Source organism: Staurois parvus, unplaced genomic scaffold (assembly GCF_062004578.1).
Source record: "Staurois parvus isolate SC_StPar_1 unplaced genomic scaffold, SC_StPar_1.0 ptg000636l, whole genome shotgun sequence".
NCBI lineage: Eukaryota > Metazoa > Chordata > Amphibia > Anura > Ranidae > Staurois > Staurois parvus.
The window spans coordinates 10801134-11942376 of NW_028318432.1; the positions used below are offsets into that span (position 1 = coordinate 10801134).

The window sequence follows — 1141243 nt, forward strand, 5'->3', positions numbered from 1 at the left end:
TTTTGGCCTAAAAGCAAAACGATATGTGTGTCGGTAACTAACACTGCACATCACCCTGAACACACCATCCCCACTGTGAAACATGGTGGTGGCAGCATTACGTTGTGGGGATGCTTTTCTTCAGCAGGGACAGGGAAGCTGGTCAGAGTTGATGGGAAGATGGATGAAGCCAAATACAGGGCAATCTTAGAAGAAAACTGTTATAGTCTGCAAAGACTTGAGACTGGGGCGGAGGTTCACCTTCCAGCAGGACAACAACCCTAAACATACAGCCAGAGCTACAATGGAATGGTTTAGATCAAAGCATATTCAGGTGTTAGAATGGCCCAGTCAAAGTTCAGAACTGTTCCAATTTAGAATCTGTCGCAAGACTTGAAAATTGCTGTTCACAGACGCTCTCCATCCAATCTGGCTGAGCTTCAGCTATTTTGCAAAGAAGAATGGGCAGGAATGTCCCTCTCTAGATGTGCAAAGCTGGTGGAGACATCCCCAAAAAGCAGCAGGAATTGCAGAGAAAGGTGGTTCTACAAAGTACTGACTCCGGGGGGCTGAATACAAATGCACTCCACACTTTTCACAGATTTATTTGTAAAAAATTCTGAAAACCATTTATCATTTCCCTTCCACTTCACAATTATGTGCCACTTTGTGTTGGTTAGCACATAAAATCCCAATGAATACATTTATGTTTTTGATTGGAACATGACAAAATGTGGAAAATTTCAAGGGGCGTGAATACGTTTTCAAGGCACTGTAACTATGTGTATACCGCAGACAAAAGTATATGGCATCCAATGTATTCTGATACAAGATTTTAACTTTGTTTTAATGATGTAATAAAGAGTTGTATATTTTTATGTTATTGTTTTGTATATTCCTGTTAAGGCACACTTAAAGTCCCATAATATTTTGGTTTCTTCACTCCCAAATAATTTGGGTGTTGGAGAAAAGAGTTAAAAGGAACTGGAAAAGGAAAATATTCCTCCCTCAAACTAAAACTTTTAACCCTTGCTATTGAGGTAAGGATTAGCACCAGTGACGTTTTTCTGAGTAAATCAGACTGCATAAGCTTTTATTTACTAAAACTGGAGAGTGCAAATTCAGGCTCACTTCTGCACAGAAACCAATCAGCTTCCAGGTTTTATTGCCAAAGCTTAAGGGAACCAGCTGAGGTTAGAATCTGATTGGTTTCTATGCAGAAGTGAGCCTGATTTTGCACTCTCCAGCAGGGGCGAACTGACAACTCATGGGGCCCCTGGGCAATAGGGGATCATGGGGCCCCTGTGTCCTTGCCTAAACTCAAAAAAGCCTATGAAAAAGGTACCAGGGGTATCTCATGGGGCGCCCTACTGACCCCAGGCCCTCGGGCAGTGCCCGAGTTTCCAAATGGTCAGTCCGCTCCTGCTCTCCAGTTTTAGTAGATAAACCCCTCAGTGTCTCCAATAGTTTATTAGTTTTATTTGCTTAATAAAATTCATGTAACTAGCTTGTGGTTAGCTGGGTGGCACATGGAGGAAGGACCCCATCACTCACACATGCCTAGAGTGGTATGATCTCTATACTGAGTAATGTCAGGATATTGACTTTATTTGCACAGATAGGATCCGATCGTCAGCAAAATTTCAGAGCCAGTCTGGTGAGCACAGCTTAGCTCTGTTACACTTACATACTTTATACCATAACATGTTCCTTTATATCATAAAATACACTCTGTTAAGAAATGTACATTTAGTAGAATCAGTCTAATGATGTCGATTTGACTCTGTTTGCCATGTGCTAGAACTTATGTTATAGTAAATCAGCACTTTTTTGTGGTCAGGGCTGCTTGGTTTGTGTAATGACCTCATAAACCTGCTCTTTTCAGGAATGGTAATAAAACATAGACTTTAGCAAAATAAAAATGTGTGGGACTCCAGCGGGCCTGTTCTGAGGGAATTCTGGTTTTCAGAGTAAGCATTTTTGTGTATCATTTATTACAGCCCTGCGTTTTGGTGTTTTACTTGGATTAGTTTTTATGTGATATGGAAATTGTCTTTATTCACAGCTATATCAAGAGTTGCATGTCATAATTAATTTTAGGAGGTTTTATGAATGGTGTTTATATTATATGAAACTTGGAACATTAGGGGGTCCAGGCACCTAGAGCAAAGTTCATTTATGTTACTAATTCTACTTCTCTTAAAGGGGATTTCCAGTTCAGATGTAAATGCCACAATCTGTTACGTACAAACCCACAGATTACGTAAATTGAAGTTCCCCTCTTCAGCAGTCCTTTTTGGACAATTGGGGCACCTCTACAAAGTTGTGATCCTGAGGATAGAAGTGTATGGTCATTAAAAAGGTTGTCAAAAGCCTGCCTACCGTGGGCTGTGTTCAGTTGTCGTTCAGCTGCAGAGTGTGAAGCATTAGAAAAAGACATGTTCCTACCAGGGGCGGACCATTTGGAAACTCAGGCACTGCCCAAGGGCCCGGGGTCAGTAGGGGGCCCCATGAGATGCCCCTGGTACCTTTTTCATAGCCTTTTTTGAGTTTGGGACAGGACATAGGGGCCCCATGATCCCCAATTGCCCGGGGGCCCCATGAGTTGTCAGTCCGCCCCTGGTTCCTACTCATACTCCTACTTTATACTCTGCCCAACAAAGCACATGTACTGTACACACTGCAGGGCAGTGACTAAAAGGGTCCTATGAGCACAATAAACAGAATTACTACCTTCATATCAGCATCCCCCCAATTACGTTAGAGTCCACCCATTACATCAGAGTCAGCCCCATCACATCAGAGTCAGCCCCATCACATCATTGTCAGTCCCCATGACTTTAGAGTCAGCCTTCTTGACAACAGAGTCTTCAGTTCCTCTTCACAAATAGAATCCCACCTTCAAATCCTCACTGTGGCTGCAGCATCATGGCAGGGGGTGGGAGGTGTGGCAGGTCTGGATGGAAGCAGGGCTTACATCCTCTTTTGGATCCCCACCCTGAATCAACCCTATTTTCATGGTATGGGTGTGCAGGCCATGGCTACAAATGACACCACGCACCCTAGTCCGCCCCCCTGAACCATGGAAAGGTATGATGAGGTCTGGCAGATAGGGGAAGGACACTGTACAACCAAGAAGACTTGGAAGCGCAAAGACTTGAAAGTTGCCCATGCCCCCTCCACCTCCTGATACCGTCACTGGTCCTGGAGGGGCACAACTGAAATCGGGGGTGGCATCCCACTTTGCTTGGAGAGGAGATCTTTCTTAGATGCCTCAGTCTGCAGTGCTCTGTTTCAGATCAGTATTTGGAATGTTGCTATGTGAAGTTTGCCTGATGCTTACTACATTTATAGTCGGCAGCGCCACCTACTTTTAAAATTTGGTATTGCTGTGTGACCATACATACAGTATATATACAGATGCATCTCAATAAATTAGAATATCATCAAAAAGTTAATTTATTTCAAGAATTCAATTCAAAAAGTGAAACTTGTATATTATAGAGTGATATATTTCAAGAATTTCTTTCTTTTAATTTTGATGATTATGGCTTAGAGCTAGTGAAAACCCAAAATTCAGTATCTCAGAAAATTAGACTATTACATAAGATCAATTAACCACTTGAGCCCCAGAGGATTTACCCCCCTTAATGACCAGGCCTTTTTTTGCTGTTTGGCGCTGCACTAATTCAAATGATAATTGCGCGGTCATGCAATGCTATACCCAAACAAAATTTACGTCCTTTTTTTCACACAAATAGAGCTTTCTTTTGGTGGTATTTGATCACCTGTGCGCTTTTTATTTTTTGCGCTATAAACAAAAAAACCACGAAAATTTTGAAAAAAAACAATATTTTCTACTTTCAGCTATAAAAAATATATCGTAAACTCAAAGTTAGTCATAAATTTAAGCCAAAATGTATTCTGCTCCATGTTTTTGGTAAAAAAAAATCCCAATAAGTGTATATTGATTGCTTTGTGTGAAAGTTATAGCGTCTACAAACTATCGTATAGATGCTGTAATTTATGCCTTTTTTTTCTATACAGCGCTGCACTAATTCAAATGATAATTGCACGATCATGCAATGCTATACCCAAACGAAATTTACGTCCTTTTTTTCACACAAATAGAGCTTTCTTTTGGTGGTATTTGATCACCTGTGCGCTTTTTATTTTTTGCGCTATAAACAAAAAAACCACAAAAATTTTGAAAAAAAACAATATTTTCTACTTTCAGCTATAAAAAATATATCGTAAACTCAAAGTTAGTCATAAATTTAAGCCAAAATGTATTCTGCTCCATGTTTTTGGTAAAAAAAATCCCGTGCATTAGCGGGCAAACTGGCGCTATCTAGGAGGGGCGCTAACACTATCGGAAGTCACCAGTGACACTAATACAGTGATCAGTAAAAATCTGTTCACTGTAATCAATGACACTGGTGACAGGGCAGTGAAGGGGTTAACTGGGGGGGGGCGATCAAGGGGTTAAATGGGATTTCTGGTGCACTAGCGGGCAAACTGGCGCTATCTGGGAGGGGCGCTAACACTATCGGAAGTCGCCAGCGACACTGATACAGTGATCAGTAAAAATTGGTTCACTGATCAGTGACACTGGTGACAGGGCAGTGAAGGGGTTAACTGGAGGGGGGGGGTGATCAAGGGGTTAAACGGGATTACTGGTGTACTGGCGGGCAAACTGGCCCTATCTGGGAGGGGCGCTAACACTATCGGAAGTCGCCAGCGACACTGATACAGTGATCAGTAAAAATTGGTTCACTGATCAGTGACACTGGTGACAGGGCAGTGAAGGGGTTAACTGGGGGGGGGGGCGATCAAGGGGTTAAACGGGATTACTGATGTACTGGCGGGCAAGCTGGCTCTATCTGGGAGGGGCGCTAACTCTATCGGAAGTCGCCAGCGACACTGATACAGTGATCAGTAAAAATTGGTTCACTGATCAGTGACACTGGTGACAGGGCAGTGCAGGGGTTAACTGGGGGGGGGGGCGATCAAGGGGTTAAACGGGATTACTGGTGTACTGGCGGGCAAACTGGCGCTATCTGGGAGGGGCGCTAACTCTATCGGAAGTCGCCAGCGACACTGATACAGTGATCAGTAAAAATTGGTTCACTGATCAGTGACACTGGGTGACAGGGCAGTGAAGAGGTTAACTGGAGGGGGGGGGGGCGATCAAGGGGTTAAACGGGATTACTGGTGTACTGGCGGGCAATCTGGCGCTATCTGGGAGGGGCGCTAACTCTATCGAAAGTCGCCAGCGACACTGATCAGTAAAAATCGCTTCACTGATCAGTAACACTGGTGACAGGGCAGTGAAGGGTTAACTGGAGGGGGGGGGGCGATCAGGGGGTTAAATGTGTCCTAGAGTGTTCTAACTGTAGTGTAGTGCTTGTGTACTCACTTTTTGGATGTCTTCTTCTCTGTCTGGAACGGAATGTGTCCAGGCAGAGAAGAATGACATCATATCCTGCCCTGTGTATGTCAACACAGGACAGGATAGGACAGGGACCGATCATGTGATTTCAGCCAGAAATCACTGGCTGAAATCTAATGATTGATCCCTCCTGGATCAAATAGTGTCACCCGCGGGTCGGCGGGAGCGCGCGCGCGCGCCCCCTGCCGGCGAAAGTGTCGGGAGCGCGGAACCCGTTTTTAAACGTGGTTTTGCGCTCCACTGCCGCCCTGCACACGTATATACACAGTGGCAGGGCGGCAAGCGGTTAAAAAAAGGATTTTGAATACAGAAATATTGGCTTACTGAAAAGCATGTCCATGTACAGTATAGTATGCACTCAATACTTGGTAAGGGCTCCTTTTGCATGAATTACTGCATCAATGCGGCATGCCATGGAGGCGATCAGCGTGTGGCACTGCTGAGTTATTATGGAAGCCCAGGTTGCTTTGATAGCGGCCTTTCAGCTCTCTGCATTGTTGGGTTTGGTATGTCTCATCTTTTTCTTGACAATACCCCACATACTGTACCTTATGCAACTTGTATTCTGTGCCTCTCTACTCTTCCCCCAGACTCTAAGGACCTTGATCTTACTTTTATCCGAAAAGAGCACGTTGGACCACTGAGCAGCACTCCAGTCCCTTTTCTCCTTAGCCCAGGTAAGGCGCTTCTGACGTTGTCTCTGGTTCAGGAGTGGCTTGACACAAGGAATGCGACAGTTGTAGCCCATGTCCTGGATACGCCCGTGTGTCGTGGTTCTTGAAACACTGTCACCAGTCTGTCGTAGTTCACTCCTTGTGATTCTCCCTCAAATTCTTGAATGGCCTCTGCTTCACAATCCTCTCAAGGCTGCAGTTATCCTCGTTGCTTGTACACCTTTTCTACCACACTGTTTCCTTCCACTCATCTTTCCAATAACCTCCCCAGCAGTCTGATTATGTCAGTATTTCTGTGCTCAAAGTGGTACATTGTTTTCAATGGAAATATGTTGTTTTTTTATTGTAGGCCTGTAATTCTTAGGAATAACTCACTGAAATCTGTCTGAACAAGAGTCTAGTAAACATCCCGGATATAATAAAATTTAAAACACAAAATCATAAATTATAATATAATAAATAATCATAAAAAATAAAAATATAATAATAATAATACATTTAATTCAATAATGTAATCAAACCAAAAACATTGAAATTTGAAATAGAGCGCCAAGTTAGCACATCACTGAGCAAAGTCGCAAAATCGTTTTTAGTGTCTGATGATGAATTTCCCCACGAATCATTATCACTCAATTCTGCAAGTGGTTATAATTTACTATCGCTGTTCTCTAGCTGGTCTAAAACCGCTTTTGACCTAAAGGGACGCTTTTTGGACGCCATGGACGTTTCTCAGTTTCCAGGCAGAAAGAACGGTAAAAATGCAGGCAGGGCGCCGGACAAAGCACTCGGGACAAAATGTATGTGAAAATACAGTAATGTAATGCTATCAGATTTTAGTGTATTGAGTGAGTGTCAAATTTTTACATTTTTGAAATTCCCGCCAGTTCCGTCCCCTGTACGTCGTGTACATCCCGACGCTCGCAGGGAATGGAACCCAGAAGACAGATGCCAGCATCGGCCGGAGGACATGGTCGGGGACGCTGCAGGGGGGACATCATGGGACCGCAGGACAAGGTATGTGCTGGAGGGATCACAGAGCAACACTGCAGGGTAATCCCGAGTATAGCTCGGGGTTACCGCTTCTGGTACTGAAAGTTAACCCCAAGCTACACTCGGGAATACCGCCAGGGGGGTTAATATAACATGTGCCCATCAGAGTGCCCCTTAATACAAATGTTCCCCTTAGAGTGCCCCTTAATATAACATGTGCCCATCAGAGTGCCCCTTAATACAAATGTGCTCATCAGAGTGCCCCTTACTTTAAGTTAAGGTGCACTCTAACGGGCACATTTAATGTTAAGGTGCACTCTGATGGGCACAACATAGAATGTGCCTATCAGAGTGCCCCTTAACATAAAATGTGCCCATCAGAGTGTCCCTTAACATAAAGTGTATCCATCAGAGTGCCCCTTAATATAAATGTGCCCATCAGAATGCCCCTTAACATAAAATGAACTCATCAGCATGCCCCTTATTTTATGTTACGGGGGCACTCTGATGGGCCCATTTTATGTTAAGAGGGCACAAATGGGCACATATTGTGAAAAGGGGCACTCTGATGGACACATGTGATGTAAAGGGGCACTCTGATGGGGAATATGATGTAAAGGGGCAATCTGATGGGGAATATGACGTAAAGGGGCAATCTGATGGGGAAATATGATAGAAAGGGGTACTTTGAGTGTAAGGGGGCAGTCTGACGGGAATACCTGATGTAAGGTGGCAATGTGATGGGGATACCTGATGTAAAGGGGCACTCTGATGGGGACAACTGATGTAAAGGAGCACTCTGAAGGGCACACCTGATGTGATGGGAATACATGATGTAAAGTTGCACTCTGATGACGATACCTAATGTAAGGGGCACACTGATGGGAACACCATATTCGGAGCTCGGCCGGAAGAAAATTTTAGTGACCGGACATCCTTGAATTTTAATTCAATATCCCTGCTATATTTAAATATATTTATATGGAAATATTTAGGTAAATTGTAACTCTCCAGCTGTTGAAATCTCCCAGCATGGCAAGGCATACTAGATGCCTGGAGAGCCTTGGCTGTCAGTCTCTTAATTTATAGATCAGCTTTTTTCGTATAATTAGATGTTGGAAGTTGGTATCATTGTAACACTGAAATAAGTTACACTATTCTGTTGGAATGAAGTGGACATTCCAGCTTCAGTATGTCTGTACTGCCAGATGTCATGTCTGATTGGCAGTCAGTGTGTTGCTCAGGTCTAAAAATACTGCAGAGCACACAATGACAGGTTTATAAGATCCAGGGCGGTAACATACTGTGAAATACACATCAGTTTTGACATAAGCGGACATAGTACACATATTCTGTTTTATGGATTTTACTAGTGATGCATACTGGGCAATGTACACATTGCTGTCTGAACATACTGAAAGCATCTTGAGTACAGTCAGCATTAAAAAACGGATTTATAACTGAAACCTTTTAAAATACAACAGATGGTAGCCGTGCTGTAGGGAGCCATCTTGTCAACTGAACCCTGGCTAACAAAGATGCAATAGAACCAGAAACGAACTCTCTTGCGCTCTGAGATCCAGATAGGTGGTGGATGGATGGAACAAGAATTTGAAAAATTTGACCACCAATGCATATAGGGTTGTGCAGCTCCAAACAAGGCTGATGAAGCCCAACCAGTACTGCAAAGCGAAACAAAACAAAAAGCGCACCAACCTTGCGCATTACCTCAGTAAACCAAAATTTTATTGAATACAGAATGATACTCACAAACAGCGAAGTAAATCAAGCATGTAAGTCCTCAAAGGAACTTGAAAATTATGAAGCCTGGGCGAGTCCCATCATAGGGGTAGACACTCAGAGTACAGCTGATGCGTTTCGAAGGGCGTCCCTTCTTCATCCTTTGAGGACTTACATGCTTGATTTACTTTGCTGTTTGTTAGTATCATTCTGTATTCAATAAAATTTTGGTTTACTGAGGTAATGTGCAAGGTTGGTGCGCTTTTTTTTTTGTTTCGCTTAACAAACATGCAATGTTCAAAGTGTAACAAATTTTAAATACTTAGCTAAGACTGACATATAAAAACACAAACCCAGCAATTTATTTAGTTCTGGATAGAAAGAGGAAAAAGATAGAAATTCCATCTGTCGGTCAGTTTTTATGGCTGGTGGTTGGTGATGAAAGTATCAGACATGTACGTCAAGTCCAGAAGTTTATTAAAAGTTAAAGTCAATAAAAAAACAACAACTCGTTTAGGGGTTCAGAGCATGCTCCTTTATCATGGCTACAAGGAAATAATATTAGTAAATACACCTATCTGATTTCTGGGTATTGTAAGTAAATGGTGGTGTAGCACAGTGTTTCTCAACCTTTTTTCGATCAAGGAACCCTTTAAAATTATGGACAGTCCCGAGGCACCCCATTCTAAAATGTGAAAAACTGTTCTAATAGTTTTCTATAACGCAACAACATCCAAACATGTAGAACACCCAACATTAGAGGGGATTAATTCTTCCAAAGCAAATACACTTTTGCACACTGGTACTGACTAGTATTCTAGTGTTTCTCTTCTCCCTCAGTTTTTCTCCATCACTGAGCTAATGTAACCCCAGCACTGATGGAGAGGGGTGGGGGAGGGTCAAACTAGGATGCTGTGCATGCAGCTGACGTCCTCCTCACTGGTTGTCAGGACGCTGGCTGCTAGAAGGTCATTATGGTGCACAATGAAAACCTGTGGCTTTGTGTAACTAAAAGGCAGGGTTGTTCCACCCGCTGGCTGTATACAAGTTTTGGGCAATTTTTAGACATTTTGCTAAGGCACCCCTGAAGAAACCTCAAGGCACCCCAGCGTGCCAGGGCACCCTGGTTGAGAAAGACTGGTGTAGAGGATGCACATTTTCCAATATAACAACAAGTATTACCATCTATGTATAATATATAATCCCCCTTAGTAATGGGATGTGTATTTACTGTATATTCCCTACATGTATGATGTCATATCTGTATATTTAATAACACAGGTTGCTTTTTTATATTTAATACTTTGTAAGATATATATTGTTCTCCCACCACCTGTGTTGCTGATTTCCGCTGCAGTGAAGAGAAACCGCCGGCTATGAAACTGTAGGATTCTCCACTTTCAATAGTGTTGGATTCCTGTTCCCATGGAGTGCTCAGTGGTTTCTCCTGCTGAGGTCACTACTATGTCCTGTACTGAAGTATCCAGTGGTTTCCCTTCAATGCAGTAGAGACTGGCGCTGCAGGTGGCAGGAGAGGTGAGTATTTAAAGTGGTTGTAAACCCTTACATATGACTGGCCTCAGGTGATACACAGGGATGAAAGAAATTTTCCTACATAAGTTGCATCTGTTTATCAAAAGCCCTCTCTCCTCCAAAGCATTTCAAAGTGCACAGTTTGCACAGCATTTCTGCACTTCAGAATGCAGGGGGTGGAGATCTGATGTCACACACTGCACAACATAGAGAAGGGAGTTTATTGTGATTTGAGCCCTGAGTGGAAGGAATAGACCCCCCCCCCATACAAGGTCTCATAAGGAAACATGCAGAGCTGAGGCTGTCAATCACCTGCTGTGTGCTGGCTGGGGGGGCAGGGCCACCACCTGGAATTGTCTGGTGTTGGCATAGACTGTCAGAAGTGACTCATGCAGATAGCAGAGGAATGAGAGAGGAGACAGAAATCACACTAAGTGCTTTGGATTTAGGCAAGCATGCCCTATGGAAGAATATGCTGTGTTCATTTTTCACTTCGGAGGCTTACAACCACTTTAATAATTTACTTCCTGATAAATATTATTTTATACAGTTATTTTGGTATTAAAGTCACTTTAATGGAAGACTACGCAAAGGTGTTTTGGTGGAGGAGAGCTGGGACATACATGTGCAAGTGTTGCTTATCTTTGTTCCTTTGTTTTTACCATCCAATAATTTGCATTTCAAATTTCTACCTTCAGGTAAGCGTTTCATAAGATTTTTCTTCACGTTGATGTTAACATTTTCTGACAAAGGCATTACAATGAAAAACGACCAGGGAAAGTGTTCATCATGGAAACACCCAGGTGAGTGGATACATAGGGGAAAGCATCAGAAGTCACACATGCATATCTCTTAATTCCCCTCTGCCCAATATGCTTGAGCAGAGTTGTCCTTAAAGTATTAACAGAATGTGAATTGAGGTTGAACAAAGAGTAGAAACAGTTCTTCCTTTAGCCATATCTTGCCTTTTCATTAGCCAAAGCTAGTCGGCGTATATTGGCAATGCAACCAGCAGATGCCTCTTGGAGAGCATCATCAGTGGAGCCAACCATATCAATCAACAGCTGAAAAAGAAAAAAAGTGGCTTTTAGTAAATTGCAACAAACAAAATAAGAAATCTCACCTTAATCTGCAACAGAAAGATGTGATTTTAAAAAACAAGTCCACTATTAAAATACTGTATTCCCTCTAGTAAATCATGCAAATAAAAAAGGAGGAAGGAGGAATGTGTTCATCATCTATGGCCAGATTAAGGTTCCTATTAGACAAGTGCAGAATGGAAACATTTGTTTAGATTAGTTTCTGATAGATTCATTATGTTGCTAATTTAATTTTGTTGATTCATTTTGGAATTTTAGTTACGTTTTGTTTAGTCATTTTCTGACGAATTTTACATTTTAGAACGATTTGAATTCTGTGTGAAGGATAGCTGATTGTTAAGGAGTGGGCTGGCAAGCCAGCTGCCACATCCTTAACAACCGATCACTCATCAGATGTCAGGGGGATTTCAGCTGAACGTAAACAAAATAAAAAAATAAAAAATTTAGAAAACAATCATTGTGGGGTCCCTTAACCTCCTTGGCGGTATGATTCTTTCCGATTTTTTGTGCTGAAAGCGGTACCATTTTTTTGCATGGAAATATGTAGTTTTTTATTGTAGGCTGTAATTTTTAGGAATAACTCACTGAAATCTGTCTGAACAAGAGTCTATTAAACATCCCGGGTATGATAAAATTTGAAACACGAAATCATGAATTATAATTTAATAAATAATCATAAAAAATAATAATATAATAATAATAAATTTAATTCAATAATATAATCAAACCAAAAACACTGAAATTTGAAATACAAAGGCAAATTCGCACATCGCTGAGCAAAGTCGCAAAATTGTTTTCAGTGTGATGACGACTTTCCCCACGAATCATTATCACTCAATTCTGCAAGTGGTTCTGATTTACTATCGCTGTTCTAAAACTGCTTTTGACATAAAGGGATGCTTTTTGGACGCCACGGACTTTTCTAAGTTTCCAGGCAGAAAGAACATTCAAAATGCAGGCAGGGCGCAGGACAAAGCACTCGGGACAAAATGTATGTGAAATGCATTGAAATAGCAATGACTGCAAAAATGACATTTTTTAAAAAATTCAAATTTCCCGTTGTCACAGGGACCGGAACACAGAAGCTGGATGCCGGCATTGGCCGGGGACGCTGGAGGGGACACATCGCGGGAGCGAAGGACAAGGTAAGTGCTGCAGGGACCCCCAGAGCAGCGCCGCATGGTAAGCCCGAGTGTAGCTTGGGGTTACCGCTTTTGGTATAGAAATTTTACCCCGAGCTACACTCGGGAACACCGCTAAGAAGGTTAAAGAGCCTTTGGGTTTGGTATGAATTTTAAGGGGAACCCCATGCCAAAATCTTTTAAAAAATGGTATGGTCCTCCTCCCAGAATCTATACCAGACCCTTTTCCAAGCATGCAGCCCGGCAGGTCAAGAAAAAGAAAAAAGGTTTCAAACAAGTAGCGCAAACACCTAGTGCATTATCCACGTTTTATTCAAAATGCATAAAAGCCAAAAACATACTCACAAACATGGCATAATAAACATGTGTATAACGCTTTGTATGACAATGCAGATGGCCACAACAATGGGCAGGGTGTCCGAATGTCAGTGCGGTTGGGTTGCTGAAATGTTTCGGGGATGAATCCCTTTCCTCAGAGCAGGTCAGGAAAGGGAGGGGATGAGCGAGTTTCCCCCTCTCCTGAACCATACTAAGCCACATGCCCTCAACATGGAAAATTTGGAATTAATTAGAAAATAAATCAACAAATCTAAATGAATTTCAACAAAATACATCCGAATCTCTGAATAACCAAAAATTCATCCAAATTTAGATTCGGAACAAAACAAATGGCACGTCTAGTCCCTAGTTCACATGTACTAAGGCCAATTTAGACAGGAACCGATTGACCTACCAGCTTGCACCCCAAACCACAAACCAGACCACCCCAAGGAAACTCACACAAGCACAGGAAGAACATGCAAACTCCATGCAGGTAGTATCCTGGCTTCAATTCAAACCAACCACACTAGCAGTACAGGGCAGGAATGCTAATCACCAGACCACTGTACTGCCCAATAAATTACACTATAGAATTCTGCTTAGCCAAACAGGCTGGTCAGTACCAAATTTTAGTTTTGCCTGGATGATCTCCTTTAAATAGGTTCAAACACAGAAGCCTGTTTTGGGTATTTGGCTAAAGCTTGTATTGTTTCAGTTTTTTTCTCCAGTTTGTTTTGACGTGGGGAATACTATAGCTGTTTCTTTATGAATAGAAGCCAGTATAAAGTGTGGCTTAATGTTCTGCTTTACCTCACCGGCTATGTTATCATGTAAATATGCAGCATGCATGCTTTTCCACCACAAAATTACTGAGCATAGAGATTGTAAAATCTCAACTAAAATGTAACTCAAAGCCAGCATGGTCTAATGAGATTAAGTCTATGGGGCAGAATTACTATTTAAATACTGTCTCGGTAGATGAAATTCATCTTATTGCATTTAGCAATTTAAACAACTATGCTTTTCTTGCCCCAATGTGCATTAGGAATGCAATAAAAATAATTAGAATGAAAAAGTAACCTTTGCAGATATATTCCAACTTATAAATAAATGGAGACATTCAGACTGTACGTGACAAGACTTGAAGTTCAGCAATAACTAATAAATAACCTTCTTAAAACCTAAGTCCAGGCAAAAACAGTATATCAAAAACACCACTTAGTTCATGAAAGTATTTCTTTAAAAAAAGAAAAAAAAAGTCACAAACATAATTTTCAGTTCAGCCAGTGTAATTAACTGAGATGTGTCTTAATACTGAGGCACCAAATGCCTGCTAATAGTTGGCTGTAGTAGTGTCTGCTATGTAAATAGTTAAAGGATAAGTTCACTTTTTGACAAAAATAATGAATGCACATATTTATTTTTGCATTTATTATTTTTTTACTGCAGGAGTCTGGAAAGCATTGTACCCATGATCAGTGGTGCAATGTTAGGCATCTGCAGACAAGCCCTGCAGCTTTCAGCCCATACCTGCATATAGGCTGTCAAACTGAAAGCTGTAGGGCCTGTGAATGAACTATGAAAATGCTCCTCAGCGCCCTCGCAGTTCATTCAGAACTACAAGCTGTCAGCTGCTGTCACTGACAGCAGTTCATTAATTCACAGACCGCCCACACGGGCGCACTGTTTTTAAATTGTGACAGCGGGGGTGGAAGAAGATCCCCTGCCCACGTCACACTGAGGAAGGGATCGGAGAATTGGCGGCAAGAGCTGGAGCATAACCCTAAACTTGATGGAACATGTACGTGCTTCAAAAGGTAAATGTATCCTTAAAGGGTAGAGGGGATAGCATAGTGGTAGTGCTGCCATAAAGGCAAATTTTAGGGTGTTGTCATCTTCATTATATAGTCATATACTGCATAGCTTTATAAATCTTTTTAGTGTGTTCAGCTGTTTGACAGGAGCTATCCATAAAAGGATCCATATACTAATTTTACATTTATGTTTTGCATTTTTTTTCACTATATATACATGACAAAGGATTTCCAGAGTGCTATGTATTAGCTAAACAAGGCACACTTAGGCTCCATGTACATGGGACACTTCTGAACAATGGAAACTGACTGCTGGAAAACGTAGGTTAAAAAACATCTGTTTAGCCGCGTTTATGCGCGTTTGTGTTTAGAAGCGTTTTTTTGAAGATAACCTCAGGAGACCTTCCCAAATGCCCAGAATGCACTGAAAAACAGTACAAAATTTACTATTTCAGACATTGTGAGAGAAATAGAGAGAGCAGAAGCAGAGAGAGCAGTACGTGTTGAGATTAGCTGTCTTTTTTGTTTGTGGTTTTTGGATGTGTTCCAGCTCATTTCTGTGCAGAAATAATTGCAGCGGTGTCTAACATATTTTCTTTCATGCGAAACCTCAAAGTATGGTGTACCAGGTCCTTTTGAGTACCGGGAAAACACTTTGCATGCATTTATCATGATGAAAAAAGGCTCTGGACAGCATCTGGAAATGGAAGAGTTAAAAAAATTGTCCAAACGCTTATAAACGCAATTAGCCGAGTTTACAAGCGTTTGGCATTTGGAACGCTGATAAAATCTACTCCTGAACGCAAGTTTGGTGCAATTAAAAAAAACGACTAAACTCCACTGCCTGTAAACGACGATGTGTACATGGACACATAGGAATACATTAGGGAGAGTTCAGGGGCTGCTGAAAAAAATGCAGAAAAGCTCCTAAACGTGAGTTTATCAGGTGCAGTGTACATGGAGCCTTAGAATCTTCAAAGAAGAGACCAAAGCTCCACCACTGGATCATAATCAGGATAAAAAATATCAATATGCTATATTTCTCATTTTCCAGCTAAAAAAATTTTTTGATAATTTTTTAGTCCTAACCATTTTACATAAATTAATAAAGAAATAATACAGAAATGTACAATAAGACTACATATTTTCTTTAAGCCATCAGAACTAAAGTCTAAGTTCTCAAAAAAGGGAACACTTAGGGATCCCCAGCTTATGGGAATACCAATCAATATCAAAAGCCAGTAGCAAATGTAACCCACTGGCACCTAGCTATAACTTCTCAATTAGTTTCGAATGGGCTTTAAAGCGTATCTATGATCAAAATTTGAAGTCTTATATTCATTTCCACATTGTGTTTCAGTTATTTCTAGCCTACCTACATGAATCTGAAGGATCACCTACATGAATCTGAAGGATCACCCCCATACTTAAAAAGCCCTCCCTGGACCCCAATGACCCGAACAACCTCAGACCCATCTCCCTGCTCCCATTTACATCTAAACTCCTCGAGCGCCTAGTCTACACCCGCCTATGCTCTCACCTCAATGACAACAACCTCTTCGATCCCCCAGTCTGGCTTCCGTCCCCTACACTCCACCGAAATTGCCTTACTCAAACTCTCCAATGACCTGCTAACCTCCAAAGCTAATGGCCACTATTCAGTGCTCCTACTCCTTGACCTCTCTGCGGCCTTCGATACAGTCGACCACCCCTTCCTCCTCAAAAAACTACACTCCCTCGGCCTCAGAGATTCTGCTCTCTCCTGGCTCTCATCCTACCTGTCACAACGCTCTTTCAGCGTTACCTATAATGCTACCACCTCCCCCTCTCTGTTGGGGTCCCCCAAGGCTCTGTCCTCGGGCCCCTTCTCTTCCCCATCTACACATCCTCCCTTGGCCAACTCATACACTCTCACGGCTTCAACTACCACCTCTATGCCGACGACACACAAATCTACCCCCAACCCCCCACCTCACCCCCTCAGTCTCTGCCCGAATCACACACCTACTTAGTGACATAGACTGGATGTCGCTCCACTTCCTTAAACTGAACCTCTCCAAAACCGAGTTTCTTGTCTTCCCCCCAGCCCGGACCCCACCCCCCATTGGCTTCTCCATCACATCCAACAATGCTACCATCAAACCCGCACCGCAGGCCAGAGTACTTGGTGTCATTCTGGACTCCAACCTATCCTTCCAGCCCCAAGTACAATCTTTAACAAACTCGTGCAGACTCCACCTCCGCAACATCGCCAAAATACGCACATTCCTAACCCCAGAAACCACTTAACAGCTCATCCACTCCCTCATCATATCACGACTCGACTACTGCAACTCCCTCCTCACTGGCCTGCCTCGCCGCTGGCTATCCCCGCTTCAGTCGATCCTGAATACGGCTGCCAGACTCATTCACCTTTCCAACTGATCCATCTCCGCCACCCCCCTCTGCCAATCCCTCCACTGGCTTCCAATTGCGCAACGGATCAAATTCAAAATCCTAACACTGACGTACAAAGCTGTCCACCATACTGCCCCGAACTACATCACTGACCTAATATCCAAGTACCGCCCAGCACGCACACTCCGCTCCTCACAAGACCTCCTTCTCTCTAGTTCCCTGGTCTCCTCCTCCCATGCCCGCCTCCAGGACTTCTCCAGGGTGTCACCCATCCTCTGGAACTCCCTGCCCCAACCCATCAGATTATCACCTACTCTCCTCTCCTTTAGGCGCACCCTGAAAACCCATCTCTTCAGGGAAGCCTACCCCGCCCCCTGCTAACTTGCTGACCTCCTCCACTCTTCCTACCACTCCATCCCCCACAGCTATCTCCTCCTGTACCACTATCCCCTCCCTCCTAGATTGTAAGCTCGAAAGAGCAGGGCCCTCGATCCCCTCATGTTTTGCATTGTATTGGTATTGTTCTGTCACCCTTTGTAATGTACAGCGCTGAGCGAACCATTGGCGCTTTATAAATACTGTATAATAATAATAATAATCCTAAAGTTTGTAAACTTACTTTATGAAGATTCCCGCACATTTATTTCCTTGAATTCTGTAACACGTATTGATTATGCCCTGTGAGTAGGCACTGCTGTGTCACACATTTCACGGAGTCTGCCTTCTGAACTACAGAGATGCTTAGAGGAGGAGTTTCAGGTTTCAGTACATGAATCACTGCTTTCAGGCAGCAAGGTATCATGGAACATGTAGTCCTTAGAAATTAACTGTAAACAGCAGCGGAGAAGCTGCAAAACAAGCAGGGAAATTGGGAAGTTGTGGAAAGATATGCCAGAAGACAGGCAGCAATCACAACATGAAAGGAGATTTGTAAAAAATAACAATTGTCTGTATTGTTATTACAAAGTTGATGTTCTAAAACAAAGGTGTATGCTGTGACTATAGAACTCCTTTAGGTTAGGTTCACACTTTTGCACCTCTGCGAGCCACATTTGCACAGGAACGGCACCCCATTCATTTGAATAGACTGCTGTGCCTGTGTTTCATGCAGGAAAAAGGTTCCTTTATTTTTTTTTTAAAACACAGTGGCAGGGAAATTGCATGGTGCTCACAGAACAACGTAAAGCCAGAAACAGACATTAGTAAATGGTTGAATGAGTGTACAATTTGACCATCTAACAATGCTTTTGGCCTAGTTTCTCCCCAAGACAGCAATGTTCTAATTGCATAAGGGCAATGGAAGAAGGAGAGGGGTCAGGACACTTTCACCCCCTTCCAGTCCAGGCCAATTTTCAGCTTTCAGAGCTATCACACTTTGAATGACAATTCAGCGGTCATGCAACACTGTACCCATATGAATTTTTTAGCATTGTTTTGAGACAGATAAAGCTTTATTTTGGTGGTATTTATTCACCACTGGGATTTTTATTTTTTTTTGCTATATAAATGAAAAAGTCCAAATATTTTGAAAAAAAAGTGTTTTTCTTATAACATTTTGCAAATAAATAATTCTCCTACATTTTTATTTTTTTATATTATTATTTATGTGGGGTTTTTTTAACATACTGTCACCCTAGCAGTACCATGTACTACTTGTGGGGGGTGATGAAGATTTTTTCTTTTTTTACACTGATTGCTTTTACACCCATAAAGGCTGTAAAAGCAATCATTTCTCCTTCTCTCTGGCTGCATTCTTGCAGCCATTGAGAAATACTGTGCAAGCTGTGATTGTTCACAGCTTGTTACATGGGACAAGGCTGTTGTGAATAGCCTTGTACCATGTGACCTCTGTGATCATTCAAAGATTTCACACTTAGTAAACAATGATGTCAGGAAGTGACAACTTGTTTACTACAATTCATGTGATCACTGATTGGCCAATCAGTGATCACATGAATCGGGACCTCACGCAGAGGTCCTGTACAGCGATCTGTGTTCCCAGGGAGCGTGCACAGGCAATGGAAGCGGGGGGGACGTTTAGAACCGTCCACCTGCTCCGGCAGCGCTCCTGTCCGACTGTTTATGTACTGTACATGGGCCGGACGGAAAGTGGTTAAGCTGCTGAAATACTTTACTCCTCTAAGAATGTTGATTCAAGGCAGCTGTGCGCTTTCCCATAGACTCTGGATTGTTGCCCAATTCCCCCAAAAATGCCGGACTTGAAGATTTTTTTCGCTTATTTATTTTAGGTACTTATGTAGCACCATCAATTTACGCAGCGCTTTACATAAATGTTGTACATTTACATCAGTATTTTCATCTTATGTGTATGCAACAGATCAAATTCAAAATCCTAACACTGACGTACAAAGCTGTCCACCATACTGTCCCGAACTACATCACTGACCTAATATCAAAGTATCGCCCACCACGCACACTCCGCTCCTCACAAGACCTCCTTCTCTCTAGTTCCCTGGTCTCCTCCTCCCATGCCCGCCTCCAGGACATCTCCAGGATGTCACCCATCCTCTGGAACTCCCTGCCCCAACCCATCAGATTATCACCTACTCTCCTCTCCTTTAGGCGCACCTTGAAAACCCATCTCTTCAGGGAAGCCTACCCCACCCCCTCCTAACCTGCCGACCTCCTCCACTCTTCCTACCACTCCATCCCCCACAGCTATCTCCTCCTGTACCACCATCCCCTCCCTCCTAGATTGTAAGCTCGAAAGAGCAGGGCCCTCAATCCCCTCATGTTTTGCATTGTATTGGTATTGTTCTGTCACATGTTCTGTCCCCCTCTGTAATGTACAGCGCTGAGCGAACTATTGGCGCTTTATAAATACTGTATAATAATAATAATAATGGGCACAAACTGTTAGACATCTATTAGATTTGATTCCAGATTGTGTTCAGCACAGTAGACACCCATAAACAAAGGCAGCAGATTGAAGTGCAATTCAATGTGTACTTTACAGAGAGAACATAATGGAATTCACCGAAACTGTCCAAAAAAGGTACTACTTGGATGGAGTTTGACAATGACAGGTCTGTTGAATTGCGCTGTAAACATTCTTTTATGTTAACTGCTCCAATGAAAGCCTTCCTCTCTGATAAAACACAGCAGATCTTCTACTCATACTGACAATGTGGCTGATAACCACAAGGAAATCTGTTATCACTCATCCCAGCTGCATAGTTTCCATATGGATAAAACACAGTGCAGATCTCTGAACTGCTGAACACAGGCACAAATTGAAGGCAGACGCTGCTTCTGTCTCATGTCCCAGGACTTGGGAGATATAAGTGAATTTTCAGGTGTATTCTCAGCGGTGGAGGTGTTAGGCATAATATCAATTAATCTTTTCATTCCATGCTACATTAGGGACACATAAGGACACGGTTAAGAAAAGCAAGCTGTTGCTGCTCCATTGTTGCGCACTGGTTATATGAATAACGGATTATTGATTGCTATGGGTTACAGCTACCTGCAGTATTTTTGCCACAATAACAGGAATTTTTATATCAAATATTTGTAAGCTGCCAATACCAACTTCATGTAGAGCTCTATATTTTAGATCTAGTTCCCTGGTCATCACCCCTTACCCAATGGCCTGATTTCTTAGCAAGTTACATGAGCAAGTGTGCAGGTCAGGAGTTCCAGTATTCCTAACTGCTTACTTGTTTGTGCTTGTGATTGCCTGAGCCGGACAGTGAGGATGACAACAAGGCAAATACAGGGATGTAAAAGAAGTTGACAATGTTAGCTCCTCTATCTAATGGCAAGTTCTTTTTCTGGAGGAATTGGTCCAGCTAGTCAATCAATTCCCCCTGATGAAGCCACGTGACCGGAGGCGTAACGCATAGGGGAGGGGCTCTGACGTCACCGCGTTCGATCGGCTTTGCTGTGATACGGCGAGTACTGAGAGAGGGTGTGATACACACTGATGGCTATTTTTACTGATGGGCTTGTTTTTATCTGTTACAATGTGAGTGTGGCAAACTTAGTTTTGCAAGAAAGTGTTTTAAAAGGATAAAGCACTATTCTTTGTTTCCCTTTATTACCATACATGTGCAGATTGCTGGAGTAATCTTTAGGAGGTTCATTCCCCAGGAGGGGTGGAAGAGGCATATTATATCCATTTATCCGTATGTCCATAGAAGAGGATTAATTGTCCAGGTGGTTAATCAGGAACACTGAAGTGTGGAGAGATCCAAAGAAGGTGGTGGTCATCCAAGGGATCCTTCATCCTCATGTGGGATAAACTGCGTTTATTAGCCTGGTAGGCTGTGAATATAGGTGAGCACATAATAGAGCAGCAGTGTTGCTTTAAGGAACTTGGAAACCTGAAATTAATCCATTTGATTGAAACTGATTTATGGGAAAGAGGACTTATGTTTATTACACTGGGATGATTTTTGATGCATGGGTGATTTTCTATGAGGATTTTTTGTGTATTATATTGGGATGTTTTTGCTGCTTGGGTGGATTTTTAGTGGAACACAATTGAGATGGTTATTGTATGTTTCTGAAAATTGATATACAGTCATGGCCGAAATTGTTGGCACCCTTGATATTTTTCCTGAAAATCAAGTATTTCACACAAAAAAGGTATTGCATTAACACATGTTTTGCTATACACATGTTTATTCCCTTTGTATGTATTGGAACAAATATAAAACAGAGGCAGAAAAGCAAATATGACATAATGTCACACAAAACCCCAAAAATGGGCTGGACAAAAGTATTGGCACCCTTAACTTAATATTTGGTTGCACACCCTTTGGAAAACATAACTGAAATCAGTCGCTTCCTATAACCATCAATAAGCTTCTGACACCTCTCACCCGGAATTTTGGACCACTCTTCCTTTGCAAACAGCTCCAGGTCTCTCTTATTGGAAGGACACCTTTTCCCAACAGCAATTTTAAGATCTCTCCACAGGTGTTCAATGGGATTTAGATCTGGGCTCATTGCTGGCCACTTCAGAACTCTCCAGCGCTTCTTTGCCATCCATTTCTGAGTGCTTTTTGACGTATGTTTGGGGTCATTGTCCTGCTGGAAGACCCAGGATCTTGGACGCAAACCCAGCTTTCTGACACTGGGCCCTACAGTGCGACCCAAAATCCTTTGGTAATCCTCAGATTTCATGATGCCTTGCACACAGTCAAGGCACCCAGTGCCAGAGGCAGCAAAACAACCCCAAAACATCATTGAACCTCCACCATATTTTACCGTAGGTACTGTGTTTTGTTCTTTGTAGGCCTCATTCCGTTTTCGGTAAACAGTAGAATGATGTGCTTTACCGAAAAGCTCTATCTTGGTCTCATCTGTCCACAAGACGTTTTCCCAGAAGGCTTTTGGCTTACTCAAGTACATTTTGGCAAACTGTAGTCTTGCTTTTTTATGTCTCTGTGTCAGCAGTGGGGTCCTCCTGGGTCTCCTGCCATAGCGTTTCATTTCATTTAAATGTCGACGGATAGTTCGCGCTGACACTGATGCTCCCTGAGCCTGCAGGACAGCTTGAATGTCTTTGGAACATGTTTGGGGCTGCTTATCCACCATCCGGACTATTCTGCGTTGCAATCTTTCATCAATTTTCCTCATCCGTCCACGACCAGGGAGATTAGCTACAGTGCCATGGGTTGCAAACTTCTTGATAATGTTGCGCACTGTGGACAAAGGCAAATCTAGTTCTCTGGAGATGGACTTGTAACCTTGAGATTGTTGATATTTTGCCACAATTTTGGTTCTCAGGTCCTCAGACAGTTCTCGTCTCCTCTTTCTGTTGTCCATGCTTAGTGTGGCACAGACAGACACACAATGCAAAGGTTAAGTGAACGTCTCTCCTTTTTATCTGCTTTCAGGTGTGATTTCTATATTGCCCACACCTGTTACTTGCCCCAGGTGAGTTTACAGGAGCATCACATGCTTGTAACATTCTTATTTATCCGCAGTTGTGAAAGGGTGCCAATACTTTTGTCCAGCCCATTTTTGGAGGTTTGTGTGACATTATGTCGAATTTGCTTTCTTTCCTCCCTTTTTTTGTTTTGTCCCAATACACACAAAGGGAATAAACATGTGTATAGCAAAACATGTGTTAATGCAATACGTTTCGTGAGAAATACATGATTTCCTGGAGAAATATCAAGGGTGCCAACAATTTCGGCCATGACTGTATATGCACATGCTGTTTTTGTTTTTAGGGAGCGCAGCACAATAATTTATTTATTTACTATTGGTCCAGCTAGTCAGTTCTTAAACGTATAAATGGGTCATTTGAAGAAAATTATTCTATTCACTATTATTTTAATAATAATTTATTTTATGTTAATTTAATTATGAATATTTTAGTATGGACAACACTGGAGTCTAGAAGAGACCTCTGGTTGAGTTACAGTGGTTCTAAAGGCTCAAGGATTTTTTACCTTCATACATTTTATGCATGAAGGTAAAAAACCTTTTGTTTGCAGCCTCAACCCCAGCCCCACCAATACTCACCTACGCCCTCTTTTGATCCAGCGATGTGCACAGGAGTCTTGTCTATCCCAGGACTCCCTCTTCTCATTGGCTGAGACAGAAGCAGGAGTCATTGGCTCCCACTGCTGTCAATCACAGCCAGTGAGCCAATGAGAAAAGAGAGGGGGCTGGGCCAAGCTGCTTGCTGTCAGGGGCACCCGACAGGAGGGAGAAGCCAGGAGCGCCTGCAGGGGACTCGAGAAGAGGAGAATCCGGGCTGCTCTGTGCAAAACCACTGTACACAGCAGATAAGTATAGGCATGTTTGTTATTTTCTCTTAAAAAAAAAAATAAACTTTTAATATTACTTTAATGTAATGATATCAATGTGTATGAAAATGTACTGGCAATGGCTCTCCAAAGCCATAAATTAATTTGATCAGATGGCACACTCATTATGTACTGTGAAGGGTTACCTGATGGGTACGTTCTAGAAAAACAAGACATGGAAGATTCTAGGGAGTTAAATCACCTGAAAATATTTTATAACTCTTAGAACAGCCTTTCTCAACCAGGGTTCCACAGAACCCTAGGGTTCTTTCAAAGGTTACTAGAGGTTCCTTGAGCAAAGAGCAATGTCTGCCACTCCAATAAGTAATCACTGACAATAATGATCTTATTAGCTTTCTGTAAGAGGGAAATGACCATAAGTGTAAGGAGCAGGGGCGGACTGACCAATTGGAAACTCAGGCACTGCCCGAGGGCCCGGGGTCAGTAGGGGGCCCCATGAGATGCCCCTGGTACCTTTTTCATAGGCTTTTTTGAGTTTGGGCAAGGACACAGGGGCCCCATGATCCCCTATTGCCCGGAGGCCCCATGAGTTGTCAGTCCGCCCCTGGTAAGGAGCATACCTCCCAGTGACCCTCACACTAATGTAACGTGAGCTGTAGATAAAGTGATTATTAGTAGGGGTTTGCTGAGATTGTAAAGTTTTTTCCAAGGGTTCTTCCATGTTAAAAAGATTGAGAAAGGCAGTCTTAGAGACTTGATTGCTGATTTCCTGGTTATTACACGTGATGTGGCCATTATTAGGTGTTCTAATTTCTCTGCTGGATTTTTAATTTCCTTTAGGGTCGGTTCACACCAGAACACAAGGATCTGCAGCTGGTTCCAATACATTGATAACAGTACCCCAAATGCAGTGCATTTGTCTGAACCAGATCACATGGTACTGCAGTACCGTGTAATTTGGTGTGGTGTGTTTTTTGAAAAGTTGTGCATGCACTACTTTTTCTGAATTCCGGTGCAATTTGCAGCCTATTCAGGTGACACTACACCAGTGGTTTGGGGATGGTAAAAACATGTCTCAACTATGGGGTTTTACTGCCCCCCAAACTGCAAATGTAAACAAGCCCTTAATGTCCTAACCCCCTATAAGGTTTCTTTCACACTAATGCATTGAGTTCTACCTGCAGCATGGGTGCAGCTCATTGCACCTGTGGCTTTCCTGCAGGTTAGCTGCGCTTTGCCATAGACTTCTATTATATCTTGTGGGTGAGATGCACTATCTGAAAGTGTTACAACCAATACCAAATTAAAAAAGAAAAAAGCGCCACTTACAAAAAACACCAAAATGTCAGCAGCATATCCCACCCAAAATAAATTTTGGCAACAATAATCCTAATTAAAAGGTATGCGCTAATAACAAACTTATACAAAGGTGTATATCATCATCCAAAAAACATTAGTGTTTTAAATAAATAATTATAGTGTCCAAACATAAATTAGTGTCCAAAAAATATATATATAGATCTTCAGTGACTTGAACCAATTGTGAAAAATCCACCACCAAAGGAGATTAAATGAACTCACCAGAGCTAATGGCTGGTCAGATTATAAACCAGCAACAGCGCTTGTGCTCTGGGAGCAATGAACCCGATGTCCAAATAGATATGGTGATGTTTCAGATACTTCCAGATAATAATAATCACAGACAAACAACTTTGCAGCCCAAGCTCTTATGAACTTCTCCACTCTTTCTCATACCTCCATGAGAGCATACAGTACACTCAGGGACAAAAAAGAGAACATAATGGTGCATAACGTTTTTTTCATTTATCTCTTTAATAAAAAAGGTATAAGGAAACTCCCAAACAAGGTGTCCAACAGACACCAGCTTCAATCGCAAAAAAGGGTTGAGATACAGTTAACGCTCACCGCAGATCTCTCCCATACAGCACAGAACAGCAAGGCTCTCTAACGTCCACATCGAGTAGGCTACGCCCAACCGGTTTCGTCACACCGACGTCATCACGCCCCTTGGTACCTTTTTCATAGGCTTTTTTGAGTTTGGGCAAGGACACAAGGGCCCCATGATCCCCTCTTGCCCGGGGGCCCCATGAGTTGTCAGTCCACCCCTGTTTATGGGGCAGTCTTAGTTGCTTAATATAGAGACATCCTGTCCTTCCTGCTCAGTAGTGCAGTACAGTGACTGAACAGCACAGCCAGGGTTGTGCCATCGCTTTCTCTGTCACAGTGATGGAATACAGTGGTGTCAGCTCCTGGTGTTCAACCTGCTGATTGGACAATGAGAGGAACAGGAACACACTAGTAAGTCATCAGTTCTGTCCACCCAGCTGTCTCCCCCCACCAGTGCATGTACCGTCCATCCCTCTCCTGGTCTGAGTGCTGCTTTGCAGGGAATGTCAGAAAGCTGATATAAACACAGATTCAGGTAATTGTGCTACTTTTATGTAAATGTTTTGTTAACTCAGTAATACTTAATTGTGTTTTTTTAAAGAAGAACTCCAAGATAGGCAAAAAAATCACCCATTAGTACGCCCCCTACACAAATCTCTAAACAATTATCACAATTTTTAAAATCCTTACCATTTAAGAGACAAGTCTAATTGAATTTCCATGACCTCATCTCTGTAATTCAAAAGATAACAACATCTGCTCTGCCAAGGAGGAAGTGCAACAGCAGGGATATATCATATCTCTTCTCCCTCTCTGCAGTAAAAGAAAACTACAGTTCCCATCAACCACAGGGAATTGTAGTGAATGGAGAATAGGAGGCATAGCAGCCACCTGTCTTACACACAGGAAACCAAAGAGAATTAATGGTTTGATTTAAAATTGAATGAACTATTTCAGAGCAACTACTAACTGAAGCAGAAGATGGATGACATATTCAGTGAAAGCATGAAAGCAGCAACTTGGACATGTAAAGACTTTTTTGCCAGGTGTTCTGCTTTAAATATATAGCTGCCTGGAGATCAGCTTTAAAGTGAACATGTGTTTTGCCCATGCATGGCAAAGGACAGTTTTCCTTGAATGCTGGCAACACTAGCAGCACATACTTACCTTCCATTTGTTCCTCTGCTGCTCTGTTTGTCCACCAGTAATAAAATAGTGAAAGCCCTGTGTAAGCTCCACTACCCCAAGCCCGTGACAACCACCAGTGCTGTCACATTGGAAGAAGGGGATTATAAAGGGAGTTATTTTTTTATTTCCTGACCACTGAACAGAGGGGAAATAAGTGGAAAGTGTATGTGTTGCTAGGAGGAATCCTATTAAAGTGAACCTGTTGCTACTTGCAGGGGCAAAGCACAGGTTCACTTTATGCCAGGGGTGTCAAACTGATGGCCCTCCAGCTGTTGCAGAACTACAAGTCCCATCATGCCTCTGCCTTTGGGAGACATGCTTGTAAATGTTAGCCTTGCAATGCCTCATGGGACTTGTAGTTCCACAACATTTGGAGGGCTCCAACTTTGACACCCGTGCTTTAAGCCATTCAGCAGAGAAGATCTGTGATCCTGTGTTTTTGTTTAAAGAAAAACTAAACATTAGCTGGCATCTGGCCCCGCAGTTAGGTCATCCAGGCTATGTCAATTTAAACAATTGAAATGAGATCAGAGTTTCGACATGGATCTGTGCTATACATGAACACGCCTTAAGTAGCGCTTTATCTTTTGTTTTATTGCTGTCAAATTAAATATACATTTGTTATAGAGCAGAGCCCCAGCGATGTACTGTACATAAAGCTGAACAATTGCAAGACGTTGCTGAGAGTATTTCTGTGGTTTATCGGGAGAGCCAAGTCGGAAGGAAAAGACATTCTCGGAATTTTCTTGCAGCAGGATAAATACAGAAGAGAAATGCAGATGAAAGATGAAGTTGCTTGCTGCGGACACTGCCAGATTCCTCTCCTCTGGCGCAGCGTGGAGCTTGGCAGACGCAGGGCGGTAGCAATCTTTTCCATTAAATTGAGCTGCACATATTTAGGGATTTTTGTTTTTTCATTTGTTTTAAAGAAACACCGCCACTTCCTTTTACACTTGGTGAACTGTATTTTTGAAAACACTGATATGCTCACAAAAGTCAAAATGAAAGTACTCTCCATTTTGGATGAATGTTGAGATATCTCCTTACAACATGGCTAACAATTCTCATTGAGAAGAGGGATGGAAGATTCTAGAACAATACGCAGTAGGACTATGCTAATGGTGATAGGCAAATTTCTCCTCTTCCCTCATGCTTGTGGAGCTATTTCCCCACCTATGGCTAAATTAAAATCTATCTTCAACTTAATATGTTTTTAAAGTATTAATTGACATGCCAAACATGCTGTCCCCCAAAGACTCAGTACTCTTCAAGGCTGAAAGATGCCCACTGTCCTACCAACCACTCTCTGTGAGCCTATGGCATTAAGAACGAATCCCTGGAGGTACATCATCAAGCAGCCCTGAGCTCACTATAGAATGCAATCATTACATGGCATCAGTGTGTGCAGAATGCAGGACACATTCACCATCAGATGAAGAAAAGAAGGAAGAGGACCCAGCAGGAGGTCACATGATTGGACCAAAGATCCATGGAAAAAAGGTGGGTGTAGAAAAAAATTAAGTTGACTGGGGTTTGTGGGAACCTGGAGCTGGGCTTTAAAGTAAACTGATCATACACTGGGGCAATTAAGATCTATAATATGATGAGAATATGCATCATCAAATGTTACCAGCAAAAACAACTATATTTCAAACCAATTAGATCTAGAGCGATATACAAATGAACTTATATGCAAATTATGCCTTTTTCCTGATTTTGAGGCATATTACACCCACTCCCACTTCCCAAGCTTCCATATTGGTCAGTAAGACTGCCCATCACATAAAAGAAACAGTAGGGAAGCTTCAGAGGTCAGAGAAAGCAGGACTCAGCTTGATTTCTAAAAAGTCAAAATTAGAATGTGATAGTGACAGCTTATATTTCTAGACTGATCATTTTGAGTAGCTTTCACTGAAAGTAACTGTTTCTGTATTTTTTTGAAAACATCTGCTCAGTATACATGGTCCAGGTTTATGAGGGGTTAGAAAAATGTGTGTATCCTGGGTGAAAGCTGTGTGAATCTTATGTGAAAACATAAATAGACAAATTCAGCCAAATTAAGGTTGCGTAATGCACAGTGCACAGAGGTCAGGAAAGTGTTGACACACAAAGTGCAGAGGTGTGGAGTGTGTATTGCACAGGGTGTAGGATGTAGGGGTGAGGAGAGTAGTGCACATAGTACAGGGGTCAGGAGTGTGTAACACAGAGTGCAGCGGTATATAACTCACAAAGTGCATGGGTCAGGAGTGTGTAACACAGAGTGCAGCGGTATATAACTCACAAAGTGCATGGGTCAGGAGTGTGTAACACAGAGTGCAGCGGTATATAACTCACAAAGTGCATGGGTCAGGAGTGTGTAACTCACAGAGTGCAGAGTTCAGGAAAGCATAATGCACAGAGTGCAGGAGTTAGGGGTTTGTAATGCACAAAGTACAGGGATCAGGACTGTCTAACCCACAAAGTGCAAAGGTCAGGGGAGCTTAATGCACAGGTCAGTAGAAAGAGTACAGAAAAAAATTACCTCCCACTCCAAGCTCTTTCTGCTCTCTCTGTGATTGCAAGCCCCCAGTCTCCACACCAAGTCCTTCTAGTATTCTGGTCCATCACAGTGATATACTGTAAGTTTTATTACTAGAACTGGTCAGAATGCTAAAGCAACTCTGTGCAGAGACTGGCGCTACACAGAAAGCGTGGAAAGAGCTAGAGGAACCATTATGTTACCAGTACAAGTCTACCAGTCTACTAGTTTGTGTGCTGTCTAGTTGGGCGGGAGTTTAGCAGTAGGCAAGTGACATTACACCACACAGCTCTGCCTATCCTTCAATGTACTCAGCAGTGTATTCATCTGTTGTGCTGCTGCTTAGTGTAACTGTCATCCAGCAAACTCTGGACCTGGATGCTCTGGGGGAAGGGGTTGGACCCCCCCAACCCCATCCTTTTCTAAATGTCTGCTCTAAAGACTCTGTAAGTACAGGAAAATACCTGTTGATCTGTCAGAAGGTACTCCGCACCTAAGTCCTGTTTGCATCGCAGACCATTTATGTGGAATTAGTACACAGGACAGCTCTGAATTTCCATGATCAACATGTAAATTTTTTTTTTTGCAGCTCAGACAGACCAAAAGGGCAAAAACAACAAATTCATTGTTAGGGTTTACATGCACTTTATTACAGGTACTTATATAGTGCCGTCAATTTACACAGCACTTTACATATATATTTACATCAGTCCGTAACCCTCAAGGGGTGTACAATCTAAGGTCCCTAACTCACATTCATACATTCACATACTAGGGACAATTTAGACAGGAGCCAATTAACCTACCAGCATGTCTTTGGAGTGTGGGAGGAAACCAGAGTACCTGGAGGAAGCCCACGCAGGCACAGGGAGAACATGCAAATTCCAGGCAGGTGGTGCTGTGGCAGGGATTTGAACCAACGACCCTAGTGCTGCCAGGCAGAAGTGCTAACCATTTAGCCACTGTACTACTTTAACTATGCATTTAAAATGAGTTTTAAATGTGTGCCTTTAATGCAAAAATGTTCTCTTAGTTTTAAAAGGGAAGTATAGAGCATTTTAAGTAAGCACACATTTGGAGTTATTATTGCAGCCTTTACCTAATTTTTTTATGTGACTTTACATGCAATCACTCTAACATTGCCTCCCAACACAGCAGCTGTCATGATGAGATATCAGATATACAAGAAGTAAATTGCTTTTCAAATAGCCACTGACTCATTGAGGTTGATTGCAAGTTGGCTGTTCCCTTTGCAAAGGAATTTTCACATTGCAAGGGAATTTTCTCCTGGATTCATGAATGAGGTGAAGCTCTGCTAACTTCCATCATCCAATCATGTGCAATAAAAAATACAGTTTTCTTTTTTCTTTTTCTTGCACATTACTGGGTATTCTTTGCAAAGTGAATGTTCACCACATTTAGCAAGCTAATGGAAATGTAAAAATCTTCTTGCAAAATGAATAGCCTATTTGCCTTTAGTATATCAACCCAATTGACTTGCCTTGCAAGAAAGGTAAAACACAATCATCAGTAGTACTAGAAATAAAAAAATGGAGCTTGCCTATGTAATAAGCAAATATGGCTGCCACCATGTACATATTTACAAATTATACATACAGCCAGGGTTTGTAATACATTCAAATACTGTAATTTGTAAGTATTATTCACAGTCATCTGATCCCTTTCTCATGCATATCTAAAAAAAATAAAAAAGGCAATACACGTCATTTAAGAAGTAGAATAACTGCCCTCAATAGAAAGTGCTTAGCCTTCTTATTTAGGATGGCTTGTTTGCCTGTGGAATGGTTTCAAGCAGCAGTCATTGTTGAGTAGTTCTCTTTCACCGCCTTAACAGTAAAAGCTCCTGTTTATAATATCAGAAGGATGCCAGACAGCTGCCAAGAGAAGCCCTCTTGCCAACCAGTCAGTAGGGTATCCAACCGATGCGAAAATAGATGTCTTGCTGCATACACAGAGTGAAGCAAAGATAAGCTAGTCTCCCCTCACTGACGGTTTTCCCCAGATGGGATTAGGCAGACTATAATACAGCACTTGTTGTGTATTCCAAATGCCAAGTAATTTGATAGTTTTACTCTAGTGTTTAAAAAATTAACTGCAGTCACAAGTCTAATTTACTAAGATTGCAAACCTTGACCTGGACAGAAAGAAGTGCATGAAAACACATTTTCCCACTTGGCAGCTTTATATAACAAGCAGGTTTCTGTTGTACACTGCTCAAAGAAAAATTAAAGGAACACTTTTTAATCAGAATATAGCATCAAGTCAATTAAACTCCTGGGATATTGATCTGGTCAGTTAAGTAGCAGAGGGGGTTGTTAATCAGTTTCAGCTGCTTTGGTGTTAATGACATTAACAACAGGTGCATTAAGATGGGCAACAATGAGACGACCCCTAAAACAGGAATGGTTTTACAGGTGGAGGCCACTGACATTTGTTTCCCTACTCATCTTTTCTGACTGTTTTCCACTAGTTTTGCATTTTGCTAGGGTCAGTGTCACTACTGGTAGCATGAGGCAATACATGGACCCTACAGAGATTGCACAGGCAGTCCAACTCCTCCAGGATGGCACGTGCCATTGCAGAAGGTTTGCTGTGTCTCCAGGCACAGTCTCAAGAGCATGGAGGAGATTCCAGGAGACAGACAGTTACTCTAGGAGAGCTGGACAGGGTCGTAGAAGGTCCTTAACCCATCAGCGGGACCAGTATCTTCTCTTTTGTGCAAGGAGGAACAGGATAAGCACTGGCAGAGCCCTACAAAATGACCTCCAGCAGGCCACTGGTGTGAATGTCTCTGACCAAACAATCAGAAACAGACTTCATGAGGGTGGCCTGAGGGCCTGATGTCCTTTAGTTGGCCCTGTGCTCACTGCCCCGCACCATAGAGCTGAATTGGCATTTACCAGTGAGCACCAGAATTGGCAGGTCCCTGTGCATTTCACAGATAAGAGCATGTTCACCTTGAGCACATGTGACAGATGTGAAAGGGTCTGGTGAAGTCGTGGAGAATGTTATGCTGCCTGTAACATCATTCAGCATGACCCTTTTGGTGGTGGGTCAGTAATGGTCTGGGGAGGCATATCCATGGAGGGTCGCACAGACCTCTACAGGCTAGACAATGGCACCCTGACTGCTATTAGTTATCGGGATGAAATCCTTGGACCCATTGTCAGACCCTACACTGGTGCAGTGGGTCCTGGGTTCCTCCTGGTGCACGACAATGCCCGGCCTCATGTGGTGAGAGTATGCAGGCAGTTCCTGGAGGATGAAGGAATTGATACCATTGAATGGCCCCCACGCTCACCTGACCTAAATCCAATAGAACACCTCTGGGATATCATGTTTCAGTCCATCCAACGCCGTCAGGTTGCACCTCAGACTGTCCAGGAGCTCAGTGATGCCCTGGTTCAGATCTGGGAGGAAATACCCCAGGACACCATCTGTTGTCTCATTAGGAGCGTGCCCCGATATTGTCAGGCATGTATACAAGCACGTGGGGGCCATACAAACTACTGAGTACCATTTTGAGTTGCTGCAATGAAATTTCAGCAAAATGGACTAGGTTGCTGCATTATTTTTTCACTTTGATTTTTGCTGTGTTTTTGAGTTCACTCCTCTGTAGGTTTATCATTTTAATTTCAAACGATGGGGTATTCTTACATTCCTAACACAATACCCAGTCCATATCAGTATAGATATCCAGCGTGATATTTTTACGCATTGAGATCTAATGTGTTTTCAAAGTGTTCCTTTAATTTTTTGAGCAGTGTATATGGACACTGATCAATCCAGCTCAAACTTTAATAACACCATGGCTGGTTTTGTATCCCTGATCACAACCAATCAGTTATTTGTGTGCTGTTTTCTTACTGCTACTGTAGAGGTACAGCGTTTACATGAGGGGTAATTGTGTTTTCTATGGTGACCCTGTGTATAAATACTCAGAGCAGATGGTATAGCTTGCTACATACTATAAAAGGAAAACTATTTGATTTTTCATAAACGACAATGTTTATATTAAAGCCCAACTGAAGTCAAACACCCTTTTCCCTTTATAGTGATGCAGTGTCATATGTGATGATTTTTTTAAACTGATTTTTACTTTATATTGGCTGCAAATGACTGTAGATGCTCTCTCTGATCTTACACTCCAGTGCTCTATGCCATGCACAGGACCTTACACTCCAGTGCATTGATCCTGCACTCCAGTGCTCTTATTACATGCATTCTAAAGTACATTTGCAGTGCTGATGAAGAGATGCATGACCAAGCCTGTTAGATCATACAGCGAACTGGATAGCGAAGACAAACTGGTGCCTACTGGACTGTGGAGTAATATTAAAGCAGAAATAAATTTTCATTGGGCAAAACCCACTGACAGGTAAAGTTTTTATAACAGAAGAGACCCTAGTAGCCTCCTCTGTCATAAATGCATCTCCCTGCCTGTCAGCAATATTGTACGCTGATGTGCACAAGTGGCTGGACATAGCGAACCTGGAAGAAAGACTGGGAGAAGATGGAAGAGCCCAGGACCAGCTGAAGCACTGACAGCTAAGCGCTGGAGGACTTAATTTGACAGGTAAGCTTGCCAATGTGCTAATGTGCTGTGCATACTAGTATATTATGGAATAAATTACCTGGGAGCCCATTTTAAAAAATATATATAGCAGCGTTTAATTTCACTTACAGACAGACTGCACACCAGCTTCAGGTAGTACTGTTTAGTACATATAGCTCAGACATACTGACGTTCCTCTTCCTCTAAAAATGCAGGGCTGAATGTCAAAGCGACCTATTGGGTGGGCATGCCAAGCTGACTTTTGGGAAGTCCATATTTGGAAAAGATCTTTGGGATGGTGGAAGGCAGTATTCGGGCATAGTGGGAGTGGACAGGCAACCCTAATATTGAGATGATACATCAGAGCATGCCTGTTGTATAAGCTGGAAGCTGACAGGTATACATTGAAAGGGTTAATAGTTCACTAACTTTTGCTCTGTGCCTACTAACTGGTTTATTTTATGTATGCTTGCAACAGAGTAGTAACTTCTGCAATTTCTCAGAAAACAAATGTGTGCATAGATAACAGCATTTCAATCCCAAGGGAACATCTTGTACAGGGGCGGACTGACCATTTGGAAACTCGGGGACTGCCTGAGGGCCCGGGTCAGTAGGGGGCCCCATGAGATGCCCCTGGTACCGTTTTCATAGGCTTTTTTGAGTTTGGGCAAGGACACAGGGGCCCCATGATCCCCTATTGCCCAGGGGCCCCATGAATTGTCAGTCCACCCCTGATCTTGTACATAAAATAAACCAGTTAACAGGCACAGAGCAAATGTTAGTTAACTATTAACCCTTTCACTAACATACATTAAAGGTAAAAATGTACAGTATGTATTGTACTTGTCACGCATTGTTTAGGGTGCTGCTCCTTGAACCTCCAATCTTCATAAAGGTTCTAGGTTAGTTAACTTACAAAGAATAGAGAAGACTAGCATGATAGCCAAGAAACTAGCAATCTCTGGTGATAATAATAATACAGGTATTTCTCTTATATGCTTAGTTTATTGATCAGAGCAACATGTCTTTGGCTAGGTTTTTTTTAAAATCAGTATTACAGCAATGTTATCAGTTAGCATTGTTTCCAGCCCACTCTATGGAATGGAGAATAGAGGAGGGGGATATTCTTAAGTACTGTCCGAGGGTGACAATTCTGCTATTCCCTAGACACGGCACAGTGAATGAGTGTTGTCACTCTGGAACACAAAGTGTAAAACTGGCAGGATCACAAAGTGAAGTATGCCTTCCATATGTGATGGTAGGCTTTGCAGAAAGTAGACTTCCTAGCTTTTACCATTGAGGGAATCACTGATCCCTGGTGGCCTCCTCCCTCAAGACCTGGGCTTCAAAAGCCATACTAAAAAACGCCAGCAACTGTGAAGCAGGAAGGTAAATTGGGACATAATATCCTGATGATCTGGGAGAGCCCAAGCAGCATCTGCTTGCAGACCAATTGGGTGAAATACCACATCCACCGTGGCCGATGTTATGCAAATCTCAGGAGGACCCTATAACTGGATACTGTGGAGTAGACAAGGAAGCAGTTTCAGGGAACAAAAGGCATAGATCAGGCTGTACTGATCTCACGAGCCAGCAGCGCATCCATTGCATCCACCAGAGGATCTCTGTACATGATGATAAACCTGTTCAGTATGTTAATGTGTAAAAGAAAATTTGTGCACAAAGCAAAAAAAATGAGCAGCAGACAAAAAAGTGATTAAACTGCTTCAAAATATATGAATATTAATGTGTTACAATAAAACACAGTATCATAACAATACTTTGCCACTAATAACATCATCAGGGAACGCATTTGGCAGAGACTTATGATCTCAAGGCAGATACTGTGTCTGTGAAGCAGAGAAGTGTAGTGGCCGGCTGGCGGCATATGCCTTCGAAGTGATTCAGGAAAGTGTGCCCAGTGGCTCCATTTCTATTTCAGTGTTCATGTTTACATGGAGAATGTAAGTGTATTTCTGCCTGTTTTTTTTTTTTTTTTTAAACTTAGCAGAGAGCACTATATTTTTTTACTTTGACTTCTTTGAGCCTGATTGAGGAGTGTGTTCAAGCTCGTTCATTTTACCTGCTGACTCAAGCCTGGGGACTGCACATTTTGAAGCCATCCTAGGGATCTATCAATACAGAAGGTGCTGGATTTGGAATCTGTTTACCTGGATATTGATGTAAAGATACATGCAATGTAACATTTGCGATGGAGGTCAGTTAAATAAGGTGAGAGAACACCTAGGAGGTGCATAGAGAGCACTAGAGCACTTTTTGGACATAATTTGCACAAGGGAAACTGACTTTCGTTGCATTTTAAGCACTTGAACTTTCATTTGTTTGTTTGGCTTCACACTTTTTGCTACTGCGATATACTTTATCACACCTTTTCAGCACTAAAATGTTATAGTTACTGAATGTAGACATATGATTGATTTTGGTGTGTGATTTTGTTCTGTCCAGTATGTTGTTGACCTGGAGGTCAGGAGGTCCTCATCTGACATCCCCCATCTGTGACACAGGTCCAAAAATACCTCTGGGTGTAGGGCCCATTGCCCTGAATTTAGGCAGAGCCAGCTGAGGAAGTCTGACTGCCAATAGTCCACACCAGAAATGTAAATGGCATACAAGGCTGAAAGGTGAAAATGGTTATAAAGGTTCAAGGCATTTTACCTTGGTGCATCCTATGCATGAAGGTCAATAACCTTCTGTGTGTAGCAGCACCCCCTAGTACTTGCCTGAGCCCTTCATAATCCAGTGATGTGCATGAGAGCCTCGGCTCCAGGGACTCTACCTCCTCCTTGGTCATTGGCTCCTGCTGCTGTCAATCACAGCCAGTGGGCCAATGAGGAAAGAAAGGGGGTGGGGCCAAGCCAGCACTCTGTGTGTGAATGGACATGCAGAGCAGTGGCTCAGGAGCAAGCTGCTTACTATGGGGGCAATAGGCAGGAGGGAGGGGCCGGGAGCATCAGTAGGGAACCCAAAAAGTGGAAAATTGGGGCTGCTCTGTGCAAAACCACTGCAAAGAACAAGTAAGTATGACATGTTTGTTATTTTTAAACACATTGCCATTAATATCATTTGACGTTCTACCCAAAATAGAATCCTTTCCATCTCTCTTTTTGCTGCAAGACCTCCGGTTCCCCGTGATGATTGATAGACACCTTATTGACTGGCCTCCCAGTCAGGATGTCCAGAGTTGTAGGGACAAACAAAATGCACAGAGCTCCAGAATGTTGACCAGAAGACAGAATTTTTTTGGCAACAAAGTTCCCAAGGTGTCTAGGACTCATTAGGGTATCATCTGCTGCGATGATTTTCAAAGAGACCTTGAGGAAGGATTTCCCAAATTCCAGAACGATATTTCTGTGCCACTAGCCCTCAATGTCAGACAAACCAGTGTGTCTAAAGACTGAAATAATTTGTTAAGCAATAACAAAATATTGAGTTGTAGGGGTCTGGAGTGAAACAAACTGGACTGCGATCAGTTCCAGGACTCTCGTGCAGAAGCAATTATGTGACTCCTGAACTGAAGAGTCCAAGTCTGCGAGAGGAGAGTTAGAAGTTTCTCTTTGGGGAAGAGAAACTCTGGCTTGAGCTTTATCTAGCTTTATCTAAAAAAATACCCAGAAATGCCAAGCAGTGGTTCGGCTCTTATTCTGACTTCTGAAGATTCAAGAAGTGACCAAACCTTAAACTGTCTGCACTGCATTTTCAGCCAGAACATGACTTATCCCTCAACAGAAGGTCCTCTAGATATCCCACAATGGGGATGTCCTAGGAGTGTAATAAGGTAAGCATTGGACCAGCACCTTGGTGAACACTCAAGGTGCAGAGGAAAGACCAAATGGCAGGGGATCCACAGCAAATGAAAGAAAGCACAGATGCACTGATAAAATAGGGACCTGCAAATATGCATTCTTGATGTCCAGAGATGCGAGAGAGTCTCCCAGATGGAGAAAGGTTACAACAGACCTGGTGAGAAAGGTTACAACAGATTCCATGCAGAATTTTTGGGCCTGAAGGAAGACATTTAGGGCCTTGAGATCCAAGAGGGTGTGGATGTCCCCTTTTTGTATGGGGACTGTGACCAGCAGAGGTAGTGAGTCCGTCAGCTGTAACTGATTTCAAATATGCCTGTGGCAAACATAGATCTATACTCAGACGAAAAATTTAAATTACAACAAAAACAAAACAAAATAAACAAAAGCATGTATAAATATAAAAAATGGGGCAGACTTGATGGACCACTTGGTCTTTTTTCTTCCATCACTCTTCTATGTTTCTATGATTGGATGCTAGAACACATGGTGGTCCTAGTAACCAATCACTCTCCGGTTAACATGAAATGTTTGGTAACTTTAGCAACTCCCCCCCTTATTCCAGGCTTGCTGCCTAAGGTAGGACTGTAAAGGGGGGGTGTGATTGGGAAGGAGGAATGTAATGTAAGGGAGGCAGGCTGTGAAGGGAAGGGGAGTGTGATGTAATGGGGAAGGCCTGTGGTGTGAAAGAAGACTGTGATATGAGGGGGTGGAGGAAGGAGACTGTGATGTAAAAGTACAATGTAACTCTAATATTAAAGGGGGTAGACATTGTAAATTGGGGACTGTGATGTAAGGGGAAAAATGTGATGTGAAGGGGGAACTGAGAACACTGCTGTAAAAGGGAAGGGGACTGTGATGTGTAGGGGGGGTCTGAGGACATTGCTGCAAATGAACAAATGTGATGTTAAGGGGGAGTTGTAAAGGGGGGCCTGTCATGTGAAGGGGGACTGAGGACCCCAATGTAAAAGGGGGTGCAATTATGTAAGAGGGGGGACTGATGTCATGGCTGTAAAGGGATGTGAAGGAAGAACAGAGGACACTGATGTAAAAGGAGGCTGTGATGTGAGGAATCACGAGATTCGCTCCTCTGCTGGAAGAAAATTTTACGAACCAGATCCCTGTGAATGTTAATTCAACACCGCTGGTGCAAGGAAATATTTACTGAAAAGAAGTTAAAAAAGCAAAAACATTTTCTCAGAAGAGAAAAGATGTCCATTTTCCCAAAACACTGCATAATAACTGAGGCATGCTGGGAGTGAGATTGGGGGGGGTGGGGTGTTATGCCAGGCTGGTCAATGTTTTTTTGTTTGTTAGTGTCCAAATCCTGGTGGCAGTGCTTCCAATTGTCTGCAAATCCTGTGTCCCACAAGGACAAGAAAGAAATAACATTTTTGTTCTTGGGTTTAGATAGGCTTTAATCTAAGTGATTGCCACTAGCAACACATTATTTCATAATTTATAAAAAAAAATTTGTGTAAGCTCCTACATGTGCCATTTCCTTTAGACTTTCAGAAAATGTTCACACCTGACACCCAGCTAAACACAGTTTAAATTACTCTTAAGAGTTTTCATAGTACAGTAGCCCCTTCCTAAGATAAACAAAGTCTGAGAAGAGAGAGGGAGTTTTACGTGGCCTCTTGTCTCTGTGAACTTTTCTCCTGTGTGATATGATTGATGTAGTTGCCGAGTCTGGTACAGAAAACTTGGACTGAGGTGTTTTTTCGGCAGATGATGGATTAACTAGTTAGCTTGTTTTTGGCGGTATAAAGAGCAGCTAATTAATATCAAGTGACAGACGTCAGCCTAATTTATACTCTTTTTGCCACTGTGCAGCAAGGACGTCACCAGTTCTAGAAATAATAAAAATAAATTGGGGCTATTTAGTAATTGGCTGTAATTAGTGTGTAGTTTGGAAGACAAGACAAAAATTCTTTGTGATTCTCAGTTTTGTGGCTAGTCTTCCCACTGCCGCTTCTTCACCATGTGTAGAATGGTGTACATTGAGTTAGGGTAGCATTCAATAAATGGGCCTTTTATGTTGTGAAATCAAGCCGTTCTTTTTTCCAATTACATTCTTATTCCAATAACAACAAATATTAACATCAAAAAGAGTGAGTAAATAATATATGCAAGATCAGAAAATAAGGGAGCACTGAATTATAGTTACAAAGGAGTCTTTGAGAGGGAAAATGAATGGGACTAGTACAGTAAAGTGGAGGCACTTATTCAATAAAGCAAAGTGCAACCAATAAGAATTCTTTTATTGATCTGGCTGCAACAGACTGGAAGCTGATTTGCTGCTATAGGTCACTGCATACCATTAATAACTTTTACTTTCATCCTAATAATCCTGAAAGACCCTTCATTAAATATACAGACACTCCTCACTTAACCTACCGATTCAATAATCATTCAGAATTATGACCAGCTCTACCAATTGGTATCGTATGCTGTATGAGAAATTTGGTCGTGGAAACAGCAGTATACAGTACACTACTGTATAAACATTTATAAATATATTCAAATGTTATAAATTGTGCAAAATTGACATTAAAACAATATCTAAAGATGGTTGATACAAACCCTCTACCAGTTCAGTATGCTGGAAATATTGGTAAGGGCAAAACTTTTTGTTTTAATTTTAGAGTAAGGGACGTTATAACCCGTCAGTCTTATTTTCGGCATCTGTGTCCCATTGGGAAGAGGAAATGTGTCCAAAGTAAGGAAAGCCCTGGTTGTCAGCAGGTTCGGCAGAACTAGTGTCTCTATTGGAGGATTTCACTTTTATTAATGTGCTGGGGACAATCTAAAATGTGGGCTTTTCTTTGATTTTCATATTCAGTGATGATGGTAAACATGACCAATAGAGAGGGTGAATCTCCCTAATGGGGGCACAGACAGCAATACAAATGCACAAAATATTCTAGGATGGTGGGAGGAACCAAGGTGCTTAGTAGGAGCCATGCTCAGTGTCAGACAGCAGCAGTCCCTGGAGACCATGAATGCAGTGATGTTTTGCTTGCCGCCTACCAAAGGTTCAACTTCTCCTACTACAGGGTCAGCTGGCGTGATTTTAATTCAGAGAAGTGTTAGGGTCACTTTAAAAAATTGTAAGCATTTGTGAATAAGGGCAAGTTTGTGTCAAGTTAGATACTGTATGTAGTCTTTGCACTCTAATGACTGTATGTTGTCAATGCAACATACAAATGATTATTGTAAGTGCCATCCATGGCAAAAATCATACTTCTAACCAGGGGCGGACTGACAACTCATGGGGCCCCCGGGCAATAGGGGATCATGGGGCCCCTGTGTCCTTGCCCAAACTCAAAAAGAGCAAGATTAGCTTGCAATATTTCATGCACTCAGTCAGCCAACTTGATATGAGCTTTTAGAATCCAGCCTAATTACACCAATGGCAGCTATTCTGGATCATACTGCTCTGTGTGAACATTCGTTTAATCACTTACTTTTACTGCTCCATTCTCATGCATTGTTATACAGTTGTTGGCATCCTCAGAAAGCTGATATAAGGCTTGAGCCGTGGCACGATGAACAGAAGGATCGCTGGATTTCAAGTATCGTACAAGTGGGGCTACGGCATTGGCTTCTCCAAAAGCCACCCGGTTATTCCCCCATGCACAGCAGCGTGAAATGGCTTCAGCCAAATGGCGTCTTAGCTTATCATCTGTCTGTAAAAGGCAAAAGAGTCTATTTTTGAAACCTTGCATAGCTTGAAAACCTTTGAGACACTTTTACAATTTTTCCTTTTAAACTTATATTTTGCTTAAGAGGTCCCTTGGTGTTTGAGATAATGCTTAAAAAACATGGAGCAGTTTACAGACTGTGGTAAGGAAGGTATTTATGTTATTGGCGTTCCATAACCAGGAAAGAAAATGTTTGTCGGGAATGGGGTGCCATCAAACTCCGAGGAGTGAAATGTTATCTCAGGTTTTATGGCGGTTTGCAGCTTTCTGTCCGTCCATGCAGGGATGGAGAGGCTGACTTGTTAAACAATCTTTAGCAGCCAGGTGTCATGGGAGTGATAGGAGCTAGAGACGCAGTTTGAAGCTTGTGGCCGCACTATTACAAGCAGATTCTTTTTCAATTATAGACTCAAATATTAACTTATGATATTACATAACCACCTAGACCTAGAACTTGATACAGTGCAGTAAAATGTTATGCCTTCATTCTATATTAAAGTGGACTGGTCACATGAATTAAATGCATGTACTCTTAATATTGCTGTACAGACAATCAATATTGCTGGAAAAAATGTGTATGAAAGTACTTATAACATTTTCCGAATAATTTTTCCCATTCCCAGGGGGAGTCAGGTGTCAAATGAACTGCTCATGATTAGCCTTTTCCTCAACACTACTCTATTCTACATCTACTGATGCTGGATTGTTTAGTATAGGGGGTGTTTTTTTATACAGGGCAATAAGACTTGGATGTTCTTAGGGTGCACTGAAAATGAAAAGTATTTATAGGTACAGTTTGGTGCCTATTGCTCAGCAATAAGGATACTAATGAGACACATTCACTTTAAGCGAAACTTTAGTCATACAATTTAAAGAGAAATATGGACTTTAAAAAAACCAAACATTTATACTTGCTTAGGTGGATGCAGCAGCAGTCCGATGCTGCATCTGGCCCCCATCGGCTCTGCAGTGAGAACTGAGTGATCAAACACTGCTGATCGCTCAGTTCTCCCCTTCTAATCTAAGCAGAGAGCCAGTGACTGTCAGTCACTAGCTCTCTGCTCTGCACCCCCAGCATCACTGGAGCACCAGGCTGTGAAGGGGATGGGAGAGGCTGGCTCAGGCTCTCAGTGGATCGCTGAGAGGCTCAGTCAGGTGCCGTTCCAGGTATCTGGGTGGATACCAACCATATGGTAGGGATCTTTGCAGAGCCTGGACCAGCTGAGTGACGTCAGCTGACAGCGGACTTTAGCCCGCTGTTGGTTGATAACAGGTCACGGGAGTGCAGAACAATGTGCACTCCTGTGACCTACAGGGGAAGTATAGCCAACAAAGCTTTGGCTACACTTGTTCTTTAAGTCCTGCTGGATCACTTCATGCTGACCCCTTTTGCAGGTATAGCTATGCAAGTCAATGAAAATAAGTGCCTATACTGTTTAACCACCTCCCGCCTCCCATATAAGGAAATGACGGGCGCAGGGAGGTTCTCTCATTCTGGGAGGAAGTCACATGACGTCCTCCCATTCTAACCCTGGGACACAGCAGATCACCGATCAGTGGAAAGAGCCAATGACTTCGGCTCGGTCATGTGATCAGTTCGAGAGGAGAGGAGAGTCGGTAATCGGCATCGCTCAGGGGGGACATGTACACTGATCATCAGGGCACTGATGATCAGTGTGCTCTGATGATCTGTGTAGCCCCAGCAGTGCCAGCTGTCAGTGCTCATCCATGCCACCTGCCAGTGCCCATCAGTGCCACATATCAGTGCCTACCAGTGCACATCAATGCCACATATCAGTGCCCACCTGAGCTGCCTTTCAGTGCCAACTATCAGTGCCAGTCAGTGCCACCTATCAGTGCCAGTCAGTGCCGACTATGAGTGCTGCCAATCAGTGCCACCTATCAGTGCCAGTCAGTGCGGCCTATCAGTGCCCATCAGTGCCACCTATCAGTGCCTGTCAGTGCCACCTAACAGTTCCAGTCAGTGCCACCTAACAGTGCCAGTCAGTGCCGCCTATCAGTGCCATATATGAGTACTGCCTTTCAGTGCCCATCAGTGATGTCTTTGAATGCCCACCAGTGATGCCTGTCAAAGCCCATCAATGCCACCTACCAGTGCCTCCTCATCAGTGCCCATCAGTGCCGCCTATCAGTGCCCATCAGTGCTGCCTATCAGTGCCCATCACTGCAGCCTCATTAAGGAGAAAAATTACTCATTTACAAAATGTTATAACAGAAACTAAGAAAAAAACTTTTTTGTTTTAATTTTCAGTTGTTTTTGGTTTGTTTATCAAAAAATAAAAAACCCAGAGGTGATTAAATACCACGAAAAGAAAGCTATATCTGTCTCAAAAAATGATAAAAATGTCATATGGGTACAGTGTTGCATGACCGCGCAATTGCCATTCAAAGTGCGACAGCGCTGAAAGCTGAAAATTGTCCTGGGCAGGAAGGGGGTAAAAGTTCCCGGTAGGCAAGTGGTTAAAATCCGGTAATACACTGTCTCACCCTGCTCTGCACATGCTCAGTTGCTCTCTATTTTTTGGTACTGTACCAAATATGTACAGGGTAATCTGCTGACAACCTAAATATTTACTGTTGATCAGGGGCTTCAGCACAATAGTAGCCTCCAGGAAGAAGAAACAGTAACAATGCTGAAGGCAATTTACAGCACACACTTATTTTGGTAGCATAATTATTAATGTGGAATGTGTGTTCCTTGCTAAAGAACATTATTTTTTAAAAGTTGTTATGTGTAAAATTCTTCTTTAAATACAAATAGGGTTTTCTTTTTGCTTTACCTGTATATTCATTCCATCCTACTATGGTAAATATACTAATATGCATTAGTTGCATACACACTGTAACTAAACCACAGTGAAATTTAAGAAAATATATAGACAACTTGAAAACATGAGCAAAAATGCTTGAACAGAACGTTATATAAAGCCACATACTTGAATAGGGGTGCATTGCTTAAATTTGACAAGGTGTGGGGTGAGTGGGTATCTTCCCCCCTTACTGTCTCAAACTGATTTTATTCTAAATGTTTCTATTTAAGATCTCTGACTGACTGATTTTCCAAGTGTAAGAGCTTTGTATAATCCTTGTCGATCCCTTTACTTGGTTACTGTATGCTGTTTTGTATAGGGAATAGGTTGTGGGTTGTTTCTACAACATTTTCTGTGATTGTATTGTGGTGCGGCTTTCATGTATCCTTGTCCACCTTTTCTGTTGGTCCCTAATGTGACCTCTACAGGCACTGTTTTCTTCTTGTTTTTTTCTTTGTTAGTTTTCTATGTTGCTTGTCATCACTGGTGATTTCCCGGTGTTTTTTTCTGTATTGTGTTGTATAGTGTTCTTTATTGTAAAATATTAATAAAGGGAATTAAAAAAAATGTTTTGAACATGGCACAGTTTTCAATGCTAGCGGTGGGCACAGACACAGCGTGGCTTCTGTCTAATGTCAAATCAGAGCAAATTATTCTGAGTGTCTTGTTTAGGAGATTGGCTGATCTGCATATTAGACACCCTCCAGGCCTTCATCCCAAACTGAACAGGTGCTAAGATGGAACAATATAGTATAAGCCACCTAACATTGCAAACAGATTTAGAAAGCTGCCACTAATGCAGATTCAATCTGACAAACCTCAGGGCACACCCACGAGCAAGTGTTCTAATAATATGCCAGGTTGGCTTGTGCCTGATGATGATGGCAAGTCTTTACGTATTTTCATGCACTGGCACATCTGTATGTAAAATAGGATCATTTGAATATGAAACAGCATCCAAGTACAAAATGGGACAGTAACAGTACCAATTACAGTTATGCATATTTTTAATAATAACCTTAAGTGTGCACTCACTAAAGATGCTGCGGAAATTGAAAGCGCTATATAAGCATCTGTAATAAATAAATACTAAATAAAACACCCCGTAGTACTGCTTTAAGGAAAGTCCATAGCCTTACATGAAACACATTTAGTTTCCTGCAGAGACTTACCGTATTTGCCAGTGCAGACAACAAGGGGACTACGCCATGATCAGTTATAACGGCCAAATTTTCTTCATCTTTGGCTATATTGGTGATAGCTGCACAGACACTTGCTAGAACATTCTTATTTTCCGATTTCAACAAATTTACAATCAGTTCTAGACCGCCAACAAATGATCGGACCATTTCTCCAGCATCCTGGACAGGAAAAAACATAGTCATTTTATGCTTCCAGACTTGAGACTAGTCATAAAATAGCAAACCTGAACATGGCTTGGAGCAACTTTATAAGGATGTGGTTTATTTGGTTTATTTTATATTAGGTTTACACCCACTTAGCATCTTAATTCCAGAGAAATACAGTAAGTTCCCTTTGAAGAGTTCCAAGTAGTTTATTAGAGGTTTAATACTTAGTATAGTTCAGGTGGGCATAGGATTGTACAAGTTCATTTTCAATTCCCCAAAATTGTGTGGTGTGTGGGATCTGTTACATGGAAAATCTTCACTAAAGAAGGTGGTGGTGGCCGGAAAAATAGAGCACCTGGTGAAGCTATGCCCTAAAGAGGAAAGCAGAGGACACAGGACTAGCCACCAGTATTACATAGCAGCTGATCTTCTGCTTTATTGACTCACCATGCCTCGCTCCACACTGTGGGGTTGATTTACTAAAGGCAAACAGAATGTGCACTCTGCAAGTGCAGTTGCTCCAGTGCTTAGTAAATGAGGGGAAGCTCTGCTGACTTCCATCATCCAATCACCTGCAAGCAAAATTGCTGTTTTTTTTTCCTTGCACTGGACTGGGTGTTCTTTGTAAAGATAAGCTTTATCTCATTTACTAAGCTCCTAAACAAATGCACTTGCAGAGTGTAGTAAATCTACCCCTGTGTCTCTATGTGGACATGGCCATCTTGCTAGAGAAGCTGGGCTTTGCTTCTTCATGGCAGCCCTCCTGATGCAATGAATGGGAGGTCCTTGCACTGCAGATTCTTATGTCCAGCTTCCTCCTCAGCAAGGAGAACAGTGAGCTGAAGAGTATTGGAATCACCGAATCTCACTCAAAATTGTATGTGACTGGCAGGCACAGGCAGCAGTGCCTTGGATAAACTCACACCACAGATATATAGCTAAGAGGCTCAAGGCACAGGAAGTACAAACTTTTTCAGAAGAAATTCCAGGCAAGAGGTACACGTTTTAAGGCTTAACCACAATCAACATTTCTAGATGTTTTCTATAACATATAAAATCTTTACTTTTTAGGTTCAGGTCCACTGTAACAGCATAAATGCAATCTCTGCTTATACCAAGTAGATGCCAGTGGAGTGATTTTTACCGGACATTGAAGTAACCAACAATGGAGGATAAAGTGGTCCTGTCTCACTGCTTTTCTCCCTTCCTCTATATCAACAGTATTAGAACATTAATAAATGCTGCTGGGCATACATGTAATGAATAATGATTAGAGACTTAATCATTTGAAACAACAGTTGTTTTAAAACAAAAATATCAATTTGATCAAATTCAAGTGGATTTTTCATCAAGACCAATTCTTTGGTTTCTATAATTTCATTCATTGATTAAACTGCAATCTATTTCTAAAATATAAAATAGCAGCAGCATGGCGTTGTACCGTGTTAGCCATTGGCAAAAGTAGATGTCTGGCTCTAGGGTGATACCATTTATTGGTTAACTAAATAGATTGGGCAGGATTTACTAAACCCAGTGCACAGAATCTGGTGCCTCTGTGCATAGCAACCAACGAGCGTTTAACTTCAGACTGTTTAAATAGGCTTTGACAATAATACCTGGAAGCTGAGTGGTTCCTATGCACAGCTGCACAAGATTCTGTGTGCACCAGTTTTAGTAAATCCTCCCCATTGTGGTATAAGCTTTCCAAGCACGTTGGCCGCTTTGCATGAAGAAGAGGTCAGAATGCTTGAAAAGCTTACAACAAAGTCTTTTTAGTTAAACAATATATTGTATCACCATAAATCCAAACTTCTACTAAAGCATATAATTATTTTACCTCCAGTACTGGAATATGTAGAACTTGTTGAATTTTGGCCCAGTTTCAGCCTTATTCTGTAACTATTAATTTATTATTGTATTTTTTTGCTTGTCAAACAGAAAGAGTGAATAAAAACATGCACACACAGTCTTTAAAGAAAAAAAAAACAATAAATAAACAATATGATTAACCTAGTAAGTCATCTGATGAAAATAAAAGCAAAGCAGAAAAGGTGCACAGTTGATAGTCATGAAAACAGCCATTGTCCAAAAACAAAATTTACAGCAAAGTTGTTAAAGAATAAAATTAAACAGAACTCAGAAACACAAAGGGTTCTTTCAGACCTACAGTAAGCTTACCACCCTCTGAAATGTGATCCTCAGTACAGGGTGGTATAGGAAGAAATGGCACCTGTGTTTTTTAAAAATGTTTTTATTGAATTGCTGAATGGCAATTTTACGTTGCAGGACTGTGTTGCAACTGCAAGCCAAGTGCTTGGCTCATGGTTGCAGTGCGGCCCCATTGATCTCAATGGGCAAGTTTGACTGGCTCAGCCTCCTATAGGGTGGATTTAATAATACTGGAGTAGAGAGATTCTGGAGTAGCTACGCCAATCTGCTTCTAACTTCACATTGTTCAGTTAAGCAGCATTAAGCACAAAAACAAATATTTCATATATTACAGCTTGCCAGTCCTTAAGTGATGGCTGCAATAGGTTGCATTCTTTGTTTAGGCTTTTTTTCTCTTTATTTTCACCTGGTGATCTGGACAGTTACACCCTTCCTGTTAAGATGTCTCTATGGAGCAACAGAGGCAACTACAAACAGAGCACTGATAGGGTAATGTTAGACTAGCAGATTTAAGATTCACACTGTTCCATTTCTGTGTGCTGCATTTGTATAGACATAGCAGCCCATTCATTTGAAACGGCTACTGTACTTGTGGGAAAATGAAAGGAAGTGGTCCCTGAACCTTTTAAAACTTTGCACCCGCTTTGAAACTGCTTGCTGCTTTTACATCATGTGGTTTCATGCATCCCAAACATGCTGTGTTCTCCGATGTATGGGGATGCCATTAAGAATTAATGGCACCCCGAGTGTCTGCAAAAAAGGAGCATGTTTTGGCTGAGGGTGCTCGCGGGTGCAGAAATACGTGATTTACATGCTGTAACAAATACAGAAATGTGAACCTAGACTTAGATGAACTTTATCAACAAATTAAGGCTAAACTCCAGATAACACTTTTTAAGCTGTTACAGTACAAAGATAAAGATTTTACATTAATGAATAAAAGCTGACAAGTAAGCTATAAGTACCCCTGTCAGTGTTAAATAGTTTATCCCAACCCTCTAACTGTCATTTTTACTGTACAGCTTGGTCTGTTAAAGGAAGTTGAAAAATAACATACTTACTGACACGATTACCAAGTGAAAATACATTTAAAAATGAAAACATACTCATCCAGAACATCTAAAGATTGGTAAGCTGCAATAAAATTCATTTTTGTTTTGGGGTTTAAGTGCCGGTTCACATATATGAGGATTGGATGCGGTTTGAACTGCATCCAATCCACATGACATGTGAAATAACATTGTTTCCTATGGTGCCCGGTGCACTGGCAGTGCGGATTCAGTGCAGACTAAAAAAGAGTCCTGTCTGATTCCTGAGCAGTGCGGTCTGGTTCAGGTGCGGACTACAGGCTATCGATTTCTATGGGAACTGTTTCTAAACCATACATTTCATCAGTTGTGACAGGATAAAATCCTGACCAGAACCTGATATAAATCTGTCCTGAACCTGATGTTAACTTGAGCTGAACCGCTGAACAACTACTGTACCTGAGCTTCAATCCTCACCGCACATGTATGAATCAGCACTAAGACCACTGTAAGCTAGAAGCTGTTTGCCATACACAGTTGTTCCAGATTTTGGCTGCTCCAGTCTTAGTAAATTCCCCCGAAAAATTTAACGATGAGTAAGGATTATGTTTTTTTCACAAGGATTCTACTGATTGTAAACCACAGGTATTGCCATTTTAGATTAATATCATTTATCTGTTTTCCATATTATGTTTTCTAGAAGCATACTAGACATTAAAAGCAAAGCATGCAAGCCTTTGTGCAATACCAAATTACAGGTTCTCACCTCATCCTCATCTTCATCCTTTGTACGCAGGGGAAAAGGAAATCAAAATTAAGCAGGTTGTTTTGTGTTCTCTAGTGCTGCTAGTGAACCATTGTTGTTCTTTAGTACATTATGCATAAAAGATATTTTTCTAAAGTAGCATTGTAGCTTTCTTCATGATGGGTTGTTTCTGGCTGATGACATCTGTTTGATGTGCTTTACATATACCATTTAGGGATCCCCCCCCCTTTTATTTTTTTTCACAAACATGTACTGTACATCATCATTGCTATGTTCAATCATTGTTTTAACTAGGAACTTCGGCCCACTAGGAAGCCAATTTGGGGACCTTACTCTGTTTCGATGCACTTAAGAATCATAGCTTGCTTATAAATCTGTCACCAGCCCATTGTTCTTTCCTCCTGTCCCCAAGCTCGAGTGTTGGACAGTTAGTACTGTACAATGTAGTGTTGACTCCCAGTATTGGATATTCCTCTCTTACTGGTTTTACAAAAAACAACAGAGGCAAATTCAGGTATTTTTCACTCACCAGCCACTTCATTAAGTACGCCTATTCAATTGCTTGGTAACACAAATTGCTAATCAGACAATCACATGGCAGTAACTCAATGCATTTAGGCATGTAGTTGTGGTGAAGATGACTTGCTGAAGATCAAACCGAGAAACATGGTTTGGTTGTTGGTGCCGGACAGGCTGGTCTAAGTATTTAAAAAATTGCTGATCTACTGGGATTTTCACGCACAACCATCTCTAGGGTTTACAGAGAATGGTCCACAAAAGAGAAAATATCCAGTGAGCGGCAGTTGTGTGAATGAAAAAGCCTTGTTGATGTCAGAGGTTAGAGGAGAATGGGCAGACTGATTGCTGCGACATTCAGATGGTAGGGTCAGAATTTGGCATAAACAACATGAAAGCATGGATCCATTTGTCACTGGAACATTAGTCACCATTGGAAGATTTTCCAATGGTGACTAATGTTCCAGTGACAAATGTCTAAGAGAGATATTCCCCTCACTTTTTGAAAATTTCCTCTCGCTGCATTTGTTATAGAGGCCTATCAATCAGACCATATAAAGGGAAAACTGTGGGGGAAAATGAGATTTGGTTCCAAAAGAGAGACAGTCCATCCAAATGACAGCCATATGAGAGTTATGTGCAGGGCAGCCCATAGATAATGCCTCCCACAGCGTTATTGTGTTCTTCCCAATTGGGGCCTGGGGAGCTGCCAGAACAAAAGGATTACTGCTAGAGGCTATAGCTGCTGGAAGTAAATGCATGTAAAAAAATCCAAGCTGGTTGTACCCAAGTCAATTGATGGATTGACTTGGGTACAATCAGCCTGCCCATACATGGATCAAATTTTGGTCAGTCGCTGCTGAACTGGCTGAATTTAGATCCATGTACAGTATGGCCAGCTTTACTCCTTCCATTAGTCCAAGGATAACCTGTAGGCAAACTCATCTCCTTCATCAAAGGATGATTTATGTACAATAAATGGTGAAAACGGACAGACCACCAGTCTCAGTCTACCATAACTACCATCCAAGATTCAACGATACTGCAATATTATGCAAAGTGTTTGAATGCACATCAAGTGAAATGGGGTATGAACACATCAAAAGCATTTTATATATCCAGCCTTACCATAGTTATAAGATGAATAACTGGCGGTAATATCAAAGCATATTAAGAGCTGCCTTTAAAGAAATGCCTTGTTTTCAGTTCCAACAGACATAACAAAGGACATTACAGTATTTCTGCCGAGGGAACTCATTTATTACTGTAAACTAGCATGTTACATTTCTAAATGGCAATAATCTAACGCAGGTCCTCCAATGTCTTAAACAGATTAGACTGTTTACATTTTCCAAATAAGATTTTGTTTGTAATGGCTAATTCTGCCGCAGACTTACAGCACAAATCTACTTAGGAACTTGTCCTAATTGGGTTATTATCAGAGTATTTTTTCCACAAAACTTGCAGGCAGGATCCATAAACACTGTTTGATTTAAAATGTTATCACCACCATCTTCAATTACATTTTTTGGGTCTGGATCTAAGTAACTTTTCAGAGTGAATCATGTTCTCCTGGGTGTTATGTTCCAGAATGTTGATGTTTGTGAGTTAAAGCTCCCGATTGCTGCTTTCAGTTTTAACAATTGGCACCAGTAAGAATCGCAATATTGTGTAATTGATAATGTGCCCTGTGGGGTTTTTTTTATTTACAATTCTACATTATGCTGGGGCTTGTACTGGATTCAGTTATTTATGTCTAGTTTTATGTTTTGTTTTCTTTTGTCCCAAAATTTGGTGCTTGCTGACACACATGGCACAGCCTTGTTGTCAATGTGTCTGCTTTATGGTCATGGAAACTGACTTTCCAAATCATTATAGGGTTCTAACTCCCTGTAGAGGTTGTACAAAATATACTAGCTGGATGTATGAACTTTACACCTTGTAGGAGTTCCAACCTCTAGCTAAAATGGGGAAAATGTGTAAAGATGAGTTCTCAACTTAACAGAAGATCAGAATACTGGTGCCTATAGTTACCCTATATTTATACTACAGCAGTGTGCAGCATTTTACACGACACATTAAAGCTGAGCTCCAGGCAAACAGCCAAACAATTGAATAAATACAAGGGAACAACTTTACCTTCCAAAGGATTTGTAATTCTGTCAATCTAGTCTTGAGATTTACATTGCTCAGCCACACAGCACAGTTCTGTCAACCTGTAGTCTCTCCCCTTGAGCAGGGAAACTTTACTAGCATTACTAATTACTAAGTGATATATTGGCATGGATGTCACTCCACTTCCTCAAACTCAATCTTTCCAAAACTGAGCTCTTGGTATTCCCCCCAGCCCGTGCCCCCTCCCCTGACTTCTCCATTAAGACCAATAATACAACCATCAGTCCCTCCCCTCATGCCAGGGTACTAGGTGTAATCTTGGACTCCCATCTGTCCTTTCAGCCCCAAATCCAATCGCTGCCCAAATCTTGTAGACTTCACCTCCGCACCATCTCCAAGATATGGCAGTTTTTAACCTCGGAAACTACTAAGCAACTTATTCACTCCCATGTTATCTCTCACCTTGACTATTGTAACTCCCTCCTCATTGGCCTACCTCATCGCAGGCTATCCCCTCTTCAGTCTATCATGAATGCTGCTGCCACACTCATCCACCTTACTAACTGTTCTGTATCTGCCACCCCTCTCTGCCAATCCCTCCACTGGCTTTCCATTGCCCAACGGATAAAATTCAAAACATTAACAATAACATATAAAGCCATTTATAACTCTGCCCCAAATTACATCACCAATCTTGTCTCCAAATATCACCCAAACCGTCCTCTCCGATCCTCACATGACCTCCTGCTCTCTAGCTTCCTTGTCTCCTCCTCCCATGCTTGTCTCCAGGACTTCTGCAGAGCTTCCCCCATCCTCTGGAACTCTCTACCCCAATTTATCAGACTATCGCCTGCTCTGCTCACTTTTAGGCGATCCCTGAAAACCTATCTCTTCAGGGAAGCCTATCCTGCCCTCAGCTAATAATGGAATCTCCTACTCCTCCTACCAGTCCATCCCCCACAGTTATTACCTTTTGCACCACTAGCCCCTCCCTCTTAGATTGTAAGCTCCAAGGAGCAGGGTCCTCCTAACCCTCTTGTATTGAACTGTATTGTTGCTGTATTGTCTCCCGTTATATTGTAAAGCGCTGAGCAAACTGTTGGCACTATATAAATCCTGTATGATAATAATAAAAATAGTCATAGTTGCCCTGCACCAGCACTGTCTAGAACTGGTAGATATAGTCTGTCTCAGGCCAAGAATGCCCATTGTCTTTGATGGGCATTTCAAGAAATGTGATAGCTGACATTTGCAAGAAAACCTTGGAGGCACTCCCTTAGGTGTGGGGCATGGGGCTTAGGGTGCAGGAGAGATTGCAGTGATATGTAGTGACATCAATAGGAGTGAAAGTTTTTTTCTGGCCAAAGTACGTAATTTCAAAACTGTTTTTTTGATTGCGGCTGGAGAGAGGCCATATGGTGTGAATGAAAAAATGTTATGATCTTGGAGTTTAACTTTAAAGAATATTGGTCTTTTAGTACTGTGTTCTTTAACCTCCCTAGCGGTATGATTACGTCCATATTTCTGTGCTGAAAGCGGTACATTTTTTTGCATGGAACTATGTATTTTTTTTATTGTTGGCCTGTAATTTTTAGGAACAACTCACTGAAATCTGTCCGAACAAGAGTCTAGTAAACATTCCGGGTAGGATAAAACTTGAAACACAAAATCATAAATTATAATTTATTAAATAATCATAAAAATAATAATATAATAATAATAAATTGAATTCAATAATATAATCAAACCAAAAACACTGAAATTTGAAATATAGCGCCAAGTTCGCACATCGCTGAGCAAAGTTGTTTTCAGTGTCCGATGATGAATTTCCCCACAAATCATTATCACTTAATTCTGAAAGTGGTTCTGATTTACTATTGCTGTTCTCTAGCCGGTCTAAAACCACATTTGACCTAAAGGGACATTTTTTGGACGCCATGGACTTTTCTAAGTTTCCAGGCAGAAAGAACAGTCAAAATGCAGGAAGGGCACAGGACAAAGCAGTAGGGACAAAATGTATGTGAAATGGTTTGATACAGTAATGTTTTACTATGTCAAATTCATTTATTAGAAAATGACAGTTTCTAAAAAATTTTAAATTTGCCAACGGTTCCGGCCCCCGTACGTCCCGACGCTCGCAGGGACCGCAACACGGAAGCCGCATGCTGGCATCGGCCAGAGGAGATAACCGGGGACGCGGCAGGGGACGCATCGCGAGAGCAAAGGACAAGGTAAGCGCTGCAGGGAATCCCTGAGCAACGCCGCATGGTAAGCCCGAGTGTAGCTCGGGGATACCGCTTTTGGTACTGAAACTTTACCCTACACTCGGGAATACCGCTAGGGAGGTTAAAGGATAAGTTTACCTTTGGGAACATGTTACATGTTCCACCCGTTGCTCCAATCCACCCCCCCCGCCCCGCCCCCACAGCAGTATGGAGAGAAGTTCGCCGTGCTAGCTGTCAGTTTTTAAAAACAGCGCGACCACATCATTCATTCACAGAGGTCTACAAGTACCAACATCGTTTGCACATGTCAGCTTGTAGTTCTTAATGGACTTCCACAAACTGTTGAGCGCCGTGGTAGTTCATTGGTTCTTCCTGTCAGTATATCTGTCAGGCTTAAGAGCACAGCGTGGTTAGTTTTCTAGCTGTACTGGGAACTCAACCTGCTCTCCTCCAATGATCAGACTTGTGCTGATATGAAACCCCCCCCACACACACACAGCTATTCACTGGGAAGCCCAATGTACTGCTGTTTATTCTCCCTCAGCTCTCTGAGCTCCTTATGCAGCTGAGAACAGAGGGTGTGTAATCACTTCTAAAACAATGAGAAAAGAAGGAATTTTTTATGTTTTTTTATATCTATACACAAATGTTTTGACTTTCATTCCTATTTTACACAGAATCGGTTTGTTTTACAAGGTGAGGGTTCACATAAACTTTAAAACATTTTCCAGACAGTAGAGCTGTAGTGTTTGTGCAAGCGGGCATAATAGAAGAGTTTAAGTGATTTTTGAAACCGTTAAAGTTGTAACTTCATTATCTATTCAAAAATGGTATTAATTACAGTTTAGAACCTATGTTTGTGTCTTTAATTTAAGGATCATGCACATTTTCCCATACCAAGACAGCCCTGCTCAAAACCTGTCAAAAAAGGTTTTTTTTTACAAAAACAAATTTAGATGAATATAATCACTGCTGACATACAGAATTGCATCTTTGGAGCCAAAATGGTTTCAAACCCCAAACCAGGCTGAACAAACTAGACAGTAAAAATGTCTTTCCTGCAAATCTAAAAATGCATGAACACATAACCATGATTATCCTTGATCAAACTACCAAAGGTGGTTCTCTTTTGCAAGGATCAGTCTGGTTTAGGTTTGCGGAATAGTCTACTGAACACATTTGTGTCCTCCTATTGAAATGAACATAATCTTTCTCTCTCTAAAGCTACCCATAGACGTAAGACTAATAAGATTTTATTTTACATAGCATGTCTCTTTGACAGATGTTGCTCAAACTCCTACTCAACTTCTGTTGAATGGGGATAGCACAGAAAACACAGAAAAATGGCTGGTCTCTACTGAACGGGCTGAACTCTGTTTAGAGTATAGCCATCTGAAGATTTGATCAAATTGACAATTCCAAGTTAAAACTTTGTTCATCTTAGAAAGATTGCTTTGTAAAAAAAAATTAGGTAAGTTTTGTCTTTTCTTTGAGCCAATTTTATAAAGTATAATAGATAGTCTTTGTGCTGTCTGGGTGATGACAGTTGGATCAAGGAATTATGGTTTGTCTATGGACATACTGCAACTCCTGAAGACTCCCTTCTGGCTGACCAATGTCAATGGAAAAAAACATTCATTTGAAAAGCATTTGGAAAATCAATTGCTATGGATGGCACCAGGGAAGTCTACTCACTGCATAATCATGCCTGTTTGACCACAATTTCATGTCTAGAGTCTACTGGGTAGATGACACATTGTTTGATTATTGGAGGGTTTCCAAATAGGCAACCACCATCTGATGTCTTAGGTCAGCCACAGATGTATGCATCTCTAACAGGTCAGTGACATTATAAACATCTTATACAGTATTATTTAGCAAAGCTGATAACTGGAACTATTGCATATCCAGTATGGGTATTTGAAAGATGATTCAGCCATGTCCACTTCAAATGCAAGCAGATATCTAGCATAAAATGTAATGTGCCACAGTAATTATCATTCCTCTTCCAACTCATAAGCAACAATTTTGGCAAATCAGGTCAAAGATACTAAGGGGTAGGGTGGTAAATTGGCATTGCAACGCTGGCTCCAAACAGTGGGTGGCTATGGAGATTAAGGACGCTCCAATCCCTCTCCTGACATCACCATGGCTCACCTCCCAGCTCCCTGAGGAATTGCATATCCACCCCCTGATTGGTACCTCACTCTGCATCGCTAGGTTGGTCTTTCCTACTACAGACCTATCCCCATAACCTTCACCCATGAAATCCATCTTAGGGAACCCCATCTTTACCCCTGCTTTCACAAACAGGAACCTCCAGAGAGTAGGCCAACAAGGGAGACTTCGCCTTATGGACTTGTTGCCGCAAGGCAGGTTTCCCTCTCAAAAAGATATCACTAAGCTCTCAGATCCACATTTAGGTTCCTGGAGCACTAGTCAACTAAGAAATCATCTACAGGCTTTTCAGAAATCCCACTACACCCCTCGTAAATTCACGCCTTATGAATCAATTTAAAGAAAAGGGAACCATCTAAACACACTCTATCACACCTATATGGCTACCTGGCAACACCTTCTGATGAACTGAACTCAGCATTTGGATATCCAGTTTGCCCCACAACAAGCCAAAAAAACTTTATTCTAGCCCAAAAATCATCCATAGCGATCCAGTATCAGGAAATCAGGTACAAAATATATTCAAGATGGTACAGGGTTCCCTATGTGCATCACAACATGGATAGCACAGTCCCAACCATGTGTTGGTGTTGCAATAGAGAGGTGGGTATGATGTCCCACACTTTCTGGTATTGTCCCAATTTAAGGCTTTTTTGGGGAGAGTTGATAACAACCATTAAACACCTGGCCTCAGTCGACCTTAAAGGGAACCTGACATTGTCTTTACTTGTTGTGTATGAGAAGGTTTGTCACAAATAAGGAATTACCCCTTCTTCCCTGGGCCAATAAGGTAATCTGCTACTGGACATTTGAGGGTATGAAAACTTTATTCACATGACTGTTTCAATATGCACAAGTCTTCAGCAATGTATTTGCTTCAGTTTTGTTTTACACCAATGGCAGACAAAGTTTCCAAAGGATATAAAAAATGCAGCACTAAGTATTGAGGAAGTGACAAGTGCAAAGAAAAGGCGCAAATAAATGTGCTAAATAGTGTAACACAAGTGTAGTCAGTGAGTGATGAATAAAAAGGTGAATGGATGAGATATGAGTGAAACAAATCACATCAAGTGATAAATATCAAATAGTTAAAATAAAGACCAAAGAACACAACTGCAGTACATATATTGGAGGCATTAATGCAGTAAATAAGATTTCTTGGAATATATGCAGTCCAGAGTGGTGGTTTATCAAAAATCTGTGCTGGTGACTTCCGTGATAAAGGAATGAAGTATGCTTGGACTCACCAGAAGCGCAATTGTAATGCGCATGTAATATAAATATCCGGGAAACACTGGTGGTCATCGGGGTTCTGGCAGGGACAGGGGGCTCCACTGGTACACACACAGCACACAGGAAAGCACTCTAGACCTCACAGCTCGGACCCTCACGGCATACAGGGACAGCTCCTTCTATGCATCTCCACCAAGCAATCGACAGCCCAAAACGGTAATACTCCACCTTAATTAGCTCATAGATAAGCCACCAAACAAAGGTTTTGGATAATGTAGTATTTTATTGTAAATTAGTAAAGAGAATTTCAGGGTAAAGTTTGTAAGCTTACATGGGTTTTCAGGGTAAGTAAATGTAGCAATGTGAAGTAAAAGATGGCCGCCGGCCTAACGTGCGGCCTCGGCGGCATGACGTCAGCGTGGCACGGCTCCTCCTTGACGGGTTTCGTGTGAAAGCACGACCCATTTGAGAACGTGCTTTCGTATGAAACACATCAAGGAGGAGCCTTGCCGCGCTGATGTCAAACCGCCAAAGCCACATGTTAGGCCAGTGGCCATCTTTTACTTCACATTGCTGCATTTACTTACCCTGAAAACCCATGTAAGTTTACCAACTTTACCCTGAAATAATCTTTACTAACTTACAATAAAATACTACATTATCCAAAACCTTTGTTTGGTGGTTTATCTATGAGCTAATTAAGGTGGAGTATTACTGTTTTGGGCTATCGATTGCTTGGTGGAGATGCATAGAAGGAGCTGTCCCTGTATGCCGTGAGGGTCCGAGGGTCCGAGCTGTGAGGTCTGTAGTGCCTTCCTGTGTGTGTACCAGTGGAGCCCCCTGTTCCTGCAAGAACCCCGATGACCACCAGTGTTTCCCGGATATTTATATTACATGCGCATTACAATTGCGCTTCCGGTGAGTCCAAGCATACTTCATTCCTTTATCACGGAAGTCACCAGCATGGATTTTTGATAAACAACCACTCTGGACTGCATATATTCCAAGAAATCTTATTTACTGCATTAATACCTCCAATTTGTCATAATATGTACTGCAGTTGGTCTTTATTTTAACTATTTGATATTTATCACTTGATGGGATTTGGTTCACTCATACCTCATCTATTCACCTATTTATTCGTCACTCACTGACTACACTTGTGTTACACTATTTAGCGCATTTCTTTGCGCCTTTTCTTATGCACTTGTCACTTTCTCAATATTTAGCGCTGCATTTTTTTATATTATTTGTTCATACGAGGAAACAGGGGTTCATCCTTTATGCCAGCAGCTGATTTTATTTGAGCGCTCGCTTCTCTAATGATTTTAGTCTAGAGTTTCCAAAGGGCTTCTGTATGCAACCAAGATTTTGTTGTCCATTGCCATTTATGCCAGGTACAATTTCAATCTGTATCAACTAACAGCTAGATAGATGTTAACAGTGATTATTGTCTAGGTCTATGTGACAGTGGTTGGGGTTTCAGCACCAATTTGACCCCCATCTAGTATAAATAGGGTGCTAAGTCCCAGTAGGCCTTTGTGCAGCTGCACAGTATGCACAAATAGTATGTTGACCTGTGATCCACACTTCGTCTGCCAACCAGTATAACCAAAAGGCAATGGTGTATAGTGGCAGGCAGATGCTGCCAGCTGCAAGTTCTCAGGAAAACATTGAATAGGCAGGTTACAAAACCTGTCACTACTGTTCTTCTAGTGACATGTAGAACCATCAATGTATCACTCTTTCTCACCTTTGCATTAAATACAAACTTGCCAGGCTGTGAGAGCCAACCTTGCATGTGTATTCAGTGCTCTGCAGTGCTAGAATGATTTACTGCCAATGGAGACTGAGATTATCACTGTGTATCAAACAGCCATCTAATGCCTATGGACTGGCTTAATCATGTTATAATAAACTAAAACTGAACTACTCTCCACCTCTGCTCCCAACTATGAGTGTCAATCTGGGGACAAGATGGTATTCAGGCCCTCTAGATTTCCTAGAGCTGTGCCCACTGTGATGATCCTATCCTTACCCATGAGGTTGTAAAATTTTGAAAGAAAGATAATGATCACCGTGATTTTATTCACAGATGTTGGTTGCATGTTTACATCTATTACCTAACTGCAAATGTCTCAAAACCAAACACTGCACCTATGCTACTGTGTCTAACTGAGCAAAATTTTTAATATATTACTACCATTATCGATACTAATTACCAAAACTAATATACTTACATTTCCCCATGCTACCCTCTACATAACAATATTCATACTTAGTAAAAACCCAGGAATGTATCTACTGGAAAAGCTACAGAGGCATGCCATCTCTGGGTTATGGTGATCTGTAGAGCTTTTTAGTTTTCATGTTCATAAATTTCCAAAAGGTTGTATGTGTATCATTCTTTTCTTCCCTTTGTAAACTGCTCATCCTCATCATATTTTCATCCCAGACAAACAACTGATCTGCATGGCATGATTTTAATAATCCAAAAGAACATGCAAGAGATTAGTGTTTTATTGGAGATCATCATAAATTCCTCTACGAATGCTTACAAGGTGTTCATAGTCCTAGTGTTACTATTGGTCTGGCTTCTCAGATTTCTCTAGGCTTATTAGCTCACCCACATCAAGGTACATTTCTCTTTTATTGAACTCTGTGGCGTTACATGGCTATTCCATACTTATTAATTTTGCTGGCACATTATTTTCAGTTCCTTAAGTTACACACAATAAGCTTCTAATATACATCACAAGCTATGTGTCTGCAATTCTTTATTCTACACCCTGTTACAAATACATATAGCCAGTTTATTTCACAGCAGATGATTCCTAAAATAATTGGACAAAGCTTCACAAAATGCTCATATAAACTTAATGTTGCCTGCTCATGGTATGCAGCCTGCATCTGGATATAAAGATTGTTCACTGAGCAGCTGTTATTACAGTAAATCTGTCATGGCAGTTCTGACATACATGTATACAGTAAAAACCATGGAAAAAATGATCTATCCAGAGATATAAATGGGCAAATACACAAGCAAATTTTACTTACCATAGATAAGTTAAAGTCCCAACTCCTTGAGATGCACGTGCCTTCAGATGTGTCATCTTTTTGAAATGGCAATACAGAATAATAATTCACAGAACACCACCCTTGTCACAATGTGGTGCCATTCTCTGGATCACTGAGGACTGCCTACTGCCACTACTGGAATAAGAGAACCCCAGAAGGTCATGCGAGGGCAGAATTAAAAAAAAAATAACAGAGTTGGGGGCTTCCAAGGGAGGGAGTGCTCCAATATGTGTGTATGTGTGTGTGGAGGGGGTCCTGCCCAACATGAAGTTGAGCATCCAGTTTTGGGTATGCTACCTCTCGATCCTCACTATTGGTTACTAAGGTTTCCCTTTACAGCAAAGGATGAATGTGAAGGTTTAGGAGGTGATAAGGGGTGTGATCATGCTTGTATTTTCAGAAAAAAAGGGAGATTGCATTTGCATTCAGCTTGTAGGCAGGTGCAGTCTACAATCTCCACTGCAGGTAGTAGCAATGCAAATGGAGAAGGAAGTCGGGAGAAACTGGGATTCTCTATGGTTTCCTTGGTTTGGTAGGTGCGGTGTGGTGAGGTGGCAGAAAGCTCATAGAGTCCAGGGCTGCCGAAAACAATGAACTGCAGAACTTGTCAAACAGTACAAACAGGCCAGGCGGGGAAGATAACCAGACCAGGGCACTTACAACAGTTTAGAGTAGTGTCAACGGTCTGTGGATCCAATCTGCACACAGTGTCTGTTACAAAGAGCAGAGTGCTGCCTGGTAGGACTCAAAGGGGAGCTTCCCGAAGAGGTGGATGTAGTCCTTACTCTTTTTTACTTCTCTAGAAGCTCTCCCTACTGCTAGTGCTGTCTCTGACAGACGGGTATTTTGTCCCTACACAAGCCACTTGCAAAAAGCACGCTAAAACATGGGAGCAGGGACTTAAATAGACTCTGCATGACCCAAGGTGTCCACCAGGGTCACCTGGATTCAGTGCTTCTAAACGGGTCACTGCTCGAGGGGACCAAGGAAACCATAAAGAAAACCAGTTTTTCCAGACTTCCTTCTGCAGCTGCATTTCTACTACGGTCAAGTGCCACCTGCAGTGGAGGTTGTAGACTATAGAGATGTGCATGACGGAAAAAACTGTTTTGCTTCACATTTGTTTGTTAAATTTAAAAATTTCATTTCTTCATATTCTCTATGTTAGAATGATTATTTTTTGGAATTTGTTTTGTATATTCAGATTTATTTTGTATATTTGTTAATTTATATTTGAATCTCAGAAGACAATATTATTCTATATACTCAATTCTATTTTATTATTTTATATTCTATTCTATTATTTTCTAGTCTATTGTATTTTATTCTATTCTTTTAGATTCTATTCCATAAAGCAGCCTAAGTAGGAAACTTATTTCACTTTTTATACCTTTCTGTATTTATTGCAATATGTTTCCATTTTGAATTTCAATTTGGATAATTTGCTTTGTTATAATTTATTTCAGATTCCTTGAAATTTGTTACTATTGTGGTTAGGAAATTCAGATACATAAGAGTCTCTGAATAATAAAAAATTTTATCCGAATTTCGATACATAAGGGAATGCAATGCACATGTCTAGTAGACTGTACCTACCTACAAGCTACCTATAGTATATCTACTAATCATTTTGAAATGTGGTTTTCACAAAAAATAGCCTTTGCCTATACATTTTCTACCATATGTTGCTTCCATTGCTCAGGTCTTTGACAAATTAAATTAACAGCAATCTAATCCATTTTTACTTACAGCATAATATTTCATGGTAATAATAGCCTTCAGCTTTTATTTTCAGTGCAAGGAGTTTTGGTACCACAAATTTAAAAATTAAATTTTTAAGCACAAATATGTTTTTGCCTTTAATATGCTAACAAATCCAAAAAATGTAGTCTTTGCACGTGAAAAAATTATTGTTTAACTCAAATGCTACTCCTAAATCTAACCTGTAAATACAAACCTCACACTCAGTTTAACGCATAATCCTCTCTCTGCACGAAAACTAAATATCAGTTTTTATTGCTTAAATATTAAAACAAAATAGAATAGAATGAAAGATCTGACAAGTTTCCAAATGTAACTATGTACAAGTTTTTTTTTTTTGGTGCTGGGAGATCTGATAATATACAAGTTAGTGGCTCTTTGACTCATAACAACCTGAAAGATTATGGGCATTTGTAAGCAGGCATTATGGTTTAAAAACAAAATCACATTTATAAAGAATGGTGTTAAGCTTTACAGATGTGTATTTTGTTCAGCTTGATTCAGAACTCCATCCGATCAAAGATAAAAAGAGATCCTAAGAGGGGAAAAGCCTGTTCAGATTAACTGTCAAGTACCAGGACACTGCAAGCTCCACAGCTTGCATTTTATGAAGACCTTGCAGGTGCAATGTGAAGTAAACATTGAGATGTTTAGTGGATAGCATTATTGGTTGTCTTCCATAAACAGGTCCCTCAGTGGCCATGCTGTCTACTTTATTTTTTGGATGACTGACAGCACTGTTGAGTACAGGTAAGCCTGGGTTCTGCAAAGTTTACCATTACTAGCATCCCTGTTACATATAAAGCAACTGCCAAAATAACAAGTAATTTTTTGCTGTCAGTGCTGAAAACAGTCACTGGCAGTGCTAACTCCAGGAGTCACATGTTTGTATTTCAAATGCATATTTAATTGTATGCCTGGAGCTCAGATTCTCCCCAAGACACACATCTGGGATCTGATAGAAGGAGAATGCAGAATAAAAATGTCTATATAAAGCAGCCTTTCTAAACCTTTTAATTACAGATGTACCCTTGAAATAACTTTCATGTCGCAGGGAACCCCTGCTAAATTATTACATCTCCAGCTCACAGCACATTTTCATGCTCAGTAAGTTGCAAATATAATATTACATAAAATAATAAAGAATATCTAGCATATTTGACACCCCAAGCAGATAGGGTTTTTTCTGCTCTTCTGCTCTATAAGACATATTTTTCAGTAACTACATTGGTGGTCAGTGGAAAAGTTCCATCTTATATTGGAAGATCGTGCAGTGGTCGCATACACTGGGGACCAATGGGAGAAGAACCCCTTATATTATTATTATTATTATACAGGATTTATATAGTGCCAACAGTTTGCTCAGCGCTTTACAATATAACGGGAGACAATACAGCAACAATACAGTTCAATACAAGAGGGTTAGGAGGGCCCTGCTCCTTGGAGCTTACAATCTAGGTGGGAGGGGCTAGTGGTACAAAATGTAGTAACTGTGGGGAATGGACTGGTAGGAGGAGTAAAAGATTCCATTATTAGCTGACGGCAGGATAGGCTTCCCTGAAGAGATAGGTTTTCAGAGATTGCCTAAAAGTAAGCAGAGTAGGCGATAGTCTGATAAATTAGGGTAGAGAGTTCCAGAGGATGGGGGAAGCTCTGGAGAAGTCCTGGAGATGAGCATCGGAGGAGGAGACAAGGGAGCTAGAGAGCAGGAGATTGTGCGAGCAGTGGAGAGTACGGTTTGGGTGATATTTGGAGACAAGATTGGTGATGTAATTTAAGGCAGAGTTATAAATGGCTTTATATGTTATTGTTAATGTTTTGAATTTTATCTGTTGGGCAATGGGAAGCCAGTGGAGGGATTGGCAGAGAGGGATGGCAGATATGGAATGGTTAGCAAGGTGGATGAGTCTGGCAGCAGCATTTATGATAGACTGAAGAGGGGATAGCCTTCGATGAGGTAGGCCAATGAGGAGGGAGTTACAATAGTCAAAGTGAGAGATAACAAGGGAGTGGATAAGTTGCTTAGTAGTTTCTGAGATTAAGAACGGGCGTATCTTGGAGATGTTGCGGAGGTGAAGTCTACAAGATTTGGACAACGATTGTATAAATTAATGGTCAGTGGGAGAAGGACACACTTACATTGTGTAACCCAGTGGGAAAATTGCCCTTCTTACACACAGCTAAAAATGTAATTGATATCAGTGGTTATGGGAGTTAGAAACTCTTCATTGCTAAAGGAGCCCCTAGCAACCTCTGAAGAAACCACAGGGTTCCATGGAATCCTGAATGAGAAACCCTGGTATAAAGGCAATAGTTTCAGTTTTAAAGTTCATAGAAGCCTTGAAAGTCTTTATGTGTAAAGAGTTCATACCAAGAATAGAACAGTCTGAATATAACTTTTTATTGAGTTTATATGCACCATCAGCCTTCACGCATAGAAGAATGATAGCCAATCGAATTGATTTCACTTGTAAGGTACAAAAAGTACTTTGTTTCTGATCCCTAGTAAAAAAAAAAAAGAAAGCACCACATGGAAATGGTTTATAGAAACATATTTTGATATGTATTATGTACAATATCAAATCTTTAATATTTTATATGGTCATGTATTACTTTATATGATTTGTCCAATGTTCTTTTATGTTTCTTGCATGGCTCGGTTCCTGTGATGTTTGGGCATCTGGAACAGGTTGAAAATTGACCGTATGTGGCATATGGGTAATCAGTGAGACTTTATTCTGCATTTAAAAGTAAATTAAATTTAGAGAGATCTATTTTCCAGAAAGCAAACCCCTCTAGCTCTCTTGAGAAAGTAGAGTTCATCAACTTAAAAAAAATAGTAGCAAACAGAATTCAGCCAGGAAAAAATAATCCTAAAGCTAAATCAGGTTCTCGTTTGTTTCCAAAGCTGAGTATTTTTCTTATTTCGTAGATTACAACTGAATAAACAGAGCAACAGGCAGCCCTGATAAACGTTTTTCAGACATCTAAAGGCAGAGTTTTTTTGGATCTTGTAGAAAGCTTGTAATGTCAGAAGCAATTTGTCAATAGGGATTGCTTGTGCCCAAAAATGTGATGGCATGACTGTGGAAATAAACTGCGATTATCAACAAAAAATCATCTTGGGGCTACTGCTTAAAGACTGAAACAATAGAATGTCTAGGAATTCTGTCATCTATAAAATAAAACATTTTTTGCCTTCTGAAAATAAATAATTCTTCTGACAGGAACCTCAGAAAGTAATCTAAAATGGTCTCCACCTTTTCTTTTCAGGTGTCCAGTTATGTGACCATTCTTCATAAGTCAAACATTGGCCCATGCTAAGCGCAAGATAAACAGTAGCAGTAACAAAGTACACATTTTTTGAAGTAAATTTAGCTATTAAAGTGTATTACAAAGAAACAAGATAGCGGCAGAGACAGCAACACTAGAGTATGTTTTTAAAAGAGATGGAAGGGGTTACAAATCTGTTAGGTTTTTATATTTCTCTGTGTCCTGGTCACACAAGCACATTTCTGACTATTGAATGCTAAAAAAAGAGAAATATATGTTTATATAATAAAATACACCAATCATCACCCACCATAACCCATCAAGGCATGGACTCCACTAGACCTCTGAAGGAATGCTGTGATATCTGGCACTAAGCCATCAGTAGAAGATTCTTTAAAGCTTGTTAGATGTGAGGTGGGGTCTCCATAGATAGATCTTGTTTTTCTAGCAAATCCCACAGATGCTGGATTGAGATCTGGAGAATTTGGAGGCCAAGTCAACACATCAAGTGTATTTTTCTGTTCCTCAAACCATTCTTGAATTTATCTGGTCAGGCCACCTTCTTCCACTGCTCTGTGGTCCAGTTCTGATGCTCATGTGCCCACTGTAGGTGCTATTGCCTGTGGATATGGATCAGCATGGGTACTCTTACGGGGCAATGGCTACACAGCCCCATAAGCAACAAACTGCAATGCACTTTGTGTGCTGACACATTTCTTTCGGAACCAGCATTAACTTTTTCCGCAATCTGAGCTACTGTATCTCTTCTATTAGATAAGACTACAAGGGCCAGCCTTCACACCCTAAGTGCATCAAAGAGCCTTGGCTGCCATGACCCTGTAGCCAGTTTTACAGTTTTCCTTCATTGGATTGTTTTTGGTAGGTCCTGAAAACTGCAGACAGGGAACATCCCACATGAGCTGCAGTTTTGGAGTTGCTCTGAACCAGTCATCTAACCATTACAATTTGACCTTTGTCAAAGTCACTCAAATCCTTGCGCTTACTCATTTTTTCTGCTTTCAACACATCAACATGTTCTCTTGCTGCCTAATATATCCTACCCAATCTCCTATGCCATCGTAACAAGATAATTAATGTTATTCACTTATCAGTCAGTGATCATAATGTTATGGCTGATCAGAGTATATTTAACCACTTCCTGCCTGGCCATGAAGACAAATGGCCGGGCAAGAGACTTCTTGTCCTGAGAGGACACACCTGTATATCCTTCCAGAAGCACACCTCACATGCGCCTCCTGGGGAGCACAGAGACACGATCTATGACCACTGTGTCCAGTAGACACAGCGAATCACTGATCAATGTACTGGGGTGCTGTGAAGGGCCCTGGTACCATATGATCACAGGTAACAGAAACTAAGAAAAACATTTTTTTTTTCATTTTCTCTGTATTTTTCATTTTTATACCAACAAATAAAAACCTAATGGCGATTATATACCACCAAAAGAAAGCTCTAACTGCCTCAAAATAAAATGATAAAATTTCATTTGGGTACAGTGTTGCATGACAGTGAGGGGTTTATTTACTAAAGCTGGAGAGTCCAAAATCAGACTTCCTTCTGCATAGAAACCAATCAGCTTCCAGGTTTCATTGCCAAAGCTTCATTGAACAAGCTGAGGTTAGAAGCTGATTGGTTTCTATGCAGAAGGGAGTCTGATTTTGGACTCTCCAGCTTTAGTAAATAAACCCCTAACTGTCATTCAATGTGTGTCAGTGCTGAAAACTGAAAATTGACCTGGGCAGAAAAGGAGTGAGTGTCTGGTATTGAATTGGTTAAAGCCTAAATCCACATTCCCCCCATCACCCACTGCCTTCCTCTGTGCCTTTTGAAGAGCGCTAAATCTTTGCTGGTGGCTGGTCTTCAATCATGCAGAGAACAGCACTGACATGAGGACATCAGTGCACCTTTCTGCATCATTGTATGTGATTGCAGTTCACCATTGTGAAACCCTCTCAGAGGGTGTGTCCATGATGTCCTGAACTCACAGGATGTACTTAGACTTCTGGATTGAAAGATGCTGGTTTCATTTAAATCAGAAGACTGAGGAACATCTAGTGGTGGAAAGAAAAAGAATAGTTGAAGTTGAATCAGAGTGGCGTTGTTTAGAACGCACGCTGGGGAACAAATAGCTTCATTTGCTCAGAGTTGAGATTTCAATATATTATAATTACCAAACAGTTCTAATTTTGTTTAGTGCTATATACAAACTGCAGGTATATGGCAGACTGTGTCTGTGCTAATGTTCCTATTCTATAATATATTTGGTAAGGGCATAACTGTAGACAGTTTCCAATAGCAACCAAGAATGTCTGGACATTTCCTTCTGGACATGTTTTAAAAATCTTTGCAGAAATAAAGGATTAAAATAACTAAAGATTACTATTTAAACGTATTTTTACTTCTTTGCCTTACAATATATACATTTTTTCATAAGGGAAATTATAAAATGAATACTTTGCTAATTTTGGCATCAACAGTTACATAAAATAACACAATAAATAGCAGCGACATCTTTAAAGTCACTCATTCATTTGGCCTGATAAATGAGTGCAGATCTGATCTTCTTTGCAAATGAGAAAATGTTTTTCTTCTTTACAGCAATTTGTGGAAGAAAGTACCGTTGGAATTTGAGCACAATGAACAGTACTGGTGTATAAAAGTTATTATGTCTAGATATGTGTCTACCAGCTGTTTCATGTTAAATCTGTTTTCTAAATGCTTAGAACATTTGAACCATTAAATTAGGCTGTTTTGGTAGAAGGCTGGATTTTTTTTTTCAATTTTATAAATTTCAAACAAGGAAAAAATTAGAAGATGATGTACACTTTTTTTGTAGGCTCATGTAAGGTTAAAATGTTATATAAAACATAACACTATACAGGTTTATTTCATAAGATAAAAAGCAAAGTGAGAAATTAAGAATCATATACTGTAGAATTCAGTTAGAATTCTTCACTTAATGATCTGACTACTGTAAACTGAAATTGGATTGTTTCTGTTGTTTACTGCACTCTGAATATCACCACTACTCTTTGCACTGTCTAATTAAAACCTGCCAGATATAAACCTGGCAGCTAACCTTGCTTCTCTACTTCACTTTGCTGACTTGTAATAAGTACAGTATATAGATCAAGAATTCTGACGTTTCTGCCTGCATACGTATTCCAGCTCGGTTGTTCACTAGATCAGTATTTCTCAAAAAATTCTGCAGAAGCTTGAGGCACCCCATTCTAAAATGTAAAAATCTAAACTAATATTTTTAACATAACACAGCAATATCCACACACATAGGACACCCAACATTAGAGGTGATTTATTCTTCCAAAGCAAATACACCTTTGCACACTGGTACTGACTAGTATTCCAGTGTTTCTCTTCTCTTCTCCCTCATTTTCCCTCACTCAGTTAATGAGACCCCAGTACTGATAGAAGGGGTGGGGTGGAAACAAGGATGCTGTGCAGGTGCTCAACGTCCTCTTTATCAACCAATTACATCATTGGTTGCTAGGATCAGCTAAAAGCAGCTGGGAGGTTGTAATTATGCAAACCTGTGGGTTTGTGTAACTAAAAAGAAACATGATCCATGGCTTATGTACAATTTTTAGGCAATTTTTAAGCATTTTGCCAAGGCACCACTGAAAAAACCTGAAGGCACCCCAGGGTGTCTAGGCACCCTGGTTGAAAAAGGCTGCAGTAGATCATAAGACAAGGAAAGGCATGACAATCTGGCACTTGTACACTTTTAAAAAAATGGCAGCTGCCACATGTATACTTTTCAAAGTTCCATTTAAAACAAGCACGCAAGCAGACAGTTGAAATGCGTATTTCTCAAAGCTGAAATTTATTCTGCTTGCATTTTCCCTTCCCTGGTTCCTCCACTCTTATCAACTTGCAGATGAAGTTTTATTTTTTTACAGATAGCAGATTATATTTTTAAATAAAACCTTTCTGTTTTCATTACATGCCTTATTTGAGACCCTGTGACATCAACACTGGGTTATTGTGCTTTCCTATGCATTGCAGGCAGATCATGGCTGGTGGGAGGGGCCAACATGGTGCTACACATAGCTATCTGAAAACATGACAGTACCCAGTCTCAGTACTCTTCTCAAGAGCCCTGATGTAAGCAGTGGCTCTTGAAAGGAGTTATGCAAAAATCAAAATGCCCTGATGGGCAGATGTCAGTCTGAAAGTTGTGGGTTTACTAAGCAGACTGCCTTAGATAACTCCCACAGTAATGCTGAGCTTTGATGTTGGATATCCTCCAGCATGGGAATGAGGCAGTATCTATCTAACTTGCTACAGCTTTTATTTCACATTTATACTTCAGGAGCGCACCCCTTACTGCCTGGTGCCATGACCAAACCTCCTTCTGCAACTCAGAGGAACTTCAAGCATGCAAAGACATACAGCATCCACTCATAGGTCTTTGTCCTTATTAAAAGCTCTTTTACTATACTGAGAAAGCATTTCTACCACTGCAGACATGGGACATGTCAGAGACATGGTCCAAAATGTTGCTGTGTGAAATGGAAACTTGACTGGTTTGTACTGCCATGCTTTTGTTAAAAAATGAAAAAGCTTTTTAATAACAAAGACCTGTGTGCATATGCACTACATTTGTGCTTCTATGAGAAGCTCACAGTGTGCATTGAAATCAGAGGAAGATCATTTGAAACACAAATACATGAGGATTTTTTGGATGTAAACATTGTTTGAACCCCAAAAATAGACCTATACAAATGTTTCTGTTTTTTTCCTTTCTTTAAATATACAAATAAACGTTATGGTTTTTATCTAAGATCCATGTAGTCCCTCAAAAAAGTTCATGGCTACTTTATGCATATTTTCTACTCTTGAGATTTACTGACCCCCACCAGACAGACAGCACAGCCATGTCCCTGACCTTGCTTTTCTCTATCACACTTAAAACAATACAACTTGGTCAGAGAACTTCCTAAACCTGTGATGGATTGTATGTTATCATAATGAGCAAGTATGCTGTGATTTAGTTCTGCTTAAATTTAGAATACTGTTCAGGGTTGGGGCTAGAGGGCTCAGGTTTATGTTTCAGGGATGGGGTGTTAAGTCTTAAGGGTTAAATGTTTTGGTATTAATTCATGGTTAAGTGCTGCAGACAAGTTAATAAAGAAGGTTTCAGAGGATGGTTAAGTGTTCAGAAGGGAGAAGGTTAAGTATTAGGGGGTCCTTTAGTGTACAAGTGTATGGGATACTTCTTAAGGTAGCAGAAATGTTCTAACTCTATCTTGGTATTGGCGAGCATCTTGCTGGAAACTACCATTGCAGTGTCCTTGGCAATAAAAGAGCAAATCAACTTCTTACAATGAACTACTTTTTTTAAATGTGCATAGCATTTCCAGGAACTTTCATATTTTTTATTTCAGATACCAAGTCAAATTCAGTTATGTTTACTGCTTCTATTTAAAAAATACTTTTCATAACCTCCTTCTCACTCTCCCTCTTTCCTCTGTCACTCCATATGTAGTTATCTTGCTAGCTGTGTTGTTGCTGCTAACTGATTACTTATGTTTTGCTACCTAATCCAGTTCCTGAACTAGACTCCGAAAAACCCCACAAGAGACTTGATTTATTTTGACATTATTTATTACACAGAATAAACAGAATACTCATTACTGCCATAATTAGCCAAAGTATTTACTGCCCATCTCTTTCTTTTGCTACTGTAAAGATGTTTTAAAAACATTGCTATTTCAGTACTAGTACTTTGCAGCCAATCACTACTGTCAGTCTATGTTGCTAATAACTATTAACCATTAGCCGCCCGGCCTATAGCCGTTTGGCAGCCGCAAAAATGCATTAGATTTCCGGGTGCCGCCATTTGGCATCCTCCCGCAAATGCGCAGTTTGCGCGGTTGCAGAGCCACGCAGCGGCGCGATCTATCACCGGCCGTGTACCTCGGACACGGCCGATGACAGATCTGAGTACCGGCCCCTGTTACCGGTACCATGTGACCTGCTGTGACCAATCACAGCAGGTCACATGACAGTTGTATACAATGGATGGCTTCATTCATGCCATCCATTGTATACTAGTGTCTAGCTGTGAATGGTCACAGCAGGTCACATGCACATGTCATGTGATTAGCTGTGGCCAAATCACAGCTAAGCACAAAAAAAAAAAAAACCTGAATGAATCGATGTCATTCAGGTAAATGCTTGCTTATAGCAAAGTAATTCTTTGCTATAAGCAAATTGTGTAAAAAAAAAAAATACTAATCACTTCCCCAAAGTAGTACAATGTTACTATGGTAACATTGTACTACTTTGGTCATAGTAAAATATGAAAAAAAAATCTTAAAAAAAAAAAAAATGTAATAAAAAATTAAAAATAATAAAAAAATATATATATATATTTTTTTTCATACTGTCACCAGTCAGTGTCCCTGTTCACCGCCATGCCAGTTATATGATGACGCTGCACTGCACTGGTGACAGTATGTAAAAAAAAAATAGTGAAAATAATTTTTTTAATTTTTTCATTTTCCGAAAAATTATGACTAAAAAAATACAACTTCAAAAAACTCGCCATTCCTCTTATGAAGTACGTCAGACTGTCTACTTTACAAAAAGGGGTCATTTGGGGGATATCTGTACTGTTCTGACATTCTTGGACCTCAAGAACTTAGATTGGCTGTCAGTACTTCAGGATTGATCAATTTTCAGATCTATACCATAGTTTGTGAACTCTATAACTTTCCTACAAACTAAAAAATACATCCTAATTTGGGTTATTTTCACCAAAGACATGTAGCAGAATACATCTTGGCCTAAAAACAAAGAAAAACGTGTTTTTTTTTCAAAATTGTTGGTCTTTTTTTGTTAATTTAGCAAAAAATAAAAACCCCGGCGGTGATTAAATACCACCAAAAGAAAGCTCTAGTTGTGTGAAGAAAATGATAAAATTTTAGTTTGGGTACAATGTTGTATGACCGCGCAATTGTCATTCAAAGTGTGAGAGCGCTGAAAAATGGCCTGGGCAGGGAGGTGTAAAATTGACCGGTATTGAAATGGTTAAGATAGATTTTGATATTTTCATATAAAACTATTAACAATAAATATACATTTAGATAAGAAAAAAATAGATATTTAAAAAGAGTTGCATTAATTTGTGTCTTTTGTATCAGACTGTATCTGACTGGAGTTTACCTTTAAGGATTAGGTTTATGGGTAAATTTAGGGGTTATGTAAATGTTAAAGTGGTTCTAAAGACTGAAGGTTTTTTTTTTACCTAAACGGCATTCTATGCATTAAAGTAAAAAACCTTCTGAGTGCAGCTCCCCCCCAGCCACCCCTGAACACTTACCTGAGCCCAATCACGATCCAGCGCTCTCTCCCTCCTCATAGGCTCAGATAGAGCAGCAGGAGCCATCAGCTCCCACTGCTGTCAATCACAGCCAAGGATGAGGGAGCGGGGGAGGGGCCATGTGTCAATGGACACACAGAGCACAGATCAGGATCAAGCTATGGGGGCACCCAGCAGGGGGGTGGGGGGAGCCAAGAGCACCAGTGGGGGACCCCAGAAGGGGAGGATTGGGGCTGCTCTGTGCAAAACAATTTGCACAGAGCAACTAAATATGACTTGTTTGTTATTTTAAAAAAAATGTTTAGGTTTACAATCACTTTAAGGGTTGGTAAGGGCTTGTTACAGCAGCTTGCCCAGCACAAGAACAAGGCATTTTACATTATGTCCTATGGCTTCAAGTCACACCAAGGCAGTAAGCTCTTATCCGCTGAAAAGGAGAAGAGCATGTTTCATTTTTGCACAGAACTTTTTGAGATGATGCAACACATTGCAACATCCTCTAGGCCAGTGGTCGGCAAGCTGCGGCTCGCGAGCCACATGCGGCTCTTTACACGCTTTAATGCGGCTCTTGTGTGCCGGGCGCCCGCTCCCCTCCCTCCTCTCGGGCGGCAGGGACTCTGCAGCGTGATCCAAAAAAAAACAGCCAGGGCAGCGTGCTCAATTGCAATGATTGGCCAGTCTCGCTGCCACTCACATCCTGATAGCCAGTGATTGGCTGTCAGGATGTGTGTAGGCGTGGAAAGCATGACGAACGTGAGAGGAGCTAGGCTCCTCTCACAGTCCGCCCTGAAGACCGGAACGGCGCGGTAACACGGCGAGAGGAACGTGCGGAGCAAAGGTAAGTGAATTGACACAGGGGGGACTTGGCTTACTACTTGCTACTTACTTACTACTACTATATGGGGGATGAATTACTATAGGGGATGAATTACTATATGGGGGATGAATTACTATGGGGGATGAATTACTATATGGGGGATGAATTACTATGGGGGATGAATTACTATAGGGGGGATGAATTACTATATGGTGGATGAATTACTATGGGGGATGAATTACTATATGGGGGATGAATTACTATATGGGGGATGAATTACTATGGGGGATGAATTACTATATGGGGGATGAATTACTATATGGGGGATGAATTACTATAGGGGGGATGAATTACTATGGGGGGGATGAATTACTATATGGGGGATGAATTACTATGGGGGATGAATTACTATATGGGGGATGAATTACTATAGGGGGGATGAATTACTATATGGGGGATGAATTACTATGGGGGATGAATTACTATAGGAGGGATGAATTACTATAGGGGGGATGAATTACTATGGGGGATGAATTACTATATGGGGGATGAATTACTATGGGGGATGAATTACTATATGGGGGATTAATTACTATATGGGGGATGAATTACTATGGGGGATGAATTACTATATGGTGGATGAATTACTATGGGGGATGAATTACTATGGGGGATGAATTACTATATGGGGGATGAATTACTATGGGGGATGAATTACTATGGGGGATGAATTACTATATGGGGGATGAATTACTATGGGGGATGAATTACTATGGGGGATGAATTACTATGGGGGATGAATTACTATATGGGGGATGAATTACTATGGGGGATGAATTACTATATGGGGGATTAATTACTATATGGGGGATGAATTACTATGGGGAATGAATTACTATATGGGGGATTAATTACTATAAAAACTTATTGAAACTAAAAACAGTGTACCATCCTATGTATTTTCAGTTTTAAAAATGTGGCTCTCAAAATAAATTTCAATCGTGGTTTTGGCGAGATTTGGCTCAGTTGAAAAAAAAGGTTGCCCACCACTGCTCTAGGACATAGGATTACAAAGAGTTGGGAAAAAAAGAAAAAAGCAATCACAGCAGTGCATTTAACAAAGCTTCATAGTGCATGGCAGCGAGCATTCCAAATGCACACCAGCAGGCTTATAATGTGCACATTAACACACCCTGTGTGGTGGGACTGACCCCTAAGAGACTTTTTTTTCAAGTTAGATAAGTAAATAACCTCAAAATCAAATGTATTGCTTCTGCATTTATCTATAAAATCTGTAAACGTAATTTAATAGTAAACGCTTGATTTTCTAAAGAAATAATACTGTTACAAGCAGTGTTCATATTCACTTCAAAACTCCAATCAAATGTATGGGAATCAGAAAAAGAAAAATAGGAATGTTGGAATGCTTCTCGACCGCTTCCATGGGTCAGTCTCTAGATCTTTGTCATCGTCCATACAACCTCAGAAGTTGACGTTTGGCAAAGGAAAGTAGCACTGAATGCAGCTACCAATCTGGCACATGTATTTAATCTATTAGTGTAGATAAATATTTTATACATGTGGTCTATTAGTTTAAATTAATTCGTAAAAATGACCAGTTTTCCATCATTATTGTAGATTTTATATGTCTTTAGGCAGATGAAAAGTCTAATAATAAACACAATATGTTGGTTACAGAAAAAGAAAGAATAATTAAAATGCCGAACAATGTTGTGTATGGCATATATTGGTAATATAATGGCTTAATTTTTAAAAATAGGACTGCCATGCTTTTTTATTTTAATTACAGCAATCTGTAAAATATGGTCTTTCTCAATCATTGTAATTAAATGTAAAGTAAACTGTGGGCATGTCATATAACACAGCACAATTCAATTTGAGTTATTTACTGATGTTTTAGGGGGTAATATCTATTAAATAAATTTCCACCCAAACAGGATCTCTATATATCTAGAAGTAGTAAGTGACATTCAGCCTCACTTGATCTGTGATGTTAAAGATGTTTCAGTTTATCCAAGCCACTTCTTCAGTTCCAACAAGTGTCCGGACAATATCCCAGCATTTATATCCACACCATGGAGTGTGTAGATGTTGATTGTCCAATAACAGGATGGGAGGTGTGAAAGCTGTGGAACTACCCAGTTATAGTTACATAATCCCATCCATGGTATCAGAAACACTTCATATGTGTAAGTTCCTTGATTTACATGGATGGAGGTATGAATTGTTAGCAAATGACCAGGGTAGCGATGTTGAAATGGAATTATATGTGGAAGATAGATGGTGTTAAAGATTCCCACCCCGTTCAGGGAGGGTTGTTACATTTTGACGTAGATGGCCTCTTTCACATCTCTTATGAACCAGTTATCCTCTTTGTTCCCTTATTCAGGATAGGTATCATAGAGGTAAGACATAGAGGTAACTTCGTGACACTCACTGGAACTGGAAAAGTGACTTGCATAAGCTATGTAATACCTTCAACATTAATGAACAAGTCCAGCTGAATGTTACCAACTCCTACTAGATATATACCATGACCTGGATAAATGAAAACAATCACAGACACAATGGGGTTGAATTACTAAAGGCACATAGACTGTTCACTTTGCAAGAGCATTTGTGCTTGCAAGGGAATTAGCCCCAGAGCTTAATGAATGTGGTAAAGTTTCACTATGCAAAGAATACCCAATTACATGCAAGTAAAATAAACAGCATTTTTGCTTGCACATTATTAGATGAAGAAAGTCAGCAGAGATTCATCTCATTCACTAAGCTTTGGGGCAAATTCCCTTGCAAAATGAACAGCCTATTGGCCCTATAGATATATTAGAGTGATTCTGTTTATAAAAATCATATTTACATAACCATCTTATTTAATCCAGTTCCATGAGGTTCCCTTGTCAATCTCCTCCCTTAATGTTGTTTTTTGACTTTTTTTGCACTGGTGGCCAGAGTCAAATAAGACAAATACTAAAATGTTACAGTAAATGTGAAAGCATCACAGCAGGATATTGTCAGAGGAAGCTCATTGAGTGTAAAGGATATGTTCACCTTTTGGGAACATGTTACACCATACACCCATATTTAGGGTGTAACATTTAGCATGCTTTAGCATATGTTCTCCGCACCCCCCGCAGTGGTTCCTCTGCCTGCACATGTTGTCACATTTTAAAAACAGTGCAACCGTGAATGAGAGAACTATAAGTCCCGTCTGCCACTGAGGCAGATGGCTTTTAGTTCCCAATGAACTGCAAGGACATTGATGAGCGCCCTCGTAAGTCATTCAAAAGCGCTGCAGCTTTCAAACTGACAGTCCATGAAGAGGTACAAGCTGAAATCTGTAGGGCTTGTTTGCAGGAGCCTGACATTGAACTCACAATCCACTTATCACAGGTGCAATGCTTTGCAGGCTACTGTGAGAAAAATAATAAATGCATTTATTTATTTTTTTCCAAAAGGTGACCTTAGCCTTTAATCTTCACCTTAAAACTTCAGAGTTAAGCATAAGCATAGTATGAATGACTGCAATAGATACCTAATATGTTGCCAGATTATAAACAGAAAGGTGTATTTTTTCATACCATCTTCTTTATGCGACTGTACCTGTAGTAGGATTGTGCACTGTTTGCATCACCAGCACCCATCAAGCTAACAGGAGAGGCAAGAATTTAGTCCAGAAGAAGACAGTATGATGCGTGGATACCTGTTCAGCTGGTGGTTTGTAGTAAAAATGGCCAACCTTATACAGACTCCATAGCCCATCATGCATCATAATGTTTGACCATTCTGTTTCAGTGTTAGGAGAGTCAGAGTAAACATGGCATTGACTCCAAACCAGCCAGACAGTTTTAAACTAACTCTTAGTTTTTATAGAGTGCTAGGGATGAGTGAAAATGAGTTTTGCTTTGCTGAAAGTCTGGCAAAAATCAGGACATTCTGGAAAAATGTCACAATTTTTATGAAATATGTTGTAGACAATGGTGGTTTTAAAGGGTGCAATGTGCTTTAAATGGCTACTGGGGGTTAGGAAAGCTCCTTTCAACTATCCTGGAATTTCTCTTGTGTAAAAATACAGCTCCCTTGTCAGCTGGAACATGATGTTGGATATTGTTAGCAAAGAAAAATTAAACCCTAAACGTTCTTACAAATGAAAACATTTTAATTCTTACTTTTAAACAGTGTTTACTATTTTACTTACCTGGCTGCTGAAAATATTTTCTTTCTAGATTCAGACAGCTGTTCCCACACCCGCAAGCAAAGTGCGCTGCCCTTTACAGATGCACAGAGCTGCCATTCGTTCTTAATAGCACCCCCACACATCCAAAACCGCAGCGGGTTTCTTGGCCACTGTGGTTAAAAATGGTGCAGGAACCTTTGTCCTGCATGAAACGCAGGCACGGCAGCCAATTCAAATGAATGGACTGTCGTGCCTGAGCAATAGTGTAAACTTAGCCTAAGTGCACTTAGAAAGAAATGCAGCAAGAGCTGTAAGTAACATAGCGTTATAAACACAGCCAGTTAATCAGCATTAAAGATGAGCTGGGTTTTGTTCAGACTTAGTCCAAACCCAGTTCAGCAGAACCTTCAGGAAGCTGTCACATGATCGCACCTCCATTGGCCCAATTAGCTGCAGCTGCGGTATTCCCTGCCCCACAGCTGCACATAAACAAAGGGGCGCAGGTGCCCATGACATCATTGACCTAATATGAGTACATGCCATATTAGGTCAAAAAACATTGACCAGACTACTCCACTTATTGCTATAGAGAACATTTAGGCTGAACTCAAGGAATAACTAAAAGACACAAATGAATACAGAGTTGTAATCATTCATACATACTTAAAACAAACGGGTTGATAAATTACTGGGAGGGGCTGGGAATGACCCAGCTGTCTTGGTCCATGTTGGAAACAAAGACAGATTACATAGAAGGTGGAGGCTCCTTAAGAATCAATTTAAAGAACTAGACTGGAAGTTGAAGGGAAGGACCTCCAAGGTGATATTCTCTGAATTATTACCTGTGCCATGTGCAACTCAGGAAAGGGGGAGATTAGAGAACTAAATGCATGGCTAAAGACCTGGTGTAAGAGGGAAGGATTTGGGTTTCTAGAGCACTGGGCTGACTTTTCATTGGGGTGAAACCTATATGCCAGAGATGGTTTGCACCTAAATGAAAGGGGGTCTGCTGTGCTGGGGGAGAGGTTTATGAGAAGGCTGGAGGAGTATTTAAACAAGGATCGAGGGAGGAGGGAGAATTAAATTATAATGGGGTAGACAGATCAGACAGGGGTCAGTCCTTATTCGTGGGTGGAATGGGGAAAGATGGGGGGAGGGCTATGGCAGATGATAAGAAGGTTCCCATGTTACAAACAACCAGTGGAATTGGTGCCATTTGTATGAAAATGAAAAATATGCAAAATACGTGTGCACAAGGTGTCAATGAATGAAAGTGTTTGTTCATCAATGCCAGAAGTTTGCCAAGTAAAATAGGTGAGTTGGAAGCTTTGGTGCATGAAGAGAACTATGATTTAATTGGTATTGCTGAATCATGGCTTCATTATTCACATGACTGGGCCATTAATATTCCTGGCTATGTTTTCTTTCAGAGAGACAGGGTAAAAAGGAAAGGTGGTCGTGTCTGTCTCTATGTGAGAAGTGATCTCAGAGCAAGTGTGAAAGAGGACTTAGTTGATGGAGAGTGTGATGAGGCTGAAGCATTATGGGTGGAACTAGGGGTGCATACTACAAAGGTAATCATTGGAGTTTTTTTTTTGTTGTTGCACAAGTATGGGGTATATATTTTTTATTGTATAAAGGATATGACACTATTGTGAGTTTTTGTTTTTTTGAGGTATATGATCACTACAGACTTCTGGAATTGGGAACATTTTTTTGGAAGAAGTAAAAGATTGTTTCACGGATGTGGTTCAGAATATTGGGGACATTTGAAATTTTAATTTTTATATTGGACACTTTTGTATGTAGGTTGGATTGTTGGAAAAAGAAAAGTTTTCTGTGATATATTGTGATTAACTTTCAAGGGTTGGAAGTAATTTACTTTTCTACATAATTAGGAGGGGTTTGAGTGAGTGTGGTGCTGTTTAATAAATATAATCATTGGAGTTTGTTATAGGCCTCCCAGTGTTAATGAGGAGGTGGACAGTGATAATGCAAATTCTGGGACAGTGATAATAATCGGGGATTTCAACTACCCGGAAATTGACTGGAGTAATGGTACTGCAGGAACAGTTGAAAGGGCAACCTACTGCAGGACAATTTTATTGTACAGTTCATAGAGGCCCCAACTAGGAATGATGCTCTGCTGGACCTGGTAATCTCAAACCACGAAGAGCTTATTACAAATGTCCATATAAAAGAACATCTGGGTAGCAGTGACCATAACATGATTTCATTTATTGTTAGCTGTAAGCATCAAGCACATACCAGGAAAAATAAAAACACTCAACTGTAAGAGAGCTAATTTTCCATGGCTGAGAACTGCTCTCCAAGACTTCAAAAAGACTGTATGTGAACACACTGCAAAATATATTACCATGGGCAACAAGTTTAAAAGGCTAAAAATCAAACCTATGTGGCTTACGGCCAAAGTTAAAAAAACTTTAGATAATAAGAAAAGAGCTTTTACTAAATATAAAAATGAAGGAACGCTATCATCGTTTAAAGATTACAAAGAATATAACAGAGTATGCAAAAAGGAAATAAAAGCCACAAAAATTTAAAACAAACGACAGATTGCAAGAGATAGCAGGACACCCCCCCCAAAATTCTTCAAATATATTAATAGTAAAAAGGTTCGGTCCGAGCATGTAGACCCTTTACAAAATAATCTAGAGTGGGTTACTGGGGACAAAGAGAAGGCAAATGTATTAAATACCTTCTTCAGATTTGTGTATACAAAGGAGCATGGGGGAGCTCTTGCCCATAATGGGCATGGTATTAACACAGCCTCAGGTGATCCACATTGGCTCACAATTGATAGGATCCAGAAATATTTAGACGGAATAAAGGTGAATAAAGCACCTGGACTGGATGGCATACACCCACGGGTCCTTAAAGAATAGAGCTCTGTCATTTCAAAGCCATTGTTTCCCATCTTTAGGGACTCTTTAATGACTGGCATAGTACCAGTGGATTGGAATAAGGCCAAAGTGGTGCCTATATTTAAAAAGGGGTCAAAATCTTTACCAAGTAATTATAGACCTGTTAGTTTAACTTCTATAGTTGGGAAGATACTGGAGAGTTTAATAAAAAACCACATAGATGAGTTCTTGCTGGGAAAAAAATATTTTAAGCAACAGGCAGCATAGATATGAAAGAGAGAAGTTGTCAAACAAATCTGATTTCTTTTTATGAGGAGGTGAGCAAAACCTTGGACAGAGGGGTGGCGGTGGGCTTGGTATACTTGGATTTTGCAAAAGTGTTTGACACAGTTTCCCACACACAGCTAATGTGTAAGGTAAAGCCTACAGGTTTGGAAAAATCTGTATGTAAATGGATAGAAAACTGGCTAAAAGATTGTATTCAGAGAGTAGTGGTTAATGATTCATACTCTGAATGGTCTAGGGTTGTCAGTGGTGTACCCCAAGGTTCAGTGTTGGGACCCTTACTTTTTAATATATTTATAAACGATATAGGGTCTGAGATTAAAAATCCCATTTCAGTCTTTGAAGATGACACCAAGCTGTGCAGTAGAAGAACGTCCGTACAAGATGTCTCCAAATTACAAGTCGACCTCAATGCACTGTTTATTTGGGCAACTATGTGGCAAATGAGGTTTAATGTTGATAAATGTAAGGTTCTGCACTTGGGAGCTAAGAATATGCATGTATCATATATACTAGGGGGGGGGGTACAACTGGGGGAATCAATGGTGGAGCAGGATGTGGGGGTTCTGGTAGATGACAAGCTAAATAATGGCATGCAATGCCAAGCTGCGGTTTCTAAAGCGAGCAAAATCCTCTCTTGTATTAAAGGAGGCATAGACTCCAAAGACAGAGATATCACTCTACCCCTGTACAAATCATTAGTAAGACCTCATCTGGAATATGCAGTTCAGTTTTGGGCACCAATTCACAAAAAGAAAATTGAGGAACTGGAGAAAGTACAGAGAAGAGCAACCAAACTGATAAGAGGCATGGAGGAGCTCAGCTATGAGGAAAGATTAGAGGAACTGAATGTATTCACTCTTGAGAAGAGGAGATTAAGGGGGGATATGATCAACATGTATAAATACATCAGTGGTACATATAGTGAACTCGGTGTAGTTATTCACCTGGAGGCATCAGAGACACCGCTCTCTCCTGGTTCTCCTCTTACCTATCCCGACGCTCCTTCAGCGTTTCCTACAATGGTGCCACCTCCCCTTCCCTCCCCCTCTCTGTTGGGGTCCCCCAGGGCTCTGTCCTTGGACCCCTTCTCTTCTCCATCTACACCTCCTCCCTTGGCAAACTCATACACTCCCACGGCTTCAACTACCATCTCTATGCTGATGACACTCAAATTTACCTCTCCACCCCTCACCTCACCTCCACTTTCTCCGCCCGCATCACTCACCTCCTAAACGACATCTCTGACTGGATGTCGCTCCATTTCCTCAAACTCAACCTCTCCAAAACCGAGCTTCTCGTCTTCCCTCCTGCCCGCGCCCCCCCCCCCCCATCCTATCCATCACTACTAACATCACCACCATCAATCCTGCCCCGCAAGCCAAAGTCCTTGGGGTCATTCTGGACTCTAACCTCTCCTTCCAACCTCATGTCAAATCACTGACAAACACATGCAGGCTCCACCTCCGCAATATCGCCAAAATACGCACCTTCCTTACCCCAGACACCGCTAAACTACTCGTACACTCCCTGATTATCTCACGCCTTGACTACTGCAACTCCCTCCTCACCGGCCTACCCCAGTGCAAACTCTCCCCGCTTCAGACCATCCTGAACTCAGCTGCCAGACTCATCCACCTCACCAGCCGCTCCACCTCTGCCACCCCCCTCTGCCTCTCCCTCCACTGGCTCCCTATCGCCCAACGCATCAAATTCAAACTACTCACTCTGACCTACAAAGCCATTCACAACACTGCCCCTAACTACCTCACCGACCTGATTCCCAAGTACCACCCTACCCGTACCCTTCGCTCTTCACAGGACCTCCTTCTATCTTGCTCCCTGGTCTCCTCCTCACACGCACGTCTGCAAGACTTCTCCAGGTCCTCCCCCATCCTCTGGAACTCACTACCCCAATCCATCAGACTGTCACCTTCCCTTCTCACCTTCAGGCGCTCCCTGAAAACCCACCTCTTCAGGGAAGCCTACCCCACCCTCACCTAACTGCTGCTCTCCTTCATTCCTCCTACCACTCCATCCCCCACAGCCACTTCCTCCTGTACCACTACCCCCTCCCTCCCAGATTGTAAGCTCGAAAGAGTAGGGCCCTCTTACCCCTCGTGTGCTGTTCGTAGCTGCTGTAATGTTTCATGTATTGTCCCCCCCTCTATTGTACAGCGCTGAGCAAACCCTTTGGCGCTATATAAACTCAATGTAATGTAATGTAATGTAATGGAGGTCATCACAGAGGACAAGGGGGCACTCTTTACATCTGGAGGAAAAGAAATTTAATCTCCAAATATGGAAAGGGTTCTTCACAGTAAGAGCTGTGAACATGTGGAAAAGGAGCCAATTAACTCATCAGTGGTGCTTCTTGTTTACTCTCATGTTGCAGAATGGGGGTAGGGTGGAAACCTGTAATTGAAAGTGAAACTGCATTTGTGGGGGGAGGGGGGTTTAAAGGTCTGGGAGGATTGTACTCTACCCCTATGTCCACTGCCAGGACTCAATTTGGTATCAACAAACCTTTTGACATCTCTAATGGTACCCATCAGGGCTGCCCCTTCCCCCTTATTATTTGCCTTTTCTATTGAACCACTTGTTGCCAGAATATGACTTAATTCTAATATCCATGGTATTACTATCAAAGACACTCAGTATAAAATTTCCCTTTTTGCAGATGACGTTCTATTACCCTTAACCCTCCCTCACATTTCCCTGTCCAATCTACATCATGAATTGCATTTATTTGGCCTCTTTTCAGGTTATAAGCCCTACCTTATGGCGGATTGTCAACTCCACCAACTTAAATGCAACTTTCCCTTTAAATGGCAAGGAGATTCAATCAAATATCTGGGGATTTATATCATGTCTTCTTATTGTACTTTATATGAACATAATGTTTCTCCTTTGTTTGCTAGAATCCGCCAGAATCTTTTGAAATTTCTATGCCATTTCTTGGGTAGGGAGGATGATATCTTTTAAAATAACTATTCTGCTAATATTGCTATATCTTTTTTCTACTCCACAGCATCGAGCAATGTATCAGCTCATTTATGAGACGCACTATGAGAGGCCTAGGATAGGTCCCAATATCCTCCAAGCTCATTCTTCCCAAAGGGGTCTCTCGGTCCCCAATTAACTTGAGTATTATTATGCAGCTAACCTACATCAACTAATTGGTTGGCACGAGATATCACCCTGGGCTTGTTGAACTCAAACTGAATTTGCCCTTTTTCCCTCTGCTCACCTATGTAATCTATTGTGGTCTCCTTGGTCACCTTCTACACTTGTATCTACACTATGCAGTTCTCAAATAATGTATGGTCCTATTGTGCTAAGAAACAGCATTTTTGAACCACCCTTCAATTTGCACCCCAGTAATAGGTAACCCGGCTTTTTCAACTAGTATGGTTTCTACCCATTGCCTTCGCTGAACATCTCAGGGTGTGTATTTTTTGATAGATGTACTCAATCCTGTCTTTTAATCTCTTTTGGACTTTGATTATCTTAAAGAAAAATTCTCTCTGAGGAATGAATGGACCTTCCTATATCTACAGCTCCAACATTACCTACTGTCACTCATCACAGCTTTGAAATTCCCATGACCCACCTTCCAAATTTATGTTTGCTGGGTTCTATACAAAAAGGTTGGATTTTTCAGATTTTTAGACATCCTATATCATCGCCAGACTCTACTACTCATTCTCTTCGGCATCCGTACATGAACCTTTGGGAAAAGGAGTTCTTCTCTCACCTATCACCAGAGGACTGGCCAAATACATGGGGAAATGCCACTCTCACTTTGATCTGTAGTATTGGAGAACATTTACAAAATCATGATGAAATAGTATATGACCACTGATACGCATCATTGTGTCTATACTGACACATTCTCTTAAAGTTGGAGATGCTGTGGTCAAGATGGGTTGCTGAGCCACACTTTTGATTTTGCCCATGGCTCAAAATTGAGCTGCTTCTAATAAAGATGTCTGGCCTTCAGATTCCTCAAAATCTGTATATTTCTGTGCTGGGAAAATTACTGTGAGGTGCTAGGTCACCCACACAAAGGCTATTAAATCATATTCTTACTGCAAATAGATGTGAAATCTCACATTATTAATTTATTGGAGCAGGGTATTAATGTTTGCAATAAATGTGGTAGTGTAAGAAGAGGTAAAACAATGCTTTCTTCCTGCCCTATATTTACATAGAAGAAAAATGGCACTAGTTCAGGACTACATCAGAGCCTCTTCCATCCTCTGGAATTCCATACTGCAATATGTCTGGATATCTCCTACTCTGTCCACCTTTAGGCGATCTCTGAAAACTAATCTCTTCAGGCAGCCTATCCCACCTCTGACTAAAACTGGCTTTTACTTCCTTGGACAACTCATCACAACATAGTTACTATCTTTTGTACCACTTGCCCTTCCCTTTAGACTGCAAGCTCTCCAGAGCAGGACCCTCCTAACCTTTGTCTTAAATTGTATTGAAACTGTACTGTCTATCTTTATTTTGTAAACCACTGAAAAAATAATGATATGATAGTGGAATAACTGACCTGTTTTGATCTTATAAACTATAATTGTTGTTAGAGAAACTGAATAGATACTGAATACCTTCTTCAGAGTTCCTCTTAACTGTACACTGAAATAATTTAGTTGTCTGCTTACAGCAAATATAAGCAATAGGCTAAAGGAAAAGCAAGTCAAAAGCATTTGTAAGAGTGTGTTAGTAGCTTGTACAGTAAATTTGTATTAAATAGTAGTATGGGTTAAATAGTGCATGAATATAGTGTTGCACACATGCTGCCTTGTCACCTTCTACCCAATATAAATTGAATTGTTTTTGGTTAGGGTCTTATTTGCTTTCGGAAAATTCAGTACTAGTGAAGTGCACATACAGGTTCTATCTGTAACATAATTTTTGTGCATTATTTTTTTTATAGATAATATGTAATGATATTTATTCCTCTTTTTCACAGTTATTCACTTTACTATGTCCCAGTGACCCTTCCTACTTATACTTTACCAATTATCACAGGTACACTGTATACACAGAAGTTCCTATATGTATAGAACAAATTGACTGCCAGTTATCTTAACCTGATTGTGACCATCATGAACAATGCACTGACAGCAGTTCCAATCCCCGGTATATGCAGGGAGCTCTGATTAGTGATTATTTTATATGCTGCATTCGGCCAATATAATACCAGAATGAGGGAAAAAGATAAACATTGTTCATATAAAAGCATAGAAGGAATTGATATTATAACAGTGTGAATAGATTTAAAAATATGAAATGTAAATAAAATAAATGAGCAAGTCAACAACACTTTTTAATTACTTCATAGATAGTTAAAAGTGTAATAAATAACCAAGTAATCAAAGTAATCAAAGTAACCAAGTAATCAAACCTACCATGTAAGTAAATAGACGATATGTGATTGGTTGCTATGGACTAATGTATTTTGCACTACTGAACAAGCTATAGCTATCTTATTAGTTGGAAAGAGGATATTGAATTTTATTTTACTCTGTTGGGTTCTCTATAGCACATAAAATATTAATGACTGTGTAATTCATATCAGATATAAGCAAAATGCAGCCTGGCAAAATGCATCTTACCATAGATTAAGAACTGTAGTGTTATATAAATCATACTTATTTTCCACTAGTAAGCAAGCAATCTGAGAAGCAGGAAAGTGAACCAGGCCGTCTGGATTATAACGTGTTCTCACCTTTGCGTTCTCGATACACGGACAGATGGCCCATGCCGCGCTTGCCTGAACATCTGGATGAGGGTTTTTCAGCAGCGACCACAGCAAACGCACTCCATCTAAGCGGTCAATTACCCTGCCGCACAGTCAGGCATTGAAGAAATAAACATTAATTAGCACAGTAGAAACATAGACCACAACCATAAAGAATCACGCACATCCCACACTCCAAGAAATATTACAGAATTGGTATGTATATGCTCATTTAAAATTAAGCGTTCATTCGAAAAGTCCAATGTTAGTAGCTAAAACTTATTCCATGACAAATATTTGTAATTTAAAGTTGTCTAGATTATAATCATCCAGGAGTGGGGCTCCTTTTTGGGGCATCTTATCAATGTTTGTACCATTTGCATTATTTATGCTTATTTTTATTACTCTGTACAACACCATGGGATATGATGGTGCCATAAAAATCACTAACATTAAGATTATCTAGACTGTAAGCTTGCATGGGAAGGGCTCTCTCTTATTTTGTATTTAGTTATCAACATTAGTACTGTTTGTATTTTTCATGCTTAGTTGTATTACATTGTACAGCACCATGGGATATGAGAATCACTAAAGCCAACACTACTAGTGCTATCACAATTTCCTTACATATAATTGAACATTTTCTTGTTGTGGCTATAGGGCCATTAGTTTAGTACTATCATCTCATCTATAACACATGAGCTTGTTTATTAGGACAAAAAAACAACAATATGCTAAGTACAGCATACAATCTGAAATGATCTATTTCTCTAAACCATTAATGTTATGCCAGTCCTCAAGTACCCCCAGCTTCAGCTGATCATGTCTTTTGAATTTCCCTAAAGACAAGGTTTAATATTGCATTGTTTTAGATAAATATGTAACAGAGATTAGTCTGATGTAGCAAATTTTATCAATATGTGCTAATGTTTTTGAAATCTTGTATCTATGCATAGTCTGTAATGTGCTATACTGCTCCATCTTACAATACTGATCTAGGAATTAACTGACAAATAATGCTTTCCTTGTGATACAATCTCTTTAAGCCACCCTGTCGCTACTGAAGTAATTTTCAAGGAAACCATATCTGTAAAAGAAGATAGTACATATTCCCCCAGCTGCTGCCCTGAACTCTGCACTGAAGCTGAGCAATCGTATGCTGAAGTCCACTGGGTAAACAACACTTCCAGCAGTGTCACTCTCCTGGGTCCTCTACAGTTCTCACTGGTTTAAGTGTAATAGTTCCTCCTGCACTAGATGAACTCATCCTACACACAGCTGCTAGCACCCAAACCCTTTACCTCAAAAGATTAAATAGCATAAATAATGTACATATGGTGCAGCACTAAAAATAAATACACATAATGAAATGATACAATATTAATAAAAAACTATAAATTTCCAAAAAGTGACCCGAAATAAAGTGCAAAAATATATCAAGTGCAACTTTGTGAATATATAAGAAATTGGGTCACAAATTCAGACCCTATATGCCGTGCAAAAACAATAAAACAACCCAATCCCAAATTGGGATGATACACACCAAATTGTGCCAGCAAGGTGAATCCCATAAAAAGTGATAATCTTAAAGTGACAAGTGCCAAATCACAATATGCAAAGTGTATACACAGTACACACAGTGAAAAATACAGAGCCAATAGATATGTGTAGTTAACCAAACAACTATTAAATATGCAGTGAAAAAACAATTATAGTGAAAAACTGATCATAATAAAGCAGGAAATGTCCTTTTGAGTCCAATAATTGTGCTGTAGGAATCCTCCACACTAAAAAGACAGTGCTCCACTCTCAACAGGGAACTGGTGCCATGTGGTGTACACTCCAAAGAAATCCCAAAATGGCTGAAATGTCTGCTCACCTTCAATAAGTGACCCTACGGGTCATCACGCTTTTGGATCACACCAGGATCCTAGGGTATAGATCTCCTTACTGGCCGACCTCCATATATACAGGGTTCCAATTGTACTAAGTATATAATCCCCTTCCTGGATAGATAGGCAGGTGACCTTACTATCTCCAGCCTACTCACAGAAACTCTGCCCAGCTCTCAGTTAGAACATGCCCATAAAAGAAGAAAAAAATACTTCCATAGTGCAATATTGTCTAATGAAAGTAATCAGACCAAAAACGCCAGTAGATACACTCACATTTGTGCAGTATTAATAAGGCATTCCACCTCATACTAAGGGTGTATCCACATGTATCCTAGGTGTACCAAGATGGCTGCTGGTGTAATGACATCACCAAGTAGCGTATCGACGCGTTGCATCACGTGTCCCACGTGACTTTATCAGGATATATTCATCTTGGTTATACTGATGAAGTCACGTGGGAATATATGGAAAGGCTTCAGTTGTCCACAGCCTTCATGCTTACCCTTGGAGTAAACAAAGGTTTTCCTTTTCTATCTGATAGCGGTGAGCACTGTTACCTGAAAGACAATGACCTGAGGCTATAGGATTGCTATTCATTAAAAACTACGCTGGCATTAGGTTATATGAATAAAATGCTTATTGGAATTCTTAAAAATATAAAGGCAGTGGGCTCCATTCACAAAGTGGTATCCAAAGCTTTAAGAAATGTGGTAAAATATCGCTTAGTGTTTTTCAAAAGGTTTTTTGGCATTCACAAAAAATGCTTCTACCATACTGCATGTGATATTTTTCCAAAAGATGCTGTATTTATCTCATGAAACCATGCAGTATTTTATCTCATGCAATATCCAGTGCAGAATTAGAAACCCTGTCAGTTTGTATTGCTAATAAAGAGGTATCATGGTTTAAACCATAGAAATATGCCAACTAACTAAGTCTGGCCATACACTACACAATTTTCTTACAGTTTTCTGTCCAATTTCTGCCCAATTTCCTTTATATTTACCTTCAACTATGTAGTGTAAGGGCTTGCCTAATTGGATACAATTGAAAGTGTTGTTCATGTTTAACTTCATATTATATGGTTTTTGGTCAATCTAAAGCAAAAGTCTCAAGAAAATTCTATAATGTATGACCAGCCTTAGTCACTGCGGTCCCTACAGTATATGTATTAATACAAAAAAAATGGTGACTAGAATTCCAGCCAAAGGGAAGCTGCTTTCACAGGATACACGTGGTGTATCAACAACAACTAAGTTACATTAGGTAAATATAAAATATATTTCTAAATATCAAATATTGAATGAAAATAGTATAACATATCAACAATTAAAAAAAGACACCATAGTAGAAGAAGGGTATTTATATATATGTGTGTGATTTTTTGTACAATTTGTATTCAATATTGACATTTAGAAAGATATTTTACATTTCCGTAAAGTATAACTAAAGGAAAAAGTAGGTTTTTTTTTAGTTTTGGATAGGGTGGACAGAACACCTATTAGGCTTTTATTGCTTCTTGTGCCCACATTAGGGAGAGTTAAACTCTCTATTTGTCCTGTTTACCAACTTTACTGTTCAGATTAATTTATTAACACATGGACTGTTTATGGACTTTTCACATATGATTTGTTTGTTTATGAGGTATATGGTTATTGAACACTGCTTTTCTTGATTTGATTACCATTATCATTGAAAGCGAAATTAAAAGAAAATCCCAAATTTTGGGCTGTCTCCAGAAAATTAATAGAAATCATCCAATGGGGACACTAGTTCTGGTGACCTGGGGGATTCCCTTAATTTGCAGGGATTTACTCTCACTTCCTGTCTTGGCATTGGGACAGGAAGTGAAGGTAAAAATGCTAAAACGAAAGACAAAAATTATAGTCTAATATAAAGAAAAAGAGAAATGTTATGGTTGGTCAGCACTAAACACTAAGGAAATATCCAGTGACAAAAATTTCTAAGGACAGAACTTTACAAGCATAAGCAGTCCCTGAAACACTTTGCAGCGACACCTTTACATTTGTATTGGTAAATACTATTATTAGCTGTCTTACATAGTGGTAAGTTATATTTTGGGCATACTAGTCCTATTCAAATCTAAATCAACTCATCCTTTCCAGAGAGATTTTAATGAAATGTAAACATACGCTAGCATAAGGGCTCAGTCACAGTGTAACAAGCAAGCAACTTTCCAACACAAATATTTATTGGAGGACATTATTACTAGAAAAGGATGTGTGTGTTTTCTAAATAACATTTTTGAATGCAGTTTTCTTGCGGACTGTCAGTGATGTCCACGGCGCATTACGGGGAAGGAAAAGCATCTGTGATACTGATACAGCGTTAAAAATATGTAGCACAGTGCATCCTTTGTTGGGAACATATAATGTTTAACTTGTTTTCCATGTGCCGCCTGCTAACACGACGGCTTTAAATACTGCTTTATAATTACTTAAACACACTCTAATCAAACTATCTTCAGGAGGAGCTGAAGAATGAATTATCATCAGAGTGATCACGGCACCATCTGTCTTGTGTTTATACATCAATCAGAAAGAGGATCATAACTTTACTTCAGGCTCTGCAGAGATCTTTACACTGAGCAAGACTGAGCAATGGGCCAGACTAAACCTAATATCCCCTTACAAGTCTATCTTTGTGTGGGGACACTGTAAAGTTAAATCTTATGAAGATATGAAGTCAGCTTAAAAGACTTCAGTGCAAAATGAACAAGAGGATTTTATATGCTACTGAGAACATATAGACTTAACCTTTGCAAATTTTTTATGGACTTTTGTAAGGGTTTTTTTGTTAGGATCAACTGCGGGTTTAGGGGTCTGAGGATGCAGGTTTTAAATTGATTTATTTTTGTCTTTTAATTACACTTAATGAACATGTGTCTTTTTTTCAACCTGATTAACTATGCAACTATGTAAATATTAAAAGGCTATTAAGTGTTGATTACAGATTAGTATGTGTTTAAAAAAATGAACAAAAATCATACACAGATAAGTAATACCCTAAAGTCAACAGAATACATTTAAAAGTAAGGTTGTACAGTGGCAGGAGACACAATATATGGCCACAAGTTTGTGGACACCTAACCATCACTTCTATATGAGCTCATTGGACAAGCCATTCTAAAACCATGGACATCAATATGGAGTGGGTCTCCACTTTGCAGCTAAAGCAGCCTCCAGTCTTTTGCAAAGGCTTTTCACAAGATTTTGGAGTGTATCTGTAGAAATTTGTGCCCATTCAGTCAAAAAGCATTTGTGAGTTCCTGTCAGCTAAGTGAAATATTGCTCAGGCCTGTAAAATAAACCTGCAGTTTCATTCCAGGGTCTAAAAGAACATATGACAGCCCTCATGATTAATGAACTGATGTCTAGTGTCCTGTAGGACTCCCATTCCACGTTTCTCAAAATTTGGGAACCTTTTGATTGAGTATGCTTTCCCCTCATTACAACCGGCTAGTGCTGGCCACTTATGACTGCTGGTTCGGCAAGTCCATGAGCCCCCCCTCTCCTCCCCTTTTCCCCCCTCTCTCTCTATGTCCACTTTTCTTCCTGTCTTTTCTTCTTCTTATCCTTGGTGTCCCTTCAAGCCCCAATCTCCCTTTCCAATTTTATCTTTTGTTTTGTATTAGGTTGTACCACGGATGGAAAACCTGCCATTTGGCTTATATGGAACTACATTTTGGGTTTCTCCATTTGGGCTACCTGTTTACTTGATATATTCCTCTGCTTTGATTCCCATTGGCACCTTACTGTGGTTTGTATTACTGGATGCTCTTTCCTTAGCCTGGGTGTGGGCGATTTTGGTGCTCATTTGGTTTTGTTGGAAAAACCTAATAAAAAATATTGAACCAGAAAAAAGCATTTCTGAGGTCAGATACTAATGTTAGAAGAGAAGCCCTTGCTTGCAATCTACCTTCCAATGTATCTTAAAGGTGTTCAGTAGGGTTGAGACTCTGTAAAGACCATTCTAGTTCCTCCACACTAGAATTGACAAGCCATGTCTTTATACTACTGGCTTTTGGTAAAGGGGTCCAGTCATGCTGAGCCTTCCCAAAACTGTTGTCAGAGAACTTATTAATTTCAAGAGGTGTCTACACACATTTGACCATATACTGTGGGTTTGATAGTCAAGTGACCACAAACTTTTGGCCATGGGCAGCACAGTGACTAAACGGTTAGCACTTCCTCCTGGTAGTACTAGGGTTGCTGGTCTGAATAGTAACCATGGCACCACCTGCCTGGAGTTTGCAAGTTCTCCCTGTGCTTGCGTGGGTTTCCTCCCATACTCCAAAGACATGCTGGCAGGTTAATTGGCTCCTGTCTAAATTGACCCCAATATCTGTATGTGAGTTAAGGACCTTAGACTGTATGCCCCTTGAGGGTAGGGACTGATTTGATATGAATGTACAATATATGTATGTAAAGCGCTGTGTAAATTGATAGCGTTATATAAAAGCCTATAATTTCCACCACATTCACTAAGCTATGGGAAAATTATCATGCAAACTGAACAGCCTATTTACCTTTAATGAATATCCTCGGTATGTAGTTTTTAAGTTTACAAATCTGTATGCTCATCAAGTTTAAAGTCAAACTCAAGTTGGAACTAGTTGTTTAACCACCTGCTTCCCAAACCTATGCTGACACTTCTCTCTTACATGTAAAAATCATAATTGTTTTGCTCGAAAATTACTTACAACCCCAAAATGTTATAAATGGTTTTTTTTAAGCAGAGGCCGTAGAGAATAAAATGGTGAGTGTTGCATTTTTTTTAGTCACATGGTATTTGCACAGTGTTTTTTTTTAAATCAAATTGTTTGGAAAAAAACCACTTACCCATTTTTGGTAAAATATAAAAGATGACGTTATGGCAAGTAAATAGGTACCTAACATGTCACGCTTTAAAATTCTGTACACCTGTAGAACGGCACCAAACTACGGTACCTAAAAATCCACATTAGTGATTCTTTAAATGCCTTTACAGGTTACCAGTTTAGAGTTACATAGGAGGTCTGAGGCTATAATTATTGCTCTCACTCTGACTTACACCATGATACCTCACTTGTGTGGTGCGATTGCTGTTCGTATGGGTACTCCTTGTGCGCAAGCACGGGAGGATGGGTCACTTAAAATTTTTATTATTATATATTTTATTTTTTTTATTTTTACACTCTCATTATTTTTTTTTTTTAATTACTTTTATTGCTGTCACAAGGAATGTACACATCCCTTGTGACAACAATCATCAGGGAAAGGTCATCTTTACTGAGACATCTGGGGTCTATCAGACCCCAAGAGGTTTATTTACTAAAGCTGGAGAGTCCAAAATCAGACTCCCTTCTGCATAGAAACCAATCAGCTTCTAACCTCAGCTTGTTCAATGAAGGTTTGGCAATGAAACCTGGAAGCTGATTGGGTTCTATGCAGAAGGAAGTCTGATTTTGGACTCTCCAGCTTTAGTAAATAAACCCCCAAATGTCTCCTCTGCCCTTAACAGCATCCGATCAGACCAGAATTGGTCTGATCCAATGCTTGTACAAGCTAGTAATGGCTTGTAAACAAAAGACGAAGTACTGGTCACTTCCGGTTCCTAATACCACAGAGGTGACCAGGTACTATCTGGTCTCTGAAAACCTCTATGGTAAGCCGACACAACTGCCGGCTTCAGTGCCAAGCTCCCTGATCGCACAGGAGAGCCTGTAGAGGCACCAAAGGGTGATGGAAGTGGGTGGAATGACCCAGCGCCTAATTAGCCACTAGAATGGCTTTTACATACAAGGGAATCACTGGCCTTTAGCTGCAGGCATCATCCGATAGAACCACTACCAGAGGACGTACGGGTACAACCTATGGGAAGGAAGTGATTAAAATTAAGGTAGTAGAGTGGTAGAGATGTCTCTGAGAACACAGCTGACACCTTCCATAAAGTTTTGCCTAAACTGGCATCTTACATTGAGTGAGAAGATCAACAGCAAAGTTAAAGCCCAACTTAGAACTTATGCAAACTTTTTATTGCTGTCTGCGTCCCCATTGGGCAGATTTCCTCCTACTGGCAGTCCTGGTTACAGGGTGAATAACATGAAGTGATGAGAAATATATCCAATTGAAACAAAGACAGCAATACTTGATTTCATTATATTGAAGAAGAGTTAGAATGTATATTTTTCAGTTTAAAGCTAAACTCAAGCCAGATATAAAATACACAAATTGCATTTATTAATATGTAATGTATTCATGAATACATCATTAAATTAATAATTAGTGTAAGTACCTGAATTAGACTTGGCATCTGCCTTTTGCAATCCCCTTCAAAGCAATGTTCAGACTAGGGGAGGGAGAAGCACCACAAGGCACCAATTAGCTGCACTGTAGCGCTCATGTGCTAACAAGGAACATGCTGCAAAAAAGGAGAGAGCCGAGACACAGAGAGATGAGCTCATCAGTGTGTTGCTTCTCCTTTCACTGTCCATTCACAGGTAAGAGGAAGGACAAGATCTGGAAGTGTAACTTAACTGCAGAAGGGAAAAATCAGGTCTGTTGCCTTGTCAAACACTGTGCGGCAGATATTTTTAAATCTCAGGACTGGATGGACAGAAATACAAATCCTCTAGCAGCTAAAACAGCTCCCAGATATATAGTTTATCTGTATATTTAGACATTTGCTTAAAAGTTAAAACTTAAACCAAGTCTTGATACTCACGCCATATTATCTGGCTCTGATGCACACGCTCCTACAGCTTTGGTAACATTCACCAGCAATGCTTGATTAGTGCTGGTAAGTAAGTTGACCAGTGGATTGATGCCTCCACATTTACGGATAATGGCCCGGTTCGCTGGCTCCTGGGCACATTCTCCCAATGCACCAACAACATTAATAAGGACTTCTTCTGGCTGATCGGTCAGCAGGGTGACCAGGGTTTCAATGACTTTGAATTCTTGAAACCTTTGAAATAAATTCACAAAACAAATGTCAATGTTATATTTTTCTAGCATTAGTTTTTGAACAGTAACGTTTTGAAAAGCAGGCATTAAAAGTAAAATAGTTTTGTGTATAACAACCAGTTTAGCTATCAGGTTAGATCATTTAAAAAAAACATTTATTACTGGATGTTGTGGGTGACTGCACTTCGCAAACTGCTCTTTTATTCTCTAAAACTTCAGGATAAAAATCACCAATGTCAATCAAATTAGTACAGTAGGCAGAATAAATGTAGCATATATTTTCACAGCAACTAAAAGCAACTTCATCGAATGAAGGTAAGGGAATGGGGAGAGGACTGAATACTGGATCATCCTGCATTTTGTGTAATGGCTCTCAAGTTTTCTATAATCCCCAAATCAGTTTAGTTTCCTTCTACATAGCCAAAAATGTATGAAATATTTGTTTTCATTTTTCTTCTAAACATCAAATTCAACTAGATAAACGTGTCTTTATTGCTGAGTTTTATCTTTTTCTGGAGTTCCCTTTAAAATAAGTTGTTTATCCAGAGTAAACCTGTAGAGCTTCTATCGTAGCAAGGACAAGTGCTTTCTGGTGATTCAGGTTTCTCTATGTTCTTCAGACATAAAACATTAGAATATTGGCTCTTCAGGGAATGGACTCCTGTGTATATAGCCTTCCAACACCCAGAATAAAGAGTCATAAAAATAAGCACAGTATGATACTGTAAATCTTCAGGGCGTAAACTGATTTGTCTAAGTACGGATTACCTTTTTATCTGTAATATACCACGCCATCCATCAGCAGCGGCAGGCCAATTAGATGACATCTCTGCTAAGCTTTACAGCAGATGAAGTAGCAGACCATATATTTTCCTCAGCTAATGTGTAGGCTAGCAATAAGTTATGTGAAGATTTGACGACTGGAGATATTCGATTGTCCTGGCTCTTTCGCCAACAGCTGCTTATCACCGAGACTGATCTTTAAATGATTCCCTCTGAGATGGTTTGATGTATATAAGTGCTCCTGAAAGGTGCTTATTGTGTCAATCTGATCCTTGCCGTCTAGGCACTTGTTCCTCAAGCCAAAGACCTCATTTCGGCTCACTGCTACTTTCATTACTCACTGATCTTGTCCTCTTCTTCTGAACGAAATCCCTCACCCTGTCCCTGACCTTCTTTCAACTCTACCAGCTGGCCAGCAATGGCCCAAAACGGCTTTTAAATTGAACATTATCACTGTCTGGGATTTAGATAATGCAAAACACACATCGACTATGTTAGAAAAAAGACAAAATCAAAATGTTACTCATACTTTGTCACATTATCCCGGCTGATGGAACACTTCCAGATGGCACCAGTCACTGCCGCTAATAGCTCCTTATTGTCAAACTTGTTAAGTAGCATGGCTAACGGCTGCAGCCCTCCATATTGTCTCACCAGATCCCGGGTCTCCTCATCCTCCGCACACTGTACATCACAAACAAAGAGAAATTTGAGAAAGATTCCCCATCTCATACACAACATTCATTTTCCAGAAAACATGATCAGTTTTCGTGTTTGCGAATCAACTGCCTAAGTAATAAGATTCGCAGGCTTCAGTAATATGAATTGCCTTATGGAGTGGGAATTGGTGATTATGGCTTGCCTGTGGCTTCTGTAATACTGCCAATGCATCTCTGTTCATGTTATCCATTTCATAATACTTGGACATTTAATATGACATCAATTACAAAAAAATAGCTGCTGCCACTTGAATTATAAGAAACAAAGTGGATGACTTACACAAAGAAGAATGCTGGCAGGAATCATAATCATAAAAACTTATGTCATAAACAATACCCAGGCCGTAAGGAGGGTAAAGACTAAGGGAGCAAAGCAATAAAATAAACAGAGAGACCCAGACAAACACCGGGTACACTGAAACGCCTAGGAAAAAAAATAAGAGTGAAATTTTTGTCGTCACTTAAACCACAACATATGTAAGTTGCAAAATCAAATAAAACATAATGTGCGGACATCATTATGGGGTTCATTGGAGGAGACAAAATGAAAGAGTGGAATGCCAAATGAGGTGAAGAAAAAAAGTTTCATTTCAATAAACATTTTGGCTTGGACCTGAAATACTGGTATAACTAAAACCCCATTATATTTCACTGTGCTGCCTTTATCCTGCTTGTACATTTAGACAATCTCAAGTGTATTGAATTGGTGCTCAACTCTCTCGTTGGGGCACTAATATTAGCCCTGAGTAGGCTGATCTATGAAGTTAGATAATTACAGATGTTTTCCTTCCATCAAATAAAAACTGAATAAAGCAATATATTCCACTGCAGTTTTAATTCTTCTTTTTGAGACTTTAAAATATAAATTCAAGTGACTCTGTCAGGGGATCAATAACATTACTTAGATACCACACTGAAAAGAAAGCAACTTGATATGTACTTTTTTTGTTGGCTTGTTTGTTAAAACGTCACCCTAGAGCAGAGTTCCCACTACTGAACCGACTGCACTCTTCCGAGTGTGTGGAATAGCATGCCTCTGCTTGTTGCTGTGGTTCCTCCCATCAAACCCTACATCACTATTGTGTCCTGCTGTGACTAGGGGGTCAACAAAAATAACCACGGGGACAAAGGAGGAATAGATGTTCGAAAGGGATGACCTGGCAATGTTGTTTTCTCTCCTGCCCACCTTTTAATATTACTTCTTATACTATAGCAGGGATATTCCCACTCTGCATAACAGGGGGTAACTGAAAATCCAGAAGAGAAAGTGGTGCACTCTTGTCATGGCCAAGACAGATGTGTAGATCCTAGAATTTAAGTGCAGAGAATCAGCCACCAGAGAAACTGTTTGTGGTTGCAGGACCACTAACATATCAGTTATGGGTGGATTTTACTTTATTTTAGATCACAGGATAAGCCTTTGATATACAAGTAAGAACTAAACAAAACATATTACGGTATATCAACATTGTTAAAATGTATTTATGAATAAACCCTGGAACCACTGTTTTTAAAATTCATTCACAGAGGAACCATTGTCAATATCACTGAAACAGAGTGTGGCCTGGTTGATAGTTAGCATAAAGAATAAAAATAAAATCAACCTACGCAGTCAACCACTAACATACTGTAGTGCAATAAATACAATTAAACCAGGTTGCAGCTATAACGCCGTTACCGTAGACTCACAACACTCCCTTATATACACTATGTGCACAATTATTAGGCAAGTTGAATTTTTGTACATTAATTTCATTTTTGAACAGCTACAGTAAACCTCAAACCTGAATATTTAAGAAAGTAAAAGTGAGTTTTTGGCTTTCTTAGGAGAATATCTATGTGTGCACAATTATTGGGCAGCTATTAGTGCAGAATTATTATACAACTAAATGAAAAAGGAACATTTTGCTATCTCACTTGTTTATTTTCATATGTTAAATTGAGAATAATAAACAAAAAACTTTACAAATAAACATTTATGACATTTCAAAATAAAAAATCAGTGACCGATATAGCCACCCTTCTTTTCAATAACAATCATAAGCCTTCCATTCAGGGAGTCTGTCCATTTCTTGATCTGTTGATTATCAGCTTTTTGTGCATTAGCAACCACAGCCTCCCAGACACTGTTCAGAGAGGTGTACTGTTTTCCTTCACAGTAAATCTCCCATTTAAGAAGGACACACCAGTTCTCAGAAGGGTTTAGGTCAGGTGAGGAAGGGGGTCATTTCATTATTCTTTCATCTTTAAGGCCTTTACTGGCTATCCATGCAGTGTACTTCGATTCATGCAATGGAGCATTGTCCTGCATACATATCATGGTCTTCTTGAAAGATGCAGATTTTTCCTGTACCACTGCTTGAAGAAAGTGTCTTCTAAAAACTGGTAGTAGGTTTGGGAGTTGATTATGAGTCCATATTCAACTCAAAAAGGTCCAACTAGCTCATCTTTAATAATAATAACAGCCCATACCAGTACCCCACCTCCACCTTGCTGGCATCTGAGTTGAAGTGGAGCTCTGTGCCTGTTACTGATCCAGCCACAGGCCCATCCATCTGGTCCATCAAGAGTTACGCTCATCTCATCAGTTCATAAAACCTTTGAAAAATGTATCTTCAGATATTTCTTGGTCCAGTCTTGACTTTTCAACTTGTGTGTCTTGTTCAGTGGTGGTCGGGTTTCAGCCTTCCTTACCTTGGCCATGTCTCTGAGCACAGAACACTTTGTACTTCTGGGCACACCAGGTAGGTTGCAGTTCTGGAATATGACAGCACTGGAGGATAATGGGTTCCTGGTAGCTTGTGTTTGATTCTTCGGCTGTTAATTTGCATCATTTTTTTCCAACACGTTTCTTGTGACCCTGTTGACTATTTGCAACAAAACGTTTGATGGTTCTGTGATCACGCCCCAAAATCTTAGCAATTTCAAGAGTGCTGCATCACTCTAAAAAACTTTTTACAATTTTTGACTTTTCAGAGTCAGTTAAAAAAAATTTTGCCTGAGGAAAAGAAGCTGCCTAATAATTAAGTACATCTTGATATAGGGTGTTGATCTACTTAGGCCACACCCTACCTCATTACACAAATACACATCAACAGATATCATTAAATCCAATAAGCATTCAAGTTTATATAGCTTGGAGTTAAACCATATGCATAAAAATGATAATTTGCTCAAAATACTCACCTAATATTTGTGCACACAGAGTAGTCATCAGCATTCCATCAATAGTATAGCACAACCATCAATGCAATTGTGTATACTTGGATTTTTATTTATGGCATATATCGCCATTGATGGTTGTGCTACACTATTGATGCAATGCTGATGGTTAATAGCTGAGTCCTGCCAATTACACTGGCAGAGTCTACCCAAGGTCCCTGACAAGTTAAGTAGTACATCTGTCAATAATTAAAAAACAAATTGTTTCACTTAAACAGAATAATTTTAATACATTCTAAGCATCATCACAGTACAGTAGTGTTTCTTTCTCCATCATACATTGCATTTAGGCAGAAACAGATAGCATTTTCAAACAAATACCAAAAAGAACAGCAAGCGCTTATAGGTAGGAGCCGCTGGCACTTAAGGTAACAAGCCTAATAAGTTAAATGCAATAAAGATTTGTGCAGAGCTTGTAAAGTACATCAAAAAAGTTCTTTCATGTGCATAGAAATTCATATAACATAAAAATATGTATAAATATACAAAAAGTGTATAAATAATCTGCCACATAAAATATTAAATAAAGTGATAAACACACCATTGAGGTGAATGAAAAGTGCCTGTGCAGCTGTATATAACAGTTCAAATAGTACCCAAACGAGAAAAACATCCAAATAAAAAGTCTCCACTAATGGAGCTTCAAAGTACAGCAAACCAAACGTTAAATGTCCTCGGTGCCAGTCCTCAGGCAGTATGCACTGACCAGAAATCATTTGACATAGAGCCTAGCAAGGCACTCCAGCCACAAAGGCCCTCCATAGATCGCTTTTCAAAGTAAAAAGGATCGCTGTCTGAAGTTTATCCTGTTAAAGAATTGTTCACCTGTTCACCACACGGAGCCTGATACAGTATATAGTGTAGCATTTATTGCCAAAAGGGTCAAAACAATTAAAATCAGACCATAAAACCACGTGAAATAGAAAATACAAATGGGGCAGACTTACTAAGATGGCCGCTGATCTGGGGCATGGACATGGCAGCGTGACATCAGCACGTAAGGCCCCATCCAATGCATTTCGTGCACATGCACATCTTCAGGGGATACGCCTACTGCTGACGTCGTGCTCTTTCTCCTGAAATGGCCTGTGGATGCTGAGTGAATTAGCGCACAACATTTTGTTGTAGGCTAAAAAACATCAACATTTTGTTGCTAGCCAGAAAAAGTGCCATTTTACTGTGGGCCAAACAGAGGGCACGAAAATAGACCTAGTGACAATTCTAGTGCCATCATTCACTAATGTAAAGTTCAGAAAGTTAACCTCATTCCGAGTAAACTTTCTGGACTTAACATTTGTGAATGATGGCACTAGAATTGTCACTAAGATTTTTTTAAGTCCACTGACAAAAATAGTTACATTCAAGCTGACAGTTGCCACCATCCTCTTTGGCTCAAGAGTATACCGAAGGGCCAATTTGTGAGGATAAGGCAAAATTTTAACAACTTAAATGATTATTATGCTCAGTCTGGGGTTTTGAGGGACAGATTTTTGGAAAAAGGATAAAACAGTGTTTTTGGATAATGCTATAAAACAGGTAGTGAATATGGCTAGGGAAACCCAGTTAGCTGGATAGGATGCAATCTGAAATGGTTTGCCCTTTCATGACTAATTTTTCTATACAGAACACACAGGTCAGGAATATTATCAACAAACACTGGGGGATCTTGAGAAGATAGACTTGATTCGTCCTCATTGGAGGGGATGTATCAAGCGTAGGATGGTATCCATGCTGGAAACCAGGTAGATATACAAGATGCGTACTTTTTTCCCTTTAGGTTTGAATATTGACATTGACATTAACTGCTTTATAGATAATAGTTAGGGTCTACAGTATTATCCATTATTTTATCCAGTATTTTTCCATTTAGCTTCTTGTATTCTCTATTTAGATTTTCGTATGCTCCATTTAGCTTCTTGTATGCTCTTTTATTTTTATTTATTTCATTGTTCATATATTTTTTGAATGGATAATATAAGGATATATTTTTATATGTACTCCTACTGCACTCTCAGTATTACAATTTTATTAAAATTCTACTGTACTCTCTATATTAGGAGAATGTCTCTTATTCCTATTCTTTTTTTATTTTTATTTTCTGTTTTATTAGTTATATATATATTGCTTTGTTGATATAAGGTGTCTTAAATAGCCTGCTTTTTTTATTAACCATTTTTTATTGGTTTATTTAATATATATTAATTTTTTTGTTGCAATTTTCTTTTTTTTTTGCTTAATAGCTATGAATAAGCCTATGTGTGAGTTTTCAGGGCTATTGTGTGCATTATAGTACACACATGTGCTCTTTGGATGGGCTATTATGTGGGGTTTTATTGAAAAGGGTGAGCACTTTGTTCTGCCATGTAGCTTAATGGCAGATTGCATTTGGTTTTCAATTTTCTGGTGCTTCTCATTTGGCCCACAACAAAATGGTGCTCTCTGCTTGGCCCACAGTAAAATGGAAGTTTTTCTGGGTACAACAAAATGTTGATGCTTTTTAGCCTACAACAGAATGGCTCATGCTAGTTCATGCTGCATTCACAAGCTATTTAAGGAGGACGAGCAAACATCAGCAGTAGGCATATCACCTGAAGACGTGCGTGTGCATGGGGAGGGGCCTTACATGCTGACATCACGCTGCCATGTCTAGGTCCTGGATCAGCGGACATCTTAGTAAGTTCAGCCACATTTGTCTTTTGTATTACATGTGGGTTTATGATCTGATTTTAATTGTTTTGACCCATTCAGCAATAAGTACTACACTATATACAGTATTGTATCCCGTGCTCCATGTGGTGAACAATTCTCTAACAGGGTAAACTTCAAGCAGCAATCCCATTTACTCTAAAAAGCGATCTGTGGAGGTCCTTTTTTTCTCATTCGGACATTTATTTGAAGTGCTATATACAGCTGCACAGGCACTTTTCGTTCACTTTAGTGGTGTGTTTATCACTTAATTTATTAATTTTATGTTGAAGATTATTATATATTTTATATATATATATATATATATATATACACAAACACACACACACACATATTTATTTGTTATATGAATTTCTATGCACATGAAATAACTTTTTGATGCACTTTATTAGCGCTGCACAAATCTTTATTACAGATAGCATTTTAACCACAAAATTATAAACAGCAGAAAATATTGTAATAAAGAAGATGTACCTTAAAGATAGCACTAGCACAATGCATCTGTAGCTCTTGGTTTTCACTGTTCAAGTTTTTTACTAAATCTTCAATCATTTTTTCCGTCTTTATCGCAAGCCTGTAACTTGGCTGAAAAATAGGTAGGGAATGTGAAATACATAAATTGATTAACAAATAAAAAATACTCCTTCTTGGCTCATATATGCTCATATATGCAATTTTGTACTTTTGGGTATGACAGGAACACTATGGTGTTACTTTATAAAGGAGAGTGTAATCTCCTCGTCAAGCACAGGACATGCTATCATATTGTTCACTTAAAGGATATGTAAACCCTAAAAATTAAAGAAGTACAGCCAAAGCTCTTTTTACTGTACTTCTCCTGCAGTTCTTTTTGCACTCCTGTGACCCATTTTCAGCTGACAGCGGGGGACAGATGCGGATGCTGCATCCACATAGGTAAGTATAATTTTGGGGAAAAAAACTCCCAAACTTCCCCTTTAACTTCTCTTATTTCATCCCCTTTGGTCCATTAATATACCACTGAAAGTGTTTTTGTTATATCAGTATGATACTTATTGATATTAAGGAGTGATATTCTCTGAGCTGGAGCTATACATGGGAATGGAGGAGGCCAAAAGCAGGCATCGTACCTGCAGAATGGTTTGCAATGCTGCTTGTTTTGGACAAGGGATTGGAGTCAATAGAGACTATATTATATTATCATATGACAAACATGCAAAAGTAGATGTTACCTTTAAAAAACATCAGTAATTCACATAAAAATGATCAGTTCAAAATTGCAAAGCCTATTGCTTCCTTGAAGTCGCACTTGACTTCACTCCCTCCCAACTTCAAAGACTATGGGTTGGACCTGTATTATGATATGAAGCCTCTATGATCAATACATAGGAGCTAGAGGTTTGAGGGAGTGGAACCAAGCTCAGCCTGTACAAGAAAATAAAGATCTGCATATAACTTCAGCTGCCAAGACAGGAATCCCTCTAGACAGTGCTTAAACAGGCCTGAAGATTTTTTCCTCACTCCGATTGGATAACATTGAGTTAATTATCAAAAATCAGCGCTGTCACAGGAAAGGAATCTGTGGGTGTGTGAGTCACGTGCTCATCCATACTTGGAAGTACCAGGTATTTTCAGAGCGACAGGAAGCAGGGAAAATATCAATATATGCTGCTAGGGAAAGGGCATTGATATGACCTGTTGCTTTGTCTTACGTAGAAAAATACAAGTTTGCTTTAAAGTGAATCTGCAGAGAAAGCGCATGCACGGGCAGCCAGAGCAGATGCAGTTCTAGCCGCTCCGCACATTCCTGGCACCTTAGGGGGATAATCAGCCATTCCTGACTCTGTTGTTCCCTGCTACCTATCAGGCCTGCTGGAGGAGGGGGTGGGGGACCTCCGATGCCCACCCCACCGGTTGGGAGATCTGCGGGCAGCTCCCGCGCTGCCACAATGAAGAGGGTGGCAAGAAGGCGGCCGGCCCCGGCTCCCAGAGCTCTTCAGTTGCTGAGGAGAAATAGCACACAACACAGCGGGCCCAGCTCCCCTCTAGTCCTGGGACGCATAGTGACAGCTCCCTTGGTTCCATGGATCACGTGAGTGCTCACTCCACTCCCTCTGGGTCTCTCTTCAGCCCCACCAGGTCTCCTCCTCAGGCTGCTGTCCTGTCACCAGGCCATGATTCCCAGGCTTCCTCCCTGTTAGACAGAGAAATGGCTGACATACAGGTGAAACTCGAAAAATTTGAATATCGTACAAAAGTTCATTTATTTCAGCAATGCAACTTAAAAGGTGAAACTAATATATGAGATAGACTCATTACCTGCAAAGCAAGATAGTTCAAGCCGTGATTTGTTATAATTGTGATGATTATGGCTTACAGCTCATGAGAACCCCAAATCCACTATCTCAGAAAATTAGAATATTACATGCAATCAATAAAACAAGGATTGTACATAGAACAATATCGGACCTCTGAAAAGTATAAGCATGCATATGTACTCAGTACTTGGTTTGGGCCCCTTTTGCAGCAATTACTGCCTCAATGCGGCGTGGCATGGAAGCTATCAGCCTGTGGCACTGCTGAGGTGTTATGGAAGATCAGGATGCTTCAATAGCGGCCTTCAGCTCTTCTGCATTGTTCGGTCTCATGTCTCTCATCTTTCTCTTGGCAATGCCCCATAGATTCTTTATGGGGTTCAGGTCAGGTGAGTTTGCTGGCCAATCAAGCACAGTAATCCCACGGTCATTGAACCAGGTTTTGGTACTTTTCGCAGTGTGGGCAGGTGCCATGTCCTGCTGGAAAATGAAGTCAGCATCCCCATAAAGCTTGTCTGCGGAAGGAAGCATGAAGTGCTCCAAAATCTCCTGGTAGATGGCTGCGTTGACCCTGGACTTAATGAAGGACAGTGGACCAACACCAGCAGATGACATGGCTTCCCAAATCAACACAGACTGTGGAAACTTCACACTGGACTTCAAGCATCTTGCAGTGTGTGCCTCTCTATTCTTCCTCCATACTCTGGGTCCTTGGTTTCCAAATGAGATGCAAAAGTTGCTCTCATCAGTAAAGAGGGCTTTGGACCACTGAGCATCTGACGTTGTTTGTTGATCAAGAGCGGCACAGAGATTGTGGATTTGGGGTTTTCATGAGCTGTAAGCCATAATCATCACACTTATGACAAATCACGGCTTGAACTATCTTGGTTTGCATGTAATGAGTCTATCTCATATACTGTATTAGTTTCACCTTTTAAGTTGCATTACTGAAATAAATGAACTTTTGCACGATATTCTAATTTTTCGAGTTTCACCTGTATTCACCAGCCAAATCAGCAGGCAGGATTCAGCTCCTGCAGATCCAGCGGACTCTCCTGCTTATCCATCTGTGCCCCCACACTACTCAGGGGACTACGTCCTTATTGTTCGTTTTGCTGATTTACTTCAAAGGGAATTGGAAAAAGCTACCACTAAATTAGCCTCTGACTTATAACAGGATTTCAGGAAGATCAGAAACCGCCTGGAGAACATTGAAACTAAAGTTGATGATACAGTTCACAGAGTGTCTCAGAATTCCAACAAGATTGCCAACCTACAAGATCGCCTAGATGAAGCTTATGCGAAAATAGACGACCTTGAGAACCGTGCCCATTGGTACAACTTCCAGATTACAGACCTGCCAGAAACGGTCAAAGATATTGCTTCAGTTGTTCACTCTCTTATACTATCAGCAGTGCCAGATACCGACAACATCCACACAGAGATAGACCGTATCCACAGAGCTCTAGTCCCCTTAAAACCGGATGGGCCCCCTTGGGATGTAATCATTAAACCCCATTTTTTCAGAATCAAAGAGGTTCTCTAAAAACTCTGCTGGTTACCGGCTGATCGTATATTGGGTGGGGACCCCTCCATGGTCCTGTTGTTGGATATTAGCCCCGCATTTGTTCTTAAATTGTTGTATAGGTTTTGTTCTCTAGTCAGATAAATCTTTAAATGTTTATGGGTTAGATTATTTACATGTCAGATACTCTAGTTTTGGGTATTAGGAGCCTTTATCATATATGTTTTTTACAGACCCCATAGTGCCGGGACGAGTCTATGCACTCTCCCTAATCGAAAGTCTCTCCACATTGCTTTGCTTTGGCGGAGACTCTTTCATGTCTGGGATATTTGGTACTTTACTGTTTTATGCTGCATATTGTTGTTATGTCACTTGGTTTGATGCTAGCCATTTTCTGGGCTCAGTGTCTTTTGTCTCTTCTTTTTTCTTTCCTTTTTTCCCCTCTTTTTTTTGCACTGTTTCTAATTGAGGGACATCTCAGGATTTTCTCCTCGGTACTGGATACTCGGTATCCACACAGATGGGTGTGTGGGTCTCACCATCACTGTGTTGATTTTTTTCAATGTCCACCTTAAGACCTAATAGTAATGTTGTTCACTTTCTCTCTCATAATGTGCAAGGATTAGGTTCCCCCTCTAAGCGTCTTAGGGTTTTTTTCTCGTAATAAATCCCTAGGAGCGGATATTGTTGTGCTACAGGAAACCAATTTTGCTTCCTCTTTTATGCCTAGGTATATTTATAAGGATTTCCCTGTATGCTTTTTTGCTAACGCATTGAAAAAAAAGGGGTAGCGCTTTGTCTAGCACGACAGTTATCCTTTACTGAATCTGATATGGGACAAAGAAGGGTGATATTTATTAGTCAAAGGCCATTTAGGGGGGAATTCAGTGACTTTTCTAATTTATTATGCCCCTAATGTGAATCAGGTAGCCTTTTTTTGATCCCTGTTTCAATGTTTATCTCCGGAGTTGGAAGACGATATAATTTTATCAGGAGACTCGAATTTAGCCTTAGACCAAACACTTGATAAATTACATACAACCAAACTTAAATCCCCTCCGAAACAAAGTCACGAATTTGCACAACTTTTGTTTCGCTATAGACTGATAGATGCATGGGGGGAGGCCAATCCTACTGTTAGAGACTATTCTCATTTTTCTAGAACTCACAATCGTTATTCGCATATCGATCACATCTTTCTCCCTACGGAGCTGCTACCCAAATTAAATTCGGCTAAAACTGTGTCAACGCCCTGGTCGGACCACGACCTGATGCTGTTAAAGCTCTCTAATTTAACTACCAACCTGGCTAAGCCACATTGGTGATTGAATGCATCCCTTCTTAGCAATGAGTCAATCCACCTCAAAGTAATAGAACACTTGAACTCTTATTTTACCATTAATAAACTGGAAGATATGACCCCTGCTATTAACTGGGAGGCTTATAAAGCCTCTATCAGAGGTTTTTTCATCCAACTATCCTCTAGACTTAAACGATCTTGCGCAGAGCTGACTTCTGCCAAAACCAATGAATATGAGGCTTTACTAGCCCATCCAAAGATTTATTGCTTAAGGTGGAGCAAGCTCATTTAGAACTCAATCTTTGTCTTACCATAAAGGCAGAAAAACAATTACGATGGATGAACCATAAATTCTTCACATGGCGAGACAAACCAGGTTCACTCTTGGCGCATAAACTCTCCCCTAATCTCACAGGATCCTCAGAAGATCCTTCAGGAATTCAATAACTTCTATGCTACCTTATACAGTCAACCAAGGCCCGTTGAGCCTTCTCTGCTTCAGGACATTTTGGGACCCCTACTGCTTCCGTCCTTTACTGAAGCCCACAGGGAGCTTATGGAACAACCTATCACTAGTGAGGAGCTTGGTAAAGTTATTAGAATGCTAAAGTCACATAAATCCCCGGGCCCTGACAGTTTATCAAATATGTATTATAAAACATTTTCTGAACAACTTCTCCCTCATATGGCTCTTTACTTCAACTATTTGAGGGAGGACAGTGTGATTCCTTTAGATGAAAACAAAGCATATATTAGCGTTATCCCTAAGCCTAATAAAGATGCTACCGATATCCTTAATTATCGACCTATTTCGCTAATTAATTGCGACCTTAAAATACTGACAAAACTTTTGGCCCTGTGTCTTAATTCCTTTTTGGCACAATATATTCACAAAGACCAATCGGATTTTATATCTGGTCGCCAAATACTGGATCAGATTCATAGGTCCATAATTTTGATTTCCGCTGTCCACTCTAATTGGGATGCTTCTATTTCTCGGGAGTTGTTGCTTCTTTCTCTGGACCTCCGCCTTTGATAGCTTAACTTGGGAATATTTGTTTACTATTTTGCGAGCTTATGAATTTGGTCCTGCATTTCTTACACTACTACAATCATTATACAACACTCCCTCTGCTCAAGTGTCCATTAGAGGTTGTAGATCACCCATGTTCCCCATTCGATGCTGCACTAGACAAGGTTGTCCACTCTCCCCACTACTTTTTGCAATGGCAATAGAACCCTTAGCCTGGAATCCACGGGGTTCACTTCGATCATCAGGAACATAAATGCGCTTTCTTTCTGAGGATGTCCTTATGTATGTTACCTCCCCTTTGACCACCACACCTAACCTATTATCTCTGTTGAGCCATTTCTCTGAACTTTCTGGGCTCTCTTTGAATTCTCAGAAAATGATAACCCTTAACGTTTCGTTACCCTCTGCCATGCAACGACAACTCAGGACTATGTATGACTTTCAATGAGCCTGCAGTTCTTTGCCTTATTTAGGGATTCATTTGACAGCTTCAATTGAGTCCCTTTACCAAGCAAACTATCCCCCTCTTTTAAAACGCCTTAAGAAGGATCTTCGTCGTTGAGCTGCTAACTCTATATTTTGGTTTGGCAGGATCAACTCTATTAAAATTACGTTTTTGCCTTGGTTACTATATTGTTTTAGAACCATACCAATTCCAATTCTGAGATGTGAGTTGCAACACCTACAGGTCGAGGTGCTTCGTTTTGTTTGGAACAACAGAAGGCCTCGGATGAACCAAAAGACATTATATGTTTTAAAATCACATGGTGGGATTGGCCTCCCTAACCTCCAAGCATATTTCCAAGCCGTCCAAATAGCGCAGTGGGCCTATACTACAGCTGAAGAATCTACTGCCCTCTTGGTTGCTATTGAAGCTCTCTCCTGCCACCCCGTAGCGGTTCGCTCCTTACTCTGCCTCGCTAATTGATCTCGCCCTCCTATATTATGTCCCACTTTATCTTTTTTGTTGACAATCTGGAATAGGGTATGCCATCGCAAATCCTTGGCTTCCTCACACACACCTTTAGCCCCTATCTTTTGTAACCCTGAATTTGTACCTGGCATGGTTCTGGCCCCATTCCATTGGTGGATCAACAAAGGGTTACTGCGGATAGGAGATTACCTCCGTGGTGCCCTCTCCAACATTTAAAGAAAATTTGCAGATGCCTCCCACTGAAATCTTTAGATTTACTCTCTAGCTATGATCTACCCGATTGGCAAGACATAGCCTTAGCATTATCTAAAGTTTCCATCAATACCACCTTAATTGAGGCAAATTATAAAACATTATTGTGATGGCATCTGGTTCCGACTCGGATTGCGAAGGTGCATCCATCTGCTGTACCTATGTGCTTTCAGCGTTACAGCCAGATGGGTTCTATGTTCCACGTCTGGCGGCGATGCCCGATAGCAAATAGATTTTAGATCCGCATGTTTAACCTTATTTACACAATGATGGGGGTGAATGTTCACAGGACCCTGGAGACGGCCCTCTTTCATAAATTTCCAAGTACAGTGCCAAAAAAGTCCCTTAAATTGCTTACCTATATGCTGTTAGCAGCAAGAATTACTATTGCTAAACTCTGGAAGAGATCAATTATTCTGCTTGAATATGTTAAGAATAAATTGAATTGGATCATGATTATCGACAGACTCACCTGCATTCTACACAGCAATACGGACAAATTTGATAGAACATGGGACCCATGAATTCAATACATTTCCATACCTTGATATTTCCCGACTTGACACTCTTCTTTCCTCGTTCCTATTTACTTAATTCTCTTACTTTTTACTGTCCCCTTTTTATTTCCCCGCTCTCTGGGGCTAGTTGAACCTACTCTTTACTCGTTCTACAGCATCTGTCATGTTTTCCTTTATGCCCATTCTGTGTGATATATGGGGCTATGACCACTGACTCTCCTATATCTGGTGAACTTAATGCTGGGAATTTTCTGCTTAAATTATCCAATTGTTTTCGCACAGATTCTTAAGTTTCTTAGGATATGTCTGCTGTTTGTTAACCCAGGTGTTTTTTGTGCTATTCGACATCCATTTGTCTTTTGCACTGTTTGTAACTTGAAAAATCTCAATAAAAACTATTGAAGATAAAGTGAATCTGCAGAGAAAAAAATAGGTAGCTATTTATTTTTTAAGAGAGGCACCACACCAGGTCTCTTAAGCTAGAGTTCCCCAGAATCCCTGCATAGCAGGCTCTATTGTGCAAACAGCAACCAGCTATGGCTATCCCCTCCCCGAATCATGTAACACAGCTGATTGACAAGTGTTTTAAGCAGGACACTCCTGCCAAACAGTATGCTGGTGGTATATGTATTGTTTTTCCACTTTTTCTATGAAAGAGCAAAACATATTTAGATTTCTGCCTTTTTTGTTTTATATGTAACTACTACCTTATGAAAATGTCTTACTGGAATATTATTGTTTCTACAAATCTGCTTTTTGCTTTATTTTCATGTGGTTTTGTAGTCAAGCCTAAACACTTTATGAAAGCTCTATAAAAACCACACTAATATATGCTGTACAAATAGATATCTTAACACATTAAACAGAGTTCAATAAGTTAATGACAAAAAAACTGTGGCCACATCATCTGACCTGCTATCACTTTACAAAGCTTAATAAAATAGTAGAGAATGAAATTGCCCATTCTTCAGAGAATCATCCAAAGTTTACATCATCATGCTGTTTTAATTATTTAAGTACCAAACAAAAGGTTAATCAGAAGACCATTCAGCTTGGATGGTAACCTTATAACCATCTATTCCGTAATAAACACTAATGGAGGATTTAACAGAAGAAGTTTCAATTAGTTTTCGCACAGATGTTTTAGCCCGGTGTATCAGGGGACTCCAATCTTCCGATACACCATATTTAGAACTTATGTGGAAAACAGAGTAAAAGGTTACTTCATAGAAAAATATACCATTCTCATTTTATGCTCTTCTGGGGAAGAAAAGTCAAAAACATAAAAATATAAAACCGCAGTTATACAACTAGACTCTTGCCAAGATAAAAACGACCAATAGGTCAGATTTACATTTGATATTATGCTATAATAATATTATGAATATAGGCTTTAGGACCATTTTAAAATTTATGTTCCTATCTGACCTTTTATATCAAATGTAATTTTCCTCTGTTTGCTAAACTGCTAAAAATGACTTGTTAAACCCTATACTTGATCGGTTTTGCCTGAAAATGGTTTAAATTATAACTTTTATTTTTTTGCCTGTGACTTTATTTTCAACTGCATATCTTTGCATGCAACACACAGGTATATTTCAAGGGACAACTTGAGTCTTTGTAATGTTTCTCTTTAGACATACTATACGATAAAGATCCTTTTACTTTAATCTTATTATTGTATGAGTTTTTTTAAACCCTGGTTCTGTGTACAGTTTTTATTTTATATAAAAATGTAGATGACCTTATTTACTCCTTTCATATACAGTATGATTCCTGGTTAGAAGTGCTGCACATGTCTTTTGCCTTGCTGATCTCCTTGTTTAAGTACACGTTTTTCAGGGTCTGTCTGGATGGGAAATAATAAACTGCTTGCAGTCTTTAATGTCACCAAATCATCACAAAGCCCACAGACCTCAGGAATTTTACAAGGAAGCCACAGGTAATTTTTTTTACTCCAAAAATCTTGTGATTTCCTAAAGCTCCTACTCTACTGATTTGTGTGTAGTACGATCTTCAATGCGAAATGCAATGATCAGTATACACTTAAATTTAATTTCTGACTACATGAATAATTGACCACTAAACTGTGCCCTTTAATATTTTGTCTTGTTAAATAATCACTTATTTGTGGGTATTTTCTATTGATGGTATCACTTAATAGGTTGTGTTTTTTCCAATCTGACTGAAATTACAATCAACATTTAAATTATGTTAAGTGTTCATTTTATTACATTTTTGCATGCTGTTAAAAAAAAGTCAAATGAAAAAATTAATTTGTAAAATGCAAAATTTATAATTTTTCTCAAACAAATATACAAAGCCATCAAAAGCTACCAAAATTCTAACCTGTCCACCGGCTTCCTTTTTTCTTGATCTCATAAAAAGTCCACACAGCCTGATTTTTCATATATCTAATTGTAAAAATGCAATCATTATAAGCCTAAAAATACCCTCATAATCTATGTGGGGAAATTCCTAAAATCCCTAATAGGAATGTAGGTGTGTAGAAACAGGTATAGATACTTACCTCTGAAGCACACTCCTGCAAAGTGCCCACCACAGGTATCAACATGTTAGAATGAGGAGATTTAAGCAATCTTGCTAGTAGCGGGATTCCTCCAGCTTTACGAATTGCTTCTTTATTCCTAGTACTTTTAGAACAGCTCCAAAGAGCCAAAGCTCCACAACGTGCCACCTCAATGTCCTTCTCCTGCTCTGGAGTCAAGTTAGAGGATCTCATGGGAACACAGTCCAATAGTCCCACCTTGAAAACATTATGGAATAAATTAAGACCAAAAAAAATAATATAAAGTCATGTTTGGGCTTATGCAAAAATCTAAATATATCCTCTTTTTTCTAGGGAAGTCTAGCTTTTAGTAACTAAGTTAAACAACAATCTAAGCAACTGACCTTTCAACTTGGGCCAGGGGTGAAACATCACCTGAAGTCTGATATTTTCTGCCCAGTGATCTACATACATGTTTCCTAACTTCTTGGTGTACAGTGGTTTAGGGTGAGGGAGTTGACAGACCAGCAGCTCAGGTGTCCTCTCATCCCTAACCTGAATGGGTTCCCATGCTCAGCTCTGTCCTCTTGCTGCACCATATCCAGTGAAACTACCTCAGTTGGGTATTCTTGATGGACAAAAGCAAGATGAGTGGAACTTAATTCTTGTTGGTAGCGCTTATATCAAAATAGAAAACAACATCCTAAGTCAGACTGGCTAACAAGCAGCTGAAATCTGTTCATTTCAATGCTGAAACATTGCAGGCAGTAAGTAACACCAATGAACAAACTGCTAATGTTATCCAAGAACTACTGCCGCCAAAGCAAAAAAGTCTATTCATTTTACCTTGATTTGTTGTCTTTTAAAACTAGCTTATCTAATGACAGAGTGGGCTTTCAGAAGACTACTGAAAGGGATTGTAACAATTTGCCAGTCAATATACAACCAGCCTCTAAGAATTCTTGCAATGGAGGTCAACCAAGCTATATAGTTCTGCAGTGGAGTCAGGCAGAAGTGTGAATATGTATATACGAGGTGTGACAACTCAATTCCTGGAATGCCCAGGACATAGCACTATGGTGGTGAGTCACACAGCCATTCATACTCGACTGTGTTCTGACATGTTCTAACCTGCACTTGCCTAAGTCGCAGATTAGTTGACTCAGTCTTTATGAAGTAGTAGAAGAAACAACACATATGTGCATTATACTGTTGGTGAAAAATGAGTGACAGGAATCTGGAGCAGAGGACTAACATAAAATTTTGTGTGAAAATTGGCAAAAGTGCGAGTGACACTAGCCCTGTTACAACATGTTTATGGTGAACATTCCATGAAGAAAACAAGTGTTTTTGAATGGCACAAGTGGTTTAAGGAGTGGTGGGAAGATGTCCACGATGACATAAGAACATGGTACAATGGTCAACCAACATTGTTACTTGGACATTCTGAAAAGGTTACAGGAATCTGTTCAGAGGAAAAGATCAGAACTCTGGCCTGACAAGTGGATTCTCCACCATTACAATGTTCCTGCACATAATGCGTTAAGTGTTTGCGAGTTCCGGGCCCAGAAATCCATTCCAAAACCTGACCAACCACCTTATTCCCCTGACTTAGCACTCCGTGACTTTTGGCTGTTTCACAGATTTGATGACATTCTGGACCAATGGTGTATTTTGTTTTTGTGCTGCCCTAGGCAACACAAAAATTGGGCTCCTCCCAAGTAAAAAAAAAAAGAGAGGGAGAGAGAAAAAGCAGCCGGCCATCCCCAGAGCCACAGACAGAGAGATGTGTGTAGCAAACGTGCACACAGAGATGGATGCGAACCTCCATTTTGGCAAAGGCCTCCATCTTCTATCATTTTCTACTCCCAAATCAGCTCCTCCACATCCCCCCTCCCTCTCTGTTGAGTGATATGTGGTCTGGATAAGGCAGAGGTCACAGGCAAATCAAGGCTCAGCGGGAGAGATCCAGAGCTAAAAAATTCCAACTGAGCTGGTGCCTAGATGTCTGTTAACTTCTCAATCTGGGATATCGTAAAGCCATAAACCAAGTCCTCCACTGAGCTCAAAGACATTCCAGATAAACAGTAAACAAGACACCACATTCAACATCCATTTTCCCCTATGATTACATATCTTGAATTATGAAAGACTTACATAAAAACCAGGCATATATTCAGACCGGTCACTTTAATACAAGTTGTCTGATATCTACAGGAGAGCAGAAAATTATATCTCCTCAACCATCCCCCCAGGTATGTTATATTTCATATCTAGATGTTCAGCAGATGCGCCTGCGTATTAATCTACGAGTGGATAGGATGTTACATGTACCTAGGAAACGTTATTGACTATAGTATAATTTGTGAGGGATTTGGTCATAGCCTGAGCTCCCTGCCTACAACACCCCTCCCCAAATGAGGCGATTGGTTCTCTGCTTTAAGGAGACACCCTGCTGAGTTCCTCGAAAAAGGCTGTTATGCTTGGAGCTAAGTTAAGCTGAGTTGAGTTGAAGTTGAAGATTCTCCCTTAAACCAAGGCTGATGGCAAGTACTTTATCCCTCTAAACTTCTTTCTGTTATCTCTTGCTGTGCTATTGCTCTCTGGATATATATATATATATATATATATATATATATATATATATATATATTGGCTACATCTTTTTCTGTAAATATTACACAGCGCTACTGTGTATTTAAACCTCTATATATCTCTGCTGCGGTGACAGTGGTATACAGACAATTATTCAACATCATAGTGTTATTGCTGATATTGCCGAGTTTCCTCTTTCTCTGTAGAAAAAAGGAGGTGGTGGCAGTGTGAAGGGTTAATTGCGTAATGAATCTGACCCAGTAACAATCGCTCCCAGGCTGCAAGTACAGAGATTGTGGTCCATTAGCTGGAAAATCTTTGTGCAGGGTGCAGCTGAGCGTGGTATTGTTATGCACGTGACAGCGCGGTTTTAGATTGGCTTGTCCTTTGGTCACGAGTTTGGTGAGAAGGGCTGGGGTCTGATGCCGCAATCGTCACAATGTGGTCTTTCAGCACTCACCTGCACCTCTCCGGAATGAAAACAGCCAGCCATCCCCAGTGCCACCCTTGTGCAGGAACGAGAGTTGGTCTCTACCTACACTCTCTAGAAGCCCGCAGCCTCTCTCAGATCCCATGGCGGAGCTCAGGCAGTGCCTCACCTGCTCCCCATCTTCTGTCACCTGCCACACCTTCTTCTGGGGGAGGGGGGGGGGCGCCACCCTGAAAAATGCCACACAAGGCACATACCTTGCTTGCCTTGCGGTAAATACACCCCTGTTCTGGATATCCAGTGCACTGCAATAAAAACATTGCACAGCGTTCCAGAAAACAAATTCCATGAATGTTTATGGCAGTGGCACAGTCATCTAGAAAAGTGTGTCACTTCACAAGGGGACTACTTTGAAGGTGACAACATCTGCTGGTGTATAGGTAAGCAAACACTTTTTTACAGTCCATTCCGGGAATTAAATGGTCACACCTCATATGTATTTTTTTTCCAGAATGATTATGAGTGTACAATATTAGTATGCAGAGATGTGTAGATGCAAGGGGCTAGAATACTTGGCCTGTAGAATAGCATCCTCAGAGTTCAATGTTCCTAAATCAAACAAAAATCCTAAGTGAATAAGCTCTATTCCCAGCATGGATTGCAATAATAAAAGTTCAACAAAGACTGCAGTGTACCAAAACACTGTCGCCACTGGAAAAAATAAAAGTTAAAGCGTGCTGTGGAAGAAGAATACTTACCTGTTCATCAGGTGGTGAATTAAATCTTCACTGACTTGCAAAGTTCCAAGTGAGGCTGCTATCCAACAGTGTATGGAACAGCGTGATCCCCATCAGACACTGTGATTTCTACCACCAACCTCAACTTCACTACAGGATAAAGATGTAGGGATCGATGGGAGGAACTACAACACTTGGCAGGGGGCACACTATCTGACACATCTAAAAGTGTTGCAAAGCAGTGGCATTTGGCACTGTGCCAGAGAGAGGAGATTTAACACTCCACCTGCCAGGCAGGTACATTTTTTCTTCTGCTGGGTGCTTTACTTCCATTTTCTCCCAGTGATGACAGGGTGACTTTAATTTTGTTTTACATGAAAATGTGAACTAAACTAAACCATAGTCACTGCATATTTTACATTAACATAAATCTTTTTCTGCTAGTGGTACAGAGAACAGACGGAGGGCTGTTTTTGTTTATTTAAATTACAATTGTCTTCTCATCAGGCATCTATTAATTTTTATTAAGTGTCTTTGAAACGAATGGTATTTTCCAGACGCTGAACATACCCACAAAAGTTGCATTCCAGTCTCCCCCCCCAATATTCATTTTAAAGATCTCAGATGGAATTTTTTATTCCTCCAAAGCATTTCAAATGGAGCAAAGTTATGGAACTGGAAAATTACTTATTGAAAAGCTAGATGTACAAGCCAAAAGTGGGAGGGGCTACCGCTAATGCAGTATACTGCCCCGCTGTCAATGATTAATTAATTCTGCTCATAAACTTTACAAGTTATAAATCTGTCTGCCATAAATCGCAGTATAATGAAAATCCCAGAAATTTTAAAAATTGGCAAAACACAATTATAGCGCTGGACATGTATTGTCAATTTTATGAGTGCTTACAAAGGGGCGTTGTTGTAGTATCGGGTGTTAAAACATCAGCATTTTATCTTCAGTGAAAGTCACACAGCTCTTTTGAGGTTTATTGTTTTTCTTTTGAGAAATGCTTGTGATAAAATAAAACCACATTTTCACAGTTTGAGGGTTATTTGGAAGGAAAATTTTGGTTTCTCTAACAAAGCAACACTGTTCTCCTAGCTTCAACGCCAAAGCTATACAAATTAAAGCAATAGTGCCCAACTCAGGTTGAAGTGATCTCATTTAGTTCTACTGATTTTACTGTACATGTCAGGCCTTAAGGAGCCCTTAAAAGTGTATGTAAAGCCAGAAATTGTTTTTAGTTTTCAATAAAACAGGTAAGGCTTAAAACGTTATCAGTTAATTTCTGCTGTCAGTGTGTTGCTGGAGGGATTTCCCTTCATTGTCTGTTTCAGAGATGTAAAAGGAAGTGAGAGGAAATCTCTATGAAGTAAGGGGAATTCCCCACTTACAGAGTTGTCATGTGTCCCCACTGAAAGGTTTACCTGCATCTCTGACAACTCAGACATTTTGGATTTTCCATTACTTTCTGACTCTAAACAAATAAGATGGCTTAATCTACCTAGAAGGGAGATAGGCAGCAGTAAACATCTGACAGGGGTTCCAATCCTTCCCTACATTCCAAAACTAAAACTGTTTTGACTATAGATACACTTTATAGGGATTTTACACCTTGTCCAAAAAATGACTTTTATGTACACCATTCCAAACTACAGCATGAAAGGGTCCTTCCTCTGTACCCCTTCTTTTAACTGACAGCTTAGACCAGGGGTGTCCAAAATTTTCAGTACGAGAGCCACACTGTATATTTTACAAATATTCATAGACTGAAAAAAAATCAGTTTTATAAATGAATGAATACAATTTAAATAAATGAATAAATTTTACTTGGAGCTTTCAGTAATCAGCATGATATTTTTTGCAACAGCGGAGTTATTCAGTAAAACAAAGCAAAGAAATGTTTAAATTAGCTTAAATCCATTAGATTCCCCCCTTACATCAGTGTCCCCACCAGAGTTCCTCCACATATTACGGTCCCCATCAGAGTTTCCCCTAATGTCAGAGTCCCATCACATCAGCATGTTATTGGCTGTTAGGATGCCAGAGGTCCTAGCAACCAACAACAAAGCAATGACAGTGCAGGTGTAGGAATCTGTGCTGGAGACCAGAGGAGGAGTAAGTTGTGGATATTGGGGTGGAAACTTAGGCTGACCTGAAGACCTGAGTGAAACTTGTGTGAGAGGCCACTGACCCTAACTGTGGGCCGGATAAAATATTGAGGGGCTGTATTTGACCTGCATGTTGTAGTTTGGAGAACTCTGGTTTAGACTTCTAGATGCTTTCATATATCACTACCAAATTTATTTATTTATTTCAGGTACTTATATAGTGCCGTCAATTTACGCAGCACTTTTACATATATATTGTACATTCAAATTAGTCCCTAACCCTCAAGGGGTGTACAATCTAAGGTCCTTAACTCACATTCATACACATACTAGGGTCAATTTAGACAGGATCCAATTCACCTACCAGCATGTCTTTGGAGTGTGGGAGGAAACCGGAGTACCCGGAGGAAACCCATGCAGGCACAGGGAGAACATGCAAACTCCAGGCAGGTGGTGCCGTGGTTGGGATTCAAACCAATGACCCTAGTACTGCCAGGTGGAAGTGCTAACCATTTAGCCACTGTACTGCCCCATATGGTCAATAAATATAGACAAATCAAAACAGTCAACAATGTACTTACCAGTCTCTTGATGCCCCCATACTGCCTCACTGTCCGCCGAGCTCGTCTGAACTTTGCAACATTTGCAATAGTTTCTGCAGCTAAGCATTTCAGATCCTTTTCCTGGCAATCAAGTATGTTCACCATTATCTGCAGTGCTCCAAGGTCAGCAATAGTGGATCTTATTTGTGAATTCTGACTAATTTCCTTTAAAATCTTCAATGAACCAATCTAGATGAATGAAAACAAAAATGGCCGAGGAGACAAATCAGTAATATAAAATACATAATAAAACATTTTATGCAACTTCAGGAACTTTAAATATTAACCTGCTAATCTCTAACCCTATTGTCACACCTAAAATTTAAATCAGTATTAAACCTAAAAGCAAACATTTACAATATTGCAGCTTACCAATTCTTAGATGTGATGGCTGCATTAGCATGTTTTTTAGACTTTCTTTCTTCTAATTTTACCTGATAATCTGCCCAGTAAATCTGTTGTTTTTCAAAAGAACAAGCTCTCTGGCAAATGTATCAGTTACAGAGATGAGACAAATCATTTATAGTGTTGTAAAAACCCACAACAGTAAAAACAAGTATGTATATGCAGTAAACCATGTTTGATATACTCACTGTGGAACCTGAGGGGTTAATCCCACAATTTTTGTATGTGAAGGGGATGTCATTGAGGTTGGTGATTGTGAATAGGGGTATGAATTTCTCTCCCTCTAAACCTCCAGATCACTTACACTATCTCCTAGAAATACCCCTTTCAAAGGTAAACCAACTCACTGCTCATATCATGCCTGACAGCAAAACCTATGAAATAGACCTTCCTTCCCTCAAAAAAAAGATCTACTCAATCGTACTAGGGTGGTACAGTTGATGGGGTTCTGGTCAGCCAAACTGCACAACACAGTAGAACTCTATGACATTATATGGGAACAGTGGAACCTCGGCATACAAGACCTTAATGTGCAACACTAAGTAGACCTGCTACCCAGAACACTCACCACACCTTCCAGTCCCTACCTACCCCAAAACATTTGATAAATAGCTGTTCTGATACGAAAATTTCTATCTTTGCTTTCTTTGGGTACACACTCAGGGTTCAGAGCCACAGAAAGACTTTTTCTCCTGCGGTACTACCTACTTTTAGACACACAATTACCTGCTCCATCTGGCTTTGATTCCTAAATGGCTAAAATCCTCTACCAAGAGCAAGATGATTTTACCCCATATCCCTACCCCCTCTCTATTTCTTTTTCTTTTTTTTCCTTATGACATATGGAAAATGTCTCCACCATTGTTTTCCACATATACTAAGCCCCCTGTTATATTTGTTTTCTCCTTTCTATTTGTGTAAATTACAGAAAACATCTTAAATAAACAGTTATACAGTATATAAAAAAAGCTTCCAAAAAAGTCATACCTGTAAAAAAAAAAAAAAGTGTACATACTTACCTTTCCTGCTGCTTATGATGCTGGATGCCACCCCTGCCCTTGACTCTGACTTGGCAGGCTGCATGCTGAGCTGTGCATTGGTCCCACCCAGAAGTACACTACGTGGATATTTGTGAAAATCTGTGCAGCTTTCCAGCTATCACTGATTTGAATTGGCTGACTGTTAGCGGATGCATGAACCACACAAGCATAATATATCTATATGCAGCGCTAAAACTAAAGTGATCAAAGTGCAAAAAAAATTAATTATGGATAAGCATAAATAAAGTGACAAAATAGTAGTGAATAATATAGGCAATGTCACAATGAATAGTGAATGTTGAAATAAGAATTAAAAATTCCTTGTAGCATATAAACACATATAGTCCAGTGATTTGGTGAATGGATGACAAAAAATGCCTAAAAAGTTCAATTTCATGAAATGCACTTACCAGATGCATTCACTATTCATTGTGACATTGCCTATATTATTCACTATTATTTTGTCACTTTATTTATGCTTACCCATTCACCATTTCACTTGTCACTCTGTTGACATTTGTTATTCACTTAACTTCCGCCTAATTCATTTTTTTGCGGGTTTTTGCACTTTGATCACTTTAGTTTTAGTGCTGTATATAGATTTTTTATGTTTCATTTGAGGATTGAGAGGTTTATCCTTTATGCTAGCAGCTGTTTTTAGGTATTTTTCTGTGCGCTCACTCTTATTACACACACAAGCATACTGATAAACCCAGTCCCTAGCATTAATTAACCTTTAATCACTAAATGTATTGAATGCCATAACAAACACCATCAAAAAGCACAAATAAATCTCATTTGTTTTAGGATCTCAGTGTTGGATAAAATAAATTCATTTAGTGAAAAAACTTTAGTTTGTTAGGAAAACGTTAAGTTTTGTTCAATTTTATGTTAGTTATAAAATGTGTGTGTGTGTATATATATATATATATACATATATATATATATCTTTTTTCATCAAAGAAATAACTCAAGACCTTCTGAATATGAAATATTTCATTTTTACTTAACAAAAAGTAGGAAATATTATATCTGCTGCACATTTAGTAAGATTTCCATACCTTACACTTTATCTCTTCTGTATCCAACAGGTTAATAAGAAGTTCTAGTCCTCCAACATCTCTTATAGCCAATTGACAGGTTTCTTGACCAAGATTAAAATCTCTCATTGAACACAGAGCAATAACAGTGGCTGTCTGGTTTCCCCCCTAAACGAATATATAAACAATATTGTTACAATAAGTCATCAGAAAATAGTAATGCAAGTAATAAAATAATAACAAATTCAAAATCAAAACAAAAATAGCAATAAAATTGCCATAGTCACTGTTATACAAATAGCAAAAAAAAAAGTTAAAGTGACATACACACACTGTTTAATTTACATTGTCCCTTCTATTTCTGTATATGGATGATGGCACTAATTATTTTAACTGAAAAAAATCTATGTACCTTTTCCCTAATTGATATACAGCTGTCACATGACTAAGCTCTTTCTCAGCCTGTCTGCAGGGAAACATAAGCAGGAGAAACTTGTAGTCCTCTGCTGCTGGTCACATGTTCAAAAAAAAAAAAAAAACAGCCTTTGGGATACAGAGTAAAAATAAATAAATAGTATCAATAAACTATTTTAAATTTCCATACAAAAATATATTTGAAATCAAATACGTATTATTTTGTGGAAACAACATGGTGTGGGCGGATATCTGCCATAGGCTGTGTCACGCCCATCCAGCCTGTGTCTTAGGATAAGAGGGAGGTGATCTACATGTATTATCCTCTTCCCACCACCACCCGTGGTGTTTGGCTGGTCAATGGGTACGGAGGAGAAAGGAGGGAGTAAGCTGTCATTTACCACTGTGTAAACGCCGACATGTGTGACTCTATAGTCACATGGGCTGCTCCGATATGATAGGGAGGAAATGCTCAGCATAGAAACTCACTGAAAATTGAGCATGTGCAGAATTGCCTCTACAGCTGCAAAATCCCTAGCTAAATTGGGGACATGAACAGAAGGTGGATAGAGAACAGCAGGATCAATCTGTTTTTTTTTTTTGCAGAATACAGAAAACGAATATCAGAGTGACTGAGTGAGTATAAACAGCATGTAATACAGCATTTATTGATAATCTTTTATGATGTAGATTTAGTGACACCTTAAGTGGACATTTCAGTAACTTCATAAGTGTGCGTAAATAAATAATTAAATAATTCTTGGCATGTCACAATATACATTATCAATATATATTTTTCTGTTTACATTTTTTATTGATTTATAAAAAAAAATTTTCATGAACAGTGGCTGAAATTTGTGGTTCAGACACTACATTAAAAATACAAAAGTGCACTACTGTCATAAACAGCAAAATGTTATAGGGATCTCACAGGTTGAATCGGGTGTCTAGGAGTAGGCCCTGAGACAGAGCACCCAGTTCACTGCCCAAACGCTTGAAGGGCCTAAAAATCAGATGCTACCATACCCATTACTATAACAGTGTCATCCAATAGTTATCAATATACAAACCAGTATATTTTTTTTGTCAAAGATGCTCTTCTTTTTATCATTAAAGTGTTACTAAACCCACATCAGTAAATTCAGTCTGTATATGCAGTAAAGCATGCTTGTTATACTCATTGTGGAACCGTAGGGGTTAATCATCTGCATTGTGTAAAAAAAGTTGTTTGATCCTGACTTCTCTGATCCTTCCAGTGTCTCCCTCTTATCACCCGATAAGATATATGGTGTGGAGAAACTCTGCACATGCTCAGTTTGGTGTGTATTGCTAGAGAGTTTTTTTTGGGGGAGAGTGCATGTGATCAGCACAGGGCCAATCAGCACTGTCCTGACAGAGGTCAGGGGTTCTGTATCCTCCTAAAGAAAAATGAAAACTCCTCCTACAAGTTTTAACCAGTGCTCTGCTAAACACTGATAGAAGTCATAAGACTACTCTAACTGCTGATGAGAGAAGCTATTTAGCAGTTTATATTTACTAAAATAGTTGCATTTTCATGTTCTGTGTACTTTGGGTGACCACATATAGTAAATGCAAGGTCCTGGTTTTAGTAATACTTTAAAAAGCAATCATCGAGCTCCAACCCAGTAATGTTGCCTAGGCTGGGATTATGTCATCTGTCTGCTGCAGGCAGCAGGAAGAATTTCCTCACTCTCATCTCCCTAGTGACCAGGCTGCAACAATTAAAGTTTGCAGCAAGATACAAAGTGAGAGGCTGCAGCAGACGCTGATCTGTGTAAGACATTTGTGAACACAGCTAAGAACTGCACAGACATCAGGATTGACATGACTGTGACTACAACATCTCTGAGCCAGCATCTTCACCAGTTCAAGAGGTGCATGCTTACCCCAGATGATACCTGAACAAAGATGGCACAGTGTATCTGGAGAGAAAATCACTCAAGGCATAGCTAGGAGGCTGGCTGTGATCGCTATCAAAGAGGTAATAAATACCTAGAAGTGCTATACTGACACATGAAGCATGCATACACTGAACATAAAAACACTGTAAAATAATGTGTACCTGTCCCTATAATGGCATTATGATTCACTTTACCTAGTGCTTGGTAAGCATGTGGATTTGCTGTTTGGGGCAGGTACACCACTGACTATACTAGTTGGTCAGTGAAGGTCGGGAATATGGATATTCATTTTTAGTTGTTGCATATCTGTGCATATCACTGATTGTTCAAGCAACATATAAGCTCAGTTATGTCACATAGCAAATCAGTGACATCATCATTATTATGTCTGGAGCAGGGACGGACTGACCATCTCATTTATTCTCATTTAGTCTTTATTTCTTTGTACAAATGGTTTAACGTGGACCTTGCAGTAAAATGCAAGGTCCGCTCAAATTGCCCAGCCCCCTACCCCTTTACACATCAACTATTGTTAGTAGGTTTAAGTTAAAGTGATACTAAACCCAGGACCAGGGGCGGACTGACCATTTGGAAACTCGGGCACTGCCCGAGGGCCCAGGGTCAGTAGGGGGCCCCATGAGATGCCCCTGGTACCTTTTTATAGGTTTTTTTGGGTGTGGGCAAGAACACGGGGGCCCCACGATCCCCTATTGCCCGGGGGCCCCATGAGTTGTCAGTCCGCCCCTGGTCTGGAGAAGAAAATTGTAGATAAATCCCACCAATTCAAGAGGTACAAGAAGATGGCAAGTAATTTACAGTCCACCCATCCATTATTTTTTTTTTATAAAGTGGTAATGGTCCTTCCAGCTTTATTATTGTTTGTGTCAGGACAGGAAGTGATGGAAAATCTTGGCAATGGGGAAATACATAAAAAGAAAAGCACACCTGTAGTAGAGTGGAGAAAGAATTTCTATTACTGTCCAGTGACAATGGCTCCCCCATTACTTGCTCTGATGTCACAGGGACAGGAAGTGAAGGAAAATATCCCAAGTAAGGTCACAGGCAGAAATCAAAAGCTAAAAGGAATTGAAACTCTTCCCCAATCTATCAATAACTGGAATTAAAAAAAAAAGTTTGGTTCAAACCCAGTAGGCCACTTAAAACTCAAACATCAGTTTTGGGTGGTGCTGCATTCTATCTCATTTGCAGCAGACTATGTAGAAGACATCTTTTTTATTGTTAACATCAGTTATCAAGCAGTTTTTGTCATTTTTGATACGCCTGTCTTCCGTCTAAAGCTGAAAAATTAATCTATGCCGGACGAGGGTGCGTGTCCCTACGCACCATCTGGCCAATTGATTGCCTCTATTGTACAGTGCTGAGCAAACCCTTTGGCGCTATATAAACTCGATGTAATGTTAATAACCTTTATTCAGATATTATTATTATTATACAGGATTTATATAGCGCCAACAGTTTGCTCAGCGCTTTACAAAATAGTGGGAGACAATACAGCAACAATACAGTTCAATACAAGAGGGATAGGAGGGCCCTGCTCCTTGGAGCTTACAATCTAGCAGATAAATATATAATGTATGCTAAACTGTAATGAATTATACAAAAAAATCACCAGTCAAAAATTATATTGTGAAATAATTCCCAAATAAATGCTGCTGCTCCTTAGTGTCAACACTAATAAAATAACAAAAAACATCAAAACAGCGCAAATAAATAAATCCTCAAAAGAATATATAGTAAATAATACACAAAAATCATACAAAAAAAATATATATTAATTAAATAGTCCCACTCCAAAAAAAAAATACAATATGGTGAGTAGAATGAAATTGAAAGTCCTTATTCCAAGACCCTTGACCAGTGTTCACACCCGTTTGTGCTAAGATCACATACGGCACTCACCAGATATTGGTGAAAAAAACACCTTAAATATGGGCTCAGGAATCCTAGACCCCATCAACTCAGCCTCCAATCACAGGTTTAAGTGGAAATCCCCCAATGCAGGTAAAGATATATGCCTCAGAACTCCAAACCATAGTTAAAATCAGCCTCCAACCTCCAGGACCACAAGAGGTCAACACATTTTGCCCCTCCTCCAGGGCGTTTTCACAGACCTGTGAAAGGTCTGTGAAAACACCCTGGAAGGGCGAAATGCATTGACGCATTTCCAGCTTCGCCATCCAACTTACCACGTCACTTCTGGTGAGTGGAGCGCACGATTGTGCTCGGCGCTCTCAGGGGCCAACTTACTAGAGGGTGGATTCTTACATGCTGTCATCTATTGCTGACTGGGAGATCTTTACCCTGGAGATGTGGCATTTTGGCTCCAGATAAACAATAAATGCTGATTATATTCTTTTAAGATGTGAGTGGTTTGGTTTTTGCATTTATCCTGAGTCTTGCAGTATTACAGTATATACATTTTTTTCTCTGTACCAATCATTTTCCTATGGCGAGTGATCTCTGGTGGTCCTGGAGGTGGAGGCTGATTTTAACTACGGTTTTGAGTTCTGAGGCATATATCTTTACCTGCATTAGAGGATTTCCACTTAAACCTGGTGATTGGAGGGGGTTGATGGGGTCTAGGATTCCTGAGCCCATATTTAAGGCGTTTTTCTCACCAATATCTGGTGAGTGCCGTATGTGATCTTAGCACAAACGGGTGTGAACACTGGTCAAGGGTCTTGCAATAAGGACTTTCAATTTCATTCTACTCACCATATTCTATTTTTTTTTTGGAGTGGGACTATTTACCGTATTTTCCGGCGTATAAGACAACTGGGCGTATAAGACGACCCCCTACTTTTCCTGTTAAAATATAGGGTTTGAGCTATACTCGCCGTATAAGACTACCCCTCTTCCAACGCACACCAAATAAAAATGAAAAAACATCAGATTTGATTTCAATATGGTATGCTATTTCAGTATGGTATTCCAATGATGGGACACTATTCCTCCCACTGACACCAATGATGGGGCACGATTCCTCCCACTGATACCAATGATGAGGCACTACTCCTCCCACTGACACCAATGATGTGGCACTATTTCATCCACTGACACCAATGATGGGGCACTATTCCTCCCACTGACTAATGATGGGGCACTATTCCTCCCACTGACACCAATGATGGTGTCCCATCATTAGTGTCAGTGGGAGGAATATTGCCCCATCATTAGTCAGTGGGAGGAATAGTGTCCCATCATTGGTGTCAGTGGGAAGAATCGTGCCCCATCATTGGTGTCAGTGGGAGGAATAGTGCCCCATTAGTGTCAGTGGGAGGAATAGTGCTCCATCATTGGTATCAGTGGGAGGAATAGCACCCCATCATTGGTGTCAGTGGGAGGAATAGTGTCCCATCATTGGTGTCAGTGGGAGGAATAGTGCCCCATCATTGGTGTCAGTGGGAGGAATAGCACCCCATCATTGGTATCAGTGGAAGGAATAGTGCCCCAGCATTGGTATCAGTGGGAGGAATAGTGCCCCATCATTGGTAGCAGTGGAAGGAATAGTGCCCCAGCATTGGTATCAGTGGGGAGAATAGTGCCCCATCGTTTGTGTCAGTGGGGAGGAGGAATAGTGCCCCATCGTTGGTGTCAGTGGGGAGGAGGAATAGTGCCCCATCGTTGGTGTCAGTGGGGAGGAGGAATAGTGCCCCATCGTTGGTGTCAGTGGGGGAGGAACAGTGCCTCATCGTTGGTGTCAGTGTGGAGGAGGAATAGTGCCCCATCGTTAGTGTCAGTGGAGGAGGAATAGTGCCCCATCGTTAGTGTCAGTGGGGGAGGAATAGTGCCCCATTGTTAGTGCCAGTGGGGGAGGAATAGTGCCCCATCGTTAGTGTCAGTGGAGGAGGAATAGTGCCCCATCGTTAGTGTCAGTAGGGGAGAGCAGCGGCTGCTCCTTCTTTCAGATTTTCGCGGGGTCGCTCGGCTCCGCCTCCTGGCCGGTGATTGGTCGCCTGTGTGCCTTTCCAGTGCTGGCGCCCAATCACCGGTGAGGAGGCGGAGCCGAGCGGCCGCGCGACCATCGAGCGGCCGAACTGAAAGAAGGAGCAGCTGCGCTTCCTGGACCGGATCGTCGTGGGACTGGAGCCAGGTAAGGTACAGCAGCCCCTCTGCCCACCCCTGTACTTAGTGTCTGTTGAAGGAGGAGGGGGGGGCGGCGCCTCGAAAAAGTGCCGCCCTGACACCGGCTCGCCGTATACCGGCGTATAAGACGACCCCCGACTTTTCAGAAGTTTTTCTTGTGTTGAAAAGTCGTCTTATACGCCGGAAAATACAGTAATTAATATATTTTCTTTTTAATTTTTTTTTTTTTGTATTATTTACTATATATTCTTTTGAGTATTTATTTGTGTTGTTTTGATGTTTTAAGCTGTAATGAATGCCTATTGGATTGGAATGTACTGCGCACAACAGTATGACTGGATACCATTACAATTATTTACCTTACATCCAAATGGTTTATAACACCAGACCAAATCAAATACCATACCGTTTTAGATGAAGTGATGGCATAAAGAAGACACTGTAGTTTGATCATAAACCTATCAGATGGAATATATAATCTCTATTAAGGAGATAAAGTTACCCCATGGACAAAACTAATTAGATAGTATTGCTACATATATGTAATATGGGTAGGGTACACTCATCCACAGGCCTTAATGTCAGCCACTAATGGACAAGCCCCAAACGTCACCATATCCAGTTAAAAATACCTCACTATCTTGCGGAATGCAAATGATGCACTATAAAGCGCAGTACAGACCACTCCAAAAAGGGGGGGGGGGAGTAAATACCATGTGCATTCAAAAAGTGCTCCCAAAGAAAAGAAAAAAATAAACTCTACATGTTTCGCTCCAAAAAACAGGCGTATAAAGAATTAAAATAGGTCACACAGTGGCTGGAAGTTGTGCTCAGCTTCACATGGTGGAAAAATGGCACCTATCATTTCTTAGACTTCTATATATAGAGATGTTGGCCATCAAAATGGCCCCGCACATGCTCAGTACCTCAACAGACGCCATCTTGTGGACAAAAAAACAACACCACAGCAACACATCAATCCACAACAATACACACTGCTGGTGCTCTCAAACAATGTTAATGCCCCACTAATTAAGGACCAAAATTACGGTTCATACCATTATATAGCATTTATTGGACAAAATCAAACAAAAAGCACAGAATCCCTAATCACACACAGAAGGAAGGAAGGTAAAGCCCTCATTTAAAGCATAAGGTGCCCTTGAGCCTAAACAGAAAATCCATTTTGCTTCACGTTTCAAAAGACATTTATCCTTTTCTAGGATCCAGATTGTATTTGTTAATAATCCAAAAGTTTAGTAGGTCAGCCTTACCTTCATGTTTTTGCATCATATGTCTTGCTACTGGTCTATCCTTATTTTGAGCAATATCGTTCACATGTTCAAGAACTCGTCTCCTAAAATGGCAAATTATTTTTCCTACATATATTAGGGGGCATGGGCATTTTAAAGCATAAATCACCCCCTCTGTACTGCAATTGTAAAAATCTTTTATTTTAATGATCTCCCATTTTTTAGGGTTAACAAACTCCTTGGTGTTGCTCAAGAAAAGTACACGCCTTACAGTGACCACACCTGAAACTACCTTTTGGTTTCTCAGGTAGCCAAGTGTGTTTCATTGATGTTTTAGAGGTTTTTTTTTAGGTGACTATGTACTACCATGTCTCTCAAATTCCTACCTCGTCTGTAGATTATCTTAGGGTCTTTGCTGAAAAAGCTGAAAAATTACCAGACTAAATGGAAAAAGACAAACCTGCTAATAACACTATGCAGTATTTCTCCTGCCTAAACTCCAGCTGGCCTCAAGGCAGCAACAGAAAATAGTCCACTGTGTCACACAGGACTCTGACCCTAGCCAATCAGAAGTATGTTACATTCTATTCCTCTAATTTTCTTTTTGACCCAGAAATGTATAACCTGGGGAGCTGAACTGCTACAGTCATCTATGGTAATGAAAAGCAATTACTATTGGAACTAAGAAAAGGACAAATACCATATTTCCAACAGATTTCCATAAATATCATAGTGAAAAGTGGAGTGAATGACAGGTCAGTTCTTCTTAAAGAAATTCAACAGCACTAAGTATAAGAGTTTGATTTACTGAAGGTTCACAGACCAGCAAATGTTTACTGTAAATATGCAGGGTTTATACACACCTTTCCATTGCAGTGCACTTTATTGCACTAGGGTAGGACACAGTATTGCCCAGTGTGGTTCCTCAAATTGTCCACCAGGTGCCACCATAGTTAGGGTTAGGGACCCTCATAATGAGGATAGGCTATGTAGTTGCCCAGTTAGCCACTACAGGCTCCCAGAGAAGGAAGTGGGGTGCAACCATAGATGGTGAGGTAGTGCCAGCCCTGTCCCTGTCAGTGTGGGACATCTTGGGAAAGATAGCTCTATATATAAAGTCCACCTGGGGTTAGTCATCATAAGAGTTGCAAGGACCAGGTCATGAAAAAGATGTAACCATTGAGGCTCTAGCTGCTGGGAACTTTACATTAAGGAGGAAGCAGGGAGGAAAGGTGAAGGACTGTTGGGAATACTCACATCCCTGTGGATAGGAAGCAGGTCTCTGGAAAACCCCCTAAAATAGTATGATCTCCTCAACATGGTACTTTTCTTGTTACTGGTCTGTTTATCAATTTTTAACTGAGAAGGAATGTGTTGTCACCTTTGGGATGACTGAAACAAATAGGTAAACCAACTGGTTCAGAAAACAGTTAAAAAGCTACCATTGTTTGGACTTATCTTTCTCCTAACCTCAAGATGGGGATGGCCTCTGGAAATTAACTGGTGCTGGGTGAGGCTGCTATCAGGGTCCATTACCCCTCCTAAGGGATGCTCAGTTATTAGTCTCTCCCAAGAAGTGCCCAGGGGAGGATCCCATGTCCATAGTACTTGGTAAGTCTAAGGGGACCAATCTAAGCTCGGTAGAAATGCATTAAAGTGAGTGGGTGCACCTCAATGCACTAAGGCAACACAAGTATAAAGCACACATGTTTCAGTGCACCACAATGCATAGTAACACATTATCTTAGCTGTAATGGGTATTAGGAGCATACCCCGGTATTTAGAGATGCCTGGGTAACTCAGTCACCATGAAATGTGTCAAGGCAGATGCTGATTGTCTCAGAACATGATATTAGGTGCAAGAGTTTTCAAAACCAACCTTTCTGTTTCTTTTATTCAGTCACCATGGTGCCATAGTCTGGGACGCGCTCAATCGTTCAAGACATTTGGCTGAAGGTGTGAATCATTGTTAACATGTGAAGTTGACAGATAGAAATAAAAGCCCTCCAGGTGGCTATAGAGACTAGGGTATTTTACTGAAACTCAGAGCTGAAGAAGCTAGTTGGATGAATGGCAAAACAAGTTCAACATTAAAGAAAAAGTCCAGTTGAAGGTAACTAACTACTGCTATTTATTCATGGGCAAAGTACAGGTTAACTTTAGGGTTAAAACTCGAGGGCAGCACAGTGGTTTAGCATTCCTGCCTTGGAGTACTGTAGTCTTCAGTTTGATTCCCAACCATGACTACCTGCATGGAGTTTGCAGGTTTTCCCTTTGCTTGCATGGGTATCCTCCAGACACTCCAATTTCCTCCCACAAGCCAAAGAAGTGCTGGTAGATTCATTGCATAAACTTTCCCTAGTATGTGTATATATGCATGTGATGTAGGGACCCTGAGAGCACGTTGAGGGCAGGGATTAATGTGAATATAGTATGTAAAGTAAATAAATAAGAAAAAATCTTGGCCTGTCGCGTTTTTGCATTTATTTTTGGAAATCTGACAACTGTGACATTATTTTACTTTAGTATTCAAAATGTGTAAAAATGTACTGTAACTCATAGTATGACATTTTACTTGCAAAGTTAATGTTCCTAGCACACGGGTACCCTGGAAAATTTTTCATTTGAATCACACCCACACAGTATCAGAGCAACTAATAAGGCCTTAAGTAATGGCAATTACATGCTTGAGTGTTATTATATTAAAAATTTTACAGTGTTACAGAGACTGTCTAATATGCATTCAGTTTGTGTTATTGGACCTTAGAGAGCAACCTGCTTGCTAAAGCTTGGAAGCTGGCCTCCTGCTTGATCTTTAGCAGGGTCATGTGGCCAAAAGGGATTTATGAAGTAACAGAAAAAGGAAGACAGCTGTTTCAAAGAGAAGTGTACTAGGGATGGCATTTAGGGTTGAAATATGCCCGTCTCCAACTAACAAACAGTTTAAGTCATGAAAACATTTGTGGGGAAATCTAAACTACGCAACCTTACCTAAACAGAACATGCTGTGACCACAGCGTGTCATGAGCTCAGCCGACTAATTCGATTACATGTGTACAGGAGGTCTCACTTGTGTTATTTTGGAAATCTAGGAAGAGGCATAAGTCACCGAGGTAAACTAAAACCTGAAATTTATGAAAAAAACTAAGTGGAAATAACTGACAAAGATTAAGAATTCAGAAGGAAATTAGGCCAAATGAAATGACAACTGAGTTGGTGTGGCAGTAGAGTCGCATCAAATTAGACATAATTACATTTAGCCTAATTATGTTATAGAATGTTATTTTGGGTAATGCTGTTCAGTTCCTCTGCAGTATGCTGAGACTGATACTATTCTGTTTTGGTAAAAATAACATCATCATAAAGGCAGGAGGTAATTATAGGTTAAAGGGAGCCTCCTATGACAGAAAAGGACCAAGCACACAGCCAGAGAAGCACGTCGTCACCTCAAATGCAAATGATTGTTCAGGTCAGTGACCAACCATGTTGTAAAGAAGGAAAAGGACGGCAGCCAAAATAGTTGAACTTTCACAAACAATTCAAAAATGGCAGTCAAGATGTTTCTTCTCACCAATATTCATTCTAGGCGACTCAAGTGTGATTTGAGGAATGTACATTAACTAGGGCATCTGTGTAGAACCCTGGGTAAGTTCACAGTAGTACCTACCAAGTCAGAGGAAGCCACTCATATGTAGGGGCACAAGAGATTGCAGTAATACCTACTGATATGAGGACCCGTGGAATGAAAGATTCACAAGACAGGATGCCCATTGAAATATCAAAGTTATACCCACTGATATAAGTGGCAGCCAAGAGGTCATTATAACAATCAGCACTAAACCTTTGCCATCTGTCGGTTATCAGTAATGCAGCTCATGTCTCTGCTGTGCACACCTGCTCCCATTAGTGGACTTTAAAGAGAGGCCAGTATTTTAAGCCTGTGCTTGATCAATAGGTCTGTTTCTGGCTGTTCATGCCTTGGATTATTCCTGTGTATTGTTTGGAGTATATTGTATTCAGCTAGTGTGTTCTTATCCTGATCATCAGCCCGTTCCCTCCACTTTTGTCAATCACTTCTCTGTTTACTTGTCTGAAACCTTGATGCTGTTTGTTCACACCTGAGCTAAAACTGTAGTAAGGTTCTCTAAGATCATTAAGATGACCAATGATATGAAGGTACATCCAAAGACCATAAATAGCCTTACCAACACAGGTGACCAACTATTACATCATAATATTGCTCACCAAGGTGGGAGAGGGGTCCAGAGGAAAGCTCAATGAGAGTAGGATTCAAAACAATATAGTAATATGCTTTAGGAAAGAGGAAGAGGGGCAACCATGACTTTGTAGAAACAGCCTCAAATACAACTATTCTGTGGAAGGTTTTCAAAAAGAAAGTCTATTGCTTACAGCAACCAATCAGCGATCAACTACCATTATCCTTTACATGGTTTAAAAATGTTTGGAGATCAATTGGTTGGTGTGTGCAACAAAGACACTTAAACTTTAGATTTCTTTTTACATATAATGCATTTCTTCTAATACATAAACTCAGACATTTTCACTTCAGCAATGTGAAAAGGACAAATGACTGTTGTGTATGTTATTGTGCAGTAGATATAAGAAAGGTCTCTCTGAGAATCTTAGGAAAAGATGAATGAGCAGCTAGGAAAAGAATCTGGAGATACACCCACAGACAGATCCCTGAGAAATGATTAGAATAGGAAAGCTAACCGTTTTTTTGTCTGGACATCAAATGAGTGGAACATTAAGAACACTGAAGCAATTTTAGGTCTCAGAAGCTGGAAAGTTAAGGGAGTGGTTGCTCTGAGACCCGCTGGATGATGACTAACCATGTGATAGCTATTTTAATTACAGGTATTCCTCATGATCTACTCTACACAAAACTCAGTTTACTGATAGAGTAATAATAATATATTGGACCATTGTTAATTCTAGGAAGCCCATTTGGGTCTACTTTATTGTTAATCTTATTTCCATAAGTTTCATTGTTACTGATTCTGTTTTTTCTTCTTTTTTTTCAAACATGAGCAATCTCATAGAATGTAAAAAGGAAAATGGTTATGGTAGTCTTTGTAACCAGAATAGGTTCACAGATTTTTTAAGGAAGTAAACCTATCAGTCTATAAATGTTACCAATACAGATCAAAGAGTTCCTACAGGGGTGAAATATCCTCCCCTAACCACTGTCCTGATATGTATCCCCTTAAGCCTAGTATACAAAATCAAAAACTCAGGCAAAAAATACCGCTTACGAATCGATCGTACAATAATCTGATCTTTATTACACAGCTTTCGAGAGCTCATCATGACAGTTTATGCAAAATTATCCAAAGGGACAAACACTAAATTTTTCTCATATGATACCAGAATGAACAATATTTTCATCGTGTGTAAGAGGCTTTACCCTCTTTGTGTAAACTTTGTATCTGAGGCTTCCACAAGGGTGAACGTTTATCTCTTTTTAGTCAACAAACCTTCTATATTAAAGGGCCACTTTAAAAATAAATGTAAACCATGAATGACACATATTTACAGTTTGAAAACTAAAGTTTACTTTAAATTAATTTCTGGAAAATAGGTTCAGTAACATTACTTATCTATAATGTTGTTTACATCTTAGTGTAGAAATATTCCCTGAGGTGACGAAAGGTCCTCATCACATTGTTGAACTTCTGCCACTGTAGGAGTTAACTTCCTCAACTCTAACAAGACCCAAAGGCCGCCAGCACCTTTCTGTCCTCTCCTCCAGTCAGAAAAAGTCCTTGTATCGTTTGTACAGAATGCGGCACATTCTGTAAATGGGGGAGAGGATCCTGTCATTCATCTGCCTCTCCATTCACAGAACATGTTGCTTTTTTTAAACACAATACAAGCTGGAAATTCACTGATGTGAATGGGACCTGTCACCACTGCAGGAAACATATCTACATTAAGGAGCAATCAGAAGGACGTGAGATACATGGTGAACAATGTTATTGAAACTATACCAAAACATTTTTTATCTAAACTTTAGCTGTAATGACAGGATTACCAAGTATTGTTTTACAGAAAGCTGTAGATTTAAAAATACTATACTATACTATATATATGTCTTTTGGCATGTCATTAAAGTTTATGTTATAGTGATTACATATTTTAAAAAGTCTATGTCACATTTGCCATTCAGTCAGGAAATGACTAATGCTTCTGGGTATGGAGCAGCATGTGACCTTGTCCCACCTATGCAGTGCTAAGGCCTGAGTGGACAATGACCAAGCCTGAAAATAGTCAATTGAGGAAGGGGATGACATCATCAATCCTAAACTCCTTCAGACATGGTGCTTACACAGGGTTAGGACTGCTGCACAACAGAGAAGCAGAGACGGTAAGTATAAGTGGGCTGGATAATTGGACAAATGGCAGAATGACAGAGTCTCTTTAATCCCCTGTAACCCACCCCTTTTTAGCATGTACTTCATGCTGAGCGACATCCTTTCACTCTCTCACTGCATCATCAATCACTTTCTAACTTTAAACATGCTTCTAATTGGCTGTAAGAAACCCTACTCTATCCATAAAAGTCTGGACTTACACTTTAATCCCGTAACCCCTGTGCACTGGGCCGGAAAATCTCCAAGCTCCATCCTTCACAGTGGCAGACAATATGTAGGCCCAGATGCTGCCACTATCTCCTCATTAGAGCATTAGATGGAAAACATGGGCAGATATCCATGGCCTATTCAAATTATAATGTTTTCCAATCCTCTCTTAGCTCCACAGTAGAAACATACAGTGATTAAGTTATTACAGTGAGACCAACACTGTACAAAGTGCTGACATACTGCAGACTGAACACACGTTTCAAATTTCCTATGTGCAAAATGACAGGAGAAAATAAAGAAACTTAGAGAAGCATTATGGGAAAATATCATTTTGCTAGTACATTTGCATATGAACACCACAAAAGATCTAAACCAGGTGGCCGTCATCTATTTATATTATGTGCTGTCCAATAAGCTGTTCCCAGTAAAGGGAAACTGTTCTAAGCTGCGGTTAAATGTTTCATTCTTTTATTAAACACTGCTTGTCATACAGTATCAAAGCTTTGAAGTTACTGTGAAAAGCACTACCTTTATGCATGGCATGCTGCTCTAACAGCAACAGATCATCCTATGAATTGAATACCTCTGAGATGAAGAAGACTCAGAACTGTTGCAAGTACCATTGTGAACATTCTCACAGCCGAGGCAAGGCCAAAAGGAAGGGTCACAAAGGAATGAAATCGCTGATGACTTGGAAAGATGGAACTGTGTGAATACACATCCTTTATGTCAATAGATGCCTCCAGAAGTCTCCACAATGAAGGAAAGCAATGACTGAGTGAATAGATTCCATCTAAACCTTTTGAGAGCATACAAAGGCATTGAGGGCCTTTAAGTCCAAGAAATGTCCATTGCTTCCACTTGTATATCCTTGAAACCTTTTGGTTGGGGGAACAATAACCCTCTGGGTCAACAATCAATGAATGGCTGACAGACGGTTGCTCTGACCTTGACACCAGAAGATGTGAAGCAAAGAACTGAGGTAGGGTATCTATTTTGTAACCTTTAGATACTACCCAAACATGAGTTACCTGAGACATAACCCAACTAGGATCCAGCTCCCAATTTCTTGTCAGTAGGATCCCTAAAGGAAGGAGAGTCTTCTATGGGGATTGTGCAACCTTTTTTCAAATGAGACAGAAGCTTTATTAAGGAGAGTAGACCATTTCTTTCTTTCAAAGTGATAGAGTGCCAGGAACAGCAAGGAATTGTTTGCCTTGGTTTTTTCAGATAATATAGATAAAATTAACGAACAGAGGATGAAGAGGAAACACCTTGGTGGACTGTTTGGGTCTAAGAAAACTGAGCCCAAATACCATGGTAGGTAGCTGGAACACCAGAATTAGTGTGGGGCATTCTACTTTCATTAGAAAAGATACATTTTACTTTTACTTTGGGAAAACAACTGCAGACAGAAATTTGGCTGGCAGAGTGTCTACTTCTAGGAAAGAGCTGGATTCATTGCGCAACAATGAATCCTCTGGAAGGTACAGGACAAAATCAGGGACATTAGGCATCACCACTCTCCACAAATGAAGAGTTTACTCCACCAGCGAAGAATCTACCCAACATTTTCAAGAATACTTATGGACCAGAGCTTAGAGTGTACCAGTGGGTAATAAAAGGCTATGGCTTTGTGACCACTTGCAGGAAGAGCCCTAGGATCTAGGACCAAAGGCTTTATTTGCTAGAAAAGTTTGGTGTCCTAGAATGTAGAGACAGGAACAAGAAAACTGTTGTAGTTTTGATCCTGATAACTCCTTAAATAATCCCTAGATATATTGTCCTGACCTAAAAGCCTGAAAGAATCTTGCACTCAATGGAGCACAGATGAGTAGTTGCTGACAATTATAGGACATATACACCAGTCCACTTAATGAACTGTGAAAGCCTGTGCTCATTGGATAACTGGAGAGAATTTCTGTATTTTCAATATTCAGTCAGAATCTACCAGTAACTGTTGATAATATAAAAATCTTCCAATTCAAGTAAAAATTATTGAAGAAAAGAAGAAACAGCCACTCTCCAGAGGACACTAAGCAAAACTGAGCAGAATTTGTGTGGGAGGGGTTATAGTCCCTGGGAGGAGTTTTGTTTAAGTGTTCAGAGTCCACTTTTCCTGTAGGTGGCAGTATAAGATTATCTTGTTTACTAGGAAGCTGCCTCCCTCAATAAATGATAGAGAAACACATTTTAATAGAGTAGGGAAGAGTTTGAAGTTCTGACACTGTTTATAATGCTTACTTTGCCTTCCTATCCTGGTGACTACTGTTTCCCTCATTTCTTGTATGGGTTTCAAAGGACGAGAAGTGAGAGGAAATCTTTTCAAGGGGATCTCAGAGAGAAAAAAAAAACAGCCAGTAATTGTAACTCTTCCCCACTACATCTAAACCTTTTTACAGTCTCCTACCTGAAGTCCCCTAGGGACCTAAATGTTTAAAAAACACCTTATACATACCCTTTTTCTTGCAATCTTCATGTCATTATGGTGACCTGAAGGGTTCTTTCTGTTCACCCTTGTCAGAGGTGAGTGGTCATTATTCCTGGACTAAGCAGCACTGACATAATCACCGCTAGACCAGGAGTGCTGTGAGCCCAGGTTGCGTTATGATGCCACTTCAGGAGTTGGGTCCATGACAGCCTAGGCTCTGAAACATAGTGCTGGCTGTCATTCAACCCTGAATACTAGTGACATTTAGTGACAGTTAAGAAATGTACTGTCTCAGAAATTGCTTTTCTATTTTTACAGATGCAGGGTTATTTAAAAAGAAAATATGTGGCAGGTGTCAAAGTGATCATGGGGACTTGGTCCATATGCTGTGGGAATGTCCAAAACTTCATATATAATGGAATGATGTTATCACCCCTCTGAACACTGGTTTCCAAACTAACATTCAAGCAAACCCCAAACAATGTGTGTTGGGAATCTTGGATGACCTTACGATGTTAAGAAAGTTTTAAATTGGCCATCTCCAGAGATTTGTTTCAAGTCTGCAAAATCATTTTGCAACATTAGAAGTCAACTGACTCTCCAACTTATACTTGTGGCTTGAATATCTCATTTTTGAAACACAGAGGATGCCCTGCTACATTTGAGAAACTATGAAGTAATTGGTTAGACACCCCATGTTTTTGTTCAATAGATTAAGTTATGAGTAGACTCTTATCAGGTCATATAGATATCTCTCTTTGTGAAAGCTCCTCAGAATATATAGTGCTAATACTACACTTCGTACTCTGTAACAATAATGTTCTATGCTGATACTTTGAATTCTTCATATTTCATGTACTCAGTGCTTTACATTATTGTGCTGCCACTATAGAAATGTTCAATAAACAATTTTGTGATTTAAAAATTAAAAGACATCCCAGAAGTTCCACTTTAAGTTACACAAATATCAATTATTAAATGGCTCCTTTACAAAATGTAATTTACATATTTAAGTTCTGCTGTTTACTTAAGAAATTTCTAAGTGCTTATAAATGAAATTCATTTATTCATATCATGTTTTATATTCTAAATGGTACATCCATTTTTTCTCTTTGTTGCGAACTGCTTACACAGACTAATGTTCCATTTTTAAGCAAACCACAATAAAATGGTTTCATGTGTTCCAAAACATGAAGTCTGCAGTGAGGTCTCTGCTGCTAGTGGTTAGAACTGACATTTCAGGACATACCACTTGTACAACTGCTGGGGAACATACATTACTCAACGTGGAAAGGCTTTGTTGTCTATTAAATTCACATAATGCTGACATGCTGTTGTTGTTAAACACTGGGAAATATGATCTTAGGAAAGCGTGATCCTGGCACCTGATCATGGAATCGATCAGTTTTAAATTCAGTAGAAGTTATATTTTGGTAAAGGGTATGGCAGCACGCCATAACATCAGAATTCCCAAAAATACCACAACTGAAATTATTTTCTGCTGCTGAACAAGTAGACAAAATAAGGGACACACTAAAACATTAGTTTTTAGCCAACAATTTGGAGAACAAAATTAATTATTTTGAAAATAAAACGTTGAATGCCCTCCCTCTAGTGAGCATGGATTCTGTCGCTAAAATAAAAATGCACAAAAATGGGATTCTTGCAAAGAAGACACTTAATACTCAACTCTGCCACTGCCTGCTTGTCTGCTGTACTGAAAATAAACTGAAATTGAAAATTTTGAGAATCCAACTCTTCTGGGAGCGTATGATTCCAGGTCAACCGCTGTGTGTTATGGTTCCTCTCACTGGCCTCTATATCACTAAAGAGTACATCTGACACTTTGGGGAGTATGGGATTTCTGGGCTCCTGCTCTGTGCTATGGTCCCTCCTGCCGACCAATACATCACTACAGGATACAGAATTCAACATTTATAGGAGTGTGGGATTGCTGGGTCCATACTCTGTGTGTTGGGGTTTTGCTCACCAAAGTACATGAGGTAAGGATAGGCAGAACCATAGTTCACAGCAGGGAATCAGGAAATCGTACATTCACAGAAGAGACACATTTCAAAGATTCCTTGGGTGGATACCTTTCACTACAGCAGACATCAGTGGTGCAAGGAGTGGGAGAGGAGAAAGTACACTTCTTCTTTGCAGGGAGCCCTTTTTTAAATGTATTTATTTTAGAGACAGAGTCATTTCCAAAGGGAATCTGTCCCTCAGGAAATAAGCACTTTGATTCACAAAAGTTCACAAATTATATAAATTATATTTTTTTGTCCACCTCTGTCAAAGTGCAGAATAAAGTAAAGTTGTGAGTTTGAGAATATTTTATAATTGTAAATTTTTATTAAAGACCAAAACCCATTTTTTCAGAACAAGGTTACAATAACACTTTTGGTGTGAACATTGCAGTGAAAGAAAACCACAAGCAATGTAAAAGGAACAAAATAAATAGGAACATATTTAGACAGGATGGCAAACTGTACATTACAAAACCACAAGACAACATAAACCTGCACATTGTTGGGTTACAGTAATTGTCAGAGGTTTGGTAAGTAAAGAGGTATCTGAGTTATATAAGGGAGGGGGGGAGGAAGAGGGGGAGAAGAAGGATTTCTACCAAAGGGAGAGTGATCCCATGGTTCCCAAATAGATCGAAAATGACCCGAATAGTCACCCACTAGGGCTGTAAGATAGATATTCCATTTCTCTGATTTCAGAGATTGCTCTTAAAAGATGAGTTAGTGTGGGAGCATTCGACTGATTTCCAGAGTCGTGGGATCATCCGTCTAGTAGCTGTCAGAATATGTATTCCCAGCCTTTTAGATTGCTTAGAGATACCCCTAAAGGGTAGCCCCAAAAGATAATGTAGTGGGTCTAGGGGAAGGTTAACACTGAGTACTTGCTCCAAGAGCATTTTAACCGTAATTAATCCAATAACCCGCAATCTGTGGACAGAACCAAAACATGTGTGTCAAGGTGCCTTCTCCTCCCATGCACCTCCAGCACCTGTCAGACAGATTCGGGTTGATCGCATGAAGCACTACAGGGGTCTTGTACCAATGCATCAATATTTTATAGTTCGAGAATATTTTAATGTAGTCAAGAGGCTAAACTGTATGCTACATAAGGTCCCTAACTGCAATGACTGTAAAGTGTCCTTAGAGCCCTGAACCACCCTGACTTACAATGTATAGAGAGAGGAGGTACACAGCTTTCTCAATCCCACAATGCAGCATTCAGTGCATGCGCAGCTTATCTTCAAATCTGGGAGTTGTCACACTGGGGTAGATTTACTAAAACTTGTACACTCAGAATTTGGTGCAGATGTGCAAGGTAGCCAATCAGCTTCTAACTTAAGCTTGTTCAATTAGGCTTTGGTAATAAATCCTGGAAGCTGATTGGTTTCTATGCACACCTGCACCAGATTTTGCACTTTCCAATTTTAGTAAATAAACCCCACTGTGTGGTCTGTCTAAGCCTATATAAATACTGACTTTCTGAAAGTTAATATTTGGAACTTCCGAGGTTCCATGGTGATAAGAAGGACTTTACGGAAACAATGTAGGTATAAGTATGCACAACATGAAGAATCCTTTTTCATGTTTACTTTAAACAAAGCTACAGGTTACACATCTGCAATATTACATTTACACTGGATACAGCCATGGCAAATACCCTTCAGCAACATTCAGAAGCAGAGCAGTGTTTGGAAGCAGGAAAATGAAAGGAATGCATTGTGAGTAATTGATGGAATGCAGACTAACCATTGACACATCATTTCTCTTAGAGAACTACTGAATTTTATGGAAGCACTGCAACACCAAATATAACCAGCAGCTGGCAGTGCTTCTTAACTCTGGAACTGCATCTCAGTTAGACCTGAAAAACCCTAAAAGCACTACTTGGCTGACTAAGTGATGAATATAAAATTTATATTAAAGTAGAACTAAAGGCAAACCTTTTTTTCATTATCGATTGTTGCATCTGGTAATGCACTAGTGTGAACCAGGTCTTAGGGCCTGGAGATCCAAGATGGGGCAGATACCCCCTGTTTGGTTTGGGGACTGTAAAAATGTTGGAGTAGAACTCCTAAACATTTCCACCATAGGTACTGGAGGTGATAACCCTTGATCCAGAAGATCTGCAAGGGCTGCATAGAAATCTGCTAATCTGTGCAGAGACATAGGCAGATAGAAAGACATAAAGTGGGGAGGAAGCAGAGAGTGAAGCACATGATTGTAGTCCCTGGAAATCATCTCCCATCTTTGGAAAGTGGGAGAGCCCCTTTAAGCTGAAAAGGATTGGTCAGCAGTTTTGGGAGATTTGGAAGTCCAGGGTTTGAGGGTAAACTGGGAACCTAGCTTGGGTCTGGCTTTGAAGGTTGAAGATTGGGAGCAACAGAAGGATCTCTTACCCTTAGTATGGGGGTGAGTATTTCCTGTCTGAGGCCTAGGCTTCTTCTGTGGATGCAAATTAGTACTTTTAGCCCCACCGACATCTATAACTGATTGGTCAAGGCAGCTCCAAAGAGACGCTGTCACTTGAAGGACATACACAGTAAACGCTTTCTGCATGTCCGTTATGTTAGCCAGCATTTGAACCAAAGAGCCCTCCACAAGTTCAGTGACAGGAGACTCACACAAGAAATAAGAAGGATGATACCTACTAACCAGTCAATGCAATAGCTTAGGACTGCTGGAATGAGCTCAAAACGCTCTGCACACACTGTGGAGCAGTTTTGGGAGGAAACAGGATCTCTTCTTATGGCCTTAATCCATTCTCCTAAAGTCTGACAAACTAGCATCACAGCCAAGGTAGGTTGTAATGCAGAGCCAGGCAAAGAAAACAAGGTTTTTTAATGGGATCCTTAAAACCTGCACATTATGTACAAGGAGTGTTAGTGCTTTATTAAGAAGGGAAATTGTTGGGTCCACAGCAGGAACGACCTACTTCTTAATAAAAGACTGCTCAAACAAATATAGGGTTGCCTAATGTTTGGGAGGGTTGAACAGCTTATCAAGTGTCTCCCAGTACGTCATGAGACTAGCAGATGCACCAGAAAGGTATTATAATCTTACAGCCTTTAAGGGATCTTAGACAGGTAGCAGCACTGATAGAAGCTGCAGAATTCTCTTTCAATTTCAAGTAGTCTACACATAAAAAAAAAGAGTCTACATGTTTTCTCTAAGCCTGGGAGTAATGGCAGCTGACCAAGACTTCTTAGGAGCTAGATAATATGTTAAGGATTTCTGAAACTCTGCATCAGATAGAGTCTCTGTGGCAAAATGCAGAGACTGCTAAAGCTGCAAGCAGATCAGGTAATGATTCTGCAGGGTAAGGAATGGAAGTTCACTTATGTCCTCTGGGGTCAGAATCAGCAATCAGGGATGCCATGTGTCCATTACTGCAGTGAAATCTTTCTGGGGAGGAGGCCACACTTGACAGAGCTAAGGAAGACTCAAGCAGAGAACAACATTCCAGGCTGACAGTGACAGGCCCTCGAGTGGGTGCAGTGCAAGCAGCACTGGCGCTGCTAGTGGACTGTGAATGGGATGTATTACACTGGGACAGCTACCCTTGTGTCTGAGATCCAACATGTTGCACAGCAAGCCAGAGGCAACATAGTTCACAGTACAAGATTAAAAAAGAAGTGCAGGAGATAAATAGAATATATATGAGGCTGCAACATCAGTCTGATGCTGCAGCTGTCCCCCGCTAGCTCTAAGAACTAAACAACTACATGATCACTGATCACTCTTGAGCTTCACTGAGCAGAGAGGTAACTGTTCATCACCGGCTCACTGCTCTGCCCCTCAGGCACTCACTTAAGTGCTGGGCTATGGAGGGGACGGGAGCATCTGGCTGAATGAGCCAGCTGCCGGTCAGGCATCTGGGTGGATCCTGACATTAGTGTCATGATCCCTACAGAGCCTGGACTGGTTCTGTGAGGTCAGCCAACAGCAAAATTTAGCCTGCTGTCAGCTGAATCTGGGTCACAGGAGCGCAGAAATAAGTGAACCCCCGTGACTCAGAAGAGAAGCATGGCAAAAGAGCTTTGACCATACTTCTATTTTAAGCTTTGGGTATTCACAGACAAGGTTTGGATGGATGGAGGTGACTACGTCACTGTAGAAGAACAGCAAAGAAAATCTCCATGGAAGATGTTAACTAACATTGGTGGCAGAAGCAAAAGCAATGATTTGTTTGTCAATGTTTAAATCCTCTTGAAGGTGGCAGTATAACCCAATTGACCCTGAATCCTGTGTCTCTTAATGATCAAGAAAGAAAACGAGGTATCTTTGTCACATCCCTTGCATGTAAATGAAATGGTAACAGTGAGTTTCAGGCTTACGGAAACAGCCAACAATGTCTCTACTCCAGAGTAGTTCTTAACGTTTAACTTCATATATCATGAACACTTTTTTTCCAGCTCTGCACAAGCCAAATCCTTTTGTTAGCTTGGGCAAGTGTGCTTTAGTTATTCTTCAGCAAATAATTAAAAGCATGTGTGAGCTGATATAACAGTTCATCAATACAGATTGCCTGATTGCCTGTGGTATGGCACTATCTCTTTCCAGCTACACATGACACTTGTTAGGTATATTGGCTTCCATTTTCACAAGTATGGCCAAATGCTTAAGTTATGTTTTCACTTTGAAAATTTTGGAAGCTGGGTTATTTAAAGCAACTTATCACAACATGACAAATGCAGACAGTCTGATTTTCAATTAATTTGTCATTCTTAAAGGTAACACAAAAAATTATTAAGAGTCTGACTCTGAGGTTAGGCTTGATGTCAGTATGTAGAAAACAGAAGACACTCCTCTTTACAAATAGTTACATCATCTACAATTCTCCAGCTTCTTGGGAACAACAACATCCAGCATTACCTGCCAAAACCTAGATAGAAAATCATACCAAAAATTGCTATTTCTCAATATCTAAATATTTGATGACTGCCAGTAACTGTAAATGTGTTTTGAGAGATGATGTATGCCCGAAACTAGTAGTTTGGTTTTCTTTCTGGTGGAGGGAAATGGATGCTACTATATTATACTTACTTATGCAGCTCCAATTTTTAGATCCATCACAATCCCCTCCCATATTTTGTCCACTGTTCTGGCCTGTCTAATAATTGGAGAAACCAACACCAAATATTTACAGCTAGAAACAGTGAAAGGTCTTCACTATGGGAACATTTTGGCAAGAAAGGGTAGGTACTTCCTGAAATCAGCCCCTTTATAAATATTAAAAGTAGCTGTAAACCCTAATTGAATGATATTAGTATGATAGAACACAGTGTCATTATTATTTTTCAATAAGACGCTATTTTCTTCTTTTTTGTTTATATCCTGCAGTCTCTTTGCAGCCACTTCCAGTCTACATACACTACCTCCAGCAGCAAGTAAACAACACTGTTCATGGATGGCTTTTTGGTGATGACAATGTAGGAAAAGCAACTTTTTCATCAGGGTTGCATGTGAGAGGGTGAATAGTAACAATGCAGAAGCACAACTGGGTTCCAGTTGAAATCCCATAACAGGAGGTGCTTCCATAGTACACAGCTTGTTATGGGGGCACACTCTGGAGAGGACAACACCAGCAGGGGACCCCAAATGAGGCAGTAAGGGGCCACTTTGTGTAATATCCTTACATAGAGCAGGTAAGTATAATCCTCTTTTTTCATTATAGGTAAAAAAAATGCCAGCCTTTAATATCACTTTAGGTACAAGGTATAGAAATAGTTATGGATTAAAGGCTCATCCTAAAATGCAACAACATATAGAACACACATAGATACAATATTATCATACAATACCCTGTCTGCGTCCAGTGGACATAAGGGAATAGAGTCTCAGCAAAAATCGACATTTTGGGGTAACGAAAATATGACATATGTTCTGTTAGGTGGAAAAAAATGAGCTCACATTTAAATGACTCAGCTTTTGGTAGATTTAGTAGTATTTCTCTCCTCTTTTGAGGATGTCAGATCCTAAAACTAGCCCAGCATTGATGAATATTAAACCACAAGCAGGCAAAACTTCTCCAAGAAGTAGCCCAATGAATTAAAGTGTACCTCTGGCCAAAACCTTTTTTGTTTTGGATAGAGCTGAGAAGGATTAGTCCCCTGGTCACATTTTTATTGATGTCTGTGTCCCCAGTAGGGTGATACACCTCTCCATTCGCACTGGTAAACCTTGTCACTGAGAAAGAAAGAGGAAATCCAACATTTTAGAGTTATCTCCAGACCAAGAAGTATCAGAAAATCTTCCTGTTCCGGGGACAGCTGTCTAATAGGGAAATTCCTCTAACTTTCTGTTGCATCGCTGGGACAGGAAGTGTAGGGAAATTTCACAAATGGTACACAGGCATCTAAAAGTAAACTGGTTTAACTCTTTCCTACTCTATCCAAAACCAAAGAAAAACATTTTGGCTACACATTCTTTAGGTCTCATGTCAACAAACATTGTTTTCCTGTGTTTGATGTGAAGTTGGAATGCATGTCAAATACAGGTTAGCAGTACAGATAAAAGTTCAGAAGCTGTGTTTGACCCATTTTTGCTATGGACTCAGAATGTCCTATGGAAATGCAGTTCAACTGTGAAGGTCAAACGCAGGCTTTCCTTGTCAATTGCTGTGTTTGCCATTTGAAGGCAGGCATTTGTGTTTAAATAGCAAATGCAGTGTTTGACAACATCAGCATGAGCCCATAAAAAGATCCACAATATTCTATAAAAATCTATTCTATACACTATATCTAACAGGTCTAAAAGTGTATAAATAAATTACAGGACACCAGCTAAACCAAGATCCCTTCCCTCTCTGTATAATTGTTTCCCTACTCTCCTATCTATATCTTCCTCTCTCCAGGAAGAGAATTTGAAGGAAACAAAAGCAGAGCTGTCTTGGCGCAGAGTAGTACTACACCCTTGTAGGTAACGCCAACTACGCAATTTTGTATGATTTCTATGCAGCCTTCTCTGGCACAAAAGTCATCTGGAGATACTGCAGACCAAATTTAATACTGCGGCGCACAGCAGATATTTTGTATCTGGGAATATTATCATTGATGTGCAAATGTATGCCTTAATTTCCTAAAGTTCCATCTCATATTAACAGATGCAGACCATTTGTTTCTTTATATTTGAGCAGTTTAAAGTAGCCTCTTAGACTCTGACCAAAAACAATATTACTAGAGTGTACCTGACAGTTTCTTCCATAGTGAACATAATTACAAATGGCAAACAGTTTTGTACAATAATTAGTTCCAGAGACCATATAACCTGCCTCAACTATGTCCACCAGACTAAGGAAATTTATTTTATTAATATCAATGTTTGTCTTGTCTCATTTAGCAAAGTCTAAAGTTTTGTCTCCAAACTTCAGCTCAATGAAAAAGTAAATCTCTTGCACTGTTCTGTGAAATATGTTCCTACTGTTTACAATAAGAAGATGAATTATGGAATAAAGAACACTTTAGTGTAAATGATTAGTCACACAATGTTATTGCTAAGCATGGCTAAAAGGCACAATTCTGTACTTTCAAAGGGTGGCAGGCAAAGCCAAGAATTGTGTTTCCATAAAATCAAAAGCCACAGGTTACCATTTCTCGATCATATTATTCTTTAAACTATCGTATTATTTTAGGAACTTATTGGACTTGAGTAGATGACAAAACTTTTAGCAGCCTCTTTGTACTCTGAAGAACAATTGCAGCAATGTTACCTTGCTCTTAAATATTTCCCCTTGGTCTTGGCCAAAGCCACTCTCCTGGGGCAGTCATGAACCAATTGCAGTTTAGTATTCACACAATGCCACCATATTTGTTACGCTAAAATCCGGGCTAGACAAATAGGGGGAGATTTACTAAAACTGATGCACTCAGAATCTGGTGCAGCTGTGCATGGTAGTCAATCAGCTTTTAACTTCAGCTTGTTCAATTAACCTTTGACAATAAAACCTGGAAGCTGATTGGTTTCTATGCAGAGCTGCACCAGATTTTGCACCATGCAGTTTTATTAAGTAAACCCAATATTGTCAAAATGCAAGAGCCATGTGCATTCTCACTTTATTCTTGGTATGCCCTCCAGAACTGTGCAAAAACCAGCATGAAAGTACGCCTGCACTTTGCCTATTAATTTAGAAACATTAGAGGAAAATTTAGAGTTTCCTCTAATACAGACTGGTCACTGCTGCCCTCTCTCCTTATGCAAACAGCCTGGTTTGTATCTGCCCTCTTTAGTTTTCTACAAGCAGTTTGTAGTGGGAGGACTGGCTGGGCTCCACCCATAGCTCTTCTCTCTGTTTAGGCAATGTGCAGCACAGAAATTATTTCACCACTAATTTTAAAAAGTAATATCTGGGTTTGCAAAGGCATTTGTAGCACACAAAGTGGATTTATATCTTTTGTGGTAATTGAGGAATATATTTAAATAATATGTAAACCCAACATTTCATATTCTTGATATGTGCCTGCTGTACAATGTACTTTACTTGTATGAAAAATATCATGCTTTCTTTGTATTGTTGTTCCTGCCAGTGTCTCTGCTTTCTTATTAAAAAAGGACCACACTAGGTATGCGAGCACAGCATGGTCAGGTCTCTATCTGTGCTGAGAACTTTGCCTGCTCTCCTCCAGTGATTAGGCTTGTCCTGACATGCTTCCCCCTCGCAAAGCCATTCACTAGAATGACCAGTGTGCTGCAGTTTCTCTTCTTCCAGCTCTTCCAGGTTCCTTATGCAACTGAGAACAGAGGGTATTTGATCACTTACAAAAAGTGAAAAAAAGTATTTATGATATGTTACAAGGAGAGGGATCTCATATACTTTAACCATTTCCTGTCCGGCCCATGTATGTAAACAGCCGGACGGGAGTAGTGCAGGGGCGGGTTGCCATTCATAAACAGCACCCGCCATTTTAGCTTGTGCGCGCTCCCTGGGAGCTCGCGGCACCACGATCCAGTGCCTGCTGTGTCTTCCAGACACGGTGGAACACCAATCGCTGTACAGGACCTCTGTGTGAGGTCCCGATCATGTGATCACTGATTGGCCAATCAGTGATCACATGAATAGTAGTAAGCAAGAGGTCACTTCTGACATCATTGCTTACAACGTGTGAAATCTGAGAATGATCACAGAGATCACATGGCACAAAGCTATTCACAACAGCTTTAACAAGCTATGACCAATCACAGCTCTCACAGTATTTCTCAATGGCTGCAAGAAATTATTGCTTTTACAGCCTTTATGGGTGTAAAAGCAATCAGTGTAAAAAAAAAAAAAAGAAAATCTTCATCACCCCCTACAAGTAGTACAGTGTCACTAATGTGACACTATACTGCTAGGGTGATGGTATATTTAAAAAAAAACCCATAAATAATAATATAAAAAAATAAAATAAAAATGTAAAAACAATTTTTGAAAAATTATAATTTTTGGTTATAAACTAATTTGGGTTATTTTTCACTAAAAAGATAACTGGATACATTTTGGTCAAGATTTACAAAGAAAGATTATTTATTTTAAATAATTTTATTATTAAAAGTTTATAAGAAAAATACTTATTTAAAAAATGTTTGGATTTTTTCATTTATATAGCAAAAAAAATAAAAATCCTAGTGGTGAATAAATACCACCAAAATAAAGTTTTATCTGTCTCAAAAAAATGCTACAAAATTAATATGGGTACAGTGTTGCATGACCACGCAATTGTCATTCAAAGTGTGATAGCGCTGAAAGCTGAAAATTGGCCTGGACAGGAAGGGGGTAAATGTGTCTGGACTTGAAGTGGTTGCCTGAAAGTTTTTTTTGTTTTTTTTTAACCCTTCATTTTGTAAGGTAAAACAAAGCCTAACGCCTGAACACAGCTTTGAAAACTTAACCTGTGTTAGTAAAGCTGTACATATAATTGGAACCACTTAGTGCAGCCTTCTCTACCTTTTCAACCCAGAGGAACCCTTGACATAACGTTCCAGTCTCAGGGAACCCCTGCTAAAAATGACTATCTACAATTCATGACACATTAGTGTGATAGTCAGAGGTAATGGATATCTTCTGATAACTTTTTTTATCAAAGGAAAACTGGCATAATGTAGTATAAAAAATGTTCTTTTCATAAATGCAGCTGTATGTTTTTTACTTGTACCATGACCTACCACCAGAGAACAACCCAAAATAAGTTCTCCTGCTCCTGACAACTGAATACCACATATGTGTATCCTATTTGTTGTTTGAACCTGTAGTAGGGCCCAGAAACAATAGTGAACATTTAGGGGTTTTTTTATCCTGCCTAAAACACACTGACACTTAGGCTGGCCATACATTATACAATTATCTTCCAATTTTCTGCCCAACTTCCTTTAGATTTACCTTCAACTGTGTAGTGCAAGGGCCTGCCTAATTGGATACAACTGAAAGTGTTGTTTAGGTTTGTCCTCCTATTATATGGTTTTTGGTAAATCTAAACCAAAAATCTCCAGATAATTGTATAATGTATGGCCAGCCTTAATTAAAAAAATTTTTTTTTTTTATAAACCTACCTAAACAACATGGACCCTGACTTTGACCCTAACTCTAACCCAGATTTGTTTTTTGTTACCTACACTATTCTTTGTTAACATTTTTCTCTTCTAGCATAGAAAAAAGATAACAGGCATCATTTTCTCCATTCAAGATTGGAAAACACACAGAGGGGTTTGCTCCACAGTGACTGATAACTGTGATAGCCAGTCAGAGGCTATCACAACAATCAGGTGACTGGGTACTAGACTTCCCAGCTCCTGATCTTTAGTACGAGACCCAGGGCTCTCGGTGAAAGCCTGGTCTCTGAGCTGGAAGTGCGCTGTGTAGCACGCTCCCGGCGCAAACACATGTACACATATATGCGGCCCCACAGATAAAGACCCACTTATGTGAGGCCACATCCATGCATACGGCTGTCAGGAAAAGGTTCGGAAAATGTAAGTAGAAAAAATGCTGTGTACTGCCTGACTGCAGTGCACATAAGAAATGTTATACATATGCAGTAAATGATTAAACAATACAATTTAAAAGATTACTGATCTACTTTAAAGTGGTCCTGTCATCCAACCATTATGTTGGCTGGCCAGTATATTATACACTTTATAATGTACTAAATGTAATTAATTATGTACTGAATTGGGAAACCCTTTCCCTGTCTGCATTGTAAGGACTGTCATTGGTCATTTCAGTCATATCCCAGCTCATCAGCTAGTTCAGGGACTAACAAAAGAGCTATGGGGTGCAGGAATACCAAGGTGGGGGGTAGCCATGTATTTTAAAGGTATTATAAGCCTTCCCACCTGTATCTTGTGTTTTTTAGCTGCATAATATATGCATTGATCATATACTTTCATGGCATCATTTTTTGCCCTGTACACACAGCCTAAAGCAGAGTAAGGCCGGCCATACATGGGTTGAAATTCAACCAATTTTTAGTCCGAAAATCTGACCTAAGAATGATGTTAATGGGTCAATGGCACCGGCCGATTTTCATGGTTCCTCCCCTTTTTGGCGATCGGGCATGTTGGAAAATTTGTGAAAAACTACAGATTTTCGACTCAATGATGGTCAAATCGTACGATCGTTTTTTTCCAAAAAGAATATGCGCATGAGTCATGACCTGGAAGGAACAGAAGTTTTGCCTGTTATATGAGGTGAACTTTATGACTTGGTCGGCTGATTTTCGAAATTATTGATGGCACTGTAGCAAGCGTACACACAGGGATGGACGCGGTTCAACCATTTTGGCTCCAATCTCCATCTTGGCAAAGGATCCTCCATCTTGTACAAACATATCCCCCTCATTCTCATTCTTCCTCTCTGTTCAGCCACAGTGACATATGGCCTGTGTGTTGGCAGTGTCACAGGAGGCCAGAGCACAGCAGGGAGCCACGAGCTATAAAACCCCCAAGGGAGCTGGGGCCTCGCTGTCCAAAGAACCTGTGCAATCTAGCACATCGTAAAAAGATAACCCAAGCCTTCCCCTGAGTTCAAACACATTCCAGAGGAGTAGAGACTAGATAACACTTTTAAAATCCATTTTTCCCCCTATGTCTCATATCTTGGAATATGAGAGACTTACAGTGGGGATCGAAAGTTTGGGCACCCCAGATAAAAATTTGTATTAATGTGCATAAAGAAGCCAAGGAAAGATGGAAAAATCTCCAAAATGCATCAAATTACAGATTAGACATTCTTATACTATGTCAACAAAAGTTAGATTTTATTTCCATCATTTACACTTTCAAAATAACAGAAAACAAAAAAATGGCATCTGCAAATGTTTGGGCACCCAGCAGAGTTAATATCTTGTACTGCCCCTTTGGCAAGTATCACAGCTTGTAAACGCTTTTTGTAGCCAGCCAAGAGTCTTTCAATTCTTGTTTGAGGTATCTTTGCCCATTCTTCCTTACAAAAGTCTTCCAGTTCTTTGAGATTCCTGGGCTGTCTGTCACGCACTGCTCTTTTAAGGTCTATCCATAGATTTTCAATTATGCTGAGGTCAGGAGATTGTGAAGGCCATGGCAAAACCTTCAGTTTACGCCTCTTGATGTAATCCCCCGTGGATTTTGAGGTGTGTTTAGGATCATTATCCATTTGTAGAAGCCATTCTCTCTTTAACTTCAGCTTTTTCACAGATGGCATCAAGTTACCATCCAAAATTTGCTGAAATTTTATTGAATCCATTTTTCCTTCTACTCGTGAGATGTTCCCTGTGCCCTTGCTGCAACACAACCCCAAAGCATGATTGATCCAACCCCATGCTTAACAGTTGGACAGAGGTTCTTTTCATTAAATTCTGTGCTCCTTCTTCTCCAAACGTACCTTTGCTCATTCCGGCCAAAAAGTTAAATTTTAACCTCATCGGTCCACAGAACTTGTTTCCAAAATGCATCAGGCTTGTCTATATGTTCATTTGCAAAGTTCAAACGATGATTTTTGTGGTGAGGACGTAGAAGAGGTTTTCTTCTGATGACTCTTCCATGAAGACCATATTTGTACAAGTATCTCTTTATAGTGGAATAGTGTACCACAACTCCAGTGTCTGCCAGATCTTTCTGGAGGGATCGTGCAGTCAAACGTGGGTTTTGAATTGTTTTTCTCACAATCCTGCGAGCTGTTCTGTCTGATATTTTTCTTGGTCTTCCAGATCTTGCTTTAACTTCCACTGTTCCTGATGACTGCCATTTCTTAATTACATTCCGAACAGGGGATATTGACATCTGAAAACGCTTTGCTATCTTCTTATAGCCTTCTCCAGCTTTGTGAGGGTCAACTATTTTCAGTTTCAGTTTTCTAGACAACTGCTTAGAAGAACCCATGGTGCTGATTGTTGGGGCAAGGTCAGATGAGTCTGGGCATTTAAAACCTTTGAGATTGACATCACCTGGTCTTCCCAAACGATGATTTAGAACAATCCATGACACTGGCAGGTCTCAGCTTTGCAAAGGGGGCAGTGCATGCTATAAATTCTGCAGGGTGCCCAAACTTTTGCAGACGCCATTTTTTTGTTTTCTGTTATTTTGAAAGTGTAAATGATGGAAATAAAATCGAACTTTTGTTGACATATTATAAGAATGTCTAATCTGTAATTTGATGCCTTTTGGAGATTTTTCCATCTTTCCTTGGCTTCTTTATGCACATTAATACAAATTTTTATCTGGGGTGCCCAAACTTTCAATCCCCACTGTACATAAAAACCAGGCCTATCTTCAGATTGCCCACAAGAAGACAAACAGTTTGATAGGTAACACTCCCTAACTGGAATACCTAGGACAGCAGAACATTACATCTCTTGAACTCTTCAAATATGTGTCATATTTCATATGTACAGTGGGGATCGAAAGTTTGGGCACCCCAGCTAAAAATTTGTAATAATGTGCATAAAGAAGCCAAGGATTGATGGAAAAATCTCCAAAAGGCATCAAATTACAGATTAGACATTCTTATAATATGTCAACAAAAGTTAGATTTTATTTCCATCATTTACACTTTCGAAATAACAGAAAACAAAAAAATGGCGTCTGCAAAAGTTTGGGCACCCTGCAGAATTTATAGCATGCACTGCCCCCTTTGCAAAGCTGAGACCTGCCAGTGTCATGGATTGTTCTCAATCATCATCTGGGAAGACTAGGTGATGTCAATCTCAAAGGTTTTAAATGCCCAGACTCATCTGACCTTGCCCCAACAATCAGCACCATGGGTTCTTCTAAGCAGTTGTCTAGAAAACTGAAACTGAAAATAGTTGACCCTCACAAAGCTGGAGAAGGCTATAAGAAGATAGCAAAGCGTTTTCAGATGTCAATATCCTCTGTTCGGAATGTAATTAAGAAATGGCAGTCATCAGGAACAGTGGAAGTTAAAGCAAGATCTGGAAGACCAAGAAAAATATCAGACAGAACAGCTCGCAGGATTGTGAGAAAAACAATTCAAAACCTACGTTTGACTGCACGATCCCTCCAGAAAGATCTGGCAGACACTGGAGTTGTGGTACACTATTCCACTATAAAGAGATACTTGTACAAATATGGTCTTCATGGAAGAGTCATCAAAAGAAAACCTCTTCTACGTCCTCACCACAAAAATCATCGTTTGAACTTTGCAAATGAACATATAGACAAGCCTGATGCATTCTGGAAACAGGTTCTGTGGACCGATGAGGTTAAAATTTAACTTTTTGGCTGGAATGAGCAAAGGTACGTTTGGAGAAGAAGGGGCACAGAATTTAATGAAAAGAACCTTTGTCCAACTGTTAAGCATGGGGTTGGATCAATCATGCTTTGGGGTTGTGTTGCAGCCAGTGGCACAGGGAACATCTCACGAGTAGAAGGAAAAATGGATTCAATAAAATTTCAGCAAATTTTGGATGGTAACTTGATGCCATCTGTGAAAAAGCTGAAGTTAAAGAGAGGATGGCTTCTACAAATGGATAATGATCCTAAACACACCTCAAAATCCACGGGGGATTACATCAAGAGGCATAAACTGAAGGTTTTGCCATGGCCTTCACAATCTCCTGACCTCAACATAATTGAAAATCTATGGATAGACCTTAAAAGAGCAGTGCGTGACAGACAGCCCAAAAATCTCAAAGAACTGGAAGACTTTTGTAAGGAAGAATGGGCAAAGATACCTCAAACAAGAATTGAAAGACTCTTGGCTGGCTACAAAAAGCGTTTACAAGCTGTGATACTTGCCAAAGGGGCAGTACAAGATATTAACTCTGCGGGGTGCCCAAACTTTTGCAGACGCCATTTTTTTGTTTTCTGTTAGTCTGAAAGTGTAAATGATGGAAATAAAATCTAACTTTTGTTGACATATTATAAGAATGTCTAATCTGTAATTTGATGCCTTTTGGAGAATTTTCCATCTTTCCTTGGCTTCTTTATGCACATTTTTTAGCTGGGGTGCCCAAACTTTTGATCCCCACTGTAACTGTTCCTCAGACGTGTCTGCATATTAATCTACCCGCGGGTGGAATGTTACTTGTGCATAGGAAAAGTTATGAGCAAATATGAACTATGAGAGATTTTGGCTCTAGTTTAGGTATCCGCCCAGACGATCCCTCCCTAAACGAGGCATTTGTCCTTGACTTCAGAGACACCCCCTGCTGGGGGACTACAAAATAGGCTTTCAGGCCTAAGAGAAAAAAGTTGAAGAATTCTCCCTTTTAACATCAGAACCACTGTGGTAGATCGTGCCCTTTCGCTCTGAAACTTGATCTGCTTAACCCAAGGCTGATTGGCAAGTACTTTAACCCTTTAACCTCCTTTCTGTTACCTCTTTGCTGTGCTGTTGTTCTCTTTATATTTATATATATATTGGTTACATCTTTTTTCTGTAAATATTTTTATTGCACCCTTTTGAACTTTTAGTAATAAATCTTTCTTTCTGAAAGCGTTGAACTGTTTCTAAAGCTCCTTAATGCAATTTACGAATTCCTGCCTCTAAAAGAGCGCTACTGTGTTTGTGTAACCCTCTGTATAACCTGTCTGTAGTGACAGTGCTATACAGACGATTATCTCAACCATTATAGTGTTATTGCTGGTATCGCCGAGTTTCCTCTTTCTCTGTACAAAAAGGTGGTGGCAGTGTGAAGGGTTAATTGCGTAATTAACCTTACCCATTACCAATCATATTCAGGCTGCCAGTACATCGATTGGAGGTCCAGTGAGCTGGAAAATCTTGTGCAGGGTGCAGCTGGGCGTGGCATTGTTACGCACCTGACATCACGGTTTCAGATTGGCTAGTCCTTCGGGCACGATTTTTTGTGAGAATGTCAGGGGTCTGACGCCGCGATCGTCACAGGCACCATCAGATTACCGTGCGAACAACGTTTTTGATTTTTCGGACGAAAAATTGTTTGGAATTCAAACCATGTATGGCCTGCATAAAACTTCACATTCTTGTGGCAGAAGTTTCTGCTTGTGTTCAAACATGAGGCATGCAGCCTGGCACTTTGACCTTTGTGTGAAGTCTAGGAACTGACACTTTCTGTGATAAAACTATATATCCCACAATCCCAGGGTCTCTCAGTCCAGCACTGGTGCAGGTGCAGTAATTAGATCTGACACAGACACAAGCAGGCATAGCATTCAAGGAGAGATCACCATGCTGGAATATATGTGTTTTCATCACATGAGAACTACCACATTTGTGATGCAACACAGCGGAAATGGCAAGGCATGAATTGGACGCTGTGTGATCTAGAACAAGAACTTGCCTGTCCCTTTAGAGAATAGGGACAAGCTATGTGAATGAATACATGAACATAGGGTAATCAATTATATGTAACACTGCAAACTGCAGCAGCGATGTGTGAGCACATCCTTACAATGTAAGGCAAATAAACAACACAGAGAATGTGACTATACTTAATACCTAGTTAAAACTAATAAAAACATTTGAAAGTGTACAATGCCTTTAAGGGGTAAGTGGAAGGTGAGTATAGGCTCAGTGTAAAGATCAGTGCTAAGTACTAAGCCCAAGTAGCTGATCAGATTTCACCTTAAGATGATGACCAGTGAAATATTATACTTATTTCTGTGATACATATCAAAGATCTTTAAATTTTTTGTTCTTGTTAAACATGGCCCATTATGTCTTTCTCTATCATTCTGCTTTCCTGACTCTGGGCTGTATTTTGTGTGGTATTTTAATGAGCGCTGCTAGCAATGTCAAAACAAACTGTGAGCAGAAGAAAATGAAAATTAGGATACATTCTTTTCCAACTTTCCAGTTCTTCCAAGTCATAAAAATGTAATACATCAATTTATATTAATGTTTTCACAGAAATCCAAACTCAAATAAAACCTCCTACAATTCTGAATACATGTAAAAGTTATCACTTGCTCTTTTACACTTATTGGTAGAAAAATCCTATGGAGTCTAAAAAATATTTTTCACTACCAATTCCCTAAATTAATTTTAAATTAAATCCAAATTTCAATATTAAATATGTTCATCATTGACACTGACATCCTGTTGAATCAGCCGGTTCCGCGGCCCTATAGCAGAAATACTGCTACAGGGCGGCACGGATGCGCAAAATCATTCCGGGTAGGGGGTGCATGCATGCCGTGTGTGAGCCCTACACACGATCAAATACCACCGAAAGAAAGCTCTATTTTTGGGGAAAAAAAGGCATAAATTTAATTTGGGTGCAACGTTCCATGACCGAGCAATTGTCAGTTAAAGTAACGCAGCGCCGTAACGCAAATAATGGCCTGGTCTGGAAGGAGGTTAAATCCTCTGGAGGGCAAGTGGCTAAAAGAAGAACAGTACAGTTGGTTCTTTGTATTTAAAGCATGTAACTCCAAAGACATGATGGTAGGTTAATTGGCTCCTGTCTAAATTGACCCTAGTATGTGTATGAATGGGAGTTAGGGACCTTAGACTGTAAGATCCTTGAGGGCAGGACTAGTGTGAGAGTACAATATATATGTACAGCACCAGGGGCGGACTGACAACTCATGGGGCCCTCGGGCAATAGGGGATCATGGGGCCCCTGTGTCCTTGCCCAAACTCAAAAAAGCCTATGAAAAAGGTACCAGGGGCATCTCATGGGGCTCCCTACTGACCCTGGGCCCTCGGCAGTGCCCGAGTTTCCAAATGGTCAGTCCGCCCCTGTACAGCACTCAGTAAATTGATGGCGTGTTATAAGTACCTGTAATAAACAGGAGTGCACTGATACCAATTTTTCTACAGCGAGTACCGATACTTTTTTTTTTGTACTTGCCGATATCAATTACCGATAACTGCTGGCAACTGTTTGTGTACACTTCAACTGTCAGCAGGGGAACCCCGCTGACAGCTGAATGAGTGATCAGTTGTTAAGGACATGGCTCCTTAACTATTTTGGCTCTCACACCTGTCACCCCTTATGGACCAGAGCAATTATTACATACATTACATACTGCTATGGACGTGTTTATTAGGCGATAACTTTGTCATTACTTAAGATAATGTAATACATATTGTATATTGTTTTTTAATGGACAAACAAGGCTTTCCTTTTGTGAATATTGTCTTGCAACAATGATATTTTTTGCATAATCCTTAGACAACTAAATGTAACAAAACTAAAAAAGAAGCATTTTATTGAGCAGTTAGTTTAAAAATAAACAGTGTTACTGCGCATAAAAAGTGCGCATTTTATTCCGTAATTTGTCCAGTTTAAAATGACACTAAAATTATGATTCTGATACAAAGCATTGAAAAGTTATTTACAAACGAAATTATTATTTATAATTATTTTTTATAATTTTGCGCGTTTTTCAATGTGAAACATGTCAATATATGTTAACAGTGTAATAATATTAACGAACAAAACAAACAAACAAAAAAGTTTTAATTATTATTAGTTTAAAAAATAGAAATGAACAAAACAAATCAGCAGGGAAATAATAATTAAACGGAGATGGAGAAAACGGAGGTATTTATAGCTGATCATAGTAAATTAAGGGTTAATAAGGGTTAAATAGAGGAGCATTTAATTTAAAAAAACAACACAAAAAAAACCCCTTTTTTTTATTTGACAGGTTGCTTTTAGCTGACTGCAGATTTAAGTTCATTCCTTTGATCTGTAGATGAATAAACAGAAAGATACAAAATGAAACAATGTTTCTTTTTATCTTTCTGTTTTAGCAGCTGAGTAGTGTTGCTGATAAACATTGTCAAGTTGCTTTTTTTTTACAGCTCCAATTGCCAGGACTTTTTTACAGTTCAGCTATCAGCAGGGAAACTGCCTACACCCCCAGTACCCCCATCCCCCTCCCATGGAGGTCAGTTGTTCTTAATTTTACAATTACAATTACAGACTTCCTCAGATATGCCCAATATGTCCACATATCCCCTTCACCAGACTGTTAAAATCATCATCATCCAGTGTCCTATTAGGTACCAGTATGACTTAAAACTACATCAATGGCTAAGTTTTACTTTACATACAAAAAGCTAAGTGCAGAACTGTGAGATTTTTGCTGTTTTTGTGTAACCACAATGTCAAACCATGCAATATAGGTATAGTTACTGACAATGGGGGAGATATACTAAAACTGGAGCACACCGAATCTGGTGCAGCTGTGCATAGCAACTAATCAGCTACTAACTTCACCATGTTCAATTAGGCTGAGTGGTTGCTCTGCACAGGTGCAATAAATTCTGCGTGCTCCAGTTTTAGTAAATCTCCCCCAAAGCTACTTAAGTGTCATTTGACAGGTTATTTCATCAAAGGGGTTGATTTACTAAAGGCAAATAGGCTGCTCACTTTGCAAGGGAAGTTGTATTTTCAAAGGAAAGTTATCGCTGAGCTTATTGAATGTATTACATTTTCACTTTGCAAAGAATATCCTATCACTTGCAAGGAAAATGAAAAACAAACAGCATTTTTGCTTGTACATAATTTGAAGATGGACCTCAGAAGAGCTTCAATTCATTCACTAACCTCTGGCGCAACTTCCCTTGCAAAGTGAACAGCCTAATTGTCTTTAGTAAATTAACCCCAAAGTACTGAAGCTAAAGAAACAACATGGCAAGAAGATTTTAATGGCGAATTTAAAGAAGAGGTGAACAATAGCATCCACTGTCCCCACTCAGACACACATTCTTTACTGACCTATGTATTAAAATTCTGACAGAAACACATTTTCCTGTGTCCTGTGCACCTTTTTCTGGTATCTCAAGGAGTCTAATTAGCCCTCCTGGTCATAATCTTCGACTACTGAATATTAAGTCTCTGTCTTGCAAACATAGGATAAAGGCAGGATTTGCGTAGTTTAGCAAAAGGCAGTTGAGCAGGGCTGACAACACTCAGTCCACAAAAATGTTGTGTGTTTTCAGGTTACAACAGGACATAGTAGTTGAGTACCTTTCTGGCAAATCATCAGGTATTTTTCTCTACTTGCAGGGTCTTCATATTGATAAAACATAGAAAAACATACATGCATTGCAGAAATGCAATATTCAATACATCATATTTTATTATAGCATACTTCTTTATGTTGTCCTGACATAAACTTTACCATAAGAGTTACCTTTAAATATTTCACCAGTTTCTGGATTTGCCAATACTCTGATGGCAGATCAGTGCTACCCTCCTGACGCCGTTCTGGCTGCTCCTCGTCTTCTTCACTCTCTGTAGAACTTTCGCTAAAGTCCTCAGACTTGGCCCCTGGCGTTTTACTGCAGATGAAAGGCACAAGCCTATATTTAGAACCACATCTACTATACATTTTTTAGAAGGAATAGTTACATAGCAGAGCAGATAAATTCTGGTATAAATCCTGTTAGAGACCTTCTCAAACATTTCACATTGCTGGTTTGACAGGGAATTAATGTAAAGTGTTGTAATGTTAAACCAATATACTTGACTAGACATGAGGTTTTAGGGGGGGAAGGCAAGTTATTAGTCTGGTGTCAAGATAACAAGTATATTTCTCACTGGGACAGACGCCCTCTGCCTTTCCTTAAAACAGATATACCTGTCAAGCACTTATCTTTTACAAAGTTTTCATAAATCTTTTAGTTAACCTTCACTCCAAGTCATATACTATACCTGTCATTAGAAAATAATAAATAAACTGGCATTATGATAGGATAGTAAGAATATATGGTGCCTATATAGTATATACAGAATATATAAAAAGATAGATAGATAGATAGATAGATAGATAGATAGATAGATAGATAGATAGATAGATAGATATGGATCTTCATCTCTCGCCTTGACTACTCATTGGCTTACTTAGTTCCCCTTCAGTCCATCATGAATGCTGCTGCCAGACTCATCGACCTTACCAAGCATTTAGTGTCTGCTTCCCCTCTCTGTCAATCCCTCCATTGGCTTCCATTCACCCAACAAATTAAATTCAAAATACTAACAATAACTTACAAAGCCATCCACAACTCAGTCCCCAGCTACATCACTAATCTAGTTTCAAAATACCAACAAAATCATTCTCTTCATTTCTCCAAAAACCTCCTGCTCTCCAGCTTCCTTGTCACCCCCTACCATGCTCGCCTCCAGGATTTTCCTGAGCCTCTCTCATCCTCTGGAACTCTCTACCCAAATCTGTCCAATTATCTCCTACTCTGTCCACTTTTAGGAGATCTCTGAAAACCCTTCTCTTCAGAGAATCCTATCCTGTTCCCATCTAACAACTTTTATTTTCTCCTTCAGCTCATGCCAACAGTTATTACCTTTTGCGTCGCTTGACCCTCCCTTTTAGATTATAAGCTCTAAGGAGCAGGGCCTTCTGATTTCTCCTGTATTGAATTATATTGTAACTTTGCTGTCTGCCCTCATGTTGTAAAGTGCTGCACAAATAATAATAATAAGAAGAAAGATATAAAAGCACTAGCCGTGCAATAAAATAAACAGTATACCCACAAGTATATCCAGTCCCCTGCCTCCCATCAATTCTAGTGCTGCAATCTCCGTAAGCCTCTTTGGCATTCAACATTTCCAGGAGTATCATATGCCTGTGTTTCCTATTGAGGCCAAATGTTCCTTTCTCTGACCCTTACGTCACTACAGGACTCAGAAGCCAGGCAGAGGTAAGTAGAAGGAACTATGGCATGCAGAGACTGCAGTGCAAGACTGCAAACATACTACAGGAGATAGCAAGAGACTAAGAACATACTACAAGAGATGGTTAGAGACAACAGACACAGGACATGTCAGAAACTGCAGAAATACTATAGGAGACGGACAGAATGTACAGGTATGTGTGTGTAACTTGCGAGCCACTAAAATATTCCTCTGGATTGCTAACATTTTCACATACTCAAACTGTGTAAAAAAGACCATATAACTAAAAATGTTTGTTAGAGATTGGGAGCGCAACATTTTTTAGTTATATAGAATGTACAGGTATGCTACTAGAGAAGTTAAGGACTAAAGATGCTAAAGCAGCAGTTGGAGACTGTGGTCATGCTGCATGAGAAATGCTAGAGATCAATGCCATTACAAACTCTACAGGGAGCACAAACAGAGCTCCATATAGTCTTGTTAAAAATGACACATTTACTATTTACCATAATATAATCCATGAAACACTGTAAATACTGTAACAGTAAGACTAAAGGAAATTACACAGCAAAAGTAAGAACTTGTGAATACTTATGCTGCTAGTATTAGTAAATAGATAGGAAAGTATTTAATATTTACTTGTTTTAAATGGCTTTTTTAATTTTTTTCAGTTACTTCCTAGGATCCATGGTTAGGCAAATTATGTCATACTTCCCAGATGTCTTCAGGAGTGGAGGAGGGGTTTTCTCAGCTAAGCACACCCCCTGCCTGTATGCCTGAGCAAAGGGCAGATGGATTCCAGGAAGTAAATGCTACATGAATCATCTGCCTTACTCAAGATGGCCATGGCCAGAAATGCTAGGGGTTGTTCTTCAAAGTGATTTTTCAGCAAAATATAGCATTGAGACATGGATTGGTGGGGGAGTTTGCTTTGCATATTAAAAATTAAATAAACATAATTTTTGGTTTGTGGTGCTCAGATGCAGTGTAGTTCTGCTTTAAGAAACAGACGCCCATCTAATAAACATTTTCTAAATCTGGCCTGAATATTGGTTTTGGCAGTCCCAGTATCAAGGTATGGGGCTTCTGCATCCAGTCTAATGGTAATAGTAAATAAAAGCATTAAATAACAATTGTTGCTACTACTATTAGAAATTCCTTTAAAGTAGTTATAATACTGAAAACCACAATTGAGTCTGAGCCAATATGGATAAATAAAAAAAATCTATAAATATATATAAATAGATCCTACTATGCCAGCAGCTGTATTAGAAAATACCTACTGGTATTTTAACTTATAAAATCAAAGAATGAAACTGTATAGTCTTTGATTATATAAGTTATAATACCGAGACAACAATTGATTTGCCATTTTAAAAACACTTTATTAATCACAACAAATCATTCATAAAAAGCCAGTGCGCCTTCGCATTCCTTGAACATTTATTTTCCAGGAATTGAATTACAGAATGTGATTGAAATCTCGGTACGTCTCAAAGTGAAATTAGATAGAAAAATAATTACGTGAATACCTAGATGTGGGAGATGTACCATCATGAATGTCACATCTGTTCTGAATTACCTTTTAACAAGAGTGAATCTTTGTTACCAATAATATGAATATTCTTTTTTTTTCTTTCTAAATCTTCCCCAACTTAAAAATTCCAAATTTAAATGAGAGGGAGGAGGAGTACGCCTGAAGAAATTAAACAAATCACAGGCAGCCGCTCATTATCTGTTCAATTTATAACCATCTGTTTTTGCTCCACATCAATCAAAGTTAATCTTTGGGCAATGATCATGCCATTTTTTTAGTCTAGCCTTGAGTGCTAGACATATTACAGTTCATAAGGACAACTCAACTCAATGGCTGCATCCAACGCCTATGAAATAATGGACCAGATGGTAGCATCTCATTTATTCTCATTTAGTCTTTATTTCTTTGTACAAATGGTTTAACGTGGAGTAAAATGCAAGGTCCGCTCAAATTGCCCAGCCCCCTACCCCTTTACACATCAACTATTGTTAGTAGGTTTAAGTTAAAGTGATACTAAACCCAGGACCAGGAGCGGACTGACCATTTGGAAACTCGGGCACTGCCCGAGGGCCCAGGGTCAGTAAGGGGCCCCATGAGATGCCCCGGGTACCTTTTTCATAGGCTTTTTTGAGTTTGGGCAAGGACACAGGGAACCCATGATCCCCTATTGCCCGGGCACCCCATGAGTTGTCAGTCCACCCCTGCCCAGGACCCTGCATTCACTATATCTGGTCGCCCGCAGTACACACAGCATGGAAGTGCAATTATTTTAGTAAACATAAACTGCTAAATACCTTTTCTCATCAGCAGTTAGAGAAGTCTTGTGACTGCAACACAACACTGGTTAAAGCTTGTAGGAGGAGTTTTCTTTCTGTTCTAGAAGGATGTGAAAGTCCTGAACCTCTGTCTGGACAGTGCTGATTGGACCTGTGCTGATCAAATGCGCTCTCCCAAGAAAAAAAAACCTCTCTAGCAATACACACCAAACTGATTATGTGCATGTGACTAGGGATTCAGTCTGTATCAGGTGGTCATTTTAACAAGAGGAGGGGCAGAGAAGAAAGGATCAAACAGCCTTTTTACACAATGCGGAGGATTAACCCCTTAAGTTCCACAGTAAGTATATGCTTTACTGCATATACAGACTGATTTTACTGTTGTGGGTTTAGTAACACTTTAAATGTATCTACTTTAACTTTCTCTTGCACATTAATGATCGTGATAGCACCATCCTTTCGGGAAGATCCCTAAGAAATGCAGAGCAGGCGAAATCTTGCAAGAAGATATTCCAGTCCAGTGCAAGAGCATCTTCTTGTGAGATTTCATCTGCTCTGCATTGCCCAGGATTTGAAGGGAAGCAGTGTAATGTCATCTTTGCATAGACTTCACAGGCAGAAGATGGGGGGACATTTTACAACTAATAAAGGGAAAGTTGACCAGGCAGTGTAAGCGGGCCTTGCATTTTACTGACTTTTATCTACATACTGACTCAGTCTTTTATATGTAAATATTAAGGTGCTTATAAACAAATGTATGATGGCTATTATTTGCACCCTCTCACCAATCTAACTTTCCAGCCTTTTATTTATATTTTTTTTACAAGTCATTTTGAAATACTTGTTGATCCTGCCAGCATGTTCCTCTTCCAATTAGTAGGTGACAACACTATCCACAGGGTCTGATTACTGTGGCAGTGTTGTCAGTCAGCTGTGCATGCTTCTGCATGCCGACACAATGCACTCCTGTAGTCCACTGTAGTCAGCCTGTAACATCAAAGATAACCAAAGACCCACCCAAGGTCTTTGACTGACAGCAGCTCCTGCGGAAAGTACCAATGTCAACACTTAAAGTGATAGTAAACACACACTGTTTAATTTACATTGTCCCTTCCCTTTCTGTACGTGGATAATGGCACTGTAATTACTTTAATAAAAAAAAATCTAAGTACTATTTTCCTAATCAATATACAGCTGTCACATGACCCAGATCTTTCCCAGCCTGTCTACAGGGAAATAGTGGCAGGAGGAGCTTCTAGTCCTCTGCTGCTGGTCACAAGTTCAAAATAAAAAAAAAACAGCCTTTGAGATACAGAGTAAAAATAAATAATAGCAATAAACTGTTTTAAATTGTCATACAAATATACATTTGAAATAAAATCTTTACTATTTCTTGGCAATAACATGGTGTGCACGGATTTCTGCCAATCACAGGCTATGTCACTCCCCTCCAGCCTGAGTAATAATAGAATTCCTAATAGTAGTAGCAATAGAGTAACAGGGAGGTGAAGCCTCCATCAATCTACATGTAATATCCCACCCCCACCCCCATTGTGTTTAGCTGGTTTGTGGGCATGGAGGAGGAAAGAGGAAATGAGCTGTCATTTACCACTGTTTATATGTCCATGTGTGTGACTCCATAGTCACATGGGCAGCTCAGATATGATAGGGAGGAATGCTCAGCACAGAAACTCACTGAAAACTGAGCATGTGCAGTAGCTGCCAAAACTGTTCTGCAAAATCCCCATCTGCATTGGGAACATGGACAGGAGGCAGAGATAGAAACCAGCAATATTACCCAGTTTTTTTTTTGCAGGATGCATAAAACTAATCCCATAGTGAATGAGTGAGTATGAACAGCAAGTAAAACAGCATATATTGATAGTTTTTTATGATGTGGGTTTATTGACACTTTAAGGGTGTAGAAAAGCAGCATGTGGAGGTAAGTCTAAATTTGGTATTTAACTATGCTAGATGATGGAAAAACAAAATTATGCAGACATCAAATATATATTTTTAGATCATGGTTATGTGTGATGAATGTGGGAGCACCAGACCAAGTCCTAAAGCCTTGCTATGAGGGCACTTAAGAAAAGGAGGAGCGGAGAGCACTGGCAGGAGAGGAGGAGGTTTGGGGTCGCTCTTTGCAATACCATTTGCTAAACCAATACCAAAAGTCACAGGGGCTTTTAGAGGGGACTGCAGGATAGCCTCTTGCCTACTGACCATGGCCCTGGCATCTGAGGGGGCTTTATTCTTTGGGAGGTGTGTGCCTGGGGGGGACATTTGGAGTAGTTTACTTCATATTCAAGTCCATGTCTCTCCAAAACACACAGACTCTGAGAACTGGAGGACCAGGATACAGATTTGGGGTCTTTGTGCCCAAGCCAGCCTTGACTGCTTCAACACCCCCCCTTCCTAGACTCAGAGACTCTAAGAAGATATTGATATAGTCAGCTCAAAGAAACCCGAGGCTGAGGGCTCTTGCTCTAACCTGTTTATTAAGGTGTTATGTGTTTACTGTCTTTCTACTATTGTGTGCCTTTTAGGTGTGCATTCCCATTGTTAACTGAGTTAACTGAGTCACCTATTGTTTCTGTCTGTTAGTCCTCCTGGAGATGTGATTAGTATTATGTCCACTTTACCTTGTTACCAAACCATTGTGGGATGTTTATCATAATGTATAATATTCGTTTTTATTGTTCATGTGGGGATTGCCCCTATTCCTGAAGTGTTTAAAAATTGGTATTTCTGTTCAATAAAGTTGTTCCAGTTTGGCATCTAAGTTAGTGTAGTCTAGTCTTGGGTGCAATGCCTGGGTATAACACCTTGGCCCTGTGTCCTAGTGGCGAGGAAGCAGGTCTCTGACCAGTCACGGTGATAGGCGGTCTGTCACAATAACAAAATACAAATAAGGGTCTACAGTATAGGGGGCAGCTGAGGCGGCACAGAAAACTAAAGAGCCTGTGAACAATGGCAAGAACAGATAATGCAACGGTAGTAACAATTCAAAGGATAATAACCAGGTACGAGAGGTAAGTATACAGTGAATGAAAAAGGCACCTCCTGAATGATACCACTTTGCCAGCAAGCACAGAATGCACAGTTGGTAATAACAGGCCAACCCTGAGCCCCACTGTGGTTCATGGCAGTGAGAGGAAAAAAATGTATATTATTTTAATAAAAAAATAATTATACCTTTACATGGATTTAATGTCCCATCAGCCAATTACAAATAAGTAGGGAAAACAATGTCCTGGTGACCACTGAAAGTGGTGAAATTCAAACAGTTATCACAGGAACAAGGGAAATCTTCAAATGGGAACACCTGCACTGGTAACAACTGTCTGTTGTAATGCCACTGTCCTTGATGAACTTGATGAAATTGTAACTAAATAATCTTGTTCCCACCTTTTTAATCCTGATTGCCGCCTTAATGAGGACGTCAGTAGGTTCGATCTTTTCTTACTCTCAGAGGTTGTAGGCTTAACTGCTTTGTGATCCTTTTTGTCTATAGACCTTTCTTCCTTAATGTCCTTAGTTTTGATTCTGGAAAATAAAATAAAGCACTGGAAGTCAAACACCAACAAAAACAATATTTAAGATGAAATTTAATTTCTCTGCAATTTTTTTTCCCAGTACATCTCCAAGATATCAACATTTTATTTTCAATTGGTGCTTGCTGAATTATATGTTTCATTGTGTGGATTAATGCCATGATTTTATTCATATAAATTGGTCTGCTATTTCATTGTAACACAATTCTATAAGGAAACAACATCTAAGGTTTCTGGACAACAAGGTTCTATACATTAGAGCAGACCGCAAACAGGAGAGTACAAATTCATCATAATAATAGTGCATCACAACTTTCTAGGCTACTCGCCCTTTATTAATGATAAACCAATATCCTTTGAAAAAAATATATGTGTCCCCCAAACTTAAAGTCCATAAATATTCAATCAGTGAACATAAATACATTCTCTTAATATCTTCTCCTTTGTCAATGTTCAGTGCTCCTCCACCACACCAGGTGAAAAACCTGCTCACCTCAAAATGGATGATAAGAGCTCATCTAGATGTTTCCAAACTTTTCAGTCACAAATATGGATCTTCCTCTTAACTCCTCTCGCCCTACATATACTCAGACATCAATCAGATGTCTCATGTAACAGAACGACCAACACATAGTGCTCTCCATATAACACTTTATTAAATCCCCCACTAAAATTGCACTTACACATATAAAACATAAATTGCATAAAAATGTGTCCACATCCAGCTCACCAGCAAGATGGTGACAATTCCGGCTCATCCTTCCTAGATGCGTTGCACCGCCTCTCAAGGCTTCCTCAGTAGGTGGGGAGACATTCTCTCTAAACCTTTTTATAGCCCCATTTTCCTTCATCAAATGGACTATAGAGACACCGGAAGTACGTCATCCTCTTTGGGTGGAAGTGCCCAAACAAGCCTCTTCTCCGCCCGCCTTTTTAATGCGATTTATGTTTTATATGTGCAAGTGCAATTTTAGTGGTGGATTCAATAAAGTGTTATATGGAGAGCACTATGTGTTGGTCTTTCTGTTACATGAGACCACCTCTGCTTGATGTCTGAGTATATGGAGGGTGAGAGGAGTTAAGAGGAAGATCCGTATTTGTGATTGAGGAGATTGGAAACATCTAGATGAGCGCTTATCATCATTTTGAGGTGAGCAGGTTTTTCACCTGGTGTGATGGAGCAGCACCGAACATTGACAAAGGAGAAGATATTCACAGAATTTATTTATGTTCACTGATTGAATATTTATGGACTTTAAGTTTAGTGAACACTTGTATATATTTTTCCAAAAGGATATTGGTTTATCATTGATAGAAGGGTGGGTAGCCTAGAGAGTTGTGCTGGACTATTATTATAATGAATATATTCACATAGTGAAGTGAGATTCACTGTGTTGGTGTTCAACAAGCAACAGGAGGTTGATTTATTTTATTTATCTGAGTATTTACTTTTAGGTAGGGTGTGTGATAGATTGCACCGATTGATCACAGTTGGTCATTAGGAGAGTATAAGTTGCCCACAAGAAAAAAGGAATGATTTACTTTACTATGGACTTTGACATGGTCTATATACAACACATTTCACAAAGCATAAACTAAAAGAGAAAGTTCTATTGAAGAAAAAACATTTGTATAAATAAAGGGTATACTGGTGAAACCTTTTTTGTGGCTGGAGATTTAAAAAACACATTTTCTACAACAGGAGTATAGGTTGCCAGGTTTCATAGGGAACTTTCTTCTCATACATTAAGGTTTCTATATAAAGGTGTTGGCCTCAAGATGCCCAAAGTCTACCACTGGGCACTGTAACTTCAAGCCTTTGTGTTTTTTTACCTCTGCTTACAGGACACTGGTACCAAGCCGGTACTTGATGCTGGTTAAAATATAAAAAAAATAATATTGAGCACAGACCTGCATTATTTTATGTTATATCTACCTGGAGTTCAGCTTTAGCTCATCTACAAGATAATACATTTTTACTATATTCACCAAGACTGAGCTACACAGAGGATTGAGTACCAATGTTCTTCAGATGTACAGAATTATATGGCAATGAAATCTCTAACTGTGGGTTTACAGTGTATTTTATTACTTTTTAAGGAATTTGTTTCATTTTAATTTTTCACCCTTATTAGATTAGTGAATTGTAACTTCCACGTAAATCAAGACTGAATTTAATAATGTTTTCTGTCTGTTCTCTTTACTCGTATGTACAAAGGCACACAATCTTCAATTCTTCGGAGGTTTCCAGTGAATTTTTTCCATTTACAAAATTACCGCAACTAACTAAAATAATTTGGCCTCTGTGTATATTTCTAGTTAATTTCAAATGTCCATAAACTATGTGAATTGCAGTGTATGAGAATTGAAAAGACAACATACTCTTGGTGACCATTAAGAGGCAGGTTCTTCCATTTCAGAGACGGCTCTAATTTGGTCTTGTTAGTCTTGCTTTTTACAAAGGAATTCCTTGTCTTCTCCTGTGCTTTCTTCTCTGGATACTCATTAGACCAATGGTTTTGGCTCGGTTCCTCTGCTTCAACTACATCCACATGCTCAGTCTTTTCAGCCACCAATGGAGCTTCAAACAATGTAAAGTCCTATGAACAGACAATGGGACTCTGTCAATCAATCTTGATGAAAGACAATAGACTCATAAGATCTAAAGCAAATTATGTTTGCACACCAAAAAAGAAAAACAAGCAGTTGCCATTTGCTAGTGAAGGTTTACTTTTAATGCTTGTCAAAATTTGCATCATTGGAGAACACAATGGGGGAGATTTACTAAAACTGGAGCACACAGAATCTGGTGCAGCTGTGCATGGTAGCCAATCAGCTTCTAACTTCAGCTTGTTCAATTAAGCTTTGACAATAAAACATGGAAGCTGACTAGTTTCTATGCAGAGCTGGACCAGATTTTACAACATGCAGTTTTAATAAATAATGTCTTCAGTTCTATTAACAATCTACAACTTTCAGTCTACTACTCATTATTGATGGGCAGATATCTCTGCAAGAATGACAGAAGGAGAGCAGTTTTCCTGTCCCTGAGCTTGTCACTGGGACCCACCATTATCCTTTCTTTATTCCTTCTCATTACATCACAGAAAAGAACAATCAGCTATCAATCATGAGGAAATTTGCCAACAGGTTGAAGAAAACCTTTTTGTGTGATAACTATTATATGATGACCAGAAATGCTTATTACAACATATCCAGATGATCTCATGATCCTCAAATCAGCACGGGATTTAGCTGGGCACACACTATAAGAAAATTGGAAGACAAAATTCTGCATGAGGAACGATCACTTGCCAACGACCACTTTCAACATCCCATTCAGACTTTCCAAATGAAAATTTCCAAAGGGACAAATTTCTACATTTTTATTGTACATGAACAGAATTAATGATTTTTCTTTGATGTGTTCTGTTTTCGTACAAGAAAAATTGGATATGAAAGACTGTATGTGATCAGAAACAATAAACAACATTAATCAACACTACAAGATTTCTACATCAAACAGAAAAAAAGCCATTGTCGTTCGAGCATTTTCGTATAAGTAGTAAAATCCTTGGGTTCGACTTGCTGTGAAACAACGAGGAAAAACAGAGAATCGTTCGCCTGATTTTCTTATAGTGTGTACTCAGTCCAACTGATCTCTAGGCTTAAAGTGTACCTAAACTACAACAAACATTTAAATGCAGCTTATCAGTGTTTAGATGTGAAGGCTGCATAAACCTTTCCTTTCTATCCTTTATTTTTTGGTTCAATCATTTTTTATTGAAGGTTTACGGAAATACAATTACAGAAGAAGATGCACATAATGCATCAGTAAGGGCTGTACAACCCTGACACCAGCATCAAACATCAATATAAACATGAAATCCATGTACAAATGAGTCATATAGCAAGGATAACATGCCAGACCAGAAGAGCAGGGTTCAGAATCTGACCGAGGGAGGATGTAAGAAGACTACCTGACAAAAAAGGAGTATGAACCGACCCAATAATGCTCTGGTGTAACTAAAAATGAAAGGAAACAAAACGGACAAAAACAAAAGAGAAAAAAAGGGGGGGGGGCGTGGAACGCCAGAAAAGGAGAGAAAGAAGAAAAGAGAGGAAAAAATGGAAAGGGGGAATAGAGGAAAAAGGAGCCTCAGATTGCCACAACCAGCCTAAAACCACAACCCCATACCGAATTAGGGGGGAAGGTCACAGATGCAGCACCCTATGGTCAGGCTGAGAATAGTCTATTCATGGAGACCACATTTTCAAGAATTTGTTATACTTATCTTCCAGCATGAACGTCAAAATCTCGTTCACCATGATGCCGTTCAAGCGTGTTTTAACTTCCTGGAAGTTGAGTACAGTACAGGAGATTTCCAGGAGTAGAAAATAGTTTGTTTAAGTGCAATGAAAAGAAAAGCAATAAGCTTGGCCTGCTTTTTGCATAACTCCTGAATGGGTTTATTTAACTACTTCCCGTCCGGCCCATGTACATAAATGGCCGGACGGGAGAAGTGCTGAAGCGGGTCGCCGTTTATAAACGGCCCCCGCATTCACTGCCTGTGCGTGCTCCTTGGGAGGACACAGCAGAACACCGATTGCTGTATGGGATCTCTATGTGAGGTCCCGATCCATTTGATCCCTGATTGGCCAATCACAGATCACATGAATAGTAGTAAACAAGATGTCACTTCCTGACATCATTGCTTACTACATGTGAAATCTGTGAATGATCACAGAGGTTACGTGGTACAAGGCTATTCACAACACAAGGCTGTTCACAACAGCTCACAGTATTTCTCAATGGCTGTAAGAATGCAGCCAGACAGAAGGAGAAATGATTGCTTTTACAGCCATTATGGGTGTAAAAGCAATCAGTGTAAAAAAAGAAAAAAAATCTTCATCACCCCCCACAAGTAGTACAGTGTCACTATGGTGACACTGTACTGCTAGGGTGATGGTATGTTAAAAAAAACCCATAAATAATAATATTAAAAAAAAAATAAAAATGTAAAAAAAATTTTTGAAAAATTATATTTTTTGGTTATAAACTAGTTTGGTTTTTTTTTTCTTTTTTCTTACTAAAAAGATAGCTGAATACATGTTGGCCAAGATTTATGAAGAAAGATTATTTATTTGCAAAATTTTATAAGAAAAACACTTTTTTTTTTAAATGTTTGGACTTTTTCATTTATATAGCAAAAAAATAAAAAATAAAAATACCACCAAAATAAAGTTATAATAATATTTTTTGTTCTTTACACTTCAAACTGTACCTTTGTTGGTCAGGTGACCACATATCGCATGCGATACTGAAAATGTCGATTTACCCATTCATACCAAGCCCTTCAGGTCTGGTATGGATTTTGAGGGGAACCCCCACACCAAAAAAATAGCGTGGGACCCCCCCCAAAAATCCATACCAGACCCTTATGCAAGCATGCAGCCCAGGCCCAGCAGGTCAGAAAATGGGGGGAATGAGCGAGCACACCCCCGAACCATACCATGCCACATGCTCTCAACATGGGGGGGGTGATTTAGAGCAGGGCCTCTTCCCCGCAACCCTGGCGGGTGGTTGTGGGGGTCTGTGGGTGGGGGACTTATAAGTCCCCCGGTGTAGATTGATCGTCAATCACAATGTCCGCCGCCACCACCAACTTGAAAAAAAAAGACTCCACTCCTGACGAAGGCTCCCGCCATCTGACAGCCCCACCGCCTGATAGTTCTTAAATATCTAAGGGGCGGGGCCAACCAATTATGTCACTATTTCGATAAGCCTCCCGCTCGCAGACCCCCGCAACCACTGGCAAGGGTTGTGGGAAAGAGGCACTCGTCCCCGTCAACATGAGGACAAGGTGCTTCGGGGGGGGGGGAAACCCAAGGATTTGGGGGGGGCAAAGCAAGGATTTCTCAGCACTGAGAACACCATTGATCCTGACAAAATCTCCACCTTCATTTGTAGAAACTCAGACCCAAACTTGCAAGGAACCTCCACAATGCTTCACTGTTGCCCGCAGACACTCATTATTGTACTGCTCTCCAGCACTTCGGCCAACAAACTGCCTCCTGTTATAGCCAAATATTTTAAATTTTGAGTCATCAATCCAGAGCACCTACTGCCATTTTTCTGCATCCCAGTTCCTATGATTTTGTGCATAAGACATGGAAACAAGGCTAAGCGACTCAACTTTGCACAAAAACATAGGTGGGATGGATAAACAGCAGGACACTGATCTTCCCGGGGGAATAGCTGTGCATGGGGGCGATTGAAGGACAGGCAGGCTTTGCTCCCAGCACAGCCAGAACATTGACCATGCTGAGATGGATGTGCTCTCATACCTAGCATGGTCAGTTTGAAATAGGGAAGCAGGAAGACTAACAGGATCATCAAGTATTTCAGAAAAAAGATAGCAACACAAAGAGAACAGGATACTTTATAACACAAGTACATGGTACAACAAACATATATATGATATTTTAGGGTGACATTCTCTTTAAGGGGTGAAGAAAACACTTTGCCATTCAAAGTTTTAATTTTCTGTAATATGAATGTGGAGTGTCTAACTTTTGTTCTGCATAGAGACAAGACCAGAAGCAAAATGTTCTAAATCTTCCTCGCCCCTTTGAAAAGTTAGAAAATATTTGTTGGTTGGCATTCCACCATAAGTGGAGATATCTATGGAGACAAAATCTGATAGCAAGATAACAGCTATAATAATTGTTCTTCAGCACATATCAGCTGTGTCAAGTTGAGAAATGTTGGTGTGTTTTCTTCTGCACAAACCCCTTGGAGTACTGTATGTTTTGTCATTGATATATTATGTCAAAGGTTTGTTTTGGCGCTGGAAATTTCATTCTGCAAGAGCAAACTCAGCACTAAGATTATGGCTATAGTAATGTTATAGCCAGGGATTAAAGGATGTGTTTATGGGGCTAGAATGAGGGTTATAGTGATCACTAAAAATTAGGAATTTAGTTACCTTTGGAGCTTCCATTGTTTAGGGTGAGGATGAGATTAAGGTTACGGTAAATTAATTTGTCTTAGTTTTTTGGGTATGATTTTTGCTGCAAAGAAACTTTATATGTAACATATATGCCAAAAACAATGGCAAAGAACGTATTCAAGTACATGTTATTATTGCCAAAACTTTAGTTGCCAAAAACCTTTGCACCAATACTCCCATGCCAAAAACAACCAATACCGAGAAGCCGAAAAGTCGACATACCATCTTAAATATTGCTCTAGTGAGACCAGAGCCAGGTTAAGTATAACTAACACTACTCCAAGCATATTGCTTTAATGGAAATATGAATACAGTACTTAACTATATGACATTCATTTTATGTATAGACTCTCACTTCTGAACTAATGGTACCATGACTTAGTTTATTTATCCAACCAGTTACATTGAACAACTGTTTCAAAGCGTATATATTAGTGAATGTTGTAGATGACTAATAGCTATGCCCTATAAACATTAGTTCAGCTTTTCTCAGTCACTCTACTCCAAGAGAAATACACAGAACAGGCACACACACAAAAACAGAAACCTTCAGGAGCCAATTAGATTTCAGTTTATTTTAGCAAAATCAGTGAAAATTATTTCTGCTGGGTGGCTATAGGTTACTTCACTCTGTACGTCTTTTCTTTGCAATGCTTTATTAGATTCACCCATATGGATTCCTCTAATTGGCTATCACTGCAGATGCAACCTGAAAGAAATCTGTCATTTAATAAAGTGCTATGCCTCTGTCACAACCGCTGTATTTTTCAATGGGTAATGCATCTTTGACCTATAGGAAAACGCATACTGCAAGGGGGAAATGGAAGCGCTCAAAGTCGAGATTTGCATATTGAACCGTCTGGCTCGGGGTTCCTGGAGAGCACTGCATAAAGCATGTAGGAAAGTACAGGCACCAGAGGTTGCCTTCTATTAAACTCTTATTACAACTTTGGAACTTTATATGACAGGTATACTTGAAGTATAGACAAAATAAAAGTGCAGCGCTACAAACAATATCCTTATAGCAATTAAATCGAAGTGACTGGCATCACCCCTACTGTAGACGTGTATTGACACGAAACGCGTCTAGGAGGAGCCTTCACACGCCTTGACATCACACCGCCGGATCAGGAGGTCCGGCGGCCAACCCTTGAATTTCACTGGTCAGTGTTTTTTGGATGTTTTTTCACAGCCGCTTTATCTGGCTACAGGCTGCAGGCATGTGTTTTATACATTGGATTTAATAAATTTTTTTAAATTACTACACTATGAGCATTTTTACTTCTCATACCTGGCACTGAGCCCCCATACCTCAGCCCCAGCATTTTAGGCTTCGTGTGGATCCAAGGAGCAGTGTGATCCGACCAGACCAACATCTCCTTACCACTGAGGGACTACCAGGGTACTACCAAGCAGCGCCTACATGAGACCTCGGCCACATGTGACCTGCATATGCGCATTGAGATTGCGCTTCTGGTAAGTGGGCAATCTACCTACTCCTCGATATTGATTGGATTACACCAGCGTTTTTGGAAGTTTTTCCATAATTGAACTGATTACCACATCTGACGCTATTGCATTGGACAATTATTATTATTATTTTTTTTGCTATTGGGCAATTTCTTTGTTTACCAGTCACTTCTATTTAATTGCTATAAGGATATTGTTTGTAGCGCTGCACTTTTATTTTGTCAATTCCAGTTGGAAAGGCTCTGTAGTTCTTTTTTAGTGCATTTGCCGCTTACGGGAGTGCGCTCACTAACCTGCCTACATACTTGAAGTATAAGGCTTGCATGAAGAGGATAATAGCAATAATAGCAGACTGTAATCTCAGGCACCTAAACTGCAACACAACATCATTCCAAACTGTCAAACTGTATCAAGAGAAAAACTCAATATAAAGGATACTTTACCTGCTTACTGATATTTTCTGCAAACTGTGGTGATTTATCCTTCAACAGGGATATGAGATCTTTATAAATTTCACTTTGTCTGTCATAGTTAATTTCATCTTTATCCTTTATTTTACCCTGCAAAATGAGTAATATGAGGAGGTGAGAGAACAGTTCATAAAGCCACATTTTGCACTCCCAAAAAGAGATTCACGCTTACCCTGTTTATAAAAGCACCTGCAGTGCTGCATGTCACACAGAAAGGATCGGTATCATGTGGTGTTATCATTAAATAGCAGATTTCCCCATGAACCTGCCGCCATGGTGGAGTATGGCACCCATTAGAGAACTCATAATCTAGAAAGAATATACAATGCTGTTAAAGTACCAGCAAAAACACTGATCTCAAGTCTCTGTGCAAGCTTACACTTCATCACAATACTATAAACTTCTGTTTCTAGGACACATGTACTTGCTAACCAAGCTGCTCAGGAAAAGTGACATGGGTTGAGAAAAGCTACAATATTGGCTAAGGTGCATTTAAAGTGGAACTAACTGTAAAAAAAATAGAAATTTTAAACAGGCAGGCTTTTTATTGCCGAAGAGACATGCAATGTCTCCTCTGCAATAATATACACTTGCCTACATTTTTGCAGTTCCCTGCGGAATGTACACTGAGCTACGCATGTGCAGGAGTCACGTCATACCACACAGGCCAATAAAAATGGCTGAAGACCAGCACTCGGAAGAATCCACGGAGAAGATGCCAGCGATAGAGCTTGTGGGTGTTGGACCATTGGATCTAAGGTACGTATTTGTGCCTTTAGTTCTGCTTTCGCATTTACCTTTTAATCACATGGTTTAAATCTTCTTAACTGCTTCCCGTCTGCCCAAAGCCTATAAACGGCAAACAGGAAGCAGTGCCAATGCGGGCTAATGTACCTCTATGTCAGCCCGCATCGGCAGCTCCTGCGTGGCTCACAGGTCGTGCATCTGGGAGCCCGGTGATCCGTTTGTCACATGGACACAGTGGATCACATTACCACTGTGTCTGGGTGATCACGCGGTGTTTTACCATGTGACTGCTGTGTCCAATCACAGCAATCACATAGTAAACAATAGAAACCAAACAAAGATTGTCTCTCTCTGCTCTCACACAGATCGGCTGTGAGAGCAGACAGAACCATTACTGCAGCCTGTCAAGTTGCATGTACCCTCACAGACTGCAGTGCCAGCCTGCCCCAGTGTCACTGATCACTGTCCTAGTGTTAGAACAATAAACAATGCAGCCAGCCACTGTTACCTGTCCTAGTGCTCACAATAACACTGCCATATACTATACCAGTGTCCTATTCACCGCCATGCCCCATACCAGCTCCGTGATCACTGCCATACGCCATACCAGTGTTCTGATCACTGCCATACCCCATACCTATGCTCTGATCACCGCCATACCCCATACCAGCTTTCGAATCACCCCATATGCCATACCAGCATCCTGATCACCTCCATACCCCATACCAGTGTTCTGATCACCCCATACCAGCATCCTGATCACCGCCATACCCCATACCAGTGTTCTGATCACCCCATACCCCATACCAGTGTCCTGAACACTGCCATACCCCATACCAGCATCCTGATCACTACCATACCTCATACCAGTGTTCTGACCACTGCCATACCCAATACCAGAATCCTGTTCACTGCCATACGTCATACCAGCGTCCGGCATGTAAGGGTCTCAACTGATCAATTTTCAAATATATATTTCATAGTTTGTAGATTCTATAATTTTCACACAGACTAAATAATATACATTTTTTTTTTATTTTACCCAAAAAAGGAGCAGAATACATTTTGATCAAATTTATGAAGAATGAATATGAAAATCGTATAACAAAAACCAAGAAAAAAAATATTTTTTCAAACTTTTTGGCATTTTTCCATTTATATAGCAAAAAAATAAAATACCCAGTGGTGAATAAATACCAACAAAAGAAAATTCAAAAAAATTATAAAAATTTCATGGGTACAGTGTTACATGACTAGTTTTTTGCATGACTTTTGAGTAATTGTCACTCAAATTGTGACGGTGCTGAAAGCTCAAAAATGGCCTGGACTGGAAGTGGGTGAAAGTGTCTGGCCTTGAAGTGATTAATAAACTGTTACGGCAACTGCGCAAGCATCCATAGAAATCTTACAGCTTGTTCGAAGTTATTTTTAGGCTGTGGGTTGGCTTTCCACTGAAGAAGAAGAATGGCTTGCATACAGTTATCACTCTGCAGAATTCATAAAACTCAGGGACAAAGGCTGTGGGGTAACAGGCAGGCCACACAGTGAACATCTTAAGGGAACATGATGGAAGTTATGTATGTTCTACAATTGTCTGGGAAAGGAAGAAGATGCATAATCATAAGCACACTAAGAGTATACTTTAAAATCATATGGCTTGTGTTGCAATAATATGTTGAATAATTATTTTAGACTACATAATGTAACACACACAGCGTGGCTCAGCCCCACCAGACGCTCCCTCGTCACAAGATTTGACTGACTGCAGCAGGAGCCAGTGAGAGTGAGGAGAGAAACAGAGGCACTGCAGACAGGCACAGAGCTGGACTGAGTAAGAACACAGGTAAGTATAGGAGGGGACGAGAGGGAGATATTGTTACCTAAACATTTTTAACCTCTATGCTGGGAATGCATTAAGGTGAAAAACGTTTAGGCTTTAGAACCACTTTAAAGTCTCATGTGATAAAAGGTACACCAATAGTCATTTTTTTTTTAGCAAAACATGAGTTATTCAAATTGATACATCTTGGAAATGTAGTTATAATGCAGATCTCTAAATAACTCTAGTTAAAAAAAATAAATTTATATGCTAAACTATTTTATAATGCTAATTAAAATACAATTAAAATACATATTACAAACCTGATGTGTACTCTATTGATTTCAACACAGATCGTTCCTCATTTTTGCAGAAACGTTGAATTAAATCAATCTCATTCTTCACCGAGGCAGGAGTAACTTTTACTTCTCTGAAAGAGAAAACAACAAAGTCGGTCAGATAACAAAAATATATTGGTGCTGCATTAACTGCACTGTCTAAATCCATATTGTGCACTGAAAAGCCTTTTTTACAGTCCCAGAAATAGATCACAAATCAGTAGCATGATACTAAAGAATGGCAGAGAATGAGATGCACCTTTTTTCACTCATTATCACAAACGATGGCAATGATATGGTGTTTTATAGACCTTAATTACATGATTTGAAAAAAGTCCAGAGGCAGGACCAAGAGGTTGCTCTATTTGGTAAGGATATATACATTTACTTTGTTTCAGGTTTGGAGTGTTGTGTTGCTGATTTTATGTTCATATACAAAATTACACTTAAAAGACCACTTGTGAAAATATGGTATTCTGATAACTGTGTAGGGTTATGTCAGGACCTGTGTCTCTACTGCTGGTGGCACTGCTGTTCCCAGGGTGGAAGGGCACAGTTCTGGTGGCCACCAGCAGAAGTCTCCCAGCAGCTGGGCTGTCCAAATAATTAGGCTGCACCTGACGTAGGCTGCTGGGAGGTATATAATCCCGCCCTTGACTGAGGTTCAGGGCTTCGATGTTCTTCCTGCAAGCCGTACCCCTGCCTGAACCTGGTCCTTGTACCTGACCATGAGAACTGCTGCTGTGACCTGCTCCCTGTTTCTTGCTTTCTGCTCATGCTCCCAGTACCTGGCTCCCTACTTCCCTTGTCCCTGTCCTGCCCATGTGTGTTCCCCCCATTTTGTATATAGTTTGTTATCATTTGATGTTTTTGCACTGTCACGTTTATTTATCACTTGCAATGTTTATGATTTATTGATGTTGGTGTTGGAAGTCATTTGTCCTAATAAACTTATTTTAACCTTACTCAGTCTGATTCCTGATTCCTTAAGGTACAACCCACTAATCTGAACACCCTTGCTGGATGCCAGCATCTGAGACAGATTAATACCTGTACATAGAGTATTCAGTATCTGAGCCCCATGGCTATCTGTGCCATGGTCGGACCATGACCCACTGGTAGTTTACTGCTGTTCCCTGCAACTGAAACCATGTGAACCATCTTGCTCCCTAAATGATTCCCTGCAGTCCATCCTCAAAATCCTTGATAAAATCAAATCGCTCTCTTCGGAATACTTTTTGCGCAACAAAGTATCTTCCCCAGTGACTCTTTGGCAAGCATATAAAATTGTACTCAGAGGGCACATGATACAAATGTCTTCTCTCTGCAAGTGGGAGAGGAATAAATGGAAAGCAGAATTAAAATTAGAATGCGATCTAAAAACAGCATAAACGTAGTCTAACTCCGATCACCTGTACACTCATCAACAAAGCCAAAACAGAACTGAACTTATGTTTAACTGATGAAGCTGAGACAAAACTGTGGTGGAGAAAACATAAATTTTATGTAAAAGGTTTTGAACCTGGTATGATGCTTGTTAAACACTTGAGAAGGTTACTATCTCACTTCACACGGCCCACAGTAAACTAACTAGTAATCCAGTTGATATACTTTCTAAGTTCTAGTGTCAGGACCTGGCTCACCTGCTGGTGGCACTGTGCTTCCCTGCGTGAAAAGCTGTAGTTCTGGTGCCCACCAGTGGGTGTCTCAGGGAATGGGATCCATTCTTTCTCCATGCTTCCTGCTGATGGAGTCCATTCCTCCTCCATGCTGCCTGCCGATGGGGTCCATTCCTCCTCCATAATGCCTGCCGATGGTGTCCATTCCTCCACGGTGCTACCTGCTGATGGAGTCCAGTCCTCCTCCATGCTGCCTGTTGATGGGTTCAATTCCTCCTCCATGCTGCCTGCAGATGGGGTCCATTCTTCCTCCATGCTGCCTGCCGATGGGTTCCATTCCTCCTCTAAGCTGCCTGCCGATGGGGTTCATTCTGCCTCTATGCCTGCCAATGGGGCCAAGCCTGCTGTTGGTGACCCACTGTCCTCTGCCAAGCCTGCCGCTGGTGCCCCGCTGTTCACTTCCAAGTCTGCCGCTGGTTCCCGGGTGGCTGCCCCCCAGCTGAACTACACTGATTCTCTACCTGCCGCTATGCCGGACTATGCTGATTCCTGGGCCGCTGCCCGCATAGACTGTATTGATTCCTGGGCTGACATCCAATCAGACTATACTTATTCACTGCCTGCTGCTCAGCTGGACTCTGTTGGCTGGATTAAGGTACCACTTGCTCCTGTTGCACCAAAGCTGGGAGGTCCAGATACCCACTTGGAATGTGAGAGCTCCACCCCCTATTACAAACCCAGTAGTAGAGGTCTTCTAGGGAAAGGCAGAGTTCCATTTGAACCTTGTGCTGACTTAGGCGATATCTCTGCAATCCCAGGTGCATTTAGGGACCCGGGCTGGGTAATCTATTCCCTGCGTAGACCTGAGAGGCAGTTAAAATGCATGGCAGTCTCTAGCTACCTGAATGGGAAAGGTCCAGCAGTGATGGGACACACTGGCGTCAGGGTACCTGCTTGGACCAAGGACTGTGGTGTTGAGCCTTCGGGTTGCCTTTTGAATCCCAGCATTGAGATGTAAGCTGCACTAAGGGATTGTAAGCTTTCGGTGTTGCGCCTCCTCAGGGATCTGACCAGCAAGGAACCCAGACAGTTTTTGGACCCTGGCAGTGGGGTATTAAGTCAACCTCCAGACCCTGGAGGCAGGGTTCTCAGTCAGCCTCCAGACCCCAGCAATAGGGCATGGTGGAGCGTCCAGAGGCTGCACCTTAAGGTGGGGGAACTGTCAGGTGAAAAGCTGCAGTGCTGGTATCCACCATGCGTGCGGGAGTCTCGGGCCATGGCACAGTAATCTGAAGGAATGGCATGAGTATGCCGTTCCTTCAAAGCACATGCGCCGGCTGTTATAAATAGTGAATATCTCCTAAACTGTTCATGTATACGAGATATTCTTTTTACCTACAAGTAAGCTTTATTATAAGCTTACCTGTAGGTAAAAGATGCAAAAGTGGGTTTACTCCACTTTAACTCACAGCACAGGAGGTATTTGATGTCATTAACTTAAGACCAACAAGCGGGCTGGTCTTGATGGCTATAATTCTCTTTTTTTACACAAAGCTGTCTGATATTTTAACCCTGCAACTTCTATCCTCTTTCAATTTTCTCCCCTATGGCAATGTCTTCCTTCTGGAAGTGCTTACAGCTTCTATCATGATGCTACCCAAACCAAATTTGGATCCACATACTCTGTCTATTTACCAGCCTATTTTACTCCTCAACACAGATGTCAAGCTCTTGATGAAAATATTGGCTCATCAACACATTCTCGGGGAAGTTTATACACAAGATTACGTGGGCTTCATACCCACACTGGGAACAATATACACCCAGTGCTTCAATTAATATATTTGGCCAAATCCAGATCTCTGGAAACAATGCTCTTATCCCTTGACGTGCACAAAGCATTTAATTCTCTGTCATGGCTTCATCTTTTCTTAGCATGCTGTAAATGGGATTGGGGGAAGATTTTCTTGCGTGGATATATGGTCTATATGCCAAATCACCTTAGTAAAATATGCTGGCTGTTCATCTGAATCCTTTGCTATCCTCTGGGGCACACAACAGGTTGTCCCCTGTCCACAATCCTTTTCATATTGGCCTTGGAGCCACTGGCCATAGCCTTTTCAGTGAACCTGTCTATCCGCGGTGTTGAATTTGAAGCCATGTACCATAAAATAATGTCATTTACAGATCACATCCTCCTGAATTTCTCCTCTCCGCACATATCCTTGCCAAATCATTTAGCACCTTGACAGACTTTTGAAAGAATTTCGTAATTGACTGTCAATGAGGAAAAATCTAAAGCCTTGAATATCACTTTGAACTCTCGTACCTGATTCCAGATAAAGGAAAACTACCACTATTCTTGGCCTTCTACATTACCTTTCTCAGTGATCCACATCTCATCCTTTTTTTAACAAATCTTGTCCACCTGGTGCTCGAACCAGCTGTCCAGCAGGATTTGTGCAAATAAGATGTCGTATCTCCACAAAATGCTTTATTTTTTCAGAGTTTTGCCCATTCCTGTCCCAGCACATATCTATAGAATAGAGCAACGAAAACTGCTAAAATTCATCTGGGGTGTGCCAGAGGCTGTGTTTTGCAGCCAGTCCATTATAGTGCAGGAAAATGCTGGCTGGGGTTAGCATCCCCAACACATCTAAGTACCACCAAGCAGCTCAAATAGCACCCCTGCGGTATCTCATACCACGTCTGAATTACCAGTCTGGATCTACCTTAACATTATGCACTGCTTTCCCGTCCCAATTTATAATTTAATTTGGCTTCCCCCTAAACCTGCACCATCCCGTCAATGATCCTACCTTACAGCACTCTCTGAAACAATGGGCCAGTTGATCTCCTCTCATATCCCTATCTTGGGTATTCTCTATAATCCTATGCATTCCCCAGTATTTAAAATCTAGGCTGGTTCTCTGCTGTTCCTCTGCTCTATCTGGCTACATTGGTGTGGGAATCCTGGATTATGTGGCTGGTTTTCATCATCAGGCTGTCATGGGCTTAATAAATGTGCCTTTTACAAGCTGTTGAAATGTGAGTGGCCTGGATTTTTGTCTTTTGGTATAATATTGATGTGGCAATATTACACTATATAAGTTTTCTCTTTGATGATATGGTGGAGCAAACTAGGAAGCCACGGTGAGGACCTGAAAGAAGATCTTACCTTGGAGGGGCAGGCTATCATTGAGCTGATGAAAAAAGGGTTTAGGATTCCCCAAAATCCTTAAAGGCTTTTCATTTACTAAAATCTGGTGAGTGTATTTGATGTTGGTGTGCACGGGTGATAGGTGGAAGGCTATAAATATTTTTGGAATTTTCAGTTTTTATCACAAGGGACTTTATGTTTTTTTTCTGAAGATTTTTTGATATAAATATGCACTAATCAATATGGGACATTTATATTTTGTGATTTATTAATATTTGTATTTAGGTCTATTTTGCGCTGTTTATTTATATATTCCCCAGTATTTGACAACCCTTTAGCCTTCACCTGGTGGTTGACCAAAGGTGTGAAATTCGTGCATGAACTCTTAACTTCAGATGGAGTTAAATCGCTCTCCTTTCTTCAGGAACATTGGGAACTCCAGCGCTCCAAAATCTTTTCACTTGCCTCAGATCTCTCGCTTTGTGCACTTCTCAAAAAAAACACAACCAGTCCAGCTTTCCTGACTCCTTTAGAGAGTAGGTGTAAGAATAAGTCACACTTCGCAGATCAAATATCTCTTTTATATGCAGCCCTGGTTTCACCTAGCAATGATATGATCAGCAGCAGCTGAGTGTTCAATCAACATCCTAGGCCAGGAGAACACCCATAAAGTACTGTTTTACTGATATATGATTCCAATGAGGCTAGCAAAAATGATGCCTTCTGTTTCTCCTCTGTGCTTCCGGGGTTACAGTGCCCCTGGAATGTTATTTCATATCTGGTGGCAATGCCCCAAAGTCCAACGATTATGGGGACACACATACAATTTGATACGCACCCTCCTTAACAAAACCCTCGCATGTAAAGCATGGTAAGCTCTACTCCAGTGGTTGATTCAAGGCCTTACCAGGTCTGAACAAAAGTTGGTATCCTTTATATTCTTAGCCATGTGCAAGGTAATTGAGAAAGCTCGGAGACAGTCATTCTTGAACTTTGTGGAAGTGAAGCAATGGATCATGGGCACCGTGGTTCATGAAAAACTTTCCTCTATATGCACTTGAAATTTCTGAAATATGGTACCCATGGTTGAATTTTAATAGTGGCTTTAACTTTGACCATTCCTTGCTTTCTCTCCGATATTACAAAAAGTGTGTTTAGATGCCATGATTGGCTGGAGGAAAACCCCCCTTTTGTACTCCTTTTATACCCTTTGTACCTCCTTGTTTGAATCCTCCCCTACAATCACTCCCTATCTTTTTCTTCCTCACTGCTATTGAGCCTTATGCCTAGTTGCTCCACAAAATCGGAACTCCATACGCCACTAGTTCCCTGTCGATAACTCAGGACTGGTGGCGTGATCCTGGAGAAGATTACCACGGCACCCTGTCTACAGTATGCTCAGTACAGCCCTGAAATTATTACAATATGTTGTCTCTTTCTACACAGTGCTAGGGAACTCAAACATTCTATGCAACAATATACATACCATATAGCATACTAGGAATTCCACACATTTCTAAAATCTCACATAATATCACAAAAACACACATTTATATGTAGTGAAAATCCATATCAAATAGTAAAAGTAAAATTGTTAGTATGTGATGAAGTGGGTATAAGTCTAAACTGCAGAAGACAGGAGGTCTTTCCTGGCAGTGGAAAGTGATATCCCGTCCTTGGCTCGCAGTTGAGTTCCTTTGACTGGCGCTCTAGCCAAACCAATGTGGGAATGGTGTGGAGCTTACGATCTTTAGACACTGATAACTACCAGGATTCAAAGATGTTCAAATGTTCTGTTACGAAACCACTAACCACAAGATGTCCCAATAAGTGAAACTGCTGCCTTAGGCCTTGTGTGGCACGCACTTAGCAGATACAGTTGGTGGGTGTTGATTTAACAACTGGAAATAGAGTCTTTTTTTAGCAACTGGCAATTGACTGGACGTCAACTAAAATATTTTATATCTTAACCAGAAATATAAAACACATGTACACAGTTTGCATCCCGCAGAAGAGTTGGAAAACAACTTTTTGTTCCACTTCAATTAAGTCTGCCTGCTTCTATGTTTTTAAATCAATAAATGTAATGATTTTCATATCTTTCACCTTCCCGTCATTATATTTTCCTAACACATAAAAAGCAGATGTTGCTGCTCATTAAAAGGGGAAAGGGTTGAACTGATAGACTGGAAAGATCGTAGTTTGTAAATGTACTTACTGTGAAATGTGTTTTAAAGAGCTGTTAAGCAGCTGCATATCAAGTTGCTGGAGCAGCAGGAAAATCTTCATCTTAATTTCAGCCTCTTCATCTTCGTGCTGACGCATTTTATCCAACAATCGCAGCATAGACAGGTCCTCACCTTCCACTGTAGCGAATCCAGCACCAAGGATTTTTGCTATAGGGTCTCTATTGGCTACAAATACAAAGAGGGATGTTAAAGAGAAACTATATTGCTTTTGGATCCATTTATTTTTCATATATTTTCTTAAATGCAAAACTAAGCTTTGCCTATGTACAGTAGGAGCACAGGGGAATAAAGGTATGTGCTGCTGGGGAGCGTGGGGGGGGGGGGCATTTAAAGTGAACCTGGTGAATTGCCCTCTATGGGCAAATAAATAGTTTGTGCTACATTATGGAAACAAAAGTTTTAGATGTTTTTATTTTCTCTCTCTTTCTCTTTCTCTCTCTCTCTTTAGAAATAAAGTGCTAATGAAGTCGTAATGAAGTCCATACAGCAGACACTGATATCTCAGAGAAAAAAATACAGAGTGAAAGGATGGGAACGTTATTTACTTATGCTAGTACATTTTAATCTTGAGTTACTGAGCTCTGTCAACACATTTTTGCAACAGGTAGAAAGAAACAACTGTGAAAAGTAGAATGCAACATGCAGTATTCATATTTACTTGACTAAAAATATAAAATATGTAAAAACCACTAGACATTCCCCTTGATTGAATATATCTCTCCTAAGATGTTTTTACTATTATGGTTTAGCTACTTGCTATGACAAGTATGTTTTGTCCCATTGTAAGGGCTATCAAGCACAATTCTAAGTGCGTTCTTAGCAGGCTTTAGACTAGAGCAGTAACAAGCAGTAGTGTCAGTATATTAAAAATATAACTGGGATAAAAAAAAGAGAAGGACTGGAAAGAGGATATCAGACTAGCCCCCTTTGTCCTTGGGCCTTATACGTTTTCTGAGGGCTACCGTAGTGGAAGTATGTCACTGTGCATGTACAGTATTTATACTAATTGACAAAACTGTTTCAATCAAAACTGCAGGAATTATACAGCCACTGCCTACTTTAGAAATACCCTTCTAGTCATCTCCTGCTTTGATGCAGCTTTTACCATCAGCAGACAATGAAGGTAACACGTAATAATATGGTTTCCCTATGTTACTATAATGACAAAACTGAGGGCACTGGAGGTACAATGTGATAATTCAGAATCCCCTTGTCAATATAATCACATTCCTTTGAGCATCAGAGGTACAAAGTTATAATACAGAGTTCTAATGTCACTACATTGACAATCCTGAGAGCACTGCTACATCAACATGGACATCCTTAGGCTTTGTAGGGTAAAAGCCCCACTACTGCTCACATATAAAGTATTGTTCAGCTTGGTTGGAGGAACACACATACGGACACTTTCAGTTTATGACTAGCAGATAATTAAATTTTAATTATGGGATTGTTATTTTACACTCTTATGCACACCCAGGAGCAGGGAGACAGCTTGTAGGTCCAGGTAATTGACAGGGATGCAACTGTCAGACTTCAGGTGAACTCTGACCCATGACATGCGAGTTAAAGTTTCAGGCTGCAAGTATGTAAAGCTAAATAAAGGGGTAAATATAGACTTTTCTTAGATAAGCTGCACAATTACAATAATTAAAACTGAATACTGAAATGTTGTCATAAGTCCAGTTAGTTCAAATGATACCAGAATCACAGTCACATTGCTGACCTTCAAGGCAGGCTTGTGCTTCTTTTAGCTTTTTTTCTCGAGCAAGCTGCAAAAAACGTGACAGCTGTTTGAAGTTGCGAATTTTCACAGTAGTTGAAGACAAGTGTAGCAGGGGGATCCCATTGTTGTCTTTATCCTCAGACTTCACTTCCGTGTCACTAGAATGACAAAATAAGAGTATTGTTGAGTTCAGTGCCATGTTACGTGTAATAGATCTTACAATCCGTGTTGAGCAGATAACATCTATCATCTAGATTTGTAGTAACACATGTGAGAATCCAAAACACTTATTTCCTGGCCTCACATTATCCTGGCATTCCAATCATACCCTCTTCCCTACCTTCATTGACAAGGTGGATGGTTTTTAGTCTGGATATTATTGCAGAACACAGTCTGAATGGCATGGCATAAAAAAGGAATATAAACAACATTCAACCTGGATTTCAATCATGTAAATGCATTTAGAATAAATAAAAAGCGCATTTGCAAATGTGCTGCTACGGTTTTGGCAGTGCAGTTAAAAGGGGTTTCTGAACAGTGGTGTGTATAGTATGCACTGTTACAGTGTATGCTCATTTAATTTGTTTAAATAAAAACTATAATATAGCAGTACAACCACCACTAAGAAAATCTTCAATCTAACATAAACATTTAGTCTGGTACAATCAGACAAAGACCCTTTTTTCTTGTGTTGGGACTTTGGCAATGCAAGCTTTTGGAGTACAACCTCTTTGCTATCAGACTCTCTGGGGAGCGGAGGGAGGACACTTCAGCAGAATAGCAGTTATTGTCATGGTTTCAGTGTCACTGCTCAGTCCTCTGACACCCCTGTCATTATTTTTTTTTTTTAATATTCAATAGAAAAAGCTACTTCTGGCGACATGACACATGGGGGTTGATTTACTAAAGTCAAATACACTGTGCACTGCAAGTGCAGTTGCTTTAGATCTGAGGAGAAGCTCTGCTGATTTATATCATCCAATCATGTACAAGCAAAAATGCTGCTTTTTATTTTCCTTTCACATGATTGGGTATTCTTTGCAAAGTGTGCAGCCTTACCTCATTTACTAAGCTCTGGAGCGGTGCACAGTATATTTGCCTTTAGTAAATTGACCCAGTGGGTCCTCTTCACCTTTTGTCTTCTCCTGACATGAACAACATTCTCTGCAGCATTTTGTTATGAGCCCAGGGTGGCTTGATAGCGCACTCTGAGATGGTCAGCAATGGATCGCAGAGCAGTGAGTTTGCAAGGGGCAGCACTGGAAAGAATATTAGCATTGTTGCTAGAGCTGTTTTTTTCTCTTTTATTAACACTTGGGCAATTTAATATAAACTTTAGTTGAAGCTGGAGTGGGGCTGTAAGTATGAGGCTAGGTTAGGTGTTAGGCCTTGGTCATATGGGCATACAGTGGGTATAGAAAAGAATCACCCCTCTTTAACCACTTGCCAACTGCAGATAGCCGAATGACGGCTTCACCGCGGCCGGCCAGTTCTGGAAGGGCGTCATATGATGCCCCCAACGATCTCTGTGATTGCTGTGTCCTACGGACACAGCTGATCACGTGATGTGGTTAAAGGCCAATCACAGCGGCCTTTTACCACGTGATCAGCTCTGTCCAATGACACAGCAGATCACCGGTAAATGCAGTTGCCGGTTACCGACTGCACTTACAAAGTACTGCCATTTACCAGCAATTGTCAGAGAACGGATCGGCACCGATCATCAGTGCCCAGCAGTGCCACCCACCAATGCTGCCCCTCTGTGCCCAGCAGTGCCGCCCACAAGTGCCCAGCAGTGCCACCCACCTGTGCCCATCAGTGCGACCCACCTCTGCCCATCAGTGCCCATCAGTGCCACCTACCAGTGCCCAGCAGTGCCACCCAACAGTGCCACCCATCAGTGCCCAGCAGTGCCGCCAGTCAGTGCCCATCATTGTTGCATATCAGTGCCGCCTATCAGTGCCCATCAGTGCCCGTCAGTACTGCCTATCAGTGCCCATCAGTGCTGCCTATCAGTGCAGCCTCATCAACGCACATCAGTGAAGGAGAAAAATTACCTGTTTGCAAAATTTTATAATAGAAACAAAGAAAAACTTTTTTTTCAAAATGTTTGCATTTTTTTGTGTATAGCACAAAAAATAAAACACCCAGCGACGTGTACTTATCACCAAAAAAAACCTCTATTTGTGTGAAAAAATGCTAAAAGTTTCATATGGCTGCAGTTTTGCATGACTACACAATTGTCACTCAAAGTGCGACAGAGCTCAAAGCTGAAAATTGGCTTGGGCAGGAAGGGGGTATAGGGTAGGCAAGTGGTTACATTAATCATATTTTGTTGCTATGCAGCCTGAAATGAAGACAGAGACAGTTTTATCCAGCTGTATTTACTTTTTTTGGAACTTTTAACACACAAGTGAAAGACATCACTGTGTCTGTGCATCTGTGTCTGTGTAGCCGCTACTCTCAATTGGCATGAATGGAACTGCCTGACTGGGGATGCTTGGAACACCTGTGAATCCCCATGAGGACAAACATGGTGCTCGCACACTATAGTACACCCTTGTGAACAAAGCCTTAAGCCTCAGGGCTCAGTGTTTTAGAGGTTAAAGGAATATTCCAGCTTGGACCAATGTAATTATGAATATACCATACCTGTGGGATCCCTATAGAAGCCGAAAATCACTGTGGAAACACAGAAATTCCAGTGATCTCAACTAGCTTCACATGCAACAAGAACAAGAGGTTTGTCGTTGGGCACAGGCGCCATTCAGAGAATGCTTTGTATTTTCTCAATGAATTAAAAGCATTCTCTTATTTAACGAGGTGAAGAGCATGATATCACCACTCCACCTCTCAGCCACAGCCTAAATCAGAACCTCACCCAAAGGGGAAGTTCAGCTTTTCTTCCTCCTTCTTCCTCCTTCTCCCTCCTCTGCCATATTTGGAATATATATTTTTGGGATGTAGTGTGTACCCAGTTTTGAGAGGCTCCCATTTCCACTCTAACTACCTAGGAGATTGGAGTGATAGTGCAACCCAAAGCCCTGCCCGCAACTTTCTGGGATACGTCAGAGGTCCTAGGAGGCTGTGGCTTGGGGAGCCAGCTGTGAAGCCACAAGGAGTTACACCCGGCTTCCCACAGTATGCCAGCTTTGGGGGCCCAAAGATCAGTGAAGAACCGGCACAGGTGAGGATTGAGCTGAACTCCTAAACAGGTGAACATCTGTTTATTGTTTATTTTGTAGCTGCTGACTTTTAATTTGTTTGAGACTTAGTTGAAACTCCTCTTTCATTGCTACCTCAGAAGGAACTCTAGGGTTCCACATACCCACGGTTGAGAATAGCTGGTCTACATTATATATTTCATTATTGATTTTGCCCATGGTTCTACTTTAATTGCTCCCACTGTTTATACCCTCCTTCCCTTTACTTCTCTGCCACCCATTTGCCAGCCACAGGGAACAGAAGTCTGGTAGGAACTTTCATTGGTTTAAGGACTCTCTCCCTGTCCCCACATGAAAAAGCTTAGTCCTGGTGATTGGCTGCTTAGGCACCCAGCCATGGGAGGAAGGAGAGAGAGACACACGCTCTCTCATACCCGGGTGGGCAGGCAATTAAGTGAACCTGTTACTTTGTTCTACATGAACAAAGCACAGGAATTCTTTAAGCTGATCACTTTCCCATAAATATGTAGAAAACATTTTAAAAGACTGCAGTTTCACTTAAAGCTGAACCAAATGTCATAGACATTCTAACTCTGAAAAAATGCCAGTAATTTAGGCTCGTTACAGTGCTTTTCAAGTATTACTAGTTTTTTTTTCTAGGTCTAGCCTCACCTAATATCATAACCAGATCCAAATGTGGATAGCTCCAAGTTGGTTTTCCATTGCAAAGGCTCTCTGAAGACAAACTCCGCCTCTTCTGGATGCCTGGAGCTGAAAGGCTCCACATACTTTATGATGTCGTTTAGCAGAGCTTCATTCAGAGGTGTGATCTCCAGCTTGCCAGTTCCAGAACCAGCGCTAGTCCACTGAGCCGCTCTTGTCAGTGCCACGCCCATTGGAACTGTTGCTTTACAGGGATGTCACCTTTTAAAAGAAACACAAAGACACAGCCAAGTTATATAAAAAGATAAACCAAAGTAATTGTCCATCACTTTTCAACCACTGGAAAATCGCTATAAAATTATGACATTGTTATAATACTTGGAGCTTAGACACCTCAAGCTAGAATTCAGCTGGTACCTTTTTTCTCTTAAAGAACTCACATTCTGTATTTGTACTTCATCTCTTCATATTTATTAAAGCGGAACTATGATGAAATAAGACCCTCTGTTACTATGCTCACTCTGCTCCTTAAAGTAAAACGAAAGGCAAAACTATTTTTTTTTTAGATTTGGATGCATTGCTGAGGGTTTAGAACCTCTGAGGTTTTTTACTGCTGTCTGTGTTCCCATTAGGTAGAGTCACTCTCTCCAGTCATCCTGATCACCAGTGGCCACCAGAAATGAAAGTGAGCAAAAAACCAAAAATTTGAGTTGCCTCCAGAACAGGGATAAAGTTGAAATCTTCCAATGAGGACACTTGTTCCTGTGACAACTGTCTAAGAAGGAAAATCTCCCTAATTACTTATTTATCAATATTTTTTTTAAATGAAGGCTTTTCAATATATGTACAGAAAAAGAGGAAATCGCATCAGAGTGCATCAAATACCAGCAAAAGCCATTGTCTCATATAGCTGCATAATTTGACACGGTGCAAACAGAACATAGAAAATGTCCGTACATTAAGACAGCAGTAAACAATAACTGATCAATTCAGACAACTAGGTTGCTATTGGTGGTGCCAAGGGGTACAGAGCTGACCCTTTCGGATGCTTGGACAAGTTTATCTCGTTATGTTGGTCGTGTCTGTGAAATGTTCAACAGATTGGGTGGCGGCAGGAGAACGGTTTGGGGGTTAAAAGTGGGTAACTAACACTTTAGGTAAAGTGGTGGTGGGAGGGACAAGGGGAATCTGTCAGTGGTTTTAACCCTTTCCTACTCTATCTAAAATGAAAATGCCATTAGATATACTTGTGACGATCGCGGCTTCAGTCCCCAGCCCTTCTCACCGAACTTGTGACCGAAGGACTAGCCAATCTAAAACTGCGCTGTCACGTGCGTAACAATGCCACGCCCAGCTGCACCCTGCACAAAGATTTTCCAGCTAATGGACCACAACCTGTGTGCTGGCAGCCTGGGAGCGATTGTTACTGGGTTAGGTTAATTACGCAATTAACCCTTCACACTGCCACCACCTCCTTTTTGTACAGAGAAAGAGGAAACTCGGCAATATCAGCAATAACACTATAATGTTTGAATAATTGTCTCTATACCACTGTCACCACAGGCAGCAATATACCGAAGTTTTTAAATACACACACAGTAGTGCTTTTCAGAGGCTGGTCCTGGTTTAAGCAGTCAGGTTTCATGAGCCAAAAGGATGCCTTATCTCCCACCGTTATTTCCAATGGGAGAATCTTCAACTTTTTTTTAACTCAGCTTAGCTCAGCTTTTTCTAGGAACTCCACAGTGTGTCTCCCTGAAGCAGAGACCCAATCGCCTCATTTGGGGAGGGGGTTGTGTAGGCAGGGAGCTCAGGCTATGACCAAAACTCTCATAGTTGATGTCATGGTTCATAACTTATTCTCGGTGCATTTAGCAGCCTTGCCACTAGTAGATTAATATGCAGTCACATCTGCTGAATGGTTAGATATGAAATATGACATATCTGCTTGAATGGTTCAGGAGATATAATTTTCTGCTCTCCTGTATATGCCAGCTAGGGGGTGTAATATACCAGGTGACTTGTCTTAAAGTGAGCCGTCCGAATATGTGCTCCCTGTTTATGTAATTATGTCCTATTTGAAGATATAAAATTATATGGAAAAGTGAGTTTTTAAATGTAAGTCTGTTTTGAAGACTACCTGGAATGCCTTTGAGCTCAGTAAAGGACTTGGTTTATGGCTTTACAATACTCTAGATTGAGAAGTTAACAGACCTATAGGCCCCAGCTCGATTGGACGTTTATAGCCCTGGAGCTCTCCCACTGGGACCTGTTGCATTTTTAACACAAACCACATTCCTGAGGGAGGGGGGAAATTGGAGGAGGAAGCCTGATTTGGGATAGAGAGATGATACAAAATGGAAGATTCTTAACAAGATGGATGACCGCGTCCATCTCGGTGTGCACGATTGCTACAATACTTTACACTGAATCTGTGCTATGCCCATGCAAAACAAAGCAACACATTCACTTTTATGCAGACTTAAACAGGCCGATATATTCGAGGGTCCTTCAAGAGGTTTCCACACTTTTTTAAACTCTATTATATATATAAAAGTGTGGAAACTTTTTGAAGACCCCTTGTGCTTATACCATGGCTGAATAAGGCAGTGAAGCAGCAAAAGGAAAATACTGTGTAAGCTATTAGTTGCCAGAGCCGTAGCTTACACAGAGCTATACACTCCTAGTGTGGCAGTGCCATTTTAGCTCAGCTATTCAGCTCCCATCACTAACTGAAGAGGTTGACAACTAAAGATAAATACATATGCTGCTGGGGGTGAGTCTTAAAGAAAACCTGTAGCAAACTAGCTCATCAGAGTTGGAGCGGAGTTATCCTGTTCCCTTTTTTCTCTTTTTATTCGAGATATTTCTCATTCCTCAGCCTCATTCCCTACCCCCCTGCAGTCCTGAGAGGCAAACGTTATCTCCTGACAGACAGTGTGGGTCAACCAGGTTAAGACATCCTGAGTCCAGGTGCCAGGCAGTCTGCTGAAGGGTAATCTTCGTCACCCAAAACTGTGTAGGCCCACACATCATAAAACTGACCAGCAATTAATTGAACATTCCTCAGGTCAACTGTGTGTTTCATGCCATGGATTATGAAGCTGTTAGTTTTAACTGAGAGTCCACTGACATTCTGCCCAACATATTGTATTGGGCAGATGCACAGCCACCCCCCTTGCCAGGGGGGGGGGGAATTTTAAAAAGGGACAGGCTGCAAGTATAAGAGTTTAAGTTTTACACAAATCTCCCAGCTAACATCGAAGGAGGAGATAAAGAATCGTCCTGCTCTGCAACTTGGATCTGCAAACCCAGGCTAAGGGCAAGTAACTTAACCCTGTAATCTTCTTCCTAATTATCTCTTTGCTGTGTCTTTATATACATATATATATCATTTTGTGACATCTCTGTAAATATTTTATTGCACCTGTTTGACTCTTTTAGTAATAAATATTTCTTTCTGAAAGTGTTAAACTGTTTTTAAGTGCTTACCTGCAATTCACGAATTCCTGCCCTTGACCATATTGGACAGGTGACTTTTCAATCATTATAGTGTATTTCTGACAGAGTACGTCTTCTTTGTACATTTCAAGACGGTGGTGGCAGTAGAAGGGTTAGTTGCGTAATTAACCCACCCCAGTAACAAGCGCATTCAGGCTGCAGGCACCGATTGTAGCCCATTAGCTGGACAATCGCTGTGCAGGGTGCAGCTGGGTGGGGCCTTGTTACGCGCGTCACACCGCGGTTTTAGATCAGCCGGTCCTTCGGTCACGAGTTTGGTTAGAAGGTCTGGGGTCTGACGCCGCGGGCGTGACGTATTACTGTTAGTCGCGGTCGTGCGATTGTCGCATGTTGGTGGCGGCGACCGTGGATCCGTGACAAAACCTGTTGTTTTTCCCTAAATGGGCAAGTCACAGATTTAATTTAGAGACTATTAAACTAACACTAATGCATACCTTACCTATCTGAACTTCTAGTCTGGGATTCCTTGGTAGGAGACCACATAGCAAAATATTTATTAATTTGGTCACATGATATCTGCTGAAAGAGCGTTTACATCCTCCAGTTCTGCAAAGATTACCAAATGACTAGACCAGTCTTTCTCAACCAGGGTGCCCAAGCACCCTGGGGTGCCTTGAGGTTTCTTCAGGGGTGCCTTGGCAAAATGTCTAAAAATTGCCCAAAACTTGTATACAAGCCAGCGTGTGGAACAAGCCTGCCTTTTAGTTACACAAAGCCATAGGTTTTCATTGTGCACCATTACAACCTTCTAGCCGCCGGCGTCCTGACAACCAATGACATCATTAGTTGATAAGGAGGATGTCAACTGCCTGCACAGCGCACTAGTTTGACCCTTTCCATCAGTGCTGGGATCACATTAGCTCAGTGATGGAGAAAAACTGAGGAAGAAGAGAAACACTGTGAGAAACTAGTGTGCAAAAGCGTATTTGCTTTGGAAGAATAAATCACCTCTAATGTTGGGTGTCCTACATGTGTGGATGTTGCTGTGTTAGATAAAAATAGTAGAATAGTTTTTCACATTTTAGAATAGGGTGTCTCATGATTATCCATAATTTTAAAAAGTGCCTTGAAGGTTGAGAAAAACTGGACTAGACATTTGGTCTTATGACCAGTCTCTGCAGAATCTTGTTCCATAAGTTCCTGCAAAGAGGGTAAATATTTCAACACTTCTGGACAAGTAGCAGATCATTTTATTTGACTGTTGTTTCACTTTGATTGTACACTTATTTATTACAGGTACTTAGATAGCGCTACACAGTACTTTACATATATACAGCATATTATAAATTCACAGCAGTCCCCAAATTCAAGAAGCGTACAATCTAAGGTCTCTTACACACATTCAAACATACACATACTAGGGCCAATTTAGACATCAGACAATTAACCTACCAACATGTCTTTGGAGTGTGGGAGGAAACTCACCCAGGCACAGGGAGGATATGCAAACTCTGTGCAGGTAGTACAGTACTGTGGTTGGGATTGGAACCAACGACCCTAGTGCTGCTAGGCAGAAGTGCTAACCACTTGGCCACTGTGCTGTCCACTTCAGTCAAGACTGGAAAATTAAGCATATATATGTATAAAGGGAGCACAGTCTACCTGCCCATGGTTTTCATCAAGCATAGGGTATAGCATGTGGAAAAATTATGTGACAGGAAGCTGCAGCCCCATCCCAAAGGAAAGTCTGAAAATCTTGCCAAATTATAACTGCAATTCAGTAAAACTTGGATTAATGTAAATTACAGCTAAAGTGTATCATCAGCATCAACCTCCAATACTCTGATGGTATCATCAATCTCCTTTATTCCGATGGTAGTATCAATCTCCTATACTCTGATGATAGCATCAATCTCCTATATTCCGATGGTAGCATCAATCTGCTATACTCCGGTGATAGCATCAATCTCCTATATTCCGATGCTAGCATCAATCTCCAATACTCTGAGGGTAGCATCAATCTCCTATATTCCGATGGTAGCATCAATCTGCTATACTCTGGTGATAGCATCAATCTTCCATACTCCGATGGTATACACCCCTAAACTTCAATGGTAGCATTATTGACCTATACTCCATACTACAATGGAAGCAATATTCCCCTTTACTGTGATTGTAGCATCAGTCCTCTATACTCTTATGGTAGCATTACTGTCCTGTACTCCATTAGTAGGATCACTCTTCCATATGCCGAAGCATTACAATCCTATTTACAATTGTGGCATCAATACCCTATATTCCATAGGCAGCTTTACTTCCCTATAGGCTGATAGTAACATTATTCCCTTATACTCAGATAGAAGCAGCATTCCCTTATACATTGATAGCGGCAGCATTGTACCTCTATACATTATGAAGAGAACTGGAAAAAAAGGCGCTGTGGAAAATGCTCTCAGACAAGCACCTTAGTGAAGGTGCATCTTTATTGGTTGAGACGAAGTAGCAAATATAATAAAATTGACCAGCCTGAAGTGGACAGTGTGACTCCAATGGACGGCCCGTCCGCTCTGAGGGGAGCTGAGATCAGAGAATGCTCCTGTTGGCTTCAAATCACGTGGTGTCAGCGTACCAGCGTCCTGGGTGGTGTCCCCATGGCAAGCGAAGGCAGTGTCCGGCGTTGGCTTCAGCTGGGAGCATATGTAGGGTTACCAAGACGACATGTTTCGCGCAGTTGCGCTTTGTCAAGTCAAGCCGACAGGAGCATTCTCTGATCTCAGCTCCCCTCAGAGCGGACGGGCCTTCCATTGGAGTCACACTGTCCACTTCAGGCTGCTCAATTTTATTATATTTGCTACTTTGTCTCACCCAATAAAGATGCACCTTCACTAAGGTGCTTGTCTGAGAGCATTTTCCACAGCGCCTTTTTTTCCAGTTCTCTTTATCATGCATATGATTAACAAGGCAGCAGTGGTGAGCTCATGATTAACTGTTCACATGTTTCCACCTGGAGTGGCCTCTCTGCGCTCATTTGTATGACTTTTCCTACCTCTATACATTAACAATGGTATTACTACCCTGCAGTGAAGAACTGGAAATCTTTGGCCTGGGAGGCAAACACAACCAGCTATAGTGAACAGGCCTGGGCATCTCCTGGCCTGACCCGCCCATTCACATTGCATTGTTTGAATGACAGACCAGGAGACCCCTAGTCTGCCCCTCCCAACATGACAATGTTTACATCAGGGCACACCTGCTGACATATCCTGCCCACATCCATCCCAATCAAAACAATTCCCACTGCGTGATGGAAATAGTAGTTTCCCAAAGCAACACAGCACAGAGAGATGAGTTGATGTATCCACCCTAATTGGCACCTCCTCCAGGTACCCGGCCAGACCTACATTTTATTATTGTGAGGGTGATGTGTTAGATTTTCTACTAAACAGAGAAATTTGAATGCAAATACTTAGAAGCTTTCTAATGTACATACATGGCAGCACTTTGGAGTTCAGCTTTAAAGTGTGTGTAAAGGCATTTTTTAATTGTGAGTTTTGGATAGCACAGAGAAGGGATAGACCCCTCTGTTGAGTTTGTATTGTATCTGGGTTCCCTTGATTTGCCTTGGTGGTCACAGTCACAGAGATATAACACCAGGGGAAATCCACAATTTCAGAGCTGTCACTAGACTGGATGTGAAATATTCCACTGAGGACACCTGTGCCTCTGACAACTCTCTAAAATGAGAATTTCATTCACTTTGGAGATATTTACTCTCATTTCCTTTTGTGTCTCCACTACAAGCAGTGAAGAGAAATCTCCCAAGTGGGATACAATCAGATAAAAAAAATAACTTGATAGCAGATTTTAACCCATCCCTGTTCTACACAAACAGAAAAAACTGTTTTGCCTTTACATAAACTTTAAAGTATATTTTAAGCCAATTTTTTTTGTTTTTAATTTTAGTTAAAGGCTTCCTTTCTTATTTCTCTTTTCTTCCTTTCTTCTTTCTAGGCTTCAGAACTCTCGCTTTGGTTTATGCATGATGTAGGGTTACAGCAAGACTATTTAGCTTGTTGTGCCGCTCCTATCTACCTTCTATTGCCAAACCTGCCAGCATCTTCTTGGGTGTCAAAACCAGGTACCCACTCCCCCTGCACCCCACCACAAGAAGTGCCAAACAGAGAAAAAGAGGGGGGAGGAGAGAATAAAGCAGAACTTCCCCTTTAGGTGAAGTTCTGCTTTAGTATGGCCATAGACTATATAATCTGATTGCACAATCTATTTTCAATTTACCAAAACTTTGTATTATGTAGGCCTTTGTCATTGGTGATAAAACTAAAGAAGACTGTACAGATTGTACAGTGTATAGCCAGCCTTATGGCCTGTTCACGTATGCGGCAGCCCTTCTCATCCCTCTGTGCTGGACCACTTTTCCAAGGACATTTGAGAGGTGGTGATGTTTCTTTCTCACTGCCTGATTTAACTTTGTAAATACCTCGCCACCACCATTCCGCAATTGCATGGAATGTGTATAGCCCTTCAGGTGGGTGGTTCAGGGTGGTAAAACTACTGCTCAACTGCCTGGTTTTACTGCCTTCTGGTGAATGAATCCTTAGGCTAGCTTCACATCTAGCTGGTTGTGATTGATGCATTTTCCGGCACGTTTTGTGCTTTTGAACACACTTTTTGATGCATTTTGCGTTTTTTTTGCCAATTGGAAAGCATTGAGTATGACTTTGATGCAACTTTACACTCTCTGGCACTCAAAGTCACATCAAAGTAGTGCAGGAACCTTTTCAAAGTCACATAGATTTGCAATCAATGGGCTCCAACTTGTCAAACAACTTTATGTGAACAAAGTCGCATGTTAGGGTTAAGAGCTAGGATTAGGGTTGAGGGCTAGGATAAGGGTTAGGGTTAATGTTAAATGTTAGGGTTAAGAGCTAGAGTTAGGGTTAAGAGCTAAGGTAAGGGTTAAATGTTAAGGTCGAGGGTTAGGGTTATTGTTAAATGTTAGGGCTAGGGTAAGAGTTACATGTTAGGGTTGAGAGTTGGGGTTAAAGGCTAGGGTATAGGTTAGGGTTAATGTTAAATGTTAGGGTTAAGGGTTAGGGTTAAATGATAGGGTTAAGAGTTAGGGTTAAGGGATAGGATAAGGGTTAGGTTTAGTGTTAAATGTTGGGGTGGAGTTAAGGTTAAGAGCTACGGTAAGGGTTAGTGTTAAATGTTAGGGTTAAGGGCTAGGGTTAAGGTTAGTGTTACATGCTAAGGTTAAGAGTTAGGGTTATGGGTTAGGGTTAAGGGATAGGGTAAGAGTTAGTGTTAAATGTTAGGGTTGAGGGCTAGGGTAAGGACTAGTGTTAAATGTTAGGGTTAAGGGTTAGGGTTAGTGGTAAATGTTATGGTTATGGTTATGGTTAAGGGTTAGGGTTATTGTTAAATGTTAGGGTTAAGGGTCAGTGTTAAATGTTAGGGTTAAAGGTTAGGGCCTAAGTTAAGGGTTAGTGTTAAATGTTAGGGTTAAGGGCTAGAATAAGGGCTAGGGTTAGTGTTAAATATTAAGGGTTAGGGTAAGGGTTAGTGTTAAATGTTATGGTTAAGGGCTAGATTAAAGGTTAGTGTTACATGTCAGGGTTCAAAGTTATGGTTTAGAGCTAGGGTACAGGTTAGGGTTAATGGTAAATGTTAGGGATAAGGGTTGGGGTTAAATGTTAGGGTCAAGGGTTAGAGTTATTGTTAAATGTTAGGGCTAGGGTAAGAGTTACATGTTAGGGTTAAGAGTTGCAGGGTAAAGACTAGGGTATAGGTTGGGAATAATTTTAAATGTTAGGGTTAAGGGTTAGTGTTAAATTATAGGGTGAAGGGCTAGGGTTAAGGGATAGGATAAGGGTTAGGCTTAGTGTTAAATGTTGGGGTGGAGTTAGGGTTAAGAGCTACGGTAAGGGTTAGTGTTACATGCTAAGGATAAGAGTTAGGGTTGAGGGCTAGGATAAGGACTAATGTTAAATGTTAGTGTTAAGGGTCAGGGTTAGTGGTAAATGTTATGGTTAAGGGTTATGGTTATTGTTTAATGTTAGGGTTAAGGGTTGATGTTAAAAGTTAGGGCCTATGCTAAGAGTTAGGGTTAGTGTTAAATGTTAGGGTTAAGGGCTAGAATAAGGGCTAGGGTTAGTGTTAAATGTTAATGGTTAGGGTAAGGGTTAGTGTTAAATGTTAGGGCTAAGGGCTATAATAAGGGTTCGTGTTACATGTCAGGGTTAAGAGTTATGATTTAGGGCTAGGAAACAGGTTAGGGTTAATGGAAAATGTTAGGGATAAGGGTTGGGGTTAAATATTTGGGTTAAGAGTTAGGGTTAAGGGCTACGATAATTTTTAAACTTAGTGTTACATGTTAGGGTTAAGAGTTAAGGTTAAGGGCTAGAGTAAGGGTTAGTGTTAAATGTTAGGGTTAAGGGTTAAGGTAGGGATTAGTGTTAAATGTTAGGGTTAAAGTGTTACTAAACCCACAACAGTAAAATTTGTTTTTTTTTCCTTGGGAGAGTGCATGTGATCAGCACAGGGCCAATCCGCACTATCCAGAGCAAAATGAAAATTCCTTCTACAAGCTTTAACATGTGCTCGGCTGAACATAGATAGAAGTCACAAGACTGCTCTAACTGCTGATGAGAAAGGGTATTTAGCAGTATATTTACTAAAATAATTGCATTTGCATGTAGTGTGTACTGTGGGAGATCAGACATAGTGAATGCAGGGTCCAGGGTTTATTAACACTTTAAGGGTTAGGGGCAAGGGTCAGGGCTAGTGTTAAATGTTAGGGTTAGGAGTTAGGGTTTAGGGCTAGGGTAACGGTTAATGTTAAATGTTAGAGTTCAGTTAGGGTTAGTGTTAAATGTTAGGGTTAAGGGATAGGGTAAGGGTTAGTGTTACATGTTAGGGTTAAGAGTTAGGAACAAGGCTTAGGTTGAGGGCCAGGGTTAGTGTTAAATGTTAGGGTTAAGGGCTAGGGTAAGGGTTAAATGTTAGGGTTCAGGGTTGAGGGCTAGGGTTAGGGTTAGTGTTAAATGTTAGGGTAAGGGTTAGTGTAACATGTTAGGATTAAGGGCTAGGGTAAGGGAAGGTGTTAGGGTTAAGGGCTAGGGAAATGGTTAGTGTTACATTAGGGTTAGGGTTAAGGGTTAGTGTTAAATGTTAGGGTTAAAGGCTAGGGTATGGATTAATGTTAAATGTTAGGGTTAGTGTTATATGTTTGGGTTAAGGGCTAGGATAAGTGTTAATGTTAAATGTTAGGGTTCAGGGTTAGTGTTAACTGTTAGGGTTAAGGGTTAGAGTTAAGGACAAGGGTTAGGGGCTAGGATAAGGGTTAGTGTTCAATGTTAGGGTTAAGAGTTAGGGTTAATGGCTAGGGTAAGGGTTAGTGTTACATGTCAGGGTTAAGACTTAGGGTTAAAGGCTAGGGTAAGGGTTAAAGTTAACTGTTAGGGTTAGTGGTAAATGTTAGGGTTAAGTGTTAGGTGCCAGGGAAAGGGTTAATGTTAAATGTTAGGGTTAAGGGTTAGGGTAAGTGTTACATGTTAAGGTTAAGGCCTAGGGTAAGGGTTAGTGTAAAATGTTAGGGGTAAGGGTTAGGGTAATGGTTAGTGTTACATGTTAGGTTTAACAGCTAGTGTAAGGGTTAGTGTTAGAATTAAGGGCTAGTGTTAGGGTTAGGTTTACATGTTAGGGTAAAGGGTTAGAGTTAAATGTTAGGGTTAAGAGTTAAGGTTAAGGGCTAGGGTAAGGGCTAGTGTTAAATGTTAAGGGCTAGGGTAAGCGTTAGTGCTAAATGTTCGGGTTAAGGGTTAGATTTAAAGGTTAGGGTTAACGTTAAGGACTAGGACAAGGGTTAGGGTTAAATGTTAGGATTAAGAGTTAGGGTTAAGGGCAAGGGTTAGTTTTAAATGTTAGAGTTAAGGGCTGGGGTAAGGGTTAGTGTTACATGTTAGGGTTAAGAGCTAGGGTTAGGGTAAGGGTTAGTGTTACATGTTAGGGTTAATAGTTAGGGGCTAGGGTAAGGGATAGTGTTAAATGTTAGGGTTAAGAGTTAGGGTAAGGTTTCATTTTAAATGTTAGGGTTAAGGGCCAGGGTAAGGGTTAGTGTTAAATGTTATGGTTAAGGGCTAGGTTAGGATAAGGGTTGGTGTTCAATGTTAAGGGTTAGGGTAAGGGATAGTGTTAAATGTTAGGGTTAAGGGCTAAGATAAGGGTTAGTGCTAAAAGATAGGGTTAAGGGTAAGGGATAAGGGCTAGGGTAAGGGTTAATGTTAAATGTTAGCTTTAAGGGTTAGGGTTAAGGGTTGGGGCTAAGGTAAATGTTAGGGTTAAGGGTTGGGGCTAAGGTAAATGTTAGGGTTAAGGGTTACATTACATTACATTACATTACATTGAGTTTATATAGCGCCAAAGGGTTTGCTCAGCGCTGTACAATAGAGGGGGGGACAATACATGAAACATTACAGCAGCTACGAACAGCACACGAGGGGTAAGAGGGCCCTACTCTTTCGAGCTTACAATCTGGGAGGGAGGGGGTAGTGGTACAGGAGGAAGTGGCTGTGGGGGATGGAGTGGTAGGAGGAATGAAGGAGAGCAGCAGTTAGGTGAGGGTGGGGTAGGCTTCCCTGAAGAGGTGGGTTTTCAGGGAGCGCCTGAAGGTGAGGAGGGAAGGTGACAGTCTGATGGATTGGGGTAGTGAGTTCCAGAGGATGGGGGAGGACCTGGAGAAGTCTTGCAGACGTGCGTGTGAGGAGGAGACCAGGGAGCAAGATAGAAGGAGGTCCTGTGAAGAGCGAAGGGTACGGGTAGGGTGGTACTTGGGAATCAGGTCGGTGAGGTAGTTAGGGGCAGTGTTGTGAATGGCTTTGTAGGTCAGAGTGAGTAGTTTGAATTTGATGCGTTGGGCGATAGGGAGCCAGTGGAGGGAGAGGCAGAGGGGGGTGGCAGAGGTGGAGCGGCTGGTGAGGTGGATGAGTCTGGCAGCTGAGTTCAGGATGGTCTGAAGCGGGGAGAGTTTGCACTGGGGTAGGCCGGTGAGGAGGGAGTTGCAGTAGTCAAGGCGTGAGATAATCAGGGAGTGCACAAGTAGTTTAGCGGTGTCTGGGGTAAGGAAGGTGCGTATTTTGGCGATATTGCGGAGGTGGAGCCTGCATGTGTTTGTCAGTGATTTGACATGAGGTTGGAAGGAGAGGTTAGAGTCCAGAATGACCCCAAGGACTTTGGCTTGCGGGGCGGGATTGATGGTGGTGATGTTAGTAGTGATGGATAGGATGGGGGGGGGGCGCGGGCAGGAGGGAAGACGAGAAGCTCGGTTTTGGAGAGGTTGAGTTTGAGGAAATGGAGCGACATCCAGTCAGAGATGTCGTTTAGGAGGTGAGTGATGCGGGCGGAGAAACTGGAGGTGAGGTGAGGGGTGGAGAGGTAAATTTGAGTGTCATCAGCATAGAGATGGTAGTTGAAGCCGTGGGAGTGTATGAGTTTGCCAAGGGAGGAGGTGTAGATGGAGAAGAGAAGGGGTCCAAGGACAGAGCCCTGGGGGACCCCAACAGAGAGGGGGAGGGAAGGGGAGGTGGCACCATTGTAGGAAACGCTGAAGGAGCGTCGGGATAGGTAAGAGGAGAACCAGGAGAGAGCGGTGTCTCTGACGCCAAGGGAGAATAGTTTATTAAGGAGGAGGGGGTGGTCAACTGTGTCGAAGGCCGCGGAGAGGTCCAGGAGGAGGAGGACAGAGTAGTCTTTGGCTTTGGCGGTAAGTAGGTCGTTGGTGATTTTGAGGAGGGCGGTTTCGGTGGAGTGTAGGGGACGGAAGCCGGACTGTAGTGGATCAAGGAGGTTGTTGTCAGTTAGGTGGGCGCTTAGGCGGTTGTAGACTAAGCGCTCCAGGAGTTTGGAAGTGAGTGGCAGCAGGGAGATGGGTCTGAGGTTGTTTGGGTCAGAGGGGTCCAGGGAGGGCTTTTTGAGTATGGGGGTGATGTGCGCATGCTTTAGGGGGGAGGGGAATACGCCGGTAGAGAGGGAGAGATTGAAGATGTGGGTGGGGCTAAGGTAAATGTTAGGGTTAAGGGTTGGGGCTATGGTAAAGGTTAGGGTTAGGGGTAAATGTTAGGATTAAGGGTTAGAGTTAAGGGCTAGGGTCAGTGTTAAATGTTAGGATTACAACACAAACCCTAACATTTAATGTGAACCTAACATTTACCACTAACGCTAGCCCTCAACCCTAACTTGGACAAAGTCACATGAAAAGTTGCAGCTGATTGGTGATAATGGAACTCCTTCAAACTATGCAACTTAAAGTCACAGGATCTTTAACCTCCCTAGCGGTCTGATTATGTCCATATTTATGTGCTCAAAGCAGTACATTTTTTTGCATGGAAACATGTAGTTTTTTTATTGTAGGCCTGTCATTTTTAGGAATAACTCACTGAAATCTGTCTGAACAAGAGTCTAGTAAAATCCCGGGTATGTTACAATTTGAAACACGAAATCATAAATTATAATTTAATAAATATTCATAAAAAATAATAATACATTTAATTCAATAATATAATCAAACCAAAAACACTGAAATTTGAAATATAGCGCCAAGTTCGCACATCGCTGAGTTCAGTCGCAAAATCGTTTTCAGTGTCTGATGACGAATTTCCCCACAAATCATTATCACTCAATTCTGCAAGTGGTTCTGATTTACTATCGCTGTTCTCTAGCTGGTCTAAAACCGCTTTTGACCTAAAGGGACGCTTTTTGGACACCATGGACATTTCTCAGTTTCCAGGCAGAAAGAACAGTAAAAATGCAGGCAGGGCACAGGACAAAGCACTAGGGACAAAATGTATGTGAAATGGTTTGATACAGTAATGTAATACTATCAGATTTTAGTGATTTTAGTGAATGTCACTTTTTGTCATTTTCAAATTTCCCGCCGTTCTGTCCCCGTACGTCGCGACGCTCGCAGAGGACGGAACCCAGATGACAGATGCAGGCATCCGCCGGATTACATTGCCGGGGACACTGCAGGAGGGACATCGCAGGAGCGCAGGACAAAGTAAGCGATTGAGGGATCGCGGAGCAGTGCCGCATGGTAAGTCCGAGTGTAGCTCGGGGTTACCACTTGTGGTACTGAAACTTTACCCCGAGCTACACTCGGGAATACCGCCAGGGGGGTTAAAAATGTTTCTGCACTACTTTGATGTGACTTTGATGGGAGTTGAGTGCCAGAGAGTGTAAAGTTGCTTCAAAGTCACACTCAATACTATATATTGGCCAAAAAAAGAAAGCTCAAAAAGCATAAAAACCGCAACACTTGTATTTTTATTGCAGTTCCATTGAAGTTTATTGCACCAAAAACACAATCTGCCATGGGAAAATAAAAGTCCCTGGCCCTTTCCAAAAAACACAGTGGCTGAAAACACATTGATGTGAACGTGTCCCATAGGAAATCATGCGAAATGGACTGTAGTGCATTTCTCCAATATGCACTAAAAAAGCATGGGTGTGAACCTGGCTACAAAAATGCTCTCCGGATGCACTCCAGATACGTTTTTTGCTTACAGATCACACCACTCGCAATTCTGATGCAGTTTTGATGCAGTTTGTCATGTTCCAGTATGGTTTTGTGCCGAAAAAAATGCAGCATGTTCTACTTTTTTTCTGCACCGGAAACTGACTGGAACTGACTGCACTAGTGTGAACCAGCGCCATTGGAATACATGGAAAACACTGCACATGCATTTTTGCTTCAGAAAAAAAGCGCACTGAACTGCATCTAGAGTGAAATAGCCCTTAGGGCCAGTTCGCAAATAATGCGTTTCAGTTGCTTTTTTTCTGCATCTAAAACACACAGAAAGTAGGTTATATGGTTGTCAATGTCTGCGTTTCTATAGTGTGAACCGGCCCTTAACCACTTGACAACCGGGCTATAGCAGAATGACGGCTACAACGCGGTTGTCTAGTTCTGGGAGGGTGTCATATGACGTCCTCCCAGAACACGCCCTCCTGCGTGCCCCCAGCAGCATGCACCTGGAGATCTCTGTGTTCGCTGTGTCCTACAGACACAGTCGATCACGTGATGTGGTAAAAGGCCAATCACAGCAGCCTTTTACCATGTGATCAACTGTGTCCAATGACACAGCAGATCACCAGTAAATGCAGTTGCCAGTTGGCCTCATGCTGTCACAGCGTGAGGAAAGTACTGCCAATAACCAGCAATTGTCAGAAAACAGATCGGCACTGATGATTAGAACTCTGATGATCAGTGCCCAGCAGTGCCACCAACCTGTGCGCAGCAGTGCCACCCACAAGTGCCAAGCAGTGTCACTCACCTGTGCCCATCAGTGCCACCCATCTGTGCTCATCAGTGCCTAGCAGTGCCACCCTCCTGTGCCCAGCAGTGCCACCCACCAGTGCCACCCAGTAGTGCCACCAGTCAGTGCCCATCAGTGCTGCCCATCAATGCCGCCTATCAGTGCCCATCAGTGCTGCCTATCAGTGCCCATCAGTACCTCCTATCAGTGCCCATCATTGCTGCATATTAGTGCAGCAGCATCAGTGCCAGCTCATCAGTGCCGCCTATCAGTGCCCATCAGTGCTGCCTATCAGTGCCCATCAGTGCCGCCTATCAGTGCCCATCAGTTCGGTCTATCCGTGCCACCTCATCAGTGCCGCCTATCAGTGCCGTCTATTAGTGCCCATCAGTGCCGCCTAACAGTGCCACCTATTAGTGCCCATCAGTGCTGCCTATCAGTGCCCATCAGTGCTGCCTATCAGTGCCCATCAGTGCTGCATATCAGTGCAGCAGCATCAGTGCCAGCTCATCAGTGCCGCCTATCAGTGCTCATCATTGCTGCATATCAGTGCAGCAGCATCAGTGCTGCCTATCAGTGCACACCAGTGCTGCCTATCAGTGCCCATCATTGCTGCATATCAGTGCAGCAGCATCAGTGCCAGCTCATCAGTGCCGCCTATCAGTGCCCATCAGTTCTGTCTATCTGTGCCACCTCATCAGTGCCGCCTATTAGTGCCCATCAGTACCGCCTATCAGTGCAGCCTCATCAATGCACATCAGTGAAGGAGAAAAATTACCTGTTTGCAAAATTTTATAACAGAAACAAAAACTTTTTTTGTTCAAATTTTTGGCTTTTTTTTTTATAGCACAAACAATAAAACACCCAGCGGCAAGTAAATACCACCAAAGGAAAGCTCTATGTGTGAAAAAAATGATAAAAATTTCATATGGATACAGTGTTGCATGACTGTGCAATTGTCATTCAAAGTGCGTCAGCACCAAGAGCTGAGCAGGAAGGGGGTATAAGTGCCAGGTAGGCAAGTGACAGTAAACAGGGGCAGGAAGAAAAACCTGACAGAGGCTCGAACCTCTCAGTCATACTCCACGTTGTTTTGGAAAAGGTCTCTAGAGATGATGAACACTACAACCCCGAATATGTGCCGCCAGGGCTGGTTGTTGGGCCCTGCTGGGACTTGTAGTTCCTCCTATGCTGCACAGCCCCATACACACAGCTGTAGAGGGATGAAATGATGACACCGCACACAGACAGCGCAGATATGATTTCTATATCAGTATCCTAGGACTTACCACACGCAACGGGCTGAGCACACACAGGCACCGCGCCGGGATCACACGTTCTATTCCACAACACCGGGCAACCGCCGCTTGTTACAGATCACCATGGAGACGGGGGCAGCGCCTGCGCACTGTGGAATCAGGATGCCTGGCAACCGTAGTAAACATTGGGGGGGGCGGAGCTTTAGGCACAGCAGCATGCGATAGGATGCCGGCGGGACTGCGGGAGGACACGTGCGCGGCGGGGGGTTCATTCTGATTATTAGTGTGTACTGATCCCGAATCCAACACTGGGGATGGCCGTATGAGGTGTCCACACCCGCCCTGTGTCGTATAGAATTGAGCTGGAATGATCGCTGTGCTGAATAAGAAGTACAATAATATCCCTGATGGCACGTCCAGCATCTTCAACCAGGGGCGGACTGACAACTCATGGGGCCCCCGGGCAATAGGGGATCATGGGGCCCCTGTGTCCTTGCCCAAACTCAAAACCTATGAAAAAGGTACCAGGGGCATCTCATGGGGCCCCTTACGGGCCCTCGGGCAGTGCCCGAGTTTCCAAATGGTCAGTTCGCCCCTGTCTTCAACCACTTGCCCCGCTGGACCAATATTGACACTTCTTACATAAATGTAAACAATTCCATTTTTTTTGCTAGAAAATGACTGAGAACCCCCAAAGCATTATATATATTTTGAAGGCGGAATAAAATGGTGGTTGTTGCAATTTTTGGTGTTGCATCTATTTGCGCAGCCATTTCCAAACTGCACATTTTCAGGAAAAAGTTACATTTTAGTGGCCAAGTCAAGTAGTAAGAGTATGCAGTAGTGGCCATTGGTTTTAGCAGTTAGTAGATCATTTGTGAGTTTTAGTAGGGCAGTTTCAGTGGAGTAGAGTGAGTGAAAGCCAGACTGTAGAGGGTCAAGAAGGTTGTTTTCAGTGAGGTAGGAGCTCAGGCAATTGTAGACTAAGCGTTCTAGGAGTTTAGAGGTAAATGGGAGCAGGGAGATCCCTGCTGGGGTCCACTGAGGGCTCTTTAAGTATGGGAGTGATCTGTGCATGCTTTAGAGAGGAGGGGAAGGTGCCAGTAGAGATGGAGATATTGAAGATGTGAGTGAGGGAGCATAGGATAGAAGAAGAGGGTGACCGTAGTAGTTGTGAGGGGACAGGATCCAGGGGGCAGGTGGTGAGATGGGCTTCTGAGAAAACTTTAGTGACCTCTTTGGTAGTAGCAAGGTCAAAAGAGGAAAGTGTTGAGGGAGGTTTAGTATAAGGTATGCTAAGTGGGATGGATGTCTGTGCAGTAGAGATGGCCTCACGAATTGCATCAATCTTGTATTTGAAATAATTGGCAATCTCGTAAGCAGTGAGTGAGTTGCTGGGTGGAGGTGGAGAAAGTAGATAGTTAATAGTAGAGAAGAGATGACGAGGACTGGATGACAAGGTGTTAATAAGAGTGACAAAGTAGGCTTGTTTGACAGCATGGAGGGAGGAATTGTATTTTAAGACAGCAGATTTATATAGGGTGAATGCTTGGTGAGATTTAGTTTTACACCACAATTGCTCCAGTGCAAGATTTCTGCTGTTGTCAGTCTGCCAAGGTTGTAATGGTCAGGGCCTGATATTTTGTGTAGTTAGAGGAGCAAGTGAGTCTAGTGTGGAAGAAAGTGAACTGTTGTAGAAAGAAATGGCCAGGTCAGGACAGGACGGGGAGAGATTCTGTCATAGAAGTTGTCAGTTGCAGAGTAGAAAAGAGAAGGGTAAAAGATGTAAAGGTTTCTGGGGGTGATTGTTTGCTGCTTGGGGGGATAGGTGTTTGAAGACAAGGACACTGCGAAGGTGATGAGACTGATCAGAGAGAGGAAAGTGGGTGTTGGTGAGGTTGTAGGGAGTGCAAAGATGATAAAAAAGGTCTAGGGTATTCCCATCAGAGTGAGTGGAGGACTGTGTCCATTGTGTTAGGGCAAAAGATGAGGTTAGGTTGAAGAGTTGGGATGTAGCCGGGTTGTTCACATTAATGGGGATGTTAAAATCTCCGAGAATGATAGTGGGTATTTCACAGGAGAGCAAGTAGGGTAGCCAGGCAGAGAAGTCATCAAGAAAGCATGACACTGGTCCAGGAGGCCGATAGATCACTGCAATCCTCAGAGAAATAGGAGAAAACAGCCAAATGCAGTGGGTCTCAATAGAAGAGAAGGATAGAGGGGGAGGGGGAGGGAGGACTTGAAAGGTGCTCAGTAGGGATAGAAGCAAACCAACTCCACCTCCTTTCCAACCACTGGGTCTGGGTGAGTGGGTCCAGAGGAGGCCTCCATAGGAAAGTGCTGCGGGAGAAGCAGAATCTGCTGCTTGAAGCCAGGTTTCTGTAATTGCTAATAGGTTAAGGGAGCGGGAGACAAAAAGGTCATGGATGGAGGTGAGCTTATTACAGACAGAGTAGGCATTCCAGAGTGCACATAAAACAGTAAGGGTGGTTTTTAGGAGCATGGGGATTGAGATTAAATTGAGTGGATTGTGGCTATTGCTGGAGGAAGGAGGGTGCCTGATGTGGGGGTGAGGTACTGGAGACAGGGTTCAGGGAGATATCCCCAGAGGTTAGGAGTAGAAGGAGGGTGAGTAAAGTAAGGTGGGAGTGGGATGTAAATGATTGCACGTCTTCATGTCCTGGTGTTTGGGTCAGCGGGTGAGTAAAATATTAGCAGGAGGTGATGAGAGCAGTAGTAGGGAGATGGTAGAAGTGAGGGCGATAGGTTTAAACTTTGGGGTAGAGCAGTGGGGTAAGAAATTAGATTTTTGGGAACACAGGATACTATTACGAAAAGGAGTAGAGGGGGCATATTAAAAGGTACATGGAGTGGGAATCAGATTTGTAGATGTTTCCCAGGGTGTTTGCTTGCAGTCCATCCAGAGTGCAGTAGAGTTCTTTGTTGTATCTTCCTGCTGCTGTGTTCAACTGCTGCATTGCACTCCAGCAGAAAATGCCCCATCTGTGACTGTACCCTGTCTGTGATCTCCCCCATAAGCTGGTTTAAATTTATAGGGAGATGATCAAATGAAGAATCCTTTCCCACCCTAATTAGGGACTGATAAGGAACACATAAATGGGGTGGGGGTGTTAGTCAAAACCAGACCAGCTACAGACACAGGCCAAAGTCATAAAAGATGATTGATTCTTACATGACAGAGGCAAAAAAGAGGTGAGAATCAATCACCACAAGCAGACAAAAGGTATAGACTAAGTATCGTGAGTTTGCAGAGTGTCAGTGCATACCAGTGAGACAATTTAGGATGGAGTTGAAACAACACACAGCACTTGTCCTAAGTTTTGTAGAGAGTCAGTGCATAGAATTATTGCACTCGCTCTGACGATGGCGGTGATACCTCACATGCGTGATGTGATCGCTGTTTACATTTGTGCAAGGCCTACATATGCGTTCACTTTTTTGCTTTAATATGTAGTGACAGGGGTGCTTTAAATCTTTCTTTTTTAATTTTATTATGTATTTTATTTAAAACATTTTTTAAATTGGCCATTTGCATTTTTTTTTTAATCAACTTTATTGCTATCACAATTCTTGTAATGAGCCATGACAGGTGCTCCTTATGGAGAGAAGTGGTCTATTAGACCCCAGATCTTTCCTCTGCCCTCAAAAGCATCAGATCAAATCAAAATCAGTGTGATCAGATGCTTTACAATTCGGTAACAGCTGGTAAACATCAAGCCAAAAGCGACAATTTCTTTATAGCTACTGGTTTCTTACAGAGGGGAAGTGGGTACAGATGTACTGTACCTTCCTCCCCTCTCAGTGCACCATGGATCCAAGCAGCCGTGGTCCTGGGTAGTGATGGCCTGAACAACCCTGTGTTCGGTTCACGGTCAAACATTAGATCCTAATGAATGTTCGACCACAAACTTTGAACTCAATGCAAGTCTATGGGACTTAAACTTGTAAATTCAAAAGTTCCCATTTTGAAGACTTATATGAAAGGTAATGGCCATAAAAGAGGTATGGGAACTCAGGTACTGCCCTGAAGGGACATGAATCAGTGACAAAAAAAAATTCAAAAAGTACCATTTTTAAAGGGGCAGTCATTTTTCATTGCTTAAGGTAAAAAAAAAAAGAAAAGTTCCTTTAAAAATCATGCCTGGGGGGTTCCCTTAAACTACCTGCACATCTGTACAATGTATAGAACCTGCTGCAGCAGAACTAACATTTTTTTTTTTATTATATTTTTAAACAAAAAAACAAAAAATACAGTGTGGGGATCCCCCAATCCTCACCAGACCCTTTAGGTCTGGTATGACGGTTAGCAGGGACCCCGCTGTAAAAAAAAACTTTTGTAAAAAGTGTGTGGCGTTCCTCCTAAAAGCCATACCAGGCCTTTGATGCCTGCTAGGACTTTTAAGGGGAACCCCACCTCCAAAAATAGGGGGGAAAAGTGTGTGAGGTTCCTCCTAAAAGCCATACAAGGCCCTCTCGGCCTGGTAGCACTTTTAAGGGGAACCCCATCCCCTAAAAATGGAGGGAAAAAAGTGTGGGGTCCCCCCTAAATTTCTACTAGACCCTTTATCTGAGCACAGGCCTGGCAGGCCAGGAAAGGAGAGGGATGAACAATCGGCCCCCCTACCTGTGGCTTACCAGACCACATGCCCTCGGCATTGGGATGATGTCCCCATGCAATGGGGACATGGGACAAGGGCCTCTTCCCCACAACCCTGGCCTGGTGGTTGTGGGGGTCTGAGGGCAGGGGAGCTCATTAGCATCAAGGTACCTCTTTAATTAGGGGTGCACCCTGATGCTGCCGCCCCTTGTAAATGAGTAAGGGGTATTTGTACCTCTACCCCCATTTGACAAGTCCTTTATTTAAAAAAATCGCAATCTGACATTTGCCAGTCAGATGTAAACAATTGAGTGGAGCTAGAGGTGACATCACCGCTAGCTCCGCCAAATTGTGCTGTGATTGGCCAAAGCATTGCACCTGACCTTTGATCAGGTGCATTGCTTTGGCCAATTACAATACACTGTGAGAGCACAGTGCATTGTGGGGTGCGGCTGACAAACAGCCTACCAAATGCCCTTACCGTTCGCGTGTTCCAGATCACTCAGGAGTGCCCAGTAAAGGCGGCGAGCACACAGTGTTTTCTGTGTGTCCCCTTTTAGAGAACACAGCTGTAAAATAGATCCCCTGCAGCCAGAAACAATAGACCCGGCAACATAAGACCCCAGCAGTAAGAATAGATCTAACAGCAACCAGCATCAATAGACCCTCCAGCAGCCATCAACAATAGACTCCTCCCTCAACAGTAGATCCCCCCAGCAACAACTGACCCCCAGGAACAATAGATCTCATCCTCAACAGTAGATCCCCCCAACAACAATTGATCCCACCAAAAACAAGATACCCTTCCTCAACAGTATACCAGTATACAAAAATTGACCCCAACAGAAACAATAGATCTTACAGCAGCCAACATCACTAGATCCTCCACCTGCCACCAACAATAGACTCCTTCCTCAATAGAAGATCCCTCCAAGCAACAATTGACCCTACAAGTAACAACAGTTATCCCAGCAGCCAGCATCAATAGACCTCCAGCAGCCATCAACAATAGACCCTTCCCTCAATAAGAGATCCCTCCCAGCAACTATTAACCCCCCCCCAGCAACACAGGACCCTACCAGCAACAGAAGATCCCCCCCCAGTGACAATAGATGACCTAGCAGCCAGCATCAATAGACCTTCCAGCACACCCCAGCACCCCTTGCCATTATATACACTCCGTGGTGGAGGAGCTGGAACTGAGCTCCCCCACATTCCTGCTGAAAAAAATGCTCTGATTTTTGGAGTCAATTCTTTTTATATGTATATGCTTTTAACTATTTTATATATTTTTGTTGTTATGTATAAACAATTGTTATGAATTAACAGTTAATAAGGCTTCACCCATTACATAGAATTCACATTACTAAGAGTTTTCAAAAGAGAGAACACAGCAGAAGTTGTTTGCATTCAGACTGTGTTTCTCTGATTGAAACTCCATAAAGCCTTCTAAAAAAAGCAGCAGGCTGAGGGTGAAGGGGGCCACCTAAACTCACATTTGCACTCACTAGAGATAAGCTTGTAAGAGGGGCCAGATGTTTGGTACCCAAAGTGGAGTAAATGCACACAGAGGCCAAGGACTCGTAGAACACAATCAGAGTCCCAATACTGTAGAAGACATGTTAGCAGGTTTCCGATACCCAGCAACATCAGAAGAAAGGAGGTCCAAGGTAGAAACTACACTCTCCATCCACCATCAAAACATTTCCCTATGGAAAACACACTCTCCCTCACCAGCAGGCTCCTGTCCCTGCCCTAGCTACTTTGCAAATGTGCACCAACTGCAGTGGGACAGTGCTATTTATTAGCCCTGCCCTCACTAAAGATGGACGCTGAGGTCATCCAGCACAGCAGCGTTCAATCAAATGGCTGCTCCCCTGATTATGCCTACAGAGACCTCAGTGGAACAAGAGTCCCTCTTTTCCTCCATCCTCTTTGATTAGCAGCTGCCATAACAGCGCCACCTGTACAGGGAGGCTGAACTACACCTGCCTACAAGCTTTAGGTTTGCCACAGTGTAAATCTGGGCAAGTTTGTGAAAGGACTGCAGTGCGTTTGCTGGGAATATCAGACAAAGAACCCCAGTCAGAATTCAGGAATAAACTGACCGTAATGATTCCTTTCATGTCTGCCTGAAAGTGTGCTCAGAAAAACATCAACATCTCACTTTGCAGATGGTGGCGGTGACTTTAGTGGAATTGCAGCTAGGCAGGTTTATAATAGTCCATTCCAGCATGTTTATTTTCCCAGGAGTGTGAGACTATTTCCCCTTGTACATGACCTTTTTCTTTAAGTCAATATTACTGAAATTAAAGAATGTTGTATCTGGAAAGCTAAACAGCAATACACTTCCACAATTTACAGTAGTAAAAGCAGGTATAATGTAAGACCGAATTTTACTGTTGAGGAAAGAGTGGTGATTTAGTCTCTGTGTTTGCTAAGTCCTGACCTTCTGCAGACTATGAGCTGTCCCGTGTGCCAAAACCTGACAGATTATACGCAGCACATTGGTGGTTTGGACGGTTGCCCACTATAGGTTGAGCAAAGCAATATTAAACGGTTTAAATTAAAGTGCACCTGTCATCCACGTGCTGTAGAGGTAGAAGGACCCGATTTACACTTCTGGCCCTCTAGCCCAATTGGCTTTTTCTACCTCCCTCCTACCCAAGCTGACTACCTAGCCTTAAGCTGGGTATACACCAGTAGAATTTCAGTTGACATCTTTCATTAAAAGAATACTTGTTCGCTTTTCTTATCATTACTGGTATCAAATTGATATTTGTTTGTTATCCCAGAAAGAAGAACATTTTTTTTGCAAATTTTTTTTTCAAATGTATGAATTTCTAACAGTGTATATGCAAAAAAAACAGCAAAGCATGATCCAATTTGCTCCTGCAAGGGAAAAAATTCCTTCCTGATCCCCCGAGAGGCAATCGGATATTCCCTGGATCAACTTGACCTATAAATGTTAGTATCCAGTTATATTCTGTGTATCTAGGAAAGAATCCAGGACTTTTTTAAAACAATCCACTGAGCTGGCCAGAACCAACTCTTGAGGGAGTCTATTCCACATTTTCACAGCTCTCACTGTGAAGAAACCTTTCCGTGTTTGGAGATTAAATTTATTTTCCTCCAGACGTAAAGAGTGCCCCCTTGTCCTCTGTGATGACCTCAGGGTGAATAACTCTACACCGAGTTCACTATATGAACCACTGATGTATTATACATGTTGATCATATCCCCCCTTAATCTCCTCTTCTCAAGAGATAATAAATTCAGTTCCTCTAATCTTTCCTCATAGCTGAGCTCCTCCATGCCTCGTATCAGTTTGGTTGCCCTTCTCTGTACTTTCTCCAGTTCCCTAATGTTCTTTTTGTGAATTGGTGCCCAAAACTGAACTGCATATTCCAGATGAGGTGATACTAATGATTTGTACCGGGGTAATATGATCTCTCTCTCTGGAGTCTATACCTCTTTTAATACAAGAGAGGATTTTGCTCGCTTTAGAAACCGCAGCTTGGCATTGCATGCCATTATTAAGCTTATGATCTACCAGAACTCCCAGATCCTTCTCCACCATTGATTCCCCCAATGGTACCCCCCTTATTATGTATGATGCATGCATATTCTTAGCCCCCTTAGCTACAGTTCATTCACTCCAAACCTAACCACTTCCCAAACTGGCTATAGTCAAAAGACATCCTCAGTTGGAAGTGGAATACCAGGGTTATGGCTGCAGCAATATGCCATAACCCCAGGTATTGTTTTTTCAGCTGGTGATTCTCTAACCAATAAAAGTGGTCCAAGCAGCAAATTCTCCGCTGGATCACTTTTAGAAGCAACGGTAGTTCTTGAGCTTGCCTGGATGATCAGTAGCACTGAGAACCAATCCGGTGGTTGCAGCTGCTTGCCACAGAGATGAGTAGAGGAAAGATGGCTTCAGCTTATCTATATGACCTAGGAGGATCGGAGTGACGTCATGACGTCACGTCCAGTTCCAGCCTAATGTAAACAAGGTAATTTTTTTTTTAAATGCTAGATCAATAGTTTTTTTATTTTTAATCTAATATTTTACATTGTAAAGGTGAGATGTGGGGTTTTATTGAGTCCAGATCTCTCCATAAGGAGGACATTTTTAAAGTGTCACCTATGGAGATGTTTAAGCACTGTAGTTTGGTGCCATTCCACGAGTGTGCACAATTTTAAAGCATGACATTTTGGGTATCTATTTACTCAGCAAACCATCGTCTTTCATTTTTTACAGAAAAAATTGGGTTATATATTGTGTTTTGTTTTGGGTTATATATTGTGCTTTATGTGACATAAAAAAATACAATGACTGCTATTTTATTCTCAAGAGCCTCTGCTAAATATATAAATATATATATAATGTTTGGGGGTTCTAAATATTTTCTAGCGAAAAAAAACCCACTGGTTTTAACATAGAAGTGGCCTGGTAATGAAGTGGTTAAGTGCTAAAAGCAAACTAAACCCTCAGCTACTTTAGGCTACTTTCAAACAACATTCAAATGTACTGAGAATGTTTGCACAAGCTTTCATTCGAAATTCGACTAGTGTATATCCAGCTTTAGAGACCATTTACATCACCATGTGGTGCGCAATTCCTGTTGTATAAGCTTTCATTACACCTCAACACGCCCATATTTTTTTAAGCATAGTGCACTGCAACTTGCAGAGCATTGTCATACGCTATAGGGCAAGTGTGCTACATTGCTCTGTATATGTGTTTTTGGGTGCATCTTCTATATTCATCTGGTGATCTGGCCAGTAAGTCTGTTGTTTTTCAAAGAACACACTCTCTTGCAGAAATATCAGTTACAGGGATGAGACAAACCATTTACCACTCACGGGTGTTTACAATGACCAGCTTTAATTTATTTATGGAAAGCCTTTATCCCAAAAGGAAAAAATGTTTGCTGAAACTGCCTATAGAGTGTGATCTGGAGTTTGGCTTCAGTTTGTTAGTGTATTTAAATCTGCTAGTGCATCTAATACTTTTTTGGCCCAAGACTGACAATGCTGCTGTCTGCTGTGCCGTTGTGCTCCTTCATCCAGAGTGGAGGCACTCTAATACAGGAGCTGTGTTACTGGCCAGATCAGACCAGGTGAAAAGAGAGAGCACAAAAGCCTAAAAGAGAAAACTAATGCAGCCACCATATATAAAGATTGGTAAGTTGCAATATATTACATTTTTGACTTTGTGTTTACTACTGCTTTAAATAGTTTCTTACTGTGTTTTTCTGAATCCTTGTAACAACCTGTGAGCTCCTAAACTTCTCCTTTTCCTTCACATTTCTGCTTGTTTGGTCAAGCAGTGCACATTAATTTCAGTCATGTGAATTGCTCTAAACACATTACAGGTCCCATAGTCCATTGTCTATCTCTGGAGCAGGCAAGAGAGGGTGGCTACCTTTGTACATACAGTGGGACTATGAAGAATGAGCATAGTGATGCACAATGCCGCAAAAGTCTGTGTTTGACCTGTTTTCCCTTGCCTCAGTAAGACTGAAGAAACTGCCTCAGAACTGCCATCCACATGGTATGATTTAGGCTAGGTTCACACTTCTGCGGTGTGGCATATCACATGTAATTCACACAGGAACCGCACCACGTTCCTGTGTAAATCACATGTGAATTCTGTGTGGTGTGATTTGAGACATACATTTTGTATGGCTCAAATCACACCACATCCGCACCAAAAAGGTGCAGGACCCTTTTTTTTATCCGCACTAGACACAGATCGCATGGGTATTCACACCCATGCAAGTCAATTTTGCACATCGCACTGTGGTTTGTAAACCGATTTCAGGGTGTTGTTAACTTAACATACCCGCAGCAGTTCGCATGAACGGGGTGCAATTATGATGTGGTGCAGAATTCGCACAGTATCCGGTGCAAATTGCATATCGAATCAGTGTGAATCCAGGCTCAAAAGTGATACTAAAGTCTTTTTTTTTTTCTTTTAAAAATAACAAACGTCATAGTTACCTGCTGTGTGCAGTGGTTTTACACAGAGCAGCCCGATCCTCCTTTTTTCAGGTCCCTTGCTGGTGCTCCTGGCCCCTCCCTTCTGTCGGTTGCCCCCACAGCAAGCAGCTTATTATGGGGGCACCCAAGCAGGCGCGTTCCTGATCCTCGGCTCTGCGTATCCATTCACACACAGAGCTGTGGCTCGGCCTCGTCCCCTCCCTCTCCTGAGTGGTTCGCTGTCTGTGACTGACAGATGACGGCTTCCGCTGCTGCCTCAGCCAATCAGGAGCGAGAGTTCCTGAAGAACCGAGGCTCTCCTGGACATCGCTGAATTGAGAGGGGGCTCAGATAAGTGTTAGGGGGGGCTGCTACACACAGGTTTTTTACCTTCATCCATTCATCACTGGTTCTTAACATTTTTTAAGTTATAGACCTTTTTAAGAATCTGATGAAAGGTATAGACCACCTTCCCAGACATATTCACATAAACACAACTCTGCATGCAATTAATATATAGACTTTATTTTGACTAATTCTGTATGACATACAAATAAATAATAAATAATTTTAACAAAAATGCACTCCTTTTCGTGTAACAAATTTGCAATAAATACTTTATGCCAGATGGAAGAAGCTCAGCTCAGAGCATGACCCTGGCTATGGGTGCAGAACTGAAAAAGGGGGGAGAGAAAGATCACTTTGCTGAAATCATGAATAGCAATAAAGACCAGACGGGGGACCCACACCCAACTTAATACCATCCAGAAATTATATTGGTTTTATTTCAATTTCTTCTGCAATTGCATTTTTTCTGTTTTTTATGGTCAGCATAACCCATCACTCTTGATTGAGATGCTATAATTTGTTTATATGTAATGTTTTGCAAGATTATCTGTAAATTCCAAATATATTAAATTCTGTAAACAATGTAACACTTTGTTTTTATTTGGCCTTCTTTGAGCCTAGAAATTCTTCTTGTAATCTGGTTTTCCTTTGTATAGCACTTTCTTTTTTCTTCTTTGCAAAGATTTTCCACCATAGTTACTTTTTTTTTATTCTTACTATATGTTGCAAAATATGTTATATTTATGTGTTTTACTGTTAGCTTTGTTTTAATCCCCCTGCAATTGCATTGAGATGCCATATTATTCATACATGGGGTTTTGCAAGGTAAAATCTGTAATTTCCAGTTATAACAAATTCTGTAAACAATGTAACAGTTTGTTTTTATTTGGTCTTCTTTCAGACTAGATAATGTTCTTGTAATCTGATTTTCCTTTGTAAAACATTTTTTTGCACAGATTTTCCATAATTAATTTTTCTTATGGTTCTTACTATATGCTACTATACAGTATATGTTGTGTTTAATGTTTAAACTTTTTACTGATGGTTTTATTCTAATTGCCCTGAAATTGCATTTTTTTCTGTCTTTTATGTTCGGCATGGCACATCACCATTGTGTTTTGCAAGATCATCTGTAAATTCCAGTTATATTGAATTCTGTAAACAATGTAACATTTTGTTTTTATTTTGTCTTCTTGTAAACTTGATATTGTTCTTGTAATCTGACTTTCCTTTGTATAGAAATTTTCTTTTCTTTTTTTTTTTTGCAAACTTTCCACAATTGCTACTTTTTTATTCTTCTTACTATATTCTGCAATATGTGTGTTGTGTTTATATGCTTTACTTCTTTTTAATTTTAATTCCTTCTGCAATTGCATCTTTTCTGTCTTTCATGTTTAGCATGACACATCACTCTTGACTGGGATGACATTTTTTATACAGAGTGTTTTGAAAGCTCATCTGTTAATTCCAGTTATATTAAATCCCGTAAACAATGTAACACACAAAGTAACACTTTTTTTTAATTTGGTCTTCTTTCAGACTAGATATTGGTCTTGTAATCTTATTTTCCTTTGTATAGCATTTTTGGACAGATTTTCCACAATAGCTCCTTCTTCCTTTTTATTTACACTATATGCTGCATATATGTTGTGTTTATGCTTTTTACTGCTGGTTTCATTTTAATTCCCCTGCAATTGCATTTTTGTTGTCTTTCATGCTCAGCATGATACATCACCCTTGACTGTTCGGATGCCAAAGTTTCATCAGTTGCAGAACTCTAATGAAGGCTATCATGCTAGCACAGGAAAACAAGAGAAAAAAAGAAAATAGCATAATTGAAACTGATCAAAACTTGCATCTGTGGTTTACCAACTATATTCAGAACAGTCTTTATTAAATTTCTACTTGTAATCAGAAGCTGGTGGTCACAGTACGACTCTTGGCGTTGCTCCGTCATAGTTTATATGTAGTCCTAAACTACAAAGGAGAAACATGAAGGACACTGTAACATTCAGCCTATAATCTGACGCTAAAGTGACTGAGCCAGTTCTCAGCAAAGTCCTAAAGCCATATTCCTGGAGTAGAAGAGCCATTCACATCTCTCACCATGACACATGTCTCATACATCCCCTCCATAGAAGTGCAGCAGCCTCCAGCAGAATCTTTGAGATTCTTCACTTCCAGTTGTGTCAGATGCCTGTGTCCCCTGTTGGGCTCTGTGGTTCTATCCACTGAACCCCTACATCACTACAGGACACAGGGTAATTTTAAAGTACACAAAAAAGTGCACTGGGTGTACTCTGAAGAGAAAGGACCCTGGCCCTGATCCCCTGGGGCACAAGGCTCCTGACAGAAACTGGGGTACTTGTGCTAGCTGAAACCAGGCAGACCCCTTTCTTCTTGAGGTCTGCTGAAGCAAGCCCTATCCAAGTATTAGGTGGGGCTCCCCCAAAGAGAAAGCATATGGGAGGTGGAAAACCTGGCCACATGTTTCCCCCCAAAACTTTCAGGGCAAATCCACCATACCAGTCTTGACTGAGCAAGTGCCTGTGCATGTGTAAAAAAAAAACCAACATACAAACATAGAGAAGGAAGGGGAAGTAGAGAAAATGCTTCAGTGTCACTACGCAATACAATGGCAGGCCCTTTGGCCAGGTATAGAAATTCCTCCAGTCCCAGCTGAAAGGCCCAGCCTAGAAGGCAGGTGTGAAAAAGAATGAGCCATTGTGCAGTAACCATTGTGTCATAAAAAGTGAGCTCCCCCAGCATAAGAATTTCTAGCACCCCTGGACTGCCACTCCAGGGGTACATACACCATGGGCTTCCACAGCCCAGCCCCTGGCCAGAGCAGCACCATCCCTTCCAAGAAGGCATTAGGACACCAGACCAGAATCAACCTGAGAGGAAAAAGACCCTTCCACTGTTCCCACCTTATTATATCTGGCTAATACTAGACAGCATAGCAGGTACTCTGTCCTCACTCCCCAAAACTGATAAGAACAAATCTTAGCCAAAAGGCCAAGTAACAATGTTTGAAGTACATCTGAACACTCAAATAAATTATTTTTAGTTTTCTTTATTAGCATAGATTCAAAAACCTATCTTTTTTTTTTCTGTCTGTGTCCCATTGGGGAGACTCCCTTCACTTACTGTTATGTAAAAACTACAGGAAATGTGAGTTGGTACCAGAGTGGGATGCCACTGGAAGATTTTCCCTCTTTCCCTGTTCTAGTGACAACTGAAAAATTGTAGATTTCCTATCTCAATAGAATTAGTGATACATTTTAAGCTGTAAGACTTATTGAAGAGGCAACGAACAAATTGTAGGAGCAGGGAAATGAAGATGCTTGTCTGCAGAGAGAATATTGCTGCAGTTGGAAAGAAAATAAAGTTGACATTTATGGCAGCTATAAAATTCTAACCGGTTGTGGAATAAAATACAAGGTGGTTTCAATTTGTTTTAAGAGGCAAATTTCAGGGATGTCATTGTTATACTTGGTGAGACATCGACCAGGAACAAGTGTGTGCAAATTAGATATTATGACAGATGCCCATGCTTGCTCATATATTGGTGGATATAGATCAGAGTACCAGCCTAAACTTCAAAAGCAGGTTAACAATGACAGTTTCCATATATCTAACCAAAAAGGTTCATGCTACCAAAATAAACTCACATTAATAGATTCAACAAGCAGTTTCAAAGGCTGCTGCTAGTGAGAGCTTGTGATGAGGCAGGTGACCACTGTATAGTGCGTTTTAAGGCATTGGCAAGTGAAAAGCAATTAAAAATTATAACATTCAGGACTATAAGAAGAAAAGAAGTTGTGAGACTCCAATTGGTCCTTAAACATAAAACAACAGAGAGTCATAACTATGCGTTTGATGGCTTTTAATCCAGCATAATGGATTTTTGTGCCTTGTCTGAGGATGTCATCAAATCTTTTAAAGCAGTGGTTCTCAACCACCAGGATGTGGCACACTACCAGGCCATGTTCTCCCTTCTCCTGGGCCTTCTGCAAGCTGCAGGTACCTTAAGCTCCCAGAGTGTCTCCCAGCTCCCATATTGCCCCCCTACGTCCCATAGTGGGCCACAGTGCCCCCAGGTCCACTTAGAGCCCTCAGCCTCCACAGTGCTCCCAAACCTCCCTCAGAGTCCCCCAACTTGCTGCAGAACCTCCAACCCTCCACAGTGCACCAACCTCAAACAGTGTCCCACAGTGTCCCCAGCTTCCTCCACAAAGCTCATCCCCTACAGGGCCGCCAAGTCTGCAGCAGAATCCCTTAACCCACTAACCCCCCCACACACACACACACACACACACATACATACACACAGTGACACCCAGCCCCATCCAGAAACTTCCAGCATTTCAATACATGTTTTGCATTTCCATACTTTCATTGTGAGAGAATAAACATTATTTTTTTTTCAGTTAAGGCACGAAAGCTGTGGAAAGACTTTACCAGGCCCTGGTCTCAAAAGGGTTGAGAACCACCACTCTAAAATAATGTATCCTATATAGAATCAGATCTCTAATGGACTGATGAGGTTTTGGATCTGTCCTGCACCCCCACTGTATGCACAATGTCAGAATTACCTTGATATATCCATTCCTGGATAACGAATCCCACTGTGACATCATTGTATTTTTTAGGGCGTTCAAGAACACCAGAATGTTTTATGTCGAGTCTGCCTTTTCTGTCCTTTATAGGCTGAAACAGCTCCACGAAAACAAATTTTTTTGTACATATTTAAACAAAAGACCAAACACATCATTTAAATTTCCATCAGCTTAGCATAAAAAATGTTCTATTTTCCAAGCTGACTTCTGCTAGTCCTCATTGGTGTTTGATTCATTGTCCTTTTTGGTGTGTGTTATTTATTTGACCCACACTATTTCAGAAGCTTGCCGCAAGTGTAGCAAGTCTGAGAAGTTCGGACCTCAGCCAGACAATTTACAAGACCCAGACCCCTTTCTGAGTAATAATTGCCATAGATGCACATTTAGAGGGTTGTTGTGCAAATCTTTGGCCTAACGTTTTGGCTGGTTCGGGTTTCTTGATATTTTTTTCTACAATCGACAGCTGTAAAATACATTAGGATTTCTTGTGTTTGAGGTGGATTCTCCTTTTAATTGAGTTAAAAATATCACCTATCACCCGGGGCTGTTTTGAAGGAAAACAAAAAAGTTTGGCATTTTTCAGTCTGTGCATATGTTTTGTTTAAGATGTGCTAGATTATAAAACTTTTACAGAACATTAAAGGGACCAGTCAATTCAAATAAAAAAAAAAGTCCTGCCTAAGAGCAGGCACCCCAAGGTAACTGTTGTAACCTTTATTAACCAGAAAGTAGCAATCTGGGGCTCCAGCGGTCCTGCACACCCCCTACACAGAATTCCTAAGCAGTGTTGTTGATTGGAGTACTGTGCATGGGGCATGTCAGACCACTGGATATCCAAACCGCATCGGTCCTGCTCTCCAGCATGCAAATTGCAATTGTTTTCTTTTTGCACCCTGACTGCATAATAGTTATTCACAAATGGATGTGTATCACCCTCCTAGGAAAGCTCGGTGGAGCTAGTCGATTATATTTTGTAGTTAGAAGGCTGAGAAGGAGCCTGGGAGAAATAGTCAGAGGGTCAAATTTGGGTCGGGCTGAGAGGTACTGCAGATTAGCTCACTGATACTTCCTCCTGATCTAGAGACTTGGAGAAGTCTCTAGAAATCAGTAGGATGGAGCAGGGGCGGACTGACAACTCATGGGGCCCCCAGGCAATAGGGGATCATGGGGCCCCTGTGTCCTTGCCCACACTCAAAAAAGCCTATAAAAAAGGTACCAGGGGCATTTCATGGGGCCCCCTACTGACCCCGGGCCCTCGGGCAGTGCCTGAGTGCTTGAATGGTCAGTCCGCCCCTGGGTGGGAGTGATGACGAGCTAGTCTGCACTCTTAAGAGATTTTGACCAATACTCGAGCAGGAGGCTTGGCCTGGGGTCAGGACAGCCCTTAAGAGTGACTGAGCTTGCTCAGCAGCAGGAAAGTTTTGGTGGCAAGTGGACTGAGAAGAATTTAGTATGAAGCCTGGGAGGAGGTCCAGGAGAGGGCCCTACCTACAGGCAGAGTAGCTGGAAGGGAGGATCTCTCAGCCTCAACTGTCCCCTGACAGAGGACAGCCTGGGAAGCAGGGAAGGAGCCAGCCCAGCATAAAGCCTGAAGGCAGCCACCATCCATATGCTTGCAGGAGAGAACTGAGTGAGTAATCCCACACCCCCTGGGCCAGCTAAGGGGAGGTGGAAATTCTGATGGAAAGCCTGACTAGCCCCTATCTGAGACTGCCGATCTTCAAGTGGCAAATTCTGGGTCCCCTTTGTCCAGGGATTCCCTCAGGCAGCTGGGTGAAAAGGAGATTTCATCTGGGGTCTGAGGTGGAAACCTCAGGAGATGCTGGATAGCTCTTCAAGGAAGAGAAACCCTTCTGAGCATAGTTCCAGGAAGTTGTCCTCAGTTCAACAGTTCCTTGGGCATCCCATGTATCCCTCAATCCCATCAAAGTTTATTATATATTTCGGGGCTAAAACCCCCAGGGACACATTTTCAAATTTTTTTCTCTAATAAGAGCTTTTCGAGTCTTTCTGCACTTTTTTCTAATACATACTTTTGACTCTTGCCATGGTGAATACGTTCACAACTGGGTGTTAATCACCTGTCTATCAAGTTATCCTTTCTCTGCTTCACCGCCGTGCTCTCTGTTTATCTAAAAAGAAGTCATCGATTGAATTTGCAACTAGGTAATAGAAACATTTTTGTCTAAAATTCTGTTCCAGAACCGAAAATCTGAACTTACAAGCATCTTTCAGCAATGAATAAAATATCAACATCTTGAGCCAAATACACACTTTATGTGCCTTGATACATCCGTCAAGACTCAATATTCACAACAGAGCACAGGCAACAGACTCTTCCAGGCCTTTCAGTGTCTTAACCTCCCAGTTATAACTCAAAGTAGACAAAACAAAGCATACTAAGGTGGAAAATATTGTGGAATATGTAATTAAATATGTAGGAACATTTGGCAACACAACCCTCCTATTCTTTGGAAAGACAATAGTGGAAAGATTGACCTCTTTGCAATGATGCAAGCAATAAACAGAAATTGCATCCCCGTTAATAAAACATTGGAAGATAAGAACCTCAGGTCTAGAAAAGACAATTTTATAATTATCTGGCTCATAACGTTCGCTCGGCTCTGTTCTGTGACAGTAGTTTAATGCACAAAGAATGTGGGTCATTGCCTAGGCTGCTCGGAACGTGCTGACAGAAATTATTCATTTAATGAAGTTAGTAAACATTACGCAGGACACAGAAGTCCTTGTAGTCAGGAACAATAAACATTAAGTTAATATGAACACTAATGACTTTCGCATTACAGCTGGCATACTAAAACCCCTAATGAAAAACAAGGGAGCTTCACAAAAACTAAGGCTGATTTATCTATCCATCTGCATAAAACTTTTTTTTTATAGTTTCCTGCATACCAGCTGAAATGTCAAGGCAGGCTGGAAGTGGAAATGCTTGAATTGTCTGCTGAAATAGAAAAGATGTGTTAAATGGGGGTAACTGACTGACACTGTGGGGGTTATTTACTAAAGCTAGTGTGTGGAAAATCTGGTGTAGCTCTGCATAGAAACCAATCAGCTTCCAGGTGTTATTGCCAAAGTTTAATTGAACAAACTGAAATTAGAAGCTGATTGGCTACCATGCACAGCTGCACCAGATTCTGATCGCACCAGTCTCACCCCTTATCATATCTGCAGCCGTTTTCAAAAACCAAATTCGGGGCTTAATAAAGGTTTCCATGTGACTCATTCAGTTGGTTACAGAATAAATGGCATCAAACTGTCAACATGCAAAAAGCCTTTATAAGCCTGGATTTGCGTTGCGTATATACAGTATATGCTGTATCACGGTTATCTGAAGCATTTACTGTTTTAGAACAGGGGTCTCCAAACTGCAGCCCATGGGCCGGATGTGGCCCTTTCCTTACCTTTATCCGGCCCTTGGGGCACTATTCATTCCACTGATAGGAGGCACTAGCCTCCCACTGACACCAAAGATGGGGCACCATTCCTCCCACTGATACCAATGATGGGGCACCATTCCTCCCACTGTCACCAATGATGGAGCACCATTCCTCCCACTGACACCACCATTCCTCTCACTGACACCAATGATGGGGCACCATTTCTCCCACTGATAAAAATGATGGGGCACCATTCCTCCCACTGACATCAGTGATGGGGTACCATTCCTCCCACTGACTTCAATGATGGGGCACCATTCCTCCCACTGACATCAATGATGGGGCACCATTCCTCCCACTGACACCAATGATAGGGGATTATTACTCCAATTCACACCAGTGATGGGTACTATTCCTCTCACTGACACCAGTGATGTAATATTTTTTACTCCTATTGACCACCAAGCCTACGGCATTGTTTATTCCCACTAGTGCCAAGGAATTTTCTACTCCTGCTGGCCATAGTCCGGCCCCGCTAATATTTGAAGGGCAGTTAACTGACCCTTTGTTTCAGTAGTTTGGAGAACCCTGTTTTAGAATGTACCTATTTTCCCTCTTTCTGTTTTGCTTCGGTTATTTGCAAACCTACTTTCACACTAGCCCATTCTCTGAAAAGCAATCCCTGGTGAAATACTTTTTGTAGTTAGGCAGCTGCTCTTAGGCATTAAGGAGGCAATCCTGACAGACTTTTTTTTTTTTTTTTTGGGGCACAGCCCAATTGAATTACTGTAAATGGATGAGTTTTACAGATGTGCTGCCTGTCAACTCAACCTGCTCAGCAAAAAGCATCATGGCTGTGGCATGTGAAGAGCCCTCTCTGGCTGTATTGTAGACTATAGATGGGCTGTCAGGGGAGGTAAAATTACAGCTCAACCACCTGTTTTTACCGCACTGTGTAGAGGCTGATCTGCTGACAGCCTATAGCTTTACTACTGCTCAGGGCTTCAGCAAAATGGCAGCCTCCAGCAAGAAGAAACAGGAGCAGTACTGGAGGTAATTTATAGCACACACTAATTTTGGTAGCATAATTAATATTGTGGAATGTATGTTCCTTGCTCAAGAACATTATGTTTTATCAAGTCGTTATGGGTAAAGTTGTGCTTTAAGTACTCAGCATAGGGCGAACATACAAATTCAATGCAGATAGACATTTACTTCTAGCTGACCTTTTTCTTCCCATTGCCTGTACACCAATAAGGCAAAAAAGTTTTACCTAAGCGCTCAAGTAGACATTAGTTCAGAGACAATCAGGTACACCAAGGATCTACAGTATTCTTGTAGCCCTCAATTAAACTCTGTCTCTTTGCTGGAAGAGCTGTCTCTTTGCTGGACGGGCTGTCTCTTTGCTGGATGATCTGTCTCTTTGCTGGACGGGCTGTCTCTTTGCTGGATGGGCTGTCTCTTTGGTGGATGAGCTGTCTCTTTGCTGGACAGGCTGTTTCTTTGCTGGATGGGCTGTTTCTTTGCTGGATGGGCTGTCTCTTTGTTGTTTGAGCTGTCTCTTTGCTGAATGGACTGTCTTTTTGCTGGATGAGCTGTCTCTTTGCTGGGCAGGATGTCTCTGCTGGATGAGTTGTATCTTTGCTGGACGAGCTGTCTGTTTGCTATACAGGCTGTCTCTTTGCTGCTTGGGATGCCTCTTTGCTGGTTGGAATGTCTCTTTGCTGGACGGGATGTCTCTTTGCTAGACGGGGATGTCTCTTTTCAAAACAGGGATGTCTCTTTGCAGGACGGAGGTGTCTCTTCGCTGGACAGGCTGTCTCTTTTCTGGGCAGGATGTCTCTTTGCTGGATGATCTGTCTCTTTGCTGGATGGGCTGTCTCTTTGCTGGATGAGTTATATCTTTGCAAAATGGGCTGTCTGTTTTCTGGACAGGCTGTCTCTTTGCTGGATGGGATGTCTCTTTGCTGATTGGGGCTGTTTCTTTGCTCAGTTGGGTCCAGCAAAGAGACAGCCCAGTCCAAGAAGGGACATCCCCATCTAGTAAAGAGACATCCTGTTTCTTTGTGGATTTGTATGTCTGTGGATTGGGATGTCTCTTTGCTAAATGGGGATGTCTCTTTGCTGGACAGTATGCCTCTGCTGGATGAGTTGTATCTTTGCTGGATGGGCTGTCTGTTTGCTGGACAGGCTGTCTCTTTGCTGGATGGGATGTCTCTTTGCTGGTTGGGATGTCTCTTTGCTGGACAGGAACGTCTCTTTTCTGGATTGGGCTGTCTATTTGCTGGATGGGGATGTCTCTTTGCTGGTCTGGGCTGTTTCTTTGCTCAGTTGGGTCCAGCAAAGAGATAGCCCAGTCCAAGAAGGGACATCCCCATCCAGCAAAGAGACATCCTGTCTCTTTGTGCATTGGGATGTCTCTTTGTGGATTGGGATGTCTCTTTGCTAAATGGGGATGTCTCTTTGCTGCACTTGGCTGTCTCTTTACTATGCCCCTTTACAGTGCAGTCCTCTTTATATCACCATGCTCCTTTACGTTACAGTAAAGAGGAGCGTGAATATGAATATTCTGTCACCAACTGCCCCAGCGAACGCCCTTGCACCCCCCCCCCCCCCCAGAAAAATTGGTTGCTCAGTCTAAAATGCCCGGGCACTCACAGGGCAGAAAAACAACAATCGTTCATCTTCAGCCTAGATCCAGTCCAGCAGACCCCTATAAACTGTGGCCACGGTAGACTACAGAATGCTCAGGCTTTTTCAAACAGCAGTAGTGGACTGACACAGACAGTATGACCCAACACAGTTCCAGGCTGTGTCCCTTTTACTTTTAGATTACTGTGGAGTGACAATCCAGGTGACACGTTTTCGAAGAATAATCTCTTCATCATGTAAATGTATTGAAAAGGACTACATATGCAAGTTAAAAAGGAGCAGAAGTAGCTGCAACCATTTGAAGGGTTTGCAGCAAAAAGAAGGCAGCTAAAATATTTTAATTGTTCGGTTTTATGTATCCTATCTTGTTCAAAAACTTCTGTTCTTTCGATTGGTGCAAAAAAGAGGCAGGTCTGAGCGTTAGTTCCCATGTTTCTCGACCTGCCTGTCTAGAATGTTGGACAGAAGAATTAGGCAGCTCCAAAATGTAAACATTTGTCCTACTTTGCATAAAATATATTTTTGTATGTCAATAGTGCTGAATGCTGTTGATACATAGACAGGAATTGAACTGAAGTGGTAACAAAAATCTAAACAGTTTTTTTTTTCAGTTTGCCAAAAGTTGGTTCCCTATTGTTAAAGGTCCTCCAATTGTCAAAGCACTTAGCTAAGTGATGGCAGCCACATAACCCCCTACAAGTTCATATATTTATTCATATGTCACAAACAGGACCATTATCTTCCTACTTCATTTTTAGCCCAAACACAAAAAACATTTGGATATACAGTAGGACCCGTATCTATGACCAAAGGATCTGTATAGATTTGTTAGCACTTTTGCACACTCAGTTGCTGAGTTCTGGATAAAACAGAGGATCTAGACCTGAAGATACATTAGTACTGAACACTTTTCATGCTTCAAGGTTACGCAATATCAGGATAACATGGGAAGCACAGTGGCTAAGTGGATAGTCCACCTAGCAACACTAGGGTTGTTGGTTTCAGTCTCAACCATGGCATTGAGTTTTGATGTTCTCCTTGTACTTGCGTTGGTTTCTTCCCATACTCCAAATACATACTAGGGGAGAGTTACTAAAACTGGAGCACTCAAAATCTGGGACAGCTCTGCATAGAAACCAATTGGTTTCCAGGTTTTATTGTCAAAATTTAATTGAACAAGTTGAAGTTATGCAGACCACACATGGTTCGAATTCCGAATGATTTTTCGTCCGAAAATCGGAAACATAGTTCGCTCGGTAATCCGATGGTGCCATCATTGATTTCGAAAATCGGCCGACCAAGTCATAAAGTTCACCCCCTATAACATGCAAAACTTCTATTCCTTCCAGGTCACTGCTCATGCACATATTCTTTTCAGAAAAATGAACGTACGATTTGACCATCATTGAGTCGAAAATCGGTCGTTATTCACGAATTTTCCAACATGCCCGATCACCGAAAAGGGGAGGAACCATGAAAATCGGCCGTTGCCATTGACCCACTAACAGAGCAAAAATCGGCTGATTTTTCTTCGGTCTGATTTTTGGATGAAAAATCGGTCGATTTTCGACTAATGTATGGCCGGCCTTAGAAGCTGATTGTCTACCATGAACAGCTGCACCAGATTTTGCACTCTCCAGTTTTAGTAAATCAACCCCTCTGTGTGCACCAGTTTAAGTAAATCTCTCTCACTGGTAGGCTAATTGGCTCCTGTCTAAAACTGGCCCTAGTATGCGTATGAATGTGAGTTAGGGACCTTAGAATGTAAGCTCCTGGAAAGCAGGGACTGATGTGAATGTACAATATAGACGTAAATTGCCCTTGCTATTTAAGCGCCTGTAATAAACAAATATACCAAGATACCCAGCTTAGCTATCATTTTTATCTGTGCCTGCTCTGAATTTACAAGTGTGCCATACAAGAGTGTTTGTGGTCTCTTTTTCTGCAATTTTTTAAAACTAAAATTATACATTTTTTGTACGTGATTGTATTTGCTGTGCATTTGAAAAATTGTGTTCTTTGCTACAGTTGAAAGAAGGAGTTTAGTCTTTTCCAGGATTTAAAATAAGGCAATATTAAGATTAATGGGACACTTTTCTTGGCACATTTTATTATAGGAACCTTATATATTCTTGTTAAAGTCATAAAATATACTACATAAGTAAAAGATTTACTTTTGTAAACTATTTACATTGCACTTTATACAATTCTACTATTTTTTTTTTTATAGTTTACATTGTTTTGGTTTTTTTTGCTAATGTGTTTGTATGTATGAATAGTGCAGAGTAATCAATAGCAATTTATATGAGTTGTGTTTAACACATTTATTTAGCAATAAAAATGTTATTTTAAAAACATTTTGATTTATTTATATCTTATAGTAAAACTATTTATTAAAGGAATACTAAATAGGACTGCCATAGTCATTATGACTTTTTTTTTTCAATACTAAGTATTTTACATTGACTATTGTATACACAGCAGGGGTGCCAATTTTTTAAAAGGTTTATTCTGGATGTGAGCCCACAAATAGAGAAATAAGGTGTTTTATACCCAAAATAAAGTTGTAGACCGCTCATTATGTCTATTAAACTGTTGTCACTATGGTAGAATCAAGCAATGTCACCGTTTAACTGTTGTTATATACATACTTTCCATGTTGTATTGGTAAAAGAAACCACAGTTTAGCTAACTGCAAAATATAATGAATGCTTTCAAGAGAGGCTGTGGCTTGCCAAATTTGCTTGGTGCAGCTAATCTAGAAAAAAGGGGATCTGAAGTGTTCCTTAAAGAGGGCCTGTCATATACAGTATGTGTCCTGAACAACAGTTTCTGAGCTTAAATTTGCTTTCATTTGACTCTTCGCACCAATTCTAGATGAAGACAGTAGCTACTTGTGCAGCTTCATGCAATGCTGGTAAAGCCAAAATGATGCCGCTCCAGGTGAGTGACCGACTCTCACATGTTGTGCACTGGAACCCAGAGTGCTGCACTGCTTGTCTGGAAGATTCAGCAACATGCACAAATCTGGAATATTGAGGCACTCCTTGGTATAGCAATAAAGTAAAAATACATTTCAAAAAAGAGAAAAGTTTTAAAAATTAAAGTTATAATAAAGTATATTAAAACTTTTTTTTTACAAAATTGCCCGTAACCCCTGTTGCCTACACACCTGCACAAACGCAAGCCCAAGGTGTGCACGTGTCTTTAAACCGCAGTCGCACCACACGTGTGACATATTGATGCGAACATCCGAATAAAAATAATAATCCTAGCACAAGAGCTCCTAGTTAACTCTAAATTGATAAGCTGCAAAGGCTTTTAAAGTGTCACCTATGGTGATTTTTGGGCACTGTACTTTTTGGCAATATTGCGGGCGCACAAAATTTTAGGTCATGGGATGTTTGGTATCTATTTACTCGATGCAACCTCATCTTTTATATTTTAACCAAAAATGGGTATTCTATTGTGTGTTTTTGCTCTAAAATTCATTTTACTATATTTTTTCCTGAATATTTGTCTTCAGGGAAGCTTATCCTGCCCTCAGCTAATAATGGAATCTTCCACTCTTCGAACCAGTCCATCCCCCACAGTTACTACCTTTTGTACCACTAGCCCCTCCCTCCTAGATTGTAAGCTTCAAGGAGCAGGGCCCTCCTATCCCTCTTGTATTGAACTGCATTGTTCCTGTATTGTCTCCCTTTATATTGTAAAACGCTGAGCAAACTGTTGGCGCTATATAAATCCTGTATTATAATAATAATAATAATCATGTGACATACAAATGTGCAAATATTACCTTTATATTCTACAGGGCCTCTTCTTTCAGAAAATATATAATTTTCTGGGGGTTTAAATAATTTTATTGCCAAAAATTTTGACGTTTACATGAATGCGAAACATTAAAAAAATAATTCTCTGGAGCCAATCTGGTTAACGCTGCTGTGCACAGGCAGCATTAAGGGCCCTGTTACACTCACCTCTCATGTAACCTAAGACTTCTGGAGCTCCAACAGCCAGCCAATGGGGAGTGATGCTGCATCTGCACATGTCACCACTCCCCTCCACTGCACAAGGATCTCAATCTGGGAAGGTCTGCTGTGTAGTCGACAGATGGACAGACGGATGGGCAACCCACATGGAAGAGAAATATATTTCCAATATATTTAGAAACAAATTATATATGTGACATATTTACAATATATTGGCCTTCGCTAATATATTTTAACATGTATTCTAAAAATGTAAATTTAAATATATTTTCTAAAGGCATATATTTAAAAATATATATTTTTTAAATATATTCTTCAGATTTTTTTTAACATATAAAAAAGTCATTTTAACATATATTTTTACATATAATTGTAAATTCATTCTAAAAATGATTAAATGTATTTTCAAAAATGTATTTTTGAAATATTTTTAATATACTTTTTAATATATAAAAATTGCATTTCAACATACAGTATATATATTGAAATATATTTTTGAAATATAATGAATATGGGCAAAATTGTAGTATTTCAAATATGTGTCAATATATTTGGGAAGAATATTTTTAAAATATATTTAAAATATATTTTTCTTCCACCAAGGAATGAGTGTGTATCATGTCCAAAAGGCCTCACAAAGCCTAGAGCCGCCCGTGTATGAGTGTTTCAGCCAGAGAAGGGAGCGCCAAGGGGTTAATAAACCCCCATGTGATAGCACTGACCAGGTGACAGGTACTCCTTATGGAGACATTAGGGGTCTAATAGACCCCAATGTCTCCCCTGCCCTTCACACCATCTAACCAAACACAGGTCAGCATGATTAGATGTGTCCCCTGGCTTTACTGGCCAGGAAAGTGTGCATCTGAAACCAGAAGTGACATCTCATCCGGTTTCACTGTTTGCATGTGAGATCAAGGCATGAAATTGCCTTGGTCTCACTGCGCTCTCCGTCCCCTGACTGGCGGATGTGTCCTCGGGCTCCGGTAAGAGCGGGAGATCCTGTGAGGAGTGACGGGTGTCGGTGGAAGGGGGGGAGGCACCGAGCTGCTGGCTCTGTGAAAGTGATTGGCAGCTATAGAGCTGCTTCATCACTTTCACTTGCAAGCCGGCTGCATTAGGCAAATTAGGCGGTCACAGGGCCCCCATGAGTGCGAGGCCTTAGGAAACCACCTAATTTGCCTAATTAGAAAGCCTCCTCTGATCTCATATTTACCTGACAAACAACAATGTTATTTTACAGACTTTCCTACAAACATACTATACATCTATCCTAACAGAATGTATAGTGTGTGTGATCAGAGCATAGAAAATTTACACAAATCATAGGGATTACATTAGAGATTCAACACGCATTCAACAATGACCACCAATGAACAAACCACCATTCCTAAATTTGACTTTCAAACAAAAAAAAAGGGGGAGGTTGATTTAAAGGTATATAGGCTGTTCAATTCGCAAGGAAGATTGCATTTTGCAAGGGGGTTTGCCCATGGAGTTTAGTGAGTGTGGTGAAATGTTACTTTGCCAAGAATATCCAATCACGTGCAAAGAAAATAAAAAAGCGTTTTTTTCTTGCACGTAATTGAATGAGGGAAGTCAGCAGAGCTTCATCTCATTCACTAAACTCTGGAGCAAATTCCCTTATAAAGTGCAACTTCCCTTGCAAAGTGAACAGCCTACTTGCTGTAGTATATCAACTCCATAGTGACTACTTGAACCTTATACTCCACCTATCTATATATTTTAATTTCTTATGTGCTGTTCAATCTCTGATTACTAAACCTAAGCTAGCTTGCACTTAGTAGGTGTACTATGACCAAAATAATTGTCAGACACCTGGAGCCCACATATAAATGCTAGATTTGGTACCCAACAAAAACACTATATGGGGCTACTACAGAGGCTGACACCCAGCACCAGATCAGTGTAGAATGGAGGATGCATCCCTTAGAAAACATCTTTATTATACCATGCCAATACTTTACATTGAAGCATGTTAGTTTGTGAAATTTTGAACACACTGAAGTTTCATCTGTAATTTTAGCCTTTGCAAGTTATATACTGTAGGTATCCCCTTTTGTGATTGCACATCTGTCACCTTGGAAGGTCCATTGCCTTGTTTTATGAGCTTCTTCACTGAGCAGGGGCATACAGGATATTTTTCACAGATATCTTTCTGGTGACACTCTGGGAAATAGGACTGTAAAGAAAACCATCTTCTATTTCTTCTGACTTCATTATTTGCCCATTAACTGTGGTGATTTTTTTCTCTTTTACTCTGGTCAATAAATAAATAAATTTCTGTCATTTGTCATGTGACTCGTAGCTGCTGAATCAACACACCATGCCTGCAAATATGAGGTAACTTTGGATTAACAAACATAATTATTATCTGTATATAAATCAGTTTCTTCCTTCACACTTTTGGCCTTTTGTAATTTAGTTTGTTTTTGGATTCCAGCTTTTCAGATTCTGCAATCTGCTTTTAAATGGCCTTGTTTCCACAAAACATTCACTTGTTTCTTGTTTGTTGCATGTTACTGTTTTTATTCTTATTTTTGGTCTTTAAAGCAGATTCTGCGATAGACGCACCATCACTATTAATGCTTTCTGTTTAACATTTATAGTTTATATTTATCCTTAAGCTTTACTTCAACATATTCCAATGTCAGTTTATCATCTGGCCGTGCATCAAGTGCTGTGACAAGCATTTCATAACTTTCTGGTAAACCACTAAGTAATAGTGCTGCAACATTAAAGTCTTTTATTTCTTCTACTATACCTCTCAGGTGTTCAACTATTTCCAGGGTGTGCCTGATGTAATCCTGCATATCCTGGCCTTTCATCAGCTTGGTTTGGTGTAGCTTTCTAATCAAATACAGTTTATTGCTGAGATTAGCTCTTTTGTGCACCGTTTGTAATCCTTCCCACATTATTTTAGCAGTTTCACACTTACATGTATGTATGATTTGATCATCGTCTATGCTAAGAGAGATTGTGCTCTGAGCGTTCTGGTCTTTCTCTATCCACTCATCTGAAGGGTGTTCTGGCCTGACTTAATTTATACTTTTTCACGTACCTTCTCTTATTAGCAGCATTTTCATCTTGAATTTCCAAGGCAGGTAGTTCTGGTTTGTCAGATTTGCAAACCTTTATTGCAGCTGTGTTGCTGGCCATTTTCTTTTATTCTGTTGCAGTCTTCTTTCTGTTATTATATCTTGCACTCGTTTGCTGTAGCTGGCTCTGACTGGGTGTCTGGGCACATAACCTGTTAGAGATTCTGCATATAGCCTTACTGAACAGACAGTGCACAGTCCATATGTGTTTATCTGCTGATTCTCTGCTAACAGGAAACAGGAACGTTATAGAGAATAGACATATAGTTTAACCATAGATGCAGCTACTGAACTTTAAACACTGCCATCTACTGGTTGAAGAATATATCTATACTGAACACTGAAGTAGTTGTTGCAAAATACATGTACACTGTATTCCAACAGTATGGACTCTCCAATAACTCACTGGATATATGGCCAGATATCTTCTCATCTGTACTCACAGGGGGATACCTACTCACCTAATAAAATTCCATCAACAGTGTAGCAGAAGTACATGATAATGTGCCTACAATGCATTTGACAAAGTAAATGATACATAAAGCTGCATGTAGGGGGGCAAATCTTGGTCTGATTTCAAACACACATGACCCAATTGCACAGGCAATGTACTGAAATGCATAGAAAATGCAAAGATGTTGGAAGATGCATGTGTTTAATTGGGTTTACATGCTTTCTAAAAACACATCAATGTGTATGCGGCCTGAAAATTAGCATTTTTGGGGAATTAGCTAAGGACTGTCTCTGGTAGAATCACTTCTCTAGAAACAGCATCTGTGTAATGTGAACAGTATGTCTTTTTTCTGTTAGTGGATATTAATAGCAACCAAAAGAAATTAAAGCCTTTAAATCCTTTGAAATGATTCCTTGAAAACTTCGAGAACTCTTCAGCTTGCTCAACACACAATGAGTCTCCAGGAAACAGGTGGTCATGTCAACTAGAGCCAAACCAGCTCCATTTTGTTGCTGCACAATCAATTTGCTTGCCATGTACTATAAACCTTCTCTGTATAATTACAACAAAGAATATGATCTTTTACTCTGGAAATACATTTATTATGCAAAGTGCCATACATTGTTAACAGCTAACGTTCAGTGGAGAAAAAAATGCATGAAAATTAATCCTGATTGTGTTTTGGACATGTCAACATCATTTAAGAATTTGTCCCATAGCAGACAGCAGTCCTGGGCAATATCTGAGAGGATGAATTGCAGACCTCTTGTTTTATGTTAATTTTACTAATTGTATCCTGATTTATTTCCAGTAAACTCTGCCTAACAGGTTTCCTGAGATGACATTCTGGTGCTCCTTTCCTTTGATTTTAATTCATTAATTTTGTTTTAAGATGGTTCTAAAGTGACATCATTCTTTTGTTTTTGGGATGAACTCTGGGTAAATGAAAGTGCTGGTAAACCGCAACTTAAAATAAAAAAAAAAAGTCCCCTGCAAGGTAAAATCATAATGTGCTAGTATGCATCATATACTAACACATTATGAAGGATTTGCCTTAAAATGAAGCCCTTCACGGGTGCCCTGTCACTGCTGCAGAGGCTTCCATCTTCGCCCCGGTCTTCCTACCGGGTTCGCGAGCTTCGGCCATCTGACTGGCCAAGCCGCAATGATGTTACTCTCGCGCATGCAGGCAGGTGCCCTGGGCCACAGCACGGTGCTCTGTAGGAACGGCTGAGGTATGCCGTTTCTACAGAGCGCACACACCGGCTCTCAAAAAGAGAGAATATCTCCTAAACGGTGCACGTTTAGGAGATATTAATTTTACCACAAGGGACAAGGGGGCACTCTTTACGTCTGGAGGAAAAGAAACTTAATATCCAAATACGGAAAGGTTTCTTCACAGTAAGAGCTGTGAAAATGTGGAATAGACTCCCTCAAGAATTGGTTCTGGCCAGCTCAGTGGATTGCTTTAAAAAAGGCCTGGATTATTTCTTAGATACACAGAATATAACTGGATACTAACATTTATAGGTAAAGTTGATCCAGGGAATATCCACTTGCCTCTTGGGGGATTAGGAAGGAATTTTTTCCCTTGCAGGAGCAAATTGGATCATGCTTTGCTGTTTTTTTTGCCTTCCTCTGGATCAACTGTGAGTGTAGGATTATAACTTTTTTTATGGTTGAGCTGGATGGACTTTTGCCTTTTTTCAGCCAAACTAACTATGTAACTATGTAACCTACAGGTAAGCTTTATTATAAGCTTACCTGTAGGTAAAAGTATTAAAAAAGAGTGTACTCCCACTTTAAAGCTGAACTCTAGGCAGACATAAAAACACAAATCAACACAGTTCTGTATTATTAAATGTATATTTTTAAAGCAAGCAGTGTAAGTACTGGAATTTGACTTGGGATCAGGGCAAACCAAAATTTTCGCTTATAGGAAAACTCCAATAAAATGCAATACATTGCATCTTACCTATGTTTAGATGTGGTGGCTACATTAAGTCAGCCATAGATGGAATGAATCTCGGCCAGTCAAGCAGGGACCAGCCAAGATTCTATAGGCATGCTGGATGTACTGAAGTGGATCCATTGTTTGACTTCAGTGCAGTAAGTCTGATTTTTTTCATGCAATCACTGCTATAGCTGCCAGTAGTTATTATTGTGTTTTCCAGTGGGGAAAGCTCCTGGGTGACAAAACACAACAGCGCTGCAGGAGGGATTCCCAATCAACATTGATTGTGTTGAAGGGGGAATTAAGAAATGTTCTTTGCATAGAAACTTGCATAACTACTTGCCAACCAGCCTGTGTAGGTATACTGAGGGCCAAGGGGGGCTCTTCTGTGCCTGATCATGTACATGTACTGTACATGATCTGACATTTCCGGGTAGGGGACATGCGCGAGCCCCTCTCCCCATCTGTGCTCTCATTCATTACAGTACAAGCGGATCAGCAGGTCCCAACCAATGGTTTATGACAGAATGAGATAACAGAGCTCTGTGTTGACAAACAACACAGAGCTCTGTACAGACAGCAGCGATGTGCCACTTTTTCTCCCTGCAAAGCAGGTGATAGAAACAGGCATATCGCTTAGTAAAAGCAGCACCTACTACATACCGTATATATTGTTAGGCACACAGTTAACCTTTGATTGCTCCTGGATGTTAATCCCTTCCTAGCCAGTGTCATTAGTACAGTAACAGTATATAGCATTAGCACAGATCACTGTATTAGTGTCACTGGAGATGTCAGTGTCATTTAGTCAGTTCCCTCCCAGCATCAGTTAGTGTCAGATTGCCCTCCACACTATCACAGTCACACTATAAGTCACTGATCACCACCATTACTAGTATAAATAAATAAATATTCCACTATATATCCCATAGTTTGTAGATGCTATAACCTTCATGCAAATCAATTAATATACACTTACTGGGATTTTTTTTCCATAGACATGTAGCAGAATACATTTTGGCCTAAATTTATAAAGAAAACACATTTTTTTATTGGATATATTGTATAGCAAAAAGTAAAAAATATTATTTCTATCTTTTTTTGTTTATATATTAAAAACATAAATAACCCAGTGGTGATCAAATACTACCAAAAGAAAGCTCTATTTGTGTGAAAAAAAATTCTATAAATTTTATTTGGGTACAGTGTTGCATGACCGCACAATTACCAGTTAAAGTAGTGCAGTGCTGAATAGCAAAAATGGCCTGGTCATGAAGGGAATAAAACCTTCCAGAGCTGATGTGGTTATACCAACCCATGTTCCTGCCTATGGATGAGTTACTATGGATTCAGAGGAACATATTACCACTACATCAGAAACCAGATCACTACCAGACAAACAAGCAAAGAGGCTAGGGAGGTTACAGGGAATTACTGAGGTGAAAGCCATACCTGTACCACCTCAAGCGACATGGGAGGAAAATATTTGACAATTTCCACTACAAACTAATGTGAGAACCTCATCTCAGGAGGGACCATATAAGTAGGGAGAAATCCCAGCACCCCCTTCCCCATTTCCCAAAGGTTACACAGATCTAGCCAACAACTATACGTTAAAAAGTAAACTATACATATGCAATATTACATCATTATAGAGAAGCATATAAAACTGTCATTTGTTCTAACCACAAGCGCTCTGTAAGTAAATACATTTATTAATGTTACATAATCTTCTTTCCTATAGGCAAAACTTGGATGTAAACTCAACTTTTCCTAGTGCAGTTTAGATGGAGTAGACATCGGGTAGTGTCACACCGGTTTAAGATAGCACTGTATTTTCCACTCCATTTGGCTACGTTATGGGCTATTTTTATTTCTAAAGTGAATTTTAAGCTAGAATTATGTGGATATATTAAGTTTAATCCTGCAAAGCATAATATTATTTTCTGGTAAATGAGATTACATTTTCCTCCTTTTCCCTGGGACAAGCAATAACCCAAATACTTTCTAATTATTTATTCATGGAATTTTCCATAGATACTACCACAATTCACCCTCATCCTAAAATTGTAACAGTTTTCTGCTAATTTCTAATATGTTCCATCATTAAAGTGTAACTATGGTCAAAATAAAAAATGACATGCACATACAGATATAAATGCAAACTTTGAGGGCACTGCCATACAAAAACAGTGATTGAACTATACATATCGCATATTGCAGCATGCAGTGGTATGAGAGCAATGATTCTACGGACATTATTACCAATTAACTCTAAATTAATTACTTGAAAGTGCTTTTAAAGTATCAAGGTCTGTCCCCATTTCATAGACACAGATTTTAAGGCTTGGCATGCTGGGTATCTATTTAAAAAAAATATTTATAAAGATTGAATTAATTTAGAAATATGTATGTAAATAAGAGCTTCCATATTTAGGATAGAATATGCCAATTTAGCTTCCTGCTGTGCAGTGCTGCACAATGGTGCAGTGCTGGTTCTTCAAGTCCACCACTATAGTCTTTTTGTCATATGACCAACACAGGACGAAGCCTGCAGAGGCATTTGTCTCAAGACAGTAATTATTTAAACTCTTCTGTTACTCTGTAATTTCTAAAAAGCAATATTGTTAACATGTTCAATAGCTTTGAAATGAATTCCAAGTATGTATATTTTATGCATAGTTACCTTTGGTCTAGCTACCCTGCTGGAGGGAAGTACCTACAGGGGTTGCAAGGGTCACAATTGCAGGCCGCCTCCATGCTCCAGGGGTCTATACGGCTCCCCTGTACACCTGGATAAGAGGGCAGCATATAGAGGAACAGATGCACTCCATTTTCCACCTGAAGACACTGAAAGCCTACTTCTCCTCCTTTCCCTCCCACATGCTTTCAGGGGCTGGAGGAGGAAAATGGAGGGGATCATTTCCTCTACATACCGCCCCTGTCACCTCTCCTATCTAGGTCCTGCTCCCCCCCCCCCAAGTTTTGCCAGGTTTCCCCTCCCTTCTCCCACCAGCTGCTGAGGGGGATGTGTCAGTATGAAGAACGGGAAAGGGGCAGTAAATATGTAATTTATCAGTCCCTTCCTTTTCTAAATGGACAGAGTCAGTGATCGGTTTACTATGCTTCAGTATGTGAATGAATGAGAAACTCTGTACAGAGCTATTCCTGTCCATTCATTCTGTGCTGCTTATTCTGCAAAGAAGGAGACTAAGGTGTCCTCACTCTCCTTTCTCTGTCTTAAAGGTGAGACATCAGAGGTTTGTTTAGACCCCTGATATCTCACCAAAGCCCCAACCAATAATTTTAAAAAATAATAACAAATAATATTGTAAAAAAAACTACAATGGTAAAAATTAATAAAAAATAAAATAACAAAAATAAAAAGCTTCTGACACCAGTGGCAGAACTACAAGGGTCTCAAAGGTCAAACTTGTGACAGGGCCTGGCATTCTTCCACCATGCCCCAAGATGGCAGAAGGAGGCCTGCTGCAGAACAAGTGAAAGGGTCTCACTGCGGGACAATAATAAAGGGTTCCATGACAGGAGTTAAGGGCCCTGGGATCAGTGGGAAGAGCCCAGCAGGAGGTCAGTGGAGCCTTTAGTGGTTTCTTGTGAACACAGAAGGCCACCTGCTCAACATGGGCACTATTCAAAGAATGCTTTGCATTTTCTCAAAGAATGAAAAGAGTTCTGTGATTGGCTGAGAGGCGGGACAATGACATAGCCATCTCCACCTCCTCCAATTAGTGAGCCTTTTGCATCCATTGCAAAAATTCAAAGCATTCACTGATTGGTGACTGTGCCGAGCGAGTGACCTTCCGTGTTTAGTAAGCAGCAGGGCAGCCACTCATAACCGGATCCAAAAGCTAGTGGAAGTCACTATAGTAGCTTTGGCTACCTCAGTGTTTTCCAGCTTCTAGGGGGATTGGCCAGGTATGGTATATACATAGTTACATTGGTCCAAGCTGGACCAATGTAACTATGTAAAAATATCCATACCTGTAATTCAGCTTTAAAGTGTCACTAAACCCACATCATAAAAAATACCAATAAACGCTGTATTAAATGCTGTTCATACTCATATGGGATTCATTTTCTGTACTCTGCAAAAAACCTGGTTGATCCTGCTGTTCTCTATCTCCCCCTTCTGTCCATTCCCAATGCATTTAAAGATTTTACAGAGCAGTGTTGTCAACAAGTGCACATGCTCAGTTTCAGTGAGCTTCTATGCTGAGCATTTCATCCCTATCATATCTGGGCAGCCCACGTGACTATAGAGTCACACATGCAGGTGTATACACAGTGGTAAATGGCAGTCCACTGCCTCCCTGCTCCTCCTTGACCACTAACCAGCTAAACACAATGGACGTGGGATATTACATATTGATTGATGATGGCTTCACCTCCCTATTATTCTAAGACACAGGCCGTGACAGTCAAAAATCCACCCATAATATGTTAATGCTAAAAAATAATATAGATTTGAATTAAAATATATATGTGTATGATGATTTTAAAAAGATTATTGATATTAATGATTTATTTTTACTCTGTACCCCAAAGGCTGTTTTTTTTATTTTGAACATGTGACAAGTAGCAGAGGACTAGAAGCTCCTCATGCTTCTGTCTCCCTACAGACCGACTGGGAAAGAGCTAAGTGATGTGACAGCTGTATATTTTTTTAATTAAAATAATTACAGTGCCATCATCCACATACAGAAAGAAAAGGGATAATGTAAATTAAACAGTGTTTGATTAGTATCACTTTAAATCAACATTTGAATGTGGCTCTACTTTAGTTGTCAATGTCATTAAAGGTGAGTTTGTTGGGAAGCACAATTTCAAGTGAAAATGTCAAAAAAGAGTGTACTCCAGTGATTCTCACTTTAACCACTTGAGCACCTGAGGATTTACCCCCCTTAATGACCAGGCCTCTTTTTGCTACTCGGCGCTGTACTATTTCAACTGATAATTGCGCGGTCATGCAATGCTGCACCCAAACGGAATTTACATCCTTTTTTTCACACAAATAGAGCTTTCTTTCGGTGTAATTTGATCACCTGTGCGCTTTTTATTTTTCACGCTATAAACAAAGAAAGCCAAACATTTTGAAGAAAAACAATATTTTTTACTTTCAGCTATAAAAAATATATAGTAAACTCAAAGTTGGTTATAAATGTAGGCCAAAATGTATTCTGCTACATGTTTTTGGTAAAAAACATTCCAATAAGTGTATATTGATTGCTTTGTGTGGAAGTTATAGCGTCTACAAACTATGGTATAAATACTGCAATTTACGCCACTTTTCTGCTATACAGCGCTGCGCTAGTTTAACGGACAATTGCGCGGTCATGCAATACGGTACATAAATGAAATTTACATCCTTTTTTTCCCCACAAATTGAGCTTTCTTTCGGTGGTATTTGATCGCCTAAGCGGTTTTTATTTTTTGCGCTATAAAAAAAAAGACTGACAATTTTGAGCAAAAAAAACAATATTTTGGACTTTTTATAAAACATGTCCAGTAAAAAAAATGCAAAAATCAAATTTAGTCATAAATTTCTGCCAAAATGCATTCTGCGACATGTCTTTGCTAAAAAAAAACCCAATACGTGTAAATTAATTGGTTTACATGAAAGTTATAGCGTTTACAAATGGCGGGAAAGATACTGGGATTTTTAATTTTTATTTATACTAATAATGGCGCCGATCAGCGACTTTTGGCGACAATCAGCGACATATGGCAGAGACCAGCGACTTATGGCAGGACTGCGGGACAGCGGCAGACATTTTGACACTGGGGGGGGGAACTGACTTGGGGTCACTGACATCCCCAGTGACACCAATACAGTGATCAGTGAAAACAAACCACTGAAACTGTACTAATGTCACTGGGGAGGAAGGGGTTAACATTTTTAGCATTTGCAGTGTAAGGGGAGTGTTTTACTAGGGGGTGGGGGGGTGTACTGGATGGGGGGAGGGAGGGGGGAGCTGATCGAGGGAGAGAAACTCTGCAGCTTCTCACAAGCTGTCAGAGAACTGACACAGAACAGGGCTGTGTGTAAACAATGCAGCCCTGCTCTGTGTCAGCGAACACTGGCAATCGTGGGAAAACGGCCGGTAAAAACCGGCCGTGACCCGTTGGCTGACACCCGCTGCTGACACCCGCGGGACAGGTAGGGCGGGCGCGCGCCTCGCACGTGCCCCCTACCTGTTTTGAAGGCAGCCATTTTAAAACGTGCTTTTGCCTACGAGTGCCGCCCTGCCACCGTTTAAATGCGGTGGCTGGGCGGCAAGTGGTTAACAACAGGTGTTATGTAACGGTGTCAGCGAAACCATCACACAAGCAACTATGTGCAACCTGGTGCTTACTGAATGAATGCAGGGTAAATCAAAGGATTAGTTAATTTTACCAGCAAAAAAGTGCCTATGCAAATAAGGGGCATCTGTAAATAGAAAAAAACTGTGCAGCTCTGACTAAAGCTGAATAATACCCTTGCTATAGGTGTAGGCCATTTATGTACCTCATGAAGCCTGACATGGAAACTTCCAGGACGTTGCTAGGACATTTGCTAAGTGAAGCTGTTCACCTTCACCATCACAGGAGTGAGCTCTCAAACGTTGAACTGAGAACTACTGCATCAGGGTAGAGAAAACACATATGAGGTGGTTTGAAACCGAGAAAGCCCTTGCTCTTGTCATGGCAAAGGTGAACAGTAATAGCTAGGCCTCACTTACCAACATCCTAGCATGTCCTGGGTATTTTCAGGTCAGGCTTCATGAGTTATATAAATGGCCTACACTTATAGCAAGGGCATCAACTTTAGTCAAAGCTGCACAGTTTGATTTATCTACAAACATCCCTTCTCTGCATAGGCAGTATTTTGGTAAAGGTGAACTAACCATTTAACAATGCTCATAGAATTGTAAAAGAGTATGCGTTCAGTATGGAACAGAAAAAAACAGCCAATAAAACCAATGCAGTGACTGAGATTAATAACCACTCTTGACCAGAAAGTGTCAGTATTGTATAACATGGTGGTTGGCAACTGTCGGTTACAACACCAGTCAATCTCGGGCAGGTGACAGGTAGATTGCGACCTTCTGTGCCACCCACAGGACCTGGACAGGAGCAGGGGCAGCATTTACTGGAACCGATCCCCTCTATTGTCCCCCTGAAATCTGGCTTCTCTTCCTCTTCTCCATTCAGCTGCTGCAGGGGAAAAATACTGGAGATCGGTTCAAGTAAATGCCAACCCTGCCACCCTTCCTGTCTAATACAACATTCCTTCTTCTGCATGGATTCCCATGTGTTCCCCTGTGGTTCAATTCCCCCCATCCCCAGCTGCCAGCTTCCCCTCCTCGTCTCTCTACTACAGCTGGCTGCTGCAGGGGATTGTTTCAGGATGGTGAGTAGGGAAGGGGCTGGTAAATATGTAATTTACTGGCGTCCCTTCCTTTTCTGAATTAACACAATTAGTGATTGGTGCCAATCACTTCATGTGTTCATTCATAACTGAAGCATCATAAACTGCATTTATGATGCTTCAGTTTGCGAATGAACAGGGAGACTGTGCAGAGCTCTTCCTGTTCATTCATTTTGTGCAGCTATCCTCCATAACTTTCTCTTTCTGAAAAGTGAGACATCAGTCTGTTTTTACCCCTAATATTTCCCCAAAGCCCCCCCCAACAGAGCTGTTAAAAAATGTGTAAAAAAAAATTGTAAACAATAATATAATAATTTTTTAAAAATCTATTGACATCATCCACTTTCTTTTTGACACCAACCCTTGCCCATCGTCCTCTCCCCTACTGACAATGTCTGCTGGTCTATTGACTGACAATGTCCACTGCCCTACTGACACATCCACTGCTCTACTGACACTCTTCACACACATAAGGGGACTCTTGCCCATATTCCAGAGCTACTTTCTTCCGTAGCACGCGCTACAACCATGAAAGTCTCGACAATTCCTGGTGGGACACATGAATCAGGGATCTTTCTTATAAGCTCCTTCTGAGCTAGACTTTGTGCAGTGACATGCGCCTTAAAGTCTTCAGCAATGAAATTCCACATAGCACTTTCATATCCATGCCTCTCTGTGTTTGTGAGCCTATGCTGGCTCCATGACAAGTCAAGTGGCTGAAAGCCCAAACCCGCTCTTCTGTTGTCTCCAATCAGCTCACCTGCTGAAACAGTGATTCACGACTCCTCCAGTGCGGGAACGAATGTACGGGTTAACTTGGGTGATGGGCCTCTCCAAGGCATCTCTCAGATGGACTTCAGCTATAAACCCTGCTTTGGCACCAGAACTAGTGGCCTCATCTCTCTGAGTGTGGTTGCAGGCGAGACCTTTAGGCACAGGTCCCAGCCCTGATCCCTGTTTGGCTCCTGCTTGATGCACATCATTTAGGCCACTAGGTGTTATGTTCAGCTTCCCCATTCCATCTTCATGGGTCATGAGCCGTGAACAACTTACACTGGTTGGCCATGGTGGGTGTGTTCCATCAGGTGCCACCATCTTGGTATTTTTCCCACGTGGCTTCTTCTCCGCTACACCCTCTTTCCAGATTGGCTGACCTCGGGTGCCTGCTCCGCTCACTCTTCCTGATAGGTTGACTTATGAGCGATCATGACTTTTGTTGAGCACACTCTCCGAGCACGCTCTCTCCCCTGCTGTAAGTCAACTTCCCCCTCATTTTTCCCGTCAGTATTAACAGGTCGTGTTTTAACACCTTTTCCGCCATTATCAGACCATGCTGTAATGCAGATAGCAACACACACATCGGCTGCTCCTCCCAACAGGTTTTATTGGCACTCACACTCCAGCACCCTAAGTTAACTCTTTCACCACCACTTGTCGCTTCCGTATTATCAGTCCATGCTGTAAAACTTTTTCTGTCATTAACAAGCCATGCTGTAATGCAGATAGCAACATTCACACCAGTGCAGGGGCGGACTGACCATGCGAGCACTCGGGCACTGCCTGAGGGCCCGGGGTCAGTAGGGGGCCCCATGAGATGCCCCAGGTACCTTTCATTGGCTTTTTTCATAGGCTTTTTTGGTATGGGCGAGGATACAGGGGCCCCATGAACCCCTATTGCCCGGGGGCCCCATGAGTTGTCAGTCCGCCCCTGCACCAGTGATAACCGTGTCTATTCTCAGGCAACAATAACTCTGTCCCTGCCACTAGTTTCTTCAGTATTAGTAAGCTGTGCTGTAATACTTTTTCTGACATTAGCAGTCCATGCTGTAAGGCAGATTGTATCATGCACTGCAGCGGTAACCCTGCCTCTTCCCAGGCAGACCTTTCAAGCGCGCCGCTTCCAGTGTGTTGCGCTAATACTTTCTATGCACAGGCTACTGTAGAGCAGACATTTTCCATGGCTTAACACTATCCCACTCCAATTGCCATCCTGTAATCCATAATGCAACACATTGACAGTCTCTAGACTCTCTACACTTTTCCTGGCTGTTGCCGGTAGCAGCCACTGCAGTATTTTCAATATCACAGACAAGCCCCCACATGTAGCAATACCCCCATAGGAGCTGCTCTAATACTGTCCAAGCCTTTCCTAATTCGCTCCACAGCCAGCCGCAAGGTAGTTTCACAGCCAAGTAAACACACACTTTTGCTCATTGTCTCCAGTAATCAGTCTAGAGGTTATTGTTTTTGCTCTTTTATTATTGGAGAACTTGGCAAGAGATGGGGAGTTTAGTAGGATACTCCAGGAATAAAACTAATTACAGTTGAGAACAAAACTTCTTTAACCTCCCTAGCGGTCTGATTATGTCAGTATTTCTGTGCTCAAAGCGGTACTTTTTTTGCATGGAAATATGTTGTTTTTTTATTGTTGGCCTGTAAATCTTAGGAATAACTCACTTATATCTGTCCGAGCAAGAGTCTAGTAAACATCCCCGGTATGATAAAATTTGAAACACGAAATCATAAATTATAATATAATAAATACTCATAAAAAATAATAATATAATAATAAATTTAATTCAATAATGTAATCAAACCAAAAACACTTAAATTTGAAATAGAGCGCCAAGTTCGCACATCACTGATCTTAGTCGCAAAATTGTTTTCAGTGTCTGATGACGAATTTCCCCACAAATTATTATCACTCAATTCTGCAAGTGGTTCTAATTTACTATCGCTGTTCTCTAGCCGGTCTAAAATCGCTTTTGACCTAAAGGGACGCTTTTTGGACGCCATGGACTTTTCTCAGTTTTCAGGCAGAAAGAACAGTAAAAATGTAGGCAGGGCACAGGACATAACCCTCGGGACAAAATGTATGTGAAATGGTTTGAAACAGTAATGTTATACTATGTGATTTTAGTGTATTTAGTGAATGTCACTTTTAAAATGTTTGAATTTCCCGCCGGTTCCGTCCCCCATAAATCCCGATGCTCGCAGGGAACGGAACCTGGAAGACGGATGTCGGCATCGGCGGGAGGACATAGCTGGGGATGCTGCAGGGGGGACATCGCGGGAGAGAAGGACAAGGTAAGTGCATGAGGGAATCCCTGAGCAACGCTGCTGGGTAATCTCGAGTGTAGCTTGGGTTATCGCTTTTGGTACTGAAAGTTACCCCGAGCTACACTCGAGAATACCGTCAGGAAGGTTAAGTAGCAGCCTTGAGAAAAGTCCCAGTATTAGAGAGAGGTTAAACAGACAGGACGCCTCAGGACACCAACTGGCATCCCCTGGTTTCAGACCCATCCTGACTATAGCGCACCAGAGGGGTAGCAAAACACACAAGTCCCAAAGATCCTACAGTGTCTGTACTCACAAGGCCCAAGATAGAATGGAAGCCTCCTTCCAATCTTCCAAGCAATGGAAGATTGCTTACAAGACAGAACTTTGGCAGACAGCTCCTCTCAGTCAGCTTACTGAAGAAAAAGGGTCACTTTCACCTTAGGCCCTCTGGTTGCCTACCTGAGGCTGCATGGCAGTAGGTGCCTGGGGAGGCAGCGTACCTTCCCCTAGGCTGGTACAATCTTCTCCAAGAAAGACCTAGGGTTCAGTATGCCCAAAGAATAAATATTTTCTCCCAGCATCCTTCAGGGCAGCACTCCCTGTGATTGGCTGGAGAGAAGGTATCTTTGTGCATACTGAGCCCTAGGTCTTTCCTGTAGAGGATTGTACCAGCCTGGAGGGAAGGCACATTTCCTCCCCAGGCAACCTGTTGCCATGTAAGAGAAAGAGTGACCCTGGTTCTTCAGTAAGCTGACTAAGGGGAGCTGTCTGTCAAAGATCTGTCTGGAATCACTGGAGGCCATCGCTTGGAGAATTGGAAGGAGGCTACCATTCTGTCCTTGTGCTGTGTGAGTACAGACACTGTGGGATCTAGGGGACCTGTGTGCTTTGCTACCCCTTTGGTGCTCTATAGTCAGCCTTTGCACACTGCTGAGGAAGATGAGTAAAGGGGAACTTCGTTACACAGAAAATTACAAATAAATCATAATACTGGCTGAGTAGAGTTACAGTTTTGTTTGGCAAGTACAAACTATTTTCAAAATGTATATGTATTTTAAGCTGTTTACTTGAATTTTGACTTCTAAAAGGCTACATTTTAAGGCACATATGTGCCATCCACTTTGATAAACCAAGATACAAAGTGGGAGATTTACTAAAACTGGTGCACACAGAATCTGGTGCAGCTGTGCATAGTAACCAATCAGCTTCTAACTTCTGCTTTGACATAAAAAAAAACTAGAATCCAATTGGTTTCTATGCACAGCTGCACCAGAATCTGTGTGAGCCAATTTGAGTAAATCCCCCCCCAAAGTTTTTTCTTTTTGCATAAAGCTGATGTGCCATACATGTCAGGATACTTGTTGTTGACACATATCTCACCTGCCATACATGTCAGGATGCTTGGTATTCTTGAAGGCAAGCTTGATTGTTTTTATCCTGTTTTTCCTCTGACAGCAGAATAAGAAAAGCTTTGAAGTTTAGTACATTAGGCAACACAGAATATCCAGCAGACCAGAAAACTGACCCTTTCACTCTGTTTAAACAATTGGATGTGTCCTATGTTTTTAAGTGAAGTTATTTTAATTGGAACCTTTACTTATGATATTTCCTGAAAGGTTTAATTTGATCTGCTTGTGCTTTTGAGCCAGAGGCTCCTATGGGAGTTCTTGAAATAAATTTTGCAGGAAGTAGCAAGCGTGTATGGGATATAGTTACACCCTACGCACTGTCCTATCCCGCTGAATACTCGACTTGCTGCACCTTGAATTTACACTGCAAGTGTCTTCGTTTTTAAGTGCATTACAGTATTTCTGTGGAATTCCTAATTCAGTGGATCAGAATCACATCTTTAAATGTTATTAGGAAAATCATTGATATGACCTCTGCGCAGAATTTAAAGAGCAATCCAAGTAATATTAGTAATGCAGTTCAGAGCCGACACAGGCAGTTTAGAGGGACAAGCAGTGGGGCTGAACTGGTTGTGCAGATGCAGCGTGAATTAACTAGAAGACTACAGGTCCACCATACTCTGGGACCATGTCCCAGCCCTGAGAAGAGGAGGGCTGTACACTGAAGATAACTGGTACAGTGTTGGATGGTAAATATTGACCACGTTTTTCAATGCCATCATTTAACCTTCAAATTGTTAAATATTTCCAAAGAGCAATTAGAGATAAGTTGGCAAAATAAGCATACAAACATTTTCTACAAAGAAAAAACAAGTTAGGATATAATTGTACTGCCAAACTGCAATGCAGAAGGCAAATAAGGCCTCATTCACATTGTTGCGCCTAAATGTGAGCTTAGGAGCTTTTGGCGTTTTTTTGCCAAAACCCCTGAGCTCAACTCAATAAAAGCCTATGTGTCCATGCACACATAGTCTGTTATCAGAGTTTAACAGCAGCAGAGTTTAGTGCGATTCTTCTGCTTTCAGGAAAGGAACGATTTGGCCAAAAAACTCTAAATATGGCAAAAACTTGTGTTTACCGCTTGGGTGCTCATTCAGTTCAATGGCAAGTACTGCGGCCAATGAAATAAATAAATGTCCAAGTGCTAAACGTGGCTAAACACAGTACTGCCTTTTTTCCGCATTTATCATTTTTCTGCTGCCAGGAGAAAATCTGTCCAGTGTACATGGAGCCTAATGAGCAATACAATTTTGGCACCTGTTAGGCTCCATGTACACGGGACACTTCTGAACAATGGAAACTGACTGCTGGAAAACGTAGGTTAAAAAAACATCTGTTTAGCCACGTTTGTATACCAGGTTTATGAGCGTTTGCGTTTAGAAGCGTTTTTTAAAGATAACCTCAGGAGACCTTCCAAAATGCCCAGAATGCACTGAAAAACAGTAAAAAATTAACTATTTCAGACATTTTAAGAAAAAGAGAGAGCAGAAGCAGAGAGCAGTATTTGCTCTTTTTTTTTTTTTTTTATTTTGTGGTGTTTGGATGTGTTCCAGCTCATTTCTGTGCAGAAATGATTGCAGCAGTGTCTAACATATTTTTTTTCATGCGAAACCTCAAAGTATGGTGTACCAGGTCTATTTGAGTACCGGGAAAACACTTTGCATGCATTTTTTATAATTAAAAAAGGCTCTGGACAGCATCTGGAAATGGAAGAGTTAAAAACATTTTCCAAACGCAAAGGCTTATAAATGCGGTTACCCGCGTTTACAAGTGTTTGACGTTTGAAACGCTGATGATAAAATCTACTCCTGAACGCAAGTTTGGTGCGTTCAGAAAAAACGTCTGTAAACTCAACTGCCTGTAAACGACTGTAAACTACTATGTGTACATGGACACATAGGAAAACATTAGGGAGAGTTCAGGGGCTGCTGAACAAAATGCAGAAAAGCTCAAAAACGTGAGTTTATCAAATGCAGTGTACATGGAGCCTTATTGTCTCTCCAGAGTACACATAGCATCCTGTCATGATGTCAAACATAGAGTTTATTAGGATTAGTTTATTCTTCATTTTCAACTTCTTTTTATTCTCTATTGCTTTATTGTCTCTTTATTTCTTTGTAACAACTTTTTTTCTGTAAATATTTTACTTGCAACCTTTTGACCTTTTCATTATTAAACCTTATTTTGAAAAGTGTTGAAACTGTCCCTAAGGCTTCTAATGCAAACTAATAGAATCCCCATCTCTTGAAGAATGCTACTGTATTGATAAATCTCTGAATATATTTGTTTGTGGTGACAGTGTGTGTACAGACATTTATTTTTCATATTTGTTCTTGCTGATTGTGAGTTTTCTCCTTCTTAGTGAAAAGGTGGTGGTAGCTTAAAGAGTTAATTGCTTAATTAAGTAGCCCAGTGACGATCGCTCTCAGGCTACTTGCACCTAGATTGTGGTACTGTAAGCTGGAAAATCTTTATGCAGGGTGCAGCTGAGAGTGGCATTGTTATGTACAGTAAGTGACAGCCCAGTGTGAGATTGGCCAGTCCTTTGTCACAAGCTGGTGAGAAGGGCAGGGGTCGGGCACCGCATTCGTCACACATCCCAGTTGCAATTCCGGAACACTAACAGGAGTAAATCTTTACATCCATCCTGCAAAGGGTAAGGTGCTTGGTGGCCTGATACCACAGTCCCATGTCCAGTACCAGCATAAGGCTGGGTGTTCGATCCATTCTCCATGTGGATCTGATACCTTACCCGCAGAACCATACCCCTTTTTTCCACTTCCTGTACACTGTCAACAGAGCCTTCCTAGTGAATCCACCAATCACAGAGTGATTCACTAGTTCACTTACACCTTCCTCTTTAGTTGCAGTCAATCTTGAAGACTTAACCAAAATGTAGCACCCTCTTGATACGGGTTGAAAAGCCACGTTCTGCACCAGGCCTACTGTACAATGTCTCCAGGGGGAGGTCTGAAACTCCAATTTAGTTTGGGCCATGTCAGATAACACATATTTTTCTAACTTATGAGGGTCCCCTAATATTCCTTGGTTACAGGCCTGGTCTATCAGGGTTTGTGTTGAACACCTGGACCCAAGAGTCACCAGAGTCATGGGTTAGAGAGTGCATAGTCCCACTGAGGAACCCATCTCACCACTGCCAAATCAACCACCCTGCCCACACATGCACCACCCATTTCTGACCAAAACTGGTTATATTGTCTATACTACCCAGGTACTGGCTGTACTGTTAAATTCTCAGAAAGAATGGACAACCAGTCCAGCACTTAGAGCAGTTTATCTATTTCAGGTGCTTACAGTTTAAAGATCCTTGTTAAGCCAAACTTTGGTTACTTGGGTAGACAATTTCCACTGAACACGTCACCAAGAAACAGTTCAGTTAAATCATTTACTGCACTCTTTATGCAAACAGTAATTTGTAGTTCTTTTCTCATTTATGGTTATTAATTCAATACACATTTTAGCTTGAGCATAGTTTGTCCCAATGTTGAGTGTTACAGGTGGAGTACTGCAGTAGTCAAGAAGCTGGCGTGAAGTATTTTCAGCCATAATTCCCAACTTCTTCTTCTCTAGGGGACCAACTGTAATCCAGCATATACTCCACATCTTATTCTCATGGCTTGTCTCTCCACTTCTTAAAAACTCTCCCCTTATAGAATATGTAAACCCATCATGTCATATTCATGATTTGTGCCTTCTGTACCATGTACTTGTATGAAAAAATATCCTGTTCTCTTTGTATTGCTTCCTTTGTGTGAAATCCCTGGTGTTCCTGCCAGTCACTCTGCTTCCCTATTAAAAACTGATCACACTAGGCAGGAGAGTGCAGCATGGTTAGTTCTCTAGCTGATTTCCTCCAATGATCAGACATGTCCTGATACGCCTCCCCCCGCCTCCGTACACAGACATTCACTAGGAACTATTTGTTCTCCTCCCCCAGCTCTCAGAGCTCCTTATGCAGCTGAGAACAGAGGGTATCTGATCACTTGTAAAAAAGGGGACAAAAAGGGTTTATAATATTTTTTTTATTACTTAAATCACTGTCAGTTCACTTGAATGACATTTTGGTGACAGGGTCGTCACTAGCAAAGGTGTGAAATTTTGGCTAACAGAGGAGTCCAGTTTAAGGCTAATCTAGCCCAAAAAATAAATCTTTTATATATTGCAGTTAACCAGCCCATAGATGTGGTGGCTGCATCAGGCAGCCCATAGATGAGTCAGTTGTTTTTGGTCAATCTGAAGGTTGAACAAAAAATTGACTTGATATAGGAATCTTCCCTGCTGAGCTATTGTATTCTGACAGCGGGGAGACTTTCCAGCTTAATGAGTGGGGAAAATCTGACAGGACGGTTATCCGGAAATCGATTGGTAGATCAACCTCTGTGTAACCTCCCTGCCCATACAGAGATTGGAATTCAGCTAATTCCTGCTGAACTGGCCACATTTTGATCTAACTATGGCTGGCTTTAGTTTTTTTTCCACGTTTTTCAAAATATTTTCACCTGTAATCTTGAAAATAACACACTTTCTGTCTCCCCACGTCTACTCTCACTTCTTCATGGTATGGAGTCATAACTCAAGCTGTATTTCAAGCACGTGTGCCTTTTTCCATTTCCATGGTGGATTGATGGAATAATTAGCTTGCATAAGAAAGATGTGATTGTTTTGCTTTATTTTCAGCTCACCGAAAGTGTCAAGGATTCTTCATTTCTGGCAAGATCAACAGGCATTTTTTGTACTTGCTTAACCCCCCTGGCGGTATTCCCAAGTGTAGCTCGGGGTTAACGTTCAGTATCAAAAGTGGTAACCCCGAGCTACACTCAGGATTACACTGCAGCGTTGCTCTGGAATCCCTCCAGCACTTACCTTGTCCTTCGCTCCCGCGATGACCCCCTGCAGTGTCCCCAGCCATCTCCTTCAGCCGATGCCTGTATCCATCTTCTGGGTTCTGTTCCCTGCGAGAGTCGGGACGTACGGGACGTACGGGGGACGGAACCGGCAGGAAATTCAAAATTTTTAAAAGTGACATTCACTCAATACACTAAAATCTAATAGTTTTACATTCCTGTATCAACCCATTTCACATACATTTTGTCCCGAGTGCTTTGTCCTGTGCCCTGCCTGCATTTTTACTGTTCTTTCTGCCTGGAAACTGAGAAACGTCGATGGTGTCCAAAAAGCGTCCCTTTAGGTCAAAAGCGATTTTAGACTGGCTAGAGAACAGCAATAGTAAATTTGAACCACTTGCAGAAATGAGTGATAATGATTCATGGGGAAATTCTTCATCAGACACTGAAAACGATTTTGCGACTGAGCTCAGTGATGTGCGAACTTGGCGCTATATTTCAAATTTCAGTGTTTTTGTTTTGATTACATTATTGAATTAAATTTATTATTATATTATTATTTTTTATGATTATTTATTATATTATAATTTATGATTTCGTGCTTCAAAATTTATCATACCCGGGCTGTTTACTAGACTCTTGCTCGGACAGATTTCAGTGAGTTATTCCTAAGAATTACAGGCATACAATATAAAACGCCAAATTTCCATACAAAATAATGGTACTGCTTTCAGCACCAAAAATCTGAAATAATCATACCCCCAGGGAGGTTAACTAAACTGACCAATGTTCTGAGCCCACCCATTGGAGGTTAAGATATGTGGAAAGGTACAATAAAAAAACAACATATTTCCATTGAAAATAATGTACCACTTTGAGCACAGAAATACTGACATAATCATACTGCTAGGGAGGTTAAAATGTTCTTAGCCTAAAAAATAAACTAATTACCATTCACATCTAAAAAAAAACATGGTAGACTACAATATACAGTATTGTTTTGGGGTTTAGATGTGCTTGTGGAATATTGGCAGCTTCTTAAAAATGGATGGGCTGCTTAATGAAACGACACCTTAAACATGTGACACCACAATACAATGCACTAGTGTGAATGGACCCTTATCCTCCTGAATGTGTTTGCAAAGATTTGTAAAATCTGCATATAATCATATGATCTGTGCTCAGATAAGTCTCTATAGATCAGAGAGATGTGCATGGAAATATTCCAGCAAAATGTAAATTTGCGAAATGGCAGTTCTGTTTCATTTGTTACTATAATGTTTAATTCCACCTAAACAATCTGTACACGTCTATGTATTTAGAGTCAGCCTTTCTAATCATAACTCTCTACAATGTACTGCCAACCAAGCCAACGCATCGCATCTATCACACAATAGTCACTGTACATGTCAACATACAATACCATCACCCTGGTGTTGCGTACAATATACAGCTGCCAAAATGACATCATAGGATTGTTGTAGGCAGTTTAACATTGTTATGGTGTTTCCATAGAAATTTTGAGCTGTCTGTGATGTCTTGGGAAATTTTATGTGAAAAATACAACACAGTCCCAGTTGGCAGGCACAAACATAATGTGACTACCATCTAAATGATCTTAAACCAGGCACACACAAGAAATTAGTCCAGGGTTTGGTTTAGGCACTTTGGGGTCCTTGGGGATGTTATGGATTGATCAGGCAGTCTCAATATCTCCTGTAATCATATGATGTATGGGGGGGGGCTCATTGAATCCTATTTAAAATCCATGAAACTTGAACTTAACAGTAGAAGGTAGATCTTGATACAAAATAATGGCCATTTTCAAGGCTAGTAGGCAAGTTATTGTCAAGAAAGGGCACTGGGAGCTGTTTACTGCCATGTCCCTGAATCAGTACTGAAAGTAAATATTTATCCTGGTGGGCTGCACCCAGGAAGGGACGACGACAATGAACAAAAGATACAGTTGCCCTTTAAACAATATGAATAAAAGCTGACTATTGTAATTAATCCCAGCAGTATTACATACTTTGTCCTATCTGTAAATGCCACTTTTTCTGGGCAGCTTGGCCTTTTCTAAGAAATGGTTGTGTTAATCCTATTAACAGACATGATATACAGTATGTCATTTTATATTTTGCTCATGGTTTCAGTTTAATTTTTAATATAGGACAAGGAATCCCAGAGCACTATAGGTTACCTAACGAGAGTAAAACAGTATTTGTCTTCTTTCAGATAGACTGTCTCTAACTTGAAACCTGGGACTGAGCCATCCCAAAAAAGGGAGAGTCACTGCCATATGTGCTTTGCTTATATTTCACCTTGAGCTACTGATCTCTATAAATAACAAGATTTTCTGCCAGGCGGTAAATAGTTAAAGATTACCACGTAAAAAAAAAAGGAGCGTATGGCTCCACCTGCTGGCTTAAATACTAGTAATACAAATAATATGCAATATTTCTTTAAAAAAAAAAACGAATACTAGTAATACAAATAATATGCAATATTTCAAATTTCCCTGACAAAAAAGGCTATTAAAAAATGTAAAATAATTTATCCATAATTTTCCTTATTACCATAATTAACAAAGCAAGGAATTAGGTCTCAAACCAATACATTCTCTTTACCCATGCTGCTTTTTTTCTGTTACTTTACCAATATGACCACACGTACGACTCCAAGTAAAACATAGGAAACAGAATCCAAACAAGTTAATTTGAACAGTTCCATAAGTGCCACAGAGTTTCCTGTGACTTAGGGCTGGAATCTACAGCTTAAGGTTTGTAGATTGTCTGTCCGCAGGCCAGGTGTTCCCCCCATACCGAAATCCTACACCCTGCAGATTTTCCAGAATGATTCCAAACATTCCACCCTGTTTGTAACAAATGACAATAATATCACCGGGTCTGGTTTTGCTTTGCATTATGTTAAGTGACTTTGAAAACCCACTATGACCAGGGCATTGGTGTTACACACGGCTTCCCATTCGGCATCTCAGGCAGTTTTTAGGAATTAGTGGCATCAGCTGAAAGTTACAGTGTAAACAGATGTAGGCTGCTTCCTGTCATGTGGATCTGTTTCAGACTTTTCAGCTGAATGCTGTATGTGTACGTTTAATGGAACAGGAAGCAATATTACACAATGACATCACCTGCAGACTGACATATGCTATGTATGTTGGAGTTTAAAAATCCAGCCTAAACATATTACCTGATTTTTTTTGGCAAGGTGGAACTCCAGACAAACACATCACACAATCCAGTTTAGGTATTGTACTACTTCCCAAAATAGTTTTCATTCTTTTCAAATGCTGTTGTGAGCCAATGTAATGGCTATTTTGGGCCTATAATAATTTTCACCTTCTTGGGCCTATAATAATTTTCACCTTCATGAAGGTTATTGTGAACTTTTGTATTTCAATGGTTTTTATTAATTTTAAACAGTATAAAACAGAGGCAACAAAACACGCCCACGCAGGGGCTATCAATTGCATTGATAAAAAAGGCAAAATAGAGCAGACAACACTCTAATTCCAATAAAGCAAAACGTATGCCCACGCAGGGGCTATCAATGGCACATAGGTTACAATAATATCAGTGAGACTCTGACTATCGCAACTAAAGACAGCTGTCCACTGTCACATCAAAACAAACAGAAAAGGAGAGAAGAAGAGCAGAGAAGAAAGGAGAGAAAAAAAAAAAAAAAAAAACACCAAAGAGCAGGGGTCCACAAGCGCCAATATCAAAACTCCATTACCTCCCCACACTGGCCAGGGGGAGCGTGGGAAAGGCGTATTGCAACCACGGTTCCCATATTTTCAAAAATTTTTGTTGAGAGTCGTTGCATATACTCGACATCTGTTTGTTGAGCATCATAGTAGTCATACGATCCCGCACCCCCTGGAAAAGTACAAACGGACTCTTCCAGGCCTGAGCAATTGTCCTAGTGGCCGATAAAAACAAATAGGAAGCCAACCGCTGCTGACGAGCCAAGAGGCCCGGTATGGGGCAATGAAGCAAAGCATACCGAGCGTCCCGGCGTATGGAGAGATGGAACAAAGTGAAGAGGAGGCCAAACACACGAGACCAAAAACGAACCAACCTCGGGCATGACCACCAGATATGCAGTACATCGCCACGATGGCCACAGCCCCGAAAACATCGATCACTACAGGCTGGGTTAGCCTGGGCCAGACGAGCCGGAACCCAGTACCAACGGAACAATACCTTGTAGGCTGCTTCCAGCGTGGTCGTATTAAATGAACATTTAGCTATGAGGGACCAGGCCTTACTCCAGTCCTCCGGATCCACAGTCACTCCCAGGTCGCGTTCCCACTGAACAACATATGAAAGAGAAGTGTGCGACGAGCGTCTGTTCAAAGCTGCGTAAAGAAGGGAGATAAGGCCTGGGGCGCCCGGGCGCTGCTGGCAAAGCCGTTCAAAGGCAGATTTCTGATATGGGAAAGCAGAAGTGGCCCACAGCGAAAGCAACCAGTGCCTCAATTGAAGTTACCGAAAAAATTCCGCTGGGGGAACATCCCGAGACTCTCGAAGGACATTCCAGGTGGGAAAGGACCGAAAAGTCAAAAAGTGCTGCACCTGTGAGAAACCATGAGCCACCCACCAAGAAAATGCCCTCGGGTGATCTAGACCCGGCGGGAAAAGAGGGTTGTAAACGATTGGAAGCAAAGGCAAAAAGGGTGACATCAGGCCACTGGAATAACGTACCGAGTCCCAGACTTGTAGGCCATGGAGCAACATCGGACTCAGTGCCATAGGGCGCAGGGCAGGGGGAAGCCATAGGAGTGTCGACAGTGCGATAGGGGCACAATTAGGTAGTTCCAGCAGGACCCAGAGAGGAACATCAGAGGAAGCGTGCAACATAGCCAGCGGGGCAGTCTGGCTCGCCTGATAATACTTAGTTACATTGGGTACCCCAAGACCACCCTGGAGTCTATGAGCAAAGAGCGTATTTCTAGAGACTCTGGGGTGTTTATTGGCCCAGATAAAACGCATAAACTTCGCCTGAAGCAACCGAAGAAAATGAGGGGGAACCCGCACCGGAAGAGTGCGAAAATAGTATAACAATTTCGGCAAGATGGTCATTTTTACTGAATGAACCCGTCCTATCCAAGACAGGTGCGGAAATTGCCAAGAATGCATAAGAGAAGATAAAGAGCTAAGCAAAGGATAATAATTTGCAGCAAAAAGGGAGTCATAGGTGGGGGTCAAGCGAATGCCCAAGTATTCAAGAGAAGAGGAAGCCCACCGGTAAGGGAAGTGGGATTGTAAGCGCGAAACCACATCTGAAGGCAGAGTAATATTGAGAGCGACGGTTTTATCCAAGTTGATACGTAGACCCGAAATCAAGGAGAAGCGCTCAAGAACCCGTTGCAAGTTAGGAAGCGTCGTCAGAGGATTAGTAAGGGTCAAGAGGGCATCGTCCGCAAAGAGGCTCAGCTTAAACTCCTGTCCCGCGTATGGAACCCCCGATATATTGCAATCGGTCCGGAGCGCTAAAGCCAGTGGCTCAAGCGCCAGGACAAAGAGCGCCGGGGACAGCGGGCAACCCTGCCTCGTCCCTCGCCCAACAGGAAAGGGATCCGAGAAATATCCAGCGTATTTAACGGAGGCCGAAGGAAAGGAATACAAGGCCTGAATCCAAGAGAGAATAGAATCCCCGAAACCCCAACGAGACAGCACAAACCGCAGATATTCCCAGGATAGAGAATCAAAAGCTTTATATATGTCCAAGGACAGTAGGAATCCTGGGATTTTCCGTTGTTGCAGAAAATGTATAAGATGGACCACCTTACGGACATTATCCCCCGCCTGCCTCCTAGGGACGAACCCTACTTGGTCCCTGTGGACCAGGCTACACAAATATTTATTGATGCGAAAACTAAGGATCTTGCCCAATATCTTCAGGTCTTCATTAAGAAGAGAAATGGGCCGGAAGGCTTGCGGTTCCTGGACATCGTCAGTCGACTTAGGAATCATAGAGATATGTGCCCTAAGTGCGTCCAAAGAGGGTAAGGAGCCCTGTCGTAACTCATTGAAATAGGCCGCTAAAAAGGGCGCCAATAGGGCTGAGAATTTTTTATAATAGAGACCGGAGAAGCCGTCGGGACCTGGGGCCGCGATGGACCGTAAAGATTTGATCGCTTGGAGCACTTCCGGTACGGTGACACCAGCGTTGAGGGCCGCCTGTGCTGCCGGACCTGCATGAATATATGATCAATTCTACAAAACTGTCATGAGGATTGGAATAGAACGTAAAGTCGCGTTCAGTTGGATGAAGTTCCCTCCAGACGTCCGCTAGCCCCGCCGTCCGCAAAAGAGAGCGCATACGTTCCTCCAGCACCAAGTCATGAGAGGGGGTCACTCCCCGTGGGTAGCGCCTATCCAATGTGGAATCCAAGGTAACATTCGAATCCCCCATAACAAGAAGACCCTTAGAGTGTCGAGAAACAATGGTGCAAAGATGCGAAAAGAATTTATGCTGGAAACGGTTAGGCGCGTAGTAAGAGACAAAGGTAACCTCCTGGTCCCAGAGGGTGCCCTGCAGAAGCAAATACCTGCCCGTGGGGTCCGCTATATGCCTAGAACAGACAAAGGGGAGATTGCGTTTAAAAGCTATCAGAACACCCCGACGCTTCTCAGGAGCTGAGGCCGTGTAAAAGATGGGATAGCGAGGTGAAAGATAACGCGGAGCGGAGGACTGAGAGAACCTGGTCTCCTGTAGACATACCACATCAATTTGTTGCGATTTGAGGTGATGAAAAACTTTAGTCCGTTTCTGAGGAGAATTAAAGCATTGAACATTTTGTGAATGTATTTTCAAAAGGGGCGAGGCCATGGCGGTATCAACGCAACACGTTCAGCAGAAAAAAGCCCAAAGCAGCCAGCAATCTCCACTCCCAATGGCGATCGGACCATGGCGTCCCGGAACCCTGCAGAAAACAAAAACGAAAAAAAACAGAGAAAAAGAAAAGAACAAAGAAAGAAACAAGGGAAAAGACACAAAAAGTATACATAACAGTGCAATCGTGTCACACCAATGGTGACGTGCATCCTACACATGAAGGATACAGTTAGGGGTAACTCTACCACCGGACACATGGCTGCAAATGGAAACATCAAACAGAAGCGATAACCTCCCCATAGAAACCCTGAGAACCATAGGGGCCAACCCCCTTCCACCCAACCAGGCCCACCAGGTCAACCTCCCACCCCGGAGCCCGAGGAGCAGAACCAACCCGGAATGCAAACAAACTGGGGGAGCCCCAAGGTCCAAACTCACGGTCCCGTCAGAGAGTTCATCGGTGAGATGATACATGGAAAATCCAGGACGCATCTTCAGCCCGGGGAAGAGCAGGAAGGACTTGATCGCAAAGGGGTCTGAGAAAGGGCCCTCTTCCTATTGGACGACCGCTCCCAGATGCGGCTCGGAGGAAGCGGCCTCGCCGGGGATCCGGATGAATGAACTGGGCTCCGATCCGCAGCCTCCGGCGAAAGAAGGTGTAAGGATTCCAGGAGAGAGTGAGCCTCCTCTGGTGTAGCCACAGAGTGACTGCGGCCCTGGTAGGTGAAGGTGAGGCAGAACGGAAAGCCCCAGGCGTATTTAATACTATGTTTCACCAGGACCGAAGTGAAGGGCTTCAACTGGCGGCGCTTTTGAAGAGTGGTCTGGGAGAGGTCCGCGAAGAGCTGATAGCGATGCCCCTGGAAGCTGAGATCAGGTTTATTTCTGGCCGCCAAGAGGATAGTTTCCTTAGTGCGGTAATAAGTGCACTTGATGATGATGTCCCTCGGGGGCCCATCCGGTCGTCTGGGGCCCAATGCACGATGTATGCGATCAAATTCAAGCCGGTCAATGGGAATGGCGGGCGTCAGCTCCTGGAACAGAGCAGTAGCAGTGGAGGTAAGATCCGTAACCGTTTCCGGGATACCCCTTAACCGCAAATTGCCACGGCGGGAACGATTTTCAAAATCCTCAAGCCTTAGCAGCGCGTCCGCCAATTCTTTCTTGAGGTCGCATAAATCCTGCTCGTGATTTTCAAGGACCGTAGCCGCAGCATCCATTTTATCTTCGAGGTTGTTCGTCCGGCTGCCCAACTCCCGAATTTCCCGTGAGAGACGGTCGGCCAGCTTGGAGGTAGCGGAGGACAATTCTGATTGCAACATAAACTGGAAGCGGCGCAGGAGCTCAGCATCCCGCAGAGATGGCATGGGAGACTGCTGGGATGGCTCTAACGGCATGGGAGACTGCTGGGACGGGTCCTCCACACTGCCATGGTCCGACCCACCTGCAGATGGTGATGGCATGGGACCCAAAATTGCGGCTGGGGCTCCATTTAAGGTCTCCGGCGGGAGCCGCGAATCCGCGGCCGGGGTCCTGGAAGTGTTCGGCGGCCGGCCCAAAATCGAGGCCGCGGCTTCAGCCGCGACCTCCGGCGGGTAGGCCGCAAACTCCGGCGCCGCCCGCCGGGAGCTGGAGGCACGGGCGGTCAGAGTTTTTTTGCCCATCAGGGCACCAGGGTGACAAGGGGCCAGAGAAGAAGCAGGGGGACCCCCCCTGAGGAGCAGAAATCGGCCGATGTGTCCGGCGGCCGAGGAGCAAAGTTAGATAGCAGCCATCTTGGTTGCTGCTCACGAGCGCCCCGGTTATTGTGAACTTTAAACTGTAGGGAGTGTCACTTAAAAATACTCAATTGAGGTGAGGGGGATGGAAGGCAACTGGGAATTCCTGTTTTTCTTTAACCTCCCTGGCGGTATTCCCGAGTGTAGCTCGGGTAAAGTTTCAGTACCACAAGCGGTAACCCCAAGCTACACTCGGGCTTACCATGCGGCGGTGCTCCGCGATCCCTCGGTCACTTACCTTGTCCTGCGCTCCCGCGATGTCCCTCCTGCAGTGTCCCCGGAAATGTAATCCGGGTTTCGTCCTCTTTGAGCATGGGGATGTACGGGGGATGGAACTGCAGGAAATTTGAAAATGACAAAAAGTGACATTCACAAAAATCACTAAAATCACATAGTAAAACATTACTGTATCAAACCATTTCACATACATTTTGTCCCAAGTGCTTTGTCCTGTGCCCTGCCTGCATTTTTACTGTTCTTTCTGCCTGGAAACTGAGAAATGTCCATGGCGTCCAAAAAGCGTCCCTTTAGGTCAAGAGTGGTTTTAGACCAGCTAGAGAACAGCGATAGTAAATTAGAACCACTTGCAGAATTGAGTGATAATGATTCGTGGGGAAATTCGTCATCAGACACTGAAAACGATTTTGCAACTTTGCTCAGTGATGTGTGAACTTGGAGCTATATTTCAAATTTCGGTGTTTTTGGTTTGATTATATTATTGAATTAAATTTATTATTATTATATTATTTTTTTACGATTATTTAATAAATTATAATTTATGATTTCGTGTTTCAAGTTTTATCCTACCCAGGATCTTTACTAGACTCTTGTTCTGACAGATTTCAGTGAGTTATTCCTAAGAATTACAGGCCTACAATATAAAACGCCAAATTTCCATGCAAAATAATGGTACCACTTTCAGCACCAAAAATCTAAAATAATCATACCCCCAGGGAGGTTAACTAAACTGACCAGTGTTCTGAGCCCACCCATTGGAGGTTAAGATATGTGGAAAGGTGTGAATTTACTTGGGTGGGTGAGTCTAGGGGTGGTCTTTTGCAAAGAGTATATAACACCAGAGCAAAACCTCCAACTCCCTCTTTGGCCTTTGCCTCTTTGGAAGCCCTGTCATCAGGATGTCTGCGTAACGTATTATTCTATGTTTCTTTTCTGTAACTTTCTTTCCTGTAGTCATCTCTTTGTATTGGTAACATTCTGTATTTGCATTGTAATATTACTAATTTAAAGTTATACCGGCTACATTATATTTTGTTATATTTGATTAATAGCAAGCTTCTTTTCTGTGTAAATAAATTAGATCTTTATTTTTTGCACAGTTGTTATCATTTGGTATTAACTTTGGTATTAGCCACATCAGGATCGGCTAAATTCATGTATAGACAAAAGTTTGTAATCACTTATTCTTAGATAAATCCAAGTGAATAAGTGCGGTAGCAAAATCGCCAAAACACCATGCATATCTGAAATACTGTATAGGCACTGTTCAGAGCCTACAATGGCCTTTTTATATCATCTCCCCAAAATCCCTTGTTGTGCTTTCCCCTTCCTGTGAACCTGTCTGAACACTTCCTCCTCTGGAACCCAGTATCTGAAATATGTTAGTAAGATAGCAATGTAGAATGAAATAGGGGTTGATTTACTAAAACTAGAGAGTGCAAAATCTGGTGCAGCTCTACATGGAAACCAATCAGCTTCCAGGTTTTTTTTGTCAAAGTTAAAATGAACAAGCGGCAAGTGGCTGCCAGATTTCTACAGCTCATGGAGACATTGTATGTTATGACTGGTCACCAGGTCATGCTGTTCCTTGATCAGGTGGCACTTGGGAGCACACTTGTTGAAAAGTTGGTGTGACTCAATTGTGCTAAGTCTTGGGCATGGCCAAAGGAACATAAATTTAATAAAGATAAATTTAATAAACATAAATTTAGTCTAAGCCTATTTGCAGAATCTAATTAGCAACCAGAAACTGTTGAGATTAGAAAGACTTTGGCCAGGAGTATATATTGTACAGGGGCAAGCGGATTGTTATGTACAACACAATGTATGGAGTGCAGGGGTCAGCAGTATATGTCATTATGCCCCTTATATTGCTAGTCAACAAAAGAAAAAAATCACCAGTGTCTGTGGTTAATGAGAAGAAAAATTAGCCGGGGTTGGTGATCAATGGGGAAAAAAAACTTGTTCAGCATTGATGGCTAGGGAGAAGAAAATATCTGGCTTAAGTGGTCAGGGAGAAGAAAAATGCCCAGTGTTGGTTTTCAGAACAGGATATTTCCCTGGTGCTGGTGGTCAGTGGGAGGAAAAATGCCTGTGTTGGTGGTCAAACTGACATAGAACTTCAGACCAAGTACATAGCACTTCAGTGAGACTCCTAGCGTTTATGGTAGTGTTTCCTTTTGTACATAGACAAGTGGCTGCCAGATTTCTACAGCTCATGGAGACCTTGTATGTTATGACTGGTCACCAGGTCATGCTGCTCCTTGATCAGTACAGCATAATATAATAAGCCCCCAACTAGTGTTTAAAGCCCCCTGGAGTATGCTCCATCACAGGATGGTACCCTGTTGACATTGCCTCATTCCCCTGCCTGGATTCACCACAGTCGTTATTCACTGGAATCTCACTTGTAGGTAGACTTGATCCAAAGCCCGTCCCATCCCAGGATGAAGTGACAACAAGTCAAGCTGTGCTGCCAGGGCGCAGGCAGGGAGCATTCAGCATGCAGGGGCAGCCACCAGACAGCTTCATGACACCCAGGGGGCTATTTGCTAAAACTGGAGAGTGCAAATTCTGGTTCAACTCTGCATAAAAGCCAATGAGCTTCCAGGTTTTATTGCCAAAGCTTAATTGAACAAGCTGAAGTTAGAAGCTGGTTGGCTCCCATGCACAGCTGCACCAGATTCTGAGTGAACCAGTTTTAGTAAATCTACTCCAATGTGTCATGAAGCTGGCATAGAAACACTTGCTGTGTGTACATATTAGAGAGCTAGCAGACAGTGTCAGTACTGCTGCTGTCAACTTTGAAGATGAATTTCTCCACAAAGCCTTTATCTATAGAGGCAAATAAGGACTTGTTTTAAAGTGTTTTTACTACTTGCTTAGAATATATAAAAACTTTAGTGTGCATAATATGGGCAGAGGTTCACTTTAGGGTCAATATGCACCTTACAATGTGTTGTTTATTATAGCTTTAATGTTTTACATTTGCCTTAAATAAGATTTTCACTATTTTAAAAACATTCTACCTGATCTATATCAGCACATAAATGGCTGATAGTGATGGAATATGTGGTGGAGGAACAATATTACAGCTCCCACCTGGCTGGAACCATCAGGCATTACTGTCACTTTCTTACACTCCCCTTCTGTTCTCAATCCCATCATCCTCTGAGCAGCTCACAATTTGGATTACCTGTTTGTAAAGCCTTGGAATGAAGCTATCTGTCATGATGGCAGCCTTGCCAGACAGCCAACCTTTAAAATGTTTTAGTGTTGTTTTTATCAAATCCTTTTTTTAGTTTATTTTCCAGGCACACGTCTTCCATTTTTCTCATAACAAAGTGGAAAAAAAGCATATCTGCTTGTGACCAGTGTAGCATTTCATTGTTAAATGTTTTTGGAATTTATGGATAGTGTCTGTGACCTTTTCACAGAAGTGTCTATAATGGCTAAAAAACTTATGTTAAAGCTGCTTAAAGCCTGTAAAGAATGAATACAGGGACCACAGCATGGCTTAAGTGTATCCTTAATATTTGGGCTTTAGTAGCAATATTTGGGGAGTCAATGGGTGGTGTATCGTGGGGTACAGTTGCAAGCAAAGCCCAAGGGAAAGAACTGCGTGAGGATTAAGGGAAGTCAGTTAGGAGCAAGACCTGACCATTTGGAGTGGCTCCACAGAACAATGGCAAGCGATTACAAAAGTTTTATCAAAGGAAGAATAGATACACTTTATTGTGCTGCAGTGTTTGGAAGAACTTGACAGAGCAGAGGTAGGTGTTTCCCTTTTGGGCTAGGGTCTTGATTCACAAGAATCAACAGAAAAACTGGTTGGTTGTGTAATGTAGTAAGTGTTAGAATCTAAAAAGAATTTGTAACGCCCTCCTAGTTAGCTAGCAGGAGCTAGTGTTCAATTTAGAGAGAGGGCTGAATAGCAGCCTGGGTATAAAAGTCAGAGGGTCACATTATGGTCAGGAGCTGGGAGGCTTTGCAGGCCAGCCCCTCTGGAATTTCCCCCTGCTATAGAGCTTTGGAGGAACACCTAGAGGTAGGGGGTGGATCTGAGGAGTGGCTAGTTTGCACTCCTGAGGGATCCTAGCCAATCCCCAATGGAAGACTTGGCAAGGGGCTGGAACACCCTTAAAGTGTTGGAACCTGCTCAGTTGCAGGAGAGTTCGGGGGGAAGATAATGAGGAAGATGTGAGACTGAAGGCAGGACTCTGTAAGGAAGCCCAGTTCGATGGGACCTACCTGCAAGCCTGGAGCTGGAAAGAAGGAAGGCTCAGAGCTCACTAGCCCTCAGAACAAGGACCACCTGTATGGCGGGGAAGGAGTGGCCCAGCTGATAGGAATAGTAGCAGCCACCAACCCACCTGTGGTACAGAAGAGAATCTGAGTGAGTACACCTGCACCCCCTGGGTGGATAGGGGAAGGAGCATTTTGGTGGGATTCCAGATTAGCCACCTACTAGTGACTGTTCATCTCTTAAAATTACAGGAACCGGATCCCCTGTTCAGTGATACCTCCATATTGCTGGGTGAAGAGAAGTTCATCTAGGGTTTGGGGTGGTACATTAAGAAGACACTGGCTAGCTCTCCAACAGAGACTGTGTTGCAGCGAAGCCTTGCAAATAGTTCCAGGAAGTTGTCCTCATTCCATCAGTATGCTTGGGCATGTTGTACACCCCTAACCCTATCCCAGTTCAAATCCCCTAAATAAAACAACAAAACCAAAGCTCAAGGACTGATTTCTGTTTCTGTTCTGACTCTGGATGCAAACTTTTGTGAAGATGTGTGATGCATGGCTGTGCTGGACTATAGGGGGACCCAAATCTTTTAGCGACTCCTAAGTGGGTAATGCCAAAAAACTAATAGTAAAGTCATACTCTCATTGGTATCTAGAGTAGTAACCTACCTACCACTGAAGTGTCATAAGTATGATGGTCAGCAAGCTAATCTGTTTTAAAGTAAATGTAATACATAAGAGATTGCCAATTGGAAACGTATGACCATGAAGGAGCACAAATGGGAGACAGGCTCAAAGCGTTGTTACCCTATAACAAGAAGTACCTGAAAAAGGACCTTCAATACAGGATCACCAAGTATTATAATAATGAAAGTTGCAGATTTAAAAACATTGAACATTACTCATTGTCTGGGAAAGCCGGTTGTATTGTTGATTGCCCGAAGATCTGCACTTACATGGATTGCAGGCCATGGTTTTATTTTTAGGATCACGGCTGTGTATTGCTAGTGGCTATAGCTGCTGGTAATATCTGCATGCTAAAAATCTGTCAAACTGGCTGTACCCAAGTTGATAAGTGGATTGACTAGGCTACAAATAGGCCTGCCCATGGATGGAATAAATCTTGGCTGGTCCCTGCTGAATATTTGAAAGAAATCTTGCGAGCCAGAAGACCAAATAATATATATAAACAATCTATATGTTGGATCGCAAACCTCTAACACATAACTACCAATGTGAAAAACGTGAAATAAAAATATATATAGTGTTGCGCTGAACCAGCCAAGATTCGATCCATTTATGGCCAGGTTAAAGAACATTTGTTTTTTGCCCAATTTGCATGTACCTGGTGTTGTTACAAGGGAAAGGGAATGTGAGCCACATGCTCACCAATGCACAGAAGAGCCAAGTTTTTCTCCACAGCCTTAGTTGCTGAACATAGGAGCAAGGAAGTTAGAAGTACATGCTGCAGGCAAGAGGTAGTATAAGTGATTTAAGGTGACTTTTTGAAATCCCCTGTATTATCTTTATAGAGAAGAAACAACTAAAAATTGTGTTTATTATTAGCACCAGGCAATGAAAATGGAGACTGTGGGAAGCGAATCAAAATAACAACTAAACTCCCAGATAAGTAGAGGTTGATACAAGACCTGGAATGGAGGTGGGACATAGATCCCAAGGTCTGCAGTAGATGACATCTGCTTTTACTTTTCTGCCCTTCTCCTGCCAATTTGTTAATTGTGCGTCATACAATACGTAGCTGTGGATGTAGCTGCTTTATTCGTTAAAAGACTAAAATCAGGCCACACATGGAGGGCTGTTGTATTGCCCTCACCAAGAGCTTCCAGATGTCAGCCATCCTGCCTAGATCTGATAGTAAGCTAGTTAATAAGGCCTGTTTACACAAGCTTATCACACCTTAAAGACTGCACATTGTGCTCCTTGAGATCACACCGCTTCACACCGCTAGACATGAAACTCATCCATATTGATCGCCAAAAATTTCTAATGTTCCATTATCTGAGCCAAAGTGACAAGGCAAGCACAAAGAAAATGTAGGTCTGAAAACAATTTTCATGTCAACTCTACATTTCGGTACCCAGGGCGCTAATAAAATGCAGTTTTGGGTCTAATTGTTTTTCCCTTCACTTTGCACAAAAATAATTTTCAATCGCCCACCTGTGGTTCTGGCTGAAAGAAACTGAAATGAAAATTATTCAGAAATACAGTGGGGAAATATTGTTACAATTCAAAAAGCCATAAAAAAACAATCATACAAATACATGTAAGAATGTATTACCATAATAGCACTTAGAGGGTTTGGAACAAACTGCGCTCTTTTTACCTAGTAAAAGTTAAATTTAAGGCAAATAAAAGAGACAACCATTACATTACAACTATTATTTCCTTAAATAATCATTAAATGTATTTTTAAGCTGGTATATGCAACTAAATCTTCCTGTATATTAGGTTCCTGTAATCCACACACCACCGGACTCAGGGAGGGAGGGACAGCAATGTAAAGAAGTCCATGGATGATTTGGGGTTCATCAGTGAGTTGAAAGAAACAAAATAATTTGATTCCCCCATGCACACACTCAAGGTGGATGAAGGAATCCTTCCTGCTGAGTTAGTGTATTTTGGCAACGGGAAGGCTTCCCTGCCATCAGAATACACTGATCAATGCTGCCAACTATAGCCAGTGACACTGATCAAAAGGAAAGAATCTGACAAAGCAGTTGAGCAAAAAGGTGATTGGTAAATCAACTTCTGTAAAACCTCCCTGCCCACACATGGATTGAAATTTAGAGGGTTCCTGCTAAATGGACCTAAGTTCAATCCATATACTATACTGCACTGTTGTCAGTCCAGCACTAGAAGCTTGCTGACAGGAGGAGAAACCAGCTGAGCAGAATGATGACTGCCTCCTATTGTCTCTGTCCAATCAGCAGGTAGTGTGCAGGTCGGTGACCAAGTTGCACTGCAAGTGCAGTGGAGAGATCAGGGATATGGTTATGCTGCCTGACAAAATGCCTGACAAATACCAAGACCGAACAGAGTTACAAATATTTTGGTATGTTAGACCGTTCACACTGTTTGCTTGCTTGAGCTTCTTCTTGTGGCTTTTGTAGTCTTAGAGAAGAGCATTCCACAAACCAATCAATAGCCCAGAACCTAGGAGGCTACAGTGGGTGGAAATGGTGGATTTTTGGATGAATTCTCAAATGGCAAAGCATTGAGTGTACCCAGAAGAACAGATTTCTGGTAAAACTATGGCTATGTCTTCTATATATGGTCTACATTTTTTTTGTTTACTGGGATGTACCTTAGCAGGACACAGAGGATAGTTATATTGCCTTTAGGGAGAGAGAGTGCATTCTGTGGTATGGTTGCACAACACAAGAAGATATTTACTGCTCAAGGTGAGTGGCTCATTATGGGCTCTGCTGGGAAATCCCCAGGTCTTGGTCTGGCTCATAGCACTTCAGCAAATTAGTCAGAAAAGAAATGGACCACTACACACTAGGCCACAGCAATTTTTCTTGAATATTGAATAGGAGCAGGGTCATCTCTGGCATGTTTTGGGCTAAAAACTCTTTAGAAAAGTGCATTTCAGCACAAAACATTTCAGGAGTAAGCCCTGCTGCTTTTTGATGAACAAGAAAATTCTCTGCAAGCTGGAGTGCAATGGCTTCATAACAATGGAACTAAATGGCACAACAAGAGATACCAATTTACAGAGCCTGATCTCTGTGTTCGGGATGTGCCATACTCATGTAATCCATTGATGAAGGCAATAAAGCATCGTTACCTCAAGGCGTCATTAGTAATAGAGAGGTCTCTTATCATACAGAAGACAAAGGATAATCGGTTTCATCTCAGTGAGATCACTGTTATTTAGTCTAACTTCTGTGCTATTCACAGGGTTTCTTAATTCTCACTTTCATGCCAAAGGAATTGTGAAATAAAAGCATCAAACGGCGCCCAGCTGTAAAAGCCTTTGATATGGCTGTGTCGCAAGAGTCTGAAGCACGTATTAGAAAAACACGCAGAAAGGCTTAAGGAGCGCTCAAGGGAGCAAAAAGCTGGAAAAGAATCCCCAGGTGTTATAGAACTAAAATGTGTAAAAAAAGGCAGACACCGAACAAACATATTAGTGCACAAAAGGCTATGATCAAGAGTTGGACAGTCTCCCAGTGTGTCTTGCAGAATTAGAGGGGTACTCCATTAAAATAAGTGCAGAAAGGGTAAGGTCACTGAGGTTAATGACTATATAGAATAAGAATATAGAATAATAATATCACATAGAGAGCAAGTGGTCCATCCAACATACCCATACACTTATTCATGCTTCTGTCTAAAACTACTGTCTAGGAATTAAGAAACTTCATACTCTGTCTTATGTTGTGCGGACCTGCTATTCTACTTATCTGCTATTGATTGAAGATGATAGAGTATAGAGAATAATGAACTATATTTGCATTTAGTGTTCTCTGTGCAGGCTTTTTGTGGAAAATCTACCAACTTAAAAAAAAGCACCCACTAATGGGGACATAAGAAGCTTACTTCAATACTCAATGATATCCATGCCAAGTTCTTGGGAGTCTTAGACCTTTGGATAGCTTACAATGCTGGTCCGAATCTTATCCATGCTTTACTCTCTGCTTAAATTGAACTCCGGGCGCCCCTCCTCCTATTCCTCGGTCTGGACCCTGCGGAACCTCCTTTACCCCCCTCCTTTTTTTTAAATATATGTCTTTTTCCCCCCTCTTCCCCTTTACCCCTCACCTTCTTTCTATCTTCTTTTCCAACCATTCTTTTCTCTGTTCTTAGTCCCTGTTCACACCTGAGCATGTTGTAACATGAAGCTCAAAGCTCCAAAATGCTCAGAGAGAACAAAAACAATATTACTCTATGGAAACGGTTCAAATCTCCAGTCACCTGTAGCAAAACGCCTGACACTCAGAAAAGTTTTGGGGCTACTCTTGTAGCTCCATTTGGGCAGATTAATGCATTTTTGGTGCATTTTCATTCCCGAAGAAATACATGGAAACGCTCAAATCACACGCTTTCTTGTGCTTTCGTGAGTTTGGTCGTGCCACCAAGAGTGTTTTTCTGGCATGGCAAAATATGGAAAAATTTTATTGTCATAGGTGAAATTTTTCTCTATTGACTAATACAAAAATGTCAGAACTCTAAAAGCCCAAAAATGGCTGAACGAATTGCGCACAAACGTTCTCAAACACGCATAAAACCGCACAACAAGACACTTCGAAAAATGCACAACACTACGCTTAGTGTGAATGGGGCCTTAGCATTGCCTTCAAAATTTGTAGGCTAACTAGCCTTTTGCTCATGCCGACATGCTTATCCATGAAATCTCCCTGATGAAGCCCCATGACCCTGTGGTGTAACACGAAGGGGAGGGGCTGGATGACATCACAACACTCTGTGTACAAGGCAGCATGGTAACTATACTCAGGAAAGCTGATCGTTACTGCTGTTGGATATATTCTACCTGCTGAATAAGTCTGGTGTTCCTCAGCACCTGTTATAAGTGAGTGTATGTCTGGAAGATCTTAGGAAAAATACGTTTTTTAAAAGGATAAAGCACTATGTTTGGTAGTTTTTCTCTCTCTATGTGCAGCTCAGCGGAGTTATTCAGTGGAGTTAATACTTGTAAAGGAACATACAGAAGTATTAAAGAGCACCTGTGAAGTCCATCTGGAATGTCTCATTAGGTTCACAATGGTGGACTTAAGCGCTTAGTGACCATACTTAATTGTACGTTCATATATCCCATGTGGGAGCACATCTGGTGGAGGGCATTCATGTCACTTTAAGTATCATTGGCACAAAGTGGTGGAATGACATAAGAAGTGATTGGAGAGGAAGTTATAACACCAACAGCATTGTGGACTGTGATTGTAAAGCACATTAATTTAGTATTGGGACTTTTTTGTTTATAATATTGTTGATTATATTGCACTATATAAGGTAACAAAGTGCGCCACAAGTTGGTTAGTTTGCAGGCTACCTAGCCTTTTTCTCATAGCGACATGCTTACTTTTGCTGGCAATGAGCAGACCCAGCTGGGTGAGGCCTCAACCTTGTCTAATGATAATGAGTGCATTTACTGGGTATTGTATTCTTTGCCGTTCATTCCTTGGTGGATCCTTGTTCTTATGCATTGTTGACTTTTGCTCCCAATGGCTGCAGCATATTATCCCTTATTTTTATACTTTATTGTTCTGCATCATTGCGCCACATACTGAAATGTTCTAAATAGCCTGAATAAATCCTTTGTAAAAAGAAAATGCAAGTAAAAGCACCAAAAACAAAAAACGAGCATTTAAAATGCCTACTTGCAGTGTTTATGCTTTCTGTAAATGATTTTTTATTCACTTGTAATGTGTCTTTGAACTTGCTACAGAATTTGACTTCTCCAGGTAGAGTCAACTGCCAAGTATAACCACAGTTCCTCCTGCCGTGTCATAGACCTCTTCTCATCTTGGAGTGTCTAATTACTCTCTGTGCCTCCATGCATAACCCCTTATGAAGCTGCAAAAGGAGGAATGGAGGGGAATAGCATAGTGTGTAAATTGAGTGACAGCTATGAGCCTAATAGGGCTGCTGACATTACATCCAAGATGGTGGCGCCCAGGAGCAGTCTCAGGACTTTTGAATATCTACAAAGAAGCTTTTATGGGCAAATAGCATGCATAAAACATGCTATATTGCCGAAAGTATTGGGACACCCCTCCAAATGATTGGATTGAGGTGTTCCAGTCACCTCTATGACCACAGGTTTACAAAATCAAGTACCTAGACATGCAGACTGCTTCTACAAACATTTGTGAAAGAATGGGTCGCTCTCAGGAGCTCAGTGAATTCAGGCGTGGCACCGGGATGGGTTGTCATCTGTGCAATAAGTCCATCCGTGAAATTTCCTTGCTACTAAATACTAAACTGTTAGTAGGATTATAACAAAGTGGAAGCAACTGCGAACAACAGGAACTCAGCCACGAAGTGGTAGGCCACGTAAAATGACAGAGCAGGGTCAGCGCATGCTGACACGCACAGTGTGCAGAAGTTGCCAACTGTCTGCAGAGTCAATCGTGAAAGACCCACAAACTTCGTGTGGCACAACAACAGTGCGTAGAGAGCTTCATGGAATGGGTTTCCATGGCCGAGAAGCTGCATCCAAGCCTTACATCACCAAGTGCAATGCAAAGCGTCAGATGCCATGGTGTAAAGCACGTCACCATGAGATTATAGAGCACTGGAGTGACCAATCACGCTTCTCTGTCTGGCAATCTGATGGATGTGTCTGAGTTTGGTGGTTGCCAGGAGAACAGTACTTGCTGGATTGCATTGTGCCAAGTGTAAAGTTTGGTGGAGGGGGGATCATGGTGTGAGGTTGTTTTTCAGGGGTTGGGGTTGGCCCCTTAGTTCCAGTGATGTGAACTTTTAAGGCATCAGCTTACCAAGACATTTTGGACAATTTCATGCTTCCAACTTTGTGGGACAAAGCAAGGTCCATAAAGACATGCATGAATGAGTTCAGGATGGAGGAACTTGACTGGCCTGCACAGAGCCATGACCTCAACCCGACAGAACACCTTTGGGATGAATTAGAGCAGAGACTGTGAGCCAGATCTTCTCATCCGACCTCAGTGCCTGACCACACAAATGCGCTTCTGGAAGAAAGGTAAACAATCACATAGACACACTCCTATACCTTGTGGACAGCCTCTCCAGAAGAGTCGCAGGTATTATAGCTGCAAAGGGCGGGCCAACTCAATATTGAATCCTACGGACTAAGACTGGGATTCCATTAACGTTAATGTGTGTGTGTAAAGGCAGGCGTCCCAATACTTTTGGCAATATAGTATACTTTAAATGCATATATAATCTGAAGGGAAGATTTTGTTGAAATGAGTGGTCTGGTGAAATTCTTGTGATTGCTATGTCAGCCATGTCAGTGATCACCAGCAGACAGAAGGCTTCACTGAGAAAATAAAAGCATAAACCTTACAGATAAACATTGCCACCGTCAGGCTGCACTGAAATCTGCAGTGCAGCATGTCTAATATTTGTAATTGTAGAATACAATTACAGTATTAAAAGAAATAATAATACTTTTTAAAAATGTAAAATGTGTATTTGTCAGCTAAAAATAAAATAAGGGTAGGGTTTTTATTAAAACAGTGTTACTGTGAAGGTAACATTTTGGATTCACTGTCTGGTTTTTCAATTAATGCTGACAGCATAGGTAGTTACTGCCAATCCACCTGTCACAAATTATCAAATTATGTATAAAACCGGTTAATACAGGATTGCATAAATATTCCAATCATACAATGTTATTTATATTCATCAACCGCAGCCAGCTTCTACCTCTGTATAATGTTTCATGTACTATACACAGACACCAGAAACATAAGAAATCTTCTGATTGACCAGAATAAATTGACAGGATCGTTAAGGTAGTTCTGAGTGCAGATGTTTCAATTTCTGTAAATATTTAGATCTCCTTTCAGAACACTTACATTGATCTGATCTTCAGGAGATGAAGGGTTTAGACATTTTAGAATTATTACCAAATACAATCAATATGTTCTTTCTCTTCAAACTAAACCTGAAGGGTGTTTTTCTTTTTGTCTTAAAAAAACAAAACTTAAAGTGTATGCACAGCCAAAAGTTTTCTTTTTAGTTTTTGATAGATTAAAACCCTGACAGCTTATGTCCTTCCCATCCGGAAGACTTCTCTTTACTTCCTATTGTAGAGATGCTACAGAAAACCACTAAATATTCATCTTAGAAATTTGTTACCAGAACTAGTGTGCCCATTGGAATGTTTTATACCTATTCCTGTGACAACTGATTACCCTTCAATTTCTGTCTCAGTGACAATGTTCACTTGGGAAAATAGAGAGTCTGAACCTATCTATCTGAAACTATAATTTATCTAATGTACATATACATAAATGACTGAAACCTCCACTTTACAAAATGATATATAACATAAATAATTGCTACATAATTCATTTTGAAAATAAATATTAATAAAATTGCTTTTGCAATGCAATAAAGAGCTAGCAATTAGTTCTTAAAGTCTGTTTTAAAGCAGACATAACCGTAAATGGCTAACATTTAGTTTGCTAAAGCATTGTGTATCAAAAACAATTGTGTTTTTTTATATATATATAAAATACTATTTTCATCTTATTTTTTTATCTCAGTGCTGCTAATCTCTTCCAGCCACTTTCAGATATTCCCTCAACATTCACTTTTTCCAGCTTCAGCTGCACATCAATGTTCTGACTGGCTTCTGGATAGTGACTGATACAAGTATACATATAACAAGGTGACAATGCAGGAGCACAATCGGGAGGCAGTTGTCACCCCTTGACAGTAAGTTCTAGAAAAGAACCTTTATCACAGAATCACTAAGTATTGTTTTAATGAAAGCTAAAGTTTTTAAAATACATTCATATGTTAAAGCTTATATGAGATTTTTTTTTTTAATCAGAAATTACGTTTATTAATGTTGAAGTCATACAAATCTCAAAATGACAAAGCATATACAGAATGGTATCAAAGACTCAATCATTAACAAACCAGACAAAATAATAAAGAAAACCTTCCAGTGCTATTATTTAAACAAGAAATCCAAGAGTTTCTGCAACATTACAGAGATAACATATGACAATGCAATCAGATGACAGGGTAATTTTGCACATACAGGACAATAGGAGTATCCCCACAACAGCAGACCCACATGAAACAGATAGCACCCCGCCCCCCACCAGGGAATGCAGGAGAAGCATAGGCTAGCCCTGAGAAAGTGATAATCAAATTACAATGAAAAGCAACTACAACAGCCTATGCATTATTAGACCAAAAGGGGCTAAACCTGGAGTGGCCAACCAAGCATCCCAATTTCTCAAATTTACCCGAACATCCTCTATGCTGGTAAACTAAACGACCATATCATAAAATAATTCCCAGATTTTGCTTCCATTCGGAAATAGTGGGAGGAGTATCCGAGGTCCTTATATGAGATTTTAATGGTTGGGTTTAAATTGACTTTAACCCATTTTAGATCTACTTTAACCCCTTTAAACCCTCAGTCTGTTTTTTATGATTCCAGGATACCCAATGCTAGGAATACGTTCATAAAACTGTCCCCTTTCAGAGCCATTAGGTTGCACAGCTGCAGGCTCTCAATCTATTAATAACTGGAGTCCCTACTGATGACTGTGAACTAATCATGTGATCACTATCTCAGCTATGACATATTGATCAGGTGCAGTCTAGAGGCTTCACTGGCAAAATAGAAGCCTTAAGCCTGAACAACGCTATCTTGAGGCTGCAGGGCAGCTTGATTGCCATCAGATATATATATATATATATATATATAGTTTTTGAGTTTTTGTGCATTTGTAAGCCGAAATTAAAAAAAAAAAAAGAAGAAAAAAGGGATTCTTAATTAAAAAAAAAGTGTACTATATACAAAATGTAACATTAATAGGAATGCCAAATAGTTATATGGTTATTTATTCAAAGCATACTGATACTGCTAAAATCAGCCTGGACATGAATGGCTTAATGAATCTCTTAACATGCACTGTTCCACTTTTCATTTAGTTTTTTTGTTTCTTTGCTTTAAAGTCCACACAATATATAAAGCTAAGAGTCTTTGACACATTTCCCCGCATGAGCACTTAGCAGTGGAGTTCTCTAAAAACATACATCCAAGTACTTTTAACATCAAAGCAGAAATCATTTAAAACATAGCACACGTGAATATGAATGAAGCCCTCAGCTACCAATACATGTGCAGATAGCCTCTAATACCAATTAAACCCAATTGTACTGTTTCACACCTTAAAGTAGAACTCTAGGCATAAATAAAATAAGTAACATTTCTAAGCTGCCACGAGGACAGGAAGTTAGAGGATATTTCCCCAAGGGGGCCATGGAGAATAGTAAAAATTGAAAGACGTACTAACTGTTCTACTCTCTCCAATATGGAGGTTTCACTTTTAAGTGTATGTAAACCCTAGCAATTAACTTTTCCTATATGCCGCCTTTTGGCCTGTTAAATACATAAATCATTTAAACCATTTTGTTATTTCTGTTCGATAAGTGCAAAAAAATACCTTTTGATCATATCAGAAATTCAAAGCTGTCCAGTGATGTGTGTACACTTCCCGTTTTATCCCAAGGACAGTAATTAGCCCTTCCAGTTCTTACGTTGGGACTACAGAGTGTTTAGCCGTTATATTGTGCTGATGGGAGAGTAGATTGGTCTGAGTGGTTTGACAAGAGAAAACTAGGCAGAGCTGACAACACTCAGCTCACAAAATACTGTGTTGTCAGCTTGCAACAGGACTCAGGTGTTGAGTGCATTATATACAGTGCTCAGCATAAATGAGTACACCCCAACAGATTTGTCAGAAAACCTTTACTTTACTTTCAGAATCAACATTTTCTATGGGACACCATACTACAAAATACTCCCACAGATGTGGGCCATTGATTGCAAACAAGATTTGTTAATTTGCACACAAATGCATTCAAGACCATGTTGCAAAAATTAATACACCCCAATGAAAGTCTTAGGACAAAGCCACATTTTAGACAACAAAATCCTAATTAACAAGAATCCAACTACAGGTGAGTCTAATTATTCATTAAACAGGTGTCCAGCAGATAGTTGATTATAAAAGGGAGTTACTTAGCAAAGAAAACCCCTTCCCATTTCTTGCTGTCAGCAATGGCACCGCATGGAAGAGAAATGTCACAAGGACTGAGAAAGAAATTAATTTCTTTACACAAGAAAGGTGAAGGCTACAAGAAGATCGGCAAAGCTTTACTTATCAGTCAGAATACTAAAGCAAAAGTGATACACAAATTTAACAAAGATGGAACTGCAACCATCTCAAAGAGACATCAAGGCCATCCACGGAAGTTAACACCTCGACAGGAATGTCTTCTGATAAGGGTTGAAGAAAATCGCCATGCAAGTTCACTGCAGTTAGCTAAAGAAGTAGAAAGCCAAACTGGGGTGACTGTTTCCCGTGACACAATACAGCATACACTGCAGAGGAATGGAATGCATGGGTGTAGTCCACGAAGGAAGCCTCTCCTAAAGCCCATGCACAAACAAGGCCACCTAGAATTTGCCAGGGCACATGCTGAAAAAGAAGACTACTGGGACGCTGTGTTTTTTGAACCGATGACTTGGAAACTGTATGACATCGCAAAGGTGAGGAGTAGAATGAAAAATGCATGGTGCCTACAGTGAAACATGGTGGTGGCAGTGTCCTTCTGTGGGGCTGCATGAGTGCTGTTGGTGTCAGGGACGGTATCCCTGGTGTCATTGACGGTATCATGAATTCACCGATATATTGCTCTATATTGAAAGAGAAGATGCTACCATCACTTCGTGCCCTTGGTTGTTGTGCACTTTTCCAACATGACAATAATCCAAAACACACATCTAAGGCCACTGTTGCAATTCTGAAGAACAGGGTGAAGTGATTCAGTGGCCAAGTATGTCTCCTGACCTGAACCCAATCGAACACCTATGGGGAATTCTGAAGAGACGGGTTGAGTATCAATCTCCATCCAGCATCTCAAAGAGGTCATTCTTGAAGAATGGAAAAAAGATAGATGTTGCAATATGTCTCCAACTTGTTTCTTCCATGCCTAGAAGACTTGGCACTGTCCTTAGGAATAATCGATGTGATACAAAATACTAGATGGAGTTGTTTTTGTTGTGGGGTGTATTCATTTTTGCATCAGCTAAATTGAGTAAAACAGAAGATTTTGTAATCTAAGTTATATTGTTTACCTTACTTTTCATGTAATGAGCTAAAGAAATGTTCTATAAAACTCAGTTTTGTCAAAATTTTGTAAATTGTTCTTGTGTTCATTGAGATATTGAACAAAACTTGTACTTGAACAAAGGGTGAACACTGTATATATATATATAAAATTTTATATATATATATATATATATATATATATATATATATATATATACACAGTGGAGATCGAAAGTTTGGGCACCCCAGCCAAAAAATTGTATTAATGTGCATAAAGAAGCAGAGGAAAGATGGAAAAATCTCCAAAAGGCATCAAATTGCAGATTAGACATTCTGATAATATGTCAACAAAAGTTAGATTTTATTTCCATCATTTACACTTTCAAAATAACAGAAAACAAAAAAATGGCGTCTGCAAAAGTTTGGGCACCCTGCAGAATTTATAGCATGCACTGCCCCCTTTGCAAAGCTGAGACCTGCCAGTGTCATGGATTGTTCTCAATCATCGTCTGGGAAGACCAGGTGATGTCAATCTCAAAAGTTTTAAATGCCCAGACTCATCTGACCTTGCCCCAACAATCAGCACCATGGGTTCTTCTAAGCAGTTGTCTAGAAAACTGAAACTGAAAATAGTTGACGCTCACAAAGCTGGAGAAGGCTATAAGAAGATAGCAAAGCGTTTTCAGATGTCAATATCCTCTGTTCGGAATGTAATTAAGAAATGGCAGTCATCAGGAACAGTGGAAGTTAAAGCAAGATCTGGAAGACCAAGAAAAATATCAGACAGAACAGCTCGCAGGATTGTGAGAAAAACAATTCAAAACCGACTTTGACTGCACGATCCCTCCAGAAAGATCTGGCAGACACTGGAGTTGTGGTACACTATTCCACTATAAAGAGATACTTGTGCAAATATGGTCTTCATGGAAGAGTCATCAGAAGAAAACCTCTTCTACGTCCTCACCACAAAAATCATCGTTTGAACTTTGCAAATGAACATATAGACAAGCCTGATGCATTTTGGAAACAAGTTCTGTGGACCGATGAGGTTAAAATTGAACTTTTTGGCCGGAATGAGCAAAGGTACGTTTGGAGAAGAAGGGGCACAGAATTTAATGAAAAGAACCTCTGTCCAACTGTTAAGCATGGGGTTGGATCAATCATGCTTTGGGGTTGTGTTGCAGCCAGTGGCACAGGGAACATCTCACGAGTAGAAGGAAAAATGGATTCAATAAAATTTCAGCAAATTTTGGATGGTAACTTGATGCCATCTGTGAAAAAGCTGAAGTTAAAGAGAGGATGGCTTCTACAAATGGATAATGATCCTAAACACACCTCGAAATCCACGGGAGATTACATCAAGAGGCGTAAACTGAAGGTTTTGCCATGGCCTTCACAATCTCCTGACCTCAACATAATTGAATATCTATGGATAGACCTTAAAAGAGCAGTGCGTGACAGACAGCCCAGAAATCTCAAAGAACTGGAAGACTTTTGTAAGGAAGAATGGGCAAAGATACCTACAAACAAGAATTGAAAGACTCTTGGCTGGCTACAAAAAGCGTTTACAAGCTGTGATACTTGCCAAAGGGGGCAGTACAAGATATTAACTCTGCAGGGTGCCCAAACTTTTGCAGACGCCATTTTTTTGTTTTCTGTTATTTTGAAAGTGTAAATGATGGAAATAAAATCTAATTTTTGTTGACATATTATAAGAATGTCTAATCTGTAATTTGATGCCTTTTGGAGATTTTTCCATCTTTCCTTGGCTTCTTTATGCACATTAATACAAATTTTTAGCTGGGGTGCCCAAACTTTCGATCCCCACTGTATATATTTATTTATTTTTTATTTTTCTCTGACATACACTTTAAGTGAGCTGTAAATAGTGAGAAAGAAACACTATTTTGATTTGTACTGTGCTTCTGCAAACATTAATAAAATCTTTGTAGAGGAGAAAGTTCTCATATTTAAGTGATCTTGAAAGATTATTAGGGAATTTTTGAATCTAACAAATGTCGGGCAACTCACTGAACCTCCTGAAGCACCTTCTTAGCTGTGTAGAGATGCAAAGTACTCTATATTTTTATGTGGGCATCTGGGATAAAAGGGAATTCAACCAGCCTAGAAAGCAGAATTGGGACTGTATTTATATAGTACGGTGTATGTTACAAGGTAAATATCTCTTCTATGTGCAAATTCAACTTACACAAAACAGAACTAGCTGGTTACTCCAACTGACTTTAGGTTGAAGAACATTAAAGTGGAACTAAGCCTGAACAAAATATTTGGATATGTTGTAAAGTGGGGTGAAACGTATTATTTTACATCTCCTTTGGTGTCAGAACAGCTCAGGATAATATGAGAGGTATTTAGAAGTTGCTATAATATGTTCTGCCATATCTGTGGTAACGTTTCTTTCATATCTCTGAGGGCTTATTCAGGAAGGCAAAAGAGTGGAGTGTAAATGCACTGAATCACAATCAGAATTTACTGCATGTCTTACCCAGTTTTCATAATTCTTCTGTTTGCTGTGCCCTTATTAGGAATGAGTGAAATTTAAAGTTTTTCTTTTGGTGAAATTATAAAAAATAGTTTTCCATCTTTTTTGTTACAGAACTGTTGCTGTTTTAGGGTCAAAAGTTTTTTTTTTTTTATCTTTGTAGTCTGTCTCAGGATAATATGCATCCTTTAGGGAACAAACAGTACTGGGTTTTAATTTGGTTGCAGATTTGAGTACATATATTTGATTTTTATTTGATTTTAAATAAAGTACACGTAAAGTAAAAAAAAATATATAAAAGAAATAGAGTAGGGAAGGGTCAAAACCACATTTAGGGAAGGGTCAAAACCACATTGAGGCCCCTTTCACACTGGATCAGGTCCGCTCATCAGTTTTTCAAGGTCAGTCCATCCATAGCTCTCTATGGAGCAGCAGGTGTCAGCGGACACATGTCCGTTGACACCCACCGGCATCTGATCCAATCATAAAAACAGACGGATGAGGATTCCTTCTGCATCCATCTGGTGGATCAGATCACAGAAGGGTGGAAACGGACAGGCTGTCAGTTTCCATCCAACCGCCCCATTGAGAATAGTAGGCTGTGTCTGTGCCTGCTCTGCAACAGCAAAGTGGACACAGACCTGTCATGCGCTTGCTCAACAGGGATCAGCGGAGAGATCCTTCGCTGAGCAGGCGGATGCATTGACAGGTCCGCCCCATCTGAAAGGGGCCTTAGGGAAAGGTGAAAACCACATTTTGTTATTTAATTAATTAATTAATTTTTTTTTGTGCTTTATGTGTACCACTGAGGATATTTCTCTTCATTTCTTGCCTTGAGATTCGTCAGCAAATGAGAGGAAATATCTCAAAAGGGAACAGAGTTCCCACTATAGAGAGTTGTTATCATGGAAACATACAGTATGTCCCAACTGAGGATTTTTTTTATTCAGAAATAATATTGAAAAATTAAATTTTCTAAAATTTTGGATATCCCATAACTTTCTGTCTACGTAACAATTGTCACCAGGACAGATAGCAGGGTGAATCTCCCCAGTGAGGACACATCCACACCAATAAAAACCCAAAGTGATAGTAAAGGTTAATTTTTTTTTAATTAAAAGAATAAACATGTTATACTTACCAACATCAGTGCCTGACCTCACAAATGCGCTTCTAGAAGAATGGTCAAACATTCCCATAGACATACTCCTAAACCTTGTGGACAGCCTTCCTAGAAGAGTTGAATCTGTTATAGTGTCAAGGTCCTACCTTTTCCCAGAGGTTATGTTACTCCATGTGCTGGCATCCATCTTGGATTTCTGCTGAGCATGGTGGGAATCTTTTATGCCTTCAGGTCTCTGAAGTCCAGCCCCCAGAGGGGTGTGGCTGATTACATATAAGCCTGTGGTCCGCACATGCTCTTTGCACTTGTGTCTTGTGTCTTTGTGTCGCTATAACTCTGTTCTGACTCTCCTGGAATCTGACTTGGCTTGTGACTCGACTATTCTTTGTGTTCTCCTTTGATCTGACCCTCTGTTGCTGAACCCGGCTCGTGACCTGTGATTCTCGTCTGCTGTCCTGTACTGTTTTGTCCCGTTGTTGTCGACCCGGCCTGCCTGACTACTCTATTGTCTTTTCCACCAGCTACACGCTATTGGTGGCGGCCATTACCGCAACTGAGGTGTCTCGGGGGCCGCGACCTGGTTCCTGGCTGCGTCAAGTCCATCCCCGCCATCAGGGGCCCTGGTGAAGGGCAGCCTGGGACTTAGACTCCGCGCCCTGAGGGACTTCGGTCTGTGGGTGGTGGTTGTCGTCAGCCAGTGCGTTACATTGTTATTAGGTCTGCCTGTCCGTTCCTCAGCTCCTGCCCTGACATATAGTTGCAAAGGTTGGCCAACTCAATATTGAACCCTACAAACTAAGACTGGGATGCCATTAAAGTCCATGTGCATGTAAAGGCAGAAGTCCCAATACTTTTGGCAATACAGTGTGTGTGTAAATGGCTTCAGCTCCATTCCTCATCCATAAAGTGATTCTCATAAGTGTAAATGGCTACAGCTCGCATTGAGAGAAAGAACTACAGTATATTGTCCACTATTGTACCATGTAGTCTGATACCCCAGTCTGTAGGCTCAGATTCTAGGCCATTCAAAGAATAGGGATACCAACAAATGAAGGGTACATAACATCCAGCCACACAAAATAAAACATAGGCGCACTCTGCAGATTTCCATGCTTTGAATAAGGAAAATACATATTGAATTTTTATTTTTAGTAGAGTGTTTCTGTAAGACGTCTATGCAGATGCAGAGGTTGCCATTCTGGGCACAGCTAGGCTGCCCTCCTGGAAATTCATAGACCATGGAAACAACTGTCAAACAGAGTTCAGAACACCACATTGCAATGCCTGGCAGTTCATCCAAAAGTGTGAACTGAGCAATTCAGATCAAGACAAATTTTAGGTCCTGTGTGGATTGAGTCAGAACTGACATAACTGTCAACCAAGCACCCAAAAACAACCAGGACAAGCCGCACTATGAATACGCCATGAACATACCAGGGTTCCGCAGCTGCCCAATATTTTAGCATACACAGTGTAACCTGCATGGTGGAAACAAACACTAACAATTACTATTAATAGGCATGTTGTATTGTGTAATCATTGGGAGGGGGGACACCTCTTGCATTGTTTTCACCAGTCTTTGTTAAGTGATTTAGCATACTGGGCTGTTTGAAAACAATCTGAATCTGAATTTCTTTTTTCTTCCAAAATGCACCATGACGTTTGAGAAGGGATTTCACCGCAAGCGGTATAAATCATGCAAGTATTTTCCAACACTCATATTTTTATTTTGTCAACCGCCCACCTTCCTCCCACCAACCTGAGCTCCTGACAAGCCTGTCCATGTTCTCCCTGTGGTCTGCCTGTCACTTGGTGGGATTCAGGGTAACAGAGGAGAACAGGTAACATCTCACAGCTGCATGGCTTACTAATAACATGGCCCTACAGGCACACTTAGTGCTGCCTATTTCCTGTACAGTTGATCATTGGATCACTCATTGTACGAATGTCCTTGGACATCATGCTAGGGCTGGTGTACAGGGAGTTCTGTTGGTTATACTGTAATGAGTGTTTTTCGAACCAAAGTCTTCCATACATAAACATCTCTTCACTTGTCTTTCAGTTAAAGTGGTCATAAACCCTTACATATGCCCAGTGAAGTGACTGGCCTCAGGTGATACACAGAGATGAAACAAATCCTCCTACATAAGTTGTACCTGTCTGTCTATCTGCAGTCTTCTCTTCAGATTCAAATTCCAAAATTTATAAAGCTTGTTTGAGAGTCCAGAAAACAGGGAGTGGAGAGCTGAAATTACACTGTGCACAGCTCAGTGAAGAGAACTCTGAGAGCTGATTGGAGCCAGTGAACCAATAAAAAGAAAGCGTGCAGGATGAGGGGGGGGGGGGGGTGAGTGGCGGCTTTATGTGTTTTGTGGACGCATAGAGCAGTGGCTCAGAAGTGATTATGCAGCGGTGCCCCCAGGGCAAGCAGATTTCTCTGAAGGCAGTGCTTGAAGGGAACGAGCCAGGAGTGCTGATGGGAGACCCAGAAAGAAGAGGATTGGGGGAGCTGTGTGCAAAACTACTGCACAGAGCAGGTAAGTATAACGTGTTTGTTACAACTGCATCAACCTCTAAAGTAACCAGGATGGGGGTGGGGCGGAGCCTAAACATGGCGGCTGAGGAGAGCCCGATGTAGGAGCTCTCGGACAAGTTCCCCCACCCGACCTCCCCAAACCCCTACATGTAGTGCGGAAGCTCCGTGAGGAAAACTCACTACATCGCGGTGGTCCCCTTCAGACAGACGGAGGAGTTCTGTGGGAGAGCCGACCCGAGAGACGGGGTTTGGATGCGGTGCTCGACGGGGACGGCATAGCTGGCTGCTGGGAGACGAGGAGGAGCGGCGTAGCCACGTGGTCAGCCGCTAAGCATTGCTGGGAAACCAGGAAGCCGGCCGGCGTCTGGTGCTGAGAGAGAGGAGCTGCCTTGCTTACGAGCTCACTAATCGGAGCCCTGGATGCCGGTCCAATACTCAGAGCCCTGTCTGCCGGATCACTGTCTGGTGCCCTGCTGGATGGCTCACTGCTCGAAGCTCTGCACACTAACCCACTGCTCGGAGTCCTGCTTGCCGGTTCCTACTCGGAGCTCTGTTTTGCCGGCTTATTAGCCGAAGCCCTGATTGTTGGTCAATCATCTGGAGCCCTACCTACTGGTCCACTGCTTGGGGCCCCGCTTGCCGGTTCACTGCTCAGAACCCTGCTTGTCTTGGAGCCCTGCTTGCCGGTTCCTACCCGGAGCTCTGTTTGCCGGCGTAATAGCCGAAGCCCTGATTGCTGCTCAATCATCTGGAGCCCTACCTACTGACTCACTGCTTGGGGCCCCGCTTGCCGGCCCACTGCTCGGAGCCCTGCCTGTGAAGGAGGAGAGGCATTGGGGATTGGAGAGAGAAAGGTGGAGGATACCCCAGGGAGTCCCCTAAATGAACATACTGTCCAGTTGGAAGATAGATGAAGAGAGCTCCTAGCCGGGTCACGAGAGGAAGAGAGAAACGAGGAGGGTGAGTGACTCTTGCCAAAACGTGATAAATACTGTACTCTGCTGTGAGCTGCTAGGAGAAGCTATGTATGAGAGAAAAGAGGGGACCCCCTTGATTGATAGGGGAATGTAAAGGAGTGGTAAAGAAAAGAGGAAAAAGGAAAGAAAAGTTTGAAAACCAAGCAAGTGGATAAGGTGTGACGGATATATTAATAGCTATCTCTCCTTAAACCCCGAGCCTATAAAGAAGAATAAAAGACATAAAAGAATGAAAAATAAAAATGCAAAAGGAAGTGGGCTTAAAGGGACGCAGACTGGTACTATCAAAAAGTATACCTCCCAGGGAAATATAACCCCAGAAAGGTCTCAGGGTAAAAGTGAAAAAGGTGAAGTAGACCTAAGCCTGGAAAGTAGCCCTAGACTATCACTAGGCCTTGACACTAGTAGCCAACAAATATCAGCTATTATAGAGATGGAGAAAGACCTACAAATACCAAATAAAAAAGAAATGGCAGAAATGTTCAAAGATCTGGAGAAAAATATAAAACAAGAAATTGTAAATATTCGAAATGATCTGGGACACCTATTGGTGAGAGTGGAAGAAACGGAGGAAAAAGTCAAAAATCAGTCCCAAACTATTTCTGAATTAGAAAAAGAAATAATCAATATAGGGAAAGCCCAAGAGAAATTGCTCTATAAGGCTGAGATACAAGAAAATAGGAACAGGAGGAGAAATATTAGGATACGAGGGGTCCCAGAGAACTCAAAAGGAGAAAATCTGCAAGAGGTGGTCTGTAAAATATTAAACTTTATAATGGACAGCACTGACACGGAAAAGACTAAAATAGAAGGAATTTTTAGGCAAGGAAAACTCCAAGGAAATTCGGGAAAGGAAAGGCCAAGAGATATTCTTGTTAAATTTTGTGATTTTCTAGATAAAGAAAAAATTTGGAAGAGGATTAAGGGAAAATCAGTAATTACGTACGAAGGAAAGGACATACAGATATATGCGGATTTGTCACCAGAGACTCTGTGGAGAAGGAGAACCCTTAGACCTCTATTGGAAAGATTGAAAGAACAGAACGTGCAATATAGATGGGGGATCCCTGAGTGCCTAATAGGTTGGAAAAATGGTGTTACAGCATATCTCAGGTTCCCAGAAGATTTGAAAAATTTTTGTGATAGACTGAAACTACAAAGAATGGAGATTCCTGGTTGGGAAGAAGAACATTGGGAAATTAGAACAAAAAGAAAAGAGGACTGGCAAATTGTTGGGGGGAAGAGGCGGGGAGAGGGGGGGAGGGAGGAAGAGAGAGAGAGAAATAGAAATTTTTTTTTTCTTTTTTTTCCTCTCTCTCTCCTGTCTCTCTCTGCCATCTCCCTACTGTCCTCAAACCATTGATATTGAGATATTTTGGTAGGACTTGGGGTTTAAAGGGGAGGTCGGGGAAGGGGAAAAGCTGTCCATGGTTGGAGTTTTAGCCCTAAAGATTAAATCAAAAGTGGATTATATTTCCACAAATGACTGATAGGCAAATAGTAGGCCTAAAAAGAGAGGGGGGGGGGGGGAGGGTTGGGAAAATAGGAGGGAGGGGAAAGGGGGGATGGGAGGAAAATTCTCTGCAGGATAAAAGAAGATATAAAAGCAAGAGAGTGAGAGGAAGAAAGAAAATATATAGATGGAGGAAAAAAGGGGAGACCCAAGGAAGATGGAAGAGATACAGTTTATAACATATAATGTAAATGGGCTGAACTGTCCTGGGAAAAGATTTAGATTATTTAAAGAACTACATCATAGGGCAGCCTCAGTGATATTTCTGCAGGAGAAACATTTTGAGATAGAATCAAATGTTAAGTTAAAATCTAGATACCATCCAATATGGTACTATGCAGACTCACCGGTTAAAAGAGCAAAAGGTGTAGCAATTGGGCTGGCAAAGAATATCAGATTTGAGTTAGAAGAGAGAAAAACAGACCCAGAGGGAAGATTTTTATTTTTAAAGGGCAAGTTACAGGAGATCGAATGTACACTGGCTAATATCTATTGTCCTAATATAAGACCGGAGGAGTATTTGAAAAAAGTATTGAGAAAGCTGATGGATTTTAAAAAAGGGCGCCTGATTCTTGCAGGAGATTTTAATTTTTGCATGGACCCACAAAAAGATGCTACTTCCCATACACAGAGGAAGGGATGTAGGGCCCTGAAACTATTGAAAAAAGAATTACACACATGTCAACTGATAGATGCCTGGAGAATCACACATATGCAAGATAGCGAATACACCTTCTTTTCAAACATGCATAAGAGGTACTCAAGATTAGATCATATACTTATAGAACACCAATTAATTGAATATCTGACTCAAGTAAAGATAGAGATGATATCCCTATCAGACCATGCCCCAGTTATTATGAAAATGGAATGGGGTAGGAAAACAATAGGAGGGCTGGGATGGAAATTGAACTAGACACTCTTATTAGAAAAGGATATTGCTCAGAAAATAGGTGAGGAGATCGAACGTTTCTTCAAGGAGAACGAGACAGGGGAGGTATCAAGGGCCACAGAGTGGGAATCTCATAAAGCATATATAAGAGGAGTATTGATAGCGATTGGGGCAAAAAAGAAAAAAGAAAGAAGAGAAAAAATGAGTGGGCTCTTAGAAGAAATAAGTAAATTAGAGCAAATACATAAGAACAGAATAACAAAAGAAATAGAGTTGAAGATAAAAAAAAAGAAAGAAGAGTTAGAAGATGTAATAGAAGAGGAGAGGAGAAGAGTATATAATAGAGTCCTAAGTGAGAGATATAGATGGGGGGAAAGACCTGGAAAATATCTGATGAGAGCCTTGAGGAAAAAGAAAAATAAGAATTATATAGAAAAAATAAAAAATGCTAAGGGTGACTTAGTCCACTCAAATGGAGAAATCATCAAAGTATTCAGGGAATATTATAGGAAATTATATAATATTAGCCCCCCGGAAGGATTAAAAAATATAGAAAGTGAGAAGGATCAAAAAAGAAAGAAATACTTGGAGATGGCTGGGTTATTAAAATTAAAGGAAGAACAATTAAACTCCCTAGATGCAGAAATCACACAGGAAGAAATAAAAATAGCTTTAAAAAATACAGCATCAGGGAAAAGCCCAGGACCAGACGGGTATACGGTGAGATATTATAAAAAATATAGTGAAATATTAGTACCAAAACTTAGAAACTATATGAATGCTCTAGGTGGAGAGGTGGAAATAAGAAGAGAATCGCTACAAGCTCATGTGGTGCTCATTCAAAAAGAAGGAAAAGATGCCTCTCAGTGTTCGAGCTATAGACCTATTTCATTATTGAATGTTGACACAAAGTTATACGCAAAGGTCCTAGCAAATAGATTGAAGGAGTTGATGCCTGAATGGATACATGAAGACCAGGTGGGTTTTCTCCCAGGGAGGGAGGGCAAAGATAATGGGTTGAGATCCCTGATGCTTGTCCAGAAAAGTAAAAAGGGAAAAGAACCGGTAGTGCTACTCTCGATCGATGCAGAGAAAGCATTTGACAGAGTTGACTGGAGATTCATGATGGATACCTTAGAAGCCCTGGGAATTGGGCCTAGAATGAGAGAGTGGATAGGAAAGCTGTATAGATATCCCTCTGCGGTCATTGTGGTAAATGGGGAGAGGTCGATACCCATTGAGATGTCAAATGGAACAAGACAGGGATGCCCACTGTCCCCATTGCTGTATGTTATATCATTAGAACCATTGCTCTCAACGATAAGACTAAATAGAGATGTAAAGGGAATCCAGATAGATGACATGGAGCATAAAGTTGCTGCTTTTGCAGACGACTTGTTGTTCTATGTGGGAAACCCCAGGATAACACTTCCAAATTTAATAAAACTACTAAAGGAATATGGAGAATTGTCAAATTTAAAGATTAACCCAACAAAAACTGAGATTTTAAATATAAATATTTTAAGAAATGAAAAAGAGAAGATACAAAAGGAATTTCCCTTTAAATGGAAAGACAGAGATATAACATACCTAGGAGTAAAACTCGCAGCTTCATATAAACATTTATATAAATTAAACTATATCTCTTTGATAAACGAGATTAGAGAAGAATTAAAAACATTGGAAGGAGGAGGCCCGACATGGATAGGGCGTATAAATCTGGTAAAAATGGTAATAGTTCCAAAGGTCCTATATAGATATCAAATGATACCAATTAAACTCCCAGAAACCTTTTTCAAAGTAATTAAGAAATTGATATTAAGATACACATGGAGGAATAAAAAGCCAAGAGTATCATATGAGTTGTTGAGTAGGAAGAAAGAGAGAGGTGGATTAGGGCTCCCAGACCTTAAAAGATATTATAAAGCAGTAATACTGGCAAGAACTATAGATTGGGTGCATAATTATAAGAAAAGTTGGGTGAGAATTGAAAATAAACTTAGTGGAACAAATTTGGGTAGGGTGATATGGGTGCCAACACAGTATAGGGGTTTAAAGGATAATGTAAATACATACACTTTGAATGTTTTAAGGATCTGGGATAACTTACACAAAAGTATGAAATGGGCTTTTAATTCAACATTGATGCCACTGAGTAACACAGAGTTTTTTCCCCCAGGTAGAGAAGAAATAGGGGGTAGGTGGTTTAAAAAAGATGAGGTTCAACTAAGAGATATTTTGGTGGAGGGTAAATTAGGCTCATTTAAGGAATTAGAAAAAAAAAAGGGTGAGATTTTCACTAAATTAGATGAGTGGCGGTATTTTCAATTGAGATGTTTTGTAGGAAGTCTCCCAAAACCTTTAAGGACAAGAAATAATTGGAACTTGTTTGAAAAGATATTGGGGACACAAGGTGAGGGGAAACACGGGATTGCTAAAGTGTATAGGATACTTACTGAATTGGACACAAACACAAAGCCAACATATATAGTAAAATGGGAAACTGATTTGGGAGTGGAGATAGATGAGGAAAAACAGAGTAGAATATATAGACTAATTCACGAAAATGTTTCTATGAGAGAAGTAGAAATGAACTATAAGTGTTTGACAAGATGGCACATTACACCAAATGTAGAAAATAGGATATGTGGAGAGAATTCACCGTTGTGTTGGAGGGGATGTGGAGAAATAGGTACGGTATACCATATATGGTGGAGATGCCCAAAAATCCAGGTTTTTTGGAAGTCAATTACCCAATTGATAGGAAAGATAACTGAAATAGATATAGAACTGGACCCAGAAGTATGTATCTTGCATAATATAGATATAACAGTGAATAAATATAAAAAATCAGGGATATGGTACTATCTAAACGCTGCAAAGAGCCTTATACCCAAGTTCTGGCGGAAGGTGGAGGTGCCGAGAGAGGAGGACTGGATAGAAAGAGTGGAGCAGATAAGAAAGATGGAAAAACTCTTCCATATTCAAATAGATAAGATGGAGGTCTATTATGGGAAATGGGAAAATTGGGAAAAAGCCAGATTATACATGAAGTATAGGAATGAATAAAGAGAATTATAATTTACTTGCTATTATAAGAAGAGGCAGAGAAAAGGTAGGGAAGGAGATGGGAATAGGGTGGGGGGAGGTGGCGGGAGGGATTGAGAAATAACTTTGGAAAGAGAAAATAAATTAGAATGTTTGATATTACATTGTATTTTTATATATATAATGAGAAGTTGATATGTATTTAAATTGAAAAAAACTAATAAATATTTAAATTAAAAAAAAAACTAAAACATTTTTGTTACTTTTATAAAAAAAAAAAAAGAAAAAACAAAGCTTTAGTATTACTTAAAAAACTAGTAATCCACAGTGGCACCCTTGTTCCTCAATTAATTTAATCTGATATCAGCCAGAATTTCCCTCTGAAAATGTAATGTAAATAATGAACTTTTATTTGCTTTGTGTTGTCTGGTAAATTTACCATTGAACATTTTTTATATCCGTTCAATAAGTGCAAAAATATCTGTTGATCCTACCTGAAATCTTGTGGGCTGGTAACTTCATGTGCTCTCTACCTCTGCCTTATTTGGTACATTGTTCCTAGCGATTTCTTTGGACTACAGAACTCCTCTCCTATAGTATCAACAAGACAAGAGTTGGTGAATTGGCATTGTCGTCCTAGGACAGGTAGTATTTTATTGGCAAGATCACCAGGTGAAAATAAAGGAAAAAAATATGACAAAGAAAATCAAATACATTGAAAACATCTAGGAAATGATAAGCTGCAATAGAGTACATTTCAGCTTTGGGTTTAGATACACTTTAACTGACCTCTGTCATTACACCAGCCAGACAGACAGAGTTCCACCCTAATTCATCATTATAAAACACAGATACACTCAGCTACTCCCAGGTCCCCTCCTGACAGCAGAGGAGGCTTCTCATAATTCATCTCTGATAACAGCCAGATAGGGACATCTGACTATCCTTCATATCTTACAACAGTCAGTCTCTGGCAGTATATATAGCAGCATGTTCTTTATAACTCATGAAACAATACCTACAAACCAGTGAAACATCTGCAGTTAGAAATTAAACAATAGTAGTAAAAGTAGAATTTTTGTACTTACCATAAAATATTTTTTGCAGTTCATTAAGGGACACAGGATTCAGAGACAATCAGATTATACTGCCTCCTGCAGGAGAATTTGTACATTGGCAAACAATGAAACAGTGGCCAGCTTGGTATACCCCTCACACACCCTGCATGGCTCAATTTGTAGACAAGCAGTAATTGGAGGAAAATTACAAAACACAGAGGAGTGGGGCAGGTGTTCCCTAAATAATTCCAAGAAAAGGATTTGAATGTAAGTACAAAAATCCCACTTTTTTTCTCATTCAATGAGGGACACAGGATTCAAAGACAACTGGGATGTCTATAAGCAGTCCAGCTGAGAGATACATATATAACACTCCCAAAACACTATCAGGTCCACAAAAAAAAAAAAAAAACAACTGGCAGAAGGACCTTATATCCAAATCTGGCACCAGATGAGGTCTGTACGTCCACCTTGTGTGAAAACACTTTAACAGAAGAGCAGGTGGCAGCCTTGCAAATCAGGGAAACAGGTTGATGCTGAGAAGCCCAAGAGGCACACACAGTTCTGGACAAAGAGTGAGCTTTAACAGGTAAGGGCAGAGCCTGATCCTTTAGACCAGGGGTCTCAAAACTTTTCAAAGAAAGGACCAGTTTACAGTACTTCGGGCTTTAGGGGGGCAGACTGTGTCCAGTGGAATTATAAAATACCCCAACATCAGTGGGAGTAAACAAAACCCCATAACTGGTGGCAGTTGGAGGAATGGTACCCTATCATTGGTAACAGTGGAGAGAATAGTGCCCCAATGGCCAGAGAAAGGCAGGAAGAGGGCCATATCAAGTCCCTGGGCTGCAGTTTAGAGACCAGTGCTTTAGACCACAGATTGAACAACAAACTCTCTAATCCACCGAGAAAGAGTGGAATGAATATCTGGTTCTTTTTTTATGGTAACCATAGGGGATGAAAAAAAGAATGTCAGCCTTTGTAATGGAAGCAATGTATGCAAGGTATCCTGCACAGCACAATCTAATGTACATCTACGGTGAAGAGAATTTTCTTTTTAATGTACTGGAGCTGGACAGAAGATGGGAGAGCAATGTCTTGAGTGAGGTGAAAGTCTAAAACTACCTTAGTAAAGGAGGAGGCTCTGGGTCCTAATGTCCAATAAGGGTTTTTAAGGAGACAAAGCTGCCAGCTCAGACTAATGCCTCACACAGGTGATGGCGACAAAGAAAGCAACCTTGTGAGTTAAGGGGGAAAGGGGAATATCTCTTATTGGTTCCATATGTGGTCTTTGAAGTGCTGACAGAACAAAATTCAGATCTCAGGTGGTTCCACAGGAGGAGTTACATGAGGTACACCTGGTACAAAAGTCCTAACCAAAGAATGGGAGGCTAGTAATCTTTGGAATAAGATTGCAAGGGCTGAGATTTTCACCTTGACGGTACTTAGAACCAACTGTTGATCCGGACCTGATTTTCAAAAGGTAAGGACTCATTGCATTCAGTATTGCTTTGGTTGAAAACTTTGTCCCTCACACCAAAGAATGCCTGCAGTGCAGTGGTAGACCTTGCGGGAGGTAGACTTATACATAGTGTGGGAATTACCAAATTAGAGTGGTCCCTGTCTCTTAAAACCTGTACTTTAACAACTGTACAATTAACCACTTGCCGCCCCATCACAGTAAATTTTCTGTGGCAGGGCGGCAGGTGCAGGCACAGTCATGTCACATGATCCAGCCTGCTCCAGGCTAGCATGCCCCTCCCGTGACCGGTGAACCCAGTGGATTACTGTTATGGGTAACCAGGTGTCATGTGATCACTATAATTGCATAGCGATCACATGACAACAATGTAAACAACCTGTCATGAATGGTTTTCCATTCATGAACAGCTTGCTTACTGTTGTGATTGGCCCACAGCATTCGCATGGTACCTGGCTACATGTACCATGTGATTAGCTATAGCCAATCACAGATCACAACCTCAAGCAAGCTGTTCATGAATGGGAAACCCATCATTCATGACAGCTAGAACTATTTCTTACACAATGATCATCCCTGTTTAAGCAAAAACAGTGTAAAAAAAATCCCAGATCACCTTTCCCCCAGATTAATAGTGCCACTATGGTGACACTGAGGTAGTCTGATGACAGTATGTAAAAAAAAAAAAAAGAAGAAAATAATTTTTTGGAAAAAAAGTTAAAAAAATTGAATAAAAGAGTATCTAATTTTTTTTTGTCTGTCATCAGTCAGTATCCCTGATCACCGCTAGACCAGACATATGTTATAATTTTTTAATATACTACAATAATTTTATAATACACTAATAAATACACTTATTGTGATTTCCTTTTTTTTTACCAAAGACATGCAGGACATGTAACACATTTAGGTCTAATGCTATGAAGAATTTTTATTTTTTATTTTTTTTTATTGGAGTTTTATAACATTAAATAGAAAGTATTTTTTTGGTCTTTTTTCATTTAGATTATAAAATATAATAAAAAACAGTCGTGATCAAATACCACCAAAAGAAAGCTCTATTAGTGTGAAAAAATGTATATAAATTTAATTTGCGTACAGTGTTGCATAACAGTGCTGGTCAGGGCCAGGGGGTAAACCCTTCTGGAGGTTTGTGACAATACCTCACATTTTTGGTGTGATCACCGTTTACATATGCTACGGGACTTACACATGCTTTTGCATTTGCGAGTGAGCACGGGGGGGAGGGGTGAGCAGCGCTTTAAATGTTTTTAGAATTGACCTCATTTAAAATGTTTTTTACACTGTCCCTTTAATTTTTTTCCTATCAACTTTATTGCTATCACAAGGGATGAACAACATCCCCTGTGATAGCATGGGTCATGACAGATCCTCTTTATGGAGAGATCTGGGGTCTATTAACTGGTCAGTAAACACAGAACAGAAACTGGAAGCAATGAAATCCTTGTCACTTTTGGTTTCTGGTGTCACAGAGAAGGAGGAACAACGTCAGTTCTTTGCTCTCTCTTTGCAGTCCAGAGAATGCCACCAGTGTGATCTGTCCTGGGCTCCCCAATGGGGTGGGAGAGCCTGGGAAAGATGGCGATGGGGTGGGCACCCCCTTCCATCACCTGTAAAAGTGATAGAGTGGCTGTACAGATAGTGTCAGTTTGCCCGCCTCACAGTCCCACTATAGGTCCCTGATCACCGCCATTACTAGTATAAAATTACATAAAAATTCCAGTATATATACCATTGTTTGTAGACTCTTACACTTATTGAGATTTTTTTTTAACCAAAGATATGTAGCAGAATACAGTTTGGCCTAAATTTATGAAGAAATTGGATTTTTTTGTTTTATAGAAGAAAGTAAAAAATATTGTATTTTTTTTCAAAATTTTTGGTCTTTTTTAATTTATATAATAAAAAATAAAAACCCAATGGTGATCAAATACCACCAAAAGAAACCTCTATTTATGTGGAAAAAATTATATACATTTATTTTGGGTACCGCTTGGATGGCCGTGCAATTGCTAGTGAAAGTAGAGCCCTGCCAAATAACAAAAAATGGCCTGGTCATGAAGGGGGTAAAATCTTCTGGAACTCAACTGGTTAAAGACGCTATGACTTTAGTCGCACAGATTGGAACAGGTGTTATTGAAATAAATGGGTTTCGACTTGTCATGCAACATTATGTGTCGCAAGTCACATGGCAAGTTGCATTAGTGTGAACAGAGCCATACCCTACAAAATGTATGAACATCCATGGAAGCGTATTCCTATTCAAGACAGGATAACAATGGTAGTGCGTTCTTATATTTGATTACAAAATTAAAGAGAGAATTTTACAAAATATGCATGGCCTAGGGCACCAAAATATTCAAATTAACCCTGATTGTAGACAAATATCAATAAAATGTGGTTGCGCGATGTAACAGCGCATCAGAATAGGTTTTTATAGTATATATGTCCTCCGTAACTAACACCGTTTTGGAATCCAGCAATAAGTCACCCATGATTCTTCTAACGGGAGTTTTATACGATCATTCCGAAGAATCGTTCATTCTGTGTGAGCGCAGTTGATTTACACACTGTATATAAAACACTTTGGATAGAAAACAAGTAGACCTGCCCAGGTTTGGCTAATCTGTGCAAAAGATTTATAGCTGAAAAACAGATAAAAAGCATCAAAAGTCAAAATCGAAGCCAGCCCTGATGTTCCTCTAATCAAACTCAGGAGGAATTAACCTTCCTTCACTTTCCTTTTCTAAATCAGGCTAAAATTCATAATGTGCATCACAATGGCCTTTCAAAGAATTGTCACATTAATCACTACTGGTTCACAGGGGCAAGCCTGCTTTCTGCAATCCATCACATTAGCAGTGTACAGACCGGAGAGCTATGTTAGGAAATAGTCGGTTTTTTACTGGTTTGACATGTCATTTGTATTAAGAAAGTATTTATCTGGAAGGTACTCTGGTATTTTTTAAAGAGGTGTGCTGGAAGTTTTTCTGTTCTCCAAAGAGCGTGTGACATGCCATCTAAGCAGGGGACCAGTGGCATATCATATGGTCTCTCTATTACAGGAGCTTATATTTCTGGTAGAAGTAGGAGAGTTAAAGCCCGATGTTGAGTTGGGAAATCCCCTCCCCCCAGTTTTTAGTCCCCCTCCTCCAATTTGGAGGACTGTAGGGGTTTATTTTAAATTAATTACATACTATGTCAATTAGAAGTCCCCACTCTTCAAATTAATTTTTTTATAATATGGAGAATGACCCAAGAACATAAATGTGGGCAGGGGCGGACTGACAACTCATGGGGCCCCCGGGCAACAGGGGATCATGGGGCCCCTTTGCCCTTGCCCAAACTCAAAAAAGCCTATGAAAAAGGTACCAGGGGCATCTCATAGGGCACATCATCACGAAGGCTGGGCTCACAGTACTCCAGGACTAAGCGCCCTTATGCGTCTATACAAATTATATATATAAGCTAAAAATAGCCTATATCACCGCGCTAAATGTGAGATAATTTATATCAATAACATAATATAACTTAAACTGTGACTGGTGCTGCTATTTTAAATAAATTCAAAATAAAGGAACATACATACAGTAAGTGAAAATCACCATAAACAGCGCTCACTAATTAGATGCAATTCAATCCCCAAAATTGTGTAAAATATAAATCAATAAAAAAATTCATAAATAAATATAAATAATAAATTGAGCAAATAAACAATAACACAATAACTAAAAAATAATAAACACTTATACATGAGCATAGCTCAGTCCTGGAAGAACGCCTGCCGCTGTCAAAAAAGGAGAAGAAGCTGCAGTGACATCACTGGATTGGCAAGAAGACTTGAATGGAAAAGATACGTATAGGGGTTTTAAAAAAAAATACCTTCAGGGCTTTGAAAGGTTGAAGGGGATATGACTGGAGTTCCACTTTAAGTACAATGACTTTCAAATAGATGAAAATAAATGACTTAGATCAGGAATTATTTGTATGACGGGGCAGCACAATGGCTAAATGGTTAGCACTTCCACCTGGCAGTACTGGGGTCATTGGTTCAAATCCCAGCCAAGGCACCACCTGCCTGGAATTTGCATGTTCTCCCTGTGCCTGTGTGAGTTTCCTCCAGGTACTCCAGTTTCCTCCCACACTCCAAAGACATACTGGTAGGTTAATTGGCTGTTGTCTAAATTGGCCCTAGTATGTGTATGTATGAATGTGAATTAGGGACCTTAGATTGTACACCCCTTGAGGGTGAGGGACTGATATGAATGTACAATATTTATGTAAATATATTTATGTACATTGACAGCGCTATAGAAGTACCTGTAATAAATAAATGATGGTGTAGCTGGAAAAGTGAGCTCGCAGCCTATGTCCACCAATACAAGTTTATGATTCATGAGGTTTATTAAGAGAAATTGCTACATCAACACTCCAACATGTTTTATCACCCTTTAGATTTATACATTGTTAATGTTAGATGGGAGAAGTATTTGTTACACATAACAGCATTCTTAGACCATTACTCAGCTGCTGGATAATGTGCAAAGTAATATAACAGCCTGCAAACGTAAGAGGAATATATAGGTTAAATACGGATGGGATCAGATGGGGGTATTCATTTCATTCTTTGGTGGGGTTTCAGACTGAAACTATAAAAAAAAACTATATAAAACATACTTATAATTATAGACATAATCAGGGCCAATACTACCCAATTTATTGGGATTCTAGTTTCCAGAGCCAAGTGCTGTGTTGATAATGTTGGATGAGCAGCTTTTAGTTCTGAAAAACAAAACTATGCACAGCTACCTTGAAAATGTAATCTTTCCCTTATACTCACCAGGGGCAGACTGACCATTTGGAAACTCGGGCACTGCCCGAGGGCCTGGGGTCAGTAGGGGGCCCCATGAGATGCCCCTGGTATCTTTCTCATAGGCTTTTTTGAGTTTGGGCAAGGACACAGGGGCCCCATGATCCCCTATTGCCCGGGGGCCCCATGAGTTGTCAGTCCACCCCTGATACTCACCCTGAGCCTGGCACTTAAAAAGGTACTAAACCCAAAACCAAAAATGTATTATATTGCACCTTACCAATCATTAGATGCGGTGGCTGTATTCGTTTTCTTTTTTAGTTTTTTTTTAGTCTTTTTTTCCCCCTCTGTTTTCACCTGGTGATCTGGTCAGTAACATGCCTCCCGTATTAGAGTGCCCTCAATCTGAATGAAGGAGCACAGGGGACACAGCAGACAGCATCATTGTTAATTTTGGGGTAAGGGAATGTAAGATGGACTAGCAGAATTAAATACATTCAGGGGCGGACTGACTATTTGGAAACTAGGGCACTGCCCGAGGGCCTGGGGTCAGTAGGGGGCCCCATGAGATGCCCCTGGTACCTTTTTCATAGGCTTTTTTGAGTTTAGGCAAGGACACAGGGGCCCCATGATCCCCTATTGCCCGGGGGCCCCATGAGCAAAATCCTCTCTTGTATTAAAAGAGGTATAGACTCCAGAGAGAGATATCATATTACCCCGCTACAAATCATTAGTAAAACCTTATCTATAATATGCAGTTCAGTTTTGGGCACCAATTCACAAAAAGAACATTGGGGAACTGGAGAAAGTACAGAGCAGGACAACCAAACTGATAAGAGGCATGGAGGAGCTCAGCTATTAGGAAAGATTAGAGGAACTGAATTTATTCTCTCTTGAGAAGAGGAGATTAAGGGGGATATGATCAACATGTATAAATACATCAGTGGTACATATAGTGAACTCGGTGTAGAGCTATTCACCCTGAGGTCATCACAGAGGACAAGGGGGCACTCTTTACGTCTGGAGGAAAAGAAATTTAACCACTTGCCCACCTGAGGATTTACCCCCCTTCCTGACCAGGCCATTTTTTGCGTTTTGGCACAAAACTGACAATTTAACTGACAATTGCCCGGTCATGTAATGCTGCACCCAAATTAAATTTCCTTTTTTTCCCGATTGCCTCTTGAGGGATCAGAAAGGAATTTTTTCCCAGCAGGAGCAAATTGGATCATGCTTTGCTGGGTTTTTTGCCTTCCTCTGGATCAACTGTGGGTGTAGGATTATAACTTTTTTTTTTAATGGTTGAGCTGGATGGACTTTTGTCTTTATTCAGCCAGACTAACTATGTAACTATGTAAATTGAAAACAAACATCAGCTAACGCTTTATTAACATTTTTTCCCTTTTATGATAACGTTTTTACATAAATCAAAGCTGATCATTGTAAGCACCCCTGTTAGTACTAAATAGTTTGTCTCATCCCTGTTCCTGATATATCTGGAAGAGAGCTTGTCCTTTTGAAAAACAACAGACTTACTGGCCAGATCACCAGGTGAAAATAGAAGAAAGAATACCTAAAAAAGAAAGCTAATGCAGCCATCACATCGAAGAATCGGTAAGCTGCATAATAATAAAGGTTTGCTTTGGGGTTTAATAGTGCTTTAACCTCCACATGACTGCTAACATTGAACCTAACCTTTTCAGCCCACTCACACCATCTATTTGCGGCAATGTCAGATAGTGTTCCGGCGTGCTGTTTAGGGTGAAATAAAAATATATACTGCAAATAGAGAGTATGAATTTATTTGTTTATTACAGGTACTTCTATATCATCGTCAATATGTGCAGCCCTTTAAATAAATTGTGCATTCACATCAGTCCCCAACCCTCAAGGAGCGTACAATGTAAGGTTCCTAACTGACATTCATACAGTACATAAACATACTGCTAGCCTTGAAGCCTGCTTGAATACATTCTTGACACATCACAATATTCAATAGTGCAATTTTTAGGAAAGCTCCAGAATTATAAAACAGTTTTTCAGTTCTATTAAAGCTGAACTAAACCCATCGATTTAACAATTTCAAAAAGCAGTTACATTCCTGGCATGCCAGGAATGGTAACTGTCACAGTTGGTTGGGCTCTGAACCAAACTGTCAAACCATCAAATGGCTGGTGTCATAACTGATCACATGTGCAGCACCATGACAGTTACAGATCAAACAGAGGCTAAGATGGCAGCTTCCTTGGCTGAAAAGGAAAGAATGGTTTAGTTCTTTTTTAAAGTGACTTTGCATAGGTTAATATGATATCATGAACAGGGGCGGACTGACCATTTGGAAACCCGGGCACTGCCTGAGGGCCCTGGGTCAGTAGGGGGCCCCATGAGATGCCCCTGGTACCTTTTTCACAGGCTTTTTTGAGTTTGGGCAAGGACACGGGGGCCCCATGATCCCCTGTTGCCCGGGGGTATCATGAGTTGTCAGTCCGCCCCTGATCATGAGTCTGCTGCAAACAAGAGGAATCATTTCCTCAGTCTCCTTTCCCTGTAGTGTTTAGACTACAACATTGTTTCAAGGCAAAAGTTGAGAGGCTGCAGCAGGGGCTGATCAGTATCAGACATTTGTGAACACAACCAAAAACTGCATAGGCACTAGGATTTACATGATTGTGTTATTTCTGAACCACCATCTCAGTCCAGAAAGTAGATACTGACTCTTGATGATATTGAACAAAAAATTTTGCCATTCGTTTGAAATGAAAATCAGATTACAGCATTGTCAACTATTGTCAATACTTGTGAAAAATAAAAACTAATGCAGGCATTGCAGCAATCGTACCCACAGAGATGGACACGGTTCAACCATTTTGCTCCAACCTCCATCTTGGCAAAGGATCATCCATCTTGTACAAATATATCTTTCCTCATCCCCCTCCTTCTCTGCTCATCCACAGTGACATGTGGCCTGAGTGATGAGAAGTGTCACAGGCAACTAAAGCACAGCAGGGAACTCCTAGCTATAAAATCTCACAAGCTAGGTGCCGCGCTGTCTAAGAAACTATGCTTGGAGTTGTGTGAGAGAGAGAAAGCAGAGTCTTCCTGTAACATTGAAACTGAGGGAGAGACCAGAAATTCTTTTTGGCTCATGAGACTTGAAGCTGCTTAACCCAAGGCTTTTTGGCAAGTACTTATCTACCTAAACGTCTTACTGTTACCTTCTTGCTGTGTTATTGCTCTCTGTATATTTATATATATATTGGTTACATCTTTTTTCTGTAAATATTTTTATTGCACCCTTTTGACCTTTTAGTAATAAATCTTTTCTTGCTGAAAGTGTTGAACTGTTTCTATAGCTCTTTAACGCAACTTACGAATTCCTGCCACTGAAGAGCGCTACTATGTGTGTTTAACCCTCTGTATAACCTGTCTGCGGTGACAGTGGTATACAGGCGATTAATCCAATCATCCTAGTGTTATTGCTGATATTGCCGAGTTTCCTCTTTCTCTTTACAAAAAGGAGGTGGAGGCAGTGTGAAGGGGTAATTGCGTAATTAACCTGACCCAGTAACAATTGCGCTCAGGCTGCTGGTACATCGATTTATGGTCCATTAGCTGGAAAATCATTGTGCAGGGTGCAGTTGGGCGTGGCATTGTTACGCACGTGACATTGCGGTTTTAGATTGGCTAGTGCTTCGGTCAGGGGTTTGGTGAGAAGGTCAGGGGTCTGATGTCGCGATCGATACTGGCACCACATCTAAATATAGGTAAGCTGCAATGTAATACAGTTGTGTTCAAAATAATAGCAGTCAGACATCACTAACCTGATCAATCACTGCTTTTGGTAGAAATGATATTTCTACATGGCAAATAATTTACTAGCAGGTGTAGTAGAGTAATAGAAATCCAACAGACCCAACAGTCATGACATACATGCTGCTGATTCTGTGTAATTGAATCACTCAGTGTGGAGTTCTATTAGTGAGGTCATTCATTCTTTGAAAAACAGGTGGCAATTATTGCCCTTATTTAAGGAAGGAAGGCAGCAAATGTTGTACATGCTGGTTACAGTGCATTTCTCTCTGAAATTCTGAGGAAAATGGGTCATTCCAGACATTGTTCAGAAGAACAGCGTACCTTGATTAAAAAGTTGATTGGAGAGGGGAAAACATATAAAGAAGTGCATAAAATGATAGGCTGCTCAGCTAAAATGATCGCAAATGCTTTAAAATGGCAACCAAAACCTGAAAGACATGGAAGAAAACGAAAAACTACCATTAGAATGGATAGAAGAATAGCCAAAATGGCAAGGACTCAGCCAACAATCAGCTCCAGAAAGGTCAAAGAAGGTCTAAAGTTACCTGTGAGTACTGTTACATTTAGTTACATTTACTTGTGAAGCCAAGCTATCTGCAAGAAGCCCCCGCAAAGTCCCACTGTTGAAAAAAAGACGTGCTGAAGAGGTTACAATTCGCCAAAGAGCACATTGACTGGCCTAAAGAGAAATGGCGCAACATTTTGTGGACTGATGAAAGTAAGATTGTTCTTTTTGGGTCTAGTGGCCGGAGACAGTTTGTCAGATGACCCCCAAACACTGAATTCAAGCCACAGTACACTGTGAAGACAGTGAAGCATGGTTGCCCAAGCATCAAGATATGGGGATGTTTCTCATACTACGGTGTTGGGCCTATTTATCGCATACCAGGGATCATGGATCAGTTTGAATACATGAGAATACTTGAAGAGGTCATGCTGCCTTATGCTGAAGAGGAAATGCCCTTGAAATGGGTGTTCCAACAAGGCAACGACCCCAAACACACCAGTAAACGTGCAACATCTTGGTTCCAGACCAACAAGATTGACGTTATGGAGTGGCCAGCCCAATCCCCAGATCTTAATCCAATAGAAAACTTGTGGGGTGACATCAAAAATGCAGTTTCTGAGGCAAAACCAAGAAATAGAGAAGAACTGTGAAATGTAGTCCAATCATCCTGGGCTGGAATACCTGATAACAGGGGCCAGAAGTTGGTTGACTCCATGCAACACAGATGTACAGCAGTTCTCAGAAACAGTGCTTATACAACTAAATATTCATTAAGTGATTCAAAGGAAAGCAAAATCTTCAAACATTTTTCAGTTTATATAGTGAATGTTTGAGTTTGTAAAGAAGAATACAAACACTGCTATTTTTTTGACCAGTCTAATATTCACTTTTCTTCAATTTTTTTTGAGGAACAACACAAATTTGATATATTTTCCTTCATGTTCTGATTTGGAATAGAATGTGTAGTGTTCCCAATGCATTTGTGTGTATGGAAATAAAAGCTATTAGAAGGATTTTGAGCTTTATTCACTTTTTTCAACACACTGCTATTATTTTGAACACAACTGTAAATGGTTACTCTTGGATATAGATGCTTTAACCTCTTCACGCCAGCCGAACGCAAATGTGCAGCCTCCTGGCGTCTGGGCCTAGATGACGAGTGGCCGCACATTTGCGTTCTATTAAAAAAGAACATATGTGCTGCGCACTCCCAGCACACATGTCCGGTACTCACGGAAAGGTCCCAATCTCCTCTTTCGTTTGGGACCTTTCCCGATCATTAAAAAAGAACATATGTGCTGCGCACTCCCAGCACACATGTCCGGTACTCACGGAAAGGTCCCAATCTCCTCTTTCGATTGGGACCTTTCCCGACAGCGTGTCACGGCGGTCACATGACCCTAAACCCCGCCCCACCTCCCGACTTCTGAAACCCTTAAAGGGCCGGTTGGCGCAGGTGCGAAGGGGTTAAGTAGTAGTGATAGGTTAGTGGTAATGTTCAGGTCTCAAGGATGCCATGATGGTGGGCAGTGAGAGATGGTCTCCTTACCATGGTGGACATGGAAATATTGCCTTTTCGCCCTGGTGGTCATGAGGAAGAATGTCCGTTACACTGCTGGACCATGGAGTACCCCCATACATTTGGAGACAGTAGGGAGAATGCTCCTTGAAGGGTTAGTTTACCATTAGCAAAAACTGCTAAAGCAGGTAAGAGGCACTTGTAGATAAAAACAAACTATGCAGTTTGGATTAAGTTGGATAATGCCCTTGCTATAGGTCTAGGCCATTTCTGTACCTCCCAAAACATGACTGCAAAACTCCCATAGATAGCATTAAAACCATCCTGTCTTGTTGCTAGGATGATGCTAAGGGCACTCCAATCCAATGCAAGCCCCTTTGCATGCGATCCCTCTTCCCTGAGCTCAGCAGTGCTGTGATGGTGTAGATAGTAAACCAATATGTGTGGTGGGTTTGAGCGCTTGCTCCTTTGATGGTGGAGGTGAACAGTATCAACTCGGAGTGTCTTAGCAACATCATAGCAACAAGGCAGGATGGGATGATGCCATCCCTGGGTTTTTTTTTGGCTAGGCCCTGAGACGTATGTAAATGTCCCACACCTATAGCAAGAGCAATATCCAAATTTAGTCAAAGTGGAACAGTTTATATAAATTTACAGTCACCCCTTACCTGCATGGAAAGTTTTTTTGATAAAGATGAAATAACCCTTTAAATTGGTGCTTAGCGAAAAAAAATCCCCCTTTACAGACAGCTAACGTGATCTTTGGTGTCAAGTGTTACTGAAAAAAGAGAAGACGAACTCCAAGTGGCATTGGTGCCAGAGCTATGCAGGCACCATTATGTGAGAGTTTTATCTCCCACTGCTTAAGGGTGTACTAGCAACCTCTGGAGAAACTTTAGGGTTCCCCACAAAACCCTGGTTGAGAAAAGCGAAGTTAGAACTAAGGGAGGTACATACTTTAATTTCTACTTGATTTGGGCTCAAAACATTCCATGCAAAACTAGGAGTGCCAGTCTTTCACTGCTGTTTAGTGCCAGGAACTCATGTTTAGAACCCAGCTTTGTGGTATCACAGATGTTGTTTATGATATATGACATTCACATGATCAGCCTGGCCACACTGTATACCTTGTGTGAACTCTGAAGGGAAGGAAAATGGTGGCAATGCCCACAGAAACCAATCAAATTTCATCAGCAATTTAAACAATTGAAAGCATATGCTGATTTATAGCTATGGGCATCCGTCTCTAATTCTTGACTTATACAGAATACCACATAAGAGTGAGTTACAGTCAAGGCTCTGCACAGCTATTATGAGTAATTGTTGAAGTGTCCTGGAAGGATGGTGTTGACATATTTGGCTTTGATGCAGGTGGCTATTCCTATATGGCATTATTGTGGAAGGTTAGGTTTTTTCATTAATAACTACATTTCCAGGTGAAGAGTTATGTGTTATGTGCTGTTTGAACATACTGCACATTAATGAGACCCAAACGTCTTTCAATCCGCATGGTGTAATCAATTCCTATCAAACAGTGTAATGGAGTCACATCCAGCCAAAGAATGCACTCAATGTGTGACATCAGACGCTGGTCATACTGGAAGCTACAAACTCAATTGCCTAAACCTGATATTCCTGTAGGAACCTTATGGGCTCTTAAAAGGTCAATCCACTCAAAACAGATATCCTGTATAGCCCCTTTTATTTTAATTTTGAACACAGTAGCGGTGGATAAGAACCCTTGTCAAGATTTTTTTTTTTTTTTTTTGCTGTCCATGTCCCTGCTTGGTAAATTCACCCGCTGTTTGTACAGGTTACCCAGACTGTAAGTGATAGGAATTCCAGATTGTTGCAGTTGTCACCATAGAAAGAGGTGAAGGTAAAGCTTCCAATGGGGCTCCTTTGCTGGACTTAACAGGACCTAGACAGCAAACAATAAACTCACAGAGGGTTTAAACTTTCCAGCTGTGATCATTATGGGGGGGGGGAAGGTAACAGTGTCCCTGTTGTTTTTTTTATTGTATAACATGGGGATGCTACAATATTATTATTATTATTATTATCATCCACTCCCTCATCATATCACGACTCGATTACTGCAACTCCCTCCTCACTGGCCTGCCTCACCACAGGCTATCCCCGCTTCAGTCGATCCTGAATACGGCGGCCAGACTCATCCACCTTACCAACCGCTCCGTTTCCGCCACCCCCCTATGCCAATCCCTCCACTGGCTTCCGATTACCCAAGGGATAAAATTCAAAATGCTAACACTGACGTACAAAGCTGTCCACCATGCTGCCCCGAACTACATCACTGACCTAATAATCAAATACCACCCAAAACTCACTCTCCGCTCCTCACAAGACCTCCTTCTCTCTAGTTCCCTGGTCTCCTCCTCCTATGCCCCCCTCCAGGACTTCTCCAGGGCATCACCCATCCTATGGAACTCCCTACCCCAATCCATCAGACTATCACCTACTCTCCTCTCCTTTAGGCGCACCCTGAAAACCCACCTCTTCAGGGAAGCCTACCCTGCCATCAGCTAATTGCCAATCTCCTCCACTCTTCCCACCACTCCATCCCCCACAGCTATTCCTCCTGTACCACTATCCCCTCCCTCCTAGATTGTAAGCTCCAAGGAGCAGGGCCCTCGAACCTCTCATGTATCACATTGTATTGTTATTGTACTGTCTCATGTATTGTCTCCCATTGTAATGTACAGCGCTGAGCGAACTGTTGGTGCTTTATAAATACTGTATAATAATAATAATCTGCACCACACCAAGGCAGTCTGTAGCAAGCAATTGCCACCGATCAATCATCAATTTGCCATCAGAACCTGATTCTATTTATGAATTGGTAACCAGTTCTTCTACCAGTCCTCTATGAATTCACATGCAGCCACCATTATATAGAAGCATGTATTCGATCCCTCCAGTCAGCAGTGTGGACCAGTGGGGATCACATTTTGGGATTAACCCTTTCAGGACCAGAGTTCATTATAGTATAACTATAAACTATATATGTGTAGCACCCTCTTAGTTAGGTTGATAGTTAGACAAGGTAAGTTTAGTTAATTAGCTCTCAGTTGAGCACCTTGTGATTATTTTGGGCTGTTGGATGTCTCACTGTTTGCAGGTTTGACTGCTTCCTCCTGCCTTCTGGAGAGTTCTAGAAAGTGGAGTCTGAGAGAGTAAAATAAGCAGTGTTAATATCTATGCGGTTCTAGAGAATCCCTGGGGAAAGATGCCCAGAAGGTGGCTGGAAGGGAGCATAAATAGGTTGAGGTCTTGAACAGAGGGGTTCATGTCCAGTAGGAGAAGATGCAAGCTTGAAGGGTTACTGCCCTAATGTGCAGTCCAACTATGCTTCTTCATTTGTTCATTGATGTCCCAGCTATGCTAGCTAGGGGGCCTATTCTACTGAACCTTGCTGGAGATGATCGAGGGACTTCTTTTTTTGAAGATTTGGTCTGAAGAGTTCATGGGAGAAATATCTGGCTGATATTGAAAGGAGGCATCCAACTATCCAGGGACATTGTGAGTACAGACTAGTGTGAGATCCCAGTAACTCTGTGCTGCTGTTATCCCTCTCTATCCATCAGCTTGTGCTTAAAAGTGAACATTTTCTATGGTGTCCCTGTGTAGCTCAGGCCATTACTTGCTGCTGCAAGGACTGTGCTAGGAAACTTTAAGAAGGAGACAGGTGTTCTCAAGCTACTGCCTAACATTGCTGGAGTATCCCATGATTAACCTGCACCCATGCAAGTTCAAGTTTTCAGTAAATTATCAAAAAGAATACCAATAGACTAATCCTTGAGTCAGCAGAGTAACTGTGACTGTGTGCCTGGCTTCTAGTACGCTAACTGGGGAAGGAACCTTGGGATTAAATCAGTGGGCCCTTTAGGGGGTGAGTGCTACAAATGCTCCTGACTCCTGCACCTTGTATGTTACACAATTTTCCCCCTGCACCAGATACTTTACCTTATGCACTCCTGACCCTTGTACTTTGTATGTTACACATTCCTGACCCCTGCACTTTCTGATTTACACACTCCTGATCCCTGCACTCTGTGAGTTACACACTCCTGACCCATGCACACTGTGAATTACACACTCCTGCACTCCATGCACTAATCTGGACAGCTGAACTCTATACTTTACTCACTCCAGACCATTGTACTTTGTGCATTTCATACTTCTGATCCCTGCACTCTCTGTGTGATAACTACTCCTTACCCCTGCACTACACCTTCAGGCCTTGTACACTGTTCCTTACATACTGCCTCCCCCTGCTCTCTGCTTCACGCACTCATTTTACTTGTGCTCTGCATACGCATTCCTGACCCTTGCACTCCATGCCTCACACATCTTGACCCTTGTACTCTGTGTTACACAATCCTGATCTCTGCTGTCTGTGTTTCATGCACTCTTGACTCATAGAAGAATAAGCCCAGGTTTGATTTTACTATGCCCCTTTGAAACCCTTCCAGTGTAATTGCAATTTGAATAGACCCTCAATTCAGCATGGTGCATTATTTGTGTAATAATAATGTCCAAGCCACTTTGTATTTGTACCTTCGATGTATACTTTTTATTCCAGACTTTTGTGACCAATTGTCTCGATAAATGGGAGGAGGGATTCATTTTGGGGGTGTTGTTACAAATGGGGCTGTTGTCTTATGGTTGTGTTTAGTTGTTGACATAGTCAGAAATGTGTTCCTGGATTTTGAAAACGTGATCATCTTACCAGAGAGAATAGTTGCTGAATGCACAGATGTCAATTGACCTAGGAAATTTGGGAGAGTCTTCTCCCCTCTCTCCTGGCAGTTTAAGCAGAGCCCTTCAGTCTCTAGGAGAAGAATTGTATTGGCAGCCTGCACTGGGGAGGAGGTGAGGTCACCAGATGGATGGGGAAATAGTCAGTGCCAAATGCAGGGTAATCAGAAGGTCCAGAATCTCCAAACTCATCTACCTCATCTACTCTCAGCATGCCCCTGCAAAGGTGTCAAGGTGAAACATGGAGAGGAAAGCAGTGCTGGACTATGCAGTGGCAGAGTTACTGAGTGTGTGTGTGTGGGGTGCTGGGTGCAAGAAAGGAGCAGTGTCAGGGGTTTTGGAGAGTAGTGGTAGGAGTGCTGGGAGGCAGGCAGGTTCAAAATAACAAGTGCAGAGGGTGCAGTTAGAGAACTGGGTGACAGGTAGATGCAATGTCCAGATGTAAAGTGCCAGTGGTACTGGGTTGTTTATAAGCCAAAATGCAAAAGCCATCTACTTGTGATTCTATAAGGAGTATTCTCCAATGGAGCTCCACCAGATATGGTGTAGGTTTTTAATTTATAGCTTCTTCAACAACCTATAGTCTATGGATAAACTTAGGCTACCATCAGCCCTATTAATTGCGGTATTAGTTGTTATACCATCAATTACCTCAACTGCAGCCTTCTGTGTGGAGAGGTAGATTGCTTTGCCATTTTTTTAGAATGGCACCCCAAGGCACAAGTACAGTAGGTGCCAAATGGCTTGTCACAGCACACGTGCCTTGCAATGTGGTATACTGCATTAATAAAAAAAAGGTGCAGGTCTGCTTCTTCTCTCATTGCCATGTGTCGGAGACCCATTCTTCATAAACTGACTGCCTTAAAGAATAATTCTCACCAGAAGTTAAAAAGGATTGTTAAGCCCCAAGGGACCCAGTTCACAATGCACTTGTCCATGTTAAAATCTCTGCAGAGACTGAGGAGCAGCATGGTTGGAAAGCTTGCCAACCCGCCATCCTCATTGCTATCTGACCATGTTGCAGCAAGGAGAAAGACTTTTGACTGACAGCACATAGAGAAGAGCACCAGTACAGACAAAAAGCCTGCACAGACTCTGCCTCCTCTGACCACTGCCAGACTGAGCTTTTAAAGATCTCCTTTCCATGCAGCCTTTGCTCCTCTGCTGCTTTTGTACTGTGAAAATACTGAGCCACAATCTTCCGGAGCTGCTGGTTTCAGAAGAGATGATTACAGTAATAACTGGCAGCTTGAACGCTGTTACAAAAACACAAGCCGACAGCAACACAAGCTGACAGGTACTACAATTATCCAAGAGAGACTAGTGTAGTAGATGCTGGCTTGTGTTAATAACACAAGAGAGATACATATACACAAGCACACTATATATTCCCTTTAAGAGACAGAATTCTACTTCTATGCCTTTTGTCTAATTATTAAATTGTTCCATGTCCAATTATTCATTTTTAGGTGACTTATTCCCTTTATATCCCACAGCCTCCCCCCCCCCCCCAGACATCCATTTGCACTGCACCAGCTATAACATTTTATTTCAGAGTAATTTTTGAGCCAACACATAATTTCATTTCAGTGCAGAAGATCCATCTGTATTCCTCACATTTTGAAAGACTATTATACACTTAAAGCACACAGAGAAATCCAAAGCCAAGCAATCAAGAATCAGCCTTAATTTCCTTTTACGTTGGCTAAACATTTGAGTCCAAAATGATCAAAGGATGAAGAAAGAAAACAAAAGGTAATGTGATCTAACTATGTTTGGCTTGAGCTTGGAAATTCTAAACACTGTCCTTAATTAAAGTGAAACTCCAGCTTTGTTACACCCTTTCCCCCCACTCAACCTTCTTTATAACTTGTACTGCAAGGCTTTTTGCAAACCTAAGATAAAATGAAGTTCGAAGTCCAATCTATTTCTGCAATCCTACTCTGTTAAACGAATAAAGAAGGAATACTGGAATACTGGGGCTGCGGAAACTGGGGATCTTAGCTTCCTCTAATGCAGTGTTTCTCAACTCCAGTCCTCATGGACCCCCAACAGGTCATGTTTTCAGGATTTCCATTATTTTGCACAGGTGATTTGATCAGTTTCACTGCCTTAGTAATTACCACAGCTGTTTCATCTGAGGGAAATCCTGAAAACATGACCTGTTGGGGGTCCATGAGGACTGGAGTTGAGAAACACTGCTCTAATGTAATATGACCAGTAGCTAGTTGTTTGTGCCTCTCTAAGGGAAAGAGACTTAAAGTGTTACTAAACCCAGGACCCTGCATTCACTATATCTGGTCTCCCACAGTACACAACATGGAAATGCAATTATTTTAGTTAATATCAACTGCAAAATACCTTTTCTCATTAGCAGTATATAGAAGTCTTATGACTCCTATCAGTGTCCAACTGAGCACTGGTTAAAGCTTGTAGGATGCGTTTTCAACCTGCTCTGACTGTCCTATTCTGATAGGACAGTCAGAGCAGGATGAAAACTCATCCTGCATAACCCCTGCATAACCCCTGACCCTCTGTCTGAACAGTGCTGATTGGCCCTGTGCTGATCATATGCACCCTCCAAAAGAAAAACAAACCTCTCTAGCAATACACACCACACTGAGCATGTGCAGATTGCCCCCCAAGGCTCTGTTCTATCAGCACATGGATTGAGGACAGAAGAAGGAGAGGATCAGAGAAAACTTGATCAAACAGCCTTTTTATGCAATGCAGAGGATTAAACTCTTAGGTTCCACAATGAATATAACAAGCACACTTCACTGCATATACAGACTGATTTCACTGTTGTGGGTTTAGTAACACTTTAGGGAGAATTACTGTTTGAACATGGGAGAGGCCACGTGCAGATCTTGAAATCATTAGTTGCATCAATGTACATAACTGGTGTACCAGCATCCATAGCATGACCTCAGCTTTCCAAGTTGACTCTGAGGACACCTTATGGTAGAATAATGTTACTGCAGGGCCTGCACCAGAGTGAGGGTGAGGATTGCTGTCTGAGCTGCTTCATTTTTTTTACCCTGCCTAAAGGTCCATTTATATTAGAGAAAAAAAATGCTGTAGTTGTGCTTTAGCAACATGTGTGTGTATATATATATATATATATATATATATATTTCCAGAAGATTATTAGACCGGAGGATTTTCAAAGGAAACATGCACTGAAACGAATATTGGAACAGACTCCTTCAAGAAATGATAGTAACCTGGTTGTCATGCTAAGCCAGTAGTTTTAGTACTTTCTAGGTCACTGACCCGGAACAAGTATGCCGATCAGAATTCTGAATTTAAGCGTGGCTGTCAGCACAGAAAAATGAAAGCTACCACTGAATTGCTTTTCAAGGTGCATGTTCCAAGGATGCTACTCTTATAAATTCTTCACTGCTTAGCGAGTCACTGACCTAGAACAAGCATTAACACACCATAAGTCCCAAGTGCTGATATGCCAATGCTTCTTCCAGGAGAAGGACTCACTAAGCAGAGAAGGAAGGATAAAAATAATACATTGACATTTGCACATTGGAAAACAAGTCAGCAAAAGCAGATCTCTTTAAATCCAACAAGCTGCTTCCAATGTACTGGCTCCATGCTTGTTCCAGGTCAGTGATCCATAAAATAATGTGGCCAGTTGAAAGAGCTCAGCAATGATAGGCTCCATATTTTCTCAGTCAATTATTTCTGCAGATCTTAACATCATATTGAACACGATGTCAGCACAAGGTTGCTTGAAAACCATCTTTAAAGCTACAGGGAGGCCAATGTATGTAAATGTTACCTGCCAAAATTCTTCAGTAGTTCTGCTGTTAGGCTCTCTGCACTGCCTGCTGTGCTTCAGCTCTTGGGACCTTGCTCTGCACCTTTTCAATTGATTGAGCAGTCTCCATAGAACTCTTACCCTCCTTGGCGGTCTGATTCTTTTCGATTTTTTGTGCTGAAAGCGGTACCATTTTTTTGCATGGAAATATGTAGTTTTTTATTGTAGGCTGTAATTTTTAGGAATAACTCACTTAAATCTGTCCGAACAAGAGTCTATTAAACATTCCGGATATGATAAAATTTGAAACACGAAATCATAAATTATAATTTAATAAATAATAATATAATAATAATAAATTTAATTCAATAATATAATCAAACCAAAAACACTGAAATTTGAAATACAGAGGCAAATTTGCACATCGCTGAGCAAAGTCGCAAAATTGTTTTCAGTGTCTGATGACGAATTTCCCCACGAATCATTATCACTCAGTTCTGCAAGTGGTTCTGATTTACTATCGCTGTTCTAAAACCGCTTTTGACGTAAAGGGACGCTTTTTGGACGCCATGGACTTTTCTAAGTTCCAGGCAGAAAGAACATTCAAAATGCAGGCAGGGCGCAGGACAAAGCAGTAGGGACAAAATATATGTGAAATGCATTGAAACAGCAATGACAGCAAAAATGACATTTTTTTAAAATTTCAAATTTCCCGCTGGTTCCTGCGCCCATACGTCCCGACATCACAGGGACCGGAACACAGAAGCCGGATGCCGGCATTGGCCGGAGGAGATGGCCGGGGATGCTGCAGGGGACACATCGCGGGAGCGAAGGACAAGGTAAGTGCTGCAGGGACCCCCAGAGCAGCGCCGCATGGTAAGCCCGAGTGTAGCAAAAAAGTCCACCAATTTTGAAAAAAAAAACAATATTTTCGGCTTTTTGCTATAAAACTAGAAAAAAAATTTAAAAAATCAAACTTCTTCATAAATTTCTGCCAAAATGTATTCTACTACATGTCTTTGCTGAAAATATCCCAATACGTGTAAATTAATTGGTTTACGTGAAAGTTGTAGCATCTACAAATGGCGGTATAGATACTGGAACTTTTTTTTTTTATACTAGTAATGGTGGTGATCAGCAACTTATAGCTGGACTGCGGTGGGCATTCTGACACTGGGGGGGAACTGACTAACTGTCACTGATATCCACAGTGACACTAATACAGTGATCAGTGCTAATAAAAAGCATTGACACTGTACTAATGACACTGGGCAGGAAGGGGTTAACATCTGGGGCGATCAAAGGGTTAACTGTGTGCTGTTTTACTGCATACTGTGTGTGTTTTACTAGGGAAACATACTGCTGTGCAGAGAAATACACAGCAGCATGTCACTGCTGGCCTGAGAGAGACCTGTGTTGTTTACACACAGGTCTCTCCCGTCAGTGATACTTGGCAATCGCCGGGTGCCGGCGGGTAATCTCCGGCCGGGACCCGGTGATCAACATCTGTATTCCCAATGGCAGCGCGGGTAGGGCAGTGTGGGCGCCCCCTACCCTGAAATGCAAAATCACGTATATATACGTGATTTTACACAGCCATGCTGTCCTGTAGCAGTAGTGAAGTGGTTTTAAACAAAGTCATCTGTTGTACCTTATATTGTCGATATTTTGCAATACGGAGGGTATGGATCCCACAGGAGGGCATGGAGCAAGGGAGTTCTGAACAGTACAGTATAATAAAGTGTTGACTTCATATCTTTAACTCATAGCATCTGAGAAGGTATTTATTATTTTAAAAAATGGTCAAAAGTATCATATTTGTAACAGGGACACTGAAAAATAAAAAGACGTAACATTTACCTGCGTGATGTTAATAATTGCCAATCAAATCAACCTACAGCCCTTTCACCCTGAACCCTACTAAAGAGCCAGTTCATGATTAGGAGCCAGTGCTTGTGAACCCAGCCATGTTGCCCAATTTTTTTTTTTTTTTAATTGTGGGCAATCCCCACCTCACTTCCATTTTTCTGGAATTAGTGACAGTGAGTTATAGATTTAAATATAGCTTCCCAATACCGAAATCATATAGGGTATCTCCGCACTGTATGAGTTCAAATGTCCCTATCACATATTGTTAGAAAAAAGTGCATGTCCCTCCTTGAATCATATCAGCAGAATATGGTAAACTCCATTAATAATAAATAATTGAATCAACTTTTGTGAAGGAGATAAGGAGCTTAGAGCAATGGCCTCCATAGCATCCATCGATTCATGCAGAGAGAGTGTCTAGGTCCTGTCTCCATCCTGTCACACCAGTATGGCCAGAGCAGGTTGGCAGGCTGAGAGTAATCATCAATCATTGTGATTAATGAGGAGTGAGTGAGTAAGTGAAAAAGAAGGGTAGGATGCCATTATGGTTTGCAATGCAGGCTGAAACTGTAAATATAGAAAAAGGTATTGTCTGGGTAAACAGAATTCCTCCTGTAGGGTTTGAAAAGACTTACGAAGTAACTTCACTTTTGATGAGTTTAAAAAAAAAAAATTCCCTCTTTGAGATCTATGTACATTGCAAGGGATTTAACAAACTTTATAGCAGAGTCCTACCTGTTTCTGTTCTTAAAGCGGAGCTCCATCCAAAAGTTCCACTTTAATGCTTTATCCCCCGCTCCCCATTAAGGATTGGCACCTTTGGGGAGTGGGTACCCGAATTTGACAGGTACCAACTCCCAGTTTCGCTGCGATTGCTTAGGCGATCGGAAGCAGAAGTTGTCCTCCCCCCCTCCCTCTCTGTAGTTTTTTGGGACACGTGACAGGTCTCAGAAGACTACAGGACCATTCACAAAGCACAGCACTTCTCGCGCATGCGCAGTGGGCATCCAGATGTGAAGCCGCAAGCTGTCACAGCCGGGTGCCCACACTGAAGATGTCGGTGCCAGGGAGAGAAGACGGCCGGTGAAACCAGCAGTGGTGAGGACACAGGTGGTCCGAGGGACAGGTAAGTGTCTGTATTTTAAGTCAGCAGCTAAAGTTTTTGTTTATTATTTTATTATTATAATTTTTTTTTTTTCAGCTGGAATTCCTCTTTAAGAAAAAGCTGTATGCTCCACTATGTCATTGGAATACTGATATCTGAATGGGAATGTTTTTATCAGCTGATGCACTTGCAGTGTCTGCATCCTTTAAGAAGTAACTAACCTTAAAGCCGGCCATACACTATACAATTTTCTGTGAAAAATATAGAATTTGTTGTACTCACCGCCGTACATTTTTTCCCCCACTTCATTAACCCCTTTACACCGCCTGTACACAAATATGCGGCTCCACTGGCCTGGGTTTTTTTCCATGGGGCCGCTAATTTGTGTACATGTCTTTGTGCTGGGAGCGCTCTGCACAGCATTCTCCCTCTCACTGAAAGCCCTGGGTCTCGTTCTAACGATCGGGACTCAGAACTCCAGATTCCAGGTCACCTGTTCACTGTGATAGCCTCTGATTGACTATCACAGTGATCAGTCACTGTGAAGCCCACTTCCCTGGTTTTCTCTCTCTTCTTTCAGAGAGAATAAAAAACAAGGGTGTGTAAAATAAATAAATTAATTAATTAATTAACCACCACCTGTCAGGCCATTGTATATAAATGGCAGGATGGTAGCAGTGCAGGGGCGGAGGGCCGTATATAAATGGCCTCCCCGCCCCCTGCTTGTGTGCACCCTCCGGACACAGTGGAACACCGATCATCATACGGGACCTCTGTACGAGGTCCCAATCATGTGATCACTGATTGGCCAATCAGTGATCACATGCAAAGTAGTAAGCAAGATGTCACTTCTGACATCACTGCTTACTACGTGTGAAATCTGTGAATGATCACAGAGGTCACATGGTACAAGGCTATTCACAACAGCCTTGTACCATGTGACAAGCTGTGGCCAATCGCAGCTCACACAAAAAAAAAAAAAAATCCCAGTGGTGAATAAATACCACCAAAATAAAGCTTTATCTGTCTCAAACAAATGCTAAAAATTTGATATGGGTACAGTGTTGCATGACCGCGCAATTGTCATTCAAAGTGTGATAGCACTGAAAGCTGAAACTTGGCCTGGACAGTAAGGGGGTGAAAGTGTCCGGACTTGAAGTGGTTAATAACTAATTAAATAAGTAATAATAAGTTAAAAAAAAAACAAAAAAAAAAAACTTAGGTCAAGGTTTGATCTAGGTCAGTGTCAGGGAAAAGGTCAAGGTCAGAGTCAAAGGTCAGGGTCAATATTTTTTTTTTGGTCAAGATTTTTTTTTGTAATTTTTAACTTAGTAGCAGTGTCAGTCGCAGGATTAAAAAAAAAAGCAAAATACGCACTATTGTTTCTGGGCCATACTAGAGTTACAAACAAGTGCTAACATACACATACATGGTATTGCTGTGGTCATCAGGAGCAGGAGAAATTATTTGGGTTGTTCTTTGGTGGTAGGTTATGTTAGTAGCAAGAAATATACAGCTAAATTTAAAAACAAGGATTTTTTTTTACTATTTTTGTCCAGTTTTCCTTTGATGATAAAAAAAAAAATCAGGAGATATCCATTACCATTTACCACCAAATGAAAGCCCAATTTGTCCTAACAAAAAACCAAGGTATAATCTACCTGGATGTACAAAGTAGTTGTGATGATATGTATGGTTTTGCTAACACATATCAAAGTTGCAAAATTGTGCTTAGGCGTTAATATATGTTTTACTCTTAGGCGTGAAGGGGTTAAAGAATACAGCTCATTCAGGAAACCAGTTTGCTCTATATACCCATCATACATTTCCTAAACAAGCTGCATCCTTCACTGAATGATAGAGAAATATATTTTTTCTTCCCTTTTCCCTGCAATAGCAGCTCATATAGGGTCAGATGTACAGCAAGTATGGCTAGTGAAACGGCAGCCATTTTTTACTAGTAAACCCCCCCCCCCCCCCCCAAAATATGCAAAAAAACTCTCATTTATTATACTGACCTCCAGTCTTGCACATGGGCTCCCTGCAGTGTTGCATATCTCTCCTTTTAAAAGATTGCACCATAGTGGAAAGTATCCTTCTTTCGTCTTCCTGGCAATGTAGACCATGCCACAGCTTGCACATACAGTTATTCTCACACAAGCATCCTTTCTGTTTTTGTAATGAGTTTCTGGAGTCCAGAAGTGTAATGTACATGAGATTTTGTACCATATTGCAGCTCCAGAAAATTAATGTCACCCTAGCATTGTGATAAGTGTATGTCTGGGATATCAAGAGTCAGACATTTGAACGTATGCACAGCGCAAACTGATCCTACTTGAACTGCATCTAAACATGACTCATCAAGGGAAATATGCTACAAAAAATTTGATGGGACATTTAATTTAAAGAGGATTTGGGGAATAAAGTTCCTCTTCAAGAAAAAAAAATCTTGTTGATCAAAGCAACCAATCATCCTCCAAATCTTATAAAGTCTAAATTGGAAAATAAATCAAACAAGTGAAGATTTTCCTATTGCAGACATGTTGATAGAGCAAGGGCCTGCACAACCTTGATATCTACAGTCATGGCCAAAAATATTGGCACCCCTGCATTTTTGTCAGACAATGCACCACTTCACCCAGAAAATTGTTGTAATTACAAATATTTAGCCATTCTCAAGTGGAGAAACAAAAAGTCAAATCTGACACATTCCACGCAAAATTCCATAAATAGACTGGACAAAATTATTGCTACCTTCTCAAAACTGTATAAAATAATTGCATTCCAAGGTTGCGATACTCCTGTAATTTGTAATTAAATTCACCTGTATCAATTAACACGTGCTGACAATATAGAAATCACAGCGGCAACCAGTTTATGTGATGGGAAATTGACTCAACCTTTCTGTTGTATGTCTCTGTGTGTCCTTTGGAGCATGGAGAAGAGAAAGAGCAGCAAAGAATTGTCTGAGGATTTGAGAACAAAAATTGTGGAAAAGCATGGGCAAGCTCAAGGTTACAAGTCCATCTCCAGAGATCTTAATGTTCCTGTGTCCACTGTGCGCAACATTGTCAAGAAGTTTACAGAGCCCATGGCATTGGAGCTAGTCTCCCTGGACATGGACAAAAGAGAAAATTTTATCAAATATTGCAACAAAGAATTGTTCGATTGGTGGATAAAAAATCTCTATCAACTTTCAGACAAATTAAGGCTGACCTTAAAGGCACAGGGTACAACGGTGTCAGCTAATCCTATATGTTGCCATCTGAATGAAAAGGGACGCTATAGTAGGAGATCCAGGAGGACTCCACTGCTGACATCGAAACATAAAAGGTCAGATTGGAGTTTGCCAAAACTTACCTGAGGAAGCCAAAATCCTTTTGGGAGAATGTGCTGTGGACAGACAAAACAAATTACAGCGTTTTGGTAAAGCCCATCATTCTGTTTTCAGAAAAAGAAATGAGGTCTTTAAAGAAAAGAATACAGTCCCTACAGTCAAACATGGTGGCGGCTTACTGATGTTTTAGGGTTGCTTTGCTGCTTCAGGCACTTGATGTATTGACATCTTGACTGCGTGCTTGGCATTATGAAATCTAAGAACTACCAAAGAATTCTGGGGTGCAATGTAGGGCCCAGTGTCAGAAAGTTAGGTCTCCGTTAGAGATCATGAGTCTTACAGCAGGACAATGACCCAAAGCACACATCAAAAAGCACCCAGAAATGGTTTCAGACAAAGTACTGGAGAGTACTGAACCAGCAATGAGTCCAGATCTCAATCCTATAAAGTACCTGTGGAGAAATCTGAATACAGCAGTTGGGAACAGAAACCCTTCCAATCTGAAAGACCTGGAGCAGTTGGTGAAAGAAGAGTGGTCCAATATTCCAGTGAAGAGGTGTAAGAGACTCACTGATGGTTAAAGGAAGCTGTCAATGTCAGTTACTTTTTCAAAGGGGTGTACTACCAAATATTAAATTGAGGGTGCCAATAATTTTGTCCGGTGCATTTTGGGAGTTTTGCGTTGAAAGTGTCAGATTTGGCTTTTTGTTTCTCCACTTTTTTGTGTCATACCAATACAAACAATAGAAATAAACAAGAGAATGCCTAAACATCTGTAATTGCAACAATTTTCCAGGCAAAGTGGTGCATTATTTGACAGAAATGCAGGGGTGCTAATGCTTTTGGCCATGACTGTGTATGTGTGTATATATATATATATATATATATATATATATATATATATACACACACACACAGACTATATTGCCCAAACTATTGGGATACCCCGATACCCCTCCAAATCATTGGATTCAGGTATTCCAATCACCTCCATGGCCACGGGAATATAAAATCAAGTACCTAGGCATGCAGACTGCTTCTACAAACATTTGTGAAAGAATGGGTCGCTCTCAGGAGCTCAGTGAATTCAAGCGTGGTACCGTGGTAGGCTGCCACCTGTGCAATAAGTCCATCTGTGAAATTTCCTTGCTACTAAATATTCCACAGTCAACTGTTAGTGGTATTAAAACAAAGTAGAAGCAACTGGGAACAACAGCAACTCAGCCACGAAGTGGTAGGCCATGTAAAATGACAGAGCGGGGTCAGTGCATGCTGAAGAGTACAGCATGCAGAAGTGGCCAACTGTCTGCAGAGTCAATAGCTAAAGACCTCCAAACTTCATGTGGCTTTCAGATTAGCACAACAGTGCGTAGAGAGCTTCATGGAATGGGTTTCCATGGCCGAGCAGCTGCATCCAAGCCTCACATCACCAAGTGCAATGCAAAGCGTTGAATGTAGTGTTGTAAAGCATGCCACCATTGTACTCTAGAGCAGTGTAGCCATGTTCTCTGGGGGTGACAAATCACACTTCTCTGTCTGGCAACCCAATGGACGTGTCTGGGTTTGGCGGTTGCCAGGAGAACGGTACTTGCCTGACTGCAGGATTGATGGACGGGGGATTATGGTGTGGGGCTGTTTTTCAGGGGTTGGGCTTGGCCCCTTAGTTCTAGTGAAGGGATCTCTTAAGGTGTCAACATACCAAAACATTTTGGACAATTTCATGCTCCCAACTTTGTGGGAACTGTTTGGGGATGGCTCCTTCCTGTTCCAACATGGCTTCGCACCAGTGCACAAAGCAAGGTTCATAAAGACATGGATGAGCAAGTTTGGGGTAGAGGACTTGACTGGCCTGCACAAAGTCCTGACCACAACCCGATAGAACACCTTTGGGATGAACTAGAGCAGAGACAGCGAGCCAGGCCTTCTTATCCGACATCAGTGCCTGACCTCACAAATGCACTTCTGGAAGAATGGTCAAACCTTCCCATAGACACACTCCTAAACCTTGTGGACAGCCTTCCCAGAAGAGTTGAAGCTGTTATAGCTGCAAAGGGTGGGCAAACTCAATATTGAACCCTACGGACTAAGACTGGAATTCCAAGTTCAAGTGCGTGTAAAGGCAGGCATCCCAATACTTTTGGCAATATAGTGTATCAAGTGACAGCATACAGTACTAAAAGACTTTATTTTTGTTAGAAATTCTGTATATAGTTCTACAGGACAGACAGTGCACAGTCCACATGTGCTTTTCTGCTTCACTGCAACAAGGAAACAGGAATCTTTAATCAGAGAAACTACACGAAGTATACCGTAGATCAGGGGTGTCAAACTCAATTTCATCAGTCTGGCTGCCCTCAAAAGGCTGGTTGTATCTGTAAGACTATATAAATGTATCTGGGCTTTTACTCATAAATAGGTGTAGGAACTCAACCATGTCCCCTGTGTGGGAGGATCTTAAAAAGGCAATAAATATTATGTGCAGAGTTCAGGGAGAGTGCAGGGTTCAGGAGTGCGTTATGTGCAAAGTGCAGGGTTCAAGAGTGTACTATATACAGAGTGTAGCGTTCAGGGGTGTGCTGTGTACAGAGTGCAGGGTTGAGGAGTATGCTACATATGGAGTGCAGGGTTTAGCTCTCTTTCACAGGCTGTCCACATCTCACTTCCACTCCTCCTCAGTGAAGGGCAAGGCAGGCAGGCAGGGATTTGTGAAAGCAGCTGAGAGGAAAGCTGTCCTTGTAAACACAAAAGGCCTCTGTGTTTACAAGTGAAAGTGGTGAGCGGGGAGCAGAAGACAAGAGCCAGAGGTGGTGGAACAGAGTTTTGCTATGTTGCGGCTGAAAAAAAAAAAAGCACTGGGTGTGAGGGCCACATAAAATGGCCTGGTGGGCTGCATTCGGCCTGCAGCCCTTGTGTTTGACACATGTGCCATAGATGCAGCTACAAACCTGTAATCACTGCCATCTACTGGTTGAAGAATATATATCTACTGAATACTGATGAAGTTGTTGCAAAACATTCATGAACACTGTATTCCAACAAGTTTACTTCTATATAATCTCCCCATGGTTCTAAAAACCCCCCCATAATAAGTGAATTTATAAAGGGGAAATTTGGCTATGCCCGTGGTTCAGTGAAGGGAGGGGGCAAGCTGCACCTTATTCTCTTTGAACGGTCAGAGGTTATGGTAAGTATGCCCACTTTAACATAGCATTCACACTGTTCATATAGCCAATAGGTCAATATTAATTTTGAAAAGTGTAAGTTCATATAAAATGAAATGTAAGTTGTGATCAAGTTTGCAAAGGAAATTCAGAAAGGATTTTTGCATGTACGCAGCTCGATGATTGAACACAACTTTGCTTTATTCACCAAGCTAAGTGAGCATTCAATTTGCATTATGAAAATCTTCGAGTCTGGCAACCCTGGATATCTCAGCCATCTCGATTTGACAACATTCTTTTGCCGATATAACAACTTGGCTTTACGGTCCCCTGGGACTCTTCCTTCCCTCTCTTCCATCTACACTCTCTTTTCTTTAGCCTTTTCTAGCTTTTGTTCTGTTTTCTCTCTCCACTCGCTTTCTTGCTTGTGATCAGTTAATGTAATGACCTAGTGGCTGGGCATCATCCTAGCCCTGACGGTCACAACCTATGTAATTTCTGATCTGACAACTGGTTTGAATCATGCCACAAGATACTCAACAATGTATGTACATGCACCATTTGCTGTGTACTTTGAGCACTTTATGTCTTTCCTAACTATGCTATGTTATTCATGACTCCCGTATTGTATGGTTGAGTACACCAGTTGTTGTGATATTCACCTTTGTATCATTTTTTTGTTGAATGTAACTGTCTTATTCTTGGCTCTGTCTGACTGAATATTGACAATAAAAATCCTTTGTAAGCGAAAATACAAGTGTTCAATAATTCCTTCAGTAAAAAAACCCCCATAATGCCCAGCCAGTTCAATTCAATAAAGAATTCTTAAATCTTAGTTCAGTAATCTATACCAACCCATTGGAATCCATCTTGTGTGGGTCTGACTTCAACAAAGTGAATTCTGATCTGGAATATTGAACAAGGCAGAATGTTTGTGAAGATAGAATTATTGCAGTTCATCAAGCCCCCAGAATAAGTTTTACTGGTATTGAAATGAACAGAATCTATTTCGGCTAATAAATCAGGTAAATTTTGCATGCAGTCTGGTTAGTGTAAGTACTGTACATAGACATCTAACATACTGTTGGAAGACGTCCGTCTGGTGCACCCAATTACCTGTCTGTCATCATATACACACATTAACAGCTTTTTCTGTCCCCTGGTGAAGGCTCCATGAAATTAATAACTGGTGCCTGTCTCAGGTAATTGAAATAGCAGATTCACAAATCTCCAGAGGGGGTCAATTATAAACTATTTACTGACATTCATGAACATGTGGTCTAGCAGCATCATCCGTCACCGACCGCTGTCTGTCCATACATCCCTGTACATCTGGAAGTTCATTAAGTTAAAAGTATATCTCATATTTATGCTCCTTCAGAAAGGTTACCCCTGACGTATTTATGTGATCCTATAATATTGACGGGAGAACCATTTTCTAAGTTTTTATCACAGCCAGTCCAATCCTTGAATTTTCAAGCCTTTCGGGTATTGATGTATTTGACCCTTCTTATTGTACAAGAAGAATACAGGAAGTACATACTGGAGGTTTTGCTTCAGCCGGACCAAGAGATTACATGTTGAAAGTAATAATATACTGTAGAAGGTTCAATAGTTTAGGAGGGAGGAATGATAGTGGTTTTGTTGTTGTTTCAAAAAAGTATGTAGAAAATAAAAAATAGATTTGGGTTTTGGACTTCAAGAAAATGGCTTTTGCATTGGAAGGGTTCCTTGGTAATGGAGGTGGTGGGTGTCTCAGCGTTCAGAGCTCTGAAGAAGAGGATTGTCTTCGATACACGTTAGCCATGTTCTGGGTTCCTTGGTGATACCTACCTGGTGTTGAAAGGTCCATTTGGTTTGTACCAGCACCATGACATCACCAGATATGCAAGTCTTTGTATTATGTTCATGATTATACTTTTATTGGCATTCACCTTGGATAATGTACTAGGCCAGTGCGCTCTTTTTTTTGTGTTTTTGCAGTTGTATTTGGACTACGCCAGTCGTCTAGAGAAGCAAGGTCACTGTGCACCATCCATTTAGGAGAGTAAACTGTGTCTCTCCACATCTATGCACAGGAGTATTTGGTGTCTGTAACATATATAATGTGCAGAGCTACCGGAGGCTGGAGGTCGGATTGGTCTTGGCAGGCAGCACTAGGGAGGAAGTGATGTGACCAGAGGGAGGAGGAAGTAGACAGAGAGACCAGAAACTCCAGGATCAGCCTCTCCTCACTGCATGTTCCTTCAAAGGTGACATAGGGGAATGAGACAGGTGGTGGGGTGTGCGTAAACAGACTTACTCCTGGAATAAAGATGCAGTGTTGGGGTTGCAGTAGTAGGGGTGATGAGTGTCAAGGAAATAAAATGCTAAGGTGGAGCGTGACGGGGTACTTTATAGGCCTCAATGCAAAAGCTGTTTATGTAAACTATAGTCAAACCTTCTTTTTTTCATTTTGGAAAGAGTAAGGGAGAGTTATAACCCTTGTCAGATTTTCTTTTCGCCTTCTGTGTCCCATTCTGAAGATCTCCCTTCGCTTCCTTTCCCATAGCCAAACAGGAAGTGAGTGCAAATCCCTGCAAATTAACCACTTGTCCTCCGCCCTATAGCAGAAGTACTGCAGGGCTGCGCAAATTCACGTATATATACATGATTTGCATTTCTGGGTAGGGGGCACGCGCGTGTGCCTCCCTACCCGCACCGCTATTGGCGGCTAGAGATGTCAATCACCAGGTCCCGGCTGGCACTCGCCGATTGTTGGGCAAAGCTGACAGGGGAGAGACCTATGCATAAACACAGATCTCTCTCCTGTCAGCATGGACATGCAGCTTTGCAAAACAGCATGTGTCCCTAGTAAAACACAACACGGTGCACACAGTAAAACACACACAGCACAGTTAACCCTTTGATCGCTCCAGATGTTAACCCCTCCTGCCCAGTGTCTTTAGTACAGTATCAGTGCTTTTTAGTAGCACTGATCACTGTATTAGTGTCACTAGAGATGTCAGTGACACCAAGTCAGTTCCCACCCACTGTCAGAATGCCCACCGCAGTAAGTCGCTGATAGCCGCCATTACAAGTATAAAAAAAAAATATTCCAGTATATATGCCACCATTTGTAGAGGCTAAACGTAAACCAATTATTTACATGTATTTGGATTTATTTTTTTAGCAAAGACATGTAGCAGAATACATTTTGGCCTAAATTTATGACGAAATTTTGATGTTCAGAGTCCTGTAGCTGCTGGGGAGTCTGGCCTCCCTGTTATTGCCCATTGTCACCCTGCTGAGGGGCTTTTCTGGCTAAAAAGTTAATAGCGAGGGCCTGCAGTGTCAAATCTTTTAAAACTAAACTCTAGGTTGTTATAAAATACACAAATTAATACAGTTCTGTAATAGTTAAATTAAATTTTAATGAGACATGTAAGTACATGAATCTGACTTGGTATCAGCCTCGTGCAGCCTCTGTACAGCAAGGCTGGAGTATGACAGGATGTGATACATGACGCCAATTAATTCAAATCCTAACAAAGCATGCTGATAGCAGGAGAAAGCATAGTGACAGAGAGATGAGCTCAGCGTTGCTGTTTTTCCTTTCACTGTCTAGTCATAGGCTGGGAGATGGGTCCAGAGGAAGTGAGTTGAATGGTGCTGGCCATTTAACTGAGGACATCCACTGGCATAAAAAAAATTAATGTAGGGGTAATCTCTGGTTTGAAGCTAAATATTATAGCAAAAGCATTTCACTTTTAAATGGGCTGCTTATTTCTATCTTGTTATTTTTGGCACAAGTTTTGCTTTAAGAGTGTAAAATAGAGAACAGGTTCACTTTAACAGCATACTTTTTATTGCCAAAATACAGGTGTTTTATACTTTAATTTCTAAGAGGAACAAAGAGTATGACTTGATGAAATAAAGAACAAATAAATAACATCAGCTGGAACAAGCAGATAAAGTCAATAATTTATTGTCCTGTATAAGAAGTTGAATTCAGATTTAAAAACATACCATCGGCTAGTAAATTAAATTCAAGTATGGAGATGCAGACAACTGTACAAAAACATGAACAAACCATTGTCCTAGCATGGCAAACAGTAAATTACAATTAAATATATGTATATATTTATAGATTTTTTTTTTTTTACTTAAAATGTAAAAACAGTGAATAGCTCTAGAAACAGCATATCACAACCTGGACAAATCTATATGTAAGACACCAGAATCACCTCACACACAATGTCTACAGAGATGCAGGCAAGCACAACGCACGTAGGCGATGCATACCGAGAGCTGCAAATTCCTTTGTATAATAGCATTTGTAGTGTCTTCAGTATTTGTTCTTCGTAGTATGCCATCCAAAAATGTCATAAAACATTTTACCTAAGACAAATATTTCATTAACAAAAATAAGGCAATAAAGAAATATCAACTGACCGTGTATTTATTTACAGAAACCCTATGTGAAAATTAAATTACAACATTCCAAATTCCTAAAATAATTGAAAAAAAATAATTTAAATGAGGATCTGTCACTTCTGGAAAATTGTTAGTCAGTTGCTTAATAATACTTTTTTATTTTCGTAGCCATACTGGCCTACTGGCTGACATTGGGTAATTCAGTATCCACTTTAGAACATCCCGCTGACAAACCTTTGCATCAGTTTTCCTTCTAACAACTGTAAACCACCTTTCTATTCTTCTCCTGCCTGATATCCCTTTAGAAAGATTGGAAAGGCAATCATTTGAAGGGAACCTGTAACATGGATGTTCCTGGCCAGCAATGGAGGCTCCTATTGCCCAGTTCCTGGAGCTCCAAACTCCACAAATTAGACAATAATCTACATTTGCAGTGGACCGCCCCCCCTCGCTATGCAAAGGTTAACTGCTTCAGTTCAGTTTAGGGGTACAGGAATAAGCAGTAATACCATATTCCTTGCTTAAGGTGGGACCCTCCAGTGGTGTGATCAGTTCCATAAAGCCTCTATAAGATGCTCCTGACTGCGGTTGCACTCCTGTAAGGGTTGAATATGTCTAATTCCTGGAGCTGGGCTCAAAATTGTGCTAAATCAGACACCAGCAGGTGACTATACCATGCAGGAGTGTGTTCCTATCTGGAAGTAATGTCAATATTCCCATTGCACACATTCCTGGAATGGGCTCAAAAGTAACGGGTGCTGTAGCCACAGCCAGCTGCAAAACTGGAGCCATCACAAGTCAATGTACATATTTGTCAGCACACCACAAAGCATCAGGTACCGTCTGAAATTTCTACTGAAGAATGAGCACATCACAATGGACAAAATGAAAAATTTCAGAGCTATGCAGGACCCCTTCATCAGGCATCTGATGACACATACAAACAATAAAAGTGAGCGCTGATCTAATATACAAAAATAAAACCTAATAATAAAGAGTATAACACAAAAACAGGTTGTAAAATTAGATCAATAAATAATGGATTTTACCAAAAAAAGTCTACTAGAAATGGGTTATTCGCCAAATGTGTGGCGGTATCGCCTAATATTACAAATAAAGGTGAAGCAAACACAATTAATCAAGTGATGTGAAAAGTCCAAAACATTTCAAAAGCCCCCAAGCACCATTTGCCAGTGAAAAGTGAAATGCTCAATTCTCCTAATTTCAAGCGTGTTCCACCAATGTGTATGGACAACTAATGCACTCACCAGAACACGTCGGCTAACACAGTAGCCAGCAAGCTTGTAAAATCAAATGTGGTCAATAGGTGGGCTGTCATGTTCTGCTTTCTCTTTAAGACCTGTCTACTTCAGGCAGTATTTAAACTGTGTCCTCCATTCTCAGAGCCAATCTCATAAAAAAAAAAGCCCAGATAAAAAAACATAGTGCAGCCATCTTTATTAAAAAGTGTGTGTTAAAAACAAACTGAATGCACTCACATTCTTCAGATACCATCGGGGGGACAACAACCTATACAGCTCACTAGGGGGATCCCTCTCCATGCACCGCCGTTCTGTCCACGGCCAGATTGTGCTCCAAACACCAGATGTGATCTGATGACACATGGCTTACAAAGGGGCCCTGTGAGTCTCCTAAATGTTGTACTTTGTTATGTTATCATTCTTCAATAAAACTTTTGGAAGGTACCTGATGATCCATGGTGTGCTGGCAAATATGTACATAGACTATTAGGAAATCGCCATGATTCCTGCCCTCAGGCCGTGGCAGATAAGTGGAGGCTGGGAGTCTCAGGTAACCTCTCTGATAGGTTCTTTTAAGATACAGTGTTATCTGTTCATTCAGGGCAGAGTGACAGTACCTCCAGATCTCCCCCAGAAAAGTATTCTCATCCATCCAAGCTCCCTCACTGTAGGAGCCCACCCAGAATTGGATGAGTGGATGACAACCTGGCCCCCTTAGTGTTCAGGCCTGTTAATTGGTTGCATAGTTCCAAGTACTATCGCACGTGGAAGGTCTCATGTTATCTCATACCTGGAAGCCCTGATCTGTTAAAGAGACAGAGCAGGGTGGTGGTGAGTATACTCTGCTGGGGAGGTGGGCTAGGGGCAAAGTGACAGTGAGTGTCTCAAAGTATTGCAATACAAAGGAGGTGACATGAAGTTAAAGAGAGGTTAGAAGGAAGAACTGTGATCTGTTACACAATAACAAACGAAAAAAGAAAAAACCTTTACCTCTGAAATGGGCCATTGTGAAGTAGCATACAGAAAATGTGGTTAAACTGTGCAGATTTGTGAAGCACCCTTAGGCTGGCCACATAGTTTACAATTTAAATTGTCCTACTTTGTAAAATGAGAATCTGACTGAATTATATTACACTGTTAAGACAGTTCCTCACTGCATAGCTGTTGTTAAATCTAACAGAGACTGCGGATGTGTACTGGAAGGAAAACACAGGAGCAATGCAACCTGACATATTCCTCAGCAGATAGATAGATTATCACTACCTGTTCTTGACACCCTCATCGAGACAGGAAGTGAGGGTAAATCTCCCCAAAAGAGACAGAGGAATAAAATCCTGACCAAGGCTCTAACCTTTCCTCCCAAAACTTCCAAGAAAATTTGGGATGGAAATGGACTTTTAGGCGGGCCCTCACACTATATAGTTCTTGATTAACAGATTGTATCATGTCTGGCCAGATTTCCTGTAGCAGATATTAGCACTCTGTGACCTCTTATCACTCACTGAAAGGCATTTGTGATGATAATGTTCCTTTACATATCAATGTTCTACAGAGGGCAAGAAAACACATTTGATATTGTAAAATCTACAAATAAAGAAGAAACCATCCTAGTTTCTGATTAGCTTTCAAATTGACATTTGTTCTGGAGCAACAGAGTCAGTTCCTATTTCAGAAACTTTGTATGCTCCATTGCAGGTTTCCCAAAGTTCTTTTCATACGGTTGGTCCCGTCTGTCCGTTTTTTTATAGACGCAAGTACACGGATCAAAACAGACAGCAATACATCCCCATGGGTGAGCAGATGTAAGAGGACATGTGTCCATCTGTCTGTCCAACTCCATCAGATTGAACAGAAAATGTGTTTGGGTACGTTCTTACTGACCAGACCAGAGGTGGGGAGATCCGACCAGCCATCAGGACTTCATGGGTCTGTTTTTTTCACAGTCGATACATTGAGATAGACATGGATGTCACAAATGTGTAACATACATACTGGTATGGTTTGACTCAGCAGGGGATCTATCTAGGTTTCCCTGCTGAGAAAGAACGGACCCCAGCTGTGTGAAAGGGCCCTAACTGGGGAGGTACCAATGCAATTTTGGAAGCTGGTATGTGGAAGACAGTTAGCTTAGAAATGTGCTAGTTCACAGTTTCACTTGTAGCGTACAGTAAGTACAGATGTAGGAGGTTTATGTCAACACATTTCTCCTGTGAATGAATTAGGAGATATAATCACATTCCAAGGAGGACATGTCTGAGTTTAGCACCAGCAACAGATAATGTCACCTGATGCCTACAGGGGTAGAATGTATTCTGATGTCCCATGCAATGATAGCATATATAACCCTTTGAAAAGTGTCCCTTTGGTGTTCCATATAATACAGCCTTTTAGGCTAATGCCCTTTGAGACAATGCAGTCCAGCAGTTTCCATTATAAGGACTGCCCACCATGGAATGTCTTCTGGTTTGCATATGCTCTCCCTTTAATGTTCTTCAGACAACCAAGCAAAGTTCTTTATTGAGCGATTTCCATAGAAAGGACATGTATAATGGAGGCCTACAGACAGTGCAAACCTTAGCACACCTGAAAAGGCCTACGGAGAAAAAATATATGCTGTACATATTCCTTTTTTTCCCCTCCAAGATACAGAAGATGCAGGAGGCAAGTTGTATAAAAGTGAAAATGCTGTTTAACATGTATGTTCTGCCTAAAAAGAAGGTAACTATTAGAAACCCTGCTCTTTTTTCCTGTTACTCAGAGCTCCTTTCCTTTCCCTTCCTGTAATGGTGACAACATTTCCACTGGACAGGAAGTGATGGTAAATCTCCAAACAGTAACACAGACAACTTTTGTTCTAACTTTTAGGAAGCATCCGGGAAGGCCAGTTAGCCTTGTGTCTGTGTCCCTGTTGCATGTTTTTCCTCACTTCCTGTCTGGTAAAATCTGTTGTCAGCAGGTAGAAAGTGAGGGGAAAATGTCTATTATGGAGCAACAGATAATGGTAAATACCAGATTTTCTAATCCTTCTTCACTCTATCCAAAACCTATAAAAAAATAATTTGGCTGGAGATATGCTTGCTGTGCTTCTGGAAGGATATCCTGAAAACTGCACAACAAATGACCCACGAAGACTGCACTGTAGACACGAAAGTATGAGCTGCAATCAGAACGTAAAGCAAATTAAGATCTATTTACAAAAATACACATATATCTATAGATAAAGCAGTCTGTTATATACATCCCCAAACCGGCTGCTGCCTTATCAAAGGCTTCATCTAATTCTGTACATGAGAACTCTGCTTTTTGCAGACTGCATGACATCCGTCAATGACTATATACATGGAATGTAAAGATAATGCATATTTACTGACCTCATAAATCTCTCCTTAAATACAATCGCTCCGATGACAGTGAAAGGTAAACGACTATTTAACAGTTCCGATATCTGATAGGAGCATGTGAGATGGTTTGCCTGCAAAATGGTTTTAGTGTTCCTCTTTGTGTGTACGAATGTCAGATCATATCAGTGTTACAACCCGTGACGCTAATTGCTGACATCTGTTACAATTATCTACTTAAATACAAACGGGTGGGCTATTTCCAAATGGGGATATAGAGCACGTAATAAAAAGAAGTCTTTGATTCTATTAAAAAGCTCCCCCATAATGTATGGTTTATTCATTAAAATTAAACCCTGTTAAAAATGTATCTAAACCCAAGAACAAAAATGTAATATATCGCAGTGTGCTAGTCCTTGGATGTGGTAGCTGAATTTTTTTTTTTTTAAAGGTTAAGTGTGTGTAGGTTAAGTACAGATAATAGATGTTGAACCTGTCAGGAATGCAGCCTGTTCTCTTTTATGTGAACTACTGAACCCCCTATGTAATGAAGCTTGGGTGGGGATGGTGGGTGTTTGTGGTCCAAATCAGCAAACTAGAGTGACAATGCTGCTCCACTACCAGAGTGTTATCAGCCTAGACAGAAATGTGTTACTGGCAGGATCACCAGATACAAATTTGAGAAAGAAATAAACTAATGCAGACACCACATCTAAGAATTGGTAAGGGACAAAATATTCAACTTTTGTTCCTGTGTTTAGATACACTTTTTACAATAGTTTTTTGTTTATTATTCATGATATTTGACAGCATTTAGCTTGATAATTATGATAGATTTTGAAGGAGACCTTTCCTGGGAGGAACATGAAGTCTGTTCTTACTACTTCTCATTGTTCAAATGCTCATTTTCTGGCTGTCAAGCTGGCTCTCTAAATTAAGAACTTTTACTGAACTGGAATGAACATGAGAGTAAGGGCCTTTTCACGCGGGCTGTCAGTTTTACAGGTGGACTGGATTGAAAGGACCATGCATTCCTATGGATTGGCAGATGTAAATGGACTTGTGTCCATTAATACCTGCCTACTGATGGGTTCCATCAGGCTTGCTGAAAAAAATGGAGAAGGACTGCGTTCTCCTCCATTTGGGTGGACCAGATCAGAGGCAGCCAGATGTAAATGGACAGCAGAGTGCGTTTTCTCCCGGCCGCCCGTAGAGTGGGGTCTGTCCATGTCTGCTCTGCTGAAAGAATAGACATGGACCTGTTATCTGCCCTGTTCTGTTCCAATCAGCAGGGGATCAGCTCACAGATCTCTTGCTGAACAGAAACGGTCTTTGTGAAAGGGCCCTAAGGACCTCTGACCAGAGGGTCAGTAAAACAGCCAGGCAAGTAACATCTTTAGAAGCAGACTGGTAAAAGCTACCCTTAAATTTCTCAAAGCAAATTTTCACTTTATAAAAAAAGATTTCTGACACAATACCCCCAATAGGTAACTAGCTCTGGAAAAATTGGCAGCGTGACACAGAATGGCAGCTTTCCTTTACCCTGGCAGCTGGTACTTTACCCTGAGTTGGTAGAATGACAGTGCATATTGATAGGCCACCCTCCTAGCAAGATACACTCATTCATTCACATCCCACTACTACCTTCACAATGCGGGAGTCTGCCCTGGGTACGCTTCAAGAACTTACCAGTGTAGATGATGCCACTGCACTCTCTGATACATGACAGTGTTTGGTTTGGGCCTGGCAACTGCCTGCTCTGGCTTGAGTACTGTCACATGGGGGACATCACATGCTCACCCAACCCATACCCTGAAGTCATGCTAAGTTTGATTAACTGAGTGTGGGCTTAAGCAGAGCTGGGAGGTTGTAAAACAGCACAGATAGATGAAACAAGTGATTAAATGGTGTCAATAGGGCAAGCAGCACAACTCCATAAAAGTCCAACTTGAGCAAATAGCCTGTAAAGCTATCCACAGGCTCACTTAGGGCACTCCAGAGAAGAAAGCAGCCTCTGTAATGAAACAAAAAAAGAGAGAAAGGGGTGCCAACTAAGTGTAGCATTAAAACCGTTCACTTTATTAACATGCAATTGGCAACTCACTGGATAAACAGATGAAAGGCATATCTCCACAAGAAAACTGCTCTCAGTCCCACTGATGTCTCTTTCTGGTTGCCACACAAAGCCTGGTGGCTGCACAAGCAAGAAGAGACATCAGTGGGACTGAGAGTGGTGCTCCCTTGGAGATATGCCTTTGATCCGTTTACCCAGTGAGTTGCCAATTGCATTTAAAAAAAAAAGTGGATTATTTTAATGCTACACTTAGTTGGCACCCTCTTTCTCCCTTTAGGCACAGATAGGTGAGTACACCTTGCTGAGTGGGAGATTAGTAGACACTGTGATCTTGCAATGAACTGCCAAAGTGAAAGTGTCTCTTCAAAGCTAAGGCAGCCCATAGATGAGTCGTTCTTTTTATCTTCAACAAGTGGGTTGATGGAAAAGAAAAATTATTTGATTACCCCACCCATACACTTGATGTGGATGAGGGAATCTCCTTGCTGAGCTATTGTATTCTGACAACGGGGAAACTGGTAGATCGACTTCTGTACAGCCTCCCTGCAAATACATGGATTGAAATTCAGTCTTCCCTGCTGAACCAGCCACATTTTGATCCATGTATGGCTAGCTTAACTCAGCAAGCAAAGATGAATTTGCCTGACGCAGTCTCTGCTATCAGTTGAGAGCAGGAAAACAATGTATGTTATTAGGAAAAAGAGCTAATCAACCTAACATACAAAATGGCCCTAAAGTGTTGCTAAAGCCATCAACAAATATATCTGAGAAGATTCTCATTTATCCAGGTCATGGTAGAGCTAGTAGTCACCTTCAATTGGGCTTGCTGTAATGCTTGAAGACATTTTGTAGGTTATCCAAGCCACGGTTCTATTTGAAAGGCTTGGATAGGCTATAAAGCATTACAGAACAAGTCCAGTAGAACGTGACTACTAGCCATTCACAAGTATTATGTAAAAGTTCCCTCAACTTTAGAAAACCTGGGATTGTGTTTCATCACAATGACACTGAGTGCGGCCTATAGTTTAATAGGATTAGTCATTTTAGGTAAGCCATAGATGAATAGACAGTGTTGACAGGGGAATGCCTATCGCAGCACTATTGTGTTCTGCTGACGGGGTGGCATGGGGAGCCTTCCCGACTGGCAGAACACAATGATTACTGCTGCCAGCTATAGCCACAGGCAGTAATCACATGCTAAAAATCAAACAGGCCGGCTGTCCCCAGGTTGATCGACTTGGGTATAACCAGGCCGCCCATAGATGGATTCAATCGGCATTAGACTACAGGAGTCTTCTGAAGAACTATCTGCAATGTCTTACAATAGGATTACTAGATAGTCAATTGAATGGTGAACCACATCCCTCCTCACAACAGGAACTTCTGTCAATTACCATTAGCTCAATCTTTTGAAACCATTATATGTTTGTACCTGTGTTTGTGTTGTTATTATTCATCCCTCTTTTATATTTAACAGGTTGTTGTATTTGAGTGTACCAGACCTTTACCCTCGGTTCACACCTAAGTGTTTTCTGCAGCGTTTGGCAGAAACACAGTACAGTCCATTTAACATGATTTTCTATGGTCACATCTGCGAGTTTTTTTGAAAGGGTCAGGGACTTTTTTTTTAACTCAAAAAGTTGCTTTTTTGGTTCTATAGACTTCAATGGAAGCGCTGCAGAAAAGCATGTATTGTGTTTTTGCTGCGTTTTTAATTTGCCTAGCAACAAGAAAAATGAAAATAAAACCTCAAAAAATGCAAAACACATAAAAAATGCGGCAAAAACGCAATATGTAACGCAGAAACGGCTCAAATGCAACCTGCATAGGTGTGAGCCTAGCCCTAAAGACACTTAAATGTGCACCTGTAGTAGAAGGCAAGAAATATGGCAAGGCTTTACAGTAAACATTTATCTGTATGATACACGAGCAATGCAGTCACCCGTGAATCATTGTGGCATTGACAATACGAACTAGTTAGGGCAAGATAATGCAAATGACAGATTCTGAATGGGCTGTGTAAGCTGCAAGTTATGAAAACCCCAGAATGGGATGCCACCTCCTCTCCAAGTACCGTCATTACATTACATGTCTATCACTAGTTCTATATAGTGAGTACCAGGATGGGGGCACACAAGCAATGGTGGCTTGCATCAGCTGAACTATGCGCCAGGCTGATCTCTATATACAGAGCTGAGGAAAGCATGCACAGACAATCCACAATGCATAATATCTGACCTGTGTAAAGGGTTACAGAATATAATGGTGCCCACCAGAAATAATATCTTCATTGGATTTTTTGCATGATTGTTTGTCCATGCGCACTTTGTGACCAATCTAGATAAACCATGGCCAACAAATGATCAGTCTGGATGGATTTTCCTGGTTGATCTCTACTGTTTTCCCTCATTATAATGCTGGGCTTCCTCTTCCAGGGGCATTAATGTGCATGCTTGACCAACCTAAATGTGCAAACTTATGGAAAGATAACTAGATATTCATCAGTTAAGTTGCTAATTTTGTAGCAGATTTAATTATTTTCTCCCCATACACTCTGGGAAGAAGCTATCTTCCTACCACTAAAGATCACTTTAGTAAATCACAGCTATATGTCTAACAGGCTTACTCAAGTATTCAAATCAAGAACGGTCTGTGCTGCCTCCAAGCAAATAATTACATTAAAACCTGAAACAGAAATTGACAGCTGGAGAATTAAAGCTTAAATCAACTGGTCGTAATGAGGCCATACACTTGGTTCTTATTTCAGACACTTTGATGAATGAGACCCACCATATAATCACTAGTATCTTTCTTCCTGGGTTGATGATCCTTACTGAAATGCAGATGACAATCAAAAAATCAGGACCATCCACTGAGACAAAGACATACTGCATTTAAGGAAACCTTTACTGAGAGAAATATGGAGGTCACCATTTGTAGTTGCCTGGCTGTCACAGACCTGGAATAAGTAGTCAATGAAGTCAGAGAAAATGGTAAACTCTGCACACTTGTTTAAGATTAGTAACTTAGGAAATTGAGTTTTTGAAACAACATAACAGCCAAAAGACTAACAATTTGACAGAAGATTTAACAGTAGCAACTCACACATTTTCTCATTGCAGGTTTCCTTTAAAAAATAAATTAAAAAAAGCACATAGTCCCGTAAATTACACATATTTTCAATCTGGTAGTGACAGTATGCTGCATACTGCAAAACTTTTTCTTGATATACAAATCCACCTGGGTGTTTATAAGTTGCATATTTAAGGCCCCTTTCACATAAGTGGACCGATCGGATCCACAATCCGTTTTTCAGACCACCCATTGTTCTCTATATATGTCCATTTACACCCATTCACCATCCATCTAGCAGATCGGATGACAGTCAGATGTAAACGGACAGGCAGTGTGTTTATATCCGACTGCCCCATAGAAAACAGCGGCTGTGTTTGTGTCTGCTCTGCACAAGCGGAGCAGACATGGACATGTCATCCCTCTACTCAGTGGGGATCAGCAGACAGATTCCCCGCTGAGCAGACAGATCTACTTGACGGAGTCCCCCCCATGTGAAAGAAGCCTAAAAGCTTTTGTGTCATATCACACAGATCCATTCTAATGAAGTCTTCTTCCAGTGTATAACATGCATGTTATAACCTATTGGCTGCTTAATAGATCCTGTAACAATTGTCTCTGACCAAGAGAGGTTTTTGACCTAAACAATAATAAGGCAGCTCCATGAGAGAATCAGATCCCGCTAAACCCCAAAGTGCTAAAACCCTCAGTGCATTAAAACACATGGCAGTACATCCTTTAAGACCATCAAGAATTCTTGAACACAAGAATTTTACTAAAGCTGGAGAGTGCAACATATGGTGCAACTCTGCATAGAAACCGATCAGCTTCCAGTTTTTTTTTTGTCAAAGCTTAATTGAACAAGCTGAAGTTAGATGTTGATTGGCTACCTTGAACAGGTGCACCAGATTGTGAGTGCAGCAGTTTTAGTAAATATCTACCCCAATGTAACATTTCACCATAGACAACAATAATCTCTGTACTAACACAACTCTCAGTACTCATTTACTCCTTGCCTGAATCGCCTTGGACACTTATTCAAGAACGTTTGTTGCTCGCAGCAGTTAGTTAAATGTGAGTAAGCGTATAATTAATGTAATGACACCTCGAGTCATTAAAGAGAGAAATAATGCAGTAGTGTGGGTTAGATGTAGCCATACTCCAAGGGCAGTGCATCAGAATTGGAAAGTATAAATCCTGAAAGTGAAGTTGTTGCGTAGAGGAGCATTCTCATGAGACATTTTACGTGCCCACTTTCGTGTAGGCTTTCTAGAACTTAGTGCTTCCAGGCAGTGTGTGTAATGAGCATACTACACAGACAATTGTTCTAAAAGGTGAATATGAGTGCTAATACTCACTGACGCTCTACTAATCTACATGTAGGGTTGAGATAGCAACAAACTCATGAGTGTAAGCTCCATATATTATGATGGGACCTTTTTTGCTGCAGAAGCATGACAATCTAAGCCCCTAATACTCCATTAGTTTTACTTCTTATTCATACCTGTAATATCCTTCTGATAATATAATGAACCCATACAACGAGATCCTCTATTGTGGATAGGCAGCAGGCACACCTTAAAGTGAATCTCTGATATCCACAACAGACAACACTAGGCCTCCTGAATGAAATGTCTGACCTAAGAACAGCCTGCACTTCCCGTCAGCCGACCAGACCACATCTTAACTTTTTGTTGCTAAGGCATGTTAGACCAAAAAAGGAAAAACTAACTTAAAGGAAACCTTACCGTAGGGAAACACAGAGGATGCCATTGGTGTTTTCTTATTCTGCAAATGCAAGCTGCCTGGCTTTCATGGTAAATCTCTAACTTAATTATCTTGAGTCTACTACCCCATAACAAGAATTAAGATACGGACTTCTGAGTTTACTCTAATTTGCAATGGGAAAATAAAGTATTTAAAAGTATATGTAGGGCATATTTTTTTTTTTTTTTTTAGATAGAGCACTGGAGGCTTAAAATCACTGTCAGTTTTTTTTTTGCCATCTATACCTCATTAGGGAGATATTACTTCACTTTCTTTAGACTCAACAGGAGAGGAGGATATCTTCCCAATGTGAGGGAAGTATCTAATTAGACAGTTGTCATAAGAACAAGGGTCCCCATTGGAAGACTTTTCTGCTATGCCTGTTCTGGTAGCAACTGAAAATGTTGGTTTTACCCTTTTATTCCAAGCAAAATTGGTGATCAAGACAATTAGAGAGGGTGAATCATGGACGCAGACCACAATAAAAACCCGACAATGGTTCTAACTCCTCAACACTCTATCCAAAAAAACCCCTGCAAATCGTTCATTCTGTTATCGTACATTTTGTATGAACTGTCATGACTGGCTCCTGAAAGCTGTGCACTATCGATCAGATTATCATACGATTGCTTCGAAAGTGGTATTTTTTGTCCAATGTTCTCATTGTGTGTTCTAATCATTGTAGGGCCTGGCTATAATTTACATTGAGTATATATAATAGGTTGCTTGCTTGACAATGTAGAGACATCAAAGAGTCCCATGAATATATACTTGATGGAAAAACAAAAGAAAGTCTGCATTCTGCCAAGGGAACAATGTTTGTGTCCAAATGAATGTACTATATCATGGTATTCTTTATATAGTTGGAATTCTACTAAAGGTTCCTGGAGAGACAACAGATTTTGGAAATCACATCTCCTTCATCAGGGCTAATAAACATGTTTGATAGAAAAGTATGTAAATGATATAGCCATAAATATAGTCCTAAAAATGTGTATATTTATTTTTATAAGTATATTTAAGATTAAATAATTTGCATATTTTTGAATTTTTTTTATGATATTATGCGTTTACATTTTAACTCATATCAAATATGTTTATTCTTAACCCTAGTGAAGGGTACACAGTTCCTCAAAACATTCTGGTTCAAAATGAACCTCTAATAAACATATATACCTCACCATTCTATACAACATTTCTTTGGACTCTTGATGGAGTGGAGCACCCATGTTAATTATGTTTTCACTTCTGAACCGCAAAACAAGGCAGTACAAAAAGCCAGGCAGCTAGCATTTTCAAAAGGTCAGCAAAGGCAGCCCACACACTTTAAAGCAGCCTTTCTTAACCAGGGTTCCGTGGAAGCACAGGGTTCCTCCAGAGGTTACTAGGAGTTCCTTGAACAATAAGTAATGTCTGCCTCTAACATAAGAAACTACTGACACCATTGATCTTTTTAGCTATTTGGGGGGGGATTCTTCCCAATCAGCACAAATGTAAGGAGCATTCTTCCCGCTGACCATAACTCTAATGTATCATGTGTTGTAGATATAGTAATTATTAGCAGAGCTTCCTGAAAGTTATCTCAAGGGTTCTTCCATGTTCAAAGGTTGAGAAAGGCTCTTTTTAAAGGTTTACTTTAAGCGAGGCACACAGTAGTTTCTTCAGCCAGACACTTCATAGAAGAGGTCCATTGTACCAGCAAAACACATACGGTATCAAATCTACTTCTTGTATAACCTTCTCTGTACATACTCTTTAAATACAAAATGCCTTATCTGCGAAAAGTTTTCAGCCATCTCTGAGGGGAAACAAAAGCAAACCAGGACTTAAAATGAATTCAGCCAGAGTGAACAAGGAATCCCTCTACGACAGGCTTGTCGTTTGTACAGATATTTAAAAAAATAACATAAAATAAAAACTCTTGGTGCTGTGAAGTTCAGGAATGGAGCCAGCTTACAGGGACCCAGAAGCTGTCTCTCTCCAGCCTGTCCAGAGTAGATTTGAGTTCATTGTGCGCTGTGGTGAGGTCATCGTTTATTATAATTTTGTCAAAGTAGTGGCCATATTGGGTTTCCATGAGCTGTGCTGATCTTATCATTTCTTCAAAGTCTTCATCCTGCAAAGACAAGAATGAGGAAATATTCGTAAACTACAAGTCTAACCACTGTAACATTTATATTAATATACTCAAAGGGTCATTCCATCCATAACTAATATGTCTGCTTTTTCTGCCTGCCCCAATGCACATTTACAGTCATGGCCGAAATTGTTGGCACCCTTGATATTTTTCCTGAAAATCAAGTATTTCACACAAAAAAGGTATTGCATTAACACATGTTTTGCTATACACATGTTTATTCCCTTTGTATGTATTGGAACAAATATAAAACAGAGGCAGAAAAGCAAATATGACATAATGTCACACAAAACCCCAAAAATGGGCTGGACAAAAGTATTGGCACCCTTAACTTAATATTTGGTTGCACACCCTTTGGAAAACATAACTGAAATCAGTCGCTTCCTATAACCATCAATAAGCTTCTGACACCTCTCACCCGGAATTTTGGACCACTCTTCCTTTGCAAACAGCTCCAGGTCTCTCTTATTGGAAGGACACCTTTTCCCAACAGCAATTTTAAGATCTCTCCACAGGTGTTCAATGGGATTTAGATCTGGGCTCATTGCTGGCCACTTCAGAACTCTCCAGCGCTTCTTTGCCATCCATTTCTGAGTGCTTTTTGACGTATGTTTGGGGTCATTGTCCTGCTGGAAGACCCAGGATCTTGGACGCAAACCCAGCTTTCTGACACTGGGCCCTACAGTGCGACCCAAAATCCTTTGGTAATCCTCAGATTTCATGATGCCTTGCACACAGTCAAGGCACCCAGTGCCAGAGGCAGCAAAACAACCCCAAAACATCATTGAACCTCCACCATATTTTACCGTAGGTACTGTGTTTTGTTCTTTGTAGGCCTCATTCCGTTTTCGGTAAACAGTAGAATGATGTGCTTTACCGAAAAGCTCTATCTTGGTCTCATCTGTCCACAAGACGTTTTCCCAGAAGGCTTTTGGCTTACTCAAGTACATTTTGGCAAACTGTAGTCTTGCTTTTTTATGTCTCTGTGTCAGCAGTGGGGTCCTCCTGGGTCTCCTGCCATAGCGTTTCATTTCATTTAAATGTCGACGGATAGTTCGCGCTGACACTGATGCTCCCTGAGCCTGCAGGACAGCTTGAATGTCTTTGGAACATGTTTGGGGCTGCTTATCCACCATCCGGACTATTCTGCGTTGCAATCTTTCATCAATTTTCCTCATCCGTCCACGACCAGGGAGATTAGCTACAGTGCCATGGGTTGCAAACTTCTTGATAATGTTGCGCACTGTGGACAAAGGCAAATCTAGTTCTCTGGAGATGGACTTGTAACCTTGAGATTGTTGATATTTTGCCACAATTTTGGTTCTCAGGTCCTCAGACAGTTCTCGTCTCCTCTTTCTGTTGTCCATGCTTAGTGTGGCACAGACAGACACACAATGCAAAGGTTAAGTGAACGTCTCTCCTTTTTATCTGCTTTCAGGTGTGATTTCTATATTGCCCACACCTGTTACTTGCCCCAGGTGAGTTTACAGGAGCATCACATGCTTGTAACATTCTTATTTATCCGCAGTTGTGAAAGGGTGCCAATACTTTTGTCCAGCCCATTTTTGGAGGTTTGTGTGACATTATGTCGAATTTGCTTTCTTTCCTCCCTTTTTTTGTTTTGTCCCAATACACACAAAGGGAATAAACATGTGTATAGCAAAACATGTGTTAATGCAATACGTTTCGTGAGAAATACATGATTTCCTGGAGAAATATCAAGGGTGCCAACAATTTCGGCCATGACTGTATATTTAAATACTATATACTGTACAGGAACAAGTATTCTGAAAAATTTAAAATTAACTTCAAGCAAACCCCTAAATACACAATTATTCTGAAATTCATATTGTTGTTTCTGACTTGTTTGCTATCTTCAGCGAAGTGCATATAAACCATGACAATTACACAGTATGGCTTTGAGACCAAGGAAGCTGTATAAACAGTTGTGTTATAGTACGGTAGGCTAAAAGGAACCATCCTGAAGTTTTCTGCATGTCTTAAAGTGTTACTAAACCCCCAACAGTAAGATCAGTCTGTATATGCAGTAAATCTGCTTGTTATACTTACTGTGGAATCTAAGGGGTTAATCCTCTGCACTGTGTAAAAAGGCTGTTTGATCCTGTCTTCTCTGCCCTCCTCTTGTTGAAATGATCACCTGATACAGACTGAACCCGTAGTCACATGCACATGCTCAGTGCGGAGTGTATTGCTAGGTTTTATTTTCTTTGAAGAGTGCATGTGATCAGCACAGGGCCAATCAGCACTGTCCAGACAGAAGGTCAGGGGATTTCCATCCTCCTAAAACAGAAAAAAACTCCTCCTACAAGCTTTAGCTAGTAGTGGGCTGGACACAGATAGAAGCCACAAGACTGCTGTAATTGCTGATGAGAAAAGGTATTTAGTGGTTTATATTTACTAAAATAATTGCACTTCCATGTTGTGTGTACTGTGGGAGACCAGATATAGTGAATGCCGGGACTGAGGTTTAGTAACACTTTAAGCTTGCTAAAGATGGATTGAAATTCAGTTGGTTTAGTAGGGATCAGCTGACGTTTGATCCATATGTGGGTGTCTATGTTCAAGAGCAGTCTTGCATTTTGTAAGATGGGAATGCTGTAAAACATTTTTCTATCAATGGCCGCAGCTCAGTGTATTTTAACAGAGGACAGTCTTACTGTCAGAACACAATGTCTCACTGGGGAAGATTCCTTCATCCACCTCGTTTGTGTGGATGGAGGAATCCATTTGTTTGGTTTAGTTCAGCTAGCAGGCTGAAAAAAACAAGAGTACCCAGCTTTTCTTGCATTAAAAATCTTTAAAAAAATGACAATGAGGAAAAACCCTTATCCTTTGGGGATTTATGATGGAAGTGAGGCATGCAAGAAGACCCCACTGTACTTTACAATGGTGTAGTGGAGAGCTCTTTGGCTGTTTTTAGCCCATCTGGCCATACTGTCCGTAACATTGAAATATTTCTTTAAGAGAATGAAGTTATATAATTTACTAGGATCTGTAGATATCGGAATGTAATGAGGGATCATTACAGCATCAGCTCCTTATGTATAATTTGGTTGGTGTCACTGTGAATGTGTGACTGGTATGCTTTACAATAAGCTCCATTTTTTCTTCAGTCATCTGTCAGCCTGATCAGCACATGTCTCGGAGAGTAGCATGAATTCTGCTCGTTTTGTAAAAGAAATCTCCTTCAAGCTTCCTGAATCTCATTTCATTGGACTCCATCCCCCCATGACCACATGTGACCCCAACCGCATTTCATGTCCGGTATACGAACAAACAGAAATAACCACAATCTAATGGGATATCTGTAGCCTTTATGCCACTGAGTTCTTTTGCTAACCCAGGATAGTGAGTCCACATGTTTGGCATTGCCCTGTGGTTACTAACAGCACAAACCAATAAAAGGATGATTTGCATGGACACTATGGTCAGAGAGTGAGGAGACGCTGCACAGGAAATGACTACACATGAGGAATTCTACTCAAGCAAGTTGGCAGTTATGCTGTTCAGACTTTTATTAGCCATGTTTACCCAATAAAGGAAATTAAAAAAGAATCATGTTAGGGAAATACAATGGTTTTAAGTACAAACTATGGCCTAATGGAAAAACAAGATATTCGCTTAAAATGAGAAGCTGTCACAGTTAATAAATGTAAATTAACCAGTTGGCACCTCTCTTCCCTAATCAAATGAAAAAGGTATAATAATCTGCAATCCATGACCTGACAAACTGGAAATTGTGTTTCTATACCTGACCCTTCTACTATAAAGATAAGTACTGCTAACATAATGCAGAATAAAGTGAACTGCATCACTATTATAATGGAAAATAATACTATTATTAAAAAGAAAAAGAAAAAAAAAAGCTGCAAACAGATCTAGAGTTTGTGCACCTAGAGGTCTCTGCACAAACCGATGGGAGTGGGGGTGGGGCTATCTACTTACCAATCCAGAGGAGCGTGCATGTAAGGCTCCCAAGAAAGATCCTCCCCTCCATCAAAGTGGAGGGTTGTCAACACTGTGACACCGACTCCAGCGCCTGGCCCTGTGTGTCCCCGTGAGACATTTAACTCACTGGCCACCCTGGTCCAGGATAGGGCTGTCTCAGCCAACCCAGTACTTAGCTAAGGTCTGTGTGTGCTCGTTGGCCAGAATGAGATGACTATTGGATCTAGATTGTTGTCCAGACAGGCTGTTAATTGAAGATCTCCAAAAGACAAATTGCCCAAAAAAAGAAAGAAAAAGGAACAAAAAAAAAAAGGCTATGGAATCACAGGTCCCAGCAGGGAGCTAGGTCCTTTCTCCTGAAACACTAGGCAGAAATAATTGGCTTGCCTATAGCACAGAGAGGGTTTATGCCAGCTAGAACTGCCCATAGGTGGTGCTGTGTTCTTTTCTGCCTAGTGTCCTACTCCTGTAGGTGGCACTATAAACTCTATGGTCAAGAACAGATGAGCTGTGTCCATCAATGAATGTAAGATAAAAAAAAGCTGCAAGCAGGTATAGAGTGTGTGCACCTAGAGGTCTCTGTACAAACCTACTTTCATGGCCCTGTATGTGTCAAATGCCAGGCTATTCTGAAAAGGCAAGGCTTCAACAATTTAGGCTAGTGAGTCCGGCCATTGCTTTCATTCCTATGGGTCCATTATGACTGGCTGCCTCAGTGGGCAAAAGGAAAGGGTGGCAAGTGGGCAAAATACATCATTAGCAGAACTTGGTCTAATCAGCTGGAACAGCTCAGTACTCAGGCCGTCAGAAGGCACTGAAAAGTGATGAAGGTATGTGTAGACGTCTAGGTTCCAGCACTTTACATTTACTAGAATCCTGACACTTATAGCCATGTTATGTTCTAGTGCAGCCCTACCTCTCAGAGATGGCTATTAGTGCTGTATTTTCTCCCTGTGAGATCTGAAAAGTGATTATAGGGTGCAAGTTATCATTCATTCAAATGTCCAATGTTGACTAGTTCTCTTGACTTTTAAGTGAGCTAAAAGTCAAATGGCCCCTTTTGTTTTGCTTTTACACAAAGTTTTGTTTACTGTTATTTTATGTGACCAGTTTAAATGCTGTAAATGTGGTCAGCAGTATTTTTTTTTCTTATATTTGAGTTTTCTTTCATGTCAAAACAAGGTTCAACTTTATTTATTGAAGGGGAAACGTAAAAAAATTTCCCCGATAAAGCAACATTTCAAAGACTAGGAAAGGTTTTTGGCCAGACATGCGGTTTAGCTGCCAAAAAGCCTCGATTTACATTGTCGGCCCCAGGTTTTTCATACCTGCCCCTTTAAACATCCTTGGTTCCTGAATACTCAACAAATGTACCATAAAACGGGTTTGTCACTGTTCTAGACAATGAACAAACCTCTGCAATGCCAGTTTCTGAGTAAACTGAGCACACTTATGAAATGCTTGCTTTATTTAATCCCTTTATTGCCAGACCTGAAAATGTTTAAGATAATAAAGTTTTATGAAAAAATAACACATTTTGTTCTAGCTAATAAGTGCAGTAAAATTCAGTCGCCGCTTTTATCTTAATAGGCAGCATTCTGATAAATGTTGGTTTTTGTGCTGTATAAGGAGGAAATAAAACCTGTTTAATGCTACAGAGGTTAATCTTAGTGGCATGAAACTGAATACCATTGCTTCAAATGTTAACCTCGATGAATTCTATATTGAATGGGTTGGAAAGTTCAACTGTAGCTTGGTCTAAGAAATGATTAACTTTCCTTGGCTTGGTATAAAGAAAGAAAGATTTCTGTGCCATTAAGATTTTCATAGAAGGGCCTGTGTGATGGACATTTACCCCCAGTTCACATCTATGTGGCCGTTTCGGCCGCACTTTGCACAGGCACGAGAGCTAATTCATTTGAATGGACTCCCGTGCCCATGCCATGCAGGGAAGAAGTCCCAGCACTTCTTTGGAAAACGCAGCCCATGTGGGAACCTCGTTTTCCAGTGTGGGCGGCGTGCCATTAGAACTAATGGCACCTGCCCGCGGGTCCGCATTTCTCTGTGCGGGTGGTGCAGATGCACAGATGTGAACCTACGGTGAATTGTGCTTTCGGAAAAGAAAAAAACAATGGCAACCACTCTAGCCTGTTCATTTGAAACTAGCAAAAAAGGGAAAGGTGAACATGGTCAGAGCTTATATACAAGAAAATACATCAGGTTTCTGGAACACTTTCAAGCTAGCCAGCAAAAAAAACAAAAAAGAGGCTGAAATGTTTTATAAAAATTGTAAATTTACATTAGTCCATACCCCTCAATTAGCTTACAATCTAAGGTCTCTAGACAGACACATAACGGAGGCAATTTAGACAGGAGACAATTAACCTACTAGCATGTGTTTGGAGTGTGGAGGAAACCCATGTACCCACAGGCAGAACATGCAAACTCCATGCAGATCGTGTTCTGACCCCAGTGCTGACATTGTTGTCTTTTTTTAATTGATTGCAGCACACACCAGAAATATTCATTTGTCTTGTAAAGGCGATGTCTGAGATTCTGTTGTGCTGCCTTGAAAGGGCTGTCTCCAAGCGAGCATGCTGACAGTTAGTGCACTGCTATTCAATATATGTCCAATAGTTGAGAACTTAGTTTGTGGTTAGGGACTACACTTCTTAGAATGAGAACTGTTTCAACTACTCCTCTGTTGCGTACATTTGCAAATACATGTAGAAGCCATATTGTCATGCTAAGGCACCTCTGATAAGTGCAATCCTTACCTCTAAACTATTCCCAACTATGGGACATACACCGATTAGCCATAACTTTATTACCACTCATCTAATATTGAGTAGACCTCCCTTTTGCCACCAAAACAGATCTGACCCATTAAGGCATGGATACCACTAGACCTCTGAAGGTATGCTGGGATATCTGGAAACAAGCCATCAGTAACAGATCCTTTAAGTCCTGTAAGTTGAGAGGTGGGGCCTCCATGGATTGGACTTGTTTTCCAGCACATCCCACAGATGCTCAACTGGACCAAGATCCAGAGAATTTGAAGGCCAAGTCAATGCCTTGAACTCGTCGTGTTCCTCAAACCATTCTTGAACCATTTTTACAGTGTGGCAAGGTGCACTACCCTGCTGAAAGAGGCCACTACACTACCATCATAGAGTAAAGTTTCCATGAAGGGTTGTACTTGGTCAGCAACGATGTTTAGGTAGATGGTACGTGTCAAGTAACATCCACATGAATGGCAGGGCCCAAGATTTCCCAGCAAAACATTGCCCAAAGTATCACACTACCTTTGCCGGCTTGCCTTCTTCCCTTGCTGCATCCTGGTACCATCTCTTCGCCAGGTAACTGACACACACCCAGCCATCCACATCCATAAAAGAAAACGTGATTCATCAGACCAGGCCACCTTTCTCCATTGCTCCATGGTCCAGTTCTGATGCTCACGTGCCCATTGTAGGTGCTTTTGGCTGTCAGCATGGGCACCCTGACCGATCTGTGACTACGCAGTCCCATACACAACAAACTACATTGCCCATTCTTTTGCTTTCAAACCATCAACTTCAGGGACAACATGCTGCTTTATATATTTATATATAAAACTGACTTTCAGTTGCAACTGTAACAAGATAATCAATGGTATTAACCTGTCAGTGGTCATAAAATTCTGGCTGATTTTTGTATATAGGAATCTTTGCTCCTTGTTAGTGGAGCAACACACTAGAAGCACAGAAATGTCCTTTGCAAGGCACCCGAAGACTTCAAGTGTATGTCTGCACCCATTCAAAAAACAGCAACGTTTGTAGTTGCTCTGATCTGTCTACAACTAGCTAAAAAGGGAAATTCTTGTATTTAAAACAATGTAAAAGGTCACTGGTACACTATTTGTGAACTGTTTAGAGTTAGGGACCACGCTTAGAGGTGCCTTTGTGTGGCGGTGTGGCTTCCACGAGTTTTTTTTTAAGCTCAGAAGTAGTAACCATTCCATTCTTTTTGCTGGAAGACCAGCAAGTATGCAAGCGACCTTTGTATTGGCTTTTGCTTTGGAACACAGGGGCACTTAAATGCATAGCAATGCAAATCACAGCAAAAGGCCTGTGTTTGGCCTGCTTTGCCTTCAGTGCACATTCTGCATGAAGAGAAATATAATGCAAAGTCGGTCAAACGCAGCCTGAATTTGTACAATTTTTATTTACTGTATCTTCCTATAATTTAATCACCTATAGGACTTATGTGTGAAATGTGGTAACAAAAAAATGCCCACAGAAGCCAACTGGAATCTTTCTTTCATTGAAGCTGGCCATACACTATTAGGTTTTGGAAATAAATATTCATACAAAAATTTATACGAAAATTATTAGTATATTTGAAGGCTTGACGATTGCTAGTTGCAAGTGCTTGAAAATTTTGTTTGCTTTTAACACCTGCTTTTGAACAAATGGACTTTACAGAACAAAAGCCACATGCACTATTAGGATAAGAATTCATAGGTTCAAGAAAAACTGCAGATGAAACTAATGTCGATTTGACCCAAATAATGATTAAAAATTAAACAAACATTCTTAAATAATTTTTTTTTAATGAAATTCTACAAGCGTATAGTCAGCTACAAACCTAAACAACAAAAATTATAGTTGGAAGATAATTGGTTGCTAGGGGAAGCAAGATATTTTCTTGTTTGCATGCTATTTATGTATATGCCCATTTTGTAAAGCATTGCACAAACTGTTAGTGCTGTATAAATCCTGCATCATAATAATAATAATAACAATAATAATTATTATTATATTAATATATGCCCTATAAGTTTTTTTTTTTTAAACTAAGCTCAGATTATCCTGTCTTCATTAGCAGCAGTGGAGACACCTAGCTGTCTGTTTTATCTGCTCTTGTGAAATATTTGAGATGCACCCTATTTTCTAATTTCATTCAGTTTTATTGACTCTGGTCCCTAATATTGGTTTGCATTCCATACTTTGGTGTCAACTTCTGAGTATGCAAGATACTAATTATATTATTATATTTCCTTTTTTAAAAACATAAAACCAAAAAAAGATACATGCTCAGAAAAACTACCATCAGTAAACCCTGTAACATAACAGAATTAGTTGTGTTATTACAAGTATCATGAAGGTTGCTAACATTAAATACAAAATGTATACATTTTACAAAACATGACAATTGTTCTGTGGATTAATTATCATATTATTATCATCATTTTAGCACCACTTACTGTGAAGTGTTTTGAGGTTGCCCGTTCATCTTTGCTGGAGATCACTTTGGCGTTCCTCCTGGTCTCTCGCAAGCGTTCAATGGATGGCGGCTTGATGAATATCACGTAAGGTTTAAATTCATAGGTTCTTAGGTGTTTTATGCTCTACAAAGGATTAAAAGGTACAAAAAAAATAAATCAGATATTGGTCCTTGTAAAAAAATAGAGGCATTCAGTAATAGGAAACACATTACATTTCTCAAATATGTACACTCGTACGCTAGCATTTAAAACACTTACTGTATATGCTGTTATTTCAATGGTTAGAAGGCTTTAATTTCCACGTTCTGTGCCAGGCCTGGAAAGTCTGATCAGTTTGGCAGGCACTTCATATACCACAGCCAGTAGGCATTTTGATGCCCAAAGCTTACACTCTGCTTTTTGAATTTGGTGGCAATTATATTTCAAACAGATCTATGTAAACACACGGAATGGATATTTTCATTTCGTACTAAATCCGTTTTGTTCGCCGTCAGCCACCATTGCTGTCTATTAATAATTCCCCTTTTAACTTGGGTGATGTCATATCTGGACAGAAAGTCACATTAAAAAGCCTGGAAATTTTTACTGTTTTTTTTTTTTTTTACTCTCATTTGGCGAGGTTAAAGTCCAAATATGTTGATTCAAAGGTTGTGTTTGCTCCCTTTTCTGAATTGCTTGTTTAGGAAGAAGATTAAATCATTTTTTATTGGGGTTTGTCATTTTGCACAAAAACATTTCAGGTGGAATGGATTTCAAGGGAGATCACTGGGTGATATGTGATGCCAGATCTTCATATTGGGGCTTCAAAGGTAATTATAATTTAACACACAAACTGACCCAAAACAATTCTTAGTTTTGGGTAATGGTGTTAATACAAGAGGCCAGATTTTTGTACAGAAGGAGTTTTGGGCTCAAAAATCTTTCTACATTTTACAAGAATATCTTCTTATGTTATTGTATTAAATGTCACGTCAAATTAATGGTCTGAAAGAAGGTCTGTTTCAACCAAACTATTGGCTTTTTACACTTACAAAAAAGTAAAAAAGTAAAGGGATACAAGGATTTGTTACAGTTGCCAGTGAGACTAATTTATCAATAAGTCTGAGCTGGGAGGAACATAACCACTTTCACTCCTCACAGGAAAGCCTGTTTTATCCTCGATTTCCTTCAATCAACTGCGTGCCAAGTCCCTGAAGTCTGCTCTTGCTGCACTGTAGTCCACCATCCAAATAATGGACTACACAATGACAGAACATCATTAACTCCCACCCAAAACCATGTTGCCACCATGTTTTACCCACTGCAGGGCTTAATAATCGGGGTGATCTGAGCTATGGAGGGCTGCAAGCATTTTTCTGGGGCAAACCAACCATCTCAGTGACTTTTCAGTTTTAAACATCCTCTCCTATCATGCTATGCTTTTCTCCATTGTAAGAAGGCCAAGACTTCTAATGGTAAATCAGCCAGTTGTGAGTCTGTGTTATGTGAACCACTGGCCACCAGTGATCCACACATAAATGAGCTGCTGGCCATAGCCCCTGTATATTGTTAGGTGTCCAGTTGGCATCTGCTATACTGCAGGCTAGGTACAGTTGCCAAACTCCCACTACTTTTTCTCCCGACAACAACTGAAAAAATTACTGTAAGGGTACCGTTAGTACAGAGGTACAGGAAAAGGTCACTGGATGCTTTTACAAACATATGTACCACCATGCTAGATGGGCTCTCTGGCCTACAAGTACAAGCAGGAGATTGTTCACCACTTGCTGTGTCCTCCTCTAGGTGCTGGGGGGCCATGCTAGGAAGCAGGTCAGCCATGTTAGGGCCTGTTCAGTTTGAGATGCTTCTGAAAGGATTTAGAATTCATTAACAAATTAATTTTACCTGTAGGTGACCTCCTTTTGACCTGCATCAAGCAGTGTTTGCATCTCCATAGACAAGTGTAGGAATAAAAAAAACCTGTTTGAAGCTAAGGAAAGCCAGTCAATACAGACCTTAAAAGTGGCAGGTGGGAAAGAGGTGAGTTGTTGCTATCATTTAAAACAGACTCCAACTAAATGGCAGAAAGAGACTAAAACCACATCTGTGCACTGATATCAACTGTTTCCAAAACTGTTTGCTAGCAACATTTTTGTGAGTTTTATGTCCCAAATAGGACCCGGTACTCTGACTGCAACCAGCCCAGTAAACTGTAGAGGTACTGACCGAGGAAGGGGGTGGGGGGTAACAGTTGTTCCCCAACCAGTCTTCCCCTGTGTCTGAGAGAGTTGTATGAGCTATCCAATTCAACATCATTCTACCTTTTAATTTTCCACATGGCACTGGAATAAGAGAGTGGAGAATGCAACCGAATGTCTCCTATGAGGAACTGTTCGCAACAGGAGCTATGTAGCCTTCTTTGCATACAAAGCCCAAAAGGAGCCACCAATCAATGAGCTAGGAGTCCAAAAACGTTTGATATTGGTGACTGTTCAGCAAGATAGAACAGCCAACTGTTTGATAAAAAAGGTGGCACAGTGCCCAGGAGATTTTAAATCAGTCTTGTTCAAGACTGGCTGTGAGTTGCTGCTGCTTTTGTCCTCCATCAATTAGGTATGGTGAGTCTTTCACTTTGAGTCTTCCCATGTTAATGCAGAATCTGAGCCCTGAATAAGTGTACCTTTGAACTTCCAAAATGTGTTGTTTTATATCAAACAAACACCAAGATTTCTGGACTCTATGATCTGGCACCTCTTTTGGACTTTGTATATGTAGCTTCCAAACTTGAGGTTCATTTATAGGGACACGCTGATTTATGAGCAGCCTCAACTGAGCAATTGCGCCCAATTAGAATTTGTTTGCTCATCATGTTCCATTGTCGAGTTGAATCCAGCACCTCAGTTACTCATATTTCACGTAGATTTCTATGGCAGAAGTTCTGCCATGGTATACTGTATATTGTCTAAATACCAGTGGCAGTGCAATTTATTTTATAAAATATAGTGATTACATTAAGGACCTATAAGTCTGTGTTACATATTAACAGGTTATTATTCCTAAAGCAAAGCAGAAGGACACATGAGAGAAGAGGCAGGACCTCAGCCTGTGCTAGGTGTGCGCCTTAACAGCTCAGTAAAGGGGGCTTTCCACTCACTTCAAAGCTCTGGATAATGATAACTTTTAAAACTCCATCCAAGAACCTTGGCAAGTAGGGGAGATACTGCTGAGTAAGTGAAAGGAGACCGATACTTGCTGAGTCAGGTGGGCATAATAAAACTGAGGAATTGCGCTACAATGGCAATAAAATCTTAGTAAGACTAAATTAACAGCGTCCCAAGTGAGCTCTTAAGGAGTAGCTGCTTGCAAACTTCATAAATGGGATAATAGGATCAGCTCAGATCATAGAGGACATTTACAAGAACAAAGTCTATTGCAGGTAGAAGGAAAAGTTAAACATGCAATGTGCTTAGGCAGCATGCAGCTGAACACTTGTAGATGAACTGAACCCTATAGGAACTGAAATTACTAGTATGTATTCTGATTGTGAGTGAACTACATATCCAAGCATACCCTAGCCTTTATTTGGAAGCACATGCAAGATCTCGCATCTGGAAGACCATAGGGAGCCAATTCCTCAGCTGTGAGAAGATAACACTTGACGAATTGTTATACTTCAAGCTGACATACTCTTAAATATATTCTGCTCTTGATGTTGGTTGATGATATTGATGAATTTCCACAACTTCATTTGTTTTTTTGTACTCTTTGTATTCTGAAAAACTTGAATAAACATATTTCAACGAAACATATTCTGCTCTTGCATAACCCTCCTAAAGTGGTTGTAAAGGCCAAAGGTTTATCACCTTATTGCATTCTCTGCATTAGGGTAAAAAAACACCTTCCGAGAATAGCTCCCCCTATATACCTACCTAAGCCTGAACTTGATCCAGCGCTATGCCCGTGAGCAGCATCTCTGCTCTCTCCCTTCTCACTGGCTTAGAAGCAGCAGCAGGAGGCATTGGCTCTTGCTGCTGACCATCAAATCCAGTAAGGAGGGAGCAGGGGTTGGGGCCGAACAACGATATGTGTGTCAGGAGCGAGCCCACTCATCTGTCCCATAGCAAGCACATGCTATAGGGATAGACACTGAAGAGGAGGAGCAGACAGACCCGCTTGGGTACCTGAGAAGAGGAGTCTCTCAAAACCACTACACAGAGAAGGTAAGTATAATATAATAAAAAAGTAGCCTTTAGAAACACTTTAAATTATAAACCTTTCTCAAGGCTTTGAGAAAGATGGACTGAGGCTCATGGAAACACTGGACACAATACATTTTTTTATTTTTCGATACGCCCTCCTGCTTCTAGAAATGTGACTCAATTTTTACTTGTTGATATATATTACACCAAGTGAACTTCATCTTATGATCTTACGTGTGCAGTGACTACTCCACCATTTCTTTTTTGGTGACTACTCTACAATCTTGCATCTCTCATCACTTTCTGATCTGGTGACACCAGGACAAATTGAGGGAATGAATCTCCCCACTGGAGGCACAGACAGAAGTTTTAAAGCTCTATCCAAAGCTAAAAAAAAATTATACACTTTCACTTTATGCCCTACCTGTAGCATATGTGCCATGTCTCACAGTTTTATGGATATAATGTGAGATTAGTATGCAGCCACCATGAGTACAGAACAAAATGGCTGCTGAAATCACCGGTCCGCAAAAGCCAATAGTGCATAGTACAGACAACAAATTTTCAAGAGAGAAGCAGTGCATGCAAGGATTTCTTTTCACATTTACAAACTCATGTAAAAATAGTATAATTTCAATATTATAACTAAAACTTAGAATATTTAAGATAGATTTGTGATTATGCAAATTATTTCAATACATATTAAAAAAACATGGCTCCAAGTTTTTTTTAGTTTTAGGTTTATTCCAACCTGTCACATTTGCTGCTCAGCTTAGTCTACGAGGTGTGAGAATTTAATTCCCGGAATGCCCACAGCATAGCACTATGTTGGTGAGTCACAGCCATTCGCACTCAAGCATGTTCTGACATGTTTTAACTTGTACTCGCCTGGGTCGTAGACCAGTTGACTCAGTCTTTACAGAGTAGTAGAAGAAATAACATGTATGTGTGCGTTGCGCTGTTGGCAGAAAATGAGCAACAGGGATCTGGAGCAGCCGATTAGCATAACATTTGATGTGAAAACTGCCTAAAGTGCGAGTAAAACTTTAGCTCTGTTCCTACAGGCTGATGGTGAACATTCCATTAAGAAATCAAGTGTTTTCGAATGGCATAGGTGGTTTAAGGAAGAACAGGAAGATGTCCACCGTGACGCAAGAAGTGGGCAGCCAAAAACACAAAGGAAGGATGCAAATGTGGAGAAAGATTACAGGAATCTGATCAGAGGAAAAGACTGGAACTCTGGCTTGACAAGTGGATTCTCCTCCATGACAATACTCCTGCACATGATGCACTAAGCGTAAGCAAGTTCCTGGCTTATTCCCCTCAGATAGGTGTCCTTTTATGAAACAGAGATCAGCGGCAATCCTAAGGATCGTTGCTGATCTCAGATCATTAGTGGTTTAGGAAACAGACATGATCAGCGGAGAACATGTTCTCCGCTGATCATTTCAGCCCACAGACTGCCAGTGAATGAAGGAGCGATGTCAGCCCTTCACTGGTGATCTTTGTTCTCCCTCCAGATTCTCCAGCCCAGAGGTGGAGAATCGGGGGAACCACAAACGAAGCAGCGATAATTTACTACTGCTTAGTAAACGGTGTTTGACTGATCTCTTACTGTAATGTCGCGAGATTACAGTAACAGCAGCCGTTTTCTAGCGTTCAAAGCGTTTGTAGATCGATTCTCCCTTCATTCAGAGAAGCAATCTACACCGCTTCATAAAAAGGCATTCAGAGGAGAACTCTCTCCTTGGAGAATGCCAGAGAACTGAGCAGCGGTCATTTTTTTTAGTCTATTTAGGGAATTAAATTGTCATGCCTTGTACATATAAATGCAGAGAGAAATATAAAGTCAAGTGAAATGAAAAAAATTTATAAATAAATGTGTATTCTACATTATTGTTGCATTTATTAGTTATTATTACAGTTATCAGAATACAAACTCTTTCATATTAGTGGTCCTAGTTAGGTTGCACATTATAATGATAACCAAGTATTAGTTCTATGAATATATACTATAATTTCTCTTTAAGATCACTCAGGTGTTTCTCCTTAAAAGAACCCAATGTCCTCAGTGACATTACTAACATGTGATCCTTGGCTACAGCACAGGGAGACATAAGGAGAAGCTATACAGAGAGATATGATGGGGAACACCTTTCACCACAGCAAGTGTCTGCAGAATGTTACAGCCCTGAGGAATGCTGACCTCCTCGGTGTCTCCTCAGAGTAGAGTCATTGTTCCTCACATTGCAGGAAGAACTCGCTCATTCTGAAGGCTTCTGTCAAATAAATTCAGCCAATGACTATGATGTGTCACCTGCAGTCAGAATGCTGAAAACACCCTTTATTTCATTTCAAGATGAAACTGAGCGTGTTCTTCCCACAGTATGCGGGAAAGTCAAGCTGCTCTGTATTTATTCCAGTCAGCAGAATCACACCAACCATCCCTCCAGAGGTCTATTACCGATTGACTATTAATATTCTGCTATCTCAGCATTTTCCACAATCTTACAAAATATTGGACATTTTCTGAAAGAAAATGCTTAAACGCTTGAAGCTCACTTTCCCGGTAAATGTGATACTACAAAGGGACACAGCGAAATAATAAACTTTACAGTCTGCATCACCAAGAACTTGTTCCCCCGGGCTTCTACAGAAAAGCATTCATTGTGGATGGCGGTAATAGTTGTTACTTGATGTATGGGAGCAGAAAACACTACTGAGGAGAAGAGAACACAACTGAAGCAACAGCAGAACGGTCACTCACCTCGGCCAATAAGGGCTCATGTACACTGCAACTGATAAACTCACGTTCAGGAGCTGTTCAGCGTTTTTTTCAGCAGCCCCTGAACTCTCCCTAATGTTTTCCTATGTGTCCATGTACACATCTTCGTTTACAGGCATTTAAGTTTATAATCGCTTTTTTGAATGCAGAAAACTTGCGTTCAGCAGTCGATTTTATCAGCGTTTCACAACGCTTGTACAAACGGCAAATCATGTTTATAAGCTTTTGAAATTATTTTTTTTTAACTCTCCCAGTTTCCAATGCTGTCCAGAGCCTTTTTTCATCATGAAAAATGCATGCAAAGCGTTTTCAAGGTACTAAGATGGACAAAACACTGAACACAGGATGTTCCTACCAAGCTTGTCCCACATGGTAATGACCAATTCACACCTCAGACCTCTCCCACCCTTGGAAACAAAAGATATGTTAATGACCATTCACACCTCAAATTCCTCATGAAGACCCCCCACCAGGTGGCCTTAATGACTCGCTCCACCAGACACCCTTCCCACCCTTGGAAACTAAAGAAATGTTAATAAGCAACTCACACCTAAGGTAATCTCAACACATACTGCTGCCTCTGCTTCTACTCTCTGTATTTCTCTGAAATAGTTCATAATTTACCACTTTTCAGTGCATTCTGGGCACTTGAGAGGTTCTCCTGTGCTTATCTTTAAAAAAAAACGTGTTATGCAAACACGGCTAAACATACGGTTTTTAACCTACATTTTCCAGCATTCCGTTTCCATCATTCAGAAGTGTCTCGTGTAGGCCTAAGACTTAGATTTTATTTACAGGGGAAAGTAAAAAAGATTATTTCATTTGAGGACCTGCTTTCACATTTTGTACCCTGGCTCCCGAAAAAAATGTAATAACTTATTCTAAATAACTTGAGGGATCTATATACACATGGAAATAAAACATTTTCAACAAAACTTCCAAAGCTTGCATGAACATAATGTACCAAGATAAGTCAGAGGCTCTCAACCAGTGGAAAGTGGCAAATAATTCAATTTGATAAAGTACATTTTTAGGTTTTTACAAAAAAATAAAATATTAAAAACATTCCTGTAATACATGCTTTTATAAGATGTTTGATGGGAACGTAATGTATACTCCTTGACTTGACTAATAAAAAAAACTGTACAGCAGACCTTTACCCCTGGTTCACATATCCGCGTTCCTGAGGGCCGCGTTTTGCGCAGGCACGAGAGCCCATTCATTTGAATGGACTCTCATGCCCCGGAACACGCAGGGAAGAAGTCCCTGCACTTCTTCTTAAAACGCAGCCCACACGGGAACCTCTGTTCCCAGTACGGTTGCAATTTCCAGTGCGGGCGGCATGCCATTAGAATTAATGGGTCTGCATTCCTCTGTGTGGGTGGTGCGGCTGCAAAAATTTTTGTGCAGATCTGCAGTGGCACCATCCGCATAGATGTGAACCTAGCCTTACTGCAGAAGAGACATGCTGGGGTTGATTTACCAAAGCACCCTGTCGGCAAATGGTCGCGGTACCTTGCCCGACCGACTAATTTTAGACGTAAAAGAGATTTACTAAAGCACTCAGTGAACAAATAGACACAATTCGAGAATTTACTAATGGTCACAAAACAAAGCGATTGTCTAAATGAGTTCATCTCTTAGAACCAGGTGCACAGCAGAGGAAAATCTTTTTAATGACATGATCTCAAGCAATGTATACTCCCTATACATAGGTTAAACATTTTAAAGAAAAACTGCTTTAAAAGAATTTTAAATTTGTCTGTATAAAGGGATATATTTAAAAAAATCAGGCATTGACTTCACCTAGCTCAAACATCTCAGTAGTGACACGACTGAGCATACCCAGACCAGGGAAACTAAGGAGTGCTATATTAAATGCCTTTGTTGGCAAGCCTGGAGATGTCAAATGGAAAGGGGTGAACCTGTTTTGTGAAAGTGTGATTAGTAAACAGGCTAACACACACACACACACATATATATATATATACACATATCTATATGTGTGTATATATATATATATATATATATATATATATATATATATATACATATACACACACACATATAGATATATATATATATATACACATATAGATGTATATACACACACATATATATATATATATATATATATATATCAATATATATAAATAATGGTATACATCAATGCATGTAACTATAGAACTCTTACTATGCACAGAAACACCACAATACATATTCTAAGAATTTTTTTTACTTCCTTTGTAATTTTATTTAGCTTTGTTTTCTTGCTTCTAAACTCAGATTAGGGTGTGTTAGTGATTTTGGGGGGGAAACCACCCTTTTTTTTTGTTGTTTTTTTTTGGGGGGCCATGGGACATTTCCCCCCACCCTTTCAAATCCATGACAGACTGAAGGGCCCATGCTCTTTTGGGCTATGTTGAATATTTTCAATCTGCTGTCATTGTAGAATCACTGCTGACAGAGTCTATGGTTGTTACAATACCAGCAGATGCCATCTTCTAACAACCCACAGAATTTGCAGGCAGTAATGCATGTCAGTGCATTTAGGAGGTGCCTGGCCATGTCCCAGTGTAGGTCCATGCAGAACACATCATGATCTAATTTGGTGGGCTGCACAAGAACACGCTGCACTGGGGTGAACTAGAGCCATTGGAATAGATGGAAAATACTGGAAGTGTTTTGGATGACAATTGTGCTCGTCAGCAGTTTGGGTGAAGCAGCCCTCAGAAATGTGAGATTCCCTGTTATGTACCCTACACATGTCCAAGGACTTAAAACTTCCATTATTTTTTTTTTTTTTAGCACTGAGCATGCCCAAGGACATGGACATTTTGCATTTTCAGTGGTACCCTGCACAGGTACATATGCTTAGATAACTGTTGCTTTCTTTCTGTGCATGCTAATGGACTTAGATGTTTGGTCTGTAGTCTGTGAATGGATGCACATAGCCAAGGGCTAACAAATTTGGAAGGCGTATTTGCTTGCTAATCAGGAGCAATCACTTGAGGCATGCATGAAGAGAAAGATTGAATGGGTGTGTCCTTCATTGGGGGTGCTAACAATACAACCTATGTTATATAAGGACTGCAGTAGTGGGCTTTGCTTAGCCTGAGAAGAGGCCCAATTATTTGCACTCAGTCCTTGGTTGCTTATTTTTTTTTTTGGAGGGTGGGGGAAAATATTGTGCGTAATGACCCACACCCCATGTTTGTTTTGTGTTTTTGCTGTAATTATTGTGCATTTGTCCTGCAAAAGTGTGTTTTTGTGGGCATGGTTTCAATTTTGTGTGTATTTTCCCGCTCTGACCATGCGGTTATGATTTGTGAGCATCTCCTAACCCTTGTTTTTCCTAACAAATGTTATTTGTTCTACTACAACTCCTAACTTGGATATAGTTTGCTTTATCATGTAGATAGAAATGCAGGTTCCTACTTACCATAATCAGAAATGTATGTGTGTTGGAAATGGGGGGTGGTGAGTGTTTTTTTTTTTTTTTTTATACCCTGCTGAAGTATATAGTAGTACCATTATTCAAGACTTGAGTAATAATTATTAGCAGATATTATAAGAAAATTTGAATTGGACATTAAAAATTATTTGACATATAACATATAAGCGTAATTTTTAGATATATATTTAACATTAGCAAATAGTAGGCATTACTTTGTAACATTGCTTAAAAAATGCCTTTGTTTGCAGAACATTTAAAAAAACACTACAAAAGAAGAGAATTAATAGAATTAGCATCAAAAGACACCAAACAACACATCACAACTGCCAACTGTTTCTTTTTACAAACACACACACACACACAGAAATGGGATTTTGGCTTAATCCTGTACTCCAATGCCTTCTATGGACCAAGTTTATGTAAACGCGACTTATACATTTACTAAAAGTCATTTGCCTTTGTAAAGACGCTTTTCATTTCACCACAAAAAGGTCTTAATTGTTTTAATTAGGTAAAATTTGGTGTCTAACAACTATTGCTTCACCTTATTCTTAGTAAATCAACCCGCTATGTCTCTTCTGCAATAACAATGCCTGCATGCAGTCTTCTATTGAAGGTGCATTGAGCTGCATATGCACAGCTGAGCATACATTCCCAGCAGACTCTGACTCCTGTGTGCAGAATGACGTCATCCCCCAACCAGCCAATTAAGAGGTTGAAAACCTGACACGTGGAAGTAGCCAGGCAGAAGATGACAGCGGCAAGGGATTACCCACCGCATTGCTGGAATGAGGAGGTATTTTCAAGCCCCAAACAAAATTGAAAGGTTCCACTCAAGGATCCACCATGTCCTCTTGTGTAGCAACTGCTTAGCGTGCAGACAAGGACAGAACTTAGTCCCGAAAGTCACACATCTCTGCAAAACCCCATAGGAAGGTGTATGACAGCCTCAACCTGGGCTCCAACCAGGCCTCGCCCCCAACAAATTTCACTCTGCCCATGGAGCTTAGTCATGGCCATGTGCGACTTCCAGGACTTTTCCATTAGAGGTATTTAGTTCTCCTTTAAAAGCCAAGTTCACCTTTTCCAAAAAAATAGCCTATACAAGTAAGGGGCCCCAGTGGATGTTAAAAAAACAAACTGTGCAGCTTTGAAAATGTTCAATAATTACAAGGGGTGTTCAAGTCAAACCAGGACTTTTAATTTTACAGGTATAAAAAGGATGCTAGCCTGGTGGTACTACACAGAGTAGTAAGTGGCAAGTGTGTCCTATTATTGCTAGGCGGCACACATGTTGCTGGCCAGTCCCGTGACCGTTAATCAACATGGCAGACAACACTGTTAGTGTGTGCATGGAATGGAGTGTGGTGATGAAGTTTCTTGTGAACAAAGGTGGGTTTGAGACACTCAGCCACAGTAAGACATTTGAATGATGTAAACATTCCAAAGATGGCTGTATATCTGTCGGTGATGGCCATGGTGGTTCCCAGGCCAAAGCCGTCATTGCTGTGAACATTCAGCATATAGAACGCCTGATCCTGGATAATCGATGAATAACCTGTCGAGAAACTGCACAAGAGACGGCTCTTTCTGTGGTCAGAACTTCAGCACTAATGATGAAGTGAAGAAGGCTGTCCTAGGATGGTTCATGTGTACTGACAAATCTTTCTATATCGAAGCTTTCCAGGCATTAGTTAAATACTGGATTAAATTTAGCAGGGGAGTATGTAAAAAAAATAAATACAGTTCCCACTCCTTAAAATTTGTTCTTTTATTATATAAACTCAATAGGTTTTACTTAAACGCCCCATGTATATTGTTATACCTGTAGGCCATTTGGGCTCCCTCGGAAGCCCAGCTGAAAAACACTCAGGTAGCAAAACCAACATCTTGCCTTGTTCCTAGGATGTGAAAACCGGCACTCACTCCTGGCAGTACAGGAGCAATGACCAGTTTTGGCATTTTAGCAACAAGGCAAGATGTGCATATTGCTGAGATTTTTGCCAGGCTTCCAGGGGGGCCCACTTTGCATACATATATGAAAATAAAATTAACATTTTACAAAGCTGCACAGTCATTTAATACCTATTGGGGCCTCTTGACTGCATACGCTATTTTCTGGAAAAGGTGAACTTATTGTTTAAAGCCCAACTCCAGGTTAATTTTCAATTTTTTAAATAGTTGCCCAGCTGTTTAAAATTAAAAACAGATCAGCTCAGGCTGCAATACTCATCTCCTCTCAACAACCTGGCTCCTGAAGTTATCTCATTGCACCAAAACAGATCCTCAATCTACCAGGTTGAGAACTAAACTGCTTCTACTCCTGAAGCACTTAAAGTGTGACTAAATCCAAACATAAAATTGTAATTATTGCAGCTGATTAATCCTTAAATAAGTTAGCTGCATTACTTTTCTTTTTTAGGTTATATTTCCACTTGTTGATTCAGCCAATAACACACTTCCTGTCTTAGGGTGACTCCACTCTATGGGGGAGCAACAGAGCCACCCTTGGACAACAACACTGTCAATCTATGGAGCGTGTAGTGTTAGATGCACTATAAATATTTGATGGACTTGACTAACAAATTAAAGCCGTAATTCAGTAGACACCGTCCGCCGTTACAGGGACAGTTTTTTTCCCTTTATTTTTTGGACAAAGGTTATGCATAGAGAAACCAAGCTGACTATTGTAAGAACCTCTGTCAGTGTTCAATGGCTTATCTCAACCCTCTAAATGCTACTAATGCTGGACAGCTTGGTCTGGTAAAGGAAACTGAAAAATAACAGACTTACTGGCCAGATCACAAAGATAAAACACTATAAAATAAAACTGATGCTGCAACCACATTTAAAGTATAAGTTCACCTTTTAACCAATTCCAGTCTGGACACTTTTACCTCCTTCCTGTCCAGGCCAATTTTCAGCTTTCAGTGCTATCACACTTTGAATGACAATTGCACGGTCATGCAACACTGTACCCATATGAATTTTTTAGCATTTTTTTGAGACAGATAAAGCTTTATTTTGGTGGTATTTATACACCGCTTGGATCTTTATTTTTTTTGCTATGTAAATTAAAATGTCCAAACATTTTGAAAAAAAGTGTTTTTCTTATAAAATTTTGCAAATAAATAATATTTCATCATAAATCTTGGCCAAAATGTATTCCGTTATATTTTTAGTAAAAGAAAATAACCCAAATTAGTTTATAACCAAAAATTATAATTTTGAAACTTTTAAAAAAACAATTTTTATATTATTTTTTATTTATTATTATTTTTTTTTACATGCTGTCACCCTAGCAGTACAGTGTCACCATGGTGATACTACTACTTGTGGGGGTTGATGAAGATTTTTTTTTTTTTTCTTACATTGGTTGCTTTTACACCCATAAAGGATGTAAAAGCAATCATTTCTCCTTCTCTCTAGCTGCATTCTTGCAGCCATTGAGAACTACTTAGTGAGCTGTGATTGGTCACAGCTTGTCACATGGTACAAGGCTGTTGTGAATAGCCTTGTACCATGTGACCTCTTCACATGATTTCACACGTAGTAAGCAATGATGTCACAAGTGACATCTTGCTTACTACTTTGCATGTGATCACTGATTGGGCAATCAGTGATCATGTGATCGGGACCTCGTACAGAGGTCCCACTGACGATCGGTGTTCCACTGTGTCCGGATCGCAGTGCTGCGTGCTCCCAGGGAGCGCGCACAAGCAGGGTGCGGGGAGGCCATTTATAAAGGCCACCCAACCCTGCACTGCCACCGTCTGGCCGTTTATATACAACAGCCAGACGGGAGGTGGTTAACCAAAAATAATAAATGCACATTTTTTTGCAGTTAAAAAAATGTGGATTTATTATTTTTTGAAGCCTTTAAAGCATTGCATCAGCAGATCGTTGGTCCCATGCGGGTTTCCTACAGATGGTCAGTGCATCTGTGTGCTCGTACACCTCGTACAGGCAAGCAGACACTACTGACAGGAGGACTCAATGAACTACCACGGCGCTCCACAGCACCGTGGTAGTTCATTAAGGACTACAAGTCGATAGCTGCAAAGGCTGTCAGAACTTGTAGTGTTCTCATTCACAGAATACTGTGAATGAGTTACGCGGCCGGGCGGCGTCACTCATTGTGACAGCTAGCGAGGGGGAAGAAGATCCCCCGCTAGCTGTCATAACGAGGATTGGGGGGTGCAGAGGCCTGTCTATTCCTAACATGTTACACCCTGAATATGGGTGTAACATGTTACGAAAGGTAAACTTATCCTTTAAGGACTGGTAGGCAGCAATATATAACATTTTTGCTTTTGGGTTTAGATACACTTAAAGACAGCCAAGGTTTTCCCATTCAATTAACAGGACCTTGAAGAGGACCTTGCACCCTTGTAATGTCTGCTTGATTAAATACTGGTCCAACCAATAGTCCAATTTATGGTACACACAGCTTCAGCATAGGGCAAAATCCTGATTATCACAAATCTCGCATGAAGATTCTTTAGCAGAAGTAAAAAGGATTGGGATCCTCAATGTTCCTAGGCTTTTGCCATAAAGATTGTGATGGAGCCCTTGCCTGGTGGCCATGGACAGTAGACGCATGTAAAGTAAGTATAGTTTTTTTTTCTTTTCTACATTTTTTTCCCTAATAAAATGGACAAAGCATATCCTTCTTTAGTGTGTACTTGTCTCAGTTAAGAGCACAAAATGTCATTTCTGTCTGCTGCCCCATTCCTCTGCTATCAGCAACAGCCACTTCTGACAAGTTTTTCTGACACCAAGAGAAAAAGGGTGATGGGGAGGGACCTCCAGCACACAGCTCGAGATTGAAAGCCTTAGCTCTGTTCCTGTGAGCTGTGTGGAGGGGGGTGTGTCCTTTCCCCCCAATCAGCTCTCAGAGCTCTCCTCATTGAGCTCTGCAGCATGTAACTTCAGTTCCCCACCCCTTGCTTTCTGAAAGCTCAGACAAGCTTTATAAATCCTGGACTTTGAATGGATGCACAAGAGAGAAGACTGCATATATACAGTTACAACTGGAGGAGGACTTGTTTAATCTCTGTGTCAGTAACTTCACTGGGTATATGTAAGGGTATAAAACCACAACTACCATTTCTTTAGAATGTTATAAATACTTTTAATGTATGATTTTTCCTAAATAAATTAAAAAAAGGCACATTTACAAAAAAAAAAAAAATTAAAAAGGGAGGTGCTGACCAAAGGAACAGCCAAATATCGGCCTTCACTTTCATAACAAGTTTAATTGATAAATCAAAGCTAGCCTCTGACCAGTAGCAACAGACAATGAAGATATATTCCCTTCTTCTGCTGCAATTATTTGGAGAAAATCAAGAAAGAGCAGAAAGAGTCCCACTAATACATTGTTCCATCAGTCAATAAAGTGTATATTACTTACACTGGGTTGTATATCCAGCAAACAGACTTTGTTTTTGGCCATCACTGACCGTACAGAGTCAATACTTGTGCCGTAGTAATTGTTCTTATATTCGCCGTACTCAATAAACCTTATCGAATTAAGAGAAGAAATAACATCCAGTTAGCGACAGAAGGGAACAAAAACTTCACTAAAATTTTCATAAAGTTAAATTAGAAGCAGAAGGATTTCTATGTTATCTTACCATGTTTTAGAAGACGTAAGCTCTGCCAAGTCCTTTAGCGTGTCCTTTTTTTCCCCCAACATATATATAGATATATATAAACCTTGTATTTTACATTTTAAAATCAGTAACACCTGCTAGTGTTACAGTTAACCGGCAAAGAAAAAACACTTCAGCTTAAGAGCGCACTAATGTTTTCCATCAGCTCTTTGTCTGAGCTAATGCTATGCAATAAAAGGCTGGAGAAGTTAAACAATTGAAACTACTGAAATTTCATTGCACACTGAGGTATAGCTGCCTTCAGCTGCCAATAACTAAAGCGGGAAGGCTTTGGAACTGTTGACAGAGAGAAGATGGCAGATTATCTGCCATAAACGCTTATCTGCTGCTTAAAAACCAAAACAAGATAAGGTAAGATATTAAACGCATGAATTGCAGACTGCCTGCCAACAAAGCTTTACATCCAGGGTGGACAAGATGTGGCTCTATGGCCGCTGTCAAAGGATAAGTGCAGTTTTAATCACAGTTTAATGGAAGCTGTAAGCTGAAATGTTAACAGTCTTGCTGGGATGAAAAAATAAGAGAGTAACAGAATGATTAAAACACTTACTGTACCTTTCCTGGAGATAATACTGCTTTCGACACCATCTAGTGTTGCTCACAAATCTGATGGCATGTACATTTGATAATGTGATCTCTGCTAAAAAGAAGGATCAAAGCTCAGACTGCATGACCTTCCCGTTTAGCAGATATCATGTGAACAGAGACCAAGACTTTTAATCATGTTATTAGTGGTGGAAGTAGTGGACAGAAGGATTTTCCACAGGAAAGTTTTCAGCAGTTATTCATTATTTACAGTATCTATCCCATCAATGTAGTTAAAGTTTAATGTGGAAGAAAAGCCTAACTATATCTATTCTTAGTTTGGCCCAGACTAAACTGACAGGTGCTGCTCAAGGCTGCACCAGGTCTTCTTATGTAGCAACCATTTGGAGTGCAGACAAGGACAAAGCTCGTCCTATCTCTAGACATCTAATGAAAAGGGGAAAAGTTCCCAGAAGTCAACATCTCTGCAAAACCCCATGTGAAGGTGTATGACAGCCTCAGCCCGAGCCCAACCAGGCCATGCCCCCAATGTGTTTCACTCTACCCACGAAGCTTAGTAGGTTACCCATGACTAAGCTCTGTGAGTGAAGTAATACGCATTGGGGTCATGGCCTGATTGTGGAGTCCAGGCTGAGGCTGACATACACCTTCACATGGGGTTTTGCAGAGATGTGCGAATTCCAGGACTTTTCCCTTTTTCATTATATATCTATTCTTAAAAATGTCCCCTGCCCCCTCCTCCTACCTATTCTGCCTAACCTGGAAAAACAATATCTGTACACTTACCTATTTTTAATCCGCTCCATACCAGTCACATGGTGCTGCATCTCTGGCTCCCCTGTGACAGTGAGTGGCTGTTGCGGGGAGAGAAGGGAGTGCCAACAATGGCTGGGCTGTGGGAGCCTATGGGTTATGTCATGGCCCCTGGAATTGAGAGCCGTTGTCGAGCACAGGATCACATGATCGGAGAAGATTAAAAAAAAGGAAGGTATACAGATCTAGATTTTTTTTATAAAGGTTAGGTGACATGACGAGGAGGAAGAATGGAACATTTTTAGGAATAGATATAGTTAAGCTTTCCACATTAAAGTGAATCTGTGACCAGGCTATGGAAAGTCAAATATTTACATATTCCTAAACATTGAGCCTTGTTCAGTGCTTCCACTGTGGAGGAGCTCATGGACAGCAGAAGCACCATAGTCATTCAATAACCACTCCCTTAGAGGCTCAGCTCCCCTCTTTCAGAGCACCTGCCTCAAGTTGAGCAGATCAAGAAAAATGTTCAAGTAGAGGTGATATTCAAAGAGAACCACGTCATAAATTGCAGATCTAAACATACAGGTAGCTGAAGTTATAATAAATGCTGACGTTTAAAGTAAAAGTTGAGCTAGGGCTTGCTCTCCTGGTCTTCTATTGTGGCAAACAATCTCACTGGCCAACAGAAATGCCCAGAAGGCAGCAGGAAGTCAGCGTTAAGCATGACTTTCACAGGAAAAGTGAATATTTGCATATCACTTCAGATTCTGATTTCTGATCATTTTATATATTGTTTTATTAAAAGCAATATCTCATGTACCCCTAAATAATTTGTAGGTGCTTATCAGGGGAGGACTGACCATTTGGTAACTCGGGCACAGCCCGAGGGCCCGCAGTCAGTAGGGGGCCCCATGAGATGCCCCTGGTACCTTTCATAGGCTTTTTTGGGTGTGATTTGAGTGTGGGCGAGGACACAAGGGCCCCATGATCCCCTATTGCCCGGGGGCCCCATGAGTTGTCAGTCCACCCCTGGTGCATATATTCTAACTTGGTGGACAACCTCCTTGCAAAGGATTCTGACCCTGTTGTCTGCTGTGGAGCTGAGGAAATGATCAAAGTACCTCGTGTGCCACATTGGATGACTATCGCAGTGGATTTTACAACTTGGGAAACTCATTGAAAGACAGGAAGGAAGATCACTGTCTGATGTTCTTGTGGCGATACCTGTTCACCTATAGTCATCCTTAGGAATGGAGAATCCACATCATTGTTCATAGCTCCCGTTAGTGCTTATCATGAAAGCATACAGTACCTTTGTGGTCATGGAGAATGCTCCTCCCCTTCAGAGTGCATTATGTGACCAATAACGTAGCCTTCAGAAATATGGTTAGCACTAACAGCAGCCTGGAGAAGTGCTGGCTATGGAAAAGTTTACGCTCTTTACACTATCTATGCATGACTGTTAACTGACTTAATGTGAACATTTGATTATTGGTCCATGTCACCTGCAGTTATGCAATATATATATCATCCAAGAAGGCCCAAACTATTACAGAAAACCAGGGACTTAAATCCCTAGGAGCAAAACTAGAAAATCTACAGCTGTCCTAAACAATCAGGAGGAAATGAAAAGTATAAATTAATTTATTTAAAAACAAAACACAGGAAAAATAAATCCATTATATTTGTTATTTCAAAGATTTTGTGAGAATCTGTAAAAATTGGAAGGCAGACTTCCCCCAAAAAAAGACAGAACTATTATATTTTATGTGTTTTCTGAATGCATTTAAAATTACACATGCCAGGGGGTAAAGCTCACAAGACTTCCAGTGGTCAATGAGTCAATGTCAAAAAGTGAAATCATCAATGTTCTGTTGAAAGGAGTAACAAACTATGTTGATATTTCATACAATGAAACTTGTTAGTGCCTCTGAGTTTAGGCTGCCAGGGTCAACTTCCAGCTTTCGGGGATGTGCAATTAATGTGAAAAATAACACCCGGCTGGTTGCCCATAATCTCCACAGTCCTCCCTCCCAGGCACAGATCCCCGAGTCAATTTATTCTGTTTAACAAGCTATGAACAGTTGGGTTTTTATACTATTTATGTAAATAATGCTTAGGAGTAAAGAAAATCCATACAGCCAGTGGTGTTGCTGGCACTGTCCTCAATGGAACACAAGCAGCTTCTGCCGAGATCTGTGCTCCTGTATGACCTCTAAAATCATATTGGTATTCGGAGGACCCTTCCTTGAGCAGAAGCTGCTTAAAATGTACCGTTCCCCAAAAAAATGTACCGTACCGTTATTTTAAAATAATATTCTGCACAAGCTTTACTGGCTACAAAAGGCAGCGGACATTATGGGAAGAATGCTTTTCACAATGGCATCCTTCACACAATCCTGCTGTGTGCTGAAGTAGCAGAATACAACCCAAAATGCAGAAATACCATGCAAAGCAATGCACTCACATTCAGACTATTCATTCTCAATGAATGAGTATCACTTTTCTTTATAAGTTATTTTGTCCCTCATACAACAGTGACTCTTTCCACAGTCTAAGGAATGCAGAAACATTTAACTTTTTTTCTACAGGAAAAAACACAGTGTCCCAACTTACTTGTTATTATGTATGTCTGCTTCAAACAAGTGTTTGGAGATAAATATGTATTCCACACCATCACATTCTTGACTCCTCTTTCCTCGGGTTGTATCTGTGATTTGGGGTGAGACAAAACAGAAAAGAAATGAGAACATAGCAAAGAAAATTTAGATATTAAAATTAACCTTTCCTAAGAAAAACATGGGGGCTTGACATATTTCTGAAAATGCTAGCTGACATACTACTGTAGATGACTGGCTGAACCTCTTGATCAAAAAGTTACTCAGTCACTGACCCAGTATGTGCATAAGAAAAGTCAGTCAGAAGTCCAGATGTGCCTACTTGTTCTTGGCCAGGGTCTCCTGTTGAACTGGAAGCATAAACATTATAGCCAGACAACTAGCAATTGTGGAAGGTGTTAGGAATGGTAGTCTCCATGTTTCTCTCAGGAAAGATCTCTAACAACAACAGGAAATGTTATTGCATAAATTTCATCTATTCATTTACCTGTAGAAGTGTATCACATATGGAGTTGCCTCTCACAATAATCTAACTCAGTGGTCTCCAAACTGTGGCCCAAGGGCCAGATGTGGCCCTTTGCCTGCCTTTACCCAGCCCTTGGGGCACTTTTCCTTCCACTGATATGAGGCACCATTTCTTCCACTGACACCAAAGACAGAGCACTATTCCTCTAATTGACACCAACAATGGGTTACTATTGCTCCCACAGACACCAGAAATGGGGAACAAATTCTCCCACTGCCACCAATGGTGGGGCACTAGTCCTTCAACTGATACCAACAATATTTTTTTTTTTACTCTCACTGACCATCAAGCCTATGGTATTATTTACTTCCACTGATGCCAGAGCATTTTCTACTCCCACTGGCCACAGTCCTGCCCCCCCTAAAGTTTGAAGGGCAGTAAACTGGCCCTTTGTTTCTAAAGTTTGAAGACCCCTGATCTACCTTAAACAGGTTGTATTTACTATAACACAATTGGGGGCCAGTGTCTAGGGTAGCAAGGTTTGGCACAAAGGCTCGAAATTAAAGCCCAGCTCCAGGCAAATTATTTTTCCCATGCAGTGGGGCTGTGCCCGCACTACATGGGTCAACTGCTCTTTTTTCTAGGGGTGAGAGCAAAGCTTATACTCACCTGATCCCTTGATTCTATGAAAAACTATGTTCCCCCATGGTCGAGAAGTGAACTGTTCCTGTCTATGGAGTGAACTCTATGCGTGATGACGTCAGGAAATTCCATTTTCAAGACTGCTGGAGCGTGGGGGTGCCAAACTGATCTTGTGTGAAGTGTATCAGAGGATCAGATATGTATATCTCCATTGTCCTCTCCCTAGAATAAAATGAGTAGTTAACCCCTGCAGTGCAGGCACAGCCCCACTGCATGAGGAAATTTTTTTTCAACTTTAAAGTAGATCTAATGTAAAACCCGTTTTTTTTTTAGTTTGGGCTGAGTAGTCATCTCAATAGGGAGGCTACTCTTAACTTCCTGTCCTAAATGTCAGAAAGTGAGAGGAAATCACCCCGGGATTCCCATTTTAGGAAGCTGTCACTGAAATAACGGTCACCACTGGATTATTCTGGATTGTTCTAGTTATAATGCAAAATTTGGGATTTTACATCATGTTCAAAGGAAAGAGGGTGAATCTTCCCAAAGATGGCAATAAAAACCTGAGATGAGTTCCAATTCTTCCATGCTCCAAATTTACAAAGCACAGAAAAGTAGGCCACTCCCCCGGATGACGTCTGGTATGACAAAATGCGTTGAGTCTCGGCCAGTGTAGTAACCCCCATGCATGCCGTTACAGAAAGCGGTATTGTAGATCGAGACAGAGGCCGACTGGATGGTATTTTTAGTGTGTTTAGATGGCTTTTCTGCCTTTTATTATTGTGAGTGAGCATTTGTTTTATGACTTTATTAAATCCGTGAATCGGCTTCTGCTACACCATGACAGTCTTTCTATTTTTATATGTCATCTGTTTGCCTGGGTTTGGGCGCTTGATTTGAGTTAACTGCCAGAAAACTTTTGGAGCCAGACGTTTACATGCTTTGAGCGTTTTATGACCATATCCTCATACATGGTCACATGCCTTCTGGTAAGGTACTCTATGTGAACATAAGGTGATCACATGGTGTATGAAGTATCTTCTGTATTTATATGGTGGAAGGACATTGCTGAGGTATTTATTTTGGATTTATTTTATCACATGGACACTTGGGACTTAAAAACTTTCTTTCTTTCTTGATTGCACCTTCTGAATGTTTGTTCTCATACACGGACGCTTTTTCTATTGCTCAATATTCATTTATTTATGTATTATAGCGCTGCACAGTTTTGAGGATTTGGTATCACAGATCTTAGTGCTGGCTGCTCTCTTCTTCTTTTGCACACCTTTAAGTGCGCAGTTTTCCTTTAGTTTTCCACAAATAAACTACAGTTTTAAACATATGTGAATGTGATCAGCTTAATGGAAGTAATCACCATATGCTATGTTTTGAAATCCACATTTTTTGTTATGTTTATTAGACATATAAGGACAGCCATATTTGGTCATCATGTATGTTATGCTTTTTGCAGAGTAGTTTATTACGACGACTGTGCTTTACTGTGGCTCTCATCTTAGTGGATGTCTATGGACAGAGCTCTGTTAGACTTCTTCTATCCAACACTATCATCTCTAAGCTCTGATTATGTCCACAATTAGAATACAAGCCCTAGGCTCTTTACGTGGCCCTTTTCTAAAACCAGCAGCATCTGCTCCATTGATATTTAAATGTATTAAATATCAGTCATGTAAACAAATTAAAAGGGTTACAGTGCGCGTAATCCATTTCTTTACGGTTCCCGGAATGGCTGCTGTACAACAAGCCCATTTCAATGCATATATTTTGGAAAATAAAACCTACGTTTATTAGATGGTTTTAACCTGGTTTTGTCATAAAATGCACTTTTTTCCATCTCTCTTCCATATAGATTTCCAGTGCGCTTGCTTGCTGTCTGATGATGGGGTCTAATTGACAACAGAGGCTGCACTCCCTATGGGATAACATATGTTAACCTGCGTTAAACTCTCAGCCTCCTGCGGAGGACAGAAAGGTTAAAGTCCCAGAGAGGAAATCATCTTTATAAGTATGTCTCAAACAGAACATTTTAACACATGGAGCATCATGGGAGTGAGCGCGCTGTGGACTGTTAAAGATGTTTTCGTCTGTCAGACAGCTCACTAACAGAAACGAATGTGTCGCACATGTGCTTTGTTAGATACACACCAGTTTCATTTTACTGTGTCAACTTCCACCTTAAAATTAAACCACTACTGAACATGTGTGATCGTAACGCAATGAGGGCAAACTCTAGGCCACTACAGTAATAGCAGGTCAAATATGGCAAAGTAATTACTTAATTACCCCATTTTGGAAATGGTTAAATAACCAGCGATCAGTATTAGAAAAACACAGACAACATTATTTTCAAAATAATGGGAATAGTAATAATATGTGCAATTTATCCCACAGAAAATCACAGATGTGTCTGAATCTTTCCTGCAAGATGAGACAAATTATTTGTCTTCCATTCCTGCACACTGGAAGGTAACATATGTTCAGGATTTTTTTATAGAGTATGTTCTACTTTGACCCTCAAAAAGTGAAAATAACAAAAGGTGCAGATTCATGGAAGAGGTTAAGAAAATTTCAAGATATACACTTTGTTGGCAACATATTTTTGAGTTCTATTGGTGAGGTTTAAAATTTTTTGAAAATATATATATTTAAGCATTGTTGGTCACAGAGTTACTGCCAGTAACAATCTGATCAGGGCGATTCTGGCAACCATTTTGTTCTGTACATACTGGTGCTCTAGATGTATAAAAGGTTATGGCATATAAAAGCAAAAATGGATATGCCACAGTATATATGTGTGTGTATGTATATATATATATATATATATATATATAAAAGTTGATTTAAAAATGAAAGATAGTAAAGCTTTGTTTTTTTTTTGTTTTTTTAATAACAATCACTCACAGTCATACTTACCTGTAGTTTTGCATACAGATGCCCCGATCCTCTTTCTTTTTGAGCAGTGCCCCAGGGCAAGCTGCTTGCCCTGGGAGCAACGCTACATGCTTGTTCCCGAGCTGCTGCTCTATGTGTTCATAAGACACCTTATGGACAACCTTGCTCTCTCCTCATTGGCTCACTGACTGTGATTGATAGCAGCAGGTGTCAATGGGCTCTAGCTGCTGTCTCAGCCAATGAGGAGGGAGAGTCCCCATACAGCCAAGGCTATTGTGAACATCGCTGTATCGGAGGGGGCTCAGGTAAGGATTTGAGGGGGGCTGGGCGGCTCACTGCACACAGAAGGTTTTTGTACCATCATGCATAGGTGAAAAAACTTGAAATTTTAGAACAACTTTAGCTGAGCCAGGGGAACAATTATTGGGTGAACAGTGACAGCACCCTATCACATGCAGTCACTCTTCAGCAGTACCATTGTATTCAAGCAGCTGTGTAAGCAGCAAGTACTACAATGGACAGCATTGGCCAGATTCTCAGTTGAGAGTTAGGCTAGCTGTTAGGATGAAATGAAAAAGCTCTAAAAGTACGGGGAACTCCATACATCTCCTCGCCATCACATGGCTGGGCCAGCTTTGCCCACCTGCTGTATATTTGAAACATGCCAAGAAAGTAGGTCCCATCTAGCAGGACACAAGAAACCAGCTAGCGTTTGATTAAAAAGATCAGAGTAGAAGCAGAACTATAAGCAAAATTTTTTTCATTGTGGATAGAGCAAGGGAGGGTTATAACCCATCACAGTTTTTTTTTTCGCCATCTGTATCCCATTGCAGAGATTTCCCTTCACTTCTTGTTCCATAGCCAAACAGGAAGTGCAAATTAGGGGAGTTCATTGGGGCCCCCCAGGTCACCAGAACTAGTGTCCCCAGTGAAGATTTCCCCTCTATTACCTTTCTGGGGACAACCTAAAATTTGGGATTTTCTTTTACTTTCTCTTTCAATAATAAAGGTAAACAGGACAAATAGAGAGGGGTACACGAGCAGCAATAAACACCTGACAGGGGTTCTATGCCCTCTGCACTCTACCCACAACTGAAAAAAAAGTTTTGCTTTTAATTATACTTTAAGCTATACTGAATATTTCACAGGTTGCCTTTATGTGTTTTGTACATTTGTTCTAACTAATAAGATCAATGAGCAAGGCTGAAAGGGCATTTAGAAATGCTGCAAATCCCAGCAGTAAGAATCTACTGATTCCTACAACTGCCCATACAGTGCATTGACAAACTGTCATGTCTGCATCTATTCATGACTGTTCGCACAGACAGCGATTACCTGATGTGATCATGGCTGGACACACTTTGTGTGAAAAATGCATCAAGACAACCTGTGGTTATTGCTGTATAGCTTGATTTTAATTTTCTAATAACGTATTTTTCCAAGATCCTGCTGGATTAGACTATTTTTGTATGTTTCAAGCTCTAAAAATTATCACTCTTGTTAAAGCAGTTGTAAATCACTGAAATGAAAAATGAACAAAGCATAATTTTCTATAGTGTGTACTTGCTTCAGCTCAAAGCACCTAAGTGTGACTTCTATCTTTTTTCGCATTCCTCTGCTATCTGCATCAGTTACTTCTGACAACACCAAGCAATCCCAGAAGACGGCTTAGCTCCACCACACAAAGCAGGTGATTGAGTGCCTCAGCTGTGCATGTTCCTCTTTGAGACTGTGTGGAAGGGGTGTGTTCATTCCCTGCACTCAGGTGTCAGATTACACTCAACTCAATGCTCTATTCCAGTGTTTCTTGACCTTTTTTTTTAGTCAAGGCAACCTTTATAATTATGCACAATCTTGAGGCACCCCATTCTAAAATGCAGCACCATATGCACACATAGGACACCCAACGTTAGAGGTGATGCATTCTAACAAAGCAAATGCACATTTGAACACTGGTACTGACTAGTGTTCCAGTGTTTCTCTTTCCCCCTCAGTTTCTCTCCCTCACTCAGATGTGATCCCAGTGCTGATGATTAGGGGAAGGGGAGGGCAGACAAGGATGTTGTTCAGGCACCAAAAATCCTTCTTACCAACCGATGACATCATTGGTTGTTAGGACACCAGCAGCAAGAAGGTTGTAATGGTGCACAAAGAAAACCTTTTGCTTTATGTAACTAAAAAGCAGACTTCAGCCACCCACTGGCTTGTATACAATTTTTGGGCAATTTTTAGGAATTTTGCCAAGGCACTCCTGGAGAAACTTGAAGGCTAGTTGAAAAAGGCTGCTCTATGCTATGCAGTGTGTGAAATCAAATCCCTGCCACCTGCCTTCTGGAGCTGAGAAATGCTGTGTAAACTGTACACTTTGAATGACTCTGGAGAAGAGATTACTTCAGATAAACAGGAACAATTTGTAGGAAGATTTGTTTAATCTCTGTGTATCACCTGAGACTGGTCACTGCAGTTGGTATATGTAAGGTTTTAAAATCACTTTAACCCATTTATGTACATGGGCCGGATGGGAGCAGTGCTGAAGCAGGTGGCCATTTATAAACATCCATCTCGCATTCCCTGCCTGTGCATGCTCCCTGGGAGAGTGCGGCACCGCCATCTGGTGCCCACTGTACGGGACCTCTATGTGAGGTCCTGATCATGTGATCACTGATTGGCCAATCAGTGATCATATGAATAGTAAGCAAGGTGTCACTTGCCAACATCATTGCTTTCTACTAGTGAAATCTGTGAATGATCACAGAGATCACATGGTAGAAGGCTATTCACACCAGCCTTGTACCGTGTGACAAGCTGTGACCAATAACAGCTCTCACAGTATTTCTCAATTGCTCCAAGAATGCAGCCAGAGAGAAGGAAAAATTATTGATTTTACAGCCTTATGGGTGTAAAAGCAATCAGTGTAAAAAAAAATCTTCATCATCCCCCACAACTAGTACAGTGTTACTATGGTGATACTGTACTGCTAGGGTGACAGTATGTTAAATAAAACAGAAATAATATAAAAAAATAAAAAAACCGTAAAAAATGTTTTTGAAGAATTATACTTTTTGGTTATAAACTAATTTGGGTTATATTTTTTTTTACTAAAAGCTGAATATTTTTTGGCCAAGATTTATGATGAAAGATTATTTGCAACATTTTCTAAGAAAAACACTTTTTTTTCAAAATGTTTGGACTTTTTCATTTATATAGCAAAAAATGTAAAATCCCAGTGGTGGATAAATACCACCAAAATAAAGTTTTATCTGTCTCAAACAAATGCTAAAAAATTAATATGGGTACAGTGTTGCATGACTGCGCAATTGTCATTCAAAGTGTGATAGCACTGAAAGCTGAAAATTGACCTGGACAGGAAGGGGATGAAAGTGTCCGGACTTGAAGTGGTTAAATAAAGTATATAAAAAATAAAGTACACAAGACCATTTCATCGCCATTGACTTTCATTTAACCAATAAGTAGTAATTTTGAATGCCTGGACTAATGATAAGCACTTTCTCAGCACTGTGGAACACAAGAAAAGAGGTGCTGGCAAAGTGGTCATTATGGACCCATTACACAGCGAGGGTTTTGGGGACTTCTACAAACACCGAGTACCCAGTTTGAAACTGGTGGCTGTGAAGTTGGAGATGTGCATCTCAGCATCGCCATTAACCTTTCTATCCAACAGAGAGGTTTGCACTACCAAAGCACCACATTTCTGCCAGCGCTCAGGATTCCCACAGCCTCAGTAAGTGAAATATATGGAGGCCACTCTCTGAGATCATGTAGCTCAATTGGAGTGCTTTAATCGGAGGACAGGTTTCCTTTCAGTCAAACGCTCTCTTATATGGAGCTACTGAAAATAACAGCTTGTTTCACCAAGAAACGGGCCCCTGTGCTGAAAATGATTAGCAGGAGCAGAAATGTTTCACGCTGCTGTCATCCCGTCAGGTCCTGAGTGGTGTTTAATTTGCGGAGAATGAATGATACGCTCACTACAAAGTCACACACAGGAACCTTGCTGAAAATGAACGATACACTCACTACAGAGTCACATACAGGAATCTCACTGAAAGAGGCAAGCGGCGCTGAAGTCTCAGGAAGCACACAGTGTTGATTTCATAGCAGAGTAACATACCAATATAAATTAGTGTCATTTATCTCACACAGCACTAATCTGTAAGGCCCACTGCCTGCTGGTGTAAATAAGATGTATTGCATAAAGCGCTCATTCTCCTCCCTGGAAATGTGTGGATTTCACTTGCTTGTTTCAGCAGATACTAATCAAGAAAAATGGACAAGCAGTCGGCCTAGAGACGGGTACATTTCAGTAATCGGAAACACGTTCCTTTGATCCGGTCATAAATCTGGTGCAAACATTGAGAAGTAATAACATAAACTCTGGTATAAATGAAAAGCAGGATATTATTTAAAATGATGAAAAACAAAGTACAAGGTGGGCCGGAAGAGTGCAATGATCACTTTATCATAATGTACATTAACAAGCTTAGTAAAACTTTAAAGCAGAAGGAGAACAGCAGGTTCTAAGCTGAACTGCAGACAAGCAGCTAAATATACAAATTAAATACATATCATACTATCTGCCAAAGCATTAAAATCTGTCCATCCAGTCCTTAGATTTACACAGCTCTCTCACACAGCACAGTAAACTTGCAGTTAAAGTATACTTAAAGACACATTTGTATTTAAAGAATAAGTTCACCTTTTGGACAAAAATAATAAATGCACATTTTTTTGCAGGTAAAAAAAAAAGTGCATTTATTATTTTTGTCCAAGGAAGCCTGTAAAGCATTGCACCAGTGATCGGTAGATCGCTGATGCCATGGAGGTCTCCTGCAATATCGGCTTTCCAAAGGGGATGTACGAGCAAACAGCTATTCTGACGGGATGTATGAGAAAGCAGATATTCTGACAGGAGGCTTCAATGAACTACCAGGGCTCTAGAGTGCCATGGTAATTGAAAACTAAAAGACCACAGCTGCTAAGGCTATCGGGACTTGCAGTTCACGCATTCATTCATTCATGGAAGTACATGAATGAATGATGCGGCCGTGTGGGCGGAGCCCCGCACGACCACGCCGTTTTCAAATCTGACAGTACAGTGAAACTTCTCCAAATATTATCTGTCAGAGGGAGAGGCGCTGCTGCAACTATGGGAACATGTTACATGTTCCACTCTAAAAACGGGTGGAACATGTAACATGTTCCAAAGGTGAACCGAGCCTTTAAGTTGTTTAGAGTAGAGATGTATTGGATCACATGTCAGGTTTTTATTGTTTTCTGTGTCCCCGTTAGGGAGATTCCTTCTCTCTCTTTGTCCTGGTGACTGTGATCACCAAGATTGAAAGTCAAGGAAAATCCCCAATTTTGGGTTGTCCCCAAAACAGGAATAGAGGGCAAATCTTCCAAAACAGACACATGTTCTGGTGACTACCAGGGATTCAGGGAATTCCCCTTACTTATGGTTTAGCCTATGGGGCAGGAAATTAAGCAAAAACTTCTCACTGGGACACAGATGACCAAAAAAATAAAAAAAAACCTTACTGCATCCAAAGTGAAAAAAAAAACTGAAAACAATTTTGGCTTTAGTTCTACATTAAGACACACTGGCGTCCTCTCTGCACACTCAGTCTTCTGACTGGATGCTGAAGGAGCAGCAGCAGACTGATGAGGTCATTCCTCTACTCACTCTGCTCTCTTCTTCTATCACCGTCAGCACATTTGCATAGAGTATGCCAGAATGAGTCTTAGTCCTTCCCCTCCTTCTCCTGCTGTATAGAGGATAGCAGGAGACCGATATCAAGTCAAATTCAGGTTCTCACCTCTGTTAAAATATACATTTAAAACTAGAATTCCGCTTTAAGAACAAGAGCTCTTTATTGAATGTATGTCTGCTTGAATCATCCTAACACAATTATTCAGTCAAGCAAAGTCGACCACAGTGCAAGTCACATAAACCTCACAAGAGAAGCAGTGTATGCAAGGATTCTTATTTATGTTTCTTCTATAATTACCAAATTACAAATTGCAAATTACAAAATTGGCAAAGTTGTACCTAAGCATATGTTCCAGCAAAATATATACAGATAAGGTATATTAAAAATCAAGCATACATCTGAATTAAAAAGGACTTAATCTCTAAAACAGAAATTTGTGTCTATATTAATGGGACAATGGGCTGCACCAAGACAACTTCTGGCCTATAGAAATTCTCTTTGTTAGGATGCGGCTTATAGCTCTGCAATTCCGGGTTGCGAACCAAGCACAAGAGAAGCTCAGTCCTTCTGAAGAGACCAAGAGGATTCTCCATGGGAGGGAGACCATTTTGCGATGTATTAATGAGGAGCATGGGCATGTGACAATATTATGTTGGCCTTACATCTGTAGAATTTAAAGAACCAGCAAACAAATGCTCCTGCGCTTGGGGATGGACTCGATGCAGGCTACAACCACATAAGGAATGTCCTGGAACATGCACACCTTGCTGCCCTCAAATGGACCGGGGAAATCCAAATATACTGAATGAGGAAAGAAAAAACAGAGGGCGCACAGGCCTAGTGCATTACCATAAAAAATGTTTAATAAAAAATAAAGTATGTGTTGTACTCACAAATGTCAATATAGTCAAGGCACATCATAAAGAACAGCTGGGTCAACACTGCGCTGAGTAACAGTCCGCAATAGGGAGTGTAGACATCCAAAAGGCTGACGCGTTTCGAGGACTTGCCTCTTCCTCAGAGCCACTGTTACTCAGCGCGGTGTTGACCCAGCTGTTCTTTATGGTGTGCCTTGACTATATTGTCATTTGTGAGTACAACACATACTTTATTTTTTATTAAACATTTTTTATGGTAATGCACTAGGCCTGTGCGCCCTCTGTTTTTTCTTTCCTCATCTGTAGAATTTAGTTTGAATGTTCAGAGGAGTATAAAAAAAAACACTTGTCTGACCATTCAATGGTGCCATCGTGTGCTCGACTGATTTCAAACAACTTTTTCGTTCACGTACCATGTCAATGTCTCAGTTTTTGTAGAATGACTGTTCTACTTCCAGACTAACTTTGACAAGTACATTTTTCTCTACCCTTGTTTTGTTCTTCCTTCACACCTCTTACCCCTTCTGCTTCTTCTTCAACATCCTAAAACCCTTTCCTTCTATATTCCAGTTTGTCTTTTCTACGCACTCTATCCTTACATATCTTTTTCATCCAATCTTCATTTATCCCTCTATATTTACCCATCGCAGTAGCCACATTGTCAGCTATTTTCGTTGACGGCTCCTCACTCATACCTTGTGCGACCTGATCCCCAAGAGGTAAAAACATTTATTCTTTACTGCTATATCTTCATATTCTTGGTCTGATTATTTATTTGCATCTCCAATTTTCATGAGTGACCAACCTGAATATAATATGTATACTTGTTTTATATCTGAATGCCCTTTTGCTTCTTCTTCAATACCCTTCCTTCTATATCCCAGTTTGCCTGTTCTATTCCCTCTCTAATCTTATATATCTATTCCTTCCTATCATCATTTACCTCTCTATATTTAGCCCATCATAGTTTATATCTTCAACTATTTTTATTGATGGCTTTTCACTCATACCCTATGGGACCCAATCTCCGAAGGGTAAAACCTTTCTTTCTCTACTGCTATACCTTCATATTATTGGTCTGATCATTTGTTTTCAGCTTGAATATTCATGAGTGACCAACCTGGATATAATCTATCAACATGTTTTATATCTCTATACCTTGAACTCAATCTCTATCTGTGCATAAAAATTTAAAAAACTCAGATCGAAGATAAAGATTTTTCTGGTCTGGGAGTGAATTCAATGATTAGAAATTAATTCCAATTAGACTCTACAAAATTTTTTTTTATCAATATCCTACATTTTTTTCACGCGCTCTGGCTGAAACACATTGTTGAATCATCTACAGGTGTAGGTCTGTTTTAGTCACCTTTGCTACATCTTAGGAATCTGAACCTGTCAAAGACACCATTGTGCAACAAAGAGAATTTCTATTGATAGGAAGTGTTAAAAAAAAAAAAAAAAAGCACATTGCTTTAGTACAGTCCTATGTATATTAGGGTTTAGGACTGTTTTACATTCATCAGCACTTTTGATGCATCATTTTTTTCCATTTGTGAGTAGCAAAGATCAACCTACACTTTAATTAATCAAGCAAAGCAAGCCACTGTAAGACTTTCATTTATAAATGTGTCAATGGACACCTTTGGAAAGCTTTGAAACGACTTGGTTAGCTGTAAAACGGATCACCGAGAGAACAACAATATTCCAGAAGGATATTAAATAAATAGCTCAATCCGGAAACAAGTTATCAAACTTTTTAATATAGCAGCTGTGTCGGTGTGCATAGGATCCACCGCTTTATGGAACTGCGGTCCATTAATGGCATTGTTAAGCAAAGCTTTTTTTACAGCGTGTTAAATGATTGCTTTATTTCTTTTTCACGTTTTGTAACACTGCAGAAAATATTGATTCAATTTAATGCCCAGGGGGATGATAAAGATGACGTTGTCAATTTCACAAAATGGGAAGGTGTGTAATGAGAAATCCAAAGAAAACGGAAACTGGACGGACAGAGCCGTCTGCTTGACCGCTACCACCTTAAGCTGTGGTCCATCTCCTGCTTGTAATAGGATGTGGTCAATGGGGAATACAAACACACATGCTAATGTAACCTTCAATGCCGTTTAAAAATAATTGTTGTGTTTCTTCAGCAAGTATTCATCCTGTGCTACTATTCCAATATTCTTTGCATCAATCTGTTTTTACCAGCATTATATTTTTTTACATTTGGTCCCACAGAATGCTGCAGGTGTGCATTCTGGTGGCTATCTGGATTATAAATATTACAATCAGCATCCTGGATGAACAACTGGTATGAAGATCAGTTATGTGTATGGACAGTGTTTGAATTGCACCTGTTTGCCATGAGTCACTTCAAAAGGCCATTGATCTCTAATGTGAGAGCAAGTACATACTACCACACTTATAATTTGATAAATTAACTTAACGCTGTATGTTCTATTTCAATTAGTTCTTTTGCATTTGTAGTCATCATAGATATCAGTTATCTCTAAACCAAACAATACCAAAATACACCTACAAATTCACTGCAATCACAGGGTAACCAACTGAAGGTTTTGCTTCTACCTGGAGGCCTAAAGGTAAAAGCAATGATATTTTATTTTCCTATATGTTTCATTGATGACACTCCTGAAGACACTCTTCCATGTGTGTATGTATATGTAGATATACACTATATTGCCAAGAGTATTGGGACAGCCCTCCAAATCATTGGATTCAGGTGTTCCAATCACCTCCATGGCCACAGGTGTATAAAATCAAGCACCTAGGCATGTAGACTGTTTCTACAAACATTTGTGAAAGAATGGGTCGCTCTCAGGAGCTCAGTTAATTCAAGCGTGGTACCGTGATAGGTTGCCACCTTTGCAATAAGCCCATCCGTGAAATTTCCTTGCTACTAAATATTCCACGGTGAACTGTTAGTGGTATTATAACAAAGTGAAAGCAACTGGGAACAACAACTCAGCCACGAAGTGGTAGGCCACGTAACATGACAGAGCGGGGTCAGCGCATGCTGAAATGCACAGTGTGCAGAAGTTGCCAACTGTCTGCAGAGTCAATAGCTAAAGACCTCCAATCTTCATGTAGTCTTCAGATTAGTACAACAGTGAATAGAGAGCTTCATGGAATGGGTTTCCATGGCTGAGCAGCTGCAATACAAAGTGTTGGATATAGGGGAAGTGGACAGTTCTGTGCTTGGGAAAGTACAGTATGGGGGGTCAGGCAAGCACAGTACAGGTGCAGCACATATATATCCTCAATAAGGATGCCCTTCTCCCCCTGTATGTGCTCTTCTCACCCCAGCATTGTGCCTTGCTGCCCCTGTATTGTGCCCATGTGACCCCCACCCGTACTTTGCCCTCCTGTCCCATAATTCTGCCCTGCCCCCCCTGTACTGTACCCTCCTGCCCTCATAATTGTGCCCTCCTGACCCCAGAATTGTACCCTGCTGCCAATGTACTGTGCCCTCCTGTCCCCAGTATTGTGCCCTCCTGATCCCAGAATTGTGCTCTGCAGTGGGTCATCAGCCTAAGTGATGCCTTACACCGCCAAAAATAGAAATAAACATTTGGCAGGGTTTCAATTAAGTTGTGTGTGTGTGTGTATATATATATATATATATATATATATATATATATATATATATATATATATATATATTTATTACACACACCACTTTTCATTTTCATATCGTCTATTTGACATCTGAGTTTTCACTGCTGGGGTTGGTTTACTAGAGGTACATAGATTGTTCACTTTGCAAGGTGAACTTTCCCCCCAGAGCTTAGCGAATGAGGTGAATCTGTACTGACAGTCATCCAATCATGTTGCTAAGTGAAATTTCACCATATTCACTAAACTCAGGGAAAAATGATTTTGCAAAGCAGACAGCCTATTTGCCTTTACTAAATCAACCCCATGACCTGCGCATAAACATGACACACAGAGATAGAATAACCTGCACACCATCAGCCTTACCGACATACACATCACAGAACAAGATCCAAGAGCCGAGGAGGAAGTGACTATCAAATGAAGCACACCACCCAGCAATTAGTGGAAATATGAAAACACACTTTACTTGTTGTTCACTGCAGACCACAAAATCGCTTAAAAATGACTTGTGCCCACAAGAATGCGGAGTATCCTGTACAAGCACTGCGGGAAATGCCTAGGAGGGCTCCATCTACTTGCACTAAGCTGGGTGGTACATGATACTGGATGCCATACGTTTTATGTGGAATAATGTGTTTGGTCATTTTTGACACGGACATGCAGTTTATTTACCATTTCCTTGTATTTGGATTTATTCAAACACCCTGGTCATGTGTAGAACTAGAATAAAAAGTGGCAATGGCTCCCATAGTACACTAAAGCTGAATAACTTCTAAACCAAATTATAAAAAAAGACATCAGGAATCTAATCAATAAATGGTTGCTATAGACTAAGCACACTGTCCATTTAAATCATTTTTAGCAACAGAACATAGTCCCATTACTTCATAATGTACAGAAAACTGCAACTAATCTAAACCTGATTTGGAGCAACCTGCTGTAGTCTAGTTGTAACTGCGTACTGCGCATTGCTTTCCTTTGCGGTTGTCATTAAAGCACCCCTGTAGCATCGAACAAACAATATGCCGTAATGAAAGATGATTGTGGACATCAGTGCTGTCATTATTTTCTCTTTTGTGCTGTGCCACCTTTGAAGATTTCATTATAGTCTGAGCCCCCCTTGAGTTGGAGTTTTGTGCTTTCATTCAGCTTTACACTGCACCTACTGTACTAATTACCCAAATAATCAGAGTGGTAAACAATATTAGGCTAGTTGGCTTGGGGCAGTTTCTACCACTTCTCTGAAAAGTGATCTGCAAAGGATTACTTTTCAGAGGCTACTTCAGTAGAGCAGTGGCTTCCAGGCATTCAGGAGGCAAGCCACACGCTGAATGTTTTTTCCTGCCTTTTTTTTTTTAAATGGCAACTTTCAGGGGCGGACTGACAACTCATGGGGCCCCCGGGCAATAGGGGATCATTGGGCCCCTGTGTCCTTGCCCAAACTCAAAAAAGCCTATGAAAAAGGTACCAGGGGCATCTCATGGGGCCCCCTACTGACCCCGGGCCCTTGGGCAGTGCCCGAGTTTCCAAATGGTCAGTCTGCCCCTGGCAACTTTGCACTTTGGGTGGAGCTTCAGCATGTGACGTCACCACGTTGTGGAGGGACGGCGGCCATCTTTCTGGTTGGAAACTTTTATGTTTAATGCTGGTAACTATTCACATTGATGTACGTGGAACTTTTGTTAAATCAGTTTACAATATTATTAAATTACTACACTGTGAGCGGTCTTCTTTCTATATCCTTTGTTTGACTACTGGATGGGAGTCCTTTTTCTGGCTTTTTGAGGACCTTATAAGAGGAAAAGTGAACCTTATCCCTAGGAGGACTGTCAGCTTTATCATCCACACTATTAATCCCTTTTTGGGCTGCATATATTGACTGGTGTGTTTCAGTCTGAACGTCCAGTAAGGGGCTTATTCATTCGGGTGCCTTGGTGGTGGTATATGGTGCCGAACTCCTCTCGTGCAATTTATCCAAATCTATTTGATTATTATTTGGACTTTATGATTATCTATTATGTTATAGATTAGCGCTGTATTTTTCTCTGTTTCCATATGGCAACTTTGCACTGCCTGTCAAATTCAACAAACAGTTAAATGTTCCATGGCCATGAAGCAAAGCATTGTTTTTTCTTTTTTGTTTGTTGAATAGCAATCTTGCATTGAACTGAACTGTCATAAGCCAAGCATTTGACTCACCTTTTGTGGCACAGTCCCATTGACTTCAAGCACATTGATAAGCAAAGTTCAAGTAATATTAAAGGCTTATTTATTCATTTTTTGTAAATAACAAACATGGTACACTTACCTGATCTCTGTAAAGATTTTGTACAGAGCAGCCCCAATCTTCCTCTTCTCGGGTCCCCCGTTGGCTCTCTGGGCTCCATTCCCCTGCCGAGTACCCCAATAGCAAGCCACTTGCTTTAGGGGCTCTCGTGCTTGCTTGCTCCCGAGCCCCACTCTGTGTGTCCATAAGACATTGTATAAGACATGGTATCGGGCTCAGGTAAGTATTAGGGGAGCTGCATACTGAAGGCTTTTTACTTTCATGCATAGAATGCATGAAGGTAAAAAAAAAAACTTCAGGCTCTACAACCACTTGGAATATGCCATGGCCACGAAGCAAAGCATTGTCGCAATGGTTTGTACAATTACTTCTAGCTGCCTTGTTAGGTTTTTAGTGGGCAGTAAAAATGCAGCCGAGCCACTTGATTTTACTACCTGTGTGGACAAGGCCAGAGTTACCCAGGTAAATAAATGAAAACAAAAAGGCAGAAAGGTCTACCTTCCCTATTAACATCCTTCATGGTGTGTATTTATAAATTATATCACTGCTTTAAAGAAAACCTCTTGTAGAAAAACCTATGTGAACCAATATCTCCATACAAGTTCAAGCACCATAAGAACCCAGAACATTGGTATATTTTTAAGTCTGCACTTTCAGAGTGCCATAGGATCCTCTCTCTGATGTCAGCAAAAAGAAGAACGACTTTCTGAAAGCCAGAATCCCACAATGCAATGCAGATGCCTTAGTGCCATACAGAGGTTGCAATAGGCAACACACTCTCATGCTTTGTAATCCAAAGCCACACAGCACCAGTCACATAAGTTACCTCTAATAAAGTATGTCCCATGTTCTGCTCGCAGCTATTGTAAAAATCCTTTCTCCAGTAATGCCACCTGCTCTCCCCTTTGTGACACATTTACAAAACCGCTAGTATTGTTCCTCCAGAATGCAGGGCATTCTGCGAATGGAGGAGGGACGGATGAACAACAGGATCTCCACTGTCCATTCACAGAATGCCTTACATTCTGTGAAAAGAATACTAAAAGTTTTGTTAACTGACATGGGGAAAGGATGGGGAGGGTGAATAGTGTAAGTCCGTCACAGCTGCAGCATCTACTCTTAACTCCGAAGTGCCACCCCAACGCCGGAAGATGTGGGCACATCCGGTGTCACTGTAGGGAGGATTTTTACAGTAACCAGCAGAATATCGGGCACACCTCCTTAGAGGTTACTTAAGTGACTGGTGCTGTGTATCCAAAAAAATGTTTAGTGGACTTCAGCATTAAAGGATAGCATATTTTAGGTGAATGCATTGTAAATTAATTATGTAGTGTAAACCAACTTTATATGCTTGTAATTGCATATTTTTAATATTGTATTAAATGTGAAGATTGGCAGATGGCAATAGATGGTGTGATTTTCTTTTCTGCAGCCATCGCTCGATATTCCCCCTCAAGCCAGTTACCAAGAACACAATAGCTCTAGCTGCTGGCAATACTCACATGGAAAAAAAAATCCAACATGCTGGTATTGGTCCCCTATGTGATAGCAATAGACTCATAAGTTAAAAAAATAAATAAAAACACACATTGAAAGTTAAAAAAAAAAAAACAAACAAAAAGAAAATAAAGCCTCCCCACCCCCACCTATGCAGACATTTCGGTTTTCGACCAAGAGCATCATGAATTTTAGTTTTCGGCACCAGAATTTTCATTTCGGTGCACCACTATTAGCAATAATCACTGTCTTCTCCAGGCGGTGACAGCTTCCCCCGCCTGCCCCTGCCCCCCCACCAGAAGAAGACAATTTGCTCAGCAGGAAGGATTCCCTTGTCAGCACTGTCTGTGTTGATGGGGGAATCGTGCAAATTTTCCGTGGTTGCAGGAAAGAAATTTGCACTGTCTATGGCCTGCCTTATTCATAGACTTGCACTGTGAGAAGCAGCAGTAAAGCACAACCAATAGATATTATAGGAGGCAGAAACTACTGTGCATAATGAGACGATATGGCCTCCCCCCTCACAACTACAAGCTATACAGGGAATCATTTTAAAAACAGTAACATGCATTGAGATAATGTATATCAAATTGATCACTTTCACATGTATTAATCTAAAAATCAAAAATGTTCCAGTACATTTCCTTTAAGTAAGCTAAACTGAACAGAGCAAAAGGAAAAAAAAAATACATTGAGGTATACACTTACGTGGTACTGTTACTCCATAGTGCTGGGTGTCACTGATCAGCACTTTCCTCTTCAGTTCATTTAATCCAACACCCACTGGTCCTAGAAGTATGAAAGTAATAAGTATGAGTACAAGCCAATATGTCTGGTGCATATCAGTGCACATCACCATAGAATACCAACTTCAGAGTGAAATATACAAAGAAAATATCTGTAAACTGACATTATAAATTTACAGAAACGTCTGTAACAAGATACAGTCAGTACACATTGCGTATTTTGTTTTTTCATATGCAGTCAGTAGATGGAGCTCTCCGCTCCTTTTTACATGTTGCGCTGGGTTTTATTTTCTATGCTAAAACAGATACTTTCATACAAAGCTAAATACCTCAAGTTAACATTTACATACACATATACAGTTAAGCCAGCCATACATGGATTCAAATTAAGCCGGTTCAGCAATCCATGCACGGGCTAGCTGGCTGTACAGAAGTCGATCTGTCGATTGACTTCTGTACAATCAGCCTGTTTTTTTTTTCCCCACTCAATCAGTGCTGCCGGCTATAGCTGGCAGTGCTGATCAGTGTGTTCTGATGGAGGGGAAGTCTCCTCATCATCAGAACACAATAGCACTACGGGAGTGATTTCCCCATCCACAATGAATGTGTGGATGGGGGAATTGGCACATTGGTTTTGCTCAATCTGCTAGTTTAATGATAAAAAATATATACTCTATGGCCTGCCTTATAGAAGAGGCACACAGCCTCTGTATTGACATTTTTAGATAACAAATCGTGTTCTAGGAATTTCTTGTCATGTAATGTTTACTTGCAAAATCCTTGGAAAACTTAATGCTACATTGACCAAAACATTGTTTCCATATACAATAGAAGTGCTTTCTTTTTCCAGTAGCTAATTATCTAGTTACAATGGTTTTTTTGCGTTACATATGGATTTTTTAAAATCAGTATCTTTGACAAATAACTGTGACCACAGCAATGTAAGTCATTTCCAGTCCCTGTGAACAAAGCATGAACCGTGTCCTCGTGTTGCCAGATGTGTTTGTAGCCTGATAAGGGTTTGATTTAAAGCGTTACTAAACCCAGGACCCTGCATTCACTATCTCTGGTCTCCCACAGTACACAGAACACAGAGATGCAATTATTTTAGAAAATATAAACTGCTAAATACCTTTTCACATCAGCAGTTAGAGCAGTCTTGTGACTTCTATCAGTGTCCAGCCAAGCACTGGTTAAAGCTTGTAGGAGGAGTTTTCATTCTGCTTTGACTATCCTATGAGGCTGCATGACCCCAACCCTCTGTCTGGACAGTGCTGATTGGCCCTGTGCTGATCACATGCACCCTCCGAAAGAAATAAAAAAAAAAAAAAAACGCTCTAGCAATACACACCAAACAGAGCATGAGCAGAGTGACTCCTAGAGCTCTGTCAGCAGATGGATTGGGGACTGTAGAAGAAGGGGAGGATCAGAGAAGACAGGATCAAACAGTTTTTTTACACGATGTGGAGGATTAATCCCCTATGTTACACAGTGAGTATAACAAGCATGCTTTATTGCGTATACAGACTGATTTTACTGTTGTGGGTTTAGTACCACTTTAAATCCAAAAATGGATACAGTATGGAAAACGTTACTTGATGGTAAACAATTTCTACTGACTGCTGTAATATCTGGACTTTTCTTATATACATGGTTGGACTGCCTTGGTCAATTCTGGTTGCGCGCACAAACCTGTGCTTCACTGTATATGTTGTCCACTACTACTTATTTTCTATGTATATATTATTTTAGAAAATAAATTGGCACAGACCCACTTTAGATTTCCATTAAAAACTGGCAATTTTTGTATTCTGTTTTGAATCAAGGGATGAACAATTATTAGAAGCATTGCAAGAGCCAATCAGTTAAGCCACATGCAGTCTCCTGACCACCAGGGAATTTTTTTCTGGGGGGACCCAGATGGGGGAAAGTTCATAGAAAAACATAAGAAAAGAATATTTAAAAAAAAAAGGAAAGTTTAAAACAAAGTTTGGCATTGTCATTTTATCTTTTGCTGTGAAAGGTTTTAAAGGTAAAGAAGAAAATCCCATAAAGAAGGCTTTCTTACCCTTTATTATTGAATTGTATACAAAAGGCACAATGAACAACAATGGGTTCTGTATATTGCGAAAGTTTTTGGCATACTGGCGTTTCCAAGGCAGAACAATTTTTCTTTGCAAATAGAATAATAAAATGTGAACACAAAAAAGAAACATAGATATTGAGAAAATATTTCCTATAATTTATGTGTATAAAATATACATGTTGGTTAAGCTTGAAAGGGATAGTTATTTTGTGGTTGATGTCTAGGGGTCCTCCCAGGACCCCCATAAAGGCCCATTACAACCCTTTCCCTTCACCAGTTCTCTACACTGATGTAAGAAGCAGAATTTGGCCCCATTTATTTACAAGGGGAGGATGTGCTGCAGGCGCAATTTAACAGAAATGTTCAAAGTAAAGCTCTTGTAAAGAATGTAGCAGCTTAATCGCCTCTGACATATTTCACACAATTAGACGGTCTACAGCAAAAACAAATATATTAGTAGTAAACCACACTGTTTAAATATTGTTTTAGGCGTATTTTGATGAAAACTGCCTTACTCCTTTAAAGACCCTTTTTTAATGGCAAGCTGCATTGTGGAGCAGATTTTTCCCATCAATCTTTAAAACCGTGCTACACTTAAAATTCTATTTTAGTGAAGCATCCAGACTCAGGGATTTAGTGCTGGGCAGCTGGATGTTTCCAGATACCCTTTCTGCAATGAAAAGAATCCAGGCACTTGCATTTAAGCCATTGTTTTATAATAAACATCAGTCACCAACTGTAAGCGGTTATTACTCACATCTAGAAACTGCTCACAGTTTGACAATAAAAAAAATGTGAAATGAAAAAAATTGTCCTCAAACTGTTTACTCTTGGACAATCAGGGGTTTTTAGAAGGGCTCTCCATGTCCAGTTTTCATTAACATATTGTAGAGGTGCAGAACCAAACTCAGCATATACAGTGGGGATCGAAAGTTTGGGCACCCCAGCTAAAAATTTGTATTAATGTGCATAAAGAAGCCAAGGAAAGATGGAAAAATTTCCAAAAGGTATCAAATTACAGATTAGACATTCTTATAATATGTCAACAAAAGTTAGATTTTATTTCCATCATTTACACTTTCAAAATAACAGAAAACAAAAAAATGGCGTCTGCAAAAGTTTGGGCACCCTGCAGAGTTAATATCTTGTACTGCCCCCTTTGGCAAGTATCACAGCTTTTAAACGCTTTTTGTAGCCAGCCAAGAGTCTTTCAATTCTTGTTTGAGGTATCTTTGCCCATTCTTCCTTACAAAAGTCTTCCAGTTCTTTGAGATTTCTGGGCTGTCTGTCACGCACTGCTCTTTTAAGGTCTATCCATAGATTTTCAATTATGTTGAGGTCAGGAGATTGTGAAGGCCATGGCAAAACCTTCAGTTTACGCCTCTTGATGTAATCCCCCGTGGATTTTGAGGTGTGTTTAGGATCATTATCCATTTGTAGAAGCCATCCTCTCTTTACCTTCAGCTTTTTCACAGATGGCATCAAGTTACCATCCAAAATTTGCTGAAATTTTATTGAATCCATTTTTTCTTCTACTCGTGAGATGTTCCCTGTGCCACTGGCTGCAACACAACCCCAAAGCATGATTGATCCAACCCCATGCTTAACAGTTGGACAGAGGTTCTTTTCATTAAATTCTGTGCCCCTTCTTCTCCAAACGTACCTTTGCTCATTCCGCCCAAAAAGTTCAATTTTAACCTCATCAGTCCACAGAACTTGTTTCCAAAATGCATCAGGCTTGTCTATATGTTCATTTGCAAAGTTCAAACGATGATTTTTGTGGTGAGGACGTAGAAGAGGTTTTCTTCTGATGACTCTTCCATGAAGACCATATTTGTACAAGTATCTCTTTATAGTGGAATAGTGTACCACAACTCCAGTGTCTGCCAGATCTTTATGGAGGGATCGTGCAGTCAAACGTGGGTTTTGAATTGTTTTTCTCACAATCCTGCGAGCTGTTCTGTCTGATATTTTTCTTGTTCTTCCAGATCTTGCTTTAACTTTCACTGTTCCTGATGACTGCCATTTCTTAATTACATTCCGAACAGAGGATATTGACATCTGAAAACGCTTTGCTATCTTCTTATAGCCTTCTCCAGCTTTGTGAGCGTCAACTATTTTCAGTTTCAGTTTTCTAGACAACTGCTTAGAAGAACCCAGGGTGCTGATTGTTGGGGCAAGGTCAGATGAGTCTGGGCATTTAAAACCTTTGAGCTTGACATCACCTGGTCTTCCCAGACGATGATTGAGAACAATCCATGACACTGGCAGGACTCAGTTTTGCAAAGGGGGCAGTGCATGCTATAAATTCTGCAGGGTGCCCAAACTTTTGCAGACGCCATTTTTTTGTTTTCTGTTATTTTGAAAGTGTAAATGATGGAAATAAAATCTAACTTTTGTTGACATATTATAAGAATGTCTAATCTGTAATTTGATGCCTTTTGGAGATTTTTCCATCTTTCCTTGGCTTCTTTATGCACATTAATACAAATTTTTAGCTGGGGTGCCCAAACTTTCGATCCCCACTGTATGTTAGTATTCCACATTTAGAAAGCTTCTTCTGCTATATGTCACATAGCCCATTCTTCGCTATGATGTCTGAAAATCAGGAACCTTGTTGCCAGTTCAGCAGACAAGGTGGTCTGCCTCACTTGGGGCTGTCGTAAGTCACAAGAACTGTAGTTGCACCTGTTCGTAACTAACAATGTCCGCCTTAGCACTGCACTGATACAACCATTCATCTAAAGCAGATGAATATGCAGTTTTATTAGTCTGCAATGTCAACAATGGAGGGAAGCCAATCTTGGCTAGTTGCCAAGTTAAGGAATTCCTGGAGTCTAGCTCCGATAGAAGAGTGCTAATATGTATGTGCAACTTTCTGACTAAAGCGATCAAACTGTACAAACTAAGATATATCAACCTGGAGATCAACACCACCAAGTTTAGATGATGAGAGACCACTTCACAAATAGTCCTCAACGATAAAGTACATGTTCATCCAAATTAGACTAAACAAATTAAGAATTTCACACAGAAGAAATTTTGCACCTCTACAGTTCTCTGCACCCCACGTGATTATTGACTTTTAGTCATTTTTAACCTCCCTAGCGGTCTGATTATTTCAGTATTTCTGTGCTCAAGCGGTACATTGTTTTCAATGGAAATATGTTGTTTTTTTATTGTAGGCCTGTAATTTTTAGGAATAACTCACTGAAATCTGTCCGAACAATAGTCTAGTAAACATCCTGGGTATGATAAAATTTGAAACACAAAATCATAAATTATAATATAATAAATAATCATAAAAATAATAATAAAATTAATCAACCTCCTTAGCGGTGTTCCCGAGTGTAGCTCGGGGTAAAATTTCTGTACCAAAAGCGGTAACCCCGAGCTACACTCAGGCTTACCATGCGGCGCTGTTCTGGGGGTCCCTGCAGCACTTACCTTGTCCTTCGCTCCTGTGATGTGTCCGCTCCAGCGTCCCCGGCCAATGCCGGCATCCGGCTCCTGTGTTCCGGTCCCTGTGACGTCGGGACGTACGGGCGCCGGAACCGGCGGGAAATTTGAATTTTTTACAAAATGTCATTTTTGCTGTCATTGCTATTTCAATGCATTTCACATACATTTTGTCCCTACTGCTTTGTCCTGTGCCCTGCCTGCATTTTTACTGTTCTTTCTGCCTGGAAACTTAGAAAAGTCCATGGCGTCCAAAAAGCGTCCCTTTACGTCAAAAGCGGTTTTAGAACAGCGATAGTAAATCAGAACCACTTGCAGAATTGAGTGATAATGATTCGTGGGGAAATTCATCATCAGACACTGAAAACGATTTTGCGACTTTGCTCAGCGATGTGCGAATTTGCCTCTGTATTTCAAATTTCAGTGTTTTTGGTTTGATTATATTATTGAATTAAATTTATTATATTATTTTTTATGATTATTTATTAAATTATAATTTATGATTTTGTGTTTTAAATTTTATCATACCTGGGATGTTTACTAGACTCTTGTTCGTACAGATTTCAGTGAGTTATTCCTAAAAATTACAGCCTACAATAAAAAACTACATATTTCCATGCAAAAAAATGGTACCGCTTTCAGCACACAAAAATCGGAAAGAATCATACCGCCAAGGAGGTTAAACAATGTAATAAAACCATAAACACTGACATTTGAAATATAGCGCCAAGTTCGCACATCACTGAGCTCAGTTGCTAAATTATTTTCAGTGTCTGATGACAAATTTCCCCATGAATCATTATCACTCAATTCTGCAAGTGGTTCTAATTTACTATCGCTGTTCTCTAGCTGGTCTAAAACCACTTTTGACCTAAAGGGACGCTTTTTGGATGCCATGGACGTTTCTCAGTTTCCAGGCAGAAAGAACAGTAAAAATGCAGGCAGGGCACAGGACAAAGCACTCGGGACAAAATGTATGTGAAATGGTTTGATACAGTAATGTAATACTATCAGATTTTAGTGTATTGAGTGAATGTAAAATTTTTACATTTTTGAAATTCCTGCCGATTCCGTCCCCTGTATGTCCCGACACTCACAGGGAACGGAACCCGGAAGACGGATGCCGGCATCGGCCGGAGGACATGGCTGGGGATGCTGCAGGGGGTCATCTCGGGACAAGGTAAGTGCTGGAGGGATCCCAGAGCAACACTGCAGTGGGGTTACTGCTTCTGGTACTGAAAGTTAACCCCCCGCTACACTTGGGAATACCGCCAGGGGGGTTAATAGAAAGATGTTTTAAACTTTGTACAAGTTAAGGCAGTTAAGGTATTGTTTTAAGTTGACAGCATAACCCAAGAAAGTTTTGTGATCTCACTGATTTCTTAATAGAAAATTATGATGAATTCAGCAGGGACCAAGTGACACTTCTGCTCCTGTATGCAGAAAACACACAATTTCCCCACTGGGGGTTCTTGAGACTATATAGCAGTGGTTATCACGTTTTGAGCTAAAGGGGGCCTCAAATGTAGCCTAAGACCAAATAACTGCACATAATATTCAACATACAGTGGGTATACAACAGAATCACCCCCCTTTAAAATATTCACATTCTGTAGCTTTGCTGCCCCTCTGACCAGTTTCCTCCTGGCTCTTTCATCTAGTTTAGTGCTATGTCCTGATTCAAGAAGGGTCAGTGTTGTACCAAATACCTTCCAATTCTTAATAATAGACTTCACTGTGCTTCTAGGCATTGATAAAGCCTTTGAAATTATTTTGAATCCATCTCCTGACTCGTTCCTGTCCACAACTTTATCCAGGAGATCTTTTTGACAGTGCCTTGCCACCTATAAATGATTGTTTGCTTCTGTTGCACTACCAGGGACTGAAATGCTCCAGGAAAGCTCTTTTCATGCTAAGCTAATCAAAATGACCACAGGTGATCACAGTTGAAAGACAAATGTGTGCCATTGAGAAGGCAATTAGCTACAGCTGATTGAGCTTACAACTCATTTTTTAGGAGGGGGGTGATCCTTTTTCCAACTCAGTGATTCTGTTTTTGATTTTTTTTTTTAATTTTCTGACATGTTCGTGTTATATCTATCTTTCACTTCGATGTTATAAGTTGCACAGAGTAAATACAGCTGGATAAAACAAAAACCGTGTCTGTCTTCATTTCAGGCTGCAAAGCAACAAAATGCGATTATCTTAAAGGTGGGTGATTCTTTTCTATATCCACTGTATGTAATGCTGGAGAGGACTGTCAGAGACTGCAGATCTAATAGAGGAAATGAAGGTCAGAGAGACAATCTGAAACTGGTTACATGATGCCAGTGGAGATCAATGTTATTACCCTAATCAATGACCCACTAAAGACTGAAGTCCGAGGGCCGCACATCATACAGCAAAAAGCCGCAGGTTGGGCACCTGGGCTTGAAGAGTCTACAAAAAAACTGAAGGCCTTTCTTTTCTAAGGAGATGTTCCCATACCTATTACTGCAGTACCATGCAGTTGGGTGCAGCGGGATCTGCTTGCACTACTTTTTCTAGGGTCTGGTGCATTTTGAAGCCCATTCAAAAGAATGGGCTGTCAAAACCAGACCACATGGGAACTTGCACGAACTGACATATTTAGATTTTGTTCACCTTTCTGAAGGGTGACAATAACACGTAGAATTAGAAAAAACACAGACTGCTCTTAAACAATGTTGTGCAAAATATTTATAACTATAATACATGTAAAAACCAAGGATATAACTACAGACAAGGCAAATTCTGCAAATACTAAGACCATCTAGTTTTATGTTCCTCCAAACAGAATGTGCTCTATAATAGCTGCTTCTTGACAGTTCATTTATAACTTTCAAAACGAGAAGCTGCTGTAAAGATGAAGTAATTACTACAGGTTAAATTATGGATCAATCAGCTGTGACAGCCATACTGGTGAGGCAGACTGACAAGAGGTTCTGGCTGATTGCTGTTAGGGCAAGGAGGTCTTCAATGATTTAGAAGTCAGCAGGTAGTCAAATAACTTGTAACCTCCCAGGATTCAAAGGCTTTATGGTGAATATTATTCACAGAGACAGCTTGAGTATCCAGAGATTTCAGGTGAACGTACTTGACAGGAGCTCTAGAGATTTTGTGAAGATACAATAGAAAGGAAAATAAAAAGATAATCCAACACAGATGGCAGACATTTCTGAAGTAGACTGGTAGAAGACAATCTATGAAGGATGTTAAGACTTTTTTTGGTAACACAGCTTAAGGCTAAGTATACATGGGGCTGCAGGAGAACAGAGCTGATCTGGCAGTAGTAATGGCAATCACTGAATCGTAGAGTAAGTTCAGCTGTCGTACATACAGGTACATAATAACCAAAATGTATACAAGCCAAAAAAAGATCCAGTAACGTCATGTCAGCTTTATGAAAATGCAATAGGACATGGGCACAAAGAATGATCTTGTACAGAAGTGGTTGTAAAGGCAGAAGGTGTTTTTTTTTTAACCTTGCTGCAATCTATGTAGTAAGGTTAAAAACCTCCTGCATGCAATTTCCCCTGCAGTCCCTCCAAATACACACCAAAGTCTGATCTCTATCCAGCGATGTGCACAAGAGCCGAGGCTCCCTCATCTCTCCCACTCCTCAATGGCTTAGATACAGCAACAGGAGCCACTGGATCCCACTGCTGTCAATCAGAGCCAGTAATGAGGAACGGGGGGTGTCTTATGGACAAACAGAGCGGGCCTCAGGAGCGAGCATGGATGAGTGCAAGCTGCTTGCTGTGGGGGCACTTGGGAGGGACCAGAGTGCTGATGGGATCCCCAGAACAGGATTGGGGCAGTTCTATGAAAAAACATTGCAGATGAGTATGTTTGTTATTTTAATAAAAAAAAAAACAAGCTTTAGAAATCATTTTAAAATGATAAAATATTTGTGTGTTAAACTAGAAAAGAACTATAAAAGTAGAAACATGAGAAAATTATAAAAATAATAAGTGTATGGTTAATTATTGAAACACCTGAAAAATCCTTGCAAATCTTGTGTGTTTTTTTAGGATGTGGGGCTGGTTTGTACTTGCGTCCTATACTAACTTGTTTTGTACTTTTGAAGACATAGCACCACTCATCAGAGTGGGCTCCTTAGTTCAAATGAGCATTGGGAACGTATCCCAGAATTTATAGCCACATGGGCAACTCAGTTATCTTCGGTCCAGTTACCATATTCTAATGAAATACCAATCTATATCTCACAACACATTTCTTGACAACATACTGAATGGAAATAGATGCGTGAGTTAGCCTTTTGGGTATAAATGCTGGGAAAAAAGGCTATAATACACACATTGGAAAGCCACTTAATTGTCCTAAGAAAGTTACTGCAATCTAAATGCAATTTTTCTTGTACACATTTGAAAATACAAGGACAAATGCAATTATGTATTTACAAAGATGTCACCAGAGATGGAATTCTCATCTTGTTTTTAGATAGGAATGGCTCTGTGCACCCAGATTGGCAAGGGAATCATGGCCTTTTATGAACAAACCCTTCCATAGAAAGCCTCTGAATATTCTATTTATGAAGTCACTTAAAACAACTTGCACTTGGCTCATCAGCTAAAACTGTATCTTTTCCAGCCCTGACTTTATTAATCTGTCCTTCGGGAGCTGAACTTACAGACTTGCATCAGGTCTCCAAATCTTTTCTTTAGCCCTCTATCCATTTCTGTAATTAAATAGTAAAAGTACAGGCAAAATAAAACTTCCTAATAATCTATGTAAAGCCATGCCTGATCATTCCAATATAATCACATATTGGCGTTCGTGTTTATGGACAATACATGGCGATTTCTCAGTCCGCAACTTTAATAATAGATGAAGAAATATTACTCAAAATGACTTCATTTTATGGGCATTTATATATTTTTTATTATTACTTGCGGAAAGCCTTGCCATAATCTGAATAGCTACATCAGAAATTGAAATGTCAACCCTACTGAACCCGTACATGGTAGATTCTGGAATGTACACAGAAGTTTTAAGATGAATGTGAGAAATCACAGTGTTCCAGATGATGCAAAAAGGAGTTTGAATAACATAAATTTCCTGGATTAGGTGAGGTTACAATATGCAGTATACATACCTCTATGCCACCCATTTGTAAATGATTTTCTTGAATGTTCCAGAGCTGATATAGTTAGGCAGCTATCATGTTTCACTTTGGCACATCACCTCCCTACGTGTCATTAAAGTCTCTAATTATATAGTAATAGTCTAAACCTGGGATATTTATAGGCTTCAGGGCACACAAATTATGAGCTGAAGACCTACTTTAAAGTGTTACTAAGCACAGGAACCTGCATTCACATCTGAGCTCCCACAGTACACAGAACATGGAAGTGCAACAATTATAGTAAATATAAACTGCTACATACCTTTTTTCATCAGCACTTAAAGCAGTCTTGTGACTTCTATCAGTGTCCAGCCGAGCACTAGTTAAAGCTTGTAGAAGGCGTTTTAATTTTGCTCTAGGAGGATGCAGAACCCCTGACCTCTGTCTGGACAGTGCGGATTGGCCCTGTTCGGAGCACATGCACTCTCCCAAGAAAACAAAAACTCTTTACCCATACACACCAAACTGAGCATGTGCAGAGTTATTCCACACGATATGTCTTATCAGGCGATAAGAGGGGGACATTGGAAAAAGGGGAGGATCAGGGAAGTCGGTATCAAACAGCATTTATACACAATGCAGAGGATTAACCACTTAGGTTCCACAGTGAGTATAACAAGCATGCTTTACTGCACATACAGACTGATTTTACTGTTGTGGGTTTAGTAACACTTTAAAGCAGAGCTCCAGCCATTTTTGTAAAAATTACAAAAACTTTAGCAGCTGACTTTTAATAAACAGACACTTACCTGTCCCCAGATCCATGCTCACCTGAGGGGGGCCCGGCACCGACATTTTAGCCGTGGGGACGGCTGTGATAGCTTGCGGCATCACAGCTGGGTGCCCGCTACGCACTGTTATTGGTCCTGCAGTCTTCTGGGACCTGTGCTGTGCCCCAAAAGACCGTGAAGAGGGGGATGGAGGAGCTTTTCCTGACAAAATATTCTCCTTAGTAGCCAGCACAAGGCTGAGATGGATGCACACTGTGTGAACTCCTTCCTAAGCCTGGGGGAAGCTGCTGACCTCCGCTACTATACTACCCAATCCTGCTTTCCCATGCAATACAGGGCAAGGCAAGGAAGTAAACTGATAGAGCTTACACTCCACAAGACCTGAGATCGGCAGAAGCGTTCCAGACCGCTTCACAGCACGGAACCAGAACGAAGAGCAACCGTCATTACAAAAAATGAAAGATCCTGTGTGCAGCACCCGGAAAATCCCCCAAAACACAGCACTGATACGCCCTAGATTCCTGCAGATGGCCTCAAACCCTTGAGGCAGACCTAAGCAGGGCAGTGTCTTTTGGAGGTGACTAGGGGCTAGCCTTCTACCCACTGATTATGGCCCATGGAAGAGAGCAGGGATTCTGTTTGCTTCATCCGGTCAGAGCATGGAAAAGAAGCCTCTGATGACATGGAGAGAGCGGATCAGTCTGTGATGATGGATAACATGATGAATGCTGAGAGCGAGGCTTGGATTCATTCTCTGCATTAAGACAATAAAGTTTTCCTTTTGGAAAGGACGGGAAGATGTGCGCCCAGTGTGGTCCACGTCCTCACGCTGGGCACTGGCGTGACGTCACGTCCTTTACAACGGGTCAGCGGCTCACGGATGCTGGGGTGGCCATATTGAGACGCCATTTTGTGTCATTGGCGGCACCTGCAGCTCCATCTCTTTGCTTGCGGCACAAGTGGATCGGATTACTTTCTGATAAGAGAATTACATTGAGACCTATATATATTGGATGCATTATTGCAGTTGGTTGTTGGCTTTCTTGCTTGAAGGTGGTCCCCCATGCTATCTTGATGGTTTTTTGAACATTATGTTTGTCTTTTGGTGAAGAGAAGCATTTATCGCTATGGGCAGTTGTGTCTGTATTTTCATGGCCTTATTTGACTTTTATTATAGCTGGATACAGTCTTGGTCCTTTGGGATCTGGGACATCTCTACAGTTCAGTAAGCATTGCAGTTAGACACCATAATAATGGTATTTATGTACTGTTTTAGGTAGCTGTGATAGTATTTCTATAACTTTTGACTTCAATTATAGATCAAATAATTGCATAATACCTTTGGTCCTGCGGGACTTGCAATATCTTTAACATAAAATGATGAATAATCCAGTTTATTATGCTCATTACTATGCCGTTAATACGGTTAGCTTTTTTCTATATACCAACCAGAAAACTAATTTTTAGGCCTGTTGAATAAGCCCTGGACCTAATTCATATTATATTTTCTGATGATTATAGAGAGATATAAAGGGTGATTTGGTGCTCTCCTGTTGCCGTCAGCATTATGAGATGGATATCTGACCACCATTGCTCTTCAGATAGTTCACACCATTAAAATCTTGGATCATGCAGCCTTATCTTGGATATAATTCTATGATTGCTCTGATCAATATTGATTGCTCAATTCCCTTGTAAGGATCATAATGACAATAATATCGATGTTATCGATTAATTTCTTATGTGTAAATTATCAGTTATTCCGAATGTATTTAGAAATTCTCCTTGTATTTATGCCCCTGAAGATCAAAAAGTGGAGTGATCGAAGCGCGTCGGATAACTTTATGGGAATCTTGTTATTCTATGAAGCAAATATCCTTGCAATATCCATCAGCACTAATGTTTTTAAAGATACTGTATCTTTCACAAGTATGCCCATGCAATAAAGCATATATTTTAAAAGTTTTTTTGAGTTTATGTGTAATGATATGGTTGGTGCATTAATGTGCCATAGGGGGATTCTCTATTTACAGAACAGGAAGGTGCAACAATAATCTTGTACAGGTTAATGGACAGAGGAAATATAGTGGTCCTCCTACCGGCTGGGTTGGAGAAGCTACTCCACTTGGGACAGAAATATTTATCATCAATCTCCCACAAGAAATCTATGAATATAATTCCACTTTTTCAAACTGTTGGAATATTGTATGAGTTTTGTTTTATGATGGACAGATTATACAAGTGAAAGCAAACACCTGATAGACAGCATGTGTAATGGACTTTGTGTATTCAGGGTTGGACTTGTTGCCGGTTTGCCTGGGATGGGCTCCCTGTTTAATCAAAGCATTGTCTAGGTGCCTGGCTGTTGATTAGCTTACTGTTAATTAGATCACTGTCTGCTGTACTGTTTACCGTTTGCACTGTTTAAGATAATGTGGTCACGCTCTTACCTAATCAGTGTGGGATGTTTATCCCAAAGTGTAATATTTGTTTTATTGTTCATGTGGGGACTGCCCCTATTTCTGAAGTATGTTCCTGTTCAATATCAATTGTTGCATCAAGCTGGTCTCATCTAGTGTTGGGTGCGATGCCCGGCTAGAATACCTTTTTCCTGGGTCCCAGCGTCGAGGAAGCAGTTCTCTGACAGAATCACCCAATTGGGGTGACAGGCAATCTGTCACAACTCTGTTCTCCAACATTCTCCTCCAATTCATCCCAACATGGAATAATGTTGGAAGTTACATCCAAAGGTTTTGTAAAAGCTCATATATATACGCTCAGGAGATGTGAACATCCCCAGAGAAAAGCTGTTTGCACAATATCCTGATATATATAGAAGATATACAGCATGTTACTATGTAAAATAAGTGCAGCGCTAATCCCGTGTCTCACGGATTCAAATATGACTTAACGTGGGCAGATTAGTGATTCCTAGGTACCAGCACCCTCAATCTGCCTCTACCATAGCTAAATGGATAACAGAACTAGATCATATATTTCAGAAGGAGCAATTGTTGATGGAAGAAAAACTATCCACATAAAGATAACTTGGATAGTGTTCAAGTAATCCCTTTCAACTCTTCACTTATCCTGCATAAGACCTAATTTTTACCATTCCATATGAAGTCAAGGGAGAGGTTGATCTTTCTTAGCCCCATGCTACCCCATCTACAGCAAGTCAGATGCAGCCCGCCTCATTTGCTGGCTGAAGGACATCCAGCGTTATCTAGCCTTTTCGTCCCCAGACTGACTGTCCCTGGCCCATCCCTTTCATTCATTAGCTTTCAGTCGTCTCAATCGCGGAGACTGAGCATAACATGCACACTCTACATTGGGCATGCAACTGCAGCCTGCCTAGGAGTGCCCACACTTCCACACTAACATCTGACCATCAGGAAATTTCAATATTGGCACAACTACTCCCAAAAAGCCCCTCTCTGCTTGCGTCAGGGTGTTTGAGAGAAGTCCTGATGCAGGGTGCTTTGATGTTTTCAGGATGCTATGTATGGCACCCTGCTGGCCTCACACCATTCATGGTCTGCCTGCATTGCTTGGACAACAACAGATACCCAGTGATGACATCATTGGGTGTAAAATAAAGTATGTATTGAAAACAGAAAAGCATTATTTAAAAGTATTATTAGCATGTTAAAGAGAAAGGAGAGGAGGAATCAGGGAAGGCAAAATATAGGCAGATTAAACTTCAGTTTTACCAACCTAATCACATATCTGTGCAATCTCTATGCCCCATATACATTGTGTTATAATTTATACAAAATAGTTATGTTTATTCAAAAAGAGAATAAGCAATGTGTATAGAGAGGCAACCTATGGCTTGTGAATTCATCATTCAGCTATTTTACTTTAACAAAATGGAATCTGATTGGTTGCCACAGGTTTCTTCATTCTGGTTTGTTGATGCCATATTCACATTTTTACAAAAAAAAAAAAAAAAGCCTAAATAATATTTTGAATGAAGTGCACAATCCTGATAAATATTTGCTTGGAAGAAAAAAATTGGCTCCAAAATTAAAAAAAAGATCTGATAGGGGACAGAAAAAAAATTAGGATCTTTGAAGCGGTATTAAACCCAAAAGAAACATTTATTATATGGCACCTTCGCAATGCTTAGATGATTTTGGTGATTCTGGTGATCTTGCCAGCAAGTCTATTGTTTTTCAAAAGAACAAGCTCTCTTCCATATGTATCAGTTTGCAGAAATGAGATAAACCATTTACCACTGACAGGGGTGTTTACAATGTGCAGCTTTTGTTTATTAATGTAAAACCTTGATCCCAAAAGAAAAAAAAAAAGTTTGCTGTAATTTACTATAAAATGTAAGCTGTGAGTTTGACTTCTATTTGTTAGTGTATTTAAATCTTCTAGTACATCTAACACTCCCCTTCTCTCAGACTGACAATGCTGCTATCTGCTGTGCCCCGTGTGCTCCTTCATCCAGAGTGGGGGCATTATAATACAGGACGTGTGTTACTGGCTGGAACAGCTGGGGAAAGCAGAAGGAAGAAAAGCCTAAAAAAAAGTGGGGCGGCAGAGTGGCTAAATGGTTAGCACTTCCACCTGGCAGCACTAGGGTCGTCCTACCAGTACTCCGGTTTCCTCCCACACTCCAAAGACATGCTGGTAAGTAATTGGTTCCTCTCTAAATTGGCCCTAGTATGTGTATGTATGAATGTGAGCTAGGTGCCCTAGTATGTATGAATGTTCAGCGCTTACATGTGTGTGTGTGTGTGTGTGTGTGTGTGTATATGTATGTTCAAAATAATAGCAGTGTGTTGAAAAAAGTGAATAAAGCTCAAAATCCTTCTAATAGTTTTTATTTCCATACACACAAATGCATTGGGAACACTACACATTCTATTCCAAATCAAAACATGAAGAAAAATAGATCAAATTTGTGTTGTTCCTCTAAAGAAATATTGAAAAGTGATTAGACTGTTCAAAAAAATAGCAGTGTTTGTTTTCTTTACAAACTCAAACATTCACTATATAAACTGAAAAATGTTTGAAGATTTTGCTTTCCTTTGAATCACTTAATGAATATTTGGTTGTAGTCGCACTGTTTCTGAGAACTGCTGTACATCTGTGTTGCATGGAGTCACCCAACTTCTGGCCCCTGTGATCAGGTATTCCAGCCCAGGATGATTGGACTACATTCCACAGTTCTCTATTTCTTGGTTTTGCCTCAGAAACTGCATTTTTGATGTCACCCCACAAGTTTTCTATTGGATTAAGATCCGGGGATTGGGCTGGCCACTCCATAACGTCAATCTTGTTGGTCTGGAACCAAGATGTTGCACGTTTACTGGTGTGTTTGGGGTCGTTGTCTTGTTGGAACACCCATTTCAAGGGCATTTCCTCTTCAGCATAAGACAGCATGACCTCTTCAAGTATTCTGATGTATTCAAACTGATCCATGATCCCTGGTATGCGATAAATAGGCCCAACACCGTAGTATGAGAAACATCCCCATATCATGATGCTTGCACCACCATGCTTCACTGTCTTCACAGTGTACTGTGGCTTGAATTCAGTGTTTGGGGGTCGTCTGACAAACTGTCTCCGGCCACTAGACCCAAAAAGAACAATCTTACTTTCATCAGTCCACAAAATGTTGCGCCATTTCTCTTTAGGCCAGTCAATGTGCTTTTTAGCAAATTGTAACCTCTTCAGCACACGTCTTTTTTTCAACAGTGGGACTTTGTGGGGGCTTCTTGCAGATAGCTTGGCTTCACATAGGCGTCTTCTAATTGTAACAGTACTCACAGGTAACTTTACATCTTCTTTGATCTTCCTGGAGCTGATTGTTGGCTGAGTCCTTGCCATTTTGGTTATTCTTCTATCCATTCGAATGGTAGTTTTTCGCTTTCTTCCACGTCTTTCAGGATTTGGTTGCCATTTTAAAGCATTTGCGATCATTTTAGCTGAGCAACCTATCATTTTCTGCACTTCTTTATATGTTTTCCCCTCTCCAATCAACTTTTTAATCAAGGTACGCTGTTCTTCTGAACAAAGTCTGGAACGACCCATTTTCCTCAGAATTTCAGAGAGAAATGCACTGTAACCAGCATGTACAACATTTGCTGCCTTCCTTCCTTAAATAAGGGCAATAATTGACACCTGTTTATCAAAGAATGAATGACCTCACTAATAGAACTCCACACTGCTATTATTTTGAACATGCCCCTTTCAATTAGTGATTCAATTACACAGAATCAGCAGCATGCATGTCATGACTGTTGGGTCTGTTGGATTTCTATTACTCTACTACACCTGCTAGTAAATTATTTGCCATGTAGAAATATAATTTCTACCAAAAACAGTGATTGATCAGGTTAGTGATGTCTGACTGCTATTATTTTGAACACAACTGTATATATACACATACACACACACGTAAGCGCTGCACAAATTGACGGCGCTATTTAGGTACCTATAATAAAAAAATTTAACAAATGAACAGCCACCACATCTAATGATTGGTAAGCTGCAATATATTACATTTTTGGTTTTGGGTTTAATACCGCTTTAACTAATGCAGCATGAAGAACAATAACAAATTCAACTTGCTTGTTATCAGTTGAAGTACACTAATCTGTCTAATAAGGCTGTATATGTAAACCTGTCTCCAGCACAGCGAGGCTGAAATCACTTTCACAAATTCAAGTGTTTGGAGAAGTTGTGTTCAAAAACATCTGGCTGTGATTCACAAGACACTTCAGTTTAAGAGCTTGTAAAATGTCTCACAAGACTGGAAGGTGTCTTACAGATTAGAGCTAATTAGTAGATGGCAGCCTAACTTCCCTGCGCCTGCTGCTCAGAAGAATTACTCATAAATATCTTCCACTTCAGAGGTGGAAAGAGGACTATAAAGTGAAAGTGCCTGCGACTGAAGAAAGTGTCTCTAGCCTCCAGCCACGGCAAGAACCCTGCAGACCTCTGCGGTAAAGTGTGACTGGCTTGTAGTGAATTCTATGAAGTCCTTTTTGTTGTGGAGTAGAAATGAAATAAAGTTTAACCACTTTATTATGGCTTGCAGAACATAGTGGTCAAGGCAGGTAAATGGGCAAGTGCATTTGTCTGGTAAAAATAGAAAAGAGTAACTGTACAAACATTTCGTTTTTATAGGATTTCTAACTATGAAGGGGATATGCCAGCTAAAGACATTACCAAAAAAAAGCAGCCAGATTGGGAACGTCTACAATTACTTCCAATATATCAGCTTTAAAGCAGTGTTAAACCCAAAACCAGAAATTTAATATTGCAGCTTACCAATCCTTAAATGTGGTGGCTGCATTATTTTTTTTTTTTCAGGCTTTTTTCCCTTGATGTTCTTGCTTGTAACACATTGAATGGAGAAGCAATAGAGACACCCTTTGATAGCAACACTGTCAATCTGGGGAGAGGGTAGTGTAATGGTGGCCATACACACTTCAATAAATTTCTTTTCTGATCAATCTTATCTGATAGCAATAATCTGTAATTGACAGCCCATTCCATCAATACGCCACACACGGGAATGTGAATTTCATTCAATAGTTGAGGTACAATTGAAACCATAGGTTATTGATCACATATCTGTTTCCACCATGTAAACTCATAATCTAACTGGTTGAAATATGATCATATTCATAAACAAGGTATCTAAATGTTGCCAACTGATGCAAAACAATTAATATTCTGCCCTGGCCAATCCACTGTTTGGTCAAATGTGATTTAAATGGAGTCTAAATGAATTGGAAGGGAAGTTCTGGCTAGCTGACTGTTTGTAGACTCGATGGATGATTGATGGAATCGCACTTTAATTAGATAAATGGCCACCATTGGATATACTAGCAGATTTAAGCTGCCCATACATGGATCTAAATTCTGCCAGTTCACCAGGAACTAGCCAAATTTCCAACCATGTATGGGGCACCATGGTGGTACAGAAACCAATCTACTAATCCACTTATGTACAATCTCACTGTCTGATTTCCCCTGCTTGATCAGCACTGCAGGCTATCAGTGTATTCTGATGGCAGGGAAGTCTTCTGTCAGAATACAAAGAATGAGCAGAGCAGATTCCCCCATTCACACCAAGTTTGTGTGTGGATGGGGAAATTGGGATTTTTTTTTCGTTCAGCCAAATGAATAAACTGACTAATGTATGGGTTGCCTTACTAACAAATTAAAACCACACTCACGTTAACACTTTTTAAGCTGTTACAACAGTTTTTTTTTCTTTTTAGGTTTTACATAAATGAATAAAAGTTGCTCATTGTATTCAAGCCTGCCAATGCTTAAATGTTTTGTCTCAACACTCTAACTGCCACTTGTGCTGGCCAGCTTGGTCTGCTAAACAAAGTTGAAAAATACCAGACTTACAGGCTGGATCACAGTGTGAAAATATTTATTAATAAATAATAATAAAAATTAAAACAAAAACTCTAAAACTAACCAGCCGCACACTATGGTTCCTCCTGCTAGCTTCTACAGGTACAATAGTAATGTAGAAGCCACCAGATCGAACCAATGAGTGCAGTGGGTGACCAGACATCAGACACACCTGGAATTGTCAGATTCTACAAGATCTTCAGCGGACGGTTTTTCTTCATTTCTGCAGAGGCTGGGGGCGCAGGAAGCAGGAGAGGTGAGTATTGTATGTTTTCCTTGCAGAGAACAGTTATTGTATGTCATGTTGTTTACTGGCTAATAGGAGGAAGACCCTTCACATTATCATATAGTTTTGTGATAATCATCACAATTGAGAATCTCTCAAGTCTGTGGCTTAGTAGTAAAAAAAATAAAACATTTTTAAAGAATGGTGGGTGGGCCTTAAGTAGACAATGTTTGAGAATCTATTATAGATGGAGGTGAGCAGAATAACAGGAAAAAAATCCAGAATATTCACTTGTACTGTACAAAGGGGGTCATATTAAATGGTTTCCAGTATATACATTTTTAAACAGTTGATGGATCTCAAACTGCCTGTGTAACTGCAATATACTCTCTCTGTGCCCAATGCAGTCTCGCACTAACATGCTAAAATACAAGGGATCGTGTAAACAGCTGCTTGGGGATGCACTACAAGGTTAGGGTGTATTTTCCTCCCCAGGAGTCACAGGTTCTGTGCACGCAGGAATGAATGGCTGTAGGCAGGTATGTGCGGATACTTGTGTAAACCCACGTATGAGTACATATGTACAATCCTGAATGCAGGCAGTACACATGCATGGGTTTATGCAAGTAACGGTGTATACCCACATACAGCCATGTACAATCAATTCATGTCTATGGGACAGCTGTACGCTGTGGTTTCCAGAGGAGGAAATTCACCCGAACGTCATGCTGTATCACCCAACGGGAAGATGTATGACACAAGGTCAAAAGACTGTATCCCTACCCAGAAGCACTTGTAAAAGGATTGTTGGATTCCAGCTGCAAATCATTTTAAGTCCTCATGTACACTGGGCATTCTTACAGCTGTTGTTTTCGGCGTTAGGCGTTTTTTTCAACAACTAGTAAACTCCCCAGCATGTTATCCTATGTGTCCATGCACACATAGGCTTTTATCAGCGTTTTTTTGGCAGGGACATTTTCAGGCTGGAACCCTCCCAGAGCTACTGTGTTTGAAGACGAGATTTTCAGCTTTACAAACGTTCAAACACTGAAAAAACGCTGCAAAATGCAGCTTTTATGAGCATTCTTCAGCCTCAAGCTTTTGTGGGAATACAGTTTTGCCAAAAACGCAAAAGCTGAAGAACACTTACACTAATACAAATATGCTAAAAAACGCAGGAAAACGTTTGTTTTTAAATGCAGCATTCTACAGTTAGTGCTACTGCCAATTTATAACATACAAATAAAAGTGTAGCGCTAAAAGTGTAAATAAACAATAATATTGCAGTCCTAGCCGAGCATCCATGAAGCTAGATGTGACATTGCTTCCAAAGAAAATTGGATAATATCAATGGTGCAAACGTGAATCTTCATTTGCCAGATGGCCAAATGTTATCCATGTGAAACACGTATCACCCCACTTCGTGCCCACAGAAGGCTTACCAGATGTATTTGACCAGCATGTTATAGAATGGTCAATAATTATCATTATTTAGGATTGGCACCATCTGATTTCCCTTCTGTCTGTGCCAGGATACTCAAGACTTCTCATCAAGAGACGAGTCCAAGCCACTGCTGCAGACAGACGTGGAGGTGGAAGCGGAGCATCCATGTTGCCGGTTCTCTGGTTGGCTGGTTGCAGAAGAGACGCAGAGGAAGAGACAGAGCCTGCATGCTACTGACTGCTCTATAGACAAGTCGCTGGGAGACTCCTAGTTGCATAGATTCCTTTCCAAGCGATCAGAAGGCGATGGCTATAGTAGTGGCTTGGACTCATCCTTTGATGAGCAGTCTTGAGTATCCTGGCACAGACAGAAGGGAAAAAAGGATGCTGCCAATCCTAAATAATGATCATTCTTGAGCTGATTTTGACCATTCTATAACATGATGATCAAATACATCTGGTAAGCCTTCTTTGAGCACGGAGTGGGCTGAAATGTGTTTCACATGGATCAAGCCCTGCACCCTATGAATACGTGCTTAGCACGAAACGCGTCAGTGGGGCTACAGCTTCTGGACATCTAGCCACCGCTGGTGGCCATCCCGAATTTTTGGTCAGTATCTGTATTTGATCTTAATACATTAATAAAAGTTCATCAAACAGTATCACACTATGTGATGTCCCTTATTGGGCTCTCTCTGTGAGTGCCATCCCCCGCAGTGACTTAAAGGTGACTCCGTGATGCTGTGACTGAATATCGAATGATGAACTTCTGAATCCTGTTCTGTCGGTGACCAGATGTTGATAGTGAATGCAGCCTGATCTGAATATAGAAGAGCCTTCACGTGCCTGATGATACAGGAGATTTTCCTAATGCGTATTTAATACGCACTTCTGGTGAGTGCGCATTCTGTTCACTAACTACCACCTCTGGATCACATATTCCTACCTTAAGCGGGGATTTTACAGGATCCCCATATCGCACGTCTTTTCATTTGGACGTTATATCACTTGCCTTGAATTATTAATATAACTACTACGCTACTGCATGTTGATAAATGTCCTATATATTGTATATTTTATGTTCATGTTCATACTATTTTTATAGCGCTGCACCTATATTATCTACATATTTTCCTGGAAGGTGTATTGGTTACCTTTTTTGGTGTTCTAGCTGCTCTCCTGATACATTATTTCCTTAACTTCGAGGTAGCGCTCGCTAGATAACCTATTACTCACATGGATCAGGTTTGGCCGTCTAGCAACTGAAGATTCACATTTGCACCTTTGATGTTATACAATTTTCTTTGGAATTGGGACTCACTTTTATTTCCCACTTTTATAATATTTTTATATTGTATTGGAAGCAATGTCACATCTAGCTTCACGGATGCTCAGCTAGGATTGCAATATTATTGTTTATTTACGCTTTTAGCGCTACACTTGTATTTGCAGCTTACGATCTATCTGAACAAGCAAAGATTTTGATGGTATATTGCCAATTTATAACATCCAGTATGCATGAGGCCTTATAAAACGCAATTAAAAGTCGATATAAGTGTATATATTAGAAATCCACTAACTAGACAAGACCTATGACTTTATTTCAACTCTGTTGCCATTCTTTTAGACTGCATACAGCCGGTATAATGATTCTCACTTACTTTTTAAAAGCTTACAGTGATCACACAATGTATTTAGGATTATGTTTATAATGTAAATCGAGCAAGCAATAAATATAGCCACAAGATGGGTAGGGTGATCCACTGCAGATGGACCTGGAACTACTGATAGAGGTAACCAGCAAATCATAAAAGCAGAATTCCTGGTCAGCTCCTGCTTTGGATGCAAGAAAGCAAGGGCTCATAATTACAAACCACCGGATTTATCTATTTATTTATTACAGGTACTTATATAGTGCCGTCAGTTTACGCAGTGCTATATATATATATATATATATATATATATTGTACATTCACATCAGTCCCTAACCCTCAAGGGGTAAACAATCTAAAATCCCTAACTAACATTCATACATACACATACTAGGGCCAATTTAGACAGGATCCAATCACCTACCAGCATGTCTTTGGAGTATGGGAGGAAACTGGAGCACCTGAAGGAAACCCATGCAGGCACAGGGAGAACATGCAAACTCCAGGCAAGTGGTGCCATGGATGGGATTCGAACCAATGACCCTAGCACTGCCAGGCTGAAGTGCTAACCATTTAGCCACTGTGCTGCCCAATATTATCTGCTACTGAATATAAGTTATGGAGGGATAGGACCCTACAGCAGCCTATTGAGCTTCACCTGTCATTGCCATTACTTTGCTATAGCAGCAGCATGAAGTTACAGAACTATTAAAAAAAAAAAAAAAAGACTCAACAGCAGTAAAAATGACAGTGACTACCATAAAAATCTACTAAGTGTCTCGTTGATAACATTTCTAATATTGCACATTATTTGCAATAGTTCCCTTCTGTGTGGAGGTCATCCCTGGACAGCATTAGCAGTTCTTGGATTGATTTTACGTGGAGCTGCTCTTCAAATCAGCCTGAACCACAGGAAGGGTTTTGGAAAAGTGAAACAAGCTGTAACCAAATGAGGCCTCTGTGAAGATATATGAAGACACACAAGGCTGGATTTAACACCTCGGTGATGGTAATAGCCAGCAACTTGGAGGAGGTGGTATCTGAACAATGAAGTCAATGATGTTTAAACAAAAGAAGTGAAAAAGGAGCACTAGTCTATTCACACCGCTGATCACGGCATATAACACCTACGCAATAGATCTGCTATGCAACAATATAAATGTCATATTTCACCTTGTGAACCAGTAAATCTCACCCAATGTGGCAAGCAGTCCTGGATGCGTCAACTATAAAATAGATCCATACCGAATTCAATTAACACTTCAGCTGCCAATTGTACAGATCTTGTTTCTGCACTGGCAAAGCTTCGTTTGCTATGCTCTCATTTTTACTGCAGTTCTGAACAGGATCTGATGACTTTTCGGGTATCTTTCACAAACGGCAATGTTTACTACTGTAATAAACTCACTGTATTTAAAGCAGCTCTTTGCTTAAAGCAAAACATCTTTACATGTCCTTGTTGCAGATTTTCTACCTTCACTGAATATGTCATCCATCTTCTGGTTCACTCAGTAGTTGCTCTGAATAGCCTATTCATTTTCAAATCAAACTGTGAATTCTCTTTTATTTCCTGTTTGTAAGACCAGTGGCTGCTATGCCCTCTACTCCCCCAGCCACTGGTCTTGGCACATCCCTTCTGTAGTAGTTCTTTCTCCAGTAGGCAGTGGTGTAATTCAGCCCCACTTGCAGTGGTAGGCGGACTGAGACTCTCAGACACATTTAACAGGCCTAGTGTACCCACCCATATTCAATACAATTTCCTGTGTTTGATGGGAACTGTAGTTTCCTTTTACTGCTGAGAGAGAGGAGAAGAAATTATTTAATCCCGGGTGTTACATCTCCTCCTTGACAAAGCAGATGCTGTTATTTGTATTATGGAGATGAGGTCATAAAGATTCAATTCAACTTTTTCTCCTAAATGGTAAAGTTTTGCACATTTTTATTCAAGGTTTAGTTTTTTGTGCAGGGGGGTGTACTAAATGAGCTACTCCAAGATTCCTGTGCCTCCAGGTGACCAAAACCAAGGTATCTGTTCCTGTGTTCCCTGCTGAAGGAGAGTTTCTAAGCATTGATTCTTCCCTATGCAGATCATATGACCAAATGTCTAGAGTTTCTTTATACGGCCAGGACTGGAGAAATCCTGGGGAAGTATCTTCTACAAGAAAGGGAAGCGTCATAACACATCACTTTCTGATGTTTCATCCCCAGCAATACTGTCAAATATAGCCGTTACCATTTGAACTTAACCTCCCACAGTGCTTAGACTAAATGATAAGTCTAGAAGTGCTGGGATAAGGAAAAATACTTTAGTCTCTGTTCCTGTAGGCTCCTTTTGATCCATTAAAATGGTTCAGAGCTGCCTCCATTCTAAGGCACTCTGAGCTGCGGTTCCACTCCAGCCCTTTCCACATACAATGCAGGGCTAATAGCCCTGCACTGTATGTGATGACACAGAGGGACCACCCTCAGCTTCAGGAGAGAGAAAGACAGCACGGGAATTGATGAGATAGCAGCCACCTAAAATGAGTTACACTTTGCAAATGTTAATCCAAAAGAATAACTAGAGACTCTATTTGGTCAGATGTAAACCTTAACCTAATAGGATCTCAATAGCTAAAGCACTATGGGGTTGCTTTACTAAAGGTAAAACAGACGCTGCACTCTGCAAGAACAGTCGCTCCAGAACTTAGCAAATGACTGCTGCTGACTTCCATTATTCAATTGTGTGCAAGAAAAAATTATGTTTTTTAATTTCCATTGCACATGATTGGGTATTCTTTGCAAAGTAAAGCTTTACCTCATTTACCAAGATCTGGAGCAACTGCACTTTGCAATGTGCACAGTCTATTTGCCGGTATACAGAACCTCTCTCAAGATGGCCGCTACGTTACTTCCGGTTTACGTCGACGTCACATCACTGATGCATTTCGTCACTCCCGACTTCTTTAAAAGGCTTTTGAAGTTGGAAGTGACGAAACGCATCTGAGACGTGACTTTGGATGTGGATGTAAACCGGAAGTAACGGAACGGCCATCTTGAGAAAAGTTCTGTATACCAAATGCTGTTACTGAGTGAACACACTACTACTCTACTAATGAATATATCTGCACTTTAATAGGTTTTACCTGTAAGCACATTTTTAATAAATAGACCCATGTATAATACATACTACACTATATGGCCTTTGATCTTGACCAATGTTATGATGACCTAATGAGATTGCTAGCTGAAGCAGCACTGGACGAGGGGAGCCACTTTTAATCTATGCTAGTGGATAGTATAGTCTGGTAAGGTGCATGGTTTGGAAGGTGGAGGCGAGTGGATTCATGTTGCACTAGTGGTGTTTAAGAGGGGAGCACACATTATATGTTTAAGGATACTACACTATTAAACGTTCTCTCCGGAGGTACTCTTTACGAAGGGAAGGATGTATTTGGAGGATCAGGTTTCGTGGATTTTTACTATGGAATGAGATTTGAAGTTATGCACAAGTATATATAGGATAAGAGTATTTTTTCTAGCCACATAGAAGTGGACTCTGGGTGGAATGTATACTTTTTTTGAACACAATATACACTGAGATTTTAGTTTTATTTGATGTTTATGAAATAGGGATGACACACTATGTATAGTTTCCCATATTTTTGAGGCACATGTAGATACTAAAGGAGTGATTCCATGGAGGTGAATTGGCAGTATGAATTTTGATCAATATTTGAGGATTTCACAGATGCTGAGAAGGTTTTATTTGACTTTGGACTTTAGGGGGAGAAAGTGTGACTTTTTTGCGTCCAGGGCGTTAATAATTGTTATTGTATGTTTGTGGGTGTACTGATTTTTGCTATTCATCAACAGCAGAGGCTGTCGAAAACGTCGCTGGATTGGAGGGGGCTCAGGAAAGGATTGGAAGAACCACTTTAAAGTAAACCCGTCACAAACAAACACAGCATGATTATCTTGTACATTCAAGATCCCCCAAAGTGAACTATAAAATCAGATGACCTAACTCTCTGTAGTGCAGCACCATCTTTCCTCATTTCTCCACACTTCTGTCATATTCTGTTATCTGGGGAGGGGGGGGGACATCTTTGCAAGATGACCGCACGCAAGACCACAGAGTGAAGCGGAGCCATCACTGTGATGAAGAAAGCACTGCAGAGAGGACCGAAACACCTGGCTTTACAGAGCACAATCCTTGAGTAACCTTTAAACAGTTTTAACATGCTGTCATTTATAAAAGCATATATCAGCAGAAACTATATTCATGTCTGGTTCTCTATAACGTGCATCAGTTTATGATCAGCATAAAGCTTTCATCGTATCATAAATGTCGCCAATCATTCTGTTTAAACCCGCAAAGGTTCACTAAAATGTGAAGATAGAACGTCAGCTGTGGCAAACCTATATACAACACTTAGGACCTCTTTTTGAAAGCTTCCAGTACAGTGTTGTTACAGTGCTGAAAGGCCGAACCTAATTGAAATGTCACTAGTGACACTTTAATATGGTTCTATTCACTGAATTGGTGTAGCGATGTGGTGGTTCGCATCGCACTCCACTGCGCTAAAAAAAAAAAAAAAAAAAAGACTGCATGCATTACAGTTTTTTCAGAGCACACCACTATAGACATTTGCATGGCGAACATTTTCGTTTCATTTCATTCCGGATGCATTCGTTCTTTGAAGAATTTAGTTTTGTCATATTTGTTATGTTGAACCGATTTGTTTTTGGAATTTGTTTCGTATATTTGTTGCTCCCAGTGGATTTGAAAAATTGTGCAGTTTTATTGGAAGATTGCTATATATTAGTTTTCTTTTACAATGGATTTTATTACAGACAACACAACAACAAAGAAACGGTCAAAAGCAATCACTGACACAAAAGAATAAGGTATACAATTCTTCTGATGAAGGACATAACAAATGTACTGAAGTATTGATAAAGAGAGAAACTGCGTACATAAACACAATACATAAAAAGATGAAATGAAACCTTATAAGTTGCGTTAATAGCAAACATGTAATGACCAATGATCTAGTTGGCGAAGGCCAAAGAAAATCACAAAAATCGCATACAGAGGGAAGGAAAAGCTGAGCACGGAGCCTTACTGGATGCACATCAGTACTCTACACCAAGGACTCTTGAGAAAGTCCGACAGGTATACAAAACATTGCAGGTACGATTCTCTAGGAATATTACAATCAGTGCAAACAGCATGAAGACTAACAAAAACAGAGGAAAGAAAGAGGAAAAAAAAAGAAAAGAAGGGAGAAACAAGGATAGTAAAGACAAAGAAAGGGCTCCAGGGATCGCGCCAGGACAGTCTTATATCGACAGAAGAGTCTGTTCAAATCTAGACAGTTGGGCCACATCAATCCAGGGGCGCCAGATCTGCAAAAACTTTGGGTGGGTGTCTAACAGCATGGCCATTACCTTCTCATTAACCATTATAAGCTATATATTAGTTTTCAGTTTTGATATTTTGGGTGGATTTGTTATTCACATATCAAAAGTATTCAAAAGGATTTGATCATTTCGGAAGCAACAGAATAAAAATTATGTAAAATTCGATGGCCCTGAAATTTTCAAAGCTACGAATTGCAACAGACTGCGGAACTGAACTGACTGACTGTGACAATTAGGTATTCAATTTGAATCACAAATTTACTCAAATCTGAATTATGGAATGAATCTCAAAATTTAATTCATTTCCACAGGAGCCCAAACTACTATCGCATCATGTGACGTTATTCGAATAAAACAAACGCATTTGATCATTTCATTACAACTTTTTTCAGATTTGTTTATATTGGTTACTATGTCCATTCGGAGGTTCGTATACATCCGAATCTCTGAAAATCGATTTGTAACGAGCACAGAACATGTCTACACCACAACAATTTTGTGATGTGTGTAGCAATTGTATGTACAGAGATGGATGTGAACCTCCATTTTGCCAAAGGCCCTCCATCTTGGATCATTTCTACTCCAAATCAGCTTCCCCCTCCCTCTCTGTTGAGTGAAACGTGGTCCCTATGTGCTGGGTTCAGAAGTGCACAGGCAATCAGGCACAGCGGGACAGCTTCATGGTTATAAATCCCAAATTAGCTGGTGCCCGGGTGTCTGTTAGCTTCTCAATCTAACATAATTGTAAAACCATAAACCAGTCCTTCACTGGGCTTCAAACGCATTCCTACATAGCCGTAAAACTAACCTCACATTTTAAAACCCACTTTTCCCTATAATTTCATATCTTAAGGTAGGAAATAATTACATAAAAATAAAGCATATATTCAGATAGCTCAGTTTAATGCGAGTTGTCTGATATCTTACACCCCTAGTTGAAGTCTACAGGAGAGCAGAAAGCCATATAGATCTAGCTGGAATAGTGAACTATGCCAAATTTGATGTCTGGATGTTCAGAATATCGTTCTGTATATTAATCTACTAGTGGCTAGGCTGCTACATGTACCTAGGGAAGGTTATTGACCATAGTATAATTTGGGAGGGATTTGGTCATAGCCTGAGTTTCCCGCCTACAACACCCCTCCCTAAATGATGCGATTGGTTCTTTGCTTTAAGGAGACACCCTGCTGAGTTCCTAGAAAAAGGCTGTTATGCTTGGAGCAGTAAGTTGAAGAATTCTCCCTTAACATCGGAACCAACTTGGGAGACGGTACCCTTTTGCTCTGAAACTTGATCTGCTTAACCCAGGACTTTTGGCAAGCACTCTACCTCTCTAAACTTCTTTCTGTTATCTCTTTGCTGTGTTATTGCGCTCTGTATATATATATATATATATATATATATATATATATATATATATATATATATATATATATATATTGGCTACATCTTTTTCTGTAAATACGTTTATTGCATCATTTTGACCTTTTTAGTAATAAATCTTATTTTCTGAAAAGTGTTGAACTGTTTCTAAAGCTCTTTAATGCAAACTAAGAATCCGTCTCTGGAGAGCGCTACTGTGTGTTTTTAACCTCTATATACCTCTGCCTGCGGTGACAGTGGTATACAGGTGATTATTCAAACATCATAGGGTTATTGCTAATATTGGCCAGTTTCCACCTTTTCTCTACAAAAAGCGGGTGGTGGTAGTGTGAAGGGTTAATGGCGTAATTAACCTGACCCAGTAACAATCGCTCTCAGGCTGCAGGTACATAGACTGTGGTCCATTAGCTGGAAAATCTTTGTGCAGGGTGCAGCTGAACGTGGTATTGTTACGCACGTAACAGCGCGGTTTTAGATTGGCTAGTCCTTCAGTCACGAATTGGTGAAAAGGGCTGGGGGTCTGACGCCGCGATCGTCACAATGTGAATTTTGCCTTGTCTTGTGATTGAACTGTGTTGGCCAAACCTGGCCAACACAGTCTAACTCCAACTGGTATAAATGAAGTCTCATTTTTTTTTTTCTTATAATCCTGTACCACTATATGCTACAATTTTGAATAGATTTTTGCTTTGATTGGAAAAAAGCTTTCTAAATATTCACTACAGTGCTCTATGCTGACTTAGAGGACTACCTGCCGAACCTATAATCACAAGCATCCATCAATGGTAGTGTGGAAAAAAAGGGGGAGCGCACCTGAGCTGGTCTGCTACAGAGTGCATTGGGCAGGGCAGTCAAATCCTGGTGTCTAGTCTAGAGTTCAATCATATTCAAGCACACTAACACAACTGTAATAACAGGAAGGTGATTGTAAGCCTATACAAATTAAGGGTAGCAGTACAAAGTCTTCCTGAATATCTATTTATTTGACTTCAATTGGTTTTAAGTAACTGAACACATTAAAATAAACAGTTCAGGTAATGCAAATCCAGTATTCACAGATTCGCTGTAAACAGTGACTCTGCTCTGCCTGAATTCAATCGTATGAAAACACATCTGAACTCCGTAAAGAACACTGCAAGTGCCCATGGGCTTAGCAACTGATTCCAGTGTGTAAGAACATAGTATGCAATTACTAAATCTCATTCTGTTCCCTAACCTCCTCCATGGTCCACTGGGAGAGCTCCACTGAAGAACCTCACATGCCTGACCTTTTTGCTTGAACACATCATTCATGGAAGAACATCAGCAGCAAGACACAAAATTAGATTTCTTCCAAGACAAGACAAAAAAAAAGGATTACTGATCTGGTTTTGCAGAAGCCTATACACGTACACATTTGAAGGTTCAACACAAAACTGAAATTTTTAGGGCTTCTGTGAGAAATCACAGGGCTCCATACAGCCTACCAGACAGCCTCCCTCCAAATGATATATTTGCTAAAAATACACTAGAATCATTATTAGCGGACACAAAATAATTTTTTACATTTCTGCTAAATCTAAAAGATAAAACTGTATTGAGTTAATAAAAAAAGCTCTGTGCATGGAAAAGGTCATGTAGCCTGTACAGTGTGAATCAGTGATTTTTTTTTGTGGCTGGAGCTGTGTGTAGGCAGCCTATGTTACTCTATGGGGACACAATGACTCTACGAACACAGCCGCAGGTCCTAATTTTTCAGTCATGTGGGTGCAGCTGTACGGCTCTAAACACAGACAGTGTGCATTTGGGGCCACTCACCCGCACCTTCATACCTGCCAAATTAGGACCTGCGGCTGTGTTCGTATACCTGCTGCATCTTCATAGAGTAACAGGCAGCACAAACTGCTCATTCACACTGTATGGGCCAGAGAACTCGTGTGAATGAGCCCTTGTTTTTTTTTTAATTATTTTTTACATTACATTTTTTTAAATTTTATTTACTCTTTTACCATTTTTTTTACAAATTTTAAATTATTTTTATTTATTTTTTCACATTGCTGTTGGGAGGGCTTTGGTGAAATATCAGGGTTTAAACAGACCCCTGATGTCTCAATTTTTGATAAAGAGAAAGGAACTGAGAACATAGATTCCTCCCTTTCTCTTCAGCCTCAGCTGCATTGGAGAGTGAATGAGCAGAAAGCGCTCTATACACAGGCTCCTGTTCATTCACACACTGAAGCATAGTAAACAGTTTACTATGCTGTATTTATGGACGAACACAGTGAGTGAACGGTACCAATCACTCGTTGTGTTAATTCACAAAAGGAAGGGGACTGTACACATGACTTATTTACCAGCCCCTTACCCTGCTCTCCATCCTGAAAAGATCCCCTGCCCTGCATGCCTGCAGCAGTCAGAGGGAAAGGAGAGAAGGGAAGCAGCAGTGCTGTGGGGAGGGGGGCCCTAGCAGCAGAGGGAAGAGGATGGTGCACAGACAGGGTGATCAATGCAACAGACTCGGAGGGGGGAGGTGCGGGGTGATCAATTACAGGGACTGATCTCCCCTGTGTGTCTCTCCTACAGCAACAGAAAGCTGAAGGGAGAGCAGGACAGGTTGGCTTTCACCTGTTGCAGGCCAAGACACACAGGAGCGAAGCAGAATTGTTTGGTCTTCAACATAATACATTTCTTGTCTGTAACCTCTAAATTTTGTGTTCGGGCATGTTCACACGTGAGGTCAGGAGCAGTAAAACTAGGTGATTGAGCTGTGGGTGTATCGCACCCTGATCGCCCCCCCGAACACTAACATACAACCGCTTACAACTATACACATGCCATAGCAAAATGTAAACAGCGTGTCACTTTTAGTGGGTGGTGCCGCCACCAAATTCGACTAATGCAATTCTATGGGGCCCTGCAACCACACCGTAACCATGTGCAATGCATCCAATTGCTGTGTGGTAGTACTGCAATTAGAGAGGTTAAATCAGTCAGGCAATATATTGCCTTCTCATCACCTGTCAAACACCACTGAAATGCAATCTGGGCATGGATCACTTTTCAGAGTGGTAGCAGTCACTGAATCTTGTGATTGGGCCTTTACAACATTCTCTAGTCAAACTGCTAAAAGGTAAATTATGTTAGCATGAATGTAATTGAGAAGCACCCCTTGAACTTGTCAAAGAAGATCTATATTTAAATGTAATATTTAATTTAAGTAACAAAGTATATGTAGTACTTTGACCCATATTGCAAAGTGCTTTCTAAGTCTAGTTTCATGTCACTTATGCAATGAAGAGCCTTAAATTAACCTACGTTAACTATGCTTTAACTCTTTCGCTACCAGCCCTTGCGCGCCACTTTTAAACTCAGATGGCCAGACCATTTTCGCAATTTTTCCATTTTTTTTCTTTTTCTTTTCAGCTTTCAGAGTTTGTGAAAGACCCCCAAACCATACATTTTCTGAAAGCACATGCCCTGTAGGATAAAAAGAAGATGCTACAGATTTTTTTTAGGCCCCATGATATTTGCGCAAATGTTTACCAAAACAATATTTTTGCTAAAAATACACGAAAATCATTATTCGCAGATGTAAAAACAGAAAAACTAACAACATTCCTGCTTAATTCATACTACATATAAAAACTAACCTGTACTGAGTTAACAAATAAAAAATATTTGTACATTTTAAATTGAGCCTTTTTATGAACTGGTGAAAACGTACAGTGTGCAAAACTGTAAATAAACTCTAAAAATCTGTGGTTATCATTTTTCCCTTACAGCTTTCAGACTTTGTAAAAGACCCCCAAACCATATATTTTCTGAAAGCACATGCCCTGTAGGATAAAAAGAAGGCGCTACTGATTTTTTTAGGCCCCTTGATATTTGCGCAAATATTTATAAAAACAATTTTTTCACTAAAAATACACAAAAATTCTTATTCCCGGATACAAACAGAGCAAAACTTACAAAATTCCTAAAGCTAAAACTATATTAAGTTAGTTAATAACAAATATTTGTAAATTTTAAATGGTGCCTTTTTTTATGAAATGGTGAAACTTGAAGGTGGGCAAAACTGCAATTAACACAATTTACTCAAAAAATCTCAGGTTATTTTTCAGCTTTCAGGGTTTGTAAAAGACCCCTCCAAACCATATATTTTCTTAAAGCACATGACCTATAGAATAAAAAAATTGTGCTACTGATTTTTTAGACCCCACAATAGTTGCGCAAATGTTTATTAAAAAGCTATTTTCACTAAAAATACACTAACATCATTATTAGCGCAGACAAACACAACATAACTTACAAATGTCCTGCTATATTCCTACTAAGGCCTTGCTCACGTGGGATGTACTACTACAAAGTGTACATCCGTGGAGAGTCGTGTTTACCTTCACAGGGATGCCCATTCTGTTCCGTGGCATCCCTGTGCAGGCAGTCCCATTCGGGCCAATTGGGATGCAATGGCTGCACAGGCACAGCTGCTGCTTCCAATCTGACATCTGTGTGGGTTGAACACAGACAGTTTGACTTCAGGGGCATGTACCCGGGCCCACAAGAGAAGCAACTGTGCCAGTGCAATTGCTGCATCCCAATTGACATGAATGGAGCTGCCTGCAGGTAAACATGGCCTTGCAGGGGCACACGCTGTGTGTGCCCTGTGTGAACAAGGCCTTACTATGTTTTTTATTAATATTTTATTCATTTGACAATTTTATTTTTAATATTTTATTCATTCATAAAATGAGGCATAGTAAACACTGTTTACTGTTACATTATTTACTATGCCACAGTAATGAATGAACAAAGGAACGATCGGTACCAATCACTCGCTATGTTCCTGCAGGAAAGGAAAGGAGCTGGTAAACACATGTTCACCAGTCCCCCTGGTCTCCATCCTGACAGTTTTTCCCTCCCGAGCAGCAGCTGCAGCCGGCAGGAGGAGGGGGTGGGAAAGCCAGCCAGCTGCACTGCAGGGAGGGGTGTCAGAAGATTGGGGAGGGGTCGGAATGGCGTTATTTTTTCCTACATGGGTCCCATGCAGCACATCACCCCAGCAGGAGGGCAATAGAGGGAAGTCAGTTCTTTTCCCCATGTCCGCTGTCACTATTTGAGAAACGCAGTTGTGCGGGGCTCTGCCCACACAGCTTTGTCATTCATTCAGTTTACTGTGATTGCACAAACCACAACTACAGTCATCCTTTGCGGCTGACAACCTGTAGTTCTGAATGTACTGCAGGGTCACTGATGAGCGGCCTCGTAGTTCATTCACAAGCCCTGCAGCTTGTAAACAGTAAGCCCTTATGAAGGTACGGACTGAAAGCTGCAGGAGTCTGACATTGCACCCCTTGATCCACTGATCATGAGTGCAATACTTTCCAGGCTTCTTAGGGAAAAATAATAAATGCACATTTTTTTTCCTGCAAAAATATGTGCATTTATTATTTTTTCCCAAAAGGTGAACTTATCCTTTAAGGTATGTGCAAGGTTTCATTTCTTAAAAGTCTGTATGTAACAATTCAAATGCATATGTTTTTAAACAAATGAAACTGCAAGGACACACAAAAAATCTGCAGCTTAAGAGTCCATCCACCTACTGTATGTTTTGCAGTATGATTTACTATGCATTTATAAAAGTCACTCACAATCACAATCATGATTTACTCCATGTGTGTGAGCTGGAACATCATCAACTGTGAGGTGCTGCTAAGCTCTAGGCACAAGCTGCATTAGGAAGACCAACATAAACATAAAGCCATTCCAACCACATAATAAAATAATTAACATAAGCAGAACACATAGCACTTACGCTTTAACACATGAAGGAAGGTTATGCTGTTCAATCCTAAGCAAGCGTGTCCTTTGGGACCAAGTTAACAACATGCTGCAGGATACATGATCTATACAACAAGCACTGAGTGTTGATCCGTAAGATTTCACTGACACTTTGGATGTTGTTCTTCATGGATAGCTGAATGTGAAGAAAAATGTGTGAAGTGCTCCCAACATCTGTAATCACCTCTGTTCCTCTTTGTTGAACATTAGAATCTTTAAGGTGATCTTACCATTGAGAAGATTATGAAGCACGTGGTCTACATAGGCGTAGAAAGATTTGAGATCGGCAAACTGGATATTTTTACTATATAAAACCGAATATATTTACATGGTAACAAACAAGAATATTCCTAAAATGTGTAAAAGCTATTCAATGAATGACACAGAAATATGTTTAAAGCAAAACTATTGCCTCTCCATTTATTCCTGCATTCATTTCAAAATTACTGGAAAAAAAAAATAGCATAAATGCAACTGGCAAATGTATCTTCCCAGTGGCTGCAGTATACTGTATGTGTCCCGGGTGGTTCCATGAAAAAATCATTTTAAGAAATGGGTGGACCCAGGCAAATGGTTGCATAACTAATTTTCCCATATAAGTCCTGCTAATTGCAATATAATCGGTTAAGTGTCACGTGCTCTTTTAAACGCCACCTACATCACTGCTTAAACAAATTTGAAAGAAAGCGTCCTTCATCCTTCCATCAATTACAGTGATGGAAATTGGTCATGGAATCTGGCATCTTGGAGGGTCTAGTGGTGGGTTCCTAAAATGGTGGGGCCCAGAGCAACTGCCCTATTTTTAATAGGGTTAAAGTATGCCTGACCACCTGCAAATCTATGACCTCTGATTTTCAGGTTTGATAATGCAGAAAATCCTGTTTCAGTTTTTTTTTTTAAATTATTCAGAGATCCAGTCCAATCATCATTTGGTTACCATACTCCTGGGAGGGAATCCTTGGTTTAAAGGTTGGGAAGGGGCAACAATGCTAATAATAGATACATGTATAAGAAAAATAGTATGGTTTTCCTTTAAAGAAGCATACCTGCTTATAAAACAAACACAAAAATCCCAAAACAACCCAATGTTATATACACATTCATGGGGGGGAAAAAAAAAGTGTACCAAAAAAATAGCTCTGCAGACCATGGGCAGGAACCAGCATAGATGGTTATCTAGTTTACAAGAACACAAGAAGCAAGGGATCATCACATTGCTGATTAGGAAAGAGAAAGTGTCCTGTGTGGATCAAAACGTAAATGAGCACATCCTGTTTGCTGTAAAAAATGATGGCGTTTTCCTGCTGTTCAGTGATGAGATCATGATTTCAATAAAACTATTTGTCCAAAAGTGTTACCACATTTTGTACATTAAGTTGTCTGTAAGCACAGCTCATACAAACCACATTATGGGAAAAGCCTATTGCACCAGCATTTCATCCTTTGTTCAGAACTGTTCAGTTGTAGGGAGTGGCTACACACTAAAGCTAGGGTTCAACCACTTAAACACTGAGCGAGTTGAAACTACACTGCTCAAAAAAAGTAAAGGAACACTTTGAAAACACATCAGATCTCAATGGGAAAAAATATCATGCTGGATATCTCTACTGATATGGACAGGGTAATGTGCTCGGAACGTAAGGATGCCTCATCCTTTGATGAAAATCAAAAACATTATCAACCTACAGAGGACTGAATTCAAAGACACCCCAAAAATCAAAGTCAAAAAATTATGCAGCAGGCTAGTCCATGTTGCTGAAATTTCATTGCAGCAACTCAAAACGGTACTCAGTAGTTTGTATGGCCCCCACGTGCTTGTATGCACAACTGACAAAGTCAGGCATACTCCTAATGAGACGATGGATGATGTCCTGGGGTATTTCCTCCCAGATCTGGACCAGGGCATCACTGAGCTCCTAGACAGTCTGAGGTGCAACCTGGCTGCGACAGATGGACTGAAACATGATATCCCAGAGGTGTTCTATTGGATTCAGGTCAGGCGAGTGTGGGGGGCCATTCAATGGTATCAATTCCTTCATCCTCCAGGAACTGCCTGCATACTCTTGCCACATGCGGTCGGGCATTGTCGTGCACCAGGAGGAGCATAGGGTCTGACAATGGGTTCTAGGATTTCATCCCGATACCTAATGGCAGTCAGGGTGCCATTGTCTAGCCTGTAGAGGTCTGTGCGTCCCTCCACGGACATGCCTCCCCAGACCATCACTGACCCACCACCAAAATGGTGATGCTGAACGATGTTACAAGCAGCATAACGTTCTCCATGGCTTCTCCAGACCCTTTTACGTCTGTCACATGCTCATAATAAACCTGCATCTGTGAAAAGAACAGGGCACCAGTGGTGGACCTACTAATTCTGGTGTTCAATGGCAAATGCCAAACGAGCTCTATGGTAGCGGGCAGTGAGCACAGGGACTACTAGAGGACGTTGGGCCCTCAGGCCACCCTCATGAAGTCTGTTTCTGATTGTTTGGTCAAAGACATTCACACCAGTGGCCTGCTGGAGGTCATTTTGTAGGGCTCTGGCAATGCTCATCCTGGTCCTCCTTGCACAATGGAGCAGATATCAGTCCTGCTGATGAGTTAAGGACCTTCTACGGCTCTGTCCAGCTCTTCTAGAGTAATTGCCTGTCTCCTGGAATCTCCTTCATGCTCTTAAGACTGTGCTGGGAGACACAGCAAACCTTCTGTCAATGGCCTGTATTGATGTGCCATCCTGGAGGAGTTGGACTGCATGTGCAACCTCTGTAGGATCCAGGTATCGCCTCATGCTACCAGTAGTGACAGTGACCCTAGCCAAATGCAAAACTAGTGAAAAACAGTCAGAAAAAGTATGAGTAGGGGAAAAAATGTCAGTGGACTCCACCTATAAAACCATTCATGTTTTGGGGGGTTATCTCATTGTTACCCATCTAGTGCACCTGTTGTTAATTTCATTAACACCAAACCAGTTGAAACTGATTAACAACCCCCTCTGCTACTTAAATGACCAGATCAATATCCCAGGAGTTTAATTGACTTGATGCTATACTGATTAAAATGCATTCCTTTAATTTGTGTGAGCAGTGTGTAATTCATTTATGTCATGTAACCATGTTAGATATAATAAGTGCTTAAAATACAACTAGGGCTTGGTTCACACCACACAGGTGTGGCTAAGCGCGGATGTGTTTCCGCACATCGTGTGTAGGGTAGCCCATTAGTTTCAATGGGCTCCCTTACATCCAGGAAACATGGAAGTCGTCCCTGACTTTTCAAAAAAGTGCCACACTGAACCACACGGTGCTGCGGTTTGGTGTGCACAACAACACACATGTTTGCAGATGAGTGAGGGTGGAATTAACAAATAATTGGCACCGCTGCACGACTACTAAAGAGCAACGCGTTTCAGTGTGTGTCGCGCAAGTGTGCCATTTTGCTTGCAATCCCGATACGTATAGATGTAAACCTAGCCTAAAAGTGAGGGAATGATCTTCTTTTTGCCTTTTTGTTTACTCCTGGGGAGTTTTCATGTAATTTTCTGTCTTGAGAGGAAATCCCATCTCCGGAAGCTGTCACTGAAACAGATTGTCCGCCTACTGGATGATTTCATCTCAACACCTATTCCCTGTTATAACTGTAAGATGTTGGATTTCCAAATCACTTTCTACCCTGGTGAATGCTGAGAGGGTGTATATACCCAGCAAGGTCACAACCTGCAATAAAAACCTAACAGGAGTTTTGACACCTCTTTAGATACACAGAGTTGTTCTTTACCGTTACCTACGCAAAAGTTTTCATTTTTCATAGTCTGCAGATTTTAAAAATATTTTGCTTGCTGCTCCACCTCATGAAAATCCACAGTGTTCTGTACAACATACTTCTCATTGTGTATAAGAATTATAGATCACTTCAGATAGCACCTGCTATATACATTCTATTTAGTATTATTTTAAGTTTTATGTGTTTGGTTTCCGAACCGTGAAAGACTTTGGTTCAGGGAAAATGATTTTGGCTACAATATAACCTTAATCTCCAAAAACAATGCATTAGGTTCATTTGTCTAGCTCACACATTGTTGCAATTACTATTTAGTTTTAATTAACTCAAAGACGGAAATGTGCACTGTATGAAACACTATCTTTTGGCAAAGGCAAATACATTTTCTATCACCTATTAAAAACCAGCAGCATGTAAGATATTCATTATAACAATAGCTGTCTATGATGTGACATGAACTTCCCAGAATGTTATTTTGTTAGGTGACTGCAGATCTATTTATGCTGTCTACAGCTATACTAGTGGCTCTATAGCAATTATACTAGCTATGCTTACAGTTATTGTGGACCAAGGCCTGTATGCTGTTGCTAAAGTTAGTCTGGCCTACTCAATTTGAGTTTGAACGGCTCAAAAGAGAGATTTAGCAAACATGAAAATATTTTGTTCATGCTAGGTGAACAGTAATAAAATATCCAGATATTTGTGTAGGTGCAGTCATGCAGTGGCATTCTGAAACTCAAATGGGAATGTCCAAAGGAGGGCTTGTTGGGTCTAGTACAAAGGACTACAATCAGCCAGGTATAAGCTCTCAGTAGGAAGGGCTGTCTTAGTGCATGGGTGCCCAAGGTGCATGGAGGCTCAATGAAATTCTTGCATTACATATGGATACTTTGCCGGAATAGTCATAGGCTTTTTATTAAGGTGTCCAAGATGGTCTCATCATGGGCAGCATCCCAGATTCTTGGCCAAGGAGACAGCAGCATCCGGAATGAAATGACCACTCTATACCTTCCCCTGGCAATTTCCGGCACTCCGTATTGGTTCAAGAAGAATCCCCCAAGGCAAAGCTTTTTATTGTCTCAATTGTGTGGGTGGGATACGATTCGGATCCCTGCCGGCCCTTCTCCCCTGTACATTTAATGTGACGTAAGCACCTGAGATGGACAAGAGAGAAGGGCTGGTGGGGATGGAAGCAGTACACATCTGTCCACACAAGCAGTGGCAGTAAAATGCTCCGCCTGGGGGGGCTCTTCCTGAACCAATGCAGAGCGCTGGAGACTGCTGGGGGAAAGTAGAGGGGGGAGATTTAATTCCAAATTGTATTGTATGTTTAGCCTAATGACATCCTGCCAGAACAGGTAAGATTTGCCAGCAGTTTCCCTGTGCAGCTCTGCTTGAGGTAACCTTTTATGTATTGTAGATTACTGCCCCCCTGTATAGTGCTACTTACCCCTGTACTGTGCCACACTGAACCCCCCTGTACTGTGCTACACTGAACTCCCCATCTTAAGGGCCCCAGTGTATTACTTTGCCCGGGGCCCATGATTCTATTAAGATGGTCCTGCAAACAGCTGCACAGACTGCTGGAGACTGTAACTTCTCTCCATGTCAATGTGGGTTCCCTAAAGCTATTCTATTCCTCTAAAACAAAATCCAAACTGGTTGAAGGTATGAACATCAGAAATTAACCTCTTCAGAGGCTGGGACTGGGAAATATCGAATGTCATTTGTGAAATTCAGCAGAAAATGGCATAAAAATTTACTAAATATATATACATATTAACCACATGCCGCCCAGCCACCGCATATAAACGGTGGCAGGGCGGCGCTCGTAGGCAAAAGCACGTTTTAAAACGTGTGCCTACAAAACAGGCAGGGGGCGCGCGCGAGGCACGCGCCCGCCCTACCTGTCCCGCGGGTGTCAGCAGCGGGTCCCCGCCGCTGGGTCACGGCCGTTTTTTACCGGCCGTTTTCCCGCGATGAAACAGAGCAGGGCTGCATTGTTTACACACAGCCTGCTCTGTGACAGTTTGCCGCCAAGCTGCAGAGGGAGAATACAGTTTCTCTCCCTCGATCAGCTCCCCCCTCCCCCCCCCCCCCCGTTCAGTACACACCCCCGCCCCTTAGTAAAACACTCCCCTCACACAGTGAACACTAAAAATGTTAACCCCTTCCTCCCCAGTGACATTAGTACAGTTTCAGTGGTTTTTTTTCACTGATCACTGTATTGGTGTCACTGGGGATGTCAGTGACCCCAAGTCAGCTCCCCCCAGTGTCAAAATGTCCACCTCAGTCCCGCAGTCCCGCCATAAGTCGCTGGTCGCCGTCATATGTCGCTGATTGTCGCTGATCGGCGCCATTATTAGTATAAATAAAAATTAAAAATCCCAGTATCTTTCCCGCCATTTGTAAACGCTATAACTTTCACGTAAACCAATTAATTTACACGTATTGGGTTTTTTTTTTAGCAAAGACATGTCGCAGAATGCATTTTGGCAGAAATGTATGACTAAATTTGATTTTTGCATTTTTTTTTAATGGACATGTTTTATAGCAAAAAGTCCAAAATATTGTTTTTTTTTTCCTCAAAATTGTCAGCCTTTTTTTTTATAGCGCAAAAAATAAAAACCGCACAGGCGATCAAATACCACCGAAAGAAAGCTCAATTTGTGGGGAAAAAAAGGATGTAAATTTAATTTATGTACCGTATTGCATGACCGCGCAATTGTCCGTTAAACTAGCGCAGCGCTGTATAGCAGAAAAATGGCGTAAATTGCAGTATTTATACCATAGTTTGTAGACGCTATAACTTCCACACAAAGCAATCAATATACACTTATTGGGATTTTTTTTTACCAAAAACATGGAGCAGAATACATTTTGGCCTAAATTTATAACCAACTTTGAGTTTACTAAATATTTTTTATAGCTGAAAGTAAAAAATATTGTTTTTCTTCAAAATTTTTGACCTTTTTTTGTTTATAGCGTGAAAAATAAAAAGCGCACAGGTGATCAAATACCACCGAAAGAAAGCTCTATTTGTGTGAAAAAAAGGACGTAAATTTCGTTTGGGTGCAGCATTGCATGACTGCGCAATTATCAGTTCAATTAGTGCAGCGCCGAGTAGCAAAAAGAGGCCTGGTCATTAAGGGGGGTAAATCCTCTGGAGCTCAAGTGGTTAATATATTCAAGAGTCCATGTTGTCACCTCCAAAAATTGGCCAGAGCATTTTTCTGAAAAAGATGATACTGTACCTACCTAACATACCATCTCCAATCTTCTCACTGTTCAAGCGCTGAAACCTCTATCAGGCTCTTCAGCATTCAACGTGTACCGGAATGCCAGATACATACCTGTGTCCTCTGCCACTCTCCACAGCTCCATTCTCTGACCCCTGCTTAACTACTGAGTCCTCTGACTATGAGAGGACCAGTAGATGGAAATGCAGCACTTGTTATGTAATATTATCCAATGTTGGAGAATCAAACACTTGAACAGAGTGAAAGGCAGAAGACACAAGCTGCTTTAAAGATGAGCGTAGGCTCTTCTTTTGCAGGAAAATGCTCTGGCCAATTTTTAGGGGTGATGACAAAGAAGCTTGCATGGTTATCCACAAAATCCTTCTATGATTGGGACAGTTCTTTAATAGAATAGGGTTAAGTAGTAATGTACAGTATCTGTTTCTTGTCACGCTTTATTATGAGAATCCTTTCTTACTGGAATCCTGCTGGTTTCTAGATGTTCTGCCAGGAAAAGAGCTGGTGAAATGACAACAATGTCACAGAATACCCGAATATAATATACTTCCTTGGGACACTGTTGCCAACATTGTGGTTGTAAGAAAAGGCAGGAAAATGTGGTTATTGCTTAATTGAAAGTTTGCCTTGCAAAGTTGGCATGACCTAATTTTCAAAAACACAAGTTTTACGTGTGCATTACTCTGAACATTATTATTTTTACCCCTTTAGGGCTTGTTCATACCAGATCGCATGTTCCCCATGTCTTCAGAGTAGGAAACTGGAGTCTTCTAAAAAAAATCATTATAGGCTAACAAGAGTTGATTATGCCAGATGTGTTACGCTGGCATAGGTTGTAAATATTCACACATGCTGAATTTTTAGTTCAATGACCTGCATATCTCCATTCAAATCAATGAAATGGGGCAGGTTTAACATGTTTAAAAAGCATTTAAAATGTCTCTAAATTATGTATGCATTAAAAAAAGGCTTATACTGTGGAAGCAGTACCCTAAAAAAAGGTTAGCAGGGGGTAATGGGCTAGTTTCCATTATTGCCTGTAGGCTCCCTATACCTTTTCTTTTTTTTTTCTAAAGTTAGGAAAACTCTCATATGACAGAATAGAAATTCGGAAGTGATATATTATTATACAGTATTTATATAGCGCCAGGTGGTTTGCTCAGCGCTGTACAATATAATGTATTGTATTTTCGGACGAAAACTGTACCGAATAAACAAAAATTGAATTATCTGGTATTGTACCAGAAACATTTTTATGCTTATCCAATCCGATAATCTTGCACAACCTGCCCTGATCAGCACTCGAATGGTGTGTATTAACAATCAGATTATTGTACGAATGCTTATAAAGTGATATTTTTCGTGCGATTTTCTGATCGTGTGCACTAGGCTTTACTAATTTCAGACTTGTCACAAATTTTGCTTCCTCGTGTCAGGGCAGCGTGATAACTGGTGATCTGATGACTGGCAGTAGAAAATTCATGGGGCAGCAGGGGAAGTGAAAGAAACACAGAGCCAAATGAAGAATAATGAATAAAGCAGAGGAAGGGAGATGCAGTACTGGTTCTCAAGTACAGCTTTCTGTCTAGTAAACCCTTAGAAGATCAGTGAGCAGCAATGTGGTGACCAAATCTCATAACACCAGCAGTGAGATATGGGGTATTCAACTAGGAGACTGAAGGCAAAGAAATGCCTAGACACAGGAAGTTCAATGCTAATTTTTGGATACCTCAATTCTTCTGATCCACCAAATGATGGAAACATCAAAACACTGTTGAAACGTCAACAGCCTAGTTATGAGAACAGAGGCAGCAATAAAACCTTACAAAGGTTCTAACACTTGTCTAAAATTTTCTACCCAAAACGAAAAAATATTTGTCTAATTTAAGGTTTCAACCGCTTCCCTACCACCCTATAACAGAACTACGGCGGCAGGGCTGTGCAAAATCATGTATATATACGTGATTTCGCATTTCCGGGTCGGGGGAGTGCACCAGCCATACCCGCGTTGCCATTGGCTTTTACAGCTGTTGATCACCAGGACCCGGACGGAGATTCCCCAGCGATCACCGAGTAACACTGACAGGGGAGAGGTCTGTATGTAAACAATACAGATCTCTCCCTGTCAGCACCAGCATGCTGCTTTGTATTGCTCTGCATAGCAGAGCAATACAAAGCTGTATAAGCAGTATGCTTACACAGTAAAACATACACAACACAGTTAGTAAAACAGCACACATTTAACCCTTTGATCGCCCCACATGTTAACCCCTTCCTGCCCAGTGTCATTAACACTGTGTCAGTGCTTTTTATTAGCACTGATCACTGTATTAGTGTCACTGGGGATATCAGTGACAGTTAGTCAGTTCCCCCCCAGTGTCAGAATGCCCACCACAGTCCAACTATTAGTCACTGATCGCCACCATTACTAGTATAAAAAAAGAAGTTCCAGTATCTATACCGCCATTTGTAGACGCTATAACTTTCACATAATCAGTCAGTTGCAGTTAATCAATGCCCTCCCCCCCAGTGTCAGAATGCCTGCCGAAGTCCCGCTATAAGTCACTGACCACCGCATTTAGTATTAAAAAAAAAAAATTCCAGTATATATCCCGCCATTTGCAGACATGTAGCAGAATACATTTTGTTCTAAATTTATGATGACATTTTATTTTTTTAATTTTTTTACTTACTGGACATGTTTTATAGCAAAAAGTCAAAAACATTTTTTTTTTTTCCAAAATTGTTGGTATTTTTTTGTTAACCCTTTGAGGACCATAAGATTACGGAACGCCAAAAGAATCAATTTTTTGTTTTTAAAGTTCGTACACTTCAGTTGCTGTAACTAAGCCATTTCATGAAATAACTGGCAAAAAGCTAGATCCATTTATTGATAAGAACTAATATTTTGACTCAAACCAAAAAAAAAAAAAAAAAAAAAAAAAAAGTATTTTAAGTTCTTAATCAGATGATACAGGCAATTAAAAACATGGGACAAATACGTCCCTTGGTCCACAAAGGGTTTTTAATAGCGCAAAATATAAAAATCGCAGAGGCGATCAAATACCACCGAAAGGAAGGTCTATTTGTAAGAAAAAAAGAACATAAATTAGGGGTATAAAAACCTAAATACTACCAATTTAACATAGATATTACTCTGTCTAGCAGACTGTGTCAGAATCAATCAGCTGTATGCTCATTTATTTTCAATTTGATATTTATTCTAACTTGTATCAATATGTTAAGCACATTTAACGCTAATAGAGTGTGCGTCTATTTACTGATAGTAACCCACAGCCAAGTTAAATGTATTTCATGCTTGTGTATTTATTCGTGCTTGCAGGGATTTTTAGTCAACCAGGTGTGTCAGAGAGGCCGAAGTTGTTCTTAGAGTCAAGACACAGAACAGAGAACCCAAAGTTACCAAGCGACTCCTCCGAGGTTGGCGCTACATATGCAACAAGTAAACAGACACTAATAAAAAGCTGACAGAGGTTGCAGATATCTCTACGCAGCTTAAAGTGGTTCTAAAGACAGAACATTGTTTTACCTTAAAGCATTTCTTGAATTAAGGTAAAAAATGTCCCAATATTAGTATTACCCTCTTACTTACCTGAGTCATCACTCAATCCAGCAATGTGCCCATCTCTACTGGGTTTCTTCCTCTCTCCCTTCATTCAAAGAACAGAGATGCAGCAAGGGGAGCCATTGGCTCCTGCTGCTATCAATCGAATCATGTGATGAAGGAGCAAAGGGCGGAGCCGTAACGCATTGTGTGTGTCTATAGACGCACGCAGCCAAGGTCAGGAGTGAGACCGCAGGTTTCTATGGTGGCCCACCAAGAAGAGGAGCAGCCTACAGTGCCAGAAGAAGACAGCCGAAGAGGAGGTTTGAGGCCACTCTGTGCAATACTATTGAACAGAATAGGCAAGTACAATATTTTTGTTAATTTTTTTTTAAATGTAAGCTTTACAAACGCTTTAAGAAAAAGCATTTTTATATCTGTGTTGCTGTTAGGGAGATTTCTCATTGCTTCCTGTCCCGTTGACGTTTTTAGAAGAAGTGAAGGAATCTCACCAACAGCAGTAAAACCTGACTGATGTTCTAATCCTTCTCCATCTTATCCAAAACTAAACAAAAAGTTTTGGCTATAGATACACTCAAAATAGCTGATATGTAGAGCTGACCTAAATTATGCTACCTCTGCTGTTTATGTACTACAGGTACACTTTATGACAACAGTAAATGTACCATATAGAGAACAAAAAAAAAAAAGATTTTGCAGTTAATTGATTTGAATTACAAGGCTATTACAGCCCTGGAAAAAGTCTGAACATGTCCAATTACCTAACAGATAAGAACTGGAATGCAATGATCATCCAAGACCAAGTCTTGAGTCTTCAAGCATACTGTCCAACACTGATATTTAAACAGATAATTTTAATCTCTTCCCTCCTCTCAGTTTTGTTTTTCTTTTTATGAATAAAAGAACATTTGAAAAATGGACTTTTCCCATTATTTCCAACCCCATCTGATTGCTATTGAGGAGATTACTTCAGGCCAGCTCAACAATGAAAAACCCTTCTATCCAAGCTTAGACCCTGCAGTCGGAAAACGTCTCAAGAAAACCTAACTAAGACCATGGCGAAAAGTTCCTACTTCTATTATTACAAGATTAGATTTCAACACCTAATCATATTTTAAGCAGAATAAACAGGGGCCATATAGTATTACCGCTTATCAGTTTTACGTTTTGTTATTTGTGGTTTACTCCATACTTTCCAAGTTACAATGTGACATTATGTTGGCTGTATAAACACCCCGAGCTTTCAATGCTTCAACATTCGAAGGTTTAGTTCAGAAATTGAAAAACTCTGGAAAATTATTAGCAGATGGAGCAACTGAATATTTGACATCATAGCAAAAGTTCTAAGCAATTGGCTTGAATAAAAAAGTTGGGTGAAATTTAACAAAAAGCCTGTACTTACCAACCAAGATTATCAGCCTGTATTTCTCATTAGGCTGTCGTTGATACAATGCCACTTCTTCAAAGGTCGGAACATCTGCTGTATCATATTGGTCACTCTTTTTACATTCGTACATGAATTTATTTGTTTTTCTGTCTTTCCTGCTGAGACGAAAACTTCTCCGAAAACCGGCTGAAACAAAAACACATTTTTCAGATCAGAACGTGAGTAGCCTGGATGTCTGCAGTGCTCTTTCATAAATATAATATTCATAAATATTTTAACAAATGTAACAGTACAGAAATCATTACAGGCCGGTCCCGAACAAAATCCAGCCGTGACTGCTTTTACTTAAGTATGGTTTAAAAGTGCCGACTGAGAAATTACTTCTTCAAGTTCTGATCACTAAAAAGCCGCTTATAAATCCCAGACAGCCATAGAAAGCAGCACTTATGGAGCGGCTGGGCACACAAAACTGTGGCTAACTGGTACTACAGCTTTATGGGGAGACTATAAAGCAAATATTGGCTTCTTGGATGTGGTATGAATTTTAAAAAACTGCATTTACATTGTAAGGAAACTGCTTATGGTGTAATAGGGAGCACATTTAAAACTGTTACACAAGATATACATTTTACATTCACACATCTAATCTTGCATACGTAACATAGAACATATAAAGTAATGAACAAAAATATGGCACATGGAACACAAGTGTATGGAAACATTGCAATCAAATGCATTAAGGAATTCAATAATTTTGAACATTCAGTAGGTAAATATTCAAGTAGATGTAAAAAAAAAAAAAAAAAAAAAAAATTCCAAGCAATACTGAAATGGATATGCCACAAATTAGAGTAACTAAAAGGAAATAATTAGCTGATCTGATTCATAAAAATTATTGGTTGTTATGTTTAGGTGCACTCATCCTTCTTGCAATTGCCCTACCGTATGTAGCTAATAGCGATTGGGTTTGATTACCATTCCATTTACTTTGAACCAACTTGAAGACATATACATTGGGTTGAAACATTACAATTTAAAGACGATTCATTCTAAAACAATGTTTTTCAATTTTAACCAGTATACTTTATCTATGAAGAACTTAAACTTTTTAAGGATCAAATTGTTAATTGCTTGAAAAACGTATTTATATATAATCATCATTAAGATTTGTATTTCACCTGCTTTGGGATATCACAGGGCAAACACTTTTTGTCCACTTAAAAACATGTTAAAATGTCCACAGTGTTCCCTTGAAAATAAATATATGCTTATACTTACCTACAGGGTTCTTGTTTGCAAATTTTTACAAAAATTCTACATAAACCTGAAAGTCAAAGTCTTAGACATTCGGCAATTACTCACACATCTGAGGTCTAAAGAACAAAATTCTTTCAAACTTGCATATTAACAGATTATTCTATGTAGTTGACATAAGCCATACTCTTTACTGGACAACTCAAATTTTGTAGTAACTATGTACCTTCTTCCGAAAAAATTGGTTGCCGACATGTTTTTGGCTTAAATGCCTTCTGAATTGTTGACTTACGACACACATGCAGAAAAAGACAGAATGGATTCAGAACACACGACCTGAATACTTGTTCCATGTGCGTGTCTAGGATAGTATTGAAGAGCTAAGATCAGCGTGCCAGCCAGTGAAATAGCATTTCCAGGAGCCTCCATACTCCCACAGTAAAGGTTACTTTAAAGAGATGCTGTCTCCTTGTCTATGCAAGGAAAAGCAACTGTTTGCAAAGGCCAACTAAGCTATCTCCTTATAGCCTGCTTTCAATTTACAAAAGACTAATACAGACTGCTGTTGGTATACCTGAAACTGCTGTTGAGTAACCAGAGACTGATAGAGACTAATGCTGTGCTATAACTAACTGAGAAAACATTGTTCTCACTTACTTCAAGAACCGAATGAAAATATTTGTGCGAGCTGTGTGTGGATTAGAAATGATTCCTAATTCCTACAGGCCCACAGTCATTGTACTACCCCAAAAACATACAACTGGATTCATTTACCTGGCCCAACCCAATACTATCTCCATGCTGTGTAACATGGGTAACGTGTGTATCTAACCAACTACAAGATTTCATAAAGCAAAGGATCAGAAAGTAGAATTTAAACGAAAAGAAAACAAGACTGTAGAACAATCATGACAAGGATAGAAAATTTAAAACAGGTGCACTAGGACTTTAAAAAAACCAAAGAGCAATGTAATGGGAGGTCTGGGTTATACTGGTGCCTGTGTCTAGAAATGCTCCAATACTACAGACCACCATGGAGGGTACACACAGCCTTCCCAAAAGACACTGTCCGCCAGAAACACATCTACTTTTCAAAATAACTTTCTGGCAGCCGTTTGAATTATCACCATGACAAACAATGGAAAAAATAACTTTATACAACCTTGTAACAAAAAGAGATTATTATTGAAAACAAATGATGATCCTAAGATCACAAAGTGTTCCCTACATAACAAACGTCTTGGGAAGGTTTATCCACTTGACGATTATAAATGAATGTGTGCAGTCACATGATGGCATTCCTATAAACACTTCCCAGAGATGATGACAAGCAAATAATATGCAATACACAGACACAATCTTCAGATCTGCACAGCCTGTGTACACCAATTTTTATATGGCATTCTATGTAGATAGCTTTCTCCAAGACTTATTATTATATTAGCAATCATTTTTAAATTATTTTCCCTCTATTCATTACTGGTTACTGAAGAGAAACAGGTGTCACCAAAACTCCAATCTAGTTTGGAATATAAATGTTCTGTGAAGGGCCAATATGGTGCATAAATAGAGAACATTTACATATTTTGCTCCAAAGGAAAATCATTAACATCACATCACACAAAGAATTCTGTTCAACAAATTCAGAAAAAGTAATACCCTTTAAAGGAGTAAAAGGAAACTCACATCTGCATGTTGACTGATAAATTTAGCCTTGCGATATGTTAAAGAGGAGCTCCAGTCTCCCCCCAAAAAATAAAAGTCGGCAGCCACAAATACTGTAGCTGCTGACTTTAAACATAAGGACACTTAGGGGTTTATTTACTGAAGCTGGTTGACTCAGAATTTCGTGCACCTGTGCATGGTAGCCAATCAGCTTCTAACTTCAGCTTGTTCAGTTAAGCTTTAGCAATAAAACCTGGAAGCTGATTGGTTTCCATGCAGAAGTGCACAAGATTCTGAGTCAACCAGCTTTAGTAAATAAACCCCTTACAGTCAGGTCCATAAATATTGGGATATCGACACAATTCAAAATTTTTTGGCTCTATACACCACCACAATGGATTTGAAATGAAACGAACAAGATGTGCTTTAAATGCAGACTGTCAGCTTTAATTTGAGGGTATTTGTATACAAATCAGGTGAATGGTGTAGGAATTACAACAGTTTGCATATGTGCCTCCCACTTGTTAAGGGACCAAAAGTAATGGGACAGAATAATAATCATAAATCAAACTTTCACTTTTTAATACTTGGTTGCAAATCCTTTGCAGTCAATTACAGCCTGAAGTCTGGAACGTATAGACATCACCAGACGCTGGGTTTCATCCCTGGTGATGCTCTACCAGGCCTCTACTGCAACTGTCCTCAGTTCCTGCTTGTTCTTGGGGCATTTTCTCTTCAGTTTTGTCTTCAGCAAGTGAAATGCATGCTCAATCGGATTCAGGTCAGGTGATTGACTTGGCCATTGCATAACATTCCACTTCTTTCCCTTAAAAAACTCTTTGGTTGCTTTTGCAGTATGCTTTGGGTCATTGTCCATCTGCACTGTGAAGCGGCGTCCAATGAGTTGTGAAGCATTTGGCTGAATATGAGCAGATAATATTGCCCGAAACACTTCAGAATTCATCCTGCTGCTTTTGTCAGCAGTCACATCATCAATAAATACAAGAGAACCAGTTGCATTGGCAGCCATACATGCCCACGCCATGACACTACCACCACCATGCTTCACTGATGAGGTGGTATGCTTAGAATCATGAGCAGTTTCTTTCCTTCTCCATACTCTTCTCTTCCCATCACTCTGGTACAAGTTGATCTTGGTCTCATCTGTCCATAGGATGTTGTTCCAGAACTGTGAAGGCTTTTTTAGATGTCATTTGGCAAACTCTAATCTGGCCTTCCTGTTTTTGAGGTTCACCAATGGTTTACATCTTGTGGTGAACCTTCTGTATTCACTCTGGTGAAGTCTCCTCTTGATTGTTGACTTTGACACACATACACCTACCTCCTGGAGAGTGTTCTTGATCTGGCCAACTGTTGTGAAGGGTGTTTTCTTCACCAGGGAAATAATTCTTCGGTCATCCACCACAGTTGTTTTCCGTGGTCTTCCAGGTTTTTTGGTGTTGCTGAGCTCACCGGTCCGTTCCTTCTTTTTAAGAATGTTCCAAACAGTTGTTTTGGCCACGCCTAATGTTTTTGCTGTCTCTCTGATGGGTTTGTTTTGTTTTTTCAGCCTAATGATGGCTTGCTTCACTGATAGTGACAGCTCTTTGGATCTCATCTTGAGAGTTGACAGCAACAGATTCCAAATGCAAATAGCACACTTGAAATGAACTCTGGACCTTTTATCTGCTCATTGTAATTGGGATAATGAGGGAATAACACACACCTGGCCATGGAACAGCTGAGAAGCCAATTGTCCCATTACTTTTGGTCCCTTAACAAGTGGGAGGCACATATGCAAACTGTTGTAATTCCTACACCGTTCACCTGATTTGGATGTAAATACCCTCAAATTAAAGCTGACAGTCTGAAGTTAAAGCACGTCTTGTTTGTTTCATTTCAAATCCATTGTGGTGGTGTAGAGCCAAAAATGTTAGAATTGTGTCGAGGTCCCAATATTTATGGACCTGACTGTACCTGTCCAGGGATTTAGTGCTGTCCTCACCCGATCAGATTCTTCAGTTGGCTTGGGGTCCAGGCACCAGCATCTAAAGTAAGGGAACCCGGCAGTGAAGCTTTCAGGCTGGGTTCTTGATGCACTTTGTGAATTGTCCCTCAGTCTTCTGGGACCTGTGATGTGTCCCAGAAGGCTTCAGGGGAAGGGGGGGGACTTCTGCGGCAATCCGACCGGAAGTGGGAGCTGGCACCTGTTCAGATCAGGTCCGCCTGTCAGTTTTCAGGCAGACCTGATTGGACAGTCTATTCATCTGTATGGACCAGTGGGTATAAATGGACTACCGCCAGTCTGGTCCACTAAAAACAAACAGAAGAGTATCTGTCCTCTTTTGTGTAGGTAGTCGTGTGTAAACAGGCAGTTCCATTTACACCCGACTGGCCATAAAGCAGGGTGGGCTCTGTGTCCGCTCTGCATAAGGTCTGATTAGCAGGGAATCAGAGGACAAATTCCCTGCTGAGCAAAGTGGATCCACCCCATGTGAAAGGGGCCTTATGGTGAACTTCTTAAAATAAATAAAACATGTTTAATAAAAGAAAAGTTGATATTCAACAATGTGTACAATCCTCTCTAGCTGCCTTGTTAGACTTTTGGTGGGCAGTTGGAGAGTGGCAAAAACTGAACCACCCATTTCTACTGCCTGTGTGAAGGAGGCCATAACAGACCGGAACTATCTTTAGAATTTTTATTGTGATCTTTGAGATGAATAACTTCACATTAAAAGCAGCTAGAGAGGTAGTAGAGAGAGTTTAAAGTCTGTAATCTGGGCACAGGTGCACTTTAAGTCTATATTCTTACTAGCCTTGTGGGCCACCTTTACTAGCAATGTCACAGTGTTACTGAATCTCTATATTACAGACATTACTACACTGCCCTGACCTAAACCGCAGCTCTGGGTTTGCCTAGAGTACAATTACAAGTCTGATTTAGCTGAATAGAAAGGTTTCATAAATATGACTGCACAAGTTTAACTTTTTCAACCAGATATTCATATTCTTGCATAGGACAAGATATGAATGGTTCTTCTCAAGGGAGAAATATGTAGGCTGAGAATATCAGCTCCCTGGCTATCATGCGGATGAATGGCTGAGTCACTAACCATGAAGGAACCCTGACATTTTTCTGTCAAGCCTACACCGAATGCTTGTTCTAGGCCTGAAGCTTTAATAAAGTGAAGACAGCCAGGCAACTAGCAGTTTCAGAGTGTGGTTAGCAGTGGCAGCCCCTGTGCTTCATTCAGGACACGTGTACTTTAGGCCCAGCTACATGATCATTGAAAAAAAAAAATTCTAGCACATAGCAAAAGAAAAATGTATAAGTTACAGATGCACATACATTTTGAGTTAAAAAAATAATACATTATATATATATTTATATTTGACCCCAACACTATCAACACTGAAGATTTCAAATACAGATGCAGAATGTGGGCATGACTTCAGGTTCTCAATAAATTCATTGCTGTAAACTGTTAGCAGATCACAGGATTTCTCCTATAGCGAACTGATATGAGAATCCAACATCTTGAAAACATTTGGCTGCAGATACATTGACTGTTAACACAGGATACAGGTAGGACATATTTTCTCACATTTAAATTTTTATTGTATGCTGGGCAGAATTACATTTATCTCTAATACAATGAGTATAGGTTCTTTTCACTAGTACTGTAGTGGGACATTCTCTGGTTTGGTCACCTGCATTAACTAAAGATGTACACTTTTATTTATTATGGTAAGAGTAAGGTTCTTCTTAAAGGAATATGGTCTTCTGTTGTACATTTGCCGACTGTAACTGATCATTGATACACGAAAGCCAAATTATCTCTCTATATTGCATAAAAATCACTCCCCACCCTGAAGCCATGGTGCTTCCTTCCACAGATTTGGTGGCTATGGTGTGGTTGCCAAGCTTCCTGCCATTAGATACCTGCAGTGAATTTGGTGGAGTTAAATTTCTGCAGCCAGGAGGAGTGCAGAAATGTTCCATGGTGGCTATCACTCTGCACAGACACCTTGTATAAACATGGAGAATATATGTTATAAAGGTGCAATCTACTTAATTTAGTGAGAAATTGACTGTAAGCATTTCTGTGATCCACAAGAGATGACGTTTTCAACCATGGTGACAAGAAAATTTGAAGAAGCAAAAATGTTTCTCAAATGATTGAAATGTGAAATGAAGAAAAATTGTACACATTGTAATGCGCATGTGCAATTCTATTCAAGTAGCAGATATAGATTAATATTTTTAAGGGCTTTTGAACAAAATTAGCTGACTCAATGATGGCGATGGCAAGATTTACTGCTATGACACGATTTCTCAGAATTACTATGCAAACAAAATTATACTGGTTTATGGCCAGCTTTGATTAAAGCGGAGTTCTACCTGGAAAAAAAGAAATAAAAGTCAGCAACTACAAAAACTGTAGCTGCTGACTTTTAAAATACAGACACTTACCTGTCCCTCGGTCCAGCGGTGTCCTCACCACCACTGGTTTGACCAGCCATCTTCTCTCCCTCTCTTCAGTGTGGGCACCCAACTGTGACAGTTTGCAGCTTCACAGCTAGGTGCCCACTGCGCAAGCGTGAGAAGCGCTGCGCTTTGTGAATGGCCCCTTAGTCTTCTGGGAGCTGTCACATGTCCCAGAAGACTAAGGGGAGGCAGGGTAGGAGGACAACTTCCACTTTCGATCGCCTAGGCGATTGCAGCGGGTACCTGTCAAATTTGGTTACATGCTCCCCCCCGCTCCCCAAAGGTGCCAATCCTTAATGGGGAGCAGGGGACAAAGGCTTAAAGTGGAACTTCCCCTTTTGGGGGGAGCTCCGCTTTAAGTTCAAGATGGGTGCAGCATGGTCATAAAGTGAAGGGAATGTTTCTTCTTCTGTGACCAAAGTCTGAATCATTATTGATGCTTCTGTTTATACATTATCATTTTTATTCACAAAAATCTATTGAAGTGGGGATTTTTGTAGGATAAAAATTTATGAAGCTTGCTACGTATGCATGAAAGAAAGATGCAATGGACTGGTCATTTTTAGTTGGTTTTAAATGACTAGTAGAGAACTGGAAAAAAAAAAGTTGAAGATTTTACTAAAAGTTTGAGCAAAATGTAGGAGATATAATTAACGTGCTTGTATTAGTTACCGAAATGTGGATCTCCATAGTCATTTTAACTCATAATTATGATGCTTTCTAGGAGTTACAACAAGTTTGGTAAACCCCTTTCCTCTTTTACTCATTGACATATTGAGAGGAATTCATCAAAACTGGAGTAGACAGAATTTGGAGCAGTTGTGCATGGCAGTCAATCAGCTTCTATCTTTAATTTTCAAAGCTTAACTGAACAAGCTGAAGGCAGTAGCTGACTGGTTGCCTTGCACAGCTGCTCCTGATTCCGCCTGCTCCAGTTTTGATAAATTCCCTCATTTGATTACACTAATTAGTTGGACTATTTGTGAATTTTGGAATGGGTTCAATTGGTTCCAGTTTAGCAGCGAAAATCCAATCCATCAATTATTTAGGCTGCAAGTAGGCATGGAAGCACATGCCCAGAAGACTTTTTTTTGGCAACCAGGTGTTGGTTAAGTTGCATTTCCTCCTTGGGAAGAAAGACAGTACATTGATTCCTACCAAATGAAACAAGAAATGAGCCTGGGTGTTTTGTTGAAAGCTAAAGGAACAAAATACAACTAGATGTCTTTAGTTGCCTTTTGCTTCCATCTCACCTCTCTACATATGTTTCTTTTAAGGGCTAAATAGGACATGTGAGTGAAAGTTCTAGACAAATAAATCATTTAAGAATGATTGAGATTCAAGTTTTGACTTAGACAATCATTCTGCACAACTGGTAACACTCCTGTGTAACGGATTCAGATAACATTTATATGCAGTGTTTAATGAAAACTACAATTTACTTCAGTCAGTATGCCAGATAATTTTCAGTTTATCTTGTGGCAGATTTTAAGTTCAAGTTTAGCTCTTGGCACATATTAAAAGCCAATCTCTAATCCAGTTATGTATTCCGATGAGTGGTGAAATGTCTTCAACATTACAAAACAAGTACAGTTGAATGTGATTTCTACTGTTCGCTAAAAACATTAAAAAAGGTACAGACCAGACAGAATTGCATTAAACCCTGAGGAAAAACACAGGAACCACAGTATGCATTCTGAGTAGTTTGGCTAGAAATAAAAACATATCTTAACACTCTTTTGATGCTTAATCTGTGGTAACAGGATAAGCCTTTTACATAAATTATTTTTCTAGTACCTTCTGAGTAGTCCAGTTTTTTTCTCAGACACTGATATACTACACCAATCAACCCAACTCCTTTTTGTCTGTAATACGATGGTCCACCACAAACCAGCCACCAAACAGATTCAAACTTACTTTTAATATTTAAATGTGATTGTTGATGCACAGAGCCAAATATATTAGCACAGGTTAAAACATTTTTTTTTAAATATACTTTTTTAAATTGTTTTATAAGTATACAAAAAACAAAATACTAAAACCGGGGTACATTCCACCCTGTACTGTGACACAGTGCATAAATACAGCACATAACAATACAGACTCAATCATACAATACATTTATCCAGCAATATGATATCCTAACGTGATGTGTGGAGCAAGGTTAAAAAAACTGCTGCACTTTCAGATAAAGTGCATTTTTTCTTTTTGTCCCCTTGCCCTTACCTAAATGACCCCACCCTTCTGGACAACAGATGGACACTTTCTGAGATCCATAGGGAGGTCACCAAAACAGTAGAACATCAGCAACCTACAGTCACTGATAAGATGTGCAATTACTATTATTGGAGGTGGAGAAGGAAGGAAGCTGAATTGTGCACATGAAGTATCCTTGCAAGTTATACATTTAAACTGATATTAAAGGGTTTTTTTTTGCTGTTGTTTAAATACCAAACATGTCATATTTACATGCTCTGTGCAGTGGTTTTGCACAGAGGAGCCCCAATCCTCCTCTTCTTGGGTCCCTCACCAGCATTCCAGGCCCCTCCCTGCTGCCTAGTGCCTCCATAGCAAGCAGCTTGCTATAGAGGCACATGAGCAGGCTCGCTCCTGAGCTGCTGTTCTGTGTGTCCATTCACATGTGGAGCTTGGCTCGGCCCTGCCCCTGCTCTCTCCTCATCGGTTCACTAGCTGTGATTGACAGTAGCAGGAGCCAATGGCTACCACTGCTGTGCTGTCTCAGCCAATGAGAAGGGAATGACCTGGGAGAGTTAAGGCTCTCTTTCACATTGCTGGATCATATGTGACTCAGATAAGTATTAGGGGGGGCTGAAGGGACTGCTGCACACAGAAGAATTTTTACCTTCATGCATAGAATGCATGAAGCTAAAAACCTTGAGCCTTTACAACCACTTTAAGATAGTGTATACTGCATGTGCATGGTACATCTTTGAGATCCTGAGATTTTGTTTTGGAGTTCTGTCCAAGTTGTAATACTTGAATAAAAATTGCAATAGGGGGATATAAAAGAAGAAAAATCTACTACACTGACAGAATGAATTACAGTTTCCATAAAACAAAACGTAAAACTGTTATCTGGAAACACAGATTGGTTACAAAGGAGTGTTTTGAGTCATGTGGAATATTTGTCATTTGTCAACACCAATGTGGTCTCACGCAAATCCCGATCTCTCTGAAATTATAAACTTGTCTAGGCCCTTAACTCACTTGTTAGCATCAAATGTTTAAACAGCTCCCTGCTGGATAAGTGTTCTGTAGTGGAATGAAGTTTATGAGTTTAGGATATGCAACACAAATGGTGGGTAAATGTTTTTCCTCTTGTGGGAAATAAGAGGCAACTGACAAGGTCATAGATTGGAGTAGTTCATAGGAAAAAAACCCTCAACTATAACTCTTATACAAGATACAAGTGAAGACAGAACTAATAAGATATTACACAGATATAATAGAAAAGGTGTCAACACATTTATTACCAGTTAGAGGGAGACTACAGTGTACTTCCAGTTAGTATGCACTTATTAACTATTATTATAGACATTATTACAAAGGCTTTCTTGTTGTCAGATACAAGATAAACCAAATTCTTTATTAAGCTGCAACAGTCATTTAAAGTAGCTGTAAAGGTTTTAATTTTTATTTTTCTAAAATATTAAAAATGCCATACCTACCTGCTCTGTGCAATAGTTTTGCACAAAGCAGTCCTGATTCTCCTCTGCTGGGGTCCCCTGCAGGTGCTCCTGGCTTCACCTCTTCTCTGAGTGCCCCCCTAGCAAGTCACTTGCTATGGGTTCACTTGCACTCTGATGACACACACAGTACAGCTCAGTCCCGCCCCCTGCTAACAGAATTTGATTGACAGCAGTAGGAGCCAATGGCTCCTGCTACGTCCAGGCCTCCTGTGAGAAGAGGGGAGTGAAGAGCACCACTGCTGCAGACGGGCACAGAGGTCTCAGGAAAGTATTTGGGGAGGGGGGTGTTGGTGGGAGGCGAACATGGAAAGGTTTTTTACAGTAATGCATTAAGGTAATAAGTCTTTGACCTTTATAAACCAGATCAGGGACCAAATGCCACTAAATGTTACCCTTCCAAAACTTCTAGCCAATTGTTCAAGTTCAAGTACTTAAAAGAGAAAACCTGACTGGATTGCCCAGATTCTTACCTGCACTTGTAGCCACAAGACTATAGGGTCTCAATTATCCTCTTATGTACTGCAGAGTGGGAGGGTTTTTCTTGGGGTGCCCAGGTTGCTGCCTGGTGACATGGACACTGCCTATTGGATGTCCATTGACAGTGTCTTCTCAGGTTCTTGAAGACTCCAGCTGCAGCTTGATGACATTAGAATGGGCGGTAAGAAGACTAGTTGGCGAGCCACTCAAGCTGCAGCAGTGGATTAGCAATCGCTTTTGGGAAAAGAGTCACAGAGGGGTTTATGTGATGATGGATTGAGGCGAGTAAAAGAGGTTTGGAAATTTTTTTTTTGTTAATGAGTGGGAGGGATTGAGGTTGTGCACCATTTGCCCTGAGAGGGCCAACTCTAAAATTATATATTTTTTTACATTTTGAACTGTGTTGGAAAAATTTAGAAACTCTGTAAACTTTCATCGTTGTCTCTGTTTCCACTAGGAGATGTGATGATAATTCTTGAGAAGATGAGGGGACCCTTTTACATACAGATGTCTGTATTTCTGTAATTCTACAAGGGGATACCAAACTTAAAGGGCAACGTGTTAAAGAGTAATGCCACTTTTGTTGGAAAAAAAAGTTCCCCTTCGGGTGATCAATGTACATTGCAAGGATTTAAACAAACATTTTCTGTAAATTGCTACCTTTTGTAATGTTGAAGAAACAGTGGTTTGTTTCTCTGTGTCCATGTGAATCTGTAAAATGGTTTCCTAAATATCAGTCAGCTGCTGCATTTGCAGGGTTCTAATGAGGAAAGTGGCAGAGTTTAAACATGATTTGTATTTGGGAGCATCACACCAAAAATTAAATATTTGTTGCACAGGATGCCCAAAGTCTAACCTGTATTTTAGGTGCAGATTTCTCGGAAAACCAATAAGCCAATCACACAAGCAGGAAATGACATATCTGGGGGCATTCTGTACACCATCTGTGTACAGAACACCTGCAGGTCACTGTATCGCATTGCATTTTGCATACAATTCCAGCACTGCAGATTGAAAAGGAAAGGTAATTTTTAATAACATTCAGTTATAATATGACTTGCTTCACAATATGATGTACACATTATTTTAATAATTTTTTTATTTATATATATTTTATATATAATACAGTGCACCCAGAAACTATTCACATCGCTTAGCTTTTGCCACATTTTATGTTACAGCCTTATTACAAAATGGATTAAATTAATTTTTTTCCTCAACATTCTACAAACAATACCCCATAATGACAATGTGAAAGAAGTTTGCGTTGAAATCTTTGCAATTTATTCAAAGTAAAAAACGGGGAAAAAAAAAAACTCATGTACATAAGTATTCACAGCCTTTGCCATGACACTCAGAACTGATCAATTGATCATCCTTGAGATGTTTCCACAACTTGATTGGAGTCCACTTGTGGGAAATTAAGTTGCTAGGTAATGATTAAGAAAGGCATAAACCTGTCTATATAAGGTCCCACAGTTCATGTCAGAGCACAAACCAAGCCATGAAGTCCAAGGAATTGTCCGTAGACCTCCGAGTCAGGATTGTATCAAAGCACAGATCTGGGGAAAAGTACAGAAAAATTTCTGCAGCATTGAATGTCCCAGTGAGCACAGCGGCCTCCATCATCCGTAAATGGAAGAAGTTTGGAACCACCACAAATCCTCCTAGAGCGGGCTGCCCAGCCAAAATGAGCGATCGAGGGAGACGGGCCTTAGCCAGGGAGGTAACCCGATAGTCACTCTGAAAGAGCTCCAGCATTTCTCTGTGGAGAGAGGAGAACCTTACAGAAGAAAAACCATCTCTGCAACATTCCACCAATCAGGCCTGTATGGTAGAGTGGCCAGACAGAAGCCACTCCTCAGTAAAAGGCAAATGGCAGTCCGCCTGGAGTTTGCCAAAAGGCACCTGAGGGACTCAGATAATGAGAAACAAAACTCTCTGGTCTGATGGGACAAAGATTGAACTCTTTGGCCTTAATGCCAAGCATCATGTCTGTAGGAAACCAGGCACAGCTCACCACCTGGCCAATACCATCCCTGCAGTGAAGCATGGTTGTGGCAGCATCCTGCTGTGGGGATGTTTTTCAGCGGCAGGAACTGGGAGATTAGTCAGGACCGAAGGAAAGATGAATGCAGCAATGTACAGAGACATCCTTGATGAAAACCTGTTCCAGAGCACTCTGGACCTTAGACTGGGGCGACGGTTCATCTTTCAACAGGACAACAGCCCTAAGCACACAGCCCACATAACAAAGGAGTGGCCTAGCCAGAGCCCAGACTTGAACCCGATTGAACATCTTTGGAGAGATCTAAAAATGGCTGTGCACCGACGTTCCCCATCCAATCTGATAGAGCTTGAGAGGTACTGCAAAGAAGAATGGGAGAAATTGCCCAAAAATAAGCGTGCCAAGCTTGTAGCATCATACTCAAAACGACTTGAGGCTGTAATTGGTGCTAAAGGAGCATCAACAACGTATTGAGCAAAGGCTGTGAATACTTATATACATGTGGTTTTTTTGGTTCTTTATTTTTAATAAATTGCAAAGATTTCAAAAATACCTTCTTTCACGTTGTCATTATGGGGTATTGTTTGAGGGAAAAAAATAATTTAATCCATTTTGGAATAAGGTTGTAACATAAAATGTGGCAAAAGTTAAGCGCTGTGAATACTTTCTGGATGCACTGTATATATTTATACAAGATTTATATAGTGCCAACGCTTTGAGCAGCGCTTTACAATTTAAAGGGGACATTACAATTGCAATTTTGCAAAAACTTTTTTCCCATGAAAGTGGAGTTCATTTTGTTTGAAACAGATCAGTTTGCTATAAATACCCATTTTTAGCATATTGAAAAGGAAGTTGCCATTGTTGACCTGCCAAAAAGCTATCTGACTAGCTGCTATGCAAGTCCAATGATTTTATTACTTGGAGGCAATGATCAATATTTAGATCAGAAATCCCCACTTCAAGCTACTGTTGTAATACGCATGCTCCTGGGGAGCCAATGACACCCAGGCAAATATGATTATTTAAAGGTCAACAATGCAATTCCCAGATTTCTTTCAGGACAAGCTTGCTTTCATGTTAAAAAAAAAAAAAAAACTCACTTATGTGTATCATTTGAAATTATACATTCACCAGCCACTTTATTACACCTTACAGCGGTACACCTTGCTAGTGCCGAGAAAATATCCCCCACGCCATTACACCACCACCAGCCTGAACCGTTGATACAAGACAGGATGGATCCATGCTTTCATGTTGTTTACGCCAAATTGTGACTCTACCATCTGAATGTCACAGCAACCAGTCAGCCCATTCTCCTCTGACATCAACAAGGCATTTCCATCCACACATCTGCCGCTCCCTGGATATTTTCTCTTTTTCAGACCATTCTCTGTAAACCCTAGAGGTGGTTGTGTGTGAAAATTCCAGTAGATCAGCAGTTTTTTTAAATACTCAGACCAGCCAATCTGGTACCAACAATCATGCCAAGGTCAAAGTCACGTAAATCCCCTTTCTTCCCCATCCTGAACCTCAGAAAGCTGTCTTCATCATGTCTACATGCCTAAATGCATTGAGTTGCTACCATGTGATTGGCTGATTAACAATTTGTGTTACCAAGCAATTGAACTGGTGTACCTAATAAAGTGGCCGGTGAGTGTAGGAACACAAGGACAGATGTATTTGCTCATTACACATAGAGTAAACAACCTCACTTCAGTGAACGTGCTATTGGTTGTAGGTTATGGAGTTAGAAAAAAATGGGTCACGTCCAATTTTAGCAGCGCAGTATAGGTGTACTGGCTGCCCACTGAATATTTTTGGGCTGCCTTAAAAGAACGTACATTGACACACTGCACTGTGAATGGGTCCTAAGGGAATGCAATAATTCTAATTAAAAATATGTACACAATGAAAATACATTGAATTTATCAAAACTAAGCAGCCAAAATCTATAGCAGCTGTATATGGCAACCAATCAGCTTCTCACTGTCATTTTTAAAGCTTAACAGAACAAGGTGAATATAGAAGTGGACTGGTTGTCATGCACAGATTCCGGCTGCTTCACTTCTGATAACTGCCCCCCATTATAATTTAGTAGTGTAGTAGCATTGTTACGAATACAAAAAAACTCCTGTATGGGATTGCTAAAAAATTAAAAGCGAATTATTTCAGCAGCTATTGATAAAGGGATAAACTTTGTTCTGGCCTCCGTGGTCATTGCTTGATTGGTATGGTGTATCTTAGGAGATCCCCGGGAGCACATGGTTTATCATCTGGACAGATGGTGACATGCGGATGGTACAGGAAATAACTGGAATTTTCTGTCTGACTGGCAGTGCCCATAAATAAAAACAGCTGCACCATTAAGCAGACTGCGTTCCCATCTGTGGTTTGTGATTATTGAATGCCACAAACAAGGGTTTAGTTTTACTATTCAAGCTTTCGTGTTGTCATGGTGAAAACACACAAGGTATTCTGGATCTCCTAATGCATCCGTGAGGTAATATGAAGTGTTTTGACTGTTCGAGATTGCTTCCAATGCTCACTATTTGATGGTCTACCCAAAGCATATCCTGTTTCTTCAAAATACTAGAAGAGCTATAAAAGCACAATGCAGAACAGCCACTTCTGAGGGGCGAGGAGGAAATCAATCGAGTCAGATCATTTACTTCCATAGACACAGCTGCATGAGGAATGTTATGTACACTGCAAAATTGTCCTCTGTGTATACCACGCCATCATCCACTGCCATAAACTGCCAGGTCTAGCAGACTCCACTGAGAGGCCGGGACTAACTACTAAAGAACAAACTAGAAAGTATTATGAGCTGCAGTGTCAATGTTTAAAAAAGAACTCAGACAAGTACCATTGTATCTAACCTTATTACATATTGTGACACCTATGTGTATATATAAAAAAAACCTGCCTGATAAGGTCCTCGTGACTCTAAAAATGTAATATACTTTGAATTAAAAAAAAATAGAACATGTTCAAGGCTACTCCAACATGTATAGCTGAACATGTCTGAAACACAGTTTCTAATGTTCTATGTTCTAATCCCATACACCAATGTGAAATTTGTTCCCTATATATCATCACTACATCTTCTTTTACAGCCACCACAAAAGACCTACTGTTTCTGAGCATTGGGGGGGGGGGGGGCATATGACCTCCTCCAATTAGTGCTTGAGCACAGTGGCCAGTTGGTAGACCCAAACATTTTCTAAAGACAGTGATGGTGACACCATCACATTCTACAACAGGGGTGCTCAACCTGTGGCCCTCTGATGTGGACTTTGACCTCAATCCGAATGCAGGAGTTTTGGTGCACTTTCAGAAAGTGCACCATACCTACAAGATATAATAGAAGTCTATGGCAAAGCGCAGCTAACCCTCAGGAAAGCCGCAGGCGCACTGCGCTAAACCACAGCGCATCAGTGTGAAGGCAGCCTTATAGGGGGCTCAGAACAGTAAGGACTCATTAACATTTGTGGTTGTGGGGCAGTAAAATCCCATAGACTCCCCCCCCCACCCCATGCTCCAGGGGACCCGTGCAGCCTCCCTGTCACATTCTGTTTTACATTTGGACAGGAGTGGAGGCAGGGGCGGCATATACAGCAACCTATCCTCTCCATTTTCCTCCTTTAAATGCTGAAGGCCGCCATTCAGCAGCTGCCATAGGAAAATGTTCATTATGATATTCAAAGTAAAAAATTAATAATTCTGAACAGTTTACTACTACTACAGGTACTTATATAGCGCCATCAATTTACGCAGCGCTTTACATATATATTGTACATTCAAATCAGTCCCTAATCCTCAAGGGGTAAACAATCTAAGATCCCTAACTCACATTCATACATACACATACTAGGGCCAATTTAGACAGGATACAATTAACCTACCAGCATGGCTTTGGAGTGTGGGAGGTAACCGGAGTACCCGGAGGAAGCCCACGCAGGCACAGGGAGAACATGAAAACTCCAGGCAGGTGGTGCCACGGTTGGGATTCACACCGACGACCCTAGTACTGCCAGGTGGAAGTGCTAACCATTTAGCCACTGTGCTGCCTACCATTTTATTTCATTGTGGCCCACGACCGGTTGCAAAATCATTTAAATAGCCACCGCTCTTGAAAAGGTTGAGCACCCTTGTTCTACAAGCTACAAAACATGGTATTTTACATGGTGGGCATAACTGGTTTAGATAGTGGGCATTAATGAGGCAGATAGGGATAAGGTGAGAATTACAGCGAAACCTGCTTCTTACTAATAAGTGCCTGCAGCTGTGGGGCTTCATATATGACTTATGCTGAATTGTGATTTCTGAAACCAATCTCCTATAATTACCACTCTTCTGATATTCTGTTTGTAAACAACATTATGTTGCTGTATTGTCTCACATTAAATTGTAAAGCGCTGAGCAAACTGTTGGCGCTATATAAATCGTGTATAATAATAATAATAATTTCTGCTCAGTATCACTTTGATTGGCATACATGACATATTGTTGGTTCTGGCACATTTAACCCACTGCATGGGTAACTTTTTTTTTTTTTACGTCATCTGCAAGCATTTTACAAAATTTGTGCAGTAACACTCTATAACCTACAGAAGGCACTATGTGCAATTTCTACTTACAGTGGAAAATGAATCAGGTGTACTACCAAAGCTTGACCCGAAGATGACGCTCGGTGTCACTGCTGCCTATAGTCTGGTGTATTGCCATGATGGTAAAGTGAGAATGAAGAGTGTATCGTATCACTCACTGCGTAATGAATACAAATGACTGAGGCTTCCATTTCAAGCAGACTGAAAGGGGATCATGTGTGCTAATTCTACAGTAGATGAATTGGCTGAATTCGCAGTCGCAGATCTTATCTTGCTTTTTTGACATGTTTCCAGAACCACTTTGCCTTGCTGACAAAGTATGTGTAAACATAATCGTTCATTTATGAAGCTGACATAGTATTCCCTTTGCAAAGAGAACCTGTGTGAGCCTAAGACAAGAGCACGTGTATGTGTTATTTGGTTTATGCCTGCTGAGTGAATGTAGATCTTATCGTACACTTAGTCATCTCATTCGCCAGTTGCTATAAATGGTGCTGCTAATATATAGGAATTATAGGACACTGTGCAAGGCAACAGACTTCATCTCTATGAACAACTGAATTTATTGCTGTAACACTAATGAAAGAAAAGAATATAGGTTTTTAAAGGGAACATGTAATGGTTTATGGTCTTTTTAATTTATTCAATAAAAGTTTATAAATGTACTTTTTGTTTCATAACTTATTGATATACCTTATATGTCTAAGTCCTTCCTCGCAAAGCACACGCCAGAAGGTGCAAATTCCAGCAACCACCGTCCATGTTTGTGTTTCTACTCTTTCCAGGCCAGTGATCCAAAAAATAATGGAGGCAAAGAATCACCAAGACAGCAAGTAACTCATATTTTCAGAAGTAGAGGATAAATGGGATACTCTACACATTTGTCTCAGTACAGGCTTACTTGAAGATGAATATTTTGCTGAGATCAAAATTACCAATAACCTGTACTCTCCCGCTACCAAACACAGACAGTATCTTCAGTTTTGGATTTTGGTTTCTCCGCTGTGCTCTGTGACTACTGACTCCCACAGCACTACAGCACATAGTAGTGTACTAGGTTTTGGTGGGAGAAACCAACAGAGTACAAGTCTACTGACACTTGGTTACTAAACAAACATTAGCAGATGATTTCTGTACATCCGAGCGATGTTCAGAGGTGCAGGAAGCATGAGAGGTATTTACAATCATCTTTTGGGACAGCTTTTTTTGGGCATAATGATTTTAGTGATAGATTCCCTTTTAAAGGGCAAACTTTTAAAAGAAGAAAAAACATTTTCTACCTGCAAGGTAAAAGAGAATTTTGAAAGACTTGCCTTGATACGAAGCCCTCCATCAGCACGCTGTCAACACTGCAAAGGCTTCCATCCTCACCCAGTCTTCCTTCCAGGTTTGTGGGTTGCAACCACTTGAATGGCTGAGCTGCCATGGTGTCACTCACATGCATGCATGCCAAAGTCTTGGCCACGGCACAGAGATCTGAAGGAATGGCACAGGAGTATGCCATTCCTTCAGAGCACTTGTGCCGGTGATGTTACTGGCTGCCAACCAAGCAAATATCTTCTAAATGGTTCACGTTTAGCAGATATTCATTTAACCTACAGGTAAGCCTTATTATAAACTTACCTGTAGGTAAAAATTACAATCCAGAGATTACTACCACTTTAAAAGAAAGCTGTACTGAGACATATGTAAGCTGTCAGTGCCAACATCTCCTACTGAAAATATTAATTATCTAGCTGTCATGGTCATCCGTTATTTTCAATATTTTTTGGTAACTGACCTGAAAAAAAGTATGAATATAAATCCTGAATATGGTCCCCTTGACTGGAATACAATTGCTATACAGCATGTATTTAGACCACTCTCTACTCTTTAAATATATTGCTATACCTGACTATGCCAACTTGCCTTGGTGCCCCACTTAATGGTCAGGCCCCACACATCTCCTTCCTTTCCTCTCTTCCCTGCTCTCCATTCCCTGTTTACCAATTACCCGGCCAACACCCCACCCTGTCTTCCCATTCTCCACTTACCTTAACTCTTCCCCGGTTCCCTCTGTGTTAACAGTCTTCCTGTTACTTTCTCCTCACATTTCCATAGGGATCAGAGATCTCCACATCCTATCTCACCACTCCAACATTGCTCCCAGACATGTTTTACGCCAGCTGTGCTCACCGTCTTTCCACAATAGTTTTTGCTACCTATTGTATTACCCTTCTGGACTTGTATATTTTTCTGCATATGTACTCTGTTGTATAACATACCCATAATGTACCTATTGCTAAGATATATTCCTAGAGTAAAATGTGCTGTGCTATTGTGAATCCTGTGTAAAAACCCAATAAAACCATCACAATATCAGTCCTGTCTTCACTCAGTGGATACATACTTCAGATTACTAACACAGAAAACTTTGAAGCGAGCAATAGCAAAGTAATCTTATATTTGTTTTTTCCCATTACTGGTTTCCTTTAAGAACGGAGGTGAATCCAAGTCATATGCGGAAAAAAAAAACAAGATAAATATATAACATCAGCTTTACAAAAAAACAAAATAGTCCCGATAGATGAAGCAATGCATTTAAAAAAAAACTGCTGCGGGTGACCCAAACACAACTGTTTACCACAGAAAATCAACTTAACATGAATATAAATGTTTTCATCTACATGAACTAAATGGAATGTCACTACTTGGACATGACATTTCAGCAATAGCACCTGTGAGGATTAAAGAAGATTTATCATTAGAATTTATATCTTACAGTTCTGGCCAATATGGAATGAAGTGTTTTGTCCCATGTTTCTAGGTGCATTTTAATCCTAGTTACGAGCAATGACCTTCCCCACCTTCCCACATGTTATGGCCGATCCCACAACAGCTATGAAGGAGAAGGCTGATTCATTTGTGCAGCTTTTCTGTGAGTACTTTACCGATACAAGCAACTGCAAGAGGAACGCACAGGATTGGGGGAAACATAATAGCCTTTGTATTGCTCTTATCGTTGATTGTGTATTGTAAGGTCTTCACCTCTGGGAAGGTTTGGGAGTTCTCCCTGTGACAGGACAAATGGCCTGGTCACTATGCTGGGCAATGCTAGGGGGTCAAAAAGCTTTTTCGTGAACAACAAAAAAAAGTTGCACTCCTTAAAGTGCCATTAAAAAAAAAACTATCAATAAATGCTGTATTACATGCTGTTCACACTCACTCATTTACTATGGGCTGTATTTTCTGTAAAAAACCTAATTGATCCTGCTGTTCTCTATCTCCCCCTTCTGTCTATGTCCCCAATGCAGTTGGGTATTTTGCAGAGCAGTGTTGACAGCTACTGCACATGCTCAGTTTTCAGTGAGTTTCTATACGGAGTGTTTCCTCCCTATCACATCTGAACAGCCCATGTGACTATAAAGACACATGTGGGTGTATACACAGTGGTAAATGACAGCCCACTCCCTCCCTCCTCCTTTATGCCCACTAACCAGCTAAACACAGTGGAAGTGGGATATTACATGTTGATTGATAGAGGCTTCACTTCCCTGTTATTCTAAGACGCAGGCTGGAAAGGCGTGACACAGCCTAAGACTGTCAGAAATCCACATTCACCGTGTTATTGCCAAAAAATAATAAACATTTGATTTCAAATATATACAGATGTACCTTGGTTTACGAATGCCTCGGTTAATGTAATTTTCGGTTTACGAATGAAAATCCATTGAAAATAATGCCACGGTATACAAATTTTTGTTCGCAATATGAAGTGTATATCGGTGCCGATTTTTAAATGCAATTGCTGGCTTTTTGTTTCTTCACTATAGCTCACAGAAGTAGCTGTCACTTTCCCCGGAGCTAAAGGATACTTTGTTTTTTATCTCAGTAAACAAACTAAAAGGAAACATTGTTTCTTTTAACTCTGGGAAATAAACTAAAAGGAAACTTTCTTTCTTTTAGCTGGGGGGAAAGTGACAGCTGATTCTCTGAGCTATAGTGAAAAAAAAAAAAAAGCCGGTAATTACATTTAAAAACCGACACTGAACTATAGTGACTGCGACTTTTGTTTTACTTTTGTCTGAACTCCGGAATGGATTAATTGGTTTTCAATGCAATCCTATGGGAAACCGCGTTTTGGTTTACACATTTTTCACAATACGAAATGTCCTGGAGAACGCATTAAATTCGTAAACCGTGGTACACCTGTACTTGTATGATGATTTTAAACAGTTTCTTGATATTGAATATTTATACCCTGTATCCCAAAGGCTGTTTTTTTATGACTGAATGTGACCAGAAGCAGAAGAAGAAGTTCCTCCTGCCACTGTTTCCTACAGACAGGCTGGGAAAGACCTGGGTCATGTGACAGCTGTATTTCAATAAGGAAAAAGGTACCTACATTTTTATTTTTTTTTATTAAAATAATTGCAGTGCCATCATTCACATATAGAAAGAGAAACAGTATAAATAAAATGGTGTGTGATTAGTATCATTTTAATTATATTTACTCTTTTGAAGAGAAAAGCTCCTTGATAAAACAATAAAGGCGAAATACAGCCAAAGCTCATTTGGCTGTACTTCTGTGGATCACAGGAGTGAAGTTCATTCTGCACTCCTGTGACCCAGTTTCAGCTGACAGTGGGCTGAAGCCCGCTGTTGGCTGACATCACTAAACCGGTCCAGGCTGGGGAAAGATCCTGACTTTGAAGTCGGGATCCACCCCAGAGTCTGGGCGATGCGTGGAGAGCCTGAGCCAGCTGGTCCCTCCCCTTCCACAGCCCAGTGCTCCAATGAGTGTGCAGGGGATCAGAGCAGAGAATGGTGACTGACACCGCTCTGATCAAAGAGACTGGGAGAACTCAGAGATCATCTGATCTCTCAGTCCCCCCACTTAGAGCCAGCACGGGACAGACGCAGCACCGGATCGATGCTGCATCCACCTAGGCAAGTATGATTTTAAAAAAGAAAACAAATTCTATACTTTTCTTTTAACGTCTAACTTCAACCAAAATGTGTACATGCAAATTAGAGAAAGTATAGTCCTGTAGGGTTTTATATTGCAGTCTATGTCCCTATTAGGGTAAATCTTCATTTATTGTCAAACTGAAGTTATAATAGGACGTGAGGAGAGAAAATTCCCAAAAAGAATACAGAGCAAACTAAAATCAAAACAAAAACTTTGGCATTGCTGTTTTTTTTTTTTTTTTTTTTTTAATTAAAACAGACACACCGATATGGTAAAACAACTTTTCTGCCATGTATGTATTTTCCTAACTTGCACTGCAATAATTCTGAACCTTTAGCAGTCGTGATTTATATATACCAACTCTTTATTTTATGCATTTACTTTTCCATTTTAGGCTGGGCACGTACTGTGCCTGCGCTGTATAAACTCACATCAAATGACCAAATCCACTAAGGATTACCAGACATTATAAAAATTCAATTGAGAAAACACAGTGGCTGAATCTTGTTGGAGTTGTTTCACATGTGCCAGCCATCAGCAGGAGCAAAATCATCCATGTGTGCTACATGTCTACTGGTCTCAATTAGTCTCCACAAACACCCAGTGCAGACACTCCACTTGTATCTGGAGAAACTCCCAGTTTGCAGATTTCGGCTGCATTAATAAAATCTCTGGATGTGTCTTCTGCGAATAAGAAAACACTGTAGAGAACAGTAAACAGATGAGTTTCATCCGTGAGCGCCATATGCGCACAAAAGCCTCTTGTTGGTCAGCTATGCAAACGACTTGGCTAATCTGAACATAAGCCCACACAAAAACCTTCCTTTACCGACCCACTAACAATTTTAAAAAAATATAGTGATTAATGCAAAAATAAGAGCAAGGTGAAAGCAGAAATGCCCCGTACACACGATAAGAAAATCGTAGGAAAAAGTTTGCGGAAGCACTGATCGAACGATTTTCTCTTCGTTGAAGAGCGGGATGATTTAACCGATAACGATATTGTGAATGAAAAAATCCGGTTGAACAACAGTGAAAAATGTAGTTTAGCATACGAACGACCGATTTTCTATGCGGTGGTATGACAGTCGTACGAAAAAATCTATCAAGCGCTATCACGCATGAGTGGAAACAGAAGATGACCCGGATGTTTATGTACAAGGAATCTTTGGAAACACGAACGAAAAATCCAAATGTTAAAAGTAGATTGGCCTAATGAGATAATGAAACCAGAATCCTGCATATTATATTTTATGTATCACTATTTATGTATATAGGTCATGTAATAAACGATATTATACTCATTGCTGGTAATTGTGGTGTATATCGCTCGTTCTGGTCGGAAGGGCGTGGCTACAAGGTCACACGCACACTGCATCACTTCCACTTGTACGGAAGACGTCAACACTACATATTGCCCAACGAACAATTTTTTTAGATTGGTTAATGTGGGCCACGATTTTGACCAACGAACAAACGCCTCTCGGTCGTCGGAAGACCAATCAGTCGATTTTCTAATTGTGTATTCCCACCTTAAGTGTGCTGTGTAATGACCCACAATAACCAATCATAATGTTCTTTTTGATAATTGTTCTTGATTTGGTAGACCAGCACAAGTTGCACTTTGGTTACGCTGGGCCTACACTTCAAATCTGCATCACTGAACATTAACCTCAAGTTTGGAAAGATTTTCAAAAAAAGATGAAAATTGAAAATCACATGGGCCTATACTAAAATTAAAGTATTACTAAACCCCAGACGCTGCATTCACTATATCTGGTCTCCCAAAGTACACAGAACATGGAAATGCAATTTAGTAAATATAAACTGCTAAATAACTTTTCTCATCAGAAGTTAGAACAGTCTTGTGACTTCTATCAATGCTCAGCAGAACACTGGTTAAAGCTTGTAGGAGGAGTTTTCTTTCTGCTCTAGGAGGATGCAAAACCCCTGACCTCTGTCTGGACAGTACTGATTGGCCCTGTGCTGATCACATGCACTCTCCCAAGAAAAAAACAAAACCTCTCTAGTATTACACACTAAACTGAGCATATGCAGAATGGCTACAGTTCAGTCTGTCTTATCAGGAGATAGGACGTGGACATCAGAACAAGAGGAGGAACGGCGAAGTCAGGATCAAACTGCCTTTTTACACAATGCAGAGGATTAACCCCTTAGGTTCCACAGTGAGTATAACAAGCATGCTTTACTGCATATACAGACTGATTTTACTGCTGTGGGTTTAGTAAAACCTGAATCCCTGTTTTTTAGCCATCATGCTAACATATAAAAAAAGACTGATTGCCCACCTCTTTTTGGACACCACTCCACTAAACGCCATGAGCTGAAATCAGATGGCTACCTGCTGCAACATTCAATTATTACTGTCTGTACATATTAGGGCTCATTCACTTCATACCCATTAGGCAGCTTTGCCCAACACAGGTCCAATGCATAGACATGGCAATTGATCTTATGTCCTGTTAGTTCTGTTCATACCAACACCCCGTGTTGGTAATCACTGAAAAAAGCAAGACTATGGAAAAAAGTATGCTGCATTTTTATGGAGAAAAGCATGTTGCACAGTACAACACAGCAACACTCTGTGGTACATAAAAATTATTGAAATGTAATTTTGTGACATTTTCAATAAAGTAAAAAAAAACAAAAAACCCATCTGCATACAGAACATAATGTGTACCCACTGCTATGTATGGGTCATTACTCTGAATTTATGTGTAAGGGCCCTTTCCCATTAGCATTCAGTCTTGATCTGTCAGTTGTTCAGATGGATCCAGACTGAACTGCAATGTATGTCTTTTGGCAGGTAGATGTAAAGGGATATAAGTTCTGGTTTTTTTTTTTTTCAAAAGTGTTGGTCTTTTTTTGTTTATAGCGCAAAAAGTAAAAACGCAGAGGTGATCAAATACCACCAAAAGAAAGGTCTGTTTGTGGGAAAAAAGGAAATAAATTTATTTTGGGTGCAGCATTGCATGACCGCGCAATTGTCAGTTAAATTAACGCAGCACTGTTTCGCAAAAAATGGCCTGGTCAGGAGGGGGGGGGGGGGGGGGGTCGTCAATTTTCTAGAGGTCAAGTCGCTAAAGAGGAATGTACCAAAGGGTGTCAATTGATGTAAAAAGATCCAGTTTTAAAGATTATTTTTATTTATCAGTTTTTGTGACAAAAAAAACAACAAAACACGAATGCCTAAAAATATGGCATTTTTAGGTTTCCCTGTTAGCCTTACTATTCTGAGTTTGTTCCTCTAGAACATAACTGAAGAAAATAAATCCTTTGTTTAGTAGAAATAAATTTAAGAATGCTAAGATCAAGGCTCCTATTCAATCCTGGCTTTATACCAAAACCCATTTTTAGAAAAAAAAAATTCGGCCTGTTAGAACTAAAATATATCAAACTTTTCATGCAAATTTAAATATATTTCTCAATAGCAACAAAAGATATTAATTTTATTGCCTCTGCATCTAATAATCAGTGTACTCTAATAAATAAATAAATAATAATTAAAAAAAGGCCTTGGAGTGCTGAGTGTGGTCAGTATTTTAATTAAACAAAAAAAAAAAAAATTTATTGTAATCACTATTAAGTCACTGTAGTGACCTACTAGTGATTACAAATCTTTTGTTTTGTTATAAATTGATGGTGCGTGCACTGAATGCCTTTACCCAGTAGTGGTCACATCATCACTGGGCTGTACATAGCCTGTACAGAAAGGAGAGCTATAGGAGAGGCCTAGAAGGCCCCATCCACTACAGGCTGCCTATAGAAAATTACAGAAAGGGGTGGAGACAAGACCAGTCACCCTGCACAAGAAAAGAGAGCAGCAGTGACTGGTCTTTATTACAGGATAATGGACCAAATGCAATTTCTCCTGCGCTCCGGGGCCCAGGCCGATGGTGAGTAGATGAAATCAAACTCCGAAAAAGCAACCACCGGAGTATACAAGGTCGTGCAGCTCCAAACCAAGGCTGGGGAAGCCCGAACAGAACTGTGAAGTGAAACAACAAGAAGCGCACCAACCTTGCGCATTACCTCAGTAACCAAAATTTATTTAGTAAAGGAATGGTACTCACAAACAGCGAATAAAAACGTTTATGAGCTCTGAGGAAGAAGGCATGACCTTCGAAACGCGTCAGATGTACTGAGTGGCTACCCTCACCATGATGGGATTTGCGCTGGCCTCTTGCCTTTGAAGTCCCTTGGAGGGCTTACATGCCTGTTTTTATTCGCTGTTTGTGAGTACCATTCTTTTACTAAATAAATTTTGGTTACTGAGGTAATACGCAAGGTTGGTGCGCTTCTTGTTGTTTCACTTCACAGCTTTATTACAGGATATTCCTGCACAGAGGCAAAGTGCAAGAGATGTCTCATGCCTCTACTCTTAAGACAATATTTTGTAAGCCACTTTTCAGCTTTAAAAAGTCACAATACTCTTGTGTGAGGCTGAACTTCACAATACATTTCTTCAGTTAATCAGAATTCTAAAACACTGCTGACAGAGGAGAAGAAACAACTGAATTTATCGACAAAGGTGTTGGTTACTATCTTGGCCTTAATATTCCCCTCTGATCGAGAGCATCTTGCGCTGGAAAACAAGTGAAATAGTTTGGCAGTGCGGTAAGGAATGGTCGAGGAGGAGCAGAACACACCATAAACTACTCCAAGAGACCCAGTTCACACAAAGGTGAGAAATCACTGGATATAGCCACATCTAACAAACCAACTGCTTGTTAAACAAGTGAAAATAAAACAGCGCAAATGCAAAAACCTGAGATGAGTTCATGGAAGAGTTTTGATGCACCTAGAAGCTAAAACATTACATTTATATCCGCCATCACATATGCATTCAGGGAATTGCGTAAGAAAGATTTACTAAAAAAAGATACAGCAACCAATCCGCTTCCACTTGACATTTAGTAGCACGGTGTAGAAAAAGAAACTAGGACTTTAATTGTTAGTTTGGGCAACAAGAAATTTTCTGACCAGCTCATTATTCAAACATAAGCACCCATGTGACCCTTTCACCAACAGCAAGTGTACAATTCAAACTCACATGTTCCTGCGTTAAAAAATGGCTGTGTGTATAAGTGGGTCCTGCAGCGATTGTCGGCTGGAACCGAACAGAATCAGCAAGGGAGAATGTCACCAGCACACCGAGGATCACCAATATGGGTCCAAAAGTTTTAATGAATGGTCACATAGTTACAGCAAGGCAACGTTTCGGAGTCTCCCAGGACCCCTACAGTAGGCATGTGACCTGACCTGATGAAGGGGTCCTGAGAGACTCCGAAATGTTGCCTTGCTGTAACTATGTGATCGTTCGTTAAAACTTTTTGGACCCATATTGGTGATCCTCGGTGTGCTGGTAACATTTTCCCTTCCTTTCACCAACAGTTCTAAACAGTTACAGATCAGAGGTCACTGGGTGCAGTGGCTGCCAGCATTTGTTCTGCTAAAGACAGAACAACATTTATCTCCATAGAGGATGTTAGCCAAAAATGTCAATTTCTCATTTATCCATTTAACACAATGTATCAAATACATATTTCACTGCCTCTGCTTGGCTTTTTCTATACTTATGACTGTTGAACAATTATTATATCCATTTAACCTTTCTTAGGGTTCACAAACAAGACATATGCTTTCTCATTATTAGTTCATACTTTATTCAACCTGGCAGTCCAATCCCTAAACCCAACAGGCAACCCCATGATGTAAAATTTCATGACTGCGGGTAAACTAATGTTGTGGAAATACACAATCCTTAGTCTGCGATTCTGCAGGAATAGGATTTCAACTCTGCCTTTGAAAGTCACTATACAGTTAACTATGCATATTTGAAATATATCTAGTGTTAGGACAATTAAACTATACTAAAAATTCAGATTAATGTAAATCATGTGGATTTAAAGGATAAGATCACCTTTTAAACCATGTTACACCCATATTCATGGAGTAACATGTTACGATCAGACCAGCCCCCGTTCTGACAGCTAGCAAGGGATTGTCTCCACCCTCGCTAGCCGTCAAGTTAAAAAAAAAAAAAAAAAAAAAAAAAAAAAAAAAAGGCCTGCTCGGCCGCATCACTCATTCACAGTGTTCTGTGAATGAGAGACTACAAATCCCAACAGCCTTGGCGGCTGTTGGCTTGTAGTCCTCAAACTACCACGGCGATGTGGAGCGCCGCGGTAGTTGATTTATTCATCCTGTCAGTATATCTGCTTGGTCGTACATCCCGTACGGTCAAGCAGTTATACTGACAGATCTGCAGAACTGCATAGCATCAGTGATCGGCTGATTGCTGGTGCAATGCTTTACAGGCTCCTGCAGACAAAAATAATAAATGTACATTTTTAATTTTTTTTTAACTAAAAGGCGAACTTATCTTTTAAAAGTGAATTACTAAAAGTAACACTGCAAGAATAAATTAACAGATTCCTGACTTGTCACAGTATTAATAAGTATAAAAAATATCAAATTTATATATATTACACACACATATATATATTTTTATCATTAAACACATCCTTGATGTAAAATAGTCTCATGCCTCTTATATGGAAGAAATTTCCCTGCATTTCTTGGTGAACATTGCACAATCCCATAGCTTTCCAATGGTGGTCTGACAACAATTTTGCCACAATGGATCACCTAATTTACTCTTTTGATCTTATAAAACTTAGGAGACTTTGGGAGATCAACACCAATTCCTCATTAAGGAGACATTCCGCTACATGCAGATAAAGCACTGGTTAGGTCTCTCACCACAAACCTTCTTACTTAATTTAAATGCATTTGCCTGGTTGACCTTTGCACACTTAAGTTGATCTCCACCTTATATGTCCACCGTAATGCTCTCTCTTCCCCCAAGGCTACCTATGTTAATAAGTAGCTACTGGTTTTATTTTCTACCACAGAGACTAATGAAGATTGGTCCCAAATATGGCTGAACATATTCCAAAGGTTGTTCCACTATTACTACTCAGGTAGCAGCATTTAAGGCTCATCACATGCCGGTAACCTTGGTTATGTCAGGGGTTGCTCATTTATGCCCTACTGCCTTTAACAAGTGTTTTAGGGATTGCAATGAGGTTGGTGATATACACATTCGGTGAATGTGTCCCTTTGTTACTAATTTAGGGTCCAAGGTTTTTCGTTTTTTTTATACTCTGTTTAATGTAAGAATACAGTGCAAACCATGAATAGCTCTTTTATTTGACCAAATTGAGAGTCTATGTAAACACCAGCAAAATTAGCCACATTCAACTTCTTAGCAATGACAGTACTGCCTCAGCTTGGAAAGCGCAATGTGTCTGTAATGGTTGTGCGCATTAGGCAAATGAAAGCTGTAGGCGACATCCATTTGTTCAGGTCACAAGCCATGCCATTTTGAGAAATGGCAACAGTGACCTTTTCCTCTCTTCTCCTCCCTCCAGCTTATACATTCCACAAAATCTTAGTTGCTGGCAGACACCCTTTATCAGCCTGGTAATAGGGCTAGCAGGATCTAACCCCCAATATACATCGCAGGTCATATAAAAATGTCTGACGTAGCCGCTTAAATGACCTGAAAGTTTCCAGACATTGGGTCAAATACGTTAGTTGGAAGAGTTGGGAGAATACACAGCCCTGATGGACTGGATATCAGCCAAGACTCTAAAACTTGAGCATATTTCATAACTCCCGAAATGATCACAGCATAGTCAGAATATAGACATATTCACCTTTATCAGTTATTGGGTAGGTAGCATTTAAACCTTAACACCCCTATGCAGGAGATACCTGAGTGGTTTAGGCCTCCACACCCCTCCTATGAGAAATAGATATCTGAGACCTGTCATATCTATATCTATTTTGGAGCTAATTTCATGCTGGACAATAATTTGCATGGTAGCAGAATGTAAACAGTAGGTATGCAGAAATATGAATACTGATAAACTGTATTTGGGTCCTCCCAGCTACCAGCCCTTAAGCCGGATGATTGGTCAGATGCTCTCTCTCAACAATCCTTTGATACCACAGAAAAAAAGGAATGTCAAGACCTTTTGACAGCTCTAATTTTACCATCAACCAAGGAACATCTGTTAAGTTATGAGAGCCGATAACACCTACTATAGCTCACTCTCGACTGAACTCTATTAAAACCAGGACATTGTTAACTTCCTTGGCGGTTTTCCCGAGTGTAGCTCGGGGTAGAATTTCTATACCAAGAATGGTAACCCCGAGCTACACTCGGGCTTACCATGCAGCGTTCTCTGGGGGTCCCTGCAGCACTTACCTTGTCCTTCGCTCCCACGATGGGTCCCCTGCAGCGTCCCCGTCCATCTCCTCCGGCGGATGGCGGCATCTGGCTTCCGTGTTCCGGTCCCTGTGACGTCGGAACGCTCGGGCGGCGGAACCGGCGGGAAATTTGAAATTTTTAAAAAATGACATTTTTGCTGTCATTGCTTTTTCACTGCATTTCACATACATTTTGTCCCCACTGCTTTGTCCTGTGCCCTGCCTGCATTTTGACTGTTCTTTCTGCCTGGAAACTTAGAAAAGTTCATGGCGGCCAAAAAGCGTCCCTTTACGTCAAAAGCGGTTTTAGAACAGCGATAGTAAATCAGAACCACTTGCAGAATTGAGTGATAATGATTTGTGGGGAAATTCGTCATCAGACACTGAAAACGATTTTGCGACTTTGCTCAGCGATGTGCGAATTTGCCTCTGTATTTCAAATTTCAATGTTTTTGGTTTGATTATATTATTGAATTAAATTTATTATTATTATATTATTTTTTATGATTATTTATTAAATTATAATTTATGATTTCGTGTTTCAAGTTTTATCATAACCGGAATGTTTAATAGACTCTTTTTCGGATAGATTTCAGTGAGTTATTCCTAAAAATTACAGCCTACAATAAAAAACTACATATTTCCATGCAAAAAAATGGTACCGCTTTCAGCACAAAATTCCTGACATAATCATACCGCCAGGGAGGATAAGTATTCTTAATTTTCAATATCTTTGTATTTCTCGGTTGCCTTGATTCTTTGTAACACTAATTTTTCTGTAAATATTCTATTTGCACCATTTTGACCTTTTTCATTATTAAACCATATATGAAAAAGTGTTAAAATTGTCTCTAAAGCTTTTACTGCAAACTAAAAAAATTCCTGTGTCTTGAATATATGCTACTGTAGTATAAATCTCTGAACATACCTGTTCTGTGGTGACAGTGCATGTTGAAGATGCTTATTCTAAAATCATAGTTGTTATTACTAAGATTGCAAGTTTCCTTCTTCTTGGTAAAAAGGCGTGGTGGTATTTAAAGGGTTAATTGTTTAATTAACTTAACCCAAGGACATTTGCTCTCAGGCTGCTGGCACCTAGATTGTGGTCCCGGAAAATGGAAAATCTTTGTGTAGGGTTCAGCTGAGCATGTCATTGTTATGTAAGTGACAACGCGGTGTGAAATTGACCAGTCTTGTCACAAGTTGTTGAGAATCGCAGGGGTTGGGCACCGCGTTCATCACATTGTCCTTTTCCATGAGGTTAAAATCTGTCACCACGGTTTGAGGATTAATAAGATGCCTTTTAGTATTTTAACTGATACACACGAAAATTTCCTAAAATTGTGGTCTACATGGGTTACCTAAGAACTAACTCCTATGGACCTTGCCTTGTTCACCACACTATAGCTACCTTTTGTGCTAGACAAACCCTTAGTTCTTGACATAGAACACTGCTTTTGTTCCTGACCCCTGCTATCCCCATCTTCCCCTCCCTTTATCCCTTTCTTTGACTAAAGAAATTCTTTTTTTAATGTCTTTAGGTTTTTCTTCAGATTTCTCCTGCCCCCTACTTCATTTTATTTCACATAATATTTTCTAAGATGCTTGATCTCTAGTTTTGGAACAGAGTGTTGTTTATGCCCTTATCTGATTTTTTTAATCCAAACTGTTTTTATTGAAAATTGAAAGGGAGTACATGAGTAGGTAACGGCATGAGACAATCATACAGATGGGTACAGATAGAAATGTACATTGCATGTATACATCAAATACTGTAGGATTACATCTTTAAGAGCCCTTTGTTGTGGATATCGTGTATCTGGTTAATCAAAATTTTAGAGAGTATGGAGAAATTAAGTAAAAGAAAAGGAAGAAAGGAAGAAAAGAAAAAGAAGAAAAGAAGAACAGAACACTCACCAAGAACAACAATAACAGTTGCAGGTGAGCCACCAGGTCCTATCTCAACAATCAACTAGCCGTAATGTATCATATTTGCAAAAGTCTGTTCATTATCAATCTTGGAGGGGCCAGTCTGGGTGAATCTAACTAGCTCTGCCAGATAAGCTCAAATTTACATGGTGCGTTACAGTGACGACAGGTAATTTGTTCCCGTAAAAGGAGAGAATTAACATATTCCACCCAGCATTTCTTAGAAGATATTGTACTAGAGAGCCAATATCTAGCTATTATTTTTCTCGCTAAATACAAGAGACGAGTAATCATAATATAGACTCCAGCAGGCAGCTTAATCAATAAATGCCTCTGTGCTTGGAACCACTTTCTGTATGTGCAGAATATGAGAAAAAATGTCTCGAACAGGTGGAAATTAAAAAACAGATATAGGTTGTAGCCCACACATGCTACACCAATGCCGAGGTGAGCGCCCACACAGGATCCAGTGCCCGAAGCAACATCATAGGCTGCCCCCGGGTGCGGTTCTCAAGGAACTACCGTGGTTGCACCGACCCATATGCACTGTTTCTATTGTTATAGTAGAAGGCAGTAAAACGTTTACTAAAGAATTCAAACTAAGTAACTTCTCCATAGGGAGGAGAGCTCCATCACTTACAAGACATTAGCAAAAACCTTAGGTTTCATGGAGGGGGGTGGGGTTATAAGTGTACACCCAAGGAGGTGTGTCCAAAAGCTTTGCCAGTGTCCAATCACTTTAAGGTGGCAGACTTTAACCCAGGGTCCATGCATATACAGTGTGTGTCTTGTTCTGTACAATGAAGATAAACAGATATAATGCTACATAAGGGTAGAAGAAAAATCTGGGAGCAGGGCTGTAAAGCAAAGTACACAAGCGGTTACATACAACACCATCAACTAACCCCACATAAACATCTTATTTCTCACAGAGACGGAAGTAAAAAATTAAATCAATTTCATACATTGCTTGGAAAATGACGACTGTAAACTTAGAGCTTCAATCTGATTGGTTGAGACAACACAGACAATATTTTTTTTGTTAAAAATGAACTCCAGACAAACCACAAACAAAAAAGAACTGATGTTTCTTTACTGCACTTAAGTAAAACTTACAGGTCTTGTCCATCCCCAGGCCATGATAGATCAGTGAAAGAATAGAAGGCTGATGGGCTCATTCCTCTACTCTCTTCCTAACAGCTCCCTTATTATAAAATGAGCACTTAAGTACAAATGATTAGCTCCTTGTGCTGCTTCTCCTTTAGTCTGAGCCCTGATGTACAAGCAGTTTATTACCAGTCAAATTCACGCGCCTGCTTGCATTTAAAAAACACAATTATGTATTTATGGATATGGAGCTACATTCATTTGTGCCTAGAGTTCAGGTTTAAATGAGGCCTAGGTTGATATATGATGCTGATAAATTTTTTTTAAGGCCTGTGACTCAAAGCTTAGTGCCCAAGTACTTTGGAGCAACAAGTTCTGCTGTGCCAGAACCGTAAAAAAGGTATAACCACAGAGTTTTAATCAAAATATGGTACCCTAATAGCAGATATATTCTGATTCACAGGTTCAATTATTTTGTTTTAAAAAACTAAAGCTACCCATAAGTGTTACTCCAGGTGTAGTCTGGTGGGCAGAGTCACCTACTAGCCCATTATAACTCATTGGTGAAAGGTTTCTAGCTCTGCTCCTACCCAAGTTGACGTTTCATCCTTCCTACCATACCAGAGGGTGTTCCTATTTCTTTTGCTACATTCTCTTTAATTTATAAAACATTAAATGGCCATCAGAAAAATCGGAACCCTCTCATATTAATTGCTGCTGGCATGAAATTAGCTGTATTGAAGCATTACAGTTCTTAAGAGGCATACAAAACATTAGGCAAGCTAACTTTCCAGCATGAAGAGACCAAAATGTTTTGGGTGGACTGATCTTTTAAATTGACTGTTGTCTTTTTAAGGAATAAGATAAAAAGCAGCCAGCAAAAGAACCTTGTTTATACTCGCCTGTCCTACCATCTGTTTCTGAAGTCTCTCTTCTCTGGAAACACACTTCCAGGTATGTTGGATGTCAGCGTCCCTTCCACTAGCCCCTACGTAACTACAGAGCAAAACAAGTAGCGCAAAGGACAACAGATGGAGATGGAGGGTGCAGGCATTTTACACACCCGGTGTGTTGGATGGAATGATTACCTGGGACAGTCTTGCTATGCAGTGGAGCAAAGACTCCAGAAAGGGACAGTAGGACAAGTGAACAAACAATATTCTTTACAGGCTACTTTTTATTTTATTAAGACAAAGTTGCTTTGAAAATGGGATATTTATTGTATGACAGAATTTTTCACTAGTTACTATTTATAAACATTCCAAAAACTCCACAGCCGAGACAATAACCAGACATGTGATTGGCGTGAAATGCGATGGTCCTAACATTCACAAGACATGACAGCACGCCATGAACCACCAGTCCTACCTTTCTCTCTCCCGTCTGCTCCTAAAGCATTGCGAAATGAAGGAGGAGGGGAAAAAAGAAGAGAGAGAACAAAAGACAAAGACCAAAAGAGGATTTAAATGATGAGAAGTAAGAAAATCTGCTGTGTCCATTTGCTCACCTAGATAGGTCCCAGAGTTATGAGCGGCACATTCTGCATCTTCTGGATGAGGAATAAAAGCGCACAGACCAAAGCCAAGAAATAAAGCAGAACAGTTAGAAGGCCAGCCCAATAGCAAAAGAAAAATTACGTAAAAAATGACATTTTCAGGGCCAAAAAGCACAACATACACACACAAAGAAAGCCAAAAAAAAAAAAAAAACCAACGCACATTCAACAAATCTGTTTTTCAGTTTGCACTCAATGTTATAACCTGTTGGAGGTGGGCTGGGGGGGGGCTACTGTTTTTAAAGGTCTTGAAGTCTTAAATAATAGATGGAGCTTTCAACTTTCAAAGCCGATTCCTGCTATATTGAAACTGCTTTGGTAATCTTGAGTGTCAGTGCCAAGCTTGGGAGCAGGAATTTCAAAATTCAGACGCAGCGTCTCTGCGTGGGAAAAATCTGAACTGCAGCTCATTCATTTACGGATATAGCATTTCATAGAGATATTTAGATGCATCTTGATGGAATGCTGCTATATTCCTATCTGAAGGTCCCTAGATCAGCCTTTCTCAACCAGGGTGCCTTGAGGTTTCCTCAGGTGTGCCTTGGCAAAATGTCTAAAAATTGGCCAAAAATTGTATACAAGCCAGCAGGTGAAACAACCCTGCCTTTTAGTTACACAAAGCCTCAGGTTTTCATTGTGCACCATTACGACCTTCTAGCCACCGGCATCCTAGATTGTAAGCTCCAAGGAGCAGGGCCCTCCTATCCCTCTGAACTGTATTGTTGCTGTATTGTCTCCCTTTATATTGTAAAGTGCTGAGCAAACTGTTGGTGCTATATAAATCCTGTATAATAATAATAACAACCAATGACTTCGTCAGTTAAGGAGGATGTCAGCTGCCTCTATCAGTGCTGGGGTCACATTAGCTTAGTGATGGAGAAAAACTGAAGGAGAAGAGAAACATTGGAATACTAGTCAGTATAGTCAGTGTATTTGCTTTGGATGAATAAATCCCCTCTAATGTTGGGTGTCCTACATGTGTGGATGTTGCTGTGTTATATAAAACTATTAAAATAGTTTTTCACATTTTAGAATAGGGTGCCTCAAAACTGTCCATAATTTTAAAGGGTGCCTTGGGACTGTCCATAATTTTAAAAGGTGCCTTGACTGAATAAAGGTTGAGAAACACTGCTCTAGATAGATTGAAGATGAGAGACATTTATCAAAAACAAGGATAAGTGGACAGACTGTGCCACTGCCATGTTATTTTTCTTTTCCTTTGGCATCTGCACGATTCTTATATCACTCTTTGCGCACTTGGGTCTCCAGTGATCCGACATGCCTACTGCAGAGCTTCAATAAACAGCGCTGCTCAGGGAGAGCAAGCTCTGATTGGAAGGCATGTTGAAGTGCTGAATGACTGGACTGATGCGCTCTGTGTTGAGCAGTGATCTGGATTTCCAGCATTTTAACCCTTGCTGCAACACATTAGCATGAAAATAAAGGAAAGATGTCCACATTTATACTTGTGTATGCAGCCTAACTGCATTACAGTAATTACAAAAGGCTTCACTTTAAAAGGAATTATATATACAAATAAACAGAAAAAACTAGAACAGATTTCTGAACTAAAGACAGTACCCAGTTACCAATGGTGGAAGGAGGAAGTGATTTATTTAATTGTTCAGTATAAACATGACCTCAGCACTTAAAGTGAATTGAGGTTACTTTTGTTATTCAGGCCGCATGTAATTTCCTTGCCCTTCTTTTTTCCTGTTGGAAAATTCTACCGGGGGGGGGGGGGGGGGGGGATTTATTTTTCTTTGTTCAGTTTTATGACTATAATATTGGCCGCCTTTAATATTAGGTCATGTAAGCTGTTCAGTAACATAGTACATCCAAACACAATGGTGATGGATATTAGTTTTATGAAATGGCATTATTGACTGGATCAGACTAATGGTCGTAGCTCCAATGCAAACAAGTTTTACAAGCAATCTTCGATTTTTAATTTCAATTACAATTCTTATCTAAAATGAATTGTGCTGATTGAGAGGCAAATAAAAAATAAACAGAAAATAAATGAAGCGCATGAAGCGGTTTGTCAGAAGGTTATTTGAGGAATAGAGAATATTGCATGAGTTAGTTATATTAAAGTGCACCTGTAGTAAGTAGTATGTCTTAGAAGAGGGGGCAAGGGAAGGAAGGCACTGCTCCTGATTTTTAAAGTGTTACTAAACCCACAACAGTAAAATCAGTCTGTATATGCAGTAACACATGCTTGTTATGCTCACTGTGGAACCTAAGGGGTTAATCCTCTGCATTGTGTAAAATGGATGTTCGATCCTGTGTTCTCTGATCCTCCTCTCCTTCTACTGTCCCCAGCCTATCTGCTGATAGAACAGAGACTTGGGGGCAAGCTGCACATGCTCAGTCTGGTGTGTATTGCTAGAGAGTTTTTTTTTCTTGGGAGAATGCATGTGTTCCGCACAGGGCCAATAAGTGCTGTCCAGACAGATCAGGGGTTATGCATCTTAACAGGACAGTAATAGCAGAATGAAAACTCTTCCTATAAGTTTTAACCAGTGCTCTGCTGGACACTCATAGAAGTCACAAGACTGCTCTAACTGCTGATAAGAAAAGGTATTTAGCAGTTTATATTTACCACAATAATTGCACTTCCATGTTCTGTATACTGTGGGAGACCAGATATAGTGAATGCAGTGTCCTGGGTTTAGTAACACTTTAAGTTTTCAAAATTTAAGGCATTTTTAGAGTACTGAAATACGTAGTACCCTCAAACGAAGTATTGCCTTCCTTTGTACAAACTGGGACACACCCCATAATATAAAACTGCGCATTTTGTCGAATATGGTTATTGTAAGCAAAATAGGCTTTGATAAGATTCTGGTGTCCATTTAAAGGAAATCTGAATAGAAATATTGATAGGGCAATCAAAAAGTCAAAGGTCACCTTAAAGTAGCTCTAAACCCAATCACTAAAATCTCATATAGGCTTTACCATTGTCATTTAAAATGTTGTTTTCAATCCCTTTAAATCTGCAGCTTACATTAAAATAATAATTTGTGTACCTGCCATGAAGGTCCTTATTCAGGCACTTACTGCTCTCTTGTATTGTCACCCTTGCAGGTTTCCCCCTGCTGGAAACAACAAATGGCCCTGCTGATGTGCATTACGCAGGCATGGTCAAGTATGATCAGGAAGCTGATACAGAGCAATAATGAGCAGCCAATGTTGGAGGCAAGTACATATATCCCAGCAGGAGCAAATTGGATCATGCTTTGCTGGTTTTCTTTGCCTTCCTCTGGATCAACTGTGGGTATAGGATTATAAATTTTTTTTTTAAGGTTGAACTGGATGGACTTTTGTCTTTTTTCAGCCAGACTAACTATGTAAATATATGTAAGAAGTGGCTAAAAAAAAAGAAAGAGGCTGGTAGTGATCAGCAGCACTAAGATATGAAAAGAAAAAAAAAAAAAAAAAAAAAAAGGAGAAATCAGATTTTATGGGGAATAACACCTTTAATTGTTTATGATGCACAGTGCTTTAGCAAACTAAATATCAACCAGTTAGGGGACAAGTTAGACTGTGGCAAAGTCTGTAGTGTTGAACCATGCTGAATCATAGCTGAACCTGATGCGTCCTAGTTGCCTAGTAATGCTAAATTAACAGCCAAACTGCTTCAAAATACAGTAAAGTGAGTAAAAACTACACTTTAAAAATAAACTGTTGGCTATATAAATCCTGTATAATAATAATAGACTAAAGCCTTGGAGAAAATCTAAGCCCTAAATAGGTGTTTCGGCACCCATCTCTGAATTTCCAGGACACGCTCCTGCAAATCCAGAATTCCCATGACCTTTGGGTCCACAAAGACTTCTGCCAGGATTTATAGAATCCCTGCCAATACTGCCAGTGCTGCTCACAGAAGCCCTGCCAGGACTTCCAGTATCTCTGCCAGTATGTCGCAGCCATAGAATCCCTGCCAGGATTTCCTGGGCTCCCTAAAATGATGCTGGGTGAGGGGTATTTAAGCATCAGCCCTGGAAATAGATGATGCTGTGTCTTCATACAAGCTACCCTGCTTTGTATAAAAGAGCTATACTATACCACTAATTGCCTGTTTCATTGCTGACCAGGACTGACCTGACTACTGTCTTGCCTGCCGCCTGACCCAAGATCTCTACTTGAACCCAACCTCTCTCCTGCCCACTGCTGAGCTGTATAGCTGTGACCACTCTTCTGTGTCCTGACCATTGCCAACCTCTGCCTGGATCCGAACGTTCTTCAGTCACTCCCAGGTGTACATCTCCACATAGTAGCCTCCCTGTCCTTGCTCATGCTTTGGTGTGGCAAACCTGAGTTGGTACCAGCATGCAGTGACACCCAACCCCACCACCAGGAGCTCTGGTAAACACCAGATGATGCTTAAATTCCATGCCTCAGGTGAGCCTGCTTTACCTGCAAGAGGGATGTTGCTGTAAGAGGATGACATTTAGTTTGCTAAAATTTGGAGTATCATAAACAACTGTTGTGTTTTTTTTTCCATAAAATGTTTTCAGATTTTGTTTTTTTTTTTTTTTTTTTTTCATTCTTTGCTGCAACTCAGTGCTGCCAATCCCCTCTCTCAACTGCTTCATGACAACTTTAACTGGCTTCAGCATCAGCTGCACATTATTGGTCTGGACTGGTTTCCTGATAACAACAACGATGTACCATGGCTGCTCAGTGTGTGTCAACATGGCCACTTGTTCTGGATCTCCAGGTATTCTTTTTCTTTTTAAGTTGCAGATATAAAAAAAAAAATTGCCAACTTTTCAAATGACAAATATGATAAAGCTTATATCAGATTTTAGTATTCGAGTATAAATCAAGATTAATCACTGATATAGCCAAGGAAAGTGACACTCTTCTTTATCATCTTCCAACAGAGTAGTATGTTTAGTTGTAAATTACAGGTGCGCCTTTTGCAATTTCCCATCTTAAAACCATATTGCTGTGCAAATCTCCTGCTTTATCCCAGCCTTCATATATCTGTACTATCAGGACAGTTTTCATTGTCATCTGTTAGGGTAAGAGGATTAGTGCAAACTGAATCTAGTTTAACAATGGTGGCCAAAAGTCACAAAACTCCCGTTATTAATTACAACTGCACAGGACTGGGCAATACCTTCATTTAATGGGATAAATGGTAAAATGTAGTTTTTATTATTCTGTCCTGAGAAACCGTCTCGGTACAGTGGCTGGCAGAACACACTGGGATTCAGTTCTGCTCCAGCCATAAATATTTATACATTTTAGCAGCCACAAAATGCAGCTTTATACATACAAGTGTAAAAGGGTTCTCCAATATAGAAATAACATTGCAGCTTCTTCTGACCCCACTGCACCTGACTCAACTAAAAAAGGTGAATTCTAGCATTGTTGGCTAAACGCTCAAATACATTGATACTCCCTGAGCAATTTCATGATGCCTGCCTGTGGCTGTATGTTAAAGGAAAAGTTCACCATTGAGAACATTTTACATGTTCCATGCATATTTAGGGTGCAGCTGCTGCCCAATCCCCCCTTCCCTGTGACAGCAGTACGGGGAGAAGTTCCCCGTACTAGCCGTCTGTTGTTTAAATCAGCCCAGCCGTGTGGGGCTCCACACACACAGCAGCGTCATTCATTTAACAGAGTTCCGTGATTGAAGGAACTACAAGTCCCAACAGCCTTAGCGGCTGTCAGCTTGAAATTCTCAATGAACTTCCATGGCGCTCCATAGCATCGTGGTAGTTCATTGAGCCTTCCTGTCAGTATATTTGCTTGCCAGTACATCCCGTAAGGGCAAGCTAATATACCAACAGGTCTGCAGGAGACCTTGCTTTACAGGCTCCTGCAACAAAAAATTATAAAAAGCACAATTTTTTTTACCTGCAAAAAAATTTAAATTTATTATTTTTTGTCAAAAGGTGAACTTATCCTTTAAGGGAATCACTCAGCTTTTTATAGATATAAATATGAACCATCTGAAATTGATGTGTGACGTTTTTAGAAATGTTTTAGCATATAGATTTTCGGTTTATATGGACATGTGAAGTCATATTTGCTATGTCGTATGCATTCTCTGTTTCCTGCATAAAGATTGTGCCTTAGTGCAGCTCTCCCAATGCAAATCTACCAGTCAGGTCTGATTGCCTGAAACTAAGGGACTCTCTATGTGCCCAATAGACCTTATCTCAGCAGTCCTTCATGCAAGTTGCTTGTCACATTCCCTAACATACAGAGAGCTGCAAAGGGAAAAATCTGCATATTTAAATATGAACTACAATAACAAAATATGGAATAACAATCATGAAAAATACAGAAGTCAAAAATGCTTTTGGGGCTTGCACTGATAATTGAAAGTGCATATGGCTGAAGGATGAATTACTCCACAGTGCCTGCCCCTACAGAGGTCAGTGATTGCTTGATTTAAAGCTTACTTTATGCTAGTTAAATCCTAAGTGAAGCTTGCATAATTATTATTGTTATGCAGTCAGGCTGTTTTATCTTTGTGAGCATGATTAGAGAACGGAGTAGGGGGCTTGTTGGGAGAGTCCGGCCTTTGTTTTCTGTGTTGAGTATCAGTCCAACCATCTAGCACGTTGCTACCACTCAGTATTTTAACCCATGCTGCAGCAAAGGCCAACAAACAGCAACATTCCGTATACTGTATAAGTAGCCTGATTGCAAAATAGGGTTTTGAAAATCTGTAATATTTCAATGTCCGTAGCCTTGCCACAGAACTCCATTAAGGTGTCCATACATGGGGGGGATGTTTGGATTTGAAAATGGTCACACTTTCAATCAATGCCCTTTCACTTAGCGTGAACATCTGCTATCAAATGCAACCTCAAAAAACCTATGGTCTCCGCTAAAGCTCCTGTAAATTAATCTGGTGATTCCTGCAATTGGGGATGGCTGGGCAGGAATCCATCTAACTCCTCACATACTGTGGACATGTACAGAGAAAAGTCCCAAACGCCACGCACCTAGCAAGGCCACTAGTAAACAGGTGAAAGCAGTCTCAGCCAGCTTTGTCCAAAGCCATGTTCTTAACACATTTTAGCCAACCCATGGGGCTTAATCTTGGAGGTGAACCTCCATGATTAAGCTCTGTGGACAGGGTGAAAATTAATGGAGGTGTAGCTTTGGATGAAGTTCACTGAGGCTGCTTTCATCTGTTTACTAATAGCGTTGTTAGGTTCTGCGGTATTTGGCACTTTTCTCTTTGTATCTGTCATCATGTTTGCCTTGCAGGGTTACATGGAGCAGTAAGAGGGAGCAGTGAAATTTTTATACATTATGGAGAACCCCTTTAAGTCACCCCAATCATTCATTCTGCTATTTGTTTTTGTTCACAATTGGCCCCCTGGCTTTCTACAAAGTGATCTCTGCTGATACCCTATACAGGAGGCATAGGACAAGGTTCGCCTGCCACTGTATGGCCCTCAGCTGCCTCATGGTGCACAGGTGGAAAAATGGTACACATTTCACTGGTACAGATGCCACAAAAACAGTTTCAAAGCCACTAAAACTGGATGGGATCAATTAATTGTGTGGGACTTAAAACTAATGTGGGGGTGGCAACAGAAGTGTTGCATTTAGCGCTACAGAGGACTGAAGTCCTTACAGCAGGAGAAATTACATCATATTAAGTAGACATTTCATGATTGCATTCTTCTACTATAATTCAGACTCTACAACCTAAATTGGAAGATGTAATATAAAAGACAGGTATAGAAAGATGCTGAAAAGTGCTTTAGTCTCTATCTAGGAAGACATATACGCTGAAAAGCCTCAAGAAGTGGTTAGGAATGATTTTTTTTATGATGGTATAACTCAGTTTCTTCAAACTTTACATGACAAGGAAAAATTTTAAGACAAGTTTTTGTTACATTTAGCGATTGAAGAAAATAAAGCATTTTTCTGCTGTTTGGGCAAGGTGATTTTACTCTGTGACATCTGCTTGTTTGCCATTTTTTATAGAAAAGAATAAAGCACTCTTACTGAGCTTTTAAATTAAAGTGGACCTGTTATCTGCAAGCACTGGAGCCACTTTATGAGCTAAACCAATACTCTCACATATACATGCGAGCAGTCCCCAACTTCCTGGAACATGTTTCTAAGAAGAGTCTCACCATTTAACAAAATTAGGCACAGTTGTGGTGTGACCTACCATTTCAGGGGGTTTTTAGTGGGGATCATTACAATGGCTTGGTGGTTAACACTCTAACCTCACAGTGCTGGAGTCCTGGATTCAATGCTCATAGTCTTATCTAAGTATACACAGATCAGCTATAACATTATGATCACTGACCAATTAAATGAATAACATTGGTTATCTTGTTCCAATAGCAACTGAAAGTAGAGGGGATATATTAAACAGCAAGTAAACATGTTGTCCCTGATATCAATGAAGCAGAAAAAATGGGTAAGCATTAGGATCTGACTGACTTTGAAAATTGTAATGGCTAGACGACTGGGTCAGAGCAGCTCCGAAACTGCAGCTGCTGTAGGATGTTTCCTATCTGCAGTGATCAGAACCTACCAAAAGTGGTCCAAGGAAGGAAAACTGATGAACCGGAAACAGGGTCATGGGTGGCCAAGGCTTATTAATGCCCACAAGGCGTGTAGGCTGGCCTGTGTAATCTGATCCAATAGAAGAGCTACTGTAGCTCAAATTGCTGAAAAAAGTTTATACTGGTTCTGACAGAAAAGTGTCAGAACACAGTGAATCACAGTTTGTTGCATTAGGGGCTACTTAGCCGCAGACTGGATGCTAACCTGTGTCCACAGCCAAAAGCACCTACAATGGGAACATAAGCATCAGAATTGGACAACAGGAGCAATGGAAGGTGTCCTGGTATGATAAAGGACCTGGGGAAGAAATGGCACCAAGATGCACTATGGGAAAAAGGCAAGCTGGTGGAAGCAGTGTGATGTTTTGGGCAATGTTCTGCTAGGAAATCCTGGGACCTGCCATTCATATGGATATTACATTGAGGTCTAGTAAAATCCATGCCTTGACAGGTCATGGCTGTTGTGGTGTCAAAGAGAGACCTACTCAATATTAGGTGGGCCATCATAATGTTAAGGCTGCTTGGTGTATATGATTGGGTATTTTCACAGGTATTCATGTTTTTCATGTTTGATTTTGGGATTAATACTGCTTTAAGCTATAAATATGTCTGGGACAGGGACCACATTGGTTCTATGTACTCAAATTGTTTAACGTGGAAAATAAGTCATTCAAAAGGCATGGGCTGTTGGTCAGTAGACATAGGAGACCAGCCAATCAGTCTGAAAGAAAAAAAAGGCTTCATTGGCATAATTTAGGGCATGGTTCCACAGCATGTGCCATTCATTCTGAGAAAACAGACCCGTGTTGCAGCAGAGCTTGACGCACTACTGTTTGTTGTAGTGTATGGGAAAAGGGTCAGGTTTGTTTTTTGTGTGTTAATTCTTGGTTAAACTATGTGCAAATATCAACCTTTTCTTAATAAGCTCCTCCAGCCTCCTAAGCCTCACTTGTGGTACTTTGAAGTGATGGCCAGCCTCAATAACAAACAGAAAGCTTTGGAAGGTGCAGAGCCAAGCTTTATTTTACAAGAAAAGTCAAGGGTTGCATAAAACATGAGTTGCCTGTATCTCTGGATCTATGAATCGTTTTGAAATGTGCTTTTCACTGAAGACAACCTGGAACTTCACTCTCTCAATCAACATTGACCATTTTGAATCTTTATGCTGCTATCATTAGTAAGTAGATAGAAAAGTATATTATATTTACTTGTTTTAAACGGTTACATTTCTCGTGTTCCTAGTTTTCATGTCTAGGCAAATGATGTCTTACATCCAGGAGTCTTCAGGAGAGGTTTTCTCAGCTAAGCACACCCACCCTCCTGTCGAGCTTAGGGCAGATGGATTCAAGGAAGTAAATGCTACATGACTCATCTGCCCTTACACAAGATGGCCATGGCCAGAAATGCTAAGAGTGTTTTTCTAAGTGATTTCTAAGCAAAATAAAGCATGGAGACATGGATGGATGGATTTTTCAATATGAAAAATGAATTAAATAGCGCTTTGGTTTTGGTGCTTAGATATAGTGTAGTTCCACTTTAAGCTTTTTTTTTTAATCAAATGATCCATTTAACACGCCAAGATTTGTAAAATGTATACTTTCTTGCTTACTGGTCTACTATGGGATCTAACTATAGTTTAGGAAACCAAACAACAGTGGCATCCCTCTCTCTCTACCCCCTCTGTAGCCTACAATTACTTACAATACTACCTGTGTTCTTTAAGATGGAACGTCTGCAGTGAACAAACGGCACTTATACAGCAATAAATGTTTTATAAATGTATATTTTAGTATTGAACTCAGGTCTCCAGCCATCCACTATTATGTGTCAGCAGTTGTACTTGGCAGAGGTTTGCCTGACTCTGCACCTGCCTAGGTGAATTTCCTACCGAGAGCCAATAATATTGGTTCAGCTCATAAAACAACTTTCCCAATGAGTGCAGGTTAAGGGCTAGTGTACACGAGCTTCAGACAAGCCAGCAAGTCAAATGCAGAAAAACAGCTTGCATTTGACATCAGTTTGAGATCAGGTGGGATCTGTTTGAGATACAATCACATGTATAGAGGACTAATGGCAATGCAACACGAAGCATGGCAAAAGCAACAACACCACAAGTGCTTACTGTTCCAGGATATAAAAATAAAAATTTAAACACATCAATCTCTTCTAAACAAATTCACAAACTGATGTCAGGAGCAAAAGACAAATGCTTGTGTACTCTAGTTCTTAAGGGACACTTTAATAACTAAAGCATACACATAAACTTCACAACAGTATACAATAAATTAAAAACAAAAAAACAAATCTCCAAAAGGGTAAAATAAAACAGATTTTATGGAAAAAGCATCACTGCATATACCATAACAAAAAGACAAAACAAGGACAGCGCTGACTATTGTAAAGGAAATATGGAAAGTCTGTATCGTATTCAAAGTGTGTTCTGAGCTACATCACGTTAGATTCTGAACACATGTTGCCTAAATAAAGTTATCTGGCAATGCAAAGAAACGTTTGTACGTGTACCTTCAATTTCCTCTGAGAAGCAAAAAAAGGGGGAGGGAAAAAAAAAACGAAAGGAAATGATTAAATGTGCTGAAAATATAACTAGGGAAAAGAAAATGTTAGATTTTTACCAAAAAAACATTCACCTACCATACTCAACAGTTTCCTCATCTTAGAACAGCCAAAAAGAAAGAGACACATTTTTTTAATGCACTGAATGTTAACAGTTGCTGAGTGTGAACATGTTATTTTATAAGATGGTAAGCAAAATAATTTCCTGTATATGTACCAAATCGATGTCAATTTTACAGCAATCTCAAATACTGTAGCAAGATAAAAAAAAATGAGCCTGTAAGAAGAGCTAATGAAGTGAATCAAAAGATTAATGGTGCTGCAAGACCTCAGGGGCAGTTTGCTGTGCATGCATGATTTGGCCAGCCTCTGGCTCCACCTACTGCAACAAAACATTCAGTTGAATCTTTGTGCTTTTATCAAAATAGGGCGAGTTGGTGGGGAATTGAAATTGATGACAGCTGGCAGAAGTTATGTGTCATTCATCTAACAGGGACCCATAGATATTAGAACTGGTTTCCAGCCTGCCCAGTCAACGGTTTCTCAAAACAGGAGCTGCACATGTAAGAATATTCCAAGCAAACTATATTGTTCTGGAAGTGAACAAGATCCCATTAATGTCATTTCATGTCTGTAGGAAGCTTCAGAAGATTGTATCACTGACAACGCTGTCAATGTCACTTCTGGCGTTGGGTGGAGATTTTTGCAACATTGGCATTTGCTACTTTGCATTTACTATTTATATACGTTATATATGTGTTCAAGTAAAACCAGGACAGGTATAAAAATGGATGCTTGCGTGGCGGTACTGCACACAGTAGTAAGTGGCAAGTGTGTCCTATTACTGATTGGCGGCGCTCATGTCGCTGGCCAGTCCAGAGGCCGTTAAACAAGATGGCAGACAACTGTGTTAGTGCGTGCATGGAACAGTGTGTGGTGATTAGGTTTCTTGTGAATAAAGACATAAAACCCACAGATATATACAGAAGACTTCAAGCACAGTACGGTGATGAGACGCTCAGCCGCAGTAAGACATTTGAATGGTGTTAATGTTTCAAAGATGGCCGTAAGTCCATCAGTGATGATTCCTGCCGTGGTGGTTCCAAGCCCACAGCAGTCATTCCTGTGAACATTCAGCACATGGAACACCTTATACTGGATAATTGATGCATGACCAGTCATGAAATTGCACAAGAGACAAATCTTTCTGTGGGAACAGTGAACACGTTGATGATGAAGTGAAGCAGGCTGTCCTAGGATGGTTAAGGCGTACTGACAAATCTTCTTATGCGAAGCTTTCCAGACATTAAACACTGGGATAAGTGTATAAATGTAGCAGGGGAGTATGTTGAAAAATAAATGCAGTTACCATTCCTTGAAATGTGTTCTTTTATTATATAAGCTCAAAAGTCCCAGTTTAACTTGAACGACCCTCATACTTTTTATTGCATATTGTTTCAATAAAGTTTAAATTTTTTTGTCAAACTACCTGGATCTATTGTGGTACCTCTTTTTTCAGGTTCTTTCCCTGGTATGCTTGCAGTCCTAATTAGGGTAGCTGATCCACAGCGCTGTCTAGGTAGAGATGTGTCTAGGCTGAGTCGGTAAGGGGTCATTTACAGTAAGAAAAAGCTCATTTCTCTAAAGCAGATAACAGATATTTTGAGAGTTTGCAAAAAAATAAGGAAATGTAATGGATACTATTAGTACTCTGAGAATACATGCATGGCATTCCCCTGGTTGATCTACTCACTAACCTAACTCACAGTACTGAAGTTTACAGAAAGCAATTATGTTTTAGTGTGTATTCATCTCTTGCATATGATGGTAATCAAAATCGACAAGCTTAAAGGATTAGCCCATTCACAAGTAATACTGCATTTAAAAACTTAGCCTGGTGGACTTAGGTATTTAGTGACTTTTTAAAAACCAGGTGATTCAAGAGCCAAACCACAATTTCCATCTCTTTCCCTACCCACCTTGGGTGACTCACACCTCCTGTTAGAAGAACGTTGCTCCCATTTATGGCATTCAAACACTTATATAAAGAAATCCAAAAAATGAGAGTGTGGCTTCTTCAAAACTATTGTGGTTGGTGTGCAGATATTAGAACACAGTGATCATAGCACCATAGTTCTCAAGGGGCATAAACTGTTGTGGCCAGCTCCACCTACGCAGAATGCAACTGAATAGGAAAGCCACAGAAAGGCTAGTAAGAGCAGAAACTCAAGACAATGACACACAATACAATTCTGTTGGTCAAATAGATTATACCAAAGCCTAACAATTACTAATTCTGATCCATAACTGACCTGGCTTTTTCAGTTAACGATATACTCCAAGCTGGAACAAGAACTATATGTATGAGGGGGTAAACTATACACCTGTGCTTTACACAAGCTGTTTGTGGGTTACAGAAGACTTTCACCAAGAAAGCTGCTGAACGGCTTCCCGTCCGCCCATATATTACAGACAGCAGACAGAAGCAGTGCCGATGCGGGCTAACATACCTGCACCTGGGAGCTCAGCGATCCTAGTGTCACCCAAACACTGCGGATTACATGACCGCTGTATCCGGGTGATCACATGGTGTTTTTCCGTGTGACTGCTGTGGCCTATCATATCAATCACTTAGTAAACAATAGAAAGTGAAAGTAAAGATCGGTTTCCTCTGCTCTCACTGTGAGAGCAGAGAGAAGCACTGCTACAGCCTGTCAGGCAGCATGTACACTCACAGAGTGCAGTGCCAGCCACCCCAGTGTCCCTGATCACTGCCCCAGTGTAGTACAAATTAAAAATGCAGCCAGCCCCAGTCACCTGTCCCAGTGCTCATAAAAACACTGCCATACACCATACCAATGTCCTGATCACTGGCATACACCACACCAGTTACTTAATCACCCCCATATGCCATGCCAACACCTTGACCACCACCATGTGCCATATCAGCACCCTGATTTCCACCATACACCATACCAGTGCCCTGATCTCCACCATGCACCATACCTGCACCTGGATCACAGCCATACTCCATACTGACATCCTGATCACCACCATACCCCATACCGACATTCTGATCATCCCATATGCCATGCCAGCATCCTGATCACTGCTGTACCAGCGTTCCAATCACCCCATATGCCATGCCAGTATCCTGATTACGGCCATACTCCATACCAATATTCCGATCATCCCATGAGCCATACCAGAATTCTGATCACCCCATATGTCATATTAGTGTCCTGATCACTGCCATATCCCATACCAGTGTCCTGATCACCCCCATACCCTATATCAGCATCCTGATTACCGCCATACCTCATACCAGTGTCCCGATTACTGTCATATCCCATACCAGGATCCGGCATTTTAGGGTCTCAACTGATCAATTTTCAGATATATATTCCATTGTTTGTAGACTCTATAACTCCCACACAGACTAAATAATAGACACTGTTTTGGGTTATTTTTACCCAGAAAATGCAGCAGAATACATGTTGGCTTAAATTTATGAAGAAAGATGATTTATTTACAAAATTTTATAACAAAAACCAAGCAAAAAAGGTTGGGTTTTCCCCCCCAAAATTTTGGGTATTTTTTCATTTAAATAGCAAAAAATTAAAAACCAGTGGTGAATAAATATCACCAAAAGAAAGCTGTCTTAAAAAAAAAAAAAATTTCATGGGTACAGTGTTGCATGACTGAGTAATTGTCACTCAATGTGTGACAGCGCTGAAAGCTGACAACAGGTCTGGACTAGAAGTGGGTGAATGTGTCCCCACTTGAAGTGGTTAAAGCTTGTTGAAATACAAGCTTTGCAAAATACTTGCTGTACACGTGGCTTTTCAGACTAGCATTTAGAAGCAGAAAACTCGTATAAGCTGGGTGAAGCGATACTAGTTAATGACCCAATTTTTTTCACTGTAAAAAAAAAAAATGCTTCCTTTTATTTTTTTGTGAACCTAACCCAGCTTCAGGGTCTCTGATCCAGTGTCTATGTCCTTCATTCAGTATATTCCACTGAGGATGCAGGTCAGGCTTAGGAGTCAACCCTGACTCCATATAAGCCTAACCCCATCCAGTCCACGCCCCCCGACATGTTTCGTCCTGCCCACAGGGCTTAGTCATGGAGGTACCTTTATAAATAAGCTCCATGGGCAGGGCTTAACTCTATGTCTGAGCCTTGTGGGTGGGGCAACACATGTCAGGGGGGTGTGGACTGGATGGAGTACCTCCATAACTGGGCCCCATTGAGTGGGGCAAAACATGTGGAGGGGTCTGGACTGGATGGAGTTAGGCTGAGGCTGCTATCACCATTACACGCTGGGCTTGCATGGTGTGCGGTGGATGGGATTTCTCTCCTTGTCCTGCCTATTTTTTTTTTTTTTAATGAACTGCAAAATGGCTGAAGCTGCCAGTAGCAATACTACTTTCATTTTGTTCTCTTTGTTAACTAGATAGTCCTGTATCTCTGCCAGCAACATTTCTAAACTCTGAAAATAACTCCAAAAACGTAAAAGTGCTTTTACTAATGTAAACAAGAACTGTGCTATAAGCAAAAACAGTTATGTGGTAAACGTTCCAAAAGGATACATTAATTGGAGAAAACCTACATAAACTACAACTAGGGCTGTATCGTTTTACCATGTCCAGTAATTTAAGATGTGGTTGTATGGAAGGATGAACAAACAAGATATGTTTCTCATAAGTGACTTAATTTGTCTGCAGATGAAGGTGCTTGCAGTGCGGAAGGGCCTTACGCCAGCTTTTTGATGAGTCACCAGTGGTCATAGCTCCTGGCGCATGACTGCATTGTGTGCTAGTGCAATCACCTTAATCCAATTTTTCTCTGTGGAAATGGAATTCTGAGCATATCTCCAAGGGACTGTTAATGCAGGCTTCAAACTAACTGCCACCACTAATTAAAATAGGCACAATGATTTTAGATTAAGAAGATTGCCATTGCAGTTTTAAGTATGCTGCCGGTTTAGTGAGGCAAACAAGAGGCCTAAGTGGGTGGCTACTTAGATCAGTTTACATAAGCTTCCTTTAAAGCAAAACCAGCTGTCCAGATAAAATGTATGAAATCAGTCCTATTTTATCCTCATTAGACCTTGAATGTCTTGTAATGAAGTACAATGGTGTTCCTTCATTACTTGCAAAAAACATAAGTGCTGCAACTCGGAAGCAGAAAAACTATAAGCACGGAATGGAGTATTACATGTACAAAGACTATGCACCAGAATCAATGCTAATTAACCAATCAAAGGGTGTTAAAAGGCCAATTCCAGCAAAAACTATATCTTTTTTTAGTCTTAGATGAAGTAGGGAATGATTACAACCTGTCAGGATTTTTATTGCTCTCTTTGTCCTCATCAAGAAGGCTTCCTCTTACTTCCTATCCTGGTGAAACCCTGACACACAGGGTGTAACCGGAAGAAAAAGTGAGGGGAAAATACGAACAGCAATACAGACCTATAAAAACAAAATGTCACATTATTGTAGTAAAATTTGTATTTTAATCGCAGAGTTATGTCTTGGATTATCAGATATCTCCTTGCTTTCTTCTTCTAGTGACTGAGGGACAGGAAATATGAAGAACATTTTCAAATGGTGAATCAGAAATAAAAGCCTGACTGGAGTTCTAGCCATTTCACTCTAAATCTAAAATGTAAAAATATGTAGAGTAGATTTTTAAAGAGACACTAGGGTAGAGTAACTAAAACTGGAGCACTCAGAGTCTGGTACAGCTGTGCATGGTAGCCAATCAGCTTCTAACTTCAGCTTGTTCAATTAAGCTTTGATAATAAAACCTGGAAGCTGATTGGTTTCTATGTAGAGCTGTGCTAGACTTTGCATGCTCCAGTTTTAGTGAAAAAACCCCACTGTCTCTCTCCCCATTCTGAGCAAAATGACAGTGTCTGTGTAAAGACAACTACCCACTACAGCGATCCCCTGTATTTCCTTCCTCTACTGCACAAAATAACTGATGCTTCTGACTATGGGGAGCATGTGACCTCCTCCCATGATGCAGACGTCGGGCCTAGCTGGCAATATCTTACCAGAATTCTGTGATTAACTTACTGGAGCTTTCCACATCTAATTTTTTTCTTTCCCATATATTTGTCTCTCTGTATATTTTCGTATTTGTTGAATAGCACTGAAGAAGTGAGAGTCTTTTCTCCCGAAACATGTTGGTTTGATGTACTTGTGGCTCTCAATAAATGCCTCTTAATCTACCATCAAAAGTGCCTTCTTTTGGACATTGAGCACTCCTTCTCCATTATTCCAAGTATACGCATAGAAACAACCTTAAGGCCATACCAGAAAGGCAACAGCCTAAACCCTAAGAAGGTTCACTGCCAGTATCCATCATTGGGCACCTACGACTAGTGATTGATCCGGTCCAGTGAAGTCTTTGGCACAAACAAGATATTCCACATCTACCAGTCACTGTCCTCATATCCTATCAGCCTTGTTTTAGGCTTTAGGTCAACCAATATTTTGTGACAGGCTGTAAGTAGGGTTGCATACCTTGCAATCTGACTTGTGCAGAGTTCATTTCTACACTGCATTAATTTGCTTTGTTAAAATAAAAAGAACAATTTTTCTGCTGCAGGTTTCTATCTATTTTCTGTTTACTCATGGCATCAAGTTCACGTGCACTATGAAAGTCACAGCCCAACTCTAGGCACAAAAAAACCTAAAAAACACCCTCACAGTGGGCACTCCCTGCAATGCAAGGGTTGAATTTTTGCTCGTTAATAGGTGCGGAAAAAGGAGAAATACTTACCTTACTCTGAGCTGCATTTTTTTCCACAATATTACTAAAATATGTAGTAGGTGTCATATAAATAAGGGCTAACTTCTAACTTAAAGTATAACTAAAGGCAAAACTTTTTTTTAATTGATGGACATAGATTAGAACACCTGTTGGTTTTTATTGCTGTTTGTGCTGTGTTAAGGATGTTAAGGAGATTCATTTCATTTGTCCTGTTTACCATTATCATTGAAAGTAAAAGAAAATCTCCAATTTTGGGTAGTCCCCAGAAAAGTAATAAAGGAGAAATCCTCCAATGGGGATACTAGTTCTGGTGACTTTAAGCCCATGTGAACTTACTGGTCACCTTTATGTATGACTGAGGACATTGCCTGATCTACCACTAGGCGCACCACATAGCCTTGCTGTTTTAGGCTCAGACCTATTTGACCTATTCACGGTTTCTAGCTTGGATAGGAAAGTAGATGCTGTGGCCTTCATGATTTCTGGGCCATTGAAAGTAAATGGACCTACCACAAATGGCAAATGATGTAAGGCTAACATTACCAGTGTACCACCTTTTAGAACATCCACCACACAATTCTTCAGTGATAAGTTAAACTGATGGAGGTCTGAAAGAATAAACTGTCCTTATTGACTTATGGCAGCCAAAACCTTTAAATGCAGGTTTCAATCTAAGTTCTACATTTGGGTAACAGATCTTATTTCATGCACATTAAAACAAAGCTGTCAGAAAAAAAATATGAGAAGAGCTATTGCTGACTTGTTTTTAAATGTCCAGGTTCCAGGGCTGTAAACCTTATCATCCATTCACTACTTCACAAGTTACTGACCTGGAAAAAACACGTGAATGGCCAGTATCAGGTCTTCCGATATACACATTATAATCTTGGGTGAGTGACTAACTAGATAATAAAGCAGGTATGAGTATCATAGCCCTGGAACATTCACCTGCCCTGTACAATTTCTGCCTGGTCGCCTTCCTTTTAAGGTTCATTAAAATGGAGAGAGGAAAGGAGAAGAAATGCACAAAGTAGAGTAACCAAAAGTAACAACGAGAATTTAGTTTGTAGTCTTCAGATCAGTAAAATATGACTGCTGACTGGTTATCATGGCTTATTGTAATTTGCATACTGCTATTTGCTCTATAAAATAAGCCTGTAAGCGATAAGATCATGTTAACTATGCAGAAGCCATAAACTATTTTGCAAACCCTCTAAGACACAAATGCATAACCTCACAGTAAAAAAAACAATTCTCTGAAAAAGAACAAAAAGTTACATTAACACGAAACGATAAAATAAAAATATTTCCTTGCTATCCGGAAATTACTTACAGAACCTCAAAAGGTTGAATTTCTGTTTAAGAAACAATATGAGCAATATCCAAAAAATGCTGCAGGGAATTTCAAAGCAATATAAAAACGTGGGTGACAACCTGCTCTGCTTTCTAAATAAACTTACATGATTTTCTGTTGGAGCTTTTCTGTGGTTGCGTCAGGATGACCGGCTTCCTCAGTGCAAATCTCCTGTAGTCAAAAGAGAAAGTACATCAAGAACTATGAAAACTCAACATCTCCATTACAGGATTAGGGATTTTTATGAAACACATCTCACAAAAGACTTCTGCTATTCCTTTATTTTTATTTTGAGTCCCTTGAAAGACAAATAAAAAAAATGAAAGCACCGCGTAATCTATCCCAGCTTGATAAAAAATAAAACCAGAAGCAGAGGGGTTTTTTTTTGCAGTTACTTTCTTTTTGCAACGAGTCCAAAAAATGCTACAATACTTATTCCTGTAGAGTGCATCAATGGGCCTGTGATACTGATGTGCTATTTTCCATATGGTCTCATTCCAATCTGGATCAGAACAAGCACTATCGTTTTCTGTCATTAGTCTTTTTTTGGCCAGACAAGCGAGGAAGTCAGAAATATTTGTGAAAAGGGTTTTTGAGTTCATTTTGGGACGGTCATGACCCCTGATATTTGTGAACAGAGATTGGTAAACTACCTACAATGTGGTAATACTGAAAGAAGCTTTAAGAAGTTAAACTGAGGAAGGACAAAAAAAAAAGAGAGAGAGAGAGAAGGTGGTAAAAAAAGCGCTGTAATATAGAGGCAGATTGACAGAAAGGAAAGAGAGAGAGAGAGAGATATAAAGAGGGAAGGACCAAGAGAGGTCCATAATAGAAAGAAGAAGGGCAAGAAGAGAAAAAAAATGGAGAGGGAAAAGAACAAAGGGAAAAAGGAAAGAGAAAAAAAAAGGAAAGGAAGGGAAAAAAAGGAAAAGAAGGGAAAAAAGGAAAATAAGGACAAAAAAGGAAAGGAAGGAAAAAAGGAAAGGAAGGAAAAAAGGAAAGTAAAGAAAAAAAAAGAGAAAGGAGAGGAGAGAGAGAGGGAGAGATCCACAAGTAAAAAAAAAAGGAAAAAAAAAAAAAAAAAGAGAAGCACCAAGAGTGCACAACAGAAAGAAGGGATAGAGAAAAGAAAAAAGGAAAGAAAAGAAAAAAGGGAAGAAAAAGGGAAAGGAAAGAGGTCCACAACAGAAAGAAGAAAAGAAAGAAAAGAAAAAAAGAGAAGTCCACAATAGAAAGAAGAAGAGAGAGGGATAAAGAAAAAAGGTAGGAAGGAAAGGAAGTAAAAAGGGAAAGGAAAAAGGAAAGGAAGAAGGGAAGGAATGGAAAAAAAGAAAGGAAAACGGAAAGGAAAAAAGAAAGCAAAACGGAAGGAAAACATAAAGGAAAAAGGAAAGGAAAGAAGAAAAGTAAAAATGAAAGAAAAAAAAAAAAGAAAAAGAAAGAAAAAGAAAATAATTAACCCCCTTTCACATGAGCGGTCCATTCGGGTCCGCCTCTCCTTTTGTCAGACCCAACAAGACCTTCCATTGTCCTCTATGGGTAGCCAGATGTAAACAGACTTGTGTCTGTTTACATCTGGCTACCTCCAATCCGATAAAAGCCAATGGAAGGGGGATCCATTTCATATGGCCAGATCGGATTGCATTTGGGTGTAAACAGACAGCCGGAATGTGTCTGTGTCTGCTCTGCATAAGCAGAGCGGACACAGACTAGTCATCCACCTGCTCAGCAGGAGATCGGGGGACAGATCCCTTTCTGAGCAAGTGGATTGCAGGTGGCGTCTGCCTTGTCTGAAAGGGACCTTAAAGCGGAACTTCACTTTCTCAATCAACATTGACCATTTTTAATCCTTGTGCTTCTAGCATTAGTAGATAGATAGGAAAGTATATCGTATTACTTGCTTTAAACTTTTTTCTATATTTCTTCAGTTACTTCCTGGTTCCCAAACCTAGACAAATTATGTCATACATCCCAGAAGTCTTCAGGAGGGGAGGAGAAGAGGGAGGGGTTCTCAGCTAAGCACACCCTCCTGCCTGCATGAATGAGCTAAGGGCGGACAGATTCCAGAAAGTAAATGCTACATGAATCATCTGCCCTTACTCAAGATGACCACAGCCAGAAATATTAGGGTGTGTTTTTCAAAGTGATTTCTTAGAAATAAAACATGGAGACATGGATGGATGAGCGCGTTTACTTTGAATATTAAAAATGAATTAATTAGCATTTTTGGTTTGCAGTGCTCAGATGCAGTGTACTTCCGCTTTAAGAAGAGAGGGAGAAAGACAAAAAGAACAAAAAAAAAAATGGGAGTATGAAAAAGACGGGGTGGTAAAGAAAGTAGAGTGCAGAAAGATGAAGAGTCAGCAAGAAAGAGACAAACAAAAGGAGAGACGAACAGAAAGAAGAAATAAAAAGAGTGAGGGTGGGGAAAAGAAGAGGAAAGAAGACAGAGAGAAAGAGAATGGGACAAAGAGAAACCGAGAAACACAAAAAGCAGAAAAAAAAGTGAAGGAGAGAAAAGGATAGAGGAAGGGAGACAGTGGTGGGGAGGAACAGAAAAAGTGAAATGATGACAGACAGCAGAAGCAGGGAACAAGGAATAGGGAGAGAGAATAGAAAGAGGAAAATATAGAGAGCATTAGAAGGGGAAGAGGAGGGAGAGAGAGGACAGAGCACAAAGGGGAGTGAAAAAGTGGGAGTGAAAGACGAGAGAGAAAAAGAAAAAGTTGGTAAGGAGAAGAGAAAAGGAGAGGAGGAACCAGTGAGATGAAGAGAAAGGAAGGAGTTGCAGAGCTAACCTCTCTTGGAATTGTTTGGAAGGGATCAATCCAGCTCTGGGATTGGCATCACCTTCGTGTTTGGCCTGCCACCAAGTTGCATCATCCTGGCTCATGATCTGAAGTACATCTCCCTTTCTGAACGCCAGACCAGCTTCTTTACAAGGAATTGCTTTATCCTCATTAGGATAGTAGTCAAAGAGAGCCTTAACAAACATCTGCAAGAGAAGAAACAGTGCATAGTACTCATAATGTAAACAGAAAATACCTCATGTTCTATACTATTATGTCAACGACATACTGTATGTAGTGGTGATATGTTCAGCAGGGTTAAGCGGAGAAAAATGTGTTAATCTGACTGGCCTCTGTGTCCTCGCCCTTACAAGTGGCCACCTCTTCTACTGTCCTGTACCGTTCTGCAATCTCTCCTGCGTTGTTAGATTTCCTACAATCTTGCACAAGAGGATTTGTGCATTGTGAAATTAGGGACATACTATACACTATATGGCCTTACACATGTGGACACCCCTCAAATTATGAATTCAAGTGTTTCCAATGAAGTGAACTGTTAGTTCGAAAGCATAAAAAGGCATGAATGATAATTATGGGCTTCCAACCTTGCGGCAACAGTTTGGGAAAGGTTCTTTTCTGTTTTTGCATAATGGTGCCCTGTGCACAAAGCCAGCTGCACAAAAACATGGGAGTTGATTTACTAACGGCAAATAGACTGTGCGCTTTGCATGTGCACTTGCTCCAGAACTTAGTAAATGAGTGGAAGCTCTACTGACTTCCATCACCCAATCAAGAGTAAGCAAAAATACTGTTTTTTTTATTTTTTTATTTTCCTTTCATGTGATTGGGTATTCTTTGCAAAGTGAAGCTTCACCTCATTTACTAAACTCTGGAGCAACCTGCAAAGTGCACAATCTACAGTGGATGTAAAAAGTCTACACACCCCTGTTAAAATGTCAGGTTTCTGTGATGTAAAATAATTAGACAAAGATAAATCATTTCTAAACTTTTTCCACCGGGGGGCAATTCTGCAACATACACATTAATTATGTTTAACTGTGTGTAAAAAAACATCTCTAAGGTGTTCTGAGCTTCTAGTGCTGTGATGGTTAATGGAAGCTGCTGCTACTGAGAAAAGCTGCATTGCCTGCCCTGTTCCTTCTCCTTTCTCTGCTGTTAACAAAACTTGTACTACAACTGTCCCGCAATGCCTTGCGTTCTGCGAACGGAGGAGCAGTTGAATGACTATCCTTTGCTCATTCACAGAATGCAATACATTGTGAGAATGTAGTACTACGAGCAATATGAATGGCAGATATGGCAGAAGGAAGTGGGTGAACAGCACAACTTTGCTCAGTAGCAGTGGCAGCTATTAAAACAGCCAGGGCAGTATCCAGCAGATGTGAAGGAGACAACAGAGGACTGATTTCTACCAGAATCAGTCCGTTGCAGGTAACAGGATACATGCCATTATACATACCTAATGTGATTGGTGCTGTATCCCCCCCCCCCCCCAAAAAAAAAACTTCAGCTTTAAAGTTTTTTTAAGGCACTACTATGGTGCAGAAAAGCAGACCAGGCCAAGAAGACATCTCCAGTGCCGCAATGACATTAGTGGTGTTGGCATATAGTTAGGCAGTCCTTCAGTGTACTAGTGGCAACAGGTTGCCAAGGCAGTGAGTACTGCACTAAGGATGTTGGAGGAAGATTTGGCATTTCTGCTACATACCAAGATCTTTGCGCTTTCAGGCGTCTACCACAGTGCAGAGGGGAGATGGGCAGGAATGCAAAGGAAGATGTGTGCCTAAAAGGTGTCTCAAGTTTAGCTATCCAAAGTCAAATACCCAAAAATAATATGGGGGAGCTTGGTGATCCAGCACAAAATGTAATATTCCTGCAAAGGGAGCAATGCATGCTCACAAACGCATTCCCTGGAACTCATAAAGACTGGAGAAGACAGATTTTGCAAAAGTGTCTCTCATGAGTTCTAAAAGAGATGGAGCGTGCGCCAATTTCATCTACCTGTCAAGAACTTGTACTTAAATTTGGCTCATGCTGCATCACCTTTAAAAAGCATGCAAGACACTTTCATAAAATCTGTCCATACCAGTTTCTCTCTTTGTACACCAAGAGAGTTGGTCTTAATTAGTTCCACTTTCATAAGGTATGAGCTGTCAGTATGATATTTGGAATTTAGCGCATTCAAAGTGGCACATTGTGGAACTACCTGAAATGATGTACAAGTCGCTGTCAGAACCAAAAGTGCCACAAACGTTTTGTGAATTTGGAGGAGGGACTAAAGCCAGAAAAGTGGCACAGTGTCTTTACTGAATTCCCACTATTGAGTTTTATTGATTTTAATAAATTTGGGACTTTTGTTTATCAATTTGTAACGCGATTCATGTCTTTTCTCCACACCTTGTGGAGTCCCAAAATTCAGCAGTGCTGATGTTGAGCATGCTACATCCAGTCCTGGCATGTATTTTTGGAGATCTCTTGGGAATTTACACTTAATTGAAGTTTATAGGAAGTTTATACCATATGTGACAGAACCATATAGAAATCTATCAAAATAATTTCAACCTCTCAGTCCATTTCTTTTTTTACCCCAGACTTTAGGGAATCAATTAAAATAGATTAAAAAAAAAAATCATAGGCTTCACTTGTAGGTTCCATGATGAAAAGATTGGATTGTCAATGAATGGATCGAAATGTGGGTAGGAACCTTAGAGAAATGCTAGAGACTATGGCTACAACAGCATATGAAATGCACTGTATATATATTTTATAAGATCACAGGATTACCTTTCCCTCATTATTTGGCGATTCCTCCTTGATAGTTGGTATGATTTTAAATGTTATTGCACCTTGAGACTGTGCCTTTAAAAGACAAGGTAAGACCAGTTATACTGATAGACATACAAGGTGAGTTCAAACAGCTTTGTGGCATGGTGTGGCATGGCAATTAAGCAACTTACAGATCATTAAAAAAATCTTCTTACCAAAATATGGATGATTTCTTCTGGCTTTTTATCCTCTACACTTATTCCATTGACTTCCCTTAATTCATCACCCACATGGATAAGACCTGGAAGAATTAAAAGGTAATGTGTACAGTCTTTCCATTAAGACATACTTTTCACATAAAAGAGATCAGCCTAATGCAAATCATTTAAAGTGTTTAGATCCCTTTAGAGTGTTTACATTCCTTTTTGCTACAAATCATTTGTAATTATAAATATTATTGGGGCCGCCATATTTGCTTATTACATATGCAACTTCAGTTTCCTGCTTTGCAGTATTGCACAATGATTCTTCTATACCTCTCCTTCACAAAATGCAAACCTGGCACGATACACCAAAAACAATGCAGTCCTTGTGTGGCCAATCTCGTATATCAACAGCTGTTGATACTTGTAAATATAGACAGAGTAACTTCACTGAGCAAGTGAGAGCTCCCTCAAGTGACTATTTTAAAAAGATATATACCATTAACACAATGAAAACAAGAAACAGAGCAAAGATGTAAAAGTTCATATCAAAACCTACTTTTAAGATGTACATTGGAATAATAACTCATAAGTGATCACTTACAGCAAACCTTCTCTCCCTTTTAATTCTTTAAACAATATTGTTCCAGCTCCCCCCACCCCCATTTCAATAAATTGCCATTTTTTTAAAGGAGGGATATACAGTTTATTGGGGAGTGCAGCCCGCACCTCTGCCTTTCTCACCTAGGTGAAAAAGACATCCCCAGCTGCTCAAAGCCTCATAGGATACTCTTTTCTTGCATCCCAGAAGGCTACACAGCAATCTAAAACACACAGTGCATGTGCAACCAAGAAAATAAGATGGCGGCTTCAGACCTGGTGTGTCCTTTGGTGAATGATATCAGGACAGTGTTGGACAGGTATGTGTTTTGGGGTTAAGCCTGGAAACTAGGTATGCAGGGGAAGGAAAAAAAAAAAAACCACAGGAGGCTGACATTCCTCTTTAAAATACACTATACACCCCCTTTTAGGTAATAGGGGAAAAATATCCCAGTAATAAAAAGTTACCGTCTATGCGTTTTATACGGAGTATACGCCAAGACCATCAGGAAAGGGAAAAAAAAAGGGGGGTAAAGGGGAGTGGGAATGGGATAGGAGACTGCGCTGAACCCCCATGCTCCCCCGATGGCGAACAAGCTCACTCTGCGCACATGTGCATATTGACAGTAATTAAGACTCAGGTGAGGGGGAGTCTGGTCTCTATAGAAAAACTATGGTCTCCATGTTTGTCAGTATATCTCGTGTTGCTTTCTTATAGCCAAGGTAAATTGTTCCATTCATTGAATTTCAGTGATGCTACCTTGCCACCGTGAAATGGTTGTGGGGGAGCTCTGTTTCCTCATTGCTGAAATACAGGCTTTTGCAGCATTAAGGAGATGTTTAAGTAACGATCTCTTGCATTTCTTTATAGATAGCGGGGTATCATGCAGCAAATATGCTGCCAGATTTCCTTTCAGAAATATATCTGTAAGGGCCTTCATAGTGCATTCTACAGAATCCCAGAATTCCTTCAGCTTTGGGTACTCCTAGAAAATATGTAAGAGGGTTCCCTCTGCTTCTAAACATCTCCAACATCTCTTTGGGCATAAAGGACCGTATCAGTGGCGGACTGACCATTCAAGCACTCGGGAACTGCCTGAGGGCCCAGAGTCAGTAGGGGGCCCCATGAGATGGCCCTAGTACCTTTCATAGGCTTTTTTGGGTGTGGTTTGAGTTTGGGCGAGGAAACAGGGGCCCCATGATCCCCTATTGCCCGGGGGCCTCATGAGTTCTCAGTCCACCCTTGGACCGCATTTAGAACTCTCTGCGTATTATCCCCACCTTGTCTAGCAGGTGTAAAATCTAGCCTGGTCACGGTGTATTAAGTTAGGGATATAAAGCAGAAGTCTTGTTGACAGAATCTCTGTGAATATCTTAAGATCTACATTTAGTAGGGAAATAGGACGAAAACTTTGACATACAGTCAGGTCCATAAATATTGGGACATCGACACAATTCTAACATTTTTGGCTCTATACACCACCACAATGGATTTAAAATGAAACGAACAAGATGTGCTTTAACTGCAGACTGTCAGCTTTAATTTGAGGGTATTTACATCCAAATCAGGTGAACGGTGTAGGAATTACAACAGTTTGCATATGTGCCTCCCACTTGTTAAGGGACCAAAAGTAATGGGACAGAATAATAATCATAAACCAAACTTTCACTTTTTAATACTTTGTTGCAAATCCTTTGCAGTCAATTACAGCCTGAAGTCTGGAACGCATAGACATCACCAGACGCTGGGTTTCATCCCTGGTGATGCTCTGCCAGGCCTCTACTGCAACTGTCTTCAGTTCCTGCTTGTTCTTGGGGCATTTTCCCTTCAGTTTTGTCTTCAGCAAGTGAAATGCATGCTCAATCGGATTCAGGTCAGGTGATTGACTTGGCCATTGCATAACATTACACTTCTTTCCCTTAAACTCTTTGGTTGCTTTTGCAGTCTGCTTTGGGTCATTGTCTATCTGCACTGTGAAGCGGCGTCCAATGAGTTGTGAAGCATTTGGCTGAATATGAGCAGATAATATTCCCGAAACACTTCAGAACTCATCCTGCTGCTTTTGTCAGCAGTCACATCATCAATAAATACAAGAGAACCAGTTCCATTGGCAGCCATACATGCCCACGCCATGACACTACCACCACCATGCTTCACTGATGAGGTGGTATGCTTAGGATCATGAGCAGTTCCTTTCCTTCTCCATACTCTTTTACTCACATCACTCTGGTACAAGTTGATCTCGATCTCATCTGTCCATAGGATGTTGTTCCAGAACTGTGAAGGCTTTCTTAGATGTCGTTTGGCAAACTCTAATCTGGCCTTCCTGTTTTTGAGGCTCACCAATGGTTTACATCTTGTGGTGAACCCTCTGTATTCACTCTGGTGAAGTCTTCTCTTGATTGTTGACTTTGACACACACACACCTACCTCCTGGAGAGTGTTCTTGATCTGGCCAACTGTTGTGAAGGGTGTTTTCTTCACCAGGGAAAGAATTCTTCGGTCATCCACCACAGTTGTTTTCCGTGGTCTTCCGGGTCTCTTGGTGTTGCTGAGCTCACTGGTGCGTTCCTTCTTTTTAAGAATGTTCCAAACAGTTGTTTTGGCCACGCCTAATGTTTTTGCTATCTCTCTGATGGGTTTGTTTTGTTTTTTCAGCCTAATGATGGCTTGCTTCACTGATAGTGGCAGCTCTTTGGATCTCATCTCAGAGTTGACAGCAACAGATTCCAAATGCAAATAGCACACTTGAAATGAACTCTGGACCTTTTATCTGCTCCTTGTAATTGGGATAATGAGGGAATAACACACACCTGGCCATGGAACAGCTGAGAAGCCAATTGTCCCATTACTTTTGGTCCCTTAACAAGTGGGAGGCACATATGCAAACTGTTGTAATTCCTACACCGTTCACCTGATTTGGATGTAAATACCCTCAAATTAAAGCTGACAGTCTGCAGTTAAAGCACATCTTGTTCGTTTCATTTCAAATCCATTGTGGTGGTGTATAGAGCCAAAAATGTTAGAATTGTGTCGATGTCCCAATATTTATGGACCTGACTGTAGTTGTGGGTCTTTCCCTTCTTTAGTGATCACTGAAATGTGGGCCTGCAAGGATTCCCTGGGGATTGGCTGGTCATTTTGTACTGAATTGTATGCGCTGACAAATCTACTAGCCTAAACGTCCTGGAACATTTTATAGTATGATAATGTGTAGTCATCAGGATATTGTATATAATTCTACAGTGTATGTCTCTCACCACTTCTGTCAGCAGCTCCTCCTCGCATTATCCTGGCCACAACAATGGCTCCAGTGCTCTCGTCTTTCTTTATCGTAGCACCCTAAGACAGCAAGGAATTGTTAGAATTATGGAAATAAACAGCTGGAAAAGCAGAGAAATTGTTACTCCAAAATTAATAATTTGTTATTTTAATAAATGTTGCAGAAACAGTACTGCTGGAGCATGAAACCACCCAATGTTCTCCAAGGGACTCTGATGGTGAGACCAGTATATATGAGTTCCAGGACAGCTCACCTGCTTCAGACAACACAAGGTGCTCTTTATCAAAGTTAACCAAATACCACAAAATTCTCTCACAAAAAACAAAACAGAGAACAGAGTTCACATTATAGAACAGAATATTATAATAAAAGATGTTATAGTGAGCGCGACTTAAATGCAAAAAGTGTATCGATGTGTATACACAAAAACGTTAGTGAGCAGCTGATACACCGAAAAGGTAACCTAACCACCTAACCACCTAGGAATGCATATGGTCAGTAAACTTTTTGGTTAATCTTTGTATGTACCCCACACCAACCAACCCTGAATAAAAGCATCTAAAGCAGTATCACGCTATGAGGTCTCTTATTGGGCACTCTGTGTGAGTGCTATCATTCGCAGTGCCCATCTGGAGGACTCAGGACCCTGGTGGTGATACCTGGTAGCGGTTTTGAGATGACTTCACTTCTGTGGAACCGGGATGGTGATCTGGGTACAATCTGATCTGGGATCTGATGATCGTTTTATGGCCTGGTGACGCAGGATTGCATATTGCGTATATTAAACGCACATCTGGTGAGTGCGTTTTTCACCTATTTGTGTGATCACACCCACCATCACACCTTGGATCAGGACGTCCACTCACCTTGAATTGGGATCTCTCCATGATCCGCACTATTACATTGAACTTTTGTATTTATTGATCACCCTTAGAGTGATATCATGCATGTTTATATATTGTGTGTATAAACTGTGCTCTAGTATTTAGCGCTGCACCATTTATTTAATATATAGAACAGAATATTACAACCAGTTATAAACAGATTGTTTAACATAACACAAAAATGTACTCAGGTTTAAATTGTTATATAAAGGCTTATTTAATACACAAGTGTCAAGCACGTAATCTGTATATGCTGACCTCCCTAAATAAAGCCACTAGTCAAATCAAGTAACATTTTATTTTAACCATTAGCCGCCCGGCCAATGGCCGTTTGGCGGCTTCAGATGTGCTCCTCCATTCCGGGTGCACGCCATTTGGCGTGCTCCCGCACATGCGCCGTTTGCGCTAGTGCAGAGCGGCGCAGCAGTGCGATCTGTCGCTGTCCGTGCACCTCGGACACGGCCGATGACAGATCCGAGTACCGGCTCCCGTTGCTGGTACCATGTGACCTGCTGTGACCAATCACAGCAGGTCACATGACAGTTGTATACATGGATGGCTTCATTCATGATGCCATCCATTGTATACTAGTGCCTAGCTGTGAATGGTCACAGCTAATCACATGCACATGTCATGTGATTAGCTGTGACCAAATCACAGCTAAGCACAAAAAAAAAAAAAAAAAAAAAAAAAAAAAAAAAAAGCTGAATGAATCGATTTCATTCAGGTAAATGCTCGCTTTGCTTATAAGCAAATTGTGTAAAAAAAAAAAAAAAAATACTGATCACTTCCCCAAAGTAGTACAATGTTACTATGGTAACATTGTACTATTTTGGCCATAGTAAAATATGAAAAAAAATCTTTAAAAAAATAAAAAAAAAATGTAATAAAAAATTAAATATAATAAAAAAAAATATATATATATATATATTTTTTTTTTTTTCATACTGTCACCAGTCAGTGTCCCTGTTCACCGCCATGCCAGTTATATGATGACGCTGTACTGCACTGGTGACAGTATGTAAAAAAAAAATAGTGAAAATAATTATTTTCATTTTTTCATTTTCGGAAAAATGACAAAAAATACAACTTCAAAAAACTCGCCATGCCTCTTATGAAGTACGTCGGACTGTCTACTCTGCAAAAAGGGGTCATTTGTGGGATATCTGTACTATTCTGACATTCTTGGACCTCAAGAAATTAGATTGGCTGTCAGTACTTAAGGATTGATCAATATTCAGATCTATACCATAGTTTGTGAACTCTATAAATTTCCTACAAACTAAATAATACATCCTAATTTGGGTTATTTTTACCAAAGACATGTAGCAGAATACATCTCGGCCTAAATTTATGAAGAACAATTATTTATTTGTAAACTTTTATAACAGAAACAAAGAAAAATGTGGTTTTTTTTCAAAATTTTTGGTCTTTTTTTGTTAATTTAGCAAAAAATAAAAACCCCAGCGGTGATTAAATACCACCAAAAGAAAGCTCTAGTTGTGTGAAGAAAATGATAAAATTTTAGTTTGGGTACAGTGTTGTATGACCGCGCAATTGTCATTCAAAGTGTGAGAGCGCTGAAACCTGAAAAATGGCCTGGGCAGGAAGGTGTAAAATTGCACGGTATTGAAACGGTTAAATACACATTTTTGTAGTGTTGAAGGTCACTGGTAAATGATTTGCTAATAAAATAAGATGTGCGGTCCATAATGTAACCAAGGTAATAAAATACTTTTTAGCACTTCCATATCTTCACTTATATTTCTGGTTTAGTATCGAACTATCTTTCAATAAAAAAAAAAGGGAAAGAGTGGGGGGGGGGGGGGGCATTGTCACTGAAGGGTCTTATTTCCCTATCCTAATGTACTACTTTCTCTTTTTACTTCACCTCTCAATTGCCCATGCACATATACTTTGACAGTAAATAATCCTCAAATCATTTTCTGATCTACAAGGAGGGTAATGGATTCTTGAAGGGCCCTATTTGACTCTGTTGCATAACCATCACTCTTTTCAATTCTCAATCCCTGCATGACAGAAGCATAAATAATAACCAATTCGAATGAGCATGTTTTATGTAACATTTACCTTCTCTCGGACGCTGTCCACCACTCCAGGTCTAGTACTATTCCACATCCAGGCTAATAATTTCCAGCAATATTTAACCCACTTCCGGTAACCCAGGGCATTATGGAACTGCCCCGTTTGTGCGTTATCACATGCCCCGTTTGTGCGTTATGTGAGCCTAGGCTCACAGTAGAGCTGCACAATACAGGTGAAACTCAAAAAATTAGAATATTGTGCAAAGTTCATTTATTTCAGTAATGCAACTTAAAAGGTCAAACTAATATATGAGATAGACTCATTACATGCAAAGCAAGATAGTTCAAGCCGTGATTTGTCATAATTGTGATGATTATGGCTTACAGCTCATGAAAACCCCAAATCCACAATCTCAGAAAATTAGAATACTACATGCAATCAATAAAACAAGGATTGTACATCGAACAATATCGCCCCTCTGAAAAGTATAAACATGCATATGTACTCAGTACTTGGTTTGGGCCCCTTTTGCAGCAATTACTGCCTCAATGCGGCGTGGCATGAAAGCTATCAGCCTGTGGCACTGCTTAGGTGTTATGGAAGACCAGGATGCTTCAATAGCGGCCTTCAGCTCTTCTGCATTGTTCGGTCTCATGTCTGTATCTTTCTCTTGGCAATGCCCCATAGATTCTCTATGGGGTTCAGGTCAGGCGAGTTTGCTGGCCAATCAAACACAGTAATCCCATGGTCATTGAACCAGGTTTTGGTGCTTTTGGCAGTGTGGGTAGGTGCCAAATCCTGCTGGAAAATTAAGTCAGCAACCCCATAATGCTCGTCTGCGGAAGGAAGCATGAAGTGCTCCAAAATCTCCTGGTAGACGGCTGCGTTGACCCTGGACTTAATGAAGTACAGTGGACCAACACCAGCAGATGACATGGCTCCCCAAATCAATACAGACTGTGGAAACTTCACACTGGACTTCAAGCATCTTGCAGTGTGTGCCTCTCCATTCTTCCTCCATACTCTGGGTCCTTGGTTTCCCAATGAGATGCAAAAGTTGCTCTCATCAGAAAAGAGGACTTTGGACCACTGAGCAACAGACCAGGTCTGTTTTTCTTTAGCCCAGGTAAGACGCTTCTGACGTTTGTTGTTCAAGAGCAGCTTGACAAGAGGAATACGACATTTGAAGCCCATGTCCAGGATCCGTCTGTGTGGTGGCTCTTGATGCAATGACTCCAGCCTCAGTCCACTCCTTGTGAAAGTCCCCGACACTTTTGAAGGGCCTTTTCCTGACAATCCTCTCCCTAGGCTGCGGTCATCCCTGCTGCTTGTGCACCTTTTTCTTCTACACTTTTCCCTTCCACATAACTTTCTCTTAATGTGCTTTGATGCAGCACTTTGGAAGCATCCAACTTCTTTTGTAGTTATCTTTTGAGGCTTTCCCTCCTTATGGAGGTTGTCAATGATGGTTTTCTGCACAACTGTCAGGTCAGCAGTCTTTCCCATGATTGTGATTTCTACTGAACCAGACCGAGAGACCATTTAAAGGCTCAGGAACCCTTTGCAGGTGTTATGGCTTAATTAGCTGATTAGAGTGGGACACTTTGAGCCTAGAATATTGCACCTTTTCACAATATTCTAATTTTCTGAGATTGTGTATTTGGGGTTTTCATGAGCTGTAAGCCATAATCATCACAATTATGACAAATCACGGCTTGAACTATCTTGCTTTGCATGTAATGAGTCCATCTCATATATTAGTTTCACCTTTTAAGTTGCAGTACTGAAATAAATGAACTTTTACACGATATTCTAATTTTTTGAGTTTCACCTGTAGTCGTATGTGAGTGCCATTCTTTGCAGCAGTAAGGACTGCCCACCACTAAACAAGAAGAACCTATGATATTATAAGACCAGCCAGAAGACAGCTGGATTTAAGGTATGTACTTTATTTCATAATGTACAATGCAGGTGTCTTAAAAATCTGAACTCCACACCCTTTATTTCTCTGTACTCTGTTTATTCCTGGTGGCCAAATGAAGTGGCGGGGGAGAAAAGGAAACACATGTGCTGCTAGTGGGCGTAACATTATAGTGAACCTGTTAATTTGACCTAAATGGATAAAGAACAGGTTCACATTAATGAAAATCTGACCAGATTTAAAATATTTCTATAATAGCAACAGCGTCAAAGTGCACCAACTTATAATTCCTGCAATTATCTTTCATGATTGAAAATAGATATTCTGTCAAGTGAACACTGTACTAACAAATGTAATTTTTTTTTCTGCCACTTTCCTGTTATAGCAGTTGGACAGTTTCTCCAAATATGACTTTGCAGTTCAAAAAGCACCAGAGTTTGACCACTCTGGACCTGGTTAGATCTGGTCAAAAATGCTTTCTCTTTTCCTCAGCAATACAAATCCATGTGAGGACAGTTGTACCAGCACTGAGCACCTGGGCCTATTATTCCAGTGGGCCATGTAAGGGAAACAGAGTATAAGGTGTTCCATTTCAGCACCCTACAAGTATTTTAGATCAGTGAAGGTTCAATCCAATGGATAGATGCACGTAATAATTATGGTTTACAAAGTTATTTTGATCCCCATGTCAAAATATTAAATGTGCTCATGCATTCACGCAAGTTCCTAGTTCTCCAACCCAGTTTTCTGAGAGCTCCAGGTCTTCTCCTAATTATTGGGAACCATTCGCTGTGGTTCCTGGTCAAGATCACCATGACAACCAACCATGGTAATCGCATGCAGTCTGGAGGTATATTTAGTATGAAAAAACTCTTCAGACTACAGATGTAACTGCAATGTGAAAATAGTAATGCACATCTGTTTAATATTGTAATTGTTATATACAATTACAGCACTAAAATAATAAACTTTTTTCTGTTTTGTCCATTTGTCAGCCTATAATAAAAGACAGACAGACACACACATACACACACACACACAGACACACACAAGAGTATTTATCAAAACAGTGTTCCAAATAAAATTTTGATATGTCCCCAATAATTAGTGTACAGTGGGGATCGAAGGTTTGGGCACCCCAGCTAAAAAGTTGTATTAATGTGCATAAAGAAGCCAAGGAAAGATGGAAAAATCTCCAAAAGGCATCAAATTACAGATTAGACATTCTTATAATATGTCAACAAAAGTTCGATTTTATTTTCATCATTTACACTTTCAAAATAACAGAAAACTAAAAAATGGCGTCTGCAAAAGTTTGGGCACCCTGCAGAATTTATAGCATGCACTGCCCCCTTTGCAAAGCTGAGACCTGCCAGTGTCATGGATTGTTCTCAATCATCGTCTGGGAAGACCAGGTGATGTCAATCTCAAAGGTTTTAAATGCCCAGACTCATCTGACCTTACCCCAACAATCAGCACCATGGGTTCTTCTAAGCAGTTGTCTAGAAAACTGAAACTGAAAATAGTTGACGCTCACAAAGCTGGAGAAGGCTATAAGAAGATAGCAAAGCGTTTTCAGATGTCAATATCCTCTGATCGGAATGTAATTAAGAAATGGCAGTCATCAGGAACAGTGGTAGTTAAAGCAAGATCTGGAAGACCAAGAAAAATATCAGACAGAACAGCTCGCAGGATTGTGAGAAAAACAATTCAAAACCCACGTTTGACTGCACGATCCCTCCAGAAAGATCTGGCAGACACTGGAGTTGTGGTACACTATTCCACTATAAAGAGATACTTGTACAAATATGGTCTTCATGGAAGAGTCATCAGAAGAAAACCTCTTCTACGTCCTCACCACAAAAATCATCGTTTGAACTTTGCAAATGAACATATAGACAAGCCTGATGCATTTTGAAAACAAGTTCTGTGGACCGATGAGGTTAAAATTGAACTTTTTGGCCGGAATGAGCAAAGGTACATTTGGAGAAGAAGGGGCACAGAATTTAATGAAAAGAACCTCTGTCCAACTGTTAAGCATGGGGTTGTATCAATCATGCTTTGGGGTTGTGTTGCAGCCAGTGGCACAGGGAACATCTCACGAGTAGAAGGAAAAATGGATTCAATAAAATTTCAGCAAGTTTTGGATGGTAACTTGATGCCATCTGTGAAAAAGCTGAAGGTAAAGAGAGGATGGCTTCTACAAATGGATAATGATCCTAAACACACCTTGAAATCCATGGGGGATTACATCAAGAGGCGTAAACTGAAGGTTTTGCCATGGCCTTCACAATCTCCTGACCTCAACATAATTGAAAATCTATGGATAGACCTTAAAAGAGCAGTGCGTGACAGACAGCCCAGAAATCTCAAAGAACTGGAAGACTTTTGTAAGGAAGAATGGGCAAAGATACCTCAAACAAGAATTGAAAGACTCTTGGCTGGCTACAAAAAGCGTTTACAAGCTGTGATACTTGCCAAAGGGGGCAGTACAAGATATTAACTCTGCAGTGTGCCCAAACTTTTGCAGACTCCATTTTTTTGTTTTCTGTTATTTTGAAAGTGTAAATGATGGAAATAAAATCTAACTTTTGTTGACATATTATAAGAATGTCTAATCTGTAATTTGATGCCTTTTGGAGATTTTTCCATCTTTCCTTGGCTTCTTTATGCACATTAACACAAATTTTTAGCTGGGGTGCCCAAACTTTCGATCCCCACTGTATATCTCATCGTAAGGACAGACAGTCCTAGACTTATTATGACATTAACAGACACATACTGATATTGCTAAATTTGGTCTGGGAATCCAATCAATCTGGTCATGAAAGGGTTGACCACAAGCTAGCCTTCAGCTTTGGCTAGCGATGCAATGAAAACCAAGTAGATTCAGTGAAATCAAGGGAAATGTGTTCAAAATGAAATGACCAAAGGTGTTTTCAGTCATTTTCTCCAAAAACACGACCGATGTTTTCCATGTTTAGCTTCCTCTGGCGAGGAAACCCAATTACAGTGATGAATTATCAGAGAACTGCTGTGCTGGTTTTATGCATCAGGGACACAAAAAATCCTCATAACCTTAAACACAAAAGTTCTCTTTGCGTGGCTTCTGCACAGACAACATTTAACTATACCCCGGAGCTGAAAAAATCCCCCCTCGGTAAATAGCAGAGCTGGTTTCTTGCTGTCCGACGCCAAAGATGTCTATCTAGAGACAAGCTCTCACTGTATGACTCACAGAGACACTGCATTCTCCCTTCTGTGTACAACATTACGCTGCTCCAAAAGTGACTTCGCAGACATCACTTCTCACTTCCTCCTCGCAAAAACAAATATTCTACAGAACACGTATAAAATTTCCAGGATGTTCGCTGAGCTATAAAATAAGAGTACCAATTAAAGGGCTAGTGTAGGCACAACGTAGAAAGACTCTCAAGAGAATGCTACAGGTTAACATTAAAGGCCAGAGATGTGGGATTCAATCATTAGTGTCAGGTTTTTTTTTCACACACTTTTTCATACTTGCTCATCACTGGGATCAATTCTGCAATTTTTGCTGCATGCTGGGGAGAGAAGGAGAGGCTGTGAAAAAGACAATGTAGTCTGAAAATATAAATGAGTTGCATGGAAAGTAGTACAGAGCAGTTCTGGAAATAGACTGTATGCAGCCTGTTCATTCTGTAGTAGGGAAAGGAAGTCCCAATAGTCGCACTTCACAGCAAAACCCTGTGAGGAAGTGTATGATAGCCTCAGCTCAAGCTAAAACCAGGCCATGCCCCCAAACCTTTTCACTGTGCCCCAAGAGCTTAAGCACTTGACCTCTGGAATATTTACCCCCCTTCCTGCCCAGGCCATTTTCTGCAATACGGCGCTGCATTTCTTTAAATGACAATTGTGCAGTCATGCAACATTGTACTCAAATGAAATTTAAGTCCTTTTTTCCCCACAAATATAGATTTCTTTTGGTGGGATTTGATCACATCTGCGGTTTTTCCCTTTTGCGTTATAAACAAAAAAAAATGACTGGCAATTTTGAAAAAAAAAAAAATGTTCTAATTTTCTACTATAAAACATCCCCAAAAAAAATTTCAAAATCAAATCTCTTTATAAACTTAGGCCAAAATGTATTTTGCTACATATTTTTGGTAAAAAAAATCCCAATAAGCGTATATTGATTAGTTTGCGCAAAAGTTATAGCGTTTACAAACTTTGAGACATATACTGGAATTTTATCACTAATATAGTGATCTGTGTTAAAAATATACACCGATTACTGTACTAATGAGATTGGTTGGGAAGGGGTTAACATCTAGGGTGATCAAAGGGTTAAGTATGTGCTAACTATGTGCTTGGTGTACACTAGATGGCGATAGTACAAGAGAAAGTGATGGATCCTACTCCCAGCTCTGTAAGGACACAGGATCTATCACTTTTTCCTGTCACAGCAGATTGTGCCTATGTAAATATTTCCAATGGTACCAAAATGCAGTGTTCCAAATAAAAGTTTTTTTTATATATATACTAGTAATGGTGGTGATCAGCGACTTATAGCGAGACTGTGATATTGCTGAGGACATTTTTACACTAATTGACACTTTGTGGGTACCAATGACACTAATATAGTGATCTGTGTTAAAAATATACACCGATTACTGTATTAATGAAATTGGTTGGGAAGGGGTTAACAGCTAGGGCGATCAAAGGGTTAAGTATGTGCTAACTATGTGCTTGGTGTACACTAGATGGCGATAGTACAAGAGAAAGTGATGGATCCTACTCCCAGCTCTGTAAGGACACATGATCTATCACTTTTTCCTGTCACAACAGATTATGCCTATGTAAACATTTCCAATGGTACCAAAATGCAGTGCAGCTTTGCTTCAATTGCGGTGCGAACCTTGTCGCTCAAAAACAGCAGGAGCTTCTTTTGCGGTTTGCAGCGCAATATTTATTCTGACCGAGATCGCAGATGCCCAGATGTGAACGGGGCCTGAGGGATGAGCTGATGTGAGAAATAAACGTCTCAGTTGTTGAGATGAGTTTTTACTGCCCAAACGTGGACAGAATAGGAGTTTCAGAGGATGGGAGAGGCTCTGGAGAAGTCCTTGAGATGAGTAAGGAAGGAGGAGATGAGAGCTAGAGAGAACAAGAGGTCTTTGGAGGAGTGGAGAAGACAATTGGAATGATATATTTGAGACGAAATTGGTGATGTAGCTTGGGACAGAGTTGTGAATAGCTTTGTATGTTGTTGTTACTATTTTGAAATGTCTTTTTTGGGCAATGGGAAACTGGTGGAGGGATTGGCAGAGAGGGGTGGCAGACACTGAGCAGTTGCTATGAAGGATGAGTCAGCCAGTAGCATTCATGATAGACCGAAGGGGGGATAGCCTGTGTAGCGGTAGTCCTATAAGGAGGGAGAGAGGAGAGCTATACCAAGGAAGTGAATGAGTTGCTTAGGGGTTTCATCAGTTGAAAAGAGGTGTATTTTGTAGATGTTATGGGGGGTGAGGTCTGCAAGATTTGGACAGTGATTGGATTTCGGGCTGAAAGGACAGAGTTGGTTCCTTTAGCTAGAAACAACCCATTTACTACCAGTAACATACTGAGGTTTGTAAAACTATTGAAGTGGCAGCTGCCAGGAGCTTAATTTCTACTGACATAGGCATGTACCCAGAACTACATCTACCAAGAGCCCTTCTCTACACGCAGTGTCTGGGTAGACTCTTGGGAGTCAAGCAGCAGAACTATTTTGCTGGGTAAGAAATCAATGTAGGCAGTGGGGCTTAACCAGTTCGCGACAGTGCCTCCCAGCCCTTTAAGAGTTTCAGAAGCAGGGAGGTGGGCAGCGTTTTAGGGTCATGTGACTGCCGTGATTCGCCGCCACATGATTGGAAAAGATCCTGATCCAAAAGGGAAGATCGGGACCTTTTCGTGAGTCATGGACATATGTGCTGGGAGCGCACAGGGCGTGTGCTCTCAGTGCATATGTATTTTCTAATTGCATGCAAATATGTGGCCGCTAGGCGTCAAGGCCCAGACGCCTAGAGGCCGCATATTTGCCCAAGGGGCTAATCAGTGTTGCGTGGGATAGAGAGGGTTGAGGGTCAGGTGTAGTTCTGTAATCCATCAGGAAGGGCAGAAGGTGCTTTGGAGTTTGGTTGAGCAGAGGCACTGTGTTGTCAGCTCAGACATGAAGTTAAGAGCATACTGGATTTCTGCTTAATTCAACAGGTATTTTTCTGTGCTTGCAGCACATTCAAAAGGTTAAAACATGAGGAAATGAGCATGTATTACAGAGATGTACTGCATGTGTGTTTTACTTTGCTGTGACATACACTTCAAATTGAGCCTACAATTTGTTCCTAGCCATATTTATTTCACAAGCAAGTTTTACATTTTTCTACTTGTCACATATTTCTGTGCACTCTTTATTTCCCCACTTATAATAATTGCCTTAATTTCCCCCCTTGATGCTTTTTCAGTTGCTTTTGCCATTTTGGGCCTCCTGTTTTTCAAACTTTGCTGGTTTGGCAGCCACTACCATACACAGAAGCAGTTATGTGCACAGAAATTGCTGCTGGAGATCACACTAATCTAATTATACTTGTCAGTCACGTACAGTACAGCGCACGTCAACGACAGGAAAAGTATGCAGAATTATAAAGTGTGTTTTTTTTTCAGGATGGAGACCACGTAACTGGCCTAGTATTTATTATGCCTAAGCAATAGGTTTTCCCTCAAGACCAGAAGGGCAGGTAGGTTTTCGCCATGTGCGCATGTTGAACGTTACTTGTCCTTTGTGCTTAAAATCAGTATGCTGCTTATTCACCAGACTGGAGTTCTCCTTTAACACCTTCCTGGCTGGATGGCAGATGGACAGTAGCACTGGGAGGTGGAGTACTAGAGAGCGGAAATGCGTTCACACAGAGAATATCATACTCTTGATTTTTTCTCTTCGTGTTTTCCAGATATCCCTGAGCAGCTATCATCTTTCTGCTGATGACTATCCAGGGCTCAGCCGGCTTTGGTCCTGGATATTGCGGTACAATACACCTACTCTACTCAGCAGGCATTCTAAAGGCTTTTACAATAACCATTATCAATCATGCTGCTGAATGGGATGCAAACAGGACATGGACACTTCATTTTATGACTCTGCTAACTAAATAATACAAGTGAGTTACAGTATGACAATAAATCTATGTACCTTGTGTTTATGTGACATGATACATAACACAGGAGGGGAGATAATAAAGTGCATGTACCAGAAAAAATATTTTCATTAAAGTTGTAAAGAATGGACAAAGAAAGGGGTAATGGGAGAGTATCTTACAGTAAACTCATCAGGACATAAAATCATTTGATCTGGCATTAGCAATGATATGCAGTTGTCCACTTTCAGGACTGTAAGACCTGCAAAACTTAAAAGCAAGCCTTGACTTTTCCTCCAAATGTTGTGAACTGACCCACCTCCTTCTGCAACTTTCCATTTACACACTGCTCAAAAAAATTAAAGGAACACTTTTTAATCAGAGTATAGCATCAAGTCAATTAAACTCCTGGGATATTGATCTGGTCAGTTAAGTAGCAGAGGGGGTTGTTAATCAGTTTCAGCTGCTTTGGTGTTAATGACATTAACAACAGGTGCATTAAGATGGACAACAATGAGACGACCCCTAAAACAGGAATGGTTTTATAGGTGGAGGCCACTGACATTTTTTTCCCTACTCATCTTTTCTGACTGTTTTTCACTAGTTTTGCATTTGGCTAGGGTCAGTGTCACTACTGGTAGCATGAGGCGATACCTGAGCCCTACAGAGGTTGCACAGGTAGTCCAACTCCTCCAGGATGGCACATCAATAAGTGCTATTGCCAGAAGGTTTGCTTTGTCTCCCAGCACAATCTCAAGAGCATGGAGGAGATTCCAGGAGACAGGCAGTTACTGTAGGAGAGCTGGACAGAGCTGTAGTAGGCCCTTTACCCATCAGGACCAGTATCTTCTCTTTTGTGCAAGGAGGAACAGGATGAGCACTGCAAGAGCCCTACAAAATGACCTCCAGCAGGCCACTGGTGTGAATGTCTCTGACCAAACAATCAAAAACTGACTTCATGAGGGTGACCTGAGGGCCCAACATCTTCTAGTGGGCCCTGTGCTCACTGCCCAGTACCATAGAGCTCAATTGGCATTTGCCATTGAACACAATTGGCAGTTCCACCACAGACGCCCTGTGCTTTTCACAGATGAGAGCAGGTTCACCTTGTGCACATGTGACAGACATGAAAGGGTATGAAGAGGCCGTGGAGAACATTATGCTGCCTGTAACATCATTCAGCATGGTCGTTTTGGTGGTGGGTCAGTGATGGTCTGGGGAGGCATATCCATGGAGGGTCGCACAAACCTCTACAGGCCAGACAACAGCACCCTGACTGCCATTAGGTATTGGGATGAAATCCTTGGACCAATTGTCAGATCCTACGCAGGTGCAATGGGTCCTGGGTTCCCCCTGGTGCACGACAATGCCTGGCTTTATGTGGCGAGAGTATGCAGGCAGTTCCTGGAGGATAAAGGAATGGATACCATTGAATGGCCCCCACGCTTGCCTGACCCAAATTCAATAGAACAACTTTGGAATATCATGTTTCAGTCCATCTGATGCCGCCAGTGATGCCCTGGTCCAGATCTGGGAGGAAATACCCCAGGACACCATCTGTCTTCTCATTAGGAGCATGCCCGATGTTGTCAGGCATGCATACAAGCACATGGGGGCCATACAAACTACTGAGTACATTTTGAGTTGCTGCAATGAAATTTCAGCAAAATGGACTTGCCTGCTGCATAATTTTTTCACTTTGATTTTTGGGGCGTCTTTGAATTCAGTCCTCTGTAGGTTGATAATTTTAAATTCCATCAAACGATGGGGCGAGCCTTACATTCCTAACACATTACTCAGTCTATATCAGTATAGATATCCAGCGTGATATTTTTCCCCATTGAGATCTGATGTGTTTTCAAAGTGTTCCTTTAATTTTTTTGAGCAGTGTATAAATGTGATGGGCAACATCAATAACATGGCCCAACAAGAAAATATTTTTTCTTGGTGACTTGTTTTTTTAGACCTGTTCATTACATTGGCTAGACTGCATCAGCTCTGGTTTCTTAGATATGGTCAAATTTATAGAATTTGTTTAGTGAATTTTCAAAAAGATATTGATGATCAACTTTCTCTTCTGTTACCTAGATTGTGGTTTTGAGTACACGTTAGCAGATATAGTGAGAGTGTTTACGTACTTCTAACTGTAATCTTACATCGAAAACACTGGATTCAAAAGTGTCATTTATTAACTGTAATATAGTTATGATTGTATAGGTGCATGTGTATATATTGCTACTCATAGTTTAATTTTTACAGCTCGCGCCCCGTAGAGGTTATGACTACTTTAAGTGTTTCTTTTATGCTACAAGGAGATTAAATAAAACACTACATTAAAATATCCTGATTTTTGATGGGCGACCAGAGTGAAGAGTGGTATGTGGCATTTATGCTGTATCTCCAAAACTAGAGCAAATATGGAAAAATCTTTGTGGTTTCCTATATCCAGGAACAGGTCTGCATTTGAGCCACCAAAATATGTGTTGACCTGTGTAATAAAAATGGGATTTGTAGAAGGGAACGGGAAAGCAGGTGTTCAACAAACCCACAAGGGTCTGATACCTGCAGTGGCCGAAGATCAGTAAGTGGTGGGGTTTGAAGAAATGGGCCATTGGAAATATAGGTATACAGCATCTTTTTTTTACAGCATGGGCTTTGTTTAGTTTGAATCCTACAGTGAGAAGGTCCATTTAAGGCCTCTTTCACAGAAATGCATACACCCAGTTCCTGTGTTTTGGGGTAACATTATGCCTACAGCAAAACTGCTCTCCTGGTAAGTGAGTGGGTGGGAAACGCTATGCTGGGAAAAATTAAAAAAGTTTATGCGAAGCCCTGACTATATAACATCAGACACAAAGACAGTTGCACAATAATGTCTGGAATAGAAATCATGAACATCGGAGATGGTTTTAAGAAAGGCTAAAATAAAAAGCAAGTGCATGTAATGAATAGATTCTATAAAAACATTACTGGAGCTGAAAGGAGATTCCTTAAGCATTTTTCTTTCAATGTTAATGGCCAACTTCCCCTCTCTCTCCCAATGCCCTCTGTGGCTAGCACCAAGCGAGACGACCCCCGTATGGGGTAACTTCATTCTGAGGATCTCTTAACTTTCACACACCTTCATTCTAGGTGACTCTTGGAGGGGTGATTTTTTTAAATTCCATGTAGTAGTTAAAGTAGTATGTCTGAACCTCTGTTAGTCAGAAAAGCATTTTCTGTGGGTTTTTTTACTCAGCTTTTGTAAGAGCAGAGTAAGAATGTTTACTCCAGCCAAATACGGCTTACAGCTTCAAGCATTTTAAATTATTAATATTATTATAATACAGGATTTATATAGCGCCAATAGTGTTCGCAGTGCTTTACAAAATGAAGGCAGACATTACAGTTACAATACAATGTGGTACAAGATGAATCAGAGGGCCCTGCTTGTTAGAGCTTACAATCTAGGAGGGAGGGTCAAGTGATACAAAATAAATAGCTGTTTTAAATCATCAATATCCTAACTAGAAGTAATCAGTGTGGCCGTAAAACCACCAATCACTTCTGTGGGTAGCGGAAGTGCAGATCCACAAAAAAATGTGTCAGGATGGAGAGCAGTGCTACTGGAGGAGAGAATCTGGAATGGCTTTGCCCTCTGCACTTCCGGGTTCACAGCTATAAGATTAGGGCAGACTGTGGCCAGGTAAACAGCAGATCGAGTAGAGTCTGTACTCAATTTACTAAGGCAGGGCAGACATCAGCGGTCTTATAGACCTTAATGTCTCTCCATAAAGAGGACCTTTAAAAGCCCATGTCATGAAAGCAATTCAGTAATGTGGTTGTAAACCCTTGCATTTGAAGTGACTGGCCTCAGGTTATACAAAGAGATTAAATGAAACTTTCAGCATAAGTTGTACCTGTCTATCGGCATTCTCCTCTATATCTGTTCAGAATGCACAATTTATACAGCTTGTCTGAGCTTTCAAAAAGCAGGGGGTGGGAAGCTGAAGGTACACTCAGTAAGGAGAGCTGGTTGGAACAACCCCCCCTTCACAAAGCACACAGGAACAAATCTGAGGCTGTCAATCACAAGCTGTGTACTGGAGATCCCTCCACCTGACAATTTTTTTTTTCTCTTGGTGTCAGGAAAGCTGGTCAGAAGTGACTCATACAGATAGCAGAGGAATGAGACATAAATGACACTTAGTGCTCTGGACTGAGAAAAGTACACACTATACAGGGATATGCTTTGTTCATTTTCATTTCAGAGGTTTACAACAGTTAAAAAAATAATACAATTTAATTAAAAAAAATATAAACAAATTAAGGACCCTCATATGCACACACATACTTAAAATATACACACCGAGAATGCATGTGCATACGTAAATGATAAATGTGCAACACATATTAGGCATTGCCACACACATTAGACATGGAGGAATAACTCTAAGGCCATTGTTAACAGTCAACTGCAAAATGATGATTTGATGTACAGTGGGGCAAAAAAGTATTTAGTCAGCCACCAAAAGTTCTCCCACTTAAAAAGATGAGAGAGGCCTGTAATTGGCATCATAGGTAGACCTCAACTATGAGAGACAAAATGAGAAAAAAAATCCAGACAAACCCATTGGCTGATTTGGAAAGAATTTGTTTGCAAATTATGGTGGAAAATAAGTATTTGGTCACCTACAAACAAGCAAGATTTCTGGCTCTCACAGACTTGTACCTTCTTCTTTAAGAGGCTCTTCTGTCTTCACTCATTACCTGTATCAATGGCACCTGTTTGAACTTGTTATCAGTATAAAAGACACCTGTCCACAACCTCAAACAGTCACACTCCAAACTCCACTATGGTGAAGACCAAAGAGCTGTCGAAGGACACCAGAAACAAAATTGTAGACCTGCAGCAGGCTGGAAAGGCTGAATCTGCAATAGGCAAGCAGCTTGGTGGGAACAAATCAATTGTGGGAGCAATAATTAGAAAATGGAAGACATACAAGACCACTGATAATCTCCCTTGATCTGGGGCTCCACGCAAGATCTCACCCCATGGGGTCAAAATGATCACAAGAACGGTGAGCAAAAATCCCAGGACCACACGGGGGGACCTAGTGAATGACCTGCAGAGAGCTGGGACCAACGTAACAAAGGCTACCATCAGTAACACACTACGCCGCCAGGGACTCAGATCCTGCAGTGCCAGACATGTCCCCCTGCTTAAGCCAGTACATGTCCAAGCCCGTCTGAAGTTTGCTAGAGAGCATTTGGATGATCCAGAAGAGAATTGGGAGAATGTCATATGGTCAGATGAAACCAAAATAGAACTGTTTGGTAGAAACACAACTCGTCGTGTTTGGAGGAGAGAGAATGCTGAATTGCATCCAAAGAACACCATACCTACTGTGCAGCATGGGGGGGGGCAACATCATGCTTTGGGGCTGTTTCTCCGCAAAGGGACCAGGACAACTGATCCATGTAGAGGACAGAATGAATGGGGCCATATATCGTGAGATTTTGAGTGCAAACCTCCTGCCATCAGCAAGGGCATGAAGATGAAACGTGGCTGGGTCTTCCAACATGACAATGGTCCCAAACATACCGCCCGGGCAACGAAGGAGTGGCTTCGCAAGAAGCATTTCAAGGTCCTGGAGTGGCCTAGCCAGTCTCCAGATCTCAACCCCATAGAAAACCTTTAGAGGGAGTTGAAAGTCTGTGTTGCCCAGCGACAGCCCCAAAACATCACTCCTCTAGAGGAGATCTGCATGGAGGAATGGGCCAACTTACCAGCAACAGTGTGTGCCAATCTTGTGAAGACTTACAGGAAACGTTTGACCTCTGTCATTGCCAACAAAGGATATATAACAAAGTATTGAGATGAACTTTTGATATTGACCAAATACTTATTTTCCACCATAAATTGCAAATAAATTCTTTCCAAATCAGTCAATGTGATTGTCTGGATTTTTTTTCTCATTTTTTCTCTCATAGTTGAGGTCTACCTATGATGCCAATTACAGGCCTCTTTCATCTTTTTAAGTGGGAGAACTTGCACAATTGGTGGCTGACTAAATACTTTTTTGCCCCACTGTAGTTGCTGTTTTGTGAGCTCACGTAATTCTGAGTTCTGACATATTTAGTATCAATTTAACACAGTGTCATCTTTTGTTTCTTACAAAAATGAGGGATTATAAAAATTATTATAATGCATTTGTTACATAAACATAAATCCAGAAAATCTGCAATGCTTTTGGTAGTTAGAAGTGGTTGTAAAGGCAGAAGGTTTTTTTTACCTTAATGCATTCTGTGCAGTAGGGGGACCCAAAAAGAGGAGGATTGGGGCTGCTCTGTGCAAAATCATGGCACAGAGCAGGTAAGTATACCATGTTTGTTATTTAAAAGAAATAAAATACAACCTTTAGAATCACTGTAAAATGTATGTTAAATAACTGGCTTGGCATTAAAATGATCATACTAATTCTTAGGTCCTCCTTATCCACCCAATGTGCTGATGCTAGGTCCTGAAATCTATCCTCACTTCCTGTTTCCATTAAAACAACAAAATTCCATGACGAAGAGCCACAGGATGTCTAGGATAAACTCCCTCACTGTGCTCTGTCTGCACCATGGTGGTAAAATGTCTGGACAGGGTCGGAGAGGGGTTGGATCTCTATGGCTAGACATTCTGATGGTGGCTTATATATGTGTATATACGTGCATACATATGCAAACACTATTATTTTTTAATGAAATGCCAATTTCGTGGAACCAGATTTAATGTTCTACCATCATCTATTTTCCAGGGCAGGACTGAAAATGAAAAGAAAAACCTAGTTGAGGAGGGCAGCACAGACTATGATTCGTTAAAACACTCGGAGGAATGAGCTTTAAAAGTTAGAAAGTGTAGAAAGAGCAAGTATATCTCACCAGAGGTTCTCTGTTCTTCACAAGCCGAATAATTTTCACTGAATCTTCATCATCATCAATGTCTTCTGGCATGGGAGGTAGGACTGGGTCATAGCTCTTCTGAGCTACTGTGTCATGTACTGACAGCAAGGCCTACAAAGGAAAGAAGCACAGGATTACTAGAGTCTGAACTTCTACGACATAACTGCAGTACCTGTACACCAAATTACAAAATACAGTCCCCTGTAGCTGGGGGTCTTTAATTGTTCATGTGAAAGAATCATTATTGGGTGGAACTAAATATGCGCAATTGCGAATTTGCTGCTTTAAATTCAAAGAAGCCAGACATTGCCTGAAGAAGGTTTTACTTCATTCTGGGGGCCTCCAAAAACTTAAATCTACATATTTATCAGCTTTTTCTGAAGAAAGCTATAATAATCATTATAAATATGCAGTGATAGTACATTTTCAACACCAAAAAGCATAATGCCAAAATGTCTGTCTCTATTTTGAATAGAGTATAAAATCCTTAAAACTAGTTGGGGTTTTTTTTTTGGCCATTTGTGTCCCACTGAAATGTTTTCTATTCATTTTCTGTCCTTCAGACACAACAGGAAGTAAAATGAAACCTCTTCAAACTAGTAGAAATCCCCTCTTAGAGAGTTGTCACCAGAAAAAAATGTCCCATTGGAAGATTTTACTTTTTTTTATTTTGCGCCACCAACCCAAAATTGTGGATTTTCTTTTAAGGACTGCTTAGACTTCTGAGTTATGGAGATGCACGGTAGGACATGTAACATGCACTACTGCTATGTAGAACCATTCATTTTAAACAACATCCAAATGTCTTAAAGCAAATCACTTGCACTGCAGTGCATGAAAATGCACTAAACTACATTACTTCATTACATCAAAAAAAAAAAAAAAAGAGGATCACGTTGGGTTTTTGGCACATCCGGGTGCACTGGTAGCCCAATACTTTTCTTGGGCCAACTTAATGCAATGCATGTTAATGAGATTTAAAGCACATACCTTAAAGAAATAAATGCAAAGAAAAAAATGGGCTCTTACAATGGTCACCAGGACAAATAAAGAGGTTGAATTTGCCCAGTGGGGACACAGACAGCAATAATAACCTGGCAAGTATCCTTAAAACAATGGCTTTAAATACGCTACATTTTATTCACTAAAGACTTTGTGGTCCTTGTTTCCATGTTGATATCTGCTCCTCCCCATTTAAATGTTAGCTTAATTAAAAAAGAAAAAAAAAGCCATAGACTCGTATTCAGTGCGTGCCCGGCTTCCATAATACGATTTTGTTATTTGAAGAAAGAATCCCAATTATATATATTTTCCACACACTCCTACATTTAATCTCAGGATACATAATAAGGTTTTGGGAAAAAAGATTTAAGAAAAGAAGTATATAGACAAAACAGTAACTTTGTGTAATAAAGTGAGACCAGATGAAAGTGGTTTAAAGTCAGAGGAAGAAGAAATTTTCATGATTCAATTAAATCCATTCTTAAAGAGAAGATGAGCATCAACACTTTTTCCATTCTGTGGAAAATCTATGAAAAAGAAACCTTTTTAAAGGACACAATCTTTCAATCTTTGACACACCTAATATATTGCTCAGATTAAATATCAAAGTCGGATCTTATAAGAAAGAAAGTTAGGCTGACTGTACACCGTACACCTTTATCAGCTGAAATAATTGGATATAGTCACTGTTCAGGTATTCTGTCAGCCACTGGTGATGGCTGCCAAAATGCAATAGTCACAGTAGGAGATTCATCTATCTGTGCAGTTTTACTTGACTTTACGTGATCATCTGCTCCCCTGTGATCTGGCAGTGGACTGTCTCTCAGCGTCCTCATGACCACAACACGGCTATGGACCCTGCTCTGGTCTTGATGACATCAGGACCCTAGACTGCTAGAGCATATGGGTGCAGAAGCTGCGGGGACTGGTCTAGCTGCAGGGATGAGCGGTGGAGTATATCTCTTTTTATTGTTCTCCTAGACATAAACAAGCAATGAACATTTGCAGTGTTCTATTTGTCTAGAGTTGGGCTTTAAAGAGGAGCTTCAGTAGCTTTTTTTTTAGCCCTATTTACCTTTTATGTAGTGTTGTCCTGGATTAAGATGTCACATGCCTAGATGATCCATTGCTGTCCTCCAGCAATCGGATGATCAGGTGGAACAACTCAGGTTCCACGGTGCCATCTTGGTCATTCTCAGTCAATGGAAGCCGGTTGCCTCTTCCTGCTTTGGGCAGCCAGCCTCTAATGATGCATGCAGCTCTGCCCACTGACCACAGTGAGTCCCTACTGCTGCACCCTCCTGGAATATGTGAGGTGGAGCCAGGAGAGTAAGGTCGCAGAGACACGTCATTCTCACCTAGGCAAAAATGGTGGAGGATAGGCAAGCCAAGCACTGAAGTTTCAAAAAAAAAAAAAAGTTGCGGAGCAGAACTGCAGTGCACATTGCCTTAGTTGATCTGGGGGTTAAGGTCCGCTTTATGTCTCCATTTTCTCTATAATAATCTTCAGAAACAAGCCATCAAATAACACTGGCATGGTGGTTTAATCATAAGTAATGCACGTTAAAGGAGAGCTCTATGGGAGTATGATTAGAACACATCCAGGCAGAACCACTAAAGGGTTCCCATACCTCTGCATCTCCCCAGGTTTTACAAGACCAGGAGCCTGATTGTTCCACCTTCAAAATTAATCAAATATTGTGGATTAATGACAAAATTACAATGCTTGATTACCAGCTCTTATATACCCATGCTTCTGTATCACTCTGTTCAGCCATTGGAAGCAAAAGGAATTCCCTGTTTAACCAATTCCCGTCTAGCCCATGTAGATAAACGGCCAGACGGGAGCGCTGCCGACACAGGTGGACGTTTCTAAATGTCCCCCCGCATCCATTGCTTGTGCACGCTAACTGGGAGCACACGCCACCGCAATCGGTGCCCGCTGTGTCCAGAGTTGAGATCGCTGTACAGGGCCTCTGCGTGAGGTTCCGATTCATGTGATCCCTGATTGGCCAATCAGTGATCACATGAATAGTAGTAAACAAGATGTCACTTCCTGACATCATTGCTTACTACTTGTAAAATCTGTGAATAATCACAGGTGTCACATGGCACAAGGCTATTCACAACAGCCTTTTACCATGTGACAAGCTGTGACCAATCACAGCTCTCAAAGTATTTCTCAATGGCTGCAGGAATGCAGCCAGAGAGAAGAAGAAATTATTGCTTTTGCAGCCTTTATGGGTGTAAAAGCAATCAGTGTAAAAAAAGAAAAAAAAATCTTCACCTCTCCCCACAAGTAGTACAGTGTCACTGTACTGCTAGGGTGACAGTATGTTAAAAAAAAATATAAAAAAAATAAAAATTGTAAAAATAATGTTTTGCAAAATTATAATTTTTGGTTATAAACTAATTTGAGTTACTTTTTTTTTTTTTTTTACTAAAAAGATAGATGAATACATTTTGGCCAATATTTATGAAGAAAGATCAATTTTTTTGCTAAATTTTATAAGAGAAACTTTTTTTAAAATTTTTGGACTTTTTCATTTATACAGCAAAAAATAAAAAATCCCAGTGGTGAATAAATACCACCAAAATAAAGTTTTATCTGTCTCAAAAAAAATTTCAAAATTCATATGGGTGCAGTGTTGCATGACCGCGCATTTGTCATTCAAAGTGCGATAGCACTGAAAGCTGAAAATTGGCTTGGACAGGAAGGGGGTGAAAGTGTCCGGACTTGAAGTGGTTAATATGCTACTAGTAGAAAGAGTCACAGCTCAGACAGGGATAAGGACTTTCCATGTGACAATGCTGTTGCAAAGAACGAGTCACATGCTACTCCATAGAAGTACTGGGTATTGCTTTTGGCTCAAGAAGCTCAATGAAAAGGCAGGGGAATGCACCACAGCCACAAATATCACCCCACTGTCTCCATGCCACGCCGTACACAAAGTACTCCCTATTTTCCATCTCCTCCTGTACTACCTTCTACTCATCTTTTTATCGTTGTCTGCGAGGTGACATATGCCAGTTTTAACCTAACCCATCCAGCAAATTTTAAATACTAAGGTAATTCTTAGAGTTCTTCTTTCATGAGCATTTAACTCTTGCAGTGCAAAGAACAGGAGGCCAGTGAAAGAATATTTTTTTAATCCCAGAGTTTAGCTATAAAGTAAACAACAAATAGCCATTAGAGGGAGAATAGACAAATGTGAAAGCATAATAATGAACTATCTGATACTGTAAGCAAGCATACAAAACTGAACATTTCCGCAAAAAAAATTTTGAATTGACTTTTAAGAGACTTTCAAGTCTGCATGAATAGATTCCTGACATGTCACAACATACAGCAACAGTATCATTACAGTATCATCTTTATTAAAAAGACGTCTGAGAGTACCAGTCAGTGAATTTGCCTGAGCTGAAATTATATCATCAGTCTACTTCAAGCAGGAGGAAGCATTTTCTCAATCTGTCCACCCCCACCTAGTGATCATTCCGGCTGTACATTGTAATTTTGTAGTACACCACAAGATAATATTTGCAGCAGGGCTGATCTGTGTCTGACATTAGTAGACACAGAAAAGAACTGCACAGGCACCAGGATTTACAATGGTGTGTCATCTTCAAACCAGCATCTCAGTTCAGGAAGCTGATGCTGGCAGTGGATGATGCCTGGACAAAGATGGCTCCATCCTTCTGGAGAGAAAAGCAGATGAAAGCAATTGTCAGGTGGAATATTATGATCTCTATGAGAGGTAACAAATACCTGGAAGTGTTATATTTACACAATGCTTAGCGTGCATGGAAAAAATAACTGATATTAGGTTCACTTTAAGGTAATCAAGAATTGCACAATAGGATGACTATTGTATAATAGGATTATGATTAGGTAGAGAATACAACACTGAACTTTATAATATATATATATATATATATATATATATATATATATGGTAAATATCTGTAGTAAAGGTTAAAGAGCTACTAAACCCAGGACCCTGCCTTTAATTATTTATTTTAGGTACGTCAATTTACGCAGTGCTTTACATACATATTGTACATTCACATCAGGCCCTAACCCTCAAAAGGCGTACTAATTAAAGCACTACTAAACCCAGGACCCTACATTCACTATATCTGGTCTCCCACAGTACATGAAACATGGAAATGCAATTATTTTAGCAAATATAAACTGCTAAATACCTTATCTCATCAGCAGTATATAGCAGTCTTGTGACTTCTATCAATGTCCAGCAGAGCACTGGTTAAAGCTTGTAGGAGGAGTTTTCATTCTGCTCTCACTGTCCTATGAGGCTACATAACCCCTGACCCTTTGTCTGGACAGTGCTGATTGGCCCTGTACCCTAAACGGAGCATGTGCAGAGTGCCTCCTAGGGCTCTGTACTATCTGCAGCTGGATTGGGGACTGTGGAAGAAAGGGAGGATCAAAGAAGACAGGATCAAACATCTTTTTTACACAATACAGAGGATTAACCCCATAGGTTCCACAGTGAGTATAACAAGCATGCTTTACTGCTTATACAAACTGATTTTACTGATGTGGGTTTAGTAACACTTCAAAGGAACATTCTTCTTTAGGTAATCTGATTCATGACTGATTCCATAAAAATAAGTGAGGAAAAACCAAGGCAGTGGACAGTACACTGGGTGCTGTAGTCCAGCAGGATCACTTTCTGCACAGCCATAATATCCTAAAACAATATTTGGCATATCGTTAACTTGCTTATTAATATAACTAGAGTTTCACTTGATTAAGCAAACATTTACTGCAATATCAACCACGGAGGTTGAATAAAACTAGCTCACTTCGTCTGTAAAGTGGGAACCCAACCAAAAAAACTTCAAACAAAACAATTCTCTCTCCACAATGTTGGCAGCAGATTCCTTACAAAAAGAATCAACTTTAATTGTAATTACAACCCAAAATGCCAATCACTTCTATTTTGTCCCGGAGCCAGAGAAAAGAAGGACAACATAATTGGCTCAGGCAGAAGGAGCTAAGCAGCTCTTAATCCAATATTTATTTTGTTTGGGAAAATACGGCAAGCCGCAAGCACGATAGGTCAGTAACGCGCTCCAGAAAGGAAAACAGCAGACAAAAAGCATAGAGAAAGAGACATTTTCAGGAGTTTGTTCAATTACAGCATTTACTCAGGAATTATCCCCCGTCAACACTTGACTAGTACTGATATGTAGGGGAAAATAATGCTTCATCTCCACATGCAGATCCAACTGGAACTGAAGAATTATGAAGATGTATTAGAGGTCTGCACGTTTGATACAATGGGACAGCCAGCTCCAGCTTGACATAATTAAAAAAATATATATATTTAAAATATTTTTAAGCAGCTTGTATTAATATTGCCCACAGACTCATTGTTCCAAGGTCCAGCACTGGGTCTTTTCTGGGTTAAAGAGTTACTAAACCCAAGACCCCACTATATCTGGTCTTCCACATTACACACAACGTAGAAATGCAATTATTTCAGCAAATATAAACTGCTAAATACCTTTTCTCATTAGCAGTTAGAGCAGTCTTGTGACTTCTATCAGTGTCCAGCAGAGCACTGATTAGAGCTTGTAAGAGGAGTTTTCATTCTGCTATTACTGTCCTATGAGGCCGCATAACCCCTGATCCTCTGTCTGGACAGCACTGATTGGCCCTATGCTGATCACATGCACTCTCCCAAGAAAAAAAAAAACTAGCAATACACACCAGACTGAGCATGCTCAGCTTGCCCCCCAAGGCTCTGTTCTATCAGCAGGTAGACCAGGGACAGTAGAAGGAGGGGAGGATCAGAGAACACAGAATCAAACATCCTTTTTACACAATGCAGAGGATTAACCCCTTAGGTTCCACCGTGATTATAACAAGCATGCTTTACTGCATAGTCTCTAGCAATACACACCAGACTGATGCCCCCTTTAAAGTGTTACTAAACCCAGGAACCTGCATTCACTATATCTGGTCTCCCGCAGTACACACAATATGGAAATGCAATTATTTTAGTAAATATAAACTACTAAATACCTTTTCTCATCAGCAGCTGGAGCAGTCTTGTGCCTTCTATCAGTGTCCAGTCAAACACTGGTTAAATCTTGTAAGAGGAGTTTATATTCTTCTGTAGGAGGATGGAGGACACCAGACCTCAGTCTGGATAGTGCTGGACATTGCTGATTGGCCCTGTGCTGATCACATGCACCCTCCAAAGGGAAAAAAAAAACCCTCTCTAGCAATACACACCAAACTGAGCATGTGCAGAGTGACTCCAAGCCTCTGTTCTATTAGGAGATATTTAGGGGACAATGGAAGAAGGAGAAGATCAGAGAAGACAAGATCAAACATTCTTTTTACACAATGTGGAGAATTAACCCCTTAGGTTCCACAGGGAGTATAGCAAGCCTACTTTACTGCATATACAGACTGATTTCATGGTTGTGGGTTTAGTAACACTTTAAGTTCAGAGCTCAGGGTGTAATGAACCCAGAAACAAAAAGGGGGGAGGCACCACTAAGTGCAGCATTAAAAGATTTGTTTAATAACCAAATCGGTGATATACGCTCATAGAACAAAGCTAAAAAGGTTGCTTGTCATATATAAGAGCCACCATCACTCCTTTCCGTCCTATAGGGTCCAACTGTGTGTCTCTCCTAAGCTATAGATGGAAGGATGGAGAGATGCCAGGGTGCTGTCAGACGCCCAGAGGTTCCTGGACCAGCTTGGAATGCACACATAGGCAGATGTGACATCACAGGGGAAAAGTTGGTGCATCAGAAGGCAGGCTAAGCACTGGAGCGCTCTACTCCTTTTAGAGGCCTTTCTTGTTTCCCACACACAGAGCCGGCATACTCTGGGGATAGCTGCAGCTGATGTTTCTCTTAGTTAATGGACTTATGGACATTTATGAAGTGGAAGGAAAATGAAAAATGGTTTCAAAAATTTTTTACGAATAAATATATCAAAGGCAAGGGTGACCTGCATTTATATTCACCCCCAACCCGAGTCAACACTGTGTAGAACTGCTTTTTGCTGCAATTACAGCTGCAAGTCTTTTTGGGGATGTCGCTACCAGCTTTGCACATCTAGAGAGTGTGATTTTTGCCCATTCTTCTATGCAAAATAGCTCAAGCTCTGTCAGCTTGGATGGAGAGTGTCTGTGAACAGCAATTTTCAAGTCCTGCCACAGATTCTCAATTGGATTTAGGTCTGGACTTTGACTGGGCCATTCTAACCCATGAATATGCTTTGATCTAAACCATTCCATTGTAGCTCTGGCTGTATGTTTAGGGTTGTTGTCCTGCTGGAAGGTGAACCTCCGCCCCAGTCTCATGTCGTTTGCAGGCTCTAACAGGTTTTCTTCTAAGATTGCCCTATATTTGGTTCCATCCGTCTTCCCATCAACTCTGACCAGCTTCCTGTCCCTGCTGAAGAAAAGCATCCCCACATCATGATGCTGCCACCACCATGTTTCACGGTGGTGATGGTGTCTTCTGGGTGATGTGCAGTGTTAGTTTTCCACCACACATAGCTTTTTGCTTTTAGGTCAAAAAGTTAAATTTTGCTCTCATCTGACCAGAGCACCTTCTCCCACATGTTTGCTGTGTCCCCCACATGGCTTCTCGCAAACTGCAAATGGGACTTCTTATGGCTTTCTTTCAACAATGGCTTTCTTCTTTCCACTCTTCCATAAAGGCCAGATTTGTGGAGTGCACGACTAATAGCTGTCCTGTGGACAGATTCTCCCACCTGAGCTGTGGATCTCTGCAGCTGCTCCAGCGTTACCATGGGCCTCTTGGCTGCTTCTCTGATGAATGCTCTCCTTGCCCGGCCTGTCAGTTTAGGTGGACGGCCATGTCTTGGTAGGTTTGCAGTTGTGCCATACTCCTTCCATTTTCGGATGATGGATTGAACAGTGCTCCACGAGATGTTCAAAGCTTGGGATACTTTTTTTATAACCTAACTCTGCTTTAAACTTCTCTGCAACTTTATCCCTGACCTGTCTGGTGTGTTCCTTATTCTTCATGATGCTGTTTGTTCACTAATGTTCTCTAACAAACCAGACTCTCTTTGCTGGCTAACTGGATTGAGAGCTGGACATGTATGAACTACAGCATGCAATGTAAGCTTTTAAAAAATAGTCCTGAAACATTAGTAAACTGGTCTAAGCTTGCTGTATAAAATATAAATGTGATAAAGACATTAAGGTACTGCATAGATACAGTTAGGTCCATAAATATTGGGACATCGACACAATTCTAACATTTTTGGCTCTATACACCACCACAATGGATTTGAAATGAAACGAACAAGATGTGCTTTAACTGCAGACTGTCAGCTTTAATTTGAGGGTATATACATCCAAATCTGGTGAACGGTGTAGGAATTACAACAGTTTGCATATGTGCCTCCCACTTGTTAAGGGACCAAAAATAATGGGACAATTGGCTTCTCAGCTGTTCCATGGCCAGGTGTGTGTTATTCCCTCATTATCCCAATTACAATGAGCAGATAAAAGGTCCAGAGTTAATTTCAAGTGTGCTATTTGCATTGGAATCTGTTGCTGTCAACTCTCAAGATGAGATCCACTATCATTGAAGCAAACCAACATTAGGCTGAAAAAACAAAACAAACCAATCAGAGAGATAGCAAAAACATTAGGCGTGGCCAAAACAACTGTTTGGAACATTCTTAAAAAGAAGGAACGCACCGATGAGCTCAGCAACACCAAGAGACCCGGAAGACCACGGAAAACAACTGTGGTGGATGACCGAAGAATTCTTTCCCTGGTGAAGAAAACACCCTTCACAACAGTTGGCCAGATCAAGAACACTCTCCAGGAGGTAGGTGTATGTGTGTCAAAGTCAACAATCAAGAGAAGACTTCACCAAAGTGAATACAGAGGGTTCACCACAAGATGTAAACCATTGGTGAGCCTCAAAAACAGGAAGGCCAGATTAGAGTTTGCCAAACAACATCTAAAAAAGCCTTCACAGTTTTGGAACAACATTCTATGGACAGGTGACCGAACTGAACGGTGCCTAACAGGACAAAAAAGATTTATGACATATCAAAACTATAAACACAGAGAAGATGAACCCCAGAATTTTGAGGGATGAGATATTCCAGGTAACCAAACTATACTATGAATAGGAAAAGAAGAACCTCTTTGGAAGGTTTCAATCGTACGAACAACCTTTCCTTCTAACCACCAGGCCAAAGTAGTGCCTCTGCTGCCTAGTGACTGTCTGATAAATATTTTTTATATTTTTTTTTTCCAACATTTTGGTGAATTATCCGTAAAACAAATTCATAAAAAATAAAAAAAAAAAAAGAATACCATTTAAAATATTCTGGAAGCAAAGCAGTAAAATGTTTATATTACAAGCACATGTGATTTCTTTGCATGCCGCTTTTTAAAGATGCATCTATATAATTTTGCAATGCTCACATCAAACCAAAAGATGCAGAAGAACGATGTGTGAAAATACTTAGGATTCACAAGCAGCCAATCATACTTTTGCAGCCCAGTAAAAAACATACGCTTAAAAGAGATCAATAAAAAGGTAGCTTTATAGCATAGTATACCATTAGAAATGTGGAGCACAAGAAACTTTTATTCATGGAAAACCAGATTCCAGCTGAATGTTTAAAATTGGTGTATGCTGCATGTGGCTGACTATTGGGGACTACAAGTTCCAGCAGTTTAGGGCTGTCAGGAAGTAGACTCCTTACCAAAGGTAATGATAGCAGAGGAACGGGAAAAAGGATTGCAGATACCTAGAGGTATTTTTAGAAGAGTATAGATAAACTTCAGGCAGATATAAAAATTCAATTGCTGGAGTTAAATATTTATTAAAACATCATGAAATTCATTTTTAAATGTACTAGTGTCAGGATGTAAATCTGTCTTGATAGGCAGCACAGTGGCTAGGTAGAAAGCGCTTCAGACTGGCAGCACTAGAGTTGTCTGAATCCCAACCACAGCATATTAATGCCCATGGTTTTGGAATCGCATGTTCACTAAGCTCATGTACGTGTGAAGGCCACAGTGGCTAAATGGTTAGCACTTCTGCCTAGCAGTACTCGGGTCATTGGTTTGAATCCCAACCACAGCACTACCTGCCTGGATTTTGCATGTTCTCCCTGTGCCTGTGGTTTTCCTCCAGGTTCTCTGGCTTCCTCCAACACTCCAAAGACACGTGGGTAGGTTAATTGGCTCCTGTCCAAACTGCCCCTAGAATGCGTTTGTATGAATGTGTTTTAAGGATCTTAGATTGAAGCTCTTCGTGGGCAGGGACTGATGTGAATGTAAAATACATATGCAATGTTATATATTCACTACATAAGTACCTAAAATAAATAAAATATCAGTCATCTGTAACGCTTTTTTCAACAGCACTAAGACTGGTAGAGGGAAAGAAAAAAAAACCTAGGAGCCAATCAGATATGTTACTTGCATAAATTTTGAGAACAGCATTAAGACTCATCAGCCTGTTGCTGCCCCTTCATTGTCCAACCAGAGGAGGGAGGCAGGGAGATGACCATGCTGCATGTAACAGCAGTTGCAAAAAAAAAAAAAAGTCAGCCCAACTCTGCCTTCCTGCCAGAGCTGCATAAATATCCAGACTCAACAACTAAAAATTAATCATTTGGCAAGTAACTCAGCTTCACTTTTTATTTCAACTGTGCATTTTTACAGCCTGCCTTCTGAGCTACAGAGGACCTGAGAGGAGGAGTTTCATGAGGAGCAGTCAGTATAGGAATCACTGCTTGCAAACAGCAAGGTACCATGGGATATGTAGTCCTTAACTCCTTTGTGCCGAGCATACGCAAATATGCGACCCCACTGGACTGGGCTTTTTTTGTGGTGTTGCATATCTGTGTATGTCTTTGTGCTGTAAGCATGCTGCACTCCCAGCACAGAGACTGGGGTCTCACTGAGAGCAACGAGTCCCGTATGAACGACCGGGAACTCCTAATACTGGGTCACCTGATTGCTGTGATAGCCTCTGATTGGCCATCACAGTGATCAGTCACTGTGAAGCTCACCCCCATGTTTTTTTCTCACTGAATGGAGGAGAGAGATACAGTATATCTCTCTCTTTCCTTGCAGAGAGGGAAAAAAACAACTGTGTGTAAAAAAAAAAAATGAAAAATACAAAACAATACCTAGATCAAACTAGTCATTTCCAGAGTTAGTGTTTTGGGTCAGGGTCAGTATTTTTTTGGGCAGGTGTTTGTTCTTCAATTTTTCATTTTTTTATTTTGATTAGTATCAGTGTGTTTCAGGTAGGATAAAAAAAAAGCTAATTATGCACTATTGTTTTCGGGCAACAACAACTAACATACACAAATGTAGTATAGCTGCGATCGTCAGGAGTAGGAGAATTTATTTTGGGTTGTTCTTGGTGGTAGGTTATGGTAGTAGTAAGAAACAGAGCTAAATTTAAAAAATATATATTTTTTTCTACTACACTGTTCAAAAAAATTAAAGGAACACTTTTTAATCAGAATATAGCATCAAGTCAATTAAACTCCTGGGATATTGATCTGGTCAGTTAAGTAGTGGAGGGGGTTGTTAATCAGTTTCAGCTGCTTTGGTGTTAATGAAATTAACAACAGGTGCACTAGATGGGCAACAATGAGACGACCCCCAAAAAAGGAATGGTTTTACAGGTGGAAGCCACTGAAATTTTTTTCCCTACTCATCTTTTCTGACTGCTTTTCACTAGTTTTGCATATGGCTAGGGTCAGTGTCACTAATGGTAGCATAAGGCGATACCTGGACACTACAGAGGTTGCACAGGCAGTCCAACTCCTCCAGGATGGCACATCAATACGTGCCATTGCCAGAAGGTTTGCTGTGTCTCCCAGCACAGTCTCAAGAGCATGGAGGAGATTCCAGGAGACAGGCAGTTACTCTAGGAGAGCTGGACATGGCCGCAGAAGGTCCTTAAACCATCAGCAGGATGAGTATATGATCCTTTTTGCAAATAGGAACAGGATGAACATTGCCAGAGCCCCACAAAATGACCTACAGCAGGCCACTGATGTGAATGTCTCTGACCACACAATCAGAAACAAACTTCAAGAGGGTGGCCTGAGGACCCAACGTCCTCTAGTGGGCCCTGTGCTCACTGCCTGGCACCATAGAGCTCGATTGGCATTTGCCATTGAACACCAGAATTGGCATGTGCGCCCTGTGCTTTTCACAGATGAGAGCAGGTTCACTCTGAGCACATGTGACACACGTGAAAGGGTCTGGAGAAGCTGTGGAGAACACTACGCTGCCTGTAACATTGTTTAGCATGACCATTTTGGTGGTGGGTCAGTGATGGTCTGGGGAGGCATATCCATGGAGGGATACACAGACCTCTACAGGCTAGACAATGGCACCATGACTGTCATTAGGTACAGGGATGAAATCTTTGGACCCATTGTCAGACCCTATGCTGGTGCAGTGGATCCTGTGTTCCTTCTGGTGCACGACAATGCCCGGCCTCATGTGGCGAGAGTATGCAGGTAGTTCCCAGAAGATGAAGGAATTGATACCATTGAATGGCCCCCCATGCTCGCCTGTCCTAAATCCAATAGAACACCTCTAGAATATCATCTTACAGTCCATCCGACGCTGCCAGGTTGCACCTCAGACTGTCCAGGAGCTCAGTGATGCCCTGGCCCAAATTTAGGAGGAAATACCCCAGGACACCATCCATCGTCTCATTAGGTGCATGGCTCAACATTTTCAGGCATGCATACAATCACATAGGGGCCATACAAACTACTGAGTACATTTTAAGTTGCTGCAACCAAATTTCAGCAAAATGGACTTGCCTGCTGCATCATTTTTTCACTTTGATTTTGGGGTGTCTTTGAATTCAGTCCTCTGTAGGTTGATCATTTTCATTTCCATCAAACGATAGGGCATCCTTACGTTCCTAACACATTACCCAGTCTATATCAGTATAGATATCCAGCATGAGATTTTTTCCCCATTGAGATATGTGTTTTCAAAGTGTTCCTTTATTTTGTTTGAGCAGTGTATTTTGGGCCAGTATTCCTTTGGTAATAAAAAAAATCAGGAGATATCCATTACCATTTACCACCAAATGAAAGCCCAATTTGTCCTGAAAAAAAACAAGGTATAATCCACCTGGATGCGCAAAGTAGTTGTGATGATATGTACGGTTTTACTAACAGATCAAAGTTGCAAAAGTGTGCTTTGGCATTAACATTTCTTTTGCCCTTAGGCGCGAAGGGGTTAAACATCAAAGGTCAACAGTAGAGGAGAACTGAAAAGCATGCAGGGAATAAAGAAAGTTCTGGAAAGAAATAGCCGCCAGGCAAGCGGCAATCACAACATATAAGGAGATTTTTCAAGCAAGCTTAGTCTTGAAAAAAACTTTCTGGTCTCAGTGAAACCCTGATAAAACTTACTATATTTACAACTTATGATACATTGGTATGATGGTCAATGGGAAGAATGCTCCTTACACTTGTGGTCAGTGGGAAAAATGCCTCCCTTGCAGATAACTAAAAAGATCATTTTTGTCAGTGGGAAATTATGTGAGAGGCAGAAACTGTTTATTGCTCAAGAAACCACAGGCAACCTCTGGGGGAACCCTAGGGTCACATGAAACCTTGCCTGAGAACCCTGTTGTAACTTGGGTCAAATCAAGGTTTCTTTTTGGCTGTAGTGATGAGAAAATTTCTAAGGAGCAGCACGGAAATTTCTTCTTAAAAGAACAAAATTGTAACTGTGAATGTGGTTTTCATTCTGTAAAAATCATACATATTATTTATTATGTCCAGGATTCCAGTTAAGTAGCAAGTCTGGACAAAATTTTAAGGACTCCCAAACAAAATGAGTTGACTTGATGAGGGCATCAATGAACAATTTCAAAAAAATCTTTCAAATAAAATTCTGCTGGTGTATGGCTGGCTTAGGCCAAAAAAAGAGAATTTGCCATTAAAAAATTGGCATGCCCTTCCAACAAATAATAAAAAAGAAATAAAGTCAATGAGGTAGACTTGGGTAGATTTGCAATGCACCTTGAATAGAATTAGCAGCCCGCAGAATGATTTTACTTGTTGCTTCTTAATCCTATTCCAGGTAAAACAGACACCTTCATCCAGAAATCAGTCATATCTTCAGTTATGTTTAGCACATATTCACAGACCTCATACTCCGCTGAACTGTGACCTCTGATTTAAATAGTGCATTTTATGGTCTACTGCTCCAGCTGGATGGATTATTTCAACTATCATCCAAAATAAGTGAAAGTAAATCAGGCAAGTAACAGAAGGCAGACTAGTTACTTCTAAGACCTGTCTGCATTAGATGAAGCTGCCAGAGGGATATAAAATCCGCGGTTCCCTTACAACAAAGGACACGCTCTCTAACCTCTTCACAGATAGAGGGCTGAAATATACAGAGCCCCGATGTATTCCTGACCTCTCTGGCAGAACGGTGAGATCTGTGAATTGAATCACCATGTCTTCCGTGCTCTCCACATATGTTTAATGGATCATTCAAATCCCATTCAAGGAATCATGATTTTTTTTATTAGGATTATTTGAAGTTTTGGAGTGTATCTGGGCAGAGCGGAGGAAATAGCAGGAAAGATGCGCTTCGCTATTTCTTACCACACGTCTTGTTCTGGAGAGTCGTAACTCACACTCGCATAGTGTAAACCATTTTCTACACTGATAGTGATGCACGGCATACAATCAGCGAGGCTGCAACCAGCTGTATTGTATCACCGGACCTTATTCCCCATTAGCAGCGAAAGAAACTGTATTTTTAGAGTTTTATAAAAGAGAAAGCCGATTCATTTAGAAGAAGGTGCCAAAGGAGAAGCTGGCCACAGATCCCCCACTTGTTACAGAACACAGGTGGTGAAAAGCACAATTCAGCCAAATTTTGTTTTTTTTTTTAAACATGGTGGTCACCACAATTGACCTCTGAAAGAGCTAGATGACTGGCCTTTTTATGTGAACGCAATACTCAAGCCAATACTCAGAATTATGAATCTGAAAGAAGGCCATCATACTTTTATCCTCACACATTCACTTTTATTATATTCACATTTTATATTTGCAGATCTATCACAATAAAAGCAGTGCACTATTTTCAGTTAATTCAATCTTTAACCACTTGCCGCCCATAGGACGTTGTATGACATCCTGGACGTAAAGTGAAGATATCGCGGTGATGCCTACAGCTACAGGCATCATCCTGGTATCTTTTATTTAAGCCAGCAATGCCCTGTAATTTAAAAGCAATCCTATCGGATAATTAGCCCCTGGATTGCTTTTACAAGTGGCGGGAAGGGTGCCCCCTCCTGCCGTTCTCCGGTGCAATAGGGGAGCCCGAGACTGAAGCCAATGTAATCACCTTATCATAGACCTGAACAGAGACTGAACATCGCCGGTCATCTCTATAGTATTAGAAACCAGAAACAATTAATATTTTGTCACTTCCAGTTTCTCCAAACGTCAACAATGCCATCTTTGGCTTGGGAAAGCATCTGGTCACAACGATCTTTGTGTGATCAGATGCTTTTAAGGGTAATGGAGAGATCTGGGTTCTAACAAAGCCAAGATTTTTCAGTAACGAGTACCTGTCACTGCTTATTGTTATCACAAGGGATGTTTACAGTGATGGCAATCAAAGGGATTAAAAAATTACAAAGACAGTATAAAAATATTAAAAAAGTAATAAAATAAATAATTAAAATGTGCCCCCGTCCCCCTGTGCTCATGCACAAAGGTGAACGCATACGTAGGCTGGTTCCGTCCTACAGGCGTATGCAATTTTAAAATGTTACATGTTCTGTATCTCTTTACACAGCCTAACGTCATCTTTTAGATTTTACCAAACAATTTAGTATTATATTGTGTTTGTGTACACTAAAATTCATTACATTTCCCAAAAAAATGTGTTTGAAAATTCACTGCGCAAATACCATGTGACATACAAAATTGAAAAACCCACCATCTTGGGCCTCTGCTAAAAAAAAATATGTAATGTTTGGAGGTTCAAAGAAATTTTCTAGCAAAAAAAATTAGGATTTTTACATGTAGGAGAGAGATGTCAGAATTGGCAGGGTAAAGAAGTAGTTAAGCTAGGCATGCACAGTAGACTTTGGAAACCCAATACCTTTGGTACTTGCTGAGAAGCTTTCAGGCACCAGCAACCAGTGTTTTCCATGCTAGCTTCTTTTCTCTACTGTTCATTTCTATTTCCCTTTTAAGTATCTATATTTTCTATATATTCCACTTTTTATAATGATTCTTGCCTTAGGAAATATCAGATATGGGGACAGTCACGTTTCATGGGCTTTGAAGGTAGCTCAAATATGGGGGTACTGATTTGTAAAGGGACTGTGCTATCTAGTAGTAGGTTTTAAGGTTTCAGCTGCTCCTCTAGCATGCATGCAGTCTCTGACCATCTATTATAGCAAGCCTGCATACTCTTGAAAATCTCCTGTAGAATGCCTGCAGACTCTTGAAAATCTGTAGAATGCCTGCAGCCTCTGATCATCTCCTGTAGAATGCCTGCAGCCTCTGATCATCTCCTGTAGAATGCCTGCAGCCTGTGACCATCTCCTGTAGAATGCCCGCAGCCTCTGCCCATCTCCTTTAGAATGCCTGCAGCCTCTGACCATCTCCTGTAGAATGTTTGCAGCCTCTGACCATCTCCTGTAGAATGTTTGCAGCCTCTGATGGTCTCCATTACAATGCCTGCAGCCTCTGAACATCTCCTGTAGAATGCCTGCAGCCTCTGACCGTCTCCTGTAGCATGCCTGCAGCCTCTGATGGTCTCCTTCACAATGTCTGCAGCCTCTGACCGTCTCCTATAGCATGCCTGCAGCCTCTGACCGTCTCCTGTAGAATGCCTGCAGCCTCTGACCGTCTCCTGTAGAATGCCTGCAGCCTCTGACCGTCTCCTGTAGAATGCCTGCAGCCTCTGACCGTCTCCTGTAGAATGCCTGCAGCCTCTGACCGTCTCCTGTAGAATGCCTGCAGCCTCTGACCGTCTCCTGTAGAATGCCTGCAGCCTCTGACCGTCTCCTGTAGAATGCCTGCAGCCTCTGACCGTCTCCTGTAGAATGCCTGCAGCCTCTGACCGTCTCCTGTAGCATGTCTGTAGCCTCTGATGGTCTCCTTTACAATGCCTGCAGTCTCTGAACATCTCCTGAAGCATGCCTACAGTCTCTGACAGTTACGTGTTGTATTACACGCACTGATTATGATTTGAGACACTTTGGTGGTATTAAGGCTAATTATATCTTTAAAGCCAAAAATTACTGCTTATTGTCTTTTAAAAAATTGTCTGTTCAATAAAATAGATATGCGACAATGCCAGAAAATATTTTTCCAGACACAAGAAATGCACATGCATATCATTTATTCATCCTAAAACCAAATGGCTGTAAAAAGATTGTTTTCTTGAAGGAAAAACTATAACAAAAAAAGTCTACATTACCAATTGATCCTTAAAGATCTATCACCAAAAGGAAAGACAAGCCAGGTAAATACCACAGGGGTCCTGGGCACATAACACTTGTCCCCATTAAAGTCTGAGCTAAGATGTTAAAAAAAATACATCTTTCTTTTCTATCATTGCTGGCTGTAGCTCCACCCCTCCTGAAGCCTAAAATATGGGCGTTTTCATGGGTAGGAGATAAAGCCAGCACTGATCCCCACCCCCTCTCCATTCAGCTGCTGTCTCCTTATCTCTCCTCTCTAGTTTACACAGAGTCCAGAGCTGAAGCCTGCTATTCAGTGCAGGGAGACACTGAAAACTGTCAGTTTATGTTGTGAATGACTGCAGCTTTTGATTCACAAAAACGCAATCTGACAATAGCACAAGCCAGATACTACACTAGTCCAAGACAGCCTAGTGTAGTAACTGGTTTATCCTATTGTCAGATTGTGTCTTTGTGAATGAAAGCCCTATTCTTCCTCTCTGAATAGCAAGCTGCCGCACAGCAATGTTCTGTCCGGCAGCTTGGAAGATGGAGATGTGGAGGGCCTCTCAGAGGCCCTGTGTGTTCTCTACTTGTCGTACCCCCTCTTCTCCTGAGCTGAGCTGGTACTCCGTCTCAGTTGATCTGTGTTGTCAGATAGCTAAGAGGGCAAGCTAGCTATCAGACATCACAGCTCAGCAACCCCTGCATTGATTTAGATGGTGACAAGTGCTATGTGCACAGGGTAAGAGTTGTAACAAGCTGTCTTTTTATTTTTGGCGATAGATCTTCTTCATGGCGATGTCTCTCTATGACTAATCTTTTGTACAAACTATCCTTCCAAAATGCTTCTTAGGCAAACAACTAACTTGAAATCGCCCGATTTCTTCAAGAGCTTTCTAGGATCTGTATGCAGCCTAATGCACTATGACTTTTAACTGAACGCTGAGCCATTTTTTTAACTCATTGTGTACAAACACCAGATAAATATGGTTGTTTTATTTCAGTTAAGTAAAATACATTACCATTCAGTGCAGCTTGCTTCCTTTGCTTATTCCCCATTAAAATCACAATAAATTGTTTGTAACCAGATATTTTTTTAAATGGCATTTTAATAGTTTACATAAACACCAGCAATAAAATACACTTAACTTTTATTATTTCACAGGGAAACACAATGATTGTACTGCCTTGCCGCACAAACAAGAGGTCTAAATGCCCAGAAAATGTCATTTATCAGAAAAACTTCAGTCTCACATGGACAGGGAGATTACTACAATAAAAGCTTGGGTTACACACCTATAAATAATGGGGTACACAATTAAAGGTCAGTTCTCCAAAAAATCCCTCATATTCTATTGAGACACAGGAGGGAAAAAAAGTTAAAGTTTCAGGGGATAATTCATTCTATTTTCAATATCAAGTGTCCAGTCTATCTCTGTATGGTACATTAGAATTTTAACTTTTACAGAACAGCTCTGGGCAGAGATATAAATATAATCTTCACATCACTCAGTTTTCTTTTAGAATAAACTATTTTTTTTTTTAATTTAGAGGTGTATTTACCCTAAAAGCATTTATTTTACTGCGCTGCCCCATAATAGCTGAATGCCGAGTTCAGGCTTCTGCCTGCTATGTAAGCTGATGGGTGAGACAAAAGTATGAGGCGTTTTACAAGGTAAAAAAAAAGCTCTTAAATCTTTTAGGGACTTCCGACGAAAGGTCTTACTTGAGTTCCAGCCATACTATATGGCCAAAGATTTGTGGACACCTGAGCAGCATGCCTACTAGTGGTGCACCAAAAGGAAAATTCTGGTGCCGAAACCAAAACTTCAAAATGCACTTGGCCAAAAACTGAAACCAAAATGTGCAGTTTTTAAAAATGAAAATATATTTTTTTGGAAAAAAATACACTTTGATTAAAAAAAACAAAAAAAAACAATATATACCCCAATTTTATTGTAAAATATGAAAGAGGATGTTAAGGCGAGTAAATAGACACCTGACATGCCACGCTTTAAAATTGCGCACGCTCGTGGAATGGTGCGAAACTGCGGTACTTAAAAATCTCCAAAGGTGATGCTTTAAAAATTTCTACAGGTTAGCAGTGTAAAGTTACAGAGGAGGTCTAGTGCGAGAATTATTGCTCTTGCTCTGACGTTCGTGGCGATACATCACGTGTGTGGTTTGAACACCATTTACATATGTGGGCATGGCCTACGTATGCGTTCACCACTACGTGACAGCATCACTAGTGATAATTGGATCATAAAGAAATCATTAACAAGAAATGTTTGGTGCAAGCCAAGACTTAAGAAAATGGCGGGAAATCTACCAACAATTTTGTAGCAAAAGGGCCTGCCTGAAACTGACTGGATAGCTAAAGCTGGTTATACACACACAGCTTATTTTTGTTCAATCTGAGAGCTGAACGAAAATAATCTAAAGGAATCTCCCCCATCCATGAAGGAATATCCTGCTGTGACTTTTGTATTCTGACAGCCAAAGTCGGCACCTGCCATAATGTCAGAACAGCGGCTGCAGCTGACTGGATGCAGATGCTGTGCAACCGGCAATTTTCCTGTTGATGAATAAGCACCTAATGAGCACTAAAGAAATGCGTGTGAAATGTGTCTGATATTCCCAGAACCATGTATTGCTGTCTTCATGGATTGAATAATAAAGAAGTCTGCATATTGGAGTGCTGCTACTTCTTTTCCTCATGTTCACTAATCATGGTTGCGGACCAAGCAGGCACTCAGAAACACCCACCACATGGGATTTCTGGCAGGTCAGCCTTGAGTGGTATGTACCCTGTATGCTGTTAACTGCCAATTTTCCGCTCGGGTTCTTTGGGTTTTCATTCAAAGGAAGTTGGGCTGGAAGTGGCTGACCCACTAGGACCACCCAAGTAGCAACTTTTTTAGTTCCCTGGTGCCCAATCTGCAGCCCATTAAGATGGACTTCAGTGGTCAGTAGTGGGAGCATTGATTAGGGTAATAGCATTGATCTCTTCTAGCCTCATATAACATTCCCCTTTTCAAATAGTCTTCTGCAGCATGTCCTCAGCCAAAAATGTATGCATGTCCCCACTCTCTGATCCTCCTTTCCTCTATTCGCTCTGCAGTTTCAGAGAGTCCTCTCAAGCATAACATACATTAAACATTACATGTGGCCCTTTGGTGATGTCGGGGGCCACATTTGTGACCCCCTTTAGCTCAAAGGCTGATAACTACTGGTTTAGTTAAAGCTAAAGGAGATCATACAACAATTATACAGACAGCTTGTAATTTGTATTGCAAGCAATACACTGTACATGCAACACATCTTTGAAAACACATCACTCACACCCCCTATGAGGGGCTGTAGTTCCTCCTGGTGACCCCAACATCACGAACGTGTCCTTCAGTGATGTAGGGATCAATAGGACATGCTATTTATTGAACCTGAAAGTGTCAAATAGCAGCAGCACATGGAGTTCTGTAAGAGTGCTAAAATTTAACACACCATCTGCTGGATAGGTAAGTATTTCCCTTATTTATTTACAGGGGTTGGCAGGCTTTTAAACATGGCAACAGGGTCACTTTCAAAAGACTACTAAGATTCACTCAGCCTCTCCCTGTAGGCCTATGGAGATATCCAGGCTTTCATACAGGTGACCTTGTACCCTAGTTGAGATTTAACCATCCAAAGAGAGTTACATCTCAGATTTACCTCAGGTGACCCCACACATCATGCTCATAAATGTTCAAAATGGACAGTCTTTCCTAGTCACTGCAAATTGTCACAACACCATAATTTACTTTTTTACAGTCCGTCAACTGTATATTTTCTGGGATGAAAAAATAAAAAGACATTTCAAACTCCCTTAAAAGTACATACAGTACCTCGAAGAGTTTGGTTCTTGTTTCCACATAAACAATCCCTGTTTTCTGCTTAATTCACAGCAAATGGACACTCAGAATCTATCCCACAGGTGTAACATGTCCTCACCTTGAAATTCGGTTTTGACAGCAGCTTTAGCAGTTCTCTAATCTCGCTGTTCAGGGGCTTGCTCTGCAGCTCTTCAGCCAGCTGTAAAAGAGACAGAATTGACACCATGAACATTAGCCGAAAGCAACCTCACCCATCGCAGTGACAACTGAGAATCGATCTTGTTTGAGAATATTGCTTTCCAGTATGCTCAAAACAGAAGCCAGCATGAACAAAAACAGACGATTAATCACTAGCACTCTGCTTCAGGCCTCAGTGGGCCAGTTCCTTCAGCAGAGTTTAAGTCAAGTAATCGTATCTGGCAGCGCAGTAGTCAGATCACATTCTGATTTATGGCTCTGGGGGCAAAGTTGTGCACTTCATTTAGAGGAATGGCTCTTTGCGTGCAGACAAAGGGCTGCTTGTAAAAAGTGATGGATCAAACGTTGACACTGTCTGTTTCAATTGAAAAAGTTGCTTTTGAACGAGGTGGTAAAATTTGCATCGCTTCCAATAAGCCACAGAAGATGTGCTGTTTGGCATTTGAGTACCGACAGAGGGGGGAAAAAAAAGTACCCCCAAGAGTCAGAAGTGTCTGTGCTTTACGTTATGTTTACACACGTGATAGTTCCCTAATGTTAAACAAGGTCAGTCCGAGCAGCTTGTACATGCCAGTTACACTGAAGGAAATAAGTATTTGATCCCCTGCTGATTTTGAATGTTTAACCACTCACAAAGAAATGATCAGCCTAAAAATCGAATGGTAGGTGTATTGTAATACTGAGAGACAGAATAGCAACAAAAAATGTAAAAGAAATGCATGTCTAACAAATTATGCACTGATTTGCATGTTCATGAGGGAAATAAGTATTTGATCCCCTATCATTCAGCAGGATTTCTGGCTAGAAAGAGGAAGGAGGAGGAGGAATGCTGCCTATGACCCCAAGAACACCATCCCAACTGTCAAACATGGTGGTGGAAACATTCTGCTTTGGGGTGTTTTCTGCTAAGGGGACAGGACAACTGCACCGCATCAAAGGGACAATGGACGGGGCAATGCACCGTCAAATCTTGGGTGAGAACCTTCTTCCCTCAGCCAGGGCGTTGAAAATGGGTCATGGATGGGTGTTCCAATGACCCAAAACACACGGCCAAGGCAACAAAGGAGTGGCTCAAGAAGAAGCACATTAAGGTCCTGGAGTGACCTAGCCAGTCTCCAGACCTTAATCCGATTGAAAATCTGTGGACGGAGCTGGAAGTTCAAGTTGCCAAACGTCAGCCACCAAACCTTAATGACTTGGAGAGGATCTGCCAAGAGGAGTGGGCCAAAATCCCTCCTGAGATGTGTGCATAACCTGGTGGCCAACTACAGTAAACATCTGACCTCTTTGATTGCCAACAAGGGATTTGCCACCAAGTACTAAGTCATGTTCTGTGAAGGGGATCAAATATTTATTTCCCTCATGAACACGCAAATCAGTGCATAATTTGTTAGACATGCATTTCTTTTGAATTTGTTGTTGCTATTCTGTCTCTCAGTGTTACAATACACCTACCATTTGATTTTTAGACCGATCATTTCTTTGCGAGTGGGCAAACATTCAAAATCAGCAGGGGATCAAATACTTATTTCCTTCACTGTAGATACAATAAATATTTTATATGAGCAATGGACGAAGGAAAGTGGCACATGACAAGTGTGGACGTGACGAGTGAAGTGGCAAAGAAAATCTATATTTTTTTTCAAGGGAGACTAAAGTCTATTAATATTTTTTTCAGATTTACATGTGGATCCTTAAGGAGAGAAATATAGAGGCTGCCATTGTTAACCCCTAAAATTCGCATTACATGGTTGTCTTGGTGACCCTCTATTTGAATCATGGTCATAAATCAAGCATGTATTTAAGGAGTTCCGACTTTATTCTGACTTTCTCAATTGGAATACCAACTATGGGTTTCCAGTCTTCAGAGACTATCATACCAATTCTAGGAGACTCCCTAGGTTTTTGATCTAGTGAGTCACCATAACAGCCAGGCTAAATGCATTTTCAGAAGGTCAGTAATGACAAACCCACTATTTCCCAAATGACTTGTTTACTTTAAACTATTTCAGCAATACAACTAGAAAGTGAAGGGTGTAAGGCCCCTTTTCACACAGGTGGACCAATCGGATCAGCCTGTCCGTTTTTCAGACCATCGGACCATTCATTGCCCTGTATGGTAGCTGGTAGCGGCAGATATAAACGGATATGTGCCCACTTACACCCGCCTGCTTCCAATCCGATTCACTGAGAACAGACAGATGGGGATTCGTTCACTATCCATCTAGCAGATCGGATCAGAGCGGGCTGTGTCCGTGCAACAGGGATCAGTGGACAGATCCCTCACTGAGTAGACAGAGCTTGCCCGTGTGAAAGGGGCCTAACACAAGCTCAAGGATGCAGCTACATCATGAGCTTGTGTTTGTTTTGTTCAGCCAGCTTCCAAGTAAAAATGATCGGGCGTCTGTATAGCCGCCTGATCACTTTTACAGGGTGAGGCACTGTGGTTCAAGCATAATCTGTGATAAGTTAGCTGCAGTGGATGGCAGGGGAAACACTGGGAATCTAATGGACCAATATTATCACATAGGCCTTTTTAGCCCCTTGTGATAGCAAAAATAAAACAAAAAACAGGAAGGGAAGAAAATAGGTTTTAATAGGAAATGCAAACCTCACCTGCACCACATGTTATATTTTGCAGTGAATAAGCCAGCAATTCTAGGACCATCATTTGTCTATTAATAGAATTGGATACCACAATGTTTCACTATTTTGCAGGTGCATACAGTTTTGAGGCTTCACGTACAGTATTTGGTATCTAATTACTCTACACTACCTCATCTTTTATATTGTACCAAAAATGGGGAATAAATTGTGTTTGAGTGTAATAAAATTTACTTTACTGCATTTTTTTTCCTGAAAAACAACAAATTTCCTTGATAAACAATTGTGCAAATATCTTGCAACATAAACAAAAATGCAACTACTACATAGTTATTCCACAAGGCCTCTGCTTTCAAACAAATGCAGATTTTAACGTGTGCAAAAATGAAAAAATTGCTCTAGAGAGGAATTAGTTAAAGAAAACCAGGATTAAGTTGCTAGGTAATCTATGAGCAATGGCAGATTTAACTCTTGCTTACACTGGTTCTAAAGGCTCAAGGTTTTTTACCTTCATGCATTCTATACATGAAAGTAAAAAACCTTCCGTGTGCAGCAGTGCCACCAACCCCCCTCAATACTTACCTGAGTCCCATCGTGATCCATTGATGTGCATGACAGCCTCGGCTGTCCCGGGTCTCTGCCTCCTCATTGACTGAGACAGCAAGCGAGGTCCATTGGCTCCCGCTGCTGTCAATCACAGATGGACAATGATCCAAAACACACTGCAAAAGCAGCCCAGGAGCTTTTGAAAGAAAAGAAGTGGAATATTCTGCAATGGCCAAGTCAATCACCTGATCTCAACCCAATTGAGCATGCATTTCACTTGCTGAAGGCAAAACTAAAGGCAGAAAGACCCACAAACACAGAACAACTGAAGATAGCTGCAGTTAGAGCCTGGCAAAGCATCAGAAAGGAGGAAACCCTTTGGTCTTTGGTAATGTCCATGGTTTACAGACTTCAGGCAGTCATTGGCAGTAAAGGATTCTCAACAAAATATTAAAAATGAACATTTTATTTCCTATCTATTTACTAATGCTAGCAGCATACGGATTCAAAATAGTCCATGTTGATTGAGAGAGTGAAGTTCTGCTTTAAGGGTCTGGGCTTCTTTTATGAACATTAATTTTCATTTCATGATTATTACGAAAATAGTTTTGTTGTATAAGGCACAGGTGTGACATTTTCTACATATGCGATAATACATTTACTTTTTAAAAAACTTTCTTCAAATTACTGATCAGGCTAATGTACCATAATGGGCTGTAGCTATGATCATTTTTAGCAGGGGTTTCTTGAGACCTTGAAAATTAATTCATGGGTTCCTCTGGGGTAAAAAAAAGGTTGAGGGGAGCTGGTCTAACATGTCAGGGCACAACTTTACTTATATTATCTGCTCCTGAATGATTCTGGTCCCCAGAAACCCAGACAGCATCAGGAGCAGGTGGGGTATGTGTAAGGCTATTCAAAGAGCAATCAAAAGAAAGTCACTAGATGCATAGCAGCTTTGGGGGCAGCAAGGGAAGCTGTCAGATCAATCAGACCTGGCTTTAAACGACAAAAAGCGTTTTGTGCTAAGACCAAAACGTTAACTTTTGGTCTCATCAGACCTGAGAACTATTTCCTTGTGTCTTCCACATCCTTCAGAAATACCAATCCCTTCTTGGCTGGTTTTTTGACTAAAGACATCTATACTAGTTTAGGTGGGCAGCCCCGCGTAGGAACAATGATTGTGTCATATTTATCCTTTTTTTTTTTTTTTTTTTAAATAATGGATTTAACAGCACTAAGGGATGTTTATTTTAAATAATTTAGCTATGACTGATGTTTTTCCAGAACTTTATCCTGGACTTGTTTTGATAGCTCCTTGGTCACCATGATGTTGTTTGCTCAAAAAATGTCCTCTACCAAAACCTGGAGCCTTAAGAAACAGATGTATTTATTTTGAGATCTTGTGACAATTTAATTGCACACAGGTGAACTTATTCAACTAATAATGTGACTTTTGAAAGCAACAGAGTTAGTTCACAGCAAAGGCGTGAAGACTTATGCTGTTCACACCTTTGAATTTTAGGAGTGTTGTGGAGTGCTGAAAAAAATCCTACTTGTTGCATCTTTGGTGCTTTTCCAGCAAAATGTATGCTATCTAGGGATGAATGGCAAGAACTGTAAAATGAACAGAAAATGCAAAAAGCATTTGAAACGCACCACATGTTCCATGAATCAAAACACACAGGTGTGCGAAGGGTATCAAGATTCAACAGCTTTAATTCTTATTTGTAATTACTGACTATGACAAAGGATCCTAAATAAACTAATTTTAATTCCAATGAATTACATCCTACTTACTTTTATATCCAAGTTGTAACAACACAAAAGGGTGGACAAGTCTAATGGCAAAAAGCGTGAATACTTATGCCTTTGTCACACTTACATTTGGGGCTGACTACGATTTCCCACGGCAGACTTATTGGGGTTTCCATCGACCAACTGTGGAAATTAAGTCCCATTCAATGTAATAAGAAAATGACAGAACCAGCAATCCTTAAAGTGGTATCAAAAACTAAAACTTTTTTTTCCCTATTGCATTCCCTGCATTAAGTTTGTAGCACCCTCCAAGCATAGTTTAGGCTTGAGGGAAAATTTAGCTAGCCTGAACGTAATTAGTGGATTGGGGTTGATTATCTAGGGCTGCTCAGTGTTTCACAGACTGCTGTTCTCTTACTTTCCTCTGTCTTCTAGAGGACTCTAAAAGAATAGTGGGAAGAAGGACAGAACAAGCAGCCTGAATATTAATGGCACTCTAGCCTATCCCTGGGGAGGTGTGCCCAGAAGGTGGAGAGAAAGCCCATAAATGGTCTGAGGCCTGGGCAGCAGAGTGTTCCTCGATCCAGCCCTGCTGGAGGAGATCCCCTGTGTAGATGATCTGCCCCCTGGGGTAGTTTTCTTGAAGGATCTGTGAGGACACTGAGGTACCAGCTAGGCCTAGCTGGGGGAGGGCCTATTCACAAGCTAAGAACAAAAGATAAAGTGGGGTTTGGAGAAGCTCACTAGAGAGCCAGAAGGAATCTAGTGGGAAGAGTCAAGCTGTCAGAATGTCGTGTGAGACTACATCTCCCTCACTAGGAAGATCCTGGTGGATATTGGCAGAAGACAACCAATGATCCCATGGTAAGTGAGTAAGTGACCCTATTGCTAAGCAGTTGGTGACTGTGTGTAGCTTTTAAACTTTGGAAGGAGTACAGGTCACTGTCAACATAGAGATCCTGTGGGATATTCAGTGTGTGAAGTGTAGCCAGCAGTTCTGTGAAATGCAGACAGAAATTGAGGAGTCCTCGATTTATTCCATACTACAGTTTTTGGGATGTTCCATGCTCCCTCCCCCTATCCCAGGTCACTGTTCTGAATAAAACCCCAAAAAGAAATCCATAGACTGTTTTTTGGAGGCACCGGAAGAATGCAGGAAATGCTGTGTGCCTGACTGTGTGTGCTCTGAGGTCCTGAGTCCTCAACTGTACCAGTACTGTACCTGGCCACATCTCTCCTCTCCTCTCTCCCTCTGCTCACAGGGACAGAGGCAGCACTGGGAGCCATTGGCTCCTGCTCTCAATCAAATGCTGTGAGGAGGTAGCAGGGGGTGGGGACAAGCCACACTATATGTCTATAGCCATGCTGTGTGTGTGTATAGACACACACGGCCCAGATTGGAATCGAGCCCTCCCATTTGTCCCCATAGCAAGTGGTTTGCTTTCAGAGAAGATGGAGAAGAGGAGGAGCTGCCAGCACTGGCAGGGGACTCAGAAGAGGAGTTTCAAGGCCACTGTGTGCAATACCATTACAGAGCAGGTAAGTATAAGATGTTCATTATTTTATTTAATGTTTATTGTTATAATGTTTATTATTTTAAATTAAAAAACTGAATTTAAAATTGCTTTAACAATTCTGTCACTGTAACTTTTTTTTCAGATCTTTAAAGTTTGACTGCATGTGCCTATCCATTGGATTGCTGCCGTAACAAGCTTATAGAAAATATTAGTTTTCTCGCTTAAAACTGTCACCTGTATTGTATGTTTTACACCACTTTAAAAAATGACTTTCTAAATGATTACCTGCTAACAAAAAAGGCTTATACAGAAACAACTGTAGAGTATATATGGGAGTTCACATACTGGAGCAAGTAAGGTAAAGTGTGGATTCAGAGCTCCATAAATGTAAAGGTCTCCTTATTAAGGATTGCTGGTGTGGCTTACAGACCGCATGTTACTGTAACCTCTCTAATACCTGTGAAGGCTGCAGATAAAAGAAGTAAAGCCTGAACGTTGTTAACATAATGTCCTGGCAATGCACACAGAGCACATTCATCCACTCAGACATCATTTGTTAGAAGGGGAAAGCTGTCCACCCTCTCAGAGACTGATAAATGATGGCTGGGAAGTATTTGTACTGCCTCCACATAGGTGTTGCCGCAGAGTAAGCATTTGGGACCTACGATACTCAGATATAGGGCAGTATCACTTTGCAGTGAAGAAATCTGTACATTTTATTTCAGCCATAACAATGAATAATTTGGATGCTCAATAATGATCAGATTTAATGTGGAACTCTGCATATTTTGTAAGTACCCTTTAACTTAGTTATGCATTAATTAAAGTGGTTGTAAACCCTTAAAGCGGCTGTAAAGGCTCAAGGATTTTTGCCTTCATCCATTCTGTGCATGAAGGTAAAAAACCTTCTTTAAACAGCAGCCCCCCCCCCAATACTCCCCTAAGCCCCCTCTCAATCCTACGATGTGCATTGGAGTCCTGGCTATCCCGGGTATCCCTCTCCTAATTTGCTGAGACAGCAGTGGAATCCATCGGCACCCGCTACTGTCAATCACAGCCAGTGACAAAATGAGAAGAAAGAGGGGGCAGAGCCAAGCCACGGCTCCGTGTGAAAATGGACACACGGAGCAGAGGGTGTCCCCATAGCAAGCTGCTTGCTCTGGGGGCACCCAACAGGAGGGAGGAGCCAGGAGAGCCATTGGGGGACCTGAGAAGAGGAGGATCTTGGCTACTCTGTGCAAAACCACTGCACACAGCAGATGAGTATAGACATGTTTGTTATTTTTAGAAAAATTAATGTAAGCCTTTAGTATCGCTTTAAATATACCCAGTGAAGCGATTGGCCTCAGATGACACACAGAGATTAAACTAATCCTCCTATAAGTTGAAGTTGTCTATCTGCTGTCTTCTTTTCTATAGATCCGTTCAAAGTGCTGCATTTATAAAGCTTGTCTGAGACTTCATAAAAAGGGGGCAGAGAACTGAAATTACACACTGTAGAGCTCAGTGAGGAGAGCCCTGAGAGCTGATTGAAAGGAAGGGACATGCCCCACTTCACACAGCACACAGGAACAGAGCTGAGGTTGGTAATGTGCTGGAGGTCCCTCCCCTGTCAACAGTTTACTCTTGGAGTCAGGAAAACCAGAAGTAATTCATGCAGATAGCAGAGGAATGAAGCAGAAGACAGAAATGACACTGAACTGAGACAAGTGCACACTATAGAGAGATATGATTTGTTCATGTTTCATGTCTGAGGTTTACAACCACTTTAAAATCAATAAATGAGTTTTAAATGCGGCTACAATAGAATACTTTAACCATTAGCCGCCCGGCCAATGGCCGTTTGGCGGCTTCAGATGTGCCTCTTCATTCCGGGTGCACGCCATTTGGCGTGCTCCCGCACATGCGCCGTTTGCGGTAATGCAGAGCGGCGCAGCAGCGGGATCTGTCACGGGCCGTGCACCTCGGACACGGCCGATGACAGATCCGAGTACCGGCTCCCGTTGCTGGTACCATGTGACCTGCTGTGACCAATCACAGCAGGTCACATGACAGTTGTATACAATGGATGGCTTCATTCATGATGCCATCCATTGTATACTAGTGCCTAGCTGTGAATGGTCACAGCTAATCACATGCACATGTCATGTGATTAGCTGTGACCAAATCACAGCTAAGCACAAAAAAAAAACAAAACAAAAACTGAATGAATCGATTTCATTCAGGTAAATGCTTGCTTATAGCAAAGTAATTCTTTGCTATAAGCAATTGTGTAAAAAAAAAAAAAATACTGATCACTTCCCCAAAGTAGTACAGTGTTACTATGGTAACATTGTACTACTTTGGTCATAGTAAAATATGAAAAAAAAAATCTTAAAAAAAAATAAAAAAAAATGTAATAAAAAATTAAATATAATAAAAAAATTAAAAAAAAAAAAAAAATATATATATATATATTTTTTTTTTTTTTTTCATACTGTCACCAGTCAGTGTCCCTGTTAACCGCCATGCCAGTTATATGATGACGCTGTAATAGTGAAAATAATTTTTTTAATTTTTTCATTTTCCGAAAAATTATGACATAAAAATACAACTTCAAAAAACTCGCCATGCCTCTTATGAAGTACGTCGGACTGTCTACTCTGCAAAAAGGGGTCATTTGGGGGATATCTGTACTGTTCTGACATTCTTGGACCTCAAGAAATTAGATTGGCTGTCAGTACTTCAGGATTGATCAATATTCAGATCTATACCATAGTTTGTGAACTCTATAACTTTCCTACAAACTAAAAAATACATCCTAATTTGGGTTATTTTCACCAAAGACATGTAGCAGAATACATCTCAGCCTAAATTTATGAAGAACAATTATTTATTTGTAAACTTTTATAACAGAAACAAAGAAAAATGTGTTTTTTTTTCAAAATTTTTGGTCTTTTTTTGTTAATTTAGCAAAAAATAAAAACCCCAGTGGTGATTAAATACCGCCAAAAGAAAGCTCTAGTTGTGTGAAGAAAATGATAAAATTTTAGTTTGGGTACAGTGTTGTATGACCGCGCAATTGTCATTCAAAGTGTGAGAGCGCTGAAACCTGAAAAATGGCCTGGGCAGGAAGGTGTAAAATTGCACGGTATTGAAACGGTTAATCTGTCTTTGCATTATATTCTTGTCATCCTTTGCACAGCAGCACTAGTAGATGGAGAGGCACCAGTCAGGACTCTATTACTATGCACAGTTCTGTCAGTTTAAAGCTGGTCATACATGGATCAGTGTGTGGGCTCCACTGTTCAACAAAAGTCAACCATTTAATCGACTTCTATCAAAGAGACATGTTGGAAAATGTTGCATCCATCAGAGGACGCAGTCATGAATCACTGTTTTCTGACAGCTGCCACTGTCAGAATACAATGTCCCAACAGGGGGGAATCCTCCATCTAACTCATTTGTATGGATGGAGGAACCTGTTTTCATTCAGGAGACTGACCTTTGTTAGTTACCCAGTTTTCCTGCCTTACCTAGTCTCTCTCCTGAATTCTGCCAGCCCTGAATTCTTTTGTCTCTCCACTTTTAAATTATTTATTTAAGGAAAGGCAAAGGTTAACAAACCCACTGGCTGGGGAATGACATCCCAGGAGCAGCTGAGCAGTGTCAATGCACCATATAAACATAGTAGAGGATCCTATGGTAAACAGGAAGAAGGTACATTGCCATACGGCACATAAACCTCGAGGGCCTTCAAACTACGGCTTGTTGATAAATGCTTACCAAATATTTTCTAAATGGGAAGGACATGCAGAGAAAGTTAGACATCATACAGGAGAGGAAAGAGGGAGAAGAGGAGAAAAAAAAAAGGGGAGAGTGAACCTCAGTAATAGGAAAGGAGAGGGCAGGAAAGGTATAAATAATGTGAAGACCAGGGAAAAGAGGGGAGTGCAAAAGGCCTAGGGCGCCATTGCAAAGCACAAGTAGTAAACCATCAGGATCACACCAAACTTTAGCCAATTATGATGAGCCAAGGGGATGCCCAGAACTGCTTAATCGCCGTCCCACAGCAGAGGGATGTAAAAGCTCCTGATATGCAGATGAGCATGAGAAAATGGACCAGGGGGTACCAGGTTGTACTTAATATCTCCTCCCTATTTAACATAGAGGCCATTAGGCTCTACATGTGTTTGATATTGTTGACTTTGGTCAGCCACAAGAATGGAGGGATGATAGGCTGCTTCCACAAGGCTGGAATGCAAGCTCTGGTCATGTTTAAAGAGGTGAACTGTAAGTGAAGATTTATAACGGGCCAGTGGTACCCCACTGATGTAAGTTAAATAGCTCATAGGTTGACCTCACTTTCTCAAGCTTAGTACTCTGCTTTGGTGGTTTGGCTTCCAAGTAATTAATTGTTAACCTAACCTTGATTATGATCCTGCCTGAGGTTTTGTACTCTACCTTGGTTCATCTACTTTGCAAGCTGACAGCAGTAATGCCAAGCTGAGTTCTACAACATGGAGGTATCCACTGCACCAGCTCCAATCAGTTATCTCTTCTCATGTCACTGGAGCCCCCCACTCCAGCTACGTGGGCAGCACCAAATCAATTTTGGCATCAGTTGCACTTTATTCACAGGATTTCCAGTGACAGTGCATTCTGGGTTCTCATTTAGTTTAACTGATTTATCTGCCAATTTGTTTTACTATACTATCCATTTACTTGGTTCCTTCCTCATTTGCTGTGCTCCCTGCATGACATTTGATACTAATGTTTGCTATCTAATAACGATCATAGCTCCCTGGCAGTCACTAAGAGATATACAGTATATGGTTTTCATCTCTACCCTATCATGTTGGAAGGGTTTTTCTCAGCATGTCTATCCCTGGACTGGTTAGGGCGCTTTATTTGTTTTAGTTTTATATTTGGTAAGAACCTCTTTACCATCCTGCTGGTGGCCTGAAGCATCCTCTGCCAAATTCTGATCTGGACAAATCTGTGTCCAAGTGATGTGCATGAATTTTGCACATAAAGGATGCTTGCAGCTATAAAAAAATAAGATGGGCCATTTTTGGGGGACCATCTCAACTAAGAATTTTTTTAAGCTCTAGATTAATGAACCTGTATTAAACTGCACTGGGAATGTTAAATGAAATTTTTTCAAACTGTCTCTTTTTTTTTAGTACATTATGTGATTATGTAGCTACAGCCTGCTGTGGCGCTACCGATGATTCCTGTACACGCTACTGCTAGTACAGCAACCTCTTTCATCAAAGATTTACCTATCTATGGACAGTATTAGAATTAATGTCCTCTGTGAACTTAAAGACACCCTGCTACCAACCTAAGAAATTGAACACATAAAAGCACAAAAAAGTCACATATTTTACATGCTTACTATAAGTTTTTTTCCTTGCAATAAGCTATTTTTTAATTCACTTGCAATGTGCCTTTGAACTTGTTAAAAAATTTCACTGCTCCAAAAAGTCAACTGGTTAGTACAGTCCACTCCGTGCTTTCACATTATAGCCCTTTCCCTTTCTTGGAGTGTCTAAGTACTGTGTGTGCTGGCTCAGCTCCTCTGTTGCTCAGTTCACCTCTCTACATAACCTTTTATGTAGCTGCTGGGGAAACAGCAAAGGAGAATAATGGTGTCACTAGAATGACAGCTCTGAGTCTGCTGGAGCAACTGAAATCACATCCAAGGTGGTGGTGTCCAGCAGCAGTTTTGGTGCTTTTGGATGTCTACACACAGGTAATTAACATGCAGAAAATATGTTAAATGTGCGTTTTATTTTAAAAGAAAGATTTTGGTTGAAGTGTATAGTCTGGATACAGGTTCTCTTATTACTCACTTGTTTTTAGTGGCAAAAGAGGATATCTGTTCTCCTCTTTTGTAGAAGAAGGGTGCTATACACACAAGGACACACATAAGTGTGCACATGGATGCAACTGCAGTAAGTACCATAGGCTATCCTAAGAGTTAACATTTATAGTTAATTAACACATGCCAACTGATATATGGCTTGTGGTGGAGATATATGCTATGTAAACAGACGAATTGAGAAGGAAATACTCATGTAAGCTTGCAGAATGAGGAGAACTCAAGATGGGAATTATCAACATAACGGTGTCTACTAGTAGTAGGAAGAGCAAGATGGAGAAGGGGCAGGGACAACCAAGCCTGCAGAACCTCCATCTATGAAACTGCAGTGAGGGCTAGAATACATGGGCATATGAGTTGTGTTTGAGTAATGTTAAATGAGCATTCACAGACTGTGACACTGTATGGAGGGATAAAAACGCAAAGTACAAATTTATTTCAGAAGTCTTTTACAGGGTAGCCCCTTACCCAGAAATTATACAGCTATTTAGCATGGCAGAGCCAGTGGATGCTTTACAATTGTGTTTGCATTAAGCCGGCCATAGATGGAGTGATTTGTTTCCTGCCACTCATGGTGGCAGGAAACAAATCACTCCATCTATGGCCGGCTTAATGCAAACACAATTGTAAAGCATCCACTGGCTCTGCCATGCTAAATAGCTGTATAATTTCTGGGTAAGGGAAAATCGCTAGATTCTCCCTTCAGCCATCAAATCCCCCCCATCAATGGCTCCCACTGAGCCACTGTGTTCTCCCTGCAGTGGGAGTCGTCCTGCCCTGAGAACACAGTGATTACTGCTAGTGCATATAATAGCTGCTAGCAATAATTGCATGAAAAATGTGACATACATGGTTCGAATCTCGCTGATTCCTGATGAACCGACCAAAATTCGAGCCATCTATGTCTGCATATATAGTTAGGTCTATATAATTGGACACAGGCACAATTTTAGTTTTTTTTTAGGTATTTACCAAAATATATTCAACATATTGTTATATAATGGATATGGGCTGAAAGTGCACACTCTCAGGTTTAATTTAAGGGTATGTACATCAAAATTGGAGGAAGGGTTTAGGAGTTACAGCTCTTAAGAGTAGCCATCCCCCCTTTTTCAAGAGAAAATTGTGGTAAATATGATTGATCTGAACAGATAGAATTGTGCACGAAGCATATTACATGATGATGACCTTATCTTTGGTGAACAATAGCAACTGTCAAGGAAAATTATCCCCAAGATCAGTTAGGCATGGCATGCCTGCAGAGGTCAAGTATTGATGGCTAATGACCTGGTCTTCTCGTGTCAATGGTTACAGTGATATTAAAGGCAGATTGTTTTTTTTTTGTTTAAAAATAACACACGCTATACTTACCTGCTCTGTCCAGTGGTTTTGCACAGAGCAGCCCCGATCTTTCTCTTCTCGGGTCCCCCGCTGGTGCTCCTAACCCCTCCCTCCTGCCTAGCGCCTCTATAGCAAACAGATTGCTATGAGGGTTCCTGAGCCGTTGCACTGTGTGTCCATGTACACACAGAGCAAGCCCCCTGCTCTCTCATTTGCTCATTGGTTGTCATTGACAATAGCGGAAGCCAGCGGCTACCGCTCCTGTATTAGCCAATGAGGAGGGAGAGACCCAGAGGAGCTAAGGCTCTTTTGCATATCTCTGGATCGAGATGGGGCTCGGGTAAGTTTTAGGAGGGTTGGGGGGGGGGGGCTGCTGCACACAGAAGGTTTTATGAGACTCTACAAGCTCTTTAAGGCTTAGTGACTGGGCAGAAGCTGCACTCAGTAACCTGGATTTTTTACTCCAGTTCCATTGTGTCACGGGGATCCCATCTGCCTCTCAAACAGAGTTTTTCTAGCAATCCAACTCTACATGTGTACAAGAAAAATCTCCTACAAGAAAAACATCATAAGGCTTGGGATGAAACCACAAGCGGAACCGCAAGTGGAACAGAACCATAAATTTACTTGATTGTGGATTACTTCAGATTTCTAAAATCTAAAGTCTTGTATCTCAGGTCTCCAGTATAAGAACAGGGATGGTGCTACATGCCAAATGAATTAAATTCCACTTAATTCTTTTCACGTTGTCCAACAAACACGCACCCTTTCGCTGCTGATCACTGAACGTCCGTCTGCTCCAGAAAATGTTTTGTTGTACATCTGGGACATAAGGGGTTAACACTGCCCATAAAACAAAAATGTCAGTGGTTACGCTTTAGCTATAGGAACACTGATTTCCATGCCTGCGACCAGGAGCTCTGACCCAAGCCAATTTGTGCTCGGAATCCTCTGTCTTCAGCACTTTTTAATGTTGGTTTAAGAACATGTAACAGAAGATGTGCAAAGTCGTCATCTGGGAGAAGGGCTTTTTATTTTTGCAATGTTTTATGCTCACTAATGTACATAATGTTTTGTTTCTTAATCTTTTGTTGGATCATCGCAGCTTTCTATAAATGCTGCCAAATTCTTTCCAAAAAACCGGAATGGGAGATTGTAAATGGATTCCAAGATAGTCGGCAATGTAGACAACTATCCGATCAAGAGACACCTATGTAAAGTACATGAAAGTAGTCTGGAAGCGGTGTGCGTTAGATAGGTGCTAAAGCCAAAAAGATATCTGAAGTATTTACTAGTAATAGTCGTCAGCTGCTCCACGGCCATGTAGTACAAGTATATTGTTACACATTGTAAGAAGCATAATTAATCATGGGGATCCAGAGCACAGGGAGAGTATATAACCACTCCATACTCATTAACAATATATTCCATTTAAAAAAAAATCAAGACTGGAAAGGAAGGGACAATTTTGCAACTTGTGCAGAGCGCAAATAATTCTACATCTTTAGTTATTCTGACAGAGGTTTTAAGTACAACCAAACGCTCCTGTATGACAGTCTAAATAAGTAACGAATCCATAATCTTCAAAACTAAGTAATTTCCCTAAAGTGGTTCTAAAGATACAAGGCTTTTTTTAAAAACTTTAAAGTGATTCTAAAGGTTCTAATTTTTAAAAAAAAAAATAAACATGTTATGCTCCGTGTAATGGTTTTGCATAGAGCAGCCTCCATCCTCTTCTTTTTTGAGTCCCCCCCCTGCCAGCGCTCTCGGCCCCTCCCCAAGTCTCTTGCTATGGGGTTATTCGAGTAGGGTCACTTCTGAGCCATGCTCTTGTGAATGGATGTTCTGCATTCACACACAGAGTGCGTCTCCCACCCCCCCGCTGCCTCCTTATTGGCTTACTGTTGTGTGAGTCAATGAGGAGAGAGAGACCTAGGGCAGCCGTGGCTCTCATGCATGGTTCTGGATAGAGATGGGGCTCAGATAGGTATAAGGGGGGGGGCAGGGCTGGGGTGGAGCTTCACCCAGAAGGTTTTTTTACCTTAATGCATAGAATGCATTAAGATAGAAAGCCTTCTGCCTTTAGAACCACTTTAATGCATTCTCTCCTCACTGGACAGAGAGGCAGCAGTGGTAGCCATTGGTTCCTGCTGATGGCAAACACAGGCAGTGAGGAGAGTGTGGGGGATGTGGCCAATCCGTACTCTGTGTGTCAATGGACACACACAGAGCCGGCATGGAAACAGGCATGCACAAGAGCCCCCAGAGCAAGAGGCTTGCTATGGGGGGCACTTGGCAATAGGGAGGAGTTAGGAGCACCGGTGGGGGACCTCAGAAGAGAAGGATCAGAGCTGTTCTGTGCAAAACCATGGCACAGAGCAGGTAAGTATGACATGATTGTTAAAAAAAAAAATCAACTTTAGAATTCCTTTAACCTTTCTTGACAAGTTCGCCTTCCTTTGTGCCTTACACACTCTTCTTTCCAGACACTGCAGCTCACAGTGGGAAGGTTTCAGTAACAGGGGCAGTGCTGTCAATCCAGAAAGCAGTGGGTAGGCCTAGATGTGGCCAGGTAATGGAAACTCTACTCTGAATTCAGGAGCATTGCAGCATTGTTGCCACACCATCAAAGGAAGCTGCAATAGGTGGAATTCACTGGCAGGATTAACAGTTATTTGTGGGAGTTCACAGGGGGGACCAAGAGAAAACTGTGAGAAAAGATAAACGTATCATTAGGTTCTGCACAACATACATTTTTAGTTGGTAGAGACCAACTTTAGAGCTGACTTCCAGGCAACTAGTTAAATACACAAATGAGCAAGTACAATATATATAAGTGGTTTGACATATCTTTTCTGAGACTGACATGTCTGCCAGGGCAGGAAATATGATTTTTCTTTTCTGCAATTAGGTGATAATTATAAGTCTTGCCCCTCCCCAGCCCCCGACTGGACACAAATGAGAAGCAAAATCCTAAAGAGCTCATCATTCTTCACTTTTCTTATCAACATGCTACTTATTATACTTGAGCACTTCAGCACGACTGACTGGCACCTTGAGCTGCTTCTCAGTCTCCCATTCTGAGCTCTGCTGTGCAGGAGATTGCAAAAGGCTCATATCAATTCAAATCCAAGTATTTACACTGCTTGCATGTAAACAAATGCATTTATTGTTGTATTAAAAGAGCTCCACAAATTTTTGTCTTTTATGTCGGCCTGGAATTCACCTGTTACAAAATGTGCCATGGAACTCTAAAAATATAACACACACCCAGGGTGGACAAAGACATATGGAATTTAGAAGTCAGTCAATCTAGTCATCAAATGATTTTACAGGCCAGAAAACGTATGAATGTCCAGTAGAAAAAAAAGTAAACTGTTTAGCCTTGTTAAGTGAGATTGGGGCGGCATTGTTCTTTTTATTACTGAAAGTGGTAAACCACTTTTAAAGTGTTACTAAACCCTGGACCCTGCAATCACTATATCTGGTCTCCCACAGTACACACAACATGGAAATGCAATTATTTTAGTAAATATAAAATGCTAAATACCTTTTCTCATCAGCAGTTGGAGCAGTCTTGTGACTTCTATCAGTGTCCAGCTGAGCACTAGTTTAAGCTTATAGGAGGAGTTTTCATTTTGCTCTAGGAGGATGCAGAATCTCTGACCTCTGTCTGGACAGCTCTGATTGGCCCTGTGCTGATCACATGCACTCTCCCAAAAAAAAAACCTCTCTATCAATACACCAGACTGAGCATGTGCAGAGTGATTCCACACAATATGTCTTATCAGGAGATAAGAGGGGGACACTGGAAGAAGGGGAGGATCAGAGAAGTCAGGATCAAACAGCCTTTTTTACACAATGCAGAGGATTACCCCTTAGGTTCCACAGTGATTATAACAAGCATGCTTTACTGCATATACAGACTGATTTTACTGTTGTGGGTTTAGTAAAACTTTAAGGCAGTGTTCCTATAAGCCTGTATCTGGATATAAAGCCAGTGATACATAATGCAACTTTAGACATAATTACAAAGTAGAGGACATAACTACCAAAAAGAGTATTGTACACCTGAATCTCCTAAGTGCTCTTAAATGGGTACTAGGAGCACTCCTGGGTATGCATCTAAAAATGTACCCTCCGGGAAGCACTTCCTTTGCAACTATCAGAAATGTACCAGCCTGGGAACAGAACAGGGTCCACCTATAATATAGTATTTCAACCACCGAACTGCTTCACTAAAGGAAAAATCAGGTTACGGTAGATCCACTGGAACCAAGTTTCACATCTATTGGTCAAGCGCTATCACCCACATCAGACATCTCCCCAGGTGTCAGAGATCTTCCCATAGTCACTTAATGGTCTGACACCACATGGGTGGAATGTGAGCATTATCAATCATCAAGGTATAAAAGATACAGATACAGGCTTCTGTTCAATTCCAACAGGTTTTGCAGTTGCATATAAATGTATAAGAAGGCAAATCCCTCTTGAAGCAGGTCACACACTGTATACCTGTCAGTGAACCCCCAATGATCTCAGACTGATGTCAAGCAGGTGCCATAGATACAAGTCCGGAACCAATCCACACAAGGCACTTAGTGTGTTTGTATTCAAAATACGGCCTTGACAATAAAGCAAGGCATTGGGTAAATAAATTGCTTTTCATCCACCTTTGGAACTTTGTAAAATTCACAAATTCATTGTATGTGAAAAATTTAATACATTCAGAAATATTCAGAATCAGCCGATATTCCAAGTGTGAGCTGGCATATTCTCTACATAGAAAGGCAGACATTAGATGTCAGAGCGCCATGAAAGTTGCCAATCAAAATAAATACAAATAATGTGAAAACGTGTGTTTAGCTGATTTGTTGGCCTCTGTAAAGCACTATTGGCTGTGAATGACTGAACTGGCTGTCAGTTTCTGGGGAAAGCATATCAAGTAGTTGACACAGTATAGTATTGCAGATATAACCTGTAGTTGGATATTTAATTTGCTAAAACTTTGTAAATCATAAACAAATTCCAGGTTTATTTTATAAAAAAAAGGGATTTTTTTTTGTTACCATAAAATTCCTCTCTCTTACATTCATTGACGGACACAGCTCTTCTGAATATTGACCATAGAGTTATAGCACAACCTACAGGAGTAGGACACTAGGCAGAAAAGAAACCCAGCACTGCTTATGGGCAGTCCTAGCTGGTACAAAACCCCCTCTCTGCTATAGGCAATCCAGTCTTTCTGCCTAGTGTTCAGGAGTAAGGAACTAGTTCCATGCTGGGACTTGTGGTTCCATAGTTTTTTCCTTTTTATTTTTTCCTGGGAACATCTTCAATCAACAGTTGGTCTGGGCGACTGGCTGGATATCCTAGATCCAGTGGTCACCCCAATCTGGCCAGCGAGTGCACAGACTGCTAGCTCCTCGCTTTATCAGCAGTGATAGTGCCCCCTGGACCGCGACGGCCAGCAAATTAAACATCTCGTGGGGACACATATGACCGGGCACTTATAGTCCATGTCACAGTGTTACCTTGGCCAACAGCCCCCCCCCCCACCCCCACTTCGGTGTAGAGGAGGATCTGTCATGGGAGCCTTACCTGCATGCTCCAGCTGGATCTATAAGTAGATATACCCCCTCCCTTCCTTCCCTGGATGCAGTATGGGATGCTTCCTGGGGTGGTTGGCCATGTGGTATTTTCCTCCTCGCCTCCTAGTCTGTCCCTTCTATCCTCTGGGGCACGTGGTGTGGGGTTGGGGGACTTATTGTCTCTGAAATCCAAACGGTGTCACAGGGCATGGATGCTGGGACGTTGGACTGTGTTTGCCTGTGGCTATCTCCCTGGGTGATGTTTACCGTGCCCCCTGGTGGACAGGTGGGGTTGGGTTGGCGGGGTATGCTGGGACTTGGACTGTATGCTCCCTGTGTGCTTTTCCTCCCCCTTTCCTGAGTGGCTGAAGTACCCAGAGGAGGCGGGGGTCAGGCCAAGCAGGTATGAAGCTATTTTCCCCTTTCTTCATCCAGTACTGCTGATCCCCTCTTGGTTTTATTCTGTAGCTACTTCCTGTCTACATGCACTTGCCCTAACTTCATCCACACATCCTCACCCTGGATTGACATTCTGATACTGACATCAGAATCAGTACTTGACCTCATAAATGCGCTTTTGGTTGAATGGGCACACTCCAAAGTGTTTGGGAACGCCTTCCCAGAGGAGTGGAGGCTGTTAAAGCTGCAAAGAGGGACCCAGTGCACATTAATGCCCATGGTTTTGGAATGGCATGTTCACTAAGCTCATGTATGTGTGAAGGCCAAAGTGGCTAATGGTTAGCACTTCTGCCTGGCAGTACTAGGGTCATTGGTTTGAATCCCAACCACAGCACCACCTGCCTGGATTGTGCATGTTCTCCCTGTGACTGCGTGGGTTTCCTCCAGGTACTCTGGTTTCCTCCCACACTCCAAAGACATGCTGGTAGGCTAATTGGATCCTGCCTTAATTGGCCCTAGTATGTGAATGTATGAATGTGAGTTAGGGACCTTAGATTGTACACCCCTTGAGGGTTTGGGACTGATGTGAACACCCAATATATAAGTAAAGCGCTGCGTAAATGGACGGCGGTATATAAGGACCTGTAATAAATAAAAAATAAATAAGGCCAGGCGATCAAATACCAATAGAGTAACTAAATAAAATGTCTGGACTTCATGGGGTTTATTTACTAAAGCTGGAGAGTCCAAAATCAGACTCCCTTCTGCATAGAAACCAATCAGCTTCCAGGTTTCATTGCGAAAGCTTCATTGAACAAGCTGAGGTTAGAAGCTGATTGGTTTCTATGCAGAAGGGAGTCTGATTTTGGACTCTCCAGCTTTAGTAAATAAACCCCCATGTGTCTCCCACGATCACAGTGTAGATAATATCTTAGTTACTGTGCACGGATCCTTTTTCTCTTGTGTAGGAAAAGGTAGCAGCCCCAAGTAGCAGGTGTATTTTTTTGCTTTCTAATAGAATTATAGGCACAGGAAATTGACCATTCAATCAACGTGATCAGCGAATAGTGTTTCCCGCATATGACAGCTATTTGGAAGGCTGAAGCACATGAATCATGGTCCCCCCACTCCAGTGTTAGCTCTGACAAAATCCTCCTGAATTTCATACAACTCATTTCTGTTGTATTAACTACCATTTTTCTTCTCCTGTCAGCAAAACAGACGTCTCATTTGTCTATTATTCTAAGCAACTCCTCTTGTCTGTGACTTTCTCCAAATTCTGGCAAGTGGAGGCTCCCGGTCTCTCTCTGTGGGATTGCAATGTGTAATTTTAATAATACAACTACCACGTCCTGGCATACCAAGGTGCCGTGTAAGGAACACAAATTAAGGCGATGTCAGCGAGTGGCCTGCGATGACAGCATGTTGTGAAGCATTCTCAGCAGTGTACGGTTTCTGTCCTGGGAATGACTTACACATGTTTGTGTTGGGATGGCTTGAGCATACAGGAATGCATGGGACACACAGTGCATACTTACATCTTCTGCCAAGGCTGTGGCGCTGTGTATGATGGGCTGAGGGTTCTCCTTCTCATAGTAATGTAACTTTTCATGTATCTGGAGGGGGAAATAAACAAGAAAAAAAATGATCCTATTAAAAGTCATTATTGATATGCTTTAGCAGAATGTAGCAAGGTGAATGATGATACATCTTCTGCATGTAAGACAACCTGTGTAATCCAGCTCTGCCACTCAGCATACTCCTGTCTGCCAGGGCACAAAACCGGATTTTACTCTTCTGCAGTTTAGCAGCAGTTACAGGTCTTTTCATTCTCCCAGCCTGTGAATGGACAGTGAAATGAGAAGCAGCAAATTGACGAGCTCATCTGTTCTTCAGCTTTCGCCTCATATCAGCAAGCTCCTTGCACATTAGCACAACTGACAGACTCCTTTTGCTGCTTCTCCCTCTTCAATTTAAGTTCTGCTGTTCAGGTGCTGCAAGAAGCTGAGTCAAAGCCAAACTCAGGTACTTAAAAGCAATATAACCCTTTAAAGTTTTTTTTTTATTAAAATAACACACACGTTATACTTACCTGCTCTGTGCAATAGTTTTGCACAGAGCAGCCCCAGTCCTCCTCTTCTCGGGTCCCCTGCCAGTGATCTTGGCTCCTCCCCTCCACTGAGTGCCCCTATAGGAATCTACTTCCTATGGGGACACTGGTGCAGGCTCACACCCAAGCCGGGCTGTTTGCATCTATTCAGACACACAGTCCGGCTTGGCCCTGCCCCCCCGCTGTGTGCTCACAGACAGGAGCCAATGACTCAGACATGGACAGTGCTGGACAGAGATCAGGCTCAGGTGAGTATATAGGGGGGCTGTGGGGGGAACTGCATGTAAACGTTTTTTTTTTTTTCAACCTTAATGCAGAGAATTCATTAAAAGTAAAAAACGTTTACCTTTACAACCACTTTAAATGAAGTACACACACAATTTATACATATACATATATATATATATATATATATATATATATATATAAATAATACACATACATACATGTACACACACATGCACAGTCATGGCCAAAATTATTAGCACCCCTGCGTTTCTTTCAGATGATGCACCACTTAGTCCAGAAAACTGTTGCAATTACAAATGGTTAGGCACTCTCATGTTTGTTTCTTTTGCTTGTATTGGTATGACACAAAAAAGTGGAGAAACAAAAAGCCAAATCTGACACATTCCACTCATAAACCCAAAAATGGACTGGACAAAATTATTGGCACCCTCAATTTACTATTTGGTAGCAAACCCCTTGAAAAGATATAACTGAAATCAATCGCTTCCTGTAACCAACAATACATTTCTCTCTCTACTGGAATTTTGGACCACTCTTCTTTTGTCAACTGCTCCAGGTCTCTCAGATTGGAAGGGTTCCTTTTCCCAACTGCTGTTTTAAGATCTTTCCACAGATGCTCTATGGGATTGAGATCTGGACTCATTGCTGGCCAGTTCAGTACTCTCCAGTACTTTGTCTGAAACCATTTCTGGGTGCTTTTTGACATGTGCTTTGGGTCATTGTCCTGCTGAAAGACCCATGACTTCTGAAGGAGACCCAACTTTTTGACACCGGGCCCTACATTGGACCCAGAATGCTTTAGTAGTCTTCAGATTTCATAATGCCATGCACATGCTCAGGACATCCAGTGCCTGAAGCAGCAAAGCAACCCCAAAACATCAGTGAACCTCCACCATGTTTGACTGTAGGGACTGTATTCTTTTCTTTAAAGGCCTCATTGCTTTTTCTGAAAACAGTAGAATGATGGACTTTACCAAAAAGCTTTTATTTTGTTTTGTCTGTCCACAGCACATTCTCCCAAAAGGATTTTGGCTTCCTCAGGTAAGTTTTGGCAAACTGCAATCTAGCTTTTGTATGTTTCTGTGTCTGCAGTGACATATAGTGTGAGCTTACAGAGTTGTACCCTGTGCCTGATCATTCGAAGAGAGCACACCAGGTTCCCAGCCCAGCAAGAGAACTGACCACGCTGTGCTCTCATGCCTAGTGTGCTCAGTTTTTAATAGGAAAGCAGAGGGACTGGCAAGAACACCAGGGATTTCATATAAAGGAAGCAGTACAAAGAGAACAGAATACTTTTAATACAAGTACATGCTACAGCAGGCACATATCATGAATATGAAATGCTGAGCCTACATACTCTTTACTTACTCTAATTTCTAAACTAACTGAGCAGGTAATGTAAACTAAAATACAGACATAAATACAGTCAAACGATACATATTTGACCCTTACCAGCCCTTTCAGTGCTGGATGCATCCAGTGACAGGTAAATTCAAGGACCCCATTCTAGCACTCTCCAGCAAAAGGAAATATTAAGCAAATGGACCAGCAGAATCTGGGACAACCTAAAGACTTCAGGTCATGTGGATTTAGGCATGTCACAGCACACAGTAACTCAACTTTTACTAAGTGCACTGCTCCATTGTGGCTGAGTACACTAATAGTCAAAATCTAAATAGTACACCAAAGCCAGAAAATCCCCCTTTTACGGTTACTAAGGCTGATAAATGTCTGCAAGTAAATTCCAACATCGCACTATTCTTAGCTGGCATAACTCTTCAGAGCAGGTGTGTTTACTAAGGCAGCCCATTCAACCAGCAGGTTGTAGGAGAAAAAAATTACCCGATTCACATTAAGTGAGGACATGAGGGAATCTTCCAGCTGAGCTACTGTATTCTGACAGCAGGGAGATTTCCTCACTGTCAGAATACACTGATCGGTGCTGCTGGCCATAGGCGGTGGCATTGATCGTTTGGGAAGAACCAGACAGGCTGGTTGTACAGAAGTTCATCAGTAGATCGACTTTACAAACAGCTAGCCCATACGTGGATTGAAATTCGGCCAGTCCCTGCTGAACCAGGCGAATATCAGTCCAAGTATGGCCGGCTTAACAGATTTAATGGGCAGTCATAGAGGTGTGCTTGTCAGTAGGTCTTGCAACACTTAGAAGCAGAGCACTGCAGGTAAACCCACCATGATCCTTTGTTTTGCGCACTCTTAAATCTTCTTAAAAAAAATGCAACCCAAAACAGGAATTTGACAGTGAATCAAATATTTAGACCTTTGCAGAAAATGGGTATTTATCGAATTGCCCATGTAATTGAAAGGGCCATCATTCAAGCATGCATGATACACTCTCAAGGGCACCCATGTTTTCTTTTTACAGACAATGGCTCCTGCTTTGCAGCACTATACAGTGGCTGAGCTTTATTGCTTCTTGCAAAGTCAGTGAGTTGACCCACTAGAAACAATGCACTCCAGAAACAGTGCCCTCATGCAGTTCATAGCTTCTTTTAATAGCATTTAACAGATATGAAAGAAGAACCCCTTGAAGTGTTGAGTAGCAGGCCCTGTAGATGGAAAAATAACTTGTAGGTTGTTCCTCTCTGTCCTATGCTGTAATTGCCGCCACTAAATTTTCCCACAATGGCGGTTCCCTTCATTCAGCCTTCTGGTCCCGATACTCTGCATTTTTTATTTTTTTTTTAAATCAGAATCAGTTAGCTCCATGGGCCTAAACAGGAACTAATTTCAATTTAAACAGCAGTATTGGGGCAGGAAGTCTTTCGGTAACATACGAAAGCACAGCTTTAGCAGCAGGATGTCCAGCAAAAAGGCCAGATAACACTTACCACCTCAAATGCTACTGCTAAAAGAAATATGGGTTTAAAAAAAACAAAACAAACATCCATATTCACCTGTATGCTTCAGCATCGGTGCTGCCCCTACACGTTGGCTCTAAGACCGAAAACTACGTTATCACATGACTGCTGATCGTTCAGTTCTCAGACTGGTTGTAGTGGAGAGCAGTGACTGTCAGTCACTGCTCTCCACTTTCTCTCTCCTGTGCTCACTGGAGTGCCAGGCTGGGGAGGGGGCAGGGTGGTTGGCTCTGGCTAACAGCCATACACTGAAATGTGAAGCCATCTGTCAATCAGGCAAATGAGTGGATCCTGACAATATTGTCAGGATCCTTATAGAGCCCGGAGCTGCTCTGTTCTGTCAGCTAATTATACAGTATAATTTGACTCTGGGTCACAGGAGAACAACTGTAGGGATACTCTTGTGACCCACAAGGGAAGTAAGGCCAAAAAAAGCTTTGGCTTTACTTCTATTTTAACAGTTAGAGAGTTCTTCTTTAATCAGAGACTGAGTCATATAGAGAGCTCCCTCCAGGGGGCAATTTTAATTTTTTTACAAAAATAAGATAAAAAATGTAAAAGTCATACCAAAAATTACTAAAATGGTAAGTGCCCTTCCAAATGTTCGACCCCACCCTTACAAAGCAAAGGCTGGAATGAAAGTACAGATCTGAGACCTTAGCTTTACCAGATGCAACCATAGGTTAGAGCAGTGGTTCTCAACCTTCCTAATGCCGTGACCCTTTAATACAGTTCCTCATGTTGTGGTGACCCCCAACCATAAAATTATTTACCCAGTAATTATAATTCATGAGTGTCGTTTTACCTCCAATACTGCTGCTTTCAACACAGTAGCTGCTTTTAACAGAGTAGCTGCTTTCAACACAGCAGCTGCTTTCTACACAGTAGCTGCTCTTTACACATCGGAAATATGTGTTTTCTGATGGTCTTAGGGGACCCCTGTGAAAGGGTCGTTCGACCCCCAAAGGGGTCGCGACCCACAGGTTGAGACAACTGGGTTAGAGTTTGGCTGAAGCAAGCCCTGAATTAGTAAACACCTCCACCAAAATAAGAATCAATGGTATACCCATCTCCCACATCAAGTAATGGATGAACTGAACCCAGGTTTGCGGGCACCCAAAAACAGAACCAAATAAGATTTACTAACATCTAACGGTACACACAGACACTCTGTGGTCCCTATCTCTAGCGACTGGTGTTGGTTGTTGATTTTGTTTTTTATAACCGGTCCACTTTAAGGCGTAATCTTTTTTTCATCTTGTGAAAGAACCCATACGCGATGCTCCGTTACACCATTACAGATTTAAGTGAAGTGCGAATGAATATAAAAACAGGATATAAAACAGAATCCTTGTTAAACTAAGGTAGACTTTCCATACAGAGCAAGCCACCCTCATTTATAGACAATTTTAATATGTTATTTAGGATATGGCGGCACTACCGTCCTTGAGGACTCAAGGCATTCGGTAGAGTTCCACCATGGGAAGCACACCAAGTCCCATTTATCATTAGTGTCTGCTGAAGTGTTATAGATGAAGTCAGGTGGAAAGAATGCGTGCTATGCCGATCAAGGCTCAGAATAACGGGGAATATGAGTGCGCTCGGGGCCATGCCACCATATTGCAAAAGCAATCATTTCCAAGAGTGCGTCTGTGGCTACAACACTTTATAGCTCTACCTTCTCCAGGAGATTACCACCTTACCTAGTAAACGTGCCATTATTTCATTTCCACGCATTTTTCTTTCACTTGGCCACTTCCATTATTTCAGTGTGAGCGAGTGATTTCTTGAATCTGGGAGGTATTTGCTCATATTATAAAGTGTGACTTGCTATGCAGGCAGACAGTGATGTAATCAAGGACTACTGTACGCCAGTAAGTGTTATGTTTGTTAAAGGGAGACTGTCAAGTCACTTCAATGCGTGCCTGGTTGGAGTTCTAATTGGAAATGATACTCTCATTTTTTAACATGATTCTCACACATTTATATGCTGTACCATATTTCAGATTTCTCATACATGTAGGTGATCTCTCTACTGGTCATCACTGAGTCAGTTCGTGAAATCTGAAAAAAGTGGAGCAAAGCAGATATAGATGCAATAAGCCCAATCACTAAAAGCTCATACAAGCTGTAACTTGTTACATGTTGACTTATTCATTTGTTAAAATAATTTTAAAAGTCACTTTCAATAGTTTAATATCAGCAACTTTTATTAAAACAATACCTGGTGACCTTGCCATGGTGGTGTTGTAACAGATCTCTGACACAGAGATCTGATGGAGACAAGTGGCCATTTAAACACACATTAAGCAGGCCACAGATGGAATGAATCTCGACCAGTTCAGCTGGGACCTGCTGAAATTTGATTTATATATATTGGCAGGCTGGTTGTTCTGCAGCCAATCCATTGACCAACTGCAGTACTACCAGCCTGTCAGATTTTTTTCATGCAATCACTGCTGGTGGCTATAGCAGCCAACAGTGATCATTGTGTTCTGCTGACAGGGAAGTCTCTCCTCTGGCAGAACACAATAGCACTGCAGGAGGGATTCTCCATTAACACTGATTTAGTTGATGGGAGAAATCAAGCAATTTTCTTTCCTTCCATGCATGGAAAGAAAATTGCATAATTTATGAGATGCTTTAAGCATGCATGGTAACTGGAAACCCACCCTGATAAATGCCACGCAGACATTGCTAAGGTATATGCACAGGAAGCAGATGCAAAGAGGCTGCAGGAGATCAACAGTAGATAGATGTAACTGGGATGAAAAATAAAAGGTGAAACAAATATTTAACTAAAAAGGCAATTACTTATAATACACAGTACTTTATGAAAATAAATGTCATTCACTTAGAGCTTATTCATTCCTGGGCTGGCAGCTGTGGTGTGTTTTCTTAAGGCAGCCCCTTTATTTGAATGGATTGCCTAACACAGCACCACAGAACACAAATCAGACCTGCTTCATATTTGCCCTAAAATGTTCTGAGGTTGTGTTGGGTGCCTTTCATGATGTAAAATATAATGCTGCTAGTACAGACAGAAAAAAATAAATTTGGTATACCATGAAGATACATAAAAGCGCCTTATTTTATGCATTTTTTTCTGGCTCCTCCGACCAGCACTCCTAGGTGCGGCTCTGAATAACAAATACAATAGTTATCCGGACTTTTACTGGAAACAGTTAAATGTGTATTTTGGTTCCTGGGAACTCTATTCTGATTCCTTAAAGAATGCTGGTGGCCCACGTACGATCTCATTATTGTCTGGCAGAGGAGAAAGTATTACAAGAAATACAGGATGAAGATGACAGCATTGTGTTGCTGTGATTACATTACCAGAGCCTGCCAGGAAAACCTTTAACAACACCACAGCCAGCAGCCCGAGATTTCCCTGCTATCAGCTCCACGCAATGTGAAATAATTGGGTATTAATCCCACTCCTTATTGCTTCTAGACAGCACATGAAGACTTTTTCTTCTCAGTTTTAGTTTTTGGCATTGTATACTTTCCAAGGAAGAATGAAAGCAGAAAGTTGGAAGACAAAAGCGCTGAGAATAAGGCAATGCAGTAACTAAGAATGAAAACAAAAAAATCAAATGACTTAAGTGCCAGTGAGATACAGTCTACAGGCTGTTCAATGGCACCACTGAGGTCAGGGATACCAGATGACAACCTTGTAGGTCAGAAATTTAAAGGTACACCCTAGTTAACCTCCCTGGTGGTCTAACTAATCGTTATTCTTGAATGTCAAAGAGGTACATTGTTTTGCATGGAAATTTGTTGTTTTATATTGTAGGCTTGTAATTCTTACAAATAACTCACTTATATCTGTCCAAACAAGAGTCTAGTAAACATCCCGGGTATGATAAAGTCTGAAACATGAAATCATAAATTTTAATATAATAAAAATTATAAAAAATAATATAATATTAATAAATGTAATTCACTAATGTAATCAAACAAAAAACATTGAAATTTGAAATAGAGCCTCAAGTTCGCACATCGCTGAGCTCAGTCGCAGAATTCTTTTCAGTGTCTGATGACGAATTTCCCTACAAATCACTATCGCTCAATTCTGCAAGTGATTCTAATTCACTATCGCCGTTTTCTAGCTGGTCTAAAACTGCTTTTGACCTAAAGGAATGCTTTTTGGATGCCATGGACGTTCTCAAGTTTCCATGCAGAAAGAACGGTAAAAGTGCAAGCAGGGTACTGGCCAAAGCACTAGGGACAAAATTTAGGTGAAATGGTTTTATACAGTAATATAATCCTAACAGATTACAATGTATTGTGTGTATGTCATATTTTCACTTTTTTAAATCTCCTGCCGGTTCGGCTCCCCATGTTGCGATGCTCGCAGGGAAGGGAACCCAGAAGACAGATGCCGGCATCGGTCGGAGGACACGGCGGGAGGACATAAGGGGATCGCAGGACAAGGCAAATTATACTACAGTGTAATCCTGAGTGGGGCTCGAGGTTACCACTTTTGGTACTATAAATTAACCCCAAACCATACTCGGGATTACCGCTAGGAAGGTAACACTTGAAGGCCCCAACTAGACTAGTGCTTAGTGGTAATGATTGGTAAAATGACACCCCAATACATGTGCTTTTAGTGCCCTGGTGCCCAACCTGCGACTTTTTGGTATATGATGTGTGGCCCTCAGACCTCAGCAGTCTGTAGTGGGAACACTGATTAGGGTAATAGCACTGATCTCTACAAGCCTCATGTAACATGTTCCTGGTCTCATATTGTCTTCTGCAGCATATCTTCAGCCAAAAATGTATCCTGTCTACACTCTCTGGCCTCATTTCCTCTATTAGGTCTGCAGTTTCTAACAGTCCTCTCAAGCAGTACATATACTGAACATTACGTGTGGCCCTTTGGTGATATGCGGGGCCACATCTGAGGCTCTCCTGAGCTCACAGGTAACCACTGCATTAGGGCATGGCAGCTGTCACTGTGGTGGGCTGTAGTGAAAACGTTGCTGGAGGTGCGTTATGACTTGCATTGCATGGGCTTATTTTTATTTTTTTTTTTCCAAAAATACTTTATTGTTTTAAGAGAAGACAAAAGCATTTAGAGCATGTATAGCCATAGATCACAGTCAAAACATAGACATGACATGTTGCTTTCTGTTTCACAGATGGGACAAATTGTAAACAGTTGTTCAAGACGAAATCATGTAAAACAGTATATCCATCATAAAAAGTAAAATGGTGGATACCAAGAGGAAAATGGATAAAATGATGTTAGTGAATGCTGTCTCGTCCTGCCTCTCATCAACTTTTTAATGGTAAAGTAGTGTGATGATAGGGGTAAGGGTAGGGAAAGCGTTGGGTACTGTGATGGTCATTGTTTACATATTTATAACTAGCGTATGTACTATGGTTGAAGTTAGTCATATCTGTGTGCAGGTAAATGCTCCATTTAGTTGGCAGAGAAGAAATGATACTGGGAAATAACAGATGTGAAGACAAGAGGTTAGAAAGAAAGACAGTAGTAGAAAGAATTATAGGGTGAGATGTTGGGGAAGAGAAGATGTTGGGAAGAGAAGATGTTGGGAAGATGTTGGGGGGGGAGGGGAGAAGGCATTACATCCTCATGTATTGGCCCAGCCAGACAGGTATTGCTAGAGCTTAAAATATGACATGTGAAGGATCGGTCAGTGTGGTAACGCAGGTATCAAAAACCCCAGAAGGCATGTTGAGATATAGATGAACATACCATCCTTGTGTATGAAAGAAGTGTCTTCAATTATCAGAGTATATTCCCCTACCGCATTGTAGTTAGACATTCAGCCAGATGGTCTTGGTTGATCGTGTACAATTAGGTGATAGTTAGGGGTGGATTTGAAATGACTCCAGAATGCCCATGTTTTCCTGAATCTCTCGGGATGTTCCTTAGCTACAGAAATCAGTTCCTCCATTTCCTCAGTTTTGTCAATCCGGGTAAACCATTCTCGTATAGTGGGAACACGTGTTGAGCGCCAATGGACTGGGATACATTGCTTAGCCGCATTTACCATATGCAAGGCGAGTGATTTGCAGTATTTCCGAAATGGAAGTACAGTATGATGAAGCAGAAATTGTGCGGGCGAAAGGTTTAGGGCGTACGTGGTAACTTGTGCAATTGTAGATTGAACTTTCCCCCAAAAGGGTTGCAACAATGGGCATTCCCACCAAATGTGTAGGAGTGTGCCCGTCGTTTGATGGCATCTCCAGCACAAATCTGAGACATTGGGGTTGAAGCGGTGAAGCAGGGATGGAACTCTATACCATCTTGAGTACACTTTAAAGTTATTTTCTTGTGTGGAGACACATATAGACCCTCTATGTATGTGTTCATATATCTGATCCCAGTCTTCCGGCGATAGTTGGAGTTGTAGGTCTGCGCTCCAGGCCTTACAAGCTTTCCTCGTTGAGAGGTCATTGGTGGTTTCGAGACAGGAATAAAGTTGGGAAATAATATGTCTCTGAGGTGAGTCCGTTGCGCAAAGTTTCTCAAAGGGGGTCAAATGTCTAGTGTATGCTTTTAGGTGGGGTGAGCTGAGGACGAAATGGTGGAGTTGTCTATACATCCATTGTGTTAAGCTCAATGTAGGCCATTTCTTCAGAAGGAGATCTCTGGATAAGAGCCTTCCGTCTTTAAAGAATTGGTGCAGACTTAAGCCGTCAGTGGGACCAAGTCCCGCAAGAAAGGTATGCGACATACCGGGGGAAGTCTGGATTCAATCTGACAGGAGTGAGTGGACCTGGGGTGGATGAGAGAGCTGTATTCTTGCATATCTGGTGGTAACATGACAAAGTAGGGCCTATAAGAATGTGTTCCTTGAGCTCATATGGAATGTGAGATTTTTGTAGCCAGGGAGAAGTGGCGAGTGGGGTCCCTGAGAAAGCAGCTTCCACTTCAACCCTGGGGCTTATTTTAAATGCACAGCCTGTCCTACCCCAACACTCATTATACTACTACAATGCAGTTGAGTAGTGTCAATCCAGCCCAAAGTTTTGAAGCTACTCTTACTAAAAAGTCGCAGCCTGCTCCCATGACCATATGTTTTTGTTTTTTAACCTGTGTAACTAACTACATTTATCCTGGTGTCACCCTAACTCAATCCTCAAATCTGCCAGCTTTCTCCTTTTTTTCCCGAAATGACCTGAAGTGCTGGACTTCACCGTAAAAAAAATAACAAAAAAAACAGAAACAGATGTTTTTTGTCTCCTACATGGCTCTTGTAACTGGTCAGAACATCTAAAACACACCCAAACTCACTATTATTGGATTACATTTTTTATCCCTATTGAGTCTGGCACCTATGCAGGTAAACAAGCATTTTAAGCCCTTGATGAAGCCCACAGAACCCCTGAAATGTTTCGGCTTGTCTTTTTATCACCTATATAAATAAAATGCTTTTTTGGACTCCATGCATTTAGTGCAGTGCTCCTTCTATTATACATTTTTTAAATTTAAGTTTTCACTGCTGCCTGTGACCTTATTGGGGAGATTTCTTGTTCTACTCCACTTGCATGTATTTTTTTATGTCTTGTATTGAACTGCATGAGGTTACCGTTATTTTGTAGTATGTTGTGATTTAACGGTGACTTTGAGCCAATAGAACTTGTTTACTAATCCTGCTCACCTCTTCCATGCTCCCTCAGTCAGCGTCAGTACTTCGCAGAGACAGGGCAGTCATTGTCTTCTTACACTTCCAAAGACTGGAAAAAAAAATTCTCTGTACTGCAATTAGCTAAAGTAAAACTGAATTGGATTAATATTCTGTGTCTTTTTGAAGAGTTATGCTGCCTATGGATGGTGCCAAGTCAGCCGATGAACATACTGTCCAGAGAAACTGGCTCTAATGAGGTAAGTCAATGCATAAAGCCAAATTTAAACCAGAACATTTCACCAGAGGAAGCTGGTGTGATTTCTCTTCCTAGCGGCCTGGCAAATATTGGTCAGGAATTGGCGCCAGCTATTCCTTGACTGTGCTGAGGTCAAATAGTGCCTTATGGAGACCATGGTTCACGAGAAACTCACATCCATCCTTACGGATACCCACACTCAGTTCCTGGAAATTTGGGACCCGTGGATAGTATTCAATGATCGCCTGGGCCTGAACCACTCCTTGCTCTCTATGACTACTTGCACAGTTTGTTAAGAGTAGTGCAGTGGAATGGATCTCACTGGAACACCCCCCCCCCCAACCCCTCAATCCCTTCCCCTTCTCCTATTTTCTCTCTTTCTGTTCCTCCCCCCACAGGCAGTCATAACTCATGGGCGGATGTTTCTCCATTTTCTTTTCCCCTGGTGCTACGCCCCTTCCCCAGGCATCGGTACACCCCTTGTCTCTTCTATTTGTGTCACGGCAAGAATCTTTAGGTACACGTTCCTACTGGATGATCTTCAATATTGGATCTTCCTTGCATCTGTTTGCATATCGATTTCTTTCACCCCACTATGGTCTTATGGTTCTTTTGGTTTTACAAACCTCTGTGCAATGTATTGTATGATTTGTTATGCATTTTTAAAAATTAATAAATTATTTGTAAAATAAAACAGAACATTTCTCCTTACTGCCAATTTGCAGTTTTCTGTGCCATTCGCTCATGGAATTACAGAAGAGCATCATCATGATGCTTAAACACAACACAACAAACACTGCTTATCTTCCACATTCAGCTCCCTTACTGCCCAGTTCACCTGTTGCCGCCACAGTACATACTTAGCACTTTAGGTATGGGGAACCATGTGATTCTCTCATCTTCCTCCCACAATGCAACGATGGTGCCTTGGCAGCCAACTACAAAGTCCAAGTGATGTAATGTGGCGGCATGATGAGAGCCCTTATTCCTTTGTAAGTGACCAATCTTTTTAAATTGCTCTGGTGGGCAAATGGGGCAGAGGGGAGGGTGTGTGGAAGGTACGTTTTAGGAGTTGGGAGTGGTCCACAACTTATGAACCCATCCTTTTGCCCTCAACAGACAAACAACAGGTTCACTTTCATGTAGCTCTTCCATAAGGCTTCACTATATTTATAATTTAATACAAATGTTGTACAACTATGAACAGAATATGTAGTCATGGACTTTGCGCGGACATATAGAAGAATACAGTAAAAACAACTTTACTATGTACCATTAAAAATCTATTACACATGTGGGCTCAACACGTTTTGGGAATCCTTCTTCAGGAGCACATGTGACAGAATCAGGTGACTGGAACCCACTCCTAATCTTTAATAGAGTAATATCAGCCAGTAGGATAGATTAGAATTCATAGCATGTTGCCCATAGAGATACAAATGAGTAGACCAAGGTGAAGCCACTGTTTCTCAGGTGGGAAATACATTATCATATATTTTTCACTTTCTTAAAATAGAAGGGCCAACTTCCCAATGGGGAACCATCCAGCCCAATGTAAGTAAGTCACCATAAAGACAGCATGGTAGTCAAAGCACATATATTCCAAAGAGGGGGCTCTTGATAAGTATCTTAAAAACAAACGCAGTTCACATAAATCCAGCCTGTCAATGTGCACTTCCCCATTTGGAAGTTAGTCCTTCTATTTTAAGATTATGTGCACAAGACCATTAGCTATTACTAAATGCATCTGAATTTCCCACCTGAAAGGCAGGGGCTTCACCTTGACTTACCTATTTCACCCCTATGGCAACATGCACATGTTATGAATTCCAGTCTACCCTACTGGCTGATATTACTCTAATAAAGATTAGGATTCCAGTGTACTAATTCTGTCACATGTGCTCCTGAAGGATCTCCGAAACGTGACGAGCCCACATATGAACTGTAAATGAAATCTTTGCATGTTGTGAACCTCTATGTGGAGATTCATTTTTAATATTGTATAATAGATTTTTAATGGTACATAATAAAGTTGTTTTTACAGTACTCAGTGTCTCTTCTATATGACTACACAAAGTCCATGACTACCTATTCTGTTCATATTGTACATGATTTGCTGGGATGTGGACATATAGCACACACAGTCTGGGTTTCTCTCCCGCTATTCATACAAATGTTGTGACCATTTAATTTCTATTGTTTTACATATCAGTCCTATGCTGTGGCATCAGATTTCCTAGAGATTTCTTTTCAGTGGAGTATGATATATTTGCTTTTAATATAAATCTGAAATTAGAACTGTCATAAGGGAAAACAATGAATAAAGCACTTGGTCTCCATTTCCAGTTACTGTAAACCAGGCAAATAACATTTCCAAACATAGAGGATAAAATAACGCAATCAAGGGGTGTCTGCTATGTTCATCTAGGCAGCAGGAAGACCAGGTGTACTTGTTCCACTCTGTAACAGAGCAGGGCTGCTTCTGGATACTGGATTACATTGCGTCATTTACTTTAGGAAGGAACAGGCCGCAGGAACGTGGGATTAAATGCGTTGAAGCATTTCCGTATTCTCATCTATTTCTAGGTCTCCCTGCAGGTATGTTTAATAAAGATCTTCTAATAGTCACAGATGGGCTTTGGTTTACTGGAGTAGCTGAAATGTATCGACATGTTTGGAACTTTCACTGACTGCAGATTTCCTTTACAGGATCACTAACTATAAAACAAACAGTGTAAAAGGAATGTTCTGAAAGTTTTTTGCTTTCCAAAGTGGAAAAGGGTTAGAATCTCTGTCCGGTTTTTATTACTGTTTGTGTCTCCGTCAATCAATCTCTCTAATGGCTGAACAGACAGCAATAAAAACCTAATAGGTGTTCCAATCCATCTCCACTCTGTCCAAAACTAACAAAAAAAAAATTTTGCCTTTAGTTCTAAGTTTTAAGATAAAAAAAAACAAACAAACCAGTCCCAGCTAATAGGCAAATTGGCAGAACACCTAGACTAGAAACCCAGGATATACTGTTGTCCAAACCTATCTAGCTTTAAGATCATTGGGTCATACTGTCTGTGTCTGCATTATGGACAGCTAATTAGTAGGAGGTGAGCGAGGCTCTTACTTTCCATTCATCACACATCAGCATCAGAGGTTGGTCATCAGCTCTGAGGAAAGGGATTCGTCCCCGAAACGCGTCAGCCATTTGACCGCACTGACAGTGAGAACATCTTGCCTGCCATTGTGGCCATCGTCATTTTTCTATGCTTTTTAGATACATGCTTCGTCTGTGAGTATGTTTTTATTATTTCACTCCTACAATAAACTTTGGATAATGCACTAGGTGTGTGCGCCACCTGTTTTCTCTCTATGGAGGTGAGGGAGCACACAGCTCTTAATATATTTTTAATTTCTTCCACATTTATATTGCTGTTGGAACAGGGACTTTTTTTAACCATTTGTATTTGTTGTTTTCTTCATTCTTTATTTAAAATTTCCAGTACATATGGGCATGCCAACAGTGGGAATACAATGTTCCACCACATTGCTCAATACAATATGCACTCACTGGCCACTTTATTATGTCCAGCTTGCTAGTATCGGGTTGGACCCTCTTTTGCCTTCAGAACTGCCTTCATTCTTCGTGGCATAGATTCAACAAGGTGTTGGAAACGTTCCTCAGAGATTTTGGTCCATATTGACATGAGTTATTGTTACCTTTCTATCATCACAAGCCAGTCTGTCCATTCTCCTCTGACCTCTGATATCAACCAAGCATTTTCATCCACAACTGCCGCTCCCTAGATATTGTCTCTTTTTCGGACCATTCTCTGTAAACTCTAGAGATGGTTGTGTGTGAAAATCCCAGTAGATCAGCAGTTTTTTAAATACTTGGACTGGCCCGTCTGGCACCTACAACCATGCCACATTCAAAGTCACTTAAATCCCCTTTCTTCCCCATGCTGATGCTCAGTTTGAACTTCAGCAAGTCGTCTTCACCACGTCTAGATCCCTAAATGCATTGAGTTGCTGCCATATGATTGGCTGATTAGCAACTTGTGTTACCAAGCAAAACAGGTGTACATAATAAAGTGGCCATGGAGTGTACATTACAATGCAAAACCACATTAGTTTTGTGGCACATACAATGTGAATAAGCATTGACTACAAAGGATTTGATCTCCATTCATCTCCTCTCTTCATCTATCCACAGTTGTTCTGGGTCTAAATGGTATCTATATACACTCACCGGCCACTTTATTAGGTACACCTTGCCAGAGCCAAGAAAATATCCCCCACACCATCATGGCCCTCCACCACCAGCCTGAACCGTTCATATAAAGCATGATGGATCCGTGCTTTTATGTTGTTTACGACAAATTTTGACCCTACCATCAGAATGTCGCAGCAGCCAGTCTGACCATTCTCCTCTGACCTCTGACATGAATACGGTATTTTCATCCACACAACTGCCGCTGCCTGGATAGTGTCTCTTTTTTGGACCATTCTTTGTAAACCCTAGAGATGGTTGTGTGTGAAAATCACAGTAGATCAGCAGTTCTACTCAGACCAGCCCATCTGGCATCAACAACCATGCCACGTTCAAAGTCACATGAATCCCCTTTCTTTTCCATTCTGATGCTCGGTTTGCACTCCAGCAAGTTGTCTTCACCACATCTAGATGCCTACATGCATTGAGTTGCTGTCATGTGATTGGCTGATTAGCGATTTGTGTTACCAAAAAATTGAACAGGTACACCTAATTAAAGTGTATTTTGTAGGGTAGTAGGGAGATACAATCCAAGGGGATAAAAAGAGGCATCAGTAGGTGTTGGGATAGTAGGGGGATAAAAAGCAGGTAGGAGATAGAGAGGGATGAAGTAGGGAAAAGATCATGGCATAAGGAATAATACTATATAGGGGGAAGGGGTGGAGAGGGAGGACTTGGGGGGAATATGAGGGTGATAGTAGGGGTGGAAGAAGTTTGGGGGACGTGGGGACATCGAGCCACTCAGTCAACCACAGAAATAGCAAAACTTTAGGCTTTTGTATTTTAGGAAGGGAGTGAGATATATCCAGAAGTACCACATATTGGTGGAGTTTTCCAGTTTATCTTTCTTAGATAGCATCAGTTCCTCCATCGTACAAATATGGTCATCTTGTCATGGAGCAGGGTACGGATGGATCTGCAGTGTCTCTGGATCACCACACATGCTATATTATAGAATATGTAAACCAACATTTAATATTCCTGGTATGTGTCTGCTGAACCATGTACTTGTATGCAAAAGTCTCCTGTTCTTGTTCTATTGCTTCCTTTGTGTAAAATGCCTGGTATTCCTGCCAGTCCCTGTGCTTTACTATTAAGGCTCCAGGCACACTAGTGTTTTTTAAGCTCCTAGAAGCTATTATAAGTATTTTATTTTCTGCTCCTAGAAGCAAATAGTGGTATTCTATGTGTCCATGCACACTATTTTATGCTACAGGCGTTTTTCAAGCTTCATCTTCTAGGAACAGAAGAAAAATTGTTTTTATAGAGTTTTTGGAGAGAAAAAAACACTGAACACTCCTAAACGCAACTAAGATGCTTCTGACAGTGTTTTAGAGCAGTTTTTAATTGTATTCTTCATTTACTGTAAAAATGCTAATAGAATGCTAACACTTCTAAAATGCTACTTTAAGCCAACGCAAAAAAGCTATTATCAGTGCTTTTCATGCAGCCTTTTTTGAGCTTATAAACAACACTAGTGTGCATGGAGCCTAAAATCTGACAACACTAGGCAGGAGAGCATGCATTGGTCAGTTCTATAGCTGTGCTGGGAACTCTGCCTGCTCTCCTCCAGTGATCAGACTTGTGACCCCCAAACGCGCCCCCCCCCCCCTCCACAGCCATTTTCTGAGACCAGTGTGCTGCTGTATCTCCACCCTCATGTCTCTATCCAGCTTAGAACAAAGGGAATGTAATCACTTATGAAAAAGGGAAAGAAGGTAACAAAGGTACTGAACTGCAAGGCCCTTGTGGTGTCTCCAAGTATAGCAGTGTTTCTAATGTATTCTAGTGACAGTTTGTACATGGAGATTTGACTTTAGCCCATGTAAATATTAAGCCCCACCTCTTCTTCACAAGACCACACCCGTCTACCAAAAGATAAATACAAGAGCTTCTCCTAGCCCAGGGGTGTCAAATCGGTGGCCCTCCAACTGTTGCAAAACTACAAGTCCCATCATGCTTCTGCCTTTGGGAGTCATGCTTGCAGTGGTCAATCTTGCAATGTCTCATGGGACTTGTAATTTGGCAACAGCTGGAGGGCCGCCAGTTTGACACCTGTGTCCTAGCCAATTCATTTTCAGTATTTGATGGCTGAATGATAAGGGTGTGGTTTGGCATCAGAAAGTTGTGGGTGTTTAGCTGGCCATAGATGGATCAAAGTGCAACCGGTTCAGCATTTGGGACTGGCTGAATTTTGATTCGTCTATGGCCATTCCTGGGACTGTTGGAAAACAGCTGCAGCCTATTGGAGAAATAGGTGGATTCAAAATGCTTCAGACCTTCTCCAAATCTGATTCAAGCTGCTTTTACATTTCCGTTGACTTGTACATTCTTTTAAACCAATGAATGCCCATGTAATTCTTTGTCATTCATACAGAGCATCAACAAGCATGCAGACAATGCTACATTTTATAATATGCTCAACAACTGGGTGCCACAGATGCAGCTTCTAAAGAGATTTTGGCTGTACTTCTCCTGGGGATCACAGGAGTGCAGTTGGTTCTGCACAGCAGTGTCTTGTTTTCAGCCAACAGTTGGGATGTCACAGAGTTGGTCCAGGCTCAGGAAAGATCCTAACTTTAAAGTGATCCACCCAGATGCCTGGTCTGGCAGCTGGAACAGCCTCCTAGGGAGCTGCTGAGAGCGTGAACCAGCAGCTCCCTCCCCTCCACAGCCCGGCTCTTCAATGATAGCTGGAGGGGCAGAGCAGAGAGCCAGTGACTGACAGTCACCATTCTCTGCTCAGAGTGGAGGGGAGAACTGAGTGATCAGCGGTCTTTGATTGCTCAGTTATCAGTATAAGAATTGGTGGGGGACATATACAGCATTGGAGTGATGCTGCATCCACCTAGGTGTGTATATATATTTTTTTAACCCATATATAATTTCTTACCTGTAAAATTAGGATTTCACATCTATGCTTATATGGAATGGTAGCTTGCAAAGTTGTAAACTGTTCAAATACAAAAGGAGACAGCTATAAGGCTCCATGCACACTAGCTTTTGTATAAGCTCATACACTGCTAAAAAAAATGCTGGATGGTAATAGTGTTTTTGTGCCGCCCTGTAGTAGCGTTTTAATAGAATTAGTATTTTATTAGCATTTTACAGTGCACAAAAAAACCCATGCTAAACAAAAGCTGTTAGTAGAGTTTTAGTAGCATTTAGAAGCGTTTAGGAGCATTCAGCATTTTTTTCTGCCAGGAAGATGCTCCCAAAAACTCTACAAAAAATTTTTTTTCATGTTCCTAAATGCTGAAGCTTAAAAAATGCATAGTGTGCATGGACATATACAGTGCATCCAGAAAGTATTCACAGCGCACAACTTTTGCCACATCTTGTTATGTTACAGCCTTATTTCAAAATGGATTCAAATCATTTTTTCCCCTCAACATTCTTCATACAATACCCCATAATGACAACGTGAAAGAAGTTCGTTTTGAAATCTTTGCAATTTATTAAAAATAAAAAACAAAAAAAAAATACACATGTACATAAGTATTCACAGCCTTTACTCAATACATTGTTAAAGCTCCTTCAGTGCCAATTACAGCCTCAAGTCATTTTGAGTATGATGCTACAAGCTTGGTACACCTATTTTTGGGCAATTTTTCCCATTCTTCTTTGCAGTACCTCTCAAGCTCCATCAGGTTGGATGGGGAGCGTCGGTGCACAGCCATTTTCAGATCTCTTCAGAGATGTTCAATCGGGTTCAAGTCTGGGCCACTCCATGACATTCAGAGTTGGCCCGTAACCACTCCTTTGTTATGTAGGCTGTGTGTTTAGGGTCTTTGTCCTGTTGAAAGATGAACCGTCTCCCCAGTCTAAGGTCCAGAGCGCTCTGGAACAGATTTTCATCGAGGATGTCTCTATACATTGCTGTATTCATCTTTTCTTCGATCCTGACTAGTCTCCCAGTTCCTGCCGCTAAAAAACATCACCACAGCATGGTTGTCCAGAGCGCTCTGGAACAGGTTTTCATCAACGATATCTTTGTACATTGCTGCATTCATCTTTCCTTTGATCCTGACTAGTCTTCCAGTTCCTGCCACTGAAAAACATCCCCACAGCATGATGCTGCCACCACCATGCTTCACTGTAGGGATGGTGTTGGCCAGGTGGTGGGCGGTGTCTGGTTTCCTCCAGACATGACGCTTGGCATTCAGGCCAAAGAGTTTAATCTTTGTTTAATCAGACCAGAGAGTTTTGTTTCTCATGGTCTGAGAGTCTCTCAAGTACCTTTTGGCAAATTCCAGGCGGGCTGCCATTCGCCTTTTACTGAGGAGTGGCTTCCGTCTGGCCACTCTACCATACAGGCCTGATTGGTGAAGAGCTGCAGAGATGGTTGTTCTTCTGGAAGGTTCTCTCCTATCCACAGAGAAACACTGGAGCTCTTTCAGAGTGACCATCAGGTGCTTGGTTACCTCCCTGGCTAAGGCCCTTCTCCCTCGATCACTCTAGGTCGGCTTGCTCTAGGAAGATTCCTGGTGGTTTCAAACTTTTTCCATTTCTGGATGATGGAGGCCACTGTGCTCATTGGGACCTTCAATGCTGCAGAAGGTTTTCTATACCCTTCCCCAGATCTGTGCCTTGATACAATCCTGTCTCGGAGGTCTACGGACAATTCCTTGGACTTCATGGCTTGGTTTGTGCTCGGAAATGCACTGCTAACTGTGAGACCTTCTGTAGACAGGTTTATGCCTTTCCTAATCATGTCCAATCAACTGAATTTCCCACAGGTGGACGCCAATCAAGTTGTGGAAGCATCTCAAGGATAAACAGTGAGAACAGGATGCACCAGAGCTCAGTTTTGAGTGTCATGGCAAAGGCTGTGAATACTTATGTACATGTGTTTTTTTTCCATTTTTTATTTTTAATAAATTGCAAAGATTTCAAAACGAACTTCTTTCACATTATCATTATGGGGTATTGTTTGGAGAATGTTGAGGAAAAAATGAATCTAAACCATTTTGTAATAAGGCTATAACATAACAAAATGTGGCAAAAGTTAAGTGCTGTGAATACTTTCTGGATGAACTGTAGGATAACAGTATTCACTTCTAGGAGCAGAAAAAAATGATCATTATAGCTTCTAGGAACTTACAAACCGCTAGTGTGCATAGAGCCTAAAGAGATACATACCCTCTTCTTTGTAGCTATAATATTCCAAGGTGGAAGATTTCCTGCACACAGAACACAAACTGAAATTTCTACATTACCTGGCTGGTAGAGAAATGGGGCAAAGCAATCACTGTGCACATTACTTTCCAAGAACTGATTTTTTTTTTTTTTTCCATCAGAGTGGAGAAGCTTTGGATGTGTGAAATACGTCATTTGGCTCATCGGTCACATCATTGATCCAACAATGATAACATTTGTTTTGCTTCCCAACAGCATATAAAATATTCCTTGCTGAACTGGAATGTAAAACCTGAATCTAAACTAAACGTTTTACTACACTTATATGTCTCATTCAAAAGCAGCAGTAGGATACACGGAAAAAAAAATCCAGGGTAAATCTTTCCGTGACAGTATGCGATTGGTTCCAAAGCGATAAGGTCAGAGCTCACATTTTACAGCTGGATTTATTTAAAAGGTCCACTCCAGGCAAACATAAAAAATCAGCATCTGAACTTACACACCAAAAAGCTGACAGACTGGTCATCCCGCCATTCATATTGATCACCCTACAAACTAAATCCCTGTAGATAGACCCAGCCATTTTTTTTTTTTTTTTTTTTTGATCAGTCAACTGGCTGATCAAAAAAGCACAAACAATGGATTTCCCCATCTACACAATCAATGTGGTTGGAGGAGTCCTCCCCACTGTGCTACTGGACTCTGACAGTGGGAACCCCTCCACTGTCAGAATATACTGATCAGCATTGCAGCCAATCAAACAAGAAGTATCCAACATTCTTATTCAAGAGAAGCCAATCATTAGATTGACATCACGCAAGTGGGAATTGCCACAGATGGATAGAAATTTCGAACCATCTATGGTCAGCTTTACTCTAAATCCATTCTCTGCCACCTAAGACAGAAACGAATAGCCTGTTAAGAGATCAAATAATTGCGGCTTTTGATACAATATTCACATTCAACAAAGAGATTTCCACCATGACTTATTTTACTAGATGCCCAAGTCATCCTTGACCCACCCCCAGCCTGTGACTGGACAGGTAAAGAAGACGCAGCACAGTGATGAGCTCATGTCTCTGTCACTATGCTTTCTCCTCCTAACAGCAAGCTTCTTTTCAGCACATGAACTGTTTGGCTCCTTGTGCTGCTGCTTCTTCTCACACTACAGCTCTGCTGTACAAGAACTAAAAGGGGAGGATACCAGGTCTGATTCAGGTACTTATACTGCTTGCATTTAAAAAATACAATTAATGATGCATTAATAACAAATGGTGCATTAATGATTACAGTGCTGCATTAATTTGTGTTTATTTAAAAAATCATCAGCTTTAAACATCAACACACACAGATTAAACCCTTTTAATGTCCCACTGTATGGCATACATTGGTGGCAACATGGGTATTACACACACTCCTTGTTAGTGGGTGTACACTCAAGTCAAATGGCAGCTTTCTGATGAAAGTGATCAGGTGACTTTGACATGTTGGGTATCAATTTACTCAACGGCACTTCATCTTTTATATTTTACAAAAAAAAAATGTGTACCATTGTGTTTGTGTGCCCTAAAATAAATTTTTGTAACTTTGAAATTAATTATAATAAAATATAAAATATTTAATATAATATACAATAAATGTAATAATATAAAATACTATAAATCTACAAAATATAATAAACTAAATAAATATAATTCCTTTTTAAAGTAATTTTAGACTGAAAATTTGTGATTGATAAACCGTTATGCAAATATCGTGTGATATAAACAATTGTGATATAAACAATTACCACTATTTTATGCTTTAGGATGCCTGCTTTAGGAAAATATATGTTTGGGGTTGGTTTAACTAATCTTCAGGTCTAAAATGTTTTTTTTAAACGTGTTGAAAAAAAAAACACAAAAATGGCTCTTTCACACTTATGCCTAATATATATATATATATATATATATATATATATATATATATATTTTATTATACCCTCTGTTGTAAATCCTGTATAATAATAATATATAAAACTCACATAAAAATTTCTGACACAGACCCTGAATTCAGCAGAGCTGCAATGACTCCACATTAGCATTGGCAATCATCGATATATTTTACTCGCTGCCTAAAGTTGTTCTTTAAGAAGATGGAATTATTAGAACATAAAGAAACAGAATGTTAGCCTGTGATCTCATTTCCCTCATCTGATTTCACAACTCTGAATAATCGGGATTTATCACGTCGGGTGCAGAACATTATTGGGAAGGAGAGAGCTGGGACGTCTCAGGAGACAGCTGTCGGCTTCTAACCCCCCAATCAATTTCAGATGTGTCTTGTGTTACTGCAGATGCTGAACGTGTAACAACGTGCTTGTAAGGAAATTACGAAACATTGGTGTTACATAACAGAAATGAACATTCCACTGTCCAATTCATGGCTACAGATGAAAGATTGTGGATTTTCAGGAACAGAAGCACCAAATATCCCTAAACATGAACGTGGATGATGTTGACTGCTCCCCTGGCTACTACAATAAAGTACATCATGATCAGAGAACACCATCCACCACTCATGGTTCCTGTGAACAGGTGGACGTCGCAATGACTGGAGATACAGCAAAGATAAGTATGCTATAAATGTAATAAGGAAAAATAAGAATGTACACAACCCCCCCCCCCAAAAAAGAGCAAAACCTGAAACTACTAACTTCACTCAAAGGACTCATTCACATGAACGTATCCAAAATATACAGGATCTTGTTGGCAGAAAGATCCTATGTATATCCTCTTTGCATGTAATGTTTGTGCAATGTTTACATGCCTACAGTGGACAACATACAGTGACCCCATTGACTGTCGCTGCTGTTCCTGGCTGAAATATCAATAACAATTAAAGTGGTTAAAAAGTCTAAAAAATTTTTACCTTAATGCATTTCCAGGCATCAGCATCTCCCCCTCACTCCCTCTTATACTTACCTGAGCCGTCACTCGATCCAGCACTGTCCCAGTCTGCAGCTCTTCCCTCCCCTTCCGGGTCTCACAGGCTTTGCTGAGGCAGCCATTGGCTCTTGCTGCTGTCAACCAAAGCAAATAACGAAGGAGCAGGGGTGGGGCAGAGTCCTATAGACGAGCCTGCATAAGTGCCCCTACAGGAAGCGGCTTCCAATGGGGGCACTCACTGTAGAGGAGAAGCAAGGAGTGCCTGCAGAGGACCCAAGAAGAGAAGATTTGATACAATTGAATCACACAGAGCAGGTAAGTATAGTCCTGTTTGTTCTTAAAAAAACAAAAATTTGCATTTACAATCACTTCAACCACTTGCCGTCCGCAGATTTACTGCTACAGAGCGGACGTTCTGTGCAAAATCATGTATATAAATACTGGAGGCACGCACCTGCCACCGAAGCACTGTTGTGCCACAGGAGCTTCTGCTGTGTCCAATCTGGTATGATTGGACACAGCAGAAGCAATCAACAGGTGCCGGCCAATGGATGAGTGCCAGCACCTGTTGATCTTCAAGGAGACTAACAAAACACAGTAACACTATAAACAAGGCAGAATGTTATGTCAATGGAGAACTGCTAGATTTTATTCAGGGAATAAAATCCAGCAGATTGCCTAGTAGAAAAAACAGCACATAGTAAACACAAAAACACTGGCTAGGCACACAATTAACCCTTTGATCGACCTAGATGTTTAACCCCTTCCCAGCCACTGTCATTAATACAGTGATTTTTAGCATTGATCACTGTATTAGTGTCACTGGTTCCCACAGAGAGTCATTTAGTGTCAGACTGTCCTCCGCAATATCGCAGTCCTGCTATAAGTCACTGATCGCTGCCATTACTAGTATTAAAAAGAAAATCCAGTATATATACACCGCCATTTGTAGATGCTATAACTTTTGCACACATCAATCAATATATGCTTACTGGGATTTTTTTTTTACCAAAAATATGTAGCAGAATACATTTTGGCCTAAATTTATGAAGAATTTATGAAGAAATTTTATTTTTTTAATCGGAAATGTTTTATAGCAAAGTCAAAAATATGTATTTTTTTTTAAATGTTGGTGTTTTTTCATTTATAGCACAAAAAATAAAAAACCCAGAGGTGATCGAATACCATTAACAGAAAGCTAAAGTAAAGCAGCTCCATATCGCAAAAAATTACCTGGCCATGAAGGGGGTTAAATCTTCCGGAGGTCAAATAAGTTCACATCTTTTTGCAGGTAAACAAAAAAAAAAAAAAGTGTATTTATTATTTTTTTACTGTGAGTCTAGAAAGCATTGCACCCACGATTAGCAGATCACGGGTGCCATGCAGGACTCCTGTAGACCTGTCAGTGTACCTCATACGGACAGGCAGATACACTCCGACAGGAAGAGAGAATGAACTACCCCTACAGCGTTCAACTGCGCATTGGTAGTTCATTGAGAACTACAACCGACAGCCGAGAACTCTGGGGAGGGGAGAAGATCCCCCCCACTAGCTGTCACTGTATGCAGTGGAGCAGGCAGCGGCTCCAGCAGTGAGAACATGTTACATGTTCCACCCAAAAACAAGTAGAACGTTTAACATGTTCCCAAAGGTGAACTTATCCTTTAGTTTTTTTTAATGAATGACTACCCGAATTCATTCTACAGGACTCATTCAGAAGAACAGTGTGTTATAATTGACCAAGGATGAGCTCGGGTTTGGTCTGAACTTGGATTCAGACTGAACCCATAAGAAAGTGATCACTCCCGCCCAATGAACCATGGTGACAGCATTCCCTAGTCTGCAGAGGCATGTAAATAAACTCCACCTTCGCACCATCGCCAAAATCTGCACGTTCCTAACCCCAGAAACCACTAAGCAGCTCATCCACTCCCTCATCATATCACGACTCGATTACTGCAACTCCCTCCTCACTGGCCTGCCCTGCCGCTGGCTATCCCCGCTTCAGTCAATCCTGAATACGGCAGCCAGACTCATCCACCTTACCAACCGCTCCGTTTCCGCCACCCCCCTCTGCCAATCCCTCCACTGGCTTCCGATTGCCCAACGGATCAAATTCAAAATCCTAACACTGACGTACAAAGCTGTCCACCATACTGCCCCAAACTACATCACCGACCTAATATCCAAGTACCGCCCAGCACACACACTCCGCTCCTCACAAGACCTCCTTCTCTCTAGTTCCCTGGTCTCCTCCTCCCATGCCCGCCTCCAGGATTTCTCCAGGGCATCACCCATCCTCTGGAACTCCCTACCCCAATCCATCAGACTATCACCTACTCTCCTCTCCTTTAGGCGCACCCTAAAAGCCCACCTCTTCAGGGAAGACTACCCCACCCCCTGCTAATTGCCGCCCTCCTCCACTCTTCCTACCACTTCATCCCCCACAGCCATTTCCTCCTGTACCATTATCGCCTCCCTCCTAGATTGTAAGCTCCAAGGAGTAGGGCCCTCAAACCCCTCGTGTATCGCATTGTATTGTTATTCTACTGTCGCATGTATTGTCTCCCACTGTAATGTACAGCGCTGAGCGAACTGTTGGCGCTTTATAAATACTGTATAATAAAAATAATAAAGGGGCCGGGATGCTCATGACATCATTGACCATGTGGCCATATTAGGTCAATGCATCCCTGCTTGTTTGTGTGCTTGTAGCTGTAGAAAATGCCCTGGTTGGAGTTCATTGAGTGACAGTGACAGCTTCATTCCAAGTTTGGTCATAATTTAAAGTGTTACTAAACCCAGGACCCTGCATTCACTATATCTGGTCTCCCACAGTACACAGAACATGGAAATGCAATTATTTTGGTAAATATAAACTGCTAAATACCCTTTCTCATCAGCAGTATATAGCAGTCTTGTGACTTCTATCAGTGTCCAGCTGAGCATGGTTTAAAGCTTGTAGGAGGAGTTTTCATTCTCCTGTAGGAGGATGCAAGACCTCTGCCCGGGCAGTGCTGATTGGCCCTGTGCTAATCACATGCACTCTCCCAAGAAAAAAAACAAAAAAAACCTCTCTAGTAATACACACTAAACTGAGCATGTGCAGAATGGCTACGGTTCAGTCTGTCTTATCAGGAGATAAGCCATGGACATTTGAACAAAAGGAGTGGAGAAGCCAGGAACAAACTGCCTTTTTACACAATGCAAAAGATTAACCCCTCTCTAGCAATACACACCAAACTGAACATGTGCAGAGTGACTCCAATCAGTATGTCTTATCAGAAGATAAGAGGGGGACACTGGAAGAAGGGGAGGATCAGGGAGTTCAGGATCAAACAGAATTTTTACACCGTGCAGAGGATTAACCCCTTAGGTTCCACAGTGTGTATAACAAGCATGCTTTACTGCATATACAGACTGATCTTACTGTTGTGGGTTTAGTAACACTTTAAGTTCAGTCCACACCCAAGTTCATCCGTATTGCTGACATGTCAGCCAGGAGCATTGGGGAATGGGGACTGCAGAGCCCATCAGTTCCAACATTATAAAAATGTCTGCCCAAAACTGTACAGCCACCAAGCAGGCGCAATGTATATAATAAAAAGTTCCCATATGACTAGAACCTTAAAATCAGGAATAGCTGGGCATACAGTCAGTGATTTGGGCACCATGTACAGCATTCCAGGATGCTTTTGTGGCATCCTATATATGGGTCCAGTCCTGTGCATCCAAGTCATTTCCTATTTTGATCTCCCATTTCCTGGGTATATAATAATGTGTTGGGTAGACACAGCAGAGAACATGTGATATACTAGGGAAATCATGCCCATCAATAAGAACCATTACAGGTTCTACACAGCAAAGAATGGCATTACAGGGAAATATAATACATTACTATCATGATCTGCACGAGTAGGCGCTGCTCAGGACAAGCTACTACATGTTCACCTATCCTTTAAGCTAAGAAAAAAAAAAAGGCACAGTGATATTCACAGATGACAGCTAAATCAACATAACATGCAAATAAAAAAGCCACGTCTAGGAATAGCGCAAGGTGCCTCTGAAATGTAGAGCGGCCCGCTGCATGAACAATTGGTAATACATCGCCACCTAGTGTCCACTATACAGAACAGCCACACGTGCACTACGCTCCTTTCCACTGACTCACTTGACCTGTTTTTCAAAAAACATGAATCAGAAAGCAACTGTGAGGCCTTTGTTCAGATGAGTTTCAGCCTATACAATGGCAGTATAACAAATTGTGTTATTACATCCTCTAAAAAAAACAAAAAAACAACATCATGAAAAAGATTGCTCTGTCAAAAATAGGGTATTCAGCTCATAATTGCAAGAAAAAGACAAAGGAAGACCGGCAAATAATAAATAAATAATAGGTATATTAGAACCCCTAAGGCCTCACTGTACACAGGGCATTTTTGCAGTCACTTTTAGGGCGTCAAGCTTTTTTTTTTATTGCTTCCAAACGGCCCTCCATGTTATCCTATGTGTCCATGCACATATAGACTCTTAGAAGCTTTTAGTAGTAGTAGTGTTTACCAGCATCAAAACCCAGTGCATCCAGGAGCAGCAGCGTTTTGCCCCAAAAAAAGTTTGACACGTGTAAATGCGCCAAAATACAAGTTAAGGCTAGGTGCGTTTAGCGCTTAAGTGTTAATTTCAATGGCCAGAATAAATTATTATTCTGCCTCAATGAAATAAATTAACACCCAAGCTCTTGACGCTTGTAAAAGCATTAGACAGTTTGGCAAGTATCAAGTGTTTTTTTCTGCCAAAAACAGTGCTGCCAAGAGGAGGAGCATTTTTAAAAAGGCCTGTGTGCATGAGGCCTATACACCATCACAAGGCACTGGAGGAAATAGACAGGAACAGGTCTGGCAGACTCAAAGCCATACCAGGATCAGAAGGTACCTTTCTGAGGTTCAACACAATTGTGATGAGCTGTTACACCTTCAAAAGAAACTACATTGATGGGTCAAACAGTAGATTTGTTTTTGTTAAAATGGCTTCCCGATTTCTATTCCGTTTTTTTTTTCTCTTTTTTTCTCTCCAATTACAGTATTTATTTGATGTATGCTTTAATTTCAGAGTACATTAAGGACTCACGTACACAGGGCGTTTGGAAAACTCTTTTGAACGATGGAAACTGACTGCTACAAAACGTAGGTTAAAAAACGTCAGTTTAGCATTGTTTGCATACCGTGTTTATGAGCGTTTGCGTTTAGAAGCGTTTTTTAAAAGATAACCTCAGGAGACCTTCCCAAATGCCCAGAATGTACTGAAAAATTGTAAAAAATTTACTTTCAGATATTTTGAGATAAATAGAGAGAGCAGAAGCAGAGAGAGCAGTATGTGTTGAGATGACCTGTCTTCTCTGGTTGTATTCACTATGGATCCCATCATGAGCATAATGCAGCACGTTCTACCATTTTTTTCTTTCATGCGAAACCTGGAACTGACTGGCACTGGTGTTCCGGGTCCATTTGAATACATGGAAAATGCTGTGCATGCATTTCTGATGATGAAAAAAGGCTCTGGACAGTCTCTGGACATGGAACAGTTAAAAAAATGCTTATAAACGCGGTTAACCACATTTACAAGCGTTTACATGCGTTTGGCATTTGAAACGCCGGTAAAATCTACTCCTCAACGCAAGTTTGGTGCATTAAAAAAAAAAAAGACGGTAAACTCAACTGACTGTAAACTACTATGTACACATGGACACATAGGAAAACATTAAGGAGAGTTCAGGGGCTGCTGAAAAAACCGCTGAACTGCTCCTGAAAGTCAGTTTAGGAGCTGCAGTGTACATGAGCCCTTAGACTTTAAAAAGTTTAAAGCCAAACTCCAAGATTTTAACAAATTCACTAACACCCCCACTAACCAACTACTGGTATGGAAAAAAAAAACAAAAAATCATCACATGCTCATTTTATTTAAATCAGAACTAAAGTCATTTTTTTAATAAAACTGCAAGCAGGCTGTTTATTGCAGGAGAGACATGCAATAATATAAACCTAGCTGCCTGCTCTCAGTTGTCTTTAGAATGTACACTGAGCTGCTCATGCACAGCACCATATACACTAGGCACTGTTCCTGTGTGGTGGGGTGACTGTTGCATCATGTCGTGTTGGCCAATCAAGATGGCCAAAGACTGGCACCAGGCAGAAGCCAGTGAGAAGATGGCCGCTCCAGCAAGGGACCTCGCAGGCGTTGGACTTAAAGTAAATATTCTGGAATTTAGTTTTGCTTTAAAGTGATACTAACGTCTTTTTTTTCTTAAAAATAACAAACATGTTATACTTATCTGCTCTATGCAGTAGTTTTTGCACAGAGCAGCCCCGATCCTTCTCCAAGCCACTTCCTCCTTCCGGGTGCGCCCATAGCAAACAGCTAGCTACGGCTGCAACTGAGCAGGCACGCTCCTGAGCCGCTGCTCTAAGTGTCCATTCACACAAAGAGCCGTGGCTGCCCCCCCTCCTGACTGGCTCACAATGGCTCCCACTCCTGCCTCAGCCAGCCAATCGGGAGTGAGAGTCCCTGGAGAACGAGGCTCTCTTAGACATCACTGGATCAAAGGGGGCTCAGGTAAGTGTTAGGAGGGGGGCTGGGGGCGATGATACACACAAAGTTTTTACCTTCATGCATAGAACGTATGAAGGTAAAAAACCTTGAGACTTTAGAACCACTTTAACCGAAGCCATGATGAGCCTTTTCTCTTTGGTTTACTTCCTGTTTACCTTCTTTAGGTGTCCACATCACTGCCTGCACAATAGAGACACCTCCTATTGGTGGAGGCAACACTTATAACGGCTGGGTTTTCTCTCATAGGTTCTAGAAACATGAGAATTTACGTAGGTGGTGAGAGAACCAATGCCCAAGAAGTAAACAAGCAGGAAAAAATGCCTGGTCCTCAGGGCAGGATATCAGCTTGGCTCATACAGGCAGATCCATTACACTGCAGGATGGTTTAAGAAGAGATGTCTGGAATCAAGGCTGATGAGTAAGGTAATTGGTGCACAATGCACTATTGAAATTGATACTAAACCCAGGACCCTGCATTCACCATATCTGGTCTCCCCGGACCCTGCATTCACCATATCTGGTCTCCCCGGACCCTGCACTCACTATATCTGGTCTCCCAGGACCCTGCATTCACTATATCTGGTCTCCCCGGACCCTGCATTCACTATATCTGGTCTCCCACAGTACACACACATGGAAATGCAATTACAAGTGTACCTCGATTTACGTATTGCAAAAAATTCATAAACTGAAATGTGGTTTCCTATAGGAATGCATTGAAAACCAATTAATCCAATCTGGAGGTCAGAAAAAAAGTTAAAAAAGTTGCTGTCATTATAGGTCAGTGCCGGTTTTTAAATGTAATTACTGGCTTTTTTTTTCTTCATTATAGCTCAGAGAAACAGCTGTCACTTCCCCCCAGCTAAAAGAGAAAGTTTCCTTTTAGTTTATTTCCCCAGTTAAAAGAAACAATGTTTCCTTTTAGTTTGTTTCCTGAGATAAAAGAAACAAAGTATCCTTTAGCTCCGGGAAAAGTGACAAGTAATTCTGTGAGCTATAGTGAAGAAAAAAAAAGCCGGCAATTGCATTTAAAATTCAGAACTGACAAACACTTCATATTGCAAAAACAATTTGTGAAAAATTCGTAAACCGAGGCATTATTTTCAATGGCTTTTCATTCGTAAACTGAAAATTGTTAACCAAGGCACACCTGTATTTTAGTAAATATAAACTGCTAAATACCTTTTCTCATCAGCAGTTAGAGCAGTCGTGTGACTTCAGTATAGCACTGGTTAAAGCTTGTAGGAGGAGTTTTCTTTCTGCTCTAAGAGGATGTGAAACCTCTGACCCTCTGTCTGGACAGTGCTGATTGGCCCTGTGCTGATCACATGCACTCTCCCAAGAAAAAACAAACAAAAAACCTCTCTAGCAATACACACCAAACTGTGCATGTGACCACGGATTCAGTCTGTATCAGGTGGTCATTTCAACAAGAGGAGGGGCAGAGGAGACAGGATCAAACAGCCTTTTTACACAGTGCAGAGGATTAACCCCTAACAAGCATGTGTTACTACATATACAGACTGATTTTACTGTTGTGGGTTTAGTAACACTTTAAATGTTTTTTTTCCTGGACTTCGACTTTAAATTTCAACATAAACAGGAAAAATTGGAGTGTTTAAAAAATTTCTTTGGTGGAACAAAAAGTGAGAAAAATGAAGAGACCAGTAAAATGTAGAAGGTAAAGTGAAATATATGTATACTAATTAAATGACCGTGGATTCAAGTCGTGGCAATTAGCCAAATCCACAGTGTATGCTCTGCACATCCAAGTTACACAATCCTTTGACTTCATGCTCCCTGGATGGTGCAGGCAGTATGCTCCTAGGGGCAGATGGCCAGACTGCAGATTTCCTGTGTTCCGGGCATTCATCCCTGGGTGCATACTGACCCAAACATTAGTACCCCTCGGTACAGCGTCCAGCCCCATGCAGCAACTTTCAGCCTCTCATTTTACTGGCTGCCAGCTGCAGGGTTGGATGGTACACCTGTGCCTTTTGTCCATTTGAAAATGTCGGAATCTCATACACGGTGGCTAAATATCCAAGGTACATGAGCGAGGCCTTTGTAGTACTCGTGTGAAGAAAACAGGAGGACGGTTACTCATGGACAGTAATCTGGGCACACCACAGGAGTGACAGCCCTACAACACAGAGAACACATCATGGTGGGTTTTCAGCAGAGCTGAAGGAAGCTGATGTATTGCTTTCATTTCTATTAGGAAAGCCACACAAGTTTCCCCAATGTCCATAGAAACAGGGAAACAGATGGCAGAAGGTGAGAGCATCTTATAGGGCATTAGGAGCCAGGAAATATAAAGCGCGGGTCTCTGCCAAATACATGCTTAGCATCCTGTGGATATTTACACATACTGCAGAGGAGGGACTGGTCTGCTCTCCCTGCCAGCAATACATTCCCATTTAGACTTTATATTAAGGATATTTTCCAGACATGACAGAAAGTGCTGTGCAAAGAGATGTGGACTGAAGTCAAAGACCCTTGTGCTGATATGGCTTAACCACTTCACAAGAAAGGACCTTTAAAAAGGAATAAAGGAGCAAAAAAGGCAAGAGAAAAGGATTAGAACTGAAACCACAACCAAATAAAGTGTATGTCTGGTTTAAATAAAAAAAAAATATATATATATACACTATTCAGTATATCTCTGCAATACACGCATATTTTTTTTAATTTTGTCTCTTTAAAGTGATTGTAAAATCAGACATATTTTTTTTTTTTTTTAATAACAAACATGTTATACATTCCTGCTCTGTGCAATGGTATTGCACAGAGCAACCCTGATCTTCCTCTTCTGGAGACTCCCACCAGCACTCTCAAGTCCTTCTTATCTCAATGCGCCCGCATTGGAAGCCATTTCCTATGGGGTGCACCGTTAGGTTTGGTTCACACATGTGCGGGTGGTGCCGCTGCGGATCCGCATGAAATTCTGTGCAGCTGCACCACCCACACAGAGGAATGCGGACCCACGGGCGGGTGCCATTAGATCTAATGACACGCCACCCGCACTGGAAAATGCAACCATACTGGGAACCAAGGTTCCCGTGCGGGCTGCGTTTTCAGAAGAAGTGCAGGGACTTCTTCCCTGCGTGTTATGGGGCAAATGAACGGGCTCTCGTGCTCGCGCAAGACGTGGCCTACACGGCTGCATATATGTGAACCAGGGGTTAGGCTTGTTCCTGAGCTGGACTGTGTATGTCTATTGACACACACTGTGTGGTTCAGGCCTTCACCCTCCTCACAGCATTTGAAAAACAGCTGCGCATGCCAATGGCTCTTGCTGCTGTCTCCGAGCCTGTGAGAGGGGAAAGCGAGAACCAGTGCTGCTGGAGACGGACACAACAGTGGACTGATCATGGACACGTAATTATTTGGGGGGCTTGGATCGAACAACTAGTGGAAGGATTTTTACCCTAATGCAGGTAATGCATTAAGTTAAAAAAAACCTTCTGGCTTTATAAACTCTCTAATATTTTTCAGGGAAAAAATCTATACAAAAGACCGCATACTGATCACGTTAATTCTTTACACCAAAACTTTATTTAATTAGGAAACACATACTACATGTTCCTGTCTGGGAACCCTGAGTGGTTTACATGCTGGGATTTGCAGCATGTGTTGTTCAAGTGCATAAAGTTTGGTGTTAGGAAGCAATGTCATTGATGCCTTTTTGTTTTCTGTACATAATCTATATGGAACAAGAACAGCCTCTTGTGGCCAGCACCCAGCGCAGCAGCAGTCAAGGGGAAGACTCGAGATTAGAGTGTTTTCTCTGGATTGTACTGTGGCTCAGCAAGTGTTGTTAGCCCTTACCCAGCTAGATAGACTATGGAACGTCTTCTGGTTGACGTGCCTAGGAATCAAACATTAAAGTAGGTCAGCAGATTGTAGTTTAGATATGGCTGTTGTCCATTCCAGCATGAATGGGCACCCATGTACAAAGACAGTTCTATAAAGACCACGTTTGAGAAGTTTGGTGTGAAGGAACTTAAATGGCCTGCACAAAGCCCTGACCTCAACCCTGCTGAACACCTTTGCAATACATCAGTACCTGATCTTACAAATCTCCCTTTGACTGAATGGGAGCACAATCCCACAGGCACATTCCAAAATCTTGTGGAAAGTCTTCCCAGTAAACTGGACTCTTATAGCTGCAAAGGTTGGGCATCGTCATAGTATTGTTCAAGGTTTTAACAAAGGATGTCTAACAAGCTCATTTGGGTGTGATGCTCAGGTGTACACATACGATGGGTCATGTAATGTACTCACATCCCTGTTTGCACTACGTGGCTTATCTTGTAACCAGTATTATATTATCTCTGCAGATTTCCTATTAAGCCAGCCATAGATGTATAGAAATTCAGCTGGTTCTGCAGGGATAGGCCAAATTTCAATCCATCAATGGACAGGCTAGTTGTACAGAAGTCAATCTATCAATCGACTTTTGCACAATCAGCCTGTCGGGGTTTTTTTTTTTTTTCATTTGATCAGTGCCACTGGCCACAGCCGGCAACACTGATCATTTTATCCTGACAGCGGGGAACTCTCCCTGCTGCCAGGATGCATTAAATCAGCCAGAGGCATTCCCCCCATCAACATCAAGTGTGTTGATAGGGGAATCAAATCTTTTTTGTTTTCGTTCAACCTTCTGGCCTGCCTTAGGGTACTAAATATACTGATGCTATAGATAGAGCTACAAGAGGGTAAACCACAATTCTAAAAACAAATGTCAAGAAATGAAATGTGGTACATCACACATTTTTAAAAGAAGTAATTCTGAAAAATATTTCCATATAAACATTTAAATAATGCTATATACTATGTACAGACTGAAAATATACCATTTTTCCTATATAACACAATGTAATGGGGTATAGACATACTGTATACCAAAGGAAGATGACAATACCTTTAGTTTCCAAATTAAAAATCAAACAAGACATGTGGCAACGACATGTACAAAACACACAGATGGGCAGCACAAGTCGAATGTGGTAGTGATGGCATATTTTCCTTGTATCGATTACCCTCACTTCATCCATCTTATCCATATGTACTTAGGAAGCCACGCACACTTCTGTTAGAACGTTTACTAGGAAATTATGGCCATAGAGGAATTTAAAGTTGATGCCAGCAAAAGGCAAAACAAAACCGAGACAGAAGCATCTAATCCAAATAAAGCTATAGGTATCAAGGTTCCTATTTTAGTTACACTTAACCTGCTGTTGTACACTGCAATGGGGTTTTGATCTTTGTGATCTGTCTGCTGAATGTCAGCCCCATTAGATTACGAACACAATGTTCTAACATTATGTAACATCAGTGTGGGACAGAACATATGCGGAAAAGCAGGGCTGCTGCGTTACTATTTCTGATTTCAACATGTTTTCCAGAAATTTCCTTACAAAAAACACATTAAGGCCATTTGCATTCTGGCCCAAAAATGGAGCGTCTTGGAGATGACTTCAAAGAGACGCCCTAATTTATGACCAGTGCTTCTTTTGTACAAAATTCTGACAACTGGATTACACAGCGGTGATATGTAAGTGGAAAGAGCTTCAGTGTGTTCGAAAAAATGCAATCCTTGTGGTAATAAATATGAGGTGGATGTTGTCACAAATCCTGCGTCTTCATTGAGACATCAACTCCTTATTTGGTTATTGCGCACACTGTCAATCCATTGCGCTGGCCTGCAACTGTGTTCAGTAGCTTACCTGGCAAAGAAAGGACAATTGTCCCTGGAGGAAAATCTGACCAAATCAATCTTTTTCTAGTATCAACTGATCCTTTTTGAGAAAAAGATTCTTTGCAACTATTTTTGATTGGTATATGTATGGCCTACACCAAATTTCAAGTGGCACTTCCACAGTGCACCATCATCAAGAGAAGAGGAGGAGGGGTTACAACAAGGCTGACAACTGCAACATCAAGATCAATTCAATACCCTGAAGAGTACTTGTTTTGATGCAAATGGGTGCAGACTAGACCATAGTTAGCAGATATAATTTGTTGTATTTGACCATGAAAATGTGATTGGTTTAAAGTATGCCCCTCCTTACTTTTCTTAAGAATAGGTTAAATGAATGGAAAAATCTTCCACTCTCTTTAATCAGGAAAATCAATGTTCAAAATGAAAATTTTACCTTTGTTTTTAGAAAATCCTCGGTGTGGATTCCCAAATCAATATTTAGGTCTATAGATAGTCTCTTATCCTTGTGTTTGTGGCATGGTGGAACTCCTCACCTTAAAATGGCCATTTTGTAGCAACCGTGGCGGGGGGGAGGTCCTATCGGTTCCTAGTTTCTTCAAATACTTTTTGGCTGGGCATCTGGTATTTGCACGTTGCTGGTTAACTAATTCAAACCCCCTCCCCGAAGATGCTTCAATGTTCCTAGAAGCAGTCTGTTTGGGATCCCACGAGGCCCTAAACCGTTTTTAAAATATAGAGGTCCAAAGTCCCCCTATAATTTTACTTGTTCCTTGCAGTCTGTCCTAAAAGCATGGAACATGGTTCATGGACACTTAACCATAGTCTCTTTCCGGTTGTATATGGACCAAATATGGTATTAAGACGTTACAACACAGAGTCTTTCATGGTTCATCACTGATTAAACCACTGTCCACATTTTCCTGGAAACTGCTAAATTGTCGCCACCTTTAAGGATGGCCTGGGAAGCTGTGGCTCCTGGCTTAGACAAAGATGATTGGAACGATGTTTGGGAGACCCCTTTTGCGAGACTGCTCTCCGCCAGAGATGGCTTAATACACTATAACATTTTTACACAGGGTCTACTTGTACACCAGCTAGACTGGCTAGGATATTTAGGGCTCAGTCCTTTCTTTGATGGAGCTGTTTGGAGCACGTTGTGGATTTCATGCATATATTTTGGGAGTGTCCGGTTATTAGACCTTTTTGGCAGGAAATTTTGGTCTGTATTACATCAATAACCAGTATTTCCATCCCCCTTTCTATAGAGGTTTAAGTTTGGTTTATTCTCTTGCCACTATAAAAGCAATACATACCCTCCTAACCTTGTTGCTATTGTATGCCAGGAAACTAATCATATTATCATGGAAGAAAGCATCAGCACCGACTTTTGTGTCATGGAAATTGCTAGTGAATAAATAAGTACCTTTATACAAAGCCACTTACTCGAGTAGGGGTGCATTCACTAAGTTTGACAAAGTGTGGGGTGGATGGCTCTCCTCTTCCGTCACTGTCGCCAATTGAATGTTTCTGAACAATCTGATATAGATCTATAGATGTATGGAGTGTTCTCTTCTTTTTGCTTTTTTAGGGATTACCTTGCTTATGCAGTTGTTTGGGGATGAGTGGGGTGAATAAGCATTTCATGGATGCTTAATTTTTAGCATTGGTACCCTCAATTATGTAGCGTAATTTATGTCTTCTAGTACTTGTATCTTTGGTGGGGGTTGACTCCTGCTGCTTCTCCTTGTACTATTGTTCTGCAAAAGGGATAGCACCTCACTGGTCATGGGTCTCCTACCTGGGGACCCTGACCTTGAAGTACAACTGCTAAGGCTAACCTGTATTTTATTTTTTTCTTTTCCTTTTTAAGTTTTATCTACTGTTGCACTGCATTAACTTTTTACTGCAGTTTGTAACTGCTGTTAAAATTCAATAAAAAGAATAAAAAAAAAAAAAAAGTATTATGACCAAGGCTATTTTGGCTATACCTCCCCTATGGACCACACATTCGGCACTCCTGTGACCTGTTTTTAGCAGGCCCAGGCTCTGGAAAGGTCACTAATTTAAAGTCAGGGATCCACCCAAATACCCGGACTGGAAGCTGTCTTAGACTCTCAAAAGAGCCTGAGCCAGCAGCTCCCACCCCCTCGTCAGTCTGGCGGACCAGTGAGTGTTGAAGGGGCAGAGAAGAGTGAAGACCAAAAACTGAGCATTCAGCGGCGTTTGATTGCTCAGTTCTTATTCTTAAAGGTGGCAGGGGACAGATGTGGCATCAGACCAATCCACCTGCATCCACCTAGGTGAGTATGTAGGTTTGTTTGTTTGAAACCTCAAAGTTCTCTTTTTAATATGATTATACCTTTTTACATGGTTTAAAGTAGATGAAAACCAGTCACTAAAATTTCATATATATACTTTAAAATGCCAATGCAGTTCTAATCGTTGAATTCAATACTTTTAAAGAAAAATTCTATGCCTGGTAAATTTCTTACATAGTTACATTGATCCAGCTTGGACCAATGTAGCTATGCATATACCATACCAGGCTGAAGGCCCTGGAAGCTCAAATCACTAAAGTAGACACCATTACTTCAGAGATCTCCACTTACTTCTGGGTTCCATGCTCAGCAGTCAGCCTGATTCATTCTAAACATGAGGTTCATTGCTCAGCACCAGCGCCATTCAGAGAATGCTTTACAAAGAATGAATGAATGCAAAGTGCTCCGTTTGGACAGGGTGGAGAGAAAGGGCATTAACATAATACTCTCCATCTAGTCCATTCAGAACATTCTTTGCATTTACTCATGAAAAAAAGCATTCTCTGATAGGCACCCGTGCGGAGTGGCTGACCTCTGGTCTTCACAATGCATCAGACCAGAAGGCTGCAGGAGATCACAGCACACAGATGCAAAAATGATGAAAAGGTGAACAAAAGGAGTTTTGACACTACAGGACACAGGAATTGATTCTTAGACAATGTTATATGCCCCTACCTTCAGGCGATTACATCCCCCCACTCTATCCACATATAAATCCACCTACTCCATAAGGCTCCAGTTTCTTAGCAAACAATAAGAGGATCACAGAGAAGGGAGGGAAGGGGCCTGTGTCCTGTACCAGGATATATAATTTACAGCATGTCTAAATTCCAAAATAGGTCATGGAATGTACCCAAACAATAATTTGAAGGGGGGAGCGGGGGGCACATATAAATGCGCATAGTTGTACAGGGAAAAAAATTTGCATTTTTAATATTGTTTTGCAGGCACCTTCACAGCATTCCACCCACAATCAGAGGATTGTGGGTGCATTATCAGACTCTTGCAAACAATGCCCATACCTCTATACAGGCTTTCAGCTGGACAAAGGGCCAATGGACTACAAGTGCTCTGATTACTGCACTGGTGTTCCAATGATAAATACAAGTCCTTCTGTCTTGGTGGTAGATGTTTATCCATTCACAGATCTCTGTAATCAGTTGGCACGGTTGTGAGGTGGGAGCCCTGCCTAGCAACAGGTGAAAATGACAGATGCTAGAAGCTGTAAAAAGTCAAACCCCCCAACATCAGGTAGGAAAGCAGGGACACATTCCCAACAGTAAAAGCCATAGAAAAAAGTAAAATAAATCAGGCAACATATACAAAAAAAAAATCTTCTCCAAAAGCAGATGGGGACTATCACCTAAGGACATTAGCAACTCTGGAACCTCCCGGAGAGGGCAGGGTTATATGAATATACTAAGGACAGTCTCAGCAAAGCATTTGCCAATGTCCAATCACCTGAAGGTAATTGGATAGGTAAAAGGAGTAGAGATCCTCCTGGACTCCTGGAGCAGTTTGCTATATGTTTGTCTCCCAATTATGTTCTTACCTTACCGCCTTGTCATGTGCACCCTAAATAAGACTATAAATGGCCACGCTGACAGTATTTGTGCAGACAAGGCCCACTATTGTTGCTATCAGGAAGCCAGCCCAGAGCAAGTTTGTGGATCCAACAAGAGTGCGTGCGTGTAGACAGGAAAAACCTGAAAGTGGCTGGAGGAGATTAACAGCACTGAGCTGCGAGGAAAAAAATAGGAAGTAAGGCCAAAATAGTGTTTTTCGTGGGAAGAAAACAAGGCAATTGATTCTGATACACAGCACTTTAGCAAACTAAAAGTCATCTAATCACGTTTTATATCTACTTTAAAGATAATGCCAACAGCAGCCAATCAGATTCCAGCAATATTCTATACCTAGCACTGAGAAAATAAAGCATGGAAACTGACAGATTGCTAAAGGTAATAAACTCGGCTGTAATAAGCTCTGGTTTTCATAACATACTGTCAGTCTGCCAATCACAGCATCTGCATGTGCAGTCTAGTCCGAGATGTTTTTTCTGTGATGGGGTTTAAGTGGCATTTTGTTGCGATGCAAATCCATTAACATCCGGGATGTGTGCCCATCAAAAAGTCATCTTCCAAACTATGAGTGCATATTATACACCCTTGATTCACAGTCAATATTTTCTTTGATAACAAACAGCAGACAATACTTCACGCTACAAGCATCGGCCAACGTCTCAAAACGGCTACTGCATTTCAAAATGTAAAAGCTATCACGCTATCATGCAGGACATCTGAAAAAGAAGCATTAAAAAAATATATCCTTTTCAATTTGTACAGATTATACTCTTACATGTATTGCCATTTGGGCTAAATGTATTTACCGGTCATTTATAAATTTGGCATCACCAATTTGAGACCGTCTCTACGAAGGCCAAAGAACACACTGAACAAAGAACATCTTGATTATGGCACCAGTTTCAACATTTCTCTCATCTATCTGAATGCTGGGACTCCTGCACATAACACTGTAAAAAACATTCAGATTTCATCGACATTTCAGTTTAATACAATTAAAGATACTATCTTCTGTAATAGGAGGATGTCACGACAGGTTCATAGAGCTCTTCAACTCCTAGTGGACAACAAGCTTGAGTTTCAAGAATTAAAAACAAAACAGTGAAAAATTCGACGTTATGTACTACTACAGACCAAGCACAATGTTAGATGTCTCCATCATTCTATAACAAAACAAAACAAAAAAAAACATTAATAAAGCTGGAACGTGAGCTTTATTATTGTTTTTTGTTAGGGAATGATGGTTATATCTAACATTGTACATGGTCTGCAGAAGTCCACAAGGCAGGGTTTTTTTTTCACTAAGTTTCTTGATATTAATAATACCAAGGTCTCCAGACCTTCAGATGAGTTGAATGTCCACCGAGTGGAGAAATATTTCAAGAATTAAAGCAATCCATTACTTGACAACGTGTCAGGTTTGCTTGATAGGAGCCACAGCAGGCAGCCTGTTTTCACCTTTCCTACACCCACTTACAGCCCTTCCACCGCCAGACCACCCAGAGGTATCAATGCCAGTTTCACATTTCTGATAGTTCAATTCTGCACATCACTCAGTAAGCTCCTGCTTACATCCATGTAACAGTCTTGATTGGCTACTCAGGCAACCAGCACTGCGATATGGGAAAGCAGGAAGGGAGACACATGTCTGCCACCCCATTAACATAAGTGATTGGGACTTCAACAGGGGAGCAAATGTAAGCCTGCTTTGTATAAAAAAAAAAAAAAAAAGCAAGCCTGTTGATCTACCTAAAATTGGCGAAATAAAGGTTCGTTGTACATAGTTGCAAAACTATAACTCTGCAATTAAGTGGCCCCCAACAAGGAAGACTCTGAAGATCCTGCTGCTGTACTTTATCTTTCCATCCAGCGTCCCTATTCGTTGTGACTGTGTCCTTTAGAAGTTGGCTAGAAGGTACCATTCTCCTCTTCTTCCCATTCCTGGCTATACTGATATGTGATTCTAAAGTGTTACAAAATTGCAGAATAATCTCTTGATGCAATCTGATGCTACCCAAAAAGGAGCACTCGAGAATACACTTCTCCACTCTCTTGTGTAAAGTTGAAATTGGATGTTACTTTAAGTTTTGCATTGCGTAGGCAAACCTTACATTGTAGGCAACTACAGTGGGGCAAAAAAGTATTTAGTCAGCCACCAATTGTGCAAGTTCTCCCACTTAAAAAGAAGAGAGAGGCCTGTAATTGGCATCATAGGTAGACCTCAACTATGAGAGACAAAATGAGAAAAACAAATCCAGACAATCACATTGGCTGATTTGGAAATAATTTATTTGCAAATTATGGTGGAAAATAAGTATTTGGTCACCTACAAACAAGCAAGATTTCTGGCTCTCACAGACCTGTACCTTCTTCTTTAAGAGGCTCCTCTGTCCTGCACTCATTACCATGTATCAATGGCACCTGTTTGAACTTGTTATCAGTATAAAAGACACCTGTCCACAACCTCAAACAGTCACACTCCAAACTCCACTATGGTGAAGACCAAAGAGCTGTCGAAGGACACCAGAAACAAAACTGTAGACCTGTACCAGGCTGGGAAGACTGAATCTGCAATAGGCAAGCAGCTTGGTGTGAACAAATCAACTGTGGGAGCAATAATTAGAAAATGGAAGACATACAAGACCACTGATAATCTCCCTCGATCTGGGGCTTCACGCAAGATCTCACCCTGTGGGGTCAAAATGATCACAAGAACGGTGAGCAAAAATCCCAGGACCACACGGGGGGACCTAGTGAATGACCTGCAGAGAGCTGGGACCAACGTAACAAAGGCTACCATCAGTAACACACTACGCCGCCAGGGACTCAGATCCTGCAGTGCCAGACGTGTCCCCCTGCTTAAGCTAGTACATGTCGGGGCCCATCTGAAGTTTGCTAGAGAGCATTTGGATGATCCAGAAGAGGATTGGGAGAATGTCATATGGTCAGATGAAACCAAAATAGAACTGTTTGGTAGAAACACAACTCGTCGTGTTTGGAGGAGAGAGAATGCTGAGTTGCATCCATAGAACACCATACCTACTGTGAAGCATGGGGGTGGCAACATCATGCTTTGGGGCTGTTTCTCCGCAAAGGGACCAGGACGACTGATCCATGTACAGGACAGAATTAATGGGGCCATGTATCGTGAGATTTTAAGTGCAAACCTCCTTCCATCAGCAAGGGCATTGAAGATGAAACGTGGCTGGGTCTTCCAACATGATAATGATCCCAAACATACCGCCTGGGCAACGAAGGAGTGGCTTCGTAAGAAGCATTTTAAGATCCTGGAGTGGCCTAGCCAGTCTCCAGATCTCAACCCAATAGAAAACCTTTGGAGGGAGTAGAAAGTCCGTGTTGCCCAGCGACAGCCCCAAAACATCACTGCTCTAGAGGAGATCTGCATGGAGGAATGGGCCAACATACCAGCAACAGTGTGTGCCAACCTTGTGAAGACTTACAGGAAACGTTTGACCTCTGTCATTGCCAACAAAGGATATATAACAAAGTATTGAGATGAACTTTTGATATTGACCCAATACTTATTTTCCACCATAATTTGCAAATAAATTCTTTCCAAATCAGCCAATGTGATTGTCTGGATTTGTTTTCTCATTTTTCTCTCATAGTTGAGGTCTACCTATGATGCCAATTACAGGCCTCTTTCATCTTTTTAGGTGGGAGAACTTGCACAATTGGTGGATGATTAAATACTTTTTTTGCCCCAATGTATATCTGCTTAATTAATTCATTTTGTACATATTGTGGTGCAGAAATCAATAGGACCTGCCTACCTCTTCAGGCCCCTTTCAGCAGGCAGTTATTATATACTACAAGAGTATTTAGGAGATTAAAAAAAATAATGCTCACAGATCCCTTGCTGCTCGAAGCAGAGTGGGCGGAAGACACATCCGTGTTCATCCAGTTTCTACAGAGTACATGGATAGAGCACACATTGCTTTATGGTCAGCCAGGCGTAAATGGAATCTGCTGTTCATTTACACCCATCCACCCTCCGATCTGCTGCGCCAGACCTGGAGGTAGGCAGATGTACACGGGCACAAGTTAGTTTACAAGACAATGAAAAATCAATGGAAAAAAGTGAGCGCTATCCAAACAGCTGCTGTGCACTCAAGGTATCAAAACAAGCCTTAAATAACAAAGAATAAATAGTGCAGCGCTAAAAATGACAATATGTATTTGCAGGGATTAAAGTAGGGACCTCTGGCTATCTGGATCCAATTAATCCTGACTTCTGGGTACCTGATGATGACCACCCTGAGGGAGGACTATCAAATTTGACCAGACCTTTACCTGATGAAGATTCTTCTGGATATAATAATATATAACGCGTATTATTATTATACTTCTGGTGAGTGTGCAATTCAGTTATTAATCACGGAGCACCACCATTGAGTCTACTAGTCACTTGGCACTTTTACAACTGCACAGACTGTTCATATTGAACCATACTTTAATCCCTGCAAATACATATTGTCATTTTTAGCGCTGCACTATTTATTCTCTACAAGTTAGTTTACACCTGATTGTCCTTAGGGATTTTTAGCCTCAAAACAAGGGGCCTCAAACAGTTTCCATCAGTATGATAGCCCAAACAAATCCAAAATTCACTTAATATATGATGCACAAACTCATAAAAACTAAAATCTTTTACCTCCTGAATGAGCCAATCATCCTTAAGCTAACAATCTTACTTTTGCTGAACTGAAATTCCAAGTCAGTCTTGCCCATCCGCCGGACCACTCCCCCTCTTCTAATCTCCATAACACAAGGAATGGGGAAGGAAGAGGGGTGTTCAGTAGTCCAACAGAGGAGAACTTATGCAGGACTATGAACACAGCTAGGAATTTTAGTGCAGAAGAGGCAACGTTACCAGCTCCCTATAGGAAGTTAGGAGCTTACTGGCTTTCTTGCAGTATCAATTGTTTATTTTGTATATTTTCATGTACTACTTTATTGCAGAGATGTACTGCATGTTATTTTTTTTTATTATAATTTTTAAGCATTTGCTTAAAATACTACTTTTTTGGTAAGATGGCCTTTTTTTGCTTGAATAAAGAAAAAAAACCAAACCACTGATTTAAAAGCAGTGTCAACAAATGTTAACGTAATGTAAACTATGAATAATCACATAAAACAAACTTTCCTGATCACCTTGCACCACAAACCGGGAGTCGTGAAGCTTGTGTGTAACCGCACTCCAGGGAGGGAGAAAGGAGAGTTCATGAGTAAGTTTTTTAAAAATACATTTTGACTGAACTAATCCCAAGAGACAGCAATTCACCATTAGGAAAACACACGGCTAACAATGTGCCTTATTTTCATATGTAATTCTATCTATTTCTTTCCCTCTTTAACACAGGATTACTTGACATCTAACCCTCGGAGATACACTGAGATAGAGAACACATTTCCCGGCTAACCACAGGTTGAGCAAACCAAGCCAGAGTGATGCGAATAATATTCTTTCAATATGAGGGAAAAAATAAAGATCTAAATTACTGATCTGACAATCTGTTTCGCCGCCAAACTCACTAGCTCGCCGCCCAACACAAATACACATGAAGGAGTAGTTAAAATGCATTTTTGCCAGTCTGCTCTAGTTAATCATGATGAGTTTACCGCTCTGCTTTCAGAATATGAAATCCACTCTTAAATTATTTATGTGAGGAGGACCAATTTGTGCTTGCAGCCAGACCAGAAGTTTGTTGTCCAATTGTGAAAGCGTAACTCACCTTTATAAGGCTTCAGTGTGGACCAGAAAGGGATGATGGAGCCCATGCTTAGGTAAAGGGCTTAGGTCTCTTTCACACGGGTGTTCCATACGTCCGTTTTTCATCTGTCCGTTTACGGGTGAAAAACGGACCCCCGTGTATTTTTATGGACTTGCGGATGTATACCGATGAACATCTTTTTACATCCGTTAATATCCGCATCCAATAACATCCGTTTTTTGAACGGAAGAAACCCCTATTTGTCTTCTGCAAAAAAACACAGAACGGATGAACTATGGATATAAATGGATGAAAATGGACATAAACTAATCTAAACGGATGAAAAATGGATGTAAACCAATGTGAAAGGATGAAAAACAGATGAAAAACTGATGAAAAAACGGATGTAAACTCATAATTTTTTCTTTGAAAAAACATGACTGATCTGAAGAAAAAAAAACAGAACGCCCGTGTGAAAGGACCCTTAGTATTTAAAAGCTTTAGGGAGGTTCACTGATACATAATAGCTCCCCTGGAAACTCGAGGCGTCCCGCATAATAAAAGCTGGCCATACACAGATGTATATTATTGTACAAACATTTTTATGAAAATCTTGTCAGTACATTCGATAATGCCATCAGAGATTTGATGAATGTCTTTTGAAATTACTTAAAAACTTACATTATATTGCCAAAAGTATTGGGACACCCTTCAAAATCACTGGATTCAGGTGTTCCAATCACCTCCATGGCCACAGGTGTATATAATCAAGCACTTAGCCATGCAGACTGCTTCTACAAACATTTGTGAAAGAATGGGTCGCTCTCAGGAGCTCGGTGAACTCATTCGTGGTACCATGATAGGTTGCCACCTGTGCAATAAGTCCATCCGTAAAATTTCCTTTTGTAATAAATATTCCACGGTCAACTGTTGGTGGTATTATAACAAAGTGGAGGCAACTGGGAACAACAGCAACTCAGAGACGATGAGGTAAGCCACGTAAAATGACAGAGCATAGTCAGTGCATGCTGAAGTGCACAGAAGTCACCAACTGTCTGCAGAGTCAATAGCTAAAAGACCTCCAAACTTCATGTGACCTTCAGTTTAGCACAACAAGAGAGCGTAGAGAGCTTCATGGAATGGGTTTCCATGGCTGAGCAGCCGTATCCAAGCCTTACATCACCAAGTGCAATGTAAAGCATTGGATGTAGAGGTGTAAAGCACTCTGCCACTGGACTCTAGCGCAGTAGAGACATGTTCTCTGTAGTGATGAATCGCACTTCTCTGTCTGGCAATCTGATGGACGTGTCTGGGTTTGGCGGCTGCCAGGAGAACGGTACTTGCCTGACTGCATTGTGCCAAGTGTAGTTTGATGGAGGGGGATTATGGTGTGGGGATGTTTTTCAGGAGTTGGGCTTTTCCCCTTAGTTCCAGTGAAGGGAATTCTTAAGGCGTCAGCATACCAAGACATTTTGGACAATTTCATGCTCCCAACTTTGTGGATGGCCCCTTCCTGCTCCAACATTACTGCACACCAGTGCACAAAGCAAGGCCCATAAAGACATGGATGAGCGAGTTTGGAGTGGAGGAACCTGACTGGCCTGCACAGAGTCCTGACCTCAACCCGGGTTGCAGGAAAGAAAATCACTTGATTCCCCCATCCACAGTCAGTGTCAAAGTGGGAATACGTCCTGCGAAGTTATTGTGTTCTCCCAGAGGGGGGCACCATTCCAGCTATGAGAACACAGTTATTACTTACAGCGCTAGCATAACCGCATGAAAAATCCAATAGGCTGGTTGTACACAAGTCGATCACTTCACCAACTTGGGAACATTAAGCCTGTGCATACAGGGTTCGAATCGAGGCTGCTCTCTGCTGAATTGGCCGAGATTCAAACAGTCTATGGCCAGCTTAAAGTGTTACTTAACCCACAATGGTAAAATCAATCTGTATATGCAGTAAAGCATATACTCATTGTGGAACCTAAGGGGTTAATCCTCCACATTGTGTAAAAAAAGCTGTTTGATCCTGTCTTCTCTTATAACCCCTTTTTCCACAGTCCCAAATCTATCTGCTGATAGTACAGAGCCCTGGGAAGCACTCTGCACATGCTCAGTTTGGTGTGTATCGCTAGAGAGGTTTTTTTATTATTTTTGGGGGTGCATGTGATCAGCACAGGGCCCAATCACTGTCCAGAGGGTTAGGGGTCAAACATCCTCATAAGACAGAGAAGAATGAAAACTCCTCCTACAAGCTTTAGAACAGAAAAGGTATTTAGCAGTGTATATTTCCTAAATAAATTGTTTATTCCGTGTTCTGTGGGAGACCAGATATAAAGAATGCAGGGTCCTGGGTTTGGTAACACTTTAAGTATAGCGGAGTTTAATTCTGCTTTTAGCCCTTTATAGACCAGATCAGGTTCATTTTATTGACAAACCAGAAAAAAAAAAACTTACATGAAAAAATATAAAAAAAAGTATACAAAAGGAGAGAACAAGTCTAAAAAAGTTAAAAGTTAAAAAAGTAACATAAGAAGTTTTGTGCATGTTCCTTTTCTATGTACCCTAATATATGGAAGTAGTATTTTAATGGAATGGAGCCATCACATGAAACAACTTACTAGAATTTCAGTTGACTTTGTTAAAGGAAATTATTTTAAATTAATGTGGCTACTGAACCATTGCCATGTGGGACCTCAAAAAAATACATATATATTCCTTATAATTTTTCTCTGTGAACATTTATTTATTTAAGCTTAACTCCAAGTTCTTAATGCTAACCATACAAAAAAAAGTCGGCAATGTTCTGTGCTAGCGGCCCAGATATTCATCCAAACAAGGGCAAGCAAACATTTGTGCATGTTGAATAAGCATTCGCTGTCAGTGGTAGCATGTTAACCCATCTCTTGCTGAGCCAAAGGTCGGAATTAGGTCTACAGCACTTCAGAGAGAGAATCCGAGACTTTTCTTTGAAATAGAAAATTGCAGAGGAGAAATAAAATAACAAACAAAACATTAATAGCCCAGAATGGGGAGTAATTCTGCCTTTTTTTTTTTTTTTTTTTTTTGAGTCCTACCTCCCACAGTCTGCCCAACATCAAGAACTACATTTGAAACCGTGACATAAAATGATGGCCACTTACAGTAAATTACCAATGTGCCAGAAAACATGATACAATTTACAACTTTACCCAATTTTGCTACCCAATCAGATTAGTTTAAAAGACACTTTTGTAACTATGCCTCTCCCTCTGCTGACAGTACAGCTTACACAGAGCAAAACAATGAATGTTTTAGTTACAACATAACATTTAGGGGTTTTTTTTTCTTATTCAAACCTTTCAACATTATGGTGAGACATGGCAAGAAAAGGCATGGAATTATTTTGTTTCCTGTAGTAATTTGCCATTAAATGTGATCTGAAGGCACAACAATACACAGACACAATGTGCTTAAACTGATAACACACTAAGGTCCCATGTACACGGGACACTTCTGAACGATGGAAACTGACTGCTGGAATACGTAGGTTAAAAAACGCCTGTTTAGCCGCGTTTGCATATCGCGTTTATGTGCGTTTGCATTTAGAAGCGCTTTTTTAAAGATAAGCACAGGAGAACCTCCCAAATGCCCAGCATGCACTGAAAAATGGTAAATTATGAACTATTTCAGACTGTTTCAGAGAAATACAGAGAGTAGAAGCAGAGACAGCAGTATGTGTTGAGATTAGCTTAGGTGTGAGTTGCTCATTAACATTTCTTTTGTTTCCAAGGGTGGAAAAGGTGTCTGGTGGAGTGATTCATTAAGGCCACCTGGCAGGGGGTCTTCATGAGGATTTTGAGGTGTGAATGGTCATTAACATATCTTTTGTTTTCAAGGGTGGGAGAGGTCTGAGGTGTGATTGCTCATTACAATGCGTGACAAGCTGGGTAGGAATATCCTGTTTTTAGTGTTTTGTCCATCTGAGTACCTTGAAAACGCTTTGCATGCATTTTACACGATGAAAAAAGGCTCTGGGCAGCATCGTTTACTGGAAGAATAAAAAAAAAATTTCAGATGCAAACGCTTATAAACGCGATATGTCACATTTAGCAGTGTTTTGCATTTGAAACACTGATAAAATCGACTGCTGAATGCACGTTTTCTGTGTTCAAAAAAACGGCTGTAAACGACTGTAAATGAAGATGTGTACATGGACACATAGGAAAACATTAGGGTGAGTTCAGGGGCTGCTGAAAAAAACGCTGAACAGCTCCTAAACGTGAGTTTATCAGCTGCAGTGTACATGAGCCCAAACAATCCTAATTTCTCATATCTTTTCTGAACACACCCGCTAGCTGGCTTACTGATTTTCTCAGAAATCTGCACTAAGATACAAGGCAGATTTTTTGCATCCTCTACAACAAAAATGTAATTTTTAGTGAGGTGCTCCCAAAGGAAAATCACGTCTAAAGGGATGCAGACTCTGCAATATTCCTCAGAGTCCTGCAGGAGCAGCAGCTGATCATTTTCAAACCACTCCTGTACAAATTCACTCTGCACATGGAGAAAGACAAACAGCTATTTCTTCAGAATAACAAAAGGTAGGAATCTGCAATAAAGTTTGTTAATGTACATAGATCACCCAGAGGTGTTTTTTTCTCAACAAAAGTGGAGTTACTCTTTAAAGCAGAACTATACTCACCTTGGCTCCAGAAATGCGGCGTCCTGCTGCTCCCCGCCTGGCCGTTGACATTTTTTTTCAGGTATCCGGCTCTCGATGGCGGGCCACTGTCATTGACCGGGCGGGGATGACATCACTCCCACACATGCACGGGAGTCAAGATTTAGCATTGTTGAATTTGTACAGTGAGCTGCACATGCTGTTCTCTCTGTACAGTGGTGGACAGGCAGGTAAGTAACTTTAATGCCAAACAGACAAAGACCTGCCTGTTCACCAATTTTTTTTTTTTTATCTAAAGTTCCACTTTAAGATTTCTGTGGATAGGTGATTATGGCAAATTAATGTAATGGTCGATTTCATGTAATACTCGCGGTATTCAAAAGTTCATTGAATGATACCATTTTAAGTGGATTAAAGTAAGCTTTTTGGGCTTGCCTGGAGTTCTGTTATCAAGAGTAACTTTGCATTTTTGTCTAAACCTGATACAGAAGGTCTTGGAAACAAAATACAGGCATACCTCGGTTTACGAACACCTCGGTTAACGTCATTTTCGGTTTACAAATGAAAATCCATTGAAAATAATGCCTCGGTTTACGAATTGTTTTCGCAATACGAACGGATTAATTGGTTTTCAATGCATTTACGATTTGTTTTTTAATAATGTCCTTGTACAGTACTATGCCTTTAAAGTGCACTTTATAAAGAGTTTTGAACAGATAAGACTTTTTTTTACTTTTTTTCTAACCTCCAGAACGGATTAATTGGTTTTCAATGCATTTACAAATGTTTTTTGCAATACGAACGGATTAATTGGTTTTCAATACATTTACGAATTAATTTTTAATCATGTCCCAGTATAGTATTTTTGCCTTTAAAGTGCACTTTATAAAGAGTTTTCAACAGATAAAATCATTTTTTTTTTTTTACTTTTTTCTGACCTCCAGAACGGATTAATTGGCTTTCAATGCATTCCTACAGGAAACCGGTTTCAGTTTACAAATTTTTCGCAATACGAAAAGTCCCACGGAACAAATTAAATTTGTAAACCGAGGTACGCCTGTAGTTATAAATAATGAACTAGCGGCCTTTCTTTCTTTTTTTTTTTTTTCTTTTCGTCCATAGACAAATTTAATTTAACCCGTCTTAGTAAAAAACCTAGCCCCACCCTCTCCACGTTTAATTATTGCCCCATCCTTATGATGGATGTCCTCCCTGGTCATAAGTAGACACAGAAGCTTTTACCTAGTACACATGATGATTAAAAAAAGATGAAAAATACCACTTTGGGAGAGATCATCCAATAATCTGATTGCTAGTACACAACTTTTGAGAGCCGATCACAACATTGCATGCAAATTTATCCAAACTGATAAGCATAAAAAAATTCTCATACAATAACAGAATGATTTTTGTTTAATCAGTACAGGATTCGTCCGAAAATAATCGAGTGCCAAAGACCAAGCATGCTCAGAAAAAAAAGAATACATTGCAATACAAAACATTACATCTCTTCCGAAGTAGTATTCTGTTGTACGAGAATTTTCGTAACTTTAGTAACCTTTTCATTTTCGATTTGAGACTAGCAAGGAAAAAAAACAAAAAACGAATGATCGTTCGTCCGATATTCTCATCATGTGTACAAGGCTTTAGGAGGGGGCAGGGCCAGGCTTGTAACCACAGAAGCTGGTATAAGTTGTCATATCACAGCACCCTAGATTTTTGTGTTCCAAAAGTGCTTGAAAGTAAAGCTAAACTGGCACATACTTTAACAACCTCCAGCTGACTTTAGGAAAAGTATAAAGACAGAAAAAAAAAAACGAAGTACAGATTTTTCGGTTTTATAAATCTGCATTTTGTTTTGTTGCACACTTAAATGCAAAACAGTTATATAATATTACACTGGGGAAAAGGAGACAGAACACATACATAAATAAGTCGGGAGAAAACACACTACATAAGCCAGAAAATTAGACAAGCATTTGTGTGTCTGCATCCCAAAAAATTAAACCTGCCTTGGGGTAATCAGAAGTCAAATGTTCATTTTCCAGAGTTGTTCCCAAACATAAAACAATTTTCAAAGTGAAACATTTCAGGAAATGGTTTGTCTACAGAGAGAGCTAAACTGCCAACAGTCAACTAAGATGACTTTCTTCCCTTCGTTACAGCCTTCTGATATAAAAATCAACCCTTGCTTCTGCTACAGCGGTTCTGACAAATGTGAATTTGTCATTTCCATGCTATGCCAACACCGTGTCTGAAGTTTCAAGGCCATCAAACCATAATCCTGTATAATGTGTACTCTGAATCTAGAATAGTATTTCAGTGGGGCTTACCTTTACCAGTGAATGGAGACTTTTTTCACCAAACATATCCCAGAGGAAGGTCAGGTCTTCTTGGCTGTCCACATGCGGCTGCAGCTGGGCCGGTAGTGTAGCCAAGAGCTCATACAGACCTATAAAACGAAAATAAAACAGAAAATGTAATCTCATTAATTTCACCTAACAACTCAGTCCAATGGCTTGCCCAACGTTCCTCAATTAAAAAAAAAAAAAAAAAAATTACCTAAAAAGGTCTGTAAATGGACTCAATGTCAAAAGAATAGAAGAACAATATTATTTTTTTTTTAACAAAAGGAACACGTCTGCTTTTATCAATCCAAAATTATTTTATTTACTTAATATTTTTTTTTTAACAACATACAATGTGACTTAATCACTTTTCCATTTCCACCGAGACAAGCCAATGACTCACCAAAACGGAACAATTTCCAAAAACGAAATCGGGTGGTCCGCGGAACTATGACTACACTTACTTTGAAATAAAACTTTTTTTTTTTAATTTATAGCTCAATTAAGATTTGTATTTTCAAACGCCCCATAAAAAAAAAATATATATATATATATATATATATATTCCATAGAATCGCTCAAGAAATGAAACAATACAGAGGGGAAACAGACGGCATGTATCAAAACACTGCTGAAATGTACAACATCATAGTTCATTTTTAACACCAAAGGATTGCTTTCCGTTTTTCAATTTCTGTTAATATCATCTCATCATACTACAGTAACTAGTAGTTAAAGGCGTACTTAAGCAAGCTTGCAAAGCAAACAGTAGCACAGTGTTCTAGGAGTAGCACACACAGGCAACAACCATCTATCATATACACAAACCTTCGAGCGGCAGTCCAAGAATGTAGCCGCACTGACTGCACAAGTCTCTATGGGGAACTGACATGTCATGAGCCGCTATCAATTCATAGCACATGTTTCATTTTCCAGGGGGATTACTAGAGGTAAAGAGGACAAATTCACATTTTTTTCTGCTTGCTGTCTACAAAAACATGAGAAATCTCAGGGGGTCCCCACTACATGCTCCTGCTATTATTTTTAGTCAGGATCACTGTCGCTGTTCATCAAAAAGCCAACTTTTACATGACGCTTAACCCAAAAAAAAATGCTGGGTAAAAAGACTGTAAAAGGAAATTCCAAATTTTGGACACTAATCTAAATTCTGTATCAATGAGATGTCATGGCCAAGCCTTCGTGACCCTCTAAGTGCCATTAAAAATGTAATCCTATGCTATAAAAACCCACTGTTCCTTATTTGTTTTTTCCATCGACTGGCATGGGGCATGAATGTCCTTTTGCGAATACATAAACACGAGCTCTCCAGTTACACTTGTTTGCTGAGGTCAAAGAAGAGATCTTTATCGTAAGCGGCTTCTCAAAATCTTGTTCATAAGCTCAGAACATGATACAGTTAGTCCCTTGAATGTAGAGAAAAGTCTTTTCAACTCAAAGAAACTAATATATATTTATTATTGCCAAGTGGAAAATAAATGCGCATCGTTATTTGCCAAGCAGAGCTGTGGTGTTAGCGGTAATAGGGGCGCCCAAAGAACACACTCCTGAAAACGGTGCTCACAGGCTTGGGGATTTAACAGACACTGCATTCTGTACCAAGATCTCCTTCAACCCACTCTATAGGATATCAGTGTGTGCAGACTCTGTGTGGACAGAACAGCATTTTCTGCAGAGTTGGACTGAGCTCTTAAGCAAACCCAGATTTCATTGTGGAATTGTGTAAAGGATGAAAAGAAATATTTAGGCAGTATACAGTCACAAATCTCCATGCAGGACCCATAAAATCCAACTAGTATCACCTAAGGGTTCATGTACACTGCAGATGCTAAACTGACGTTCAGGAGCTGTGCAGCATTTTTTTCAGCAGCCCCTGAACTCTCCCTAATGTTTTCCTATTTGTCCATGTACATGAACCTTGTAGCTCTCCCCATTGCGTCTTTTCCCCTATGCTAGCATTGTGTCAATAGTAGCATTTGTGTAGGCAGAGCAGAGTAGATCTGGCCATAGAGGGATTACTTTGACGCAGTTGGCCAGCTTAAGCATGTATTGCAATATGTGTGAACCAAATATCCCTATTTATTGCATAGTCTGCTTGAAAGGGTATATACCAGTGTGCAGAGGGTCTTCAGAATTTCATGTACACATAGGTGTACATTTATGACACAGAGAATAACTGCGATTCAGAGGATTGCAGCTTTTCTCTGGTCATTCACAGTTTATGACACTCAGGAGATCAGCGGAGAACGTGTTCAGCCCTTTACTGGAGATCTGTGTTCTCCCTCCAGATTCTCCAGCCCAGAGCTAGAGAATCGGAGGAATCGCAAACTAAGCAGCGATAATTTACCTCTGCTTAGTAAACTGATCTTTTACTGTAATCTCGCGAGATTATAGTAAAATCAGCCGCTTTCCACCGTTTGTAGACCGTTCTCCAGCGTTTGTAGACCGTTCTCCCTTCCTTCGGAGAACTGCTTCATAAAAGGCATTCATAGGAAAACTGTGTTCTCCGAGAATGCCGGAGAACTGAGCAGCGATCATTTACCACTGGTTCATAAACGGACACCATAGTAGTTTACTGCAGTTGAGTTTACAGTCATTTTTTGAACGCACCAAACTTGCGTTTAGGAGTAGATTTTACCGGCGTTTCAAACACCAAACTCTTGTAAACACGGTTAACCACATTTATAAGCGTTTGCGTTTAGAAGCATTTTTTAACTGTTCCATGTCCAGAGGCTATCCAGAGCCTTTTTTCATAATCAGAAATGCATGCAAAGCGTTTTCCATGTATTCAAATGGACCTAGTACACCAGTGCAGTCAGTTCCAGGTTTCGTGTGAAGGAAAAAAATGGTAGAACGTGCTTCATTATGCTCATGATGGGATCCATAGTGAATACAACCAGAAAAGACAGGTCATCTCAACACATACTGCTCTCTCTGCTTCTGCTCTCTCTAGTCCTCTCAAAATGTCTGAAATAAAAAAAGCCATCCACAACACTGCCCCAGCTACATCGCCAACCTCATCCGCAGATACTGCCCAAATTGCCCACTCTGCTCCTCCCAAGATATCTTCCTCTCTAGCTCACTCATCACCTCCTCCCACGCTCGCCTCCAGGACTTCTCCAGAGCCTCTCCCATCCTCTGGAACTCCCTACCACAAAATGTCTGGTCAGCCCCAACCCTGTCTACCTTTAGATGATCTTTGAAAACACACTTCTTCGGGGAAACCTACCCCACCTCCAACTAAGAACTGTACTTGGATCACCTCCACCAGATCATCCCCCGCAGCTATCACCTTTTGTATCATCTCCCCCTTCCTTTAGATTGTAAGCTCCACGAGCCGGGCCCTCATATTCCTTCTGTACTGAAATGTATTGTAATTGTACTGTCTCCTTTATATTGTAAAGTGCGGCGCAAACTGTTGGCGCTATATAAATCCTGTCTAATAATAATAGTTATTTTACTATTTTTCAGTGCATTCTAGGCATTTAGGAAAGTCTCCTGAGGTTATCTTTTAAAACCGCTTCTAAACGCAATTGCACCAAAAAACGTGGTATGCAAGCGCGGCTAAACTGACGTTTTTTAACCTACGTTTTCCAGCAGTCAGTTTCCGTCGCTCAGAAGAGTTTTCCAAACACCCCGTGTACATGAGGCCTAAGGCTTTGTTCACACCAATGCGTTTCTTAGTGCTTTTTGCAGAAACACACTACAGTCCATTTAACATGGTTTCCTATGGGACATGTTCACATCTATGCTTTTTTGAGTTGCTGCATTTTTGGAAAGGATCAGGGACTTTTTTAAAAGCAAAAATAAGCGTTTTTGCTTCAATAGAGTTCAATGGGGAAGCTGCTGAAATGCATTTTTATTCTGACCAGCAACCAAAAAAATTCCACTTTAACAAAAAACAAAATAAATAAAAAAAAAAAAAACAGCTGAACAAAAAAACGCACCCAAATTGTGTCAAAAACGCGTGTAGAAAAACACAAAACGAACAGCAAAAGGCACTGCAAAACAGACAAAAAGCAAACTGCATAGGGGTGAATGGAGCCTTAAGGTTTAAAGCGGTAGTAAACACCTCCTGGGGACATGTACCTACAGACTAGCTTATAATACAGCTCACCTGTAGGTAGAAGGAATTTCTCCTAAATGTGCACAGTTTAGGAGATATTCACATCTGTAGCAGACTGTGACATCACTGGCACATGCACACTGTGCTCTGAAGGGATGGCTTACTGGGTGGCTCCTATATGTGTGCACTGAAGTGATGTCATCGCGGCTCAGCCATTCAAATGGCCAGAGCCCACAAACCCGGAAAGAAGACTGGGTGAAGGTGGAAGCCCTATCAGTGGTGAGATATGCCTGCTGGAGGGCTTAGCTTTAAACCTTCATTTTGTTTTTTGTTTTTTTGTTTGTTTTTTTTAAATGATAAACATGTTATACTTACCTGGCTCTCTGCGAGGGTTTTGCACAGAGCAGCCCCGACCCTCTTCTTGGTTCCCCCGCTGGCACTCCTGGCTCCTCCACCTTGACCAGTGCCCTCAATAGCAAGCCACTTGCTGTGGGGGCACTGGTGAGTACTCGCTCCTGAGCCCCGCTCTATGCGTCCATAAGACATATGAACCTGCCCTCCAATCTCTCCCCATTGGCTCACTGACTGTAATTGACAGAAGTGGGAGCCAATGTCTACCATTGTTGTCTCTCCAATGGGAAGAGAGAGACCCGCCACCTCAGAGGCTCCCGTGCACATCACTGGATAGAGAGGGGGCTCAGATGAGTAGTAGGGGGAGCAACACAAAGAAGGATTTTACCTTCATGTATAGAATGCATAGAGGTAAAAAAACCTTCAGCCTTCACAGCCACTTGAAGGGAAGTCTCTCCTAATGGGAGTCACAATAACACTTATGCCCTTCATTTTCAGGGAGAAGTTTTTTTTTTTTTTGTTCAGATTTCACTACCGCTTTAATTGTTAGGGTACAAAATGGTTACTGTCCAACAACACCTAAATCCCTCTCTGAAGACTGTGAAATCGCACCAATCCAAAACTGCTGAAAACTTGTCATAAGTGTTTTGAATGTGTTTGAATTACTCAGAATATATGTATCTCAAGGGTATGGTGCTATTATCAAGTGTGACATTCTGGTATCTGTTCTTAAGGTGGACCTGTCACTTTTATCAATCAATGTGAATCATGTAATGTAAAGTAACACAATTAATCTTTTCAATGTGAACAGGTCATGAACAAACACAAGGCTACCTTCGCCAACCTGCTTCTGATAATGCTGGTTGTCTGGTTGTTATTCTGCCCCAGTCGATGACCCAAAAAATAAGCAGATCTAAGAGGAATCTAAGGAATCGCATTCCTGTTCAAATTGCATGCTATTCTTTGCGGTGCAGTTTGTGTCCATACATTTTGTATTGATGCAAATTGCACTGAAAAGTATCGGTACTCGGCATCGGCGAGAATATGACCGAAAGTATCAGTACTCATATTATTTAAATGAACCTGTGAGCCACTGGAGTTAGAAATCAGTATATTAGATCGCTGGAATTTTTTCTCACCCTCATAAGATGTGAACTACGTAGAGATAATAAATAATTAACCGCACTCTAATATTACCGTGCCAATGCTATGTATTCAAAAAATACCACTAATTAATATATGTTGTGACAATATCAACTTATCGACTGCATTACCTAAATTAATCTAATTATATTACCATAGTGTTTGGTAAAACATATAAGTAAAAAAGTGTGTGATTAAATCCAATAGTGATAATTTTACAATATAAATATCTCATTAAAAATAAAAAAATAAATTCATAAAATTCACTGTGCAAATGTGTAAAACAAAAATAATTATAAATAGCTCATTAAAAAGAAATAAATAAATTAATTCATAAAGTCCAATGTGCAAATAGTGCAAAGTAAAAAATAAATATATATATATATATATATATATATATATATATATATATATATATATATGTATATATATATATATATATATATATATATATATATATATATATATATATATATATATATATATATGTATATATATATATATATATGTATATATATATATGTATATATATATATATATATATATATATATATATATGTATGTATATATGAAAAATAAATGTTTTAAAAATTATATGAATTCATAAAGATCAGCAGCAAACGTGCAAAAAAGAAAAGAAGTGTGCAAAAAAAGTTTTTAAAGATCAGCAGGGAGAAGATGCTAGTAATATACTCTCCTTTTAAGCTGCTTATGGTGATATGGATGGAAACCTGTGGATTGTCTTCTGAGCCTATGTAGACACAAGAATTTCTCCCTCCTAGAGCCTCTCCTCACTCCAATGCTCAATGTATCCTCGTATGACCCATAGGAGAAAAAATGAAAGATATGGTGCCTTATCCAAGGTATATATAAACACTCTTTAATGTGCTCCCATATTGCACTCACATTATTTCAACAATAAGTACGCATGTAATGTAATTTTAACCGCAGGATGCGGTAATGATCAGCCTCGCAGAAATGTTGACACACTCTGTCAGTACTTGCCGTAATGATGATCCGATACGTGGTGACGTCACTGCCCCTCCCCAATGCGTTGCGCCACAGGGAAAAACGTAGCTTCGTCTGGGGGATGTAGTAGCTACAAAGGCAAGTGAGTGTCCCCTTAAAGTGGTTGTAAACCCATACATATGCCCAGTGGAATGACTGGCCCCAGGTGATACACAGAAATGAAACAAATCCTCCTACAACAAGTTTTACTTGTTAATCTGCATGCTTCTCTTTCCTACATCTATTTAAAGTGCTGAATTTATACCGCTTATATAAGCTTTCAGAAAGCAGATAGTGGGTTGTTGAAGTTACACACTATGCAGACCTCAGCAAGAACAGCTCTGAGAGCTGATTGAAGGGAAGAGACACACTACCCTTCACGCAGCACACAGGAACAGAGCTGAGGCTGTCAATCATAGGCTGTGTGCTGGAGCACCTTCCCCTGTCACCTTTCTTCTCCATGTCAGCAAAACCTGTCAGAAGTGATTCAGGCATATAGCAGAGGAACAACACATTAGAAAGAAATCAACAAGAAAGAATGTCACCAGCACAATGAGGATCTCCAATATGGGTCCAAAAGCTTTAATTAACAATCACATAGTTATAGCAAAGCAACGTTTCGGAGTCTCGCAGGGCCCCGTCATATGCCTGACCCATATTGGAGATCCTCAGTGTGCTGGTGACATTCTCCCATGTTGATTTTGTTTGGTTCCAGCCGATGGTCACCTCAGCACCCATTCATATACACAGCCATTATTCAACGCAGGAACGTGTACGTTGGGATTGTACACTTGCATTAGACAGAAATGATACATATTGCTCTGGATTGAGACAGGTACACACTACAAAGGGATATGCTTTGTTCACATTTCATGTCTGAGGTTTACAACCACTTTAAATGGAAACTGGGAGCATAGATATGTGAGATCTGGCACTGCTGTCTTGGGCTCCAAAGTTGTCATCCTGATCCCAACCTCATTACAAGTTGAGTCATTTACCTTGAACAAGCAAGCAAGAAGAGAAAATAAACTTTTCAGACTTCACTGGCTGCATGCTTGTTCCAGGTTACCAAGTCATTGGGACGTAAAACAGATTGAGGATCCTAAACCAAGGTAAGCAAATAAGTAATGGTGGCTTCCGTTCTGATATTTCCTCAAAGTGGAAAGGAACTTCAGTGCCAAATCTGAAGTATCAATATACAAAAAAGTACATCTACCATAGTAACAAATAATATAAAAAATTTTACAGGTGGGCATAAAATACCCGTAATTACAACTGAGCTGTCAATCTTCTGTTCCTATTTACTGATTTCACATGAAAGGGAATCTGCAGCAGCCAATATAAATATTTATTTCATCCATAGTGCCCCAATGTTTAGAAAGCGCACAGTCTATGAGATTTGTGAATAGCTCAAATGATGTGTTCTTTCCTCGCATCTGTTTAGAATCAATCCGACATGGTACAGCGCATTCCGAAACTCCTCAATGCAAATGACTTGGAATTATTGTCTCCGACTATCCATTTTGCTGGGCATGACATGCAATCATACTCGACCTGTCAATCATCTTTAATGTGATGAGGAACATCTGGGACTGGGGCACTCTTGTTATTACTGACTCAGCGTTCCACATTTAATGGATGTCTGAATGTGTCTATTTACCTATAGATGCTAGGAGTGATTGATGCATGGATGTGTAGCATGCACAATTACACAGCAATGCAGACAAACCTTAGACATGAGGAGCATGGGTTATCCCAGGCACTGCCGCAGTAGTTGAAAATGACTGCAAAACTAGGTAGGGCTAATAATAGCCTATTACTGTACAGACAATAATAAAAGCATTCTATGGTGGGGCTATTAATAGTTATTACTGTACAGACAATAATAAAAGCATTCTATGGTGGGGCTATTAATAGTTATTACTGTACAGACAATAATAAAAGCATTCTATAGTCCCCTGTTCTACAGACCTCACATCGACTGATTAAAGGACCATAGAATATGTTCAACAGAAAATTACCAAAGTAGACCCAGATAACTTATATGTTGTATTTAATTGCTGTAATGTTTAACTCAAAGTGGTTCTAAAGGCTCAAGGTTTTTTTTTTTACCATAGTGCATTCTATGCATGAAAGTAAAAAACCTTCTGGGTGTAACTATCCCCCCCCCTTCCCCAGACCCCCCCCCCCCCCCCATTATACTTACTTGAGCCCAATCTCGATCCAATCTCGAGATGTGCATGAGAGCAGTGGCTCTCCTGGGTCGCTCACTCTCTTCATTGGCTCACATAGCAGCGGGAGCTATTGGCTCCTGTTGCTGTCAATCACAGCCAGTGAACCAACGAGGAGAGAGTAGGGACAGGGCCGCGCTGCGCTCTTGTGTATATGCATGGCTTGGGAGCGAGCCTGCCCATGTGCCCCCATAGCAAGAAGCAGCATGGGGGAGGAGCCAGAACCATTGGCAGGGGACCCAAAAAGAAGAGGATCAGGGCTGCTCTGTGCAAAACCATTACACAGAACAGGTAAGTATACCATGTTTGGTATTTATTTATTTATTGTGTATTATTTCTATTAGCCCTGGTTCACACTGGATCCGACTTTGAAATTGTGCGACTTCACTTGAAGTCACACGATTATAAAGTCGGATGGCAGTTTGACTTTGGGTGCGACTTCACAGACATCTGTGTGACTTCATGCACATGCAAGTCGCACCTCAAATTTTCAAAGGTGGTGCAGAAACTACTTTTCTAATCGGTGATTAGAACGGTTCCATTGCCGATCATTGGATGCGATTTGAACGGTCAAATCACATGACAATTTGCATCAGTGTGAACCAGGGCTTAGAATCACTTCAACTATGGGTATAATAAATTATTCTATATACACAAAATATACATTGCACCAAAGTGTGCCAAAAATATGCACACATGCTGCCACAACACATCTGCTCTATGGGCAGAGCCATATATTGTCAATGGCACCCCAACGCACTGTACAGTGCAACTCACAAAGCACCGCAGTGAATCCACAACGTACATTCTGTGAGAATGAGAATTCTGAGATTTGAAAAAAAAGAGTCATGCACTTTTTTTGGCCATTCTATTGGTTTAATGCAACATGTCAATGTGTGCAAAAACGTACGTTAATGCTTCCCAATGTATCGCTTGAGTGTAGGATCCATCTTAAAGTGACACTAAAATAATTTTTTAAAAACAACAGTTCTAAAATACCAATAAATAAATAATAAAAGGGGGCGCCAACTTCAAACCCACAACTGGAATCTGGAAAAGCCAATTATACAACGGCTGTGTTTTTTTAAAATTATTATTTTAAAAACTCTTACCCTTCTTGTCAGGATTGTTTTTGTCCTGTGCATGCTCCTGATCTTCCACTGATGGACCTCACTACTACTAGTGTGACCACCTACCGACTGCCCAACTGGGAACACATGTAATTACTTTACAGTTTAATACTGGGTTATGGCTGCATCTAGATGCCATGACCCTGGTATGAAAATTTTCAGCAGCTGCTGCTCTGTTAAAAGTGATCCAGGCGGCTGATTAGCAGCTGGATAGATGTGGTGGGAGGGATCGATTCATCCCCCCTGCTGCTTTACAGTTGTTCTCGGGCTTACGTGTCTCATCAGGAAAACACAGGAATCAATCCGGCAAATGAGTCAGCAAGCCATAGAGATTAGCAGAGAAAAGATGGCTCATCTCTATGGCCTAGGAGGCCGGGAGTGATGTTGTGACGTCAAATCCGGCTCATAGCTAATGTAAACAAAGCTTTTTTTTTGGAAAGCGTTGGATCAGTGTTTTTTTTTTTTTTTTTTTTTAATCTTTCCATTGTAGAGGAGAGATGTGGGATCTTATGGACCCCAAATCTCTGCATACAGAGGACCTGTCCTGCATTATTGTTATTTACAGATGTTTACATTTCTTTTGACAGCAATAAAAGTGCTAAAAAAAATTAAAGGAATAGTGTTAAAAAAAAAATTTTTTTAATAAAATAAATGTAAAAATATATATATAAAGCGCCCTTGCCCCTCCATCCTTGCCAGCAGTAGCAAACACATATGTAGATCATGCCCACATATGCAAACGGAGTTCGCACTGCACATGTGAGGTATCGCTGCACCCGTTATAGTGAGAGCAATAATTCTAGCCCTAGACCTCCTCTGTAACTCTACATTTTATCTGTAAACATTTTTAAAGCGACATCTATAAAGATTTTTAAGTACCATAGTTTGGCGCCATTCCACAAGTGTTCACAATTTGAAAGCATGACATGTTACGTACCAATTTCTTCAGAGGAACATCATCTTTCATATTTTACAAATAATTGGGTTATATATTGCATTTTTAAAAATTCATTAAAGTGTATTTTTTCCAAAAAAATTACGTTTGAAAAACCACAGCACAAATACTGTGCGACATAAAAAATTGCATCAGCTACCATTTTATTCATTCGGGCCTCTGCTAAAAAAATATATATTTATAATGTTTGGGGGTTCTAAGTAATTTTCTAGCAACAAAAATATTGACTTTTACTTGTAAACAAAAAGTGTCAGAATAGGCCCGGTCCTTAAGTGGGTAAAGCAAGTAGTGCCGTTATTTCTAAGCATAGGTTCTGCTTTGTGCATACTACAATTTCCATAGAGCTGAGTGTGCCTGCAGGTAGATGTAGTCCATACTCAGGGGTGAGCAGGAAAGGGTGGCTACATTCCTATACACAAGGAGGCATGGAGAATGAAGGGAGCCACCATAGAACAGGACGTCTGAGAATAGCAGAAAAAAAAGCTTGCATTTGAGAGATAAAACAAAGGTAAGAAGAGATAGAAAACACATTCTACTAATATTTAAAGTGATACTAAAAGTTTTTTGTTTTTTTAAATAATAAACATGTCTATACTTACCTGCTGTGTGCAGTGGTTTTGCACAGAGCAACCCCGATCCTCCTCTTCTCGGGTCCCTCGCAGGTTCTCCCTTCTAGCTCCTCCTTTCTGTCGGGTGCCCCTACAAGCAAGCAGCTTGCTATGGGGGGCACCCGCTGCTCTGTGTATCCATTCAGACATGGAGCAGCAGCTTGGACCTGCCCCCTCTTTCTTCTCATTGGCTGACTGGTTCTAATTGACAGCAACCAGAGCCAATGGCTCCCGCTTAGCCAATGAGGAGGCAGAGACCCAGGATAGCAGAGGCTGTCGTGCACATCGCTGGATCTCGATGGGGCTCAGGTAAGTCTTGAGAGGGCTTAGAGGCACTGCTGCACACAGAAGGTTTTTTACTTTCATGCATAGAATGCATGAAAGTAAAAAACCTTGAGCCTTTAGAACCACTTTAAACATATTGCATTTATTTTTTTTTACAAAAAAATATGAGTTTAGTGTCACTTTAACCCCTATGACTAGCACATATGTGCAGTGTGAAAAGGGTGGGCTTTAATTCCCACATGCAGTAAATATGTATTGCTGGGCAGCTAACTGGATACTTACAGCAAAGAGACTGAGCTGTGATAGACAGTTCTTGGTCCCTGCTAATGATCAGTAGTCGGCAGGACCGGCACCCGATCATGTGACCACTGTGACAACCAATCACAGTGGTTACACGATCGACCACCCCCCGGCATTCAAAACTTGTTTAAGGGATGCTGGGGCAGGTGGGAAAGAGTTATGGAAGATAATGTAAAATGAATTGTTGACATACAAATGAAACATGACAAATGCTCTTATCACCATCTAGCTATGTATTGTGGCAGAGGTGCGTGGATCACAAAACAAGCTTAACAGAATAACAAATACAGACAGGTAAAATAGTTTTGATTACACATATATAAGCTGCTTCACTGAAACATTGCCTAAAAAAAATTTGGAGAACCCACAAAAGTCATAACAGCTCTGTCTGCCTTCCAAGGGGACACCTATAATGTATAGAGCACTTCAAGGTGCAGTAAATGTACATTAACATGTCTACTAAACGGGGAGTACAAGGAGCTGGAAGAACATTCCCCGCGGTTATATACACAGTAGTAATAGAAAGAGAATCTATAATCCACCCGACCGGCACTGGTGTTCCTGTTAATAAACTATGCCCAGTTAAATTACAGACATTCTTAATTGAAGGGGAAATAAAATATCACTCACAAGCTTTCCAACACATATTACATTAAATTTCCCCCCAAAATGTTACCTTACATTCCAGCGTTTTATGTCATTGGAAAGCTTTCCGGATTTTTTTTTTTTCTCTTTCCCTCTTTTACGATGTATATTTTTTGGCCCGTTCTATACTAGGTCTGGTGGGCTGTAAAACTTGAAAATATGCAGGACTTTTTTTTTTCTTTTTTTCAGTAAAGAAGAATATAAAGACAACTGTCAGCATTTTCAAGAATAATAATAAAAACAGTTAAAAAAAAAATGACTGATAGTAAATAACAAAAGGATGCCATAAGGCTCCTAACTGTTTTGAAGGTGTGGTCTGCTTCAAATATGAAGCTGGCTGGAATATATTGGCTAAGCATTCCCGGACACCCGAGAAGTAATCCCAATACACAGAAGAATCAAATAAAGGGCTGACTATGGACTGCACTGAAACTGACCCATGTTCAGAAACAAGACTATGTGAAATGTAATTTTTGCAACTTTTTCTGTTGCACCCAATAGCTATCAAAAAAAAAAAAAAAGATGACGCTAATAGTTTTTCCATTATTCCAACAGCTTTCAATTTGCCTCAATTTACAAAGATTTCACACAAGGTTAGCAAGTATCTTTATTTTAGCCCACGTGACTGTAATTTGCAAATCTAATTGGAAACGGCCCAAAACAACTGTCACTTTGTTTAAAAAAATATTGATCTTTATCCTGATGTATCAATTTAATAATCCTACTGTCTTCTGTTACTGCATTGCTGGCAGAATCTGTTCACCTAATCATTTATGCTGATGTACAAAGAGTTACCTTTCTGTCCGTCTTCAATTTCTTTTTATTATACTCCCGTTCAGTAGCAATACTTTATTTTTAGGATTTTGAAAGTTGTTACATCTTGACCATTTTTACTATTTTATCCATGTTCTGTTTTTTTTCAATTATTACGATTTCAATCTCCTAAAAACTGTAGTTGTTTTAAAACAAACACCAGTCATTTTTATTTTTTATTGATTGCATAGAAAGTAACAACTTTGCAAGTCAATATCGTCAAAAGAATGCCTTATTTGTCTGGAAAAAAATATTTATATGTATTAATTCCTTATTTTAAATAAAGGCACAACAAACAGGCCCATAGCAGAAACAGAAAGTGTTATTAAACCCACAACAGTAAAATCAGTCTGTATATACAGTAAAGCATGCTTGTTATACTCACTGTGGAACCTAAGCAGTTAATCCTCCACACTGTGTAAAAAGGCAGTTTGATCCTATCTTCTCTGATCCTCTCCTTCTTCTACTGTCCCCAATCCATCTGCTGATAGTACAGAGCTCTAGGAGTCACTGTGTACATGCTCAGCTTAGTGTGTATGACTAGAGTTTTTTTTCTTTGGGAGGGTGCATGTGATCAGCACAGGGCCAATCAGAACTTTCCAGACAAAAGGTCAGGGGTTATGCAGCCTCATAGGATAGTGAGAACGGAATGATAACTCCTCCTACAAGATTAATCAGTGCTCAGCTGTACACTGATAGAAGTCACAAGACTGCTATACATTGCTGATGAGAAAAGGTATTTAGCAGTTTATATTTACTAAAATAATTGCATTTTCATGTTGTGTGTACTGTGGGAGACCAGATATAATGAATGCAGGGTCCTGGGTGTAGTAACACTTTACAAATGACTCTTATACATAAAAAGCATGCAGGGATAAGAGCTGAACAGGCTACAGACCAAAATGATGTGCTAGAATTTTTCTGAACAGCCAGTACAAAATACTGCAAAAATTGAAAACATAATGTGCAGATAGATCCAGCAGGTCTGTACCTTTAGTAAACTGAAAACATAATTTTCTATCATAATAATTCCAGATTTCATGGGTTTCTTTAGAAAATGATCTTTGATTAGCCCATAGAATATAAAAATGTCCAAAGCAACGGTGTGATTACAGATGTCATTTTTCTCTGACAGGTAGCAAACTAAAAGATAGAATCGCTGTTGCTACAGCAAGCACAGCAAATGTTTCCTGCTAAACAATTTTTAATTTAAAGTGGTAGTAAACTTATGTTTTCTTTCTTTTTTTTTTTCTAACAAACAGGCTCATACTTACCTGCTCAGAATCGCACAGAGTGGCCCCGAACCTCCTCTTTTCGGATCCTCTTCCAGTGCTCTTGGCTTCTCCTCTCTGTCCAGCGCCTCTATAGCAAGCCAGAGAGCAAGGATCCCAAGCCCTGCTGTCTGCATCCATTGGCACAAACAGCGGCACAAACAGCTCCCTCAACACTGGCTTTGATTGACAGAAGTGGGAGTCAATGACTCCTGATACCGCAGCAAAGCCTGCAAGACCCAAAACTGAGGGGACAGAAGAGCTGCAGCACAGTGCTGGTTAGATTGAGGGCTCAGGTAAGTATGGGGGGGAGTTAGGGGGAATACTGATGCCTAAACATTTTTTTACTAGGAATGCACCCATACCTACGAGTACAGATACTAGCATGTGATTTGAACTGGAAAACGGTGTGAATCCTGTCTGAAACACATGTGGTTTCCCTCACCGCTCCTATGTGAACCCAGGTTGAAGTCACTATGACAAGACAGGGTTCACACAGGAGCGGTGCAGGAAACCACATGCGATTTGGTCAGGAATTGCACCACATTCCTGTTCAAACTGCATGCTATTCTTTGCAGTGTGATTTGAGCCCATTAATTTTGTATGTGCTCAGATCGCACCGTAAAGGTATCAGTTCTACTGTAGGTATCAGAGAATTTGCATGAGTACAAGTACTCGTGCAAATGCTTAGTATCGACATAACCCTATTTTTTACTTTAATGCAAGGACTGCATTAGGTAAAAAATGGTTAGGCTTTATAATCACTTTAAACTCCATGCAGAGACACTTAAGCCAGTTATGTATTTTTCAAAATGTATGTATAGCTGCTAAGAGGTTAATCCTCCACATTGTGTAAAACGGCTGTTTGATCTGGTCTTCTCGGATCCTCCCCTTCTTCTACTGTCCACAATCTATATGCTGATAGTACAGAGCTCTAGGAGTCACTCTGTACATGCTCAGTTTAGTGTGTATGGCTAGAGAGTTTTTTTTTCTTTGGGAGGGTGCATGTGATCAGCACAGCGCCAATCCACACTGTCCAGACAAAGGGTCAGGGATCATGCAGAGTCATAGGACAATCAGGGAAGAATGAAAACTCTTCCTATAAGATTAACCAGTGTTTAGCTGGACACTGATAGAAGTTACAAGACTGCTATACAGTGCTGATGAGAAAAGGTATTTAGCAGTTTATATTTACTACAATAATTGCATTTCCATGTTCTGTGTACTGTGGGAGACCAGATATAGTTAATGTAGGGTCCTGGCTTTAGTAACATTTTAATTGTACCTAATTGTACTTCTAAGTGAATGGGCTGTCCTATGTGACACGCAGAATCGTGTGAAAATCAGCTGTCAAAATTGCGTAGCGGGAACACTAATTCCTGCTGCACGATAATGTGAATAGGGCCTCAGAGTTCACTTCCTCTTTAAAATTTATAATGCAAGAGAAAGTGCAACTTTCTAAATCCATGTATTGCTACATGTAACCTCCTACATAGGAGGTCCAAGACTGGAAAAGCAAGGGGCTGCCACCTGGGAAAGAAAGAGGAAGAAACCTGCAAAAGCTAGGGGACGCAGCCTGGGACTTGAAAAGGCAAGGGGATGCAACATGGGGCCTGGGAAGGCAATCAGATGCAAACTGGGAAAGCAAGGGGATGCAACCTAGGACATGGGAAAGCAAGAGGAAGAAACCTGGAAAAACTAGGGGAAGCAGCCTGGGGGACTGTAACATGGGGCCTGGGAAGGCAACTGGATGCAACATGGGGCTTGGGAAGGCAATTGGATGTATCCTGGGAAAGCAAGAGGAAGAAACCTGGAAAAGCTAGGGGAAGCTGCCTGGGACTTGACAAAGCAAGGGGATGCAACATGGAGCCTGAAAAGGCAACTGGATGCAATTTGGGACACGGGAAAGCAAGAGGAAGAACCCTGGAAAAGCTACGGGAAGCAGCTTGGGACTTGAAAAAGCAAAAGGATGCAACATGGGGCCTGGGAAGGTAATTTGATGCAACCTGGGAAAGCAAGAAGAAACCTGGAAAACCTAGGGGAAACAGCCTGGGACATGAAAAAGCAAAGGGGTGCAACATGGAGCCTGAGAAGGCAACTGGATGCAATCTGGGACATGGGAAAGCAAGAGGAAGAACCCTGGAAAAGCTACGGGAAGCAGCTTGGGACTTGAAAAAGCAAGAGGATGCAACATGGGGCCTGGGAAGGTAATTTGATGCAACCTGGGAAAGCAAGAAGAAACCTGGAAAACCTAGGGGAAGCAGCCTGGGACATGAAAAAGCAAAGGGGTGCAACATGGAGCATGAGAAGGCAACTGGATGCAATCTGGGACATGGGAAAGCAAGAGGAAGAAACCTGGAAAAGCTAGGTGAAGCAGCTTGGGACTTGAAAAAGCAAGAGGATGCAACATGGGCCCTGGGAAGGCAATTAGATGCAACCTGGGGCCTGAGAAGGCAATTAGATGCAACCTGGGACCTGGGAAAGCAACTGGATGCAACCTGGGAAAGCAAGAAGAAGAAACCTGTAAAACGTAGGGGACTAGCCTGGGACTTGAAGAAGCAAAGGGGTGCAACATGGGGCCTGGGAAGGCAATTGAATGCAACATGGGACCTGGAAAGGTAATTGGATGCAACATGGGGCCTGGAAAGGTAATTGGATGCAACTTGGTGAAGCAAGTCTGGTTTTACTGTATTGCATAGTGCTTGCCTTTCTGTTATTGAGGGTTTTATGACAGAATAGCAAAGTGATGCACTCATCTGTGTGGTGATACTCCCTTATGATCCAGTCGGCAGTATGGGGATGGATTCCAGAGAAAGCTGCTTTTCCTAAAAGAAGTGAGAAAACTCAAGTCTCCTCTGTCTGTGCTGTGTGGCAGGGGCGCCTAAATCACAAGACTTAAAGAAAAATACACATACACGTGCAAAACAGCTCCCATATATGTATATTAACTATATATTTCTCAGTTTCGCTGGGGTCCAGCGTAAATTAAATAAAAGGCTTATTTGGTATAATATTTGCAGCCTTTAGGTGATACACGCCACATGTGTAAGTTTGTTACCAAATGAACATCATAATTCAGACAGTCTCTGATTTGCTGTGATGTAAAGCCAATGATTGCCTTCACTACGACAACTGGAAAGTCCAACTGAAACGTTTCACCCCAGGAGCTGCTCAATTTTCCAGGGATTAGTTTTTGCAGTACCGTAAGGAGCTAATTAATTTTAAGGTAATGCAATGCTATAGCCCTGTGGGGATGTGTTAAAGTGATCAGACCATGAAATAAGGTAAATGCCATCACTTAACATGCAATAATGTAATCTTTCACAGAAATCTGTGAAAAGACTTCTGGCCCTTAATACACAGGACCCCCATTTCTCATTTCTCTAGCGGTCAGGGGAGTTGATATTGGTAAGGCCCTGTACACATGATGTGAAAATCGGATGAATGATCATCCGTTTTTTCTTTTTTGCATGCTAGTCTCATATCAAAAGTGAAGAGTTTACTGAAGTTACAAAAATTCCTGTACAACAGAATAAAAATGTGAAAGTGATGCAATGTATTTTATTGTATTTTTGGCTGAAAACTGTACTGGTTAAATGAAAATCGTATGATCTGGTATCGTACGAGAAAAAATTTTCGGCTTGTCCCTTTTAATAATTTTGGACGAAAGCTGTGTACCAACAATCAGATTATCGTACAATTGCTTCGAAAGCGGTATTTTGCGTACAATTTTCTGATCATGTGTACTAGGCTTTAGAGCCATGTCATGCTACCAATATTTTGGAGGATCGCACTCATCCGCTCCTGCCACAGGGCTCCTTCGCTGTGGAACCACCAAAATATTGGTACATCGATGCTCCTTTTTTATTTCATTAGAATTGCTATAAAGCTCTATACTGAATGCAACAACATGAAGTTGACGAGTTAGTATTAAAAATAAATAAATAAAATTAAAAGTCACCTCAAAAATTAATTGAAAGTTGCCACAATTGCTCAAAATATTTAAAGAAAAAAAAATCAATTCTTTCAATTTAAAAGCCACTTAAAAAACAATTCTAACTAAAAGGTGCCTGCAATAGAAGACTCTTCATAGTTGCCTCTCCAACAAGTTCTTAGTCTGATCTTTGTTCTATTGATGATTTACAGCTTCCAGAGAATCTTCACATCTGACACACTTCCAGCTACCAGCTAAATAAAAGCAATCTAAACCAATATAAAGAAGGGAAAGGGGGGACATGATTGAAACGTTTAAATACTTCAAGGGGGTGAATAAGGTTCAGGAGGGCAGTACTTTCAATCTGAAACCAACATCAAGAACATGGGCACCTCAAACTAACTGGAGGAAAGTTCAAAACTAATCTTAAAAAGTCATATTTTTCTGAAAGGGTAGTTGATGCTTGGAATAAACTTCCAGCAGAGGTAGTGAGGCAGTCAACAGTAAATAGTTTCAAATATGCTTGTGTACTGCCCTCAATCTGAGGTTTGCAGTGATACCTCACATGTATGGGAAGATCACTGTTTGTGTGGGTGCAGAACTGATGCATGTTTGCCTTTGCGTGTAATCAAGGGGGGACAGTGGCGTTTAAAAAATGTTTTAAAATGATTTATTTTGATACTGTCACATTATTTTTATTTTTTTATAACTTTTACTGTTATAACAGGGAATATAAATATCACCTGCGATAGCAGTAGGCAGTGACAGGTACTCTTTATGGACAGATCTGAGGTATATGATTGTCTTCTCGCCCTTAAAAGCATCCGATCACACCAAAATCAGTGTGATCAGATTTATTCCTTATTTAAAGGTGGCTTTGTTTACATCCAGGGAAACCAGAAGTGATGAATGCTCATCACTTCCGGTTTCCTATACCATAGAGGTGATCAGAGCCGTTCCGATCCTTAATTACTTCTATGGTCAGCCGGAGGAAGCGCCAGCTGATCACTTGGGTCTCCCGATAGGACTGGACCGAGAAATCTGCAGAAGGCGGCGGGAGGGAGATTGTCCTCTTCTTCTGCTTGTAAAAAACAATCCAGTAGCCAATTAGCTGAATTGAGAAAAACAAAGGGCGCACCGGCCTAGTGCAATACCTTAAAAGTATGTTTATTGAATGTTAAAAATAGGTATTGTGCTCACAAATAGTCAATAAATAAAAGGCACATCATGAAGGAACAGCTCTGTCCAATTTGCACTGTGTATCTGTCTGTGATGAGAATTCTGGACATCCAAAAGGCTGACACGTTTCGAGGACTAGCCTTTTCCTCAGAGCCAACTACCCAAATATCTTGGTTCTAAGGAAGAGCCTAGTCCTTGAAACATGTCAGCCTTCTGGATGTCCAGAACTCTCATCACAGACAGATACGCAGTACGAATTGGACAGAGCTGTTCCTTCATGATGTGCTTTTATTTATTAACTATTTGTGAGTACAATACCTATTTGTAACATTCAATAAACATACTTTTAAGGTAATGCACTAGGCCGGTGTGCCCTCTGTTTGTTTTTCTCTATTCAGTATAGTTGGACTCCCCGGTCCTTTGAGGGCAGCAAGGTTTGCATATCCCAAGAACTTCGTTATGTGGTCCCAATGACATTGAGTCCATCCTTAAGTGTAGGAGTATCTGGGTTTTCCACTTCCACACAGCTAATCAGCTGTTAGGATTGCTTTTACAAAAAAGCCACCCGCCAGCTCTAAAAAAAAATATCGGGATGATGCCTGCAGCTGTACGGGTATATCGCTGGTTATTATTATTATACCGGATTTATATAGCGCCAACAGTTTGCTCAGCGCTTTACAATATAACGGGAGACAATACAGCAAAGGTACAGTTCAATACAAGAGGGCTAGGAGGGCCCTGCTCCTTGGAGCTTACAATCTAAGAGGTTGTCAATGGAACAACACACAAGCAGGGATGGACTAACCATTTGGAAACTCGGGCACTGCCCAAGGGCCCGGGGTCAGTAGGGGGCCCCATGAGATGCCCCTGGTACTTTTTTCATAGGCTTTTTTGAGTTTGGGCAAGGACACAGGGGCCCCATGATCTCCTATTGCCCGGGGGCCCCATGAGTTGTCAGTCCGCAGCAGCACGCAAGCAAGTAAAAACGGTTAAAGCTCAATATGTCTCACTTGCTAGAACTTCTTACACACTCCTTTTTAAATGTTTGCCCTGTACAAATGGCACTGAAGCAGAAGATATTTCTCTTCTGGAAAAGATTCTTTACTTTCAATTGCTAAGGAGCGATGCCCAAAGCCTCTGTACTTGTACTTAGCAGTCCAGTAAATTTAAGAGAAAACAGCAAACTCCCAGGTAGAAAATCTGAAAAGGATGAAACTGGGCTTCGACACATTCCAGGAAGCCAATGGCTGTAAATGGAACAATGTGAGTGATCCATCATGACACGGACATTAGTAGAGGTGAAAACCACAATACAAGCCAATGATTGCTATACTGAGTGAAAAATCACTCCTAATAACATCTCACATCATTTTCCAATGGGCTGAACAGCACATTCTAAGAAGGAATACTAGAGACATATTGAGCTAGTGAAAGAAACAGAGGACAAGACGCTAACAGAAGCCGGGTCCATGCAGAGTATGAAAATAAAAATCATCGTCCGCCCCCAGTATGGATTACACTAGACGGCCCCCCTGATCCCACTACACTGATTGTGAAGCCGACATCTCTAGGAGCTGCTGGAAAGAATGCAGATCGGTTTATTAACAGGAATGTTTCATGTTCTCCTCAAAGGGCACAGAGTGAAAAGATTTCTGGCAGGTACATGGAAACAAACACACACAGACTTATAACAGAGTGGGCTGTCAGGGCTTTTATTGTATTTGTTCACGCTATCAGGAGGGACCTGCGTTTTTCTGCAATGGATAGACACAGGTCACCACTAGGACATATAGAACATTTTTGTTTTCCCATGTGCCCCATCCACACCGCAATGCTTCTGTGATGTGTGCAGAGCCGTGGTACAACGTAGCATGCCTGCATTTTTCTGCAGCTCATTGGATGGCTCCACATGTCACCATGCAGCATCGCAATGCAACACACTGATGTGCAGTGACATGAAGTGTGACATAGTGACACTTCAACTAAAGTTAAGAAAAATAGAAAAAATGTGATACGCTGAAATGCGCACTGTACGGTTTCCTGCCGGAGTCAGCGCTGGCCTGCTTGATAAAACCCTGTGCTACCTTAACCTTAAAGTGGTTGTAAACATCAGACACAAATGAACAAAGCATATCCTTCTATAGTGTGTACTTGTCTCAATCCAGAGCACTAAGTGTCATTTCTGTCTGCTGCCCCGTTCCTCTGCTATCAGCATGACTCACTTCTGGGTGCCAGGAGGTCTGTCACAGTCAGGATCCACCCAGTTGCGTGGACCAGCAGCTGGCTCAGTCTCTCAGTGCAGTGCTGAGAGCCTGAGCCAGTCACTCCCACCCCCTCCACAGTGATCGCCGGAGGGGCAGAGCAGAGACCTGGTGACTGACAGTCTTTGCTCACTGAAGCCGAGAAACGAGTGATCACCTGTTTTAGATTGCTCAGTTCTTGGTGTCGAGCCAGCGGGAGGACAGATACAGCATCCGATCAATACTGCATCCATCTAGATGAGTATGTGTGTATTTTTTTCAAAAGTCATAATTCTCTTTTAAGACCAACAAATAAATAAATGAATTAATCTTGAGTGTGCGTAAGAATTCTGCAGGGCACTGTATGTACAGATAACTAAATACACACACACACACACACACACACAAAGGACAGGCAAATACAACTAATGAGCATATGAACGAATGTTTGCATTATGATGTTGGGAACTTTAATGAGACAGAAACTCATGGCCTGATATAGACTGGTGATAACATGTCCTCAAAAAGCCAGCTGTCCTTCCTGAACACTCCGGGGGCTCTCTCAAACATTTATATCTAAGAAGCCTGAGACAGGCGGTATTCATAGAAGCAAAAACAGTGTGGCCAATAGCCAAGATGGCACCGAAACAAACCAGGTTTGAGTAATGATTACTCGATCCATTGGCAGAAACCCAACTGTGATCTGCAACAGAACAAGCTTGTTTTTACAAAAATAGAATAGATAGTGTCCTGGAACATCTGATCTTTGCTGAGTGTTCAAACAAAGATTACTTTGTCTTTAATTATGGGTGTTTTTTTAATATTTTGGCTAGAAAGGTTTAAAAGGGGAGCTGTGGTCCTTCAAAGTGTATGTAAAGCTTAACAAAGAATGTCTCTTATTTTCACCCATTTATCTGGAAGGAAAACCAATTAGAAACATTTTGTTATTATAAAATCATTGCTACAATTTTCTATAACAGTAAAATAAATACTGGTCAATCCTGCCAAAAACCTTGTGAGCTAATAATGTCCTGTGCTCTCTGCTACTACTGACTGCTAACAGATATTAGTTTTCTCTGCAAACTACAGAACCCTGCCGCATGTTATGGAGATGAGGACAGAGGGAGACAGCACTGCTTCTTCATATAGTACAGGGAGTGAGCACTGTTGCCCTCTAAAGACTAGTAGGCTGAAATGTATGGTATACAGGTGAAACTCAAAAAATTAGAATATTGTGCAAAAGTTCATTTATTTCAGTAATGCAACTTAAAAGGTGAAACTAATATATGAGATAGACTCATTACATGCAAAGCAAGATAGTTCAAGCCGTGATTTGTCATCATTGTGATGATTATGGCTTACAGCTCATGAAAACCCCAAATCCACAATCTCAGAAAATTAGAATATTGTGAAAAGGTGCAATATTCTCGGCTCAAAGTGTCCCACTCTAATCAGCTAATTAAGCCATAACACCTGCAAAGGGTTCCTGAGCCTTTAAATGGTCTCTCAGTCTGGTTCAGTAGGAATCACAATCACGGGAAAGACTGCTGACCTGACAGTTGTGCAGAAAACCATCATTGACACCCTCCATAAGGAGGGAAAGCCTCAAAAGGTAATTGCAAAAGAAGTTGGATGTTCCCAAAGTGCTGTATCAAAGCACATTAATAGAAAGTTATGTGGAAGGGAAAAGTGTGGAAGAAAAAGGTGCACAAGCAGCAGGGATGACCGCAGCCTGGAGAGGATTGTCAGGAAAAGGCCATTCAAAAGTGTTGGGGACTTTCACAAGGAGTGGACTGAGGCTGGAGTCAGTGCATCAAGAGCCACCACACACAGACGGATCCTGGACATGGGCTTCAAATGTCGTATTCCAAATGTCAAGCCGCTCCTAAACAACAAACAACATCAGAACCGTCTTACGTGGGCTAAAGAAAAACAGACCTGGTCTGTTGCTCAGTGGTCCAAAGTCCTCTTTTCTGATGAGAGCATCTCATTTGGAAACCAAGGACCCAGAGTATGGAGGAAGAATGGAGAGGCACACACTGCAAGATGCTTGAAGTCCATTGTGAAGTTTCCACAGTCTGTGTTGATTTGGGGAGCCATGTCATCTGCTGGTGTTGGCCCACTGTGCTTCATTAAGTCCAGGGTCAACGCAGCCATCTACCAGGAGATTTTGGAGCACTTCATACTTCCTTCCGCAGACGAGCTTTATGGGGATGCCGACTTCATTTTCCAGGACTTGGCACCTGCCCACACTGCCAAAAGCACCAAAACCTGTTTCAATGACCGTGGGATTACTGTGCTTCATTGGCCAGCAAACTCGCCTGACCTGAACCCCATAGAGAATCTATGGGGCATTGCCAAGAGAAAGATGAGAGACATGAGACCAAACAATGCAGAAGAGCTGAAGGTCGCTATTGAAGCATCCTGGTCTTCCATAACACCTCAGCAATGCCACAGGCCGATAGCTTCCATGCCACGCCGCATTGAGGCAGTAATTGCTGCAAAAGGGGCCCAAACCAAATACTGAGTACATATGCATGCTTATACTTTTCAGAGGTCCGATATTGTTCTATGTACAAAGTTTTATTGATTGCATGTAATATTCTAATTTTCTGATATTGTGGATTTGGGGTTTTCATGAGCTGTAAGCCATAATCATCACAATTATGACAAATCACGGCTTGAACTATCTTGCTTTGCATGTAATAAGTCTATCTCATATATTAGTTTCACCTTTTAAGCTGCATTACTGAAATAAATGAACTTTTGCACGATATTCTAATTTTCGAGTTTCACCTGTAAGTATGGGTCATCTAGCTACACTTTAGCCACTTCAATACCGGACACTTTTACCCCCTTCCTGCCTGTAATATAAGGCTGGACACAAAAACCAAAAGCAAGTCACACACAATGCACAAGTACGATCAACCAGCCTTATAACATTGTTTCTAAGCATGAGACACACTACCAAGTGTAAAGCTGCCCTGGCACATCATAGCATTCACTCAGCACTCCAAGAAATAACAGAATTCAACTGCAGTATTCTTGCACTATCAAAACCTCCACTTTTATTATCAAACAACACACAGAAGGATATATCTTATGGTCATCACAATCTGCATAATAACACACACTAATAGTAATGTGAGTATCACAACATGAAATAAACACATCTTTTGACAGTGTCACAGCATAGAATTAATACACTACCAAAGCTACGGAAAGAAGGAAAGGAAGAGACCTCATCAAAACCATAGTGCACAAGAGATCGTGGAGAAGCCTTGGACACAATGGAGACCCGATGAGTCCATGCAGCCTTGGCAAAAGTCCCAGCATCAGAGTGTCCTCTTTCGCACGGGAGGGCTTCTGATCTCTTCGTGTCCAGGCCTCTCTTAAACATCCTGGTTCAGCGCTTCTGGCCACACTCCCAAAATGGGCAGTGCCTTTTACCCATTCCAGGAAGCATTTACTCAAAAACACCAAAAAGGTTCCTGGAGGTAACAGAGTCACACCCAGTCACTTTACTGGTCTAATGTCTTGTGACTCTGTAAGTTTCCCTTAGCCTAGGCCTAGGGAATGACATCAATGACATCAATGTCATTCCCCGTGCTTCTGGCATATGGGCAGTGATGCTTTATTGTAAAAATCCCCCAAGAAACAAAGGACCCAAGGCCAGCACATTTCATAGGCATTACACTGCTCATGTCAATTTTCAGATTTCAGCGCTGTCACATTTTGAATGACAAATACTCATTCATGCAACACTTTACCCAAATTAATTTTTAATCATTTTATTCACACAAATGAAGCGCTCTTTTGGTGGTATTTAACCACCTCTCGCTTTTTTTTTTTTTTTACTTTTTTTGTTATATAAAAGAAATAAATACTGAACATTTTGGAGAGAAAACCATTTTTTTTAGTTTCTGTTATAAAATTTAGCAAATAAATAATCTTTTTTCATAAATTTAGACCAAAATGTATTTTGCTACATTTCTTTGGTTAAATCAACCCAAATCAGTGTATATTATTTAGCCTGTGTGAAAGTTATAGAGTCTACAAACTATAGTTTATACATTTGAAAATATATCAGTCCTGACGTACTGACAGCCTATCTCATGTCTTGAGGCCCTAAAATGCCAGGACAGTACAAACACCCCCAAAAAAAACCTTTTTGGAAAGTAGACACCCCAAAGTATTTAGCAAGAGACATGATGATTTTTTGGAATTGCAATTTTTTGTCACACCTTTTTGGAAAATGAAACTACTTTTTTTTTTTCATACTGTCACCAGAGCAGTACAGCATCAACAAGTGACTAGTGTGGTGGTCAAGGACATTGACTGGTGACAGTATGTAAAAAAAAATACACTATGATTGCTTATTACAGTGATCCCTGTTGTAAGCAATCATTTTTAAGAACGGCATCCATTCATGTGCCACTGTGTACAACTTTAATAGCTGTGATTGGCCACAGCTCTCACAGGGTACAGGTAAACTGTAATTGGCCCTGTGTGTACCATGTAATCACTGTGACCAATCACAGAGATCACAGTAGTACACAACGACTGGCTATAAATAGAAGCCATTGTGTACAACGGACATGTGATCGCTGTGATTAGTCAGGCCTGACCCAGTACAACGATCTGTATAGGGTGCGCATGAGACACGTCTGGAGGAAGCCATATGACATCCCACCCAGCCATCTTATTATAGTAGGCCTGGGAGGAGGTGGTTAAATATGAAATCCAAGTATAGATATTTTATACATAGCTACAGTAGATAGTTACATTGGTCCAAGCTGGATCATTGTATATACCTTACCTTACAGTGGATGCTGGAAATCACTGAAGTAGACACTACTACTCCAATGATCTCCACTTGCTTCCAGTTTTTATGCTGAGTGGCTGCCCTAATGCTTTCTGAACACAGGAGGTCAGCACGGGCAACATTCAAAGAATTCTTTGCTTTGGATGAGGTGGAGAGCGTGACATCACCACCCCACCTTGTCCAATCAGAGAACGTTTGCATTAATTCAGAAAATGCAAAGCATTCTCTGAATGGCACCAGTACTGAGTGGATGGCCTCCTATGTTCACAAGCAACAGGGCAGCTGCTCAGCACACAACATGCAAGCAAGTGGACGTCTCTGGAGTAACGGTATTTACTTCAGTGATTTCCAGCTTCTAGGGGCATTGACCAGGTTTGGTATAGACATACTAACATTGGTCCAAACTGGGCAAAAAAAAAACAAAAAAACAACAACAGTAGTAACAAGAATGCTTAAATTTAAAAGCCGCTCAATAAGTAGGCTGTGCCCTCCCACTCTGTTATGAAGGACAAATGTGTTTGACTATCTTATATTTTGAAAGGTTTTAAAAGTGAGTAGGATTTAACCCTACACTAGCTTTTTCATTTCTTGATATGCCAGCAAGGAGGAGATCCTCCTCCAGTCTGAAAGGATATGTTCACCTTTTATTAAAAAAAAAAAAAGAAATGAAAAAAAAATTCACTTTTTGCAGGTAAGAAATGTGTATTTATTATTATTTATTATTAATATAATAAGGAGCCTATAAAGCATTGCAATCAGCAGATCGTGGGTGCAATCTCAAGCTCGTGCAAGCTGTCAACGTAGCGGTCTGCCAGTACCACGTATGGGCAGGCAGTTACTAAATGGTAGGAAGAATCAAATGAACAACAACAAAACTCAACAGCACCCTGGTAGTTCACTGAGAAATAAAAGCCATCCACCACAATGGCTGATGGTAATTGTAGTTCTCCCATTCACAGAATTCGGCAAATGAACGATGTGGCCAGTTGGGCGGAGCCCCCAAGGGCATATATTTTTTTAAACCCCTTCACGCCTAAGGGTATAACAAACCTAAATGCCTAAGCACAATTTTTCAAGGTTGACATGTGTTAGTAAAACTGTACGCATCAATACAACTACTTTGTACATCCAGGTGGATTATACCATTTTTTAGGACAAATTGGGCTTTCATTTGGTGGTAAATAGTAATCGATATCTCCTGATTTTTTTTATTATCAAAGGAAAACTGGCCCAAAATAGTAAAAAAAAATATTTTTTTTAAATGTAGCTGTGTGTTTCTTGTTACTACCATAACCTACCACCAAAGAACAACCCAAAATAAATTCTCCAGCTCTTGATGATCACAGCGATACCATATATGTGTATGCTATTTGTTGTTTGTACCCGTAGTACTTCCAAGAAACAATAGTGCACATTTTGTTTTTGTTTTTTTTACCTAAAAACACACTGACACCAAATTTTTTTTAAATCCTGACCTTGACCCAAACACTTACCCTGGCACTGAACTAGATCAAGACTTGATCTAGGTATTTTTTCTTTTAATATTTATCTTCTTTTTTTTTTTTTTTTTTTAAACAGACATTTTTTCCCCTCTATGCCAGGAATTAGAGAGATACAATGTATCTCTCTCCTCCATTCATAGAGGGAAAAAAAAAAAAAAAACAAGGGGGCCGGGCTGTACAGTGACTGATTACTGTGATAGTTAATCAGAGGCTATCACAGCGATCATGTGACCCAGAATCAGGAGTCCTGGGTCCCGATCATTAGAACAGGACCCGGTGCTCTCAGAGACCCGCGATCTTTGTGTTGGGAGCGTGCCGTGTGCCGCGCTCCCAGCAGAAAGACAGGTACGCAAATATGCGGCCCTACGGAAAAAAGCCCAGTTCTGTGAGACCGCATATTTGTGTTACGTCGGCGTCAGGGGGTTAAATGCGGCAGCAGGTGTGGAGAGAAGATCCCGGGCCTGTTGCCACAACAGGGACTCAGGGGGCGTGAGGGCTTCTTAATTAGTAACTTGTTACATCCTGATAATGAGTGTAATATGTTATGAAAGGTAAAAAGTTGGTATTTCAGTATAATCTAGTGAAGATCATGACATACACACCAGAAGAGGTCGCAGAGCACAGTGAGACTTCCAGATAAAGGCTGCAACAGCCATGAGAACCGTCCTGGACGCACAGACCATTCTACCAGATATTGGACGCTTTAATCCAATAGCTCCCATAAGAATAAAAAAATATTAGTTTTAGGCGGACTAACTCTTCAGGGCTGGTATAAAAAAAAAAAAAAAAAAGTACATAAAAGGTAGATAAGTAAAAATAAGCGATCTCACATCCACCGGGGAGCATGTACAACCAAAACATTTCACCGGTCGGAGTGTTCCGAGGTCTAAGAATCCGCTTGTTCCATAGTAAAGAATTCGAAAACCAGCTAAAGGCGCTCTTGCAGCTAAGCATTCATTCACTCTCCCTGCACTTTCCAGATGCTCAACATTCTTGACATCAGAGTGGAAAAATTTACTGTTAGTCTAGAGAAATCCAATATTACCATTCTTGTCATATCCCTCATAGCTTCATTATTAGAGCAGGTCTGTGGAAGCTATAAAGTGCTGTTAAATGATTAAAAAATATGGGCCGTGTGTTACATCACTTTGACAGAATTGAAAGGGAGGACTCTATCCAAATGCGTAAAGCAAACGGCTACCTTATAAAACGCAACTATGTGTATTTTCATTTAATATTTGTCTGTATTTGTGTAAGATATACCAAAATTCAGCTCAAGCAAAAATCCTTTTACTGCAACCTGGGGGTATTAAACATCGAAGAACATAGATCCCGAGCCCAGAACAACATTGTAAACTTTAACAGTGTTTATAAAAAGGACACAGCGATGCTGACATTTTTCCACTTGGTCAAAAGCAAGTCAGTGTTACCTAATTCTGTTTTCTGAAAATCAGGCGGAATCACTAGACGCTGATAAATTGGCAGGAGCCCAGAACCCGCCAGAGACGTATTGTACGGCTTACAACAACCCAACTGCAAAGAGCAATAACCGCATCATTTTATATAAAGTTAATATAGAAGAAAGGAGAGTCTGTAATAAACTGTATGTAAACTCAAGAACACAAATGGAATATACTGCACCTTGCAAGTCCTCAGTCATGGTGGCTGCATTAGTTTTTGTATTTCAGACTAAGTAAATTTTCTACAAGTACAGAAAAATATCTGATGATCCTGCTAGTAATTGTGTGTTTGTAATGTCCTGTGCAATAAACAGATCTCTCCCCTTATCGCCTTTGGCAGGCAGTACTGTCTGACAAACACAACCCACTGAACTGAATAGGGGCAAACTACCTGCAAATGTATGCGATGCACACTCTTGTATCAAGGTGGTGCGGATTTTTAGGGGTTGAGACATAACACCTCCTCACCACTTATCAAATGCCATACATCGCGGATTAATCTTCAACAACCCGACTGCAAAGAGCAATAACTGGATTGTTTATATAAAGTTGAAGTGTTACTAAACTCAGGACCCTGAATTCACTATATCTGGTCTCCCACAGTACACAGAACATGGAAATGAAATTATTTTGGTACATTTTATTTTAAACTGCTAAATACCTTTTCTCTTCTCATCAGCAGTTAGAGCACTCTTGTGACTTCTATCAGTGTCCAGCCGAGCACTGGTTAAAGCATGTAGGAGGAGAGTTCATTCTCCCCTGATTGTCCTATGAGGCTGCCGGTCCCCTGACCCTCTGTCTAGACAGTGCTGATTGCCCCTGTGCTGATCACATACACTCCCCCAAGGTAAAAAAAAAAAAACTCTCTAGCAATGCACACCAAACTGAGCATGTGCAGCTTGCTCCCAAGGCTCTGTTCTACCAGCAGATGGATTGAGGACTGTAGAAGAAGGGGATGATCAGAGAAGCCAGGATCAAACATCCTTTTTACACAATGCAGAAGCATTAGGTTCCACAGTGAGTATATCAAGCATGCTTTACTGCATATACAGACTGATTTTACTGTTGTGGGTTTAGTAAAACTTTAATATAGAAGAAAGGAGAGTCTGTAATAAAGTGAATGTAAACTCAAGAACACAAATGGAAAATACTGCACCTTACCAGTTCTCAGTCGTGGTGACTGTATTCATTTTTGTATTTCAGGCTAAGAACATTTTCTTCAAGTACAGAAAAAATATGATCCTGCCAGTAATCTTGTGCCCTTGTAACTTGCTGTACAATAAACTGAAGTCTCAAACAAGGCTTTCCAGATCTCGTCTGAAAACAACAAAACACCTAGACAAAACAAAACAAAACAAAAGGGGCGCAAAGGCCTAATGCATTACTAACATCACATATTAGAAAGTTATAACCAAGAGCAGTAACGAGCAATAGTCATAAAACACAGGTGGTAGCAAGGTCCTACAAGAAATGGACTCACGCGGCCCTGACATAAGCCTGACTTGCCATCTGATGTGTTTCAAGGGACAAGCCCAGGCTTGTGATATGAAACACATCAGATGGAATATCAAGGTTGGGTGAGTCCATCTTCTGAAGGACCTTTTTGACACCTTGGTTTAGGCTCATTGCTACTTAAACTACGTCTCTTGTGAGTATACACTCATTTGTTCTAACTTTCTAATAACGTGATGTTGGTAGTGCACTAAGCCTTTGCACCCTCTTGATTTGTTTTATCTATGTTATTTGAGGATTCCCCAATCTTAGGAGGGCAGCACTGACATAGCATACTGTTCTTGGATGGGAGCCGATGGTCACCACCTACCATAGTCATTTTGGTCTCTTATGAATCCCTTAGCACTACAGTGTCAAACTTGTGTACTTTGGTGAACAAAAAACTTAGCCTAAGCAATGAAGCTATGAAGGGGGAGGTGTTTGTAGATCAAATAAGGGAACAGCCTTGGGTGACAAAACATACTGACAATAAACTGACACTAACAATGACCTTACCGGTAACACTGACAAGAACAATGACCCCAATACTAACACTGGCACTAACAATGACCCCAATACTAACACTGACAAGAACAATGACCCCAATACTAACACTGGCACTAACAATGACCCCAATACTAACACTGACAAGAACAATGACCCCAATACTAACACTGGCACTAACAATGACCCCAATACTAACACTCGCACTAACAATGACCCCAATACTAACACTGGCACTAACAATGACCCCAATACTAACACTGGCACTAACAATGACCCCAATACTAACACTGGCACTAACAATGACCCCAATACTAACACTGGCACTAACAATGACCCCAATACTAACACTGGCACTAACAATGACCCCAATACTAACACTGACACGAACAATGACCCCAACCCCAACACTATCACTAACAATGAAGTATGATCACATCACAAACGAGGGTGCAATGTTTCAGAGTCATGCTGGACCCCTTTATCAGGCATGGCCTCTTTGTCAGGCTTCGTTATCACATGCCTGATGAAGGGGTCCTGCATGGCTCAGAAAGATTGCACTCTCGTTTGTGATGTGATCATACTTCAGTATAAAACAGTTTGGACTCAATTTGAAGATCCGTGGTGTGCTGGCAAATACCTAAATTGTGTCATACATGATCCAGTCTCCAGCTGGTGCTTGCTGCAGCACCCAGTATCCTAGAGCCTTTTCCAGGAAAATGTGCAATGGAAATATGGATGGTTATCCAATGCTAACACTGACACTAACACTGACCCTAACACTGACTCTAACAATGACCCTAACACTAACTATAACAATGACCCTAACACTAACAATGACCCTATCACTAACAATGACCCTAACACTAAAGGCAACAAAGCTAACACTGACTCTAACAATGACTCTAACACTAAAGGCAACTAAGCTAACACGAACAATGACCCTAACAATAACACTGACTCTAACAATGACCCTAACACTAAAGGCAACAACGATAAAAAACTGACTCTAACAATGACCCTAACACTAACAATGACCCTAACAATAACACTGACTCTAACAATGACCCTAATGCTAACTCTAACACTGACCCTAACACTAACACTGACACTAACAATGACCCTAACACTAACACTGACACTAACAATGACCCTAACACTAACACTGACCCTAACACTAACACTGACACTAACAATGAACCTAATGCTAATGCAGAAAGTAATCCTAATGCTGACACTAACAATGACCCTAACTCAGTCACAGACACTTACAATAACCTTAAGCTTACATTGACCCCAACATTGATCTACAGTTATGATCTATTTATGATCTACAGAGGAGACACAGTACATATGTGGGTTCCTGTAGCTAGCTCCTCCTGGTTCCCCATCATTACTCTGCGATCAAGAGATATCAGTGACAGCTCAGTCCTCCAACTGGTGTTGCGCAATCGAGTGTGCTTTTGGCACAAACACATGCCACATACATGTGTTTCAGGACCCCTGATGAACCCAGATGGCAATACCTCTCAGACCACTATTAGTGCTCGTGTGCACTTGCATTGCCCACTGAAGAGTGATCTGTGGTTGATCGATGTTCAAATGGTCTATGAGAGACGGTTGGGAGGCGTGTCACTTTCTCACTGCCTTTTTTATCCCTCTCTTCTGCTTCCTGGAACCTCATCCCCAAAACGCAGAGAGCCCTACATGCTGGTAACACTCGGTACAGGGTTCAGCCCCATCCAGCCACAGGCTGCCTGTAGCAGGACTGAAGGCTGCACCTGTCTTTCCTGGGTGCACTAGAGTGCCAGGAGGGAGGCACTGATGCTAAATGGAACTGTGCGCAAGAGGCCCAAATAAGACAACCTCTCAGGAAAAAATGTTTCCATATATGGCAGAAGAGAGGGATAAAAAAGCAGTGAGGAAGTGACAAGCCTCCCAACCGCCTCTCAAAGACCATTTGAACAGCGATCAACCACAGATCACTCTTCTGTGGGCAACCATGGAAAAACTTTTTGCGATAAACATTACCAAAGGAAGGCAGTGTTTGTATCCCACAACAGAATTCAAGACGGCATATCAGTACTAAAATTAATAACAAATTTATTTGCAAATCAACAAGCATATAGCTGACTTGCTCTGGCCCATAGGGTAACCAACTGCTATTATTGAAGCACTTGTATAGGAGTTTTACCTCACCTTGAGGAGATTTCCTCTCAATTCCTGTATTGTCTCCAGGACAGAAAGTGAAGGGAAAGCTCTTGAATGAGTCAGAGTTGACAAAAAAAAAACTGGTATTGGGTTTTTAACTATTCTCTACTACAAGCATATCAAGCCAGTGGTTTTTTGGGCCCTATACAACCTTCTTGTACCTTGAGCCTGGGTTCACATATGTGCGGTGCGGTATATCGCATGTGATTCATACAGGAACCACACCACATTCCTGTGCAAATCACATGCGATTTGTGTGCGATGCGATTGGAGCCATACATTTTGTATGGCTCTAATCGCATTGAACCTGCATGAAAAAGGTGCAGGACCCTTTTTTTTTGGTCCGCACTAGAATCGGATCACATGGTTATTCACACCTACGCGATCCGATTCTGCACATCGCACCGCGTTTTGTGGACTGATTTCGGGGTGATATTAACTTAACATACGCATACACAGCGGTTCACATGAACAGGGGGCGATTCTGATGAGGTGCAGAATTCACACAGAAAATGCATCAGTGTGAACCCAGGTTCACTGTGGTCCTTGGTTGTTTTAAGAATTTTAAAGGGCCATTCAACCCAAAAAATTAATAAAGTGATTCTAAAGGCTTATTTTTTTAACAAAAAAAATACCAAACATGTTTATACATATCTGCTCAGTGCAGAGGTTTTGCACAGAGCAGCCCAGATCTTCCGCTTCTTGGGTCCCTTGCCGGCGCTCCTGGTCCCTCCCTCCTGTTGGGTGCCCCCACAGCAAGCAGCTTGCTATGGGGGCACCTGCTGCTCCATGTGTCCATTAACACACGGAGCCACGGCTCAGCCCTGCCCCCTCTCTCTTCCCATTGGCTCACTGGCTGTGGTTGACAGCAGTGGGAGCCAATGGCTCTCAGCTGTGTCTCATCCAATGAGACGAGGGAGTCCCGGGATAGCCGAGACTCCAGTGTACATCGCTGGATCAAAGGGGGCTTAGGTAAGTATTAGGGGGGGATGGGGATGCTGCACACAATAGGTTTTTTACCTTCAAGTATAGAATGCATGAAGGTAAAAAACCTTGAGCTCAGGGGCGGACTGACCATCCGAGCACTCGGGCACTGCCCGAGGGCCCGGGGTCAGTAGGAGGCCCCATGGGATGCACCTGGTACCTTTTTATAGGCTTTTTTGGGTGTGCTTTGAGTGTGGGCAAGGACACAGGGGCCCCATGATCCCCTATTGCCCGGGGGCCCCATGAGTTGTCAGTACGCACCTGCTTGAGCCTTTAGAACAACTTTAAGTGTTTTTAGTTTACTATTACATCAATTACCACTTAACCAATGTCCTATAATATTTAAATTGTATAAAGTGATAATTACCTGGATGATCCTGCCATTTAGTTTCACTTCCTTGTTTTTTGTGCCAACACAATAGCACCCGATCCTCTATCTTTTGTGTTGCCACCTGTACTGCGCATACAGCTGCAAAGTCACTCACTTACTATCTCTTTTTTCTTTTATATGTGAAATAACCACAACAGTGCTAATCAGCGCTGTATGGTGGCAATGCACATAGTGATTCATATCATGCCCCTTGGTGTGCTGTCAATGCACTACCATGCAATGTGGTGTGCTGGGAGGCCCTATAATGGCGCATGCAATTTTATGTACGTTTTGGGACCTTAGGTAGTAGGTCCATCAAATGACGTGTTTCACTTCCCTGCATGGATGCCAATGGCCCCATAATCTTTTTCTCATATCAGATAAGTATAGCTCTCATTGGTAATAATGTGGCCCTTTCACAGACTTAACTTCAGCTGCAATAGCTCTAAAGTTTACATTTGAAAACATATTGGTTTCAGATATATACGTTAAGGCTGCTGAGTAGGGATAAGTTGAAGGTTCAGTCTGAACACAAGTACAGACCAAACCTTGGCTGGCCGGATATTTGTACAAACACTCGAAAGGTTACCTGTTCAAATGTCATATGAGCAAAGGAGTCAGGATTGGTAAAAAAAAAAAAAAACCCCATCCCCTACCCCCCACAATTTGTAACAGGCACTTTTGGTATGGTATGGATGGACTAGCAACCCCAACGGGAGGGTGTGTCGTCCCCCCCCCCCTCTGACCCATACCAGGTCACATACAGGTAACTTGGGGGGGGACCTTGCCAAGGTAAAGCCCCCCGGCAAAGCATCTTGTCCTCATGTTGATGAGGACAAAGGTCCCTTCCCAACAACCCTAGCCCAGTGGTTGTGGGGGGTCTTATTGTAATGTGGAAGCCTCTTCTACAATAAAAGAACCAGATACAAGCCTACCCTTGTGTAAGTAAGTAAGGGGTACAAGCCTACCCTTGTGTACATAAGTAAAGGGTACAAGCCTACGCTTGTGTAAGTAAGGGGTGCAAGCCTACCCTTGTGTAAGTAAGGGGTACAAGCCTACCCTTGTGTAAGTAAAGAGTACAAGCCTACCCTTGTGTATGTAAGTAAAGGGTACAAGATTACCCTTGTGTAAGGGGTACAAGCCTACCCTTGTGTAAGTAAGGGGTACAAGCCTACCCTTGTGTAAGGGGTACAAGCCTACCCTTCTGTACGTAAGTAAGGGGTACAAGCCTACCCTTGTGTAAGGAGTACAAGCCTACCCTAGTGTACGTAAGTAAAGGGTACATGCCTACCCTAGTGTACGTAAGTAAAGGGTACAAGCCTACCCTTGTGTAAGGAGTACAAGCCTACCCTTGTGTACGTAAGTAAGGGGTACAAGCCTACCCTTGTGTAAGTAAGGGGTAAAAGCCTACCCTTGTGTAAGTAAGGGGTACAAGCCTACCCTTGTGTAAGTAAGGGGTACAAGCCTACCCTTGTGTAAGTAAGGGGTACAAGCCTACCCTTGTGTAAGTAAGGGGTACAAGCCTACCCTTGTGTAAGTAAGGGGTACAAGCCTACCCTTGTGTAAGTAAGGGGTACAAGCCTACCCTTGTGTAAGTAAGGGGTACAAGCCTACCCTTGTGTAAGTAAGGGGTACAAGCCTACCCTTGTGTAAGTAAGGGGTACAAGCCTACCCTTGTGTAAGTAAGGGGTACAAGCCTACCCTTGTGTAAGTAAGGGGTATAAGCCTACCCTTGTGTAAGGGGTACAAGCCTACCCTTGTGTAAGTAAGGGGTACAAGCCTACCCTTGTGTACATAAGGGATACAAGCCTACCCTTGTGTACGCAAGTAAGGGGTACAAGCCTACCCTTGTGTACGCAAGTAAGGGATACAAGCCTACCCTTTTGTAAGTAAGGGGTACAAGCCTACCCTTGTGTACGCAAGTAAGGGGTACAAGCCTACCCTTGTGTAAGTAAGGGGTACAAGCCTACCCTTGTGTAAGGGGTACAAGCCTACCCTTGTGTAAGGGGTACAAGCCTACCCTTGTGTAAGGGGTACAAGCCTACAATTGTGTAAGGGGTACAAGCCTACCCTTGTGTAAGGGGTACAAGCCTACCCTTGCGTATGTAAGGGGTACAAGCCTACCCTTGTGTAAGTAAGGGGTACTAGTCTACCCTTGTGTACGTAAGTAAGGGGTACATGGTACCCCTATTCTTGCTCATAAAAAAATATAAAGTATAAATAAACACAGATAAACCTTTTAACAAATGATTTAACATAAAAGAGCTCACAATGTATAGTATGTCCACAGTCAATCACCTTGTGCAGAAATTTTAATCTACTTCAATCACAATGACTGAAGCCCGCCGACCCGCCAAGACAAAAAACCTCCCCAACCCACATAAGGTCCAAATGCTTCACTCCCGATGAATGACAGGTCCAGCAGATGACAGCGGATATAAACAAAGGGACAGCATTTCCCAAGTGATGTCATTCACCATATATAGACATGACCAATTATATGACCAATGACGTCACAGGGATACATGCTCATGGGCGGTGTACTGAAAGATTCCAGACAACATGGACTCTGTACACAGATGGAGACTGGTACCAACTTGCTTACCTGTGTCACTTCCGGCTCCAGTCGACAAGGCCGGCATGGCTGCAGACTAACGGTAACTAAGCAGAGATGAAGACAGATCCACACCCACAAGGTAGGTGACAGCTGGAGAAGCTCCAAAGGCCAATCTGTCCAGCACGATTCCTGCAGTCCCGATACTTCCCTCTAGAAAGAACACAGATATCATTTGTACAATAAGCAGACTTGGGTAATTGTACATTTCAGCTCCTGAATCCAGTCTTAAAGTGTATGTAAAGGCAAGCAATGAACTTCACTTATTTGCTCCCTTTTAATCAGCTAAATATACCAAAGCATTTTGTTTTAACTGTTTAACAAGTGTGAAAAATATCTGTTAATCCTGCCAGAAATCTTCCTGGGATCTCCACTTGTGCACAAGAAAGGGTTAAGGAGATGGGGGTGGAGAGGAGGTCTGTGTTCTTTGTAATGTATCAGAAATTGAATAGGCAGGGCTGACACCACATGCTTCAGGTTGTCATGTCAAAGAGGAAGGCGCAAACTATATTTCTGGCATATAAACAGTTATTCCTCTGTACTTGCAGTATGTTTAAAATGATAAAACATGGTGAAATGTGCAGGTATTCCAGAGACACAGTAAATACGTTTTTTGTTTTTCTATTTTGACATACACTGTAACAACCTTTGTTCCCTAGCCTGTGAGAGAAAAGATCCCCTGTGTAAGCTCCAAATTGATCAGGTTGGAGCTTACACAGGGCTTAGGACTTCTCCTCTTCCACAGACAGAGCTTGTACCTGGAAGCAGGCCACTGGGGCAACCAGTGGTGCATCATGAGAGAAGGGGATTGAGTCACATACTCCTCTATACCCAGAAGTACCAGGTATTACTTCACTCCTGGAGGGTGAATGGGGTGGCAGGAAAGCAAAGAGAAGGTAAGTATTTGTGAAAAGAGAAGCAGCGTTAATAAAGTGCACCAATTGCTTTGCCTTGTATGCAGGGCTGCGGATAAGGGGGTACCACTGGTCCTCCTGTATGGGGCCCAGACTAGAAGGGGGGCCCAGGCATTAAGGTGTTTTGGAGTTTCGGATGTGGACAGGGAGGGTGATTAGCACAGAAGGGGGGGGGGGGAGCAATTACTGGAACTGATCCCCTGTATGGCTCTCTCTGTAGCACCCTCCTGATGCACCATACATTTCGCTATGCTGCCTAGGCCCCCTGTGTACCCCCACCCCTGCAGTGTTTCCCTCCTCTCCTTCCCAGCGGCAGCTGCAAGCACACAATAGGATCCAGAGAATGGAGAGTGGAAGGAAGGGTCAGTAAATATGTCACATTTACCAGTCCCTTCCTTTCCTGAATGAACACAATGGTGATCCATAGCAATCACTCACTGTGTTCATTCATAACCGAAGCACAGTAAACTGTGTTTAATTTGGAGCCTTGTTACATTGGCTGTACGGGGCCCCGTGGTTTCTAACAGCAGCCCTGCTTGTATGGATAAAGCACAGGTTCACTTCAAGCAATGGGAAGAATCTTTGGTAAAATTGCAAATTTTGTGACTTGGAGCCCCGATAGCAAATACATCACGGTTAAATAAGGGGCCAATTAACATGCTGAAGTAAGTGTGCAGTGAAAGGATTGGGTTCAGCTACTTCAATCAAGGATGGAGTAATTACGTGTCACTGGACATATCAGACAAGGCTAGAAGGAGAAGGAATGTAGGGGCAGATGTGAACTGGCCTCGTCTGCTGATCAATTTGTTCCTGTCCTTCAGTCACTCAATAGAAAGCCTTTATCATTTCAATGCCGGGACGTCAAAGGCAAGCACATTTATCATCATTCTAAATGAATGAATCATTTTGCTTCAAAGGCTGGATTGTTTTATACATTAGTCCCATTAAGGCCATAATTTAAGAGGACATGTAAAAATTGTATGGTGCTCCATGTAACAGGTTAAAATAACACCCCCTGATGGGAGCTGTACATTAACGCCTGGCAAAGCAAACAGCGGACATGTAATGTACACTTCTCAAACCTGTACAGGACATCTGTCTGGGGGAAGCTGATCAGAGACACTTCATAGTGCAGGCTGTGCGCAGGTTCATGTCAAGACAGAGGATGGATGAACGACATCACTTAAAGGGTCAGTCCACAGAAAAAAGATTTTTGTTTTTGGCTGGCGTCAGAGATTTAGTAGGATATTCATGAAATATTTGTCTGTCTGTTCACCTATCCAAACTGCATGTGAACTTCTTCTGTGTGAATAGGACAAAATCAAACATTCTTTGGCTATACGCTCCAAAATGTAAATGTGTGAATGTGGAAATGACTGGATTATGGCTCACTGTACGGCACTGTCATAAGAAAATAAGTATGCCCCTTAGTTCCACCTGATGGGAATAACATCGTATATTCTGCATTGATGCATTCCAACTGAGAACATTGCCTGAGAGAATTCGATTTTACGCCATTCACGAAGAATAAGCTTTCATGCAGTTTCAATGGATGAACAACCTGGAAAGACTCTGATTACACCAACTGCGATCAATCAGCGTAATCACTCTCCCCACTTAAATCCAAAATCAATGAATACTTATAAATACCCCTTGTTGCTTGTTGAACACAAAAACAGTGGATCACGCCTCACTATCTTAACCACTTGCCTACCGGGCATTTATACCCCATTCCTGCCCAGTCCAATTTTCAGCGCTGTCGCACTTTGAATGACAATTGAGCGGTCATAAAACTCTGTACTCATATGAAATGTTTATAATTTTTTCACACAAATAGAGCTTTCTTTTGGTGGTATTTACTCGCCGCTGGGTGCTTTATTATTTGTGCTATAAACAAAAAAATGCAAAAATTAAGAAAAAAAAAAGGTTTTCTTTGTTTCTATTTTTAAATTTTGCAAACATGTAATTTTCATTCTACACGGATGTTCGATGATGAGGCTGCACTGACAGGCAGCACTGCTGGGCACTGACTGGCAGCACTGCTGGGCACTGACTGATGGCACTACTGGGCACAGGTGGGTGGCACTGGTGGGTGGCAATGCTGGGCACTGATCATCAGGACACTGATCATCAGTGCCCTGATGAATCAGTGCCGATCCGTCCTCTGACAATTGCCGTTTATTGGTAGCACTTTCCTCATGCTGTGACAGCGTGAGGAAAGTGCAGCCGATAACCGGCAACTGCATTTACCAGTGATCTGCTGTGTCATTGGACACGGCTGATCACGTGGTAAAAAGCCACTGTGATTGGCCTTTTACCACATCACGTGATCAGCTATGTTCGTAGGATACAGCGATCACGGAGATCGCCATCATAAGACGCCCTCCCAGAACTGGCTGGCCGTAGTGAAGCCGTCATTCAGCTATCTGCAGTCGGCAAGTGGTTAAAGTGGAGTTCCACCCAAAAGGCAAGTTCTGCTTTAATGCATTGTCCCCCCGCTCCCTTTTAAGGATTGGCACTTTTGGGGAGTGGGGGGGAGCGGGTACCCAATTTGACATGTACCCGCTCCCACTTTCACTGTGATCACCTATGGCGATCAGAAGCGGAAGTTGTCCTCCCTCCCTGTAGCCTTCTGGGACATGTGACAGGTCCCAAAGACTACAATACCATTCACAAAGCATAGCGCTACTCGAGCATGCGCAGTGGACACCCGGCGTTGAAGCTGCAAGCTGTCACAGCCGGGTGCCCTCACTGAAGATGCTGGCGCCGGGGAGAAAAGACGGCCGGTGAAACCAGCCATGGTGAGGACACGGCTGGACAGTGGGACAGGTAAGTGTCTGTATTATAAAAGTCAGCAGCTACAGTTTTTGTAGCTGCTGACTTTTATTTTTTAACTCAGCTGGAACTCCGCTTTAATATATTCACAAATTACTAGTGCAGCGTAACTCTCTAAATTAATAAATGTTAGAAAAAAATAAATACTCCTGTGAAAAACATATATAATTGATCCCAAAACTAAAAAGTCCATAAACAATCCCCTCAGTGACGTGTATCACTTTCGTGAATATCTTCTTTAGTAATATTCAGTGATCCTCCACACCAGGTGAAAAACCTGCTCACCTCAAGAAAAGTAAATATGCGCTCATCTGGGTGTACTCAACTCCTCAGTCACAGTGACATATCTTCTTATCTCCTCTCGCCTTACACTTACTCTGACATCAGGCCAAAAATGATCTCATGCAACAGAAAGACTGAAGAAGCCCTGAGAGGGGGCGCAACGTGTCTAGGAAGGAGGAGCCAGTACTGTATTACCACGCCGCCACTATCTGGCTAGCAGAGCAGTGAGCTGAATGTGGACACATTTTACGCTTTTTATGCTTTTCTATCTGTAAGTGTAAATTTAGTGGGGGATACAATAACGTGTTATACAGAGAGCACTATGTTTTGGTCTTTCTGTTGCATCATTTTTGGCCTGATGTCAGAGTAAGTGGAAGGTGAGAGGAGATAAGAAGATATGTCACTGTGACTGAGGAGTTGAATACACCCAGATGAGCACATATTTTCTTTTCTTGAGGTGAGCAGTTTTTCACCTGGTGTGGTGGAGAATCATTGAAGCAAGTCATTCTGTTCAACAGACAAGGGTACACATATACCGAGATTCAGCTGGCTCCATCTTTACTGCTGGCAGCCTCCCCAGCGACCCCTCATGTATGAGATATGCATACTTACATTGGTCCAAGGTAGACCAAAGAAGTATAGTCAAAGATTTTTTTGGCTGTACTTCTGTTGATCACAGGAGTGCAATTTGTTCTGCACTCCTGTGATCTGTGTTAAACTCTCGGCTGACATCAAAGAGCTGGTCCAGGCTATAAAAGGATCCTGAATATGGTCGGGATCAACCCAGATGCCCTGACCAGACGATAACAGCCTGAGCCAGCCACTCCCGGACCCTCCACAGCCCAGAGCTACAGTGAGCGCTGGGCGTGCAGAGCTCTCTGCAGGCTGAAGACCGAGAACTGAGTGATCAGCAGTGTTTGATCACTCAGTTCTCGGACTTAGGGCCGGCGGGTGACAGATGCAGCATCAAAACAATGCTACATTCACCAAGGTGAGTCTAATTTATTTTTTTTTCTACTGAAACCATTGCTATAACTTAAGTTCAGCTTTAAAGCCTAAATTCAGCCAAACCTTTTTTTTTCGGATTTGGATAGAGCAGGGAAAGTTTAGAATCTTTAATGCAATCTGTGTCCCAATATGGGAGGTTTATCGTTACTTGTCTGTCTGATGAAAGGTGTCAGACAAAACAGAAGTGATGGGAATATTAATGGGAACATGGACGGCAATAAAAATGTTTCCAGTAGAGTGGGGATGGATTAGAACCTCAGCCGCATTTTTATTACTGTCTGAGCATTAAGCTGCTGGCTGTTCCAGCAATTTGCTCATACATGGCATAAAATACTACAAAGATGTCACAAGAGGCTAGAGAAATGGGAGACAGAATACTGAGGTCCCAAAATTAAAATGGCTGCTATGACAGTGTTAGGCAGGGAGGTACCATTCCAACAAATGGGGTCTGTGTTTAAAGTGCAACAAGAAAACAAAAGGAGCCAAGAAGATCTCATCGGTCATTTAACTTAACTTATTGATAGAGAAAGAACAGATTACCAGACTGAGCTGCCAAGAGTCAGTCTGTGCGATCTCCCGGGATCAATGGTAGAGAGCCGGGCTACAGAATGAGAACAATTGTACAGTGAATGAGCTGAGATGCCAAGCTTGTCCAGAATGGACCAGGTGTGGGACACCTCTGGCAAGGCTGCCGTCACTGAATTACAGCTCATTATTCGGATCCAGGCACAGTTTTTGCCGGAAAAAAGCCAGGGAAAGGATTTACAGAAAGAATGACGAGCTTTGATGCTTGGCATGGTTATAAGAACTAAGAGGCCTGTAAACATGAATATTGTGGCTTTGCTTACATATAAAACTAACGCAGATGAAATATGTAATCCAGCATCAACAATTCCTCTAAATACACACCACCCCGCAGAGAAATCATTTTATTCACTTATAAGATGCAAAAAGCATACCAATGGCAGAAACCACATTAAAACATGGATTTTATAAGAATCTGTGATTATTTTGATGGCCTGTGAATGTTTCCTGATGATCCCTAAATCTGCAATTCATTTTTAAAAACATACTTACCTTTTCCAGATGGTCAGTCATGTGACTTCCAGGTTCTTCATCCTTCTCGGATCTTCTCCAGCGGTGGGGTGGTCCTTAATGCAGAGAGCAGCATTGACTTGATGAGGTCCCCCAATGATGTACTTGGCTCCAAATGTGTACCTTCTACATCAACTGAATCAACTAAAATGCTTGCTATTTATAGCATGGGGGGCACTGAAGAAATCGAGGACTGGCTGCAGGGGAAATTCAGATTTTTCAGACTATTGATACTGCCTCAAAATACAGGCGTACCTCAGTTTACGAATTTAATACGTTCTGCGGGACTTTTCGTATTGCGAAAAATTTGTAAACCGAAACGCAGTTTCCCATAGAAATGCATTGAAAACCAATTAAACCGTTCCGGAGGTCAGAAAAAAGTTAAAAAAAAAAAATCTTTTATCTGTTCAAAACTCTTTATAAAGTGCACTTTAAAGGCATAAATACTGTACAGGGACATGATTAAAAATGAATTTTTAAACACATTGAAGACCAATTAATCAGTTTGTATTGCAAAAAAGAATTCATAAATGCATTGAAAACCAATTAATCTGTTCGAGGTCAGAAAAAGGTAAAAAAAAAAAAAAAAGTGTTATCTGTTCAAAACTCTTTATAAAGTGCACTTTAAAGGCATAAATACTGTACAGGGACATGATTAAAAATGAATTTGTAAACACATTGAAAACCAATTAATCCGTTTGTATTGCAAAAAAAGAATTCGTAAATGCATTGAAAACCAATTAATCTGTTCCGGAGGTCAGAAAAAGGTAAAAAAAAAAAAAAAGTCTGATCTGTTCAAAACTCCTTATAAAGTGCACTTTAAAGGCATAGTACTGTACAGGAACACGATTTAAAAAAAAATTGTAAATGTACTGAAAACCAATTAATCTGTTGGCATTGCAAAACAAATTTGTAAACCGAGCCATTATTTTCATTGGATTTTCATTCGTAAAGCGAAAATTACTTTAACCGAGGCGTTCGTAAACTGAGGTACGCCTGTACTAGTTTAAATAGTACACCTAGTTCCCCTTTTCAGAAATAATTGAAAGGTGAACACCCTTTCCACTCTTTGATCCGTGGGTGATGATCTTTCAGTGCCCACTCAGCTGGTGAAGCAGTGCAAGTATTTGAAATTCCCCTTCTTCTCCCCGCATTGCTTCCAGAACAAATGAGTGCCGGTGCTCTGTGCCAGTGCTGACCAATCAGAATAATTCTGATCTTCCCCAGAAGCACTTCAGAGAGGAGAGTGGCGATTTCAATTCCCCAGACCACTGCATCTGTTGTGTGGGCACTGACAGCTCATCACCCATGGAGAGAAGTACAACAGGGACCGGGGGAGGCTGGAGGTGTGTAGAGTGTTAAGTCACCTTTTCATTTTTTTCCTACACTTCAAAGCATATTTGCTGACTGATACAGTATAAGAAACACAAATTAATGTAGCTCTGTATTTATTAAAATAATATTAAAGTGATTCTAAAAGGCAAAAATTTAATTTTTTAAACAGAACAAACATGTCATACTTAACCGTTCTCTCTAATGGTTTTGGACAGAGCAGCCCCGATCCTCCTCTTCTGGGGTCCCCCACTGGAACTCCTTGCTACTCCTGGCTTCCGAATACCCTCCTCCCCAGCACGCCGTGTGAGTGCTTGATCTCAAGCCGCACTCTGTACATCTATTGGCACACATAGTGCGGCTCAGCCCCACTCCCCATCCCCTCGTCACTGGATTTGATTGACAGCAGCAGGAACCAATGGCCAGTCCAGAGATGAGGGAGAGAAAGCAGCTGCTCTTGGGCATAGTGATGAATGGAGATCGAACATAGGAAAGTATTTAGGGGGGCAGGGGGGAGCTGCACCTGAAAGGTTTCTTACCTTAATGTAGAGAATACATTACAGTAGAAAAAAAAAAATTTTAGCCATTACAACCACTTTAAATGTAGTTTCCAAATGCAAACAGAGTAAAAAACAGAATTTTACTTGGTATTAGCCTCCTGTAGTGCCTGTACAGCAAAGCTCAGAGAGGGGGAGGGAAAAGCAGTACAAGGAGCCAATCAGTTGTGCGGCAGTGCACGACGCATGCTTATAAAAGGAGAGAGTGGATTGACAAGACAGATGAGCTCATCAGACTCATGCTTCTCCTTTGACTATCCAGTCACAGGCTGGGGGAGGGCAAGTCTCTAATCTACAGCAGAGAACAGTCACTGCCCTGCAAACAGGGCTGGTTTGGGTAGCAGAACTGTGTAAATCTCAGAACTGGATGGACAGAAATACACATTTTTTGGCAGGTACAACAGCTCCTTTATATATATTTTATCTGTTTGCCTGCAGTTCCGCTTTAAAGGGGTATAAAAAGATGAGCAGAATTTCACCTAGTGATTTTATCTGAAGGTAAATGACAGTATACGGTCACAAATAAGCAATATGCAGTTGCCCAAATATAAACACAATAATTTAAAAGTAACCGCATAAATAAAATGAATAGAATGTCTGTAAGATCTGATCCTAAATCTATGCACTATGCTGCGTTATGTGGTCCATGCTCACAAACGGTCAGTGGCCATTGTTATATACTTACTGGCAGGATGGCCAGATAAGAATAGAAGAAAGAAACCCTAAAAAGAAAATGAATGCAGTCATCACATCTAAGAAATGATAATCTGCAATATAATAAATGTTCGCCTTTGGGTTTAATACCATTTTAACTTTTTTTTTGTCAGATAAATATGAAATATAAAAATTAAGCAGTTCTCTAGCTAACTTGTAGAGCATTAGGCTGCTGTGAAAATAGTATACGTAGGTCAATAACTGCAGCGGGAATATACACACAGTAGTAAAGGGGTCAGAGGGGAGACACATGCCTGAAGAGATGACCCCATCTGACATTTCAATAAGGCAAAGCGTGCCTCAAGGCAGGTAGCTACTACTGTTATGTCTGCTTCGAAAACCTATAGTACTTTGGAAAAATGTTACATATTAAAGTATGTAAATCAAAAGATGCAATATACAGCTGCTTACCAGACTTTAGATGTGTGGCTACATTAGATTTCCTTTTTTCATTGGGTGACCCATCCAGTAACTAACCTCCATTTCTATGATCAGAGAGTATTTTTTAATTTTTTTTTTTTAAGTTTAGAAGAAGAGGACATAAATAACTTCTGTCAGGCTTTAAAGTGTTACTAAACCCAGGACCCTGCATTCACTATATCTGGTCTTGCACAGTACACAGAACATTGAAATGCAATTATTTTAGTAAATATAAACTACTAAATACCTTTTCGCATCAGCAGTATATAGCAGTCTTGTGACTTCTATCAATGCCCAGCTGAGCACTGGTTAAGCCTGTAGGAGGAGTTTTCATTCTGCTGTCACTGTCCTATGAGGCTGTATAACCCCTGACCCTCTGTCTGGACAGTGCTGATTGGCCCTGTGCTAATCACATGCACCCTCCCAAAGAAAGAAAAAAAAAACTCTCTAGCAATACAAAATAAACTGAGCATGTGCAGAGTGAGTCCTAGAGCTGTGTACCATCAGCAGATGGATTGTGGACAGTAAAAGAAGAAGAGGAGGATCAGAGAAGACAGGATCAAAACAGACTTTTTACACACATTATGGAGGATTAACTCCTTAGGTTCCACAGTAAGTATAACAATCATGCTTTACTCTTAGAGTGTAAGCTCCAAGGAGCAGGGCCCTCCTATCCCTCTAGTATTGAACTGTATTGTTGCTATATTGTCTCCCGTTATATTGTAAAGCGCTGAGCAAACTGTTGGCTCTATATAAATCCTGTATAATAATAATAATAATAATACTGCATACACAGACTGATTTTATTGTTGTGGGCTTAGTAACACTTTAACTGCTGCCTCTGTCCCTTGTTCATTTTGTGTCTCCTCCTTGTGATAAGAGGTTTCTCAAATGCACAAACACCATTTTATTGGAATGGGGAAGGGTTAGAAATTTGCCCATTCTGGAGATTCTCCTCACTTCTTGTCCCAGTGGCACCATGAACATCAAGGTGTCACTAGGATAGGAAGTAAAAGGGAAATCCAGCCACAAGAGAGAGAAATAAAAAGAATTCGAAGAAACCTTATTTTCCGCACTTCACCCAAACGTGAATATAAAGTCTGGCCGGATTAAAACATATTTCTTTGACCTTTGAAGGAACACATTAATGACTAAAGTGTGCTTTTATAACTTTGCCTGGACTCGTTCTTTAACACATATGCAGCAAGGGAGCCATATGCAGCACAGCAGACAGTGCTGATAGCTCGGTAAAGTCCTGCAGGCAGAATAATGCGAGTCTTCACAGCCCTGAATGTGTTACATGACATCATACAAAACACAAGACGCTGTGCATTTAAAACTGTCTTCAATAATTACAGTTGGAATCAAGGAGGAAACTCAGGAAACTCAATGAACACTTGATTTGGCCACACAACAAGGAAAGAACCACATTTACTTTGACTAAGCCTGTGATTCATTCCTCCACTTCCCCAAATATTCTTATTAAGAGAAAAAAAAAAATCCCTGTTTTCCTCTCGCAGTGACAATGCCATTACTCAGCCTGGAAAGGAAAAGTACATTGCAACATTCAAGAGCCCACTGGTAACCATTGGAGAATGACAAAGCCTTCTGTGCTTCATCAGGCCTACAGAACAAGGCCCAGAGATTTGTCCAGAAAAACACAGGACTCGCCAAGGACACACTGTGACTACAGAGGAGAGTTGGGCTTCAAATGGTAGTCTATCCACGCAACTATTTTTATGATGGAAAGAAACGCTGTTTTGGTCTCACAGTCAAATTTGACAAATGTCTGATACAGCATTATGGCCTCATAAATGAGAAATAATGGGGAAAGTTCGGCACTAAAATGGCAATTTATACATCTGTGGTTAATTACGCTATAGATTTAAGACAATACAAACATTTCTTTGATAAAAGTTCAAAGTGTATATTTTGTCCGCAGTGGAAACCATGTTGTGCGTGATGTCTAAATGATGTCACGGCTCAAAAGCTGGCTGCTTGTGAGGAAAGAAAGGATGGAGAGACACCTCCATGTTGGAGGGTTGGGAAATAAAAAGTTTCCAGATATTTTGGAAACTTCTTTTAAATGCCATTCTCACACGCTCTTGGCTATGGTTATATAACCTGTGCTTCTTGAAGTATCCCTGTCATTATGTAAAATATAGGGCTGCCTTTGGTGACCCCATCTGAAAATGATAGTTTTCTGCCTTCCACACTTTCTAGTCATAATGCAGCACAGAAAACACTGAGGTAACTGAATTAGTAAGATGGCTAGGCAACCAGTACTTTGAGCACAGAGGAGTCAGTAATGGCAGCTGCCATATTTCTTACAGTAGGGATTTCTTTTAACATGGTAATAGGGGTGCACGCACATACCCCAAGATGTCTTCTCAAATGCCCTATGAACCCCATACAGAGTGACCAGAACACGCGTGTCATACTCAATTTCTTTGCAGGCCACATCACATCAGCATTATGGTTGTCCTCAAAGGGTTGGTGGTAGTTGTAAGACTAAATGACCAGAGCATCCACCCCCCCCCCCCCCGCCCCTTACGTCAGATGTCAGGAGCTCCCCCACCATCAGAAATCAAAAGTCCCCCACTTTCCATTTCATAACAATGCTCCCACCTCCCTACCTTGTGCTGCTGCTGGGAAGCAGCTGGTGGTGGAGCTGAGAAGCAGATAGCGCAGGATCTGGAAGAGGACCAAAGGAGTCAGCTGACAAAGTCTGCTCAATCCTGAGACCAGGGGAGGAGGAGAGGAGGGGGTTCTGCGGATGCACAGAGAGGCACAGGATCTGTAGGAGGAGCTCTGTCCTCCCCTCTGCTCCCAACTGCTTAAACGGGAGGCAGAGACAATCCTTTACGCGTCTGCACTGAGAAGCGCAGGATCTGATGGAGGAGTTCTGTCCACCTCTGTTTCTGAGACAAGGTGGGGGCAGAGATGAGGGGGGCGTCGAAGTTGCAGGAGAGGTGTGAGAACCACATGAAATGACCTTGGGGGCCTAGTGTTTGAAACATGTGGTCCAGAAGATAAAGGTGAGAACTGGCCTAACGCCTCCACCTCTCTACTGGTTCATCAATGAGCATCCACCTGGATCAATGGAGGTGCACAGTAACCTAATCTTTGAGAAGAGCTGAAAGGTCACAGGTTATTTCCTCCTGACAAGGCGCAATACCAGCCAAACCTCCATTTCTACCCTTTGGCTAAAGTGAAGAAACTGTAGAACTTCTATCAGTTTTATTAACTTTTATTACCTACAGTAACAATGAAAACGTGATTGAGATTCTAAGCCTTCTCTCGAAAGCAAAACAAATCTGAATGGAACGGCCTATGCAGGAAAAATAATTATGGCAAGCCTAGTTTCCAGCCTGGAAAAACTCCAAAAGCTTCTCACTGACATAAGCTTCAGGTAGTTATGGTCAATATAATGGTGGAGAAACATGGTGGAAATTAACATGCCAGGGTATGCCTTACTAAACTGGCCATTTTGCAGAACTGAAATGTATCTGGGTATTCTGGATTCCTCCCACATATCAAAGACATGCTGGTAAACTAATTTGCTCCTGTCTAAATTTGCCCTAGTATGTTTATGTATGAATGTGAGTTAGAGACCTTAGATTGTAAGCAACTTGAGGGCAGGGACTAATGTAATTGTACAATATACTGTATATGGAAAGTGCTGAGTAAATTGAAGGTGGTACCTGTAATAAATAAAATAAATAAATATTTTTAAAAATGGGAAAGATTATCAATGGCTTTACAAACTTCATTTGGGCTTTCCATTGAAGTAGGTGGAGTTCAGATTTATCCCATCTGCACTCTCATTAGAAAGTCTTGTATTTAAATCAGGGCTGGGAAAATCCCAAAAGACAGATGGCAAATGCTCCTTAACCACTTGCCTACCGGGCACTTATTCCCCCTTCCTTACCAGGCCAATTTTCAGCTTTCAGCGCTGTCGCACTTTGAATGACAATTGCGCGGTCATGCAACATTGTACCCATATGAAATTTTGATCATTTTTTTCTCACAAATAGAGCTTTCTTTTGGTGGTATTTAATCGCCACCGGGCGCTTTACTTTTTGCGCTATAAATAAAAAAATGCAAAAAATTTGGAAAAAAAAGTTTCTTTGTTTCTATTATAAAATTTTTCAAACAGGTATTTTTTCTCCTTCACTGATGTGCGTTGATGAGGCAGCACTGATGGGCACTGATAGGCGGCACTGATAGGCAGCACTAAAGGGCACTGATAGGCAGTACTAATGAGGTGGCACGGATAGGCGGTACTGATAGACAGCACTAAAGAGGTGTCACGGATAGGCGGCACTAATATGCAGCACTGATAGGCGGCACTGATAGGTGACACTGATGATGGGTACTGATAGACGGCACTGACTGGCATCGCTGCTGGGCACTGACTGGCGGCACTGACTGGCACAACCCCTGGGCACTGACTGGTGGCACTGACTGGCAGCACTGCTGGGCTGCACTGGTGGGTGGCACTGGTGGGCAGCACTGGTGGGTGGGCACATGTGGGTGGCACTGGTGGGCACAGGTGGGTGCACTGCTGGGCACAGGTGGGTGCACTGCTGGGCACAGGTGGGTGATCTGCTGGGCACACGTGGGCGGAGCTAGTGGGCGCACTGCTGGGCACAGGTGGGCGGAACTTGCGGGTGGCACTGCTGGGCACCGATCATCAGGGCACTGATCATCAGTGCCCTGATGATCGGTGCCGATCCCCGCTCTGACAACTGCCGGTTCTCGGCAGTACTTTCCTCACGATCTGACAGCGTGAGGAAAGTGCAGCCGAGAACCAGCACTTGCATTTCCCTCTGATCAGCGTGTCATTGGACACCGCTGATCACGTGGTAAAAGGCCGCTGTGATTGGCCTTTTACCACATCACGTGATCAGCTGTGTCCGTTCTGGGAGGACGTCATATGACGTCCACTCAGAACTGGCCGGCCGCAGTGCAGCCGTCATTCGGCTATCTGCGGTCGGCAACTAGTTAAAAATTACAGCTGGTGCCAAACTACTGAGGTTTTCTCCAGTAGTTGTCTGGAACTGGCTCCTAAAAAAAAAAGCTTGCTCCTGGATTGTGCAGACTGACTCCTGAATTCCATTATTAATTTGTTCACCTTGATTGAAAGTAGATGTAAACCCTTACTGAATAACAGTTTCTAAAGCATTATGCATCCTAGTGCTGCTGGCATCCTGCAAACTCTTTGCAGCCACTGTCTAGATGAACTCCTGCGATGGCTGCTGAAATGGAGCAGAAGAGAACCTCTCCTACTGCATCAGAGCAGAATAGAACCGCCCCTGCTGAATCAGAGCAGAATAGAACCGCCCCTGCTCAATTGGAGCAGAATAGAACCACCCCTGCTCAATCGGAGCAGAAAAGAACCACCCCTGCTCAATCAGAGCAGAATAGAACCACCCCTGCTAAATCGAAGCAGAATAAAACAGCCCCTGCTGAATCAGAGCAGAATAGAACTGCCCCTGCTCAATCTGAGCAGAGAACTGCCACTGCTGAATCAGAGCAGAATAGAACCGCCCCTGCTCAATTGGAGCAGAATAGAACCACCCCTGCTCAATCGGAGCAGAAAAGAACCACCCCTGCTCAATCGGAGCAGAAAAGAACCACCCCTGCTCAATCGGAGCAGAATAGAACCACCCCTGCTAAATCGAAGCAGAATAAATCAGCCCCTGCTGAATCAGAGCAGAATAGAACTGCCCCTGCTCAATCTGAGCAGAGAACTGCCCCTGCTGAAGCAGAGCAGAATAGAACCAAACCTGTTCAATTGGAGCAGAACAGAACTGCCCCCCCCCCCTCAATTGGAGAAGAATAGAACTGTCCCTGCTCAACTGGAGCAGAAAAGAACTGCCCCTTCTGAATCGAAGCAGAAAGGAAACTCCTCTACTCAATCGAAGCAGAATAGAACTGCCCCTTCTCAATTAGAGCAGAAAAGAACTGCCCCTTCTGAATCGAATCAGAATGGAAACACCTCTGCTCAATCGAATCAGAATGGAAACGCCGCTGCTCAATCGAATCAGAATGGAAACGCCTCTGCTCAATCGAAGCAGAATAGAACTGCCCCTGCTAAATCAGCAGCAGAAATAGTTTCTCCATAATTATTTTTCCTGCCTAGGCTGTGTCCATTTGCATCCCTTTAACTCCAATCCTGCATGTTTAGATCCAAAGAATGGACAAGGATGCAAACCTTATATAAGAATTTACTGACTGACTTTACGTATACTTGGATAAACCTCAAGCAGGTCTTTCAGCAACATTTTTTTTCCTCCATGGACTATAAACCATGTGGGCCAAACGTCCCCTCCTCTTCTCCAGAGACAGGTTTGTCATACTAAACTTTTAAAGCATGTGCGCATCTGACAGTAGCTAAAGCAATACACTATGGGACATATCAAATATGAAAAAGGGCGGGCAGTGTACCTTGTGACAATCCATGGAAGGAGGCATCTTTGCAGATCAGGAACTCAAAATTAAGCGATTTAAGAAAGTTTAGGGGAACTGAGAACAGCAGCTAAGATGTGAGTTTTCCTTAAACTTTGAGCCGTAAGGTGTATATAACGAATGACCTGTCAGATGTAAAGGAGAGACCCAGATGAAATACTGACTAGCACAATGTTAATATATTTCTTCTGTGAACGGCCGTATTTCCAGGGCTGCAAATGAAGCTACATATTTGCACTGATGATGTTGTTTTCTTTGGCCCCACCAGCCGAGTACCCTCTGGAATTTTGTATCAGAAGCCAGTCGCGAGTATTAGTGACTGCTGTATGGAATCGATTTGCTGCAGCGCAGAAATAGCAGCTGTTACAGTATGTCCTGAGAGGGATTACCGAATATTCTTAAATTGAACTTCAATCCATCTTTCCATAAAAACTATAAGTGGACGCCAGAAACGTAACGGCAGTATCAAGTGCACCTGAGGCATTTACAATACCCAGCAGAATTGTTACAACCAGCCTTTAAAAAGACTTCTTTTTGAAATTTCATTATTCCAGTTGTTCCTTGCTTCTATATATCACACTGTATCAGATTTTTTCTGGCATATACTATGTGGAAACAGTGATATATTAAATGCAGTGATACATAGTTGAATTTCCACCAGGCCCCTAGTAACCTCTCAGGCTCCTGTACTGATTGTGACATCTAGTGGTTAGGAAGATATAGGCAGCTACAAGGTAAATGCTCTCCTAGAATTTGGCCATATATTGACAGGTATGTGCTATGGTGGAATAGAGCGAGGGATGATCTAGGTTGTGGCCAGCGCAGAACGTTGTTAGAAAGCTGGAACATTGGGCAATTTGTCTAAAAATGGCTTTCACAAAAATGTAAAAAAGTTTAGTATATTCACTCAAGATGATCTAAATGTTTTGGGATGTTATTTTATTTAGTTCAAAATAATATATCCCTTCGAAATTCAAAACCCGCTGAAGGAGTTCTCCACTATTTAAATAATGATCAACCACATCGTGGGAGAGACCATAGCTGGCCATACGATGATCTTTTTTTTGCACAGTTCTACAGGCAGAGCCAAGAAAATAAAAAAGAAAATATTGCTCCAGCAACACTGTGGAAATGGACAAATAGGCGGGCTGGGTTAATATAGTCTGACAAATGCCACCAGTGGCATCAGAAAACCCATACAGTGATTCCATCTGACGCTTTTCAGTGTAGCTCCTTTGATTTTTTTCATTTGAAGGATGTCAGACGAGATGGTGCTGACCAGACAATCATTAATTGTCCGAAGTTCACTCAGTGTATGTCCAGCTTAGGGTTCCAATAAACTAACCTCCTCCTCGGTTAACAAACCATTGGTGCAGTCACTCATTGAACTGTCGGATAATTTGTAACACTGTACAGTCCTTTTATTTAGAAATGCCATATAAAGATGTACACATTTAAAGTCATTGTAAAGCTTTTGTTATTTTTTTAGAGAAAAAAAAAATAAACATATCAATCTCACCTGCTCTGTGCAATGCTTTAGCACAGAGCAGCCAAAATCCTCCTCTTCTGGGTCCACTGCCGTGGCTCCTGGCTTCTCTTCGCTGAGAGCCAATTTCTATGGAGGGGCTCATGCTGGCTCGAGCCTAAGACGCTCTGTTGTTATCATACATATACAGTATCTCACAGAAGTGAGTACACCCCTCACATTTTTATAAATATTTTATTCTATCTTTTCATGCGATAATGCTGAAGAAATGACACTTTGCAACAATGTGACGTAGTGAGTGTACAGCTTGTATAACATGTAACTTTGCTGTCCCCTCAATATAACTCAACACAAAGCCATTAATGTCTAAACCGCTGGCATCAAAAGTGAGTACACCCTTAAGTGACAATGTTCAAATTGGGCCCAATTACCCATTTTCCCTCCCCGGTGTCATGTAACTCGTTAATGTTACAAGGTGTCAGGTTTGAATGGGGAGCAGGTGTGTTAAATTTGGTGTTATCGCTCTCACTCTCTCATACTGGTCACTGGAAGTTCAACATGGTACCTCATGGCAAAGAACTCTGAGGATCTGAAAAAAAAAGAATTGTTGCTCTACATAAAGATGTCCTAGGCTATAAGAAGATTGCCAAGACCCTGAAACTGAGCTGCAGCATGGTGGCCAAGACCATACAGCGGTTTAACAGGACAGGTTCCACTCAGGACAGGCCTCACCATGGTCAACCAAAGAAGTTGAGTGTACGTGCTCAGCGTCATATCCAGAGGTTGTTGGGAAATAGACGTATGAGTGCTGCCAGCATTGCTGCAGAGGTTGAAGTGGTGGGGGGTCAGCCTATCAGTGCTCAGATCATACGCCACACACTGCATCAAATTCGTCTGCATGGCTGTCATACCAGAAGGAAGCCTCTTCTAAAGATGATGCACAAGAAAGCCTGCAAACAGTTTGCTGAAGACAAGCTGACTAAGGACATAGATTACTGGAACCATGTCCTGTGGTCTGATGAGACCAAGATAAACTTATTTGGTTCAGATGGTGTCAAGCGTGTGTGGCGGCAACCATGTGAGGAGTACAAAGACAAGTGTGTCTTGCCTACAGTCAAGCATGGTGGTGGGAGTGTCATGGTCTGGGGCTGCATGAGTGCTGCCGACACTGGGGAGCTACAGTCCATTGACGGAGCCATGAATGCCAACATGTTCTGTGACATACTGAAGCAGAGCATGATCCCCTCCCTTCAGAGACTGGGCTGCAGGGCAGTATGACAACATAACGACCCCAAACACACCTCCAAGACGACCACTGCAATGCTAAAGAAGCTGAGGGTAAAGGTGATGGACTGGCCAAGCATGTCTCCAGACCTAAACCCTATTGAACATCTGTGGGGAATCCTCAAACGGAAGGTGGAGGAGCGCAAGGTCTTTAACATCCACCAGCTCCGTGATGTCATCATGGAGGAGTGGAAGAGGATGCCAGTGGCAACCTGTGAAGCTCTGGTGAACTCCATGCCCAAGAGGGTTAAGGCAGTGCTGGAAAATAATGGTGGCCACACAAAATATTGACACTTTGGGCCCAATTTGGACATTTTCACTTAAGGGTGTACTCACTTTTGTTGCCAGCAGTTAAGACATTAATGGCTGTGTGTTGAGTTATTTTGAGGGGACAGCAAATTTACACTGTTATACAAGCTGTACACTCACTACGTCATATTGTAGAAAAGTGTCATTTCTTCAGTGTTGTCACATGAAAAGATATAATAAAATATTTACAAAAATGTGAGGGGTGGACTCACTTCTGTGAGATACTGTATGTGTGTTTTATTTGTGTGAAAAATGTATATAAATGTCATTAGGGTACAGTGTTTCATGACCGTGCAATTACCAATTAAAGTAATGTAATGCTAAATAGCAAAAAAGTGCCTGGTCTTGAAGGGGGAAAAACTTCCAAAGCTGAATTGGGTATTGACAACGAAATATAAACATATGTAGTATCCCGATAATGCTGCTTCTCCGCAGACACAGTGTAGTGAGTGCTGTCACCCTAGGACACAGAGTGTGTTACTGAAAGATTCACCAAGTAAAAAGATAAAAAAAAAACTAAAGGGGTCACCACATTTAGGGACTGGTAAGCTACAGTATATTACATGTTTTTTTTGGATTTAGACACACTTTAAGAAAGTTATCAACTATGAAAACCGTAAAAATATATATCTGGGCAAAAAAAGACACTTTCCAAATATGTTCTTTTGCTTAACTGCCAACTTCCTGTTGCAAGCTGACAACTTTACCTCTGCTGTACTAAGTCCCTAAACTGACCTACCCGAGTTGTCCCCTGCAGGAAAGTGAGGGTTTACATATACCTTAAGAAGACACCACCACATGTAATTTTTGGTTTACGAATGAAAATCCATTGAAAATAATGCCTCAGTCTACAAATTTTGTTTCGCAATGCGAAGTAAGTTTCCCCAGGATGCATAGCGCCTGGGAGGTTTATAGCGGCGGCCCGTGTCTTTAAAGTGCACTTTATAAAGAGTTATGAACAAACAAGACGACTTTTTTTAATTTTTTCTGACCTCCGGAATGGATTAATTGGTTTTCAATGCATTTACGAATTAATTTTTAATCATGTCCCTGTACAGTATTTATGCATTTAAAGTGCACTTTATAAAGAGTTTTGAACAGATAAAATACTTTTTTTTACTTTTTTCTGACCTCCGAAACAGAATAATTAGATTTCAATGCATTCCTATGGGAAACCGCATTTCGGTTTATGAATTTTTCACAATACGAAATGTCCCGGAGAACACATTAAATTCGTAAACTGAGGTATGCTGTACTTGAATCAACCATTTTATTGATATTAGCTTTTAGTAATTCCTTGCACAGTTGAACTAAGACTGGGAGAGGGAGGAGCGGCAGTGTGAAACAACTACACTGTACAGCACCTTTCTACAGAAGCAAAGTGCAGAGAGGAGAGTGATGACCTCATCAGTGTGATGTTGCTCCTTCACTGTCCAATCAGGCCAAAGGCAGGTCAATGACTTAGCCGGACAAACGTGAGATCACTAACCTGGCTGACAAAAAAGTCTGGATCACAAGAACTGCTCAAAAGAACTTTACGTCCTTCGTCAAGTAAAACAGTTCCAGTCCATATTGTGCTGTGTTTTAAAAGAGTATGAATGCCGTTAGCCTGGAGTTTAGCTTAAACTACCTCCAGAAGTCCAGCTTCTTCCAAGAAATGAAAGCAATGATTACTCGTTTTTACAAAGGCATCCTCCAAAACCACAGAATTGCTGCTATTCAACTAGAACCACACACTTAAAGCACCGGGCCTGCTTGTTCTCGTGTAGGAAATAAAAAGCAGCATGTTTCTGAACTGGATCCAAGCAATGCACCATTTTACACAGACTGCATCTCTTGACCAAAGAGTTGAATCACCTCTGGGAAAACATAAAGGGCTCGGCACTCCGTGTTCAGCAGCACCGTCACCTACTTGGCCTGGTGGAGCAAACAGAACCGCTGTACAAATCCCATCTATTTGTCCTAAATCCGCAATTTCAGACACTGCCAGTGATGGCGATCCCACCGGTGCATCCCAGCGCTCGGAATATGGATTTAAATGACATCACATCTGTTTTTAATAGTTTGGGCACTTGTAAAGAGTGAGCTTATTGTACTTGAGCCACAAGTAAAAGCACAGCACCTGTTGTAAAGAGCAGGACGTCTCAGTCTGAACGCCTGATATGTCTACGCAAAGCTGGAAAGAAGTTCAAGGAATGGTTTAAATTCAAAGACGAAATTCAGGCAAATATCTGGCTAGAAATAAAATAATTTCAAGAGACGGGCAAATGGCAAGCTATTATTAGTTGGCCTGCTGTAATCTCCAAAGGTTCTAGTGGCTGTGGATCTGCCCAAAATCTATGGGAAGTCAATGGCTGATAAAAATCTAAACTGGATGGGGGTTATCAGGACATAAAGTGGGCAGAATGTCACCAACAGGGACAGAAGTAGAAACATTTCCTCCCACTTTCTGTAATGGGTACCTATGGGACAGGGAGTGAGGGAGGGAAAAGCTCTCCAAGAAGGTCCCAGAGACTGAAGAATCTTGATACAGTTTCTGACCTGTTCCTACCTTCCAGAACAAATAAAAAAAGAGGCTTTGGATGAAGTTGGTCTTTAAGCACACTAGAGTTCATCTGAAATGTTGCTTTTGAATGGGCCAACTCATTAAAATTGCTCGACTTAGGGCTCGTTCACACTAGGCTGTTTTGCCAACGCTTGCCAAACGCCCCTATAGCGTTTGGCAAGCGTTGGTCCGGTGTTTGCGGAGCGTTTTTAACGCTCGGCAAACGCTCCGCAAACGCCGCATGCGCGGTTTAGCGGCGGTTGCTAGGCGTTTGCCGAGCGTTAATAACGCCCCACAAATGCCTATAATGCATTTGAGTGGTGTTACCGCTCCGCAAACGCCCCGCAACCGCGTCGCAACCACACCGCAAACGCCGGCCGGGCGTTTGCGGAGCGGCACCATAGACGAGAATAGGAGGCTTCAAAGCCTCCTGACTCGACCAGAGGCGTCCGTTTTGCCGCGACGCAAACGCTCCTGTTAGAACAGCACCATGTGCTGTAATGTGCAGAGTTGGCAGAGGCGTTTGGGAAGCGGTAAAAACGCTTCCCAAACGCCTCTCTGCCGCCTGCACACAAGGCTAGTGTGAACGTAGCCTTACTTTATATAAATTCTTTATGTTAAATTGTTGCCTTCCCCTGAACACCAGAAGACACTTCAAAGAACAATGTCAATAATAAAATAAAATAAATTAAATAAAAAAGTGAGAAGAAATATGAGTGATGGTTAGTTCTGGAGAAAGGTGATAGTTTGCACTGGATCAAATGCTCTTGGCAGTGTTTGAAGGACACCTCTCCCTATTCTTCCCAAACTTTACTAGTCTATCTTTCTTGCCACATGCATACTAACTTTGCAATTGTTCCTGTGACCTCCGCTCTTTGTTTGCATTCAAGTGGTGATTGCTAGTGTGCCACCTGTGCAGTAGATTCACATACAGCTTTATTGAACCATCTCCCGAGCGCCTCCTGTCTCAGGAGACAGGCACAAAAAACCTTATAGGAATCTATTTCACTAAGGCCCCTTTCGCACAAAGGGTCCAATAAGGTCCACCTGTAAGTTTTTCAAGCAAACCTGAACAGACCATCCAATCATCCCTATGAACCAGCAGGTGTAAATGGACTTATGTCTGTCATTTACACCTGCCTACCTATGTCCAATCTGAACCGCTTAAAAAAAAAAAAATTAGGGATCTGCTCCCTTCCCTCTAGGCAGATCGGATCGGTGGGCAGTCGAGCGTAAATGGAGTCCATTTACACCCTCTGGTCCATAGAGCAAAGCGGACTTGGTTCATGTCCATTCTGCATTCACTGTGTAGACACAGACCTGTCAACCGTCTGCTCCGTTCTGATCGGCAGGGGATCAGCAGACAGATCCCCTGCTGATCCAAGTCCGCCCAGAGTGAAAGGGGTCTTTGTCCATTAAAGAAAACTTTTTCTAAGCAATATTTCTACATATATTTATAAACCTTTAGTAACTGTTCCAGGTCAGTAGCACTTGGATGTCATTTGCACCAATTTTGCTATCAAAACTTATCAGTGATTCAACCACATGGCATCTATCAGACAATAAAATAATCGTTTTGGTTTGACTGACCTCAACTGTGGAAGCTGGACCCAAAGGGAATAAGAGTAAACACAAATAATTGCATGTGTTCTCCCTGCAGCTGATTTTATCCCCTTAACTTACCACACCTTGTTCTGCTCTGTGTCTCTATCTGGAGGTGGCCATCTTGGTAGAGTAAGGGTTTTCTCATGTTAGAGCTGCCCTCCTGATGATTAGTAAATTGATGACTTGTGGAGCAATGATCAAGGAGAGATGCAGAAACCACAAATGTACAGAATGACTGAAGCTGAACGTTCCTTGCACTGCAGGTCGTCAGGTACAGCTTCCTTTCCAGCAAGGAGAAGATTGAGCAGTACAATATCATCATCACTCACTTCAAATCTGCCGAGACTTGCAGCCAGAGGCAGCAGTGCCTTAGATAATTGCAGACTGCAGATACACAGTTAAGAGGTACAAAAGGTAAAATCCTTCAGGGTACCACATAGGCACAATTACTATTTCTAAATATTCCCTATACAATAACAAATCTTTACATTCAGAGTTCAGGCTCACTTTAAGCAGCACTTGACAGCAAATCATATTGTAACAATAATAACTACATTATTTAAAAAACAATTCAAGATTCAGAAAGGGGAACTTTATGGTGCCATTGGTAATATTCAAAATCTAGACCTGACCCTGGAAACCAGGGACATGTAAAAGCTTTGTTTAAAAAATGGAAAGTAGTTCCTCTTGCTACATATTTTTTGTTGCATTCTTTCAGGAATGCCAGCCAATATACCAATGTAACGTTCTCCCGTGCAGACCAGTCCCCCCACCCACATCAATGAAACAACCCTATGTCTACCTAATCACAGTAATTTACATCTTTGTCTAGACAGTTTGAACTGCACTTGATCCCACTGCCAAAAAAACCTAAATCTGTAAGGACACTAAAGGCATTGATATTCTGCCTATATACTGGAGCGATTTGGATCTGGAAAATCTATAAAGGTACTTCATCCGTGAAAGTTATACAGTGTTCTAACGATCAATGACAAGAGCAGACAGGAAGCCATGTTAGTGTCTACAGCCGGCTAGATGTGTGATCCCTGCCGTACACCTCCGACGAGTGAGCCTACGGAGTATTTACCTTTTTTATTGGTATTAAGGAATAAACAGCGGAGGGAATGGATTTATGTAACGGATATGTCTGCTGAAAGCCCGATGTAAAAATCTGGCAAGGCAATTCCACTATAAATTTAAAGCTTTTCAAAATACATTGTTAAAGCAGAACTCTAGGCTAGCATTATAAACACAGGTTAGTCCACTGATCCATTTATTAAAATAAAATCAAACTGCAATCCAGAGAAGCAGGTAAATACATACAGTAGATGAAGTAAGGATACCGGTTTTACCTGCCCAGGTACTTGGCAATCTTGTGATCAAGGATGCTCTTGCTGGACAGCACAGCCCGGGTCTTGACTTTCACTGCTGCAGGAATATATCTTGGTCAAGAACACACTCACTCACTACACTTTGAACAGTAAAGGAGCAGCACGGTGAAGAGGTCATCTCTCTGCTCGATTTTATATTCTCCTACTGCAGCCTTTCTCAACCACGGTGCCCAGGTACCCTGGGGTGCCTTGAGGTTTCTTATGGGGTGCCTTGGCAAAATGTCTAAAAATTGCCCAAAGCTTTTATACAAGCCAGCAGGTAGAACAAGCCTGCCTTTTAGTTACACAAAGCCATAGGTTTTCATTGTGCACCATTACGACCTTCTAGCCGCCGGCGTACTGACAACCAATGGCATCATCAGTTGATAAGGAGGATGTTGGCTGCCTGCACAGCATCCTAGTTTGACCCTCCCTGCCCCTCTCCATCAGTGCTGGGGTCACATTAGCTGATGGAGAAAAACTGAGGGAGAAGAGAAACATTGGAATACTAGTCAGTACCAGTGTGCAAGAGTGTATTTGCTTTGGAAGAATAAATCACCTCTAATGTTGGGTGTCCTACATGTGTGGATGTTGCTGCATTATATAAAACTATTAAAATAGTTTTTCATATTTTACAATGGGGTGCCCAGCACAAAAACCGCGGTGTCACTGAGAGCCCCGGGTCCCGTTCTAACGATCGGGACCCTGGACTCCCGATTCCGGGTCACATGATCGCTGTCATAGCCTCTGATTGGCTATCACAGTGATCAGTCACTGTGCAGTCTAGCCCCCTTGCTTTTTTTCCTCTCTCTATGAATGGAGATGAGAGATACATTGTATCTCTCTAACTCCTGGCAGAGAGAGAAAAAAAATGTTTGTAAAAAAAAAAAAAAAAAAAGATAAATAAATATTAAAAAAGAAAAAATAAAGAAAAAATACCTAGATCAAGGTTTGATCTAGTTCAGTGCAAGGGTTATTGTTTGGGTCAAGGTCAGAGTCAAAGGTCAAAAAAGGTCAGGGTCAAAGGTCAGGATAAAAAAAAATTGGTGTCAGTTAGTTTCAATGTCAGTGTGTTTTAGGTAAAAAACAAAACAAAAAAAACAAAACAAAATGCACACTATCGTTTCTGGGCTGTACTACGGGTACAAACAACAAATAACATACACATATATGGTATCACTGCGATCGTCAAGAGCTGGAGAATTTATTTTGGGTTATTTGGCGGTAGGTTATGGTAGTAACAAGAAACACAAAGCTAATTAAAAAAAAATTTTATTTTTACTATTTTGGGCCATTTTACCTTTGATAATAAAAAAAAAAATCAGGAGATATCCAATATCATTTACCACCAAATGAAAGCCGAATTTGTCCTGAAAAAAAACACGGTATAATTCACCTGGATGTACAAAGTAGCTGTGATGATATATACGGTTTTACTAACACATGTCAACATTGGAAAATAGTACTAAGGCATTTAGATTTGTTTTACCCTTAGGCGTGAAGAGGTTAATGTCTTTAGAATGTGGAAGAAAACCGGAGTACCCAGAGGAAACCCACACAAGCACAAGGAGCAGATACAAACTCCAGGCAGGTGGTGCCATGGTTGGGATTCGAACTAGTGACTCTAGTACTGCCAGGCGGAAGTGCTAACCATTAAGCCACTGTTCTGCCCTGTATTACCACAGTCATAGCCTATACAGAGCTATGTGGTCCCCGTGTGACAGCTTCAAGTGGAACTTCACTCACAATCAGCACTGACTGCTTTTAATCCTTATCCTGCTAGCATTAGTAAATAGATAGGAAAGTAGATCATATTTACTTGTTTTAAACTTTTATTTTTACATTTCTTCAGTTACTTTCCTAGGCATACACCCCAGGAGTCTTTAAAGAGGGGTTATCTCAGTTAAGCACACCCTCCTGCCTGCAAGCCTGAGTTAAGGGCAGATGGATTCTTGGAAGTAAATGCTACATGATTCACCTGCCCTTACTCAAGATGGCCACAGCCAGAAATGCTAGGGGGTGTTCTTCAAAGTAATTTCTCAGCAAAATAAAGCATGGAGACCTGGATGGATGGGGAGTTTGCTTTGAATAAGAAACATTAATTAAACATCATCTGTGGTTTGTGGTGCGCAGATGCGGTGTGGTTTCACTTTAAGGCTAGGTTCACATCTGTGCGGGTGGTGCCGCTGCGGATCCGCACGAAAATCCACCACCCGCACAGAGGAATGCGGACCCGTAGGCGGGTGCCCTTAGTTCTAACGGCACACCGCCCGCACTGAAAAACACAACCGTACTGGGAACTGAGGTTCCAATGCAGGCTGCGTTTTCAGAAGTGCGTGGCACGGGAGTCCAATTTAAATGAATGTGCTCGTGTCCACACAAAATGTGGCCCGTACTGCCGCATATATGTGAATCGGGGGTAAGTCTTGTCTAACCTGTTCTGTGTACAGTCTACGAACTTTACAACTCAACTGCAGTTCCCGGATCACAAACAGAAAATGCAGCAGAGAACTAAAGGGTACAATACAAGCCAGGTTCACTTTTCCTAAGTTTTTATGTTCTTTGGAGCTTCACATCCACCATACTGGCTGTTTTCTGCAGCTCTCAATATGACTGAGGGCAGCACAGTGGCTAAGTGGTTAGCAATTAGCAAGCAATGTTAGGGTGGTTGCTTCTAATCTCAGCCACGGCACTGTCTGGAGTTTGCATGTTCTCCCTATGTCTGCGTGGGTTTCCTCCGGGTACTCCGTTTTCCTCCCACACTCCATTCTGGTAGGTTAATTGGCTCCTGTCTAAATTGGCCCTAGTATGTGTATGTATGAATGTAAGTTAGGGACCTTAGATCGTAAGCTCCTTGAGGGTTAGGGACTGATGTCAGCGTGCTATACATATGTAAAGTGCTGCGTAAATTGACAGCGCTTTTTAAGTACCTGGAAATAAAGATGTGCAATACATATGTAAAGTGCTGCATAAATTGATGGCGCTTTATAAGTACCTGGAAATAAAGAAAATAAATAAATGATTGGTGGCTGATGGGCAGCACAGAAGAGTTTTCACCCAACAATATCAGGAGATGCAGAGTGCAGATAGTTGAGCAATTCTGACATCTAGTGCTAAAATACGGTACTACACCACAAAAAAAGCTTTTTAAAGAAAAAACTACTCAATTCATGCTGGACTAGAAGCAGCTACACCATGAATAGTCAAGATGGTCTACAAAAGCAAAACTAGCATAACTTCTATTTTCCAATAAACCACTAATCAAAAATGGCAAAGCAATTCAATATACTTTTTGTAATCTCTGCTTTGCATTGTTTTCTGAAATATGTCCACATCAGCAGGGCAAGTACCGCCTGCTGCATGAAGTCACTATTTGTATACACCCCATTCACTGAACCCCTGCTGAGATATTCTGACAGCACAAACTTCATTGCCACTAAACACTAGATTGAAAGAAAAAAAAAAGCTATTCAAGCATGTATTCTTATCTCAGAAAATGCAGCAATGTATGGACATATGTATAGACTATGGACTATAGGCACATGACTGCAACTAATGTGCACTGCTCCTTCCAAACAAGTGGAAGTGAGCAGGAAAAGGAGAGGTTTGGAGCTCAGCGAGGATGTTACAAGGCGACAGAAAACCACAGAAACTATTTCATGAAAAATACATAACAAAGCCATTAAAGCAGAACTACAGGCGTACTTCGGTTTACGAACGCCACGGTTAACGTAATTTTCAGTTTACGAATGAAAATCCATTGAAAATAATGCCTTGGTTTACAAATTTTTTTTGCAATACAAAGAAGGTTTCCCCAGGATGCATTGATCTTGGGAGGTTTATAGCGCCGGCCCCGTGCCTTTAAAGTGCACTTTATAAAGCGTTTTGAACAGATAAGACTTTTTTATATTTTACGTTTTTCTGACCTCCGGAACGGATTCATCGGTTTTCAATGCATTTACAAATTAATTTTTAATCATGTCCCTGTACAGTATTTATGCCTTTAAAGTGCACTTCATATAGAGTTTTGAACAGATAAAACTTTTTTTGACTTTTTTCCGGAACGGATTAATTGGTTTTCAATGCATTTCTATGGGAAACCGCGTTTCAGTTTACGTAAACTGAGGTACGCCTGTATAGGCATTTTTTTCCCTATTTGGATGGAACAAGGGCAGGTTAAATCCCTTGTCAGATATTTTTTTTTACCATCTGTGTCCCCTTGTGGATATTCCCCAGTTTTTGTAGCTGGTGACTTTTTTTTTTCTAGGTGGAACTCTGCTTTAAGGAGAACCTGTTTATAAAAACTGGAAGATAGAGTTTTCAATAAAGGATTCCACCTTTACAGAACACTTTCCTCATTTTGCCAAGTGATCAATCAGATAGATTCTCTCATTTAGAGCCCATTCACACTAGGAACTGCATTAGAATTGCACAGGAATAATGCGATTCTTGTACAATTCATATGCAGTTCTGTTCAGTGCGATTTCAGACTATTCATTTTGAATGCACACCAAATGTAGAACATGCACTACTTTTGGAAATGCACTACGATCTGGAGGATTTACAACCTGCATTTGGGGTGTCACTAACTTTGCACTGACACCCGCTGCAGATTGCATGGGCAGTACGATTTGAATGAGGTGCAGGAAACTGGAACGGAACGCGGGTTTCCTGCACCGCGTTCTAGTGTGAATAGACCCTTAGATGAAATTAACTACTTTTGCAGAAAACTTATCTATCCAGAATTTATAAACAGGACTGTGTCAGTAGTCAATAAAACAGATCATTTAATATGATTCAGGCAATAATATCCGCAACTACCTACAGGGGCTGTGAGGGAGAGGATATGTTCTTGAAAAGTGTAAGCAGACATGGACATTTCATTTGAGTTGCTATATGAACTGATTTAATATTATACACACTTATATAAGGTACCTTTTTGAGATATTTTTAATACAAATGTATTGAAGATTTTACCAGTGTGCTCTCTGATCATCCTTTAATATTAATTACCTACAGGGGTTTCAAATAAACCTGGCACAAACCTGGGAAATGTAGACTGAGCAGATGATGAAAAGAATGCATACGCAGAGAAAACCTTTAGTGAAACTAAGAAATTAAAACAATTAATATATTCAGAGATAAAGGAAGCTGAAGGTGAAGTTTAACGTTTTCTGTAAAATGTGTTCATTCTGCCCATCCTGAGCATCTCTATTAGTCCCAGGATTAGTGCGTCCCAGCCATACTGACCAATTGCCAAGGTTGACTTCCAACAGCCACTCCACTTCTGCCCTGTTATACAAATTACAGTCTAAGGGCTCATGCACACGGGGCATTTGGAAAACTCTTGTGAACGATGGAAACTGATTGCTGGAAAATGTAGGTTAAAAAACGTCAGTTTAGCCACATTTGCATACCGCGTTTATGCGCTTATGAATTTAGAAGCATTTTTAAAAGATAACCTCAGGAGACCCTCCCAAATGCCCAGAATGCACTGAAAAATAGTAAAACATTTCAGACATTTTGAGAGGAATAGAGAGAGCAGAAGCAGAGAGAGCAGTATGTGTTGAGATGACCTGTCTTTTCTGGTTGTATTCACTATGGGTCCCATCATCAGCATAATGCAGCACGTTCTACCATTTTTTCTTTCATGCGAAACCTGGAACTGACTGCGCTGGTGTACTGGGTCCATTTGAATACATGGAAAATGCTTTGCATGCATTTCTGATGATGAAAACAGGCTCTGGACAGCATCTGGACACGGAACAGTTAAAAAAAAACTCTTCTAAACGCAAACGCTTATAAAACGCGTTTACAAGCGTTTGACGTTTGAAATACCAGTAAAATCTACTCCTGCGTTCAAAAAACGATTGTAAACTTAACTGCTTGTAAACGACAATGTGTACATGGACACATAGGGAAACATTAGGGAGAGTTCAAGGGCTGCAAAAACAAATGCTGAACAGCTCTTGAACATCAGTTTAGGAGCTGCAGTGTACATGAGCCCTAACAGCTCGTTCCGATGGGCCCTTAGACCCGTCTTTCACGCAGTGCTGCTTTTGGCTGTGAGTGCACCCACCTCAGAGCTGCATTTGGATCCCTGCACCTGCGCCTGCCCATATGTCAAATTTTGACATGTGACTGTGTCTGTGCAGCCCCTGCGCCTGCAACCACTTTTGTGGGATGCTTGAGTTCCCCTCTAAGGTGGATGCAGACACAGCACAAAGTGCCTGCACATGAAAGACGGGTCTCAGCCCCGATCTGCAGTACCACTGATACCTACAGTAAATGTACTCCACTCGCTGGCTGGAAACTGGACCCAAAAAAAAGAATGTATATTTTTTTTAATTCAACACATTAAACTATGTCTAACATTTATATTCGTCAAGCTTGGAGCTTACACAAAGCTGATGACTCTCCTTTCACCATTATGTGACATTTATGTATGTGCATTTATATTTTGTGCTGCCCTAGGCAACACAGAAATCATCTGCCCCCACGGACACCGAACAACCCCCCCCTCCTGTGGAGAGAGCCTGACACTGACCAACAACACCCCTGCCCTCCACCTGGGAAAGCCTTCCACTACCCCCCTTCCCTGGCGATAGAGAGAAAGACACTCATCTTCACAGCTCCAGACATCCCCAGGAAAGAGAGTCAGCCTCTACATACACCATCAAGCAGCCCGCACCCTCTCTCGGATCCCATCTGGTTCTTATGGTGCATGGATCCCTTCTTTCATCCCCTCTTCTGTGGGGAGGTGCTGCCCCCCAAAACAAAATGACGCCCTAGGCAAGTGCCTTGTTTGCTTTGTTACGCCCCTGCCAATAACAAAGCATCAGTGCTATCACATGCTCCCAAACCCCCAAATTATTGGGTATATCTCTTCTTTCCTGGGGGCCTAACAGAGGAAGGAAGGAATTAAGGCGAGCTGTGCATAAGCATCTGGTGTGGATACCATTCAACTATATCCAAAGCCTTGTTGGATAGGGTTAGGGGAGGGAAGGTGGTTAAAGCTGCTGTTTTTTTTGGGGGGGGGGTTGCCATCTGAATCTCATTAGGGAGATTTCCCTTCACTTTCTGTCCTGTAGACTCAACAGGATGTTAGAAGATATCATTCCAATGCGAGTGAAATGCCCTCTTAGTCAGTTGTCCCCACTGGAAGTTTTCCCCTCTACTCCTGGTCTTGCGGCAACCCAAAAACCCAGCTTTTCAAGCAGACCTATATGGAAGGACCATGCATTTCTAAGGACAGGCAGGTGTAAATGGACTTATGTCTGTGTACACCTGCCCACCTCTGAGTCCGATCTGGTCTGCTAATATACAGAAAGGAGATCCATCCTCTTCCGCTTAGGCGGATCAGATTGAAAGGTAGTTGGGTGTCAATGAACAGCCGTGTCGGTTTACTCCTGGCTGCCCATACAGCAGAGTGATCATGTCCGCTTTGTAGAAACTGAGTGGCTGCCCGCTCCGCTCCGATCAGCAGGAGATCTGTGAACTGTTCCCCTGATGATCAGAAAGGAATCTGCCTCACGTGAAAGGGGTCTTATTCTCACTTTCATTCACCATGTCAATGGTGATAAAGACAATTAGCAGGACAGTGTGTCTCCCTAAAGTAACACAGATGGCAATAAAGTCTGACAGTTGATCTAACCTCTCACCACTCTATTCAAATATTAAAACTAAAAGCGTTTTGCTTTTAATTATACTTAAAAACAAACCTCTTGATTTTGCCCTGCAAGGTAAAAGAAAGCAAAAATCATAAAATGATAAAGTTGAAGATATTTTATTCTAACTATGCAGTAGGGGGCGCCATTAGGCTATAAAAAGAGGATCTGGGATCTCTATCCCTACAAGGATTTACTATAGAAGCCTTCCACATTCACAATAAAGAAAACAGTTCATCTTTCTCTAGATGAGTTAAGGGAGGTGCATTCATTGTGCAGTTATTCCAAATAATATCCTAAAAGGACAATGTACTAATTTAATCTCAGGCTTCTATCTAGATTTGTTAGGCTGGGAAAGATTAGCCTCTGATGTGATTAAACTTCCATCAACAAGCTTCACATTCATCATAGTGGAAAATCACCCCAGAATACGCAACCTTGTTTAGTGTCTAGACACTGAAGGAACCGTTCTACTCCCACAACTCACCTGGCTGAAATGAACACTTCTCGGCATCCTCAGATCCAAAATGACAAGAAATGAACAATCACTGACTGCTGGCATGTGACATGCCTGATGAAGGGGTCCTGAGAGACTCCGAAACGCTGCCTTGCTGTAACTATGTGATCGTTCACTAAAACGTTTGGACCCATATTGGTGATCTTCGGTGTGCTGGTGACATTCTCCCTTGTTGATTCTGTTCGGTTCCAGACGACGCACACTGCAGCACCCACTTATACACACAGCCATTTTTAACGCAGGAACGTGTGCGTTTGGATTGTACACTTACATATGCACAATATTCCACAATCTAACTGTCCCTGGGAAGTGCCTTCCCAGGAGGCAAAAGGTGGATGGATACATCATCCTCACCTAGGCGAAGATTCCTGAAGTGAAGGTGTAAAAAAAATATTTTCAGTTTAAAAAATTTTTTCCCAGCAATGCTGTAATAGGAGGGGGAGGTGGTAAGTAATCCTTAACTGAAAGACACTTATTTTGCTAAATCACTGGGTATCATTTAACATTGCCATGTGTGCTTGCAGCAAAATACTTGCTTTCAGCTTTCTTTGTCCTTTGCTGCATCTCAGTAGTGATGATCTCCTGCAGCCGTTTTGCAGCCACTGACTGGCTACATGCACTCCAGCAACTGCTGCATGTCATTTCTCAGAACAACCTGGGAATGGTGGAACATGCGCAGAACAACTGTAGTTTCAGTTGGGAGAGAATGTGACAGGGTGACAACATAGAAATGCAACTTGGAAATAGGGACAGGGCGTTGTCACCCTATAATAAGAAGTGCTTGCATAAACAGATTAAGGACAGGTGCATTACGGCTTTGGATGTAAAAATACTGAAAATGTCTTTGAAATTAAATTAACTTGTTAAAGTGTGACTAAACCCAGGACCCTGCATTCACTACATCTGGTCTCCCACAGTACACACAACATGGAAATGCAATTGTTTTAGTAAATATAAACTGCTAAATACCTTTTCTCATCAGCAGTTAGAGCAGTCTTGTGACTTCTATCAGTATTCAGCAGAGCACTGGTTACAGCTTGTAGGAGTTTTCTTTCTGCTCTAGGAGGATGCAGAACCCCTGGACCTCTGTCTGGACAGTGCTGATTGGCCTTGTGCTGATCACATTTACAGAAAAAAATGTATCTAGCAATACACACCAAACTGAGCATGTGCAGAGTGTCTCCACACAATGTGTCTTATCAGGAGATAAGAGGGGGACACTGGAAGAAGGTGAGGATCAGAGACATCAGAATCAAACAACATCAAACAATGCAGAGGATTAACCCCTTAGGTTCCACAGTGAGTATAACCAGCAAGCTTTACTACATATACAGACTGATTTTACTGCTGTGGGTTTAGTAACACTTTAAAGCTTTAAGTAGTATTAAACTCAAGCATGTATTATATTGCAGCTTACCCATTCTTAGATGTGATGGCTGTATGTTTATTAAGCTTTCTTTCTTTCATTTTCACCCGGTTATCTGGCCAGTAAGTGTGTTGTTTTTGAACAGAACAAGCTCTCCTGCAAATGTATCAGTTAAGAGTGTTGAGCCAAACCATTAGCCACTGACAGGGGTGTGTACAATGATCAGTTTTTTATTTATGCATGCAAAACCTTTATCACAAAAGAAGAAAACTGTTTGCTGTAACTGCTTGTGTAACTGCAATGTGAGCTGTAGTTTGGCTTCAATTTGTTAGTGTATCTAAATCTGCTAGTACATATAACACTCCCCCTCCCCCAGACTAACAATGCCATTGTCCAAAGGTGCCCCGGCGCTCCTCCATCCAGAGTGGAGGCACTCTAACATAGGAGGGTGTGTCCCAGGCCAGGTCACCAGGGGAAAACTCCTAAAAAAAAAAAAATGAATGCAGCCACCACATCTAATGGTTGGTCAGCTGCAATATATTACATTTTTGCTTTGGGGTCTGTCACCATTTTAAATAAAATTTTAGTGATTGAGGTTACATGTACTTTAATTGGTATGTCATAGACCAGGGGTAGGCAAACTTTTTGACTTGAGGGCCGCAATGGGTTCATATATTGGACCCGGGGGCCGGACCAAGAGTAGATGAATGATGTGTATGTGTCATCCATAGTAAGTATAGTAATATTCCCCCATAGTAAGCATAGTAATTAATCCCCAATATAGTAATTCATCCCCCATAGTAATTCATCCCCCATATAGTAATTCATCCCCCATATAGTAATTCATCCCCCATATAGTAATTCATCCCCCATAGTAATTCATCCCCCCTATAGCAATTAATCCCCCCTATAGTAATTAATCCCCCACAGTAATTCATCCCCCATATAGTAATTCATTCCCCATATTAATTCATCCCCCATATTAATTCACCCCTCATATAGTATTTCATCCCCCATAGTACTATTCCCCCCCAAGTAGTAAACCAAGTCCCCCCTGTGTCAATTTACTTACCTTTGCTCCGCGCGTTCCTCTCGCCGTGTTCCCGCGCCGTTCCGGTCTTCAGGGCGGACTGCGAGAGGAGCCTAGCTCCCCTCCCCTCACGTTCGTCACGCTGCCCCGCCTACACACATCCTGACAGCCATCCTGACAGTATCACGCTCCGTGGGCCGGATTAAAAGGTCCGCCGGGCCGTAGTTTGCCCATTGCTGTCATAGACTGTGTCAGGAGTACAGGATTGTGAGCTCCTTGAGGAACGGGATTGACGTTACTTGGTTCGCTGTAAAGCACCGCATAATATGTGGATATGTAAATACGGAAGAAAATAAATAATGCACAATAATTGCAGTACTGTGTATGGAGCCTAGAAAAAAAAAAAAGAGGAAAATGATAAAAATCCTAAAAAGCCCAGAATTCCACATACAATTATCTATGAAGGGCGGACACAAGGACAGATGAGGATGATTAATTAGCTGTACACATCTCAGACGAGATCCACTGATCTGTGCATTTAGCTGGAAGCCGCCTGTGAGAAAATATAAATGGGCTTATGTATGTACAAATCTATAAATAATTGTGTGCATCAAAGCCTGGAACGTGCTTTAATGTTCCCGATGATGTATTGCTGCGCTCAGGCACTCTGCGGCACACGGTCTGCAGACAGGAACGTTTCCTAAGAATTATCTATATACTGCATCAGGGGAATAGCATTTGTCAAGGTTAGACGTCTTTTCTTTTCTTCAGAAATTAGAAGAGGAACGTGGAATTGCAGTTAACCCCTTTACAGCTCAAATGTGCAATTTCGTCTTCATTTAAAGTGTATGTTATTGCAAAATGTAAGATTCCATATCAGGGGCGGACTGACAACTCATGGGGCCCCCGGCAATAGGGGATCATGGGGCCCCTGTGCCCTTGCCCACACTCAAAAAAGCCTATAAAAAAGGTACCAGGGGCATTTCATGGGGCCCCCTACTGACCCCGGGCCCTCGGGCAGTGCCCGAGTGCTCGAATGGTCAGTCCACCCCTGTTTCATATATGTTATTCATATAGTTCCTTAGTCAATTTAGTCTGTCATTTTTTTTCTTTTTTCTTTATTTATATTTTATGTTGTTGCTAAATACCAGACAATCCTGCCAGTTGCCCTTTGTTTCTGTTTCAAAACACCATGCCAAGCAAGAAAGCAGATTTGTGCTGACATGATCAGTTTTGGTCCCTGGGATTGCGACTTGGTGTCACACCATGTCTGAGTCTCCCATAAGCAGTTTTGTAGCCATACCCCCATCCAGCCCTGCTATGTTAATTGACTGCAGCTCCCACCTGGATCCCTGTTGTCAAAATCACACCTGCTTCTGGAGGGCAATGCACACAGAGGGTGGAAAGTACCTCCTGATGTGTGTGATGTAATACACTGCCCGCTTGCGTACTAAACAGACATGCCCCTATGTTGCGCTTGATATACACTATATTGCCAAAAGTATTGGGACACCCCTTACATTGGGCTTACATTGGCCACAGCATGGGCTTTTTTACACATTCCTAGCTGATATTTTATATACTGTGTGTTATATACACACACACACATACACTATATTGCCAAAAGTATTGAGACACCCCTCCAAATCATTGGATTCAGGTGTTCCAATCACCTCCATGGTCACAGGTGTATAAAATCAAGCACCTAGGCATGCAGACTGCTTCTACAAACATTTGTGAAAGAATGGGTCGCTCTCAGGAGCTCAGTGAATTCAAGCGTGGTACCGTGATAGGTTGCAACCTGTGCAATAAGTCCATACGTGAAACTTCCTTGCTACTAAATATCCCACAGTCAACTGTTAGTGGTCTTATAACAAAGTGGAAGTAACTGGGAACAACAGCAACTCAGCCACAAAGTGGTAGGCCACATAAAGTGACAAAGCGGGGTCAGCGCATGCTGAAGCGCACAGTGTGCAGAAGTCGCCAACTGTCTGCAGAGTCAATAGCTAAAGACCTCCAAAGTTTGTGTGGCCTTCAGATTAGTACAACAGTGCATAGAGAGCTTCATGGGATGGGTTTCCATGGCCGAACAGCTGAAGCCAAGCCTTACATCACCAAGTGCAATGCAAAGCGTCAGATGCAGTGGTGTAAAGCACACCGCCACTGGACTCTAGAGCAGGAGAGGCGTGTTCTCTGGAGTAACAAATCACACTTCTCTGTCTGGAAATCCAATGTCTGGGTTTGTCGGTTGTCAGGAGAATGGTACTTGCCTGACTGCATTGTGCCAAGTGTAAAGTTTGGTGGAGGGGGGATTATGGTGTGGGGTTGTTTTTCAGGGGTTGGGCTTGGTCCCTTAGTTCCAGTGAAGGGAACTCTTAAGGTGCCAGCATACCAAGATATTTTGGACAAGTTCACGCTCCCAACTTTGTGGAACAGATTGGGGATGGCCCCTTCTTGTTTCAACATGACTGCGCACCAGTGCACAAAGCAAGGTCCATAAAGATATGGATGAGCGAGTTTGGGGTGGAGGAACTTAACTGGCCTGACCTCAACCTGATAGAACACCTTTGGGATGAATTAGAGTGGAGACTGTGATCCAGGCCTTCTCGTCTGACAAAAGTGCCTGACCTCACAAATGTGCTTCTGGAAGAATGGTCAAACATTCCCATAGACACACTCCTAAACCTCACGGACAGCCTTCCCAGAAGAGTTGAAGCTGTTATGTCTGCAAAGGTTGGGTCAACTCAATATTGAACCCTACGGACTAAGATTGAGATGCCATTAAAGTTCATGTGCATGTAAGGCAGGCATCCCAATACTTTTGGCAGTGGGTGTGTGAGTATATAGATAGATAGATAGATAGATAGATAGATAGATAGATAGATAGATAGATAGATAGATAGATAGATAGATAGATAGATAGATAGTTTCAGGTTTCTTTGAGTGAACACGTCTCAAACAAATGTCGTTGGAAACACTTGCACAAGCTGTCATCTAATATAGTGGGATAAAGATACTATTTCTGTATGTTGCACAACTTCCATTGTTTCACAGGAATTTTGGTCAGACAATGCATTCATGCAACCAAGGTCAACAACAGCTGACCTTTTGACTTATATGACCTATGGCATGACAATAGTAGCATCTAGTGGTTGAAATGGCAAATGTTTCACCCATAGAAAATTAATGTAAAGGAAGTGGTGAGAAAGGATACACCCATGTGGGATTTTCTACCTGAATTTTCCAAACAAAAAGGCCATCAGCATAGGCTGACTTAAGGACTCCATAATGACATAACAACAAGGAATGTGCCAGAAGAAACGTCACATGAGGACGATACTAGCACCCAATTTCCTGCATTTGCTTGTAGAGTAGAGCCTGGGGTTGACTATGGAAATCGTGAAGCCACTATAACCTGAGCTAAGTAACGTTTTACTTTTTAGTGTATTCCTATTGTATACAGACCATTGTTTATTCTCATGCATTAGGAAGTTTAGGTAGCATGTGCTATATGCAAATTTGTAAAACTTATGTATTGTATTGTTTTTCCTACAATTGTATGTGCAGAATTTTAGTTTAGTAAAGTTAATACACAACAGAGGATGTTTATGCCTCCTAGAACCTTAAAGTAGTAATAAAGTTTGTTTTTTTTACTTGTATCTACAGGTAAGCCTATAAAAAAGGCTTACCTGCAGATACTGTAAATAAGTCCTAAACGTGCACGGTTTAGAAGATATTTACTTGTGTAGCAGCACACGCTCCCACGGAACAGCATGCCCATGCCATCCTTTCAGAGCTGTGTGTCGTAAAAAGTGACTCCCGCACGCATGCACGGGAATGACATCATTGCGGCTCAGCCATTCAAACCACCGGAGCCCACAAAACCAGAAGAAGGACCAGTTGAAGATGGAAGCCCTGTCAGCAGTGACAGCGCTCCTCTGGAGGGCTTCGTTTTAAGGCAAGTTTCACATAATGTGCTAATATGCATTGAATACTAGCACATTATGACATTGCCTTGCTGGGGACATTTTTTTTAATTATTAGGTTTACTACAGCTTTAAAAGAAGCAAAGCAAAACAAACCCTGCTGTGGTGAAGAATTACATGAATGAGGTAGGCGTGACCATTGTCAAAAATCCTAATTTATCTTTTATTCATACTGTGAAATGCTTTTATTGGAGTGCATTACAGGACAAAGAATGAGTATTCAGGTACATTGGAGTTATGCACCTGAACCCAGGCTAAGGGTCCATATCCAGATGCTGCCCAGAGCCTTTTTTTTTCATCATCAGAAATGCATGCAAAGTGTTTTCCATGTATTCAAATGGACCCGGTACACCAGCGCAGTCAGTTCCAGGTTTTGCGTGAAGGAAATAATGGTAGAACGCGCTGCATTATTCTCATGATGGGATCCATAGTGAATACAACCAGAAAAGACAGGTCATCTCAACACATACTGCTCTCTCTGCTTCTGCTCTCTCTATTTCTCTCAAAATGTCTGAAATTGTTAATTGTTTACTATTTTTCAGTGCATTCTGGGCATTTGGGAAGGACTCCTGAAGTTATCTTTAAAAAAACGCTTCTAAATGCAAACGCACATAAATGCAAACGAGGTAAAAACGGAAGTTTTTTAACCAACGTTTTCTAGCAGTCAATTTCCAGCGGTCAGAAAAGTTTTCCAAACGCCCCGTGTACATGAGCCCTAAAAAATTTTTGTGATTTCAGGCTAATTAAATAGTAGATTATTTTTGGAGAATAAGGATAGTGTCACTTTAAGCATGCAGTGCTATCACACTACCAGCACTTCCGCCTGGCAGTACTGGGGTCGTTGGTTCAAATCCCAACCACGGCACCACCTGCCTGGAGTTTGCATGTTCTCCCTGTGCCTGCGTGGGTTTCCTCCGGGTACTCCGGTTTCCTCCCACACTCCAAAGACATGCTGGTAGGTGAATTGGCTCCTGTCAAAATTGGCCCTAGTATGTGTATGTATGAATGTAAGTTAGGGACCTTAGATTGTACGCCCCTTGAGGGTTAGGGACTGATGTGAATGTACAATATATATGTAAAGCGCTGCGTAAATTGACGGCGCTATACAAGTACCTGAAATAAATAAATAAATAAATAATAATGCTGCTGCCTTCAAGAGATTGCAGACTATCAAAACAAAGCAGTGAGGACAGCACAGTGTAACCACCAGCCCACCCCTAGCATAGCTGAGTTTTGTTAGTAAGCAAGAGTAGGAATGGAGGGACCGGTGTTCTAAAATATAAAGGATATTATGGATTTTAAAGGATTTTAAAAAGAGTCAAGAAAACGATTTCCTTTAAGATGCATTACGGAACACAGGATGAGTATTCAGGTACATTGTGACAACCAACTAAGGGGTGGGCAACACAGAAAACAGGCTAACAGGCCCACAATAGGCAAACAGTTTAATGGGTGGGGAATGGAGTCTACAGATCCGCCTGAGGAACCCTACGACCAAAGCTGGCATCAGCTGAAACCTGAACATCCGTCTGGTAAAACCTAATGAACATTAGAGGGGAACTCCTAGCCCTTACCGCACTTCATGGGAAGAACAGGCAGGCTTGCCTAGATGCATTAATGAAAAAGATACATATATTGGAAGCGGTGCATAAAAAGTCATGAGCAGATAGTACTTTTCAAGAATTACTTAAGGCTAAAACAGAACACCGAGACGCACTTGCACAGATCACTAATAGCAAAGATATCCTGACTAAAAAATTGTTTTATGAGCATAGAAATAAAAGTGGGAAACTCCTAGCAAGAGCCCTACAGTCAAAACGGGCAGCCACCACAATCCGGCATAAAAACGTCCGACAGCCACCTCTGTGTCTCCACAGAAGACCTAGCTGCTCAATTTGTGGAGTACTATACAGACTTACACAACTTACGACCAGACCCCCATCTTACATCAAACCCTACTGACCGACAAACGTTTATAACGGAATTCCTGGCACAATACAACCCCAAACCCTTATCCCAACCTGACTCTCTGAAACTGGATCAGCCAATTACTTCAGAGGAATGAACCCCATCTTTGTAGCAAATGATGACAGGGAAAAACCCAGGTCCCGATTGCCTATCTACATCATAGTACAAAACGTTTGCCGAGGTGCTGACCACTCCATTTCTGATCAACTTCAGTTCTCTGGCCTTTCAACAGAATAGCCTTCATGGTCTCTTAGAAGCACACATATCAGTAATCCCCAAGGAAGAGAAAGATTCCACCCAGGCCACTAACTACAGACCGATCTCACTCCTAAATCTGAATCTTAAACTTTTTGCAAAAATAAAAGCAAACAGACTGCTACCGCTTTTACCCTCTCTCATCAATACAGACCAAGTTGGCTTCATTCCAGGCAGGGAGGCCAGAGACAATACCCCTAAAGCCCTGAATTTATACCATTGGCTGACCTTTAATAAACAAAAAGCGGGTTCTCCCTATCCCTTGACATAGAAAATGCATTTGACAGGGTGGCCTGGGACTACATGAGAGCCGTACTTGAGAAGACTGGCATACGGAACAAAATGCTTAACTACATCCTAGCTTTCTAATCCACCTCAACTGCTAGAGTGAAAGTCAACGGCCAACTGTCAAATGCCTACTCCATATCAAACGGCACCAGGCAAGGATGCCCACTATCCCCACTCTTGTTTGTCCTCACACTGGAACCCTTGCTACAGCGCATCAGGGCCAATCCCAATATCAGGGGGATCGAACCCTCAGGTCATACCTATAAAATAGCAGCATTTGCAGATCACATTTTGCTTTTTCTCTCCAACCCAAAGATAAGCTCACAATCCCTAACATACTGAGAGACTTTGCCCACTATAAACTCCTTTCCAATTTGCAAATCAACTACTCCAAATCCTTTGCTTTGAGTATCTCCCTATGACTACCAGAAGTGACTGAATATAAATCCCAGTTTCCCTTTATTTGGCAAAGACATTCCATAACATATCTGGGAATCCAAATTCCAACACATCTGTCCGATCTATACACATTAAACTACTTGCCCATATTCCGTGATATCCAAAATGATCTCCAAACGTGGCATAAGGGGCTCTTCTCTTGATTTGGAAGGGCAGCCATAATATCCTATCCTATATGTGATGCAGGCGGTCCCTTTCAAGGTCCCCTCGGCCTTCTTTAAGGGGTACTGCAGAGCTTGTACCCTCATCTTACAGGGACAAAAACACCCTTGACTCAGTTACGCTCTACTGACATTATCCAAGCTTAAAAGGGGTATAGGCCTGCCAAACTTACAGTTGTGCTCAAAGGCTTGCATACCCTGATAAGGAAAATATGACTGATCATGTCAAAAAATGCTCTTTTATTGAAGGATGATGATCATATGAAGCCATTTATTATCAAATAGTTGTTTGGTTCCTTTTTAAATCATAATAACAGAAATCACCCAAATGGCCATGATCAAAAGTTTACATACCCTGGAATGTTTGGCCTTGGTACAGACACACAAGGTGACACAGGGGTTAAAATGCCAATTAAAGGTTAATGTCCCACATCTGTTGCCTTTTAAATTGCAATTAGTGTCAGTGTATAAATAGTCAATGAGTTTGTTAGCTGTTATGTAGAAGCACTGACTAGGCTAGATACTGAGCCATGGGGATCAGAAAAGAACTGTCAAAAGTCCTGCATAACAAAGTGATGGCACTTTATAAAGATGGAAAAGAACATAAAAAGATGTCCAAAGCCTTGAATATGCCAGTCATCACTTCCACTAAGAGGTAGAAACTTCAGGGACCTCTTGATACCAAGCCAAGGTCAGGTAGACCAAGAAAGAACACAGCCACAACTGACAAAAGAATTGTTTGGTATACAAAGGGAAACCCATAGGTAACCACAAGAAAAATACAGGCTGCTCTGTTTGTTTTGAAGGAGTACAATATGATGACACTTGGACAAAAATGAGCTGCATGGTGGAGGTGCCAGAAAGAAGCCTTTACTGCATCAATGACACAAGAGGGCCCAGTTAGACATGTCAAGGTGTTGTCAGACATATTGTAACTGGGCTTTTTTGTGGCACTGGTGCAGTAAATGCTTCTTTCTGGCACCTCGACCAAACAGCTCATTTTTGTTGAAGGGAACTGTCACTTGTTTTGAAGATGTCGTCCATCTACTTAATGTGTGATTTTTATGTTTCATGATTTTTTTTTTGTACCACTTATGTTGTTATGTTGTCCTTGTTCTGACACTGATTGTATTATTCCACACATCATTGTGATATTGTTACCTTGTTACTTCTGTTAAAAAAATTCAATAAAATTCTTGGAAAAGAAAACTTAACGAACATCTGAACACAAGACCAGATGCCAGCCATGAAGATTAGAGAAACAGATGCCCTTACAGGGACCTTCAGAAGAGACAGACAGTGGAAAGGGGGCTGTAGCTTACAGATAAAGTAGAACGGCACATACCACATCCAGATAATAGCAGGAAATCTCCTTAGCATCTTTAGGAGCAAGAGAGTGGGATGGTAGAATAATGTCGGGTTAAGGTGAAAGGAAGAAAAAAGGCCCTGGGCCTCAAAACAACCTGGTCTTTGTGAAGCACAAGAATTGGTTCTATACAGGTCAAGGCTGTCAAACTCGGAAACTCACCATGCAGAGGTGATGGCAACGAGGAAGGCAACCATGCAAGCCACAGAGTGAGGAATACCCCTAATAGGTTCAAACAGTCTCAGAAACGTTAAAAGAACCAGGTTGCGACACCACAGAGTCACTGGGGAACAAATAGGAACAACATGAGCAACACCCTGTCCACTCACTAAAGAGTGAGAAGAAAGTGGTCCTGAAAAAAAAAAACAAATCTAAGGTTGAAACTTTACCCTTAATGGTTGGTACTCCAGGCCAAATGCTGATTCAGACCAGCCTGGAGTAAACACAGGATTCATCCTATGGAAAGCTTCCTGGGATAAAATTCCCTTGTCTTACACCAAGGTAAATACATTTCAGTAAATTAACAAGGTGAAAGGAGGGGACGATAAACAACAGGATCCCTTCACTATATGAGAGCTGCAGCCCTTGTCTATTCATAGGTCACCTTGTATTCTGTACATGGAATACAAGGCATTCTATGAATGGACAAGTGGAGAGAAAGAGAACAGGATCACTTGCCTCTATGAGAGCATCAGCACTGTCTGTACTTTCTGGCATGAAGGAAACTATTATTTTTACCATGCACAGCAGCGATCCAGACCTAGGATAAGCATCTTTAGAGATAACTTGTTTGAGCACACCACAAGTCACAAATAACTATTTCCCCATAAAAAAATGGCAGTAGTTTATGATACACAGTGTCTGTGTAAAGCTGTGACCCCCCCCCCCCCACCTCGACCCACTGATGCTTACCTCTACAGCGATCCTCTATGGCAGTTTCCTCTGTTACAACCGCCAACAAAATACAGTTTCAGAGCTTACAGGGGGAAGTGACTTCATCCCCTCCATCATGTGACAGGGCCAACAAAATACCCAGTTTCAGAGCCTAGAGGGGGAAGTGACTTCATCCCCTCCATCATGTGACAGGGCCAACAAAATACCCAAATTCAGAGCCTACAGGGGGAAGTGACCTCGTCCCCTCCATCATGTGACAGGGCCAACAAAATACCCAGTTTCAGAGCCTAGAGGGGGAAGTGACCTCGTCCCCTCCATCATGTGACAGGGCCAACAAAATACCCAGTTTCAGAGCCTAGAGGGGGAAGTGACCTCGTTCCCTCCATCATGTGACAGGGCCAACAAAATACCCAGTTTCAGAGCCTAGAGGGGGAAGTGACCTCGTTTCCTCCATCACGTGACAGGGCCAACAAAATACCCAGTTTCAGAGCCTAGAGGAGGAAGTGACCTCATCCCCTCCATCATGTGACAGGGCCAACAAAATACCCAGTTTCAGAGCCTAGAGGGGGAAGTGACCTCGTTTCCTCCATCACGTGACAGGGCCAACAAAATACCCAGTTTCAGAGCCTAGAGGGGGAAGTGACCTCGTCCCCTCCATCACGTGACAGGGCCAACAAAATACCCAGTTTCAGAGCCTAGAGGAGGAAGTGACCTCATCCCCTCCATCATGTGACAGGGCCAACAAAATACCTAGTTTCAGAGCCTAGAGGAGGAAGTGACCTCATCCCCTCCATCATGTGACAGGGCCAAGAAAATACCCAGTTTCAGAGCCTAGAGGGGGAAGTGACCTCATCCCCTCCATCATGTGACAGGGCCAACAAAATACCCAGTTTCAGAGCCTAGAGGGGGAAGTGACCTCATCCCCTCCATCATGTGACAGGGCCAAATACTAGCAACTGACCTCTGGGTCCAAGCACTGCATCATGGGAGGAAATCACATTCTCATACATACCTGTAAACACCAGTTATTCTGTTTTGGCTGCAACAGAGAAAGGAGTGGTGGGGGATTGCTGGACAGGTTAGTTATCAGTGGGTCGGCTTTATATAGACTCTCATTTTACTCTAAATGGGCAGAGTGACAGTGTCACTTCGTGGCAGCTCATTTACTTTCAATTGTAGGCACCACCACAAGTTTTTGGCAAGACATGGCACCACAATGCATGCCGATATCTGTGTTGAGGTATGCAGTAGCACCGCTGCATTGTTGCTTACTGTGTATGTGCATTGGGGTATTTATTCAGAATGACAGACAGTGCACTTATACTGCTCAATACTTTGTTACAGTACCGTAATTAAAATGAGGGTTTTAGTATGCATCACTGCAATGCATAGATGTGAATCCAGCCTAAAAGTTATCTAGAATTTTAACACTTATTAAGAAGCCTTTAAAATGCATACAAAACATATTTCTAATTAACTCTAGCAGATGGTTCCTCATGGGAAATATTAAAAAACAGGTTGATTATCCTGTGATTCAGCATAACAGAAGTGTTTTTGATAGCTTTACTCTTTTGACCTTTAAAATCAATCAATCAATTAGCTGAAGTAATTGAATTAGGTTTGCACAAAGCTTTCAGGTGGCTGGCTGTCATTTGAAATAAGAGGAGAAAATCCTCTGGCATTACCAACGAGTGCAGATTAGCACATTGACCAAACATTGTATATTTCTCAGAGGCCATAACACAGACATGAAATGTGTTCAATAGAATTCAGAAGACAATCTGACAGAATGTGCAAGCAAATATCAGAAAACAATGACAGAATCAAGACATTTGTACCCACTCACCTCCAGACAAAACAATTCAAGAAGATATGTAGTGACAAGGTCTATGTGTATATGAAGATAGAGGAATAGATCAGAGGAGGCTGGTTGGTAAAGTGTTTATGTGCATGTCCGAGAATAAGTATGGTCATCTAGCTTTCTCTCATAGATAACACAGATAACATAGATATAAAGACATACAAAGGTTGAAAACCCAGTCAAACTAAACATACTTATGCCAAAATGGACAAGAACCAGAAGACACTGTAAGATGCCAGCACATAACATTTTGGTGTCCCTGAGTGCTTTGTAGGACATTATACAGGATTTATATAGCGCCAACAGTTTGCTCAGCACTTTACAATATTACGGGAGACAATGCAGCAACAAAACAGTTCAATACAAGAGGGTTAGTAGGGCCCTGTTCCTTGGAGCTTACAATCTAAGAAGGAGGGGCTAGTGGTACAAAAGGTAGTAACTGTGGGGGATGGACTGGTAGGAGGAGTAGAAGTTTCCATTATTAGTTGAGGGCAGGATAGGCTTCCCTGATGAGATAGATTTTCAGAGATCACCTAAAAGTGAGCAGAGTAGGCGATAGTCTGATAAATTGGGGTAGAGCATTCCAGAGGATGGGGGAAGCTCTGGAGAAGTCCTGGAGACGAGTATGGGAGGAGGAGACAAGGGAGCTAGAGAGCAGAAGGTCTTGTGAGGAGCGGAGAGTACGGTTTGGGTGATATTTGGAGACAAGATTGATGATGTAATTTGGGGCAGAGTTATAAATGGCTTTATATGTTATTGTTAATGTTTTGAATTTTATCTGTTGGGCAATGGGAAGCCAGTGGAGGGAAAGGCAGAGAGGGGTGGCAGATACGGAACGACATGAACCAAAGGCGCTGTGTGTGTGCAAATGTTGATCTTCTACTATCATGCTGTAGCTCTGCCATGCCTACTCCCTAAAAATATGTGCCTCTGTAGTGGTCAGGAAGAGAATTGAGAGCCTTGTGTTCTGGGCTTCATCGGCGTGGCTGTACATATATTAGGTACAGTATGTTTAGTTACGATGTCTGCAAATGTACCTCATGTCCATAGGTACCCCAAAAGCTCTCTATTCCTGTTGGGAAGAAGGACAAGCTAATGCAAGTATGAAATGTAGGCAATTAGGACGTGGACATTCTGCAGCATCCTTTCTGCCACAACTGAACCTCACGATATTCTAACAGGTAAAACTTTGACACTTCCAGATACTGCTGAAGCTTTCCCACCCCTTCTTACCTCCTGCACATTCCCATAGCCCAGAAACGATGCCCATCATAGTGATAAGGTCAATAGGATTGCATTGGGCTGAGCAGAGTGTTTTGAGACTACCCAGATGTGTTGGAGCTTTGCCTGCCCAAATGGTCCAATGTTCTTCTATGGCAGAAGGTTGCAGGTACGTGCAACTTCAGGTACCTGCACTTCATACCTGCACCAGTTTCACCCTTACCCCAAGTGAGAGATTCTCTTTTTCTCTTAGAGAGCGGTGTGTTCATCTACTGGACACCAATCAGTGTCTACCTCACAGGTTCTAACCTGCCCTATCAATGAGACAGGGAGAAGCTAATTTGGTGCCAAGAGAGCTTCACAGTCAGACACATCACAAATAAAAGGTTATTATATATATTTTGTGCCTCAAAAAAACTTGGGCCACCTGATATGTCTCACCTTAGACCAGGGGTCCTCAAACTACGGCCCGCGGGCCACATGCGGCCCGCCGGCAGGGGCGGGACAGGAAGGGACACTAAGTACAGGGGCAGGCAGGGGGATGCTGTACCTTGCCTGGCTCCGGTCCCAGTTCCATGATGATCCAGTCCAGGAAGTGCTGCTCCTTCATTCACTCCGGCCACTCCCTCACTCCTGCCGCTCGGCTCTGCCTCCTCACCGGTGATTGGGCGCCAGAACTGTAGCTCAGGAAAGGCACACAGGCGGCCAATCACCTGCGAGGAGGCGGAGCCGACAGGCCCCGCGAACATCGAGTGAGAGAGAGGCCATAGTGAAAAAGGACAGCTGACAGGTAAGTGTGCTGTGCTGATGGTGCTGCTGCAACCAGGTATGCTGGCTGCTGGAGCAGGGGTCAGCAAGTTATGTGTCATTGGTGTCAGTGGGAGGAATAGTGGCCCATCATTGGTGTCACTGATACTAATGATGGGGCACTATTCCTCCACTGACACCAATGATGGGGCACTATTCCACCCTTCACTGACTCCAATGATGGGGCACTATTCCTCCCTGCCACTGACACCAACGATGGGGCACTATTCCACCCCCCACTGACACCAACGATGGGGCACTATTCCACCCCCCACTGACACCAACGATGGGGCACTATTCCACCCCCCACTGACACCAATGATGGGACACTATCCCCCTCACTGACACCAATGTTGGGACACTATCCCCCCCACTGACACTAATGACGGGGCACTATTCCCCTCCACTGACACAGTGACGTAATAGTCCTCCCACTGACACCAAAGATGGGGCACTATTCTTCCCACTGACACCAATGATGGGACACTATTCCTCCCACTGACACCAATGATGGGGCACTATTCCCCCCCACTGACACCATATAGTCCAGCCCTCCAACGGTCTGAGGGACAGTGAACTGGCCCCGTTTAAAAAGTTTGAGGACCCCTGGATCAGACCATAAGTGAGTATGAAACCTCAACATAATACAGAGCTGCATATCGATCTTCACAGTCACCAAGTCGCTGAGGTGATCCTTAGTAAGGAGCACAGCAATTTTGGTGAAAACTTACAATTTTCTTTACTCAAGCTATAGTTTGCAATATAAGCAAATATACAAAGCATCCCCTACACCACCTAATGCCAGACTGATCTGCGTGCTAAAAGAAAATCGGTAGTGTATGGCCAACTTTAAAGAGGGCACTCAGGTGGTTAATCACCACCCACAATCCAACCCAGTAATTTCAGTATCCTAACAAAGATTGATAGAAAACAAGTTAACACCATCTTGGACAACATAGTTTTGCCAGAGCAGTAAGTAAATCTCTCCTACCAAGATGAACCCTGTGCCAGAGCATCGACTGTGCTTCTTGATTTCCTTTCAGGATTTCAAACACATAAAAAAATGCAATTAGAAAGCAGCAGAAAGTATGAGCAAAATTACTCTGCTTTGATGCCAGGCTTTGTAACTGCAGATTTTGGCACGGGCAGCTGTTACACAAGAAAATTTAGTGTGAAAAAGGATACCCTTCCAAAACAACTCAGCAGCCTTTACATAATCTTCAATGCAATCTCTGTGCTCTGAGAGACTCCCTGCCACTATGCATCCTGGGTTCTGTTTGCCACTGTGGTGCCTGCTGAATACTGGAGGAATCTGGATTCGTAACAGAACTCCAAATCTGAAGTTCAAATTGGGGATAATGTTTTTTATCTGATTCTTGGATACACAGAAGACCTTCTGATAGAAACTATACGATGCAATCACGGTTCAATTGCCCTCCGGTACCTAAGAGGCCTTGCAAACCATAACCAGGAACGTTTGGCTTGGCCAATCATTCCTGTTCATATATTTAGAGAGGAACATTTGGCTTGGCCAATCATTCCTGTTCATATATTTAAAGAGAAGTGCTGGAAGATGCTGAAACATATTACCTTACAGGAAGCAACAGTAAAAAAAAAGGACTTTTAACCTAGCCAAATGATTGTTGCCCAGACAGTGGCTGGCTGGTGGGTCCTCCCAAGGATTATGACTAAAGCCCATACACGATTCAAACGTCTTCCAATTCCCACTGAATTAGCCAAGACGAGGTGACAAAGAGGTGTTCTTTAGTACCAAGGCCTCATACACACTGGACATTTTTAACCCTGCTTTTCGGGGCACCTGGTGTTTTTTATTCTGCCTCTAAACACCCCTGCATGTTAGCCTATCCAAGTACACATAGGTGTTTGGAGGCAGAAAAAAACCCATTGCCCGTGCCTCCAGGAGCAGTGGCATTTTGGCAGAAAGCGTTTGACGCATGTAAACACATCTAGAAGAGCGTTAAAGCTAGGCGCGTTTAGCCTGAATTCGTTTCGATAGCCAGAATAAATTATTTTTATGGCCAATGAAATGAACTAACTCCTAAGCGTTTGATGCACCTAAACGCTTGCCAAAACACCACTGCCAGAAGAAAAGGCGTCTAAGAGAGATGGCCAAAGCATCCAGTGGGCATCAGGCCTGACACCTCCTGTCCTAAGGAAACATCACTGCCCTCCATGGATGCTGAAAATACATTACATCTAAGGTCTGGTATGCTGCTACATAGTACATTTTTGTTCCTGGAGTCACTTAGGTACACCAAGTCAAAGTGACACTAAATATCCTTATTCTCCAAAAAATCGTTCATACACATCCACTACTTAATGGCCCTGTAATCTATTTCTCAATAAATTGTTACTTAATGTTTTTCTGCCTCCTTGTACAGGCTTCTGTGAGCTCCTGATCCTCTCCTTTAGGAAGAAGCAGTCATGTGTCCTTTGCACACTACAAATCCCACAGTCTACAGTCTGTAGTCTACATAGGGGGTAGCTACATTCCTGCATACAGTAGGACCATGGAGAGTGAATGTAGCCACCCTTCAAAAAGACGTCAGATCCCAGCAGCAAAGAAAAGGGATTCTGAGATATGGAGGAGGCTGAAAGCAATAGAAGGCAGTTTGAGTTAAGAATACATGCTTCCATAGATTGATCCTTTTTTTAACCATAGTTTAGTGTCATTTAATTCACTTCTGGACCACCTGCAATGTACTGTGAATGGGCGGCACATACAGGTACAGAGACGTATCTGTATGTCGCTGGCCTCTTCTGGGTACAGGACGCAGAATGTACACAGCAGGAGTTTGTCAGCAGGTCACAGCCAATGATTAATGGCCAGGACCAACTGATTGGCTGTGTCCAATCACAGTCCAAAGCCCTGTGTTGACAATCAACACAAGGTTCTGTAAATAGGGAGCAGTCTCTTTGTTTCCTTGTTTGGTCTCCCTGCAAAGCAGAGAGAAGGAACAAAGAAGTATTTTGTAAAAAGCACCACATAATACACACATTACACTTCTTAGGCACACACCTAACCCCTTGATTACCCCAAGATGTTAACCCCTTCCCAGCCAGTCTCATTAGAACAGTGACAGTGTAAAGCTTTATCACCGATCACTGCATTAGTGTTACTGATGATGTCAGTTAGTGTCAGATTGCCATCCGTACTATCTCACAGTCCCACTATAACGCGCTGATCACCGACATTAGTTTTATAATTAATTAATAAATAAATAAAAATTCAAGTATATATATCATAGTTTGTAGACGCTGTAACTTTCACGCAAACCAATCAATTTCTTTACCAAAGCCACGTAATACATTTTGGCCTAAATTTATGACATTTGATTGTTATTTATTTATTTTATATATGTTTTATAGCATAAAGTAAAACATTTATTTTTTTTAATTTTCGGCCTTTTTTGTTTATATAATAAAATAATTAAAAACCCACTGGTGATCAAATACCACCAAAAAATTATATACATTTAGTTTGGGTAGAGCGTTGTATGACTGTGCAACTACCAGCAAAAGTAGCACAGGCTAAATAGGGAAAAAATGGCCTGGTCATGAAGGGGGTAACTTTCCGAAGGTGAGGTGGTTAAGCTTTACCTAAATTAATTCTTAATTGGTTGACTAAGTAACTATTGACCTCATTAAAATGGCAGTCTTCTTTATGTAGTTGCCATACCCGCACACATTTTACAGTTTAGAGCTACAAGCAAACACCACAGCGCAGAAGCAATTTCAACTAAAATATCACAAAAATCAGACTATTTTACAGCTGAGACATGCTCTTAAATAACCCCATTCACCCTCCTGCACATATGCTGCTATTAATGTGCTGTATAGTGCATTCAGGAGGAATAAAACAATCATTTGAGGCCCAGGGCTACATTCATATTACAGGGACATTGCAATTTGTACCCAGAAAAGTGTCATTTCTATTGTGCACGCCAAAACACATAGCCTGGAAGTGAGCAGGCAAATGGATTGCTTTAAGGCCAAATAAATGAGCTACATTAATTCTTCAGGCCGTCCGTCGGGAAAGTGCTGGGATTATAGGAGACGCCAGCAAATATTCTGCTTTTCGGTTATGTTTAATATCAGCCTGTAGAAAATAATACAAATTTTCTCCAAATGGTTGGAAAATACATAAAGACATATTCAAAATACAATTTTATAAGTCATTAAGGCATATTGCTGCTCATATTTCTGTTGCTAGTTGGTGCTGATGCCATGTCACTGTCTACAGAACCAGGCTTACCCAATGGAAGTATAATGGCAAACCAGCTACCCTCTGACCTATTAAAGAACATATTACTTTTAAAGCCTAACTCCACTCAGACAAAATCTTTTTTTTTATTTTATATGTTTTAAATTTAATATTTCATATATAAAAAATACATATATATTCATAACAATGAAACACATTCCCTTCAGATTTTACAGGTACCACTCAGGGCTAAGTAAAAAAAAAAAAAGTTTCAACTGAGACCATTACCCCTGCTTCACATGGCTGAGACTTGAGGTGTGACATGCGATTTTCAAATCGCACCTGACATCACATATATTGTATTTCTATGACACTGTCTTAATAGGTGCGATTTCAAGTAGCTAAATCTGAAGAATAGTTCCCGCATTACTTTTTCACCACTTCATTGTGATTTAACTCTCATAGACTATAAGGCAAATGGCACTGAAATTGCCCCTGTGTCTATATCAGCACTACTTTAAATGGGACCAAATCGCACCACTTTGAAATCACATTCGGTGTGAACTAAAGGCTAATGTTGCAGGTTGATATATTATTGTTGTCTTTACACTCTCTACTTCATTCCATGTGGCATGCCCACTACCATTGCCTAAATGCATGATCATTTACATATTTATATCATAACCATGTAATCATTCTATATACAACATAGTTTTGGAAAATGGTGAATTGACATCCCTTTTCTGAAGAATTTTGAAGATTTAATCCCTTTCTTCAGGATGGAACGGTAAAGTCATATACAATTCCGTAGTGCCCTACATATCAATGTCGCAACCAAAGCGGCTTTAAAAACCAATCCCCGGGTGGACACGGGGGCAACTGCGAATGCCAGCTGGCATTTTCCCACAGAAATGGCACATACCCCCCATAGTTACCCCCGTATAACTTAAGTGATTGAAACAGAGAAGTGGATTCATGAGGTCGGATGTTTCTAGTCTCAAAATTGTTAATGCAATTAAATTATACCGGGGTATAGCCCAATGATTATCGAGGGTATACGCCATTTCCCAGGGAGTGGTATTTAAAGCAGTTTTGGCTGTGATATAGACCTATAGAATAGGCAATGACTTTACCGTTCCATCCGAAAGAAGCAGATTAAATCTGTGAAATGTGTTGGAGAAGGAATGCCAATTCACCGCTATGTATATAGAATGATTCCATATTTATAATATAAAAATGTAAAGGAGCATGCATTTAGACCAGTGGTCTCCAAACTGTGACCAGGGGGTCGGATGTGGCCCTTTGGTTGCTTTTATCCAGCTCTTGGGGCACTATTTTATCCACTGACTCCAATGGACATAATTGATGGGACATCATTCCTGCCACTGACACCAACAATGGGGCACAAATCCTTCCATTTACACAAATGATAGTCTACAATTCCACCCAATATTATGGGGCACTATTCCTCCCAATCATATCAATGATGGGGCAATATTTCTCTCACTGACACCTACAATGGGCACAATTACTCCCAAAAACACAAACGATATGGCAAAATTCCTTACACTGTCAGCAGCAGTTAGGCACTATTCCATCCACTGACACCTACAGTGGGGCACAACTCCTCTCACTGACACTAGTGCTGGGATACAATTCTTTCAAATGACACCAATCACGGGCACCATTCCTCTAATTAACACCAACGTGGAGCACTGGTCCTCCCATTATCACCAATGACAGGCTACTATTCCACCCACTGACATCAATGATGGGGCACAATTCCTCCCAATGACACCAACAATGGGGCACAATTCCTTCCATTGACACCAAATGATAGGGCACTATTCTTCCCACTGACACCAATGATGGGGAACTATTCCTTACACTGACACCAATGATGGGGAACTATTCCTTCCACCGACACCAATGATGGGGAACTATTCCTTCCACTGACACTAACAATGGGGTACTATTCCTCCCTAATTCCAAAGATTAGGCATTGATTAATCGTGAAAAGCCAGAACATTTTCTTCTCTGACTTCTCACAGTCCAGCCTCCATAAAGTCTGAAAAACTATTAACTGGCCCTTTGTTTAGAAAGTTTGGGAGACCCATGATTTAGACAATGGTAGTGGGCATGCCACATGAGATGAAGTATAGAGTGCAAGGTCAACGACATATCAACTTGTAACTTTTTAGAGTCTTGTTTAGAATCTTCTATATCAGGAATCATACAAATATAGTGAAAAAAAGTGTGTGTGTGTGTGTGTGTGTGTGTGTGTGTGTGTGTGTGTGTGTGTGTGTGTGTGTGTGTGTGTGTGTGTGTGTGTGTGTGCGCGTGCGCGTGCGTGTCAGGGGGTGGTAACTGTAAAGTTCTAAGGGAATGTGGGCTTAGATTATTATTAAATACCTTGTCTTAATATGTGCAATTATTTTAGTAAATATAAACTGCTAAATACCTTTTCTTATCAGCAGTATATACCAGTCTTGTGATTTCTATCAGTGCACAACCAAGCGCGTTAAAGCTTGTAGAAAGAGTTTATACTTTGCTCTAGGAGGATGCAGAACCCCTGATCTCTGTCTTGACAGTGCTGATTGGCCCTGTGCTGATCACATGCACTCTCCCAAGAAAAGAAAAAACCTCTCTAGCAAGACACACCAAACTGAGCATGTGCAGAGTGACTCCACACATATATCTTATCAGCAGATAAGGAGGACACTGGAAGAAGAACAGGATCAGAGAAGTCAGGATCATACAGCCTTTTTACACAATGCAGATGATTAACCCCTTAGGTTCCACAGTGAGTATAATAGGCATGCTTTACTGCATATACAGACTGATTTTTACTGTTGTGGGTTTAGTAACACTTTAAGTTGTTATGCTAGCCATACAATGCAGGGCGAATGAGAGAAAATTTATAAATTCCTCCATCTATGATTAAAGTGATACTAAACACATACACTGTTTACATTATCCCTTCTCTTTCTGTATATGGTTGATGGCACTGTAATTATTTTAATTAAAAAAAAAGCGAAATACCCTTTTTGCTAATGGATCTACAGCTATCACATGATCCAGCTCTTTCCCAGCCTGTCTGTTGCGAAAGAGTGGAAGGAGAAGCTTCTAGCCCTCTGCTGCTGTTCACACCATCAATATTAAAAAAACAGCCTTTGGGATACAGAATACAAATAAATATTTAATATCAATAAACTTTTTTAAATCATCATACAATTATATTATTGCAATTAAATCTTTATTATTTTTGGCAATCCCATGATGTGGGTGTATTTCTGCCGATCTCAGGCTGCATCATGTTCCTCCAGCTCGTGTCTTAGAATAACAGGGAGGTGAAGCTTCCACCAAACTACATGTAATATCCCTTCCCCATACTGTTTAGCTGGCTAGGGGACATGAAAGAGGAGGGAGGGAGTGGGCTTTCATTTACCACTGTGTATACGCCCACATGTGTGACTCTATAGTCACATGGGCTGCTCATATGTGATCAGGGATGGAATCCTCAGCATAGAAACACACTGAAAACTGAGCACGTGCACTAACTGCCAACAGCAGCTCTGCAGAATCCCCAGCTGCAGTGGGGACATGGACAGGAGGAACAGTGAACAGCAGGATCAACCAAGTTTTTTTTTTCCTTTTTTTTTTTTTTTTTTTTTTTACAGAACACATAAAACAAATACCATAGTGACTGAATGAGTATGGTCAGCACGTAATACAGCATTTGATAGTTTTTAATAATATGGGTTTAACAACACTTTAACAGCTGAGGACACCATATTACAACAGTCAGTATTCTCAAGGAAAGGGTAACTATTCTCAAAAATCCACTTTAAATGAAAACGCTACTTGTAACCCTATTCATATTATTCACCCTCATACATATTCTAAAATGATTTTGCTGTAATATTTTGACAATTCTAATTTTAACAGTGCCTGTACATTTTTACAGGGAAATGGGGACAAGCGGAAATATTTAAAGGAAACTAAAAAAAATGAATAATGTTGAATAACATAGCAGAGTACTATATTTATCGAATATATGTCACACAGCAGTAGAATTGAAGATCATAGAAGTCATTATATCACCCATTCATTCCCTCGAGTAGTAAAAGATATATGATAAGGACAGTACTATCACTGACAAATCGTGACCTCAGGAACACTGGCATGACACCAAAGTTGTCCCATGGATGACAACTCTGGACATCTGGAAGGACTATTATTAACCAGTTATTTTGGGTCGCTATGCTTTAGAGCTTTACAACTGTGCTTAAGAAATAGATGGCAAGACTTGAAAATGGATTCAAATCCTACATTCACAAGCACCAGGAGACTGCTGCCAACGTTGAGGAGTTGATGAAAATAGCGACCAATAGGCAAGACTTTGCTGGTGCCAGCTACTCTTGGGTATCTTAAGGAGTGAGAAGAATTCCCAAGATTCCAAGAGGGATAATGCATGCACGCATACAGACGCTCGACATTTCTACAAGGTAACAGAGCCAGGCTGGAAAATGTACAAATATCTGTGCTAGTATTTCAGAAACTTTACGCTTAAGTCATAAAGTCTCATTGGTGCAGACCAAGCAAAAATCCAAATGTACTGTATATTTCTGGGTAACGAATGACATCCATATTGAAGAACAAGTCTACTCAAAAAAGATTTCCCAGTTTTAGGAAAAGTGGGACGGGGTTTAATCTTTCATTGATGCCAGCAAACAAACCTTCTCATTTGCCTTAATGAAAGTTCTAAATATATTCAATGATACTGCGTTTCTTTGACCTGCTTCCTCCACAAATAATTAGTGGTGCACCGAAATGAAAATTCTAGTGCTGAAACCAAAACTTTAAAATGCACTTGGCAGAAAACCGAAACCGAAATGCGCAGTTTTTAAAAATTAATATATATTTTTTGATAAAAATACACTGATTAAAAAAACAGAAAAAAAAATACACCCCAATTTGTAAAATATGAAACAGGATGTTACAGCGAGTAGATACCCAACATGTCACGCTTTAAAATTGCGCACGCTCGTGAAATGGCGAGTGTCAGACACCGCCCGGCGGGATCTCTAGTGATCCACAGAACGGGATTCCCCAGGACGCGGAGTCTAAGTCCCTGTCTGCCTTTTCACCAGAGCCCCTGATGGTGGGGATGGACTTGGTGCAAGACTGAAACCAGGTCGCGACCCCTGAGTTCACCCAACTATGGTAGAGGGGTCCTGCCAAGGGTATGTGCCGGGGGTGAGCCTGATGTGAAGAGGCTGACAAGTCCAGGTCCAGAGCGGGATGGATGGATGACAGTCAGGAATGAGCGTAGTCAGACTAGCCGGGTCGGTAACGGTGGAGGCAGATAGGTACCAAGCAGTAGACAGAGAGCAGCCGGGTCACGAGCCAAGGTTCAGCAACAGGGGGCCAATAGTAATATAACAACAGGCAGAAGAGTAGTCAGGGACGAGCCGGGGGTCAGAGCAGAAGGTCAACACAAATCAGGACAAGCAGGGTCGGCAATAGGAACACTTCAGAAACACAGGTACAGGAACTAGACCTTGCGGCGACCTGATCACCGCCTGGCCAGTTTAAATAGTGCGCCCTGCATCGCCATTGGTGCCAGGTGCACGAGTGCGCGGCTGCAATTGCCGCTGCGGACGTCCAGGTCCTGGTGCCTGCACATTGGTGCGCCTAGGCAATCTGCGCATGCGCAGACCTGTGCGCCGCGACGAGACTCGCAGTCCCTGACAGCGTGAAACTGAGGTACTTAAAAATCTCCATGGGTGATGCTTTAAAAAGTTCTACAGGTTAGCAGTGTAAAGTTACAGAGGAGGTCTAGTGCGAGAATTATTGCTCTTACTCGGACGTTCGTGGCGATAACTCACATATGTGGTTTGAACACCATTTACATATGTGGGCATGGCCTACGTATGCGTTCACCACTACGTGCGAGCACAGGGGGGGGGGGGGCACTTTGAATTTGTTTTTAAAAATTTATTTAATGCTTTTTTTTTTTTTGCACTGTTCCTTTCAAAAAAAATATAATCACTTTTATTCTTATCGCAAGGAATGCCTGCATCCCTTGTGATAGAACTAATTAGTGACAGGTCCTCTTTATGGAGATATATGGGGTCAATAGGACCCCACATCTCTCCTCTGCAATGTAAAGCATTGTATCAAAAAAAAGAGCATTGATCTAGTGCTTAAAAAAAAAAAAAAAAAAAAAATGTCCGGAACGGGAAGTGACATCGCTTCAGTGCTCCAAAGGCATAGAGAGTGGCGACCATCTTTCCTTCACTCATCTCTATGCCCAACATTGGGATCAATGGTTTCTCAGGCAAGGCTGAGAACTACCAAGTGGTGGCTGGTGGCGGTAACTACCGGCGGTGATGGCAGTGAGGGGTGGGCGGCGGCGAGGGGCAGGGTTTTTTGGCACCTGTATCTGTGGGTTTTTTTTTCATTTCGGCCAACGGACGAAAGGAGTGTTTTCGACAGAAACGTTTTGGTCACCGAAATTTCGGTGCATCCCTACTAATAATGGCTAAATTGTCAATCACACATGATGAATAACTTCTAGGTTCATGTTAAAGAGGAACTTAACTATAGAAGGTGTACCAAAAAAAGGCAAACAGAAAGCAATTGACTGGTCTGTGGTCTCCCTGCAGCTGATCTTTACTCTGTTACTGACATAACCCTGCCTTGCTCTGCACTGTGTCTCTGCGGAGGTGGGCATCTTGGTAGAGGCAGGGCTTTCCCTCCTCATGCTAGAGCCACTAGCATTGAGATGAGCGAGCAACACAGTAGTGGCATCATTAATTCTCACTTGAAATCCTCTGGAGACTAGCAGCAAGAGGTAGCAATGCCTTGGATCTCACACTGCAGATATACAGGAGTTGGACAAAAATATGGAAACACTACATGATTTGCAGGTGTGGAAGTGCGGACATCTTTCACATTGTAAGAGAAAGTGATGTAACATTCTTTTGCTTCTGCTGTGTGATGAGACACCTAGCTAACAAGTGGGAATCCTCACTTTCATTCATTCGCAGCAAGTGATACGGAATCATGTCAGAGCTTACTGAACTTCAAAAGAGGGCAAATTATTGGTGCCAGCTTAGCTGGTGCCTCAGTGAATGAAGATGGCAATTTATTTGCAGTGTCGCAAGGGGAAGGGCCAGTAAATATGTCATTTATTGGCCCCTGCCTTTTCTGAGTGAACACAGCGAGGGATCGGTATTGATCCCTCACTGTGTTCATTCATAACTGAAGCACAGTAAACTGTGTCTATATTGTAAAAAAAAATAAAACAAAACTGTAAAAAAAAAAATTAAAAAACATAAATAGGCGTTTGATAGAGTGGACTGGGGCTTTATGATGGATAACTTGGAAGGGTTGGGGATTGGAGAGAGAATGCGAGAATGGATAGGTAAACTATATAAGGAGCCCACCGCAATCATCACGGTAAATGGGGAGAGGTCGGAATCCATTGGGATGTCCAATGGAACAAGGCAAGGATGTCCATTGTCCCCCTTGCTGTATGTATTGACACTGGAACCCCTGCTATCAATAATAAGAAATAGTGGAGCGGTAAAGGGAATCCAGATAGAAAATATAGAACAAAGTAGCGGCCTTTGCGGACGACCTACTGTTTTATGTAGGCAACCCCCGAATAACATTACCAAATATAATGAAGATTCTGAAGGAATATGGGGAACTATCTAATCTAAAAATTAATCCAACAAAAACTGAGATTTTGAACATTAATATACCAAAGAGCGAAAAAGAAAGGCTACAAAAAGAATTCCCCTTTATTTGGAGAGAAAAAGATATAAAATACCTAGGCATAAAACTCGCTACCTCATATAAACAACTGTATAGATTAAACTATATCTCTCTGATAAATGAGATTAAGGACGAACTAAAAAGATTAGAAGGAGGAAATCCATCATGGTTAGGACGTATGAACCTAATTAAAATGGTAATTATACCTAAAATACTCTATAGATTTCAAATGATCCCGATCAAACTCCCAGAGGTGTTTTTTAAGATAATGAGAAAAATGTTAACAAGATATATATGGAGGAATAAAAAACCAAGAGTATCATATGCAACACTAAGTAGGACTAAAGAGAAAGGGGGGATGGGACTACCTGATGTCAAGAGATACTACAAAGCAGTAATGTTAGCAAGAATTTATGATTGGACTTTTAATCATAAGGGGAAAAGTTGGGTAAAAATAGAGAATGATCTGAGTGGAATTAATTTGAGCAAGATGATATGGGTTCCAGCACATTATAGAAGAACCAAACAGGGCACAAGCACCTACACTTTAATTGTCTTAAGGATATGGGACAACTTACATAAACACATGAAATGGGAATTCAACTCTATATTAATGCCTCTTGCAAACACGGAATTCTTCCCTCCGGGAAAAGATGAGATATCAGGGAGATGGATTAAAAAGGAAGATATCCAATTGAGGGACGTATTGGTAGAGGGGGAATTGAGAACATTTAAAGAATTAAAAGAGATGGGAGGAGATATGTTTACTAAAATAGATGAGTGGAAATATCATCAATTAAAATGTTTTATAGGAACTCTCCCAAAACCCTTGAGATTAAAAAAGGAATGGAACATGTTTGAAAGGCTATTAGAAACACGTAGAGATGGGAAACACGGTGTTACAAAAATGTATAGAATACTCACAGAACTAGACACAGACACAAAGTTAATTTTTATAACAAATTGGGAAAGAGATATGGAGGTGGTGATAGATGAAAATCAACAGAATAAGATATTTAGACTAGTTCACGAGAATGTTAGCATGAGAGACATTGAGATTAACTATAAATGTTTGACACGATGGCATATTACATCGAGCACTGAGCACAGGATGAGGGGGGAGAGTTCAAATATGTGTTGGAGAGGATGCGGGTAAGAGGGCACGGTGTTTCACATATGGTGGCAATGTCCAAAAATTCAGGTTTATTGGAAGACAATAGTCAAATTAATAGAAAAAATAACTGGAAATGACATAGGATTAGACCCAACCATGTCTCCTACATAGTGTAGAGACAACAGTAAATAAATATAAGGAATCAGGCGTATGGTACTACTTGAGTGCTGCAAAAGGGTTGATCCCCAAGTATTGGCAGAAGGTAGAGATACCAACGGAGGAGGATTGGATCAATAGGGTAAACCAGATTAGCAGAATGGAAAAATCTTATCATATTCAGGAAGGTAGGATGAAAATATACTACTCACGATGGGAAAAATGGGAAAAATCGGGATTGAAAGAGAAATATAGAAAACTCTAATCTAGGAAGTTATTCGAAGTTACTGGGCCTAGAGAGATTGGAGATCTTGCAGAGGGGAGGGGGGGGGGGGGAAGGGGTGGGTTGGGAGGGAAGGGAATAGAAAAGAGGTAAATAGAAGGGACAGAGTAGAAATGTATGGATATTTATATGTATTGTGTCTCTTCTTATGGATTTTTGTAATAATATGAAAAATTAATAAATATTTAAATAAAAAAAAACAAAAAAAAAAAACATAAATAAGTAAAAAAAACTAATAACACGGTCCACTGCCCTACTGACACCAACCTCTGCTCTACTGACAGAGTCCTCTGCCCTACTGACACCATCTACTGCTCGACTGACACCGTCAACTGCCCCACTGACACCGTCCACTGTCCCACTGACATCGTCCACTGCCCCACTGACACCGTCCACTTAGGTAGGCTAAGTTCATGTTTTTACAGTGTTATTTGGTTTATTATTCTAAGCATATTTACACATACTTTTGTTTTATTTCACCATGCCCCTTTAAGCTCTTCCCACTGTTAACACATATTGGCCACACCATCTGTTCACCACAGCATACTACGTGTGCTGTACTACTACTTTCCTTGGGGCACCCAAAGGTGTCCCAGGTCTCTTGCAATCCTATAGTGCATACTACAAAACAAATGTTGAGCGCAGCTAAGGTGTTTGGGTTTGGCTTGAAGAACAAGTGGCAACCCTAGCCGGTGCGCTAGTAAAAAAAAAAAGAAAAAAAAAAGCAGCAGTGCTTTATGCGGCAATTTCTAGCTGCACCTTTGTGGCAGATTAGGAGGGGCACCGCTGCTACAAAAGAAGAGAGCCCAGAAGTGGGTCTTTAATAATTCACTTTTTCTTTCCCAGCGTCGACATTCCTAATCTGCACTGGAAGTGAGGCTTGAATTCGCCTCATTCAAACCTCACCTATACGTTGATAGTGCAGGCCTTCACGCTACATGTGCAGCATATCAGTATTACCAAAACTTTGAAATGACTTATATATTATTATTACCATCCTATGGCTTATTTATTTATTACATTAGAGCTTCTCTCTATGGGCAGAGGACTGGGGGTGTGTGGATGGAGAATTTCTCTCTCAGGTGCGGGGGTGGGGGACAGGGGAGGTGTTACTTTGCCCCAAGTGAAAGAAGGTCTAGCTTCGCTACTGAAGTCAGGTTTCAGTTGGTTTCCAAGAGCTAAGGTCACATTCACACCTGTGAGATTTTATGCTCTTTGGCAGTTGCGCAATAAAGCACATCAGGAAGACTCACATTATTTTCCATGAGTCCTGTTCACACCTATGCTTTGTGATGCAGTGGGACTGCAAAGAAAAAGGTGTATTTGCTTCTATTGACCCCACAGCCTTCAACAACAGCACATGAAATATGCAAACAAGCCCCCATCCCCTGGCAGCCGTTACTTTATTTTGCGTCATTGGCCAAAAGAAAAATTAATAATGTATAAAAATAAATAAAAATGCAGGTGTAAAAGGCGTTAAAATGCATAAAAAACAAACAACAAAACTGAGATTAAAAAATCATGAAAATGCAAATGAACAGTGTGAACCGAGCCGAAATTTCCTGCACATGGCCAACCAGGGTGTATGCTTCGAACACAGATAATGTGACTTAAGAGCATACATTTGTGCATGTGCTTTATGAAACCCATTGCCACAAAACTGTGTACAGTCACATCTTCTAATGCATCTCTATGGGTACCTATATGTGGTGGCTGCGGGTCCAGGGACAGTAATTATGTAGGCACTGTACATTCACATACATACCTTGTACGAAAAAAAACATTTTTTGTGTGTCTTTATGCGACAGGGCAACCCATTCACTTGAATGTATGACAAGAGCCCCAAAAGAAGCTGATGCACCTTTCGGGCATTGAGCTTTGTGCGTTTTTCTTACCACACATTTTAAAACATTTGTCACACATTTGTTAGGCACATTTGGGGTGCCATTAACAATTAATGGTGCCACAAGTGCAATGCATGTATTTTGCTAGTTCCCAAAACAGACAGATGTGAATGGTGAATGGAGCCTATTGAACATCTGCTGTGTGTATACTTTAGAGGGCTACCAGCCTGCCAAGAATCTTCAGTAACAGAAAAAGAGATACAAGTTTAGTGAATTTTGAAAATTAATTTCTCCCCAGTGCCCATAGATGCAAAGAGTACCAAGGACTTTAAAGTGCCTTTACTGCCTATTTAGAATATGGAATTATTTTAGTATGCTTAGTCAGGACACAGGTTCACTTTAAAGCAAGTGGGCCAGATACGATTTCTCCTGCGCTCTAGGACCCAGACCAATGGCGAGTGGATGGAACCAAAACCAGAAAAAGCGACCACCAGTCCATGAAAGGTTGTGCAGCTCCAAACAAGGCTGGGGAAACTCAACCAATATTGCAAAGTGAAACAAAAATGAGAAGCTCTGATGAAGAAGGCATGGCCTTCGAAACGCGTCAGATGTACTGAGTGTCTACCCCCATGATGGGACTCCCGCTGGCTTCTTGTCTCTGAAGTGCCTTGGAGGACTTACATGCCTGATTTTATTCACTGTTTGTGAGTGCCATTCTTTTATTAATACATTTTGGTTACTGAGGTAATGCGCAAGGTTGGTGCGCTTCTCGTTTTTGTTTCACTTCACTTTAAAGCAACCCAACCTCTGTCCATTGTAGCAAAGACCCAATACAAATTAAATATATTAGATTCCTTACCTGAGTCTCTTTACAGTAAAGTTGATGTGTGCTGGGTATGGAAAGACTACAAGGAATCATCAGATATTCTTAATCTGAACCTAGAAAACAAATTTAAAATATTATGGAATTTCAATTAGGAAAATAATCAAATACTTTGTTACATTAGTAATAAAAATGTATTAAAAGGTGATGTTTAACCAAAAATTAAATAGTGGTTTTGAAACAATGATAATATCAGAAAATAATTACAACAGAGATCATAAAGTGATTTCAAGGGTTCCTCCGAGTTAAACACCTTGAGAAAGGCTGACTTAGCCCATCGCAACTAAACACAATTTTTGCTGTGTTTCCATGGTAACAGCCAAGCAGTAAAGCAGCAGGCATGGCGAGAGAAAGCGCACATACATTTCAAACATACATTCATTAAAACTTGGTATTATTACCAGAAGCAAGTGCAGCATTTACTGTACCTCCTCTACAAAACTGCTTCACAGCAACTGTTTATCTAAAGAACACCGCAAAGCATTATTTATATCTAAACTGCACCCCTTACAAACTCCCACTGGAATTTCCGAGGAACAACCAACACTATACTTAGTAGTAATAATCCACATTCAAATGGCCTTGTTCTGTAATGCGGAAGATAGTTGACCACTCATACAAGTGGCTGTTCCCAACACTCATTTGAACTGAGCGAGTTACCGCATAAGTGTCGAAAAACCTTCAGCATTACAGATCAAGCCCAGATGAATGTGTCCAACTACTACAGTGCCATCGTCTCATTCCTATTAATGAGGAGGAGATCCAGTAGATCTGTAGACCCAGGCTGCTGCATTCCCTCCCTTTTTGATTTGAAGATCACTGAACCAAGTGTGCATGCAGCCTGGCCAACTCCATCAACCACGAACAGGGGCTTTTCAGCCTGTAGATGTCAGCAGGTGAGTGGTGGAGACATCAATGGTGGCTTTCAAACTAGTGAGCTTGGAACACTGGGCAGCGGCACTGCAATGTGACTAGACTAGGAGGATGGAGGCCCTTCTGGATCTGTTATGGGAGTACCTGTACCCTCCTATCAGAGACCCTGACTTTGTATATAGCTAGTATGCTTTATAGTTTGCCTCAAGTTCTGTCCTGCTACTTTAGCTGAACAGTTTGGTCTGCATTTAAATGTAAAGAAAACGATGTATAATAATATGCGAGATAAAAAAAATGACGGATATACTGAACGCTGCCATTTCACATACTAATTGTCTACAGAACCACCTTACAAGTATTTATGTCACACTGGACCTTTGTTCCTTTCAGTGTTGCATTATGCATAAAGGTAGTCGTTAAAACTATATTAAAAAGTTAAATATGAAAAATGATAACTTGCAACTTCATTCTGTTCAGCATCAGTGACGCAAATTAACGTTAAAAGGGCAACCGTACCAGCAAAGAATACCATGGCATATATAAATCAAATAGTTCCTTGGTGTTTGAGCATAACATTTTCTCTTGTTGTTCTGTGGGATTGAAAATGTAATTATTTCTAGGTAATTGCAAGAATAAATCTGAACTGCAGGTTTCCTGGCACTTTAAAAAATTTGTTTGGTCCAACTTGGAGCAAATAAATGGCTCGATGCCAGAATGGCCTAGCTGCTACATAGTCTGTAATATATTGTAGTATCTTGTGCTATGTACAGTAAGCCTCATTGTCTTCCAGCAGTATTACAAGACACTGCTGCTGGATATAAAGAGAGAGGGGGTCTTGGCGCATTTCCACTACTCAGGAGAAGCCTTGTATCCTTTTTCAATGAATACAAGGCTTCCTCTTATTGGCCGAGGTGAGGATTGTGACGTCATCCACATGCCTCTCCACCTCCAAAGGACTCCTTGCATTCACTGAATAAATATAAGGCTTCTTGTGAATGGCTGAGATGTGCTAAGACTGACACACTATATTTTTTGCAGCAGAGGGGAAAGGGCTCGTACTGTTGTCTGAATTGTATTTAGAGTGAACAGCAGCCAGTCCATTTTGCCATGCCTATCATTTGTTTAGTCCAAGTTGGACCATACAAATTATTTAGAGTGGTGGCAAACCTGGAGTTCTGGTTTAGGCTACCGTGATTTATAGTATACACATTAGAGCAGCCTTTCACAAACTTTTTACCAAAAAGAAACTCTTGAAATCTCAGGGAGCTCCTGTTCAAATACATTCATCAGAGACCAGTGGGAAGAATGTCCCTTACATTGGTGGACATTGGAAAAAACACCCACCCCCCCTTACAGTGGTGGCCAGGATGCCACCCTTACAGACTGTTATAAAGATAATTGGTGTCATTCCATTGGTTCTGCTAAGTAGTGTTGGATGCGGAACCATGCAGGCACAATCAGTTGGGAGGATCAACCAGACACAGTTCAAGGAGCCCTTAGCAAGCTCTGGAAGAACCTTTCGGTTCTACAGTATCCCGGTTGAGGTTAAGAATGCCTGTTTTAGAAGTAATTAAACTCTAGTAACACATAGATAGACAAACCAAGGATAAATTTAGGCGTCAACCAGCAAAACCATAATAGAAGTGCGTCCTCAGGTCACAGACTCCAACTCCACACATAATGCCTGATGATGCACAAAACCATTTTGTTCCGCAATGTTCTTATTAATGTATAATTTATTCTCACATGGAAAAAACAACATAAGTATAGCTGTAACCATCTGCCAATGGAGAAAACTGGGTCTAATATAAAGCACATCAACAGCTACAGTGGGGCAAAAAAGTATTTAGTCAGCCACCAATTGTGCAAGTTCTCCCACTTAGAAAGATGAGAGAGGCCTGTAATTGGCATCATAGGTAGACCTCAACTATGAGAGACAAAATGAGAAAAAAAATCCAGGCAATCACATTGGCTGATTTGGAAATAATTTATTTGCAAATTATGGTGGAAAATAAGTATTTGGTCACCTACAAACAAGCAAGATTTCTGGCTCTCACAGACCTGTACCTTCTTCTTTAAGAGGCTCCTCTGTCCTTCACTCATTACCTGTATCAATGGCACCTGTTTGAACTTGTTATCAGTATAAAAGACACCTGTCCACAACCTCAAACAGTCACACTCCACACTCCACTATGGTGAAGACCAAAAAGCTGTCAAAGGACACCATATACAAAATTGTAGACCTGCACCAGGCTGGGAAGACTGAATCTGCAATAGGCAAGCAGCTTGGTGTGAACAAATCAACTGTGGGAGCAATAATTAGAAAATGGAAGACATACAAGACCACTGATAATCTCCCTCGTTCTGGGGCTCCACGCAAGATCTCACCCCGTGGGGTCAAAATGATCATAAGGACGGTAAGCAAAAATCCCAGGACCACACGGGGGGACCTAGTAAATGACCTGCAGAGAGCTGGGACCAACGTAACAAAGGCTACCATCAGTAACACACTACGCCGCCAGGGACTCAGATCCTGCAGTGCCAGACGTGCCCCCCTGCTCAAGCCAGTACATGTCCGGAACCGTCTGAAGTTTGCTAGAGAGCATTTGGATGATCCGGAAGAGGATTGGGAGAATGTCATATGGTCAGATGAAACCAAAATAGAACTGTTTGGCAGAAACACAACTCGTCGTGTTTGGAGGAGAGAGAATGCTGAGTTGCATCCAAAGAACACCATACCTACTGTGAAGCATGGGGGTGGCAACATCATGCTTTGGGGCTGTTTCTCCGCAAAGGGACCAGGACGACTGATCCATGTACAGGACAGAATGAATGGGGCCATGTATCGTGAGATTTTGAGTGCAAACCTCCTTCCATCAGCAAGGGCATTGAAGATGAAACGTGGCTGGGTCTTCCAACATGACAATGATCCCAAACATACCGCCCGGGCAACGAAGGAGTGGCTTCGTAAGAAGCATTTCAAGGTCCTGGAGTGGCCTAGCCAGTCTCCAGATCTCAACCCCATAGAAAACCTTGGAGGGAGTTGAAAGTCCGTGTTGCCCAGCAACAGCCCCAAAACATCACTGCTCTAGAGGAGATCTGCATGGAGGAATGGGCCAACATACCAGCAACAGTGTGTGCCAACCTTGTGAAGACTTACAGGAAACGTTTGACCTCTGTCATTGCCAACAAAGGATATATAACAAAGTATTGAGATGAACTTTTGATATTGACCAAATACTTATTTTCCACCATAATTTGCAAATAAATTCTTTCCAAATCAGCCAATGTGATTGTCTGGATTTGTTTTCTCATTTTGTCTCTCATAGTTGAGGTCTACCTATGATGCCAATTACAGGCCTCTCTCATCTTTTTAAAGTGGGAGAACTTGCACAATTGGTGGCTGACTAAATACTTTTTTGCCCCATTGTATGTCCATGTCCTGTCACTGATGTGTTTTGGGGTTCTACTAGCTTCCTAAAGCAAGTGTGGGATACACATGAAAATGCACACATAAGCACACACATACATTCTGAGGTCTAAGACCTGCACTTGCGCAGTGCTGAAAGCACAAACTGAAAGTTATTTAATTCAGTTTCCATATTCTCCAAACTCACCGATTTATCCATCTCTCCATGCTTTATACTGTTGAGAAATCAGTTTGAGAAACATCCCCTAGCATTTTTAGCTGCAGCCATCTTGAGAAAGGTCAGATGATCCATGGAGCATTTACTTACTTGAATCCATCTGGCCTTAGCTCAGGCAAGCCCCTCCTCCCCTCCTACAGATACAAGAAAAAAAATGTCCATGAAGACTCCTGGGAAGTAGGACATCATTCTAGCGTATGCTACAAAGTAGGAAGCAACTGAAAAAATTAGTACAAAAAAAGGTTAAAACTAAAGTAAATGTACAGTATATTGTACATTCCTATCTATTTACTAAGGCTAGCAGTATAAGGGTTACAAATAGTTAAGTTGATTGAGAGAGTTAAGTCCTGCATTAATCTTCTGAACAGACATCATGAAGGTTATTGTGCTCACTGGTCCTAGCAACACCTCCCTCGGAGCCCACGATATCCCAAACACACTGTATCATGAGAGCAATCAGTAGCACAAAGTCATATGACAAGATGTTGCAGTCCTCCACAGGGGTAGTTGAAAAACTTTGAGGTCTTGTTCACACCAGGTGTGGTGCAGGAACATGCGCAAAAAAAAAAAATTAAAAAAAATCACACATTTTCCCGCCCTCATGAAAACAAGCCGTCTTCTCCAGGCGTGCATGGGTGAATTCTTATTAATTGTGTTCATGGCTACCAAAGCAAATGGTACTGCAGCACCATGCAGTTTGATGCGGTGCAGTTTTAAAAAGTGTGCCTGCACTACTTTTTGCGTGTTCCCACACATTCCACCAGACACTGAGATTAATGGCCTGCCCTAAATGCCCCTTATGGCGTGAACAAGTCCTTATTTCGATACAACTGCACTTTAGTAAATAGGCTTTCTGACTATTGCAGAGTTTCCATGTTAGAGTTATCAGGCCATTGACTGCCTTTGCTGGCTTAAAGCAGAACTCTGGTCAAAACCTTTTTTTCCCCCATGTAGTGGGGCTGTGCCCACACTGCATGGGTTACGTACCTGTTTTGTCCATGGGATCAGGGAAAGGCTGTACTTACCCATTGCTCCGATCCCCTGGAAAACCGTACTCCCAAACATCCAGCAGTGGACTGTTCCTGCTGTGCTCATGTCCAGACCTGGTATATGGGCATGATGATGTCAGGAACAGCCCATCCACAAGACTGCTGGCGTGCGGGAGGGACAGGAGCGGCGGGGACCGGTCTTGTGGATCAGCATATTAGGCAAATACAGTCAGGTCCATAAATATTGGGACATCGACACAATTCTAACATTTTTGGCTCTATACACCACCACAATGGATTTGAAAGGAAACAAACAAGATGTGTTTTAACTGCAGACTGTCAGCTTTAATTTGAGGGTATTTACATCCAAATCAGGTGAACGGTGTAGGAATTACAACAGTTTGCATATGTGCCTCCCACTTGTTAAGGGACCAAAAGTAATGGGACAATTGGCTTCTCAGCTGTTCCATGGCCAGGTGTGTGTTATTCTCTCATTATCCCAATTACAATGAGCAGATAAAAGGTCCAGAGTTCATTTCAAGTGTGTTATTTGCATTTGGAATCTGTTGCTGTCAACTCTCAAGATGAGATCCAAAGAGCTGTCACTATCAGTGAAGCAAGCCATCATTAGGCTGAAAAAACAAAACAAACCCATCAGAGAGATAGCAAAAACATTAGGCGTGGCCAAAACAACTGTTTTGAACATTCTTAAAAAGAAGGAACGCACCGGAGAGCTCAGCAACACCAAAAGACCCGGAAGACCACGGAAAACAACTGTGGTGGATGACCGAAGAATTCTTTCCCTGGTGAAGAAAACACCCTTTACAACAGCTGGCCAGATCAAGAACACTCTCCAGGAGGTAGGTGTATGTGTGTCAAAGTCAACAATCAAGAGACTTCACCAGAGTGAATACAGAGGGTTCACCACAAGATGTAAACCATTGGTGAGCCTCAAAAACAGGAAGGCCAGATTAGAGTTTGCCAAACGACATCTAAAAAAGCCTTCACAGTTCTGGAACAACATCCTATGGACAGATGAGACCAAGATCAACTTGTACCAGAGTGATGGGAAGAGAAGAGTATGGAGAAGGAAAGGAACTGCTCATGATCCTAAGAATACCACCTCATCAGTGAAGCATGGTGGTGGTAGTGTCATGCGTGGGCATGTATGGCTGCCAATGGAACTGGTTCTCTTGTATTTATTGATGATGTGACTGCTGACAAAAGCAGCAGGATGAATTCTGAAGTGTTTCGGGCAATATTATCTGCTCATATTCAGCCAAATGCTTCAGAACTCATTGGACGCCGCTTCACAGTGCAGATGGACAATGACCCAAAGCATACTGCAAAAGCAACCAAAGTGTTTTTTAAGGGAAAGAAGTGGAATGTTATGCAATGGCCAAGTCAATCACCTGACCTGAATCCGATTGAGCATGCATTTCACTTGCTGAAGACAAAACTGAAGGGAAAATGCCCCAAGAACAAGCAGGAACTGAGGACAGTTGCAGTAGTGGCCTGGCAGAGCATCGCCAGGGATGAAACCCAGCATCTGGTGATGTCTATGCATTCCAGACTTCAGGCTGTAATTGACTGCAAAGGATTTGCAACCAAGTATTAAAAGTGAAAGTTTGATTTATGATTATTATTCTGTCCCATTACTTTTGGTCCCTTAAGAAGTGGGAGGCACATATTACTGTTGTAATTCCTACACCGTTCACCTGATTTGGATGTAAATACCCTCAAATTAAAGCTGACAGTCTGCAGTTAAAGCACATCTTGTTCGTTTCCTTTCAAATCCATTGTGGTGGTGTATAGAGCCAAAAATGTTAGAATTGTGTCAATGTCCCAATATTTATGGACCTGACTGTATATCTTTGCTTTCTGAGTCCCTAGACAAAAACAAGCATTTAACCCATGTGGTGTGGGCACAGCCCCACTGCATGGGAAAATAATAATTTTGCCCGTAATTCTTAAAGTTTCTTTCTTTTTCCTCCCTCAAGAAATGCATCGTTGTAGGAGAGATGCAGTATTAATATAATCCCAATGTTTTCTCATACTCACACAACAATCAAGATGTCTCCATGAAGGATGTGTGGAATACAGATGCACAATGTTCATCCCTTTAATCACTTGTCTCCTAAGACTGCTCTGCCTTTGTGCAGCCTCCTCCACCTCTCCCTTGTGATAGTGTAGCACTGAAATAAGACATGCGGCAAAGATAACGAGACACAAGGCCAGTGATTAACAGCTATGGAAACTTAGCCAAACTTAGCAAAAGTGTGTCCTCATCTGTAAATCCAAAGCTGACTCTTATTTAATGACTGTAATTTCAAAGGTCGCTGCATTATAGAAACTCATCCAACACTGCTCCTTCACAACCGAGGATGGGACCTTAAAGCGTAATTGCACCTTTTTTGCAAAAAAAAAGAAAATGTGAACGAATGCCAAATATCCTGGCCACCCCTCCAAGGCTCCACATAGTAGTTGTGACGCCTCATGCTGCTGATCTAGTGTTCCATACATGATACACTGCAGTACACAGTATCCATCATAATGTTTGCAATGGCAAGTGCTCATTGGTAAGCTCAACCACATGACTGTGCTGACCAGTGAGAAGAGTTTCTGAGAAACCTTATTAGAAGATAAAGCCTTAGCTGCACTTCACAATGGTCAGCATGGTCATGTTGCTGCATTGGCCAATTAGCGCTTGATATCAAGAGCCCCTTATTATATCACAACCTGATTTTTGTAACCCCCTCCTCATCAGCTTATCCCACCGCAGGCTATACCCGCTTCAGTCTATCCTGAATGCTGCGGCCAGACTCATCCACCTTACTAACCGCTCCGTATTTGCCACCCCCCTCTGCCAATCCCTCCACTGGCTTCTGATTGCCCAACGAATACAATTCAAAATGCTAACATTGACGTACAAAGCTGTTCATAATACTGCTCCAAACTACATCACTGATCTGGTATCCAAATACCACCCAAAATGTACTCTCCGCTCCTCACAAGACCTCCTACTCTCTAGTTCCTTGGTCTCCTCCTCCCATGCCCGTCTCCAGGACTTCTCCAATCCTCTGGAACTCCCTACCACAATCCATCAGACTATCACCTACTCTCCTCACCTTTAGGCGCACCCTGAAAACCCATCTCTTCAGGGAAGCCTACCCCGCCCTCAGCTAATTGCCGATCTCCTCCACTCTTCCTACCACTCCATCCCCCACAGCTATTTCCTCCTGTACCACTATCCCCTCCCTCCTAGATTGTAAGCTCCAAGGAGCAGGGCCCTCGAACCCCTCGTGTATTGAATCGTATTGTTACTGTACTGTCTTCCATTATAATGTACAGCGCTGAGCAAACTGTTGGCGCTATATAAATCCTGAATAATAATAATAAATAGCATAATGATGGATACTCCAGAGATGTATATTGCAGTGTATGGTGCACAGACTGCTACATCGGCAGCATGAAACGTCAAGGCCACTATGTGCAGCGGGGTCCAGAAGGGTGGCCAGGATATTTGAAGTTAGTGCATAGTTACATAACTGGTAAGGATGAATAAAGACACCAGTCCAACCTGTGTAGCTGTGGGCATGTATTATGTCTCTACCACTTCTCATATCCCTCTATATTGTGTTCACTAAGATGCCCAATCAAAAATATTTTGGAAATTATCAACACTTCTGGCTGACACCACCAATTGCGGAAGGGAGTTGCTCATTCTTACCACTCTACCTATAAAAGAACGCCCTACGCAGTCTAAGGTTAATCCGTTTCTCATTCAGCTTCATTAGGTTGCCACATGTCTTCTGAAGCTTCCTGAGACAGAACAGTTTTCTCCCTTGGCTAGAATCACCATTTAGACATTTACACAGTGCAATCATGTCTCTTCTCAAATGTCTCTTCCCCAAAGGAAATAAGATTAATGTGTGTAGCTCTTCCTCATAACTGAGGTCCTTCAGCCCCCCTACTAGCTTTGTTGCCCTTCTCTGGACTCCATTCAGTTCCAGCACATCCCTCCTGAGGACAGAAGACCTGAACCAAACAGCATACTCAAAATGTGACTAAACTAGAGTTTGGTAAAGAAGTAGAATTGTGGTTTTATCTTGAATATATACGCTTTCTAATGTATGCTAATAGTCTGCTGGCCCTGCTTGCTGCAGCTTGGCATTGCATGCCATTGCTGAGTCTGTCATCTACTAGGAACCCCCAGATCATTACCCGTCCTTGATTTCCCCAGAGGCTCTCCCCCTAGCATGTAACTTACAATTGTATTTATAGCCCCCAAGTGCATTACATTTTCTTACACAGAACCTCATTTGCCATGTAGTTGCCGCCCACCCTCTATTTTATTGAGGTTTTCTTGTAAAGTCACAATAGCCTGTTGTGAAGTTATTATCCTGCTTAGCTTTGTATCAACAGCGAAAACGGAGATTGGACTATTTATTACAACCTCTATGGCATTTATGAACACGTTAAACAGAAATGGTCCTAGGACAGAGGCTTGGGGTACCCCACTTACAACTCCAGACCATTCAGAAGATACGCTATTCATCACCACCCTTTAGACGTGCTCCTATAACCAGTTTTATAATTGGGTACATACACTACTGTCATTGCCACTAGACCTCAATGTGTAAATTAATTGTTTATGGCGTACTGTATCAAATGTGTTGGCAAAATCCAGATATAGCATGTCCACAGGCCTATCCAGATTACAACTCACTTCCTCATAAAATGTGAACAGGTTGGTCTGACAATAGTAATCCTTCATAAATCCATACTGGTTACTACTAATGGTACGGTTTTTATCAGCACATTCTTGGATATTTTCCATTATCATCCCTTCCAATAGTTTACATACTATTGATGTCAGGCTAACTGCCCTGTAGTTTCAAGGTATATATCTTTGGCCTTTGTTAAGGAGCTGGGACCATTCCAGTCAGTAAGCTGTCCCTAAAGAGATTCTTCAACCTGACAAAAAAAATTAAAAGTCAGCAGTTACAAATACTGTAGAGCTGCAGAGCCTGTTCAATGATGTCACTCATAGGCTTACTATGGAGCATCCATTGCTAGATGTCCCTCCTTTACACTGAAGCTGGTGTTGGCACCTGATCAAGTGGCCGGACCAGAGAAGCTTAAAAATAGTTAAGTATAGACATCTTTTTCAATGTAGAAAGAATAGTCTTAGAATGAGGGTGGAAGTAGGCTTAGGCTTAGAATTTTACTGGAATTCCACGTTAGTGGACAGATATGGTGACAGATGGAAGTGATGGGCAGAAATGGAAATTGACAGGGAAGACGGGCAAAGTTAGTAATGGACAGAGGTGAAGGGTACATGATATAATGAACAGATTTATGAGACAGACAAGACAGGTTCCCTATCAGGTTCATCTTACTTTTCATTGACAGCGCACATAAGTGGGCAGATGCAAAAGCCACAACTGGACTGAATAATGGCTCTTGATCCACCCATTGCTGTGTGCTGTCAATCAATAGGAAAGTGGACATGAAGAGGAACAAGTCTCTCAGTTCTTCATCAGGCACCAACCATCTCTAGTGCAAAACTATTCAGCCAGACACCTTTCAGTGTGATGGATGCAGATGACTAGATGACTGAGCGGGAGGGATGAATGTCAGTGTGGACACTCTAATGTCAGTGCAGGCACCTACAGATTTATGTTCCTGTCTGTGACAGGTACGTGAATCAGGCACAAGTGCCAACACTTTTGCTGCAATGTCCTAAAGAAATTCAAAAGGGTGTCTGTAGCTCCCCAGTCTTTTTCAGGATCTCAGAGCCTCAGTGTAAATCCTAAGACCACCCATTGCCACAGCAAGCAAGCAATGAAAGAGGCAAGCTAGTAGTAAAAAAATTATAGTTATAGTTACAATAATGACCATATCATTATTTTATATTATGACATAATGCTTAGCGCTTCCCAAACCCTAATACAAATGAAAAAACTGGATTTAAAAAAGCTTTTTAGTAGGGTTATAGACTACAGCTGTCTGTTTTGTAGCTAAGGGGACACTGAGATTTTTACAGTCTGAGAAAGACTGTGTTAGGCATACAGGGTTAATTTCAGTGCTGGCCAGGATGACCAGAAGCTCTGGGGTTACTGAAAGAAACCTAACAGATTACTCCATCCACACTAAACAGGATGGATGGAAGTATCTCCCTTGCTGGCTACTGTAATCTGGAAGCCAGCAATTGCAATTGTCAGCCTTCCCAAGCAGTGTATGCAATTCATTGGATGCAGTCACTGCTCAGCGGACAATTTTCCACTACTTCGACAAGAGTCAACTGAATAATCGACTTTTGATAAGCCAAATCGTCCCAATGAGAACCTTCAGCTCAAATATCAGACGATACCATAGGAACTGGCTGAAATTTGTAAAAAAAAATTAAAGACAGCTAACCAAATGCTTCGTACTGTACAGCCTGCAAAAGGAATCTGTGATTTACGACAATTATAAAGTACATTCTTTATAGGGAATGTCACAGGAGGTACAGGGTCAATACCAACAGCAACCTCTGCAATCCTCAATTACACTGTGCTGGATTGGCCTTTTCTTTACACGCACGCAGATTTTTTTAAAGTTTTACTTGCCTCAGTAACACCCATAATGGGGCCCCCTTTCACTTCCAGCCCTGTAGCATGGGCTGCTATGGCTACTGATACGCCACTGCTTTCAGGGATTTGCTTGTAACGGCCTTTGGCAGAGTGCATATATAGGTATGGAAAAAATAATACAAAGTAACAATGTGATACACAAAGTTAATACAGGAACAGTACAGGGTCAGCCCTGATTGAAGCACACAATGGCAACAGTGAAATAAATCCGAGAAGAGAAAACAAAGTAAAATGAGGATGCCTGGTACCTGGAGGGGAAATGGAACTAAACCAGGCAACAAGCAGCTAAAACTGGAGGCCAAACAGGAGGGAGGAAAAATAGAGAAAAAAGACCGGCGTACTCACAAACTATAAAACGTAGAAGCACCTTGCAGAGGGGATCGGAGAGATGATAAAGCCTCCGGCAGCAAGGTTCGGCTGATGAACACAGGAGCCAAGAAACAACAGAGATGCTTGCTGGAAGCCCTTGGAAACAAGGCAGACAGCCGCCACCAGCAATCCGCAGGACATTACACCCCTTCCTGATATCACCGAGCTATCAGAACTATATTCACGGCAATATCGTCATGATACTGTATGTCTGATACAGCTCCGGGGAGAACTGTTCAAAGAGAATCAGCATGAGATGGTCAAAAATATTGACCGCATATAATGACAGCAATGTTCCTTTTCATGTATTCATTTCAAATACAACAATCTACAATACTTCCTGCTGCTAATAGTAAGGCTGCTACATCCTCAGCTGGATATAAATATACAATTTGATGAGATGTGCAGGTACTATACACCCACTACTGTGCAACCGTGTTTCCTTAAAATGATTGTAAAGCTTTTTTTTTCTTAATTAAAATAACAAACTTACCTGCTCTATGCAATGGTTTTGCACAGAGCGTCCCCGAACTTCCTCTTCTAGGGTCCCCCACCAGCGCTCTTGGCTCCTGCTCCTTTCTGAGTGTCCCAGAGCAAACCGCTTGCTATGGGGGCAGACATGTGGGCCCACTCCCGAACATGGCTATGTGTGTCCATTGGAAACACACAGTGTGGCTTGGCTCCACCTCCTCCACACAAGATTTGACTGACAGCGGAGGGAGCCAACAGCTCCCACTGCTGTCTCACAGCCTGTGAGAGGAGAGAGACAGCGAGAGAAGAGGGGGAGAGAGAGAAGAGGGGGAGAGAGAGAGGAGAGAGAGAAGAGAGGAGAGAGAGGAGAGAGAGAAGAGAGGAGAGAGAGGAGGGAGAGAAGAGAGAGGAGAGAGAAGAGAGAGAGGAGAGAGAAGAGGGGGGGGAGAAGAGAGGGAGAGAGAGAAGAGAGGGGGAGAGAGAAGAGGGCAAGAGAGAGAGAAGAGGGAGAGAGAGAGAGAAGAGGGAGAGAGGAGAGAGAGAGAGAGAAGAGGGCAAGAGAGAGAGGAGGGAGAGAAGAGGAGGGAGAGAAGAGAGAGGAGGGAGAGAAGAGAGAGGAGGGAGAGAAGAGAGAGGAGGGAGAGAAGAGAGAGGAGGGAGAGAGGAGAGAGAGGAGGGAGAGAGGGAGAGAGAGAGGAGATAGGGAGAGGGAGAGAGAGAGAGAAAAAGAGAGAGAGACTCAGATCAGGTGAGTGTTGGGGGGGGGGGGGGGGCGCTGAACATGAAAAGTTATTTCTACCTTTATGCAGAGAATGCATTAGTCATCATGCACACTGTATGTTTTTACAACGGCTGTTTTTGGCTTTTGACATTTTTTCTACAGCCAGTAAACCCCCCTGCATGTTATCCTATGTGTCCATAGACTATAATCAATTTTTTGGCAGGGATGTTTTTTGGCAGGAAAAAAACCCAGGACAAGTGGGTTTCTAGAGGAGTTTTTTAGCTGTAAAAATGCTTGAACACTGAAAACGTGGCAAAACGCGGTAAACCACCACAAAACCTGCGTTTTTGGACTTTTTTTGACCCAAAAAAAAAAACATTTTTTATATAAAAAAAAAAAGCAAACGTGGAAAAATGCAGGAAAACACCGCTAATCATGGCAAAACGCTGCTAAACACGAATGCAAAAACGCTGAAAAAAAAAAGCTGAAATACTCATGTGTTTAACGTGAGTTTACACAGCTAACGTCACCAGCGTTCTCAAAATGCCCCGCATGCATGGAGCCTGAAGGTTAAAAGAAAAAAAAAAACCTTCTTCCGTTACAACCAACTTAAAGCTGCACTCCAAGCAAACAACTAAAAATGCAAAAGAAATGCACATACTGGGGCATGTTACCAGCCAATTTTTATTTCTATCTATTCCTGAGATCTACATGACATAATCCCGTCTGATCCTATTTTTCTTTGCTCTAGTTTAGTAGCACTGTTAAATATTCTCCCCACCCCAGTGGACAGTGAAAACAGAAGCAGCACATTGATGAGCTCATTTCTCTGCTACTATCCTCCAATCAGCATGCCCCTTATAAGCAAATGATCACTGAAGAGTAACGGATTACCTCCATATTCTGCTGCACCCTTTCCCAGTCTGAGCTCTGCTGTACAGAGGAATGCAAGTGACAGATATCAAATTCAGGCACTTACACAAAGCAGGGGGGGTGCGTCTGACTGCGGTGTACAGTATTAGTTCACCTTTTAATTTTTCCTCTAAAAAGGTGAAATAACACTTTAAATGCTGAAGAGAAAAAAGTCAGGTCACCTACCTGGCGGAGCTGTGTAAATCTCAGGACAGAATTACACATCCTTTAGCACAGTGGTTCTCAACCTTCCTAATGCCGCGACCCTTTAATACAGTTCCTCATGTTGTGGTGACCCCCCCAACCATAAAATTATTTTCGTTGCTACTTCATAACTGAATCTTGCTACTATTATGAATCGTAATGTAAATATCTGATATGCAGGATGTATTTTCATGATTTTACATTTACCCAGTAATTATAATTCATGAAGTGTCGTTTTACCTCCAATACTGCTGCCTTCAACACAGTAGCTGCTTTTAACAGAGTAGCTGCTTTCAACACAGCAGCTGCTTTCTACACAGCAGCTGCTCTTTACACGTGTGAATGGTCCACACAGGGACGGACTGACAACTCACGGGGCCCCCTAAGTACATTATGGCGCCAACCAAATGCTCAGTCCGCCCCTGGGTCCCCATAAGTACATTATGGCGCCAACCCTGTCATATACACCTGTATTTGTATGGGCTGTTTGTGATGGGGTTGGCGCGATGATGTCATCACGCCGGGTACTCATATGTGGGTGTATCTGCATGTGGGTGGACCTGCCTGGAGACGGATAGAGGAGCAGTGTCTCGATTCCTAAGACCATCGGAAATGTGTTTTCCAATGGTCTTAGGCGACCCCTGAGAAAGGGTCGTGCCTCCCCCCAAAGGGGTCGCAACCCCCAGGTTGAGAACCGCTGCTTTAGCAGGTCCCATATGTAATTCAATTATGTATTCTGCTGTTTGCCTGGAGTTCAGCTTTAATGCAGATGGAGGTCAAACAAGTTTGTCAGCAGAGGAAGCAGAATGCGGAGATCACATGGTAGAAGGACGTTATAATTTGAAGAGGAATTCTTGTATCGGCACAATTACAGCTCTCTCACTGGAAAACTATGCAATCTTATCATTTAGAAAAGGACAAGCTGCACAAGCACTGTTTGCAATAAAAGACTAGATGGGCTGAAGAAATGTATAATCATTCACAACATTAAATCGAGCCGTTATTGGACAGATCCGTGCCCACCACAGACATCTCATATACATCCTGAACACCGGCTGTAATTATAGGTCTGCTGTGCTAGTTAACAAGACATGCAATTACACCAACTATTACAATTCTCTGTCTGAAGCTATTTGTGAGCCAGAGTCAGCAACAATCAGTGTCTGAAATGACTGAATAACAGCAATTGTCTAGATTACAAACACGAAAACCTATTAAAGCCAACAGAAGCACATTCTGGCCTCGCATAGCTATTGGTGACCTCAATATCACACAAGCTTCATGTAAGTCCTCATGCACACGGGACATTTTGATAACGCTGGGAAGGTTAGCTATGTAAAGTCACGTTAAAAACATGAGGTTTCTCAGCTTTTTTTTGCATTTTTGTATTAGTGTTTAGCTGTGTTTTCCCACGTTTGCATTTTTTTGACCAAAAAAAAATTGTTTTTTGGTAAAAAAAAGTCCAAAAACACCGGTTTGTGGCATTTTACCGCGTTCTTTAGCATTAGAGCGTTTTTACAACTAAAAGAACTCCTCTAGAAACCCACTAGTCCTGGGTTTTTTTCCAGCCAAAAAATGCAGATTACAGTCTAATGCAGGCCATACATGGTTCGAATTCCAAACGATTTTTCGTCTGAAAATCAGAAATGTTATTCGCTCGGTAATCCGAAGGTGCCATCATTGATTCTGAAAATCAGCTGACCAAGTCATAAAGTTCACCCCATATAACATGCAAAACTTCTGTTCCTTCCAGGTCACGGCTCATGCGCATATTCTTTTCGGAAAATCGATCGTACGATTTGACCATTATTGAGTCGAAAATCGATCATTTTTCACAAATTTTCCAACATGCCCGATCACCGAAAAGGGGAGGAACCAAGAAAATTGGCCCGTGCCATTGACCCACTAACAGAGCGAAAATCGGCCGATTATTCTTAGGTCTGATTTTCGGACGAAAAATTGGTCAATTTTCGACCCATGTACATGGACACATAGAATAACATGTAGGTGGGTTTACTGCCTGTAGAAAAAAAAACATCAAAAGCCAAAAAAACAGCATCTGGAAAAACATCAAGTGTGCATGAGGACTAACTCTCAGAACTCCTGCTATTAATATCAAAACCAGAATTCCCAGATCCCATCCTACTCCCATCCTCATTAAAAAAACAAATAATATGACCCACAACCGAAGATGAAAAGGGAACCATGTGTCAAAAAGTTTTTTGGGTTTTTTTTTTTTTTGGACAGGAAGGTTTAAATCCTTAGTCAGTTCATTGTATGCTTTGTGTGTCCTGTCGGTGAGATTCCCCTTCATTTCCTGTTCTAGAGGCACAAAAGGAAAAATCGGAAAAAACTTATTTTACACAGCTGTCATTGGAACAATGGTCTCCAATAGAAGATTTCTCCCAACCTCGTGTTCTGGTGACAACTCAAAAAAATCTCGTAGGTAATGGTCACCAGGACAAATATAGAGGATAAATCTACCAGAGAAGGGCAACCAAACTGATAAGAGGCATGGAGGAGCTCAGCTATGAAGAAATATTAGAGGAACTGAATTTATTCTCTCTTGAGAAAAGGAGATTAAGGGGGGATATGATCAACATGTATAATACATAAGGGGGGATATGATCAACATGTATAATACATGAGGGGGGGATATGATCAACATGTATAATACATAAGGGGGGGATATGATCAACATGTATAATACATAAGGGGGGGGGATATGATCAACATGTATAATACATAAGGGGGGATATGATCAACATGTATAATACATAAGGGGGGATATGATCAACATGTATAATACATAAGGGGGGATATGATCAACATGTATAATACATAAGGGGGGATATGATCTCCATGTATAATACATAAGGGGGGATATGATCTCCATGTATAATACATAAGGGGGGATATGATCTCCATGTATAATACATAAGGGGAGATATGATCTCCATGTATAATACATAAGGGGGGATATGATCTCCATGTATAATACATAAGGGGGATATGATCTCCATGTATAATACATAAGGGGGGGATATGATCAACATGTATAATACATAAGGGGGGATATGATCTCCATGTATAATACATAAGGGGGGATATGATCTCCATGTATAATACATAAGGGGAGATATGATCTCCATGTATAATACATAAGGGGGGATATGATCAACATGTATAAATACATCAGTGGTTCATATAGTGAACTCGGTGTAGAGTTATTCACCCTGAGGTCATCACAGAGGACAAGGGGGCACTCTTTACATCTGGAGGAAAAGAAATGTAATCTCCAAACATGTATGTAACCTAGGAGGAGGTACAGAGAGCAATACAGACTTGACAGGTTCTAACCATTCCATCCACGTTTTGGCTATACTAAAGCTGGCCATACACTGATGGAAATTCATCTGGTTCAGCAGGAACTGGCCAAATATTCGGTAGAATGTGGCTGTCCTTGCTCTAGAAGAAGGCAACTGTGTAATTGATTTCTGCTGAATGGATATGTTGAAATATTTTTCTCAATTAGCGACTGCAGACAATTAAAACAGAAAAAGTATGGCGCTTTTTATTGCTTTATATGTTTTATGTAGTGATACCTGCGATACTGTGCTGGCTGCTTTTCTGTTGCTACTTTTATGTGACTGCAGACAATTGTTCAGGCTATAGGATATATCACATCTTGGTGTAGCAGAAATATGTTTCTACGTGCATTTCCACAAACATGAGAAAAACATACTTAACTGTGCAACACACTCGCAGTACCACTATTTCTTAATGGCATCCCAAACGAGGGTAGCAGGAGCTCAAAACCGCGTGCCACAAAATGCGTTTTGCTCAGTGCCAAAACTTGCTACACAAGCTTCTTTGGTGCATTTCTGGAGCAGAGGGAAACCCATTCAAATGAATGGTGCCACTCCAAAAACTGTGCTACAAAAAATGCGGAATGGGAGTGTCGCTCAGAGGTGAATGGGGCCGAAAGGCATCTCCAGCCCCAAATGGGAACTGGCAATACAACATAGGGTGGGGAATGTTAATGGATCCAAGGACTGGCTACATAGAAGAAAATAGGTGTTTGCCATTATAAATACCTAAAAAGGGTGTTTTTCTTTTAATGTACATGGACCTTATTTCATAATTCCTGGCTATGACATATAATGTACATGGCTTACTACCTTACTTATATTTAACCTGCAGGTTAAGCCAAAAGGACAAAAAACGCAAAATAGCATACCCTATTCTTATTAAAAAAAGTTTTAAAAAATGCATTCTTTCAACACAATCACATGACTAATGCCTCGGCACTGGATATATCGGATTAACTGGGGAATCATGGGTGAATGATAGTCACAGTCTTGCTTCAGTAATTAGGACCAGCAGTGACAATGTGAGCAACACCTTACCTGTGATCACAATGACAATAGGATGGACAAAAGTTAAATTAGCCAAATACTACACACACGATACACACTGAATCACATGAGTTTTTCTGGTTATCATTCAAACTGAGTATTAAAGGACAGATATGATCAATGTACAGAATACATATGTATCGGACCCAGCTACGGTGGTGAACCTCACAGCCAAATCCATTAGGTAAGACGATGAATATATGAGATGAGCAGCAAGTTCCACTTGTCACATGTCATCAGTCTGGTTGCTTTCCATGTGTCACAGCAGTTTTTGGAGGTAAATAAATCCCAGTGTCCCCAGGATTACACTTACATGCCTGCTTCCAGTTGGACTTGTATCTGTAGCTCTCTATCTCCAGCCCGTGTCACAGATCCTATAATTAGCGGGAGCCTGCCAGCACTTCTGCTGTGTGACAGATGTGACATATCCAGCCAGTTTCCACTCTCTGTTTATGGCTATGGAAATCTGATTGCTGATTCTGTTCTTTCACAAGGCCTTAAAGTGATATCAGAGTCAAAACTTTTCTGTTTTGCGATTTGTAATGCAGATGGCAATATTTAGTCTTTGCTGTTCTCAGATGTTCAAAAGTTCTTCTTTCCTACTGAATCATATTGTCTTAATCAATAAAAAACTGTTTAAAATTTTCTTTATAATTATACCCCCTGCAGGTTATTTCCTAATGTACTATTATGCACCGCATACTAGCACTTCATGACAGACCATCCTGTCATAATAAAAGGAAAAATGATGATGCGCTACTCAATATATAGTTAAACAATAGCCAACATGCTAACCGTCAATTCTAAATCAAAAAGTGAAATTAAAAAACCCAATCAATAAACACTCGGATGAGCACCTATCACCATGACATTAAGGTGAATAAACATGTTTATATCCAAAAAAAATCAGAAAGCATGAAGAAATAAAAACATAAAAGGATAAAGAAAACAATATATCTTGAATAAACACCCGGCTGAACAACTTCCCACAATGTAATAATATGAACTGACGATTCACATATTAAATAACATACAGTGAGAAATCACTATAAATCTGAATAATATAAAATACAAAAGAAATAATGAGCAAACGTAAATAAACACCCAACAGAGCACCTCTCCTAAATTGGAAAGGCTAACTGGTGAATAATATAAATGATAATCAATGTGAATCAGAATATCAAACACTTGGCTGAGAATCTGGCTTGACAAAGGCATGAAAATAAAAGTGCAAACAAATCACTGTGTGAAAAATAAGTCCTAATAAAGTCTATTGTGCAAAAGACACTCTTCAATAAATCAGCCGGTGACCACCAGTGCTCCTCCACCTGCTAGCATGCACACTCACCTCCAAAGACGACCTATAAGCTATAAAGGCCTCAAGCATTTGTGATCAATACATTTCAAAGCAGCTATCCTGGATGTCTTCTCATCTGCAATCCCCTAAAGGACTCCAAAGGATGGAGGCAATCACTCAAAGGACTCCGATGGTCCATTCACAAGGTGATAAATCACAAAAGGCTTCCCATAGTGTAGTATATTTAAATTAAATGAATTAAAATCAGAAAAAATACTACTCAAATAAAAAAAAACAGGTCCACAGACTCACACAGATATGAATAGTAAACAGTATATGAATAGGTGTACCAAGATGAAGGCTGCTGTCCAACTGGAAATGACGTCACCACGCTTCCGCCCGACACGTTGCGTCACAAATCATATGACTTCCTCAGGGATAGCAGAGCAGGAGGTTTCCTTTCCATACATCCTGTCATGATGTGCCCCACAGCACTGCGCTGTCACCAATCCTATGGGACCCCGGTGCTTCCATTCTCGTCCGGTCTTCCTTACGTGTTTCACCTCTTCGGCCACTTGAATGGCTGATGTGACTCCTGTGCATGTGCAAGGGAATCTCAACACCGTGACACAGATTGGATGCTGTTAATGTACACTGAGCTGTACATGCACGGTTCTTTTCACATTACAGCTGACAGGTGGGGGAAGCATTTATGGTAGAAGAGACCAATGGGGTCACCTGTAATCAATTTTATAAAAAGTAAATTTTAAGCCCCAGTTTCCGATGTTAAAGAGCTACACCAGTTTTGTTGAGAAAAAAAAAAAAACATTCCCCTCTGGGTGATCTATGTACATTGCAAGGTTTTTATTAAACTGTTGCAGATTCCTACCTTTTGTTATTCAGAAGAAAGAGCTGTTTGTCTGTTTTCATGTGAATGGGAGTGATTTTTTTTCCATTAGTGATCAGCTGCTGCACTCGCAGGAAAGTGGCAGGGTCTGGTTCCCTTTAGACATGAGTATCTCACCAAAGCTGAAATGTTTGTTGCAGGCGATATTCAAAATCTGATGTGCATCTTAGTGCAGACTTCTGGGAAAATCAGTAAGCCAATCACACAAGTTGTAAATGACATTTCTGGGAGGGTCAGAATATACAAGTATAGTATACTTTGCCCTTTTAGTTGATTTCCTGAGAGATCCATCCATCTGAATAAAGAATATATTAAAAAAGGAGTACAGTACGGCATTTCCTATCTTCGTGAACTGTGCGCTTATAGTGGTAGTAATGGCGACAGCTCTCTCCGCACAGCACCTGCTCTCCATCCATTGTTTGGCCCTGCTGTTTACTTCCCATCTGCTTGCCTGGCTTCTCTTCCCTGCAACTGGCTGGCCCAGCCGTTTGCCTCAGAATGGGTGGTCTGGCTTCTCGTTGTGTTGTAACTCATGGCATTGAAAGAAAAAGCCCTGGCTGTACATTATCAGTCCAACCACCGTTCCTTTTGTCAGTAATCTGATGATTTAGAACCCCCTTTGGCTCTTCTGTTTGTAGTACAAAAAATGTGTTCCCAGCAGGGGCGGACTGTCAACTCATGGGGCCCCCGGGCAATAGGGGATCATGGGGCCCCTGTGTCCTTGCCCAAACTCAAAAAAGCATATGAAAAAGGTACCAGGGGCATCTCGTGGGGCCCCCTACTGACCCCGGGCCCTCGGGCAGTGCCCGAGTTTCCAAATGGTCAGTCCGCCCCTGGTTCCCAGACACACCCAGCTCAGGACCACTGCTCTCTCTTAAATAATGAACACATAATATATCAAGGTGTCAAGATGTGTCTTACAGCTTCCAGTCATGTTCAAACCTAAATAAAAGAAGCAGAGAGAAGAAACTATACAACACAAACTGTAAACCTATCTCACATGTGAGGGGCTTGGTGAAATTTGGCTGCAGTGGATTACACAGATCTGATAAGGTCCAAGGTTCAAAGGGTGAATGGATGACTCTACAGGTAAAACAGCAAACCCTTTCACTAAAATTCACAGACCAATTCATAGACGCTCTCATGTGTCAGACATTGAAGGACACCTTTATTCAGCACACAAAAGTCAGACATGTTCAGAGGTAATGCAATGACCACACAAAAAACTGCAGACTCAGAAAATGTGGTCTTGCTCTAATTCCACTTTTCAAACTTGAGTGTTTTGTGGCACAAAGTTCCAAAATACTCAACAAGCCAAATCCAGATGTTCAATATTCCTGATTCCATCGTCCCATCACAAAAGCAACCTGCAGACTCTTCCACCTCCTATGCACCAGCCGGGTGCTGAAGCTCAAGAGCCTGTCTCCGCTCTGGAAATCAGTAAGGCAAGCCACATGCCTAACATACCATAGATGCTCCAATGCGGTTTAATCCTGCTGACCTATAAAGCAAGCCGAACACTTAATGTATCTGCTCCAGCGTTGTTTAACCACTTAGTGACTGAGGGGAAGACAAATGTTAATGTCTCAACACAGATTTGGAAGTTTGCCAAGTGTAAGTAAAACCCTATATATCATCACAACTACTTTCTGTATCCAAGTAGACTATACCTTTGTTTTCTCAGGACAAATTAGGCTTTCTGTTAGTGATAAATGGTAATGGATATCGACTGAATTTATTTTTAAGAAAACTGGCCCAAAATCATAGAAAAAAACCCCAAAAAAAACAATATATGGTTATTGGGATTTTGTTTACAAAATATATGTAGCAGAAAACATATTGGCCTAAATTTAAGAAGCTATTTGGTTTTTTAAAATCTTTTATTGGATATGTTTTCTAGCAAAAAGTAAAAAAAAAAAAATTCCCAAATTTTTGGTCTTTTTTTGTTTATACCGCAAAAAATAAAAAAAACCTAGAGGTGATCAAATACCACCAAAAGAAATCTCTATTTGTGGGAAAAAAATTACACAAAATTTCAAATTTGCAACTTTGCCACGTGTAAGGAAAACTCTACATATCTTCATAACTACTTTGTGTATCCAAGTAGACTATACCTTGTGTTTTCTCAGGACAAATTAGGCTTTTAGTGGTAAATGGTAATGGATATCTCCTGATTTTAGTTTTAAGAAAATTGGCCCAAAATTTTTTTTTAATTTAGCTGCATATTTCTAGTAACATATCTTACCCCCAATAAACAACCCCAAGTAAATTTTCCTCCTCCTAAGGGCTCATGTACACGGGGCGTTTGGAAAACTCTTCTGAACGATGGAAACTGACTTGTGGAAAACGTAAATTAAAAAACGTCAGTTTAGCTGCATTTGCATACGGCCATTAGCTGCGTTTATGTGTGTTTGCGTTTAAAAGATAACCTCCCAAATGCCCAGAATGCACTGAAAATAGTAAATAATTAACTATCTCAGACATTTTGGGAGGAATTGAGAGAGCAGAAGCAGACAGAGCAGTATGTGTTGAGATTACCTGTCTTTTCTGGTCGTATTCACTATGGATCCCATCATGAGCATAATGCGGCACGTTCTACCATTTTTTCCTTCACACAAAACCTGGAACTGGCTGCACTGGTGTACTAGGTCCATTTGAATACATAGAAAACGCTTTGCATGTGTCTCTGATAAAAAAGGCTCTGGACAGCATCTGGACAGGGAACAGTTAAAAACACATCTAAACGCAAACTCTTATAAACGCGGTTAACCGCGTTTACAGGCGGTTGAAACGCCGGTAAAATCTACTACTGAATGCAAGTTTTGTGAGTTAAAAAAAATGACTGTAAACTCAACTTCCTGTAAACGACTATGTGTATATGGACACATAGAAAAACACAAAAGGAGAGTTCAGGGGCTGCTGAAAAAAACGCTCAACAGCTCCTAAACGTCAGTTTAGCAGCTGCAGTGTACATGAGCCCTAACAATTGCAGCAATAGCACATATGTGTATCCTATTTGTTGTTCGTACTCGTAGTAGGCCCCAGAATTAATACTGTGCATTTTGCTTTTTTTATCCTACCTAAACACACCAACACTAACTGACACGGATGCGAATATAAAAAATGTTTTTTTTAAGCATTTGATGACCACACCATAGCAGATATAAACGTATATAAACGTGATTCTGCACTTCCTAGTCACGGGTGCACATGCATGCTGCTTCTGCTGTGACTGGTCACAGCAGAAGCTGATCAGCAGGTGCCGGCCAGTGAAAGAGGGCCAGTGCCAGTGAAAGAGGGCCAGTGCCAGTGAAAGAGGGCCAGTGCCAGTGAAAGAGGGCCAGGGCCAGTGAAAGAGGGCCAGGGCCAGTGGGAGTGTGCCAGCCAGTGGGAGAGTGCCGGCCAGTGGGAGAGTGCCGGCCAGTGGGAGAGTGCCGGCCAGTGGGAGAGTGCCGGCCAGTGGGAGAGTGCCGGCCAGTGGATGAGCATCGGCACCCGCCGATCGTCTGGGAGACTAACAGAACACAGCTCTGCCTTCGTAAACAAGACAGAGCTGTGTCCTGTCAGCAGTAATGTGCTGGATTCTCTTTCCCTGCAAGCAGGGCATAGAATCCAGCACAATATCTAGTGAAAGCAGCCCACACAGTAAATATTACACATAGTTAGGCACACAGTTAACCCCTTGATCATCCTAGATGTTTAACTCCTTCCCAGCCAGTGTTATTAGTACAGTGTCAGTGCATATTTTTAGCACTGACCACTGTATTAGAGTCAATGATTCTCACAAAGTGCCAATTAGTGTCCGATTGTCTGCCACAATATCGCAGTCCCGCTATTACTCACTAATCGCCGTCATTACTAGTACAAAAAAAAATAATACATTTCAGTATATGTACTCTATAGCTTTTAGATGATATAATTTTTAAGCAAACCAATCAATATATGGTTAATGGGATTGTTTTTTACAATAAATATGTAGCAGAAAACATATTGGCCTAAATTTACGAAGCCATTTGATTTTTTTTAATCTTTTATTGGATATATTTTCTATCAGAAAGTAAAAAAAAAAATTGTTTCCCAAATTTTTGGTCTTTTTTTGTTTATAGCGCAAAAAATAAAAAACCCTAGAGGTGATCAAATGCCACCAAAAGAAATTTCTATTTGAGGAAAAAAATGACAAATTTAATTAATGTGCAGCATTGCATGACCGCGCAATTGTCAGTTAAAATAACGTAGTGCGGTATCGCAAAAAATGGCCTAGTCAGGAAGAGGGGTAAATCTTCTGGAGATCAAGTGGTTAAAAAACACTACCCAAAATATACTGACCCCAACCTTTGGCCCTTACAATGACCCTAATGCTAACTCTCAAACAATGATCTAGCTATTTTTTCTTTTTATTATTATTATTTTTCCACATACTTTTTCTTATTCACACCTTTCTCTCTTGCAAGGAGAGAGAGATACAATGTATTTTTCTATATTCAGAAGAGTAGCACACTACTGTGATAGCCAATCATGGGCTATCACAGCGACTGGGTGACTGGAAACCAGAAGCCCCAGGACCTGAATATTGGGGAGAGCCTGGTTCTCTGTGCTGTGAGCGCGATGTACAGCACGCTTCCAGGACAAAAACAGGTACGCAGATATTCGGCCCCACAGATAAAGACCCACTTCAGTGCATATCTGCGAACTGTCGGTGGGAAGGGGTTAATTCCATGCTTTTCAATTATCCCTGTTCACATTTGCACCTTCAGGCCCCTACAGCTAAATTCCTGATGTATGAAAAAGTACATAAGCTACTTTTGAAGCAGAATGAGGTGTTTTTTGGCCCCAATAATTTCAGTAAGAGTGAGGGGGAAAACAACTTGCAAAAAATGTGTTTATGTAGCCACTCCCATAATAGTCTAAGAGCCAAAAACGTGTGAAAAAGCCCCAAAGAAGCTCCTGTAATGTACCTTTTGGGCAAAACAAAATGTACAAATACACAAAAGCAGACATTAAAAAAATCCTCAAATCGCTTACCTACACTCAAGTGTGAATGGAGGCTATATGTCTCAGAAGCCACAGAACATGAGTGGCACTACAAAAATATGGCTACCCATATGAAGGAAACCATTCACATAGGCCATTAGAACTACTAAAATAACAGCTTGTATTTCCACGTTTTATATATATTTATATTCCGCAGCAGTTTATTTCCTCTCTCACATCTTCATGCTGGGTTTAACTTCACAGTACAAATAATAAAAAGACCTCCTGCGCTAAAATGGATAACCTAATTCTAAGCTGCTCACACTCGCCTTAACCACAAGGTAAATACAAAAGAGGGGGAAAAATAGTGAAGCGCTAGTATAACCTACTGGTCTAGGACAGACATAATGTAATGCAATATATTGGATGGCATAAAAGTGGGTATAGCAATAATATCATAAATACACAAACAGTACGATTAATTGCAGTGATACAGTGCATGTGCTCATATATTCAAATGCAGCTCATGTTATGTGAAAGTCCATAGAAAAGAACTTTCCAAATTTGGTGACCAAAAAACACAGCAAGCTACGTGGGGTGATCACAGTGCCACACGATGTGCAGACAAATCCACAGATGGCCAAAATGGCTCCTCACCTCCTTAATGTGACCCTACGGGTCAACTCACTGTGTGGGTGGCCCACATGCACCAGGAAAAGTATCACCGGGGATGGAACTCTAAGGATAACGACCTTATTGCTTCTGGATCTTCTCCTATCTCAGGGATACTCAAATCCACATGACCGCAGTAGGATAATATTAAAAACAGAAAAAAATCCTCCATAGTGTAATCCTGCTTTTTATTAGACACAAACAAACAAAGCCAATTGCCCACTCACATTAAAAAATATATATAAACGCCTTTTTCCCATATCATGGGTGTATACTCATGGTTCTGATGCTGGATAACATACAGCTCCACTCGCTCCACGATAACTCCTGATGAAGATAACAGCTCCTGAAGAAGTCACGTGGATCGTGACGCAACTACGGTCATGTGGATTTGAGTATCCCTGAGATAGGAGAAGATCCAGAAGCAATAAGGTGGTTATTCTTAGAGTTCCATCCCTGGTGATACTTTTCCTGGTGCATGTGGGCCACCCACACAGTGAGTTGACCCGTAGGGTCACATTAAGGAGGTGAGGAGCCATTTTGGCCATCTGTGGATTTGTCTGCACATCGTGTGGCACTGTGATCACCCCACGTAGCTTGCTGTGTTTTTTGGTCACCAAATTTAGAAAGGTCTTTTCTATGGACTTTCACATAGCATGAACTGCATTTGAATATATGAGCACATGCACTGTATCACTGCAATTAATCATACTGTTTGTGTATTTATGATATGATTGCTATACCCACTTTTATGCCATCCAATATATTGCATTACATTATGTCTGTCCTAGACCAGTAGGTTATACTAGCGCTTCACTATTTTTCCCCCTTTTAACTTCACAGTGTTGCTGCAAATACTACAGAGGACTATGCTGCCACTATATGAAAACATTTCAAGCATTGCCATGACATAACCCCGTCCTCTCCAGAGATGGTGACACGGCAATGGAAGGAGGGAGGTGTTGTGACAGTCATTTATTAATAAGTGCCATCCTCCCCCCTTACATTCCAATCTGTCTGGAATGTGAAATGCTCAATGTGCCAGCCCGCTAAACATCTATGAGGAAATACACCATCATGTGACAGTCTGGGAAACCAGTAGAAGCCCACATCACAAGGTCCCACACAAACATAAAACAGCCACTCTTCCAGGGAAAATCCCTGTAGGGTTTGGTTATACTTCTGCTGCTTCCCAAGGTTTAATATACGCCTTTTACAGCTAAACCCAAGGAACAGTTTGAGGCCTAAGATATGCTCTATTGTACATACCCAGCATTTTTCATCACTGAAGAGTCCCAAGGGGTGCGAACAGCTGGCCAAGGAAGTGAACGGGGGTTTGTAGCCATACTCAGGTATAGGTCGATGGATATAGGACATATTTCCTGAATGTGGAAATTCTGCATTCCGGGGATATGTCATAAGTGCAGAAACGGGTTTACACCAATGCATAAAAGAACCACCACATAGAAGAGTATGGCCGCATACAGCCATTCACTTCTGTAGCTGGATGAATGCACCAAGAACTATACAGACTGCAGGTGCCGCTCCAAGCAGTCATCCTGTGATACACAAGTAACTCACACTGAATTTGGGTGCCAGCATTAACCAATTGTCAACTGCCAACAGTAAATCTACTGCTGGTGGGAAGCTTCCAGAGGCACTGTGAAGTATCCATACGTTGTGGAGCTCATGTGCACTGGGCCCCCCCCTGGGGCGTTCAGTGACACAATTACAGTGCCCACAGAGCTTAGTCCCAGACGAAATGCGTTGGGGCTTTCTTTGGGAGGAGTCGGGCTGAAGCCACTTTCACTTTCCTTACACCTGGGCTGTTCCTTTGAAGTTCAGCGCTCCATCCTCCATCCTTCCATGGATGTATGCATCACCTGCGGCTCTCCAAACAAGAAAAAAAAACCACCAGGATATTTTAAGTTTCACACTGTCCTTGTGTATCAGGCCTTAGTCAGACGGCATTAGCATGCACACTGCTTGAATCAGGCATTTGATTTGACATCTGCATCCATCCCCAGCTGTGTGCAGGCCTATGGATGTGGCTGCAGATGCAGAGGCTACATGGATACAGCTGCATGTCAAAGTTTGACACGCATGCAAGAGCAGGTGCAAAGACAGACAAGGTGGCCACAGGATGCCTGCACACAGCTGGGGGTAGATGCAGATGCCAAAACCAACGCCCCATACATGAAGTACTGGTACCTGGCACATCTGACCTGCAGCAAGAACGCAGGGTGATTCTTCAGACTTCAATCAGATTTCAGTGGTTGCATGCATGTTACAGCTCAGAGAACAAACAGGCACTGCAGTCCAGTATAGTACAAGAGCTCTGGAGCATGCAAATTGCCTTACTTTTGTTCTCAAAGGTTGACCTTTAAATTTTTGCTGGGGACCTGGGAGCTGTCAAGTGGTGTCACTCGGACATTTCATTCATATCTGCATTACTGTGGCAGTTCTGTGCCAATTTTCAGCCAATTCCTGCCAAATCACCTGAAATTCAAGGTTCCTTAGGTCCAATGAGAAAACTGTATATGCTCCATGGGGCAAGGGCGAGCAGAAAGCAGGACCTGCCCTTTAATTGAAGTCCAGAATGACACACTTTACAAGGAAATGCTGCACATTCCAGCTGCTTCATAAATGACAGGAGCAGCCTTGGATTTCAGTAGTCATTGTTAGCACTCCTCTCCGCTCCCTACAGATGAGGCTTCTTCAGTCATACAGCTGCTGAGGAAATTGACAGCCACTTACTGCTCATCAGTCAGCGGGAATCTCATTGCTTCTGTACGCTGAACAGAAAACTTCAAATGAGGGTGTTCAGTTACAGGGCAGGAAACAATCTACGGTGCTAATTGGGATAATCGGACTCTTGTGTCAAGCAGTAAATAACCTTCATGCCATCGCTGTGGGAGGACGGATCTTGTAAAGAGCGAACACATGAACACGGTTCATACTGAATAACTATAATAACTACTGAGACAGTTCCTTCTGAACTCCATAAAAGCATCAGAGGACTGGCTGCCAAAAAGCAGATCTTTTCATGCAGTTATAATGAACACAGACTAGCTCTAAACTCTTCTTTTATAGAGGCTTCTCCCAGTATGCTGCATTCCGGGTGGATACTTCACTCCAAGTTGTGAGACTCCGATTTCCAATCCTTCATTTATTTTCATAAAGAATTCTAAGGGACAAATCACCTTTGGTTAAGTGGTCTATTCATGTTTCCAGGTGATCCTGCCAAACAGGCCATTGTTCAGGCATTGCTTTTTATGGGGTGACAACATTTTGTCCGTCTCCCATTTGTGCTCTGGCATTGTCACCCAGTCACTTGAACGGCCAAAATTATAAGTGGCTACAACCACTCAGTGATGCTACAGCCAGGCTACTAAAACTGGTCTACTATCTGGTGGATTATCAACAGCTGTAAGACCATTGAGATGCTACTTAGAGCATTATCTATTCCAGGGATCTCCAAACTTTCCAAACAAAAGGCCAGTTCACTGTCCTTCAGATTTTGTGGGGGCCAGACTGTGGCCAGTGGGAGTAGAAAATGCCCTTGTGTTAATGGCAGCAAACCAATCCCCATCATTGGTATTAGTGGTAGGAATAGTGCCCCATTGTTAGTATCAGTGGGAGGAATAGTGCCCCATTGTTAGTATCAGGGGGAGGAATAGTGCCCCATTGTTAGTATCAGTGGAAGGAATAGTGCCCCATCATTGGTATCAGTGTGAGGAATAGTGCCCCATCATTGGTAACAGTGTGAAGAATAGTGCCCAATCATTGGTAACAGTGTGAGGAATAGTGCCCCATCATTGGTATCAGTGTGAAGAATAGTGCCCCATCATTGGTAACAGTGTGAAGAATAGTGCCCCATCATTGGTAACAGTGTGAAGAATAGTGCCCAATCATTGGTAACAGTGTGAGGAATAGTGCCCCATCATTGGTATCAGTGTGAGGAATAGTGCCCCATCATTGGTAACAGTGTGAAGAATAGTGCCCAATCATTGTTTTCAATGGTAGGAAAATGCCCCATCATTGGTGTCAGTGGGAAGTATAGTGCCCCATTGATGGGGTCAGTGGTAGGAATAGTGCCCAATTATTAATGACAGGAATTATGCCTCAATCTTGGTGTCAGTGGGAGGAAGAGTGCCCCAAGGGCCGGATAAAGGCAAGCAAAGTGCCGCATCTGGCGCCCGGGCAGCATTTTGGAGACCATTGATCTATACCTTGAGGGGAGCCTGGGATTGGGAAACATCCAATATTTGTGCACCCAGAGCTTCGAAACCACCTATCTGGGGGCCACCATCCTTGGTCCTCTGGATCCATATTCCTTACTAAGAGATCAGGAGGCCCGGTCCATGAGAGTTTGCTTTTGGCTGAAGCTTATTCCATGACCATAAAGCACCTTTTGACCACCTTAACCAGGGTCAATAATTTCTGGTGAGTGAGGAATTCACTTATTGTCTACAAGTGGTGAAAAAGAAAATCCTTTGATCTACAGGATTATATTTTCATGAATCACTATATGTTTAACCACCTCCCGCCCGCCATATAGTAATATGATGGGCGCAAGGTGGTTCTCTCGTTCTGGGAGGACGTCATATGACGTCCTCCCATTCTCACCACGCATGCGCTGCTCCGGGAGCGTGCAGCGCGGCGATCGGCGGTGTGCTGTGTCCATCGGACACAGCAGATCACCGATCACGGAAAGAGCCAAAGATGTCTGCTCAGTCATGTGATCAGCTGTGTCCAATCACAGCTGATCACATGTAAACAGGGATTTGCCGGTTATCTGCATTTCTCTCCTCTCGAGCTGTCACGCTGGCAGCTCGAGAGGAGAGCCGGTAATCGACTTTCCGCAGAGGGGACGTGATGATCAGTGTGCCCTGATAATCAGTGTAGCCCCAGCAGCGCCACCTGTCAGTGTCCATCAGTGCCTTGTGTCAGTGATCATCAGTGCCTCGTGCCAGTGCCCATCAGTGCCTACCAGTGCACATCAATGCCCATCTGAGCTGCCTTTCAGTGTCACCCATCAGTGCCAGTCAATGCCACCTATCAATGCCAGTCAGTGCCACCTATCAGTGCTGCCAGTCAGTGCCACCTATCAGTGCCAGTCAGTGCTGCCTATCAGTGCGCATCAGTGCCACCTAACAGTGCCAGTCAGTGCCGCCTATCAGTGCTGCATATCAGTGCCCATCAGTGATGCCTGTCAATGCCCATCAGTGCCACCTACCAGTGCCTCCTCATCAGTGCCCATCAGTGCGCACCTACCAGTGCCTCATCATCAGTGCCACCTATGAGTGTCCAACAGTGCAGCCTATCAGTGCCCATCACTGCAGCCTCATTAGCGCATATCAGTGAAGGAGAAAAATCACTTATTTACAAAATTGTAAAACAAAAACTAAGAAAAAACTTTTTTTTTTTTTTAATTTTCAGTGGTTTTTGGTTTGTTTAAGAAAAAATAAAATACCCAGAGGTGATTAAAACCAACCACCAAAATAAAGCTCCGTCACAAAAAAGTGATAAAAATTTCATATCGGTACAATGTTGCATGACCGCGCAATTTTTATTCAAAGTGCGACAGCGCTGAAAGATGAAAATTGGCCTGGGCAGGAAGGGGGTATAAATGCCCGGTAGGCTAGCGGTTAATATATAATATATATTTTGTTTGGGACTTTCAGTCATTTTGTTAGACCATTCTGATATAATTGGTCATATGATATATTGATTTGGCACCTACCTATTCATGAATTTACTTTATAAGTGTATTTCACTATTTAGGGGCAGCTGTCACTATTGCTGGCATCATTCACAAACTTCTGATGTACTCACTGATATTGCTATTTCACAAGATGGACCACTGTTGTCAGCATCAGGAAAGTGCAGCTGAAGCAAGTGAATTGGTGGGAGAATCACAGATAGAATCTTTTTCCCAGGGAGAAAAGCGTTCAACCTTAGAAAATTGTCTGGCAGCACACTGCGGTAAATTCTGAAAACATCATTAGGAGAGTAAAAACGTGAGACTACTCACTCAGGGGCGGACTGACAACTCATGGGGCCCCCGGGCAATAGGGGATCATGGGGCCCCTGGGTCCTTGCCCAAACTCAAAAAAGCCTATGAAAAAGGTACCAGGGGCATTTCATGGGGCCCCCTACTGACCCCGGGCCCTCGGGCAGTGCCCGAGTTTCCAAATGGTCAGTCCACCCCTGTACTCACTGTGTACATTGTACCATATTCCAAGGTCCTTCTACCCAAAAGTACATTCCCGGTCACACTGGTGCGACTTGTCATACAATTTTATAGTTTCAAATCACATTACAAATCGCACCCTGTTGTCCACAATGGAAGCAGTCATATTTTGTGAGTACTTCATGCAATACTTTTTGCAAGTTCAGGTGCTACTTGCATAGACATCTATGCAAGAAGTTGCACAGATTTCTTCCAAGTCGCAATGACACTGATTTCAAGTGAAGTCGCACAATTTCAAAGTCAGATTTGGTGTGACCGGAGTGTAAAGCAGTATTAAACCCAAAAGCAAACATTGAGCGTTTTGGCCTAAAAGAAATATCTTATGTGTGGCAGAAAACTAACACTACACATCACCCTGAACACACCATCCCCACCGTGAAACATGGTGGTGGCAGCATCATGCTGTGGGGATGCTTTTTTTCAGCAGGGACAGGGAAGCTGATCAGAGTTGATGGGAATTTGGATGGAGCCAAATAAAGGGCAATCTAAGAAGAAAGCCTGTTAAGAGTCTGCAAAAGACTTGAGACTGGGGTGTAGGCTCACCTTTCAGCAGGACAACAACCCTAAACATACAGCTAGAGATACAATGGAATGGTTTAGATCAAAGCATATTCATTTGTTAGAATGGCCCAGTCAAAGTCCAGACCTAAATCCAATTGAGAATCTGTGGCAAGACTTGACAATTGCTGTTCAGATGCTCTCCATCCGATCTGACAGAGCTTGAGCTAGTTTGCAAAGAAGAATGGGCAAAAATGTCCCTCTCTAGATGGCAAAGCTTGGGAGACCATATCCCCAAAAAGACTTGCAGCTGTAATTGCAGAGAAAGGTGGTTCTACAAAAAGTACTGACTCCAGGGGGCTGAATACAAATGCACGCCACACTTCACAGATTTATTTGTAAAGAATTTCGAAAACCATTTATCATTTTCCTTCCACTTCACAATTATGTGCCACTTTGTGTTGGTCTATCACATCAAATCCCAATAAAATACATTTACATTTTTGGCTGTAACATGACAAAATGTGGAAAATTTCAAGGGTATGAATGCTTTTTCAAGGCACTGCAGGTCTTATATGGTCCAATTTACAGTACACAGCGCAGTGGTAAGGAGTAGGAAATAGGCAGCATAGTGAATATAAATAAATCAAACTTAAACAGACTTGATTTTAATAAGCCTAAATATAGTGTTTAAAGTCCCAAAATAAAGTCCCAAATAAAAGTCCCCAAAAAATTAGTCTTTGCCGGTGATTTCACAATTCTTCGTGTCTCCAAACAGTATTAGTGGTATAGTCCAAAAAAATCTTCATATACCTCAAAAAAAAAATACTAAACATAGTGTGTTATCCCAAATATTATCATAAAGTGCCACACGTGTTACATGCAAGCAAACTACCGTGCCACAGCAACCGTGAAATACACAAAAAATTCTATGCCTTAATTATCAATCCACTGCACACAAATATCAGGAGTGCATAATTACCCTAAAGATAATATCATAGGATCCATCATATAGATGAGATTATTTCCAACCTTTTTTCATCAACCTTTCCAGCCACTTCCCACAGACCTCATAAACAGACCAGGGATCAGTGTATGTAATAGATATTAATAACACTTTATTGTGGCAACTTACATTAAAATATGATGAGATCAGCTTCCATACAGTGAAAATGGTTCCACAGTCATGCCCCTCCTCAGTAGCACCTAGGTATCATCACCATACCACTCCGGAGGAGAGACAAATCATCGGTGGTGGATTCCAGACTAAACACAACCACATGTAGAGGATTCCAGGACAAACACAAACCGCGTGTTCCAGGATCTAAGATGGCCGCCACGGCACTTCCGGAAGAGCGTCACTACGTCACCACGTCACCACGTCACGTGCCCCGGACGCGTTTCATCACATCCGGACTTTTTCAACAGGCATAGTGAATATAGTGCAGGGTGCATATATGTGTTACGTATAAAGCACAAGGCTTGGGATATGTACCTGTACAGTCAATAGAGGATATCAAAAATTACTTCCTCCCCAAGCCAAAATTCTCCCCTAATACAGATCACACCTACTAAAACAGGTCCCCCCCCCCCCCATTCCACAATGCAGCATGCAATACAACACATGGTAACAAACTACACTGTGGTATGCTTGGAAAAAATAAAAGTTGCAGGACTGTTTTTCCATCTGCTTTGGTGGATTCGCAGTCCATTCTCAATGAATAGCTGGCCTTAACATAACATAGCGAGGGTTAATGTAGCGCACCACAGCAGAGACGTGTAAATACTCATCCACCTTACCAACCGCTCCACTTCTGTCACCCCCCTCTGTCATTCCCTCCATTGGCTTTCGATTGCCCAACGCATTAAATTCAAACTACTAACATTGACATACAAAGCCATTCATAACGCTGCCCCAAACTACCTCACCAACCTGATACCCGAATACCACCCAACCTGTGCTCTTCGCTCCTCACAAGACCTCCTACTTTCTAGCTCCCTGGTCTCCTCCTCCCACGCCCGACTTCAGGACTTCCCCCATCCTCTGGAACTCTCTACCCCAATCCATCAGACTGTCACCTACCCTCCTCATCTTCAGGCGCACCCTGAAAACCCATCTCTTCAGGGAAGCCTACCCCACCCTCACCTAACTGCCGATCTCCTCCACTCCTCCTACCACTCCATCCCCCACAGCCACTTCCTCCTGTACCACTATCCCCTCCCTCCTAGATTGTAAATTCAAAAGAGCAGGGCCCTCGAACCCCTCGTGTATTGTCTTGTTACTGTATTGTCTCATGTACTGTCCCCCACTATAATGTACAGCGCTCAGCAAACCTTTTGGCGCTATATAAATAATGCATAATAATAATAATAATAATAAATAGGCTCTCAGGATTACAATCTACTTTAAGGATTTTTTAAATACTTCTACTAGTGCAGGTAGGAAAGGCAGCATGACTTCAGAGAATCACTACTCTGCCCTTTTATTTCAAACTGAATAGCCAAAGTGATCACTGCCAATGTTAGTCTAATTAAACAATTCAGCTGGTGTATAGACAATCATGAAGAATCATTCCGCAAAAAATGTAATCAATTGGTGAATTTATTTGATATCCATGAAAAACTACAACTATACTAATAGCTGCACTGCTAAAAAAAATTTTGTACTTTCTCGATTTTTTAATGAATTTGATACCATACTGCAGATCCATCAAAAACATATAAAAAAAAAAAGGCATACAGAATAAGACCTCTTCCACATGGGCGACCTGATCCGGTTAGCGGTTAGGTCAGGTTCTGAGCAGGTAATATTTTTAGGCAGGCCCGATTGAATGGTCCATGTATTACGCCTACCTCTGGTTTGATCCGATCTGCTAAAAAGAAATGGAAGGGGATGCATCCCTCTCCGTCTCAAACACAAGGCCCGCGGGCCGAATCCGGCCCTCCAAGTCATTTCATGTGGCCCTTGTACCTCTCCTGCAGCTACAGTACCCTCTTGTCTCTGTCCCCACCTTGTCTCAGCAGTCACCAGCAGAGAGGAGGAAAGAACTCCCTGGTCTCAGCATGCAGCAGACTCTGGTAACTGACTCCACTCCTCCTCTGGTCCTCCTCCAGACCCTGCACTTTCTGCCTTCCAGCTCTGCCCCCAAAGGGGGTGCACGGTGATGTTAGGGAGGGTGTGGGATTCTTGACATCTGATGTAATGGGGAGTGGGGTGTTCTGGACATCTAGTCTTACAGCTACAACTGGCCCTTTGAGAGAAGCCATAATGCTGATATGGCCCACGGTGGAATAGTTTGACATCCCTGGTCTAGGCGAATTGGAGGGCAGTCCGGTGTAAATGGACAGTACAGTCTGTTCACACCTGAAGGCCCACAGAGCAAAGAGGGCCCTGTCTGCGTCCAGTCTAAGTAAACTGAGCAGACATGGACCTGGCATTTTTTTTTTTTTTTTTTATTCTTAGACAAAATCTTTAATTTTGCAAAAATCATGTACAATCTGCCATTTTTCATATGCATTTCTATACAAAAAGAGCTCATGCACATGGGTGTATTAAAAGCTGAGTTCAGCTCTGCGTACAGTTTTATATGGATCCAAACAAAGCAGTGCGATATGCTAGGGACCCACTGACACAGGTGCTTTTGTGGAGTATATCGAAGGCTAGGTGCACACCTATGCAGTTTGCGTTTGATCCGTTTCTGCAGTGCATTTTGCGGTTTTGCCACATTTTAGATGCGTTTAGCGGTTTGTGGTTTTTTTCCCTTGTTGCTAGGCAGACTTAAAAACACAAAACGCATCAAAAACGCATTACATGCTTTACTGCAGCGTTTCCATTGAAGTCTATAGAACCAAAAACGCAACTTTTTGAGTTTAAAAAAAAGTCCCTGACCCTTTCCAAAAAACGCACCGGGTGAAACCATGAAGATGTTAACCTGTCCCGTAGGAAATCATGTTAAATGGACTGTAGTGCGTTTCTGCAAAACGCTGTGGAAAACGCTTAGGTGTGAACCTAGGGTTAGCTATACTTGGCCCATAGCTTTGAGCTGTGTAAACCTACAGTAGAACATTTTGTGTTCATGATCTGCCCTCAATTCCCTCATGTTTTGCATTGTATTGTTGTTGTAATGTACAGCGCTGAGCGAACTATTGGCGCTTTATAAATACTGTATAATAATGATCTGACCATATATTACATGGTACGCATGTAAACACTGGTGTAAATGTTTCCACGTGTAATATGTAAGTGGACATGGTCATATGCACCACTGCCTAGTGAAGGCCTCATTGAGAGCCAGGTAGGAGAGGTAAACGCAAACAATGTGTAGGCAGCGGTGGCCATACAGGCACAGAATGATCTTTGCTTTCTTTCATTCTGAATGACTGACAGTCAATGTCATTCGCTGTTTGCACCATCACCGACGCATTTTTGAGACTTACATGTCCCCCTCAGTTAAGAAATAGTCATTCGCTAGGCGGTGCCAGTGGCATAAGTGCAGAATGATCTTGGTCTTGAGTCATTCTGTGCCTGCGCCACCGCCAAGTGAATGACTTCCTCAGGGAGGCCATGGTATGTAAACATCAATAAAAGTATAAGAGACCATATATCTGCCCGTACGCATTTCAACTCACACAGACTTGTGCCTGTAGGTCTGTATGGGGAGAGAAGCACTACAACACTTTTACGCAGGATCTTTCTGCCAACAGAATCCTGCATAAATTCCAGTACCCGTGTGCATAAGCCCTACAGCTGGATGGGAGGGGGGAGCAAGTATGATATAATGTTCCAATTTAGCTCTGACTAACTCTGATACGCATAACCTGCAGTCAAATCATAAATCAGCCTAATATCTCAGCCTAAATACCGCGACAGGAAAATAAATCTAACTGCAAAATTCAATTTGTATAATGCAATACTTTATTAAATGAAGCTTCACGGCTGTAAGGAGCACACTAAATATATGTCATCCCCTTAACCCTCCCGCTACCAAAACCATTTTTTCCCCATTTATTGTACTTGTTAAAAATGCACATTTTACTGTAGATTAGTTCACCTTTATAAAATGATATAACCAACTACACAGTCACAATTCACGGTAGCAGCACACTATGCTGATCAAATCTTACAACCATGCCTCTCCATGGCCAACATACCCATGGGCCATATTCACAAAAACAAAAGTCTACTGGAAAAATTGCCACTGCTTTACATGGCTCCATCACATCTATGACAGGGCAGTAGGGAGGAAGAGTGCTCCCTACCGCTATAGGAGGAAGTGCTGTCCTTAGCCTGAGCACTGCACATTTGTAGTGTGCTGCGCACAGGGTGTGCCAGCTGTGCCTAGGCACACCCTAATCACCCATAGTTTCCAACATTCTTCGATGATATACACATTATCGAGATGACTCTCCTCCCCCCACCATCTCTCGCAACAGTTTCAGGTGCTTTCCCCTCTGATGTAGGACTGCAGAAACATCCGCAAAGGGGATCCTGCCTCCTCCTCGCTTTCTACTAGTACTGCAGTTAAGTTTGAGTAGGCAAGATAGAGATGCACCCAGCCTCTGAGATTGTGCCTGGCCCGCATTCTTCTGGTGGTGTCTCGTGTGTGAGCTGAGCAGAAAAGAAAAGAGTTAGAGCATGTATATGCGTTATATAGAGTATTCACAGCGCTTAGCTTTTGCCACATTTTGTTATAGTACAGCCTTATTCCATAAATGGATAAAATTATTTTTTTTCCCTCAACATTCTACAAACAATACTCCATAATGACAACATGAAAGAAGTTGGTTTTGAAATATTTGCAATTTATTATAAATAAAAAACAGGAAAAAAAAAAAAAACATGTACATAAGTACTCACAGCCTTTGCGTAATACTTTGGTGAAGCTCCTTCAGCACCAATTACAGCCTCAAGTCATTTTGAGTATGATGCTACAAGCTTGGCACACCTATTTGTGTGCAATTTCTCCCATTCTTCTTTGCAGTACCTCTCAAGCTCCATCAGGTTGGATGGGGAACGTTGGTGCACAGTAATTTTCAGATCTCTCCAGAGATGTTCAGTCGGGGTCTGGGCTCTGGCTGGGCCACTCCAGGACATTCACAGAGTTGGCCCGTAGCCACTCCTTTGTTATATGGGCTGTGTGCTTAGGGTTGTTGTCCTGTTGAAAGATGAACCCTCGCCCCAGTCTACAGTTCAGAGCGCTCTGGAACAGGATTTCATCAAGGATGTCTCTGTACATTGCTGCATTCATCTTTCATCCGATCCTGACTAGTCTCCCAGTTCCTGTCGCTGAAAAACATCCCCACAGCATCATGCTGCCACCACCATGCTTCACTGCAGGGATGGTATTGGGTAGGTGGTGAGCGGTGCCTGGTTTCCTCCAGACATGACGCTTTGCATTCAGGCCAAAGAGTTTAATCTTTGTTTTATCAGGTCAGAGAGTTTTGTTTCTCATGGTCTGAGAGTCCCTCAGGTGTCTTTTGGCAAACTCCAGGTGGGCTGCCATTTGCCTTTTACTGAGGAGTGGCTTCCGTCTGGCCACTCTACCATACAGGCCTGATTGGTGGAGTGCTGCAGAGATGGTTGTTCTTCTGGAAGGTTCTCCTCTCTCCACAGAGAAACGCTGGAGCTCTTTCAGAGTGACCATCGGGTGCTTGGTTACCTCCCTGGCTAAGGCCCTTCTCCGTCAATCACTCATTTTGGCAAGGCGGCTCGCTCTAGGAAGATTCCTGGTGGTTCCAAACTTCTTCCATTTACGGATGATGGAGGCCACTGTGCTCATTGGGACCTTCAATGCTGCAGAAAGTTTTCTGTATCCTTCCCCAGATCTGTGCCTTGGTACAATGCTGTCTTGGAGGTCTACAGACAATTCCTTGGACTTCATGGCTTGGTTTGTGCTCTGACATGCACTGTCAACTGTGGGACCTTATATAGACAGGTTTATGCCTTTCCTAATCATGTCCAATCAACTGAATTTCCCACAGGTTGACTCCAATCAAGTTGTGGAAACATCTCAAGGATGATCAGTGGGAATAGGATGCACCAGAGCTCAATTTTGAGTGTCATGGCAAAGGCTGGGAATACTTATGTACATGTTTTTTTTCATTTGTTATTTTAAATAAAGTGCAAAGATTTCAAAACTTCTTTCACATTGTCATTATGGGGTATTGTTTATAGAATGTTGAGGAAAAAAATGAATTTAATCCATTTTGGAATAAGGCTGTAACATAACAAAATGTGGCAAAAGTTAAGCGCTGTCAATTCTTTCTGGATGCACTGTGTATGTGTGTGTATGTGTGAATGTGTGTGTGAATGTGTGTATACACACTGCTCAAAAAATGAAAGGAACACTTTGTTATCAGAGTATATCGAGTCAATTAAACTCCTGGGATATTGATCTGGTCAGTTAAGTAGCAGAGGGGGTTGTTAATCAGTTTCAGCTGCTTTGGTGTTAATGAAATTAACAACAGGTGCACTAGATGGGCAACAATGAGACAACCCCCAAAACAGGAATGGTTTTACAGGTGGAGACCACTGATATTTTTTCCCTGCTCAACTTTTCTGACTGTTTTTCACTAGTTTTGCATTTGGCTAGAGTCATTGTCACTACTGGTAGCATAAGGCTATACCTGGACCTTACAGATGTTGCACAGGCAGTCCAACTGCCCCAGGATGGCACATCAATACATGCCATTGCCAGAAGGTTTGAGGTGTCTCCCAGTAGAGTCTCAAGAGCATGGGGGAGATTCCAGGAGACAGGCAGTTACTCTAGGAGAGATGGACAGGGCCGTAGAAGGTCCTTAACCCATCAGCGGGACCAGTATCTGCTCCTTTGTGCTAGAAGGAACAGGATGAGCACTGCCAGAGCCCTACAAAAAAACCTCCAGCAGGCCACTGGTGTGAATGTCTCTGACCAAACAATCAGAAACAAACTTCATGAGGGTTGCTGGAGGGCCCAACATCCTCTAGTGGGCCCTGTACTCACTGCCCGGCACCATAGAGCTCGAATGGCATTTGCCATTGAACACCAGAATTGGCAGGTCCACTACTGGCGCCCTGTGCTTTTTACATATGAGAGCAGGTTCATTCTGACAACATATGACAGACGTGAAAGGGTTTGGAGAAGCCATGGAGAACGTTATGCTGCCAGTAACACCGTTCAGCATGACCGTTTTGGTCGTCGGTCAGTGATTGTTGGGGAAGGCATATCCCTCCATGCACAGACCTCTACAGGCTAGACAATGTCACCCTGAGTGCCATTAGGTATCGGGATGAAATCCTTGGACCCACTGTCAGACCCTATGCTGGTGCAGTGGGTCCTGGGTTCCTCCTGGTGTCCCTCCCCTCCTGCCCAATCACAGAAGCCTTTGTAATATGTGAACTCGTATGGCAAAAATACAAAGGCTTCTGTGAATGGGCAGCAGAGGGGAGGGGCAGGCATAGCTTTTGTGTGTGCTTCATTCAGAACACAGATATTAGAATACACTATATTGACAGTGCTATTGACAGTGGCCCACTAATTAATACCCAAAATGTCAGCTTGAGCAAGAATGAAGAATTCTAGTCGTAATCCTCTGAAAAACAAAATTAAAGTTCTTGCTGCTATAGTCTTGACAGATGACAGCTGTGTCTCTCGCAAACTCATCTGGTTACTGATCCAGCATTGTTTCTCTTCTGGGTTAAGTGAAGCTCAACATTGTTTAATATACGTCATTGTAAGCCATGGGCATCATGGCTCTACCTCCTGCCCTGGACTCAAAGGACAGCAATATTATGTAGCACCAAGCTCTACAGTAATAAATTGACTGCAGAGCTCAGAAATGAACAAAGCATATCCTTCGATAGTGTATACTTGCTTCTATCCAAAGCACCTAGTGTTATTTTATGTCTCCTCTCGCATTCCTCTGCTATTTGCAAGAGTCACTTCTGACAGTCTATGGCAGGAGTTCTTAACCTGGGGTCCACAGACCCCTAAGTGGTCCATGGTTGGGTTCCAGTGGGTCCATGAGGGTCAGGTTTCCCATTGAAAGAAACTAAAGAAAAAGCATCCTGCCACTGCTTATGGTGTTGATTGCCAAGCATCTCTTGACTCGTTGTTGGCCCATGTATACCATTTAAATTTGCATCACCATATTCTGCACAACTGCCATCTTGCGCCACTGCATAATAGCTAGTGATAATTCTCATTTTCTAACAGTAGTAGTAGATTTCAGCAGAATAAAATTGTTTTGTTTAATTTGTACAAGATAATTGGATTTAATTTTTGTAATGAATGGCCATTACGTTTCGCATGAATAGGAGTGAGAAGTTTGTCAAGATTGCTTACTGTATTCAAGATTTGTATACAGTGAGGAACACAAGTATTTGAACACCCTGCAATTTTGCAAGTTCTCCCACTTAGAAATCATGGAGGGGTCTGAAATTCACATTGTAGGTGCATTCCCACTCTGAGAGACGGAATTTAAAAGACAAATTCAGGAAATCACATTGTATGATTTTTAAAGAATTTATTTGTCTTGCACTGCTGAACAGAAGTATTTGAACCCCTGAGAAGATCCGTGTTAATATTTGGTACAGAAGCCTTTGTTTGCAATTACAGAGGTCAAACGTTTCCTGTAGTTCTTGACCAGGTTTGCACACACTGCAACAGGGATTTTGGCCCACTCCTCCACACAGATCTCCTCTAGATCTGTCAGGTTTCGGGGCTGTCGCTGAGCAACTCAGAGTTTCAGCTCACTCCAAAGATGTTCTATTGGATTTAGGTCTGGAGACTGGCTAGGCCACTCCAGAACCTTGATATGCTTCTTACGGAGCCACTCCTTGGTTCTCCTGGCTGTGTGCTTCGGGCCAATGTCATGTTGGAAGACCCAGCCACGACCCATCTTCAATGCTCTGACTGAGGGAAGGAGATTGTTGCTCAAAATCTCGCAATAAATGGCCCCATTCATCCTCTCCTTAATACAGTGCAGTCGTCCTTTCCCCTTCGCAGAAAAGCACCCCCAAAGCATGATGTTACCACCCCCATGCTTTACAGTAGGGATGGTGTTCTTGGGATGCCACTTATCCTTCTTTTTCCTCCAAACACGACGAGTGAAGTTTAGACCAAAAAGTTCTACTTTGGTCTCATCTGACCACATGACTTTCTCCCATGCCTCCTCTGGATCATCCAGATGGTCATTGGCAAACTTCAGATGGGCCTGGACATGTGATGACTTGAGCAAGGGAACCTTCCGTGCAATGCATGATTTGAAACCATGACGGCGTATTGTTCTACCGACAGTGACCTTTGAAACTGTGGTCCCAGCTCTCTTCATGTCATTGACCAGCTCCTCCCTTGTAGTTCTGGGCTGATTCCTCACCTTTCTTATCATCAGTGATACCCCACGAGGTGAGATCTTGCATGGAGCCCCAGTCTGAGGGAGACTGACAGTCGTCTTTAGCCTCTTCCATTTTCTAACAATTGCTCTAACAGTTGATCTAATTTCACCAAGCTGCTTGGCAATTGCCCCGTAGCCCTTTCCAGCCTTGTGAAGGTCCACAATTTTGTCTCTGGTGTCTTTTGACAGCTCTTTGGTCTTGCCCATGGTAGTAGTTGGCGTCTGACTGACTGTGGGGTGGACAAGCGTCTTTAAAGAGCTCAGACAGGTGCTACTAAGTTAGATTAATGAGTGGAGTAGAGGTGGACATTTTAAAGGCACAGTAACAGGTCTTTGAGAGCCAGAATTCTTGCTGTTTCTTAGGTGTTCAAATACTTTTGTTCAGCAGTGCAAGACAAATAAATTCTTTAAAAATCATACAATGTGATTTCCTGAATTTTTTTTTTTAATTCTGTCTCTCAGAGTGGGAATGCACCTACAATGTGAATTTCAGACCCCTCCATGATTTCTAAGTGGGAGAACTTGCAAAATCGCAGAGTGTTCCAATACTTTTGTTCCTCACTGTATGTCATATATGAGGAAATGAGATTTCAAAAAAGGTGTGTGTGTGTGTGTGTATATGTGTGTGTGTGTGTGTGTGTGTGTGTATATATATATATATATATATATATATATATATATATATATATTCATTGCATGCAAAGTTTTGCTAATGTGAATATTTCTGTGGAGGGGGTCCATCTCTTTAAGATCCTTAAAGGGGTCCGTGCTCAATGAAATTTAAGAACCATTGGTCTATGCCAACACCAGACAATCCTAGCAGATGCTGCTAAACAAACACACAGCGGGTAATGGACAGTCTCAGCTGTGCATGTTTGCTGATGAGATGTTTAGAAAGGTGTGTCCATGAGCTCAACTCAGGTCACAGATTATACTCCCCGGACCCTGCATTCACTATATCTGGTCTCCCACAGTACACATAACATGGAAATGCAATTATTTCAGTAAATATAAACTGCTAAATACCTTTTCTCATCAGCAGTTAGAACAGTCTTGTGACTTCTATCAGTGTCCAGCAGAGCCCTGGTTAAAGCTACTTAGAGGAGTTTTCTTTCTCCTCTCACTGCCCTGACATGACCCCTGATACTCTGTCTGGACAGTGTGGATTGGCCCTGTGCTGATCACATGCACTCTCCAAAGAAAACATTTTTTATCTCTAGCAATACACACCAAATTGAGCATGTGCAGCTTCCCCGAGGCTCTGTTCTATCAGGAGATGAAATGGGGAACATGGAAGAAGGGGAGGAGAGAGAAGACAGGATCAAACATCCTTTTTTACACAATGCAGAGGATTAACCCCTATATAACAAGCATGCTGTCCTGCATATACAGACTGATTTTAATGTTGTAGATTTAGTAACACTAACTCTCTGCTGTGCTGTCTGACTTCAGATCGCCACCCCTGCATTCTAAAGCTCAGAAATTCTCTGTACATTCTGCACTTTGAACGGATGTAGAGAAGAGATGGATACAGATAAACAGGTACAGCTTACTGTATTGCGGGAGGATTTGATTCATCTCCATGTATCACCTAAGGCCAGTCACTTCACTGGGTATATATATATATATATATATATGGGTTTACAACCACCTTAAATTTCCGTCCTTGACGTTGTGGTGAACCCGGAGTTAGACTTTTCCCATGCTTGCAAAGCCCCGTTGTAAACGCTTCTCTGTAAAAGCGACTGACTGCTGAAGTGCACCAATTATACAACGATGAAAGATAATGTTAAACTAATTATTACTCTGTGAATTAGATCTGACATTGCAATGCTGTTATGGTTCTCGCTCCTGAGAAAACTGATTATTTTTCCACATCTTTTATCTTCAGGATACCAGATGGCCGGGGAGCACTGAGGGCACGGTGAGTCATTTCTGGTGCTTTAATTTTAGCTGGAGGACAAAAGGTTATTTTCCCCCATTTTAATTCTGCTGTTTTTATCACCTTTCCTCTTCACGTGTGTGTCAGTTATCTGACCTCCTGAAGCACCTCTGCTGGGCAGGAGTCCCAAAGGCTTCCCCTTTTTTTTTTTAAAAAAATACCTAAAGCCAAGTTGCAGGAAAATAGATAAATACACATTTGAAATACATACAAGGCAGTTGTTTTACCTGCCAAAGGACATGTATTTGTGTCTATGCAATCCTGAGATTTGCACAGCTCTGCCATACCATTCAGCCCTGTCTAGCAGGGTAGGAGATCTTATTTTTCTCTGTTGAAGTGGTATTAAACCTAAAAGCAAACATTATATTGCAGCTTACCAATTCTTAGCTGTGGTGGCTGCATTAGTTGTTTTTTTTAGGCTTTCGTTCTTCTATTTTCGCAGCGCAGCACTTGATATATATGTTCTATTACTATGGATATTTAATGGCGTGCTAGCAGCTTTTAAATGTATCTAGTTTTATTTTCCCCAGGTGATCTAGCCAGTGTGCCTGTTTTTCAAAAGAACAAGCTCTCTTTCAGATGGATCAGTTACAGGGATGAGACAAAACATTTATCACTGCCGGGTGCTTTCAATGATCAACATTTATGAGAAACCTTTATCCCAATAGAAAAAAATTTCTGTGACTGATTATACAGTATTAGGTAGAGTTTGGCTTCAATTTGTTAGTATACTTAAATCTGCGAGTACATCTAGCACTCCCCTCCCCAAGACTTATAATGCTGCTGTCATAGTTACATGGTTAGTCTGGCTGAAAAAAGACAAAAAGTCCATCCAGTTCAACCATTAAAAAAAAAAAAGTTATAATCCTATACCCACAGTTGACCCAGAGGAAGGCAAAAAAAAACTCAGCAAAGAATGATCCAATTTGCTCCTGAAGGGGAAAAAAAGTCCTTCCTGATGCCCGGAGAGGCAATCAGATATTCCCTGGATCAACTTTACCTATAAATATTAGTATCCAGTTATATTCTGTGTATCTAGGAAACAATCCAGACCTTTTTTAAAGCAATCCACTGAACTGGCCAGAACCAGCTCTTGAGGGAGTCTATTCCACATTTTCACAGCTCTCACTGTGAAGAAACCTTTCCGTGTTTGGAGATTACATTTCTTTTCCTCCAGATGTAAAGAGTGCCCCCTTGTCCTCTGTGATGACCTCAGGGTGAATAGCTCTACACCGAGTTCACTATATGAACTGATGTATTTATACATGTTGCTCATATCCCAAATGTATCCAAATCTGCCCCCTGTGCTCCTTCATCCAGAGAAGAGGCACTAGAAAATTAATGCAGCCACCACATCTAATAATTTTTTTTTCTTTTTAGCAATGTGTAAATAATTTGTTTTGTTATTGTAAATATTTTTTTTTTTTTAATTAATAAAACGTTTTGGAAATAAGAAAAATCTATCCAAGTATGTATTATTCACTCCAAAAGTCCCTCTATTGCTCTCAGTCTCCTGCTGCCTCTCTGTCCTCTCCAAGTACTGACATAGTGGAGTGGACTGGGGTGGGGTGGTGTAAGGGAATTCCTGTACGGCGACTGGCACATAGAAATGCACATGCGTGCAATATTGCGCATAGAATTGAGCACAGGTGCATTGCTAATAGAAATGAGCATAGGCTCGCGCATGCACCCAAAAATGCGCACATACAGGAGCACGCACGCGGGAGCGTACCCACAGTTTCTGGCACCAGACGGACTATTTAAAAGAGGCTCTTACTCTCGGTCAGTGCTGACTGGTCTTCAGCTAATTCCCTGTGTCCTGCTGTATTCTGTGTGTATCAGCTACTGACCAGGCTTGCCATTGACCTGCTCTTGGATTCGGTTTATGCTTCTGCTCATCAGATTCTGATCCTGGCTTCCTCCTGACCTCGTCCCTGTCTGATGTTCCCGTACCTCATCGCCTGCTCGTTGCTGTCCCTGGCTATTACTCTGACTACGCTTCCGGCTCCAGTTTGGCTCTACAGTCCTGCCGAGTGCTTGTCCTGGCTATCCATTATATCAGCTCCGGTTGTCACGGTGTTTTCCGGCCTCACGCTTATCAGAAGTTCCAGCAAGCCACGTACCCAGATCTTGCCGTTCCAGTGGAGTGCCTCCTTAACCTCAGCTGGCCATTGCGGCATCTCTGTTCCTTACTGGATGCCCTGCTTGATTCACCGAGGTTACATCACCAGCTGCAAGTTTTGCAATCAATATCTGCAGGCACTCGTGTTCCTCCTGTCCCTTGGCACCATCTGTTCCACCTTCAGAGGGGCCTGGGTTGGAGATACAAGAGAGGCTGACCTCGTCATTTCAGACTTCTATCAGGTACGTGATAGAAAGGTTTGAGTGCAGACAGTGAGAAGATGCATCACATGCTATCCATGGTCTACCTTCTCTATATAGGATACTGCATATCAGGAGTGTTTACATCCCTCTGATGTTAGATGACGTCCAGGTAGTCCTGGTCCATTGCATGGTTCTGAGTAAGGTCTGGTACACACGATCAGAATATCAGACGAATGATCATCCATTTCTTTTGTTTTTTGGGGGGGTTTTGCATGCTGGTCTCTTTGCGGAAATTCTCGTAAGACAGAATATAACTTCAGAAGTGATGTAATGTAATGTATTGTGTTGTAATGTATTCTTTTGTTTTCAAGCCTGCGTGGTCTTGGTCACTCGATTCTTTACAAATACTGTACTACTTAAAACGGAAATCGCACGGTCTGTTATCATACGAGAAAAATGTCCGTGCTTGTCCCTTCGGTTATTTTCGTATGAACTGTCATGATCGTCTCTCGAAAGCTGCTTACCAACGATCAGAATATCAGAAGATCGCTCCCAAAAGCAGTATTTTCCGGCCAATTTTCTCATCATGTGTACTAGACTAATAACTGGCTCCATGCTAGAAAGCACCGGCTGGGTCTCTACCATATGCTCTGCCAGGGCGACTGCTATTCTCAGCCCTCTCCCCATGAGGAGCCCCATCCCCTTCCTGAACCCCCCCTGCCCCCCTTTTTTCCCATTTTCTTCTTTTCCCGCTCAATTCTTTCGGTTTTCATTAACATAAAACATAACCCCTGGATGGTATCTGGACACGAACTCTGGCAGACAGCAGGTTTTGGAAGTCTATCATGCATTATTAGTTGTAAGCTTGTCCTTTGCTGTTTGCATTTAGTTCTGGATTAAATATCGGAGGTTATCAACCTCGCCACACCAATGTAACAATCGTGCCTGTTGATCTCCAATTGATTCACACAGCTGCGCCTAAGACGTTCTGATTCTGACATTCTGATATTCAGCCCCTGCCTTTCATTAAATAATTACAAAAAAAAAAGTCTTCACAGGTCCTCATTTTATTTTTTTTAACAGATGAGGGGTTAATTGAAGATGTATTGGCATACAATCAGCAAAACTGCAGTCAATAATAATTTCAATATTGCAATGCTGCATTTCAGCCATTGGAAGGTACATACCACCAAATGTAGCCAAACAGGGAGGGAGCAAAGATACAGTAGACAGGTGTAAAGTCTAGTACACACACATTAAAACAAAAATTTAAGAGCTTGAAAGGAGATCCCGTATCAACTATCCGATGATCTCCCCGCTGAGCTATTGTGTTCTGACAGCCAATGGCTGAGAACGCTGATCAAACCCTGATCAGTAGACCTTTTTTGGTTATGCCCCTCCTGCCATACACATGGGTCAAATGTCAGCTGGTTTCTATTGAACCGGCCAATATCGGTTGATATTTGGCCCATATCGCTTGATATTTGGCCCTTGTGTATGAGGCATTAGACGTATCCATATCAGTGTAAGCAGAATACAGGTCACCAGTTCAGAGTTAACCATTAATAAAGGGCCTAGAATACCCAACCGACATTTTTCACATTAGTTTATGATTGTATGTGAGTGTACGCTCATAGGCCACTTTATTAGGTACACCTGTTCAATTTCTAACACAAATTGCTAATCAGCCAATCACATGGCAGCAACTCAATGCATTTAGGCATCAAAACGTGGTGAAGACGACTTGCTGAAGTTCAAACCGAGCATCAGAATGGACAAGAAAGGGGATTTAGGTGACTTTGAACATAGCATGGTTGTTGGTGCCAGACGGGCTGGTCTGAGTATTTCAAAAACTGCTTATCTACTGGGATTTTCAAGCACAACCATTTCTAGGGTTTACAGAGAATGGTCCAAAAATCAAAAAATATCCAGTGAGCGGCAGTTGTGTGGATGAAAATGCCTTGTTGATGTCAGAGGTTAGAGGTGAATGGGCAGACTGGTTGCTGTGACATTCAGATGGGAGGGTCAGAATAAAGAATAAACAACATGAAAGCATGGATCCATCCTGCCTTGTATCAACGGTTCAGGCTGGTGGCGGTGGTTTTTCAGCCAGACTAACTATGTGGGGGAGATTTTCTTGGCACTAACAAGGTGTACCTAATAAGGTGGCTGGTGAGTGTAAATGGCAGTTGGGATATTTTACACATCATTCTTAGTCGAAAGGGAAGATCAGCAAACAGATCTCCCCTCTAACCGGTGGAGCACAGAACCCAGGTAACATGGCAGAGGCATGAAAGGGGGAAGGGGGGCAAAGAAAGAGGGGGTACAGGCACTCAATCGCTTTCATCTGACAGCCGACAGTGAACTTCTCAGATTTACACAAATTCCCAGCTGCTGCAGCAGCCAGGAGTGTATGTAAGACCCTCTGCTGCTGCCCATATAAAATGTACTAGTGGATTAAAACTAACTTGTCACAAATGTGAGCAATTCAAACAGAGCATATGATGAAAATCTGCACCACATTCTCCCAGTTTGCTGCCGATTTCTCCCACTGTTGCCCAAGGATAGCCAGACAACGAATACAGTGCCTGGAAAGTACCAGGAAAGTAGCAATATTACCAAAACTGATCAACAAAGGACAAATGGAATCTAATTAGCAACTATGGAGAATTACCACTGTTCTGTTGTAACATAAATTTGTCCCAACCGCCTCCTCACCTTCCTTGTCCTAAAAATATCTCCTGTTACTTAAAATAATCATCTGGCGACCACCTCTACCCACCACAGTCTCTATCTCCAGTCCTCTAAGGATGCAACCTACTACACTTCTGCATGGCTTTCCCCAGAGTAACAACTGGAAAAGCGGTCTTCCAGCAGGCTTGCAAGTAGAATGATCCTCTACCAAGTCTTATAAAGAAACCATTGTGCTTGCCCAGTAGGCCACAGGCCTATCAGCTTAGTGAAGAAGACTGGAGACACCTTAAACAGCGGAGGCCCAGGGAAGTAGAGGTGGTTACCAATCAATGTGAAGGTTACTAGAACTGGGTATGTATTGAATGGGGAGGGCACAGGGAGCAGTTGGGCAAAATTATGTAAAGGTAGAATTGTACATTAAACAACAATGTGGACTGTCAATGATTCCAAGCACAGTAAAGAGCCATCCATATGTGGATAAACCAGTGCAAAAGACATGAGCACCGCACTGCTGCTGCAATGAACACCTGTGTAGCAAATCCAAGAACAACAAAGAAATCAGCGCTGTGAGAGTGACTTGGAATATATCCTCACTAGGTGTTGTACCTTTATTGCATAAAAGAGTCAAATGATGATCACAATGGATGAGGGGTGGCCAGGGTGGACGGCCCATCTGCTCTGATGTGAAGGTGTAGGGCAGAGGGAACTCCTGTCCCTAGCAATGGACCACGAGACCACGGCGTCCCGGAATGACGTCACCGTGGTCTACGGAGGAAGCGGAAGGAAAGATCCTGCCTTGGACCGCAAGCTGAAGATGGAGGCTAGTAACCTATTTCTTCCCTGAACAAGCTGCTTGTCCTTCTATGTCTTTTGGATTCACTAAAACCAGCAGGATGCAACCTACTACACTTCTGCATGGCTTTCCCCAGAGTAACAACTGGAAAAGTGGTCTTCCAGCAGGCTTGCAAGTAGAATGCTCCTCTACCAAGTCTTATAAAGAAACCATTGTGCTTGCCCAGTAGGCCACAGGCCTATCAGCTTAGTGAAGAGGACTGGAGACACCTTAGTCAGTGGAGGCCCAGGGGAGTAGAGGTGCTCACCAATCAATGTGAACGTTACTAGAACTGGGTATGTATTGAATGGGGAGGGCACGGGGAGCAGTTGGGCAAAATGATGTGAAGGTAGAATTGTACATTAAACAACAGTCCCTATACTGTGTATCTTTGTACATCACTCTATCTGCAGAATTCAATCCACCTCTTCGACTGGACTCCATACCACAATAGATCACCTGAAATAACCCGCAGCTCCGAGTCAATTTAATGCACTCAATAGCTTGTGTAACATTACAACATGGCCATTAATGAATCCTGACGAAGATATAAGAGAGGTCATGAAATGAACTGAAGTGCTTCATTAAGCATAATTTGTTCTCCATTTAAACACTGACAGACTACAGCGCCCAGGTTACTGCAGACAGACTTAATTGAAAGCGTGCTCCACATAGAAAGAGCTTTTATCACAATGCAGGTCTAGAAGAGACCGTCGCTGAACACAAACTGTGAGCATGGAATACAACAAAACCTGACCTGTTCAATATTCTATGACACAGCTTTCACACTGAACCGGATGTGAACGCGCATATTTACATAACTGGAAAAACAAGTTTTTTAAATCATTAAAAGGAACACCGTTACGCACTTACATCTATGCAGGTCTCCATGGTCTCTTAAAGGGTTTCTTAAAAGTCATGTCCATACAGAATAGTTGACAAATATTAGGAGCTGTGTGGGGTCACATCTTCTCCTAATCATACAATGGTGGGGGTGTGCACAGATATCAAATGATTCTGAGTATCTGGTTTAATCTGACCATACATAGAGTGAATATTGACATCTGAAAATCAAAGGCACCAAGCAGAAAACTGTCATTTGAACAAAAACTGCAGCCAATCGCCGATGGTCATGGTTTGGGTATTCTGAACGCTGCAGGTGCTGGTTGTCAGCATACAAAAGCCACCGATGGGATCTCTGTCCATCAACGCTGTTTAGCAGGCTGAACAAGAGAAACCCAAGAGTGTACATCCAGTCCTAAGCTGGCCAAACAATAGTAGAGATTTGTTTCAAAAATTTCATTTTAGGAATGTTCGTTCAATTTTCTAATGCTTACTGGGGTCAAACTGACATTCAATTTCAATAGCAAAGATCAGCAAGTTCTAGGGAGCAGGATGGAAATTTTCTTCTTGAATTGACACATTTCTATTCATGAATGTGATTTTCATTCTGGAAAGTCCATTTATTCCAAAATTGATTGTTAAAGTGGTAATAAACCGCATAGAAAAAAAAAATCCCCTGCAAGGTAAAGGCATAATGTGTTAGTAGGCATCGCACTGCTGTAGAGGCTTCCATCTTCACCCAGTCTTCCTTCCGCATTTGCGAGCTCCGGTCATCTAGCTAGTTCAGCCGTGATGACGTCACTCCTGGGCAAGCACATAGGAGTCTCAGGACATGGCACAGTACTCTGAAGCAATGGCACGGGTATGCCGTTCCTTCAGAGTGCATGCGCCGACCGTAAAGGAACCCAAATATCTCCTAAGCAGTGCACATTTAGGAGATATACATTTTACCTATAGGCAAGCTTTATTATAGGCTTACCTGTAGGTAAAAATGAACAGAGTGGCTTTACTACCACTTTAAAAGCAAACAGCTTCTGAAATCAGGCCCAGTTCTAGGGGGGTGCTGGGGTGGGCTATAGCCTCCCAGATTTTGGTTGTGCCCCCCAAACCTCTGAGAGTGCATTCAAAAATCCATGAGACCTGATGGGGACAATTGATTTAAGGGGACATTCTGATGGGGACAGTTGATGTAAAGGGGGCACTCTAAGGGGGGCAATTGATGTAAGGGGACATTCAGCTGTAGACATTTTATGTAAAGGGCACTCTGGTGAGGACACCTGATGTAAGGAGGGACTCTGAGAAGAACTCTTGAAATAAGGAGGGACTCTGTTAGGGACACCTTATATAAGGGGGCACAGGTTCTGTTTAATCACCCAAAACTAATAACAGCATTCCCATTTCGTTCCTGCACCGCCTCTGCACTACCTGGCAGACGATAATTCTAGGTTAGGAGTACGTGGTACAGAAGTGGGCCGAGTGAACAGGGAATATTGGTTCCATGCATCCCTGACACACTACTGACATTATGCCCCCGGACTCCTTTTTCCTGCACCCCCAGATCAGATAGGCTAGATCCAGCCCTGTTTGAAGTACTTCCTAACGACATGTCATCAAATGTACTGAGCGTTGTCCAAATGTCAGTACAAACATTCATTCAAAAAGCTACTAGTGAATGGCCAGCATTAGGCGCTCAGTGAATCTGCATATCAGCACTTTTCCCCAGCTATGGATTTGGAAACAAAATTGCTCATAATTTGGATCCCGGAATTTACACAGTTGTACCAATAGAAACTATAAACAACATTTCGCTTTGATTAAAGTCCTAAATGAAGTTGACAATCTTCATTCAGATGCATCAATAATCTGTCATTATTAGGCAGTAACTACCATTTTATCTACACAGAGAAACCTAACAGGTTCTTCTATAAGAACCTTCACTTTCCCAACACTACCAATATGTTTGGCTGTTGGAGCCTTCACAAATACAACGGTAATTCCTGGTATGGAGGAGTGTTCTTCTCGTATGCAACGCTGAGGCCTGACCGGGCCAATCACCTGGCTCAAATCTTGGCATGTGGTGGAGGGAAGAAGCTCATTAAAGTGGAATTCAAGTTAAAAATGAAAATCTGCCCTTGGATAGTATGTACAATAACTAAAACTTTTACATTATACATTATTGTAATTGCTGATAGTCTAATCTAGACAGTCTGAAATCCTCCTGATTTTCATAGACAATGGTATGCCTATGCGGCCAAATGTGTCTGCTCACAGGCACTTCCTGGAACCACTGTTGGTGTCTATGAATCACAGCACAGTTCTGAGCAGCCCAGCTACAGTGCCGCCTGTCTCTGCCCTTGCCTGCCTAGGCACCACCCTTTTCCTGCCTGGCCTGCCCCCTACTGTCCAGCCCAGCACTATCTGTGATGCTGTCCTCAAGCATCTGCTTGAGCTCCTCCTATCCTAGCCTTGCTTTGGCTTGCAGGAGGAATGGAGAGTTGTAAAAGTGCATCTAATAAAACATCTTTTTACATTTTACATATGAGTGCACTAGTATGGTGCACCTGACTGCAAGGAGGTAACTGAAAGCGAGCCTTTCAATACTCTTTCACCCCCTTCTTGCCCAGGTCAATTTTCAGCTTTCATATTTGAATGACAATGGCGTGGTCATGCAACATTGTACCCACATGACATTTTTGTCTTTTTTAGAGACAGATAACAAAATATTTTGGTGGTATTTAACAACTGTTTTTTTTATTTTTTGCTAAACAAACTAAAAAATACTGAACATTTTGAAAAAAGGTTTATTATAAAATTTTGCAAGTAGGTTATGTTTTTTTCTTCACTGATGTGCTCTGATGAGGCTGCAGTGATGGGCACGGATAGGCTGTGCACTGATGGGCACGGATAGGCTGTGCACTGATGGGCACGGATTTTGAAAAAAGGTTTATTATAAAATTATTATAAAATTTTGCAAGTAGGTTATGTTTTTTTCTTCACTGATGTGCTCTGATGAGGCTGCACTGATGGACACGGATAGGCTGCGCTGAGGGGCACGGATAGGCTGCGCTGAGGGGCACGGATAGGCTGCGCTGAGGGGCACACATAGGATGCACTGATGGGCACGGATAGGATGCACTGATGGGCACGGATAGGATGCACTGATGGGCTGTGATGAGGCGGCAGCCATGGGCACTGATGAGTACTGATGGGGCTGCCCTGAATCAGTGTGAATGTGTGCTGTCAGGATTGCTGGTTATCAGCTTGCCTTTCCTCACACAGTGACAGCACATGAAGAAAGGAAATGCTGACAGCTGAGCAGTTGGTTTATACGTGATCAGCTGTGACTGGACACAGCTGATCACATGATAAAGGGCTTCTGAGATTGGCCATTTACCTAAATCTGCAATAAGCTGTGTCCGAAGGACGCAGCGATCACAGAGCATTCCTGATGTGTGCCCCGGGGGTCTTTGGACACCCTCCCAGAACTAGACGACCTTGCTGTAGCTGTCTTTCGGCTATAGTCGAGAAGTGGTTAAAGGGCCCTTTCACATCCATGAGCTTTTTGAAGCATTCCTATTGACTTACAATGTAAGGTGCCTTTTTGTTGTGCTTTTGAAAAACTGTGTCAATGATGCAGAACTCTTCATAGTGCAGTGTGAACAGTTACATAGGATTTAATGGGGAATAGTTTCATGTGCTTTTTTTGCCCTGGAAAAGCGTGGAAAAAGCATGCCAATGTAAAACTGCACCTGCTGCATCACTAAAAAAAAAAAGAAAAAAAAAAGGCAAGTAATATTTGTAGACAACTGGAATATAACGGCATTATGCTGGCTGATAACTGTTCCGTGTGCCTGTTTTGTCTAAAGATTTTCATTATGTAACCGTGAGACTTGCTTACCCTTGTGCCTCTGATAGTGACAGCTTGAAGCCAGACTTACACAAGTGACAGCTTGATCTACGTGCTACAAAGGTGTTGACAGGCTGCGGCCGTACAATGCAGCACCAAGCAGTGCCAGCACATACATTGAGATGACCCCTTCAGCACCGGGAGACCCTGAAATGGAAGCCTAATCTCATTGGAACTGTAGAGCTACGGATGCATCCCAATAATCTCCAAGTGGTCTGGGAAGACATCAAAGCAGGAATGGACAAACTGATATGGAATTTAGGAGACAGCAAGAAACTAAAGGAAATTGGAAAAAAAAAAAATCAAACATTAGGGACCAGCTGGAATTATTAAGGGCTCATGTACACTGCAGGAGCTGATCAGCGTTTTTTTCAGCAGCCCCTGAACTCTCCCTACTGTTGTCCATGTACACATCTTCATTTACAGGCATTTGAGTTTACAGTTGTTTTTTTTAAACAGAAAACGTGCGTGCAGCAGTCGATTTTATCAGTGTTTCAAACGTAAAACACGGCTAAACGCAGCAAGCGTTTGCAAATATTTGTTTTAACTCTTCCAGTTCCTGATGCTGTCCAGAGCCTTTTTTCATTATGAAAAATGCATGCTAAGCGTTTTCAAGGTACTCAGATGGACAAAACACTAAACACAGGATGTTCCTACCAAGCTTGTCACACATTGTAATGAACAATTCACACCTCAGACCTCTCCCACCCTTGGAAACAAAAGATATGTTAATGACCATTCACACCTCAATTTCCTCATGTGACCCCCTGCCAGGTGGCCTTAATGACTCACTCCACCAGATACCTTTCCCTCCCTTGGAAACAAAAGAAATGTTAATGAGCAACTCACACCTAAGCCAATCTTAAGACATACTGCTGCCTCTGCTTCTACTCTCTGTATTTCTCTGAAACAGTCTGAAATAGTTAATAATTTACCACTTTTCAGTGCATTCTGGGTATTTGGGAGGTTCTCCTGTGCTTATCTTTAAAAAAACGCTTCTAAATGCAAACGCGCATAAACGCGGTATGTAAAGGCAGCTAAGCAGACGTTTTTCAACCTACATTTTCCAGCAGTCAGTTTCCATCATTCAGAAGTGTCCCGTGTACATAGGGCCTAAGAAGCATTGGCTACCTAGCTCCTGGGATTTGTCCATCTCTGCATTATAGAATACTCTTTATAGTGGTACCTCCATGGATTCAGCAAGTACATGAAGAATGAGAGCTGCCACTAGCAGTACCATGTGACATATTGACATTAACCTTCCCAGCCCCCTCTACCAATAAAAGCTGAAAGGAAAAGATGACTGCAACATTTACGCCTCCAGCTAAAGACATTGATCTGCACATGTAATACAAAGACAAGCGTCTCAATAGATATTATGTATGTTACATTACTGAACTTCGCACCATGAGCCGGAAAAAAACAAATTGCATATACTGCTTTACAAAGCACACTGTGTCAGGGCGATTAGTTATAACTAAAAACACACAAACTTTTAAAATGGATTTAAAATTCACACTTCACATGAACCAAAAGGGCACGTCAGTAAGGTCAACACACTTTACAGTCTGAATTAAAATGTAGCTTTTGCTTCGCACACAAAAACAAAACTGCACCTTCCAAGTTCCCAGATCAAGCATGCGGTCCCATTCACACCTGTGTGTTTTTATCACAAAAATACATAGTATCCAATGAGGCCGTTCACCTCTAAGGCTGGTAACATTAGTTGTGTAAAGTCACGTTAAAAACATGAGTTTTTCAGCGTTTTTGTATTAGCGTTTTGCTGCATTTGTATTTTGTAGCGATTTTTTAGTTTATTTGACCCCAAAAAAATGTTTTGGGGTCAAAAAAAGTTTAAAAAAACGATAGTTTGCAACGATTTACAGTGATTTACTGCGTTTTTCAGCGTTCGAGCGTTTTTACAGCTAAAAAACACCCACTAGTTCTTGGTTTTTTTTTTTCCAGCCAAAAAACGCTGAATACAGTCTATGTGTACATGGACACATAGGATAATATGCTGGAGAGTTTACTGGCTGTAGAAAAAAACGTCAAAAGCCAAAAACAGCCGCTGTGAAAACAACCAGTGTGCATGAGGACTAAAAACTGTGTTTAAAAAAATGAGGCACATCTGATTTTGCATAAATTCACCTGCATTATCTAACCCATTAAAGTCTATGGCAACGCATGAGAAAATGAGCTAAAAATGCACATTAAAGTAGAACTATAAGCAAAACTTTGTTTTTCATTTTGGATAGAGCAAGGAAGGGTTATGAACTCCATCAAATTTTATTTTGCCATCTGTGTTCCATCGTGGAGATTTCCCTTCACTTCCTGTCCCATAGCCAAACAGGAAGTGGGAAGAAATCCGTGCAAATGAAAGGAATTTCTTGGGGACCCCCAGGTCACCAGAACTACTGTCTCCATTGGAAGATTTCCCCTCTATTACTTTTCTAGGGACAACCCAAAATGTGGGATTTTCTTTACTTTCACTTTCATTGATAATGCTAAACAGGACACATAGAGAGTGAGAATCTCCCTATAGGGGGCACAGACCGCAATAAAAACTGACAGGCGTTCTTAATTCCTTCTCCACTCTATCCAAAACTAAATAAAAAGTTTTGCCTTTAGGTATACCGTACTTTAAAGAACATAAACAAAACACCAGCAAAAATGCATGACAGGAGAAGCGAAGATATTATTATTATTATTATTATGCATATGCAAAAACATAAATGTCAGTTTCTGCATGAACAAATGGAGAAGACGGCTGGGCTCTCCCAAAAACAAATGGTATAGATACAATATATGGGTAACAAAAGCAGTTTGGGTTTTTTGGGGGTTTTTTTGCACAAAATTTTCAGGACAAGCTTTAGGTTTGCTCCCTCCTTCTAAGGTCCTAGGAAGAAGGAAGTACATCCCAAAAGCTTGTCCCGAAATATTTAATATTCATGCAAGTAAAAGGACCACGCGCAGTACTCAATTGTTTTTTGGGGGATTTTTTTTAGCAACTGCTCCAATACAGTTATAATCACCTTAACCACTTCAAATCCGGTCACTTTTACCCCCTTCCTGCTCAGGCCAATTTTCAACTTTCAGCACTATCACACTTTGAATGACAATTGTGCGGTCATGCAACACTGTACCCATATGAATTTTTTAGCATTTTTTTTGAGACAGATAAAGCTTTATTTTGGTGGTATTTATTCACCACTGGGATTTTTATTTTTTTGCTATATAAATGAAAAATTCCAAACATTTTGGATAAAAGATTATTTATTTGCAAAATTTTATAAGAAAAACACTTTTTCTTCATAAATCTTGGTCAAAATGTATTCAGCTATCTTTTTAGTAAAAAATAACCCAAATTAGTTTATAACTAAAATTTATAATTTTTTTTTTTAAAAATTGACATTTTTATTTTTATATTATTTATGCTTTTTTTTTTTTTATTTTAACATACTGTCACCCTAGCGATACTGTACTACTTGTGGGGGTTGATGAAGAATTCTTTTTTTTTTTTACACTGATTGCTTTTACACCCATAAAGGCTGTAAAATCAATCATTTCTCCTTCTCTCTGGCTGCATTCTTGCAGCCATTGACAACTACTGTGTGAGCTGTGATTGGTCACAGCTTGTCACATGGTACAAGGCTGTTGTGAATAGCCTTGCAGCATGTAACCTCTGTGGTCATTCACAGATTTTACAAGTAGTAAGCAATGATGTCAGGAAATGACATCTTGCTTACATAGAGGTCCCATACAGCGATCATTGTTCTGCTGTGTCCTCTGGACACAGCGGGCACTGGATCGCGGTACCGCGCGCTCCCAGGGAACGCGCACAGGCAGGAAAGTGGGGAGGCCGTTTATAAACGGCCACCCACTCCTGTAATGCTCCCGTCTGGCTGCTTATGTACATGGGCCGGTCGGGAAGTGGTTAATGATTACAAAAACAAACTAACTGCCTTAAGTCTAGTACACATGCTGACAATATCGAACGATCATTCATTCTTTTTTTTTTTTCTTTTTTCCATGCTTGTCTCATATTGAAAACAAATGGGTTACTAGAATTATAAAATTCTCATTAGACAGAATACAACTTCCCGCGATGAAGTAATGTATTGTATTGTAACGTATTCTTTTGTTTTCGAGCATGCATTGGTCACTCGTTTTTTTTTACAAATGAATACTGTACTGATTAAAGAAAAATTACTCATTCTTTATCGTACGAGAAAAATTGTCATGCCTGTTCCTTCAGGTAAATTTCACATGAACTATTGTGACCGGCGCTCAAAAACTGTGTACCAACGATCAGATTATCAGACAATTGCTTCAAAAGCATCTTTTTTTTTCGTCTCAATTTTTCATTGTGTGTACTAGGTTTAGAAGCTGATTTTCCTAAGAATTTTTGTTCAAAATTCTACCCATCTATGGCCAGCTTCAGAGTAGTCTGGTCCACTAAAAGTGACACCTTGAAGTATTCCATAGCTTTTTGTAAACGTCATTACAGGCATACCTTGGTTTACAAATTCAATTCATTCCGCAGGACTTTTTGTATTGCGAAAAATTTGTAAACCGAAATGCAGTTTCCCATAGAAATGCACTGAAAACCAATGAATCCATTCCAGAGGTCAGAATAAAGTAAAAAGAAAAAAAAAAGTCTTTTATATGTTCAAAAGTGCACTTTAAAGGCATAAATACTGTACAGGGACATGATGAAAAATTAATTTGGAAATGCACTGAAAACCAATTAATCTGTTCCAGAGGTCAAAAAAAGTTATCTGTTCAAAACTCTTTATGAAGTGAACATTAAAGGCATAAAGGGACAAGATTAAAAAAAAATTTGTAAATGCATTGAAAACCAATTAATCCATTCCTGAGGTCAGAAAAAAGTAAAAAAAAAAAAAAAGTCTTATCTGTTCAAAACTCTTTATAAAGTGCACTTTAAAGGCATAGTACTATACATGGACATGATTAAAAAAAAAAATTGTAAATGCATTGAAAACCAATTAATCCATTCGTATTGCGAAAACAACCTGTAAACCGAGCCGTTATTTTCTACGGATTTTCATTCGTAAACCGAAAATTCCGTTAACCGAGGCGTTCGTAAACCGAGGTACGCCTGTAGTTGCTTTCACATATAGTAACTTTTTCACTTTGGATTTCACGGTCCTTGAAAAAGATATCCAATGTATGCTTTGCAGTATGAATATTTTACATAACTGTTACATTAATAGACAGGCTTTCAGCAGCCTTTTCTAATGAAGACCTCTAGAAGAGGCCCAGGCAAGTCTCTTACAACATTGGAAGATCTTATTACAACACAGACTATACAAACACACAAAGGTTGACACACAAGACTCTCATAACGCCGTGGCATATTTCTCATACCACGCTTAGGTCGGGATCTGTGCAGTGGTGTTATGTTAGGAAAACAAAACCTTCCAGTAATTACTACTAACAAGACATGAGCCCTCTTGATGAAAACTGTCAGGGCGCTCACATGTTGTTGTACAGGTTTTTCAGAATACCAATGAATAATGACTTGCAGTGTCCCAAATCAACCTCCACAGGAGGCAACCGGCTCGTATTTGCACCAGCTTGCAGCTACATGCAGCCCTGACACCAGATGCCTGGAACAATAGGACTAGACATAGAGGGCAGATAGACACAGACGGAACACAAGATGTAACTTAGTGCTGGATGTGGTAGTGCAGGAGCAGGGGTCAGAGAACAACTGAGATTGGGACACTGCCGAGGAGGATCCAGGCAGAGAGGTGATGGCACCAGAGCAGAGCCGTACAGGAAAGGTGCTGGGACCTGATGTACAGGTGTACCTCGGTTTACGAACGCCTCGATTAACGTAATTTTCGGTTTACGAATGAAAATCCATTGATAATAATGCCTCGGTTTTCAATTTTTTTTCGCAATACAAAGCATTTATAGCCCCGGCCATGTGCCTTTAAAGTACACTTTATAAAGAGTTTTGAACAGATGGACTTTTTTTTTTTTTTTTTTACTTTTTTCTGATTTTCTGAACTCCGGAACGGATTAAATTGATTTTCAATGCATTTACGATTTTTTTTTAATCATGCCCCTGTACAGTAGTTATGCCTTTACAGTGCACTCTATAAAGAGTTTAGAATAGATAAGACTTTTTTTTACTTTTTTCTGACCTCCGGAACGGATTAATTGGTTTTCAATACATTTACGAACTAATTTTTAATCATGTCTCTGTACAGTAGTTATGCCTTTAACCACTTGCCTACCGGGCACTTATACCCCCTTCCTTTCCAGGCCAAATGTCAGCTTTCAGCGCTGTCGCAGTTTGAATGACAATTGTGTGGTCATGCAACATTGTACCCATATGACATTATCATTTTTTTCTCACAAATAGAGCTTTCTTTTGGTGGTATTTACTTGCCGCTGGGGGTTTTATTTTTTGCGCTATAAACAAAAAAAGAGCAAAAAAATTTGAAAAAAAAAAAGGTTTCTTTGTTTCTATTATAAAATTTTGCAAACAGGTAATTTTTCTCCTTTACTGATGTGCATGGATGAGGCTGCACTTATAGGCAGCACTGATGGGCACTGATAGGCAGCACTAATGAGGTGGCACTGATACGTGGAACCAATAGGCGGCACTGATGATGGGTACTGATAGGCGGCACTGCTGAGCACTGACTGGCACAACTGCTGGGCACTGACTGGCACAACTGCTGGGCTGCACTGATGGGCACAGATGGGTGGCACTGATGGGCACAGGTGGGTGACACCGGTGGGTGGCACTGATGAGCACAGGTAAGTTGCACCACTGGGCACTGGTGGGTGGCAACGCTGGGCACTGGTGGGTGGAACTGGTGGGCGGCACTGCTGGGCACCGATCATCAGGGCACTGATGATCGGTGCCGATCCCTGCTCTGACAACTGCCGGTTCTCGGCAGTACTTTCCCCACGATCTGACAGTGTGAGGAAAGTGCAGCCGATAACCAGCAATTGCATTTCCCTGTGATCAGCGTGTCATTGGACACGTCTGATCACGTGGTAAAAAGCCGCTGTGATTGGCCTTTTTACCACATCACGTGATTAGCTGTGTCCATAGGACACAGCGTTCACAGAGATTGCCGGGGGCGCGCAGGAGAGCGTGTTCGGGGAGGACATCATATGACGCCCTCCCAGAACTGACCGGCCAGAGTGTAGCCGTCATTCAGCTATCTGCGGTTGGCAACTGGTTAAAGTGCACTTTATAAAGAGTTTTGAACAGATAAAAGACTTAACTTTTTCTAACCTCCAGAACTGATTAATTGGTTTTTAATGCATTCCTATGGGAAACCGTGTTTCGGCTGTTGAATTTTTTGCAACACGAAACGTCCCGCAGAACGCATTAAATTCGTAAACCGGCATACGCCTGTATAAGCAAGCCGTAGTTCCTCATTTACTCCTGCATTTAATCAACTGACCAAGGACACGGAATGGAAGGGTATGCAACACTGCACCAATTCTCAGCAACTACCTGGCAGCTCTGCTGGGGAATGGGTGGATGGCACCTGATTAACTTTCACGTAAATCCTGAAAATAAAAAATATATAGCTGGTCTTACAACTTTAAACCTCCATAGCTGTAACAAAAAGACTAAAAAGAAATATGCGAAGTATAAAAAAAAAAAATGCTCACTTTTTCCATCACTATTCCACTAATCTGCTCTTTGTAAAGAAATGGTCTCTTCACATCAGGAACACTTCTAGATACAGTGGGGAAAATAATTACAGCGCCTTGAAAAAGTATTCATACCCATTGAAATTTTCCACATTTTGTCATGTTTCAGCCAAAAATGTAAATGTATTTTACTGGGATTTGATGTGATAGATCAAGTGGCACATAATTGTGAAGTTTAAGGAAAATGATAAATGGTTTGCAAAATATTTTACAAATAAATATCTGAAAAGTGTGGTGTGCATTTGTATTCAACCCCTTTTACTCTGATACCCTTAACTAAAATCTAGTGAAACCAATTGCCTTCAGAAGTCACCTAATTTTTTTAATAGGGTCCACCTGTGTGCAATTTAATCTCAGTATAAATACAGCTGTTCTGTGAAGCCCTCAGAGGTTCATTAGAGAACATTAGTGAACAAACAGCATCATGAAGGTCAAGGAACACACCAGACAGGTCAGGGATAAAGTTGTGGAGACGTTTAAAGCAGGGTTAGTTTATAAAAAAAAATATCCCAAGCTTTGAACATCACATGGAGAATCTGGCCTTTATAGAAGAGTGGCAAGAAGAAAGCCATTGTTTAAAGAAAGCCATAAGAAGTCCCATTTGCAGTTTTGCGAGAAGCCATGTGGGGGACACAGCAAATGTGTAGAACGTGCTCTGGTCAGATGAGGCCAAAATTTAAAGTTTTGGCCTAAAAGCAAAATACTATGTGTGGTGGAAAACTAACACTGCACATCACCCATGGTGGTGGCAGCATCATGTTGTGAGGATGCTTTTCTTCGGCAGGTACAAGGAAGCTGGTCAGAGTTGATGGGAAGATGGATGGAGCCAAATACAGGGCAATCTTAGAAGAAAACCTGTTAAGAGTCTGCAAAGACTTGAGACTGGGGCGGAGGTTCACCTTCCAGCAGGACAACGACCCTAAACATACAGCCAGAGCTACAATGGAATTATTATTATACAGTGTTTATATAGCACCAAAAAGTTTGCTCAGCGCTGTACAATATAGTGGGGGACAGTACATGTGACAATATAGTAACAAAACAATATACGAGGGGTTCGAGGGCCCTGCTCTTTCGAGCTTACAATCTAGGAGAATGGTTTAAGATCAAAACATATTCATGTGTTAGAATGGCCCAGTCAAAGTCCAGACCTAAATCCAATTGAGAATCTGTGGCAAGACTTGAACATTGCTGTTTGCAGACGCTCTCCCTCCAATATGATGGAGCTTTAGATATTTTGCAAAGAAGAATGAGCAAAAATTTCACTCTCTAGTTATGCAAAGCTGGTAAAGACATCCCCAAAAAGACTTGCAGCTGTAATTGCAGCGAAAGGTGGTCCTACAAAGTATTGACTTCGGGGGGCTGAATACAAAAATGAAAATGAAAGGAAATCTCAAATTTTGGGTTGTCACCAGAACAGGAATAGAGGGAGAATATTAAACAGAGGGCGCCTTTTTTGTGATGTGCCTTTGATTTTATTCTTTTGTGAGTATACTACTTTTTATTCAATAAATCTCATTTTTAGAAGGTAATGCACTAGGTCCGTGCGTCCTCTGTTTGTTTCTTTGCACGCACCTAACCAGAAGCCTGGCCTACCAAACATAGCGTACTGAGCAGAATACACTCTGAAGCTACCTTCAAGTATTTGTCTAAACATAGCCATAAGCTGGCCATAGAATCACAGAAATCTAACGGACTACTATAGTCGGCAGGAATGTCCCCTGCCGGCTATTGTATTTTGACAGCTGGCGCCTGCGGCTGCCAGAATTCCCCTACAGTACCTGCATCCTATGTGCTGCAGACACAGTTCTTCCAACAATTAGCCGTCTGGCTCCTTCAACCTTCGGATTGAATTTTGGTGAGCCAAGTGGTGCTGGCAAGCCCACCCACATATCAAACTTCACCCAACTGCACCAAAAACACCCTTAAATATGATCAGTGTAGGGCTAACCTAATGCAGGAAAAAAAGTCAGAGTTTTGCATAACAACTCAGATTTATGTATCATTTTTCTGCCATTGGTTTGAAATTATAAGCAAGTAGCTCATGAGTAGCTAAATGCAGAACAAACACTCGTCCTCTCCTCCAGTATTAAAAATAGTATTTACTGGCTATGACAGCCAATCAAATTCTTCATACCGTGTTTGCCAGGCAGCACTGTAGAATGTAGGAGATAATCTGATTGGCTAAGGTAAAGAGACAATGGCTGTTCCTTGAGGCACTTCCAGGAGCTCTGAAGGAAAACTATCATTCCAGTTGATGGACTGCGAAGGTGGATGGTTTTATTAATTCTTACAGTGCAGCCAGTTTTGCACGACTGCATATTGTAACCATGGCACCTCACTATATATAGCCCTGTCAGGGAACTGGATTCACAATGACTACACTCAGAGAAAGGACCCGGTAATCTGTGACAGATGCGTGTTGCCAAACTAAAACATGTACTGAATATAAATATGAAATCCTTCAATAATAAAAAGGTAAAAGGGAACATAGCACAGCTAACAGATAATATCACTGCATTTACCAATACTGAACAAACCAACCTGATGAATGTTTTGTTTAAAGGGTAACTCTAATTTCATGGTAAAGAAATACTGCAAATTAAAACAAATTACACCATATACAATAGCTATTCAAGTCATACTGTAATTTGTTATTTTAAAAATTACCTTTTATTTTCAATGTGCAGCCGCTGTAATTTTTTTTGTACAATTTAATGCAATATGGCAACCTGCAGGTGTTCTGTATACCAACCGTGTACAGAACTCCTCCAATTTGTCATATTGCTTTCAATTGTTACTAAACCCCGGACCCTGCATTCACTATATCGGGTCTCCCACAGTACACACAACATGGAAATGCATTATTTTAGTTAAGGGGAACGCAAGTGTCGGTTGCACACACACGCAAGCAGCGATTGTCCCACACAAGTGAGTGTGATACATATGTGACATGGGTGTATAGAATTTATGTGTGAAGGATGATTGACACTCAATTGCCATAATTTTAGTAGGATATATCAGTGGAGTTTAGAATAAGACAAGGACATTGTTAAAATCTATCAAGGCTAGATCTATGATTCATAGTTACCAGATGTTCAGTCGCAATCAGTCAAGGATTCATAGTTACAAGATGTATAGTCGAACAAGTCAAGGTTAATAGTCACAATAGTTACACAAACAGAGTCTACTGCCCATGGCAGTAGACAAGGACACTGAAAATGATGTATATAAAAGACAGGGGATTCTAGGGGAATTCGGGACTCATTGAAGACGCGGCAGACGTGCCTTGCGGTGATCTCCAGGATTTCCCTTTTGCTGATTGCTGGAGTCCCTCAATTGTTGGGCAACGGGTGATGCTACAATATCTGGTGATGTATTGATGCATTATTCTTGCTATAATATGGTGTAAATATGATTTGGAATTCTGACAATTCTTATGTTATTATACTAACAGAACTTATTCAATAAATCATGTTTTGCTTTAATATTTTTAAGCCTAATCCATGCATTAGTGAGCGATTGTAGTAGTGTTAAAAACACTTTGTTTTGAGGCAAAACAGTGAGGTGCACAATTTTAAAGCGTGACATGTTTGGTATCTTTTTACTCGGCATAACATCAGCTTTCATGTTTTACAAAAATTTGGATATATATATCTATAGATATATATATATATTTATCTATCTATATATATCTCCCAATTTTTGTAAAACATGAAAGCTGATGTTATGCCGAGTAAAAAGAATCAGCTTTCATGTTTTACAAAAATCGGGATATATATATATATATATATATTTGTTTTTTTTGGCAATAAAATTTAAAAAACTGTATTTCTTTTTCCCCAAAATATGTGTTTGAACAAGTGCTGCGCAAATTCCATGTGACATTAAAAAAAAATGCAAAAAACAAACAATTTATTCTCTAGGGCCTCTGCTTTTAAAAATATATATAATGTTTGTGGGTTCTAAGCAGTTTTCTAGCAAAAAGTACTGATTTTAAAATTTAAACAAAAAATGCCACAACCAATATGTTACTGAAAGCAAATGTGAAAAGGTGAAAGCTAAAATGGTTACATAGTTTGAAAAAAAAAAGAAACAAGGCCATCTAGTTTAACCAACTGTAAGAAACAACCAAATGGAAACCATATACAGAATCTTATACCAACAGCTGATCCAGAGGAAGGCAAAAAACAAAGAATGCTCCAGTTTGTTAAGTGGAAGAAAAAAAAAATCTTTTCTGATCCTCCAGGAGGCAATCAGATATTCCTTGGATCAACTATTCATGGTGTTATTACCTATAAAAGATGACAGCCGGAAGCTGATTGGTTGACTCTGGCAACACCTCCACTCATTTCCACCAGTTTTGATACATAGAGTCTATTATTGGGTAAAATTAACAAAATTTATGCGAGAACATAAAAAGGTGCAAAGAAAGATGCAACCAATGACCAAATATAAGGGCTGGTTCACACTAGATGCAATTCAGTGCACTTTTTTTCTGAATCAAAAATGCATGCACAGTGTTTTCCCATGTATTCCAATGGCGCTGGTTCATACTAGTGCTGTCAGTTCCAGTCAGTTTCTGGTGGAGAAAAAAAAAGTAGAACATGCTGCCTTTTTTCTGTACAAAACCATACTGGAACACAGCAAACTGCATCAAAGCTGCACCGGAACTGAGTGTGGTGTGATCTGTAAGCAAAAACGTATCTAGAATGTATCCGGAGTGCATTTTTGCAGTGTGAACTGGCCCTAAAGCATGTTGGAATTTGTAGTCCTCATGCACACTGGACTTTTTTACATAGGCTGTTTTGGGCTTTTGACGATTTTTCCTACAGCCAGTAAACTCCCCAGCATGTTATCCTATGTGTCCATGTACACATAGACTGTAATCAACGTTTTTTGGCAGGGGCATTTTTTTTTGGCTGGAAAAAAGCCCCAGGACTAGTGGGTTTCTAGAGAAGTTTTTTAGCTGTAAAAATGCTCGAACACTGAAAAATGTGGTAAATCACAGCAAACCCGCAATTTTGGACTTTTTTTGGCCAAAAAAAAATTGGGGCAGGGGCAAAAGAACCTCTAGAAAACGCAAATGTGAAAAAACGTAACAAAAAGCGTCAAAACGCCACTAAACACTAATACAAAAACGCTAAAAAATGCTTAAAAACTCACATTTTTTTAACGTGACTTTACACAGCTAACTTTACCAGCGTCATTAAAATGCCCAATGTGCATGGAGCCTTACTTTGTAGCCAGAATCAGCAACATGGACCTCTCCAGTTTTTTTTACAGACATAAATAATGCAGGTACTCGGGGAAAATAAAACAAGCATAGATCAAGAGACATCCGTGTCAACAGTGAACATATATTACAGTGTGCCTAGCTACAAATCCCTGCAGGACCTATTAAGCAGAAGTTGTCAGGACTGGGACGCCACATCCCTGTGTGCGGTACAGGTGCATCTGTCATAGGCTGCACAGGGCGGTCAGTGCTAGTTAAAGTACATTTTGTCCCCCATGGAAATCATTAACGATAAAAGGAAAAAAAATACATTTTTCCTCTTTGAAATACTATAAAAATTGATTTTTTTCTCTCCATTTTTTTTAAGTGAACAATTCCATAAAAATACACACCACTGGGCTTATATAAAGCCCATCTAATTTTTGGACAGAATAGGAAAGGTTTAGAAACTCAGCTTTTTAAAGTGTTACTAAATCCACAACAGTAAAATCAGTCTATATGTGCAGTAAAGCATGCTTGATATACACATTGTGGAACCTAAGGGGTTAATCCTCTGCATTGTTGAAAAATGTCTTCAATGATCCTCCCCTTCTTCCAGTGTTGCCCTCTGATCTCCTGATAAGACATATCATTTGGAGTGACTCTGCACATGCTCAGTTTAAAGTGTATTGCTAGAGAGGTTTTTTCTTTTTTGTTCTTGGGAAATTGCATGTGTTCAGCACAGGGCCAATCAGCACTGTGCAGACAGAGGTCAGGGGTTCTGCATCCTCCTAGAGCAGAATGGAAACTCCTCCTACAAGCTTTCGCCAATGCTCTGCTGGACACTGATAGAAGTCACAAGACTGCTCCAACTGCTGATGAGAAATGGTATTTAGCAGTTTATATTTACTAAAATAATTGCACTTCCATGTTCTGTATACTGTGGGAGACCAGATATAGTGAATGCAGGGTCCTGGGTTTAGTAACACTTTAATGTTTTCTGCATACATGTTGATATTCCCCTCATCAGTAGAAGATGTAAGTCACAATCTCCTCAATGGGGAAGAATCTGATACTCTGTCAGGTTATTACTGATGTCCGTGTCCCTACTTAGATTTCCTCTTTTGACTACAGACACCTTGATTGTTAGGGTGCAACAGGCTGTATTACTGGAGAAGGACATGAAGGGAAATCTGCTAATGAAGGAACAATCAATCTGATCGGACAAAGGCTCCAACCCATTTTCTTTTAACAAAAAAAAAAGAAGGTTTGGCCAAACTGGGTTTTATTAAAGCCCAACTCTGGGCAATTAAAAAAAAATAAAACCCTTGCAGTGGCACTGTGCCCACACTACAAAGATTAATTGCTTGTTTATACCTAGGGGAACTATAAATAGAGATTTACTTACCCAATCCTCTGCTCCAGCCCGCAGCATCTGCACCCCCATGCTCCACCAGGATAGGGCCCTGACATCATCAAAACCAGCACAGGGTCCATAGCCCTGCAATGGATGTGAGGACATTGAGGGACAGTCCACTGCCAAATAGCGGGGGAGGTACGTAAACCGGTTCCTCCTCTCCCCTAGACAAAACAAGCTATTAACCCTCGCAGCCCCACGGCAAGGGATCTTTTTTTTTATCTGCTCAGTGTTGGGCTTGAAGAGATCATTTGCCTTGTTAGAACTGTAAGAATAAAACATATCTGAATGCAATTTTTGCAGCCCTGAAATTAATATCAGCACATCTCTAAGGTGTGGTCTGCATGACTTTTTGTAAGCCGGTTTAATGACTTGTCTTCACTTGACTTTGTTTGCTACACAAGCAGCAATGTATTAGCATTGTCATTTATTAACTCCTTAATATGCAGAAATATATGGCTTGTTTTTCAAATGAACCTAATACACAAACAGTCATGTGAAACAAATAAGTATACCCCAAGGAAACTGATTTTTTGGGGGATAATTAGGCTCCATGCACACTGGCTTAAAAAAATGCTGCTTCTAGAAGAGATTAGCATTTTGCCTGTAGAAGCTGCTAATGTTATCCTATGTGTCCATGCACATTAGGTAGTCTAGAGTCATTTTTTAACCTCAGTGTTTAGAAGCAGAAAAATAAAAAACGCTTCTGTTTTGTGTTTTTGAAAGCTTTTGCTGGCAGAAAAAAAAAACACCAAACACTCTTAAACGCTAGTAAAAAAAATGCTCAAAATAACCTTTTTTATCTGCCAAGAACACTGGCGTTTGTGCATGAAGCCTAACAATGCAAGACACCTTCAACCTTTTATTTTTTTGTTAACTTCATTGAAAATGTACAGCAACTGTAATAAAGCGTTACTAAACCCAGGACCCTGCATTCACTATATTTGGTCTCACACAGAACATGAAAATGCAATTATTTTAATAAATATAAACTGCTAAATACATTTTCTCCTCAGCAGTTAGAGCAGTCTTATGACTTCTATCAGTGTCTAGCAGAGCACTGGTTAACGCTTGCAGGAGGAGTTTTCATTCTCCCCTGATTGTTCTATGAGACTGCAGGACCCCTGACCCTCTGTATGAACAGTGCTGATTGGCCCTGTGCTGATCACATGCAATCTCCCAAGAAAAATAAAAAAGTTCTAGCAATACACACCAAACTGAGAATATGTAGCTTGCCCCTAAGGCTCTGTTCTATCAGAGGATGGATTGGGGACAGTAGAAGGGTAGGATCAGAGAAGACAGGATCAAACATCCTTTTTATACAATGCAGAGGATTAACCCCTTAGGTTCCACAGTGAGTATAACAAGCATGCTTTACTGTATATACAGACTGATTTTACTGTTGTGGGTTTAGTAACACTTTAAACCCTGCAGCATCAGAAGATGATTGCCACTGTGAATGTATGATGGGGGATGGGGGATATCAGAGGACAGAATATTTCTACTAAGACTGTGGCCATCAACACAAGGAACACTTCCGACTGAATATAAATTCCATTCCTTGTGCTGATTTTTTAAATTAAAAAAGAGGAAAAAAAGAAAAAATAGGCTTTATATAGTAAAATTCTAAATAAAGAAGAGATAATGTAATGTCATAAAAACATGACTTTCTACTCATTAAAATGAATACATAAATATATAGTTCTTTAGTCACGGGGGCCAAAAAAAAAAACCTTGATTATGAACAGAACATGTAAAATGAAAAGAAATTGCAGGTAGCATTCATAGTTTCTGTATTTCAGCCATAAAAGAGGACTACTGGTGGTTTTATTATCATATTTATAAATGAGAAAAGCCCTTCTAACATAATGGGTCAATCCAAGCTAGAGACAATTTTTACGAGTCTCAGGTACTCCGGCAGTAAAATCTCTGAGCTTCTATTAAGTGGCCAGCACATATGTTATGGCCAAATTAAACTCAGGTATCTTGTCATTTATGAAGGTACATAGAGGTCAATGACTAGTGCTTTTCATCCTGCTGTAAAATCTATCAGGACCAGCGAGGAGAAGAAGAGAGAAGGACGTAGTGACCATAAGTGCTCTGCAGCTTCTCATCTGGTAGCCACATTATAATATGTGGCAGGTCCTGCTGCGAGCAAACAGACGTTTGTCTTTCCATCCATAACTCTCAATTAGATGTCTGGTCATCTATGACCAGCCTAAGACTTCGAATGTGATAGAAAATTGCTTGGAGCTATGTTGGGTAAATCTTGCCGTTAGATCCCCAAAACAGATATAAAATCAAGTGGGTGACTCATACTACCAGAATCTACCTAAAATTACATTACCAGGCAGTGCTGAAACATTGACAGTCAGGACGGCTTGAGATTTGGCCTGACCTGGTGATTTTGAAGCGCACTGCAGGTTTGTGCACCCCTAGGTGCCTGTACTTCTTACCTGCATTACCATTTTTTTTCTTCTTAGACCCCTGAGTCTAAGTCCTCATGCACACTGATGTTTTTACAGCTGCTCTTTTTGGCTTTTGATGTTTTTTTTCTACAGCTAGTAAATGCCCCAACATGTTATCCTATGTGTTCATGCACACAGACTGAAATCAGCAATTTTTGGCATTGACGTTTTTTGGCTGGAAAAAAAACCCAGGACTAGTGGGTTTCTAGAGGAGTTTTATTTTAGCTGTAAAAATGCTCTAACTAGGGCTATCCTTAGGGAATCAAGCTAAAGCTATCCCTAGGGAATCAAGCCAGGGCTATCCTTGGGGAATCAAGCCAGGGCTATCCTTGGGGAATCAAGCCAGGGCTATGCTTAAGAAATCAAACTAGGGCTATCCTTCAGGAATCAAGCTAGGGCTATCCTTCAGGAATCAAGCTAAAGCTATCCCTAGGGAATCAAACCAGGACTATCCTTGAGGGATCAAACAGGACTAACCGTGAGAAATCAAAGCAGGACTATCCTTAGGGAATCAAAGCAGGACTATCCTTGAGGAATCAAAGCAGGTCTATCCTTGGGGAATCAAAGCAGGACTATCCTTGGGGAATCAAAGCAGGACTATCCTTGGGGAATCAAAGCAGGACTATCCTTGGGGAATCAAAGCAGGACTATCCTTGGGGAATCAAAGCAGGACTATCCTTGGGGAATCAAAGCAGGACTATCCTTGGGGCACCAAACCAGGGCTCTCCTTAGGGAAGCAAACTAGGGCTAAGCCTAGGGAATCAAATTAGGGCTACCCTCTGAAAGAATAATACAAGAACTATCCTCGGAGAAAATGAAACATGGAATGTCGTCAGAGAAAATGAAACAAGGATTATCCTCAAAGAATAGGATTTATCCTCAAAGAAAAGAAAACAAAGATTAACCTTAAGAGAAAATGAAACGAACCAAAGTGAAATAATGAAAATGATGAATTGTGCCGATTTCACTGACATTTTCATAAATCGGGTTTTGTGAACTACAGTGAACTGAAACAGATTACCTATTTTAATAAATTCTTAATTCTTCCAGAATACTTTCTTAATCATAAAAGATAAGCAGAAACACAAAATTTACTTTGCCTAATTAGACTAATTTTGAGAATCAAATGGAGACCAAATTTTTTTTGTTTTAGGAGAATCATTAGCATTATTACAAAGATAATTCTGAAATTGCAGGAGGATCTGATTATCTTCTGCAGATCCATGCATCTGGCCAGTGCCAACGCCAGACGAATGTGGTTCCTGTGTGTCTACAGTCAGCATCTACCAGAGTAATAAGCAGAACGCACTGAACACAGAACCCACAGAATATTATAACCTGTGCTGTCCATGGTCAGATGAGACACACTGAGGTCTGTGTTCCCTGATCTAGATCGTCTGTCTATTCCAACGACAAACACTGAGTGAGTACTTGCACCACCGTACCTGGAAGATTCATGATTGCACAGAAGCATCTAATCCATCTTTGTGCTTAGGACGGCCATAGTGATGAATACCTAACTGTGTACAGGAACGACATTTTATTGTGCGACTTATTGCTTCTCTAGAAAATGACCGTGAAATGGATCCATCTTATGTTAGGCCTCACTCTGCTAAATAATTAAGAGCCCTCTAGCAGACATGGGGTTAAGAGACTTGCCAGCTCTGGAAATTACCTGAACTGCTCACCCAAGAGGTGGTCCTTGGCAAGAAGCCTGGAACTGGCACTGAAGCCAGCGCGATCTATGCGGCAGACTGAGATACCTATTTCACATGGAGGAAAGTGAGAAGGGAAATGCATGTATTTTTTACTTGCCTTTGAGGTCACCTGTATATTTAATAGATTTATATCAATCGTTTCCTAATACGGTTTCATTAAAGATATGCTGTGAATGATATCTGTCACAATTGCTTGTTCTCTCAACAGAGCTGTCACGCCATCAAATGGCTGGCATGATAACGGATGTGCAGCATCATGGCAGCTGCAGATCAAGCAGAGGCTAAAGCTGGGTATGCGCACATTGAACTTCAGCCGGTTCAGCAGCAACCAGACAAATTTCATTATGAGTGTGTTCCCTTCTCTGTTTGTTTAGATTGGCTTCTGTCAAATGGTCCTGCTGGAAAATCAGCATAATGATCAGCCATTGCAGATAATGACTGCTGTGCTGATCTGTGTATTCTGATGGCGGGGATGGGAGGGGACGAAGGGAGCCCTTGCTGTCAGAATAACATAGAACAGGGAGAAAGATATCCACATAGCATTTGTACAGCCCCGAGTGACATTATTATTATTATTATACAGTATTTATAAAGCGCCAATAGTTCGCTCAGCGCTGTACATTACAAAGGGGGACAGAACATGTGACAGAACAATACCAATACAATGCAAAACATGAGGGGATTGAGGGCCCTGCTCTTTCGAGCTTACAATCTAGGAGGGAGGGGATGGTGGCACAGGAGGAGACATGTCCTGCTATAGCCACTTCAGCTCCAGAAAGTTTAACCTCCTTCATGATTAGGCCATTTTATGTTATTTAGCACTGTGCTACTTTAAGGATCCATGCACACGGGGCGTTTTGATAATGATGGCCACGTTAGCTGTGTAAAGTCACGTTAAAAACTTGAGTTCTTCAGCTTTTTTTAGTTTTTTTGCATTAGTGTTTAGCGGCGTTTTTTAGGTTTTTTATTTTTTACAGAAAAAAACATTTCTGGGTAAAGAAAAAAAACTCCAAAAAAGCAGGTTTGCAGCGTTTTACCAAGTTTGTCAGCGTTAGAGCATTTTTCCAGCTAAAAAACTCCTCTAGAAACCCACTAGTCCTCGGTTTTTTTTCCAGCCAAAAAAACGTTGATTACAGTTTATGTGTGCATGGACACATAGGATAACATGCTGGGGGGGTTTACTGGCTGTAGAAAAAAAAAACGTCAAAAGCCAAAAACAGCCGCTGTAAAAACGTCCAGTGTGCATGAGGACTTACCTGGCAACTGTGAAGTTATGCAACGCTGTACCCAAATTAAATTTATATAAATTTCCTTCACACAACTAGAGCTTTCTTCTGGTGCCATTTGATCACCACTGGGTATTTTATTATATAAAAAGGAAAAAAGGCTGAAGAGTTAAAAAAACACAAAAAAACATTTTTTACTCTCTGCTATAAAACATTTTAAGGCTCCATGTACACTACCATTTTTTTTTGTTCGTTTTATTTTTTTTAAGCTCAAAAAATGCTGGGAAAAAAAAAAAGGTAGATAAATGCTGGTAATAGAATTTTTTAGTGGCATTTAGCATTTTAACTGTACATGTAGAAAAAAAAAAAGCTAGAAAAAAAAGCTATTAGGAGCGTCTCAGTAGCGTTTAGGATCGTTTAGCGTTTTCTTCTGCTGGAAAACTGCTCCAAAAAAAAAAAACTCTGCTACTAGACCGACACTCAAAAAATGTTAATAGCCTAAAGTAGCGTGCACGGACACATAGGGTAACACTATTAGCTTCTACAAACTATGGTATATATACTAGAATTTTTATTTTTATTTATTTTTTTATACCAGCAAAATTGTGTGGGCAATCTGGGTGGGAACTGACTGACACCACCAGTGACACTAATACAGTGATCAGGGATACTATACACTGTCACTGTACTAATGACACTAGCTGGGAAGTGGTTAACATCTTGTGGGAATCACGGGGTTAAGTGTGTGCCTATCATGTGTTAATGTGTGTATTATGTGCTGCTTTTTACAAATAAAAAATAAATAGATCGCTGTACAAAGCCCTGTGTTGTTTATCAACACAGGACTCTGGGCTGTGATTGGACACAGCCCATCAGTAGGTCCTGTCCATGAATCTTGGCTGGGTCCTGCTGACAATCTCCTGCTGTGTCTAATCACAGCGGGAGTCAGCACACCCTGTACCTGGAAGAGGACAGTGATGTACAGGTACATTGTTGTGCCTATAGGAGTCACCTGCCCGCATGGTCCAGAAGTGGATAGGTAGATGATCAGGAGGTGGTAAAACCATGACTCAATGGACAGCTTTTATTGCCCCATTCCCGGCCACCTGTTTGAGTGCCAAGTGATCTTTCATACAGTTCACTTTAGTTAGCTTCACATGATCCTCCAATCTTGTAATCAGTGACAGCGACTCAACCAATTTATAAGGAGAAAAGTGCTAACTTGGGCATTTTGTGTTATTGGGGGGACGACTTACTTGAACTGCAGCACACAGGATCTGGGGCAGCTTTGCATAGAAACCAATCAGCTTCCAGGTTTTATTGTCAAATGTTAATTGAACAAGACAAAGTTAGGAGCTGATTGGCCACTGTCATGTTTCACATGACTGTCATATGCCTTTAAGTGTTCTTTGTATTTAGTTAATGCTGTATAGATAGCCCCACCCTTTTGATCATTTCCCAGTAATGCACTTCAGCTTTCAGCCTCATGTGTCATGGAAGTAGATCACATTATGATCTTTTGACCTATATGTTCGTTGCTGTAAGATTCTCTCAGTTTATGGAATAAACTTCACAAGATCTACAAGGTGTCATCTGATCGAGTCACTGCCTGTGTTATTCAAGATATGGAGTTATCGCTATCTCATCACAACTGTAAATTACAGAGATCACACTTTCAATGCTTAGATTGGAGAGACAGAACAGCCGCCATGCACAGCTGCAGCAGATTCTGTGTGCACCAGTTTCTGTAAATCTCCCCATTGCGTGCAGCACAGCAAGCATGAACAAGAGGAACAAAAATAACAGAGAGCTGTCTGAATAGGAAAGGAAGAAGATAACAGACAAGCATGATACAGATAAAGGCTACAAACCATCTCCAATGAGTTTCATGTTAGTCTGACCACAGTTCCAGGTATTAAGATTAACAGAAAGTTTAATGTCCCCAGGACTGTTCTCAATCAGCTTAGATGTGGCTGCAAAATGAGAATGCACCTAATCTGACTAATCCAACAACAACTACAAACACAGATTATTATCCTCCTCCAGCTCCATTTCTGTGCCACCGTCCTAGGATATCCCGCATGCGTGCAGATGTGCCGCAGGAATCTGCAAGCTATCAAAGACCTAGCAGATACCTGTGACACCTCTGCAAATGCAAAGGGGTACTGCTGTGAATTTGCATATACAAGTGCGCTGGTTTCCGGTATGAGAACTTGCACAAACCTGCAGCGTGTGTACACATGTGCAAGAACAACCCCACACATGATGTGCCACAGGTTTGTGAAACCTGAGGTGTCCATGTACCCCTCAGTAAAACACTGCATCGTGGGATCAGATGTCATTCTCCCCTAGGCAAGGAAGGAGGAAGTGATAAAGAATTATAATAAGCCTTTCTAAGAATGGGGAAAAAATATACAGCTGTGCATGAGAGAGGGTGGGTGGAGACAAGGAAATAAAAAGATATTGGGTGAAGGTCCAATTTAAAGCAGAACTTCACCCAAAAGGAGAAGTTACACTTCTTCTGCCGTCTCCCTCTCCTCTTCAACTTTTTTTTTTTTGGGGGGGGGGGGGGGGGGGGGAGTGGGTACCTGGTTTTGACAGATACCAACTCCTACTTTGCCCGCATCACCTAGGCCATCTGACCAGATGTTCGGACCCTCCTTTTTTTACCTCCAGCCTTCAGGGAAAAGCCACAGGTCCCAGGCGGCTGCAGGACCATTCACAAAGTGCAGTGCAGCTCATGCATGCCCATGGAGTCACAGTTGGCTTCCCACACTAAACATGCCGCTGCAGGGGACCTGAAGACTAATGAAGAACTGGCCCGGGTGAGGACGGTGCTGGATCCCTGGACAGCTAAGTGCCTTTTTATTCAAAAGTCAGCAGCTACAGTATTTGTAGCTGCTGATTTTAAATTTTTTGTCTTTCTAGGGATCCTCTTTAAGTCGCAATATCTTTTGCTGTCTGAAAATATAAAAATATATAATCCCCCTGCGCTCCACTGGTATGAACAAACACAACCCCAAATATATGCAAGGTCCTACCACCTATTCCCAATACCACAGGATGTATGACATAAAAAAAGAAAAATCATCCTGATGAAGCCACGTGATATCGTGGAGTAACGCGTAGAGCGCAGTGACATACTTCTGGTTAAGCACTTCCAGCAGACGCCATCTTTGAACACCCAGAACCTTGCAGTACACCCACAGCACATGGGAGACCAGCTGTATGAGATCTGCTATACTGTGAGTGTTCACTTTTTGCTTGTTTTTATCTGCTATATGGAATAAACGGCATTTCACTATGGAAGCTTTGTCTACCTCTCTATGGCCTTGTGATTATCCCGGGGGTATTACCATCTGAGGGCATAAGTGACCTGGCAGAGGAGATCGAGTGGTACTACAGGAGTATTATTACAGAGATCCCCAGTCTGGTGGAGCTATATTATTTAAAGCATTGTGGCCCTTAGGGGTTGCATGGTTAAGGTGAGGAGGCACTTTAGCCATTTTTGGATTACGATATACACGTGTGGCATGCTAACACGCATCATGTTTGGAGTGAAGAATTGAAGCACTGACATCGCTATGTTTGTTTGCACATGAAATGTCAAGCACTTTATTGTGGATTTTACTTTTTACCAATATTCATACTCATACTGAGCACCTGTCACTTTCAGTTAGAGTGTGCTATGTTATTGTGTATTATGTATACTGTGCATATATTGTATTTTGGCACGGTTTAGTCAGCAAACGCATGACCTGTTTTGCACTTTTAGCACTTGGCACTTATATATTTTTTCGGGGGATTATTTAGCATTAGTTATCAATACCTTTCAATACAGTGTGGTCAATTTATATGTATTTTTATATCATTGCACCTACTTATTTAGTTTTTCATGTGAAGCGCTTCACCAATATTGTTTTTTTTATTGCTGTCTGAAGATACCTAAATGTCAGGCGGCCGCAGCACTCCCAGTGAGAACCACAACCTCCTTTGTATTTCAATGGTTTTTATTAATTTATAAACATTTCAAGAAAATGTGAGCAACAAGACACGGCCATGCAGAGGATATCAAATGCACATAAAAAGTAGAGAAAACAGCGCTCTAAAACCAACAGAGCAAAAGGTGCGCCCATGCAGGAGCCATCAATGGCACATAGAGAACCACAACCTCCTTTGTATGCCACTGTAGATTTAGTAAACAATTGTGCAATTTCATGACAACCTCCATCGTTTGATTCTACAGGGTCTCCACTTGCAGAAACGATGTAATATATTCGGAGTTAGAGGTAATCTAAAGCCTAATGTGCAGTTTTAAAAAAAAAAAAAGTGTAGAAAAAACAAATAAATAAAATGGCTCTGGCAGCGAAACGGAGAAGCCATTCAACTGGGTTCTTTTGTCTTGTCTGGAACTTTGAGTGCCTACATGACAGGAGAGTGTAAAGCTAGGCAATGGAAGTTAATTGAATTACACCCGATTGAATTACTGTCAAGTCTGACGTTTTGGGTGTCTGAGTGACAGGGAATTGCATAGCTGGTGGAGAAGTTGATTCAATCCATTTCATGAAGTTTAATTGAATCACTTTGCCCGGCCTGGTCTTGACGCCTAGGACAGAGCTATAGTATCTCTAAAGCCAAAACTTTACTTTTCATATAGATATAGTAGGGATTGGTAAAGCCTCTGTCAGCTTTTATTTTTTTAGTAGACCAAAAACCAAATAAAATGAATACCACTCGAATGCCCTAATCTGTTATCCCAGCTCATAAAGTGACACAGCGCAAATAATAATAATAAAAATTGTGAAAAAATATATAGAAGTCCAACAAAGTCCCAAATTATAGTCCAATGTCCCAAAACATTGTGACAAAAAATATAACTAACGCAATCTTCATACATTTTCCAGCGTGCTCACATCATAAATAAAACAATTATTTATTTTATTTATTTCAGGTACTTGTATAGCGCCGTCAATTTACGCAGCACTTTACATATATATTGTACATTCACATCAGTCCCTAACCCTCAAGGGGTGTACAATCTAAGGTCCCTAACTCACATTCATACATACACATACTAGGGCCAATTTAGACAGGATCAAATTAACCGACCAGCATGTCTTTGGAGTGTGGGAGGAAACCGGAGTACCCGAAGGAAACCCATGCAGCCACAGGGAGAACATGCAAACTCCAGGCAGGTGGTGCCGTGGTTGGGATTCGAACCAGGGACCCTAGTACTGCCAGGCAGAAGTGCTAACCATTTATGCCGCCCATTTATTCCACAACCACCAAGCTCATATTACTTTGAGAAACAAAAAAACAGGCTTGGAGGTGGAGTATGGTATCCTCGGATGTTGTCTCTCCCTTTAACGATTTCTTATTTCCTTCCCGGATGTTTCTACATAAGGATAAGGGCGATTCGATCCGTCCGACCATGAGTGAGAGCTTGGAGGAAGTCAAGGAGGGATCATCATCGGCATGTGAATTCTTGGAAGTTGTTTTAAAGCCACTTAATTATTATACTATTGTCATTTTCTTTTATATTTTATATCGCCTTATGTGGAAACATCCGGGAAGGAAATAAGAAATTTTTAAAGGGAGAGACAACATCTGCGGATACCATACTCCACCTCCAAGCCTGTTTTACTCAAAGCAATATCAGCTTGAGAATTCACAGTATTTGGTGAGTGTGGAATAAATTATTTTTTTATTGATGATGTGAGCACGCTGGAAAATTTATGAAGATTGTGTTAGAGTTATATTTTTTGTTCACAATTTTTTGGGACATTGGACTATAATTTGGGACTTTGTTGGACTTACCGTATATATATATTTTTTCACAATTTTAAATTATTATTATTTGCGCTGTGTCACTTTATGAGTTTAGTAATTTTTGAACAGCAGCATTTACTTTGATTTATTGTTTATTTCTTTGGCGCAAGGTTTTCTCATTTATTGTTATCCCAGCTGACTGGCCACCATACTTGCAGGTGCTGGTTGGGTTGAACACCAGCTCACCAGACACATGGAGAACTACAACAAAATGATGTCCATTAGCACACTGCCTCAGCATATAGTGAACTCCTCTTCATAAAAAATGGCTTCAGCTTGGTCTCCTACCCCTCTAACATGTTTCACTCAGTAGGGGCCTCATTTTGCTGTAGATTTATATTTTTTTGCCATAAGTGTGCCATTTAAAAGATTTCCCTTAAATTCCTGTCCCATAGAATAGGGAGCGAGATGAAATATCTCCAAGGATAGCTAAAAGAGAAAGCTGTTTTGGCTGTGCTTCTCCTGTGGATCAAAGAGCCAGCCACTCTCTCCCCCTTCACAGCCCAGTGTTCCAGTGAGCATGGGTGGGGGGGTCTGAGCAAAGAGCAGTGACTGACAGTCACCGCTCTCTGCTCAGAGATTAGTGTGATCTCCGAGTTCTCACCCATAGAGGTGGCGGCGGACCGATGCTGCAATCACCTAGGTAAGTACGATTTAAAAGAAAAAACGAACAAAAAACAAATCCCATACTTCTCTGTTAAATCCTTTCCTTAACACTTGACCCCAATGAAATATTTTCCTTCCATTCGTGGTCTGTTGACAACTTTAGATTTTTCTTTGCTTTCAGCATTTGTGACAGTGGCCACCAGGACAAATATCTGCCTAGTAGGGACTAACGTAGCAATAAAAACTTGACAGATGTTCTAACCCCTGTATCCAAACCTAAAAAAAAGTTTTGACTTTGGACATACTAGAATTCGTAAAAGGGATTATTTATGAACTACAGAAAATTGGATTATTTCAGGGGGGAAAAAAAAAGACCTTTGGTCGCAACTGCACTGCAAAATCTTTATAATTCTGCTTAGCCAGTTTTGCGATCCATGTCCTTCTGCCAGACAGTGCATCTAGGTCAGTGACCTTACTTTTCTTCTTTGGATGGAAAGGGTTAGTTCACCTTTACCTTTCTCTCCCCTGATGCAGTAGCTCTGAGCTCAGCATTTCAGAGCTCTTTTCTGTGACGGTGAAGGTGAGCTATAACACTAGGTCTCTCTTAGCAACATCCTTAGCAACGTCCTAGAAGTTTCCCAGTTAGGATTACTGAGGAATGTGAATGGCCTACACCTATAGCAAGGACATCAATCAACTTTGCTCCACAGTTGTTTTTATCTCCAGACGCCACTTATCTGCATAGGCAGTTTTTTGGTAAAGGTGGACTAACCCTTTAAGCAATACAACTTTGTTACCAGCCCACACTGACACCTCTATGTAAAGCAAGGCAGCCTTATTGGTTCACAGGTCAATCTTTCCTTACCAGGTCTGTTTCCTACTGTGCAAAGGGGATCCTGGAGGCTGATAGAAGGCTGGACTGGGTGCAGAGTGGTCACATGTAAACGTACAATTGCACAGTGTACACTGCTCCCAACGTCTGTCATTATACAGGCCTTTTATCTTGTAACACGTTCCCTGCCAACAATCTGGTGTAAGGGAGAAAAGAGGAAGCTGTGAGTAGACACTAATCAGTGGAGACAACTGAAGCACACATAGCAGCAGTAAGCAGCTCTCCAATCAACAAACATGCAGCCTGTTCATTCTGAGGTATCTACTTTGGTACACTTCAGCATAATGAAATTTGAAATTTAATTTACAAATTAAAGTTGTATATTAAGACAAGCAAAGTCCTGCTTATGATCAGCCTAGAATGATTGGTAAGAAAATACTGTAACAATTGTGATTAAAGTAGCAGAACACAAATTCTATTTTCTCACGCTGTGCACACCCCCTCCACCCTCTAAAGGCTTGTTCACACTTGACTTTATTTCTAACTCTTGCCAAACGCGTCTATAGCATTTGACAGGCGTTAGACAGGCGTTTGGAAAGCATTTTTAACGCTCCCCAAACTCTCCATGCGCGGTTTTGAGGCGTTTGCCAAACGTTAAAACCGAACCACAAATGTTTATAATGAAGTTAAATGGTATTAACGCTCCGCAACCGCACCACAAATGCCTGCCAGGTGTTTGCGGAGCGGCACCATAGACTTGAATGGGAGGCTTCAACTCTTCCTGACTCAACACGAGGCGTCAGTTTTGCCGCAACGCAATGAAACGCTAACGCTTCAGTGTGAACAGCACTGTGTTCTGCCATGTGCACAATTTTCATAGGCACTTGAGAAGCATTAAAAACGCTTCCCAAACGCCTGCCTGACGCCTGCTGACAAAGCTAGAGTGAACTGAGCCTTAGTGTTGTAACCTTGATAATCTGGGGCCCTGTGTTTTAAGCCCCACAAGGAGGGGTGCTGTCTGCATGGAGTTTAAACCCCCCACTATGAGGGGTGCTATCTGCATGGAGTTTGTGTGGGTTTCTCCAATTTCCTCCAAAAACAAGCTGCTCAGTTAGATGACTTGTACTGAAATTGGCCACTGAATGACTATGGTGGGGGCATTACACTGTTCCAGAAGTGTAGGCATTTCTGAGCACTCTAAACAGGTATTCACGCCAAGGAATGTTAGTACAATATGGATACGCTGAATAAATATGTTTGCACATCTAAAACAACAGATGATCACCAGATTTGGCATATGTTTTTATAGAGGTTTTCTCCACTTCCGTGTTCGATTAACACATCACAGTCTAAACAGAAATCCGAGTGTATGACATGTCGGGTTTGTTGTGACACAAAATGAATAGCAGCTGGGAGCACAGGGCATTTGATTGCCTGCATTAAACATTTGATGAACTCCTTTTCAATCTCCAGTTCATTTCCCATTAGATGCAACAAATTGATGTCAACTGAGTTCCATACAACCTCCAGTAAAAGGGATTCATCTGCCCAGTGAGGAGGGAGACCGTGGCCAGAGCAGCTGCTCTTGTGCACATCGATGGTTCGGATTGGGCTCATGTAAGAAAAAGGGAGGGCTGGGGGATCCTGCAGCACAGAAGGTTTTGTACCTGAATACATTCAGGTAAAAAAAAAAAAAAAAAAAAAAAAAACCTTAAAAAGTGTTACTAAACCCAAAAAAGTAAAATCAGTCTGTATATGCAGTAAAGCATGCTTGTTTTTCACTGTGGAACCTAAGGGGTGAATTCTCCGCATTGTGTAAAAAGGATGCTTAATCCGGTCTTCTCTGATCCTTCCCTTCTTCTACATTCCCCAATCCATCTGCTGATAGTACTGAGCATTGGGGGCAAGTTGCACATGCTCAGTTTGGTGTGTATCGCTACAGAGTTTTATTTTCTTGGAAGAGTGCATGTGATCAGCAAACGGCCAATTAGTGTTGTCCAGACAGAGGTTCAGGGGACCTGCAGCATCATAGGACAATCAGAGGAGAATGAAAACTCCTGAAAGCTTTAACCAGTGCTCTGATGGACGCTGATAGAAATCACAAGAGTGCTATATACTGCTGATAAGAAAAGGTATTTAGCAGTTTATATTTACTAAAATAATTGCATTTCCATGTTCTGAGTACTGTGGGAGACTAGATATAGTAAATGCGGGGTCCGGGGAGACCAGATATAGTGAATGCAGGGTCCAGGGAGACCAGATATAGTAAATGCGGGGTCCGGGGAGACCAGATATAGTGAATGCGGGGTCCGGGAAGACCAGATATAGTGAATGCGGGGTCCGGGAAGACCAGATATAGTGAATGCGGGGTCCGGGAAGACCAGATATAGTGAATGCGGGGTCCGGGGAGACCAGATATAGTGAATGCTGGGTCCGGGGAGACCAGATATAATGAAAGCGGGGTCCGGGGAGACCAGATATAGTGAATGCGGGGTCCGGGGAGACCAGATCTAGTGAGTGCAGGGTCCGGGGAGACCAGATATAGTGAGTGCAGGGTCTGGGGAGACCAGATATAGTGAGTGCAGGGTCCGGGGAGACCAGATATAGTGAGTGCAGGGTCCGGGAGACCAGATATAGTGAGTGCAGGGTCTGGGGAGACCAGATATAGTAAGTGCGGGGTCCTGGGAGACCAGATATAGTAAGTGCAGGGTCCTGGGAGACCAGATATAGTGAGTGCGGGGTCCTGGGAGACCAGATATAGTGAGTGCAGGGTCCTGGGAGACCAGATATAGTGAGTGCAGGGTCCTGGGAGACCAGATATAGTGAGTGCAGGGTCCTGGGAGACCAGATATAGTGAGTGCAGGGTCCAGGGAGAGCAGATATAGTGAGTGCAGGGTCCTGGGAGACCAGATATAGTGAGTGCAGGGTCCTGGGAGACCAGATATAGTGAATGCAGGGTCCTGGGAGACCAGATATAGTAAGTGAAGGGTCCTGGGAGACCAGACATAGTGAATGCAGGGTCCTAGGAGACCAGATATAGTGAATGCAGGGTCCTGGGAGACCAGATATAGTAAGTGAAGGGTCCTGGGAGACCAGACATAGTGAATGCAGGGTCCTAGGAGACCAGACATAGTGAATGCAGGGTCCTGGGAGACCAGATATAGTGAGTGCAAGGACCGGGGAGACCAGATATAGTGAATGCAGGGTCCTGGGAGACCAGATATAGTGAGTGCAGGGTCCTGGGAAACCAGATATAATGAATGCAGGGTCCTGGGAGACCAGATATAGTGGGTGCAGGGTCCGGGGAGACCAGATATAGTGAGTGCAGGGTCCTGGGAGACCAGATATAGTGAGTGCAGGGTCCGGGGAGACCAGATATAGTGAGTGCAGGGTCCGGGGAGACCAGGTATAGTGAGTGGAGGGTCCTGGGAGACCAGGTATAGTGAGTGCAGGGTCCGGGGAGACCAGATATAGTGAGTGCAGGGTCCGGGGAGACCAGATATAGTGAGTGCAGGGTCCTGGGTTTAGTAACACTTTAAGGCTTAGAAACACTTTAAGCCCTACTAAACACTGCAGCGCTCTGACAATGGTCTGAGTTGACTGCATATATAGATAGCACTGAGAATGACTGGTTTCTGGGTTTCCAAATTGATTCAGGCGACCTAATTACACAGAGCCTATTATCCATACATAAAAGTGTCCATGCTGAAAGAGTGATAAAGCACAACACAATGACTTTATTGCCGAAGCTCATTTTATATAGCTAAATCATCAGTATTGCCAATAACCCATCTCATTTTCTCCTGCTGTTCTGTGAGAGCAATATTGGTATTCTCTCTATCCATTAATATTTCCTGTTTGATGTCTGAGAACATGTGCATGCTCCCAGCTTCTAATTTCCTCTGAGATTGACCAAGCACACTTGAAGGACGCCAAAAATGATCTCCTCACTCAAAAAAAAAAACAAAAAAAACTGCAGGCAATTTGTATCTCACCTACCATGCCACTATTTTTTGTTGTTTTCAGAGTTACAAGGGCCAAGAATCCCTGAATTTACCTGACACCTTTCCCGGAGTTTCATTATTACAGGTACTTATAGTCATGGCCAAAAATATTGGCACCCCAATCTGTCCAATATTGCACCATTTCACCCAGAACATTACTGCAATTACAAATGTTTAGGCATTCTTGTGTTTATTTCTTTTGTTTGTATTGGTATGACACAAAAAAGTGGGAGGAACAAAAAGCCAAATCTGACACATGCCAAGCAAAACACAAAAATAGACTGGACAAAATTATTGGCCCCTTCTCAACATTGTAAGCAACATTTGCATTCCAAGTTTGTGATAATCCAGTAATTTGTAATTAAACGCACCTGTATCAGTTAACAAATCTTAATATTTCTGTGTCCACTGTGCGCAACATTGTCAAGAAGTTTACAGCCCATGCCACTGTAGCTAGTCTCCCTGGACGTGGATGAAAGAGAAAAACTTCATCAAAGATTGCAACAAAGGACTATTCGAATGGCGGATAAAGAACTTCGATCAACTTCCAGAAAAACTCAAGATGACCACCAGGTACTGGGTACAACTGTGTCACACTATACATCGCCATCTGAATGAAAAGGGATGCTATGGTAGCAAACCCAAGAGGACCCCACTGCTGACACAGAAACATAAAAAAGCCAGATTGCAAAACTTACCTGAGGAAGCCAAAATCCTTTTGGGAGACCGTGCTGTGGACAGACTGAACAAAATTACAGCTTTTTGATAAAACCCATCATTCTGTTTTCAGAAAAAGAAATGAGGCCTTAAAAGAAAAGAATACAGTCCCTACAGTCAAACATGGTGGAGGTTCACTGATGTTTTGGGGTTGCTTTGCTGTTTCAGGCACTGGATGTCTTGACTGTATGCATGGCATTATGAAATCTGAAGACTTCCAAAGAATTCTGGGTGCAATTTAGGGCCCAGTGTCAGAAAGTTGGGTCTCCTCCAGAGGTCATGGCTTTTACAGCAGGACAATGACCCAAAGCACACGTCAAAAAGCACCCAGAAATGGCTTCAGACAAAGCGCTGGAGAGTACTGAACTAGCAATAGGTCCAGATCTCAATCCCATAGAGTACCTGTGGAGAGATCTCAAAACAGCAGTTGGGAAAAGGAACCCTTCCAATCTGACAGACCTGGAGCAGTTGGCGAAAGAAGAGTGGTCCAAAATTCCAGAAGAGAGGTGTAAGAGACTCATTGATGGTTGCAGGAAGTGATTTATTTCAGTTAGTTTTTCCAAGGGAAGTGCTACCAAGTAAGTTGAGGGTGCCAATCATTTTGTCCAGTCCATTTTTGGAGTTTTGGGTGGAATGTGTCAGATTTGGCTTTTTATTTCTCCACTTTTTTGTGTCATACCAATACAAACAATAGAAATAAACATGAAAATGACTAAACATTTGCAATTACAACAATTTTCTGGGTGAAGTAGTGCATTATCTGACAGAATTGCAGGGGTGCCAATATTTTTGGCCATGACTGTATATAGCACTGCCAATTTATGCAGCACTTTACATATAGTGTACATCCACATCAGTACCTGCCCTCAAGGAATGTACAATCTAAGGTCCCTAACTCACATTCATACATACATATACTAGGGCCAATTTAGACAGGATCCAATTAACCTACCAGCATGTCTTTGGAGTGTGGGAGGAAACCAGAGTAGCCAGAGGAAACCCACACAGGCACAGAACGTGCAAACTCCAGGCAGGTGGTGCTGTGGTTGGGATTCAAACCAATGACCCTAGTACTGCCAGGTGGAAGTGCTAACCATTTAGCCACTGTGGCCTTCACACATACATGAGCTTAGTGAACATGCCATTCCAAAACCATGGGCATTAACATGGACTGGGTCCCTCTTTGCAGCTTTAACAGCCTCCACTCTTCTGGGAAGGCGTTCCCAAAGACTTTGGAGTGTGTCCGTGGAAATTTGTAGCTGGAGGAAACCCACACAGGCACAGGGAGAACATGCAAACTCCAGGCAGGTAGTGCTGTGGTTGGGATGCAAACTAATGACCCGAGTACTGCTAGGCAGATGTGCTAACCACTTAGCCACTGTCTGGTTGAATGTCCTTCCAACAGGCAATGTTTTTCCTTCCAACAACCCCAACATCACAATTGTGTCCAGCAGCGATATAGAGGCTAGGGGATGGAACCATATCATTTGGTAAGAGACCTAAAATACAACGCTCCTAAAATGTGAGAAATGAAGAGGGCACCACAGCTCATGAAGAGTGAAGGTCTGCAGTGGTGGGACAGGTAATCATCATCATCAAAGGGTAGCATTTATAATTTATGGATGGGGTGCTTTCAAATCAAATATTTTACACAGATAGTTGCTAGACAAATATTTGCCTAGATTGATGGTGTCATTAGAGGATGAGGTCACTTACATGTATCCTGACTCAGGCAGTATAGCTGTCATCAGACCAGTATTTATCCTCATCCTGCAATTTTATGGCTGCCCTCTCCAGCCATCTGGCCATTCAGTCATCTTTCATCTGTTTGTGTCATTTCAATTTCTAAATGTCTGCTAAATAATATTTATTTTATTTATTACAGGTACTTATATAGCGCCGTCAATTTACGCAGCGCTTTACACATATATTATATATTCACATCAGTCCCTAACCCTCAAGGGGCGTACAATCTGAGGGCCCTAACTTGCATTCATACATACACATACTAGGGCCAATTTAGACAGGAGCCAATTAACCTAGCAGCATGTCTTTGGAGTGTGGGAGGAAACCGGAGTACCCGGAGGAAACCCACGCATATGTCTGGTTGGCCTAAGGAGGATGTCGCTTTTGAAAAATCTCCTTAGTCACGTTTATGTAAGTTTGACATTTCTAATATACTTTAATTTCTACAAATTGCTAATTTTAGAATGAGCTCTTTAACAGTTGGCCTGACCCTCTGCAAGTCCAGTTTTACAACACCCTCCTACATGCTTGGTCTACATTGGCCTTTCTTATAACCTTCCTAAAGCTTCTGACCTTCATGACTTCCACTCTTCCTAATATCGGCTTGAAGTATCAAATACAATAACCACAGATACACATCACTACTATGACCATCCTGTTGTCCTATAATAATATTAGTAAAAAAGCCTTCCAATACTCATCTGTGCTGCAGAACACACTCCAAGGTCATAAAGTAGACAGTTAGGCCATCATATGTCTAGGCATCTGGTCACACAATCTTTGCTGAAGGGGGTCACCATACACTTATGCAGGCCATAGACTGGTCGAAAAACCAGCCATTTAAAAAAAAAAAAAAAACGAAAAATCAATAGGCCGACATTACCACCAATGCCAAAAAAAAAACAAAAAAAAAGGCAGATTTTCGTCCCATCTACGGCCAGCATTCAATTACTTCTGTCCCTGCAGAGAGCTCTGCTATTATATTTGACATGAAAAAGTATTGTGGTTGCAACATTGTATCTATTTGTATCCATTTCGGATACAGATGCTTTTATTCGGATACAAATAGATACATTGTTGCAACCACAATACTTTTTCATGTCAAATATAATAGCGGACTGGAATTCTTATTCTCTTCTTTTTCTTCTTCTTGCAGGTCACGGCTCATGCGCAGATTTTTTTATCAGTAAAAAGATTGGCCGATTTGCCCATCATTGCCGGGAAAATTGGCCGATTGGCATAAATGCAGGCCATAGACAGGTCGAAAATCGGCCGATTTTTCAGCTGAAAAAATTAAAAAAAAAAAAAACACACAAATCGGCCGATTTTCGCACCGTTAGTGGGTTCGTTATTGGTCGGCCATTTTTCAGGATTTTGCCACTTTTTTTTTTTTTAATCTGTGAAGTTGGAAAAAAATGGGCAAGAAGAAGAAAAAGAAGAATTCCAGTCCGCTATTATATTTGACATGAAAAAGTATTGCGGTTGCAACAATGTATCTATTTGTATCCGAATAAAACCATCTGTATCCGAAATGGATACAAATAGATACATTGTTGCAACCGCAATACTTTTTCATGTCAAATATAATAGCAGAGCTCTCTGCAGGGACAGAAGTAATTAAATGCCGGCCGTAGACGGGGCGAAAATCAGCAGATTTTTTTTACCGTTGGTGGTAACATCGGCCTATGGAACAACCGATTTTTCGTTTTTTTTTTTTTAAAACGGCTGGTTTTTGACCAGTCTATGGCCTCCATAAGGCTGGCCATATATTGAGTTTTTTTTTCCCAGCCAGTGGGCTGAACGAAAAGAGAAACTAAACAGATTCCTCCATTCACACAAACAAGGTTGATGTAGGAATCCACCCTGCTAAAGCAATGTATTTTGACAGCAGCCCCCGCTACTGTCAGAATAAACAGATCTGTGATTGCAGTCGCTGATCGTGGGAACATTTTTCCACCCATGGCTTAGCCATAAGCTGATTAAATAATTGACTTTTGTCAAGTGGAGGGAGGTCACACACTGAGCGAAAGTGACGTAGTCCCTACTGGACCAGCCAAACCTCAATCAGTGTACAGCCAGCTTAAGTTTCTGAATAACTGTCTCCAACTAACTGTCATTTTCCCAATCATCTTTACCAAGATAAAAGGACCAGATACCCAATCCTAATTGTACAATAGGAAAAACCAGCTGTGGTGAAGACATCGCTGGACCGAGGGACAGGTAAGTGGCTGTATTTTAAAAGTCGGCAGATACAGTTTTTGTAGCTGCTTTTTTTTTTTTTTCTTTTAGGTGGAACTCCGCTTTAACTACACGTCTGCTTCAAGAAAAGAGGCAAAGAGGATGCTGGAAAACCTTGCTGTGAGCAGGCCCAATTATTTCCTGATCTATGAAGCAAAAAGACGTACCATAAATGCGCAAGCAATAGCAAGCATTCTTGTTTACGTTCCCACTCATGAATGTGGGAACATACATAACGGCTGGTGTCAGAGCTCAGAGGGAGTGATGATTTCACCTCTCCATCATGTAATTGCATCTTAGGAGGAGGACATCTGCTCTCCCATACATAGGAGAACCAGGCATTTTCCACTGGTAATCACAGAGGGAGGAGGAATGATGAGTACAAGCAGAATCCAAGGATGGCCATACTAATGAACTGGCCAAAATCTGTGTAGTGGGTGGCCCCGTCGACTGCTCTCACCCAACATACTTTGAAAACACAGAGAACTGTTGGTGGAACAGCGCTGCATACATTCAGGTACAGGGGCGGACTGATCATTTGGAAACCGTACCAGTAATATTGAATCTACCAGTTGGACTTCCTTTGGAGTCCTGGGCATGGAGTACCAACAGGGGCAGACTGACCATTTGGAAACTCGGGCACTGCCCGAGGGCCCGGGGTCAGTAGAGGGCCCCATGAGATGCCCCTGGTACCTTTTTCATAGGCTTTTTTGAGTTTGGGCAAGGACACAGGGTCCCCATGATCCCCTATTGCCCGGAGGCCCCATGAGTTGTCAGTCCGCCCCTGTTCAGGTATTGTAACAGTGATGCCGCAGCGGGAGAGGAGTCCATCCACACTGTTTAGCATGGAGGGAGAAACCTATGTGTGTATGGCCAGCTTAACCCCTTCGTGCCTGAGGGTAAAGCAAATATTAACGCCCAAGCACAATTTTGCAACTTTGACATGCGTTAGCAAAACCGTACATATCATCACAACTACTTTGTGCATCCAGGTGGATTATACCTTGTTTTTTTCAGGACAAATTGGGATTTCATTTTGCAGTGAATGGTAATGGACATCTGCTGATTGTTTTTTAATATTAAAGGAAAACTGGCCCAAAATAGTAAAAAAAAAATATTTTATAAATTTAGTTGTATACTTCTTGCTACTACCATAACCTACCACCAAAGAACAGACCAAAATAATTTCTCCTGCACCTGACGATCGCAGCGATGTCTATGTTACTTGTTGTTTGTACCCAAAGTACAGCCCAGAAATAATAGTGCACAATTTGCGTTTTTTTAATCCTGCCACTAACTGATACTAATTTAAAGATTAAAAAAAAAAAAAAAAAAACCCTGACCAAAAAAACTGACCCTGACCTTTGACCCTGACCCAAACACTAACCATGGCACAGACCCAGATCAAACCTTGATCTAGGTATTTTTGTTTATTTTTTTTATTATTATTTTTATATTTATTTATTTTTTACACACTTGTGTTTTTTTACAATGTATCTCTCTCCTTCATTTAGAGAGAGAAAACAAGGGGGGAGGGATTCACAGTGACTGATCACTGTGATATCCAATAAGAGGCTTTCACAGCGATCCTGTTACCTGGAATCGGGACCCAGGGCTCTCAGTGACACCCCAGTCTTTGTGCTGGGAGCAGCGCACTCCCGGCACAAAGACATGTACACAAATTAGCGGCCCCACAGAAAAAAAGCCCAGTTCTGTGAGGCCACTAATTTGCGTGTGGTTGGCGTCAAGGGGTTAAAGTGACATTAAACTCAAGTTATTAAAAACTATCAATAAATGCTGTATTACATGCGGTTTATACTCACTCAGTCAAAACTGGATTCTGAAGAAAACAGGTTGATCCTGCTGTTCTCTGTCTCCCTCTCCTGTCCATGTCCCCACTGCAGTTGGGGATATTGCAGAGCAGTGTTGGCATCTAGTGCACATGTTCAGTTTTCAGTGTATTTATATCCTGAGCATTTCCTTCCTATCACATCTGAGAAGCCCAAGTAACTATCGAGTCACACATGTGGGTGTATACAGTCATTAATGACAGCCCACTCCCTCCCTCTTCCTCCATGTCCACTAACCAGCTAAACACAATGGGGGTAATGGGATATTACATCTTGATTGATGGAGGCTTCACCTCCCTGTCATTCTAAGATACAGGCTGGAGGGGTGTGATACAGCCTTTGACTGGCAGAAACCTGCCCACACCATGTTATTGCCTAATAAGTTAGAAAGATTTGATTTTAAATATATATTTGTATTATAATTTAAAACAGTTTATTGATATTTAAATTTTAGTCTGTATCCCAAAGCATGGATTTTTTTTTAACATGTGACCAGCAGCAAAGGACTAGAAGCTCCTCCCACTGATGTTTCCCTGCAGACAGTCGGGGAAAGAACTGGGTCATGTGACAGCTGTTTATCAATTGGGCAAAAAAAAGTACCTAGATGTATTTTTTAATAAAGAATTGCAGTGCCATCATCCACATACAGAAAGATAAGGGACAATGTAAATGTAACAATGTGTGTTTAGTATCACTTTAAAGTGGTCTTTGGGGTGGGGGGTGCTTTGCACAATTATTGCCACTTAACTCTGCATGAGGAAGGCGACAAGGTCTCTTATCCTATATATTAGCAGTTTACAATAGCCATGTCTCGATCAGTTACTTTCCTTGTGATAATTGCATAAATTATGAACAATTTAGAAAAAGGTTAGGACAAACCAAATGTAAATCACTCTTATCAATGTGTCTAATCCCAGACAGATGTTCTGCCATTCAGAACACCCCACCCTCATTAGTTGTCATTGTATTCCTTTTTCTCTGCAGATCACCAAGGCAGATGGCACAAATGCTCCAGCATAAAAATCAAAGAACTTCCTATTGTCTTCAGATTGACACTAATCTCAAACAGTAGCAAACAGTTGTCAGCTGTGGAGGAAATGTGATTTCTGTGTCATTCTCATTCTGCACGGCAGGCAAGCAACACAGCAGGCATAAAGACATAGGAGCCGGAATATTCCATAAACGACCTTGTTTCTTGTCTTTTATGAGCCACTTCAAAGAAAGGCGCCTTGCTAGTGGGAAAAAAGTCTAACATCCTGAGCCATGTAATGTAATATGGATTACTGGCAAAATGTGACCTAGGCGCCCGTGATAACGCACGGCTTTTTCTGTAAAAGATCCATTTGTGATGAATTATTATCACAAGGTTAGTGAATCAAATGGTTTAAATAGAGCTTCTCGACAGTTTGTTATTATGTAGACTCGGGAGATACGGAGCAAGAGGGAGAGAAAGTTACAGCTACAGAGAGATGTATGAGTGAGTGGGAGGGAGCGAGAATCAGAAAGGACTGGAAGAAGGATAATTAGAAGAGTGGTGATAAAGGAAGAGAAAGGTGGAGAAGGAATGGCTGACCATAGATGGTCAAGTATCCCCTTGAGATATCTGAATTGGGATCCACCACAATAAAAGACCAGTTGCTCAAAACCACTTAAAGGGATACAAAACGGTAGATTTGTTTTTTTATGTTATACTTACCTGTTCTGTGCAATAGTTTTGCACAGAGCAGCCCCATTCCATCTATTCTCAGTCCCCCCAACCCGCCCTCCTGCCAAGTGCTTGCTATGGGGGCACTTATGCGTCCTCACTCCTGAGCCCGGCTCTCTGTGTCCATAAGACACGGAGTGAGGCTCGGTCCTGCTCCCGCTTCCTCCACCCTCCGTGGCTGTGGCTGACAACAGTGAGAGCCAATGGCTCCCGCTGCTGCTAACCCAATGAAGAGAGAGAGAGTCGTGAGAACCACTGCTCTCGTGCACAGCACTGGATCAAGATCGAGCTCAAGTATTAAGATGGGCTGGGGGGAGCTGCATACAATGCATGAAGGTAAAAAACCTTCAGCCTTTAACCCCTTTGCGCTGGCGCCTCCTGGTCCTTCAAAAGTTTCTAAAGCTGGGGCGGGGTTTTAGGGTCATGTGACCGCCATGATTCGCTGTCACATGATCGGAAAAGGCCCTGATCGCAAGGGGAGATCGGGACCTTTCCGTGAGTCACGGACATATGTGCTGGGAGCGCTCTCAGCACATATGTATTTTCAAATTATACACAAATATGCGGCCGCTCGGCGTTAAGGCTCAGAGGCCGCATATTTACGTGCGCTCGGCGTCTAGGGGTTAGGCTCAGTTCACACTAGCAAACTGCAAAGTTGCCCAATTTCCTGTGCGACTTTGGAGTACAGCAACTTTGATATGACATTACACTCTATGGACTTAAGTCGCACCAAAGTAGTACAATCACCTTTTCAAAATCGCACAGATATGAACGAATGCCTTTGAAAATAATGGGCTGCGACTTGTCGTGTCCAAAGTTTATTAATTTATTTATTACAGGTACTTATATAGCGCTGTCAATTTACGCAGCACTTTACATATATATTATACATTCTGATCAGTCCCATCAGTTCACCTTTCAAACATGTTACATGTTCCACCCGTTTTTAGGGTGGAGCATGTAACATGTTCCCATAGCTGCAGCCATGCCCGCCCCCCCCCCCCCCCCACTCCCTCGGACAGATAGTATGAGGAAACTTCTCCCCATACTATCTGTCATATTTGAAAACAGCATGGCCGTGCGGAACTCTGACCACACAGCCGCATCATTTATTCACGGACTTCTGTGAATGAATGAACTGCAAGTCCCATCAACCATAGCGGCTGTCGGCTTGTAGTTTTCAATGAACTACCACAGCGCTGTGGAGCTCTATGGTAGTTCATTGAATCTTCTTGTAAGAATATCTGCTTAACCGTGCATCCCATACAGCAAGCAGATATTCTGACAGGTCTGCAGCAGACCTGCATGGCATCAGCGATCTACTGATCACTGATGCAATGCTTTACAGGCTCCTTTGGACAAAAATAATAAATGCACATTTTTTACCTGCAAATGTAAGGAGCTTAAAATTTAAAGGTCTTTGGAGTGTGGGAGGAAACCGGAGTACCTAGAGGAAACCCACGCAGGCACAGAGAGAACAAGCAAACTCCAGGCAGGTAGTGCCGTGGTTGGGATTCAAACCAACAACCCTAATGCTGCTAGGCAGAAGTCGCACAAGTGTGAATGGAGCCTTAGGCTGCCCATACACTATACAATTTTCTGTCCAATTTTCTTTAGATTCACCTTCAACTATGTAGTGTAAGGGCCTGCCTAATTGCATACAAATGAAAATGTTGTTTAGGTTTCACCTCCTATTATATGGTTTTGGTAAATCTAAAGCAAAATTCTCAAGAAAATTTCCATTCAGCCAGCAGGACACTGCCTCCAACTTGCCTGCATAAAGCAGACCGTTACAAAGCTGGAGGAAGTGTCAATAAACTAAGAGGGTTCTCATCAGAGCTCCCGCAGTTCACTGAGAATTGGAAGCCACCTGCCATGGTGGAAGATGGGACTTGTAGTCCATTCACTCACAGATTGCTGTGAATGGCATGGCTGTGTGGGCAGAGATCCATGCTGTTTTTGAAAGGTGACAGAGGGTGGAGGGAGAGGATCCCTTGCCTGCTGTCACATAGAGGGGGCAGACCTGGAGCATGTATCATGCTCCAAAAAGCTGAACTCATCTTTTAAAGTCGTCACCGCTGAAAGAGTCAGGGCTCATGTACACTGCCGCTGCTAAACTGACGTTCAGGAGCTGTTGAGCGTTTTTTTAGCAGCCCCTGAACTCTCCTTTATGTTTTCCTATGTGTCCATGTACACTATGTCATATACAGTCATTTACTGGCAGTTGAGTTTACAGTCTTTTTTTGAATGCACCAAATTTGCGTTCAGGAGTAGATTTTACTGCGTTTCAAACGCAGTTAACCACGTTTATAAGCTTTTGCGTTTAGAAGCATTTTTTAATCGTTCCATGTCCAGTTGCTGTCCAGAGCCTTTTTTCATCATCAGAAATGCATGCAAAGCATTTTCCATGTATTCAAATGGACCCAGTACACCAGCACAGTCAGTTCCAGGTTTCGCGTGAAGGAAAAAATGGTAGAACGTGCTGCATTATTCTCATGATGTGATTCATAGTGAATACAACCAGAAAAGACAGGGAATCTCAACACATACTGCTCTCTCTGCTTCTGCTCTCTCTATTCCTCTCAAAATGTCTGTAATAGTTAATTATTTATGGTTTTTCAGTGCATTGTGGGCTTTTGGGAGGGTCTTCTGAGGTTATCTTTTAAAAGCGCTTCTAAACACAAACGCACATAAACGCGGTATGCAAACGCAGCTAAACTGACGTTTTTTAACCTACGTTTTTCAGCAGTCAGTTTCCATCGTTCAGAAGAGTTTTCTAAACTCCCCGTGTACATGAGCCCTTAGATGCATGCACTGTGTCTACAATTATATATTATGTCCTGGAAGATTTACATTGCTGTTTGAAAATGTCAAATTGCTTGTAATAAAGAAGATGTGGATTGTAAATGTATGTATATTTATTGGTTGCTGTAAGATCCGTCACTACCTCCCAGACTTCCCAAAGAAAAGTTGTGCAGTCGGCACAATCCTCCCCAGTCTATTTTCTTTCAGGTGTCTCCTATCATATACATTAGCAAAGAAGCCTCTTGGAATCTGGATAATATCAGATGTACCTCTATCTGAGCCAGCCAGCACATTCTGCATTTACTGACTGCCGGCTAATGGAAATGGAGATGTTCTCTGCAAAGAATCACACGAGAAGCGCTCTGATCACCGGAGCCCTAAGAGCAACCCCTGAATGTAAGGAGTGCAATCTACATTCCAATGCCTTTTTATTAGATTGGCTATTCGTCAGGCATTTAAAGCTGAACTCCAGGCAAACAGATAAATACATGAACTATTTTATCTGCTAAAGGATTTGTAATGCTTTGTAATCCAGCCCGACAGTATAGTGAAGTAAGGATTCGTTCGCACGGGTGGTAGATGCCCTCCGAAAAGCTATCCATAATGGATCACCTTTCAAGAAGTACAGTTGCCAGCCTGATGATGTTTTTTTTTACCAGTAGGGATTTTACATTGAAAGTGGAACTAAACCCATTGATTTAACAGTTTCCAGGAACAGACATAGTTACTAACCTTCGGACAGTTGTCAATTTTTGAACAATTGATTTACATAGTTACATAGTTAGTCTGGCTGAAAAAAGACAAAAAAAAGTCTATCCAGTTCAACCATTAAAAAAAAAAAAAACAGTTACAATCCTATACCCACAGTTGATCCAGAGGAAGGCAAAAAAAAACCCAGCAAAGCATGATCCAATTTGCTCCTGCAAGGAAAAAAATTCCTTCCTGATCCCCCGAGAGGCAATAGGATATTCCCTGGATCAACTTTACCTATAAATGTTAGTATCCAGTTATATTCTGTGTATCTGGGAAAGAATCCAGGACTTTTTTAAAGCATTTAACTGAGCTGGCCAGAACCAATTCTTGAGGGACTCTATTCCACATTTTTACAGCTCTTACTGTGAAGAAACCTTTCCGTGTTTGGGGGTTAAATTTCTTTTCCTCCAGACGTGAAGAGTGCTCCCTTTTCCTCTGTGATGAGCTCATGACATGCCTTGAATTAGATCAGTTACAGTTACTAGTGTGTTTATGTTAGCTCTCCACCAAATCGTTAAGCCATCAAATAGCTGGTGTCATAGTTGATCACATGTGCAGCACCATGGCAACCTTGGATCAAACAGAGGCTAACAGGCAGGTTCCTAGTCTGTAAATTATAGGAGGGTTTGGTTCCGCTTGAACTACCATGCCCCAACCATTTGGTCCATGGTTGCAGTGCGGTCCAGTTTACTTCATTGGGTGAATCTGACAGGCAGTGCCACCCGTCAAACCAGACCAGCCAAGGTAAAATTGCCGTACTGTGCAGCCATGCTAATTTGGAAGCAGGTGGTGGGGGTGGTAAATGCAGATCAGCTGCCTAGACGTTTTACATGAACACCAAGGAGGCATTAAAAATAGGTGGCAGAGAATCAGATTTACTGGCCCCCAACTGCCCACCTAAAGGATAACATGCTGCCGCTGTGCTGCCACCCTCTGAAAAGCCTTCCACTGCAAATAGGAGACTGATGCCCGTCTAACATGTCCATTGTATTTGCACCAAGTAAAACCTTACAAAGACTTACCTGCAGGAGACTATTAGAAAAGAAAGGCATTTTAGATCTTATATACCCATTGCCATTTACAAACCCCCCTGAATAAACAGCCAACGGAAGGCAGTTACACCCTTGGGATACCTAGAGACAACGTGCCAAGCAAGTCCGAGGGGCTGGGTACCACATGATTGCTGTGATTGGTCATCCCAGTGATCACATGCTGTTGTTTACATGGCTGATCCCTCCTACTTCTCTTACAACAAAGGAAGGAGAGAGATCACAGTAATCTGTGAATAAAGATGAATGAATGGATCAGCAGCAGATACAGATCCATTCATTCGGTTTCACTGACACTGGCATTTTTTTTTGGTTTCATTAATCAATTCCATCCCTACCAAATACAAAGGAAACTCCTCCCAATCTGATGGTTTATAGCCACGGTGGGGAATGTTTGGATGTCTGCAATCCATCCTGAAGTCCTATGGCTGCTCCTGCCATTGGAAGGTTCAACTGACCAGAACTTTCCTAGCCAATCATTAATGTACCCACTTCATCCAGTACCTGCAGAACTCTGCCATCGTTCCCCATAAGAACATACGACAATCATTCATAACTTTATGACCACCCACCTAATATGCAGAAGATCCCCCCTTTGCTGCCAAAACAGCCCTGACCCATCAATGCATAGACACCACTAAACTTTCAAAAGGTATGCTGTGTTATATGACACCAAGCTGTCAGTGCCAGATCCTTTATGTCCTGTAAATTGTGAGGTATATGGCACCAAGCTGTCAGTGCCAGATCCTTTATGTCCTGTTAGTTACGACGTGGAGCCTCCATAGATCGGACTTGTTTTTCTAGCACATTTTAGCCGACCTCAATGCACTGTTTAATTGGGCAACTATGTAGCAAATGAGGTTTAATGTTGGTATATGTAAGGTTCTGCACTTGGGGGATAACAATATGCATGCATCATACCTGCTAGGGGGGTACAACTGGGGGAATCAATGGTGGAGAAGGATCTGGGGGTTCTGGTAGATCACATGCTTAATAATGGCATGCAATGCCAAGCTGAGGTTTCTAAAGTGAGCAAAATCCTCCCTTGTATTAAAAGAGGTATAGACTCCAGAGAGCGAGATATCATATTAACCCGGTACAAATCATTAGTAAGACCTCATCTGGAATATGCAGTTCAGTTTTGGGCACCAATTCACAAAAAGAACATTGGGGAACTGGAGAAAGTACAGAGAAGGGCAACCAAACTGATAAGAGGCATGGAGGAGATCAGCTATGAGGAAAAATTAGAGGAACTGAATTTATTCTCTCTTAGGAGGTGGGGATTAAGGGGAGATATGATCACCATGTATAATACATAAGGGGGGATATGATCTCCATGTATAATACATAAGGGGAGATATGATCAACATGTATAATACATAAGGGGGGATATGATCTCCATGTATAATTCATAAGGGGGGATATGATCTCCATGTATAATACATAAGGGGGATATGATCTCCATGTATAATACATAAGGGGAGATATGATCTCCATGTATAATACATAAGGGGAGATATGATCTCCATGTATAATACATAAGGGGGGATATGATCTCCATGTATAATACATAAGGGGGATATGATCACCATGTATAAATACATCAGTGGTTCATATAGTGAACTCGGTGTAGCGCTATTCACCCTGAGGTCATCACAGAGGACAAGGGGGCACTCTTTATGTCTGGAGGAAAAGAAATTTAATCTCCAAGCACGGAAAGGTTTCTTCACAGTGAGAGCTGTGAAAATGTGGAATAGACTCCCTGAAGAGTTGGTTCTGGCCAACTCAGTGGATTGCTTTTAAAAAGGCCTGGATTCTTTCTTGGAAACACAGAACATAACTGGTTACTAACATTTATACATAAAGTTGATCCAGGGAATATCAGATTGCCTCTCAGGGGATCAGGAAGGAATTTTTTTACCTGCAGGAGCAAATTGGATCATGCTTTGCTGGGTAACTATGTAACATCCCACAGATGTTCGCTTGGACTGAGATCTGGAGAAAATGGAAGCCAAGTTAAGCTGTGTTCCTCAAACCATTCTTGAACCATTTTTGCAGTGTGGCAGGGCACATTATCCTACTGAAAGTGACTGCTGCCAACAGGGAATCCCGTTTCCATGAAGGGTGTACTTGGTCAGCAACAATATTTAGGTCATCATTGCGTGTCATCTCTTCCCCAGGCAAGTGGCACACACGCACCCGGCCATCCACATGATGTAAAAGAAACATGATTCATCAGGCCAGGCCACCTTCTTCCATTCCATTCTGTGGTCTAGTTCTGATGCTCACATGCCCATTGTAGGTGCTTTTGGCTGTGGACACAGGTCAGCATAGGCACCCTGACCCGTCTGCAGACTACATAGCCCCATATACAACAAACTGCGATGCTCATTCTTTTCTGTTTTTAACACACCAACTTCAGGGACAGCATATTTACTTGCTGCCTAATAGATCTCATCGACTTTCAGAGGCCATTGTAAGAGGATAATTAATGTTAATCACTTCATCTATCAGAGGTCATGAAGTTAAGGCCAATTGTTGTATATGCCCCATTCACCTATCCTGTCCTATCTACTCTGTAGGCACATTTAGACATTTCTGAAGGCACACAGGTTATTGAAGGGCCTCGTTCTCCCTAAAAGCAGGGTCTCCTCCTCAAAGTCTAATAAAGAGGGATGTAAATAACAGGACTCAGCAGCAACCACAGCATTGATTCGTCAAGTGACAGATCCTGCAGACACAATATGATTTACCGCATGATGATTTAATAAACCACAGAGGGGGACTGAATTATTTTCAATCTATTCCTTCCGCCCAAGACGTATACAGATGATACAAAGTGATGTCTACAATTTCCTGAATTCCCGAGAGGCAGAAGTCACATAAAAAGACAGTTAAAGTGGAACTCCAAGCATCTGATACAATCCAGTAAATGGTAGAACAAAGCTAAATCCAGAGAGTAGTCTCAATTTGTCCTAAAGGGGGCCTCCAGACATACAGTATGCTAACAGCTATCTTGGGGATGATAAATAATGAGTAGTAAAAGTGCAGAAATGCATCAACCGGTCACGCGCCTGAAAGCCTAGCCACTTAATGATGTGACCTCTGCTGAAGGGAAGGATCAGAGTGCACAATGGCTGATCTACTGCTTTAGCAGAGATCAGAAGACCAAATGTCCATGCACAGGTTTACTGAAAAGCAGAAAAACTCTCTAAATACTCATCTCCCTATTCCAGCCACGTAGTGATTAAATCCCTTGCTGGCCACTGTAATATTCTTCCTGGCTAGTTCCGCGTGCTGGGCTTCCGCCCTCTTGATTGGCCGGTCGAGGAACGATGTCATCCTGCGCATACGCACAGGAGTCTGCTGATCTGCTAGAGCCCAAGTGTGCAAGGAAGGTATACTGAGCTGCGCATGCACAGCTCAATGTGCATTTCACAGAAGACTGCGAGCAGGCAGAAAGTGCTTGTTACTGCAGAAGAGACATATCAGCTGCCTCATCGTACTTTTTTGTTAGTTAAGTCTAGTTCTGCTTTACCTGGAATCCCTTAGCAGTGCTTTCTGCAATGCAGTTAGAATTTTTCCTGCTGTTTTAGGGCATCCTGTCCTCCCAATCCTCTCTCCCCTGGACAAGTCAACCAATAAAACTGCAAAAAAAAGATTAATGGAGTGGAAGTCTGTCTGTCTGTTGCCCGCAAAGGATCAGTGATTGCAGGAGTGCAGCTACAAAGCAGATCACCAGTAAAAAGGGACCATACAATACAGCAGCTTTCTCAGGATCAGCAGCAAAAAGGGCCTCTAAAATCTATCAGTGCCTTTGGGATCACCAGTAGAAATTGCCAGTGAAATCAAGCAGCCTTTTCTGGATCACCAATAGAGAGGGCCCATAAAATCCAGTAGCTTTTTTTTCTGGATCACCAATAGAAAGGGCACAAAATCTAACACCTTTTTCGTGATCATCAATAGAAAGGGCACAAAAAAAACACAGCAGCTCCTTCCGGATCACCAATAGAAAGGGCACAAAAAAATCCAGCAGTTTTGTCTGGATCACCAATAGAAAGGACACATAAAATCTAGCAACTTTTTCTGGATCACCAATAGAAAGGACCCATTAAATCTAGCCACTTTTTCTGGATCACCAATAGAAAGGGCCTATAAAGTCCAGCAGCCTTTTCTGGATCACCAATAGAAAGGGCCCATAAAATCCAGCAGCTTTGTTTCTGGATCACCAATAGAAAGAGCACAAAATCTAGCATTTTTTTGGGGATCACCAATAGAAAGGGCACAAAAAACACAGCAGCTCCTTCGGGATCACCAATAGAAAGGGCACAAAAAAAATCCAGCAGCTTTTTCTGAATCCCCAATAGAAAGGACCCATGAAATCTAGCCACTTTTTCTGGATCACCAATAGAAAAGGCACAAAGAATCCAACAGCTGCTTTAGGATGAAAGAACAAAGGGCTCATAGAATTTAGCAGTTTCATGTGATCACCAATAGAAAGGGCACATAAAAACTAGGGTGGTACCGATACTAAGCATTTATACGAGTACTTGTGCAAATGCGCTGAAACCGATACCTTTGCGGTGTGATCTGAGCCCATACAAACGGAACAGTGCGAATCCTGTCCGAATCACATGCGGTTTCCCTGCGGGAACAGTCCAATTTCAGCCACTCCTTTTTTATGCTCTCAAATCCCCATGCAAAGGTATCGGTAATTGCTGTTGGTGAGTACTTAAGCACAAGTATCGGTACTCATACTTGCAGATAAAAAAAAAATCAGTGCAAACCTAATAAAATCAACGATCCTCACCACCCTTAAAAGTAGAATTATAGATAAAACTTTTTCCATTTTGGATAGAGTAAGGGAGGGTTATATCCCCTGTCATTTTTGTTTTGGCCAGCTGTGCCCCTTTGGGGAGATTCCCCTTCACTTCCTGCCCCATAGCCAAAAGAGGAAGTGAGAGGAAATATTTGCAAATCAAGGGAATCCATTAGGGCCCCCCAGGTCACCGGAACTAGTGTCCCCATTGGAAGATTTCCCCTCAATTACTTTTCTGGGGACTTTCAGCCCTGGTTCACACTGATGCGGTGAGGAATTTGCATCGTTTTCAGTGTGAACTTCGCACCGCATCAGAATCGCACCCCGTTCATACAAACCGCTGCGGGTGTGTATGTTAAGTTAACAACACCCTGAAAGCAGTCTGCAAAATGCGGTGCGAAGTGCAGAATCGGATCGCATAGGTGTGAATACCCATGCGATCCAAGTCTAGTGCGGACCCAAAAAAGGGTACTGCACCTTTTTGCTGCAGGTGTGGTGCAATTAGAGCTGTACAAAATGTATGGTTCCGATCGCACTACACAAAAATCGCATGTGATTTGCACAGAAATGCGGTGCGGTTCCTGTGCTAATCACAAGCGATATACTGCACCGCACATATGTGAACCCAGGCTCATAGACTGGACATATGTTACATGAAGGTGCTAGAGATCACTGTCATTACGCCATAATTCACAATCAGTGCTCTTCTTCCTGTTACTGGGATTTAAAAGGACCACAAAGCAAGTTCCTATCAGATTGGACACCAGGGCACCTAGTTATTACACTTAAAGTGTAATTTCACCTTTTCAGAAAAAAATGAAAGCTGCGTGGGTGTGTATGTTAACAACACCCTGTAAGTGATCCGCAAAACGCAGTGCGATGTGCAGAATCGGATCCCATAGGTGTGACTACCAATGCAATCCGATTCTAGTGCGGACCCAAAAAAGGGTCCTGCATGATTTTGTTGCGAATGCGGTGCGGTTAGAGCCATACAAAATGTATGGCTCCGACTGCACCGCACACAAATCGCATGTGATTTGCACAGGAATGCGGTGCGGTTCCTGTGCGAATCACATGCGACATACCGCACCCATATATGTAATTAAAAATGCAGCACTAGAATAAATAAACTTGGAAATTGGTGATAATGGCACAAAATGATGCGCTGGTAAGTGATACAACAGTGGTGTCTTATTGAAGACAACAGATAATTATCAAGTGACAGCAATATCATATAGGTGCATTATATGTCATACACAAAAAAAAACAAAAAATCAACAAAAGTCCTGCTGAGGAAGCTGTGGTACAAGAACGTAACGAGTACAAGAATTGGTGCTGCACTGTGGCTTTTTTTTTAGCTACTTAACCTTTTCACGCCGGACGCACAAAAATGTGCGGCCTCCCAGCATCTGGGCCTAGATGCTGAGCGGCCGCACATTTGCGTGCAATTAACGAAAAACATATGTGTTGAGAGCGTGCACCCTGCCCACTCCCAGCACACATGTCCGGTACTCACGGAAAGGTCCCGGTCTGCTCTTTCGATTGGAACCTTTCCCAATCATGTGACCGCCGTGACGACGCGTCACAGCGGTCACATGATCCCTAAACCCCGTCCCGCCTCCCGGCTTCTGAAACTCTTAAAGGGCCGGGAGACGCCGGCGGGAAGGGGTTAAGGTGGATCTCCTATTGTTGCTGAACGCACCTTTTGCCGGGTATAAGTATTACCTGTGAGCAGTTCGCGCCATTGATGAGAGTCCATTGAGAGGTCCGGAGGATTGTCCCTGGGTACACCAAGCGGCATCAGAGTGCCATATTCCAACCAGGTTCTAGAGGACCACTAGTGTCCCTTTTACTACATGCGTAAAATCATTTTACGTCCGGTGAATGCAAGCACACCCCTTTCCTTTCACATCACGGAAATCACGTTCACTTATGATTGTACGATGGAAGTTTAAGTGTATGTTCATTATCTTAAAGTTGACGCACATTTTGAGCGAATTTATGGACTTTTATTGATTTTTTTGTGTATGACATATAATGCACCTATATGGTATTGCTGTCACTTGATAATTATCTGTTGTCTTCAATAAGACACCACTGTTGTATCACTTACCAGCGCATCATTTTGCACCATTATCACCACTTTCCAAATTGAATTATTTATTCTAGCGCTGCATTTTTGATTACATATATGATTGAGGATTTTAGAGATTTTCCTTTTATGCTAGCAGCTTCTTTATTATTATTTTCCAGTAAGCGCTCGCTATATTAATATTTGTTAGATATACCGCACCGCATGTGTGTGAACCAGGGCTCAATGAGAATGATAAACAAGACAAATCAAGAGGATGAATCTCCCTAACAGGGGGCACAGGCAGCAATAAAAACCTGACAGATGTTCTATTCCCTCTCCATTCTATCCAAATCTAACAAAAATGTTTTGCCTTTAGTTATACTTTAAACACCACTTTAGACACTCAAGTTCCAAAAAATGTGCTAGAAGCTGTATTTCCGATACGCAGCACTAATTATCTTCTCATGCTGCGTTATCTCTCCACGTTAGATGGTACCGATCAATATCCGCCTGAACAGGGCGCTCCGAATGGGAACTGAAGCAATTTGGGCTCAGCGCTGGCATGTGAGAGAACGACAGTGCCCAGGGCTACTTTCTAAAGAAAAACAATCGTAGAAGAAATAATGAAAGAGCAATGTCCTCCGAAGAAGAGAGGAATGTGGAACACTGATCAGAAAGTCCCGACATTCCATACAAACCATAACGGCTATGAGATCCAACACAGGCAGGTGGCTGACTCCAGGGACACTTATGGAGCAGGACATGCAGTACATGATATGATCTTCCCTGGGGAAACCCCCCATCCCTAGGGAGATTTTGGTAATAAAAGGGGTTAAAGAGCAGCTCAGCAAAAGTCAAGTTCGATTGCCCCTCCGGGGATCAGAAAGGATTTTTTTCCCTGCAGGAGCAAATTGGATCATGCTTTGCTGGGTTTTTTTGCCTTTCTCTGGATCAACTGTGGGTGTAGGATTATCACTTTTTTTTGGTTGAACTGGATGGACTTTTGTCTATTTTCAGCCAGACTAACTATGTAACTATGTCTGTTCCAGGAAACTGTTAAATCAATGGGTTTAGTTCCACTTTCAGTGTAAAATTACTACTAGTAAAAAAAAACCCCAAAAAACAAAGAGAACATCAGGCTGGCAACTGTGCTTCCTGAAAGGTGATCCATTATGAATAGCTTTTCAGAGGGCAGTAGCATCTACCACCCATGGGAAAGAATCCTTACACCTCACTATACTGTCGGTTGAGCTGGATGGACTTTTGTCTTTTTACACCCAGGCTATGTAACTATGTCTGTTCCAGGAAACTGTTAAATCAATGGGTTTAGTTCCACTTTCAGTGTAAAATACTACTGGTAAAAACAAAACATAACAAAAAAACAAAAAACAAAAAAAGAACATCAGGCTGGCAACTGTGCTTCCTGAAAGGTGATCCATTATGAATAGCTTTTCAGAGGGCAGTAGCATCTACCACCCATGCGAAAGAATCCTTACACCTCACTATACTGTTGGTTGAGCTGGATGGACTTTTGTCTTTTTTCAGCCAGACTAACTATGTAAATCAATTGTTCAAAATGAAAAACTGTCCAAAGGTTAGTAAGCTCACTCATTTAAATGGCAATAGAGGGCATTTTCGGTGTGTACGTATTTTAGGTTATTACCATAAAGCTTGCCCTAACAGCTTTCCGACTGTTGTACTGCGGGTGAGCGGCGGCTGTAGGCAAAGCACCATACTGGTACGCCACCGCCTACTCCTCGATAATTATTATTATACAGGATTTATATTTATATAGCACCAACAGTTTGCGCTGCGCTTTATTAGAATGCACGTGTGCGCCCCCCCACCTGGGACCCCCGCTGTGACTGCACAACATGTCCCAACCAATGATTCACAGCCGGGACCTGCTGATCAGCTGTGTGCAATCACAGCCCAGAGCTCTTATGTTGGTAAACAACACAGAGCTCTGAACCGAGGGAATGATCTCTGTTTCTCACGCCTGAAAAGCAAAGCAGGCATGAGAGACAGAGATCAGTTAGTAAAAGCAGCACACTGTAGACACATTACACATAGTTCGGCACACTTAGACCCTTGATCGCCCTAGATGTTAACCTCTCCCCAGCCACTTTCATTAGTACAGTGACAGCGTATAGCAGTGGTCTCCAAACTGCAGCCCTTTGCTTGCTTTTATCTGGCCCTTTTGAGCACTCTTTCATCCACTGATACCAACAGTGGGGCATAATTCTCCCACTGACACCAATGAAGGGGCACAATTCATCCCAGTGACACTAACAATGGGGTCCAATGATACCAATGAAGGGGCACAATTTCTCCCAATGACACCAACAATGGGGCACAATTACTTCCACTGACACCCACAACGGGGCACAATTACTTCCACTGACACCAACAATGGGGCAAAGATACTTCCACTGACACCAACAATGGGGCACAAATACTTCCATTGACACCAACACTGCGGCACAATTCTTCCCACTGACACCAACAATAGAGCACAATTCTTCCCACTGACACCAACAATAGAGCACAATTCTTCCCCCTGACACCATAGATGGGGCACAATCCCTTCCACTGACACCAACAATGGGGCACAATTCCTCCCAATTATACCAAAAGGTGGTGTCAGTGTTTTTTTCCTATTGACTTCAGGATCTTTTCTATTCCTACCCCCCATAGTCTGGCTCCCCTAAATTTTGGAGGACCGTAAACCGGCCTTTTGTTTAAAAATTTGGAGACCCTTGGTGTATAGTATGTGATTTAAAACCCAACCACGGTACCACCTATCCGGAGTTTGCATGTTTTCCACGAACCTGCGTGGGTTTCCTCCACGTACTCCAGTTTCCTCCCACACTATAAAGACATACTGGAAGGTTATTTGGCTCCCGTCTAAATTGGTCCTAGTATATGTACGAATGTGAGTTAGGGACCTTAGATTGTAAGCTCCTTGAGGGTTAGGGACTGATGTAAATGTACAATATATATGTAAAGCGCTGCGTAAACTGAACAACACTAAACAAGTACCTGAAAGAAATAAATAATGGGGCACAATTCCTTGCACTAACACCAATAATGGGCTACTATTCCTCCCATTGACGCCAAGGATGGGGTGCCATTCCTCCTACCAATGCCAATTATGGGACACTCATCCCCTCCTACTGACCACAAGTTTTTTTACTCCCACTGACCACCAAGCCTGAGGCATTATTTACATTGACTCTGGAGCATTTTTTACTTCCTATGGCCACAGTCCGGCCCCCCTAATGTCTGAAGCCCATTGGCTTCTGCTGCTGTCAATCAAATCCTGTAAGGGGGGCAGGGCCGAGCCACGCTGTGTGAGTCTATGGACAAAGACAGCCCGGCTCAGGAGCAAGCTCGCAGGTGTGCTACAAAAGGAAGCAGCTTCCTATGGTGGCATAATGAGAGGAGTAGGAGCCAGAAGCATCAGTGAGGGACCACAGAAGAGGAGATTTTGGGCCACTTTGTGCAGTTATACTGCAGAGAGCAGAAAAGTATAACATATTTATTATTTCTAACAAAAAGACTTCACAATTACTTTAAAGTGGTTGTAAAGGCTGAAGGTTTTTACCTTCTTGCATTCTATGCTGTGTGCATAGCATAGAATATATTTATACTTACCTGAGCCCCCTCTTGATCCAGTGATGTGCACGAGAACCTCGGCTGTCCCGAGTCCCTCTGCTCATTGGCTGAGACATCAGCAGTAGCCATTTGCTCCCACTGCTGTCAGTCACAGCCAGTGAGCCAATGAGGAGTGAGTGGGGACAGGGCTGAGTCACACTCTTACAGACGCATAGAGGAGAGCTGGGGAGCGAGCACTCACCAGTGCCCCCATAGCAAGCGGCTTGCTATTGGGGACACTGGTCAAGGGGGAGGAACCAGGAGCACTGGTGGGTGAACAGAGCAGGTAAGTATAACATGTTTGTTGTTATTTTTTAAAGAAAAAACTGAACCTTTAACATCACTTTAGGTTTCACTTTAAGAGGCTCTTTTGCCTAAAAAAAAGTGACATCTTGTGGCGTCTACTTTGGAACAAAAAGTTTACAATGGAGTACAAGTACATTTTAAAAAAAAATAAAAAGACTAAAATAATGGAAAATAAAATGAGACTATAGAAGTACAATATAGAGGCATGGCACCACTGATTTCTATTTCCCGAGGTGAAGAGATCTGTGCCTGTGTCTCTTTGCCCTCAGCAGTCATTCAATCATATACAGTAGTTACTGGAGGACACCCATAACACTGACATGACCTGCAAGATCCAATCACTGAAGCTATTAGCACACTCCACCCCCAGCGCAGCCTGCCAACACACAGCACAAATGGATAAATCACAGCCAGACAGTCCAACAATAACAATGTCTGATCTCTGTATAATTGTTATCATAAAATTTGCTTAAGAAAACAATGGAAATGCCGGCTTTCAATAGAAAACCCCTCCCTGCTGTGCTGCCCTGTCAGATCCCAAATATCAGCAGATCAGCTAATGAGCGCACTCTTTATTTATTTATAAGATCCAGAAAAACTGGGTCTGATCTGCCACATCCTGAAATCTATAACCCGGGTGGCTACAGTACACAGCGCCAGGTTAAAGCAACTGCCAGCGTCCTACATAAAACAAAAATAGAAGTAAAAAAATATATATTAAAGTGTTACTAAACCCAGGAGCCTACATTCACTACATCTGGTCTCCCAGGACCCCGCATTCACTACATCTGGTCTCCCAGGACCCCGCATTCACTACATCTGGTCTCCCAGGACCCCGCATTCACTACATCTGCTCACCCAGGACCCCGCATTCACTACATCTGGTCTCTCCGGAGCCCGCATTCACTACATCTGCTCACCCAGGACCCCGCATTCACTACATCTGCTCACCCAGGACCCCGCATTCACTACATCTGCTCTCCCCGGACCCCGCATTCACTACATCTGGTCTCCCAGGACCCCGCATTCACTACATCTGGTCTCCCAGGACCCCGCATTCACTACATCTGGTCTCCCAGGACCCCGCATTCACTACATCTGGTCTCTCCGGAGCCCGCATTCACTACATCTGCTCACCCAGGACCCCGCATTCACTACATCTGCTCACCCAGGACCCCGCATTCACTACATCTGCTCACCCAGGACCCCGCATTCACTACATCTGCTCACCCCGGAGCCCGCATTCACTACATCTGCTCTCCCCGGAGCCCGCATTCACTACATCTGCTCTCCCCAGAGCCCGCATTCACTACATCTGGTCTCCCCGGAGCCCGCATTCACTACATCTGCTCTCCAAGGACCCCGCATTCACTACATCTGCTCTCCAAGGACCCCGCATTCACTACATCTGCTCTCCCCGGACCCCGCATTCACTACATCTGCTCTCCAAGGACCCCTCATTCACTACATCTGCTCTCCAAGGACCCCTCATTCACTACATCTGCTCTCCAAGGACCCAGCATTCACTACATCTGCTCTCCCAGGACCCCGCATTCACTACATCTGCTCTCCCAGGACCCCGCATTCACTACATCTGCTCTCCCAGGACCCTGCATTCACTACATCTGCTCTCCCCGAACCCTGCATTCACTACATCTGCTCTCCCCGAACCCTGCATTCACTACATCTGCTCTCCCCGAACCCTGCATTCACTACATCTGCTCTCCCCGGACCATGCATCCACTATATCTGGTCTCCCACGGTACACACAACATGGAAATGCAATTATTTTAGTAAATATAAATTGCTAAATACCATTTCTCATCAGCAGTTAGAGCAGTCTTGTAACTTCTATCAGTGTCCAGCTGAGCACATGTTAAAGCTTTTAGGAGGAGTTTTAATTTTGCTCCATGAGGATGCAGAACCCCTGACCTCTGTCTGGACAGTGCTGATTGGCCTTATGCTGATCACATGCAACCTCCCAAGGAAAAAAAGGAAACCTCTCCAGCATAACACGGGGAGACCAGATTTAGTGAACGCGGGGTCCAGGGAGACCAGCTATAGTGAACGCGGGGTCCAGGGAGACCAGCTATAGTAAACGCGGGGTCCAGGGAGACCAGCTATAGTGAACGCGGGGTCCAGGGAGACCAGCTATAGTGAACGCGGGGTCCAGGGAGACCAGCTATAGTGAACGCGGGGTCCAGGGAGACCAGCTATAGTGAACGCGGGGTCCAGGGAGACCAGCTATAGTGAACGCGGGGTCCAGGGAGACCAGCTATAGTGAACGCGGGGTCCAGGGAGACCAGATATAGTGAACGCGGGGTCCAGGGAGACCAGATATAGTGAACGCGGGGTCCAGGGAGACCAGATATAGTGAACGCGGGGTCCAGGGAGACCAGACATAGTGAACGCGGGGTCCAGGGAGACCAGATATAGTGAACGCGGGGTCCAGGGAGACCAGACATAGTGAACGCGGGGTCCAGGGAGCCCAGACATAGTGAACGCGGGGTCCAGGAAGACCAGACATAGTGAACGCGGGGTCCAGGAAGACCAGATATAGTGAACGCGGGGTACAGGAAGACCAGATATAGTGAACGCGGGGTCCAGGGAGACCAGATATAGTGAACGCGGGGTCCGGGGAGACCAGATATAGTCAATGCGGGGTCCGGGGAGACCAGATATAGTGAATGCAGAGTCCAGGGAGACCAGATATAGTGAATGCAGAGTCCAGGGAGACCAGATATAGTGAATGCAGGGTCCTGGGTAATTTTTTTAAAGCTGAACTCCAGGCCAGCCTCCCAATATCCCAATAAGGCCTCATAGACATAGATGGTTTGGGATAAAATCTCCATGCACCGCGGAGGCACGGATACAGCCTATAGACCACTGCCAGCAGCTCAGTGACATCAATGACCAGCTGAAATATATAACTCTCCCAGGTCTCTCCCTCCACATTGGCAAAGACACAGCAGTGGGAGCCACTGGCATCTGCTGCAGTCAATCACAGCCAGTGAGGAGGGAGCGGGGGGCAGAGTCAAGCCGCGCTCTGATGTGTCTTATGATACCGAGAGTGGGGCTCGGGAGCGAGCATGCACCAGTGTTCCCATACCAAGCAGCTTGCTATGGGGGCCCTGCTCAGGGGAATGGAGCCAGAAGCGGCAGGGAGGGACCCGAGAAGAGGAAGGATTGGGGATGTTCTGTGCAAAACCACTGCACAGAGCAGGTTTTGCATTACTTTCAACAAAAACCTAGGGAATAGCTGGGAGAAGGGTGGATTTTCCAAGAATATGGAAATCTCAACTACAAGCCCCACGCCCCCTTCCCAGAGTGACACTGGAAGCTGTAAATCCAAACCTGGAAATAGTGGTGTCACCTTCCCGTTTGTGGTTCTTTCCTTACAGATGCCGCTAAAAATAAAAGCACACCGGTTCATGGAAGGCTCAGAACAGAGTCAGGGGAGCAGGTGCTGAACTTGAACAGGTCAGATCCTTTAATAAATTAGGACAGAAAAGGAGATGGGAACTGCAATGAAATGACATTTAGTTGGCTCAGTGTATCATAAACAATTGCTGCTTTTTAATAAAATACTTGTTTTCACCTTTTGTTAGCTCTTGTGACACCTCAGTGTTGCTGATCCCTTAGAGACACATCCTATCCATGAATACATTCCAGTGATGGCGGCATGGCATTCCTCAGTCAACGTTTCCTGAAGGTGACAATAGCGGACTATGCCTATGAAACTTGTTGAAATGGCTGCTTGCACTGTAGACACCACCGGGAAAGCAGGACGACAGGGTGACAACGCAGAAGAAAAATTGGGAGCCTGAGACAAAGCGTTGTCACCCTATAACAGGTATTCTCTAAACAAAGGATCACCAGGAATTTTAATGAAAGCCTCAGATTTAAACATATTGAAAATGATTTTTGAAACTACATTAACTTATTACAGTTTATATGAGATTTTAGAGATTAAGTTTACATATACGTTATTCACAGATTTTTGCAGCTGAAAGGAGTCTATACCCTTAAGGCACAATACCAACAAAGTAAAATGAGGAATGGCTGGGTGTTGGGATATTAGGTAGACTGCAACCTCAACAAAATTGGCTCAGCCGAGCTAGGCTCAATTCACAAAGCTTTATCACAAGGTTATGGCCTCCTTTTCAAAAACAATAAGTGCTGCAGTGCATTATTATACAGTCAGGTCCATAAATATTGGGACATCGACACAATTCTAACATTTTTGGCTCTATACTCCACCACAATGGATTTGAAATGAAACAAACAAGATGTGCTTTAACTGCAGACTGTCAGCTTTAATTTGAGGGTATTTACATCCAAATCAGGTGAACGGTGTAGGAATTACAACAGTTTGCATATGTGCCTCCCACTTGTTAAGGGACCAAAAGTAATGGGACAATTGGCTTCTCAGCTGTTCCATGGCCAGGTGTGTGTTATTCCCTCATAATCCCAATTACAATGAGCAGATAAAAGGTCCAGAGTTCATTTCAAGTGTGCTATTTGCATTTGGAATCTGTTGCTGTCAACTCTCAAGATGAGATCCAAAGAGCTGTCACTATGAGTGAAGCAAGCCATCATTAGGCTGAAAAAACCAAAACAAACCCATCAGAGAGATAGAAAAAACATTAGGCGTGGCCAAAACAACTGTTTGGAACATTCTTAAAAATAAGGAACGTACCGGTGAGCTCAGCAACACCAAAAGACCCGGAAGACCACGGAAAACAACTGTGGTGGATGACCGAAGAATTCTTTCCCTGGTGAAGAAAACACCCTTCACAACAGTTGGCCAGATCAAGAACACTCTCCAGGAGGTAGGTGTATGTGTGTCAAAGTCAACAATCAAGAGAAGACTTCACCAGAGTGAATACAGAGGGTTCACCACAAGATGGAAACCATTGGTGAGCCTCAAAAACAGGAAGGCCAGATTAGAGTTTGACAAACGACATCTAAAAAAGCCTTCACAGTTCTGGAAGAACATCCTATGGACAGATGAGACCAAGATCAACTTGTACCAGAGTGATGGGAAGAGAAGAGTATGGAGAAGGAAAGGAACTGCTCATGATCCTAAGCATACCACCTCATCAGTGAAGCATGGTGGTGGTAGTGTCATGGCGTGGGCATGTATGGCTGCCAATGGAACTGGTTCTCTTGTATTTATTGATGATGTGACTGCTGACATAAGCAGCAGGATGAATTCTGAAGTGTTTCGGGCAATATTATCTGCTCATATTCAGCCAAATGCTTCACAACTCATTGGACGCCGCTTCACAGTGCAGATGGACAATGACCCAGAGCATACTTCAAAAGCAACCAAAGAGTTTTTTAAGGGAAAAAAGTGGAATGTTATACAATGGCCAAGTCAATCACCTGACCTGAATCCGATTGAGCATACATTTCACTTGCTGAAGACAAAACTGAAGGGAAATTGCCCCAAGAACAAGCAGGAACTGAAGACAGTTGCAGTAGAGGCCTGGCAGAGCATCACCAGGGATGAAACCCAGCGTCTGGTGATGTCTATGCCTTTCAGACTTCAGGCTGTAATTGACTGCAAAGGATTTGCAACCAAGTATTAAAAAGTGAAAGTTTGATTTATGATTATTATTCTGTCCCATTACTTTTGGTCCCTTAACAAGTGGGAGGCACATATGCAAACTGTTGTAATTCCTACACCGTTCACCTGATTTGGATGTAAATACCCTCAAATTAAAGCTGACAGTCTGCAGTTAAAGCACATCTTGTTTGTTTCATTTCAAATCCATTGTGGTGGTGTATAGAGCCAAAAATGTTAGAATTGTGTCGATGTCCCAATATTTATGGACCTGACTGTAGGTGTTTCTGGAGTCCCCCACAAACATATGGATCCTGCCAGTGAAGTCACCTAATGCAGCATAATGTGATGGGGTGGCAACGATACTGCACTGCTCTTGAATTCAGAGCAGAGTTGTCACTCTCATGTAACTTGGTTGCACTACAGTGAATGATGGGGGTGTGGCTATCAGCATTTTCACTGATGATTCACAAGTTTTTATATTGTCCGTCAGCAGCTGGTCACACCCAGTCCTGCCCACTGCTTTCTGGATTGGCAGCACTGCCTCTGCCATTGAAACCCTCCCACTGAGAGCTGCAGTGCCTGGGAGGGAGAGTGTGAGAGGTACAAATGAAGGAGGAGTTGGCTCAATCTGGGAAGGTTAAAGAAGTTTTATTACATTTTTGAGGCTTGTGCATCACATAGTAACAGATTTAGTAGATGTTTAGACTGTCATACAGGGCCTTAGCAGGAATGAAACCTCTGGTGACTCTTTTTTTTATATTGAGCCCCAGGAGGTTTTTAGCCATAACAGAATTGTGACTCTTGCCAGGCAAACGATCACCTCCAGCGCTATCACCGGTCACGAGCTACTGCCATCTCCTCCCAGTCTGTCTTCCAGGTTCTGACTCCCTGGCCTGTAGTTAGCCAGGCCACAATGACGGAACTCCCGCACACTTGCATATGGGAGTCACGTCATCATGGCATAGAGCATTTGCCATTATATGTATGCGCACGACAGGCAGGGAGAAGGGTTTATAAGACCAAATGGGTCTCCTTTGTCATAAAATCCCACATCTTGCATTTTTTTTTTTTTTTAATTCCACTTTAAAGATCTATATTTTAGTCATGTGACTGTAAATTTCAAATCCCATTGATGAAAATAAATAGAAATGTTTGTAAATATGTATTCTAATCCTGGTGTGTAAGCTTTGTTAGTACTTTGGTAGACTGATCTTTGCTTTTAGTTATGCAACTCATCATTCTATGTCGTCATTCTGAGCACACTGACATCTGGAAGGTCCGTGTACATACAGGTATCAGAATTCAGGTGGAAAGTTGGCCCTTCAGCCGCAAGGTCATATGCTGTCTTTGGCGTGTGACCAGCTTTGAACATCTGAAACTAGTCCAGCCTCCCGCACACTTATCAGTCTATCAGCTGCTGGTTACAGGTGCATTCACTCATTGCAGAGGGAGCTGGAGAAGGACTCGAGGACGAATCACACGGCCATAGATTAGTGTGTATTACAAATTCAAACAATGTCCCCTGACCGCAGTATAAAGCAAGGCAGAGCGTCACTAAAAGTTTAACAACAAAGACACACAGTGACAAATAGAGGACAGTGCTCAGAGACAAAAGCTGGAGAGCCCCAAGAGGGTTCAGATCATCGCCAGTCCTCAATTAGAGACAGGTGCACATGGAGCCCGCCTCTCATTTATTCACCAGATACAGTATGATATGCATGGAGTCTGCATCTGGGCACGGCCCACCACTACACAGTGGCTTTAACCCTTTTGCTGCTACTGACATGAGGCTTACATTGGCCACAGCATGGGCTTTTACACACATTCCTAGCTGATATTTTATATACTGTGTGATATATATATGTATATATAGATATATATATATACAGTTGCAAGAAAAAGTATGTGAACCCCTTGGGATTACGTGTAGTTTTGCATGAATTGGGCATAAAATGTGCTCTGAACGTCATCTAAGTCACAACAATAGAAGAACACTGTCTGCTGAACATAATACTACACAAACATTAGATGTTGCCATGGTTTAATTGCACATAACATGTAAACATTCACAGTGCGGGGAGGAAAAAGTATGTGAACCTTTGGACTTAATAACTGGTTGACCCTCCTTTGGCAGCAATAACCTCAACCAAACGTTTCCTGTAGTTGCAGATCAGACCTGCACAACGATCTGGAGTAATTTTGGACCACTCCTCTTCACAAAACTGTTTCAGTGTAGCAATATTCTTGGGATGTCTGGTGTGAATCGCTCTCTTAAGGTCATGCCACAGCATTTCAATCGGGTTGAGGTCAGGACTCTGACTGGGCCACTCCAGAAGGCGTATTCTGTGCTGTTGCAGCCATTGTTTTGTTGAATTACTTGTATGCTTTGGGTCATTGTCCTGTTGTATCACCCATCCTCTGCGGAGCTTCAGTTGGCGGACAGATGGTCGTACGTTTTCCTGCAAAATGTCTTGATAAACTCTGGAATTCATTTTCCCATCAATGACAACAATCCATCCAGGCCCTGAGGCAGCAAAGCAGCCCCAAACCATGATGCTCCCTCCGCCATGTTTTACAGTGGGGATGAGGTTTTGATGTTGGTGTGCTGTGCCTTTTTTTCTCCACACATAGTGTTGTGTGTTCTTCCCAAACAACTCAATCTTGGTTTCATCTGTCCACAGTATATTTTGCCAGTAGTGCTGTGGAACATCCAGGTGCTCTTTTGCAAACTTCAAAACGTACTGCAATATTCTTTTTGACAGCAATGGCTTCCTCCGTGGTGTCCTCCCATGTACTCCATTCTTGTTTAATGTTTTCCTTATTGTAGATGTGTCAACAAAAATGTTAGCATGTGCCAGAGATTTCTGTAGGTCTTTATCTGACACTCTGGGATTCTTCTTTACCTCATGCAGCATTCTGCGCTGTGCTCTTGCAGTCATTTTTACAGGACGACCACGCCTAGGGAGAGTAGCAACAGTGCTAAACTTTCTCCATTTGTAGACAGTCTGTCTTACCATGGACACATGAACATCAAGGCTTTTGGAGATACTTTTGTAACCCTTTCCAGCTTCATGCAAGTCAGCAATTCTTGATCGTAGGTCTTCTGATAGCTCTTTTCTGCGAGGCATGGTTCACATCAGACAGTGCTTCTTGAAACCAGTAAACCCAAAACAGGTGTGTGTTTTTTAAGGGCAGGACAGCTGTCAGCAACACATCCAATATCATCACACTGATTGGAGTCAAGGTTGGCTAACTCCTGGCTCCAATTATCTCTGGGAGAAGTCATTAAGCTAGGGCTTCACATACTTTTTCCTCCCTGCACTGTGAATGTTTACATGTTATGTGCAATTAAACCATGGCAACATCTAATATTTGTGTAGTATTATGTTCAGCAGACTGTGTTCTTCTATTGTTGTGACTTAGATGCCGTTCAGAGCACATTTTATGCCCAATTCATGCAAAACTCCATGTAATCCCAAGGGGTTCACATACTTTTTCTTGCAACTGTATATACATATATATATATACACACATACACACACACACACACACACACACACACACTATATTGCCAAAAGTATTGGGCCAGCCCTCCAAATCATTGGATTCAGGTGTTCCAATCACCTCCATGGCCACAGGTGTATAAAAGCACCTAGGCAGGCAGACTGCTTCTACAAACATTTGTGAAAGAATAGGTCACTCTCAAGAGCTCAGTGAATTCAAGCGTGGTACCATGATAGGTTGCCAGCTGTGCAATAAGTCCATCCATGAAATTTCCTTGCTACTAAATATTCCACCTGTGATGATCCCAGGGGTCGCTGCCACCAATATGTGACAAACGCGGTGTCAGACCCCAGCCCTTCTCACCAAACTTGTGACCGAAGGACTAGCCAAAACCACGATGTCACGTGCATAACAATGCCATAACAATGCCATAGCTGCACCCTGCACAACGATTTTCCAGCTAATTGGACCACAATCTATGTACCGGCAGCCTGAATGCGATTGTTACTGGGTCAGGTTAATTACGCAATTAACCCTTCACACTGCCACCACCTCCTTTTTGTACAGAGAAAGAGGAAACTCTGCGATATCAGCTATAACACTATAATGGTTGAGATAATCGTCTGTATAACACGGTCACCACAGGCCGGTTATACAGAGGGTTAAACAAATACAGTAGCGCTCTTTTAGAGGCAGGAATTCGTAAATTGGAATAAAGAGCTATAGAAACAGTTCAACACTTTCAGAAGGAAATATTTATTACTAAAAAGGTCAAACGGGTGCAATAAAAATATTTACAGAAAAAAGATGTAATCAATATATATATAAATATACTGAGAGCAACAGCACAGCAAAGAGATAACAGAGAGAGGTTAGAGTGTTAAAGTACTTGCCAAAGTCCTGGGCTAGCAGATCAAGTTTCAGAGCAAAAGGGTAAGGGTCTCCCAGGTGGTCCGGATGGTAAAAGGGAGAATTCTTCAACTTAACTTTCTTAGGCCTGACAGCTCAATTTGTAGTTCCCCAGCAGGGGTGTCTCTGAAGTCAAGGACCAATAACCCGTTTAGGGCAGGAAGGTCTGGGCGTAGACATAAACTAGAGCCAAAATCTCCTATAGTTCATATTTTGGCTCATAACTTTCCATATGCACAAGTGACACTCCACCCACACGTAGATTATTATGCAGACACGTCTGAGGATTGATTAGATATGAAATATGAAATTCTACACTGAATGGTTCACGAGATCTACTTTTCTGCTTTCCTATGTATTCCAGCCAAGGAGAGTGACCAATCAAACTGTTCGCCTCTTCTTGGCCAATCTGACGATATGCCTGGTTTTTATGTAAGTCTCTCATATTCCAAGATATGAGACATAGGGGAAAAATGGATTTTAAAAGTGTTTATCTGGTTCTTGCTTCGTTGGAATGCCTTGAACTCCTGGGAAGGCTTGCGTTATCTTTTACAAGGTGTGACATTGCACAGCTCTCTCAGACAACCAGGCACCTCGAGGCTCCCTGCTGGGCTCTGGCCTGCCTGCAACACTTCCAACACACATATGTCCCTGTGGATTAACAGAGAGGGAAGGGGGAGAATGAGGGACCACATGGAGATTTCTTAACAAAATGGAGGACTGCGTTAGTCTCTGGGTGTACGATTGCGACACCACCATCAACTGTTAGTGGTATTATAACAAAGTGGAAGCAACTGGGAACAACAGCAACTCAGCCACGAAGTGGTAGGCCACATAAAATGACAGAGTGGGGTCAGCAGATGCTGTGTCTGGGTTTGGCAGTTGTCAGAACGGTACTTGCCTGACTGCACTGTGCCAAGTGTAAAGTTTGGTGGAGAGGGGATTATGGTGTGGGGTTGTTCTTCAGGGGTTGGATTTGGCCCCTTAGTTCCAGTGAAGGGAACTCTTAAGGTGTCAGCATACCAAGACATTTTGGACAATTTCATGCCCCCACTTTGTGGGAAGAGTTTGGGGATGGCCCCTTCCTGTTCCAACATGACTACACACCAGTGCACAAAGCAAGGTCCATAAAGACATGGATGAGAGAGTTTGGGGTGGCGGAACTTGACTGGCCTGCAGAGTCCTGACCTCAACCCCACAGAACACCTTTGGGATGAATTACAGCGGAGACTAGAAGCCAGGCCTTCTTGTCCGACATCAGTGCCTGACCACACAAATGCACTTCTGGAAGAATGGTCAAACATTCCCATAGACACACTCCTAATGCAACTTTCACACAGTGGAGTTTTTGAAAAACTCAAAGAGAAATACTTCTCTATGTATGTTTTCACACTGGGGCGTTGTGCTTCAGTTGCGGTATAAAAACTCCTGCTTGCAGCATCTTTGGAGCACGTTTGTTCAGTAAAAAAAAAAAAAAAAGAAAAAAAAAAATGCCTCTTTTCATTGAAACAATGGAAAACGCCTGAAAAAACGTCTCTGAGAAGCGTTTTTGGAGCAGTTTTTAGGTCATGTGAACCTGTGCCCCCAATAAATCATAAGTAGTCATCAGCATGCCCCCTTACATCAGATGTCTCCATCAGAGTACCCCCTTACATCAGAGGTCCCCATATGGAGTGACTCCTTACATTCGGTGTTCCCATCAGAGTGCCCCCTTACATCAATGTCTCCAACAGAGTGCCCCCTTACATCAATGTCTCCATCAGAGTGCCCCCCTACATCAATGTCTCCATCAGAGTGCCCCCCTACATCAATGTCTCCATCAGAGTGCCCCCCTACATCAATGTCTCCATCAGAGTGCCCCCTTACATCAATGTCTCCATCAGAGTGCCCCTTTACATCAATGTCTTCATCAGAGTGCCCCCTTACATATGATCAGTTATCCCCATAACAGTGCCCCCCTACATCAAGTGTTGTCATGAGAATACCCCCTTACATCAGGTGTTCCCATCAGAGTGCCCCCTTTCATAGATTGTCCTCATCAGAGTGCTCCTTTACATCAGCTATCTGCATCAGACTGGCTCATGGACCAGTAAATGCATTCCCAGAGACCTGGCGGGGGTCCACAACTAAAATCCGGGAGGTTGGGGGGGGGGGCACAGTCCTCCCCAGCACTTCCCTAGATCCGGCCCTGACATACACTATATATATCTTGCGTCTTCATCTTTCAAGTCAGCTATCAGCTGTTTACATTCACACAATCATTTCCACGCATTCACAAAAGTACTAAACTCCCCTCCATCCACCCCACTACCCTTCTTGTTGGCCCAAAGGGGCATGGTGGGTGTCTGCAGGTAGAGCAAAGGGAGATCAGTGACGTCAGTCCACTGATCTCCCCTTCAGTGAATGTGCCTTAAAGCAATTAGCATTTCAACATTTCCTGGTGCAGGAACTGTCATTCCCCGTCTGCACTGGCCAGGGAAGAAGCTGAACAAGCATAATCTGTGATTGACTAACTTCAGTGGGGTCCAGAGGTAAAATCAGAGTTCTAAAACACCCCTAAGGTCTCCTTAAAGAGGACCTATGCATTAGAAGCTGCAGCAAGTCAGATAGAGCCCACCTCACTTCCTGGTTTCTGGGCATCCAGCATCATCTGGCTCTTTCCTCCTCAGTCTGGCTATCCCCGACCCATCCCTTTCATTCATTGGATTTCAGTTCTTTCAATCTGGGAGGCTCAGTGTGGCATGTAGGCATTACCTAGGGTAGTCTGCATGCACATGCACCCTATGCCCAGACCAGAGGCGGACTGACAACTCATGGGGCCCCCAGGCAATAGGGGATCATGGGGCCCCTGTGTCCTTGCCAAAACTCAAAAAAGCCTATGAAAAAGGTACCAGGGGCATCTCATGGGGCCCCCTACTGACTCCGGGCCCTCGGGCATTGCCCGAGTTTCCAAATGGACAGTCCGCCCCTGGCCCAGACTGAACTCCACCCATCAAGGAATTTTGATATTTGTATAAATCCTCCCAGCCCACTGCTTGCATCAGGACCAATGGCTCTTGATAGGAGTAGTGAGGCAGGGTGCTGTGGTGTTTTCAGGAAGCAATGTACAGAACACTGCTGGCCCCTCCCACCACTCATCATCTACCTGCATTGCATAGAGAAGCACAGAGATGACATCACTAGATCTAAAATAAGGTATATAACGAAAACAGGTTTTATTTAAAAACTGAATTAGCATGTTGATTAGTGGAGAGAAGAGGGAACCAGAAAAAAGGCAAAGTTAAAGCAGACTGAACCTCAGCTATAGACAAACAATGGAAATAAATATTATTAGGACACACATAAATATACCATCTATCAGGCAGACTGTGCAGCAGACAAGCCATCACACTGGAAGGCTGTAAATGCTGCTTCTGCGCAGTGAAATGCAGGTCACGCCTGAAGGCTGCATGTCCATTTGTATATTTGATGAGGAGGGCAGGAGGCTCCAACAGTATATTTAAAATGGTTATTCTTTACCCCTTAATGCTAGCCATACACATCCATGACAGTAAACCATAATGCTTTGCGCATACAACCAGCATCTCTTGTTTGAACTGGGAGCACGCTCAATTCTCTACATAAAGGAAAAAAAATAAACCTTCTGCCTTCACAACCACTTTAACTAGTTGCAGACTTTAGGCATGCTACACAAGGCCAATCAAGGTCATCCTTGTACACAAGGGAGTATGTAGCATGTCCACTCCTTCTGCCCTGCTGCCGGGATCCCCGTCCCAGTACACTGAGATTTGGCACTGATTAATCAAAGCTGCACTGCTGAGTGCACAGAGAAGGTTGACAGCTAGAGCTGTCAAAAAAATGCAGGCAGACACTGTTTATCAACAACACTGCTCAACCAATACAGAAAGATACAAAGTAATATTGTTACATTTTTATCATTCTGTTTATTCATCTGCAGATCAAATGGATGAACTGCACCTGCAGATGACATCAGTTAAACCAATCAGAAAAAAAAAAAAAAATATATCAAAGCGGAAGTATACCGCAACAAAGAACAACGAAAAAAAAAAAGCCCTCCCTGGGTGGTTCTATTCATAATGTGCTAGTAGGACAGACCTACCTGAAACCAAAGCCCTCCAGCGGCGTACTATCACGTGGCGCTTCCATCTTCACAGGTTTGCGGGCTTCGGCCGTATGAACAGCTGAGCCACGACAATCGCAGCCGTGGAAGAGAAATCTGAAGGAACAGTACAGGTATGCCAGTGACGTCACTGGCTGCTGAAAAAGTAACTATCTCCTAAATGGTGCACGTTTATAAGACATTTACTGTACCTATAGGTAAGCTTTATATACTATAGGAAAGAACCAAAGAAGAGGCTTTACTACCACTTTAAGTTTTTATTTTTTTACTTTTTAATGTTCTGTTTAATCCTTTAATAACTCCTAGTTCACGCTAATCATCCCTAATTAATTCCCTATTCTCCTCCTCCAATCAAATACCTTCCTGCTGATTTTTGGGGGGTTTTTTTGTTTGTTTCTATTTCATTAACTATTCATATTTCAACTCTTAATGTTTTTGCTTGTCTTGTTTGTTAATATTTTTACACTTTTAACATATACAAGGAGCATTCAAGTCAAACCAGGACTTTTAATTGTACAGGTATAAAAAGAGATGCTAGTGTGGCGGTACTACATGCAGTGGCAAGTGTGTCCTATTACTGATAGGCGGCGCACATGTCACGAGCCAGTCCAGAGACCGTTAATCAAGATGGCAGACAACAGTGTTAGTGCGTGCATGGAACAGCGCGTGAATGAAAGTGTAAAACACACGGATATCTACAGAAGACTTCGCACAGTACAGTGATAAACCGCAGTAAGACATTTGAAAGGTGTAAACGTTTCAAAGATGGCTGTATGTCCTGTGAACATTCTGCGCGTGGAACGTCTGATCCTGGATAATCGATGCATAACCCATCGTGAAATTGCATGAGACGAATCTTTCTGTGGGATCAGTGAACACAATGATGACGAAGTGAAGCCGGCTGTTCTAGGATGGTTCAGGCGTATCTTTCTTTGGCGAAACTTTCCAAACATTAGTTAAACGCTGGGATAAGTGTATAAATGTAGCAGGGGAGTATGTCAAAAAATAAATGCAATTTCCACTCCTTGAAATTTGTTCTTTTATTAGCCCTGGTTCACATATGTGTGTTCCTGCGGGCCGCGTTTGGCACGGGCACGAAAGACCATTCATTTGCATGGACTCCCGTGCCCAGGGACACGCAGGGAACAAGTCCCTGCACTTCTTTAGAAACCGCAGCCAGCATGGGAACCTCGGTTCCCAGTACGGTTGCGATTTCCGGTGCGGGCAGCGTGCCGTTAGAATTATTTCTCCTCCTCCAATGCTCATCTCCAAGACTTCACTAGAGCCTCTCCAATCCTCTGGCACTCACTACCTCAATCTGCCCAGCTCTCCCCTCAGTAGTGTATTTAGGTTTTGTGCTGCCCTAGGCAACACAAAAATCGTCTGCGCCAATGGACACCGACCAACAACCCCCCACCCCTCCTGCGGAGAGAGCCTGATATTGACCAACAACACCCCTGCCCCCCACTCAGGAGAGCCTTCCACACTCATCTTCAAAGCTCCGGCCATCCTTGGGAACGAGAATCAGGCTCTACATACACCGTCTGCAGACTCTCTTGGATCCCACCTGGTTCCTATGGCACGCATGTTCCTTCTTTCATCCCTTCTACTAAGGGGAGATGCTGCCCCCCTGAAAATTGCCACCCTAGGCAAGTGCCTTGTGGTAAATACACCCCGGTCTCCCCTATTCTGGTTGCCTTTAGGCGATCCCTGAAAACTCATCTCTTCAGGAAAGCCGATCAAGCCTTCCAATTAAACATTTATCACTTCCATCAGCTCATCCCCCACAGTTATAACCTTTCGTACCACTTGCCCCACCCCTAGATTGCAAGCTTTTATCAGCAGGGACCTTTTAATCCTCTTGTATTTTATTGTGTTGTACTTGTACTGTCTCTCTTTATATTGTAAAGCGCTGAGCAAACTGTTGGCGCTATATAAATCCTGTATAATAATAATAATAATGTTCAGCTCCCCTCCCAGCCCCCCTAAATACTTAACCGAGCCTGATCTCAATCCAGCACTGTGCCCGAGAGCAGCAGTGTTGCGCCTTCTCTCTTCTAATAGCAGCCCCTGCTGCTGTCAATCAAATCATGTGAGCAGAGAGTGAGGCCAAGCCATGCTGTGTGAGTCACTGGACACACACAGCCCAGCTCGGCAGCAAGCCCGCACATAGAGATCAGTTTTCTATGTGCAAGTGTACAATCCAAACGCACACGTTCCCGCGTTAAACAAAATGGCTGTGTGAGTGCTGCAGCGACTGTTGGCTGGAACTGAACAGAATCAGCAAGGGAGAATGTCACCAGCATACCGAGGATCACCAATTTGGGTCCAAAAGTTTTAAATGAACGATCACATAGTTACAGCAAGGCAACGTTTCGGAGTCTCGCAGGACCCCTTCATCAGGCATGCTGTAACTATGTGATCGTTCATTAAATTTTTGGACCCATATTGGTGATCCTCGGTGTGCTGGTGACATTTTTCCCTTGCAGTTTTCTATGGGGACACTTGTTGGGTGCAAGGAGCCAGGAACATCGGCAGGAGACCCCAGAAGAGAAGGTTCAGGGCCGCTCTGTGCTAAACCATTGCACAGAGCAGGCAAGTATAACATGTTTATTATTTTAATAAAATATTGTATTTACTTATTTCAGGTACTCACACAGTGCTTATTGTACGTTCACATCAGTCCCTAACCCTCAAGGGGTGTACAATCTAAGGTCCCTAACTTACATTCATACATACACATATAAGGGCCAATTTAGACAGAAGCCAATTAACCGACCAGCATGTCTTTGTAGTGTGGGAGGAAACCAGAGTACCTGGAGAAAACCTAAGCAGCCACAGGGAGAACATGCAAACTCCAGGCCGTGGTTGGGACTTGAACCAACGACCCTAGTACTGCCAGGCGGAAGTGCTAACCATTTAGCCACTGTGCAAAATAAAAAAAAAAAAAAAACAAAACAACAGCTTTATAATGACTTTAAGCTGGGCAGTGCTGATATACACAGTGCGTACAATCACTGGCAATGCCCATCTTATGACAGCAAACAGCTCATAAAAAGGGAAACTGCACTGAAAGCAACAACTAGGCTGCCACTGGTGACAAGTGAACAGAAGAGGACTTTTGACTTCACTGGCTACATGCTTGTTCTTAGTCTATGCCTATACAGTACAGCTTTCCTATCATTCACATCCACCTCCCTTCCTCAAAACCCAGTTTTTAGACAGGATTATCACAACTGCTGCAGAAGTCTGAATAGGAAGGTCATTACACATCTGCTCATCACTGGCAGTGAAAAGACGGGGGTCACATAAACAGCTATCAGGAACTTGGCGAATCTTGTGGAGGATGCATTCCATTAAGGGCTAACCTTACATTACACACAATGCAGCCCACCCGTGATGTAGAAGGATACAAGCCCTGCAAGAAGAACTGTCTTTGCTGCCTAGGAGCCCTTTTACATTTGTGCATGTGTTGCTGCATGTGGGCTAACGTGTTGCATTGAGGCCCTGCGATCACCAGCCAACATCTAGGCTTGCAGGTACAGTATTCCCATTGGAAAAAGTCCATTTGCCTGTCATTCGGGAGACAGCAGTGCCAATTGTGACTACACCACTCTCTGAAAACTGATCACCCACAGATCACTTTTCACAGATTGACACAGGTGTAAACAAGTCTTGAGGCAGCAATTGCAATTGATGGGATTCCAACACACCAAAATATCAAACATTTTAGACAAATCCTAAAATTTTTGCTGCAATTCACTATGGTGGACTTTAGCATGTGCATTGCCTAAGGAAGGAGGGCGGGGTTTCTATTAAAAATGAACAGTGCCACAACGCATCAACACACGAAACATGCATTCCTGCAATGAAGGGCAGTGAAGGAAGCAGCTCCTCTCCATTTTAATGAAGAAAATGACATTGCACACTATGGGCAGCACAGACAGGACAGATTTCTGACAGCACCATGCAGGACAACTTGCTGTTTCACTACTAACTGAACCCAGTTCATGTACACAACGCTGACACAAAGAAAGCAATAAAAGTTCTCTATAAATAGAAATGCCGTAGTATGCAGCGTCCGTTACAAGTACAACTAAAATGATGCGCAAAATGGGAAAAATAAAAATCACAGTTCTACGCGAGATGCAACTGTAAGGATTTAACATCACCACACACCATACAATGCAATTGTACAATCAGCTTTAGATCTACCATTACCTATATAAAGCAAGGGTCAGATTTATAGGGAGGGGGGAGAAAAGATCTCCTTTAAGAGGTCTACTAATAAATGCCTGCAGATCCTGAATTCATTAATATTTATATTCTGCCATGACCTCTCCATCAGTTCTGGACAAAACTTATAGAAAACAAAAAGGGGGGGGGGGGTCATAGGGGGTCATTAGTGCACTGCACATAGAAACCCATATCACCCAATCAGAAGTCACCTTCCTTCGATGTATGGTAACCTGAAATCTGATTGCTTGTCACAGCATACCACGTATCACCGATACTCTCCACAGGGTCTTACTAACTACAATAACCCGTGTGATTGCCATCAATGCAAAAATGTGCTGGACCACAATCCAATGAATGAGCCATACAACACAAGTGCATATGTGAGCGACATGACAATACACAATTCATGGACGCATCACAGAGGAGAGGATGATACACATGTCACCAAACAGCTGGAAAAGTACAATAAAACACACCTAATGAGCTCAATATATAATACATAGGAATATTCTCTCTCTCTCTCTCATATATATATATATATATATATATATATATATATATATATATATATATATATATATATATATATACACACATACCTATATAGAAATGATTGGCCTAATGCACTCAATATATTGTACATGGGCACACACACATATATATTTATTTATTTTGTAATATACATTTTGGATCAGTTTAATGTGCTCAGTATACAGTACATAGTAATATACCATACACATTGTTACCAGACTAACTCCTCAATATATAGGGAAAATGTATTATATATACATATTTATTTATATATTTTAAGCCTAATGCACTTAATATATAGTACATGGGAACATACTATATAAATTTTTACTGGTCTAACATGGTCAATATATAGCATATGGGAACACATTATACAGAAGTATTTTCTTTTTTCAGTCTAAAATGCCCAATACACATATGACCATACACACACACACATACATATATATGTATTCAGTCTAATGTGCTACATTAGTTCCATGTACTAATTTATAGTACATGATAATACAAGGAGTATTCACACATATATATATATATATATATATATATATATATATATGTACACACACGTCAATATATAGTACATGGTAACACAAGGGGTGTACACACATATACACACATCAATATATAGTACATGGTGATACAAGGGGTGTACACACACATGCATATATACATACATACATGTCAATATATAGTACATGGTAATACAAGCGGTGTACACACATACACACACGTCAATATACAGTACATGGTGATACAAGGGGTGTACACACATACATACATGTCACACGTCAATATATAGTGCATAGGAATACACTGTATATATTTTTTGCTGCTGAGTGTAATGAAGTCAATATAAAGTACATGGGAGCACAATGTATGTGATTGCTCCATCAGTGTAACCTGCTGTACACAGAGCACACACACAGTACACAGAGCACACAGTACACAGAGCACACACACAGTACACAGGAACAGGCTATATATACAATAAATATATTAGTGATCAGCCAATCGCACGCAGTGTATGTAGATCGGACACAATGGACATATATATATAACATGGATGTGAAGCAGTGCGGACAGGCAGATGGTGTTCCTATATCCACACTGCCCTGTATAGTGAATGTGATGGGGCGCCGTCCCCGGGATCCTGTGTGATGAGGGAATAGAATGTCACACCTGCACCTGTCAGCATGGAGGGGGGGGGTGATCTGTGAAATGAAGGAATAGATGGCGGCGTGCACCGGGAGGTGGTGTACCGGGAGGGTCACACATTATATACACACAGTACAGACAGTAAACAATGCCGGGCTGAGTATTCTATAGCGGGTGTTCCGGTGGGGCGCCCCATGTGCAGAGCCCGGCTCGCCTTCCAATCTGCTGACACCCGGGGGGAGGGGAGGGAGCCGATCCTGCCCTGATCTCTGATCTCTCACCTCCATCCCCGGGGCCAGGAACCTGTCACCGCCTGGAGCGCCCCGCCTCCCACACACACCTCTGACCGGCGGGCCCGGTACAATACCTGTGGCCACTCCCCCCTCCTCCTCCCCTTTACCGATCCCTTACCGGAACATGGAGGGTACCAAGCCGCGCGCAGCACAATCCCGGATCCCGCAGCGAATAGAGTACGGAGGAGAGGGCGGGTACCACAGCACGCTGCGTCACTCCCTCTGTCCCCTAACCACGCCCTCTTCGCGCCATCGCCGCCTACACTGGCTGCTCCTGCCGGGGACACGCCCTCCTACTCGGGATACTCTTTCTCCGAAGGGCCACGCCCCTCTCCCCCGGACGCTGCACAACACGGCGAGGTGACGTCACGGATGGGCGGTGACTGGTCCCTGGTGTGGAGGAAAGCTGTGCACCTGTCCGCCGGGCCCGGGGCGGGATGGGTCAGGGGGAGGGGAAGGCATTGGGTGTATTTTGCACTGTGTGTGTCTTTATAGGCTGAACTCCGGCAGACACTTTAATACACATAAGCAATTAGTATTCCTGGCCATCCAGCTCTCGGATTTACACAGCTCGTTGTCCAGTGACCAGACTTTCGTTACTGCAGCTAAGCAAGTCAGCAGGGTCACGTGTGAATAACTATGCAATGGGGAGAGGGTTCAGGTTCTTGACAGTGTAGGGCTCCCACAAAACCCTTCGACTCGCCAAAAACATTACAGGGGGCGGCAAGGAACTAATACCTTTATTGGCTGCATTACTACCACCCATAAATGACAGCTTCCTGCTAATCAGGCTGATAGCATCATTCGTTGCTAAGATGCTGGCGTCTTAGCAACCACTAGCTCGCTGCCTGCTGTCCTGCAGACAAGCCATCCCAGAGGAGGTCAATGACTAAATATGGTCTTGTCCATATTTGGTCAAAGATGTCATCCAGCTTCTGGCCCCTTTGTTTACATTTGTCCCCTGGGCAGGAGCTGTCAGCGACCAGGAGTCTCTGGGGAGCGGGTTTGTGTTTTGTTTCGACTTGTCACCAAGAATCATTCCTCATGATTGACCATGGATCTGCATCGCTGGATGGCGGAATTGATGATGGATTTACATTGTGGTACTTTTATATTCTTTAATAAAGGCGGTTTTTACATTCTTAAAAGTGTGTGTGTTCGGTTTTCATGTTCAGAGCTCAACCCAGCAGGAGCAAATTGGGTCATGCTTTGCTGGATTTTTTTGCCTTCCTCTGGATCAACTGTGGGTATAGAATTATAACCAGGGGCGGACTGACAACTCAAGGGGCCCCTGGGCAATAGGGGATCATGGGGCCCCTATGCCGTTGCCCAAACTCAAAAAAGCCTATGAAAAAGGTACCGGGGCATCTCACGGGGCCCCCTACTGACCTCGGGCAGTGCCCGAGTTTCCAAATGGTCAGTCCGCCCCTGATTAGAACTTTTTTTTTAATGGTTGAACTGGATGGACTTTTGTCTCTTTTCAGGCAGACTATGTAACCCTTTCCATGCCAGAGCTGTTTTTGCATTTATTTGCACACATGTTTAACCTCTTCACGCCGGTCGAACGCAAATGTGCAGCCTCCCGACGTCTGGGCCTAGACACCGAGCGGTCGCACATTTGCGTTCTATTAAAAAAAAGATGTGCTGAGAGCCCGCACCCTGTGCGCTCCCAGCACACATGTCCGGTACACACAGAAAGGTCCAGATCTCCTCTTTCAATCGGGACCTTTCCTGATTATGTGATGGCGTGTCACAGTGGTCTCATGACCCTAAACCGGCTTCTGAAACTCTTAAAGGGCCGGGAGGCACCGGCGCGAAGGGGTTAAAAAACTATTTAAGGTCTGAAGATTATTCAAAACCCCCAAACATGTATTTTCTGCAAGCAGACGCCCTGGTGAATAGAATAGTGCTAGTTCCAATTTGTTGTCACCCGGTATTACCGTAAAAGTCTAGGAAGCACAAAATGTCAGTAGAAAACACACTAAAGTGAATTTTAGGGCAATCAAACGCAATAAATTACCCACATTTTGGTCAAATATAAAAGACGAGATTGCACCGAGTAAATAGATACCCAACATGTCAAACCTAAAAATTAAGTGCGCCTGTGAATGGCAACAAACTTCAGTACCCTATATTTTCTATAGATGACACTTCAAAAGCCCCTTATAGGTCATCAGCTTAGAGTTACGGAGGAGGTCTTGTGCTAGTGATATGTCACATGGGTATCGAAATCAACTTTTTCACACCTAGGCTCCCCGGACACATGCGTTTACATTCATACATGCATATATGTGGAGGTAGGGGGACCTCGACATTTTTTGGGTGGAGGATTTTCTGTGTTTGGGTGTAACATTTTATTTTGTCATACCATAGGGGACAAAACGTCCTCTATGTGATGGTTTTTGGTGACAGATTCTCTTTAATGAGACATGCGGGGTCTAAAAGACCCCGCATGTCTCCTTTGGGCACCAATGTATTGCAATTACATGCGGTATCGGGGTGTGGAAGCAATCAGGCAGCAGCACAGCCATATGACTGATTCCCCCTGACAGGCAGGAGTGCGCCTGTCAGTTTTGTACACAATCCTGGTGGCTGTGGATTGTGTGTAAAATCCCCCGCTGTCAGGTCCATACGACGTATGGACAGGGGCGTCCCTAGGGTTGCTGTCACCCGGTCTCAGAACACTTGGTGGCACCCCCTCCGATGATCCCCACAGGATGGATTGGATCTGCGGATTGAGGATAATGGATCGGAGTCCGATCCATTATCCTCCCCAATCCACAGATCCAATCCATCCTGCGGGGATTGTTGGCTTGCAACCTATATGGGGTTAACTGATCTCTCCATGAGCTCCACGAAAAAGGTAAGTCTTAGGGCTCGTTCACACTAGGCTGTTTTGCCAACGCTTGCCAAACGCCCCTATAGCGTTTGGCAAGCGTTGGTCCGGCGTTTGCGGAGCGTTTTTTAACGCTCCGCAAACGCCGCATGTGCGGTTTAGTGGCGGTTGCTAGGCATTTGCCGAGCGTTAATAACACCCCACAAACGCCTATAATGCAGTTTGAGTGGTGTTACCGCTCCGCAAACGCCCCGCAAACGCCGGCCGGGCGTTTGCGGAGCGGCACCATAGACGAAAATAGGAGGCTTCAAAGCCTCCTGACTCGTCCAGAGGCGTCCGTTTTGCCGCGACGCAAACGCTCCTGTTAGAACAGCACCATGTGCTGTAATGCGCAGAATTGGCAGAGGCGTTTGATAAGCGGTCAAAAACGCTTCCCAAACGCCTCTCTGGCGCCTGCACACAAGGCTAGTGTGAACGTAGCCTTAAAGCAAGCTGATGATCCCCGCAAGATGGATCGGATCTAAGGATTGGGGAGCATAACGGATCGGACTCTGATCCATTACGTTCAATCTGCAGATCCGATCCATCCCGCGGGGATCATCAGCTTGCTTTAAACCGTACCTTTTCATGGAGAGATCAGTTAACCCCGTATAGGTTGCAAGCCGACAATTCCCGCAAGATGGATCGGATCTGCAGATCGGGGAGGATAATGACTCGGACTTCGATCTATTATGCTCAATCCGTACATCCGATCCATCCTGCAGGGATCGTCGGCTTGCTTTAAAACTTACCTTTTCGTGGAGCGGGTCCGGTGTCACCCCGTGCAATAGGTGTCACCCGGTGCTGTGCGCACCCCCTGCACCTGTCTAGGGACGCCCCTGCGTACAGACCAGGCAACGAAGGAAAAAGGACTTTGTCACTGCGTTTTTATTTCAATAAGGACTTTTTTTAAGATGTCTGTGTGTTTATTTACCTTGTAATTTCATTTTATGTGAATGAGTGACCAGGGATACAGTGTACTTCCTTCTCATTCATGTATTTCAAAGGGGGCTTTCAGATTCCCCAGCAGTGCCCCCCCCCCCTTCCCTCCATGGACCCTCAAAACCACTGTGCCAGGGTTGTGGGGAAGAGGCCCTTGTCTTTGTCAATATTGGACCCCCCTCCTTGACAAGGTACCCTCCCTACGTTGAATGATTGTACCCTGATATGATTCAGGGAGGGGTTGCCTGCCAGAATACATGCTTGGATGAGAGTCTGATGTTGATTTTGGGGGGACCCACATTGTTGTGTTGGGTTTCTCCCCACAATCCGTATCAGAACCTCACAAGGACAGAGGTCTGCTATGTTTTTTTAACCACTTCCCATCCGCCCTATAGCAGATATACTGCTGCAGGGTGGCTCAGGTGCGCAAAATCACATATATATATGCGTGATTTTCCATTTCCGGATAGGGGGGTGTGCATGCCCTACCCACACAGCCCTTTGCGGCCATGGCTGTCAACCACTAGGTTCTGGCCGGTGATTGCCGAGGCTCTCTGACGGTGGGGGGGGAGAACTGTTAGTAAACAAAACAGTTCTCCTCCCTGTCAGCTCCTGTAGCAGAATAAATTTTGGCCTGAATTTATGACGAAATTTGATTTTTAAAATTTTTTTACTGGACGTGTTTAATAACAAAAAGTAAAAAATATTGTTTTTTTCTCAAAATTGCTGGTCTTTGTTTTTATAGCCCAAGAAATTAAAACCGCAGAGGTGATCAAATACCACCAAAAGAAAGATCAATTAGTGTGAAAAAAGGACATAAATTTCATTTGGGTGCAGCGTTGCATGACCACGCAGTTGTCAGTTAAAGTAATGCAGCGCCGTATCGCAAAAAAATGGCCTGGTCAGGAAGGGGGGTAAATCCTCTGGAGGGCAAGTGGTTAAAGAAACCCCACACCATTCTTGGAACTGTCACTGGTTGTTATCCTGCTCAGTAACAACCAATGACCATACGACCCTCAGCATCCTTTTTATTTTGTGGGGTCTCCCCAGGGGCAGACTGACAACCCATGGGGCCCCCAGGCAATAGGGGATCATGGGGCCCCTATGTCCTGGCCCAAACTCGTAAAAGGTACCAGAGGCATCTCATGGGGCCCCCTACTGACCCCGGGCCCTCGGGCAGTGCCCGAGTTTCCAAATGGTCTGTCCGCCCCTGGTTCTCCCTTATAATGCATACTAGACCCTCACTTAGGGTAATGGAATCAGGAAGCTGGCCAGGAAACGTCATTCAGCAGCAATGTTTTCTTTGTATCTTCAAATGTCACCAGATCCATTCAGAACTTCTCTACTTATGCCCCGTACACACGATAAGAAAATCGTACAAAAAAATTTTGTGGAACCACTGATCATACAATTTTCTCTTCGTTGATGAGCAGGATGTTTTAACCGATAACGATATTGTGAAAAAAAAATCCGGTTGAACAACAGTGAAAAATGTAGTTTCGCATACGAAGGACCAATGTTCTATGCAGTGATATGACGATTGTACAAAATAATCTATCAAGCGCTATCACACATGAGCGGAAACAGAAGATGACACGGATGTTTATGTCCAAGGAATGTTCGTAAACACAAACGAAAAATCCAAATGTTAAAAGTAGATTGGCCTAATGAGATAATGAACCCAGAATTCTGCAGATTATATTTTATGTATCACTATTTATGTATATAGGTCATGTAATAAACGATATTATACTCATTGCTGATAATTGTGTATATCGCTTGTTCTGGCCGGAAGGGCGTGGCTACAAGGTCACACGCACACCGCATCACTTCCACTTGTATGGAAGACGTCAACACTACGTATTGCTTGATGAACAATTTTTTTAGATTGGTTAATGTGGGCCACGATTTCGACCAACGAACGAACCCCTCTCAGTCGGATGACCGATCGGTCGATTTTCTAATCGTGTATTCCCACCTTAAAGCGGAGTTCCATTCACTCTGTAAAAAAAAATAAAACTCAGCAGCTACAAAAACTGTAGCTGCTGACTTTTAAAAAACCCACTTACCTGTCCCATGATCCCGTGTTGCCCCCGCCGCAGCCCGTTTCACCGGCCGTCCTGTATTCCAGGAGGCTGGCATCTTCAGTGTAGGCACCTAGCTGTGATACCTTGCGACTTCACAGCCGGGTACCCACTGCACATGTGCGAGTAGCGCTGCGCTTCCTGAATGGCCCCGTAGTCTTCTGGGAACTGTCGCGTGTCCCACAAGACTTCGGGAGGGAGGACAATTTCCGTTTCTGAATGCCTAGGCGATCGCAGCAGAAGTGGGAGCGGGTACCTGTCGCGAAAAGATGCCAATCCTTAATGGGGAGCGGAGGACCAATCTTTAAAGCGGAACTTCCCCTTTTGGGTGGAACTCCGCTTTAAGCAGCAACAGCCTATGGGGAGATTTACTAACACAGGTGCACTCAAAATCTGGTGCAGCTGTGCATGGCAGCCAGTCAGCTTCTAACATCAACTTGTTCACTTAATCTTTGACTTCAAAGCCTGGAAGCTGATTGGTTTCTATGCAGAGCTACACCAGATTGTGCACTTTCCGGTTTCAGTAATGCCGGCCATACATGGTTAGATTTTCGAACGATTTTTTGTTTGAAAATCAGACCTAAGAATAATTTTCAGTCTGTTAGTGGGGCAATGGCACCGACTGATTTTCATGGTTTCTCCCCATTTCATTTATCGGGCATGCTGGAAAATTCATGAAAAATGACCATTTATGAAATCATTGGTGGGACCATCAGATTACAGAACGAACAATGTTTTCGATTTTTGATCCATGTATGGCCTGCTTACATATCCCCCTTGGTCTTGCTTCTCTATCATCCTGACAGCATCTTCTTTGTGTATGTAGTACATAAAATTGGATCCCAGTGCTGCCCCTCCCTCTCCCAGTCTGTATTCTGCTGTACAGGGGATTACAAGCTGCTGCTAGCAAGTCAAATTCAGGTACCTTCACCAGCTGCATTCATTTTTGATGGATATGGAATGTAGCTTTATTTAGCTTTGGGTAAAACTTTTTTTTTTTCTTTTGGATAGAATATGGAAGGTTTGTCCTTCTGTCAGTCTCTGCTGGGGAGATTCACCCTTTTACCCTAGGTTCACACCTAAGCGTTTTCTACAGCGTTTTCCAGAAATGCAGTACAGTCCAATAAACATGATTTCCTAAGGGACAGGTTCACATCTCCATGTTTTTACAGCCAATCACCACTAAGGATGCTTTAACACTGCTCTGTTGAAAAAATGCGTTAAAACCGCTTATGCGATTTTGATGTGATTCCAGTGTGTTTTCTGGTTGGCATGCACCTATAAAACATGGACATGTGACTAAAAAACACAAACCAAGAGTCAGATGTTGAGGGAAGGTGTCAGTGGTTGGGAGTATTTGGGTGTCAGTCTGGGGTGTCAGTGGTTGGGGGTGATGGGTGTCAGTCTTGGGTATCAGTGGTTGGGGGTAGGTAGGTGTCAGTCTGGGGTGTCAGTGGTTGGGGGTGATGGGTGTCAGTCTGGGGTATCAGTGGTTGGGGGTAGGTGAGAGTCAGATGTTGGGGGAAGGTGTCAGTGGTTGGGAGTATTTGGGTGTCAGTCTGGGGTGTCAGTGGTTGGGGGTGATGGGTGTCAGTCTTGGGTATCAGTGGTTGGGGGTAGGTAGGTTTCAGTCTGGGGTGTCAGTGGTTGGGGGTGATGGGTGCCAGTCTGGGGTGTCAGTGGTTGGGGGTAGGTAGGTGTCAGTGGTCGGGTATAGGTGAGAGGCGATGGCTGGAGGCAACACACAATATTGCCTCTTTTCTGACACATTGACACAGATTATGTCACGTGAGAGAAAAAAAAAACAGCCCTCTCTGCCCCTGGTTGCCCCAACTATCTGTCCTTCGTATCAGAGGGGTCTTATCTTCATCCCGTTCATCACGGTTGTGACTGCGCACACAGACCAGATAGCAGGGTGGGATTTACACTAGAATATTAATAATAAAAATCATCGTCATCATCACCTGTGTTTATATGCAAACAGAGGCGCCCTCCCATCGCACATAGAGGCATTGTGAAGAGTGTAAAGGTAAATCCCAGGCAGGAGGAGGAGAGCGCGAGCGACACCAGTTACTTAGTGAACGCTCCTTTGTATAGTGTTTATTGCTCTTTGTCTTGGGGTGGTAGGTTGGTGTCAGTGGTTGGGGGTGATGGGTGTCAGTCTGGGGTATCAGTGGTTGGGGGTAGGTGAGAGTCAGATGTTGGGGGTAGGTGTAAGTGGTTGGGAGTATTTGGGTGTCAGTCTGGGGTGTCAGTGGTTGGGGGTGATGGGTGTCAGTCTTGGGTATCAGTGGTTGGGGGTAGGTAGGTTTCAATCTGGGGTGTCAGTGGTTGGGGGTGATGGGTGTCAGTCTGGGGTATCAGTGGTTGGGGATAGGTAGGTGTCAATGGTCGGGTATAGGTGAGAGGCTATGGCTGGAGGCAACACACAATACTGCCTCTTTTCTGACACATTGACACAGATTATGTCACGTGAGAGAAAAAAAACCAGCCCTCTCTGCCCCTGGTTGCCCCAACTATCTGTCCTTCGTATCAGAGGGGTCTTATCTTCGTCCCGTTCATCACGGTTGTGACTGCGCACACAGACCAGATAGCAGGGTGGGATTTACACTAGAATATTCATAATAAAAATCATTGTCATCATCACCTGCGTTTATATGCAATCAGAGGCGCCCTCCCATCGCACATAGAGGCATTGTGAAGAGTGTAAAGGTAAATCCCAGGCAGGAGGAGGAGAGCGCGAGCAACACCAGTTACTTAGTGAACGCTCCTTTGTATAGTGTTTATTGCTCCTTGTCCTGGGATGGTAGGTTGGTGTCAGTGGTTGGGGGTGATGGGTGTCAGTTTGGGGTATCAGTGGTTGGGGGTAGGTGGGAGTCAGACGTTGGGGGTAGGTGTCAGTGGTTGGGAGTATTTCGGTGTCAGGCTGGGGTGTCAGTGGTTGGGGGTAGGTTGGTGTCAGTTTTGAGTGTCAGTGGTTGGGTGTAGATGGGTTTCAGTCTGGGGTGCCAGTGGTTGGGGGTAGGTGAGAGTCAGACGTTGGGGGTAGGTGTCAGTGGTTGGGAGTATTTGGGTGTCAGTCTGGGGTGTCAGTGGTTGGGGGTGATGGGTGTCAGTCTTGGTTATCAGTGGTTGGGGGTAGGTAGGTGTTAGTCTGGGGTGTCAGTGGTTGGGGGTGATGGGTGTCAGCCTGGGGTATCAGTGGTTGGGGGTAGGTGAGAGTCAGATTTTGGGGGAAGGTGCCAGTGGTTGGGAGTATTTGGGTGTCAGTCTGGGGTGTCAGTGGTTGGGGGTGATGGGTGTCAGTCTTGGGTATCAGTGGTTTGGGGTAGATAGGTGTCAGTCTGGGGTGTCAGTGGTTAGGGGTGATGGGTGTCAGTCTGGGGTGTCAGTGGTTGGGGGTGATGGGTGTCAGCCTGGGGTATCAGTGCTTGGGGGTAGGTGAGAGTCAGATGTTGGGGGAAGGTGTCAGTGGTTGGGAGTATTTGGGTGTCAGTCTGGGGTGTCAGTGGTTGGGGGTGATGGGTGTCAGTCTTGGGTATCAGTGGTTGAGGGTAGGTAGGTTTCAATCTGGGGTGTCAGTGGTTGGGGGTGATGGGTGTCAGTCTGGGGTATCAGTGGTTGGGGGTAGGTAGGTGTCAATGGTCGGGTATAGGTGAGAGGCGATGGCTGGAGGCAACACACAATACTGCCTCTTTTCTGACACATTGACACAGATTATGTCACGTGAGAGAAAAAAAAACAGCCCTCTCTGCCCCTGGTTGCCCCAACTATCTGTCCTTCGTATCAGAGGGGTCTTATCTTCGTCCCGTTCATCACGGTTGTGACTGCGCACACAGACCAGATAGCAGGGTGGGATTTACACTAGAATATTCATAATAAAAATCATCGTCATCATCACCTGCGTTTATATGCAATCAGAGGCGCCCTCCCATCGCACATAGAGGCATTGTGAAGGGTGTAAAGGTAAATCCCAGGCAGGAGGAGGAGAGCGCGAGCGACTCCAGTTACTTAGTGAACGCTCCTTTGTATAGTGTTTATTGCTCTTTGTCCTGGGGTGGTAGGTTGGTGTCAGTGGTTGGGGGTGATGGGTGTCAGTCTGGGGTATCAGTGGTTGGGGGTAGGTGGGAGTCAGACATTGGGGGTAGGTGTCAGTGGTTGGGAGTATTTGGGTGTCAGGCTGGGGTGTCAGTGGTTGGGGGTAGGTTGGTGTCAGTTTTGAGTGTCAGTGGTTGGGTGTAGATGGGTTTCAGTCTGCGGTGTCAGTGGTTGGGGTTAGGTGAGAGTCAGACATTGGGGGTAGGTATCAGTGGTTGGGAGTATTTGGGTGTCAGTCTGGGGTGTCAGTGGTTCGGGGTGATAGGTGTCAGTCTTGAGTATCAGTGGTTGGGGGTAGGTAGGTGTCAGTCTGGGGTGTCAGTGGTTGGGGGTGATGGGTGTCAGCCTGGGGTATCAGTGGTTGGGGGTAGGTGAGAGTCAGACGTTGGGGGTAGGTGTCAGTGGTTGGGAGTATTTGGGTGTCAGTCTGGGGTGTCAGTGGTTGGGGGTGATGGGTGTCAGTCTTGGGTATCAGTGGTTGGGGGTAGGTAGGTTTCAGTCTGGGGTGTCAGTGGTTGGGGGTGATGGGTGTCAGTGTGGGGTATCAGTGGTTGGGGGTAGGTAGGTTTCAGTCTGGGGTGTCAGTGGTTGGGGGTGATGGGTGTCAGTCTGGGGTGTCAGTGGTTGGGGGTAGGTAGGTGTCAGTGGTCGGGTATAGGTGAGAGGCGATGGCTGGAGGCAACACACAATACTGCCTCTTTTCTGACACATTGACACAGATTATGTCACGTGAGAGAAAAAAAAAACAGCCCTCTCTGCCCCTGGTTGCCCCAACTATCTGTCCTTCGTATCAGAGGGGTCTTATCTTCATCCCGTTCATCACGGTTGTGACTGCGCACACAGACCAGATAGCAGGGTGGGATTTACACTAGAATATTAATAATAAAAATCATCGTCATCATCACCTGTGTTTATATGCAAACAGAGGCGCCCTCCCATCGCACATAGAGGCATTGTGAAGAGTGTAAAGGTAAATCCCAGGCAGGAGGAGGAGAGCGCGAGCGACACCAGTTACTTAGTGAACGCTCCTTTGTATAGTGTTTATTGCTCTTTGTCTTGGGGTGGTAGGTTGGTGTCAGTGGTTGGGGGTGATGGGTGTCAGTCTGGGGTATCAGTGGTTGGGGGTAGGTGAGAGTCAGATGTTGGGGGTAGGTGTAAGTGGTTGGGAGTATTTGGGTGTCAGTCTGGGGTGTCAGTGGTTGGGGGTGATGGGTGTCAGTCTTGGGTATCAGTGGTTGGGGGTAGGTAGGTTTCAATCTGGGGTGTCAGTGGTTGGGGGTGATGGGTGTCAGTCTGGGGTATCAGTGGTTGGGGATAGGTAGGTGTCAATGGTCGGGTATAGGTGAGAGGCTATGGCTGGAGGCAACACACAATACTGCCTCTTTTCTGACACATTGACACAGATTATGTCACGTGAGAGAAAAAAAACCAGCCCTCTCTGCCCCTGGTTGCCCCAACTATCTGTCCTTCGTATCAGAGGGGTCTTATCTTCGTCCCGTTCATCACGGTTGTGACTGCGCACACAGACCAGATAGCAGGGTGGGATTTACACTAGAATATTCATAATAAAAATCATTGTCATCATCACCTGCGTTTATATGCAATCAGAGGCGCCCTCCCATCGCACATAGAGGCATTGTGAAGAGTGTAAAGGTAAATCCCAGGCAGGAGGAGGAGAGCGCGAGCAACACCAGTTACTTAGTGAACGCTCCTTTGTATAGTGTTTATTGCTCCTTGTCCTGGGATGGTAGGTTGGTGTCAGTGGTTGGGGGTGATGGGTGTCAGTTTGGGGTATCAGTGGTTGGGGGTAGGTGGGAGTCAGACGTTGGGGGTAGGTGTCAGTGGTTGGGAGTATTTCGGTGTCAGGCTGGGGTGTCAGTGGTTGGGGGTAGGTTGGTGTCAGTTTTGAGTGTCAGTGGTTGGGTGTAGATGGGTTTCAGTCTGGGGTGCCAGTGGTTGGGGGTAGGTGAGAGTCAGACGTTGGGGGTAGGTGTCAGTGGTTGGGAGTATTTGGGTGTCAGTCTGGGGTGTCAGTGGTTGGGGGTGATGGGTGTCAGTCTTGGTTATCAGTGGTTGGGGGTAGGTAGGTGTTAGTCTGGGGTGTCAGTGGTTGGGGGTGATGGGTGTCAGCCTGGGGTATCAGTGGTTGGGGGTAGGTGAGAGTCAGATTTTGGGGGAAGGTGCCAGTGGTTGGGAGTATTTGGGTGTCAGTCTGGGGTGTCAGTGGTTGGGGGTGATGGGTGTCAGTCTTGGGTATCAGTGGTTTGGGGTAGATAGGTGTCAGTCTGGGGTGTCAGTGGTTAGGGGTGATGGGTGTCAGTCTGGGGTGTCAGTGGTTGGGGGTGATGGGTGTCAGCCTGGGGTATCAGTGCTTGGGGGTAGGTGAGAGTCAGATGTTGGGGGAAGGTGTCAGTGGTTGGGAGTATTTGGGTGTCAGTCTGGGGTGTCAGTGGTTGGGGGTGATGGGTGTCAGTCTGGGGTATCAGTGGTTGGGGGTAGGTAGGTGTCAATGGTCGGGTATAGGTGAGAGGCGATGGCTGGAGGCAACACACAATACTGCCTCTTTTCTGACACATTGACACAGATTATGTCACGTGAGAGAAAAAAAAACAGCCCTCTCTGCCCCTGGTTGCCCCAACTATCTGTCCTTCGTATCAGAGGGGTCTTATCTTCGCCCCGTTCATCACGGTTGTGACTGCGCACACAGACCAGATAGCAGGGTGGGATTTACACTCGAATATTAGTAATAAAAATCATCATCATCATCACCTGCGTTTATATGCAATCAGAGGCGCCCTCCCATCGCACATAGAGGCATTGTGAAGAGTGTAAAGGTAAATCCCAGGCAGGAGGAGGACAGCGCGAGCAACACCAGTTATTTAGTGAACGCTCCTTTGTATAGTGTTTATTGCTCTTTGTCCTGGGGTGGTAGGTTGGTGTCAGTGGTTGGGGGTGATGGGTGTCAGCCTGGGGTATCAGTGGTTGGGGGTAGGTGAGAGTCAGATGTTGAGGGTAGGTGTCAGTGGTTGGGAGTATTTGGGTGTCAGTCTGGGGTGTCAGTGGCTGGGGGTGATGGGTGTCAGTCTTGGGTATTAGTGGTTTGGGGTAGATAGGTGTCAGTCTGGGGTGTCAGTGGTTGGGGGTGATGGGTGTCAGCCTGGGGTATCAGTGGTTGGGGGTAGGTTGGTGTCAGTTTTGAGTGTCAGTGGTTTGGTGTAGATGGGTTTCTGTCTGGGGTGTCAGTGGTTGGGGGTGATGGGTGTCAGTCTGGGGTATCAGTGGTTGGGGGTAGGTGGGAGTCAGACGTTGGGGGTAGGTGTCAGTGGTTGGGAGTATTTGGGTGTCAGGCTGGGGTGTCAGTGGTTGGGGGTAGGTTGGTGTCAGTTTTGAGTGTCAGTGGTTGGGTGTAGATGGGTTTCAGTCTGGGGTGCCAGTGGTTGGGGGTAGGTGAGAGTCAGACGTTGGGGGTAGGTGTCAGTGGTTGGGAGTATTTGGGTGTCAGTCTGGGGTGTCAGTGGTTGGGGGTGATGGGTGTCATTCTTGGGTATCAGTGGTTGGGGGTAGGTAGGTGTCAGTCTGGGGTGTCAGTGGTTGGGGGTGATGGGTGTCAGCCTGGGGTATCAGTGGTTGGGGGTAGGTGAGAGTCAGATGTTGGGGGAAGGTGTCAGTGGTTGGGAGTATTTGGGTGTCAGTCTGGGGTGTCAGTGGTTGGGGGTGATGGGTGTCAGTCTTGGGTATCAGTGGTTGGGGGTAGGTAGGTTTCAATTGGGGTGTCAGTCGCTGGGGGTGATGGGTGTCAGTCTGGGGTGTCAGTGGTTGGGGGTAGGTAGGTGTCAATGGTCGGGTATAGGTGAGAGGCGATGGCTGGAGGCAACACACAATACTGCCTCTTTTCTGACACATTGACACAGATTATGTCACGTGAGAGAAAAAAAAACAGCCCTCTCTGCCCCTGGTTGCCCCAACTATCTGTCCTTCGTATCAGAGGGGTCTTATCTTCGTCCCGTTCATCACGGTTGTGACTGCGCACACAGACCAGATAGCAGGGTGGGATTTACACTCGAATATTAATAATAAAAATCATCATCATCACCTGCGTTTATATGCAATTAGAAACACATGGCACATGCGCCAGTTTCGTGATTGAAAACAAGGGGTATAATTCCTGCCACTGCCTGCAGCTGTGAAATTTGCACACCCCTGGCTGCAAAGGGGGTAGAGGTTAAGGGTGGTAAAACCGTGGTTCTACCATCCCCCAACCTCAAGTGTGAACAAGCTCTAATATTGCAGCCAGTCACAGTGTCTCCGATCACCACCACCCCAGTCACAGGGTTGCAAGATCAGTGGAGCCAGAATTAGTGTTCCTGATTGCTGCCATACCACACCAGTGCAGCCAGAAACAGTTATCCTGATCACTACCATACCAGTCCCAGTGTCTCCAGAACAGTGTATGCCAACAACAGTGTTCCTTTTCACCGTTACACCACTTGTGATGTCACCAGATAATTGTATGCCAAAACCAACGTTTCCAAATGATGCCACACAAGTCCTAGTGTCACCAGACCATTGTAAGCCACTGTTCCTGATCGCCACCACACCAGACCAGTCTAAGCCAGCAAGAGTGCTCCTGATCACCGCCAGACCAGTGTAAGCCATCAAAAGTGTTCCTGAATGCTACCACACCAATGACATTGTCTCCTGAGCAGTGCAGTGGGTAACAGTGTTCCTGATTGCCATCATATCAGTAGTGTCACCAGAGCCCGTACAGCCAGCAACACTCTTCTGATCACTGCCACACTACTATAGTGTTGCTTCTGCCTGCCACATGTATGGACCTTGACCTGTTTATTGACCATGTTGCTGCCTGCTTTTTCGAACAATCCTTTGCCTGTTTGCAAAACATGTCTGCCTGCCACCTGAACTTGACCCATCTGCATGTCCCATTGACTACGTTCTGGCAAGAAACTAGTCCCAGCCTTCCCCTGCGGACAACTGCCTTCCTGGAACCACAAGAATCCTTTTGTTCTTTTCTTCAGCCTTCTCCACTTCCTGGCCAGTGAACATGGCATTCCTGAGGGCAGTCATGTACCAATAGCCTCGGCTTGCTTAGCTTAAAGGAATGGGGACTGCTATAGGTGGTACTACACCAAAATATATTCTCTGACCACTTGTACAGAGACAACCATTACAATTCACTGGTTTTGATAAAATTAGTTGATTTTTGTCATACACAAGATACAATGTCCCATACATAATCAGTCCAAACACTGAAAACGTTTCACACGTGTTATCCATATACAGTTGTGTTCAAAATAATAGCAGTGTGTTGAAAAAAGTGAATAAAGCTCAAAATCCTTCTAATGGTTTTAATTTCCATACACACAAATGCATTGAGAACACTACACATTCTATTCCAAATCAAAACATGAAGAAAAATATATCAAATTTGTGTTGTTCCTCTAAACAAATTGAAGAAAAGTGAATATTAGACTGTTCAAAAAAATAGCAGTGTTTGTATTTTTCTTTACAAACTCAAACATTCACTATATAAACTGAAAAATGTTTGAAGATTTTGCTTTCCTTTGAATCACTTAATGAATATTTAGTTGTATAAGCACTGTTTCTGAGAACTGCTGTACATCTGTGTTGCATGGAGTCAACCAATTTCTGGCCCCTGTGAACAGGTATTCCAGCCCAGGATGATTGGACTACATTCCACAGCTCTTCTCTATTTCTTGGTTTTGCCTCAGAAACTGTATTTTTGATGTCACCCCACAAGTTTTCTATTGGATTAAGATCCGGGGATTGGGCTGGCCACTCCATAACGTCAATCTTGTTGGTCTGGAACCAAGATGTTACACGTTTACTGGTGTGTTTGGGGTCGTTGTCTTGTTGGAACACCCATTTCAAGGGCATTTCCTCTTCAGCATAAGGCAGCATGACCTCTTCAAGTATTCTGATGTATTCAAACTGATCCATGATCCCTGGTATGCGATAAATAGGCCCAACACCGTAGTATGAGAAACATCCCCATATCATGATGCTTGCACAACCATGCTTCACTGTCTTCACAGTGTACTGTGGCTTGAATTCAGTGTTTGGGGGTCGTCTGACAAACTGTCTCCGGCCACTAGACCCAAAAAGAACAATCTTACTTTCATCAGTCCACAAAATGTTGCGCCATTTCTCTTTAGGGCAGTCAATGTGCTCTTTGGCAAGTTGTAACCTCTTCAGCACGTCTTTTTTTCAACAGTGGGACTTTGCGGGGGGCTTCTTGCAGATAGCTTGGCTTCACATAGGCGTCTTCTAATTGTAACAGTACTCACAGGGAACGTTAGACCTTCTTTGATCTTCCTGGAGCTGATTGTTGGCTGAGTCCTTGCCATTTTGGCTATTCTTCTATCCATTCGAATGGTAGTTTTTCGCTTTCTTCCACGTCTTTCAGGTTTTGGTTGCCATTTTAAAGCATTTGCGATCATTTTAGCTGAGCAGCCTATCATTGTCTGCACTTCCCCTCTCCAATCAACTTTTTAATCAAGGTACGCTGTTCTTCTGAACAATGTCTGGAACTACCCATTTTCCTCAGAATTTCAGAGAGAAATGCACTGTAACCAGCACGTACAACATTTGCTGCCTTCCTTCCTTAAATAAGGGCAATAATTGGCACTTGTTTTTCAAAGAATGAATGACCTCACTAATAGAACTCCACACTGCTATTATTTTGAACATGCCCCTTTCAATTAGTGATTCAATTACACAGAATCAGCAGCATGCATGTCATGACTGTTGGGTCTGTAGGATTTCTATTACTCTACTACACCTGCTAGTAAATTAGGGGTACCAGAATGTGTTTTGGGGTGAAATTCCAAGTATACCCATGCTGTGTTTGAAAAATATCTTATTAAATTAACTAATTTGTATTAAAAAAACAAAACACCATTCCTCTTAAAAAATACCTTTGAGTTTTTACTCTACAAAATGGTGTGATTTTGTAGGTGTTTCCACTGTCCTGTTACTCAAGGGCCTCCATAATTGTGAAAGGTAGTCAGAAGATGAAATGACTAGTTTATTGTGCAGGATAACGATATCCCCACAATGGCCAATCAAGAAGCCTAAAACCTGGCATCTGGAGGTGTAACCACCGCATCACTGGAAGTTGGGGGTTCTGGGGGTTTAGTTCCACTTCAAAGGACAGCTATAGACATAGCATAACACTTTCAAACAGTGGTCTCTAAACTGTGGTCCTTTGCATTCCTTTATCCAGGCTTTGGGGCACTATTCCTCCCACTGACGCCTACACCGGGGCACTGTTCCTCCCACTGATAGCAACAATTGGCACTATTCCTTCACTGACGCCTACAACGGATCACTGTTCCTCCCACTGATAGCAACAATTGGCGATATTCCTTCCACTGACACCTTGTCAGGGCAGGGCTGTGGAACGGACAGGTAGGCCTAGTGGCAGGGTAATGCACTGGCTGACGACAACCACCACCAACAGACTGAAGTCCCTCAGGGCGCGGAGTCTAAGTCCCAGGCTGCCCTTCACCAGGGCCCCTGATGGTGGGGATGGACTTGACGCAACCAGGGACCAGGTCGCGGCCCCCGAGACACCCCAGCTGCGGTAATGGCCGCCGCCAATGGCGTGTAGCTGGTGAGAATGACAATAGCGTAGTCAGACAAGCCGGGTCAATAACAACGGGACAAAACAGTACAGAACAGTAGACAGAGAATCACAGGTCACGGGCCGGGTTCAGCAACGGAAGGTCAGATCAAAGGGAAACACAGAGAATGGTCTTAGTACAAGCCGAGTCAGAATACCAGAAGAGTCACGAGCGTATACACAGAGCTGTAGCAAGACAAAGACACAAGACACAAGTGCAAAGAGCATGTGCAGATCCCAGGCTTATATGTACTCAGCCACACCCCTCTGGGGGATAAACCTCAGAGACCTGAAGGCATAAAAGATTCCCATCATGCTCAGCAGAAATCCAAGATGGATGCTAGCACATGGAGTAACAAAACCTCTGGGAAAAGGTAGGACCTTGACAGTACCTCCTCCTCAAGGGCCCCTCCCCCTCCGCGGCTCAACAAAAGGTTTCTGAGGAAAGTGGGTATGAAAAGCGCGGAGGAGGACAGGAGCATGGACATCCGCGGAAGGAACCCAGGAACGCTCCTCGGGACCATAACCGCGCCAATGAACCAGGAACTGTAATCGGCCGCGCACCAATCGAGAGTCCAGGATCCGGCTCACCTCATACTCCTCATGACCGTCAACCCGAATGGGACGGGGCCGAGGCAGAGAGGTAGTGAAGCGATTGCAGATCAGAGGTTTCAACAGTGATACATGAAAGATATTGGAGATCCGCATCCCAGGTGGAAGGGCAAGGGCATAGGCCACCGGATTCACCTTGCGGAGAATGCGAAAAGGACCGACAAAACGGGGAGCTAGTTTGGGTGTGGGCACCCGAAGATTGAGGTTACGAGTAGACAACCACACCCGATCGCCGACCTGGTATGAAGGAGAGGGCAACCGTCTGCGATCAGCCTGGAACTTCTGACGCTGAGCCGAGTCCCTCAAAGCCCTCTGGATCTGCCCCCATGAAGAACGCAGGGCAGCAAGATGGTTCTCCACAGCCGGAATGTCCTGTGGTGAGAACCTCTCAGGTAATACCGCGGGTTGGTACCCATAGTTGGCCATGAAGGGGGACATCCCGGAGGAGGAGTTGACCGCTGAGTTCCTGGCAAACTCTGCCCAATGCAGGAGATCGGCCCAATCGTCCTGATGGTCCGAGATATAACACCGAAGGAATTGTTCTAAGGCCTGATTGGAACGCTCCGCAGCCCCATTGGACTGCGGGTGGTAGGCTGAAGAAAAGGAGAGACTAATGCCCAACTGGGAGCAGAAGGCGCGCCAGAATCTGGACACGAACTGACTCCCGTGGTCCGAGACAATCACCTTGGGCAACCCATGCAGGCGAAAAATCTCCCTGGAAAAGACCGTGGCCAGTTCTTGCGCTGTTGGTAATTTCCTGAGTGGAATACAATGGCACATTTTGGAAAAACGATCGACGACCATGAGGATGACCATATGGCCCCGAGACACAGGGAGGTCTACAATAAAGTCCATACCCAGGTGTGACCAAGGACACTCCCCATTGGGAATGGGTTGCAGAAGACCCATTGGAAGATGCCGTGGAGATTTATTCCGGGCACAGATCGAACATGCCGCTACATAAGAGGCGATGTCGGCACGGAGAGTTGGCCACCAGAACAACCGAGAGACGACCCAAGACAACTGGTTCCTCCCCGGATGCCCGGCAGTTTTGGAGTTATGGTAGGTACGCAGCAGACGGGTGCGCAACCCCTCGGGTACAAAACATCTACCCTCCGGTCTCTCGGGAGGAGCGTCAGTTTGAGCCGCCAAAATCTGCTCCCCAAGGGGAGAAGTCAGACTGGTACGAATGGCAGCCAGGATATGATCCGGAGGTATGACAGAGGTTGGCTCAGAGTCCTCCCTGGACAACTCAGAGTATTGCCGCGATAATGCATCAGCCCTGACATTCTTGGAACCAGGCAAATAGGAGACCACATAGTTGAACCGCGACAAGAACAAGGCCCATCTGGCCTGACGGGGTGTCAATCTTTTGGCCTCCGAAAGATAAGTCAGGTTCTTATGATCGGTAAGAATGAGGACCGGAACTGCGGAGCCCTCGAGCAGGTGCCTCCATTCCTTGAGAGCCAGAATGATTGCCAACAACTCCCTATCTCCAATCTGGTAGTTGCACTCTGCAGAGGAAAGCTTCCTGGAGTAGAACCCACAGGGAAGTAGGGGTCCATCGGGCGACCGACGTTGAGACAGGAGAGCGCCTACTCCCGTCTCGGATGCATCAACCTCAAGGACGAAGGGCAATCCAGGATTGGGATGAGACAGTATCGGAGCCGAAGCGAAGGCGGATTTCAGAGCCTCAAAAGCTACGATGGCCTCAGATGGCCACTCGTGAGGATTGCTGCCCTTCTTGGTTAGGTCTGAGAGAGGTTTTGCCAGCGTGGAGAAGTTCCTGATGAACTTCCGATAGTAGTTGGCGAAACCCAAAAAGCGCTGAATGGGCCGAAGACCATTGGGACGAGGCCACTGCAGAACTGCCGAAACCTTCTGAGGGTCCATGGAGAATCCCTCCGCAGAAATGATGTAGCCTAAAAAGGCAACTTGGGATCGATGGAATTCGCACTTCTCAAGTTTACAAAAAAGTTCGTTCTCACGTAATCGTTGCAGCACCTGCTTGACATCCTGGATATGGGACTCCATGGAGGCAGAGTAAACCAGGATGTCATCCAAGTAAACTACCACGCACTGCTGCAACAAGTCACGAAGGACATCATTTATGAATTCCTGAAAAACTGCGGGCGCGTTACACAACCCGAAGGGCATCACCAGGTATTCGTAGTGCCCGGTTCTGGTGTTAAACGCGGTCTTCCACTTATCCCCCTGTTTGATCCGTACGAGGTTGTACGCCGCCCTAAGGTCAAGGTTGGTAAAGACTGTTGCCCCCTTAAGGCGGTCGAACAACTCAGTAATCAAGGGAATCGGGTATGCATTCTTCGTGGTGATTCGATTGAGACCCCTATAATCGATGCAAGGCCTCAATTCACCACCCTTCTTCTTTACAAAGAAAAAGCCCGCTCCTGCTGGGGAAGTAGACTTACGAATGTGCCCGCGGGAAAGCGCATCCGCAACGTACTCCTCCATGGCCTTATTCTCCGCAACCGAGAGAGGATACACCCTGCCACGCGGAGAAGTGGCACCGGGTTGCAAGGATATGGCGCAGTCGTAAGGACGATGAGCAGGTAAGGCACCAGCGCGTACCTTATCAAACACGTCCTGGTACTCCCCATAATCAGTGGGCAACGCAGAGTCCGAGGAGGCACACAACACCTTAACCGGCCCACGGATGCACCCGGCCCCACACTGTGGAGACCACGAGAGAATCTCGGCAGTTTGCCAATCGAAGGTTGGATTGTGCATCTGGAGCCAGGGATACCCCAAGACCACCGAATAGTGCGGAGAAGAAATCACCTGGAAACAGGCCAACTCCCTGTGAACAGCCCCAATAGCTACTTCAACTGGCATAGTCTCGTGGGTAACCTGCGGTGGTTGCAGGGGCCTGCCATCTATTGCCTCGAGAACCAATGGGGTAACTCGAGCCTGCAGGGGAATGGAGTGCTGGGCAGCAAACGAGCTGTCCATAAACAACCCGCCGGCCCCAGAATCTATCAACGCCTGGGCCGTCACCGAGCCCTCCGCCCAAGAGAGGACAACGGTGATCAGTGGCTTATCTCTGCGGAACGCCGGGGACGAGGAGACTCCACCCAAGATCTGTCCCCGACAGGATCTCAGGTGCGAGCGTTTCCCGGACGGACCGGACAGGACTGCCGAAAGTGCCCACCAAGACCACAGTACAGGCAGCGACCCTCCCGACGCCGAGCGGCCCGCTCCCCCTCGGAAAGGCAAGCAAACCCCAGCTGCATGGGCTCACCACCAGACAATTTATCCCCAGGAGGCGTGGGAGGAGAGGGAGGAATGGGTGGGATAGAAAACGCAGGTGCCAGTCGATTGGAAGGCCTCTGCAGGCGTTCCTTGAGTGAAGGCCTCTCCCTGAGCCTGGTATCAATCAGGATCAGGAAGGAAATTAGTGCTTCCAGCTCCACAGGCAATTCCTTGGCTGCGATCTCGTCCTTCAATGCATCAGAAAGACCCTGAGAAAACGCAGCCACCAGAGCCTCATTGTTCCAACCCACCTCTGCTGCCAGGGTACGAAACTCTATGGCGTACTCGGCCACGGTCCGTGAACCCTGATGCATAGACATGAGCAGCTGAGGCGGAGCGAGCCGGTACATCGAATACCCTACGGAAGGCATCAACAAAACCGGAAAACTCGTGAATCACTGGGTCATTCCTCTCCCATAAGGGATTCGCCCAGGCCAAGGCCTTGTCTGAGAGTAGTGAGATGAGGAAACCCACCTTTGACCTCTCAGTCGGAAAAGCGTAGGGGATTAATTCAAAGTAAATCCCCACCTGGTTAAGGAACCCACGATACTGACTCGGCTCACCCCCCAAAGCGCTGTGGAAGAGGGGCTGAACCGGTCATACCTCTGGACACCGCGGGTGCCGCATCAGCCGCGGCGGTAGGCACAGCAAGCGGAACAGCAGCGGGAGCCTGCCTGTGACAACAGGCCTAATAACACCAGGAGTAAGGTGCGCGGTGCGTGCCAGCAGAGTTTGCAACGCCTGAGCGAACTGATCCAACAGGAGATCCTGTTGATCCAGTCTGGCGACCAACATTGGAAGTGAAGGCGTACCTGCACCGTCAGGATTCATGGCACTTGTGTAATGTCAGGGCAGGGCTGTGGAACGGACAGGTAGGCCTAGTGGCAGGGTAACGCACTGGCTGACGACAACCACCACCAACAGACTGAAGTCCCTCAGGGCGCGGAGTCTAAGTCCCAGGCTGCCCTTCACCAGGGACCCTGATGGTGGGGATGGACTTGACGCAACCAGGGACCAGGTCGTGGCCCCCGAGACACCCCAGCTGCGGTAATGGCCGCCGCCAATGGCGTGTAGCTGGTGAGAATGACAATAGCGTAGTCAGACAAGCCGGGTCAATAACAACGGGACAAAACAGTACAGAACAGTAGACAGAGAATCACAGGTCACGGGCCGGGTTCAGCAACGGAAGGTCAGATCAAAGGGAAACACAGAGAATGGTCTTAGTACAAGCCGAGTCAGAATACCAGAAGAGTCACGAGCGTATACACAGAGCTGTAGCAAGACAAAGACACAAGACACAAGTGCAAAGAGCATGTGCAGATCCCAGGCTTATATGTACTCAGCCACACCCCTCTGGGGGATGGACCTCAGAGACCTGAAGGCATAAAAGATTCCCATCATGCTTAGCAGCAATCCAAGATGGATGCTAGCACATGGAGTAACAAAACCTCTGGGAAAAGGTAGGACCTTGACACACCTACACCGGATCACTGTTCCTCCCACTGATAGCAACAATTGGCAATATTCCTTCCACTGACGCCTACGCCGGGGGACTGTTCCTCCCACTGATAGCAACAATTGGCGATATTCCTTCCACTGACGCCTACATCGGGGCACTGTTCCTCCCACTGACACCCTACAATTGGCACTATTCTTCCCACTGATACCAACATCGGGGCACTATTCCACCCACTGATAGCAACAATTGGCACTATTCCTTCAACTGACGCCTACAGCGGATCACTGTTCCTCCCACTGATAGCAACAATTGGCAATATTCCTTCCACTGACGCCTACACCGGGGCACTGTTCCTCCCACTGATAGCAACAATTGGCAATATTCCTTCCACTGACGCCTACAGCGGGGCACTGCTCCTCCCACTGATAGCAACAATTGGCAATATTCCTTCCACTGACGCCTACAGCGGGGCACTGCTCCTCCCACTGATAGCAACAATTGGCAATATTCCTTCCACTGACGCCTACACCGGGGCACTGTTCCTCCCACTGATAGCAACAATTGGCAATATTCCTTCCACTGACGCCTACACCGGGGCACTGTTCCTCCCACTGATAGCAACAATTGGCAATATTCCTTCCACTGACGCCTACACCGGGGCACTGCTCCTCCCACTGATAGCAACAATTTGCAATATTCCTTCCACTGACACCTACACCGGGACACTGCTCCTCCCACTCATAGCAACAATTGGCACTATTCCTTCCACTGACGCCTACACCGGGGCACTGTTCCTCCCACTGATAGCAACAATTGGCAATATTCCTTCCACTGACGCCTACAGCGGGGCACTGTTCCTCCCACTGATAGCAACAATTGGCAATATTCCTTCCACTGACACCTACACCGGGGCACTGCTCCTCCCACTAAAGCAACAATTGGCAATATTCCTTCCACTGACACCTACACCGGGGCACTGCTCCTCCCACTAAAGCAACAATTGGCAATATTCCTTCCACTGACACCTACACCGGGGCACTGCTCCTCCCACTAAAGCAACAATTGGCAATATTGCTTCCACTGACACCTACACCGGGGCACTGCTCCTCCCACTGATAGCAACAATTGGCAATATTGCTTCCACTGACACCTACACCGGGACACTGCTCCTCCCACTGATAGCAACAATTGGCACTATTCCTCCCACTAATGCCTACACCGGGGCACTGCTCCTCCCACTGATAGCAACAATTGGCAATATTCCTTCCACTGACGCCTACACCGGGGCACTGTTTCTCCCACTGACACCCTACAATTGGCACTATTCTTCCCACTGACACCAACATCGGGGCACTATTCCTGCCACTGTTAGCAACAATTGGCCTTATTCTTCCCACTGACACCAACATCGCAGCACTATAACTCCCACTGTTAGCAATAATTGGCACTATTCCTCCCACTGACGCCTACATCGTGGCACTGTTCTTCCCACTGATTGCAACAATTGGCACTATTCCTCCCACTACTGGCAACAATTGACCTTAATCTTCCCACTGACATGAACATCGGGACACTATTCCTGCCACTGTTAGCAACAATTGTTACTATTCCTCACACTGACACCAACACTGGGGTACTGTTCCTCCTAGTGATACCAACAATTAGCACTATTCCTCCTACTGCTGGGAAGTGATCCTGTCAATCAACTCCAGTGGTGAGGGGCTAGGGGCTGAGCCCCGCTGTCTGTGTAAATGGACATAAAAGCAGGGCTCATGAGTGAGCCTGCACGAGTACCCTCATGTGAATCAGCTTCCTATTGGGGGGCACAAGCAAAAGAAGAGGAGCCCTAGTGGGGGACCCGAGAAAAGGAGTATTGGGGCTGCTCTGTTCAATTCTATTGCACAGAGCAAGAAAGTATGGACATGTTTGTTATTTAATTTTTTTTTCCCTCACAGCCACTTGCCCTCTGGAAAATTTACAGTGCCTTGAAAAAGTATCCATACCCCTAGAAATTTTCCACATTTTGTCATTTGTTACAACCAAAAATGTAAATGCCATTTTATTGGAATTTTATGTGATAGACCAACACAAAGTGGCACATAATTGTGAAGTGAAAGAAAAATGATAAATGTTTTTTCATTTTTTTTACAAATCTGAAAAGTGTGGTGTGCATTTGTATTCAGCCACCCTAAATCAATATTTTGTGGAACCATATTTGGCTGCAATTACAGCTGCAAGTCTTTTTGGGGATGTCTCTATCAGCTTTGCACATCCAGAGAGTAGACTTTTTGCCCATCATCAAAATAGCTCAAGCTGGCAGATTGGATGGAGAGCATCTGTGAACAGCAAAGTCTTGCCACAGATTCTTAATTAGCTTTAGATCTGGACTCTGACTGGGCCATTCTAACACATGAATATGCATTGATCTAAACCATTCTAGCTCTGGATGTATGTTTAGGGTCATTGTCCTGCTGTAATGTGAACCTCAGCCCCAGTCTCAAGTATTTTGTAGATTCTAGCAGGTTTTCTTCTAATATTGCCCTGTATTTGGCTCCATCCGTCTTCCCATCAACCCTGACCAGCTTCCCTGGCCATGCTGAACAAAAGCATCCCCACAACATGTTTCACGGTGGGGATGGTGTGTTCAGGGTGATATGCTGTGTTAGTTTTCCGACACACATAGCGTTTTGCTTTTAGGTCAAAAAGTTCAATGCTGGTCTCATCTGACCAGAGCATCTTCTTGCACGTTTGCTGTGTCCCCCACATGGCTTCTCGCATACTGCAAACAGGACTTCTTGTGGCCTTCTTTCAACAATGGCTTTCTTCTTGCCACTCTTCCGTAAAAGGCCAGATTTGTGGAGTACACAACTAATAGTTGTCCTGTGGACAGATTCTCCCACCTGAGCTGAGGATTCTTGCAGCTCCTCCAGAGTTACCATTGGGTCTCTTGGCTGCTTCTCTGATTAATGCTCTCCTTGCCCGGCCTGTCAGTTTAGTTGGACAGCCATGTCTTGGTAGGTTTGCAGTTGTGCATTTCCATTTTTGGATGATGAATTAAACAGTGCTCTGTGAGATGTTCAAAGTTTGGGATTTTTTTTATAACCCAACCCTGCTTTAAACCTCTCCACAACTTTATGCCTGACCTGTCTGGTGTGTTCCTTGGCCTTCATGATGCTGTTTATTCACTAATGTTCTTTAAGAAACCTCTGAGGGCTTCACAGAACAGTTGTATTTATACTGAGATTAAATTACACACAGGTGGACTCTATTTACTAATTAGGTGACATCTGAAGGCAATTTGTTCCACTATATTTTAGTTAGGGGTATCAGAGTAAAGGGGGCTGAATACAAATGCACACCACACTTTTCAGATGTTTATTTATACAAAATTTCCAAAACCATTTATCATTTTCCTTCCACGTTACAATTATGTGCCACTTTGTGTTGGTCTATCACATAAAATCCCAATAAAATACATTTATGTTTTTGGTGGAATGTGGAAAATTTCAAGGGGTATGAATACTTTTTCAAGGCACTATACCCCCCCTTCCTTATCAGGCCATTTATTGCTATATGTCACTGCGTTACTTTAACCTCCCCGGCGGCCTGATTATGTCAATATTTTTGAATGTCAAAGCAAAGTACATTGTTTTACATGGAAATTTGTTGTTTTATATTGTAGGCCTGTAATTCTTAGGAATAACTCAGTTAAATCTGTCCAAACAAGAGTCTAGTAGACATCTCGAGTATGATAAAGTTTGAAACACGAAATCATAAATTTTAATCTAATAAATAATTATAAAAAATAATATAATAATAAATTTAATTCAATAATGTAATCAAACGAAAAACACTAAAATTTGACCAAACAAGGGTGCAATATTACTAGACACTGCATATTGGTTTAGCAAACATCCCAGGTCTGAAAAAGTTTGAAGCATGGGACTGCACAAAGTCTGACGTCAGTATCAGGCACTGCCTGACCTGTACCACAATCAATAGAGCACCAAGTTCACACATCATTGAGCTCAGTCGCAATATAGTCGCTGTCGTCACTTTCAGTGTCTGATGACGAATTTCCCCACTAATCACTCTGCAAGTGATTCTAACTCACTATTGCTGTTTTCTAGGTGGTCTAAAACTGCTTTTGACCTAAAGGGATGCTTTTTGGGTGCCATGGACGTTCTCAAGTTTCCAGGCAGGATGAACAGTAAAAGTGCAGGCAGGGCTCTGGACAAAGCACTAGGGACAAAACTGAGGTGAAATGGTTTGATACAGTAATGTAATCCTAACAGATTATAATATATTGTGTATATGTCATTTTTTACCTGTTTTTTAATCATTTTTTTACAAGATTCCCATTCATTTCAATGGGGGCTGTGTTTTTGGTGCAATTTTGAAAAGTGCACCAAAGATGCAGCATTTGTGACTTTTCAAAACGCACTGCTCACACAGCACAGTGCTGTCAAGAGTCCCATAGGATTTCAAGAGAAATATTTATTTAGCAAGATACAAACGCAGCAAAAATACATCAGTATGAAAGGTCCCTCACTCAGTCAAGCCAAATTGGGATTGGCACAGCAGCAGGAGCAAGCGTCTTAGCATGGCACCGCTGCACCTCTCCTAGATTCACACCAAGCAAGAGTTGTCACCCTAGGAATGTAAGCTACAGACAAGGCTGATTCTGCCAGGATCACTAGGTCTAAACAGAAGAAAAAGCAGGATGGAGGTAAGTATGCACTGGGGAAGATGAGAGGGTGGCGGCAAAAAAAGTGTACTTATCCTTAAAATCAAATATGTCGTGTTCACTAGAAAATTCTCTATTTTTCTGTTTATGCAACAGAAACAGATTTTGCATTCTCCAGCAGAAACCAATCAGCTTCCAGCTTTTATTGCCAAAGCTTAACTAAATAAGCTGAATTTACATGCTGATTGGCTACCGTACACAGCTGTACCAGATTCGGTTTTTGTAAGTCTACTTCAAGGCTAGGTTTACACCTATGCAGGTTGCGTTGGAGCCATTTCTCTATTCCATTTTGCATTGCATTTTGCATTTTTGCTGTGGTTTTGATGCATTTTGTGTTTTGTTTTGTTTTTTTTTCTTGTTGCTAGGCAGATTTAAAATGCAAAACACATCAAAAACTCATTAAAAAAGTGGCAAAAATGCAATACATGCGTTTCTGCGGCATTTCTATTGAAGTCTATAGAACCAAAGACATAAGTCCCTGACTTATTGTTTTGTTCATATACATGTATTTGAGATGCCTTATGTTTGTTCTTTTGGATCTGAAATCAATAAAAAGTTTGAACAGGAAAAAATTCCCTGACCCTTTCCAAAACACGCAGTGGGTGAAAACGCACAGGTGTGAACATTTCCCATAGGAAATCATGTTAAATGGACTGTACTGTGTTACTGAAAAACGCAAAACACTGCAGAAAACACTTAGGTGTGAACCTAGACTAAGAACAGAACTCATTTCCCCACAGCCACCAATTAGGTTCAGGCTTTCATTGAAGAACTAATGCTGATTGGCTGAGAAGTTACTTCACTTCTGAGTAAGATCACAATGATACCTATGCCAAATTATTATTATTATTATACAGGATTTATATAGCGCCGCCAGTTTGCGCAGTGCTTTACAAATACTGTATGTTTCTGCCTAGAGATACATGGCATCTGACTTTGATAGAGAATGACAGTCCAGCTAATAAATATACAAAAAACTGGTCTATCCGTCTTGTGTTATATGATCAGATAAATGCATCTCTCTAAAAGTGCTAATGCATTCCCTAATCACAAAGAATAACTTCATTCCAAGCGTAATACTCATCAAAATAAATGTGCAACACTAAATATAAAATAAATCGATCTAAATAATCACTTTGCTACTACAATACTAATGTGCCCTCAGACACTGTGCTCATAAAACAACTATAACCACTTGCTTTAAAATGAAGTCTGTTTAAGAAACATTTATGGGAATTCTTAAAGTGTGTCTATGACTATTGGAACTCCATTGTGCCGCCACATGACAGCAGTTGGCACCGGTAACAAATTCATGTACCTGCTGGAAATGATCCAGCCTCAGTGCCCCATATCTGGAGGTACACTGAGGCTGGATCATCCATACAGACCCTTCATCCTCAGCGCAGTTGGGCTCCCTCCCTGCTGCATGGACATGGACAGAGGAACTGCCTGAGGAGTAATGAAACTGGCTTTGCGGATTCAGAGATGCCAATTCTCCATAAAGTCCCCTCACCTTGTAAATGACAGCATGCAACTGATAGATCCATAGTCAATAGACAGCCTGCTATTGGCTACAGTAGGAGTCTCCAAACTTTCTAGACAAAGGGCCAGTTTACTGTTCTTCATACTTTAGGGGGGCCGGACTGTGACCTTTGAGAGTAGAAAAGGTCCTGATGTCAGTGGAGCAAAAACAATGCCCCATCTTTGGTATCAATGGAAGGAATTGTGCTACATCGTTGGTGTCAGTGAGAGGAATTGTGCCCCATCAGTGGTGTCATTAGGCCCATTTGTTGTTGTCATTGGGAGAATTTTTGACCTATCTGTGTCATTGGAAGGAATTGTAGCCCATGTCTTATGGAGGAATAGCTTCCCATCATTTGTGTCAGTATGGGGGAACTATGCCCCATCGTTGGTGTCAGTGGGCCCTATTGTTGGTGTCTTTGGGAGAAATTGTGCCCCATCATTGGTGTCAGTGGTGGGAATTATGCCCAATTTTTTTATCAGTGGATGAAATAATGCCCCAAGGGCAAGCAAAGGGCCGCATCTGGCCCTCAAGCAGTTTGAGACCACTGGGCTATAAAATCTGCCCACTGCCTGCTGTCAATCACAAGGAGAAAAGGGACCTGATGAGGAACTAGTGTCTCAGTTTCCTTACCAGGATCTGCCCACTGCCAGCAATAATGGCTGCTCAGAATCATCTAGCTGTGAAGCCACCAGTGTCCCTAAAGTGGTTGTAAAGGCTCAAGGGTTTTTACCTTCATCCATATAACGCAAGAAGGTAAAAAACCTACTGTGTACAGCAGCCCCCCCCTAATACCTGAGCCCCATTGCGATTTAGCGATGTGCATGAGAGCCTTGGCTCTCATGGGACTCAGCCTCCTCACTGGCTGGAACAGCCAGTAGGCCAATGAGGAGAGAGGCTTTGTGTGATTGGACATGCAGAGCAGGGGCTCTGGAGCGAACCTGCTTGGGTGCCCCCATAGCAAGTTGCTTGCTATGGAGGAACATGGCAGGAGGGAGGGGCCAGGAGAGCCAGAGGGGGACCTGAGAAGAGGAGGACCTGGGCTGCTCTGTGCAAAACTACTGCACAGAGCAGGTAAGCATGACATGTTTGGATTTTTTTCTTACCTTTAATATCACTTTAAAGTGGAAGAAAAGCCTAACTAAACTTATTCTTTAAAAAGTTCCCTCCCTCTTCCTCCTACCTATTCTGCATACCCTGTGTAAAAAAGAACTCTGTACTTAACTTTTCTTTAATCCAGTCCTGTCATGTAATTCTGCAGTTTATTATATTCAAATCTATGTAATCTCCCAATCTGGTGATTAGTCAATATATACCACTGAAAGTAGAACTATGCTGTATCTGAGCACCACTAACCAAAAACACTATTTAATTCATTTATAATATTCAAAACAAGCTCACCCTTCCATGCATGTCTTCATGTTTTATTTTGCTGAGAAATCACTCCTCCTCACCTCCTCCAGATGAAAGAGAAATAAAATGGCCATGAAGACTCCTGGGATGTATGACATCTTTGCCTAGGCCAAAAACCAGGAAGTAACTGAAAAAATGTAAAAAAAAAAAAAAAGTCAATGTTAATTGTGAGTGTGAAGTTCTGCTATTGGTTTCCCTGGTGATTGCTTTTGGTCCTTATGTACCTATGGTATATTATAAATAATTGATAGTTGATACTGGAACCAAATAAGTCAACTATTTTCCCATCTTTGTTAACCAAAGCTTTGAATTGTTAATGATAATTTTATGTAAGATTTGAATTCAACAAAGAATATGTATTTTAATCCCTTTTTATTTCTGTCTCATAATCTGATTTATTCAAGACCACTATGGCCTACCCTTTATTCTCTGGATGGACTAACACTTCCTTCCTTTGTTCTAGTCTGTGCATACCTTGTTTTATATGTTCTGAATTTCTCTGTTTTTTCTTTAAGATTATTCAAATACAGGGGCAGACTGACAACTCATGGGGCCCCCAGGCAATAGGGGATCATGGGGCCCCTGTGTCCTGGCCCAAACTCAAAAAAGCCTATGAAAAAGGTACCAGGGGCATCTCATGGGGCCCCCTACTGACCCCGGGCCCTCGGGCAATGCCCGAGTTTCCAAATGGTTAGTCCGCCCCTGTTCAAATATCTTTCAGCCATATAGTAAAAACATCTTTACATTGGTTGCCAGTGTTTTGGGGTTAAAGTTGAACCTATTAGAAGGCCTGATACTCTTATATTCTCCTAATGAAGTTGTGATTTTACTGCTGACATCCAGCCATTAATTGCTTGGAAAATATTTCTTCTTGTTTATACTTCTAATATATTTTTGTAAATCAACATATACATTAAATGTGTTAATATTATTCTTAGGAACAAATTTTAAACCATTATTCAATAATCATTCTTTGGGGCTCAACTTTACGTTACTGAGATTATAAATCACAGTGGCTAAATGGTTAGCACTTCCACCTGGCAGTATTAGGGTTGTTGGTTCAAATCCCAGCCAAGGCACCTCCTGCCTGGAGTTTGCATGTTCTCCCTGTGCCTGCATGGGTTTTCTCTGGGTACTCTGGTTTCCTCCCACACTCCAAAGACATGGTGGTAGGTTAATTGGATCCTGTCTAAATTGGCCCTAGTATGTGTATGTATAAATGTGAGTTAGGGACCTTAGATTGTACGCCCCTTGAGGGTTAGGGACTGATGTGAATGTACAATATATATGTAAAGCGCTGCATAAATTGATGGCTCTATATAAGTACCTGAAATAATAAAAACCCTCACCTATTGGTATCTTTTCCTTTTTATTCCGTATCCTCCTGCCTGCCCTACTTTCTTGTCCTCTTTTTTCTGAGCTGTAATGTCTGGCGTGTGTCCTGTTAGGTTGGGTATTTGGTTGGGATTTTGGACTTAAAGAATATGTGAACCCAACACTTCAGACTCCTGATATGTGCCTGCTGTACTATGTACTTGTATGAAAAAGTATCCTGTTCTCTTTGTATTGCTTCCTTTGTGTGAAATCCCTGGTGTTCCTACCACTCCCTCTGCTTTCCTATTAAAAACTGACCACACCACGCAGTTTCTAGCTATGCTGGGAACTTAGCCTGCTCTTCTCCTACTCCTTTCCAATGATTAGATGTGTGCTGACATGCCCCCACTACACAGACATTCACTGGGAAGATCAGTATACTGCTGTTGCACCTTGGGCCGGATCTAGTCTATCTAATCTGGGAGAACAGTAAAAAGAAGTCAGGGGGCATAATGTCAACACTGTGTATGAGTCACTGACAGTCTGTCACACAGTGTCAAAACTTGGGAAACACTAATATGTATTAGGCGGTTTTAGATTAGGGTGATTAAAAAAAAAGTGTGCCACCTTATATCAGATGTCCCTATCAGAGTCCCCTTTTACATCAGGAGCCCTTATTAGAGTCCATTTTACATTATGAGTACTCATCAGAGTCCCCCTTTATCTCAAGGTTTGCATCAGAGTGCCCCCTTACTTCAGGATCCCTCCTTGCATCAGATGTCCCCTTCAGAGTGCTCCATTACATTAGGAGTCCCCTTCAGGTTGCCCCTTTACATCAGGGTCCCCATCAGAGTGATCCCTTACATCAGATTTCCCCATCAGAGCATCCCCTTACATCAGATTTCCCCATCAAGAGGGCCTCATTACATCAGGTGTCCCCTTCAGAGTGCCCCCTTACATCAGGTCCCCCCTTACATCAAATTTCCCCATCAAATTGCCCCCTTACATCAGGTGTCCCCATCAGCGTGCCCCCTTACATCAGGCGTCCCCTTATATCAAATTTCCCCATCAGATTGCCCCCTTACATCAGATTTACCCATCAGAGCACTCCCTTACATGAGGCATCCCTATCAGGTGTCCCCATCACAGCGCCCCTTTACATATATTCACTTATCCCCATGAGAGTGCCCCCTTACATCAGGTGTCCTCATCAGCGTGCCCTCTTACATCAGGCGTCCTCATCAGCGTGCCCTCTTACATCAAGTGTCCTCATCAGCATGCACCCTTACATCAGGTGTCCCCATCAGCGTGCCCTCTTACATCAGGCGTCCTCATCAGCGTGCCCCCTTACATCAAGTGTCCTCATCAGCGTGCCCCCTTACATCAGGTGTCCCCATCAGCGTGCCCCCTTACATCAGGTGTCCTCATCAGCATGCCCCCTTACATCAGGTGTCCTCATCAGTGTGCCCCCTTATATCAGGTGTCCTTATCAGCGTGCCCCCTTACATCAGGTGTCCTCATCAGCGTGTCCCCTTACATCACGTGTCCCCATCAGCGTGCCCCCTTACATCAGGTGTCCTCATCAGGGTGCCCCATTACATCAGGTGTCCTCATCAGTGTGCCTCCTTACATCAGGTGTCCTCATCAGCATGCCCCCTTCCATCGGGTGTCCTCATCAGCGTGCCCCCTTGTGAAAGAGCCTTATAGGGGACTTAGGACAGTAGGGGGTCATTTACTTTTGTGGTTTGAGACATGTTTTTACCACACACACCCAACCACTGGTGTAACATCAAGGGTCACAATGGCAACCCTGCCCCATGCTCCAGAGGGCCTGTAAGGTGTCCTTGTCACATTTTGTTGTACACTTGGACAGGAAGGGTGGCTTATAAAGGAACTGATCCTCTCCATTTTCCTCCTGCAACTGCTGAAATTCTGAACTATTTCATTTCATTGTGACCAATGATCAGTTACCAAATCACTTAAGTGGTCCTCACTCTTCAAGAGATTGAGCACCCCTGTTCTGCATTATATGTATGGCCATTAGATCTAGAATATCTCTTGAATTGATTGCCTCTTTGTTTAAGGTGTGGTTATAGCTGCCTGGCTCTTAATGCCTTGAATCTATTATATAAAGGTATTTTATAAATATCTTTCTCTAAAATCTCCTGTATAGTGATCATCTCTTACTCCTGATGTTGGAATGGCTATGATGCTGTATAGCACACTTTCTGGTGTACCCTGATGTCTAGTCAGAGTAGTGCTATGGACTGCAGGAGCATTGGTATTGGTTAAAATAGGGTAACTAAACATAGTGCATAGGGCATGAATTATATATATGAGGAAGTGTTAACCCCAACCTTGGAAGAAGTCTTTAGTGACGAAACGCATCAGTGGGAGTAACCTGAACACTAACCCTGCAAGATCCAACACAGGCTGTCAGATGGTGATAGAGACTGGGTTATCAAGATCTGAACCAAGCGGGCAAAATACGTTGGAAGCTGCATCATAAAAGTAAGCACAGCAGCTTTGAATCTTCAACACCTAATTGGCGCTGGTGACAGCAGTGTATTACAAGCAGATTTTATAGAAAGTTTGGTTTTAATCAGGGCTTTTTTTCAGCAGGAACGTGGGGGAATGCAGTTCCGGCACCTCCAGCACTGGATGTATGTAATTGCAAGGGGTGCTGAAGGATCAATTGATGCTGACTGCTGAGGGATCGATTGTTGATGAAGATGATCTATTTTTGGGTCTATAGTTGCTGGGCAGGTCTATTGCTGCCAGTGGATCTATTGTTGCCGGGGTGGGTCTTATGTTGCTGGAAGGTCAGTCATTGCTGGGAGGGATCTACTGTTGAGGGATGAGTCTATTGTTGCTGGCTGATGGAGAATCTATTGATGTTGGCTGTTGGGAGTCTATTTTTTTCTGCTGGGAGGATCTATTGTTGAAGGCTTCAGTCTATTTTTCTGCCTTTTCTGTTATCAGTAGCAAGTTCCATAAAAAATGACTTATCACCACAAAATGATACTTGGTTCTGTATTCTCTAAAATGAGCTGTACTGGGAGCGGGATAGGGGTGGAACCAAGGAACGGTGCTCAGAGATGGTTAGGGAGTGGACACACACAGGGCTGCTGTTAGAAACCATGGGGCCCCATACAACCAACCTGACAGTGTCCCCTCAAAAAAACCCAAAAAACTGTTTGTTATGCTTAAATTATGAATGAACACAGTGAGTGATTGGTACCGATCAATCATTGTGTTCATTAATTAAAGGAAGGGGCTGGTAAATGTGACATATTTACTGGACCCTTCCTCCACTCTCCATCCAAAGGATCCTATTGCGTGACTGCAGCTGCTGGTGGGAAGGAGAGGAGGGAAGCAAACGGCACAAAGGGGCCTGGGCAGCAGGGGGAATGTATGGTGCACAAGGAGGGTAATGGGTGCACCAGGGGCAATTACTGGAACTGATCCTCTGTATGGCTCCCTCTGCAGCAGCTGAAAGCTGGAGGGAGAGGAAGAAGCCAGCTTTCAGCTGCTGCAGAGAGAGCCATACAGGGTATTGGTTCCGGTAACTGCCCCCTGCCACCGTGATGATCACCCTCCCTGCCCACATTCGATTCACCCAGCTGGTTGGGCCCCCCTGCTGGCCTGGGAAGACATGTGGTACCCCCTTATCCACGGCCCTGGGCACACGGGGTGAGTCAGAAGGGCGGAGTTCCTGCACCTATTCTTTGAGAAAAAAAAGCCCTGGTTTTAGTAAAAGTGTTTTAGCAATATAACACTATGTGGAGCTCTATATTTTTTAACGTTGCCCAGGAGTATTGAAGAGATATTATGCAGTCTGGAGGTGAAATAGACAGATAAAAGAGAGGAGTTTTGAAAAAGTGCATTTTTACCTGAATTTGCAGTAAGGTCTAAAAATCTGGTGAGATTTAAACACAGACTAAAATTCCGTATACACTAGTAGAATTTAATTTGACATTTTTTGTTGTAAGAATGTTCATTAATTTTTCTAATCCTTCGTGGGGTTAATTATTAGTGACACGGAGCAGGATGAAAAACTTTTCTTGAATGTACAAATTTTCGTTTGGTAAAGTGACATATTTACTGGACTCTTCCTCCACGAAAAATGTCAAATTAAATTTTATTCCAAAATTGAAAGTGAAAAGCAAACAAAATCTTGAGCTACTTTCAAACGACATTCAAATGTACTAAGAATTTTCCTAAAAATTTTCATTCGAAATTCTGCTAGTGTATGCCCAGCTTTAGATACTAAACATGATTGCTTGTCTGAGTATCACACCTAGAGATTGGGAGAAGAAACACAGCAGAAATACAGAGATATTTATTTATTCCATAAACAAGACTTCAGTGTAGATACAATGTTTCCTAAATAAACATTATTTTGACACAAATAGTTACAGTTGTTTTATAAGCAGAGTGTCTGATGGCACAGGCCCCATTCATGTCTCTCATAGCAGGAACACACCTTCTGGCTCCTGATTTTTTTGAGTGATTTGTCATGCAAAAGAAGCTGATGCTCCTTTTTCAGTGATGAGCTTTGTGCAAATGTGTTTTGCATTTCGCTGCACATTTTTGCTATGCAATAGTAGCAGAAACATTACACCATGTTTGGGGTGTCATTAAGAATGAATGGCAGCCAAACGTACGTCACGTGTTTTCACGTGATTTCAAATTGAGAATGGGGGCTTAGTGTTGCACATTTCTCTTGATAAGAAATGCATTTTCACATGGAAAGTGGCACCAGAAACCTGCGTTCCTTGTGTGTTTCCCACACTACGTTCCCAAAGCACTGGGTGTGTGAGCTGAGTGTCAATAGATTCCTAATGACATCCCAAATGTAGATTGCAAGCACAGTGTGTTTGCCAGCATCAGATTGCATGGTACTGCGCTGTCATGCAATACGGTTGCAGTGCATTTTTAAAAGTAGTGCATGCACTACTTTTAATGCAATTTAGCGCAATTTCAGCCTATCCAGACAAATGGGCTGAAAATCACATTGCACTGAATTGCCCAGGAACACAAAACGCGTTCCCGTGAGATTACAATGTGAACCAGCACAAAGTAATTGTAAATGACAGTCCAGCAGCTGTTCAGAACCAGATAACTCCAGGTGGCTTGCATATAAAAACATTGTATTTTATATATATATATATATATATATATATATATATATATATATATATATATATATACTGCTCAAAAAAATAAAGGAGCATATATGGAACTGATATGGACTGTGTAATGTGTTAGGATCGTAAGGATGCCCCATGGTTTGATGGAAATTAAAATAATCGACCTACAGAGGACTGAATTCAAAGGCACCCCGAAAATCAAAGTGAAAAAAATTAGGCAGCAGTCTAGTCCATAGTCCATTTTGCTGAAATTTCATTGCAGTAACTCAAAATGGTACTCAGTAGTTTGTATGGCCCCCACGTACTTGTATGCATGCCTGACAATGTCAGGGCATGCTCCTAATGAGACGATAGATTGTGTCCTGGGGTATTTCCACCCAGATCTGAACCAGGGCATCACTGAGCTCCTGAACAGTCTGAGTTGCAACCTGGCGGAGGCGGATGAACCAAAACATGATATCCCAGAGGTGTTTTATTGGATTAAGGTTAGGTGAGTGTGGGGGCCAGTCAATGGTATCAATTCCGTCATCCTCTAAAAACTGCCTGCATACTCTCACCACATGAGGTTAGGTATTGTCATGCACCAGGAGGAACCCAGGAGCCCCTGCACCAGCATATGGTGTGACAATGTGTCCAAGGAATTCATCCTGATACCCAATGGCAATCAGGGTGCCATTGTCTAGCCTGTAGAGGTCTGTGCGTCCCTCCATGGATATGCCTCCCCAGACCATCATTGACCCACCACCAAAACAGTCATATTGAATGATGTTACAGGCAGCATAATGTTCTCCACGGATTCTTCAGACCCTTTCACGTCTGTCACATGTGCTCAGGGTGAACCTTCTCTCATCTGTGAAAAGCATAGGGTGCCAGTGGCAGACCTGACAATTCTGATGTTCACTGACAAATGCCAATTGAGCTCTGTGGTGTGGGACAGTGAGCACAGGGCCCACTAGATGACATTGGGCCCTCAGGCAACCCTCATGAAGTCTGTTTTTTAATGTTTGGTCAGAGACATTCTCACCAGTGGCCTGCTGGAGGTCATTTTTTAGAGCTCTGGCAGTGCTCATCCTGTTACTCCTTACACAAAGAAGCAGATACTGGTCCTGCTGATAAAGACCTTCTATGTCCCTGTCCAGCCCTCCTGTCCCCTGGAATCTCCTTCATGCTCTTGAGACTGTGCTGGGAGACACAGCAAACCTTCTGGCAATGGCATGTATTGATGTGCCATCCTGGAGGAGATGGACTGCCTGTGCAACCTCTGTAGGGCCCAGTTATCGTCTCATGCTACCAGTAGTGACACTGACCCTAGCCAGATGCAAAACTAGTGAAAAACAGTAAGAAAAGATGAGTAGGGAACAGGGGAGGACTGACCATTTGGAAACTCGGGCACTGCCCGAGGGCCTGGGGTCAGTAGGGGGCCCTATGAGATGCCCCTGGTACCTTTTTCATAGGATTTTATGAGTTTTGGCAAGGACACAGGGGCCCCATGATCCCCTATTGCCCGGGGGCCCCATGAGTTGTCAGTCCGCCCCTGGTAGGGAAAAAACGTCAATGGCCTCCACCTGTAAAGCCATTCCTGTTTTGGAGGTTGTCTCATTGTTGCCTATCTAGTGCACCTGTTGTTAATTTCATTAACACCAAAGCAGCTGAAACTGATTAACAACCCCCTCCACTACTTAACTGACCTGTCAATATCCCAGGAGTTTAATTGACTTGATGCTATTCTCTGATTAAAAAGTGTTCCTTTAATTTTTTTAAGTGCAATGCTTCCAGAGGGAATGGATGAGATCAAAACAGGTTTAAAATAATCTGATGAAATTGCAGAATGGGGGATGTTTTTAGGGGTTTTAGGGATCGCATGTGTCTCTTTGGTACTTTTTTATGTGGACCTCTGGGCCCCTGCAGACACTAACCTATGTTTCCCTATTGCCCTGTTATAGTATTGAATTCTAGCAGCCTCCTGTAATATGTTTCCAGTCTGATATTTTTCTGAAGCATGTACCCAGCATCCAATAACTCCAGTAGCACGTTTGTAGTCTGACAGTCTCCTGCAACATGTCTCCAGTCTCTGACAATCTCCTTTATCATACCCTTAAAGTGGTTGTAACCCGCAGACATGAAATATGAACAAAGCAAATCACTCTATAGTGTGTGTTTGTCTCAATCCAGAGCACTAAGTGTCATATCTGTCCATTGCCTCTTTCCTCTGCTATCAGCATGAGTCACTGACACATTTTCTTGACACCAAGAGAAAAATGGTGATGGGGAGGGCACAGCCTGTGATTGACAGCCTCAGCTCTGTTCCTGTGTGCTGTGTGGAGGGAGGTGTGTGCCTTCCCTCCATTCAGCACTCAGAGCTCTCCTCACTGATGTAACTTCAGCTCTCCTCCCCCTGCTTTTCAGAGCTGAGAGATCCTGTGTAAGTTCTGCACTTTGAATGGATGTAGGGGAAAGATAATGCTTAGATAAACAGGATTTTTTTTATCTCTGTGTATCTCCTGAGGTCAGTCACTTCACTGGGTGTATGTAGAAGTTTACAACCACTTTAATGTTTGACTGTATCCTGTTGTGTGTCTGCTGTTTCTGATACTGGGCAGCACAGTGGATAAATGGTTAGCACTTCCGCCTGGCAGTACTAGGGTCTTTGGTTTGAATCCCAGCCACGGCACCACCTGCCTAGAGTTTTCATGTTCTCCCTGTGCCTGCTGGGTTTTCTCCAGGTACTCGGGCTTTCTCCCACACTCCAAAGACATGCTGGTAGGTAGGTTAATTGGCTCCTGTCTAAATTTGCCCTAGTATGGATATGTATGTATGTGAGTTAGGGACCTTAGATTGTATGCCCCTTGAGGGTTAGGGACTGATGTGAATATACAATATATATGTAAATTGACAGTGCTATATAAGTACCTGAAATAAATAAATAAAATAAATAGTGAATATTAACGGAATTTTATATGTGGCCCTTTGGTGATGTTAGGGCTGCACTTCAGACCGCCCCATATCAAGAAACTTGACCACAACTGACATAAGGGCCTCTTGACAACATCAGCCATGAAATATATTCCTTTGGCACACCAACTATATGGTTAAGAGGGTTCTGCAATGACTCCTAAATGGTCACAGTGTACAGAATGAATAAGATATGCAGATATAACCTTGCAGATATACCCTGCAATAAAGAAAAGCTTTGTGCTTGAAACAAGCTTGTCAATGTACTGATGAGACATCCTATTCAGGCTCACAACAAAGAGAGCATGTTATGATCTGGTATAATACACTGGTATGGTGAGGCGGTGCAATGCATGGTTACTGTTTACTTTGTTCTTTTTTTAAGAATGTGACAAAATTATATTTCACTTAACTCTGTGATTTTTGGTTCACTGTAAAATGCACATGTATGGTGTGAACAGGACACATAGAAAACAATTTTGTATTCACCCTTGTGTAGAGCCTAGCTTATAGAGGACATAGTGTGAACGCGCCCTAATGGTTATTATTATAACACAGGATTTCTATAGCACCAACAGTTAGCACAGCACTTTACAATATAAGAAAAACAATACAGTTCCCATACAAATCAATACAAGAGGATTAGAAAGGTCCTGCTCCTGAGATCTTATAATAGAAAGGGGCAAGTAGTACAAAACTGTGAGAGGGATGAGCTGATGGAGGTGGAAAAGGGATAACTCTATCTGAAGAGATACCTTTTTAGGAATCGCCTGAAAGTGGACAGAATAGGAGATAATTATACAGAATGTGGTAGGAAGTCCCAGAGGATGAGAGAGGCTCTGGAGAATTCCTGGATGCAAGCATGGGAAAAGGAGACAACAGTTCAAGAGAGCAGGAGGATGTAGGAGCAGTGGAGAAGACGGCATGGATGATACACTATATTGACAAAATGATTGGGACACCTGGCTTTACACACATATGAACTTTAATGGCATCCCAGTCTTAGTCCGTAGGGTTCAATATTGAGTTGGCCCCGCCCTTTGCCGCTATAACAGCTTCAACTCTTCTGAAAAGGCTGTCCACAAGGTTCAGGAGTATGTCTATGGGAATGTTTGACCATTCTTCCAGAAGCGCATTTGTGAGGTCAGGCACTGATGTCAGATGAGTAGGCCTGGCTTGGAGTCTCCTCTCTAATTCATCACAGAGGTGTTCTATTGGGTTGAGGTCAGGACTTTGTGCAGGCCAGTCAAGTTCCTCCACCCCAAACTTGCTCATCCACGTCTTTATGGACCTTGCTTTGTACACTGGTGCGCAGTCATGTTAGAACAGGAAGGGGCCATCCCCAAACTGTTCCCACAAAGTTGGGAGCATGAACTTGTCCAAAATGTCTTGGTATGCTGATGCCTTAAGAGTTCCCTTCACTGGAACTAAGGGACTAAGCCCAACCCCTGAAACACAACCCCACACCATAATCCCCCCTCCACCAAACTTTACACTTGGCACAATGCAGTCAGGCAAGTACCATTGGCAACCACCAAACCCAGACACATCCATCAGATTGCCAGACAGAGAAATGTGAATTCATCACTCCAGACAACACGTCTCCAATGCTCTAGAGTCCAATGGCGGCGTGCTTTACACTGCTGCATTTGATGCTTTGCACTGCACTTGGTGATGTAAGGCTTAGATACAGCTGCTCGGCCATGGAAACCCATTCCATGAAGCTCTCTACGCACTGTTGTTGTGCTAATCTGAAGGCCACACAAAGTTTGGAGGTCTTTAGCTATTGACTCTGCAGACAGTTGGCGACTTCCATGCACTGTGCGCTTCAGCATGCACTGACCCCACTCTGTCATTTTACATGGCCTACCACTTCGTGGCAAAGTTGTGTTGTTCCCAGTTGCTTCCACTTTGTTATAATCCCACTAACAGTTGATTGTGGAATATTTAACAGCAAGGAAATTTCACGAATTAACTTATTGCACAGGTGGCAACCTATCACGGGACCACGCTTGAATTCACTGAGCTCCTGAGAGTGACCCATTCTTTCACAAATGTTTGTAGAAGCAGTCTGCATGCCTAGGTGCTTGATTTTTTACACCTGTGGCCATGGAGGTGATTGGAACACCTGAATCCAATGATTTGGAGGGGTATCTCAATACTTTTGGCAATATAGTGTATATTGGGACAAGATTGGTGATGTAGCTTGGGGCTGTAAATAGCTTAGTAAATATTGGTTACCTTAATGTTCCTGGTATTAGGAACATTATTTAAAAGCGATGACATATATTCAAATTCACATTTGCTGATGCAGATGCAGGTTTTTAGAAAATGTGTGGCAGTTCACAGAGGAAGCAGGGTGCAGGCATAGTCAGGGCTTCATAGGGAGTATACAATAGTTACATAACACAGAGAGGCTTAGGAGCCTAATACACACTGCCTGTTTACATGTTGTTATTGTGTTCACAGCCTGGTTATGTAACACAAAGAAAACATTTTCTATTCAAACAAGGAAGTATATTTAGGTTCAGGTGAGGCAGAAAGGAAAAAATAAGTATTCGAAGAAATGGTTTTAAATCATGATGAACATCCGTTGATAAGATTTCTGACATTATACCAATTAAACAAACACCTAAAAAGAGGAATAAAATCAAAGGTCCTATATATATTCAACAGACAGATACATCATCAAGTTTCTATCGTATTTTATAGACCATGCAGAAAATGCACAATTTCAATAATAACATATGGAATACTTTCCCCTCTCTATTAGGTTGTTCATTTTCATGAGCAGAACCCTCCTCACCCCCCTGTATTTATTTGTATTGTAACTGTGCTGTCTCCCATATACTGTGCAAAATGTGGGCACTATATAAATCCTGTGTTATGATAATTATAAAATAATAGATTAAATAAAACATGTTTGGTTTATCCCCCTGCCGACTGCATAATGCATATATGCAGGTGGGGCTTTATTGCCCTGCCATGCACATACAGTATGTATACCTGGGGCTCCAAGGCTCCGTGTACAGAGCATGCTCACTGTGCACTCCTAGCACACTGATTGAGCTGTCACCAATTACATGACTGGGAACGTGCCTCCATCGCCTAGTGTTAACACCCACTTAAGGGCCACTGGGAGGCAGCAGGAATGTGTTAAAAAATATACACTATATTGCCAAAAGTATTGGGACACCCTTCCTAAATACTGGATTCAAGTGTCCAATCACCTCCATGGCCACAGGTGTATAAAATCAAGTACCTAGGCATGCAGACTGCTTCTACAAACATTTGTGAAAGAATGGGTCGCTCTCAGGAACTCAGTGAATTCAAGCGTGGTCCCGTGATAGTTGCCACCTGTGCAATAAGTCCATCCGTGAAATTTAATTGCTACTAAATTTTCCGCGGTGAACTGTTAGTGGTATTATAACAAAGTGGAAGCAACAGGGAACAACAGCAACTCAGCCATGAAGTGGTAGGCCACGTAAAATGACAGAGTGGAGTCAGTACATGCTGAAGCGCACAGTGTGCAGAAGTCACCAACTGTCTGTAAAGTCATAAGCTAAAGACCTCCAAACTTCATGTGGCCTTCAGATTAGCACAACAGTGTGTAGAGAGATTCATGGGATGGGTTTCCATGACCGAGCAGCTGCATCCAAGCCTAACATCACCAAGTGCAATGCAAAGCGTCGGATGCCGTGGTGTAAAGAACGTCGCCACTGGACTCTAGAGCAGTGGAGACGTATTCTCAAGAGTGACAAATCACGCTTCTCTGTCTGGCAATCCAACGGATGTGTCTGGGTTTGGCAGTTGCCACAAGAACGGTACTTGGTATCGTGCCAAGTGTAAAGCTTGGTGAGGGGGGGGGGATTATGGTGTGGGGTTGTTTTTCAGGGGTTGGGCTTGGCCCCTTAGTTCAGTGAAGGGAACTCTTAAGGCGTCAGGATACCAATACATTTTGGACAATTTCATGCTCCCAACTTTGAAGGAACAGTTTGGGGATGGCTCCTTCCTGTTCCAACATGACTGCGCACCAGTGTACAAAGCAAGGTCCATAAAGACATGGATGAGTGAGTTTGGGGTGGAGGAACTTGATTGGCCTACACAGAGTCCTGACCTCAACCCGATAGAACACCTTTGAGATAAATTAGAGCGGAGACTGTGAGCCAGGCCTTCTCGTCTGACATCAACGCCTGACCTCGCAGATGTACTTCTAGAAGAATGGTCAAACATTCCCATAGACACCCTCCTAAACCTTGTGGACAGCCTTCCCAAAAGAGTTGTAGCTGTTATAGGTGCAAAGGGTAAAGATACAAGAAGAAGGTATGGGGTGCAAGTGAGGTTTTGCACCATGATGTCACCATCTGTGGAGTGGGGAGTGCAAATGGGAGGCTGTGTGGCATTAACAGTAGCAAAGTCACAGACTTTGGGGTAGACCTACTAAAACTGGAGCACTCAGAATCTGGAGCAGCTGTGCATGGTAGTCAAGCAGTTTCTAACTTCAGCTTGTTCAGTTAAGCTTTGTCAATAAACTGGAAGCTGATTTCTATGCAGAGTTGCACCAGATTTTGCACTCTCCAGTTTTTAGTACGTAACTCCCATGTGTATACCTATATATTTATGAAAGGGTGTCTTTCCTGCTTTTTATGTATCAGTTCTGCTTTAAGTCACCGGTCACACCAGATGCAACTTGACATGTGATTTGCATGCCATACGACTTGAAAATCACATGCCAAGGTGCACCCTATTGTTCGCAATTACATCGGTCAAATCGGTTCCGACTTGGTTACCTTTTTGGTGCAATTTGCATAGACAATCTATGTCAGATGTCTTGCAAATCACACCTCAAATTGGCATGTCATCCAACTTTGAAATTGTGCGACTTAACTGTAAGTTGCACAATTTTAAAGTCGGGATCAGAGTGACCGGGGTGTAAAACACAAAATAGACATTGTGAGAGTGTATAATACTGGACTGGGTGGATAACTTTAGCCTTCAAGGAAAACTATAAAAGTTTTGTGTCAATTTTATTTATCTCAGTCACTTCTTAAGACCCCAGTCACACCGGGTACAACTTGGCATGCGATTTGCATGCCATACGACTTGCAAATTGCATAGCAAGTCTCACCCTATTGGCCGGAATTACAGCGATCATATCGGTGTGGTTCCAACTTGGTCAGAACCACACCAATTTCTAAAGTAGTGCATGTACTACTTTTGGTGCGATTTGCATAGACATCTGCGTTAGATGTCAAGCAAATCGCACGTCAAATTGGCATGTCATCCAACTTTGAAATCGTGTGACTTCACTGTAAGTCGCATGATTTCAAAGTCGGGATCGGTGTGACCGGTGTGTAAAGAATGATAATCAAACAATTACCCCCTCTTTAAGTCCCCATTCAACAAATATTAGTAGTGTGAGCCCAGGTTATGAGATGACACCTCACCAGGGGGCGGGTCCATGACAGGCTAGCCTGTCATATAGCTTGAAAGGCTGAGGACACCTAGTGGCAGAAAAGAGTTACTGCAGGGGTTAGGTCTGAATTGAAGGTAATCAAAAGCTGTTTTTTATTTTTACATACTATATACCAGACTTTATATTATTCATATACTGTATTTATATATGTATGTGTGTATATATATATATATATATATATATATATATATATTATTTTTTATTTTTTTTTGTAATCTAGCATAAACTGTGTATATATAACATAATATATAAATGCAGGAAATAAGGAATACATGAAAAGGAACCAAGCATTAAACCAGCTGGTCTGATAGAAGAATATATGATATTTACAGGTGATAGTTCATATTTTCAACTAAAAAAAATATAATTAAGTGTATTTTTTTTTTTGCCCTGACCATGATAAAGAAAAGTCACTAGATATTCCCTTTAACTGGCAGTCTCTAGTGTGGCAGAACATAACTAGACACTGGATGTTAATGCTTATCATATGAATACATTTATATAGGCATGGTATGTATTATCCTATCTATTTGTACAGAATCTGAAAACATCAAAGTTATTTTTAGGGCCACACAGGCAGGGATAGCGGGTTCGTCGGAAAACACCTTTAATATCAAAGCATGTGAGCCTTAAAGTTAGAGAACGAGTTGTACCCAGGAGCTGTTGAATGGTTATCTATAATGTATGTGGCTGAGTCCAGGCCTTTGATGGCTAGATGTTGGATTTTAGAACTGTAGATCTAAGAAGACTGAAATTGTCCTGAGGGAGAATTTTCCAGCTGACAGTATTTTGGAAGGTGCTGATACCAAAAGCCTACAAAGATGAAAAGAAACAAAACATTGCTAAATATATGCATTTTGCATGCTAAAGAGACACTTTCTAATTTGTTATTGATTTTCAATGCATTTACTAATTTTTTCTTTCTTGTTTATGTCTGTTGATTTAATATCCTTCTATAATTGAAGAAAATGATGACATCTCGAGGGCACTCTTTACTGTCTCTCACACCAATCTGCTTAGATGTTGGTCTTGCTTGGCATCTAATTGATATTTTTTTTTACATAGACAAAGCAGGACTGTATCCAGTCTTCTCAATAAAGTGCTGTCCTTTGGTTTTCCAAGGTTAACCTTAGCTATGAGATGACTCTTGGCTACATCAGACGACAGTTTCAGCTTTTTGTGAAAATAGCAACTGAACAGATTTTTGTCAGCTGTAATTTTTTTTTTTTAATGAAATGTACCTTGCTAGTGAAGCCATTGCTTTAAAAGGTTTTTACTATGTGTGCTTGCAGCCACTGGCCAAATTTTCTGTATACCTATTGGTGTAAGGGTGCTCTAGAGCAGGGGTCTCCAAACTATGGCCCTCTAGCTGTTGAAGTACTACAAGTCCCATCCTGCTCTGTCTCTGGGAGTCTTGCCTGTGGCTGTCAGAGTCTTGGAAAGCCTCATAGGACTTGCAGTTCCTCAACACCTGAGGGGCCATAGTTTGGAGACCCCTGCTCCAGAGTGAAGTTCCTGTCTTGACGAAAGATGCCAGGCACTGTCTAAAACTAAACATAGCTTTATAAAATGTGAGGAAGGTTAACACCGCAAGGGGGTGAAGACATGGTAACATAAAACAGTACTAGGTTGAGACATTTCCTTCCAGATACATTTCAGATTGCTACAGGGCCACTTCTAGAAGATAAGATGTATTATGTGTATTATATATTCCGCTCTTGGAATATGATTCTGCAATGTGCAGCCTAACTTTGTCTTTCTAAGCTGCTCTCTCTTATGTCCAGCTCTTTAGCAGTCAGTAGATAGCAGCTTTGAAATTCTGAGTAAAAATCAACTTTACTTTCAGAAGTCTGGATACAATTACATCATTCCTCCAGTGCTGGGAACCTTGAAGCAACACATGGATCCTAGTCACAATAAAAACACAGGAAAAAAGTTATAATTAACAAGAATAATGACATTATGAAAAGGACATGAATGGTACCATGATCTTTACTGCCTTTTACACAGATGCTGGTGGCTAGTAACTCTCCTGGTCCAGGAGGTAGATTAACACAGGAAAGCCACATTTTGAGTCCATTCAAGTTTCTTTAACTGAAATTCTGATGAAGGGGAATGTTTCTGACCCCCAAACCACATTGGGGTTGATTTACTAAAACGAGAGAGTGCAAAATCTGGTGCAGCTCTGCACAGGAACCAATCAGCTTCCAGTATTTTATTGTCAAAGGTTAATTGAACAAGCTGAAGTTGGAAGCTGATTGGCTGCAGGGTCGTGGATAAGGGGGTACCACCAGTCCTCCTTTATGGGGCCCAAGACAGCAGGGAGGCCCAGGCAGCTGAGTGAATTGGATGTGGGCAGGGAGGGTGATTGGCACAATAACTACTGGAACCAATCCCCGTATGGTTCTCTGCAGCAGCTGAAAGCTGGATTCTTTTCCTCTCCCTCCTGCTGGCTTTTAGCTGAACCAGAGAGAGCCATACAGGGGATCAGTTCCAGTAAATGCCTCCTGCTGCACCTGATCACCCTCCCTGTGAACCGTATGTTTCCCCCTGCTGCCCAGGCCCCCCTGTGTGCCCCCACCCCCACAGTGCTGCCAGTTTCATTCCTCTCCTTCCCACCAGCAGCTGCAAGCACACAATAGGATCCTTCAGGATGGAGAGTGGGGGAAGGGTCCGGTAAATATGTCACATTTATAATGTGTGTTCATTGATAATGTGTGTTCATTCATAACTGTGTGTGTGTGGGGGGGGGGGGGGGGCTGTCAGGTTGGCTGCATTGGGTCTCATGGTTTTTAACAGCAGCCCTGATTGGCTACCATGCACAGATGCATCAGATTTTTCACTCTCCAGTTTTGATAAATCAATCCCATTGGCTGTTTTCTAGTGCAAACCAATAAAATACTCTTTTATCATTTGGTCTGGTGCCATCATGTCCCATGGTGCTTTATGGTCGGTACATATTTTTTTATTCATGGGATTATAGCACCATAAAATGTTAAATACTTGCATGGGTGCATTTTACCATTAAAGACAAAAATCACATTGCAGTGCATGGCAACAAGTGTTATCTGCATCTGGCGTTTCACCTTCACAATCACTGACTTCTAGTGTTGGAATATGGATGGCAGATTGCTTAGTTTCTGGATATTCCTTGGCCATTTTTGACTCACAGTGATTGGAAAGTGGTTGAAATTGATTGAAAGGTAACATATGTATGGCCTTTAGGCCGGGTCCACACTGTCAGTAAATCTCTTTGCTGAGAGATTTAGCCACTTGTTGGTAGTCATCCTATTGGTAGTCCAGGGCAATGAATATGACATTAATAAAATAACTGTCAATAAGCAGTTAAAACTCATGGTAGCAAAAAAATTAACTTACTCGTGTAGCCCTAGCCTTAGGGTGCACAGCAGCAGGAACAGTGAAAATTGTGGGAGCTCAGGGAGGCAAGGATGCAATTTCAGAGCTGTCTCAGGAAGCAAAACAAATTGGAATGGGTGTGAGGCAGATGATATCTTGAAAAACAGTAGAATAAACACTATAGTACAATGTGGTCTTTCAGTTTCCATTTCTAGTCTATATCCAGCATTGTATACAACTGCCCTCTAGACCTACCTTTTCAACCAGGGTGCCCAGGCACCCTGAGGTGCCTTTCCGTTTCTTCAGGGGTGCCTTGGCAAAATGCTTAAAAATTGCCTTCAAAATTGTATACAAGCCAACAGGTAGATGAAGACTAACTTTTAGTTACTCAAAGCCATAGGTTTCATTGTGCACCATTAGAACCTTCTAGGCATCAGAGCCTTAACAACCAATGACGTCATTGGTTGATAAGAAGGACATCCGTCGCCTGCATGGCATCCTTGTTTCCCCCTTCCCTGCCCCTCTCTGTCATCATTGGGGTCACATTAGCTGAGTGAGGTAGAGAAACTAAGGGAGAGGAGAAATATTGCAATTACTAGTCAGCAGCAGTGTGCAAACTGAGGTGTGTGCTTCAGAAGAATAAATCACCTCTAATATTGTGTGACCAATGTGAATGGATGTTTCTGAATTATGTAAAACTATTAGTTTCTTATTTAACTTTTTAGAATGGGGTGCCTTTGAGATTGTGCTGTATTTTAAAGAGTGCCTTGACTGAAAAATGGTTTTGAACCACTGCCAGTCATTCTCAAACAGGGTTTTTTTGGAACCCTAGGGTTCCTCTAGAGGTTGCTAGGGGCTCTTTCTATTGACCTCCCATCTGATGGTGTCTGTACAATCACAAACCACTACCATTTGGAAAATCAAGCGGCATTACACCAAATATCTTTATGGATGTCTGTAAGGGTGGCATTCTGACCAACACTGTAAGAGGGACGTCCTTTCCACTGGCCACCAACCTAAAGGGGCATTCTTACCAATGAATTTATTTAAGAAGGGGTTCTCTGAAATTTTAAAATTATTTCATGGGTTTCTCTGGGGTATGAAGGTTGAGAAAGACAGGAGTCTAGACACATTGTCTACATTTAAGAAGGATCAGATTTATCAAGTCAATCTATGTACATTAAGAAGGACTCTCTCACATTATGTCCTATTTTTGCTAAATTGTAAATATTAGGCTTTATAATTTTACATGTCATTTCACATTTTTATGTGTTTGTGCCATCTGTAGCACTTGCATATCTTGATAGCACTGACTTCATAAAGCACCATGGGACATGATGGCACAAAAAAATATTTAAGACTCATAAATTTCCAGTTGTCTGTGCCCATTTATATCTGCATTCATGGGTCTTACTTATTCCTCAGACGTGTCTAGATAAGAACTGTATTTGTTTAGATAATTAATCACTATCTCAGTGTTTTGCAATGGGAATTATTCACAGCTGTGGTATAATATGCATACAGATTGAGATGTGTACTGTCTGATAAGAGGAGAAAACGTACTTGTCTAGAACAGAGATTGGGAAAGTCTATCAGAAATACAAGTTCACTAAAGTATAACACATGCAGAATTTTCTTTATTGTGTATTGCTGGATATTTTTAAAAAACAAAAATGTCTTTTTTTCAATGCGTTTTTTATCACATGGATGTATTGCATCTACAACGTTCTATTCACAGCATTGATTTTTAAAGTATTCTTATTATGTAAGAGGCAATTCACAAAAAATATTGGGTTTTTACTCCTTAAAGCCCAAATGAAATCATAAATTGTGTTATTGTTATGCAGTGAGGTGGCATATATAGTAATGATTAGGTGTGTGTGTTTTTTATTGTGCAAAATTTGTTTTACTACTACACTGTCCTTCCCAGTGGTGACTGCATGATGGAGATCCAGATTTTTTTTTCTATTTATGATCATGACATGAGAAGTGGGCCATTGTACAATGGAGTGAATTGCAGTATACAGGACTCTGCTCTGTGTACAGGCTTCATCTATGGATCTCACAGGTGTCAGGTGACCATTACAGAATCAGACCAAGTGAAAGCTGAAAAGGTTTGGGAGTGTATGGAGCAGAAGTAAGTAAAACAGCAGACAAAGGCACAATTCAGGAGTATAAATACAGATGTGCAAGTATTAAAAGGATATGTTTTCTTTATCTAAAAAATATGACTCACTGATAGCAAACAATGGGATTTGTGCAATTACGTAATGAGACGCTCCAGTCAAACAATAAAGCAGACAATGTAATGTTTGCATGTAAAAAAACTGTTAGATGTCTAAAAGAATGAAAATGCCTGTTTCCTAGAAGAGAAGCTGTAGTGAGGTTGATTTACTAAAGGGAAAATGTTTGTTGACTTTGCAAGGGAAGTTACATTTTGCAAGGAAATTAGCCCCAGAGCTTGGAGAAAGTGGTGAAGTTACTCAGATGCTTCTGATGGCAAGCCAGAGGGGTAGTAAATGTGTCTCACCTGTTTTCTAACAATCAATTCATTTCCTTGGATACCTTTAAAGAAAAATATGGACTCCACAACAAGTTTCTTCTTAAGTATCATTTATTGCGGCATGCAATCAAAGCCCAATTTGGTGTTGCACACTTTAATATTTCATCCTCACCTCTGAAATTCCTGCTCTACGGCCCTAACCATGACAAGTTGGTCACCACTTTCTACGAGTGTTTGTAACTCAAGGGTTCCGACCCTTTTGCCTTGTCACACAGGAAGTGTCAGCAGTTAATTTCTGCTCTCACAGATGAGAGCTGGGAAGAGGTTACTGAAACTTGTTTTAAGGATATCATCACTACGGCTGACCAATTCATACAATTTGAGCTCATTCATCATCTCTACTACACACCTGCATAGCTCTCTAAGATGACACATCTGTTCCTGTTCCATTTCCACATTGTGGTGAAATAGCAGCAAATCTTCATATGTTGTGGACTTGTCCAATCACCTTGTCATTTTGGTCTGATTTCCACGCCCTTCTGGAGCTCAACTTGGCCTGCCCTGCATTCAAAACCCTGGAAGTCTGGCTATTGAGTATCCTTGATGCTTTTGTGCTTCCAACGCACAGGCATTCACTATTTTGCTTACTCTTTTATTAAGCCCGTAAGGCTATCTTGCTTTATTGGAAAAAGCCAACTCCGCCAACTGTTCCATATGTTTGTCACTTGGTCAATACTGACTTGCCAAAATAATATACATTGACAAGGTCTGTCCCTGAAAATTTAACAAGATATGGTAGCCATGGCTAGATGCCTCAGGGGCCCAGGCCACTAAAATGACCATCTTCTCAGTGATTCCTTGTATACCTCTGAATGTGTTTCAGTGTTTCTATGTGGAAGGTCTCTTTTATAGGGCTCATTCCTTGTCCCTGATTGCTCTGTGTCATATTTTTTGTTTGAGGTCCTCTGGGGGGAGTGATGTGTGTTTGGTGTGTATGAATGTGTGTGAGGTTGTTGTAGTGGTTGTGTTTTTTTTCTTTTTCTGTTACACATGTGATTGCCCTTTGTAAATTCCACGGGCTCTGTGCAGTCCTCACCACCTTGTTATTTTTGTGTATTGGGTGATCATGTGATCTGTATTATTGTAAAAACTTGAAATAGAAGCCTATAAAAAAAAGTGATGAAGTTCCGCTTTGCAAAAAAATACCCAATTGTGGGCAAGGTTAGTAAAAATAATGCTTATTTTTGCTATCAGATGATTAGATGATGGAAGTCTGCAGAGCAACTTCCCCTACAAAGTGGAAGGCCCATTTGCCTTTATTAAACCAACCCCAGAAGTTTACTCAGCTCTCTGGCAGCCCGTGACTCAAAGCTCCCCTCCATTTCAGCGCTGCAACCCTCAAAAATCTTTGTTATCCAACACTTACGGCTCGTTCACACTTGACTGTTTTACCAACTCTTGCCAAACGCCCCTATAGCGTTTGGCAAGCGTTTGTCTGGCGTTTGCAGAGCGTTTTTTAATGCTCAGCAAACGCTCCGCAAACACCGCATGCGCGGTTCAGCAGCAGTTGCTAGGTATTTACCAAGCGTTAAAAATGCCCTACAAACGCCTATAATGAAGTTTGAATGGTGTTACCGCTCCACAAACGCCCAGCAACCACTACGCAAACGCCAGCCGGGCGTTTGCGTAGTGGCACCATAGACTAGAATAGGAGGCTTCAACACCTCCTGACTCAACCAGAGGCGTCCGTTTTGCCGCGCCGCGACGCTAACGCTCCCGTTATAACAGCACCATGTGCTGCAATGTGCAGAATTGTCCAAGGCATTTTTTAACTATTATTTATATATTATTATTATTATTTATTGTTAGGGTAAGGGGTAGAATTAAGTGTAGGGTTAGGATTAGGGGTTGGGGTTAGGGGTTAGGGTTTGGGTTAAGGGTTAGGTGTTAGGATTACGATTAGAGTTAGGGGTTAGGTATTATTATTTTATTTATTGACTTTTTATTATTTATTTATAAATAATAATAAATAAAATAAATGAATAATATGTCATAATAAATAAATAATAGCCCCTAACCTTAGCCCCCTAACCCTTAAATAATATTTCATAATAATAATACATAATAATTATAAATACCCTAACACTAAATAAATAATAATAAAAATATTTTTCATTTATTATATGTATTTATTTATGATTATTTTTATTTATTTTATATTTATTTATCCATAAATTATTACTATTTTTTTTTATTTTTACACTTCCTATTGGGGGCACCAGCAAGAGAGGAGGAGCCAGGAGCACAAGCACGAGCAGGAGACCTGAGAAGAGGAGCATTGGGGCTGCTCTGTGTAGTTCTATTGCACAAAGCAGGTAAGTATAGACATGTTTGTTATTTAAAAAAGAATCCTTTACAACCACTTTAAGGCCAGCCTTGCCAATTACTTTGCTGGTACTTGGCAGGTCCCTAAGCTGCGAGGTCAACCTGACTTTAGCAGGCCTAGGTAGAACCTTCACCTGTCAGGAGTCTTGCACCCTGGGGGGGGGGGGGGGGTTCAGGGATAAAGGCTCTTGCTCTTTAGAGGTCAGATCAATATTCTATCCACATGCACTTTTTTCTCTGTGCTGCGATTTCAAAGTTCACTTTTCTGTTCAAAGGGTTTCAATAAGAAAAAAAAAAAAGCTTCCATGCATACATTAGGGCTGTCAAATTCAACTTCATTGTGGCCGTACATACTGTAGGTGTGCACAGCTTAGAGCATTAGGGTGTGCACCCCAAAGCTCATATACACATGCATGTGTGTCTACATATATATGGCCCCAGCACATTGATCTCCTTGCACAGTGAAAGAGAAGTGTATAAGCACTTCTCTTATGGCAGAACTGTTATGAAGGAAATCTTTATCTCCCCACTGGCACAAGGAGTGATAATGCTAATGCACACGGGGTGATTAGGGTGTGCTCAGGCACTTCTGGAACACCCTGTGCACTTGCCTATAGGGCCGCATCAGCATTATGGTTGTCCTCAAAGGGCTAGTTGTGTCTGTAAGACTAGATTTCCAAAGCACCTACCCCACCCTTACATCAAATGTCAAGAGCCCCCACCATCAGAATCCAAGGCAGGCTGGTTGTACACAAGTCAAAGTATAGATCAATCCCCTCTGGGTGATCTATGTACATTGCATTGATTTTTAACAAACTTTGTTACACATTCCTACCTGTTTCTGCTCTGAAGAATAAGCTGTTTGTTCGGTTAGATCAATGTTCAGATTGAATCTGAATGGGGGTGACTTTTTCATTATCAGCTGCTGCACTTGCAGTGTTTTAATAAGGAAAGGTCTGAGTCAGTATCTCTTTATAAATGATTAACCCTTTGAGTGTCTCTCACCAAAAATACATTTTTTATTGCAGAGAATGACTAAACTCTGATTATATCTTAGTGCAGACTTCTGGAAAAATCAGTGAGTCAATCACACAAGCAGGAAATGACATTTCTGGGGGAGTTCCACACACCAACGACATACAGAATACCTCCAGGTTGGCATATTGCATTGAATTTTACAGAAAATTACAGCGCTGCAGATTAAAAAGGAAAGGTCATTTTTAACAAGATTCAAATACAACATAGCTTGTGTAGCAATTGCATATGCAATAATATATTTTTTATTTGCTATTTTTTCCCATGAAAGTGGAGTTACCCTTTAAATTTCAAAGCCAGCTTTTTAAAATGAATCCTAAATAAATTGGTGTTCCTCTGGGTTGAATGACAACCAAGGTCATTCAACCTACTTCCTGTGAGCCAGGGCTAACATGGTAACATCCCCTGGAGATGGGTCATCACATTGGCCTGGGCTCGGGCTCTTTGAACAGAATGGTGATCACATCCAGGGGCGGACTGAGCATTTGGAAACTCGGGCACTGCCTGAGGGCCCGGAGTCAGTAGGGGGCCCCATGAGATGTTCCTGGTACCTTTTTCATAGGCTTTTTTGAGTTTGGGCAAGGACACAGGGGTCCCATGACACCCTATTGCCCGGGGGCCCCATGAATTGTCAGTCCACCCCTGATCACATCATTAGAGAAGAAGTGAAGCCAGAGGAAGAGGATCCTACTCATCATGGTATCTGTTGGTGCTTGCCCGGAGTTAAAGTGATACTAAACCCACAATGTTTAGTTTACATTGTCTCTTCACTTTCTGTATGTGGATGATGGCACTGTAATTATTTTAATAAAAAAAATCTAAGTATATTTTTTCCTAATCAATATACAGCTGTCACATGGCCCAGCTCTTTCTCTGCCTGTCTGCAGGGAAACAGTGGCAGGAGGAGCTTGTATTCCTCTGCTGCTGGTCACAACATTTTTAGTAAACAGCCTTTCAGATACAAAGTAAAAATAAGTAATTAATATCAAGTTTTCAACTGGCATACAAATATATATTTGAAACCAAAACTTTATTATTTTTGTCAATAACATGGTGTGAGCAGATTTCTGCCAGTCAAAGGCTCTGTCATGCCCCTCTAGCCTGTATCTTAGAATAACAGGGAGGTGAAGCCTCCACCAATCAAGATGAAATATCCCACCCCCCATTGCTCTTAGCTGGATAGTGGACATGGAGGAGGAGGGGAGGTGTGGGCTGTCATTTACCACTGTGTATACACCCACATGTGTGACTCTATATTCACATGGGCAGCTCAGATGTGATAGGGAGGAAATGTTCAGGGTAAAAATACACTGAATACTGAGCATGTGCACTTGCTGCCAAAACTGTTCTGTAAAATCCCCAGCTGCTTTGGGTACATGGACAGAGTGAGGAGATAGAGAAAAGAAGGATCAACCAACAAATCTCATAGTGAATACGTGAGTATGAACATCATGTAATACAGAATTTCTAGATACTGAGGGTGTCATGCTTGATGATGATCGTTTCTGAATTGATATACAAATGCTGTTTGACTTCTCGTATGAGGGTCACAATCTCTCTGGTAAGCCTCAGAGTGGTCGGTGAAGCACATGTGGAGGTGTGGATAAACAATGGATTGAAGAAGAGGATTGCTTTCTGATTTGTCACTTTATGCACTTGGTGGAAGTCACTTTTAATGAAATTTGAACTTTAATTTTACTTTATATTTTTTATGTACCTTTTGTTATCCATTCACCTGTAGCGCTGCACAATATGGTCTACCATTAATCTTTATAAATAGTATATCCTATATATAGTGCTTGTGGCTTTTCTAAATAGGATATTTTTTGCACAGCTTTTTCCTTATATATACACTATGAACAGTTTATAATGATGTGGGTTTAATTACACTTATGACAACATATGTGTGCAAAAATTTAAATAATATTGGGAAGAGGAGCCTTTTACAGAGGGTTGGGGCGACAGAAAAATTCTTGAGCTTCAAAAATGAATTTCAGGCAAACAGCTAAATACGCTATTTGAAAACATAGAAATAACTATGGGCAGCACAGTGCCTAATTGTTTAGCACTTCTGCCTGGCAGTACTAGGACTGTTAGTTCAAATCCAACCACACCACCTCCTGCCTGGAGTTTGCATGTTCTTATTTTGCCTCCGTGGGTTTCCTCTCTGTACTCCAGTTTCCTCCCACACTCCAAAGACATGCTGGTAGGTTAATTGGCTCCTGTCTAAATTCACCCTAGTTTGTGTATGTATTATTGTGAGTTACGGGCCTTAGATTGTATGCCCCTTGAGGGTTGACTGAGTTGACTGATGTGAATGTACAATATAAATGTAAAGTACTACGTAAATTGACAGAGCTATATAAGTACCTGTAATAAAATAATAAATAACCTGTTTTACATGCACAAAGGATTTTGAATTGTGTTCAGCCAGTTCTGTGATCCAACACCCACCACTACCCTTGTAAAGTGCTTGGAATAGGGGGCTCTGCCTTGTAGGAGAGGGAATTCTGAGAGCGCATTTACCCTATATCCTGAAATACAAGTTTCTGGGTGAGTTACTTGGAGAGGCGTCTGATACAAGATAAGATACGACATCATATGGTGCCTACTATACAGCCACAGAGTTGCTTTGCTTTCCATCGGCCTATGGCAAGTCTGCTTTTCTATGGGAAGTCACCAGCAGTAATTTATTTAGTTTGTCATAAACAAGCAGACAATAGTAGCTGCATTCATTTCCTTGCCTTTCATGTGGTGGCCATTTCCCATGCCACTAGAACATTTCCTGGGGTACGGCCTCAGCAGATTATTTTTAATTCTTCAAATTCATTTCTGGAAATTATGCGACAGTTTGTGCTGATTTAGTGGAAGGAGACAGAAGCCCATCTGTTTGAAAGGCCTCTGCTAACAATACTGCTTTTATGGAAGTCATAAATGAGTTTTATAATAAGGAGAAATGAGTGTACATTGAGTGGAGCTCTGTTCATAGTACGGCCAGCACAGAGGATTCTGCTTCTTTCATTCACTGACAAATGACAACTTATAATATATTTATAGAACTCCAGACAATTGCTTTGTCTTCAGCTGTAATTACACAATGCTGGGAGAAAGAAAACGGCTTTGCTCTGAAAGATACAATGTTATACTGCAACCATTTACAGTGTAATAAAAACACAGACTGTACAGCCCCTGCAAAGGCAGAACGCATCTGTATCTGAGCACCACAAAGTGAAAATGCTATTTATTTCATTTTTATTATTCAAAGCAAACTCCCCCATCCTTCCATGTCTCCATGCTTTATTTTGCTGAGAAATCACTTTGAAAAACAGCCCCTAGCATTTCTAGCCAGAGCTATCGTGAGTAAGGGGTGATGATTCATGCAGCATTGACTTCCTGGAATCCATCTGCCCTTAGCCCAGACATGCAGGTAGGATTCTGTGCTTTGCTGAGAAAAGACTGTCCTCCAGATGAACGGAACAAAAAAACAAACCCCATGAAAACTCCTGAGAATGTTTATAAGGAAAAAACCTCCTGCGCTTAAATGGATAATCCCTAACCTAAGCCGCTCACACCCTCCTTTATACCAAAATGTGTCACAAATAAATGAATAAATGGTGTAGCGCTAATAAATACTAGTGCATATAAATACTAGTGCATATAAATACTAGTGCACATAAATACTAGTGCACATAAATACTAGTGCATATAAATACTAGTGCACATAAATACTAGTGCACATAAATACTAGTGCATATAAATACTAGTGCACATAAATACTAGTGCACATAAATACTAGTGCACATAAATACTAGTGCATATAAATACTAGTGCATATAAATCAATATATCATAATTGAGCAAATAACACATACCACACAAACAAGTGAAAAAATTCACAAACCTATAAACCACAAACCTCTGGAACTCACTACCCCAATCCATCAGACTGTCACCTTCCCTCCTCACCTTTAGGCGCACCCTGAAAACCCATCTCTTCAGGGAAGCCTACCCCACCCTCACCTAACAGCTGATCTCCTCCGTTCCTCCTACCACTCCATCCCCCACAGCCACTTCCTCCTGTACTACTACCCCCTCCCTCCTAGATTGTAAGCTTGAAAGAGCAGGGCCCTCGAACCCCTCATGTTTTGTTTTGTTACTGTATTGTCTCATGTACTGTCCCCTTTGCTATTGTACAGCGCTGAGCAAACCTTTTGGCGCTATATAAATAATGTATAATATAATAATATAAAGTGAATAAACAATCAGAAATTAAAACCCCCCAATAACATCCCCAGTCGGGGGTTCAAGTTGGAAGTGAAACAAGTGATTCCCTAGTATGGGAACACAACATATAAATGAACACGCAAGTGCACCAACACTTAATAACAACAACACACACAATTAGCGGTAAATAATAAATGTCCAATCCGTATGAACGTCCACCTGAATACACTCTTTTGTGAACAAAAATAAATCAGCACAACGTGAAGTGAGTTTAGTGCCACAAACACGTGATTTTTATCCTAAGTGCCCCCTCACCTTCTCACAGTGACCACAAAGACCATCTCGCTTTTTGGATTAACCACATTCTGCACAGGAACTACCACGTCACAGAGAGATCACACTGGATACTTCAGCAGAATCAATATTCCTCCTGAGCTCCCTCCAATCACCTGGTACTCTTATGATGCCGCTCACACCAAAGGATCATGACAGAAACAAAAAAGATCCTCCATAGTGTAAATCAGTATTTATTAGTAGGAAAAAAAGTAATACAATGCCCACTCACATTACTGTAGATATCATCAAGCCTTTTCCCTCATATTATGGGTGTACTGCATGGTTCCTGGTGTCCCAATAAGGGGCCCGTGCCGGAAATGATGTCACCGTGCACAGCAAGTGCGTACGCTGAGAATGTTTAACATTGTTTTGGCCCGGGCCAGAAACCACTGCAACTGAGAAAATGTAAAAAACAAAGTTAAAAACAAGTAAATATAATATACCTTTCTGTCCGATTACTAATGCTAGCAGCATAGGGATTAAAGTTAGTTAGAGGATATGTAAACCCAACATTTCATTTGCATGATATGTGCCTGCTGTACCATGTACTTGTATGAATAAAGGATCCTGTTCTCTTTGTATTGCTTCCTTTGTGTGAAATCCCTGGAGTTCCTGCTTTCCTATTAAAAACTGACCACACTTGGCGTCAGAGCGTAGTGTGGTCAGTTTTCTAGCTGTGCTGAGAACTCAGCCTTCTCCCCTCCAATGATCAGACGTGTTCTGACACGCCCCTCCCTGCGCAGCCATTCACTGGAAAAATCAGTGTGCGGCCTTTTCACCTCCCCTAGCTCTCTGGGCTCCTTATGCAGCTGAGAACAGAGAATATACTGTATGATCATTTATTAAAAAAAAGGGGGAAAATAGTATTTATATATATATATTTTATATATGTATACACAAAAGTTTTGCCTTTCATTTCTATTTTAAACTGAATGGGTTGTTTAACAAGATGAAGGTTTACATACAGTATATTTTAATGTTGATTGAAAGAGTTTAGCTACAGTTTAAAGCAGAACTTCATTCTCTTAACCACTTGCCTACCAGGCACTTATACCCCCTTATTTACCAGGCCAATTTTCAGCTTTCAGCGCTGCCGCACTTTGATTGACAATTGCACGGTCATGCAACATTGTACCCATATGAAATTTTGATCATTTTTTTCTCACAAATAGAGCTTTCTTTTGGTGGTATTTAATCGCCACTGGGCGCTTTACTTTTTGCGCTATAAATAAAAAAGTGCAAAAAATTTGAAAAATAAAAAAGTTTCTTTGTATCTATTATAAAATTTTTCAAACAGGCATTTTTTCTCCTTCACTGATGTGCATTGATGAGGCAGCACTGATGGGCACTGATAGGCGGCACTGATGGGCACTGATAGGCAGCACTAAAGGGCACTGATAGGCAGTACTAATGAGGTGGCACGGATAGGCGGCACTGATAGACAGCACTAATGAGGTGTCACGGATAGGCGGCACTAATATGCAGCACTGATAGGCGACACTGATAGGTGACACTGATGATGGGTACTGATAGACGGCACTGACTGGCATCACTGCTGGGCACTGACTGGCGGCACAACCCCTGGGCACTGACTGGTGGCACTGACTGGCAGCACTGCTGGGCTGCACTGGTGGGTGGCACTGGTGGGCAGCACTGGTGGGTGGGCACAGGTGGGTGGCACAGGTGGGTGGCACTGGTGGGCACAGGTGGGTGGGCACAGGTGGGTGGCACTGCTGGGCACATGTAGGTGGCACTTCTGGGCACAGGTAGGTGGCACTGCAGAGTGGCACAGGTGGGTGCACTGCTGGGCACAGGTGGGTGATCTGCTGGGCACAGGTGGGCGGAGCTAGTGGGCGCACTGCTGGGCACAGGTTGGCGGAACTTGCGGGTGGCACTGCTGATCAGGTGGTAAAAGGCCGCTGTGATTGGCCTTTTACTACATCACGTGATCAGCTGTGTCTTTAGGACACAGCGATCACGGAGATCGCCGGGTGCGCGCCCCCTGGGGCGCGCAGGAGAGCGCGTTCTGGGGGGACGTCATATGACGTCCACTCAGAACTGGCCGGCCGCAGTGAAGCCGTCATTCGGCTATCTGCAGTCGGCAGGTAGTTAATCAACATGGACTATTTGTAGTCCTTATGCTGAGAGAATTAGTAAATAGATTGGATAGTATATCATATTTACTTGTTTTAACCATTTGCCCGCCCTATGGCCGAATGGCTGCCGGCAAATATCATCAGCGTTCCGGGTGGCGTCCTCCCGCACATGCGCAGATTGCGCTCCTGCAGAGCGGCACGATCTGTCACCGGCCGTGTACCTCGGACATGGCCGATGACAGGTCTGAGTATTGGCCCCCGTTGCTGGTACCATGTGACCTGCTGTGACCAATCACAGCAAGTCACATGACAGTTGTATACAATGGATGGCTTCATTCAGCTGTGAATGGTCACAGCTAATCACATGCACATGTCATGTGATTAGCTGTGGCCAAATCACAGCTAAGCACAAAAAAAAAAAAAAAAACCCTGAATGTATCGATGTCATTCAGGTAAATGCTTGCTTATAACAAAGTAATTCTTTGCTATAAGCAAATTGTGTAAAAAAACAAATACTGATCACTTCCCCAAAGTAGTACAATGTTACTATGGTAACATTGTACTACTTTGGTTATAGTGAAATATGAAAAAAAATCTTAAAAAAAAGAAAAAAAATTTAATATAAAATAATAAAAACAATAAAAAAAAAATATATATATTTTTTTCATACTGTCACCAGTCAGTGTCCCTGATCACCGCCATGCCAGTTATATGATGACGCTGTATTGCACTGGTGACAGTATGTAAAAAAAAAATAGTGAAAATAATTTTTTTAATTTTCCGAAAAATTATGACAAAAAAAATACAACTTCAAAAAACTCGCCATGCCTCTTATGAAATACGTCGGACTGTCTACTTTGCAAAAAAGGGTCATTTGGGGGATATCTGTACTATTCTGACATTCTTGGACCTCAAGAAATTAGATTGGCTGTCAGTACTTCAGGATTGATCAATATTCAGATCTATACCATAGTTTGTGAACTCTATAACTTTCCTACAAACTAAAAAATACATCCTAATTTGGGTTATTTTCACCAAAGACATGTAGCAGAATACATCTCGGCCTAAATTTATGAAGAACAATTATTTATTTGCAAACTTTTATAACAGAAACAAATAAAAACGTGTGTTTTTTTCAAAATTTTTGGTCTTTTTTTGTTAATTTAGCAAAAAATAAAAAACCCCAGCGGTGATTTAATATCACCAAAAGAAAGCTCTAGTTGTGTGAAGAAAATGATAAAATTTTAGTTTGGGTAGAATGTTGTATGACCGCGCAATTGTCATTCAAATGTGAGAGCGCTGAAACCTGAAAACTGGCCTGGGCAGGAAGGTGTAAAATTGCCCGGTATTGAAATGGTTAAGCTTTTTTTACATTTCTTCAGTTACTTTCCAGTTTCCATGCCTAGGCAAATTATGTCATACATCCCAGGAGTCTTCAGGAGGGAAGGGAGGGTTCTAAGCTCAGCCACTGCCTGAGCTAAGGGCAGATGGATTCCAGGAAGTAAATGCATAATTCATCTGCCCTTACTCAAGATGGCCACTGCCAGAAATACCAGGAGTTGGTTTTCAAAATGAATTCTCAGCAAAATAAAGCAGGAAGACATGGATGAATGGGGGAGTTAACAATTAGTTAAATAGCATTTTTGGTCTGTGGGGCTCAGATGCAGTGCAGTTCCACTTTAAGTAGAGTGCAGTGGTCAGAAATATGTAGCCATATTTCTTACATTGCTGGTCAGAAAATGCAAAGTCAGTTCTATAATTGGTGTCAGTGGGCATACAAATAAACTGTACTTGTCAGCATTTTAAAAGAATTAGGAGCCACACCTTGAAGAGGTAAAGATTTCCTTGCACAGTAAAGGTTCAGCCTCCTGGCTATTTGGTCCAGGCCTATTATACACTTGGCCTGGACTTCAGTTTTAACACAATTAAAGTGAAACAAAACTATATCCTTCAAATCTAACAAGAATCATTACACATCTATTAGACCCCTTCCACACAGGGTGGGCTCCATGGGAGTCCACTTGCTCCATGGGGGGATCTGTCCACTGATCCTCGCTGAGCAGGTAGATGGCTGGTCCATGTGCACTCCGCTTATACAAAGCAGCCACAGACACAACCCGCTGTCCTGTATGGGTGGTCGGATGTAAAAGGAGTGCCTGTCCATTTACACACGACTGCCATCCGATCCACTAGATCCATCCATCCATCCAGATCCCCATCCGCCTGTTTTTAGCAGATAGGATTGGATGTTGACAGGTGTAACACATGTCTGTTTATCAAACAAAAGAGAAAAAGGGTGCAACAGCCTAGTGTATTTTCCCCGTGGGTTTATTGGTAGTATAAAGAGCTAAAAACATACTCACAAATGTAAGTAATATATGGCATGTAATATCAACATTCGTGGCACAGAGGATGTAAAGACCCAAGTGGACCCAATGCCAGGAGAAGCGCTATCCAGGATCCAAGACAGCTTACGCGTTTTGAGGGTGCCCCCTATCAGGGGCGGACTGACAACTCATGGGGCCCCAGGGCAATAGGGGATCATGGGGCCCCTGTGTCCTTGCCAAAACTCAAAAAAGACTATGAAAAAGGTACCAGGGGCATCTCATGGGGCCTCCTACTGACTCCGGGCCCTCGGGCAGTGCCCGAGTTTCTAAATGGTCAGTCTGCCCCTGCCCCTGCCCCCTATTCATTAGAGCAAACCTGGAAGCTGTCTTGGATCCTGGATGGCGCTTCTCCTGGCGTTGGGTCCACTTGGGTCATTACATCCTCTGTACCACAAATGTTGATTTTACATGCCATATATTACTTATGTTATGTATGTTTTTAGCTCTTTATACTACCAGTAAACCCACGGGGATAATGCACTAGGCTGGTGCGCCCTTTTTCTTTTTTGTTTGAATTTTTTGCAGTATTGCTGTACTTCCCTGGTCATAGGAGGGCAGCAAGGCCTCAATATCCCTGGATGTGGTTTCATAGGGGATCCCATCAATCTATCTTAGTGCACAGGAGCAGGGGCGGACTGACAACTCATGGGGTCCCTGTGTCCTTGCCCAAACTCAAAAAAGCCTATGAAAAAGGTACCAGGGGCATCTCATGGGGCCCCCTACTGACCCCTGGCCCTCGGGCAGTGCCTGAGTTTCCAAATGGTCAGTCCGACACTGCACAGGAGTATGTGTTTTATTTTGCTACATGTCTGTTTATACCCGCCCCTCCATAGAGGACAATGGAGGGTCCAATTGGGTCCACCTTGAAAATGGACAGGTGGACCGATTGGTCCACTCGTGTAAAAGGGGCCTACCTAACCTTTTAGCACCCATGTAATGAATATGTGCATCTACAAAGAGTGTGGGCTTTTCCACCCATGTGCTGCACATGTGTCCCCAGAACGTTGACTTAGCTGTCGTACACAGCTCCCGGTTTGTAGTAATGATCGGATCCTGATTTTGTTACAGCAGTGACAGCCAGTCACAGTGGTCGTGTGGTCAGGCAGTCCATCCCACCTCCTGGGGTGCAAAGACCCACTTATAGGAACACTGGAGATGGGTGGGAAGGGTTCAATGACCCTGCAATCGATTTTTCATTGAAGTGTTACTAAACCCAGGACCCTGCATTCACTACATCTGGTCTCCAACTGTACATAGAACATGGAAGTGCAATTATTTTAGTAAATATAAACTGCTAAATACCTTTTCTCATCAGCAGTTAGAGTAGTCTTGTGACTTCAGCAGAGCACTGGTTAAAGCTTGTATGAGTTTTTTCCGCTCTAGGAGGATGCAGAACCCCTGACCTCTGTCTGGACAGTGCTGATTGGCCCTTTGCTGATCACATGCACTCTCGCACTAAACTGAGCATGTGCAGAATGTCTACAGTTCAGTCTGCCTTATCAGAAGATAAGACACCGACATTTGAACAAGTGGATGAGCAGAGAAGTCAGGATCAAACAGGCTTTTTACACAATGCAGAGGATTAACCCCTTATACTCCACAGTGAGTATAACAAGCATGCTTTACTGCATATACAGACAGATTGTACTGTTGTGGGTTTAGTAACACTTTAAATAATTTCTTACTGTGTTTTTCTGCCTCTTTGTAACGTTCTCCATCAGCTTCCGTACCTCTTCTATTCCCTCTCACTTCCGCATACTTGGAATGAGCAGTGCACGTTCGTTAGGGTCATGTGCACTGCTCTATGCACACTATACATCTCATAGTCCACAGACCATAGTCCCTAGTCCATATCGAGCGTGAGCAGAGCATACAGGGTGGCTACGTTCCTGCATACAGTGGGACCATTGAGAACAAATGCAGCCAGCCTCTAACAGGAAATCAGATCACAGTGGAAAAAAAAGGAATTTGGAGATTTGGTAGAAGCTGAGAGCAATAGAATGGACTTTTCTGAGTTAAGATTGCATACTTCAATAGAGTTTGTATCTTTAAAGGATAAGTTCACCTCTTGTAACACGTTACATGTTACCCCCATATTCAGGGTGTAACATCTTACAAAAGGACCAGCCCCAGCACCGCTCCCCGACCCCCCATTGTGACAGCTAGCAGGGGATTTTCTCCCCCCGCTAGCTGTCACAATTTTTTTTTTAAATATGGCCATGTGGGGCTCTGCAAACTTGGCCATGTCACTCATTCACAGTATTCTGTGAATGGGAAAACTACAAGTTCCGACAGACTTTGAAGCTGTCAACTTGCAGTTCTCAATGAACTTCCACGATGCTGTTGAGCGCTGTGGTAGTTCATTGATTCCTCCTATCAGTACGTATCTGCTTGCAAGTACGATGTAGGAGCATACAGATACACTGACAGTCTGCAGGAGTCCTGCATGGCATGTTGGTGCAATGCTTTCCAGACTCCAAAACAAAAATTAGTAAATGCAAATTTTTTTACCTGCAAAAAAATGTGAATGTATTATTTTTTGTTAAAAGGTAAACTTATCCTTTAAGCCAGCATTTAGAATCACTTTAAAGGGGTATTAAAGTCACTTAAAAAAAAAAGGAATAACAATGGGCCCCCTGCAGGTTAATGCCATATTGTGCTGGTTTGTGCTGCATACTAGCAAATTAGGGCAGACTTATCTGTCAAACAAAGCCCTTGAGCAGTGCACTATCTCTGCTGCCAGTGCTTCCATCTTCACCTGGTGTTCCTTCCGGGTTAGCAGGCACTGGCTGTTTGAATGGTCAGGCCACTTCAGCGCATGCACACGGGAGTCATGATCACTGCACATGCGTGGGTGATGTCCCTGGCTATTGCCAATGTGAATATCTCCTAAACGGTGCACGTTTAGGAGATACTCATTGTACCTACAGGTAAGCCTTATTGTAGACTTACCTGAAGGCACAAGTTGAAATATAGAGTTTACTACATCTTTAAAGAGGAGTTCCCCCCCCCCAAAAAAAAAGTAATTACTGTAGCTGCTGACTTTTAATATTAGGGAATTACCTGTCCATGCATCCAGCGGTTCCCTCACCCGAGTCAATTATTCAGTCGGCTATCGGGTGAAGGCGCCTCCATTTTGACTAAGGGAAACCGGCAGTGAAACCTTGCAGCTTCACAGCCGGTTTCCTACTGCGCATGCGTGAAGGACACTGTGCTTTGTGAATGGCCCGCAGTCTTCTGGTATCTGTGAAATGTCCCAGAATGCTATGGGGGAAGGGGGGGACAAACTTCCCGGTCCTGAGCCGGAAGTGGGAGCAAGTACCCGTCAAAAACAGGTGCCCACTGCTCCATCCCACCCCAAAAGGTGCTAAATGTGGCAGCGGAAGGGGGGGGAGGCAGATAAAAGGAGCTTCCCCTTTTGGATCGCAGTATCCCAGAAGGCTGTGGGGGAAGGGGGAGTGAACTTCCAGGTCAGTTTGCTGCAGCAAACTGAGCCAGAAGTGGGAGCAGGTACCCATCAAAAACAGGTACCCGCTCCCCCATCCTGCCCAAAAGGGGGGAGGAGGCAGATAAGAGGAGCTTCCCCTTTTGGGTGGAGCTCCACTTTAAGGTATCTAGGTAATAAATGTGACTAAAATTAGGTACTTTATATGAATTAGCTCATACCCTGGTGAACAGTGGACTTACCTAATGGTAAATAATTTATCAAAGCTGCGAAAAACTGATTTATAGCATTTCTGATGGAATAATTACAGTAATAGCCAGGGGCGGACTGACCATTTGGAAACTTGGGCACTGGCCGAGGGTCCGGGGTAAGTAGGGGGCCCCATGAGATGCCCCTGGTACCTTTTTTATAGGCTTTTTTGTGAGTTTGGGGAAGGACACAGGGGCCCCATGATCACCTATTGCCCGGGGGCCCCATGAGTTGTCAGTCCGCCCCTGGTAATAGCTAATCAAAATATACCAAAATAAAAGTTACTACAATATAGTACTGTAAAGGCCATTTCATCCAGAATTAATATTTCAGTCTGGGTGGGCAATTATGGGTTAAATCATACTGGATTATTTTATGCCTCAGAGATTACAATGAGAAATGTGGCCACAATATTCACCTTCATCTCCTCCTACATGGCTTTAATGAAGTGTCACTCTGGCCCAGCTAGACTTCCCAATTAATGATGTTCATACCATCAGGGAGCAGAATTTCCAGCTCTGTCCAGTGACTGTGACCATAGCTAAGCAGAGCTGGAGATTCTGCTGGTGGAATATCATCACAACAAAGAGATACAAGCAGCATTTTTTTTAGCTTGTGTACAATCATGCAAAACTGTTGTAGATCTCATTTGTGGAGCCGACCTTTCCGAAAGTCACAGATATTTTAGGATTTTTTGTTTTGGGGACCATAGGCAGGGATTGAATAGCCCCAAATAACTTGGTGAAAGAGTCTCTTTGTGTGAAATGTGTAATCATCTATCTACTGGAGAGAATGTAAACTGAATTACCTCTGAATGGAACTTTACAATCTCTGCAGTACCATTGGATACTGTAGCAGAGGGCAGAAATAATTTTTTTGCGTGTTTTGTTTTGTTAAACTCAACATTGTGTAAAGCAGTCAGGTTGTCTGCTTAATTAATCTATGAGTCCCTGTGCCCTGCAGGGGGTAGGAGATAAGATTGATCTCAGTAGGAAGCACAGACAGTATTGTCCTGTAGCAGGTAAAAGCCAGGCGTGCTGGCATTGGGTTTGGATGCTAAAGCTTGGCTGAATTTGAAGGACAATATAATATCCCTATGCTGGCAGAAAGGGTCAGCATGTTCAGAGTTTACTTCAGAGGACAGAGGAGCTCATGGCTGGAAGTCTCACGAGAAGGAGGTACAAGATGCCTAGAACAGGTGTCATGTACCTTGGCTGAAGGCCGAGTTGACGAGAGGGCTTCCCTTGCTGCTCTGGTCCGAGCACTCCTGAATGTGGTGACAGAGGGACAAGGCTCAAAGAAGCAAAGGTGCCGATAGCTTGATAGCAAGTCAGGGATGTAGTCAAGATGAGTCAGGGTCATACACCGTAAGACAGCAGCATGGTCAGGAGGCAGGCTAGGGTCAGTAGCAGGTTAGCAAGCAAAGTGAGGTCCTGTAGAAAGCTGAGGTCAGCACCAGGAGACCAGGCAGGGAACAGTCAGAGGTAAGCCAAGGTTAGCACCAGGAGACCAGGCAGGGAACAGTCAGAGGTAAGCCAAGGTTAGCACCAGGAGATCAGGCAGGGAACAGTCAGAGGTAAGCCAAGGTTAGCACCAGGAGATCAGATAGAGAGCAGTATAAGGCAAGCTGAGGTCAGAATCCGGAATCCACAGAGCATGGTCAGCAGAAAGCTGGGTCAGCAACGGAAGATCAGTCAGTACAAGCAAAAACACAGGAACACGGATCACAGGAAGCTGAAGAACATCCAGCGATTAGTACACAGTTGAGTCTCCTTTAAATAGGCAGCTTGGCGCCAATGCGGAATTGCCTACCTAGCAGTGCACATTGGATATAAGCTTGGGCTTGTCTATGTGCTAGTACACGTGAACATGCATGAGCTGCACGGGAATTAGCATGAGCTGCACGTGAAGTAGCATGAGCTGCACGGGAATTAGCATGAGCTGCACGTGAAGTAGCATGAGCTGCACGGGAATTAGCATGAGCTGCACGGGAATTAGCATGAGCTGCAGAATTAGCATTAGCTGCATTAGTTTCCTGACAACAGGTGAGGAAGATAATTCCATATGGACTGTGCTTTGCTTTCTGCACTGCTGGGACTTGTAGATCTGTGTGGCATTCTGGGACTTCACTCTATTCTCTGCTGTTCCTTCAACTGCTGCCTGTCTGGCCCTGAAGAGGAGGCCTAGATACAAAGCCTTCCAAGGTGCTGGGTTTGTGAAGGACCTCTGCCCTCTGGACCTCCTTTTCCCTGCCACTCTGCCTGGACTTCCTCTGCTAGGGCTACTGTTGGCTGGTGAGTCCCTGAATTGCTGCCCTGTGCCCCTGGAGTTTGCTGTGCCGGATTGTGGTCTGCTACTGTGCCCAGATTGTTGCCCTTTGACTCTGGCCTAAGTTCCCGCTGTATCAGATTACTACCCTGTGTGCTGGCCTGTATCCTTGATGTATCGTACCTTGTCTGCCTGGATCTCTGCCATGTGCTGGACTTAACTCTTTGTTCGCTCTGTGGACTACCTCCCCTTTGCTGACCCATATTGCCATCCTGAGGATCCCAGTTCTGTGCCTTCTGTTTGCCTTGTGAACGCTCTCCCCTTGGCTGTCCCACATTGCCATCCTGCAGATCGCTTTCCTTGCTGTGATACATTGTTGCCCTGTAGGCTATACCTTTGTGTTGTGTCCTACTGCCACCCTTCCTTTCCTCAATGAACACCCGCACATCGGGTTCCTAGTAATTCCCCTCCATGTGCTCTCTCTCTGCTCTCCTAGTTTGTTACAGATACCTTTTAGTTGTAAAGTAAAATTTATATTACCGGACAATGTAGTTTAGGAGCAGTTGTGCGTTTTTTTTTTAGCAGCCCCTAAACTCTCCGTTATGTTTTTCTATGTGTCCATGTACACTATGTCGTTTACAGTCATTTACGGGAGTAGAGTTTACTGGTGTTTCAAATGCCAAACGCTTGTAACCGCATGTAAACGCTTGTAAACGTGTGTAAATGCGTTTATATACATTTTTATTTAGATGCATTTTTTGGGCTGGTCCATATCCAAATGCTGTCCAGTGACATGCAAAAATGCATGCACAGCGTTTTCCATGTATTCAAATGAACCTGGTACACCAGTGCAGTCAGTTCCAGGTTTCGCATTCAGGAAAAAATGGTAGAACGTGCTGCATTATTTCTGCACAGAACTGTACTGAAACACAGCAAAAAAAGTGTTGTGTGCACTCCAGAATGCATCCGGAGGCATTACAGGCATTACAGCACTATGTAGCTCCTCCCACAGTGCCAAGCATGTTTCACGAGCCACTTTTGCTACAGTTGCAACACCCATCAGAAAGTAGTGCTCTCTCTACTCCTGCTTTCTCTATTTCTCACAAAATGTCTGAAATAGTTAATTATTTACTATTTTTCAGTGCATTCTGGGCATTTGGGAGGGTCTCCTGAGGTTATCTTTTAAAAACGCTTCTAAATGCACATAAACGCAGTAGCTAAACCTACATTTTCTAGCGGTTAGTTTCCAGCGTTCAGAAGAGTTTTTCAACCGCCCGTTGTACATGAGCCCTAAGAATTCTATATTTCCTAAGGATACTCTCAGCTAGTATCACTACTAGCTAGTAACAGATTTCCACTGCTCTAACAGTAAAGAACCCCTTCAACAATCAAGTTTTTTTAATTCACAAAAACACCTAAACCCTCAAACATAGCCTAAATCTACTGCTACATAATACCCCATAGCACCTCTTTCTGGTCATATTCATGTTGAAATTCTTGGGTTCTTGGCAGACGGATCAAATCCCAGACATTTTGGATTTCACTGACCTTATGATTGTTCCAGGTCAGTTACTCATTAAGCAGTAACAATCCAGTAAACAGTGCCAGCCCTTCCCACATTGCTATCCTCATTAATTTAAAAAAATTGAAAATTATTTGGTTACACTAGAAATAAATGTTTACATTTGAATGGGAGTATGATAAGGTGACCTAGATCAGGGTCTTATTTGGCAAATACTGGCTCTTTGAATAAGGGGGAGACTTACTAAAACTGGAGCATGCAAAATCTGGTGCAGCTCTACATAGAAACCAGTCAGCTTCCAGGTTTTATTGTCAAACCTTAATTGAATAAACTGAAGTTAGAAGCAGATTGGCTACCATGTGTAGCAAGCAAATGAATAAACCTCCAAGTAATGCTATTACAGGCTGCAGCTAGAGGAAGCTCTAATTATTTGTAGTGTGACTTCAGGAGACTAATGCCAATAAGCTCACATTAAACTTGTGCAAGTGAGCAACGTGTGTTTGTGCTCTCCTCTTTGATACAGGATAGTCACACTTTGTTTATGAAATGTTTGTTCAGTTTTGTGTGTGCTCTGACATTCACTTTCTCTGTTTAGTATCCTATATGTTAGGAATGTTTGTTCTCTAATACAAATTGATGTGTTTTTCCATGTGGCCTGTGCTGCCACCATAAAGAAATTATCTGTATAATGTAATCTATTTCTGTTTAACACATTAAACTTGGAATGCAAGTGAGCAACATGTGTTTGTGCTCTCCTCTTTCATACAGATACTGCAAGCTGCATCTTTGCCATACCTCAGATCGCCAATGATCCTGTAACATGTGTACAGCTGTACCAGATTTTGAGTGCTCTAGTTAAGAGACAACGATGTACAGAACACTGGTTTATTGGTTGCCCTCCTGTGGTCAACTGCATCCCAGGACTATGTTTGTACAAAGTTTATATGTTTTTTCCGGTGCTCTGGGTTTCTCCTGCAAAGTATGAATATATAGATAAATTAAAGCTAAACTCCAGGCAAACAGCTCAATACATACAGTATATGAAATACATATAAATGATTTTGTACCTGTCCAGCTAATCCAGAAATTTTCAAAGGTCTGGATGGATAACATTACCTTTTATGTTAAAGTTCAACTCGGTTAAGCAAAAATTACCCTAATAGTGCCCTGCACAAGGGTCACATGCTCATTTTTGCCTTGGCGTAGAGGCGAGTTTGATCAGAAAAGCAGGGAAGATACCAGGGGTCTAATAGACCCTTGATGTCTCCAAAAAGAGTACCTGTTAGTGAAAAAGTCATAACTTTGGACATTATTTTGCGATAGCAATAAAGTTAAATGAAAAAGAAAAACTGCATGAGCTGATGGGCTCAGAGAGACAGTAAAGCTAGAACCAAAGAACACACTGGCCTCTGTATTTGTAAGCTCAGATTCAACGCCATTTGTAAAACAACAACACCAGCAACCAAAGAACATTTAGTGCGTTATCCAGACACAAAAGATAATTGTCAGAACAAAAAGCAGAGCTATGTAGCACATAAGTTATTTTCTCAGGTTAAATGTGCTAATTTTCTTTTTGACTGACATGTACACTTAAATTTGCTCATAGTTTAGAAAGCCCACACACACGAGCAAGCAAAAATATTCATTTTCCAGTTTCATAATATTTTAGCTAAAAACCAGGCAACCAGCTACAAGGAGGAAATAACATGGTGGAAATGTTTTACGGATTTTGTACAGTTTTGTAATTAACCTCTTGCTGCCCATGTAACACATATGTGTCCTTGGACAGATGAGGTTTCTGTGCTGAGATCACTCCAAACACGGTAACAGAGGTGTCATAGACAACTCTTGGCCTCTAGTCATGCTTGGAAACAGGTGGGATCGGCTGCTGATCATGTGACCACTGTGAATCAATCACAGTGGTCGCATAATTAGGAAGTCCATGCCACCCCCTGGGCATAAGGACCCATTTAAAGGGATGCCAGAGTTGGGTGGGAAGAGGCAAAACCTTTGCTAGGCAAAAGATATTCAATCTCTACTGCAGCAGCCAGCAAAAATACATCTCCAGCCTGCTGATTAGATGATCAAGGAGCAGCAGCAATGCAGACAAGTCCAGTGCTGGAAACACTACATGACTGGACAATGAAGGAGCAGGAGCCCACCAGTGAGATCATCTCTGTGCTAACTTTCTGGCTGTAAGCATGTTCACAGAGTTTTTTTGGTTCCCTGATTGGCTTAGAGTGCTGGCCCTCCACCTACTGGTATGGCAGCGCCGTGCAGAGACACACATAAGCTGACATAAAGTTCCTTTTCACAATACATTTTGGCAAAAAAAATACTTAAAGGATAAGTTCATTTGGACAAAAATAATAAATGCACATTTTTTTGCAGATAAAAAAATGTGCATTTATTATTTTTGTCTACAGGAGCCTGGAAAGCATTGCACAAGCGATCAGTAGATCACTGATGCCATGCAGGTCTCCTACAGATCTGTCAGAATATCTGTTTGCCATACGGGATGTATGGTCAAGCAGATTTTCTGACCGGAAGCTTCAATGAACTACCACGGCGCTCCACAGTGCCAGGGTAGTTAATTGAAAACTACAAGCCGACAGCCGCTAAGGCTGCTGGGACTTGTAGGCACTCATTCACAGAACACTGTGAATAAATGATGCGGCTGTGTGGGCGGAGCCCCACACAGTTGCACTGTTTTCAAATCTGACACATAGTACGGGAAACTTCTCCCCGTATTATCTGTCAGAGGGGGGGGGGGGGGGGGGGGGGCAGACATGTGGCCATGGAAACATGTTACATGTTCCATCCTAAAAATGGGTGGAATTGTAACATCTTCCCAAAGGTGAACTTATCCTTTAATTGGAATAATTAGTATTTTTTTAAATTTGCCTGGAGTTCAGCTTTAAAATACACATTATATGCGCTTTAATATTTGCATAAGTTTGCGGCTTGATGTTTATATTTGCAGTACCACTGTCTGATCTATTGTTCGGGTTTTTAATCCTTCGGCGCTTCTTACATAATGTTACAGGACTGGGACATTCTTCGTTTGATCTGTGCCGAAAGCTGTTCAGATGTGATACTGCTCACTCATAATGAAATACCACGAAAATCCCATTCAAGGTTAATCTCCATATCAAGGGCTTGTGAACTACAGGGAATAGTGATCAGACAGGAAGCACTTGCTAGGCGTTTGAGATTCACAACCTGTCTGGTCGCTTAGTTATAGATTGTTTCACTTGCAGAGTATCCATCTAAGTATGATACTATAATAATAGCTATTTATGCGGATTAAAAGGGATTTGCGGATTCCACCAACCTCTTAATAAAGCTGCCAATTGTTGAAGAATTCATGTTTTTATATTATCACCCACCCTAAATGAGCCTACCTACCCAACACTGAATGCGTTCATTTAGATATTGGAGTCATTTGTATTACAACTCTCACATACCCAATAATCTCATGCAGGGTGAAGAAAGGCTGGGGCAACCAGGTCATGGCCGAAGGTGCCCATGGATATTGGATGACAGTCTCATGTTCCAGTCAAAGTGATCTACTAAACAATATAATATCTATGAGGCATCTGCAGACCATGCTGCCTGATTGGACAGGCTTGAAAACCTTATCTGAATGCTTTATGTCCCCATTGAAAAGCTGGCTATGTTGTTTGCAGAGGATCCTTTCGCCAAGCCATACAAATGGTCACCCAATGGGAATGTCCATGTTTAAGGAATGCAGACCAGAATAGAAGCCTGGGATACGTTGGATCACGTTTCCACATCCAACTACCTATGGCCATGTTAGGGCTTTATATTTTTACATCTACTTAGTGTAATAAACAGCAAAAGTATTGCAATGTGGTAATTTAGAACATTTGACTTATGTTTGATAGGAACAAGATATAGATTAGTATTTAAAGAAGTATTTCCTTTGCATTTGCAATCCAAATACAGGATATCGGATTACATATACTTGCATTTCTTGTTTTGGGGGTTTTTGCTCCACACCCCTTTATATACAACAGATCAGAACCTAGCAAGGGAGGCTACTGCTAGACTATATTCACCTAAAATGCACCTCTTCCCAGAAGCTCCTCTGTCTGTTAGCATGTGCAGCTGCTATATTGACATCAAAGCACAGACAGACTTTAGTCATGTAAGGAAATTATCCTCAGAGCTCATCAATGAAGCTGGAGAAGGAGAAAGCAATACATGTAAACATATCTTTGTACCCCAACTGGCTGCTTAAAGCGTAAACCCAATCGCTGAAATGTTTACATGTGAATATCAATTAAAAAGTCACTTAAGTGGATCTTACAATTGGTCCTTAGGGTTTACATTTTTTCTTTTAAAATGCTTTATTTAGAATTTGACTTGAGTACAAACATACACTCACCAGCCACTTTCCTAGGTAGACCTGTTCAATTGTTTGATAACACAAATTGCTAATCAGGTAATCACATGGCAGCACATCAGTGCATTTAGGCATGTAGTTGTGGTGAAGATGACTTACTGAAGTTCAAACCAAGCATCAGAATGGGGAAGAAAAGGAAATAAGTGACTTTGAATGTGGCATGGTTGTTGGTGCCAGACAGACTATGCTGAGTATTTAAAAAACTGCTGATCTACTGGGATTTTCATGCACAACCATCTCTAGAGTTTACAGAGAATGGTACAAAAAAGAGAAAATATCCAGTGAGTGGCAGTTGTGTGGACGAAAATGCCTTGTTGATGTCAGAGGAGAATATACAGTCATGGCCGAAATTGTTGGCACCCTTGATATTTTTCCTGAAAATCAAGTATTTCACACAAAAAAGGTATTGCATTAACACATGTTTTGCTATACACATGTTTATTCCCTTTGTATGTATTGGAACAAATATAAAACAGAGGCAGAAAAGCAAATATGACATAATGTCACACAAAACCCCAAAAATGGGCTGGACAAAAGTATTGGCACCCTTAACTTAATATTTGGTTGCACACCCTTTGGAAAACATAACTGAAATCAGTCGCTTCCTATAACCATCAATAAGCTTCTGACACCTCTCACCCGGAATTTTGGACCACTCTTCCTTTGCAAACAGCTCCAGGTCTCTCTTATTGGAAGGACACCTTTTCCCAACAGCAATTTTAAGATCTCTCCACAGGTGTTCAATGGGATTTAGATCTGGGCTCATTGCTGGCCACTTCAGAACTCTCCAGCGCTTCTTTGCCATCCATTTCTGAGTGCTTTTTGACGTATGTTTGGGGTCATTGTCCTGCTGGAAGACCCAGGATCTTGGACGCAAACCCAGCTTTCTGACACTGGGCCCTACAGTGCGACCCAAAATCCTTTGGTAATCCTCAGATTTCATGATGCCTTGCACACAGTCAAGGCACCCAGTGCCAGAGGCAGCAAAACAACCCCAAAACATCATTGAACCTCCACCATATTTTACCGTAGGTACTGTGTTTTGTTCTTTGTAGGCCTCATTCCGTTTTCGGTAAACAGTAGAATGATGTGCTTTACCGAAAAGCTCTATCTTGGTCTCATCTGTCCACAAGACGTTTTCCCAGAAGGCTTTTGGCTTACTCAAGTACATTTTGGCAAACTGTAGTCTTGCTTTTTTATGTCTCTGTGTCAGCAGTGGGGTCCTCCTGGGTCTCCTGCCATAGCGTTTCATTTCATTTAAATGTCGACGGATAGTTCGCGCTGACACTGATGCTCCCTGAGCCTGCAGGACAGCTTGAATGTCTTTGGAACATGTTTGGGGCTGCTTATCCACCATCCGGACTATTCTGCGTTGCAATCTTTCATCAATTTTCCTCATCCGTCCACGACCAGGGAGATTAGCTACAGTGCCATGGGTTGCAAACTTCTTGATAATGTTGCGCACTGTGGACAAAGGCAAATCTAGTTCTCTGGAGATGGACTTGTAACCTTGAGATTGTTGATATTTTGCCACAATTTTGGTTCTCAGGTCCTCAGACAGTTCTCGTCTCCTCTTTCTGTTGTCCATGCTTAGTGTGGCACAGACAGACACACAATGCAAAGGTTAAGTGAACGTCTCTCCTTTTTATCTGCTTTCAGGTGTGATTTCTATATTGCCCACACCTGTTACTTGCCCCAGGTGAGTTTACAGGAGCATCACATGCTTGTAACATTCTTATTTATCCGCAGTTGTGAAAGGGTGCCAATACTTTTGTCCAGCCCATTTTTGGAGGTTTGTGTGACATTATGTCGAATTTGCTTTCTTTCCTCCCTTTTTTTGTTTTGTCCCAATACACACAAAGGGAATAAACATGTGTATAGCAAAACATGTGTTAATGCAATACGTTTCGTGAGAAATACATGATTTCCTGGAGAAATATCAAGGGTGCCAACAATTTCGGCCATGACTGTATACGATTAGAGTTTGAATCTGGTACAGTGAATGTTTGCTCACTCACAAAGAAATGATCAGTCTAAAAATCGAATGGTAGGTGTATTGTAACACTGAGAGACAGAATAGCAACAAAAAATTCAAAAGAATTGCGTGTCTAACAAATTATGCACTGATTTTCATGTTCATGAGGGAAATAAGTATTTGATCCCCTTCACAAAACATGACTTAGTACTTGGTGGCAAATCCCTTGTTGGCAATCACAGAGGTTAGAAGTGTCACGTACCTGATGGGAGACTGAAATGATGAGGTCGGCCTCACTTGTGTTACTAGCCCTGACCCTGCTGGAGTTGGAACAGAGGGAGTCTAGGAGTAGGACCCAGGGGAACAAGAGTGCCAGTAGTTGTTGTTTGCAGCTCTTGCAGATGAAGACCTTGGAAGGCTAATGATCCTCTGATTTTGGCACAGTAGTAGTAGGCAGAGCAGGTTTTGCAGATTGCCAGTCGTGCACCAGAGCAAGGCAGGTAGTGAGGACAAGAGACAGGAGCAATGTCATGGAATAGCCAGGGTCATCAACAGTCGGGCAGCACGGTACAGAATCAGAAGGAGAAGCCAAGGTCAGGAGCAGAGCCGAAATCAGGAACCAGTATCAGGAGAGCAATCAGAGTCAGGTGAGGAACAAGCCGGGTCAGCAACAAATGAATCACACAGGAACAAGCAGGACACGGGGGAGCTGAAGACCAGTCAGCACTGAACATGAGCAGAGGTACTCCTTAAATAGGCCGTCTGGCGCCAATCTTCGACGTGCGTGTGCACGTGCGTGATTGCACATTCCTGCGTGCATGCGCACAACCGGCAATTCTTCTGCGGGAATTCCTATGCGCATTTCTGATCGCAATTCTTCTTGCCGGAAATACCTTACAGAAGTTTCTTGTAGTTGGCCACCAGGTTTGCACACATCTCAGGAGGGATTTTGGCCCACTCCTCTTGGCAGATCCTCTCCAAGTCATTAAGGTTTGGTGGCTGACGTTTGGCAACTCGAACTTTCAGCTCCCTCCACAGATTTTCAATCGGATTAAGGTCTGGAGACTGGCTAGGCCACTCCAAGACCTTAATGTGCTTCTTCTTGAGCTACTCCTTTGTTGCCTTGCCCGTGTGCCTTGGGTCATTGTCATGCTGGAACACCCATCCACAACCCATTTTCAATGCCCTGGCTGAGCAGAAAGACACCACCAAAGCAGAATGTTTCCACCATCATGTCTGACAGTTGTTATGGTGTTCTTGCGGTCATAGACAGCATTCCTCCACCATCAAACACGGCGAGTTGAGTTGATGCCAAAGAGCTCGATTTTGGTCTCATCTGACCACAACACTTTCAACCAGTCCTCCTCCGCATCATTCAAATGTTCAGTGGTAAACTTCAGATGGGCCTGGACATGTGCTTCCATGGGCAGAGGGACCTTGCGGGCACTGCAGGATTTCAATCCTTGTTGGTATAGTGTGTTACCAATTGTTTTCTTGGTGACTGTGGTCCCAGCTGCCTGGAGATCATTGACAAGATCCTCATGTGTAGTTCTGGGATGATTCCTCACTGTTTTCATGATCATTGACACTCCATGAGGTGAGATCTTGCATGGTGCACCAGACCTAGGGAGATTGACAGTTGTTTTGTGTTTCTTCCATTTGCAAATGATTGCACAAACTGTTGTCACCTTCTCACCAAGCTGCTTGGCAATAGTTTTGTAGCCCAGTCCAGCCTTCTGTAGGTCTACAGCTTTATTAAATAAACTGCAAAATCACATATATACAGTATCTCACAGAAGTGAGTACACCCCTCACATTTTTGTAAATTTTTTATTATATCTTTTCATGTGACAACACTGAAGAAATGACACTTTGCTACGATTTAAAGTAGTGAGTGTACAGTTTGTATAACAGTGTAAATTTGCCCTCAGAACAACTCAACACACAGCCATTAATGTCTAAACTAAGGGCAACAAAAGTGAGTACACCCCTAAGTGAAAATGACCAAATTGGGCCCAATTAGCCATTTTCCCTCCCTGGTGTCATGTGACTCGTTAGTGTTACAAGATCTCAGGTGTGATTGGGGAGCAGGTGTGTTAAATTTGGTGTTATCGCTTTCACTCTTTCATACTGGTCACTGGAAGTTCAACATGGCACCTCATGGCAAAGAACTCTCTGAGGATCGGAAAAAAAAGAATTGTTGCTCTACATAAAGATGGCCTAGGCTATAAAAAGATTGCCAAGACCCTGAAATTGAGCTGCAACATGGTGGCCAAGACATACAACGTTTTAACAAGACAGGTTCCATTCAGAACAGGCCTCGCCATGGTCGACCAAAGCACGTGCTCAGCGTTATATCCAGAGGTTGTCTTTGGGAAATAGACATATGAGTGCTCAGACCATTTATACAGTGAAACAGTGAACCAGCTTTAGTAAATAAACCCCCGTGTGTCTAATGATGTATGTGATCTTGTGATGTATGTCCCCCTGAGCTTGCTTATTTATTTACCAAAAACAATTCAATTTAGGAAGCCTCCCAGAAGGTGTGGTTGGTATTATTTACTCACTTATCATTGGCGGGTCATAATATTGATTAACTATTTGCTTATATAACCAATAACTGACTTGACCACTAGAAGGCACTCTGAGACTAGAAATTCCTATATTTAGGTTCTCTGGGAGCGATTTAATTTATTTGATCCAACCTTTACAGAGTAAACCTATAAAGATTTAAATATGTTATTTTATTCAGAGGGTATATAGATATCTTCCTCCGAGGGTTTGGCACCATTAGTTGCCAAATGAAACTTCAGCTACAAGGATGGAATTATTTATAAAACAATCCACATTAAAATACTAATTATATATTTTAAAATATCAGACAAAAGCATGGTAATATTATAGCTGAATCTTTTTTAGGTAATACAATATCATTCTGCTCTACCCCTTGTCAGTCTTTTTTTAAAATGTCCCAAACGTATCAAGTTTTGTTTTATAAAATATTGAAAAGTTAACTCATTTCTTCTTTATCTATAAGACACTTCTAGAGGGTATATGATGTTGTCCTTTCAGATGTCCTTCACTTCACTGAAACAATAGAGAAGCTTTCATTGTCTTGGATATACAAGAGTGTTGATTCTCTTTCACCTGGGTAAACTGAGGTAAAACGTTTTTACAATACAGCACTTGTGATATCTGAAGGCCTTGTAAACATTGAACAGGATTTTTACATCAAGTGGTTGTAAACCTCAGACATGAAATATGAACAAAGCATGTCCTTCTATAATGTTTTTTTGTCTCAATTCAGATAACTAAGTGTCATTTCTGTCTGCTGCCTTGTTCCTCTGCTATAAACATGAGTCACTTCTGAAGGGGTTTCCTGACATCAAGAGAAAAATGGTGACAGGGGAGGGCACAGCCTGTGATTGACAGCCTCAGCTCTGTTCCTGTTTGCTGTGTGAAGGGGGCCATAGGTTACACGGGAACTAGAAAGCAGAAGGTTTTGGGAGGATCAAAGAGAGCAGTTTGGTTGAGACCAGGTTGGTGATGTAGCTGAGGGCAGAGTTGTGGATGGCTTTGTAAGTTGTTGTTAGTATTTTGAATTTTATTCATTGGACAAGTGGAAGCCAGTGGAAGGATTGTCAGAAAGGGGTGGCAGACACTGAACAGTTGGTAAGGTGGATGAGCATGGCAGCAATATTCATAATGGACTGGAGGGGGGATAGCATATGTAAAGGTAATCCAATGAGGAGGGAGTTGCAGTAGTCGAGGTGAGAGATGACCAGGGAGTGAATTAGGAGCTTTGTGGTATCATTGGTTAAAAAGGGGCATATTCTGGAGATGTTGCGGAGGTTGAGGCAGCATGGTTTGGACAGGGATTGCATATGGGCCTGAAAGGATAGTTCAGAGCCCATAGCCCTGCATTGTACATGGAGACACCAAGGGACAGTCCACTGCCAGAGTTTTGTGGAAAGAAGACAGTGATGACTACCAAGGATCGAAGGATCGGGTAAGTAAAACTGCTTTTCCAGTTCCCTAGACATAAATAGTCATGTTTCCTTTCACCAGAAGTAAGCTTTAAATCCCAACTCCAGGAATATGAAAAAATCCACGCTGACAGTGGGGCCCCCTGCACTGTAGGGATTAAATGCTTGTTATGTCAAGCAGGCTGTGGTCACTTATCCAGCTGGTTCTGATGCTCTCCTCCTCCCCCGAAGCATGGTCTGTGGGTGGAGCCTTGGCGTCATCACACACAATGCAGTGACATTAGCCCTGTATTGTATGTGAAGGAGATTGAAGCGTGACCATAGGCAGATGCGGCTTATAGGGACGTTGTGGGGGATCGGTTGCAGCACTGTAGGGCCCCTGTTGGAGAGTGCAGGAAGGGAAGTATTTACACCCTATTCCAGTACCTCTAGACTAAACGAACATTTAACCCTTGCAGTGCAGGCAGGGCTGCTGGTAGAAATCACGGGACCCCATACAGCCAACCTGACAGGGCCCTCCTCCTTAAAAAAAAAAAAAGACAACCCCCCCCCCAGTTTACTAGGCTTCAGTTATGAATGAACACAGTGAGTGACTAGTACCAATCACCGGGCCCTTCCCCCACTTTCCATCCTCAAAGATCCGATTGTGTGTTTACAGATGCCAGTAAAAGGGGAGAAGGGAATCTGGTAGTACTGTGGAGGTGGGGGCCTGGGCAGCAGGGGGAAACGTATGGTGCACAGGGAGGGTGATGGGTGTGGTGGGGGCATTTACTGGAACCGATCCCCTGTATGGCTCTCTCTGCAGCAGCTGAAAGCCAACGGGAAGAAGAGGAAGCCAGCATTGAGCTGCTGCAGAGAGAGATATACAGGGGATTGGTTCCAGTAATAGCCCCCCTGCTGTGCCGATCACCCTCCCTGCCCGCATCCAATTCACCCTGCTGCCTGGGCCCCCCTGCTAGCCTGGGCCCCATACAGGAGGACTGGTGGTATCCCCTTATCTATGGCCCTGAGTGCAGGGGGCCTTCTTTTACAGCTTGGTGGGTCCTAACCATTAAAACCCATTGATACACTTGAAGCTTCACCAATTATGTTTGTGGATGTGCTGGCAAACGTGATGAAAGGGAGTGGACAGACACAAATTTTTTTTACAGTGGACTCTGGAAATGTGTCCTGCTGTTGCAAGTAAATGCAATTAACTTAGACATTTCAACTGCTTTTTTTTTAAAAAAATAAAGTTTTTGGAGAATTATAACCTGGAAAGGACAGCAAGGAGCTAAATGTACATCATTTATACTTTACACTAACCTTCCACCGTCCTTTCCATAAATATTTCCCGGAGGTCTTCTTTAAAGTGTAAATCTCCATTTTCAGAAATCCCAGGCATTGTTCTTTTTTTCACATTTCTCTGCATGTTTCATGTCTCACTTACTATGAGATGTGCTTTAAAACAAATTAACCAAGTCGAGTTTTCCTGCTCAGTAAAATTGAGATTTGAACAGGTCAAACCCTTGAAGCAAACTGTTTACATTATAGCTCCCTGCTGCTTATTCTCATTACCAACTCAGTGGCACGAAGCCCCAAGCTGTTCAGTGTTCAGACGATTGAATCTTATCAGGAGAAAATGACATCACAGGTTATTTCAGGACTTCTAATATCAGCTTCACATTACAGTTGAAGTGGTCAGAGAGTGCTCCTAATGATGACATAGAACTACAGATCTCTGCATGCCCTGCCAGTTCTTGTATTCTACCAGGTTTATTATTGTAAGTTAAAGCGTAACTTTAGACAATATCGAAAAATGACATACATGCTCTAGTCTGCCTTTAGCATTACGACTTCACATGGGCAGCTAGAGGGCGGTAAAAACAGCGATTCGATCCATGTTTTTAACCTCCCCCCAACTACTACCTACAACTGGACAGAAACCCGGCCTCAATGCTTAAAATCATGCTGCAGCAAATGTAGCTTCATATGCTGAGGTGGCACGCTTGAGGGTCATGTTTTGCCTGTACTGGATAAACAGGTGTTCCATGCATCAGCGTGCAGACAGCCCCATTCATGTCAGTTGGGACACAGTGGCTGTAAGGACACAGCTGCTGCTCCCAATTCGATATCCATGTGGGTGCAGGTGAGTGCCCCAAAACTCACACTGTCTGCATTAGGGGACCCACATCTCTAGTAGCTCTATACTGTGTGCTACTACCTATAATGAAGTCTAATCAGGATGTAATGCATCAGACGGGAAGTGTCCGGTGATGTCATCACGCAGTACGGAGCTATCAGCTTCCACTAGTCTTATGCAGAGGATTATTACAGACGGCTGTCCTAGAAATCTGTTTTCCTTATATTCTGACTGAACATTTGCACATGTGAGTGTTTTTACTGCTTATTTTATTAAACTGTGTTTACTGAAAGTGCTATGGAGTTTTTGTTGGAGCCAAAAACAGCCGCTGTAAAAACGTCCAGTGTGCATGAGGACTTATAGATAGCTAAAAAGATCTTTGATGTCAGTAGAAAGATAATTGTAAAATAAAAATAATTGCGAAAAAGTAAAATATCCTTACTACATATGACATATATGTTCTAACAACCATTGTGATATGCATGTACGTTGTATTATATATGGAGTGGTTGGGATGTTTTTTGCAGCAAATGATGTATATGCTTGTATATACACAAATAAGTCTTTGTAAGGCCCCTTTCACATGAGCATTCAGTCTGGATTCATCTGTCAGTTTTTCAATTGGATTCAGACTGAACCATAATGTATGTCTATAGTTGGGTGAATGTAAATGGATGATCATCAGTTTACATCCACCTACGTTCATGTCAGGTCCGTTTTTTTTTAACGGAACAGGCAATGTCCAGATCAGTTGTAGTTGATGTAGACTGATGTAAACTGAACTGAACTGATATAAACCAATGTAAATTGAACTGACTTGAACTAATATAAACTGAACTGAAGGGCAGACTGATAAAAAATGAACCGAACTGAAAATGGATGTGCAAACTGATATAAACTGATATCCGTTTTTAATTTGAAAAAACGTGAATGAAAAGATGATGTCTGTGTGAAAGAGGCCAAAATTTGGCGAAATGATGGAAGAAAATAAGTACAACAAGCAGGGCCCTCTGTACCAAATTGTATTGTAACTGTAATGTCTGCCTTCATTTTGTAAAGCGCTGCGCAAACTGTTGGTGCTATATAAATCCTGTATAATAATAATATTTTCCTACATGTAATGGGGTTGATTTACTAAAGGCTCATAAAGTGAGTACTTTGCAAGTGAAATTGTCCCAGAGCTTAGTAAATAAGGGGGAGCTCTGCTGACTTCCATCATCCAATCATGTGCAAGCAAATATGCAGTTTTGTTTCTTGGATATTCTTTGTAAAGTGAAGCTTTACTTCATGCACTAAGCTCTGGAGCAAATTGTACAGTCTAGTTGCCTTAAAGTAGAATTGTAGGCAGAACTTTTTTTTTTATTTTGGATAGAGTATGGGAGGGTTATAACTTGTGTTTGTTTGTTTTTTAAATTTTTTGCCATCTGTGTCCCCATTGGAAGATGTCCCCTCTAGTACTTTTATGGGGACAACCCAAAATTTGGGATTTTCTTTACTTTCAATGATAATGGTAAACAGGACGAATAGAGTGAGTGAATCTAATGGGACCACAGATAACAATAAAAACCTATAAAAAATAAACAAGTGTTGTGCTACGTATGACCAAAAAATATTATACAAATAAATATAATAGTAACTAATATGTACACGGTGAAGTTCTCAAAATCCACAAGTGAAATTTATCACAGACAGTCCCTGAGTGGACCATAAAATGCTCAGAATCCACATAAATAAAGTGAAACACCGACAGTCCTTATAGGTGAAAGTCAATCCCCTGGATCTTGCAATCAGTAGTGAACACTCTTCATTCCATCAAAAACCACCAATGTGAATAGCTACCACCGTGTTATCAAATCAGGGTTACCAGAACATCAGGCCCCTTAATTATAGTGGTCCGAATATGCTCAGTAATGGTATTAATCCATCCAGGCTCATGGGCTTTATCTGGGACCCAATGCTCCGCTCAGATACCACCAAGCCATTCCAATGTTAGGAATCAAGATTGGCTCATGCAAGATAAAGAGGTGCCTCTCATAGTGCAGTAAAACAAACAACTTTATTTAGACAGACACAATTGCACTTACAAAATGCTGAAGATATAAAAGCATCGATCGTTACACATAGGTGTTCCAAAGACGGCGGACAACACGATGCAGTCAAAAGGGAGGCTCCACCTGACGTGTTTCGTCATAACTAGACGTCTTCCGGGGCTAACAATAAAAACCTGACAGGTGTTCGAATCCACCTCCACTCTTTTCAAAACGAAAAAAGTATTTAATATAGTAAATCAACCTCAATGATTTCCATATTTAGGTTTCTATGCATTACTGTTGAGAGAGAACTGATCCAAAAAGGCAGAAACTACTCAAAATGGCCTATTATATTTTTACATTTCTTAAATATGCATGCCTGGACCACTACTTAATTACCGCATGCATTTAATTATTTATTTCCTTCTGTGAATTGAGTTTAACGTCGTATTTACTGAGCGTTTTGCAGTAAACACCGCAAAACGGTATAGTAATTTGACAGTTTCAGGATCGCATACGATATTTAGCCAAAATGTGTCTGGACAACTGAATACTGCATGCAATCTGTTTCTGTAAATGGAACACATTGTCCTTTCAGTTGACCTTTCCTTGAAATCTCCTTTAAAGAATTCTGTGAAGAGATCAGGAAAATATGCACACAGAGTGGCTATTACAAACAGAATGAATACAGTATAGTAATACCTGAAGGTATCAGATTGGCCAGCACACACTATCATTTCCATACCCAATGAAAAATAAAGCAGCTAAGTACATAATTGAAGAGTGAACCGTGACTTACTTTTTTCTTGTTTCCCATTGACATTTTAAAATTATTTGTGGCTCAATATTCCTCCACATTATCCCTTGACAAGCGAGTCCCTTTTTGTTATGTCATAAATTGAAAGGATAAATAAAAGTAGGATATACTGGCACTCTGGAGAAAAATACAAGGCTGGCACTGTCCTTGCATAGACAGACCACACATACCACTTAAAGTGTAACTCCATTTTTATTGAGAAAAAGCAATCCCATCTAGGTGATCAATAAACATTGGAAGGATTTTAACAAACTTTGTTGCATATTCCTGTTTCTGCTTGGAAGAAAAAGCCATTTGTCTATGTCAATGTGCACAGTGAATCTGAATGGAAATTACTTTTTCAATATTAATCAGCTGATTTACTTGCAGGGTTCTAAGGAAAGCTGCAGTGTCTGCATCCCTTTAAAAATAAACCCAAAGGGAGTATCTCATCAAAATAAAATTCCTATTGCAGAGAATGCCTAAAATGTTAGTGCAGACTTATGGGAAAATCAGTGAAGCAATCACACAAGCAGGAATATACATTTCTGGGGAAATTCTGTTCACCATCTGTATACAGAACACCTCCAGGTTGCCATATTGCATTGATTTTTACAGAAAATTGCAGATTGAAAAGGAAAGGCAATTTTTAATAACATTCACTTACAATATGGTTTGTGTAGCAGTTTTATATTTTTTATTTGCATTTTTTCCCATGTAAATGGAGTTACCCTTTCAACTCCAACAAAAATTATGATTAGGGATAGAACCGGGAAACCTTGGAGCCTCTCTTGGGTTTGTCCTAACATCTGTGACTCTGTTGGGCAGATTTCCCTCACTTCCTGACAAGACACTGGAAATTTCTCCAACCGGGACATAGATTAAAAAAACAGTAGGATGTACAGTTGTCCCTCCTAACTCTCAATTGACAGCTTTTCAGATTCACCACTTCCTGACCCAGACATGGGCTGACCACAGACCCTCTACTGCTATGACTCCATTTGAACAACTGTGTACCACTCCAAGTCCAATCTGTCATGACTTGTCTAAATTCTATAGGCTACTTGCAACCCCTACTGATCAGGGTAACTCCCGATATATCTCAAAATGGGAGTCAGATTTGGAAACTTCCTTTTCAGACCAACAGAAAGAGAGGATACTTAGATTCACCCACAGGGTGTCACTCTCGGCAAAATAAAAGACACTAGCTTTAAGATAGTGTGCAATGGTACAGAATGCCCACTACTTTACACAAAATCTTCCCATAGTGCTCTTCCCTCTGTTGGAGGTTGTAGGTGTCAACAACAGGAGGTCTCTATATAAAATGTATTTTGGAGCTGCCCACTCTTACATAATTTCTGGAATTCAATGCGAAACAATTTCAACAGATGTGGTTTTATTGACCTGACTTCATTGGTTCTCTTGAATACAGAGTTTTAAGGGCGACTCCTTTCTCACCTCTCTTGTGACCCTACTTTCATTCCCACATCCCCTCCAACCTTTACTGCCACCCTCTTTTTTTTCTTCTCTTTCCTGTCCTCTCTCTTAGTCCTGTCCTCTTGATTATCGCTTTTCTGGTGTTTTCCCCTTGTGGTATCTCCGGACGATCCCTCTCGAAAGGTATGAAGTAACCCACTTGCCTTTAACTACTTTATAATATGGATTACGGGTGAAATGTATGGCTTGAATTGAGTCAGACATGTTCACCTAGACCAGAGATCTGCAAACTTTCTGAACAAATGGCCAGTTTACTGTCCTTCAGACTTTAGGGGGGCTGGACTGTGGACATTTGGAGTAGAAAATGTCCCGGCATCAGTGGGAGTAAAAAAAGCCCTATTTTTGGCGTCAGTGAGAGGAATAATGCACCATCGTTGGTGTCATTAGGAAGAATCATACCCCATAATTGGTGTCACAGTGCCCCATTGTTGGTGCATTGGGAGGAACTGTGCCTCATCATTTGTGTTATTGGGAGGAATTGTGCCCCATTGTTGGTTTCAGTCAATGAAAAATTGCCCCAAGGGCTGAATAAATGCAAGAAAGGGGCCACATCCCACCACTCTAGATCACAAAATTGTAACTGCTATATTTAACCTGGTCCTGTTCCTTACTGAGAGACTTGTTGATGTGAGGTGATGTGAAATTCGCTCCTGTGTATTGATCTAAATGGTCTATTAGACCTGTTTTGCCATGGTTCTATATCAAGATATAATTTTGCCTGTAATACCATTTTCTTTTGTTTTGTTATTCTCTTTTCAAAAATTTAAAAAGTAAGAAAAAAAAAAACATTAAGGAAAAAAAACTGTTTGGTAGAGTTAAGAAGGGTTAGAAGTTGTGGCGCTGTTTTAATTGCTGTCTATACCTTCCTGTCCCATAGATGACTTCACAAGTATTCCCCTTGTGAATATATAATGTAGTGAAATAAGGGCACTATATGATGTCCCATAAAAGACACTGAAAATGGAAGTTGGGAAATGTACACTCCCTGGCCACTGGTACAGCTGTTCAATTTCTTGGTAACACAAATTGCTAATCAGCCAATCACATGGCAGCAACTCAATGAATTTAGGCATCTAAACTTGGTGAAAATTACTTACTGAAGTTCAAACCGAGCATTAGAAAGGGGATTTATGTGACTTTGATCGTGGTATGGTTGTTGGTGCTGATATGAGTAGTTCAGAAATTGCTGATCTACTGGGATTTTCATACACAACCATCTCTAGGGTTTACAGAGAATGGTCTGAAAAAGAGAAAATATCCAGTGAGCGGCAGTTGTGTGGACAAAAATGCCTTGTTGATGTCAGAGGTCAGAGGTAAATGGGCAGACTAGTTCAAGATGATAGAAAGGCAACAGTAACTCATGTCAATGTGGACCAAAATCTCTGAGGAGCTACATGCAGAAGTTTTTTTAACCTTGTACCTTTAGAACCACTTTAACTAAACTCAAGATAAGTTTATATTTACAAGAAGAGATTAATACTAACACAATTATACACAATATATATATTGTATGTCTGTGCATGTGTGTATATAGATAGATAGATAGATAGATAGATAGATAGATAGATAGATAGATAGATAGATAGATAGATATCGGTATCCCCATAGGAGCCAAAAGTTCTATAAATCCCTTGGTCTTTTTCTCGATGTTGCCCTGCAGCTAGGCACACATACCATACACTCTGTTGACCCTAAGGGTTGATTCTATTTTATGATTTAATAAAGGATTGAACTTGGATCGAGATGGGAAGCTGTCGGATTCTCCAACAATTTCTAGAACAAACTTTAGGACATTAAACTTTCTTCTTAGAACACCGAACACAGTCCCTGTATGCGCAATGGTGGACAGGCTCTGCAGTAAAAGTATTGAGGTTACGCCTTCCTTGGTGGACAGTCCAAGCAAAGTCCCTTCACCAGGAATTAGATCAGGACATACAGTAAAAGCTTCTGCCCAAATACACAGCCGACCTTCTACCATACAGGAGGGGTGGCAGCAGCACTCAGTCTCTAGGATCTCTCCCCGTCTGTACTCACTGATGCAGGCACTTGCCCCCAGTAGTACCAGACCAGATCCTCAGACTACAGCCCCTCAGTCAGCGTTCAGCAATCTTCAAGCTCCAGGCCCTCCAGCCTCCCAGCTGGAACCTCCACTTGGCAAGCACATGGCAGTAATTTTCAGGAAGGGCAAACAGCCCCCTAGGCTGCAATTTTTTCTTCTGGAAGAAGACCGGGCTACTCTCCACTCCAGGATATTTATGCATTCTCCCAGAATCCTCTGGGCCACGACTCCCATGGATTGGCTGGGTCTACACAAATATTAAGCTGCTGATTAGATCTTCCTGCCTCTAATACCTAGAGCTCCTCTAGGTAAACAGGGGGAAGTAAACAAACAATCAAGCAACCTCTGGAACACAAACCAGACCAAAATAATTAAATCCAGCTCCACAGGTTACAGTGAGTCAGAACTAGATTTACCAACACTAACACTTTTACTACAACCTAACACAAATTACAGCTCCACAGGACACAGTGGGCCAAACTACATTTGACTAACATAACAAACTAGCTCCACTGACTACAATGGGTCCAACTAAATCTACCTATCCTAGCACCTATGCTACATATATAAAGGAGAATAAAATATGGCAGAACTGTGAAACACTGAAAAAATGAAAAGGTTAATTAATGCTGTACTTACCTCCATGGTTAATGAGCTGTCAGTGCCCACGCAGCTGGTGTTCCAGTCTGGGGATTTGAAATCCGTTCTCTTCCCCCTCCTGTTTATGCAGGGCTTCCAGGACAGATCCGAGCAATTCTGATTGATCAGTGCTGGCACAGAGTATCACTCTGATCTGTCCCAGAAGAGCTGCAAAAAGAAAAGGAAGAGAAGTGGGGATTTCAAACCCCTGGGCCACAGTACCAGTTGTGTGGGCAATGACAGCTCATCAGCTCTTCACCCACAGAAGTAAGTACAGTAGGACTGGGAAGGGAGGAAGGTGTTTGTAGGGCCGTGGAAGGTGTATGGTGTTAGTTCACCCTGTCATTTTTTCTGAAAAGGTGAACTTACACTTTAAGTGTAATAACTAAGTGCCCTGATGTCCAATCTGACAGGAACTTGCTTTGTGGTCCCTTTAAATCCCAGTAACAAGAACAAGAGCACTGATTGTGAATTATGGCATAATGACCGTGATCTCTAGCACCTTCATGTAACATATGCCCAGTCTCTGAGCCTGGGTTCACATATGTGCGGTGCAGTATATCACATGTGATTCTCACAGGAACCGCACCGCATTCCTCTGCAAATCACATGCAATTTGTGAGCTGTGCAATCAGAGCCATACATTTTGTATGGCTCTATTTGCACCGCACCAGCAACAAAAGTGCGCAGGACCCTTTTTTTGTTTCTGCACTAGAATCAGATCGCATGGGTATTCACACCTATGCGATCCGATTCTGCACATCACACTGTGTTTTGCGGACCGCCTTTGGGGTGTTGTTAACTTAACATACACACCTGCAGCGGTTTGCGTTAACGGGGTGCGATTCTGATACAGTGTGGAATTTGCACTGAAAACACTGTGAATTCCGTACCGCATCAGGGTGAACCAGGGCTTAATGTCTTTTGCAGCAGTTTGTAGTCACCAACGCTCCCAGTAATAGTCAGCTTCTGACCATTCACTCTGCAGCCTCTAGCAGTCTTTTGCAGCTTTAAAGATAATGAATCACGTTTAGAGCCCTTTGGTGCTTTTAGAGGCAGCAGTTAGGGTCCCCTTTACCTTATAAACTAGTAATCCTGGATCTGCTGTGGGCATAGAACCAGTGGAACCTGGGACCCCAAAATGTAACCCCCTCCTGTCAAAATCTTTGTGAAATCATAGCTTCCTGGGGCAGTGATGAGCTCACTTCTATTTTATTAATCTGGCTGAGCAGCCATGGTGAAAAGAAGTCTCTGTTACTCTGCATAAGGTCACTCTTTAACTAACATTATTACAATAAAGCCTATTGTTCTACAGTAGGTGTTATATCAGATGCTTAAGTCTTATGTTTGTGTACAAGAGTCACATTAACGAGCATTATTAAAAATATAAAAAACAAAATAAGGTCAGCGCTAATCCGAAAAATCAAAAAAGTGTAAAATATGTGCAGCTGCATGCAATGGATACCGATATACCAAGATCCTAAAAATGCTAAAAAGAGAAGTTGCAGTGCTAAACACAAAAATATTGAATGTCAATAGATTTGCATAAAACAAAAAAAAACATACATAAATCCAATGGTGTTCAAATCAATGATTGTGGACGGTGATAAACTGAATAGAATAGTCCCAATGTCCACTGTATAATAAATCTTCACCCAGTGATTCAGGAACAACAGACATGTCACCGCCACCAATGGCTAGAATGAGAACTCACTAGAAGATGTTGCTGTTTATAAAAACAGCAATAGCGCTTGTATGACAATAAATTCCCAAGGTACGATCCTTCATTGTATCAGGAAACTCGATAGTCCTCCTCATATCCCACTCCACCGGATGTCAGTACATGTACTTTCATCCTCCAAAACCCACCAACAAATCTCTCATAGTGTAGTAGTTTTAATAAAGTGCATATATATATATATACACAGATAAGATAGCCAATTAAAAACAAAGAAACCCTTGTGTATTCACTTACATAAGGGGCTGGCAGACACTCGGAATGGCAGCATGACCTCCAGCAATAACGCCTAACAACCCAACACTGTTTCGTTCGACAGCGCGTCCTCAGGGGTTCATAAACCCTTTGTTACAAGCCTACTATTAGTACTTAGTTAGCCCAGGACTTACCTAACAGTATTATTCTAAAACTAATCAGATTTCCAGTACACACTGTAAGGCTCGGATCACAGCACTATGATGCGATTTTGCTGCAATTTCCAGTGGCTTGACTGCATTTTTGCACAAGAACCTTTTCCAAAATTGCACTGTGCTGAGTCAGTCAGTTGATTTGAATGGGTACCATTGAAAATAATATGATTTCACTTGACATGCAATTCTGCGGGACTCAACTCAAACTAGTTTGAACCGGCTCTGAGGCAGACTTCTTGTGGTGCTATCATTTTAAATATAAAAATATAAAAAAAATAATCACATTCCTTACCCAATATACCCACATGGAAGAAAAATATAGGTGAAATATATTTAAAACATATTATTCCCAAATATATTGACATATATTTGAAATGCTACAATTTTGGCCATTTTCAATATACTTCAAAATATATTTATATATATATATATATATATATATATATATATATATTGCATGTTAAAATGCATTTTTATGACAAAATATATGAAAAATATTTTTAAAAATACATTTCAAACATACAGTATGTCTTTAAAAATACACATCTACATTTTTGGAATGCATTTACAAATATATGTAAAAATATATGATAAAATTACTTTTTTATATGTTAAAAAAAAGTCTGAAGAATATATTTAAAGAATATATATTTGTAAAAATATATATTTTTTTAAATATATTCTTCAAATTTTTTTAACATATAGAAAAGTCTTTTATTTATATATATATATATGTGTGTGTGTGTATATATATATATATATATATATGTGTGTGTGTGTGTGTGTGTGTATGTATATATATATATATATATACATATATATATATATATATTTTGAAATATGTAGAATATGGCTAAAATTGTAGCATTTTAAGTATATGGCAATATATTTGGGAAGAATATTTTTTAAATATATTTCAAATATATTTTTCTTCCATATGGGTAACACCTTGTGCAAGGACGTAAATACCACAAATAAAAATGCTGCTCGGGGCAGCACAAAACCGACATACACCAGTGACCTTGTGCACCCTGCAATACCTAGGTGTCAGAGTTCACTGGTGATCTTGTCCAGCAGTGTCCCATAAAACGGATGGCAAAGTCCTTAAAAGTGTATATTTTGTACCACACCACCATCTAGTGGACAAACAGCATCACTGTTTATTACATTGAACATGGCAGTACAACCAGTGTAATTATAGCAAGATGAGCAATAAGGACCTAAAAATCCACAAACAAAAATACACTGAAGTAGAACGCTGTCTTCTTGAACTATAAGGTATTTACATACAGGTCTACCTTGATTTATGAATGTAATGCTTTCTAAGGGACTTTTCATATTGCAAAAAATTTGTAAACCGAAATTTGGTTTCCCATAGGAATGCATTGAAAACCAATTAATCCGTTCCGGAGGTCAGAAAAAAGTCAAAAAAAGTTGTATGTGTTCAAAACTCTTTAAAAAGTGCACTTTAAAAGGCATAAATACTGTACAGGGACATGATTAAAAATTAATTTGTAAATGCATTGAAAACCAATTAATCCGTTCCAGAGGTCAGAAAAAAGTGAAAAAAAAAGTCTTATCTGTTCAAAACTCTTTATAAAGTGCACTTTAACCACTAGCCTACAGGGCACTTATACCCCCTTCCTGCCCAGGCCAATTTCCAGCTTTCAGCACTTTGAATGACAATTGCGCGGTCATGCAACACTGTACCCATATGAAATTTTTATAGTTTTTTTGTGGCAGATAGAGCTTTATTTTGGTGGTATTTAATCATCTCTGGGTTTTTTTATTTTTTCATAAACAAACCAAAAACCACTGAAAATTTAAAAAAAAATGTTTTTTCTTAGTTTTTGTTATAAAATGTTGTAAATAAGTGATTTTTCTCCTTCACTGATGTGCGCTAATGAGCCTGCAGGGATGGGCACTGACAAGCTGCACTGATGGACACTGATAGGTGGCACTGATGGGTACTGATGAGGAGGCACTGGTAGGTGGCACTGATGGGTATTGACAGGCATCACTGATGGGCTCTAAAAGGCAACACTGATATATGGCACTGATAGGCGGCACTTATAGGTACTGATAGGCGGCACTGATGCACACTGATAGGCGGCACTGACTGGTACTGATAGGTGGCACTGATTGGCAGCACTGATAGGTGGCACTGACTGGCATTGATAGGTGGCACTGACTGGCACTGATGGGTGACACTGAAAGGCAGTTCAGATGGGCACTGATATGTGGCATTGATGTGGCACTGATGGGCACTGGCAGGTGGCATGGATGAGCACTGAGAGCTGGCACTGATGGACACTGACAGGTGCTGCTGAGGCTACACAGATCATCAGGGCACACTGATCATCAGTGCTCTGATGATCTGTGTACATGTCCCCTCCGAGGCGTGCTGATTACCGGCTCTCCTCTCCTCACGAGCTGTCAGAGTGACAGCTCGTGAGGAGGGAAATGTCGATAACCGGCATTTCCCTGTTTACATGTGATCAGCTGTGATTGGACACAGCTGATCACATGACCGAGCCGACATCTTCGGCTCTTTCCATGGATGCGGTGATCCGCTGTGTCCAAGGGACACAGCGCACCGCAGATCGCTGCACTGCGCGCTCCGGGAGCCGCATGCACGGTTAGAATGGGAGGAAGTCATATGACATCCTCCCAGAATGAGAGAACTGCCTTGGGCCTGTCATTACCTTATATGGTGGGCAGGAGGCGGTTAAAGGCATAAATAATGTACAGGGACATGATTAAAAAAAATTCATAAATGCATTGAAAACCAATTAATCCGTTCATATTGCAAAAACAATTCATAAACCAAGCCATTATTTTCTTTTACAAGGGATTTTATTATAGAAAAGACAACATCAGAGAAACAGTCATAAACAAGATCACTGGCCAACAAAAATAAGACATACAAGTTTTCTGGTGAATAGTACCATGAATGCACTGAAGTAGAAACAAGGATACAAGCGGAGTACACAAGCACAGTATATGAAGAGGTAAAATAAAACATGTTGGGCGGCACAGTGTCTTAGTGGTTAGCACGTCTGCCTTGCAGTGAATGGGTTGTGGGTTTGATTCCCGACCATGGCGCCTCCTTGCATGGAGTTTGCATGTTCTCCCTGTGCTTGTGTGGGTTTCCTCCAGGTACTCTGGTTTCCTCCCACACTCCAAAGACATGCTGGTAGGTTAATTGGATCCTGTCTAAATTGTCCCTAGTATGTGTATGTATGAATGTGAGTTAGGGACCTTAGATTGTACACCCCTTGAGGGTTAGGGACTGATGTAAATGTACAATATATATGTGTAAAGCGTTGTGTAAATTAACAGCGCTATATAAGTACCTGAAATAAATAAATAAATTTTAATTTGCAAAAATGGCAGGCAATTTGAACCCAATGAAGTAGTAAACATAGAGCCAAGATTATTACAAAGTCCACAAACAGAGGGCAGGAGAAAAAAAAACACAAAACCTCACTGAGTGTACATTGGTACTCCATGCTCAGGACTCCAAAGGAACTCCAACAGGTAGATACAATATTGCTGGTACGGTTCTTAGAGAAAGAAGTCACAATCAGCGCAAATATCATGAAAACTGGCAGAACAGAGAAGAGAAAAGGAGTAACGAAGAAAGAAAAGACAAAAGACAAAGAAAGGTCTCCAGGGTATAGCAACGGGAAAAAAATCTTACATCGACAAAAGGGATTGGTCAAATCTAGACGGTTGGGTTATGTCAAGCCAGGGGCACCAGATCTGCAGAAACTTCATGTGAGTGTCTAACAGCCCAAGCCATTATTTTCAATGGCTTTTCATTCGTAAACTGAAAATGACGTTAACCGAGGCGTTCGTATACCGAGGTACGCCTGTACAGGGAGTGGGGAATAGAGACAGGCTGCTGAACATAAGGTCCTTGTGTGCCGTGTGAAAGTTTGGAGGGAGGTAGTAAAGATTATACCAAAATATTATTCTATAAAATATATAAAATATTAATGCGGCGCTTAAACTCAAACAAATCATTTTCAAAAAACATATAAATGCATGAAAAGTCCAAATAATTCAGTCCTTTTTGTGATCACCACGTGAAGTTAATTCATAATCATATTCATATTCCAATAATCACCACGTGAATATTAGTGAAATAATCTGAAGTTGTGCCGTGTTCCCCTCTCAGGTATGCACTCACCAAACATATTTGCCTTCCATTTTCATGGTTGGCATTTTGAGCTTTTGAGTATATACTGTAGTTCTCCAAGGAATAGACCCCTTTCAAGACACAGAATGGATTCCTCCAATGATGGCTCAGACTCTCCAAGATAGTAATGACTCTTTCCGATACTCCCAACAAACATCACATAGAAAATAAAAAATAGAGACCCGACATGGTGCAGTATCATTTAAAATCTTTTATTCTCTGCCCGAGCATACTACTTACAAGAAGTAAGAAAAGATAAAGCCCAAAGATGAAAGTGTTTCGGTTAATCAGAGAGGGAAGACCGCACAATGCTCTCACCACTGCCGGTCCTCGCTCTCGGACAATCCCACGTCACTTCCGGTTCCGGGAAAAAAGGACTGAATTATTTGGACTTTTTATGCGTTTATATATTTTTGAAAATTATTTGAATTTAAGCGTCACATTAATATTTTATATATTTTATAGAATATTATTTTTATATTTTCTGCATATAGTTCAATGTGGCAGCATGTTATGAGATATGTGTACATTTTTTTAATTTTTTTTTTATTCATATTTATACATTCACAGAGCAGTTTGTCTTTTAGAGTTTATACCTTAAAAGTTTTTTTTTTTTTAGCAAAGATTGTACGCCCCTTGAGGGTTAGGGATTGATGTGAATGTACAATATATATGTAAAATCACTGCGTAAAATTGATGGCGCTATATAAGTACCTGTAATAAATAAATAAAGGAAGGGAAGGAAATGGAGGGGAACATGGAAGGGAAGGAAATGGAGGGGAACATGTGAGTCAAATTAAACATTGAATTATTAACAGGCAAAATACAGGAACTGCATTGTCCAACAGTTTGACATTTCCATCAACATTAACATATGGTATCCCTTGTAAGGGCACCTCAATAGTGCAGACATGTGGCCCAAACGTTCTAGAATTTAGTGGAAAGGAATGAATCTCTTTGCAGCAATTATTATGTAGGCTGTAACACTGTAGAGGGAATTTAGTAAAACTGGAGCAGTGAGAATCTAGAGCAGCTGTGCACAATAATCTGTACGCTTCTAACATCAGCTTGTTGAGTTAAGCTTTGAAAATGAAAGCTAGAAGCTAATTGGTTGCCATATACAGCTGCTCCAGATTTTGGCTGCTCTATTTTTGGTAAATTCCCCACTGGGTCTGTATTGTTTAATACATAAAGGGGTCAGATGATAATGAATTGGCAGGGGGTCATTGGAAAGGTAGTCACCAGTTATATCACCTATAAACTGACATATTGGTGTTCATTTACTAAAACTGGAGAGTGCAAAATTGGGTGCATGGCAGCCAATCAGCTTCTAACTTCAACTTGTTCATTTAAGCTTTGACCACAAAAACTGGAAGCTGATTGGTTTCTTTGCAGAGCTGCACCCCAGGTTGCACTCTCCAATTTTAGTAAATAAACCCTACTGAGTCCCAGAAATGTTTGATTTTAGGGCAATCTCACTATTTGTGGTGGAACGTACCTTCTCCAGCAGGTATCGGGAATAGCTGTAGAAATATGATCTACTTTTTTTTTTTTTTATAACAAACATATAATACTTACCAGCTCTGTGCAATTATTTTGCACAAAGCAGCCCTGATCCTCCTCTTCTCAGGTCCCCCGCTGATGCTCTGGGCCCCCCCCCCTCAAGTGTCCCCCTAACAAGCTGTTTGCTATGGGGGCACTTGTGTGTGCTCGCTCCCGAGTCCCTCTCTCTATGTCTATAAGACACACCCTCCTCACTAGCTGTGCTTGACAGCAGTGGAAGTCAATGGCTCCTGCTGCTGTCTCTGAGCCAGTGAGGAGGCAGAGAGCTGAATCGGCCTCAGGTATATATACATAGAATGCATGAGGGTAAAAAACCTTCAGCCGTTATGACTACTAAACTACTTAAAGAAGTAAAGGAAGATCCTCCTGCGCTAAAAATGGGGCCCTAACACTTAAGCTGCCGACACTAACCTCTTACCTTATGAGTGAAGTGACTAGATAAAACAAAACAGTGTAGCGCTAAATAAATAATATAATATATTATATTGTGAAAAAATATTGAAAAATATATATAAGGCCCCCCAGTGCATATAAGAGGTATAATATAAGTGCAACACGTGAATTCCCTATGGGAATAAATAAGTGCAAATGTGACCAGTGTCCTATCTAACACTCGTGACTAACATACTGTACAAACAACACATTAAACCATGAATAAAACCAATATAATGATATATGAATCCACACAAATGAATAAAATGTCCAATAATAGTGCTCAAAATTAGATGCTCATGCAGGTGATGGTAAGTGTTCACTCCGTGCGAACCCTTAGTGACCAAAATGCCCCCTCACCTCCTTACATCGACCCTACAGGGTCAGCTCGCTCTGAGTATTACACCGCTCTGAAAAGTACCAGGATACCTTCCAGGTCCACTTCACAGTAATAAGCGCTTCAATCCTTTCTTATATTGCACAGCCAACAATATTCTCTGTCAAAGTGGGAATATATGAAGATCTTTGGTCTTATTGAAGGATAGTTGTGCGCTGATCTGTGTATATAAAACTGTAGAGGAGATAGGACTACAGATAAAGAGTTACAACTTATGTAGAAGTATTTGCTTTATCTCTGTGTATCACCTGAGGCCAGTGACTTCAGTGAGTATATGTCAGGGTTTACAACCACAATTTGGACTTGGTATCATCTAAAAAATAATTTATAACACAACTTCTGTGTGCAGAGGCAAGGCACGAGACGTGTCAAATGTAGAATTTTCTGAGAGTCAATAAAATTTAGGGCCAAATCAAATTCCAAAGAAGTAAAGTTCCGCCTGCTGTTGCCCTTGCAGAACCAGTTTATCTGAAAGGAACAGCAGGCCTTTGTGAATAGGTTCTCCTACAATGAAGTATTCAAAAGGGGTCAGGGAGTTGTACAGTCTAATATTTTGCATAGTGCAGATAAAGTGGCCTACTTGTGTATATCACCATTCATCTAATGGGAACCTTTCATTGTGATCCCCTACAGGGAGGTACGTATATAAGGGAACAACACCTTGTGACAATAAATACTGCAAACTGTGTAGCCATATTAATCCATTACAAAGTATCACACAAAAGGAAACTTCAGTATTAAAGGATCATTCAAATAGCTGATATCCAGTAGTGTGGTTCCTCATTCAATGTAACATGTGCATCTAGGGATGTAATATTGGTGAAAAACAATACAAACATCATAAAAGAACATAAGGGGGAATGATAACTGCACACCCATGGGACATCGTTTCTCATACCCAAACCATTACATGCAACACATGAAAGTTCTTATTAAAGCGATACCAAAGGTAATTTATTTTTTGGAAAAAAAGAAACATGTTATCCTTACCCGCTCTGTGCAGTGGTCTTGCACAGAGCAGCCTGGATCCTCCTCTTCTTGGGTCCCCTTCCGATGCTCCTCCTTTCTGTTGGGTGCCCCCATAGCAAGCAGTTTCCTATGGGGGCATCCGAGCAGGCATGTTCATGAGAAGCTGCTCTGTGTGTCCATTCACACATGGAGCTGTGGATTGCCCCCCTCCCCTTCTCCTCATTGGCTGGCTAACTGTGATTGACAGCAGTTGGAGCCTATGGCTCCTGCTTGCTGTCTCAGCCAATGAAGAGGCAGAGACCCGGGACAGTGGAGACTGTCGTGCACATCGCTGGATTGTGATGGGGCCCAGGTAAGTATTGAGGGGGCTGGGAGCACTGCTGCACACAGAAGTTTTTTTTACCTTCATTCATACAATGCATAAAGGTAAAAAACCTTGAGCCTTTACAACCACTTTCAGGACAACTTTAAAATACTCAAAGCAAAACTTTTGAACTCTGAATGATATTCTACGATAATGGGTTCAACTTAGACCTAAGCTTTCTAAATAACTATAAAATAGTTTTATAACCAGGAGCACAATACGATAATACTTGAACAAAAATGAGCTGCGTGGTTGAGTTGCCAGAAGGAAGCCTTTACTGTGCCAATTTCACAAAAGAAAAAACAAAACGGTTACAATATGCCTGACAACACCTTAAAATGCCTCACCGGGCTTTTTTGTGGCATTGGTGCAGTAAAGGCTTCTTTCTGGCAACTCAACCATGCAGCTAATTTTTGTTCAAGTATATTCATATTGTGCTTCTTCAAAACAACTGCACCGTATTTTTCCAGGGCAGCCTGTGTTATTCCTGAGGTTATCTGTGGGTTTTTCTTTGTATCTAACATAATTCTTCCAAATCCCATTTTTTCTACTTCTTAATAAGTGATTAAACAGTACTGAATGGCATATTCAAGGCTTTGGATATCTTTTTATATCCTTTTCCATCTTTATAGAGTTCCATTACCTTGTTATGTAGGTCTCTTGACAGTACTTTTCTGCCCCCCATAGCTCAGTATCTAGCCTGCACAGTGCATCCACATGAGAGCTAACAAATGAATTGACTATTTATACACAGACACTAATTGCAATTTAGCCACTTCATTACAGGACACTTTTATCCTCTTCCTGCCCAGGCCAATTTTCAGCATTCAGCGCTCTCACAGTTTAAATGACAATTGCACGGTCATGCAACACTTTACCCAAAAACTAAAATTTTATTATTTTTTTTCACACAAATAGAGTTTTCTTTTGGTGGTATTTAATCAACACTGGGTTTTAAATTTTTTGCTACATAAACGAAAAAAGAGAAAATTCTGGAAAAAAAAAAACAAGTTTCTTTTATAACATTTTGAAGTTGTAATTTTTTTTTATAATTTTTTTGAAAATTAAGAAATTAAAAAATGTTTTCACAAATTTTTTTTTTCACATACTGTCACCATGCAGCACAGTGTTATCATATAACTGGTGTGGTATGGTGATCAGGGACACTGGTGAATGTGCGGAGAAAAAAAAAATATACAAAAAAAAATAAAACTTTTTTTTTAAATTTTGTGTTACTTTTTTTCTTTACGATTTTTTAAAAATAAAATACTGTGACCAGAGTAATAGTTACCATAGTAACACTCTACTACTCTAGGGAGGTGATCAATATTTTTTTTAACACATTATGATTGCCTATAGCAGTGAATTTCACTGCTTGCTATGGGGGCACCCATTTAACTGAATGAAATTGATTAATTTCGTGTTTTTTGTTGTGATTAACTGTGATTGGCCACAGCTAATCACATGACACATATGGGCTGTGATTGGCCCAGTCTGTCCATGTGATCACTGTGACCAATCGCAGCTAACAGCACAGTTGTATACAATGGATGGCATGAAAGGAAGTGATCCATTGTTTACAATTGCCAAGTGACCTGCTGTGATTGGTCACATTGCATCAGCAACAGCCGGTACACAAATCAGTCATCGCCTGTGTCCTATAGACACAATCAGTGACAGATCTCGCTGCAGTGTGGCCCTGCAGTCGCACGCAAGGCAGCAATCCAGGAGAACATCACATGAAGCCCACCCGGAACAATGACAGTCTCAATTGGCCATCATTCTCCTACAGGGAACGGGTTAAAAAGCCACAGATGAGGGAAATAACCCTTTAATTGCCATTATAACCTGTGTGTGTCACCTTGTGTGTCTGTACCAGGGCCATTTGGGTGATTTCTGTTATCATTATGATTTAAAAAGGAGCCAAACAACCCTGTGATAATAAATGGCTACATATGATCATCATCCTTCAATAAGAGTTAACATGAGTGTTCATATTTTCAATATCAATGTCAAATTTCATGACTTCTGCAAGGGTATGCAAAGTTTTGAGCACAACTGTGTGTATATATACTGTAAGGGACCGCCTGGCGGTACCTCTAGCACTCCACTGGTCAGGTGCTTCCAGAGCGCGGAGTCTAAGTCCCGGAGCACTTGTTCACCAGGGCCCCTGATGATGGGGATGGACTTGGAGTGCACCAAGACCAGGTCGCGACTACTGGGTACACTCACCAGTGGTAGAGGCGTCCGCCAGGGGCTCCCGCAGGGTAAAAGCCTGATATGAGGGGGTCGGGTGATCCCGAGGGGATGGATGGATGGAGGGATGGATGGCTGAGCAGGTGCGGGGTCAAACGAGCCGAGTCAGGAGCCGTGGGGTCTGCGAGGTACAAAGCAGTGGGCAGAGAATAGTCGGGTCACATGCCAGGTCAATAACAGTAGATCAGATCCAACAGGGGGCATCCAGGAGAGAGGTCAGGCAAGCCAAGGGTCATGGCAGGAGAGTACAGCACAGTCAGGAGCAATCCGGGTCAGCAACTATCAGAATACAGGTATACACGGATCAGGAACAAGAAGAGACCAAATGGCAACCAGTGACAGCTCAGGGGGATTTAAATATTGTGCCCTGCGCTGTCATTGGTGCCAGGCGCGCGCCCGTGGACCCCAGTGCACATGCGCGAGTTCATCGCCACGGCTGGCCTGAACCTAGTGCCCGTATCCCCGTGCAGGGCGGCGCACTGCGCCTGCCCTGGGACCAGCGCAGCGGCGATCCCTGACATATACTGTATATACAGTGGCTATAAAAAGTCTACACACCTCCGTTAAAATGTCAGATGTAAAAAAATTAGATAAAGATAAATAATTTCAGAACTTTTTCCACCTTTAATGTGACCTATAAACTGTACAACTCAATTCAAAAACAAACTGAAATAGGTGGGAGAAGTAAACATAAAAAACTAAAATAATGTGGTTGCACAAGTGTACACACCCTCTGTGTTCAGAATTAAGCAATCACATTCACAATCATGTTAAATAGGAGTCAGTACGCACCTGCCATCTTTTAAAGTGCCTCTGATTAACCCCAAATAAAGTTAAGCTGTTCTAGTAGATCTTTCCTGACATTTTCTTAGTCACATCCTACAGCAAAAGCTATCGTCCGCAGAGAGCTTCCAAAGCATCAGAGGGATCTCACTGTTAAAAGGTATAAGTCAGGAGAAGGGTACAAAAGAATTTCCAAGGCATTAGATATACCATGGAACACAGTGCAGACAGTCATCATCAAGTGGAGAACATATGGCGCAACAGTGACATTACCATAAACTGGACATTCCTCAAAAACTGATAAAAAGATGAAAAGCAAACTGGTCTGGGAGGCTGCCAAGAGGCCTACAGCAACATTAAAGGAGCTACAGGAATATATGGCAAGTACTGGCTGTGTGGTACATGTGACCACAATCTCCCGTATTTTTCATATATCTGGGCTATGAGTAGAGTGGCAAGACGGAAGCCTTTTTCTTACAAAGAAAAACATCCAAGCCCGGCTAAATTTTGCAAAAACACATCTGAAGTCTCCCAAAAGCATGTGGGAAAATGCGTTATGGTCTGGTTGAACCAAGGTTGAACTTTTTGACCATAATTCCAAAAGATATGTTTGGCGCAAAACCAACACTGCACATCATCAAAAGAACACCATACCCACAGTGAAGCATGGTGGTGGGTGGCAGCATCATGCTTTGGGGCTGTTTTTCTTCAGCTGGAACTGGGGCCTTAGTCAAGGTAGAGGGAATTATGAACAGTTCCAAATACCAGTCAATATTGGCACAAAACCTTCAGCCTACTGCTAGAGAACTGAATATGAAGAGAAACTTCATCTTTTAGCATGACCCAAGAGAACAGGTGCCCAGCTGCTCTCACTGTCTTTTGGATTTTATATATATATATATATATATATATATATATATATATATATATATATATATATATATCAGTTTAAAAAAGGACAAATGAGGAGGAACAAAGAACAGAGGGATTGGTTCCAAATGACGGACAGTTGGTAGATATGCCTTAGAACAGGCGTCTCCAAACTATTATTATTATTATTATACAGTATTTATATAGCGCCAAAGGGTTTGCTCAGCGCTGTACAATAGCAAGGGGGACAGAAAGTGAGACAAGACAGAAACAATACAATACACGAGGGGTTCGAGGGCCCTGCTCTTTCGAGCTTACAATCTAGGAGGGAGGAGAAAGTGGTACAGGAGGAAATGGCTGTGGGGAATGAAGTGGTGGGAGGAGTGAAGGAGGTCAGCTATTAGGTGAGGGTGGGGTAGGCTTCCCTGAAGAAGTGGGTCTTCAGGGTGTGCCTGAAGGTGATGAGGGTAGGTGACAGTCTGATGGATTGGGGTAGGGAATTCCAGAGAATGGGGGAAGTCCTGGAGAAATCCTGCAGTCAGGTGTGGGAGGAGGAGATCAGGGAGCTAGAGAGTAGGAGGTCCAGTGAGGAGCAAAGGGTACGGGTAGGGTAGTATTTGGGTTTCAGGTCAGTTATGTAGATTGGGGCGGCATTGTGAATGGCTTTGTAGGTCAGAGATAGCAGTTTGAATTTGATGCGCTGGGCAATCGGGAGCCAGTGAAGGGATTGGCAGAGGGGGGTGGCGGATGTGGAGCGGTTGGTGAGGTGGATGAGTCTCGCCGCTGAGTTCAGGATAGACTGGAGTGGGGATAGCGTTCGGTTGGGTAGGCCAGTGAGAAGGGAGTTGCAGTAGTCCAGGCGCGAGATGATGAGGGAGTGTACGAGTTGTTTAGTAGTGTCTGGGGTGAGGAATGTACGTATCTTGGAGATGTTGCGGAGGTGGAGCCTGCATGATCTTGATAGCAGTTGGACGTGGGGTAGGAAGGAGAGGTGTGAGTCCAGGGTGACACCCAGGACTTTGGCATGTGGGGTCGGAGTGATGGTGGCGTTGTTAGTAGTGATGGAGAGGATGGGGGGGGCACGGGGTGGGGGGAAGACCAGGAGCTCTGTTTTGGACAGGTTAAGTTTGAGGAAATGGAGCGACATCTGATATGTCGTTCAAGAGGTGGGCGATGCGGGCGGAGAGTGAGGGGGTGAGGTGGGGGGTGGAGAGGTAAATTTGTGTGTCGTCGGCATAGAGGTGGTAATTGAAGCCGTGGGAGTGTATTAGTTTGCCAAGGGAGGGGGTGTAGATGGAGAAGAGGAGGGGTCCGAGGACAGAGCCTTGGGGGACTCCGACAGAGAGGGGGAGGGAGGGGGAGGTGGCAGTGTTATAGGTGACGCTGTAAGATCGTTGGCAAAGGTAGGAGGAGAACCAGGAGAGAGCAGCATCCTTGATGCCAAGGGAGTGCAGTTTAGTAAGGAGGAGAGGGTGGTCGACAGTGTCGAAGGCAGCGGAGAGGCAAAGGAGCAGGAGGACAGAATAGTGGCCATTAGCTTTGGCAGTTAGTAGGTCGTTGGTGATTTTAAGTAGGGTGGTTTCGGTGGAGTGCAGGGGACGGAAGCCAGACTGCAGATGGTCAAGGAGGTTGTTATCAGTGAGGTGGGCACTTAGGCGATTGTAGGCCAGGCGCTCAAGGAGCTTGGAAGTGAATGGCAGCAAGGAGATGGGTCTAAGGTTGTTAAGGTCAGTGGGGTCGAGGGAGGGTTTTTTGAGTATGGGGGTGATATGCACGTGCTTTAGAGCTGAAAGTGCCAGTGGAGAGGGAGAGATTGAAGATGTGGGTGAGGGAGCGAATGATGGAGGGAGGGGGGTGACTGGAGGAGCTGTGAGGGGATAGGGTCCAGGGGGCAGGTGGTGAGGCGGGCTTCAGTGAAGACCTTAGAGACCTCCTCAGGGGTAGTTGGGCTGAAGGAGCGGAGTGTTGGGGAGGTGATGGTGTGCGGGGGTTAGGCATAGCGGGGGGTAGTGCGGCTATGAGGTTGGAGGAGGGGAAGGTAGAGGGGTTGGAGGAGGGTGGGAGGCTGGGTGGAGAGGTAGATTGTGAGTTGACAATGTGACAATGTCCTTACGGATTGCATCAATCTTGTTTTGGAAGTGATTGGCAATCTCGTGGGCGGTGAGTGAGGTGCTGAGTTGAGGTGGGGGGGGAGACAGCAGGGATTTGAAAGTGGAGAAGAGCCGACGAGGACAGGTGGAGAGGGTGTTGATAAGGGTTATGAAATAGGCTTGCTTGGCGGTGTGGAGGGAGGTGGTGTAGGTGAGGAAGGCGGCTTTGTAGAGGGAGAACGCGCAAGGGGATCTGGTTTTGCACCATAAGCGCTCCAGCGCGCAACTGCATCGTTTGAGACTTTTTGTATGGTCATTTTGCCAGGGTTGAAGCGGTCGGGGTCTGGTGTTACGTGTGGTTAGGGGTGTCAGGGAGTCGAGGGCAGCCGACAGTGAGTCGTTGTACGCAGTAGTGGCCAGGTCAGGGCATGACAGAGGGAGGATACTGTCATACAGACGGTCAGCTGCCGGGTGGAGATGGGTCGGGTTCAGATTGCGGAGGTTGCGGGTGATGGTTAGATGCTTTGGGGTGGGGGAGTTAAGGGAGGGGGAGATGGAGAATGTGATGAGGTGGTGGTCAGAGAGGGGGAAAGGGGTGTTAGTGAAGTCGTGGGGGGTGCAGAGGTGGGTGAAAACGAGGTCCAGGGTGTTTCCATTGGTGTGGGTGGAGGACTGTGTGTGCTGTGTGAGCGCGAAGGAGGAGGTTAGGAGGAGGAGTTGGGAAGTAGCTGGGCAGTTGGCGTTGATGGGGATATTGAAGTCACCTAGGATGATGGTCAGTAGCTCGAAGGAGAGGAAGAAGGGAAGCCAGGCAGCAAAGTTGTCAAGGAAGGGGGATGCAGAACCAGGAGGCTGATAGATTACTGCAATCCTCAGGGGGGTGGGAGAGAAGAGCCGGACGCATTTGGCCTCGAAGGAGGAGAAGGAGAAGGATAGGGAGGGGGGTTAGGGAGGACCTTGAAGGTGCTCAGCGGTGGCAGGAGCATACCGACCCCACAACCTCTGCGGCCGCTCGGTCTGAGTGAGTGGGTCCAGAAGAGGCCTCCATAGGAGAGGTGGAGTCAGTAGCTTGGATCCAGGTTTCAGTGACCGCTAGGAGGTTGAGGGAGTGGGAGACAAAGAGGTCGTGGATGGCGGTGAGCTTGTTGCAAACCGAGCGGGCGTTTAGGAGTGCAACCGAGAGAAGAGGGGTGGATGCGGGGAGGAGGGGGACAAATACGAGGTTGAGGGGGTTGCGGCAGATGGCGGGAGTAGGGGGGTGCCGAGAGGGGGAGTGGGGAGATGGGGGGCCAGGGTTCGGGGAGATGTCTCCAGTGGTTAGGAGAAGGAGGAGGGTGAGGAAGGTGGCATGGGAACGGGATGTGCAGGAGCGTGTGGGTCTGTTGGTGGTGGTGTGTGGGTCGGCGGGGGAGTGGAGTATCAGGAGGAGGTGGTGAGAGCCATAGAGGGGGGAAGGAAGAAGTGAGGGTGCAATGTAGAGCTGTTTTGGGGGAGTAGGGAGGTGGAGGGAGGCAAGTTTGGGAATGGAGGAGAGGAGAACGAGGAGGAGGAGTGCAAACTACAAACGCATATGGCCTGCTACAAGATTTATCTGGCTCACAGCTACTGTATAAGGGGAACTCTGATATAAGGTGGGAGTCTGATATGGACTCTGATGAAAGGAGGACTCTAATATAAGGGGGACCACTGATGTGGACTCTGAACTCCTAGATTGTAAACTCTAACGAGCAGGGCCCTCTGTTTCCTCTTGTACCAAATTGTATTGTAACTGTAATGTCTACCTTCATTTTGTAAAGTGCTGCGCAAACTGTTGGCAATATATAAATCCTGTATAATAATAATATAAGGAGGACTCTGATGTAAGGGGGATGCTGATGGAGACCTAGGTGCAAAGGGGACTCGATGTAAAGGGGACTCTGATAAAGGACCCTGATTTTAAGGGAACTGGGGATGAGAAAGGTTTGAGCTTTATAAATGGCTCAAATTTAATTGGAATTTCTTTGCTTTGTTTTACTGAAGTTATTTCTCTGTTGCTCTGAATCATATTATGCTGATTACAAAAAAGTTCAAAGTGAAACTACTTTATTCACTTGTTTCTAAAACTGATTTTGTTTCAGCCTGCATATATATATATGTAAAATATACAATGCGGCCTCATACTGAAAATTTTGATGACCCCTGCCTTAGAAGACGGGGGCAGATGAAAAAGTACCAGGCACAGTACTGAACAGTGTGGTGTTACAGACTACATAACATGTCACTTCCCAATGTAACCAGTAGATGGCAATATAACATCAGAAAAGACAAGGATACTTCTATGCGGCAGGGAGCCTATATTTTATGGGCTGAGAGTGATTAGTGAGAGGGATGTTTCTTTAACTATGCACCAGTTTTCCCATTCATGCACCAGTTTTCCCATTCATACCATTCATGCACCAGTTTTCCCATTCATGCACCAGTTTTCCCATTCATCCCATTCATACACCAGTTTTCCCATTCATCCTATTCATGCACCAGTTTTCACATTCATCCCATTCATACACAAGTTTTCCCATTCAACCCATTCCTATTCTGCAACTGTTAAAGCAGAACTCCGGGCAAAACATTTTTTTTGCCCATGCAGTGGGACTGTCAACTGCTCGTTTTGTTCTAGGGGAGAGAACAGCGGAGATGTACTCACCTGACCCACTGATCCTCCTTGTACAAGACCAGTCCCTTTGGCTCCTGCCCCGACCCCCCTGCGCGGTCTTGTAAATCGACTATTCCAAATATCAGCACACTCCAAGAATGCTCCATAGACAGGAGCAATCCACTGCTGGACCATGGGAGAGCATGGCTTTCCAGAGGATTGGTGGGTGAGGTGAGTATAAGCTTTGTGCTCACCCATAGAAAAAATGAGCAGCTGACCCATGCAGAGCGGCCACAGCCCCCCTGCATGGTGAAATAACATATTTTCCCAGAGTTCTGCTTTAAATCTTATTTAATTCCACTTCCTTGTGATTTAATTCTGAATGCTTTGAGGGGTGATATGCCTGATCCATGACTTTTAAACTGGTTTGTGCTATTTATATTATGGATTCACTGAAAACATTCACCATAGATACTCTAAATGAGTTAAAGCAATGGCTTACATCAGGAGTGTGCAACCTTTTAAAGAATGAGGGCTAAAGACATGCTGGTAGGTTAATTGGATCCTGTCTAAATTGGCCCTTGTATATGAATGTGAGTTAGGGACCTTAGATTGTACGCTCCTTGAGGGTTAGGGACTGATGTGAATGTACAATATATATGTAAAGTGCTGCGTAAATTGATAGCGCTATATAAGTACCTGAAATAAATAAATACTTTAGTGATTTTGTAACTGGTCTCTGGCCACAATAAATGCTTCAGAATTTCAAAGTTTTTATTTTAAGTAGTATAATGAGCATTTTCCTCCTGTAGCCACTGAATAAGGGAAAGGAGGAGTAGCCGAATTTCAGCAGTTGCAGGTGAAAAATGGAGAGGATCAATTCCCGTATATGCCACCCCTGCCACCCCTTTTGTCCAAGTGTAAAACAGAATGTGACAGGGAGGCTGCTACACCAGTGGTTGGGGGGGGGTGATAAAAACATCTCACCTATGGGGGTTTTACCGCTCCCCAAACTGCAAATGTAAATGAGCCAATATTGAGTTTAGTCTCAGGAGGAATTACATGTATGATACCCAGTCCCGACCCCTTGGTGGGCTAAAGTCTGAACAGTTGTGTACTTTGGATGTCCGGTCTATACAACACTTTATTTTTATGCAGTTCATGGTGAGCTCTAAAAATGTAAGTGATTATTTTGAATGTCTATATTGAAAAAACTTTTTGAATGAATGCAATTTAGATATTCAATTAATTATCCCTTTCTGTTGCTGCTGAGAGTATATCCTTAATTGTGGAGGGACAATGAAACTAGCTAAGTATCCATTCATAATTTATATATCTGTTCATAAGATACACATTGAGGATTTAAAAATCTTCTGTCCCCACCAATATTGGACAAAGTAGATCTATAAAAGGAAAAAAACTTTCCAAGAAATGCTTGATGCATATGCATATACATCAATGTAGATTAATATTACATTAATAATACATATTAATGTATTATATTAATTGATATCCGCTTTGTTACAACAGTGTTGGTGATGTGACACCTGTGGTTCCTGCATGTCAAACGATGACCTCATCTTATGGGGGGAGACTCATTTTCCAAACACAGCAAAGCATCCCCTTTTTTGACCAATTTTGGTGGTATGTAAGTCACACATCTTGTAAGGTTGGCCTTTCAGTTCTTTGACTATAGAATACATGTATAATGGAATAATTACTGACAATTATTGTTTTAGAGTGATATCCTTTCCCTGAGAAAGAATCTGTACCAAGGTATTCAAAACGCGTTGGATTTAGGCTGAATGCACTTGTAGTCCAAAAAATGAGGTTGCAAGATGGAAATCAGCTTTAAAGGATACCATTAGTCATTTAATGTAATAACTACAAATGCTGTGAAGCAAATATGTTGTCAAGAATCGCTATATTTTATTGGTGAAACGTGTAGTTTATTCAATATGTATCAATGTGTCAAATAAAATGTCAATCTTATAAATAATTGATTGTTTTGGATACATTCTAAGGTTGACTTATAAATCTAGCAAAATGTAAGATACAATTCTCTGTAAGACACAATTCTCTCTATTATGTAAATGAGCCCTTACTGTCCTGAGCCTCCTATAAGGTTTACCCACACCACGGGCGTGGCGCAGTTCACCTGCGGCTTTCCTTCTGGTTAGGTGCACTTTGCCATAGACTTCTAATATATGTTGCAGGTGTGGTGCACTTTCTGAAGGCGCACCAAAACCTCTGCATTCAGGAGTTTTGGTGCACTTTCAGAAAGCAAACCAAGCCCGCAGGATATAATAGAAGTCTATGGCTCAGTGTAGCTAATCCGCAGAAAAGCCGCAGGTGAACTGTGCTGTACCCGCGGATCAGTGTGAAAGCAGCCTAATAGTTGTTAACCCATTTATAGGAGCTAATAAGCCCATTGCAAAAGTGAAGTGTATGTGTTGTTTAATACACTGACCTTCTCTTCCTCTTCCAGCCTCTGCTGGCATCACTTTCCATCTCCAGGCTGCCAGAAAGGTACTTGGTATGACTCTGCCTGGGACAGGAGCCGGCACCACAGAGGAAGCATTGGCTTATGCGGCTCCTGCTCCCTCCATGACCACCTGCTTCCTCCGCTTCTGGCTTGATCTGCTCTGATGTTCTGGGATGGTGGGTCAGCAAGCCCAAATTGCGATCAATTGGTTGCCGACCCTCAGCAGGCACTTCCTTGGTTTGAGGTCAAGGGCCACATCAGATGGCTCTGAGGGCTACATGTGGCCCTGAGGGCCACAGGTTGAGCACCCCTGGCTTACATGGTGAAAAAGGGTAAAATCCTGAAATGAGGTCAATGAGCTTCATTCACAAAGTGGTATTTTACTCTTTAAAATTTGCGGTAAAATAACTCACAGAGTTTTTCAAAAAGTTTTATGGCATTCACAAAAAATGCTTCTAAAACACCGCATACAGTATTTTTCTGAAATATGTGGTATTTTCGTGATATCCAGTGGGATGGATACAGCGGAGAAAGATTAGAACCCATGTCAGTTTTTATTGCTAATAAAGAGATAAACTGTAGAAATATGCCAACACACTAAGTCAGTGTGGTCCCTGAGGCTGATGTATTAATACAAGAGAAAAAAGGTGACTAGCCACTTGAAGACCAAGCACTTTCTGCCACTTTTTGTTTACAAGTTTAAATTAATATTTTTTGCTAGAAAATTACTTATAACCCTCAAATATTATATATATATATATATATATATATACACAGGGGCGGACTGACCATTTGGAAACTCAGGCACTGCCCGAGGGCCCGGGGTCAGTAGGGGGACCCATGAGATGCCCCTGGTACCTTTTTCATGAGCTTTTTTGAGTTTGGGCAAGGACACAAGGGCCCCATGATCCGCTATTGCCTGGGGGCCCCATGAGTTGTCAGTCCACCCCTGTGTGTGTGTGTGTATGTATATATATATATATATATATATATATTTATTTATTTATTTTTTAACAAAGACCCTAGGGAATGAAATGGCAATATTTTATGCTGCATGGTATTTGTGCAGCTGTTTTTTAAATGCAATTCATTTGGAGACAATGCACCCACAACACAATATATACCCCATTTTTTAAATAAAATATGAAAGATGATGTTACAGCTAGTAAATAGATACCTAAAATGTCATACTTTAAAATGCGCACTCTCGTGGAATGGTGACAAACTACAGTACTTAAAGATCTCCATAGGCGACGCTTTAAAACATTTTTGCAGGTTACCTGTTTAAAGTTACAGGGGAGGTCTAGTGCTGGAATTGTTTCTCTTGCTCTAACATTTGTGGTGATACCTCACATGTGTGCTGCACTGTTTACATATGCGTTCACTTCTGCACATGAGCACGGAGGGATGGAGGTGCTTTAAAAACATTTTTAAATGTCCCTTTATTTCTTTATTATCACTTTTATTCCTATTATAAGGAATGTAAACATCCCTTGTAACAGACATAAGGATGACAGATCCTCTTTAAAGAAAGATCTGGGACCAAAAAGACCCCATATCTCTCCTTTACCTTTAAAAGCAAAAGACTGAAAAAAAATTTGATCTTTTGCATTAAAAAAAAAGAAAAGTTTCCATCTGTTCCGAACCAGAAGTGACGTCAGGACATTGCTCCGGTTCTCCAAAGCCATAGGGGCAATCAGAGATGATAGTGTCTCTCATCACATCTGTGTCCAGCTGGCCGCACCATCAGATCATCTCAGGCGCACCGGTTGAACCGATAAGACCGAGAAACACTGGTGAGTGGTGGGACTTTGAGCCGCTCCCGCTCCTGGCTCAGTCCACTTTAAGTGGACCTGCATTAGAAATATGTCTATGGTAAGTGGATGCATGCTAAATAATGTGGAAAACGTACAAGTATTGAAATCAGTATTATACCCAAAACCAAAAAGGTAATATATACAGCTTACCAATAATTAGATGTGGTGGCTGCATTAGTTTTCTTTTTCAGTCTGTTCCCCTCTGTTTTCACCTGATGACCAGGCCAGTAACACAACCCCTTTATTAGAATGTTGAGTGGACTCTGGATGAAAGAGCACAGGGGCACCTTAAGACAGCAGCATTGTCAGTCTGGGGGGACGAGAGTGTTAGGGCTCATGTACACTGCAGATGATAAACTCACGTTTAGGAGCTGTTCATCATTTTTTCCAGCAGCCCCTGAACCCTAATGTTTTCCTATGTGTCCATGTACACATCTTCGTTTACAGTCGTTTACAGGCATTTGAGTTTACAGTCGTTTTTTGTATGCAGAAAACTTGCGTTCAGCAGTCGATTTTATCAGCGTTTCAAACACAAAATCCTTGTAAACACGGCATATCGTGCTTATAAGCGTTTGCGTTTGAAATTTTTTTTTAACTTTTCCAGTTCACGATGCTGTCCAGAGCCTTTTTTCATCATGAAAAATGCATGCAAAGCTTTTTCAAGGTACTCAAATGGACAAAACACTGAACACAGGATGTTCCCACCAAGCTTGTCACACATTGTAATGTCCAATTCACACCTCAGACCTCTCACACCCTTGGAAACAAAAGATACGTTAATGACCATTCACACCTCAAATTCCTAATGAAGACCCCCTGCCAGGTGGCCTTAATGACTCACTCCACCAGACACCTTTCCCAGCCTTGGAAACAAAAGAAATGTTAATGAGCACCTCACACCTATTCTAATCTCAACACATACTGCTGCCTCTGCTTCTACTCTCTGTATTTCTCTGAAACAGTCGGAAATAGTTAATAATTTACCACTTTTCAGTGCATTCTGGGCATTTGGGAGGTTCTCCTGTGTTTATCTTTAAAAAAACTCTTCTAAACGCAAACGCGTATAAACTCGTTATGCAAACGCAGCTAAACAGATGTTTTTGACCTGTGTTTCCAGCAGTCAGTTTCCATTGTTCAGAAGTGTCCCGTGTACATGGGGCCTTAGATGTACTAGCAGATTTAGATACACTAATAAATTGAAGCTAAATTCCAGTTCATACGTAATAATCAGTTACATTTTTTTTTCCTTTTAGAACAAAGATTTTATGCAAATAAATAAAAGCTGATAAGCACCCCTGTCATTGTACAGTGGTGTGTTTCAAACTTCTAACTGCTACATTTGCAGGAGAGCTTGTTCTGTTGAAAAAAAACAGATTCACTGGCTCAATCACCCAGTGAAAATAAAGGAAAGAAAGCCTAAATAAGAAAGCTAATGCATCCATCACATCTAAGATCTGGTAAGCTGCAACGTAATAAGTGTTTGCTTTTGGGTTTAAGGCTATGTTAATATTTCTTACAGAGATCTAAGTACTCCCCCTGGCAATGCCTTTTACTTCTTTTTTTTTCTCCAGAAGGACAGCATTATATTTGTTTAGGCATCAAGGGTCTGTATGTATTTCTTGAAATGATGTTATGGCTCAAAGAAGACACTATCCTGGTACTTGTGCAGTTCTTGGCTGCTTTTCATACATGTTCGACACAGATCAGCCCCTGCTCCAGCCTCTCACCTTGTGGTTTGCTACAAAGGTGAATTGTTGCAGTCATTTCACTGTGAGCAGAAGGAAGCATTTCTCACCCAGTGATAAGATGGCTTCATCTCAGCCCGTGCAAAGTCACTGGACTGGAGCTCAAAGGGTGCTTTTTAATGATAAAGGTCAGAGATTTTTGTTTTTTAATTATACTGTTGCTGTATAATGTGACTTGTCAGGCATTTATTCATTGAAAAACGTTACTCATTGTAACGTTTAATGAAATGTCCAATTTAAAGTAAACCTTTAAAAGAAGCAAAAAACTGAAGATGAACATTGCACTGGGTACAAGTCTCTATAAGGTGTGCATTTCTACCACGTCAGAAGCATAATCCCCCTGCCAGCAGTTGCTGAGATGTTGAGTCACTGCTAGAAGTGGGTGAGTTGGAATTCTATGAAAATGATTAAAAGAAAAACTCGGCTGTATGTGAGCACCACAAACTGAAAACACAGTTTATACATTTCTAACCACTTCAGCTCCGGAATATTTACCTCCCTTCCTGACCAGGCCATTTTTTGAGATACAGCACTGCGTTACTTTAACTGACAATTGCACAGTCATGCAACACTGCATCCAAATGAAATGTATGTCCTTTTTCCCCACAAATAGTCACAGATACACTTTAAGGGCCGGTTCACACTACATGTGTTTCAGTTGCTTTTTTTTCTGCATCCAAACTGCACAGAAAGTAGGTTATATGGTTGTCAAGGTCATAGTTCACATCAGTGCTTGCAGTTCCAGTGTATTCCAGTTGCAGAAAAAAAAGCAGAACATGCTGCATTTTTTCTGCACATAACTGTACTGGAACGTGGGAAAACGCATGAAAAATGCACTGTAACGCACATGACCCTATCTGAATTGAAGAAAAAGATAGGAAAAAAATTAACTGGAATGCATAATAACGCACTAGAATGCGTCAAAAACTCATCAAAAATGCACCGGAACGCGTCAAAAATGTGCATACAAAAACACATCCAGAATGCATCTGGACTGCGTTTCTATAGTGTGAATCGGCCCTAAAGGCTAGTTCACACTACATGCATTTCAGTTGCTTTCTTTCTGCATCCAAAACACACAGAAAGTAGGTTATATGGTTGTCAATGTCATAGTTCATATCAGTGCTTGCAGCTCCAGTGCGTTCCAGTTGCAAAAAAAAAAAGAGTAGAACATGCTGCATTTTTCCTGCACAGAACTGTACTGGAATGTGGTAAAACGCATAGAAAATGCACCAGAACGCACTGGAACACACCAAAAACGCACTGGGATGCACATGTCCCTATTTAAATTGAAGAAAAAGAGTGGGGAAATAATGAACTGGAATGCATAAAACATACATTGGAACACGGCAAAAATGCATAAAAAATGCACCGGAATGCATCAAAAACACGCATGTGGGAACGCATCCAGAACGCATCTGGACTGTGTTTCTATAGTGTGAGCCAGCCGGGCTAGTTACACTAGATGCAGTTCAGTGCACTTCTTTTCTACATCAAAAATGCATGCACAGTGTTTTCCATGTATTCCAATGGCCTTAGTTCACACTAGTACAGTCCGTTCCAGTCAGTTTCCAGTGCAGGAAAAAAAAGTAGAACATGCTGCATTTTTTCTGCAAGAACCATACTGGAACATGGCAAGCTGCATCAAAACTGTGGTGTGGTGTGAACTGTAAGCAAAAACATATGCAGAGTGCATTTTTGTAGTGTGAATTAGCCCTTAGGGTACATTTAGACAATCTACTGCTCCTCTGAAAAACTATCCATATTCAGTAAGTGATTGACAGGCAGTGAGGAGGCGATGGGACACCTCCTGACTGCCTGTTTTAACCCCATTTTTGGGATTTGCAACGTTTCCTTATTCACAACATGTTGGGTAGTTTTTTGCTGCGGCTGCAAAGCATCGCAACAGTGGCATGTAAACCCCCCCAGCTGCTGCTATTTGCAGCTTAAAGTAAAAGGCACCATTTGCTACCATGTGCAGCCGAGCACAACTTCCAGCCACTATGTGACCTATTTTAATTCATTATACTCCTGACAAAGCTCTGTTTTCTGGAGCAAAACATGTAGAGTTTGTCTTTTTTTTCTTTGGGTCTTTCTTTGGGAGCACTTTTTGAATTCACATGGTATTCACTCCTCTCCCCCTTTTTTTTGAGAGAGGTCTGTACTGCGTTTTACAGTGCGTCATTTGCATTCCTTAAGAGAGTGAGGTCTTTTTGAGTGGATATGGTGATGTATGGGGCTCATCTACGAGAGGCTGACATTTAAGCCTGTGGATGAGTGTACCCATATTACATATCTGTAGCAAGATAGATTATACTATCTAATTAGTTTTGGCCATGGGGTAACTCCATTTCCTTAACAGACATTATATATTTCATCTGATAGGTTTATGATCAAACTACAGTGTCTTCTTTATGCCGTCACTTCATCTAAAACGGTATGGTATTTGACCTGGTCTGGTGTTATTAACCATTTGGATGTAAGGTAAATAATTGTAATGGTATCCAGTCATACTGTTGTGCGCAGTACATTCCACTCCAATAGGCATTCACTACAGCTAAGCATACATTTTTTTTATATTTGAATAAAGGTTATATATTTTAGATTCATCAATTGGCCAGATGGTGGGTAGGGAAATGCACCCTTGTCCAGTATAGATTTGTTATTTGCCAAAGATTATTTATTTATTTCAGGTACTTATATAACGATGTCAATTTACACAGTGCTTTTACATATACATTATACATTCACATCAGTCCCTAACCCTCAAGGGGCGTACAATCTAAAGTCCCTAACTCACATTCATACATACACATGCTAGGGTCAATTTAGACAGGATTCAATTAACCTACCAGCATGTCTTTGGAGTGTGGGAGGAAACCGGAGTACCCGGAGGAAACCCACGCAGGCACAGGGAGAACATGCAAACTCCAGACAGGTGGTGCCATGGCTGGGATTCGAACCAATGACCCTAGTACTGCCAGGCGGAAGTGCTAACCATTTAGCCACTGTGCTGCCCTAAAGATGATGACTTACAATTAGGGCTTAGTTCAATAGTTAAAGGAAAAGGCAAGTCAAAACCTAAGCTTAAACCTGGTCTCACCACCATTCTAAGCCTATTCTATCCACCTTGTAAAAGGAAAGATGCCTATACTTCTCTATTCTGAGGGCGCTCTGGTCTGGTCACATGCTCGGCTCCCAGTCCCGGCTTCAATGTAGAGGAGGGACAGCCAACAAAAGATGCCCCATGGTAAGCCTATAGGTGACCTCATCGCCCAGGCTCTGCAGCCATTTTTGACGATCTCTCCTCTTCACTGAAGCCGTGACTTCAGTGAATAGACTTCTTTCCTTTTACAGGGTGGATAGAATAGGCTTAGAATGGGGGTGGGAGCAGGTTTAAGTTTAGTCAGGTTTTGATTTACCTTCCACTTTAAGGGGGGGATGCTAAAAAGGTGGCTCAGTCGCACATTTTTCCTGCCCCCCACCCAACCACATGACTAAATTACACCTTAAGCCCCACTCCAAACTGGAAAAAAATGCCCTTGCAGTGGGCCTCACACAGCAAGGGTTAAACTAGAATTAAAGTGGTTCTAAAGGCTAAAGGTATTTTACCTTCATATATTCTAAGCATGAAGGTAAAAAACCTTCAGTGTGAAGCTCCCCACCCCTCAGCCCCCCTCATACTCACCTGAGCCCAATCCCAGTCCAGCAATGTGCACGAGAGCTCAAAGCTCTCCCGGGTCTCTGACTCCTCATTGGCTCTCGCTGCTGTCAATCACAGCCAGTGATGAGGGAGCCAAGAGGGAGGGGTGCTGAACCACACTCTGTGTGTCACATAGACACACAGAGGCTGCTCAGGAGAGAGCACGATAGAGTGCTCCCAGAGCAAGCAGCTTGATCTGGTGGCACGCAGCAGGGGGAAGGAGCCTGGAGCTCTGATGGGGGACCCAAGAAGAGGAAGATCGGTGCTGGTCTGTGCAATACCACTGCAAACAGCAGGTAAGTATGACATGTTAGGTATTTTTTTTAAATCTGAATGTTTACAATCACTTTAAAGCCAATTCATAAAAATGTTCCCTCCCTCCTCCTCCTACCTATCCTGTGTAAAAAAAGATTTGCGTACTTACCCTTTTTTAGTCTGGTCTGGTCACATGATCCTGCAGCTCCAGCTCCCGTGTCATGGAGCGCTCCAGGGCTGTGAAGTCTGAGAGATGTGACATCACCCATAGGCTCCCATGGCTCAGCCATTGATGGCACTCCCTCTTTTCCCCTGCAGTCACCACTCACTGACAGAGGGGAGCCAGAGCTGTAGGATCATGTGACCTGACCAGAGTGGACTTAAAAAGGTTGGTATACAGATCTTTTTTTACGCAGGGTAGCAGGATGGGGGGGGCAATTTAGAATTTTGTGAGTAATTAATGGTTATTTTCACTTTAAATGCCTATTAAGTCTAGGGGTATAAGGGTAAAGTGTAATACCCACCTTATTCCTCGTTCTGGTAGGTTCCCTCCATCTGCATAACCACCCTGAAACCTCTTTTTTAAGGTTCTCTGATGCCATCAAGGACCAATAGTCCTGCATTGTATATGAAGTCAGTGAGGACCCACCCACAGCCCAGAGAATCGCAGAAAAATGCAGAGTGCCGGAGCCTGATGAGGAGTAACTTAAATGTTACACATTATTCCTATACCCCTAGACCAGTGGTCGGCAAGCCGCGGCTCGCGAGCCACATGCGGCTCTTTACCCAGTCTAATGCGGCTCTTCTGTGTGCCGGGCGCCTGCTCCCCTGCCTCCTCTCGGTTGGCAGCCCCAAAAGTCCGCGCGGACCTTTTAATCCGGCTTGCGGATGTGGCTGTCAGGATGTGTGTAGGCGGGGCAGCGTGCCGAACGTGAGGGGAGGGGAGCTAGGCTCCTCTCACAGTCCGCCCTGAAGACCCGAACGGCGCGGGAAGACAGCGAGAGGAACGCAAAAGGTAAGTGAATTGACACGGGGGACTTGGCTTACTAGAAGGGGGGGGGGGGAATAGTACTGTGGGGGATGAAATACTATATGAGGGATGAATTACTTTATGAGGGATGAAATACTATATGGGGGGATGAAATACTATATGGGGGATGAATTACTATATCAGGGATGAATTACTATATGAGGGATGAAATACTATATGGGGGGATGAAATACTATATGGGGGGATGAAATACTATATGGGGGGATGAATTACTATATGAGGGATGAAATACTATATGGGGGGATGAAATACTATATGAGGGATGAAATACTATATGGGGGATGAATTACTATATGAGGGATGAATTACTGTATGAGGGATGAAATACTATATGGGGGGATGAAATACTATATGAGGGATGAAATACTATATGAGGGGATGAAATACTATATGGGGGGATGAAATACTATATGGGGGATGAAATACTATATGAGGGATGAAATACTATATGAGGGATGAAATACTATATGAGGGATGAATTACTATATGAGGGATGAAATACTATATGGGGGGATGAAATACTATATGGGGGGATGAAATACTATATGGGGGGATGAAATACTATATGAGGGATGAATTACTATATGAGGGATGAAATACTATATGGGGGGATGAAATACTATATGGGGGGATGAAATACTATATGAGGGATGAATTACTATATGGGGGGATGAAATACTATATGAGGGATGAATTACTATATGAGGGATGAAATACTATATGAGGGATGAAATACTATATGGGGGGATGAAATACTATATGAGGGATGAAATACTATATGGGGGGATGAAATACTATATGAGGGATGAAATACTATATGAGGGATGAATTACTATATGGGGGATGAAATACTATATGAGGGATGAAATACTATATGGGGGATGAAATACTATATGGGGGATGAAATACTATACGGGGGATGAAATACTATACGGGGGATGAAATACTATACGAGGGATGAAATACTATACGGGGGATGAATTGCTATGGGGGATGAATTACTATATGGGGGATGAATTACTATGGGGGATGAATTACTATATGGAGGATGAATTACTATATGGGGGATGAATTACTATATGGGGGATGAATTACTATGGGGGATGAATTACTATGGGGGATGAATTACACTATGGGGGATGAATTACACTATGGGGGATGAATTACTATATGGGGGATGAATTACTATGGGGGATGAATTACTATATGGGAGATGTATTTTCAGTTTTAAAAATGTGGCTCTCAAAATAAATTTCAATCATGGTTTTGGCGAGATTTGGCTCAGTTGAAAAAAAAGGTTGCCCACCACTGCCCTAGACCTAGCAAGCATTCAACCATTGATTTTGAGGGATCATGCAAGGGTAGATTTTTCTACAATCTGGGAGTTGAGCTTTACACCCCGGTCACACCAATCCCAACTTTGAAATTGTGCAACTTACAGTGAAGTCGCACGATTTCAAAGTTGGATGACATGCCGATTTGAGGTGCGATTTGCAAGACATCTGACACAGGTGTCTATGCAAATCGCACCAAAAGTAGTGCATTATCATTACAATACAGGATTTATATAGTGCAGCACTTTACAATATAAGGGGGACAGTACAATTACAATACATTTCAGTACAGAAGGAATATGAGGGCCCTGCTCGTGGAGCTTACAATACAATCTAGTGCATGTACTACTTTAGAAATTGGTGCAACTCCAATGAAGTCAGAACCGCACCGATATGACCGCTGTAATTGCGGACAATAGGGTGCAACTTGCCATGCGATTTGCAAGTCGTATGTCATGCGAATCGCATGCCAAGTTGCACCCAGTGTGACCGGGGTCTTATACAGGCCATAGACGGGTCGAAAATCGGCCGATTTTCTCACCATTAGTGGGTTAATTGGTCGGCCATTTTTCTGGATTTGGCACTTTTTTTCTATCGGTAAAGTTGGAAAAAAATCGGCCGATTTTGCCGATCGGCCGATTTTTGCGGCAATGATGGGCAAATCTGCTGATTTTTTTACCGATAAAAAATCTGCGCATGAGCCGTGACCTGCAAGAGGAAGAAAAGAAGAAGAAGGAGAAGAAAAAGAAGGAAAGAATAAGAATTCCAGTCCACTATTATATTTGGCATGAAAAAGTATTGCGGTTGCAACTTGTATCAATTTGTATCCGAATAAAAACATCTGTTTCCGAAATGGATACAAATAGATACAATGTTGCAACCGCTATACTTTTTCATGTCAAATATAATAGCGGAGCTCTCTGCAGGGACAGAAGTAATTAAATGCCGGCCGTAGACGGGACGAAAATCAGCCGATTTTTTTTACCGTTGGTGGTAATATTGGCCTATTGAATGACCGATTTTTCGTTTTTTTTTTTTTTTAAACGGACGGTTTTTGACCCGTCTATGGCCTGCATTAATAAGCTTTTTAACAAGGCATTTCAAAAAGTTGTGTTGTGCAGATTACATTATAGAGAAATCACTACAATGGAAGATGAATGCTGACTACTTGCTGTGGAGTCTTGCTTTTTGAACACAGCTACTTGCCTTCAATTAAAACGATATTTAACATGCTATCCTTTTGAAACAAGAATCTCATTTAATATGTGGCTGTTTAAATATATGAAGATCTATTGTCAGTGGGAGCTGCTGCATTGTACGTAATTGAAGCAGAATGCTGTGAGTGTCACATTCACATCCCATGGGCACAGCACAAAACACTGTTTGGGGTCAGCAGAAAGCAGCTTACACATACAAACGCCATGGAGACAAAACAAATGCCTAGTCAGGAGGTACTGCAAACAAATAAAAAGACTTTGAAATTTAGAATAACTGAATGTTCAAAAGCTGCAAATTTCCGTGCCTTAGGCAGAAAGTATTATTATAGAAATTAAAAAAAATAGAGAAAAAAAAAAAGGAAAATACCAATGTATTAAATTCCCCCAGCCTGTGATGGAATAATGAAAGGAGAAACAGCAGACAGATAAGCTCACCTCTTTGTCACTCTGCTCTCTTCTCTTATCAGCATGATCTGTGCACTTCAGCATCACTGTGCTGCTTTTCCCTCCCTGTCTTTGTTCCATTGAGCAGGGACTGCAAGAGGCTGATAAAAGGTCACATTCAGGACCTTGCACTACTGAACCCAGGTCACATTCAGGCCCTTGCACTACTGAACCCAGGTCACATTCAGGCCCTTGCACTACTGAACCCAGGTCACATTCAGGACCTTGCACTACTGAACCCAGGCCACATTCAGGACCTTGCACTACTTGCATTAAAAAATTGCATTGTGCCCTGGTTCACAATGATGCAGTATGGAATTCACAGCATTTTCTGTGTGAATTCCGCACCCCATCAAAATCGTACCCCGTTCATGCAAACTGCTTCGGGTGTGTATATTAAGTTACCAACACCCCGAAAGCAGTTCGCAAAATGCGGTGCGATGTGCATACCCATGCTATCTGATTCTAGTGCGGACCAAAAAAAGGGTCCTGCACGTTTTTGGTGCGGGTTTGGTATGATTAGAGTCATACAAAATGTATGGTTCTAATCGCACCGCACAGAAATCGCAAGTGATTTGCACAGGAATGTGGTGCGTTTCCTGTGCAAATCACATACGATATACCGCATCGCATATATGTGAACCTGGGCTTAGTCACGTATTACTGAATACAAACCTGCATTATTTTGTATCTCTTAAAGCCAGACTCTATGAAAAGCTGTTACGCTATGCTCCACACTGTATAGGTTAACTGCTTGTAGGCAGGTGCCTGCAAGGGGGATGTTGTGTGTTAACCAGCTAGTTAGTCTGCTCAGGTTGGGAAGGGGTTAAGCATGGGATGCTGGATTCCCGGGCTTTTCGCGTCCTGCTTTCTTTCCCCGATTGCTGGAGTAGGGCTCCTGCACCACATAAACTCACAAGGATCCAAAGTCCCGGAGGGAGATCACCAAAATTGGACAGTCATTATGTATGGACTTGAACAATTTCAGGTACCACCTGAGCAGACACAACGTACCTAGTTGGGAGGAAGCACAGTGACTAAATGGTTAGCACTTCCGCCGGGCAGTACCAGGGTCGTTGGTTCAAATCCCAACCATGGCACCACCTGCCTGGAGTTTGCACGTTCTCCCTGTGCTTGTGTGGGTTTCCTCCAGGTACTCCGGTTTCCTCCTACACTTTAAAGACATGCTGGTTGGTTAATTGGCTCCTGTCTAATTTGAACATAGTATGTGTATGTATGAATGTGAGTTAGGGACCTTAGATTGTACACCCCTTGAGGGTTAGGGACAGATGTGAATGTACAATATATATGTAAAGCACTGCGTAAATTGATGGCATTATACAAGTACCTGTAATAAATAAATAAATAAAATAGATAGGGACTATGCTGCACTTAAAGCAGAGTTCCACCCAAAAGGGGAAGTTCCATTTTAATGCTTTGTCCCCCACTCCCCATTAAGGATTGGCACCTTTGGGCAGCGTGTACCCGAATTTGACAGGTTTCCGCTGCAATCGCCTAGGTGATTGGAAATGGAAGTTGTCCTCCCCCCACCGGCTGTGAAGCCGCAACAAGCTGTCACAGCCGGGTGCCCACACTAAAGATGCCAGTGCCAGGGAGAGAAGCCAGTAAGTGAAACCAGCAGTGATGAGGACACCACGGTCTGAAGTTATTCAAACCCCTGGTTCACATATATGCGGCCGTGCAGGCAGCGTTTTGCATGGGCATGATAGCCCATTCATTTGAATGGACTCCTGTGCCCGTGACACGCAGAGAGGAAGTCCCTGCACTTCCTTTGAAAACGCAGCCTGCACGGGAACCTCGGTTCCCAGTACGGTTGTGTTTTCCAGTGTGGGCAGCGTGCCATTAGAACTAATGGCACCTGGCCATGGGTCCGCATTTCTCTGTGTGGGTGGTGCGGCTGCACGGATTTTTGTGCGGATCTGTAGCAGCACCACCCGCACAGATGTGAACCTAGGCTAAAGGGGTGCATAATGGTTTCTGGCATATGAATAGAACAGAGCCTGTAAAGTACACACAGGGTACAGGAGGAAAGTTCTACAACGGGTTAACTTTGCAGGAGGTGTAGAGGAAGAGGACAATTGCCATGGGTAATCAAGAACTGTTAGAGAGATAACAGCAGCTTGTCTATAAGTGTGGTTCCTGGCATGGGCAAAAGGTCCTCCGGTAACCAGGGAGTCAGTGATCTGGCTTCCTCCCTAGCAGTCAGCTCCCTTAAAAGTATTTGGGACCAAATCTGCGGTACGGAGACCCCATGTACATGGGGTGGAAAGCTTCACAGAAGAACTCTGTAGGTCATACAGCTGCACACAGTGTATGGCTCATCTCTAAGTTGAAGTTCTGGCCATAATGTTGACTTTCACATGAAAGCTGCCCTGTCTGGTCCTGGGCATTGATGAGAGGGACCATGCAGGTTATGGTAGGCCCAGGGGCGGACTGACCATTTGGAAACTCGGGCACTGCCCGAGGGCCGGGGGTCAGTAGGGGGCCCCATTAGCTGCCCCTGGTACCTTTTTCATAGGCTTTTTTGAGTTTGGGCAAGGACACAGGGGCCCCATGATCCCCTATTTCCTGGGAGCCCCATGAGTTGTCAGTCCGCCCCTGGGTAGGCCCCTTCCACATGCTTGTTTATGTCTATTTGGGCCAGATAAATCAGTGTTCCTTTTCCTGATCCTCCACTCTCCCACAGGCTTCTCCAAGCTTCCAGACTAGTCCCCTGCACTGTGGTGTACAGATGCCTCTCTCCTTGTGGAGAAGGAGAACACTGCCTCAGAAGTGGCCAGTGTCACCATTCACTTGATGGGGCTGTCGAGTTGGGTCATCTCCAGAAAGACTGCCCCATAGACAGTGAAAGCAGGTAAACTAAAACTCACTGCTGCCAGGAGCCAGCAAGGACCTGAAGATGTGGATGAAGAAGCTCAAGAGATAGAAATCCCTGACTTGACTGGAGGGGGGCCTAAAAGTTGGCTTCAGATGACCCTAATGCATGTACTGTAGGAGTATAACTGGGCAGAAACACAGGTGGATAATCCATGGTCACCCCTTAACCACTTGCCCTCCAAAGGATTTACCCCCCTTCCTGAGCAGGCCTTTCTTTAACTGACAATTGCGCAGTCATGCAATGCTGCAACCAAATGAAATGTATGTCCTTTTTTTTCCCACGGTGGTATTCAATCACCTGTGTGGTTTTTATTTTTTGCGCTATAAAAAAAAAAGACCAACAATTTTGAAAAAAAAAAAACAATATTTTTTACTTTTTGCTATTAAACATATCTAGTAAAAAAAATTAAAAAATCTAATTTTAACATAAATTTAGGCTAAAATATATTCTGCTACATGTTGTTACTAAAAACATCCCAATACGTGTAAATTAATTAGTTTATGTGAAAGTTATAGCGTTTACAAATGGCAGTATATTTACTCAATTTTTTTTACTAGTAATGGCGGTGATCAGTGACTGCGGCGGGCATTCTGACACTGGACGGAACTGACTTTGTGTCACTGACATCCCCAGTGACACCAATACAGTGATCAGTGCTAATAAAAAGCACTGACACTGTACTAATGGCACTGGGCAGGAAGGGGATTAATAGAAGTAAAATTGTTATGGTGATAGCCCAGTCCCAGAGGAGAGACTGATGCTGTTACTACAAACCATGAAACTGCTGAGTGAACAGTCCTGCCATTTCCTGAGGGATAGTGTACTGTACAGCAAAATAATGTTCCCCAATGACTCATAAGTGACCTGGTGGGTTGTGCTTTCAAGGGCCTGAGCTCTCTCTGTGGCAGAGTCCACGTGGAAGCAGGACACTGGGTGTACACAAAACATTTGCCTATGACAAGCTATAGTATATGTGTGGGTTTGCTTCAGTTGAGTGAACAACCCTGATATTTATGTGTGGTCAGTTCAGTGTCTAAGGAGGCTGAGGCCCGGATCCACCTCTGACCTGGCACACGTCTGCCTCACCAGAAGTACTGACCATTGACTTTCTTACACTCAGAAGACAGATGCCATCACTATCTAGTTATGTTGGATCACTATACCAAGTTTGTTGTGGTAGTACCGACCTGTGACCAGACCAAGATCACCACCCAGATGTTGTGGAAGAACTTCTGCTTACTTTATGGCTGTCCGCAGAAGATACATTCAGACCAGGGACCTGTTTTAAAAGCGAGCTCTTCCAAGAACATTGTCACTTGCTAGGCATTAAGTGGTGACACACTAACCAGAACCACCCTCAAGTCAATGGGACACGTAAGAGGTTCCATCACACCCTGGTACAACTGTTGAGAGGCTATATGCCTATGAAAGAACGTGTGAGCATACCTCCACTGGCTGAATTTGGGAGTAGAAAAGACACCTGCCTGAAGTCCACCAGTTTAAAAATCAGTCATGGGTGGTTCAAGGAGAGTTGGAAGCATCAGATTTTGATCATTATCCTGGAGACAGATTGCAAATCGGAGGTAAAACCTCATAACAGCAAAGAAAAGTGAAAAAACCGTGGGGAGAAGTACAAAAAGATTGGTAATCCAGAGTGCAAATGCACATTCAAACCTTGAATGGATATTTAGATAAAGAAAACAGAATGCTTTGTTAGTAGACCATGGGAAGAAATTCCTAGAGCTGCCCTAGAACAGTCTATTCCAGATGTGGCAGTCTATGACACCCGGAGTCCCAAAGCCACTAAAATGTTTCTTCCCACTGACACTAATGTTGTGGCATTTCTTACCTCTACTGCCCACTGACACTGGGGCATTTGTGCCTTTTACTGACCATTGCACCAAGGCAATTTTCTACTTTATTAATCACTGGCAGCAGGGCACTTTTTCTTTTTACGGACTACTGACTCCAGGGCATTTTTTCCTTTTACTAACTCCAGAATCCAGGGCCTTTTTTTCCTCTTGTTGACCACTTACTTGGCACTTTTCCCCAACTGACCAGACCATTAAGATAGATTTTGTTTCCTACTGCTGAGGCATTTTTCTCTGTACTGACCAGACCACTGACAGGGCGTTTTTTCCTCCTAATGACCACTGATATCAGAGCATGTTTTACACTTATTGACCAACAGGCATCATGGCATTCTTTCCTACTGGCCACTGAAGAGTGATTTTTTTCCTCCTACTGACAAGGAACACATTGCCACACATTGTATGTAAGGTTAGAATTTCTCACCTGGTAAATCAGGTATCAATAGAGAGAAATCACTATACTCAATTCCTGTCTTGGAAGCCCTGAGCAGGGATTAATATCACAAATTTGGCAAAATCAAAAAGAACAAGGCAAGGGCTCCAGGTAAAGGAATTATTTCTGACCTTCGTGTACATTTTGTTCTCATAACTTAGGATAATATTATATATTTTCTCAGGCCTCATTCCCATGAGCACTATGTACAATAATATGCAATGTATTCAAATAAATAAATAAATAAATAAAATATTAAAGCTGACCTCCAGCTAGATATAAAACACACCACTGAATGTGGATATATATTGTAGGAAAAAAAATTAAATGCATTTTACAGACAACTGATATAAGTCCCAGAATTTAGGGTACAATCCCCTGTACAGACTGGGAGAGGGGAAGCACATAACAAGGAACATGCTGCTATGCTGGAAGTGTGTAGAGGTGACCTCATCAGCCTGTTGCTGCTCCCTCCTGCCTATTCACAGGATAGGAGCAGGGAGGTGGCCTAGTTCTGTTGCTTAAAGCAGAGCTCCACCCAAAAGGGGAAGTTCCACTTTAAACCTTTGTCCCCTACTCCCCATTAAGGTTTGGCACTTTTGGGGAGCGGGCACCCGAATTTGACAGGTACCAGCTCCCACTTTCGCTGCGATTGCCTAGGCGATAAGAAGCAGAAGTTGTCCTCCTTCCCTCCCCGTACTCTTCTGGGACATGTGACAGGTCCCAGAAAACTACGGGGCCATTCACAAAGTGAAGCGCTTCTCGTGCATGCACAGTGGGCACCCGGCGTCAAAGCTGCAAATTCTCACAGCTGGGTGCCCACACTAAAGATGCCGGTGCCAGGGAGAGAAGACGGCCAGTGAAACCAGTGGTTGTGAGGACACCACTGGACCGAGGGACAGGTAAGAGTCTGTATTTTAAAAATCAGCAGCTACAGTTTTTGTAGCTACTGACTTTTCTTTTTTTTCCAGGTGGAACTCTGCTTTAACTGCAGCATAGAGAAAAAGTCTGGGAGAGTATGAATGGCAGGACTGGACAGAAAGAGCCCTTACTCACCTTTTGTTTTGACACTCGACAAATAGATGGAGGTGAAAAGGAATGTCCCTGATGGTCACACAGATGTCCATACAAACCTGATAGAGGTTCTAACATTTTAGTGGGTGTCTGTATGTTTTTTCTTTTTTGATTACAAGAGAACCTGTCACTTTTCTCTGATTGTACAAAATGACAGGGTCTCTTCAAAGATAATCATCAAATTATTCTACAGTGCAAGAACAAAAATGCCACTCGAATATGCAGCAGCTGTACCAAAAAATCCCTGCAATCCTCTGAAATGTATAAATAAAATTCATAACAAAGCCATCCAATAAAATCCATAACGTAAAATAATCAGCATTCCCATTCCTTACAATCATAACATAAATCTCATGTGTAAGTGTGCTGTGAATTCAAATAATCTCATGTCAGCAACATTGTATCCAGAGCTTTGCACAAATAACTTTCAAGTTGTAACAATCAGCAGCAGGTGGTTGTAAATTTCAAAAAGAAAAATGTGAAAGCGATTGTAAATGTGTACATTTTATTTGTTAACCACTTGCCCTCCAGAGGATTTATCCCCCTTCCTGACCAGGCCATTTTTTGCAAAACGGCGTTGTGTTACTACAATTGCGCGTTCATGCAACGCTGTACATACATTATATTTATGACCTTTTTCCTCACAAATAGAGCTTTATTTCTGTGGTATTTATTTACCTCCGCGGTTTTTTATTTTTTGTGCTATAAACAAAAAAAGACCAACAATTTTGAAAAAAACCCCAATATTTTTCACTTTTTGCTATAAAACATATCCAGTAAAAAAGAAACTAATTGCTTTATAAATTTAGGCCAAAATGTATTCCGCCATGTCTTTGCTAAAAAAAAAATCCAAATACATGTAAATTGATTGGTTTACGTGAAAGTTATAGCGGCTACATATGGCGTTATAAATATACAGGAATTTTTATTTTTTTTACACTAGTAATGGCGGTGATCAGTGACTTACAGTGGGACTGCGGTGGGCATTCTGACACTGGGTGGGAACTGACTAACTGCCACTGACATCCCAATGACACTGACACCGTGATCAATGCTAATAAAAATCACTGACACAGTACTAATGACACTGGGCAGGAAGAGGTTAAAATCTGTGGGCAATCAAAGGGTAAACTGTGTGCTGTGTGTGTTTTACTATGTAAACATGCTACTGTATATTTCTCTGCAGTACAGATAAATACAAAGCAGCATGTCCTTGCTGGCAGGAGAGAGACCTGTGTTGTTTACACACAGGTCTCTCCCCTGTCAGTTTTACACGGCGATGGTCGGATGCCAGTGGGGAATCGTCGGCCGGCACTCAGTGATTGACATCCCTAGCTGCCAATGGCGGTGCGGGTAGGGCAGTGCATGCGTTCCCTACCCGGAAATGCAAATGTCAATATATACATGATTTTGTGCAGCCCTACTGCTCTGTAGCAGTATTTCTACTATAGAGCAGCGGGCAACTGGTTACGATAACAAACATGTCACACTTACCTGCTCTGTGCAGTGGTTTTGCACAGAGCAGCCCTGACCCACTTCTTCTCATGTCCCACACCAACGCTGCTGGCTTGCTATGGGGGCACTCATGCAGGCATTGTGGCTGTCTCTGAAAAACAATCCATGGTGGATTGCTCTTCAGAAGGTGGCTAAGCAGGTGCTTCCGTGTATTCAGGAGGTGGTCTAAGCTTCCCCAGATCATGTATGCTGCGTGCGCATGATCAGGAGTGACGTTATTGGTGAGCCAGCACAGAACAAGGAATAAGACCCCAGCAACAACACCATATTTTGAAAATGGTAGTGCAGGATATGAAGAGGAGTAAGACTGGTAAATTAGCATGTGGTCACACAGTAAGGGTTTCTTTACAATAGTGTTAGCCCTGTGATGAGGTATGCACAGTGTATCGCTGTTCAGAGGGCGGTTGACAGACGGTGAGTAGGTGCTATTGTTTTAACCCCTAAAGGCTGGCAGTACTGAGCTGAACCACACGCTTTGCATGAAGTTGTTGTGTGGTCCCATTCACTTGCAGTGCTACCCACTGAACATCATGGAGGGTTCAGTCCTTGCCATGCAATGTGTTTATCCCCTGTCTGCTTCCTTTTCAGATTAAGGGGGAGCAGTTGGGGCAATAAAAATGCAGATTAAAGCAGAACTATACTCACCTTATCTCCAGGGCTGCAATGTTCCTCAGCTCCCTGCCGGCTCTTGACATTTTCACCCCGGCAGTTTGCTGGTATTGATCAACAGCCATTTTCATTGGCTGGGCTGAGATAACATCACTCCCCTGCATGTGCAGGACTTCAGTCATCTCAGTGTTCCAGGAATTCTACATTGAGCTGCATGTGCACAGCTCAGTGTACAGTGTGTACAAGCAGGTAAGTAACTTCACACATATGCGGTGCGGTATATCGTATGTGATTCACACAGGAAACGCACCACATTCCTGTGCAAATCACATGTGAATTGTGTGCGGTGAGATTGGAGCCATACATTTTGTATGGCTCAAATAGCACCGCATCCACACCAAAAAGGTGCAGGACCCTTTTTTTGGTCCACACTAGAATCAGATCGCATGGGTATTCACACCCATGCGACCCTATTCTGCACATCGCACTGCGTTTTGCGGACTGATTTCAGGGTGCTGTTAACTTAACATACACACCTACAGCGGTTCACATGAACGGGGTGCGATTCTGATGCGGCGCGGAATTCGCACAGAAAATACTGTGAATTCCGCACCGCATCAGTGTGAACCCAGGCTAAGTGGTTGTAAACACTAAGGGCTGATGCACACATGTGCGATGAGGATTGAAGCTCGGGTTTCACAGCTAACAGATACAGTAGTTGTTCAGCGGTTCAGGTCAGGTTTACATCAGGTTCAGGTCAGGATTTTATCCTGTTCACACGTGCACTTTAGAAACAGTTCCCATAGACATCAATTGCCTGCAATCCGGACCTGAACCAGACTGCACTGCTCAGAAATCCTACATGACTATTTTTCAGCCTGAATTCACACTGATGCGGTGCAGCACATTGCATGTAAATCACACAGGAACTGCACCGCATTCCTGTGCACATCACATGCAATTTCTGTGTGGAGCAATTTGAGTGGTACATTTTGAATGGCTCAGATTGCACCGCATCCACATCAAAATAGTACAGGATCCTTTTTTTTTGTCCACACCAGAATCGAATCGCATGGGTATTTACATACCCATGCGATCTGATTCTGCACATTGCAATTCATTTTGCGAACATATTTCGGGGTGTTGTTAACTTGATACTAAACCCAGGACCCTGCATTCTCTATATCTGCTCTCCCACAGTACACACAACATGGAAATGCAATTATTTTAGTAAATATAAACTGCTAAATACCTTTTATCATCAGCAGTTAGAGCAATCTTGTGACTTCAGCAGAGCACTGGTTAAAGTTTGTAGGAGGAGTTTTCTTTCTACTCTAGGAGGATGTGAAACCTCTGACCCTCTGTCTGGACAGTGCTGATTGGAACTGTGCTGATCACATGAACCCTCCCAAGAAAAAAAAAACCTCTCTAGCAATACACACTAAACTAAGCATGTGTAGAATGGCTATAGGTTCAGTCTGTCTTATCAGCATGGACATTTGAACAAGAGGAGGGGTAGAGAAGAAAGGATCAAACAGCCTTTTTACACAATGCAGAGGATTAACCCCTTAGGTTCCACAGTTAGTATAACAAGCATGCTTTACTGCATATACAGACTGATTATACTCAAAGAATAAATAGTGAGCACAAAACAAAAAAGTAAAAAGTAAAGCAGCTAGCACAACGTGGCAAACCCTCTGTCTCCACCAAAACAAAACACTATAATATCACTGTGCAGCGCTAATAAAAATGTGTGTTATAATCAATGATGTCCAGTGTGATTGTGGAAAAGAAAAATCATAAAAAAGAAATAAGGAATTGTGAATACTCCAATGAAGAAACAAAATGGACAGTATAACAAATAACAAATGAAAGTATATAAGTCCTCTAAATATCATAATAGCCCCAAAAATAGTGATGTGATCAAGTCAACAAAATGTGACTTCTGTGACTTCCGCACAGCACCTCCATCATAATGCATTCACCAGAAGTAAGTAGAAAGCAAGCTCAGAGCGGAATGACACTAAAGGGTGTTCCTGCTTGTTCCTCCTGACGGTGACTCAGTTGAAGGTGGGATCTCTCTAGAAGCTAGTGATACACCAAATGAACAATTAAAAGTAGTCTCTATCTCCAGCCCACGGTGAACCAAGGAAAGGGATTCCTCCTAGAGGGCAAGCTCATAGACCAAGCCCGGAGACAGTATCATATAGTGTAATATGTTTTATTAAAAAAGACAGCAAACACGTGGAGCATAAAATCATCAATGGATAAAAAGCACTTACAAATATGGCCACCGGACCATCATGTGAACGCGGTGGCCTGATGTCAGCATGTAGGCTCCTCTCTGATGCACTTCGTGCGCACGTACATTCTCAAAGGGATCCACCTAGTGATACTTTCATTTGTAATTTGTTATACCGTCCATTTTGTTTCTTCATTGGAGTATTCACCATTACTTATTTCTTTTTTATGATGTTTCCTTTCTTTTCTACAATCAGACTGATTATACTGTTGTGAGTTTAGTAACACTTTAACATATACACCCGCAGTGGTTCACATGAATGGGGTGCGATCATGATGCGGTGCGGAAATCACACAGAAACCGGTGCGAATTACGCACAGCATCAGTATGAACCCAGGCTCAATCTGCACTAAATCCACACCGCCAGCGCACCAGACATATGTGCACAGGCACCATAGGAAGCAATGCTATTTCACATGACATGTCCACATATAAAGGTTTTTTACTTTTCTGCATAAAAGTGGTAGTAAAGTCCTTTTTTTTAATTTATACCTACAGGTAAGCTTATAATAAGGCTTACCAGTAGGTACAGTAAATATCTACTAAACATGCACCATCTAGGGCAGCAATGGGCAAACTACGGCCCGGCGGACCTTTTAATCCGGCCCACGGAGCGTGATACTGTCAGGATGGCTGTCAGGATGTGTGTAGGCGGGGCAGCGTGACGAACGTGAGAGGAGCTAGGCTCCTCTCACAGTCCGCCCTGAAGACCGGTGTAGCATGAAAATCTGTCTCCTATGAGGATCTGTCCCCCTCAACGTATCTGCGCATGTGCGGGAGATCGCCAATAGGCTGCTGATGCCTGAAACTGGCACATGCGCAGATACGTCGAGGGGGACAGATCCTCATAGGAGACAGATTTTCATGCTACACCGGAACGGCGCGGGAACACGGCGAGAGGAACGCGCGGAGCAAAGGTAAGTGAATTGACACAGGGGGGACTTAATATGGGGAATGAATTACTATAGGGGGGATGAATTACTATGGGGGATGAATTACTATGGGGGATGAATTACTATATGGGGGATGAATTACTATATGGGGGATGAATTACTATGGGGGATGAATTACTATATGGGGGATGAATTACTATATGGGGGATGAATTACTATGGGGGATGAATTACTATGGGGGATGAATTACTATATGGGGGATTAATTACTATGGGGGATGAATTACTATGGGGGATGAATTACTATGGGGGATGAATTACTATATGGGGGATTAATTACTATGCTTACTATGGGGGAATATTACTATACTTACTATGGATGACACATACACATCATTCATCTACTCTTGGTCCGGCCCCCGGGTCCAATATATGAACCCATTGCGGCCCTCAAGTCAAAAAGTTTGCCCACCCCTGATCTAGGGGCTATTTACTTTAACAGCAGCTGGTGATGTCACTGGCACATGCGCACAGTGCTCTCAATGAACAACATGCCATCCATCGAGACAGCGGCACTGCAGATGTGACTCCCGAGTGCATGCACAGGAGTGACTTCATCGCAGCTTAGCCATTCAAACAGCTGGAGCCAGCAAACCCAGAAGGAAGACCAAATGAAGATGGAAGCCATGTCAGCAATGATAAAAAAACCTTGCACTGTTTGTCCCCCCACCCCCTTCATTCCATAATACTTACCTGAGTCCTGTCCTATTCCTTTCCCTGTCGGGGTCCGCCAAGGTTCTGTCCTTGGACCTCTCCTATTCTCAATCTACACCTTCTCCCTGGATCAGCTGATAGACTCTCATGGCTTCCAATATCATTTCTACCCTGACAACACCCAAATCTATCTCTCTACTCCTCAGCTCACAACATCAGTCTCCAAACGCATCACTAATTTACTGACCAACATATCAGACTGGATGTCACACCACTTCCTCAAACTCAATCTATCCAAAGCTGAGCTCATAATATCTCCTCCCCTACGTTCCTCTTCCCCTGACTTCTCTGTCAAGATCGATGGCACAACCATCAACCCGTCCCTGCATGCCAGAGTGCTCGGTGTAAGGTATGCTAGGACTCTGAACTCTCCTTTCGGCCCCACATCCAATCACTATCCAAAGCTTGCTGCCCCAAACTACACAACATCTCCAAAATATGCCCCTTCCTAACCAATGACACCATAAAGCTCCTAATTCACTCCCAGGTTACCTCTCGCCTCGACTACTGCAACTCCCTCCTCATTGGTTTACCTTTACACAGGCTATCCCCCCTCCAGTCCATCATAAATCTTGCTGCCAGACTCATCCACCTTACCAACCACTCAGTGTGTGCCACCCCTCTCTGCCAATCCCTCCACTGGCTTCCACTCATCCAACTAATTAAATTCAAAATACTAACAACGTACAAAGCCATCCACAACTCGGCCCCCCGCTACACCACTAATCTAGTCTCAAAATACCAGCCAAATTGTTCTCTTCATTTCTGCCAAGACCTCCTGCTCGCCAGCTTCCTTGTCACCTCCTCCCATGCTCACCTCAGGACTTCTCCAGAGCATCTCCCATCCTCCGGAACTCCCTACCCCAATTTGTCCAACTGTCTCCTATCCTGTCTGCTTTTAGGTGATCCCTGAAAGCCCTTCTCCTTAAAGAAACCTATCCTGCCTCCACCTAACAACTGTATCAACACTTTCTTCATCAGCTCATCCCCAACAGTTATTACCTTTTGTGTCACTTGTCCCTCGCCTTTTAGATTGTAAGCTCTAATGAGCAGGCCTGGAATACTGTCAGGACGTTGCTAAGAGAGGCCTAGTCATTACTGCTCACCTCCACCTTCAGAAGAGTGAGCTCTTTCTTTGATTTAAACCCCCTCACATGCTCTTTCTGTTCCCTGATGTATCAGCTCTGAGAACAGCGTTTGAGAGCTCACTCCTATGAGGATGCAGATGAGCAGTAATGACTAGATCTCTCTTAGCAACCCCCTAGCAACATCCTAAAAGTATTCCAGCCAGGCTTCTTCCATTCCCGAGGATCACAGCAATACCTCATATCTGTATGTTATTTGTTGTTTGTACCCATAGTAGGGCACAGAAACAAAAGTGTGCATTTTTAAATTCTACCTAAAGCACAGAGACACTCACTGACACTGATACTAATTTAAAAATTGCTTTTTAAAAAGAAATCTTACCTAAAATATACTGACCCTGATCTCAATCCTGACATTAACCTTTGACTCTAACGCTAACCTTGACACTGACCAAGATCAAACTTTGATTTACTTTTTTGTTTAATTTATTTACACACAATTTTGTTTATTTCCATTTTTCTGCTCTAGTTATTATTATTATTATACAGGATTTATATAGCGCCAACAGTTTCCTCAGCTCTTTACATTATGGTGGGAGACAGTACACGAGACAGTACAGTAACAATACAATTCAATACAAGAGGGGTTCGAGGGCCCTGCTCCTTGGAGCTTACAATCTAGGAGGGAGGGGATAGTGATACAAGAGGTAATAACTGTGGGGGATGGAGTGGTTGGAAGAGTAGAGGATTTCAATATTAGCTGAGGGCGGGGTAGGCTTCCCTGAAGAGAGAGGTTTTCACAGTGGGCCTAAAAGTGAGCAGAGTAGGCGATAGTCTGATGGATTTGGGTAGGGAGTTCCAGAGGATGGGGGAAGCCCTGGGGAAGTCCTGGAGATGAGCATGGGAGGAGGAGACAAGGGAGCTAGAAAGTAGGAGGTCTTGTGAGGAGCGGAGTGTACGGTTTGGGTGATATTTGGAGACAAGATCGGTGATGTAATTTGGGGCAGTGTTATGAACAGCTTTATACGTCAGTGTTAGCGTTTTGAATTTTATCAGTTGGGCAATTCGAAGCCAGTGGAGGGATTGGCAGAGAGGGGTGGCAGATACGGAACGGTTAGTAAGGTGGATGAGTCTGGCAGCAGCATTCATGATGGACTGTAGTGGGGATAGCCTGCAATGAGGTAGGCAGATGAGGAGGGAGTTACAGTAGTCAAAGTGTGATATAATAAGGGAGTGGATGAGTTGCTTAGTGGTTTCCGAGGTTAGGAACGGGCGTATTTTGGAGATGTTGTGGAGGTGAAGTCTACATGATTTTGTCAGTGATTGGACCTGGGGCTGAAAGGACAGATTGGAGTCTAGGATTACACCTAGTACCCTGGCTTGAGGGGTGGGACTGATGATAGTGTTGTTGGTCTTGATGGAGAAGTCAGGGGAGGGGGCACGGGCTGGGGGGAATACTAGAAGCTCAGTTTTGGAAAGATTCAGTTTGAGGAAGTGGAGTGACCTCCAATCCGATAAGTCGCTTAGTAGGATTGTGATGCGATTGGAGACTGAGGGGGTGAAGTGAGGGGTAGAGAGATAGATTTGTGTGTCGTCAGCATAGAGATGGTAATTGAAGCCATGGGAATTTATCATTTGGCCAAGGGAGGAGGTGTAGATGGAGAGGAGAAGGGGTCCGTGGACAGAGCCTTGGGGGACCCCAACAGAGAGAGGGAGTGAAGAGGAGGCGGCAGCGTTATAGGTAACACTGAAGGGGCTGATTAGTTAAGATACAATTATTATTATACAGGATTTCTATAGCACCAACAGTTTGCACAGTGCTTTACAATGTGAGGGCAGGCAGTACAGTTACAACACAATTCAATGCAGGTGATATCAGACTTCAGGAAGTACATAAATGGCCTACACCTATAGCAAGGGCATTATTCACCTTTAGTCAGAGCTGCACTTTGTTTTTATCTACAGATGCCCATCATCTGCATAGGCAGTGTTACGGTAAAGGTAGACTAAGCCATTAAAGAGGGACTAAAGCCGGCCATATTTTTCAGCCAAGGAAGCTGCCATCTTAGGTTCTGTTTGACCTGCAACTGCCATGGTGCTGCACATGTGATCAGCTATGACACCAGCCATTTGATGGTTTGACAGTTTGGTTGACAGGAGAAGCAAATGTGACAGTTATCATTACCGACATGCTGGGAATATAACTGCTTTTTGAAACTGTTAAATTGATGGGTGTAATTCCATTTTAACCACTTTCAACCCCTTCACACACATGTCAAGCATAAGGTCTGTGGGCTGAATCCGGCCCACCAGGGCATTCCATGTGGTCCTGGCAACTCTCCTACAGCTGTGGCACCCTCCCTTGGTGCCGTTCTCACCTTGTCTCAGCAGTCATCAACAGAGAGGAGGACAGAACTCCTTCACCAGATCCTGCGCTTCTCTGTGCAGCCACAGCACCCCCTCATCTCCACCTCCCCTAGTCTCAGCAGTCAGCAGCAAAGAGGAGGACAGAACTTCTCTTACAGATCCTGTGTCTCTCTGTGCAGCTGCAGCACCCCCTCATCTCCACCACCCCTAGACTCAGCAGTTGGCAGCAAAGAGGAGTGCAGAACTTCTCCTACAGATGCTGCATCTCACTGTGCAGCTGCAGCACCCCCTCATCTCCACCTCCCCTAGTCTCAGCAGTCGGCAGCAGAGAGGACAGAACTTCTGCTACAGATCCTGCGCTACTCAGTGCAGCCACAGCACCCCCTCATCTCCACCTCCCCTAGTCTCAGCAGTCGGCAGCAGAGAAAAAGACAGAACTTCAACAGATCCTGCATCTTTCTGTGCAGCTGCAGCACCCCCTCATCTCCACCTTCCCTGGTCTCAGCAGTCAGCAGCAGAGAGAAAGGACAGAACACTCTTCTACAGATCCTGCGTCTCTCTGTGGAGCGGCAACACCCCTTCATCTCCACCTCCTGTCAGGAATGGACTCGCCAATGGTGGTGGGACTCACCTGCCTTGTGGGCTACAGTACCAAGGCTGGCCAGCAGGTGCTCTCAGCAGCCAGAATCTCACTCCTGCAATCAGGCCATTACCTGAGGCTGATTGCAGGAGGTGTATTTAAGCAGGACCAGTCCTGTGATCAGTGCCTTGGTGTATGTCTCCCATGAGCCCCTGTACCCTGTCTGCTTCCTGTCTGATCCGGCTTTGATCCTGACTCTGAATGAATTCCGCCTGTCCTGACCTCGGCTATTCCTGACCACTCTTCCTCTCGCTCCTGGTACCCTGTTTGTCCGCTAGCTACCGACCCAGCCCGCCTGACTACGTTGTGCTCCATATATATATATATATATATATATATATATATATCAGTTTAGGTTTGGGTTTGTTTCACCTTGTTGTATGTATTTGTTAGTTTTGGGTTTGGTTTGTTGCACTGCGTTTATGTTTGTGTTGTCCTTAATAAATTATCTTGTTTACACGCTATACCTGAAGTCTATGTTTCCCTGTGTCGGTCCACACACCTCTGGTCATTCCCGGAGCCCTGACATTACACCAAGGCCATTCTTGACCAGAAGTAGCTGCACAGGGAAGCCATCTTGGCTTGTTGTTGGGAAGGATGCATCCTGAGGAGGTTATATACTTGTATTTGCTAGTCTTAGATGACAGAGAATATGCCTATCAGACTCTGCAGGAGTATACCAGGGATCAGCTGCTAGAGTGCATACGGGTCGCTCATTCCCTAGTAGATCAGGGCACGGAGTTTTCTGAGGTGCAACCATTGATTCAGGCTTGTGTTGAGTTGGCTTCATCTAGTACCCCTGAAAGCAGGGATGACTTTCTTCCACCATTCAGTGTGGATAAATAGAATCACTGGTATGGTTGTTGGAGGATGATCCGGATTGCTTCTGGGAACATTATTCAGCATGTTCACCACATGTGCTAGTGGAGTGTATAAACGCAGTGCAGTCTTTGGTCAGACAGGCTATGTGTAAGCTGAGTTTTGTTCAACCAATACTACAGTCCTGGTCAGACTTGTTGCACCCAGCCTCAGTCAGCTTGCAACAAACCCATCCTGCTTCTAATCATTCCTCTGCTCAAAGCTCTACTCCTGCATTCCCAACAGCACCCCCAGTGACAGCCCAATATACCCTGCTATCTACCACATGTCAGTACCCTGTTCCCACTCGCTGCACCTATCCTGCCTTTAACCCTCTAAAAAAGGCTGCTGTAACAACTATTCGCTCCTCTGTTCCATCCTCCAGCTCTTCTCTTTCCCCACTACTCCATCCATTTACAGACCTGCATTTACTTGCAGTGCCCCAGTAACTAAACCCAAGAAGAAGCTAAAATTCTTTCCAACCAGTACCATCCTATCAGTATCCAAACCGGTCAGCCTGCTGTCTGGGAACCCGCCTTCCGTTGTTCAGCCTGATGCCCCAGTGTATGCTACCCAGCCTGATGACCCGATCCAGCCTGATGACCCGGTGTTCGTGATCCAGCCTGATGACCCGATCCAGCCTGATGACCCGATCCAGCCTGATGATCCTATCCAGCGTGATGGCCTGGTGCCCACTACCCAGCCTGATGGCCCGATCCAGCCTGAAAACCTGATCCAGCCTGATGACCCGATCCAGCCTGATGACCCGGTGTTCGTGATCCAGCCTGATGAAGCAATCCGGCCTGATGACCCGATCCAGCCTGATGACCCGATCCAGCCTGATGATCCTATCCAGCGTGATGGCCTGGTGCCCACTACCCAGCCTGATGGCCCGATCCAGCCTGAAAACCTGATCCAGCCTGATGACCCGATCCAGCCTGATGACCCGGTGTTTGTGATCCAGCCTGATGAAGCGATCCGGCCTGATGACCCGATCCGGCCTGATGACCCCGTGTTCGTGATCCAGCCTGATGACCCGATCCAGCCTGATGACCCGGTCCGGCCTGGTGCCTCGGTGCCCGTGGTCCGGCCTGGTGCCTCGGTGCCCGTGGTCCGGCCTGGTGCCTCGGTGCCTGCTGTTCTACCAGATGACTCGGTGCCTGCTGTCGAGCTTAGTGGCCCGGTGCCCGCTGTCGTGCCAGATGACTCGGTGCCCGCTGTCGTGCCCGATGACTCGGTGCCCGCTATCGTGCCCGATGACTCGGTGCCAGCTGTTGAGCTTGGTGACTCGGTGCCCGCTGTCGTGCCAGATTACTCGGTGCCCGCTGTCGTGCCAGATGACTCGGTGCCCGCTGTCGAGCTTGGTGACTCGGTGCCTGCTGCCTCGCCTGATGGCCTAGTGCCCGCTGCTCCGCCTGATGGCCGGTGCCCGCTGCTCCGCCTGTTGTGCCTCTGCCCGCTGCTCTGCCTCTGCCTGCTGCCCAGCCTGATGTGCTTCTGCCCGCTGCCCAGCCTGATGTGCCTCTGTCCGCTGCCCAGCCTCATGTGCCTCCGTCTGCTGCCCAGCCTGATGTGCCTCCGCCCGCTGCCCAGCCTCATGTGCCTCCGCCCGCTGCCCAGCCTGATGTGCCTCCGCCCGCTGCCCAGCCTGATGTGCCAGCCCCTGATATCCAGCCAGTTACCTGACCCAGGCGGTGGAACATTTTGCCCACTAAGGACTGTTTGGAGCATCCTGAGGCCGCTCCTTGGGGGGGTACTGTCAGGAATGGACTCACCAATGGTGGTGGGACTCACCTGCTTTGTGGGCTGCAGTACCAAGGCTGGCCAGCGGGTGCTCTCAGCAGCCAGAATCTCACTCCTGCAAGCAGGCCATCACCTGAGGCTGATTGCAGGAGGTGTATTTAAGCAGGACCAGGCCTGTGATCAGTGCCTTGGTGTATGTTTCCCATGAGCCCCTATACCCTGTCTGCTTCCTGCCTGATCCTGCTTTGATCCTGACTCTGAACGAACTCCGCCTGTCCTGACCTCGGCTATTCCTGACCACTCTTCCGCTCGCTCCTGGTACCGTTTGCCCGTTAGCTACCGACCCGGCCTGCCTGACTACGTTGCGCTCCATATATATATATCAGTTTAGGTTTGGGTTTGTTTCACCTTGTTGTATGTATTTGTGTTAGTTTTGGGTTTTGTTTGTTGCACTGCGTTTATGTTTGTGTTGTCCTTAATAAATTATCTTGTTTACACGCTATACCTGAAGTCTGTGTTTCCCTGTGTCGGTCCACACACCTCTGGTCATTCCCGGAGCCCTGACACCTCCCCTGGTCTCAGTATTCAACAGACTCTGGCAGCTGACCACATACCCCCTCTGGTCCTCCTCCAGACCCTGCACTTGGTGGAGGAGTCGACTTCTGAAGGTGAGAGGGCTCTTTACATCTGATGAAAAGGGGGGGGGGGTGCTCTGGACAGCTAGTCTTATTGATACAACCGGCCCTTTGAGGGCAACCATAATGATGTTACGGCCCATGATTACATTGGTTTTGACACCCCTGCCCTAACAGTACATTTACTGCTAGTGGGTGACACAGCCAGGCATTGCGACATACCCGTATGTTTCAGTGAACTTTCTGGTTTTCAGGCGCCCCTGCTCACCTGTGTTGTGATTGGACACAGCACGAGTTTGTTAGTGGGTTTTCACCAATGATTGTGGCTCTATACCTGCTGATTAGCTGTGGCCAATCACAGCACAGAGCTCTGTGTTTTCAAACACACAGAACTCTGTACAGGCAGTGACCTGGTTATTTCTTCTCCCTGAAATCAACTCTGAGTTCAAAGAGAAAAGAAATCAGATATGTGTGTAAAAGCAGCGCACATTACACTTGCTAGACACACGGTTCACCCCCTGATTTCCCCTTCATGTTAACCCCTTCCCAGCCAGTGTCCTTAGTACAGTGCAGTATTATCATTGATCACTTGTATTAGTGTCACTAGCAACGTTTGTGTCAGTTAGTGTCTCCCAGCCAGGGTCTGTTAGCTCCATATTGCACGCCACTATTACAAGACTATAGCTGCGTAAATTCCAATACATATACCACAGTTTGTAGACGCTATCACTTTCACAGAAACCAATCACTATGCTGGATTTTTTTTATTCCAAAGACATGTAGCACAATACATTTTGGCCTAAATTTATGAAGAAAATTGATATTATTGGATGTTTTGTAACAGGAAGTAGAAATTTTTTTCTTGTTTAACCGCTTCTATACAGGGCACTTTTACCCCCTTCCTGCCCAGGCCATTTTTCAGGTGTCAGCGCTCTCACACTTTGAATGACAATTGCGCGGTCATACAACACTGTACCCAAACTAAAATTGTATCATTTTCTTCACACAACTAGAGCTTTCTTTTGGTAGTATTTAATCAACACTGGGGTTTTTATTTTTTTGCTAAATTAACAAAAAAAGAACGAAAATTTAAAAAAAACACACGTTTTTCTTTGTTTCTGTTATAAAAGTTTGCAAATAAATAAATAAATGTTCTTCATAAATTTAGGCGAGATGTATTCTACTACATGTCTTTGGTGAAAATAACCCAAATTAGGATGTATTATTTAGCTTGTAGGAAAGTTATAGAGTTCACAAACTATGGTATAGATCTGAATATTGATCAATCCTGAAGTACTGACAGCCAATCTAATTTCTTGAGGTCCACGAATGTCAGAACAGTACAGATATCCCCCAAATGACCCCTTTTTGCAAAAAAGACAGTCCGACGTATTTCATAAGAGGCATGGTGAGTTTTTTGAAGTTGTAATTTTTTTGTCATAATTTTTCGGAAAGTGAAAAAATTAAAAAATTATTTTTACTATTTTTTTTACATACTGTCACCAGTGCAGTGCAGCGTCATCATATAACTGGCATGGCGGTGATCAGGGACACTGACTGGTGACAGTATTTTTTTAAATATTTTTATTAGTTTTAATTTTTTATTACATTTTTTTCTCTTTTTTTAAGATTTTTTTTCATATTTCTTTATGATCAAAGTAGTATAATGTTACCATAGTAACATTGTACTACTTTGGGGAAGTGATCAGTATTTTTTTTTTCTACACAATTTGCTTATAGCAAAGAATTACTTTGCTATAAGCAAGTATTTACCTGAATGACATCGATTCATTCAGGGTTTTTTTTTGTGCTTAGCTGTGACTTGGCCATGGCTAATCACGATACAGGTGGGCTGTGATTGGCCCAGCTTGTGCATGTGATCACTGTGACCATTCACAGCTAGACACACTTGTATACAATGGATGGCATGAAAGGAAGCCATTCATTGTATACAACTGTGATTGGTCACAGCAGGTCACATGGTACTGGCAACGGGGCAGGTACACAGATCTGTTATCGGCTGTGTCCGAGAACCACAGCCGGTGACAGATCGCGCCGCAGAATGGCCCTGTGGGAGGGCGCACTGCGCATGCCTGAAAGGACGCCATATGGCATCCACCCGGAGGAATGAGCTGTTCGCCCGGCTGCCATCTGGCTATAGACCGGGTGGCAACTGGTTAATAAAACATAAAAACCCCAGTGGTGATCAAATACCACCAAAAGAAAGCTCTATTTGTGTGGGAAAAAAAGGTATACATTTCTTTTGTGTACAGTGTTGCATGATCGAGCAATTGCCAGTTAAAGTAGCGCAGTGCTGAATAGCAAACAAATGCTCTGGTCATGAAGGGGGTAAAACCTTCCAGAGGTCAAGTGTGTCAACTGTGTGTTATAGAGACAAGCTGTTATTTTGAAGCTGTGTTTATCTATTTACAGAACAGGAAGGGCCCGTCCACACCAGAAACTGCAAGTAACTGCGCGTTTTTTCCTTGGACCTATGCATACATTTGAGGCGCGTTCACACGCAGTTGACGCACATTTTTCTATCTGCATTTTTCCTGTGAGGTCACTTCCTTTTTTGGGCTTCTACGTGAACTGTGATGTTACTGTGCGTTTGCGTGCGTTTTTGCATGTTTATGGAGCGGCATGCTGTACTTTTCCGCACTGGGTTGCATTACACTGCAATGGTGTGAACGATGTCCATAGGATAGCCTGGAGTTTGGACTGTCTACGCAGCTGGAGTACAGTCCACAATGCAGCAAACTGCATCCCAGTGCGCTTGGTGTGAAGCGGCCCTAATATGAGGGGGAAGTCTATAATACACCCTGCAATGAAGCAGACAAGTGTAAACCGTGGCTGAAACCTGAGTGCACTGACCACTGCCTTTGGTTAGTACAACACCAACATGCTTTGGCCCAACCAAACAATATACAGTATTTAGTGCTACGTCTATAAAATCTTCTGTTAGCAATAAAGTTTCATATACAAAAAAAAAACCACCCCAAACCGTCATTGACAAGCTACATCTTGCGGCCGTGCGTGCTGGCGTCACGTAGTGACAGATCGGGGCATGCGCATTGGCGTATCGAGTAAGGCGGGGCAGCGCATGCGCGCTCCGGCGTCCAGGACGGGGACTGTGTAGTGCGCGTTCCCGAGTGTCCGCGCCGCCGCTGCGTCGTGCCGTCTGTGTCTGTGTGTGTGCAGGGGGGGAGATGGACCGCGGGCGCTCGCCCCATTAACACATCCACATACCGAGGAGCGGAGTGCGCTGTCATTGTCCTCCTGTTAGGTAGCGATAGAGCGGGGTCCCTCCCCCCGTAGTGCCCGAGCCGCGCCCGCTCGCCCGCCGGGTGTCACTTGTCAGCCGCACTCTCCTCGCCTCCACACCCCACTCACACACAGCATTGATGGTAATGTATGCAAGGAAACAACCGAGACTCAGTGATGGGTAACCGAGCTTCTTCCTCTTCTCCGCTCCCCCTCCCCTCCTCCTTCTCTCAGGCGGAGCCGCCATTTTTACTGCGAACCCCCCCCCACCCCCCTTCATTTCCTGCCCGGTGTCATGTCTCACCCCCTAACCGCCTTCTCTCTTCTCTCCTCACAGCTGTCACGACCGAAGGGACTCCCAACCCTACCAGGTACATGGAGCGCCGCCGTTACTCCAGCTCAGGCTTCGGCCTGGCGTGTAGGCCTCAGTGCGGAGATCTCGGGGCTCCCCCTTCCTGCTCAGCCCGGCTTCCGGCTACGGGCCAGGCCGAAGCCTACCGTCTATTAAAACCCTCACCCGGCCTAGGGCAATGTATGAGGTGACATCGGGGGAGGGGGCTGGGAAACTATTATAGAGCCCATCGGGCAGGACGGGCCCCGGGGGGAGGGGAGGATATGTGTTTTCTCGGGGAGAAGAGTCTGCAGAGGGGGAGATCCACATCAATGCAGGTCGGGGGAGTGTCACTGCTGGAGAACTACAAGCACCAGCATGCTGCACTGACAGTGAGGAGTCTCCTGGCTGGGAATTGTAGTCCCCCAGCACCTGGAGACTACTGACCTGGTCTTTGTAGTACCCCACTACTTGGAGATTACTGACCTGCTGGGAATTGTAGTCCCCCAGTAATTGGGAGTATACTGACCTGCTGGGAATTGTAGTCCCTCCAGTAATTGGGAGTATACTGACCTGCTGGGAATTGTAGTCCCTCCAGTAATTGGGAGTATACTGACCTGCTGGGAATTGTAGTCCCTCCAGTAATTGGGAGTATACTGACCTGCTGGGAATTGTAGTCCCCCAGTAATTGGGAGTATACTGACCTGCTGGGAATTGTAGTCCCTCCAGTAATTGGGAGTATACTGACCTGCTGGGAATTGTAGTCCCTCCAGTAATTGGGAGTATACTGACCTGCTGGGAATTGTAGTCCCTCCAGTAATTGGGAGTATACTGACCTGCTGGGAATTGTAGTCCCCCAGTAATTGGGAGTATACTGACCTGCTGGGAATTGTAGTCCCTCCAGTAATTGGGAGTATACTGACCTGCTGGGAATTGTAGTCCCCCAGTACTCAGAGATTACAGTCCTGCTGGGAATTGTAATCCCCCTAGTACTTGGAGATTACTGACCTGCTGGGAATTGTAGTATCCCACTGCTTGGAGATTACTGACCTGCTGGGAATTGTAGTCCCCCAGTGCTTGGTGATCACTGACCTGCTGGGAATTGTAGTCCCCCAGTGCTTGAAGATTACGGACCTGCTGGGAATTGTAGTCCCCGTGCTTGGAGATTATGGACCTGCTGGGAATTGTAGTCCCCCAGTGCTTGGAGATTATGGACCTGCTGGGAATTGTAGTCCCCCAGTGCTTGGAGATTACGGACCTGCTGGGAATTGTATTCCCCCAATGCTTGGAGATTACGGACCTGCTAGGAATTGTAGTCTTCCAGTGCTTGGAGATTATGGACCTGCTGGGAATTGTAGTCCCCCAGTGCTTGGAGATTACGGACCTGCTAGGAATTGTAGTCTTCCAGTGCTTGGAGATTATGGACCTGCTGGGAATTGTAGTCCCCCAGTGCTTGGAGATTACGGACCTGCTAGGAATTGTAGTCTTCCAGTGCTTGTAGATTGCTGACCTGCGGGGAATTGTAGCACCACAGTACTGTGAGATTGCTGACCTGCGGGGAATTATTGTATCCCAGTACTGTGAGATTGCTGACCTACGGGGAATGGTCACCCAGTATTTGCTGGGAATCGTAGTACCCCAGTACTTGGAGCTTACTGACCTGCTGGTCACTGTAGTACCCCAGTACTTGGAGCTTACTGACCTGCTGGTCACTGTAGTACCCCAGTACTTGGAGCTTACTGACCTGCTGGTCACTGTAGTACCCCAGTACTTGGAGCTTACTGACCTGCTGGTCACTGTAGTACCCCAGTACTTGGAGCTTACTGGTCTGCTGGTCACTGTAGTTCCCCAGTACTTGGAGCTTACTGGTCTGCTGGTCACTGTAGTTCCCCAGTACTTGGAGCTTACTGACCTGCTGGTCACTGTAGTTCCCCAGTACTTGGAGCTTACTGACCTGCTGGTCACTGTAGTTCCCCAGTACTTGGAGCTTACTGACCTGCTGGTCACTGTAGTTCCCCAGTACTTGGAGCTTACTGACCTGCTGGTCACTGTAGTTCCCCAGTACTTGGAGCTTACTGGTCTGCTGGTCACTGTAGTTCCCCAGTACTTGGAGCTTACTGACCTGCTGGTCACTGTAGTACACTAGTACTTTGAGGTTACTGATCTGCTGGTCATTGTAGTACCCCAGTACTTGGAGCTTACTGACCTGATGTTCATTGTAGCACCCCAGTACTTGGAGCTTACTGACCTTCTTGTCATTGTAGTACACTAGTACTTGGAGGTTACTGATCTGCTGGTCATTGTAGTACGCCAGTACTTGGAGCTTACTGGTCTGCTGGTCATTGTAGTACACCAGTACTTGGAGCTTACTGATCTGCTGGTCATTGTAATACACCAGCACTTAATACCAGACTGAACTGTTACAGGTGATCTGAGTGTCCTGCTAGGAAAAGACTCTTCAGGAAAATAAATATTAGTTTAGGCTGGGGGAAAGATGATGCTCTTGGAGGACTACATGGTCCAGGGTTGGTTTAGAGGAGTATGCTTGCTGGTAGTTGTAGTACCCCAGTACTTAGAGCTTACTGAATGGAACTTCCTTTTACAGGTGATCTGTGTCATCCTAGTGGTTAACGTCATTTTATCCTGGTGAGAATAAGTCCTCAGTTTATTAGTTTAAAATTTTAGGATATGTCGGGGGAAAGTGAATTCTGCTGGGGGACTACATAGTCTAATGTGTAGCAGTAACTTAGGGAAGCGTTCTTGCTGGTAATTGTAGTGCCTCAGTTGTGGTACCTCTGTAGTTAATGCTCGTGTAACCAAACTCCCTGTTACAGGTGATCTGAGTGTCATCCTAGTGGTGTACAGAATTCCATCCTGGTGAGACTAAAGCACTGTGCACACAGGCCAAATATAGGTCGAAATTGGCTTGTACAGTAGATATCAGCCAACATTCAGCCTGTGTGTACAGGGCCTTGTTTGACAGAAGCCGATCTCATGACCGACTTCTGTCAAACGAGCACGAATGCAGGAAAACCAGCAGCCAATCTGCATCCAATCAGTGCTCTCAACCAGTGACTGCGAGCGCTGACTCGTGTGTTCAGGCGAGGGGGCCACCCCCCTGTCAGAACACAATAGCACAGCAGGGGAGTTCTCCACTAACATTTAATAGTACAGAGACTTTCTTGCAAGCTGCTCAGTTTTTCATCAGGCTGAATGACAAAACAACTTGCCATGTGTGCCAGGCTTTAGTCTTCAGTTTATTAGAATAAAGTTTTAGGATAGGCAGAGGGAAAACTGATTCTGCTGGATGACTATATAGTCCAGTATACAGCAGTGGCTTAGAGGAGTATGCATGCTGGTAGTTGTAGTACCCCAGTATTTTGGCACTTAAGTGAACTTCCTGTTACAGGTGATCTAAGGGTCATCCTAGTAGTTTACATAAATTTATCCTGGTGAGAATACTTTAGTTTATTGGATTAAAATTGTAGGCTCAGCCTGGGAAAAGTGGGTTCTGCTGGATGACTGCAAAGACCATGGTTGACTTAGAAGAGTGTACATGCTGGTAGTTGTAGTACCCCAGTTCTTAGAGCTTACTGAACTTACTGGTACAGGTAATCAAGTGTGATCCTAGTACTTTACAAACTTATATCCTTGTGAGATTTAGTCTTCAGTTTATAGGAGTATGACTACCTAATCCAGCATGTAGCAGTAACTCCGAGGAGTGTGCTTGTAGGTAATTGTAGTGCCCCATTTGTGGTACCTCTGTAGTTGATGCTCATCAAAGGAAACTCCCTGTGACAGGTGATCTGTAGCGTCCTAGTGGCTTGCACAAGTCTATCCTGGTGAGACTAGGTCTTTAGTTTATTAAAATTTTAGGATAGGCCCAAGGAAAGCTGATTCTGCTGGATGACTATATAGTCCAGTGTGCAACAGTGACTTGGAGAATCGTGTTTGCTGGTAGTTGTGGTACCCCAATTCTGGTATCTCTGTAGTTGATGCAAATCCAACCAAACTTTCTGTTACAGGTGGTCTGTGTCATGTTAGTGGTTTACAAAATGATATCCTGATGAGAATAAGTCTTCAGTTTATTTAAAAAAATTAGTGTTGTCATGGGGAAAGTGGATTCTGCTGGAGGACTACATGGTTCTGCATGTAGTATTGCCTTAACGGAGTGTAAATACACGTAATTGTAGTACCCCAGTATCTAATACTCAGAAATTGAACTCCCTGTTACGGGTGATTTGAGTGTCCTGGTGGGAAGAGTCTTCAGGATATTCGATGAATATATTAGTATAGGTTTGGGGAAAGCGTGTTCTACTGGAGGACTACATGGTCCAGGATTGGCTTAAAGGAATGTTCATACTGGTAGTTGTACACCTGTACTTGTACTCAATTGAACTTCCTGTTACAGGTGATCTGTGTCGTTCTAGTATTTTACATAAATTTATCCTGGTGAGAATAGGTCTTCAGTTTATTAGATTTAAATATTAGTACAGGACTGGGGAAACCTGATTGTGCTGGAGAACTACATGGACCAGCATGCAGCGGTGGCTTAGCGGAGCATGCTTGCTGGTAGTTGTACCCACTACTTGGAGTTTACCATACGGAACTTCCTGTTACAGGTGATCTATGTCATCCTAGTAGTTAACAAAATTTTATCCTGGTGAGAATAAGTCTTCAGTTTATTAGAATGAAAGTTTAGGATAGGCCTGGGGAAACCATGCTTGCTGGTTGTTGTAGTACCCCAGTACTTAGCCCTTACTGAAGTGAACTACTTACTATAGGTGATCTAAGGGTCATCCTAGTATTTGACATAAATTTATCCTGGTGAGAATAAATCTTGATTTTATCGGATTAAAATTTTAGGATAGGCCTGGGCAAACCAGATCCTGCCGGATGACTGCATAGACCAGGGTTGGCTTAATGGTGTGTGCATGCTGGTAGTTGTAGTACCTCAGTTGTTAGAGCTTTCTGAACTGAACGTCATGTTTCAGGTGATCGTGTTGTCCTGGTAGGTTACAAAATTATATCAAGTCTTCACTTAGAAGGTGACTACGTAATCCAGCATGCAGCAGTAACCTAGAGGAGTGTGCTTGTAGGTAATTGTAGTGCCACATTTGTGGTATCTGTAGTTGATGCTCATCAAACGAAACTCCCTGTTATAGGTGATCTGAGTGTTGTCCTAGTGGCCTCATAAATCTATCCTGGTGAGACTAGGTCCTCAGTATATTAGATTAAATTTTTAGGAATTGCCTTAAAGGATTGTGCATGCTGGTAATTGTAGTACCCCAGTATCTAATACTCAAGAAACAACTCCCTGTTACAGGTGATCTGAATGTCCTGGTGGGAAGAGCCTACAGGATATTAGATGAATATATTAGTATAGGTTTGGGGAAAGTGTGCTGGTAGTTGTAGTACCCCAGTACTTGCTGCATACTGAATTGAATCTCCTGTGATCTGTGTCATTCTAGTAGTTTAGATAAATTTATCCTAGTGAGAATAGGTCTTCAGTTTATTAGATTAAAATATTCATACAGGCCTGGGGAAACCTGATTCTGCTGGAGAACTACATGGACCAGCATGCAGCAGTGACTTGCAGAAAAGTGATATGGTAGTTGCAGTACCCCAGTACTTGGAGCTTACTGAACTTTCTGTTACAGGTTATCCGAGTGTCCTATTGCTTTTTAGAAATTTATCCTGGTGAATATTCTTCAGGGATTAGAGTAATGTAGATATAGACCTGGGGAAGGCTGACCTTGGTGAACTACATATTTCAGTTTAGAGGCACAAGCTTGCTATTTGTAGTGTCCCAGATGTGGTAGCTCTTTAGTTTATGCTCATTGAACCAAACTTCCTGTTACAGGTGATTAGAGCCATCCTAACAGTTTATAACATTTTATCCTGGTGCGGAAAAAGGCTTAATTTGTTTATTAAATTAAAATATTGGTATAGGTCTGGGGGAAGCAGATTCTGCTGGAAGACTGCATGGTCCAGCATTAGCTCAGAAGAGCATGTATGCTTGTAATTGTACTATCCAGTATATAATAATGAACTGAACGCCTTACAGGTGATCTGAGTGCTTTCAGGAATTCTATTCTGGTGATGAATCTTTAGGGTATTAGAGTAACATAGGTGTAGATGATTCTGCTGGAGGACTACATGGTTCAGCTTGCAGCATTGCCTTAAAGGAGTATGCATTCTGGTAATTGTAGTACTCTAGTATTAATACTCACTGAACCAAAACTCCCTGATAAAGGTGATCTGAGTGTCATCCTAGTAGTTTTCCAGGTGGTTTGAAGTCTTCAATGTATTAGGTTTAGTTATTAGTGTAGGTCTGGGGAAAGCTGATTCAGCTGGAGGACTACATGGTCCAGCATGCAGAATTGACTTCATGTAGGGGCCTGCTAGTAAGTGTAGTGCCCCGGTTGTGGTACCACTGCAGTTGCTCATGGAATCACACTGTGTTTTAGGTGATTGGACTGTCATCCCCGTGGTTTTACAGAATTTTATTCTAGTGAGAAAAGGGTTCTCGCTGTAATAGAAGAAAAGGAGGAGAGCAGATTCTGCTGGAGTACATTTAGTATGCTGTTACCTTTAAGGAGATTGCATGCTGGTAATTATAGTACTGCAGTATGTAATACTCACTGAACCCAACTCTGTTAAAGATCTGCGTTTCATCCTAGTACTTTCAAGACTTTTATCTTATTAAAAAATAATCTTTGGGGTATAGAATTAAAATATTAGTATAGGCGATGCTGGAAGTTGTAGTACTCCAGTATTTAGCATGTACTAGACTAATGTTGCTGTCAAAGGTAATATGCATGTTTTAGTGGTTTTTAGAATTTTTTTTTTTTTTTGGTGATAAGTAGTCTTTAATGTATTGGTTTTAGTAAAGGCCCGAGTAAAGCGGATTCTGCTGGAGAGCTACATGGTCCAGTATGTGGCATTGGCTGAAAGGAGCGTGTATCCTGGTAATTATAGTACCCCTGTATATAATACTCACTGAAACAAACTCTCTAACAGGTGATGTGAGTGTCTTGGTGATTTTTAGAATTTCCTGTTTCAGTGTAGTAGATTTAATTAGTAATATTTGGATAGTGGATTCTGCTGGATGATTACATGGTCCATCATGCAGCAGTGACTTAGAGGACTGTACTTGCTGGTAATTGTAGTGCCGCAGATGTGGTACCTCTGTAGTTGATGGTCACTGAACCAAATTCTTTATTGCAGGTGTTGTGTCCTCCCAGTGGTTTACAAAATGTTACTATGAAAACAGTCTTCAGGTGTTAGATTAAAACAGCCTTTCTCAACCAGGGTTCTGTGAAACACTAGGGTTCCTTTAAAGATTGCTTAGGGTTTCTGAGCAAAAAGCAGTTTCTTCCTCCTTGATAAGTTTCCTCTGACACCAATGATCTGTTTAGCTACCTGTAAGGGGGATTCTTCCCTCTGACCTCAAATGCATGGAACGTTCTTCCTAGTGGTCATCACAGTAATGTACTGTGAGCTGTAGATAAAGCCATTAATAACAGGTTCCCTGAGACCAGAAAGTTATTTGAAAGGTTCCTCCATGTTAAAAAAAAAAAAAAAAAAAAAAAATCTGAGAGAGGTTTAGAATGTTAGTCTTGTATTGGGGAAAGTCGATTCTGCTGGAGAACTACATAGTCCAATATGCAGCATTGCCTTAAGAGTGTGCATGCTGGGTCCCAGTCTACTTGTCCCACATGACAATCTACTTGGCCTAGTAAAATAAAAAAACATTAAATTCTTTTAACATTTCGCTGTATATCTCCTCGTTCCCTCTCTGCCTGTCTCCTGCACCTCATCTGGGGACTAGCAGGGAGGGGAGAGACCTGCAGTGTAATGAACACCAATTGGGTGCTCTTTAGGAAAGGGGAGTATCATGCTTATCTTGTATTTATTTTTATATTTATCCCTTTCGCTGCTGGAGCCATTTTTGTGTTTTTTACACAAAAAAAATAGTAGGCTGCTGGAGCCATTTTTGTGTTTTTCACACAAAAAAATAGTAGGCTTGAAGATTACACAAAACCTCTAAACATTATACATTTTCTGAAAGCAGAGACCCTAGAAAATAAAATGGTGGTCGTTCCAATTTTTCATGTTGCACAATATTACCGCAAAGGTGTAGGAAATGCAAAATTTCAGTAAAAAATACACTTGTGGTAATTTACTGCTTTTTTGTGCCCTAGAATTAACTAATTTTTTTGTAAAATATAAAAGATGAGGTTGCGCCGAGTAAATAGATATCCAACATGTCAATCCTTAAATCTGTGTGCACTCGTGAAACGCCAACAAACTTCAGTACCCTATATTTTCTATAGGTCATCCTTTTAAAGCCCTTATAGGTCATCAGTATAGTGTTATGGAGGAGGTCCTGTGCTATAATTATTGCTCTCATTCTGGCATGCGTGGCGATATGTAACGTCTATCACAATCGGCGTTTTCATGCGTAGGCATCCCAGCACGTGCATTTACGTTTGTAGGGGGGTTTTTTTTGTTTATTTTTTTGGTTGAGGTGATGTGCTTGGGTGTAACTTTACATTTTTAGAACTAAAATATATTTTTTTAACTTTTTTTCATCACATAAGGGACAAAAAGTTGATTTTTAGTGACAGGTTCTCTGAGACATCCAGCATGTCTCCTCTGAATGTAATGCAGTGTACACCACACTGCATTAAATTCTTTCCCGGCCTCAATGGCCAGGAAATCTGTGAACGGGAACTCTGAAGTGACATCATAACGGCACTTCCGGATCAGGACAAGAAGCGAAGAGGAGGGGAGTGGCCACGTCCGCTCTCCTCCGTCCCCTCTAGCCGCCGATGTGAGCAGAACCAGGCCCACAGATGGGCAAGCAGAGCCCAGGAGACATAGTGAGAGAGGGGAGGCTGGCTCTGTAGTGGGCTGTGTGCACTGCCGCCCGAATGCTTTCACCTGACAGGTGAGTCCTGCTTATCTGCAGCAGGGCTAAAGGTTGAAAAAAAACTACCTGCCCGGTACTAAATGTCCTGGGCGTTGGGCAATACAAGTACAACATCCCTGATGCTGGAAGCTGTAGTACTTAAGTATTTGGTATTCCCTCAAACCACTTGTTACAAAGTGTCGTACTGGTGAGAAAAGAATCCTCGAGCTATTAGATATTAGTATAGACATGGGAAACGTAGATTCTGCTAGAGGACTACATGGTCCAGTATTGGCTTAAGTGTATGCTGGTAGTTGTAGTACCCCAATATTTAGAGCTTACTGAACCAAATTTCTGTTGTAGGTGATCGGAGTGTCATACTAGTGGTTTTCAGAAAATTTTCATGGTGGTAAGGAGTCTTCAGTGTAAAAGGTGTAATTATTTGTATAGAGAGGAAAAAGCTGGTTTTGCTAGTTGACTACAAGGTCCAAGTGCAGCACTGACTTTAAGTGGTTTACATGCTAATAAATGTAGTACTGCACTGGTGAATGCTCATTAAACTAAACTCCCTGTTACAGGTCATCTGGGGTTCTGGTGGTTTACAGAATTTTAGCCTAGTGAGAAAAGTCTGTTGGAGAAGTAGGCTTAATTTAGTGTATGCATGGGGAAAGCTGACTCTGCTGGAGAACTACATTGTCCAGCATGCAGTATTGCCTTTAAAGCAGTGTGCATGTGGATACTAATGGGAGTATCCCAGTACATATTACTCACTGAACCAAACTCCCTGTTACATGTGATTTGAGTGTCCTGATTTTCAATTTTTTTTCTTTTTCTGGTAAGAAAACCATCTTTAGTGTAGTGGATTTCATTAGCTTGGGATTGCTGAGTCTGCTGGAGGATTTGTATAGTCCAGCATTGAGGGTGCTTGCTGGTAATTGTAGCGCCCCAGTACTTAATACTCCTTGACTCAAACGTCCTGCTACAGGTTAGCTTGGTGAGCTCAGTGTCATCCTATTGCTTTTCAGAATGTTTTCCTGCTGGGAAGTCTTCAGTGTAGTAGATGATAGTATAGGCTATATAGTAATTAATATATAGCATAGGCCTGGAAAAAGCAAATTCTGCTGAAGAACTACCTCTTCCCCGTTTGTGGTACCTCTTGTAGTTCATGCTCATTGAACTCCCTGTTACAAGTGGTCTGAATGTTTTCCTAGTGGATTTCAGAATTTTACCCTGAGGGAAAGGTTTCTTCAGTTTAGCAGATAAAAGTAATTTTCTATACCTGGGAAAGTAGATTATGCTGGCAAACTACATGGTCCAGCACAGACTTAGAGAATTGTGTGTATTGGTAATTGTCTTGCCACCGTACTAACTGAACCAAACTTCTGCTATGGGTGATCTGAGTCTCATTTTAGTGGTTTTTATAATTTTTTTTCCTGGTGGTAAGAAGTTTAGTGTATTCGGTTAAGTACATACATAGGCCTGCGGAAAGCTGGTTGTGCTGGAGCACTACATAGTCCAGCACTCTACTGCATTGGCTTAGAGTAGCGTGCATGTTAATTGTAAAACCTCAGTTGTGGTACTTTTGTAGTGTATGCTCACTGAACCCAACTTTCTGTTACAGGTGATCTGAGTGGTGTCCAGCATATGGCATTGCCTTAGGTGGTCATCAACAGCACTTCCAATTATCCCACCATACCTATTGACTTGTGTGTCCAACTATCTCGTTATGGCTGGTGAATTGTAGTCTTAAATCCCAGTAAATGTCCCATTCTAGTTTTTTTATTAATGTAGCGATTGATAAAACTGAAATTTATTGAATATCTGTTCAGCCTATTATTATTATACAGTATATAGCGCCAAAAGGTTTGCTCAGCGCTTTACATTATAGTGGGGGGCAGTACATGAGACAGTACAGTAACAAAACAATACACGAGGGGTTCGAGGGCCCTGCTGTTTTGAGCTTACAATCTAGGAGGGAGAGGATAGTGGCACAGGAGGAAGTGGCTGTGGGGGGATGGAGTGGAGGAGATTGGCAGTTAGGTGAGGGTGGGGTAGGCTTCCCTGAAGAGATGGGTTTTCAGGGTGTGCCTAAAGGTGAGGAGGGTAGGTGATAGTCTGATGGATTGGGGTAGTGAGTTCCAGAGGATGGGGGAAGTCCTGGAGCAGTCCTGCAGTCGGACGTGGGAGGTGGAGACCAGGGAGCTAGAAAGTAGGAGGTCTTGTGAGGAGCGAAGATTACGGGTTGGGTGGTATTTGGGTATCAGGTCAGTGAGGTAGTTTGGGGCAGCGTTATGAATGGCTTTGTATGTCAGTGTTAGTAGTTTGAATTTGATGCGTTGGGCAATCGGGAGCCAGTGGAGGGAATGACAGAGGGGGGTGGCAGAAGAGGAGCGGTTGGTAAGGTGGATGAGTGGCCGGTGAGTTCAGGATTGACTGAAGCGGGGATAGTCTGTGACGAGGTAGGCCAGTGAGGAGGGAGTTGCAGTAGTCAAGGCATGAGATAATGGGGGAGTGAACGAGTTGTTTAGTAGTGTCTGGGGTTAGGAACGTACGTATTTTGGAGTTGTTACGGAGGTGGAGCCTGCATGAGCTTGCTAGCGATTGGACATGGGGTTGGAAGGACAGGTTTGAATCTAGAGTGACACCTAGGACTTTGGCTTGCGGGGTGGGACTGATGGTGGCGTTGTTGGTTGTGATGGAGAAGGGGGGGGGGCACGGGCTGGGGGGAAAATTAGGAGCTCGGTTTTAGAAAGGTTCATTTTGAGGAAGTGGAGCGACATCCAGTCTGAAATGTCGTTCAGCAGGTGGGTGAAATGGGCGAAGACTGAAGGGGTGCGTTGAGGGGTGGAGAGGTAAATTTGCGTGTCATCGTCGCAGAGGTGATAGTTGAAGCCTATCGTGCAGTGTTGACCTAGGATGGTGGTGGTCGACTTGCAAGGTATTGGAGGCCCTACCGTGGCCCCGACATCACCCTCTGACTGCACATATTCATTATATGTAATGCTACAGAAGACGGAGATAGAGGATGGAAAAATTCTGCAGGAGACAGATATTGTGAACTTGTTACTTGAGACACTTGTCACAGCACCTTGGAGGCACTAGTCCCACTCCCAGTACTGACTGCTTTGCTCCATGGGCACACTGAAAGTACCAAAGGACTGCTTTGACCCTAGCAGTCAGTGCTGGGAGTTGGAGACACCTTGGTGGATGGTAGATGCAATTATTTGACAATTCCCACACCTTCAGTTTCTAGTATTTTCATTTAAGTAATTATTGTGTATTTCACCTACACATTCATTTCTGTGAAATGTGATGTACAAGGTATGTACACTGGTGTAAAAGTATTAGTATAGCAATAACTACAGGTTATATTGCTGGAGCACTACAAAGTCCAGCATGCAACATTCACTCAGAGGTGAGTGCATACTCCTATTTGTAGTACCAGTAGTGTGTGCTTACTAAACCTATTATCTGGCTTCAGTGCAATCTAACTGATATAGAATTGTGATTCTTATAGGCCCATGAAAGAGAATTCTGCAGGAAGACTACATAGTTATTTATGCAGCATTGATTTGGGTGGACGGTGCTTGCTGGTAATTGTAGTGCCTCAGTGGTTTATACTCTCTGAACTTAACTTTCAGTTACAGGGCAATGTCTTGGTGATTTTCAGAATTTTATCCTGGGGTGGCATCTTCAGAATCTGCTTTCTTCAGGTTTATACTGATTATTTGATCTAAAACACCAAAGAACTACATGATCCAGCATAAAATGTTGACTCTGGTAGTTAGCAATAATACTTTTGGCATCCCCATTATACCTGTCAGATTATCTGTCTCAGTATTCATTAGGTTATGACTGATGGGTTGCTGTCCTAAATCTCAGCCAGGGCATGTGTACATTGGTGTTTTACCTGTGAGTGAAACATACGTCAAACTCAGGTCAGCAGATACTTTTTTTTTGCTTTGTTGTTAGTGTATACAGTTCCGAAGTTTCCTTTGGCCTTTTTGTGTCATGTTTCTTTGGATGCAGTATGTCATAATTGGCATTTATATGTGTTGCTGGCAAGCAGGTCAAATGCAGTATTTTGCATCAAACACATGCTTTTAAGCAATGCTGTGTTCAAACACAGAAGCTAGCATTAGACTCCCATGTATACAGGTTGCATATGCCCTACTCCAGGGTTTTTGTGTTAGTGGTAGTAAATCGTAGCTTGCAAAAAAAAAAAAAAAAACCCCTATAAGATATAATGTACTAGTATACATCGCATACCAGCACATTATGAAGGACTTGCCTCAAAACAAAACCCTTCAGTGGAGCGCTGTACACCCCCCCCCCCCCCCCCCCGCAGAGGCTTCCATCTACATCCGGCCTTCCTTCTGGGTATGCAAGCTCCAGCCATCTGACTGGCTGAGCTGCGAGTCTCGGACCACGGCACAGCGCTCTGAAGGAATGGCACGGGTATGTCGTTCCTTCAGAGCCCATGAGCCAGCTGTCAAAGTGAATATCTCCTAAATGGTGCATGTTTAGGAAATATTCATTTTACCTACAGGTCTGCTTTATTATAAGCTTTGCCTGTAGTTAAGATAAAAAAGTGAGTTTACTTCCACTTTAAAGAATAAATTGGTAAAACTGAAGCTACTGGAGACCTATGTAACCTAGTATACCTAGTTGATGGTGGTAAATGTTAGCAGTTATCCTCCAACTAATGTTCCTCAGCTTTGTTTTCCATGGAAAATAGAAGTACATTTTTAATCAAATTAGAACTATAGGCAAAACATACGTTTTTCCCTTTTTGTATAGAGTAATTGAGGGTTGAAACCCCTCTGTTTTTGTGCCATTTGTGTCCTATTTGTGAGATTTACCTTCACTTTCTGTCCCATAGGTCACTAGAGCTAGTGTCTCCATTGAAAGATTTCCCCTTTCCTGGGGACAACCCAAAATTTGGGATTTTCTTTCACTTTCAATGATAATGGTAAACAAGACAAATAGAGAGGGTGAGTCTCCCTAATAGGGGCACAGACCGCAATAAAAACCTAATAGGTGTTCTGTTCCCTCTCCACTCTATAAAAACTAAAGAAAAAGGAAAGTTTTACTCTTCGTTTTATGTTTAGTTATATGGTTATATCAGTATAGGAATAGTTGAAAGTGAAATATCTGGAGAAATACAAAGTCCATTTTAGGGGCTGCTTCAGTGTCTCTGGCAATAAATCCTTTATTTTTGCCTTGGGAAGATTACAATGGGTAACATCATTTTTGCCTTTTTGTTTAAAAATAACTGGTTGCTAAGAGAAACACGCCTTTCTTATTTTTAACATGGCTAATAATCTTAATTTCTAAGAGAATACATTCTAGCACATTAGCTGTCGAACAACTGATAAGACATCTGGGGGTCAATTCACTGAGACAAATACTGCATGATTTTTTGCGTTAAAATAACTCAATCTGTATTTATCTCAAAAGTAGTCAATTCACTAAAAAAAGTGTTATTTACAGAATGCGTTAAATATTAATTTTGTGATAATTATCACTTAATTTTAGCTTTACTATTGGCATTTTCTTAGCATTTTTTTCATGTTAACTGCACCAGAAGAAGATAGTTCTGTAAATAAATGTACACAGAAATATGAAACTGTAAAATCATTCTAGTGTGGTTTCATTCACAGAATGATCTCCCACTTGTGAATTGTTACAATTTAATTCCTGAGCTCAGGACAGAACATTTCCACACTGATACAATGTATACTTTTAATTTACTGGCAAGTTCAGAGATCCTCTCCTGTACATTGCTAAAATAACCACTGTTCACTGACAGGTGACAAATGACAAATGTGTATTCTTCAGTGAATTGACTTTAAAAGAGAAGTTTAAGATTTGTTTTTTTTAAATTATACTTAGGTAGGTGCATGGCATTGGTCCAATGCTGCATCTGTCCCCTGTCTGGTTCAAAGGGTGGGAACTGAGCGATCAAAGCAGCGCTAATCCCTCAGTTCTCCACTTTGCTCTGAGCATAAGGCCATTACTGTCAGTCTCTGGCTGTCTGCTCTGCCCATTAAGCACACACTGGCAAGCCAGGCTGTAGAGGGGATGGGAGCGGCTGGCTCAGGCTCTCGGCAGATTGAGCCAGGTGCTAGTCCAAGGATCTGGGTGGATCCCGACTTTAAAGTCGGAATCTTTTCCCAGCCTGGACTGGGTGAGTGACATCAGCCGACAGTGTACTTTAGCCTGCTGTCGGCTGAAAATGGGTCACAGGAGTGTAGAACAAACTGCACACACGAGCCTTGGCTGCACTTTTTTTTTAATGAGTTCTTGTTTGTTTTTTTGTGGTATTTATCAATATTTTACTTTGATGAATTGACTCTCATTATCTTATGCAATATTTTCGAAAATGAGTCACGTGACCTTCATATCGAATGCAGAATCCTTTACTGAATTGAATCTAATACATAAAAATGTTTGTATGAAACAACATCCAAAACGTATGCTACAAGGCTCAGCAGGCATCATCGAGATAGATATGTTGTACATGCTTTCAGTGGTACCTACAAGAAATATGAAGAAGTTTGTGCTGGGATGGGATGTTTTCTAGCAGTCTTAAAGGGACTATCATGAGTACTACAGAGGCTGCCATTGCTGCATATATTGTATGTATACTTGTTCTGTGTCAATGGCATTTAAAGTGGAACTAAAGTAAAATTCACTTGTTTCATTGTTCTGATGCCCGCAAAGCATCTTCTCACTCAGTTCCCTGTCTTTGGTAGTCTTGATGTCCCATCCGCTCACTGTATAATTTACAAAGGATTGCAAGAGGCAGGTAAATATTTGATTGCAGAAGAGATGTTGAATTTCTTTTCTGAAATTTACTTTAAGCCAAAGTCTCAATGTGACAGCTAGAAAAATGGCATTTCAAAAGGAGGGGTAAAGTTAATCTTATCTGGATTGCTTTGTTGGGGGTTTCCTGCTCAGAATTGTAGGCTAGTTTAGGACTTTCTATATTGAAACGTCTTGTGCTTCTGGCTTGTGTTTGTGAAGGATCTGGAATGTGACTTTCTCCATGAGGGAGCACTAGAGCAGTCAGCAAAAGCTGTCACATCAGAAGAATCCATAGGTGTGTGTAAGATAAGAGATAAGGGACCAGTAGCTTGCCCAGGGAGGCTTCTTTTGCACCTGTCAACAGAATAGAGCTGCAGGGAAGTGAAGGGTTACTTCAGAATGAAGCCTTTTGCTCAGAAGCATGATAGATGCCAAGCAGAGATCCTCTTTGAACCTGGTTTACTAGTTTGTGTTAGTGCACTTTGCACATCGTTCATGATGCTGTTTGCAGTTTTACTAGATAAGCCCTTTCATTAGTTTTGTCCGCCATGCTGGATTCTAGCCTTTTTTCTGTAGTAGAATATAAAAGCTAGAATCTAATTGGTTAATATGATTCTCTCTTAAATGTAAGCATTAGTTTATCATACATCTCAGTCTAAATTGATTTAAAACTAGGTAAGAACACATCTACTGGGTAACTACAGGTCCAAGAAGGCACCATTTGCAGTTAGTACAGACCAGCTGTTTCAGCCCCTCTCATTTTTACAGGCAGTGTTTTGGTATTTGTTCTTCCTGCACACAAAGCAGTGTGGTATTACCTTGCTTGCTCAGGATGAAGTGACAGTGTCTCTGTAGAGGTCCCCTCGAACCTCCTTATACTCACCTTACCTGTTCTTCCTTGCCGCTCCTTTCTCTCTGACATTTACACTGCTTGGCCCCTTTCAATATGGAATAGCAAGTGACTTGCTCTAGCAGATAATTGCTAAGCCTGAGCAATATTAAAATGTATATCATTTTCTTAGTTTTTGATGGAAATTTAGCACTAATGGCTTTTTACTTATTGTAGCTTCTACGACCCTAACATGAAAACTTGTTAAAGACCAAAGAAAAAAAAAAAATACTTTCCTGCTAAACCGTATTCCCTTCCATGAATTAACAGAACCTTACTGCTGGTTAATACTGATATTTTTCTAATTATTGAGATTGAAAGAATGAGTGGAGTTTTGCTTTATTATAATCCCATGACCTCTCCCTATTGTCCTCTGCACTTTTTTAACCTACCTTTTATAGAGATGAAAATTGCAGAGTATGTTAGGACTATCATGACAAACAGACTGCTTGTAAATGGTATGCAAGCTATATGCAGGATTTTGGAGAAGCAGTAAGCCAACTACAGGAGCAGGGGAGTTGGGATCGCTTGATGGTTGTAGTTATGACTTTTTTTTGTTTTTATTTATTTGCACCTTTAGAAAATAAGCACTTATGAAAACATCCATTAGTAAATTGAATAATTGTTGATGTGATCAACAATTTCTATCTGACACATACTCTATGGCTATAAAGTAAGCAATCAGTAGCATTGATAGTGATTTGGAATAAATGGCAAGTACTCAAACATCAGTCATTAAAGACTTATAACGCTGTGTAAATGGGGATTGAAAAGAATTAGAATCACACAAGTATTGTCTTGTTCTTGTTTTAGTGGGGTTTTTTTTTTTTGAAAACTTGTGTTTTTCTTGTTTTCAGACACTTAAATATTCATCAAAGGGACACCCAAGCAGTGGTGATCACCGTCATGACAAAATGCGAGACTCTGCAGATCCATCTCCCCCAAACAAGATGCGAAGATCAGACAGCCCTGAAAAATATGCTGACAGTGCTGGACATGGGAAGGCCAAGAGTATGCACATTCACAGGGTTCGAGAGAGAGATGGAGGTAGGTTCCATTTTTTCACACTTTGAATAAATAAAAAATCTTCACCCAAAATGGGTAATTTCAAAATAGTTTAGGAAACTTTTTTAAGGTTAAAGCGGAACTCTAGGATTTTTTTCTATACTTACCTTGGTCCAGCTTGGCTCATTGTAAGTCCCCTTACAGTGTGTAATATTGAGAGGGCTGCTGGGGATGCTGAAAAACATTGTAGTAGTCTGTGCTGCATACAGTGCTAACCGTGATCCTCCGGATGCTGCCGCTGTGTCTTTCCTTCTGCACACCAAACAAAAGATCACAGCTCTTGCTGCATATGTAATGCAAACTACTACATAGATTTTTAGCATGCCAAGCGGACCTTTGGAGATCACTTATGGATACATTGGTCCAGCTTGGCTTGATGTAAGTGAGTGCAAAAAATGATTCCTAGAATTCTGCCTTAACTTTCTTTTAAGAAAAGAATCGACATATATCTTACAATGCCCTTTCCCAAAGACATTGGAAATGGGAGGGTCTGCCTTTATTATCACTTCAGTTATTGTGTTGTAATAAACTCGAGGATCATTTGCATTTCCTTCGCTGTGAATATTCAGTCTGTCAGCAAAAATCAAACTAACTGTGGATGTCTGAGAAAATTAGCGAGCCAATCTGCACAGTAGTAAGGTTTCTGGAGGAATGGTGAGAAGTCTCCACAATATAATTTCCAAATGCCTTGGCTCTTTAAGTCAGACACCTGCATTGAAGTACCAATAGCAGTCTGCAAGTACCTTTGAAATCTGAATTGCAGGTAAATTTAAAAGACACAACTAATGCAGTTTTTTATTAATAAATGTTTGTGAAGCAGAGTAGTTACTGGAATTGGATCTTGTATCAGCCTTTTGCATTCTCCTGTACAGCTGAGTGCAACTGGGAGAGAAAGAGAACAGGACAGGGATACAATCACTTGTGTTGCTCACATGCTAACAAAGTACATACCGTTTAAGGAGAAGTATAGCCTAAGCTGTTTGGCTATATTTCTGCTGTGGATCACGAGTGCAGTTTGATCTGCATTCCTTTTGACCTGTTTTCAGCTGACAGTGGGCTAAAGTCTGCTGTCGGCTGATGTCATTCAGCTAGCCTGGTTCGGGGAAGATCCCAGCTTTACAGTGGGGATCCAGCGTGATGCCTGCTCCTTGATTTACAAATTAATTATTGCCCAATATGTAGCAGTATAAAGAATTTTTTGATTATTCATACTGTGCCATATTTCTGTAGTATGTATACAGATGTGTGGATCTCTTTCTAGTAGCTTTCAGTATTTCACTACAGCCAGTCACTTTTGCTGAACAACAACTGCTGAGATAAAATCTTAGCCACAATTGAGTGCATTGTTTGCAACCAGTCAGACTTGACTTGAATTTCTGCTTCAGTAAGCAGGATGAGTATGCATGAGCCATGTGTCCTGTATTGAAATTTTGATCATAACCTTCTAAATGGACAACACGTCTGTTTTATGTACATCTGGTCATAAGGTTCGCTGTTCATCTAGTAAGTGTTAGATCTTATCCATGTTTGAGACTGTCTTTTGAAATACAAAGGCACATTTTGGAGCCCTTAAATTCCACATCAGCAGCAAAATAAAAAAACAAAATTGTACTGTGTTTAATATAAATGGGTTTCTGGGACCTCAGCTATAACATGGCAAAGAAAAAGGAGAACCTCTGATCCCCTTTCAGTCTTGATCGTGCCTTCCAACTACATGTGATCCACCTGGGTGACTTCACTGTCACAAACTCTACACCAATTTTATCAGCTTGAACTGAGGAAGTGGCAATTTAGAGTCTCAATACAATGTTTTACTAAAGCAGAAAACTCCTGCCTATCCTTTGAATGAGCATATCAAGCACCTCTGCCAATTGAACTACCTGAGGGCCCTTTTTGCACTGACTTTCTACAACTTCGTTCATCCACTTGAGAACCCCTACAGAGCTGCCAGGATGGTAATGCCTGAGGCAAAGAGAACGGGCATTCTGACCTTACATGTATACAGGTTTTATCCTCTCCGCACACTATGAAAATCATGTGTTCTCCCACAGCTGGGTGACCGACTGCAGCCTCAACAGTTGTAATTCCATTTTGACTTTTTTTTTTTTTTTTATATTGTCGAAGCACTTTATCCTTAATCTACTATACTCTTAAGGGCCCTTCAGCCTCCCTCTTCTTTTTCGGTGGAAACTAAGCTTTACCAGAAACCCCTGGCCAGCTCATCCAGATCCTTTGGTCCGTGATCTACCACCACACTCCAGACCCTAATGCCTTTATTTCCTTTATGCCTTCTTCATGTCCATGCAGGTTGCGTTTGATACATTTTACGTTTTTTATTTTTCATACGCATTTTTGATGTATTAGTGTTTTTGATGCGGTTTATGGGTGGCGTCAGTCTTGTGGGAGAAACCAGCAGAAAGGCATAAAAATGCGAGCACTGCATTTTTGATGCATTTCCGCTATGTTTTCATTGAAGTCTATAGAACCAAAAATGCAACCTGCTGCAGGAAAAAAAGGTCCTGACCCTTTCCAAGAAAGACAACACTGGAAAATGCACAGATGTGAACGTGACCCATATGAACAGCGGTGTATTTACCCTGAGGCAAACAAGGCGTTTTCCTAGGGCGGCAATTTTTAGGGGGGGTGGCACCACCCCCACCAGAAGAAGGGACCTGGTGAGCAGCGACGGACTGAGCTATGCAGGGTCGCTATCAGTGGGGTACCACTGGTAGTCCTGTAGGTGGCCCAGACAGCAGGGGGATTGGTGTAGTGGGGGAGAGCAGTTTGAGAACAATACCCTGTGTATCTCTCCCTCCAGCAGCTGAAAGCCGGTTTCTCTCCCTCTCCCTCCCGCCAGCTTTCTGCTGCTGGAGGGAGGGACAGACCTGGCCGGATTGAGGGGGTGCCTTGGTTTACCTGAGTGGCCGCTGAGCTCCTTCTCCCACCCTCACTCAGAGCTTGGGACCAGGGGAAAGCCTGGAACAGGGAGAGAAGTGGTGGAGAGGAGAGGTGTTGTGTTCTCCAGGCTCTCCTTCTGTCGTCCATGTAGCACATGAGACAGGATCACTGATAAATCGTATGGGACCACACACACACTCGCTGAGCAGCCCTTGGAGGAGGTAGGGGGTGGTAATCATGTGTGTGCAGTCCCATACGATCTATCAGTGATCCTGTCTTGTGTGCTGCATGGACGACAGGAAGGAGAGCCCAGAGAACATAACACAGCTCACCACCTCCTGGCTCTTTCCTCTCCACTTTTTCTAAGAAGTGTAATGGGGACTGTGGGGGGTGGGCGTGGTATTTGCTGGGTGGATTGGAGGGAGAGAGGAAAAAAAAACACGACAAAAAAATCCTTTAAACACACACAATCATTGAACGCTCTCGCTGTCTCATTGGGGGGGGCACAATTTTTGTGTTGCCTAGGGCAGCATAAAGCCTAAATACACCACTGCATAGGAAAACCTGTTAAACGGACTGTAGTGCGTTACTGAAGAACTGAAAACACATAGGTGTGAACCAGGCCTTAAGCAAAGTTCCCACTTGGTAAAAAAACCAACGCTGACTGTAATGACAACCAGTGCACACATAGCATTAATGCACGCTTTTGACACATTTAACATGAGCTTTATGCACGTTCAGATACCCCAGATGCTCTCCAAGTGATTTTTTTTTTCTTCATCTCACTGATATTAAGTTAACACTTGTCAAGAGCACTAAAGATGCTACAGGTGCATTTATGGCATAGACTTGTTACTGTAGACTTGAATGAAAGGAGCTGGCAAGCGTCTACTCCTCCCAGGCTTGACATGCTGGCTGCCTTACTTAGTGTTGGAGGAGTTGCAAAAACGCCCCTCAAACGCCTGTTTCTAATGCCAGTGTGAACACGGCCTTAGACAGTGGATCTTCACTCTAGCCTCCCCTTTTAGGTTTCAATAAATGGAATGTAATTTTACTTTCCGTATTGAAAAGTTTTGTTAAAGCAGTATTAAAGTCAAAAGGAAACATTTTTATATTGCAGCTTACCAATGTGTGTGTGTGTGTGTGTGTCATTAGTACAGTATTAGCACTGATCGCTGTATTGATGTCAGTGTTTAGTTGGTGTACATTACAGCCATTGTCAGCTAGTGCCAAATTTCCTGTCACATTATCACAGTCCCACTGTAAATCGCTGATCATCGCCATTACTAGTGTCATAGATGCATAAATTCGATTATATATTCCATAGTTTTGGGATTAATTTTTTCTAAAGACAAAATAGTTTGGCCTGGATTTATGAAAAAATTGTATTTAGGCTTATATACACATTGCTGTGCTTCATTTATTTGAATTATGAACAGACTTTTGATGCACACATTATTCAAGTGACGGAGCAGCTCATCTTGTGCAGACCTCTGTGTGTTCCTGTGATGAAGTACGCTGTCTGCTAATCTGCCTAACCTCTATTTGCATTACAACCTATGTGTACAGTTGGAGTAAACGCAGCACCTATGGTGAAAAAGTCTGCTTAAAAGCATTTACATGTGGCCTTAGTGTATAGAAATCCTGACAAATGGATTATAGAATTTGCAAAATAACCTTCCTTAAGCCTCTTGCAAATGGTACTGCTGTTAGAGCACCTGCTTTTTCGATGTAATTTCAGGCGTTTATTTTGTTAGTCTCGAGGGTTTATGCGCTTATTTTTGGCACACATTACTCACCAAAATGCTTATTTTTCCTGTGTTTTTATTTATTTTTTCTGTGGAATTCATAGCACTTGTTTATGTGCCTGTGTGCACTGGCACATTGTAAATAATGGGTTACATTTTGCCTCCCTAAAAAGAAAACCGCTGCACTGAACATTTTCAAGCTGCAGTGTGCAAGAGGCCTTACAAAGTAAATGGTTTCAAAATAAAAAGCATGTCTGACAGCTCACTTCCCTATCTCAGACTGTGTACTGGTTTCAATCGGAGAAGTCATTTGTAATGAAGCTGAATAGGATGTATGCATTGTCAGAGTTGGCATGCTGCCCCAGAGTTTGATTAAAGACTGCTTCTGTGAGGGACTTCTGAGGCAGGTATCACACTTCATCATTTTTGAGAGATCATCAGTGAGAAACTATACTGGTTCAGTAAGCTGTAACATATATATATTTTTTTTTTCGTAAACACAAGCAGTGCTAGTATTTGAATGTGACCTGGTGTGGGCTTCTTACAGTCTCAGTACAGCAGAGCCGCAGTGTGAGAGGAAGAAGCAAAACAGGGAGGCAATCTGTTTATGTGCTAAAAAGAAGCATGCAGATAGGAAGTGAAAACAGTGACAGAGATGAGCAGGTCTGGGTTGACTTGGGCTCAGAGGGTTGAATGATGATGGCTGTCAGAGGACATCAAGCAGCAAGAAATAAAGTACTGTGGGGATGGTCTCTGTAACAAAGGTGAATATTGCAGGAAATCTGGTTGCTTTCTCTGTTTTTTTTATGCATGGTATTCTAGTTCTGCCAGCAAGAACTTTCTTTTCATGCAGAAAATACTTATGCCCATGTGAATGAGCCCTAGAAGTGTCTTTGGCTGATTGAAAGTCAGACACCCTAGGTGTTCATTTATTCATGTGGGAGTTATTTTGGTTATAATTTATCAAAACTCACACTTGCACAGACTGCTGGACATGGCAAAACCTCCCTTTGTGGCACAGGAAATGTCATTTCACTGATGCAGTGCACTGTCTTGACTTTGCTGACTAAGCAGTGAACTTAGATCCTTGCCTAATCTTTTGTGGACTAGGGAACACCACTGCTTTTGTCATTTACTTGGATTATCGTCTGACAGCTGTCTGCTTCTTGATCTCATTGTTTTCTTCATGTGGTCTCTCACTACATATGTTCAGTGGTGGGAGAACTAGAAACCCTGTCACTGTGGAAGTTTGTTCAACTTTGCTGTGTACTTGTGTGTAACTTTTATATACAGACACAACAGTTTAACAAGAATGGACTTACATTGTAACGTAGTAGAAATTGCTATGAAAGTCAAATGTTTTTGTGTTGTCAGGACTACAGCGTAAAGCTGGCCATACATACACTATATTGCCAAAACAGGAACAGCAGCAACTCGGCCACAAAGTGGTAGGCAACGTAAAATGACAGTGGGGTCAGTGCATGCTGAAGCGCACAGTGCGCAGAAGTTGCCAACTGTCTGCAGAGTCCATAGCTATAGACTTCCAAACTTCTTGTGTCCTTCAGGTTAGCACAACAACAGTGTGTAGAGAGCTTCATGGGATTGGTTTCCATGGTCGAGCAGCTGCATCCAAGCCTTACATCAACAAGTGCAATGCAAAGCGTCGGATGCAGTGGTGTAAAGCACGCCACCACTGGACTCTAGAGCAGTAGAGACGTCTTCTATGGAATGACAAAATCACGCTTCTCCATCTGGCAATCCGATGAATGTGTCTGGGTTTGGCAATTGCCAGGAGAACTGTACTTTGTGCCTGAGTGTAACGTTTGGTGGAGGGGGAATTATGGTGTGGGGTTGTTTTTCATGGGTTGGGCTTGGCCTCTTAGTTTCAGTGAAGGGAACTCTTAAGGTGTCAGCATACCAAGACATTTTGGACAATTTTATGCTCCCAACTTTGTGGGAACAGTTTGGGGATGGCCCCTTCCTGTTCCAACATGACTGCGCACCAGTGCACAAAGTAAGGTCCATAAAGACATGGATGAGCGAGTTTGGGGTAAAGGAACTTGACTGGCCTGCACACAGTCCTGACCTCAACCCGATAGAACACCTTTGGGATGAATTAGGGTGGAGACTGTGAGCCAGGCCTTTGCATCTGACATCAGTGCCTAACCTCACAAATGCACTGGAAGAATGGTCAAACATTCCCATAGACAAGTAAAAAAATTTGTAAGAAGTGAGCGCTCCTAAAAAACAGCTGCTAAAACACCAAGAGGTACCAAACACTCAACAGTAATAAATATATATAGTAGAGGTGTAGCGCTAAAAAATCCATATAAAACAGATAAGTATGCCAATATGGCCACAGATATTATTTAAAAACGTATGTCAGACCATAAACGGATAAAATGTCTGATATAACAGCAGATGAACTTGCGACTCCGACCAAAAGTGAAAAATGCGCACTCACCGGAAGCGCATAGGTAATGCACATATATATCCTCAAGGTATAATGGTCAATCCGGTGTACTTTTCCTCATGGTGCAGTCATCAAGCCGTTAAGGAAGCATTTGAATCCACTGGTTCCGGGGATCCTCCTTAAGATTGGTGGGATAATCAGCCTGGATAAGGATCTCCAATTCCTCCGGATATGCTGGGTACTAACTGCTGCCTGTGGGCTTAAAAGCTCCAAATAAGAGCCACTGTCAAGCCTCAAAGCACGCCACGCCTACCTGGTAGGCGTGGCGTGCTTTGAGGCTTGACAGTATTGGTCCTGTGCTGAGTGGCTGGCCAGTTGCCTTGTATACACAGGAGGTCCTGATCACCCCCATGAAAGAAAGCACCTCTTTTGTGGCTCCTATTTGGAGCTTTTAAGCCCACAGGCAGCAGTTAGTATCCAGCATATCCGGAGGAATTGGAGATCCTTATCCAGGCTGATTATCCCACCAATCTTAAGGAGGATCCCCGGAACCAGTGGATTCAAACGCTTCCTTAACGGCTTGATGACTGCACCATGAGGAAAAGTACACCGGATTGACCATTGTACCTTGAGGATATATATGCACATTATGCGCTTCCGGTGAGTGCGCATTTTTCACTTTTGGTCGGAGTCGCAAGTTCATCTGCTGTTATATCAGACGTTTTATCCGTTTATGGTCTGACATACGTTTTTAAATATCTGTGGACATATTGGCATACTTATCTGTTTTATATGGATTTTTTAGCGCTACACCTCTACTATATATATTTATTCCCATAGACACACTCCTAAACCTTGTGGACAGCCTTCCCAGAAGAGTTGAAGCTGTTATAACTGCAAAGGGCAGGCCAACTCAATATTGAAACCTACGGACTAAGACTGGGATGTCATTAAGGTTCATGTGCGTGTAAAGGCAGGCATCCCAATACTTTTGGCAATATAGCGTAGATTTAAATTCGGCTGGTTCAGCACAGACCTGCCAAATTTAAACCCATGTGTGGCCACTGTGGTTGAATAGAGGTTCAATCAATCGACTTTTGTTCAACCATCACTTTTTTGATAATTTTTTTAGAATATGTAAATAGTGTGCATGAACTGGACATAGGTTCACTTTAATTCTGTAATTTGTTCAGTTTTTCATTCTAGCTCAAACTCCTCCCTCTTTTTGTCTCTTTGGGGGTGATTTGTTAAAACTGAACTCGCTTGTGTGAATGGGGGAATCTCTGTTTGTGCGTTGGCTGATCCAAAAAAAAAAAAATGAAAAAATCCGTCTATGGCCAGCGTTAGGATTACCTGATAAACATTAGTTGTACTTAGTGGGTAGTTGACAAATTGATCTCAGCCACCATAAAAAGAAACATATGCACTGTAATACTTGCAGAAATGTTACAATTCTGTTCACGGGGGGACTCAGCAGGATGGCCAGCTGGGAACCCAAAAAAAGAGGATCGGGACTGCCCTATGCAACATCATTGCAGGTAAGCAGGGGTTTGGAAATTTTTGAAAAAAAGACTTGTCCAGGGACGAAATCGGTGTCCCAGTCTACTTGTCCCTCATGACAATCTACTTGTCCACATTAAAAAAAAAAAAAAAAAAAAAAAAAATTTTAACCAAAACCGTATTTAACCAATAGCCGTTTGGTGGCCGGCAAAATGCTGTAGATTTCCGGGTGGATGCCATATGGCGTACTCCCGGGTATGCGCAGTTTTCGCACTTACAGAGCTGCGCAGCGGCGCAATCTGTCACCGGCCGTGTACCTCGGACACGGCCGATGACAGATCTGAGTGCTGGCCCCCGTTGCCGGTACCATGTGACCTGCTGTGACCAATCACTAGTGTCTAGCTGTGAATGGTCACAGCGATCACATGCACATGTCGTGATTAGCTGTGGCCAAATCACAGCTAAGAAAAAAAAAAAAGAAGCCTAAAAAAAGGTAAATGCTTGCTTGCTTATAGCAAAGTACTTCTTTGCTATAAACAAAATTGTGTAAAAAAAAAAAAAAAAAAAAAATACTGATCACTTCCCCAAAGTAGTACAATGTTACTATGGAAACATTGTACTACTTTGGACATAGTAAAAAAAAAAAATATATATATTTTTTCATACTGTCACCAGTCGGTGTCCCTGATCACCGACAGGCCAGTTATATGATGACGCTGTACTCCACTGGTGACAGTATGTAAAAAAAAATTGTGAATTAATTTTTTTAACTTTTTCATTTTTCGAAAAATTATGACAAAAATACAACTTCAAAAAACTTGCCATGCCTGTTATGAAATACGTCGGACTGTCTACTTTGCAAAAAGGGGTCATTTGGGGGATATCTGTACTGTTCTGACATTCTTGGACCTCAAGAAATTAGATTGGCTGTCAGTACTTCAGGATTGATCAATTTTCAGATCTATACCATAGTTTGTGAACTCTATAACTTTCCTACAAACTAAAAAATACATCCTAATTTGGGGCATTTTCACCAGAGATGTAGCGGAATACATCTTGGCCTAAATTTATGAAGAACAATTATTTATTTGCAAACTTTTATAACAGAAACAAAGAAAAACGTGTTTTTTTTTTTTCTTCAAAATTTTCGGTCTTTTTTTGTTAATTTAGCAAAAAATAAAAACCCCGGCGGTGATTAAATACCACCAAAAGAAAGCTCTAGTTGTGTGAAGAAAATAACATTTTATTTTGGGTACAATGTTGTATGACCGCGTTTGCATTTTTTGCACAAGTTTAAATAATCATTTTAGGCCTGAAGATTGGCACTGTAGTGGGTTGTGTGAAAGCTGCCCGAATGCTTTCATCTGACAGGTGATCCTTGCCCCCGTGTCAGAATGTCCGTAGCAGTCCCGCTAAAAGTCGCTGATCACCGTCATTACTAGTAGGAAAATTTTTTTACTGGACATGTTTAATATCAAAAAGTCTAAAATTATTTTTTTTTTCTCAAAATTGTTGGTTTTTTTTGCTTATAGCGCAAAAAATGTAAAACGCGCACAGGCGATCAAATACCACCTAAAGAAAGCTCAATTCATGGGGAAAAAGTACGTAAATTTCATCTGGGTGCGCCGTTGCTTGACTGCGCAGTTGTCAGTTAAAGTAACGCAGCTCCATAACGTAAAAAATTGCCTGGTCAGGAAGGGGGGTAAATCCTCAGGAGGGCAAGTGGTTAATTTTGCCCATAGTTGCACATTACATTTATATGTACTTCCATGGGTATCCTCTGAAGATGGGGTTACCCATAAATATGAGATAATTAGGATCCAGCTGTTTGTGTAGTGCAACTGAAATGAAAAGCGGGATCAGGTTTCCGTGGGCTGCATTTACAATCACAAGCTAGACACCCATAAGTCTGAACTTGGTAGTATTGCAGGTTTTTGCAGATACCATGGATTCCATGCATTTTAGTAATACATTCTTGGAGACTTGTTTGACAGAATGATTCTCATTTCCTGCTTACTGTTTAAAAAAAAAAAAAAAAAAATCAGTTTAAGAACCTGAATTCACACATAATCAATAGTTGTGTTTTAAGCATCAGTTTAATGTCATTTGTTTTGGTGCATCTACAGTTAGTGATCAGTTGCATCGTATTCTGGTGCTTGTAAAGTGACCAGCTCTGTGCTCAGATGTGTTGTGTCAGCATTGAATGCAGAGTTGCAGGACCAGCCTCGCTGGGATTTTGGGAGGTTTAGAAGGATGAGAAGTATGGCTTTACTTTTTTTTTTGTAACATCAGCTATGTGCTTGTAGGGGACCCTCCATATTTTCAAAAATACCTGAGTGCTACAGCTATTGAATTTTGGAACGGAAGTGTTGTAAACCAAATGAATCTATGAAGTAGCTTTCAAAGTGTATTTCAGGACCATACATTTAGTATTGAGTAGAGTACGGAAATGTCAAACACTTCAAAGTATGTTCTGAAAGGCACAGTGAGTCCTTTGGAAAATATTACATTTTGCCACAAGTTTTTGGGAAATGTGGAGAAATTTTTTTTTTTTTCTTTTTCACAAAGTTCTCAAGTTTATTAAGGCATTATCACACACAGCATGGGCATACTTAGAATTTTACCCCAAAATGCATTCTGCTACTCCTCCCAAGTATTGGAATATCACATGTTTGAGCCTTTTTGCATGTTTGGACTGGTCATATACCAGACATTGTATCTAGGGATGCACCAAAATTTCGGTGGCTGAAACATTTCAGCTGAAAACATCGCTATTGGCCTTTGGCCAATATGAAAATAAGCACCGATACAGATGCCCAAAATAACCCCGCCTCTGCCGCCACCCACCACTGCTCACTGGTTCTCAGCCTTACCTGAGAAACTATCGAACGATCCCAGCCCTGGGCATAGAGATCAGCGAAGGAAAGATGGCCTCCACTCATCTCTATGCCCTCGGAGGATCGGAGCGATGTCACTTGCTGCTCCGGCGCCTTGTTTTTTTTTTTTTTTTTTTTGTTCTAATGCTTTACATTGTAGAGGACAGATGTAAAGTCTTATTGACCCCATAGCTCTTCATAAAGAGGACCTGTCACTACTTATTTCTATCAAAGAGATGACTGCATTCCTTGTGATCAGAATAAAAGTGATTTTTTTTTTTTTTTTTTTTTAAAGGGACAGTGTAATAATAAAAAAAAAAGTTTAAAGTGCATAGTGTGAATGCATACACAAGTGAATGTAAAACATAAAAATGCTGCGCTACATTCAAAACAATTATGTGAATGTGGGATCCAACATCTCAAATCAAAAATGTGACAATAATGATAACAATATAAATCTATACGTGCTTACTGATAATCAAAATATCAAAAAATCACCCAAAAGATGAGAAAAACAAAACTGTATATATACGTATGTGCATGAACACACATACATATAATTAAATCACACGTGCATATTGTGAAGTGAAAAAATAACCATAATAATGATACACAAGTGAGGTATCGCCACGAACATAAGAGCAATAATTTTAGCACCAGACCTCCTGTAACTTTATACTGCTAACCTGTAGAAATTTTTAAAGCGTCACCCATGGAGATTAAGTACCGTAGTTTGACGCCATTCCACAAGCATGCACAGAAATACTGCTACAGGACAGCACAGGTGCACAAAATCACGTGTGTGTATGTATGTGTATGTATATATATATATGTATATATATATATATATGTGTGTGTGTGTATACACACACACACACACACACACACACACACGCGCGTTTTTGCATTTCCGGTTATGGGGAACCAGAACAGTGCAGTGTTGCTTTGGTGACGTACTGTTATGGGATTTGTTTGCAGCACAAGCTGTCTCTGATTATAAGATGCAGAAGTACAATGTCACCATAGGCCGTACGGGTAGGTCTTTCTGAGTCCAGGAAGCTCCTGCCCAGCCAATTTATATGCAGTGGCTGAGCAGGAGGTGGTTAAAACGGACCCTCCCTTCCCCATTTATTAAATCTGACCACCTCATATTACTAGATATTTGTGGAATAGAACAAACTGAGTTTCAGCTAATTTTTGGAGGCCTGGTGAGAACAGAGCTAATTCTACAATACTGAGCGTATATCGTGGATAAAAAGAAAAAATCAAATGTAATAATCTGTTATTGACACATGTCCATCTAACCTTATTGAGAGTGCATTCCCTATTAGATGTTTGTATATACTGCATTGTAACTATTGGTATTAAACCCAAAAGATAACATTTGTTATATTGCAGCTTACCAATTCCTGGTTGTGATGGCTGTGTTTTTTTTTTTTTTTTAAGCTTTCGGTTATTTTCATTTGGTGATCTTGCCAGTAAGCAGCAGTTACAGGGATGAGACAAACCATTGACAGTGGTGCTTACAATGATCAGCTTTTATTTGTGTAAAACCTTTATCCCAAAAGAAAAAAATGCTGCTGTAACTGCTTATGTAGTTTGACTTCAGTGTTAGTGTATCCAAATCTGCTAGTGCATCTAAATATGGCCGTAGATGGAGAGCATTTTTAACGAAAATTGTTAGAAAAGGTCTTGGGAAAATGTGTAAAAACTTTCTCAAAACCTTCACAATGTCTTTTACAGGGATGTTAAATGAATTATGTCATCCAGGCTCCACTTGCCCATCTGCGGACCCGGGACCAGTTCAGAGGGTGCCGGCTGTTATAGGGGAGGGAGGAGAGCAGACACATCTGACTTCCGGGTCACCATCGACACCATCGAGGGTGGGAATAAATGTAATGCAGCGTGGTGCTGGAGACAGGCAAGGAGGTGATAAGGAGATAAACAGTGCAATGTTAAAAATATTAAAGTTTTAACCACTTGCCCTCCAGAGGATATACCCCCCCTTCCTGACCAGGCCATTTTGCTGTGTTACTTTAACGGACAATTGCGCGATCATGCAACGCCGCACCCAAATTAAATTTGTCCCTTTTTTTTTTCCCTCACAAATGGAGCTTTCTTTTGGTGATATTTGATCGCCTGAGCATTTATTTTTTGCGCTATAAACATATAGATATTGGAATTTATTATTTATTTTATACTAGTAATGGCAGCGATTTACAGCTGGACTGCCACTGAGATCCCCAGCGACACTAATGCAGCGATTATTACTGACACTACTGATGGCACTGGGCACGAAGGGGTTAACATCTGGGGCAATCAAAGGGTTAACTGCTGTTTTACAAACTGTGCTGTGTTTTACTGTGTAAGCGTGCTGCTTTGTATTGCTCTGCTATGCAGAGCAATACAAAGCAGCATGCTGGTGCTGACAGGGGAGAGATCTGTATTGTTTACATATAGACCTCTCCTCATCAGTGTTTCTCTGCAGGTATGGTGGGGAATCTCCGGCTGGGACCTGGTGATCAACCGCTGTAGCCGCCAATGGCGGCGCGCGCCCCCCCACCCGGAAATATAAAATCACGTGTATATATACGTGATTTTGCGCAGCCCTTCTGCCCTTTTAGAAGTAGTTCTGCTATAGGGTGGTCAGAAAGCGGTTAAGTTGCCATAAAGCCCCTTTTTGTTTTTAAAAGCTCCAGACATTCATTAAAGCACCTCAGATTTAAATATATTTTTGGTTCAAATGTTTTTATTTTTTTATCAGGACAAGTAGATTGTCATGAGTAACAAGTAGTATGGGGAACACTTTTTAGTAGTTTTTTCAAAGATTTCCAAACCTCTGTTTAGAAAGATTTCATTTACTTTTAACATTTGGTTTTGCTATGAAAACCATACTCTGTTAGAAATTTGTTCTGGTATTTTTCATCCTGCTCCTTTGAATTTTCTTGTCTCTGTGGTTAAAAACAAACATTGATTTGACCCACTGATGAGTGCAAAAAAAAAAAATTTTCTTTGAACATTCTTTTCCTTGGAATGTTCATTCAAAATTCTACCCATCTATGGCTGCTCCCCCCAGACTCGCAATGCAGCTGTCCATCTTTTGTGCTCCTTCATCCAGAGTGGGGTCACTCTAATACAGAAGGGGATGTTACTGGTTGGATTACTTGAAAACCAAGGGAAAAAGCCTAAAGAAAATTGATGCAGCCACAACATTTAATGACTGGTAAGCTGTAATATTTGGTATATACTTTTTGGTTTCTTTCCTATGTTTTCCTGGCAGCACAGTTGTATATTATTTTGGATAAACCGTTGGCATAGATAGTGCTCTCAGAAAAAGACAAATAGTGAATAGTTTGATTCCACTGCCTAATTATTCCCTGACATTTTATTTTTACCTGGTTTTAACTTTTATTTTTTTTTTTAATAAATTATTTTCTAGGGACCAGCTTTTCTCCGCAAGAAAATTCCCATAACCACAGTGCTCTTCATAGCTCAAATTCACATTCTTCTACTCCAAGCAAGACATCTGATTCTGTAAGTGGCATTTTCAGTATGCAATGTAAATTGTAAATGATTAGCAGAAAGTGTTGTTTTACAGTGTAGTATATATGTATAGCCAGATTTCTAATTTATGTTGTAAATAAAATAAGGAATGAGTGAAAACCGTGTGTGTGTTTGTGCTTTTTGTCATTTTGGAATGCTGTGTTTTCGCATCCTGTCCCAGAGATGCAACATGAGGGTATCTTTTCCACATGAGTAAAACCCTCTTTTTAGACAGTAGTTGCTGGAACAATTGTCCCTTTTTTGGAAGACTTTTTCTTTGTTTTACAGAGCACCACAACTATACCGGATAAAATAAAAAAGAAAAACATTTTGGCTTTAGATATTTTAAAGCTGACCAAGCCTCTGCCAACTTTAGGTTTTCAGTTGTGTAAGGTGAGCGAATTTTGAATGATATAGCACTTGCAGAAGAAATGTTCCTACTCTATTGCCTAGGCAAACAGGCAGCACTTCTGTTCCTAGACTCTGCCTTCTGTTGTTTATAGAAAGGAGTAATGCCTAGTACACACAATGAGAGAGTCAGCCAAAAGTAACTGCTTTCGGAGCAATTGTTCGATTATCTAATCATTAGTACAGAGCTTCCGACATCTGATCAGGACAGTTCAGGCAAATGTTTCTGGAGGAACGAGTGAAAATCCTTCTCGTTTGATAACAGAACAACCGATTTTCGTGTGATGAGAGTATTTGTATGAAAATATTCGAGGGACCATGACTGCACATGATCGGAAACGAAAAAAATTAACTCAAAGAAAGAGGCAATGAGAACAAATATCGTGTAATATGAAAAATGTTCTGAAATAGGATAAATTGCAATTTGACGTTTTATAACCCTTTTTGGATCGTGGCTAGGCGTGGCTAGGAGAGGGGTGACACTTAAATTACATCACTTCTGATTACACGCTAGATCGTAGTTACATACTGGGAAGTTGTATTCTGTTGTAAAAAAATGTTTTTGTATCTTTTAATAACCTCTTTGTTTTCAGACTAGCAAGCAAAAATAGGACAATCTTTGCACCTTTTTTTTTCTCTGTTATAAGCTTAGGATTGGTCAGTTAAAGCCAGCTCAGTGCTGAGATCCCACACATTGGCTGCAGTGTCATGTACAGTGTCTCACAGAAGTGAGTACACCCCTCACATTTTTGTAAATATTTTATTCCTTTTCATGTGACAACACTGATGAAATGACACTTTGCTACAATGTGACGTAGTGAGTGTACAGCTTGTATAACAGTGTAAATTTGCTGTCCCCACAAAATAACTCAACACTCAGCCATTAATGTCTAAACCGCTGGCAACAAAAGTGAGTACACCCCTAAGTAAAAATGTCCAAATTGGGCCCAATTAGCCATTTTCCCTCTCCGGTGTCATGTGACTCGGTGTTACAAGGTCTCAGGTGTAAATGGGGAGCAGGTGTTAAATTAGGTGTTGTCGCTCTCACTCTCTCATACTGGTCACTGGAAGTTCAACATGGCACCTCATGGCAAAGAACTCTGAGGATCTGAAAAAAAGAATTGTTGCTCTACATAAAGATGGCCTAGACTATAAGAAGATTGCCAAGACCCTGAAACTGAGCTGGAGCATGGTTGCCAGGACCATACAGCGGTTTAACAGGACAGGTTCCACTCAGAACAGGACTCACCATGGTTGACCAAAGAAGTTGAGTGCACGTGCTCAGCATCATATACAGAGGTTGTGCTTGGTAAATAGATGTATGAGTGCTGCCAGCATTGCCGCAGAGGTTGTAAGGGTGGGGGGTCAGCCTGTCAATGCTCAGACCATACGCTGCACACTGCATCAAATTGGTCTGCATGTCTGTCGTCCAAGAAGGAAGCCTCTTCTAAAGATGATGCACAAGAAAGCCCGCAAACAGTTTGCTGAAGACAAGCATACGAAGGACATGGTTTACTGGAACCATGTCCTGTGGTCTGATGAGACCTAGATAAACCTATTTGGTTCAGATGGTGTCAGGTGTGTGTGACGGCAACCAGGTGAGGAGTACAAAGACAAGCGAGTCTTGCCTACAGTCCAGCATGGTGGTGGGAGTGTCATGGTCTAGGGCTGCATGAGTGCTGCCGGCACTGGGGAGCTACAGTTCATTGAGGGAACCATGAATGCCAATATGTACTGTGACATACTGAAGCAGAGCATGATCCCCCTCCCTTCGGAGACTGGGCCGCAGGGCAGTATGCCAACATAACGACCCCAAACACACCTCCAAGTCCACCACTGCCTTGCTAAAGAAGCTGAGGGTAAAGGTGATGGACTGGCCAAGGATGTCTGCAGACCTAAACCCTATTGAACATCTGTGGGGCATCCTCAAACAGAAGGTGGAAGAGCGCAAGGTCTCCAACATCCACCAGCTCCGTGATGTTGTCATGGAGGAGTGGAAGAGGACTCCAGTGGCAACCTGTGAAGCTCTGGTGAACTCCATACCCAAGAGGGTTAAGGCAGTGCTGGAAAATAATGGTGGCCACACAAAATATTGACATTTTGGGCCCAATTTGGACATTGTCACTTAGGGGTGTACTCACTTTTGCTGCCAGCGGTTTAGGCATTAATGGCTGTGTGTTGAGTTATTTTGAGGGAACAGAAAATTTACACTGTTATACAAGCTGTACACTCACTACGTCACATTGTAGCAAAGTGTCATTTCTTCAGTGTTGTCACATGAAAAGAGAGAATAAAATATTTACAAAACTGTGAGGGGTGGACTCACTTCTGTGAGATACTGTAGGTAGCTGTGTCTTGAGGGGATGAATTTTATTGAAAATATCAAGATAAACCAGTACCCACTGGAGTCACTAATTGCTTACCCATACATGACAATATTGTTGACAATTGAAACATGGTGTTTTTTTTGTTTTTTTTATGTTAATAAGCTGTGCATTGTCACAGAACTGTTTATCCTTATGGATGGATCAGTAGATAATATTAACCCCTTTGTGCCTAAGGGTACAACAAATGTTAATGCCTAAACACAATTTTGCAACTTTGAGATGTGTTAGTAGAACCATACATATAACTACTTTGTGCAATATAAAGGGAGACAATACAGCAACAATACAGTTCAATACAAGAGGGATAGGAGGGCCCTGCTCCTTGGAGCTCACTATGATAGCCAATCAGAGGTTATCACAGTGATCAGGTGATCCTGAATCGTTATTTCTGGCTCCCGATAGTTTGTGTGATACCCTGGTCTCTCAGGCACGCTCCCAGCACAAAGCCTAGTCCAGTGGGACCGCATATTGGCATACGCTTGGTAGGAAGGGGTTAAGATGTTCAACTTTTATTCACCTTTATGCTAAGCACGTGCTGTTATTTTCAGTGAGTGTAGGTCAGCATCATAACTAATCTTGCACAGTCAGTGTTGGTCTATATTTTTGTACTTGCTTCTGTGACCCTATGCTCTGTGATTTATTTTCACCAAGCAAAAAATTCTGGATCTCTGAAAAAATGTGCTAGATAAATTGCTGGGTGCTCCTTGATGCACAGAGATGGAAAAGTGTGCTGAAATGATTTGGCTTGGTATGAGCAAGAGCTTAGTACAATGACCTTAGTTCTCTTTGGTGGCTCCTCCAGGCAGGCTCCTCGCTTATTTTGTGGTACAGCAAACTCTAAAAGCTGTAAAACAGAAGTGTGGTGTGGTTTGCACAGGCTCTTGCTGTCAAAGATAAAGGATGAAATTTGAAGTGTGTGTGTGTATGTGTGTATATGTATGTGTGTGTGTATATATATATATATATATATATATATATATATATATATATATATATATATATATTAGTACCTAATTGTGGATAATTGAGTTTTGCTTACCTTTTTATTCTTTGCAGGCTTATGATCCAGCAGATGACTGGTCTGAGCATATCAGTTCCTCGGGCAAAAAATACTATTATAACTGCAGAACAGAAGTGTCCCAATGGGAGAAACCGAAAGAGTGGCTGGAAAGGTCTGCATTTATCAGATAATCTATACATTGCTATTGCATCTGTTGTATCCTGTTTCATGTCTGTCTGCTACTGCTTAAAGGATAAGTTCACTTTTTATGAAAAAATAATAAATGCAGATATTTTTATAGAAAAAAGTACAAATGTCAGGCTTCTGCAGACTTGTCATCCAGCTTTGTGCCCGGACCTCTGTATGGGCTTTCTGTGAGAGCTGGAGGAATTTTTTTATGGACTATGAGGCGCTTATCAGTCCATTAAGAACAAGAAGTCTGGTGGAAGATGGGACTTTATTTATTCACACATCTCTATGAGTGAATGATGTGGCTGTCACAGGGAAGGGAGAACTCTGGGGTTTAGGAGGGGTGGTGCTGGAACATGTTACACCATATTCAGGATGTAGCATGTAACATGTTCCAAAGGTGAACTTGGCCTTTACTGATTCTTATAAAAAATTTTTTACAGTATACAGTAGTAGGCCTGTTCATTATGCTGCTGCACAACTGAAAACTACTCTTTATTGCTGGCTTTCGGAACCGTAAAAGTAGCTGCCAAGCTGTACAAGTTTTAGTGACCAGCAGCAAATGTCTGTGATCTAGTAGTGCTGCAGCCATATGTATGACATTCACTTCTACTTGTTCCAAAACTTGTTTTAAGTTTAACGCCAGTGGGAATTGTTAATTCCTTGATGCCTCATCACTTTGCCCTAAGAGAATCTCTCTTCCATGAAAACCTCAGCTGTATTTTTAAAAAAGTGTTTCTTGATAGTGGTCTTCCACAGGACTCTATAAGGCGTATTATTCATGAGATTAGCACTCTCTGCAGCCTAGTAAGTGCTCTGCCCTCCATATGTGCAGCAAAGAACCCCCGGTACATTCTCATGTAACCCCACTGATAACTACTGCAACTGACATCTATATCAAGATTTAACTGCTTATTGACTCAGCGCTCACTATCAGTTTCCAGGTTGATTACCATCAACGTAAATCTTGGGAATCATACCCAGAACCCAGCAGGAGTGTGCAATGTTTGCTTTGCGCACTGGACTTGTATTCGGTGCTCATCTTGGCATATGGTGGAACAAGTGTAGTTGGCCGCATTCTTATGTCACCCTTGGTGTGTGTGCCAAACGTGATGGGTTCAGTTTAGTTCGTTCTTGAGGACCTGCAACATGGACCAGGGTATTTATGAGCATGTCTTATTTTTCCAAGTGGAGCGCTTTTTTACTCAGCGTGTTATTCCCCTCTTTAAATGCATCTACTAGGTGGAACGCAGGTAGAATTAAAAACTATTCAAATTTGACAGGATTCCCACTCAGCATTGCTGCTTGGGTGTTAAGGTACTCTCAATACACTTTCTGGCTGATGCACTTCCACCTGCCATATTCACAGAGAAGGCAAGGAGAGAAAATTGGCTGATGTCCCCGACTGCCTATATTCCAGCAACAGGACATTGGTCAGCATCTGGGCCAGGCCCTCTGTTCCGTTTTGATTTGCAGTTGGCATGGCTGTTGAAACCCGGGTCTTACAAGATAGGGGCAGTTTCTGACTTTGTCATTCCCACCTTCAGGTGATAAAAACTACTCATAGGATCTACCATGACACCTGTAAGGCATGCTTTTGGCTGGTGCGCAGCCAGGCAGCTCAACCTCCAGAACATTCTTACCTTCACCTAGCCACCTTCCAATCTGGCTTGGTCCAGCATCTGGCTCTTAGTACTCCTAAAGGCACAGGTTTCTGACTTTATTCATTCTATTCCAGAAATGTCTGGCTTCAAAATCTCTTGTCAAGACCTTTGTACAAGGAGTTCATGTCAGTCCCCTACTTCACACTGTCTCTCTGGGATCTGAATCTGGTGCTTTTGGTTCGTGGACCTCCCTTTTGATCCGATTTGGGATATCCCTTTGGGGGTTCTCACCAGTAAGGTGGCATTTTTTGGTGGTCATTACCTCTGTGGGACATGTCTCTTGAATTGACAGCCTTTTCTTATCTTGCATAGAGACAAGATGCTCCAGAGACCCAGACCCGCCTCTTTCATTTGTCTGGCCCCAAAGCACTCCAAGGAGATTTTACTCCAACTCCTGGATGTGTTCAGATCAGCATCTACCTAGATGCAACATCCTCTTTCAGAAACACCTAGTCCTTGTCTTTCCTGAAGGTCCCCAGATGGAACATCCTCCTTCCTCCTCCTCCATTGCCAAGTGGCTCATGCTGCACATTTCCAGAGCTTATGCATCAAGAGGATTGTTCCTCCCCTTCCTATCAGGGCCTTGTTCCACCAAATCTGTCTTTTTCTTTAGTTTTCAGCATGAAGCATATGTTTTACAAGTTGGAGAAGATGAGAGCAGAGGACCAGGTGGCGGTCTTGCAAAGTATGATTTTCAGACCTTTATTGATGTGAGCTTTGGTCACAGGGTGCCTCAAGCTGTCACCCAAATGCTTAGAGTCTGTTGGCCCTTGTTGTTTTTAATGTCCTCCACTGTTTGATTAAGATCATCAGAATTTTAACTTGCTTGTAAATTCTATATCTTGGAGTACAGTGCAGTGCACTAGTCCCTCTCCTCTGTTCATATTGCTTGCTAGAAAACTGGAGTTCCACATCCTAGTGAGTGGGGTTATGAGGGTGCACTACACCAATCCCAGCAAAGCTTTTGCCAGTGTCCAGTCACTTTACGGTAGCAGCATACAACTATGCTTTGCCTACAATTTCTGTGCTGTATTTTCATATGAAATTTACAGTTAAGTAAAAAATTCCCACTTTTTTTTTTCAATCAAGTTCAGAAAAAAAAACCTCACCTAGATGGATGCAGTATCTATCAGTCCGATGCTGCATCTGTCTCCCGCCACCTCAAAGATGAAGAACTGAGTGGTCAAAGACTGCTAGTTCTTGGTCTTCTTTGAGCAGAATGTGGTAACTGTCGGCCACTGGGGTTTTCTGCTCTGCCTCCCCCAGGGTCCACTGGAGCACCGGGCAGTGGAGGGGGTAGGAGTGGCTGGCTCAGTCTCTCAGTGGTGTGCTGGTCAGAAATCTAGGTGGATACCGACTTTTTAAAGTGGGTCACAGGAGTGCGTAACACGGTGCACTCCTGTGAGCCTCAGGAGAAGTAAGGCCAAAAACCCATGATTTAAAGTGTATATAAACCCACAAAAATCTTTTAATATATTGCAGTTTACTTTTGCTTAGCTGAGGTCGCTGTATTTAGGATTTTTTTTTGTTTGTTTTTTTCTTTCTTTCGTTCTTTCTTCCTTTTTTAGAATGGTTACACTCCACTTTTGTTTTAAGAAAACTAATAAAAGCTTACCATTGGAATCACTCCTGTCAGTGTTAAGTGCTTTGTCTCAAACCTCCTGCCACTTGTGCTGAACAGCTTAGTCTGCTAAAGGAAGTTGACAGACTTACTGGCAGGATCAACACCTCATCAAAGGGTTGGTTAGCTGCAGTGTATTAGTTTTGTGTGTTAGATATTGCTATTTTTAAGTCATACTTACCTAGGTTGATGCAGCATCGGACCCCACCTGCTTTAATTGTCAGAACACGGCGATCTCATGATCGCTGAGTTCTCTCAGCTGCTCTGAGCTGAGTAGTGATCGTCGGTCACTGCTGTTTACTCTGCCCCCCTCCCACACGCACTGGGCTGTGAAGGGAGGGAGCGAGCAGCTGGCTCGGGCTCTTAGGCTAAGCCAGGTGCTGCTCCAGACTTTGGGGTGGATCCCGACTTTAGAGTCAGGATCTTTCCCCAGCCTGGACCGGCTGAGTGATGTCAGCCCACAGCGTGTTTCAACGCACTCAACAGGGTTAGAGGAGTGCAGAACGAACTGCACTCCTGTGAACCACAGGAGAAATACAGCCAAAGAGCTTTGGCTGTACTTCTTTAAGGCCCCTTTCAGATGGGGTGGTCAAGTCAGCGGATCCGCTTGATCAGCCGGGATCTCTCTGCTGATTTCCACTGAGCAAGCAGATGACAGATCTGTGTCTGCTCTGCTGATGCAGGCACAGCCTGTTGTTTTCTATGGGGCAGGTGGATGGAGATGACTTGCCTCTCTGTTTCCACCCGACTGTCATCCAATCTGCTGGATGGATGGGGAAAGGATCGCCATCCATCTGTTTTCAGTGTACAGGATCGGAATGGGTGTCATTGGACACAGAAAGCTATGGATGGTCTGATCTGGCCTGCCTGAAGAAACAAGTGTACCTGATCGGACCGTCAGTGTGAAAGGGGCCTAACCGTTTCCTCAAAATTGTAAGCATGCCTCTGCTGATGAAGCTGCTGAATTTAATATCTGAATGATATTAAACGTTATGTGCAACTTATAGCACTACCTATAATTAAATATGCAAAAAAAAAATTCATACCATAGCAAATATGTGCAAATATGTACATTAAATCAATGCATCAATAAATATATAAAAACTTTATAACAGAAAATACTGTGCAAATCAATAGAGGTGCATCAGTACATCTCTAGTCCATCCAGCAAACCAGTGAGAATCCTAGGAACCAAGGATTTCCTGTACTTTTGATCAGTTTTACTCTTTGTTTGCCCATTTTTAGTGGCGAGTCAAATCTGGTGAGTGAGTTCTGCTACTGGTGTGTTTTTTTGAAGGTTGTGAAGCGCAGGCACTTCACCACATTGAAAAGTTGCTATTATGTTTTTCACATTATTGAAGATGTTTGTTTAAACACTGTATGGTTTAGTGGACTTAAAGATATTTTATTAAATACAATTGAATTGATTTTGAACTGCTTTCCAATGTGCTTTTACTTGCAACTCATCTGAACTTTCAACCTCTCGCATAATTCATGTAATAGCTGATCATGTGCCTATCTCCAGGTCTAAATGGAGGTTAGGATGGCACCATCCACAGCTGATAGCATGATTTAGTTCTGTTTTCGGTATTCCCATCATCACTTTAAAGCTAAAACTAGTTTTAGTAGCAAAGATGGCAAGCAGGTTCCAAGAAATGTTTGAAGATAGTCTGACACCTGAATAAGTTGAAACTCAGGATTCCTTTATGCAAACATAACCAGTACTTAAAGGAGAATTCCAGGCAAAAAGTTATTTTGCCTGTGCAGTGGGGCTGCACCCACACTGCGCGGGGTAACTGCTCATAGGGAGAGAACAGCGGACATATACTCACTTGACCCACTGATCTTTCCTGCAAAAGACTGGTCCTTTCGGCTCCTGCCCCATTGCATGGTAAAAAAACTTAACCTGGAGTTCTGCTTTAAACTTAGAGCTGTGGTCTGTCCCTCCCGGCACTACTGGTCTTTTATTTTAGTAGACCATGTTCCTAAGCAATATTGAGGGAGTGGAAGGGTCAGCGTTCGGGCTTCAGAAACTGCGGTAGGCATTTTGTATAAGAAAGCATTGGGGTTTTAGGGTGTTCTGTATGTGCAGCACTTGTAGTTGATGGCTATCCATGTATGCAGCAGGTATATTGGTTTTAAGGTAATGACAGCTTTGCTATTATAATTTTGGAACAAATAAAAGCTTATTTCCTCCAATGTCCTGTGAGTTCCTCTTGCAGGGACATTTAAATCTTGGTTTGTGTTGTCTTTACTGTCCTAATGAAGTATTATTCCTAGTGCTGAATACATGTAACTCATTCCATGCTTACCCCTTACTTTCACAGGGAACAGCGCCAGAAGGAGTCTAGTAAAGTGGCAGTTAATAGTTTCCCCAAAGACCGAGACTACAGAAGAGAAGCAATGCAAGCCACAGCTACGGGTGACTTTTAAGCTCTATTTGTTTTTAAATTTTGTTTGCAGCAGTTGAGCTTTGTGCTTGAGAGGTTATTCATCATTTTTTAACAACATATTAGTGATCTGTTTAATGTGAGACATGCTGCCCCAAGGTTTGTTGCTTGGATAATGTTTTCTTCTGTTTTACATGATTGTGTCTTGACAAAGCACTTGAGAGCTACTGCATGTGCTATATATTAAAGAAAACATTCAAGCTTGCAGCTAAAATCACCATTTGTTAGAACTGTGTTGCTCATAAATTTGCTATGGTTATGTGAATGTCTGACCTTTGTCCCTGCCACATTCTTGACACCAGGTTTGCAAATCTTTATGCTAGATTTATCTTGTAACATTTTTTACTTACAAAACCTATAGGGGTGAAACAAATTGAACGTTTGCTCTAACGCTGCCTTTGCAGCAACCCTCCATAAAGCGGAACTTTACACATAACTTGATAAAAAAAAAAAAGTTGTTCAGCAAGGAACATACATTGCACATTAATACTAAATATATTAATTTTAATAATTATGCTACCAAAATCAGTGTGCGCTGTACATTGTCTTCAGCATTGCTCCTGATTCTTCTTCCTGAAGGCTGCCATTTTGCTGAAGACCAGAGCCCCTGAACAGCAGTGAATCATAAAGTGGAACGAAACCCATCGATTCAATGGTTTCATAAAGGGTTACTTTCCTGGAATGCTGGGTGATTGCTGTCAAATTTGCTTATGTTCTCAACCGAACTGTCAAATCATCAAATGGCTGATCACATGTGCAGCACCATGGCAGTTGCAGATCAAACAAGCAGTTTCCTTGGCTGTTAAGGATAGGAGGGTTTAATTCCACTTTAAGGCTGTCAGCAGATCGTCCTCTACAAATTCAGCAGTGCCTAAAAATATAAAGCAACTGAGCATGATGTGCAGAGCAGGGTGACACAGTGTATTGCTAGATTTTAAACAGTATAGACACTACTTTTTTTATATTTTAATAATTTTTACATAGCTATACCTGCAAAAGGGGCCAGCCTGGAGTGATCTAGCAGGGCCTGATTTTCTGATTAAAGTTTGACTTTAAATTGTTATGCAAGTTTCCACTTCTGGAATTTTAAACTTTCCTGTCTTAAAGTGGAACTTTAGTCAGAAAATTAAATTTTGCTAGGTTACTTCAGGCTGGTCCCTTTTTGCTGTTATAGCTATATAAAACATTAAAAATAAGTCCCTATACTGTTTAAAATCCAGTAATGCATTGTCTCACCCTGCTCTGCACAAGCTCAGTTGCAATCCATTTTTAGGCACTGTGCTGAAGTTGCAGAGGCCGATCTGCTGATAGTCTAAAGCGGAACTAAACAGATTGATTTAACAGTTTCAAAAACGGTTACATTCCTGTAATGCCAGGCATGTAACTGTCACATTTGCTTGTGTTCTCAACCAAACTGTCAAACCATCAAATGACTGGTGTTATAACTGATCACATATGCAGCACCATGGCAGTTGCAGATCAAGTGGATGGCAGCTTCCTTGGCTGAAAAGAATAGGAGGGTTTTTAGTTCTGCTTTAACTGCTGCTCAGGGCTTCACCAAACTGGCAGCCTCCAGTAAGAAGAAACCGAAACAACGTTGGAGGCAATTTACAGCACACACTAATTTTGGTAGCATAATTATTAACTCTAGGTTCACATCTGTGCCGGTGGTGCCGCTGCGGATCCACATGAAAATCCGTGCAGCCGCACTACCCGCACAGAGAACTGCGGACCCGTGGGTGGGTGCCATTATTTCTAATGGCACGCCACCCGCACTGGAAAGCGCAGCCGTACTGGGAACCCAAGTTCCCGTGCAGGCTGCGTTTTTCCAAAGAAATGCAGGGACTTCTTCCCTGCGTGTCAGGGGCATGGGAGTCCATTCAAATGAATGGGCTCTCATGCCTGTGCAAAACGTGGCCTGCACGGCCGCATATATATGAACCGGGGGTAATGTGGAATGTGTGTTCCTTGCTGAAAGACCTTTATTTTTGTTATGTATAAAGTTCCACTTTATTTAAGCTTGCAACTGACAGCAGTCCTATGTGGCAATCGGCCACACCAGTTGTGGGTACTGTATTGTGGGAGCCAGAGATGGCTTTAAGGGTTCGTTCACACCATACGTGTGTGAAAACTGACACGCAGATTTCACTTTCAGAGACATCAGTTTACATGCGAGCCCCAATGAGTTTTATACACGTTGCAGATTCCTGCACAGAAAAAATCTGCAGGTGATACTAGTGTGGTGGTGTGAGCAGGGCACATAGAGAACAATTGATTTTGTTGTGCCCTTGCAGGATGCTTGCAGAAGAACTGCCTTCTCTCTCTGCACCATGGTGTGAACAAGCCCTAAATGTCTGTTTCTTTGGAAGCACCAGGTATATTCATGGGCAGGGGAGGAATGAGGTAAAGGTTACAGTTGGCAATATTCACTTATTCATATAGGCAAGTCTTACCCCAAGAGACCATTGGACGTATGGTTTAACTACAGGAATGAGTAGGTGTTGGGTGTGTGCAGTATGAAGAGTCAACCTCGTTGGAGGAAAGATTGTTGGATTGGGAAGGACATGTCTGTTGGCACAGTGCCTCATCTGACTAGTGCAGAAAGGGAGAAAGCTGCAATTTAATTTACAGTACAGTTATAGCATTTTAATATACTTCATTGCTTCTCTTGCTTTGTAGTTATAGTTTTAAATGTAATTGAGTTCATTTTAAAGTGCTTTAGGTTTTTCAAAGTCTTCAATCTGAAATTATTTGGTCATTGTTACACGCATGCAACTTTTGCTAATCCCTCCATTTAATTTATTGTATGTTCTCAAATTTGAACTGTTATACCTAAAAGTACATAGACACATTTTTTTTCAGTTTTGGATGGAGTGGGAAAGTGCTGTCAAGTTTGTATTGTGGTTTGTGTCCCTGTTGTGTCCTCTCTGTTGGTCCTGAAGGTAGTTGCCACAAGGCTAAAAAATGAGGGAATATGCAAAATTGGTGATTGTTGGACTGTGAAGGCTGGCAGGTTGAGTCACCCACTGGCTTCTTGTTGGTCAGGAATTCCAGTGGTGAGATCGTGCCTCCAGTGTTCAAGAACTGTCCTAGGTGTTTGGCCTTTTCTAAAGTAATGTTTACTTGTCTGCATACTTTGTAATGTATGATAAAATAACTAGGAATTCTGGCAGTGTGAAAAACTGTACTAGCTTTATTAGACAGGTATGGGTCATCTGAGATCTCTGCATTAGATGCATGTTATGGCCGAAAGTTTGATCAGCACATATGAGCTTGGTGAACATCACATTCCAAAACCTTGGGAATTAATATGGAGTTGGGTTTTGATCTTCTGGAAAGGCTTTCGACAAGTTTTATTGTGTGTCTGTGGGAATTTGTGCCTATGAGCCAAAAAGCATTTGTGACCTCAAATGTTGGACAAGAAGACCTAGCTTGCAAACGGCTTTTCAATTATCTCAAAGGTGTTTAGGAAGGTCTTGGCACTGTACATGAGTTTCTCCTAACCCAACATGTCAGACCACGTGTTTCTGGAGCTGACTTCTTGTACAGGGGCTCAGGCATGCTGGAACAGAAAAGGGCCTTCCTTCACTGTTGTCATAAGGTCAGAAGGCTTTTAAACATTTGTGAGTTATGACATTATCAGTACCCTATGCTGGAAACCCCTGAACTCAATAATGGAGTGATCGCATATCGCTGTATATCAGAAGCCTGGCACTGAATCCATCCACTGTCCCCTTCTACATAAACACTGTTGGTGTTCTTACCTTTCATAACTTTTTTGTAGTAGGACTAGCTTGTAAGTCAACAGCATTGTATATTTTCCAGGGAATCATGTTTACCTTATTCACATAGTGAGCGTTGGCTGTACTTCTCCTTTTAATTGTGCTGACACAAAATTGGACAAGTTACAATTCCAATTGTGTGCTTGAAAACAGTACGTTTTAACATATCCCTAATTTTTTCCCCCCAGTCACAAAACCGCTCGTGGTTATCAATATGCTGTGCAATCACAAGTGAATGTTGTCGTTTTATAACAAAGTGGACATGTCAAAGCACTGCTCTGACTCCGATTGAAGCAGTCTCTCATGACTCTCTTGGTTTCACTTTTTGTTTCATTTGACTAGAGGACAACATAATTACTTTTAAGAACTGCCTTATTACTGCTTGCATTTGCAATTCATTTATGAACTGTTGGATATCTTTAAGGTTAAGCTGAATTAATCGAATCTTTTTTTTTTTTTCATGTTAATATTGCCAATCAGTGGATGAGAAACATTCCAATGACGCCAGCAGCATGCTTCCACAGAACATTTTGTCTCAGACAAGCCGACACAATGACAGAGACTACAGACTGCCGAGAACAGAGACTCACAGCAGTGCAGCCCCAGTGCAGCACTCTATTAAACCTGTGGTACACCCGTCTGCTGCCACAAGCAGTGTTCATTCTAGTACTTTTACAGTACAGCCTGATCACCCTCCTCCAAAGAAGTCATTTGATGCAAATGGAGCAGCAACGTTGTCAAAACTGCCTATCCCCACATCTTCCATCCCAACACAGAAATCTGACAGAAAAGGTGAGTTGGAAATTTATAGGCAGTGAAGGTGGCCTTTTACTTTGCATGGTATGTTTAGGTTCTTTTTTTTTATTTTTTTTTATTCATTTTTTTTTTTAAGCTGTTTGTTCCCAGTTCTCCTGATAGGGGTATAACCCTGACTAAAGCCATCTCCTTGTGTTGCTGTAAACTTCTAGTATTGGCAGTGTCTCTTGAGCCTAATATGTCATTGTTTATGGCCATTCATACATGTTTACTGGATAAGCAAACCCTGCCTGTATTTCCATGGCGCTGGCCAGACCAAAGCATTGTCACATAGGGAATGTGCCTATGCTTGCAGAAGAGTATAGTTTTATAATCAATTTGTGGAGGTCCGTGTTTGCTGTGAATGGACAAAAGCTAACGTGAGTTCTGCTTATCCTTGTTTTTTTTTTATATGCAAATGTAATTTCTAGCACTTTAGACGACTCTTAAAATACATTAAATTCTGCTTATGTTTCTGCAAAAGTTGTGGGAAAGTCCTCTGCCTGCTGAATTTATGGGGTTTAAAATTTGAAGCTGACCTCAAGTACCCTTACACTAGGGCTCTCCACCACCCTGTTACTGTCTAGGTAAAATGCTGAAACACCTGTATCCAGGATCGGATTCCTGTAATAGGTGCCCAGCTTGACTAGATCTACTTATAAGGGAATCCATCAAGATACAAACCTTTTATGTGCAGCTTAACAGCTAAAGTGGAGCTTTTAGTAACTGTACAGGAATATTTTACTTTTTTTTTTTTTTTTCTAGGAATATGTAGCTTACTTTTGTAATCTATTGTGAGAGCTGACGGAAAAATAAACAGTTTGCTGCAAGTAGGAGGAAGCATTTCCCCAGTCTCGTCCACTCCAGTGATGATAAACATTGTTTGAAACATTGTAACTTTGCTGCAATTCAAAGTGAGAGGCTTCAGCAGGGGGCTGAATTGTCAGATGGTTTTTAATACAGATAAGAACTGTAGCGGTACCAGGATTTACATAACCGTAATCTTGGAGTCAACAACAGTCCAGGATGTAGATGATCCTGGATGATACCTGAACAAAGATGGCACTGACCTTTTGGAAAGAATAGTTGATGGTTTTTTCGGGGTAGAAATATGATTGATGGTTACCTATGTTACCTCTCCTACTGTCTTAAGGAACTGAACACTACTGTGATGAAGGGGAATTACCAACTGTTGTGCTTTGTGATTCCTCCTGCCAACCTCTACTTCTCTACTGAACACACAGGAGATACTCTCTCTAAAGCGTCAATTTCTAAAGAGACTTCAGAGGTTGATTTATCATAAGAATAGTGTTTGAAAGTAGGTGAGGTATTTACTTATTTCAAGAAAAGCTTTTTGTTATAGGTTTTTAGTTTGCATATCCACTTTGCTACTTGCCACCTGCCCAAAGTAGTTATAATGCAGGCTAGCAGCACATCCCTGCCAGACTACGTACCTGCACCTTCCGGGTTTACAGGCGTGCATGTAGTTTGAAGCATTGCAACTTTATCAGCAGGTCCCGGCCAGTGATTCATGGGTGGGATGTGCTCATCAGCGGTGTCTGATCACCACACAGAACCCCGTGTATACAAACACAGGGCTCTGTACACTTATCAGTGATTTGACTTTATTTTCCCTGCAAAGTAGGGAGAAAAAACTGCCAGATAGAAAGGAAAAAGGAGCACACATTACACATTGTTGGGCACATATTTCACCCCTTGATTGCCCCTAGATGTTACCTCTTCCCAGCCAGTGTTCGTACTAGTGGTGCACCGAAATTAAATTCCGGTGCTGACATTTCAGGGTACTATCAGTGCCCATCAGTGTTGCCTCATCAACGCACATCAGTGAAGGAGAAAAAATACCTGTTTGAAAAATTTTATAATAGAAACAAAAACTTTTTTTTTCAAATTTTTTGCACTTTTTTTATTTATAGCGCAAAAAGTAAAGCGCCCAGTGGTGATTAAATACCACCAAAAGAAAGCTCTATTTGTGAGAAAAAAAATGATCAAAATTTCATATGGGTACAATGTTGCATGACCGCGAAATTGTCAAAGTGCAGCAGCGCTGAAAGCTGAAAATTGGCCTGGTAAATAAGGGGGTATAAGTGCCTGGTAGGCAAGTGGTTAAAAACCAGCACTGACCTATGACAGCCAGTCACTGTATACACTGCTCCTCTCCTGCCTTTCTCAGCCCCCCCTCTCATCTGCAGCACACACAGTTTCCTGTATTGGCTAAATTTTATTGGCCGATCTGTTTTGGTGCATCCCTAGTTAATAACTGTGTCAGTGTGCAGTATTATCACTGATCACTTTGTTAGTGTAACTAGTGATCTCAGTGATGCTCCCAGATAGTGTCTGTTAGTGCCAGATCACCCTGTAATAGTCACATTATAGATCGCTGTTCACCGCCATTACTGTATAGTGTCTATAACTGCGTACATTCTAGTATATATACCATAGTTTGTAGACACTTAACTTTTGCACAAACCAATTAATATATACCTATTGGGATTTATTTTTCCAAAGACGTATAACAGAATACATTTTGGCTTAAAATTATAAAGAATTTAAAAAAAATTTTCTTATATTTTTTTTCCAAAATTTTAGGGCTTTTTTAATTTATATCACAAAAATCCAGTGGTTATCAAAGACAACCAAAAGAAGCTCTATTTGTGTGAACAAAATGTTAAAAATTTTGTTTGCGCACAGTGTTGCATGACCATGCAATTTCCAGTTAAAAATAGTGCAGTGCTGAATAACAAATGTTTTGGTCATGAAGGGGGTAAAACTTTCCAGTGCTCAAGTGGTTAAATAATAAAACTAAATGAACAATTTAACCACTCGACCACCAGAAGGTTTTACCCCCTTTGTGAGCAGGCCATTTTTTTGCTATCCAGCACACTGTAACTTTAATGGGCAATTGCGCGATCATACAACACTGTGTACCTAAATTAAATATAATCTTTTCACGCAAATAGAGCTTTCTTTTGGTGTTTTTTTATATTTTGCAATATAAACTAAAATATACTGTAAATTGTGAACCCCACCCCCAATTTTCTACTTTGTTACAAAACATTTCCAATAAAATCAAATTTCTTCATAAATTTAGGCCAAAATGTACTCTGCTACATGTCTTTGGTAAAAAAAAAAAAAAAATCCCAATAAGTGTATATTGGCTTGTGTGAAAGTTATAGTGTCTACAAATTATGATGTTTTACTTTTGAAAATTGATCAGTCCTGACATACTGACTGCCTATCTCATTTCTTGAGTCCTTCAAAATGCCAAGCCAGAAGAAAAGATACCCCCCAAATGACCCCATTTTTGGAAATGAAGAATTGAAATAAAACTTGTGGGGTTTTTTCCCACATTTTTTTTTTTTTTTTTTTCAAATTTAGCCACTAGTGCAGTACAGCATCGTCCTATCACTGGTGTGTGACGGTGTTCAGGGATACTGAGTAGTGACCATGTGTTTAACCGCCTCCCGCCCACCATATAGTACAATGACGGGCACAAGACGGTTCTCTCGTTCATATGACCTCCTCCCATTCTAACTGCGCATGCGCGGCTCCGGGAGCGCGCAGCGCAGCGATCAGTGGTGCGCGGTGTCCCTCGGACACCGCGCATCACCGATCGACTGAAAGAGCCGAAGATGTCGGCTCGGTCATGTGATCAGCTGTGTCCAATCACAGCTGATAACATGTAAACAGGGAAAACACACTGACAGCTCGAGAGGAGAGCCGGTAATCGGTATTCCTCGGAGGGGACATGTACACTAATCAGGGCTGATGATCGGTGTGCCCTGATGATCTGTGTAGCCCCAGCAGTGCCAGCTGCCAGTGCCCATCCATGCCACCTGCCAGTGCCCATCCATGCCACCTGCCAGTGCCCATCCATGCCACCTGCCAGTGCCCATCAATGCCACCTGCCAGTGCCCATCAATGCCACCTGCCAGTGCCCATCAATGCCACCTGCCAGTGCCCATCAATGCCACATACCAGTGCACATCAATGCCACATACCAGTGCACATCAATGCCACATACCAGTGCACATCAATGCCACATATCAGTGCCCATCTGAGTTGCCTTTCAGTGTCACCCATCAGTGCCATTCAGTGTCACCTATCAATGCCAGTCAGTGCCGCCTATCAGTGTGCATCAGTGCCTGTCTGTGCTGCCTATCAGTGCCGCCTAACAGTGTGCATCAGTGCCTGTCTGTGCTGCCTATCAGTGCCGCCTAACAGTGCCCGTCCGTGCTGCCTATCAGTGCCGATTTTCAGTGATGCCTACCAGTGCCACCTACCAGTGCCTCCTCATCAGTGCCCATCAGTGCCACCTATCAGTGTCCATCAGTGCTCATCACTGCAGCCTCATTAGTGCACATCAGTGAAGAAGAAAAATCACTTATTTACAAACTTTTATAACAAAAATTAAGAAAAAACTTATTTTTTCTTCAAAAAAATAATAAAAACCCAGAGGAGATTAAATACCACCAAAATAAAGCTGTCACAAAAAATGATAAAAATTTCATATGGGTACAGTGTTGCATGACCGCGCAATTGTCATTCAAAGTGTGACAGTGCTGAAAGCTGGAAATTGGCCTGGGCAGGAAGGGGGTATAAGTGCCCTGTAGGCTAGTGGTTAAAAAAAAAATCAATTTTTTAACATTTTAAACTGCTTTTTTAAAATATACTTTCATCAGAGTAGTTCAGTGTCATCATAGTGACACTGTACTACTGTGGAGGGGGGTGATTAGGGTTTTTTTTTATTTTTTTTTTTACACACACTGATTGCTGTTGGTTATCATTGCTGTAACAACAATGTTTTGATCTGTCATAATTTGAGTTTAATTTAGCATCTGTGATTTTATGATTGTGATCAGTGATTGACTACAGCTAATCACATAGTTCTTGGTGCTGTGATTGGTCCTGCTATCATGTGATCGCTGTGGGCCAATCACAGCATAATACTAAGCGCAGCTGTTTTGAATAAAACCCATTCATAACAGTTTACATTGTGATCATGTGATGGCATAGCAGTCGTCGGAGTGGTGTCAGGTGACGTACAGGTGCGTCGCCTGCCCGCAGTAAAACTAATATGGGTGGGCAGAAAGTGGTTAAAGTGGTTGTATACTTCTGAAGTGAAAACTTAACAGAACATACACTTCTGTAGTGTTTACAGGGGTTAGATAAAAAATAGAAGCGCTAAATGATTTGTAGGTGTGAAAGTGACATGTTTCCTGTTGAAAGTGGAAATGATGTAACATTCTTTTTCTTCCGCTGTGTAATGAGACACCTAACTAAATATTTGGGAATGGTACAAAAAATGGCCACTTCCCCAGTCTATAACTGGCCTTCACAGCAAGGAGCACATGGAAGGGTGACACATGTCAAAAAAGAAAAATTCCCAGCTCTAACTGGCCAGCCTGCAAACAAACTGAATTAACCTGTCTAACAGTATGTGTTAAAAACGGGTTTAGTTAGCACACATTTGCAAACACATGTAAGCTACAGAGCCTCGTCACGGCATCCCGATATTCTGTAGTTCCTAACTCGTCAATGCCATAGTAGATGCACAATGCCATAGTAGAGGCACATGTATTTAATGGATAAACCAAGGGCAGGTGGACCTGAGGGAGCCCACCCTTCCTTAACCCCCCTGGTGGTATTCCCGAGTGTAGCTCAGGGTTAACTTTCAGTACCAAAAGTGGTAACCCCGAGCTACACTCGGGATTACACTGCAGAGTTGCTCTGGGATTCCTCCAGCACTTACCTTGTCCTTTTGCTCCTGCGATGGCCCCGACCATCTCCTCCGGCCGATGCCGGCATCTGTCTTCCGGGTTCCAGTCCCTGCGTGCATCTGGACGTACGGGGGATGGAGCCGGCGGGAAATTTAAAAATGTTAAAAAGTGACATTCACTAAATACACTAAAATCATAGTATAACATTACTGTATCAAACCATTTCACATATATTTTGTCCCTACTGCTTTGTCCTGTGTCCTGCCTGCATCTTTACTGTTCTTTCTGCCTGGAAACTGAGAAAAGTCCATGGCGTCCGAAAAGTGTCCCTTTAGGTCAAAAGCAGTTTTAGACCGGCTAGAGAACAGCGATAGTAAATTAGAACCACTTGCAAAATTGAGTGATGATTCGTGGGAAAATTCGTCATCCGACACTGAAAATGATTTTGCGACTAAGCTCAGTGATGTGCGAATTTGGCTCTCTATTTCAAATTTCAGTGTTTTTGGTTTGATTACATTATTGAATTAAATTTATAATTTTTATGATTTATTATATAATAATTTATTATTTCGTGTTTCAAATTTTATCATATCCGGGATGTTTACTAGACTCTTGTTCAGATAGATTTCAGTGAGTTATTCCTAAGAATTACAGGCCTACAATAAAAAAAACATATTTCCATGCAAAAAAATGTACCTCTTTGAGCACAGAAATACTGACATAATCAGACCGCCAGGGAGGTTAAAGATACAGGAGCGCACTGGGCACCCAGCATGTAGCATAATGGCAGCCAAGGTGTCCAGTGTGCCCCCTCACCAACAATTCAACAGTACAAAAGTGACCACTGCCCCAGTCTATAACTGGCCTTCACAGCATGGAGCACATGGAAGGGCGACGCATTTCACAAAGCAGAAAAGAAAAATTCCCAGCTCAACTTGTCAGCTAGCTTGCCTCCAAACCGAGTGATAATATATGTGAGAATAAATATGTGGGAAGACTCACTTTCCTCATTCACTGTGTGCTGCTAGTAATACAGAGTCATGCCAGAGCTTACTGAGCTTTAAAGAGGGCAGATTGTTGGTACGTACTTAGCTGTTGCCTCTGTGACTGAAGTTGCCAATTTGCTGTGCTGTGAGGATACAGTATCCAATGTTATGACGGTATATACAGTTTCTGGGAAAACCTATTTTAAGCATAAGTGCAGTCAACATAGTCAGCTGACTGAAAGAGTCAAAAGGGCATTGCGCAGGATTGTGACATGGAATAAGAAAGCAACTTCTGCAAAAGTGATTAGAGAGCTCAATCTCAGTCTTCACAGGATTGAGATTGAGCTCTGGAGTCACATTTACAGCAGCTGTTTTCTTATTCTGGGTCATGATTCTGCACAATGTCCTTTTGACTTTCTTGGTCAGTTGACCATGTCCACTGCGCTTATGCTTATCAGATGACAGTTTCCTGAAAACTGTATAGGCCCTCATAACCTTTGATACTGTACCTCATGACATGGCAAATTAGCAACGTCAATCATGCGGGCACCAACAATTTGCCCTCTTTGAAGCTCAGTAAGCTCTGACATGACTCTGTATTACTAACAGCACATGCACTGAATAAGGGAGGCTTCCCACCTTTTAGCTAGGTGTCTCATCACACAGCAGAAGCAAAATAATGTTATACTTGCCTTTGCCTGCTGGAGCTAAGAAATAGCCTTTCTGAGTTTTTTTTTTTTTTGTTTTTTTTTTTTTAACCACCTCCCACCCGCCATATAGTAATTTGACGGACGCAAGGTGGTTCTCTCGTTCTGGGAGGACATCATATGACGTCCTCCCATTCTAACCGCGCATGCGCAGCGATTGGCGGTGCGTTGTGTCCCTCGGTCATAGCGGATCACCGATCCACGGAAAGAGCCGAAGATGTCGGCTCAGTCGTGATCAGCTGTGTCCAATCACAGCTGATCACATGTAAACAGGGAAATGCCGGTTATCGGCATTTCTCTCCTCTCGAGCTGTCACGCTGACAGCTCAAGAGGAGAGCTGGTAGTCAGCATTCCGCGGAGGGGACATGTACACTGATCATCTGAGCACTGATGATCAGTGTGCCCTGATGATCATTGTAGCCCCAGCAGTGCCACCTGTCAGTGCCACATCAATGCCACATATCAGTGCCCATCTAAGCTGCCTTTCCGTGTCACCCATCAGTGTTGCCTATCAGTGTTGCCTATCAGTGCTGCCTATCAGTGTTGCCTATCAGTGCTGCCTGTCAATGCCCATCAGTGCAGCCTATCAGTGCCCATCTCTGCAGCCTCATTAGTAAACATCAGTGAAGGAGAAAAATCACTTATTTACAAAATTTTCTAACAAACACTAAGAAAAAACTTCTTTTTTTTTTTCAAAATGTTTTGTGGTTTTTGGTTTAAGAAAAAATAAAAAACCCAGAGTTGATTAAATACACCACCAAAATAAAGCTCTATCTGTCACAAAAAAAATGATAAAAATTTCATATGGGTACAGTGTTGCATGACCGCACAATTGTCATTCAAAGTGCAACAGCGCTGGAAATTGGCCTGGGCAGGAAGGGGGTGTAAGTGCCTGGTAGGTAAGTGGTTAAAGGTGTTTATTTTGCATTTATAAAACACAAACAACAGAACAAGGAAGAGACAAATAATAAAATAGCCTTTGAGTTTTTAGAAGGATGTACAGAAGAGATAATTGCAGATAAAGATGTACAACTTGTGTGGGAGGATTTTTCATCTGTTTATCAACTGAGGCTTGTCACTTCAGAGGGTACTTTAAAGCGATAGTTAACTTTGAATTAGGCTTTAAGTATTTCAGCACATTTAGTATGCACTTTTCCAAGCCCAGGAGTAAGAATGCTCGTACATTATCCGATTTTCTTGTGTAATCTCCTTTAGATTTACCTTCCACTATGTAGTACAAGGGACTGCCTGATTGGATACAAATTGAAAGTGTTGTTTAGGTTTGACCTTGTTATATGGTTTTTGGTAAATCAAAAGGAAAATTGTACAAGAAAATTGGATAATATGTAGCCAATGTAAGGAGCGCGCAGGGACTAACAAACGTTAGGTCAATTTTAAGTATTGTGTGGCAAGAAATTGTATTCATTTAGGATTTTTTGAAGGTGATATTGCTGCAAACCTTATCAGATGTACTCAATGTTTAGTATGTTGTAACAAACTTATTTTGCTTTTTCTTTTTTTTTTTTTTCCCCTTACTACAGACTCTATTTCTGATAAATCATCCTGTACCATCCCTTCCACATCCTCTGCTTCTGGACTAAACCCTTCTTCTGCTCCCACTTCCTCTTCTACAGTCCCTGTGTCACCAGTGCCACAATCACCAATTCCTCCGATACTGCAGGACCCAAACCTCCTGCGACAGCTGCTCCCTGCCTTGCAAGCCACTCTGCAAATTAATAATTCTAATGTGGATATATCCAAAATTAATGAAGGTATGGGCAGCATTTTACTTGTGTTTTTTTTTTGTTTTTGTTTTGGGTTAACCGTATAGTAGTTTGTGGACAATTGGATACAATCGAGTATGATGAGTTTTAGCGCAAAAACCTGGAGAACAGTAACGTGTGAATTGTTTTAAATGCTGTTCATTTTGCGAGAGTTGCATATGGACATGATCAGCTCTTTTACACGGACTTTGGAAGCTGATAGGTATGTGAGAATTAAAATGTAAAAGTGATCTTTGATACTGGTAACTGCTGACTGCTTCTTGCCAGTGCTGAAATTTTGCTTGGATTAGGGTGTAGTCTGCATCGCAGGCTTTGCAGGACCTAAGTAGTATGTACTTTAGGCCTAGACAGGGTCATTCATGCATGTTAGGAGACAGAGCCTCATTTTGGCCCCCCGTCTGTTTTGCAGGCTAAGGTTAGAGTTTAGTCATATCAGTTGAGATTTTTGAAAGCTTGAAGTAGCATTCAGCATAAGATGTGTTTTTCTGTGCTTTTTATGATACGTTTTGGATTTTTTTTTTTTTTTAATTTGGGTAATAGGTTTTCTTTTTAGTTAACTTGGATGTGAAACTGGAGGTCAGTGCGTGAGAAACTGCAGCATGCTGAATATTTTCAAGACACTGCAATGCATCGTTCTTATGAGAACAGGCCCCACTAACCTAAATTGAATTTTCAATTACAGTACAGTTTGGCAGCATTTCAAGGGCTGCATTGACATCACATCTGAGTCCTTATGTGAGCAGATGTAATCACATGTTCTGGCAGACATAGCACTGTATTCCAAATGGTAAAAATACTCTCTTCACTCTGCAGACCGTTCAATGTACATGTCTGCCTCCAACCACATCTCCCTTTATTTGCTTTCCTGCAACTCCTGTTCTGACCTCAGTCAATGTGATAGTACAACCTCACATTATTTTACTTAATCCTGAACTAGTATTACATAAACCTGTTTACCTTTTCCACCATGGTAATCTCCAACTGTGTCAGCTCCAGTACTGTATTGTATCACATATGCTTTTATGCTTGCGGTTTGTCCCAGGTTATACACCCAATGTTCACTACCCTAAACTGGGTTAGTTTGTTCCACACGGTCTGTACCCATCACCTTAATTTTTGCCCAACTGCTTCCTCCCCTGCCTCTTACTGCTTTGTGGGACATCACTCTGCACCCTCTCTCTACCCAGCAGTGAAGTCCATAATTTCATTATCACATACCCATCAGGAGTCTGAAAACCCACCACCAGCTAGCATCACAACTCATCCAGGGTCATCCCTTATGTCTTCTATTGGGGAGGGTTAGGTATTCTCCCCTAACCACAAGTACTCTTGAGAGGTGCTATTTCACTGTGCTGACCTCTTAGGTTGAGCCTTACTGTTCATACGTAGGGGTATATGAATTTTAAACTTCTTGGTCACTGTTTCAGGGGCAGTCCTCTCCTATTCCTTTGTATCTAGGAAGGAATCCTCTGCAGCCATATGTTGACTACAGGAGCAGCTCTCATGTGTTCTCATTAGCTTGGAACACCTAGGATGTTAGGAGGTACATTCTCCTTTTCATCCCCTTTTGAGGCATCTGAGGACGTTCCTCTAGGGAAGGCATCTCCAAACTTTCTAAACAAAGGGCCAGTTTACTGGCATTTGGGGGGAGCAGATTGGCCAGTGGGAGTGGAAAATGCCTGGTGTCAGTGTAAGTAAACAAAGGAAACCATGCCCTATCACTGATGTTAATAGGATGAACAGTGACCCATTGTATCTGTGGGAGGAATAGTGCCCCATCATTGGGGTCAGTGGGAGGAATAGTGCTCTATCATTGGTGTCGGTGGGAGGGATGCTGCCCCATCATTGATGGATGGATTGGTGCCACAAGGGCCAGGTAAAGGCAAACAAAGGTCCACATCTGGGCTGCAGTTTGGAGACCACTGCTCTAGTGGAAGAAGTGGAAACTGTTGAGTGTCAGGAATCCTGTGTTGATGAGTCCTCTCAGGAGGAATATTGGGGCAAAGGCTGTCTCAGACACAGAAGACTACGGTGGGCTTCCCGGCAGATGTTTTTTTGCACTATTCCTCACTTATCACTACAAGAATTTTTGTCCCCTAAAGTTGCTAATTTTTGTCCCCTAAAGGGTGATGCCATGCAGGTCTCCTGCAGACCTGTCAAAATATCTTCTTGCTGTATGGGATGTAGGAGCAATAGATATTCTGACAGGATTTTGCTGGTTTTGGATCTTTGTGACCACTTAAAATTCCCAAGTCCTTCCCAGTGCACCCTCACTTGCACAAAGTTATATATGCACATTGGATTTACTCAGAGAAGGTGTTTTCACCACCAAAATGGTTTGCTTACCAGTCAGTACAATTATACAAAAAAAAATTAGGCTCTTCGACTGTTGACCCAGGTGATTACTATTCAAATAAGACCTTTGCAATCCTAGTCTTTAGACTCCACAGATAAGAGATGAAGGCCCTTTTAATGTGTTATTCTCTCTGGTGGGAGTGGCTCTGCAGGCCGCGGTGGTTGCTGTGGGAGATTGCCAAGCCCTTACCCGCTTCCGACCTCCCTATAGCTGTGTGATTTTGCATTTCCGGGTAGGGGGCACACGTGCCTCCCTACCCGCACTGCCGTTGGCCGTACAGCTGCCGATCACCGGGTCCTGGCTTGAGATTCCCGACGGTCACCAAGGAACACGGACAGGGGAGAGGTCTGTTTGTAATCCCCTTCTACTGTCTCCAATCCATCTGCTGATAGAACAGAGACTTAAAGGAGAAGTTCACCTTTTTAGACAAAAATAATAAATGCACATTTTTTTGCAGGACAAAAATGTGCATTTATTTTGGTCTACAGGAGCCTGGAAAGCATTGCACCAGGGTGATGCCATGCAGGTCTCCTGCAGACCTGTCAAAATATCTTCTTGCCGTATGGGATGTAGGAGCAATAGATATTCTGACAGGAAGCTTCAATAAACTGCCACAGCGCTCTACAGAGCCGTGGTAATTCATTGAAAACTACAAGCTGACAGCTGCTAAGGCTGTCGGGACCTGCAGTTCATTCATTCATTCACGGAAGTTCGTGTTTGAATGATGCAGCCGAGTGGGCTGAGCCCCGCACGGCTGAGCTGTTTTCAGAATTGACAGATAGTACGGGGAAACTTCTCCCAGTACTATCTGTCAGAGGGAGGGGGGCTGTGGCTATGGGAACATGTTCCCAAAGGAGAACTTATCCTTTAAGGGCAAGCTGTACATATACAGTCTGGTGTGTATTGCTGGCGAGGTTCTTTTTCTTTTGGGGGGGGGGGGGGGGTGATCAGCACACACACCACCACTGTGGTGGACCCAGATATAGTGAATGCGGGGTCCTGTGTTTAGTTACGCTTTAAAGTCTGCGCCAAGCAGATGCTCCGTTTCAAGGATTCTAATCTGGAAGATGCTGCATTTGGCATCTCCTGCAAGACTTTGAGTCTCTAGTTTTCTCTAGTGCTCTGAGCTTTTCATGGGTAAGCACAAGTGAAGTACGCCTGGTCGGTGCATTCTTTGCTTTATCAAGGGGACTTCCTGGGATTAGTACATATCAAGGATGCTGTTTTACGGTTACTGCATATCCTGATTCCCCCCCCCCCCCCAATCTTACCAACGGTTTCTTCACTTTGCGGTGGAAGATCACAACTATCAGTTTTTGGTCTTGCCATTCAGCCTGTCTGTGGCTCCCAGGCTATTTACCAATGTTTTGGCTCTGGAATTATTGATCACTTGAGGGATTTGCATTTGGACACTACTGGAATTATTTGCTTCTAAGGGAGACATTAGATTAAAGAAAGATGTACAAGTCCTAGATGGCTTTAGTTGGATACTGCACCTTCCATCAGTCGGCCTTCGTTCTGAATCGGTGCTTTGAGTACTTTGGTTTAGTCTTAGATATATGGCTCAAGCAAAGATACTGCTTCCTCAGAAGAAATGCCTGTCCCTTCAACACAGTTGGTATCCCTAAGGATGTTGTAAGATCCCTCAATCTGGGCATGTGTGAAAGTTCTGAGGAAGATGGTAGCTACCTTCTGCGCAGTCCTCTTTGCCCAGTGTCACTTTTGAGCTCTTCAGCTCAATACCCTGTCAGTATTATTATTATACAGTATTTATAAAGCGCCAATAGTTCACTCAGCGCTCTACATTACAAAGGGGGACAGAACATGTGACAGAACAACAACAATACAATGCAAAACATGAGGGGATCGAGGGCCCTGCTCTTTCGAGCTTACAATCTAGGTTTGTCAGTATGGGACAAACAGGAGTGCTTGGATCTGCCATTGCGTCCCACTTTCAAGATCTCTGAAATGGTTAATTTCTACATAGATGATAGATACTGGAAAATTTTAAGGAACATGTTCATCAGAGGAGCGAAAGTTGCCTTTTAACATCCTGGAACCTTTGGATATTGAGCTAGCTGTCATACACTAGTCTGTCTTTGGGCTCTCCTTGCCAGGGTGTAGTCGGACAATGCCATTGTTGTAGCATGATATCAGACCACAAGAGGACGGGGACAATAAGTCAAGCTGTTGAGGCAGAAGTCAAACTGATCTTGGGTATAACTTCACACTTTGGCCCTTTTCGTTTTAAAAACTCTTGATGTAGAACATTGGCAGGCTGAGAATGGGCCCATAACACAGGGGAGTTCGCAGTGGTTAGCCTGTGCTGGAGATGTGGATCTCTTGGCAACCAGATTCAATTAAATGGACAGGATTGTGACCCAAACCAGGGATCCTGTAGGTCTTGCTGTAGATGCCCTAGTGAGAATTCAGATCACTGATCTATCCCTTCCCTCCACTCCTACTTGTCCTTTATTTGTTATGCAGGATAAAGGTGGAGGGTATTCTGGTGATTTTGTTCATGTTGGCTTCACCAAGAAGAGCGTGGTATGCAGATGTTGTAAATCTCTTGGCAGACATGCCTTGGGCTATTTCCAGATTGACCAAAGTTGCTATCACAAGGTCCAATCTTCCTTCCTGTTTTACAGTTGCTGCCTTTGACAGCATGAAGGGATGGGGGTGTCTTGGATTCTGTAATTTTTGCCCTCTTCAGGGCAAGAAAGTCATCTTCCAGGAAGACTACCATCGTAAATAGAAGGCTTATTTCACCTCGTGTAAAGTTCATAGGTTTGATTTCCAACAGTATATCATGGAGTCATTTTGGCTTTTCTCCAGTCTGGTATGAAGATCTTTGATTTTAAGCACCATTGACAGACAAATCTTTGCTTTGGCTGTGCTTTTTCAGAGACTTTTTGAGTTGCTTTCTTTGGTTAAAGCCTTTGTGGATAATGTCTCATTGTTCCTTTTGTACATCTGTCTGTGTGACCTTAAAGCTGATCTCCTTGTTTTAATGAAGGATAAATATGAGGAAAGCTGGTCCAAATGAATTGTTACCTTCACTATTAAATGTGCCCACTGTGTACGTTGTATATAAAACTGTATGTATCCTCAGCTATGTCCAGTGTACAGTGCTGTGTTCCTGCACTGGGGCAGGGGACTTTCCGCCCTACTCCCAGAACAAAATTGATTTGGGCTGTGTGCTGCTTGGCCATTCACAGGGAGCTTTGTATTCTATGAAAGAATACAAAGCTTTGTCCAATTGACTGAGATGGACAATGGACAATTTTTTTTTTTTTTTTTTCTCCAGGATTTTCAATAGTTTTTTGTTTAGCAAAAAATAAAAAAACCCAGAAGTGATTAAATAACACCAAAAGAAAGCTCTGTCTCAAAAAAAGATATAAAATTTGATATGGGTATAGTGTTGTATGACCGGTCAATTGTCATTCAAAGTGTGACAGCGCTGAAAGCTGAAAATTGGCCTGGGCAGGAAGGGGTATAAGTGCCCTCGAGGCAAGTGGTTAAAGCTGAACTTCAGGCTGCACCCGCCTTCCCTCTTCAACACTTTTTTTGCTAGTTATATTAAAAAAAAAACCATAAGTACTCATCCATGATGTGTCCGGTCTCGAGTCTTTCCTGCATTGGTGGAAGGTTCTCTTTTGGGTATCCACATCCCTGCTTGGGTGACTAGGACTTTTGCCAAAGAGGTTTTGCTCGACTCACTGGTAATGCCATATTTCTTGCATAAGCTGCTTACAATTTGATATCAAGATCTGTACAAACTTCTGGAAGAGGCAGAAATGTCTGCTTAAAGGTAAACGCTCAAGGTTTTTACCTTCATTCATTCTGTGCATCAAGGTAAAAATCCGGTACTTGTCTGGTAATTCACCGGATGGATATATATATATATATATATATATATATATATATATATATATATAGTGAATTTAACAGACAAGTACAAAAATCCTTCTGTGTGCAGCTCCCACCCCAGCCGCGGCTTCCCGGGGAACTCACCCTCCTCATTGGCTGAGACAGCAGTGGTAGAAATTGGCTTCTGCTGCTGTCAATCAGAGCTAGTGTGCCAATGAGGATGGGAGGGGGGGGGGGGGGCAAGCTGCAGCTCGGTGTGAATAAACATGCAGAGCATTGGCTTGGGAATGAGTCTGCTTGGGTGCCCCCATAGCAAGCTGCTTGCTCTGGGGGCATTAGGCAGAAGGTAAGGGCCAGAAGCACCATTGGGGGACCTGAAAAGGAGTATTGGAGCTTCTCTGTGCAAAACCGCTGAACAGAGCAGGTAAGTAAGACATGTTATTTAAAAAACAAAACATTTCTTTAATATCACATTAAGGCTTGACATGGAGAAAGAACTTCACTGCTATCTGTGTGTATATGTAGTGACAAACATCCATCATCGGATCGGAGTATTTCAAGCAATCTTCTGCTGTAAATGTTCAACAAAAGATCAGTTTGGTCAGCTTCAACTGGGTTTTCTACATGGACCAGTCAGTTTTTTTTTTTTTTTTATAAACAACTCAAGCATTTATTGGAGTAAATTTTTGAGAAATCAGATTTGCTCAAAATAATTATTTTGAGTGGTTATATTCCCTTGTATAGAAATTAATGTGTGCCAAATAATGTCTTTTGGGCTTTTTTAATGTGTTTAGGCAAGGGGACTTGTGGGGATTCTGCATAGGGCATTTTGCAACATTTCATCTTTATAATAGGATACACTCAGCGGTCACTTTATTAGGTACACCTGTTTTGCTTGGTAACACAAATTGTTAATCCGCCAATCACATGGCAGCAACTCAGTTCATTTAGACATCTAGACAAGGTGAAGATGACTTGCTGAAGTTCAAACCGAGCATTAGAATGGGGAAGAAAGGGGATTTAAGTGAATTTGAACCTGGCATGGTTGTTGACCGATGGACTTGTCTGAGTATTTCCAAAACTGCTGATCTGCTGGGATTTTCACGCACAACCATATATGCATGTGTGAGTCTGTGACTGTGATCTTGCTGCCATCTAGTGGATAGATTGTATGATGCTTCGTAACACTTTCCATAGCTCCAACATACAGTGAGTGATTTCATTGAGCTATGTTTGTTGTATTTTTTTCTAAAGTTCATTTGTTTGGTCTGTTGGTAACCTGTGTGTGAGACACTGGATAATAAGCGTAACCACTTTAAGACTGCATTATGTATATTTACCTTGCAGCTTTCAAGTGGTATACTGGGATGATGTCTGCAGCTACAGGCATCATCTCGGTATTGTTTTTTTAATTTGTTTTGTGTTTTTTTTTTTTTTTTTTTTTTTCTTTTAGAAGGCGATCAGTTTTTATGTAAAAGCGATTCTAGAGCCTAATTAGCCACTGGATTTCTTCTACAGGTGTGTCACCAGACCTAATGTCCACCCTGGAGGATTTCTCCTGTCTTCCTGTTGTGATGACAATCCAAAATTTGTGACTTTCTTTCACTTTTGGTGATTGATAAACAGGACTAAAAAAGATGGGGACTCTCCATAACAGGGGTACAAGACAGCAATAATAACCTAAGAGGTCCTTGTCCAAGCTATTACATTTTTTAAAGAATGTTTTGCTTTTAGTTCTACTTTAAGTGCTTTTGTTTGCTGTTCTTCATGACTGTCCATTGGGAGCTTGACACAGCCAAGGGAAGTCATCCTCCGCTCGGCTTTTGGCAATACTGCTTCCGGACCCTGCTGGACTGGACATTGCGGGAATAAGCCTTGGAAGTGACCTTTGGTCACTAGGTCCTGTGTGGGGTGCCTTCTAGACTCCATTCTGGTAAAAGGTAGCTGTGGAGGACTTCCAGGTTTAGAGCTCCTGGCATTTTCTCTGTGCTTGCCCTATCTCTGAATACTTGGTGAATAGACCAGTCAAGGTGATCACTGGAAGCTACTTCATTTACATAGGTCACTGGGCACCTGTTATTCCCTGTTCTGCTGGTGTTGCTGCAGAACGCTAGAACACAGAGCAAGCTATGACATGCGTCGGGCGAATGCACGCACTACCATGCAATGTCAAAACATCTTCCCGCTGCTGTTGCTTGCAAGAGCCATGTGGAACTTTTTTCTTTAATTCTGTCTTCTTGTCTATAGTAATTTTTGTGTCCAAAAATTACTATAGCCTGTTTGACCCTCGCCTCTTACCGGCTGTCCAGGTTTTGACAGTACTTGAAGCCTTACCACTTACCTTCAGCCTTCATGTTGCCTTACTGCCATGTTTAGATGTGGAAGAGACAGTCCTTTTGTATTGGGGGGCTCTTTTTCTACCAGTGGTTCTCTGCTTTTGGAATCAATCTTGTCCTTGGTTTTCTCTTTAGCTTTTTCCAGTGTGGTTGCATCTGCCCTCTTAGCTGCATCCTCTTTTCTATCTGATTTGCCTGTGGCCCTAATTGCTTCCAAGCGATCAGCCATAGAGACTGATTCTTTTGCTAGTAGCTCCTCATCTCTCACATGTTTAATGTCTGTTCATATGTGCGGTATATTTTGGCAGTGTCAGACTGAAGAGATTAGATCATCTTTTAGGTTCCCATTGAGTGATATTCACTCTTTCTCCTAGTGACCATTTTCACCTGAAAGTGAAAGAAAATCAGTCCTTCAGTGGGGACACTAGTTCTGGTGACTGCCGTGGATTTCTGTGTTTGTTTTTTTTTCCTTACATTGTCCAAAATGGGACAAAAATTGCCTTTTAGTTCTTCTGTAAGTAGTTGAATTTAATTTAAATGTTACATTGTTTTTATTTTTCTAGGTATAGTTTGCAGTTATAGATGTAAATGGGGCTGTCACGTTTGCAAATGACATGTCTTCTTCCTGTTTAGTTACATTTCACTGTGGCTGAGCCAAAAACTTTGAAAATCTTCATTTTGGATCTTCTTAGCTAGATCAGTGATTACAGTGGAAATACAGAGCTCCATGTAGTAGTTTACAAATCCTTTTTAGTATAGTTGCAAAAAAATGGATGAACAACCATATAAAAGGAACTTCAAGACTTACAGTAAATCGTGCAATAATGGTTCCTATATATTCACTCAGTATAACTGATGAGAGCTGTAAATTCTATTTAGTTTGATTTCTTTGACTAAAGTCATCTATGTACCTGTGTGTGAGCCTTTTGATGTGTGCGCACAGAGAGGTCAACTGATAAAACAAAGCTTGATTCAACTTGTTCAGTAAAATAGTGCTGGAAGTACCACAGCAATCTCTTGTAGTGATCTGGTTTTTAATAAGGTCAATAGTTATGACTTTTATTACTCTAAACCTCTAACAAGTATGTTTTTTCAGTTCTTACAGCTGCTGTGACACAAGCCTCTTTACAGTCAATAATTCACAAGATCATCACCGCTGGGCCCTCTGCTTTCAACATTACTTCTCTAATCTCCCAAGTTGCACAGCTGTCAGCACAAGGTGAGGTTTCCCTGCCAAGCACTGTAATGTGTTACTAGTAAATAACTCCAGATATAAGGTTTTATGCAAAGAGCCTTTAACCCTTTTACTGCCACGCATGGATCTGACATCGGGGGGGTTTTACAAACACTACTGCTGGCTGCAGCCAGTGGGTGTATTAATCGGACAAGCTGGCTGTTAGATGGAAGCGATGCAGTAGCTGGGCAGCTGCCCGATTGCTTCCAAACAGCCCCAGTGACGGCTGACCTCATTTTTATATTTTACCAAAAAATTGGTTAATTTTATTGTTTGTGCCTAACTTTATTTTGGTTTATATTTTTCTGAAATTTTGCTTTTCCTAGACTGTTGGGCTATCGTGTAACATGAGATTGAAATTACCACTGTATGGTGTTTTATGCAATCTTCATGCCTAAAACGATTTTTAATTATGTCTTTTAAAAAAAGCAAATACTCCTGGCAGTGGAAGGGTCAAAGGGCAGTTTCATGTTTGTGTGTGTGCGATGGCATATGCTTAGTGTTATTACTAACTTACAGCTAGCTTGCTGTCTCTTCTCCTTGGTGTCTGGTAGGCCCAGTGAGTTGCCTTATGAAATTCCCACTGACAAATTTGCCAATCATCTATGGTTGCACTGGATGTAATGCATTCAGCAACTGTGTTACTGCATTCATTCCTGCTGAAAACTCTCACCCTTTTATGCAAATCATGCAGGATTTCACTGATTCCCAGTGAAAGAGAACACAGGGAAAAATGGGTTTTCATGCATCTCCCAAGATTTCCAAATGTATTATGGTGATGTAGTTTGCAGACAATGTGTAGTTTTATCTAAAAATCTCGGCCCAGGAAAGCATGATGATGCTTCCGTGAAGACATGCAAGCAATGCATATGCCTGCCTAACATACACTGTTACTTTGCAGGCATATGTTAAAACCCCCACCTTTTTTTTTGTTTTTGTTTTTTTTTCAATTTGCCCAAGGGAGGCTTCTTTACATCTAATGCAAAGTGTCCCTTGTGCTGGTGCCTGTTGTCATAGTGGATATTAAAGTCATCTGCCCCCCTCCCATAATGTAATCTTTGGGTACTGTGGTGGTTAATCGAGCTGAGGACTTGTCACAAGTACTTCCATTACATTAAATGACAAACGTTGCATGTACTGGTTATCCTAGTTGACATCTTCACTGCTCTTCCTAGGCTTAGGCTCTAACAAACGTGAAATTGCCCTTTATTTCTTCATAGAAATAAAGAGCTGCAAGTTTGCAAAAACAAGATATTTAATTTGAAGGTGGTATAGTGAAGGCTATATTTCCAGTACACAGCCGAGTTGTGTCCACTATTGCCATAAAATTAAATTTATGAAAATGTCCGTTAACAGATCAAATTGCTTTGCGTCCGTAATAGTTAGGTGCATATATATATTTGAACACAGGCGCAATTTTAGTTTTTTTCAGGTATTTACCAAAATATATTCAAGCTATAGTTATATAATGGATATGGGCTGAAAGTGCACACTCAGGTTTAATTTGAGGGTACGTACATCCAAATTGGTTGAAGGGTTTCGGAATTACAGCTCTTAAGAGTAGTCATCACCCCTTTTTCAAGGGACCAAAAGTAATTGGACAATTGAATTAAAGCTGTTTAATGGCCAGGTGTGGGCTACTCCTTCGTTATTTCTTCATCAATTAAGCAGGTAAAAGGTCTGGAGTTGATTTTAAATGTGGTATTTGCATTTGGAATCTATTGCTGTGAACCTACATCATGCGTTCAAAGGAGCTGTCCATGCAAGTGAAACAGGCCATTGTAAGGCTTCAAAAACTAAAATCCATCAGAGAGATAACAGCAACATTAGGAGTTGCCAAATCAACAGTTTGGTACATTCTGAGGAAAGAAGAATGCTCTGGAGAGCTCAGCAACATAAAAAGGAATGGATGTCCATGGAAGACAACAGTGGTGGATGATCGCAGGAACCTCTCTATGGTAAAGAAAAACTCATTCACAACATCCAGACAAGTGAAGGACACTCTCCAGGAGGTTGTTGTATCATTGTCAAAGTCTACAATCAAGAGAAGACTTCACGAGAGCAAATACAGAGGGTTCACCACAAGGAGCAAACCATTCATAAACCTGAAGAATAGAAAAGCCAGATTTGACTTCTTTGCATGGATGAAACTAAGATTGATCTGTACCAGAATGACGGGAAGAAAACAAAATTGTGGAGAAGGCTTGTTACTAGTGGTGCACTGAAATGAAAATTCTGGTGCCAAAACAGATACCAAAAAGTCAGAATGCATATGGCCGAAAACAGAAATGTCTGCATATGTGGGGGTGGGGAGGCTCTAATTTTTTTTTTTTGTAATTTTTTTTTTTTTTTTTTAACTTATGGTTTTATTGCTATCACATAGGGGACCAATAGCATATGAGTGACAGGTCCTCTTTGTAGGGGGCAGTGTGTGCAAGGAGGGGGCAGGAGAGGAGCAGTCTACACAGTGAGGGAGCAGTGTATACAGAGAGGCTCTCTCACTGGTTGTCACTATATGTCAGTTCCGGTTTTTAAATACAATTGCTGGCTTTTTAGCTGTCACTTTCCCTGGAGTTAAAAGAAACTGTTTCTTTTATCTGGGGGAAAAAAAACTAAAAGGATACGTTTTCTTTTAACTCTGTGAAAAAAACTAAAAGGAAACTTTGTTTCTTTTAGCTGGGGGGGAAAGTGATGGCTAATTCTGTGAGCTACAGTGAAGAAAAAAAAAAGCCGGTAAGTACATTAAAAAACCGTCACGGACATAGTGACAGGCTGTCACTATATACACTGCTCTCCTGCCTTTTTCAGCTGACCCACCCTCACATCTGCAGTACCACACCCAGTCTCCTGTATTGGCTCCTGTATCGGCTAAATTTTTCCTATCGGCAAAATGCAGATAGGGCTCATTTCGACCGATATGTTTTGGTGGCTGAAATTTTGGTGGATCGCTACTTGTAACAGCTCATGATCCAAAGCACACAACGTCATCTGTAAAACATGGTGGAGGCAGTGTGGTGGCATGGGCATGCATGGCCTGCAGTAGCACTGGGTCGTTTGTGTTTATTGATGATGTGACAGAAGACAGACGCAACCAGATGAATTCTGCAGTGTTATACTGTCAGCCCAGATTCAGCCAAATGCAGCAAAGTTGATTGGATGGAGCTTCACAGTACAGATGGACAATGATCCAAAACACTGCAAAAGCAACCCAGGAGCCTTTGAAGGAAAAATGGAATATTCTGCAATGGCCCAGTCAATCATTTGATCTCAACCCAATTGAGCATGCATTTTACTTGCTGAAGGCAAAACTAAAGGCTGAAAGACCCACAAACAACTGAAGAGAGCTGCAGTTAGAGCCTGGCAAAGCATTAGAATGGAGGAAACCGTTTGGTCTTTGGTAATGTCCATGAACTCCAGACTTCAGGCAGTCATTTCCAGTAAAGGATTCTCTACAAAATATTAAAAATGAACATATGTATGGTTATATTCATATATCCAATTACATTTGCGCCCCTGAAAATGGAGGGACTGTATATAAAAATGGTTTTTGTACTTGATATTTATGTTCAACCCCTTGAATTAAAGCTGAAAGTCTGCACTTCAGATCCATTTGGATTATTCCGGTTTAATTTATTGTGGCATTCAGAGCCAAAAGTATGAAAATTGTGCCTGTGTCCAAATATATATATGGACCTAACTGTATATCAATGCCAAGCTTCTGCACAAGGTTGAGCTCCTCTAGCTACACACCGCTCTAACAGCTATTCATATTTGAAACTTTTTGAAGTAAATGTGTGCTTTGTAGGATGGGTGTTGCACCGGTTTGCTTCCCTGACTAAAGCAGTAGTAAAATAGTAAACCCCAACCCCCCCCCCCAGCATATTTTGAAAAGTTTTTTAAAGATATTAAAGTTTTATCAATTTTCCATACCATACAAGACTCGCAAGGGTCTCACGGGTCACATTGAACAAGGAACAGTGCTATAGTACCTTCAAGAACAGGGTTATGCACATTAGACACATTGAGATTCTGAAACCAATGTTTAAACATCTGGATCTAGAGAGGTCAAGGTAAGGGGACTAGCAACCACCTGCCCCAGAGTTTTTCAAATATTCTCTTTTTCCTTCAGCCTGTATAAAGGAAGGGCATCATTAATAAGTGTAAGTCATTGTGATATAGTTGGCTATGCGGGCCCCTTCCAAGTAAGCAAGATCACCTTTTTGGCATAGAAATACAGTATACTCAGCAACCGCTTCTCATATTTAGAGAGGCTTAAATCCCCAAAAATTCCCAGAAGACAAGTTTTAGGATCTAAAACATTCAGGAGGCCTAACACAGAAGAAATAAATGCTCCCTCATCCTTCCAAAACAATTGTACCAAAAGACATGACCAGAAGCAGTGCAAGAATTCTGCACCCTGGCTACATGTGAGTGATGAGAGTTTCAAATGTATAATTCTGTCTATGGAGGAGATAACAGATGTTTTAAAAGTATCACTAAATTAAGACCAGTCCGAGTCAATAAATTCTTTATCTAGGGAGATCCATCTAGCTTGCGTAGTGGTGAATCTAGGGTTAGAATCAGTCATAAGCATAGAGTAGTACTCAGGTTTAGTAGTATGTGGGCGACAGAATTGTTTTTCCATGGGAGACATTTGAACAGGGTTATCTAATGATCCAAATTGTGCTCTAATAGCATGTTACGGCTGATAGTAATGCATATTATGAAACTTGCCTTCAGACGAAGCCCTCCAGCATCGCGCTGTTACCACTGACAGGGTTTCTATTGTTACTCAGTCTTCCTTCTGAGTTTCTAGGCTCTGGCAAAAGAAAAGGTGGTAAAGCACCTGATTTTCTCCTTTTGTGTGTGCTGTTCTGGGAGTGTACACCGAGTTCCAAATTATTATGCAAATGATATTTTTCTCATTTACCTAAATTATTATTATTATTATACAGTATTTATAAAGCGCCAATAGTTCGCTCAGCGCTGTACATTACAAAGGGGGGCAGAACATGTGACAGAACAATACCAATACAATGCAAAACATGAGGGGATCGAGGGCCCTGCTCTTTTGTGTTTACAATCTACCTAAATGATGTAAATAACAGTCAACATAATTCTCATGTTATCAACTATTAAGAGTACATTTCAAATTTTATAGAACAAACCACCTAATAACAGTATTTTTTTTAAACATAAAACACTTCCAATGCACTGTTCCAAATTATTCCGCACAGGAAGTTTCAAAACACTTTATAGGTTGTAAAGAACTGAAAATTGTCATTTGTTGTGTTTGCAGCATATTTACTGAAATCAAAAGCTATTTCAATCAAACTTTTAACAACATTTTAACTTTTTAAACATTTTAACAGGTAACGTTACATTGTAACATAGGACACCTTATTTGATAGCAGCTTCACAAGTCTTGCATCCATTGAACGTGTGAGTTTTTGCACAGTTTCTGCTTGAAACTGTTTGCAAGATGTCAGAATAGCCCCCCAGAGCTGCTGTTTGGATGTAAACTTCCTCCCACCCTCATAGATCTTTTGCTTGAGGATGCTCCAAAGGTTCTCAATAGGATTGAGGTCAGGGGAGGATGGAGGCCACACCATGACTTTCTCTCCTTTTATCCCCATAGCAGCCATTGATGCAGAGGTATTCTTTGCAGCATGAGATGGTGCATTGTCATGCATGAAGATTTTATTACGGAAAGCATAGTTTTTCCTTCTGTACCAGGGAAGAAAGTGGTCAGTCATAAACTCCACATACTTTGCAGAGGTCATCTTTACACCTTTGGGGACCCTAAAGGGGCCGACCAGCTCTGTTCCCATGATTCCGGCCCAAAACATGACTCCACCACTGCCTTGCTGACGTCGCAGCCTTGTTGGAACAGGGTGGCCGTCCACCAACCATCCACTACTCTATCCATCTGGACTATCCAGGGTTGCACGGCACTCATCAGTGAACAGGACTGTTTGAAAATTAGTCTTCATGTATTTTTCTGCCCCATGCAGCCGTTTCTGCTTGTGAGCATTGGTTATTGGTGGCCGAATAGAAGGTTTATGCACAGTTGCAAGACTCTGGAGGACTCTACACCTTGATGTCCGTGGGACTCCAGAGGTACCAGCAGCTTAAAATATATGTTTGCTGCTATGTAATGGTATTTTAGCAGCTGCTTTCTTGATCCAATGCATGGATCTGGCAGAAATCTTCCTCAATGTGCCTTTATCTGCACGAACCCGTCTGTGCTCTGATTCAGCCACAAATCTCTTAATAGTGCGATGATCACGCTTATGTTTTCGTGAAATATCTAATGTTTTCATACCTCGTCCAAGGCATTGAATTATTCCCCTCTTTTCGGCAGCAGAGAGATCTTTTTTCTTCCCCATATTGCTTGAAAAGGGTGCTCTGCTTAATAATGTGGAACACCCTCCTTTAGTAGTTTTTCCTTAAATTGGGCTCACCGGCCAATCTAATTATCACAGGTGTCCGAGATTGTTTTCAGTGATCTAAAGAGCCCTGACACACAATGCCATCCATGAGCTAAACTGAAAAACAAAATATTTCATCTTTGTGGCACTTAAATAGAATTTGCATAATAATTTGGAACGCGGTGTAAAGCATAGAAGGCAGCACCAGAATTTGTTTTTTTTTTTTTTTTTTTGTGGCAGCACACTCCCCACTTTCCTTTTTGAATATGCTGTATGCAAAATAGTGATAAAGTTGCTGTGGAGGGAGACATTAAATTAAACCTGCCTATTTGCAAGCACGGGTCTATTTTAATGCCCCGCCCCAGAACTGTGCTGCGCCACTGTTCATTGAGATGCCAAAGAACAAAGGCTTATGGACAGGGTGGATTTGATTTAAATCAAACTGATTTAAATCACTAGTCAGTAAGGCTTGATTTAAATCCTAGTTTTCTACATAGACTAATTCTTGCTGGTTTAACTTTAATATGCAAGTAGATGAAGATTTTTAGAATAACTTTTCATATTAGTTTTTTTTATCCCCAGTTTAATAGGTTAATCAGTCATATTTGGACAACTTTTCTGTTGTACTTAGGAAGGAGAAAAATAATCATTACCTTACCCAAATTTGACAGTCACCTGCTCCCACTTCCAGGGCCTAGGCCAGGGGTAGGCAACCCGCGGCTCTCTAGCTGTTGTGGAACTACATTTCCCATGAGGCATGGCAAAGATTACAAAACTGACAGTTACAGCTATGACTTGCAGAGGCATGATGGAATTTGTAGTCCTGCGGCTCTCAGGTTGCCTACCCTTGGCCTAGGCGATCGGAAGCGGAAGGTGTCCTCCCTCCCTGTAGTCTTTTGGGACATGTGACAGGTCCCAGAAGACTACAGGACCATTCATGAAGCGCAGCGCTACTTGCGCATGCACAGTGGGTACCCGGCTGTGAAGCTGCAAGCTATCACAGCCGGGGGCCCATAGTGAAGATGCCGGCCTCCTGCAATACAGGACGGCTGGTGAAACGGGCTGCGGGGGACACACTGTGGGACCGAGGGACAAGTAAGTGGCTGTGTTTTAAAAGCCAGCCGCTACAGTTTTTGTAGCTGCTGACTTTTATTTTTTGACAGTGTGAGTGGAACTCCGCTTTTATAATCCTTGTGCTGCTAGCATTAGTAAATAAACAGAAAAGTATATCCTGTTTGCTTGTTTGTTTTTTTTTTTTTTTTTTGCATTCCTTCATTTACTTCCTAGTTTCCATGCCTAGTCAAATGATGTCCTACATCTCAGGGTTTTCAGGAGAGGAGGGAAGGTTCTCAGCTCAGCCAATGCCTTAGCTAAGGACCAATTACAGGAAGTAACTGCTACATAAATCACCTGCCCTGACTCAAGGTGGTCACTACCAAAAATGCTAGGGGGTATTTTTCATAGTAATTTCTCAGCAAAATAAAGCGTGAGACATGGATGGAGGAGTTAGTCTTTGAATTTTATTAATGTATTGTATAGCACTTTTGGTTCATGGTACTCAGATGCAGTGCAGCACATCAACTTTAAAGTGTATCTATACTCGAAACCTTTTTTTTTTTTTTTTTTTTCCCCCGTTTCCAGCTGTGTTCTCCCCTCTACCTGCTCTCACAGGACACAGAGGAAGCAGTGAGAGCCATTGGCTCTTGCTGCTGTCAATCAGATCCTGTGAGGAGGGATCGGGGGGATGAGATGCACTGTTTGTCTATGAACACACCCAAATCAACTTGAGAATGTGCCCATGCGAGTGCTGCAATGTTGTCTGACTTTGTATAGGGGTACTTGTAGAGGAGGAGCAGAGAGCGGTGGCAGGGACCCCAGAGGAGGAGGTAAGAGACAGATAAGTATAACATAGTTATAGTAGGGAAAAATAAGCCTTTATAACCACTTTAACTTTTTAGGTTGCATTTGCCAATAAAAACACAAGATTTTCTTCTTTACAAAATGTTTCTTGTTTCAGCGACACAATCAAATCAGTCACCCATGTCTTTGACATCTGATGCCTCATCGCCAAGGTCATATGTGTCCCCCCGAATCAGCACGCCGCAGACGAATGCTGTTCCCCATAAACCCTTGTTAAACACCACACCTGTATCTTCACAGCCAAAGGTATAAACCTCTCTGATTTTTCACTCCCACTTTGTCTAGAAATGCACTGTTTATTCAGTCTTGGTAAATAAACCTGGTTTTCATTTTAGGCCAATACTTCTATTGGTTCTAAACAAGGACCATCTACACAGACAGTACCACAGCAGTCAGTGACTGCAGAAAAATCCCAAGGACATGAACCTGCCTCCCCCCGAAACCTTCAGCGTCAAAGGCAAGTACTGTGTGGAGATTCTGTTGGTTCTCTTCTTTGCAATCAAAAATTAAAGCCTTGTTTCTAGAACATTTAAATGATTTTATGTACTGAATTTCATTAATTCTGTTGTCTGAAAAAATCAACTACACCTAAAACATGATTGCTGGCAAGTTGAATCATATGCTGTTTTTTTTACATCTCATGGACTCCATTACTGTGGTATCTCTGGCAGTAATCTTGGCCAGCCTGATGACAAACAAAAAATTAAAGTACATCTGTCAGGAGAGGCTTCCATTGCTGACATCTCCAGAAATTCTGAAAATGCTCGGTGACTGTCATGCTGATACTATGGGTTCCATACTTTTCTGAGTTTTTTAAAAAAAAGTTAGGACATACTTTTATTTGGTGCGTAGGTCATTAGAATCTGGGACTCAGACACATTGACTTCAGAAATGACCAGGCAACTGTAATTTTCAGGAGCTAAAAATGGCATGCTTTTAGGACAGGTCAGGGGAACAAACCATTTTTGAGAAATCTGGCCATTATTTTTTGAGATGAAGCCAGTGGTTGATTAAATGCCAATTCAAATCTGATTTATCATAAACAATTGGTCTTTAACCATTTCCATACCGGGCACTTTTACCCCCTTCCTGCCCAGGCCGTTTTTCAGGTCTCAGCGCTTTCACACTTTGAATGACAATTGCGCGGTCATACAACATTGTACCCAAACTAAAATTTTATCATTTTCTTCACACAACTAGAGCTTTCTTTTGGTGGTATTTAATCATTGCTGGGGTTTTTTTTTTTCTTTATTTTTTGCTAAATTAACAAAATAAGAATGAAAATTTTGAAAAAAACACGTTTTTCTTTGTTTCTGTTATAAAAGTTTGCAAATAAATAAATGTTCTTCATAAATTTAGGCCAAGATGTATTCTACTACATGTCTTTGGTGAAAATAACCCAAATTAGGATGTATTTTTTAGTTTGTAGAAAAGTTATAGAGTTCACAAACTATGGTATAGATCTGAATATTGATCAATCCTGAAGTACTGACGGCCAATCTAATTTCCTGAGGTCCAAGAATGTCAGAACAGTACAGATATCCCCCAAATGACCCCTTTTTGCAAAGTAGACAGTCCGACATACTTCATAACAGGCATGGCAAGTTTTTTTAAGTTGTAGTTTTTTTGTCAATTTTTTGGAAAATGAAAAAATGAAGAAAATTATTATCACTATTTTTTTACATACTGTCCCCAGTGCAGTACAGCGTCATCATATAACTGCCATGGCGGTGATCAGGGACACTGACTGGTGACAGTACAGAAAAAAACATTTTTAATTTTTCTTTATTATTTTTAATTTTTTATTACTACTTTTTTTTTTAAGATTTTTTTTCATATTTCACTATGACCAAAGTAGTACAATGTTACAATTTTTTTTTTTTTGTGCTTAGCTGTGATTTGGCCACGACTAATCACATGACACAGGTGGGCTCTGATTGGCCCAGCTTGTGCATGTGATCGCAGTGACTATTCACAGCTAGACACACTTGTTTACAATGGATGGCATGAAAGGAAGCCATCCATTGTATACAACTGTCATGTGACCTGCTGTGATTGGTCACAGCAGGTCACATGGTACTAGCAACGGGGCTGGTACACAGATCTGTCATCGGCCATGTCTGAGGTACACGGCCGGAGACAGAACGCGACGCAGAGCGGCCCTGCGGGCAGGCGCACTGCACATGTCTGAAAGGACGCCATATGGCATCCACCCGGAGGGACGAGCTGTTCACCCGGCCGCCATCTGGCTATAAGTGATTGGTCACAGCAGGTCACATGGTACCGGCAAAGGGGACGGTACTCAGATCTGTCATCGGCCGTGTCTGAGGTACACAGCCGGTGACAGATCGCGCCCCTGCGCGACTCTGCAGACGCGCAAACTGCACATGTCCGGGAGGACGCCATATGGCATCCACCCGGAACGCTGAGGAATTTTGCTGGCCGCCATCTGGCCATAGGCCGGGCGGGTAAAGGTTAAAGTATAAGTCCACCTTTCTAAAGAAAAAGATGTCACTTTTTTTTGCAGGAAAAAGTGAGTTTATTCATTTTTGTTTTTTTTTTTTTTGTTTTTTACGAGCCTGTAAAGTATTACACCCACGATCAGCAGGTCATGGGTGCAATCTCAGGCTCTTGCATAGGTATGGACAGACAGTTACACAATGACAGGAAGACTCAATGAACTACCGGCCTAGAGCGTTCACTAGTGTCCTGGTAGTTACCTAAAGGCCGTCAGCCACCCAGGCTGTCTGTACTTGTAGTTCATTCATTCACAGATCTCTGTGACTGAATGACTTGGCTGCGTGGTGAAATTATGACAGCGGGTGCAAGGAGACGATCCCTGGCCCGCTGTCACATTGAGGCCCCCCGATTGGTAAGAGGCTGCAAGAGTGGCAAACATGCTGCCTGTGCCATCCTCAAAATGGGTGGCACATGTAACATTTTCCCAAATGTGAACTTATCCTTTACCCTTTTCCTGCCCAGCCTTGGCATCCCTTTGTTAATTGGGTCTTAACGCCCTGGGGGTGACCACTGTGAGTGGCTGTCTGTGTTCATGTGATCGGAAACTGGACTCACCAGCTGCTGATCATTAATAGGGATCGAAAGATATCTTTCCAAGCTGTGTCTCTTTGCTGAAAGTGTGCGCACTCAGCTCAGAAATAGCAGTGATGCATATGTGCAGCATGTGGCCGTTAAAGCCCACCTTTTTGCCACCACACTTATTTGCTGGCAAAAGATTTGGACACTAGGTGGTGCTACAAGCACCTGAAAAAAGTACTAAGTACACAGGCTATATGTAGTAAGTCTTTCTGTCCCACCACAGCCCACCTTTCTTAATCTGTCAAAATCATCAGAAGGTGCTGTGTACTAAAAATAAAAAAAAAAAGGAACTGTAAGTCATGGTTCACACTGGTGCGACTTATCATGCAGTTTGACAATTTCAAATCACATGACAAGTCGCACCCTATTGTCCACAATGAAACTGTTCAAATCGGTGCAGCTCCGATTTGGAAAGTAGTTCCTGCACTGCTTTTTGCAATTTCAAGGGTGACTTGCATAGACATACACTATATTGCCAAAAGCTTTGTGACACCTGCCCTTACACACACATGATCTTTAATGGTCCCCCCAGTCTCAGTCTGTAGGGTTCAATATTGGGTTGGCCCACCCTTTGCAGCTATAACAGCTTCAACTCTTCTGGGAAGGCTGCCCACAATGTTTAGGCGTGTTTCTATGAGAATATTTGACCATTCTTCCAGAAGTGCATTTGTGTGGTCAGGCACTGATGTCAAACGAGAAGGCCTCGCATTTTCTGCTCTAATTCATCCCAAAGGTGTTTTATTTGGTTGAGGTCAGGACTCTGTGCAGGCCAGTCTAGTTCCTCCACCCCAAACTCGCTCATCCATGTCTTTATGGACCTTGCTTTGTGCACTGGTGTGCAGTCATGTTGGAACAGGAAGGGGCCATCCCCAAACTGTTCCCACAAAGTGGGGGCATGAAATTGTCCAAAATGTCTTGATATGCTGACGCCTTAAGAGTTCCCTTCACTGGAACTAAGGGACCAAGGCCAACCCCTGAAAAACAACCCCACACCATAATCCCCTCTCCACCAAACTTTACACTTGTCACAATGCAGTCAGGCAAGTACAGTTCTCCTGGCAACCGCCAAACCCAGACACGTCCATTGGATTGCTAGACAGAGAAGTGTGATTGGTCTCTCCAGAGAACACATCTCTACTGCTCTATAGTCCAGTGGCAGCGTGCTTTACACCACTGCATCCGACGCTTTGCATTGCTCTTGGTGATGTAAATTGTGCTAATCTGAAGGCCACATGAAATTTGGAGGTCATTAGATATTGACTCTGCAGACAGTTGGTGACATTTGTGCACATGCGCTGACTCCACTCTTTTATTTTTTGTGGCTGAGTTACTGTTGTCCCCAGTATCTTCCACTTTGTTATAATACCACTAACAGTTCACTGTGGAATATTTAGTAGCAAGGAAATGTCACGGTTGGACTTATTGCACAGGTGGCAATGGTATCATTCACTGAGCTCCTGAGAGCGACCCATTCTTTCACAAATGTTTATAGAAGCAGTCTGCATGCCTAGGTGCTTGATTTTATACACCTGTGGCCATGGAGGTGATTGGAACACCTGAATCCAATGATTTGAAGGGGTGTCCCAATACTTTTGGCAATATAGTGTATATGCCATCCATTTCCAATCTGATTGGACACAGCAGGAGATCAGTCCAGGATTCCCTGCTGAAACAGAAGGTAGGGTGCCTGTGTGGAAGTAGCCTTAGAGTTTTCACAGGGTTAAAGTCAGATCGTCACATGACAATGGGTACTAGGCCAAAACATTGCATCAAAGAAGGAGGCCATATCCTTCACCATATCCTGAAATACCAGGCTGAAAGCGACCCATTTTTTTACAAGCGTTTATAGAAGCAGTCTGCATGCCTAGGTGCTTGATTTTATACACCTGTGGCCATGGAGGTGATTGGAACGCCTGAATCCAATGATTTGGAGGGGTGTCCCAATACTTATGGTAATATAGGGTATGTGCAAACTCCCTCAGTTCTTAGATCCAAAAAGTGTGGTCATTTTCAGGTTACGTTTGACAGTGCTAGTGCAGAATGTGTCCACTCCTTTTTTATTTTTGTTTTGTTTTAGGATGCATTGGCTTTCAGTTCCTCACCAGAATTCTGGAGAGCGAGGCCTTGTTCACACCATGGTGCAGGCAGAGATGTGAGGTTTTCTTCACACGTTCTGCAAGGGCAAGCAAAGAAAACAATTGCTCTCTGTGCCTTGCTTACAACAACTGGTATCAAACGTGGATTTTTTTTCTGTGCACGAATCTGCAAGGTGTATAAACCTCATTGAAATGCACATGAAAACTGATGTAAACTCGTGTCTCTGCAAGTGAAAATCTGCACTTTTTTTTTTCCCATCAACTTTTCTGCGCATATGGTGTGAACAAGGCCTACGTTTTGCACAGCATCAATGCTTGCTTTGCCTCACCATCTCTGTATTGAGTTCTTCATCGTAACATACCTTTGGGTGTCTGGTGAGTGGCTTGGCAGCAGCGTGTCCAGCCCTAAAGTAGTCCCACAAGGTTAATGCTCTGGGTGGGTTTGTGGTTGTGCCACAGTCCATGAGTGCAAGAAGCAAGGATTGTCTGCTCTCTGTATTGTATGAAATGTACCACCACTGAATCTACGTTTTTTCAGATTTCAAAAGGCTTGTTTGCTGAGCATTACAAAAACCACTAACATTCTGACATGTTTTTTTTTCTCCATAATAAATGACTTGATCGTAGGGATCCCAATGACTAAGCCCGTATTGGAGCGAACATGTCAGAGGAACTTGTCAGTTCTTTATATTTATATATTTTTTTTTTTATCTGTAAATAAAAGTTAATTGAGTGAAGGCACGATGCTTACATAGTGAGTCTGGTGAAATGACTGAAGTAGAAGTGTAGCCCACTCTACTCTCCCTATGCCACGGATCTGTAACAAAATTGGCGATCTTTCCTAATGTAGAAGAGAGAGCTGGCTATGAAGATAGATTTAACCAGCTGACTGACTGCTTGTGTCTGTTTTTTATGAGCTCCAGGGAAGGGGCTTTGTGCTTTTCAGGGAACTCTTTGGAGGGTGAAGTGTGCCACGGCAATGAAGGAGATAGCGTGAGGAATTGTCCAATGGGAAGGAATTTGTAGAATAGCTCTTGGTGCGTACATCAGTGAAACCTAGTGCAACATGTGGGTACTGCAAAGGTTATACTGGTGGTAGCAGATGATTGGCATGTGAGGGTCATTATTCATATCAAGTCCCTAACGCTAAAGCAAGTCCCCCAACCCTGAAACACAAATCTGTAGTTTTAAAAATGTTGTTTTGCTTTTGATTTATGGTCATTAAATAAGTTTTACAAAAGGATGGGTACACAGTCTTTGTTTTGCTTCTATCCCCTTTCCCATGCCTTTATTATAATAAATGCAGCATAGAAGTCTGAGGACTATTGCATTAATGTTTGTCTTTGGCTTTTAGTAGTCAGAGAAGCCCGTCTCCTGGCCCCAATCTTGCCTCCAGCACTTGTGCATCAAGCACGTCATCTGTACAACAGAACTCTGCACGGTCATCTTCATCTTCACTGACGCCAACGCTAGCTGCCTACTTCAATGAAAACCTTATAAAGCATGTGCAAGGCTGGCCTGCTGAGCACGCCGAAAAGCAGGTAATGTTCACCATCATGTTTTTTGGCTTTCCATTATTTTTTGTGGTTGATGTGTTTGTAGACTGGTGCAGGACTTTCCCAACAGAGTGTGTTGTACAGTGTTTGGGTGGTGATCATTTGGATTAAAGGTGAATGTTATTTCCCCAAGTAGAGATACATAGAAGTTATCACACTGAGATAGTTTGCTACCAGTTAGTGCCCTCTTTTCCCCACATGTAGGTGGTTTTGGTGAGCTCCAGGGCAGCTGGGCAATTTTATTTTATTAGATTGATTCTATATTTTACCCCTTTTTCTGATCTATATATTTGTAGTGCACAAAGGACTGGGGTGTGTTTTGTGTCTGAGTGTATGTTTACCTGTTCACCTGATTGTCCATCAGTGTTTCAGATAATGTCAGGACTAAATGGAGCTTTTTCACTTTGTGGGTTCATTTATTACTTTGTTTCCTCTTTCTTACAATGCAAGTAAGTAAGGCAAGTAAATTTGTATATTTTTGTCTTGCTTGTTTCAGGCATCCAGGTTACGTGAAGAAGCCCACAACATGGGGAGCATTCACATGTCTGAAATTTGTACAGAGTTGAAAAATTTAAGGTCTTTAGTTCGAGTATGTGAAATTCAAGCAACTTTGCGTGAGCAAAGGTGTGTAATCATTTTTTCCCTCTGTACTCACTGTGTGTATTACATCATAATATATAGGGGGGTTTTTTGTTTTGTTTTATCTTTTTTAGTATACTGGGTAAATAATTTTTTATTTTTTTTTAATTGCTGTGCATCAGTAAACTTTTTTGATCAGCATGTGAACTGTATCCGTATAATGTAAGCCACTGACAGAGCAGGAGCCGTACTGTGCCTGTATGCACCTATGCTGATGAATTTAAACTGATTGTGAAGCCTTGTTTTTTTATTTTCCTCTTAAAATAGCAAAACATGTTATATTTTCTGCTCTGTGCAACGGTTTTGCACTGAGCAGTCCTGATCCTTCTCTTCTGGGCTCTCCGCTGGCACTCCTGGCTCCCCCGTGTGACCTCGTAGCATGGCACTTGCTAAGGGGGCACTCGTGTGTGTGCTTGCTCTCGAGCCCTGCTTGGAGTTCATAAGAGACAGAGCAGGGCTAGGCCCCACCCCGCTCCCTTGTCACTGGCTCTTATTTACAGCAGTGGGAGTCAGTGGCTCCTTCTGCTGTATCTGAGCCCAGTGAGAACTGAGAGACCAGGGAGAGCCTAGTCTCTCATGCACATTGCTGGATAGAGATCGGGCTCAGGTATGTATTGGAAAGGGGGCTGCAGGGAAAGCTGCATGCAGAGGGTTTTTTTTTTTTTTTTCTTTTCACTTTCTTGCATAGAATGCAGTAAGGTAAACACCTTCTGCTATTACAAACACTTTAAACCAGGCACTACAGAAGCCTCCAGGGTCCCTGAATGTTTTGGAAGATTCAGATTGGGGACACAAATTCGTTAAGAGTCGGGTTCACTTTTTAAGGGGTTTTCCACAATATGAATAAAAGATTTGTACTTTTATCTTTGGCCCATTTTGTGAAAATAGGTATTTGAATCCTCTCAACCCATGTTTCTCAAGTAATGGGTCGCAACCAGGGGCGTCTCTGATGCCCCAATAAAATGTCCAGTGCACTGAAAACGTAGCTTAACAAAAACTGCCGACCACTAATATAGATGTTGAGACGGCCGAGACCGCAACTACGGCCAGCCTTAATATTTATATTATTGCAGCCAGCAGGAATAGAATGAACATTGAACAGACTTCAGAGTTGATTTGTCTACCTTCACCCCTTACTTTGAGACAATTATCAAGAAGCATCTCTAGTTTTCCCATTAGTTCTAATTAATCTCATATGTTTCAATTACCATTTTATTGGATTTTTACCTCAATGACACTGTTATTTTCACTAGCGCTCTGATTACTGCACTATCCATTTTGGAAGGAAGCCGTTTGTTTACTGTTTAAAAAGTGCATATACATTGTAGAATACGGTATATACATTGTAGAATACGGCGTGTACATTGTATAATACGGTGTGTACATTGTAGAATACGGCGTGTACATTGTAGAATACGGCGTGTACATTGTAGAATACGGCGTGTACATTGTAGAATACGGCGTGTACATTGTAGAATACGGCGTCTACATTGGAGAATTGTAGAATACTGCGTATACATTGTAGAATACGGCATATACATTGGAGAATACGGCATATACATTGTAGAATACGGCATATACATTGGAGAATACGGCGTATACATTGGAGAATACGGCGTATACATTGGAGAATACGGCGTATACATTGGAGAATACGGCGTATACATTGGAGAATACGGCGTATACATTGGAGAATACGGCGTGTACATTGGAGAATACGGCGTGTACATTGGAGAATACGGCGTGTACATTGTAGAATACGGCGTGTACATTGTAGAATACGGCGTGTACATTGTAGAATACGGCGTGTACATTGTAGAATACGGCGTCTACATTGTAGAATACGGCGTCTACATTGTAGAATACGGCGTCTACATTGTAGAATACGGTATATACATTGGAGAATACGGCGTGTACATTGTAGAATACGGCGTGTACATTGTAGAATACGGCGTCTACGTTGTAGAATACGGCGTCTACGTTGTAGAATACGGCGTCTACATTGTAGGATACGGTATATACATTGTAGAATACGGCGTGTACATTGTAGGATACTGCACAAGTTGTTTTGTGGCATAAATTACAATGTTTTGGAATTAAATAATTTTTGGGTCGCAACTTAATCACCAAGGACAAATGGTTGAGATCCACTGCTCTAAACATCAAAAGTAAGACCTGTGCATATAAAGCAGTGCACATACGAGTGGCGTCGAATAGTCATGGTAGCTGGTTTAGATCAGATTAAATAAGGTTTCTGCACCCAGAAAATGGTGGTACTTCACTAATAAAAAAGCATGAAAGCTTATTTGAATCTGCTAATTATGATATGGATTCTGGACATGGTGAGGCTGATTCACTACAAGTTGGGAAACTCCACTCCTTATATTTAGATTTACTTCAATTATCCAATCATGTGGAAAGCAAATTTCTTTACAATATTGGGTTTTCAAAGTAACTCCAGATAAATTGAATGGATTTTTGCTGCCTTAGTCAACACGATGCATCTTCTTCCAGAATTTAGTAAAGCATTCTGAAATGGTATTCCTGAGAACGCAGTGTGTGATGTCTCTAGAAGATGAGCTCCTAATTTAGGAGCCAGTCAGTGGATTCAGCCAATTCAGTCCATGACTTGCATGGACTTCTAAGCGGTCATGCTAGAAAAGGTCCCTGCCTAAAACGTTTGCATCACTGAAAATCATTTTCCATTTCTTAATGATTTATAACACCCACATTGTTTATTTTTATATCTAGTACGTAATGTGCTTGCTACTATTCAGTTCTCCTTTTTAAAGTAATTCTGGCATAAGATAATTCTGGGGGCTGCCATTGGTTTTGAATATGCTAGTTACCTAAAACCCCTATTTTTTTCAATCAGTTTTTGAGTTTTTTAGTGTTTAATATACAAAACAATAAAGAAACCATAAATTCTGTAGACCCATCTCAACAATGCATGTAAGATAATTAACAAAGTATGACAGTTCAGCTGGAAATGACAGTACAAGAAATCAAACCTCATATCCTAGCATTACATAAAGAGAAAAAAGTACAGCAGTAAAAGAGCTCTAGAAACACATCTGAATGAGTAGTAACACAAATGTAATACCATCATAGAAAGCACAATTGATCTTTCAGTTAAAGTCCGCTAAATACATTCCAAATGTGTCAAAGCAAAAGATATCCGATGTGTTTGATCATTTTCCTTCTAATAAAGCCACAGCCTGAGTAGAAATGCCTGACCCCTACTTTGACACCACTGAGTGGGGTTCTTGTTCTTTGAATGGAAGCAGTGGTCTCATTGCAGAGGTCAGACACACCACCTAATGAGTTGAACCTAATTCTGAAGTCAGAGCTAATGCTCTCCACTGTTTAGAGACCCCCCCCAGTGATGGCACACTAGCGGTTGTGTCAGGCTGCTGCAGAGGAATCATTCCATCCCCGTGGAGAGCAAGTGTCCCACTCTGCAGCTTGCTAACGGGACACGCTTTTCTACTTGGTCTGGTTTTAAAGAAAACAAACGCTAAGGACTGGTTCACACCAATTCCTGTGCATTCCCCTGCAGTGTAATTTGGCAGCCCATTTATTTGAATGGGTTGCAAATTGCACTGGAATGCACAAAAAGTACTGCATACACTACTTTTCAAAAATTCAGTGTAGCAAATCGCATGGTACTGTGGTACCATGTGATCTGTTGCCTGCAAATTCACGGGGTTTAATATGCTGATAATGTATTGGCACCCACAGCAGAGGCAGCGTGTTTTGAACGCAGTGCAGGGAAAACCCTTTTCCTGCACTGCACCACGTTCTGTTGTGGACAGGAGTTTGCACACCTTTTGTCCTGATCCACTTGGAATTTATTTAGCTGAATAAAATTGAAAGTTCAGTTGGAATGTTATGCTTTTGAGCCACCAAATTTGGAAAAGTATGCCGATCAGGAATGTCTGAGAAGTCATAAGTCCTTATCTGTATACTTGCAGGAGGTCAGTGATTAAAATATTAACCTTTTGTAGTTTCCCTGTAAACTGACATTTGCTTTAATTCTTGTAAAGCATTCATATTTGCCTCACTGGTTTGGTTTCTTTTCTCTTCCAGGATACTGTTTTTGAGACAGCAAATTAAAGAACTTGAAAAACTTAAAAACCAGAATTCCTTCATGGTGTGAAGATTATTTCTGTCTTGCACGTGGACTTTGGACAGTAAAGCAGAGTGGAGCCCGGCCTTGACACTTTTTTTGAGCTGCATAAGAGTAGACTTTGGACCGTTGGGCCGGGCATATGGACAATTCAGGGGAGAAGCGGGCCTGGAGGGAGTCAAGGGGGGACAAATACAAGGATTTGTAAAACCCTCGAAATGTAGATTATACTTGTAGATGTATCCTTCACGTTGTAAATATGTTTTGTAGATTGAAGCCATGGGACGCCCATGTTGTATCAGAGCTTTGACATCCAAAACTAATCAATGCTGAGGTGGTAAAAACCTAGCCTTTTTCATGTAAGCTTGTCAGCAAAATTAGCTGTTCTTTTTTTTTTTCTGTTTAATTTATCATTCAGAAATCTTGCTTTGTTTCCAGAAATTAGATACCAGCACCGAGCAGTCGTATCCGTGTCTAAAATATCCTCAGCCAGTTTGGGCAGCATACAAAACATTTGTGCTAGATGTCACCGTCTCATCCCAGCCTTGTTTTAAGATCAGTGCTGCATTATGGTATCCCTGCCGGCATTTCCTGGAATTGTTCCTCCCAAGTAATGAGACTTTTTTTTTTTTTTTCCCATGCATCTCATTTTTTTCTCCCCTTTTATGGCACTGTTGCTATGGCACTTTTTTTCTATATATTTTTTCATTCCTCTGTACAGTAGCTTAACATTGCAGTGATTGGTCAAGAACCCACTCGTTTGTATAAATTATTGAAGTACCTCCACCTGTGATGACCGCCGATCCGCACACGACGTGTGCTTGCAGGCACATTTCTTGCTCAGCCATGAATTTACAGAGCATTAAGAAAATTAAAAAAAAATCCGTTTTGCCCAGCGTTAAAATATACTTCAAATGGTTGTGTGGGGGAACAGAAGACAACAAGCTAGTCACATGTGAATTGTATCTGTTGTAATAAACCTGTTTAAAGAGACTGACCGGTATTGTTCTCATTTTGTTTTACGTATGGTTTAAATCAAGATGTAATGTAAACTGAGGAAGGGGTGGTGGTAAGGGATTTTATTTAATTTTTTAATACATTAAAGCAAGTAAAGTTATCAAATCATGAATCTGTCCCCCTCTGATGCATTGTTTTGCTGCATCTACCAAAACTGTATGCATCTGGAAGTAGCTGGAATAGAGCACCCTGCCTAACAATGGCATTAGGGGGTACTGCTGCTTTTGCTACTTAGTTTAGCTGCTTCTAACTACTTCCGGACTGCCCATCTGCAATGTACTGCGGATGGGCGGCCTGTGAAGGCACAGGAATGTACTGGTACATCCCTACCTGCTTTTTGGTGTAGTATGCACGTGCCTAGCCCCCTGCAAAGCAGGGGTGAGAAATGGAGATCTATTGGTAAACAGGAAATAATACACACATTACACATTTTTATGCACACGTTTAACCCCTTGATTGCCCTAGATGGTAACCCCTTCCCAGCCAGTCTCATTAGTACAGTGACATTGTATAGCATTATCACTGTATTCGTGTCACTGGATATGTCAGCAGCAGTTAGATTGCCCGCCGCACTATTGCAGTCCCAGTCACTGATCACCGCCATTAGTAGTATTAAAAAAAGAAAAAAATTATAAAAATTCCAGTGTGTGTGTATGTATGTGTGTGTGTATATATGTGTGTATATATACCATAGTTTGTAGACACTATAACCAAGCCAATCAATATACATTTATTAGGATTTTGTTTTACCAAAGACATGTAGCAGAATACATTTTGGCTAAAATTTGTTAAGAAATTTGGTATTTTTTTTATTGGATAGGTTTTATAGCAGAAAGTAAAAAAAAATATAATTTTTTTTTTCAAAATTGTCCACACAGTGGTGATCAAATACCACTAAAGGAAAGCTCTATTTGTGTGAAAAAATTATACTTTTTGTTTGGGTACAGCGTTGCATGACCGTGCAATTACCAGTTAAAGTAGCAGAGTGCTAAATAGGAAAAATGGCCTGGTAATGAACGGTAAAACCTTCTGGAGCTAAAGTGGTTAAGAATGTTCAATTTAATTTCAGAAATAGAATAATTATATGGTGTAAAATTTCTTCGGTCTCTGTGTTGTACTTCACTTTTGGGGGACATTCTTGCAATATACTCTTCTTGCATTTTGCAGCTCAGCCAAGTGTCCTTATTACTGTTTTGCCTTTTCTGTTACCAGATGTTACATTGTACTTATTTGTACCTGAGGCATTGAGGTTGGACACACAAGGGACGGAGCTTTTTTTTTTTTTTTATAAGGTGGTTGTAAATACTTACATATACCCGGTAAAGTGACTGGCCTCAGGTTACACAGAGATTAAACCAATCCTTCTACATACATTGTAGCTGTTTATATGCAGTCTTCTCTTCTATAGATCCAAAGTCTCCGAATTTATAAACAAGGGGTGGGGAGTTATTGATACACTCTGCAGAGCTTAGTGAGAAGATCTCTGACAGCTGATTGGAGGGAAGGGACACCCCCCCCCCCTTTTTCACAAAGATCACAGGTAAAGAGCTGTCCATCAGCTGGAGCTCCCACTCCTGTTGCATTTTTTTCTCGGTGTCAGGAAAACTTTTCAGAAGTGATTCATGCCGATAGAGCAACAAAGCAGCAGACAAATGATATTTAGTGCTCCTAATTGAAACAAGTCCACACTATAGTGGGATATGCCTTGCTCATATTTCATGCCTGAGGTTTACAATCACTTTACACTTTCCCAGTTGGTAGGAGAGCTCTGGTGTTATGAAGGTTAGTATAACTGACTGAGATCAACAGACTGTTCAGCACTAGATGTGCACCTCCATTGCTAGCTATAGAAGCAGTATGAAGCGGGACAGGCATGGTTACCATCTGCTTTTATGGCCAATCTACAAGCAAGTCTTGAAAATCCAGATCTGCTTTTCTGGGACCCCCTTCATCCACTAAATAAAATGCTAAATTCTTTAAGTAGAAGTTGGCAAAGCTTCATTCCTTGCTTCTTAGAAAACTTGGGTACTTGAAATCCCCTGACAATGTCCATGACAATGCTTCCCTGCACATTGCTGGAGTTCACTCTTATGGTATTTCAAGTTCCCAAGATATTCTAGAAGGCACCTTCTTGATTGTTGGTTCATTTGCCGCACATTGGAATCACCTGTGTATGTTTAGCCTTTTAGTGCAAGCAATGTTCCTGTGCGATTCTTGGTGAGAACCGGCCCTTAGTGTGGCCACAGACAGTTTTTCAAGTGTGTTTGATAACTAGGCCATTTATGATCTGTTTATGGGATTAAAATCTGTTTTAGAGCGGATTCACACATGTGCGGAGTAAAGCTCAGGTTTCACAGCTAATTGATACAGTAGTTGGTCAGGTTTAGGTCAGGATTTTACAGAACTGATAATGTGCAGTTTAGAATCGGTTCCCATAGAAGTCAATAGCCTGTAATCCTCACCTGCACTGGACCGCACTGCTCAGAAATCATGCATGACTTTCAATTCGCACTGAATCTGCACTGCCAGTGGCACTGGACATATGTGAACAGGCACCTTAGGAAGCACATATTTCACATGTCATGCGGATTGGATGCCGTTCAAACCGCATCCAGTCTGCATATATGTGAACCAACACTTGAAGGCAGCCATTGCCGTTAAATATATTCTACCCTGATTGAGGACCTCCTTTTGAAGCTGGAATGGTTGAGATCTAGATCTATAGCTTTCTTTCCATTCTGAGCCATTCAGGTGCCCTAGAAGCTGGAAATCTATAGGCAGTGAAGCCAGGAAGGCCACCTCAACCTCCTTCTTTAACTCCGAGTTATGGAAGCTTTCTTTGTCTTAGGCTGGCCATATCGGCCAAATTGTCGGCTGATAAACAAAAAAATCAGTTGTTGCTGCCATGGATACTGCCACCAATGCTTATGAAAAACAACCATTTTTTGTGGATTTTCCAGCATGACCAATAAAAAGAAACTAGAAGATCCATGAAAAATGGCCGACGGCATTGCCCCACTAACGGAGTGAATATCGGCCAATTTTTCATTCGGACAAAAATTTCGGCCGATAAATGACCCGTCTATGGCCTGCATTAGTTTGATACGTTTCTTGGATTTACAATCAACTTCTTCAGTAGCAATGGAGGATGATTAAAATTGCAAAAGAAGATTAATCAAATGAACCGAATTTCTTCCCATTAATATGCAATAGTTTGTTTTCTATATCCAAGTGTTGACCACAGGTACCTGGAAGCCACTGGAGGTCAGGGGATGCTATGCCAGGCTCAGAGATGAAGAATGTTCATTTCATTTTCTAAATGTAAGTGGGTTCAAATCAACATTCATTCTGGGCCACAGTGATGAAAGTTCAAAGGAATGAATTTCTAACAGTGAATGTGGATTCTGTTCAGGAAATTACATTAGTTCCAAAATCAAATGTTAAAAGTAAACAAAAGTACTTTTGACCATCCATGCAGTCATCAAACATTCAATGTACATATGATCTTTTGAAAGTCTAATATAAAGCCAGCTTTAGTATCTTCTTCAGCACGGAAGTATCCAATTTGCAATTTTGTTTAACTGGCTGCCTCGCCTGATGGGATAGATTGGATAATCTGCATCGGTTATGATGAGTTGTTCTGATGTCAGGCACATTATCGCCTGCTAAATGCCCTGACTTTGTCCCAGTGGTTAGGCTGTCTGCTAAAATGTAATGGGTTGATCATTCACAGCTCAATCTATATTCAAGACCTTGTGATGTGAACAGAAGAAAGATTTGGTGGTTCTTTAAATTCTTTGGAATGACAGAGGTGTAAATAAACCGCCTCACCCTGCACAGACTTGCAGCGTTCAGATAAAAGATCAGATCAGATACACTTTCTACATAAACTGGTTTGTCAATAACTTTTTCGGCTGGTTTAACGTGCATAATCTTCCACATCTGACGTCCAAATCAAATACATTCCATTGGTTTTGTCTTGGGAGATAAATGTAATTAAACTGAGGGCACCAGGTAGAGATTTGCAGTAAACTGTGCTGTTTATGGCATTGCTTTATCAATCTGGCCGCCCTGTTTGTTAAGCAGTTTACAAAGTTTTACTGTAATGTGTTTCGGCTTGAAAGGGAAACGTAATCGGGTCATTTTCACTTTGTCCTGTCTATGACTTCTGCGGGGAAAATGATTAGATCCTCTGCCCCCTGCATTAACTGGATGCACGAGGGTGTTGGGTAGGCGTTGTATCTGACTGCTGACATAGAAACCTTGTCACCAAATCATCCCAAAAAGTTGTGACCTCATGTGCACGGATGCTAAAAGCAAAGTTTAGATCTGTGTTTTGGGGTTTTTGTTTTTTTTTTCCATCGATCTAAAAGCAGCTCTTTTAAAGGATAAGTTCACCTTTCATTACATGTTACACCCCTATCCAGGGTGTAACATTTTATAAATACACTGGCCCCTGCTCCCCCACTTTGACAGCTAGCAGGGAATATTCTCTCCCCCTGCTAGCTGTCAAAAAAAAAAAAAAAGCATGGCCATGTGGGGCTCCACTCAGCCGCGTCATTCACAGTCCTCCATGAAAGAGAAACTACATGTCCCAACATCCGTAGAGACTGTCTGCTTGTAGTTCTCAATGAAGTACCATGGTGCCGTGGTAGTTCATTGGTTCTTCCTGTTGGTATATCTGCTTGCTTGTACAGCAAGCAGATATTGTGACAGGTCTGCAGGAGACCTGCCTGGCACCAGCGATCTGTTGATCGCCGGTGTAATGCTTTTACAGGCTCCTGCAACTGAAAACAATTCATTTTTTTTTTCACCTGCAAAAAAATGCATTAATATTTTTGGTAAAAAGGTCAACTTATCCTTTAAATCCAATATGGGACATCTACTTAGTCCGCGGTCACACTGGTGTGAATTGTCATGCGATTTGACCGTTTCAAATCGCATGACAAGTTGTACCCTATTGTCTGCAATGGAAGTTATATCGGTGCGTTTCTGACTTGTGTCATAGTCACACTGATTTAGAAAGTACTTTTATGCATTACTTTTTGCAAGTTAAGGTGCAACTTGCATAGACATCTGTGCATGAAGATGGACTTGTCTTCCAAGTCGCACCTGAAGACGAACTGACATTCTGAAATCAAGTGAAGTTGCACAATTTCAAAGTCAGTCTTGGTGTGACCGAAGACTAATACTGGAGCACTCAGAGTCTGGTGCAACCGTGCATGGTAGCCAATCAGCTTCGAACTTCAGTTTGTTCAGTTAAGCTTTGACAATAAAACCTGGAAGCTGATTGGTTTCTATGTAGAAGTGCACCAGATTTTGCCTGCTCCCATTTTAGTAAATCTCCCCCAATGTGTCCATGCACATACAGTGGGGATTGAAAGTTTGGGCACCCCAGCTAAAAATTTGTATTAATGTGCATAAAGAAGCCAAGGAAAGATGGAAAAATCTCCAAAAGGCATCAAATTACAGATTAGACATTCTTATAATATGTCAACAAAAGTTAGATTTTATTTCCATCATTTACACTTTCAAAATAACAGAAAACAAAAAAATGGCGTCTGCAAAAGTTTGGGCACCCTGCAGAATTTATAGCATGCACTGCCCCCTTTGCCAAGCTGAGATCTGCCAGTGTCATGGATTGTTCTCAATCATCGTCTGGGAAGACCAGGTGATGTCAATCTCAAAGGTTTTAAGTGCCCAGACTCATCTGACCTTGCCCCAAAAATCAGCACCATGGGTTCTTCTAAGCAGTTGTCTAGAAAACTGAAACTGAAAATAGTTGACGCTCATAAAGCTGGAGAAGGCTATAAGAAGATAGCAAAGCGTTTTCAGATGTCAATATCCTCTGTTCGGAATGTAATTAAGAAATGGCAGTCATCAGGAACAGTGGAAGTTAAAGCAAGATCTGGAAGACAAAGAAAAATATCAGACAGAACAGCTCGCAGGATTGTGAGAAAAACAATTCAAAACCGACGTTTGACTGCACGATCCCTTCAGAAAGATCTGGCAGACACTGGAGTTGTGGTACACTATTCCACTATAAAGAGATACTTGTACAAATATGGTTTTCATGGAAGAGTCATCAGAAGAAAACCTCTTCTACGTCCTCACCACAAAAATCATCGCTTAAACTTTGCAAATGAACATATAGACAAGCCTGATGCATTTTGGAAACAAGTTCTGTGGACCGATGAGGTTTAAATTGAACTTTTTGGCCGGAATGAGCAAAGGTACGTTTGGAGAAGAAGGGGCACATAATTTAATGAAAAGAACCTCTGTCCAACTGTTAAGCATGGGGTTGGATCAATCATGCTTTGGGGTTGTGTTGCAGCCAGTGGCACAGGGAACATCTCACGAGAAGAAGGAAAAATGGATTCAATAAAATTTCAGCAAATTTTGGATGGTAACTTGATGCCATCTGTGAAAAAGCTGAAGTTAAAGAGAGGATGGCTTCTACAAATGGATAATGATCCTAAACACACCTTGAAATCCACGGGGGATTACATCAAGAGCCGTAAACTGAAGGTTTTGCCATGGCCTTCACAATCTCCTGACCACAACATAATTGAAAATCTATGGATAGACCTTAAAAGAGCAGTGCGTGACAGACAGCCCAGAAATCTCAAAGAACTGGAAGACTTTTGTAAGGAAGAATGGGCAAAGATACCTCAAACAAGAATTGAAAGACTCTTGGCTGGCTACAAAAAGCGTTTACAAGCTGTGATACTTGCCAAAGGGGGCAGTACAAGATATTAACTCTGCAGGGTGCCCAAACTTTTGCAGATGCCATTTTTTTTTCTGTTATTTTGAAAGTGTAAATGATGCAAATAAAATCTAATTTTTGTTGACATATTATAAGAATGTCTAATCTGTAATTTGATGCCTTTTGGAGATTTTTCCATCTTTCCTTGGCTTCTTTATGCACATTAATACAAATTTTTAGCTGGGGTGCCCAAACATTCGATCCCCACTGTAGCTTAGTGCCATTAGCTAGAGCCGTGTTTAAAGCTGTAATCCTGAAACGAGTACCACATTCAGGGAAGTGTATTTTTGTATTTTTTTTTTTATCCTCTATGCAGGTAAATGTTTGCTCTAATGTTTACATGCCTATAGTATACTCTACTGGAGCCACCTGCCTATTGGGAATCAAAAATCACTGGACAGTGGGACCTGGGAGGCAGGTGCTTCAAGCTGCTTGGCATCCTTGTTGCTGCGAGGTAGATGGCACTACTGGCTGTGGCTGCTACACACATTTGTAATAACGTGTAATTAAAAAAAGAGCCGCCCTGTAATTGGATAAGCTTTATACCTAACCTTCTGGTGAGTTTGGAGGTGTCTAGGCCAGATCTGAGCAATCTGTGGCCCTAGGGCCACATCCGGCCCTTTGCCTGTCCCTATCCAGCACTTGATGACTCCACTGTCATTATTCCTCTCTGAGTCTGTTAGCTTCCTCGGCTCAGGCACACTGACAGAGGGCTGCAAGAACTAAAAGTAGAGAGCCTGAGGAGCTGATCAGTACAGTGGAGAAGCTCGGTTCTTGTGGGAGAACATTGCCTAGGAGACATCCCAGTGCTTTCCCACCACTCTAGTACCCAGACAAGTTCTTCCAGTGTTAGCACCTGCATGCTGCAAACCCCGGGAGCCGTGCGCCTTTTCTTCATCCGAGGTCAGGATCTGTAGAAAGCTCTGCTGTACCAATCTCCAGCTCTCTCCTTCCAGTCACTGGGCATTTGACAGGCAGGGAGGAGGTGTCATATCACCTCACAGCCAGACTGAACCATAATGCCGCATGACCCTGTAGCAATTGTGTGCATTGCATGTGGTTGCGGCACAGCCCCATTAAATTCAAGTTCAGCAAGTAATGCTGCTTAATAAATGCTACAGCCCAAAAATGCAGCAGACGCAAAGCACAGCTTAGTGGCCATGGCATGTGAAAAGCCCCATCCGGCTGTTATACAATTTGGGTGGAGAGGCAGTAAAACCGCAACCTAGCTGCCTGTTTTACCACCCCATGCTGCCCATTGCATGAGCAGTTTAACCTGTGATTCCTAGTTCCTAGTGCCAGGTGTATGTTTTCTATATGAGGTCTGAGGCAGACCCAGTGAGGTCTGTTCACTAGTCAGGAGCCTTAATAACTGTTTAGCTGTTTTTTTTTGTTTTTGTTTTGGAGTGTAATTCCTACCCCTGCATGGGAACCTCCTTGTTGTACTGTACACTCTGACCAATAAACACAGGCAGAAAGCCCTTAAACCTATATGTGGCTAGAATTACCTGTCTGGGAACTCTTAACTTGAAGCTGAACCCCACAAATGGTTTAACGCCACAAGTTCTGGTCTTCTACAACTTGCTTGGAGTCGCATAGGGATCGGCTTGGGAGGATTACCACTAGAGATGAGCGAATTATTCAAAAATTCGATTCGGCTGATTCGCCGAATTTGCGGGAGAAATTCGATTCGATGCGAATTTATTCGCCGCGAATTTAACTTATTTAAAGGGTTTCTAGGCTTCAGAGAGCCTTTATATTAGTGCAGAACACTGTACCTTTAATTTAAATGCCCTTGGAGTCTGCTGGGGAAGAGAAATAATACTGTCAGTCAGTATGACATGCAGATGAGTGCCGTCGATCTTAGAATCACCGCACACTTCACTCATTTGGGCAGTCACGGGGCACGACGAAGAAGAAGAATGAAAAGAAGAATGAAAAGAAGAAGAATGAAAAGAAGAAGAATGAAAAGAAGAAGAAGAAGAATGAAAAGAAGAAGAAGAATGAAAAGAAGAAGAATGAAAAGAAGAATGAGAAGAAGAATGAAAAGAAGAAGAAGAAGAATGAAAAGGAGAAGAAGAATGAAAAGAAGAAGAAGAATGAAAAGAAGAAGAAGAAGAAGAAGAATGAAAAGAAGAAGAATGAAAAGAAGAAGAAGAATGAGAAGAAGAATGAAAAGAAGAATGAGAAGAATGAAAAGAAGAAGAAGAAGAATGAAAAGAAGAAGAAGAATGAAAAGAAGAATGAAAAGAAGAAGAAGAAGAAGAATGAAAAGAAGAATGAAAAGAAGAAGAATTCCAGTACAGCAAAAAGTGTATCTGCAGAGAGCTCCGCTATTTCTGACAGTTCTCTGACAGTTCTGACAGTTCATTTACAGCGGTTGAAACATTGTATCTATTTATTTCCGAATAAAAACATCTGTATCCTAAATGGAAACAAATAGATACAATGTTTCAACCGCTGTAAATGAACTGTCAGAACTGTCAGAGAACTGTCAGAAATAGCGGAGCTCTCTGCAGTGACACTTTTGCCGGCTGATCGGGGAAAATTCGATTCGTGCATCCGAAGTTTGCTAAAATTCGGATTCGATGCGAATCGAATTTTTCCTAATATTCGAAACGAATTCCACTTCGCCAAGTTCGATTCGCTCATCTCTAATTACCACACATAGGGATCGGCTTGGGAGGATTACCACACATAGGGATCGGCTTGGGAGGATTACCAATCCCTCTTTTTTGGGTGTCCAGAGGAAGATTCCCTCCGTTCATTTCCCTGGAGTTTTTTTTTTTAAAAAGCATGATTGCCCACTCTTTATAGGAGGTCACACACTTTCTGGTAAGCCTCGCATGCCAGTGGTTGGTGTCACATTGGCTATCTTTGGAAGTCTTCCCATCACGGCATTTGGGAACTCTTCTGTTTTGATTTCATCATTCGAGATCTCACAAACATTTTGAATCACTTTTGAATTTTATTTTGTTTAGAATGTTTAAGCGCTGCACTTTATTTGTACACTATGGAGTAGGTGCCTGGTATCAAGATACAGCGTCCAGATGCTATTTATTGGTGTTTTATTTCCTAGAGCAGAATTTTGAGGTATACTTTGTTTTCTATATGTTTAGATACTTATGGACCTTCTCAGGTCCAACATTCATACTGAGTTTGGCCCTTCACAACAGTCCCAGTTGTTCATGTTGCTCCCTTAGGAAAATGAATTGCCCACTCCTGCTAATGGATAAATGTTTTATTTTTTGAAGTTTGGATAGAGTGGGGAAAGATTGGACCCTCTGTCAAGACTTTCTTGCTGTGTCCCCTCCAGGGAGATTCACTCTCCTTGTACTGTATGGGTGACCACTGTCAAAAAAAGTGATGGGAAATCCAACATTTTGGAGTTGTCCTTAGAACAAAAGTTGAAGGGAAATCTTCTAATGGGGGAACCTGTTCCAGAGACAGCCAAGTGAGCCATTCCGCTGGAGCCCCGTACACACAAGGAGAATATTGGACGAATGATTGTCCGTTGGTTTTTTGCATGCTAGTCTCATTGAAAACGATAAGGTAACTAAAATTCTCATAAGACAGAATACAACTTCGAAAGTGATGTAATGTATTGTAATGTCTTCTTTCATTTCCGAGCATGCACGGTCTTGGTCACTTGATTTTTTTTACAGCCGAATACTGTACTAATTACACAAAAATCGTTTGTTCTGTTGTCTTACAAGAAAAATCTTTGTGCTTGTCCCTTTGGATATTTTCACATCATGAAATGGCATGTCGTGATTGGCTCTTGAATGCTGTATACTAACGATCAGATTATCGGATGATCACTCCGAAAGCAACCCAATAAATTAAAGCAAAGCGCCCGAATTACAGTGACAAGCACCAGATCACAACACACTACCATATGCCCCAAACTCACATTGTCTGCATTTGGGGACCCACATGGATGTCAAGGTGGGAGCAACAACTCTGTCAGTGCAGCCGCTGCATCCCAGTTGACATGAATGGGACTGCCTACATGTGGATGCCCAGAATGCCTGTGCATCTCTTTGCGGGCAAACTCGGCCCTCATATAGGCATCGGAGTAAGTACACTGAGTGAATGAGGCCCTAATAGAACATGCAGTAATACATGAAATCGCTTGCATTAACACCTACAGTTGTGACCAAAATTATTCAACCCCCACTGAAATTGAGTGTTTTGGCCAGTTTGACATTGCTTTTGATCATTCAGTCATCTTGCTTACATTTACATTAAAGAGGCACTTGTAGGTCAGACAAATATAACATAACAGTTATAATGAAATAACCACAAATGTCTTTTCTGTGCTCACAGCATTATCAGTTTTATTCAACCCCCAAGTGACATTCAATCTTAGTACTTAGTACAGCATCCTTTTACAGTTATAACAGCTTTTAAACGTGAAGCATAGCTTGACACAAGTGTCTTGCAGCGATCTACGGGTATCTTCGCCCATTCTTCATGGGCAAAGGCCTCCAGTTCAGTCACATTCTTAGGCTTGCGCACTGCAACTGCTTTCTTTAAGTCCCACCAGAGGTTCTCAATCGGATTTAAGTCTGGTGACTGCGATGGCCACTCCAAAATGTTCCAGCCTTTCCTCTGCAACCATGCTCTAGTGGACTTGGAGGTATGCTTGGGATCATTGTCCTGTTGAAAGGTCAAACGTCTCCCAAGCCTCAGGTGTGTGACGGACTGCATCACGTTTCCATCCAATATCTCCTGGTACTGAAGAGAATTCATGGTACCTTGCACACGCTGAAGCTTCCCTGTACCTGCAGAAGCAAAACAGCCCCAAAGCATGATTGACCCTCCACCATGCTTCACAGTAGGCAAGGTGTTCTTTTCATCATAGGCCTTGTTCTTCCTCCTCCAAACATAGCGTTGATCCATGGGCCCAAACAGTTCTAATTTTGTTTCATCAGTCCACAGAACACTATCCCACAACTTTTGTGGTTTGTCCACATGGCTTTTGGCATACTGCAGTCGACTCTTCTTATTCTTTGGAGACAGCAAGGGGGTACGCCTGGGAGTTCTGGCACGGAGGCCTTCATTACGCAGTGTGCGTCTTATTGTCTGGGCTGAAACTTCTGTACCCACATCTGACAAATCTTTTCTCAGTTCCTCAGCAGTCACACGGGGACTTCTCTCCACTCTACGCTTCAGGTAGCGCACAGCAGTCGAAGTCAGCATCTTCTTTCTGCCACGACCAGGTAGCGTTTCAACAGTGCCCTTTGCCTTGAATTTGCGAATGATGCTTCCTAAGGTGTCTCTTGGTATGTTTAACATCTTTGCAATCTTCTTATAGCCATTGCCCTTCCTGTGAAGAGAAATCACCTCTTCTCTTGTCTTCCTGGACCATTCTCTTGCCTTCACCATGTTTGTAACCACACCAGTAAATGTCTAGAAGGAGCTGAGTATCACAGTCATTTTAAAGCTGCCTAATTGGTGCTTATTATGCTTGATTGCTGCTCGGTGACATCCACAGGTGTTTTCAATACCTGATGGAAAGCACCTGTATGAACCTCTGTTCTTCAGAGTGGTAGTCTTTAAGGGGTTGAATAATTGTGGCAATGAAGAAACCACATAAGAACCATTTACTACTGTATTACATAAACAATTGATGTCATTTTAGTTGCATTTGGGTAGTTACAACGTCCTTGTAGGATTTGATTCTGAATACAATTCCAAATGTACACTATAGTCCCTAAACCCCTTTACAGCATTGGGGGTTGAATAATTTTGGTCACAACTGTACATAGATGTGAATGAGGCTCTACTGTATTGTATATACTGCATTTCTAAATGTGCCCTCTAGTGGTCATCTGTATATCAGGGAGTAATAATGTGTATGTAAAGTCTAACAGAAGAACTTCTTTAAAGCTGGCCATGGCTTTAGTGAAGTTCTTTAGTGGAAAGAGGTGATTGTAGCCGTATTAGTGCATTTGCGACAGAAACAATTGAGTACTGTCCGTGATACTTTTTTTATTTGCACTAACATACAATTTTGAGGACAAGCTTTCGGGGTATGTCCCCTTCTTCAAGGTCTATAGTACTGCTTAGACCTTGAAGAAGGGGACATACCCCGAAAGCTTGTCCTCAAAATTGTATGTTAGTGCAAATAAAAAAAGTATCACGGACAGTACTCAATTGTTTTAGTGGAAAGAGAATCGCTCAATTCCCCCATCAACACAGTCAGTGTTGATGGGAGAATCCCTCCCGCAGAGCCACTGTGTTCTCCCGCACGGGGGGGGGGGGGAGAAGCTGTCCCACTGAGAACAGTGAGTAGTGCTAGGAGCTATAATAGCCACCAGCAATAATTGCATGTAAAATCTGCCATGCTGGTTGTACCCAAGTTGATCGACCAAGTTTGTTCCATTCAGCCTGCCCATTCATGGTTCGAAGCTCAGTCACTGTTGAACCGGCTTAGATTCAAACTGTCTATGGCCGGCTTTATTTGCTCCCCTTTGGTCTGTTAAATACTCCACTGAAAGAGTTTTATGTGTGTTTAAAAAAGTGCAAAAAAAGTTACCTGTTGATCATATCAGAAATTCAGTGCTGTCCTGTGTTATCAAAAGAAGTGTAATGAGTCCTCCAAATTCTTTTTCTGGACTGCAAAACAATTAGTCCTTATGTTGTAGAGAAGAAGACAATGGGATGGATTCAGTAGTTTAGTAAAAGACAGTATGTATTGCAGAGATTTGCTGCATATTTTTTTTTTCATTTGCTGATATACAATACCGTGCAAAAGTCTTAGGCAGGTGTGAAAAAATGCTGTAAATTAACCACTTCAAGTCCAGACACTTTCACCCCCTTCCTGTCCTGCCCAATTTTCAGCTTTCAGTGCTATCACATTTTGAAGGACAATTGCGCAGTCATGCAACACTGTACCCATATTAATTTTTTTTGCATTTTTTTTGAGACAGATAAAACTTTATTTTGGTGGTATTTATTCACCACTGGGATTTATATATTTTTTTGCTATATAAATGAAAAAATCCAAAAATGTTGAAAAAAAGTGTGTTTCTTATAAAATTTTGCAAATAATCTTTCTTCATAAATCTTGGCTAAAATGTATTCAGTTATCTTTTTAGTAAAAAAAAAAAATAACCCAAATTAGTTTATAACCAAAAATTATATTTTTTCTAAAATTTTTTTTACATTTTTATTTTATTTTTTTTATATTTCTTTTTTTTTTTTTTTTACATACTGTCACCCTAGCAGTAAAGTGTCATCATAGTGACAATGTACTACTTGTGGGGGGTGATGAAGATTTTTTTTTTTTTTTTTTTTTTACACTGCATTCTTGAGAAATACAGTGAGAGCTGTGATTGATCACAGCTTATCACATGGTACAAGGCTGTTGTGAATAGCCTTGTACCATGTGACCTCTGTGATCATTCACAGATTTCACTAGTAGTAAGCAATGATGCCAGGAAGTGACATCTTGCTTACTACTATTGATGTGATCACTGATTGGCCAGTCAGTGATCACATGTTCAGCACCTCACACAAAGGTCCCGTACAGCAATCAGTGTTGGACACAGCGGGCATCGGATCACGGTGCCGCGCGGTCCCAGGGAGCACGCACAGGTTGTAAATGCGGGCGCCGTTTATGAATGGCAAACCACTCCTGCACTGCCCCCTGTTTGGCCCATGAAGTGGTTAAGAATGCTTTCAGAAATAGAAGTGTTAATAGTTTATTTTTATCAATTAACAACATGGAAATTAAATAAACAGAATAGAAATCCAAATCAAATTAATATTTTGTGTGACCACCTTTGCCTTCAAAACAGCATCAATTCTTCTTCTGTAGGTACACTTGCACACAGTCATTGAAGGAACTCAGCAGGTAGGTTGTTCGATGTACATCTTGGAGAACTAACCACAGATCTGTGGCTGTAGACTGCCTCAAATCCTTTTGTCTCTTCACAAAATCCCAGACAGTCTCCACGATGAGATCTGGGTTCTGTAGAGGCCAAACCATCACTTCCGGATCTCCTTGTTCTTCTTTACACTGAAGATAGTTCTTAAAGTGATAGTAAAGTCTGTTTTTTTTACTTGAACCTACTGTACAGGTGAGCCTATAATAAAGCTTGCCTGTAGGTACTGTGAATATCTCCTAAACAAGCACCATTTAGGAGATACTTACCTGTGTAGCAGCATTGGCGCATGCCCTTTGAAGGAATGGCATACCAGTGCTGTTCCTTCAGAGCTGTGTGCCGTAAAAAGTGACGTCATCATGGCTCGGCCATTCAAGGTGCCGGAGCCCATGAAACCAGAAGAAGTGCTGGGTGAAGATGGAAGCCCTGTCTGCGGTAACAGCTCAGGAGTGTGTAACACATAGCACTCAGGAGTGTGTAACACATAGCGCTCAGGAGTGTGTAACACATAGCGCTCAGGAGTGTGTAACACATAGCGCTCAGGAGTATGTAACACATAGCGCTCAGGAGTGTGTAACACATAGCGCTCAGGAGTGTGTAACACATAGCGCTCAGGAGTGTGTAACACATAGCGCTCAGGAGTGTGTAACACATAGCGCTCAGGAGTGTGTAACACATAGCGCTCAGGAGTGTGTAACACATAGCGCTCAGGAGTGTGTAACACATAGCGCTCAGGAGTGTGTAACACATAGCGCTCAGGAGTGTGTAACACATAGCGCTCAGGAGTGTGTAACACATAGCGCTCAGGAGTATGTAACACAGCGCTCAGGAGTGTGTAACACATAGCGCTCAGGAGTGTGTAACACATAGCGCTCAGGAGTGTGCACTGTGCAGTGCTGAGGTGTGAGCACCACACAGCGCACAGAAAAAAATCAGCACAAGGGAAAACACATTCAACACAAAGCATCACTTGTGCTGCTGGCTGCTGTTTTAGCTGAAATATGAAGGTGTGTTACAAAATCCAGACCACTGCACCCTGGACCCCATGCCATATAATATATACTCTTGGTCACTGAACTTTGAACGCTTTGCTGTCTCCCAGCAAATTTCCCTTGTCCTCAAGCAAAAATCCCCCTTCCCTCAATTATCCCTCCCCCCCCCCCAGTAACCACTTATTGCTCACCTCTGCATGCCTCTTTGCTTACCCCTGCACCCCCTATCCCCAGCTCAACCCTGTGCCCACTTTTCTGTCCACAGCACACCTGTGAACAACCCCTTTACTGTCTACAGCACAACTCTGCACCCCCCAGCCAACAACTTACACCCCCAGTCCACAACTCATCTCTGTACCGCCAACTACAGCTTATATGTGAACCTCCTGTCCGCAGCTTATCTCTGACCCCCTTCCACATTTGACTTGTGCACCCCCATCTACAACTCACCTCAATCCACAGCTCTCACCTCTGCAACCCCCCATCTTTCACCTCTACACCCCCAACTTCCCCCAGAGCTCTCTTACCTATGCAGATTGCCATCTCTATTTTTCCACAATCTGCCCCCCCCCCCCCCCCCCCCGCTCCAGCAGTTGGCTGTATAACATTTCTTAGGCCCCATTCACACAGGCATTTCCTTATGCTGCAGATCCCAGTAGCAAGAATCTACTGATTTCTGCTGGTGGGGTTACAGCTGTGTCTGAATAGAGATAACCTGCACTTTGAGTGCATCCAGCCATGATCACCACAGCTGACTGCTGGCATTATGAACAGGCATGAATAGCTGTGACAGCGGACAGCCTGTCATTGTAGTGTACAGGCTTGGAGGTTGCTGCTCATTGCACACAGCTGTCAATCCTAGCAGCAGGAATCAGTAGATTTTTGCAGCTGTGATGCACAGCATTGCAATGCCTGTGCGAATGGTGCCTCAGGGTGCACTTCTTGATGTTCACTTCCTCCAGCAGTGTGGGCCATGCCTGTGCAATCTGCATTGGTGAGAGGTAAAGTCATAGATGGACTTTTACATGCAGCCCAGTACATACACACTAAAAATGTCCTGTTGGCAGAAATTGTGGGCTGTGCTTTGCACTTTGAACACTAGATGTCACCATTGCTTAGCACTTTTCATAAACAGCACTTTTATGTTTCTAAAATGGACCAGAAAACCTGATATATATAAGGGTTCAAATGACAGAAATGTCCACAATGGATCACATTCGATGTAACTATGGCCCCATTCAAACGCATGAATTTTAAACCAATTAAAAGCATTTATAACTTGCAATGTGTCACAATCAATGGCAATGTTGATATCTCAGTGCTTCCCATTTGTGCTTCCAGTTCCAATGACTAGACAATTTGTTTCATTTCAGATGCATTCATCCATTGCAGAATTTCATTTCGTCATAGTTGTTATGTTAAAGCGATTCGTTTTCGGGATTTGTTTTATATATTCGGTGGTCCAGTTTTGCAGTTTTTCTGGAAGGTTGCAATCCCAACCACAGCATTTCCTGCCTGGAGTTTGCATGTTCTCACTGTGCCTGCGTGGGTTTCCTCCAGGTACTCCGGTTTCCTCCCACACTCCAAAGACATGCTGATAGGTTAATTGGATCCTGTCTAAATTGTCCCTAGTATGTGTATGTATGAATGTGAGTTAGGGACCTTAGATTGTACGCTCCTTGAGGGTTAGGGACTGATGTGAATGTATAATATATATATAAAGCGCTGCGTAAATTGACGGCGCTATATAAGTACCTGAAATAAATAAATAAATATTCAATATTTTATTGAATCGGACAGATTCGAATTATGATTCGATATTTTTGAATGCTAGTCCAACCCACCAAAAACATTTCCTTAGCTGATTGGACAATATCGACTGACCTCATGTGCACCCGAATGAATGAATGGAACGAATTTTGGATCCATTTGTTTTCTGAATCCGAATTATCGAACAAATTCAAAATTTTAATTAATTTTTCCATGGGCCCGACCTACTATCGCATCATGTGACATCATCCGAATTAAACAAATGCATTTGGTAATATCATTATAACTTTTTTTCATTGACATTCGTTGCTACGTCCATTCTGAGATTCATGTACATCCAAATCTGCAAAAGTGAAATCTGCATCCAAAAAAGGAATCACACACGTCTACCAATGACTATAACAGCACAGATCTCATCAGCAGTGTGATTGGGGCCTCAATAGGAAGCATACAACAGGCTCTGCGCTCACTTTCACTGTGTGTATTCATTTCTAAAATTCAACTGTAAATAAAAATATAAGTTTCATTAGAAGAGATGGACTGAGCTGTATTTTATTGTATGGCCAAAATAAAAAAAGAACCCTATATAGTACACATCGACAATACATGTACATTTCTTTATATTGATGTAAGTACAGAAACATACTTGTCCATCTACTAGACTAAGCTCCTAACTTTCTGTACTCTGTTTTTGCTGCACTGAAATCCTGAGCCATGTAGACTATAGAACACCTCCCACTGTTATGGAAAGGAGGATGTTCCCTGTAGTCCTAACACAGCTTCCTGTCCCATTGTCTGATGGAAACAAAGGGAATTTATTTATAAACAAAACAGAAGCTGTCACTTTTCCAGCAGTTTAACCCCTTCCTGCTTGCCCTGGCGTCCCTTTATACAGTTTAAAATGGGCAATCATGGGTGCCCAGCTATGCCTGCCTTTCTGCCCACCTCCTCCATTCACAGAAGCTGTACTACTGCATGTATCAAAAAACACCATCTAAGAATTGAGAGGACAGACCAGTCAATCATTTGCCCGTCCTCCATTCATTGATCAAGTAGGCTTTAAATATATTATAAACGTGTTTGATCTGCCTATTTTTGCCTCCCCTGGTTCCACCAACCCTCCTCCCTCCATTAACATACTAATGACATTTCGAAAAATAACCTTCGTTTTCATGACATGCCTTATTTTACACACAGTGTCATCATCACTGGGTCTCTGTGTTTCTCTGTGGAATACTCAGTACTCCTCTCAAGAGCCCTCAGCTCTGATACAAGCAGTAGTCTGGTTCTTGGGAGGACACTTACTCTGGCAACCCTCCGAGGATGTTCTGTGGAACAATACATGTCAGGGTGGGTGCATTAGCAGTGACATCATCACTGGGTCTCTGTGCTACTCTGTGGAATACTCAAGAGCCCTCTCAAGAGTTCTCAGCTCTGATACAAGCAGTAGTCTGGTTCTTGGGAGGACACTCACTGTGGCAGCCCTCCGAGGATGTTCTGTGGAATGAAACATGTCAGGGCGGGGTCATTAGCAGTGACGTCCTCACGCTGATAAGGTTGGGTGGTATCATGTTCACATGCTTTTCATGTTCTTGTAACTGTAAGTATAATTTTATTTAAGTAAATAAATGGATTCGATTTTACTACACTATGGGGTTCCCCTTTCTCCTTTTCTTTGGTTGAGTGACCTATGCTGAGTATTGGAAGCACAGAAGAGTTTGTTTCTTCATGATAGCAGTGTGAGAGTGGATATCTTCCAAATGCAGCAGAATTTATTGAGTCAGCAGCCTGGAGGATCTAATAGATTAGTGTGATTTGACCTCTGTAATGTGGGATCTATTGCTCTGGTAAGGGCATTGTGTTGGTGGAGGTACTCACTGGATGGTGAAGATATGTGAAGTTCTGTGCACGACTGGATTCACTATTCATGGCTGGATATATGCACCATTATTAGTTGTTAATAAATGGACTTATGATTTATTGTTTTATGGGACTTTTGTAATGGGTATGCAATAGTGCAACACACTTAATAGGAGAAATATGGTTCTTGGGAGGAGTTATGCAAATCTATAAATGCCTTGATGGGTGGATCTCAGTCTCGAGAAGTGGGCATTCGGGGCCTGCCCATACACTATAAAATTTTCTTACATTTTTCTGTCCAATTTCCTTTAGATTTACCTTCAACCTTGTAGTGCAAGAGCCTGCCTAATTGGATACAATTGAAAGTGTTGTTTAGGTTTGACCTCCATATTATATGATTTTTGGTAAATCTAAATCAAAATTCTCAAGAACATTGTATAATGTATGGCCAGCCCAAGGCAAACTAATTTTGCATGCAGACTGCCTGGAGTGATGCTCACATGTGATGCTGAGCCTCCATGATTGAAAATCAAATGAATGGAAGGGATGGGCTAGGCATAGTAAGCCTGGAGAGGAAAGGGCTAGATCACCGCATGCGGCCCTTTGGTGTCTGTCGTGGGAACATTGATTAGGGGTGATAGCTGGGATCTCTACTAGCCTCATGTAAAATGTTCCCAATTTTGTAATGTCTTCTGCAGCTACAAATGCAGCATATCCACAGTGTGGCCATTAGTTCCTCTGTTAGGTCTGCATTCTCTCACAGTCCTCTCAAGTATTACATATATTGAACATTATGTGTGGCCCTTTATTGATGTCAGGGTCACAGTTGAGGTCCTCTATAGCTCATAATTTGACAGCCACTGAGCTAGATGATGATGACACCCTCCAGCCAAAAAATGAGGCGGGCTCTATCTGACTTGCTGCAGCTTATAATGCACACTAGGGGAAGCTCACAGTGTGCAGTGAAATCAGAGTGAGCAATTTCAGAAGAGGAGCCTCTACAATTACAAGACCTATGGTTGGAGTTCAGCTTTAATACATACTTTTAAAAACAGACTCAACTCTTGATAGCTGTCCTTGAATACGGTAAATTCCATTCTTCTGGATTCATTTACATTTTGTCTACCCTGCATGAAATGTGACCAGCGGTGGCACACAGTGTGTGTATGTAGCCGTTCCCTGCGTTGTGACCAGATGCTTCATAATAAGGTCCCTTCTTCTGAGTGATTTGGCCATTGCTGTGTAAATAAAGGTGACTGAGGACATTGGTGGAGGCTAGGAGCCATCTGTCCTGCTGGAACCTTTCCCCCCACGTCCCCGCTCAGGCCTGCCATCTGTCTCCCTCCTTCATAAGGCATGTCAGGACAGGCAGCGGTGTGTCTGCTATGCGGACTGAACTCTTCTGAATGTTGACACATGGCCATGTCTTCTAAGTGATGGTGACACGGAGTCTCATGCACTTTCCAGCAGAGAAGGTCTTCTGTCCTGAGATGAAGGTCTGGCCATGGGATGAATAGTGAGCCCTTTTCTTAGGTGTATGAACAGGAGGCGGATTCAGAGATCTCACCTTATACACACAATTGTATCTTCTTCCAGAGCAAGAAGTCAAACAGTGCCTTACATTGGCTTAGTAGAGAGCACTGTGAACTTGCAGCGCTGGGGTACACGCTTCAGTTCCCACCAGCAATATTACATTCCCTCCCATTTCTGTGCTTTCTCTCCCACAATCTAAAACTATCCTGGAGAGTTAAGGCCTTGTGTGCCCCTCCAGGGTCCCTTTAACTGGATGTTAACTCCAGGAGGCAGAGAAGGCTTCCTAATCACGTGATTGGCTGTCACTGAAGTCACATAATCAGGACCCATCTGATCACAAATAGTTACAGGGAGCTGTCAGTGACTGCTCAGTCAGTCTGCTAGGCACGTACAGTGAGCATGCTCTCGGCATAGAGCCTAAGAGCCCCATTGCTGAATATGTTTGGTGGCTGTTCATTAGGGCCCATCCATTCTGCTGCTGCATATATGCTTTAGGCTGCTTTCACACTGAGCCGTTTTTCTTGAGCTTTTGGGTTAAAAAGAAGAAAAATCCTATAGTATATTGTCAGGATCCATCCAGATGCCAGACTGGCAGCTGACTTAGCCTCTCTGTCCGCTCTCTACCCCCCACAGCCCGGTGCTCCCATAGCACTGGAGGGGCAGAGCACAGAACAGTGACCTACAGTCACCGCTCTCTGCTCCAAGCAGACCAAGAACTGAGCGATCAGCAGTTATGTGATTACTCAGTTCTCGGGCTTAGAGCCAGCTGGGAAAAGCTGCAACATTACAGCAGCAGCATGGAGGCGAGTATGTATGTTTGTTTTTTTGTGAACCTCAAACTTCTCCTTTAATGAAATATTCATTTTCACCTTTTCTCATCCTTTGTTGCATCTCAGTGCTGCTGATCCCCTGTAGCCCCTTCACAGTCACTTCCTATCTACATGCCCACCATCAATGCCTACATGGCATTTCTCAGGAACATCTGACAGTGACAACAGTAGACCATGTTTGTGTAATGTGTGAGGAAAAGAACGCGTATAGACTCAGAAGCACATGTGACAGGGTAACACAACTGGGAGAAAGGGGCAGAGTGTTGTCATCTTATAAGAAGTGCCTGAAGAAAGACCTTCATGGCAGGATTGCCAGGTATTGTTTTTTTTTTTTATACCATATTTTTATTGAATCTCAAGAAGCAGTTAAATGTACACACAATGCTTCAGAATAGAGGTAATTGTACAATCATCAGATGAGGACACACAGTAAAGGTGTTCTTGTCAAGGCATCACAAGGTTAGCAGTGAAATACTGTACAGATGTCAATGGGACAGGCCTCAGTAAGAGCTCATAGGAAAATTATCAGTACAAGTATTGGATGTCCAACTGAGCTGCACTGAGAGGCATCAGTGCAAGAAAGTGGAAAGGTAAGAGTGGGGAGAGGAGAAAGAAAGAAGAAAAGATAAAGAAGGAAGAAGAGGTGGAGGAAACGAAAAAAGGGGGAGTCAGTCTTGGGATACTAAAGTTCTTGGTTCCGGGGACATAGGGAGGAAAGCCGTCGCAGCACCAGGAGGTGGTGATCAAAATCCTGTGGGAGATATGTCAGAATTCAGGGTCCCAGACACGATGGTGCAGGTTCCTGTCTAGGTGGTGTTGGGGTGGGCTTCATACCCCCAGATTTCACTTATGCCCCCCCCCAGTCTCCTAGAGTATATCCACTGATCCATGAGGCAGGAGGGTGGTTGATGTAAGGGGGACTGTAATGGGGACATTTGGTGGAAGGGTCACTCTGATGGGGGCAATTGATGTAAAGAGGGTTCTGATGGGGGCATCTGGTGTAAGGGGGCACTAGGTTGAGGACCTTGATGGTAAGGGGGACTGTAATGAGGACATTTGGTGTAAGGGTCACTCTGATGGGGGCAATTGATGTAAAGAGGGTTCTGATGGGGGCACCTGGTGTAAAGGGGCACTAGGTTGAGGACCTTGATGGTAAGAGGGACTGTAATGAGGACATTTGGTGTAAGGGTCACTCTGATGGGGGCAATTGATTTAAGGGGGGCTCTGATGGGGCACCTGTTGTAAGGGAGCACTAGGATGAAGACCTTGATGGTAAGGGGGACTATAATGGGGACATTTGGTGTAAGGGTCACTCTGATGCGGCAATTGATGAAAGGAGGGTTCTGATAGGGGCATTTGATGTATTGGAAGACTCTTATGGGGAAGCTGATGTAAGAGGAGCTCTGATAAGCCAGAGGGTTTCAACTACAATATATATTCTTTATGCGTGCAATATTGGGTACAATGGAACACCTGTACCACGTGAGTGTCTCATGTATATTTTAATAAAATTAAAGTTTAGAGTAGAAGGAGTTAGAAGAAGGAGCTGAGTAAAGGAGAGTCTTGGTAGATGTCATACCATCACTCTATGTCCACCTAAAGGACGCAAGCCATTTTTGACCAAACTTAGTTGTGAGGTCAAAAATTTCAGGTGAAGAGCACAACTGGTGTCATTGATGGCGGAGGTGCACTATATATGAAAAAATACATTTTTGACGGCATAGGTTTTTTGAGTTAAAAGAACTACTTTGTGGAGTTGGACATTTTTAGTTCATTGTTATTGTGCTTGTTGTTTATTACATCTTTTCACTACCTGGTTCACATTGGTATTATTTTAATGCTACTATTTTTATGTCACTATTTGTATTTGAGACAAGTGCGGCACTGTTATTGTATAATTTTGTTATTTAGCACATTTATATGAGTATATGTAGATGTGGGCAGCTTTTTATTATTTAACTGATTTTCTAATTTTGAGGTAAGATATAATTGCTCACAGGTTCTCATTTATATCTTTGTAATAGACATTTGACACGTACAGTATGTCTTTGAAACGCTATAAATGCTCTCTTGTAATCCACCTCCTCAATGCAGCAAAGGCACGCATACCTGCCTGCTGGAAACCAACGATTGCTCCCCCCCTAAAACAGAGGTTCGTAAGGATTTTTGAAATCAGGAAAATGAAGGAATTGATGGCCACGGCCAATCACGGAACATTTCAATAAAACCTGATCTTACTGGACTGCATTTACATGCTCTCCCAAATATAGTACACTAACAGACTCCCAAGCTTGACACCACTTGCCAGTCCTTGTAGCGGTCTCTAACCCAGGCTACTGATGTCTTGTTGCCTCCCCCATCTTTACCCTTTGCCCCCCCCCCTTACCCTCCTAGACTTCCCCATATATACTTAAAACTGCCCCCCCCCTACTTTTTTTTTGTTCACTGACATTAGGCCAGACTAGGCTAATTATTGGAGCCATGGTCGCAGCACACCCTTTCAGTATGTAGCTTGGCTAACCTTGATGTCGTGTTAGTCCACACGCTATGACCTTGTCACCCAGCACACTCACAATGGAAGATTTACTGTCTTACATAATGTATAAAGTGTATTTTGCCTTCTGGGTCTTTTGTGGTTGTTTTCTATTGTTTCTCTCTCCAAGAGGGTGTTTTTCTGTAAGGATTAAAAAAACACCAAACAATGGAACCTTCCTTGTGTGGCTAAACAATCTGTTTCAGTTTACGTAGAAATTCAGTTAGACAGGCCCTCACACTAAATAGTTGTACAAATGTGAAAAAGATTTGTAGCACTACCCCCTTAGGAGTCGCTGAGTTTTGGGTCCCCCCTAAAGCTCTATACAGCCAGGCAACATGCATTTTCTTCCACACGTTGCACACTGGAGTCAGTAAACAATCCTTGAGCTTGGTTTTGTTGTTTTATTAAGGGGTTAACAACTTGGATGGGGTGTAGGGCCTTGCAGTACTCAGGTCGCTGGTTCAAATTCCAACCATGGCACCACCTGCCTGGAGTTTGCATGTTCTCCCTGTGACTACGTGGGTTTCCTCCAGGTACTCCGGTTTCCTCCCACACTGCAAAGACATGCTGGTAGGTTAATTGGCTCCTGTCTATATTGGCCCTAGTATGTGTATGTATGAATGTGAGTTAGGGACTTTAGATTGTATGCTCCTTGAGGGTTAGGGACTGATGTGAATGTACAATATATGTATTAGCACTGCATAAATTTACAGCGCTATAGAAGTACCTGAAATAAATAAATAAATAAATATGTGATGTCCAATGAAACTGTCAACTTGAGGACAACTTAGAGCAACTAAGTACAAAAATACAGACAAAAATTGTCTCTCTTCTCAGAGTATCCAATGCTCCTTGGTGTACCTCCTTAGACCCCAAATGAATCCTCCTCTTCACCTACCTGCCTGAGGGTATTCCCTGGGCAAGTGGGCCCAAGAGCTGTAGTTTTAGAACAGTCCCTGATGAAGACTAGTTGGGTATTTCACCTGACCACCTTCTCCCCTTATCTGACCCAGGAAGTGTAGGAGTACTCACTCTGTCTTTCCCTGTTTGCTTTGTGGGTTGGTGGCTACCTTCAGGCCTTATGCTGTCTCCTTCCCTGCTTCACAGGCCATTCTACCAAGGAGACAATGGGACAGAGGAGATTCTCCCTTCCAGAATCCTGCCTTCAGGTGGGCTCCCCTCCCTGGGGCCCCTTCCCAAGCTCCAAACTCCAGCTCCTCACCCCATCTTTCACCCAACACTCCCTGCTGCTGCACAAGCTCTGTGGACACCCCTCCAAATGGTGTTTCCAGTGAAAAGTACTGTTATTACCATAACACACAAGACATACAAAACATTTTAGACAATTGTGCTCACCCGACCGTAAGGTAACAGTCTGGGGAAGATCCTTTTTTGTTCCAACACGACAGCACCATGTATTCAACACCAGATCCACAAAGACATGGTTTGATGAGCCCATTCCTTTCCTCCAACATCGATACCAAACCTCACAAATGCTGTATGGGCACAAATTCCCACAAATTCAGATCTTTTTAGAAGACAGCAATGGCAACCTCTGTTCATCTCTGTTGATGTGTATCTTAAAGTGAGCTTGTGATTTGCCAGTGGTCATACACAGTTTTTTCGTTCAAATATAAGTGTACGTTTTACCCATTATGCTGGATTTTCTTCAGAAAACATACTCACCTGCTCAGTGAATCCAGTGGTGTCCTGGTACAAGCTTCTGTTCCACCACCAAAGGTTGGATCCCATGCTGTTATCTTCCCTTCCTACATCAATGGGAGCTGTCTGTCTTCTGGGTTCTTTCAGCTGGCCCCTGATGATGCACTGCCATGTCTGCCGCTGTGTATCCCTGCTTCTGCAGCCTCCTGGGATATGAAATGGGGATATTCCTGTAGGTTTCAAGAGCAAGACATGCCATTTTTTCCTAGATGAGAATGAAGGCAGGGGGGTGTAAACAAATGAAAAAAAATTCTCCTGGAGGTCAGCAATGGAGTTGTGAGAAGGAAAAGTTGATTTTGGGAGTGAAGGTCATAATAAACTTTCTTAATGAACTCTATGTTTGCTGTCCCTTGTATTGCCTGGCTTAAGCTGGCTCTACCCTTGTCGTTTTTCTTTTTCTTCAAAAATTAACAGATTCCTCTATCCACACAAGCAAGATGGATGGAGGAATCCTTCATACCCTAATAGTGGGACTCTCTGCTCTTAGAATACACTGGTTAGTGGCTGAAGCTAACTTGCTGCAGTTGATAACGAACAAATGTTTTCCAACTTGTCCAACTGACAGAAGTCAGTCCAACAGTCTGTCAAACAGGTATGGCTACACACTACTGAGCCAGCCAAATGCTTTATTACAGCTCTTCATTGACCAGATTCTGCATGGCCATCACCATCTAAAAGTCTGTAGGCACATTTAGGTAACTCTAATCAAAAAGAATGACAATTTTCCTAGAGAAAGGCCAGTTTGTGAACTAGAAGTGAACTTTTATACCCATAAACATGGCTGATCTTTACAGAGATGATAAGAGATTGCTAATTGTTTGCGGTGATGTCCCTGTGTCATCTTTAAAGTCACTTAAACCAACTGCAAATATTTGGAGGTCCTTCCTGAATTCTCAGACATCTTGTAATGTTTGGCTTTTGTTAAGATCTGTTTAGATGAAACAGGAAATATTCAAGTATGGCACAGTCTTCCAGGAGCCAGTATGCTGTTAGTCTTGTTTGGTAGTTCTTGTTACAAACTGTCTGACCAGTCCTCAGGAGACAGTAGGGGGTCAGGGGTGGCCATACACCTGCTAGGGAAACAAAAGATGTCTCTGATTTGTGCACTGAATACAATAATCACACTGTCAAAAGAACCATAACTAGAACTTTAAATTGCTCAGTATGCTTCGAATTCCTTGTAGAGCCAAGAAGCTAGACATACTACCAAGATCTGTGTGCTGTTTGCTCTCTTTCTTTAAGTTGTAGGGATTAAATCCAATTAAAGCTTCTTAGAAAATGCTGTAAACACACTTCATGTACCCCTAAACCAGCCATGTTTCTTCTGATGGTTTTTGACAATGTCATTAAGTTTAAAGGGAAACTGCAAAGGTTTTTACATGGTGAGGGATGAGTGACTGCTTTGACTCAACGGGGGCAGAAACAGCATTAAAAACCTGGCGGGTGTTCTAACCCTCTCCACTCTATCCAAAATGAAAAGAAAAAGTTTTGTCTTTAGTTTTACTTTAGGTATCAAATTGGATTAGGATGTTAATTACATATACTGTATGTGACTAACTTTCAGAATACCTCTGAGCTCCCGAAGCTAAACGGTGAAATTCATTGAACTGAACTGAGCCACTCCTCAAGATAACTGTACTAATTATATGGATGTAGGATGGTTATGTTACATTGGTTAAACTTTGGTGATGTGAGGGCTGGCCTACAGAGGAAATTATACATATTATTATGCATCTGTTTGCACACTGCAATCAGGTGGCATACCTTTTATGATGTGACTGATGTTTTCATGATTTGTGTGTTATAAAATCTGATTGGATTATTTTACAGCGCTGAGCAAACCTTTTGGCGCTATATAAATACTGTATAATAATAATAATATTAATTTTTTAATAATTTTAAAATATATATATAATCTTGTGTTGGTAATGGCGGTCAGAATGTTTAAAATCCCAACAACTTTTGGTCATTATTATTGGTTTTGATTGTAGTATGGGATTGGTGGTTAGAGATATGAGCAGCAATATTAAAATTTTGGACAAATGGACAATTTTCAAACTTTGAAACAGTTAAACATACAATGGCATTCGTCATTTGTAAATACCCAGTCATGCAAAACTCGGCATAACCCTTTTCATGAAATCACATTATTCACTCAGATCATTCAAATTTCACATTTTGGTAGAGTAACTCTTCCTCTATAGTAACTCTTATTCTTCTTTTTCATTGCAGGTAAAAAATTGATTCCAATCAGAAGCAGCATGCTATCATTGCATTCTTGATGAAGAAGGGGTGCAAACTATCCGACGTCCACAGAAGGCTACAGAATGTTTATGGAGATGAGACTATTGACAAGAGCAATATGCAAAGATGGATGAAGACGAAAAAGGGGAAACCAGCAATGAGGACAAACCACGCAGTGGGAAACCATCCATGTTGGATAGCCTGCACTACTTCTTCATCATGAAATCAGTGATGGCATGTTGCTTCTGCTTGAAATCCAATATTTACCTGCAATGAAAATGAAAGAGAGTTACTACAAAGGGAGTTATGCCCACTTCTGCATTACTTTCACTACAGCTTTGTATTATTCCATTAGTATTAAAATCAGGATGACACCAAGCAATAACCTCGTAAATAACCATGGCATGTTATCCACGTCCACAAATGCCATCAGAATAATACCAAGCAATAACCTCGTAAATAACCATGGCATGTTATCCACGTCCATAAATGCCATCAGAATGACACCAAGCAATACCCTCGTAAATAACTATTACCCTCTTTCATCTCTTATGAGCATTTAAATACTCCAGCAGCTTTCTCCTTCCAAATCACTCAGAGCATTGTTCCCCGATCCTCACAGGGCAAGAAAGAGCAAGATTCAGCGGGATGTATAAATAATACAAAGACATTTTTATTACTGCCTACATAAGAGAAACGAAAGACCATCCTGTTCCAGCACAGTCATCAAACCAGCCTCAAAGATGGCCGTGCTCCTCCTTCCAGTTTTGCGTCTGACGTCACGCCCCTATCGCGTTTCGTCACTTCCGACTTTTCTTAAAAAACGAAATGCGTCAGTGTCGTGACGTCAGACACAAAACCAGGCTGGTTTGAGGCAGGTTTGATGACTGTGCTGGAACAGGATGGTTTTTTGTTTCTCTTATGTAAGCAGTAATAAAATTTTTTTGTATTACTTATACATCCCGCTGAATCTTGCTCTTTCTTGCCCTGTGAGGATCGGGGAACAATGCTCTGAGTGATTTGGAAGGAGAAAGCTGCTGGAGTATTTAAATGCTCATAAGAGATGAAAGAGGGTAATAGTTTTTAATCCTACCAGAGTGGTGGCACTTATTTTGGATTGCGGATTATATACACTCACAAGTTTAGCACTTGCTGTGTATTTTATTGAAGTGTTGGCACTTTTTACACAAGTTTGGTTATTGTGTAGTGGATCCACCTCACGAGTGGGTTGTGTAGGTGTATTCACCCTAATTTTATTTTTATTTTTATTTTATTTATATAATTTTACACATGAGATGCACTAAAAAGAGTAATTTAAAATAACTTTTTTTTTTTTTTCTTCTTTTTCTCTTTCATGAGTAATTTTTGCATGGTATCACAGATCACAGTATTTGATTGTTGATAAAGTTAATGCACTATATTTATTTTATTTTATTTGAGGTTTCCTGGATTTGAAGTGAGGAATGGGATAATGCTTAACGCCTGAAGATTTTATATATGTGTATATAAGTGTGGACTCGTGGTGGACTTTTGTTATTTGCATCGTGGACTTTGCATTGTGGATATTTTGAACCTCGTAAATAACCATGGCATGTTATCCACGTCCACAAATGCCATCAGGATGACACCAAGCAATACCCTCGTAAATAACCATGGCATGTTATCCACGTCCAAAAAGGCCATCAGGATGACACCAAGCAATAACCTCCTAAATTACCATGGCATGTTATCCACATCCACAAAGGCCATGACGAATGTCACTGCATATTTAATTGTTTTCAAAGTTTATTGTCTAAGGTTTTAATATTGCTGCTCATGATAACTATAACCACCAATCCCATACTACAATCAAATGCTCCATATAAATAAAGAAAAATCTCATTGGTCATTGAGGACAATATCTGCACTTTTCCCTCCTGCTAATTCCCTCTAAATAAACTTTATCTTTATTTTTCTTATGGTTGAAGATAATAATTTGTCGTCTGAATGGCTGCCATTACCTTATTTTAAGTGGTAATTATTACACCATGAGATAACACTGTTCTGCTTTTCTAACTTGTGAAATGGTTGTTGAACTGATACATTTTATAGGGGTGGATTTATTTTCCTAGTCATAGCCTGGAGTCTGATCATGTGTTAGCCATCGATAGGAAAATAAACAAAAATTGTGTTGGAAAAGTTTATTTAATGAAGAAGTTGAGACTGAATAAATATTTCAGTAGTTACAGAGCTACCGAAGAGATGTGGAATAATGATGAGTGTAAGATTCTAAACTGCATAATTTCTTTCATTTCTTGGACTGTAATAAAAAAATGTTTTTTAATTTAAGTGTAACTGTACACAGAAATAAAAATCCAATGTTTATTCCAACTACGCATTCATTAAAACATTGGTGGAATAAATGTAAAGCCAATCGCTAAAATCTTGTAGAATCTTTAACATGGTGAAGTATCTTTAAAAGTTATTTTTAATCTTTTTATATCTGCAGATTTGATATAATACACTATATTGGCAAACGTATTGGGACACCCCTCCAAATCATTGGATTCAAGTGTTCCAATCACCTCCATGGCCACAGGTGTATAAAATCAAGCCCCTAAGCATGCAGACTGCTTCTACAAACATTTGTGAAAGAATGGGTCGCTCTCAGGAGCACAGTGAGGTTCAAGTGTGGTACTGTGATAGGTTGTCACCTGTGCAATAAGTCCATCCATGAAATTTCCTTGCTACAGTGTATACTCCACGGTCAACTAGTGTTAGTGGTATTATAACAAAGTGGAAGCAACTGGAAACAGCAACTCAACCACGAAGTGGTAGGCCACGTAAAATGACAGAGTGAAGTAACTGCATGCTGAAGCACACAGTCCACAAAAGTCGCCAACTGTCTGCAGAAACAATAGCTAAAGACCTCCAAAGTTCCTTTTTGCCTTTTAGCACAAGCTACTGCGAGCAGCTGCATCCAAGCCTTACATCATCAAGTGCAATACAAAGTGTCAGATGCAGTGGTGTAAAGCATGCTGCCACTGGACTCTAGAACAGTGGAGACGTGTTCTTTGGAATCACACTTCTCTGTCTGGCAATACGATGGACGTGTCTGGGTTTGGCGGTTGCCAGGAGAACGGTACTTGCCTGACTGCATTGTGCCAAGTGTAAAGTTTGGTGGAGGGGGGATTATGGTGTGGGGTTGTTTTTCAGGGGTTGGGGTTGGACCCTTAGTTCAAGTGAAGGGAACTCTTAAGGCGTCAGCATACCAAAACATTTTGTCCAATTTCATGCTCCCAACTTTGTGGGAACAGTTTGGGGATGGCCCCTTCCTGTTCCAACATGACTGCGCATCAGTGCACAAAGCAAGGTCCATAAAGACATGGATGAGCGAGTTTGGAGTGGAGGAAGTTGGCTGGCCTGCACAGAGTCCTGACCCAATAGAACACCTTTGGGATGAATTAGAGCGGAGACTGCAAGCCAGGCCTTCTCGTCTGACCTCACAAATGTACCTCTGGAAAAATGGTCAAACCTTCCCATACATACACTCGTACACCTTGTGGACAGCCTTCCCAGAAGAGTTGAAGCTGTTATAGCTGCAAAGGGTGGGCCAACTCAATATTGAACCCTACGGACTAAGACTGGGATGCCATTCAAATTCATGTGCGTATAAAGGCAGATGTTCCAATACTTTTGTCAATATAGTGTATTGGGTGATCTTGCATTGAAGGTCCATGTGCAGGCACTTTATGTGATAGGATGACAACACTTTGTCCCTGTTTCTCTATTGTGCTCCTGCATTGTCATTATGCCACATAGGCTTCCAATAAAGTGGCTTTTTCAACACATATTACCCAGACATGGACCACTGGCTTTACCATGAGGAAACCTGTCCTGAAAGGGTGTCGTGTAGCCAGAACTGGAGGATATGCACATGTAAGCCAGTGTTTACAGGGTGCTTGTGAATGCTTTAAACCCTGTTTGCACTTTGAGGATTACCTGTACTGTTTTCTTATGTAGTGTATTCAGGCATTTGTGGGTCCTGCCCCTTTTTTAGGATCATAAATACAAGGGGAGGGAACTAGTCTAGGTCAGAAGGCCGGCCCAGTTCTGGAGCACCCTGATGGGAATGGAGGGCTGCTCTGCCATGTAGTCCTTCTGGAGCATGTGGTCCCACCACAGCGTCACTCACTGGGGATTCTACCTGGAACCAGGAATCAACCAGCAATGGACTCGAGCTAAAGGTAGGCCCGAAGTAAAAAATAAAGAATGCAAATAGATGGAGGGCCGGCATGACAGGGGTTAAAGGGGCTTGGAATCTAGGTTGGGGATGTCTGCAGTTTTAAAAGTAAACAGGGGGCAAAGCGTAGGTGATTGGGTCAGGGTCAGGGAGAGGTGAAGCTGCAGGGGGTTGTCTGGTAGCTGGCCTGAGGAGGTCTTCAGTTGAGGTCAGCCAAGTTGGGAAAAACTTCCCACCTCCTGCAATGTTTTTATTGGTCTTTCAATGTTGAGGACTTTTGGTTGTTATGATTTGTTTTTTGTCATGCAGCCTGCGGGGTGCAAGGTCCTTTTAGAATAGCATGGGCACAAAGGAGGGACCTGTCTGAGGTACGGCTCCCAGTTGTTGGGATGTGTACCTGTGAGCTGTCTCCAAGTTAGTGGTTTTTGTGGCTGGAGGCCTGATTAATTAATACACAGGTACTTTCCTTTGTTTGATGCCTAATAGAACCTTGGCGCTCCATTTTCATACAATGTGATATTAAATTTCTGTATTTTATCTGTTTCCTCTGTTATTTATATATTTGGTTAATAAAAAGGCCTTGATGGCCATTTAACTCCAGTTTGTTGTGGTGTGGTTATTCTCTAGGAGAGGGGTGGGGTTATGGTAAAGAGTAATATAGATGCAAGGCATACCTAATATCCTAGTCATGGACTTTACCTTGGGAAGGTATGAAACTGGGTAGCCTCCATTAGTTAGTTCAGGACTGTGATTATGTTCCTTGTCAATGTTACTGAATGAACTATATCTTTGGAAGTTTCAGTAAAGGTGCCATTAACTGTCTCATGCCTTAATGAACTTACTTTATCTTTTACTTTATTTATTATGCACTCCCACGTTTGTCACTTTTTCTTTGCCTTATGTGTGTGTTTCACGGATGGAGGGTGTGGGTCCTCGGGCCTACCCTGAAGTCTAGGGGGAGGATGTGTGGCCATACGGTTCCTTCCTCCCCTGATCCCTAGAGGGCTCTTCTTCGGGAGAGCCCTCTTGCCTAGTACTGAATGTCCGGCTTCGGCTTGGCATAGGGAACGGTGGTCCACCCGGCCTTTTGGTCAGGAGGACCAAGTGGGAACCTAGTCCCCGTCAGGAGCTTCGTGCCCCGGGGGATCAGGGACAGCGGTCCAAGCCCCTTTCGGGGTAGGACACAGCACACCCCTAAGTGCACGTTTTTCGTGTGGTGTTTTGCACTTGCACTTTTTTGCGGACACTTACGGGTTTTTTCGATATAGTTGCACGTTTGCGGACTTAAAAAAAAAATGCCTTAATGAACTTACTCTAAAGGGGTGCAAGAAGGTATATGGCGTATCCAAAGAACTGGGCCTGTAATACATGTGGGGATGAAGAGGAATAGCTAGAATGCCACCATGAAGGGGTCAACCTTGTAGAGTCATGTCTAACATGTGGTTGCTATGGATAACCAAAACTGGTGGTAATGCTAAAGCAACCAGCTAGACGAAGAGTGGTACTGGGCATGGGTAACGGGTCGTCTGGTTAGTGAGGGAGTTGGTTCCCATGGTGCATTCAGGACCGAATATGTGGCACGGAGACCCTACGGACCTAGCCAGAGTTACAGGGCAGTCAAGAGTTAACTCATAGAGATCCGTGATTTGTCACTGGGAGTGAGGTGGTAATCAAAGCTAGGCTGGTGGAGAGGGACACAGGCTTAGCGCTGTCCCCCTCAAAATGCTGCATCCAAGAAGACAAGGTGTACTGTATCATGGGAAAGAGTGTGTCATAGTAAAGAGCCTCAAGTTTAATGCATAACTGTGCAAGGTGAACAGCTCACTTCTAAGTACGGAGTGGTGTCTTAATGCTGATTTCACATGACCACGGCCCCGTCTCTGTCCCGGACATTAGTGAGCACATTTTATGGAAAGGTCCCCATCTACAGGGGGAGTAGGCCCCGCCAACACATGTGAACAGGAAATGGCTACATTAGTAAGCACATTTTATGGAAGGGTCCCCATCTACAGGGGGAGTAGGCCCCGCCCACACATGTAAACAGGAAATGGCTACATTAGTAAGCACATTTTATGGAAGGGTCCCCATCTACAGGGGGAGTAGGCCCCGCCCACACATGTAAACAGGAAATGGCTACATTAGTAAGCACATTTTATGGAAGGGTCCCCATCTACAGGGGGAGTAGGCCCCGCCCACACATGTAAACAGGAAATGGCTACATTAGTAAGCACATTTTATGGAAAGGTCCCCATCTACAGGGGGAGTAGGCCCCGCTCACACATGTAAACAGGAAATGGCTACATTAGTAAGCACATTTTATGGAAGGGTACCCATCTACAGGGGGAGTAGGCCCCGCCCACACATGTAAACAGGAAATGGCTGAAAATAGGCTGTAAAAAGTCAACACGACTGAGATGGAAAAAATTATGAAAATAATGTGAAAACAGTATTTTAGAAAGACAATAAACATGCCTTATGGCACACAGGTCTTTAGCAAGCTGAATGTCTTTCTTTTAGGACAGGGGAAGGCAATCTCTGCACTGAAAGTAAAAACATTGCAAGACTCTGACAACCACAGACATGACTCTCAGAGGGAGTACCTAAATTTGTATTGTTATCAACCCCCTACATTCCCCAGCATTGCACTGGGAAAGGGCGGGGCAACACTGTAAACCAATCTGAATTATTCCTTCGTAGTCTGACTTCAGTAAATTGAAATCCAGTTGGCTGTTATGAATTGCAGCACATAGATCACTTTTGTTTATAACCACTTTATTCCCATTGTATCTCCTGGTCAGAAAGTTAAGGGAAATCTCCCCAGCTTGGCAGGGGGTATCAGACCTCTGCAGAGAGACCACTGCTTCCACGCAGAGAGCAAATGTCATTTTCTACAGTATGTTGGCAGGCTTTTTTTTACTCAGGATGTGGCTGCTTTCTAAAGACAATGAACTGTATGACTTTGCTCATCTTTTGGTTTTATGCACTTCTAATGTATTTAAAGCAGTACAAGGCTTCATGCACACGGGGTGTTTTAATAACGCTGGTAGTGTTAGCTGTGTAAAGTCGCGTTAAAAAAGTGAGTTTTCTAGCATTTTTGCATTAGTGTTTTTCCGCGTTTGCGTTTTTTTACACCAAAAAAAATAAAAAATGCCCCAAAACACAGGTTTGCCACATTTTAGTGCATTTTTCCACGCTTTTCAGCATTAGAGCATTTTTACAGCTAAAAACCCACTAGTTCTGTTTTTTTTTCAGCCAAAAAACGCTGATTAAAGCCTAATTGTGCATGGACACATATGATAACATGCTGGGCAGTTTACTGACTGTAGAAAAAATGCCAAAAGACAAAAACAGCCGCTGTAAAAACATCCAGTGTGCATGGGGACTTAAAGTGATTCTAAAGGATTTTTTTTTTTTAAATAACAAACATGTCTATACTTACCTGCTATGTGCAGTGGTTTTACACAGAGCAACCCAGATCCTCCTCTTCTTGGGTCCCTCTCTGATGCTCCTTGCCCCTCCCTCCTGTCAGGTGCCCCCACAGCAAGCAGCTTGCTATGGGGGCATCTGATGCTCTGTGTATCTGTCCACACACAGAGCCATGGCTTGGCCACGCCCCCTCTTTCTTCTCATTGGCTAATTGGCTGAGATTGACAGCAGTGGAACCCAATGGTTCCCGCTTCTGGCTCAGCCAAGGAGGAGAGAGAGTCCCGGGATAGCCGAGACTCCAGTGCACAACGCTGGAACAAGAGGGGGCTTAGGTGAGTATTGGGGGGGGGGGGGGTGCTGCACACAGAAGATTTTTTACCTTCCTGTATAAAATTAAAGAAGGTAAAAAACATTGAGCCTTTAGAACCACTTTAAACCTAAAAGCAGACATTTATTATTGCAGCTTATCAATTCTTTTTTAGGTTTTCTTTCTTCTATTCTCATCTGGTGATCCATCCAGTAAATCTGTTGTTTTTTCAACAGAAAAGCTCCCTTGCAGTCATGGGGTTGAGACAACCCATTTAACACTGACAAGGGTGCTTAGAATAATTAGCTTTTTTATTTATGTAAAACCTTTATCCAAAAAAGGAACAAAACTGCTTGCTGTAACTGCTTATAAAGCATTAGTTGTAGTTTGGTTTCAGTTTGTTAGTGTATCAAAAATCTGCTAGTACATCTACTACCCTCCATCCCAGTCTGACACACAGTAAAACAGCACACAGTTAACCCTTTGATCATCCCACATGTTAACCCCTTCCTGCCCAGTGTCATTACTACAGTGTCAGTGCTTTTTATTAGCACTGATCACTGTGTTGGTGTCACTGGGGATGTCAGTGGCAGTAGGCAGTTCTCCGCCAGTGTCAGAATGCCTGCTGCAGACCTGCAGTCCTGCTATAAGTCACTGATTTCCGCCATTACTAGTATAAAAAAACTAATTCCAGTATATACAGTATACCGCCATTTCTAAACGCTATAACTTTTATGTAAACCAATTAATTTACACATATTGGGATTTTTTTTTAGCAAAGACATGGAGCAGAATACATTTTGGCCTAAATTTATGACGAAATTAGATTTTTTTAATTTTTTACTGGATGTTTTATCAAGTCAAAAACTTTTTTTTTTAATTGTTGGTCTTTTTTTTTTTATAGCGCAAAAAATAAAAACTGCCGAGGCGATCAAATACCACTGAAAGAAAGATCCATTTGTGGGAAAAAAAGACATAAATTTCATTTGGACCACACAAGTGTCAGTTAAAATAACGCAGCACCATATCACAAAAAAATGGCCTGGTCAGGAAAGGGGGGGGGGGGGGGTAAATCCTTAATAAATGTCCCTAAAATTCTTTTTACTAGTACACATTACAGGAGGAATATTTCTTTAGTTTTATGTCTCCAGTAATATGTTCTTTGTTCCCATAATGGAGTAGGAGAACAGGACGGAGACATGTGAAGTACAATAATAACCCACTGTATGTCTTCAATCATTCCGTCTATGTTACAGTTCAGCGTTTCTGGCTGTCAGCGTCTGTTTTCTTGTTTATTCTGACTAGAAAACCGTTTTCCACATGCCGCTGACAATGATGTATTATATTTCATGTCGATGGCCCATTTTGCTGACAGCTGGTTATATACAGGCAGCTTGTGAAAGGGGCACTCTTTGTAGTTTTTTCTATCAGTTATGAACATGTCTGAATATGATTCATGGATCCTTTAGAGTTGAGATGAACTCCGCAGCTGGTAGTAGAAGTCGGCGGTCCCAGAGGAACGGGAAACATATACAGCGAGCTACGCGTCCAACTGGTGGGCTGGGGGCAGAAAAAGGACCTGTTACACCATTTATACGTAATTTGAATTAAGCTTGAAATTGATACATTCCTTGATAAAACAATGCTTGCTTTTGTCATTTTCAGAGTTCCATGGTTCATGGTATAAAACTGAAGCTTAGTCTGCCTTTTACTATTCCTGGTTCCCCCTCCCCCATCAACATGCTAATGACATTTTTAAATAAAATTGTTCTGTTTTTGTTGCATTGCATACATATATCACACTGTAGACCCAGTAATATCACCACTGGGTATCTGTGCTTCTCTATGCAATGCAGGCAGTATATGGATGGTGGGAGGGGCTGACAGGGTTCTTTATATAGCTTTCTGAAAACATCACAGCACCCTGCCTTAGTACTCCTCTCAAGAGCCCTCAGTACTTATGCAAGCAGTGGGCTGGTTCTTGGGAGGAGTTATACATTTATCAAGATGCCTTCATTCATGGATGTCAATCTGGAGGAGTTGGACTTTCTAGGCAGGTCCAGAGCAGACAAACTCTACTGTAATCAAGAGCTTTTGAACTGCACTACCCAGGGGAAGATTGCCAGGAGGAGGGCAAAGGGCTGCATTTTCTCAGGCTGTACAGGACACAGCTTCCTCTTGTCTTGAGGGGGACCTAACAGCAGGGGCGGACTGACCATTTGGAAACTCGGGCACTGCCCGAGGGCCCGGGGTCAGTAGGGGGCCCCATGAGATGCCCCTGGTACCTTTTTCATAGGCTTTTTTGAGTTTGGGCAAGGACACAGGGGCCCCATGATCCCCTATTGCCCGGGGGCCCCATGAGTTGTCAGTCTGCCCCTGCATAACAGTGTACATCACTGTGCAGTGTGCAGCACCAATGTTGCATATCGGTGGCCTGAGTGGGATGCAGAGTGCTGAGTTCGGAGTGCAGACAGTCAGAGTCACCTGGTTGCAGAGCAGAGAGTGGACTAATCACTGTGTTTGACTGAAAGATGAGCTGTAATATCGCTGGGATTGGTGAGCTGTGGGGATTTACTGTCTGCTGCTAGAGAGACTGAGCCCTTTAGGAACTGACCATACAGCCATCTAGTAGCTTTTTTGCTGCCTGCAGGCTTGAGTGGGACTATTCTTGTGCACACCAACGGTACAACTGGGCACCAACGCTAGCCGGCTGAAGAGTTAGGACTAAGGACTACCCCTTTGCAGCTGCTACAGACAGACCTTCACCTACTGCTTATGCCAAGAGGTACCTCACAGGGGACACTGCATCATATCCTAGCCATCCTCCCAGAGTGCACTCTAGACTAGTTATAGTATTAATCACATTGCAATGAATGCTTATATGTACTGTTTATTGTTGACTTTGCTGATTCATGAGTTAATCCCAGTCTAGTGGTATGGATCCCATAATTCTATAATTCTAAATTACCCTGGTGATTAAGCTGTCTTGCAGGCTATGTCTGAATCTACCTTCTGTGTGTTCATTTATGCTCAAACCACCATTTATTCTAACCCACGGGTCTCAAACTGGCAGCGCTCCAGCTGTTACCAAACTACAAGTCCCAAGAGGCATTGCAAGATGGACAGTTACAAGCATGACTCCCAAAAGCAGAGGCATGATGGGACTTGTAGTTTTGCAACAGTTGGAGGGCCACCAGTTTGACACCCTTTTTCTAACCTATACCAATATATTGAAATAATTTACCACTAAACAATCTTGTGTCTCTTTCCTGGTGCTAATTCACAGCCAAGTTAAAGGTATCTATATTCTTGTTCTTATAAGTGCTTGCAGTAACCTTCATTCAATCAAGTGTGTCCGGGGGGCTGAGGGTGTTCCTGGAGTTGAGGTGCAGAACAGAGAACCCAAATTACCAAGAGGCTCCTGAGGGGGTAGCATTACAATTACAGCAAACAGAAAATGCCAGATAAAACCAACATCAGACGAGCAGGACATCATATGAACCTGAACCTTGTGGAAGGTGGCTTTCCCGAGATATGAGTCAGTTATGATGTTCCTCCACAGATCAGAGTTAGGTTCCCTGTCCTGGCCCCTCTCCATGTTCCTACTCTGCAGAGAGACCACCAGCAATGGGTAAGCCGATAGCTCAGCAATTGCTGCTATTCAATTCCTGGGGTCTCCGCTGAGCTGCCATATGTCAGTGTGGTTTTGTGATGTAAACATGTCTACAGTGTACTGGACTCAGATGACAGGTCACTGTGGATGAGGGTAGCTGAGTACTTTAGTAGCTCTTACAGATGCTGTAGCTGTAGGGGACCCCTCGCTTCCATCACAACACTTATGCCCCGTACACACGTTAAGAAAATCGTCCAAAAAATTTTGTGGAACCACTGATCAAACAATTTTCTCTTTGTTGATGAGCAGGATGTTTTACCCAATAACGTTATTGTAAACAAAAAAATACGGTTGAACAACAGTGAAAAATGTTGTCGTTTTGCATACGAACGTCCGATTTTCTATGCGGTGGTATGACGGTTGTATGAAAAAAATCTATCAAGCGCTATAACGCAAGATGACCCGGATGTTTATATCCAAGGAATGTTCGTAAACACGAATGAAAAATCCGAATGTTAAAAGTAGATTGGCCTAATGAGATAATGAACCCAGAATTCTGCATATTATATTTTATGTATCACTATTTATGTATATAGGTCATGGAATAAACAATATTATACTCATTGCTGGGAATTGTTGTGAATATCGCTCGTTCTGGCCAGAAGGGCGTGGCTACAAGGTCACACGTACACTGCATCACTTCCACTTGTACGGAAGACGTCTACACTATGTATTGCCTGATGAACGATTTTTTTAGATTGGTTAATGTGGGCCATGATTTCGACCAATGAGCAAACGCCTCTCGGTCGTCGGATGACCGATCGGTCGATTTTCTAATTGTGTATTCCCACCTTAACTGCTGCCGTAGTGATCAAGCAGACTCAGCCTAATAATTGAGAAGAGAAGCTGCATTTCATCAGCCATCACTCCAGCAGCATTAGCAAATAGGGTGGGCGCCTAGAAGAGAAGGAGATAGATAAGGAGTCTGCATCAAGTGCTTCAAACAAGTAGCTCTCAAAAATCGTCTCTGAGTTTCTGAGAGCTGAAAGAACTGTAAGTGGTTCTAGGTAGCGGGGATCTGATTTCTGGACTTGGTAGTTATTTATTATCTATTTATTCTGCTAATCGGATTTAGTACTCATGGCACATTAGTGGAAGCTCAAACAGGGGAAGCGGGATGCAATTATATATATATACATTGCTTAATATGCATTTATGTAAACTACATAACTACATACTTGGTAAGGTTCAACCTACGAATGTGTGTGTGAGTTGCTAAGAATTCCTTAACACCTGTATATTGTGTTCACTGAGGAACACATCTAACTGCTTTTTACATTTTATCCACACTTTCAGCTAATGCCACTACTTGGGGAAAGGAGTTCCACATTTTCACTGCTTTAACAGTAAAGAACCCCTTTGGCTGTTTAAAGTGGTAGTAAATTCCCTCCAGGTACTCCGGTTTCCTCCCACCTCTAAAGACATGCTGGTAGGTGAATTGGATCCTGTCTAAATTGTCCCTAGTATGTATGAATGTGAGTTAGGGACTTTAGATTGTACGCCCGTTGAGGGTTAGGGACTGATGTGAATGTACAATATATATGTAAAGAGCTGTGTAATTTGACGGCGCTATATAAGTACCTGAAATAAACCTCGGCCCAGCCTGTCAGATGGCTGCAGCTCATGAACCCGGATGGAACACCGGGTGAAGGTGGAAGCCTCTGCAGCGGTGACAGTGCGCTGCTGGAGGGCTTCGTATCAAGGTAACCTTTACATAATGTGGTAGTAAGCAATGCATACTACCACATTATGACATTATTTTGCAGGGGACTTTTTTTTCTGCTTTAAGATTTTAGTGTAAATTCACCTTTTGAAATATATGAAAACGTGAACTAACCATGCAACCTCCCCTCCCCCTGGTCTCTGCTGCACTTACTTCCATGGAAGATTTCACTTTCACTGCCTATGCAGCTGCTGGGTCTGGGAATTTGAAAGTTACAGTCTTCTTTCTCTTCTTATCTTAGGGATGCCAGGATTGATCAAAGCGATTCTGATTCGCCAAAGTAGTCACGTGCCAGCAGTCAAGTTATCAGTTGTAAGTAGACTCAACCTTTGGGGACCATTCACATCGCACAGTGTGTGCTGAGTGCAGGTAAGTGCATGTGTGCTGATGTGCAGGTAAATGCATGTGTGCTGAGTGCAGGTAAATGCATGTGTGCTGAGTGCAGGTAAATGCATGTGTGCTGATGTGCAGGTAAATGCATGTGTGCTGATGTGCAGGTAAATGCATGTGTGCTGAGTGCAGGTAAATGCATGTGTGCTGATGTGCAGGTAAATGCATGTGTGCTGATGTGCAGGTAAATGCATGTGTGCTGAGTGCAGGTAAATGCATGTGTGCTGAGTGCAGGTAAATGCATGTGTGCTGAGTGCAGGTAAATGCATGTGTGCTGAGTGCAGGTAAATGCATGTGTGCTGATGTGCAGGTAAATGCATGTGTGCTGATGTGCAGGTAAATGCATGTGTGCTGATGTGCAGGTAAATGCATGTGTGCTGAGTGCAGGTAAATGCATGTGTGCTGAGTGCAGGTAAGTGCATGTGTGCTGAGTGTAGGTAAGTGCATGTGTGCTGAGTGCAGGTAAATGCATGTGTGCTGAGTGTAGGTAAGTGCATGTGTGCTGAGTGCAGGTAAGTGCATGTGTGCTGAGTGTAGGTAAATGCATGTGTGCTGATGTGCAGGTAAATGCATGTGTGCCGATGAAGACGCAAAGAGTGCTTGCTGTGCTTTTTTCAATGCATGCACCAGTGTGAACTGCTCCCTTTCACATCTTATTTCTTTTTGCAGGTCCTTGCATTGGCAGGCATTAAATAAATGTCCCAACGCATGTGGTGAGAAGGGGCCCCTAAGTATATAGATTTTTTGGAATCAGTGTCCTATAAAACTGGCCAATGACCAAAAATAGCTGGGGGAAGAAATGGGGAGCGGGAATGTTCTATAATTATTTTGGCCTCCCTTACTTTGGTGAAGTTCTCTCTGGTGGCGAGTTATATAATCATCGGTCATGCATAATTTGTAGATCTCAGTGGAAAACACTTCTTTATCTTGTATTCCGGAATACAGCACACGCCTGCTAGAGAGAGGAGCTCCTTTAAGATCTCTAAGACAAGCAAAGGATCATCTTAGCTGTATATTTATTCTTGGTGCTGCTCCTGCTGGAGTATACATACTGTAGCCTCTGAATTAAGCTCCAGTCATGTCTATCTTGGCAGGCAGCTCATGATGAAATATGAAGGAAAGAAAGGGGAAAAATAATTCAATACAAAACAGACCCCACATACTGGACCCATATACCCCAGCTATGGGTCAGCTGTGTGGGAGAAACGTCAACTCTTTCCATTCCTTGTAAACTTTAAGGCTCCATTCACACCCATGCAGTTTGCTTTTTGTCTGTTTTGCAGTGCTTTTCGCAGTTCGTTTTGCGTTTTTTCTACCTGCTTTTTTGACGCATTTTGCATTTTGTTCAGCTCTTTTTTTTGTAATTGAAAATGTTTTTGTTGCTGGGCAGAATAGAAATGCAAAATGCACAACACTCTCTAGCTCCCTTATCTCCTCCTCCCATGCTCGTCTCCAAGACTTCTCCAGGGCGTCACCCATCCTCTGGAACTCCTTACCCCAATCTATCAGGCTATCACCTACTCTACTTGCCTTTAGGTGATCACTGAAAACCTATCTCTTCAGGGAAGCCTATCCCGCCCTCTGCTAATTCTGGTATCCTCTACTCTTCCAACCACTCCATCCCCCACAGTGACTACCTACTGTACCATTCACCCCTCCCTCCTAGATTGTAAGCGCCAAGGAGCAGGGCCCTCAAATCCCTATTGTATTGAACTGTATTGTTACTGTATTGTCTCCCACCATAATGTAAAGCGCTGAGCAAACTGTTGGCGCTATATAAATCCTGTATAATAATAATAATAACACGGCAAAAACACATGACCACGCATTTCAGCAGCTTCTCCATTGTACTCTATTGTAGCACTATTGGCATGTTTGCATGTTCTCCCTGTGCTTGTGTTTGTTTCCTTTGGATACTATGGGGGAGATTTACTAAAGATGAAGCCCAGAGAATCTGGTGCAGCTGTGCATAGTAACCAATCAGCTACTAGGTGTTATTGTCAAAGCTTCATTGAACAAGCTGAATTTGGGTTGTCCATACATTATACAATTTTCTTGAGAAATTTGCTTTAGATTTACCAAAAAACATATAATACGAGGTCAAACCTAAACAACACTTTCAATTGTATCCAGTTAGGCAGGCCCTTGCACTACATTAGTGAAGGGAAATCTAAAAGAAATTGGACAAAAAATTGTATAGTGTATGGCCAGCCTTTGTCCCTCTTTTCTGCTAAGTGGGACATATGGTTTTCTAATCGACATTTATTTTTGGATTGACTTTGGCATGAAAATAAGGTTTCTAATCCGTTTATTACTTGATTTTGAGTTACTTATCTAATGTCTGACTTGTACTTAGCTATATGTGTATGGTATACCATGCTTTGTATTGCCATTCTACCTCTATGGTAAAACTGCGGCGCTTCATTGGACCTTTACTAAAGCCTAGTACACACGAGCAGAATATCAACCTGTTCAGCAGGAACCCGATGACTTTCAGTCCTTGTGTACAGTTGACTGTTCAACAGAAGCCAGTCTAATGACCAGCTCCTGCTGAGAGGTTATGCTCAAAGACCAGCATTTGATTGGTGCTTGCAGCTAGTGCAGTTTGGACTTCACAATTGACCGAATTCTGGTGATTGATGGAACTCAGCGATGGTACATTGCTTAGTTTCTTGTGATTACTTGTCATCATATTTGCAAATCCAAGTTGATGAAATGTAGTTTTAATTGACTGAATATTGCCACTTGTATGGTCAGCTTTATTCTGCTGGCAGGGCCACCCATGGATCAATTTTTGGCCTGTTCAGCAGGAAATACCTGAAATTCAATCTGTGTATGGCCAGCTTTAGAAGTTCAAGGAGTAGATGACAGAAAAAAGGTTGTACAAAAAAACCCACCATGTTCTATACAAAGTGGTATCAAAACGTTTCAAGACTAGTTTTGTAACACACCAACAGCAAAAGGCTGCATGCACAGTCATAGGGAGCACCGACCTTCATAAGTCAGTGCACCAAAAAGACATTGTCCTGTGTGCATCAGGACCTGTGCAACTGGTGCTATTCTTACCACGTGCATTACCATATCTGCTATTTCATTATGGAGAGCAAGTTAGAACATAGAGCAAATGTGAAATTCTGCGTGAAACTGGGCAAATCTGCTACAGAGACGTTTGACATGATTTGACAAGTTTACGACGATGCTGCAATGAGTCTTTTGAGGTGTTCTGAGTGGCATGTGCACTTCAAGAGTGGAAGAACATCACTGGAAGATGATGTTGAGAGATCAGGAAGACTTTCAGTGAGCTCAGCCCATGAAAATGTCAAAACCATTCGGCAACTTGTGCTTGATGATCGTTGCATAACAATCCACAACATTGCTGCCATTGTCGGTGTGCCATACGGAACAGTCCAGGCAATCCTCACATGCGATTTAAACATGTGCTGTGTTACTGCCAAGTTCATCCCCAGGCTGCTGACCCAGGAACACCACGTCGAAGTTTGAAAAGAACTCTTTCTGCATGCCGTGGACAAACCTTCTTTCACGTCCTTCAGTGACGAAACTTCGATGTATGGGTTTCAAGCAGAATTTCATGTTTGCTCTTTGTTTTAACTTGCTGTCCGTCATGAAATAGCAGACATGGTAGCGCACGTCGTCAGAATAGCACCAGTTGCACAGCTCCTGATGTACACAGGACGATGTCTTTTGGCACACTGACTTATAAAGGTCAGTGCTCCCTGTGAGTGTGCATGCAGCCTTGTGCAGCCATCTGTTGATGTGTTCCAAAATTAGTCTCGAAATGTTTTAATACCACCTTGTACAGTGGCCACAGAGCTTATCAATTAGGACAGATATTTTGGCTATAGACTTCATGGACCAAACAAAATTTCTACTCATTGCACACCTTTGTACTCAAAATATGCTGACAACACATAAATGAATAATGTCATTAAAAGGCCTCTAATCCTTGTAACTCTTGCTCTCACATCTCCATCTCTCTTTCCTTAATATACTAGCCAAGGATTATGAGAATTAACAGGTCACTGACAGCTACAGTAGCAATGTTGTTCTTACGTATCCTCTGGCCATTGTCTGCTCTTTGTTGCCCCATAGGGAGCTGATGTAAATGTTATTTAAGAAAGCAATGTGCTCTTAAAATGACACAATGAGTCACAGCCTCCACTGACACCGTTGCAGAACTTTGGCGCATTACGAATCCGCTCCACTGCTACTCCTCACCCAGCACCCACTTAACTGAAAAGAAAACAGGGTTTTAGCTGTTGTTTTAGAGGCAAGTAAATAAAATCACACACATGAAAGTGGCTGCAACTGTTTTATTTACTGATTAAGGGGCTAGGAGGCTAATTAAGTTATGGGACCTAATATTAAACGTGAGCCAAACGAGGTTTATAATGCAATTCCCCAGAAGGATTTGGGAAAACTGATATTGTATCAAGCAAAAGTGGCCAGATGGTTTGCAAACATAACAACTGCTTTACCTGTCAGTTAGCTGTCCATTAAAAGCCAGCAGCCTTGTGTTAAAGTAATTTAATTACCTGCTGAGTAGAGGGGAGGAAAGGGGAGAGGTCAAGAGCAAACTTTCCCTGGAGGCTTCTCTAAAGAGCTTTGTGAACCGAGGTAAATAGCTGCTGTAATTATTTGTGTCAGAGCAGGAGAAGCTTAGAGCGCCCATTACAAGCGTAAAACCTGCGGAGAGCACAGGAAAAAAAAAAATCTCAAAACCACTTTGCTTGTGCAAACATTCCTTAATAAGAGAGTAGAGGTTTGGATTCTGCTGGAAAAGAACACTTTGAAGGCTCGCTTGGTCCTTCTGCAGAGGTATAGTGGATGGTCGTTCCCTATAAAATGTATGTCAGGACAAAATAAAAAATATGCAGTATATCTCTGTATTAGTATTATAATGAGGCCTGTACTGAATGTAATGCAACAGTGGGCATAATGTTTTTATTAACCCTCATATCAACTCTCATGTCAACCCTGACATTATTGTATTGTAGTACCACTATACCATTATTTTTCCCTGAGGAAGGAACTTCATTCCGAAACATGTTGGGAACTATGGGAAGAATACTCCACTGCCAATCAAGACATTTATCTACATTGGTGTATCCATAATCCCTTTGGGCAGTGGTCGGCAAGCCGCGGCTCGCGAGCCACATGCGGCTCTTTACACATTTTAATGCGGCTCTTCTGTGTGCCGGGCGCCCGCTCCCCTCCCTCCTCTCGGGCGGCCGCCCCAAAAGTCAGGACTCTGCAGCTAGCCCAGCAATGGGCAAACTACGGCCCGGCGGACCTTTTAATCCGGACCGCGGAGCGTGGCAAACATTGGCTGTCAGGATGTAGGCGGGGCAGCGTGACAAACTCCTCTCCTCTCACAGTCCGCCCTGAAGACCGGAACGGCGCGGGAACACGGCGAGAGGAACGCGCGGAGCAAAGGTAAGTGAATTGACACAATATGGGGAATGAATTACTATATGGGGGATGAATTACTATGGGGGATGAATTACTATTTGGGGGATTAATTACTATGGGGGATGAATTACTATATGGGGGATAAATTACTATAGGGGGATTAATTACTATGGGGGATGAATTACTATATGGGGGATGAATTACTATGGGGGATGAATTACTATATGGGGGATGAATTACTATATGGGGGGTGAATTACTATTTGGGGGATTAATTACTATGGGGGATGAATTACTATGGGGGATGAATTACTATATGGGGGATGAATTACTATGGGGGATGAATTACTATATGGGGGATGAATTACTATGGGGGATGAATTACTATATGGGGGATGAATTACTATGGGGGATGAATTACTATGGGGGATGAATTACTATATGGGGGATGAATTACTATATGGGGGATGAATTACTATGGGGGATGAATTACTATATGGGGGATGAATTACTATGGGGGATGAATTACTATATGGGGGATAAATTACTATATGGGGGATGAATTACTATGGGGGATGAATTACTATATGGGGGATGAATTACTATGGGGGATGAATTACTATATGGGGGATGAATTACTATGGGGGATGAATTACTATATGGAGGATTAATTACTATGGGGGATGAATTACTATATGGGGGATGAATTACTATATGGGGGATGAATTACTATATGATGGATGAATTACTATGGGGGATGAATTACTATGGGAGGTGAATTACTATTTGGGGGATTAATTACTATGGGGGATGAATTACTATATGGGGGATGAATTACTATATGGGTGATGAATTACTATGGGGGATGAATTACTATATGGGGGATGAATTACTATGGGGGATGAATTACTATATGGGGGATGAATTACTATGGGGGATGAATTATTATATGGGGGATGAATTACTATGGGGGATGAATTACTATATGGGGGATGAATTACTATGGGGGATGAATTACTATATGGGGGATGAATTACTATGGGGGATGAATTACTATATGGGGGATGAATTACTATGGGGGATTAATTACTATATGGGGGATTAATTACTATGGGGGATGAATTACTATATGGGGGATGAATTACTATATGGGGGATGAATTACTATGGGGGATGAATTACTATATGGGGGATGAATTACTATATGGGGGATGAATTACTATGGGGGATGAATTACTATATGAGGGATGAATTACTATGGGGGATGAATTACTATATGGGGGATGAATTACTATGGGGGATTAATTATTATATGGGGGATTAATTACTATGGGGGATGAATTACTATATGGGGGATGAATTACTATATGGGGGATGAATTACTATGGGGGATGAATTACTATATGGGGGATGAATTACTATGGGGGATGAATTACTATATGGGGGATGAATTACTATGGGGGATGAATTACTATATGGGGGATGAATTACTATGGGGGATGAATTACTATATGGGGGATGAATTACTATGGGGGATGAATTACTATATGGGGGATTAATTACTATGGGGGATGAATTACTATATGGGGGATGAATTACTATATGGGGGATGAATTACTATGGGGGATGAATTACTATATGGGGGATGAATTACTATGGGGGATGAATTACTATATGGGGGATTAATTACTATGGGGGATGAATTACTATATGGGGGATGAATTACTATATGGGGGATGAATTACTATGGGGGATGAATTACTATGGGGGATGAATTACTATATGGGGGATGAATTACTATGGGGGATGAATTACTATATGGGGGATGAATTACTATGGGGGATTAATTACTATATGGGGGATGAATTACTATGGGGGATGAATTACTATGGGGGATGAATTACTATATGGGAGATGAATTACTATGGGGGATGAATTACTATATGGGGGATGAATTACTATGGGGGATGAATTACTATATGGGGGATGAATTACTATATGGGGGATGAATTACTATGGGGGATGAATTACTATATGGGGGATGAATTACTATGGGGGATGAATTACTATATGGGGGATTAATTACTATGGGGGATGAATTACTATATGGGGGATTAATTACTATGGGGGATGAATTACTATATCGGGGATGAATTACTATATGGGGGATGAATTACTATGGGGGGTGAATTACTATGGGGGATGAATTACTATATGGGGGATGAATTACTATATGGGGGATGAATTACTATGGGGGATGAATTACTATATGGGGGATGAATTACTATATGGGGGATGAATTACTATGGGGGATGAATTACTATATGGGGGATGAATTACTATGGGGGATGAATTACTATATGGGGGATGAATTACTATGGGGGATGAATTACTATGGGGGAT

General features: G+C 41.7%; 3 protein-coding genes across 9 annotated transcripts; 1 reads left to right on the plus strand and 2 right to left on the minus strand.

Moving 5' to 3' along the window:
* Positions 1-9295: 9295 nt before the first annotated feature.
* ODAD2 (outer dynein arm docking complex subunit 2) lies at positions 9296-211319 on the minus strand. The gene is made up of 20 exons (XM_089693823.1): positions 211247-211319; positions 194176-194427; positions 190340-190497; positions 188583-188778; positions 181571-181677; positions 178854-178990; positions 178655-178771; positions 172111-172328; positions 169583-169720; positions 162363-162510; positions 123084-123230; positions 120557-120766; positions 114123-114359; positions 104211-104321; positions 97619-97773; positions 96065-96307; positions 87432-87546; positions 45616-45804; positions 41376-41597; positions 9296-11432 (listed from the first exon to the last, which is right to left on the minus strand). The coding sequence occupies exons 2-20, from the start codon at positions 194397-194399 to the stop codon at positions 11319-11321; spliced, it is 3186 nt and encodes a 1061-aa protein (XP_089549949.1). The 5' UTR covers positions 194400-194427; positions 211247-211319; the 3' UTR covers positions 9296-11318.
* Positions 211320-332862: 121543 nt separating this feature from the next.
* Positions 332863-857945, minus strand: MPP7 (MAGUK p55 scaffold protein 7). Of its 4 annotated transcripts, XM_089693827.1 has the most exons (22): positions 857819-857883; positions 809664-809826; positions 725826-725905; positions 661472-661633; positions 623328-623446; positions 570463-570540; positions 549223-549303; positions 526708-526839; positions 507774-507855; positions 503925-504010; positions 503728-503802; positions 500932-501128; positions 498240-498304; positions 490074-490094; positions 489945-489956; positions 478807-478848; positions 442811-442981; positions 394987-395067; positions 376229-376322; positions 372049-372157; positions 356195-356338; positions 332863-346956 (listed from the first exon to the last, which is right to left on the minus strand). In XM_089693827.1, exons 4-22 carry the CDS (start codon positions 661506-661508, stop codon positions 346777-346779), a joined length of 1806 nt encoding a protein of 601 aa, XP_089549953.1. In that variant the 5' UTR covers positions 661509-661633; positions 725826-725905; positions 809664-809826; positions 857819-857883; the 3' UTR covers positions 332863-346776. The 4 variants fall into 4 exon arrangements, with proteins under 4 accessions (XP_089549953.1, XP_089549951.1, XP_089549950.1 ...); XM_089693825.1 differs by lacking the exons at positions 478807-478848; positions 489945-489956; positions 490074-490094 and having other exon boundaries at positions 857819-857902; XM_089693824.1 differs by lacking the exons at positions 478807-478848; positions 489945-489956; positions 490074-490094; positions 809664-809826 and having other exon boundaries at positions 857819-857945.
* A 146245-nt stretch (positions 857946-1004190) lies between these two features.
* Positions 1004191-1091499, plus strand: WAC (WW domain containing adaptor with coiled-coil). Of its 4 annotated transcripts, none has more exons than XM_089693829.1 (15): positions 1004191-1004520; positions 1004677-1004710; positions 1022144-1022333; positions 1037226-1037320; positions 1037618-1037722; positions 1041181-1041296; positions 1046926-1047020; positions 1051311-1051622; positions 1060598-1060828; positions 1070499-1070621; positions 1079085-1079233; positions 1079323-1079448; positions 1085544-1085723; positions 1086235-1086362; positions 1090467-1091499. In XM_089693829.1, exons 1-15 carry the CDS (start codon positions 1004480-1004482, stop codon positions 1090534-1090536), a joined length of 1995 nt encoding a protein of 664 aa, XP_089549955.1. In that variant the 5' UTR covers positions 1004191-1004479; the 3' UTR covers positions 1090537-1091499. The 4 variants fall into 4 exon arrangements, with proteins under 4 accessions (XP_089549955.1, XP_089549959.1, XP_089549954.1 ...); XM_089693833.1 differs by having other exon boundaries at positions 1004192-1004482; positions 1079323-1079444; positions 1085537-1085723; XM_089693828.1 differs by having other exon boundaries at positions 1004193-1004520; positions 1079323-1079444; positions 1085537-1085723.
* The last annotated feature ends 49744 nt before the right edge of the window (positions 1091500-1141243 follow it).

What these genes read in the sequence shown, in the direction of transcription:
- MPP7 (XM_089693827.1), bottom strand. Translation starts at nt 661,508, where the DNA reads ATGCCGGCCTTGTCGACTGGAGCCGGAAGTGACACAG. An exon ending in CTATGGAGTAACAGTACCAC is followed by an intron (nt 376,323 to 394,986) that starts GTAAGTGTATAC and finishes CCCAAATCACAG; the next exon opens with ATACAACCCGAGGAAAGAGG. An exon ending in GCAGACATACATAATAACAA is followed by an intron (nt 372,158 to 376,228) that starts GTAAGTTGGGAC and finishes TAATTCGATAAG; the next exon opens with GTTTATTGAGTACGGCGAAT.
- ODAD2 (XM_089693823.1), bottom strand. Translation starts at nt 194,399, where the DNA reads ATGGGCGTGGCACTGACAAGAGCGGCTCAGTGGACTAGCGCTGGTTCT. An exon ending in CGGCAATCAGGATTAAAAAG is followed by an intron (nt 162,511 to 169,582) that starts GTGGGAACAAGA and finishes TTTCATCTGCAG; the next exon opens with TAAAACGCCAGGGGCCAAGT. An exon ending in CAGAAGAGATAAAGTGTAAG is followed by an intron (nt 120,767 to 123,083) that starts GTATGGAAATCT and finishes TCATTCATCTAG; the next exon opens with ATTGGTTCATTGAAGATTTT.
- WAC (XM_089693828.1), top strand. Translation starts at nt 1,004,480, where the DNA reads ATGGTAATGTATGCAAGGAAACAACCGAGACTCAGTGATGG. An exon ending in ACAGAAATCTGACAGAAAAG is followed by an intron (nt 1,051,623 to 1,060,597) that starts GTGAGTTGGAAA and finishes CCCTTACTACAG; the next exon opens with ACTCTATTTCTGATAAATCA. An exon ending in CGAAACCTTCAGCGTCAAAG is followed by an intron (nt 1,079,445 to 1,085,536) that starts GCAAGTACTGTG and finishes TTTGGCTTTTAG; the next exon opens with TAGTCAGAGAAGCCCGTCTC.